General features: G+C 42.3%; 11 protein-coding genes, 3 long non-coding RNA genes and 1 pseudogene across 28 annotated transcripts; 5 read left to right on the top strand and 10 right to left on the bottom strand.

Annotated features, from left to right (window-relative positions):
- Nucleotides 1-484: 484 nt before the first annotated feature.
- On the top strand, nucleotides 485-52714 carry PLEKHH1 (pleckstrin homology, MyTH4 and FERM domain containing H1). 4 transcript variants are annotated; one of them, XM_030319377.1, is made up of 30 exons: nucleotides 567-621; nucleotides 8496-8654; nucleotides 23319-23381; nucleotides 24262-24411; nucleotides 27619-27702; nucleotides 29735-29816; nucleotides 29937-30281; nucleotides 30498-30697; nucleotides 33967-34045; nucleotides 34698-34789; nucleotides 36649-36799; nucleotides 37014-37159; nucleotides 38120-38230; nucleotides 39162-39248; nucleotides 39584-39745; nucleotides 40698-40778; nucleotides 41116-41298; nucleotides 41698-41806; nucleotides 42588-42700; nucleotides 43341-43517; nucleotides 43884-43981; nucleotides 44472-44649; nucleotides 45195-45350; nucleotides 46448-46548; nucleotides 47335-47476; nucleotides 48619-48761; nucleotides 48892-49021; nucleotides 50933-51019; nucleotides 51309-51455; nucleotides 52402-52714. In XM_030319377.1, exons 2-30 carry the CDS (start codon nucleotides 8529-8531, stop codon nucleotides 52561-52563), a joined length of 3885 nt encoding a protein of 1294 aa, XP_030175237.1. In that variant the 5' UTR covers nucleotides 567-621; nucleotides 8496-8528; the 3' UTR covers nucleotides 52564-52714. The 4 variants fall into 4 exon arrangements, with proteins under 4 accessions (XP_030175235.1, XP_030175237.1, XP_030175234.1 ...); XM_030319375.1 differs by lacking the exon at nucleotides 567-621 and adding an exon at nucleotides 485-534 and having other exon boundaries at nucleotides 29937-30697; XM_030319374.1 differs by having other exon boundaries at nucleotides 29937-30697.
- A 1863-nt stretch (nucleotides 52715-54577) lies between these two features.
- On the bottom strand, nucleotides 54578-62643 carry PIGH (phosphatidylinositol glycan anchor biosynthesis class H). 2 transcript variants are annotated; one of them, XM_030319390.1, is made up of 4 exons: nucleotides 62395-62643; nucleotides 57386-57595; nucleotides 56585-56665; nucleotides 54578-55238 (listed from the first exon to the last, which is right to left on the bottom strand). In XM_030319390.1, the coding sequence occupies exons 1-4, from the start codon at nucleotides 62572-62574 to the stop codon at nucleotides 55146-55148; spliced, it is 564 nt and encodes a 187-aa protein (XP_030175250.1). In that variant the 5' UTR covers nucleotides 62575-62643; the 3' UTR covers nucleotides 54578-55145. The 2 variants fall into 2 exon arrangements, with proteins under 2 accessions (XP_030175250.1, XP_030175249.1); XM_030319389.1 differs by having other exon boundaries at nucleotides 56585-56668.
- Nucleotides 62644-75518: 12875 nt separating this feature from the next.
- ARG2 (arginase 2) lies at nucleotides 75519-108007 on the top strand. Of its 2 annotated transcripts, XM_030319381.1 has the most exons (8): nucleotides 75523-75713; nucleotides 76604-76676; nucleotides 100251-100428; nucleotides 102825-102984; nucleotides 103880-103974; nucleotides 104164-104268; nucleotides 105247-105383; nucleotides 107525-108007. In XM_030319381.1, the coding sequence occupies exons 1-8, from the start codon at nucleotides 75603-75605 to the stop codon at nucleotides 107728-107730; spliced, it is 1065 nt and encodes a 354-aa protein (XP_030175241.1). In that variant the 5' UTR covers nucleotides 75523-75602; the 3' UTR covers nucleotides 107731-108007. The 2 variants fall into 2 exon arrangements, with proteins under 2 accessions (XP_030175243.1, XP_030175241.1); XM_030319383.1 differs by lacking the exon at nucleotides 104164-104268 and having other exon boundaries at nucleotides 75519-75713.
- Nucleotides 78069-79448, bottom strand: LOC115516591 (peroxisomal membrane protein PMP34-like). The gene is given in 2 exon segments (XM_032593389.1): nucleotides 78069-79054; nucleotides 79057-79448. Coding segments are annotated over 2 exon segments (1008 nt in total). The 5' UTR covers nucleotides 79352-79448; the 3' UTR covers nucleotides 78069-78341.
- Nucleotides 91763-98797, bottom strand: LOC115516598. Its single transcript, XR_003969596.1, has 2 exons — nucleotides 98629-98797; nucleotides 91763-92434 (listed from the first exon to the last, which is right to left on the bottom strand). It is a non-coding gene; the product is annotated as an uncharacterized LOC115516598 (long non-coding RNA).
- VTI1B (vesicle transport through interaction with t-SNAREs 1B) lies at nucleotides 107922-139617 on the bottom strand. Of its 2 annotated transcripts, XM_030319387.2 has the most exons (6): nucleotides 139375-139617; nucleotides 116958-117016; nucleotides 114362-114553; nucleotides 111164-111337; nucleotides 109555-109616; nucleotides 107922-108295 (listed from the first exon to the last, which is right to left on the bottom strand). In XM_030319387.2, the coding sequence occupies exons 1-6, from the start codon at nucleotides 139487-139489 to the stop codon at nucleotides 108199-108201; spliced, it is 699 nt and encodes a 232-aa protein (XP_030175247.1). In that variant the 5' UTR covers nucleotides 139490-139617; the 3' UTR covers nucleotides 107922-108198. The 2 variants fall into 2 exon arrangements, with proteins under 2 accessions (XP_030175247.1, XP_030175248.1); XM_030319388.2 differs by lacking the exons at nucleotides 107922-108295; nucleotides 109555-109616 and adding an exon at nucleotides 109645-110248 and having other exon boundaries at nucleotides 139375-139609.
- A 2341-nt stretch (nucleotides 139618-141958) lies between these two features.
- RDH11 (retinol dehydrogenase 11) lies at nucleotides 141959-170285 on the bottom strand. Of its 3 annotated transcripts, none has more exons than XM_030319385.1 (7): nucleotides 170225-170285; nucleotides 156899-157017; nucleotides 156395-156550; nucleotides 154957-155061; nucleotides 154190-154399; nucleotides 150722-150911; nucleotides 141959-143211 (listed from the first exon to the last, which is right to left on the bottom strand). In XM_030319385.1, exons 2-7 carry the CDS (start codon nucleotides 157011-157013, stop codon nucleotides 143109-143111), a joined length of 879 nt encoding a protein of 292 aa, XP_030175245.1. In that variant the 5' UTR covers nucleotides 157014-157017; nucleotides 170225-170285; the 3' UTR covers nucleotides 141959-143108. The 3 variants fall into 3 exon arrangements, with proteins under 3 accessions (XP_030175245.1, XP_030175244.1, XP_030175246.1); XM_030319384.2 differs by lacking the exon at nucleotides 170225-170285 and adding an exon at nucleotides 159516-159647; XM_030319386.2 differs by lacking the exons at nucleotides 154957-155061; nucleotides 170225-170285 and adding an exon at nucleotides 159516-159647.
- Nucleotides 170286-171075: 790 nt separating this feature from the next.
- RDH12 (retinol dehydrogenase 12) lies at nucleotides 171076-180449 on the top strand. Its single transcript, XM_030319391.2, has 7 exons — nucleotides 171076-171300; nucleotides 172984-173102; nucleotides 173591-173746; nucleotides 174404-174508; nucleotides 175318-175527; nucleotides 177278-177467; nucleotides 179605-180449. The coding sequence occupies exons 1-7, from the start codon at nucleotides 171233-171235 to the stop codon at nucleotides 179705-179707; spliced, it is 951 nt and encodes a 316-aa protein (XP_030175251.1). The 5' UTR covers nucleotides 171076-171232; the 3' UTR covers nucleotides 179708-180449.
- On the bottom strand, nucleotides 179502-264183 carry ZFYVE26 (zinc finger FYVE-type containing 26). 2 transcript variants are annotated; one of them, XR_003969592.1, is made up of 43 exons: nucleotides 264120-264183; nucleotides 263346-263622; nucleotides 261639-261717; nucleotides 256474-256563; nucleotides 253864-254386; nucleotides 253362-253492; nucleotides 252612-252776; nucleotides 252376-252464; nucleotides 251256-251419; nucleotides 246553-246756; nucleotides 244701-245312; nucleotides 244375-244461; nucleotides 241824-241892; nucleotides 240957-241108; nucleotides 238634-238835; nucleotides 237174-237437; nucleotides 235016-235135; nucleotides 234745-234909; nucleotides 233967-234185; nucleotides 233221-233323; nucleotides 231616-232361; nucleotides 230126-230322; nucleotides 228992-229096; nucleotides 225003-225125; nucleotides 224427-224603; nucleotides 222726-222972; nucleotides 221859-221954; nucleotides 219518-219681; nucleotides 218091-218227; nucleotides 216252-216283; nucleotides 215435-215571; nucleotides 214308-214528; nucleotides 210226-210373; nucleotides 209759-209968; nucleotides 209061-209279; nucleotides 204946-205143; nucleotides 204053-204252; nucleotides 203073-203214; nucleotides 202721-202780; nucleotides 201092-201274; nucleotides 200266-200310; nucleotides 197169-197612; nucleotides 179502-181391 (listed from the first exon to the last, which is right to left on the bottom strand). XR_003969592.1 is itself a non-coding variant. In XM_030319372.2 (42 exons), exons 2-42 carry the CDS (start codon nucleotides 263537-263539, stop codon nucleotides 197409-197411), a joined length of 7623 nt encoding a protein of 2540 aa, XP_030175232.1. In that variant the 5' UTR covers nucleotides 263540-263622; nucleotides 264120-264183; the 3' UTR covers nucleotides 195266-197408. The 2 variants fall into 2 exon arrangements, 1 of the variants encoding a protein (XP_030175232.1); XM_030319372.2 differs by lacking the exon at nucleotides 179502-181391 and having other exon boundaries at nucleotides 195266-197612.
- LOC115516597 lies at nucleotides 217871-225692 on the top strand. Of its 3 annotated transcripts, none has more exons than XR_003969593.1 (4): nucleotides 217871-217999; nucleotides 218103-218285; nucleotides 218681-218760; nucleotides 224743-225692. It is a non-coding gene; the product is annotated as an uncharacterized LOC115516597 (long non-coding RNA). The 3 variants fall into 3 exon arrangements; XR_003969595.1 differs by having other exon boundaries at nucleotides 218170-218285; XR_003969594.1 differs by lacking the exon at nucleotides 217871-217999 and having other exon boundaries at nucleotides 218184-218268.
- A 309-nt stretch (nucleotides 264184-264492) lies between the features above and the next one.
- Nucleotides 264493-840449, top strand: RAD51B (RAD51 paralog B). 2 transcript variants are annotated; one of them, XM_030319379.1, is made up of 11 exons: nucleotides 264493-264762; nucleotides 268723-268833; nucleotides 271211-271324; nucleotides 275863-275979; nucleotides 294074-294210; nucleotides 304054-304173; nucleotides 305462-305645; nucleotides 678457-678553; nucleotides 786572-786675; nucleotides 830154-830232; nucleotides 839996-840449. In XM_030319379.1, exons 2-11 carry the CDS (start codon nucleotides 268750-268752, stop codon nucleotides 840010-840012), a joined length of 1053 nt encoding a protein of 350 aa, XP_030175239.1. In that variant the 5' UTR covers nucleotides 264493-264762; nucleotides 268723-268749; the 3' UTR covers nucleotides 840013-840449. The 2 variants fall into 2 exon arrangements, with proteins under 2 accessions (XP_030175239.1, XP_030175238.1); XM_030319378.1 differs by lacking the exon at nucleotides 264493-264762 and adding an exon at nucleotides 265431-265493.
- LOC115516074 lies at nucleotides 309978-311812 on the bottom strand (annotated as a pseudogene).
- Nucleotides 840450-856117: 15668 nt separating the features above from the next.
- LOC115517086 lies at nucleotides 856118-871578 on the bottom strand. The gene is made up of 4 exons (XM_030320231.1): nucleotides 871552-871578; nucleotides 871127-871421; nucleotides 868304-868420; nucleotides 856118-856428 (listed from the first exon to the last, which is right to left on the bottom strand). Exons 1-4 carry the CDS (start codon nucleotides 871576-871578, stop codon nucleotides 856118-856120), a joined length of 750 nt encoding a protein of 249 aa, XP_030176091.1.
- A 151497-nt stretch (nucleotides 871579-1023075) lies between these two features.
- LOC115516600 lies at nucleotides 1023076-1058014 on the bottom strand. Of its 3 annotated transcripts, XR_003969600.1 has the most exons (4): nucleotides 1057844-1058014; nucleotides 1046552-1047096; nucleotides 1025054-1025265; nucleotides 1023076-1024293 (listed from the first exon to the last, which is right to left on the bottom strand). It is a non-coding gene; the product is annotated as an uncharacterized LOC115516600 (long non-coding RNA). The 3 variants fall into 3 exon arrangements; XR_003969599.1 differs by lacking the exon at nucleotides 1057844-1058014 and having other exon boundaries at nucleotides 1046552-1048998; XR_003969601.1 differs by lacking the exons at nucleotides 1046552-1047096; nucleotides 1057844-1058014 and adding an exon at nucleotides 1037650-1038203.
- Nucleotides 1058015-1134065: 76051 nt separating this feature from the next.
- Nucleotides 1134066-1139420, bottom strand: ZFP36L1 (ZFP36 ring finger protein like 1). Its single transcript, XM_030319393.2, has 2 exons — nucleotides 1139198-1139420; nucleotides 1134066-1136797 (listed from the first exon to the last, which is right to left on the bottom strand). The coding sequence occupies exons 1-2, from the start codon at nucleotides 1139252-1139254 to the stop codon at nucleotides 1135838-1135840; spliced, it is 1017 nt and encodes a 338-aa protein (XP_030175253.1). The 5' UTR covers nucleotides 1139255-1139420; the 3' UTR covers nucleotides 1134066-1135837.
- Between the last annotated feature and the right edge of the window lie 14013 nt (nucleotides 1139421-1153433).

Below are 1153433 nucleotides of genomic sequence, written 5' to 3' on the forward strand. Positions count from 1 at the left end.
CAGTGGGACAGCCTGTTGGAAATAAGGACTTCTGCTCTAAATATCCGGGCGTTACAGTTCTCACAGATTGCCAGCAAATGCTGGAACCTCCTTTGGGGGGGTGAGGTCTGGTCTTGCGCCCCATCCTGCGAAGGTCCCAAGCTGGCCGGGCGCTGAGCAGCTCCCGGGGCTCCCGGCCGCCCTCCGCGGCTGGTGCGGTCCCCGCGGAGAGCTCGGAGCGGGGGCCGGGAGACCCCGCCGCCCCAGGGACGAGCCGGGCGGCGCGGAGAGGTGGGAGGCTGGAGCCTGCTGAGGTCATTTCCTGTGCCTCTCCGCGAGCCGCCCGAGGAGCCGCGCCGGCGCTCGGCCTTTAAGGAGCGGCCCGGGAGGAGGGGGCGCGGCGCGGCTCTGAATGGGGCGCCGCGAGGCCGGGCTTGGCTTTGTGCGGCCAGCCCGCGGGCACCCCGCCCGGCCCCCGCCCCGCCCACCGCGACCCCTGCTGCCGCGGAGCGGAGACCCGGCGGTCGCCGCGGACTCGGGCTAGAAGGACGCAAGGTCAGCGGCGGACGGTCAGCGGCGGACGCGCGCGGAGGGCGCCCGTGTGCCGGGTGGGCGGCGGGAGCGTCCGCGAGCTGGCGGGAGGTGAGCGGCCGCGCGCGCCTCGCAGGCAGGGACGGGCTTGGCGGTGTGCGCTGGCGGGGAGGTGTTTGGCGGAGCGGAGAGGAAGGGCTCCCTCCTGCCGGAGGGCGATTCCAGAGCAGGTGCCTCCCCGCCTGGCGCTGAGGGCGCTGGCAGCCGTGGTCGGACTCGGGGGACTCGCACCAAGCGGCGAGGAGTCGCCTTTCCCGGGAGGAGCGGGAGTTTGGGACCGGCTCGAGCCGGTTGCCCCCGGGAAGGGCCCTCGGGCGTACTTGCAGGCGTCCCACTGCGTTGCCGAGCGCTCTCTTGCCCTCTCGCTTTCCGCCTCCCTCCCTCCTCCCCGCCTCGTCTCAGGTAATCTCTGTGGTTTCTCGGTAGTTCTCTTAGGGATTCTGTTGGTCCGGCTAGACTCCTAGAGGCAGGTCAGCCAAGCAGAAGAGAAAACAAGTTGGGCACCGAGTGACAGCAGTAGCTTTGTGTCCTAGGAGCCGTAGTGACTTTATCACCAGGGACCAGGAAGCCTTAATGGGGGTAGCAGAGGCAGTGAAGACCCTCACCTGGAAGTAGAATCCGCCCCGTGTGGGTTTCCTCCCTGCCAGGACATCTCCGTAAGCTTTTACTGTGAGTCCATCTCATAAACTCTTTTGGACAGAACCTTAGTTCCTGGTACAGTTTCCACTTGAAAGATCATTTTAATAACAATTTCAATGGAAAAGTCGTGGATTCTTTCCTCAGGCTTTTTGGACTGTCTTCTGTGTTCCAGACTCTACATGTGGTAACGTCACTTAACTAACATCAGTTACCTAGTGTTTCTGCATACTGTTATCCCCATTTTATAAAGAAGGAAACAGTCTCAGAAAAATTGTGATCTGCCCAAGGTTATATAGCTAAAAAGTGGAAAAGGCAAAACTCAAACCCAAGCCTCCTAAATTCCTAAGGTGGGGTGTAGTCCATTATCAGCTACCTTCCCTCTCATAGACTGCTTTGGAGGCCTGCTCAGAGCTGGGTTATGACAGGGTACCTACCCCCTGTGGTCTCAGACTCATTGAGACTAACAACTGAGTTGAGAAAATCTGGGGCCCCTTCTGCCCTCCTCAGAAGTCACCAGCTCCCCGGAAGAAACATGTACCTCCTACTCTGCTCCCCCGTTGTGCACTCCTCTTTACTATTCCCTTCTCTCTGTGAGGCTGTGTTTCCATGTGGGAACTCTGTGCCCCTTTTGGTTTGAAGAGTGTTGTATAGATGCTGTACATGCTGAGGTTAAGGTGCGAGGAGTTTCTCAGTCCTGATCTGGGTGAGTTCACAGCAGGCTGGCTGCTGAGCCACCATCCGGCATTCTCTGGATAGCCCAGCTGAGTCTTCTCTGGATAGCCCAGTTGAGCCGTCTCTCCCTTCTGTCAAAAATGAATTCGAAACTGACCTCCTCCATGGGAAAACAGGCACTTATTGCTGGCTGGAGTATGAATTAGAATAGTCTCGGAAAAGGCAATCTGGACAATTTGGCCATTTAAAAACGTGTTCTCACTTAACGCTACAATTCCATTTCTGGGATTTTATCCTTCAGATATACTCTTATGTATATGAAATGACATATATTTGTTGCAGCATTGTTTATTTTAGCAAAAGTTTTCAAACAACCCAAATGTGTGTTAGTAAGGGACTCTTGGGGCACCTGGGTGGCTCAGTCAGTTAAGCGTCTAACTCTTGATTTCGACTCAGGTTATGATCTCACAGTTCATGCGATCGAACCCCACACTCATGGTGTGGAGCCTGTTGGGATTCTCTCTCTCCCTCTCTCTCTCTCTGCTCTTCCCCTGCTCTCGTGCATGTTCTCTCTCTTTCTCTCAAAATAAGTAAATAATTTTTTAAAGTTATAAAAAGCTTTATAAAAAAAATAAGGGACTCTTAAGTCATGTAATAGCTACACAGTAGAAAACAATAAAGCTGTTAAAGAGAATGGAGGGAAGACGGAGCGGGTATGTATGTTGATACAGGAAGATCTCTAAGTTATAGGTTAAGGACAGCGTGTAGAGTGTGCTACCATTTGTGTTTGTGTATGTGTATGCAACATGTATAAGAATGCTTGTGTCTACACTGGATATTTCTGGAAGACACAAAACCCCATAACACTGTGGCTGAGGGACAAGGTGGGAAGAAGCCTTACTTTGTACCGTATACACTTTTGTTCAGTACTCAAAAATAAAGAGATAAAGGGGCACCTGGGTGGCTTAGTCAGTAAAGCACCCAACTCTTGATTTCGGCTCAAGTCGTGATCTCATGGTCATGGGATTGAGCCCTGACTCAGGCTCCGTGCTGAGTGTGGAGCCTGTTTGAGATTCATTCTCTCTCTCTCTCTCTCTCTCTCTCTCTCTCTCTCTCTTTGTCTCACTCTCACTGTTCCTCCCTCACCCCCACTCATGCTCTCTCTCTCAAGATAAATACATAAACTTAAAAAAAAAAGTGGTAAAATAATCTTTAAAAATCCCCTCACCTCTCTGAGGTAGATCTGGTAGTGAGCACATGTATGAGCCACATCTCCTAGTACGCCGAGGCACTGTTGGTTTGCCTTTTCTTTGTTGATAGTAGCTATCAATATGGAGTGCTGTGTGCTAGGCTTTTGTGATATCTCCTTTAATTCTCAAAAAAATATGACCTAGTGTGCCTATGAAATTGCCATTTTTTGAAGGTCAAAAAATGGTTAAATGTTGATAATTCCATGATTCAACCTAATATTATTGCCCTCCTTTTCAAATATTACTGCTCTCAATTTCAAAATGGAGCTGAGGCTCAGAGAGTTAGGCAAATGGTTTAAGGTCACATGATTAATTAGTGCCTGAGCCAGTACTCAAACCCAGGCTTGTTTGGCACCAGGAGAGGGGATCGGAAGTACTACACTCTGCTGTTTCCCTTTACTGGTTTTGTTCTCAAAGGATGCTATTCGTGATTGTCCTAGTCCTTTCTGGTATTTAGATCCCCGAAGGCTGGAACATGCTCACCTTTTCCTGTCTCTTCCAACATTGTGAAATGTGCTGCCTCAGCACCCAAGAGTAAAACACAAATTGTTGGCTTGATCAGATGACATGGTGCGGTCAGAGGGAGCTATGCCCCTGTATGCACTCACCCTCCCCCAGCTCCGTCCCCAGAAAAGGGGCACAAAGCTCTTCCTTTCCCATAGTTGGGCAGGTAGTCAGTCTAGTCTAGCACTTGTAGAAGATGATGGTAGCCTACCACTAGCAAGTGGAAATCACAAAAGGTGCTCACATTCAGAGTGAACCATAGTGAGGTGACACAGGAGAGCCCAGTGGAAATTGTACCCAGAACAGAGTTCCTGTTACCTTCTGAAGCCTCCTGCAGTGGCCTCTGCCCTCTTTCCTTTAGGTTCTTGTATTGACTGGTCCTCTTTGTAGGGAAGTTCCAGGATATTCAGACTGTAGACCTGAGCCCTACAAGCCATGGGATCTTTAATTCATCTTTATGTCCCCAACCTTGCACGTAGAAATCACTTCACAAAAGTTGGTTGAATTAAATTTAATCTCAGCATTTTGTCAATTTCTGGTCAAATCCCTAAACCTTCCAGAGCCATCCCAGGTCAAGTCTGTGTTTTCTCTGATACAGGCTCAAAGTCTGAGGTCACCTAAGGACTCCCTGTGCCCCCTTTTCATCACCCATCCTGCATGCAGCCCCTGCCTCTGAGGCATGCTGCTCCAGCCTTGTGGCTGTGTCAGCCCAGGATGCTGGAGGACTTAGGGAGTTCCAAAGCAGGAGTCAAGGCTGTGTGGTCACTTGCTGGGCAGTGTAGCCTGCTGGACACTAATAGGAATCAAGAGAAGTGGATTTCACAAGAGTGGCCATGAGTCAACCATTGTAGCTCGGGGGAGGGTGCATGGGGATTTATTGTACTGTTCTCCCTACTTCTTGTGTACATTTGAAGCTTTCCAGACTAAAAAACAAAGAGAACAGTTGAGCTGGGTTTTGTCCCTTCTCTCATTTCCCCACCTATTTTGCCATTAATGTTCTATCTGTGTTAGGCTATCCGGGTAGCATGAGACTCCACCACCACTACTGAAGCATCTTCACGGAAAGAGGATGTTCTGTATGCTGGGAGATCATTCTTGGCCCAGCTTTGACACTGCTTAGCTCTATGTCTCAAGGCATGGATGCACTGGGTTTTCTCATCTATCTGTTCATTGTGAATAGTATCACTTGTCCTACATCTCAGGGATATTGAGAGGATAAGGAGAGAAATAACTCCTATACAGTGCTTTGGAAAGTTAAAAACTGTTCTTTAAGTTAATTTCTGCTCATCTTTGCAAGTCTTTATGGGAGGTACAAGTACAAGGTGACCAAGCAGGTGAAGTTCACTGTACTGGTATTTTGCTTTTATGTTTTGCCTCATGTTTTCTAGCTGCCGCGGCAACCACCTGCTTCTGTCGGAAGAGCCTCTGGGCCACGCGCTTGGCAGCAGGCACCTTGCTCCAGTTCCCTTTCGAAACCCCGTAGCTCTCCTCACATGCTAAGACAAGCCCAGCGCAACTCTTTCCGCGCCACCCCCACCCCCACCCCGCCCCTGACATTAGCGTGCCCAGGGCAGGGAGAGGTTTAAGCAGAGCACTTGATCTATTCGAAAGTGTGATGTCATAAGATGCTTGATTGGGAAAGCACTCCCTGCAGTCTAGAGATAATTTCAGATATCAGGACCAGGCAGAGGCCAATGATATGTTTTATTTCCAAGCTCCTGGAGATTTTGATGATTGGTTTTCCACTGTCCTCTTGGAATCTGAGCTGTAGTTTGACAGTCAATAAGAGGGTGCCACAAAAGAATTAAGTTTCTCCTCTCCCTAGGTTTTACTTGTGTGTTTTTACTGCTAATGCTTAGCCCCAAGCTAGGTTGCAAGACACTCAGGTCCTATGTTCAGATCTACCACTTTTTTTATTTATACGAGGAAAAGCAACCCCCCCCCCCCTTAAAGGACAAAGCAAATCAAACATGAAGCCTCTGGCCTTCTCTGGAGGCCCCACAAGGTTGTTTTGTCTTTTCAGCTGTGATCTTAGCTCAGAGAAGGTCATGTTTTGTTTTTGCCTTTTGTCTTCCTCCCCGTTCCAGTCGGTCCCAGTCTTTTGAGGTGGGGATTGCTGGGAGGTCACAATGTTGGGATTGTTTGGGATGACAGTTCCGGGAGAGCAGGGCTGAGGTCATGCGTTCAGTGTTCTGAGCAGCCCAGAACCGAAAGATGCAGACACTAGACTCATCAGTGTTTAATTGTTGGGCCTTTCTCTGCAGGTCTACTGACGCTGTTTTTTAAAATTTTTTTTTTTCAACGTTTATTTATTTTTGGGACAGAGAGAGACAGAGCATGAACGGGGGAGGGGCAGAGAGAGAGGGAGACACAGAATGGGAAACAGGCTCCAGGCTCTGAGCCATCAGCCCAGAGCCCGACGCGGGGCTCGAACTCACGGACCGCGAGATCGTGACCTGGCTGAAGTCGGACGCTTAACCGACTGCGCCACCCAGGCGCCCCTGACGCTGTTTTTTAAATGAAAAGTCTGGCTATAGGATAAATGTCTGTGCTTATGAAGGTTATGGTGTCAGGTTATGGTTTGAGACCAGGATGCCCTGGAAACTCTTGAATACAGGTTCACCCTAATATCCTACCAAGGATCCTGCCAAGGATCCTAAAAGGTCCTGTAAAATATTTCTCTCATTCTTAACAATCCAGCTCACTCTTTGTGAGATCAGAATTCTTTTAAGTTTCTGGATGTGTAAACAGCAGAGTTGCTAAGAGCAGGAACTTTGGGACGAGAACTCCAGCCCCACTACTTACTAGCTCTAGAACTCTTTGTATAAGTTATTTAGCCTCTCAGTTCCTCAGTGTCCTCATGTGAGAGTGTAGACAGTAGTGCCCACACCTTGTCTTATGTGTTGTCATGAGGATTAAAGAGGCCACACTTGCCTGGCATACACTGAGAACCCAGTAAATGATAGCTATTTGTGGTATGAGAGAAAGATCCATGTAAAAGTCAAATGTGAGGTGGGAAGCAGTATTGGTGGTTAACACATTAAAGACAGACTCACTGGTCACCAAGACGGTATTTGGCAACAGGGCAGGAGGTGACTGGGTTTTCTGAGGCATGTGGCTCCTAAAGAAAGGAAAAGGGGGGCGCCTGGGTGGCTTGGTCGGTTGAGCGTCCGACTTCGGCTCAGGTCATGATCTCACGGTCCGTGGGTTCGAGCCCCGCGTCAGGCTCTGTGCTGACAGCTCAGAGCCTGGAGCCTGTTTCCGATTCTGTGTCTCCCTCTCTCTCTGCCCCTCCCCTGTTCATGCTCTGTCTCTCTCTGTCTCAAAAATAAATAAACGTTAAAAAAAAATTTTTTTAAAAAGAAAGGAAAAGGGATTTAAAAAAATAAAGTTTTGTTACAGAAAATTCTAGGCATATATTCAAGTAAAAAGGCCAGTATAAAGAACTCCCATGTACCTATTACCCAGCTTCAAAACTTGGAAATATTTTGATAAATCTGATTTCATGTATTTCCTTCCTAGACCACTGCTAACGCCCAGACATTATATCATTTCACCTGTAAGTCTTATGTATCTCTGACAGATCACATTTTAAAAATATTATCAACCTAAAAAAATAAGTCATTCCTTAAAAATCATCTAATACTAGAGTAATCATTTTATCAATTTATGCTGGTGGCCAAGTGTAATTATTAGTAGCAGGGAGGATTTTAAAAGTTCTGATGGCAGGTATGTTTTCCAGCCCATCTCTCCCCTGTGTTCACTCTGCTTGTGTCCTCTCTCGTGCATACTCATACATGCTGCTTCATTTTCTCATCCCCAACCAGTTGTCTTCTCTAAAATTTATCCAAGAGACATCTGGATAAATTCCCCTGACTGGCGATATTATAGGTGTCTGAATTTGTATCATTGTTTCCCAAGGACTTGTGGCATTCTCCAGAGGTTACAGCAAAATGTCTACCAATTTTTTTTTTGTTTATATTTTAGAACTTAGAGTGAGAATCTGTTTCAGAGGAGGATGATTCAATGACAACTCACAGAATCCCAACTAAATAGGAAATTGTCAAGGACATGCAAAGCTTTGGATTTTCATTCCATTTTTTCTCATCAAAAATCTCTGAGTGGGGGTGCCTGGCTGGTTCAGTCGGTGAAGCATGCAACTCTTGATCTATGGGTCGTGAGTTCAAGCCCCACACTGGGTGTGGAACCTACTTGAAAGAAAGAATGAATAGATGGATTCAAGGAAGGAAGGAATGCAGAATTACGATTTGTTAAAAGTAAATAAATACATAAATAAATAACATTATATAGATGTAGTAGAATCAGTAATAAACTGGAAATCAGGGTTCTGCCTCCAGTTAGCTATATGATCTCAAATGAATGTCACTCACTTTAAGCCTTCCCTAAACATCGTCGCTCTTTATCCCTCTCCCATAGTCTACCCCATTTCCCTGTTCCCATTTATCTGCATATTGATTAGCAATTGTGACTACATTCTCTCTTAGATTTTCCTGAGTTCCCTGGAAAACTCAAAGATAAGGGGGCCTCTTTTATTTACCTTTGCATCTCCAGTGCCTACAAGGGTGTCTGGCGTATAAATGTCTATTGAATGGATACATATTTGTTAAATGGATAATTGAATGAAACACAGATGAGGCCCAATTCTCCTTACAGTTTCTCACATTTCGTGATTTCCTGAGTTTGCCCAGCTAACTTACGTTGGAACAGGACACATTGAGCTAAGAAAGGTGACAATGGGACACAGGGAGAGCAATGACTAACAGCCCGTAGCCCTGTATTCTCTACCCTCCTCCTCACACACTTCTTGATCTTCTCCTCTTGCTGTGTGCTGGTTCTCAGGGCTCCCTGGAGTAGCCAGAAGTGGATTCCATCATGGCAGAACTCAAGGTGGAGACCCGAGCCAGCGTAGACTGGCAGAAGCGCTGCCTGGCCTTGGAAACCCAGCTCTTCCGGTTCCGCCTGCAGGCCAGCAAGATCAGGGAGCTGCTGGCTGACAAGGTGAGTCCTGGAGACCTAACCTCATCTCAGAGGTCTGTGTCCGCTAGGGCAGGAGTTAGAGAGGGAGAGTTAGAGAAGGTAATCTTTGTTTTTTCTAGGTATTAATTAATTTTGTTTTAATTTTTAAAAATATTTTTATTTATTTTTGAGAGAGAGAGAGAGAGCACAAACAGGAGAGGGGCAGAGAGACACGGAGACACAGGATCCAAAGCAGGCTCCAGGCTCTGAGCTGTCAGCACAGAGCCTGACACCGGGCTCGAACTCATGAACTGTGAGATCATGACCTGAGCCGAAGTCAGATGCTTAACCTACTGAGCCACCCAGGTGCCCCTTAATTAATTAATTTTTAATTGAAGTATATTTGACATATAACATTATATAATTTAAGGTACACCACATGTTAATCTGATACATTTATATTTTGCAATGTGGCTGTCTTTGTAGTGGTAATTAGCACTTTTATCACATTATGTAATTGCCATTTCTTTTTAGGGGTTGGAATAATGAAGTTCCAGTTTCCTAGCAAGTTTGATGATTATAATACAGTACTCTTGTCTGTATTCACTATACTGTGCATTAGATCCCTAGGGCCTATTTACTACTCATTGCAAGAAGGTGAACTTTTAATAAGATGCCCTCCACACATGCAGAATGAAATCTAAGATAGTTATTTCTTTTTTAAGCCCAAATCAAAGTAATTTACTAAGCTATCATCATGCATTCTCTCCTGCTCCAGAGAAATGATAGACATCTTGGTCCTCCATTACCTCTTGAGTCAACTGGCTATAGTGGAAGTTCTGTTATTCCCTTAATATTTCTTTTTCAGTGTGGGGAAGAAGGGACGATGTTTTACTGTTCACCCTGTATTAAGCAGACGAGCTATGAAAGGCAGCCTGATTTTCTAGTGACAAGGACACAGATTTTGGAGCCAGACCCACCTGGCTCTGCCACTTACTAGCTATGCTGTGTGACCCTGAGCAAGTCCCTTCACCTCTAAGGCAGGGACACAAATGTCTGCCTTTCACAGTTACTTTGAGAATTGTATCAGGTCACACATATAAAGGTTCTGGCATGGAATAGGTCTTAAATGGGAACGATTATTATCTTTACAGGTGTGGATGGGCTAGTCTGGGAAACTGACCACCATTTGTAATGTTTCTGTGGGAAGAGACAGTCTAAACACCTGACTTTCAGAGGCATTTTGGAGCATAACCTGTCTGGAGAGTAGAGTCCTGTACTAAAAAAAAAAATATCTATCTATCTATCTATCTATCTATCTATCTATCTCTATGTCTGTCTATCTATCTATCTATCTATCTTAGTTGAATCAACTCTTTTCTTTCTAGTTTTGCTTACATTATCCATCTCCTGAGCCAACCCTTCCTTCATAGTACAAAAGTAAAAATCAGTCCACCTCTTTCCAAGTAATGTCGAGGTCTTTATTAGTAAAGCCTGGGTAAAAGGCCTGTTTTATGATAGCCCCACAACCTGGAGTCCAGGAAGACAAGTTATTGGCATTTCCCCTGCATTTCCACTGCTGAGGGTAATGGCCCTTGACTAGCCTGGACTAGAACTTGTGAACTTTGGGTCTGTTGGCATTGCTGTCTACTAGTTCAGGCTTTGCGAAACAGAGACCAGCAGGGTTCCTATGGATATGGTTCAGATACTGCTAAGAGAAAGGGTAGAATTCAGCCATCTCAGGTAAAGGGAAATGGGCTTTAGATAGTAGTTCTCAAAGGGTGGTCGTGGGACTATCCAGGCCAGAAATCTGGAGCACTTACTAAGCATGTGCATTCCTGGGCCCCACCCCAGTCCTCCTGATCCAGGTATCCTGGGGATGCTGCTCATAATCTGCATGTTTTTTTTAAATTTTTTTTTCAACGTTTTTATTTATTTTTGGGACAGAGAGAGACAGAGCATGGACGGGGTAGGGGCAGAGAGAGAGGGAGACACAGAATCGGAAACAGGCTCCAGGCTCTGAGCCATCAGCCCAGAGCCCGACGCGGGGCTCGAACTCCCGGACCGCGAGATCGTGACCTGGCTGAAGTCGGACGCTTAACCGACTGCGCCACCCAGGCGCCCCATAATCTGCATGTTTAACAAGCTCCCAGAAATTAGTTTTGTACACTGTACAGTCTGAGAACATTGCCGTAGGATATGTGACTGGGGAGGGGTAGGAGGGAAGGAAAAGATAAGTAAGGATCCTCCAGCTGGTCTAAAACACATCTCAGAGGGAAGAGACTTCTGTTTCTAGTGATAGGGACCACAAAATAACCTTTAAGAAAGACTGATATGAAACACCTAGAAATACTGGATTAAATATTTAAAATATTTTTCTCAGTGCAGAGCCATGCACTGAGAAGAGTAGGAGGAATCCTCAGTCGGCGAAATGAAGAAGTAGAACCCAAGTGGTATTCAACTCTGACAGCTGAGTGGGACGGGCTGTGTGGCCGGCCTCCTTGTAGTAATGAAAGGTTTGAGGTTTGAGTTTTAGCATCTGTGGAGACAGAGATGAGGTCTGGTCAGTTGGAAGCTGGAGCTGAAACTGAAACTTTCATGTGAAGTCAGTACTGTCGGGGCACCTGGGTGGCTCAGTTGGTTAAGCATCTGACTCTTGACTTCAGCTTAGTCATGATCTCATGGTTCGTGGGATCAGCTGTGAGTCAGGCTCTGTGCTGATAGCACGGAGCCTGCTTGGGATTCTCTCTCTCTCTCTCTCTCTCTCTCTCTCTCTCTCTCTCTCAGCCCCTCCCAAGCTGACATTCTCTCTCTGTCTCTCTCTCCCAAAATAAATAAGTAAACTTAAAAAAAAAATAAAATCAGGACTGTCAAAGTAATATAAGAAGATAAGGAAAAGAAAATCATCTACCAAGACAGGGAGATGACAGAACAGTTTCTCAGACTTAGCCAAGGCTCTGGGCACAAAAAACAAAAAGCAAAAGGAAAGTATGCCCTGAGAACCTGATGATGGTATTGGTTTAATATTAGAATTTATATTATTTGCGTGGATTAGGAACCTTAAGTTCTGGGCCAGTAATACCCCTAGGACCCTAGATACAGACACAGAACCTCTCTGGAGAAACAAAACCTCAACCCAGATTATACAGGATCCTCACAGGCAAAAAAGCCATGATAAAGATGAATATATGATCCAAAATGACTAAATACTTGAGAGAATAATTTTTACTGAGTTAGAGTCCCCATACACAACAAACAAGTAGACTAGGTCCCTCAAGAACTTCAAATAAGGAACTGTTGGCAAGTTCCTTCAATATTATTGAATATAATTGAATTCCTTCAAATTATTGAAGATGTAATGAAGTGATTGAACACACAAGGCAAGAATAAGACGCTATTCAAAAAGATTAGGTAGACTTGAAAAAGAACGAAAAAGAAGCAAAAAATGTTTTAATTGTATAACTAAATGTTCAATAGATAAATTAAATGTCAGATTAGGCACCATTGAGACAAGCTTAATAAATGGAAAGGTGGACCTGAGAAAGTCATCCAGAATGGAGCCCAGAGAGATAAAGGCACGGAGACTGAGACACGGATGCTAGAATGACAAGATCCTATAAAGTTCCAGAGGTGGAAAAGAGAATGAAGAAGAACATTACTCAAAGAGATAATGGTTTAAAAATTCCCAAACTTAAAAAAATATATATTTATTTTGAGAGAGAGAATGAATGTGTGCACAAGTGGGTTAGGGGCTGAGAGAGAGATGAAGAGTAAGAGAATCCCAAGCAGGCTCTGCACTGTCAGCATGGAACCCACTGTGGGGGCTTGATCCCTTGACTGTGAGATGAGGACCTGAGCTGAAATCAAGAGTTGGATGCTCAACCAACTGGGCCACCCAGGCGCCTCTAAAAACTCACAAACTTGTTGAAAGATGTGAAGCCTCAGATTTGGGAAGCAGAATGAGTCTAAGCAGTATAAATTTTTTAAAAAATCCGTGCTTACTGTATTAGCTAGATTATAATTCAGCTGCTGTAAGAAAGAACCCAAGGTCACAATGGCTTAAACCCGACAGATGTTTATTTCCCTCTCGTGTAACATTCCAGACATGAGCCGTATAATTCTAGGGTGACGTCTGCTGTAGGTTTGAAGAGGAGGGTTCACCATGATGTCCATATTCCAAACCCGTCCCTTTTAGTGGTGACCCGAAGGTTCCATTCATTGCTTCTCCTCATATCCCATTGATCAAAACTCATTCACATGGTTGTACCCAGCAGCAGGGAAGATTGGAAAGCGTAGTCTTTATTCTGGAGAACTATGTGCTCTGTTGAAAGTTGGAGGCTGTTATTTGTATGAGAGAGAGAGGAGAACAGGTACTGGGGAACATGTAGCAGTCTGTAAGTCTGAAATTTAAGTCTATAATAATGGTAATAAGTAGAAATAGAGTATATAACTTATCAGTAGAATAGGGAAATGTAATAAAGTCTATTAAATCCAGTCTGGGAAGAAAATGAAAAGAGTATTTAAAAAAAAAATGGAGTAAATAGCACAAAATGCAATGGTAGAAATAAATCCAAATGTATCAGTCATATGGAGACATATATAAGAAATCTTTTGGGGCACCTGGGTGGCTCAGTCGGTTGAGCGTCCGACTTCAGCTCAGGTCATGATCTCACGGTCTGTGAGTTCAAGCCCCGCATCGGGCTCTGTGCTGTCAGTTCATAGCCTGCAGCCTGCTCTCTCTGCCCCTCCCCTGCTCATGCTCTGTCTCTCTCTCTGTCAAAAATAAATAAACATTAAAAAAAATTTAAAAAAAAAGAAATCTTTTTATATACAAGAATTTAGCATTGCTATATGAAAAATTGGGAATATCCTAAATGTCTCTCAACAGGGAGGTGTTTAAGCATATTGAGTGTATTTGTACAATGGAATACGACATTGCCGTTAAAAATGAATCAAGTGAGGGACACCTGGGTGGCTCAGTCGGTTGAGCGTCTGACTCTTGATTTTAGTTTGGGTCATGATCCCAGGGTCTTGGGATCTTGGGATTGAGCCCTGCATCAGATTCCGTGCTGAGTGTGGAGCCTCCTTAAGATTCTCTCTCTCTTGGGGTGCCTGGGTGGCTCAGTTGGTTGAGTGGCCGACTTCGGCTCAGGTCATGATCTCACGGTTTGTGAGTTCAAGCCTCGTGTCAGACTCTGTGCTGACAGCTCAGAGCCTGATGTCTGCTTTGGATTCTGTCTCCCTCTCTCTCTGCCCCTCTCCTGCTCATGCTCTGTCTCTCTCTGTCTCTCAGGAATGAATAAATGTTAAAAAATTTTTGTTTTTAAGATTCTCCCTCTCTCTGTCTCTGTCTCTCAAAAAAAATTAAAATAATAAAAATGAATCAAGTGAGCTACATATGTAAGATTAACCAATCTCAAAAACCAACACTGAACAGAAAAGATCAGGAGAATGTATATAGAATAATATGGTTTATATAAAGTTTTAAAACCTAAAGCTTGTTGTTTAGGGGTATATCAAATGAGGTAAAATCTAAATACAACCAAGTGTGGGGTAGATGCTAGAAGGGGAGGAGTGAAATATGGGAAAAGCAGACGGGAGCTTTATGTACCACTCTGTAGGGGCCCGTTTCTTAAAGACATCAGAAGCATATATGACAGAAATTAAGATTTGATAAAGCTGAATGGTGGATACATATTTTAAAATGTTATTCTCTATGTGTTTCCTGAACTATTACATGATAAAAAATGTGTTAAAGTGCCTTCCTCCTCTATTCCCCAGGGTCCTTAAATATATCCAGATACACCTCTCTCCACAGCCCCTTGGGTCTGGGTAGGTTGAACTTTCATAAGATCATAAGATTGGCCCCATCTTCTCTTCCAGGCTGCCTTTGATTGTCATGCAGCCAGAATGCCCTCCCATAAAAGGTTGGGAGCTCAGAGTGTGACTTGGGTAAAGAAAGGGGAAGCATGCAGACACAGGGCAGAAGAGACTGAGGTGTGGGGGGAAGAGAGAGAAAGAAATCTTGACTAGGGATCACAGGCTGGAAGAATTAAGTACAGAAGAGTACTGAGACATCAGCCTGACACCAGACCTTTTGGCAGGAAACCTTAAAGCCATAAACACCGTGTTGCTCAATGCTGGGGCTGTGCCTGTCACCTACATTCATCTCCAAACCAACAGGACAGGTTCAACAGTTCACTTAGAGATTTTCCCCAGTACGTCAAGGTAAGTTTCAGATCAGGAAGAGATGACTCAGGCTTCTCAGGAGAGCTGGTGCTGGGGCCAAGCCCTGATCTCGGTCCTATCTCTGTCACTGCTCTTAGAGCTTACTAGTTAATCATCACCAGTACCCACCTACACAGGGTGAGCCAGGTCAGCTGGGTCCCTCTGACCAGCCCTTTCACTCACCCGCCCCCTCCACCTCTGTGCGCAACTCACCCGCCCATGGGGCTTGCCCTGCCTGGATGACCACTGGCTGTGCAATTGCTCACTGCTGGTCGTGCAGGGCAAGCCAAACCTGGGTGCTTCCCAGGGGTCCAGCCCTTCCTGGGATCAGATACTGCCCACTGGCTGCTAAGGCTTGGAAACATGCCCTTCCTCTTTCCCCACCCCACAGCCTGCTCACACCTGCCTCCCTCTTGCAGAATTGCCATTCTGGACATGGAATGATCTGTGTTAAAAAGCAAAAAAAAATTTTAAAGAACAGATGTCAAGACTACCACATAATCCCTCACCTGAGGGTGAGAGAGGAAATGGAGGGTGGGAAGAAGAAACAGTATCAGACCTTATTTCTGCTATTAACGCTTCACCAGGTCTGGTTTGCCATTGCCATGGACACCCAGACTGCCAGGGCCAGGCATTCTGGAGCCAGGTGAATTGTGGGTTCATTTCCTGTCCAGTATAGGAGTTGAGGGAATGGCTGATGTCTTGGAGTTCACATCATGCTCTGTTCCCTGGGAGCCATTCCCCCCGCTGCCTTGCTCTCTTCCTTGGTATGTTGAAGAAGTCATAAAGGCTGTTCAGATCAATTTAAAACTTTTGATACTGTTCTAGGAGGCTTTATAGATGGATATGAAAGCCTCTTAAATTTTTTTTTCATCCTTGCTTAAACTTGTGCTTAAGTTATTCCATCACAAATGTGGGAATGTAATAACTGTCCTCAGACAAGCTATCCACAGTAGTAATTACTATGAAAAAACATGGCATCAGTATTAGAACTAACACAGGTTTTAAACTTTTAATTTACTCTGTCTGCTTCCAAAAGGGATTTCAGTGGATTTATTGAAAAGAAGTAGTGTAATGAAACATCTCTCATTTTTTAGCTTGAATATGTATTTTTTAAATATTTATTTATTTATTTATTTTGAGAGAGGGCAAGTGTGATGGGGGAGGGGCCGAGAGAGAACCCCAAGCAGGCTCCCATTGTCAGCACAGAGTCCATCCCCAGGCTTGATCCCACAGTGAGATCATGACCTGAGACAAAATGAAGAATCAGATGCTTAACAGACTGAGCCATGAGCCACTCTGGCGCCTCTTAGCTTGAATATTTTTAACTGAAGCAACTTTTCCCAAGACCCATTCCAGTGGGATCCTGTGCATTTCCTATTTTTTAGAATCCCCTACTACAACCAAGATTTTGAAATGCACTAACTGAGTTTTACATTTATATACCACAAATTTAGTTCAGGACTTTTTTTTGAACATACAAATGGTTCAGTTCAGTCCTCTGAAACAAAAGAACAATGACTGTTGCTCCTCCCCCCTCAGACCATGGATTATACAGAGGTGGCAATTCTGTGTAGGCATCAGCTTCCCAATGTATGGATAGAACACAGAGCCCAGAAAAACATAATCTTTAAATACCTCAGAATTTACAAAAAGCCCAGGTACTGTAAAAGGAGGGTACCTGTAGTGCTGTCAGGACTAGGTGGAAATTTGTTGAAGTCTGCATAAAGCCATCACAGCATTGGCCTTAGCTGACAGATCCAATTTGCTTTGGGAGCAGATACCTTCTAGAACTTTTATTCACTGTATACGAGCTCATATGCGTGTGTGTATCTGAGTAAAGAGAGAGAGAGGCTTTTTATTCTCCTAACCACCCATTTTTAATAGGGTCCACTGTAGTATTTTTTCTGGAGCCATATATTGATAGAGCTCTGTACTCCTCTGTAAAGCCATTTGAGAAGCCCTGTGCTGATGGGGACTTGGCCCCGGATGTATCCCTGAAGGATCAGCTTTGCTTTGCAGTCTGTGGCCAGTCTAGTGTTTTTTCAGAGTGTGGTCTGTACGCCACCTGCATGAGTATTAGCTGAGATTTCTGGGGCACGGACCCAGGAATGTGCTCAGAAAGAAAATCTCAGGCTACCCAACTAAAAACCTCTGTGGGCAAGGCCTAGGAATCTGCTTAGAGTAAGCTCCATGTGGGTCCTGACCTCCCTGAAAGTCTGAGATCTACAGCCATGAACTCTTGCCACAGCTTTGCCTCGACCTCATTCAGCTGTCCTTCTAGTGGACACCTTGAGCCCGATGTGCCCCAAAGGAGCAGTGGAACTGACAGAGAAGACTCATTGCCCTTTCTCTCTCTCTCTCTCTCTCTCTCTCTCTTTCTTTCTTTCTTTCTTTCTTTCCTTCCTTCCTTCCTTCCTTCCTTCCTTCCTTCCTTCCTTCCTTTCTTTTTTTAATGTTTATTTTTGAGAGAGAGGGACACACAGAGCTCAAGCAGGGGAGGGGCAGAGAAAGACGGAAACACAGAATTGGATGCAGGCTCCAGGCTCTGAGGTGTCAGCCCAGAGCCTGAGGCGGTGCTCGAACTCACAAACCCTGAGATCATGACCTGAGCTGAAATAAGACGCTTAACTGAGCCACCCAGGCGCCCCTCTCCTGCCTTTTCTATAGTCAGACACCAGGACAGCCCCATGGTCCTATATTTTATATTTTGGGGACTAAGCATATGATTTTCACTGAAGGAAAGATCTAATAAAAAAAGTACAGTTGAAAGCCATTGTGTTTGATTACAGATAACAATAGCTAAAACTGGGGGTTGCTACTCATGTGCTTGCAGGCAACTTATGTGAGCCAGATGGGTTCTAGGGAGAATTCAAGGGAACATGCTAGAGCTGGAGGAAGAAGCCACTTATTGCTGTAAGAAAATGTAACCCTAGCATGTCAGAGCTGAGTTTTCAAGGGAAGCTGGAAGCCAGGGATTGTATTGTAGAATCTCAGTTTTCACCTGACATATGAGATTTGTATGTGAGAGGTACAGTGGCCAACAGTACAACAGATTCTGGAGCCAACCCTCCTGAGTTTGAATCCTGGCTCTCCCTCTTAGCCATGGGACCTGTCAGCTGAGTTATCCAGCCCTTGTGCATCAGTTTCCTTATCTATACAACAGTGATAATAGTAGTGCCTGCTCCTGCCTATTGCGAAGAAGATTAAATGAGTTGATACATGTAAAGTGCTTAAACCAGTGCCAGACACACAGCAAGTGGCCTTGTTTAGTTATATCCATGTCAGCTAAATGCTCCTAACACTGTAGGCAAAACACCCTGTAGGCTAGTAGTTAGCAACCTCTGGTTTAAAGCCATTCTTGCTGTAGATGGATCATAAGTAGGAGAGCCATATAATTTATCATCTAACCCAAGACGCTTTGGAGACAGAAAAGAAGGCTCTGCTACTAATTATTCTGGGACAACAGGTGAACACCACACTGTCCCAGGCAAACTGGTCTCCCTGATTCTAAGTGTCTTCTCTGTGTACAAAAAACCAACAAATAGCTAACTATAAACTGCTCAGTAAGTGCCAAGTTGTGCACGTGAGCTTTAAATGAGGCATCTTGTGTAATATTCCCAACAACCCTAGGAGGTGGAGAGTCATTACTCTTTTTTTTTTCTGGTGAGGAAACTGAGGCACAGAGCTGTTAAGGAACTTACCTAAAGGCACACCATGGCAGAGCCAGTCAGGTTCAAGCCTTTGTGCTAGCCCCGTCCAAATCTCTCCAGTGGGTGCAAAGCAGTGGTAAGAAGGTTGACCCCCTTTTCAAAGGGATAGCTGAGCACCAGCATGGCCCAGCTCTTGGCTCAGGCCACAGCTCAGGATTGTGTTGGGAGCTCATGCGAGTGCCTACTGGTCTCACTGCCATGGGGCTGCCATTTCACAGCACCATGAGTATAACAAGGAGCTGTGGACACGGGGATTAAGTACCAGGTTGCTGCCAAGTGCATTTCATCGGGTTGCTGCAGCCAGTATCAGAGCAGCTTATTTATGAGTCTCATGTGCCAGTCACAGCTGGTGAAAGTGGATCCGCCTAAAAAGCACTAAAAGTCAGCCGCCCAAACCTGACACCTACTTGGCTGGTGGATCACCCCAGGCCCACAGACTAAAAGGACAGCTGAGGACACCGTCCTGGGGAACCCTCTGATAGGAGAAATAGAACCTAAATAAGTGGTGGCCCCATATGGAAGCTTAAAGAACAGTCTGCCATTGTGAAAAGTATTGATGCTGGCATTAAATGAAGTTTGAATACTCTAAGAATGACGTTCCAGCATAGACACACCTGGAGTATTCCTGTGGCAGTAGAGAGAATATGCTTTCATAAAAACAGGGAAACATAATGTTAAAAATATTCTTTTTGGGATGCCTGGGTGGCTCAGTTGGTTAAATGGCCAACTCTTGATTTCGGCTCAGGTCATGATCTCATGGGTTCATGAGTTCAAGCCCCACATCAGGCTCTGCACTGATAACACAGAACTTGCTTCAGATCCTCTGTCTCCCTCTTTCTATGCCCTTCTCCCATTTGCACACATGCTCGCGCGCTCTCTCTCTCTCTCTCTCTCTCTCTCTCTCTGTCTCTCTCAAAAATAAACAAATGTTAAAAATTTTAAAAAACATTCTTTTCAAACAAGGATGGCAGGTTGTTGGTAATTGTTGGAGCATAGTGATAGATACATGGATCGTTATACTCTACTCTTTAAAGAGTTCCAGATGTTCAAAATGTTTTCAATGTTCAAACATTAGTTTTAGAAGAAAAAAAAATGCTCCAGCATAAAGATGTATACCAAATGCTTTGAGTTTTGAGTGTCCCAGCCAGGAAGGTAAGAACAGCTGAGAGTCTGTAGCAATATGGGGACCCTGTGGCAGCCACCCCGAGAATGGGAGGAGACCCCAGGCTCTGCAAGGTGCCTTCCTTTACATTTGCTTCAGTGATAGCATACTTTAAGGGGATGTCTAGTAGTAAAATCTCAAGGGGAAAAATGCTCACCTTGTTGTCAATAACAGAGTGATTTCTGGCTCTGACCAGTGTCATTGACCACTCTTGACCCAAATGGAAATGCCCAGCTGGGAGGTAGGACTCCAGTACAGTTCTGTTCTTCACTCTACCTTGGTTTCTCCATCTATAAAATAGGAAGACAGGTTTTTCTCTTGAATGAAATTTGAAAATATCAGACAGTTGTTAGAGAAGGTTATGGATATGAGAGATCATTTCCTATGGAAATCCTATGTGTTCTGAGCTACAAAGCAGATGTTAGATCAGAATGGTCCAGCTGAAGATTAATCTAGGAAACTTGTCAAGAATCCAAAGCCTTCCCATTCAATAATTCATTGTATTTTTATTTTATTTTATTTTATTATATATTTTTTTTCAGTTTGTTTATTTTGAGAGAGAGAGGGAGGGAGGGAGGGAGAAAGGGACAGAGAATGAGAATCCCTAGCAGGCTTTGCACTATCAGTGCAGAGCCTGATGCAGGACTCGAACTCACAAACCATGAAATCATGACCTGAGCCCAAACCAAGAGTCGGACACTTAACCAGCTGAGCCACCCAGGTGCCCCGTTTTTTATTTTATTTTATTAAGTAATCTGTATATCCAATGTGGACTCGAACTCACGACCCCAAGATCAAGAGTCCCATGCTCTACTTACTGAGCTAGTCAGTCAGGTGCCCTTCATTATATTCTTTAAAAAATGCTCCCAGCAGCTATATTAGAGTTGCTTCTAAGGTGGGCCAAAACTTCAACTCTGGCTAGCTTCAGCAAATGGAATTTATTTGGGGGATCCTGGGACAGCTCACAGAACTAAAAGAATTACCTAACAATCATGACTTAATGAAGTTTGTGCACAATCTCTTGTGCAGCCCCTGCCTCTTTTCTCTGGTTCCTCAATCCCAGATGTCAGATTCCTAGGGACAGAGAATCTGGCCTAGTCAGGTCTGGTGCCAAAGAGGGATGGGATATATAGTACTAACCTGGTCACTCGGGGCCACTGCTGTGTGTCATTGTACACTTCCCTGACCAAATAGAATTCTTGTTGCTCTGGGGGCAACCACCCCTATAACCATAATATCAGTTTATGCTATGCTGTTATCTTCTCTGTAATTGCAAAGAAACGTTTGAAGGTCAAGGGATTCTTGTAACACAGGCTCTAGGGACTATTTGATTTTGAATGTTTGTTTATTTATTTAGAGAGTGTGAGCAGGGGAAGGGCAGAGAGAGACAGAGATAGGATCCAAAGTGGGCTCTGCACTGATATCAGCAAGCCTGATGTGGGGTTCACACTCATGAACTGTGAGATCATGACCTGAGCCAAAGTTGGGCACTCAACCGACTGAGCCACCCAGGTGCCCCTGTTTGATTTTGCAAAGGCCACCTGACTCTGACTGATGCCTGCATCTGGCAAGAACCAGTCCACTCTTCCAGGCTTGAGTCAAGAGGCTTGATCTTTTTTTTTAATTTTTTTAACGTTTATTTATTTTTGAGACAGAGAGAGACAGAGCATGAACGGGGGAGGGTCAGAGAGAGAGGGAGACACAGAATCGGAAGCAGACTCCAGGCTCTGGGCCATCATCAGCCCAGAGCCCGACGCGGGGCTCAAACTCACAGACCGTGAGATCGTGACCTGAGCTGAAGTCGGACGCTTAACTGACTGAGCCACCCAGGCGCCCCTTTTCTTTTTTTTTTAAGAGAGAGAGAGTGCAAGTAGGGGAGAGGGGAAGAGGGAGAGGAAGAATCTTAAGCAGTCTCCATGCTCAGCATGGGTCCCAACACAGGGCTCGATCCTGTGACCCTGGGATTATGACCTGAGCCAAAATCAAGAGTTAGACACTCAACTAACTGAGTCACCCAGGCACCCCTTGTTCATGATTATTAAGCCCAGGAGAGGAAGGAAAGAAGAGAGGTAGGCATCCTTGGCCTGAGCACATGAATGCCTATCAGAGGTGGTCCTGTCCATTGGAAGTCCAAGGGGCATTTTTGTCCCATGGGTTGTAAATCTTGAGTTGTACTTGGGATACTCAGATCCTTTCTGAAAGCATCTCTATCACCCCAATCTCAAGAAAAAGGAAAAAATGGGTGAGGAAAGGCTGCCCTGTGAAAAGAGGTGCCCCAGGTTCTCAAACATGAACCACTGCCAGGGAACTTTCCTTTCACTGCCCAGCACCAACCGGGGGGGCTCCTTCTCTTCCATCCTTTAATCAAGAATGGAAGGCAGAATTTCTCTTGAGCAGACAAGAGATTGGGAAAGAGAGAAGGGATTAATTGCTCAGTTTGCTGGTAAATATCAAGCCATGGTCAAGGCCAAAGAGAGAAGGTTGAGTAGCTGGAGAAAAGGCTAGATCTGCAGAGATGAGGTGGGCAAGGGCTGGCCTGGAGCTTGGAAGATGAGGTCTGTACAGCCTCCCGGAGGACAGGGCTGGTCTGTTAAGTCTCTAGTGTATGTTTAATGCATACATGTTGCCTGGGGGCAAGGCAGGGTGGAGAAGGAAGCAGGTGACTTTACTGGGCCACAGCACATGGCAGCAGGTGGCTCCTGATAGGGTGAGTCAGATGTGTGACGTTTCTGCAGAGCCTTTGTGTGATGGTGTACATGGTCCAGTGCACAGCGGAGCCCTGACCAGGGAAGGATGGGAGCTGAATTCCAGCCCATGCTCCACTTACCATGAGCTTGTGAAGCTGCAGAGATGATGTGGGCTTGTTAGCATCTCCTTAGCCTTCAGCTTACAGCTGGTCCCTAATGAGCCTACATACAGAGGTCCCTTTGCTTGGGCCAGTTGGCATAAGATTCCAGAACTGCTGAGGTCCTCGGACCTGAATGGCATGCCTCTCCTGGTAGTAAGGTGGAATTTTTAAAAATGTGTCTTGAGTTTCTCTGTTTAAGATTAAAGAAGTCAAATAAGGTGATACCTATAAATGCCATTTATAGTCCAAGGTGTCCTTGATAAGGGATAAATATTTTTCCCCAGCCAGTGAGCTATCCTTGGCTGGAAAGGAACATTCTCTTACTGCTGACATGGTGGGGTCTCACGTGGGAGCACGTTCCATGCCAGGCATGTGGCGAGCCGGTACTGCCTGGGACCTGGCGCTGAGGAGACTGAGGGCTGAGGGCAGCACTGCTTCCTGAAGCACGATGGTGGGACACGGCTGCCCCATGTAGGTACCCCACACACAGGAGAAAGAACTAGACTTTTACTCGTTCGGCAGAGAGGACAGCAGCTCTAAGCTCTTTACCTGCTTCATAAATTCAGGATAAGGGAGCAGAGGGTTGCCATGAAAATCTTTCTCTTGATACCCTTGAGCCACTTAAATTGAAATGAGCAATTTAAGCTCAATTTAAGCCTGTGTGGAGTGTCCACACAATTTACTCACGTTGCCCTGATGCCATGGTTGGAGTAGAGACACCCACCTACATTAGTCCTTCCTCTCTGGTTGAGCAGATGCAGGAGCTGGAGCAGAGGCTGCTGGAGGCAGAGCAGAGAGCAGAGAATGCGGAGACCCAGGTAACCGGGGCAGGGGATTGGTGGGACTGTGCAGCAGAAATGGCCGTTGGCCTTTCCTGATCCTTTTCATGGACACACACAGACATACTCATCACCCTGACAAACTCCTTATGGGGACAAGGAAAACCAGCAGTCATGTGATAGTTCTCCTGAACAAATTAAGGTTCATGGAGCTCTCTTTGGGCATGAAGGAGTCTTTGGGTAAGGGTTAGTGCATGAGTGGGTGGCTGGATTAGTCCACACAGGCCACGTTATGCTGAGGTAACAGGTCTGACGTCTTAGCAGCTTCTCACATTTATTTCTTAGTCATGGTATCTCTCCATTGTGGGTTAGCTGGGGATTCTGCCTCCCATAGGGACTTGGGGGTTGAGGCTGCTGGAGCTCTCTCCAGCTTCCACCTGGACCCTCTGAAACATGCAGCGTCCTTGGTTACCATGGCAGGAAGAGAGCTCTTAAATACTTCAGCCTAAAAATGCTGAGTCACTCCATTCAGACCCACTGGCGGGAGTGAATTCCATGGCCATCTGACTATAAGAGGGCTGGGAAATATTGAAAGCACAGGGCCATTCAGTGAACAGCAAATATCTCTGCCACAGTGAGATTTAAGCAGTTTCCCTCTGGGCTGTTTGTCCTGCCCAGCTTGTCCCTGTTGGGGTCCCCAGAGTTAGATGGCCTGATACACAGCCATTTCTTTTTTGTCAATTCCTTAGTTTGCCCAGATGAGGCTTAATAAATGGTTATTGACTTAATTGGCCCCAACTGCTCTGGGTGAGGGCTCTGCCTGTGAATCATGGGCTGGGGTGTCAGGAAGTATCCCAGGGCATGTAAGCAGCTATTTCACACACACATCCCAACCCTGTGTGATGATGGTACTTTTAAGGTGGGTGTGATGGAGGAGAAGGTGAAACTGTCCAATCTGAAGAACGTGGACTCAGCCGGCAGCCTGCACCGGAAGTACCAGGAATTGCTGAAAGCCATGCAGAGCAAAGATGAGCTTATCAGCCAGCTGGAGGCACAGCTGGAGAAACAGGTAAGCGCTGACTGCAGAGTGGCACCAATGCCCTCTGCAGCATCCATTGCCATTGGCCACACCTTCATGAACAGACCCCCTCTGCTTGAGCCCTCCGTTGGTGGGGAGCTCACTCCCTCCTGAGACTGTTCTTTTGCATGGAGATTTAACTATTAGAAGGTACATTGGGAGCCAGGCAGGGGATGGATATAGTGGGGAAAGAACGTTGGAGGCAAATTGATCTGGGTTTGGATCCCCTCGCTAGCACCTGCTGCTCTCTGTGGGCAAATAAGTCATTGATTCACATTTTACACATCTGTAAGGTGGGGGTTATAATACGCCATAGGGCTGTCCAGAGAGTGAACTCAGGTATCAGACATGAAGTTGGTGTTTGGTAAGGAGAGCCTGTCTTTCTCCACCCTGGCCTTGACATGACACCTGTGGTTATCAGAGCAGCTCACAGCTGGGCAGTCAGCATTGGTCACCTGGTTGGCCAAAGTTTCTCACTGAACTTGAGCAGGCAGAGGCCAAAGTTGCTGCCTCCTCTGAGGCAGGCAAGGCCTCTTGTCCTGAGCACATGGGTGCCCAGGAGAGGCCACTGCCCAGCATTCCAGCTACAGCTAGCCCCTTTGCTCCAGAAAGGGTATCTGAGAAACATCAGTCCGCCAATTCCCTGTATCTAGCCTCCTCCCCTTTACAGTTCAGTTAACTTCATCCGATGCTGTGCCTTCCTTCTGTCCTTGGCCTTACCTACTGGTTATCCCCTGGTGCCAGAGTGCCATTATTTCCAACAAACACCCTTACAGTGTGACCAGATGACTTTTAATTTTCCACATGAGTATTCTTCCATGAAGGTCCCAGCTAGTCCCAGAAGTATTTTCCCACCATCACAGGCAAATTTGTAATCGTTCATCGGCATTCACTGAACATACCCATTGTGCGATGTGCCTTTGTATGTTCTGGGGCACCCCAGCATGTGTTCCTGAAAAATCATGGAAAAATAGAATGTGGACACATGCAATCTTTAGCCAGTCATTCATTGACTTTAACGATACCTTACCTCCTTTTTTTTTTTTTTTTTCAACTTTTATTTATTTTTGGTACAGAGAGAGACAGAGCATGAACGGGGGAGGGGCAGAGAGAGAGGGAGACACAGAATCGGAAACAGGCTCCAGGCTCTGGGCCATCAGCCCAGAGCCTGACGCGGGGCTCGAACTCACGGATCGCGAGATCGTGACCTGGCTGAAGTCGGACGCTTAACCGACTGCGCCACCCAGGCGCCCCCTTTACCTCCTTTTTTGAGTGGTTCACAGAAGTGGCAGCATCTGGGGATCAGTGGGCAAAATGATTCCTGCTGAAGCTTAGATCAGAAAAAAATCATTTTACAATAATAAAAGGTCAGAATAGAAAGAATGCTGTTCTACAAGTCCGTAGACCTGGGTTTAGTTCTGGCTGTGCTGCCCAAACTGACAGAGGCAAGTCACTTCACCCTCTGGGCCTCAGTTGCTGCAGCCCTATAAAGAGGGTATCAAACTAGGTCAGGGGTTGGCAGACTAGTCCTTTAAAGGGCCAGATAGTAAGTACTCTCTGGTCTCTGTTGCAGCTCTTCAGCTCTACTGTTGTATCACGAAAGTAGACAATTCGTAAGTGAATAGGCACAGCTGTGTTCCAGTACAGTATTTATAAAAATAGGCAGGGCAGGGGGAGTGGACCAGGTGGAGGCCTGGACTGTGGCCAGTTTGCAAACCTCTTAAACTGGATAACCTTAAGGTCCTTCCAATGTTCATTGTGAATGTTTCTTGTGTATCAAAGGACAGCATTCCATTTTCATTTTGATTTTTTATGCAAGCCCTAACACTTAGGTTATTAACCAGTTTAGAGTTTTTTTGTTTTTGTTACTTAAATAATATTGCAACTAATGATTCCTAAGCTGTGGGTTTGTTAAGTCAGCAGTGTATACATTTAAAACTTAACAGGGGCGCCTGGGTGGTTCAGTCAGGTTTTTAAACATCTGATTTCAGCTTAGGTCATGATGTCGTAGTTCGTGAGTTCAAGCCCTCCATCGAGCTCTGTGCTGACAGCTTGGAGCCTGGAGCCTGCTTTGGATTCTGTGTCTCCCTTTCTCTCTGCTCCTCCTCTACTCATGCTCTGTCTCTCTCTCTCTCAAAAATAAATAAACATTAAAAAAAATTTTAACTTGACAGATACTATCAAATTGCTGCCCCAGAAGACCTTGCCAATTTGTATAAGAGGGATTGTTTTCCAACATCCTTGACAATATAGGATATATCAGACTTTTAAATTGTGTTAGTCTGATAGAGGAAAATGTCTTTTATGTGCATTTTTAAAATTATGATTGAAGTTGAACAGCCTTTCATGGTTTTCTTTCCCTTTATTTCTCTTTCTGTTGACTTCCTGTTAATATTCTTTTTGTGTGTATTTATTTGTTTGTTCAAGTTAGCCCTCTGTATGTAAGTCATTTGTGTTGTAAATCATCCCTCAATTGGTCTTTTGATTTTGTTTAAGGAAACTTTTTTTTTGTCATGTAGTAATTTACAGTGATAGTATAGACTTTATTAGTCTTTTTCTTCATGTTTTTTGGGGTATGTATCATGCCTAGGAAGCCTTTTCACACTTTAAGAATATTTTTAGGGGCGCCTGGGTGGCTCAGTCAGTTAAGCATCCAACTTTGGCTCAGGTCATGATCTCGCAGTTCGTGAGTTCGAGCCCTGCATCGGGCTCCGCGCTGACAGTGCGGAGCCTGCTTGGGATTCTCTCTCTCCCTCTCTCTCTGCCCCTTATCCACTTGCACTCTCGCCCTCTCTCTTTCTCTCTCAAAATGAATAAACTTTAAAAAAAAAAAAAAGAGGGGCGCCTGGGTGTGAAGTCGGTTGAGCATCCGACTTCAGCCCGGGTCACGATCTCACGGTCTGTGAGTTCGAGCCCCGCGTCAGGCTCTGGGCTGATGGCTCAGAGCCTGGAGCCTGCTTCAGATTCTGTGTCTCCCTCTCTCTCTGCCCCTCCCCCGTTCATGCTCTGTCTCTCTCTGTCTCAAAAATAAATGTTAAAAAAAAAGAGTATTTTTAAAATTCATAAATGAATTTATTGTTTTTCCATCAGATCACCCCCCTCTAATTGCTTGATATTCCTTCTTGGGGCTTCCCACCTCCAGTTGTTCACTAAACCGGTGGCTGCTATGACTAATGAAAGGCCCTCTGTTTCTTGCAGAAGCAAATGAGAGCTGAAGAAGCAAAAGTTGTCCAAGAAAAAGCTGCAAAGATCAAAGAATGGGTGACCCTGAAGTTAGCAGAGGTTAGTTGAAAACTCATCTCGGGAAGCCTGGAATGCACATGCAATGCTAGTGGGGTCCCTCCATCCCAGCATTTTTCTGCCTCCTGTTTGTGGGGCCTTGACTAACCTCCGTTGTGTTAACCATGTGTCTTCCATTTAGCTTAAACCCTGAGACTTGGCATTTTCATCTTTCCCTTCCTCCTGTGGTGCTTGGGCTTCCCTAGAGCTCGTGATTAGCTTTGTGTTTGGGGAGGAGTGAGTCTCACTTCTGAGGTGTCATGCCATTTTCTTCCTGAAAGCACACACACCCTTACGTCTACCCTCCCCACTTCCTCCTCTGTCCTTTCCATTCTTTTCAAGTGTTTTTTGTGGTGGTGGTAAAATATACATAAAATTTACCATTTTCACCATTTTTAGTGTACAATTTAGTGGCATTAAGTACATTCACAATGCTGTGCAACCATTACCACTGTCTATTTCCAAAACTCTCATTACCCCTAAATAGCACCTGTGTATCCATTAGACCCTAGGTCCTCTATTCTCTCATCCCCCAGTCCCTGACCACCCCAGTGCCTTTTTTTTTTTAATTTTTTTTAATGTTTGTTTATTTTTGAGAGAGAGAGAGATAGAGCATGAGCAGGGGAAGGGCAGAGAGAGAGAGAGAGAGAGAGAGAGAGAGAGAGAATCTGAAGCAGGGTCCAGGCTCTGAGCTGTCAGCACAGAACCCGACACAGGGCTCAAACTCATGAACTGTGAGATCATGACCTGAGCTGAAGTCAGATGCCCAACCAACTGAACCATCCAGGTGCCCCCTGATAGTCCCAGTCCTGCTTTTTCCACCTCTAGCCGTTCATTTCTGTAGTTCATCACTTGCTGCAGCTTAATTTAGGAAAACTTGGGGCTGGAAGCTACAGTGATACTCGCAACAGAAAACAAAAAGCAAAACAAAAGGGAAGGGATTTGAAGTTTGGAATAGAACAAACATCAACTTTTCTTCCTCTGTCCTGACACAAGTGATTCATACGTGCAGGAGGTTTTGGCTCTTTTTGCCTCCCGTGTCCTGCTGTGGATGCACATCTCAGGTCACCTGCTAGACGACAAGTGCTTGGGAACAGAACTGATACCTGGTTTGCCTCCATATTTGCTAAAAGGTGCTCCAAAAAGTGGGTTGGGTTTTATTCAGAAGAACATGTAGCAGCCATGAGATGGGTCTCATAGATAATAAGTTTAGTAAAAGAAGCCAGACCCAGGGGTGCCGAGTGGCTCAGTCGGTTAAGTGTCCAACTTTGGCTCAGGTCATTATCTCACGGTTTGTGAATTCGAGCCCCGCATTGGGCTCCGTGCTGACTGCTCAGAGCCTGGAGCCTGTTTCAAATTCTGTGTCTCCCTCTCTCTCTGGCCCTCCCCGCTCACACTCTGTCTGTCTCTCTCTCTTTCAAAAATAAAATAAATATTAAAAAAAAATAAAAAATAAAAAAAAGCCAGACCCAGAAGCACATACTGTGTAATTCCATTTAGACAAAAGTGGGCACCACTAAGCCAATGTGTGGAGGGTGCATACTTCGATGATGAAACCCGGAAAGCAAGGAAGTGAGTCTCATATACCTAGAAGAGCGGTTGCCTTTGTAGGAAGGGAGAAACACATGGCCAGGAAGGGGCAATTTGTTGTTGACAGTGCTGGCAGATTCCTGTTTCTTGACCTGTGTGGTGATCACATGAGTAGTCACTTCACAGTCATTTGTTAAGCTGTTCATTGATGTGATATGTAGTTTTCTGTGTATTACATTTCACATTTTTTTTTTTTAAAGAGGTTAAAATATCTAGAAAAGGTGCAGGGGCTGCCAAATAGACTTCTGTCTCAACCCAAACTGGTTAGCCCAGAGGAAGGGGGTAGGTCAGGGCTCCCTGGGAGGGTCAGCCCTGGATTACTGGGGCACCAAGTGTTCTTTTTTCAAAGATTTGATCTAAAAAAAGGATTTTTAATCTTATTTTGAATTCTATGCCTGAACCTGTAGGTTGAGTATTCTAAATCTTTATTTTTCTTTTTGGGCAGCTTGAGATGGAGAATCAGCACCTGAGGAGCAGTAATCAGCAGTTGGTAGAGCAGGTGGGAGCCCTTCAAGATGCTCTAGAAGGTCAGTAGGCCGGGCTTTGTGTGTGTATGTGCGTGCGTGCATGTGCGCACGTGTGTGTGTTAGGGCGTGGGCCGAACCCAAGGGAGCTCTCAATATGCCTGTTTTTCACCCCAACCACAGCTCTTCAGATGGCACCTTCGGGAAAGCTGTTGGTGGCCCCCCAGGAAACCCCAGAGCAGGATTCTGGCTCTTCGGGGCCAGGGACCCAGCCAACAGGGCAGGACCGTGGTCCTCAGGCCCAGGGTGCCCTGAAGGCAGCTATGCCTGCACCTTCTACAGGTGCTCTGCAGAGCAAGGACTGTGTTCCTAAAGCAGGAATTTCCTTGGAGGATTCGAGTTCCATCATGGTCCATCCTGGAGAAATATCAGAGGCCAAGACCTTTCCACCTCGTCTGGGAAGAGAGGGTTCTCCCCGCCGGCTGTGTGTGAAGTCTCGCACCCACAGACATGGTTCAGCTTCCTGGGGTGAGGGCCTGGTCATTGCTCAGGGTGGGACACTCCCTGGGACAAAGAACTCTGCCAGGGAAGGTGGTCCAGGCTGCAGCCTGACTCTCCCGAAGGTGCGGGCCCCCAGCAACCCCCGGGACAGCATCCAGCTGGCCAAGCGGCACCACAGCCAGCCCCAGGTGGGCCCTGGGCCCTTCAACCACGTGGTGAGCATTGAGGTTGGGACCCTCTCAGCCCTCCACCCCTCCAGCCTTCCTGAGGTGGAGGCCCGAGCTGAGCTCCGGGAGGAACCAGAAAACATGGAGATGGAGGAGCAACCCCCAGCCGGGAAGAAGGAGGAAAGAAAGAGCCCGAAGGCCCCCAGAGCTAAGCCGGAGGAAGTGGATTTGGGCAACAAACCTCCCACACCCCCTCTGCACCGGTTTCCATCCTGGGTAAGAGACACAACCTGGGAGCTGGGCAGAGCGGCAGAGCTGCTCATGAAGCACAGCCTCATGCCTTCACGCCAAGTGTGAGATGAGGCTCTCATCCTCACGGCCAACCGGCAGGGGGTGGGGCCAGGAGTGACTGGAATGTGGCTGGCTGTCATTTAGGAGCCTGTGCCACGCACCAAACCGGGCTCTTTGTGCACATTTTCTCATTTAATCTCCGAGACGCTTTGAGGTGGTGCAGTGCCGTGGTGAAGAGCACAGGTGCCAGAATCAAACCAGTAGAGTGGAAGTGCTAACCGCATCACCTGAGCTAGTTACTAAACCTGTGCGCCTCGGTTTCCCTATCTGTAACGGGGGGATAATAGTACTTCCCTTACCAGGCTGTGGTGAGGGTTGAATGTGCTAGCAGGTGCCTGCGGTGGTGGTTCACAGTAAGTGTTGGCCGTGATTGTTATTTCCGAGCCTTAGCTTCCTTACTTGTAACACTGGATAAGAGAAGGTGATGTCTGGGGGCATTGCCTCAGAATCGATCATCTGGCATGGGGAACACCGAGGAGACAAGACCAGCCGTGCATTAATCTTTACAGAGCTGGGTGATGGCTACATGAGGTCATTCTTTATTCTCTTCATTCCACTTTTGTGTCTGGCATTTTCCACGATAAACAGTTAAAATAAAAATGGGGGGCAGTGGGTGGACATGAATGAGGTTGTATAGGGAGTGTGGAGGATGAGATGAGATACTGGGTGTCGAGTGTGTAGTTCAGGGCCCAGCACGTGTGCAGGACCCTGTGTGAGGAGTCAGGTGCTGTTCCTCTTACAGATGGGAAACTGCTGTCCCCACAGACTTAGTTACTTGCCCAAGGTCATGTAGCAGTCAGTGAGGAGCCAGGCTTTAAATGTGGGCCCTGCTGCCTCCAGAGCCCAGCTCTCACCTTCCAGCTGTACTGCCTCTTAGGGGACATCACAGTGCAGATGTCAGCTTCTTACTCATGCTTGGACCCCTGGATGCGTGTGAGGCAGGTGGTAGGAGACGTCTGAGTGTCAGGCTCCTGGCAGCACAGGGAGCAGGGTACAGGGGTGGCGGTTGGGTACTTCAGGGCGATACCACCTTACACCACTGCTCGGAGAACCGCCTTTTCAGCAGCATCTTCCGGGGTCTCCTTTTGAAATGCTGGTGGTCCGGGGGAGCCTCAGCACCCCAGGCATATGGGTCACATCCTTAGCAGTGCTTGCTGGCCAGCACTGATCACTGCAAGGGGGCCTGATAGCTGCAGACACAGCCATGCCTGGGAGTGGGGCCTCTGGGGAGGGCTAGGACAGTCTTCAGGCCATATGCTGCTGACCTGTCCCTGAAGCTCCAGGATCATGGGAACATCACACAAGGCACCTCCCCAAGAGGAAGGGTGAGGTAGAGGGGAGAAGAAGGAGTGGGCAGAGAAGGAGCAAAGGGGTGGGCAGGGTAACAGTGGAGAGGATGTTGGAAAGGAGGGCAGGGCCAGGCCAGGCTGGACCACCGCAGACTGTCCCTCCTCTTTTTCATTACTGTCTGGTAACTACAAATGCGCAAGAATCCAAAAGCAGAGGCAGGTGGTGAGGGAGCATTCGGGCAAGGGATGTGACAAGAGGGCTTAGCAGGTGTTACCAGAAAAACATGCTGGTCACTTTTGCCATTTTTGCCAAAATATAGCCGTCCACGGTGATGGCTCAGAGCAGTTCTTGTGTTCTGCCTGTACAGGTTAAGAGGGTGTTGGGGGGAGGAGGAGAGTGACACAAGAGGAAAAGGGAGTGAATATAAGATGCTCTGGACAACATTTTCCCCATGTGAAAATCAGGGAAGCTCTGGGGATGAAGGTTTGAAGGGGTATCAGGTGTTCCCACAGGCCCTCCCTACTCTCAGCTGGGTCCTGGGGACCCAGCAGTCGGCCATACCAGCCTACAGAGGAGCTGTCTCCTGTTCACAGCCCTCATTGTAACTTGCTCCCAAGAAACACAAGATAGGTGCCTACCCTCTCTTCTCAGGTGGGACCACCTGGGCAGTGACCATCTGAGAGGAAATCAAGACTAGAAATTGGAAATTGAGAGGGCATTTCTCAGGGGAAGGAGGCAAATATACTGATTCACCAATTCAAGCATGCAGAGCCATTTTTCTGTTGATTCTCAAAACAACCTTGTGAGTTAGGCAGTCAGTTGATAACTTTTGTGAAACACTCCCAAGTCTGTTTTACCCAAATCCCTCAAGCTTTGCTTACATTCTGTCTGTGAAGTTAAAGGAATTCCGTGACCAGGACTGGCAGGACCAGTCTCTTCCTGGGATCCCCTTTCTCACCACCCTGTCTCTTACCTTCCCATCCCTCTGCTCAGCTCAGGGGAGGTCCCACCCAGCCCTCTCTCCCCCACGTGCCCCAGAGCTGCTGCTCCTCTCTGGGGGACATCGCACTAGCACCTCATGACCCTTCCAGCCCCAGTCCCGCTGCCTCCCTGAGCCAGCCAGGCCCACCTTCCCTAGTCCTTGTGACTTTCCTGTCACCTGAGAAGGTCTTTGTTTCTCTTTGCCTTGAGTGGAGAAAAGAGATCTGGAAAAGCACAGGCAGAGCCTCTGGGTTGTTTGATCAAAACCGTTAGGAGAGCTCCCTAGGCCTGTGGGCCTCTTTCAGACCCAGGAACGCCAAGGGGTAAAGGAGAACTTGAGGGTGAGGGTTCTCATTGATGTGTCTTCTACAGCGGGATTCAGGGTCCAGGTGAGCTTAGACAAGCTTTGCAGGTTGGGCCTAACCATGAACGTAACGTTGTTAGTGTTGGAAAAAATTGTGTCCTAGCTTCCAAACAACTGGCTTACAAAAGGGCATGCCTTTGCCCTGGGGCTCTGACTTCCTCATTATCAACACTCCAGCTTCCAGGGGTGAGAGCCAGAGACCCAAGACCTCTAAAATGGGTAAGATGCAGAGAAACAGGTCACTGACCCTCTCCTCTTGAACTTCTTGTGTGGAGACAAGAACTGAGTATCTGTTGGATGCTGATTATATTCCAGGTGTTAGATGTTTCCATTAATGATTTTATTTGATTTTTGTAACAGCCTGACAGGTGAGTATTATCTCCACTTCAGAGCTGAGGAAAAGGAAGCTCAAATATAACTTGCCTAGGATTACCCCAGCTGTAATTGGCCAAACGTGGATGTGGACCTAGGTCCACAGCCATCCTTTTACCTCCACACCCAGGAGGTGCTGGGCTGGGCACAGAGCTGGACTCTGACCCTCTGGGGTCTTCCATTCCAGGAGAGCCGGATCTACGCGGTGGCTATGGCTGGCATGCGGCTCTCAGACGCATCTCCCAGAACTATTGCCACCTGTTGCGGTGAGTCCCAAGTGAGCCCCAAATGGTAGACAGGGTGGGCATGCAGGGAGAAGACTCTGAGTAACACTCTGAGGGCCACCTGGTGCTCCATCCAGGCACCCTGTTCCCTCCCCCAACAGGTGAGGTTCAGTGAAATCACAGCCAGGGCTAAGGGAAAAGGAAGCTGTGCAGACAGGAGTTGCTCATTACATGCCGAGTGGGCGTGGCCTTGAACACCAATTACAGAGCTGGAGGAGTCGTTAGAGGCGGGGTCCTCCAGCCCAGCCTCCCACCTGCACTGGCTTCCCCTCTGTAGCACCCAGGACTGGGAGGGGGCGGGACATCTCCCCCGTGCCTTGATTTAGATGAGCCCCCTGAAGGAACCACATCCCCGCCCTCTGGCTCCTGAGTCACTAGCCAGCCACTGAATCCCCACAGTGATGTGAGGGCTCCGTAGTCTCATGGTTGGTAACTCACCTTCACACGAGTGGGACTGAAGAAATTCTCAGCCCCCATGCTGAGGATTGCCACCCTACCTGTCGCCTGGAGTGCTCTTTCAAAGAACTCTCTCCATGGATCTCCTCCTCAGTCTGCCCAGGTCTCTGCTACCGCAGGCTCCTGAGTGAGTTATGGCATCTGAGTTAAACTCATCCTTCTTTTCCACCCCCTCCAGCTTCAAGCCCTCCTGCCCTTGCGTCCCCTGGGCCTTTCTCTGGCCTTGTCTACAAGAATGTCACCGTGCCTGTCTACACAGCCCTGAAGGGGGTAAGAAGCTGCTATCCAAGGAGGGGGTGTGCCATCCGGGAGGCCCCATTCATTCAGTGGGGCTCTAGGGTCAGGCTTCTGCACACACATGACTCTGGGCAGGGAGCTCAGCACCCATATATATGTAATTTTATTATTTATTAGATCTTAATTATAAAACTTGTATGTTTACAAAAACTTGAATCCATATGATCATGGGCAAAGTGGAAGGTTAAAGTGAGGCCTATGCCTGCTCCACCTCTCCTACCCATCTTTTCACATGTCTGTCCCGGGAGGACTTCTTCTAGAACTTCTCGTATGTGTTCAAATATATATTCCTATGTGTACACTCATAACATCTCTATATATTTTTCTTTGAGTATAGTTGGCACGCAATATTACATTAATTTCATATCTATGTATTTTTTAAAAATTTTTTTTAGCGTTTATTTATTTTTGAGACAGAGAGAGACAGAGCATGAACGGGGCAGGGGCAGAGAGAGAGGGAGACACAGAATCGGAAGCAAGCTCCAGGCTCCGAGCCATCAGCCCAGAGCCCGACGCGGGGCTCGAACTCACGGACCGCGAGATCGTGACCTGAGCTGAAGTCGGACGCTTAACTGACTGAGCCACCCAGGCACCCCTCTATGTATTTTTTTTAACAAAAATCAGGTTTAACTGCAACATAATGTTTTCATACACATTTTTGTCTCCTTTTGTTATTGGTTTTTGAGATCAAGATAGTAATACTTTGTAAAACTTTTTATAGAAGAATCAGAAAGCTGAGGCACCTGGGTGGCTCAGTTGGTTAAGCTTTCCACTTTGGCTCAGGTCATGATCTCATGGTTTGTGGGTTCAAGCCCCACATCGGGCTCTGTGCTGATAGACTGGAGTCTGCTTCAGATTCTGTGTCTCCCTCTCTTTCTTCCCTCCCCCACTTGTGCTCTGTCTCTCTCAAAAATGAACATTAAAAAAAAGAGAGAGAGAGAAAGCCAAAAGTGAAATCTTCTTTCACATTGCTTTTCCCTAATTCTTCACTCCAGAGGCAGCTATCATTAATGTTCTGTGAGGCCTTCTGATACATCTGCAAATATCTTCTGTGTCTGTGTCTCTGTCACACGCATGCTTGCGCGCAGTGGGGATCATATTACACACGTCCTACCCTTTGCTTGTTCACACTCCCATCTTCCTGCTATACCTCCATGCACAGCTCTGCTTCCTCTTTTAGGGCTATCTGGTACCCCTTGGTATAGATGCCCCATAGCCACCTTAACCTGTCCTCCACTGATTGACAGTTTAGGTCTTCTGTTTTTCTCTAAAATCAGTGTTGCAATGAACATCAATGTGCAGATATATCTCCGTGCACTTACATATAATGTATACGTACTTCCATAGGACAGAATTTTAGAGGTGAAATTTATGGGCGAATGATATGCATATTTTAAATTTTGGCAGGTTGTACCAAATTACCTTCTGAGAGGTTCTGTCACACTACGGAATATCTTTTCCCCCACACTTTCACCAACATTGAAATGGTCTTTTTAAATGTTTGCCCACTGAGATGGCCTCTTGTTTCCTTATCCCCACACGTTTTTAAAGCTCCTGTCTCACACTTGGCCCATGGAGTGGCATTCTGGACCCCTAGTGGTGGGAGCAAGGGTCACACTGCCAGGTGTTCAGCCTAGATGGGGCAGCTCCTTTGGGGACCACAGAGGCTGGTGTAGGGGGGCCGAAGGCCCAGGGGAAGCATGGAGGTGAGGAGAGTAAGGTCGGAGCTGTGCTGGCCACACCCTGGGCACATGGAGCCGGAGCACAAGTGCCCATGGGAAGGGGCTTGTTTTGCAAGGGGAGCTGCAGTGGGGGAGGGGCCTGTCTTGCAGAGAGCCACGCAGATCAGCACTGTACCCTTTGTGGACGAGTCCTCTGGGTCTGACGATGACTGTAGCTCTCAGGCGAGTTTCCGAACTTCGGTCCCCTGCTCTGAGTCCAGGAAGACCAGTGGACTGGGCAGCCCTCGGGCCATCAAGAGAGGTACAGAGGGGGGAGCAGGAAGGTGCGGGGTATAGCAAGCAGACCCTGACCTCCTCCCCTGGGTGGGTGTATCCGGGAGTCCCTGCTTGATCTCTGCCCATGACCCTGAACTCCAGACTCAAAGGTCCTGGGTCGGTGAGGAAGGCTCTGCAGCTCCCGGACTGTGGAAGCTGGGAGAGGTTTGGGATCCAGGCCTTGACGACTTCTTCTTCAGCAGGCGTCTCCATGTCCTCGCTGAGCTCCGAGGGAGACTACGCCATCCCCCCAGATGCCTGCTCGCTGGACAGTGACTACTCAGAGCCTGAGCACAAACTACAGCGCACCTCGTCCTACTCCACCGAGGGGCTGGGCCTGGGCGGGGTAAGCTGGGAGTGTGGCTGAGTCCGGGCAGGGTGGGAGCAGATCCCTGTGAGATGAGGGGAATGGTGAGGGCTGGGGCAGAGGGCTGCAACAGATGTGAGGCCCCGAGGAGTGGGCCGGGCGGGGCGGGGGGGGGGTGTGCAGCTATGAAATCAAGTACACACAGACCCTGTGAGGAAGGAGAAGGAGCCTGGTGAGCTCCTTAGCAAACCAGGGCTGGCCAGTGGGAAAGCACACTGTGGCTCACTGAGTTACTTCGTTTTAACCCCATGCTGGCCCTGGAATGCTGAGAGCTGACATTTACTGAGTTCTTCCAGTGTGCCAGGCACCATGCTCAGTGCTCTTTGTGCCCGGTCTCGTGTGTCCTCACCATCCTCTCAGAGCTGTTAACCCCATTTTACAGATAAGAAGACTGAGGCTCAGAGCCGTGCCACAGACCCACATCACTCACTCCCCAGCGCTTGTCCCACACCACTGTGCCACTGTGTCTTCATCTCCCCTCTGCCCCAGCCTGGCTGATGTGCCCCTTGTTCCCCAAACCTCGCTCTCCCTTCCTGCTGCCTGCAATAGCCTTTTCCTCCTCTTGGCTTGTCTTTGAAGGAAAGCTGACTTTTCCTTCCGGGGCCGGTCCAGATTTGGCTCTTCCCAAAGCCCTTCCTGGCCATTCTCTCCCTCATGCAGCCCCTGGTCTGCCACCTTCTCACAGTCAGGTGTTGTCTTCCCCAGCCAGCAGGACCCTTCCACAGCGGGACCACCTTTGCTTTAGGCTAGTTCTGTTTGAACCCTTAGCAGGGCATGGTACCCTGAAAATATATATAGTAGGTACTCAAGAATTGGTTTTTAATTGATGACAAAGCAGTAACTCAACTGGGCCATTTTGTCCTGTATGACATCTACAAACCCAAGTGATTCCCTTTTTCTGTCTCCCCCTCTTCCCCCTATACCCTCCCACCCCCATAGGAGTCCCTGGAGAAGTCGGGCTACCTGCTAAAAATGGGGAGTCGGGTGAAGACGTGGAAGAGGCGCTGGTTTGTCCTGAGACAGGGACAGATTATGTACTACAAGTCCCCGGTGAGACCCTCCTTCCCCAGAACGGTAGTCAAAAGGACCCCACCCCAAACTCAGAACTGTGATGGGCTGGAAGAGGGGTGGTATGGCCCACGGCCAGAGGGCTAGGTCTGGCAGGTGGGGAGAGGCGACCTGGCTGGGCACCCAAGGCTTTGAGCCTTACGTGGGGCCATGAGGCTGGTTACTGGTTCTTGGAGTCAAATCAGGCACGGAACAAAGGCAGTTCTAGATGAGTTGGCTGGGTGATTCCTTCTTACTTCAGAAACTGATTTCTCCTAATGCCTGGTCCTGTAAAAGAAACTGTTCGCAGGCTGCCCTCACATCATCTGGGTTGTCCTAACAGAATGCATTACCTCTTCCACCTCCTTCCTGTACAGTTTGGAATTAGGAAGCCTTGGATGTTGGGCTCCAGTTTGACAAGACATCCCTGGGGAACCAACAGTAATGTTTTCAGGAAGGCAGAAGGACAGTGTCTCTTGTGCAACTCCAGCTGATTGTCCGTGGCTGTCTGAACACCATGTTGAGGATACTGGGCCTGTATCACTCAATGAGTAGTTATGCTGTGACTGATTAGTAAGGTGTGCAGGCACACTGGGAAGGGTAATGGGGATATATTTGCCACTTATTTCCACACTTGGTTTAAAGGCTGTGATAGAATTTAAAGATTCTATAGCTCTGTAATAACCTGGTGGCTTCTGACCCAGTTTTAAAGGCTCAATCTATGCTTTTTGAGGCCTGGGTTAGGATCCATGTCTCTAATCATTGCTCCATTGAGCTAGAACTGGGATCCAGAACAAGTTACCCATCATACCACAGCCCAGGAAAGCTTAGGAATCACTTTCCCCTCTGCCTGTGGCCTGGAGTAAGATCTGAAAGGAGAATGATGTGCTCTGAGAAGACTCATACCATTTTCCTCCCCATTCCTGTCTTACAGAGTGATGTCATCCGGAAACCTCAAGGTCAAGTGGAACTGAATTCCCGTTGCCAAATTGTTCGAGGGGAGGGTGCACAGACATTCCAGGTGGGCGTTGCTAGCAGCTAGGATTTTAGACACAAGAGGTGCTAAGTTTGGCTATGACTATGATAGAGACAAAGATGAGGCAAAATGAGCATGTGTGAAAGACATCACATCCACATTTGGATGTGATCCTAATTTGTGAGTACTGGGAAGGAAGAAGAGACAGAGTGAAGGTAAGAGAGACCGGGAGAAAACAATAAGGAAAAGAAGGGAGGGAGTCCCAAGGTAGGAAGAAGGAAGGCCCAGTGGTTTCAGGGATTTGTGCCACCTCAGAGCCAGGTCCCTGGCATTCCATCCTCCTGTCTCCCTGCCGCTGGCCCCCACTCTGCCCTCCACAGCTTATCTCTGAGAAGAAAACCTATTACCTGACGGCTGACTCACCCAGCCTGCTGGAGGAGTGGATCCGAGTACTGCAGAGCCTGCTGAAGGTCCAGGCCATTGGGCCTCTGGCCCTGCCGCAGGGTGGCATCAAGCCCACCGTGAAGGGCTGGCTGACTAAGGTATGGGAGGAGCTGGTGGGGTGGAACGTGGGCCCCGAGAGCCAGGGGGCCAGGAACCTGGGTCTTGCCCTCCTTACAGCTCCTGTCTGCAGGAGTTTGCTCACAGGGATCAGCTGGTTGGCGTCACAAAGTGTCGGTGAATGAAAACAGAGACCAGAGTTGTTAGCACAACAGTTATCATCAAGACAGGAGGGAAAGGAATGCCTTGTACCTATTTCAAGGTTATTAGGAGTTGCTGCCCACCCCTGCCTGCATCTACCGTGCCTCAGTATGAATAGTGGGAGGGTGTGATGTAGGCGAGGTAGGTGTGGCCCTTCAAAGACAGAACATCCCAGACCTGCCCTAAAGGTGTTTGAGGTAGGGCTTTTCTGGCTATGAGAAGCAGAGTTCCTGTTAACCCCAAGAAAATGGAAGTTAACAAGGAAGCACATTAACTAGATGAGAACGCCATCAGGAAGCAAAGCCCCTCGTATGAGCAAGCTCAGCAGTCTTGGCTCTGTCTCTGCGTCTGCTTCCCCTTTCATTCTGTGCTCCTGTCACTCTCCTCTGTCTGTTGTGCACTTGCTGTTCCCTAGTGATTTATGTTTTTCCAGGGGTGTTAGCATCCCATGCCTGCCCCGGGTGGCCTTGCCCTCCTTCTCAACATCCATAGAGCTGACTAGCAAGTTCTTCCTGTGTCCATATGCTTGGAACAGGACATCTGATTGGCCTGGTTAATCTTTTAACGGCATGTAGTGCAAGGGTGAGTGGGGTGTTACAGGGTACCCGCCACGGACCTGTGCTGTGAAAGGGCTGGTTCTGTTAGTAGGGCATCTGGGTGGCATCTCCACTAAGGACCTGAGTTGACCAGGGGTTTTGAGATCTGCCTCCCTGTGGCTTCTCTTTGCCAGTCCTGGATTTACTTCTGGGATTACCTGGTTCTCACAATGCTGTCTTAATTTCTGTCTTCTAGGTAAAACATGGCCACTCCAAGCTGGTCTGGTGTGCTCTTGTTGGGAGAACCTTCTACTACTATCGGAGCCATGAGGACAAGGTACTCCCTGGCTTCCTGATAGCACCCACTCTCTGCTTTCTCCAGACCACATTCCTAATGCAAGGCCCCAGTTTTTCCCTCTATCCCATCTAATTCCACCACAAGCACGAAGCCAGCTGGTTGGATCCCTCTAGACTGAATGGCCCACAAATTCCACCTGTGGGGTCTATCTGTGCTTCACCAGTCAAGCCTCAGCCAGGGAGCTGTAGTTAACTCCCTCATCCCATGACCAGGCCACATCTATGATGCCCAGCCCAGCAGGGACTGAGGGTTCAGAAAGAAGACACTCCCCCATTCCCTGCTGGCTCTCCCATTCATGGAAGGCTCATGTTCGCAGCGACCCCTGGGCCATCTGCCTGTGCGGGATGCACGCATAGAGGAAGTAGATCGATCCTGTGACTCAGACGAAGACTATGAGGCTGGCGGAACCAGGCAGTTGCTTTCCTCCCACTGCACCCTGGTGATTCACCCCCGAGAGCACAGCCCTACCTACCTCCTCATTGGCACCAAGCATGAAAAGGTAAGGAAGGGGGCTGGGCCTCCATGGCCAAGCTTGGTCCTGTGATTCTTGTCTTCCCCTTTTCCTTTCTCAACCTCCCCAAATTCAAGTTTCTTTCCTTCTGGACATTTTGGCAACTAGTATTCATTCCCTGGTTGAACTATTCCTTATACTGAATTCACTCTCAGTGACCAGCATCTCTCCACGGGGGCCATGAGATAGCACCTCAGGCGTAGAAACTTGGGTTCATGTTCACCTGATCCCAGGTCTTCCCTCTTAGAGACTGTTGGCCTTGACTTGTGTCAGCCAAACTAGCCTAACTTTACCCTGAGCTTGACCCTTTCAAGGAAGCTTCTCTGGAGCTCTTGCCTCCATTCTTCCCACTCCAGTCTCATCAGATGGCTTTCCATCCCCTTCCAGGACACGTGGCTTTACCACCTCACGGTGGCTGCAGGTGGCAGCAGTGCCCGGGTTGGCACTGCCTATGAGCAGCTCATTGGGAAACTGATGGATGGGGAGGGAGACCCAGGTAAGGCAACGGTGGCCGTCACTGCTTGGGTTGGAGGGTGGCGGCTGGGTAACGGTTGGTCAGAAACCCAAAGAAAGCATTTCTGTTAGCATTTATAGCAGCATTTCTGAAGCTGTTGTAAAACCATCTAAGCCACAAAAGGGCATTCCCATCCACGCTCCAGAGCCCCTGTTTCTGGTGAGATTCTGAGGTGACCACTCTGTATCTGGGGGAGTTTATGTGGGAAGCAGACTTTCCAGTGGGTCAGTGTTTTACATTGTTCACTGCAGCTTTGCTGGCCGGGCAGAGAGTTGAGGAAGGAAGGAAGCTGGTTAAAAGTTTGTTAGTCAATGAATGAAGCCCAAACTGGGATTAGACTAACTTAAGCCTGGGGTATCACAGGGTCTTTATTTTGCTACTGATTCTCAGGACCCTGAGGAACTAATGGCACACGCCGCACACCCCTTCACTGCTCCTTGTGTGTTCCCCGCTGACAGGCACTGTCCATCCATACCTGACACTGCAGGGCGGGGCCTCTCCCGCACACACATGCTTGCACGCAGGTACCTACGGCCCCACACACTCACCCCCACTGCAGCCCCACGAAGAAGGCAGTAGCCACCTTCCTGTAAGCCGTGCTTGTGAGCGTGCTAGATGCAGTGTACGACTGCATACCCCCCACTCTGCGGATAAATCCGGTGCAGTCCGTGTGTTCCAGTTAACCCTTGTTTTCTTCACAAATCAGAGTGGGAGTGGAGGTGGGAGGCAAGTTCCCTCACCCCTGGTGCTGTGCTTTGGGCAGATTCCCCTCTCTGGAGGCACCCCATGCTGTGTTACAGCAAAGACGGGCTATACACCTCCCTCACCACCCTGCCCTCCGAGGCCCTGCAGACCGAGGCTCTCAAGCTCTTCAAGGTAAAGCGGGAATGGAACCCAGGTGCACCAACAGGTGGCGCCCTCGCCACGTACCCAGACTCTCCCAGAGCAGTTTGCCCACCTTGGTGGTGCTCAGGTAGAAGAGACCCATGTGGTTAGGGAGAGCTCACAGAAAGATCTGAATGGAAGGGAAAGAGTCCCACAGCTCCCCCCCCCCCACCGCCCGCCCCGCTGCCCCCCGCACAGTCAGTTATGGTGGGGAGGCATTCCCGGCTTCCTTGGGAAGTGCCAGTGAAACTCCCCCTGGAGGAACTCCCTTTCTCTTATAGTGAACAGCAGGAAAGGCCAGGTTTATGTTGCTTCTGGACCTCAGAGATTCTGACCTATTTTACAGTGTTCTTTGTGTCCATCTGAATGTTCTCTTTAAAAAAAAAAAAGAATGTCTTGCTTATGTAACGGGCACATTTGAAGAAGGATAGATTCTATCCCAGAGTAGCCTTCTCAGCAGGCAGACATGCTCTCAAGCGGTGACAGTGCTCCCTCTTAGAAAGGGCTTCCTACAGTGAACTGGAGCCTGCCTGGAGCCCTTGGGGGGGACGGCCCAATCTGCCCACTGTCACCGCGGATGCTAGTCAAGGGGCTGTTGGTCTGCCCGGGCCCACCACCATTTTCGTGCCAGTCCTGCCAGCTTTTCATCAACGTGCCTGTGGAAGCAGCCTCCGTAGACTATCACGTGTCCCTGGCCCAGACGGCACTACAGGTCTGCCTGGTTCACCCCGAGCTGCAGAGCGAGATCTACTGCCAACTGATGAAGCAGACCAGCTGCCGCCCACCTCAGAAGTACTCCCTCATGCAGGTGGGCATCCTGGGGCAAAACAGCTGACGGGGCCATTGGCAGGGACTGCCCAGGAGCCGGGAAGGGGGAAGGAGGAAGGAGGGAATGGAGCAGGTGCCCTCTAGGCCTGGTGGCCAACGGGCAGCCTCAGTGCTCAAAGCTGCCTCAGTACACCTGCCTTCTCTGTGCCCCTTCTGGATGTCTGTGCATAGTCAGATTGGGTGACTGCCGTTCTGGACAAAGCCTGACCAGGATGGGCCATCCTGCCGTCCACAGAAGGTGGGGGGTCCTGGTTTGGAGAGCACTGAAGCCTTGGTAGCCCAGGACTGTGAGGGCGGGCATTGCCGCAGACCCAGCACTCACCCCATGCTGCTTGTTCCCTGGCAGTGCTGGCAGCTCCTGGCTCTGTGTGCCCCACTTTTCCTGCCTCAGCACCACTTCCTCTGGTACATCAAACAGCAGCTCCAGCGCCATGCAGATCCCACGTGAGTGAGGGTCCTTTCCTATGCCACTCTAGCACTGCTGACGGTGGCATGGCGAAGAGGGACGGGGGGACCAAGATGGGTCAAATCACCCTGCCCCTGTGGTTTGCACAGGGGTCATGGAGACACGGAGACCTCAGTGCTGTGTGCACAGATGGGCATGTGGAGGCCTGGGCTGCTCTGCACACCAGTCTGTGTATATGTGTTTTGTGGATGTGCTCACGTGAAGCTCCGGTGTCCCCAAGTCATCCCCACATTTTCGTGGTCTGTTGCCATGTTTTTCTGGCTTCCAGAGGAAATATCTCTGCCAGCAATTTGCAGCATATAGGCCCTGAATGACAAATTAACACCCCAGACCAGAGCGTCACGTTTTTCACAGCCTGCCCAGCTGCGGATTCGGTCTTGGCTAGGTCAGGGTAGGCAGCCAAGGTGTCAAGATGGCAGGGGTGAATGAATTCCCTGGGATTCTCTTCTTTCTTCCCTGTCTTTTTAGAAATGAAACTGGCCAGTATGCCACCTACTGCCAGCGGGCAGTGGAGCGGACTCTACAGGTGGGGGAGCGGGAGGCCAGGCCGTCACGCATGGAAGTGGTGTCCATCCTGCTGCGCAACCCCTTCCACCACTCCTTGCCCTTCAGCATCCCCGTGCACTTCGCCAATGGGACTTACCAGGTGAGGAGGCCGCGCGGGATCCCTCTCCTGAGTCTTCTCATATCACTGGCCCAGAGACCATCTTTGGGCCAGGTGGGTGTTAAACCTCCTTAGGCTTGGCAGACTCTTAATAATAGGCAAACCAGCAGGATGGGCCTGGGGTGTGGAGGTGGGGGTGGGACCGTTACTGCCTGTGTGGAGGGGGAAAGGAGCTTGAACTCCAAAAGTGCTCTGCTGTTTGGCACCTGGGAAGTAGATCTTTAGAAACCACTGCACGAACGGGGAAGCCGAGACATTGACCAAGAAAGGGGCAGGACAAAAGACCTCCAAAAGAGCAGCAGTCAAGGAGCAGCAGAGCTTCTGTCTGCCTCCAGCTTATAGCGGGCCGCTTGTCTCTGAAGCACTCACCCTCTGTGTGTGACTATGGAAACCAGCTTCCTTTAGCTTTTGCATTTGCCCCTGCTCCTCTCAGCCAAGCCTTTCCACCTCCCAGGTACACGCGTCCACTAGCCGGAATGAGTTCCTCTCAGGAAATTTCCTCTGGGACTAACACCTCTCTCGTGCAGGTGGTTGGTTTTGACGGCTCCTCCACAGTTGATGAGTTCCTCCAGCGTCTGAACCAAGAGACGGGCATGAGGAAGTCATCCCACTCTGGCTTTGCCCTCTTCACAGATGACCCTTCTGGCAGGGACCTGGAACACTGCCTGCAGGGGAGCATCAAGGTGATGATGGTCTCCCCGTAAGCCAAATGAGCCCCTCCTGGGACACCTCCAGGCTTCCGGGTTTTGGTGATGGGGAGAGAACCCCCTGGCTGGTGCCTTACTGTCCCCCAGCCTGTTGGGTTTGGAGTCCAAGGTGCTCCCCCAAGCCAGCATTTTTGTGGCATCCTAAAACATACCCGTACAGGCAGAGAGAAGTTGTTTGTGCCCTTGTCTCCACACTGCTCCCGCCCTTGAAGGGCTGTGCAGTGTCCAGGGGAAAAGCTGCTTCTCAGCGTGGTGTAGGAAGGATAGGGAGGCACTTGTCAGCAGCAGCTCCAACCGGGGCTGCTGCCAGTCACACAATCCACACACGGAGGTGGGTAGCTGTACACCTAGGTCCACTGGATGTGGTGCTGTTCCCTGGCCCCTCAATCTTTCCATCTGCCAGGGCCTGCACTTACTGGTTCAAGCAAATTGTAAGCAGGTAGATCTATATGGTACCTCTACAAGTAAAGGACCCTTGAATGGGATTTCAGACCTATCTTGTCTGGGATTAGCAGACAAGATGTGAAGTGTTTGTGGGAACGTATTGTAGCATTGATGAGTAGGAGTGTTTTGGTTCTGTGTCTGCTCTTTTTATGGCAATAGGACAAAGGCTTCTATAGTCTTTTCTTTACCATTGCCTGGAAAAACTATGCCACATATCTTGTTTACAAATGTCAGGGGGTCTGTTTGGCTTTGTTACACGGTAGGCCTCTGGGTATACTTCAAGAGAATAGCAGTCGGTGGAATGGAAACAGAGCTGGTAATATGAGGCCATGGTTTTTGACTGACGCCTGCCTGGCCTCTGGGAAAGCCCCCTCAGGTGTTAAGGCCAGTGGGGGCAGCCTTCCATGCTTTGCTGCTCACGCCACGCCCAGGGCCCTACCTCTGTCTGTGAGGTTGTTATAGACCCCTCTGGTCTCAGGCACGTGAGGCCTGCAAGTCAGCCTCCTAATGGAGGACAGTCACTCGATGCTGCCCTGCTGCCCTGCCGCCCTGCCTGGGTCCTGCCCCAGATTGGTCCTTGTTCTCTTCATCAGGGGCTTTTCTGACTTTCCTCTCTTGCCTCTTTTAAGATCTGTGATGCCATCTCCAAGTGGGAACAGGCCCTGAAGGAGCTGCACTCTGGAAAGGCTGAGGGTGGCACACGTGTGGTGAAGCTGATGTACAAAAACAGGTCCTGAACACCGCCTGAGGGTGGGGCCGAGACTGAGGGCTGCCACTGGGGCGCCACTTGCCACTCCCCCAGCTGGATGGCCTGTGCCGGACAGGCAGTGGATCCACAGATAGAACACTGTGTAGTGGTCATTAGTTGGGGCCCCAACTAATGAGGCCAACTAATGAGGCTCTGCTGATCCTCTTGGAGAACTGGACAGCTCAGGCTCTCAGTCCCTGTACCGCATGTATGTACACACACGTGCGCACGCGCGCATACTCCTGCCAAGGAAACAGACCAACCTTGTGGGATGGCTGCATGTGTTACATTAGGAGAGTGAAACTTTGTATGAGCACTATTTAAGGCTAAAGGATAAATAGCTCCTATAACAATTCCAGGAAATACAGAAGTAGATACCAGGATTTTTTTTTTTTTTTATCCATCTGAATAAGAAAATCCCATCCCAGGTATGTCTCTAGGCAAATAATTTCCATTAGTCTCTTGGAATCTTTAACTCATCCAGTTCCCTAATAGGCTCTGGTTCCAGGGAGCAGATCCCCTCCCCTGATCCAGTAGTGTGGTGGTGTATTCAGGTGTAACATGTGCCACTGTTGCTGAGATCTAATGGCCCTGTATCTGCCCTGTGTCATGTTTAGTTAAGTTTTTCTGGAGGCAATAGAAAATAGGCTCACAGATGGTATAAAGAGAGTAGTTTCTTTCTTTGGAAATCAAGATAAACAGAGGCCAAGACAACCTCATCCATTCAGGATCCCAACTGAGTCTTGGCTTCTTCTGTCTTCCCTGTAGGCTGTACTTTCGGAGTCAAGTCAAAGGGGAGACGGAGCGGGAGCGGCTGCTGCTTGCCTCCCAGACTAGCGGGGAGATAGTGGCAGGGAGGTTTCCTGTCAACAAGGAGCTGGCTCTCGAGATGGCTGCCCTGATGGCCCAGGTAAGGCAGTTCAGGAATTGGCAGGATCAGGGCACCGTGTCTGAACTCACACGTGGAACGTACCACACAGCCTAAAACAGGAGACTGCAGACCCTGTGGTGCCTGAGGGGAGGGTGGCCTCGCTGTCCCTGGCTGTGGAGGGAAGCTGACTCCTTACCCAGTAGAGCCCTTCACTGCAGATACAGGTTACGGACAGAACTCTGGACGTGGAATCCGAAGATTTGCCTTTGAGTGCTACCCGCCTTCCCACTGTGAGATTTTGGCCAGGTCACTGCAGTGGTCTGTGCTTTAGTTTCCTTGCCTGTGTACAGTAAACAAAAATGCGTCCTTGCATTTCCTTCAGTATGCTACTGAAATGACGTATATCACATAATGGATGTGGCAAAATTTGTACTTACAACTGTAAAGCATTGTAAGTAGAATTAGGAAGGGGAACACGCATTCAGACTTCGACCCGTCTCCTTATTACCTTGAGGAGGCTGTCTGGCCAAAGGTATCTGGGATGCCCTCCTGGTTCCCATGAGAAAGGGTCTGAATCTACATGGTGGAGAGGAAGGAGCAATAATAACAGTTGATCTTTATAATAATAAGCATTTACCCAATACTCTATAGAGGGTCCTCTGCTGAACAGTTTATATGTATTATCCCTGTTAGTTCTTAATTCCACTTAATAGATGAAGAAATTGAAGCCCAGAGAGTTTAAGCAGCTTGCTCAAAGTTACAAAGCTGGCAGATGGCAGAGCTGGGATTTGAGTGAGGTGTCTGATTCAAAGGCTTGGAACACTGCAATATTCTAGGAGCTATAGCATCTTCAGTTCTGGATCTCATATTTTTGGATTAGAAGCCAGAATATCCATAGTTTTCCTTTGCCACTAATTGTGTCTTTGGATAAGGCACTTAACCTCAGCTGCCAAAGGCAAGTGGAGGTAAATAATCATCTAGGACCATAAGGTGGTTTCTCTAGTGTGTGTGAAACTTGAGACACAGGGTCTGTTCACAAGAAGTGTTTTCGCATCCATTCACACCCCACCAATAAAGTAATGAAGTAATGGTTTATTTCACCTCTCCAGCAGCCCCAGCCCCACCCCCACCCCATCCACCTCTGGATTCTTGACTGCTCACTCCATGTGCTTCCAACACAGGTAGAATATGGAGACTTAGAGAGGCCCACCCCACCAGGCCCTGGGAGCACACCCCCTGCCAAGCTTCAGCATCACCTCCAACAAGTCCTAGACAGGTTCTACCCAAGGCGCTACAGACACGGGGCACCCCCTGAACAGCTGAGGTAGGCTGCAAGGTCTTGGAGGGGGTTGCTGTGGGGAGGCATGGACTGTGGAGCCGGGTTAGACCTCCAGTTGCAATGAAAACATGTTGGCACTTCACGGCCACCATCTCTTTCCATCCATCCAAACCAGGCACCTGGCAGATCTGCTGACCACAAAGTGGACCGCACTGCAAGGCTGCTCCCCTCCTGAGTGCATCCGCATCTACCTGACAGTGGCCCGGAAATGGCCTTTCTTTGGTGCTAAGCTTTTTGCTGCTCAGGTAAGTGTGGGTGGTGTCCAGGGGAAGGAGTGATTACCACACCCTCAGGAACATGCCCTGAATTTCTCAAGCTACTGCCCACATCTGGTCATGTTTGAGTCAGTCCAGGCTCCAGGGCCCACCTGCACACTAGCAACCACCAGAGGTCGCTGTTTCTCCACCCATTTCTGGCTTTCTCTCAGATTTCCAGGGTCCAGAGCAGAGTTGTGATCACTGCTTTTGGGCCAGGATTATTTCTGGGTGATGTTCATCTTTCCTTTTTTGACTGCTTTTTTTTTTTTTTTTTTTTGAGAATAAGAGCAGGGGAGGAACATAGAGAGACAGAGAGAGAGAGAGAAGATCACAAGCAGGCTCCATGCCCAACTCAGAGCCCAACACAGGGTTCAATTCCAGGACCATTAGATCATGACCTGAGCCGAAATCAAGAGTTGGATGCTCAACCAACCGAGCCACCCAAGTGCCTTTTTTTTTTTTTTTTTAATTTCTTTTACAATGCTACCCCTGGGCGGGGTGGGGGAAGGACTAATTCACACATAAGGATTCAAACTTGACATAACACCCTCAAGAATGCTTTCATTTTTTAAAAAGTGTAAAAGAGGGCGCCTGGGTGGCTCAGTCGGTTAAGCATCCAATTTCGGCTCTGGTCATGATCTCATGGTTCAGGAGTTCAAACCCTGCATCGGGCTGTCTGGTATCAGTGCAGAGCCTGCTTCAGATCCAGTCTTCCTCTCTCTCTGCCCCTCCCCTGCTCACACTATCTCTCCCTCTCTCAAAAATAAACATTTTTAAAAGTGCAAAAGATAGAACAATATATAACCTAAATGAATACATCTCTACTGACTTAGCATGGCCAAAGGAGACTCTTAAATTACTCAGGCAGCAGTTAATTTCACTGCATGAAAGGCCAGGTGACCCATATTAATTTCAACTGGAACTTTTCTTCTCCAGGTGTCTGGTGTGCATAAAATTTATTCATACTCAGAGGATCCTCAAAGCTGGATCATGATCCTGTTCACTAACAGTACAGATTAGACAGTGGACATTCACTCATTTATTCAATAAAGAATTGTTAAGCTCCTGCTAGGTCTCAGACACTGCCTAAGATTACAAGAGATGAGCGAATCAGACACAGTCCTGGCCTTTGTGGGGCTTCCCATCTAGTAAGGAGGTACACATTAATCAGATAATCATATATATTCTCTCTAAATACATACATTATTTTGTAAGCTGTAACAAGTGTTCTGAAGGCGTATAGGGGTGTTATAAAGGCATATAATGGGGGACCCTGGGACCCTCTGTCTGGGGGGTTGGGAAAAGCTTCTGTAAAGGAGGACATGTCCTTCCCTTTCCCCAGCCTTTTGGGTAGGAGAGATAGGAAATCCAGATTGCTCTACTGCAGTCCTGGCAGTGAAAGTTAGTCATTTTAAGAATTGTCCAACAGAGAGTTACTTTTCTCACTGGTAGTGCCTAAAGCCCCTCAGATTGCTTGCTTTCCTGTTTCATTTGCAGCCCCTAGGAAATTGGCTGAAGCAAGATGCACTTCAGCTGGGAGAGACTGGGTAGAATGCTGTCAGTTTGTGTGAACTAGAAAACAGCCCAGTCCCCATGCTCATGAGAGCGGCCAGGGCTGGCCTTTATTGTGCAGCACAGAGCCTCCCAACGAGTGTACTATGGCAGGATGGGCTATAGGTACCCCTCTCCTCTTGGGACGGTAATTAGATAGCTAGAGCCCCAAGGCTATTTACTTTGGCAGGCTGTGCAAGTACCATCTTTCATGTTTTCCAAGATGTGAAAAAGGTTGGAAATCACTGCCTAGCAGATCCCTGGATGTGCCTTCTTCCTCAGAAAGCTCTTGTCAGTTCAGCTTCCCTAGCTGTGGACATGTGTGATGAGATTTTCCTGTTTCCCCAGCCTGCACAGCTGTCTTCCAAGGAGAATGCTCTGGTGTGGATTGCTGTGAATGAGGATGGGGTCAGCATCCTGGACCACAGCACTATGGTATGGAAAGATGAGGGCTGGCCTTCTGATCCCTCCTTCTCCTGAACAGCATCTTTTCTTCTCTCTGCACTCAAAGGCCTGAGCTAAGTGAGGCCTCGCCCCAGCCTTGCTGTCCTCTAGTCTAGATACAGCTTATTGACATTCAAGACATGAATCTCCAAATTATGACCACTTCAGAGTTCTCCTTTTCTGGTTAAGGCTACCAGTGCCCACAATAGACAGGGGATGCTGGTTTAGCTCAGGAGGCAGGTGGAAAATTTCCCTAGAACTAACGGGCTTCTTCTCACAGCATGTGCACGTCACTTACCCCTACTCTTCAGTAATGACCTTCGGTGGCTGCCGGGATGACTTCATGCTTGTGATCAGATCCATTCTGGACCAGAGCTCTGGAAAAGGCCACACTGAGAAGTTGCTCTTCCGGATGGCTGCTCCCAAGGTGGGTCTGACAGCTGCTAAAACATGTTACTCAGATCTACCTAGTATGATGAGGTGGGCTTGCAGTTAGGAAAGGATGCTGGGGTTATTATGACCATACTCTAGAAGGGTCCTGTCCCAGGTACAACTTTTGGCCTTGTCTGTAGTCAGTCCTCCAAGGGTTCAGGTAGCGTGGCATCTCAATAGTCACCGGTGAGCTGATCAGTGAGGGGTTGGCCGGGAGGGCACGCACTCTGGTCCGGCTACGTCCATGCTCTTCACATGGGCCTCTCAGCCCTAGCAGCCCAGCACCACGCAGGCTTGAGGCGGGGCCCACTTGGTCTTCATGCAGCTGATCCAGGGGCCAGGGCAGCGTCCTCCTCAGTGTGCTGTCACCTTCCCCTGGGCTCTGCCAACACTAGTCACAAAGTGGGACAGTCTGTACACGCGCCGCCCCCCTCCTTTGTGGTCTTTAAGACAGTCCCAAAGACCTCTACTGCTTTAAGAGCTTTGTTCCTACTCAGTACAGGAAATACTGACTAGCAAAAATAACAATTATAAAGGCTCCAAAACCTAAGTTCTGATTAATAGTTCCTGATTCCATTCTGAAAGTCACTGGAGACCCTGTTGTTTTAATCGTAAAACTGGAGTATCCCAAACCTCCTCCTCTCTTTAATACCACCCCTGCCATAGGAGAGGCTATACAGACACCTTCCTCCAGGAAGGACCACTTCCCCACTCGCAGGTAAGCAGAGAATATTGCTCCTCCTGTTCTCAGGAGGGTACTGTGCGCCAGTGGCCCTTCAGACTAACAGGTACTGTGTCACTGAGCCTCTGAGCCTCCCAGATATTTTAAGAGGTAAGAAACTGAAGCCCAGGAAGGTTATACACCTAGTATAACAGCTAGGGAGAAAGCCAGGATTCAGGCCAAGGCTAGTTCAATTCCTTTGTTTCTGCTGTCTCCTTAGATTGCAGAGGCTACCTTCATCATGGCCAGCTACATGAACCATTGCTCTCCAACTGTGAACCCACCTACGAACCCACCTGCTGCCCGCCAGCTACGGGAACTGGACAGACAGCAGCTTTTTGCTTCTGTTCCATGTGCTGCCAGAGGGCCAACGCTGCTGTGAATATTTGTCCTACCCCTCTCCCCCTCCAACCACCTGGTGCCTCTGTGATCAGAGATTGGTGTCCTGGGGTGTGATACTACTGTGATGGGGTGTAACAGCCCTCCCCCAGCCTGTTCTGTGAAATGTGTTCTTTCACTTTCCATGAAGCCTTCATTCTCTAGGTGCCTTATCATGTTTCAGGGCCCAACTTTTAAAAATCCAGACCCAGTATAAAAACCACTTTTTTCCCCACAAGAATACTGAGCTCTGGATGCTGCCCGATTCTAGATACAAGACTGGGATGGTCCATGTTACTAGTTACTGAGGGCGTCAGTGCCATAAGTCAGAGCTTTCTGCACTGATACTCTTAGGAAGGATGGTATCTTTTATATTGTATATGGTCCTTATGTGGGGATTTATACTTGAAGTTTTCCCAACATCCCTGAACAAGACAGGACTAAAATTTCCAATTCACCTGAACTGTGACAAAAGCCTAGAACTCACTAAAACTGGACTTCCCTTTCCATATGGGAAAGGTATTGGCAGGGCTAGAGGAAAAGGAATAGACTCACCTTTCCCCTTCCCCACTGCAAATGAGTAGGCATTTGCAGTGCCCCTCTGGGGCAAGAGTTCCTATCTTGGAAAAGGCACTATCCCTGCTGAGATTCAAGCTGTTCTCCCTCACACTGGACTGTGAGCCCAACTGGGTGCAAGCAAGGTCAGGGAGTTAAGTCCAATCTGACCTCTCCCTGTCTCATTTTAATGACTGGCCAGGGCTCAGCAAAGGCTATGCTTCCTGCTGTAGGATGGGGTGGTCACCAGTGGTTTCCTTGCTCTTTGAAAAACCCAAGCAAATGCACTCTGTTTTTTGCTGTTTTGTGAGGCCATCATAGATGAGTCAGAAACAGAATCCAGGCTCATGGGCCTGAAATTGCTCCTCAGGACTCAATGGCAAACTTCTGCTGGGAATTAGTCCAAGGGCAGAAGGTACACAGGTGATACCTGCCCTAGCCTGAGAGCACCCTGGTGATATAAATATCTCCCCATCTGCAACTGAGGCCTTCTGTTGAGTGCAGAGGAGATGATCTTTGCCTCCACCCTCCCCTAACAGAAAACAGAAAGACGAAAGAGTTCATTTATACTCTGATTCTCTGCCATTGGAGAAGCTGAGCTTTATTTCATAGCTCTAAGGCAGTCTCACCATTTATCAATCAAGGGCTGAAAACTGTGTGGCTTGAGCATCCAGGAACCAAGCCTTTGACTTCCACAAAGTGTGTGTGTGTTGCACACTGCAAAACCTTCAAGGTTGGAACTAGTTCATCTGAACACCTCAGCTGCTATAAGCTTCCCCCCTCTCACCCTTTAAACTGACAAACATTAAAAAAAAAAAAAAAAAAAGCACATTAGAGCATCTGTCTTTTAAACTTGACTTTGCAAGGCTGGCAATTTACAGCCGTCTCCCGTTTCTGTTGCTGCCTTTCCCCCAGGATGAGATCTAGCTGAGACATTTCTACCTCGAACAACTCAAACATCACATGTACCACAGTCTCCTGAATAACCCCTCCTGAGCTGATTGAAAAGGAATTACAGCTCTAGTTTTATAATATCCTGAGTATCTCTAACGCCCATGAGGATAATATTATCTACCTGGGAATTAAAAAAAAAAAAGGATCCTAAGGAAAAAGCAAAAATGGAGCTGCGTTCACACTGAACTTGGGGGTCAAGCTGTTTCCCCCACCCTAGCTCCTTCCCAGCCTTTCAGGAATCCTCCCATAGTGTATTAAGTACAGAAGATACTGCCTTATAATCAAAAGCTTCTGCAGTTTGTGTGTTTATCCTTCTTTAACCTGTCTGGAAACCAAAGTCGAATTTCTGTCTGGTCTTTTGTCCCATCCCTCTTGGCAGAAGAAGTGTTTGAAACCATAGACAATGCTGAGTAACAAGAGTATTAATGTGCTTGACATCCAAGACTGAAATGCCGTGTTCAATGTCAATAAAAAGCAACTGTCTGTGAACCAGGCAATTATTGTGTATGTTTTGGAAGGAGATAGGTTTATTAAGAGAGTCATCATAAATTAACCCTGTACAGAACAAAGGAGCTAGGTGAACAGAGACTAGTCTTTTGTAGGACATTTCTTCCTACTCACCAGTACCTGAACAGCTTGACTTTTTTTTTTCTTAACTTTTATATAGGGGTACTATGTAGTTGGAAATTATGTTTCTTAAGATAGCTGATGTCAGTTTCCCATGGTCTTGCTCCAGAAATTCTACAAAAAGTAAACCTGAATGTGTTTAGGAATTTCACAAAGTGCTCTTTGTTAACATTACTTTTGACATGTCTTTTCTTAAGGTCTCCCCCTAGTTGGTAAAGTAGGCAAAACCTTACAAGCGGATCACTACAATACACAGAAGGACTTTGCTCAACATCACACAATGAGTTAGGTTTCCAGTCACCTGCTCTATGGCTCTGAGATCCACTGCGTCCATACTGGTTCCTAGGACTGTGTCCACCCGATGGTTTAGAATACAGAAAATAAACCAGCCACTATGGCTTAGGAGTCATCTCCCATGGAAGACAATACTGGCCTTCTGAATGCTGGGACTCATGGACTTGCTGATGTGGCTTTCTGGTGCGCCAGGACCTCCTGGCAGCTCCTGTACACTTCAATCAAGCAGTCCAGGCGGGGCTTGGCACTCTGAATTCCAAAGGGGAGAAATGCAGAGTCAAGATGAACGTAAGAGAGCGCGTACTGGTGCTGCATCCATGTGCAACCTCAATCTCTCAGCACATCAGGGGTCTAAAGGGCTCAGGTGTGAGCCCAGAGAAGCAGAAGCTCAGGCCAGATGGCACCCTACTGGCTAAGAAAGCAAAAGGAATAACAAGGACAGACCCTCTTGGGAAATTCACAGCTGTGAAACAGTCCTCAAGGGCAAGAAAGGCAATATAATATGTAAATATTAAAATATTTTGTACAGTGAAATGCAATACAACCAAAATTAACAGAAAAGTCACAGAATGGGAAAAATATATGTGGAAGGCGTATTTAATGAAAATTTGTTACCCAAAATATATAAATTGTTACAAATGCATAATCAATATCTAGATTCTACTTGATTAATAGAGGAAATGGATAGTTTTAAATAAGAGGAAATACTGATAGGTAATACAAGGAAATATGAAAAGTATCTTTGTCATTTAAAGAGCAATTTAGTAACTTTAAATTCCTTTACCTACATACTAAAGTACACAAGTAACTAACTCCACTGTTAGCCAAGACATGAAAAACAAGTACAAATTCTCAAAGTATGGTAAAGTTGTCCAATCTCTGGAGCCAAATCTCAAACTGTAAAAATCTATGATACTGTTCATAAGCTTTAACAAGATAATTCTGAACTGTAACGCAAAAGAATTTTCACTTAGCAGCCTTAAATTTTTTGTGAAAAAGGGCAGTAAGAGTTAACTATATACATAAATATTTTATATACTTACAAAGTAATTTACTATAATCATGTTTGTATGAGAAAATTTTGTAAGAGCAAGACAAAAAATAACCTGGAGATGATTTCAAAGCCTTGCAGTAGGGTGGCTAAATAAACTTAGTCAACATGATAATATAACCATTTAAAATAATAAGTATAATGGCCTCTGTAGATGCATGAAATTATGTATATTAGATTTAAAAAGCAAGACACAAAAAGTATACAGCAGTATGTGTAGATCAATGACATCTATGTAAAAGCATATATTGGCAGCCTAACAGAGTAGATGAATGGTGATTTGTGGGCAGAAATTGCTATATATTTTTACTCTAAAATTTGTATAAATTCATAGTATTTCTGAAAGCCTATATCTGCTTCAGAAAGAAACTTTTGAAATAACTAAAATCCTAACTCTCACTAAAAGTAGCTGTCAAGTGTCCTCAAACGTTCTTGACAACAAAAGTTGACATTCCTACCGAATATAAGTAGCAATGGATATGCAGAGAGCAGGGAAAGGTAACGGATTTTTTGAAGAAACTTTACACAAGTGTTCTGTGCTCACCTGGAAGACAGGTACTACTTGGGATATCCCATGTGGTTCCACCGGATCCTTCAATAAAATGCAGAGGTAGTAAATCACCTTCTGCTGCAAGAAAATAAACCAAATAGCAGAAATCTAAGTGAAACTCATTTTGTTTTCTTTTTCTTCAAGGGAAGGCTAAAAACTTTTTTATAAATGGGTATCTCTACGTAGTAGAACACTTGATCACTTTTGAAGTGAGGGAGTAAATTCTCATTCTTTAGATGAAAATGACAAAACAGCAGCAGCAACAACAACCAGAGATGATTTTGAAATCAGGCTAAAAAATAAACTTGAAATGCTGACTCCCTATCTATGAAAACTTATTATATCTCTCAAAATAAAGGAATGTACCTTTTCAGTATAAATTTCACTTTCAAGGTTTATAGACATGCTAGCCATAAAGGAAACACTACAATACTGGAACAGAGTCTTCAAGTTTAATTCTGTGACATCAAACACTTTAGGTATTAAGACTCATTTAGAGGGGCGCCTGGGTGGCGCAGTCGGTTAAGCGTCCGACTTCAGCCAGGTCACGATCTCGCGGTCCGGGAGTTCGAGCCCCGCGTCAGGCTCTGGGCTCATGGCTCAGAGCCTGGAGCCTGTTTCCGATTCTGTGTCTCCCTCTCTCTCTGCCCCTCCCCCGTTCATGCTCTGTCTCTCTCTGTCCCAAAAATAAATAAACGTTGAAAAAAAAAAATTAAAAAAAAAAAAAAAAAAAAAACTCATTTAGATCCAGGCAAAGGCCATGGGAGAAACCTGTAATACTACTCAACTACTTACCATGTAAATACCTTCATTGATGATAACATCCTTCACCTTGCCCATCTCAATGAAGGTAGTGCTTTCTTTGCCTGAAGCATAAGATGAGGTCATCTGGATACCAAGGGAATCTATGATTAACAGGGTCTCCTGATCAATCTTGACAAAATGCAGGTAACCAAGCAGGCCTAAGAGGGTGATGAAGATGGCAGCAGAGAGGATTATGCTGTTCTGAAGAGAGAGCCAGACACAGGCGATAAGATTACCAAGTGATCCTCCCGCACAGATCTCTGCTGTTTAACAGGTCCCCTCTAGGCAATGCCAAAAAAAGTCTGTATTCTGCTGTGAGTTGAACAGATGAGAAGAACATGCATGGAGGAAGAGGAAATCACTTTTATTTCAGCTCTGTAGTGCTGTGTGCTGGGAAAGCAGATGATGAAATATATCCAGGCAGTAAATGGATAGGTCTTGGAGGAGAATCTCCATCAAAACAGTATCTACCATCGCACCACTCTCAGAGATTTTTCTTCCAAAACTGAAACTTAAGGATTTACACCATTGTCTCTCATGTTCCATCAGCAGAATATACAGTGCAAAACCAGACAGTTCATAGTAAGATGCTTAGCACAGGGTAGCAGATAGTACTCAACAGCCCCCCTCCTCCTTCCTAATAGAACTTGGGGGTGAATCATGATTGGTTCCTATTTGTTCTGCCAATGACTACGTTAGAAATGAGCACATGACACAACTCTGGCTAGTCTGCTGGAGAGGCTTCTGGAAAATGAAGTCCGTCTTAAAAAGAGACCTAAGGAAGAGAGGGTCCCTTCCTCTTAAAAGTTTTGATGCCTGGAACTACTATGGGGCTACTACTACTCTGCCAGACTGTAGACAAATGTAGAAAGCCAGGCTGAGGACAAGTAGAGTGGACTAAGGGTGGAAGAGCAGGAATATGAAAAGAATCAAAATCAACTAAGCCTCTTATGCCTTCTAGAGCCCTCCTACCTCCTGACTTCTTGTTTTGTTAAATAATAAAGATTGTATCATTTAGGACTCTTTTAGTTCTTTTGGGTTGTGACTGAGTAGCTGAAATGACTACCTTATGTGTTACGGGCTCAAAAATGGTATTTATTCCTTTGATTCTAAAACACATTTACAGGGGCGCCTGGGTGGCTCAGTCGGTTAAGCGTCCGACTTCGGCTCAGGTCATGATCTCGTGGTCCGTGAGTCCAAGCCCCGCGTCGGGCTCTGTGCTGACAGCTCAGAGCCTGGAGCCTGTTTCAGATTCTGTGTCTCCCTCTCTCTCTGATCCTCCCCCATTCATGCTCTGTCTCTCTCTGTCTCAAAAATAAACGTTAAAAAAAAAAATTAAAAAAAAACCCACATTTACAGCCTTTTGAAGTTGAATGTGTTTTTCAATTGATGTATGGTTTTTCATGTGCCATTATTTTTTTCCCCAAAAAAGCTATTATTTAGGAGGATGGCACAGAGAAAAAAAATCACTGATCTCTCAAAAGAGATTCAGTAATTTACTGTCATTCCTTGAAGGCAAGAAGTATCTTATCCTTTTTTTTTTTTTTTTTAAGTTTATTTTGAGAGAGAAAGAAAGCATGAGCACGGGAGGAGCAGAGAAAGAGAAGAGAGCAAGAATTCCAAGCAGGCTCCCTGTTGTCAGCACAGTGCCCAATGTGGAGCTTGAACTCACAAACCAGGAGATCATGACCTGAACCAAAGTCAAACACTTAACCGACAGAAGGCGAAGTATCTCATTCTTTATGACTGACATGATGCCTTCTTTGACCTAACTCTAGTCAAGCTCTTCTAAACCCTCAACCTCGGTGTCCATCCTTATTGGGCCTGCACTACCCAACAGGCTGTACCAAGAATCTGATGACCCTCACCTGCCTTTAGCAAGAATCATGTCAATTTAGCCAGAATCTCCCTTCACCTTTGATGTTTCTTTTTAGCCATTTTCCATCCATTGACCCCCACTGTGCTCCTTGGCTATAAATTCCCACTTGTCCTTGCTGTATTCAGAACTGAGCCCAATTCTACACTGAGATCTCTTTTCTCCTACTGCAATAGTGAATAAAATATGTTTTTATTGCTTTAACTACTGGCTGCCTTTGGTTTTCTCTGAAAATACTTTTCTACTTCGTTCTACCTAACACATAGTTAAGTGTTGGATCAAGAGTCTGTTTGGGCCCGTGATCTATTTTTGTTTGGTCCACCCTGAGCTAAGCATGATTTTTACACTTTTAAAAGAACTGTTAAAGAAACAGATGACTATGAGACAGAGACCTGTAAAGGCTAAAATATTTTCTATTTGGCCTTTTTTTTTTTTAATATTTATTTATTATCTTGAGAGAGAGAGTGTGAGCAGGGGAGCGGCAGAGAGAGAGGGAGACACAGAATCTGAAGCAGGCTCCAGGCTCCGAGCCATGAGCGTAGAGCCTGATGCAGGGCTTGAACCCATGGACAGTGGACCGCGAGATCATGACCTGAGCTGAAGTTGGACACTTAACTGACTGACCCACCCAGGAGCCCCTCTATTTGGCCTTTTAAAGATAAAGTTTGCTGACCTCTGTACTGATAATTACTTGTTGACTAATGAATGGAGGGTAGAAAACTCTATGTGCAGGGTCTCTGGTGATCCAGAAATATCTATTTTGAGTTAATTAAATGTCTAGTATCTAGTACAATGTCTGGTTCACAGTCTTAACTGAATAAGCATTATGGATGAGTACAGAGAAATAAAATTCAGTCCTGGCCCTTACAGATGTATTAGAGGCAAAATTAATACATATAAAATATTTTTGGAGAATACTATGAAAACTGTGCCTAAGAAAGGATTAAAAGAGAGTGAGAGAGAGACATCAAAGCACACAAAGATATCCCATGAAGATCTCCAAGGAAGGATTTCATTGGTGCAGAGAGGTGATGGTTACAGACAGATATATTTGGTTGAGGAAAGGAAGGGGGAAAAGCATTCCCGGTTGGAATAAGGTAATAACCTACAATTTTAATAGAATTGTGAATTCAAAAACAAGAAGGAAAGAAGGGATGAAGAACAATAAATGTTAGAGGATTTAATCCGTATCAGTTTTTTAATAAGGTAATCCCTGCTCAAAACTTCATTACTGCCTGCATTCTTTATACTTCATTTTTCTGTCTGAAATTCTAACAATTCAATATTTATTTGGGCTGAAATTAAGTCTCATGTTTTTGTAAATTCTTTCATCAGACTTCTTCTCACCCCTGAGATTCATTACTCTGACAGTTTTTTTTTTTTTTATTTTTTATTTTTTTTCAACGTTTATTTATTTTTGGGACAGAGAGAGACAGAGCATGAACGGGGGAGGGGCAGAGAGAGAGGGAGACACAGAATCGGAAACAGGCTCCAGGCTCTGAGCCATCAGCCCAGAGCCCGACGCGGGGCTCGAACTCACGGACTGCGAGATCGTGACCTGGCTGAAGTCGGACGCTTAACCGACTGCGCCACCCAGGCGCCCCTGACAAACAGTTTTGAACACAAGGAAAGGTAAGAAACTTTGGTACACAGAGCCCTTAAGAAGTGTTGCAGTAGAGTTTAAAGGAAGGTAAGGTTACTGAGCCCCGGGCACGTGATGGAGGTAAGTCGGACACACCAGGATGAGAGTACAAAAAGGAGTTGGCATAAAAAAGACTTCTATTTAAAAATTTTGGTTAAGCAAGCCCTCTCCACGGAGGAGACAGTATAGTGAAAAAGAAACGGTTTCAGAGTCAGCCCTGGGTTTGAACCCCAGGTATGCTGTTTGCTAGCTCTGTGACTTTGGGTAAGTTATTATTCTTTCTGAGCCTTGGTTTTCTTCTAAGGTTAAAACTAGGCATTCAGGAAAGCAGCTGGCAATCAGTGGGCATTTAATAAATATCTGTTCCCTTCACCTCACATGGGCACATGGCCAGAATTCAGGTTAGTATTAAAATTCAACTACATTATAAATTAAATCTTTTTAGGGGGAGGGAGGACTGTCCTCACAACTTAACCAATTCAACTGACTTAAGAACCAACTTTTAGATACAGTTTGGTACAAATTACAGCAAACTTAATTTTGCATATACCTGTGCCAAATTACCACACTCTGGTGGCAAAAAAGCCAATGAATGCAGTAATGAAAATATCCAAATTACAGAAATAAATAGTCCTAGCTCTGGTCAATCACTCCTAGAATAAAATATTCAATTCAGGGCACTACATATGAAATTAAAACTAAACTCATCCTGAAAAGGGCAATTAAGGTGACTCCTTTTATTTGAGGGCTGTCACAAAGCTACTGCATGTGACCCTCACAATACGGTGAAGCTAGAATGGCAGACAGCAATTCCATGTTAGACATGTGAAAACTGAGGCTCAGAAAGTAGGAATGAGTCTGGAAAGTGAGCACAGAAACAACTCCTCTCTGAAACTTCGTAATTCTTTAGAAAATACTCGAAGTTGGGGGAAGGGACTGGGGGGGAGGTGTTAGATTGCCTTAAAAAACAGAAATTAGGAAGAATTATCAAGCTCTCAACGTGTGTGTGTGTGTGTGTGTGTGTGTGTGTGTGTGTGTTCACACATACATATTGTGGAGGCAAAGACAAGTTTCCCTAAGACCTAAGGTATTATTAACAGTGATTCCTCTAGGAGTGGAAATGATGGATGAGGACGATCCACTTAATAGTTCTCTCAACTCTTGGAACTGAATTACTGCGAGCATGTACTACGTACAGCACATGAAAGTTAAACTTTTAGACTGTCGTGCAAGGACTACTTGTATGCTAGGTGGAACCGCGGAGCGGAGCACGACCCGTGAGAGGGATAAAGTACAGGAGTACAAACCACTAAACGTAAAGAAAATAGCTGTGCAGCAGCGGAACCAGTGAGTTCCCGCCCTCCGACCCTACAACAGCAGGAGGGTCTGGCGGGAGGGCCAGGCTCGACCCTAAGACCCCAAAGACCCTTCCAAACCCGAGCCCCCGACTCCGACCTCGGGAAGGGGCCGACAGGCCATTACCTCGCAGAGGGTGAAGAGTCCGTAGGCCGCTAGCCACACCGTGCAGGTGACAGCGGTGAGCGAGCGCAACGAGAGCCGAGGGCAGCTGATGCAGAACTCTCGGCAGGACGGGGAGTAGTAGCGGCGCTGCAGGGCCAGGCGGCCGCCACAGATATCCGAGAAGCTCTGCTCATCTTCCATGTCTCGCTCGCTCCCTCCCGGCCGGGACGCGCCGCTCTAGACCGCCCGCCAGCGTAACTCTCGCCGGCTCTGGACCCACTTCCGGAGAGCGGCTTTCGGCCCCGCCCCGTTCGGCCCCATCTCACGCTCGGCGCAGCCGCGGTTCTTGGACGAGCGGTGTGGCGCAGATCCAGAGCTTGTAATTCGCCTGTAGGTTGGGCCGGGGTTTTGTGATTGTCTACTGCAGAGACTGCATTGGGCCAACTCAGCCTGCCGATTAAAGCCGCTGTTAATGCGCTTTCTCTCGGCAAACTGATTTCTATTTCTAAGCCAGAGTACGCTCTAAGGAATCGATCCACAGGTATACGTTCATTCATTCATTCCTGAGCCAGGTAGTTTTAGGCGCCAAGGGTACAGCGGTGAATATTGAAGGTCTCTGCCTTCAAGTACCTTCCTTCCTAGTAGGAGAAACAATACGTAAATAATTTCAAAGAGTGCTGCTGAAAGTAATATGACCGGCAGAGGTGGCTTGGGAACGTGCAATAGGACAGTCAGGAAAATCTCTCTGAGGAAAGACCCTGGAGCTGCCAAGATGAGGATCCGGACTGGTCTGGGAGAACTCTGGAGGAGGAATTTGCCAGGTTGGAGGACCAGGAAAGGCAAAATCCCTGAGGCTGGAACAAGGTTGACTTATTGGAAGAATCAAGAGGCTGCCACATGGAGAATGCATTTGGAAGTTGGGGAGGTAGAGGCAGGGCTCAGGTCCAAGAGGGTCTTGTACGACCTGGGAGTTTCTCTCTTCCGAACCACTGAGTGGAGCATTGAGTAGACAAATGAGGCTTGGCTGGGACTCCGTAGCAAGAAAGAAAGATGTAGAAGGTATGGATAATAAAATTACTAAACTCATGAGTAACAGCGGCCTGTGGGTTCTTTCTTTTCCTTCTTCTTCTTCTTCTTCTTCTTCTTCTTCTTCTTCTTCTTCTTCTTCTTCTTCTTTTTTTTTAACTTCGGATGTGGCTCAAGAGTGGCTTGTGGCCTGTTAAAACAATTGTGGTGCTTCAGCCCTGAGGCAGCATCATGTATTAAAGAATTGATGATCCCGCCCTGAGGCAGCATCATGTATTAAAGAATTGATGATCCCTTTGTCTGTAAAGATAAATGGCATAACAGTCTCACCAGGTTTAAGTCTCTCTTATGAAAGTCAGGTTCCGTTTTTCTGTCTTCATCCAGGATTTTGTTTATATTTTTTCCTCTAAAGGATATTCTTCAAGTATTGCTTTGTTTTTCCAATTTTATGTCTATACTCTAAATCTTACCAAGCAATACACCCATTTTTGTAAATAACACATGCATGTCTTTTATAATTATAAAAGTGAACTTTACGTATTGTGGAAATTTAGAAAAATACAGAAAAGAAGAAAAACTTAAGCCACCCATTATTTACACCACTGAGGGAAACACTGTCGATATTTTGGGGAAACCTTCAGTCCTAGAGTTCTTAACCTGAACTCCATGGATACAATCAGAGGTTTATCGTTGGTTTCATTAACTTCTGATTGAAATTTAACTTTTTTTTCTTTTGGTTATGAATGCAATTAGTATTAACAATACTTGTGATTTTTGTCACCCTCATAGAAACCACAAATACTTTCATTTCACAATAATTATCTCAAAATGTCATTTCCACTCCTCATTACTTCAAAATTGCAGTAATTATGGGATCCACTTCTAGATCTTATTATTTGATCTGCCAGTAGAGACACATACAACTATTTACACATTTTAAAAATATTTTGAGGTGGCTGGGCGGCTCAGTGGGTTAAGCGTACAACTCTTGATTTCGGCTCAGGTCATGATCTCGCACTCATAGTGCAGAGCCTCCTTGCGATTCTCTCTTTCCCTCTCTGCCCCTCCCCCGCTTGTTCTCTCTCTCTCTCTCAAAATAAATAAAATTTTTGACGACTGTATTTTAATTCAAGTTTGTTTAATTGTTTTTTTAAAAAAATCCTATATATTGTATTCATTTTAAAACGTGATGTGGCACAAAAAAGGTTAAAAGAACCTTTGTGGGTTCAGGGGCGCCTGGGTGGCTCAGTCGGTTAAGCGGCTGACTTCAGCTCAGGTCATGATCTCAAGGCTCCTGAATTTGAGCCCTGCGTGGGGCTCTGTACTGACAGCTCAGAGCCTGGAGCCTGCTTTGGATTCTGTGTCTCCCTCTCTCTCTGCCCCTGCCCCACTCACACTCTGTCTCTCTCCCTCAAGAATAAATAAACATTAAAAACTAATAATAATAATTTTAAAAAAAGAATAAACATTAAAAAAAAACATTTAAAAAGAACCTGTGCAGGTTCAGAATGTTCACAACTGTAGAGTCATAGAAAAAAAGGTACCTAGTGTACTTTTTTGAATATTAAATTAATTAGGGATAAATATTGTGATAATATAATTCCAAAATCTTAAAAAAATTTTTTTTAACATTTTAAATTTATTTTTGAGAGGCAGAGACAGAGCGTGAGTGGGGGAGGGGCAGAGAGCAAGGGAGACACAGAATCCCAAGCAGGCTCCAGGCTCTGAGCTGTCACCACGGAGCCGGACGCGGGGCAGCCCAAACTCACAAACCATGAGATCATAACCTGAGCTGAAGTTGGACAGTTAACCAACTGAGCCACCTAGGTGCCCCCCAAAATCTTTATAACTCCTTGCTCTGTCAGATCAGTGTCATCTTAACTGTTACGCAATTTGACACCTCAGTAGAAATTGAAACCTCTGTATAGTATTTGCCATTTGGTTAGATGCCACCTGGGACATAGAAAGAAAGAAAGAAAAGAAAGAAAGAGAGAGAGAGAGAAAGAAAGAAAGAGAAGGAAGGAAGGAAGGAAGGAAAGAAAAGCTTTAAAAAGAAAAACAGCAAGGAGTGATTGTTTTAGCTCTAAATGTTGGACTTCACAATATTCATTAACCTCATCAGCAAGGAAGGGCAGCTGACAAAAAGAACTTCGACTTAGCAATTGGCAAGTTCCTCTGAGAAAGTTTAACATCTTTTTGCAGGACCACAACTAATACCCTAATGAATTGCGAAAGCAGAGAAAGGAAGCTTGAGAAATCTGGACTCTGTATTTGTCAAGATAGGCTGCTCTTTTTTTTTTTTTAATTTTTTAATGTTTTATTTATTTTTGAGAGAGAGAGAGAGAGAGAGAGAGAGAGAACACAAGCGGAGGAGGGGCAGCCCCATGCAGGGCTCAAACCCACCAACCGCGACCTGAGCCGCAATCAAGAGTCAGCCTCAGACACTTAACTGACTGAGCCACCCAGACGCCCCCAACCTGTCCATTTTTAATAAGATATGTTTATTATTTTCCCAACATCAAATTAAAATTATATAAAAGAAAATACATCCATAATCCTGCCACCTTAACAAGTAAATCTTCATTTTCCCAACCATTTAGATCCTCTTGTTTTAATGTTTATATTGTTGAAAAGATGATATAATACAAAACGTTTTTGAATGAAATAAAAATATTACACACAATCCTGATAGCCTTTCAGTGTTACATGTTGCTCTCTCATTCCATCTCTTAGTTATTACACTTTTAAAAATTATTGTAGTCCTAGTGTGAACATAAGTGTGTACTGATAAAATATAAACCGGCATATTTAAGATTTTAAGTTTGAGCAAAAATCTACTTGAATAAGGCAATGTCAAAAGGGAAGTAGTTAGGAGCTCTCCACTTGGTGGGAGGTAGGGGCAAGACTTATAGAGAAGAGGTGGAAGGAAAGCAGGGAATTATGTGATTGGCTATAGCTTAAGGTGGCCTTGTTGTCTGTGATTAGTTGTGCCTAGGTTTGGATTTCTTAACCTTGAGGCATTGACAGGTTTAGGCTTTGGTTTGCTTCGGGAGGCAGCTAACCTATTAGAAACACCCTGATGGCTCCTTTGTTTAATTAATTTAACAGTAATTAAAAATTAATGTTTGACAAACATTTTCCATATTTCTACAGATTTTGAAGTTTTTTAAATTTATTTTTGAGAGAAAGAGAGAGGGGGGAGGGGCTGAGAGAGAGAGGGACAGAGGATCCAAAGTGGGCTCTGTGCTGACAGCAGAGCCCAATGTGGGGCCGGAACTCAACAAACCACGAGATCATGACCTGAGTCAAAGCCACACAAAGTGCCCCTTTCTACAGATTTTTTTTTAATAAATACCATTTAAAATAGTTACATAGCATTCCATCATGTTATTCTACTATAATTTATTATCACACTGTTGTTTTCCTATCCGCTGAAAATGGCGAGTAATTATTTCAAGTAAGGCAGAACAATAGTAGAAAAAATAGGCATATAAAAAGAAGCCTATTGAAACAGATAAAGCAGAAAGAATTTGTTTTGTTTTGCTTTTCATAGAGTCATATCCCCATCTTGTGGCATTCTAAGATAGTAGCGCTTAATATTTTCAAGTCGAGGAACACCTGGCTTTTATGTGGAAGGTTTCTCTCCCCTTTTAACATCAAGACACCTTGTGTTGTTGTACACTAAAGGTTTTTTTAAGTGGAATAAAACAAACTTGTGGGAAAGCTTAGTTAAAACAGTGATCTAGTGGGGCGCCTGGGTGGCTCAGTCGGTTAAGCATCCGACTTCGGCTCAGGTCATGATCTCACGGTTCGTGGGTTCGAGCTTCATGTCGGGCTCTGTGCTGACAGCTTGGAGCCTGGAGCCTGCTTCGGATTCTGTGTCTCCCTCTCTCTCTGCTCCTCCCCCACTCACGCTCTGTGTCTCTCTCTCAAGAATAAATAAACACTAAAAAAAATAAAAATAAAATAAAACAGTGATCTAGTTTGATGGGTGTAGGTTTGACAAACAGGTTTGATCAGACCACTACAGTCTCAGCTCAATTTCATGTGGTCAATAGCAACAACTTCTTTAAGTGGTTTCGATCAAGCCACAACTGTGTAGCCTAGGTAATAAGTTACCCTCAGGGGAAATGTTTCTGAAGATTGAAAAGGAAAGGTGAATAGACCTTGGGTGAAGAAAGCCTTGCTATTCAAAGTGTAGTAAGTAGACCAGCAGCATTGGCATCACCTAGGAGCTCATTTGAAATGCAGCTTCTTGGTTCTCACCCCAGACTTATAGAGACAGAATCTGAGTTTTAACAAGATCCTCAGGTGATTTGCTTGCACATTAAAAGTTGAGAAGCACTGGGGCGCCTGCGTGGCTCAGTCGGTTAAGCATCCAACTTCAGCTCAGGTCATGATCTCGCGGTTTGTCGGTTTGAGCCCCACATTGAATCGGGCTCTGTGCCTGCTTTGGATTCTGTGTCTCTGTCTCTCTCGGCCCCTTCCCTGCTTGTGCTCTGTCTCTCTCTCAAAAATAAATAAACATTAAAAGAAAAGTTGAGAAGCACTGAAAGATATAACACTTAATACTGGATTCTCTAACCTGTGTATTAGAAGCTCCTGAAGAGTTTTTAAAAACTCTGCTACTTGGGTCCATCCCAGATAATTGAATAAAAATGGGTGGGGGGCCAGGAGGGTATGGGCATGAGCATTTTTTGGAAGCTGCCTAGTTTATTTTTAACGGCTGCCAGGGTTGAGTAGTGTTGGGAGGAAATCTTTTCCTCTACCATCTCAGATTCATGTAGTTGAATGTGAGTTACCTGCAAATTATCTGAACAATAGATGTATTACCCAGAGAAAGGAGAATTGTTCAGTAATGGGTAACTAGATAGCCAGAGATAAAGTTATAACTAACACCTAAAAAAGGGGGATTAGGGCTTCATACTTAAAATTGTGGAAAGTTCTGTTGGGCTTTTTGAAGCTAATGAGCAGCTGAATTCACACTTTTTATGATGGTCAGTCTTTTCCAATCAGGAGACTCCCTCATTGGGGTAAGATATAGGGAAACATGGCAGCTGTATTTGGGAGGCTCTGCTTACATTTCTTGCTTTATTATTTATTTCTTTAGCTGCTGATCAGATATTTTCTGTTTCAAGTAATTTTCATACTACTTTGGTAGACTATTAACCCCTTCAGAACTATTACTCCAATTCCATAATGTTCTTCCTCATCCAGGTTTAACACCTCTCCCTTTTCTGGTTCCATCCCTAATTTGTAGCTAAGTGCGATTTACTGTACCAGCAGAGTACTTTTTTTTTTTAATGTTTATTTATTTTTGACAGAGAGAGACAGAGCATGAGCGGAGGAGGGGCAGAGAGAGGGAAACACAGAATCTGAAGCAGGCTCAGGCTCTGAGCTGTCAGCACACAACCCGACGTGGGGCTCGAACTCACAGACTGTAAGATCATGACCTGAGCCGAAGTCAGACGCTCAACCGACTGAGCCACCCAGGTGCCCCACCAGCAGAGTACTTTTAACATCTATTCCTTATCCCCCTGACTGTACTAATTAACCCAGTTCTCATACATACCCTCAACCACATCATCTTATTTGATTTTTTTCACACGCATTAGTGCCTATAATTCTCTCTCTCCAGGAGAAGTTGGACTCTTTATCACTGTATCCCTAGCTCTTAGAATATTGCTTGACAAGTGGGCTCTCAAATATTTATTGGTTCTCTCCTACTTTCATCACTCAAGTTCATGCCTCTTAGCTGATATCAGTATTCTCACGATTCCCCACACACCCACCAGATTCTTTCTGGAAAATCCTTAAGGCTCAGCTTGAATGCTAATTCCATGAAATCTTCTGTTCCCATATAAGAATGGGAATTACATCCTTGGAATTTTCCTAGCATAAAGAGATAGGACTTCTTTGAAAAGACACTTTCACGTGCCATTTAATATCCAGGCATTCAATAAAAAATTATTGAACACCTCTTGTGTCAGGAACTGTGTTAAATGACAGTGAGTAAGACACCATTCCTGCTCTCACAGGAGCTGCTTCCAAGGAGAAAGAGTCCTTTATTTATTTTTAAATGTTTATTTATTTCGGGGGTGCCTGGGTGGCTCAGTCAGTTGAAAGTCTGACTTCGGCTCAGGTCACGATCTCGCAGTCTGTGGGTTTGAGCCCCACGTTGGGTTCTGTGCTAACAGCTTGGAGCTTGGAGCCTGCTTCAGATTCTGTGTCTCCCTCTCTCTCTGCTCCTCCCCTGCTCACACTCTGTCTCTCTCTCTTTCTCAAAAATAAAAAAAACAAACATTAAGAAAATATATATATTTAAAAAATAAATGTTTATTTTTGAGAGAAACAGAGCGAGCAGGGGAGGGGCACAGAGAGAGGGGGACAGAGGATCTGAAGTGGGATCTGCACTGACAGCAGTGATCCCGATGTGGGGCTCCATCCCATGAACCATGAGATCATGACCTGAGCCATGCATGCACCACCTCGGTTACCGTATCTTAAATGGAGATAATAGTGTCTATGTCATTGCCTTGTGAGGAGAATTAAATAATACTTGTAAAGCATATAATAACACATATAAAACATATAATAATCATTCAGCAGACTCAGCAAATACTGTTATTATGTCTAATTCAACTTAAGAGGTCTGGAAAGGCTTCTTCAAAGAAGGGACTTTGACACCGAAACCTTAAGGATGACAAGAAATTAAGTGAAGGAAAGGAGGAAGGGAGAGGGGAGAAAGGGAAACTGTGCCTCATAGGGTTAATGAGTTAAAATTGTCGCTGGGAAGACAACCCCCTCCCCCTTCTTCACAGGAATGTTAACCTTATCTTTTAGAGGCAAACAATAGCAAGAGCTTGCTAGCCTAGACCAGTTTGAGATTGGCCACTGACTCACACCACAGTAGATGGACCACAGAGTACCTGACAGTTTCCTCTACTTCATTATACTGTTAACATCTCAGCCCAAGGAGGAGCACAAGCTTCATTAACATGGGATACAAGTATAGGCGTGACTTCTAAATATGCTGTGCAGCCTTATGCCCACCTTAACACGCGATGACAAAACTCCCCTTTCCGAATATGCATCCTAACCCTAAATAAAAGAAACCGGTTCACCTCCACTCAGGGGTCCTGGCCTTGAAAGTTATTCCCCAGGATCTCATTTGCCACAAATAAAGTTTCCTCCACCTCCTGCAGTCTCTGTAACTCACCAAGGAGAGAACTCAGGGTAGTTTGGTTACAAAATGTCCCAAACAGAAGAATAGTCGGGTAGAGGCTTAAGAATGGAACCTGAAGAAAGAACAAAGTGTTCAGGTGTCCTTTGTAGCCTTGGCCTTCCACTGGTGCCAAGACAGATTTCACACTAAGTTTCATTTATACCTTGATGGTGGCCATATGGCTGCTTTTGTGTCCCTGTCACTGATCAAGGCTCATACTGAAAACCCCTCTGTCTTGTGGCGGTGATGGGGGTGTGCGAGGAGTATGTAGGGGCTCGGGTGGCTGCCTCCACACCGGGCTGTGGGGTGTGCAGGCAATTAAACCAGGCACTTACAGTTACATCCCTTTCTTTATTCCTCTCTATTCAGCCTTTCTATGAACCTGGGAGTCCCCACTGGGTGGTAGACAGACTCTATATTTTACCCCTATAGAATGTAGCCTCTGCTTTGTTGCCTTAACTGTATCTTAGGGTTATTATGTTAATTCTCCCAGCCCCCAGATAGAAGAGCAAAGCAAGAAAGAAGGAACCACATTTTCCCAACTCCCTAACGCAGATTCAGAACATTTAACCCTCTGCTTTTGTGTAAAAAATTCTTCCTCTGAAGTTCATGCTCTTCATGGCTGCCTCTGAGATCTGTTCTCTGCCTGTCATTCTGACTCAACACCTACACCCCCCTTTGCTCTGTACATTTGGGCTACACAGGCATTCTTGCTCTTCTTCTGACCCACAAGCATGTTTCAACTTTATGGCTTTGGATCTTTCTGTTCCTGTAAGCCTAGAAGGCTCTACTCCCTTGAGAGTAGTTGTTATGACCAGAGAGAACTTGTTATGACCAGCTCCTTCTCATCATTTAGGTGTCTGGCTGAAATGTCAGTTTGGAGAGGCCTTCCCTGATACCCCTTGCTACAACATGACCTCCTGACCCATTACCTTGTTTTATTTTCTCCATAGCATTTACTAGTATGTGAGATTATTTAACTGCTTGACTGGTTTCCCCACTAGAATGTAAGCACTGGGAGTCATGAGCTATTATCTGTCTTCATCTCTATGCACAGTACATAGAACAATACTTTGCACACACTAAGTGCTCAGTAAAGTGTTCAATAAATGAGTGAATGAATGAATGAATGAATAAATTTTTTAAATGAAAGAGAGCCTCTAAATTTTAGAGTCTAAAGGTGTGGTTGGAAACTTAACAGAAACCCATAGGGGAGGGGAAGGAAAAAAAAAAAAAGAGGTTAGAGGGGGAGAGAGCCAAAGCATAAGACACTCTTAAAAACTGAGAACAAACTGAGGGTTGATGGGGGGTGGGAGGAAGGGGAGGGTGGGTGAGGGGTATTGAGGAGGGCACCTTTTGGGATGAGCACTGGGTGTTGTATGGAAACCAATTTGACAATAAATTTCATATATTGAAAAAAAAAAGTAGCCAATAAAGATCAGGATGCCTCTATTAAAAAAATAAAAAATAAAAAAAATAAAGGTGTGGTTGGTGAGCTCAACTCAGCTCTTTAGCATGTAAAAGTAGAAGTCTGGAACGAAATCTTCGGGGACTTCCACTCCATTTTTTTAAAGCTTATTTTTATTTATTTTGAGAGAGATAGAGAACAAGTGGGGCAGGGGCAGAGAGAGAGAGAGGGAGAGAGAGAATCCCAAGCAGGCTCTATGCTGTCAGCGCGGAACCCTGCATCAAACTCAAACTCATGGACTGTGAGATCATAACCTGAGCCCAAGTCAAGAGTCAGACGCTGAGCCACCCAGGCACCCCTAATTTTTTTTTTTTTAGAGAGAGAGAGCGTGCAAGTGAGTGAGGGGCAGAGAGAGAGAAAGAGAGAATCCCACAAGGGAGAAGAGAGAGAGAGAGAGAAGCAGGGCTCACCTGAGGCTCATATTTTACCAGAAGCGGGGCTCAAGTTCACTGACATGGGACTCAAACTCATGAACTGTGAGATCATGACCTGAGCCAAAGTCAGATACTTAAGGACTGAGCTACCCAGATGCCCCTGGGGACTTCCATTCCATTCCATATCAGAGCCATAGACCAAGGTTCATGAGTAAGGATTTCGTAAGAATCTGGAAGGTTTATTATTTGCCAAACTCCTGCTATGTGCCAAGCACTGTATTCAGGAAGGGATGAAGTGATGAGCAGAGAGGGTTATGGTCCCTGCCTTTGAGAATTTTGTTTAGACTTTTCTGAGTTTCCTTGGATTTTCAGTAAACAATGGTATGCTGGAGACTGCTTTTAGCCACCTGCAAGACCCTATCGCTAAATTTTCAAGAATGTCTGAGCAAGTTGTTAAATGCTATTATTAAAAAATCAAATTATATAAACTTACAAGTAAATTATATTAGGAACAAAGATAACATACATTCAAAACTTGTCATTGCCTAATTATTTTACTATATCTTGCCATTATTTATGCTCTTGACGTTATTTATGTTGATATTTGTATGGTGGAAATACTGTATGATGAGCACCTTTTCCCAACTCCATCATCAGTGACATCACAATGGTAGCTTGGGAGTATACACACCATGGAAATCAGCAAACACCATAATCAGGTCTTCCCTACTCACTACCCTGTCCCCTACCCCACTCCCCCCACACGCTCTGCTAGCAGCCTATTAAGGATAGAGTGTGTGTTGGCAGGCGCTGAAATAAAGAGGCAGAGTATCTATGTTCTCCAATAAAGGAAGGAGAAAGGCAGCACAACTTGTTTTGGGTCTCAGGAAGAAGGGTCCTAGACCTATGGTATAACAGTACAAGTTTTAAAGTAAATTTCTAGGGGTGCCTGGGTGGTTAAGTGTCAGCGCAGGTCATGATCTTGCGGGCTGTGAGTATGAGCCCCACGACGGGCTCTGTGCTGACAGTTCAGAGCGTGGAGCCTGCTTTGAATTCTGTGTTTCCCTCTCTGCCCCTTCCCCACTCATGCTCTGCCTCTCTCTCTCTCTCTCTCTCAAAAATAAACATTAAAAAATATAAAGTAAATTTCTAAAACTTAGCTCATTCTTCTATGACTTTTATAACTTTAGGATATTACCTTTAATAACTTATTTTGAAAATAAATGCATGTTTTAAAAATAAAAGCAGACCAGTTATTTTTCAGGGTTTTAAAAATGAGTCATAAAATATTTCAGATATATAGAAGTAATAATCATTAGAATTTTAAAGGGTAATAGTAATATGACAATCTACTGTTCACTCTCCTGGAGCATAATAATGTGGAACTGGTAATTCACCTCTGACTAAACTGTAGGTAATGGAAAACCAGTGAGAAAACATGCAGGATTAATGTAGTACTTTAGAAAGGTCAATCTGGTGACCCACAGTAAGTATTTAAGAAATAGCCTTCACAGGAGTCCAGGAGAGCCTGAAGTGAACTGTGCCAGTATTAATTTCAGAAAACATAGTCAAGGAGAAGAAACTGGATGTGGTGAAGGGCAAGAAGAAGGTACCAAGATAATTCCAAGGATCTGAACAAGTGTGACAGTATCAGTGACTGTGAATCCCTGACTACACCCCTACTGCTCCCTACAGCCCCTGACCCTGGAGAGACTGAAAATTTAGGTTGCTGGTGCTCCACCCCCAGAGTTACTGAGTTAGTAAATTTAGGGGTAGAACCTAATGATTTCCACTTGACACGTATGCGAAGGTTGATGCTGCCAGCCCAGCGACCACACTTTCAGAACTATTACCTTACGGTTATATCCTGCTTATTTTCCTAAGCTTCAGACATGTCTTTGTTAAACCAGCAGGGGGAGACAGGTATAAAATGTATCTTCTAAAAATAAACTGCCTTATAACACTAAAGCTCCTTGGAGTTATGATGTTGCCATGGAGACTTCTTAAATATTTTGGAAAGCAGCATGTAAGTTGATACCAGGTGAGATAATTTTGTTGTTTGTGTAAAAATGTATTTTGGTGGGACTAACGTGCAAATTTTGGCAAGCCCTAATGCCACGGTTAAGAACTTAGAATCTGGAGTCACACAGCTCTGGCACTTAACTAGCTATGTGACTTTGGGAAAGTGATCTGATGTTGTATTCTCGTCTTTAAAATAGTCCCTTATTTATGGAACTGTTAGTAGGCCAAATGTTCTTGGAACTTTAGTTGGTTATTATTAAAATATTATTAAAACTCTGAGTAGTTACTTTCAGCTCTTTAACCTCCCCCAAATTTAGAAATAATCTAGATATATTGTTTGGTGTTTAATAACCAGTGCTCCCGTTATTCAGGTAAAGAATTGAAAACACCTGGAACGTAATTATTTTGTATAATCCTAACCTCCCCATCCAAAATACCTAGGAGAGTGAATTTTTATTAACATGCCTGACCCAGAGAGCTCTAGTCTATATTTGATTTCCTAACCTTCAACGCCCAAAGATGGGTAAGTTTGTTTTTTGGACCCAGAGTTGAGATGGAACAGAGGAGATGGATGGTAGCTTCGTTTTGGCAGAGCACTCAAGTGGGGTCAGACCAGCCCAGCCAGACCCAGACCAGGCAGCCCTTCCCTAGAGTTGGCATCTGCGCGGCACGCATTTGTGTGAAGAGAGTCCCGATCTGCGAGCTTTCGAATTGGTTCCTGTGTTTAGCAAGTTCGCTAACTTCGAGGGTGCTGGCCGCTTCCCGCCAAGGAACACACCTGCCCGTGACCGCGCTCTTATTGGCCAGACACCGACACAAGCCTCATGGCGTCAGCTGTAGGGGCTCGTCCCTGGAGGGAGAGTCCCAGCCAGGGCTGGATGACGTCATCAAAGGCGTGTCTAGGCCCTGAGGAACAGTGGGCGGGGTCTGTGGGAAGGTGTGAGGGGGGCTGGTAGGGGACGTGGGGGCGTGGCCGGGCGGTGGTAACGTCACGGGGCGGGGCGGTGCAACTGGCGCCCGGGTAGGTAAGCCCGGCGCCTGGCGGCTGCGCTCACTTAAGACGGCTAGCCGCACGAAGTAGCTTCTAGGTCATCTGTGTCCCGCGCTGCCGGTCATGTCCCTGAGAAGCAGCCTCTCGCGTCTCCTCCGGACGCGAGTGCATTCCGTCCTGAAGAAGTCGGTTCACTCGGTGGCTGTGATCGGAGCCCCGTTCTCACAGGGACAGGTGAGAACCGGGACCTGGCACCGTGGGGCAGAACCTGGAGAAAGCGGGGGTGGGGTGAGGGACGGGGAGGCGAGGAGAAGATGGGGAGAGACGGAGGGGCACGAGGTGGTGGGTTCCCGCTATTGGGCACCGGGAGAGCACGTGGGGTTTTCCCTGGTAGAAGATGGGGAGGGAGGAAGGAGATGGAGGGCATCCTGTTTGCGCTGCGGGCGGGGGCCGCGGGCTGGCGGGTTTCTGCGGCCTCCCCTGGAGGAGCGAGAAAGTGGTGGGACCCGCTTGGGGTGTTGGAGGGGAGGGGAGGAGGGACAGGATTTCATGGAGGGGCTGGAGGGGGAGAAACCGGCCAGAATACCCGGTGGAAAATCGAGGGAGAAGAGGTTGAAGAGAGCGACCGAGGATTTAAGGCTTCAGGGTCTATTCTCAGAAAGCGTTCACTGGCGGGGAAATTGGCGCTGCCGGCTCTAGCGGCGGGAGGCCGGGAGGGGCTGTTTTGATCAATGAAGGAAACCTGCGGTCGTGGAGAGCTCACCGCTGTAGAAGTCCGGGCTCAGGCCTTTGCCAGCCACACTCACACACCCCCCCGGCCGCCGGATCCTGACCTGGCTCAGCCCCTTCCCCTGTCTTGGCCTCTGCTTGTTCTTCCCACAGCCTGGGGCTTGGAAGGTTGATGGGATTCCAGTAATCGTTGTTTTCCCCTCTTTCCCTGCAAGTGTTTGAAATGAGCAGTCCTCAGGTGAAAATAAAATGAAGGGCTAATGCTGTCACAGGTTTTCAGAGGGATCTGTTGGGAACTAAGTATAGAATTAGCAAATTTCTGTATTTTTGTGAAATAAAGTGGTATTATTTCCAATCCTCTGACCTCAGATCTAAATGTGCAATTTGTGTGACAGAAAAGAAAAGGAGTGGAACGTGGTCCTGCTGCCATCCGAGAAGCTGGCTTGATGAAAAGACTCTCCAGTTTAGGTAAGTAGCTGGATTTGAGATGTCTGTGATGGCCGGTAACGGACCAGTTCAGTCTCCTCTTCTATCCAGGGACTGCCGAGTATCCGCTGTGTACTGGGGAAGCATCTCTCATCCTCCCTTGGATTCCATCTGCAGTTCAAGATCTATCCGGGAGTCTTCAGGCAGTCTTGTTGCAATAAAGAGAGTAACTGTGTGTGGAAAGCAAGGAGGTGGAGTGACGCAGGACCTGGAGCAAGCTTAGTGGCTACCAAGCAGTGCTAAGAATGCTCGCTCCAGCTTTAACCGCTCAGCTTTCCCCCCTCAAATTCTAGTTCTCTTAACTCTGTCATGAGGCGCTTCTGATTCATCAGTCTAGCCAGTTTCCTCTCTCCATGTCATTTGTTTCCTCCCCAGGATGAATAGCCCTATATTACTGTAAGCAGAGCCTTAGATCAGTATTTCTCAAACTTCTCCCTGATTATGAAAATCACTTGGGTTACTTGTTTTCTTTGTTTGTTTGTTTTTATTTTTGAGCGAGAGAGAAACAGAGATTGGGTTACTTGTTAAAAATACAGGGTCCTAGGCTCCTCCATGGAATAGTCTGGTTTATTGGCTCTGTGGTGGGACCCAGACATGTGCATTTTCACAAGTGCCCAGGTAATCCGCAGTACAGTTGCGTGATTAGGATAGTACTCTAAACTTATTGAAGCTGACCCACAGATAAATGCTATTTATATAGTAATAGAGAACACTTCTTTTGGTAAGAAGGCACCAAATTCCAACTTGAATGGGAGGAACGTTCTTCCTTTTATTTTACCTGAACGTTTCTAGCTGCTTTTTAAGGTCATTTCCTCCATTCACATTAGGACCATTCACAGATCTTTTCTGAAGCTGTAAATGCAAAATGCATGGCAACAGGGAGCTGTAGGTCCTGAAGATAATCATGTGGAATCTAAGTGAACTACAACTCCTTTCCCTACTCTTGCTTTGAAATCTCCTCTGCTGATCATTGAGTTCATTAGGGTGGATCATCTCCTAAAACAGAGGAATAATGAAGTCACCAAAATCACCTTGAGTTGAGGTGTACTTCATATACCTCTGGCTACGTCTAGATATGGTGTCTTTGGTTGAATACTCAAAACTCTCCTCTGTTAAATAATTAAAGTTTCTTCTTCAATAGGGTCTCTTTCTTTTTTTTTTTTTTTTGGCACAATCATAGTATGTTTAGTGAGGAAAATACCAAGATTAAGACATACAAAAGCCTAAGAGGAGAATTACATGGTATTAAATACATTCCTAGAACCTGGGGGTTCAGGGAAAAAGAACAGCTGGTAAATTTAAGAAAGATTTTAACTGGAAAAGATAACACACGAGAGCAACAGTCCATTCCCCTTAAGAAAAACAACAAACACCCACAATCTTTCATTTTTACGTTTTCAATAATGTTTTCTTTTCATATGACCATCAGACCAACCTCCCCAACAAAATTCAGCCAACCATCATAAAAATGAAGTGGTCGACAGGTCCAGCTGGCTCTATTCCATGTTTACCCTTAGATGCTTTTCCAGCCTATGAGAGTAAAGTTCATGGAGCAGGCAGCCAAGAGTAAAAAGAGAATCACTTCCCTTCGCACGGAGGGAAGCCCGCATCTTGAGTAGCCTTCTGCACTCTGCGGGGCGAGGTGTCTCAGCGCTTGCGTACGTTCTTCAGCCCCATAACTGTGAAGGTAGCGGCCGTCAGTTTCTCATAAACAAGGAACATGAGAGCAGCGGTGAGGACTGTCTGCAGCAGTTTGGCTTCAAGGCCTTTGTAGAGTCCCATTATTCCAAACCGCTTTACTCGTTGGTGAAGAAGATAGAGAACATTCCGAAGACTTCCCAATGTTCTGTTTTCTGGGTTTAGTCTGTGGCGTCCAAACCTCAGAATTGACTGTACTGTCTGCATGGGATAAGTGACTGTGGTAGCAATCGCTTTGGATATTGCACCAATGATGAACACATCCAAAGAAGAAAGCTTCATTCGTTTCTTTAGAAGTTGCCGTTTTAAACCTTCATAGAACATGAACTGGATGGCAGGATTGAAGACCAACAGCAAGGAAGGAAATGTGCCATTCCATAAAGCCAAGATTCCTTCGTCTCGAATGATCTGGTGAAAAGCGTCAATAATACCTTTGTAGTTGGTTGGTACAATGTCTTCATTCCTAAATTTTGCCCCTTGCAGCTTCAGTCTGGTGTTTACCACCCAGAGTGGAGTTGTTAGCAACACATTCACCACACCTGCAACAAATCCAACTACTAAATCTTTTCCAGTAGTAGAACGTTGACCTTTGACCCAGACTGCTTTGAGACTATTAAAAGTGTAGAAATAGACAAAATTGGAGCAGCACAGACTGGAGATAACCACCCTCGATATGGTGCCAGGAGGCCTTCTTCCTTAATGATCTCCAGGAGCACCATGTGTGTAGTTTTGGACTTTCTTTTCTCATCAACTTGAAGTCGAAGTCGAGCTGTATCCAAGGGAAAGAATACTGTCATTGCTGTCACACTTCCCACGGCTCCGGCCACAGCGTGGACAAGGCTTTCGTAGGACAGCACTGAGGCCATTGCTGCGGCTCCCCGCACACCTAGCAACACTTCTCCCTCAGGCGCCGCAGCTAGCCGAGAGAGGAAAGCCAATAGGGTCTCTTTCTTAATCATTTTTTAAAAAAGTTTATTTTGAGAGAATGAGAGCGCTAGTGAGCATATATGCGTGCCCTCCAGGAAGGGGCAGAGAGAGAGAGAGAGAGAGGGAGGGAGGGAGGGAGAATCCCAAGCAGACTCCATTCTGTCAGCACAGACCTGACATGGGGCTTGAACTCATGACCTGAGATCGTGAGATCGTGACCTGAGCTGAAACCAAGAGTCAGATGCTCAACCAACTGAGCCACTCAGGTGCCCCTCTTTCTTGATCATTTTAATAACTCTCCAGGTTCATCACTGAAGATTAAAGATAAATTGAGATTTAGTTTTAATGTCATAAAGGGAAGAAGTTTCTATTCCTGTTTATAAATGAGGATACTGTCCCTTTAAATCCCTTTTTAAGTTTATTTATTTTGAGAGAGAGAGAGTGAGTGGGAGAGGGACAGAGAGAGGGAGAGTGAGAGAATGCCAAGCAGGCTCCACGCTGTTAGCACAGAGCCTGATGTGTTTGTGGCTCTATCCCAGGACCCTGGGATTGTGACCTGAGCCGAAATCAAGAGTCAGACGCTCAAATGACTGAGCTACCCAGGTGCCCCAAAACCCTTTTTAAAGGCATCGTTTTACACTGAAGACAACAATTTCTGGTGATCGCTCGTTTTTAATACTGGATAAACCTCTGCAGCCCATCTGATGAACTGGGCCTGGCCTTGCTCGAATTGCCTGCTCAGTGCTCATTTCTACCTTAAGAGACTGATGAATCCATTTCAGCCTCTGACACGGGACACATTTATAATATTCAGCTGAGGCTGCTGATTGAAGGGGGAAGGGCACATTTATAGCAACTTCCCTTACTCATGCTTTGTAGACCTTTCCTGTCCTAGCTCATGGAATTTTCCCACTCCAACCTGGGAAAGGCCATTCTCCCTCAAATACTACTCCCTCAAATAACTCCTCTGTAAACGCTCAACCTACAGTGATGGTGAAGCTTCGGTTTATTTGGTCTTCCCTTTAATTTTTTCAGATATTTTCAGTTTTACAATTTATATCCTTACCCTGTAGCAGACTGGAAGGCCAGTATCAACAACAGCCCAAAATAGACTCTCATTGCATATTAATATGATTGTGGCACTCAGCAGATTTCCAGCATGTGGTTTTGGCTAATCTCCAAAAATATGTTGGAGAAGGGTACCATGAGAAGTTTCCAGCTATATTGTGAAACAATACTAAAGTAGTACTTTCTTTTTTTTTTTTATTTTATTTTTTTAAATTTTTTTTTCAACGTTTATTTATTTTTCGGACAGAGAGAGACAGAGCATGAACGGGGGAGGGGCAGAGAGAGAGGGAGACACAGAATCGGAAACAGGCTCCAGGCTCTGAGCCATGAGCCCAGAGCCTGACGCGGGGCTCGAACTCCCGGACCGCGAGATCGTGACCTGGCTGAAGTCGGACGCTTAACCGACTGCGCCACCCAGGCGCCCCTAAAGTAGTACTTTCGAAGAAGCAGCATGGGTCAAATTTGAGGGGACAGAAGACTCATGGAAAGCTAACGTTCACAAATCCCTTTGTTCCTTGCTTTCAAGTCTGCTGTCACAGGCTGCTGGTGTTGTCATAGCATTGGTCAAACTTCCTGTTTTCTTAAATGAATGTATATGACTTAGTGTCTGCTTTTGGTTTTCCCTTTTCCTGGATTTGGTAAGGACACCAATAATGGTTCCTCTGTCAGGTAACCACTTATTTTAGTATATAAGGAGAGAGATGAAGAGGCAATTGCTCTGGCAAGGCTCAGATGCGGTACCTCTGCTCCTGATTCTGGTTAGCTCTGACAGCCATGGTAATTTGCCCCTTCTTTCTTCAGAGGTTAAAGGAGTGTTCTGTGGGGGGGAAGATAGCTGTAAACTGAGATGAACAGTTTTCGGCCTTTATCATTGTAATTAGGTAATTTGACTCAGCTGTGGTACTGAAAGGAGGTTCCAGCCACTGAAACAACCATCTAAATTAACTGCCACTGTGACCAAGCCAAGAGTCCCGGAGTTTATTCAGGAAGCCATGTGGGAGCTACTCTGATTACCCTCAACTAGGCTAGAGACCTTTGTTCTTCCTGTTCCATTTGGTGCTCTATCAGATAGAACAGAAATCTCTTTGGTTGAGACCCAAGAATCTGGTCTGCTTCAGGAAGAACGAGAGAGGGCCTGAGGTAGCTGCTTCACGTGAAGATCTGAAGTATGAGAGCTGTTCATTTGGTACAGATTGGTGTGTGAGTTCAGGGGTGTGTATTTGCTTTCAGTGGTTGGTAGAGAAAATCAGCATTCATGGGTCTAGTTGTATAATACTGCTACTTGAGCCTGGCTTCCACCCTGCTGTTCCACTGAAACTACCTTGAGCAAGCCCACGGATTTGTCAGCCTTTATTTTGCTGGACCTCTCTATTGTACAACTGACCACTGTATTCTGGAAATACTCTGTTAGCAGACACTATTCCCTTTTGAGTCTCTTCTCTCCATTGACTCCTGGACTCCTCTGTGGGATCCTCCCCTCCTTCCCAACCCTCAAATATTGACTCCAGTGTTCCTCCAATTTTGTTCTAAGCCTCCCCTGCCCTCTCACAGGTGTCTCAAACTCAACTTGTTTAAAACAAAATTCATTACCTTCTCCCTCAAATCCACTTCTCCTGCTGTCTTTCCACTGTCTGTTTCACGCTATCACTCGTTATCCAGTTTACTCAAGTCCAACTCTAAGACCATCACAATCTTTTGCTTCTTCCGTTTTGTACCTTACATGTTGATCACAAAGTCTTGTTTGGTTTTTTTTCCTCCTAAATGATTAAAGTCCTTCAGCATAATGGTACTGCTGTACTTGTGTCCTCCTGACACCTGACTATAACTTTCCAATGATATCTTTTGTCCCATTCTTGCCTTCCTTGGTTCACATTCTTTGCTGCCACCAGAGTGAGCTAAGACTGTTTCTCCTTGGCTTAGTTTTACATGCATCCATGCTTCTCAGTCTTGTCATTCATATACTATCTTTGCTAATTTGCCATATTTTTCATTTTGGTGTTTTTCTTTAAATTGGACTTAAATCCTCATATGTTTAAAATGTAGCCTGGCCCTATAATAAACGGTGAAATCTCAGGCTTGTACTAGATACAGTTTTCTAATACACTCTCATTTAATAGTTTTACATTTTGGTATCTGTGCTTCAGCCCCTAGTGCTATGTGTTCCACGTGTCAACCAAAAGGACAGCTTCTGCATAATTTGACCCTGATCTACCTCAGCCTTCTCTCCACCCACATTCTGCCTTATTTTCATTGTAGCTAGAGTTGTGGGCACTTGACCTAGGCTCCACCAACAGAAGCACCCATCTTAAACTTTGACTTGAGATTCAAGAAGAAAGGGCAGCAAAGAGTTAATTTTGTGATGGGCAGGGGTGGTAGCAATGCTAGCAGTGGCTTCTGTCCAGTCTTGGTGGGGTCAGCCATGCCAGCTGCATGCGGTTCGTCTTCCCAGTAGTGGAGGTGACTGTAGCAATAGGCTCTTTCCTGGACCATCCAGCAGTATGACTTTTGGAGGCTTTATTCCTGGTAATATGGCCTTTAAAGCAGATATTGGCCCTCTTAAAGACTCTGGGAGTTGCCCAAATTGAATAAATTGCTTTTCTGCTGTAATTAGCCAGAATAGGTTTCTGTTGCTTGCAGCTTAGAGATCCTGATTGATACCTAGTTTACATATTCCAGTGAGGAAAAAATTGCCACGTGGACTGCAATATTCAAAATCCTCCCTCTTTCTAGGCCCTTGATGATAAATTCTTGTTCTTTTGGTTGCTTTTCCCCTAGTACTTGACACAGTCTTCTTGTAAGTTAATATAACTCATTAGGTTACAGTTTCTTTGGCCGTAAGTTAATTTAGGGCTGTATCTTCATCTTTTTGGATTTTAGCAACTCCCTGTTCTCTTGGTGCTTTGATTTCTGAACCATCATGTTCCTTAATGTGACTTGGGAAAAGAGCCTCAAGTTTTAAAGATATTTTCAAGTTCCAGGCATGCCTGACTGTAGTAATGTGTTACTGTGACTTAAAAATTATTTTTAAACAATTTATTTTTTACATTTTATTTATTTTTTTTTGAGAGAGAGAGAGAGCACAAGTAGGGGGTGGGAGGGATGAGGCGAGGGAGAGGGAGACACAGAATCCGAAGCAGGCTCCAGGCTCTGAGCTGTCAACACAGAGCCCAACGCAGGACTTGAACTCACAAACCGTGAGATCATGACCTGAGCTGAAGTCGGACGCTTAACCGACTGAGCCACCCAGGCACCCCTAAAAATCATTTTTAATATTCTAGATCTTAAGTATATATCTAAAGAGGGTTACAAGATTGTACACATTTGCTAAAACTCGAACTTAAAATGTGAGTAATATAGAGTATGCATCAAAGCTTTTCAAACATCACTTTCAGGTTTCTTTAAAAAAAAATTTTTTTAGGGGCTCCTGGGTGGCTCAGTTGGTTAAGCGTCCGACTTCAGCCTGGGTCACAATCTCGCGGTCCGTGAGTTCGAGCCCCGCGTCTGGCTCTGGGCTGATGGCTCAGAGCCTGGAGCCTGCTTCCGATTCTGTCTCCCTCTCTCTCTGCCCCTCCCCCGTTCATGCTCTGTCTCTCTCTGTCTCAAAAATAAATAAACGTTAAAAAAAATTTTTTTTTTTTAATTTTTTAAATGTTTATTTTTGAGAGAGAGCACGTTTGAGTGGGGGAGGGGCAGAGAGTGAGGGAGACAGATGATCTGAAGCAGGCTTCTGCTGACAGTGGAAAGCCTGATGCAGCTCTGTGGGGCTCAAACCCACAAACTGTGAGATCATGACCTGAGCCAAAGTTGGATGCTTAGCTGAATGAGCCAGCCAGGCACCTCTCAGGTTTATTTCTCAAGAACAGCTTTTAGGGGCGCCTGGGTGGCTTAGTCGGTTAAGTGTCCGACTTCGGCTCAGGTCATGATCTCAAGGTTCATGGGTTCGAGGCCTGCATTGGGCTCTGTGCTGACAGCTCAGAGCCTGCAGCGGGTTTCAGATTCTGTGTCTCCCTCTCTCTCTGCCCCTCCCCCCACTCGTGCTACGTTGCCCTCTGTCTCAAAAATAAGTAAACATTAAAAAAAAAAAAAAAAAAAACAGCTTTTAGTCCCTACAAACTAACAAGTTCATTCACTAACTTTTGTATTCAAAAAATTTGAGTACTGCTAAGGCTTAGATACTGGGAATATAATAGTGAACAGAACAAATCCTTGTTATCTTAGAGCTCATTCTAATGAAGAGTGGTTGGAAACAGACATAAGTAAAATCTACAGTATGTCAGATGGTAATGGGTACTGTGGAATAAATGAAGCAAGGAGTGGGGAATACTAAGTAAACATTGCATATGTAGATGGAGAGGCCTCACTCAGAGGGAGTCATGTGAGCAGACCTTTGGCAGGTGAAGAAAGGAACGAGGTGCATATCTGGAAGCATTTTAGGCAGATGAAACAGTAAGACTCAGAGACAGAAAGGTGTCTGGAATGTTCAGGGAACAAAAGCCACTACGGAGCTCTAGCCAGTGATTGCTGCATGGGAAGGGGGGGAGGGCTTTCTATGCTTCTCTCCAATTTTTCAAGAAAAGCCAGAAATATGGATTTTTATGGTAGATCTGCATTGTTTTTTATTTTATTTTATTTTTTAACGTTTATTTATTTTTGAGACAGAGAGAGACAGAGCATGAATGGGGGAGGGTCAGAGAAAGAGGGAGACACAGAATCTGAAACAGGCTCCAGGCTCCGAGCTGTCAGCACAGAGCCTGACGTGGGGCTCGAACTCACGAACCGTGAGATCATTACCTGAGCCGAAGTCGGACGCTCAACGGACTGAGCCATCCAGGCGCCCCTGATCTGCATTGTTTTAAGAAATCTATATCCATACAATGGAGTATTATTGAACCATAAAAACGAATGAATTGCTAATTCATGCTACAGTATGGGTAAATGTTGAAAGCATTATACTAAGTAAAAGAAAGCAGGCACAAAGGCCACATTGCATGATTCCATTTATATGAATTGTCCAGAATAGGCAAATCCATAGAGACAGAAAGTAGACTAGTTCAGGGACTAGTGGGGAGAAGGCAATGGGGAGTGGCTGGCAGTGGGCACTGGTTTCTTTCTGGAGGGTGATGAAGCTGTTCTGTAATTAGTAGTTTGCTTAGCAATATGCTGTGGCAAGAGCATATATCACTGGTGTACATGAATAAAGGCAAATCTCTTAAAGACATTGGGATTTGGCAAATATCCGTATAACCAGTCTTATAAAGGCAGCAAAGAATTTAACTTACACGTTTTATTTCAAAGTTGTTTGATCCATTTGTCATGTTCTAGACATTGTGCTACGCTCTTGCTATAGTGTCATTCTTAATTTGTTAAGAACAAATGATACCTGTTAGAATGGCCAGCATCAAAAAACCCAGAAACTAACAAGCATTGGTGAGAATGTGGAGATATTAGAAACCCTTGTGCACTGTTGGTGGGAATGTAAAATAACTTAGCTGCTGTCAAATACAATATAGTGGTTCCTTGGAAAATTAAAAATAAAGTTAACATGTGACCCAGCAATTTCACTTCAGGCATATACCCCAAAGAATTGAAAGCAAGGTCTTTAAGAGCTATTTATAGACCCATGTTCATAGCATTATACACAATAACAAAAAGGTATTCATACAATGGAATATTAGCCTTAAAAAAGGAAGGAAATTCTGACATATGTTGTAACATGGGTGAAACTTGAGAACATTATGCTAAGTGAAAGAAGTCACAAAAAGACAAATGGTGTATGATTCCACTTATGAGGTACCTAGAGAAATCAAATTCATAGAGACAGAAAACAGAATGGTGGTTGCCAGCGACTGGGGGAAGGGAGAATGAAGAAATATTGTTTAATGGGTACAGAATTTCAGTTTTGCAAAATGAAAAGAATCCTAGAGGTGGATGGTAGTTAAAACGGTTATATAAAAATATGAATGTACTTAATACCACTTAAAAATGGTTTTTAGGGGCGCCTGCGTGGCTTAGTTGGTTAAGTGTCTGACTTCAGGTCATGATCTCATGGTTTGTGAGTTTGAGCCCTGTGTCAGGCTCTGTGCTGACAGCTCAGAGCCTGGAGCCTGTTTCATATTCTGTGTCTCCTCTTTCTGCCCCTCCCCTGCTTGAGTTCTGTCTGTCTCTCTCAAAAATAAGTGAGCATTAAAAAAAAATTTTTTTAATGGTTATTTTTAGGGGCACCTGGGTGGCTCAGTCAGTTAAGCGTCTGACTTTGGCTCAGGTCAGATCTCGTGGTTTGGGGGTTTGAGTCCCGCATCGGGCTCTGTGCTGACAGCTCGGAGCCTGGAGCCTGCTTCAGATTCTGTGTCTCCCTCTCTGCCCCTACCTGGCTTGCACTCTGTCTCTGTCTCTCTCTCAAAAATAAATAAAACATTAAAAAAAAAATTTATGGTTATTTTTTAAATAGATTTTTAAAGTTTTTATTTATTTTGAGAGAGAGAGACAGAGAGAGTGGGGGGGGGGCAAAGAGAGAGGGAGAGAGAGAATTCCAAGCAAGCTCCACATTGTCAGCACAAAGCCTGATGCAGCTCAAACCCACGAACTGTGAGATGATGACCTGAGCCAAAACCAAGAGTCAGACGCCTAACCTGATGGAGCCACCCCCCAAAATGGATATTTTTATGTGTATTTTACCACAATTTAAAGGAAACCTTAATTCATATTCTATTCTAACTTATTTTTTAAGAACAAGGTTGTAGCTTCTCTTAAGACATAAAAATGCCACGTGCTTGAGTTTTTTTGGCTTCTTAGCACACTGTTTTGCTCTATAAATAAAAGCTGAGAATGAACAAACAAAAAAAGTAAAGTATGTCCTGAAGACTTCGAGAAACTTTCCCAAGGCCCTACAGTCAGCAGAAGTAGTTGAGAATCTCATTTCTTGCTGTATATGACCTGATGGCTGGATTGGTGCAGTCAGCTGCCTTCTCAGCTCTTGCGGCAGCCAAAGAAACTCCATGGCACCATCATAAGTGGGTGGTCTCCTATTTCTTAAAGTCCTGTGTGTTCCTAGTGTATTCCCTTTCTCATTTCCCATGACAGATACTTCAAGTCTTTACCCATAATCCTCATGGCTCTGTCTTTCCAACTAAGGCATGGACTCCTTTACAGTTCTTCTCCCTGTCATCCCCCAATTAGTTGTATCGACCCACTCTCAGAGGATGAGGGATCCAGTCCTAACAGTATTAGGGAGAAGCGTGTGAAAAGAGCACAAAATAACAATGGCTTAAGAAAAATAGTTTCACTCTCCAGTAAACAGAATCTGGAGAGAAGTCCAGAGCTGGTTTGGCCGCTCTGTAAGTTCAGACCTAGATTCTTACCTTGCTGTGTTACCAGCAAGGCCTCTGTCTAGTGGTCCCAGATGGTGTGGCCTCGTTTCTGGCAGCAGGGCGCAAGAATGGACAGAAGTGGGCAAAGGGAGAACTCTGTGCTTTCCCTTAAGGGAAGTTCCCAAGAAGTTGCAGGATGTTTCTGCTTATCGTTTTGGACCCAAAGGGCCACATGGCCACACCAAGGAACAAGGGAAGATGTCGAGTTTAGTCTCCATTCTAAGAGGTCACGCTCCCAACTGAAGTTCTGTCTCTGCAGAAGAAGTGAAGGACAGATCTTGGACAAGTTAACAGTCATACCACTTCCCTAGGTTCTAGATCCCATCTCTCCTGACCTTTGAGTGTTCTTGTTCTAACAATTATCCCTTCCCTCCCTTTGTTCTGCAAATCTTACCGTCCTGCCATCCTCCTTGGTCTTTATGTAGCCTTCCAGCTGTTGTCCAGTTGTTTCTCTTCTGAGCCACCATCCTGGCTTCTCTGCTGCCCTTTCACACTGCAATTTGCTATAATCTGACGTCTTGAGCCATCATTGCAAAGAAACTGGTTTTGCCGAGGTCTCAGACCTCCTGCTTCCTAACACAGTAGACACTGCAACATTCACCTTATTCGACACTGTCTGCCACACCTTTATTGAAACAGACACCATTCTCTTCTGGTTTTAGCTCTCTGGTTGCTTTGCTAGATCTTCTGCTACCCACCCTTTACATGCTGGTGTTCCTCATGGGTTCTCTGCCCTTGATCCTCTTGGTTTAATGTTGTCTCAATTGGCAGTTTGTCCATTCCCATGGCTTTTCTGTCACCTGTATGCTGATGCCTCCAAAGCTTTATTTCCAACACTTGTTTCTGTTCTCAGCTCCAAACCTGTATCCCAGCTGGCTTCCATGTGTATATTCTTTTTAACTTTCTTATTATGGAAGTGTACAAACATAACAAAAGTAGATACAGTGACATAGTGCATTTGTCGTGTCTGTTGCCCAAGCATCAATCATCAATACATGGCAATAACCCTACTCCATGCCTTTCACAGCAAATCACAGACACCCTGTTGTTTTATCTGCAAATATCTTCAAAATATAAGAATTCTTTAAAATTTAACCATAATACTATTATCATACCTAAAAGAATATCAAATGCCCAGTGTTGGATAAATATAATAATGATAATAATAATAATAATAATAATAATAATAATAAAAAATCTCCTCCCAACCAAGAGAACCTTTCCATAAAGGTAGTAGAGAAAGCAGTTATTGAATAAGCATTCAATCAGGAAATCTGCTAAGAGATTGCAAAGATAAAGAAATCTCCCGGGTGCAGCCCATTACATGTTTTCAAGATAAATAATAACTAGTCCTCTGGTTAGAGGATTTGACAGTAACATTTGTCAGAGCTCATCCTAACTTTATCATAGAAATTTGAACAACCACCAGAGGAAAACAAACTTCTCATATCCTAAGGCAGGAGGTATTTTAGCAAATTGGGGCAGGCTGCCCACCCCCTATGCCCACAGAAGTGAGCCTCTGAATTTCCAGTCGTTGAGGGAAACATTCCTGGGGTAGGAGACTGACAAGAGGCTTATTTAATGTTATAAACATTTACATGCATTTGAAAAGGACAGAGAAGGAAATTCTGAAACAAAAGGGAGCCAGGAGTCTTCCCCTTATAAACAGGGAAAATTAAGTCTATTTTTCCTTTGTCTCTGCCCTTAAACCAGTTAATGTCAACATTGTTTGACAGACTTAAGTTTTTTGCGATGTTTATTTACAGTTTGTTTGACTTGGGATCTTTTTTTTTTTTTCTTCTTCTTCCTTGTGGTGTATTTGTGGAGGAAACTAGGTCATTTGTCTGTGTAATAATCTCTGTTTGAATTTTGCAGATTACATCCCTGTGGTGTCCTGTGATGTGTTCTTTTGTGTTTCCTGTAAACTGATAATTGGATCTAGATCCTTGGTCAGATTCAGGCTTTTTTTTTTCCCCCTGGCAGTTCTGCAAAGTTGGTGGCAGTATATATACTTCCATCAGAAGTGATGTTATTCATCATTGAACATTGTGTAGAACTGATCCTTGTACTTGTTTCCGTGTGTTTTCAACAGGATAGTCTCTAACATCTCAAGGCCATCTATCCAGAACTGACCTCATCATCTCCACTCCCTTCCCCTGTGTCTTCCTCATCTTTAGAAGTAGAGCCAGAAAGCTGCAGGGCAGGCCCTTTATTTCCACACCCCCTCTAAGTATTGCTGGAATCTACTGCTTTATCTTTACAGTCCCCTTGTGGAGCTGCTCTTCTCCAGGCCAGTCCATTTCCCTCAGGCCCTCAGTACACTGGATCTGCAGTGTAGATTTTGATTTCTCACTTCCTGACCCTACTGCTTGGGTTCTGGGCCCTGCCCCCTCTTCTGCCTCCTCCTGCCTTTTCCTTCCACAATCCTCCCAGGAACCCTGGGCTCAGGGGAATTGTGAATTGTTCTCTAGGGCTGAAGGTATTATATGACTCTTCTGCTTGGTAAGCCTTTTCCCCTTCCCCTTTTATTCCTGGCTAATACCTTCAAGATTCAGCTATTGCCCCTGATAAGTCCTTCTGGCTCTGCCTGGGTCTGAGTCGGCACTTTCCTCTGTTCCCTTCACACACTGTGCCCGGCTGCCTCATAGCAGTAAGCACTGGACTGTCCTCTCACCAGGCTGGGAGCTCGTTGAAATCTGTGGCCATACCTCATCTCCACATCCCCAGGACTTACTAGAGAGCCTGGCACACAGGAAGCACATAGTCCGCCTGTGCTGAAGGAAGACGGGACAAGCATCCTGGCCTTCTCCTGTAACTTCATTCAAATCATGCCCCATGGGATTTTCCCAGATCACTGTTTCCTTTCTCTCAAAATGATTGGCTCCTAAAAAAAAAAAAAAAAATGATTGGCTCCTCAGAAGCCAGCTGATCTCCTGATTTTTGAGAATGTATGACTCAGAGTAACTGGCATATATCAAATTGTTTAACTCTTACAAGGTATTAGGCTACTAGTTGATGAATTTATTTAAGATAAATGTAAAAGTAGGTGATAACAGCCAGTTGTTGTCCCCTCTTCGAAACCTATGTTTCTTCATCAGGACCTGAGTCGCTGATGGTGACTGCTTCTTCAAGTCAGGCTGGCCTCTAGTTACTTTAGAGAGCTGTTGCATTATTTATTTCAACATCCAACATAGCACAGTTCAGAGTCCTGGAACCTAAGGGATTACTGTGGTTGGTTTAAATAATTTAGTCTTTGAATTAATTTTTTTTTGTTAAAAAAAATTTTTTTAATGATTATTTTTGAGAGTGAGAGTGTGTTCAAGCGTGAGTGGGGGAGGGGCAGAGAGAGGGAAACGGATTCCAAAGCAGGCTCCAAGCTGTTAGCACAGAGCCTGACATGGTATTTGAACCCACCAACCACTAGATACTGACCTGAGCCAAAGTCAGATGCTCAACTGACTGAGACACCCAGGCGTGCCCCTCCCTCTCTCTTAATGACCAGACTCTCTTGGTAGTGAGGGTGTATTAATATAATAGATGTGAGTAATGCTGAGATTGGGAGAAGACAGACCAGATCTTCCTGGCTCCCTACCCCCTGCCAAGAGACCAGAATTACTGAATAGAAATAGAAGTAGAAAACTACTTCCTGTGTGACCCAAGAATTGAGTCACAGCAGGGTGTGTGGCATTGTGGTTAGGGCTTCAGAGAATTGGTGTTCCAAGATTAACTGGCTTTGCCTTTATATTCTTTTATAGGAGATGTGGACGATTCAAGCTGTGAGTGAGAACCGGACTCTATAGGAGCCATTTCAATGAGAAATCAGTGTACCTATGTGTGTTTGCTACTTCTCACCAGAAACTGATTTTATCAAAATGACATAGTCCTATTACAAACAGGTTTTGGGAAGTCTTAGGTTACACCATCAGTTTCAAGGAAAAGGGTAGGGTGGGGAGACAAACCACAAAGGTGCTTCACCCAACTGAACTAATACGTAATCCTTAGCATGTGTAGGCTTTTCCTTGTTATCTCATTTAATACTCCTGGAAAGCACGTGAGATAGGACAAGCTCAGGAAATGAACTTGGTTGCAGATCTTGACTCTTAGGAAGTTAGGGGCTGGAGGGCAAGGATTCTTCCTTTTGCATCTACTGTGGCACTTGACTTCCTGTGGCCATCTTGTGTGCGCTATGCTTTCAGCCCAGAGTGGTCTGGAATGCAGTCTGTCTGGTTTGAGGTTCCCTGGGAACACTCACCAGGAAACCAGCCCAGGGTCTGGGGCAGGGAGCTGGACATCAGAACCGTTGTTAACTGGCAATGCTGTAGTCACTAGCCTGATGTGTTGCCCTTTAAATCCTTTCTGGAACAAGGTAGAATATCAAGAACCTAAAAAAGATCACATATTCTGAAGAGCAGTATTTTATCCCCAGGGATTGTCACTGTCTCTTCCTGAGGTTATACAGTGGAGCAGGCTGAATTTGTTAGCATGTTGACAATGGCAGATCTCTTTTCCAGATCAGCTCAACAGTCTTGTTCTGAATGAGGGAAAATGGTTATACTGCTGTGTCTTGTGAAGCCGGAGGAACCCTCCTCTTCCCTCGATCCTGCCTGTGCTGGAACTGGGCTGTTAGGGTGCCGTCAGCCAGCGGTCCATCTGAGAAGGCCTGAGCTGGTTCACCGTGATCTAGAGGCATGTAGAGGGCTGATGTGAGCTTGGTTCAGAGGGCATACATTACTAAGCTTATCTTCAGACAGTGATAGTCTGTTTTCCTTAGGAGAGGACAGACATAGCTAGAACATCAACTAGCAAGGAAGTTACACTGGTGCTGCAAGTCATCTTGGTTACATGTCTCGAACTAAATTTTAACATTTTTTCCCCTCCCTTCCCCTCTCAAATTTTTTTTTAATGTTTATTTTTGAGAGAGAGAGAGAGAGAGCGAGCATGAGCAGGGGAGGGGCAGAAAGAGAGGGAGACACAGCAGACCGAAGCAGGCTCCAGCCTCTGAGCTGTCAACACAGAGCCCGACGTGGGGCTGGCACTCATGAATGGTGAGATCATGACCTGAGCTGAAGTCGGACCTTTAACCAACTGAGCCACCCAGGTGCCCCTAAAGTTTTGAGTTCTGTATTTAGATTTTTTTACTCAAGAATCACATTCATGCAAAGGCATCTATTGACACCATGTTTGTATCTTTTGATCTTGAGGTTAACTCTGGTACATGTCAGATGGACATGTCTGAAATGACTGGCCTGGCTGGCTCACCTTCTGTCCTCAAGCCAATGCCACTTTCCCTGCCCTGGTCTTGGTCAGCTGTGCTCCTCACTGCCTCAGAGAACTGGGTGGGGAGGAAGGAGGTGTTGGGAGCCCTGACTGAAGCAGCCTCCTCAGACTCAGAAGATGTGAACTACAACAAATACGTGTTCTCTGCGTGGTAGGATTTCTTGCCCTAATGCACTCAACTTGATACTGAGTCTAAGAAGAGCAGATTTTTACAGGCCTCCAGGACACATGATTCTGGAGGTTGTATAACCTCTGGCAGTTAAATGGCACTAAATAAAAAATGAGTTTACCTTAAATAAGTCTCTTCGAAGGTTATTACCCAAATCACATTTTAGAGGTAACAGAAATTCTTACGTCAAGTGGCCTGAAGTAACTGGCCTTCTTTTCCTAATGTAGACTTCAGGCAACACTGCAACTGTTTTCAATAAGCTGGTTCTCTAGTACCCTTTTAAGGTTCTAAGGATCAGCAGTTACATCCCTTCATAATGCCAGGACTTCCCTTTGTGTGGGGCTATATCTGTCACGTATGATATTTAAGTCTATAGCTTTAAAGCCACCAGTACTGGTATCCTCCCAGCATTAAATGAGATCTCTGAGTCGTTGTATTTCTCCACATTTCACTGACTTGTTATTCTTGACAAGTCATAATAAACATGCCATCCTATTCAGGGACAGTTTGAAAAACGGCACAGTAATAGGTCCTTAGCTTTTCTCAAACTCTGTTGTTCTGCCAGTGGGCTACCTGTGGTGCAGTAGACTCTCCCGGGTGTTAGCCCCCTTTTGAACCCATTTCTCTTGACTTGCTGGGAGCTTGGAAGGTCAGAGCTCCTTGTGAGTAGAAGTCAGCAGTGGCAGGGGGCGCCTGGGTGGCTCGGTCAGTTGAGCATCCGACTCCAGCTCATGTCATGATCTTGCAGCTCGTGAGTTCAAGCCCTGCGTCGGGCTCTGTGCTGACAGCTCAGAGCCTGGAGCCTGCTTCGGATTCTGTGTCTCTCTCTCCCTCTGCCCCAACCCACTCACATTCCGTCTCTGTCTCTCTCAAAAATAAACAAACAAAAAAAAAAAAGTCAGCAGTGGCAGAATGGGGAACCTTCATGCTGTTGAAATGTTACCTTCGTGCTAACGTTGTCTTCTGTGAACCTCTGAGCAAAGGGTAATTCAGGCTTGTCCTACACAGAACTATTAATTTTGCTGGATTTCTTCCTCTGAAGTGTGTGGATGACAGTAACAGGAGGACGTGAGGATTAGCAGCTATCTGTAGTGCATCTAGCATGGTGTGGTGTATGGAGACAATTTTGTTCCTTTCCTCCTTTCCTGTCACTGGCTTCCTTCAGGGATTCCTTAGTGACCAGGGCTCTGAGACAGAAGTGCTGTCCACAGACACTGCTAAGGGCTGTTTTGATTTCTTCCCCACCAGTTGGTTACATCATTCTGTTGATGCACTTGTGTTCTCGTTCCACTCTGATGGAGCCTAGAGAGGTTTATCAAGGCCAAAGGTAACATTTGGGCTTAAAAGATCAGAGTAGTATTCGGTGTATTTTTATTATCAGCACTGGAGAAGTAGTGAGCCTGTGCCAGTATCTACAGAGGTTTGCTTCCCCACTGCAAGTGAAAAATGAGAGCCCTTTCAAGTTGGTTCTAAATCTGTTTATCACGAGAGCTTTTTTGAAGTCTTAGGTTTATTCTGTCCTACAATGCCTTCTTAGAAGAAAGTGTAGCAATGAAACCTGATGTCTCATCTGATGAAGACTTGCAGATGAGTTGACCTGAAGCACAAACAGTCCGACAAAGGGACAGCTGCCTCAAGCATGACAGGCAGATGCTCTTTCCATATTCTATTTGCTCTTCACTAGGACTCTAAAGTTCTCTAAAATTTAGTGAGACCACTCTTTTGTGCCTTTTGAACAGGGAGAATTTGCCATAGCACTCAGATAAAGTAATAGCTTCATCTGTCCATCCTGTTCTTATAAAAAATTAACCTCCCTTCAGCCTCCCCACTCCTCAAAAATGCTGGCCCTTGGGTTACAATTCATGTTCTCTTCAGCCTCCTTTGCATTACTGCTCCAATATGCGAACTTCTCATTTCTGTTAAATTGCTCTACTGTTTTCAAACCTGGCTTGTGCATTTCTTCTTTCAGAATCTTGTTCACTGTTTAGAAACCAATCCTGGATTCTTCTCCACTAGTCCTTTGCTCCAATGCTATCAGTATAGCAGGCATTAGAGGAGAAAGGCCCCGAGAGACTATATCAGGATGGCATAGTACATTTGCTGATTCGGCTCTATAATGAAATAGGATAGTTAGGATTGCCAATTGTAAGGATCACATAAGCTTTAGCATTTTGAGTTCTTTTTTTTTTTTTAAGTTTATTTATTTTTGAGAGAGCAAGAGCACGAGCCAGGAAGGGGCAGAGTGAGAGGGAGACACAGAATCCAAAGCAGGCTCCCAGCTCCACACGGTCAGCATAGAGCCTGATGTGGGGCTTGAACTCACAAACTGTGAGATCCTGACCTGAGCCAAAGTTGGATGCTCAACCGACAGCCACTGAGGCTCCCCAAGAATCTTGAATTCTTAATCACTTAAAAGTTATGGCAGCAGAATTTAAAGGTACTACTTGCAACAGAGATTGCTAGCTGTCCACCAAAATCCTTTCTCCTCTTCTGGACAGAAGTTAGATCTGATTTGCTGACCAGTACCATGTGAGCAGGTATGATGTACCACTTGTGGGCCAAGGCCTTTAAAAGTAGACGTTTGCCTTCTCAGGGCATTCTTCCTCTCTTGCTGCCTTGATCCTGGGGAGACCCAACCTCAGCCACACAAATGGCAAAGCCCTAATTATGGCAGAGCCACAAGCCAGGAGCTTGGTCTCTGAATCGCTGCACGAAGGAAAGCCTCCTGCTGACCTACAATATCCACCCTGGATGTTAAAGGAACAAGAAACCAATTTACTGTGTTTGAGCCATTGTTTGGGGGAAGGTTAGTTACAGCAGTTAAGCCTACTCCAACAACCTTATTTAAAAGAATAGTATGGGGGTGCATTGGTGGCTTAGTTGAGCGTCTGACTCCGTCTCAGCTCAGGTCTTGATCTCAGGGTCGTGAGTTCAAGCCCCACATTGGGCTCCACACTGGGCAGAAGCCTACTTAAAAACAAAAAGTATGAATTATGCTTATGCACAAAGGTCAAGCAAAGATGGAGTAGTCAAGCCTGGGAAGTGGGGTAGGGACTTTCACCATTAGACACTTCCCTTATAAATTCTGTAAAAATTTTCTATTACCAGTAAGGAAAGAAAACCATGAAAACAGCAACACAGTGCTGGTACAAATTTTACTTGATGTGGGAATAGTTCCTTGACCCCTGTCCCCCCCAGTCCCTGCTGAATTTCCTTTCATTCCCTGAACAGTCCTTGCCTGGCACTTTTGGAACACAAAGAGCAGAAATGGGAGTACTATAGGGTAGGCAACTCAGGCAGGGCCTTTCAGGATATTAATCCCTTCAGGGGGTCTGGTCCTCAGCTTTGTGGACCCAGGAATAGGAGAGTTCATTTTGCTTAAATTTTATTATTGAAGTATAGTGACACACAATATTAATTTCAGGTACACAACATAGTGATTTGACAATTCTGTACATCCACTGTACATCCGTGATAAGCATAGTTCCCACTGGGCAGCAAACATTATTGTATTATTGACTGTTTTCCCTATGCTGTACTTTTAATCTCTATGGCTTATTTTATAACGAAGTTTGTACCCCTTATTTCCCTTCACCTACTTTGTTCATCCCTCCACCCCCTCCCTCTGGCAACTATCAGTTTGTTCTCTATTTGAGTCTGCTTCTGTGTTTTAGATTTCATATACAAGTGAAGTCATATGGTATGATCTTTCTGACATTTAGCATAATGCTCATTAAGTCTGTCCATGTTGTTGCAAAGGGCAAGGTTTCATTTTTTATGGCTAGCATGTCATTGTATGTGTATATATATGCACCTCATCTTTCCCATTCATCTGTGAATGGACACTTAGGTTGTCTTGGCTATTGTAAAAATGCTGTGGTGAACATAGGAGTGCATGTATCTTTTCAAATTGGTTAGGAACAGAAATCTAGATATGTGTGTTTATCAGGCTTTCCAACCCAGAGACTCCTGTTAACCATGATGTATAAACCAAAATGCCCAATCAAAATTATGATGAGCAACAGTCCCTCCAATATCCACTGTTAGGAGGCCCTCTTGCTGGTATGGGGGCAACAGGGAAACTAAGTGAATAACCATAGCAGGCTGTTTGGTGAGTAAGGAAGGAGAGCAAATGGGAGTTGGATAGTCTTAGAAGAACCCACTCTCTGGGCTGTGAATTAATCTGGTGATCCGCATCATGGAGTTGCATACTTAATAAGCAAAATTCTTTTATGAAATTAAGTCTGTCTTCCTTGGAGAGTATTCTTTAAGACTGCCAAATTCTCTTAAGGTTCCTCTATAGGCTTTCTGCAGCTTTTTTCTGCTAAGTCAGTAACAATGAGCTGAGTTCTGTATTGTCATACTTATGAGTCTACAAGTTCCATGACTGGACTTGTATGTTCCCCAAGTTGTCACTTATCCACTGGGTTGATTCCTATGTATTTATTTGTCCTGTGAATAGTGAGTTAAAGTAGTCTTCAAAAGTTGGTTAATATTAATATTATTTAATTAGACAGTAAACCTTTTCTAATTGTATACCTAATATTATAAAACACCAGACATGCCCTGATGTCTTATACCTATTAAGAACTTAAATCCTAGAAGTGGCAGAGGGGGTGCAGATATAAACACGGATATAGCAAGTATAGGCACGGACATTCAAAATCTGTCCAGCCCAAGACTGTTGCCAATAGCAAGACTTGATACTGACTTAAAAGTTAGTCAAAGCTTCTATTAAATCTAAACTGTGCTCCTATACTGAGATCTTATAAAGTGCTTATCCCTTACGGCTTTTTCTTTTTAAAAGATTTTTATAGATGTTTTATACGGTCATATTTTTTATCTTGTATCCCAATGGCTTTGGCTTATCATATTCTTCTGCCTTTAGTATTTTCTCTTTAAGTTTTCCAGATCTTCTCTGGGTGTTTTTATAGGATTAAAGAGCAATGAACAAAAGATACATACAGAATTCTGCAGCTGTAGGTGTATCATAATTTTGGAAATAGGATAAAGTTTTCTATTTTGCTTCCAATATCCCTTTTAGTAGTGATCCTCTGGTTGGCCTTATGTTACAGGCTGTTGGTTCTCAAATTTTTACATTTTCTCAGTTGTTTGCTTTGAATAGAGAATGGGCTCAAAAAGTAAAGCTCAAAACTGTACAGTTTAAATTCAAGATGGGTCCGCGCTGGTGTAATCCAAATCTTAAACACAAATCTCTTCCAGAATTACTATCCTGTGACCATTTCCCCTTCACCGCCCTTCCCTAGTCTCCAGTTTGAGAAGCAGGGCCTTAAGAATACAATCTATGGTAACATTATGTTCTCTGATAGTTCAGATCTGTTCATGATAGAGTTGGATTACTTAGTCCTAAGCCTTTATGGCATCCAACCAGTTTATTAAGTGGTTACATGGCAAGACTGGTACTTACCATAAGGTAAAAATTAACATATAATGACTGGTGTCATAATTCTTTGGAAAATGTGGAATCTAAGAGCAAAAACATTATAGTATATTGTCAGAATATATCACTATTTCAAAATGAAAAAAAAATTTTTTTAAGGATTTTATTTTTAATCTCTGCACCCAACGTGGGGCTCAAACCCACAACTCCGAGATCAAGATTGGCATGCCCCTCTGACTGAGCCAGCCAGGTGCTCTCCCCCCCAAAACATTTTTAAGATAAGTCTGTGCTTTTATTGGTCAAAGAGGCTACTTGAGGGGGATTAAGCCAGAGGAGTGGGTGGCCCTGATGCTGCAGCCCCACGTTCATGCGCTTGTAGGTAGGGGAGAACTCCCACAGATGGTGGCTGATCGTCTTGGGCTTGATATCCACCTGGGGGAAGGCCTTGCTGTTGTAGATGCCCACCATCTTGCGTGGGACGTTGCTATCCAGCAGGTGTGTGTATTCACCATCTCTGGCTTGTCTGTGGGCGGTGCCTCCTGGTTGTCTCTGCAGGCACACTGGGAGCAAATGCTGCTTCCACTGCTGTCACTGAGTCAGCTGCTTGGAGGATGTGTCCAGCAGCTGGTCTAGGTGTATGCTGTAGTAGGTAAACCTGGGAGAGGTTTGCTGCTCCTCCATTTCCACCAACCTGTATTTTTTACAAAAGGTCTCACTAGTGTTTTTAACGTTTGTTTTTTGAGAGTGTGCAAGCAGGGGAGGGACAGAGAGAGGTGAGCAGAGGATCTGAAGCAGGGCCCCCACTGACAGGCTGACAGCAGCGAGCTCGATGTGGGGCTTGACCTCATGAACTGTGAGATCATGACCTGAGTCAAAGTCGGACACTCAACCGACTGAGCCACCCAGGTGCTCAGTTCTTAAAGAGAAGGGATCAAAAGGGATTCTTTGGGAAACCGTGTAGTCAAGAATATATGTTTTAGGGGTAGGTGGCCTGAATTTGGGTCCTGCTTCTGCCACTTAGCAGCTCTGTGATTTTGGGACCTTCCATTTTTTCATCTGTAGAACAGCATGATTTTAGTGGTCTAATAGGATAGTTGTGAGTTTAAGAATTTTTGTCAAGCAATTAAAACGTTGCCTAGGATCTTGGTAACAAAGACCTTTCTCTTACTTTTAGGATGCTTTAGGTCCTCAGATTGGCCTTTTATTAAAAAAAAAAAAAACATTTATAATATGAAAATTACTATGTATGTATTTTTGCTCTAAATTAATAGTACTTAATTTTCTTTAAATTCTATTGGTTCATATTGGTATTTTACTTTCACTTTATAACTCTGGGATATGAGGTTTAATTGCTACTAATTTTGTGATTGTTAGGTTAAGTCAGTGAACATTTCTGGGCTTCATTTTCCATAACCCAGCTTTTTTTGTCTGCAAAATGGTGTTCCTAATAGGATCTACCCCACAGGATTGCTGGGAGGACTGAGATAATCATGTGACAGTCCTGCCACAGTCATGTGACATTTTGAGTTTTACTGTGGCAAAATGAGTGTGATGTGTGCACTTTGTCACAAGTTCTTATTTGTGGCCCAGGCCAGTAAAAGTTGGAATAATGTATACAATTAATCTTGTCATCCCCAATTTGTTCCCAGGCTGCCGCCTGAAAGATTTTGGAGATTTGAGTTTTACTCCAGTCCCTAAAGATGATCTCTACAACAACCTGATTGTGAATCCTCGCTCAGTGGGCCTTGCCAACCAGGAATTGGCTGAGGTGGTTAGTAGAGCTGTGTCAGGTGGCTACAGCTGTGTCACAGTGGGAGGAGACCACAGGTAAGCTGGGATCCAGGGGTGGTGGAGGAGCTGGATAGTATGGTGTTTGTGGTCTAATGAGTTAGCTTGTCTACTTCCTCACTTAAAAGTAAAATACCCTTCAGAATTTTGAAGGTATGACGTGCATAATAGTGTCTTAAGATCTACGATCCTGAGTTGCTGGAGGCACCTATGGCTTTCATTGTAGGACACATTGTGTAGTATGAGGACAAGTTCAGAGATAGACAATCAAAGTTTTTAGAAACATGCTTCTCTCTTGAACTGTCTTATGACTTTCATTTGGCTATTCGAGAGAATTGGAAGGATACATTAGTAGGCTCAATTGTTTTAAGCAGTTTTGCAAATATGTTCAGGTTCTCCACTTGTCATGTGAGTATGTTCTCTACCTTCAGAGTATGGACTCTAGGATCCTTCTCTTAGTGAATCAGCATGTACTTTATTGAGCACTGCTTGATGTCTTCTCAAGTAGTGCTAGGGACTGTGGGAATTGTGATTTATTAAGACTAGATGAAATAAAATAAACATGGGATTAAAAAAAATATTGAATTATACAGAATTTGAGAGAAAGAAGAGATCCTTCTGGGCCAGAGCAGTCCTATTTAAGCTAAGTAATGAAGGTTTTTGGCAGAAAGAAAAAAGGCATTAAAGTACTATGAGTACTGAGCACTTCATATAGATCTCATGATTAATCTTCATGATAACGCCATGAAGCAGATACAGTTTTACCTAATCTGTTAGGAACACTGAGGGACAGAGGTCAGATAATTTATCCAACTTCTAGAGCCAGGAAGTAGCAGAGGTGAGATTCAAATTCAGAGGGCAAATTCTGAAGGCAATTAGCTTTTCTTTTGAGAGTCAATCTAGCAACATCCCCTGAGGTGCACACAGAGCTTTTCAGATCTCTTAACAGAAGTTGAATCTTTGTTACAACTGGAAATGCAGGTAGATCTCATTAGGAATAAAATCTCAGGTAGAATAAGACAGTAGCTAGGTTTTCTACAGTGATCCAGTTAAATCAACCAGAGGGTGGGCCTTCTTCCTTTTAGCTCAGTGTTATCTCTTGAAGTTCATTTATATTGACTTTCTTTTGGTTGTCTATTTGGGAACTGCTTATCAAGGTGATCATCATAATGTTTGGCTTTTCTTTTTTCTGTAGTTATCTACATTGCAGCCCTTTTCACTGTTCCTGATTTTTCTGTTCAGTGCTAAAACTAAGGCTATCTGGAAGATTCTAGAAAGGAAGGGAGGAGTGTACATATTGAACAGCTACTGAACATTTTAAAGGAAGGAGGCATCTTTAGGTCACCCTGTTCCATTTACACAATATGATATAAACTATGGTCTTAGACATCAAACTATCTCTGACTTAAGCCAAGATTATTATCCCTTTCAGAAAAGGAAACTGTCTAGAAAAACTAGATAACCTGTGCTAGATCACAGCTTTCTGGAAAACAAACAAAGAAACAGTAAAGTCCACCACTTTTCACACTAGACCATGCTATCCCGCAGAAAGTCCCTTTGTGGGGCATGGAGCTTAAAATGTTGTCTCATGCTATACTGACCAAGAAGGATAGCTGTACTTAGTTCCTAAAATGCATAAGCTGCACTTCCCATCTATGTCAAATTCTTTGGTTACTGGGAAGCTGGGCAGCTTTCCAACCACGATTTCATCAGCTGTATTCCTACAATGGAGACAGGACAGTTAGCCCATGTACACAGAGTCCCAGGACAAGGAAAGGCAAAAAATACTGATACTTGAATGTCATGCTAATAGATAGAAGATAACATGCAAATAAATGTTTAGTGATCTGATAAATGAGATCTTTAATTGGGTTCCCCTGTTACTTTAATGTCTTTAGCAATTTTGACTTTTCCTTTGAGGAAGTAGCACATAATCTTTCTACAAAGCTATAATGCTAATTTTTATCCTTAAAAAGTTAATAGAACTATTCTTTTTTTTTTCTTTAAATAACTGATTCTTTGAAAGTAATAATTAGATCTCCCTGGTCTTCCTTAAGTATTAAGAAATATTTGTGAGTTGTAACATATAGAACATACCACTTAACTGGATTTCATTCATTGAACAATTATGTAAGGTCCTTTTCTGGGCCAGGACTAATATCAAATTTTAGGGAGAGCAATGACCTCTGTCAAACTAGAATGATAAGCAGTCAACAAATTTTGAATCTTTGGAACCTTCCACTTCTCCTTAACTCACTCAAGGTTAATCTTTGGGAACTACAGGCTGAGGACTGTTGGTCATCCAAATCCAGCCGCAGTCTGGGGCCCTGACTTTGCCCTGAGGACAAAGTGTGAACTGCACTGACATGAGGATATTTGTTACTGGTGATGTTTGCCAAGCAGAGGGCCTCGATTATCATGTTTGTTTCTTGTAGCCTGGCAATTGGTACCATTAGTGGCCACGCCCGACATTGCCCAGACCTTTGTGTGATCTGGGTTGATGCCCATGCTGACATCAATACACCCCTCACCACTTCATCTGGAAATCTCCATGGACAGCCAGTTTCATTTCTCCTCAGAGAACTACAGGACAAGGTCAGTGGGCTGAAATGAAAAGAAAATTGAATTGCTTGCATGGATTATGCTGGGGCTTTGAGGAACTAGTTCAATACGATTTCTGTGAAGGATGGGCTGATGGTGGTGGTAGAAATGTTTAGTATTCCTTCATTTGTTCATCAAAATTATTACGGGCTAGGCAGTCTACTAGATGCTAGGGATATAAAGAGGACCAGGATATGGTCCCTGCTCTGAGGGAGGGTGTGTGTGTGTCATAATCTTGCAAGAAAGGAAAGTGGCATAACTCTAGTGATTGATATACCTATAGCATGAGGACTTCTTGGTTAGAGGTCCCCAGTCCTGCTTCACTCTCAGATCCACTGGTCCAGAGGAAAGTAAAATTATGATTACCTCTAGGTAATATTTTCCTAGGTGGTTTAGAAAACATGGGAGTCCATATTAGGTATAGACTAGAATCTGTATATCCTTCCCCTCAGTGAGGGACCAAGTTAAAGCAGGATAGTACAAAAGTTATTCATTAGGCAGAATTCCTGTTTTGGCTGTAGGCAACATAAGATGGCAACTGGGTTTTGTTTCAAGAACCATTCTGTAAACAATTCAGTAATGTACAAAGGGGTGAAAAAGGGCTAATCAGCAGTGTTCCTGTTATTTAGGTAAGTTAATGAGAAACCGTGGCTACCTTAGGAGAATTTTTTTTTTTTTATTCCAGGAAATTTGTGTTCTTCAGCTGCCTGCCTTCTGAATCATTTCTACTTCTATCAGTTCTTTCCCAGTGCATGTGTGTCTTGTGCTGCTTTAAGCATATCTTGTAGGTAGGAGGAGAAAGCAGCCTGCATACATTGAGAAGCACACAGTAATTATCTTGGTCAGACCAAGAATCCTTGATGAGTCTTGTCCATTCCTCTTTTGACAGGTACCACAACTCCCAGGATTTTCTTGGATCAAACCTTGTATCTCTTCCCCAAGTATCGTGTATATTGGTCTGAGAGATGTGGACCCTCCTGAACAGTAAGTTGATACATTGGGGTTAAGCTTTGGGCCTGTCTCGGATATTTATGTTCCTTTTGATAGGTTGTTCCTTGCCTTAACCTGTTGTAGGTCACTATAGAGACAGACTCACCCCCAATCCCACCCCAACAAGGATTTGATTAAAAATGCTCTTTAAACTAAGGACTCCTTCCTTTATATCTCATCCAGTTTTATTTTAAAGAATTATGATATCCAGTATTTTTCCATGAGAGACATAGATCGACTTGGTATCCAGAAGGTTATGGAACAGACATTTGATCTGCTAATTGGCAAGTAAGTAACTACAGTGGATGTCTACTTCCAAAGGGAAAAGTCCCAAAGGGAATAGGGCAGACTCCCAATGAACAACACACTTTAGCCCATGTCTTGAGGATAGCAGCTATTTTTAAAATAAAAGCAAAATATGTACACATACAAAAAAATTCAAATAATTTGGAAAGGCAGAATATGAAACATAGGTCATATTCTTCCTCTGGGATTGGGAGGGGGTTTCCTTGAAGTCATTGCCCAGCTCCTCTGTCTCTCATGAAGTTTTTTTTAAGTCCATTTTTAAGTCTTATCTTTTGAGATGAGAAGTGTTTGTTCAACTGTTCCATTCTTTCCTAAGCTCACAATTGCTTCATCTGAAAGTTTTATATTGAGCAAATCTTGACAGTATAGCTAGAAAGATGGCAGATGAATGCCAATAGATGCTAATTATAAGGGCATTTGCTCAGTGTGGAGTCTTTATTTCCAGGTGATTAATGGCATACTACCAGGTAGCAATTACATTTCTTAAGCTGTTAAGAAATTTAGTTATCTAGCATATATGTGTTGTATGCTAGTTTCTACTCTTGGAAACCAGGGCGAAACTGAAATTAGAATTGGGAGATAAGATTATAGACCTCAAATCAATTAAGTTCAGCTGCTATTATATGGAGAGACTGAGCAACTGTAACCTAGATCAATCTAGGAAAAGTGAAGAATTCCCTCTATTGACAGTTGTTAATGTGAATGGCTCTAATGCCTAGGTTAAGTCATAAGTATAAAAACTGCAGTTAATCTGAGGCACACAAATGGCAAAATTATGACGTGGCGTGTAGAAAGCTAATATGGTAATACACAGTAACATCCAGAATAGGAAACCTGGAAATCTGCTGTATTAGCAAAGTACCAGGACTAACAGCAACAAAATCAAGGAACTAAGACTGTAGGAAGGATCAATGTCCAAGTACACCCAAATGACTATTCTCTTATCCTCTTCCTCTCAAGAAGACAAAGGCCAATCCATCTGAGTTTTGATATTGATGCATTTGACCCTACACTGGCTCCAGCCACAGGAACCCCTGTTGTAGGAGGACTGACCTATCGAGAAGGCATGTATATTACTGAAGAAATACACAATACAGGTAAGAAGTGATCATCCTGTTAACTATGGAAATATGCTGACCTCTAACATGCCAAAAGATTTTCTTCTATTCCATGCCATTACAGATACGATATTTCTTAAACTTTTATAACTGAAAGTCATTTGGTCAGACTAATAAGGGATAGTCATTTATAGGCATATTTTGACTTGGATCATAGCAAAATATGAGAAGGTAATACTGAATAACCTGCCAAACTGATATAGTCCTTTGCATCTGAATTGTCTAAAGGCTAAGATTAAAAAGCAAGGCCAAGTACCTATAATTTTTACCCTGACATTAAAAGTTAGTTCACTTGGAATTAAGAAGGTAGAGTTAAACCTTCTGGAAGATAGTTTAAAGATGGACAATATCTTGGGTCCTTTCATATAGGATAAGCCTTATACTAGAGCTTGATAGTTTATTTTTTAAACTTTAAAAAAAAATTTTTTTTTCTTTTTAACATTTATTGATTTTTGAGACAGAGACAGAGCATGAACGGGGGAGGGTCAGAGAGAGGGAGACACAGAATCTGAAACAGGCTCTAGGCTCTGAGCTGTCAGCACAGGGCCCGACGCGGAGCTCGAACTCATGGACCGCGAGATCATGACCTGAGCCGAAGTCGGACGCTTAACCGACTGAGCCACCCAGGCGCCCCTTTTAAACTTTTTTTTAAAGCTTATTTATTTTGAGATCGATCAAGACAGCTCAAGTGAGGGATGGACAGAGAGAGGAGAGAGAATCCCAAGCAGGCTCTGCACTGCCAGTACAGAGCCAACGCAGGGCTCATGACCTGAGCAGAAACCAAGAGTCAGACGCTTAACCTACTAAGCCACCCAGGTGCCCCTATTTATGTTTTAAAGTTTAATTATTTGAGAGAGGGAGGGAGGGAGGCGTGGAGAGAGAGAATACCAAGCAGGCTCCACACTGTCAGTGCAGAACCTGATGTGGGGCTCAATTTCACAAAGTGTGAGATCACAGCCTGAGCCAAAATCAAGACTTGGAGGCTCAACTGAGCCACCCAGATCCCCCTATTTCTAATCGCTCAAACCCTCTGGATTACTTTCTGGGCTACAAAGTTTCCGGTTTAGTCAGTGGAAATGAGACACACAAATCATCAGAGACCCAGATGCTTGCACAGGAACTGGTGGAAATGCTGCAGTAACATGCCTGCTCATTTCAGTTTTGCATTGAACTACACATTGCTCATAATGGATTGTACACTGAATAAATGTAATGGCACCGAGCAGGTCATGTACTATACTACAGTATCAATAAATCAGTAGGTATATACACCCATGTTTCCAGGCTTCATGGCCACCCTAAGTGGTCTAAGTATACTGATACTTGTATTCTCCAATACTAGTCTGTTCAAATGACTTGAAGAGGTAGATTAACTTCACCCAGAATAACAACAAAAAAGTTTACCTTAAAGAAGTGGGGCCTGTGTGTTGGGGATGGGGAGTAGAAGGCATGTCTGGGTAGGTTCTTCGGGTTTACTCTTCCCTTCTCAAACCCTTTAGTACAAGTTCTTCAGCCCTCACAGAAGGTAACAAGTCCAGATTAAAGTATGGCCAAGTCTTCCCTTGACTAAGCGCAAGATACTGGGTCAGTACGATGGGAGACCTAAACATCTTGTCAGACATGATACCTGCCCTTGACCTGCAGGGGTGAGACTAAGATCTGCCCTAATAACTATACTTCAGGGCATGCAGTGCCTTAAGAGAGAAAACGTCAGAGTTCAAAAGTGGGGAACAGCTCAAAAGATCTCTTCATACAACTACATACAGACATCTGGAAGGTTCCTAGTAATACTGGACATGGCACATATTTTCCCAACAAGTAGGCTGAAAAATCCTACCTCCTCCCCACAGGCTCTTTCCTCATCTCATACAGAAAACCTGACAGCTATGCCTATTCTGTTAGTTGAAGAGGGATGATTGATTTTAATCTTACTCTAGTATACAGTGTTTGAACTTCATGCCCAAGAAGATGAGGTAGGTATAAGGGGTTCCTTGACCGTAGGTAATTTTAATAGTAGAAAATTACTTTTTACCTTGGCCTGTTCTATCTAGTAGGACGACCCTCACTGAAAAGAGCAGCTAGGGAATCTTCTAAGGTTTTGTCATGCTTTGTTCTTTCAGGATTGCTGTCAGCACTGGATCTTGTTGAAGTCAATCCTCAGCTGGCTGCTTCAGAGGACGAGGCCAAGGCTACTGCAGGCCTGGCAGTGGATGTGATTGCTTCCAGTTTTGGTCAGACAAGGGAGGGAGGGCACATTGTCTATGACCAACTTCCTACTCCCAGTTCACCAGATGAATCAGAAAGTGAAGAACGTGTGAGAATTTAGGAACTTTGTGTGCTGACACGTTTGTCATGATGGGCATTCCAGAATTATGAGGCATTTGAGGGCACATACACTAAATGGTTGTCTGGGTCAATATTGCCTTAATGAGAACATTTGCGCATTCTCACAATTGTAAAGTTTCCTTTCCCTCTCCATTTTGGTGACCAATACTACTGTAAATTTGTGGGGGTTTTTTTGTTTTTGCAGTTCACAGGCTATTAATACGTTGGAGTACTATGTAAATTTAAAGGAGTCATAAACAGCATTTATTACCTTGGTATATCATACTGGTCTTGTTGCTGTTCCTTCACAGTAAAGTGGTTTTCCGTCTTCCCTCCCTTCTCCCAGTCTAGCTACACAGTGCATCCTTGAACCATTACCTTACAGCAGCACTCCGCTTATTCCCCATCCCTAACACCATTCATTCACAGGGTCAAAGTTCTGGTCCGCAAACCCTTCCCTCTAGGAAGTTCAATGCTTGTGAAAGAATTTGTAATAAACCAGACCCCCTAGGATGGCCAGCTCCAGTAAGATGACGATGGAAAGTAGCAGCTTGTTGGTTGTCACTCTACAAAGAGAAGCAAAGCAGGGAACAGTCAGAAGCCTGGATGTCCTTATTTCTGTCCATTTGTAATACTGAGGAGTTTGACCCTCAGGCTGAGGCTAGATACTGTGAGACAGATTGAAAATCTGTTTGATCACATAGCCACTGAAGTTAGTGTATATATAAGGTTCTTTCAAGTGACATCTTGAAAGCTTTTTTCAACTGTAATTTAGGGATAACACTACCTCACGGAAATGTTGAAAATTGTGACAACAGATACCAAAGCATAAAAATGGTTTCTTGATTCTAAAATGTTTTCAAATAGTAGTTACTTTCTCACTTTAAGAATAGCTTTCCTAGAGGCATCTGGCTGGCTCAGTAGGAAAAAGATGTGACTCTTGATCTTGGGGTTTTGAGTTCAAGCCCCATGTTGGGTATAGAGACTACTTAAATAAAACTTTAAAGGCTTTTCTAGGAGAGCTAGTGTTTATTAAATATGAAAGATGTCTTTTTTTTTTTTTTGAGTAGGCTCAATGTCCAATATGGGGCTTGAACTCATGACCCTGAGATCAAGCGTCAGATGCTCTACCAACTGAGCCAGCCAGGCACCCTGAAAAATTATTTCTGAAATCAGGTTGAATATTTCAAAATAGCAGAAATATAGTACCACTATCTAACTACTCTCTTCCTCCATCAACCCAAAAGGATACCTTTATAAAAGCAGTAAACTTTTTGAAGCCGTTATATTATCTTTTGTTAACACAAAGAATTCAATCTCTGGTTCTTCAAGGCAACTCTAACTGAAGCTTTCCTCTGGTTTGACAAGACATTTACCACTGTTTAGGAAAATCTCACTCTACTAGTTCCCTGGCTAGGTTGTAGTTTTGTTTAGTGCACTAGGGTTGTTTTTTTTTAAAGTCAACTTCTTGCTAACAGGACAGAACTCCCTGATAAGGGGCTTACTTCCATGAAGGACAAGCAGAGCCAAAAGCAACTACTAAGCAGTAGCTGTAAAAAGTTTTCTCACCAAGTTTATACAACTATATTTCAAGGAACATGAAGCTCTATTACTCCCATGTGCTCTGAAGAATGTAAACTGGGATTAAAAGTGGACAAATTTTTGACTGCTCCAAGTCAGAGCAGCATATAATTTTAACAAAGAATTTTGTCCTGGGATATTTATGCAAGATAATACTTTATTCTTTCTGCTTTATCAGGACCTTTGCAAGTCACTGTTTAATGTCTTAGAGGTAGGAGAAATTTTGTGACTTTTTAAAACTTACTTTCTGGACATTGAACGGAGAATCTTTCGACTTTTGCTCAAGTTTTCACTTGTGTTTACCAGCTGAGAAGAAAAAATAGCAATTATTTCCCCCTTTTAAAAGTAGATACCGTAGAACCTGAACATTCCTAAACTGACAGTGGGCATTAAAGGGTGTGTGCTGAAAAACCCCATCAAACCAATCTGAATGATGGCCTCTGAGTACAAGTAGAAGAAACTGGCAAGGATAAGATACCTTAGTACTCAACAAGCAGGCTTAGGAATTATTATGTCCCAAGGTTACTGTGGGGGACTCCTGGGGCCAAGCTAATCCTTCACCTTGGCTACTCAAGACAGAAAAAAGCTTCAAGTGTGCCTCACCAGTAACTGTGAAGCAACTTAAGATTTGAATTTCATCAACCAAACTCCAGGAGGGCCTCTTGAGTTAGTATTTGTTTTTGTAGGCTGGTCAATTACCACTTTTGGGATCTGATTCATTTTTTCTTCACCACTTTTACAGATGCACTGAATTGTGAAAGGAATTAATCTTTTAAAAGCCTTTAAAAAAATCATTTCCCTTTGGTTGCCTGTTGATAATCAAGATAGCTGGGGGATATTTTAACAGATGCCACCTACCATCTGTTCCCATTCCCCAGTGGCCATGGTAAGTTGATCTCAGCTCATTCCACAGCTTTTAAATTCAACCAATCCACCTGCTTTTTTCAAAAGTCAAAAACCATACAATATGTAAGCAAGTTGTCTTCTCCACAGTTTACCTTGAAATCAGTAGTTGTGAATTTTCACTGAGGATGGAAAGGCATTATTCTGATTTACTTTAAAAATGGGGATAATTGCAGCTATTAGGATATGAGAAAATCCTCTCCAATCCCCACACTGAGCTAATACTTTCCATCCAAGCCTTGCCCACAGTATCTATTCTTCAATTTGGATGTGCCTTTTAACGTTAAGGATATAACATTCTACTGGCAAGCTGCACTATTTTTTAAATTTCTGTGCAGGTATATGGAAAGGGAGAAATGAGTTTTTCAGAACCTCTTAAGAGTGATAGAGACTCCATTGATATAGGCATTTGGCCTAAGTTGTTTCTGTTTTCTTCCCACAATGATCCAGCTTACCTTGGGTAACAGGAAAGAGTCATAGTCTAGGACTGACCCCCTCTATAAATTGTTAGTGGTACTATTTTATGACATGTGGAAAACAGCCTTGGCTCTAAATGAGAAAAAAACCCCAAAACCCTAGGATCTTTTAAGTAGACACTTTCATAAGAACGGGATAATATCCTACTAGATGTATGAGAAAAATCTCAGGTTGGTAATACAGGAATTAATAAAAGGATGGAGTGGCTACAGTCATAGATTTAGTTGACAATCTTCCATAAATACAGAAATTGTGTTTCTTCTGTCTCCGCCCTGGCCCCTCCAATGACCTCTACATCTGAGGGGTAAAAAACTTTCAAGAGAACGCTCTCAACCAAGAAAATTAAAAACTGAGAAAAGCTGAAGTGCTTAAAAGGTCCTGACCCTGGATTCAGAACTGCTGTAACTTCCAGCAGTGGTAAGGCATCAGGATATAAAGGGCCCACCTACTTTGCCCCATCCACTCAGACTTACCCTATTCTTAGTACGCTCCAATTGATCACGTTGCTCACCCAGCTCTTCTATGATTTCTGAGCCAATCTGGTCAGTCTCTGTGGCAATCCGATGAGAACGCTCAATACTCTGGGTGGCCCGGTTCAGGCTGTCAGTGCCTTGCAGAAGCAATGCCCTTTGAGACTGTAGCCGATTCTGACCAGAAAATGGAACGGAAATATTAAACATCTCCCATCATAAATTCATTGCCAGCACATTCCTTATGACCCTTCTGATGTAAGAAGGGATATAGTGTGTGCAATGTTTACTTATTTTGAGAGACAGTGTGTGGGGGAGGGGCGGAGAGAGAGTTGGGGAATCTCAAGCAAACTCCATGCTGTCACTGCAGAGCCCAAAGTGGGGCTGGCTTGATCCCAGGAATGATGAGATCATGACTTGAGCTGAAATCAAGAGTTGGACACTAGGGGTGCCTGGGTGGCTCAGTCAGTTAAGTGTCCAACTTCGGCTCAGGTCCTGATCTCACGGTTCGTGGGTTCAAGCCCCGTGTGAAGCTCTGTGCTGACAGCTCAAAGCTTGGAGCCTGCTTCCGATTCTGTCTCTCCCTCTCTCTCTGCCCTTCCCCGCCTGCAGTCTGCCTCTCTCTCAAAAAATAAACATTAAAAAATATCTTTTTAAATAAAGTCACTCAACTGACTTGAGCGACCCGGGTGCCCCTCATTACTTTTAAGACAAACAAAGATGCTAATCAACTATAAGATTATATTCAAGGTCAGATGAAAGCACCTGGAATCCAATATAAGATGACATACCTTTCACTCCACTGGTTTTATACTTGTGATGCAAGAAAAGGAGGTTAAAAACAGAGCATTTTCCCTGTGTTTGTGATGAGGTTGCAATGATTTTATGTACTTTCTGGACTAACAATTTATGAGAGGCAGTGGCCCAGATGTGGGGTGCAGGAGCTATCTGAATATGCGTATAGACTGTAACTTTTTTTTTTTAATTTTTTTTTTTTTCAACGTTTATTTATTTTTGGGACAGAGAGAGACAGAGCATGAACGGGGAAGGGGCAGAGAGAGAGGGAGACACAGAATCGGAAACAGGCTCCAGGCTCCGAGCCATCAGCCCAGACAGAGCCTGATGCGGGGCTCGAACTCACGGACCGCGAGATCGTGACCTGGCTGAAGTCGGACGCTTAACCGACTGCGCCACCCAGGCGCCCCCTAGACTGTAACTTTTGACAGGACAACAAACCAACTAAATTCCATAGCCTTAGAAATAGATTAATTCACTGAAGATTCCCACCTGACTGGTACTGAGGACTGATGCACCATGAATAAGCTATTCATTTTTAGTACATTCAGACTTCAAAATGATTTGTGACACTACTACATTTTGGAAAACATTTAACTGGTTACAATCCTGGTAAGCCCCAAAAGAATTTCACCTCAGCCATACAAAACATAAACTCTTAAGTTGCCACACTGGTGACTACTCTCAGAGAAGGAGGTATCTGGGGCCAAGTAAGCTGCCCTAATTTCCCTAGTGCCCTAATTTCCTAAATCTCTGCCAAAGTTTTACTCCACCTATAATCCCAAGCACCAAAGGCATGACGACAGAAGTAGCCATTGTCAGCCAGAATTAACCACCGACAAATAGGAACAGTTAAGTTCTTAGCTATTAAAGCACTTATACATGCACCACTCAGAAAGGGGCTGGTTCACAGGGCCTATTACTGATGCCACCATCAGGCAGCCAAAATATTGGGTTTCTAGATGAGAAGTTTTCATATGTGGCATACAGGCCAGTGGATGATGGAACCACTGAATGTCACTGAAATAAATCCCAGTTAATTCAGCTCAAAAGAAGTAGGAATAAGGAATAAGGCTTTTTTTTTTTTTAATGAAAGATGGATATTTTTAACATTAGATTGAAGAGAAGGAAAAGACAGTAAGATCACATAAATCAACTCGAGGTCTGGGACAGTAATTCCAATGAAGGTGGTATGTATATTTAAATTGTTTTTATGACTCTGAAACTAGTAATTTTAAAGCAAATTATTGTTTGGCTTTATCTCCTCCCCCCCTTTTTTTTGTTGGTTTATTTTTGGTAACAAATGACCAAAGTCACTTTATACCTCTCATTTCACTTTAACAAGCTTCACCTATCTGCCTTTTCCCAGTCTCCCTTTACAAGTGAATTTTGAAATGTTTATATCATTTTCAAATACTCCAGTTTGACACCAGTAAATGTCAGGCCAGTATCGTCTGAACTCTTCAACTATAGTCAGGACGCATCATCAAACAGGATTCTTTCTACACACATGTAGTCTGCACTTACAGGCCCCGCCATTTCTTTCCCATGCTCCTTGCCAGGCCACCTGCCAGGCCATTTCTACTTTGCACAGTGGAATATAATTCCAAATGCAACACATTACATTTAGTCTTTGTAAACTTTTACTCCTTTAACTTCTCTAGATAGTTTCAGAATATAGATTTTCAACTCTGTCAGTCTAATTTGATAAATCAGAATACTGGGGTCTAGAGAGGCAGTCTGGCTTACTTTCTATTACAACTGAGTAAGCTGTGAGCCCCTTCCTGAAAGCGTGGGCTATCCTGATAAAAACCTAACTGAATTTTTTGACCATATCTGAAAAAACTGGATTTATGGGTCAGAATACAAAGTCCAGATACAATAAGAAAAGGGAACTCTTGTATTCCTCCACTATATATCAAGCACTGTTTTATTAAAGATACAAAGAAATCTAAGCATGGTTGGGAAAGATCTGCATTAAATAACAGGACAGGTGAGGGGCGCCTGGGTGGCTCAGTTGGTTAAGCATCCGACTTCAGCTCAGGTCATGATCTCACAGTCTGTGAGTTCAAGCCCTGCGTCGGGCCCTGTGCTGACAGCTCAGAGCCTGGAGCCTGCTTCGAATTCTGTGTCCCTCTCTCTCTGCCCCTCCCTGCTCATGCTCTGTCTCTCTCACTATCAAAAATGAATAAATGTTAAAAAAAAAAATTTAACAACAACAAAAAAATACAGGAGAGGTGGTTACCCCAAGGCGGGAGGGGAACTGGATGCAGGAAAGAGGATAAGGTGGGAAGAATAAGAGTTCAATAAACACTGATAACATAAACTACTCTACGACATGGTTAATTTTTGTGCCACAGGCCCTTGAGATAAAAAAAAAAAAAAAAAAAAACAGCTAAGGCTTACCATATGCTCATTCTCTACAGTGTATGTGCCATATTTCATGTCTCCTCGGCCCCCAGGTGTGGCTGTCAAAGGTGTGCTTCTCACTTCCCGATGGAGTTTAGCAAGGTCCTTCCGGTAGGTTCGAAGCTTAGACATCATAGGGTTACGGAAAGACAGAGGTGCATAACGTAGTTCCTCTTCCATCTCTGCCAGCTAGGAAGGCAGAAAGTGAGTAGATAGCCTGGTTCTTTTCTCTCTCATCTGGGCACATGCCTAGTATGGACTAATCAAACCACAGACAACTGCAAATAAGTATTCAACCGTATGTTCCATGAGGGCAGGGACCACATGTGATCTGTTCACCTCATTATTCTGAGTGCCTGGCACAGTGCCTAGCATGCATAGAACAGGCATTCAAGAAATATGTGATGAATGAGTGAAAAAAACTAACAAGCACCTTATATCTGACTAAACATTTTTATATGTATTATCTCATTTAATCTTCCCTGTCCTCAATAAGGTAGTAAATACTACTTCTATTTCATATGTAAGAATTGAAGAAATGTACTCAAGATAACACAATAAGGGAAGTCAGGATTCAAAATCTTCAAATTGCCTTTCCAGTATACCAAATTCTTAAGCTGTTATAGTTCAAGTACTCTCATGAAACACTTTGAAGTCTACTGTACTAAAAATGATAGGGGTCTGGCATGAGGTTTCTTCCTTCCTCTTCTTTTGGAAAATCAACTGTTTGTCTCCATGTCCTATATAACCAGGGGTCCACATGAGATCTCCATTTTATTGGGTAAGTAAAATATAACACTCAGACATGTTCACAAGAGCCATAAATTATTTTCATCTGCCTGGGATGGCCAAAGTTGGATTGGTTAATTTTGCTAAGTTTCTAAGCACCAAACAAATAAATTGGTATTAGCTGAAAGATGTTTAACATTCTACAAAGATATTAACCAAAAAAAGAAGACTGATTCTATAACTGGTATCCTGCAGATGCCAAGATTTACACAGGTATTAAGAAGAGTTTCTAGTATGTCCATTGTGAAGGAGATAGTTTCCACAGTTTCCACAATCTGGTGGCCTGACTTTATCCATTCATCCATCGGTGGACATTTGGGATCTTTCCATACTTTGGCTATTGGAACCTGGATTTTAACCCCAAATTCCTGAAAGGGTTTGATGAAGCTAGAGGATAAGGATATGGAGAGAGAGGGACACTACTTCTAAAAAATAAGGTTTTGGGGCGCCTGGGTGGTGCAGTCGGTTAAGCGTCCGACTTCAGCCAGGTCACGATCTCGCGGTCCGTGAGTTCGAGCCCCGTGTCGGGCTCTGGGCTGATGGCTCAGAGCCTGGAGCTTGTTTCCGACTCTGTGTCTCCCTCTCTCTGCCCCTCCCCCGTTCATGCTCTGTCTCTCTCTGTCCCAAAAATAAATAAAAAATGTTGAAAAAAAAATTAAAAAAATAAAAATAAAAATAAAAAAAATAAAAAATAAAAAATAAGGTTTTGTTTTGTTTTTAAAGAAAAGCTATAGATTAAGAGAGAAGCAGTTGTTAAATTGCTCGGCAGCCTGGACCAACATTTGACCAGCCCACTTTAGGTCCTGACTGGAAACCTGTCCAGTCCATGCATGCCCTGCCCAAGGAACCAAATCCAGCCACTATGCTTGTTTGTTTGCTTTCTCTTTCTCTCATTTAATTAATTTATTTTTATTATTTCAGCTTTTATTAATAAAACTAAACTCAAGGCAACTGCTTGGTTCTTGCATTTGATCTGACCATATACCAGACAAGTGGTTCTTTATGAGGACTTAGGGGAGAAATGTCAATATACAGACAGGTTCCATCAAAACTGGGATGTTGCAATATCTAATAAAGTTAGGTAAATGAAATTAAAGAGAACATATTATATATTAAAAACCAGAAATCTCCCCCTCTAATATCAGGGGATTCCTTTAACAGTCTTCAATGTGTTTGTCAAGATCAATCATATTCACTATGTTGTCTTTTAAAACAGCAGAAGGGAAGTACAACCACTTCTGAGGTACATTTTTTGTGATAATAATTTTAACAAAGAAGAATAACTCATCTTAATGGCCAGCTTTTAAAATTTCATTTTAAAAGACCACCCAGGTAGGGGCAACCAGGTGGCTCAGTAGGTTAAGAACCCGACTTCAGCTCAGGTAATGATCTTGCGGTTCATGAGTTTGAGCCCCGCATTGGTCTCTGTGCTGACAGTTCAGAGCCTGGAGCCTGTTTTGGATCTGTGTCTCCCTCTCTGCTCCTCCCCAACTCGTGCTCTGTCTGTCTGTCTCTCTCTCAAAAATAAACAAACATTAAAAGACCACCCAGGTAAAGGTTTGAGAATGCCCTTACTACTCACATCAGGAATGTATTATATCAAATACTAATTTTAAGAGAGTAAGCTTTACCCATTTGTGTTTGTCAAATCCTCTCATCACTCACCCCATCAACTGGCCTCACTTAGTAAGAAATAATCCAAATAAAGATCAATACACAGGAACATTTAATCTGTGGTCGGGTAATAATTCTGGAAAAGACTAACTCCAGGTAGAAGAAATAAGGACTTGCTCCCTGTTCTTACCGTTTCATTTGCTTCCTGTTGCTTTTCATCAAAATCTCTGATCAGTTTTTTCTTCTCTTCTGGAAAAGGTAAACAAGTTTCAAGAGTTCAGTCCTGCCTTCCATGTATTTGTAGAGGTCATTCTCTCCGCTTACAATAAACTCCCCAACCCTCTCTCCTGATGGGGTAACAGTACTTAATCACCTCTAAAAAGCATTTAGACATGTACAGGAACTTGTTATCACAACGATGGGGGAGTGAAGGAAGTGGGTATTACGAATGGCATTTAAGGTCCAGGGAACAAAAATATCCATGCTTGGGACACTCCTGAATTATCTGGCCCCAAAGGTCAAGATTATTCTACTATGAAACACTATAGGTCTAAGTTAATTACTGTCAATCTATTTTTCCCAAGAGGGATCAGGCACACCATCAACAAGAATGTTTAACAATACTGATGTTCTAAATTCTTGTTCCCACGTTCACCTCTACTGTGAAACATTTCTCTGTATTAACCCTCATCCACTGCTTTTCTGCAAAACAAATTCAAGACTCACTTATTCTGCTTGCTGGGGAGACTGCATGGTATGGTACATATTTCTCAGCCGTATCCATTGGCGGTGATATGTAAAATGATGCAAATACCACGGACTCACACAGTGAGAAAATCATTCCCTTTGCAATTCTCTTTCAATCCTTTGCATTATGTCATTTCAGTGTTAGTATGTCTTTAATACCTAAAAATTACTAATCTCTTTTAACAAAAATAGAATAGGCTTCAGCTTCCAACCAGTAACCTTTAACTAAAACAGCACTGTTTTGCCTGGACTGTATTTTTCAGATCATTTAGATAGGTCTCCAAGAGTTTCCACTTAACAGATCTATCATTCCATCACAAAACAGTGCAATATAAGGGCACCTGGGTGGCTCACTCAGTTAAGCATCTGACTTCAGCTCAGGTCATGATCTCACAGTTTGAACCCTGCATTGGGTGAACTTGAGCCCCACTTCGGGTGAGCCCTGCTTCTCTCTCTCTCCCTCTCTCTCTGCCCTTCACTCATTTGCACCCCCTCTCAAAAAAACAAAACAAAACCAGTGCACTACACAATCTTTTCAGGTGTACATGGAATATTTTCCAGGATGTTATTATTCGGCCACAAAATAAGTCTCAATAAATTTTTAAAAAAGACCAAAATTATATCATGCATCTTTTCCATCCACAATGGTACAAAACCAGAAATCAACCACAGAATAAATTTGGAAAGAACATAAATATATAGAGAGGGTAAATAACATGCTACTGAACAATGAATGGGTCAACCAAGAAATCAAAGAGGGTATCAAAAAATACTTGGAGACACCACTAGTGTTGGCAAGGATGTAGAGAAAAAGGAACCCTCATGTACTGTTGGTGGGAATGCAAACTGGTGCAGCCACTGTAGAAAATCATACAGAGTTTCCTCAAAAAGATAAAAATAGAACTCCCGTACAATCCAGTAAATCCACTACTGGGTATTTGCCCAAAGAAAACAGAAGCACTAATTCAAACAGATCTATGCACCTGTATGTTTACTGTAGCATTATTTACACTACCCAAGAAACATGGAAGCAACCCAAGTGTCCACCCACAGATGAATGGATAAGATGATGTGACACACACACACACACACACACACACACACACACACACAAATGTTACTCAGCCACAAAAAAGAATGAGGGGCGCCTGGGTGGATCAGTTGGTTAAGCGTCCAACTTCAGCTCAGGTCATGATCTTGCGGTTTGTGGGTTCAAGCCCCACACTGGGCTATGTGCTGACAGCTCAGAGCCTGGAGCCTATTTCAGATTCTGTGTCTCCTTCTCTCTCTCTGCCCCTCCCCTTCTCCCGCTCACACGTGCGCTCTCTCTTTTCTCTCTAAAATAAACATTAAAAAAAAAAAAAACGAATGAACTCTTGCTTTTGCAATGACATAGATGGATCTAGATGGTATAATGCTAAGTGAAATAAGTCAGTTAGAGAAAGATAAATACCATATGATTTCACTCATATGTGGAATTTAAGAAACAAACAAAACAGAAAAAAAGAAACAAAAACAGATGCTAAATATAGAGAACAACCTGGTGATTTCCAGAGGGGAGGCAGGAGGGGGATTAGGTAAAATAGATGAAGGAGATTATAAGAGTACACATCATGATGAGCACTGAGTAATGTATACAATTACTGAATCAGTATACTGTGCACCTGAAACTAATATAACACTGTATGTTAATTACACTGGGATTAAAAAAAATACGTGGAAACAAAACTCAATAGTCTAAAACTGTTGGGATGCAGCAAAAGCTGTTCAAAGAGGGAAGTTTACAGCAATACAGACCTATCTCAACAAACAAGAAAATTCTCAAAGAAATAACCTAATATTACACCTAAAGGAGCCAGGAAAAGAACAAAGCCCAAAGCCAGTAGAAGAAAGGAAATAATAAAGATTAGCACAGAAATAAATTAAATACAGGCAAATAAAAGCAAAACCCCTAAAACAACAGAGTGCCTTACACCTAAAGGAGCTAGAAAAAGAACAAACAAAACTAAAGGAAATAATAAAGATTAGAGCAGAAATAAATGATAAAGAAACAAAAACCAAAAGAACTGATCAATGAAACTAGGAGCTCATTCTTTGAAAAAAAATCAATAAAACTGATAAACCTCTAGCCAGACTTATCAAGAGAAAAAAAGAGTACTCAAATAAATAAAATCACAAATGAGAGAGGAGATATAACAACACCACAGAAATACAATTATGAGAATATTATGAGAAACTACATGCTGGGGCACCTGGGTAGCTCAGTCGGTTGAGCATCTGACTCTTGATTTTGGCTCAGGTCATGATCACACAGTTGTGGGATCAAGCCCTGCATCAGGCTCACTTCTGAGGGTGGACCCTGCTTGGGATTCTCTCTTTTCCTCTCTCTCTGCCCCTCCCCTGCTCGTATGCACATGTGTGCATGCTCTCTCTCTTTCTCAAAAATAAAAAAAGGGGCGCCTGGGTGGCTCAGTCAGTTAAGCATCCAACTTTGGCTCAGGTCATGATCTCGTGGTTTGTGGGTTCGAGCCCTGCATCGGGCTCTGTGCTGACAGCTCAGAGCCCAGAGCCTGCTTCAGATTCTGTGTCTCCTCTCTCTGCCCCTCCCCACTGGTGCTCTGTCTCTATCAAAAATAAATAAACGTAAAAAAAAATTAAAAAAAAACTATATGCCAACAAACTGGAAAACCTAGAATAAGTGGGTAAAGTCTGAGAAACATAAATTACCAAAACTGAAACAGGAAGACACAGAAAATTTGAACAGACTGATTACCAGAAAAGAAACTGAATCTGTAATCAATAAACTCTCAACAAAGTCCAAGATCAGATAGCTTCCCAGGTGAATTCTACCTAACATTTAAAGAACAGTTAATACCTATTCTTCTCAAACTATTCAAAAAAATAGAAAAGGAAGGAAAGCTTCCAAAATCCATTCTATGAGGCCAGCATTAACCTGATATCAAAACCAGATAAAGACACGACAAAAAAAGAGAACTACAGGCCAGTATCTAGATATAACATAGATATTATGTTAACATATTTTAACATAGATATAAAAATACTCAACAAAATACTAGCAACCCAAATCCAACAATACATTAAAAAAGTCATTCACCACAATCAAGAGGGTTTATTCCAGGGATACACGGATGATTCAATATTTGGAAATGAATCGTGATACATCACATCAATAAGAGAAAGAATAAAAACCATATGATCAACTTGGTAGATGCAGAAAAAGCATTTGACTAAGTACAACATCCATTCATGATAAACACTTTCAACAAAGTAGGTTTAGAGAGAACATACCTCAACATAATAAGGGCCATATGTGAAAAACCCACAGCTAACATCATACTCAATGGTGAAAAATTGAGAGCTTTTCCTCTAAGACTGGGAACAAGACAAAGATGCCCACTCTCACAATTTCTTTTAATGTTTTATTTTTGAGAGTGAAAGAAAGAGCGTGCGTGCATGTGGGAGGGACGGAGAGAAAAAGGGAAAGAAAGAATCCCAAGCAGTCTCCGTGCTGTCAAGTGCAGAGCCCAAAGCAGGGCTTGTTCCCAAGAACTGTGAGATCATGAACTGAACCAAAAACAAGAGTAGGATGCTTAACCCACTGAGCCACCCAGGCACCCCTATTTTCTTTCTTCTTCTTTTAGAGAGACTGTGCACACGAGCAGAGGAGAGAGGCAGAGGAATAGAGAGAATCTTTTTTTTTTTTTAATGTTTTTATTTATTTTTGAGACACAGAGAGACAGAGCATGAACGGGGGAGGGGCAGAGAGAGAGGGAGACACAGAATCGGAAACAGGCTCCAGGCTCTGAGCCATCAGCCCAGAGCCCGACGCGGGGCTCGAACTCACGGACTGTGAGATCATGACCTGAGCTGAAGTCGGACGCCTAACCGACTGAGCCACCCAGGCGCCCGGAATAGAGAGAATCTTAAACAGGCTACACACTGAGCATGGAGCCTGACACGGGGCTTGGTCCCATAACCCTGGGATCATGACCAGAGCCAAAACCAAGAGTCGGATGCTCAACCAACTGAGCCACCCAGGTGCCCCTCAGATGACATGATTCTATATACAGAAAACCCTAAAGACTCCACCAAAAAACTATCAGAATAAGTGAATTCAGTAAAGTCATAACTTACAAAATTAATATACAGTGGGGCGCCTGGGTGGCTCAGCCAGTTAAGCGCCTGACTTCAGCTCAGGTCGTGATCTCGCAGTCCGTGGGTTCGAGCCCCGTTTTGGGCTCTGTGCTGACAGCTCGGAGCCTGGAGCCTGCTTTGGATTCTGTGTCTCCCTCTCTCTCTGCCCCTCCCCTGCTCATGCTCTGTCTCTGTCTCAAAAATAAATAAAAACATTTTTTAAAAATTTCAAAATTAATATACAGAAATCTGTTGCATTTCTATACACTAATGATGAAGTAGCAGAAAGAGAAATTAAGAAAACAATCCCATTCACAATCACACCAAAAATAACAAATCACGTAGGACTAAACTTAACCAATGAGATTAGGACCTGTATTCTGAAACTATAAAACACTAATAAAAACAAATTGAATATGATGCAAATAAATGAAAATATATTCAATGCAATTCCTATCAAAACACCAACAGCATTTATCATAGAACTTGAACAAATGATATTAAAATCTGTATGGAACCACTAAAGACCCTGAATAGCCAAAGCAATCTTGAAAAAGAACAAAGCTAGAGGTATCACAATTCCAGATTTCAAGACATACTACAAAGCTGTTGTAATCAAATAGTATGATACTGGCACAAAAACAGACACATAGATCAATGGAACAGAACAGAGAACACAGAAATAAACCCACACTTATCTGATCAATTCATCTAAGACAAAGGAGGCAAGAATAAATAATGGGAAAAAGTCTCTTCAACAAATGGTGCTGGACAAACTGGACAGCTATATGTAAAAGAATGACACTAACCATTTCCTTAAATAAATGGATTTAAAGACCTAAATGTGAAACTTGGAACTGTAAAACTCCTAGAAGAAAACATAAGCAGTAATTTCTTAACAAATAATGGATTAAAGACCTAAATGTGAAACTTGGAACTGTAAAACTCCTAGAAGAAAACATAAGCAGTAATTTCTTTTACATCAGCCACATAAATACTTTTCTAGATATGCTTCTTCAGGCAAGGGAAACAAAAACAAAATGAAATTACTGGGACTACACCAAAATAAAAAGCTTTGCACAGCGAAGTAAACCATCAACAAAACAAAAAGGCAACCTATTGAATGGGAAAAGATGTTTGGATATAGTATATCCAATAAGGGGATAATATCCAAACTAAACACAAGAAAACCCAAATAATCCAATTAAAAATGGGCAGAGGACCTGAACAATCATTTTTCCAAAGAAGACATACAAATGCCCAACAGACACATGAAAAGATTGTCAACATCACTGACCAGCAGGGAAATGCAAATCAAAACCACAATGAGAGATCACCTTACACTGTCAGAATGGCTAAAATAAAAAACACAAGAAATAACATGCGTTGGTGAGGATGTGGAGTAAAAAGAACACTCATGAACTGTTGTTGGGAATGTAAACTGGTGCAGCTACACCAAGGAAAACACTATGGAGGTTCCTCAAAAAATTAAAAATAGAATCACCATATGATATGATCCAGTAATATCCACTATGGGGTATTTACCCAAAGGAAACAAAAACACTAATTTGAAAAGATATATGCACCTCTATGTTTACTGCAGCATTATTTAAGAAAACTAAGATATGGAAGCAACCCAAGTGTCCATCCACAGATAAATGCATTAAGAAGATGTGGAAGGTGTGTGTGCGCGTGCGTGTGTGTGTGGTGTGTATAAAATGGAATATTATTGGGGCCCTGGGTGGCTCAGGCGATTGAGCGTCTGACTTGGGCTCAGGTCATGATCTCACGGCTCATGAGTTCGAGACCCATGTCAGGCTCTGTGCTGACCGCTCGGAGCCTGGAGCCTGCTTCAGATTCTGTGTCTCCCTCTCTCTCTGCCCCTCCCCTGCTCATGCTCTGTCCCTCTCTCTCTCTCTCAAAAATAAATATTCAAAAAAATTTTTTTAAATAAAAAAATAAAATGGAATATTATTATTCGTCCATAAAAAAAAATGAGATCTTACCATTTGCAACAAGATGGATAGATCTAGAGGGTATAATGCTAAGTGAAATAAGTCAGAAAACAAAAGACAAATACCACACAATTTCACTCATTTTTTGCAACTTAAGAAACAAAACAAATGAACAAAATTAAAAAGAAACAAAAAAAGATTCTTTTTTTCTAAACGTTTATTTAGTTTGGGAGAGAGTATGTATGCGTGCACACAAGGCAGAGAGGGCAGAGGGCTCTCTGCCTCTCTGTGCTGTAGTGCAGAGCCTGATGTGGGGCTTGATCCCACCAACTGTAAGTTCATGACCTGAGCTGAAATCAAGAGTCAGACACTTAACCAACTGAGCCAGTCAGGTGCCCTGAAAAAAAAACAGATTTTTTTTTTTTTTAACGTTTATTTATATTTGAGACAGAGAGAGACAGAGCATGAACGGGGGAGGGTCAGAGAGAGAGGGAGACACAGAATCTGAAACAGGCTCCAGGCTCTGAGTGGTTAGCACAGAGCCTGACGCGGGGCTCGAACTCACGGACCGCAAGATCATGACCTGAGCCGAAGTCGGACGCTCAACCGACTGAGCCACCCAGGCGCCCCAAAACAGATTCTTAAATACAGAGAACAAACTGATGGCTGCCAGAGGGGAAGTGGATGTGAGGATGGGTGAAATAGATAAAGGGGATTAAGAAGTACGCTTCTCTTGATGAGCACTAAATAATGTATTAAACTGTTGAATCGTTATATTGTACACTTGAAACTAACACTGTATAACACCGTATAACACCGTATGTTAATTAAGTCAATATAAAAATAAATTTAAAAAAATTAAGGTAAGTATTAATAGCTGGAGAATTGAAATTTACGTAAAATAAACAATCAAATACTTCAAACTAAAAAAAAAAGATTTTCGAGGCACCTGGGTGGCTCAGTCAATTTAGTATCCAACTTTGGCTCAGGTTGTGATCTCATGGCTCGTGAATTCAAGCCCCATGTTGGGCTCTATGCTGACAGCTCAGAGAGTGGAGCCTGGATTTTGTGTGTGTGTGTGTCTCTCTCTCTCTGTCCCTCCCCCATTCATGCTCTGTCTCTCTCTCTCAAAAACAAGTAAACATTTAATAAATAAATAAATAAATAAATAAATAAATAAATAAATAGATAGATTATTTAAATGGTAATATAAAATTTCCTTTTAAAATAACTTTATGTATTAAATGTATGTTATAAGAAATAAGTTGATATAAAAATGATTAAGTAACAGTAAAAATGGTACTTGGACCAGCATAATATCACCTGGTAAAAACATTTGTGAAAGAGGGAACCACTGGTAAGAAAAGGAGTTAGATTCTGGTCCTTTCCTTGGAGTTGACTCAACATCTAATATGGGTAATAATTCTTCATCTCTTTGGGACCAGACCTCCTTCCTTAGCTATAAAACAAGTAGGTAGCTTATCTCTTCATATGTAACAAGCAAAAATTATCCCTACTTATGAGCAGCTTGATTTCTGAAAATGTGTCCAAATGAATGTTCTCCCTGAAAATCTACACATAATCTACCTATTCCACAAAGTTACCACTGCTTACATTGTTTTTTTTGAGCTCATCTTTTGAAATTATCTTCACAATCTGGGGATACAGTCTTTTTTTTTTTCAATTTTGGTAAAATTTACATAAAAGTTATCATTTTGACCTTTTTAAAAAAATTTTTTTAGCTTAATATTTATTTATTTATTTATTTATTTATTTATTTATTTATTTTTTAAATTTTTTTTTCAACGTTTATTTATTTTTGGGACAGAGAGAGACAGAGCATGAACGGGGGAGGGGCAGAGAGAGAGGGAGACACAGAATCGGAAACAGGCTCCAGGCTCTGAGCCATCAGCCCAGAGCCCGACGCGGGGCTCGAACTCACGCACCGCGAGATCGTGACCTGGCTGAAGTCGGACGCTTAACCGACTGCGCCACCCAGGCGCCCCTAGCTTAATATTTATTTTGAGAGAGACAGCATGTGCACACGAGCCAGGGAGGGGCAGACAGACAGCAGGAGAGGGAGAATCCCAAGCAGGCTTTGCACTGTCAGCAAACTGTGAGATCATGACCTGAGCCAAAATCAAGAGTTGGACACTTAACCAACTGAACCACCCAGTCACCCCTTGACCTTTTATAAGTATACAGCTAAGGGGCAGTAAGTACATTCACATTGTTGTGCAATCATCACCACTACCCCATCTCCAGAACCTTTCCACTACCCCAAACTGAAACTCATACCCAATGAACACTAATTCTCCACCTCCTATCCCCCCAGACTCTGGTAGCCACCATTTTACTTCTGTATCTGTGAATTTGACTAGGCTAGGTATCTCCTACAAAAGGAATCATAAAATATTTGTCCTTTTGTGCCCAGCTTATTTCACTTACCATAAGGTCCTCAAAGTTCATTCATGTTGCAGCATGTGTATGGGGACATGGTCTTTTAAAGTTATATTATTTTTCATTCACTGTGACTCCTAAATACAAGCCAGCACTTCATCGATTGAAGGAAGGACAATTTTTTCCAATGCCAAAGAAAACAGCTGAGTTGGGCTTATGGAGGGATGGCATGTGGGTATTCAATATGCTATCCTCAGATTTTCTGGCATAATTTTCTTTACTCTGGTTTTCATCCTAAGCCTTCACATTTGAACCCAATCCCATGTAAAATATAATGCCACAGTAATGCCTTATATGGATTTACATTTTGTTAATCACAATAGCATCTAGCATGTCAGTCGTCTGCTGCTTTTTAAGTGATCATAAACCATTCTGGATGTGTACATTCTATATTCTCAATTGGAAATCCAGTTCCTCCAGAACAGGGAAATTTACTTTTTCTTTTTAAGCCTCATAGCTTCTAGAACTGTAAACCTAGTAGTGTGCTCCTTAGATGTTACTACTACCTACAAGAGTAAATGACAATGCACCTTTTACTATGCCTCCTTTACGTTGACATTCCCTTAATATATACAAGATACTCCAGGTGAACCATTTCTGACTCTACACTGCTCACAAATGAGGCTTTGTTGCTGTTTTAAATAGTAAGAAGTTCAGCCATGGCAAATGGTCTGCACCTTGACCATCCATGATGTAACTGAAGTAAGCACAAAAGCAGCTGTCACTATCCCTGAATAGGCTATGTTTTCAGCCACCAGCAGTGAAATATTATCTGCAATCAAGAATGGCTACTTCCATGGAGAAATATCATATTACTTTGTAATAAGCTGTTGCTTAGTGTCACCACTCCTCTGAATAGGCACATCTCCAAACTTGAGCACACTCACTTCTGATCCAAGGCACACAGTATGAAGAAATATTCCACATATAAGTGCATTCCCCCTTCCTAGCTCTGATTTTTCTACAACTGTTAGTCATAAAGTTTCCTCCTTTATTAAAGATACGAAAATCTGCATCTTTAAAAAATTTAATGTTTATTTATTTTTGAGAGAGAGAGAGAGCGAGACAGAGCATGAGTGGGGGAAGGGCGGAGAGACAGAGACACTGAATCTGAAGCAGACCTCAGGCTCTGAGCTGAAGTCAGCACAGAGCCAGATGCAGGGCTTGAACCAGTGAACCATGAGATCATGACCTGAGCTGAAGTCAGACGCTTAACCAACTGAGCCACCCAGGCCCCCTGAAAATCTGCATTTTTAAGAGGCAAACTCTAGAATGATTCAAAGAAAGTGGTTACATAAATAAGAGTAGGAGGCAAAGAGGTAGCTCACAGAATACTGATCCTTTCACTAACTTCTTTCTCTTCATGATTCTGTTATGCTCAGTCTTTTTGGAATTGGGATACTCCCACTCTTTACCTAAAATCATGACATACTTTCTCCTAGGAGTTCTCTACAGCTTATATACTTTTAAAAGAAATACGCTCTTTTTGAAAACAATTTTAAGACTTTCACATTGTGAGATCCTTTATGGAATCCTAAGGTTAAAAAAAAAAAAAAGCCTTTGAAATTCTCCCTTCTGATGATGAAGCCAAGGAGGGAGATATTTAAAGGTTCAAAAGAGGCTGAACCCAACTGAGAGGTATCAGTAGGTGCTTCTGTATGCTTTAGTCTCAGAATTGTGAAACCAATGAATGTTAGAGTGTAAATGGACCTCAGAGATCATCTAGTCTAACCTTCTCATTTTACAGTTGAGGAAACTAGAGCCTGCAGAAACTGCCTTCCCCAAGGTCATAAGAGGAGCAAATGTGTGGCAACACTAGTTCTAGAATGCAAGTCTCCTGACTCCCTATCCAAGGCTTTTGTACATTATAGCACTGAGGGGCATTTTTATGCTCCCTGGGTATAGACTTCAGCAACAGGTAAAACTTGTTGAGACTTAATTTTTTAGGGAATTAGAGTTAACACTACAATTAACTACAAAATTGCAGGACTGCATACTAGGTAAAATGGGCACCAAAACCAAGAGTGAGCCATTCCAAACACTATCCCCCACCCCACATGCCTTCCCAAACCAGTCACATGTAAGTGACTGGTAAACTGGGTGGATGACACACCACAAAAGAGCCAGCTCTGAAAGACTAAAGAAAGTGTACCTCAATGTTCAACTAAGGCGACAGCCTGTCTTCCTTATAGGTGGTTTGATTTACCAACCCAAGAAAGACTACCTTGACCCAGTAAAGCTGTGGAAATAACTTGTTTCACCAGGATCAGGTGGCGAATTTGCTTTTGGTGCCCCACCGTGGCATGTCTAGGAACTACACCCTCTGTTTGTAGCCTATGATAGTTTATCTGATCTCACACCATATAGGAGGTAAAAGTACAGGCATGCCTTGGATATATTGCAGGTTTGGTTCCAGACCACCACAATGAAGAATGCAATAAAGCAAGTCAAATGAATTTTTGGTTTCTCTGTGCATACAAAAGTTATGCTCACATTATACTGTAGTCTATTAAAGTGTATGATAGCATTATGTCTAAAAAGTGTACACAATTTAAAAATACTTTACTGAAAGTAAATGTTTTACTGTGAAAAATGCTAACTATCATCTGAAGTTGAGTGAGTCATAATCTTTTTGCTGGTAGAGGGTCTCGTCTTGACGTTGATAGCTGCTGACTGATCAGGGTGGTGGTTGCTGAAGATTACGGTGGCTGTGGCAATTTCTTAACATAACACAACAATGAAGTTTGCTGCATTGATGGAATTTTCCTTTCATGAACAATTTCTCTGTAGCATGAAAACTGTTTGATAGCATTTTATTCAGAATTTATTTAAAAACTGAAGTCAATCCTCTCAAATCCTGAACTGCTTTATCAACTAAGTTTATGTAATATTCTAAATCCTTTGTTGTCATTTCAACAATCTTCACAGCATCCTCACCAGCAGTAGCTTCCATCTCAAGAAACCACTTTCTTTGTTCATCCATAAGAAGCAACTCCTCATCAGTTAAAGTTTTTATCCTGAGATTACAACAATTCAGTCACATCTTCAGGCTCCACTTTTAATTCTAGTTCTCTTGCTATTTCTACTACATCTGCAGTGATTTCCTCCACTGAAGTCTTGAAGCCCTCAAAGTCATCCATGAGGGCTGGAATCAATTTCTTCAAAACTCCCATGAAAGTCATTATTTTGACCTCTTCCTTGAATTATCCATGTTTTTAATGGCATCCAGAATGGTGAAACCTTTCCAGAAGGTTTTCAATTTACTATACCCAGAATTGTCAGAGGAATCATTACCTTTGGCAGCTAGAGCCTTATGGAATGTATTTCTTTTCTTTCTTTTTTTCTTTCTTTTTTTTTTTTGGAATGTATTTCTTAAATAATAAGACTTAAAAGTCAAAATTACTCCTTGATCCATGGACTGCAGAATAGATGTTGTGTTAGCAGGCATGAAACTTATTGTACATCTCCATGAGAGAGCACCTGGCTGACCACATACACCATCAATGAGCAGTAGTATTTTGAGAGGATTCCTTTTTTTGGAGCAGTAGGTCTCAACAGTGGGCTTAAAATATTCAATAAACCATGCTGTAAACAGATGTACTGTTACCTAGGCTTTGTTGGTCCATTTATAGAGCATAAGCAGAGTAGATTTAGCATAATTCTTAAGGGCCCCAGGATTATTGGAATGGTCTAGGAGCACTGGCTTCAACGCAAAGTCACAAGCTGCATTAGCTCCTAATAAGAGAGTCAGCCTGTGCTTTGAGGCTTTGAAGCCAGGCATTGACTTCTCTCTAGTTAAGAAAATCCTAGATGGCTGTTTCGTCTACATCAAAAATCTGTTGTTTAGTGCAGTCTCCTTCGTTACTTATCTTTGCTACATCTTCTGGATAACCTGCTGCAGCTTTTCCATCAGCACTTGGGGATTCCTTCACCTTGCACTTTTATGTTAGGGAGATGGCTTCTTTCCTTAAACCTCATGAACCAACCTCTGCTAGCTTCAAACTTTTCTTCTGAAGCAGCTTCCTCATCTCTCCCAGCTTTGAATTGAAGAGTTAGGGCCTTACTCTGGATTAGGCTTTGGCTTAAGATAACATTGTGGCTAGTTTATGGGGCGCCTGGGTGGCTCAGTCAGTTGAGCATCCAATTTCGGCTCAGGTCACGATCTCACGGCTTGTGGGTTCAAGCCCTGCATCGGGCTCTGTGCTGACAGCTCAGAGCCTGGATCCTGCTTTGGATTCTGTGTCTCCCTCTCTCTCTGCCCCTAACCCACTCGCATTCTGTCTCCGTGTCTCTCAAAAATAAATAAACATTAAAATAAACAAACAAACAAACAAACAAACAAACATACATTGTGGCTAGTTTAATCTTCTATCCAGGCCACTAAAACCTTCTCCGTATCAACAATAAGGCTGTTTTGCTTGTTTATCATTCTTATGTTCACTGGAACAGCACATTTAACTTCCTTCAAAACCTTTTCCATTACATTCACGATTTGGCTAACTCTTTGGTCAAGAGGCCTAGGTTTTGTCCTATCTCAGCTTTTGACATACCTTTCTCGCTAAGCTTAATCATTTGAAGCTTCTGATTTAAAGTGAGAGACATGCAACTCTTCCTTTCACTTGAACACTAAAAGGCGATTATAGGGTTATTAACTGGCCTAATTTCAGTCTGAAGTTTCATGAGAATGTGACAGACATTAAGTTGAGCAAATGTTGTTGGAAAATGGTGTTAATAAATTTGTTCAACACAAATTGTGGGATGCCACAAATCTTCAATTTGTAAAAAATGCGGTATTTGAAAAGCACAATAAAGTGAAGTGCAATAAAGCGCAATAAAACAAGATATGCCTGTGTTACATCCCTCTAAGCCTGTTTCCTTATCTGAAAATAAGAAATATAACAGTACCGGCCTCATAAGGTTGTCTGAAAGGGTTAAAAGAGATAATACACATAATAAGCACTTAGCAAATGCTCGGCATATTGAGAGTTTCATAAATAGCAACTACCATTTTTTGAAGTTTATTTTGAGAGAAAGAGCATGTGCATGTGCGCATGGGAAGGACAGAGAAAGAGGTAGGGAGAGGGAGAGGGAGAGGGAGAGGGAGAGGGAGAGGGAGAGGGAGAGGGAGAGAGGGAGGGAGAGAGAGACAATCCCAAGCAGGCTCTGCACTGTCAGCACAGAGCCCTATGTGGGGCTTGAACTCATGAACTATGAGATCATGACCCAAACCAAAATCAAGAGTCAGACAGATGCTTTATGGACTGAGTCACCCAGGTGCCCCACTACCATTGTTTTTAAAATTAAATCCTTAGGTAGAAAGAACTAAGAGTAAAAACAAAATTCACCAAAGAATATGAAGAGTGTTAGAAAAATTAAAATTCTGCAGTCAATAAGTTAATTGTTTACCAACCAGTTGCATATGATTCTATAGTCTCTTTATAGTGACTATTTTTGCTGGTTTCCAGAATAATGAGGTCTCAAAGACACACGCTGAAATTTGAGTGAGTTAAAATGGAAACTTTTCAATAATTCTATAACACTCATTAATACACTTGGAGCTGCCTTCAGGTCCTACAAAACCCAAACTAGAACATGACTACAGGCACAGTATTATCTAATAATAATTTACAGCATTCTGAGGTATTTGGAGAGACCTCTTCAGATGCTACAAACTAAGACTAGACATTATGGCATACTTAATATTATTAAGTAATTATATATTAAGTAATATGCATTAAAAATTATGTACATACTTAATATTATATAAAATCAATTAATAATTATCACATACGCTAACAGATTATCACTGCCATACAATCTTCCTAAAAAGGGACATATTTTGTCTGTTATCCCATCCTTTGTTTTAATAGGTATAGATATCCATTTTACAAATGATGAAAATGTGGAAAATGTGGTAGAATAAAAATAAAGTTACACCAGTTTTAATAGGCAACCATATATTATTTAAGTTTCTCCACAATTCACAGTACTTCTACAATCACTCAACAAATAGTTGTGGAGCACCTAGTATATACAAGGCACTGTTCTAGGTGCTTAGGATACATAATAAACAAAACAGACAAAATATAGAGCTTATAATAGAAGAAGGAACACCTCCAAACTTTTATGAGGCCAGCATTACAATGATACCAAAACCAGACAAAGGCACCACAAGAAAGAAAATTAAGAATATCTCTGGGTGCCTGGGTGGCTCAGTCGTTAAGCATCTGATTTTGACTCAGGTTATGAGTTCGAGTCCCACATCGGGTGAGCTTCAGCCCCACTTCAGGTGAGCTCGTGCCCCACTTTGGATGAGCACAAGCCCCACTTCAGGTAAGTCCTACTTCTCTCTCTCTTTCCTTCCCTCTCTCTCTCTCTCTCTGTCCCTCAAGGGATTCTCTCTCTCTCTCTGCCCCTCACTCACTTGTGCCCTCTCTCAAAACAAACAAAAAAACAGTATCCCTGATGAACCTAGATGCAAAAATCCTCAACAAAGTTATCAGCAAACTGAATTCAATGACACGTTAAAGGATCATACACCTTGATCAAGTGGGATTTACTCCAGGGATCCAAGAATGTATCTACAAATCAACATGATATACCACATTAACAAAATGAAGGGCAAAAATCATATGATCAGCTCAAGAGATGCAGAAAAAGTATCTGACAAAATTCAACATCCATTTATGACATAAAATCTCAACAAACTGGATATATCTAGAGAGAACATACTTCAACAAAGTAAAGGTCATATGTGACAAGCCCACAGCTAACATTATACTCACTGGTGGAAAGCTCAAATCTTTTCCTCTAAGATCACGAATAAGGATGCCTACTCTCACCATTTTTATACAACACAGTATTGGAAGCCAGAGCAATTAGGCATGAAAAAGAAATGAAAGGCATTCAAAATTGGAAAGGAAGAAGTAAATTCTGTCACTATTTGCAGATGGCATATTATACACAGAAAACCCTACAGACTCCACTGAAAAAACCGTTAGGTTTAATAAATAAATTCAGTAAGTTGCAGTATACAAAATCAATATACAAAAACTGACTGCATTTCTATATACTAACAATGAACTATCAGGAGAAATTAAGAAAGTAATGCCATTTACAATTGCAACAAAAAGAATAAAACACTAAGCCTAACCAAGGAGGTTAAAGATACGTACACTAAAAACACAAAACACTGATGAAAGAAACTGAAGACACAAATAAATGAAAAAATATTCCATGCACATGGATTAGAAAAATTAGTACTGTTAAAAGGTCCATAATACCCAAAACAATCTACAGACTCTGCAATCCTTATCAAAATTCCAATGGCAATTTTCACAGAAATAAAACAATCAATCCAAAAATTTGTATGGAACCAAAAAAGACCCCAATTAGAACAAAGTTGGAAGTATCATGCCTCCTGATATTACAAAGCTACAGTACTAGCATAAAAAAAAAAATGCAAAAATCAGTGGAACAGAATAGAGAGCCCAAAATAAATATACACATACATGATCAATTAACTTACAATAAGAGTCAAGAATATACAATGGGAACTACATTAGAAAACCAAGTCCTTCCCCCTCCTATGTCTTTCTCTCCTGTATAGAGAAAAACTCAGTCCCTCCTGTGTTTCTTGTGTATCTCCTTTACTACTCAGAACACTTCTGGTCAACCAAACGTGTGGAGGTTTTTCTCCACACCAAACATTTCTCTGCAATACCAGCTGGATGTTCACAGTTCAACTCAATTCTGACACTATCTACATGGAGACAGCATCAGATTCCACAGATTAAGAGCTCAGTCTCACAAGACCACCCCTCCCCCTTTAAAAGTCAATCACAAGTAATAGGTCCTCAGGTTAGCCACAACTTCTGTCCAATTTGGCTACAAATTGAAGGTTCTTATGACTCCCTCCTCAGGTTCAATTAACTTGTTAGAGTGGCTCACAGAATTCAGGGAAACGCTTACTTACATTTACCAATTTGTTAAGGATTATGATAAAGAATACAGGTGAAGAGCCAGATGAAGAGATACACAGGGTGAGGTCTGGGGGAGTCCTGAACACAGGAGCTTCTGTCCCTGTGGAGCTGGGGTGCATCACACTCCAGGCATGGATATTTTCACCCTCCTGGAAGCTCTCTAAACCCCATATACTATTGGGATTTTATGGAGGCTACTTCATACGGGCATGATCAATTATTAACTTCCATTTTCAGCTCTTCTTTCCTCTCTGGAGGACAAAAGATAGGGCTGAAAATCCAAGCTTCTAATCACAGGTTGGTCTTTCTGGTGACCAGTCCCCACCCAGGAGCCCACCCAGAGTCACCTCATTACAACAAAAGATGCTCCTAGTGTTCTTATCACTTAGGGAATTACAAGGATTTTGGGAGCTGTGTGTCAGGAACCAGGAGGAGATACACACACACACACACTCTTCCATTACCTCATAGGAAATGATGATCCCTTCAATAAATGGTTTTGGGAAAACTTGACAGAATAATGCAAGAGAATGGAAATTAACCAGTATCTTACACCATATACAAAAATTAACTCAAAATGGATCAAAGACTTGAATGTAAGACCTGAAACCATAAAACTCCTAGAAAAAAACACAGAGTTCCTTGACATCAGTATTGGTGATGAGTTTTTGGATTTGATACCAAAAGTAAAGGTAACAAAAGTAAAAATAAACAAATGGGACTACATCAAACTAAAAAGTTTTTGCACAGCAGAGAAAACCATCAACAAAATGAAAAGGCAATTTACCAAATGGGAGAAAATATTTGCAAATCATGTATCTGATAAGGGATTAATACCCAAAATAGATAAAGAACTCATACAACTCAGGAGCAAAAAAACGCAAACAATCTGATAAAAAAAAAATGGGCAAAAGATCTGGACAGGCATTTTTCCAAAGAAGACATACAGATGGCCAACAGGTATACGAAAAGGTACTCAACATCACTAATCAGGGAAATGCAAAGCAAATCACCATGAGATATTACCTCACACCTGTTGGAAAGGCTATAATCAAAAGACAAGAAATAACACCCACTGACAAAAATGTGGAGAAAATATAGAACTTATTTTTGGCTCAGGTGCTTTTAAACTTGACATGCATCAGAAATCCCCTGGATGGCTGTTAAAACAGGCTGTTAAGACAGTTAATAATTCCGTAAATCTTGGGTAGAGCCCAATAATTTGCATTTCTAATAAAGTCCCAGATGATGCTGACACTGGCAGTTCAGGGACCAAACTATGAAAACCACTGTTCTAGTGAAAGGAAGACAAATACTATACTATAAACATCAGAAATACATAAAGTGTCTAGTACATTTAGAAGATAAATGCTGGAGGGGCGCCTGGGTGGCTCAGTCGGTTAAGCGTCCGACTTCAGCTCAGGTCACTATCTTGCGGTCCATGAGTTCGAGCCCCGTGTCGGGCTCTGGGCTGATGGCTCAGAGCCTGGAGCCTGCTTCCGATTCTGTGTCTCCCTCTCTCTCTGCCCCTCCCCCATTCATGCTCTGTCTCTCTCTGTCTCAAAAATAAATAAAAACATTAAAAAAAAAAAAAAGAAGATAAGTGCTGGAGCACCTGGGTGGCTCAGTCGGTTGAGCATTCGACCTCAGCTCGAGTCATCATCTCATAGTTCGTAAGTTTGAGCCCTGTGTCGGGCTCTGTGCTGACAGCTCAGAACCTGGAGCCTGATTTGGATTCTTTGTCTCCCTTTCTCTCTGCCCCTCCCCCACTCCCTCCCTCCCTCCCTCCCTCTCTCTCTCTAAAATAAATAAACATTAAAAAAAATTTAAAAAAAAGATGATAAGTGCTCTGGGAAAAAAGAGAAACTAGGGCAAGACAACAGCTGCATACAGAGCTGGTATTCTTATGTTTTATTTAAATAAAACTCCCATTTCCTATATAATAGTAACAATGGTGAATGGCTCATGCCAGGCAATATTCATTCTATGGGCTTTACATATATTAACTAATTTAATCCAACAAGAACCCTATGAAGTAAATACGACGATTTACCCCATTTTGCAGGGAGAAACTAGTTAGGTTGAAGTAAGTTGTCCAAGGTCACACAGCTACTAAGAGATGGATCCTGGATGTGAGCCCAGGCAGTCTGGCTCTAGAATCATTGCTGTTAAATATTATAGTATACTGCTTCCCAATTCACAGATCTTCTTCATTAATGTTATTTCTTTTTCTTTCATGTTTATTTTTATTTGAGAGAGAGAGAGAAAGAAAGAGAGAGAGAGAATGCGCGCATGGGAGCGAGCAGGGGAGGAGCCGAAGTAGGCTCCAGGCTCCAAGCTCTCAGCACAGTACTATGCTCAAACCCATGAACTGTGAGATCATGACCTGAGCTTAACCAACTGAGCCACCCAGGCACCCCACTAATGTTATTTTTAGTGGCAGGAGAAGAAATATCTTGTCAGGCTAGACTGGACATACATTATCATCTCTATTCTATAAGCACAGTTGATGCTTTCTTTCATCTACAACCTACTTTTATATTTCTTATTTAAGTTCATCATTCACCCAAATAACCAAGTGAGAAAATGCAGACACCCTTGAATCTGTCTCTCACTCCCCATGTCCGATCTTAATTTCTGCCTCAGAAATTGGATTTAGGACTCTCTAGATTCCCATGTTACCCAGATAATTGCCACAAAGGCTCCTAGTATGGTCCCCTATATCCAGATTCTTGTTTCTCTTTCATCCTCCACTCAGCCACCAGCATTTTCCTTCTAAAGTAAAATCTGACCATATTAGTCAGCTGCTTAAAATCCTTCACCGATTCTTCGTATCAAGCCCAAATGCCTTAATGTGATATAAAGTCCCTTCACAATCTGGCTGTGTCTCACTTTCCTGATCTACTATTAATCTCCCACACATACCCTAAGCTCCATTCATGGTTCTAAGTATTTGATTTTCTGTTCTGTTATTGCCTCTTCCCATCTCCCTCTGGCAAACTCCCACTCAACCCCTTAATACTTAGTTCTCCTTTCTGCTTCCCTCCCCTAACACACAAGTCAACCTTTTCTTTATGGTCTCAAAACTGTCTTAGGACCAATCACACACTTTGTTGTAAATTTAGTCCCATTAAGGCAAGAGCTCTTGAAACTCCTAGGGTCCAAGACAGTGACTGATACACAGTAATTCTGAAAGAGTTATTAAAAACTGATTTAAGTTCAATTACAGAGCATAAGCTAAATTCAAGAGCTGTTATGTACATTATTCAGAACCTAATAATTTATGATGGAAATTAAAGCTCTGGAAAGCTCATGAAGTAATCTCAGAACTAGGAAAAAAGGATTCAGAGATAAGACACAGTGTGTTTGCCCAACTAAATTCTATTTATTCAACAAATATTTATTGAGCAGTATGAGTAAAGTAGCGAACAGAGATGTAAAATTGTTAAAATTCGTATTATAACCTATAGATACGTGTACACTGTATTTACTTACCCATTAAACAACTAAGTCCGCTACCAGCAACTTGTATTAAAGAGTATTTTGTGGGGAGCCTGGGTGGCTCAGTCGGTTGACTGTCCGACTTCAGCTCAGGTCATGATCGCATGGTTCGTGAGTTCGAGCCCTGCATCGGGCTCTGTGCTGATGGCCTGGAGCCTGCTTCAGATTCTCTGGAGCCTGCTTCAGAGCCTGGAGCCTGCTTAGGATTCTGTGTCTCCCTCTCTCTCTGCCCCACCCCCACTCGTGCTCTCTGTCTCTGTCTCTCAAAAATAAATAAATATTAAAAAAAAAAGAGTATTTTGTGCTTGGTTAGGTATTCACACCTTTTTGATTATCTTCTTTGCAGCAATGAGAAAGTTAGGTAGATGATAAAGGAAAATAGAACTCAATTACCCTTCCAGAAACCACCACTGCAAAATTTAATTCAGCACTGGGCTGCAAAAAATGGTCTATTTTTCAACCATGTAAATCAGATCCCATCACTCTTTTGCTCAATACTCTGTAAGTGCATCCCATCAGATTTAGAAAAAGGTGCAAATCTTTCACTGTGCTCTACAAGGTCACACGTGACCTGGCCCTGCCTAACTCTTTTTACCCTCATCTGCTACCACTGTCTCCTTTGCTCATTTCACTGGCAAACGCTGGCCTTCTTGCTCTTCCTAGAAGAGCTCATTTCTGTTTAAGAACCTTTGCAACGCTTACCAAGCTCATTGTGCTTAAGGAAACTTTGGAATACTATTCTTTTCTCCTCACACTCACTTCTCCCAAATTTTCACATGCTGGACTCCCTTCATTCAAGTCTCTGCTCAAATGGCACCTTCTCAAAGAAGCCTTTCACAGCCACCCTGTTTACTATTAGAGTTCTCCATTCCTTTGCCCTGCATAACTCTTCTCTTAATATTCATATATTACCAGGGACCCACTAGAACAAAGATTTTAAGTCTCCTCACTGCAATAATCTGCAATTCTACCAGCATTTAGGGGAGTGCCTGGCACACAGCAGCCTCTCCCAATAAATATGTTTAACATTCTCTGGCATTCTGACCAGAGTTATTCAATTCATATGACCTCAGGAAACTCACAGAGCAAACACTCAAGCTCTGACCCTTAGTAAAAACTACAAAATAAAGTCTTATCAAGTCTTGCCATCAAGACGTATTTGTTCTGAGTGGCAAAGAGCTGTGACAGGTCTTCCTAGAGATTTTACTGGAAAACTAACTCCTCCAAACAAAGCTTGCAGCAACCTGAATTTTGAAGTCAAATGACAGAAAGTTCGGAAGGGGACCACACCTAAACCCACAATCCTGATTTTTAAAGACCACTTCCCCCACAAAATCTGATCATTTACCAACTCCAAAATTATGTTTCCTTTGGCTTCTTGGCCCTTTTGGTGCTACGGATCCTTTGTCAGTCTGGTGAAAACTATGGATTTCTCTTGAGAATAATGCTCTAAAATTCATAAAGCAAAATAGACAGCTACAAAAGAAACCAATTTTACTGAAATACATGGACACAGACTTAAGGTCTCCTATGATCTTCTTCCACGGTGAAAATGACACAAGAAAATTTTGACGGCTACAGTAGTAAGAGAATCCCAAAGAGACGACACTCCGAGGTCCAACCCTGAGCACCCTCAAGGAGCAGCAGGGAAATGGTGGGCGCCGAGACCCAGCCAACCCTAGGGGGCGTGTCTGAGGATGCGCAGCGGAGGGAAGAGGGACCCGATCTGAGAAGGGGGTAGGGAGCTCGTATTCCCAGAGCGCGCAAGGGGCCGAGTTCCCCACGGCGCGTCCCACCCTCGCCTCACCTGTCCCCGCTGTCCCCAGGAGCCGCTCCGGCACCCCTCGCAGGTCTTCATGGAGGCCGCGGAAGATCTCGTGAAGTTTCTCGAAATGCTCCGAAGAGGCAGCGGAGGTGGCCATGGCGCAGGCCGCGCTCGAGCAGCGGCCACCGAGATTTTGGGCACTGGCCCCGCTCCTATCCCGGCGGTCAGCCACCCAGTCCCGCAGGCATCACGGCGACCGCCGCCACCACCGCCGGGGACGAGGCGCTTCCGGGGCCGCGGCGGGGTCCTCCCGAGCCGGAACGCCCACCCCCTTCATACCGTCACTGAGGGAGCGGCGGGCGCGAAAGCCTGACGGGAAGTCTGGTGGGCTGCCCGCCTGGGCGATTCCCGGGAGGGTGGTGGTGCATCGTAGCGAGCGGAGTCCTGAAGCCCCGGAAATACCCAGTTCAGGGTTGGGGAGAGCGCCACAACGGAAGGGACTGTGGGGGACCCGCGGGACGGGCAGCGCGACCGCCTGTCTCCAGGGCCCCGCCTTCCGGTGAGGGGCGGTCGCTGCAGTGCATGCCGGGGGCTGTAGTTCGGCATGGAAGCCACTCGGACTCCGAAGTCACGCGCTGGCGGGGGCGGTGGTTCTGTCAACGCTACAGGCCCAGTGCGTGGTGCTGACAAGCAGTCGTTTTGGTATACGTAAGCGTTTGGAAATCATCTTCGCTATCATCGCCCCGTCTGGCGGCTCTCATTTCCTCAGTTCGCGTCCTGACTAAACATTAGCTTTCAGCCCTTGAGAGAGAGCTGGGGCAGGTTCCTTGCTTGCCCTGCAGCGGTAAAAAACAAAACAAAACAAAAAACCTTTTATTGGAGAGGTCAAACGCGCAGAGCCATATGCTTTCAGAAATAGTTCCTAGGCAGTGACTCCCAAATACGCTCGCAGCCTCTAGTCTCTGTGCTCGCCTGGTGCATTCATTCACTCAGCAGGTATTTTTTAATGTTTATTTTTAGAGACACAGAGCGTGAGTGGCGGAGGGCCAGAGAGAGACGCAGAAACCCAAGCAGACTCCAGGCTCCGAGCTGTGAGCACAGAGCCCAATGCGGGGCTGGAACTCACGGACGAGGAGATCACGACCTGAGTAAAAGTCAGAGGCTTAACTGACTGAGCCACCCAAGTGCCCCTCAGCAGGTATTTGTTAATGTTCAGCATGTCATTATGCCGTATCTGGGCATATGTTGGTGAATAAAAAATTCACTCTCTGTGCTTGGTTATTTCATAACGTGGTGAGCAAGGCGGCCTCTACTTCATCAGGTCTCTTTCCCACTACGTGTAATGTGTTAACAGTGACAAAGTCCTATTCTGCAACGTGGGTTTTCATGGTTCCATGGCAGGGAATTTCTGTTTTCAACTTATTTCATGATTTTCCTATCAAAGCCCTTTCTGAAATGTTTGCTTGGCAGCCCAATATATAAAACTTCCCAAACATATTAAACGATGTATGACTGTTCAGGGGGAAGTGATTTGATGATTCATATATCTCCTGGAACTTTATTTTTATCAGACTGATTAATGACCACTGATTCAACAAATGCATTGAGCTCTTAATGTTCATTGAATATAGAGATAGCAAAATCTGAGGTTGTTAGTGGAAGTGTAATGTGATTAAGTCCCACAACTCTGTTCTAGAAAGGACAGGTGCAAAAGGGGGACATAATAGCCTGAGATGGAAAAAAATGTTTGAAAAGCATCACAAAAGCAGAAAATGGGTGAATGAATAATCAAATTATCACACAACCAAAGTTAATGGCATTTCAATGGAGACTATACTGTGGTTAGACTCTGAGACAAATTATCCTTAAAAATGAGAAATGACTGTATAACCATAATAATGAAAAGCATTTTCTTCTTATAGCTAAACTTTCATTTAATTGTTTTCTTTCATTGACTCTAATTCTTACAGCTTTTATTTAGGTAAGTAAAAACATTACAAATAATAAAAATTTTTTATTTGTCATTGATAGTTCAACATAAATTAAGTAAAATATTAGTTATGCTACTTAACTATTAAAAATTTCCAATTTTTCCATAAAATGACCATTTTTAAATATATAGCTTGATGGTCAAAACACGTTCAACAAAAGAATATCCATTTACAAATATGAGAAGACTGTGGTCCCATAACTCTTTACCCCACCAAAGTGAATATGTAATTGTCAGTCCAAGAAAATCAAAGTCTATTAGAATAACATATTCTAAACAAGTGATAAGAACATTATTATTCCTCCAATTTCCTTTGGCAGCATTACTTTTGATAAAAGCTCTCCAAATTAAATGTCGATTTTTAGCAAATAGACATTTTAATCATGTTAAGATAATGTAAGGAAATGCCCTGAAAGATTACTATAGTGACTGTAAATTACCAATATCCATCCTTAAGATAATTTTGCTGAATAAAGAATTGGGGGGGCGTTATTTTGGGACTTTTTCTGCCACATTGGTTGATTGGTGCTTATGAAGACAGTACAGTGTCAGTCTTGCTCACTCAGGTGCTCGCCCTCAATTCTTCCAGTTACATATTACCATCTTTAGTTTAGTTTTTTTTTGTTTTTGTTTTTGTTTTTAAGTCCTTAACTAGTCCCTTTACTGCATGCATTATCTTCCAGGATTTTTCTGTTTTAGACTTCTTCCCTGCTACCCATGTGCTTCTGGGTAAGTAGTTAACCATATATACAGAGTTGACTTCCCTTTGCTGGTCTACTCATTTGTATCAAAGACTGGATGACACTGTTTGCTCCATCTTTGAACATTTGCCTCCACCAGGGTCCAGTTTAATACTCTTCCTTTGTAGTTATTTTGAATTCTGTGAAAATAAGCCCCACTGTGTGACTACAGAAGAACACAAAGATAAACTCAGTGACAATCACCAAATAGCCTTTTCCTTCTTCTGGTTTTCTAAGAGAAACTAAGACATAAAAAGGCCTCCATCGGTCTGGGGTCACTAACTAAAGTCAGGTAGATGGTCTATCTTCCCATACTGCCCCTTTCTTTACCCACTTGCTGGTCTGAGAAACAGTAAGAAAATGATAGTTTAAGCTTGATTTTTATTTCTGCCATCCTCCAAACCCCACAAACTTCTTAGAAAAGGAAGCTCTTCTCTGTGGTCTAGATGTTGGAAAGTGTTTTAATAGCAGTGGCTTTAGGTTGTCAAGAGATAAAGCCATGCCATAATCCAGATTCAGTTAAGAGTTTCCGGAAATAATTCAGATGTTAGCATATGATGGTTTTCTTAACAGTTGAGGGATGAGTCCTGCTCTTGAGTCTAGCCACTGTGACTCAGAGTTCGGCTGAGGCTGCAGTGTGGCCCTCTTGAAATGAAGGTTGGATGGTGGTTGGGAGGAACTATATTGTGAACAAAGAGGGTAGAAACTAATCCAAACTACCATAAATTGACCTTGCCATAGCTAAGATTCTCCTAGGTAGTAGGTTTCAGATGCAGATATCAGCTCGCAGGTCATCTGAGGATCTTATCGTCTGATATCTCTTGCAACTGACAGTAATAAGGGCAAACTAAATCTGGAGTAAATGCAAAGTGTTTTGATGAATCTGGCAATGTACACTGTGCTTTTGTCAGACATCAAGCAGGAAAGGCTGGAAGACTTGTTTTCTTTGTACTGACGATTTTGGTCACCATGAAGGAGAATCATTTTGACAGGGAGTACTGAGTAGTCTGCTATAGGTTTCTCTTGAGTCCAACTGCTACCACCTGTCAGTCCATGGGGATGCCCAGCAGGTCACAACTGACATCCCATAGCCGTCTTGCTATTGTCTCATTCCGAGCCTGGGCAGAGACCCATGCCACACTGCAGTCACTGGAAATGAAAGAGAGAGGCTTAAAACACAGAGTTTAAGAATGGAATCTGTTCTCTGCCTGGAACAAGGAATGTGACAGAAAAACAACCCAGGGATGACATGCCCTCTATACACTTCATAGGGCCAGTCTTTGTCTTACCTCTTCATTCTCCAATTCTTACCCCAGGAAAAATGTAATTACCATTTAGATCTCCTCACTAGACTACCTCTGATGAGAATGCTCTGTTTGATATGTAATGCATAGCAGTAAGTCTTTATATTCTGCTGTGTGTGTGTGTGTGTGTGTGTGTGTAAATGTTTATTTATTTTGAGAGAGAGAGAATCCCAATCAGACTCCACATCACCAGCACAGAGCCCAATGCAGGACTTGAACCCATGAACTATGAGATCATGACCTGAGCTGAAATCAAGAGCCAGATGTTCAACCAACTGAACCACCCAGGTGCCCCTATATGTATATATTTAACTATAATATCTGTGTCTGCCTGATACCTGTGTATGTCTAGCTTGTTCACACAGGACCTTGTATAGTGTCATGTTGCTGAGATTACATTGGTTACATACAGATGCTTGGAGTGGGGGAAAAAAACACCCCCAAAACTTATGATTTCTAGTCTACCAGCAATTATAACAGTTTTTATTTATTTTTTTATTTAAAAAAAAATTTTTTTTAACGTTTATTTATTTATTTTTTTTTTTAAATTTTTTTTTTTCAACGTTTATTTATTTTTGGGACAGAGAGAGACAGAGCATGAATGGGGGAGGGGCAGAGAGAGAAGGAGACACAGAATCGGAAACAGGCTCCAGGCTCTGAGCCATCAGCCCAGAGCCTGACGCGGGGCTCGAACTCACGGACCGCGAGATCGTGACCTGGCTGAAGTCGGACGCTTAACCGACTGCGCCACCCAGGCGCCCTAACGTTTATTTATTTTTGAGACAGAGACAGAGCATGAGCGGGGGAGGCGCAGAGAGAGAGGGAGACACAGAATCGGAAACAGGCTCCAGGCTCTGAGCCATCAGCCCAGAGCCTGACGCGGGGCTCGAACTCACGGACCGCGAGATCGTGACCTGAGCTGAAGTCGGACGCTTAACCGACTGCGCCACCCAGGCGCCCCAACAGTTTTTAAATAACAAGTCAAGCTGGCTTCATAAACAATGAAGACAGAAGATGATAGCATAAAAGAAATGTAACAATAAGGTAGTAAGTGTTTCATATACCTTCTCTTCATTGCTGTAATCCCAATTATTTTAAGTCCCCATTAAATACAGGAGAGAGACAGGGTGCCTGGGTGGCTCAGTGGGTTAAGCATCTGACTCTCGATATTGGCTCAGGTCATGATCTCACAGTTGTGGGATTGAGCCCCACATTGGGCTCCACACTCAGCATGGAACCTGCTTAAGATTCTCTCTCCCTCTCTCTGCCCCTCTCGCCCACTCGCACTCTCTCTCAAAATAAATAAACATCTAAAAAAACAAATGCAGGAGGGGTATTCAAACTCTGCACTTATCAGAAATTTTCTCAAAGACTTTTACTCATTTAAAAAAATTTTTTTTAATTTGTTAATGTTTATTTCTTTTTGACAGAGAGGCAGAGCATGAGTGGGGGAGGGGGAGACAGACACACACAGAATTCGAAGCAGGCTCCAGGCTCCGAGCTGTCAGCACAGAGCCTGACCCAGGGCTCGAACCTACGAGCCATGAGATCATGACCTGAGCCGAAGTCGGATGCTTAACCAACTGAGCCACCCATGTGCCCCTTAAAAAATTTTTTTTAACGTTTATTTATTTTTTGAGAGAGAGAGAGAGAGAGAGAGAGACAGAGACAGAGCACAAGTGGGGGGAGGGGCGGAGAGAGAGGGAGACACAGAATCTGAAGCAGGCTCCAGGCTCTGAGCTGTCGGCACAGAGTCTAATGCAGGGCTCAGACCCGCACCAGGACATCATGACCTCCGGTGAAGTTGGACGCTTAACCAGCTGAGCTATCCAGGTGCCCCCTTTTACTTATTTTTATATTTGCTGCATCTAGTACACAGCAGGCATTCAATAAAGTGATTGAGTAAATGAACTGCAATCTTTTAAGGTACATAAGAAGCAATTTTTAAAATACTATTTTAAGAAAACTGCTTCCAGGACATTCTAAGCAAATTCTGAAGATGAAAAGGAAACTTGGCAAGTCTGAAATAAGTACATGAAGCAAACTCCTAACACTACATCCATTAAGACACTGCTAATCAAAGAGTGGGTTATGGACTAGCAGGAGCCATCATCTGGAAGCTTGTGAGCAATGCCAATTGTCCGGCCCCATCCAAACCTGCTGAATCAGAACAGGGTTGAGGCCCAGTTATCTGTTTTCAGCCACTTCCTCCAAAACACATAGAATTTTGAGAAACACCACTTAAAGATATCTTCGAATTTACAAAACAAGGCTTCTTAGTACTTCTGTTTAAGGGAACTCACCAGCATGACCAGTACAACCTGTCACTGCTGAGTAAAAAGACCATCACCGAGAACCAAAAGGCTTTGTATGACTCTCTCAGTTGGCCTCTGTAAGCCTCTGTAGCCTCTATGTATACCTGATGTTCTCTGCAAGGTTACAATGAAGAGCAAATGACACATGCAATGGACACAATGGAAAGTGCTGTGTGTCATAAGCTATGACATGCTGTAAAATGTATTCAAATACCACAGTAAAAGCTACTTAAGTGTTGGGGCACCTGGGTGGCTTAGTCCGTTAAGCGTCTGACTTCAGCTCAGGTCATGATCTTATGGTTCGTGGGTTCAAGCCCCATGTGGGGCTCTTCCTGCCAGTGCAGAGCCTGGAGCCTGCTTTAGATTCTGTGTCTTCCCCTCTCTCTCTCTCTCTGCCTCTCCCCTGCTCACACTCTTTCTCTTTGTCTCTCAAGGGTGAATAAACATTTAAAAAATTAAAAAAAAAAAAAAGCTACTTAAGTGTGGTTATGCATCAGCATGGTCATGGTGCTGATATTTCCAGTAGGATTTTGGGTAGTATCAACCAGTATATGTAAAAAGACCTATATCAAAACTTAATACAAAGACTATTCTACTGGCATAAGGACAGACATAGAAATGAATAGAAAAGGGGCATGTGGGTGGCTCAGTCGGTTAAGCATCCTACTTCGGCTCAGGTCATGATCTCACAATTTATGAGTTCAGGCCCTGCATCGGGCTCTGTGCTGTCAGTTCAGAGACTGGAGCTTGCTTCAGATTCTGTGTCTCCCTCTCTCTCTGCTCCTCCCCCACTCATGCTGTCTCTGTCTCTCAAAAAATGAATAAACGTTAAAAAATTTTTTAAGAAATGAATAGAAAAAATAAAAAAGCATAGAAGTACTCTTACATTTATGGTCAACTGATTTTTGATAAATCTGTTACGGACTGAATTATGTCCCCCCAAATCCATGTTGAATCCCTAAATCCCCAAGGTGACTATATTTGGAGGAAGGGCTTTTAAGGAGATAATTAAGGTTAAATAGGGTCAAAAAGGTATGGCTCCAATTCAATAGGACTAGTGTCCTTATAAGAGGAGACACCAGGAATGTGCACACACAGAGTAAAAACCATCTGAGGACACATCAAGAAGGCAGCCCAGTGCAAGCCAGGAAGAAACCAGAAATCAATCTTGTTGGCACCTTGATCTTGAACTGTAAGAAAACTGTTTTCCTCCAGAACTGTAAGAAAATAAATTTCTGGTATTCTGCTATTGCAGCCCAAGGAATTTGAATATAGCTACCAAGAAAATTCAATGGGAAAAGAATAATCTTTTCAACAAACAGTTCTTGGAAAACCGGATATCCACATTCAAAATGAAACAGGACCCTACCCCCATGCCATATATAAAAATTAAATGAATCATAGACTGAAATGTAATGCTCAAATTATAAAACTGTTAGAAGAAAACATAGTAATAACTCTTTGTGCCCCTCAATTAGGCAATGGTTTCTTAGGACACCAAAAGCACAAGTGACAAAAGAAAAAAGTCAATAAATTAGACTTCCTCAAAAACTTCTCTGCTTCAAAAGACACCATAAAGAAAGTAAAAAGACAAACCAAAGAGTGGAAGAAAATATTGGTAAATCACACATCTGACAAGGGACTTGCATCCAGACTATATAAAGAATCATTACAATTAAACAATAAAAAGACAATAATCCATTTTGAAATTGGGCAAAGGATATGAATAGACATTTCTCCAACAAAGATAAACAAATATGAGCACATGAAAAGATGCTTAACATCACTAGCAAGAAAATGCAAATGAAAACCATAATGAGAAAAACTAGAAGAACATAAATAGAAAAATTACTTCATATTTATTATAATGGCTAAAACAAAGGACAGAGGGGCGCTTGGGTGGCTCAGTTGGTTAATTAAGTGTCTGACTTTGGCTCGGGTCATGATCTCAAGGTTCATGAGTTTGGGCCCTGCGTTGGGCTTTGTGCTGACAGTTAGCCTGGAGCCTTCTTCAGATTCTGTGTCTCCATCTCTCTCTGCCCTCCCCCACTCACACTCTGTCTCACTCTCTCACTGCAAGGGCAGTGTATGAGGGAGAAACTGGAACCCTCATACACTACTGATGGCAACACGAAATGCTGCAGCCACTTTGGAAAACACCCTGACAATTCCTCAACAGTTAAACATGGAGTTAACATGACCCATATTCCAGTGGGATTCCATTTCTAGGTATATAAACCAAGAAAAATGTCCATACAAAAATCTGGACATGAATATTCATAGCATCATTATTCAATTAAAAAAAGTGACAACCCAAATGCCCACCAACTAATGAAGGGATAAATAAATGTGGAACATCCACAAAATGAAATATTATTTGGCAATAAATAGGAATGATGTACTGATACATGCTTTGGCATGGATGACCTTGAACACATTTGGCAAAGTGAGAAAGAAGCCAGTCACAAAAGGCTACATATTATATGATTCTATTTATATGAAACATCCAGTACAGGCAAATCCATAGAGACAAAAGTAGGTTTGTGGTTTCAGTCAGGAAGAAAAACTAGTGCAAAGTTTCTAATGTTTCAGTCAAGACAGACTTAAGTTCATTTCTTGATAGTGGTCAACACAGCTGCTGTTGGATCTTCAAAATGCTTACAATTGAGAATCCTTGGCACTGGAAAGGCTCTTCAAAAGCCAGTTAAATATTTACTAAGTCATGAATTTGAGGTCGGCTTTCTTTAGATTACTCAGTCAAAACCTTAAAATTTCCAGGGAAGAATCCGGTCATTCATGGAAAATCATTCTAGTGTATAAAACCATATAAATTTATCTTCCTGACTTTCAGACCCACATTTCCAACTATCTGCTATACATTTCTACTCCATGACTTATGGATATACACTCAACATGTATAAGGCCAGGTGTATTATAGAGGGCAACTGATCCATTCCACATTCTTTTGGCAACAGCAATCTGATTCCTTTCTGTAAAATTACCTCTTTCCCACAGTTTGGAGAGCCCATTAATCAAGTGCTGGTCTTCTCCTAACCAAGGGAGTGAGGATGTGAGGATGGAAGACCTAGTGCTTCCTTGCTAGAGAGCGGATGGTGAGCAACAAAACAAAGACTAAAGATAGTTGGCATATACTCGTTCTAGCAACAGTGCCCTGGCCAGTTGACTGGCCACTGTGTGTGTTCTAAGCCTGGCTCTTCAGTCTGCTCTTTGGACCTAGGAGAACCCCCATATTCTAATAAATTCCCTTCTTGCTTAAGTTAGCTTGAGTCTGTTTCCACTGCTTTGCAATCAGAGAACCCTAAGCTATACACATTATATTTCCATTTCTGCTGTCTCAGTTAATGTCATCATCAACCTCATAGTAAGTCAGGCTTGATCCCCAGGTCACCAACTCCTCCCCGACCTCTCATTCAATTATTCATCAAGTGGTAAAGATTCTGCCTCTTCAGGGCCTCTCTCTCTTAATCATTCTTTGCATTCCAACTGTCATTACCCTAAATCAGGAACTCATTATCTCTCACTTGGATTATTTATCCATTCATTAAACAAAGTCAGCAGGGATGTTTCTCTGAAGCACAGAGCAGATTATTTCTCTTTCTACTGAAACAACTTCTGTGGCTCCTCTTCAGGTCTGGCATTATGGGCCTTTCATGATCTATCTACCTTTCTTTCCAATTTTAATTTATTTGCAGCCATTTCTCTAAAAGTGCAAGTTATTTCCACATAATCTTGAAGAGGAGGTAAAAACATGCTAAAATTTCAATCTTATGTGATGCCTGAGACAAGTTTCAAAATAACGTGAGAGGAGGGGTGCCTGGGTAGCTCATTCGGTTAAGTGTCCGACTTAAAGTCAGGTCACGGTCTCACGGTCTGTGGGTCTGAGCCCTGTGCCAGGCTCTGTGCCAACAGCTCAGAGCCTGGAGCCTGCTTCAGATTCTGTGTCTCCCTCTCTCTCTGACGCTCCCCTGCTTGTGCTCTGTCTCTCTCTCAAAAATAAATAAACATTAAAATAATAATAATAACATGAGAGGAAAAAAATATGTGAAGGGCTGGTGGATGGGATGGGAGAATACTAGCTATGGCTTAATGGTTGTTGAGGCTGTACTGTGGGATTCAACATGCTATTTTACCTACAACTCTGTATGTTCAAAACCCTCTACAATAAAAAGTTTTAAAAGTCTTCACTTATTCAAGAACAGAGTCCATTGATACTATTTTAGTCCTGAAGACAATAGAAAAATACAAATTCTTTTTAATGTAAACAAAACAAAACAAAACAAAACAAGGAGTCCAAAAAGGAACAAAGAAAATTGGATGGACATAAGAAAAAGTAGGAAGAAAAGAAACAACCATATTAATAAAAGATGGCATGGAGAAAATCAAACCTACAAGTACCACGAAAAATGTGAATGAGTCAGTCCCCCTCTTAAAGGTAACAACCCTAGTCAAAAGACAAGAGCTGGGGCACCTGGGTGGCTCAGTTAGTTAAGCGTCCGACTTTGGCTCAGGTCATGATCTCATGGTTCGTGAGTTCAAGCCCTGCATCAGGCTATTTGTTATCAGCACAGAGCCCACTTTGGATCCTCTGTCCCCCTCTCTCTCTGCACCTCCCCTGCTTGTGTACTCTTTCTCTCTCTCAAAAATAAACATTAAAAAAAAGAAGAGAGGGGTGCCTGGGTGGCTCAGTTGGTTAAGCATCTGACTCTTGGTTTTAGCTCAGGTCATGATCTCATGGTTTGTGAGTTTGAGCCCCACATTGGGCTCTGCGCTGACAGTATGGAGCCTGCTTGGGATTCTCTGCCTCCCCACCCCCCTGCCTCTCCTCCACTTGATCTCTATCTCTCTTTCTAGCTCTCTCAAAAAAATAAATAAATAAACTTTAAAAAAAATGCAAAAGATGTTGTTTAAAAAACAACAAAAAAAGCTATGTTGCACAATGTACTTTATAAGAAGAGTACAAATCCAAATTATTTCCTTTGAGCAATGAAACCCCGTCTTCAAAAACAGATATATTCATACCTGAAATGATGCCCATTTAGAATCTCAAGACCTTCCGTTATGGCACAGTACAGGCTGGTCTGGGCTCCCTGTTTAGGGGTCTTGATGAAGAAGGAGAAAAGCCACCACATCCACTTCATGAAAGGGGAGTGCCGAACCAATTCAGAGTTGACTGTGCCAGGGTGTACAGAATACGTCGTAACGCCAGAGCCTAATGGGGGGTGCCGTTTGGAGAGAGGAAGACAGGACTTGACATTGCCACATGGCCGAAGAGAGCGGAGGATACGAATAAACATTTGACCTCATGAAGACTCCCTTCCCCCAACAGCATTACAAGCATTCCTCACAGTAATTTATATCTCCCCATCTCACAGGTTAAGATTTAAGCTCAAAGAGGTTACTAACTGTTAGCAAACAGTAGAGCCAGGACTCAACCTATTAGTAGCACTTGACACTACTGACTACTTCTTTCTCAAAGCTGCCTTTTTATTGGCTTCCATGACCCCACACTCCTGATTTTCCTATCCTTTCTCGCTGCTTCCTCTTAGTTTCCTGGGCCAGTTCATCATCTTCTCCTCAAACTTCAAATGTTGGAGTTCTCATGGCTTGCTAAAATCCCTCTCTATAACTTTATGGTATGCACATTTTTGGTACATTATACTCCTTTGAACTCTTAACTGACTACGAGAGGCAGTGTAATGTAGTGGTTCAGGGCATGAACTTTGTGGGCAAACCGCCCAGTTTCAAATCCTAGCTTTACCACTCATTAGCTGTGTGACCTTGAGCAAGCGTCTGATGTTGTGACTCAGTTTCCTCTTAAAATGGGGATAATCCTAATACCTGCACCTCACAAGGTTGTTCTGAGGATTTTTTTTTTTAATATATGAAATTTATTGTCAAATTGGTTTCCATACAACACCCAGTGCTCATCCCAAAAGGTGCCTTCCTCAATACCCATCACCCACCCTCTCCTCCCTCCCACCCCCCATCAACCCTCAGTTGGTTGTTCTGAGGATTAAATGAGTTCATATGTACAAGAGGCTAGAACAGTATCTGGTGCATGGTAAGTGCTAAATGACACTTATGTATGGCTATGTCAAAGAGGTTTCCAAATTTTTATTGATTTTAGAAAGATAATATGAACACCTATACATATACTGCTTATTACCTAATCTCCCTGGTACACGTGAGATTTTGTTGCCAAATGAGCTTTGGTGTCAAGCTTCTGAAAAAATGGAATTTTCATGTCTTTGTGGATTTCATAATTGCAGACGAAGGACTGTGGATATATATTATTTCCAACTTGACATCTACTCTAGATGACCCATAGTAATGCAGACACATAGGTCCTCAATTAACTTCATACTTTTTAAGGCCAAACCTGGATCTCGCAGTGTTTCCTAACTCCCGACCAGGCAGGCCCACAGAGCAGCAGTTCTTGATGATTCCCCACGTTACCATGTTCAACAAGCTTTAGGGTTTTCCCATCCTAGATATCTCTTAGGAGTGTCCACTACCCTCCATCTCTACCACTGTAGTCCAAGCTACTGTCATCAATCACCTAGACTATAGAAATCACTTGCTGTACACAGCACTGCCCCCATTTTAAAGGGTTTCCACTGCTCTTACACCAAAATCTTTACCATAGCCTCTAAGGATTCTGCCCCTGTCGACCTCACCAGTCTCAGGTCAGATTTCTCTTCCTCTTGCTTTCTTCATTTTAACCACAGCAGCCTCTCAATTTCTCAAACTGAGCCAAGACTTTTGTGCATTCTCTTTCTTCTGCCTGGAATGTTCCTCAACCTCCTCAGATGCCTCATTCCACCTGCTCTGTAACCCATTTAATTTCTAATCATCTTATATAAAGGCTTAGCTTGCAACTCATTTCTTTAGAGAAATCCCTGATCCCTTAGACTGAATAAGCACCCACCCCAATCCATTATAGGTCCTTATACTTCCCCTTTCATAGTATTTACAATTATAATTAAACAACAAGAAAAAGGAAACATTCCAGATGTTGTTAAGGAAATTAATAAATAAACGGAGGCTCATCTATACGGTGAAATATAATGCAGCCCACAAAAGGAATGGGGTAAATCTGTATGTACAACACGGAAAGATCTCCAAAATATTGTGTTGGAATTTCAGTTCCTTATATATGATGTACACATATATAAATGTATAAAAAATGATTGACAGGTGCACATCAAGTTGTTGACAGTGGTTCCTTGAGGGGAGAAAGGAGAAGGGAGAAAGTGGGGATTAAGTAAAGGGTTTTTTTCACTTTTAGCTCTATATTATTGGAACTTATTACAAAGAGAATTATTCGTGTATTCCTAGACTGATTTTACATGTGATAATGTATAAATACTTGTTTATTATCTCCCTCCCCCAGTGGATCTAAACCAAATCAAAGAAGGGACTGTACGTGTATCAGGCACCACTCCATCTCCAAGCTCTGAATCAGTGCATAGAAGAGCATGGATACTGAATACTTGACTGCTGAATGGATGAATGAATGACTCCTCTGTTATGCCCAGGTTGCCTTCATTGCACCACAGCTGTCTCCCACCTAATCCTCACATCTCTCAGGCTTCCTCACTTGTGTATCCTCTGCTTTTATCGGATCCTCATGGCTGGGCCTATCTCTCCACCTCAAGGGCACCCTAGCTCCCCTACTAACCCTTTGGATAGTTTTCACCATCCAGTTACTCTGATCCATCCTGAGCTGATAAACAATGTCACGTCCTGGGCATAGACTGGGCATATGAAGTGAGCTGACCACAGCTTCCTTCCCCCACATTGCTGTCCACATAATTTGATGATCCTGTCCCAACAATGGGGCTTCTATGTCTGACTTCTCGAGCCGGAATTCTGCCTGCCTCAACTCCTAAGTAACTCCAGCTGTCCACCCTGGATTACCTTTCTTTTTCTTGAAAATTCAGAGTGGACAGTGCTAAGGACCTCTGTGTATTTGTGATTGGAGAATTCCCTCTTCAAGCATGCATTTCTCTTACTTAACCTTTTGCTGTTAGGGGGCAACATTCCCCCCCCCCCATTGTCCTAGCACCTGTTTTATCCTAATGGTTGTATCTAGTGCCAGTTCAGGTCCCTCCCTTCTATCTAGTCTCATTATGAGTAAAAAACCTTGCTTGCTCATGAGACCTGACTTAATAAGGACAATAACCTATAAAATAATCCCATTTTACTTATGAGGAAATAAGTCCTGAAAAGTTAAGTAGCTTGCTACAGGTCACACGGCTGATAAGTACTAAAGCTAAGCCTTATGACTCAAAGTCAGAATTTCCCCATCTCCTGCCAGCCACCTCCAATATTCAGTTTTGGGCTACTTACTAAAATAATACCCAGTTATAGTCATGAAAGCAGGTTTTATCCAGGGGATAGGCTCCCGAAAACAGAATGTATTCCTGTGGCTTTTTGCTACTTCCCATTGACTTATATCTCTATATTCATTTCTTCTAAGCCTACCTTTGAGCCTCCGGGCCAGTTCCTGGGTGAAGAGAATGTTGGCTAACTTGCTGTGACAGTAGGCCAGACCTGCATTATAGAATTTCTCACCCTGCAGGTTATGGAAGTGGATCCTCCCCAGGTGATGCGCTAGGGAAGACACATTCACTACCCTTGATGGGGCGGATTCCTTCAGCTTCTCTAGCAACAGATGGGTCAGGAGGAAGTGACCTACAAGAAAAACTAGAATTAATACAGTTCAAGGCCAATGTCAGGGTTAAGGGAGTTGTGGCGAGCTCTGCAGAGAATTCAGGAATAAGGCTTTTTGCCTCATTAATTCATTATCAACTACAGAACAAACTCAGTGAGGGTTTAGGAAAATAGGACAGCCATCCATCCATGAGGGGGATCTGGAACATGTGAATATGAAGTCCTGTCTTCTTCCAACTTTGATTAATATCACTCTTTAAGAGCAGGCAGCCTCTACCTAATGTTCGCCGTGAGGATCACTACAAAGAAAGCAACACAGTCCTCAGTCCAATTAGGCTGTTAAAAATGCCCCAAAGCAAATTGAATCCAAATCACAGATTAAAAAGTTGGTGTAGCCTCAAGTGGGCCTCAAGTTTATCCCTGGGCTTTCAGGCAGGACCATAATATTCGCTATTCACTTATGGTCTTTTAGGGCCCAGTGTCCAATTGCATCACAAGGACAGCTCAATCTGACCCCTAAGTTTGCCAAGGAGAACTTTAGGTTTCCTCCAGTTTTGTGATGAGGCCAGATTTCTTACCCAAGTGGTTGACTCCCATGTGCATCTCAAAGCCATCTGCTGTCTTAGAGTAGGGACACATCATCACTCCTGCATTGTTGATCAAAATGTGAAGATGCTTTTCCTCTGCAGGGAAGAGATGTAGTGTGGAAGCAGCCAGCCACAGCGGTGACACCTAAGAAGTCTGCCTTAGAAACGGGGACCCACGGCTTCAATCTTTCCTCCATTTCCCCTTCAGATGTATTTTGTATTGTTTTTCATTATTTAAGACTGTAGTTGAATCCTACATACTTTTAGCACAGAGCAAAATTCCATCTTATACAACCAAGTGGCCTTTACGATCTTTCCAATTAAGGAGCTACTTACTCATTGCTTTTGAAAAAGTGTTCTGCCCAGCTCTCCTAATAGAAAGACTTCCCGGGCTGAATGGGAAGAATCCAAGCAGGAGAAAAAAGGATGTTCTGTATGTACCCCTGATACTGGAGAACTCCAAAAGGCACCAAAAGAAATACTGGTTTCACCTCTTTGTTACATATGACAACTCTTTCTCCTGGTTTATTTTCTCACGTGGTTTTTAATTTCTAACTATAAGCTCATATCAGCAGAAGCTGTTTACTTAGGGAGGCCAAGATCCCTGTATTATGAGGGGATATGCCTACAGACTACTCTTGGATTTGATTAGCTCAAGATTCTTACATCATTTGGTGATGTAATAAATTCTCCCCCATAGATGATGCCAACTTGAGGTTCTAATATCTTACAGATGACTCTCTAACCATCTATGTCCTGAAGAGAAGATGAGGTTTTTTGTCATGCCTTAGAGCTGGTGGCGAGGTTTTTTTTTATGCCTCTTTATCATGGACAAGATGGCTTTTTGTGAGTCCCAACCTTATGTGAAGCCTGAGATACAGCTCCCCAGCTCTCAGGCCCTGAGGCCTTATCTTCTGTCCCTGTATGAGTGTTTAGACTCCAGACCCTAAAGCTCATATTGAGTTCAGATACTTCCATGAGATTTTTGGCTTTAGTTCTTATGCATTACTAGGACTTTTTTTTTTTTTTAATGTTTACCTATTTATTTTGAGAGAGACAAAGAGAGAATGGGAAGGAGCAGAGACAGAGAATCCCAAGCAGGCTCCATGCTGTCAGTGCAGAACCTAATGCGGGGCTCAATCCCATGAACTACAAGATCATGACCAGAGCTGAAATCCAGAGTCGGACGCTTAACTGACTGAGCCACCCAGGTGCCTTGCATGCTATGACTTTTTAAATTCATTTTTTTTAAATTTCTGCCTCTTGAGGATTCCCCTTTGTTACTAAGGAGTCAGCTATGAATGAAAGTTTGTGATTATAAACGATCTAGTATTTCTACGTATTAAAGAGGGAGAAGGACCTTTTCCTTTAGCTAAGTCTGCTATGTTGATTGCAAGACCAAAAACATAATCTCTGGTTCAACACTTACCTGCTAAGAAATCTTTAGCAAAGGCTCGAATAGATTTAATATCAGCCAAGTCCAATTCCCGCACCAACACCTGTTGGTTCCCTGTCATGGTCTGGATCTCTCTGGCCACCAATTCCCCCTTTTGGATATCCCGGCACGCTAAATACACGCGGGCTCCTGTCAATCAACATATAAAAGAGACAAACTGTCAGCTCTGCTTTGGAGTGGACATTACAGACCTATAGACTTATGAATGTAATTTTCTACTGTTTTTTTTTTTTTAATCGGAATTTTACCCCTACTTCACGACAGAGGTATCTGGTGAGCAAATCAAAAAGGAAAAATAAATAATATTCATTAAGTATCCATTATATGCAGAGCATTATACTAGGTTGAGACCAGTGAATCTGTGGGACACTTGGAAGGTTCTTGAATTCCAAGATTAGAAGGAAATAGTGAGCATGGTCATCCTTGTGAGGGATAAAATGGCAGTAGCAGGAGGGAATTAGAAGCAGATGATCTTGCCTCTTTGAGCCAGCTCTTTGGCTGTCTCCTTTCCGATGCCTGTGTTGGCTCCAGTGACCACAGCCACCTTCCCAGGAAGCTGGACAGTTGATGTACACACCCCACTAGACAGCATTTTCCTGTAGAGAGGGAGGGAGAGCTCATCAGTTCTTCATTCTCCTTGCCCTGGCCAGAGGTTCCTGCAACCCCCATGTCTTCTAATCCCAAGGCTAAGGTTTATTTTGGTTCTTTCTAGTACTGTCCCTTTACAGATTTAAGTAAGTTTGAAGAAAAATTTTCTGCTCTTGCTCAAGAACAAAACTGATTTTATTGTAATGGCAAACCTTAGAGCTGCCCCTTGCAGTATAACAACGAGATAAGTATTTGATTGTCCAGGCACCTGGCTTCAGTTTGAGCTCTTCGACAGGCTTGGGGAATCACAAGACTCAGCCTACAAGCAAGAACTGGTCCACTTAATGTCAATCTGCCCACAACTGGCACTTTATGGCCTAGAGATACATAATTCAACAAAAAAGTTAAAATTATGAAAGCTTGTCAACCTGGGGTGAAACACAGAAACAGAAACACGCATGCACACACACAATTAAAATTAAGACAAAGAAAAGACATAAATTAGGGGCGCCTGGGTGGCTCAGTCAGTTAAGCGTCTGACTTCTGCTCAGGTCATGATCTCACAGTTCGTGAGTTCCAGCCCCATGTCCGGCTCTGTGCTGACAGCTTGGAGCCTGGAGCCTGTTTCAAATTCTGTGTCTCCCTCTTTCTCTGCCCCTTCCCCACTCGCGCGCGCACTCTCTCTCTCTCTCTCTCTCTCTCTCTCTCAAAAATAAAAAATAAACATTAAAAAAATTTTTTTAATTATTCAAGAAAAGACGTAAATCAGTACAAAGTGGAGCTGGTTGAGTGTTCTTGTTCCTAAGCACTGTGCTATCCTTCTTTTCCAAAGAAATGAATGCACAAACAGGGATTAACAGGTCTCAAATTGTTCTTTTTCTTCTCTGCAAATCTCAAGACTCAAGTAAAAAGAATCTCTTGACCAGGAGATACAATTTTAAAGAGCATTTCAGTATTTTTCATTGGACTTGAGAACTGCAAAGCACACACTCCTAGCCACAAACGCTACCTGGTTAGTGGACACAGGCTGATAGGAAGCAAACTAACTCACCTAAGGCTATCTTCCTTCTCAGAGAAAAGCCTCCTTGCTCAGTTTCTCACATCCTTTCAGTTTTAGCTCCAGGAGCAACAACTATCAGGACCTCCACTGAACTCTTTCTTCTCCTTACCAATAGGAATGAAAGGGACAATCAACTATGAAAAGTCTAGCTCTGGGCTAGCTCCCATGACCTAGCCAGGCGTTTGCAGATATGACCCTTGCAGCATAATCTTCCCCAGAAATCTCTCACAGAGACGTGAGCAGTATTTTCAGTTCAGGTTCAACTTTTCATTGAGATTCTATTTGGGTAAGAGAATCTTGTGGTGTAAAATGATAAAAAGCGGGGCACCGGGCTGGCTCAGTTGGTTAAGCATCTGACTTGGGCTCAGGTCATGATCCCACGGTTGGTGAGTTTGAGCCCCACGTCGGGCTCTATGCTGACAGCGTTGAGCCTGGAGCCTGCTTCAGATTCTTTGTCTCCCTCTCTCTCTCTGCCCCTCCTCTGCTCATGCTCTCTTTCTCAAAAATAAATTAAACATTAAAAAAATTTTTTAAAAAGAGATAAAAAGCGTTTTCATCTGAGTGGGAGCACGAGGTGTTCAGAAGGGAGGAAGAACTAGAAGAGGAGCAAGACTGTGGGTGGTGACCACGCCCCTCCTCCCCCCTCCCCCACCCAGAAAGGGTTGTGTCTCATCAGTCACTGGTCCACCGTCACTACTGGTGATTTACTCAGAACTAATCAGCAGGCGCCTTTGTGCAACTCTGCCGATTTTCTGTGTCACTCAGCCAGCCATTGGCTACTGTGTCACCAGGTCCAGAAAGCATTACCCCTCAAGCTGTCTCACCCCCAAACCCCAGGTTATGAGTCGTGCTCTGAAGGCAGGATACTGCTCATGACGAAACCCTTTCATTTCTTTCCTTTACAAAAAAAGCGAATCTAACAGCAACAAGAGATCAAGCAATGGGTCTGCGGATACCACGATTCCCATCGAGGAACAGTTTCAGAAAGCAAAAAGTCGAATCGCTCCATTGTACTTCAAAGGCTGGAAGCAAGAAGCCAGATAGGACTAGTCCAAGGCGTGGGAGCTAAGGGGAAAACAGTGTTGAGGTCCTCACTCCATTTTAGATTCTAAAACCCCCCAATGCTGGAAACTTAAGTGTTGGAGGTAGCCTTGCACACGGGGTTCTCTGGAGCGGGAAGTAAAGGCTGCGGAGACGAAAAAAGGGATCGGAGAAACAAAGTGGGGTGCTGCGGCATGCAGCCCCCTCCCACCGCCCGAAGTCTCCTGTTCTCGTCCCCCGGCATCCAGGACAGCTGGACCTCCTCCGACCAACCGAACTCCGGGCCTCGACCTACTGGGGCCCCCCAGGGAGTTTTCCTTTTCCTTCTTTTGGAGAACAGAGCTTCGGTGAGGACTAACACCACCCTGAATTCTTCTCAAGAGAAGGCAATACATTTGCACAGACCTGATTTTGGGTGCAGCGATGTACAGGAAAAAGGGGAGAAGGAGGAGCAGGAGCAGGACCCAGACCATCTTGCGGGATGGCTGCTGCGGCTGCACAAGCGGAGAGAGATGCCCCAGCAAGCCTCGCCGGACTGTGGCTGCTCCTCCCAGACACGCCCTAGTCTCAGTACGACAGCCCAGGGAGCAAAGCCGTCTGGGAAATGTAGTCCACAGCTTGGTCCTAAGCTTAGTGCTTCCAGCTGCTCAGAGAAGCTGACCCTTGCTCTGACACGCAAAAAGTCCTCAATCATCTAGCCTCTAGGACCTCTAGGATCGTCCAGCTCTCCCACAGCCCTCTGGCCACCAGCGTTCTCGCGAAATCTCCCCGGTCCTCTATCTCCCGGTTCCCAAGTCCAGACCGTGGTTCAGTTTTCCCCATAGTGAGGCAGTTACCGCATTGTTTCTCCTGGAGATCAAAGACTGGCGTCTGGGGAGTGTTCTAAGGCCATTTAGACAGCGGAGGATCGGTTGAGGTCTGACAGTTGGTAGGGAAATGGAGAGGTAGGAATCCTTTCGCCTTAGGGATTCCTTCATCCAATGGAGTGTAAGCAACCCGTCCCTGAAGACATTCCCAAGAGAATCACTTTATTGTGTCTATTTTGAATTATAATGCTATCATCATTTTCCTCCTGTTTGACTGTGAATTGATAATAGAACATAGTTTTCCTGGTGACTTGGATTAGATATATTAACTCCCAGGGTAGCAATGAATTTCTCAGATTAGCACAGTTGGTTTTGCTTACTCGTGAAAATACATAATCCTATCTTGAATTAAGGCCATGAAAATTCTCTGAGAACAAACAGGTTCCCTGTTCAATTATTCCTTTCAGCTCTACCATCTGAGGCCTATATCTGGCTTCCAGGAGGTAGAGGCAGAGGATGTTTTGACAAGTCAATAATTGGGATAATTCATTTCCATTTGACTGAAAGACATGTTCCAAGATCAATTTTAATGAGTGTTTTATAGAACTTGAAGAGGAGGTTTCCTTCACACAATACAATTTTTTACTGACTTAACATTAGTTTATCTAATAATCATCAGATTTTGTCATATGCTCATAATTGTGATACCTAATATGTATACAGGTTTTTATACCTTTATTAAAAGACTTTCATGTATTTTGTTCCTTATTCATTCCATCCATTCATTTGATGAATGTTTATGGTATTCCTACAGTGTACTAGGCATTATGCTGAGGTACAGCAGGGAGCCAAGCAGAAATGACCTCTGCCCTCTCAGAGCTTATGGGCTATCAGGGAGGAACTTCTTGATTCAGGATCACCTTGAATAAATTATAATGAGGGTTATGAGGGAAAACAAGGAAAGCATAATAGCATGAAGGATCTCAACAAGGAAACAACATGAAGCAACATGAACTCATGGGAAACATGAACTCAAGCAAGGAAACAACATGATCTCATGAAGGAAACAACAAGGATCATAGCATGAAGCCTCTCCTAGTCTGGAGATCAGGAAAAGCTTCTTTGAGGAAATAACATTTGAGCTGAGGCCTGAGGGAAGGTCAGGAGCTAGTGGGCAAACAATATATAGGCAAGAGTGCTCTGGGCAGAGGGAAAAGCCCACTGGAGAGCTTAGAGTCTGAGAAGCAGGGGCACCAGAGCAATGGAAAGCATTGGTCTAGCTGGGGCACAGGGGCCAGAGGGAGTGCTAGAAATAGTAATAATAGCCAATGCTTCAATAGTAATTATTATGTGCCAGGCCCTATCCAAGTGCTTTCTATAAATTAATTACCTTAATTCCCACAATAACTCTATGAGGTAGGACTACATTTTTTTCTATTTTACAAACCAGGATATTGAGGCAATAGCAAGGTTAAATTATCCCAGGCCATAGTGACAGAACTGGGATTCAGACTTAAGAAAGGTGTATCCAGGGTCTGTGCCCTTAACTACTAAGCCATGTTGCCCAAAGATGAGGCTGGAGACCTCCTCCCCATATGTATGTGCATTTGCACATCCATACAAAATTTGCATGAAATTTCATTCACAGAACCCAGATTAAAAACCATTGGTTAAACCCAATAATGGAAGATGGGTAAGCAAATGAGTGGCTTAGAGAAGCGATGACAGAAAGTAGAGAGGAGGGTCTGGGGCAGCACTAACATTATGGAATAGGTAGAGGAAGATGAGCCTGAAAATGGATCGTGGAAAATGGACAGAGAGGTTGATAAGGTATTAGACTGGGTCCAATGAGATTAGAGAAACCACACAGTAATTTGAACAGGGAAAGTTTAATATAAAGAATTATGAACCATAACAGGAGATTGGAGTAATGAGGAACTGGCAAATATGGGGGTTATTAAACTTTTTCTGTAAAGAAAAATAAATATTTTAGGCTTTGGGAGCCTATGGTCTCTGTTGCAGCTACTCAGAGCTACGCTCTGTTGCAGCGTAAAAGCAGCCCTAAATGATATGTAAATGAGTGAGCATGTTCCAATAGAACTTATTTACAAAAACAAGCAGTGGGTTGTAGTGAGCATGTTCCAATAGAACTTATTTACAAAAACAAGCAGTGGGTTGTATTTAGCCCGTGGTTTGCCAACCTGTGGGTTAGGAAGAAGTAAAGAGAACTCTAAAGATTAGAAGAGCAACAAAAATACTGCTTTAGATTCTGTGTCTCCCTCTCTGCCCCTCCCCCACACATGCTCTGTCTCTCTCTGTCTCTCTCAAAAGTAAAAAAAAACATTTAAAAAAGAGCAATAATTTAAAATTTTAATAGCAGATGTAATAGAAATAATACAATATCTATAATTTAAAATTTTAATAGCAGATGTAATAGAAATAATACAATATCATATAAAATAGCCACCACTTGGGGCTGAAATAGCGCCCCCAAGGAAGAGACGCCTTCACTCCCAGACCTTGCTGGAGAAGGACAGGCACAGTGCACTGAATTCTGAATGCAAGAGAAGTTGCTGTGGTGCTACACCTGTGGAATTTGCTGGAAATTCACTGTGTACAGTGCCAGGGAAAGCTGTCTACAGGGAGGTGTCTCACTGAAGGAGCTCTGTTCCAAAACCCTGAAAAGGAAGCTGCTGGCCACTGAGTGCCGAGAGAGAAGGTGTGTGCACCGCAAGAGGCTCGTGTTGCAGGAGCCCAGCTTGCTGCAGAAGCCTGTGCAGCTAGCAGAAAGAAGAAGCAAACCCCTTTCCTCCTGCAATGTCTCACCAGTGCCATCTATTGACAAAGTTGAACATTATGCCAGATAGCAAAGAAAAACCTATTTCAAGTGTCCATTTCCACTTTCACAGAGCAGGCAATCAGGATGAATTGGAGCTTAGAGGCTATAAATTGGTAACTGGCACGGGAAGGAATCTGGGGAATGTGGTGTAATGGAATGCATTAAAACGTTATGTCAAGACATATCACTTAACAGCACCAAAAGCATGATCCAAAGAAGAACAAATTGATAAGTTAGACTTCATCAAAATTAAGAACTTCTGCTCTTTGGAAGATAATGAAAAGAAACCAAATATGGGGAGAAAATACTTGCAAATCACATATCTGATAAAGTATTTGTAGTCAGAATGTTTTTTTTTTAGTCTCCAAATTCAGGATTAAGAAAATAACTCAATCTTTAAAGTTGTCAAGTGATTTGAACAGATACATCACCAAAGAAGATATGCAGATGGCAAATGAGCACACCCCAAAATGCTCAATATCATTAGTCATTAGGGATAAGCAGATGAAAACCACACTAGAATACTACCATGCATCTACTATAGTGGCTAAAATAAAAAAGACTGACCAGACCAGGTATTGATGAGAATGTGGAACAAGTGGGATTCTCATACACTGCTTTTTTAAAAAAATTTTTTATGTTTATTTATTTTTGACAGAGAGACAGAGTATGAGCAGGGGAGGGGCAGAGAGAGAGGGGGACACAGAATCAAAGCAGGCTCCAGGCTCTGAGCTGTCAGCACAGAGCCCAACACGGGGCTTGAACCCACGAACTGTGAGACCATGACCTGAGCCAAAGTCGGACACTTAACCAACTGAGCCACCCAGGCACCCCTCATACACTGCTTTTGAGAATGTAAAACGGTACAACCATTTTGGAAAATAGTTTGTCAATTTTCTTTAAAGTTAAATATAATTTTTTAAAGTTTATTTATTTTGAGAGAGACAGAGAGAGTGCACGGGGAGGGGCAGAGAGAGAGAGAGAGAGAGAGAGAGAGAGAGAATCTCAAGCAGGCTTCACACTGCCAGCGCAGTACCTAACATGGGGCTCAAACTCATGAACCATGAGATCATGACCTGAATTGAAATCAAAAGTCGGATGATCAACCGACTGAGCCACCCAGGCATTCTCCAAAATTAAATACAATTTAAACATACACCTATCATAGGACTCCTCAGTAATTTCCCAAGAGAAATGAAAGTTTATTCATACAAAGACTTGTGTGTGAATGATCATAAAAGATTTATTTGCAATAACCAAAACCAAGAAACAGCCCAAATGTCCCATCAACAGGTTGAATGGATAAACAAATGATGCTATACCCACATAATGAAATAAGTATTACTCAGATATAAGAAGGAATAGCCTTCCAACACACACAACAGCCTGAATGAATCTCCAAATAATTATGTTGAATGAGAGAAGTCAGACAACAAAGAGTGAATATTGTATGATTCCATTTATATAAAATTCTATTAAGTGCAAAATATGGATCATAGATTGTGGTGATGGAAAACAGATCAGTGGCTTCCTGGGGATGGGGGAAGTGGAGAGGGATGGGAAGGTTATACCAAAGAAACTGAGGAAGCTTTTGGGGGTGATGGACAGATTCATCGTTTTGACTGTGGTGAGAGTTTCATGAGTGTACACAAATGTCAAAACTCATTGAAGTGTATAATTTAAACATGTGCAGATTATTGCACGTCAATTACACCTTAATAAAGCTGTTAAAAATAGAAAGTATTCAAATGTGCCATAGTACTGAAAAGTTAAGCAAGATAAGAGCTGAAATGTGTCCACTAGATGTAGCATCATAGTCATCATTGGTGACGTTGTGGAGTACAGTTTCAGAGAAGTGGTCGGTGGGACCCTGATTGGAATAGGTTGAGGGCTGAGTAGAAAGTAAGAAAGTATTGACAACTCTATCAAGCTGGGAAGGAGAGAAGAGGTTCCTATCAGAAGGGGGAGGTGGAAAGGAAGGACCATTTTTAAAGAGCACAGAGGAAAAAGTTGAATGGGGAGATAGAAGATAAGTGACAGAATGGGTCCCCAAGAAAGCAGAAGAGGATGAGATGGAGTGAAATTCATCTTAGGAGGAGAGAAAGATGTGATAAGCATGAATTCAAACAGATTTATGAGCTTGGTAGCAGAATATAAAAGAATTTTCTTTCTGATGGTCCTAATTGTGTATATGTGTATGTATGTATGTATATATGTATGTACGTATATGTGTATATGTGTGTGTAGAGGCCAGGACACATGCTGAAATTGAGGGGGGTAGGCAAGAAGTTTAAGAAGAGGAGTGCACATGTGAAATAATCACTGTGGAGATTAGGTTAGTGGGGTTTAGGGAAATAAAAAAAGGATTGACGGTTTAGTTGGAGGCCCTGGGCCGTGTTGGCGGCTATGTACTTATAATGGCACCAACATGGAAGGTGATGTGATTTTTTTCGAGCAGCTCTCATCAGCCAGCTGCACAAAGCAGACAGATGGATGGTTCATCCAGAATTGAGGTTTTATTAGGCTCTTGGGACAGAAAGACAAGAGGGCCAGGAGGCCAAGGATATTGGCAAGAGAATGACTGAAGTGAAGAGTGAAATCTCGATTGGAAAATTTAAGGAAGTGATGACAGGAGGGGCTATAGTGGTCTGGGGGTACTCCTGGTGCTAAAAAACCACAGTGTTGGGATTCATGCCACAAGAGAGCTAAGTGAGTAGGAGATGCTGTAGAATGGTGGGGGGTCTGAATGTAGTATGTTAGAGGTGGATGGTTCCTGGTGTGGACAGACTGAAGGTCTGGGATGAGGGAGGGGAGGAGGTTCTTGGAAATGAGGAGGTCAAGGGACCCAGGGTCCAGGAAGTTGCTGACTCATCTGACGATAATGAAGTCACTATAAACATTCGTGTTCAGGGATACCTAAGATGGCTCAGTCAGGTGAGCGTCCACCTCTTGGTTTTGGCTCAGGTCATGATCCCAGAGTGGTGAGATTGAGCTCCATGTTGGGCTCCGCACTGAGCATGTAGCCTTCCTGGGATTCTCTCTCCCTCTCTCTCTCTTTCTCTCTCTCCCTCTGCCCCTTTCCCCTGCGTGCACTCTCTCTCTCAAACAAAAATTAAAACAGAAAGGGGGGGGCGCTTGAGTGGCTCAGTTGGTTAAATGTCCAACTTCAGCTCAGGTCATGATCTCAGCGTCCGTGGGTACGGGCCCCACATAAGGCTCTGTGCTTACAGCTCAGAGCCTGAGACCTGTTTCAGATTCTGTGTCTCCCTCTGTCTCTGCCCCTCCCCTGCTCACGCTCTGTCTCTGAAAAATGAATAAACCTAAAAAAATAAATAACTTAAAAAAAAAAAAGAGGTAGACAGAACTAAGCTGGGAGAAGATGAAGTTTTGAAGGGCAAAAGAATTTGGAGATGGGCAGCGGCCCTAGGCCCTGAAGAGTTAACATACTGACTGCCCAGATTAGCAGGTTAGCTTGGTTAGATTCCAGCTGAGTCAAAGGCATTACTGTGCTCTAATCCAAGTTTTATCATACTGTTATAGTGAAGGCCCATCCTGGAAGGCAGTGGATTTTGTCCCCCAGGGGATAGTCGGCAATGTCTGGAGACATTTTAGTTCTCACATGGCAGTAGTAGTACTATTGGTATCTACTATTGAATGCCACAGATCCTCCAATATACAGGACAGCCTCATGAGAAAGAATTATCTGGTCTGGAATGTCAACACTGCCTGCTATAGGTAAGAATCACTGACCCATGGGGGGAAAATCAATAGAACTTACATATTAGCAGCAAACTTTTTTCCTTTCCTTTCCTTTCCTTTCCTTTCCTTTCCTTTCCTTTCCTTTCCTTTCCTTTCCTTTCCTTTCCGTCTTTCCTTTCCATCTTTCCTTTCTTTTTTGGAAAGATAGTGTGTTTATTTCACCTTTTAAAATCGAGAAAAAGGAACAATCATTATTATTGGATAAAACAAATACAAATATGTGCTTCCATTTTGGTGAAGTTTGGGGTAGGGACATGGGAGGAGGCAGCAAGCTCCTTATGACTGGAAATGGAAATATCTATGTGGCACTGCATGAGCCCTTTCAGGAAAGTGGGGGATGATTTGCAGTAGGAATGGATTTGTGACATTTTACTTGCCTACCTTCCAGAATCTGTGATTTTAAGACTAGTGGAGGGGAACGAGAGAAAGAGTTCTTTCTCCTGCTCTGATTATTTATTATTATTTTTTTTTTTTTGAGAGAGAGAGAGAGAGAGAGAGAGCGAGCAGGGGAGGGGCAGAGAGAGGGAGAATCCCAAGCAGGCTCTGAGCTGTCAGCACAGATTCCCACGTGGGGCTTAAACTCATGAACTCTGAGACTGTGACCTGAGCTAACGTCAAGAGTCAGAAGCTTAACCGACTGAGTCACCCAGCTGCCCCTCTCCCACTCTAATTCATAACAGGCTCCTTTCTAGAGTAATCAGCACAGGGATAACCAGGTAGCCAGTGCAGTGACTCCACTTAAATTCGGACCAAAGGTCAAATCATGGAGCAGCTTCCCAGCTTCATAGCATGCCATGGAAGATGGTGTTATCTTCTGACTTGTGATTTGCCAGGGGTAGGAAGAGGGCCCTTCTCAGTGGTGTTGCAACTGATGAGTGCTTTTTCATCCCTGAACTTCAGATCTGCTCTGTACTGGGTCTTCTGGTGTTTTCATCCTGTTTTCTCTCTCTGGTTTATATCTATGTCTGTTTCAGACTGAAAGTTCCTAAAAACCAGGTACTGCTCCATGGTCCTTTGGCGTTGATTACAATGATGAAGTAATCATTACAATGTCGATTACAGTGATGAAGGTCATAATAATGGCTTTGCTTATGTGGCAACACATGTTTAAGAATGTCTCCATGCTGGTTTGAGAAATAGCTTTGTTTTGTGGTATTGCAATGATTAATAAAATTAAACCAGTAAGGTGTTTCAAAGTGATCTGGATCTTTTTGCTCAAAAACTTAATTTAATTTTTAATAAGCCATAGGTTATAAGTTCACAAGGTACAAAAGGGTACATTTGGTGAAAAGCTTCTTCCTCCAGTCCCCCTGTCCTTTTAGAAGTGACTATCATTATCTATTATTTCTTGTTATCTTTTCTGAGATAGTCTATGCATATACAAACAAATATGCCCATATATTCCCTCCATTTTTTAAGCAAATGGTGGGATATTATAAACACGGTCGTCCTCCCTGATTGCTTACCTAACTTGTCTCAAAGATTGTTCCATTATCCATATGTTTAAAAAGTGTTTATTCTTTTCTTATAGCTATAAAAAGCCATTGTATGGCTGTACTCTGGTGGACAGTTAGGTTTCCCAGCTCTTGCTATATGTACGTATTGCTGCAATAACAGCCTTATAAATAAATGGATGTGAAATGTCCAGGTCAACAGGTGCATGCCTTCCTTTATTAGATGTTATCACACTTCTCTCTGGAGGCTGTAACAATCAACTCTCCCACTAGCAGTCCATCATTATTTTTTCATGCTGTCATCAATGGGCCATGTTATAATTTTTTTGGTCTTTGCCAATCTGTTAAGTGAGAAGTAGCTCCAGTGTAATTTTAATTTGCATCTCTCTTGTTCTGAGTGAGGTTGGACAGCCACTTGTATTTCCTTTTCTTCAAACTGTTATTTCAGTGGGGTTGTTTATTCTTTTTCTTAGTGATCTGTATGAGTTCTTTAAATACTAAATAAATTCAACTCTTGTCTGCATTATGTGTTGTGATATTCCACCCCCTCCACCAGTTTCTCTTTTGTCTCGCCTAATATATGGTAGTTTTTGTCATGAAGATTTTTTTTGTTTTCTTTTTTTAATATCTGGGTTTCCTATCCTATTAGAAGGGCCTTACAACTCTAAAATTATTTTAAAATTTGTCCAATGGTTCTTATTAATACATTAATGGTTCCATGTTTTGTAGTTTCATCTTTGGTCTATTTGAAATTTTGATGTAAAGAGTAAGGTAAGTATCAAGTTTACTTTTCCCCAGCTGGATACCTAGGTAGTGTAATACTTTATTACATAATCTATCTCGCTCCTGCCCCACACACTGATTTGAAATAGTGCTTTTATCATATCTAAATTTCCACATGTATTTCGATCTGTTTTTTGGCTTTCCATTTTGTTCCGTTGAGTTGTCTGACTATTCACCCACTTGTACCACACTATTTAAATTATTATTGCTTTGTAACACAGTTTAACATTTGGTGGGACTAATCAATCACTGAAAGGTGGTCTTAGGATTATAATATTTAATGTGTGTGTGTTTAGCAAACTGTGTATTTCCATAATTCTATATAAATTGAATATCACCTCCACAAATGCAGAAGATCTTGGGTTTGATTCAGTAGTACTGGGGAACCAGAAAACATTACTTCAAAGGTACCCAGATTTGAGATCATTAGATGTACTTTCCCTTGTGTAGTATGGCATTGGGTCTGTTTCTCTGGCTGATCCTGGCCCTGATTTCATAGGGAAGGAAGGACTGTAAGCATAAAACACCAACAGATCTTGTTTTCACATAAAATCTGTGAGGTGTTGCAGACCCAGTGTCCCTGGGTGTGTCAGAAAAAGACTGCCCAATCAGTTGGGCCTGCTGGCTCAGTGGGCATCAACTTCTATGAGAGGGGCCCTGGAGAGTGCCAGTGGGAAGATCTCCTCAGGGGCTTCTTGGACTTTGAGGGCTCTGCAGCTGACATGGATGCAGTGAACTGGAGCCAGAGCAGGAGAAGTGGAAGGAAAGGAGAGAGGCAACATGGGAGTCAAGAGAGATCCCTCCTTGGAATGATCTGTTCTGTTCATCAGGCCCATGAGATTCCCAAGGAGCAGGAACTGTGTCTTCAGGATACTGGGCACAATGCCTGACACCAAGAGGTGCTTAGTAAGTATATGTTAAATAAATGAATGAGGGAGTGAACACCTGCCTGCCACAGGATTCTTCTTCATCACGTGCATCCTCCTGGAGCCTCCTCTGGCTTCAAAGGAAGGAGCAGAACCAGAATATGACTGTTGGGTATCGTTCTGACTCCTTGCCTGTTGTACCATCCGGGAGAGGGATATTGAGTGAGCAAGGGCTGTGAACCCTCCTCCCACCCTCTCACACATTTCCAGAGAGCTCTGAGAATATCTGCTAGCTTTTTGTCTTGTGTTTTCCCTAATCTTTAATAGCATCCAACTGAAATGTTACTCCCATTCACAACCTCTCCCTTTTTGCCCTTCACCCCATGAGTAAAGCAAGTGGGATAGCAAAGGAGCCAGGAATCAATACAGTTAATCAAAACAGCCAACTCTTTTACAGTGTTTCCTATATGCAAGTTTCTGTCTCAAAATTTCTATCTCTTTAATTAATACTTAAAACAAGTAGGTATATCTTTTTTTTTTTTTTTTTTTTTTTTTTTTTTTTTTTTTTACCATGCCCATTGCACAGTGAGGAAACTGAATAACTTACCCAGGGCCATGGAGCTTGTAAGTAGATCAGCTGGGATCTGAACCAGGAAGTCCACTCTAGAGCCCATGTACTGAAACTCTTTCCTTGGCATGTACACGTATGTGTTAACTTTATTGATACATAACATAAAACACAGAAAAGTGCACAAATCAAGCATTTGACTCAATTAATTTTCACAAAATGAGCACACTTCTGTAACCAGTACCCACCTCAAAAAACAGAACACTTATCCCCACAGAGGTTCCCAACATGCCCCCTCCCAGTCTCTATCCCTTTCCCACCAAAGGAGACTACTCTCCTGACTTCTTTCACTATTCTTCTGGGGGGGTTCTACCTTCTCTTTCTATTTTTAAAAAATGTTTATTTATTTATTTTGAAAGAGAGAGAGTGAGTGGGGAAGGGGCAGAGAAGGGGAGAAAGAGAATCCTAAGCAGGCTCTGCACTGTCAGCTCAGAGCCCAATGTAGAGCATGACCCCATGACCCTGGGATCATGACCTGAGTTGAAATCAAGAGTTGGACACTCATCTGACTCAGTCACCCAGGCGCCCCCCTTCTTTTCTATTTTAATCACACTTGTATTCCAAGTGTCATGGGGTCTGTTGCTAAAGTTAAAAATATTCTGTCTTGCAGGAGTAGAGGTGGGCGTGGTTGGGAGAACACATTCCCTAAATAAGAGAAATAACCGAGGGTGGGGAGTTAGCCGGTAGTTGCTCTAGTTTTCCCCCATTCCCTTTGCCAGTAAGTTTGAAGTACTGCTCTTTCCTCCATCTTCTTCCCCGAGAACTACATCTCCCAGCAGGCTGTGCTCTGACAGCTCGGATTTAAATAGGATTCTGGGCTAAGCTCAGATAGAGCCTTGCTGCTGCTGAGTGCCCAGGAGTGAGAGGAACTAGAGGAGGAGAGGCAGCGTGAAGCAGACAGGAGTTGGAGTTAGACCAGGAGCTTGAGCCAGACCTGGAGTCTAAGGTGCTTTTGCTAAAGCGGCAGCAACTAAAGAAGTTGAAAAGATGCTGGTTGTCTTGGGACTGCTCACCTCCTTCCTTTCTTTCCTGTATGTGATAGCTCCATCCATCAGGTTTGTTTCAATTCAGTAACTCATGGAATATTTTGCAAAGTCCTGGATTGGGAGCCACAGAGCTTGTAAGTAGATGAGTTCTCAGCTGCTGAAAGAAGAGAAAGGGATGGAGGCTGAGGGAAAGAAAGTCAGGGCAGAGAAAGCAGGAAGGAGGTAGTTATGAAACTGAGAAGGAAGCACGTGGGGCTGGGAGAGAAGGGGCTGGTTTAAATTCTGATGCTAGTGGATAGCTGACTCTATGACAAACAATCAAGGTAGGAGTGCTTGCTCTATCACTTTATTCCCTTGGGTGTCTCTGAACGTCCCTATGTCCTTTCTTCACTGCTCCTACTCAAGGTTGCCCTGCTGGGTTACCATGGGAGGTCACTGCTGAAAGATTCATTGTTAAGTACCAGAAAATTTTCAAAGGAAACAAACTCTCTTACCTTTGAGACTACCCTCGACTAATGATTTGGGATGGCTTTTCTGCTGTGGGATTTCTGGAGGTGTCAAAGAAATGTGTGTTCTGAGTGAAAATTTTAAAAATTGCTGACAATAGGGGCACCTGGGTGGCTCAGCTGGTTAAACATCTGACTTCGGCTCAGCTCATGATCCATGGTTCAAGCCCCTTGTCGGGCTCTGTGTTGACAGCTCAGAGCCTGGAGCCTGCTTCAGATTCTGTGTCTCTCTCTCTCTCTCTCTCTCTCTCTCTCTCTCTCTCTCTCTCTCTCTCTTTGCCCCTCCCCCACTTGTGCTCTGTCTGTCTCTCTCTCAAAGATAAATAAACATTTAAAAAAATGCCGACAATAAAGAAGATAAATGAACACATCAGAAACAGATTGTTGCTCTAGGTCCTGGCATAGAAACCAGGTTTAAGTTCTAATTTTGCCACCATTAGCAAATGACTTGAACTTCTTTGACCCCCGTCTTCTCCTCTGTAAAAGGGGAATACTAACAGAATGAGAGGATTAAAATAAGTTCTCTATGGAAAGTGCCTAGCCTAGTGCCTAGTGCCAGTCAGATGATGCTTAGGAAATGTTAGTTCTCCCCTGTTCCCACCCTCTTTTTCAGAACTTGTCAAGTCAACTTTATGTGAAAGGATGCTCTCTGTACAGATGTCTGAACAAAAGAGGTTTCTGTCTGTGTGCTGATGGCTAGAATGGAATTTCTAGTAGGATGGCAGAAAGCCTCTGAAGATGTCAGCTCTCTAAAACTGGAAAGCAGCCCAAGAGCCATATATGTATATGGGAACTCTTGAAGTGCTGTTAATCAATTACTCACTGTTGATGCTTATTGAAGACCTAGGGCTCAGGACCATTGATTCTACTAATGCTCATCATGCATATGTTTTGAATGCAGGTTAGAGGAGGAAGCTGACCTCTGGGAACCTCTAGAGATAAAAGCTAGGTATCTGTGTTATCTAACAAGGAAGGTCTCCATTGGCCCTGGCTCAAGAGCACTTATTCACTTCGTCCAAATGATCATTTGTAGTTTCTGGGCACATGATCTTACAACCTGAGCCAATGAGCAGGATACCTAATGGGAAAAGAGTGTCCCCTGAAGATTCACTTTTTTGGGTCTCCTGACGACAACTTAAAGAAATTTCTCTTTGAGGATGGATAGATTTTATGTTGATCTCAGTCTGGAATTGGGAAGGATAATGCATGAATGCTTTTGGTTTCCTTTTGTTTCCCTTGCCTATAGGAAGTTCTTTGCTGGTGGGGTTTGTAGATCAAACGTGCAACTTCCTGGGAAGGTAGTGGTGATCACTGGCGCCAACACAGGCATTGGCAAGGAGACGGCCAGAGAACTCGCTCGCAGAGGCAAGTCCTTCCCCTTCTGTGTTCATAGGACAGTGCCTCCTGCCTTTATCACTGGGGATTCTGTCCACATTTCCTTGTCTTTCCTCCTGGGCTTGGAGGTTCTGGCCAGAAATTCAAGGAACCTGGGATTCAAGTCCAGCTCTGGCACCAACTTACTCTGTACCCTTAAACAAACCTTCTTCCCTTCTCCTTCCCTATTGTATAAGGGAAATAATGATGTCCATGTAAATATTGCTCAAATCAGCTATTCTAAAGGTAGATACCAAGCCACATTAAATACCAGAGTGTAAAAGCCAGGGTTCCCAGCCTAGGGTTAAGCTGACAGCAAAGGGTCTGAGTAGTTCACTTGTGAGAACCCTGAGATGGCAATATAGCCACTCACTGTTTAGGGATGGCTAGGAGAATGTTCTGTCCACCAGTCTCAAGCTCACGTCCTCTTTTTCAGCCTAGGGTTTGACCATGTTGCCCTGTCTTTGTTTTGGCCCCAGGAGCCAGAGTATATATTGCCTGCAGAGATGTACTGAAGGGAGAGTCTGCAGCCAGTGAAATCCGAGCTGATACAAAGAACTCCCAGGTGCTGGTGCGGAAACTGGACCTATCTGATACCAAATCCATCCGAGCCTTTGCTGAGGGCTTTCTAGCAGGTAAGGCCCCTGTGAGTAGACAGAAAAGCAGGAAACTGGGTGTGGGACTGATTGCTCCACCCTGTATCATCTGTGACCTTTACATCAGAACCACCATCGATCTCACTGGACAGGTTCTGCCACATGAACCAGCAGGGCAAGGAATTGGTGGTGGACAAGCTGGGCAGGATCCTTATCATCTTTTTCCTCAGCAATGGGGATGCTGGGCTCTCTGTCTGGGCTTGCACCTTGGCATCAAGGTGTGGCCCTGATGCCACTCTCTTTTCTCATCCTGAGAATCAACCTTCTGTGCCACAGGCACTAAATGAAGTTGTGCTGCTGCCAACATTTTTCTGTCTCTTGGAAAATGACTAGCTTTTACCAAGGACTATGAAATCCATGCAAGACAGGGACTATGTCTGTCTTGTTTTACGACTGGGTGTCCAGCGCATAGCTGAGTGAGCCTGGCCCAGCGTTAGTACTTAGTACACATTTGCTAAATGAATGAATGAATGAATGTCCAGGCAGATATCAATAACTAAATTTAGAAATCCAATGACCGTGGTTATTGAATATCACTGAGATAGGTTGAAGGGAAAGAAGCAAATACTCAGGATTACAACAGGCAGCTAGTGGGCTCCTTGCTAACTTCAGGGTCTCCTTGGTTATACTTTATAGAGGAAAAGCAGCTCCATATTCTGATCAACAATGCAGGGGTGATGATGTGTCCATATTCTAAGACAGCTGATGGCTTTGAAACCCACCTGGGAGTCAACCACCTAGGTAAGTATTTTTGAGTGACTGGAAAGCAAGAAAACCCCATCTTGTTTTCTGTAGGGAGATGACCCTATACCAGTACTGAGAATCTCTAGTGAGCTTCATAGAGTTGGGGGTTTTGTTTACTATCCTTCTTCTGACCAGTACAAAAAGTGAGATCCTCCTACTCATACCATTAAGAAGCCCCAAAACTTGGAGACACCAGGAAGAAGAATGTCATTCTTGGATGGGGCCGTGGTAGTGCAAGCCTTCCCATGCAGGACCAGGCATGCAGGGTGCAGGAATCTGTGTTTGGCTGGAGGGGGTCACATTTATAACTAAGGACCAAGCAAGTCAAGGGCTAGGCTACAGAGGAGACAGATCTTGAGGGTCTGAGGTATGAATAAGGCTGGGGTTCAGGGTTCATGGCTCTAGTGAGGAGTTCATGGAACATGTTCTCTGGTCCTAGGCAAACTACTTTAACCTTACTATTCCATCCTTCCTTCTGTACATAAATGTATTTGGGCCCTCAGTTGTGTGATCATGGCCAGAGGGTGGTTGGAAGCCATCAGGAGGCATTTCTCCTGACTGGGACAGGGCAGAGGGACAAATAAATACAGATCAAGTCTATATTGCCTTGCCTATAGTCTAGCTCTGGCCCTTGCCTTGAGGAATCCACTCACTCTGACTGATCCTTTGCACTGAGTTATCACAGCATATAATTTGTTCACGCCCAGAAGATAGGGAGTTAATGCTGAAGTCCTATCATCAGCTCCCACCCCTAAGCCTGAGCTGTCACCCCACTCTTCAATCTCCCCTGCTGGCTCTCCTCACAGGCCACTTTCTTCTTACCCACTTGCTCCTGGAGCGGCTGAAAGAGTCGGCTCCTTCACGGGTGGTGAACCTGTCATCGGTAGTCCACCATGCTGGCAAGATTCGCTTCCATGACCTCCAGGGTGAGAAGCGCTATAGCCGAGGTTTCGCTTATTGCCACAGCAAGCTGGCTAATGTGCTTTTTACTCGTGAGCTGGCCAGGAGGCTCCAAGGTAAGTCTGGAGAAAGGGCCAGGGTTAAGATAGCAAACGGTATTCCATTTAGATTAGAGGTTCTGTTTAGATTAGAGGTTCACAGAAACTTGTGAAGTCAAGATATCAAACATGCGCATTTCAATGATAGCTTTACACACTAAGGAGAACAAGGTCATAAACAGACTAAAAATAATTCTTGTTCCTGGGAAACTTAAAATTGAACAGGGGTTAGGAATCTATAAAGTTACCTTTTATTTATGTCACATCTTTTCTCCTATTTACAATCGTATTTGACTTTTCACAGCAACCTCTTGTAATAGGCAGGGCAGGTACTCTTATTACTATCTTATGGATCCAAGCTGAGGTTTCAAGAAGTGGCTAGCCCAAGGTTACATGGCAAGTGGAGGAGTCAGGACTGGAATATGGGTACTCTGCTTTAAATCCAGGGTGCTTCCTTCTGTGTGTGCTATTTGCCTTGAGGTTCACATGGTGAGCTAAGCTACAGGGCTGCCTCTACCTAGAGTCAGAGAGACCAAATTGGATTTTGGCCCCCTGGGTCTGAGCTCTTAGTGTACCACATATGATCCACCTGTGTATATGTGCATGTCCCTTTAATTTCCCCTGACTTCATTCCCTCAGCTGTAAAATGAGGCGAGGCTTCTCTTAATCCTATGATTCTGTGCTCCCCTGAAGTTTCTGCTGAGTTGCTGGCTTTGACATCTGCAAACCTGGGGGACCATTTGCCACAGGGAATAAGCCAGAGTTTGGGAACAATGGTATTTACTATCAGAATACAGAAGGTAGAAGAATAGGGTAATTATTAGAAGAAATAATAATAATAACAATAATAATTGAGAGTTTTGTGTGTGCCATATATTATACATGTCTAAACTCATTTAATACAACATACCTATGAAGTAGGTGCTATTATTTTCCCCCACTCCACAAATGAAGAGATAGATATATCTCACTACAGATATATTAAGAAACTTGACCAAGAAAGTTTCCTAGCTGAGCCAGGATTCAAATGCAGATAGTCTAGCTCTAGAGTCTATGCTCTTTATTCTTCCTCAGAGTTCAGACCTTGGCCCTGCAGCCTATTAGGTATGACCGTGGGCAATTTACTCAACTTCTTTGTGACAAGAGTTCAGTTATGTCAACTGTAAACGGGCACCTTACAAGACTCATGGAGAATTACATGAAATAATACATGTAAAGCAGGCAGCATAGCCTTTGTACATAATAAGTACTAAAGATAGTAGAGGTACCAGTGGTGTCTTGGGACCATGTTAACCTCCATTATCTCTATCAATACCTCTCAAAGTACCCCCTCCCATAAAATGTGCTTGCTCAACAATTACAGCTCAAAACAAGTTTCCAGCCTCATACCTCCCAACAAGTCACTTCCCCTAAGCTCCTTCTATAGAAATTTCAAAGATACTACTATCCATAATTGATACTACTACTCCTACTACTCTTCCTACTACTACATGTGGTTGTTTCTACTATTAATACTTAAGCCACAGAGTAAAAGTGGCATTCAAATGGAAGGATCTGCAATCAAGAACTCCTTGTGGAACATAGAAGGCTGAGAAGGTTATAGATGTTTCTGGAAGAGATAGATTCTACTTGGCTGGGAGAGGTACCTTCTGAACCCAGGGTTTTGTTCTCTGAGTCCCTTCTCATTTGTGCATTTTTTTCACAGGAGATGAGCTGTTTCTTTGGGCTCCGATGTGTCCCTGGGCTAACTGTGCTTTCTTTGCCCCAGGCACAGGGGTCACAACCTACGCTGTGCACCCAGGCGTGGTCAGCTCTGAGCTGATCCGGCACTCCTTTCTGCTGTGTCTGCTCTGGCGGATCTTCTCCCCCTTCGTCAAGTCGGCACGGGAGGGGGCACAGACCAGCCTGCACTGTGCCCTGGCTGAGGGCCTGGAGCCGTTGAGTGGCAAGTACTTCAGGTGTGTGGAGGCGGCATGGGTTTTCTCCACCAGTTTGTATGCGGTAAGGCACAGGGCTCCCTGGGCTCTGCACCCTGCCCTAGTGGCCAAGTTTGTGCGTGATAATGGAATCCAGGTTTAGGTTGGGCCTGCACACCAAATGCTGTTACTTTTCCAAGGGAGCTTACATTAGAAACTTGAAAAGAGCTGCTTTTATGGTTCTGTTTTATAACTGTGTGCCACATTTTCAGTAAGTTTTGTGGCTTTCTGAGGGCCGTCAGACTGTCCCTGTTGGTTATGCTTTGGAAAGAACATCCAGAGGGCTTCCTCTGGATCCTTTTTCTCCTCCTTGAAGCTTTTGGCTGACTTCTTTAATAAATTCTTTAATACAACTTAGCACAAAGCGCTGGGGCAAGGTCACCTCTCCCCATTGTCCCCCAATGCTGCCAAGAGTTGGTACTATCTGTTGGAATAACAGAAATAGACATTTCACTGTTGAGTCTTGCCACAAACTCAATGGGAATTCAGATGTTGGGAATAAAAGGAAGGGCAAGATTCAGTCTCCTTCCCATTCCATGGTTTGAACCATCCCAGTCTGCTATTCTTTCCTGTTTGCTGAAAGCTGCTGATTGGTATACCATTTATTAAATGAAGCATTGGCAATGACCTCAGTGCCCAACAGTAGAAGAATGGATTAATAATAGCTAATGTTGCTTAAGCTCTTGAAAGTGTTTGGTACTCTTTTTTTGGTTTGTTTGTTTGAGAGAGAGAGAGTGTGTGCACACGAGTGGGGGAGAGGGTCACAGGGAGAGAGAGAAAGAGAATCTTTTTTGTTTGTTTGTTTGTTTATTTATTTAGAGAGCATAAGCAGGGGAAGGGGTAGAGAAAGAGGGAGAGAGAGAATCCCAAGCAGGCTCTGCACTGTTAGTGCAGAGCCTGACACAGGGCTTGAACCCAAAGTCTTGGAACATAACCTGAGCCAAAATCAAGAGTTGAATGGTCAACTGTCTGAGCCACCCAGGCACCCCCAAAACAAAATACTATTTAAAGAAAAACACCATGAACACTGTGTTCTGCCCCCACCTCCCAATCTGTCTAGCTTCCAGTCCCCTGCTCCCTCCAAAAGAGAACAGGGTACTTAGTCTGGGGTTCATGGGGCACAAGTGGGTCCATGGATAGAATTCAAGGGGTCTGTGAACTTGGACAGGAAGGTAATTGCATCTTCATTTTCACTAATCCCCATCTGAAATTTGACATTTCACTTTGATAACCAATGTCGGCCATCACCTTCTAGAGTAGCAGGGATACCTATGACTTTGTCACCAATAAAACTAAGTATTTTCACATCCCCTGGCAGTTGTTGCAGGTGTCTCACGATGTCACTTCTGCTCACTGCCACTTTACAAGCAGGTGGCTGTTGGCCCCAGCACTAGCTCTTGTTACAGAGCACATTAACAAAGGAGCCTGTGGATCACTTTACCACGAAGCTGTTTTTAAAATATTTTATTTCATTTTATTTATTTTATTTTATTTATTTTTTAATTATTTTTAACATTTATTTATTTTCAAGAGACAGAGAGAGACAGAGTGTGAGCAGGGGAGGGGCAGAGAGAGAGGGAGACACAGAAACCAAAGCAGGCTCCAGGCTCTGAGCTGTCAGCACAGAGCCCGACGTGGGGCTTGAACCCACCAACCGTGAGATCATGACCTGAGCTGAAGTTGTACGCTTAACCGACTGAGCCACCCAGGCGCCCCTGTTTTTAAAATATTTCAAAACTGAATTTCAATACAATTAGTTCCTTTTCATCCAAATATTTTATACATTTAGAAATATATTCTGGGGGTGCCTGGGTGGCTCAGTCGGTTGAGCATCCAGCTCTTGATTTTGGATCAGGTCATAATCCCAGCGTCATGGGATCAAGCCCTACTCAGGCTCTGCACTCAGCATGGAATCTGCCTAGGATTCTCTCCCTCTCTCTCTCTCTCTCTCTTTCTCTGCCTCTCTACCCTGCTTGTTCTCTCTGTCCCTCTCTAAAATAAAATAAAAAAAAAACATTTTTAAAGCAAAAAAGAAATATATTCTGATAAAGAGGCCAAAAACTTTTCCAGACTGTCCATTTCCACTCCTGGACGTTCATGCTGTTTCTCTGCCCTCCAGTGACTGCAAGAGGACCTGGGTGTCTCCAAGGGCCCGAGATAACGAAACAGCTGAGCGCTTGTGGAATGTCAGCTGTGAGCTTCTAGGAATCCAGTGGGAGTAGTGCTGATGGAAGAGCCACAGCTTTATCAGGCCTAGTCCACATCATACTGAAACGGGACCAAGGAAAAGGCCAGTTCTGAAGGGTTGTCCTCCTGCTTGGCTGCTGTTGAGGATCCTGTCCTGCTCCGATTCTCCTGTCTCTTCTGGAAAACTTTGCACACCCAACTCTCTTGTGAGGCTGTTCCATGGCACAAGATGTTCACACCTATAGAGAATTCTTCTCCAAGGCTTGCAGAGTCAGCTGCCCTCTCCAGGCAGGAGGGCTGCACAGATGCCAGGCGGGGCACAAGGATGGCAGAAGAGCCTGGAAAATTAGGTCAGTTTCCTCACCAATACCAGAAATGCCAGCAAGCATGGTCAGCTGAGGTGACAGGAGCGTCAGCGTTATACACTGTATTTCCAGGGACTATAGACCCAAACTCCGGACTGATATCTCTTTGAGATACTAGTCACAACTCTGGAGTCTGGACCAACTCAGGAAAATCATGGCTAATCCTTGGCCAACTTTAGTTTCTTTCTCTGATCATGCTGGAGCCACTGCATGAAGCTGGACCCTCCCATTTTCTCTTTCTGGTTCTTTTTAAGAAGTTAAAAAAATTTTTTTTTTGCTAGCTTTATTAAGATATAATTAACATATAATACTGAGTAAGTTTGGGCTTTCTCATTTTTGAACATGTAGATAGTTTCCTTCTACAAAGTTGCCTTTACCTAAATTTGTAGAGAAAATAAAGTCTGTGCATTCATCTTATTGCCTTATTTATTTTGTCAGGGTAGCAAGGGAGAAATGCAACAAAGTGGGGAAGCCAGTCTTCTAGTTTAGTGAGTAGTATCTCACCCAACCAACCATAATCTTCTAATATCACATCTGAGTGCAAAATAAGATGGTTCAGTTGGGTATTTTCTCCAGTTTCTTCCAGCTCTCCGATTTTATCACAGAACATGTAACAGAAGGGATTTAAATCACACAGATGCTGATATCCCCTACAGATTAAGGTCAGAGGTAATATAGGATTTCTTTTAGTTTGATACATAGATTTAGAAAAACCAAGCCCTCATAAACCCTTGACCAAAAATCGCAGCTGATGTCTCTCCTGGCCTCCCTTGCTCTCTTATGCTGTGTTTCCGGGCCACCTGCTGCTTCTCTCAAGTGCTAAAGTTGAGAGAAGCAAGAAGAGGCAGGTGCAGATGTGCCCCATCTGTCAGCTAATTGACACAGGAAATCATGTTATTGGTTCTAGTTTTAAAGCATCCAAAGGGCCTCTGGATGACAAAAATACCCTTTCCTTCCATAGCAAGGAGACTTTTCAAAAAACCTTTTTATTCCTTAGATTTTCAAGTAGATAAAAATGTAACAAGTAGTATGAATCCCCATGTACCTACCCATCATCCAGCTTCAACAGTAACTTTTGCCAATCTTTTTTTGTCTATTTCCTTCATGACATTTTTTTCTGGAGGTGACATGGAATATTCTCAAGCACATTCCAGACATTGTACATTTGCCCATAAATAATGTGCATATCCAAATAAGAACCTTTGTTTTTTACAAAACCACAATGCCGTTTTCACTCCTGAGAACATTAATAATTTTTGAATATAAGTTAATTCTTGGGGTTCAAGTTTCCCTCGTTGTCTCACAAATGTCTTCTTACAGTTGGTTTGTGCAAATCAGGGAAAGAGAAACGGTCCTGAAAAAAAGAGGAAGCTTTTCTTTCCTGAAGCCCCAGCAAATCTCCTTGTGCCTCATTGGCCTGAATGGATACTACAGATGGGCTATGTTAATTGGCTTAAGTCAGTCATTATCCACACCTGAGCTGGGGGCCATCCCGCCATCCCCACCCAGTGGGGAAGAATAGTAGCTAACATACAGCACTTACATTAATTAGGATTAGCTGCCCTCACACGAACTCTCTATTTTTATCTCCATTTTACTGATGAAGCACAGAGAAGTTAAGTAGTTGGCCAAAGTTCATACAGCTGATAATTGGTGGAATGGACCCCCCCCATAGTCTGACTCCAGGATCTGCTCTCTTAATTGCTATGCTGTATTGCTTCCCACAGTGGGGGAAGCAAAAAATTCCAAGGAAAAATCTGGGAACATGAAGGGGCAAAGGGGTGGGTGGGGGGATAGTACTAGGGAAGCAACCAATATATGCTTGCTATTGGGACCTACAGTCTGTGCTCATAGGCTGTTGGGTCTAATGAAAAGCCTGGTGAAGACTGGAGGGGAAAAAAGAGAGGAAAAAAACAAAACAGCCAAATGTCACGCAAGGGTAGGAGGCAAGGCTGGTGAAGAGCATTGCAGGGCATGGATGATCCTGGATGTCTCTTCTGGGCTGCAGAAACAAGCATAAACCAAAAAGCAGGAGTGTGGGCTGTGGAAGGCAAGCGTGCAGAGCTGCTCTCTGCACAGTAAGGAGAACAAGCAGACAATGGGTATGAGAGCAAGGACTCCCACCTGTGTGCTAGTTTAAGCACTAATAAGCATTGGCACATTGAAGCAAGAGGGGTGGGCTTGGGGTGGGACACTTGTGCACTTCAGAGGGGGCTGGCTGTAGGTAGAAGAAACAAAACCAGGTATCAGCTACAAAGAGTTGGTTCCAATTACCACATCTAGGCAACACTGGTATTGGTGGTACATGGTTCGTGAGTAAACCCGCTCCCAAGGCTGGGTTCCTCCACTATCACTCATTCAAGTTTAGCCATTTTTATTAAATTGGAGTCTTCTATCTGTAGGACATCTTTTTCAGAGAGACAATGCTATCACATTCAAAAGATTGTTCCTAAAAATACACGGAATCTTTACATTATGTGTGTTTGGAATCCTTTGGGCTATTACATTTTATGAACTTTTCATGTTTGCCAGGTTACTTGCTAGTATGATTGGCCTGATGAAGGTTATACTACTCTTGATTTGTGTCAAATATCTGAAATCTGAAAAACCTCTCTGTACATTTTCTAAGATACTCAGAGATCATGGGGCCAATTGGGGGGGGGGGGCAAGGGGGCTTTTAGCCTCAATCTGGAGTACAGAGGTTGGGTATTGGTACTCTAACAGCAAGGGAGCAGAACCTAGAACTCAGGGCAAGACAGGCAGCTTGAATATAAGATCCTCAGGGTCTAATGCTAGGAGGAAACTGGGTGAGCTGGGGAGACAGATGAAAGCAATTTGCATGAGAATCTGGCACCCAAAAGGAAAGGACTTTGCTCCCCTCAAGCCTAATGGCCTTAGGAACTTTGGGGGCTGAGGGCTGACCTTAAGGTCATGGTGTCTGGTGGAGAAATTCTTCCTCTTAACTTTTGGACTTGGGGACAAGGGGGGGCATTCCCTGCATTGTTATCTAACCCTAGTCTCTGGAAAACATGGAAATTGCTCCAATGCAACTTCCCTAATTATAACCTCCATACTATCCCTTCCTTTCTGAAGAATGACTCTACTTGAAATGTGCATTATTTCCTGCCATCCTTGGCATGTGGCACAGCTCTCAGCCAGCTCAAAGTGGCAGAGGGCTCAGGGCAGTTGCTCCTAACCACAATACTACACTGCCTCTCACTTAAAGAAACCTGTGAAGTGTTATTTGGTCAGGGAAAATATTTTCAATCTGAAGTTTTCTATCCTATTTCAGATAGTTGGATGCATTTGTGCCTAACACCAAATATATGAGAACTGAACAGCAAAGAATGCTAAAAATGAGGGAAAAAATTAGGTGTGTATATTGATTTACATGTTGTTGGTATTTTCATAATATAAAACAATAGTTGTTCCCCTTGTTTGGATCCAGACTCAGCCATTTCTCGTGGCCTTCAGGTGCTCCTGTGAGACACAACCTCTCTCAGCCCTACTTCTCTGTAACTGCCATGTGCTCAGACTTCATCGTGCCTCCGTATAGGTTCCTGCTCAACACCAGAAGGTTTGTCTAGTCTGTTCAACCTGGACAAGGAACAAGTGCCAGCCCTGGCCTCCTGTCATCTTTTTAGAAAGACTTGTCCCAAGTTACCAACCAAGCAAGGGAAAGGCCCTGGCCCAGCACAAACAACACTGGGAGTGGATGGGTTATCATCATTCAACCTCCACTTCTCAGTTTCTCCCATGACCACAGAGGCCATTTTCCTTCCACTTTACTCATGCTATGGATATGCCTTCCTGCCTGGCAGAGTGCCTCTCAGGATACGGGAGACAAGATCCTGTGGAGGAGGACTCAGGGATTACAGTCATCCCGGACTTCTCTGCCCTGAGGTGCTTCTCTAGCTGCTCCAGGCCCACTGCCTTCATGATCCTGGCTTCTGTTATGCTTGGAAACCCTTACCTAGCCTAGCCCAGGTGTGGAAAATTTTTCCCTTTGACTCAACTGAGACTGGCCTAAATTTCGTAAAGACGAAACTTGTCTGGGAAACTAGAGGAAAAGGAAACCGAAGAAACATAAGAGTCAAGAAGCAAACAGTTCTAGGGCACAGATGACCTAAGTGATGACTAGCTGTCACAGATTTTGGCTGACACCTAGCCCTTGTCCAACTCAGCTCTGTACTCCGTGTTGCTATGCCTCTGAGCCTTGGCAGACACACCGTGTGTATTTGGCCTGTTTTGGTTACAAGCTAGACGTCCATTTTGAGCAAGCTTAAGCCAAAAAGCAGAATAGTTTGCTCATAAATTCAAGGAAGGGTTGGATATGAATAGTGGGAAAGGGCAGGGGTGAATCTCAGAAATAACCAGAACTCAAGCATCAAGCATCACCATGCCTCCTTCTCTACAATATTTGCTTTTCTTTGGATGTGGACTTCACTTCAGAGTTAAGTGGCAAGAAGCTTGACTGTTGAAAACTGTCAAGCCTCACACCTCGTGGAGTCCATCATTAAAGAGACACTGCAGCAATTTTCTATATTTCGTATTAAAAGAACCTCAGGTTTGGCAGGGGTCAGATGCTCACACATAGTATTTAGCTATGGTAAGGGGGAAGAGTCATGTAAGGATGTGACAAATGTAGAGGTGGCATTTCACACTAATGAGAAAAACATGGACTGTTCAATAATGTTAGACAAATAACTATCTAAATGAAAACATAAGGTTAGATTCTCTATTTCATGCCACTCAAAAAAAAAAAAAAGCAAAAATATTAGAAGAAAATGTAGGAGAATATCTTTAAGCCCTTAGAATAGGGAAGGCCTTTTTAAGACATGAAAAGCAAAATGCGTACGGGAAAGGAGGGATACATCTAAAACACACACCAGATGGGGTGCCTGGGTGGCTCAGTCTGTTAGGCATCGACTTCAGCTCAGGTCATGATCTCATGGTTTATGAGTTTGAGCCCCACATTGGGCTCTCTGCTGTCAGCACAGAGCGCCGCTTCCGATCCTCTGTGTCCCTCTCTCTCTGCCTCTCCCTGGCTTATGCTCTCTCTCTCTCTCTCTCTCAAAAATAAACATTTAAAATAAATAGATAATAAAAAAAAAACACACCAGAAATAACGTTAAAACTCAAGTGATATTGGTAAACATGTGTAATGCAGGCCAGGTATACTGGGAAATAGGCTTTGAGATGGACATTAGCACACAGGGAGCTTGCTGGGAGTATTCTTGGGAACAATAACCATGGGGTGTAATGGAAACAGGGTTGGGCAGAGGGTGGAGTGGAACAGTGGTGCAGTCACAACAAAGGCTTAGATGATCCTAAACCCACAGGGGGCTCTGGAACTGAGTTATCTTGGATTGAGGAAAGAAGGGTAGCCTTTAAAGACCCACACTGCCCAGTTACTGGATGTGGACAGCTTCCAGGAAGGGGACATAACCTGGGCAAGGTGGCTCTTTCTGATGAGGGTAAGTTCTAGAGAGAGAGAGACTCAGCTGAGAGCTGTTAGCTGCCAACACTCTCAGCATCTGGGGTATAGGTGTTTCATTTCTGAGGCGGGGAATCTGGTTGGCATGCCACGGCATCTGCTGCAGTGACAGATGTATATCAGATACAAAAGTGGTAGCCATATTATATAAAGAACTTTTACTTCTCAATAAGAACAAGATAGAATACCTGACAGAGTACTTTCAAAAGATATAAACAGGAGGGGGGCACCTGGCTGGTTCAGTCAGTAGAGCATAGGACTCTTGATGTTGACGTCATGAGTTCAAGCCCACATTTGGCATAGAGATTACTTAAAAAAAAAATAAAAGAAATGCATTTAAAAAAAGATATAAGCAAGGGGCACCCTGGGTGGCTCAATCGGTTAAGCGTCCAACTTTGGCTCAGGTCATGATCTCACAGTTTGTGAGTTCGAGCCCGGTGTCAGGCTCTATGCTGACAGTTCAGAGCCTGGAGCCTGCTTCGGATTCTGTGTCTCCTTCTCTCTCTGCCCCTCCCCCACTTGTGCTCTGTCTCTCTCTGTCTCTCAAAAATAAATAAATGTAAAAAAAAAATTAAAAAAAAAAGATAGAAGCAGGAAATTCACAGAAGAAATAAAAATGGCCAGAGGCGCTTGGGTGGCTCAGTTGGTTAAGCATCTGCCTTTGGCTCAGGTCATGATCTCACAGTTTGTGGGTTCTCAACAGTCTGTGAGATCTCATAGTCTGTGCTGACAGCTCAGAGCCTGGAGTCTGCTTCAGATTCTGTGTCTCATCTCTCTCTCTCTCTGCCCTGCCCTGCTCGTGCTCTGTCTGTCTCTGTCTCTCAAAAATGAATAAATGTTAAAAAAAAGACATTAAAAAAAAAAGAAATAAAAATGGCCAATGATCTTAGTAGTTATCAGGGAACTACAAATTAAAACAATAACAGTATCATTTTTCAATAGATTGTCAAAAAGGACAGAGCTTAGCAAATGTTGATAAAAGTCTAGGAAATAGGTATTTTTATATACTGCTGATATGAGTGGAAGAAATGGTGAAGCCACTTCTACTCAGAAAATTCTGCTTCTTAGTATCTATAGTAACATTAGTGTATATATGCAAAGAGGCATTTTTTTGTACTAGCAAAAAGTTGGAAACAATCGAAGTGTCCAATTGGGGAAAATTAATCTTTGATATAATCATACAATGGAGTATTAGTATACTTGCTTTTGGGATAACTACTCCAAAAATAATTATATTAAAAATTATACACACACATATATACGTACAGACATGAGTTATTGGCTACGTTGGTGAATAGGAGAATGATGAATGTGTGCAGGTGATAAGATTTATATTTAAAGATTACACACATATAACATGATACCATATATTTTCTGTGGGTGCATATGTAAGTTTGTAAAAGCACAGAAAAAGGTCTAAAATCATATCTAATGAATACAAAAGAGGTTGCCCCTGGGAAGGATTGATAGAACATACATTTCATTTAAAAAAAAAAAAACCCAGAATATTTTACTTGGAAATTAGAAATTAATGATTTCCTGCTGGTGGGAATGCAAATTAGTGCAGCAGAGTATGGAGTTCCTGAAAAACTTAAAAATAGAACTACCAAAAAACAAAACAAAACGAACTGCTATATAATCCAGCAATTCTACTTCTGAGTATTTATGTGAAAACAGAAACACTCATTCAAAATGGTATATGCACCCCTATGTTCACTGCAAGATTATTTACAATAGCCAAGACACGGAAGCAACCCAAGTGTCCACAGATAGATGAATGAATGAAGAGGTGGTGTATACATACATAGTGGACTATTACTCAGCTATAAAAAGAATGAAATGTTGCCATCTGTGACAACACTGACAGACCTGGAGGATATTATGCTAAGTAAAATAAGTCAGAGAAAGATAAATACTGTATGATTTTGCTTGTATGTGCAAACTAAAAAACAAAATAAATAAACTAACAAAACAGAAACAGACTCAGATGGGGCGCCTGGGTGGCTCAATCAGTTAAACGTCCAATTTCAGCTCAGGTCATGATCTCACAGTTTGTGGGTTCGAGCCCCGTGTCAGGCTCTGTGCTGACAGCTCAGAGCCTGGACCCTGCTTTGGATTCTGTCTCCCTCTCTTTCTGTCCCTCCCCCTCTCTCTGTCCCTCCCTTGCTTATGCTCTCTCTTTCTCTCTCAAAAATAGACATAAAAAAATTTAAAAAAAAAAGAAAAAAAAGAAACAGACTCAGGTACAGAGAACTATCTAGTGGTTACCAGAAGGAGGTGGGCAGGTGGGGGGGAAGATGAGTGAAATAGGTGAAAGAGATAAAAAGGCAAAAACTTCCAGTTATAAAACAAATAAACAATGAGGATTTAACGTACAGCATAGGGAATATAGTCAATAATATGTAACAACTTTGTATGGTGGCAGATGGTAGCTATCCTTATCACCGTGACCACTTCTTAATGTATATAAATGTTGAATCACTGTTGCACACTTGAAAATAATATTACACGTCAACTATACACTAATGAGTAAAAATTAATACTTTCAGTAGACACTGTGGGCTGCCACTGTGTCTGTGACTGGTGTTGACTGATTAACTCATTGTGGTGTTCTCAACCCTAGGTGTATTTAAATTTTTTTTTAAATTATTTTTTTAATGTTTATTTTTGAAAGACAGAGAGACAGAGAGACAGAGAGCAAGTGGGGGAGGGACAGAGAAAGAGGGAGACACAGAATCTGAAGCAGGCTCCAGGCTCTGAGCTGTCAGCACAGAGCCCGAGGCGGGGCTCGAACCCAAAGATGGTGAGATCATGACCTGAGCCAAAGTTGGACACTCAACCTACTGAGTCACCCAGGCTAGGTGCCCAACCCTAGGTGTATTTTAAAACATAAAATGCCAATGCCTAGGTCTTACCTCAGAGATTCATATTTAATTGTTGTATTCTTGGGCAAAGGTCCTTGGACTGCTGGTCCAAGGCAATCATGGTGATCACAATTCCTTTGGAAGTAATTAGTTATGGAAAAGGCATGTGACTCAATCATGGCCCATGGGATATGGAAGGATACTTATTGGTAACTTCTGGTAGAGGCTTCCACATTGACCAAAAAGTGAGACACAGGAAGAAATTTTTTGTCTTCTTCTATTGGATGTTGTCATGGCTGAATATGATATCTGAACCCACTGCAATTATCTTGAGTCACGAGTGGAACTGAGGTGGTCCAAAGACTAAGCTCACATGCTGAGAGTGGTAGAGGGAAAGGTGGAAAGGTCCTGGGGTGCTGATGATAAATTAGTGAGTCACGGAATTAACCAAGTCTGGAACTATCCTCCCTTGTGACTTATTGTCATAGGACACAACAAATGGTCTTTATTGTTGAAATCGATGTCCTGATACAACATAATTGTCTTGGGCCATATAAAAATGCTAATGTTCTGCCAGTTTTTCCTTTTTTTTTTTTTTTTAGAAGGCTTTGTGCCCAGTGTGGAGCCCAGTGTGGGGCTTGAGCTCACAACCCTGAGATCGAGACCTGAGCTGAGATCAAGGGTTGGATGCTTAAATGGTTGAGCTCATCAAGGTGCCCCAAATTCTGTCGTTTTTTACATATATTCCCCCCATCATTACTCCTGACCTAAGGCAGATGTCTTCCTGACCTACTTTCATCGCCTCCAATTTCCTTACCGGTAAAGTGACATTTTGACTCTGCTTTCAGTATATTTTTCTCCACTCCACAGATCTGTCATTTTTTCACTAACTTCAGTCTCAACAAGGTTAATTAATCTAACATCCTAGTACAGAGTCTCAGTAGTTGTGGCCATAATACTTTCACAGGTGTTTATCCAAGTTTTAGTTTGTGTATAATCTATTTTTTCTACATATGGATATATGATATCTCTTAACCAAAACAATCAGCTGAGAAGATCAAAGAACATGACGTACAACTTGTTCTGATAGGAGGAGTAGATTAACTGCTGTAACAAACAATGCTAATCTTTACTGGATTAATACAATAAAAACTTATTTCTTATTCATTTCACAGTCCAATGGGGTGAAAGTGAGGGGTGGCTCTGCTCCACGTGGCTTTCATCTCAATAAAATCACTGATTATGTTGTTGTAATCATCCAATATTTTATGTTCTAGTGGAAGTTATTATTAGTTACCTAAAGAATTTAAAAAATACAAAATGTAATTGTATTTAAAATCAATGCAATTTAAATATGCTTTCATAAAAATGTAAATTAAAGAAATGCAAAAATAAAAATTACTTTAAATGTCTTACGTTATTTTCTTCTAGAATATTTAAATTATATACCAAAATCAAAGGGCAAAATACAGTATAGCTATGAATATCAACATTTTAAATAAAGTTTATTTAAGTAAAGCTAAATCTTTAAGCTTTTGAAAATTTAATTCTATGCTTCGGATTCTTTGTCTCCCTCTCTGTCCCTTCCCCATTCTCACTCTGTCTCTTTCTCAAAAATAAATAAACGTTAAAAAAAAATTTTTTTTAAAGAAAATTTAATTCTATGAATTTTTATAAAAATAAGACTATTCAAGATTCTGGGGCACCTGGTTCAGTGGAGTAAGTGTCCAACTTTGGCTCAGATTATGATCTCACAATTCATAAGTTGGAGCCCTGCATTGGGCTCTCTGCTGTCAGCACAGGGCCCACTTTAGATCCTCTGTCCCACCTCACTCCACCTCTTTCCTGCTCATTCCCTCTCTCTCTCTCAAAACAAACTAAAACAAAAGAAAACAAAACACTATTCAATGTCCATTTTGTTGCCAGTGTAAACAATGGATATTATACTTCATTCTTGTTTCCTCTACACCCACACATCTATCAATTTAAAGGTAAAATGAATTGTTTATTATTTAGCTTCCAGATACAAGTGTTGCAAACATACACACACTGGAATATGAAGAGATAAGAAAAAATACACTCAGCACTACTGAAAATGATACCCATTTTTTAAATGTTTATTCATTTTGGAAAGAGAGACAGAGGAAGAGAGACAGAAAGATAGAGAGTGGGGGAGGGGCAGACAGAGATGGAGACACAGAGCTCAAAGCAAACTCCATGCTGTCAGCGCAGACCCAGACCCGGGCTTGAACTCACAAACTGTGAGATCATGACCTAAGCCAAAGCCGAAGTTGGATGCTTAACCAACTGAGCCACCCAGGTGCCCCAATACCCATTTTAATGCAAGCATCTCTAATACTCATGCTGAGAAACAATGTGCCCAATTGGCCTTTATTGTCCCCAGTTGCTTCCTCTGTTCAAATCCTTCCCGAACTCTGAAGCAGCCATGACTTGTTTCCCTGGGGGCTTTTATAGTGTTCAGCACGAGAGCTTATCTTGAGGGTGTCAAGTTGTGTTAAGTCTGAACTAAGCACCAGAGCCCAAGTAACAGAGATGTCCATACGTTCGGAAATAAATTTACTGCTTTTTAAAAATTTTATTATTATTTTTTTAATGTTTATTTATTTCTGAGAGACAGAGAGAGACAGAGCACAAGTGGGGAAGGAGCAGAGAGAGAGGGAGACACAGAATCCGAATCAGGTTCCAGGCTCTGAGCTGTCAGCACAGAGCCTGACGAGGGGCTTCAACTCATGAACCTCGAGATTAAGACCTGAGCCGAAGTTGGTGCTTACGCTTAACTGACTGAGCCACCCAGGCGCCCCATAAATTTACTGCTTTTATGTGCGTTTTTGTGAAATGTAGGGCTTTTAAAAGTGCGTGACTGAGAAGAAGTCCTTCTTGCCGGGGTCTAAGGGCACTACTGTTCACATAGCTCTGAGATGGGCACTGGCAGTCCAGCTCTGGGAATTCTCAAAAAAGAGGCCCCTTTCATATGCCAGGGCCCCTGTCTACCATAGAGGTTTAATTTCAATCTGGCATGAAAGAAAGATCGAGTGTTTACTGAACATATGAGACGTTTGCCTCATAAAGTGTTTGAGAGAGTGTGATCAGACAGGATGTAACTAACTCAGATAGCGTCATGATACTGTAGGAGGGTGATAATCGTGGGTGCCTATGGGTTGCCCAAAGCACCAGTGTTTCAAAGTGTGCTGTATGTCCACGCAGACTCAGTTTCTTGACTTCCTCAGCTCTGATCTTCTCCACTCCTCTTTAGTCTCCCTTTCCCATGACAAGGACCACACCTGGACACCTTGTCAACACATGAACTTGCCACTCCTCTGATAGGTTACCTTCCAACATCCCAACCACAACTTCCTTCTCCAGCTCCCCTTGCCAATTCCCCTGTCCCATTATCACACCGATCTGGCAAAAGCCAAGCCTGGAAGAATCCAACTCTCCAATTTCTATATGCTACTGGAGGACATCACTCAACCTGGCAGGACCACCAGATCATCAATTGCTGGTCATCAGTGCCAGCTGACTTCAGTGCTACCTGATCACTTGTTCCCCCACAGTAAAGGATGGATCCATGGACGCTTAGACAACTTGTGGGACCACCTTTAAGAAGAGAATACAAAATTACAGACACAAAATTTGGTACAAAAATGGATGTTGATTTAGAATGAGAAAAAAAGGGAAAAAACCCCCAACAAACCCAAACCATGAGCCATGGGAATTTAAGGTCCTCTGAGATCTCTTTAGGCAATTTACTAGCAATACTCGCATAAAAATGCTAACAGAAACCTGTCCCTCTACCCCCTAGCCCACAATGCAACTCTCCGTGACTCCTTTACTCACAGAGGCCCACATAAGCTTCAAAAACGTCACAGTATACTGCCTCTGAGCTCACAACACACACATAGTTCATGTCTTCTCTAACTTCTCAAGTTACTCAACCCACCAGCAAACCTGAGCTCTTAACAGGTGATTTTTCCTCTGACTTCATAGAGAACATGGAAGCCATTAGTCAGAAACTCCCTCCTTCTGCTACCAAACCAGCAAACTTATCTGTATCCCACTCATATTTTTTTCCTTTCCACCTTCTACAGCAGAAGAGGTGTCTCTCCATCCATTTAAAAATCTTCATATTGTGATTTTTAAAAAATTTTATTTGAGAGCAAAGAGCATTCGAGCAAGCAGAGGAGGAGCAGAGAGAGAGAGAGGGAGAGAGACAGACTCTTAAGCAGGCTCCACGCTCAGCATGGTGCCCGATGTGGGGTTTGATCTCATGACCCTGGGATCATGACCTGAGCTAAAATCAGACTCAGTCAACTGAGCCACCCAGGCGACCTGTGAATTTTTCTTAACAGTTGTCTCCTAGTTTATCAAAGATAGAGTTTCTGTTTGGAAGTATGTTTGTTTACAGTTTGTTTCTCCTTGGCTCTTTGGAGGTGGTTTTCAAGAGTAAAAAGAGCCATGTGGAAACTGGAAGTTCAACACTTACTTCCTTGACTTCTATAACCTCCATTCTCCTGGTTTTCCTCCTCCCTCTGGGATCTCTTGCCCAGTTGCTCCTCCTTTGTCTGCCTCTTAGATCATAGATTTCCTTAGGCCACTATCAGATCATTCATTTATTTATATATATTTTTAATGTTTATTTACTTGTTTTTGAGGTATTTGAGGTATTTATTTTTGAGGTAAGTATCTAAATGTTTGAATGAGGAGGGTGAATAGTCAATACAGAGAAACCCTGAGGTTGCTAACCCCGGCAGCATGCATAACGGTAATAACAGTAATACCAATATTCATCAAAGGAGGAAGATCAGGTTTGTAGGTGGAATAGAATGTGTTCCATTTTGGACTTGATATTTTTAGTTACAGGTTAGCCACGTGGGTGACTTCAAGAAGCAATCAAAAGGCAGGTGTGATGTGGAAAGGAGTTAAGAGGGACAAATTTGGTTTAGAACTCAGCCAACCAAGATGACTGCTGAAGTTATGGGATGGTATGGGAGAGTATTAAATGTCAAGAGAGAATGGATAGAACTTTGAAGAATTTTAGTCTTTGAGTGGCATGAAGAGGAAGTATAGCCCGAGAAGCAAGTAATTTGTAGAGGAAATGGCACTTAAAATGAGCCTGAAGAAAGGGTTTTGATAATGGCAGACCAGAGACTGGTAGGTGGTGAAAGAAATAACAACATGAAGAAATGGAACAGGAAAGGATTCCACCGGAGAAGCCTTTTGGTAATCACATGTGGAATGAATTTGTTGTAAAAGAACTGGAAGTTTTAATGGGTCAGTCAACATTATTACTGTAGAAGAGAGGATGATGACCAAGAAAAGGCCATAACCTTTGGGTTATGTGACTATTGATATTTGGTTGCTTGGGTATGAAGAGAGTCTAATAGCATTTGACCTGCTTTGTTTAAGCTCCAGCCAAAGATATCTGGTAACTCTGGAGTGTCTCAGGTTTCTAAACATAGTCTGTGGTCCCATATCCTAGATTTAGATTGGGTGTTCTAATTATCTGTGTTGTGACACATCTTTGTGCCATGTCCATAACAGATAGTTTTCAGGTCCACTTTCATCAGTTTTTATTTGTTGTGTTTGTTTCTGAAGTTGCTGTTGTTGTTTTTCTTTAAAGAGAAATTCGAGGAGATAAGTTTCTGGAGAAAGGAGATAACGGCAGCAACGTTAAAGTCCATGGCTCAAGCATTATACTGCAAACACATGCTCTAAGAGGATGGCAAGAAAACAAGCTAAATTTGAGTTCTACTTTCTGCAAAGACCCTATGCTTGGTTTTGAAGATTCATAATTTGGTTGACATTAAAAAGACACACACAATTTGAAAAATGACGAATAGCTTTAAAAAACTTTTCAGAGTACCAAATTTTTCATTTACCAGACTGGCAAAGAGCTACAAAGTTTGGGATCTACTGAGACAAGGGTGTGAGAAAGCAGGCTCTGTCCTATATACTGCTGGTGGGAGAGTTTAATTGGTATGATCTCTTTGGAAGACAGCCGGCAATATCTGCCAAATGCACATATCCTCTGACCTAGGCTATTCTTTTTCTTTTTTATATATTTTAAAATGTTTATTTATTTTTGAGAGAGAGAGAGAGAGAGAGAGAGAGAGAGAGAGAGAGAGACAGAGCATGAGTGGGAGAGGGGCAGAGAGACAAGGAGACACAGAATCAGAAACAGGCTCCAGGCTCTGAGTTGTCAGTACAGAGCCCAATGTGGGGCTCAAACTCAAAAGCCATGAGATCATGACCTAAGCTGAGGTCAGATGCTTAAGTGACTGAGCCACCCAGGCACCCCTGACCCAGGGTATTCTGGACGAGATAATTCACTGCAGCATAATTTGTGGTGGTGAAATATGGCAATGACCTAAAATACCCAACAGACAATGGTTAAATAATTATGGCATATCTTTATATGGCCATGGAATACTTTAGTCATTGCTGTTTGTTTATGCAATAAAATAGCTCTGGAACTATACGTTAGAAACTGGTAACAATGATGGCCTCTGGGAAGGCACTGGGCTGAGGGGCCAGGAATGGGAGGGACTTTTCACTTACCATTTACACCTGATGAATGTATAACCTATTTCTACCTACAAACCCAACTGAAGGAAAAAAGTTTTCTGGTGGTAGAGAGTACACTCACAGTTTTGAACACATTGGAAACTTGAGATAAATTCTAACCAAAGAGTCATTAGTTATGATGGGAATCATCTTGGGAAAGTTCAAGAATTGAAGGCCATCTGAGCTTCCCCACCCACGTTTTCTTTTCACACAGAACACAAAGCAAAAAGGAAGGGAAGGGTAAGAGCGAGACATCACAAAACAGTCATGAAGGCAAGAAACTGGTAGGACAGACACTTTATTGTGGCTTGCTTGTAGTAAAACATTCAACCCTTCAACATGTACTTTTTTTTCCCTGGAGACCACAGCGTGATGCTCAAAGGCCTTTAGCGTCATCTTATGTCAGTCTAGTCAATGGCTACCTGTTTTATAGTTCAACTAATTAGAGGAAAAAGTCAGAAAAATCTGGTTTTAACATCCCAAATTAAGGGCTGCAAGATTTGCAACCCATTCATATAAAGTGCTTATGTTCAGTGCAAAGAGGGCAGACTTAGAAGGACAAGCGGATGCCAGGGAATGATGTTTCCTGGAAGACAGATGCATTGTATGACTCGAAGAAGGAAAAGCCACTTGACTTGTTAAACCTCCCCCAAAAGAGATCTAATATTTTCTTTGAAGCTTCTCTTCTCTACAGGACCAAAACTTTGAATCTGACAGATGCCCATGATGGTTATTTTTTTACTACCAAAAAACCTGGTTCAGAAAGAAATCCACAGGGTCTAAGCACCAGAGATACTGACTTTGGCTTCCAGTTCCTGTTTGTTTCAGCAGCAGATGTGAGATCAACAGACTGAGCTCTGGCTGGTGGGAGGCTCAGAGCTGCAGCTTTTTCTTAGGGCCCTCACTTGCAAATCCAAGTCATTGAGTACAACAGACCCTTTTAAAATCATGTCTGGGGGTGCCTGGGTGGCTCAGTTGGTTGAGTGTCTGACTTCGGCTCAGGTTATGATCTCACGGTCTGAAAGCTCGAGCCCTGGGTTGGGCTCTGTGCTGACAGCTCAGAGCCTGGAGCCTGCTTTGGATTCTCTGTCTTCCTCTCTCTCTGCCCCTCCCCCACTCATGCGTGTGTGTGTGTGTGTGTGTGTGTGTGTGTGTGTGTGTGTGTTTGTGTGTGTGCGCGCGCGCGCTCTCTCTCTCTCTCTCTCTCCCTCTCTCTCTCTCAAAATAAAATAAAACATTAAAAAAAATCATATCTGGTGTGGGAACACAAGCCAGTGCATATTAAAGGAGTACTTCACCTGGTTTTCCATCAACTGGACAGGACCATTTCATTATCCCCTTGTTCTGACTCTTGTCTGCAGGCCCAAACCCTGATTCCCTCTGTGAAGACAGAGAAGTGTACTGCCTTCTCAATGACCCTAGGCCTCTGTGTATTCACCCTGTGGTCCTGATGAGACTGTAGAGAAGCAGGACAGAAGAGGAAGTGGATTCCTGACCATTTTAAGGAGCACAAACAGGCTGTTAACTCAAACAGGTAGTCTAGACATTTTAGGGCTAGGATCTTGGCTACCATTTCTCTTCCCAGACTCTCTAAGAGGGAGCCACATTCTCTCTTTCCTGCAGGGATTTTCACAAAAGCCAGCTCTGTGCTTGTAAGCAAGCCCCCTGCATTCTTTTTGGAGAGGTTCCCCTTTCTTTCCCCACAGCATGAATGCAATGGTGCCCCTCTGCTGGTGAGTGGGGCTCTGGCCCCCTCACTGTCTGCACCCACAGCTTTCAGACACCAGCACCTGAGGATGCTTCTGTTCAGACTACTTTCCAGAGACTCATGGTTACTCCTTGTGCTTGTGAGAGGGCACACTCGGAAGTTTTATTCCACAGGTAGCACTTGCCCCTCGCCATCTCTGAATTTTGGGGAGAGAAGGAAGAAAAGAGGCAATCCTTTTGGTGCTGCTCTATAATTCTCTGTAAAACCCTTCTAGTTCTGAGGAGCCATTGAGCATCTCCACACGGAGGGAACTGTGTACAAAGAGGATGACCCGGGTTAAGAACCAAAACGCAGGGAAGGTGTGCAGACTGGCAGAAGTCTAAAGTAAAGTGCCTCTTTTTGGTGGGGGAGAGTTTTGTTTGTTCAGAAATGCTTAGGCGTAAACATGAGTGCACAGAAGTGTGCACACACACTTACTCACGCTGAGGTAGAAAGAACTGGCCATCTCCGGACGACATGTAGATCCCACAGTTTGACAGAAACATGGCACTTGCGTGGCGTGAAAGGTCCTATCCTTGCCCAAGGTGGCAAGTAGGGTCCGATCCAGCTCTTTCCGACCTGGGGCAGAGCCGGGGAAGTCCCACTGCACAGGAGGGGAGAGGTAGAGATCATCTCCATCTCTCCTATTCTATAGTAGTCAGGCCTCGCTGCACACGGTCACTTTCTGGAGCCTGAGCTGTGGGTGCTCCGAGTGTGGCTCGTCAGAAGCCACTGGGTGCAGATGTCTTGCACTACTGCATCCCCACTGCTCCTGGCAGCCTGCTGCACCTGCTGGACAAGGGCTGCAGCCCGTGAGTGTTCTTGCTTCACGGCAACCAAGTAGGCAGAACGCAGTTTGCAACATGTCAGGTAGGCCTGAACCTGGCAATTGGGCATAAGAGACAGCCAAGAGGAAACCATCACCAATGCTGAAGCGACACACACAGAGCTGTGTCAGAGAGCTTGGCAGACGAGAGCACTTCTCACTTACCAAATTAAAGATTGGGTTCTTGTCTTTCATTACATCATAGCAACTCTTCAAATATTCCGGATGTTAACCTATTACACTGTTATTTTATAATTATTACAAGTAACCTAAAAATTTCAAAAAGAAGAAGAGCAGGCAGGCAGGCAGGCAGAATCTGGTCTCTGTCTCTTCCTTCTGAGGCCCTCCTCCTCACTATCCTGGGCTCTCCAGCTTCCTGCTAGCTTCAGGGTCAGCACTGGGTCAGCACTGTCATTGACAAGTTATGATTTGATAGTTGTTTGGGTGATTATCTGATGTCTGTTTCCTTGACTAGATTGTAAGCCCCATGAGGCCAGGAATAGTGTCTGCTTTTTCTACTTCTTGTACTCCTGGTGCCTAGCACATGGCCTGGCATTGGCAGGTGTTCAATAAACATGCATTAAGTGAATGATTGAATGAATGAATGAATGAGCCATCATATCTCTCCCTTACGATGGGCACAAAGATTCTTCCTTCACTATTTTTTTGGTTTCAACCTGCTGAATTTAAAATCTTGTAATAGGAAGTTCAGGGATGAACACGTACACACACACACACACACACACACACACACACACACACACACACAGTTAGAAAAGGGCTAACTAAGGGATAATCTCACACTGACTTGACTTTTGCTGTTTGGATCAGAAGCGTCTCAATTTCAGGTGTGAGGGGTGGTTTCTCCTGCACTCTGGAGACCTTCCATCTCACAAATCCCCAGCTTAATGGAGACTAGAGCCCACACCTTCCCGGGCCCCGAGCTCACCAGCACATCCCTGGTTTGCCAGTGTGCTACACCAGCCAATAGCAAGGCCCTAACGAGTTGCCTCAGCTTTTACTAACAGCTGACTTTTTGCTGTGACAGTCCCTCTTAGTGGTTGGAGGGGACTCTTCTCTCTTCATATTTCATCTTCCATCTTTTTTGTCTTGGTCACTGAAGTCTTTCTATCTTTCTATCTGAAGCTCAGCTACAGATAATTTGCTAAAGCTAGAAGATGTCCAATATTCTCTAGGCTCACAAGTGATCATGATCAAGTCCTGCTGTTTGGGTATCTACCTGCTACCCCATGATGTTCACTCTCACCCAGGCCTTTGGCTCTACTTAGCACCTATGTATGTTAAACACAGTATCATACGTTGTCAGGCAACATTCATACCTATAGGAAGAGGGCATTTTTGCCAGACAGTCTGGAATAGGAACTGAATAAGGCTGGTTTTTGGCAAGACCTTGGCCTAAGATCACTTAAGTGCATTAGAATAAGTGCTAAGAAAAAAAAAAACACCCTGAAAAAGAACAACTGCCTAGATTTTAATGCATGTCTTTCCCAGGGCAAAGCCTCTGTCCTGCTGAGGGGGAGGCTCACTGAAGGCTTGGAAAAGGTCTGCAGTCTGGGGATCAGGGAACTGGGGTATCTGGCCTGGCTGCTGGATTCTCATTATGATTCTGAAACAGTAATTCTCAGAATTCAGAATATCAGAATCCTATCCTATATGAGGTCATCTGGATGTTGCATGCATAAATGAAGAAATGCTAAGAACATAGTCTTCCTAATCCCTCAGCTGAAGAAGGCCTGGTAAATTCAGTACAGGGACTAGCAAAACTGCCATGGGAAGCAGTTCTGTGGTTGTATAAGAAGCCATGTGCCTGAGGGGTGCATGGGTGGCTCAGTCGGTTGGACATTCAGCTGAGGTCTCATGACTAGTGAGTTTGAGCCATGTGTTTTAGCCTGCTTAGGATTCTGTGTCTCTGTCTCTGCCCCTCCCCCACTCAAACTTTGTCTCTCTCTCTCTCTCTCTCAAAAATAAACATTTAAAAAAATTAAAGGAAAAAAAAAGCCATGTGCCTGACATTAGTTTTCTTCACAAGGGACTCAGCTGCCAGATTTTCCCACTGCTAGTGGCCAGGGCAGTCTGGCTTGGTTTTCCTAGGCCTCTCCTGGCCTGTGGGACTTCCTCTGGATGGCAGACAATTAGCCTGTAGTTAGGCACAAATAGGAGCAGTTGGGAACACTTCTATGCTGGTTGGCACTCCTTGCAAAAGCACTGATTTCCTACTCAACAGGGAAGAGATCACTGACCTCAGGGAAATGGCCTGTTCTGGAGAAGGAGACACTAATGGATATCTGTTGGTCAAGGGTTGGGTGGGGTGTCCTTCTTACTGTACAGGGTACCCTTTTCCCTCCAGGATAAATAAATGTCTGCCCACTTTGAGAACCTCATTCAGTCAACCTGAAGACTGATATGAAGGATTTCCTAGGACTCTCTCAGAAAAGCTCTGCATATAAAATGGAGATTCAACAGTAGCCTAGGACATGTTTGTCTTGGGGATAAAGAAATGGGAAGGAAAGGCTCACAGAGTCAATGTGCGTTCTCCCTCAGTTTTCTCCCTTCTGCACCTCCATCTGGGCCCCAGCTCCATCTCTGGATAACAAAGAAGCTGAGGTACAGGTTTTGTGGGGAGCAAGGGACAAAGGTGAAAAGGTGCTATTCAGGAGCAACACCAGGTTTGGAGAAAATTCTGCTCACCTTGTTGTCATCACTGTGTATTGCCTGGATCAGGACCTCCAGCTCCTGTGCAGAACAGAAATAGCAGTTGTGAGAGGAAGAAGAGTCCCTAGCATGGGAGCTGAGGCCCAATCCAGTCTTAGCCTGGTCATTCTGACTCTTGTTAAACTCTACTACTTGTTCTTCTTTTTTTTTTTTTTGAAGATTTCATTTTGTAAGTAATCTCTACACCCAATGTAAGGCTTGAACTTCTTACATCCTCAAGATCAAGAGTCGCGTGCTCCACTGGCTGAGGCAGCCAGGCATCCCTTAAACTCAACTTCTGCTATTAGGGCACCAAAAGAAAGCTAGGGATAACACTAAGCTGGGGAATTTGAGGAGAAAGAACAGCTCCCAAAAGGCCTGTTCTTGGCCTTCATGAATGGATGTGGCTTTGTTAACTCCACAAAGAAGCCAGAGGGGGGCAATTTCATAGGCAACATGCTTCAAAGGCCATCTACAGACTCACCCTGACCTCCTCTACAATCACAGGGAGAAGCTCAAATTGGTCGTCCACAGACATTTCCAGGTGTTGCAAATATTAGACAATAATAGATATTGAGGGACACCTTCCAGGTATAGAGATTATCAAAAATTTTCTTTTCAGGGAAAGGCTGATTAGGGTGAGGCCACTATTCCAGGGAAGGGCTGATTAGGGTGAGGTCATTACAGAGGAGTCAGAAACATGAAGGGATCTTACAGAGTTTCAGTACATTATGAGTACATTACGGGGAACAGAAAAATAAAGAAAGAGATATGAAGACACTGAAACAGATAGAGGGGCAAAGAGGTATAGAAGCGAGCGCACCTGGGGTGGAATTCTCTTGAATGCTTCCAAGCAGTTGAGGAGGATGGTGTCCCCATCACTTTTGGCCGCCATGCCTGACTCACTGACACACTTGAGCAGCTGTTGGATTTCACTGTATTTCTCCCTCTCCACCAGCTGCCGGGCAGCTCTGCAGTAGGTCGCTGCAGCATCCAGCTGGAAGTCCTAGAACAGAACACGGAATGATGGCCTTAGGGTAGCAGAGGACATCAGCAAGGGGAAGGAAGGCAATATTTAAAAAGCTCCCACTATGCTTGGTGTAGAAAGCCATACTGATCGTAGTCATGACAAAAAAAAAAAAAATCACGTAACAAACAAACAAACAAAAACAAGCAAAAAGTTCCTCTTTGAGGGGCGCCTGGGTGGCGCAGTCGGTTAAGCGTCCGACTTCAGCCAGGTCACGATCTCGCGGTCCGTGAGTTCGAGCCCCGCGTCAGGCTCTGGGCTGATGGCTCGGAGCCTGGAGCCTGTTTCCGATTCTGTGTCTCCCTCTCTCTCTGCCCCTCCCCCATTCATGCTCTGTCTCTCTCTGTCCCAAAAATAAATAAACGTTGAAAAAAAAAAAAATTAAAAAAAAAAAAAGTTCCTATTTGGAATCAGGCAGACATTTAGAAACAACTATAAAAATCATAACCTTGATATCTAAAATAGTATATTTAACTTGCTGCCTGCCACTTTCTGAAAACATTCTAATCCAATTTCCCAGTTCGTTCTTTCTCTAATGAGCCACCTTTCTCTTAGGAAAGGGATGTTGGGGGTTAGTATTTGCTGCCGTGGACACTTGGTGCTCTATCGAGAGATGCCTCAGTGTTTGGAAACAGACCAGTTCACCAAAGGACTAATTTGCTGGAAACTACCAGATAAACCCTTTAAGTCAGGTCGTGGTTTAGGACAATCCTCACCAGAGTCTGGGAGGAGCTGCAGCCCTGCCTGCCCGCCAGGGGTAGCTGCATGTGCAGAGACTTTTCCAACACTGAAATATGTGGAAAAGAAAGGAACCGGTCCGATCATTCACGAAGCCACTGATCCTTGAGACACACAGTGTGCTCCTCCCACCCCAGAGAGTGACGGTCCTTAGGGTGTCTGCATGGAACCGTGTGGCGGGGGTGGTCTGTAGAAACTCTGCCCCTGTGGTTTCAGTGCCTGCCCCAGACTCTCTCGAGCGCCGCAGCTGCACCTGTGTCTTCTTACCACAAACAACAGGAAAGGTACTCCTTGAGCCAGCACCTGGGCAGATGGGAGTGTGGAGGGGCAGTCCTTGCTGTCTGTGGCTCTTCCTGTTGCACAGGACCATCTCCCCCCACCTGCCACATCCTTCAGCCATGCTCCCTTCAGAGCACAAGCTGGGGCTGCGCAGGGGAACAGCTGTGAGGAGCTGTTCTAGACCTGATAGCTTTTGATGAATCTGTCCTTGGTTACTTGGCTTTTGGCAATGTGTCCTAGAATCTTGAATGTGACTCTGCTCTGTGGTAACCACCTCGACTACATTCATGATGTATATGTAAATCTGCTTTATCTTGGGATAAAAGTTTTCTGAAGAACAATCTCTCATGGAACTGTGGTCAGGTGCTGACTGCTCTCAGAATAAGTCTTGAGTGATTCAAGACATACCTGCAGAACACGGAATGCAATTCCAAAACCATCTTCCACATTCTTCCCTCCTAGCATGACCTGAAAAGGAGAGGGAAATGTGTATAAAGAAGCAATAATTACTGGAGTAGCCCCTCTATCAAGAATAAGGGGCCTCATTTATTCAACAAATATTTGTTGAGACTCTACCAAGCACCAGGCACTAGGGATACAAGAGTAATCAAAATGGATTTGATCTCCAGCCTTCTGTGGCTCATGTCTTAGTGGGAAGGCAGCCATCAAACAAACGACTGAAATACAACTAGATGATGACAATTGTGATAAGCTTCTGAAAGAGAATAGTCTGTGAGAGGTCTGAAACATTCGTAGGTACCTTGCAGGCAACATCCATTTTCATGTGGTTATTTCCAAAGAGGGTTGGCAGAGGCAAGGTGGTGATTTGAGAGGTCCCAGCACTTTCACACCGATGTAAGAACCTGGTCACTTCCATCTGCAGCTGAAGTGTGTTCATGTGCCTATGGTGACAGGAGACACATAGTATAGCCTCACGAGGGGCTTCAGGAGGGACTAGGGCCAGGTGACTGAGAAATCATGATAAGATGGCAATGGAAAAGGTGAAAGAAATGATATGGAGAGAGAAGAAATCCAAAATACCCCCTGATCAGTTACAACAAGACAAGATAGGGTGGTCTGGTGCCCTGTACAGACTAACTGCTGCTCCGTGGAACTGGACAAAGTCCAGTCCCTGCATCAGTAAGTATTTAGGAAGCACCATGTGCCACTGATAACAACAGAGCTCAAGAGAGACATGAACCCTGCCCTCACAGACTTCATAGGCGAGAGGAGAGATGCATAATGAAAAAACACACAAAGTATCTAGCGACTGGGCCTATGAAGGCAATGAAGGCAGGGTGCAGCATTTACTTTGGATGTTGTGTCGTAAGCAGAGGGAGTGTAATGGGTAAGCAAGTATAAAGACTGAGAGGAGGGAAGGGCTTGGTGTGCGAAGGAGCCCCCAGGAGGCCAGTGTGTCTGTCACTCAGCAAGGGAGAAGGGAGGAGTGTGCAAGGAAGATGGAGATGGGCCAGGCCAACACCTTGAGGACCTCTTCCGCCTGCCTACTGGAAGGCATTTGGCATGTAGTCTCATCCCAGTACTTCCCTCACTCTCTTCTATGAGCTCCTCTGTAGGCTTTGCGTGCTTGTACTGCACACTGTCACTCAGGAATGATCCCCTTTAGATGAGTGGTTCTCTTTCAAGGGTTTAGGAATGGACAAGAGCAGCTTCATTGCCAACAGACACTCCTTTCTAGCCGTTCTGCCCACCCTAATTGTTCCCTGAGCCCTGGTCTACCTGGACACATCAGCTGCAGTCATCTTCTTTTGGAAGAAGGTGGTTTTCTTCCTTCTGGTGCTGCGAGAGGTGTCTTGGAGGTAGATCTTCAGGTGGTCCTTGGCCTTAAGCAACCACGAGAGTTTCTCTCCCAGTTCTGTGTAAGTCTTTGCTTTGTGACTGAAGAACCGGATACAGGTCATGGCGGCCCGGACTTGGTCCTATAAGAGGGAAATGAATATTCAGATCAAGTGAGATCAGGGATATTGGAAGGTGGGGCTGTTAGGAAAATTCTGACTTGATTCCCATCCATAAAGCCTAGTCGCCAGCATGGGTTGAACAACTATTTTGTATCAGTTACTCCTAAGCCCAAGGGATTCTAAAGTGAACTGACTGGCTGGGCTCCTGGGAAGGATTTTATTCCACCACAGAAGAGATCTTCAAAAAGGATACTTTTGCTTTTCCATTCAGCTTGGCTTTGGTCTCACTTTGGCTTTGAATGGTTCAATTTCTCTGTGATTTAGTGTTTGCAACCCTGGGACAGATTGGGAGAACCTTGTTACCTCTACCTTCATGCACCTTCTCTAAAAACACTTATTTATTTATTATTCCTTATGAATTCTGCATTCATGCCTCATGCTTATTTCGAAATTGCCACAGACCTCTTTTTTAACCTTCACATTCCTTGAACTCTAAAGAATGCCATTACTGACAAGGTTACGATTTGTCTCTTTGGGATGAGAATGGAAATCCCAACATTATTCAACAATGCTAGAGAGCAACATGGATTTGCTCTAGGCTTGGTCAAATAGTGAAGTCAGGGACCAGATGACAGTCTTGTTCCCTCATCTTGCACAGTCTCTCCATTGGCAGGTTGTCATCAACAGATGTAGAGGGCAGGAAGGGGCTATTACCTTCATAAACTGCTGTAGCTCATATAGAATGTGGTAGTAGTTCTTCTTCTGTAAATGTTGGCAGGCAGCTATCAAGTACTTTCCCCAGCTCTCTAAGGTTGGATCAATGGATTCTAACAAGTTCTCCAAAGTGTGTAGCTTCCCACTTTTATAACTTGGCTGGAAAATGCCTTCTATGAAGACTTCTGGAGGACTCTCCTGCAGCAGGGCAAGGCAAAAAGTCAAGTATTGAGCCTGGTTCTGGCACTCTCTGGGATCCACTCTGGATTTCCTTCCACTCACACACCTTCAGCTTCCTTCTACAGTGGTGCTTCTTAACATTTTACGAGTCACAGATTCCTTTGAGAACCCCACTCTGATGACTGCTCCCCTTCTCTCCTTTCCTGAACAGAAAGCTCCCTGACAAAGTCATCTACACTCCCAGTCTCCAATTTCTCTCCTGTGATTGTCTCTTCAACCCATTCTTATCAAGCTTTTGCACCCATCACCTCACTAAAACTGCCCCCGAGGTCACCAATGGTCTCTAAATTGTTAAATCTAAAATTCTGTGCCCTTGTTTTCCACCTGATCTATCAGATGGATAGCTGACGGCTTTTGATATAGCTGATGGCTTCCTCCTCCTTTTCTTTTTTTGGCCAGATTTTCTTTATTTGGCTTCTAGGACATTACCCTCTCCAGGTTTTGTTTCTACTTCTCTGGCTACTTCTTCTCAATCTCCTTTGCTGATTCCTCTTAATTTCCTCAGGGCTTAGGAGGAAGCTATTCTCTTTTCTTTCTATACTCACTCTTTTGGTGATTTCATACAGTCTCATGGCTTTAAAACTATTTGGTGATTGTGCCTAGATCCCTATTTCCATCCTGTTCATTCCTCCTGAACTCCAGAAGTGTATGTCTAAAATATCCAATTGCCTACTCAAAATGTCTTCTCAGGTATCTAGTAGACTTAATACATCTAGAACTTCACTCCTGGTTGTTTCTTCCAAATCTCTTCTTTCTGTAGTTTTCCCTTTCTCCGATGGCAGTTTTATTCTTCTAGATGTTCAGATTAAAATTCAGTCAGATCTTCTCTCCCCTCCCCAGTATAAAATTCACTAGCAAATTCTATTGAATCTACCATCAAAATACATACAGAATCTGCCTCTATCTGACCACCCTGGCCAAGGCATCATTATCTCTTGCCTGGATTATTGAAATAGCTTCTTCCCTGGTCTATCACTTTCTGCTCCTGCCTCTTTTTTGTCTAATGCCAACCAATCAACCTGAATGGTTTTGTTAAAACATAAGTCACATCATGTTACTCCTCTGCTCAAAATCTTCCAGTGGTTTTCCTCACTCAGGACAAAGCCCAAACCCTCACAATGTCCACAAGGCCATATATGGTCCCTGTATGACTGGGCCCTTGTTGCCTTTCTGACCTTATCTGCTCCTATGCTTTCCCCAGCTCACTCTGCTCGAGCCACCCTGGCCCTCGCATTTGCTACTCACTCTGCCTAGACTACGCTTTCTCCATAATCTGCACGGCTCACTCCCCACCTCCTTCGGGCCTTTACTGAGTGTCACCCTCCCTGGGCATCCTTTCTAAAACTGCCCCACCCATCCCTGCCCCTGCCCTGCTTTATTTTTCTTTTTACTCATCACCTATACTACAGATTTTATTTACCTTGTTTATTGTCCGTCTCACTGCTATAATGTTAAGTTTTATGAGGGCAGATATTTTTGTCTGTCTTTTTCCCACAATGCCCAGAATAGTCCTTGGCTATTTAATAAATATTTCTTGGATGAAAGAATAAAAGATAAACATTATGGATCAACTCCTCAGGAAAGTGCACACATATACTAATCCCTTCCCTTCTGAAGCTCATCTGTGGTTCAGAGACCCTGTGTCATAAATCCGCATTCTATAGTCATAGAAAAAAAAATCATCTGGGCATTTAGACTTTAAACTGTGAATAACTAATGGAGAGTAAAGAATGGCTATAAACTCACAGTAGTATAACCATGTCGGCCTTGCAGCACTGGGTACAAGCTGTTTAGAACTGGAAGAGTTCTGAGCTTTGAGGACATCCACAGTGGGTGAGGACTTCTTTTCTGATTCTGGCTGTTCCTAACTGAGAAACCCAGACCTAATTTAAAAGTTTTAGGACGGACTTTAAAAAGCAGGGGGATCAGCTCCATAGGAATGGGAATTTCTCAGAAGAGCAATACCTTAAGAGCTTCTATTTAATCTATTCATCTACTCATTCATTCATAACTGGCACTAGGCCAGGCATCTGAAGACACAGAGAGGTAAAACCTAAGCTTCCATGATCCAGAAGGGATGACACAGTTGTAAAGCAGCAGCTGCAATGCGGTGGGATCAACACAGTAACAGAGCTGTACTCTAGATACAGTGGTGGTGTGTAGGAAGTGGGGACTGATGTTGCTTGTGTTCTATGGAGGCTCAACAGAGAGGGTCTGATAGGATAAACAGGAGTTTTCCAAGAAAACAAAGAGGCGCAGGGTATTCTATTCTAGGTAGGGGGTACAGCACATGCAGATTCACGGAGGTAAGAAAGTGTAAGGTAAATAATTTCATAAGCCTGGAATGTAGGGCATATCTAGAACTTGTGAAAACAAACTGGAGAAATCAGGGGGCCTGATCTGGGTGGGTCCTGTATGCATGCCAAGGAATTTGGACTTCATCTTATGGCCACAGGGATCTTCTGAGGGCCTTTCAGAGAGGCGAATAACATGAACTATGAATAACATAAATAGCATGTATCCCGATTTAGAAAGCTCACTCTTGGGCAGTGCGGCAGGTAAAGGGGTGAAAAGGGCAGGGAACGAGACCAGCAACAGAACACCTTCCAGCTCTAGCCAGTCAGCTGTAGTTTTCACAGTGTGTTTTTCTGTTGTTCCCTATCTGCTTGAGAATTAAGATATTTTGGTTCAAGGGTAAATATGATTATAGGAGATAAAAAGAAGGCTCTTTCCTAGCTCTGACAAATGTAAAGCAGGGTAATGCTGTTGTCAGCTTATACCAAGATAAGTAAGTAAGCAGATTAACTCTCTGAACTAGTCAACAGTTAGAAGAAACAGAACTGGTTGATTTCCACTCTCAATTTGTGTTTAGGAAAAGTAGCTTTATCTCAAAACTCATTTGGAAACTGAGGAAAAGGAAAAATTTAGCAATTAAGCCCTAAATAAAATAATTCTTACTTTATTCCTGAAACCTGGTTAGTAGCTAAGAAATAGTAGCTAAGGCAGTAGTGAAAACATTTCCCTTTCACTGTCCTGTAGGGGTATGGTCACCATGACTGTGAACAGTAGACTTCACCTGGAGCAACCCTAGAAGATGTGTCCATTTGTAAACTTTCTCTGGCTGCCATTTTGAATTAGGGTGGCAGATTGAAACTGAAGTATTGAACTCCTATATTTTCCTATGAAATTTGGTCCAAATCAGCCAACTCCTCCGAAAATATTCTTGGAACATTCTTGTAAAAAAGTGAATACCAAAGGGTCAGGGGAAACAGAGTTCTGACTTTGCTTAACAATGGCTCCAAAGAAATAATGCACTTCGGTGGTGCCCTCACCTCTTGTGGGAGGAGGACGGAGGATGTCAGAGGGAAAAAAGGAGAGCACACTCTCCTCCCATTAGATATTTGGGGCCCAAATATAGGATCATGGGTGTTTCCTGGCCCTTGTAACAACTCTGACTAGACCAGCAGCTGAGTTAGCAGTGGGACATAGTCCCACGGCAGGTGGGAGGTGTGTGGAAACAGAGAGGTAGACAAGTTTGCTCAAGGTCACACCACTTATACCAACTATCTCATTCTAGAGACCATGCTGTCAACTACTATTTGATTCTGCTGTATGTTTTGGGAGAAGGAACGAAATTTGTCATTGCCAATCACAGGGGTAATCCAGGATCCAGGTTAAGACTTGTTGCACGTGTATCAAATCATAATCTAAATGGATAGAACTTTCCATTTTTACCTGACTCTGCCAGAGATGATCTTATAGCTCAGCACTGGGTTAAGTTTCAGGTGGGTTATCACTCCCCTTAAAGCTGAGTGGGCCAACCCAGGTGGGCAGAGTGGGCACTGCTCTTTGAGAGCTGGGTTTGTGAGTCCCACCTTGTTGAGGAGGTGGAGTAACGCTTCCCGTAGGCAGCTGTGCCTCATGTAGAAGCTGATGATGGCCAGGTTGGTGCTATAGTTATGCAGGTAGAAGAGGCATTCTTGGTAGTAGGTGTTGTTCATGATTTTCCCTTCAGGAATCACCTCCAGAGAGAGGCTCTGGGTCCGAAGGGTAGTTTCCAGTTCTTTCAAGGTAGCAAAATAATCATCATCTTGCTGACAGGAAAGGAGAGTGCAAAAGAAAAATAAAACTCAGTAAATTCTCAGCAGCCTCTGAAAATATTGCTTTCAAAGAGTATTTAGTAATGTGGAAACAACCTTACAATACAGTTTTACAATTCTCCATCATACTATAACACTGTGTTTATAACACCAATTTCATTCAAAAACATAACACAGAAAATTCACCAAAATCTAGATATTACTTAAGTCTGGGTAGGGGATTATGTATAATTTTTATCATTTAAAAAATACTTTTCTGTAGTTTGCTTTTTTTTAAATGGACTTTGTATTACTTATCTAACCATATAGAGTTACTTACCTAATTATGTAAAATGGAAAGAATAAAATCTAAATCTGGCAGCTCTGAGCCAGGACTGCCACTACAAGCTGAGTGGACACTGATTCTTTCCCCAGGTCATTACTGCTCCTGAGCTTTCCTCCCTGAACCGACTCTCCATCTGCTGTCTTCTTACCAAGGACAGGAGTGGCCTCACTGTGGACTCCAGGTACTCAACCACATCTTGTACCAGTCTTGAGCCATGACTCAGCTGATTGAGGTCAAAAGGGGGCTTCAGACAGCGACTGAACTTCTCCCGTGCAGCAGTGAGGTTCCTTGCTTTGAGGCAGGCCATGCCCCAAGCATGCCACGCTCCAGTGGGATCAAGGCCAGTCTTTGTGGAGATCTGGAGGAAAAACTGCTCCTTTTAGTGAGAGGCACCTAAATCCAGTGAAAGTCCCAAAGACCAATTCTTTCCCATTGTTGCCAATCATCTTCCTTCCCCATCATCCCACCTGCCATTACTCCCAACTGGCAAACTTGTCATGCTCTAGATACTTCCCTACGGCCAAGGACAACTGAGAGATGACAATACCTGTTTGCAAGGCCAGGCAAAGGCAAGTCATTACAATTGGGTAGAGGTAAGTTTTGTCTTGGCCTCACCTCAACACCCAGTTGGTAGTACTCAGCTTCCAAAAGCTGGTTCCTTAGCCTGGTTACTGCAGCCGGCTGCAAGATCTGATCCAGAGATGGCACGTGGCGATATGAAGCAGCAACTAAGATATTCAGCACATCTACCTTGCTGATGTAGCTACAGGGAGGAAAGAGGCAAGGCAATGAGGCTCTACCGAGTCTTACTAAGAATAGTTGCTGCTTTAATGTTTTCTATTTCAATTCCAGTGCGAAATGTGGTAATGAGAATTGAGAGGTACACAGATACTATGAGAGAAGGCTCTGGAGTCAGACTCTCTGAATCTCAACTCTATCACTTAGCAGCTCTATGACCTTGGGCAAGTCAGTTAACTCTTCTCTACCTCAGTTTACTCATTTGTAAAATGGATATAAGATAATTTTAAGAATAGAATGAAATAGCCCAAGTAAAAGGGCTTAGCATTGAGTCTAGAATTTTGAAGGTAATCATTAAATACCAGATATTAATACTCAGAGTAGGGATGTTTACAACTAGGAGATTCATAAATTGCCCACTTGCTTTTTGGTTCTTTAGAACTGCGTGCTAGGGAGAAAGCACAGAGACTATCAATGGCCTGGCCTGTATTTCTGGCCAGTACAGAAGCCATGTCACTACTTTCCTTGGAGATGCTGCTGGGAAAGGGCAACCTGGTCCTTCATTTGGATTCTAATCTCTTGGACTTGACATCTTCTTCCCATGCTTAGGATGACCCCGTGCTACAGCCCATTAGCACTGCCATCTTTGATCTTACTCCTGATACCTGGTGATTGTAAAAACCTTATGGTGACAGAGAGCCCAGAGAACTGGGTCATTTTGTACAGTGCTCCTGAAACAGTCCTACACTCAAAGTTCTTGAATATAATTGTATATATTATGCAATATATATTACACTATATATATATGTATATATATATATATAATGTAACATATGTTATATACAATTATATGTAATTGTTTAGAAGTCTAGAAAAAAGTTCCATGGATCCTTACTTGTCCATCAATTTCCCTGGAAAGGGATTCAGGACATTATTCATTCTCAACTTAGTGGGATTGGGGTAAGGGAGAGTACATGGTGTAAAAACAAAATTGGTATCATAATGTATTGTACATTTGTCATAACAGGTAAGGGGCACCTGGATGGCTCAGTTGGTTAAGCCTCCGACTTCGGCTCAGGTCATAATCTTATAGTTCATGAGTTCGAGCCCCGTGTCGGACTCTGTGCTGACAGCGTGGATCCTACAGCCTGCTTCTGATTCTGTGTTTCCCTCTCTTTCTGCCCCTCCCCTCCTCATGCTCTGTCTCTATCTCTCAAAAATGAATAAACTTAAAAACAAAATTTAAAAAAAATGTGTAAAAAAAATTAAAAAAACAAACGTGTAGTAACAGGTAATGTGAGTTTTGTATTTAAACATTTATTTATTTATTTAAATGTCTCTCAGAAGGAGGTATGAGTTAAAAACAGTGGAAAAATACTGTGCAAACCAGGAGTTCTAAATACACATGAGAGATGAAAACTGCAGGAAGGAAGAAATCATCTAGAATGGGCATGTCTGAATCTATAAATTACAAACGTATAATGTAAAGCAATTGTTGTACATTGTAAAGAGAAGCGCACAGCATCTGGGGTTGAGAATCTTACTGAAGGAAACACTTCCTTTTTTAAATTTAATTTTTTTATTTTAGAGAGAGAAAGAGAGCGAGCGAGTGCTTGTGTGCATGCACTTCAGCAAGGGAGGGGCAGAGGAGGTGAGGGTGAGAGAGAGAGAGAGAGAGAGAGAGAGAGAGAATCTTAAGCAGGCTCCATGCTCAGTGTGACCCTGGGATCATGACCTAAGCTGAAATCAAGAGTTGGATGCTCACCTGACTGAGTCACCCAGGTGCCCTGCTTTTTTTTTTTTTTTTTTTTTGGTTTATGTATTTTTAAAGAGAGCGAGAGAAAGAAAGCACAAGGGGGGGAGGGGTACAGAGAGGGTGAGAGAGAGAATCCCAAGCAGGCTCTGAGCTGTCAGTGTAAAGCCTGACTCAAGGCTTGATCTCAGCTGGACATTTAACTGACTGAGCCACCCTGGCGCTCCTCCGAACGCCCCCCTCTTTTTTTTAGCACCTTCTTAATTTCTGCTGTCTATAGCCTAAAGTGAATATTTCCTCCACTTATATTAGATTTTGAAAGAAGTATAGGACTTGATGTTAAATTTGTTTTTTCCCCCCAATCTGAATACTTTTTTCTTTTAATAAGATTTTATTTCATTTCCATTACTGACATTTGACGTATATTTAGATATATTTTTATTTTTGCCTTAACTTCTACTTTCTGCTATATGGAGTGGTTTTTGTTCTTTTCACTTCTCTATTTCTGGTAAATGGGTAGATTTTTGGTTCTTTTCATGGTTATTTAAAAAACTTTACTTAACATATACTTATTTCTTCATTTATTAACTTGAAAAATGATATAGACTCTATTGTCTCTTAGTATGAAACAGTGAAATTAACTCCTTTATACTTCCTTTATACTTCCTTCCACTTTCTGTTACACCTCCTCCCGTCTTTCTCAATCTTCTGTTTGTTATTTGAAAAAAAATTTTTTTTAATGTTTTATTTACTCTTGAGAGACAGAGAGACAGAGTGTGAGTGAGAGAGAGACACACACACACACACACACACACACACACACACACACACAGAATCTGAAGCAGGATCTAGGCTCTGAGCTGTCAGCACAGAGCCCGTAGCAGGGCTTGAACTCACAAACTGTGATCATGACCTGAGCCGAAGTCAGATGCTTAACAAACTGAGCCACCCAGGCCCTCCTTGATAAATTTTTTTTTAAAGTTTCTTTATTGATTTTGAGAGAGAGAGCACACGACAATGTGTGCGTGCGCATGACTGCCTGTGCGGATGTACGTGATCAAGGGAGAGGCAGAGAGAGAGGGAGAGAGAGAATCCCACACAAGCTCTGTACTGTCAGCATAGAGTTCGACAGTGGGGCTTGAAGTCATGAACCGTGAAATCATGACCTGAGCCAAAATCAAGAGTTGGATGCTTAACCAACTGAGCCACCCACATGTCCCCTGGTTTTGTTAATGAAAATAATAAAATATGATAAATAAATAAAATATAATAATGAAAATAATAATAGCATTTTTGGAGTACAAAGGCTCTATTCTTAGCCCTTCACTCTCATTCTATCTTCATAACTGCCCTGTAAGTATTATTAACACCCCCCCATATTATAGAAGAGGAAACTGAGACTCAGAGCAGTTAACAGACTTCTCCAAGGTTACAGAGCTAGGAAGTAGTAGAGATGAGATTCACTGCACTGGCTCTCCATCTTGAGAATTTGCAGCTGAAAACTGAGTAAGGGCCTGAGGCACTTACACTTCAAAGAAAATTATGCTCTCTGCTCCCATATCTGGCTAGGACTGAGTGTTGGGAACACACAACATGAGTCACACATCTCAGATAAGCTGGGAACTGGGAGTTTTCACTGTCAAGTTAATGAATGGAGGCAGAGCAGGTTGTATGGGGATCTGGGGCCTAGTCTTACCTTTTCTATAGATATTTCTACTTTATGATGCAGATTCCTACCTGTAACACAGGGATAGACTAGCCCCCAGTGTGCTTTATAGATCTGTTACCTAGAACTTCTGAGGCAATAGTCTGGATTTGGTCAAGACTAGGGTAGAGTTCTGGCCAAGGCTAAGCATTGGACATTTAGGGAGGGCACATTTTCTTTTAAAGCCAGACAGTCCCACAGAAACTAAAGGTGCTTCCCCAAATTGATTTTAATTACAGATTACCAAAGCGTTTACTTTCTTTCTGATGGGGTAGTGCTACAGAACACTCTGCTTTGAGGATCCACCCAGGGAAAAAGAAGGGTAGGGAAGATCACTTGTGATCTGGTAGCAGCATTTCACCAATATCAAACTGAGAAGCAAAACATTTTAGTGGGTCTTACGAGAGAGGAAGGTGAGGTGAGAACTCAGAGTGGGGCCAGAAAAAGCCACCAGATAGAAATGATACCCACGTAAAAGAACAGAGACTCATTCCCATTTACCTGTCACAGAGAGCGAGGTCCTGGCTCCGGCCAGCCTTGACGAACATCATCTTGGCGCTGAAAAGAAGCTGCTTCATGATGTCTGTGAGTAGCCCTGCATCCACCTCTGGGTTGGTGAGGCCCTGGGACAGCTTGCAGCAGTGCTCAATTAGCTGGTGGCCACACGCGGTGCTGTCCCGGTGCAGATTCAAGATGGCAATGCACAAGGAGGCACTGGGGGACTGGCCAGGGTGGGAGAAGAGAGAAACACATAGTGAGCTTTGGGACCAAAGCATTCTTCAAAGGTAGCTGGATGGCAGGAATTATTCTTCCTATTTCGCCAGGCTTGAACTATACTGGAGGAAGGAGCCAACTTCCACAGCAAAGTAGGAATGAAACTCAACAAATTGCAGGTGTTCTAAGTGGCACTGCTAAAGCTCTGGCTGCTAGGTTTCGTTCCCATACCGGGAATACTGTGTTCATGTGTTACCTACTTCTTGGGGATGTCCACACATTCCCTCCGTTTTCTCACCAGTGCAGATCTTCCTTATTACTGGCAAGGACTATGGAAGTCGCCTTGCTGGAGAAGTCTCTGTTTCAAGCATAGACCCATTGTTGCTGAATTAATATTCCAAAAGCACACTCCAAAACCTTGCACGGTCCCTGGTGCCTACTAGGTACATATTCCCTACTGCAGAACTCAAGGCCTTATCCATAAATAGCTCTTTTCAATCCTGCCTTTTACTACCTCTCTATTACTGCCCTATGTTCTTTCCAATTAAACCATTTCCAGTCCCCTAACCATGCCCTGCAATTTTTGACACTGTGCCTTTGCTCAGATGTTCTAGTTTTGCACTCTTTGCCCTTCCCCTATCCTCACTCTCCTTAAAACGCCCAAATTTCTGCTCGTCACACTCCTACTACTCTTCTAAGGATCGTCTTAAATGCTACTTGTTCCATGAAGCCTTTACTGATCTCTCGTTTCCAAGATGCTCTCCATTTTCTGCCTCAGTTGGTTTACTTGTCTTAGCTCCCATATTATTATGCTGTAAGTGATGGCCAGGTCGTGTTCACCTATCTCTGGCATTTCTTGCCATAATTATATGTTAGAAAAAAACTCAAATGACCATCACATTTATTGCCATTACCTGCTCATAGTAGAATTCACTCCGCATCAGCTCATTTTCCTCCTCATTCAGATCCAAAATCCATTCCACCTCAGCTGCTTTGGGGACTCTCACCACAGCTGAGTATGGAGGGCTTTCACTCTTGGAGCTGGGTGGTGCTGAGAAGAGAAGTACCATCTGTGTGTCAGTAACTGACCAGCAGTGCAGGGCAGCCCCAGCCAGAAAACTGGCATGAGCTACATGCAGATCCCTGCCTATCTGAGGGTCTCTGTCTCTCCTTGGTCCCCTTTATCTTCTTTAGAAGATCTTACTAGGTATCTCAAACTTTCTTCCCCAGGGAAGATCCCGGATGAATGTTACAGTGTTTGTCATACAACCCATTGCTTCACACAAGAAACTCTGAAATGTGTATCCTTCTCAAATGGAGGGCTGAGTCATTGGCTACCCTAAAAACTAACTTCTGTGGAAGGATATAAACCAAACTATTAATAGTGATTGCGTTGGGGGAAGGAGGTAGCATTCAGAGGTAGGATGGTGGTGAAGGGGAAATCCAGAAGAAAAAAAAAGAAATAACCTATTCAAAGTTAGGGATCAAATTCTTTGGGTGCTGGCCTTCTGAGTGCTGGAAGCTAATGGCCAAATATGGTAGGTTTATATGATGGTAAATTTTAAGGGAAACAGCTTGATACAAATGCCAATAATTTTCTTTATTCCTTGGCCAACAAGTTGTATTGAGTTGCCATTAAAGGTATCAGTTGCAGTTGAAACACTGAAGAAAGAAGAAAGAGCCAACTTGAACATATAAACAAGGAGTCACAGGAATATGATTCAACCTTACCTTCTGGTTGTTCTGGATTCTCCTCTGGCACACTGGAAACAGAAAAATGAAATGCCTGAATTCCTTCTCCTCTTCGGTTTTGAACTTGGTATAGAGCATTGACATTTACACCATTATCCAAGTAAAATATATCAGGGAACCAACCAAACTCCTTTCTGTCCCTCACCTGTCACAGCCACTCACTCATCATTTTCTGTCCCTTCCATCTCTTAAATACCTCTTTAAATGTCTCCATCTCTCCCTCCATCCCTGCCTCAGAAAGGGCCCTCAGCATTTATTGCCAGAACCTTTCCAATGGCTTCCCAGTTGGTGTCCTTGACTCTGTCAACCTACTCTCTATTTTGCAGCTACAGCAAGCTTTCAAAAATGCAAATCTGGTCATGTTATGCTTGTGCTTAAAATTCTTCCATAGCTCTTCAGGGTGAAAGTATTCCACATTTGCAGTTTCAGTCCTTATGACCTAGCCTGGTTATCTCTTGAGACCAACTCCTGCCACCCACGACTTGTGCTCAACCCATAAAAGTCCTCTCCACTCTGCCACTGGCTCTGGTCAATTTCAGTTAGCATCACCAAGCACTAAGTCCTGATGCCACAAGTCAGAGGTCAAGTCTATCACCTGTACGAGGAGCCACTGCTCGAGCCTATTTATACTTCCTCAAACAATCCACATATTCTCCTGTTGCTACCTTTGCGGTTGTCACTCCCACTTCTGGGCATGCCATTTTGGCTTCTTTACCTACTAATTTCTCATACTCAGAGGCTCAGATCAGGTGCTATACCTTTAAGAAATCTTCTCACCATCAGGCTAAGCTGTGTGTCTCTACCACTACACTCATCCAATGACCTTGTGGTCTGTTTGTTAAGGTCTCCCCACTAACATGGGGCCTCCTTGAGGACACAGTGATTATTGCTGAGTAATTGTTGAGTGAGAGAATCCCCATCAATTTACTGCTCATTTCTAATCTCAGCAATATGGTATATGGATATTTGTCTTGTCCTCTACTCCGAGGGAGGCAAGTGGTATGTCAGGATCACAGAACTGGCAATATAAGCATGGTATGTCTTCCTTCCTAGGAGACCAGTAATCATCGTGGTAAATGATGACAAAAAGTGTTCATCTTAAACGCAATAATTCTGTTGAGCAGAATATAAAATCAATTTAAGTGCGTAAGCAAAACATGAGTAACTTGCTTTTGAGGAGTTTCTTTGGCTCATATTCCCAGATGGCCTAGGAGTCTTAGTTTCACCGTCCTTTGCTGCTAGAAGAAGTGAAAAAAACTGAGCAACAGTAAGCCAGCAAACAGTCTCAATCTGTCTTGTCAGAGGTATAAGCAGTTTCTGTCATTAGGTAAACTGTGTGTAGGGAGGTGTGGGGGCTGTCCTAGTTGTGGGTAACAAGCCAGGTTGACTAGCTGGATTAGAAATGATGGAAGTGATGCCCAAACATTCAACAGGTGTGAATATGTGCCTTTGAGTGCAGCTGAAACCAGCGGAAGCAAGAGTGGTTGAAAAATTGGTGAGGCTACTGGCCTCAGACAGGAACCATGTGTCCTGATATCAGGAAGAACATCATGTAAGAGTCTTGAGTTCTGCTTCCTCTCACCCCTACTTCCTCTCTTAGAAGTTTCTCTGACCAAAGTCAAACATTTCACTGTAGAGTTAATGACATTTCAGCATGAATGCTAAATTAAAACTTGCTGTAACTGTTCCAGATTTGAGATGCTCTCCACAATGAGACTTTAAGGAGTGTAAGGACGGGGGGGGGGGGGGGGGGGAGGGATGGGGGTGGGGGTGGTGCAGAGGTCAATGGATGTAACGGCCCCACTGCAGGACACTCACTCTTTGTTGTAGTAACTATAGCACTGGTCACACACGCGAGTAGGGCTCTCTCTGCAGCCTTCCACCTGCATTTTCTTAGTGGAGCAGGCACTGCACACTAGCCGGCCACAGCGGCGACAATGATGACGCCTGTTGAACTGAGGAGTGTCATTGGGAAGAGAAGAGGCAAGAGGAGAAGGTGAGATTGCAGATACGGTGAGTACATCTGTCAACCCATTTACTTTTGGTATTAGCCACCTGTGACACACCTAGAATACCAGGTGCTCAGGCTTCTACTGAGAAAGAACACTTAGTCCTTGCCTTTAAGAAGCTCACATTTAAACGTTATCTCTCAGATGGTGGGCAAAGGTGACCAAGTAATAGAGCAGTTAGTTTTGCAATAGTTCCTGACAAGTTCTGTCTGTGGAGGCAATGTGTGAAGACACAGCAAAACGCAGTGGGGAAGAAGGGACTTTCTCAGTCAACACATATCACATTTCTTCACGACACTGATGATGAGGAGAAAGTATCTTTCTTTTTTTTTTCAAAATGCTTTTACTAGTACTGTCTTATTCCACTGTAAGAGGCTGATAGATATACTTCTTTCACAGATGAGGGGAAAAGAGTCACAGAGAGATCACATTATCATCGTTCTCATCAGCCCTGAGCTAATAAGCCAGTCAGTACTGTGGTAAGTGTGGTACCATTTGTTATCATACCCAGTCCTTACAGTTCCATGGGCCAACAAATATATCATCCCTAGCTTACAAGTGAGCATCTGAGACTGAAAAAGTCACACTGCTAGTAAGAGGCAGAGCTGGGATTAGAACCTATGTCCTCTGTCTCCAGAGCTAGCACATAAAACCACTACTAGCCACCTGTCTTACTGTGAAAGGGGAGCTAGAAAGAAGATTGCTAGAAAGACTCCTCCTGCTATACCACTCTGCCTCTGTTTATTCTTTCATTAGAATGGAGAAAAAAAGATTTTAAAATTTAAGGCTCCTTGAAGGTGTCTACCACCTGTCTGAATATAGAAAATATTTCTGGTTGGGTCAAAGATAAACCCAAAGTCTTAGATTTGGTAGTTCTTCTAAAAATACCAATATCAAGGGGCACCTGGGTGGCTCAGTCAGTTACATGTCCGACTTTGGCTCAGGTCATAATCTCATCGATCAGGGGTTGGAGTCCTGGGTCGGGCTCTGTGCTGACAGCTTGAGCCTGGAGCCTGCTTCAGATTCTCTGTTTCCCTCTCTCTCTGCCCCTCCCCTGCTTGCACTCTGTCTCTCTCTCTTTCCCCCCCTCAAAAATTAAAATAATAAAAACATTAAAAAAATTAAAAATACCAATATCCTCTTAGGGACAGGAGGTGACTATAAACTCCAGGCTCACGAACTGGTGGTTTCCTTTCAGTTCCCCTGCTGGTAAAGCTGGAGACCAACGCTGCTTACCATGGTGAAGCGCTCCCTGCAGCAGACCATGCAGACGCTTGCACTCTCGTCGGGCACCCACTGATGCCTGCCAGGGGGTGTTGCTGGGGGGACAAACTCTGGGGGGGGCTGATTCTCTGGGAAGCTCCTCTCCCTTGGACTGGGGGAACGTACAGCGGAGACACCTGGGAGTCAGAACGAAAGTCAGAGTAAAAGGTGATCAATAGTCCAGCTAATAAAGGAAGGAAGAATTAGAAAATTATAATTTCTCCATGTTTCAAACCCCTACTGAAGTTATATATCCAGCCAATGGTCATCAGTGGCTGACTGTGTCATAGAGAGATACCAGGCATTGAGTGTCTCCTGATGGCAGGCATACAAATACCTATCAAATACACTTATCAGAAAATATTAAGCCTAAATGAAATCAAGCTTCTATATCTACCTACGAGTGTACTGGAAATACAGGGGACGGAGACCCAGACTGCAGGGTGGCAATCAGCAAAACCTAACATGTGAGAAGCTCTACAGGACAAATGACCTAGTTTCCTCCACAAATAAAAAAGAGGCAGGGAAACCAATTGACGAAAAGAGATTTAAGAGGTATTTTAGCTAAATACCATATATGGACATTATTTAGATCTTAATTCTAGGGAAATCAATTCTAAAAAAAACATTGAGACAACTGGGGAAATGATAATAACAAGAAATCATTAATTTGTTTTTAGGCATGATAATGATCTTATGGTTTTGCTTTATAAATATCCTTACCTTTTAGAGACATATACTGATATATTCATAAACATAATCATATGATATCTAGGATCTGCTTCAAAATAATCCAGTAGAGGGTCAAGGGTATAATGGAACAAGAGTGGCCATCATGAGATGATAATTATTGTAGTTGGGCCATAGGTATGTGAGACTTCATTACATTATTCTACTTTAGAGTTTTGGAAAATGTCCGCAATAAAAAACTAAAAAAAAAGGGTAAACCAAAGCTGCTCAGGCTGCCATACGCAGATGCATGAGGCTGTTCATAAAACTGTAAGTCTGCGCCTTTCCCTCAGGTCTGCTGGTTACTGTACAGCATGGCTAATTTTTAAAGTATGGCCATGAAATGCCACAGTCTTTGCTCTATGGTATTCAAGGAAACTTCTTGTCCCTAGCAGAGCAATGTTGGCAGGTCACGGAAAAAGAGAACTGAAAAATACAGTGACTCTCGGCAGTGCCCAAAAATCTCTCCCTGGAATCCCACTCCTTTAATCGTTGGCAAAACAAACACTTGCTGAACTTCTTCTGAGGAGGGCAGGCCATTGAGCAAGGGGCCAGAAACTGTGGGAAAGGAGGCATGGTGAAAAGGGGTCATCAGACATGGCTGAGGCCTTCAAGGAGACTGCATCCTGTGTAGGAGACATAAATGACAAACTGCAGCATAGGACTAAATACAGTCTATCATCCCCATTAGTGACGTCTGTATTTGTGCATTTTGCCAGTCACCAAAATTTATCTGTAACCTCAAAATCAGTATTTGCAGTGCCTTTGTAGACACGGGCAGAGTGGAGAATGATGTGAGTCACCTGACATGCCGGTTTCCATCTGAGGTTGAACAAGGTGACATTCTGCTTTCTTATTTCAGCTCTCATACAGAGGTGACCAGAGGACGGAGATGGTAGGGGACAGTGTGGTGTAGTGCCAGAATCTCTGGCTCTTGGGCTAGTGGGACAGGGTCTGAATCCCAAACACTCATTAGGCACTCATTAGTGGGCATGCCTCAGGTGAGTCACTCTAACACTTCTAGACCTCTTTTTCTCTTTGGTAAAACAAAGAAAATAAAATCTACTAGGATGAATGGTTTCCAATTTAAGATTATAATCTAAGTGACACACACACACATACATACACTTTCCCTAGGAGCAATGGTCTAGTATTTGCTAATTCAGGGTTTGCAGAGATCTTCTAGAAATACTACTGTAAGTAAAAAAAATCAACTGTTAAATTTTCTGGGATATAGCTGGAATGGACAAAGGAAAACAATGAATAAGAATGCTGTAACTGAAGGGGGCACCTGGGTGGCTCAGTTGGTTGAGCAACAGGCTCTTGATTTTGGCTCAGGTCATGATCCCGTGGTTTGTGAGATCGAGCCCCACATTGGGCTCTGTGCTCATAGTGTAGGGCCAGCTTGGGATTCTCTCTCTTCCTCTCTCTCTGCCTTTCCACACCCCCGCCCAATAAATAAATGAACTTAAAAAAAAAAAAAAAAAAAAGAATGTTGTAACTGGAAATGAAAAAAGAAGCAAAAGAATTGGAAATAAGGCAAGATTGAACTAACCAATGGGTAACCCTCAGAACCTGTTCTTACCAGGAGCAGCAGCAGAAGAGAACTCTGCTGATGGAGATCTAGACAGGGTCTCAAGGTCTGAAGCCTGCCCAACTTCCTGGAGATGAATCACAGAATCTGTAGAGAGGGAAAATGCTGACAAGATATATTCTACCATAAGCATCTTTCCTCACCATGCTAGGCATTTAATTTAAAGCCTTGCTGTTTGCTGAATGTTATCACATGATTCTACTAGGTATAAAAAGTATGCCAGAGGTACTTTCATGCTTCTTAAACTCCTCAAAAAGCAAAGGAGATAAGGAAGCAGCTGCTAGAATTTTATTTTATATATATATATATATATTTTTTAATATATATATAATACACATACATATGTATTATGTATACATATATATACATTTTTTTTTTACAAAAAAATGCCCAGAGGGAAATAGAAGACAATTAAATGATAGCCCTGGAGGGTAGTGAGTAAGAAAAAAAAAGCTGTCTGGGAACATCAGCTGACATTCCATTTTACTCATTCTAGAAGAGGCTCAGCTCGCATAGTAGTGGTATCTGAGGTGACCTTGGGAATAAAGCATACCATCAATACAGAATGATGGTACTTTAGAGTCCACTGCACTGAGGCCAGACAGAGACCACTCCCAGCATGTTTTGTTTCCCAAACCTTTATTGTCTGCACAGTTCTAATCTATCATCCCTTAATTTTGGTTAGCCTGCTACTTCCTCCAGGGCCAAGAGCTCTCCTATATAACAAAGAGCTCTCTCTCCTGACATGTATTCCTTTCACTCTTGATCAACTCAACAGAAGAAGAGAAATTAAAACTAAGGATGTAGTATGGTGTGTCTTCCTCCAGGTGGAGCCCCCATTAGTATGTTGGCAGTTACCTGATCGTTTCTCCCTCAGAGAGTACGGGAAATCCAAGGCTTTTCCTGCATATCTGGAAAGCAGTGAGTCAACCTCATCCATGGTAAAGCCAATCTCCTGCCCAGTTAGCAGCTGCTGCAGAGTCTGCACAGCCACAGTGGCCCAGTCCACTTTCATGTTCATGAGTAGCTGTTCCAGCATGAGGAGGGGGTTAGAAGACAAATGGGAGTAGTTGGCCCGGTGTGGCTCAGGTAAGGTCAGTAGAACCTGTTTGTAGGATAGATTCACACAATAAAGAAAACAGTACACTAGCATTTCAGAAGAAAGTCAAGGTTCTTATTTCGGGCAGGGGGTGGGGGGGCGGACAGGGGATCAGGGACCAAAGGCACATGGCCAACTATTAGAATTGGCTAGCAGTCTTTTAGGAAGCAAGGCTGAACTCCTCTATTTAAATCTTTCAGGTGGCAATCAAGAAGTACTTTAAGTACCTTTACCTAGATGAGGGGTTGGCTAACTTTCTCTGTAAGGGGTCAGATAGTATGTATTTTAGGCTTTATGGGTCATAAAGTCTCTGTGGCAACTACTCAACTCTGCCAATATAGTGTGACAACAGCCATAATCCATACATAAAGGAATGTATGGACTGTGTTCCATAAAAACCTGATTTACAAAAGCCAGCTGAGAACTGGATTTGGCCCACAGGTGGCACCTCTAGGCATAGTTGAGCTCTGCCTGATCCTTAAAGCCAACATTCTGTCTATTCGAGGCATTAGTAGAATGAGCAATATAATAGTAGAATGAGGCATTAGTAGAATGAGCAACAGGAGGCTAAGTTAAGCACTTCTAGGGTCCTATAGGTAAATTATGTCTCTAAACTCCTAGATGTTGTTATCACTAGATATGAAATATGTTCACTGGGTCTGCTCATTGCCAATTTTCAAGGATTCATTCACCCATTTAGGTACAGTGCATTAAAAAAAAAAAGAGTGCATTTTCCTTAGGAACATTTTATGTAGTTGAACTCTTAGCAAGTGAGCAGTGGTCATATTCACGGCACTTGTACTTGTGGGGTGAGGTCCATACTCACGGCATGGTAGATATGACTGCCAACTGGAATCATTAGAACAGTGTCAGATGGGTCCATTTCTCCCCAGACCCTCCTTCACTAGATTACTTTTTCTAGTTTATAATTTCTTCTGTTAGTGTCTCTAAGGTTACACATCAAACATAAAGGCCTCATTACCTAGACAGCTAACTCTTTTTTCTTTAGCCCAGACTAGGTTATCAAGCAGTGGTTTGAAATCCTCACATGAGAATCCCTTTGGAAGATAGCTAAGCCCTGTCCCAAGAGATTCAGTTTTAATTGATCTGGGGTAAAGGTCAATGATTGTTTTTTTTTTTTTTTTTTCTAAGTCCAAGTGATTCTACCATATAGTCAGCATTGGGAAGCACTGATACAGCAGACACCAGGGAAACCATGAAGAAAAGTCAGGAGGACCACCCAGAATTCACTTTGGAGGCAAGGCAAGATGAGAATGACTACTCCTAAGGGACTCAACTAGGATATGGTGTGCTGTTACAGTAAAGGTTTTATACAGCACAGACCAAGAATGGCAGGTGCCTGGGAGAAGAGACATTGAAAGCATAAGTTCTGAAGTGGGAACTAGGCCGGCAGTCTCTCCCCCAGGGATGGCTTCCCACCACCCCATTTTCTTCCTGACCTTGGATCCTATGTATAGCGCCTGGATTTCACGGTGTCGGACAGCAGACAGTTCTCCAAAGAAGTGGGTGGTGAGGTAGTTGGCCAGGAAGTGAGAAGCGGCTAAGCTAGGGTGCTGGTCAAGGGATTGCTCTGTGACCTCAAGGCACATGGTGGGGTCAGGAATTCTTCGTAGGAGCTGTTGTAGGAGAAGCGTAGAGGAGAAAGGTGAGGACCATAAAGAACTCAGTCCAGCCCTGTTTTGAGAATGAACATTTAGGTTTATTCATTTTGGATTAATCCCTTCTCTGTACTCTTTTTTTCTGCCATCTCTGTAGCTTCACAAATGATGGCTTTGACCAGAGTTTAGCAGAATCCTGGACTCAGCTGACCATTTGGTATAAAAGGCAAGGCTACGCACCTTCTGCTGAAGATGACTACAATCATCTTGAGGACACAAAGGACTCCTTAAGGACATGAAGGGGCAGAAATGAGACTGCAAATGCTTTGCATGGGATTCAGCATGAACAAAGTCATCTGAATTGACTAAACTTTTTGTATTATCCCAAAAGAAAAATGGCAAATGATGGAGGCTTACTTGCAGAGCCTTTTCATGATCTCCTTTTTCTAGAAGGTGGAGAAGATGCTTTTGATGTAGGCTGATTAAATGCTCTCTTGGAATGGGGTAGAGGCAGCCCCACTCTTCACACAGTCCATACTCCTGGAAGGAAACACACACGGCTTGAATCTCTTTAAATCACCGGCCTTGTCACACATCCAGCTTTTGCCAGATTTTTCTCAGCAGTCTTGAGTCTGCTGGAGTCCCCAGGAAAGTCTGGTAAGTGTTGATGGGAAGTTCATTATTGGATTAAAGTGGGTTCATAAACTCAAAGGACTACAGTGGCAAGGGAGTCATGAAAACGATCGAAGTAGGCTGATGATTAATATCACTTTCTTCTGTGATCTAGTATAAAAAAGAAAAAGAGGACATCTAGTGACTGACATTTGGTGTCAACCCTGGGGAGATAGTAAGGAAATGGGGAATACTGAGAAGACTGTCCAAAGGAGACAGTGCCGAGTAACGTATGGAATTGCTGAATTACTACATTGTATGCTGAAACTAATATAACACTATATATTAATTATATTTGAATTAAAATACATAAACAAAAGAACAAAACAAAACACAAAGGAGACAGTGTCTACTCAACTCTGACTGTTACCATATATGCAAGGCCCAGTGTTGCCAGACTTCAAAAATTAAAAAAAATTTTCTTCAATCAAAAAATTTCCATATTTCAAGGGGCGCCTGGGTGGCTCAGTTGAGCGTCTGACTTCGGCTCAGATTATGATCTTGCAGTTCATGGGTTCGAGCCCCATGTCGGGCTCTGTGCTGACAGCTCAGAGCTACAGCCTACTTCGGATTCTGTGTCTCCCTCTCTCTGCCCCTTCTCCACTTGCGCTCTGTCTCTGTCTCTCAAAAATAAATAAACATTAAAAAATTAAAAAAAATTTTTTCCATATTTCAAAATGTTGGGAAGAGATCACAGTATGAAAAATTAAAATTTGGCAGACCAATACTGCATAGGCCAAACAAACATGCTGGGCATTGGATTCCATCTGTGTCCCCATTTGCTAGCCCCCACTCCGAATTTGTGAACGTTGGATTAAAGTTTCAGAGAACGTCCAAGTATTTTAATGTGGTGCCATCTGGAACGTCCTCCCCACAACTCTGCCACCTCGTTTGGAGTGTTTCTTGGTTTCGCAGGCCCCATTAGGTGCCCTGCCTGTGCTCCCTCCACAATCTGTCACTTGATATATCGCAGTCATCTAGGGATGTGCCTCACATCACCACCCTTCCCCAAATGTGAGCTGCACAAGGTCAAGGGCTAAGCTGTCTTACAGATGAGCAATAAAAGTTTCCTCAATGAATGAATGAACATCTGAATGAGTACATTCACATTTTGAACTATGGTATATTTAGCTCCTTAAAAAATGAAATTCTAGGGGCGCCTGGGTGGCGCAGTCGGTTAAGCGTCCGACTTCAGCCAGGTCACGATCTCGCGGTCCGTGAGTTCGAGCCCCGCGTCGGGCTCTGGGCTGATGGCTCAGAGCCTGGAGCCTGTTTCCGATTCTGTGTCTCCCTCTCTCTCTGCCCCTCCCCCGTTCATGCTCTGTCTCTCTCTGTCCCAAAAATAAATAAACGTTGAAAAAAAAAATAAAAAAAAAAAAAAGAAATTCTATTTAGCACTCAAATGTTCAATAAACATTTGAAAAGATATTCAAGGTCATTAGTAACCATGGAAACGTAAATTCCAACAGTAGTGAGATCTCATCTTATAGGCACAAAGGGAAAAGCTGGACAATACTGAATGCTGTAAGAATGTGGAGCAATAGGAACTGCAAGTGGACAACTGGTCTGAAAAGCAATTTCTAACATCTCGGTAAAGGTGAGGATGCTCATGCCTGACGATTCAGCAATTTCACCACTAGCGCTACATTCTGTACTTAGGGTGTACAGTGTGGGGTGACAGTATAAAAGCATCAATTGTATTATTCTCTACACTTTTCTGTACGTTGGTAAATTTCACACACAAAAAGAGAAAAGAATGTGATGTAGTTACCAAGAAAATGTGGACATTGCAATCGCTATCCAAATAACACCAGGATTCTTCACAGAGCTAGAACAAACAATCTTAAAATTTGTATGGAACCAGAAAAAACCGCGAATAGCCAAAGCAATCTTGAAAAAGAAAACCAAAGCAGGAGGCATCACAATCCCGGACTTCAAGCTTATTAAAAAGCTGTAATCATCAAGACAGTATAGTACTGGCACAAAAACAGACACTCAGATCAATGGAATAGAGAACCCAGAAATGGACCCACAAACGTATGGCCAACTAATCTTTGACAAAGCAGGAAAGAATAACCAATGGAATAAAGACAGTCTCTTCAGCAAGTGGTGATGGGAAAACTGGACAGCAACATGCACAAAAATGAACCTGGACCACTTTCTTACACCATACAAAAAAATAAACTCAAAATGGATGAAAAGACCTAAATGTAAGACAGGAAGCCATCAAAATCCTCGAGGAGAAAGCAGGCAAAAACCTCTTTGATCTTGCCTGCAGCAACTTCTTACTCAACACGTCTCCAGAGGCAAGGGAAACAAAAACAAAAATACTACTGGGACCTTATCAAAATAAGAAGCTTCTGCACAGTGAAGGAAATAATCAGCAAAACTAAAAGGCAACCGATGGAATGGGAGAAGATATTTGCAAACGATATATCAGATAAAGGGTTAGTATCCAGAATCTATAAAGAACTTATCAAACTCGGGGCGCCTGGGTGGTGCAGTCGGTTAAGCGTCCGACTTTAGCCAGGTCACGATCTCGCGGTCCGGGAGTTCGAGCCCCGCGTCAGGCTCTGGGCTGATGGCTCAGAGCCTGGAGCCTGTTTCCGATTCTGTGTCTCCCTCTCTCTCTGCCCCTCCCTCGTTCATGCTCTGTCTTTCTCTGTCCCAAAAATAAACATAGAAAAAAAAAAATTAAAAAAAAAAAAAAGGACTTATCAAACTCGACACCCAAAAAACAAATAATCCAGTGAAGAAATGGGCAAAAGACATGAATAGACACTTCTCCAAAGAAGACATCCAGATAGCCAGCCAACACATGAAAAAATGCTCAACATCGCTCATCATCAGGGAAATACAAATCAAAACCACAATAAGATAACCACATCACACCTGTCAGAATGGCTAACATTAACAACTTAGGCAACAACAGATGTTGGGGAGGATGCAGAGAAAGAGGATCTCTTTTGCACTGCTGGTAGGATTGCAAATTGGTGCAGCCACTCTGGAAAACAGTATGAAGGTTCCTCAAAAAATTAAACATAGAACTACCCTACAACCCAGCAAGTGCACTACTAGGTATTTATCCAAGGGATACAGGTGTGCTGTTTTGAAGGGACACATGCACCCCCATGTTTATAGCAGCACTATCAACAATAGCCAAAGTATGGAAAGAGCCCAAATGTCCATCGATGGATGAATGGATAAAGAAGATGGGGTACAATGGAGTATTACTCGACAATCAAAAGAGAATGAAGTCTTGCCATTTGCGACTACATGGATGGAACTAGAGGGTTTTATGCTAAGCGAAATTAGTCAGTCAGAGAAAGACAAATAACATATGATTTCACTCATATGAGGACTTTAAGACAGGGAACAGATGAACACAAGGGAAAGGAAGCAAAAATAATATAAAAACAGGGAGGGGGATAAAACATAAGAGACTGTCAAGTATGGAGAACAGACAGAGGGCTACTGGAGGGGTTGTGGGAGGGGGATGGGCTAAATGGGTATATCATTATTGCATTATATGTTAACTAACTTGGATGTAGATTACCAATATAAAAAATAAAAAAATATATAATTACTTAATAAATCTAAAAAAAAAAAAAATGGGGAAAAAAAAAAAAAAGAAAATGTGGACATTGATACATGGAAAGGGGTCTACACAACCAGGTAAGGAGTTTCAACTGTGAGAAGAGGAGAAAGGGAACTACCACTCAGGAAAATAGTACCTTTGCTTCTAGAATCATGTTCATGACAGTTGATGGGTCCTCAAGGCAACAGTTCCTCAGGGTCTGCCAGTCACACCATACCACGGTAGCTTGCAAACCTAGAATCTAAGGGGAAATAGAAAGAACTCTCAAACCACACTGCAGCTTCCCCTTCCACAAACAAGTCACTGGAGTTTCCAGGGATGGGCCACCCCTAAGTTTGTGTCCCAAAGTCAGGCTGTCAAAACTTTCCAGGAGAGAGGAGAAATTAAAGCAAATGAGGCAAAGACTGTTTGGAAAAGTGAGTGAATGTATCTGAGAAGCATACTCAGGGAGCAAAGGCTGGGCAGGGAGGTCAGGATTGGAGCCTTTCACTTAACAGGGCAATCAGAGGCTTCTGTGTTTCACAACTTGTGCAGCCTTCTGGGGTCATTTGTCCCATGCTCCTCCATCTCAAAACTCTACCCAAGATATTCTCCCAGCTTGAATGTTCCGTGAGATCGTCTTTCATGCAGCATTTAAGCTCTGCATGAGAAGTGCTGAGGAAGAGTGGAAAGAAAATCTCTTTCACCTGCCATTTTCACTTTCTCTGATGGGGCTCTGGACTCTGGTTCCAAGTACACATGGAAAAATCAGCATAGATTTTATACTTGCTATGTAGCCATATCACCTAAATCTGTCTCCTTGGGCCTCTTGATCTTGAATATAACACTCATCTGCAAATAATCGTTCATTTGGAAACTGTCACTTTCATGCAGCCTTTCAAAATGGCTGTTGAAATTTAGCTGAAATTTAAAACAATCTTTAAAAAAGATATAATTGAGATTAAGCTCTATAAAAACGCTTGAACAACAACAAAGAAGACATAACAGACATAAAACATGCACAAAACTCAAATACACATGTGAAAGAGGCTTTGTGGACTGTTATTATTATCCTTGTTTGATGCATTCATATTTAAAATTATAAAAGGAAATAGATACACGGTCTCCTCATTGTTTATCTAAAAACAGAAGCCAGATCTAAAAACAGATACAGAACAAAAGCCAGGCCCAGATCGTCTGTTTCTTAAAATCCACCATCACATGAAAATAGGATGGAGCTGGTAATATAGTGGGAAGCCTATTTCTTTCCTCTTGATGCTGGGACCCATACCTTCTGATACACCCGCAGCTCTGCTAGCTTTCTCTGTAGCTCACACTTCAGTCCATCTTTGACAGTTGTGTCTGAGATGCAGTATGCCAGGATCTCCAGGCACCACTCCAGGGGCCACCTGTCCATAAACTGTAGGGTTAGCCGACTTCTCAGAGATGCGTCCTTCACAGGAAACAGGAACTGCCAACCGTCTTTGTCTATAGGATGAAAAGATACCCAAAGATAGTAAGTCTGGCACTGGAAGAGCTCAAGAATCCAGTTTACTTCTTAAGAAAAGGGCTTTGCTCAATTTCATAAAACAGGAGCTTGGAGGATCCTTAAGACCCATCTGACCTTAATTAATGTTTATACTTGGAACCATTATGTAACAAGCAGAAATGCCATATACCCTTGTTTCTCTTTATGCTAACTTAATCACAGTCATGAGATTTTCTGAACAGAGAGAGAGAGAAGGAGAAAGGAAGAAAAAGGAAGAGAGGAAGGAGGAAGGAATAAAAGATAGAAGAGCGGACGTATTTTGAAATACAGAGACATCTCCATATTTTGGCAGGCTGCACAGATAGCACCATTGCAGACTCGGCTTGTAGGTGGAACCTCTGGTTTTCCCTGCAATTTCCACTCTGTGAAATTCAAATATATAACTGCTTGAAAGTTATTTCAGGTAAACTAGTTTCACTCCCTCCATACCCTCTATCATTATTACTTAGTAGATCTTTCCCACACCCATTTCACAGATCTGAAAACAATTAATTTCTAAGCAATTAAGACTGCACAGCCCATCAGGGGATTTCTCCACCTTCTCTAGGAAGGATTTTCTCCTTTCTGCAGGGCAGTCAAGCCCTGGATTGAGAAGCCATTCCCTACAGCATGCCTAACCCTTGCTCCCCCAGTGGAGTGTTCTAGGTCATTGCTCTCAAAGCCCTTAAAAGTTCTTTGGGAGCTTTTATACATGTACCACTGACTAAGCCAACCAGGCGCCCCACATTCTGTTTTTATGAATAAAATTTTAGTAGAATGTACTTATGGTAATTTGTTTACGTATCACGTATGGCTGCTTTCATGCTATAATGGCAGAGTCCAGTCGCTGCAACCAAGACTGTATGGCCTACAAAGCCCTTTACAGAAAAAGTTTGCTGATCCCTGTTTTAAAGTAAACATTTGTTTGAATCCCATCCTGGGCTTCTGGGGGTTGTGCTCAGAAATATGTAATTTATAGAATTTTCCAGGGATTGTGATATGCAGTGTTGAGAAAGTTGGTTATGAGTGCCCATTCTAAAGGTAGATGGAAAGGTAGATGCCCATTCTAAAGGTAAGCTCTGCTCCTATCCTGGGCAAGTTTTCTACCTTCTGAGCCTCAGTCTCCTCTTGGTATCATGAGATACAGTGGCACCTTTCTTTAGAGTTACTATGAAGATCCAATGCAATGATACACTCACTGAATGCTCAATGTTATTACCACCAGGGAAGGGGAGGCATAGCTTTCTGCTCACCACATGCTGCGGCACAGCTCAGGACCGCATCCTTTATGTTGCTCAAGTCATCCACATCTCGCCCGTACACTTCTGTGAGCTGAAGGGCTTGGGGCCAATCTCTGGCCACCAGGGCTTCCTTGAAGGCCTCAGTAAGCACGTCTAGAGCACTGGGAGAGTGCAGGCCCAGGAGGACGGTAGACAGACTGGCCCGACCACAGAGACTCACTGCCAGGCTCTGCCCCTGCTCAGTGGACCGTCGTAGGGGCTCCCAGGCAGCCATGAGGGAGGCCTTAAGCATAGGGAACTGTTCCAGGAGGCGTTCACACTCCTGGGCTACCTGCTCTGCGCTCAGAGGCACTTCCCTGCGGCCACGAAGCTCCTTCCATGACAAGCTGGGCTTGGTGAGCTTTGACCCCTGGGAAGCTCCTAGACAGGCCACTGTGGCCAGCAGCTTTGAGCGGGACTTAAGGAAGGCCAAGGCAGAAGAGGTAAGGGCTGGGAGTGATGAATCCCTTGGGGAGGAGCGGGGCTTTCTCTCCAATGTGGGATTCCCAGTTGGCTTCGGGGAGCTCAGTGTAGAAAGTGGGAGGTCATCCAGGCAGTGGGAGGTGTGCAGCTGGACCATGACGCCCAGCTGGGTCACAAGGGATGATGTTTGCTGACTTTGCTGGGAAGAGCAAAGGGCAAGATGCTCACAGCAGCAGTTAACAATGACCTTCGGCACACTCAGGTTGAGCCCCTCTCGGGCCAGAAGGACTGCCAGCCTGGACGGAAAGAGGCAGAGGGCATGTAAGACCTGAGTGCACAGGTGTATCACCCAAGTTCAGAATTTTTTTATGCTTATACAATCTAATGTAAATGTAGGCTCTTTGTTATTCTTACTCTCTCCCTCTCCCCCCTGCCCCCCACCCCCCCCCCCCCCACCCCAGACCAAAGGTAGCCTATTAGAGCCACTGCTCTGCCCTTGCTTTTTCGTTTGATTACATATCTGGGAGAACTGTCCATATCCCCCTACAGAGAGACCACCTCATTCCTATTTACAGCTATACAATATTCCATTATAGGTGGAACCATAATTTAACCAGTCTTTTATTAGTGGACAGTGGATTTTTCTGATCTGTTGCTACTACATATAAGGCTGTAATAAAATGACTTTGGATAAACACCATTTTTCACATGTCAGTAAAGCCACAGGATAAATTCCCCAATGTGATTGCTAGATCAAAGGATATATAAATTTGTTTTTTGTAATAAATATAGACAAATGTCTTCCCACAGGGGCTGTACCAATTTATATCCCACCAGCAATCCATAAGAATGCTTGTTTTCCTATGGTGTAGTCAACTCATGAGCTATCAAATTTTTGGATTTTTGCCTATTCATGAATGAAGATTCACCCCTTAATTTTATGCTTGCAACATAAATGTTGCAAGAGGTGGTGAGAGAGAAACAACTGAAATTGAACTTTAATGTAGCTGTGTAAGAGTAAGTGCAAATTAAGAGAAAAATCTGGAAGAAATCCCTACTTTCTGTACTGAATTCAAGCACCACCCCACTGAGCACTCCTTAATGAAACCATTAGGAAGGCCCATCCATGCTTAACTCCCACAGAGTAGTTCCTACCTGTCTGGGGGAACTTGTCGCTCAAGCAGGAGGTGTGACACAAGTTGGGAAGAGCTCTGTTGCAGGAGAACAAATGGATTTCCTACCTTGACTTCCATGTGATCTGCAAAGAGAAACAAAGTGACCTTGGTTTTCACCAATGACTGCAATAGCTCAGAGCCCTGTTTCCCAGAATTAATAAAGAAGTGCAGTATCAAAATGAAGACTATACTGATATAGTCAGTAATACTTTCTGACTATAGTCAGAAAATACTTGATATTTTCTACCTAAAGGGTATTCTCAACATGACGCTGACCACAAGTTGACACCTTACCACTGCTCTAAAGACTTCCAACCACAGACAAACTTTAGTGGGTAGGTTTGGCCCCAAACAGCCCATCCTGCTCTCTTCAATAAGACTAAAGTGCACGCAGTACTCTCTCTGTGGACTCAAGCAAGAACCTGGCCCTCAGATCATAGACATGATTCGTCTCTGGGTCCTCAAATCCACAATGGTCTGAGAGAGGTGTTTTTGCCATTAATGCAGTCAAAATTTATTCGGTACTCCCATGTGCTGTACAGCTGTACCCAACAGTGAGCAAGCAGGGATGAATAAAACACAGTGATGAATAAGAGGGGACCCTATAAATCTAGCGTTCTTGGCTACTGCTGTACCCAGAACCTCTTAATTGAGCACCTTTCCTCTTCCCTACCTTAAACACTTGCAGGCCAGTCACAACTCCCTTTCCTCTTTCTTGCTACTTACCGGGCTCAGAACTCAAACTCCGAAGGAGAACCGCGGCCATGGTGCTGCAGTAACTGAAGAAGGTGCCTAGGTAGTCAGTCTGTCTGCTGCCTGCTGGGGTCTGTCTGCCCAAATTCTTCTGGAGGAGCTGAGTCTGGATGTGCACAGGGTGGGCCTCTGCCTCTGGAGCTTTCTGGGCCGCCTGCTCCACCAGTGAGGAGAGTGGAGTACTCCTGGGCTCTGGGAGGAGTTATGGCAAGAGAAGGGATGGAGGCCTTAGTCTCTGCTTCCAGCTCTGGGTCAATGGGGCATCCTATAGCTCGGGTGCTATGCTTACAAGGCAGCTATAAAGTCCTAAATTGGTTGTCCTTACGAGTGATTCTCAGCCAGTAAGAGCTTTGAGTTTGCAGAAATCAGGGTGGATAGTCCTGTTTTCACCCCAGTGTCTCTGGGGTGGAATGGCTTGATGAAGAGCACAGCAATCCTTTAGGGAAGGTTGATAAATATTTACTGAGTACCTTCTGGGTGTATTTCTCATTAAGAATGAGAAAAATGTTTAAGTCAAAAAAAAAAAAAAAAGAATGAGAAAAATGTATCAGCTAAGGGAGCATTAAGCATCCCTTCACTTGAGGGGCTGGGAAAACAGGTGGAATTAGCTGTGAGACATGCCCTGGCTAAGAAGGGGCTTCATGAGCCCAGTTCCAGAGTCCTAAGCCTCTGCCCCAAAGTGTTCCTTCACTCTTGGCTATCCCCTCTCCCCAGCTCAGCCCTCATCTGCTGCTGTGCAGTCGGGCCGTACCTGGCAGCTGTAGAGCCTCTCTCAGCGCCTGGAGGACTTGTTCCAGCTGCTGGGACAGGGTGGTGTGGCCGGCGACACAGTCCTCGGTTAGGCTGGGCCAACACATCTGAAGCAGCTCAGCTATGCTGCACCGCGGTGGGCCCCCTCCTTTTTCTTCTACACTCTCTGTGGAAAGCAAATGAGAAAAAGTGAATGCTGATGCTGACCTAATGCTCCAAGTTTAGGAGAAAACAAAACAAACAAACAAAAAAAAGGGAGAAAAGCAGCTCACCCGATTTAGTCTGTCCGGCTGATATAAGTGGATAATTGAGAATCTTACTGATTTGCTGAAGAACAACAGGAAAACCTCGAATGCCATCAGCATTGAGGAGTACCTGGTCTAGCCGCCGACCTGGAAATGGATTGAAGGAAGAGGGAATGCAGAAAAAATAAGGCACTTTCAGAGACTGATAACTCAGTCTTGTACTTACCTGTACAGTTTTGTCTTCCCCAACATTAAAGAGGAAATATATGCTGTGCCATTTTGGTGACAGCCAGCTTACCTGGTTTATTCAATGTCTGAGGTTCCAGGGCTACCTCCAGCCTGATGCCTCAGCTGCAAACAGCAGCGGGCACACGGTCTCTGGCACTCTATGAAACTGCTGTCCCAAGCCAAACACTTGTGTGGATTTGCCTTGGTACAGTCCTCAGCTGAGAACTTGAGCTGGGATCACACCTGTCTTCTCTCTTTGCCTAAAGGGGCATCTTGACACCCTGACTAGACTATAAACAACTTAATGGACAGAGATTATTCCTTGTATCTCTCGTACCCCCTACACTTTGGATAATCTGGAAATAAGACTAGATACTATTGGGGCGCCTGGGTGGCGCAGTCGGTTAAGCGTCCGACTTCAGCCAGGTCACGATCTCGCAGTCCGGGAGTTCAAGCCCCGCGTCAGGCTCTGGGCTGATGGCTCAGAGCCTGGAGCCTGTTTCCGATTCTGTGTCTCCCTCTCTCTCTGCCCCTCCCCCGTTCATGCTCTGTCTCTCTCTGTCCCAAAAATAAATAAACGTTGAAAAAAAAAAAAAAAAAAAAGACTAGATACTATTGATTGACATGAAACCATTTCAGCTGTTAACAGTTTGGATAATATCTCCTTTCATTTTTGAATGAGAACTAGAAAAAGGGGAGGGAAATTGTTCAATAAGAACAGCATTGCATATGCCACAGTTTACTTTCTTAGAAGGTCCATGTGAACATTAAAGGACATTTTAACAACAGCTCAGAAAGGATTTGTAGAGGCATGCAGAAAAGAGGTACCACAGCAGGCCTGGGGCTGCTATCCTTAGGAAGGCCTGCCTGCAAGGTTGCCACTGGCTGGCATCTACAAACTTGACTAAATAATGGTTTCTGACACTGATATAGAGCTTGCCCTAGATGATAAGAGTGGCCAGCTGTGCCTACACTGTTTGTACAATGTGTTTTATGCTGAACACCTGTTTCCTTTTGATAATCTAGAATTTTGGTACACGCGGGGCAGAGATGCGCGCCCCCCCCCCCCCCAAACAAAACAAAACACAATAAAACGTTGGGCATTGAGTCTCTGAGCTTCCTTGGATACACTTGTCACAGCTCATTGCTAGAGGAATTAAGCAGATCCTGTGTGAGTCCACAGGGAGAAGACTCCTGGAAGCTATGCCTGGCTTCCCCCGGACTTTATCCCATGAGTCTTTTCCCTTTGCTGATTTTGCTGCGTATCTTTTTGCTGCAATAAATCTTAGCCAAGAGTATGACTACATGCTGAGTTTTTTAACTTCTCCTAATGAATCACTGAACCTAGGAGTGGCTCTTATATCATGACCTATTCACCTTTCATCTCTCCTTACTACTGAGAGAGAGGTGCTTTGTCCAACGTTTGGTGTATCACGGATGGGTGGAGAGTGGAACTTTGCCTAATTCTTCACATCCCTCTACGTTCATATACCAAATTCCTCCAAGAATTCAATATACACGTTCTGGGACATTATTAACCCAAGGTACAATCCTCCCTCTAACTGTGATCCATGAAATATTCCCTTACACCTGGTTTACGAACTCAAGACTGTTCTAGGTTTTAGATTAAGTGGGGTTCATTCTTCAGGAGGCAAGCAGTCTGAAGGCACAAATTCCACTTACATCATTTTTGAATATATATTTCTTCCTTGAATTTATCTATAAACCAGAAAAGAATTTCCCTAAATTACTGCAGACTGCCAAGTCTATTAAGAAGACAAAACTCTCAGACTATATTTAAGCCACCAAATTGGACATGAGGAAATTAATTAATAATCCTTTTTCCCTATCTCTCCTACCCCAAAAAGCATTTTCTTCTAATCCAATTTATCAAGCATCTCAGAAACCCATCCCCCCATTTGAGAATTAAGGAATACAGCTAAAGAAGCACACTCACCCCGGCTCTCGAGGCTAATGTTTAGACGTCGTTCAGCTGTTTCTAAGAGCTGCTTGCAGGTTTTCCAGAGCTGGCACTGAGAGCAAGCTAGGTCAAATGCAGCCATGGCCGGGGGACTGAGGTCTTCCAGAACCTCTCTCAGGGGAGCAGTGGGCTCCACCAGGGTGTGGCTTATCCAAAAGTCCTCCTGGAGGGTGGGGATGGGTTCTCCAGTGGTGCTGAGTAGCTTGTCAGTCACATCAGAGATGGAGTAAAATACCATTCCTGGACACCCAGCAGTGGAGTAAAAAGCAAGAGGTTAAGATGATTCTTACTACCACTTGTATTTTGAAAAGTAGTTATTTAAAAAAAAATGTTTGAGGGGTGCATGGGTGGCTCAGTTGGTTAGGTGTCCAACTCTTGGTTTCAGTTCAGGTCATGATCTCACAGTTCGTGAGTTCGAGCCCTGCACACTGGGCTCCACACTGACAGCACGGAGCCTGCCTGGCATTCGCTCTCTCCCCCTCTCTCTCTGCCCCTCCTCTGCGCTCTCAAAATAAATAAACTTAAAATTAAAAAAAAAAAAATGTTTGAGATCCTTCTGCATGGCATTATCTTTTATGCATATTAGTACCATCATTACAGCCTGGTCTTATGGCATGAAAACAATGTTACATAAAGGAAGACCCAGAGAAACTCAAAATGGTAGAGATGATTGGGGGCTTTTCCCAATGGGAGCTAAAGAAGGGAGCTGAGAAGTAACGAGGTGACTCTGTGTGTGCTAATCAGAAAAGATCTCTAAAACGCATTGCTAAAAAAAAAAAAAAAAACCAAAAGGTAGAAAACAGTACTTAAAAGCCCATTTATATTAAAAACAAAAAGGATGTGCATACATTCTTTTGACTAGGTACAGAGAATTTCTGGGAGAATGTAGAGCAGCAATGTGTGCTGGTACTTGATATGTGGAACCTAGGTCAGGAAGAGGCATGGAAATGTGGGGCAGATTTCTGCCCTCAAGAAATATTGAAAGGATGAGCTTCTGCACTGCTGCCAATGCTGGGCACTGAGGCCTGTGAAGCCCAGGCCGTTGGCATGATACACGGCTTCTTCGCTTTATGGAAAAGTAAAGTAACACGCTTTCTCTCTGAATAACTAGATAGGAAGGAAACAAATTCCTAACCATTGCCCGGAGCCCAAGCTAGTGGCCATCAAAAACACATGGGGGAAATGGCGTTCACACTCTTCCATTTAAATCCCACAGGAAGAGCTTAACGGAGTAGCTGAAGGGGCAGGTATGTAACCACCCAGCTTAGGGAATTTGGGCACAGCTAGAGACCGACTCTGTGTGTGTCAGGACTGCTACGCTTCAAGGCAAGTGTCCTGCTCTGGATTTCTGCTCACCTTTATGAGGAGCCTGTGATTTGGTGGCTTTTCCCCTGGTACCCCCCCCTCCTCCAGCGCCCTCACCGCCCTTGTGGCACCTGCTGCTGCTGCGCTGCCGATGGCTTGTAGAGTCGAGCGGCCGCTGCCTGTTCTCCGAATGGTGCTGCTCCCGCCATCTGAGTTCTGGTTTTCAATCTTGTGCTCTACCCGGGCCAGTTCCTGAATCACCTCCTGGTAGCGCTCCACAAACATCAGTTCCCCTGAGCTGGGCGAGGACTTCAGGTTGAACATGAACACCACCTGCCACAGCACAGCAAGCATGGGTTGTGCTGGTGCCGCAGAGTTGGGGACTCTAGAAATATGAGATCTTGCCCAATATCAGACTATGGCCCCAAGACATCTGCTTTGTAGGCTTGTGAGAGAAGCGAATATTAGAAGATTGGATCAAATATAGAAATAACTCATAAATGTCAGCAAGAAAGCCACTAGAGCCCCAGTAGAAAATAGGCAAAAGATGTAGATAATTTCAAAGAAAAAATACATATGACTCCTATATAGATGAAAAATATTTTCCCTTACCAGTAATCCAGGGAATTTAAGAAACATTAATACCGTGTTGCTTCTATCACAATGACAAACTGTAAAAATAAACCCTCATGGAGTGGTGGTAGAATGAACTGTCACAATCTTTTTTGAAAAGCAATTTGACAATCTATAAAGTTTTAAAAATGTGCATAGTCTTTGACTTAGTAATTTTCATCAGAAACTCTTAAGGAAATAATTCCAAAGACTTAATGTCTAAAGGTGATAATCTTGTCACTATTTATTACAACTATTCCATGGTTGAAAAGAATCTAATGTTGAGTAACAGGAGAATGGTCAAATGCAGCTACTTGATCAGACTACTGTGAGGTCACTATAATCAGTTATAAGGCAAACATAAAAAAGGCTCTATGTAAAGTTTTAGATTCACAATAATCTTGGCTATAGAAAAGTCATGCATAACTTGGAAAAATACTGGCAAAAAATACACTTTACCTTTAAAATTGGTAATTCTGGACAACAGGGTTAATACCTATTAATATTTTTTGGTAGTTTCTTACAATATTCATGACTTACTCTGTAACCAGCTTAAAAAAATAGAAATTTTATTTAAAAAAAAAAAAAGAAAAGAAGGTCAAGGCCCCAGGAAAGGAAGAGGAGGTGAGAACATTTAGGAGTAAAGCCTCTTGGAGGTGGGAAGGTGGGGTGTCCTGGCTGATTTCCTCTCTGGATTTGGGTGTAAGAAAGGTTGGCAAGGGTCCTGTTCTCCCCCAGAGGGTCAGAATTATCACTATCATTCAAGTATGGGATCTAAAATGATCAGAGGACGTTAAACCAAGATTCTCCCACCACCTAGATTTCTCCTCAATTTATTCCTCAACAACTGAACTCATGTGAAAGAAGAATTCTGAACTATGTGTTAAGGGACCAGCCCAAGTGTGATAAATATACCAAGAGAGTTTTAAAAACCAGAATAGTAGATTGTTATGCTATTAAATTTAAGCAATTTTTTGTAGAGGATTCTTGCATTTCTCACAGCTTGTACATAATCCTCTTAACATTCCCATGAGGTAGGACAAGCAGGTAGTACATTTCACTCCAATTTTCCAATGAGGATATCAAATTTCAGACAGGGTAAGAGTCTTTCTGACCTCTACCTGTACTTTTCCCTATATAACATGAACATCCTAGTTTGGTACCCCCTCTACTTCTTGTATAGTGAATTGGCATTCTAGTTATTAAAAATTGTCTGTAGGGGCGACTGGGTGGCTCAGTCGGTTGAGCATCTGACTTCGGCTCAGGTCATGATCTTGCAGTCTGTGAGTTTGAGCCCTGCGTCAGGCTCTGTGCTGACAGCTTGGAGCCTGGAGCCTGGAGCCTGCTTCAAATTCTGTGTCTCCCTCTCTCTCTCTCCGCCCCTCCCCCACTCATGCTCTATCTCTCTCTCTCTCTGTGTCAAAAATAAATAAAAACATTAAAAAAATTAAAAAAAATTGTCTGTATTATGACTTTTCACTATATAAAAATACGTATGTGTTCACTGAAGGTGTTCAAGGAAAGAAACAAAAAAAATGTTTTGAAGTGATGGAATTGTGGCTAAATATTTTCTTTTATCTTATTAAAACACTGTTTAAGACAAAACCCCAATGATTCAAGAGCTTAAATCTCCAGGATGAATCTTGAAATCCACAATGGTGAGGACTGGGTCTTGATACATGGATACCCCTGCAGGTGCTCCCAGAGGCTCTGGTTGCACACACATCTAGCTTTACCTGAAGCCCCACGGGCCCCGGACAGCTACAGGCTGCCTTAGTATTCTTTACTAGGATGAGGTATAGCCTGGGCAGCTAATACCTGCCACACGTGTACTCCCCTTACCTGGTGGGCTTCTGCAAAGTTCCCCCGGAGGATGCAGGATGCCAGCAGTGACTCAGGTGGGGAGAACATCATGGGGATGACTGAACTTTGACACTGAGGCTGCAATCGGCCATCCAGCTTGTTCCTTCCAGACACAGTGTTCAGACTTCCTTCTGTTGGGACACAAGAATGTGGGTGCCAAGGAAGCACTAGAAATTGAGGGAAAACTATAGTGCCGACACTTCCCACCAGGCTCTTATATCTTCAAGGTCCTTCTCTAAAAGTTCTGTAAATGGGTCTTAGTTTTTCCACAATTGAAGGGCAAACCTATGCTATCATCTTTGAATATAAGACTTAAGGACCATTCTTGGGTTATTCACCTCTGTTTCTGCTGATGGGTGACTCAACTGATGGTAAAACAGTCTTTCCCCTCTTCCCCACTGAAATCTGTTTGGCCTTCTGCAGAACTAACTTTTTTCTTCTTCTTTTTTAAAATGAATTGAGATATAGTTGACAGATAACACTGTATTAGTTTTAGGTGTAAAACATAATGACTTTATATATGTATATATTGTGAAATGATCACCAAAATAAGTTAACATCCATCATTATACCTAGTTATAAGCTTTTTCCTTGTGATAAAATTTTTAACATGTACTCTTTTGGCCACTTCAAATATAGAATACGGTACTGGTAACTCTAATACCATGCAGTGTATTACATCCCCAGGACTTATTCATCTTGTAACTGGAAGCTTGCATCTCTTAGAACCAACCTTCTTGAACACAGGCATGAACTGTTCAGTGCAGGATTTTACACCATGGTGTAGGGCAACTCTGTATCAGGGCAAAGCCGCTTGAAGTTGGTAACTGCTTGGGACCCTCATACCTGAAGTACTTGTGCTCAGCTCACTACTTGTACTTTCCAGGGATGGATTGGAACCTTTGTCCCGGCCATCTAGAGGTATTAGGAAGAGAGAGAATCAACCATCAATTCCTTATAGTGTGGAAAGTGAGAGGTCAGCTTGAAGCCAAGGTCTGGGTAGTAAGAGTGAGAGGGTAATGGGTAACTATTACATCTGTGCTCTTTCTACAGCAAACACAAGTTTATACAGACCAAAGGTGAAGGGTGGGCTTAATATGGCCCTCGTGTTCATATGGGTTGTAGCTTATACCAGTGGCTTCCAACCTGTGGGTCTTAGAGCCACAAGTTACTTCTAGGGGCCAGCAACCCCAATCTGCTAGTAAGCACTGTCAATATTCTGAGAAAATAGAAGCACAACTATTAATACCAGGAAGTGGTAGGGTGCAAAGGAGGGCCACAAAATTTTCTGACATAGAAAAAGGTATCCTTGAAAAGGTAGATAACCAAGTATAAGACCCAGTCTGCCAAAGGCCATGATATTTAAAGCCCTGGAGGAAAGCTTCAACACCTGCTTTCCAAAGTGCTAGGGCTTGTGAATGGAGGCTTGCTATTGTTTAGTGTGGTCATGGGAGGGTGCTATCAGCACCATGCATAGGAGGCTCTTTGGTTCTGTGTTTGGAAAGGAACAGACAGTGGTAGGAAAAAGAAGATAAATTGTGCGTTCTTGAGCTGGATGCGTCAAGTGGATGCAAACTATTTTGACTCAAACCCATTAGTTGGGCAGCTTAAGGGTCTTAACAACTCAGTCTTGAAGTCTGAAGGTTTCTCATGTGGTATCCTCCACCCTACTTGGTATGTTCACTTTTTTCATTGCTGCTTAGCTAGAGCCTACTCATTCTTCTGAGCTCAGTGCAAGAGTCAACTCTTCTGAAACTTCTCTCTCTAACCCTTCCCTAAATTGTAGACTATGCTGATCTCTTCTAAGAGATTCCTTCTTCGGGCCATGCCTCAGTACAGTTTAAGTTTTTCATATATACTGTCAATACAGGTAATTTACAAATTCTTTGAAGGCAAAGTCCTGGTTCATGGCTCATTCACAACCCTCAAGCTACCTAGCATTGTTCAGCACATAGGAAGCTCTTATGAATTCTTTGTTGTTTATTTACTTATTTACTTACTTATTAACTTATTTATATTTAACTTAATTTTTAAAGCTTTTTAAGGTTTTTAGAGTTTGTTTGTTTGTTTGTTTATTTATTTATTTATTTATTTATTTTGAGAGAGAGCATGCACGGCATGTGCAGGGAGGGTCTGAGAGACAGGGGGAGAGCCCAAGCAGGCTCCACACTGTCAACACAGAACCTGACATGGGGCTTGATCTCACGAATTGTGAGATCACGACCTGAGCGGAGATCAAGAGTCGGATGCTTAGCTGACTGAGCCACCTAGGTGCCCCAAGACTTTTTCTTTTTAAGTAATCTCTACACCCAATTTGGGGCTTGAATTTACAACCCTGAGATCAAGAGTTGCATGTTCCATCACTGAACCAGCCAGGTTCTATCTAAAAATGTATCTAAAAATGTATCTAAAAATGTATACTAAAAATGTAATACTACTGAATAATGATCCTGTTTAAACTCCTTAAGAAAAACTCATAATCGAAGCCTAAAGACAAAATAGAGAAAAAACTGTAGCACATGACAGAATTTTTTCTTAACGTGTAAAAAGTTTCTTACAATTCAGTAAGAAAGCAAGCCAACCGAAAATATGGACCTTAGAGATGAACAGGCAGCCCCCAAAAAAATATAAATGGCCAATATATACATGAAAAAACATTCAATTTCAAGCTAAAAATTAATATTAAAATACTAAACATAAAACATAAAAACCATTATCATATTAATAATACTGGCAAAGATTTTTTTTCAAATTGATACTACTCATTTTGGATGAATGCATGTGCAAATAGGCACTCATGTATAGTTGGTGGGAATATAAATTGGTCCACCTTTTTTTAAGGCAATTTTTTAATATCCATATTTTATATCCATATATCTTTGACCTTGCTATTCTACTGCTAGGGACTTATCCTATAGATATAGTCACACAGACACGTATGTATGAACAGACACATATACAGGGTTATTTACTACAGCATTATTTTTAAGAGTAAAAAACAGGAAAAAATTTAAATGTCCACAAAGGGTATATATAACTATGGAATGCTAAGCAGTCTTTAAATTACAAGGGGAGAAAAGGTCTCAACACATAGTATGATACATCTGTGTATTTAAAAGCATATATGTGAAAAATACAATCAAGGCTTTCAGTATGTAACGGTAAATACAGTATGACGCATCTGTATATATAAAATGTGGGATATGCTTATATTGCATGGGAAATTTCTGGAAGGAAACTATTAGCAAGGTTACCTTGGGGGAGTGGGTCTAGGATAATCTTAGATCCCTTGTGTTTGTTTGGATCATGTGCTTTATTTTAAAGAATACTAGACAAGTGGAGCATCCCACTTGCCTGGTGCATCGGAATGAGGCGTGGGGAGAGCTCTTCAGATTACCTGGCCGGCTCCTTCTAGTCCGATGCCCCCGGCGGAGACTTGGGTGCCGTGTGGCAATGGGCCGGTATCTTCGGGAAGGTTGTTCCTCTGAAACGGCAAACAACAGGTCACAGGGAGAGTGTTCAATTTTGATTTGACCCATCTCCTGGGGTCACTGGTAGGAGAAGATCTGGACAGGCTCTGAGACAGGTTTCTAACACTGGTTGCTACGGTAATACGCCCTGAGTTAAGATGTGACTCCCACATACTCCTTGCTCTCTCCCACATTCCTGGGATATTTTTCCTTCCTCACTTTCAGGACCCACTGGCTCTCCATCTGCTCTCACCTGAGCCCTGGTTGCTTGATACCACCTTGTATCTCCACTGGGCCTCAGAAAGAACCTTGGAAAACCGGTGCAAGCGGCTCTGCAGTCCGTCTCTGCTTCCAGAGCAGTTCTGGCCTTCTGGCAGCTTTGGCTTCTCAGGGGGGTTGTGGCTACTGAGTTTATCCAGCTGCTCCTGGAGAAGCCTGAGGAAGGCCCCTATTGCAAATTCATCAGCCAGGAACCCACTGATACCACTAGTAAAGTGCTTTAGGTCCAAAAAGCTGTGCCCATGGGGCTCTGGGGAACTGTCTTTTGGCTCTGTCTTCAGACAGCTTGGGATTATAGAAGCAAGGCTCCTGGGGACTCCCTGGCCACCCCGTTCTGACTTCTTCTCAGGTTGTGCTATGTGCTGAGGGCTCTCTGATGGTGACCTCAAATCTATCAGGCCCTTCCTCCCAACGTCATCATCCTCAGCATAGTCCTCAGGCAGGTGAGGCTCTGGGTGAAGATCGGCAGAGGTGATGAGGAGCAATGAGAAGATGTTTTCTAGAAGTTCCAGGCACAAAGAGTCAGGAATACTGCACAGATACTGTTGACATCTGGCCAGGTATGCTGAGAAGAGATCTGAAGCACCTAAAGAAGCATGTGTGAGAGAAGAGGCCAGAGAAAGAGAGAAAATGCAAATATTAGAAACATTACTTGCCAGACTCAACCATTCTCACAACTTTAACTCTTTCATTTTTTGATGACTAAGGGAAGCAGTTATAGTCAGAAAAATATGAGGCTAGTCAGCCCTGTCTTTTCATGATTTGTGGAAAGATTTTGCTACCTTAATTAAAAGTACAGCTTACTGAACACTCATCATTTTGTTTCTGTTCTTTAAATATTATTCCTGGAGTGCCTGGGTGGCTCAGTTGGTTAAGCGTCAGACTCTTGATTTCGGAACAGGTCATCTCGGCTCAAGTCCTGATCTCAGAGTCGTGAGATCAAGCCCTGTGTCAAGCTCTGCTCTGGGCATGGAGCCTGCTTAAGATTCTCTTTGTCTCTCCCTCTGTCCCTCTCCCTCTCTCATGTGCCCTCTCTCTCTAAAATAAAAAAAATATATACATATTTTTTGTATATTTAAAAAATCTCTGACAAGCATCTCTGACAAGCACTTTGTATTTCAGTTCTCAGAATGAAGGTATCACGGAGACTCCTAATCCCTCAATTCTACTTGCATTCAGTCTTACACTAAAGGTGATCACGAGCTACCCAGATCTCTTAAGAAATACCATTCTCAGAAGTGCAAGTCTATTCCAAAGCTGCATGGAAGAGAAAACTGACCCCTAGTCACAGAGGGCAAGTTAAAGAATTATAAGTTATTAAGAAAAACGAAACAGGATAAAACGTGAGGTTCTGTCATAATGTAGGTTGTGACCCATGATATTGACTCAGAGAGCTACATTAAAAAAAAAAAAAGAACAGAAATATATCAAGACTGTGCTCCACTTGGAAGGGTATTATTTCCTAAAACTTAGCATATATATCTCATATATATATATATATATATATATACACACACATATACATCATGTAAATTATATACCTAAGTGCAAACAGGAATGTGATGTGAAACGCTATTTTCACTGTGGGTTGTAGTTAAAAAAAGATACATTCGGAAAATAATATACTATGTGAACAGACTCCGTTAGAACTTAGCAAATCACTTGTTTTCTCCATGTCCTTTTGATTCACTCAGGCTGATAAATGGATGAAATTATTCCTGGGCATAATAAAACCAAGGCCACCTCCCAATCCCACGAAGAACTCACTGGGACAGGCTGTTACCAGCTTATGTGAGTGATGGGGTTCGGGGGGAGAAGTGCTGTACCTGGGGAGGAGACAGAATCATTTGCTGGCTCTGCAGCCAAGGCCAGGTCCTCAGAAGGGCTCTCTCTGCATTTCTGGCACTGGGAGTGCTGGTGTGAGTTCACACAGAGGGCATAGATGGCATACTTCATGGCACAGAAGCTCTGGTACAGGGTCAGGTTCTGACACCGGCTCAGGTGCTCAGGGACTGGGGCATCGGCTGAATCTGAATTGTAGAGAAACAGGCAGAACATCACAGTAGGGTGTCTCAGGCAGGAGCTGCAAGTGTGGCTGAAGCAAAGACACACTGCATTTCAGGCTCAGTGTTCTCATCCTCTCTTCTTGCTGTCAGTTTGACTTGCGCCCTTTCTGGGCCCTTTCCTCCAATCAATATCAACGCGCAGTCCCTCTGTTTCCTTTTCCCAGCAGCTTCCCTTCTACATGGCTGTTCACTGTAGCCTTCATGGCCATTTAACAAGTCTTTCCCTTATATTTCTTAAGATACCTGTTTTCTTTTTTAAAAAAATTAAAATGTCAAATTAATATTTAGTCCACCTAGTGTCACATTATACAAGAGATAGGCTTAAAATGCATTTAGACTGAGTAATGAGAGTAAAGGCAACAAAAAATTAGAAACAAATATTTGACATTTTTAAGAAACTACTAAAGCAGAAATCAAGAAATCACAAACTGTTGAAATTCTTTGTACTCTAATTCTCTAATTTCTCCTTAAAAAAAATTTTTTTTAGGGGCGCAGTCAGTTAAGCGTCCAACTTCAACTCAGGTCACGATCTCATGTTTGTGAGGGCTCTGAGCTGACAGTGTGCGTTTCTGACATTTTAATCTGTCCCTAATTCTTTCCATAGCAAAAATACAACCTGCTCAAACCATCTATATGTTGCCTACAAGAGACTCACTTCAGACCTAAAGACACCTGCAGATTGAAAGTGAGGGGATGGTGGGGTGCCTGGGTGGCTCAGTTGGTTAAGCATCTGACTTCAGCTCAGGTCAAGATCTCACAGTCTGTGAGTTCGAGCCCCACATCAGGCTCTGTGCTGACAGCTCGGAGCCTGGAGCCTGCTTCATATTCTGTGTCTCCCTCTCTCTGTGTCCCTCCCCTGCTTATGCTCTGTCTCTCTCTGTCTCAGAAATAAATAAAAACATTAAAAAAAAAATTAAAAAAAAAAAGAAAGTGAGGGGATGGAAAACCATTTACCATGCAAACAGAAGTGAAAAGAAAGCTGGGGTAGCAATACTTATATTGGACAAAATAGACTTTAAAACAAAGACTGTAACCAGAGACAAAGAAGGGCATTACATAATGATACAGGGAACAATCCAACAAGAGAATACAATAATTGTAAATATTTATGCACCCAACACTGGAGCACCTAAAAACATAAAGCAACTATCAATAGACATAAAGGAAGAAACTGACAATGATACACTAACAGCAGGGGCCTTTACCACTTCGCTTACATCAATGGACAGATCACCAGACAGAAAATCAATAAGGAAACAGCGGCTCTGAATGACACATTGGACCACATGGATCTAACAGATACATTCAGAACATTCCATCCCCAAACAGCAGAATACACATTCTTTTCAAGTGTACATGGAAAACTCTCCAGAATAAATCACATGTTATGCCACAAAATAAGTCTCAGTAAAATCAAAAAACAATGAAATCATTTCCTGCATTTTTTCTGACCACAATGGTATGAAACTTGAAGTCAACCACAAGAAAAAATCTGGAAAGAACACAAATACATGGAGGCTAACGTGCTGCTAAACAATGAAAGAACCACCAAGAAATCAAAGAGGAAATAAAACATGGAGACAAATGAAAATGAAAACACAACGGTCCCAAATTGGATATAGAAAAACCTGTTTCAAGAGGGAAGATCATAGCAATACAGACCTAGTTCAAGAAATGAGAAAAATCTTAAATAAACAACCAACTTTACACTTACAGGGGCTAGAAAAAGAAGAACAAAGCCCAAAGTCAGTAGAAGTAAGGAAATAATAAAGATTAAAGAAGAAATAAATGAAATAGAGACTAAAGAAACAATGGAACAAATATGTCAATGAAACCAGGAGCTGGTTCTTCAAAAAAAATGAACAAAATTGATACACCTTTAGCCACATTCATCAAAAAAAAAAAAAAAAGGGAGAGAGAGAGAGAGAGCGAGCTAGACAGCATTCAAATAAATAAAATCAGAAACAAAGGAGAAGAAACAACTGATACCACAGTCGTTTATGTTTAATATGAGAGAATATTATGAAAAATTACATGCCCACAAATTGGCAAACCCTGAAGAAATCGATAAATTCCTACAAACATATAACCTTCCAAAACTAAATCAGGAAGAAACAAAAAAATTTGAACAGACTAGCAATAAAACTGCATTAGTAATTGTAAAACTCCCAGATCCTGGACCAGATGGCTTCACAGGTGAATTCCAGCAAACATTTAAAGAAGAGTTAATAATACCTATTCTTCTCAAACTATTACAAAAACCAGAAAAGGAAGGAAAGCTTCTAAATTCATTCTATAAGTCCAGAATTATCCTGATATCAAAACCAGATAAAGATATCCCAAGAAAAGAAAATTACAGGCCAGTATTTCTGATGAACATAGATGAAAAAATCCTCAACAAAATAGAAAATTGAACCCAATAATACATTAGAAAAAATGTATTCACTATGATCAAGAGGGATTTAACTCCAGCAGGGATATAAGCGTGATTCAATACTCACACATCGATCAACGTGATATATCACATTGACAAAAGAAAGAATAAAAACCATAGGATCATCTCAACAGATGTAGAAAAAGCATTTAAGAAAGCACAACATCCATTCATGATAAAAACTCTCTACAAAGTAGGTTTATAAAGAGCACACCTCAACATAATAATTAAGACTATATATGAAAAACCCACAACTAACATCATACTCAATGGTAAAAAACTGAAAGCTTTTCCTCTAAGATTAGGAACAAGACAAGGAGGTCCACTCTCACCACTTTCATTTAACATAGTACTGGAAGTCCTAGCCACAGCAATCACACAAGAAAAAAAAAAAAGTCATCCAAATTGGTAAGGAAAAAGTAAAATTTTCACTATTTGCAGATGACATGATAATACTATATATAAAAAAACCATAAGACTTCACCAAAAAGCTATTAGAACTGATAAGTTAATTCAATAAAGTTGCAGGATACAAAATTAATATATAGAAATCTGTTGCATTAAAAGAAAAACATACAACCTGCTCAAAAAAAGAAAAGCATTAAATGTAGTAAAGCAAAAAAGAAGAAAAGAAATATTACCCATGATCCTACCAGCTAAACATAACCATTGTTACGTTCTGGTGTAAGGCCTTTAACGGTTTTGCATACATATGTGGATATGTATTTAAATTGACTGTAATGATATTTTATGCACTATTTAATTTTCCTACTTCTTAAATATTATAGTACAAGCATTTGATTATATTTCTTCATGGACTAAATTTCTGATGGTTGCAGAGTTCCACTGAATGAATCCCTTCCCTAGGGATTCTTCTTGGGCAGGGCATGCAGTACTTAGGGATGCTTTGCTACTATGATGTTGCAACAAACCCGTTTATGTATATACTTCCTAGTGATTACTTCTTCCAGGAAGTAACCTCAGCTTCACCAAGATCAGGGTGATATGAAGAATAAGACCGATACTGTTCTATGCCCCTGGCCTCAATATGGCATTACTGATCAGGGCCAGGATTTGCAAGTACTTGCATGACCCTGAGAGTGAGTAACTCCTTATATTTTGTACCCCAGATGCCTCTCTTGCCTCAGCTTAATCCCAGTTCTATTAATGTCTTCTTTTGCCTTTTCCAAGTTCAAGTTCTACATGTGTCCTGGTGGGTCACCAGGAATCCGATTTAAAATACTTCTCTGGAAGCCTTTTGTACGTGTATGTCGAAAACAGTTCTAGTTCCTTTAGGAAATCTGGTAAACAAATTGCCTACTTTTCCAGAAAAAAATATAGAAGGTAGTAACACTGGTTTTCCAATCAGTGGCAGGTCCTTTTAAAAAGTAAATCAAAGCAACATATAGGTTGAGAAACATCTATTGACACATGAAAACATTAGTTTCTCTGAAAGCTAAGTGTCCCTAGCCTGTGTTCTATGTTATAAAGTGATTTTTGGAAGCAAAAAGAATTGAGTTTTAAGCAGAGATCCAAGGCTAAAACAAGGCTTTATTATTGCTTTAGGCAAGTCTTTCTTCTAAACTTCATGTGTTTAGTACATTATGAAGAAGAGACGAGAGGGAAAGGAAGCATAGAACCTGCTAGGATAAAGCTTATAAAGCACGGAAAGATTCACCAAGAACTTGCATAAATATTGTCAATGACAGTGTGAATGACAAACTCAGAGAGCAGATCCTAATTCCGCTTCACTAGGATGAAGGTATGTGAGTGGTTCCTGCGATGGTTCCACAAGTACAAAGGTTTCTGTGGGACTGTTCTCGTAGAATTCCCTATACCTCACTGAGAAAGGAGAGGTATGCACCCAACATCTCATAATCTGATTGGGGCAAATACAGATAATTTAGCAGGTGTGTGCTGGACCACCCACCTTGACAGATCACATCTAGATAAATCCTGTGTTAAAAGAAACTTGTGTAGGACTGTCCTAAGAGGGAAGCTTGACCAAGTCACTCCATCGCCAACTCACCATGCTCTTGCTGGGGGTCCTTGGCTGGCACCATCTGTAAGAGCTTGAGAACATCTTCCTCCCTGAGAGCTGGAAGGTTGGTAAGGTGATGGAGAGAGTACAGCACAGAGTGGCTGTCTCCACCATGTAAATGACATAAGAGATCTCTCTTTGGTATGGGGTTGCTGAAGGGCAAAATTGAGAGGATGGAAGAGAGTCAGTTTAAAGAATTGCTCTAAGAAAGACCATCTCTATTCCCTCTTGTTCTTTCTCTCTGGCCCAATACAGCATAGGTTCATTTCCCTTAACACTAAATTCTAGTTGGTCTGGGATACAGCAGAGCATTTATTTACTGTTAGGAAAGTACATCCACCGAGTCAGCTGTACTTATCCAGAAAGGACCCAGAAAGGGCCTTTTTAGTCAGTAGGATCTAGAAAGAGCCTATAGATTAGGCTTCCCAATTTCCATACTCTTTGTAGCTAAGAGCTGACCCAAGCTTCTCTGCTTTGCTTTGAGTAAGGCCACTTCCTCTCTGCCTACTCTACTTTAGGAAGTGCTGGTCATGTGTATGAAGAACAAAACATGAACCTGGATCATGGGAAGATCTAAGGCTAAGTTACCAGGGAAGCACAGCTTTGCACACAGTTCAATATGCAGCTGTTGAGAATAATAAACTTGTGATCCAGGATAACACATGCCTAAGAATGTGGACCACATTTACTAGCTGTGTCACTTTAGGCATGATATTCGACACCTCTAGGCTTAAGTTGTTCCATCTTTAAAAGGAGGGCAATATTGGCATCTGCCTCACAGAACTATTGTGAGGCTTCAGTGAAATCATCCACTGAAAAGGCTCAGAGCAATGTCTGGCATATAGTAAGCACTCAGGAAATGTGAGATTTGTTCCTTTTATCACTGTCATCCTCAAAGTTTCCTCTAGTTTTAGTCTCATCGCTATGGTAAAGATAATCATTACCTATGTTTCTTTCCTGGCTTAATAGCTGGAACGATTATTAGTTGCTGGTCAATGCTGTCAACTCAAACGTCAATGTGGAAGGTGGCTTGAAATGGCCACATGTGTGGAGCATGGGATCAAGTGTGCCCAATGGTGGGAAGGGGGCTGGCCGCACAGGACTGTACCTGCTCTGCTGTACACACCACTCCAGGACCTCTAGGTGAGCCCACAGCCCATCACAGGCATCCCTGAGGAGCTTGTCACAGCCCTGGTCCTGCATTGACATGGAGAAGGAAGAGATGCTGATTCAGGAACCTGGGGTCAGGGATTGTGACCGACCTCAGGCCCCTGCATTCTGCCTCACCTCAAAGCCTGGTATCACTCACTTCTGGAGTAGCTCACACTGCAGTGTGAGAGTTACCTGGGTCCTGTGGAGTGTCTGGAGCAGACTCTTGGCTGATGCTAGGCTCTGGCAGTGTGTCCAGCCCAGGAGCACGAGCAGTCGACTGAGAGGCCTGAATTCTCTGTCGAGTAGGCAGCCAAGACTTGGGAAGTCTTCCTCTTTCAGCAGCATGAGTGCCGTCACCTGTAAGCCGACGGGGGCTGCTGTAAGGAGTTTTGTGGACCTGCCACTCAGGGTAGAAAGCTTTAGTTGAGCAGGGAGATGCCGGACAATGAAAAAAGTGGCCAGTTGAAGACAAAATGTTCACACTGTAAGCTCTCAGAAGGCAGAGACTGACTTCTGTTGTAACGCCAGGTCCTAGCACAGTGCCTGGCACACAGGATGAGGTTAATAAATACCTGTTGAGTTCAACTAAAGCTTGGCTGTGGTCTGGAAGGAGAAGGTTAGATGGATTAAATTCCCGTCAGCTAGGCAACATATTGCTGCCACAGTCTTTTCTTCCTCACACCTTCCAGAAAGCTTATACATACCCAACATCTTAGTCCCCACCAAAGAGCGGATATAAAATGACTGCAGTTCTAATTAAGAATGATACTGGTTCTCAGAGCCTTCTTTCCCCTGGGACTGTGGGATGGACACACCCAATGACACATCACTAATTAGACTGCTTTGTGTTAGATAAATGAGTGGGAGAGAAAGGAGAAATGAAAAAGTCTATAGAGAATCCCTCGGTACTTCTGTGATGGAGAATGAATACGTTTGACTTACCAGGATCTGCTCGAGGAAGTGCTTGCTGTTGCTCAAGCAGTAGAAATAGGCTGATTTCCAAGCCTGGGCTGGGTCAGGATTGGAGAACAGGGCCAGCATTGCCTGCTCAGGATCTAGATGATCGGGGGAGACTAAAAATCAAACCAGACAGGGTTACCAGGGAACAGGAAGCTCTTCTTTCCTAAGCTAAAGCCCATTTGAAAAACCAACAGACGTGAGAATTCACGCTTTTAAAAACTTAAGCCAGGCTTTCTGTGCTTCTATCTTAAAGACTCTTTAACTTCTCTCAGTAGCTTCTGAAAAGCTCTTTCCTGCTATTGTTATTACTTGGTTATTTTTTTCCACCATTCCATCTTGGACTACAAAATCTGTACTTTTACAAAAGAACACCTTATCATTTTTCCTAGATTTCCTGAGCAACTTGGAAGGCACTAGCCTAGGGGAACTTCAGAGGTACAGCAGAATTACCAAGACACAAGGAGAAGCAGCAAAGGGAACACACCTTTTCCCGAGGGTATGGTCCTCGCTGGCTTTTCTGCGGCCTTCTCTGCATAAGTATGGCCATACAGGGATAGCAGGCTCCGTCCTGCCTTGTGGAGCAGGCAGCTGAGCACCCGCTCCTCCTGCAGGGGGTTCCCCTCAGCCCTGCAGGCCTCCAGTAGTTCCTCACAAAGGAGATGCAGCTCAACTTCGAGAGGCTCTGCAGGGCAATGCAGAGTCTGCAGGGCTCCATAGATAGCATCTACTTCACCAGGGGGCCCAGTGGCGGAGCCCTGCACACCCTGAAGCGCCCTTCGAATGAAGTCCACCAGTGCCTTCTGCAGGGGCCAGCCACAGAGGCCAGTGCCGTCATCTTCTCTAAGCAGGAGCTCCAGCAGGGCCTGTGCTGGCTGGGGAGACTGCCTCAGAAGATCCCAGAGCACAGAGATGGCTTCTGAGCTGAGCCGAGGGGTCCAGCTATCCCGCCTCTGATTTCCATCAAGCACAGGGCCTCCTGAATCTTGTGCTAGGGCCTCATATAGCTCCTAAATAGAGGATGAAGAGAGGGATCCATGAGAGGCATGTCTAGAATGTTACCATTTATAAGCCTTGAAGCTTTCCGTTTTTCGGTAGAAATATGCACGTGTATATAATAGTAGCAGTAGCAAACACTTCTGTAGTGGTTACTTCCTGCCAGGCCCTTTACATAGAAAAATCAAATTAACCCTTACAAGAGCAAGACACTGCTATTATCATCATTTTACAAATGAAGAGATTGAGGCAAAAAAGATTGAGGCAAAGAGATAACTCAATCTCCCAAGGCCTCCATTCTCAAGCTAGTCCCCCCTCACCACCTCCAAAATGTGCACTGTAGATCTAAATCAAGGGCTGCAAATTGATAGACCACGCTGGTAACAAATGGGCATGAGACATGATGCCCACTCTCATGGCATTTAAATTCAACTTTTAAAAGAACATTATATGCCAGTTTTTAACTTCTGCTCTAAATCCTAGCCATCCTTTGAGGTATACCCCATTCCTCATCCTTTAAAGTCTTCCCCAAGGGGTGCCTGGGTGGCTCAGTTGTTTGAGCATCCAATTTTGGCTCAGGTGATGATCTCACGATTCATGGGTTTGAGCCCCACATTGGGCTTTCTGCTGTTCAGTGTAGAGCACACTTCAGATCCTCTGTCCCCCTCTCTCTCTATCCCTCCCCTGCATATGCACATGTGTTCTGTCTCTTAAAAAAATAATAAATAAATAAACTTGAGACAAACAAACAAATCTTCCCCGTACCTCCAACTCACACAACTCTCCCTCTTTATTGGACTTTCAAAGTACTCAAAATTAGTGCCATCTGGTTTAGTCCACAATTGTGGCATGTGTGTATTAGTCTTTCTCCCTGACTAGATGGTAAGCCTTTAAAGGTAAGCACCTCTACGGGACGCCTGGGTGGCTCAGTTGGTTGAGCGTCTGACCTTGGCTCAGGTCATGATCTCACAGTTCATGAGTTTGAGCCCTGTGCCAGCTTTTGTGCTGACAGCGCAGAACCTGGAGCCCGCTTTGAGTTCTATGTCTTCCTCTCTCTCTCTGCCCCTTCCTTTCTCATGCTCTGTGTGTGTCTCTCTCTCCCTCTCAAAAACAAACATTAAAAAAATTTTTTCTTAAGGCAAGAACCTCTACAGTCTCTAATCTGTTTGCAGGGTTTAGGGTAGAGGCAGAAAAGAGGACGGAGCAGTAGGTGATTTCTCACGCGTTAGCACCATGCCTATGGACAGTACTGAGGGATGCTTCTTCATTAACTGCTTCCAAGATGGTCACAGGGTCATGGGTCTTTGACCTAATACAAGTGTAAGTCCCTACCTTAAATCCTACTGCTAATATGTATTTAATTAGCTGGTGGCCAGGTCATGAAGAAAATCAGTACTGAGCGTCAGAGCATACCTCAGGCACCTTAGATATAGTTAAGATTTAGTTTGATCTGCCCCCAGAAATTTGTTGTGAGGATTACCACATTCAATGCACCTGTTATAGAAGAGGTATTCAACAAACACTAATTCCTTCCTCCCTTTATATTCCCTATGATACACTGGTGAAAAATTTAAACATCCAGTTTAAATTTTTTTTTTTCAACGTTTATTTATTTTTGGGACAGAGAGAGACAGAGCATGAACGGGGGAGGGGCAGAGAGAGAGGGAGACACAGAATCGGAAACAGGCTCCAGGCTCCGAGCCATCAGCCCAGAGCCTGACGCGGGGCTCGAACTCACGGACCGCGAGATCGTGACCTGGCTGAAGTCGGACGCTTAACCGACTGCGCCACCCAGGCGCCCCCAAACATCCAGTTTAAATCCAAGTTACGTATTCCTTTCCCATGAAAAGAAAAAAAAAACCATCACCTTTAATCCCCAGTTATACTTAGTACTTCTGGACAATCCAGCTCTAAGAATTCTAAAATCAGGTAAGTTTATTCCAATTCTGAGCTCTCTTGAAAGGGACATCTACCTAGCTTGGTCTTGCCTGAGAACAGAGTATAGCCAACCTCCTTGGGACCTATCTCTGCTAGATCCTTGGGAGCTGAGCTTATCGAGTGATAGTAACCCTAGGCAGATAGTTCCCCAGCACTCTCTTACCTTGAGGATGTCCTCAGGAATGTCACTTTGGAGGTCTTCTGATAATAAAAGAAACTCAAGCTTTCTCCGGAAAACACTTGGGAGTAATTTCTAGAAGAATCATAAGAAGGACACATAGAGATTAGGCATATTCTTTGTTAACAAATAATATTTCTCTTCAGTTAGTCTTATTTCTGCTGCTTCTCTAAGATAAAGCACTTTTAACCACTAAATTCTTGGATATGTTTGAGATGCTTTTTTTTTTCTAAATAAAAACAGCTAAATTTGGATGCACATCCCTCTTAAATACTAACATTTAACTCCTACTCTGATTAGCCTCAAATTCCAAGCTTTGCTCATTTCATGTGACTTTTCTGTCATATGATGTCTTTTTCAAAGAAATGTCCTTGTGGTGTCCAAACACCCAGTCATGAGTAAGCTTGGGAAAGTATGGCCCACATGATCCTCTTTTGGTCCAAACCCATTTTTGATATTCATTATAAGGTGGAAAACAATAGGAAAGAGGAAGAGATCTAATGTTTATTAAACACTTATTATATGCCAGGTACTGTGTGTCATATATTTTTTTAATGTTTATTTATTTCTGAGACAGAGAGAGACAGAGGATGAGTGGGGGAGGGGCAGGGAGAGAGGGAGACACAGAATCTGAAACAGGCACCAGGCTCTGAGCTGTCAGTACAGAGCCCGACGCCAGGCTTGAACTCATACCCGTGAGATCATGACCTGAGCCGAAGTTGGATGCTCAACTGACTGAGCCACCCAGGCACCCCTGTCATATTTTTACAAATTAAAAAAAAAATTTAGTTAATCTCTAAATCAAACAAACCTATGGCTTAAATATATATATATTTTATTTTTTTTAAGTTTATTTATTTATTTTGAGAGAGAGAAATAGAGCGTGAGCAGGGGAGGAGCAGAGAGAGGGAGAGATGGGGGGGGAGAGAGAGAGAGAGAGAGAGAGAGAGAGACAGAGAGACAGAGAATCCCATGCAGGCTCTGTGCTGTCAGTGCAGAGTCCAATGTAGGGCTTGATCTCATGAACTGTGGGATCATGGCCTGAGCTGAAACTGAGTGTCAGCCATTTAACCTATTTAACCACTCAGGTGCCCCAAGTCTCTATTAAAGAAATTTTTTTTAATGTTTATTTATTTTTGAGAGACAGACACAGCATGAACGAGTAAGGGGCAGAGAGAGAGAAAAAGAGAGAGACAGACAGACAGACAGTATCTGAAGCAGGCAGGCTCCACGCTCCGAGCTGTCAGGACAGAGCCCGATGCAAGACTTGAACTCACAAACTGTGAGATCATGATCTGAGCCAAAGTTGTGTGCTTAACCGACTGAGCCACTCAGGTGCCCCTAAAAACAACCTTTACTAAAGATGAAATGGTTAGGAAGTATTTTCTAATTATTTCAAGTATGCAAAAGTGATCCCATCAAATATTTGTTAATGAGACATGCCACCAGAGAAGACTGATGTATGAAAGAAAGAGCCCCTGACTCTTCCTGGACCTGCTTGTTTCACAGTAACTTGCTTTACCTGGTTCATAAAACTAAAATTATAGTTTCCCTGTCTCTAGACACAAATACAAATAAGAGTAAAATCTAGGACTAATCCTGACAAACACTGCTTTAAAGACACCTATAAATCACATGGCTGATTAAAGGTTCCAGGAGTCATATTTTTTAAATTAATTTTTAAAAAATGTTTATTTAGTTTTGAGAGAGAGAGAGACAGAGCGTGAGCAGGGGAGAGGCAGAGAGAAAGGGAGACACAGAATCCAAAGCAGGCTCCAGACTCCGAGCTGTCAGCACAGAGCCCGATGTGGGGCTTGAACTCACAAACTGCAAGATCATGACCTGAGCCAAGGTTGGACACTTAACCAACTGAGCCACCCAGACACCCCTCCGGGAGTCATATTTTACTGTAAAGTCTCCTATCTCAAGCAAGAAGCACCTACAAGATCGTTTGTGTGTGGGGGGAGGGGGGTGTGGGGGGGTGGGTTTAGAACACAAGATCATACTCTACTCAAATGCCATTCATCATGTTACAGGCTAACATGATCTGGTGTGTTTGTGGTGTAAAATCCTATTTCTTCTTACCACATCCTTCTCTCATGCACCTATGCCATCTGAATGCTTATATAATGCTAGTGATTGAAGTTGGTGAAGAAAATTCATGCTGGAAAGCTAAAGGTTAAATTCTTCTATTGAGGACTAAAAGAAAGGAATAGATAAGATGTCCAGACAGCAGGCCTTTGAAAAAAAAAAAAAAACCTGGTTAAGATATTAGGACTTTAATCTAGAATCCTAAAGACTCATTAGTTTATAATTATTTTACTGGTGAAAATACTTTATGCACATACAGGGTCATAAATGACTAACATTTCTAAAACAGGGAAGAATTTGCTCCATGTTTCTAAGCATGGATCTTACTAGCAAAGCAAGGTGTGTTCAATGCAGAAAAATTAAAATATGGAAATAGGCAAGTGAAAACACACACATACATGCTCCAAATCTTCCCACTGAAAGAGAGCTTCTATTAATACTGTGGTCTAAGGGCATCCAGACCATTTCTATGCACACATCTCAAATGTATAGTTTTCTAAAAAATTTTTTTCACATAGTACAGTATGAACATCCTTCCATGTCACTGAAAGTTCATTTACCACATAATTTTAAATTTTTTTTTTTCAACGTTTATTTATTTTTTTTGGGGGACAGAGAGAGACAGAGCATGAACAGGGGAGGGGCAGAGAGAGAGGGAGACACAGAATCGGAAACAGGCTCCAGGCTCCGAGCCATCAGCCCAGAGCCTGACGCGGGGCTTGAACTCACGGACCGCGAGATCGTGACCTGGCTGAAGTCGGACGCTTAACCGACTGCGCCACCCAGGCGCCCTACCACATAATTTTAATAGTGGCATGATATTTTACAAACAGATTAACCAATCCTATACTGTGGACATCGGAGTTGTTTCCAGTTTTCCTCTATTAGAAGCAGCATACAGTGAACATCTCTGCAGTTAAATCTTTGCAAACATGCTTCCACATGTAGAGATAAATCACCACAAGATACAAAGGCAGAAGGCAAAGGTGGATGAAGAAAAGGGAAAATGGAACCACTGTTTCAAGTAATAATTAAAAAGGAAGCTTCGGACACCAGGGTGGCTTTGTCTGTTGAGTGTCCACTTCGGCTCAGGTCCCCATCTCCTGGTTTGTGAGTTTGAGCCCTGCATCGGGGCTTGCTGCTATCAGTGCAGCGTCCCCCTCTCTCTGTCCCTCCCCTGCTCGTGCTCTCTCAAAAATAAATAAACATTTAAAAAGGAAGCTTTTGACAGAAGGTGGGAGACTGGAAAAGGAGAGGCAGCCAGCAAGTCCCCTAAAAGATAAAGGCCACTCTGGGACAGCAACTGGTCTTGCGGAACTATTCTTAAGAGCCCATTTGCAATCTTAGTCCTTGTAAAAGAGGTAAGACTGAGGTCCTTGCTTAAAGTTTAAACCATTCTCACAACCGTTTAAATAACTGAGGCACTGAAGCTTTAAGACCAAATGATCTTGATGTTTGGAAAAACAAGAACTATTCTTAGTCTGTGCTAAGGAGCCATGGAAGTGAAATCAACCACCTGGTTGAGCAACTGTACAGAAAATAAGCAACAAAGTAGCCATAAAGTAGGTAAATGCCCTTCAGTGAGGGGAAAGTTCACTTGGTTTAACAAATTCCATACTTGGACTAGAAAGATCTTTAGTCAATAACAACAGACATTTTTTCTTTTTCTCTCTGAAGACACTGAATATTTTAACTCAAGTTTTCCCTTTTAGATCTGCAACGATAGCTAACTTAATCATTCTGGGCTTATTTTTTAATTTTGCTTCTCTTTTTTCTCTCTCCTGGCTAGTCTTTTTGTCATTTTTTTTTTCTTTTTTTAGGCTTGGAAAAGCCTGGACAAAAAATACATTTAGATTAGTAATTTCTTGTATTTTTTGATAGCAATGTGGAGAAAGAGAAGTGTTAGGCAAAACTGGAACTAAAAGCAAAATTAATTCTAATGATAGAGGGGAGTAAAGAAGAAAATTAGGCTGACTTACATTTACAAAACAGAATTTATGGTTTCTGGCTTTTAAGTCCATAAGGCTAAAAATAATGTTCAGCAGGAAAAACCAGTAGGCTGGGGATTCAAAGTCAGAAGATCTTGGTTCCAGCCTTAGTTTTGCCAACTAACTTTATGGTGTGACCCTGGGCCAGTCATTTCTTCATTTCTCTTCTGGGTCAGAAGTTCCTCACTTTAAAATCCTAAAGTCTACAGGCACCTGGGTGGCTCAGTTGATTAAGTGTCTGACTTCGGCTCAGGTTATGATCTCCTGGTTGGTGAGTTTAAACCCTGTACTAACAGTGCAGAGCCTGCTTGGGATTCTCCCTCTCCCTCTCCCTCTCTCTCCCTCCCTCTCTCTCTCTCTCTCTGTCTCTCTCCCACTCACTCTCTCTCTCGCTCCCTCAAAGTAATAATCTTAAAAAAATTAAAAAAATAAAAATCTTAAATTCTGGGGCTTAATACAAAATTGTCTCAGAGAAATTCCTCCAATGGATAGCAATTTCTGATAATTATCACATACTTCTAAAAAGGCTTTTAATGGCAATCTTTCTTTTTTTTTAAAAAAGCACTTCGTTATAAGGTTTCTTTCACTAAATCTGCACACTGTGTTTTTATATTTGGTAACTTTTAGTTTAATTCATGTGGATTATTAAATTATTAATTAATGAGGCTTAAATCTGTAAGCTTTCACTGCACCGGACTAGTTAAAATGAGCTTTTTGGAAGAACAACCAGGTTTCGGCTCAGCCCATTCTCTATTACTTGAGTATTATGAGGTTCATACTTTATTTGCTATGTTGTCACTTTCACTGAGGTTTGCAAAGTTCTGTTCAGGTACAAGACTCACAGTGGTATCTAACAAAATTATATCACCAATGTATGTTGGTGGATTAATGAATAAATTTAGGTAAGGAAACAGCAATAAAAACTCAAGCCATTCTCACTGTCAATACTGAGAGGGGAATTTGACAAGCCTCATAATAAAGGAAGTAACAGATAAAAAGGAAATCTTAAAGCTACTTCCAAGTTCTTCTCAGTGTTGGCCTCAGAAAAACTTTGAATATAAACCTGCTTACCTTTTCCTGGGAGAACCATTTTTCCAGTACAAGAAACCAGATCCAGGCTAATCTTTGAGGGTTGATGTCCTGTCCACATCTGAAAAATGTAAAAAGAAAGAATTTCTGAACAAAGACTTTCTACTGACCTTTTCTCTTTTGTGATCCAAGATTGGGATTTCACTGCTCAGTCTGTTTTAAACCTAAACAGGCATGACATTGTACTAATGAGAAATTTTCAAATGTATATGATAGATCAATAAAACTAGAACCAGAACAGCGCTAGATTTCATTAAAAAAAAAAAAAAAAAAAAAAGGAAAAAAGTCTCACCCCTGCCTCTACCTCCCTATCTAGTCTTATTATTATTATTTTAATTTTTTATTGTTTTTATTTATTTTTGAGAGACAGAGAGAGACACAGCGTGAGCAGGAGAGGGGCAGAGTGAGAGGGAAACACAGAATTTGAAGTAGGCTCCAGGCTCTGGGCTGTCAGCACAGAATCCGACGCAGGGCTCGAACTCACGGACCGGGAGATCATGACTTGAGCCGAAGTCGGATGCCCAACAGACTGAGCCACCCAGGCGCTTTTTATTTTTATTATTTTTAAACATTACATAGAAAACCATAAAAAGCAAAGCTCTCTAAAGTATATTGTTGAAAACAGAAACTGAGTCAAGTAATCTTAAAGAAAATAAGGAATTTCATAAAAATTTATTAACTCTAGGCTAGGTTACAGGAATTCATAAGGGTTTTTTCAAAGTTAGTAATTTAGATAGAACCTGGCTAGAACCCAAATTTAAGGGGAAAAAATCACCTAAGTTTCTACTCTCTACATACTAATACAATATAATATAGCTGCCAAAGTAAGGAAGAGTGAGGGAAAGACTAAATAGCACACTTAACTATTATACCACTAGCTGTTAATAGCACTGCCAGGAAGAGCTTCATTAAAAATTAAGATAGAGAACAGTGGTTGCCAGGGTAAAAGGAGGGTTCAAAATACAAAGAGGTATTCCCAGGAAGTACGGGAATTCTTTTGTGGTGATGCAAGAGTTCTGCAGCTTGATTTTTATTGGTATTACATGAGTCTGTACATGGTTAAATTGCACAGAACTACACACATAAAAACAAATGCACATTAAAAAAATGGTGAAAACTGAATAAGGTCTGTAATCTACTTAACAGTAATATACCAATGTCAATTTCCTGATTTTGACATTGTACAATAGGTATATGAGATATTGCAATTGGGGGAAGCTGGGGAAGGTTACTCTGTATTTTTTTGCACATTTTGTGAATGTAAACCTTATTTATATAATTTTTGATATTTATATAATTATTTCAAAAATAAAAACCTTAAGTAAATTAACTTCTAGTCTTTTGTTACAACTACAACATCATAAGCAAGAAAAGAGCAGCGTTTGCTTTTCTGGAGGCAAAGAAAATGCTTTTCAATTCAGTTCCACCATCTACTTTTATGATAATAATCAAGAAATGGTGGTTTCAGGCACACTTTGCTGTCCAGGATTAAATGCTGGTTCAGATGATAATTTAAAGCCAACACCGATTAATAAACATGTATCATACAGGTAAATTTTCAGAGCATGTGAAATACACTCTGCCTCTGCTAATTCTTCAGAGAGGAGGTGAGAGTAGGTGACCAGAGCCCAAATATTGACCTTGTGTCTCCCGCCCTGTAACTTCCTGGGAAGAAGAGACATCCCTTACCTCAGCTGATCTGGACACACCACGAGCGCCTGAAGTATATCTTCCACCTTCTTTGGGATATCCCCTTGTGCCTCGTGTAGCTGAGGTACACATGCCTGTGCCAGCTCCCATTCTCCTCTGCGAAGGCACTCACAGAAAAACCCAAAAAGCTGCTTCTGAGAAGCAATTTCCTCTTTTCCAAATGGATGATGCATTTTCCCAGCACAGAGTGCAGGGAGATAGAAAGAGATGAATTACGCAGAACACATTGTCAATTTTCTCATTCGTGGAGCGCCTCCTGGAAACAATACACACCACATTGAGGAGAAACGGAACGCACTATATTTAGACAAACTAGTAACTACTAGACTGGCTGGGAAAAGCGGGACTTACTTCCCTAATTATCGTTTTATGTTTGATTTGACGTGCTACTATCTTTTTTTGAGAAGTTCCACCTTTCCCCGAGGGGTGGATCCCATCTCTCTACACACATCCAATATTTAATTAAACTTAATAGTCGTATTAGCTCGGGGCGCAGACCCACAAATCTTCTTTCATATTCCCCACTTAACTTTAGACCCAGTCCGGCTCCAAATCCCCAGGTGGTCGCCTCCCTAAGTATGAGAAATGCAGCAGGAACCTCCCTAGTTTGAGCCCTCTCTTAAGGCGGAGGAGTGAAGATCATCAGATGAGTGTGTGTCAGAGCTGGAGGACGGTGGAGATTGGAGCGCAGGGACGCTCCCTACAGGGGTCGTGGTGAACGCCCCCACCTTCTCTGGGGCGCCTTACACTCACCTGCTCCTGGTACCCAAAGCAATAGAGCTTCCAGCGCAGCCATGTTTGAGCCGAGTCAGGTGATAGATCCCATTCGGGAGGTTGCCGGAGGGAGGGGTGGGGTGGGACGACTGACAGCGGCTACTCCTATTGGTGAATGGAGGGACGATACAAATAAGGCGCCATATTTGTTTGGGTCACGTGACGCCACCTCTTCGGACTGGAGAAAGCTAGGACATGCGGAGTCAACCAGCTACCTGGCTGAGGATCGTTCCTTTCAGTTTTGACCACTCCTCTGCTCGATACCTTCAGTTCTGCGTTCAGCGGGGCGGGTGGCAGAAATATCAGTGATTTTTTTCATGTCTCTTTTACTCCATAGCGTTTGAAGTCAGCTTTTACTAAGCGCCCGCCGGTGACAGTGTTTTGCCAGGCCTTCTTCCAGAGGAAGAAGACCTGGATATTCCTCCATTGCTATTTTATCCACTTGGGTTCTGTTATAATCGCAGAATCCTGCGTTCTGAATTCCCATTTTCTGCCTAACTCCATTGATTTATTTGCTCACTTACCCGACAATCGTGGATTGAACGGTGTCCTAGGCCCTACTTTTCAGGCTGAATAAGTTGCAGACCCTGTCCTCGAGTTCACAGTCTAATAACAAGTGCAGGTAAGTAATTAGAATACAGTAGGCTAAATTATAAGATGGAAGTATGCACTGAAGAGCCGAGAGCAAAGGACGAGCAAAAACTTTTTCACAAATACAGAACTGTAATCTGAAACCCAGTCTTAAAGTAACAGTTCCCTTTTACACCGAAACTTCGGTGGTTCCCCTCATGGTCTTAAACTACAGGCTCTTAACGTTTCCCCATGGTGTGTTTTCAGCTTGAGCAATTTCATTAAGTATTTCCAAACTATTTCACCTCCAAAGTGTGGTGAAAAAAGCAAACCCAAACCAATCCCAGCTCTCTTCCAAGTATTCTTCTCTCCCAGCTCTCTTCCAAGTATTCTTCTAAGAATACTATAGGTGAATTCTTAACTATTCTCTGAAAACTAACATGTCTTTCTGGTCCATTATGCATTTTTTAAATGTAGTGACAAAAAAAAATAAAAGAGACAATTCCAAGCAAGGTTTTTCCTGGCTTCATTTTCTCCTTGCAGATATTTCTTTACCTGATTTTGATAATCATTATATTGAGAAACTGGGATTCAGTGACGGATTCTGGTGTGAACTACAATTCCCAGCAAGCAGTGGAATCAACCTGGGACTCTTCCTACCTCTGATTGGATATTTCTTTCGAGTGACAGCCCAATCGGCATTTGGGTTGTTGCTTTGCGGCGCTTTCCGCGGGGAACTGTGAGGGGTGGGGGAAACTTTGAAAGTTGGATGCTACAGACCCGGTACTGCAAAGATTCGTGTGGGGGGACATTCGGGGGGGTAATGGGGTGCGCTCATTATTTCCTGCCCCCTCTCTGGGCCCCTTTCTGTGTTATTACTTTCGGGGTAGCGGAGAAAACCTCTTTGGTCCAGTACACTTCCCCCTTAGGCCTGAGGCATGATAACGGGAACTCCGCCGCAAATATGGGGGCTCTTGGCCTTCTTTTGTGGGGGATGCTGGAACTGTGCTCCTTGCTGGAAAAAAGTTCTTTTTAGGGGATTCTAGAGTGACGTTTTCGCCTCTTGATGCCCACCTCCGCCCTCCCATTTGCCGGCTGTTGGGGAGTCTCGGCGGGGGAACCGGTCCTTAAGGGAACATTGGGGTCCGCTCGCCTTCTGTGGTGTTGAAGAAGAGTAGTTAAAGCGTGGAATCTGGAGTTCTATGTCTAGATTCGAATGCGGACTCCACCATTTGCTAGCTGATAGACTTCACGCGTTTTTCAACTCAGTGCCTCAGTATTAGTCTGTAAAAGGGGTCAAACATCGGAAGCTCTTGGAACAGTACCTGGCACGTAATAAGGGTCCAATAAATATTAGCTATTATCGTTACTTACAAACAGTTTTCACTGAACATCTTTCATGAGGATTTTTACTTTGTTGAGGAGGAAAGGTTTCAGCCTTCAGGATGGAATATCTTCCCTCACCCCTGATTATATGTGTGCGCACACACACAGAGCAGGAATTTAACAGTCTCTGGTGGAAGAAACAAGCCGTAATAATACGTTAATAAGATTATGCAACAAATACGTATAAAGTATGATGAAAACACTGGGTTGGAAGAGATTGACTTGGGGACAAGGTTTGTGCAGGAAAGTCGGAGTCAGGATGGCGCTTGTGTAACCTACCAATATACAGTATGGTGGCTGGAGAGCGGATGAAGTGAGGCAACAAATGATGTTTTGCTGACAGAATTGATATGGTAATGGTTGTTAACCTTGAGCTCTGTGTGTGAGGCACCATCCAAATCTTCTAACCTTCACTACATTCCTTTGGGGTAGATATTTGAATGACCTTTGTTTTACAGATGAGGAATTGAAGACACCAGGAGGGGAAGTAGCTGCCAGGAAGGCAGGATCTGGGCCTTGCCATCAGATGTATGGATGAGAGGGAAATGAGAGACCAGTTTATGAAGGGTCTTTATGTGATCTTAAGAAGTGTGGAATTTATCCCATGCCCTAATGGTCCCATGGGTAGTTTTAAAGGATGAAAGTGACAGGATTGGAGCAAAGTTTTAGGTAGCTACCTCCGGCAGGATTGGAGCACTGACCTAACTTTCGCAGACCAGTTTGGTGCTTCTTCCTGGCACATTTAAATGCAAATGACGATACTTACCGTGTGACTGTGATGATTTGTGTATACATCTCTTTTCATCTTTTACTGTGAGTTCCCAAAGGGAAAGGAGTATGTTTAAATGATTCTTTACACCAGAGCCCAGCAGCTCAGCAGAGTGTGTGATAAAGAAGGGTCTCCTGAAGGAGCAAAAAAAAAAAATTTTTTTTTTGATGGTGCAGGGAATAACAAGAGGCAGCATGCAATAGTGCAGGCAAATGATGGGAGTGGCCCTAAGAAGGCTGAGATAGCAGAGTTGGTTATTGTTAAACAAGTCCGGGTAGTTTGGGTTCTTCTTTTTGATTGAATGTATCAGCCTATATGGTGTTATTGCTCAGAACTACCTGATCAATAAAGACACTAAGAAATGATACAGCAGATATCACTTGGTAAACTATTTAGGAAACGAATCGGTACAAATTCCCACTGAGAGAAATGAGAGGGATGTATTTTGTGCTTATGAGAAGTGTGTGTGTGTGTGTGTGTGTGTGTATGCGCATATGCATAGGCTCATGAATGGGAGAGAAAGTGGGAGAGAGGGAAGGAGAGAATTAATTTGATGCAGAGAATTTAGATTTTATGTAGAAATTTGGGCATAAATAGGTTATCTACATTTTCAGTACTATGTATTTTGTTCCAAAATGTTACTCCTTTTCTGTTAACAATATTGCTTTATCTCCTGGAACAATGGAGTTGCTGTTTCTATTCTATCCAGAGGGTATCTTGTCATCTCAGCGAGATGCACAGCCTCTTCTCTGCATGTGTTATGAAAGGAATCACCGTGATTGTGTTCTAGCTCACTGAAGGCAAATATTTCATGAGTCTCATTTAGTCTTAGTGAGGTTCAGCAGTAAGAGTGAAATTTCTTGCATGTGAGAATGTGAGCAGCTAATACAAAAAAAAAAAAAAACACCACATTTCAGTTTGTAATTAAGACCTGAAATAATAATATCTCGTTTGATTCGGAGATTTGTTCTGGCTCATAGAAAAAGGAGAGGGTAAATATGATTATGGACTTGTAGTAGGGGTATACTGGTTAAGAGGATAAACCTTAGAGTCACTTCCTGAGTTGAAATTCTGAATCCACCATTTACTTTTTCTGGTGACAATGGAATAGCTAACATCTAGAGTTTAGTGTTCTCATAGGTAAAAATTGGGTCAATAATCAACCTTCCTTATAGGGCTATTGAGAAGATTAAATGTTATAATTTATATAAAGCTTTGGAACAGTGCCTCCTGTACATAGTAGGTGCTCAGTAAATTTATTGTTACAGTGCAATGAAAGTAAAGACTTTTTTTTTTTTTTAAAGTTTATTTATTTTGAGAGAGAGCACATGAGCAGGGGAGGGGCCGGGAGAGAGAAAGAGAGAAAGAGAGAGAGAATCCTAAGCATACTCCATGTTGACAGTGCAGAGCCCAACGAGGCTCCATCTCCTGAATCGTGAGATCATGACCTGAGTCAAAATCAAGGGTCAGATGCTTAACTGACTGAGCCACCCAGGTGCCCTGACAGTAAAGACTTTCTAAGGAGTGCTGCTTGGAAATATTCCTTGAAAGTTAATTATACATCCAAATAAAATTTATAAATACATTGAAAATCTTAAGATGCTATGCAAATGTGAAGTGATATCTTTATATTCATGTAATAAATATAAAAGAATTGTGTGAAATGCACATTCTTATGTTGTCTTGTTTGCATGTTTGGCAGACATAGAAAGATTCTACAGCTTTTATTTTATCAGTAATATTTTAAATACTATACATTTCATTTCACACATGAAGAAGCTTGAAGAATATTTTATTTTGTAGTGTGTTTTGGTAGCCTGTCTACTATTGCTTATGGTATTTTCTAATGCTTTTCAGGGTTCTTTTTCTGCTGCATCTGAAAGCATGGGTAGCAAGAAGCTCAGAAGAGTGGGCTTATCACAAGAGCTGTGTGACCGTCTGAACAGACATCACATTGTTACCTGTCAGGTAAAATTTATTTACTTTCTCACTAAGAAATTTTGAGTGCAAAAATTTTTTTAAATTTTATTATTTATTTTTTAAAATTTGCATCCAAATTAGTTAGCATATAGTACAACAATAACTTCAGGAGTAGGTTCCTTAGTGCCCCTGACCCATTTAGCCCATTCCCCCCTCCATTAACCCTCAGTTTGTTCTCCATATTTATGAGTCTCTTCTGTTTTGTCCCCCTCCCTGTTTTTATATTATTTTTGTTTCCCTTCCCTTAGTTCATCTGGTCTCTTAAAGTCCTCATATGAGTGAAGCCATATGATTTTTGTCTTTCTCTGACTGACTAATTTCACTTAGCATTATACCCTCCAGTTCCATCCACGTAGTTGCAAATGGCAAGATTTCATTCTTTTTGATTGCTGAGTAATACTCCATTTTGTGTGTGTGTGTGTGTGTGTGTGTGTGTGTGTGTGTGTACGTGTGTGTGTACATACCACATCTTCTTTATCCATTCATCCATCGATGGACATTTGGGCTCTTTCCATACTTTGGCTATTGTTGATAGTGCTGCTATAAACATGGGGGTGCATGTGTCCCTTCGAAATAGCACACCTGTATCCCGTGGATAAATGCCTAGTAGTGCAATTGCTGGGTCGTAGGGTAGTTCTATTTTTAGTTTTTTGAGGAACTTCCATACTGTTTAACAGAGTGGCTGCACCAGCTTGCATTCCCAGAGTACAAATTAATATTAAATATACCTTAATAACTCTTAAACCTGAAATATGAAAATTTAACTTTCTAAAAAAAAATGAATGATGGTGCTTCTCCATAGGCTATTTTAAAATAACAGGCTACTTGGGGTGCCCGGGTGGCTCAGTCGGTTACAACTCTTGATTTTGGTTCAGATCATGATTTCAGAGTCTTAAGAATGAGCCCCTCATTAGGCTCCTGTGGGGCTTGGTGCTGGATGTGAAGCCTGGTTAAGATTCTCTCTCTCTTTCTCTCTCTGTGTCTCTCTGCCCTTCTGCCGCTTGTGCTCTCTCTCTCAAAAATAAAATAACAGGCCACTTAGGTTGTATTTCCAAATGTGATTTCATTTACCTAAATTCCTATACTTTTGCTTGGGTCAGGGGAGAATGCTTATGGCATAATGTGAAGTATACTTGTGCTATTTATTTGGGATTCTAGAGAAGTTTCGTCGAATTGAAAGAAATTTTGCAGTTATATGAGAAATAAGACTCAAATGAAGAGACAGTATTCAAAATGGGTAATGTCTCTTGCAAGCAAGAGAAATTAATAGAATCCTTATCAATGTAATGAGAGAAATGTATAAAGCAGATGTTGCATTTTAGGCACAGTAGTGAAGTAGCTCCCTCTTAGGAGGTTAAGTTTTAACATTTTTTGTTTGTTTGTTTGTTTTGTTTTTAATGTTTATTTATTTTTGAAAGAGAGAGAAGGGGGGAGGGGCAGAGAGAGAGGGGGACAGATGATCCGAAGTAGGTTCTGTGCTGACAGCAGAGATCCCGATGTGGGGCTTGAACTCACAAACCATGAGATCATGGGTCGAAGCCAGATGCTTAACTGACTGAGCCACCCAGGTGCCCCTAGACTTAATGTTTTATATTAGGATTTAATCCTTAATAAGACAGATTTTCAGAGCATACTACAATTTAAAAAAACTGCTTTGTGTATTAATGGTATTTTTGGTTCCTCTATTACACATTTAATAATCCTCAGGGTGCCTGGGTGGCTCAGTCGGTTGAGCGTCTGACTTCGGCTCAGGTCATGATCTCACGGTCTATGAGTTCCAGCCCCGCGTCGGGCTCTGTGCCGACAGCTCAGAGCCCGGAGCCTGTTTCAGATCCTGTGTCTCCCTCTCTTTCTGACCCTCCCCCGTTCATGCTCTGTCTCTCTCTGTCTCAAAAAAAGAAATAAAAATTAAAAAAAAAAAAATCCTCATGTTCGTACTTGGAAACACTCTTAAAAGTATGAGATTTAACATTTCATTCCATAGTCTGTTTTATTGTCTCTATTAAATACTTTTCCTGAATGCTGTCATAGCTCAGTAAGAAACTCATTTCAACCTGACACTTTCTGGGTACTTGTGCCTAAACTGCAGCACAGGGCGGTGTTTATATACACCTGGGTTGGAGGCTGCTGCTATGTGAAGTTACTTGGTGTGACCTCTGGTATATGCTAACTGAATTAGAGAATTAGAAGATAAGATTATATCATCATATCTTTTAGCTAAGTCATACATGGGGGAAATACTATAAGGAATATATAAATCTTCAATCTGCAGTAAATTATGGGCAGTGTCCATTGAAAGTTTCCTTTTAATTCCAGTATCTTTGTTGCACATATATTTTAAAATATTCTTTTTATGTCTCTCTAGGACTTTTTATGTCTTTCCCCACTGGAACTTATGAAGATGACTGGCCTTAGTTATCGAGGTGTCCATGAACTTCTGTGTATGGTCAGTAGAGCCTGTGCCCCACAGATGCAAACGGTACATATACATATATACATATATATTTATATATATTATGTTTTGATTATGACTTATTTTGAGATGATCCTTTATCTCATTTAAAATATTTTTTTGGAGATGAGGCAAAATTAAAAATAGATATGAACATCTCAAAAATATTGATTCTTGGGGCACATGGATGGCTCAGTTGGTTGAGTGTCCAACTTCAGCTCAGGTCATGATCTCACAGTTCATGGGTTTGAGCCCGGCAACGGGCTCTGTGCTGACAGCTCAGAGCCTGGAGCCTGCTTTGGATTCTGTGTCTCTCTTCTCTCTCTGTCCCTCCCCCACTCATGCTCTGTTTCTCTCTGTCTCAAAAATAAATAAATGTTAAAAAAAATTAAAAAACATATTGACTCTTGGGGTGCCTGGGTGGCTCAGTTGGTTAAATGTCCAACTTCTGATTTCGGCTCAGGTCATGATCTCACAGCTTGTGGGCACTGATACCAGGAAGCCTGGTTGGGATTCTGTGTCTCCTTCTGTCTCTGCCTCTCTCTCTCTCTCTCTCTCTCTCTCTCTCTCTCTCTCTCTTTCTCTCAAAAATGGATGAATAAACATTAAAAAAAAATATTGACTCTTACACCATAGGACTGGTCCTTTAATGAGAATATATGTGAAAAATTTATGTAGTTTGTAAGCTCATGGGAGACAGTTCCTAAAAATGGAATGAGGAAGCAACAGGAAGTTTTTTTTTTCTGTAGCTAATATTGATATTTCAAAAGGTCATTTTTGTCTTTTATTTGTTTGCATAGGATTTGTGGATTTCACGGTTAAATTATAATACACATAATTTTAGAATGCCCCTGTCTCTGTAATACCAACTTTTATTATCATCAGTCTACATTATAAAGCACACATAGTGGATTTACACTGCTCATTGATTGAATAAATAATACTTTAAAACTTTTCTCTCTCTTGAGAAAGTTAAAAGTCTTTTATAACAAATTCTCATCAAGTACTATTATTTCATACTTTCTGTGTCATAATGTTAGCTTTTCAAAATGTAGGTTTGGTGCGTGGTAGAAAAGATCTTGTTTTCCCAGAATAAGAGTGCCTAGAAGTCAGTGCACTTCAGTGCTTTGCAAATGTATTTATTTAGGTGGATTGTAGATTACTTACCTTACTATCTTATATCGAAATTTGGTAACCACTGAGCAATAAAGTGGAGTTCAATTCTGTGAAGTAGGAAGGAAGGGATGTTAGTGTCATTTGAAACTTCTGAAATTAATGAATAGATAAAAATATTTCCTTTTGTTCAGATTTAGCTTGTGATCTAAGAAAATACTTCAAAGCCAGAGTAGTCAGAAGGAGAATTCAAATCAGAGTTAGGAATTGGCACTGTCTTAGCTTTGTCATTGACCTTGGAGCTTTGAATAGCTCACTTTATTTTATGGGAGAAGTAAGAGAACTAAGATAGTGATGATTCTGTGATGAGGTTTAAATTAACTTGTTACTATTTTGAAGGTTGTAAAGCACCAACAAAGTGTTTTAATTTGAGGTATGTCATTCTATTTGTTTGGTCAATACCTACGTCATGTTTCTAGTTAGAGAATTGAATAAGAGAGCATGGGGAGGAAATTCACTTCTGGGCTCCACTTGCACCACCACTTCAGCTGCGGTATCAATACCACCAAAGCCACCAAAAAGATGCCTTCTTGAGCTCACATTTGGAATGCAGTATCAATACCATTCCAAATGTGAGCTCAAGAAGCCATCTTTTCCCTTTGTTGTGCATTCACTCTTGTAGGATTCTTTAGATTTGAGTCTTGTGTTAAACATTGGCTTAGCCTTAGTTCATTTTTCCAGGGAAGAGTTTTTGTTCAGTTATATATTACTTGAATTAGTATTTATTGAGTGCCAGTCATATGGCAGGTACTCTGTCAGGTCCTGGAGATATTAGAGTGAGCATGGTAATGTTCCTCATGCAGCTTACAGTCTAGTGGGAGAAGTCAGACATTAAACACATAATTACATAAATGATTAGTTGTAGTAATGATAAGTCCTATGAAGGAAATTATAAAAAGCTCTGAAACTTAATAACAGTGAACATTACTTAGTTTAGGGGTCAGGAAGGTCTCCTCCAAGGAAGCAACACTTCAGCTAAAACCTGAAGGATGGATAGGGGAGAATTAGGCCAAGTTGAGAAGGGATGTGAGCAGAGAGGAGTTTGCAGGCAGTGGAAGCAGGAAATGCAAAGGCCCTGTGAAGAGAAGGAGCATATGCTTTCATGGCAGTAAAATCAGGCTGGTGTGGATGGAACATAGCAATGAGGAACAGAGTGGCCTCAGAGGTGAAGTCAGAGAAGTGAGCAGGAGTCAGATCGTGGGGCCTGCAGACCATGTAAAGGATTTCAGACTTTATTCTGCGTGCAATGAGAAGTCATAAAAGGGTATAATCTAATATGTATATTTAAAAAGTCAGTCTTGAACGTAGACAAGTGATTGAAAAGGAGCAGGGAAATATTGATGAAGACCATCTAGGTATCTATTCCTGTATTCTAAACAGAAAGTGATCGTGACATGGATTGTTAGTATGGTGTTAACCCAGATGGCATAATGTCACTTATGATGAAAGATAATTTAGGAGGTACAGTGAAGAGGACTGGTGATTGTTTGGCTGTGGGTGGTGATGAGGTACAGGAAAGTGACAGAAGATTCCTTGATTTTTGCTTTAGGAAACTGGGTAGTACCACTTCCTGAGATAAGGAATGCTGTAAGAGTGTCAGGCTTGAGGGAGGCATAATTTACTACTTGTTGAATGTGAGGTGCTTGTGAAACATCAATTGGAGATGCAAACAGGCAGTTAAATATAGGGGCCTGGAGTGTGAAGGAGACGTCTGTAGTAAAAGTATGCATTTGGGAGTCATCAGTGTAAATATGGTAATGAGATAAGCATATCCAAGACCAAGTCCTGAGTGAAGTCTGCATTTTAAGATCAGATTTGATAATGATGAGTCTAAGAAGAAGCAGCCACCAAAGTAGAAGAAAAACTGGCGGAGTATCATAATAAGATACTCCTTTTTGTCTCATTTATGTACATACTATAATTTCTGAAGTCTTATTCTGTTCGTTCATTTTAGTCTTTGTGTCACTAAATCTATTGTGATTAGCGCATTTAACCGTTGCAAAGGAAATACTTTAATTTTGACAGATTGGGCTGCCTTTACATGTTTGATAAAGTGTCCCCAGGCCCACTGATGTTGCCTGATGATAGATTGTAGACAATATTGAGGCATTTCTAAATCAGATGCATACCACATGACTTTGTTCTGTAGCTTTTCTGTTTTTTTTTTTTTTTTTTTTTTTTTATGTAGCTGAATGTAGCCTTAGAAAAATGTGATAACCCATGGTTTAACTGATCTAAGAATTTAATGGGTGAGATTACACAGGAGTCATCACATTTATAACTCATAAATATTAATATATTTAATATGCTGGTCTTCATACCTCCTCACAGAAGCAGAAGAGCCTTGAATTTGATATGTAGATTTATTAAACTGTAAACTTTAAGTTGTTAGAAACTATCTGTTTGGTACTATTATATTTCCAGAGTTTATCATAGTATATGGCATACAGTAGGTACTCAGTATCTGTGGAATGAATGAATGAATGAATGGTTATAGTTCTATGGCTTGACCACAGTTTATTTGGGCAATTTAAGAAAATACTAGTAATTTTTAATGTTATAAATTGCTGAGGCAAACATTCTTAAACATTGCTGGGTATGAAGTCACATTAATCACATCTGTAAAGGCCCTTTTTCAAAATAAGGTAACATTCACAGTTTCCAGGGATTTGATGTGGATATCTTTTGGGGCACCACATCTCAGCCTACCATAGCTACCTTCAACTATTCTTCACAGACCAACCTTGGTTTGAAATGAAAACTTGAGCATGTCATTCCTTGTTGCTTTCAGTATAGACTCCAGACTTCAAAAAGGCTCTTTCATGATTTGTCTCTTGCTTATTTATCCAGCCTCATCACTTGCCCCACTGTGATCACACACCCATCTTTCAACCATTCTGAATGAACTCTTTATTTTTTGTGGTTTTTATTAGTTCCCATTTTTTCCCTTTCTTTGTATATTCTGTCTCTTTGGCAGGAACATGCACATTTCCTTTGCTTAACAGCTATTTCACATTTTAGCTCAGACATCTAGCTTTTGCATGAAGTCTTCCTAGATCACAAAATCTAGATCAGGTCTACTGTTCCTGTGTTTCCACTTTCTCTGTCACAATATCTCTAATAATTGTATGGTGACTGTCTGGTTTCCAGTCCTGGTTTCAATGGCTGGGTGACTATACATACTGTGAGGGCAGGGGTTCTGTCTATTCTATCATAGCCCCGTTGTCTAGCACTGTCTCTGGGCATGGATTGAATATTTGTTTAACAAATAAAAGTTTGAGGAAAAAAGAGATGGGTTTGGGTTCCAGCTGCTAGAAATTGAAGTTTGGATTTGGTTTCTGTTTTCGAATAAACAGGGATATTGAAAAGATCATTTTCTTTTTCTTGTGTAGGCTTATGGGTTAAAGATGCAAACATCTGCCTCTGTCTCACCAGTGTTCTTAGCTACAACTCTTTCTGCGTTGGATGAAGCCCTGCATGGTGGAGTGGCTTGTGGATCCCTCACAGAGGTAAAGGAGAAACTTTCCAAACCTCCCATAGACCTATAACCTTCAGAGCCAGGGGAAAAAGTTTAGTTGAAAAAACATAAATTATTTTGTACCTCAAGGGCATGGTTCTCCACTCAGTACCTAGTCCAGTTGCTTTGCAAAAATATAACGTTCGAAACATTCCTTGCTGACCACCTGAAGTCTCCTTAGGTTGCTGTTTCTTCAACTTAGAAAATGATGAATATTCAACTGAAGTGAGCTATTTTTAGTTTCCACCGTAGATACATTTTGGTTCTGTGATAGGTTGTTGTGTTAGTTATGTCTTGTTGCACAACAAATTACTTCAAAACTAAGTGGCAACAATAATTAACCTTTATTATTTCCGTTGATTTGGGAGTGGCTTAGCTCATAGATATCGGTGAGGGATGCGGTATGTTGAAGTCTTGGTGGGGCTGGAGAATATTTTCAAGGGAGCTCACTCATGTGACTGGGAAGTTGATGGTGGTTGTTGGCAGGTCACAGTTCCTCTACAAGTGGTGTCTCCACAGGCTGCTTGAGTTCCTCATTCCATGATGGCTGACTTCCCCTAGGGTGAGTAATCCAAAAGAAGGCAAGGTGGAAGTGGTCATGCTTTTGATGATTTAGCTGTGGCAGTTACACATCATAAACTTCTGCCACATTCTCTTCCTTAGAAGCAAATCATTAAATACAACTCATGTTCAAGGAAAGAGAAATTTGACTCTACCTTTTGAAAGAAGTGTCAAGAATTCGAGGACTTTTTTTTTAATTGAATAAGTGTGACATGTAACATTGTGTAAGTTTAAGGTTTTCATCGTATTACTTTAATACATTTATATATTATAATATGATTGCTGATACAGCAGTATTTACAACATTACATAATTATAGTACAATGTTATTGTCTATATTCGTTATACTGTGCATTAGATCTCTATGGGTTATTTACTACTCATTACAAGTTTGTGCCCTTAAACACCATCACTCTTATCTTCCCACTGCCTCCCCCTGTTAACCACCATTTTGCTCTGTTTTTTTTTTTTACAGGTTTAACTTTTTTAGATTCCACATGTAACTGATATATAGTATGTTTCTTTCTCTGACTTACCTCGCTTGGTATAATGTACTCAGTGTCCATCCATGTTGTTGCAAATGGGAGGATATCTTCCTTCCCTGTGGCTGAATAACATTCCATTGTGTATATATGCCGCACTTTTAAATCCATTCATCTGTTAATGGGCATTTAGATTGTTTCTGTATCTTGGCTATTGAGAATTCTGCTGTGATAAACATTGGAGTGCAGATATCTTGATGAAATACTGTTTTCATTTCTTTTGGGTATATATCCAGAAGTGGAATTGCTGAGTTGTATGCGGATCTAGTTTTAATTTTTTGAGGAACCTCTATATTTTCCATAGTGAGATTGGAGACTTTCCCAAACCACCACAGTTCTTTTACTTGCAAGCTGCATTGGTGTGGTGAGTTGATGGACTTACCAGGATGCTCTGGAGGAACTTCTTGCTTAAGAGTTCTAGGGGCACAGATACTTTACACAAACTTCTAAGCAAGAGCAGACTCTTAATATTCTGATAGTCATAAATTTAACTGTATATATATATATATTTGAAGATGGGGACTCTGTTTTAGGTACTATACCTTATTTTATGCCCTGTATTCTGAGAAAGATTTAAAAATGTGTGTGTGCTATACTTGGTAGGTGCCTATTAGATAACTGGTGAATGGACCCTCTTGCACTGTTGGTGGGAATGCAAACTGGTGCAGCCACTCTGGAAAACAGTGTGGAGTTTCTTCAAAAAATTAAAAATAGATCTACCCTATGACCCAGCAATAGCACTGCTAGGAATTTACCCAAGGGATACAGGAGTGCTGATGCATAGGGGCACTTGTATCCCAATGTTTATAGCAGCACTTTCAACAGTAGCCAAATTCTGGAAAGAGCCTAAATGTCCATCAACTGATGAATGGATAAAGAAATTGTGGTTTATAAACACAATGGAATACTACTTGGCAATGAGAAAGAATGAAATATGGCCTTTTGTAGCAATGTGGATGGAACTGGAGAATGTTATGCTAAGTAAAATAAGTCATACAGAGAAGGACAGATACCATATGTTTTCACTTTTATGTGGATCCTGAGAAACTTAAGACCATGGGGGAGGGGAAGGAAAAAAAAGAGGGAGGGAAGCAAACCATAAGAGACCCTTAAAAACTGAGAATAAACTGAGGGTTGATGGGGGGTGGAAGGGAGGGGAGGGGGGGTGATGGGCATTGAGGAGGGCACCTGTTGGTTTGAGCACTGGGTGTTGTATGGAAACCAATTTGACAATAAATTTCATATTAAAAAAAAAAAGAGAAAACACGAACCTCCTGTTGTAGGGTCCTGCCACCAGATGGTGCCATAATCCTACTATTGTACCTAATCTTTATGCACTCTAGCTGGACCTCTGCTCAAATGAGTTTATAACAACAGTATTCCACAGTTATAAACATACTAAATAGCAAAAACTGAGCTTAAGAAAGATTAACCCACAGATACTTTATCTTTTTTAAGTTTTAGAATAATTTTTAATGCATTTTCATTTGGCTTTTGTCAATTCTTTCTGAATCCAAGGGGTAGTTAAAAACCATTTTGTCATGATCTGCTTGGCTGACTTGGAGCATAAATACTCAGACTGCTTATTAGGGGCAAGTTCTATATTTTCTGTTTCAATTACAGGTAGCCTCTTCAGTTATTTTGGGATTTTTTTTTCACTGAGTACAGAGTATTTCTGTTTACCTTTTATTAACAAAATTTTAATGTGTATTTTATGTATATGGGAGGAAATATATCCTGCATGTGTAAGTTCTGAAGCCTTATGACCCTATGACTTAGTAAGAACCAGAACAATACTGACTCTATTGAAGCTAACTGTGGGCTTCTCCCTAATCCTATCTTTGGCCTTCTATTGACACGTAATCTTTATCTTGAGTTTTTACTATTCCTATAATTTTTTCCTTATAGTTTTCTTTTACTGGATGTGCACTTAAATACGAGATATAAAAACAGTTTATTTAGTTTTATTTTTGAGCTCTATTAAATCATATATCTGTGATTAAATCCTATCATATTCTATGAATTACTTTTTTCATTTAATGGTGTTTTCTAAGATTTATCCATGTTGTTTCAGGTAGCAAGAGTATAATTCATTTTCACTGCTGTGTTATATTCCATTTTGAAAATAGGCCCCAATGTATTTATCTTTTTTCCTGTTAGTGAACATTTGGGTTGTTTACAGTTTGGTGCTAATAGAAACAAGTCCTATGAAAATTGTTGTACATGTCTCCTGGATTGCATGTACAGGTATTTCTCTAGGGCAGGAAATGGTAAACTACTGCCCAGTGATCAAATCTAGCTTGATGTCTGTTTTTATAAATAAAGTTTTATTGTAATACAGCTATGCTCATTTGTTTATGTTTTGTCTGTGGCTGTTTGCTTGATAGAAAGCAGAGTTGCATTAGGTGTGGCAAAGGTCTGATGGTCTGCAAAGCCTAAAATTTTTAATATCAAGCCCCTGTAGGGTATCTATGTTGGAGTGATTTTCTGGTAATAGGGTATGTGCATAATGTAACTTCGCAGAATCAGGACAAATTGTTTTCCAGAGTGGTTGTACCTAAACAGGTATATTCCTACCAGTGATGTGTAGGAATTCTTCTTGCTCCATATCTTCTTGCCTTGGTATTATCAGACTTTAAAACTCATGCCCATCTTTGGCATCTGTGATCTTAGTTTTCATTTTCCTGATTACTAATGAGCTTGAATATCTTTTTTGTTTTAAGTTTGTTTATTTATTTTGAGAGAGACAGAGACAGCACTAGTGGGGGAGGGACAGAGAGAGGGAGAGAGAGGATCCCAAGCAGGCTCTGTGTTGCTAGCGTAGAGCCCAACGTGGGGCTCGAACTCATGAAACTGGGATCATGACCTGAGCTGAAACCAAGAGTTGGACGCTTCACTGACTGAGTCACCCAGGCGCCCTGAATATATTTTCATAAATCGTTTGGTTACAGTATTTTATTTTTTCAAGATTTTTAACAAGTAATCTCTATACCCAATGTGGGGCTTGAACTTACAACCCCAAGGTGAAGAATCTCATGCTCCACTGAAGGAGCCAGTCAGGCACCCCTCATTTGATTATTTTAAAGAACAATTTTATTAAGGCACAATTTAAATGCTATAAAAATTCAACCATTTTAAATTGTATAATTCAACTAATTTGCTAACTTCATAATAAATCATCACCACAATATCATTAGAACATTTCTGTCATTGTAAAAATTTCCCTCATGCATATGTATAGGTTAATTCCTGCTTCCATTCTCAGTCCTGGGCACCCACTGATCAATTTTCTATCTCTATATATTTGCCTTTTCTAAACATTTCATACAAGTGGAATCATATGTAGTCTTTTCTGTTTGGTTTCTTTCACATAGCATGATGTTTGTTTTTTTTTTTAAATTTTTTTCTTTAATTTTTTTTTAATGTTCATTTATTTTTGAAAGAGACAGAGACAGAGTGTGAGCAGGGGAGGGGCAGAGAGAGAGGGAGATACAGAATCCAAAGCAGGTTCCAGGCTCTGAGCTGTCAGCACAGAGCCTGACGCGGGGCTTGAACTCATGAACCACGAGATCATGACCTGAGCTGAAGTTGGATGCTCAACAGACTGAGCCACCCTGGCGCCCCCTTTTTTTAAATTTTTTAATTTTGAGAGAGAGAGAGAGAGAGAGAGAGAGAGAGAATGAGAAAGAGAAAGTACAAGCTGGGGAGGAGCAGAGAGAGGGAGACAGAGGATCCCAATCTGGATCTGCACTGACAGCCAAGAGCCCTGTGTGGGGCTCAACGAACCGTGAGATCATTACCTGAGCTGAAGTTGGATGCTTAACTGACTGAGTCACCCAGGCTCTGCTAGCATGATATTTTTGAGGTTCATCCACGTTATAGGATATATTAGTAGTTTGTTCCTTTAAATTGTTGAGTTGTATTCCATTGTATGGCTATAGCACATTTTGTTTATCCATTCATCAGTTGATGGACATTGGGATTGTTTCCATATTCATCTCTCAGGAATAATGCTGCTATGAATGTTCATGGATATGTCTTTGTGTGGACATAGGTTTTTGTTTCTTTTGGGTAGATTCCTAGAAGTGGAGTGGCTAGATCATATGAAAGGTGTATGTTTAACTTTTTAATGAAAACTGCCAGACTGCTTTCCAAAGTGGCTGTACCATGTCACATTCTCACTAGCAATGCATGATGGTTTGTTTCTCCACATCCTCACTAACACCTAGTATTGTTTATCTTCTTGATTATAGCTATTCTCGTGAGTGTGTAGTGGTATTTCATTGTAGTTATTTTTCTATCCACTTGGGGGCCACAGGGAGCCCTATCCCCACTGGAGCAGCCAGGCCTGCTTCAGAGTTGCCAATTTCATTGTAGTTTTTTTTTTTTTTTTTAAAGTTTATTTGTTTTTGAAGGAGAGAGAGACAGAGTGTGAGAGGGAGAGGAGCAGAGAGAGAGGGGGACACAGAATCCAAAGGAGGTTCCAGGCTCTGGGCTGTCAGCACAGAGCCCGATGCGGAGCTTGAACCCACAAGCTGTGAGATCATGACCTGAGCTGAAGTCGCATGCCCAACCTACTGAACCACCCAGGCGCCCCTCATTGTAGTTTTAATTGCATTTCCCTAATGACTAGTGATATTGAACACCTATTCATATGTTCATTTGTAAATTTCTTAAGTGAAATGTCTATTCACATCTTTTGCCTAGTTTTTAATTGGTTGGTTGTTTTCTTGTTATTGAGTTGTAAGCATTCATTATATATTCTGGATACAAGTCCTTTATCAGATGCATGATTTGCAGTTATTGTCTTCCAGTCTGTGGTTTCTCTGTTCATTGGTCTGTTCATGGTAGCTTTTGGAGGTTTTAGTTTTGCTGTAGTCCTGTTTCTCAATTTTTTTCTTTTATAGATTGTGGTTTTGATGTCATTTCTACAAATTCTTTGTCCAGCCAAGGACATAGAGATTTTTGCTGTGGTTTCTTCTAAAGTTTTGTAGTTTTAGGTTTTACATTTAGTTTATGATCTAGTTTGAGTTAATTTTTGTGTGATTTTGAGTTACTTGGTGGAATTAATTGTGTAATATTTCTTTTTAATATTTTGTAGTAGTTTGTATAAATTAGAATTTTTGTTTCTTGAAAATTTGATAAAACTTGCCTGAAAAATTGTCTGATCTTGGTATTTTCCTTGTGGGAAGATTTAAAAATGAAATAAATTCCTTTAATGATGTATAGGACTATTCTCCCTGAGTAGTTTTGGTGAATATTTTTAGGAATATGCCCATTTTCTTAAATTTTTTAAATTTATTGTTATAAAGTTAATCACTATATTCTCCCTGTCTTTTTTTTTTTAATTTTATTTTATTTTTTAAAAAATTTTTTTTTTTTTCAACGTTTATTTATTTTTGGGACAGAGAGAGACAGAGCATGAATGGGGGAGGGGCAGAGAGAGAGGGAGACACAGAATCGGAAACAGGCTCCAGGCTCTGAGCCATCAGCCCAGAGCCTGATGCGGGGCTCGAACTCACGCACCGCAAGATCGTGACCTGGCTGAAGTCGGACGCTTAACCGACTGCGCCACCCAGGCGCCCCTCTCCCTGTCTTTAAATCTGGTTTTATTTGTAATTTTATTCCCCTTTTCATTCCTAATATTACTTACTTTGTTTTCTTTCTCCCTTTCTTTTTGAAAAGTCTGGTCAAAGTTTTGAATATTTTTATAGTCTTTTCAAAGGACTGTGCTTTTTGTTCTTTGTTGGTCCTCTTGTCCTCTCTTTTTTTTTGTCTTCTACTTCAGTGATTTCTGTTATTTTATTATCTCTTTTCTAATTGCATTTTTTCTGGGATTATTTCAACCTCCCCAACTTCTTGCCCATTTAACCCATTAATTTTCAGTTTTTCTTTATTTCACTCTGAGCTTGTAGTCTATGAATATCCAGTGCTTCATTTTTTTAATATAAAGTATTTTCATTTTTATTTAGTTCTATTTATTTATTTATTTATTTATTTATTTATTTATTTATTTATTTTTGAGAGAGAGAGCAGCGGTGGGGGGCGGGGGGTGGTCAGAGAGAGAGGGAGACAGAATCCCAAGCAGGCTCCGCATTGTCAGCACAGAGCCTGATGCAAGGCTCAAAGTCAAGAACTATGAGATTGTGACCTGAGCCAAAATCAAGAGTCAGATGCTGAACCTACTGAACTACCTGGGTGTCCCTAGTTCTAATGGTTTTTTAAAATTTCCATTATGATTGCTTCTTTCATGAATTATTTGGAATTTTTAAATACCTAAATTAATAAAAAAATTATCTTTTAAAAAAATGTTTTTGTTTTTAAATGTTTATTTATTTTGAGAGAGAGAGAGGATCTGAAGCGGGCTCCAGGCTCTGAGCTGTCACACAGAGCCTGATGTGGGGCTTGAACCTACAAACTGTGAGATCATGACCTGAACAAAAGTCACATGCTTAACCAATTGAGCCACCCAGGTGCCCCTATTCTCTGAAGTTTTCTGAAACTTGCTTTAAGGTTTAATGTAGAATCAGTTTTTATATATGTTCTAGGTGTGATTGAGAAGAATTATTATTCTCTAAAATTCAATGCTCTGCATATGAGCATTAAATTAAGCTTGTTATTTGGGTTGTTCAAATCTTTATCTTTACTGATTTTTTTTTTCTCAGCCTGACCTAATAGTAATTTACAGAAGGTTGTTAAAATAGTCTATTATATTGTTGCATTGACAAATTTACCTGTAGTTCTATTTTTTTTTTACTTACTGTATTTTGAATCTATTTTATTATGTTTACCATAACACATTTAGAATTGTCATGTTTCTAGAGAACTGAGTCATGTACTATGGTTCTTCTATGTGGCACTTGTCACTGTTACAGTTGTAGTATGTGTATGATTAGTTAGTACATGTCTTCCTCATTGGAGAATACATTCCAAGTGGGCAGGGATTATGTCTTTTTATTTTTATTGTTACATTCACGATATTAGTATATGTAGAAGGTTCTTAATAAATATTAGTTGAGAGAATGAATTTATTTTCAGTTATTTATTTTTTAACTCTCATACAGTGCTTTTGTACTATAATGCTTTAGTTCCTGGTATCTCTGTCTTTTTTTTTTGACACCCTTTTTGTTTTTGTTTTTGTTTTTTTTTTGAGAGAGTGAGCGTGAGTGGGGGAGGCCAGAGGGAGAGAGAGAGAATCTCAAGCAAGCCCCGTGCTGCTTGATCTTATGACTGAGATCATGACCTGAGCCAAAATCAAGAGTCAGACACTTAATTGACTGAGCTGCCTAGGAACCCTTCCTATTTCTTTTATAGTCTCTCCTTGAATCTTGGAATAAGCCAAACTTTAGGAATTTTTAATGTTATTGCTATTCTAAGGTACAGTATTTATTTTCATTTGTATCCCATTAAAAAATTATCAAAATAGTAATTTAAAGAATATGATATTTCTACTTAATTGATCTTTTATTAATGAACATAAGTGATTCTTTCATTTTAGGAGTATTTTTTCTTCTGTATTTTTGAAGTTATATATCTCTAATATCTGTATATCTGTATTGTATACTCAAAAAATTGTTATATATCGCTGTTTAAGAAATCATTCCAAAGTATAGTGGCTAGAAACAACAGGAAATATTTATTATCTCTGTTTCTGTGAGTCAGGATTTCAGGAGCATATTAGCTAGTTTTCTGGTTATGGTCTCATGAGATTATGGTCAAGGTATTGACAAGGCTGCAGTCATCAGAAAACCTGACTGGAGTTGGAGGAGATGCTTCCAAGATGGCTCACTTGTGTGGCTAGTAAGTTGGTCCTGTCTGTTGGCAGGAAGGCTCAGTTACTGGCCACCTGGACCTCTCCACAGGACTGCTTGACTCTCTTCGTGACATGGCAGCTGACTTTCCCTAGAGTAAGTGATCTTAGAGAACAAAGTAGAAATGGCAATGTCTTTATGACCTAGCTTTGGAAGTTACATAGCATTACTTCTCCTGTATTCTCTTACACAGATATGCCTGTTGTAGTGTGGGAGGGGACTAGAAGGGCGTGAATACCAGAGTGAGATCTCTGAATCTTTCTTAGGGCCTGGCTATCACTATTTATGTGTGTTTATATATGTATGTATTTGTGTGTGTGTGTGTGTGTGTGTGTGTGTGTGTGTATGTGTAAGTTTTAAAAAACTTAAAATTATTACCACTCCGTTCTCATAGACTTTGTGATAGGCAGAATTTCTAAAATGGCCTTCCAAAGATGCTCTGTCATAATCCCTGGAACCTGTGAATATGATGAGCTATTATTCCCATTATTATGGTATGTTATATGACACAGTTGACTTTAAGAGAGGGAGATTATCATGATCTACTTCCATGGGCCCTTGAAAACTGAGCTTTCTCTGACTAAAGAAGAAGGAGAAACCAGAAATATTGAAAACATGAAAGTAGAAGGGGCCATGTGAGAAGGGATGTAGGTGGCCTCTAGAAGCGGTGAGTAGCCCTCAGATGACAGCCAGCAAGGAAGCAGGCTTCAGTGTAGTGGATTTCGCTCAGCTGACACCTTGATTTTGGCTCTGTGAGACTGAGCAGAGAGCCCAGTCAGGCCCGTCTGGACTGACTGCTAACCTACAGAAGTGTGAGATAAGAAACCACTGTTGTTTTTAGGCTGTGAAGTTTGTGGTAATTTGTTACATAGCAATAGAGCACTAATGTGGTATCTATGGAGGTGTCTAATTGCATTGCACAATCTTTGTTTTTGGTGAAAAGGTCAAACCTAGAGTTGTGGACATTAGGTAGAAGGTAGATCTGGTGGAGGTGAGACAGAGGTAAGGTAACTGGTAGAATAAACTTAGATGAGGCCTGGAGACGATTGAGAGAGTACGAGTAAGTCTGGAAACGTTCTGCTGGCATTTTTATAGCTGCTCTTTCCTGACTCTAACTTCAGAATTCCCTGATTTCTTTATCCCCAATTTTGATTTCTGTGAACTTCACTGAATCTGCATATATGCAGTTATAGCACCAAGATCAAAAGTGGTACTAGGGAAGCACTACTTATGCCAAAAGCAGAAGCCACAGAAGAGAAATCAAAGAGAAACCAACACTGCTGAATCATGGATGGAACTGAACTACAGGGCTTTGTCCCATTCCCTGAGAACATCAAACTCCTTACTTGTGGAGTTTATAAGCAGACAATTCTGCATCTGTTATTACTGACTGTTGGTAGTAAAGATATGTTTGAAATTTAAGATTAAAAGTTTACATTATGTGGAGGTCAAACCACATGGAGCTTTCTCATAGGGGATAATGTAGATTAAATCAGTGTTTCTCAATCTTGTTTTCATTTTCTCCCCTAAGGAGCTTTTTACACACTGCCTTTTTCTAATGAAGTCTTCCTTCCCCATGAGATTTTAATGCCACAGATATACTGTCTACCTGTTTATACATACTGTGTATGTCTGTGTTTTATACATTAAAAGCATAAAATCTCCCCCCTGTCCCATCAAAGCTAGGTTTCACCCTTGGGGTCAAGATGACCCCTGCTGAGAATGCATAATAAAGATGCTAATGTGATTCAGTAAAATTAAGGTTGTATTTAAAGGGATCACCAAAAAAAGTGTTTTCATATTGTAATCCTGAGAACTGGTCCAAACTCATGTCAACAAAAAGAGCTGTAACATCTGCGTGTCTTCGTTCAAGAGTACCCTTGGAAGAGTAAACCTGTGAAGCACTGCCAAATCTTTACAACATTTAAGAGGGATGATTATCCCCAGATCCTTGCTCTAAATACTAAGAAAGGATGTAACACATTTTTACATTATTGGTATTTCCTGACTCATTTCTATGCTTTGTTCATGATTTAAGGAGACCAAGTGTCCTCCTTGAGTGGGGCAGTTTTGTTTGAAAGTGACTATTCTACTATCCCAGAAAGGTAGGAGCAGGATGCCAGAGTCCTATTTTGACATCCCGAGTTTTCCTCAAAACAGTTAAATATACAATTCTTTTTCTTTCTTATTGGCAAGGTTAGCTGTGGCCTACAAGATCACAGGAGCTAATAAGGCAGGGTTGTAAACTTAAATGCCTACAAGGGCTGGGCATGTAATAGAGATGCATAAACAGTGAAGTACAAGACATAAATACTTGATTAGTCAATTTTGGCTGCTTACACTGCTTGCAACAGTAGCAGACATTTATTTTTCTTGCTCATGGGTCTGTAGGTTGGCCAACATGGGTCTCATCTCCTTCAAAATATTGTCAGGTTAACGTCTGCTCCATGTGTAACAACAGCAGCAGGATTACCAGGGAGAAATTTCTAATTGGTGTTCCTTGAATATAATCCACAGACATGATTTGTTTATCCTGCCCAGTGTTTTAAAAGGCAAGATAACCAGGCCCGTGTCCTAATACAGGAGTTTAGCAGATGTGGTTGATTGGATCATTGTTCCTAATTCTTTACTCATTTCCTGATTTAGAAATAAACTTTGGTCTCCATAAAGGTTTCATGGAGTCTTTTATATGGCACAGGTTATATGGCTGTTAAATGAACGATTATGTCCCTTGATACTATTTGATGTTTTTTTTTTAACTGTAAAACTTAGGGTGCTTGTCATTTTCATGTCCTCCTGTGTTTTTCTGCTCTGGCCCCCTCCTTTCTCTTTTTCCCTCCCTTCCCACGTACTTGAAAAACAGCAGTTGTTAATATAAAATAAGAGGGAGTGGTGGAGAGAATCCAAGGGATAAAATCTTCCATATGTTGATGTAAAGTAATTTAAGATCAAGTTTTTTTTCACAAGGTAAAGTGTTACCTGACCTTTCTGAGATTGTTTGCTTTTGTTTGTTTGTTTGTTTGTTTTAGGATTTGGAGAATTATTTATTTTTTTAAATGAATTCGGTAGGTCTGAAGACCTAATTATATTTCTACATAATTATAGAGCAAATGGAGACAAATGATGGGTGAAGGGTGTCATTAAAAAAAATGATATGAATTTTCCATAAGCTCTTTCTCAGATCAGAACCAGGCAGTCCTTAAATTTTCTCTAGTGAAGTATTGGCTTGGCAGATCCCCCATCCTGTTGCCCCCATCTTCAGTGTCAGGAGAGTTAACTTGGTTTTAGGTCCTAACAGGTCCAGGTTTCACATTCATCTCAACCGTTCAGTCTAACTTAAGAGTAAGATAAGTAGGCTTCATTTCTACTTTAGTACAATTAGACTTTCTTTTCTTGTGAATAATTCTCTTTCTCCTTTAAACTGATTATTAATATTTGCTTCCTTGTTCATATTTGGGTGATCTTTACCACTTCATCTTCTTCCAGTTCTTTTACATTTCTCAGGCAGAGTTGCAACTCAGACTTGATATGAAGCTGATTGTACTTTACTGGTGTCTTCTGTGTGTAAATGTGGTATTCACTTTGAGTTTCCAAGAAGCAAATAACTGAGACTATTCTGGTTTGGCATGTTCTCTCTTTCTAACCACCATTGGAGCTGAACCTGGGAACTGAATACAACTTGAAATTTTGTGGTTTGGCTGGTAGAATTCAGAACTAAACTATCTGAAGCTAAAAATTATTAATGTTGAAATGTTTTAACCCACTAAGTAAACCTGAAAAAATAATGAAATTTAACTCCAGTCAACCCATCAGAATTGCATACAACATAAATTTTTTTGAGTCTAGGAAGAGAATAAAAAATATATGAAGAGGATTTGAGATTGCTAAAGAATTAGAATATTCTATTGAAGTTATAGCTTAAAGTAAATGTAGTTATCCAACTTTGAATGCAAAGTAAAAACAAAACAAAACAAACCCAGAAATCTTATAATGTTATTCCCATAACATTTTACCTTTCCCAAGACTATACTGAATAGTACCTGAAAATAATGAAGTAGAAAAAATGCCAGTTATATTTGTTTAACTTCTCAGATTTTTTTACATGTTTTCTTTAAAAATGGAATAATAAGAGAATACCTTACATTTTTATGGGACTTGATATGTTAACTGAATGTTTTCATATATATCATTTTAATTTAAATGGTGACTTTTTTACCTTTCCACTAAAAATCACAAAGCATTTAATGGGTTTAAGCTCATTAAATCTTAGAACATAATCTAAAACCTGGCATGTAGATGTATGTGTAGAAAGGCAGTGCTGTATTCTTTCATTAGTTAGCACTCTGAAGAGTAACCATTTTTCATTGTCTAGATCCACATTCAACTTTTGCTGACAAGTTACCTTTCCTCTGTTATCTGACGATTAACTTGATCCATGCTGTCTTTGATAATGCTAAAAGGTCCATGAAGACTGTTTGGGGCTCTTTAAAACTAGCAGTTTCCAAAGCAGAATATGTAAGATGGTTCATTAGGTTGTGGGAAAAAACTTTTGACTTTTTATTGGGATTTCAGCCTAAAGAATGAAATAAACTTTCATTAGTATTTAATACATAGATTGATAGTGGCATCCTTACTTGGTCTGTCACACTGTCATGTGTCAGGTATAGTCCATGAGGAAATGATACAGAAGGTTGACAGGGGCACTTTGCTGTAGCTTTATTTTCAACATACTGGGATGAACTGTAGTTCTACATATACCTAGTTAGGTGGATTTTGCATTTAACTAAGCCAAATCTCACAAAACAGACAAATGACATAAAAAGAACCCTGCAAAGAAACTATAGATTGAAGACCATACTATAATGGGCTAAAAGTGAACCACATGCATAGACAAATCAGAGCTGATGATCATCCCATGACTGATAAAGTGAAAGTTAGTGACAATCTAATTCCATCTGAGAAGACATCCAAAAAAAAAATTGAAATTCTGAAGACAATTTGATATATGGAATTATATCCATTATCATTAATAATGAAACTTTCATTATTACAAAACTGTTATTTTGTCCCTTGAAATACTGAGTAATGATAGTAGGAAGGCATCATAATTAAGAAACACACAGGATAGGAAGACAAACTTCTGTAAGTTTTTCAGTGACATTTAAAGTCATGTGATACAGGGGCACCTGGGTGGCTCAGTTGGTTGAGTATCTGACTCTTGATTTTGGCTCAGGTCATGATTCCAGGGTCTTGGGATTGAGCCCTATGTGGGGCTCCACTCTTGAGTGTGGAGCCTGCTTAAGATTCTCTCTCTCTCTCCCTCTCTCCCTCTCTCTCTCTCTCTCTCTCTCTCTCTCTCTCTCTCTCTCCCTCTCCCCCAACCTCTCTCTCTCTCTAAAATTAAAAAAAAAAAGTCATATGATACTTAAGTCAATATCTAGAAAAACTTCACTAAAATTAATAATAGACATTTAAAAGCCTCTTGTGTTTTCTTAATAGTAAAAGACCAAATGTCATACGTTATTAATAACATTAGGAACACAGTGTCCTTCCTTATAGTAAAATGAATGAAATAAAACATAGGAAACAATATGGCAACAATTTAAATGGATCCTTTTGTGAACAAATACTGTCAGAAGTAATATAGAAATCATTAGAGATGGTTTGAAGCATTAAGGATTAAAACAGATTTTCCAATGTGGGAAGATGCTATGTAAGTACAGAGGTTTCTACCATGACCGAGATTATCATACTAGCTAGATTTTGTTTCAGTAATGAAATACAGGAAGAACTAAATTTTTTGTGTGTGCCATTAAACTAAAGATGGATCAGAGAAGATATATTCCCTCAAATAAACCTCCTGAACATACAATGTTTATATGACTTCTTGAATATAAATGATTTCTTAGAACATCAAACAGTGTTTATGGGAGAATTGCCTGGGGTAATGCTAATGTTCTGACTCAGGGGTTTAGATTACATATGTGTATACATTTGTTGGAACTCATCAAATGGTAAACTTAAGAGTATGCATTTTACTGTATGTAAAATTTACCTTACAAGAAAAAAAGAATCATACATATTAAACTCATGTTAATGATATATATGCTGAATTGTTAGGGGAAAGTATATTGGTGTCTCTGACTTGCTTTAAAATGCATGGAAAATACCTGCGATGGAGGGATGCCTGGCTGGCTCAGTTGGTGGAGCATGTGACTCTTGATCTTGGGACTGTAAATTTGAGCTCCATGTTGGGTGTAGAGATTACTTAAAATCTTAAAAGAAAATAATAAAAAAAAACCCAACAAAATGTGAGATGGATTCATGAGTGGATGGATGGAGGGATGGATTGATGGATAGATTAGTCTAGTCTAGTCATAGTAATAGTAAAAATGGTATCTAAGTAAGATTCTTTAAACTTTTCTGTTGCATCATCCTTAGGCAATCTGTAGCAACACAGAGGTTGATTCTTCAACTTCAACTTCAAGTTGATAACAATGATCAGTGTTGTTGATTTTTACAAAAACCTGACTGGTTAAGTGTGGAATCTCTATAGCACTCTGTAATGAGATGGGGACTGACCATGAAAATCATTTGAATCACAATGCCTTCTTTGGTGATCTCACAACAAGGAGTGTAAAAGAGTTGTTGAATTTAAGGATGGGTGAAGCATTTTTTAAAATAAAAAGACAAGATATGTCAAATTTTCTGACCTTTTTGAAATGACAGGTGGCTAGGCAATATGCTTCATAGCAGATTAAAAATCAACCAACCAACCAGTGGTACACTCTTAAAACATCCCTTCAAAGTAAAAGTAATGTTTTAACAATGAGTAAGAAAATACAAGGAAAACTTTGGTTTGCAAGCATAGTTTGTTCCGGGAACATGCTTTTAATCCAAAGCACCTGAATATCAAAGTGAATTTCAAGAACCACTGGCCCAGTTATGATCACGTGATGTTCGGCGTCATATACTACTCGTATTGCAAGACATTGCTCATTTATTAAGTTAAAGTTTATTAGAAATATTTGCTTGTCTTGCAGAATACTCGCAGAACAAATTACTCACAATCCAAGCTTTTACTGTAATTGCCTTTTTGAAGGCAGATTAAAATGCAGAGTGTTTTTAAAATCATTGCTTAGAAATATTTCTTTTATGATGTTATTTTTGTTGTCAAAGATATGTGTGTCTTATGAAAACTTTGTTATCTGCACACTTAAAAAATTGTAACAGTATTTTCTATACTGTTGAAAAATCTTCCAAATAAAGAGTTTTTATTTTTGAACCAATTGTTAAAAATCTGAAAATGTAGTATCTTTTGATTCTGTTGTAAGAACAATTGAATTGACATGAGGAAAGACGGAAATTTATTAGCCAAAGTTCTATAAAAATTTTTGCTATTTGGTGGAAGTTACTGGAAAATGAAAATAGCAAGTACAACAAGTAATGTATTTTAAAAATTTTAGCCCTTGCATGTTTGCAATTGTTCCTTTCTCAACTATACAGCCATGGCATTGAAGTACTGAAATGAGTGGAACTTAGGACTTGACATTTCAAGCACTGAATTACAAAATAATTAAAGAATAATATAATTCCATTTGTTATTTTCATTATTATAATTGCATCACTGAAAGTGTTAAGTTTTTATGAGAATGAAAAGATTTGTATAACTAAGAAATAAGATATGTAACTATTTTTATTTTTATTTTTTAAAAAATGTTTATTTTCTTCTTGAGAGAGACAGAGAACATGAGCAGGGGAGGGGCAGAGAGAGAGGGAGAGAGAATGCCAAGCAGGCTCCGCACAATCCACATGGAGCCTGATGCAGGGCTCCATCCCACGAACCACAAGATGATGACCTGAGTTGAAATCAAGAGTTGGACGCTCAACCAACTGGGCCACCCAGGATCCCCTAGTCTAAATTTTAAAACAGTAGTTCTCAAAAGTGTATAACAGCATACGCAACACTTGGGAATTTATTAGAAGTGTAAATTCCCAGGCCACATCTCAGACCTACTGAACCAGAGATTCCTGTTAATAAGCTTGGTAGGCGATTCCAATGCTCACTTAAATTTGAGAACCACTGGCACAAATGGTGTAGACTCATGGGTCATCCCTTCTTACTTCTTCCTACTTCATGATGTATCTGGGACAGTTTATTCATATTTGTAGTCTGTCTTAGTCTTAGCTTAGACTTTTTCCTGTCTCCCTGAGATTGTTTTCTCTCCTCCTCTCCTGTTCTTTTCCCTTCCTTTGTGAAAGATTGTGTTAAAAACAGTGTTATTTTCACAAAAGGGATAGTGTTTTGGTTCTTAAAGTTTGTATGCCATAGCCAATGTGACAAATAGTGTATGTTTAAAGGGGATATTTTTAACATTTTCAAATTAATTTTTGTTAACTACTTCTAGTTGACTTGAATATGCATGTATATGAATTTTCTCTTTTTTTTCCATCTCTATTCTCCTGATTTCACATTTTATAATTGCAGAAAACTTTCCACAAAGTAAAATTTCAAAACACACACTTCCAAGTATGAGTCACCTAGGTTCAACAATTGTTGAATTTTGTTACATTTGTTTTATCTCCCTTTGTACGCACATGCACACACACACACGTGTGTGCGTGCATGCCTTTTTTTTATGCTAAAGCATTTGAAAATAAATTGTATACATCAGCACTCTACTCCTAACTTCTTTACTCTGCAGAATAAAGATCAAAGTAGCTTTTTAGGGGACTAGTACAAAATTGTTCTAAAAGGCTAATTCATGAGGAATGCTAAACCAAATATTAAAGCCTCTTAAATATTTTCAATTTCCTTCCATAAATGTCTTAATGAGGAAAAGATACAGAACTCTTGGTTCTGAATGTATAAATGTACCCTCCAGCATCTCTCAACCAAAGTTTTTCATCTGAGTTACAGAACACAGAACATGATTTGAAGTGACTGTTTTCTCATTTTTCCCAAGGATAGTACATAACTAGTACCAATCCAGATACACAGGGGAGAAGTTAATTCCTTACATACAATAGATGTATTAAAATGTTCTTTATGAGAACCCAGGTTAGTGGGGCTGTGCATATGGCAAGTTCTTAAAAGAATTTTGCTTTGACTAGCTTGTGATGTTTATTCAAAGAACTTTTTTTTTTTTTTTTTTTTTTTTTTTTTTTTTAGATTACAGGCCCACCAGGTTGTGGAAAAACTCAGTTTTGTATGATGATGAGCATTTTGGCCACATTACCCACCAACATGGGAGGATTAGAAGGAGGTGTTGTATACATCGACACAGAGTCAGCATTTAGTGCTGAAAGGTGGGAGATTTTATTATTTTCCATTATAATGCTTAATTTTGTAATTTATTTATAGCACCTAACATTTTCAAACAGGTTAACATTTACCTTTTCTCTGTGAGAACTCAAAATGCTAGATACAGTCTTAAATGAATTTTCCTCTTAAAATTAACCCAGGAAGCAGTTTCTTTTTGTCTTTTCTATCCCTTTGTCATTGGTTTAAGTGGGGTTCCTGGATAAGCTGTGTTTTGCAGAAAGTCAGGAAAAAAGAAGTTTAAGAAACAGGGAGGGATGTAAGTAGAAATGGGGAAGAGGGAAAATTCATAAAAAAGACAAAAGGTAAGCTGCTTTGTTAGTAATTCTAGTTGGAAGTTAGTGAATGGAAAAGTTGGAAATTTCAAAAAAAATACATTTTATAATGTTTATTTATTTATTTTGAGAGAGAGAGAGAGAGCGAGCAGGGGAGGGGCAGAGAGAGAGGGAGACAAAATCCCAAGCAGGCTATTCCACCCTTGGCATGGAACCCGATGTGGGACTCAGACCCACGAACCGCAAGATCATGACCTGAGCTGAAATCGAGAGTCAGACACTTAACTGACTGAGCCACCCAGGCACCCCTGAAAATATTTTTTGATTGAGAAGTATTTCACTTTAATCTTTGTAATAGTATTGTATTAGATATAAAAAACACACTGATAGTGTATTTATGCTTGGAAAGAAAAGATTTCCTTACTTTGGCAAGGACCTTTAACATTCTATGAGAGCATTTGGTTATTTGTGTAATTCTGTACACTTGAAAATAAGTCTGGTCTCCCTCTGACCCTGCTCTGATTGACATTCATGAGCAGGAGTACTTATAGGTCTGGAGACTGATTCAGTTCTGTTCTTTTAGTCAAGGTATAGTTCTTTGAGTCTTTCTGTAACTGTGTCATTATGTGTAATTATGTCATTATGAATCACATCTCTCTCTTACTTCTAGGGATACTAGTTAGAGAGAAGTGTATTCCCTGGCCAGATAAGTTCTAAGTGGATTATTTTGCCTGGAGCTTATTTGCTGTCTTCTACATCTCTTGGTTATCTATTCGAAGTATATGCCACTCATTTGTCAGTTTTATGAGCTTGTGTTATATATTTGTATCTTCAAAGCCAAATCTAGTGACTGACACATATTAACTGCTCACAAAATGTTTGATATATGAATGAACTGACAGGTATTACTCTCATATTGTGGAATCCAGACACCGTTGCCTACTAAAAGGAATGAGGGTTCCTTGGGGGAAATGGCTGATACTAGCACTGGCTTAGGAAATTTTTTTTTTAACGTTTATTTATTTTTGAGACAGAGAGAGACAGAGCATGAACGGGGGAGGGTCAGAGAGAGGGTGACACAGAATCCGAAGCAGGCTCCAGGCTCTGAGCTGTCAGCACAGAGCCTGACGCGGGGCTCGAACTCACGGACCGTGAGATCATGACCTGAGCCGAAGTCGGCTGCCCAACCGACTGAGCCACCCAGGCGCCCCTGGCTTAGGAAATTTTTAAGTTGAGTCTGAAACCTCATATCAGGTAACAAGAGAGCCATCAAAGACTACTTAGGGGAGTGTCAGAAGGACTCAGGAATCAACCTGAAGAGGCTCCTGCTGGCTAAAGATGAGACAAATTGACCACCAATAAGAATAATGATGACAGATTAAAACCCATGAAATATGTTTAAATTCATGAGTTTATAATATTATGAAATGAAAAGCAACTAATAGATCAGTGTTGGAGAATTCTGGAGAAGCAAATCATTATTTTGAAATGAGTTTTAAAAAAGGAAATCAAACATCTGTTCTTTTTCTGATTTATGAACTGTATTGCTGAGTAGCAAATAGGTCTTTTTCAAAATGTATGTTTGTTTTTGAGAGAGAGAGCAAACGCATGTGCATGGGAGAGTGGCAGAGAGAGAGAGGGGGACGGAGGATCTGAAGAGGGCTCTGTGCTGACAGCAGAGACCCCAATGTGGGACTCAAACTCATGAACCATAGGATCATGACCTAAGCCCAAGTCAGATGCTCAACCAACTGAACCACCCAGGCACCCCCAAACAGGTCTTTTTATAGGAGTATTCCAGTAATAAATGAAGAAGGAATGATAGAATGTCACCAAATTACACACCCCAACAATTTTTTTTTTCAACGTTTTTTATTTATTTTTGGGACAGAGAGAGACAGAGCATGAACGGGGGAGGGGCAGAGAGAGAGGGAGACACAGAATCGGAAACAGGCTCCAGGCTCCCAGCCATCAGCCCAGAGCCTGACGCGGGGCTCGAACTCACGGACCGTGAGATCGTGACCTGGCTGAAGTCGGACGCTTAACCGACTGCGCCACCCAGGCGCCCCAACACACCCCAACAATTTAATGGTTCTAGGCATTGAATATTGTGGTATAATAAGAAATCCATATCTTTGTCCTGGTTCTTGGCCAAAGACCTTCTAAAACCTTTGGAAAACCTGAGTTTATGCTAATGAAGTGACTCTTGGTGGGCATCTGTATAGTTTCACATGGGAGCTGGTTGCCAATCATGTAATTATAGTGTTGGAGCTTTCAGCCCCACCCATCCCCCCAAACTCTGAGGAAGAGAAAGAGGCTGGTAACTGATTAATTGCCTATGGCCAATGCTTTAATCAACACTGCCTATGTAATGGGATCTCTACAAAAATCTCTAAATGGTAGAGTTTGGAGAGCTTCTGGGTTGGTGAACACATCAACGTGCTGGGAGGGTGGTGTGCCATGTGGTCCTCCCCAATCTTTTCATGAGTTGTGTCTTTCATTCTTTGTGGTAACTTGGTAATAGTAAGTAAAGTACCTTCTTGAATTCTGTGTGCCATTCTAGCAAATCATCGAAGTTGAGGAGGAGGGGTGTCAGAACTCCTGATTTGTAGTTGCTCAGTTGGTCAGAAGTACCAGAGGCCTGGGACTTGCGATTAGTCTCTCAAGTTGGGGGAGGGCAGTCTTGTGGGTCTGAGCCCTTAAACTGTGAGGTCTGAGCTAACTCCTGGTAGTTAAGTGTCAGACACCCACTTGGTGTCCATAGGGAATTGAAGAATTGTTTGGTGTGGAAAACCTAAACATTTGGTGTCAGAGGTGTTGTGAGTGAAAACAGTTCATAAACATAAAAGGCTACTAGCATCACAAAAGAAAACTAGTTATTCCTCCTGATGGAAGAATAGTCAAGCCTGAATGTGATCAAACTTTCAGATCCAGCTACCAGTTTGCAACATATACAGAGAAGAGAGGAACGTGTTAAATCAACACCAGAGGGATGTAGTCACCAAAATGCAAACTGTGGGAAATGATAGAACAAACAACCTTGTTTTTTAATTGTTAAGATTAAAAAAAAAAAGAGGAGCATTCTCTGGATTAAAAGAGATTTGCAAGATATATTGCTCTTGTCATATTGTACACCTTAAACTTACACAAACAATATTATATGCCAGTTATATCTCAATTAAGCTGAGGATAAAAGATGTATTGGTCAGTTGTAATGTGATGGAGTTATTTGAATCTTAACCAAATAATCGGTAAAAAAACAAAACAAAACAAAAAAAAACAGAAACATACACACATATGGGGCCACTGGAAATCTGAACACTGAAATGTATTTGATGCTAACATTGGTTAACTCAGGTTGTCCAAAGGAAAGGTATTTTTTAAAATGTCAGTGACTAACCTTCAACTAACAAGCTAAAGGCAAGCTGGCAATGAGGTAAAATTTTAGTCCCTTTATTGGACTTATGTTTTGTAATTGTAAAGGAGCCTTTATGAAGGTCATTTGAGGATAGGGGTTGAAATTTATGTTTTTTACTTTTCTAGTCTATTCTCCACAAGGCCTGAAGAGTGTGGTCACCTGGCCGCCACCTGGATTGCCTTCTGAGGTGTGGTGATAGGTTCAGGTGGAATCAAAAGTACCAGTCCTCTTTTAACAAACTGCCTTCTGGAGTTTGTCATGGCAGGTCAGAGGATGGAGCTGGCTCTGTACTGCCTGGTCACACTTCATTTGTGCTGTTATAGGACTGCTTGACCCCTCTTTGGATTTATTGGGGAGAGTTAGTTAATCAGTTAGGAAAGCTTTCTGCTGCAAGTAACCGAATACCCAGCCAACAGTGAGTAGATGGTTGCAGGCGCTGGTTCTGTCGCGCAGTGATGACAGAGAGACCTAGGGCTTCTATGTTTTTAGGCATCCCATACAGGCAGTGGGAAGGGAAAGGGCTAGCTATATGTTTTATCAGGAAAATTTGTTTTTTCCCAGAACAGCTGCCCCTTCCCCTCTGCTGATTTCCTTTTCATCCTCCAGACTCATCCTGCACATTTCGCACCGGGCCACCCCCATAGGCAAGGGAGGATGGGGAATGAGGGGAAAAAGATTGATATACATAATAAGCGTGTTGAGTTTCCCGGTCTGGTTAACATTGCTGCCTGAATAAAATTGGGTTCTCATAGCAAGGAAGAAGTGGAAATGGATATTGGTAGGTAATTAATAGTGTCTGCCATCATGGGATAGTTTCTGGACTTAGAGAAGAAGTAAAAGCGTGAAAATAAGAGACCCAAAAAGGAATATGTTTTAGCTTTCTATATGTCTCTGCATGTAGCAGTGTCTTCATTTTGTGCTTATAAGCAAGCTGTCTGGGGACACCTGGGTGGCCCAGTCAGTTAAGCTTCCGACTCTTGATTTAGGCTCAGGTCATATCTTATGGTTGTGGAAATTGAGCCCCGTGTTGGGCTCTGTGCTGAGTGTGCAGCCTGCTTAAGACTCTCTCCATCTACCCCCTCCCCTGCTCACACATACACTCTCTCTCTGTCTCTTTCAAAGAAAAAAAAAAAAGGGATTTACATACAGAAAATTTAGGATGAGTGATAAAAAGTGGAAAATAATTTTGGTTAATAAATTGCTAGATAGCCTTTTTACCGAGAAGGAGGGAGAAAACAGAGGGGTGAATAAAAATTACTTAAGTTTAAAATGCATTTAAAAACAAAAAGAGAAAACCTTGCAGGTAATGTACTTAAAAGCACTTTGGAAAGATTAGTTCTATTTTTTAAAGCAATACACTAGCTTATTTTTACATGTCTTTGAGAAGATAATCTAAAATAGTGTGTTAAGCATATTTGTTTGCCATAGACTGAAATTATATATCCAGACTGATTAATAATTATATAATAGTAGAGTCTGGTACTAAACCCTCAGGTATTTGGGGACTGCCTTGAGGGGAGGAGAATGTTAAGCAGGCAGAGTTCTGGGTCCCCCTTTCTGACTGATTCAGAAAAGTCTTTTTATTTGTTGGACTTATGCTTAAGATCTGATATAGTCTTAGACATGCTCTGCTTATATATACTTTGAGAATATAGATAAGTAGGTTAATCTAGTGAACTGTACAGAAATTTTGGCAACCATGAGAATTCTAGTATATGTGAATCGAGTGAATACTGTATTATCCCTATTGGAGATAATTAGGAAAAGATGAAACCAAAAGTTAAGAATAAAAACAGAGGGTGATATGGATGGTAAATAGTAATAGAGGTTTTCAAAATACAATTCTGGGAGAAATAAAATGGATAAAGGAAGATAAAACTGGGTCTTAGAAATACAAATGGATTTGTGTATCAGGAAAACTGAGGGATTGAAACAAGAGATGGGGCCCAGGACTCTGGAAGGTGTGGACCTGGGGAGGTGGAATACAGGATTGGAAATTTAGGAGGTAAAAGTGGGTAGTCCTGAGTTGTCATGAAATCAGAAAAGCTTTGAAAACTAGGAAGAAATATTTGGTTCAACAGGGGAGGAAGACATTAATCAAATAATCACAAACATGTGAAACTGTAACTATTAACACTAACTGTACAAAGGAGAGGTGTGTGCTGTATTGGTACTGTGTGGGAGCAGTGGCCAAGCTTAGACCTGAAGAGCTGCATGGCACCTCTCAAGGCGCCAAGCACCCCACAGACAATGCCCACCAATTCCTACTAGACTATTTAGAGTGTCACTCCTTCTGAATTTCAGTGTATCAGGAGGGAGGCATGTAGTGGTAGTGGCCAGCCATGACTTTAACTCAGTATGAAGGCAATTATCGGTGTGGTCTTAGGACCATTTTCTTTTGCTTGTTGGCATGAATCCAGGATCTTTGACCTAGGGGGCAAACAATAGGGGAGATCAGTTCCCTCTTCCCATTTTTTGAGATGATTTCATGAGACTGGGTAGGTTTTCCTTAGTCTAATTTCAGCTGCCTTATCATTTGTGAATCTAGGTGAATTAGTGAGGAGGGAGATCTTGAAGAGGCTCTATGTTAGAAAATGAAATTAGAAATAAGTACTTAGTACTAAAATAAAGCTTTGGAATTTTCTGGAATCTGTAAGGGACTAATAGATTCACATTCTTATATTTGTATCACAGTGCTGAACAAATACATACTGAATAAATGAACAGGAAAATATTACACATGTATGAGAAGCTTTGAGAAACCATAAACTTATATTTCAGCACATTTATAATGTTATATTTCAACTAGAACTTTGGAAAACTTTTTTTTTTTTACATTGAGCATGTGTTTTGTTTCAAGTTGGCATGTGGTCACTAATGTAAAGCTTTTAACTTTGCTTTTATACAAGAGCTGTGAAGTAACAGGGGGAACTAATAACAAAAACCTGGAACGAATCCAGTCTTCTCCACTTCAATGAATGGTAATTCCATTCCTCCAGATGCTCATCCAATTAGCCAAGAATTCCCTTCAGCTCCTATTTTTTTTTAATGTTTATTCATTTTTGAGAGACAGAGTGCAAGCAGGGGAGGGACGGAGAGAGAGGGAGATACAGAATTTGAAGCAGGCTCCAGGCTCTGAGCTGTCAGCACAGAGCTCGATGCCAGGCTCGAACCCACGAACTGTAAGATCATGACCTGAGCTGAAGTCAGACGCTCAACCAACTGAGCCACCCAGGTGTCCCCAGCTCCTTTTTTGAACTACACCTTGAGTTCACTTACTTCTAATTAGCTGAGCTATTATTCTCCAGGTCAAGTCACCATCATCTCTTATTTGGACTACAGTATTAGCTGGTCTTGCTCTCACTGTGTACAGCCTCTTTTCCATTTGGTAGAGTGACTCTTTAAAGCAAAAAGAAGTCAGATCATGTCAGTTCTACTTCTAGGTTTCCTATTTTACTAAATATCTAAACAAAATACCACAGACCTAAGGATCTTGTGTGATCTTGGCCCCTGTCTTATTTCCTCTGACCTTATTTCCTTTTATTCTCCCTCTTGTTTCCTGTGTTTCAACTACATTAGCCTCCTTGTTATTCCTCAGTAACCTTAGGCATCTACTTACATATGGGTTTTTGCACTTGTTATATATAATTCTCTTTTCCTATGCACTGCTTCACTGGATATCCAATGGTTCATTTCCCTTAAACCGTTGCTCAAATTCACCTTATTAAAGAGGCTTTCCCAGGCCACTTTACATAAAATAGCACTTGCTTCCATAGGTAACAATCTGTTTCCTCATCCTGGTTCATTTTGTTTAGAGCACTTATTACCTGATGTATAATATATATTTAATTTGTTTGTCTCTTTCATTGGACTGTAAGTTCCATGAGGGAAGTTGTGTTTTGTTTATTTGTTTTTTTGTTCACTGTCACATCCTTAGCATCTAGAATGGTGCCTGACATATAGTAGATGCTCAATAAATACGTGTCAAATGAATGAATCTTAAGTACATACTTGAAAGGAATACTTTCGGTAAAATAGAGGTCCACTAGATGGCATTAGTTTCAAACTTTATGTAATTAATGTCTGGGAGCAAAAGATAGGATCTTTTCTGTTACTCTAATCAGAAAAGATCTTTGTGATGAAGAGTGTCACAAGAGATCACTATGATTAGTGTGAGGCATATAGATACTACATTTGTATTTAGGTTTTGATTTATATATTTTTTAGAGAACTTTTCTAAAATTAAAAACACTTGGAGAAACTGATCGTAGAAAATTATAGCATATTGGTATGTGAATAACCATTTGGTACAGTTATTTAGCACGGTAACTGAGTAAAGTCAGTTTGTGTCCATACATTGACCATCTTCCTTCTGAGCGGCCTTAATGGAAGGAGAGAGCAGTAATGACTTCCAGAGCCTTTTAACACTCAAGCCGCCAGTTGAAATTCAGCCTAGGGTTGAAGCCAGAAAATTATTTGTCTGTCAGCTGTTCAGTTCTCTCATTGACTGAGAGAAGTACTCAGTACTTAATCCACTGGACATCCAGTTTTGGAAAACTTCTATGTTTCTGGCAGACGTTGCCATAGCTATCCTATTAAAAATCAGTGGCTTCCAAGTGTCAGAGCTTTTAGTTGACTTCTCTGACCAGCTCTGAATTCAGCAAATAGTTACCCTAATCAAGAAGTTTACACATTTTCCCCAAACCCTTAAAATTTTCCTGTCCTGCCTTTACCAGTGTCATCTCATTTCTTCTCGCTTTTGTTGCTTATCTTGTTTCCTCCTTTATTCCACCCCGCCTGTCTCTCTCTTGTGCACTTCTCCTGAGTGCTCATTTGATCCATTTGTTCTTGCCCTTCACACATCTATTGGTAAAGCAATTTTTCCTCTTCCTATTCAACCCAATGATGCTTTTCTTTTCAAATTGTTCAAAATGCACTTTTAAAAAATATTTTTGACCAGTTTTCTTTTATTTCTCTGTTTTAGATTTTTCTTTTTTCATTTCTGATTATAATATATGTGAGGAACTTATTTTGTTTCTCTCTTTAAAGTTCTCAGCCTCTTCTTGGGACTCATTAACTAGAAGTGAAAACACTTGTTCTTTGTACTTTTGTGTCTTTAAATGGAGCATAAAGTATAGAGTGATTTTTGTGTTTATAGTCCTTCCTTTCAGATATCCTTGGGTGGTTAAGTACCAGACTGATAAAGTATCATTTAAAATAGGAGACAGTACACTCAAAGATTTACACTTTTATTTTTATATTTTTAGCCAGAAACACTTGAAATTTCTAGTAATGAGCTCCACGTCTCACACTATTACTGATGATATTTACATCTGTTTTGCCTTGTCACTCTCCTGCACTTGGCCTACTTCATGCATCAGATCTAGCTTTGAGTTCAGAATTCAATAGGTAGAAAATCATGTTTTGTTTATTCAGGAAATATTGGACAACATCCATTTGTTTAGAAAATAATTTCCTGTTTACCAAGGAGCTATTGGATACGATTTATTTTGTATGTATTAAGTTTTAATTGAGAAAGTATATTTTTCTGTTCTGAGACATGGAGACTAACTGATAATTGATTGTTAGAATGATAATATTATATATTTGTTCAAGTATATTTCTTTTATTCATGATGATGAAATCATTTTTCTTATTTACTAAACATGTCTTATAGCTGTTAGTCAAGTGATCAATTATTAAAAAACAATGCTCTCACTGCTAACCTCTCTTAGGTGCTCATAAAGGATGGCTTACATTAAAAAAATTGTTAATGTTTATTTATTTTTGAGAGAGAGAGAGAGAGAGACAGAGTGTGAGCAGGGGAGGGGCAGAGAGAGAGGGATGCACAGAATCTGAAGCAGGCTCCTGACTTTGAGCTGCGGTCGAACCCACGGACCGTGAGATCATGACCTGAGCCAAAGCCGGATGTTTAACTGACTGAGCCACCCAGGCGCCCTGGGGATGGCTTACATTTTAAAATTCTATATTAAAGCATTTTGCTTATACCTGCTCTATTTTTGTTCTAGTGTTACTTGTGGCTTATGAATTTCCTAAGTAAAATTCATTAGATGTTCAGCACTGTGGCCTTGAATGTCATTAACTATTTTCACTTGCGCTATTTTTCCTCCCCACAGACTGGTTGAGATAGCAGAATCTCGTTTTCCCAGATATTTTAACACTGAAGAAAAATTACTTTTGACAAGCAGTAAGGTTCATCTTTATCGGGAACTCAGCTGCGATGAAGTTCTACAAAGGTTTGCTGCTTTAGATTTTGGTAGTTTAGTAATACTTTGAAGATATATTTCTTGTTTTTTATGCTTTCAGCTTCTGAGTGAAAAGTCTCTACATATGTATTAGGGTTATGGGAAATAAATTATTTCAGTGCTCTTTATTTGCTACAGCCTATTGGATGAAATGTTTCTTTAAAAAGAAAACATTAAATGAGTGAAATGTTTTAGATTTAGTTAATTAAGTAGTATATTGATTACTTGTGTTTCATTGAAAGGTTACCCCCAAATTCAGCAACTTAGAAGAGCAAACGTGTCTTGTCTCACCTAGTATCAGAGGGTTAGGTATCTGCGAGTGGCTTAGCTGAGCGTTTCTGGCTCAGGGTTGCACCAGAGGTTGTAGTCAAGCTGTTGGCCATCGCTATGGTTATCTCAGGGCTCAGTTGGAGCTGGAGAATCTTGGATAATTCCAAGGTTACTCATATAGTTTCTGGAAGGCCTCCCTTCCTTGCTGGCTGTTGGCCATAGACCTCTGTTCCTCACCAGGTGGGTCTCTCCATAGGACTGTTAACAACATGGCAACTTGCTTCCCCCAGAGAAAGTGATTTGAGAGAGTGGCAAGTGAAAGAGAGCCCAAAATGGCAGCTGTAGTCTTTTATAATCTACTCTCAGAAGTGACATGCCATCATTATGTCATATGCTATTGGTCTTACAGACCAATCCTGGTAAATATGGGAGGGGTCTGCACAAGGCTGTCATTACAAGGTGGGAATAAATGGGGGCCATTTTGGAGATTTGCTGTGACAAGCAGTTTTACCCTAAAATTAGCAGTATCATAGGAGAACCAGAGAATTAAACTAGATGAAAACATTTTGGTCCATTTTCTAAGCAATTTTTTTTTTTTCAACGTTTATTTATTTTTGGGACAGAGAGAGACAGAGCATGAATGGGGGAGGGGCAGAGAGAGGGAGACACAGAATCGGAAACAGGCTCCAGGCTCTGAGCCATCAGCCCAGAGCCTGACGCGGGGCTCGAACTCACGGACCGCGAGATCGTGACCTGGCTGAAGTCGGACGCTTAACCGACTGCGCCACCCAGGCGCCCCCATTTTGGTCCATTTTCGAAAGAGTGCAATATGTATAGAAGAGCTGGAAATAAGTTATGAAGTTATGATCATTGAATACTTGTAATCATTACTGTAAATGAGGGAGGAAAAATTTGTTGTCATTGTTTTTAAGTTGGTTAATCTTTGAAATACCCTATTTTATATTATATTTTAAATTTATCCACTGTTTTACAAATTCTACTTTTACAGAATTGAATCTTTGGAAGAAGAAATTATTTCAAAGAGAGTTAAACTTGTAATTATTGACTCTGTTGCTTCCGTGGTAAGAAAGGAGTTTGATGCACAACTTCAGGGCAACATGAGAGAAAGAAATAAGTTCTTGGCCAGAGAAGCTGCCACCTTGAAGTATTTGGCTGAGGAATTTTCAATCCCGGTAAGTTTTTTCTTTCTCTCTTTTTTTCTTTCCCTTTTTTTTCTTTTATGTTAAATTTGCTGACTTACAATATCAAGTAATATAATTAGAAGAAAATATAGAACAGATGACATGTTAATAGTACTAATTACTATAGTAAATACCAGCATCTTCTTAAATTTGTTCATCTGTTGAGATTACTTTATCTTTTTCACAGTTGGAGTCTGGGGCAGATTTGAATGTTGTTTGTAAAAGTTCCCAAGGTCAATCCTTTTCTTACACTTCATTGTTGACTCTCTGTATATGTTTTGTATTACTTTGTCACACTGAGGGAAATATTAACTATTAGAATTACATGGAATTGCCTATGTTTATTTCTATAGTTTCTTTTATGGCATATTTGTCAGCTTTAGAAATATTTTAGTTTGAGATATTATGTTATTGTGTTCAGTGCTGTCTTGTACACTGTAGGATTTGGTTGGTTCCAAATTACCAGAGGTTGACTATGACGTTTTGGAGTGTTGGGAGTGACAGTAATGAAAGTGTCAGTAAGGAAACCTTGAGAGATGGCTGTTGACACCACTTTCCACAGTGGGAATTGTGATGAGGAAATCTGAAGATGTGGGCATTTTGCAAGGGTTTGTGATTGGTAAGCCACCAGATGTAAGTGTGTACCGATGGCTTTCCCATTAGCAGCCCATGGGAGAGTTCTGCTTGTTCCGCCGCCCCACCAGCATTTAGTATTGTCAGGCTTTTCAGTTTTAGCCAGACATCATCTTGACAGAAAATAAGAAAATTCCTTAAACTGATGTAAAATTTGGTTATGATATTATAATTTTTAGATTTGTGTTTGGAAAATTAAAAGCTTGGATCTATCTTTGTAATATGTACTAAGACTGTAAACTACCACGCAGCCTTGGAGATTTATAAACCCAGGCAAGAAATCAAAGGAGAACATGTGGCATACAAAAAGGTCTACATTTCTTAACGGCTTTCTAATTCATATTTTGGATTATATGATGTAATTCCTGGTAAAGTCCAGAGCTGTAAAGTTTATCCTGGATGACGCTCATCTTTTAAATTTTATTGTAGTAGGTTAAAATGATAAATTCAAATCCATGTTTTCCCTGGCCAAGGGAATTTAAAAATATTTTGTAAAGTTACTTGATTGAATGGAAAAGTTAAGTATATGTACTTATTTTATTAATTCATGCTGGTTGCTTGACTTAATCTTATGTAAAATATGAAAATTTACTTTTTAAAAGTTGTATTTGTTTGCTTTTAAATAGTAATTGTAGGTTAATGTTTTTCAATTCTTTTCTGAGGAAATTTATTTTCCTGAGTGAGAAAAGGGCTCTACTTTTTTTTGTTTTTAATAGCACCCTCTGAAAGAATAAGTACTTATCATTCCCATGTCTCTCTGTCTTTGCCTTTGTTTTTCTCTATAGAGATAAATATATAAATAGGGTATGTACTTCTGTAAAACAGGATGGTATTGGTTTTTGTGATGAGTTAGTATTGGTTTTAGAAGGATTTTGAAAAATATTTCCTTTAGGAAGTGTCAGGATTTTCCTAGCCTTATTTCCTCATTTAAATGAAAAATCATGAACTTTTAAGTTTTTGTACTGTACTTTGAATAGGTGGCTCTACACAGAACTAACTAGCTTAAAACAATATGTTGCTAATTTATTATCCCTTTCAAAATTGCAGACGGTATGCCTCATTATAGTTCCTCAAACATTCCAGCAAACACTCCCTCCTCAAGAAGTGTTTGTTATTCCTCAGTCTGAAATATTTCTCCTCTAAATATCTGTATGATTTCTTCTGTCCTGTTATCTTATTAATGAGGACTTTCCTGACCATGTAAGTATTAACCACACTCCCTGCCTCCCCATTTCCTTTATTATGCTTTATGTTTCTTCATTATAATTTTCACCATCCAGGATGTTATGTATTTATGTTGACTGTGTGTGTCTCCTCCACCCCACAGAATGGTCCTAGGAACTGTCTACTTTGTTCAGTGCTTTATTCTTAGGAGCAGGAACAATGCCCAACACACAGTAGGCACTCAGTAAATATTTTTGAGTGTATGAATTGCAGATATTGCTTTTCTCTTTGGACTTGAATTTTATATATATTGGTACTCCACTTAAATTTTAATATTTGCTTTTAACCTTATTTGGATCCTATATTTAATATTGTTTGTTACTTCTAAGAGTCTTAAGATATAATATTAGCAGAATGTCTTATCAGATAGGAGCTATACTTAGTTATACTGGCATCTTACAGGAAGAAAAAGAATTCTTAAAATTCTTAATCTTGGAAGTAGAAAAGATTTTATTTCAGTTTAGTAGAACTATGAATGTCTAATGGCCTCCGAGGAGTGGGGGGGAAGCCAAGCATTCCAGCCTGCCCTCTGGCTGTGGGTCTGAGATGGTGAATAGAGCCAGGACCATGCCTGGTACTTTGACACTCTAGATATCATTTCATTTAAATAAGAGTAAAGAGTAAAACCAACCTGGGTGGTGGGATGAGTACTTTATTGAATTTTAAAATTTCTCTTTGGTGAGCATGCAGTACTTTTAATATGTGGAGAAAAGCTTAAAACTATAATCTGTATTTAATTTTGATTGTCACATTGTATATGTTTGTATATGTATGTATGTTTGTATGCCAGCATTCCTGTATGCATGAAGATTGCAATCTTCTCAGTAACTGATAGAATAGACAAAATATTAGCCAATTAAATCCAGGACAGAAGACCTGAATAACATAACCAACTTGATCTGATTGACATTTACAAAACATTCCGCTCACTGCCTGCAGAAAATGCATTTCTTTCAAGTTCACATGAGATATTCACCAAGATAAACTATATTCTGGGCCGTAAAATAAAACTCAACGATTTAAAAGACTGAAATGGTACGAGGTATGTTTTTGACCCACAAGAAGAATTAAATTAGAAATCGCTAATACAGGGATGCCTGGGTGGCTACATCAGTTGAATGTCCATCTCTTGGTTTCAACTCAGGTCATGATCTCACAGTTCATGAGATTGAGCACCAAGTTGGGCTTTGCACTGATAGTGCAGAGCCTGCTTGGGATTCTCTCTCCCTCTCTCTCCACACCTCCCCCAAATAAATAAATAAACATTAAAAAAAAAAAAAGAAAGAAATCGCTAATATAAACATATCTGGAAAGTCCCCAAATATTTGGTAATTAAGTAAAACACTTCTAAATAACCCATGTGTAAAGAGCAAATCATGAAAACTTAGAACATGTTTTGAAGTAAATCAAAAGGAAAATACAACATACCAAATTTGTGAAATACAGTTAAATCAGTACCTATAGGGAAATTTATCCTAGAAAGAAGATTACAAATCAATGATCTAAGCTTCTAAGAAATAGAAAAGGAACAAATTAAATTCAAAATTAGTAGTAGGAAGGAAATAATAAAGATAAGGGTAGAAATCAATGAAACTGAAAACAGAAAAAAATAGAGAAAAAAATCAATGAAATAGAAAGCTAGTACCTTGAAAAGATCAATAAAATTGATAAAGCTTTACTGAAACTAAAAGAGAAAGAAACAAATTAGTAGTATCAGGAATGAAAGAGGTAAATCATTATAGATCCTATAGGTATTAAATGATGAGAGAATGTTATGAGTAGCTTTATTCCACTAAGTTTGATAACTGAGATGAAATGGACAAATGCTTTGAAAGATGCAAACTATGAGGAAGAAATAATGAAAATAATCCTGTATCTGTTTAAAAAATTGAATTTGTAGTTAAATATCTCGCAGAGAAAAGTCTAGGTACAAATGGTGTTACTGGTAATATCTACCAAACATTTAAGGGAGAAATGTCAATTCTACAAATCTTCCAGAAAGTGTACAAGAAAACTATACACCAGTGTCCATTATAAACATAAACACACAAATCCTTAACAAAATATTAACAGATTAAATTCAGCAATAAATAAGAAGGGACCAAGTGGAGCTTATTTCAGTAATGCAAGGTAGATTTTAAATGCAACATTAAAATATAAAACTGATCACATCAATGTATTAAAAAAAGATCATCTCAGTAGATGCAGGAAAGAAAAACAGTCAACAAAACTCATCAGAACTACTCATGATGAAAATTCTCAGCAAAGCAGGAGTTGAAGGGAACTTTCCCAACTTGATAAAGGGTATCTACAAAAACCTTAAGCTAACATCATACTTAACTTACACTTAATGGTAAAGTACAATCTTCCTAAGACTGGGAGCAAGGATAAGAAAGCGCACTCTTTTTTTTAAATCCCAAATCTGTTGATTGGATTGTTTCCCACTCATGTTGGTTCAGGTTGCTTTTAGTGATGCTTCTGTCTGAAGGATCATCCTTCTGTTAAGTCTTGCTTTTCCTTCTGTTGGCTGGCATAGGACAGTGGAGCACCTCCCACACAAAACCACCCTTTGTGCATGGCTAAAGGCGGTGGTGATTTTGTAGTACCCTGGGCACTTCACACCCATGAGGTAGGAATTGGTGCTCTGCACCAGGTGTTTCTTCTTGTGCTTCCTCTTCTCTTCCAGGGATGGGTGCAGGAGGTCCTTTGCCAAGGGCCATGTTCTTGTGGGCAGGTCATCACGGTCAGAAAGGAAGATAGCCCACTCGTACCATTTCTGATCAGCAATGTACTGTAGATCCTAGCCACTATAATATGGCAAGAAAAAGAATTTAAGTGCATTCAGATTAGAAATGAAGAAATAAGACTGCCTTCATTCATAGATTTTGTGTGTGTGTGTGTGTGTGTGTGTGTGTGTGTGTGTGTGTATTTAATGTTTATTTAATTTTGAGAGAGAGAGACAGAGCAGGAATTGGGGAGGGGCAGAGAGAGAGAGGGAAACACAGAATCTGAAGGAGGCTTCAGGCTCCAAGCTCTCAGCACAGAGCTTGATGCGGGGCTCAAACCCATGAACTGCAAGATCATGACCTGAGCTGAAGTCGGACGCTTAACTGACTGAGCCACCCAGGTGCACCTTAGATGATATATTTTTAATAGAAAACCCAAAGATTTAACACAAAAACCAAAAGCTACTAGATATGAACAATTGGAAATTGAAATTGACTTTTATAAGAGCACCAAGAACATGAAATACTTAGTGGTAAATACAACAAAATATATGTAATATTTTTATGTTGAAAACTACAGAATATTGATGAGACAAATCAAAGAAGATCTGGATAAATGGAAACATATCATGCTTATGGACTGAAGACTCAATAGTGTCAAGATGTCATTTCATTTCAAATGGATCTATGTATTTAACACACAATCCTAATCAAAATCCTAGTAGGCTTTTTGGTAGAAATCAAGAAGGCGACTGTGAAATTTATGTGGAAAAGCAGAAGACTGAGAATAGGCAGTACAATTTATAAAAAAGAGAGTATAGAGGACTTCCACTCTCTGATTTCAAGACTTACTATAAAGCCACAGTAATTAAGACAGCATTGTATTGATGATAGGGTAGATTCCCGGATCAGTGGAACAGAATAGAGTCCAGAAAATAGATTGATGGTCAGTTAATTTTGAACAAAGAAGTTATGGTAATTCAATAGAAAAGGGGTAGTTTTTCAACAAATGGTGCTAGAACAATTGGATATCTGTAAAAAACAAGCAACCCTTGACCAATTCCTTGTACCATTACACAAACCTAATTCCAAATGGATCACCCACTGTAACATAAAATCTAAAACTATAAAACTTCTAGAAGAAAACACAGGAGAAAGTCTTTGTCATTTTGAACGAGGCAAAGATTTCTTAGATGATGCAAAAAACATGAGCCATAAAAAGCATTAATACTTCTACTCTTTGAAGACACTTTTAAGAAAATGAAGAGACAAGCCACAGTCTGGCAGATAATGAATGCTTATATGACTTACATGTTAAAGGACTGGTAACTAGAGATAGAAATATGAAAACTCACTGTCAGTGTAATTTTTTAAATGGGCAAAAGATGTGAATAAACACTTTATTGAAGATCTACAAATGGCAAATAAGCACATGAAAAGATGCTCAGTCATTAGGGAGATGTAAATTAAAATCACACTGAAGCTACACACCTATTAGAATGACTCAAAAACCAAAAACCAAAACCCTGACTATACCAAATACGGATCAAAGTGTGGAGCAGCTGGAACTCTCATCCATGCTGATGGAAATGCTAAATGGTGTAGCCACCCTGGAAAACACTTTTGGCAATTTTTTGTAAAGTTAAACATTTTAACTATGTGACTCAGCAACCTTTCTCCTAGGTATTTTTTTATATGCAAAGAAATTATATATATCCCTGCAAAAATCTGTATGAAAATATTTTTAGTAGTTTTATTCACAGTCACCAAACACCAGAAATGACATGAATGTGTATCAGCTGGTGAATGGATAAAGAAATTCATACTCAAATAATGGAACATTCATATAACAGAATACCACTCAACAATAAAAAGGAATGAACTACTGATATAAACAACATTGATGAGTCTCAAAAACACTGTGTTAAATGAAAGAAGCCAGACTCAAGTGGCTACATTTTATATGATTTGTTTTATGATATTCTGCCAAGGGCAGAACTATGAAAGTGAGAATCAGGTCAGTGGTTTCAGGGGCCCAGGGCGGGAAAGTGAGGAGATTGATTACAAATGGATATGAGGAGGGACGCCTGGGTGGCTCAGTCTGTTGAGCCTCTGACTTCAGCTCAGGTTGTAATCTTGTGGTTTGAGAGTTTGAGCCCTTCGTCAGGCTTTGTGCTGACAGTTTAGAGCCTGGACCCGGCTTCAGATTCTGTGTTCCCCTCTCTCTTTGCCCCTCCCAAACTTGTGCTTTGTCTCTCTGTCACTCAAAAAGTAAACATTAAAATAAAACAAACGGATGTGAGGAAATTTGTTGGCATGATGGGAATGGTCAATATCTTGATTGTAGTGTGGCTACATGAGTGTGTGAGTTTGTCAAAACTCAGAACTGTATACCCAAACAGAGTGTGTTTTTTTAATTATACATTAATTTTTCCTTAAGAAACAACAACAAAAAGCAAGTGAAACACTTATGCTAGAGGATCTTTTATGATTCTTTCTTTTCTGGTCTTAACTTTCTGTTACCTCAAGGAAAAGAGAATTACCAAGTATGTTTAATCAGTAAACTTTATTTTAGCAGTTCAAGCTTTGGCCTAACAGTCTTTTTTTAAAAAATTGCTATTGTCTTTAGAATTTGTCAATGTCAAATTCCTAAAGTTTTATTTCATGTTGCATTATAGTAGCCTCAAAATCAGTTTTGTAGTTTTTATCCAGTTGAGTTATAAAGGCAAGTTGCTTAAGACTTAAAGGTAAGAAACATAACCTAACTGATCCTTAGCCTCTTGCTAATTCCTCTTTCTGAAATGTGTTTCCTTTTTTATTTTCAACTAATTTTTTTTGTCTATAGAATTAATCTTATTTGGATAGTTTATGAACACTACCAGCATGTTAATGACCGCTGAAAATGTGAATGAACATAAATATTAATATAAATAATAATGAAAATGTGGAGGCAAATTTTTAAAAAGCTGAAATGTCTCAGTTTGGGTTCAGAAAGTTTTAACCTCAAAAGTTAATTCAGTAACTTGTATTTTAACATTTTTTAAAGGTTTATTTATTTATTAAAAAAATTTTTTTTAATGTTTATTTCTGACAGAGAGAGAGAGAGAGAGAGTGCAAGCATGAGTGGGGGAGGGGCAGAGAGAGAGAGGGAGACACAGAATCCGAAGCAGGCTCCAGGTTCTGAGCTGTCAGCATAGAGCCGGATGCAGGGCTTGAACCCATGAACTGCAAGATCATGACCTGAGCCGAAGTCGGATGCTTGACTGACTGAACTACCCAGGCACCCCAAAGTTTATTTATTTTTGAGAGAGAGACAGACAGACAGACAGACAGACAGACAGTGTGAGCAAGGGAGGGGCAGAGAGAGAGGGAGACACAGAATCTGAAGCAGGCTCCAGGCTCTGAGCTGTCAGCCCAGAGCCCAACGCAGGGCTTGAACTCAAGAACCTTGAGATCATGACCTGAGCTGAAGTTGGACACTTAACTGACTGAGCCACCCAGGCACCCCAGTAACTTGTATTTTAAATTCATGCCTTCTTTCTGGAGATAAGTTGTTTATTTAGAAGCATGTGAGAAGAAATATCCTCCCTCAAGTTTGAAGAAAAACTGATCTCTCAAGGCCTTATTTTGTTCTTTTTTTATTAGTGTTGTATAACAAGATGTTATGATCTCAGTCAAGATTTAGATCTAGGTATTTTATTTTATTAGTTTCGTGGAGAGTCACAAAAAGAAGCTCTTTGGAGTAGTTTATATAGGGAATACTCTTCACTAACTTTTTTTCATGGAGTGAAGAAGGAGTAGTATGTAGCACATAAAATTATACATTTTAGGGACTTTTAGGGCCCCCAAAGATGTTACAGTTCTGAGATTTGGTGGCCATGAGTGACTTGAATCCTCTTTCAAAGTTTTGAGATTTTCAGGTAGTAACTCAGGAGGAGAATATCCAGAGCATGTGTAAGCTGCAGGAGACAAAGGCAGGGCCATTTCTCCCTCTGACATTTTGTTATACTAACATCTTTTTTAAAGCTTTTGTGATTGATCACACTAGGGACTTCTATAGCTTTCTCTTTTATGACATTTGTGAAATATCTGATTGATTTTCACCATATTTGACACACATTATTTTTCACCATGATAAAGTATATCATTATATTTTAAGCTTTAGTTCATGTTCCTGTCTTAAAACAAAATGGTAGCAGATACAAGTTTTCAATTGACACATGGTCTATTTTTACTACTTAATTGAAATGTTTCCATAATTATTTAATTTCTTGGGACTTCATGGACATGATTCCTCTAAAAGTTTAGGTAAAAGGGATACAGGAGTACTGATGCATAGGGGTACTTGTACCCCAATGTTTACAGCAGCACTCTCAACAATAGCCAAATTATGGAAAGAGCCTAAATGTCCATCAACTGATGAATGGATAAAAAAATTGTGGTTTAAAAAAAAATTGTGGTTTATATACACAATGGAGTACTACGTGGCAATGAGAAAGAATGAAATATGGCCCTTTGTAGCAACATGGATGGAGCTGGAGAGTGTTATGCTAAGTGAAATAAGCCATACAGAGAAAGACAGATACCATATGGTTTCACTCTTATGTGGATCCTGAGAAACTTAACAGAAACCCATGGGGGAGAGAAGGAAAAAAAAAAAGGTTAGAGTGGAAGAGAGCCAAAGCATAAGAGACTGTTAAAAACTGAGAACAAACTGAGGGTTGATGGGGGGTGGGAGGGAAGGGAGGGTGGGTGATGGGTATTGAGGAGGGCACCTTTTGGGATGAGCACTGGGTGTTGTATGGAAACCAATTTGACAATAAACTTCATATATTGAAAAAAAAATAAAAGTTTAGGTAATAGAGAATAACATTTATGTTCATCCCTTTGATATTACTGGGATACCAAATCCCTACGTACATGTTAGATGTATTTGAATAGATCACTTATTTCATTGTCTACAGAAGACAGCTGTTTACTTCAATATGGGTAAAGTCTTACAGCCTTGTGAAGGGGGTAAACTTGTACTATGCTAAGTGTATTCAAGTTAAGAGGATTTATTTTATAGTATGGCAGCCTAGGAGGCTCAATATGAAAAAAAATACATACTGTCCATAAGCCTAGTGTACCTAATTCATTGATACTATTATGAGAGATATAAACAGTTGCTCAGAGAATATGCAGTAGAATAACCACTACACTGTGGTTCTAGCCCTTTTCCTCTAATAAGAAACAAATCATGTACACCATTTCACCAAATTTATTTTCATCAACATCTTAGGTCTCTGGTTCATTTGCATTTTAGATCTTATCCCTACTTGCTGAAGGTAAAGCATTGTCTTCTTCATCATTAATCTCCAAAGCAGACTGTTCATATGGTGGACGTAAGATGATACATTGAGGTGTTAGAATAAAACATTGGAAACATCCATATTTACTTTTTACCTTGTACTTCTAAAACCTCTATTTTATGTATGTTTTTAAATGCATATAAAGCATTAGAACAGTAGACTTGTGTGTACCTTAATAAAGACACATTAGGGGTAAATTTTGTTTCGATGTGTGATATCAATAGTGCTCTGGTTCACAGAATTTCAGGTAAGCAGTAGAGGATACACACACACACACACACACACACACACTCTCTTAGAGTTTTTATTGCCTTTTAAAAAATGTCTCTGGAGGCTTTCTGTCTCTGAAAAATCAAATTATGCCAAAACTTAACCTCAAGGAGTCTTTACTTGCTGGAGGGTTTCGGGTGAGAAGATTTTTTCTCCTCACAGACTTCCATAGTATTAGAAGAATTACAGTTTACACTAGTTTTTAGCATGGGCTCTGGAGTCAAATGGATCTGGGTTAGAATTCAGACTCCTCCATTTATTAACCGTATAACTGTAACTTAATAACTTTGCCATCTTTCAGTTTTCTAATATGTAAATATGGGACTTGCCCAACTTTAAAACAGTGGTATAGTGCTCAGTCTTCAATAGATCCTTAGAAAAGTTAGAGGAGGGTACTTAAAAGTATTCCTCTGATAGTAGAAACTAGTTGTTCTTTTGAATTAAATATACTTAGCACAGAGCCTCACATACAGCTTAACAAATGATTAGTTGAAGAAAGCTGTAAGTTTATAACTGATATTTAACACCTTCATTTTACCCATGAGAGAATCTTACTGTCTTATCTCTCTTCCAGAAATAGCTTGCTTGCTTGCTTCAGGACTTTCAAATGCTAGTGGTCTATTCTCATTTTGCCCTATTAGCTCATCTGGGCCATATGTCGGCATACTTTTTCTGTAAAGGGCCGGATAGTAATATTTTAGGCTTTGTGGGCTATGCTGTCTCTGTGGCAACTACTAAACTCTGCCATTATAGCTTGAAAATAACTGTAAACAATTTGCAAACAAATGGGTATAGTTGTGGTTCAATAAAACTTTGATTACAAAAACAGATGGAAGGCCAGATTTGATCCACGGGTCATAGTTTTCAGCCCCAATTCCGCACCCATCTCCCTTCTCCCTTCTCTCTAGGCTAAGCACCCAGGGCTAGTGCTACCACAAGTCCACAAGTTCATAGAATTAGGAGGAAGGGAATAGAGCAGTCTGCTCATAAAAGCAGTATTTCCTCCAACTAGTTTAAGGCATTGACCTAGTTTTATTTTATTTATTTAAAAAAATTTTTAATGTTTGTTTATTTTTGAGAGAGACAGAGACAGAGTGTGAGAATGGGGTGAGGCAGAGAGAGAGGGAGACACAGAATCCTGAAGAAGGCTCCAGGCTCTGAGCTGCCAGCACAGAGCCCGACTCGGGCTCGAACTCATGAACCGTGAGATCATGACCTGAGCCCAAGTTGGACGCTTAACTGACTGAGCCACCCAGGTAATGATCTAATTTTAAATGCAAGTAATATTTTCATGAACCCCCAGTGTTGACTTCAGTTTTATTTTAATATTACAGAAACATAAAGAATTAATGAAATAAGCTAATGACTTTTTGTATCAAATCACAGTATGAAACCATAAATGTGGGTTGCATTTACAAACAATACAGTACCATTCAAATTAATTACTGTGCTGTTAATGATGATTTGCTAAATCAAATTATTGCTTGCAACATAAATAAATTAATTTATGGCACAGGTTCTTTTGGATTATATATATATATGTATATAATACAGAGGGAGAGAGAATATGTATATGTATACATATATGTATGTGTATATACATATACATATTCTTCTGTTATGTATACATATACATATTCTCCTGTAGGTCATATGGTGACTCAACTTTCCCACCTCTTTTCTCTCTACAGAACCTTCTTCTGTTTGGGAAGGGTGACATCATTTGGCCGTCACCTGGGTGTGAATGCATATACATTTAAAGTCTGCCATTACTCTTTTCTCATTAGTCCCTGACAATTAGTGTGATATGACTTGGCATCACTTGATTGAAAACAGACACTGACATCATGTTGCAGTTTTCATTTATAAAGTGTCTATACTAATATTTTGAGGCCATCACTGAAACGACATAAAAGTTAAAAATTCTCAGAATTTACAGACCATTGAACATATTTACAGACTATGTTTTGAGAATGCAGTTCTATAAGTCTTGCAGAATCCTGTTTCCTGTAGTTTATGGGGCTGGGGTGTAAGGGACATTCTGCTATTGGGATGTATGATGCAGAATCTTTGTCTTTAAAAGTGTGTCCATCCTAGTATTGGAAAAAAACCAGAACACTCTAAAACTGTTTGTAGATACTGGTTGAAAATAACATAAGAGAAGAATTTAAATATTGCTCGCATAAAATAAATTGTGGTTATGGTTATTTATGTTGCCTTGTTATCACAGACTTCTAATTACCATACACAGAATAGTTATTACACATATTGTAAATTATGTATCAGATTAAAATAATAGGATTTTCTTGCCAAAAAGGGTCTTAAAGGTCACTTAGATTAACTCCTTCATTTTACAGATGACACAGGCTGAGCGTGACCTGACTTGTTCAAGGATACTTAGCATAGGAGAGGGCAATTAATGGGTAGAATGCAAGATCTTTTGGATGCCAGTTTTGGTACTTTTTTCTGTAGTGGGATTATCTTTTTCTCTGAGACTTACAGAATAATAATGAACATAAACTTCTTTTTTTTTTTTAACGTTTTTATTTATTTTTGAGAGAGAGTGCCAGTGGGGGAGGGGCAAAGGGAGAGGGAGACATAGAATCCAAAGCAGGCTCTAGGCTCCAGGCTCTGAGCTGACAGCACAGAGTCTCTGAGCTGACAGCACAGAGCCCGATGTGGGGCACGAACTCACCAACTGTGAGATCATGACTTGAGCTGAAGTTGGACGCCCAACTGACTGAGCCACTCAGGCGCCCCTGAACTGTTGACTTCTTAAAGACAGGATTATGTCTTCTATTTCTCTGATTTCCAGGGCCTCATACTATGGACAAGTAATATTTAGGAAATAACAGCTAATAAAATTACAATTATTGAATCATATTGTATACCTGATACTAATATAATGTGAGATGTCAGTTATATCTTAATTTTTAAAAGAGTATATATGGGACCCTGAAATAATATCACAGAGTTGTATACTAACTTCAACATCTGCAGAGAAGAACTGAAAGTAAAGTTTTATCTCTTGAGCTGAGTAAGGAAAGTAATTTATTAAATGATGATTAAGTTTTAGTATGGGTTACTGGTAATGCACCTATTGTTTACGGAGGAGGGAACTAATTTTAAGAGTTTTGTGAAGAGACCTGAAAAGTTTAAAAAAATTTATAATTAAGGCTTATAAAAATATATTTACCATATATATAATATTTACATCCATTTGAATATTTTTCTTTATTTTTTTGAACATAATTTGATTTTTTTATGCTTACTGCTGACATTCCCGCCTTGTTTTTTATACTAACCTTTATAATATGCCATGCTAGCCATGTTGTTAATTTGTCTTGTTTTCCATCTTAGAGTTTTATAAGCTATTTGAGTAAAGGGGAATAAAAATACATTGATAAAAGGAGTTTAACTTTTTAACTTTAAAGATGCTTCTTCAAAAATGCTTCAAATTGTATTTTGAACAAGCCAACCCAGATGCAAAAAATGCACAAAGTGCCAAGGTCTAAGTTTTTAGTGTTTCAGAAAATTCAACAAAGTTTTTTTTTTTTTTTAAATGTTTGTTTATTTTTGAGAGAGACAGAGCACGAGCGGGAGAGGGACATAGAGGGAGACACAGAATTCAAAGCAGGCTCCAGGCTCTGAGCTGTCAGCATAGAGCCTGATGCGGAGCCTGAACCTGCAAACTGTGAGATCATGACCTGAGCTGAAGTCAGCCACTTAATTGACTGAGCCACCCAGGTACTCTGAGAATTCAACAAAGTTAATTTCAATTGTTAGTATATGAATAGCATTGAAATTTCTTTTCTCTTTCCCTTCTATCTTGTTCTATCTTTATTTCTTGATATGGTATAAATATTTTCTAGTATATGGGAACTAGTGACATATATGTCTATGGGACTAGTATATGAGACCATATATATGGGACTAGTATATGGGAATAAGTGAACTTAGAAAAGTGGTATATCAAGAAAAATTTGGATATACTATTTAAACAATCTAAGAAGAAAATGTCTTATTTTCATTGAAAGTTGTTGTTAAAATACAAACTATTTTACTGAGATGTGATTATAAACAATTTTCATGTTGTTGTCATCTTGATTGTTGTTCTTGATTATGTGCCTTTTAAGAATATGCATTACTCTAATTTATTGTATAACAAAGTTTTTTTCAAAATATTAATGTTTTTTAAATGTTTAAAGCTGTTTGCAGAAAAATGAATTAAAATATGTGCATTTCTTATTTTAAAGACGTGTTTTAAATCATTAACTAGTGGAAATTATTTGTTTCTCTTTTTGTGAGGCACATATTGTAAGGTTAAGCATTTTGTTATTATTTGACAAAAGCATAAAAATACATTCTTTTTTTCTCAGTTTATTGGTAAACTTCACATGGGCCAGGACTTCATTCCTTCTTTTCTAGAGAGCATGAGCAAGGGAGGGGCAGAGAGAGAGGGAGAGAGAGAATCCCAAGCAGGCTCCACACTGTCAGCACAGAGCCTGACATAGGGCTCGATCTCACCAACTGTGAGATTGTGATCTGAGCCAAAATCAACAATCGGATGCTTAACCGACCAAGCCACCCAGGTGCCCAGGACTTCTTTTCTACCTTTAGCTGTCCCATCATGCAAAGTAAGTTTAATCTTGTAGGGTTATATCTTATCTTAGCTATTAATAAGCATTGAAAATGAAAAAAATATGTTGTATGGAAGTGTTGAATCATTAAATTGTACACCTGAAACGAATATTACATTGTAAGTTAACTAACTAGAATTTAAATACAGACTTAAAAAAATTAAAAAAAAAATAGGCATCTAGGCCCATACATTTAAAATAATTAAGGCTTTATTAGTTATAAAATTAGAATATTATGTTTATGACTTATAGGATAGGGGAGAGTGTATGTACCCCTAATTTTGACATTTATTTTTATTAACATAAAAACTCAGTACTTGGCATTTATTGTGAAAGCCTAATGAAGCATTCTGATTGTAAAATAAGAATCCTAGACTCTAGATATATATATATATATATATATATATAAAAGTTATCGAAACTCTAGAGCTATAGTTTGTTATTGTATAATGTTATTGTATGCTCATGTGATTTTTGGTTTACTTAAAAAATTTTTTTTAATGTTTATTTATTTTTGAGTGATACAGAGAGAGACAGAGTACTAGCAAAGATAGGGCAGAGAGGGAGACACAGAGTCCAAAGCAGGCTCCAGACTCTGAGCTGTCAGCCCAGAGCCTGATGCGGGGCTAAAACACATGAACTGAGGTCATGACCAGAGCTGAGGTCAGATGCTTAACCGACTGAGCCACCCAGGGTGCCCCTGATTTTTGGTTTACTTTGATTACTTCCTATTAACTACCGAAAGCAAACACTATAGGACTTCTATGCGATGAGAAATGTCCTTTACAACTTTTTTTGTTTTCCGTAAGTGCCTTCTGTTTGTTCATTCACAATTGAAATCAAGTTACTCTGAAAGCTACCCTTTTATTCATTCAAGTGACTAAAACTCATACTAGACTAAACTTTGTGTATCATTACTGACAATAATTCCAGAAAGTTGTATTTTCTTTTGTGTAGCTCTTTATAACTTCTAAAACTTTGTTTTTAGTGTTGAGAGAAGCCAAAAGCTAGAAACAGCTTAAAGTTTAATAAGTAGGCTAAATTAGTGGTGGTGCATCCAGAGAATACAATATCATGCCATTGTTAAAATGAATGAGATAGCTCAGAAATGCACTCATAGGTTGTGTAGGAAAGAATTACTGGTGTGAATTGCCCAAACCCAGCACATTCCTGAGAAAGGCGTATCTTAAAGATTGGCTCTTGTCTCTGAGACAAATTCGGTGCCCTTGGAATATTCTTTCTAGAAGAGTGTTTTCATATGCTGGAGGCCTTGGACCACACAGTACCAGTTGGATCAGATAGTTTATGCAAACAATTTGATTTATGGTGAACACCTATGGGGACTGGAATCTGAAAGCTGTGGTTAGTCATGCAGGTCCTAGATGCCTTGTGACTGACTCCCAGTAAAATCTCTGGATACCAGGGCTTGGGCATGCTTTTCTGGTTGATAACACTTCACACGTGTTGTCACACATCATCGCTGGGGAAATTAAGCATGTCCATGCAACTCCACTGTGGGATGACAGCTGGAAGCTTGTGCCTGGTTTCTACTGGACTTTGCTCATATTCCTTTTCTCTTTGCTTATTTCAGTCTGTATCCTTTTGCTCTAAAAAGCTATAACTGAAGGTAACAGCTTTTCTGAGACCTGTGAGTCCTTTCAGTGAATCATCTCCCAGAGCATGGTCCTGGGGACCCCTGAGACATAGGGCATCACTAGATATGTGCAAGAATATTTATGGAAACTTTATTTGCAATTACTCACAACTGGCAAAATTTAGTTACTAGTATTGCATCACTTGTAATTTATTGGTTTTGATAGTGTACTTGGTTACACAAGATGTTAACATTAGCTGAAGCTAGTTGAAGGGTATATAGGAACTCTACTCTTTTAGCAACTGTTTGGTGAGTCTAAGATTATTTCAAAATAGAAAGTTAAAAAGGAGAGTAGGTTGGGGTGCTTTTATATGCTTTATGAACTGGCTCTCACAGCTCATAAAGAAATGCCCATTGGTTGTATCTAGAGAAGGAAAGTAGGGGCCAGAAAGGGATTGTCTTTTGATAAGGCATTGCATCTCACTGATATAGTCATCTGGTTCTATAGATATTACCTAACACCTTTTCAATTATACCCTGCTCTTCATCTTTCAGCAAATCTAGCTAGCTACATTTCAAAATCTATTCAGTACCTGCTTACTTCCCATCACCTTCAGTATCATCAGCCTGGTTCCTGGTGGTTAAGAGTGGCTTTGGCCTTAGATGTTGGTTTGAATCATAGCCCCACTATTTGCTGATTTTATGACCCTGAGTAAGTTATTTATCCTAGCTCCAGGTCTTAGTTTCCCATATGAAAAGCAGGGATAATAATATCTGACTCATGGGGGTGTGAGGATTAAATGAGATAATGTCTGTAATGTTCTTTGCACCGTGTTTGACACATTCAGTAAAAGGTAGCCATTACTTATTAATTTGAGTATTACGTCATTCCAGATGCATGGTGTATATTATCTCTTTCCTCCAAATTTTCTTCTTCACGAAGCTGTAAGTTCCTCAGACAGAAAAATCATGTTTTACTGTTGTATCCTAGCTGTTTTGCCGATGGATGCTATTACTGCCTGCACCCTCTTAATGCCTGCTTAACTCACTTATTCTTTGTATCTCATACTGTCTTCTTTTTCTTTTTAATTCCATCTTCAGCAATTGTGAGCAAAACTATTTGCTAGGCACTGTACATTGTCCTTAAGCCTTCTATAAGTAACTGAAAGAAATCTGAAGAGGATGTTCACTTTTATGAAAAAAGATGAAAAGCAGAAATAGCATTCCACATTTGTTTTACAGCGAGCCCTTATAATAGAGGCAGCATGCACCTGACCAGGGAGAGTGGCGCTGCCCAACTCCTTCCCTGAGAACTACACTCAGCATCTCAGTATTAAGCTGCCAGAGATTTGAACTGTGTCTTTGAGCATCTGTGCTTTATCTCAATTTATTTTGTGCATCTGTTAGCAAGATGTGTCTGTCCTAAGGTATCAGAAAACCTAAGAGAGGTGTTTTTTTGGATCTGGGAATGCTCAAAACTTTTTCCATATACATTAATAGTAATTGCTTCTCCACTTTATGCCTTTTTGCATTATGAAGGGTTTCATAGGAATGCTTTTGGATAATGGGGGAGACCTGTATCTTGTCCACTGTTCTCTTTTTGTTTCTAACAGTTATGTAAGGAGCTTTGTACCCCTTCTCTGTCCTTTACTTGGGACTATAGATTACAAAGAGAGAAATAAAGGCAGGTAGTTAGACCTTCATAGGCTCTATTAAAACTCTGTCATGTCTCATCTTTTTTTTTTGTAAAGATTTTATTTTTAAGTAATCTCTATACCCAACATAGGGCTCAAACTCAAAACCCTGAGATCAAGAGTCATACACTCCACCAACTGAACCAACTAGGTGCCCCTATCGTGTCTAATCTTGACCCTTTCCCTTTCGGTACATTCTTATTCAGAAAGGGATTGCTTTTTTTTGGAGACAGATAGTGGTTAAACTGATGAGGCATAAGCATAATTCCAAAGTTATGTTGCTAAGAAAAAGCTAGAAATGAAAGCAAGTTGTAGGTCATAGTCTTTAGTGTTATTTTATATCTGTTAACACAGTGCCTTGATGTGTTTGTAGAATTTTCCCATTGAGAATCTTAAGGTTGTGGCTGAGTGGCAAACTTCAATTTTCAAGTGAGAGCAGGGATGCAGACACATGAGGTCATTTGTCTAAGACCCCTCAAGAAATCATTTGCGTGATTGAATAATATCACTTGCTACATCTTTCTCATATTATTACTTTTTTTTAAACAATTAAGGTCTTTTTTAAACAATTTTTATTTTATTTTTATTTGAGAGGGAAGGAGAGAGAGAGAGAGCAAGCGGGGAAGAGGAGCAGAGGGCGAGAGAGAGAGAGAGAGAGAGAGAGAGAGGGAGGGAGGGAGGGAGGGAGAGAGAATCTTAAGCAGGCTCCACACCCAGCACATAGCCCTATGTGGGGCTCAATCCCACAATCCTGGGTCATAATCTGAGCTGAAATGAAGAGTTAGATGCTCAACTGACTGAGCCACCTAGGTGGCCCTGCATTGGTCTGCTCATCTCTTTTCTGTATAGGTACATACCACTGCTATAAATTTTTCTCAAAGTATATCTTTGATCACATCCTGCTGTGTTCAGAAGCATTGGGGGTTGGAGTCAAAATGTGACTGACATCTGTAGACATTGGAGGATGGTCATGTAACTTCTTTATCTTTGGTCAGTTGATCTTTCAGTATAGGAATCTGGTCATGTGTTCCTGTAAATCTTAAGCATAGCATAGTCATTTCTGTACATACTTCCTTATCTCCTCAAGTGAGATAGGTTTTGGGTAAAAAAGCAGTTTTTGCCATAAGCAAAATTCCTTCAATGATTAACATACTTATGTACAGTGCTAATCAGAAGTTCCTAAGCTGTAGGTCACAGCAGCAAGGGAAATAGAAGCAATATGGAGTTAGATGTGCTAAGTTTCTTCCTGTTACAAGTTTATTAAGTTAGTAAATTTATTCCTCTGATAGTTCATAATTTTTAATAGAGTTTGACATCTTAGGCAAAGTTTTAGTTTTAAAACAGAAAACAACTTTACCCTAGTTAGAATGTTTTTCTTTATTGAGTGCAAAAATTTAAGTGGGCACTTAATTAACTTTGTAAGATTTAAAAACTTTTCCATGCATTGAAGAGTCTATGTAAATATGTAACATCTGTGGTTTAAAGGTTTTGTCTTCCAATACAAATAAGATAATTTAAAATAGAAGATATTAAAAGTTAGATATTTCTCATTTGAACAATTTGTTCCCTGCCCATTTTTTGCCTTTTGTTTATATCCTTGATATTGAAAAAGATATAACCTTATCAAATTCACATTCTTCTATTTGTTTTGATTCTCTTAATGTTGATTCAGTCTCTGCTGGGAAATGTTTTATTAAAAGAAAACATTTAAATCAAATGATTGCTCTTTAATCCTATTTTGATGGTCATAGGAGAGAAAAATGTTTAGGATTAAAAAGACAGCAGGGCCCTTGTTCTTACCATTAACAGTTTGAAAACCTAAGCTTCTTTTAAAATTAAATTAAAAAAAATTAAAGTATTTATTTATTTTTTTAGAGGGAGAGCAGGGGAGGGGTAGAGAGGGAGAGAGAGAGAATCCTAAGCAGGCTCTGTGCTGTCAGCACAGAGCCCAACTTTGGGCTCAATCTCATGAACCGAGAGATCATGACTTGAGCCAAAATCAAGAGTTGGGCACTGAGCCACCAAGGTGCCCCTAAAATTAAATTTTGATCCTAAATGTTTGGTTTTTGACATCCCTTTCAAGATCAGGGACCTTATTTAGTATCTCAGAGTTTGTGTTAATTGGTTTACTGGCAAAAGTAAGTAGTTGTTGAAATTGTTCTAGTCTTGAAAGACTGTTAATAATAAATAACTATACCTTATTGAATATTTACTTTTGTTTCAGGTGTTGTAGTGAGTGCATTTCAAACATTTTTGATTTAACATTTTAAGTAACTTTGTAAGGTAGTTTGTATTATTCCTGTTTTACAGTTTAAGGCTTATATAAGGATTAACTAACTTTCCCAGAATCACAAAGGCTAGTAAGTGGAAGGGGTAGGGTTTGAACTCAGATCTGTCTGATTCTAACATATGTGTTCTTATTCACAATGGAACACTACTTCTTAAAATGCAGTAGTGAAAACTATTCTGCTTCGTTGCTTTTTGTTATACTAAAAGCTGTTCAATACTCAGAATGATTTCTTCCAAGCCTTTTTCAATGGAAAGTCTCACACTTTGCTTTATGCTTTTTTGATTGCTGTGTGGAAGTGTAACTGTGGAGGTACGTCTATGTTAGTGGTATCAGTATCTCAAGTAAGAGAAATACTTGTAGATTTACAAGTATTTGATTGCTTTTTCAGCTTTGATTGCTTTTTTACCTACGTATAAATCATACGTGTATATTAAGAGTATCATTAATGCCTTTTATCTGCCAGTGAATATGCTAAAGACGTGTTGGGTTTCTGTATTCTCAAGCTGGAATTGGCAAACTTGTAACATTAGTCCTGGGATAAGTATGCTGTTTTAGGAAAATAATTCCTAAGTAATTGTATTTTGGACCTCTCTTGGGGAACATCTGAAGTTCAGACAACCTCCTAAGATTCTGCTTTGAGATATTTCATGAAAACTCAATGCGTGCTGTGACTAGACAGGAGACATTTTAGTTTCATGGCCAGATGTGTCCAGTAAAACTGGCTGTTCACGAGTTTAATTTAAAGTTCCTAGGAACTTACAACTTGAGGTAGTTTTTATAAGCATCATGACTCAAAGGACCTTTAGTGTATATGTTTAAGGGAGGAACAGCTCTGGCCTGAACTGGAATAAAGCAATGCTTGTAGTGATGAGGACCAAAGTGCAGTATTTTAAAGAAATGCTGAAAATGTTGTAATGTGAAAAGTTTTTAAATTTTTTTTATTAAAAATTTTTTTTAATTAAAATGCTTTTTTAATTAAAAATTTTTTTTCTAATCTTTATTAATTTTTGAGAGAGAGAGACAACGCGTGAACAGGGGAGGAGCAGAGAGAGAGGGAGACACAGAATCTGAAGCAGGCTCCAGGCTCTGAGCTGTCAGCACAGAGCCTGACACGGGGCTCGAACTCATGAACTGTGATATCATGACCTGAGCCGAAGTCAGACAGTCAATTGACTGAGCCACCCAGGCGCCCCTAAAAAAAATTTTTTTTTTAAATTTTGAGAGAGAGAGACAGAGTGCAAGTGGGGGAGGGGCAGAGAGAGAGGGAGACACAGAATCTGAAGCAGGCTCCAGGCTCTGAGCTGTCAGCACAGAGCCCGATGCAGACCTCGAACTCATGAACAATGAGATCATGACCTGACCTGAGCTGAAGTTGGCCGATTAACCGACTGAGCCACCCAGGTGTCCCTGAAAAGTTTTTTTAATGCTCTTATCTTAAATTTACTAAAATTGGTTTCATTCGTAGACTATTATTGAACGAACCTCTTTTTGTTTGTTTGTTTGTTTTTGTTTGGTTGCCCAGGAGCATGAGCTTGGCCTGCCCCACAGCTTTGGACATGACAGTTCTCTGTCCAACAATAGACCTCTCCTTTTACCTTTTTTTCCAGTCTCTGCAACCAAGCTTTGAAAAGTAAACATCTTGTAGAAACAGTGTGATGCAGTAGAAAGTACCTAGAACTTCAAGTCAGAAAATGTGATTTTAAGAACCAAATGCATTTCAACTAGCTTTGTGATTGTAGATCCGTCAATTTTCCTTTCTGAGCCTTAGTATCCTTATTTGTAGAAAGGGGATAAAAGCTCTTGCTTCATAAGGCTTAATATTATTATTACTAATAATGTTAGTAAATAAATAATAATAAATATATTTTGCTAGATTACTAACCTTTATAGAGGTTTTTACAGTTTACAAAGCACTTTTGTATGTAATAATTATATAGGACTATCTCTATATCTATATCTATATCTATGAAAGGACTTTGTAAATTCTGAAGTACTATGTGAATATTAGTTGATATTTTTATAACCACCTGAACATGAATTAGTGACTCTTACCAGCTTCAGTTTTTTGAATGATGAATCAGGGTTTTCAAAATTCAGATAATGCATTTAACTTCTGATAAGCTAAAATAGAAATTTTGGAATGTCTTCTGACTAATGTTAAGATTTATTTTATAATTGCAATAACGTCTGGTTTCTATATATTTATTCTTATTACTGAACGAAATAGAGGCAGTGACTCAGTAAAAATCATGAGTGATCTGGAGTACTTAGGAATTAGTACATTTTGGGATTTATAGTGAGGTTCCTGCTCTACTACGAGTAAGTTATCATTTAGTCTTAAATCGATGTGACTATTTAAAAATAAATATTTAACATTTTATGTTTACAAAGTACCCTGCAATTTTTTAAATTACATTTTTTTAACATTTATTTATTTTTGAGACCGAGAGAGCATGAGTGGGGAAGGGAGAGAAAGAGAGAGGGAGACACAGAATCTGAAGTAAGCTCCAGGCCACGAGCTGTCAGCACAGAGCCTGATGTGGAGCTTGAACCTACAAAAGTGAGATCATGACCTGAGCCAAAGTTGGACTCGCAACTGACTGAGCCACCCAGGAGCCCCACAAAGTACTCTGCAATTGTTAATTAGCCTGCGCCAATGTTTATCTCTACATAAAGGTTTGGGGCAGTGCCTATATTGGCCAGCTCTGGGCAGGATTTCCAGACACCATTGTACTGACTCATTCTAACTCTGGGGTCAGTTGGTATTTGTCTGTATACCAAAAGGGATCTTCAAAGCTTATTCATTTTTTCAGTTGCTCCAGCATTTTTCCAGAGAAATTATTCTGAAAACAAAACTATAGAAAAAAGTTATAAAACCTTTCCTGTGCATTTTGAAATAAATGCACAGAACCTCACAGTTTCTAGGATCTAGAATTCTTTCTATAGTGTAACCTAAATATTTCCCTTCAGAAGTTAAATAGCTAATATTTTTAGAGTAACCACCATTTAAAGGATTTTATAATGAAATAGTCTTTGCTATTATTGGTTATAAGACATATAGTTAAGGAAAGATCAACATGATATAAGGTAGGAGATAATAAATTTTAAGTGAGTGGTTGTGGTAGGTACTGTTAGTTGCCTACCCAATACTCATTTCTATCTTTCCCTTGTGAATAGAACCCTGGTTGTGTTTCACTGGCAGTGTGCCCAACTTAGCTAAAAGTTCATGGCAATCAGGTTCTCTGATTTCCTGGGTTCTTTGGCAGTAGAGGGTAGGCATGTGACCCAGTTCTGGTCAATGATATCTGTTTTAGTTCTTTATTGCTACTTAATAAATTATTCCAAAGTAGTGACTTAAAACAGTGATTATCATTTATTGTTTCTCATATGGGTTAGGAATTCAGATAAGGCTAATCGAAACAGCTTGTTTCTACTCCATGATGTCTGAGGCCTCAGTTAGAAGACTCAAAGACTAGGGGCTGGAATCCTTTGAAGTCTTGTTCATGCTGCTTGGCAGTTAATGCTTGTGTCTGCTAGGGGCCCAGCTGGAACAGTCATACGTGGTCTCAACATGTTCTCTGGGTTCTGAGAGCTTCTTGAGGGAGAGAGCCCCAGATGGAAGCTGCATTCTTTTTATGACCCTGCCTCAGAAGTCACATAGCATCACTTCTGCTGTACTCTGTTGGTTGACACTGTCACAAGTCCCCTCCCAGATTCAGAGGGAGAGGACATGACCTCTCACTTAGAGATGTCTGTCACACCATAAAAAGAACATGTGGGATGGGATATGTTGGCGTGGCCTCTTTGGAAAATACAGTTTGCCACAACATTTAAGGGAAGGCTTATTAGTGGGGAGAGGGAAGCTTCCAAGAAAGCTTTTACTTTCCAGATAAAAGGGAAATGATGTTCTGGCATGGTCCTTCATTGCTTATCCCTTTTTGCCTTGAAGGAGCAGCAACTAACTATCTTGTGCCCATGATGTAATAAACTAGTGTGCTAAGGATGTTGATATCACTGGATGTCAGCTCTGGACTCTGCTTCCAGATTTTTACTTCTGTGAGGCAAATAAATACCTATTAGGTTGAAGGAGAAGTAATAACCAGAATAAGCAGATTCCTGGAGGCCAGAGAGAGATTTCTTTTTCATTTTGTTGGAAGTTAAATCCCTAGAACTTATTCATCTTATAATTGAAGACTTGTGCTCTTGACCAACATTTCCCCATTTCCTCCACTCTGGCTTCTGCTAACCACCATTCTACTTTCAATTTTTATGAATCCAGCCTTTTTTTTTTTTTTTTTAAGATTCCGCATATAAGTGAGATCATATAGTATCTGTCTTTCTCTATTTCACTTATTTCACTTAACATAATGTCCTTTAGGCTCTTCCACATTGTCACAGATGACAGACTATTCTGGTATATGTGCGCATGCACACATCTTCTTTTATCCACATCTTCTTTATCCGTGCATCAGTTGACAGAGCCTTAGATTGTTTCTGTAGCTTGGCTATTTTGAGTAATAATACTGTTTAATTTGTTACATTTCACTAGATTTATGTAGTGCTAGGTTTATGCAGTGACTTGGATTAGGTACCAATTAGAATTCAAGTTGAAAAGCATAGACCTATATCTGAAGATGGTCTTGTATAATGATTTATATTCGGTATCGTAGATCTGATTTTGAAACAATAGTTCTTCCTTTGCAATGTTAGTGCTAAATGAAAGATGAGATCCCTATGAAACAGTGAGCCCAATCTGTAAAATGATCAAATTTCTCAAGTATTAATAGTTTTTAAAAATGTCTCATCTGTTAGTGAATTATGACTGAGATGTTTGCCAGGCGTTTCCTAGGAACAACTGTTGTGCAAGTTTTGAGCCCAGATAGTTGACTCCAGCTTTTACTTTCTGTTTACTAGCAAAGAGTACCTCTTACAGAGAACATTACATTTCCTGAGTCCAGGAGTTCTGTGACGTAGAGCAACATTAGATCAGAGCAGGCAGTCCACATTTTTGGTATTGCTTTTTATATTTATGTGACACTGATTTTTGTTTAAACTGAATAGTAGATGTTTGGCATTTGTGACATGTGGCTACATCTTTCATAGACATTTTTCTTCACAAGTTGTTGCTCTGTATTAGTAGAGGGAAGGTTTTTTTGTTTTTGTTTTTTAACAGTTTTGTTCAGGTATAATTTACGTACCATGAAATTGACCTGGGACAAGTTTTGCTTTCTTGGAAACATTGATAGATTCAAGACCAAAGGCCATATTTCTTTAACCGTTTATTTTTTCATTTGTATATCCCACAATATGAATTTGTTTCTTACTTTACTATTAGGTTACTACTATATATCCTGTTGCTATTCTTATTCTTATTATGCTATAATTTTATATATTCTGAAATAATAAACTTCTTTGTCATTTTATTTTGATAAAGTATTTTGAAATTACTTTTTATCGTTTTACTCTAGTATGAATTCTAGTAGATGGAGCTTAGAAAGCCATTTTACAGAATGCAGTCAAGATTTTAAAGGTGTGCCAATATAACAGGATTCCAAAAAGCAGGAAAAGTTGATGCAGTGGATTCAGAATCAAATGATAGCATTGGTGGAGTGAGGGAGGAAAATATTCAACCTTAGGATGAAGCTGACAATTTGGGTGATAGAGCAGAGAGATAGAAAAGCCTTGGGGCCCTGATAACATCTTTGAACAGTCTTACCCCTGGGTTTCCAGATATGTTAGTCGATGTATTTCCTTATGGTTTAAGTCCTTGGTAGTGAAGTTGTGGTCTATGGACTGGTAGCGTGAGCATCACCTGTGAGCTTCTTGGGAAGGAAGAATTTCAGTCCCTACTCTAGTACTACTGAAACGCAATCTCCATTTTAATAGGGTGTCTAGATGATTGATATGTGTACAGAAGCTGGAGAAGTGTTATTTTAAGCCACTTTGAATTGGATTTTTATTAACTTGTAACTGAAAGCATCCTGATAAGACACTCCAGATTTTTTTCTCTAGAGTTACAGCCTTCTTCATGCATGCCATATAGAAATAAGGGGGTAGGATGCACATCATTTCTGATTGTAATAGAAACATTTATTGGATCATGATAGAGTTTTAAAAATTCTCATCACACTTTGATATATTTTTGGAGAGTTTTTTATAGTTATTTTTAGTTGAAACCTAAAGCTATAGCCCTAACTGCTTGTGGTCAAAAAGACCCTAATGTTATTTTTGGCAAGTCAGGAGATGTAAGCTTAGCCAGGCTGGCTGAAAGCCAGCTGTGAGAGTTGCATTTTACCTCCCTTAGGATTACCCCTTCCCATTCTCTCCTCAGCTCTGTTTCTATTTCATCTAAATGGAGTTTTGTACTGACCTTCTATTCTGTTCTATGAAATGACTCTTGCAAACTGCTGTCTTTTAGACCAGATGTGTGTTTCAGTTACATAAATAGGGAAAAGAATTTCATTCCTCTGCCATAAATTATAAATTATCTGTATATATGAGGTTTAAGGATAGCAGGAGTAAGTTAAATCCACTAGCAATCTAGGAATTTTATTTTGAGATTTTTTTCTTCTACTTTTTATGCAGCATGAGATGTGGCATTCCAAAAAAACAAAACCTGTTATACACTTGTACTTCTTGTTGCCCATTTTTCTAAAGGATAAGTTGGATGATTCAGTTCACAAATTGTGGTATTGTTTCTATAATTAATTGTGAATGACCTGTTAATGTGTTTGCTTTACAGTGAGAATTACTGAAGGTCTGTATTCACTCAAAAAAGACTTAGCTGTAAAAGGAGTACTTTTAAGGGAAATGCAACTATGCTGATTGATTTTATTATTGTTACTTATGGAGTTTTACTATGTGCTAGGCATTATGCTAATTCCTATGAAAATTTATCTCTGATCCTTACAGTTACCCTAAAAAGTAGATCATTTATCCCTATTTTAGACATGATAAAACTGAGTCTAGAGAGATTAAGTAACACTTCCAAGATCATACTGTTTGAGCCCAGGACTGGCACTCCCAGGCACACTCAGGCACTCCGGGAGTTTAATTTCTACTGAGTGGGAGATTGACATATAAACAGCTCTCTGTAATATAATGCAGGATGAAGTAAAATTTTAAGTGAAGTAAGTTTAAAAATGGAGATAAAAACAACATTTAGTGAAAGCACAGAGTAAGAGGGGATTAATTCTGTTGAGGAAGATTTAGGAACAAATAATACATCTTCCTTCTTAGTTCCTTATAGTCTCCTCAGGACTTCTCTCATTCTCTTAATGGTATCGCCATTTTTTTCAGTAATCAAGACTCAAAGCTTTTGGTGTTTTAAATTTTCTTCATATTCTCACACTTCATTCATCTGTAAAGACTTTTAGTTTTTGCTAACTATCTCCTGCTGTTTATTCCCACTGCTATAAGCCTAGTTTTATCTATCATATACCATCTAGGTCAAGAGTTATCAACCTTTGGTGCACCTAAGATAACTGTAATGGTGCTTTGTCAACATATGAAGATATTTAATTCATTAGTTTGGGGTCATAGGTGATTCTGATGCACATCAAAGTTGAAGAACACTTATCTATGGCAGTTGTCCTCAAAATTTGATCTGGAGACTCCTGGGGAGGTAGTCTCTGGGGCTCTTCAGGAGTGTGCAAAGTCATTGTTTTCATATTTATACTAAATCGTTATTTGCCTTTTTCACTGTGTAGACATTTGCACTGATGGTGAAAAAACAGTGATGGGTACACTTGTAGTTGCCTTAGCACAAATTAAGGCCATGGTACAAACTGTATTAGGAATCCATGCATTCTTCACTGCCACATGCTTGTGAAAAAAAGTCTAGTTTTACTTAAGAATGAGTCTTAATTTCATTAGGTCTTGCCCCTTAAGTACATGTTTTATTATTACTCTTTTGACAATGTGGTAAATACTCATAAGGCACTCCTGCATTCTGAAGTTTTATGGTTGTCTCAATGAATAACACTTTTGCAGCTGTTTGAGTTGGGGGCTGAGCTAGCTGTTCCCCCTCCCCCTCATGGGACACCATTTTTACTAGGGAAAAAAAAAATGACTGGTAGACAAACTATGTAGTTGTTCAGAATTTGGTATTTGGTAGAAATTTTCCCCAAAATGAACAAACAGAATTTTGTCATTAGCAATGACAAAAATTTCAAGCAAAAACAAAAATGTGGAAAACCTCCCAATACTTAATGACTTTTCTGATGAGATTGATCGTATTTGAAATGTGTTAACATTAGGAAGATCTACAGAATGAACATATTTCACGTGACCAATGCATGGTATTATAGAATCATGCCTGGGTAAATATCCACTCAAAATGCAAAGTAAAGAAATGGATTTTAATGTAACAGCACAAAAAGATCATTGATACAGTTTCAGAGTTCATGTTGTAGGAGATCTTTAAAAAAATGACCACTTGTTGAGTATTGGTGTACTGTCAAGGAATAACGTCTATTGTTATCTGAAAAAGTCATTGAAACACTTCATTTTTTTTTAAACTACATATCTGTGTGAGGCCAGAGTATCTTCAGATACTTCAACCAAAACTCTACATTGCAATAGATTGTAGAAGTAGATATGAGAATCTAGCTGTCTTCTATTGTGATTTGCAAACACATAAAGCAGTGCCGCTCTTGGGGTGACTGGGTGGCTCAGTCAGATCAACATCTGACTCTTGATTTTGGCTCAGGTCATGATCTCATGGTTTGCGAGATCGAACTCTGCACTGGGCTCTGCACTGACAGCATGGATGGAGCCTGCTTGGGATTCTGTCTCCATCTCTCTCTGTCCCTCCTCTGCTTGTATGCTCATGTACCTCTCTCTCAAAATGAGTAAATAAACTTAAAAAAAAAAAAAAAAACATTGACACTCTTTTCATGAGGTTTTTTTTTTTTGGGGGGGGGAAATAGTTATTTTTCATAAAAGCATGTTGTTTAAGTCAACATGCAGTGAGTTTATTATTGTTATTTTGAAATAAATGAATAGATAAGTGCTTAAGTGCTTAGTTTTAATTTATAATATGGTAAATATGGATGAATGTCACCCACATTTAAGAAAGCTCTTTGGGGGGCGCCTGGGTGGCGCAGTCGGTTAAGCGTCCGACTTCAGCCAGGTCATGATCTCGCGGTCCGTGAGTTCGAGCCCTGCGTCAGGCTCTGGGCTGATGGCTCAGAGCCTGGAGCCTGTTTCCGATTCTGTGTCTCCCTCTCTCTCTGCCCCTCGCCCGTTCATGCTCTGTCTCTCTCTGTCCCAAAAATAAAATAAACGTTGAAAAAAAAAAAAAAAAGAAAGCTCTTTGGGAACCTCAGTACTTTTTTAAGACTGTGAAGAGGTCTGTAGTGGGTTGAGTGTTCCCCAAAAAGATATGTTCAAGTCCTAATCCCTGGTCTCTGGGCTTGTGCCCTTATTTGGAGATAGGGTCTTGGCTGATGTAGTCAAGTTTGAGAATCTCTAACCTAAGCAACTATAATTAGCTACCCATTTCTCTTTTTTTCCATACTTTGTCCTGTCAGTACCTGCTCACTGCTGCCAGATTATTTATCCTAAAACAATTATTATGCTTCTTTTATTAATAGAATGTCAGTGGTTCATGGGGCACCTGTGTGGCTCAGTCGGTTAAGTGTCCACTCTTGATTTCTGCTCAGGTCATAATCTCACTGTTCGTGGGTTTGAGCCTGGCGTCGGGCTCTGTGCTAACAGTGCAGACCCTGCTTGGGATTCTCTCTCTCTCCCTCTCTCTCTGTTCCTTCCCTGCTTATGCTCTCTCTCTCAAAGTAAATAAAATAGTAATAATAAAAAAGAAAATGTCAGTGGTTCTTTATTAGGTAGCAAAGTTTAAGCTGTTTGTATTCAAAGCCATATAAACTATCTCTAATATACTTTTCTAACCATGTGTTGTACATTTCTCTAAGATATACCTTTTGGATTATTTGAGTGTGCATTCGTTCATTTATTCATTCAACAGACAAAAATACCTGTCTTCACTGAGTTTTTATTCTAATACTGTGCTGTCTGATATGGTAGCCATTAGCCATAGGTAGCTATTCATTTTATTTATTTATTTATTTATTTATTTATTTATTTATTTATTTTAAAATATAATTTATTGTCAAATTGGTTTCCATACAACACCTAGTGCTCATCCCAACAAGTGCCGTCCTCAATGCCGATCTGTAGCTATTCACTTTAAATTAAATGAACTTTTTTTTTAGTGTCAATACAGTCAGATTCATTTTTATTTATTTATTTTTTCAGTATATGAAATTTATTGTCAAATTGGTTTCCATACAACACCCAGTGCTCATCCCAAAAGGTGCCCTCCTCAATACCCATCACCCACCCTCCCTTCCCTCCCACCCCCCATCAACCCTCAGTTTGTTCTCAGTTTTTAACAGTCTCTTATGCTTTGGCTCTCTTCCACTCTAACCTCTTTTTTTTTTTTTTCCTTCCCTCCCCCATGGGTTTCTGTTAAGTTTCTCAGGATCCACATAAGAGTGAAACCATATGGTATCTGTCTTTCTCTGTATGGCTTATTTCAGTTAGCATAACACTCTCCAGCTCCATCCACGTTGCTACAAAGGGCCATATTTCATTCTTTCTCATTGCCATGTAGTACTCCATTGTGTATATAAACCACAATTTCTTTATCCATTCATCAGTTGATGGACATTTAGGCTCTTTCCATAATTTGGCTATTGTTGAGAGTGCTGCTATGAACATTGGGGTACAAGTGCCCGTATGCATCAGTACTCCTGTATCCCTTGGGTAAATTCCTAGCAGTGCTATTGCTGGGTCGTAGGGTAGGTCTATTTTTAATTTTTTGAGGAACCTCCACACTGTTTTCTAGAGTGGCTGCACCAATTTGCGTTCCCACCAACAGTGCAAGAGGGTTCCCGTTTCTCCACATCCTCTCCAGCATCTCTAGTCTCCTGATTTGTTCATTTTGGCCACTCTGACTGGCATGAGGTGATATCTGAGTGTGGTTTTGATTTGTATTTCCCTGATGAGGAGCGACATTGAGCATCTTTTCACGTGCCTGTTGGCCATCCAGATGTCTTCTTTAGAGAAGTGTCTATTCATGTTTTCTGCCCATTTCTTCACTGGGTTATTTGTTTTTCGGGTGTGGAGTTTGGTGAGCTCTTTATAGATTTTAGATACTAGCCCTTTGTCTGATATGTCATATTTGCAAATATCTTTTCCCATTCCGTTGGTTGCCTTTTAGTTTTGTTGGTTGTTTCCTTTGCTGTGCAGAAGCTTTTTATCTTCATAAGGTCCCAGTAGTTGATTTTTGCTTTTAATTCCCTTGCCTTTGGGGATGTGTCCAGTAAGAAATTGCTATGGCTGAGGTCAGAGAGGTCTTTTCCTGCTTTCTCCTCTAGGGTTTTGATGGTTTCCTGTCTCACATTCAGGTCCTTTATCCATTTTGAGTTTATTTTTGTGAATGGTGTGAGAAAGTGGTCTAGTTTCAACCTTCTGCGTGTTGCTGTCCAGTTCTCCCAGCACCATTTGTTAAAGAGACTTTTTTCCATTGGATATTCTTTCCTGCTTTGTCAAAGATTAGTTGGCCATACGCTTGTGGGTCTAGTTCTGGGGTTTCTATTCTATTCCATTGGTCTATGTGTCTGTTTTTGTGCCAAAATTAAATGAACTTAAATAAAACTAAACATTAGGTTCTTTAGTCTCAGTGGCTATGTTTAAGTGTTTAATAGGCACATGTGAAAGTGGCTGCTGTATAGGATGGCACAGATACAGAAAATGTCCACATTGTAGAAAGTTCTTTTAGATCCCACTATTTTTTTTTTTTTTTTTTTTTATAAATAGTCCACTCTCTTCACCTTCTATCCAAATCATTTTGCATTTTCCTCCCTCTTCAGTACTCCTGAAGTGTCCCTCTCTGTACTGGGTCTCCTCACCATACTGCCCTTCTTTCCTTCATTTCCCTGGCTCGCTTTCCTTCTTATTATTTATGAAAATCAACCTTTGGTTGACTCAGATACTACTTCTGTTAGGATTACTTTAGATGGATATAATCCCTTATTTTGATTTTTTTAACACTGATTTTATTCTGTGATATGTTTGTCCTGACCTGTATTTGTCATGTGGCATGTAGAATGGACAGTTATGGTAATTATGGTATCTTTCCTGTTAAGCTCATTGAAGGTAGGATCTTTGTCTAATAATCTGGGACATAGTAACCATCATAATATAAATAGAAGGAAAGGAGAAAAAACCAAACAGGGACAGATGAAGCTAATGTTCATTGAATGTATTAATTTTAACATACATATTACAAAATCCTCCTGTGCACTTCTATATAGATTTTTTTTGCTCTCTTTTTTCAGAACCCTTTTATTTCTATTTTTAAAAAATATTTATTTATTTTGAGAAAGAGAGAGAGAGAGAGGGTGAGAAAGGCAGAGAGAGAGGGGCAGAGGGAGAGGGAGAGAGAGAATCCCAAGCAGGCTCCATGCTGTCAGTGCAGAGCCTAACACAGGGCTCAATTCCTTGAATAGTGAGATTGTGACTTGAGCCAAAAATGAGAGTCAGACACTTAACGGAGTGAGCCACCCAGGCGCCCCCAGAACCTTTTCAATTGTCTGTTTGGTCTATCTTCTTATATGTTCCATGGGCTCTTCAAATTCATTATGTCTGAAACTGAACTTCAAAGGGCCCCATTGGTCATAATGAGAAAATTTGGGCCTCAAAAACAAACAAAAAGCCAACAAACAAAAAACCAACCAAGCACACGGTTGAAACACATTTAATGTATACATATCATATATATCATTATAATAAAAAGAAAAATACCCAACATCTCACAGGAAACCGTTGAAGAACGTAGGGCACTAATTCCTTAGTGTGAAAATTGGCAATTTAAAGGGAAGAATTCAGCATTTACTCTATTTTCTGTATTAATTATACTTTTGGGAAATCAAAGAACCCTTTACAGAAGAATTCCAGCTACGAAATATGGAAGGAATGATAGAAATAGAAGATTATAATTTTGTAACCTTTATGAAAAATTACGAGTTAGGCAGTAATCATCAATGGATGAGTGTTAAATGGAAGGTTAAATGTGGTTATGGATGTTTTGTTCCTTTACCTAACTTTGCATGCCCCTTTATCTAAATATGCACCTAAATAGTAGAATGTCTTTTAATTTGAGTCTTCTTATGATTAGTTGTAGGATATGCTTTTTGTGGCAGGAATACCACAGAAGTGACTTGTGGCCTTTTCAGTGTATCATATCAGGAGACACATGATATTGATTTGTCCCATTACTGATGATATTAACTTTAATCACTTTGCTTAGGAAGTGTGTGTCAAGTTTTCCACTGTAAAATTTCTGTTTTCCCCTTTGGAATTAATAAGTATCTCGTGAAGAGGTAGTTGAGAGTCAGGAATTTCCTGTTAGTCTTCAAACTTTCACTGTATTTTTAGCATTTATTGATGCTTCTTTCATGAATCAGTTATTACTACGATGGTTATCAACTGGTGATTTTGTAATGTGCCCATTTTACCTGTATTTGTTAATTGGCTTTCTAGTATAAGTTTCCTTTTTCTCCATTTATTTATGTATTTATTTTTATAAGTATGGACTCATGATGGTTTTTTAAAAATTCAGTGGGCTGTAAATCATTACTATCCTTTATTTTGATGCTGAAATTATCCCAGATTAGGTCAGTGGGAATACCTTCAAGCTGGTTTCTATGTTCTTTTGACATATACTCATCATTCTTTAAACACTTTCTTACTTTCTAACATAAAACCATGTTTTATGCTCTTCTTGTGCTTTCCTAGCCCTACCTGTAGAAGTAGTCCTTATTGTTTTTAATGTAGTATTTAGAAACCAAAATCTGGGCATATGGTGTGCTCCCTGATTCTAGATCCTCATAGCAGACAGACCTAGGGGGAAAGCATGTGTGTGTGTGTGTGTATACATGCATATGTATCTCTTTCTACACTTATGTCTATATCTTTACCTGTTTCTGTCTATATAAAATTATGAATCCATTCTGGTACTTCTAATTCTAATCCACCATCACAGGATTCATTCTCTTCTTCCACTTTTCTACATTTGTAACTCCCTTCTCTGATGTTCATAGTTCATGTCTCATTGTTCAAAGTACAGTATATTTACTTGTTTACTCAAACATAGAATACACAGAAAGTAGTTTTACAAATGCTGACCTAAAGCTTTTGGGGGAAGCCTCCTACTATTTAGAATTTACAATTCATCTGAAGTTAAAAAAATCTTTAGTCTGAGGGAATATAATTCAAATGCTGTGTTTAAAAGTTACTTTGGTTTCTTCTCTACCCCTCCCATCCCAGTGTGACTGTGTTATACATTTGGAATATAGTTTTGTTAGTATATCATTTTAGAATTTTACTCACCCTGATTGATTTTATTTATGCATTTATATTTACCATAGTTCTAAAAGTTCGAAGTATACCAAAAGATACACTTAAAGAAAAGTCACTCCCATCCCCCATTCCTTCTCTCCTATTTCTAGCTGTTCATCATTCCATTGTGTCCTATCTCCAATAGATAACCAATCTCATATGTTTCTAGTGTTTCTTTTGGTACAAAAGCATATACATGCAGATGTTATTTCTTTATACACAAAGCAGCATGATATACTCTTTTTTCAAAAAGTTTTATTGAGATACGATTAACATGCAATAATAGTTATCCTTTTCAACCACCACCACTTCTTATTCTAGAACATTTTCATCACCCCAAAAAGAAACTCCATACCCATTAGCAGTCATTCTCTCCTCCCCTCTCTTCCTAGTCTCTGGTAATTTATTATCTGTCTATAACAAATTTGGGATCGGTCTCTATGAATTTGCCTATCTGGATATTTTGTATAAATGGAATCATGCAATCTAACCTGAAAATAATTCTGTCAGTCCATAGACATCTTTCTCATTCTTTTTTATAACTTTCTCTTGTGTGGATACGCTATAGTTTATTAGTTTATTCAACCACTTTCCTATATATGGACACTTAGGTTATTTTCTAGTATGTGGCAGAAATGCTGCAAACGAATGACCTTGTGCATATGCATGTCAGTATTGCTGCAAGTTTATCTTCATGGTAAATTTCTAGAAGTGGGATTGCTTAGTCAAAAGGTAAAGTCACATGTAGTTTGTTATTAATTGCCAAATTTTCCATAAGGGTTGTACTAATTTGCATTCCTACCAGCCATGCATAAGAGTGTCAAAATAGTGTGTTAATTAACAAGTATACTTGTTAATTTTGCCTAGCTGATGGCTAAGAAATGGTATCTGAGTTCATTTCTCTTATTATGAGTAAGATTGAACATCTCTTGTTATGTTTAAAGGCCATTTTTGTATCTTTTTGTGTAAGTTGTTAATTTTTTAGTACATTTTTCTTTTAGGTTTATGGTTTTCTTTCCCTTAATTTTTTATAAGTTTTTATTTAAATTCTAGTTAGTTAAGATATAGTGTAATGTTGGTTTTAGGAATAGAATTTAGTGATTCATCATACATATAATCCGTAGTGCTCATCACAACATGTGCCCTTCTTAATACCCATCACCCATTTAACCCATCTCCTGTCTTTCCCATAATTTTTAAGGATTTAAAAATTCATTAGTGATATTAGCCCTTTATGATGTATTTTATAAATATTTTCTCTGTTAGCTTTCTTTTGACCTTTGTACATTTTTTTTTGCCATACATATTTTTTTTTTTTTTAATTTTAGAGGGAGAGAGGATGCGAATCAGGGAGAGAGGCAGAGGGAGAGAATGAGAGAGAAAGGATCTCAGGCAGGCTCCATGATCAGTACGGAGCTTGATACGCGGCTCAATCCCATGATCTTGGGATCATGACCTGAGCTAAATCAAGAGTTGGACGCTCAACCAACTGAGCCACCCAGACGCCCCACCATACATAAATTTTTTAGTAGTCGAATGCATCCATATTTTCTTCTAAGTATATCTGGGTTTTGAGTCATAGAAAGCCTTTCCTAATACTGAAGTTAAAGGGGAAGCCACCCATGTTTTCTTCAAGTATGCGCATATAGTTCATCTTTATTGTTTGTAGATTCTGTATTTGTGAGTTTGCCACCTCACTAAAGTTTATTTGTAACTCCCAAATTAATACTCTTGGTGTTTTTGTAGTCAGGTGCAGATATATGCAGAGTGTAGAAAAATTTGAACCATCCATTGCCCACAGTTACACCTGAGGTTGAAAATGTGATGCTCAGCCTTCTCTCAGCTCTCATATTGTAAACAAGTGTTGTTTTCATATTTTTGTGCTTTTTGTTGGTGATTTTGCTGTTTAAAATGGCCCCTTTGCAGTGCTCTCCAGCGTTCCTAAGTACAAGCAGGTTGTTATGGGCCTCATCAAGTATTATAATAGATAAGCTTATTTTAGGCATGAGTTACATAGTTTTGCTGACAGTTCAGTGTTAATGAATCAACAGCATATATTAAATATGATGTCTTTAAACAGAAGCACACATAAAGCAAGGTATGTATTGGTTGGTTGATGAAAATATTATGACCAGAGGCTTGGGGAACCTAATTATGTATTTTCCCTAGGAAAAGGATTCAGTATTTGCTAATTCAGTGTTTGTGGAGACTTTGTAGAACATAACTGATGTGAATAATAAAATTGACTCTAGTTTTATATTTTACCTTTCAATCTCTGATCCTTTTGGGGTTTATTTGTGTGAATGATTTGATGTATGGATCTAGTTTTATGTTTTTCCAAATGACTAAACAGTTGTTCCATCACTGTTTATTTATTTATTTTAAAAATCCATCTTTGTTCCACTGAGATGCCACCAACTTGAGATTACTGAGTTTTATATGCATTTCGGTCTGGCTTTGGACTCTATTCTACTTCATGGTCTGTCTATTCATGTACTAATACTACATGTTTTAATTATAGAGGTTTTATATTATATTCTAATGTTTGGTAGGGTGGTTGCCTTTCATAGTTTTTCTCTTTCTGTGTTTTCCTGGCTATTTTTGCCTGTTTATTTTTCCATTTGAATTTTAGTCTCAGGTTGTCCAGCTCCCCTACAAAAGGTTATTGGTGTTTTTATTAGAATTGCGTTAAATTTATAAGGTAATTCAAGGTGAACTGATAATTTTATGATGTTGAATCATCCTAGCCAAGAATACCAGATATCTTTTTATCTGTTCACATCTACTTTTGTATCTTTCAAGAGTGTCTTAAAGTTTCTCTCATATAGGTTTCACACATTTCTTGTTAATTTATCCCTAAGAATACTTTCTTATTTGTTGTTGTATTTAGTAGAATTTGTTCTTCCACTTTATCCTTTAGCTGTTCAATATGCTTATTATACATGAAGGCTATTGTTGAATTCTTTTATTGTTTTCAGTTAGTTTATATTATTGATTCTCGAGGGTTTTCGATGTAACCCTATCACATTATCTGAAAATAAAGGTTATTTTACTTTTTTCCCCCCAATTTATAAGCCTCTTGCCTATTTCACTGGCTAATACTTTCAGTTCAGTGTTGAACAGTAGTGGAGATAGTGAGCATCCTTACCCTGCATCTGATTTTAGTGGATATGTCCTAGCATTTCATTGTTAAGTAAGATGTTGGCTTTAGGACTAAAGTATATATTATTTACATAAAATTAGTGGATGATGCTTTAATTTTAATATAGTAAGACTGTGAGAGTAATTTCTCATGGTGCTGGCAAGATCTTGGTGTCTGAATAGAGAAAGGAAATGAAGTTGAAAGGGACAGAGGTAGGAAGCAAGTAAGAAAGGAAAAGGCTTTAGAATAATCAGAAAAACTGCTCATTGGGGAAGAGGATGCAGTTTTTTTAAATGTTTATTTATTTATTTTGAGAGAGAGCCAGTGCATGGAAGCGAGCAGGGGAGGGGCAGAGAGAGGGAGAGAGAATCCCAAACAGGCTCCACACTGACAGCACAGAGCCCGATGCAGGGCTAGATCTCACAAGTTTTGAGATCATGATCTCAGCTGAAATCAAGAGTTGGACGCTTAACTGAGTCCCCCAGGCACCCCAAGAGGATGCTATTCTTAATGATACCATATTTCATTATTCATTTGGTTAGTCAAAGACTCAATATCTGTTTGCAGAATAAGCAGTAGAAATAATTCTAGAAATACTGTATCTACTCTGCCTCTACTATCTTTCTGGCTTTTGCTAGCAGCCTGAGTAAATAAAATAGTTACTTACATTATTCTAATAACCCTGAGAATTGATCTTTGTCTCATTTCTGCAATTCTAGTTTTTCCAGAAATCAAGTATGATTTTCAGTGCTTACTGCAGCAATAGTATATGTTTATCAAATGCCTCCTATTAGAATGCCTTCTATTAAAATATGTATATATGTACACACACACACACACACACACACACACACACACACACACACATTTTTCCCATTTCCTAGTCTGGGTGTAGTATAGTTTCAAGTGAAATTTAATCCAGAGAAATCAAATAATTTCATCAGGACTTAGTTTTCTTTCTCTTGATTTTTTGTTTCTACTTCCTTCAGTATTAACCTCATTCTTAGGGTCTGCTTATGGCAAAACAGCTTTAGACCTATGTTGTCTCCTCTTTGTAGCTCCTATACAAGTTCTTGGGGTTTGTTTTGATCAGACTAGATTGGTCATATGCCTGCTGTGGCTGGGAGGATCTGGTGCCCCTGCTGGACCTGGGTGGCACACTCCACCCCTACTCTTGGGGATATAGCCCCTCCCACAACACATGGTCTGAGAATCTGGGGTTTTCCAGAAGAAATAGGGTATATTTATTAGAAGTGGGGATCAGATGCTAGTCAAGCAAAAGCTGCAACTGTCTGTTGCAATACCTGAGTCAGGTTTACTGGATAGATTTGAGTTTAATAGTGAATGGAAAAATTGTGGTACTTTAGAGAAAGGAAAGGACCTGAATGAATTTTTTAGGAATAGACTCCTTACTACTTGCTGTCTCTCCTACTTTAGCAATAGCGTACTATTTTTTCCAGAACTGTTTCCTTTAGTTTTATTGGCTTCTATCATCCTTGCTGGAGGGAAATGACATCAGGCAAATAGTGTGAAGGAAAATAAGCATAAGGGTCTTATTTTCCTGCACTTTAGGTCCTGCCTACCAGACTACTGCCAAAGACACATAAAAGCCTTACCCCAACTTTCCTCTTGACTTTAGGGGGTGGAATGTGTCATTCTTACATAACACATAGAATATTTATCAAATTATATACTTCTACCACAGGAGTTTGATTCTCTTTGTTAGTATTGTCTAAAGTTACAACATGTGAATTCTCTATCCTTACTTTCTAAGCTTGCCAATGCAAAAAAAGTAATATTTCCTTTTGGAGCCTGAAGCTTTTTTCCTTCTTAGTTCTTACTTAAGGAGAATATGTAATTTAGAGATTTGAATAGGAATAGAGAAAGTAGCCAAAACCTTTTCAATAGTCCAGTTAAAATACATAATAGCATGTGTTTAAAGTAAATCTTTGGAAGAAAGATTGGAAAATCCTGGAGAAAGTAAATATACTGTGTACCTCAAAGGCATGCCTTGCTAAGTAGAAGTGGGAGGAAGCCGTACATATCCTACCAGGGGGTCAGAGATTCTTACTTAGAAGTTTCTCTGGCAACCTTGTTCCCATCTAGGTAGTTGAGGATCTCAAAGAAGTTTCCAGTCTTCCTTCATCTGCTGGCTTTTGTGTTGAGTTAAATGCCATCACATTCTACAGCCTGACACATTTGCATAAACATTTTCCCTCTCAATTTATACAAAGGAATGTATTTTTCCCTTTGTTAGAAATATAAGAAAAAACGCCTTCAGACTTGGAAGTCTATGGAGGATTTACCTCATTTTAATCACAGATATATCAAGGAACATTCTAAATTAAACATGTAGACTTTGGTAGCAGGCCAGCATGGGTTCTAACCAGGTTTTTCATGTTTTGGATGTGTCTCCTTGACAAGTTAATCTCTGTAGGCCTCACTACTCTCATATATATAAAAGTTATTCATTCAACAAATATTTATTATTAGTCATTCTTCAATGTGTTAGGGATACATCAGTGAACAAAACAATGAAGATCCCTTCTTTTGTGCAGCCTGCATTCTAGTGGGGGAAGAAGCAATAATCAGAAACTGTATGCTAAAGATACTAACTGCTGTAGGAAAAGAACAAGTAGAGCAGGGTCAGGGAGAAATGAATTAAGGAAGAGAGCAGGTGCAGAATTAGGGGTTGTTAGGGTTGGCATCATTGAGTAGGTGACATTTGAGCAAAGACTTGAATGAGGCTTGAAAAGGCTCCCTCTGGTTGCTGTCTTGAGAACAGACTGTAGGGGGCTAAGGATAAAGGCAGAGAAAATTGTTCCGAGGCTTTCATAGTAACCTAGGTGAGAGATGATGGTGACTTAATCAGTGGAGTAGCACTGAAGATGATGAGTGGTTGAATTCTGTATAGATTTTGGAGGTTCAGCAAACAAGATTTTCTGATGGGTTGGGATATGTTGTTTGAAACAAAGAGAGGAGCCTAGACTTTTGGTCTGAGGAACTGGATGTTTAGAATTGCTATCAACTGACAAGAGGAAGACGGGTAGAGCGTGTTTTAGGGGGAAGATCAGGAGTGCAGTCCTGTATAAATTGAATTTGAGATATTTAAATATGGTGAATAGAAACCATTTAGTATAGTACCTGACATAATTATCTCTGTGAGGTAGAGAATATATTCTTACATGAAACAAGAATAACAGGTTGCAAAAGGGATATTCAGAGAAAAGGAGCTCATAGAATATAACAGAAGAACTTAAAAAAATAATAAATCAGGAGATAGAGGAAATCTCCTAGAAAATAAAAGTCAAAGAGATGCACAAATATTAGACAAATGTTAAAAATACAGCAAATTCATGTAGGAGGTCTAACTTTTTTTAGTAGGACATTCAAAGAGAGAGGCCAAAGCAAATGGAAGGAAAGAAATTATCAGTGAAATGATAGAAGAAAATTTTCCAGAACTGAAGGTCATAAATTTGTGGATTGAAAGTGCTCAACACTATGAATGGGGAAAAAAAGATACTACCTGGACATTGCAGAGCACCAGAGAGTAAAAACAAGTCACAAAGAAAGGAACAGGGAGTCTTTTCAAAAGTAATACTGGAAGCTAATAAACACTGGAGTAGTGCCTTCAAAGTTCTGAGGGAAAATTATCACAAACATCTATTTCTTTATCTATACAGTTGGTTATGAGGATGGAAGGCAGCTACGCTCACCACTGTACCACTAACACACACTGATTACGAGGGTAGAATAAAGTTATCTTCCAACATGCAAGGTCTCAAAAAATGTATCTCCTATACATCCTTTCTCAGGAAGCAACTGAATGATCGACAAGAGAGGTAAGACTTGAAAGAGACATGAAAGAAAAAAGAAGACATGAAATCCAAGCAAAGCAGGGATATAGTATTGGAGAGAGATAAACGAAATCCTAGGATGATGGTAAAAGAATGTTCAGGATGTCAGCTGACAGTGGGTTTAGAGATGACCAGTACAGATTGGAGCAGGGGGAGATAAGATCCAGGGAAGAGGGCACTAAGAAACAAATTGAACTGATACATGACATGTTTGACCATTCGGAAAGAGTTTCATAGTTCTTTCAGAGATTTAGGGACTAAGACTCTTCTAAACTTAAAGGAACTGACACTGTAGTAAGGGGTACACACAAGTAAATAGGTTTGTAAAGTTTATTACTCTCTTCCTAGACCACTCATAGTTAGAATAGAGGCTTAGAAGTCTAATATTTAACTCCTTAAACATCTGTAATTGAACTGGCAAACCAACAGCTTGGTACTGACTTTTGGGTTGGCCTAAGAATAGTCCCTGCAACACTAGAAAAGAAAGCTTAATTTGTTTTATCTTTTTCTTTTTCAGAGGATGGACAGGGGAAAACCGTTGTTTATTTTTAGTTGAAAGAACTTAAAATTTATGTATACATTTATCAGCACTTAACTGTTTTTATTTTTTCTATGTATGGCACTATCATATTTATAAGAATATCTTGTTTTTAACATGGCTGTGTAGTAGTGTGAAGGAAAAAACTTTCAGTTGTTAATTTTAGGTATAAAAAGCAACCACAAAAAAAATTTTTTTTTTTTTTTTTTTTTTATTTATTTTTGGGACAGAGAGAGACAGAGCATGAACGGGGGAGGGGCAGAGAGAGAGGGAGACACAGAATCGGAAACAGGCTCCAGGCTCTGAGCCATCAGCCCAGAGCCCGACGCGGGGCTCGAACTCATGGACCGCGAGATCGTGACCTGGCTGAAGTCGGACGCCTAACCGACTGCGCCACCCAGGCGCCCCCCAAAAAATTTTTTTAATGTTTACTTATTTTTGAGAGAGAGAGAGAGAGAGAGGAAGAGAAAGAGAGAGCATGAGTGGGGGAGGGGCAGAGAGAGAGGGAGACACAGAATCCGAAGCAGGCTCCAGGCTCTAAACTGTCAGCACAGAGCCTGACATGGGGCTCGAACCCACGAATTGAGAGATCATGACCTGAGCTGAAGTTGGACGCTTAACTGACTGAGCCACCCAGAGGCCCTGGAACCAAATGTTTTATATAATCATTTCTTTTACATTTCTCAGATGACATATGTTCTCCCAATAATCTTTTCTTTTTCTTATGGAATTCTTTGCTATGAAGTTATTTTGCAGTTGGAGATTGATTAAAAGCAAATTCAAATTTTACTATTTGAAGAATGTGGCCTAATTAATTATAAACCTATTTGATATAAACTTTGCATTTTTTCATTTGTATACTTTGGCTGTAACATAAAATTTGGCAGTTTTGTGTCCGTTTGTATCTCTCTCATATAAATATGGAGCCATGTTTATATCTCATCTGCTTTCTCATTTGGTCTGTTAATAGATAAATAGAGTGGGTACATAAAGGAAAAACTGCAAGGAGAGAAAAAGATAATCTAAATGAGGATTATTACTTTGAAGTTTTACTATTGTGTAAGATTTTATGGTAGTTGAGTTCCTATAATATATGGTCATCTAGGGGTCTGGGCACATTAGTTAATCCACTCAACAAACATTGATAGGGCACCTGCCATATATTAGGCTCTGTGCTATGTCCTGGGAATACAGGACAAGTTAGGGTGTCACTCTTGCCCTCTAATAATTCTTAGTCTCAAAGAAAGAAGTTTGACATATAAACAAGTAAATGTGATAAAATAGAAGGTTAAAAGTGCTCTACATGATATTTAGCCACATGCATAAAGAGAAAAGGTCATCTTAAGAAAAGTAGGTATTAAGAGGAACAGAGGTGAAGATGTAATACTACTTGCGGAAATAGCAACATTTCTGTTTGTAGTGTAGAGTAAGATGAAAGACTGGGAAAGCATGAGAGCCCTTTCATAAAGCAGGTGTGCAATGCTCAGGAGTTTAATTGGTTCCTCCTAGAACAGTGTTTCTCAAATTTGTGTGATCATAAGTATCACACAAGGGTTAAGTATCAAACAAACAAAAAATAAATTCGTAAACTTCACCCCAGGCCTGGAAAATCTGAATCCTCAGAGGAGGGCTGGGAATCTGTGTTTTTAACAAGTGCTCTGGTAGTTCATTACGGTAACTGATTTATTGAGCACGTTCAATTTATTAGGATATAAGTATTGTTTTCCGAACTTTCTGTGTGAGACTTCAAGCAAGAACTTGAAGACTTCAAGCAAAAACTTTCATGTGTTTGTATATGTGTATTTGTATAGGAGTATGTATATAAATATATATATAAATATGCATGTTGTTATTAAAATAGTCTACACCAGCATAAAACTTTGGGAAGTATATCCTCCCAGTGCAGGCTAGAGCTGTGACTCAGGCTGCTTGTGGTCTAGCTCAGAGGTAGTGCGTTCATTCTCCTTTTCAAAATCCAGGCCTTCCATGTTGGCAAGAGAGTACGGGTATAGGGGAGAAGGGGTCTTCAGAGTGGTTAGTAGAGAGCAGTGTTCTAAATCTAGTTCTGCCAGATAGTGGTGGCCTCCACCAATGTGGTGATCTTAGCGTAGATGATTGTTTCTTTAAGTAGTGGCCAAGTTCATCTGGATCCCTTCTGTCAATGAGAAGTGTAATCATGGCTTCTCCCACTGGTCCCTGGTGGTGGTCCATTCTTCACAGGGTGGATGTACCCCCGGGCTCCTTCTTTCCCCATCTTTCTTTTACGTCATGCTTCTGCACTTGGGAACATTGGAACTGATAAAGCCCTCTTATGTGCCTGCTGAGGGCCCCAGTCCTTTTCTTAGAAGGTAAGCCAAATACTCTACCATTCTGTTTTGGGGTTTTGGCTTTGGGCATGGACTAATCTAGCTAGCCCTCTTGTTTCAGAAACTTCAGACGGTTAACTACATGTATCTCTATGTGTAGGTGCATATAGGTCCCGCAGCTCAGAAGCAGCCAACCTGGGACCATGCTGACAGTTTCTCCTTCTTGCAGACATCTTCATCTCCCAACCTCTATCACCATTCTCTCGAAGTACCCACTTTTTAGTGATACCCCTATGAGGTCAAACTGCCAGGCTCTCCTTTGCTTTGCCTTAGTTCTGCCCTGGGAAGGTTGATTGGATGCACCAGCCAGTTTTGTTACTTCTTAGCAAACCCCAGGGGGAGCTAAATGGACATAATTTTTAGTGCTTTCCCTCAGATTGGGCATTTACTGCCTCTGGCTCTCACCTGTGGGCCTTTGTCACTGATTCTGGGACACTAGGACAATGTCACTTAATATCTTGTAAATTATGATCAGGTAAGTTTAGGAAACATTATCACAAGTAGAGGAAAATATCAGATTTGTATTTTATAGTTTTTAAAGTATAATTTAAATAAAATATCTCAATAGATTGTATCTTTGCTAATTCTTCCAGAATTAAAGTAACATAATTTGTTTGCTTTAGGGAAGGAAAAAAAGTAAATATATGTATGACTATGAATCTTTGTAGAGTATCAACATCGGTAGTTCCTGACAACTTGGTTGTAGTATGAAAAGACAATTCAGTGTATCTGATAACTGCCAGAAGACTAACAGAAGAACTGGAATTCACTGATGTTTCTTGGTTAACTTCAGGTTTTCCAGTTTTATTATCTGATACCTTCTAGATAAAAGGAGCTTAATTGAAGAGGGCATCTTTTGGGATGAGCACTGGGTGTTGTATGGAAACTAATTTGACAATAAATTTCATATAATAAAAAAACAAATAATGATCATAAATAAATAAATAAATAAATAAATAAATAAATAAATAAATAAATAAATAAATAAAAGGAGCCTAGACCACTAGGTGGAGCTTTATAATTAGAAAATGCAAATGCTCTATTGCTAACACCGGGCTCAATCTAGCAAAACAATGGCCATTCAGAGCAGCTGGTGGCCTTCTGAAGACATAGGTTTAAAGTAAAAGAGGAAAGAAGGACAGATGAAGATAAAAGAGAAAAGAAGTAGAAGGGCAAGAAAAGGGAAAAGAAGAAAGGAAACAGGCATATTGTTAAGGAATAAGTAAAATGGCATTTGTTGCTGATTTCTTTTTTTGATTATTCATTTATTTGACATGTATTTAATGAGAGTCAAAGAATCTGGCTTAGGATACCATGGTTAAGAAGATGTTTTTCCTACTTTCTGAGAGTTATAGGTAAAGGGAGCTTAGCCTTTTTTTTTTTTTTTTAATGTAAGCTCTAAACCCAGTATGGGGCTTGAACTCCCAATACTGAAATCAAGAGTTGCATGCTGTACTGACTGAACCAGTCAGGTGCCCCTATAGGTAAAGGGAGCTTAAAATATCTGAATTTAAAATCTTGACCCCTTCTTTGTAGAGTATATGTTAAATAACATGGAAATGAATATTTTTTAATTTTAGTTTTGTTTCTTTCATATCCTCAATGTCATTCTCCTATCAGAGTGAACCTTTCCTGGAAATAAAAAAAAAAAAAAGCTACCCTTCACGATGTATTTGAAAATTAGCTACTTAGGGGCTAGTAATTCAGGCATCTAGAGCATGCAGTTCATTACTCGTCTCTTATTAATGGGATGGGGGTCCTTAAATGTGTTGAATGAATAGTAGGATCAGATGGGGACCTCAGTAATCTGTCTCCTGATTAGAGTTTACAAACTTCCTTGCCCTTTGTAGAATTCACGTTTCTGAGTTTGAACACTTTCCTGACAGCACCATACACACTCCTCCCCTGGAGCACACCATTGTCATTGCCTGTTTATAGGGCATTCTGTGTTTTTCCATAATGGTGAATTGTTTTATGGTAGAGTCTGTGTCTAATTTAATTCATTTATGTAATCCCAGCATTTGGCAGGTGTGAGTGCTCAAAAATTTTCGGTTGAAAAAATGAAGAAATCTTAGTTGTAGTGCACTTGGTGTAAGATAGGTTTATACTGGAATCCTTTCTGAGAGAGTTAATTTTTGGATATACCAGAAAGACTTTCCCTTAATGCTTTTCACACATAAAAGAGTGTGTGGACAATTACTTTGAAGTTTAAGATATAGTGCACTTTCAAAGATAACCAGAAGATATACCAGTCATAAGATAGGGATGTATGTAATACCAATTCTGTAAATACAACTCTTAAATTTTAATGTGAATTCTTTTGCTTTGCCTGGATAAATAGCCCAATTTTAGTTCTCTATTTCTTTTTTTTTTTTTTTTTTTAAATTTTTTTTTTTTTCAACGTTTATTTATTTTTGGGACAGAGAGACACAGGGCACGAACGGGGGAGGGGCAGAGAGAGAGGGAGACACAGAATCGGAAACAGGCTCCAGGCTCTGAGCCATCAGCCCAGAGCCTGACGCGGGGCTCGAACTCCCGGACCGCGAGATCGTGACCTGGCTGAAGTCGGACGCTTAACCGACTGCGCCACCCAGGTGCCCCTTAGTTCTCTATTTCAAAAATGATAGGGACTGATGACATCTATTATTTACTACTTCAGGCTCTAGGGCTTGCTGAGCACTTTATGTTATAATGAGTGTAGGAACTAAGTCAAGGTTGAGTAAAGGAATAAAAGATAGGAAGAGAGGGGAATTTCACTGCAGGTGAATTCTACATCAGAGGTTAGTGTCAGTAGATCATCTATTTGTTGAATGCCAGAGCTTTCATATTCAAGAATATGTATTAGAAAATAGATATACCATTATAGACCTCATAACGCTTGCTATGTTAAAAAGAACAAAAAGCCGGGGCGCCTGGGTGGCTGAGTAGGTTGGGTGACCGACTTTGGCTCAGGTCATGATCTCACAGTTTGCAAGTTCAAGCCCCGCATTGGGCTCTGTGCTGACAGCTCAGAGTCTGGAGCCTGCTTCGGATTCTACCTCTCTCTACCCCTCCCCTTCTCACTCTCTGTGTCTTTCTGTCTCTCAATAAACATTAAAAAAATTTTTTTTAAAAGAACAAAAAGCCTTCAAATAACAGAAATGTTTTTTTAAATACCTTTTTTGAGGTATAATTCACATACCATACAATTCATCCTTTTAAGGTATGTAATTTAGTGTTTTTTTTAAAGCATATTCACAGATTTGTGCAACTCTACCACACCTTTTCATCACCCCAAAAAGAAACTTCATACCTAATCAGTCACTCTCCATTTCCACATCCTCCCAGTTCCTGGCAACTACTATTTTTTTCTTTTTTGTCTTTATGGATTTGCCTAGGCTGGAAATTTTGTTAAAATGCAGTCACACAATATGTGGCATTGATGACTGGCTTCTTTTCACTTGGCATAATGTTTTCAAAGTTTATTCATATTGTAGTATGTTATCAATACTTATCAGTACTTCATTCCTTTTCATTGCCAAGTAATCTGCCGTTGTATGGATATGCCTCATTGATCAGTTGATGGATATTTGGTTTGTTTATACTTTTTGGCTATTATGAATAGTGCAGTTATGACCATGCATGTTCAAGTTTTTGTACGTACAGATGTTTTCATTTCTTTTGATTATATACCTAGGAGTAGAATTGCTGAGTCATATAGTAGCTTGGTGTTTAACATTTTGAGGAGCTGCCAAGCTGTTTTCCAAAGTGGGCTTACCATTTTCCAATCTCATTAGCAATGATTGAGAGTTCTAATTTTTCCATACCCTCGCCAACACTTGTCTTTTTAAAATTTTATTTTAATTATGACCATCATAGTAATAGGTATGAAGTGGTATCTCCTTGTGTTTTTTAAAAATGTTTATTTATTTATTTTGAGAGAGAGCCTGTGCATATGCACTTGCGCAGGAGTGGGGTAGGGGCAGAGGGAGAGAGAGGGAGAGCGAGATTCCCAAACAGGCTCGATGCTCAGTGCAGAGCCCAAAGTGCGGCTCAATCCTATGACTATGAGGCCATGACTGAGTCTAAATCAAGAGACAGACACTTAACCAACGGAGCCACCCAGGCGCCCCCTTTGTGGTTTTGACTTGTATTTCCCTAATGACTAAAGATGTTGACAGTCTTTTCATGTGCCCATTAACCTTCGTATGTCTTCTTTGGAGAAATGTCTATTGAAATCCTTTGCACATTTTATTTATTTATTTTTTATTTTTTTTAATGTTCTTTTATTTTTGAGACAGAGAGAGACAGAGCACAAGCGGGAAGGGGCAGAGAGAGAGGGAGACACAGAATCCGAAGCAGGCTCCAAGCTCTTGAGGTATCAGCACAGAGCCTGAAGTGGGGGGGCTCAAACCTATGAACCATGAGATTATGACCTGAGCCAAAATTCAACGCTTAACTGACCGAGCCTCCCAGGCACCCCATTTTTTTCCTTTGCATATTTTAATGTTTTTATTTCTTATTTTTGATGGAGAGAGAGAGACAGAGTATGAGTAGGGGAGGGGCAGAGAGAGAGGGAGACACAGAATCTGAAGCAGGCTCCAGGCTCTGAGCAGTCAGCACAGAGCCCAACGCAGGGCTTGAACTCATGAACCATGAGATTATGACCTGAGCCAAAGTCGGACACTCAACCAACTGAGCCACCCCGGCGCCCCTCCTTTGCACATTTTAAATTGGATGGTTTGTCTTTTTATTATTGAATAGTTAAGGCTCATTCTATATTCTGACTGTAAGTCCCTTATCAGATATTTGATTTTCAAGTATTTTCTCTCATTCTGTCTTTTCATTTCTTGCTTCTTTGAAGCACAGATATATTTATATACATATAAATGCAGTATTTATAATATGATGAAATAAGGTGGTTTGGATTTATTGCATTGTGTGTGTTTGGTTATATTAGGTAGCTTGTCATTAGGGGATGAACAAGGATTCCAGCAGTTGTCTTTACTAATATTCAAAGCTGTTCCATCAATCAGTATGGAATACAATTATAGGAAGCCAAAAAAGAACAAGCTACTAAGAGCAAAATATAATGTCCTCTAGCATATATCACACCTGTTTCCTACTGTCTTTTTTTTTTTAACGTTTAATGTTTATTTTTGAGAGAGAGAGAGAGAGAAACCGTGCAAGCAGGGGAGGGCAGAGAGAGAGTAAGACACAGAATCTGAAGCAGGCTCTAGGCTCTGAGCTGTCAGCACAGAGCCCAACATGGGGCTTGATCTCATGACCCGTGAGATAATGACCTGAGCTGAAGTCGGATGCTTAACTAACTGAGCCATTCAGGTGCCCCCTTCTTACTGTCTTTATGTTATCCTAGTTACAAACCAGTATAGAAATGCTAGGGGTTGAGGGGCACCTGGGTGGCTCAGTGGGTTGAGTGTCTGACTTCGGCTCAGGTCATGATCTCACTGTTTGTGGGTTCGAGCCCCGCCTTGGGCTCTATGCTGACAGCTCAGAGCCTGGAGCTTGCTTTGGATTCTGTGTCTCCTTCTCTCTCTGCCCCTCCCCCACTTGCACTCTGTGTCTCTCTCTCTCAAAAATAAATAAATATCAAAAAAAAAAATGCTAGGGGTTGAGATGGTGAGAACAGAATAGTTGTTTCCTTCTTTTGTGACTCAGGCAAGATATACTCTCAGAAATATAACCAAAAAAAAAAAGGGCCAACTGGTTCCAGCGGGAATGATAGTAGTTCTACTTTTGTAGAAAGTCACCATCAAATAAATGCCCTCACAATTGATTGACATCATAGTGTTACAAGCTGTTGTTTTTCTTTGACTTGTATAGTGAGAGTAACCCTTTGGTTATAAAACTCACATTTAGATGGAGGCTGGCAGATAGGTGGAGAAAATGGAGTGTGTCTTTGTCTCAGTCTAAGTGGAGATGTTTCACCATTAGTAATTGAGCAGGTGAACTGCTTTGTTGAACGTGGAGTGGCACACTGAGATGATTTTTGCAGTCATTTGCCCATCTTTTTGACCAGTCTCTCCCAGTAGTCCATTTGAAAGTATTCTTAGTTCTCTTATCACATCTTTATCTTGATACCAAAATGCAGTGGTAATAGTGAAGACATCTTAAAGTTGGCTGAGATAAATTAGGAAATGGTCATATCTGGTAAATGATAGGCACAGATGAGTGATTTTTTTTTTCTTTTTTCCTTTTTCTTTTTTTTGCAACAAGTGTTTGAAATAGAGCACTAAAAGCCTTGTGAGAAAGATGTTCATCTCCTCAAGGTTTTTCCCTGGAATGCTATCAAGATCAATACAGATTCCTGACTAAAATTTCTCAGCTGTATTTGTGAAAAGCTGTGGGTTTTGTAGACTGGCCTGTGCTGTAGTGTTTTAACATTTTTTTTAATTTTCCTTTTTTACAATATAAGAACTAATTCTGGACTACAGATAGCTATGTGACAGTTCCCTAAACTTTGCTTCCTAAAGTATAACCGTTAAGCCTTTTGTGGTAACATTGCAGTTGTCTCTTAAGAAAGATCTTTTAGATTGAGGTCTTATGACTGCTTAAGTTCTTCAGGAATATCTCTCCTGACTCCTCTCCACACCCAGAAAGATATTTTGGATAATCTTAATCTTAATCTTGTGCTTTGATCAGAATGAAGAGATGAGTCAGAGAAATTTTCGAATACTAATACTTTTGGGGGAGGTCTCACAACATAATCTTGTATCTGAAGCCACATTGACTGTTGGTTTTGCTCTTCCAGGCTGAAGGACAAATTTGTGATCATGAGTATATTGCATAATGGTGACATAATTGAGGGTGTAGGCTTATCCTTTAGAACACAGCCCCTGAGAGACTTGTGTTCAGTACATAATGTAAAGATATTTAAAGGTAGTTATGAAACTCTTTGCTGTCAAATAGCAGGGACATCTCTCTCATTTTGTATATAGTTTGCTATGTAGGTGATGCTGTCCTTAAGTAGAAAACAATTGACGCCTCCATGTCTCATTGATATCTGTGGTTAAGCTCAAATACTACTAAGTTCAACTTTCATGTGGTAATGTTTTCTACCAGACTAAGAAGCGAGCACTCTATGACCCTTGAGGAAAACAGTCTCATTTGACAGTTTCAGTGCCATCTAAGATTTTATCTAGTGTGTGATGAGGTATGACTGTTATGTTGATTTGCAGTCTAGGGAGATAAACTTGGGCCCTGGGGCCCGGGGATAGGAGATCTATCATAGAAGAAAGGTAATGTTCAAAAGAGCAATATTTGATGTTGTTGGCCAGCTCTGATTGTGAAACATTTAAGACATTTGGGCTCTAATTTGAAAGATTAGTTGAAAAATAATTATTTGACATATTCTGTGCCTATTACTCTGCTAGGTACTGGGAAGTTAGAGCAAATAAGACATAATTCCTGATCTTAAGGTACTTACATGTAGGGGAAGATAGACATACAGGCAGATACTTTTTTCCATACATTGAGGTATTTACTTTTTTATCTCCCCATTATGGAAGCATGCACAAAGGGGGATTACCAAATACATTTGAATATGCCATCAGCTGCAGTAAAAACTATTTTTTAAAACTCGAGAATAAAATAAATGCACAATTCAGAATAGTGATGACCATTGGGAGAGAAGCCGGAAGATAGGATTCAGGAAGGGCCATGTGTAGCTTGATTGGGACTGGGAATATTCTAATTCATAAATTGGATGATGGGTTTATAGGTATATATTTTTATCATTATGCATCATAACCTACATAAGTATACATATTCTTTTGTATCTATCATTATTACCTAATTTTTAGAAAACAAGATATTTCAGTAAACATTTCCAAATCTTAATTTATTATAAGCTTTTACTTAGGATAAGTTGAGGGAGAAAAATTAAACTCACTTAGTTAGCCAAACTCCTCCTCTGTCTGCCTATTCATCCATCCATCCATTTTATACTTTAATTTTTGAAACACAATAAAAATAATGTGGAAGTCTTTTCACATGACCTGAATGTCCTGTTACCCTGCCACCTAAAGTTCCATGTGCTCTGTTCAGAACCCAGTTTATAGGTCAAAAGCATTCTGTCTGGGCTGGCTAGCCAGACATTTAAGTATTCATTACGTGTGTGTGTGTGTGTGTGTGTGTGTGTGTGTGTGTGTATTTAATGATGTTTGTGCATGGCTTAGCTAGGGAATTTGAAATCTTTGTAGGGTTTTCTATTTGCTAGGTGGTTTTTGAATTGAGGGTCATCAGTAGAAAAAAAAAACAAAGAAAAATACGATTTCATCTTTCATCTATGTCCCGTATTATACAAGTGTTCTCTGAAAATAGCACCAATTTTCTGGGAAAGGTCATGACTAAGACTTTTCTCACCCTTTACCCCTACTCTCCAATTCATGTTTCCTTCTTATAACATGGTCATGTGCTCACCCAAGTCTGGCTTATGAACCGTGTAGAGTATTTGTGCAGTTTTGTTTTTTAAGTCCTACACTGTGCACATGATGCAGTATTTAATTTGGAATGAGCTCTGAGTTTAGTCACACGTGCTTCTTGTGGTGTTTATCTTGGAATCCACAAGTAGGAGGGAAGTATTTTTGCTTTTTATACATCTGGACATTGTTCGTGGTCCCCCTGTAACTTGGGAATTCTGTGTGAGGCAAAATCCAAAGAACAGTATTAAAAATAACATAGAGTTATAATGACATCTGAGTAAAAACCCTTGAGAATACTCTTCTCATCCCAGCAGAGTTTGATTTTGATGGTGAACTTTCTCAATTGTGTAGTTCACTGTTTGGCCCGAGTAGATCACTGGGATTATAAGGTTACCTAACACTCTCGCATGTAGGCTAATGGGCTGCCAGACTTTCTGAAAGTCTACAGCAGATTTGGCTTTTTGGGAGTAAGATTTTGCCTTGATTTTGCACGGGGTAAGATAAGTAAAATAAATTCTGCTTATTGCTGCTCTGCCTCGGCCAGTCTCCTGCTTCACAAGCAGCTTAAAAGAGATCTGTGAGGGTCTTTCCATCAGTCTCTGACTCTGCCTCATTCCATCTAACTTAGAGCTAAAAAGTTGGTCCTGAGAACACCTCAGGCACTGTGTCAGGACTGGGGCAAGGGTGGTGGAGGGTGTCTAGTAACCTTATCTTTCCCCTAATTACATGGGAGAAGTTGTTATTTAGACAAGATTGGACATGGGCTAGCACAGCACCCTCTCCTTTTGGCTGGGGGTCTGCTAGGTTGGCAAATGGGGGAAGGGACCTACAGAAGCCTTGCTGCTCTTTGAGCCAGTTTGCATATGGACAGTACTGCTTTTTGGCCCCAATCTAGTTTTCTTTCATTCCCACGTCTCATCTTTTATGCAGCTGCAGAGAGCAGGCTGGGAAAGCAGAATGAAAGCTTCAAACAGATTTGCACTTGAATAAAAGAAAGAGTGATTTCTCTTGTTCAGAGTACAGACCAGTTTGAGGAGAAAGCTATTTGCTTTTTCACTTTCTCCGTAAGGACTGTTTGCTTTTTTCCCTTCAAATGTAATGAAGAGGGGAAAAAGCTAATAAAGTGGTTGGAACCTGCTGGTTATAATTCATATAGAATTTTCAAATGTGCCTAATAAGGTTTCTCATACAATTATAAAAGAAGTAAATAATTGGAGGGCAAAGGTCAAAATTCTGTGGAGGTTTTAGAATCAGTTGAATATGAGGTGGTTTGAGTACTGGGATAAGGCAACTCAAGTAGGAGCTGTTTCTCTTTGCTGGTTTATTTGGCCTTTCCTTTGGGAATTTTTTTTCTCTTTACTTTCGTAATGCATTTTGCAACTTTCGGTTAAAAAAATATCCATCAAAGTTTAAACTTTTAGCAAATAAACACATCCTGATTTTATGATGGGAATCACAACATAGCAGAGAATGGCTTGACTTCAGCTGGAGAGAGGTTAATAGTAGGAACTCCAAGGGTTGATACCAAGATCATGCTTGTTTAATGTTTTAATGACTCCAAAAGGAAATGGTGAAATCTGCTGATGACACCAAATTGCTTTTGCTGATCCAAACAGGGATTTCTGGGAAGCTTCTTCAGAGTATTTGGAATAGTGGAAGAATTGGGCAATGTGGTGTCAGACACACCAAACTTGAAGTGAAGGTTTACATAAAGTAGCAGGAATAACATCAATATATTGAAGTTACAAGCCTGCCAAGTCTTCCAAGAGGAAGACTGTGAAATCCCAGTAATGGACTTGGCTTTGATTCCTCCCATGAAAGGAAGACTTAGGGCAAAGGATATATATATATACACACACACACACACACACATATATATATATATATATATATATATATATATGTATATGTATATATGTATATATGTATATGTATACACACACACACATACACACACACCTCTGTAGCAATAGTTGTAATTATAAAGTATAGTGATTTAAAAATATGGTGTTTGAGTTTTTCTTTTTTTTAATGCCAGCAGTAGTGCATCCAAATAAATGCTATTTCCCTTAAAATGGTCATGTAAGATTATATACTCATTTTATTCATGCTTCTTCTTCTTTTTTTGGGGGGGGGATAGCTCCTAGAACATTCTTTTGACTATTTTCTATGGTAGCAGGTCTTCATTTTGTGGGTTATTTTTGATTTTTGATATAACTAACTGCCATTTAGAATCAAGCATGATGAATAAGGTGAATGAGCAAACTAAGTACATTTTAAATGTAAATTAAATATAAAGTACTAGAACTAGTTTTCTTTTATTGCTTCTATGATTTCTGAATTAATGAAAAATTGCAAAAATATTTGTGTAATAGTAGTATTAGAATAAACTTTTTTTAAAATTTTTTTTTTCAACGTTTATTTATTTTTGGGACAGAGAGAGACAGAGCATGAACGGAGGAGGGGCAGAGAGAGAGGGAGACACAGAATCAGAAACAGGCTCCAGGCTCTGAGCCATCAGCCCAGAGCCTGACGCGGGGCTCGAACTCACGGACCGTGAGATCGTGACCTGGCTGAAGTCGGACGCTTAACCGACTGCGCCACCCAGGCGCCCCGTAGAATAAGCTTTTTTTAAAAAAAAATCTTTAGGTGAACTGCTTTGCTTTCCCTCCCAGGTTTATTGAGGTATAGTTGATGAAATTGCATATATTTAAGATGTGGAATGTGATGATTTGGTATAGGTACACATTGTGAAATGATTACCACAGCCAAGTTAAGTAACACACACATCATGTCACATGGTTACTACTTTTGTGTGTGTCTTGAGAACATTCTAAATTTACTTTCAGTAAATTTCAAATATACAGTACAGTATTATTAGATATAGTTATCATGCTATACATTAGATCCTTAGAACTTATTCATCTTATAACCAAAGGCTTATACCTTTGACCAGCATTTCTCCATTTTTTCCACCCCAGCCCCTGCTAATTGCATTCTACTTTCTGTTTCTATGAGTTTGACTTTTTTAGATTCCACATATAAGTGAGATCATACAGTATTTGTATTTCTCTGTCTGGCTCATTTCACTTAATATAAAGTCCCCCAGGTTCATCCATGTTGTTGCAAATGGCAGGATTTCCTTTAGAATAAATTTGGTTGATTTATTTCACAAACATCATTTCACTTACTATATCACTTATATATAGCTTACATTTCATGTGTGTATCATCTATGTATAACTTGCATGTCATTTAGATATGTAAGTTATAGATACTTGTGAAAATACCCATTTCATTACATTATAGATACACCATGTTTATAAGTGACCTGAGATTTTTTTAATGCATTGATATTTTCTCAGTAAAGCCTACATCTACGTAATGAAAAAGACCCTATGGGTTAATAAAGAAGATAGCCACTGTCACAAGCTGCGGGCTGACCACCTAGTATATCTATATCCATCCATTCATCCATCCTTCAAAAAAGCCATGAGTGACAGTCCCTTACCTTGAGATGCTTGGTTTTATTTGCTTGGTGATGTATACATGTGAAACAAACAGCAGTTAATTCCATCAGTGTTAGTGGAGTAAGTCAATGATTTCAAACATTATCCGTGGAAATTTTATTTTGATTCAGTGAGGGTGGGATAGGGATGCTGCTGAATCCTTGCCTTCTCTTCTCCTTCTCCACAAGAATCCCTGGTGTAACTTTTGAAAACCACTGGTACAGAGAATATGTTTTCTGGAGAGTCAGAAAAGATTTGGCATATGGAGTAGCTAGGGAGGCTAACTTCATTTCTTCTTTATTCTTCTGCAGTTATTAAAACAGAATTTAAAATTTCTGGTTACCAATCCTTTGCTTCCCTATTTTAAAAGTCAGTATAGACACAAATCCCCCACATATTTAAATTTATGACAGTTTGCCTTCATAGTTCTCTGTGTTTAAACTCTTAAAGTAAGAGAAAAGTCAGTAGAACTATAATTTAAGAGCAGATGGATAGCCCAAAAATAAAATATGTCTTAAAGCTCAATAGTTCTAACTGCAGGGCTCCAGTGTGGCCTGTCAGAGTCACTGGGGGGAACTTGTTAAAAACAGCGCTTTCAAATTGTAGCTCAGACATATCAAATCAGAATCTCCATAGTAGGGCCCAGGTATTTTAACAAGTTCTCTACATAAAATAGTATCTCCTAAAAATAGATATATATGCAAAAAGCCTAAAGATAGAATAATGTTAGAATGTATTGAAGTAAAGCATGACGTAGTGTTTGTCCTATGTGGTTCTTCTCCTTTTTTTTTTTTTTTAAAGATTTTATTTTTATGTAATCTCTATACGCACCGTAGGGCTTGAACTCACAACCCTGAGATCAAGAGTTGCATGCTCTATCAACTGAGTCAGCCATGTGTCCCTATCCTATGCAGTTCCGATGACAGAGTATCGTTGATAATTATTTGAACCCATTAATAGTAATAGAAAGCTTGGTATCATGGTTAAGAGATGGGTTCTGGAGCCAGAATGTCTAGATTCAAATCATACTTTGGTCGCTTACTAGCCATGTTACCTTGGGTAAAATGTTTAATAATTTCTCTGTGCTTCAATTTCCTTACCTGTAAAATGGAGATAATACTAATGACATTCATCTCAATGGATTTTTGTGAGGATTGCATGAGATATTGAGTAAAAACCACTTAAAACACTATTTGGCACGCAGTAAGAGCTCAAAACTTTGCTATTATTAGTATTTGTTTGTCTACTGTATAGACGTATTTTACTCCGTATTGTGATGTTTTTCTTATCAAAAGCAAAGGAAGGAAGAAGGAAGTGAAGTATCTAAGAAGGAAGTAAAAAGAAAGCAAGGAAAATGATTGCTGAGGCACTATAATGTATGTGTCTTAAGTACTTACATTTAAGTATATTGTATAAAAATATGTAACGGGAAAAAATTACACGCTCTTTTATTTCCTTGGAATAGGACTTTAAGGTAATAGGTTCTAAATTTGCTTCATTTTGTTTCTTCAGTACTCTGTTAAACCAACAAAGGTGATGTGATCCTAACAGACACAGTAGATGGCGCTTTAGACTTAATTTTTAAAGAAACAAGTACTAGAAAGAAAAAGAAAATATAAAGCACATTTTAATGGGCTTTTTTCCCCTTCACTACCAAGACAATTTCATCTTAGAGTACGTGCCTCTAAGAAGTAAAGATTTTTTTTTTTTGGACAGAGTTGGATGATAATTTTAGCAAAAATAAATCTCCCAGTTGCTATTTTGTGCCAGGTTTGTCACTTGGAAAGTATTAGTTTTGTTTTAAGCCACATATATATAAGGAAGTTATTTTCTTTCAAAACATTGCCTTATTTATGAGGATTTTTTCCTTCTTTGTCTCTGTATTTAATATTTCTGCTCCTCATTGTATTTTTGGCCCTTTATTATTATTATTATTATTATTATTATTATTATTTTATAAAAATGTAGTTGTAAAATTAATTTGAATCACACCAATTTATAATGTAGTCATGTTAAAAAAATCAGCTATATTTATTCTGGTATGCCTTAAAATATAGTTTTACATTAAAAGATAATTATAGTACTGTACTTTGTTACTACTAAACTGTGTATTTAATAATTAAAAATTATTTAATCATAGGAATAACTCTATGAGGATTCTTCTTCTTCTTTTTTTTAATAAATAAACTATCTCAGAGATGTTTAGTAACATCCTTAGTGGGTGAACTAGTAACTGGTTCAAGAATTTCATCAGTGCAATAAAGTTGTATTTGTGAACACCTACTATGTGCCAGTCAGGCTAAGCACTAGGCATGGTATAGTGGCCAAAACCGAACAGACACAGCTCTTACGAACCTTACAGATTATAAGATACTTGATAGAGTCCCTTTGAAATCTAAAGGACTGGGAGTAGATCATGAAGATACAAAGATGTATTTCAGAGTCATTGTGATTGTTGGATAGACCAGATAGCTTTTCACCAAAGAGAAAGATAGAATCATACCTCGCTTGAATGTATTACTATATTAAAATATTTATTTAGGTGTTCTCATAGTAGTCAGGGGTAAAGCAAGACTTCCCTTGTGTAACCCTTAACAGTTAAATCATAAAATCAACAATAAAAAACAACACAAGCTAAACTGTCTTCCAGAAAAGAATCAGGAAGAGTAAGGAAAATATGAGTATATGAATGTCAAAATTTTCCATTGATTAAATGGTATTAAAATGTCTAAAGCAAGAAAGAAAGTGTCATTCAGTAATGGGAGTCTGATAAAATAATGTGGTTTGTGCACAGTAAGACCATGATAACTTCTAGATGGCTTCAGTTGTACCATTTTGGTGAAATCTTTTGGTATATAACCAGGCCAGTGATACCTTAAATGGCCAAGTACCCCTTTCTTCTTGGGACATTTAACATTTTTCTGTTAGTTGATTTTCTTCAAAATGTTTCACTCTGTTATTTTCCCAAATATGATCCCAAGCCCCTGTTGTTTTCCCAAATAATCCAAGCCCCTGTGATATAGGAAGATAATGTAATTGATAAGGCAATAAAGACCAAGAGTTTTTATTTGGGAGATTACTTGGGAGATAAGACTCAATTCAACTTAAGAACATTCAGGTTTAAGATGTTTTTTGTAGAAAGGCAAATATTTGGTCTTAAAACAAAAAACTTTATCTTAATTTGTATAATATATCAGGCAGTCACTAACATGTAACACTTAAATTACCTTGTGTATTAAGGTATTTATGATAATGGAAAAATCTGCCTAAAAAACAATGTCTTCAGTAAGATATTTTTTAAAAAACACTCTTAACTCTCTTATTTTCGAGAACTTGACATACTCCAGCAAAACATTTACAACTATAGGAAACATGAAATTTTTCAGAAATGAATACTGATCATAAATAAATATGGCCACTGTGACAAAATTAAGTAAATAGCTGTCCTATCTGTTAAGGAAAAGCTCTCTGACTTTTGGAGTTATATCTAGAATAAGTAGTTAATTGGACATTTGGTTACTATTCCTATTGCATACCAGAGTCCAGATATACATAATAATTTATTATAATCTACAGGAACTTAGCAGATAGGACCCTTTTTGAAAAATGGAGTCTCATGAAGCGTGGTTAGTTCTAGAATCATCCTAGGTTGAGTTTAGATTAGGGGACATTTTGAACTTCTTTGTTCATAGAAATGTTATCTCCTTATTTCTTACAAGACACAGTGAACTCTGGACATCTTCTGGAACAGAGTAGATGTAGTATAGATCTCTTGCAGTAGGAATTGGGGTCTGGAGATAGATGCTGCTCAACATGCAGTGGTACAGTATGTTTGCTTTTATGGCAAATTTGCTAACAGAATATGCAGTTGGTAGCCTGTGGTTTGTCCATTGAAATATAGTATCACTCATTTGGTCTAGAGCTGGATGAGGTTTGTAATAACAGTATCATCCGGATGTCAAAGGGCTTTTGGTCTTTTTCTTCTCTGGTAGTGTGCTATTATCAAGTGAAATTGTTATGAACATTTTCAGAAGAATAGAAATGTAAATTAAATTATTTGTTAGCTAAAATGAGGCAACTACCTTTAGCATTTAAGGGAGAATCCATTTTTTTTTCCAAGGCTTATTGTCCTCTTGGTTTAAAAGGCTTGGGCAGAGTGGAGTAAGAATGGTTAAAGTTGAAATTGGGAAGTTGAAACCTGTCTCCTCTTGATCATATGATCACAAGTGTCACAAAAGAATGGGTCTCTTTATCAAGGCAAATTTAGATATTAAATTATATTTCAACCATAGTAGCATTTTTTAACTTACGTAAACCATAATTGACTTTATACTTTTCTATTCTTTTGTGAGGTGATCTCTTGTGGCTGCAAAGTTGTTTATGGTTAGACCTGAAGATAACTTATTCTCATAAGGACACCTTCTATAGCTTAGTGTTTATTTGCAAAATAAACCACATTTCCCCCCATCCTATTAAAATGATGAAACCATTTTCTAGCATATGGAAACATTTCTGCCCCTCATGTTCTTTTGAGCAAATAACCCCATGTGATTTACAAATGTTGGTAAAAGCAGTAGATGTTTCCAAAGGCTATTAGAATGGTCAAACTAGTATACAGGTATTTAAAATAAGTTCTTCATCAGATAAATCAGATAAATAAATCTTCATCAGGATAAATGATGACCAGAATGAATAAAGTATTAGTCACTCTTTCCAGTGTTTTAATTCCAGAATTCCTTTAATTTTTGTTGCTACTGTAAGTTTTGTTGATCCTAAAATAACGGTATCATTACAAAAGATCATCTCCTCAGATAATCAAATGCTGCCCAAACCAAAGGTAGAAAATTCTCCCTGGCTTCATTCATAAAGAAAATGATAACTGGAATTTTAAAAATGTTCAAACTTTGTAAGTTTTCAGCAACACTGCATGCAATGAGATTTTGGGGAAAATGCAACTTCAGAGCTCTCTGAGGATTCTAAAAGCAAAAATTTTTGTTGTTGTTGTTTTGTTTTGTTTTGTTTTTTAGCATGGAACTATTTTTGAATGAGATGTTTTTGGGCATTTTCAACTGAGTGTCCATAATTACACCAACTATTTTGTGAGACTTCATTAATTCAGCACATATTCTAGTCCTATCTACTGTAGGACACCACGCTAAGCATTGCAGAAGGAGAAAAATGATTAAGATTTTGTTTCTGTCCTCAGAGAACTTATTATTTAGTGAGGGAGAGAGCATAAATATACAAACATCTACAGAACAAAGCAGGAAGAACCATCTGAAAGGACTCTGTGGACAAGCCAGATCTCATCCTCTTATTAAGATGAATGCTTCGTGAAAGAGGGCTTATGAACTGGACGTTGTAGTACATGTAGGATTTGGACAGATTAAGATGGGGTTGGGGTAAGAGTTAGGCTTTTGGCAAAGATAAAAATGTGAGCAAAGATGGAGCAGAGGTGGAGATGTGGAGTTATTTAGGAACAGGGAGTAGCTGAGGTAGGATGAAGTATAGATTTTATGGAAAAGAGTGGTGGGAGATAAAATGGGAAGTGAAGCCTGGAGCCAGGTCATGGAAGGTTTTAAAAGTTAACTGAAGAGGGGCACCTGGGTGGCTCGGTTGGTTAAGTGTCCAACTCTTGATTTCTGCTCAGGTCTTGATCTCACGGTTTATGAGTTCAAGCCTCACGTTGGGCTCTGCACTGATGGCATGGAGCCTGCTTGGGATACTGTCTCCCTCTTTCTGTCCCTCCCCTGCTTGCTCTCTGTCTCTCTCAAAATAAATAAAAATAAACTTAAAAAAATTAACTGGAGATTTTGAACTTTATTTTCTAGGCAGTGGAGACTCCATGAGGCTTTTAAGCAGCAACAGGATAGGAGCCAATAGCTGTGCTTTAACTTGATTAACTGGAAGAATACAACAGAGTAGGGAGAAACTAGAACTAAGAAGTGAAATTAAGAGGCCATTGCAGAGACCCAGATTACATATAACAAGGGCCTGACGTAAGTAAGGTATGGGAGTGGAAATGGAAGAGAAAGGAGAAACAATTGGTAGGCAGAATCAGCAGAACTGAGCAATGATTGGATGTGAGCAAAAAAGGAAAAGAGAATTTGAGGGAAGATTTTCATCTGGGTAACTAGGGCAGTGGTGATACCATTAACAAAAACAGGAATATGAGGAGGAGGAGCTGACTTGGGGAATTAACAAAGATTAATAAGTGCTTGAGATGAATGTATATGGGGCATTTTGTTTTCTTTTACAAAAATGGTAAAGGAGGAGAAAGAAACAGGAAGAGAAGATTAAAGAGGAAACCTTAAGGAATACATACCTTTTGAGGTTTGAATAGAAGAAAAGAAGTTAGCAAGAGTGGTCAAAAAGGAAAGAGGTCTATCAAGAGGTCTCTCTTATGCTGTGTCATCCTGTGTTACTGAGGCTGCAGTAACTGTCCTTGCAGTCTCTACTGTCCTCCCCCAAAGCCTTTCCACTTATAGTGAATGGCCTTTTTGCCAAAGAACTGTGCCGTCACCCAACCCCAACCCCGAATTTTTGGGAAATCAGTTACAATAGCTCTCTAACTTGAGTTAACTCCATTGTTCTATTTAAACATCACAGAAGCCGTTATGACTGATAATCAACAGAATGGTATGAGGAATCAGAGGCTTGCAGTCTTAGTGCCAAGGTTATAGTGTCATTCCTGAGCTCATCGAATAGGTGAGATTCTTTGGGCTAATTTTCCCACTTGGGATGGACCCAGTGAGTCTGTTGCTTCTTTTCCTGTGTCTCATGAGTGAGGGAAATGATCATTGGCATTTTGTTGGTGTAGGTGCAGGCTGTCATGTTTGCTCTCTGTACCAGCATGTTATTTGGAAACAAGAGGTGAAAAAATTTTAGTGAAAGTTTAGTCTGAAGTGTCGTACACTCCACAGAGGAGGAAATGAATGAGGATTAAAAAAGACCCCTGGGTTTGGTGGTTTTGAGATTACAGATGGCCTTTGAGAAGATAGTACAGTGATATGGGTGGAAAAATCCAGGAAGTTAAAGACCTTATAAAAATGAATTTAACTATTGTAAACTACTCTTTCAAGGTTTAGGAGATGTATGGGAGTAGAGAAATGAAATGTTAGTCATAGAAGGACTAAGGTGAAAGGAAGGCTTGTTTCCTTCTTCATCTTTTTTTGTTTTTGTTTTTGTTTTAATGGGAAAATAACCATCTTTGTAGGCAGAGGTAAAGGAGAGGAGCCTTTAGAGAAGGAGAGAGAAGGTACTGGGGATAGAGAGTCGATCACTGAGTGACAGATCCTGGAGTCTGGAAGCAAGGAGATCAAGTATATAGGTTGAGGTATTGACGTTGGGAGGGAATATTTAGAGATCAGAGGTAAAGGAGGACAAAAGATGGGTAAAGGTACAGGGGAGCTTCCTGCTAGAGAGGACAGATGCTGAGAGAGGATATTCCACATGACCTCAGACATCTCATTAAGAAAAGTAAGGCCATTTGCTAGGACTGAGGAGAAAGAGGGAGGAGAAAAGATGGGGGGGGGGTAGTTGTAGTGAGAAGTAGTTAAAAGGAGATGAGTTACAGTGAAGACACAATTGAGGATAATTTTATTTTTGCCTTTCTCTAGTAAAATAATAATTCTTCCCCTCCTCGTCCTCCTCGTCCTCCTCGTCCTCCTCGTCCTCCTCGTCGTCCTCCTCCTCCTTTTGCTTAAAAGGACAGAAGAAAATTCCATGAAAGTCTGTACTCAGAAATGTGAAGAATTTTGTTGTCAACTAGTTAATACTGATGCACATATCTTGGATCTAGAAATATAAATGATGATGGTACTGTTATTGCTTATGCCTGGATCACAAAAAAAACAATATACACTTAGGACTTGAAGAAGGTACTTTCAAATAGTATAAGAAAACAGAATCTCTTTGGGGACTAAAAGTTTGTTCTAGGAATGTAGCTTGGAATTTTGCCACACATATCTTTTCTGTCACTCAGTGGCTGGTTTTGCATGACACAGTGTCTGCCTCCTCTTGTTTCTGATTTCTTCTGTTTCATAGGAAAGATATTTTTCTAGGTTTGGAAATACACCAAATCAAGAAACAGGCTAATATGTAAAAGATGTTTGACTCAATCCAAGAAGATTTTTAATTTTCAGAATTTGTTATTATAAAAGTAAAACATTATATATAGATATTGCTGATAGTTAAGAAAAGTGAGGCATTAAATTCTATGTGGCTAACACTAATTGTATTTAATGAACTTGACAAACATCTATAGAACAAAGCAGACTTGAATCATCTGAGAGGACTGTGTAGATAAGAGAGATCCCATTCTTTTTTGTAAAGGTGAATGCTTCATGAAGGAGGGGCATGTGAGCTAGACATTGTAGTACATGTAGATTTTGGACAGATTATGATGGCATTGGGGTAAGAGTTAGGCTTTTGGCAAAGAAAATAGCATGAGCAAAGTTGGAGCAGAGGTGAAGATGTGGAGATGTGGTACATATTTAGGAAGCGACTTTCCTTAATTCCTTTTCTGAAAGTAAAGACTTCAGGTAGCTGCTTGATACTAGAGAGGACAATCAGTTCAGATAACACACATAACTTCTTTTTTTGTTCTGTTTTCTTTAATGGTAGTTGTCTGTTTTTTAGTTTTACCTGCTATTTTTAAACTGGAAAGAAGAAAAAGAGACACCAACGTCTTTAAATTTGACCAACTGGTATCATCATTCAGTTAAACTGAACATTGTTTTTAAAATACCTACTGTATATAAGAAGATGATGAACAAGATAAAATTCCTAACCTCAAAAAGTACATACTCTGTTAAGAGAAATTTCACTTTGGAAATTTTAATCGTTTGAGCAGAATAATTTTAACTGAAAGTTCAATGTGTTAAATGGTATAAGCAAATCAAATCATGCATAATAGTTTATATTCTCATTGAGATTCCAGAGCTGTAATATGTTAGTGATAGCCACATGTGGCTTTAAAAATGAATGAAAATTAAATACAATTAAAAATTTAGTTACACTGTTTACATTTCAAGCACTCAATAGCCACACCAATGGCTATCGTATTGAACAACACAGATATTTGAATATTTTCATTATTGCAGAAAACTCTGTTGGGTGATGCTGCTCTGGAGGTATAGAACATATTTTAATTGTTTTTGGTCAGGTTATTGCCTTGGTCATTTCATTTCTTCAACAAAACTTTATTAAGTGTCTACCATGTTCCAGGTGTTGTGCTAATTCCAGGTGATAATGAGAAGTCCTAGTTCCTGCCTACGTGGCTCTCTCAGTCTTGTGGAGGTAGATATAAGTTAATTGGTGAATAAAATAGGATGTTGAAAGTGCCACTCTAGGAGGAGAAATCCAGGAGGCTGTGAACATATATAAAGTACAGAAGCAAAACTGAAGGTTTATTTTTAGGAAAAGGTGAGTAGGTGTTGGTTAAAGTTGGAGAGAGTGCGTGAAAGGATGATCCAAGCACTGGAAAGCACTTTGGTATAAAAAAACATGACACACACATTTGAGGTACTGAAAGATGTTCCCTGTGACTAGAGCCCAGATAGTCTGTAAGGTCTTTTAATTTGGAGTGTTTTAATGATGTAGTTAAAATATTTAAAGAACAGTCTCCCTTCTATTTTGAATCTGAAGGGAAAAGGTTTCCTGGTCCTTCTCACTATTTAGGGAGCTTGTATTTGTAGATCCCACAGTTAGAGGAGGACAAGAAAAGGTGAAAAGAAGGGAAATTGGAGAAAAGGAAAAAGGAAATGAGAATGGTTAGAGGAAATTTCAGAGAAATAAAACAGGTGACATTTGCTGGGGAATAACAATACCATTTGTGTAACACATTCCCTATCTCTAGTCAAAATTTCAGATCAGCTGTTTCAAAAGTTCATGTTCCAAATGGTTACGTTGGTATCATCAAGTATATTATGCAAGGATATTTTTTATAAGGGATTTAAAAATTGAATTTCTATCCTGATTCAATTCATTAGAAATTATCATCTAATTTTCTGTGCTATATTTTCATGAGCCTCTGCACTTACAGCGAATGCAACCTGGAGGATTTCATTGTTCCATTTTTATAGGGCAACAGCAGATAGTCACTGTAGCTTAAAACCTAAGGTTACACAAGCAGTCAGAGAGAGAGTAGGATCAGGACACAAAAGAAACGTATCTTTACTCAGCGCTCACTAATTCCAGAGATTATTCTGTGTATTGTACAGAGTACATTACACATAATAAATCTCTCACATTTTGTAAATATTTAGCTGTTGTTGATTTATTTCTGCTCTACTGGCAGTCGTCAAGTCTCTGTTCTACATTGTGAAAGTCTGTTTACATCTCGGTGTCGCCATCATCTGCTCTAGCATGGAGGCTTCTGGAAGGCAGGGATCATATCTGTTTATTTAGCATAATGCTTAGCAAAGAGCTCTGTACATTAAGCTTTATTTTTATTTGATGATGATGATTTTCTTTATGCATTTCTTCCCTTCCCTTTCTTTAGATTGGCCAAACCTTCTGATAACTATTCATGCAGTAGAACACAAGAGAGGTGAAATTAACTGAATGCCTAGTCATTCTGGGCAGCAGAATGTCTCACACAACTATATGAGGTCTTATGCCACCACAAAGAGGTACCCTCTTGTAAAAAGATGAAAAATACAGAGAAGCCACCCACGTTGGTTTTCATGAAGGAAAAATTTGGTGTCTAGTTTTACCACCAAGTGCTTGTCAAATAAACTTCATGTGAAATCAAGACTGAATACAGTAAACAGGAAATTTGGATAAAAGCTATAGTGAAAAAGTATTCCTTTTTATTTTTATCCCTATTCTTACTTGGGACAGGCTTCTGGAATAGTGTTGGAGGACTGAATGCAAATTTGATGAAATAGAGCTGGAGCAAAGTGAATAAGGTCTCAATACTTTTTGAAGATGCTCCAGCTCTTATTTTAGTAAAAACAAGTTTTACTAATGTATCCTCTTTCAAAATGTTCATCTATTTTCACTTGCATTGCTAAATTGTAAAATTTTTAAATGCAATTTGTAAATTGTAAAATGACTTTGGGCATCCAAAGTTATTATGTGAACACAGTTATGACGTCTAGTTTTCTTTGTTAGAATTTTCCAGACACTAAAAAGAAATTTCCCAGACTGATAAGGGGGGTTTTTAATATTTTCTTGAAAACCTATCTTTTGCCCCTTACCTTGCCTTTTCTGGTCTTTCTTTAAATTTATCATGACTTTTTCTGTTATATTTCAAGGAAGCTTCAGAGGTTACTTGCTACGTCTTGTATTGTAGTCCGTTTTCAAGTCACTTTAAAAAAATTTTTTTAAATGTTTATTTATTTTTGAAAGAGACAGAGAGAGAGTGTGAGCTGGGGAGGGGCAGAGAGAGAGGGAGACACAGAATTTGAAGCAGGCTCTAGGCTCTAGGCTCTGAGCTGTCAGCACTGAGCCTGACTTGGGATTCGCAATCAGGAGCTCTGAGATCATGACCTGAGCTGAAGTCAGCTGCTTAACCGACAGAGTCACCCAGGCACCCCTCAAGTCACTTTTTTTAAATTGACCTATTATAAATGACATTTCTTGTATACTTGATTTCTAGATTCTTCATTTTTATGCTTTATTCTATAACCTATTAAGGTTTACATGTGTAAAATAGCAATCAGTTGCCAATGTTACCAATTCTGAAATTTAGATTATGAGTTTTCAACTTCCATGATGTTCCTGTTTTATTCTCCTGGGTTTCTTTGGTCAGTACTTTATTTATTTATTTTTTTAAATTTGGCTTTGAAAAATAAAGATAGCCCAGGGATAAATATATCTCTAAGTGTTATTAGATAGTTAATGATTAGTTTATAAAGCAGTAAAGAATTATCATGCTGTATCTTCTTTCTAGTATGTATGTGTGTATATATATATTTTTTGACAGCTAACATTTTTTACCAATTATGTATTTGTCCATTCCTACCGAGAATGAGACCATCTTTGTAAAGTTACTTTATAAATTTTATATAAAAGTGCAAATATGAAGTTAATACTTTTTAATAAGCATATAAGTATATTACTTGACAAATAAATACTGTTCATCCATTGAGTAGATGAATATGAAGAATCAAGTTCAGAGAAGTTAAATGATTGGTAGGAGCTGAGACTCAAATTCGGGAATAGCTTGATTCCATTTCACTAGGCCTTTTTATGATATCATTTTATTTCTTCCTAAAAAATTCAGATCTTTTGTGATTCTTTTTTATAAATTACATTTTTTTAACTATCAATGAAGGTTCTTATTTTTTCAGCTCAATGTTTCAGAAGATTCTATAATTTTTATCTTTTGTTTAAAAAAATTGCTTTTGTTCCAGGACCCTGTCCCAAAATTTTAGGAATTTGATGGTATCAGAGTTAACGTAAGTATAGCAATATACCCACGATATAGCAAAGAAGAAATAAATTTAAGAGAAATATATTTTCAAAAACAGTGGATAGAGCCTAGACATATTAATCAATAGCTTTCCAGACTCTGAGAGGAATTTCTTTTCTAGATAGAGTTTTGATGGAAAAGTCATCTGAGGTCTATACTTGCTTAACCTCTGAAACAGAACAAAATCAGTCAGAAAGAAAGTAGGAGTGGTTTTTACTCATATCCACTGTGCATCTCTGTCTACGATATAGATTATATGCTGGTCATCTGATAGCTCACACAGTTTACTTTCCTATCTTTCAAACACTACAACTACACATTAACTTGAGGAAGAATGTTATTCTTGGAAAGTTATACATTTTGGATCATTGAGATAAAGATGGTTAAGCTGTGGCTGGATATTTCAGTTCTACAGCTATCTTGTCAGAAGCAAACATCTTGGAAAGAGCACAGCAGAATTAAAGGATACAATCCTACCAATAACTTGCTTAGACAAATTATTTCACCTATTATTTTCCAGTATCTTTTTCTAGAAATACAGTTTTTTCCTAAAAATACATATATGATATTTACATATATGTGTATGTGTCTATCAATATCAGTGTACAAGTAATAGATATGTTCACTGTGGAAAAAATTTAGGAAATCTAGATAGGGGAAAAGTTAAAAAAAATCACTACTACAGAGAGCTATTAAAATTTTGGTGTACCGCCTTTTGGGCTTTTATAGTACATGTATATTATACACACACAAATAAAATCACACACAATATACAGATAGAAATAAATTTTTAAAAGTTCATATTGATAAAAAAATGAGATTATAGAGCTAAGGAAACAAATTAAGGACTAGAACAGCACTGTTGAAGAACTAATAAGTGATACAGAACCAGTAGGGAATAGAAGAGAGGTGGCTGAAAATTTAATGGCTTGGAGCAAAAGCTGGAAATACTCACCATAAACACAGAGGGGTAAAAGAAAGGTTAAAGCAAATTGGTTAACAATGATAGATGAGATACAAAGAAGAGTCAAGAAAAAGATTACTGGTGTCTGTCCTACAAATGGGACTAAAAAAGTATTTAGAAAATTGATAGAGTGAAACTTCACTGAAGTGAAAAACTGAATTTGCAGATCAAAAAGTTACTTTGAATACTGACATTAGTAAAAAAAAGAATCAGTATCAACTTATATTCTGATTGTTACTGAAGAAAGACTCCTTCAGTCATTCATGCAAAAGCAAAAGTCATCTCCAAAGGAGAAAACTAGACTGTTCTTAGATTTCTCCACAACAAAGTGCAACACTGGAAGAACAGTATCAACAAAGTGTTTTCTCTTTCTTTCTTTTTTCTTTTCTTCTTTTTTTATTTCTTGAGAGAGAGCATGCAGGAGCAGGGGAGGGACAGAGGGAGAGGGAGGGGGAGAGAATCTTAAGCAGGCTCCATGGTCAATGCCAGCACAGAGCCCAGTGTGGGGCTAGATCTCACAACTGTGAGATCAAGAACTGAGCTGAAATCAAGAGTTGGATGCTCAACTGACTGAGCCATCCAGATGCCCCAACAAAGTCCTGATAAAAGAAGGTATGACTCAAAGTATGACCCAAGAGCATTGTATCTAGTTAGCCATGTTGTTTCTGAGGAATAAAGGCAATAGGCATATAAATCCTCAAATATGAAAGAATCTAGAGAATATAGCATCTGTGAGATCTTTCTGAAAAATGTACTTGTTAAAATGGAGTCAACCAAGATATGGCTCAAAATAAAAACTGGTTGTGATTATTAAATACATTTAGATATAAATGTAAGATTTAGCAACAATGGAAACTGGTAAGAGAACAGAATGTAAACGTTATACAACATGGCGAAGTAAAGCAAAGGTTGGGAGGTAGGTGGGAGGGAATTGGTAATTGTTAATCTCTTTATCTTTCATAGCAACAAATCCGTCAATACAATCTAAAAGTTAAAAGAGTAATATTAATCTACTGTTTAATAATATTGATCTACTGTTTAAGGTTTTTTTAAATCATTTTTCTTAACTTTGAGGGATTTTTATTTTTCTCAGTTACTGCTTTCTGAGTGAAGAAGCATTTATCTAAGGTTTAAAATTCTTCAGTTTTAGTTTCTATTAAGTTCAAGTAAAATTAAATTAATATATTTATTTTTAAAGTTAGTGTATTCTCATCCCAGAAATGATAAATTTATTCCTGTTCATCCATCATCTGTCCCTGTGACTACCTGTGTTGGGTGAAATTCACTAATTGTTAATCCTGAATGTTTCTTGATGTTGAGGTTTTGGATCATTTGTTGCAGTTTTCACTGTATATTTTGTGTTATTTGAACATTGTGTTATGATATGCATTTTGATGAAAGTGATATAATGAATATATTACCCTGAACAATAGATTTATACTTATACACAGTTTTTTTAAATACACAGTTTAATATCCTCACTTCTTTTTACATTTATCATGACCTTTCTTTTCTCTTGCCATCATGTTTAATAGCTGCATGGTATTTTATGGCTTTGATATATTTCTTCCTCTGATCCTGATCTTTGTTTTTTTCATCTGTAATGACAGAGTTGGATTAGATTAGTAGTTTGCAATCTTTTTCTTTAAACTGTAGAATCTTTCCAATAAACAAAACAGTATATAACTCTTAGAATATAGTTTCAAAGCTCCATGGATTAGGTAATTTCTGAGATTATTCCATTTACCACAAAAACTAGTTTTTTTCTTAGGAGTATTTTCTTGAGTGACTGCTTTCCATGTGTTAAAAAAAAAAAAGAAATCAGGTTAATAGCTATGATCTTTAAAAATCAGTATTTTAAAGTACAAGGGAAGGGCCTTTAAAAACCATCCAGCCTATTTCCCTAACTTTTTCATATAAGGAAACCAAGTTTAAGTTGCTCGACTAACATTGCCCAGCCAACTAAAATGAATGAGGCTTGAGCCCTGATCCTGACTTCCAATCTGTTCCTTCTCCCACAGTACATGTGAATATATATTTTTAAAAATGATGGGCAGGAAAGATAACAACTTTATCTTAACCTATTTCACATGTAGACTAACTTGTAAATATCAGGAAATATAATTTATAGTGTATTTATTTTCTTCCTTATAAAAAGAGATCAGCAGTGCAGGCATTATTGAACTCTTAAGTTCTAAGAGTTAGAAAGGAAAGTGAGTGGGATTCTGGCAAGGAAGAAAGCATTTACTTGTCAAAGATTTGGAATTTACTGTGGTTTCTGAGATTAAAATAAGACTAAAACTTGACTTGGCAGAGGATTAAAAACAAAGCAGCTCCAAAGTGTGTGCACATCATGGAGAAGATGCCATTTTTCCTTCAGGCGTCCAAGGGGGAGGGGAACATTGTTTCTTTGTGTTGCCGGAGCTGATTTATTCAGTTATGATTTCAACATGTCTACAAGGCAAACCCCAGAAAACATTGCACAACAACATCAACCAGAACAAATGGTGCCCTTTTTTTTTTTCTATATCCCCCCTCTTAAGAGTTTTCAAATAAAACACAGCAGTGTTTTTTGTTATTTTGTTTTCAGATTGTTTAAATGGCTCTGATTATGTTTGACTATTAGGAGTGGCAGGTTTTAGAATCTTAAGTGGTAGTACAGGTTCCTGAACAAGAAAGAGAATTAAAGGTGATGTGACTTGATTACTGGAATGTGTAGAATGCAGACTTGTGAGAGGTATTATGGTCTGCCGCAGGCTGCTCTTGGTAATAGACCTTCTTGTTAAAAGCCCTATTATTATTGGAAATTTATTTTGGAAACTACTAAAAAAGAAATTTGACAGAAAAGTAAAACAAACCTCCTTGTCTCATATTTCCTTTCCACGTAGGGACTTTGAAGAGGTACCTTAAATATTGTCAAGTCTCAATTATCCTGGAATGGGTTAGCATTATTAGCATCCTCACAAACTTGACTTAAATGCACATGGCTTTACACTAGGTGCAGCACAGAGAAAATTAGCAAACAAGATCATTATCCTTTTGGAGCTTACTAAGAGTTGATATGCCAGCATGTAGCTCAACAATTTCCAAACTCAGTTTTCCACACACTCTCTAAACAAACCCCCCTTCCCCTATTCTCTCTCTTCTTTAATGGCCTCCCCATCCTCTCAGCTGGAAACCTCACATCTTGAGTCCTTATGTTTTCTTAGTCTCCACAACCAATCTGTCAACAAGTCCTATCTCTTCTGTCTCCAAAATTGCTTTTGAATATGTTTGTTTCCTTTTCTCCCTTCTCATAGCCATTGCCCTGAACAGGCCCTTTTCACCTTTCATTTCAGTTCTTAGGAGAGCTGCTTATCTATTTCAGGCTTTCCTTTTCCAAACCATCCTCCATAATGCTGTCAAATTTCTTTAAAGACAGATCTAATCATATCTTTCTCTGGCTTAAAAACCCATGATGGGTCCCTATTGCATTGAAGGGATAAAGTCTACCTCCTTAGGTTGTCATGCAAGTGTTTCATAATGTGGCCCCCAGTCTGTTTATTCTCACTTTATTTTCTGCCCCAATCCCTGCCCCTACTCCCCATCCTGACTCTCTGCTGCCAAGCACACATGTACATTCACTCTGTCCTACCTGTTTCCTTGTAGTTCCCTGAGCTTGCTCTCTTCTGTGCTTTTGATCATACCGTTTCTTGCTCCATACACACAGAATACTCTTCTTTGATAAACTGCTTGTATGGAACAACTGAGGAAACCAAGACTTTACAAAGAATACTCTTGACAAAATAGGACAAAAGAAACAAGTCATGTGTACAGAACCAAGCATTAGGGACAACCATTAGAGCAGAGGTCAGATTAAGAGCTGTATACTACTTCTACCTGAGGCCAGCCAGGAGAAAGGACTTAATTCCAGAAGGTACTGGAGCCAGAGCAGTGATGAGCTAGTTTGTAACAGTATTAGAGGAGTGCCTCCTTCTGATTACTATAGATAGCCAAGAGCCAGCTCCTATTTTTATAGGTCGAGGATAGGAGAAAAAAGCCATAGTAGATTCCTGGTATAGTTCACGAATTAAGAATTACCCCCATCTACCTACTACTCCTGACTTATTTCACTTAACAAGGGAGTAAAGAATAGGTAAGAACTCACTAAGAGCCTTCACACTGATGCATTGTTAAGAGTCAACAGGACAGAGCCAGAGATGGCACGTTTAAGGAGTAAACTGAATGAAGGAAAATAGTGGCTCTTGACCTTGAGTTCATAAGGAAGCAGAGGCTTTCTCATGCTTGTGTGCCTAGGCCTGCTTCTGCCTGACCTTTGCATATTCCTGATTAACTTTTGTCCTTTTGTACTTGTCTGATTCTTTTTTACAAGTTCTTTTTTATTATGTAAGTAATATATTCACATCTTCAGAGCATTGAGATTGTGGAGGCTACTTTGACATTCCTATCCCAATCCCATCATCCCAATCCTAATCATCTCCCCACAGACATCAGAAAATGACTATTTTCAGTCTGGAGTCTCTCCTTCAGACCTTTTTCTATGCACTGACTTAGAGGTAGACATGCAGGTAGGTAGATAGGTTATGAAAAACATATAGTATTGCTCTGGATGTGTGTTTGGGTGTCTTTTCGCCCCACAGAAGTGGTATCATATACTGCCTCTAATTCGGTATACTTCCTTTTTAGAATCTATAATATATCTTGGAGATCTTTTCATATTAGTACATACAGATGATTTATCACATTTTTTCACCTTCTACCACATAGTGTCATCTCTGGGCTAGCTTGTCCTTTTCCTCTTCTCATGATAATCTCATATGGATGATTAGTAGGTAATAGAGAAAAAAATTACAACAAGCAACTATTGATCCTGCTGCCAATTAAATAAGGAAGGAGCTTGCAGTTGCTGGCTGGGGGAAGAATGTTTTCCTTAAAAATTAGACTGTCTTAGAAACATTGTTGGACCCAGTTCAAAGGACATCACTGACGTTAACACTTTACCCCCTCCCTTTTTCCTCTCCTACCCCCCAATTACTGGCATTGCTGGAAATTAAATATAACCAGGGCTGTTTGTGGTATGTATACATCTGATTTTCCCTTTTCTATATGCCTAAGTCCTCTCTCCTCAATTGCTTCTGTTTAGCACTTAATTTAAATTCCTAAATTAATTCAGGGAGCAAATTTGGAATCTGTAAAATGAAGGTGTTAGGTGATCTTTTAGGGATTTTTTAAAGTTTTAGACAATTTTAGAGAATACATTCTGATAAACTGAAACTTTTCTGTGCTTGATGTAGATTGTGGTTCATTATGAGTATAGATAATTTAATAACATTGAAATAGATGAAACTTGTGCTACTTATTTGTCACTCTTCCCTTGAATGTTTCCTTTAATGTTCAAAGTAAGCCATTCAAAGGACTTCATAACTGTCAAGTATTAATGTTACCACCAAAAATGTAGGACTGAGTCAAAGTGAAGGGGAAGTTCTGAGAAAGTACTTGTGAGATGTTTGCACTTATTATACATTTTTGAGCGTTTAAATATTTAAGACGTACCATCATCTACCAGGAGCAACGGGTTAGGAGTCAGGAATTGGGGAATCAGTCCCAGCCCATCACTGACTCACTTTGTGATGGCAGGTCACTCCTTGCTCTTAAATTTCCCCATCTGTAACATGTAATAGATTATTTCTGAGTCTTAACTTACCCAGGGATGTTTTCTGAAATAATAAAGATAACCACTGCCAGTTATTTTGTGCTGCTTGGTAAAAGATTCTATATAAATTAATAGCAGTAGGGTGGTGTTTGCATTATTTAAGAAAGTTCTTGAAAGTGAGAAAAGTACTTTTCTTTAGTACTTTAGTACTAAAGTACTTTTCTTTAGTACTTTAGTAAAAGTTAGTACTTTTACTAACATAAAAGTAAAAGTGTATAACATTGTAGGAGTAAATCCAAGATGTTTTTACATACATAGCTCTTTCCAACTCTAGTATTCTGAGTTATTTGCTGTGTTTTACAAAGTTAGTAACCCATATTTGTTTGTTTTTTTGTGGGGGGGGCAGGGGTATATTTGTATTTTTATGTTGTTCAAATATACTCCATGAGTTCTGTCACTTAGACAATCTTGGAATAGAAAATCATATGTAAAATTTGCCACTTTATTTGAATTCTAACCCTTTCTGTGGAGTTACTGTGTCAGGTTCTCTTTCTGAATTCTACTTTTCACCTTGTGATTGATTGCTTCTTGTTACAAAAACATGAAGGGACTCAACCTCCTTGCAAAAGACCTGTTGTTCTTTTGGTTGATGCAAAACACCAGTAAACTCTCTTAAGGAAAAAACAATTGTAGATGAAAGGAGATATTTATTTGAGGAAGAGTTTAAAGAAATACATTCTTTCTCATTGTACTTCTTTCCAAATTGATGTCACCCCGAGGGGATGTGAGAATTTTTTCAAAGTTTAATGTCCAACTGGTGAACAAAACTGACCCTTGATCGCATAAAGCCCAGCAGTGTTTGCTGTGTGTTTTCTGCATCTGGAGACTATTCTGTTATGATTTGAAAAATTAAGATTACAATTTTTAAAGTATATATTTCACAATCAAAGTATTTATAAACACATATGAATCTTGTATAACCTATGCTGAAACAGAATGGTTATGTTTATATCTCAGTAGGTAAACTACTCTGGAATGCTTCAAACCAGTCTCAGCTGAAACAAGACATTTTGAACTATGTTGTAAAGATGGATCTGTTTTCTTATTCAGCAGTTTCATATGAATTTTGAAAGATGGCTGGTGTTGAGTTAGTCCCACATTTAAGTTTGTTTACTTCTTATGCGAGTAGAACATGTTTTCTTTCTATCTGTAGACTTAGTAGTTGGTCTTGGAGTATAGCTTTGCAGGTAAAACAAGGCTGCTTTTTGATTCCTCTTGAAGTTTAGAATTCAAATCAGTCAAGTGACCAAGCAGGGCAATTGGAGAGGATACCACTGACATACTTTAATCTGTTGTTTTTCCTCTCTTTGCTTGCAAACTTCAACTGAATTGCAGCTTTGTATTCTAAAAAATTGTTATTAAAATGAAGGCAGTTTGATAGTGTTATAGAAAATTTGGAAAATGGAGAGAGGGGAATGAACTGTAATATATAGGATTTGAACTGGGTCTTGAAGAATACATGGTTCTTAATATATTCCAGACCACCTCTTGGGCATATTTTTGTTCTGTGTGACTAGTATGTTATACGTGCATATGGCTAGATAATTTGAGATTTATTTAATTCAGTGGAGGCAGACATTTTAAAGTTGTAGAGATGACTTTCACTGTGAATGAATTTAAGATAGAAGATAGCATTGCAACATTAGTGCATTCTTCTGCCTTTAAGAATGGAACCACATTTTTTTTTTTTTTTTGCATAAAAATAATGATTGGGCTCCCAAGATAGTTTGAGTGCCTTATGCATGTTTTAGCTGGCAATAATCTTAGCCATCTTGTATTCAGCATCTGGTTTATACATGAGACCCCTATAATTAGCTAGTAGTACTTCTCGGCCTTGTCTTTCACAAAGATTTATAGTATACTTCAGGTGGTGTCAGACAGCAGGCAGAATACTGAATAGCTAACTCTCGTAATTAAAAAAAAATTGCCTCCCTGATACCAGTATTATTAAAATATGATTTAAAAAATCATCTTCTCTCATCATTTGACATGATTAATAACCTTACTTTCTGAAAAACCTAAGAAGTTTAAGCTTCTTGTATGTGATTTTGGAGCCTTAGGAAAGCTGGAAGAACCTGGGCTTTAGAGAGGATAGGCTCGTGATGTGTTCTAGAGTGTTATGCAAGGAGGAATTATTAGGCCAGGTGCCTTTCACGTCTGTTGTATTTGCCAGAGCCAAAAATCAAAGGAACAAGAGTGTCTCAGGAAAAATATATTTTCTTCCCAGAGCAAGATGACTTTTTAATACCTGTAAGAGTCCAGATTATATGTAATCAATATAAAAAAAAAAAGGCAGGTTTGTTTTCTGAGTGGTTATCAAGTTGATACACACTCCTGTTGCTGTGTTCTGCTTAAACTTTAATTATCAGAGAAATCTTGTTAAGGAGAATTTTCTGAAGTGAAGCCGGCTAATTACATCAGACCCTTTGGCTTTATGTAGTTATTAGCATGGCATGAACTGAGAGCTGATTGTGTAACCTATTCATTTGGAAAAATCCTTCACCTCAAACTTTGTTTCAAATCCATGACTTCTAATGGAAAAGGCACGGTGAGAGGCAACACTAGATTTCTAAACCCGCTTTCCTTAAAAATCTCTGACCAAATTGCCCTGTATGAATAGATCCCAACAAGGGTTTGAGATTGGTTAGTTTCAGGACATCTTATTTAAACCGTCTTCTAGGGAAAGGTCTATACTGGCTAGTCCTATAAATATCAAAATTATCAACATGGTGATGACAATGTAATTAGCCACATCTATCAGCAGTGTATAATCAACCATATCTAAGGCTGCTGAAAGGTCCACTGTGGTAAAAATTCTGGCTCTACTTTTGACTCTCATTAATGACCCTAAGGATTTTGGAGTGAACTCCATAAGTGGCCTTGAATCTAACCTGGAAACTATTGTGTACTTCTAGGTTGGAAAGCTACATCAAAACTCACTTTATAGGTAGGCTATTACAATAGAGTGAGAAATTGGCAGTAAGAAATTTTAGTGAATAGGACCCTCAAAGAAAGCTTAAATAAGTGATTGTTGCACTCAGACCTTAAAAACGATTGTTTAAACTGTTAAAGTAAATTTTATGTAAATTGTTCATGCTAAATATTTTCATTATATATTCCTATTCCTTTGTACTTCTCATTTGATGAAGTTTTCAAACTGTGGTTTGCTGGAGGGGGAAAAAAAAAACAAAACCCAAACCACATAGGACAAATTGAATTACAAACCTGGTGTGGTCTTTTAACTCAATTACATCTAATTTGTGTTATTTTAGTCATCCTGGGTGGCAGCTGTTCTGTGTGAATGCCCATAAACATTTTCAGTCTAAGATTTGTCCAGATTATAACTTCTTAAGATTGATAGTAGCCTATTTCTATTTTAAGGAACAAAGTTAATCTATTAATTGGGTGTATCAGGACCACTTTAAAAGTTAAAAATTTAATTGGTTTATTTTTTACATAGACCTTTGAACATCTAATGTTTTTTAAATGTTAATTTTTATATAAATTTACCCCGTTTTCTTATTTCTTAAGTTTCTACTTAAATTTCTCCTAAAAAATAGCATCTTAATTACTTCATTACTTAAGTCATTCAGACAGTTATCAATTTGAAGGGAAGGGCATACAGAATTTTAGATTCTGATATACCCAAATAAATATTTTGTCATTCTAAGGCAACATTTGGAATGATCTGGAAAGAAAGACACAAGAGAATATGGATTCAGGGTTGATTGGTTCAGTATAATTGAGATGGAACTTTTAGTTAGAAATGAGTTAAGACTGAGTCTCAAATGCAGTTGCATTTACAGAAATGAAGACATTGAAACTCAAGAGACTCGTGCAAAATTTGACACAGGAATCACTTAAATGGATGGTGTCTAACAATTGATGCTAACTTGCCCACTTTTATTGTCTGGGGATTTATCTTTTGAGCAACATACTCAGTTTAATTCACTGAGTATCACTAAGTTGGATAGGAAAAGGACACTCAAATGTCTTTTTAATATCAGAGGTAAAATCTGTACAATCAGTAGAAAAATGCAGAAGCAGGGCGACTGGTGGCTCAGTGGGTTGAGCATCCAACTTTGGCTCAGGTCATGATCTCATGGTTTGTGAGTTCAAGCCCCACATCAGGCTCGCTGCTGTCAGCACAGAGCACGCTTCAGATCCTCTGTAAGGAGGATCTTTGTCTCTCCCCTGCTGTGTTCTCTCTCTCTCTCTCTCAAAAATAAATAAACATTAAAAAAGAAAAAGAAAAATACAGAAGCGAACATACATGATAGAAGAGCCTCAGCTAGTTTTCTAAGGTGGGCAAGTGGGACAATACTAAGTAGGCAATTACAGTGAAGAGATACTATCCAACAGAGACAGAAATGGAAGAAAAATCTTAACTCCTCAAAAATGATCTGTGATCTATGAATATGTTTGGAAAGATATTTCTTAAACTATATTCAGTAATTTTCTTTCTTTTTTTAAAAAATCAGATCATGTTTTATTAAAATTTTTGAAAAGTCTTTACATTTAAGTAATTTGGAGATGGCAAACTATTAATATACTCTTTTCAAACTTCTCACTTATGACTATGAGGCATCATGATGAGCATCATACTGTTTTCACAGGGCCTATACTGAGCCTCATGTTTCTTCCCCAGGACTTAAGACATCATTACCAATCAATTGGATTTGGTACTTGAGATGAAACTTCTTTGCCATCTTGAGATAGGCAGTCTTTTTTGGTAAAGGAAATTGAAGATGAGTTGGAGTAATTTTCAATTGGCCACTGAAAACCTGCAGTGGATTAGGTATTGTTCTAGGTACTGACACTTCAAAGATGAATAAGCTATAGGTTCCTGCTTTGGAGGAACTTATGTGTAGTAGGGATGGCAAACATGTAACTAATTTATAGCATGGTGTGGTAGGTGATGAGACAGAGGTTTGAATAAATTAAAAGCTTATTTTGTTATGGGGAGAGTACAGGACTTAAGTTAGGACATTAGATCAAAGCAAGTGTTTTTTTTACAAAATACTACTATACATGAGACTTACAGCCAATTAATCATATATTACATATGATTACATATACTACATAATTACAGCCAATTAATCTATATAGGTTGACCTATATAGACTTAGGAATATAAATTGATTAAATTTATAGTGTCTATCAGTTGCCTATACTACTTCCCTACCATTCTATTCTTAAAGAAGAAGGTAACAATTTGATCACCATTTATTCTAAGCACTTGCTTGTATATTATCTCATTTTAATTAGTTGTGAACTACACCAAATTCAATAACTTTTTTTAAAGCTATATTCCTCTTTTATGTCTGACCCTATCTACTTATCTTCTACTTGAAACATTCCTCCCCCGCCCTTCCCCACTCTCCCCCACCCTGGTCTTTTAGTGGCAGTATATTTTCTGGTTCCCCTCCTGCCTTTCTAACCTTACTTGGTGTCATCTTTGCTGGCTTCACTTCTGCATTAGTTATCTATTGCTATAACAAATTATCCTGGGGAGCCTGGCTGGCTCAGCAGGTGGAACATGTGACTCATGATCTTGAGGTTGTGAGTTTGAGCCCCACATTGGGTGTGGAGATTACTTAAAAAAATCACTCTAAAATTTAACAGCTTAAAACAATGAACATTTATCATCTCACAGTTTCTGTGGGCTAGTAATACCACATGCACATGATAAACATCCAGGCATTCAATAAATATTGTTGAATCTTCACAAATGGATGCTATTATGCTAGTTGAGGTTCTCATCACTTCACACCTAAATGACTCCACCAACTTCTGTTCTGGCTTCCAGTCTTTACCTTCATGCTGCTGTTAAACCAGCCTTTCTAAAGAAATTCATGCTTCTGCTTCTCTGATTAATAATCACTTCTGATCTTTAAGATCTTTAAAGCCTAATCTTTAAGTGTATATTAGTCTTTTTGGCATGCAAAAAGTTCCCTGAACCAGCCTCATCCTATTTATTCAACCATGTTTCTTAACAAATACCTACTTTACTTAACTGCTTATTTATACCTCATACCAGGCACCACCCTCATTCCTTATACTATGTTCAGTTTTACTTTTTGTTTTTGGTCTTCATCATTGATTGTATATATATTAATATATATATATATATTAAATTTTTTAATGTTTATTATTGACAGGGGGAGAGAGAGACAGAGACAGAGCATGAGTGGGGAAGGGGCAGAGAGAGAGGGAGACACAGAATCTGAAACAGCCTCCAGGCTCTGAGCTGTCAGCACAGAGCCCGACGCGGGGCTCGAACTCACGGACCAGGAGATCATGACCTGAGCCGAAGTCGGATGCTCAACCGACTGAGCCACCCAGGCGCCCCATTTTTATATTTTACTGATTCTTTCTTTTTTCTTTAGGTTTGTTTGTTTATTTATTTATTTATTTGCCCCCTTACTGATTATTTCTTAGCTCAGAACTCATTATGTCCCTTCTACCTTTTTCATGAAGCCACTTTAGACTTCTCTGGTACACTGTAGGTTTTAATCTTTGAATTCCTGTTATATTAGTGCCAATATGAAACAGTGTATTTATTTATCTTTAGTTTATTCAGTTAACTTCCCTGCCCGCCTAGATTTCCAGTTCTGTAAAAGCCAAATCCTTTTACTTCTTGCATCTCTGTTGCACTGTGCTCTCTAATACACGTTGGTTGATTGACTAAAAACTAGAAAACTTGACTTAGTTGTAAAAAAAACCTCTGTGAGGGTTGTCCAGGTAGATCAGTCAGTTCACCATCTGACTCTTGGTTTTGGCTCAGGTGATGATCTCACGGTTCATGCATTTGACCCCTGCATTGGGCTCCATGCTCATGGTATGGAATTGGAATTCTCTCTCTCCCTCTCTCTCTGCACCTTCCCTGCTCGTGCTTTCTTTGTCTCTCTTAAAATAAATAAACTTAAAAAAAAATAAACTTCTTTGTGGTGCTGCTGAATGATTTGAACTCCCAGAGCCAGAAATGAGGATGAGCTGGGACTTCAGGACAGTTTGGAACTATTTCATCATTTTCCTGAAGAAGTATTGCTGTATGAAGTGATTAATTTAAAAAAATGTTCCCTGAGGCCAACTCTCGAAACTGGTGGTTAGCCTTGCACTATCAAAGCAAACACTTCAGAGTCCCCTGGAGCAGAACAGGTATTAAGTAGCAAGCAATTCAAGGTCTCTGATCCCTGGCCTGCTTCATCTATGGGCCTGGCCAAGCCCTTTGGCATAGATAAGTAGAACAAGAATTTACTTTTATCCTTTCTCTCTCTCCCCTCTCTGTCTCTCTCTCTCTCCCTCCCTCCCTTCCTCCCCCCTACTCCCAGGTTTCTTGGGTTTGATTCACAAAGAAAGGGCAATCATTGAAACTTTCTGTCAGCATCTTTTCATTCACCTAGAAAAGTTAAAGTCAGGTAATAATGTTAATCAAAATATAAGTACACATACAGGATAAAAATAATGTTGGTGCTAATTGTATTCCATAATATTCTTTGTATAATTTTGTATCAGCCTTGGAGAATGAGGTCTGAGAGTCAGCCTCAGTTCTTTTGGTAACTTTAAGTTTACTTCTGGGCTTTTGCTAAGATAGAAATCCATTCACATTTTTCATTTCTACCACTATTCCTTTGTATCCTGTTATTATTATTATTATTTTTTTGTTCTCCCTCTTTCTCTACCTTTCTGTTCCTCTTCGTTATTTTCCCTCTAAAGCTATAAGTAGGGTTTGGTGATGGTGAGAAAAGAAGAGGAGCAAATTTTTGTTACAGCTGGCTCAAATTCTTTCTAGGTTTGTATTTCAGGATTATTTATAATGTCAAGTCTGTGATTTAGGTTATTATTTGCACATTTTAGGTTTCCCTGTAGCTAAATTACTGGTATTTATACAAAAAAGTTTTTTTTTTCCTTTGTTATTTGTTCATGTAGGTGTTTCAGCCAAGATTCCTCTCTTTAGCACTGGAATATTTGAATTAGAGAAATTAAGGAAGTTGAAAAGGTTAAAGCTCTTGATTCTTGCCTTTTATCCTCATAGCTAATGACTTTTGGATATGTTTCCTGGAGAAGATAAAGGATACCTCAGTTCATACATCCTGCCTCTGCATTCCTTCCTCCAGACCTCCTGCACTCATCAGGGCCTTCTCATGAAAGCCAGTCCATTGATATTAGCTCTATCATATCTTTTAGTTTTCTTCTTTACGCATCCCATACGTCTCCACATTTACTCCACTTCCTTTTCCAGGGGGAAACCTCAGCTGTGTTTAAAGGCAAACGAGGCAGAGAATTAGGAGGGGAGAGAGAGTGAGGATGGGGCAGAGGTAGGCATGAAACCAGATCAGAAGAGTTTGAGCATGGTCCTCAAAGGATGCGACTGCCTTTTCTAACCAACTGCTACCCTATTCTGCCGTATTCCTGCTGCCACCACTTCTATATTTCTAAAGAAGTTGAAAATAAGAATTAAACAAATTCATTTGAATTTCAGTCCTCAGTACTCAAATAAAAGTGCTTTTCTGAATATCTCCGAAGATGTTCTGAAGACCAAATGTCATAGTTTTTGCTTAGTTTCCATCTTTTTTGGTCACCACTGCATTTTATACAAAATTGAACATTCTCTTCCTGGAGAAAGAAAAGACTTATTGGATACAACTTTTGCCACATGAAACCTTGTCTAATCAGCCTCATTTGAAAGTGCACATTTCACTTGATGGCATTTGCAAATTCTCCTCCTCCCCCTCCCACCAGAACTTGCAATATGAAAGTGCTTCCATATGCTAAAAGCTAGTGTACTCATTTTGCTGGAGAAAAAAAGAAGAATGTACTCTATTGACTTGCTGTCATATAAACATGAAGCTACAATGTGGGCAGGCTTGGCAATGGCAACCTCTCAGAATTCACTGTAAACAGCTCTGTAGGCCTGAGCCTCACTACTCTTCAAGACAAGAGTGGAGAGATGTTTTTTTTTCCCTACAAAAAAATAGTTAAAAATGCAATTGTGAGTTTTGTATGGTTCCAAATATTTAAATGCAGTTAAAATATACTATTAAACTCTGATATCTAACAGATTTGAACATTTTAAATAGCTAAATACTTTTGGGGCGCCTGGGTGGCTCAGTCGGTTAGGTGTCCGACTTCGGCTCAGGTCATGATCTCATGGTCCGTGGGTTCGAGCCCCGCGTCGGGCTCTGTGCTGACAGCTCAGAGCCTGGAGCCTGTTTCGGATTCTGTGTCTCCCTCTCTCTGACCCTCCCCTGTTCATGCTCTGTCTCTCCCTGTCTCAAAAATAAATAAAAAACGTTAAAAAATAAAAAAAAAAACCCCAAAACTAAATACTTTTGCTTTCAGATTGTTTATGTATCGCAAGGCATTTATTCCAATAGCCACTGTCTGGTCTGGGCCCCCAATACTTATGCCTGGATTATAGCAAGTCTTCTGCTTGATCTCCCTAGCATTAGTCATTTTCCTTTTTAACCTGTCCTACCTGGTGCCGTGGGATAATCTTTCTTAAATAACATTATGCCCTTTCCTATCAATTGATCTCATTTATCCTAATCTCACCAATATTTCTCTCAAAACCTGATATATAATTTTCTTGAAGGAATCTTCATGATAATCCCATCTGGCCCTGTTTTTACTTTTCAACCAAGCTTCTACTATATTATATTTATGCTGACTTATTGAAGACTTTTTTTATTGCTGAATAATTCCTTTCCAAGTGGATATCAGTGTGATAGAAATACTATCTCTATTTCTTTTGATTGGAGTCTTATCACTTCTGAGCAAATAATGGACATTAAATATGTTCTGTATTGCAGGTTATTAAATTAAAAATGGGTATTTGTTAAATGAGAGAAAGGAGGAAATGAAAGAACGGAGTGAGGGGGGGCACGGCTAGATGACGAGAGACGAGAAAAGAAAGCCGACGGAAGCTAGACGGGTCGGCGGGAAGGAGATAGTAGAGCTGGAGAGAGAGAGAGAGCGGGAAAGATAGACAGAAGAGGAGGAGAGGAGAGAGAGAGAGAAAGAGAGAGAGAAAGACAGAGCGGGAGAGAGGAAGAGAGAAGAGGAGAAGAGAAGAGGAGAGAGAGAGAGCGGGATAGGAGAGAATATATATAATATAATATATAAATAATATATTAAAGATATATATATATAAAGACATATATAAAATATATATATAGATATATATATATATTGCTTGGCTTTTAGAATTGATGGTTTTATCTTTAAAAAATTTTTTTTTTAAATGTTTATCTTTGAGATGCACTCACACACACACACACACACACACACACACACGAGTGTGAGCAGGAGGGGTGCAGAGAGAGAGGGGGAGACACAGAATCTGAAGCAGGCTCCAGGCTCTGAGCTGTTGGCACAGAGCCTGACGCAGGGCTCAAACTCATGAGCTGTGACACCATGACCTGAGCCGAAGTCAGTCGCTTCACTGACTGAGCCACAGGGGCACCTGGGTGGCTCAGTTGGTTAAGCATCTGACTCTTGATCTTGGCTCAGGTCTGATCTCAAAGTTCATGAGATCGAACCCTGCATCAGGCTCTGCGCTGTCAGTGCAGAGCCAGCTTGGGATTCTCTCTCTCCCTCCCTCTCTCTCTGCCTGTCCCCTGTGTGCACTCTTTTCTCTCTCAAAAATGAATAAACTTCTAAAGGAAAGCTTAAAGAGAAAAATATTTGTTCCCTTGGGTTAGATGGATATTTCTTGTCTATAACTCCAAAAGCATGATTTGTAAAAGAACAAATTGATAAATTGAACTTCTTCAAAGTTAGAGATTTCTACTTTTTAAAAGGTAATAAAAAGACAAGCCACAGAGTATGAGTTAATATTTACAAGACCTACATATGATAAAGGACTTATACTCAGAATATATAAAGAACTCTGAAAACTAAATAATAAGAAACTAGACAACCCAACAAAAGATAGACAGAGAAAGGATTTGAACAGCTCTTTTACCAAAGAAGATATATGGATGACAAATGAGCACATGAAAAGAAGCTCAACATCATTAATTAGGGAAATGCAAATTAAAATGAGTGCAAACTAAAATGAGATACCACACTTATTGGTATGACTATAGTTAAAAAGACTGACTATATAGGGGTTCCTGGCTGGTGCAGTTGGTTGGGCATCTGACTCTCGATTTTGGCTCAGGTTATGATTTCACAGTTCATGAGTTCGAGCCCTGCATTGGGTTCTGCACTGATGGTGTGGACCTGCTTGGGCTTCTGTCTCTCCTTCTCTCTGCCCCTCCCCTGCTTGTGGTCTCTCTTTCTCTCTAAATAAACTTAAAAAAAAAAAAAAGATTGACTGTACCAAGCGTTGGCAAGGATGTGGAGGATCTAGAACTCTCATGCCCGGGTGGTGGGAACATAAAATAGTACAACCACTTTCAAAAGCAGTTTTGCAGTTGTTTTTCTTTTTTCCAAATTCATTGAGATATAATTGACATATAACATGTGAAAGCAAGGCATACAAAGTATTGAGTTGATACTTTTATATATTGCAAAAGGATTGCCACCATAGCATTAACTAATGTACATCACATTGCATAATTAGCATTTCTTTTTTGTAGTGAGAACATTAAGATCTACTCTCTTAGCAAGTGTTAAGTATATAATACAGTATTATTAGCTGTTATCATTGTGGTGTGTATTAAATCCCCAGAACTTGCTAACCTTTTAAGCAGAAGTTTGAACCTTTTGACTAATATCTCCCCATTTCCCCTACCCTCTGTTCCTGATAACTACCACTCTACTCTCTGGCATTTTCTTAAATGTTAAAAATATACCTACCATATGGTCCAGCCATTCTACTTAGCTTTTTACCCAAGAGAATTAAAAGCATATTTTCATATAAGACTTACACATGAATATAATAGCAGTCTTATTTTGTAATAGTTTCAAACTGGAAATCATCCAAGTGCCCATCAACAAGTGAATGGATAAACAAACTGTAGTGTATCAATACAAGGGAATACTACTTGACAATGAAAAAATACTAAGTATTGGCACATGCAACAACATGGACAGCTTTTAAAATAATTAGGCTGAATGAAAGAAGACAGACAAAAAACAAGAGTACATACTGTATAATTTCATTTGTTTAAAATTCTAGAAACTGAAAACTACCGTATAGTGATAGCAGATCACTGGTGTCTAGGGATGAGAGTAGGGGAAGAGGAAGGGATTAAACAGAGACAGAAAGAGGGGCGCCTGGGTGGCTCAGTTCGTTGGGCGTCCAACTTCGGCTCAGGTCACGGTCTTGTGGTTTGTGAGTTCGAGCCCCGTGTCAGGCTCTGTGCTGACAGCTCAGAGCCTGGAGCCTGCTTCAGATTCTGTGTCTCCACCTCTCTCTGCCCATCCCATACTCATGCTCTGTCTCTCTCTGTCTCTCAATAATAGATAAACGTTAAAAAAAAATTTTTTTTAAACAGAGACAGAAAGAAACCATTGGGGGTAATTGATATTTTCATTATCTTAATTGTGGTGATCATTTTGCAGGTGTATGTATAATTCAAAGGTAATCAAATTATACTTTAAAAATACTTGCAGTTTTTCATAGCTCAATAAAATTGTATCTCAACTAAAAAAGGAAACAAATATTGTAAAGAGGTGTTAGGGGTACAGTTCAGCACCAAAAGCAGTATCATTTAATATATATACATTGCTATAGTATAAATATAAACATAAATATAACAACATATATTATTGAAGAGACCGACATGTCACCTGTTATCTTTGGTTTTATAGAGTTGCTGGAATGGTATCAAAGGAGATCATTTTATAAAGGAAATTATTACACCCTGAGCATCTAGCAGCCATCTTTCACTCTGCATAGAGGATCTATACAGCTACAATGATAACGATAAAAAAAGGAACAGCAAGTTCTAGTAGACCATCTCAATCTTTATCTATTGTTTTCCTTTTTTTCACTTCCTTGATAAAGCCTCTATATTGTTGATTCTTCTCAGTGTGTTCTCTTAAACCAAATTATTACTAAAATACGAATGAATCCATTGAAACTATGTATTACTATTACATGGTATTGGTTAAGCAACTAATTTCCAAAATAACTTGGGGAAGTTAAATATTGTGTTTTATTATCAGTGAGGAACGAGAACCAAGCAATATAGTGGTTAAAGTAAGAATCTAAGCCAAGTAGAATGATAGGATTATCTTTGTAGTTCATATATTGTACTTAATTTATCCATTATGAAAATAGGTTCAGATCTCACTGGTCTGTTTATTAAAAAAAAAAAAAAGAATTCTGCATAGGCCACCTTATGTTGACATCATTGTGAATAAAACAAAATAATGAGTTTATACTGAGGTTCAATGACACCACTTGGACAGCTCTGCACTAACATGTATCAATGCACAAAATAAATACAAATTTGTCAGTATTTTCCTACTGCAAACTACCACCTAAATTATGAGGTAGCTGACAATAGGGATGAATTTTACTTTCTATATATAATGATGTTTAAGAGATACTTAAACTTGATTTTAAGGCTCTGCAATGATTTAAGATGAGCCCACAGAGCTATAGTCCTTAGTTTTTTAAAATGTTCTCAATTATAGAGGACCTGGGTGGCTCAGTTGGTTGAGTGTCCAACTTCAGCTCAGGTCATGATCTCGCGGTTCATGAGTTTGAGCCCCACAGAGCTCTGGCTGCTGTCAGTGCAAAGCCCACTTCAGATCCTTTATCCCCAATTTCTTTGCCTCTCCCCCACTTGCCCTCTCTCAAAAATAAATAAATACTTTACAAAAGTTCTCAATTATAGTAATAAGCATATCATATCAGCTATTTGGTTTTTTTTTATATTTTGGAGGAAAAAGTGTGACCAGCTGGCAGTTTGGATTAGAAATAGCAATGACAAAACAAGTGGTCTGTGCTGAAAATCGTTAGGTATTATCTCTTGATGGAAAATCACCTTGGTGGAATGAAAACAACCTAGGTCTATAGTGATACACAGTTGACCCTTGAACAATGTGGAGTTTAGGGGTACTGACCCCTGCACAATCAAAATTCTGCACGTAACCTTTGACTTCTCCAAAACTTAACTACTGATAGCTTACTGTTGACCAGAAGCCTTACAGATAACATAAACAGTCAATTAACATATATTTTATATATTATATGTATTACATACTGTATTCTTACTATAAAGTAAGCTAGAGTAAAGAAACTGTTATTAAGAACATCATAAGGAAGAGAAAATACATTTATAGTACTGTCTTGTATTTATTGAAAAAAGTCTACATGTAGGGGGACCCACGAATTTCAAACCCTTATTATTTAAGAGTTAGCTGTAATTTAGGCAACTAAAAAATTAGGCAGAATGAAGTTTTCATTTAAGATTTACTTTGATTCTTAGAAGTTCTGGCAATTCCTGATGAATAATCTAGTAATAATTTATGTATCTTTCTGAACTAATTTTGCAAGACACTGCCAAGTATTAATTGTAAACATTGGTGATTTCAAGACATCTCTTAGTCTAAACTTATAAGTTTCTCATTACCTATGTATGTCCTTTCTCCTTTCACAGTCTATCATCAATCTGACCATTAACATTTGTGTCACTGCTCTTCTGTATGAATTGCCCAAAACTGCTGTATTTTTTTTTTTTTTTTACACTTCTTCGCCTTTTGTGTGTCTTTATTCATTTTGGCCCCTCTGCCTTTCTCTCCTCTCTATTTACCCATCTAAGCCCTACAATACTTCAGATGCCACATTAGTCAGACCTTTTGTGGCATTCTATCTATACATATTATATATGCCACTTTTGTGATTAGAGTTGTCTATGCCTGTGGTCTCCAAGGTAGGGGTAGGGATAGAGGATGCAAGGATGCTCTACTGTGGTGCACAAAGAAAATATTAGAACTTTACACATAAAAAAATAAAAATTAACTAGGATGAGAAGAAAATATGTGCCAAGTTGTATAATGTACAAAACCAATTAATCCCCAAATTGAAGTAATAAGATAATTAAAATACATATATTGACGGGGTGCCTGCCCAAATGCTTTCCTAATGAGGCACACACTAAAAAGTTGGGAGACTACTGATCTGTGCTATTAATCATATATCCCAAATTGTCAGGTCTTTTTTCTTCTTTGTAAAGTTAGATTTAAGATTGAATTAGATAATTTCTGAGGTCTTTTTTAGCTTAAATGTCATTGAATTAAAAAATTTATTAAAAAAAATTTCAAGCACACAGAAAAGTTACAAGTGTGGTGTAATTAACTCCCATATGCCATTCACTTAGTTTTACCCACTGTGCCACATTTCCTTTCTCTCTTAAATATACATATACATACATATTATTATGCTTTTGTTCAGAATCATTTGCTAGTAAATTGCAAAGGTTGTGACCATTCACCCTAAATACTTCAGCCTGTTTTTTTCTTTATTTAAATGTTTTAAACGTTTATTTATTTTTGAGAGAGAGAGATAGTGAATGAGTGGGGGGGGTGCAGAGTGAGAGGCAGACAGAGGATCCCAAGCATGCTCTGTGCTGACAGCAGTGAGCCTGATGCGGGGCTTGAACTCATAAACCGTGAGATCTTGACCAAAGTTCGACACCTAACTGACTAGGCCACCCAGGTGCCCGTAGCATGTTTCTTTTAAGAACAAAGATACTCTTTTACATGACTACAGTATATTCATCAACTCAGTGCTATATTATTATTTACTTTATGGTCCATATTCAGATTTTTCCTATTTTCCAGTACGAATTTTATAACTACTTTCCCCCCAATCCTAGGATTAGGTGCTAGGAAATTTTTTGGCATGTATCTTTAGTTTTCTTTACTAGAGCAGTTTTTAGGTTTTGTCTTTCATAGCATTCACACTTAAAGAGTATAGGTTTTTTCTACTTTTGTAGAAAGTCTCATTTGGGTTTGCATAACTGTTTCCACTGTACCTTGATGTTTTTCCTTTGTTGTAGTTTAATTCTTTCTGTGTGGGCACACATGTGCTGTGTGCTTATATGTGAGTCCTTTTTCCCAAACTACATTGTAAGTTTCTTGGAGACAGAGATGATTCATCCTCTTAATTTTTGTTCTTCACACTTCTAAGCACTTATAATAATAGTTGGCCTATAATAAAAATTAAATATATTCATAAGTCAAAAGTTCTTGCATATTCTATAGATTAAAAGGATGCTTTAAAACATACAGAGAAGGATATATCAGATTAATTAACTCTTAGTAATTATTAGGAGGTCAAAGAATACCATGGTAACAATGGAAGTATTGTTTTATTTTATTGAATCTTGAAGGAAATTGGCTACTATAGAGTGTAATATAATATGGGGCATGCACAGAACACTGTGAATCCTGTACTAATTGACATGTGTTATTTCTTTTCATTGTTCCTCTGAGGAAGCCCTTTATAATAATGTTTGACCTCTTTTCCATATACAGTGTTCCAAAATATCATTTGCATCTGACCTGGTATTTCAGTGGGCAGTGAAATTGCCATGAAAGATCTTGGACTTTTAAAAATATGTTTCACAAGACTAGAAATGTTTAAGGTTGTCAGGAAAAAAGATCTTTTATTATCCTTAATTATCCTTCTATATCAACTAAGCAAAGTTTTAAGAAAGTGGCTCACCCTAAGTTTTAAGAGCAGGCACAAGTTGTAAGTTTTCCATTTTGAAGCCAGCATCTGAAAGATGTATTACAGCCTTTTAGAGGTTCTGATTTCCCCGAAGCCCTTTACTTATTTGTAAAGGTTCATAGTAAGCTTGAATTTGTTATCTAGGATTATTTAGGATTTTTAAATCAGTAGGCTTTATGGAACTCCCAGAACATTGTTTTCTCTAGTTTGATGAAGAACATGTAATATACTTAGTATTGACTTTCTTAACTCTTGTCTGGGTCAATTATTATATCAGTTGATTCTTTATCTCTGAAGGCCCATTCTAACTGTACATGTATCTGAACTAACTGAATAACTCCTCATTACTCAGCACATACTTTAGTGAAGATATTCTTAGGAGTAACGGCTGACATTCTCCATATTGTGGTTGTCTGTGTGTATGTGCCTGTGGATAACTTGGCAGTTGCTTCCTCGGCAAAATAACAGTCAGTGTGGTTCAGCCAAAGTTTAGAGGAATGAAATAGCTGAAATGAGAGTTTTTTTGTATAATGCTGAGAGATACTCATCCTCAGTCCTTTCTTACTGAATTGCTCAGGTAGTAGCTAGTGTTCCATTGCCTTGGAAAACATTGAAAACAATAATACAAAGCAAACAAACAAAATCCAACAACCAACCAGCAAACAGGAAATATCAGGTAGTTCAGATGATCTGCTTCTTGCCACAGTATGAAGCCAAGAACTTTTCCTTGTAATTCAAAAATGTATGCTTCATCAGAATCTGATTTAGAAAATGAAAAACACCATCAGATATATTTTTTCCAGGATCAGGCTTAATAGAAAACTGATGATGCACTAATCTTTTCCCAGACATGACTTGGGAATATTTCATGTTTGCCAATCTTTTTAAAAATAGTTTTTTTGAGGCATATTTCTATTACAGCAGGAAGAAGCACTATGATTCATTGAACTGTGTAAATTAAAGGCAAGGTCAAGGAACCAGCCATTGAAAGTGATGGCCCCTAAAAATTTAAAGAAGAAAGAAAGAAAGAAAGAAAGAAAAGAAAAGATAAGAAAGCAATAGAAAGAAAGGAAAGAAAGATGGCCCCTATTATTCAAAGTACTTTAATCTTCTATTTTGACACGTTGAAATTTTAATATATGTGATGCTATTTGTTATTATACACTTAGACTATTATAATGTGGTTGGTAAAATGTAGTTTATACTATACAATATCTTTATCCATTTTTCTTTAGTTATGAATTTGCTGAGAGATGTTTTAGTTTATTTAAATGAAAACTTAGATTTCTGAATCAGCAGATGCTTAAAAGTAATATTTGTCAGGCAAAGTATGATTCCTATAAAATAAGGATTATCAGTGGGCTCTGTTGGACACAGTGTCCAACAGTGTCCAGGTAACAAAAATTATGTATGATTATTATTTTTTTTTTTCTTTCCACGTTTTTTATTTATTTTTGGGACAGAGAGAGACAGAGCATGAACGGGAGAGGGTCAGAGAGAGAGGGAGACACAGAATCGGAAACAGGCTCCTGGCTCTGAGCCATCAGCCCAGAGCCTGACGCGGGGCTCGAACTCACGGACCGCGAGATCGTGACCTGGCTGAAGTCGGACGCTTAACCGACTGCGCCACCCAGGCGCCCCATGATTATTATTTTTGATGTATCCACTAACTGGCTGCTTGACTTCAGGCAAATCATTTAAGTTCTCCAGACCTTTGAAAAATGAAACCTGTAGACTAGATGATATCCAGGTTTCAACTCTGAAATTCTGTGATTCTACTCTTTTATGATGTCTATGATAGATGTAATGCAGAATACATTAGAAATTCCTGACACATTTTCTAAAAGAAAGATATTTTTAAAATATTGCGTGAGTTAATGGTTTTTGGTCTTGCATTTTGATATGGAAATGAGATAATTAAAATAACAACCACAACCACAGCTACATGACTTTTAATTTTTGCTAGGGTAGAGGGTGGCAGGTTGATGGGCAACCCCACTATAAGGCCACAATGTAGAGAGAACTTGCATTTGGAATTTCCTGTGTTATGCCATTACCTTAGCTGGAGGATATAATTTCTTTCTTTGAAATTGCCTGCTTTGCTTGCATTTACATGCCTACCCCTGAATTTTTCCCAGTGTAGGCTGTATATGCCTCACCTATGAAACATCCTTAAGTTTGAACCTGATTCTAATTTTCCAGAGGAAATTACAAAATGATTCTTTTTTTTCAAATGGTAGCCAGGTATAGTGATTTGACTTTTAACACCATTTAATTAATTTTGTCAGTGTTCCTAATAGGACAATCAAGGAAAAAGCAAAAGCAAAAATGGATAAACAAAATCTTTCAAGTCCAGTGGCTATTTAGAGAATCTCAGTAGGGAGTGTAGTATTCATGTGTTTTTATTCTGAATTGGCTTCTCTTTTTCATATGATCAGTTCTTACTTGCTAAGATGTCTTCTGTCCCTAACTGTCCCTAACTACAGCCAGGACCCCCTAGAAACATACATTAGTAATAGGTCTATAGTAGAAACTCAATAAATATTTAAGTGAATTGCAATTTCAGAAACATTTCATTAAACTTAAAGATTTAAAAGATTAATGAATGCCCGAAGTTATGAATTTTTTTAACAAATGTTAGAATTATCTTTGTAGTATATTTTTCTTCATTTTTAACTGACTGTAAAATTCATTACTTTAAATTCTGATCTGTCATGAACAATTACTGGGTATGATTACTGCCTAAGAACCAAAGCATTGATACTTTGAGTTTTGAACTGAAGAATCATAGTAGCTTTTACCTATTAGTCCTTTGGTATATTTTAAAGCTAAAAACCTATAAATGTGTATAATTTGTGGTAAGTAGGTGATAGAGTGAAAGCAAACCCAAAAAGGAATGGCTATACAGCTCCATCTGAAGCTGTTCTCTTCTTTGCTCACAGACTATAGCTGTGTTAACATTTTAGCATTGTTTCTTTTCAGAGAGGGTGAAAAGTGAAACCTTAATATGAACCATTTCAAGGTAGTTAACTCCATAGCATATATAATGGAGAAGAAGAGTAGTGCAGACAAGTCAAAAATAGTAGATAATGACTGCTCCTCTTTATTAGTATAAAGAACATGGATGGGAAGGGCAGTTGGGAACAGGAGCTGGGTGGGCATTTTAAATTTGGAAAACTCATTGTTGCTATTTTTTTCCCCTGTGCTTCTGTCTGCAGCTTGGTCAGGATCCCTTGGGATGGAGCTTTAGCAGGGGGGAAAGAGAGGGAACAAATCACTGAGCCTAAGGCATCTGTATGTTGTCTCTCTTTCTGTTCCCTACATTTGGTAAATCTGAAGGGAGTCCTCAGTAGGATTCCAGGTTAGATGATTTAGCAGGTGGTTGTTTAGTACTCAAAGGGAAAAATGTTGGTCTCTAGGAGCCAGCCTGAGTTTCTGAAAAAATGTTATGGTAGGTTAACCTAACTTTATTCTTCTTTGGAAGGGTTCTTAGACCACTAATCACAAGATACAAGTGTCTGAATTTCATGCACCTTTTTAACATGGCCCATCTTGAATCATTGTGGATGAGAGTGATATGATAACACAGTCATGTTGATAGGCAACTGATTGAACAACCATCTGAGAGAATGTTATTTAATGGAAAGAGTGTTAACTTAGAATGAAGACTCTGGGATACTATAGGATTCTGTCACCAGCTTCATGTTATATTATATATAAACAAAGAATTAAAGGAAAATATAGTTGGCACACTGATCAGATTTGCAGGTAATACCAGCGGCGGAAGGGGGGCTAAAATTATTAGGCGATAGAGACAGAAGTCAAAAAGGTCCAAGCATAGTGGGATGATGGGCTTGGTTATGAAGATAAAATTTACTGAGAAAAAGTTTCTAATGTAATATACAATACTGTGTATTACAGAATGGGGGAGAAGTGACTTAGATGTAGGGGTAGAAAAAAAAGACTTAACATCTTTAAGTTAAAACTCAGTATGAACAACTGTATGTTCCTTTTGAAAAAACACAGTATGATCTTAGGCTATGCTAATAGAATGTCTGGAGTAGGGTTAGTGATAGTCCTGCTTTATTCTATGTGCATCAGACTATTCCTTACTAGATTATTATACTTTAAGAGTGACAAGCTTCAGGTGCCTGGGTGGCTCAGTCAATAGGTATCTGACTTTGATTTCAGGTCAGGTCATGATCTCTCGGTTTGTGAGATTGGACCCCGCATGAGGCTCTGCACTGACAGCACGGAACCTGCTTGGGATTCTCTCTCCCTCTCTCTGCCCCTCCCCCGCTTGTACCCCTGCCCAAATTAATAAATAAACTTAAAAATAAAAAGAGTGACAAGCTTCAAGCACATCCAGAAGATAATGGCTTAAAATGATAAGAGGATTTCTCATGCAAGCAACCTAAAGAAAGAAGGGTCATAATAGCTATCTCCTAATATTTGGTGGGCAATCCTATATAAGAGTGGTTTAGAATGAGACTGGGAGGGTCCAGAATATAGCTGTTTTATGGAGATAGATTTTGGCTCCATATAAAGAAGAGTTCTCTGGTCCTTAGAGATGTCCATAAAGTGGAATGGACTGAATTAGGAATTAAATAGTGAATTTTCCAGGGTGCTCCCAAATTAGCTTCTGGGCCTGTGGCAATAGAAGAAATGTATTCATCAGACAGGGACTAAAACTAGTTGATTTCTAAGATGCAAGTCTGACTTTTTTTGGTAGTGTACTCCCTGTTTGTTTACAACCAACCTTACTCTTTGTCATTTGGCAAAGAAGCAGAGAGTGTCTTTGACCATAAATTGAGAAGCAGGAATCATCTATTTATGTCAGTATCAAAACATGCCTGTTGCTTCTGCAAGGAGCTTTATTCTTTTCTACTCATTCCTAAAATATCTTCCTGAAATTAAAAGGACTTAACATAGGAGGTTAGAAGGGGAAATATATTCTTTCCAGGAAACATTGTTTATGATTTGATTCATTTTGATTAGCACCAAAACCAAGATGATGACATGGCAGCTCTTAGTTAGAGAGGGAGAGAGCCAAACCATAAGAGACTCTTGAAAACTGAGAGTAAACTGAGGGTTGATGGGAAGTGGGAGGGAGGGGAGGATGGGTGATGGGCACTGAAGAGGGCACCTGTTGGGAGGAGCACTGGGTGTTGTATGGAAACCAATTTGATAATACATTTCATATTAAAAAAAAAAAAGATAGTGCTATGAAACCAATAAACACGTAGCCACATCAGAATAACCAGTTCATTGGGTTTGTTCACTCATTTGTTCTTTTTACTCATTTCATTTATAAATATTTTTGACTACTTGGTAAGAGCTGGGCACTGTTAGGTGTTAGGAAGTTTGTATATAGTATAAATTCTCTCATGAAAAGTCTGTTATAGACTCTGTGTCTTATAAATTGCTAAGAAACACATTTACTAAATAATAAACAAGTATCACTCCTTATTTTTTATTTTTTTATGAGGTCAACTAAAAAGTATAAAGAAATGCTGAAAAATCCTGTGTTTAACTGTATGTTAACTATTATGTGTATTCATAGGAAGTCACATATTTATATACATCATCAGTATTAACATTGCTTTGAAACTGAATTCTGAGGTAGAACTTGGTTTTTCAGAGTTTTATAGTGTCAGAGTTATGTGTATTTTTTTCTTTCTTTTTCTTTCTTTCTTTCTTTCCTTTTGGATTGTTAATTTCCATGTTGTTCTTTGAAAGGAAAATAAATATTGTATAAGGGTTTTAAAAATACATACTAACCACTCTTTTTTGAGGAGGGGAAAATGCCTTCCTTGCTCTCTTGGCTAAATGTTTTTAGCCAGTTTTAATTTCAATGTGTATTATTGCTAAGTAGACAAGAATGATCTTGAAAAAGAAAGCTTTTGATATATTAAGCCAACAAAGGCATTGCCTGAAGGATAAGTTAATAGTTGAATACATTCGCTGACTGTGCTGCCAAGTTTTATCTTTAATTTATTTTAATATAGGAAGGTTACTCTCTGTCTTTCATCTTAAAAATATACCTATTAACTTTAACTTATAAATTATTATCACACCCAGGTAGGGTTAGAGTAGTAGTGTCTAGTTTTGCAGTTAGAAATGTAAAATGAGAAGCTGGTGCTCTCTGTGTAACTATAGCTAAGCAAGATTCGAGGCAGGGAGGGGTCCCCTCTGGTTGATTTTTAAGTCATCTATACATGTCTAAGACTGTTGCTTCTGCCAGATTGTCTTTGAAGTTCCGGATTCTTTGGCAAAATATTAGTTCTTGCCCATCAGTCTTTCCATCCCCAGGTTATGATCTTCTCTGACATTTCCCGTAATCATCTCAACATTGTAGAGAATGGAAGAGTATTTGTATGCTCATGTTTATAGCAGCATTATTCACAATAGTCAAAAAGTGAATCAACTCAAATGTCCATCAGTGGATGAATGGATAAACAAAGATGGTATACACATACAGTGGAATATTAGTCAGTCTTGGAAGGAATTCTGATCTATGCTACAACATGTGTGAACCTTCAGGACATTATGATGAGTGAAATAAGCAAGTCAAATAGTCCAAAAAGACAAATAGTATATGATTCCACTTATATGAAGGATCTAGAGTGGTCAAATTCATAGAGGACAGAAAGTAGAATGATGGTGGTAGGGAAGGGAGAAGGGGCAAATGAGATGTTGTTTAATGGGTGTAGTGTTTTAGTTTTGCAAGATGAAAAAGTTCTGGAGATTGGTTGCACAACAATGTGACTATACCTAACACTATTGAACTATGTACTTACAAATGATGATGGTAAAAAATTTAATATGTATTTTACCACCATTTAAAAAAAGAACTTTCAAAAATATTTCAAAAGGTTAGCTAAACAAAAACATCCCCTTTACATTAAAAATATTTAAAACATTTCAGAGAAATGAAAAATAACAAAATAAAAACTAAAAAAATAGCCTCTATCAAAATGACTGGTTACCAGATTAAAGTGTTTGGCTTTTACAGAGAAAGACAGATACCATATGGTTTCACTCTTATGTGGATCCTGAGAAACTTAACAGGAACCATGGGGGAGGGGAAGGAAAAAAAAAAAAAAGAGGTTAGAGTGGGAGAGAGCCAAAGCATAAGAGACTGTTAAAAACTGAGAACAAACTGAGGGTTGATGGGGGGTGGGAGGGAGGGAGGGTGGGTGATGGGTATTGAGGAGGGCACCTTTTTGGGATGAGCACTGGGTGTTGTATGGAAACCAATTTGTCAATAAATTTCATAAAAAAATAAATAAATAAATAAAGTTGTTTGGCTTTGACCTTCAGGATTTGAGCTGTAAGACAAACTCACAAAGGATGTAACTCAGTCATTTACTCCACATGCCCAAAACTGAACTTGGGATTTTTTCCCCCACAAATTTTTTCTTGCTCCCTCTGTCCCAAGTTAGACATATGTGTGTCAACCCACACTTCTTTTTTTCCTTTATGCTCCAAATACTATTGATGGCCAAGTTCTACTAATAATATATTCTTCACCTTTCTCATATCTGCCTTCTCTGCATCAGTGGTACAATTTATTCATTCAAGGAATACTTTGTTATCAGCTACAAGGTGCCAGGCTTGGTTTTGGTTGATTGGGCTGTAGCAGTGAACAAAAATAGGTCCTCACTCCCATGAAACATGCAGGGAAGACAGATAATAAAGAATATATCTAAGTGTCAAGTAAATTGTATAATATTTTAGAAGGTGTTAATGCCATGAAAAGAGAAAAGTAGGATAGGAAAGGGGGTTTGGATGTGCGTATGGTGGGAGAGAGTTGCAATTAAAAATATAGTGGTCTGTATAGACCTCACTGAGAAGATGAAATTTCAGCAAAAATCTGAAAGAGGTTAGGGAATGAGCCATGAGAATATCTGGGGAAAAGCTTTCCAGACAGAGGGAATAGCCAGCACAAAGGCTGTAAGATGAGAGCATTTCTGGTGAGTTCATGGAACACCAAGGAAGCCAGTACATCTGGAGTAGAGAGAGCAAAGGGAAGAGTCATGGGAAATGAGGTCATAGAGGTAACAGTGGTCAGCTCATGTAGGGCCTTGTGGGGCATTTGGATGAAGGAAGTGTTGAGCAGAGGAGAAATACCTGATTTGTATTTTAAATGAGTCACTTTGGCTGCTGGGTTGAGAATAGGTTGTATGGGCAAGGGCTGAAACAGAGACCAGATAGAAGTTTGTTGGAATGTTTAAATCAAGAAATGAAGATGGGTTGGATGGAGTGGTTGATGGTAGTACAGGTGGTGAAATGAGGTTGGATTCAATATATTTTGAAGAGAGAACTGATGGGAGTTTCTAATAGATTAGACATCAGCATAAGAGAGTCAAGATAAATCTAAGTCTTTTTGTCCCAAGTAGTAGGATTTCCCATCAATTGAGATGGGAAGGCTGATGGTAGAACAAGTTTAGAGGGGAGGTGTTGAATTATTGGACTTGTTAACTTTGAGGTGCTTATTTCATATCCAAGTGGATGTATGGAATAGACAGATATGTGAGTTTAGAATTCCAGTGGAAATAAATTTGGGAGTCATATGCAAATATATGGTATTTCGTTTTTCTTTTTCTTTTTCCTTCAAGTTGTTATTTAAATTAGTTAGTTAACATACAGTGTAACAGTTTCATCTATAGAATCTAGTGATTCATCACTTACATACAATACCCATCACAATAAGTGCATTCCTAAATATCCATCACCCATTTAAACACCCTTCCCCCCCCACCTCCCTCCAAGAGCAACCCTCAGTTTGTTCTCTGTAGTTGAGAGTCGGTTTTCTGGTTTGCCTCTCTTTTCCCCTCTATGTTCATTTGTTGTTTCTTAAATTCCACATATGAGTGAAATCCTATGGTATTTGTCTTTCTCTAACTGACTTATTTTGCTTAGCATAAGCAAATATATGGTATTTAAAACAAGAGACTAGAATAAGTAGGTAGAGAAAAGGGACAAGAACTGAGCACAAGGCACTTCAACACTAATATAGCTACACTGGAGCAGGGTGGAGGAGGAAAAAAAGAAATTGACTAAGGACCTAAGAAGAAGCAACCAGTGAGATAAGGAAGAAATCAGGTGCGGTGCCCTAGAAGGCAAGTGAAGGAAGTGTATCAAGGAGAGAGTGATTCATCATTGCCTTAGTTTAGATCTTCATAGTTATTTCTTAAGTTATATAGTTACTCTATCTCTTATTCCCTCTCCAAACCCATCCATATACCCCATCCTTTTCTGTTCTTTTATCAAATATTCTTTAAAACAAACAAACCCACAAAGACACAAAAAACACAAAAGAAAATGTTATTCTATAATTAAAATGTTATCAGGTACTCCCAGTTGTCTATGGAATCTATGCTCCTTTTCAAGATACAGATTTTTATGATCTACCATCTCTATTTCTCTAGTCTCATCTCATCCCTTTCTGACTCTCATACTATCTCATGACTTCTTTCTGGAATACATTGTGTTTTCCTATACTCCTCCATCTCCAAATTCACTTATCAAAAACCTGTGTATCTTTCAAATCTTAACTCAGGCATTGCATTTGGGTAAAGGGTTTTCTTAGCACTCACCTCTAAGCAGAATTGACTGCTTCCTTCCTTGCCCCATTTTAGCCAGTAACATGCTCTTCTTAAAACCCTCAATAACATATTATTGTATTACTTATTTTCTGTCTCCCTCATAAACTTCATGAGGGCAAATATTATTCCTAATTTATCTCTCTATCCCCAGACTTTGGCATAATGTGTGACACCTGGTAGTACTGAACAAAGACTAGTTAAAAGGGGATTTTTTTTTTCTTTAAAACAGTCAATTATGTTTGAAGGAATTAAGTAAATGAGGAGGGAAGTCTTTTATATACTTATTTTAATATTAAATGTTAAAAATAAATTTATTTAATACATTTATTGACTTAAATTAAAAGTTTATAAATAATTATATAAACAGTATTAAATTTAAATGCAAACAATTTATAAATATATATTTAATATTTATTAACAATATTAAGTATTAAAACCAAATATTAATATTAAATAGCCACATATTTATTATTTCTGGTATTCTTCATTACTTTGCATAGATCCAAGTTTTCATCTGGCAGTGTTTAGCATCATCCTGAAGAATGTTCTTTAACATTTCTTTTTTATTTTTGTTTTATTTTATTCTAGCGTTTATTCCTTTTTGAGACACAGAAAGAGGACAGAGCACAAGCAAGGGTGGGGCAGAGAGAGAGACACACACACAGAATCTGAAGCAGGCTCCAGGCTCTAAGCTGTCAGCACAGAGCCCAATGTGGGGCTTGAACTCATGAACCGTAAGATCATGACCTGAGCCAAGTTGGATACTTAACCAACTCGGCCACCCAGGTGCCCTTCTTTAACATTTCTTATAGTGCAGACATGCATGCAATAAATTCTGAGTCTTTGTTTTCCTGAAAAAATATCAAAAATTTTTGAAGGATATTTTTGCTAGATATAGAATTCTAGGTTGACAATGTTTTGTGTTTTTTTCCTTTTAACACGTTAAACTCAACTGATACTGTTCCACAGATGGTGAGCCTGTTTTGTCTTTCCTGTCTGGCCTCAGTTTGGATAATTTCTATGTTGTGCTTCAAGTTCAGTGATCTTTTCTTGTGTCTAATCTGGGATGAAGTACATGAATGAATTTTTCACTTCATATATTGTGTTTTTCATTCTAGAAGCTCTGGGTTTTTTGTTTTGTTGTTTGTTTCAGTCTTTGTATATCTCCTACTTATTTTCATGTTTTCCTTTACATCTATGAGCATAAATGTAGTTCTTTTATAGTCTTTATTTGCTATTTATTTTTGTTATTTACATGTCTGTTTTATTTTCTAATGTTTTTCTATATGGGTCTCATTTTTCTTGATTCTTTGCATGTCTGATAATTTTGGATTAGATGATGGATATTGTGAATGTTCTGTTGAGTGCAGAATTTACTATCTTTCTGTTAAGACTGTTAGGCTTAGTTATAACAAGTAGTAAGTTAATTGGTGGATCGGTTCAATTCTTTGAAGTGTTTTTTAGTGTGTCTAGAGTTGTCTTTACTTTAGGGGTAGTGGTCCTCAAAGTGTGGAACCTGGACCAACAGCATAATTATTACCTGGGAACTTGTTACAAATGTAAATTCTAGAACTTTGTGCCATAATAACTGAATAAAAACTGGGGGTGGGTGATGCTTAACAATCTGTGTTTTAACAAACCTTCCAGGTTATTCTGATGCACTCTAACTTTTAAGAATCAGTACTGTAGAGCTAGTTTTAGCTTTGCTACTAGTGTGTGGACCTTCTGGAGTTTCTATGCTCTAGATATTTATCCAGGTCTCTACTTTAGCTGGTGAAAATGTCATACAGCATTGTATGAGTTCTAGATATATTCAGATTACCACTTATGATACTTTAATTGGCTTTGTGACATTTATTCTGTACTTGCACAGGTTAATTTTTACCCATAGTCTCAAGAAGACCCCTGTGCAGACTTCTTGAGCTCTTCTCTGCATAGCTCCCTTCTTTTGAGTTCTCTGTTCTACAGATTCCATCCTTTTCCTCCTCTTTAAATCTCTGAACTCAGTCCACCCCAATTCAACAAGGTATTTATACTCTGCTTAGGTTAGCACTCCCTATGTTGCATTCCAGAAAGTGCTTCCCGACAGACATTTTGGGGATATTTTAGTGACTTATCTTGTTCATTTCCCTGCACTTAGGGATCACAGTCCTCCACTGACTTTTGTCCAATGTGTGACAGTAGTTCCTTTATATATTTTGTTTAGTTTTCTCACTGTTTATAGCAGGAGGACAGCTCTGGTCCCAATTGTTCTGTTATGGCTTCAGGTACTTATTTTTTTATGGTCAGGAGATCACATGAGAGCTACTTCTCTCTCTCTCTCTCTCTCTCTCTCTCTCTCTCTGTCTCTGTCTCTTTAAAGTATATTTATTTATTTTGAGAGAGACAAAGAGAGCACAAGCAGGGAAGGGGCAGAATGAGGGGAGAATCCCAGCAGGCTCCACACCACCAGTGAAGGACCCTGATGCAGGGCTTGAACCCATGGAACTGTGAGATCATGACCCGAGCTGAAACCAGGAGTTGGACTGTCAACCAACTGAGCCATCAGGTGCCCCTCTATGAGAGCTAATTCTGTGAGGAAAATGAACAGCGTATTAGTTTCTTCACATTAACTTTCTGGGCACTACTAGAGTGTTATATGTTCTGCATATTAGACACTATGCTAGGACAGGAGGCTTTCAACTAACTATGATAGGGTTTTGACTTCAAAGATCTGATAACCTATGATGAGAAGACTGACATAAACAACTCATTATGGCAGCCTATGATAAAGGCTATAATAGAGCAACCTGAAATATATGAAGCTCCTGGACTTTGAAATCAATGGGCTTCATTTGAATCTCAACTCCATGACTTATTATTGTGTTGTTGTGTAACCTCTCATCACCTTGATTTCTTATTCTGCAAAATGGAGAAGAAAGAAATACTTGTAGGACTGTGAGAAGATTGAAATAAATTCTTTTATAGAATACTGGCATGTAGTAGAGGCTCATTGTCAGCTCCTTTCCCCTTAGACTTAACATAGGAGAGAGAAGCAGTTAATTATTACTGTTTAAATCGTCAGGGAGGAAATGACATTTTAAATTGTGCCTTGAATGCAGAGTAGGATTTTGATATATGATGGGTTCCAAGGACATTCTACTTTAAGGAACTGAATGAGCAAGGGCTCAAGGTGTAAAAGGTAGGGAAGTCTGTAAATATTCTATGAAGTTAGCATAGTCCAGAGCCTTAAGAAAGCAGTATGGATCTTAAAAAAAAAATCCTAGTAGTAGGAAAGTAAAAATAAAGAAAAAAAAGAACAAACAGAAAATCTAACCCATAGTAAAAGTATACTTCCTTAGGCCATTCCTATTTACTGCCATGACTAATAAATCTGGGAAGGCCTGTGGAAAATTCCTGTGGGCTGATATTTTCCTAACCACTATTCAAAACTACTTTAAGTTGATATTCTAAGCTGATCATTTCATTAATATTAAACTCTAGAGCATGTTCCCAAGTTTCTAAGAGTGCTGAATTGTTTTTCTGCTATCTGTTTCCTTGGGTTACTTCCATTTTTATCTTTCTTGTCCTATAAAAATTAATTCCCCAGGTTTTCTAAGTGATTGAGAATGTGAAAGTACTGAAAAGACATTTCTTAGACTCTTCTATGTCTTTCTATATTCACATTTAGTAGGATTGCTGTCAAGATTTAGTAAAATATATAAATCATGTATTCTCCCTTTCTTTTGGTATGAGAATTCTAAACTTAAGTGTTTATTTCTTTGAGGTTAAGATTGGTTGTAATGAGATTTTGTTTGTGTTTTTGTTTTAAATTACTATTTTGTATACTGTTTAGTAAGAATCAGATGGCTTCCTGGATTGAGTTTGCTTCCTTTCTCCAGTGGGTAACTTTTATCTGACCTTAAGGTATTTATTTCGATATGTTTTCTTTGTGATTTGTGAAGCTCTGGAATATTTTAGAAAAAATGAGGTCATGGAGAGAGCTGTTACCCCTGAAATGATAAGACCAGAAATGGACAAAAACAAAACTCAGACATCACCCTTGAAATCCGGATTTTAAGGTTTTTAAAAAGTCCTTCGCCTTTCTCTCTGATACCAATCACTGATAAGTCTGTCCCTTCTCTGTGATATGTTCTCACACAAAAAAATCCTCTTGTGTTTGTGTGAGAATTACATTGGTTCATAAATTAAATTGAGGAGAATTTACATATTTACAATATTGAATTTTGTCGTTCATGAATATGGTTTATTTATTTAGGCCTTCTTTAATAATTATAGGAGTTTTATCTTTAAAGATCTTGTACACTATGTATTAGATCTATTGATTTGAAAAAAATTTTAATGTTTATTTATTTTTGGGAGAGAGAGAGAGAGAGATAGAGTGTGAAACAAGGGGGGGGCAGAGAGAGGGAGAAACTTTTCCTTAAAAATTTTTTTTTAAATGTTTATTCATTTTTTTTTTTTTTTTTGATGAGAGAGACAGAGTACAAGCAGGGGAGGGGCAGATAGACACAGATTGAAGCACACCCTATTAGATTATTAATGAGCTTTTAATAGTTTTTAAAAATGGGAGTTATTTTTTGTTAAACAAATTGGTTGTTGCCTCAGAAAATTGATTTTTATATATAGATTTTAAGGCCAGCAAATTTGCTTTATATGTTTATTAAAATGGTTTGTACATTTTCTTAGATTTTCCAGGGAAAGAATCAGATTATATGCAGTGGCAGTGTTTCTTTTCCTTTCCAAATCTTACACTACTCAATTCTTGAATCGAAGTGGTGATAGTGGGACCTTGGTTTGTTCCTGACTTAAAGAGACTCTTCTAACATATCATTTTTATGTTAGAAATTTTCTTTGTTGCTGGATTGGTGGGCATTTTTTAAAGTAGTGGATCAAGGGGTTCCTGGGTGGCTCTGTTGGTTGAGCATGAGACTTCGACTCAGGTCATGATCTCATGGTTTGTGAGTTTGAGCCCCATGTCGGACTCTGTGCTGACAACTCAGAGCCTGGAGCCTGCTTCAGATTCTGGGTCTCCCTCTCTTCTGCTCCTCACTTGCTCATGCCTCTGTCTCTGTCTCTCTCTCTGTCTCTCTCTCTCTCTCTCTCAAAACAAATAAAAACATTTTAAACAAATTTAATAAAGTAGTGAATTTTAAATGGTTTTTTGTGTACCTACTGAGATAAATCATACGAATTTTCTTTCTTCTGTTAATGTAATAAAATTTGTTAATGGATTTTCCAGTGTTAAAACAGTTCTTGTATTCCCAAACTCTATTTAGTTACTTGAAATAATACATTGCTAGATTTCTTTTGTTAATATTTTGTTTAGGAATGCCCTGTGACTTTTCTTTCTAGTATTATACCTTTTTGATCATAGAATAAGCTTGGTAGCTTTTCCTAATTTTCTAATATCTGGAAAATTTGTCTAATATAGGATATATTCCCTAAGGATATGGTAACACTTATTTATACCCTGTGTACCTAGTGAAGTTTTAGGTTAGGATGTTGTTTTTGCTTGTTTTTGTAGATTAAAATAAAGTATCACATACGTTATGGAAAAGTGCATAAATCATAAATGTATAGTTCAATGAATTTTCACAAAACTGAACAAATCCATGTAACCATAATCCAGATCAAGAAAACTAAACATTACTGGGGCACCTAGTTGGCTCACTGGGTTGAGCGACCAACTTCGGCTCAGGTCATGATCTCATGGTTCTTGAATTCGAGCCCGCATCGGGGGTCTGTGCTGACAGCTCAGAGCTGGAGCCTGCTTCAGGTTCTGTGTCTCCCTCCTCTGCCCCTCCCCTGCTCATGCTCTTTCTCTCTCTCTCAAAAATAAATAAACATTAAAAAAAAAAGAAAACTAAACATTACTAACACCCCAGAAGTCTTCATTGTGTGCCCTTTCAGCCACTGCTGCTCTCCAGTTGTGACCACTACTCCAATTTTCTAAACCATAGATTGGGTGTGTTTGGTTGGTTGGTTGGTTTTGAATTATATATAAGTGCAGTCATATGGAATGAATTCTGTTGCGTATGACTCCTTTCACTCAACAATATATTTGTGAGATTCATCATGTTTTGTGTAATTGGAGTTTATTGATTTTATTTGCCATGTAGTATTCCATTACTAGAATAATCATGCAATAGAATATACTACATTTATTTACCCGTTATCCTATTAATGCATGTTGGGGTACCTTTTCCATGTCTGGCTAATGTGAATAGGGCTGTTACGAACATTTTTCTGTATGCTTTTTGGTGGAACATATTTACATGCCCCTTTAACCTAGGAGTTGAATTACTGGGTCATTGCTTTTGCCTGTGTTCAGCTTTAGAGGTTTAGTGGTTGCAATTAAGTTGTTTAACTAATTTTCATTTTTACCAGCAGTGTTTGAATTCTGATTGTTCCACTTTGTTTTTTTAATTTTTTTAATGTTTATTTATTTTTGACAAAGAGAGAGACAGAGCATGAGCGGGGGAGGGTCAGAGAGAGAGGGAGACACAGAATCCGAAGCAGGCTCCAGACTCTGAGCTGTCGGCACAGATCCCAACACGGGCTCAAATTCACAGACCACGAGATCATGACCCTGACCCAAAGTCGGTACGCTCAACCAACTGAGCCACCCAGGTGCCCCCTTTTAAAATATTTTTTAATGTTCATTTATGTTTGAGAGAGAGAGGAGAACGGGAGAGAGGGAGGGAGGAAGGAGGGACAGGGAGAGAGAGAGAGAGAGACGAGGAGAGAGAGAGAGGAGAGAGAGAGAGAGAGAGAGAACACAAGGGGGGGAGGGGGCAGAGAGAGAAGGAGACATAGAATCCAAAGTGGGCTCTAGGCTCTGAGCTGTCAGCACAGAGCCCAGCCTGACACAGGGCTAGAACTCGTGAACTGTGAGATCATGACCTGAGCCAAAGTGGATGCTTAACCAACTGAGCCACCCAGGCGCCCTTGTTCCACATTCTTATTGGGACTTGGTATTATTTATTTTAGCCATTCTAGTGATGTTGACTATCTCGTATGCTGTTAATTTGCCTTTTCTTATGGTTAAATACATTATCACCTTTTTCATATACTTATTGGCCCATTTGGATAGTCTTTTTGGTAAAGTACCTATTCGAGTTTTTGCCCATTTGGATTGTCTCCTTTTTTCTTATTGACATATAGAAGTTATTTATACATTACAGATACCAATCTTTTGTTGGATATATGTACTGCAAACAGTTTCTTTTATGGGTAGATTTTATATTAGCTTTTAAATTTTCTAATAGTTATTCAAGTTTTCTGTTTCTTTTTGAGACCATTTTAATTTTTATGGCAGGTTGATTTATCTGTTTTTAAATCTGTTGATATAAAGTGGTTTCAATTATTCTAGAAATTATTAGTCACTTATCTCTTAAATATTGCATAGGGTGCCTGGGTGGCTTAGTCAGTTGGGCATCGTACTTCAGCTCAGGTACATGATCTCATGGTTCATGAGTTTGAGTCCCACATCAGGCTCTGTGCGACAGCTCAGAGTCTGGAGCCTGCTTCGGATTCTGTGTCTCCTCTCTCTCTGACCCTCCCCTGCTCATGCTCTCTCTCTTTGTCAAAATAAATAAACATTAAAATAAATAGAAATAAATATAGCATATACAACCATAGATGAGTATGTGTGTGTATTTTTAACATAACTGGTAGCATGCTTTATATACTGTTTTATACTTTGTTTTCTTAACAATATTTCTTGGAAGTTTTTGCTTTTCAATATATACAGAGCTTCTAATTTTTAAAAATAGCTTCAGAGTATCTAATAATGTTATGTGGTAAGTTATTACCCAGTCCCATATTAATGGGCATTTAAATCATTTTCAGTCTTTGCTATAACAAACCCTAGCTACAATGATAATAAATTTATAAAGTGGAATTTCTGGTCTCATAAATACCTGGGCTGGTACAATATTAACTTTTATGTTTATTGTTCTGCTTTAATTTTTAAAATCTTTAAAATATTGAGATACAATTTATATACAATAAATTCACCATTATTAGGGGTTCAATTCAGTGGTTTTTTTTTTTTTTTTTTTTTTAGCATATTCAGAGTTGTGCAACCATTACCACTATCTAATTCCAGAACATTTTCATCATCCCAAATGAAACACTGTACCTATTAGCAGTCTCTGCCTTCACTGGCCCCTGGCAACCACAAATCTACTTTCTGTCTATATTTGCCCACTGTGGACATTTTATATAAATGAAATCACACAAATGTGGTCTTTGTGTCTGGCTTCTTTCCTTAGTATAATGTTTTATTAAAATTTCATCCATATTGTAGCATGTGTTAGTGCTTAATTCCTTTTATGGCTAAATAATATTCCATTGTATGGGTATACCATATTTTAGTTGATGGACATTTGGCTTGTTCCTACTTTTTGGCTATTATGAATAATCCTCCTATGAATGTTTGTGTGCAGATTTTTGTGTGGACATATGGTTTCAGTTTTCTTCAGTCTATACCCAGGAGTGGAATTTCTGGGTTATACAGTAATTCCATGTTTAACTATTTGAGGAACTATCAAACTGTTATCAGCTGCACCATTTTACATTCCCACCAGCAATATGTAAGGGTTCCAATTTCTCCATATCTTTGTTAACACTTACTCTTTTATTTTTTTTTTTTTAAATTTATGGCTGCTGTCCGAAATGATTATGAAGATGTATCTCATAGTTTTGAATTGCATTTTCCTAATGACTAATAATATTGAACATCTTTTCATGTGCTTATTGGCTATTTATATGTCTTCTTTAGTGAAAGGTCTATTCAGATTTTTGCTTCCTTATTTTAATAGGTAATTATCTTTATATTATTGAGTTGTATGAGGTCTTTATATAGTCTGGATATTAGACCCCTATCAGGTACATGATTTGATTATTTTCTTTCATTCTGTGTGTTGTCTTTTCACTTTCTTGATAGGGTCTTTTGAAGCAAAATTTAAAACATTTTAATGAATTCCAGTTTATTTGTGTTTTCTTTTGTTGCTTGTGCTTCTGGTATCATATTTAAGAGTTTATTTCCAAATGTACCTGAAGTCACAAAGATACCACTCTATGTTTATGGTTTGTAGCTTTTACATGTAGGTCTTATTCCCTTTTGAGATAATTTTTGCATTATAGTATCAGGTAAGGGTGCAACTTCATTCTTTTGCATGTGAATATCCACTTGTCTCAGAATTTTTTTGAAAAGACTATTTTTTCCTCATTGAATGATCTTAGCATGCTTGTTGAAAATCAGCTGGTTGTAGATGTATGTATGGGTTTATTTCTGAACTCATAAATCTATTCCATTGATCTACCTGTCCTTATGTCACTACTACACTGTCTTGATAATTGTAACTTTTTAGTAACTTTTGAAATTGGGAAGCGAGTCCTCCACTTTTGTTCTTTTCCAAGATTGTTGGCTATTCTGACTCCTTTGCATTTTCATGTGGTTTTTAGAATTAGTTTGTCCATTTCTATAAAAAAAAAAAAAAAAGGCAACTGGAATTCTGATAAGAATTTGTGTTAATCTTAGACCAAATGAGGAGTATTGCCATCTTAACCATATTAAGCATTCAAATCCATGAAACATGGAATGTCTTTCCTTTTTTTTTTTTTTTAAGGTCTTTTAAAAATTGTTTTAATAATGGCTTTTGTCACTTTTATTAAACATTGTGCAGAGGTTCTAGCCAGGGCACTTAGGTAAGAAAAAGAAATAAAAGGCAATAGTTTGGAAAGGAAAGGTAAATTGTCTTTGTTTGCAGATTACCTGATCTTTTATATATGGAAACCCCAACAGAATTCCCAAAAAGAAAAAAAATAATTAGAGAAAATAAATGAGTTCTGCAAGTTTGCAAGATTCAAGATCAATAAACCAAATGACTTGTATTTCTATATGCCATCAATGAAAATGTGAAAATGAAATTAAGAAAATAATTCCATTTACAATAGAAAAAAAACAATAAAATAGGAATAAATTTGAACAAAGAAGTGTGATACTGTTCTCTTCTGATTTCTATTTTTCACCCCTGGTATTTGGGGATTTTTAAAATTAATTTGAAGCTCATCTATGTTTACAAAATAAAAATCTATGTATATCTTATCTAATATTTCTATATGTTTAGAAAGAAGTGACTGTATATGTGTATGGTTAGAGAGATCTAGGTTAGATCATTTCTCCAAATTACTGGAAATTCACCAGTAGTTTTTCTAACTATAAATAGTTTTTGGTAGCTTCAACCCAATTATAGGAGAAAGGTATTAAGCAAAGGTATAAATGCAATGGAGCAAATTAATAACAAAGTGCTGATAAATATGACTAAATGAAAATTTTAAATGTCTTTACATTAGAAGAACTTTAAAAGCCAACAATAAAGAGGTAGAAATACTCCTAAATATATGTTGGTAAAGTGCAAATATCTTTTTTTTTTTTTTGAAGGGCAAATATCTTTCTATGTGAAGTATTCTTTTAAATCAATGAGAAGGGGAAAATGGTAACCTATAATAGAAAAATGGCCAAATAATATATTAAAATAAGAATTCACAGAAGAGGGGCACCTGAGTGGCTCAGTGAGTTAAGTGTCCAACTCTTGATCTTGACTCAGGGCATGATATTGGCTCTAGTCATGGTCTCATGGTTCATGGGATCAAGCCCTGTGTTGGGCTTTGCCCTGATAGCACAGAGCCTGCTTGGGATTCACTTGCTCCCTCTCTCTTTGCCCCTTCCCTGCTTGCATGCATGCTTGCGCACACTCTCCCTCTCTCTAAATAAAATAAACTTAAAAAAATTCACAGAAGTACAAGTGGCTAATAGAGAAAAGAAAAATATTTACCTTCATTAATGAAATAAATGCAAATTAAAATAGAGTCATGTTATTTTTTTGCCTTGCATACTTTAGAAAAATATGATGCCTTTTGTGGGTGAGTATGGAGTGAAACTCCTAAGATAACTCAATAGGGGAAATGTAAACTGGCATTACATTTGACAGCACTTATAAAATTATATTTATGTAATTTAAACCAGTAGTTTTACTTTTTGGAATTTATTCTGAGAAGATCATTGTTTTTAATATGGATTAAGTACAATATGTTCATTTCAGCATTTTTAATGGCATAAATTTGGAATCAACAATACAGAGATGGTTAGTTGCATACAGTAGAATATTTTACCATTATTAAAATTCATATTTTAAAATATGGAAAAGTTTCTCTTCATATAGTGTTAATGTTAATTAATGTTAATGAAAAATTACAAGATACAAAGCTATGTAAAAAGTTGATAATGGTTCTATAAAAAACAACGATCATTCACACAACAACCAACAAACACAACAAACATGCACAAACATACATATAGAAAAAGAAATACATCGTCATACTGACAGTGTTTGTCCTTAGGTGATTGAATTAAAGTTTATATTTTCTCCTTTGTATAGTTCTGAATTTTCCAGATTTTCACAAATAAATGTGTTGCCTTTTAATTAGGAAAAAAAGTACAATATTTATGAGTAAGATGTTTTCACACAGATTAAAGAGATTATTATGGCATGGTGAGAATTTTTTCCATATGGCCTTGGGTTTTCTTCCTTTGGTTATGAGTGCTGACAGTTGTAAACTAGTTTGCTAAGTGATAGGAAGCAGCTTTGAAACTTGAAGTATTTAAATCTTAAGGATTTACAATGAAGAAAATACTTGGGCAAACAGTGTCAATAAGTCCTGATATGTACTGCTGACTTGTCACCAGTTGGGTTAACATTTGTGTAATGATAACTTTGTTATTCCTCCCCCATTTGTTAGTCTCCCATGCCGCCCTTCACCAAGCTCATGTAATTAGTTCAGTGTTACAGTAATGTAATATGCACTAGGGCCATTTGAGTAGCTCACTCTCACTCTGACCCCCTTCCAAAACCTATCACTTTTTCCTTTAAGTGTTATATTTTATTTCTTGTTGTAAGTTTTTAAATAGGATTTCCTTAATAAGCAGAGCCATCTTCCTAGTCTTAGGTTCATGGTCTCTTTAATTATAGTGGAGTTTTCATGTTATGTCTAGAGTGGAAATCTGAGGTAATTCGACCTCATTTTGCATCTCCTGTGTGCCATTGCACTGATAGTAGGGGTGTAGTAACAAAGAATAGACTATGATCCTTGCCTTTCTCTGATTCCCAGTGGAGATTTTATAGTGTGGGTGAGGGGTAGGGTGGCGGTAGTAGTAGTGGTGATGGAGACAATGGCATAGTAATTAAAAGAATGAGCTATTCTACAACTTACTTGTTTTTTAACCTCAGTATAACCACAGTATTCTCATCTGTGAGTAGAAATAATAGTGCTTTCTTCCATCACTCTCTATTTCCTTATATTTTTCCCTTTTCTTCATTGAACTTTTTGCTTCTGAGACTAAATGGTTTTATTCATTTATTCACAATAATATAAAATCCTAGAAGACAATCACTCTGTCTGGCTTACTCATATATTTCTAGAATGTAGAATAGGGTCTGCTACATAATAGTTCCCAATGTGTTTCTTCTGGAGCATTCTTCCTATGTATTTGTACAGAACTCATCCTCCAACTTTATTTAGTTCACTTCTCAATTATCATCTCAATAGAGAGGCCTTGCTAGGCAACCTCTTCTATTAAATAGCATCCTTCATTTTTCTCTATTTTATCCTGCTTTATTTTTCTCCATAACACTTAACAGTACTGATATTATATTATGTATCTATCTGTTTTCTTGCTTACTCCTGTCTTTTTCACTAGAGTCTAAGATCTATCAGTGCCAGGACTTTGTTTGTTCACTCTCTTTTTTTTTTTTTTAATTTTTTTTGTTTGTTCACTCTCTTATCCTCAGTTTCTCATGAGGCACATTAGGCTGTCAAATGTTTGTTGAATGAATAAATGAATAAAACTGTTGAATATATGGATAAATAGGTAAAGGAATATTACTTTTGAGGTTGCTGTGAAAATGAAATGAACAAATTCATGTGTTTTACTTCCACAATGACTGATACAAGTAGATGCCTAATAAATGTTAGCCATATACTATGATATGGCTCAGAATTTTTAATCTTACAACAAATTTGCAAAATTGGTATCTTTTAATATATTTTACAAGTGAGAAAATTGAGGCTCAAGATCTGTTCAAGATTTAGTAAATTCTGGCTAGTAGGGACCATTTCCAGGATTTAAACTTTAATCTGCCTTATTCTTAAATACAGCTCTTTTCACTCTACTGTGCTGCTTTAAAAAATCTCAAAGGAGGATCATAGGTAGGGGTAAAGTGACATTTGAATTGACCTTGAAAGATGAATAGGAGTTTTCTTGACACACAATAGGGGGAAGGGCACACAGAGCATAGGGAACACTATGAAGAATGACATGAGTCATGGTTGTGCCGGTGCACTTGTGGGAGCTAGCTCCCGACTCTGAAGAGCTTCAGTGGAATTTTTACTTTTTAATTTACATCCAAGTTAGTTAGCATATACTGCAATAATGATTTCAGTAGTAGAATCCAGTGATTCATCCCCTACATGTAACACCCAGTGCTCATCCCAACAAGTGTCCTCCTTAATGCCCCTTGCTCATTTAGGCCACCCCCCACCCACAAACCTTCCAGCAACCCTCAGCTTGTTCTCTATATTTAAGTCTTTCATGTTTTGTCCCCCTCCCTGTTTTTATATTATTTTCGCTTCCCTTTCCTTATGTTCATCTGTTTTGTATCTTAAATTCCTCATATGAGTGAAGTTATATGGTATTTGTCTTTCTATGACTAATTTCACTTAGCATAATACACTCTAGTTCCATCCACATTGTTGCAAATGGCACGATTTCATTCTTTTTGATCACCGAGTAATACTCCACTGTCTGTGTTTGTGTATGTATATATATTCATTTATAATGTATATTATTCATTCGTCTGTTGGTGGATATTTGGGCTCTTTCCATACTTTGGCTACTGTCAGTAGTGCCGCTATAAACATTGGGGTGAATGTGCCCCTTTGAAACAGCCCACCTGTATCCTTTGGATAAATACTTAGTAGTGCAATTTCTGGGTCGTAAGGTAGTTCTATTTTTAATTTTCTGAGGAACCCCCATACTTTTTTCCAGAATGGCTGCACCAGTTTGCATTTCTGAAGTGCAAACAGCTTCCTCTTTCTCCGCATCCGCACCAACATCTGTTGTTGTCTGAGTTGTTAATTTTAGCCATTCTGACTGGTGTGAGGTGGTATCTCATTGTGATTTTGATTTGTATTTCTCTGATGATGAGTGATGTTGAACAGTTTTTGTGTCCGTTAGCCATCTGGATGTCTTCTTTGGAAAAGTGTCTGTTCATGTCTTTTGTCCGTTTCTTCACTGGATTATTTATTCTTTGGGTGTTGAGTTTTATAACTTCTTTATAGATTTTGGATGCTGACCCTTTGCCTGATATGTCATTTGCAAATATCTTCTCCTATTCTGTCGGTTACCTAGCAGAATTTTTATAACTAGGATGGTATGGACATTCTGGCTGCCAACCTTGTCAGTAGATTTTATATTTTAGTGGGTATGTCTTTGGCACACATGGAATAGACCTGAGCTGTCCAAAATGGTAGCCAATAGAGACCTGTGACCATTTAAATTTAATTAAGATTAAAGTAAAAAATTATTTCTTTAGATGCACTAGCTGCATTATTAGATGCTCAATCGCTAGAAGCAGCCAGTGATATGGAACATAACCATCATTTCAGAAAGTTCTGTTGGACAGCATTTATTGCAGAATGTTAACACGTGACTAGATAGAGGATTCTAGCAAAACATTTTCATAGAGGAGGAGAATAGTGAATTAAAAAGAGTTTTAAGTTTCCCAAACTACAAATGCTTTAAAAAACAGACTGGGAGCAGTTATTGGAAATTCTAATCTAATTAAGCTTTTCAAAAAGGCCAGTTAGGGTTTTGTTTTTCTTTATAGATGAAAACTTCAGTTTATTTGTCTTGGATAGGGATACAAAGCCAAAAGCTTCTGGGGTCTTGGGAAATCACTCCAATGATATAGATTAAAAACCACCCCCATTAGCCTGGCATGCCAAAACAAATGGACTAAGAAACTTGGGATGGCCAGTCCTTGATCTAGGCCCTGAACTATGTAGACTGATCACTCATTAGGTAAAGAATTGATTTTAGCTGATATGGATCTCTAATCATCTTCATATTTACAGAAGTTTATATCCTGACTCTTCCTACTTTATAAAAATTTCACACAAACCCTCAAAATATCTCCACAGGTTGACTTTATTTCCTCAGATACAGAAGTAAGAGCGCAGACCAACTTGCTCAATATCACATAACCAGGAGGTGGCAGAGCCACTGTGCAGTCTCAGATTTCTGACTCATGAGTCAAGTGCTCCTTAAATCACCTTTACAGAAAGGATATATTTCTTTCACCAGGATAAAAAGGAACGTAAAAGTCTTCTGACTAAAATAAGAACTCAGATGGAAGGTAGGATGAAAGGCGTGAGAGAAGTGACCTTTTTGAAAACAACAGGTTGGTCCTCAAACTCACTGGAAGTCACCAAAGTCCTCTCCTGCCCCTCAGAATAGTAAGAGAGTAGTAGCATGATGAAAGCAGTTGACTAGCGCTTTGTTAATTAACTTGATTTGCTCTACTTAGGACCTGTGCTTGGACTTTGTAGAAAGAGATTTAAGGGAGATGGATTAAGATACATTTTGAAGAAAGAACGCACATTATTTGGCAAGAGTACCATTATTCCAACAGTCGCTCAGGCTTAAAACGTTAGTCTTCCCAGTTCTACTCAGGATTGATTGTGTCATCCTCTGGACTACAGTAACATGTTGTTTTCAACTATATTATTATATGCATTAAGGTCAAACTTTATCATTTTTGAAGATATTGTCTGCCTTGTTTTTGAGCACCTTGAGAGATGATCTATTTTTGTATTTTTGAGTGCCTTACACAAAGTAGAGTTTTCATAAATGTTTGCTGAACTGAAATTAATCATCTTTGATCATTCTCTTATTCTCATACTTAATAAATTACCACTTTCTCCCTATTGATTTTCGGCTCCCTCAATCTATTGATTTGCTTTAATGCCCATTTCTCCTTCCCCTCCTACCACTCTAGTTCAGGCACTGGCCACCTATTTGTGGACAATTGAATAGTTTCTTAAGTTTGTTTTGTTTTCCCTCCAGTCTCCTAATCCAACCTGCGTAAGATGTCTAGAATACTCTCTTCAAATATTCCTATTACCATTTCACTCCTTTTCAGTGGCTTGCCATGACCCACTAAATTAAGTGCAAATCCTTAAGTGATATTCAAAGCTTTTTATATGTAAACCGGAACCTATCTTTCCACAGCACTAAGGAGAGTTTTAAAGAAGTGAGTAGTTCATAAGAATTGCTTATTGATGTGTTTAGATGACTATGAGAGTCAAAAGATTTTAAAGACGTAAAGTAACATAAGAAATCACTTGAAAACAATACAGATATATAATCAACTGCTTGACCATGTGATTAGTCCACAGATGCTACATAAGTTGAGAGAAAAAAAATCATTTAAATCTTGGGTAATCAGATGTATAGCTTCATTGGAGAAGCTGATAGTTGTTTGGTGTCCTATATGATTTATTCATTTTTATTTTTTCAGCCCAAATCTTCCTCTGTCTTTCTACTACAAATATATAAGGTTTTAGAGTAGTGGGCTCTGTTTTGCCAATATAAAAATATTTCCTGTGTCAGAAAAATTCAGATGCTTATAAATAGATACTTTTGCTTAAATGTCATTATTTTAAATGTTATTGGATCCCTTCCCAGTACTTAGAAAATTTATATACCTGAGCTATTTCTTCTGAACAGCTTTTACTGTGGACACTTAGTTTGAAGTCATGCTGGAGTAATTTGAGGAAAGGAGAATTTGGCAGATATTATGTCATTTGAGTATCATAAAGGTTTAGGTTTCATACAGGGTATGGCATTGTTTAAGCTCAACTTGTAATAAATAGAGTTTGTCAAATATGTAGTAATATAGGTCCAAAATTGCTATTTTTACAGTGTTAGATTTTTCTGTATTGTTAGCTGCTCTATTTTGTACCGATCACAAATACATTTTTATTTCTTTGTCTTTTGGATGATTTTTTGGATGAAAGAAATGTAGCGAATCATACATAATAGTAAAAATATCAGATGTCTTGAAATAATACTTCAAATTTTCCAGGGGTTTTTAAAAATGGAGGATGTAAATTGGCTAGCTGTGTCTTTTTAGTGATTGGATTGGTTATTTTTCGCCATGACTATTTTAACTAATTCAGCAAGGCAAATCATTTCTATGAACATGACATGGCCAACACCTTAGCTACTAGTAATCAACTCCTATCTATTCTTAGTCTGTAAAGAGAGCTGTCTATAAACATACTTATTATTTTTTACTTAAACTTTATTTACTTTTGCATTTCTAAGCAAAATGAAAAACATTTTTAATACCTATGACTTCATTTCCTCACTTTAGTACTCCAGTTTCCAAATTCCAATTTCTAAGGGCCTTCTGATTTACAGGCTCTCAAAAATCTTTCCTCCTCCAACTGAATTTAAGTAATTAGCTTCTTCCTAATTTGGATCTTCAATTTGAAAACTTGTGTGTTTGATTTGGCATTAGATTGGGCATTGTGTTTTATTTTTTTTTATTTTTTTATTTTTTTTTAAAAATTTTTTTTTTTCAACGTTTATTTATTTTTGGGACAGAGAGAGACAGAGCATGAACGGGGGAGGGGCAGAGAGAGAGGGAGACACAGAATCGGAAACAGGCTCCAGGCTCTGAGCCATCAGCCCAGAGCCTGACGCGGGGCTCGAACTCCCGGACCGCGAGATCGTGACCTGGCTGAAGTCGGACGCTTAACCGATTGCGCCACCCAGGCGCCCCATGGGCATTGTGTTTTAAATGAGATTGTGTAATTGTGACTATAGATGATCACAGAAGTGTTTGCCGAGCAGCATATCCATAGCTTTGAGAAAACTGGAAAACAACTTTTCTACTAAGATTGTGATTCTCCTTGAGAGTCGCTTTAACTACAGTTAGGTACTGGCTGAACCAATTCCAGTTTAAACAACTGGACTCCAAACCCGTTTTCATTCTGATTAAGTATATTTATATATTCGGGAATACAGAGGCACAACCTGTTAACAGCTGTAAATTTGGTTGATTAAGCAGTATGTAGACAAATTTACTAGGGGGAACTGTTCCCTAAAAATTCCAGTTCACTTACATATGAAGGTAGTCTGGCTATTTCTTACCAGTTTCCATCATTCCCTGCCAAGAATAATAAACATTTTCTTTCAAAGGAGCAACACTAAAGGTTAGAAGTGTTTTATCAGTCACACTGGGCTGTCATGCATCTCAATAAACAAACATAGAGTTATCTATGTAGATGCCTAGAGAAGCTGTTGGACCCTAGAGAGATAATTTCTTTCAGACAGTCTTCTAGACCTTTTCAAAGTATGTAGATGTCAATTATGAATAGACGTTTATTGTAATAGAAAGTATGGATGTTTGGGTCTACATTTTCATTTATCAACAGTTCAGGGAAGCTTGTGGTTTTAGTGGGAATAATAGGCTGAAGCCAGAAATGATGCTTTCTTAATTTAGCATAACTGTAAAGGCTATTATAAGTATTATAATAAAAGTGGGTTTATTATTCTTGTAGTAAGCAGCATTTCCCTGTAGTAGTCTTTTGGGCAAACTATGACCCAGTGTCCAGCCCACAACACATTTTTGTAGTGCCCATAAGCTAAGAATGGTTTTACACTTTTAGAGGGTTGTAACAAACAAACAAACAAATTGATAACAAGGAAGAGTGTGCAACGACGACTGTATGTAACCTTCAAAGACTGAAGTTTTTGTTATCTGGCCCTTAAAGAAAATATTTGCCAACCTCTGGTCTATATTAGGAATAGTTACGATGATGATCCATTACAAGAATCCAAAACATGCCATCTGAATCAATAAAGCAAGATAAAAATATGTTTTTCATAGTTTTAGCCTTGAGGTATTTTATTTCTGATTTGTCTGTGATATATCAAATAGAGATAGCACCAGTATCCTTGTGGGGCTGTTAGGAGGGTTAAATCAATGCTCTTTGTAGTGCCTTATGCATGGAAGCATTAGCTATTAGCTGTTGTTATTGTTATAATAATATATTGTATGCATGACATTTGTTTCTACTTTGTTTTATGAGTTTCTACTTCTGTTTTATCTTTGCCCTATTTGCATTATATTTAATTTTGTAAGCCAGTTGAAAATCTTTTTGAATTTAGTTGAAATGCAGATCTTAAGTGTGGCAGTTGTATTGTTCCTGTTCCCAAGGTTGTGTAACAAATTACCCCAAATTTAGTGACGTAGAGCAATCAGTTATTATGCTCACAGATTCTGTGGATCAGGAGTCTGGACAGGGCACAGCAGGGATGACTTCTCTTTGTTCCACAAGGTCTGAAGCTGGAAAACTCAGACGCTGGGAACTGGAATCATCTGAAGGCTCATTCATTCATATGTCTGGCAGTGGTTGTTGGCTGTTGGCTGGGAAGGCTCCCGTTCCTTTCCACATGTATCTCTCCTTGTGATCTCTCCAAATGGATGAGTTTGGGTTTCCTTAAGTGGGCTGTCTGGGTTCCCCAGAGCATGCACTCCAAAAAGTGAGAGAGCCAGGCAGAAGCTGTATCCTCTCTATGAGACAGTCTTGGAAATCATAGAACATCATTTCTTTCCTGCTCTGTTGCTCAGAACAGTCACAAGTCCATCTAAGTTCAAGGGGAGAAAAATAGACTCCACTTTAAACTATATATATTTTTTATTTATATTATTTTTTTAAAGTAGGCTCCTCACTCAGTGCGGGGCTTGAACTCACAGCCCTGGATCAAGAGTCACATGCTCTACCGACTGAGCCAGCCAGGCACCCCTAGACTCCACTTTTTGATGGAGAGTGGCAAGGTCCTCATTCATGAAAGACACATTTATTGAACATCTGTTATGGTGGGGATATAAAGATAAAGCTTTGCTCTGGAAGGTATGAGTAGTGTGGTGGGGCAGAGGTATAAAGAGTAATAGTCATTGCAGCATAGGATGGGGGAGTGATAGGTTATAAAGCAGGTATGTAAAAGTGCTGTGAAAAGAAGCAGGTTTTGGTAGTCTTAAGCAACCATTTCACTTTTCTCTGACATTATTTATTCATCTAAAAATGCTGTATCTTCAGTGGACCTTTTAAAATTCTTCAGCAGGACATAATCTCTTTTTTTCTTGGCATTCCTGTATCATTTTATCTTATGGTATTTATCATTTTTTTTATCTTGTTAAATCATTATTTGTGCAGATCTTATCTTCCTTACTTGAAGACTTAAGCATTTCTGTATTACAGCCAGTCAACATAGTACTCTTCAGAAATACTTTCTAAACACTTACTGAATGACTCAAGTAGGAAAACTGATTAACGTACTTAGTTGTCAGTGTCTGCTCCCACCTTTTTGAGGGCTTTTTAAAGGCGCTGATAGGTAGAAAAATAGGCAGTTTCAGGATAAAACAAGATACATGGATAGCTCACCATTGAATAATCAGGTTAATTTTGTGGATTCTTTAGGGGAGTAAAAGCCCTAATTTGTAGCATTTTCCAATTTCCATGATATGAATGCTCCCACTATGGCCAAATTCATGCTACCAATATGACATCACTGAATGTGGCATTGGGAGAGATGCACAATAGATAGGATTATATAGTAGTATTCTCACCATATAGATACAGTAGATGTAAATAACTTCCAGCACAGATAATGGTAAACTGTAGCAACAGAATTAATAAATGGTGAGTTTAAGTGTCTACCATATTTGCTTTAATAAAATCTATTTAATTGTACATTTACAAAATTTAATTTATATTGCTATCTATATTTAACAACTGGTTTAGAAAATTTCTGAAAATCTAACAGTCAGCACTCATAAATCAGTACAAGTTGACTCTACCATGTCTCTTTACCCAGGTCTTGCCATTTAGTGATTCTATGACTCTGGCTAGTAATTTCACCGCTAGAATCTATGCTAAGGAAATTAATCTGTGAATTGGAAAAAGCAGAATACAGTTCAGCACATTATTAACATAACAAAAAGCAACCTAGTTGTTTAAAGTGAATTGTAGTTAAGTAAATTTCACTGGAATGTTTCCTGGAATTAAAAGTGACTTCTCTGAAGGTTTTATAACAACATGGGAAAAATACCATACATTTAAGTGAATCAAAAAAGCAAGAAAGCAGGAAAGAATGCTATTTAATTTATATAGAATGATCAAAATGTTTAACAAATATAAAAATATCCTAAGTAGAAGGAAATGTTAGTGTTTGGAGTTGGTAAGGACGTGGCTGTGTTCTTTTCTGTATCCTTTTCTTCATTTTCCAAGTTTCCAGTCAGGAGGAGATTTTATATTTATAATGAAAGTATAATATTTTGTCACAAAACCAGATTCTAATTAATAACTCTAATTTTTTGTTGAATTAAAAGGCATTATAAAAGTAGATCATTTTTGTGTTAGAAATGATTTTATTCCCACAACCAGTAGAACTTAGAAATTGAATTTGCTTCTTATAGATCAATACTGCATTTGTTTTTTCTCCTAGATTTTATGTGCAGATTATCATAGATTTCCATGGGAAATTTTAAATTTTTATAAAAGTATCCCACATTACAATTTTCTTTTAACTCCAGAATCTATCTATCTATCTATCTATCTATCTATCTATCTATCTATCTATGTATCTATCTATGAGAGAGAGAGAGTGAGCAGGGGAGAGGGGCAGGGGAAAGAATCTTAAGCAGCCTCTATGCTCACCATGGAGCCCAAAGTGGGACTCTATCCCGTGACCCTGAGATCATGACCTGAGCTGAAATTAGGAGTCAGACGCTTAACTGACTGAGCCACCCAAGTGCCCCCAGAATTATCTATTTAAAAACTGCTTGGTAGCTAATCAGCTACATAAAGAAAATTTAAGATATATTGTTCCAAAATTGAGGCGGGTCCTGTGTGTCCCACATTCCTGTCTAATCTATGACTTGTTAAAATTTTACTTGACCGTATATAGCACTTCTTACTTTAATAAAGGAATTTCTCAGATATTTTAAGATTACAGGTTTCCCCCACTATCCAAAAGTAGAGCATTCCTATGAAATCTTTTGTAGGCAGAGCTGGTATAAAGTGAAGAAGCAATTACCATTAATTTATATTGAAAAAATGTGAGGATGGGTATTGAGGAGGGCACCTTTTGGGATGAACACTGGGTGTTGTATGGAAACCAATTTGACAATAAATTTCATATATTGAAAAAAATAATAAATCTCTTAAGATCAGAAAAAAAAAAAAAGAAAAAAATGTGAGGATTCCTAGATTTCCAAATAAACCTCTTGTAGGCTTTTCTGATACCTTAGGACACATCTTGCTAACGGATACACAAAATAAATTGAGATAAAGCACAGATGTTCAACAGACAAAGTTCAAAGCTTTGGCGGCTTGATGCTGAGATGCTGCTGAGTGTGGTTCCCTCCCAAGGAGCTGGGCAGTGCCTCTCTCTGCTGGGGTGCTCCCTGCAAAACAAATGCTAAATGCTGGTTTTGCTTTTTGTCTTTTTGTAAAAGCAAAAATTCTCTTGAGCTTTGTTTGTTTGTTTGTTTGTTTGTTTTCCCCGGTGAGAGAGCACACGTACTAATGAAGGTCTTCTATAAAATTGAAGTGGGGGTAATAATGTAAACTTTTGAAAAGCAGGAGATACCTGTATCTTCAAAAACAAGCAGACAATATAATTTCACAACCTTTCAGAAAATAGTTTCAACTACTTTTCCTGTCCCTTTTTACTTAATAACTGGTTCATTTTAGTGGACAATTTAGAAAAGCCAAGTTTCTTTGTAATTTTTTTCTTATAAAGACTAAGATATAATGAAACAAATCACCTGTGGCATACCTTGTAGAAGCAAGTGACTTTTTGGTGACTTTTTAAAGGTACTAATTTAAATGTCAAAGCAAGTTCTACTAAGGTCTTACCTTTATTCCAAGGTTGAAATGTCTCATCACTTTATTTACTTGGTTTGGATGAGCTTTAACAAGGATTTGGTTTAAAAATAATTCTCTATATGGGGGAGAAATGGAAGCATTTCATGATCTCTTAAACTCAGTGATCTCTCCCTCTAGGAACTCCTAGTATTTCTTATTATTTTTTGTTTTTGACATGTACTGTTATTAACCTTTTGAATTATTCAGCTTTGTATTTCTCTGGATTGCCTCTCTAAAATACCGTAAACTCTTTGAGGCAGAAACTTGTGTTCTGTTCATTATACCCATGGGGTATAATGTTTAGTGAACTTTAGAGTAAGTAAGCCTGAACTCAAAGTCTGACTCTTCTACTTGCCAGCTACGGGAACTCGGGTAATTGTTCTTTGGGCCTCAGGCCTCTTATTTCTGAAATGAATATAATGACCTAGAGCTTTCAGGGTTACTGAGAGGGTTAGAGATAAAATATGTAATGTTCTTGGCATATAGTAAGCATTCAATAACTGATTAGTTATTAGGTATTCACTAATAATTGAATGAATGACTGTATATTAGTTTGCCTAGGCTGTTTTAATTAAATACTATAGACTGGGTACTTAAACAAGAGAAGTTTATTTTCTCACAGTTTTGGAGGCTTGGAAGTCCAAGATTAAATGCCAGTCAACTCGGTGACTTTTCCTGGCTTACCTTTTCACTGTGTCCTCAAATGGCTGGGGGGAGAGAAAGAAAAAGCAGCAAGTTCTTTGGTGTTTCTTCTCATATAAGCACTAATTTCATCCTGAGGGCCACACCCTCATGACTTCACTAAATCTGATTACCTCTCAAAGGCCCCATCTCCAAATACCATCTCACTGAGATTTAGGGCTTCAACATAGAAGTTTTGAAGGGACACGATGAAGTCCGTCCATAGCAGACTGCTTCAGGGACATTTTGATCACTGTAACAGCGATTAAACACATATGAAAAAATTAATCAGAGTCCAAACAGTTTAGAGAAATTGAGCCAGATTGTAAAGGAGCCCTGTAAGGGGACAGAAGAAGAATAAATTAAAGAGATGGAACCAAAATCTACAAAGTATTATTTCATTGAAGAAAAGTTTCAGAAAGTTGGCCTGGTTGACAGTGGTGGATTCTATATAGAATTCAAGTAGAAAGAAGGTTAAGAATTCGTCATCTTTATTATTTACCAGTATTCCTTTTATGATTATGGTTGACAAAGGTATAGGACTGAATATCAGATATGCTGGAAGGAAAACAATTTAGAAAGTAATTGTTTCAGGGTGCCTGGGTGGCTCAGTTGGTTAAGCGTCCGACTTCGGCTCAGGTCATGATCTCATGGTCTGTGAGTTCGAGCCCCGCGTCGGGCTCTGTGCTGACAGCTCAGAGTCTGGAGCCTGCTTCCGATTCTGGGTCTCCCTCTCTCTCTGACCCTCCCCCGTTCATGCTCTGTCTCTCTCTCTCTCAAAAATAAATAAACATTAAAAAAAATAAAAAAAAAAGAAAGTAATTGTTTCAGTTAAGATTAGGTTGACCACATATGACAAAAAGATGTCTTACTGCTTCCTTATCCCTAGCATTGCCTCGTGGCCCAAGATGGCTGCTAGAGCTTGAGCCATTACATCAGTGATACAGCTAGTGAGGAGAGAACAAGAGTGTGCTCCTTTCCTTTAAGGGCACTTTTGGGAAGTTGCACATAGCAGTTTCTCTTTGGCTAAAATTTAGTCATGTGGCCACAACTAACTATAAGAGGGAAAACTAGGAAATAATTGTCTTTTGGTTGGGCATCAGTGTACCCAGCCAAGAATTGGGGTTCTTATTACTAGGAAAAAGGGGAAAATGGGCAATGGGGGACAATTAGTTATCTATGCTATAGTAATCATTTTTATTTTCAAGCATTACAGTGTTTATTAGACAATTGATAATTAATTGTCTTTTATATATACTCTAAAAAATACATAGAAAATTTGAGTTGGTTTAGATCATTTATGGAATATATTTTATTTTATTTATCTTTTTAAATATATTTTAGTAACTAGTCCATATTTAAAGAAAGTGATGAACATGGCCCCTAATCTTGTTTTTCTTTTCTTTTGAACTTTTCTTTTGTCAATGTCGTTTTAAAAAATTACTTAAATTTACTTTAAAAAATTATACTAGAAATGCAGTTCTTTTAGAAAAAAATCAGAAAATATTGAGGACTAAAAGATAGAAAAGAAAAACCACTTATCATTGCATTATCTGCCATTAACATTTTGGTATATATTTGTTTAGACTTTTTCTATGCTCCTATGTAAACATTCATTTTTGTGTGTGTGTAATGGGTACAAAGTTTAAGTTTGAGAAGATTAAAAATTTCTGAAGAGGGATGGTGGTGATAGTTGCATAACAGTGTGAATACATTTAATGTCACTGACCTGTATACTTGAAAATAGTCAAAATGGTAAGCTTTATGTATACTTTATCACAATAAAAAACATTATTTGCAAAAATGAGATCATATTCAACATCTTAATTTATAACTTGCTATTAATTCTTAACAATAAAAAGGGAACACCTTCCCACATAAATAAATATATTTTTGCAATGTGATTTTTGTGGCTGAATATTTATCCTTTGGATGTACCACTTTTTATTGAGGGCAGTGTTAAAGCAAATAAAGAGGAATGTTAGCTCTTTCCTTTTTAAGTGGATTCACAGAGAGCTTTGTGATGCATGGCAGAAGACTTGGGGAAATAACCAGATGGTGGAAACTGAAAACCCCCCCTGGGTCCTTAAACTGTGTCTGCCTTGTTCAAATGACTCTCTAAATAAACTGCTTTACTGTTCTGATGTCAACATGGCAGCTCTGGGTTTTTCTTTATTTTCCAAAGCATATTTTTTTTTTTATTTGTCTAAAAGGATGTTTATTCCAGACTCGTGGTTCTCTTGGATTTCTTCCTTACTATGTTAATGTCATATTAGAGGAATCAGGGCAAAAGAGAATTGTAGATGGAGAACATCACACCCTGAGAAATGGTTCCTTCACACAAGGATCGGATGCCAATGATGACAGGCATGTCTGAAATTTCAGCATTGGTAAGCCACTCTTAGGTAGGTCTCCTTACTTGAGGTCTGGCTCTCCCCTGAGGTACTATTTCCCCTCCAGCCCTTCTGAGAGGATGCTTACATTTTCCCACACCTCCACTGTTGTATGCCCAGCCACTGTCCTTTAAAGTCCCCCCTACTACTTGTAGGCCACCATTCTTCACCTGCTATAAAATACTCTGCTTCACTGAGGATGCCTTTGCTACTTAACACAGAAAAGAAATAGTTGGTTTAGCTGTCATTGTCCCCCCTCCCCTCCACTTCACCTGTCGTCTTGTAAGTCTTGTATGTGTACCTCCATTTTGGCTGTTATTCTTCTTCCAATGCTCTTTTCTCCCCATTTCTTTTAAAAAATGCATCTTTGATACCCTTTTCTTCCATGCCACTTTTCTACCCACCTTTAACCTCTTTTATAAAATTCAAGTGTTTTCCCCTCTGGCCATAATTTCTTTATCTTTCCAGCTTATCACCAAATCTTCAGCCTTGTGGGGACTTGCGCTTACATTGGACAAGTTCCTCACCATCCTTTCTCTTCACTTCAGGTTCCGTGGACCTTAAATCTAACTTGTCTCTTGTCAACTTACTAAACTCCTATGCCCCATTATCAGTCAGATCTGCCTGGTAAATTCCCAAATGTGGGTGACTCTGGAGCTTTTTCTACACTTTCTCCTGAGTTGCTGAGTTTATTTGGAGAAGAATATAGAGTGAGGCAGCTTCATGTAACTATAAACACATGGGCATACACCTCATTTGTCCTTTCAGCATTACCCAGAGATCTTGTTTTATTTCCTAAAGAACTCTTTCCTTCATTTGCCAGGACAATATGCTTCAGCTGGGGCTTCTCCTTCCAGTCTCATCTCCTGTCCACTGCCTCACAGACCTTCCCCTGAGCATCTCATGTAAACAGCTCTGCCTAAACACTCTCAGTCCCATTACCTGGCTTAATTTCCTTCATTATCATATCACAGTGTGAAATTACCATATTTATTTACTTGTTTATTTGATGTGTTCCCTACAAGAATGTAAAGATCATGTGCACAGGGAACATTATCCTTTTTTTTTTTTTTTCACTACTGTAACCCCAGGGCCTACGATAGTACCCAATACAGAGTAGGCACTCAAAAAACTTTGTTCTGTGAATGAACGACAATTTTAGTCATTTTCTACTCTTCTCAAACATCTTACTCATTAATTCTGTCTTGGTACACAGCAAATGACTACTTCCAAGTCAGTAGGAAAGATAGAACCTTCAAATGGAAAACTCCTTCCTCAACTGCTGTCTAATGTATAAACCTTCTCATGTGGTTATTTTCCTCTGTCCCTTCCATTAGGAAAAAAAGTTTTCCTTTATTTCCTAAAGTCTGGATTCCATTCTTTTCCCCCTTAGAGGGATCTTGATTTTTCTCAAATCCCATCTCCCAAATTCTGTTTGTAGCCTAGTGGTTATGAGCATGGGCCTTGTAATCAGACATACGTGGACTCCAATTTGGGGTCTACTGTTATGAAATTTTAGGCAAATTATATAATATCTCTCAGCCTTGGTTTCCTCATGTGTTAGTTGGGAATAATAATACCTATGTCTTAGGGTGGTTGTGAAGATTAAAAGAGAGAATATCCTTAAAATGCTAAGCTCTGTGGCTGGTACAAAGTAAGCACTCAGAAGAAAGGTCTTTGTATTATTATGACCTCCCTTTCTACTGGCTCCTAAGTTTATTAAATTTATCTTTAAAAATTGTTCTACTTCAACTACACATTTAGCACTGTATCTGTCCCTTCCCTATCATATTCTCAACTTTTTACCTTCTACTCATTTTGCAACTTAATTTAGTTTCTGGCTTCCCAAGCATTTTACGTTTTATTTCCAATCCTAATCTCATTCCTTTCCCATCTGATCTACTTTCAGTGACTTCATCTTCCAGTGGTTCAAGTCAGAGACATGGAAAATACCCTTGTTTCTTTGTTCTTTTCTCTCTACATTCCATCACCAAGTAGAATTCTGATAATACTATCTCCTAATTATTTCCTGAAGTTTTCCACATCTCTCTCTCTCCCTTTTTTTTTAATCCACATCTCCCTCTTTTTCTTTCTCTCTCTCTCTCTCTCTCTCTCTCTCTCTTTTGGATGTCACCATTCCAGTCCAGGGAACTATCATCTCTCACAGAATTGTGCCAGTAGCCTTGTACCATTCACCCCTCACCACACTATTCCATATCCACACTGTAAATGGAATGATCTTTCTTAAAAATTATTTTTTAGGGAGGGAGAAAGAGGGTGCACACACGAACAGGGGAGAGGAGCAGAGGGAGAGAGAGAGAATCTTAAGCAGACTCCATGCTCAGTGCAGAGCCCAACATTGGACTCAATCCCATGACCCTAGGATCATGACCTGAGCTGAAATCAAGAGTTGGATGCTCAACTGACTAAGCCACCCAGGCGCCTCTAGAATGATCTTCTAAAAAATGCAAACCTGGTAATGTTATTCCCTTTTCTAAACATTCCGGTGACTTCTTATTGCCCTTAGGAGCCTTCTTCAACAAGGACCTACTTGTTTCTCTTCAGCATTATCTTGCAGCATTGTTCTCCTTATCTAAGTCCCTCTCCCTATTGAATTTAATTTCTTTCCATTTTGTTTTTCTCCCTCTTGCCTCTGGGCTATTTCACATTCTGTTTCTCTCCCTCTTTCATCATCCCTCCTTGTCTAATTCTTGCTTAGTCTTTGATCTCAACCAAAACTTTACTTCCTCAAATGGGCCTTCCTGTAGGGTTGGTGTCCTCTGTTCTGTCCCATATTACTCTATCAACGCAGTGTTCCTTGTCTCTTCTCAAGATCCCTGAAGGCAGGAGCCATGTTCTTTTTGTTCATCAATGTATTCCCTAGTGTAGTGCCTGGTCTATAGTAGACACTCAGTAACATTTTGTGAAATGTTGTTGTTAATTAACAACAGGAGGAGAAAAACCATCCTTTACCAGAACATTTGTGAGGGTTTAGAGCTACATATGGTATTCCTGTATTTAGCTTTGAATATTTCTTTAAACATAAGTAAATGTAGAAAGAGTAAGACTGCTTTTCAACACATGCTCTTATTTTTCTCTCCTCACACATTTCCTTGTTTTAAAATCTCTTAATGTTTGTTTTCATTCTGTACTACAAACACCACATTTTCCCCCCCATTTGGATGCTTTTGAGTGTAAAATGCCACTTAACATCAGCACTTCTGCCAACTTTCATTCAGTCTTCCAGCTTTATTTGGATGACATTTCCACGGATAATTTTGTGAAGTTTTTCAAGTAGAAGTTGTATTTAAATCATGCAGTCTTCAATTTGGTGTATCCTAAAAGATAACAAAGCCCATTGAATTGTCTTGTTCTTCAGGCTAAATAGAAAGCACCAGGAGGGCAGAAGGCTATGGTTTAGACTTTTTTGGTCCCTTCATAGCCCTCCCCACAGGCAACTGCACACAGGAAGACTGCTTCAGGGAGCCTGTTGATGGATTAATGATCCTCTCCTTTTCAGTCTCTGCTAGGCTGAAGGAGGCAATGGAGCTGAATCATCCCTGACGGGGAAAAATGAATGCTCCGGAAAGCATTCATATTCTGGCTGAATGTAACCTGCTAGCTATGAAGCATTTTCATCAAGTTTATTTATGAAAGCTTCATTATGGAAAGTAGTTGATAAAGATTGTGTTTGATCCTGTTGTTCCTAAGAAAGACCCCTTTCTTTCTTTCTTTTTTTCTTTTTTCTTTCTTTCTTTCTTTCTTTCTTTCTTTCTTTCTTTCTTTCTTTCTTCTTTCTTTCTTTCTTTCTTTCTTTCTTTCTTTCTTTCTTTCTTTCTTTCTTTCTCTTCTTTCTTTCTTTCTTTCTTTCTTTCTAAATCTGAGATAAAATTGGATCGTATACATTAATTTTCCTTGACTTACCGATATGACCACTGTTTTGACTATTTGATAGTGTAGTTTGAGGGAGCTTTTGTTTATTTTTTTAGTGCATCTTGCTTGAGTCAAAAACATAATTAGAAAAATTTTACAGGGAACTATTCCTAATCTTGCAATTACTGACCCTTTTATATACCACTGGAAGATAGAATTTGTCAGAACTCTTTTTGACCCAGAACAGATTAGACTTTTGTTTTTATTTTTATTTTATTTAAAAAACGTTTATTTACTTTGAGAAAGAGAGAGTGAGCAAGGGAGGGGCAGAGAGTGAGGGAGAGGGAGAATCCCAAGCAGGCTCCACCCTGTCAGCACAGAGCCCTATGTGGGGCTTAATCTCATGAACTGTGAAATCATGAACTGAACTGAAATCAAGAGCCAGACGCTTCGTCTGCTGAACCACCCAGGTTAAAGGTTATTTGCCTCCTCAGGTCTATAACAAGAAGTCAGGAAGATAATTATTTATATAATTCCATGTGATGCAAAATTATCATCATCTAGAGTTAGTTAAATAATGGATGTCCCTTGTGCACATATGCAGGCAGACCCACATACCACTTGCAGCCAAAAAGGTAAATCTGTCATTTTAAAGTCCCCCAGAGTAAAGGCTATGCTAGACAGTTACAAAAAAGCCCTTTGGGGAACAAGAGTAGCCATATAATTTTTTTTCAAGTTTTTCTCTGGCAGTTTACCCAGAGAATTGGGGGGGGAGGGGGTGGCGGTGGTGGGGAGCTCATCTGAAGAGCCTGGTGTTACTAGTGTTGCAAATTAGGTAAATTTACCATCATGTACCTTGGATTTCAAGCAGAAGTAAGAATTTAGGCTTCCAAAGTTAAATACATCCTAAATCTGTGGTGGGGATAGGTTTGCTTCCCAGTTGCAATAAGATTTCTGATTCTTTTGGATTCTGATAATTTAATTTACCTATTTCCTCTCACATAAATAAAACTGCTTGGGAGTTTATATTCATGGATTTCATCCCTTTATCTTTTATTTCCAGGGTCTGACTTTTGTTTTCTTTTTTTTCCCTCTTATTTTTAAAGATAAAAACTTAAGGTATTTGTTTATTAGGAAGGTTGGCAGGATGTCAGTTTTAAAGTATTCAGAATGAGCTGTTTTTGCTTTATACACATGCTCAGATACTCTGTAAAAACATGAACTAATACAAGGAAAACATCTCTAAAAAGTGAAGACTTACTTTCTCACCAACTTACAGATTCTGAGTTATATTCTTGGGTGGGATATGTAAGGAAGAAAATATAACATTAACCTCCCCTTGTTGAGTACTAATATACAAGGAAATCTTACCTTGTTACTATTTTACAACTCCCAACACCTCAGAAGGTGGATTCCAGTTGCCATTTAAAAAATTAACTCTATTTCTAAAGGAAAAAGTACTTCTAGAATTGGATAGGAAAGAACAATCAGAGCGGCTTCCTTATCTCCCCACTTCCTTTTGCTTGACTGTATTAGGAATGGTTGGGGCAGCAAGAGCTGCCACTGATATTGTGGACACTGAAAGGGCCATGTCTTCCTCTGGGAGAATGGAAAATACTATACCCTGATGAGAGGCCCCAGGGTATAATGGATATGCTCAGAGAGATTAAATGAATTTGAAAGTGAGAGTTAGAAAAAATGTGGTATTTTATGTTCATGATCTCATCCCTCTGGGAGAGCTGTGCCTCCTTATTTTGGAGTATAAAAAGGTGGGCACAGTCGTCAGAGGTCTATTATTATTATTACCTTCTTGTTATTGACCTTGATACCAACTTATTAATGATATAGACTAAGATTTATAACAATACCACATTCAGGTATCTTTGCAAAACAAAAAAAAATATCAGGATTAGTTAAAGCTGGAAATTACAAGTGACATAGGATTCTTTCCTAGAAGATGGTAATGATTAAAGACTGGTTATATGGTAGATTTCAAACCCTAAGGATTAAGATTGTGGTCAATGGAACAAACACAGATTATGTCAAGATGTAGAAATTTTGCGAAGATTGTTTATATACTCTGTTATTTTCTCCTTTTTTTGCTCTGTGTGATTTCATGTCACATTTTAAATCTCTAAATGATGCTCTGCTGTCATATAGTATGTTAGTAAGTATATGGTATTTGAAATGTGTGGCTATTGTAAATCAAACTTCTAGAGAAAAAAAAGTAAACTGTTGCCGTCATTATATACACAATAGTTGAAAATATATAAATTATGTGGATTACAGACATGAGAGCCTTTAGAGAGAAGATTCAATTGAAATCATTGTACCCCAGTCCTTAATAACTTAAATGCAAATTCTGGCACATATCCAGAAACTAAGGTTCAATTAAGTGCAATTGTTTCATCTTACAAAATAATTTTCCCACCAAGAAATCTTGGCAGCCATATCGATGACTTCTCATGAGAGAGGCAGATGGGACTATAAAGGATCCTGAGATCTATTTTTTAAAAATACTTTCTAATTCCTCATTTTTTTTTCATGTCGGGAGAAACCAGGCCTAGAAACCAAGCACCCTAAATTTTCCTCTGGTTTTCCAATCGTGAGTCTACTTACTCTAGTTGTCTCTTACCTGCTCTGATGTTATAATTTGTAGTGATGGCATAAGTGGATACAATAGAAGTAGAAATTGGATATGATCTAGATGACAGTTTATGGACTTAGTTTCAAAGACCATTTTTACCTGGAAAATAAATAAGAAAGGTTAACAGACATTTTCCAACGATCGGTGGTTTATCTGTTCCTTGTGTTCCACCTTGACCTAGCATTAGTCTCTCAGGAACCTCTAAAACCTTTCTTGCCTCTGTCAGAATTCATTTTTTCCCCCTGAAGAGATCAAAGCTTTTATGGGCATTATTTATTGTAGCCCCACAATATTCTAGGAAGCGAAGCAGAGGTTACGTGGCTCAATCTTTATTTTTAAAGCCAAGTGAGGAACAGATAAATCTTTTCAGTAACCTTACAAAATCAGGCCCTGGTAGAGGCAGAAATAGTCTCGTTAGTCAGAAACATCTAATTCTGGCCCTCTGACTAAGATACCATAGATTGTTTGGCCTTTCTCTAAACAGGCCTGTGACACTTAGAGTGTGTGGAAAGTATGTGCTTCCGTCAAAGAGTTTTGCTGTGTAGTTATTCTTTGCCTGTTAAAGTAATAACTTGAGAACTGAAGAAAATAGAAAGAACAACCAAGCCTTATTCCAGCCTGTGCACTTAGTAAATGGGCGCTTCAGACAGAGAATACTTTTATTTCCTTGGGAGTACTTCTCTGTTGTTATACTCCACTTAGGAAGAGTTTTTCTTCAGGGCATGGCTGATTTTGAGAAATTTGGGGGGAGGGTTTGTTTGTTTTTTTCATTAAAGCTTTATATGTGAAAATTAGACTTATGAGATAATGTATATTACAATATTAGACCACACTGAAATAACTAGGGAGAGACTGAAAAATTCTACATTTTAAAATGTAGATTTGGTGCCTTTTTTTCCTTTTTTCTTTTTTACCTGAAAGTCATGGCAAAAATGACTTATATTTTAAAATTGCCTGATTCAGCAGTACATATTGCTATTCATTAAAGTTCTTAAGAAAACTAAATTGTTTGCTTTATAACAAATATTCTGTTAAAATAATTTTTCAAGTCTATTTTCTTTAGAATATTTATCACTCAGTGGTTTTCAGTTTATGATTTTAATTGTTTTACTCCTGTTTTAGTTTTGTTTTTTTGTTTTTTTTTGTTTTGTTTTTTGAGTATCCATAATGTTGTTTTGGAATTTTTAACACAAGACAGGAGTTGTTTTTCTTCTTTCCTTTTCTGTAAGGGCTGCTTCTCAAATTAACCTGCATGCCCAAACCTGTGTTATAATTCAGAAGGAGCAGTGGAATCTATTGCATATGATCTTTTGTAAAGCCAGGCCAGCACCACTGTCCTCCTGATCTCTTAAACATTGCAATTTTTGTAAACTTTTCCATGTGCTTCCAGCATCTCCAATTTGTGAACGAATCTCACTATATTTATCCCTGTTGTATACGTCCACATGTTTGTTTTGCAGCATAATAAGACTTGACAGTTATAAATTTTTCCATATGCTCCATCTTGTAGAGATAAACAATGTGTGTGCTGTACATTTCCCTCAGCTTTGAAGGCTTACTTTTGAAAGAAACAATTCCATAGGATATTATAGTCGGTTTTGGAAAGTCATTCACACAAGCATGTCCTCCATGAAAGGGAAGGTAGCTGAATTTTCACCCTTTTAATATTAGCTGGTTAATTGAACTTTTTTCTAAGGGACTGAGAGCAACTTAACTGCTTTTAGTTTTTCAAAGATTTACCAAAACAATGCAGACCTGTTTTTGAAAGTCTTTAAAAGTACTAGTTAACATCATAAATGACCATTTTGTGGAGTAAGTTCTCTCATTCCCTGAGCAGTTTATTTTGGCTAGAGGGATTAATGAAATAGCTTTGGATTTCCTAATAATTTCCTCTTTTATTATTTACAAATTAAAAAGTTGACATTATCATGTAATGATATGTAAAGTATTCATATTTGGTGGTTGTCTATAGAAAGAATATTTATGATTCATTCATAAGCAGTTATTTATTTTATTTTTGGTTCGCCTAGGAAATCAAGTCTTTCTGACCAGTTTTATTTGCGAAAGTTGATGCAAATATCTTTATTCTTAGCTTGATGTCCTTTTTTACCCAAATAAATATCTGTTGCCTCCATTTCTTTCCCCCAAGAGGCAAAGGTGCTTTTATCAGTTGCTTTTCTAAACGCTTTGGGGCCTAACTATTTCATAAGTTTTCTTTATTCTTTTCCTTTTTAAGTTTATTCTGAGAGAGAGAGAGAGAAAGAGAGAGAGAGAGAGAGAGAGAGAGAGAGAGAGCATGAGCAGAGGAGGGTCAGAGAGAGAGAATTCCAGGTAGTCTCTGCACTATCATGCGGGGCTTGAAATTATGAACCATGAGATCATGACCTAAGCCAAAATCAAGAGTCGAATGCTTAACCAATGGAGCCATCTAGGCGGCCCTCTTTTTTTTTTTTTTAATGTTGTGTTTATTTTTGAGAGAGAGAGAAATAGAGACAGAGTGTGAGTCAGGAAGGGGCAGAGACAGGTAGACACAGAACCCAAAGCAGGCTCCAGGCTCTGAGATGTCAGACAGCCCGATGTGGGGCTTGAACTCACGAACCATGAGATCCAGACCTGAGCCGAACTCAGACGCTTAACCGACTGAGCCATCCAGGCGCCCTGCCCCCCCCCCCCATTAGTTTTCTATTGTTAACTGCAAACTTGGTTACATAAAAAATTCTGACTGTAATATTTGTAGGTTTATTTTTATTGTTGTTGTCTCTAATACACAAGGTTTACCATATTTTCTAAGAGGTTTTTAACTTAGAAAACTCAAAATTTGTAGTAAATCTGGTGGTATTAGCAACAATGTGTAGGACGAGGTTCTTAGTGAGTGATGTGCTAGATCCAGCCCCTGCAAACTCCCAAGAGCCAATTATTACATTTTCAGAAATTTTGTCAGTTGGTTATCATTACAAATTAAATGATATAAACATATAATTAAATAAATGATATTGAAAAAAAATGCCCCCAAAAGAAATAAAAAATGCTCAAAACTTATTACCTCATAATTCTTTTTACTACATTTTACTATTATTTATGTTCTTGAAATTATTTGTGTCTCTTGCATCTGTATTGAAAATACTATGTAGTGGTGTGATATTACCGCACATCTCTTCCAACTCCATGTTTACTGAGGTCCTATGGGCAACTTGAAATCAGCCACAGTAGACTGTGGAAATCGGCAAACCCAAATCAGGACTTGATTTGTTGTTTTGTTAATTGTCTAGACTTAAGAAAGTGATGGAGAAAATTTTAGTAATCCAGATTAAACTTGAAGTGTGTCAACTCGACCGCCATTATATTATGCATGGCATAGAAAACTTGAGAAAATACTCTTCCAATATTTGAAACTCTTATCCAGTTCAGCAAAGAAGTGGTTTGCATCATGGACAAATGAATGAGTGAAGTTCTGACATGTCTGTGTTCACTTTCTTTTTACTCATTAACTTGAATAGAACCACCAACTAGCTACAGCACAATTGTAAGAATGATAAATTACTCTGAGTATACCAGACATCAGATGCGAAATACATCAGTAATCCTTTTATAGTTCTCTTTTGAAAACCACGCTACTCGCAAACACGCTGCCTCTTTTCCAACTCATATATGACTTCAGACTTCCTGTCTTAGCTCTAAAGGTTGTTGTTAAAGGGTATGACAAATTCGTTTGCAAAGTGTTCAGTCATCCACATCCATCTCTTTGACCACAAATTACCTTAGGATGGTGTTACAAAATGTTTGTGGGAAAAGAGGAAACATCATAATACTGGATTTATGAAATCATAGCTTTCCTTCCTTGGAGGCATAATTCTATTATTTAGCCCACTTTTGGGGGGTAATTTAGATTGGTTAATTTACATATCTAAGGGGAAAATGGCTTTATTCCATGGAATTGTTTTCCCTAGCCTTTAGGATAGCATAGGTATACAATATACACAAGTAAGTGTGGGTGAGGCTCTCATTTGGTTAAAGTGTGGTTTCTAAGCCCTGAGTGACCAGAAGGTTTTGAAATACATTCGGGATTCTGTCACACACATGCTCCTTATAATGGGATAATCGGGTCAAGCCCCTACCTTCAGAAACTTTGTAACTGTGTTCATTGATGTTTCCCAAACTTCAGTCAGTTGAGTATCACCCTCATCATTTTTGTCATATCCATGTACCTCTTGTACCTTAATTTACTTAGTAATTTTTTTTTTTTTAATTTTTTTTTCAACATTTTTTATTTATTTTTGGGACAGAGAGAGACAGAGCATGAACGGGGGAGGGGCAGAGAGAGAGGGAGACACAGAATCGGAAACAGGCTCCAGGCTCCCAGCCATCAGCCCAGAGCCTGACGCGGGGCTCGAACTCACGGACCGCGAGATCGTGACCTGGCTGAAGTCGGACGCTTAACCGACTGCACCACCCAGGCGCCCCAACTTAGTAATTTTTTAGAGTGACTTTTTCTTTTAAACTTAGCTTTATCTTAAGTGATAATACCCATGAAGTCTTGAGTTTAAGGTAACAGTAATTTTTTTTCTTTGATGCTTATGAAAATATTGCCTACAAATTACAACTTTTAAAATTTTGCCCTTGTAGGGGCGCCTGGGTGGCGCAGTCGGTTAAGCGTCCGACTTCAGCCGGGTCACGATCTCGCGGTCCGGGAGTTCGAGCCCCGCGTCAGGCTCTGGGCTGATGGCTCAGAGCCTGGAGCCTGTTTCAGATTCTGTGTCTCCCTCTCTCTCTGCTCCTCCCCCGTTCATGCTCTGTCTCTCTCTGTCCCAAAAATAAATAAACGTTGAAAAAAAAAAAATTAAAAAAAAAAATAAATAAATAAAATTTTGCCCTTGTAATACCAATGGTATGTGTACACTTTGGGAAATATGTTAGTAGTGGTAATAGGTAGGCATTAGGCTAAATAGTTTTATTTATTTCTCATGTCAGTTTTATGAAGTAGGCATTGCTATCTTCGTTTAATAAATGAGGAAACTGAGAAATTAGAGAAGTAACTTGCCCAGGGTCATGGGCAAGCCAGAATTTACCTGACCAAGATCCATACTAACCTTTGCTACTCACAGCGTGGTTTGTGGACCAGCAGTATTAGCATCACCTGGGAGCTTGTTGGAACTGCAAAAGCTCTGGCCCTACTTTAGACCTAAGTAATCAAACTCTGCATTTTAACAAGTTCCAGGTGATTCTCATGCACCTTAAGGTTTGAGAAGTCTTGACCTAGACTCCAGAGCATTCTGCCTCTCAGAGCTGGATGACTCAGTCATTGATTTGGCTGGTCTCCTTTTCTCTCTGCAGCGTTATTTTCTTCATGTCCTCCTGCTGCTTTTTTTTTTTTAATTTTTTTTTAACGTTATTCATTTTTTTTTTTTTTTTGAGAGACAGAGCACGAGTGGGGGAGGGGCACAGAGAGAAAGGGAGACACAGAATCCAAAGCAGGCTCCAGGCTCCCAGCTGTCAGCACAGAACCTGATGTGGGGATCGAACTCACAGACCGTGAGATCATGACCTGAGCCGAAGTCAGATGCTTAACTGACTGAGCCACCCAGGTGCCTGGGTACCATGTCCTGCTACTTTGAGGTACAGCTATTTTTAAGAAACATGGTATTGATGGGAAGGCAGGAGATAATATTCTCCATCATTTTGATTATTTTCTCTCCTAAAGCCAGCTTTTGTCCGCTTTCCTTCTTTCTTTAATTGGGGTAATAAGACTTGGCTGAAATACCAACATTTTCACTCTTGTTTCCTTCCCTGGCCAAGTTCTTGCCCTTTGGAATGATCTGGTGGCCTGTTTGCCACCTACCATAAACCTACGTAGGCCCTCAGAACTGTCTGCAGAGCTACAACTAATTTTCAATCATTTTTGAATGGTTTTAATAGTATGTATACCATCCTGACTCTTGGCTTCTTTCCTTCTCCCTCTGGCTCTCTGCTACTCAGCTCTTTATTGCTTCCTTTTCTCTGCACTACCGTGTGCCTACCCCCGCATCGGTGAGGCCTGTTTCCATTCTGCCATGTGTCTTCCTCTCACAGTTCTAAGTTTGACACAAGCAACAGCTCAGGAGACATCATAAAGACAATCTTCTGGAAATGGTCAAAGTGTTGGGAATTTGTTGGTTAAATCTGGGAGTATCAGGAATTGCTGTGACTGGTCAGTATGGCTGGCTATAAATTCTGAAGTATTCCAATGCATCATGAGCATTTCTTCAGCATATTGTTTTTGTGGTTTCTTCATAGAATTTCTCTGTGAATACTATGCCTGGAGGAGTCTGCAGGATTTCTAGACACCACACCCAGGTTGTATAGTCACAGGCCCTCTTTCTGGTATTTATGTAGTTGTTTATTCGATCTCCAAGATGACTAGTTATTTGAGATGAGTAGAAGTTGGGTCTACTTATAACAATAGAGCTTGCCTTCTTGGTCACTGATGGCCAGATACACAGGCCATAATAGTATTTCATTTTCTTGACTTTGAATAGTGCTAAAGGGGAGTTGACTCATTAGAATTACAAAAGGTCCTGGAAGAAAACGATATTATTCATTACATTTTGTAAAGTGAAAAACAAAGAGGAATAGTTGTTTCTTACCATAGTAATTTCAGACTCTGAAAGATTTGTTTAGAGTCTTTCAGCCAACTGTAGACACACCTGTCCCAACCCAGATTTTTTTAATGGTCTCCAGCTTTCAAATAATTTAGAATTGAGGTCCTCCCTCCCCCGCTCCTTTCTGCCACATTTTTTTGTACACACCCTTCTTCCCTCCCCTTTGCCATACTTTTGTTTCCTTGAGAAAAGGAGAGTCCCTCTTAGAGTATAGAATAAACATTTCTTTGTGATGTGTGACTTATTTATGCTTTAGGGGTTGTCAGTGTATACACAACAGAGAAGGTGATGGGAGCCCCTGGGCATGCCAAGTCAGCATTTTGTGCATGTTAAGGCCAAAGAGCACGTTAAGCAGGCTGAAAAAATTTTAACAAGTCAGAACATTTTACAATTTCCATATTTATCAAACATGTCAGGGGATGGGATCACAAAGCCTTCCAGGGATTAACTGCCTCTAGGACTTCAACTGTTTTATTAAGATGGAGGAAGCCAAGTTCTCAACACCCCATGATTTGCTGTAATAACCACAAGAGTTAGAATGTAGGTGATCCTTGTTGAGTGAAAGGTAATCCCAAGGCTAAAATGCTCCTTGAATGAAAAAAAAAAAAAAATCAACAGATGAACTGTGTGAGAATTTACCTGCTAGAGCTTTGGAGTTTTAAGTTTATTTACCTAGAGCTTCAGTCTTATTAGTTCTTTGGTTGGTGGTTCTTGACCTTTGACACTTAAGAGCTTAGACTATGAAGTCTAAGTAGAGGATGTTCAGAAACATTCATTCTCAAAGAGTGGCAGCCATTGGCTTTTGGGGGCTTGGCAAAGCATCCTGGAGTTATTATTTGTTTTCAAATTTTTGGGGTTTGGCAGGTCTAAGATGCATTTTGCCAAGCACTTTCCTTTGAATTTTAGTACAGGAATATTTTGGGTGGAATTTAATTGTGTTATTGGTGATTCATTTGAATTATACCGATCAGAATGCTGTTTTGGAAAAGATATTTGATGACTGAGGAATATTAGGAACTTTACAAACAGTTTTCTGGTACCAGCTTTTTCTTAGATGGGGATAAAAATGGAATTCAAGCCCCAAATATTTTCAGTGAGATTTGGAACTTGGAATTTTTAAGTGGTAGTTTCCAATTCTGTCTGTATCACTTTTTCCACAAAAGCAAACCAGATCCTACTTCTCTGGCTTGATATGCAAATCTTTAGAAAAGTTGCAGAGCTGATCTGCAACCTTGGGCCAACAGTTAATTTGAAAATTAATGTTAGAAAAAAGGTTTTCAACAAGTAAGTAGAACAACCCTCTTCTGGAGAAATAAGTTGGAATTAAAAAAAAAAAAATACAAAAAACAGCCCAAGGAGGCATAGGGCAGATTTTTGGTTCCAAAGACAAATTACCAGCCATGGCAAAACCCCAGAGACGACTTATGTTATATAAGGTGCCATGAGGTAGCTTTTCCATTACAGTCTGTAGAAAAGGTTGTAAAAGAAGGAAGCATGCTGAGACTTTACAAATGAGGACTAAGCTATAATTTTTTTACAGAACAGGGAAAGGATATGGCTAAATATTGCCCTGAACTTCTTATTGCTCATCGGGTTGCAACAAAGCATGAAGATAAAAGCAGGTTTCTTCTTGTCTACTGTCAGCTTCTTATCTTTTGTAATTGGCCTGGAGAAAGCAGTGAATGAGCACTTGAATGACTTCTCACTGTCTCCTTGAGAAAACAACAGTGAAATAAGCATTCAGCAGAAGGAAAACACATTTTAAACAAACTGACATGGATGTCTTCATGTTCAAATTATTTTGAAACCAACTGGTAGGAACTGCTGGGAAATTCTAATCCTGAATTCTGCAAACCAGTGTGAAGACAGAGTAATGTAGTAGACTCTTCTTCACTTCAAATGGTGGGCCCAGGAGGTTATAAGCATATCACTGGGCTAGTGTTGGTGGTTTTCTTTATTCCCTTAATCCTCATGTTATTTAAACCGTTTAAAATGCTAAAGAAGCATGAAGAGCTGTTCTGAGTCCTGGCACTGGTTAAGCTGGTGAGAGTATTAGGTGACCTATAGAGATCCACACTAGTGTAGGTCTAAAGTGTTTTATTTAGGCCAATTTCCATGTATTTCTTAAAGTAATTCTAAGTGTTTCTTTCAGAGTAAGAAAAAAAGTCATGTTTATCTTCTTAAACCTTGGTCCTGGTTATCTTAAAACAGACAACTTCGTTAGCATAACCTTTTTTTTTCCTTTTCTGTTTCTCTGCCCTTCTTCTTTGCTTTGTCCCTCCCTCCTTCCCTTTCTTACTGGTAATAAACTAATTAGTGAGTGCTTATCAATGACCACTAGGAACATTGTGACATTTTACTTTTTGCCACTGTAGTCTGTTCCAGCAGGCATGATTTGTGTGAAGTTAATAGGAAAGGATGGATCTCATGAATCTGATAGTATTACTTTTAAGAAAATTGAAGTGATTTATTGGATTGTTGAGGGTATACCTTAGGTTTGGATAATAGCAAATATAGGTAAACATTTTGAGGGAAGCTCTTGTTTCATACTTTTTATCTCCCGTAGTGCTTTTACACAGTAGAGGCTGAGTGAAAAATTGTCACTGATTCTAATTCAGCTAATTTTTGTATATGAGGGACGATATTTAATTCTGTACTTTAATATGTAATCCAGGAATGGTGAACAACATTTTGTGCCCAAAATCCATTTGTCTTACAGTAAACAAAAACCAATGAGGATAGTTTAGTTTAGTTTTTATTAAGTTTTGTTTTTTTTTTTTTGAGAAGCATAAAATGTTCAGCATTTGAAATTAACATCAAGGAGCAAAGTATTTTCATGAGTACGTTTGTGAAACAATTGTAAAAAACAATTAGATCTTTGTTTATTACTGTCCTCTAGTAGCTATTAGTGACAGGGGACAAGCCAGGGTGTAATATGGGATAGGAGAAAAGAGAGGGTCTTAGCTCAGTGTGCCATAATAAAATACTGTAGACTGGCTGGATCAAACAGCAGATATTTATTTCTCATGTTTCTGGAGGCTGGGACATCTAAGACCAAGGTACCTGCAGATTCAGTTTTTGGTGAGGGCTCTTTTCCTGTCTTATAGATACGCTGTTCATGGTCTGTATTCACATTGCATGGAGAAAGCAAGATCTCTGTGTTCCTCTTGTTATAAGGGCACTAATCCCATCATGAGGATCCCACCTTTGTGACCTAATCCATGAATAATTACCTCCCAAAGGTCCCACTTCCCTATACAATCACATTGGGCGTTAGGGCTATATGACTTTTCGGGGGGGTACATTCAGCCCATAATAGCAAGATAGGCAAGCCCTCATGGATGAGGGTTAAACTGCTTTAAAAGAAAAGTCTAATAGATTTAAGGGCTTGGAATTATTAGTGTTTAGAAGTATAAATATTTTAATTCTTTCTTCGATTCTGGACACAGAGGCTTTCCTCAACACTTCTCAGTTTCCACCACCACCCCTTTCCCCCTTAGATTTAACAGCAGCATCACCAGAAACCCTGGCTTTCTCCTATGGAAATAGTAGAACATGGTATCTCATTGTAGAGAAAAAGCCTCTGTGGAATAGCTTGCTGATCTTGTAGCCTTTGGAAACATTGCTTCTAAAAAACTTTAGAGCCATCTACAAACTTTGTGCTTTTCAGTTATTAATAATTGATATTTCTCTACAAATCAGATAGAATTATGTTATGGTCCAGTTTAAGCTCATTGGATGAAAGATCTTCCATTCTAGTATAGTGTTTATAATCTGTTGTTTTTATTTGTTTTTATTTTTTTAATGTGTATTTTTATTTTTGAGAGAGTGCAGGCGGGGCGAGGGGCAGAGAGAAGGGGACAGAGGATCTGAAGCGGGCTTTGCACTGACAGCAGAGAGCCTGGTATGGGGCTTGAACTCACCACTGCGAGATCATGACCTGAGCTGAAGTTGGATGCTCAACTGACTGAGCCACCCCTGGTGCCCCAGTATGTGTCGTTTTTAAAAAGTTAAAATAGGATAAGGGAATTCCTCAGGATTTAAAAAATTGTAACATTTCCAATGTTTCTACCATATTAAAAAGTCACATCACATCATATGCTCACATGTTTATTATAACCTTATTATTATAAGTTATTATATAATATATATAATAAGTATATAACATTTATTATATATTATATTTAACAATATATAATATATAATATTATTATAAGTGTTTTGTGTGTATGTGTGTGTGTATGTGTGGTGAGAACTTATAAGATCTATTCTCTTAGCAGCTTTCAAATATATAATACAGTATAACCTATAGTTACCATGCTGTACATTAGATCCCCAGAACTTATTCATCTTAAAACTACAAGCTGGTACCTTTAACTATGTTTACTTCCTCACTCCCTAAGCCCTTGGCAGCCACCAGCCAGCTCTCTATTTCTATGAGTTCAGCTTTTTATAGATTCCACATATAAGTAAGCTCACATAATATTTGTTTTTATTTCACTTAGCATAAGTGGATGGACCTCAGGGTCCATCTGTGCTGTAGCAAATGTCAGGATTTCCTTCTTTTTTTTATAGCTGAGTAATATTCATATAGATGGATGCATGGATGGATGGATTTCCTTCTTTTTTTATAGCTGAGTAATATTCCTATGGATGGATGCATGGATAGATAGACAGACAGACAGATATCACATTCATCCATCCATTGACGGATGCTTAGGTCTTAGCTCTTGTGAATAATGCTGCACTGAAAATGGGAGTGCAGCTATCTGTTTGAGATAGTGATTTTATGTCCCTCAGATATATACCCAGAGGTGGAATTGCTGGATTATATGATAGTTCTATTTTGATGTTCTGTTTTTAAGGAAACTCCATACTGTTTTCCATAGTAGCTGTATCAATTTACAATCCCTCCCATAGTGCACACGGGTTCCCTTTTTCCCACATCCTCGCTAGCACTTGTTATCTCTTGTCTTTTTGAGGATATCCATTGTAATAGGTGTAAGGTAATATTTCATTGTTGTTTTAATTTGCACTTCCCTGATGGTCAGTGATGTTGAGCACCTTTTCATGTACCTGTTGGCATTTGAATATCTTCTTTGGAAAAATGTCTGTGCAGGTCTTTTGCCCATTTTTAATTGGATTATTTGGGGTTTTTTGCTATTGAGTGTATGAGTTCTTTATATATTTTGGATATTAACCCCTTATCAACTATGTGGTTTGCAAATATTTTCTTCCATTTGGTAGATACCTTTGCATTTTGTTCATCATTTGTTTTGCTGAGAACTCTTAACTTTTTAAGGTATTTCTGATGTTTTTCCATGTAATTTCATGTAATTAAAATCATGCTGTATAAAACAGTGTCTTGACTTGCTATTGTTTTTGTTGATCATGATTTTGTGTTCTCATTCTGAGTAATTAGTGTGCCAGGCACTATGTTAAGCATTTTACAAATATTATCTCTTCTTATTGATACCATGAGGGTAGATATTATTGTCCCTTGAGCTTATGATTCAGGGAATGTATATAAATGAGTCTGTTTCTTTAAGTGGGCTCCACTGTGTAGAGGAAATGCATACGACAGGAAGGAAAGCTAGACATTTTTCACACTGCTTTTCTTTTGTTCCTTGTATCTCCCTTTCTCTTTCAATTTTTCTCATTCTCTTTCTTTTTCAATCTTTCTCATTCTCTTTTCTCTCTCTTCTTTCTTTTTCTTTTGTTTTCTCTTTTGCTTTCTCTTTCTCTTGCTCTTTCTCTCATTCACTCTTTCTCTTGCTTGCTCACTCACTCACTCACTCACTCACCCTGAGGTTTTATTTGAGAGGGAAGGAAAAAGAACCTGTCCTCTTTAAAGAATGAAATATTTTTAACCGAAACCCTATCTGTGGTATTTAGTATGTCAACAAGTTCTAAACTGTGAAGAAGTCTTATCAGAAGAAAGACTTCTTTGAAAATGATATGGACATATTTGTTGGGTGTTCACTCTTCTAATACCCAGATAAAATGTACAAGGGAGTAACTGAATTTTACAGTATTTAGATAACTACATAGTAATCAAAACATTCTTTATGCATTTAATAGGAGAATAGGATCTGCCCAGGTAGAGCTTATATGATAGAACTGAATCAAGGAATCAGTAATCTGGACTTTTTGTTAGCTGTTAGAGATGCTACTTGCAGCGTAAGGCAAGCCAGCACTTCCTGTAAGGTGCCAGGACACCTCAGAGGACACAGATGGCACTCATGCTTGTCCCAGAAAACCTATCCAACTCAGTGCCCTTGCTCCTCTGCTAACAAGGCTTCTTCATTTTCCCTTCTTAGAGTCATTCCTTGACCTTTCCTTTACCTTCTAGATTATAAACAACTCCAGATTTCCCAGGTGCTGATGATCTGTGTCTCACAGAGCTCGAGGTCTCCTTGGAATTATTCTTAAGACTTTGAGTTTTTATAGCAGAAATTTCTAAATAGACTTTCAGAGTATCTCTTGGGTTTGCCCTGTGTATCTATCACCATAGTCAAGATAGGAATTCAGGTCTTCATTACTCCCAACAGCCTCCTACCTTGATTCTTCCCTGACGGCTCACCCTCTTACATACCATCTCTGGATTTATCTTTCTAAAACATTCCTCTCCTGTCATTCCTCTGCTCAAGAATGCCTTGAGCATCAACCCTAAATTTCTCAGTTTATCCTTTGAGGCTTTCTCTCATCAGGCCATCCCCACCTGATACTTTTATTTCCTATTCCCAGATGAAGCTTCCTTTGCAGTCCACTGGTGTGCATTTCAACCTGTATACCATTGATCATATTTTTTCACAGGCCTAGAAAATCCTTTCTTCTATTTTTAATGTATTCATATCCTCAAGTTCTATTTCTTCTATTATGTGTTTCCTAATTGAGTTCTCTAGGGCTTTCCTTTCTCTCTACTTCTCTTATACACCATATCATGTAGATGGAATTAATGTCATTATAGAAATTATATTATTATAAGAATAACTTATTCATCAATGAAACCATGATGAAGATTGAGTGAATTTTGTCTTCTTCCTTTTTCTTCATTATCATCATATAGCAGGTACCCTTCAAAAACTTAATATTCTTTTTTCCCTTCTCCAGCTTTGTCCCCATTTCCTGTCCTTGATAGTTTCCTGTCCAAAAGCACTGGACCTTATGAATGATCTTCACTCTCTTGCATCAAATTCCTCTTCTTTTCCTTTTGAAAGCTTTATCCATGTATCAGCATGCTCAAGTATGTACCATATTTTGGTATACATATTGAAAAAAACTTATTTTTTTCTTATATAATATCGTATAGTATATTTTCATGTAAAGCATTTGTGAACCCTACATAAAAAATAAAGAAATAAAAAGTACTTGAAATTTTGTCCCCATATGAAGTGAACATTTTGGTTTACTGTCTTGTTAGGCATCTCTATTCGTACACACATGGACACAAGTGTCATGCTGCTTTTCATGAATATCTTTTTAAAAATGAGTGATTTTTTTGTAGAAGAAAGTTTATCTTCTACAAAAGAGAAGGAAGGTTCATTTAATAATATGCAAATACATCATATATAATGACATTTGTATGTGTTGCCAAAAAGGGATCATATTACATACAGTTATTTCAATCTTTTTCTCTTTACTAAAGATTAACTAAATACTTCCATGAGAATTAGTTGCTTTACATTCAAGTCGAGAAGAAATATTAACAAGTGATTTAAATTAATTGCTTTACATTAATTGCTTTACATTTAAGTTGAGAAGAAAAATTAACAAGTGATTTAAATTAATAAGGGAACAAAATCTGATCAGATACTATATATATATTTATTTCAATCGCTTTTCTCTGTACTGTTAAATAACTAGCTTAAAAAAAAGAATAATTGTTCCATTTACAGCAGCGTTAACAGTCTTTAAAATCCTTAAGGATAAATTAAAAGCAAAAGTTACCAGATTTCTAGAATCCTGATTTTCTTTTTTTTTTTTTTTTTTTAACGTTTATTTATTTTTGAGACAGAGAGAGACAGAGCATGAACAGGGGAGGGTCACAGAGAGAGGGAGACACAGAATCTGAAACAGGCTCCAGACTCTGAGCAGTCAGCACAGAGCCCGACGCGGGGCTTGAACTCACGGACCGAGAGATCGTGACCTGAGCCGAAGTCGGCCGCTTAACCGACTGAGCCACCCAGGCGCCCCTAGAATCCTGATTTTCTTAAAAAATGGATAAAATAATGTTCAAGTTTATATATAAAAAACTAGTGTTTGGGACGCCTGGATGACTCAGTCGGTTAAGCCTCCAACTTCAGCTCAGGTCATGATCTCACAATTCATGGGTTGCGCCCCATATCAGGCTCTGTGCTGACAGCTCAGAGCCTGGAGCCTGCTTCACATTCTGTGTCTCCCTCTCTCTCTGCCCCTGCTCTCTCTTTTTCTCTCTCCCTTTCAAAAATACATAAACATTAAAAAAAAAAAGAGAGAAAAACTAGTGTTTGGAAATAACCAATAAGTTTATTAAAAATATGAGCTACTTTTTAAATTTTAAATTAAAAAAATGTTGAATGTGTTTTCTCTGCTGTTCTAGAACATGATTTTAATAGCTATATTGTCTTAACTAGCCTATTTTTTGAAATGTAACGTTGTTCCTTGTTTCCAATATTTTTTTGCTATTGTAAATATGCCATAGGAAACATCCTTATGGGTAAATTCTTCTGTACAACCTTGGCTATTTCTATAAAATAAAACCTAGCAGTGAAATCACTAGGTGAATTTTCACATTTTTAAGGCCTTTGTCACAAGAATGTACATGATTGTGCTCTTAACAATAGACTTTGCTAATCTCATTCCCAGGGGAATCTTTGTTTACTAAAAAGACTGAACATTTTTTTCACATTTATTCAACATTTCTATTTGGCACATATATTTTTGTTTCGATGACTCAGTTTTTAGGAGAAGCATGACAGGGTCAACTCACTAGCTTTTGAAAGTAATAAGAAAACTCTCTTGAGGTTTAAGGCATTTTGAATTGTAAATTGTAAATGGTGCACAAACAGGTAGGCAAATTACAGTGAACAAACTACTTTGTTGAACACGACAGAAAGATCTGGTTTCTCTGCATTTCAGTCGGCTTCAGCCCCTAGGGCAACTAGGACATTGACTGCTGTGTTGGAGAAATAATTTCAAAGCAGCACTGTGAAATCTAGAGAATTCTATACCAGAAATCACTTAATTTTCTTCTTAAGTCCAGCTTGGGTAACATCATCAAGGCCTACTTCTTCAGCTGCTGTGACTAATTAATTAGCAATAACAGTGATAATTGACACTTAATCTATCCAAAATATACTATGTGCCAAACACTGTGCAGTGTATCTGAGGTGGAATTTAAATAGGTTTTTTTTTTTTTTTTACCAATATAAAAAGTTTTTTTTTTTTTTTTTTTTTTTACCCTTAGGTGCAGTGAACTAACTTGCCATTGAGTAAGAGGACAGACCCCTGCAGTTGGCCTTATTGCCACTAACTATAAACACTCCTTCCATTCAGCCTTTTCTTTCCTTACTCCTAACTCCTGCTTCATCATCTATAGTCATTTCTAGATCCCTTTTCTCCTTATCATTTTGGTGTCTTCCTTTCATTGTCTTCCATGTGTCCCTGTCATATGGACACCAAACTGTGCTTTTTTCTGCCCTTTCCATTCTGTCTTATCACTCATTAGTTTTACAGGTAGCCATATTTATATTTAACCTACCTAGGATTGATCTTCATCCATAGAAAAAGGGAGTAGATCTATTGCCCTTTCAGTTGGAAAGAATGTTTATTTATTTTGATGTTTAAGCTGTGCGCTCTGCCATTTAAATATTGATTCATTCTCCATTAGAACAGTCCTTTCAGAACTGGGAAGCTGGAGGACTGCTTTTACTTTCATAGTATAGTTTTTTTGGGAAAAAAAGTCTGTTTCCCCCTGCACGGTTCTGAAAGATTGTGTTGGACTCTTGAAATTTATTTTGGAAACTTAGAAGTATGGAACAATTTATTAGGAATGCCCAGGCCAGTCTTCGATTTGAATAAGCTATCCACCTGCCCTAGCTTTATTCTTTGGGACAAAAGAATGTATGAATCAAGCAGAACCTGTCTTTTTGAGGTATCTCTTTTTTTTTTTTTTTAACTTTTTTTTAACTTTTTTTTTTTTTTTATTTATTTTTGAGACAGAGAGAGACAAAGCATGAACGGGGGAGGGTCAGAGAGAGAGAGGGAGACACAGAATCGGAAGCAGGCTCCAGGCTCTGAGCCATCAGCCCAGAGCCCGACGCGGGGCTCGAACTCACGGACCGTGAGATCGTGACCTGAGCCGAAGTCGGATGCTTAACCGACTGAGCCACCCAGGCGCCCCTTGAGGTATCTCTTATACGTATCGCTAACTTCTATGTTTTTGGGTCACCAGGACCTAGCATATGGTAAGTGCTCAATAAATATAAATTGCCTAGGTAAATAATTGAATGGATGAATGAATGAATGAATGAATTATTAATTATAGAGAATGAGAAGATAAAATGGTTTTTCTAGAAGTGATTGCTCCCCTCCAGCTAAGGATTATTTAATCTGCAGCTGTTCCATCAGTAGTCCTTGTATGTTGAAGTCATATGCTTCTGGTCAAGAAGAAGGAACCTTGTGGATTCTTGATAAAGCACTTTTATTCCTAATTTTCCTAAGAATACCTGAATGTATTATCTTGAATAACTGAAATTAGGGTCCTTGGATCTCTCAGATTATTTTAAATGCTTAGTCTCCTTCAAGAGTTAACTGTATCTGACAAATACCCTAATATAATTCTCTTGGTAATGCCCATTAACTGATGAATGGATTAAGAAGATGTGGTGTATATATATACAGTGGAATACTACTTGGTGATGAAAACGAATGAAATTTTGCCATTCATAACAACATGAATGGAACTGGAGGGTATTATTCTAAGCAAAATAAGTCAGAGAAAGACAGATACCACATGATTTCACTCATATATGGAATTTGAGAAACTTAACAGATGATCATAGGGGAAGGGAAGGAAAAATAAGATAAAAACAGAGGGAGGGGCAAACCACAAGAGACTCAAATACAGAGAACAAACTGAGGACTCATGGGAATAGGGAAAATGGGTGATGGGCATTAAGGAGAGCACTTGCTGGGTTGAGCACTGGATGTTATATCACTGGATTCTACTCCTGAAGTCAAGACTACACTGTATGTTAACTAACTTGAGAATAAATTAAAAAAAAAATTCTCTTGTTAAGTGTTGATCTCACTTTACTCTGCGATCAGGCTGATGTATATGTGCAGTGGGTAATATCAGCATTTAGGCTGATAGACTGTTCACAAATACACATACCAAAGGGGAGAAAAGTGGTTTTTGTAGAGTGGAAACTATATTTCTCCTTCTTAGTGGTCCACTCTTTTGGCTATCTGATGTATCTGCAATCATGGGGAAAGGAGGTGGAAATTTGATTCCTAATGAGGTTCCAAGCTCTGTTCCTTCTTTCTAACTTGAATTGAGTTTTATAACTTAATAGTGAGGTTTTATCTGTTGAGTAAATATTAATTGATTGCCAGCACTCTGCCAGGGTCTAGGCATTGAGGATGTGGCAGTGAGCAGGACCAGCTTTTAAACCTTTTATTTTGACATACTACAGTAAAGTTGGAAAAATAGTACAAAGAATTCTAGTATAATATCCTTCACTTAAATTCTCCAGATGTTAGTTTTCACCACAGTTGGTTTACACACACGTGTACACAGATGCACACACTTTTTTCCTGAACCATTTTGGAACTGAAGACATGATGTCCTTTTACCCTTACATGCTTCCATGTATGTTTCCTAAAAACAAGGACAATCTCTTATTACCCATGATGCAATTATTAAAATCAAGGAGTTAACATTGATGATTCTTCCAGTTGTTTCAATAATAGGCATTATAGCAAATTTAAATCCCTGATTATATGTTGCGTTCAGTTGCCATGCCTCTCAATCTCCTTTACTCTGGAACAGTTGATTAGTCATTCTTTGTCTTTTACAGCATTGATCCATTTGATGAGTATGGGCATGTTTTATAAAAAGAGGTACATTTTGGGTTGTCTAATGATTCCTTATGATTAGATTCAAGTTGTGCATTTTGAGCAGTAATTCCACAGAAGTGATATTTTGTCTTTATCTATTCCTGTGAGAAACTATGAGTTCATACCGATAACTCCAATCCCAGTTCAGCACATAGGGTTCATTCTGTTTTGCTTCCTTCCCATATTTTTAGCTCCCGTCTTTGACAGTGAGAAACCAGCTCCAATATACTTACTTATTTACTTAATTCTAGGATGCAAAGAAAGTAGTTTGAGAATTGCTAGCCCATTCATCTGTAAAAAGAAACCCTACTAGCTAGTATTCAATATTTGTTTAGAGTGTTGTTTTGTTTTTAGCCTAATAAATATGGTTGCACTTACGATACTGCAAATACTATGTTTGTAAGTTACTTGGGTTAGTTTCCATTCTTCATCCCCTTGCACCCCTCCATCCAGCGTGGTTGTGTTACACATTTGAAATATGAGTCCAGTTCATTTGTTTCTGTTTATATTTCACTTTAGAGTTTTCTCTCATTCTTACTGAGAGAGAGAGAGACAGAGAGTGTGTGTGTGTGTGTGTGGGTGGGTGTGTGTGTGTGTAAAACATGCAGTGTTTCCAAAAGTCAGTGCTGTACCAAAAAATATGCTCAGAACAGAATCACCTCCTATTCCTTCTATGTCATACCCATCTCCCTTTTTCACCCACTTCCTATAACCATCTAATAATCTTTCTCATTTCCTATTCATTCTTGCTGTTTTTCTTTTTGCAGATATATATATTTCTTATTTGAACAGATACACATATTTTAAAATTTTTTCCTCTTTCTTACACAAATGTAGCATACTATAGATACTCTTCTGTATTTTTTTTTCTTAATACTATATTCCTAAACCATTCTGTATAAGTTCATAAGATTTTCTTCATTCTTTTTTCAACTGCAGGATACTCAATTAATTATGTATGTCAGTATATCATAAGATGACATTTTGAACCAATGTTTAATTGTACTGAGTAAACTTTTTTCTCTTTCAGTTATAATTAGTTTGGAGAGCCAGTTGGGTCTTGGTGGCAATCGTATATTGTAATCATCTCCCCAAACTCCATAGTTTGGTAATAAATAAACATTTTTAACAAGTGAGAAATGCTTATGTAGGTATGTAATGATTTGAGGTCTTAGTTTCCTTCTCTATAAAAATGAAAGCATTAGTCTAGGTGATGTCTAACGTCCTTTACATCTTGAATATTAAAAACAAAAAGAAAAACCCAATACAGCTAATTCAGTTTTTCAGTACTGAGTATGCTATTAGCTGTGGACTTGTCTTATATGGCCTTTATTATGTAGAGGTACATTCCCTCTATATCTACTTTGTTGAGAGTTTTTATCATGAATGGATGTTGAATTTTGTCAAATGCTTTTTCTGCATCATAGGAATGAGATGGGATCATATGATTTTTATGCTTCATTTTGTTAATGTGGTTTATCACATTGATGGATACACAGATGTTGAATCATCCTGGCATTCCTAGAGTAAATCTCACTTGATCATGGGATATGATCCTTTTAATGTATTGCTTAATTTGGTTTGCTAGTATTTCGTTGAGGATTTTTACATCTAGTTCATTAAGGATGTTGTCCTGCAATGTTACTCTTGTAGTGTCCTTCTCTTATTTTGGTAACAAGGTAAAGCTAGTCTCATAAGATGATTTTGGAAGTGATCTCCCCACCCCCTTAATAAGTTCCTTGGGGGATGAATGGTTACAATTTACTAATGTAGTTATATATAATATGAGTATCCAAGAACTCTGATGATCTGCAGATAAGAAATATTAGTTTATATTTTTTTACTATGTATATTAAGAGAAATTCTATGTCATCAGAGGCAAAAATTACCCCCAATAGTTGTTCTGAAAAAAGATTAAAACATCAATATATTGGAAACTAGAAGAAATGGATTAATTCCTAGAAACATACAACCTACCAAGATTGAATCATGAGAAAATAGAAAATCTGAACATACTGATTCCTAGTAAGGAGGTTGATTCTGTAACCAAAAATCTCCCAACAAAAATGAGTCCAAGACTAGATGACTTCATGGTAAATCCTACCATGTGAGATGGAGACCAATCATGTGGTAATGGTAGCAAAGGATCAATAAGCAATGCTAGATGTAGAAATCATACTGAATATTTACAAATAGAAGATCTTTATCTTACATTGTTATAAAAGAATAAGGTAAAATATCACACAGATACTTTCTGGATATTTTTAATGTCTACTTGAATTGGGTTACTGTATTATCCTTTGCCAGTAGATAACACTATCTGTTATGATATCCTCTCAACAACCAGGATATTATATTCCTTACATTCTAGACCTCAAATACTTTTTAAAAATTAGTTTCCTTTATTGTCTGTTTTATAAAATTGAAAGTCTGTGTTTCAAGTTTCTTGAAAATGAAGGTCATTTTAATTATCTTAAACATTTTAACATTATAAAAGCTTTTCCTTTATTCCTCTTTCTTTTCTCCTTTCCTTTCTCCATTTAATCTTCAGAGTTTGCATTTTCCCTCTTCAATGAAATTTCTCTTTGTCTATAGTATTGCAAGGAAAGTGACACTTGATTTTGCTTTAGTTTGATATGGCAGCAGCAGAAGCATATGAAATTTCTTCAAATTTCTTTCCAACTTTGGCTCTAATTTTGTTATTTCTGAGCACATACATTTTTTGAAATAGACATTGTATTTTTTCCTTATAAAACTCAACACCCAGGAAATGAATAGTCCAATTAAAAATGGGCAGATGATATGAACATTTTTCCAAAGAGAATATACCGATGTCCAATAGACACGTGAAAACAGGCTCAACATCACTGATTATCAGGGAAATACAAATCAAAACCACAATGAGGTATCACCTCACACCTGTTAGAATGGCTAAAATCAACAACACAAGAAACAAGTGTTGGTGAGGATGTGGAGAAAGGGGAACCCTTTTGCACTGTTGGTGGGAATGCAAACTGGTGCAGCTACTCTGGAAAACAGTGTGGAGGTTTCTCAGAAAGTTAAAAATGGAATCACCTCTGATCCAGCAATTGCACTAACTAGGTATGTATTTACCCAAAGAATACAAAAATACTAATTCAAAGGGATACATGCGCCCTGATATTTATAGCAACATTATCTACAATAGCCAAATTATGGAAACAGCCTAAGTGTGCATCATCTGATGAATGGATAAAGAAGTTGTGGTGTGTGTACACACACACACACACACACACACACACATAATGAAATATTACTCAGCCATCAAAAAGAAGGAGATCTTGCCATTTGCAATGTGGATGGAGCTAGAGAGTATTATGCTAAGTGAAATAAGTCAGTCAGAGAAAGACAAATACCATATTATTTCACTTATATGTGGAATTTAAGAAACAAAACAAACAAGCAAAGGGAAAAATAGGATCAAACCAAGAAACAGACTCTTAAGTATAGAGAATAGACTGATGGTTACCAGAAGGGAGGTGGGTGGGGGGGATGTGTTAAACAGGTGATGGTGATTATGCAAGGCACTTGTGATGAGCACTGGGTGTCATATGGAAGTGTTGAATCACTGAATTGTACACCTGAAACTAATATTACACTATATGTTAACTAATTGGAATTTAAATAAAAACTTAAAAAGAAATAGATACTATATTTCAATTGGGTATTTCCCAAGTAACACAGTGCTTAAAAAAGTCTAGGAGAAAATACCAGTAAGTATTGATGTGATCCTCAATAGAGAAGAACTTCCTAAGCCTAAGGACAATGGAAAAAATAAAAGATTAATAGATTTATGTGTTAATAAGTTAATATACACAATATATTTAAATACAAAAATAATAAAATCATAGATTTAAATGGCACACTAAAAATTTTTAGTTCTTTAGTTTTGTTTAAAGATAATGCCTCATGCTGTGTATGATATGATCATGTTCATAAATCTCTGGGAGTATAAATGTTACAACTTTCCTGGAATGTAACTTGGTATCATAATATCAGGAATATTGAAATTACCCACAGCATTTTTTTGGACCTCAGGATTCTGTTATAAGAAAATCTATTTTAGGGGTGCTTGGGTGGCTCAGTCGGTTGATCTTGGAGTCAGCCCTCAGATTCTCTCTCTCCCTCTCTCTGCAGCTTCCCCACTTGTGCTTGCTCTTGCATGCACGCTCTCTCTCTAAATAAACATTTTTTAAAGAAACAAAACAGGGGTGCCTGGGTGGCTCAGTTGGTTAAGTGTCAGACTCTTGATTTCAGCTCAGGTCATGATCTCACAGTTGGTGACTTGAAGCCCTGTGTTGGGCTTTGCACTGACAGTGAGGACCTTGCTTGGGATTCTCTCTCTCCCTCTCCCTCTGCCCCTCTCCTGCTTGCATTCACTTTCTGTCAAAATAAATTTTAAAAAATCTATCTTAAATAATTGTACATGTATATAAACATTTATATGTAAAGATACTTCCTGCAGTATTATTCAAAATCAATAAAAATAAAAATAAAATAAAAAATAGAAAACAATCCAAATATTCCTCGGTGATTAAATATAGAATTGTGTACTTATACAGTATAGTATTATGAAGTCATTAAAATGTTTGCAAAAATTTTAATAAAGTTTTAAAATGCTTATGTTATAATGGTAATTAAGACAGGAAGATAACCTGCATAAAACATGACTTCATGTATTTGGGAGAAAAGAGAAGATTCAAAAGACATATACAAATTGTGAGTGATTTTTCTTTTTAAGAAAGAAATTGTGAGTGATTTTTTTTAAGTTTATTTTCAGAAAGAGAGAGAGAGCGAGGAAGGAGAGCATAAGAGCATGAGTGGGAGAGAGAGAATCCCAAGTAGGCTCCGCACTGTCAGTGCAGAGCTTAACATGGGCTCAAACTCACAAACAGTGAGATCATGACCTGAACTGAAACCAAGATTTGGACACTTAACCAACTGAGCCACCCAGGCGCCCCTATATCGTATTTTAATGAAGGGAAAAACATTGAAAAACAAACATAGTAGAGATCACATTTGCTGTGAAACATGACAGTAGAATTTTTGGATGATTAATTCTTCAAGCAGTGTATTGCATATTCCTAAAAAGAAATAAGACAGGAAAAAATGGAAAAAGTATTTTTTGTGTAAAGGTATATTTTGTTTACTCATGTGGCAAAGCATACTCATTCACCGGACATTGTGAGAATACCTTGTAGGTTAGGAGCAAACTACTACACACTCACGTTATATCTGCACAAAGAAGGCATGGTCCTTGACACCAGGGATCTTCGTATTTAGTAGGGAAGATAAAAGATGTTCATAAAGAATTGTTAAGTTAATGCATTTAAGATGATGTAAAGCATAATAAAGTATTCTGGAAGTCTGGAGGTAAAAAGTCACTCTGGGAGGATGAGAAAAGATTGTGGAAAGGGTGACATTCAGATGGGCTCTGAGAGTGAGTCTGATTTCAGTCTTTAGAAGTACAAGGGAATGCATTCCAGGCAGAGGAAAGACATAGTCAAACAAACATGGGATGAGAAAATATGGGAGCAGCTTCTAGATCAATGAAAACTTTTTAAAATAACAACTTTTTATAACACTTTATAGTCTAGTGGTTTTAATATATTTACAGAGTTGTATAACTGCCACCAATAATCTAATTTTGGAACATTTTAGAACATTTTCATCACCCCCAAAAGAAACCCTGTTACCTATTAGTAGTCAGTCCCCATTTTTCTTCCTCTCCAGATTCTGGCAACCATGAATCTATTTTCTGTCTGTATGGATTTGCTTATTCTGGACGTTTCATATAAATGGAATCCTATAACATGTGACCTTTTCTGAGTAGCCTCTTTCACTTAGCATGATGTTCATCCACGTTTTAGTATTCATCAGTACTTTATTTCTTTTCATTGCCAAACATTATCCTGTATGGATATACCACATTTTACTTATTCATTCATCAGCTGATAGGCATTTGAGTTGTTTCCACCATTTAGCTGTTGTGAATAATGGTGCTATGAATATGTGTGCAAGTTTTTATATAGGCATGTTTTCAGTTCTCTCGGGTTTAACCTAGGTGTGGAAGAGCTGGATCATATAGTAAGTTCTCAATTGTTGCAAGCCTTTGGTTAATTTCCAAAGTTCTGGAAGACTTGATTCTTCACATTTGCCAGTATTCTTGTTGCTTTTATGAATGAGCAACAAGATTTTTTTCTAAGATCTTTTTAAAGATCCTTGCACTGACATTCTGGAATTGCTTCTCCTGAATACTGTTTGTTTGTGTGCCGTGAGGTGGGTTGGTGCCAGATGCTGGTGTGCCTTTTTAAGACCATTTTTTTAAATGCTTCTGAGCAGGAGTGCAACCTGTTATTCCTTGGTCATAGAGCTGTCTATGCCTTAGAAACTGGAACAGAACATATAAATGCCTCAGTGCATTTAGGGGCACTTTCCACAGGCTAATAAAAATAACTCTGTGGAGAGCCAAAGCATAAGAGACTCTTAAAAACTGAGAACAAACTGAGGGTTGATGGGGGGTGGGAGGGAGGGGAGGGTGGGTGATGGGTATTGAGGAGGGCACCTTTTGGGATGAGCACTGGGTGTTGTATGGAAACCAATTTGGCAATAAACTTCATATATTGAAAAAAAAATGGAATAAAAAATAAATTAAAAAAAAAATAACTCTGTGGGGAAAGCATGACAGCATGCATGACACACTGGGTAGACCTGGGGATGTGGAAGGGAATGTTGAAGAGAATATCAAACTTTGCTACTGCCTGTTTGAGATTGGGCTGCTGTGTATCATTTTCTTGTTTTTAGCTGGGGTAATATTACTTCTCCATACAAGATATTCTCTGGGCGTAGAGGCACTTTCCCCATGCCTTTTCTTTACAGGTGGGGGAGTTGAATGCACAGTTCCTTTACTAGTCACATCTCAGTAGCCAGGGACAGAAATCAAGTATCTTATCTTGATAAGTATGTTATCAGGTGTCTTATCAAGTACAGGTAAGAATTGAAAGACCTGGGGAAGTTTAACCTGGAGGAGAGTGAATATAAGGGGTTAATAGGGCATCTCTCTTCAAAAAGGTGAAAGGCACGTGGAAAGCAGAATAAACTTATGTCAATTTCTGTAGAAGACAGTACTAGGACCAATGGATCAAAGTTGTAGAAAGGTGGATTTTTAGGTCTTCTAAAAAGAGACCTGGCAATAAGAGCTGGTTTCTTCTGTTCAAAAGTAGTTAGCACCAGCTACTTCTTAGGGATTGTCAAAGGAATTCCTGATTGAGAGCAAGTCTGAACTAAGGGGGCCTTGCTTATTTGAAGACTACATCTAATATTTTTCATGTGTCATAATGCCTATGAAGAGAAGTGGCTTGCCTCAGACTCTTGCTTAAACAAACCTTAGTTCATTTCTATTAGTTCCTACCCAAAAGTGAAATTTTCCTTTAAGAATATAAGGGACCTCTCAGAATTCAAGGCATAGTTGTACAGCTAGGCTCAGGAAAAAGAACTAAGATAGCTGTGAGGAACTCAACTGCACCTTTGTTTTAATACTCTGCCTCACTGACATGGTTAGTTTCCAAATACCAGCTTATGTGCCTTTAATTTGAAATTTTCATATGAGATGCTCTGATTGCCTTGTTTTGAGTCATGAGTCTACCCTTGATCCAATCAGCTATAGACAAGAAGAAAGGGTCATATAATAGAAGTAAGATTAAAATGGTGGCAGGCCTAGGCTTTCTCCTCTGGATAGTGGTCAATAGCTCTAAGAGGGGAGATAGAGTAAGTCACAGACTAGCTAGACACCCCCCAAAATATTTATTACATTTTCAAAAATGTCAGCCAGGATTTCGGCTGTTTGAGTCTGTTTTGGACAACTGATATTTATTATGTAACTATTATATGCAAGGTGCCATGATAGATGATAGGCAGAATGTAAAATATAATATATGGTCCCTGACCTCTGGGTACTTACAATCACTTTGTCCATTAGACTGTTCATTGTTTAGTTGGTTATCTTGTGTGAATTTCACTTTGGGAGGACTAACCTACTAATTATGTAGAGGCTCCATATAAACTTGAGAACATTTCTCAGTTGTATATTAAAGACATTTGCTTTTTCTAAATGTCCACACATGTAATATTTGTATAGGTCAATGCTAAAAGACTGTCATAAGCTCAAGTTCCCCAAACAAGCAAAATGCCCAATCCTTCCTCCCCAAACAAAGATAATGAGTTGTATGTCTTACATTGCTGGGAATATATCACATTAAAATGTGTGCTTATTTTTATATGTACATAAGGTGGAATATAACATTAAATTTTTTTTAATGTTTATTTTTGAGAGAGAGAGAGAGAGACAGAGCTCGAGCAGGGAAGGGGCAGAGAGAGAGAGGGAGACACAGAATCTGAAGCAGTCTCCAGGCTCTGAGCTGTCAGCGCAGACCCCGATGTGGGGCTCAAACCCACAAACTGTGAGATTATAACCTAAGCTGAAGTCAGACGCTAAACCGACTCAGCCACCCAGGATCCCTGAAGATAACAAATGTTTTAAGTGTCTGTGAGCTACCCAGTATGCTAGGTATGTCACATGTATAACATACACATGATGTGCAGATCTTATATTAAGTATTATGTATATTCTAATCTTTCATTATTCGAAATATATATATATATGTACACACAAACACACATATATATATATACACACACACACATTAACTGAATAGCTAAGAATATTTTATTATTTTCTGTCTGTGTTTGTCTAAGTGGAATGTCATATTAAAACCTTATAAAGATAATTAGTAGCTGACTTAGCATATTGTTTGGATGTTTTCTAAGAGACCAACTTTAGCTATGATACAGAGATACTTGATTTCCATTTGAATCGGTCATTGGTATATTTAACTATAACTTGGTCTGTTGAAAATCCTGAATTTTTAAAGCTTATTTATTTTTTTGAGAGAGAGAGAGAGAAAGAGAGAGAGAGAGAGAACACACGAGGGAGGGGTAGAGAGTGAGGGAGAGAGAGAATCCCAAACAGGCTCTGTGCTGTCAGCGTAGAGTGTGACATGAGGCTCAGTCTCACAAACTGTGAGATCATGACCTGAGCCAAAATCAAGAGTGTGCCACTTAACTGATTGAGCCACCCAGGTGCCCCCTGGGTTTGTTTTAAATAGCTATCTAAGTTTTAATGCTAGAAAGGAGTTAACATGCTACATACCTTCTTGTTTTTGGCGTCTCTATGGTCTTAGAACCTAACTGACTTTGCTATGGATATTTCTCAGAGCTTATTTTTTCCAAAATAAAATTTTCTTTTTTAGAGTCTAGTGTTCAGTTATTTTCCATTGTTCACATATTAACTTTCCACTTTGCCAGTATGATTTCAGTATTTAAGGTGTATGTTCAATCAAAACTTCTGCAGGCAAATTATTACTCACCCAACTTTTGAAGTTTCAAGTTGTCTTCACAAATTATGCTTAAATTGTAGTCACAGTCTGCTTAGAAACTTATGGTTCCATTGATTTTTCATAATATTTATGGCCTTTAAAAAATGTACATCAATCCCACAGAGATCTTAAGCTCTACTTAAGAGCAATATTCTTCTGCCTAAGAGCATTTTCTTCTGCCTAAACTGGTATGTTTGAGCAAGCAGAGGATATCATACTATTAGTTTCTCTACATTGTTAGTTATAGCATATGATATTACTAGCAGTGGAAGCTAATATTTTAGAATTGGAATGAACCTGCCTATCTCAAAGAAATCTAAATATTTTAGTTGATTTTTATTTCATTGCTGCTGCGCCCCGTGTCATGTGAATATTAGTCAAAGTGCATTAAGAAACATAAAAGGCAAAAGACAAACATTTTTAAAAGTGTGTATTGAATTTTTTTCCTCACTCTATAAGACATTGGCTGCCTCTATGCCAACTGTTTTAAAACAAATTTTATCCATTCCTATCTGTTTCCAAAAAGATTTCTAGTATGTTCCCTCCCTCATACCCTCTCCTCTCTCTCTCTCTCTCTCTCTCTCTCTCTCTCTCTCTCTCTCTCTCTCACACACACACACACACACACACACACACACACACACACATCTCTTACAAATCAAAGACCATGTCTTTTTCCCTTTTCGCCCCCTTCCTTCACACCTGTCTAAAATTATATTCTGTATGCGTGAAAATGATAATTATATATTATGGTGGTTATTAGGTAGTTCACAAATTTCCTGAAGAACAGGTAGGAAGAACAAATGAGGTCCTTCTGTGATAAGAAAAGATTAGAACATTTGACTCTGACATCAGGAGATTAGCCTTAGTGTTCTTAATCATACTTTTGTAAACCTGTAATCTTCCCCACCCCCCACTGTTATTTTCCTGCTTCATGCCTTGATTTTCCTATTTGCAAAATGAGAATAGAAATTGTTGCTTCCCATATACTTCATAGAGAATTTATGAGTAGGTTAGTGTTTCCTTCCCCAGATGTATTAACTCAATCTTATTTGTATATTTTCTTTCCATAGTTCTGATTCCATAATGTCCAATTTTGTGTGTGTGTGTGTGTGTGTGTGTGTGTGTGTGTGTGTATTCCATTCTTTTATTTACATTCTTTTTTTTTTAATTCTTTTTTTAATGTTTATTTTTGCAAGAGAGAGACAGAGCATGAACAGGGGAGGGGCAGAGAGAGAGGGAGACACAGAATCTGAAGCAGGCTCCAGGCTCTGAGTTGTCAGCACAGAGCCAGATGCAGGGTTTGAACTCACGAACCTTGAGATCATGACCTGAGCTCAAGTTGGCCACTTAACCCACTGAGCGACCCAGGTGCCCCTCTTTTATTTACATTCTTTTCCTTTCCTGGGATTTTTCAAAATCAAAGCATGTTAATCACATTCCATAATGCACTTGAGTACTCAAGATACTTATCAGATATGGACAAATGTTTGAATAGCTGCATTTGTTTTTGAGCGTCTATCAAAACCTAGGCCCCAGACCATTGAAGGGTATACCAAGAGGGGTGTCCCCAATCTGAAGTGCAGGTAGTTTCAAGGTGAGTGTTCTAGCCTTTTTTTTTTTTTAATTTTTTTTTTCAATGTTTATTTATTTTTGGGACAGAGAGAGACAGAGCATGAACGGGGGAGGAGCAGAGAGAGAGGGAGACACAGAATCGGAAACAGGCTCCAGGCTCTGAGCCATCAGCCCAGAGCCTGATGCGGGGCTCGAACTCACGGACCGTGAGATCGTGACCTGGCTGAAGTCGGACGCTTAACCGACTGTGCCACCCAGGCGCCCCCCCCCCTTTTTTTTTTTTAAATGCTGTCTCTGGTCTGCTCAGATACCTTCTTTTCTTTTAATCTAAATGATCATTTGTGAAATAATGCCATCACTAAATGTTGAATTTGGTGGTCTCTTTAAGTGCATTAACTGAAAAGTCTAATTTCTCAGCGGAAGATTAGATGTTTTGCCCTAATACCTGACATATATCTGCCTCGTCTGTCTGATACTGATTGAGAAAAGAAATATAGTTCAGTAGTCAATATCTGGTGTCATCATTAATTACAGATAAGCTATTAATATTTAAATGTCAACTTAAGAAAAAAAGACATTGAAACTTAGACACAAACTATTCATTGATAGAATTTTGCTGAAGGTCAGAGCCATAGTAATGCTTAACCACTTTTAAGGCTGTGCAAAAAACCTGGACCTGATCTGCTTTATGAACTTCAGTGAGAATAAATACTTAGTGGAAGCCCAAAGGTCTTTAGTATTAATATGACCTTAAAAATTTACCTTGTCCTGGTAGCTTTTCAAGTCAGGAATTAACAGTTGAAGTCTCTGTTACTTTAACATGGCTCTTGGAGAACTTAGAAATTTTTGTCCTATAATGAGATGTTAAAGGATGTCATTGTTTAGTACTGTTTGAGTTCTAAAGAGGGTGTTCCAGAGATCATAGGTTTGAGTTGGCATAACTGGTTTTGAGGCTTTTTATTTTATTTTTTCTGTTCCGTCAGAAGGTGGCCAAAGATTCAAATGCGTCTTGAGCCTGCTCCTAGAATGTGTGGGCAGAGCTGTGGTCCTAGCTTGGAAGAGCATCCTTAAGTTTCTTTTTAGCTGTGGCCTCAGGACGTGTGTTCAGGTCACACAGCCACATCATTAAATGATACAGGTGTTATTTAGAAAAAGAGAGGAGCTAGGGCAGAATCTTATTTTCTGGCATTTAAAGTTGGAGCCACCTGTCTCAAAACTTAGTTCTGTATTTATATGTATTTCCTCATGGTAGACAAATAAATTAGACACAGCACCTAATTTTCCCCCTTAATTCAGAATTAAGGAAAATACGTCTTAGCAAGAATCATTCGTTAAACGTTAATGCTGCCTCTTTTTTATTGCAAGTACCATACTAATTTGAAGAGAAAGTTAATGAGGAGAAATTTGCCTTTATGGCAAAACACTATGATTTTTTTGTTTTGTTTTGTTTTTTAAATTAATTACTGTTTGTTAGGAGCTCTTACCAGGGCCATGCTAATGGGACATTGAGGCACACACAGCTTGACCTACACATTAACAGAAGTTACTGATTTAGAGTGATAAGTAATTTTTCCCCCTAAAGAACCATTATGGAATATTTTGACAAATGAGAATATTTTTTTTATTTTCAATTTCATTTATTTTTCAAGAGGAAATACATTCACCTGGTTCAAAATTCCAGAGGCACAGAGCAGTATGTAGAAAGAAGTCTTTCCCTCACTCTTTTCCCCAAACCACCACATTAGCCTCCTTGAAACCCAGTTCCTGCTACTAGCTTCTTTTGTTTCTTTCCATCAACATATTATGCATATAGATGATATATGCACATGTATGTGTGTATATATAATATAAACATATATAAACAATAATTTTCCTTTTCACACAAATGCTAAGTTACTACCACTTAATTAGTATTGTATATCTTATTTTCATTTAACAATGTAACTTGAAAATCATGCTATGTTGGTACATAAAAAACTTCCTTGTTATTGTGGTCTTATGGTGTATATTGTCTGGGTCATATGGTGGATCACCATTTTTTTTTTTTTTTTAACTAGATCCTTACTAATGAACATTTAGGTTGTTGCCAATCTTTTATTTTCATTAATGATGATTAATGTTGCTTACTGCTTATTTTTCATTTTCAAATTCATTTCCTGCTTTTGTCAGGGCCTGGATATTGGTACTATGAATGGAGAGCTATATATTCTGACACATCTGAGGTGTATGTATATAGACATCATGTACCCACTGCTAACCTAATTCTAGTCTCTTTCCTCAGGATACTCAGCTAAAGTAAAATTTATTTGTTGGGATCCTTATGTTGTACAAGTGCTGGGTCATAGCTCCTATTGGCAAACTAAAGAGTTACAATTGCTACCCTGTGACTTTGATTACTATGATATATACTATGTTTCAGTTAGAAGAGATAGTCATAGTTGGTTATGGTTAATGAGAACCGCATCATTGTTAAAGTAGGGTTAAGAAAATCTAAGCTCTTAGGGTAAGATGAGTATAGATAATCAAACCAAATTTACTCTTTGCTTTCAAGGTCTCCGTATATAATTTCAGCCTACGTCATATAACTCTCTTCAGGTCATAGCTGTACATTTGATGATCAAAAACTTTTAAGATAGTAATCAGATATAGTTATCATAAAACAAAATTATTGAGCATGTTTGTTGACCTGTGGTAGGTTATGCTAGATCTTTATTGAGTCGTATGAAGCACACAAAAAAGAATATTGTCATAGCAAACAATGGCGAAGTTTTCATATTCAATCACTGGAGTATTCATTTCCCCTAAAGTTTTCACTCAATGAATTATAACTCCTGGTCTCTTAGCTTACTCTGATTTTGTGTAGAAAACACCATTACTTAGATGTGTAGTATATAAGGGGTGCCTGGGTGGCTCAGTTGGTTAAGTGTCTGACTTCGGCTCAGGTCATGATCTCATCATCAGTGAGTTTGAGCCCTGCATCGAGCTCTGTGCTAACAGCTCGGAGCCTTGAACCTGCTTCAGATTCTGCGTCTCCCTCTCTCTCTGCCCCTCCCCCACTCGCTCTCTGTCTCTCAAAAATGAATAAACGTTAAAAAAAATTTAAAGAAAAGTGTCGTATCTATGAAAGACAGTTAATAGGGAAAAAAAGCCATTAGAATTGTTTTATATTGACATTGGTTCGATGGCTATTTGATTAAGATAGAAATGGAGAATATTTCTTATTTCTGGATTGTTAAAAAATATGTTTCCATTCATGTAAATAAAGCATCCTGATTTAGATTTTTGTTGTTGTCTTTGTTCTCTGAGAGAAATCTAAAGAATTCTACTTATTTATTTTTTATCTTAGGAATAGGAAGCATATCAACTGGTACAACAGATGGTTACATAGAGTGGAGTAGACAGAGGTGAGAATGAGAGAGAAATAATCTTTTTGTTTCTCAAAGCCATGAGCAGGAATAATAAAATATTGTATGCATATGGGGGTGTTTTGTTATTGTGTTCATTTTTATTCTGAGTAGAGAAAGGACTCTTCATAAAGAAATGAATAAATCTTTTTTTAAGTTTTTATTTAAATTCCAGTTAGTCAACATACCGTGTAACATTAGTAGTACTAACTACAGTATAATGTTAGTAATTCAACACTTACATACAACACCAGTGCTCATGATAACAAGTTCCCTCCTTAATCCCCATCACCTGTTTAACCCATTCCCCTACCCACCTCCCCTCTGGTAGTCATCAGTTTGTTCTCTATAGTTAAGGGTCTGTTTCTTGGTTTTCCTCTCTTTTTACCCCCCACCGCCACTCCAAGTTTGTTTTGTTTCTTAAATTCCACATATGAGTGAAATCCTGTGGTGTTTATCTTAGCATAATACTCTCTAGCTCCATCCATGTCATTGCAAATGGCAAGATTTCATTCCTTTTATGGCTGAGTAATATTCCTTTATATATATACACTACATCTTCTTTATCCATTCATCAACAGATGGACATTTGGCTGCTTCCATAATTTGGCTATTGTTGCTAATGCTGCTATAAACATCAGGGTGCACGTATCCGTTTGGATTTGTACTTTTGTATTCTTTGAGTAAATACCTAGTAGTGCAAGGTATCATTGGATCATAGGGTAGGTCTATTTTTAGCTTTTTGAGGAATCTCCATACTGTTAAGAAATGAATAAATCTTATTAGAACTTGTTTCAAATATATATATTTTTATTCTCAGAGCGGGAATGCTAAATCATTATTTAATTTTTTTTTCATTATTTAAATTTTGTCTCCATTTATTTTTTATTTAAAAAAAAATTTTTTTTTAGTGTTTTTATTTTTGAAGGAGAGAGAGAGACAGAACATGAGCGGGGGAGGAGCAAAGAGAGAGGGAGACACAGAATTCGAAGCAGGCTCCAGGTTCTGAGCTGTCAGCACAGAGCCCGATGCGGGGCTTGAATTCACAAACCGTGAGATCATGACCTGAGCCGAAGCCGGACGCTCAACCGACCGAGCCACCCAGGCACCCCTGTCTCCATTTTTTAAAATGTTTATTTATTTTGAGGGAAAGAGAGACAGAGCATGAGTGGGGGAGGGGCACAGAGAGCAAGGGAGACACAGAATCCAAAGCAGGCTCCAGGCTCTGAGCTGTCAGCACAGAGCCTGACGCTGGCTCGAACTCACAACTGCAGGATCATGACCTGAACCGAAGTCAGACGCTGAACCGACTGAGCCACCCAGGCGCCCCCCTCCTTTTTTAAAAAATTGGACAAACCCGTTAACTTTTACTCTAGAATGTGTCATATCTCATTTTATAGAGGAAATACTCAGGTTTATCATCTTGTGACTTCCTGATCTTGTGGCATTTGGAAATAGTGTTAATGTTACTGTGGTAGTACTTTGATTTTGTAACCGTAGACCTACGCACTATTAACATTTTCGACTGGATAATTCCTGGTTGTGAGGGGCTATTCTGCCATTCTAGTGTATTTAACAGCATCCCTGGCTTCTACCCCCTTAGATGCCAGTAGCAATACCTTCAGAGGCACAAAAATGCTCTCAACTGAGAATCACTACTATAGACATAGGCGGTGATTCCCCACAGCAGGTTTCAGTGTGGATCTCACACAGTATTCAACAGTCTGATGCACTCCACCAGTATTTGTGATCTGGAACAGCAGAGCAACACAAAGGTACAAATTTGGGGGCAATTTTTTTTCTTTATTTTTGAGGGGGCAGTATTTTTTTAAAAGGCCACCACTCAATTTGGGGAAGATTCTTGAAGAATCATTGAACTCTTAATTGGTTGGTTGATTAATCAATTGATGGATTCATTCATTTAATAAAAATATATTGAGCTCTTGCTATAGGCCAGTCTCAGTGTTGGGACACGTGTGTTGCTGTGTGGTTCATGTGGCTGTATGTAGTGGGTTGGCGGGAAGTAAGCCCGTAGGTAGACCTGTGAAGAAGCTGTTGGGTGTAATATAGGTGAAAAATGATGGTTGCCTGGATTTAGGTAGTGACAGTGGCATGATGAGAAGAGATTTCCTTGATATTTAGGAGCTAAAAACATTAGGATTTGGTAACTGATTGGAGCAAGAGAGAAGTCAAGACTAATTCCCAAGTTTCTGGCTTAGTTAAAAGAGTGAAGAGTGGTAGCATTCATGAAGACGAGCAGAGTGGGAAGAACAGGATTCTTTTTGAAGGGGGAGCAGATACTGATTTCCGTTTTTAACACTTTTCTTTGGAGGTAGCCTTTGAGATATCCAAGAGGATGAGCTAGACAATGAACTTGGGAATTGCAAAGATCCTATCTGTTTTGTTCCTTGTTGTATCCTATTCTTCAGATGGTGTCTACCTTTCTAGGGATGGAAACAGGTTTAGGCTGGATGTATAGATTTGGTATTTTTCAGGGAATAGTTGGTTTGATTGAAACGAAGGAAGCACATCAAAGTGTCTAGGGAGAGTTCCTATAGAAAGAAGAAGACCTAGCATTGCAACATTTTGGGAGGTATATTCAAGGAATTGAAGAGGAGGGGCTGCAGAAGTCTGAGGAAAATCAGGAGTGTCTGAAGACAAGGGAAGAGAGAATTTTAAAAAGAAGGGAGTGTTTACTGGTTTTGAATTCAATTAAAAAGTCAAGTAAGATGAAGACTGATAAAATGACATTGGATTTTGCAACTAAAACGTGTTCATGACTTTTTGAGAACCTTTTTCAGTAGACTGATGATTGAAAGAGTTCAGTAAATTTGGTTAAATACTAAGTGGGAGTTGAGTGGATGGAATGACAGGTGCAGGTCATGCTTTGATGTATTTTGGCTATAAAGAAGAAAAGAGACTGAAAATAGTATATGACGGAGGTATGGGCTGCGGGAGGGCACGAGGGTTTGAACATGTTTAAATGCTGATAGGAAGGAGACAATGGAGACAGAGAGGTTGGTATAGGAGAGGAGAACATGTAGATGGGAGCAACTTGAGATGGGATGAGTCCAGAACACAGGGAGAAGGACTGCTCTTAGATAGGGGTAGGGTACCCTTCAAACTGGAGGGATATTGTTAGTGATAGAGAAGGTCCATATTCTACTGGGATTAGCTTCCAGTCTTGGGAGTCTTTCAGGAATTATACTTCTGGGGCTTCCTAATGGTTCAGAGTGACAGAAACATTAAGAGACCTCTGGCAAAATCCATACCGTTTCTGAATTCCCTGGGGTCCATTGATCCCCAGAGGTTGGATCCATTTGATTATTTGTCTTTATTTTCAGTAGCAGGCATATACTAGAATTGGATTCTGAACCTATGGATTAGGTTAGGATTTGGGGTCCAATTCTTGTCTAAATAATCAGAGCAGCAGGGTATTTTGAGACCCTCAGGAAACTTAGCCAGGTGTTGAAGTACAACCTGGAGATCACCTAGATCCCATATTTTAATGAGCAAATATGCCATTCTCATTATGACTCTTCATTATTACTAATCTATATGATGGATTGTTGATTGTAGAAAACTCTGTGTTATCATACTGTTAAGCTTAAATTTTACCGTTCAAATGTTAAAAGGTTGATTATAGTTCAAGTTCTTCTGTGGCTTGATAGAGGATAGTCTTTGGAGCCAGAAAAAAACTAGATTCAAATCCTGATTCCATCACTCCATTACAGACTGAGCCTCTGTGGCCTTGAGCATGTCATTTATTCTTTAATATCGTCATGGGAATACCTGGTAATGTCTAATTTGCATCACAGTCACAAAGATTAGAGGTCTTGCATATATGCCAGCACATTGTTGATACTAATAAATAGGAGCTGATATTATTTTTAATTATATAAAAATAATTTATTATTTACTATTAGAAGACCCTTAGTGAGCATACTCTGAATTAATTGTTAGAGTACCAAATCAAGGGGCACCTGGGTGGCTCAGTTGGTTGAGCATCTGACCTTTGACTTCGGCTCAGGTCATAATCTTATGGCTCATGGGCTCAAGCCCCGTGTCAGGCTCTGCACTCCCAGCATGGAGCCTGCTTGGGATTCTCTTTCTCCCTCTCTCTGTGCCCTTCCCCTGCGTGTGCAAACACATTCTCTCTCTCTCTCTCTCTCTCTCTCTCTCTCTCTCTCTCTGTCTCTCAAAATGAATAAGTAAACTTTTTTTTTTTAAGCATACCAAATCAAAATTGAGGATTTTCTTTTTTATCATGGGTCTAAGAGAGATTAATGGTGATGTCCTTGGTATAAATTTTGGTAGTCTCGGAAATTTTGCAATAATCCTGGGCCAACTAAAAACAACTTTTATTGGCCTACATATCATTATAGTAAATAAAGAGAAAAGAGGTAAAATTCTCGATTTTTAAAGTATATGGAAACAAATTTTATTGGATCCCTGTTATTTTCCATTAGTGTATCTTAGCTAGAACATGTTATGGTTTTACAGAGTTAGCCTCTTCAATCCTTTTTTTCTTCTGTTTAATAACTTCTTTTCCCCCTTCTTCCTTTGCTTCAGATTATTGGAAACTTTCTCATTGTTGCAGCATTTGGTGCTGTCAGTCACGCCAGGAAAGCTTCTTACACACCAGAAATGCTGTGGGATGTGTGTGTGAGAGAGAGAGAAAGAGAGGGGAAGAGCTGGGGAAAGAGTGGGGGCAGAAGAGAAAGGATGGTGTCTAGGATAATTGTGCTGGTGTTTTTCCAAGTATCTTCAGAGACATGTTTGTCTCTGGTTTAGGTACTCTATGGGCCTAACTATTCAAAATAACAACTCAGAAGAAAAAAAAGGTTTTATGAACTTTTCAGGTTAAGTCATCTTTATTTTATTCCCTGGGCCCCTTTACCTATATCCTCCTCCCCACCTGTACTATCATTTCAACACTGAAGCACCCGATTCCCTGGAGTACTAATGGAGACAGTTCAAGTATCTGCTCCATTTCCTTTGTTCTAGTTGCTTTTGGTCTTTGCTGGGAAATGCTCTGAAGACTGAACCAGCTTCTGAACACAAAGGCTGGCGGTGTTGTCCCTCCTGGTAACGCACCGTGGGATTTGTTCCCACTGCCTGTTCATGACTCATTAGTCCCTAAGTGCAGAAAAGGTTGCTTCTGGAATAAAAAGAATGGACCCATCTCAGCGTCCTTTTTCACTTTTTCCTGTGTTTTATTTGGGTGCACTCACAGCCCTTCACCTTCATTAGTGAGCTGACAGGGGGCTGGCACAGTGCGAGAGTAGCTTTTGCTGGTTCCCTGAGGTATATCAGAGATCTCAGAACTCAATACCTTACCATAAAAATACTGTGCTTCAAACAACCTCTGGATGGAACAAAGCCATACATTCCAATCTGCTTGAGCCTCTCAAGTTGCCATCCTTGCCAAGAACCAGCTTTTTTCCCTTCTCTGAATGTAGTTCTTTTGGTATCCTTTGTATCAGGTAAATGTTTCTGTGTGTGTGAAAAAGCAAGCTTTGGGCAAGGGCCATTATATTTATTTATTTATTTATTTATTTATTTATTTATTTATTTTTCAGTTTTTATTTGTTTATTTTGAGAGAGAGTATGTGGGAAAGGTAGAGAGAGAGGGAGAGAGAAAGAATCCCAGGCAGGCTCTGCACTGTTGGACGGAGCCTGATACGGGCATCAAACTCACCCAAAGTGGGGCTTGAACTCACAAACCTCCAGATAAGACCCAAGGTGAAGTCAGATGCTTAATTGACTGAACCACCCAGACATCCCAGAACCAATGTATTTAAAGCACACTTCAGGATAGTAGTTTCTTATGAGAGATGTAGGCAGCAGATATTTGTGGGCTTTTATGCCCCAAGTGGTATCATTTCAGATTTATATCTAATATTTGGGAAAGTCCATGAAAAGTAGAGATGCTATAAAAAAAACAACTGAGTTGCATATTTATAATTCAAGTTGTTTTTCCTAATTTTCCCAAGTGATCAAATTATTTTCATATTTAAAGCCCAGACATCTGGAGAACTGTCTCTGACTCCGGATCCACATGTGTGTATGAATTCAGGAATTGAGTGTGACACTAACATAAACAATGTCTATCAAACCTTCCTTTAAAGCATTTGGAGTGCCTGGGTGGCTCAGTTGGTTGAGTGACCGACTCCTGATTTCAGCTCAGGTCATGCCAGGAGAAGGGCCTTCCACAGACTGATAGTAATAGTATACTCTGGGCTGGGAAGTGTGTTTAACCCAGTAGTCTGGACATGAGGTGCATATAATTTGGGAGAGGTGACCGGAAAATAGGTTCGGCGACAGCCAAAAAAATGGTCAAATGAAGGAAAACAGAAATAAAATATTTTAAGTGTTACGATTCATAAGCAAGAGGCCTGTAAGGAAGAAAAATGCCCCTAAATACTACATCTGGTTGTGCCCTTTTGGTTTTTGAAGCTTTTGTGGGAGAAATAGTAATTTCTCTTTTTTTCCCTTAGGTGAAGATGTCTAAATAAGGAAAGCAGATGTTTCTTTTCAAGTGCATGTGTACACCTGCCATAAGACAAAATGAGTAGCCACTACTGAGAACAGGCTCTGGTTATCTTTTATGTTGCTTGTTAAATTAAAATTCTCTTCCTGGCAAGTATAGGTTTGTAATTAAGTCATTTATCATATGTTCTTTAGGCTACATCTTAAACTTGATGATAAACAAAAGTGATATGTGGGTGGTTACTTAGAAATTAGATGGATGAGTTATTTTACTGGCCTCTGTCATTTGATGGTAGGTTCTTCCTGTTTATAACAGACATTGAACATTGACTCATTATATGCAACTGAAGGGAGCAAAAAAGATCTTGGTCTGGAACTGTGTTCTCAACTTACTGTCAACCTACCAACACTCTTGAGGAGATGATACACTCCCATTAGTAGAAGTGGCACTCTCTGGGCTCCAAACTCAATTACTTACAGGGTAAAGGAGTCTTCCTGTGCCAGATACAGATTTCCTTCCCCTCACTTTCATGTACACTGTTTTTTGCTATATTAGTTCTGTTGGTATTCTGCCTCACGCCCGTTCACTTATCTTATGTCCACATACTCAACACTTTATAATTTCATTCATTCCTTATTAGAACCTGTATATTATACATTTTTTTAATGTCTATTCATTTTTGAGAGTGAGAGAGAGTGTGCGCACATACACGAATGAGTGGGGGAGGGGCAGAGAGAGAGGGAGACACAGAGTCCGAAGCAGGCTCTGAAACTGACATGGGGCTTGAACTCTCGAACCACGAGATCATGACTTGAGCCGAAGTCGGCACTTAACCAATTGAGCCACCTCGGTGCCCCTACAACCTGCACATTATAGATAAAGGAAACAGACTCCAAAAGGTTAAGTGATTTTTCTATGGTCATACAGCTATAGGTAACAGAACCAGGATTAGAAGCCAAACCTAACTCCAAAGCTCATCTTTTTCCCTTCCTGACTACACTGTGTTTTTCACGGGCTACATTCTACAAAAGCCATATTTGTGTAGAGTGTGATGTCTTCATTAGACTCCTTAATTTTTTAAGGGGACTTTATTCCTACCCTCTGCTCCAGCTATTGCTTAAAGGATGTGGTGCTTTTAAGCACACAAAATATCCGTGTTCAGGTTCCTTTTCGAGATGAGATTTTTGAACTCTGTGTTGTCCAGTTGCTTAAAAGCCTACTTCTGAGAAATGTTATTTATAGAATAGTGGTGTTAAATCACTGGCTTCAATGATGGATGTTATAGCAAATAGCTGGATGAAATTCACTATTCTGTCTGTGAGTTTTTAATGAGAAGGCCACTTACTGTACTATACCACATCATCTTTGGGAGGACCTGGAATGGCATTCTTTTCAGATCTCAGGATTTGGAAACCCTGACTCATTTTCTAAAAAATCTCGTGGCTATTATGAATCTTATACTTGATTGTACTTTCTTCTTTATTTTGGTTACTAGGAAGGTTAGAGCCAAATTTGCAGACCATCTCTAATACCCGTGGAGGAATAAGCAATATATATTTGTGTGCTGATCTTAATCCTAGCATTATTTTCCTGTCTGTGTTCCTCTTTGATCTCATGTTTGTTAATTAAAATTTTTTTTGCATTGAATGCATTTTCATAAACTGTGACATATCCCTTCACTGGTGATGAATATAAATGTACAAATAACATGTGTAAGGTCAACTGAAGCTTTCGTGACTTGATGGTTAATTCACCTTCCTGCTAGGAGTTCCTTGTACACACATCCATCTTCTTCATTTGCTTTGCTCCTTTCTTTCATCTTCTCCTAATTTTCTGTTGTTTATTATGGATTTCTCTCTCAAAGAACAGATTAGTAGAATTTCAGTGGTCCTTTTTATTGTTGAGTATGAACATAAAGAGTTATTTTTCTGAAAAATTAGTCTTTTCATGTATATTTCTCCAGGTTCAATTTTTAGTAAAGGTGTAAATTTAATTTTTATAAAAACATTGAATTTTCACTAACTTGATTGCTTTCATGAGGATAAGAGTAGGGAAATTTGTAGTCTTAGAAGGGTGCCATTATAGAAGTTTTTGAGTATTTATATAGAATAGAATGATATTTTCAGCTTGTTCTCATAAAATTAATGAATTCTCTATCTGTTGCCTCATGGCCATCTCTAATTGGATGTTCAAATGGTACTTTGGATGGCACTTCAAATTGTCTGAAACTTCACATATAATCGCCCCCCCCCCCCCCAATAAAGTTATCTCTACCCTTTCCTTACCCCGTTTCTCACTCCATTTCTTATTTTGATGAATGGTACTGCTCTGCACCTACTCACCTGAACCACATACATGGCCATCATATTAGATGCCTCTAATATGTCACACAGTTCTTTATGTTTTACCTACTTCACAGCTTTTTAAAAAGTATTTAAAATTTTTTTAATTTTATTTTATTAAAAATTTTTAAAAAATGTTTATTTTTTGGAGAGAGAGCAAAAACAGGACGAGAGGGGGTGTGTGCAGAGAGAGAGAGGGAGACACAGAATCTGAAGCAGGCTCCAGGCTCTGAGCTTTAGCACATAGCCTGACACAGGGCTTGAACTCATGAGCTGTGAGATCATGACCTGAGCTGAAGTCAGATGCTTAACCGACTGATCCACCCAGGCGCCCCCCCCCCCAATTTTTATTTGAGAGAGAGAGAGAGAGAGAGCACTCGCATGAGCAGAGGAGAAGGGCAGAGAGAGAGAGAGAGAGAGAGAGAGAGAATCCCAAGCAAGCCCTACACTCAGCATGGAGCCTGACACAGGGCTCCCTGGGATCATGACTTCAGCCAAAATCAAGAGTTGGTCACTCAGCTGACAGAGCCACCCAGGCACCCCCCTACTTCACTGCTTTAAAGCTGGGTGTTTTCCATTCCCATTGTTATTTCCTTTTCTGAGAGCCTTGCACATAGCCTTGCCTAAGCAGATACTCAAATTCTTGAAGAACTAAATGATGAATGTAGGGGTGGATATTCTTAGTTTCATTACTTCTGTCTGGACTTCCTGCCTCTCTTCTGGCTCCTTCTAATGTTGTCAGAATGATATTCCTAAAATGCAAGTTAGATCCTGTCACTCCTCTGCTTAAAACCTTCGATGTCTCCTTCTAGCTTTCAGGATTAAGTTTAGTTTAGGCACTTCATACTAAGTCCCCTGCATCTTACTGGTTTCCCTACTGCTGTTTCTCTCTACTGACCATGTAGTTTCATCTTGTGGCTGCATACTCCATTTCCTCCCACATGGTATTCATTTTGCAGATCCTAACTGAAGCGCCACTGCGAGAACTTGATTGACTCTGCCAGTCTGAGTTAGATGCATTTTTTCCTTGCTCTCATGTCCCTTTATGCACAGTGTCATGACATGTCCCCTATTAAACTGTTATCATGACTTCCTTATATAGGGAGCCTTCTCTTAATACTGGTTCTCCTAGATAGTGTCCAATATTTAGTGAATAGCCAATAATTATTTATTGGCTGGCTCACTGAATATGGAATGGAATAAGTCTATAGGTTGTATTCCAGTCTGATCATTTATTCATTCAATAACTATTTTTTGAGTACTTACTATATGCCAGATACTGTTTAGAAGGCTAGGGATACTGCAGTGAACAAGAGCAGTACCTACCAGACAATTAAAAAGCAAGCACATAGATATTCAGTGTTGTGTAATAAGGAAAATGGACAAGGATAAGGAGATCCTAGAGTATATGGTCAAGCTAGGTGTGTCTAAAGAGGGAAATTTTGAGCAGAGACCTGAATGATGTGATGTGACCATGGTGGTGGTGTCGGGGGCTCAGGTGGTTCTGGGCAGAGAGAATAACATTCCTGAACACCTGTTATGTACCAGGCCCTGTTTAGAAGCCAGCAATGAACAAGACTGTTAAACATTAGCATTGTTTATTAACTGTGAAGTCTGTTCTGTTTCAATATTTTATATCATACCTTTCTTTAATTGTTTGATTTTCTGAAATTGAAACATCCCAACATGGGAGAGTCCCTTTGTTCTCCCTAACTTCCTACTCTTTTCTCTGAGACAAGAACCCATAGATTTTTATTGTTTAGAGGCTCCGAACACAGTAGGATACTGATTTAGGGGACAAATCTCCATCCTCTCCATATTTAGTCATGGTCGTCAGGGATGTATGAAAGTGCCTTAGGTTTTCATGTCTTTGAGTTGACCCAAGTTGTGGATGTATATAAAAGTCCCTTACAGTAACTGGATATAGATACTACTGTTTTCTTTTTCCAGACCCCTAATCCAGCCTGCAACCCTGGATAAACCTTCTTAGACCCTTTTGCCTCAGTACAATGAGAAATCATAACTTTGGCTGCTGTTTCTTGCTCTGTCACCTGCTTACTGCATAAATTGAGTATGCTCTGCGGCAGTTTCCCATTTGTAAGCAGGGCACCCTTCCAGTTAAGTTGTAAAAATCTATGTTTAAAAAAGTCCCATGCCCTTGAAGAATAGGAGCTACAGAAATGTGGGGTCCAACGAGAAAAAAAGAGAAAGAACTTTCCTAAGAAAACTGTGTCAGTTTGCAAATTTGTTGTCCTCTGGGTGGCAGCTGACAAGTGGAGTGACAACCCAACCAAATAACACTAGGACCATTGTGATAGGAGGGAACTTAATATTGTTATTGTTCCGCTTAGATGAAATTTGTGTGAGGCTATGCCAGCTCTTGTATTGAGAAAACCCGATCAGGCGGAAGAGTTTTTGGTTTCTGCCTTTAGAGCCGCCCAACAACTCAGGGAAACCGATTAAATCTGGAAGGTGGCAGTTCACTCTACAGGCTTCTCTAGGCACCTTTGAGGAGAATCAAAGATAAATAAATACCATGTTTTATGAGAGGAGTATGGGGTGAAAGGGAGTGCCTGGACAGGAGTTAAAATTTCAAATGGCGGGGGAAGTTCTCTCCGACTTTCTTCCTGATCAGACTCTTGTCTCATGACCTCGTTCATGCTTGGATTAGAGCCGGCCCTTGTAAACGTGTGAGTTTGATAGGAAAGGAAGGAGATAGAAGTGTTTTCCAACGATCTCAACTGCAGAGGGAAAATTATCAAATTCAGGGTTTCTTATTAGAAAAAAATGGCTTTAAAAACTATCTTACAAATCGTATTGGGTGCTTATTTGCCTCCGGGACATGTGAAAACTCTGGCTTGTTATACAAAAGGTTTACAGTTGGAAGTCTATAGTTTCTTCATGACAAATTTATGGCCCCTGTTCCAAGATTGGTAAACTACTGTGGTACTTAGCTCTTCTATTTACTGAGTGTAGACCCTGGCCTCTCACCCCTCCAGTGTGCCTTACTTAGTAATAATTTTAATGTGAGCATGACCTACCTCAAAGGGACTATGGATATTTATTAGCCAAAAATAATTTATTATTTTTTATAAACTTTTACAGAGCTTTAGAGATCATTTGGCCCACCCCTGCCACTTTGCAAGGAGTGGCAGAAATGATCAGTGGCTTGCTTAGGGGCATTCATCTAGTAAATAGATGCACAGGGACTCCACCCAAATCCTGATGGTCAGCATTCTTTCTTCCTATATTAATGCATGTTTTTTGAGCTGCTTAGGGTTCAGTATTAATATGCAATGGAGAGAACTACAACATCTTATTTTATTGACTTATGAAGAATAATTAGTAAAGTAATTAAATGAATTCCTGTATAATTCAGAACCTCATATGAGCCCCCATGATAGTTTCAATCTCTTTTTCCCATCAAACTTTTTATGAAAGCAACTAGGAAGTAAACTACCACATTGGGTTTCAATTTGTAGTGTTTTTCTTCCTGCTGTGGAGAAGATGGTATTAAAAAAATAAAATGAAGTAGCCCCAAGTTTGGCAGTAGGAGGTGAAAAACAAAAGCAAAGGTATTTGGTTATCAGATGCCAATCGCTGATTCTAAATTATTCCTCTTATGAATATAGTGTGGTTTCTGTGACTACTATTACAATGTTTTATGTCTGCATCCCCAACCTGTAGTAATTCTACTTTCCTCCGTGTGCAAAGTTAATTTAAAATATTACTACCAATGCTCTGGTTTCTCTTCAGATCGCATAAATCTTTCGCCTTTTAAAATATTACTACCAGTTGAGGAAGGGAAGCTTTTCTAGGTGTCCTTAGAGGTTACACTGAATAAGGAAGTGTTCTTGCCCCAACTAGGATAAAGGAGAGGAAAATATGTTATTGACTTCTTCTGACAAACCACTTCAGACAGGGAGCAAACACATCTTTTTTTTTTTAAATCAATTAAATAAAGGCATTAGTATCAAATAACTCCTCAAAAGAAAGGTGCTTTGTGGTTGAAAAATGGAGTGAATTACTCCTGTAAAAATATAGGGAATTTCACAGGTTCAGTACATTTTGTACCCTATTAGAAGTGATAGTTGGCATTTGTTGGTATTTGTTGTCAGTACTAGGTGGCAGTGCTAGTTGTGGGTACTCGTTGTGGCTTGTCTGGCCCATCCTCCTTTTGTCTTTGTTTTGGGGAATAGAACTCATCCAGTCACAGTTTTCAGAAGGGCTGAGGTAACCTCCTTCAGTATGACAATAGGACTGTTTATGTTGGAGACAAATCCCAGAAACTCAAGGTAACAACGTACACAGAATGAGAGAGTATATCCGGGAGCTTTTTCTTTGGCAGTTTTACTGCTAACAAGATACAGAAGTTTTAGTATTTAGTGCCAGGTCAGGCTTAAGAGGCAGTTTCTATTTTGGTGTGATTCTGAAGGGTTTAAAAAGTCAGCAAGAACATTATATAATAGAGGACGGAGATCTGTCTTCTGTAGAAACTTGCAAAGACGTGAGGGAGGGCAACATCCGCTTCTAGACTTTTTGGGTGTTGTTTTTTCATTAAAAGAAGTCAAAAAGCACAGTAAGTTCTATGGTTCATTGAGCAAGACCTTTGTTTGCCTAAAGTCTCTGAAACCCACCCATCTCCCCAAACCTGTACTAAATACTTTTGTGACCAATGAAAAAAGCAGATAAACTGAGAAACAAAGCACTTTGAAGATAGGCCTGTGGTCACATAGTGTGACCAAAACACAATTATCTAATCTATCCACTTCATTGCTATTCAGCTTGCAGTCATTCGGTTAAAGTACTTTTCATCACTCACTGCAGAGTCTTTTGCTATAAACACAGTGGCTTTGGAACAAGGTAATCTGTATACTCTGTTGATGATGAGGGAGCATAAGGCAAGCTGAAGGCAAAGTACAAGCTAGTACCCCTCCTTCCCCCTCCTTGCCCTCCACTCCATCCCCCTTACCCCCTAACTCCCCTCCCAGGTGGGATATATGTGATATTCCTCAGGCACCCCTAGCTGCCCAAGAATAAAGGGAAGGAAAGAAAACAAATGGTTAACTGATAGAGATCACAGTCATGTAGGACATGAGTCTCCATCAGTTTACAAATATCTGTGTAAATTATAAGAAAAAGGTAATCTTATCTAATCTCCAGAAACCTATAGATTCAGTTTCCTAGGGCCCCAACATCACCCTCCCCTTCATAGTGATGTGGGGAACAAAGGCAAGAAGGAAATGGCAGGTAAAATGAAATTTCTTTATTACCTGCAGTCCATTGACAAATACTTGAGGCTGGCAGAATAAAATGTTTCTCCAGGAACTCCCTACTGTCTTCATGCTTTGCTAGAGGGAAAACAACCTTAGCTTGACGATAGCATAGGCCTCCAGTATCCTGGGAGTCTGCTTTAGCATGTGAAAATCCCTTTGGAAACTTCCCCTTGACTTTTCTCCCCCAACTCCAAGTATATAATCAATTTCTCCTCATGATGCTAGGACAGCTCTTTCTTCCACGGGTCCTGTCCCTGTGCTTTAATAAAATCACCTTTTTGCACCAAAGACATCGTCAAGAATTGTTTCTTGGCCATCAGCTCTGAACCTCCCCCTGCGCCACTCCAAAACCTCATCATTGACATTTTGTCTCTGCTCGTATGCCAATTGGGTGAATATGGGCCCACAAGCTTTTTTCTAAGTGGGTTACAAGGAATCCATCATATATCTGATTCACTTCTGATGCAACCCAGAACTTTCCCTCTTGAGCTTTTTTAATGAGATAGCTTTGTTTTTTTTTTTTTTTTTATATGGGATGCAGGTTAGGGACTGTTAGTTCTCTGAATACTTCAGCATTCACCCGAGAACACAAAATCCATCATTTTACTTCGCTTGCACAGGAGTTAGCTAAATTCATAAGGTTTACCCTTAATTTTTACTTGTTTACTTAAGGCTACAGATGTGAATAGGGCTGTTGAGTCTGTCCAGGAGGCAGAACTGTTGTTTTGGATGAAACTAAGTGAAATCCCCCCTGGCGGCAGAGTGAGAGATTCAAACTGTGGGAGAGACTAAGTTTGTACCTTCTTCACTTTAAACTAAACTTCAGGACTTTTTTTTTTTTTCCATTCAAGAAGGATGTTCTAAGGTCTATTAGGGGATAGTAGTATCTTTAAAATCATGCAGTGAACAAAATACCAGAACTTCTGAGTGGTCAGTTAGGAATAGCTCTGGTAGTAACTAACTCTGGACAAGTTACTTAATTAACGGAGTTTCAATTTCCTGAACTATAAAACAGGGAGATTGGTGAATGCTCACCAAAGTTGGTTCAAGCACTTAAGTTCTCTAATTACTGTATTATAGTCATACACTGATAATAAAATATTTAGATATGTGCATGATTTTATTTTGTATTAAAGGAGGTCTATGGTCATCGATAATAGAAATGAAATTTCTTTCTTGTATGTATGATTGGTTTTATTTGCCTATGCATGGAAAATGTCAGGTTGTTAATAAGAAACAGTTAACAGTGGTTTCTTTGGGGGAGTAGAACTATGGGTCTATGGAGAGGGAGAATTTTACATCCATCTTATACTTTTATTTGCTAATTTTTTTTTTACTAAGTCCATGCATTATTTAAAAATTAAAAAAAAATTGAGGTACCTCTTTAGCTCAGTCGGTTGAACGGCCAACCTTGGCTTGGGTCATGATGTCACGGTCTGGGAGTTTGAGCCCCACATCGGGCTCTGTGCTGACAGCTCAGAGAGCCTGGAGCCTGTTTCAGATTCCGTGTCTCCCTCTCTCTCTGACCCTCCCCTGTTCATGCTCTGTCTCGCTCTGTCTCGCTCTGTCTCTCTCTGTCTCAAAAATAAATAAACGTTAAAAAAATTTAAAAAAATAAATCGGCTTTATTGTTTTTTTTTTAAAGGGCAAAAGGAAGACTTTGAAATTATTATAGAATGTGTACCAGGATAACAATATTTGGAATTTAATTTCAGTTTCCAAATATTTTGTGTAGCCTTAACATATTGTTTGAAATTATAAGTAGGTTTTTGCTCTTATTATAGTAAGCAAGGTCTTTTAAATCCTGTCAATCAGTGAATGCAGCTACTTTTGTTTGATGAAACAAGCAGCCTTTAAAAGCGTAGAAGCTGGGCTTCTATGGGTGGCTCAATTGGTTGGGTGTACGACTGTGGCTCAGGTCATGAGCTCGTGGTTCATTGGTTGGAGCCCTGAGTTGGGCTGGGCTCTGTGCTGACAGCTCAGAGCCTGAAGCCTGCTTCAGATTCCGTATCTCCCTCTCTCTCTGCCCCTCCCCTGCTCGCTTTCTATCTCTCAAAAATAAATAAATGTTAAAAAAAAAAAAATAAAAGCACAGAAGCAAGGTTTAGCAATGCTAATGACAAGATTATATAGTTTTTATGTATTTGACACTGTAAAAGATCTTATTTCTTTAACCTATCTGTGTGATTGTTTGTAGAATCATCTTCCTTCGATTTGCGGCTATGGGAATGAAACAGAAGTGGAAAAAATTGGTTTCAAACCAACTAGTGCCAAGGTTAGAGTGTAGAGTCTTAAGGCCATGTCTTAAATACAGAACAATAGTTCTCTCTTCTTAGAAGATAGAACTACAAGAATGAAAAAGCAGTCTGTTGAAACATCAGAAGGCTTATTTATTTATTTATTTTCATTATTTTTTAAATTTTATTTTTTTGAATTTACATCCAAATTAGTTAGCTTCCTTCAGTAAACCTCTGTTTGTTCTCTGTATTTATGAGTCTCTTCTGTTTTGTCCCCCCTCCCTGTTTTTATATTATTTTTATTTCCCTTCCCTTATGTTCATCTGTTTTGTCTCTTAAAGTCCTCATATGAGTGAAGTCATATGATATTTGTCTTTCTCTGACTAATTTTGCTTAGCATGATACCCTCCAGTTCCATCCACGTAGTTGCAAATGGCAAGATTTCATTCTTTTTGATTGCCGAGTAATACCCCCATTATATATATATACCACATCTTCTTTATCCATTCATCCATCAATGGACATTTGGACTCTTTCCGTACTTTGGTTATTGTTGATAGTGCTGCTATAAACATTGGGGTGCATGTGTCCCTTTGAAACAGCACACCTGTATCCCTTGGATAAATACCTAGTAGTACAATTGCTGGGTCATAGGGTAGTTCTATTTTTAGTTTTTTGAGGAAGCTCTATACTGTTTTCCAGAGTGGCTACACCAGCTTGCATTCCCACCAACAATGCAAAAGAGATCCTCTTTCAGAAGGCATTTTTTAAAGGCTGCATATAGCACCTGGACTTGAATTTTGGTTTAAGCGTTCATTAATTTTTGTTCTTTGTCCTATTTTTACAGATGTTTTTATGAAGTTTTGAGAAACTGTAAGAACCCCCAAACTAGAGTTTTCTAGTTTGCATATTTGTAGGCTTCTTCATCTTTTTAACTTTTCTACTTTTCCTTCTTTCTTTTTGAAACAACGAACTTTACAGAATAACAGAGTATCTTAACAGAAAAATCAGTATCTTCATAGCACTGCTAGTGTATTTTTATTATTATAATCAGTGTAATATAGACATGGTATGTATTTTTATTTTCAGTTACTCTGACATATTTTTCCCCTAACTGGCACAGTGCTTTCTAGCCTTTCCCATATTCAAGAATAGGAAGTAAGCAAAAAGTTAATTTAAAGATGATCTGCCACTTTGGCATTGTTAAAGTTTCCTTTGTTATTATCAGATTTGCATTACCTCTGGCTAAATTTATTTGTCCTTCCACTTTATTCAGGTTATGGTACTGGTATAATTTGGTTTACTTATTTCATTGGAGTGTTAGGTTATTTATGCTAATGTTGATATCAGTGATTATAATAGTTATTGCTGTCATTTATTAAGTGATGATAATAGTTATTGCTGTCATTTATTAAGTTCTTATTTTTGCTAGATGCTACGTCAGGTCAGACATTTTGTTAATTAATTTAGCAAATATTTGAGTACTTTCTATACCCCAGGCATTGATCTAGGGTCTAAAGATATAATGGTGAGTGAATAAGACAAAGCCCTTAAGATGTTTGATATATTGTTTCTAATCTACATAAAATTATACAAGGTAGATATTGTCTTAATTTTATAAATGAGTCAGCTGAGGCTAGAGAAGGAAAACAAATTTTCCAGTATTCTATCACCTGTAAGTGACCCAAGTTTTAGTTTTAACCTATCTTAACTTGATTCCAGTCTGTATTCTGCTCCATTCTACTGCCTCAGGATAGATCAATACTATTTCCTTCTTCATTAAAGATGTTTATAAACATCCAGGATTGGTCTGAACATGCTTGACTACAGATAGAATTATTTTTTACCTTGATGCTTCAAGAAAGCTAGAAGTGACACTAAAACCTAATACTTTGAGCATCAAAAAGAATATAATATTTAGGAATAGTTTAACCAAATTAAAAAAAAAAACAACCAGGTAGGATTTGAAAACTACAAAGCGTTGTTGAAATTAAAGAAGACTGAATAAATGGAAAGATATCTCATGTTCATGGATCAGAAGACTCAATATTGTTAAGATGGAAATACTCCACAAATTGATGCACAGTTTCAGCACAATCCCTATCAAAATCCCAGCTGACCCTAAAGTTCACTGGAACCCAAAACAGCCAAAACAATCTTAAAAAGAACAACAAAATTGGAGGACTCAGACTTTCCAATTTCAAAATTTACGACAAAGCTACAGTAATCCAGATAGTGTGGTGCTGTTGTAGGCTAGAAATACACATCACTGGATTAGAATTGAGAGTATAAGAATAAACTCTTCACCTATGGTCAATTGAATTTAGATAAGGATTCTAAGATAATTCAACGGAGGAAAGAATAATCTCTTCGATAAATGGCTCTGGCAACTGGACAGCCACATGCAAAAGAATAAAATTGAACCCCTATTTCATATCATGTATCAAATGGATCAGACACCTAAATTAAGCTGTAAAGCTGTACAACTTGGATTAGGCACTGGTTTCTTAGGTAGGACACCAAGAGGACAAAAAGCCAAAGTAAAAATAAATTGGACTTTGTCAAAATTAAAAACTTTTGTGCTTCAAAGTATATCGAGAAAGTAAAATGACATCCTGAAGAATGGAAGAATGTAATTGCAAATCTTGTATCTGATAAAGGTCTAGTTTCCAGAAAATACAAAAAACCCTTGAAACACAACAATAAAAAGATAAACAGCCCAATTAAAAACAGATGAAAGATTTGAATAGACATTTTTCCAAGGAGGTATACTGATGAACAGTAAGCACGTGAAAAGATGCTCGACAGTCATTTGTGAAATACACATCCAGACAAGGATGAGGTACCACGTCACACCACTAGGATGGCTATAACAAAAAAAGACAGACAATAGCAAGTGCTGGTTAGGTGTGGGGACATCAGACACTTCACACATTGCTAGCAGGAATGTAAAATGTAACTACTTTGGAAAACAGTTTGGCATTCCTCAAAAAGTTAAATGTAGAGTTACTATATGACCCAGCAATTCTGCACCTAGGTATATGCCCAAGTAATTGGAAACCTGTTCATACAAAAACTTGCACATGAATAGTCATAGCAGCCTTATTCATGATAACCAAAAAATGGAAACAGCACAAATGTCTTATCAACTAATGTTATCTATCAACTGATGAATACATAAATAAATGAGGTATATTAATACAACAGAATAGTTGTATTAAGAACGTTGAAAAAGGGACGCCTGGGTGGCTTGGTCGGTTAAGCATCCATCTTCGGCTCAGGTCATGATCTCGCAGTCCGTGAGTTCGAGCCCCGCGTCGGGCTCTGTGCTGACAGCTCAGAGCCTGGAGCCTGTTTCAGATTCTGTGTCTCCCTCTCTCTGTGACCCTCCCCCGTTCATGCTCTGTCTCTCTCTGTCTCAAAAATAAATAAACGTTTAAAAAAAATTTTTTTAAAAAGAACGTTGAAAAAGAATAAGGTAGTGATACATGTGGTAACATAGACGAACATTATGTTAAGTGAAAGAGGCACAGATAGCTGCATATTGTATTATTCCACTTGTATGAAATGTGCAGAATAGGAAACTCTATGGAGACACAAAATAGATTAGTGTTGTCCGGGTCTGGAGAGAAAGAATGGGGAGTGACTTCTAATGAGTACACAGTTTCTTTCTGGGGTAATAAAAATCTTCTGGACTTAGGTACTGATAATGGTTTATATAACTCTATGAGTGTACTAGAAAATACTGAATTTTTTACTTTAACAGGGCAAATTTTATGGTATGTGAGTTATATCTCAAACTGTTACATCTATTTAAAAATCTATTACTTTGGCTTTGGAGGGTGTAGATTCAACTTGGTTTATCTGTTTGTGTTCGAGTTATTTCAATATGAGTACAATGTCATGTAGCCTTTTATTACCCATGAGGACCTTTAATCTTTATTTTTATATATCTCTCTATTGCGTTACTTTCCACCAGCTAGTCTTATTACATACATACAGGCAAAAATTGATAGAGAACAATATGATGTCATTTTTGTTTACACGTCTTTCTTGGGTCTTTAAAAAAAAAACCTTAATGTTATATTAATTTTCAAACCAAAAGTGGCATATTGTTGCAATTACATCATTTGGAAATGTGTTTATTTTCAAGAGTACGGATTTGATTTAGAAACTGCTTTTCCTGCATTCTTTGTTATTCATGGCACTTGATGGCCACACACTTGAAATGCTCCCTGGCCAGAGCATAAGAATCTTGGTGGGGGGGGCAGTGTAGAAATGATTCATGGTTTGATAAAATGCAGGCAGGTTGAATATGATTTTTAAAATGTGGTTGTGAGCCCAGCTTATGGTATGAATTCATACATATCCTCTTTTTTGTAAACATGGAATTGAAGTAGGTTTTATTTCTTGAATGTTCTGGCACGGTGCTAGAGAGAAGTTGACTGTCCTACCCACAGCATTATATAAGAGGGAGCAAAGTTTCCTGAGAGAAATAATGAGCTTGGGAGAATGAGTAGATAGTCTTTGCTGGGGGACAGTTCTTTTCCACTGATAGTCCCACTGCATTTCCCCAGGGAGTGCCTGGGGATCCTCTGCTGTAGTTGCTAGACAATATTCCCTCTTATTCAGGGTGATTGGATAAAGAAACCAGTTATTTGGGGCCTGGAGTGTAGACAGCAAGGAGCCATGGTTCTGAGTGTGGTGTCTGGCCCAGGCGTACTTGCTAGTGATGGTACTCTGGGCTGGACAGAAAAGAGTGGGTGGCGGTGCTCAATAACACAAGACATTGGCGTCCCCAATTTCATTGCTGGTCTTCCCTTTTAAAATCGGTTATGTTTTAGCCTCTTGTCAAATTGAATGTTAAGTCTCCCTGTAGCCATTGCCTGCCACGTATTGGCATACATGGAGAGAATTCTGTAACATGGCTTCAGTTCTAGCCACATTTGAATTGTTCATTTTAATCACCTCTTTTATGCATTGGTCCTACTCACTGGCAACCTTCCTTCTTTGCCTCTTAGTCTTTCTGCCCAATTCAAGTGATAGAAGCTCTAAAATTAGCTCCTTTTAATCCCTGCCTAACCTTACAGTTGTTGCTTTCAGCATCTCCCTGGGGAGATGGCATATCTATATCTATATCTATATCTATATCTATATCTATCTATATATTTTACTTAGAATGGATTATTCAGCTTTTAAAGGTAGCAGGAGTGGGTACATTAAATAATACCCATTTGTTCACTTGAATTTCTAAAAAAAAATAGTTTTATGCTAGAAAAACATTTGAATTATCACAGCATCTTGAAATTAAATGGAATCTTGAGATATCATCCACCTTCTTCCTCTAACATAATACTTTAGCTAAAAACATCCTAAGAAAATAACAATCTTAAGTAATTTTAAAAACTTCTTAGTTCACACCAAAGTTTACCAGTTTTCACTGTCATTGAAATTATGCTTTACATTTTAATTTTTTTAATGTGTATTTATTTTTGAGAGAGAGAGAGAAAGAGAGACAGAGCATGAGCAGAGGAGGGGCAGAGAGAGAGGGAGACCCAGAATCGGAAGCAGGCTCCAGCTTCCTCCAGCTGTCAGCACAGAGCCCGACGTGGAGCTCGAACTCACAGACCGTGAGATCATGACCTGAGCTGAAGTCGGGCGCTCAATTCACTGAGCCACCCAGGCGCCCCAATTATGCTTTACATTTTAAAAAATTATTTCCTTAAGCACGGTTAATTCAGTTTTCCCATTTATTTCTCCCTTTTCTTTAGGTAGATGTTATATATATTCATTCTCAATCAGAGGCAAGTCATTCTTCTCTCCACTAAATATTTCTCTCTCAAATACAGAAAAGTCTCTTGGACAAGTGACTTCATAGTCACCCTTGAATTGTATCTCCCTTGAATTCAGGTTGTGCTTAAACTGAACAGAGGAGTCTGGTTTTATTACCTGGAGAGATGCTGAGATTGAGGTACTATTAATAGATTACCAAATTCTGTCGAAGTCCATAACTACATGTCTGCCATTTCCAAGGGCCATTACATTCAGGAACTACTGAGAAACTGGAAAAGTTAAGCTTAGCATGTCTTCTGTGAAAGGTACTTTGGAGTACCCTGTGGCATTAAAGATCCTGGTGGGTTAGGAACTCAAGAATGTTACAAGGAGCATGCATGAATGGGGTGAAAAGTGGAGGATGAGGAGATTCTTTTTTTTTTTTAATTTTTAAAAATGTTTGTTTATTTATTTATTTATTTATTTACTTATTTATTTATTTTGAGAGAGAGAGAGAAAGAGAGAGAGCGAGTGAGCAGGGGAGGGGCAGAGAGAGAGGGAGAGAGAATCCCAAGCAGGCTCCATGCTGTCAGCACAGAGCCCGATGCAGGGCTTGAACTCACAAACCATGAGATCATGACCTAAACTGAAATCAAGAGTCAGATGCTTAACCGACTGAGTCACCCAGGTGCACCAAGGCTGAGGAGATTTTTAACTGGGTGGGAAGAAATTGGAAGGTTTCCACAATCACTTCTTCTTACCATAATTACTTAGGTAAAAGGACAAAACTGAATTTCCTTCCTTTTCTCACACCTATCTCAAATCGTTCCTACACTGGCTAGAAGGGAAGTAAGGAGGGAATAATGATTGTTCCCATTTATTGAACACAAGAATTGTACTAAGTAAGCACTTTATGTTGTTTTATTTAATCTATACAATACTGTAATAGCATTTCTTTGTAAATAATACACATAAAACTTAGAATACTGCCCAGAAGGTAGTAGGAGCTCAATAAATGTTGTGGTTAACCCCATTTTGGAGACAAGAGAACTGGGTCTTACAGTAGCATTTGTAGAATTTGAATCTGTGGGCATGAAACTGAAGTCTGTGCTCTAACCTATTGTGCGCTATTGCATTTCTCTCCTTCAGGAACTTGGCTTTTTAAACAAAAATCCTCCCTGATATTTTCCTGTAAACGTATTCTAGGATCATACTTGTTTTTGTTTAATTCTATGTTTTGACTTATTCTAGTTTGTGAATCGTATATCCCTTTTCCCCTCCTGCACTTATCCCTGGGGAAGTTCATTCTTCAAATTATCAAGGTCTGGACCAAATTTATTTAGTGAGAATGTAGAATTTTTCTTACAAGATTTTAAAAGGACAAGTAAGATAATTACATGAAAGGATCTGTTTAGGCTCTTTTGCATGGTAGGGGGTAGACCAAATAACCTTTGGATCACTTCCACTTGTATAATTCACCATTTCGGCAGGACAGCAACATTTCAGGCCAAAGTTCAACTTTTTTTTTTATTATTAAATTCTTTTATCGTCGCCAGGAAACTAGAGAAAATGAATTCTTCACAGTGTGCTTGTGCGTGCAACTTGAAACGGTTTGCACACTAAATGAAATTAAATGAAAGACAGCTGTTTGGGAAAGAGCTGTCAGAAACTGATTGGGTTCTATTAGAGGAGAATAGGGGCTAGGAATAAGTTTTCAGAAACAGGATATCAGTGGTTTAAAAAGCAAGCAAATTTACATACACAAAGGCTCTCATGTGGTTGTGCTGTTGCATGTCTTTTTAGTTCATCCATCTTAAATTGTTATTTGCTCTCGGTGTGTAGGTGTCTGCTTTCAGGGCTTCTTTTCCCATATCAAATGTACGGCAGTTCATTCTTTTCTGAGAAATAAATACAGCACAATCCCACTACAATGCCATTCTAAGTACTTTGGTTTTGGTTAAACTGCAAATCCAGTCATGTTCACCAAACCACTTCATTTGCCCCACTATCTCCCTGTTCCTGCCAGAATGCGAAAGAGGAAGGACCACCTTGGGCAGGTTCCCAGAGGTGCCACTGGGGTCTTCTGAAATGGCTGCTAGCAAGAAGGGAGCAATTACATCCCACAACAGACTGCAGGCAGATGGTCACCTGTGGTGATCGGTATCACGACGTTATTAAGTCTTGGATTTGTGACTGTATTTGTGACTCTGCCTTCCAGGCACTCAAGTTATGTTACCTGTGTGATCCTCTTCCTTGCTCCCAAGACCCCATTGCTCATTGTTTGGGCATGTGTTTTTGTATGTTACCCCCAAGCCCTGCTACTGCTGAACTGCTAGCTTCACTGTTATCTTCAACCTTTCTGCCAGCACATAGTAGGATCTCTGTTGGTCTCCAGTGGCAGATACAGTATTGCATGTGGAATTGCCTTTCAAGGAATTTTTTTTCTAAGCCTTTTGGGGTTTTACTCTGGAAGTGTAACCTATCCACAGCATAACCTCATACAGGAAATTCAGTTAGCATTCGAAGTTAGGAATCCTAGTATAATGTTGTACTCATAAAGTCTTAGTCTCTGGAGCCTCCCCTTCCATTGAATTTTTACATTTTCAGCCCCACTTACTAGTGGTCTTCCATAACTCACTGAGGCCCAATCTCAACTGCTTTCCTTTGAGATCTCACTTGCTATCTTCTCAGTACCTTCTTTCTTTTTCTCTAATGCAGAATATAGATCCACATCCTCTCCTTTGGCTAAGATTAAGGAATCACATGATTCATAGTGTGCTCATCTGTAGCCCACCCTCCTTGTCTACCTACCTTGTCGCAGGGTAGATCCTATCAGTATTCCTGAGTTCTGTACCCAACTCTCCAAGAGACTAGTATATGGCATCATCTCCAGTGTCTCCAGCCAAGCACATGGACATATTTTCAAACTGAATCACAGGAACGTCCTAGGGATCCTATAGTTCCCCATCTATAAAATCACGTTTGGGAATAATAATAAAAGGTTAAAGTGCCAATCCTCCCTAATTTAGACCCAGCATTTTCTCTGATCAGGAAAAAAGTGCTGGCAAAGTAAGTGTGTCTTGATTATTTTCCCTACTTCTCTGATATAATTTATATATAATCTATATAAATGAGTTTCTGGCCTTCCAGTAATCATGTTACAATTCCTACACTCAGTACAACTTCAACAAAGTAAGTGGGGCATGCCCCAGGTCAGAGGCACCCAGCAAGTTTCCCCTCTTTCGAAAGACATTTACTGAAGCACATGTCATTGTTAAAAGTAGGCCTGAACTTACCAGGGATTTTTGTTGGTGAGAATATTTGCTTCCAAGTCCTAGAAGTACTTCTGGTTAACTCGGAATGTTTCCTTCCTTTTCCTCCTGGTTATGCTCCAGGGTAGATACCAACAGTATTCCTCTTTATAATCAGGAAGTTGTGCACTCATTCTGTGAGAGTCATGGCCAGAAGGGACAGAGTCTATGGAAATCAGGAATATTCTACCTCTTATTTTCTCTGCATCACATAAAGAATTAAATTGTCAGACTTGTTGAATTGTCACCTAGTTAGAGGAAATTTAACTATTGTATAACTTACCTTACATATTCTGCCCCAGCTTCCTTTCTCATTCGTTCAGAACACATTTATTGAGTACCTGTTGCGTGTTAGGCACTGTGCTAGGGCTGATGTTAGAAAAATTGGTCGTCTCTACTCTCTGCTCTTGAGAACTTATGGTCCGGTGAGCTGTGCTGAAGAAGTGTTTTTCTGAGTGTTGATATGATTACTCACTGTTAATGTCATTTATGTCAATAATGGCCTTAATAATCTATTTCTCTCCTTCTTCATTTGGCCAAATAAAACGTAATATTTATCTCCTGCACAAACTATGATCAGCTCTTTTGTCCACCTGATCCCAGATGAGATAATGAAATGTACATAGCGGTACATGATGGACAGCCACAAATAAAATTCTCTCTTTAGATAGTCTTTCTGAATTGCTGGCAAATTTTAATTTTTAACATTGTGAATCTTAGCTATAGTAATTCAGATCTAATTTTCAGGTGGTCAAGCTGGGGTGATTGTTTTTAGTGTAGCCACAGGAAATCAAAGCTGACAGCTGGGCTGCAGCTGTGTCCCGGCTGGGTCTGTTGAGCTGTGTGCAGAGGGAAAAGTGGTGGCAGCTCCCTGGGCTTCCCCGCTCCAGGAGATGGTCTTCTTTGGTCGTCCACAGCAATACCTGCCAGATGCTTTTGAAGCCAGTTCAATTAACACTCAGGAAGTGAGACTTCAGTAGGAAGGTATTAAGAATATAGTTCATGTTTAGTGGGTATGTCATCACCGCTTTCCCTTTACAAATTCAGTAAGCCCACTGCACAGAAAGCATATTTACCTTATATAATTAGGCAGTATTTTACCTAAATTACAAAGACATGCTTTTAAATTTGGTTGTTTTAAAGTTCTCTAAATTCTCATAAGATTTTTGATCTATGATATCTAAGTTCTGCTTGAAAATATTTTATAGATTCTATTGGGTAGAATAGCATACTTATGTTTAACATATAGTCAGCTGGTTTAATTTCACTAGAATTTGCATTAGCTACTTTTAATGTTGTTGGAGGAAATCTATTATTTGTAAGTTAAATTAATCAACATTGTCCCTATTGTAAATGATACCATAATGAAAGCTGGAATCAAATGTATGCAGTGCATAACAATGGGTGAGTACTATCCATTACATGTTAGGAACTGTACAAATCATTAAGAAACATTTAAGAATTGTACAAATCAATTAAAACCCATAAGAAAAATAGGTGTGTGTTTTTGAACAAGTAGTTCATAGATGAAGAACTACAGTTTGCCAGTGATAACCTTGATACTACTTAAAGAAATGCAAATTTTAGTACATTCTACAGGAAGGCTCTTCCTAATGCATTAAGCTGTTAATAGAAAGGTGTGATTGATACTGAGACTAGTATAAATAAGAAAAGGTTCCTTCAGCTGGGTATTGTTGGGGTTTCTCTTGGAAGTGAGTGCACACTCGTACATATGAACAACTGCTTGCATCTAACACATTCATGTGGATCTCTGCAGCATGGATTTTAAAATTAGATCTGGTTCCTGTGAGAAAGCTTTATCACTTTCAAAAAGCAAATGGTTTTCTCTCATTGATTACACTAGGACTGATATCTGGCTGTCGATGTGACTGGATGGAGCCCTTAGCACAGTCACTACATTGATAGACTTCTAAATATGAGTATTCAGAGGTTTTTTCATATTTGACCTGTTAGTGAAGACCTCCCGATAATTAGTTCGTATAGAGGTTTTTCTGCTGCATAAATTAACTGATGCACTTGAAGATGTGATTCCATAGCAAAGGATTTCCCAAGGATACTATTTCTGTGAGGTTTCTCTGCAATATTAATTCTTCTGATGAGTGATCAACTCTGACTTCTGAAGGCCTGCCAACATTGAGTACAGACATAATTTCTCTCCAGTATGAATTTTCTGATATGAAAGGAGTCTTAAACTTTCCGTGAGTTTTTCCACATTCAGCACATGTACAGTTTTTATTTTGTGTGAACTCACTGATGCCCTAGGAGTTGTAGCACTTATGGTTGTTTCCTATTTTATCATACATACTTGTGATCATTATTAGTGACAGCTGTCCAATCTCAAGTCCTAGTAAACCCTTTAGCCTCACTGAACAACATGCGTTGCACTAAATCATATATATATATATATTCAGATAGAAGACAAAATAATTTTGTCTTCTATCTGAATCTGTTAAGGTGGAATTGAACTATTTTCTGTTAATAATAGGAATTGTTCCAAGTTACAATATTAGAAAACCATTTGTTTCACATTGACCCACGTATACAGATTGCATACTGACTTACTATAATATTCATCCTTCATTTATGCAATCTGAGTGTAATTACAATCACAAAACAGTTACTTTTCTTATTTTCCATCTTAGTGTGAGAGTCACTCTTTCAATTGAAGCTTTTGTGGGCTATACACAGCATTTTGCCATTAAATTTATGTAGTAATATATGATGGTTTCTGTCTTATAGTTTATAATGTATCAACATATAAAAATTATTACATCAAAGGTATTTGTTTTCTTAATCTTGTTACTCTCAATGTGATGAGGTTTTTAAACAAATCTTTTTTGGAGCATAGTTGACACACAGCATCAGGTATACAACATAGGGATTCACCACAACTATAGCTACCATCTTTCATTTTGTGATGAGTTTTTTATTATCAAAATATAGGCTATGTATTTATCAAACTGTGTTTCTTTGTCATGGATTTAAAGTACAAGTAAAAATATTGGTGTTCCTTGAAGTCTTCCATAATTCTTATTTTCATTGGACATCAACTGATTTGTCAGAGTTAATTATTATTTACATGTAATTTTTTTATAAATACTATGTATTGAGTGCTTACTGTATATAACATACCGGGCAGGATATTTCATGTACTGTCTCTTAGTAATTTTAGTATGACACTGTGTTTTCAAGTTGATGATAGTATCAGATGGGTTAAGACAGAGCATGAGTAGCAGTAAAGTGATTCATTGAGGAAATGTGTAAAACTAGAGCAACAGGCTAAATTACTCAAATCTTGTTCAGATGTAAAATTTTCTTTTAGCCTTCATAGGATTCTGCCCTTTGAATAGTGAGAAAATATGGTCTTCTGTTTAAGCAGAGAATTTGAGATTCATTAGATTATGTTGTGAACTTTTAATTTTTACTATCTAACTCTGTAAGTCATTACATTTCTGTTACAATCCCCAACTGGAAATGTTGAATGAATGTGCTTAACTATTACTAAGGTGCATTTTGTACATTCACAGGCTGAGAGCATCTGTGAATACTGCTTGGTTTTCGGTTAGTAGTGTTTGTTCATGGTTCTGCGTCCTATTGAATTGGGACTTTGCTTATATAAAGAAATGTCTATAAAGCCACAGGCAAGTAAAGTTGGAATTTCTTCCTTGGGGAAATCTGAAGTGTAGAGTTATAAGCAAATATTAAGGTTCAAAGTGGGCAATATAATGAGCACAGTCAAGGAATTAGTAAGTACATAGCACTTCATGTTTGCAAAATGTTTTATAGCCATATTCATTGATTTACATAAGTCCCCTGGAAGGTAACAATGTTATTACATCTGTTTTATAAGCAAGACGGGCAAAATGTAGGCAAATTAAGTGGCAAAAGAAGAGTGACAAAAATTAAGACGTTGATTCTAAGGTGAGGGCCTATAGCCTCTACCACATTGGTTCATCAGGGAAATAAATAAAATGCTTCTGTTTTGTTATAGACTTGATATAGTGCCTGTTTGCATAATTGTTTATGTAATTTTATATATGATTTTCTTTTATTTTTTGGTTATGTGGCTTAAAGACCTTCCAACACAAATTCTAATGAATGAATATCCGAGCTTATTAACGCATGGATAGGTCCGGAGTTTTAAATTCTTCATAAAATACTGCATAAGTCACGACCAACAGATTGGTGAATATTTCCAGTGGATGCTCAGCATTGATGGAGAGAGAATACACAATGAGACCAATAGAGGTGTGACTGGGAGAGCTGACCTTGTTGGCTACACACTGCCTGTTGGCTGCTCTCTCTGTCACTCTGTTTCTCTTTGTACTTTCCTCACCGCCCCCCCCCCAGCAAAGAATAGCAAATTTCTGCTAAAGAGTAATAAATTTGCTCACAACCTCAAAAAGGTAAAACAAGATCTTCCATAACAGAAGAGGTTTAAAAAATGATGTGGCTACTACATTAGAAAGCAGAAGGAGACATGATAAATTATTGCATTCAATTAACTTTTACTTACTGAGTGCACAGAAACTGCTAAAATACCCTGAGGTGTGACCAGAAGGTAATGAAGAGTGATTTTTTGAAAATAAATATACCAAACTGCTGTTCTTCAATGTAGCCATTCTTTATACTAATCCAACAATGCTGTCATTGCAAAAAATATTTTTAGGATTTGTCCTTTTGAATTGCCTTTAGAGGCCATTTATGAACTGTAAGGGAAAACAGTCTCATATTTACTTAAAGTCATACCATGTTTTTTTAATCAGCTCCTCCTCTTGCAAAGAAACTTATTACCCAGAAAGATTACTGACCTTTTCACCAGCCTTTGTTCTGCACTAAATTTTTCTTTTGTTGTCAATCCGTTCTATACTTTAAAAAAAAAAAAAGAAAAGAAAGATTTGCCATCAACAAAGGTATTTATTTTTTAACTTCTTATTTTGAAATAATTTACACTTAAAAAAAGAGTGGTAAGAATAGTACAGAGAGTTACTGTATATCCTTCACCCAGCTTCTCTTAATGCAAACATCTAACTTAAGTTAGTACAGTTAGATACACAGTACAGTTATCAAGATCAATATCAACATCAATATTTGTTAATCTACGGACATTATTTAAATTTTTCTAGTTTTCCCTACTAATATTTTTTGTGCTTTAGGATGCAATCCAAGATCCCACACTACTTCATTTTGTTGTCGTGTGTCCTTGGTCTCTCCCAATTTGTGACAGTTCCCAATGAGGACATTTAAAAAAAAGGACCACATCCCACCTCCCTCCCCACCCTTGCAAAAAAAAAAAAAAAAAAAAAAAAGGAAAGAGCTATAGACTCTGAATGTGATTCCCAAAGTATCCATGTTGTCATTGTCTTGCCCATTCTTTTTTTTCCCCCTAGCTTTATTTTATAGTCTATAATACAGTGGGAGAGTTGACGGAACACCACTTTGTTCAAATTACTTGTCTATGTATTTGGGGTTTGTTTTTTTTTCCTGTATTTGAGGGTTTTTTTTAATTGGAGTATAATTAACATACAGCTTTATATTAGTTTCAGGTATACAACATATTGATGCAACAAGTCTATACACTACTCAGTTCTCACTGAGCTGTGTAGTCACCACCTTTCCCCATACAACATTATTAAAATATTGTTGTCCCTATGCTGTACTTCTTATCTCCATGACTTTATTTGAATACTGGACATTTGTACCCCTTAATTTCCTTTATCTATTTTTCCCATCCTCCCCCCCCTTCCCCTCTGACATCCACCAGTTCTCTGTATTTATGAGTCTGTTTGTTTTGTTTCTTTGTTCATTTCCTTTGTTTTCGTTTGGTTTTTAAAAGGTTCCACATATAAGTGAAATCATAAGGTATTTGTCTGACTTATTTCCCTTAGCATTTTACCCTTTAAATTCATCCATGTTGTTGCAAATGGCAAGATCCCACTCCTTTTATGGCTGAGTAATATTCCATTGTGTGTGTGTGTGTGTGTGTGTGTGTGTGTGTGCGCGCACGCGCACACACACACACATACATACCACATCTTTTTTATCCATTCATTTGTGGATGGACACTGGGTTGCTTCCACTGGGTTGGCTATTGTAAATAATGCTGCAGTAAACATAGGGATGCATATATCTTTTAGAATTAGTGCTTTTGTATTATTTAGGTAAATACCCAGTAGTGGAATTACTGGATCATATAGTATTTCTATTTTTAATTTTTTGAGGAACTTCCTCCCTGTTTTCCACAGTGCATGCACCAATTTACATTCCCACCAGTAGTGCAAGAGAGCACTTCTTTTCTCTGTGTCCTCACCAACACTTGTTATTTCTTATCTTTTTTATTCTGTCTTGTTTATTCTTTCATTTATTTGACTTGTTGTGACCCTACCATGTGCCTAATTTGTGCTGATTGCTGCAATAAAAAGAAGAGTAAGATATGCTTAGGCACAAAGGAGCTCAAAGTGCATGAAAGCAACAAAACTATCCATAAGCATGGTGCAGGTGTATATGGAGCTCAGGGAGTTTTTTCCCCGGTGCTGACAGTCTCTTGTATCTCTATCTACCTTCCATTTGTTCTGCCATCAGCTTAGTTCAGAGTCTCATTACCCAGAATGACTGCCTTATCTACATTGCAGTCATTTCCTAACTGTTCTCACTACTTCTCTCTTCCCCCTTCCAACTCACCTAAATTACGTCTGTACATGTATTATCTCACTGTTCAATAATTCTTAGTAGCTCTCCCCAGTTAAATTTTTAATAATTTCCCAGGTTTTTAACTTGGCAGGTCCAATGTTTCTGTTAATCAGTAGGACTACTCTAATAGCTTTCTACTTGGTTGCTGCATATCTGCTCTTGTACTCTCTATTGTAGGTAGTGTGATCTTTTGTAAAATGCAAATCTGATTACATCCTTTTTCTGGGTTCACCCTTTCAGTGGCTTCCCATTGTCCTTATGAAACCATCCAAAATCTTCAGCAAGGCCTCTGAGGCCTTGTATGATTTGGCCATAATATTGCCTGTAGGGTTTTTGGAAGTATTAGATGAGTTAAAACTCATTAAAGTGCTTAGAAAACTGCCTGGAATGTAGTAAGCAGTTAATAAAAATACATACTCTTATTGAATTAAGAATTTTAGTCAAGAATTTGGTGAATTTTATAAAATGCCTTCTATCATGTCTATTATACGTGATATATGTAATATAGATTACCTCTTTTATATATATATATATATAATTTGCCTCTTTTGATGTTCTAATATGATTTCTTAATATTGAATTATCAGATTTCTTAATATTGAATTATCAGATTTCTTAATATTGAATTATCCTTATATTCCTATATGAACCCCATTTGGTCATGGTGATTATTCTTTCAAGGTGCTACAAGGTGGATTCTTTTTCCTAATTTTATTAAAAATTTAAAAAAAAATTTTTTTTAACGTTTATTTATTTTTGAGACAGAGACAGAGCATGAACGGGGGAGGGGCAGAGAGAGAGGGAGACACAGAATCAGAAGCAGGCTCCAGGCTCTGAGCCATCAGCCCAGAGCCCGACGCGGGGCTCCAACTCACGGACCGCGAGATCGTGACCTGAGCTGAAGTCAGACGTTTAACCGACTGAGCCACCCAGGCACCCCTAAAATTTTGTATCTATAATGAGTGAGATATATCTGTAATATTCATATTTTTGTGCTAGTTCTTCATTATCTAGTCCTTCTATTAGATATCTTATTTCCCTTTTTTAGCACTATTTGCTACTGTAATTATTTGTGCAATTTGTTTGATGTCTTTTCCCTGTTAGAACATAAATACTATGAAGGCAAGAACCAAGTCTGCTTTGTTCACCATTGTATTTCCTAGCTCCCAGCACAATTCTAAGAGCACAGTAGGTGCTCACCAAATGTATATAAGTGGATGGATTAGTATTATTAAAGGCAATGAACACATTTTTTTCAGTGCTACAATTGACTTGAGCTCCTTCTAGTACAATAAGGGACTGTGTCAAAACTATAAGTGGTTTAAAGTTAACCAATTCCAAACAGGGAAATTTTTAAAAATTGTGCCTCTTTTTTCCCCTTTCCATATAAATACTTGAGATTTAAGAAAGAAGTGGAATAATTTTATAATAGAAGTTATTGTATTGTTCCTTAAGCACTTCCAATTAGGTTATTTTTCTTATTAAAAATTTTTTTAATGTTTATTTATTTTTGAGGGAGAGAGGCAGATCACGAGCAGGGGAGGAACACACAGAGAGAGGGAGACACAGAATCCAAAGCAGGCTCCAGGCTCTGAGCTGTCAGCACAGAGCCCTATGTGGGGCTCGAACCCACGAACCAACGAGATCATGACCTGAGCCGAAGTCGGACGCCCAACTGACTGAGCCACCCAGGTGCCCCTCTTATTAAAAATTTTTTTTTTTTAGGGGCGCCTGGGTGGCGCAGTTGGTTAAGCGTCCGACTTCAGCCAGGTCATGATCTCGCAGTCCGTGAGTTCGAGCCCCGCGTCAGGCTCTGGGCTGATGGCTCAGAGCCTGGAGCCTATTTCCGGTTCTGTGTCTCCCTCTCTCTCTGCCCCTCCCCCGTTCATGCTCTGTCTCTCTCTGTCCCAAAAATAAATAAACGTTGGAAAAAAAAAAAAAGCTATTAAAAATTTTTTTTTAATGTTTATTCATTTTGAGAGAGAGACAGAGAGACAGAGAGAGTGAGTGAGTGGGAAAGGGGTAGAGAGAGAGAGAGGGAGACACAGAATCTGAAGCAGATTCCAGGCTCTGAACTATCACCACAGAGCCTGAAGCAGGGCTTGAACCCACAGACCGCAAGATCATGACCTGAGCTGAAGTCCTGTGCTTAACTGACTGAGACACCCAGGTGCCCCATTTTTCTTATTTAAATAGGAAACACTGAATTTACAAAGATAAATGTGTCAGAAGGCTGAAAAATAAAGCCCTTTGTCACTTGTTCTCAAGACTCTGACCATTTAGAACTTCGTAACTTTTTGTTTTTCCTAACACTTAACTTTTTATTTTTTTTATTTTTTTTATTTTTTTTTTTCAACGTTTATTTATTTTTGGGACAGAGAGAGACAGAGCATGAACGGGGGAGGGGCAGAGAGAGAGGGAGACACAGAATCGGAAACAGGCTCCAGGCTCTGAGCCATCAGCCCAGAGCCCGACGCGGGGCTCGAACTCACGGACCGCGAGATCGTGACCTAGCTGAAGTCGGACGCTTAACCGACTGCGCCACCCAGGCGCCCCAACACTTAACTTTTTAAAGGAAATTTTGACTGAGATAATCCACCACTAGCAAAGTTCTTATGAAAAAGGGGGATTGGCCCAGATCAATGTTGAGTTTTGTCGGAGGGCACTAACTAACCTATAAATTGTGTATTCTTAGGTCAATTCAGTACCTTTCATCCAGGTGACAGGGACATGGTGGTAGGATCATATGATATAAACCATGGCTGCTACCCCTTAACAGGGTAAAATAACATCTCTTAGAGGACTATGGGTAGGCATGTGCCATAATACTTGTCTGCTACAACTTCTTACTACTTTGAATTATTAGAAAAGTTTCATAAATGCTCTGGCTTTCAGTTTCTTCACTTTTAAAATAAAGCTAATAAAGAATACTTGCAAAGTTATGGTAATGACTAGAGATAATATATGTGTAATGCCTGGTGCACAGGAGTACTCAATAAGTTATAGCTAGTGTTGTTAATCTATGAGATAATGTGTTCTAATCTGGAACACAAAAGAAAAAACTCTCTAACTTCCAAGGGTTAAAGACATAATGACAAAACTCAGAGGCCTTAACTTTCTTATAACCTATTCTTTCCATTTTAAAGAAATGATTATAGAGAATTCTACTTCTAGCAATCTGATAGAAGATGAGTACATTATACCTAAAAATTCTGGTTAAAATGTAAAATCTGTCTTTTTGAAGCATGGTTCATCTGGAGATAAAGTAAGAAAAGTAAGTGTTGGCCAGAAATCACTGAAAAAACAACATTTCTCAGAAGAAAAATATTTGGAAGGATTTTCCCCTGAGAGCAGCTGCCGGTCCTTGGCGAACTGGAGTCAGGGTTCTCATGGGCCCATGGCACACTCCGAGTTAAGGGGATAGAAGATAAAGCTGGAGTGTGAGCAGGATAAAAGAGTAAATGGGAACCTCCTGCTTATAGCTGAGACTCCAAAGGGTGATGACCAAAATGGGCAAACTAGGGAAAAGTGCCCCTGAAGTAGGAGACCTGCTCTTCTCAGCTATGGCTCTGGATGGATTGGGGGAAGAGGTGTGTGTGTGTGGGTGTGGGTGTGGGTGTGGAGGGGGGTCTCCCATTCATACATTCATTCAACAAATATTTATCGAGTGCCTATTCTTTACTAGGCACCATTCTAGACACTGGGGAACAAAAATCTCTGCCCTCGTGAGAATTTCTACACAAAACTTGCCCAATGTGGGTTTAGGGCTAGACATTTAAACCATTTATATGGCCTAAAAACCTGCCAATTAAAAATTGATGTGAACAAGTACTGGTTTGGTGAGGTCCCTGGACTGGCAGTATTCACAAGCACCTGTACTGTGAATGCTAACTACATTCTAGGCACTGTTCTAAGCACTTTGTGAGTTCTCTGGGTGTAATTCTTCCCAAAGCCTTATGAGGCAATAACATTGTCTTCCAAAACAAGGAGGTTAAGTAATTTATTTAATCAAGACAACACAGTTTGTCTGTAGAAGAATTTCATTCCAGCCTGTGCTTTTACCTACTACACTGTATTGTTTTTCATGTAAGGATACTTCCCCCCCCCACACACACACACATGTATATATATAAGACCAATGTCTTGCTTAATAGGGAACACCAAATGCATTGCCATAAGGTCATTAAGACAACTAGCAGAGAACTCAGAGGTCACACAACTGTGACATTTCTGTTCTTTGAGGCCTTATAAGAGTGTTTCCTAAGGTAAAACAGTGGACTAGCTCCTTGATGTCCATTAGTTTGCAAATAGTTTTTGTTCATCTTAAATAATCAATAGCCCTTGCAGTTAATAATAATAAAAAAGAAGACAGGTTTTCTTGCTCTCATTCTAATGCTGAGATAAAGGTACAATTGAAAGAGATTATGTAACTTTCTCAAGTTCTCATGACAAACAGGCGACAAAGCAAAATTTTCCCACAGAATGTCATTATGGATGAGAATTATATCCTTATTTAAAATATTATGTCAGTGAGCTGTCAGCTTTATGGAGCCTTCATGCCAGCAGTAACATTACTGAGCCCTATTCTAGGCATACAGCAAAGAGGTCTGAAAACTGGATAGGGCTCCAACATTAATTTATATAGCATTCAAAACAAAATTAATGTCGAGTCAGGCAAGTGGAACTGCAGAATTTAAGAAGGGGAGAAATGAACTGTCTGTGTTCACTTCTTTTTTTTATCCTCTCGTTTTCTTTCGTTGATGTTCTTCTCAGATGCCAGAGACCAGTCATGGTTGCCAGATGACTGGGCTCTGCTGGCTCATCCAGAGGCTGTGGCAATGCTTGTTTCCATGAGAGCTGGAAGAAAAGATGCAATGGAAAAAGCACATGCAGTCGTTGGTCGGTAGCTGACTGTGTGATTCTCAGTGCCCTCTGTTCCGCTAAATGTGGACTGAGTCTGATAACTCTTAGAACTGGGGCTTGATGAATACAAGTCACAGGGCATGCAGGCTGAGCGAAAATGTGAGCAGTGGCGGTGCACTTTGGTTAAAGGGCACACACCCAGGTCTGTAGGGATAATCTGTACAGTTTGGATTTAGTCAACTTGATTACTAAGAGGATCGGATATGCCTGGGGAAAGTCAAAAATGCCTCACTTCTGGAGAGATTGGAACCATTTAGATATTTGAGGGATTTACTTTTAAAGGTTAACCTCTTTTTGGATGATGAGACAGTCGATCTTAAATATCACATAATCTGCCATGAAATTTGATGGTAGTCTCTGTTCTTAGAACTGTGGTTCCATCAAAGCCCATTCTTTGGTGTCATTTACAAGTGTAATAAATAGAATAAGGCACTATGATACTCTAGGATCATATGTAAAGAGTCTATAAAAGTTACTGAAATAATACCTGTGAAGTCAAAGCAAGACACACCCATATCTGATCTTCATAATGACTATCAGTATTTATGTTGACGCACACTCTATCTCATTCAACGTGGTGTTCCCCCGTGGCTTCTCAGGTGCTAGATCTGATGTGAATAACTTGGCTGCATAACTGTAATGGAGATTGAATTCATACATCTATGTTTTTGAGTGATGCAGTTTCTTTGGGCTGATGATAATACTGTTATTTTCCTGTAGTAGCCCCCAGATCATCATTCTTTCTATCAGCTTTTAAATATTCATACTTAGCTTTTAGTTAGCATGGCCTAATTTCTGGACCACTTTCACTACTTTGGTTCTATTGTTGTGCATATGATTTTTCTGGGGCAGCCATTTAACTCTTATGTGTGCCAGAAAGCAGCTCACACTCAGCAGTTGCAAAATTCCTTTCCCTCTTTATGGATTATTCTGTATTCAAGTCTTCCAGTCCCAAATCACTGTCAGCAAAGATTAGAAGCAGCAGTCAGGAGTGTTCCACTCCTTTGAACAACTGTATCAAACTCGACCTACCTCTCCACCCCACAAATGGGTTTTACATGTGCCACTCTGGTCAGTATGAGATTGCTGCTGGTCTGAACAAGAGGCTGCACAAGGCCTTTCCTGACAGCAGAGGTGCCTTTTACTTCCCTTGTGCCTCTGCTGCAGCAGCTGCTCCATACCCAGAAGTGAACAGCTTGTTTTCCAATCAAAATGGATTCTTTTGCAACTCGACCTTTTTTGGAAATTAGGTACACTTTCCAACGTATATGTTTTGAGGCCCTGGGGTATTTGAACCATTTCCTAGTCTACTTTCCCAGACATAAAAGATACCATGTGTGAAATGTGTGGAATGAGAATGTCAAGGTGTTTGGGTGGATTCAAATATATTTGCTTATTGCAGTTTCTCTATCAAGGCTTTAAAGGAAGAGAAAGTCTAAAAGCACCTCTTCAGAACTGAAATCATTTATGTCTGCTGGTATAAATAGAACCTTCCAGAGTATAAGCCAATGAGCCACCTCAAATACCACCTTCTTTGTGAAGCCTTCTTCAATGCCTTGTGCAAAGAAAAGTCTTCCCTGCTCTGCTCTTTCAAAGCACTTTCCACTTCCATAAAAGCACTTATCATAAATCTCAATCTGCCTCTGAAATATTTGTTCACTTCTCTCCACATCTACCTCTGAAGTTAAGGTAGAGATTTTGTCTTATTCCTTTTTGCACCCTCTCCCTTGAATGTAGCCATAGATCAAGCACATACCTCAGTCCACCTACTTTCTTCCAATAAGAAGGTCTTTTCACTTCCTCATCTCTGCTAGGATTATTTACACATTATTCCAATGACTTGTTGTTATAGTTGTTTCTACTATTAGATGCAGATTTCTCCATGCAGATTCGATGGAGACATGACTTGCCCTCCATCTGTATTTCCTCAGGGCCTACCATAATTCTGGGACACACAGAGTATTCATTACATTTCTACTGAATGAATATTGAACTTATACAGGGAACGGTGGCCTTGAGTTGTATGAACAGGAGAAAAAAAGGGGGCCCGTTTTCTAAGGTTAGTTGCGCTGCATAATAATAGGAGGCATAAATGACAATTGCACATTACAACACATGTACATGCCTTAGTGCTTTTCATCCTTGGAGAACCATAAGTACCAAAGAAGTATTCTGCTTACGTTCATATCATCATGACAGGAAGAATATGTTGCTTTCAACTATTACTTTAACACCTAGAGATGGTGATTTATCATCTGTTACAAGGTTAAATAGAACTGATTGTTGTCTTTTCCTTTGATCTATAATCAGATTTAGATTTGAATTTTCGAGCTTTCATTGTATCTATTGATAGAATTGCCTATTAATTAGTCTGGCTATCCCAGGCATATAAGCTCCTTGAGTGTAGGTACGAGGCTGCTTATTCCCAGGTTGCTAGCAGAAAGCTTGGAGAGTATGGTAGATGATCAACGAGTATCTATTGAACTGAATGTAAAAATGAATGTATGACTCAATTAAAAAAACCTAAACAAATTCTTTATCTTAACTTTAAAGTGAAAATTCTTTTTACTGCTGGTAAATCACTTGGTAGAATCACTGGGACCAAAGACTATTAAGAGAAATGTTGAAACCTTGCAAAAATGGTTTTATTTGCAAGTTAGAATATGGGCCTGGTATTGGTTGTTCCCAGATTCTTCCTTTAGAAGATTAAACATAATTCCATTAAAAGTTTAATCCTATTTGTTTCCCTCTCTCTGTTTTAGATTCTTAGAGAAATAAACTTTTAGAAAAGGTAATCTGAGGAAATATAATTAGATCACAAGAGTCAAGTTTTTCAGCAATCAAATTTTCTGTAATTTCCAGATTGAATATGGCAGACGTACAGGTTTCATTAATAAAGGGCTTATAGGGGCGCCTGGGTGGCGCAGTCGGTTAAGCGTCCGACTTCAGCCAGGTCACGATCTCGCGTCCGTGAGTTCGAGCCCCGCGTCAGGCTCTGGGCTGATGGCTCAGAGCCTGGAGCCTGTTTCCGATTCTGTGTCTCCCTCTCTCTCTGCCCCTCCCCCGTTCATGCTCTGTCTCTCTCTGTCCCAAAAATAAATAAACGTTGAAAAAAAAATTAAAAAAAATAAATAAATAAAAAAAAAAGGGCTTATAGATACTGCTCTATATCTCTATTCTCACATGAAATGAACCTGATATTAAATACACAGCTCTTAGTAAGTTATTCCCTTACTCTTTAAAAGAATTTTTTTGATCTAAAAATGTTTATTTATTTTGAGAGAGAAAGAGAGAGTGTGAGCAGGGGAGGGGCAGAGAGAGAATCCCAAGCAGGCTCTACTCTGTCTGCACAGAGCCTGACATGGGGCCCGATCTCATGAACGATGAGATCATGACCTGAGCCGAAATCAAGAGCTGGATGCTTAACCAGCTGAGCCACCCAGGCACCCCTGTTCCCTTACTCATAAAGTGGCATTGAGTAATTTTAATTTAAACCTTCAACTTAGTTTTGGTTACCCTCTAATTTTGAAAATTAATATGTCATTGAAATTAATTTTTCTTTAATCCCAAAGATAACTTCCTAGAGATGGAAAGGTATCTAATCTTTTCTACTTCTTCTAAGATACTCTATAAACCAGGCCACTTGCAACGTCATTTGTTACTTTATATCTTTTCTTTTATCATCCAGGGTATTAGTCTTGAATCTAGAAGGAGCGCACTATGAATGAGACAGCCACACAATGATTTAGCTGCTGGAGACGTTACAGATCATTCATTTTAAGTTCTTCATTTTACAGATGAGGAAAGAGGCTTTGAGATTTTAGCTGACTTGCTTAAGATTATACAGCTGCTCCATGGTAGAGCCTAAACTGGAATCTCAGTCTTTTGACAGCTTGCCCAAGATTCTTTCTACTATGCCTTGTGCATTTTCTTTATCCAGTGAGCCAAGATGCTTACTTCTAGTCTGAAAATGACTATCAGACTTGTATGAATTGAGCGTTTTGGGTAGCAACACACAGGCAACATTAAAGGCTTAAGTACATTACATTATTCTTTACTAGAGAGTTAGACATTAGGTACAGTGTAGACACCATAGGGGAACAACAATGAGATGGCTTATTTAGTGAGGGAAGTAAAGCTTTTCCTTAGAGTGTTAAACTCGGAATCAAGTACTGGATCACTGTGGGTATTTACACAATTGTCTTAGAGTATAATGCCAAAGCAAAAAAGATGACTGGAGAACTAGACAGCATGAATTCCATCCCGAAGAAAGAGTATATCAGTTAGAAAATATGCTGGTAAGCTAATGAAGCATAGACAAGGTCAAATCACAAGGTGAAAGTTGCCTGTGCCTACTTAAGCATCCTGTACTTCAGTAATTCTCAAATTTTAGTGTGCTTCCACTGGAAGGCTTGTTAAAATACAGATTGGTAGGCTCTACCCCTCCAAAGTCTTGTGGCCCAAGAAATTACATTTCTAACAAGTTTTTGGATAATACTGATGCTGGTTGGGGAACTACATTTTGAGAATCACTGGTCTATCGGTATATTTGTTTTCTATTGCTGTATAACAAATTAATGAACTGTTAACAAATTTGGCAGCCTGAAATAACATGTCTATTAGCTCACAGTTCTGTAGGCCAGAAATCCACGACAGCCTGGCTGAGTTCTCTGTTTAAACTGAAATGAAGGTGTTGGCTGGCAAAATTCTCATCTGGAGCTCAGGGTCTTTTTTCATTCCTGTTATTGGCAGAATTCATTCCCTTGCAGCTATAGGACTGAAATCCTGTTCTCTTGCTATTAATGCTAGCAAGAGTTGGGGACTGCTCTTAGCTCCTGGAGGTCACCCTCAGGTCCATAGTGACTGCCTTGAAGGGAGAAAACATGGTAGTCTGGCTGACCCAAGTGTTCCTGGTCTATGTGGTAATTGAATTTCTCTTGGAAGATTAGTAGATCAGTATTTTGATTATATACCTCAGCTCCTGTGACCTTGGTTAATGTGGATCTCCTTTTAGTATATGGTCCCAGTCTTGCTGACTTTAATAGATCCAGTTTTGAGATTGATTTGCTGTGATTCAGATTATGGGTGAAGAAAAACTCACCAAAATGAAAACCACTGTTGGGGACAGACTGGCAGCCAGCCTGCCCTCCTAGGCATCATCCCCTCTATTACTTTACAGCAGTACTTGTTCCTCAAACTTCTCCTTATGAGCATATCCCAGATTAACAACCACAATTAGAATTAAAATAGAAAAGTTCCCAGAAATTCAAACAAAATGTCCAATGATTTTTTCTTAGCCAGTATCTCCCCAAACTCTCTTTGTGTGGGAATTGATTCTCTTACTAAAGCCTTGAGATGAGTTTCTGACCTGAAGTGGATAGAAAGGGTGACACAGTGGCAGCTTCACTTCTCTTCCTAAAGGAATTCCTGTGGTCATCAAGGAGGAGTGCATTGCAGTTACAAATGATTAAGGGTTAACAAATAAGGCTTTGTGATCTACTGGTCTTCAATAACTGGTCTGTATGCCTGATTGTATATGTGTGTGTTTTACTTCTATTTACCTAATTTTGTTTCTTCATCCCCTAAGAAAGGTCTGGCTTTATTTGTTTGAGTATCAATGGCCTGGAGGTCCTTTTATACAAATTTAATTAGATGATTTTTTTTTTATATAACCCAAATATCCAAATATAGAATTCTTAAATTCCTTTAATAAAGATTGGTAATCAGGATTATTCTTAGTTCATTCCTTTGTCAGATCAGGATAGTCTCACATCGTCAGAGAATAAAACTCAGTCTCTATTTCAGTTCATTCCTAAAGTCAGTGACAGCCATAATCAGAACACTAGTTATTTTATAGTAAATCTTTGTAGACTAAACTGAAATGAACAACATAAATCCAACACACTGAAATGTTATGTAGATTTTGAAAAGTCAACTATATATTGTAGGGCAGGAAATATTTAATTTTATAGAAGTTAACATGAAGAAGACTTCGAATTGTAGTTGCCTACAAACTCAAAATTGGCCCTCATTTTCATACACTGTGATATGGGCTTTGTAGCTGTGTTAACGTAAGCACATGCCCATATTATTTTTATCTCTGTTCTGCTCAGACCACCTTTTGTTTGACTATTCAGAAAGATTTTGATAAATGAAATTACTTAGGAGGGATCAATCAGATTAGAGACTGCAAGTCAAGTCACATGAATTAGTACAGTTCAACAAACTGGAATTACTTAGTCTGAAAAAGAACTTATGGGGTATGTTTAATTTAGGACCCTCTGCATAAACTAGTGCAACAAATAACATATCTGATTAGAAGAGTATCAAAGCAGCTTAAAGAGTCATCAAGAGAAGGTTGAAGAATCAAGCTTAGGAAGGATAGGGGCTAGAGCAGCTCAAGAGGTTTCAGTAACCCTGGTGGTCATATTCTTCATGGCTTCACTGCCAGAGTGATCATGCTTCAGCAACTTCCAGCATTTTTGTCAAGATTCAAGACTAGGGAGTCTGACTTGGACCATATGCTCACTCTTTGGTTAGTGGAAGGTAAGACACCTTGCCTCACAGTCCTGCCAGGCTATGTTCAATAGGGTAAAGGTGATTTTCCCCACAGAATTGGGGTGGTGGTTTTAAAATAGTAGGGGAATGCATGTTGTACAGCCAAAAAGTAGTGGATGTTTACAACAGGTTATGTGATCACGATCTTTTCATCTTTGGAAAAGAGGTGAGACTTGATATGGATGTATGGCAGTGGGTAGAATGCGAAGGGGAGCTTACTGTCTTTCAACTTGCGGAAGAACATTGTAAACAATTAGAGCTGTGAACCAGCTTCATTGTGAGGTTATGGACCTCCCATTTTTATGAGAATTCTTTTGGTTGCATGTGGCAGAAATTTGACTTGCACTAGCTTGGTAAAAAGAGAAAATGATTAGAAAAATACTAGGAGTATTTCATGTGAACAAAGAAAGGATTGACCAGCTAAACTGTGGGAAGGGCAGACATCCCACCAGGCCCCAGAAACAATTAGAACCAGAGACCTAAACGCAGCTGGCCCTATTTCTCTTTCTCTCAACTCCTCTTCTGTATATTGGCTTTATTTTCTCTCTCTGTAGATTCTTTGTCATGTACATGACATGAAACATGTTTGCTAAGAGTGCCTGCTTTTCTTATCTCACAACACTGCAGAGAAACTCTCTTTATCACATTTAGTGAGAAAAATCTTGGGAAAGGCTCTGGTCCAGTTTGGATCAGGTGTCCAACTCTGGACAAATCAACCAAGGCTATGGGTCAGGACACTGTTTGACTCAGGTGCCTTCTCTGAACTAAACTAGGGTATGGGGAAAAGTTGGCTCTTGGTAGAACCACAGTTGAGAAAAGCAGTTCACAGAAAAAGAGGGATGTGTTTGTCAGAGGGGAATGTGGTGGATGGGCAAAACAATTAATGTCCATTACTTTGTCACTATATGTGTTCAAAGGTTAGATTAGTCAGAGATATTACAGAAAGGATTTTCATGTTGGTGGGAATTTCAACTGGAAGACCCCTAAGTTCTTCCCAACTTGGAGATGCAAAGATTCTACCTGCTTTCTAGGTAAGGCAGTCACATACTGGTTTTCAGTTATATTTGACATTTTCTTTTTTCTGTGTATTTCAACTCACGGATTACTCCAGTTGGAAACCAGGGGATATTTACACACATATATTTTTGAGTTTGAGAAAGGAAGAAAATATTTTTTTATTTAAAAGTCAATGTCCAGGGGCATCTGGTTGGCTTGGTGGGTTAAGCGTCCAACTCTTGATATCAGCTCAGGTCATGATCTGCATTGACGGCATGGAGCCTGCTTGGGATTTTCTCTCTCCCTCTCTCTCTGCCCCTCCCCTGCTCATGCTCCTTCTCCACTCCCCTCTCAAAAAATAAATAAAGTTAAAAAAAAATGTCCACTGTGGGAGAGGTCATACATACTTTAAAAAAAAAAAAAAGGAACTAAGGACTTAAAATCACATAGATTACCTTCAAAAGGATAGAACACTCAAATCTGAATGATTTGTTTTAAGAGGATTAAAAAAACCTTTTAGTTTGAAATAATTATAGATTCACAGGAAGGTACAAAGAAATGTCTAGGGAGTATTATTCAAATTATTCAGCATAATTTCCTTAAGGTTCATCCAAGTTGTTGTGTGGATATATAATTCATTCCTTTTTAATGCTGAGTATTATTCTGTGGTGTGGATGTACCTACCATACCCTTTTAAGGATATTTGGTGGTTTCCAGTTTGGGGCTATTATGAAAAAGCTGCTGTGACATTCCTGTACAAGTTTCTAAATGAAAATAAGTTTTCATTTCTCTCGTATATGTGCCTAAGAGTGCAATTCTGGCTTGTGTGATGGATTTTTTTTGGTTTTAAAAGGTACTGTCAAACTGTTTTCAGAGTGGCTATTCCATTGTACATTTCCACCAGTAGTGTATGAGTGATCTGATTTTTGCATTCTCTAGTATTTGGTGTTACACTAATTTTCATTTTAGCCTTTTTGATAGCTGTGTAGTGATATTTCATTTTTATTTTAATTTACATTCTCTAATGGCTAATGATATCGAACATCTTTTGATGTGCTTGCTTGCTGTCTGTGTGTCTCCTTTGGTGAAGTGTCCATGCATATCTTTGTGTTCATTTTCTAATTGGATTTTTCATTTTTTTAATGTTGAGTTTTGAGAGTTCTCTTCATAGCCTAGATATGAATCCATTGTTGGGTATGTGGTTTACAAATATTTTCTCCCAGATTGTCAATTGGTTTTTTAAATCTGCAAAAAACAAACAAACAAAAAACCATGTTTTTTTGCAGAGCACAAGTTTGAAATTGTGATGAAGATGATTCTCTTTTTATATATTTATGATTGATCTAAAGAATTTTAAATTGCCAAATTACCTCTTCCTCCTCAGCTCAGACTTGGTTACATTTAAGATGAATAAAATCATGCAGTATGCAGTGTTCAAGAATAGTGGAATGCCTGTGTGTTTGGCTCTATTCTAGTACCAATTCTCCTCTTCAGCAGTGCTTTAATTAATGAAGAAAAATTCAGCTCTTTTAAGGAGGTAGCTTCATTCTGAGATTCAGCAAGATTTCATTACAGGTTCTACTTGTACCATGGACTCTTGCAAATAAAGATACCTTACAACACTAATATTACTAACATTTTCCTCTCTGCACAATCCTGCACATCCCAGAAAGTGCAGGAACATTCCATGTTGCTTTGTTTATACACATTTAGCCTTTTGCTTCTCCTTTGGCAGTCCATTTGTTCGTTGCACAAATACTGCACACCTACCAGTGTAACAGGATTGTGCTAATAAGTTCAGGGTTATAATGGGGACAGGATAGGCATAGGTGCTGGCTTCATGGAGTTTACATTTTCATTCTTGTCTTATCATTATAGACTTATGCTGCCTGTGAATATTTCACTGATTCAATTAAATATCCTCATTTCCTATCTCCTGTTAAAGAATCTTTCTCATTCGTCCAAAATGCAGCGTGTCCAAATCTCAGTGAATGGTTTTACTGCTTTGGGAGTGGCTGCATTCCATTAAAATGAAAACCAAGCCAAACAAGTAATACTTACAAGCATGCACATGAGAATATGTTATGAGGAGGAAAATCCTCATATTTAGCTACTTTCTTGCCAACTGGGGAAATTTTTGGCAGAGCCGTAAGTTACCTTAAGAGTGATTGAGTCTTCTAAATATGAGATCTCAAAGGCTTCCATTCACCTTATTCTATAGAATGAAGCCCAGCCATTTGAATTAACTAGTTAATCAAACACCATATGCATAGTCCATGTTTTTCAAAATATTGGTCTTATATTATTTATAAAAACTGATTCCATGTTGGTTTTATGGTATAAATTAGGCACTTTCCCTATCTGTAAATTGGCTGAACTATTTGTAGTCTGGCTGAAATGTAACTTGCCCAAACATACGGAAAATTCTAAAATACAATCTAAACTATGTTAGTTAGAAATCAAAGTTAGTTAAGAAACATCCTGAGGTGATAATAGCCTTTACATTTTTGTTGTTGTGAATAGGTTTGCGTGTGATAGTTTGCAGACAGGTCAGCCAGATTTCTAAAAGTTTATAATGTAACAAACACATACTATTTTCTCTGTACTGGGCATGTCTTATGTTCTTCACAAATATTAACTAACTTATCATAATAAACCTAAAAAATAGATAATATTATTAGCCTCATTGTATATAGATGGTAGAACTGAGGCACAGAATGGCTATTATACCCCAAAGCCCCAAAGTTAGTTGATAAGTAGCAGAGCCAGGCAGGATTCAAAAATCAGTCTATCTGGCTCTTTGAGGCTGTGCTCTTAACCACTACACAATGGTCCCATATTGTGGTTAATCAAGTGCTTTTCCACAAAACACTACAAAGGCATTGAACTGAGATCTTCCCATAATTGAGAAAGCAGCATGGAAAAGGAAATAATATATGGAAGTTTTTGGTAGGAGGAAAATTGGACCTTGAGTCAGAAGATTTGAGTTCTGGCATTGCCAGTATAAGCTTGGTAACTTTGGGGAGGTAACTATATTTCCTATTGCTACTATCAGAAATTACCACAAATTTAGTGACAAAAAACACCAATTTATTCTCTTACATTTTTGGAGGTGAGAAGTTTAAAGTCTAGGTGTTGGCAGGGCTGCCTTCTGGAAGCTTCAGGGGAGAATCCGTTTCTTTGCCTTTTCCACCTTCTGGAGGTCTCCTGCATTCATTGGCTCATTGTCCCTTCTAGCACCTTCAAAGTACATCACTCTAATCACTGGTTCCTTTGTTACATCTTCTTTTCCTTTCTTTTATCCTTGGTGCTCTTTTATAAGGTCCTTGTAACTACAGTGGGCTCACCAGATAATTCAAGATAGTTTCCCCATCTCAAAATCCTTAATTTAAACACATGCAAAATCCCTTTTGCCATGTAAGATAACATATGCATAGGTCCTAAGGATTAGGACATGGGCATCTCTGGAGGGCCACCGTTCTGTCTACCACAGTTACTTTATTTCTGTGGACCTCAGTTTCTTCAGTTTTAAATGAAAGAGCTGAACTAAGCAATCTTTGAGGATCCTTCCAATTCTGAGAACTCTGAATTTTCTAATCCTACCCTAAAATTCTTAGTGCTATCTATCAGAAATAGAGGTTTCACTGTTGAAATTTTTTTTGCAAATGTAAAATATTTTTCATATTGCATTTTAAACTAAGAGTTTTCAGTTGAAAAAGTGATATGGTAAAAAGTTTCTTTCTCCCTTTGTTATTTGTAAGATGTTCAGATCTATGAGAGGCTACATTGTTGTAGCCAAATTTGAGACCTACAGCCCTTGCAGATTTTTAGCAATACATTGAATGACTAGAACCTTTTTATTGAAGAGCAATACTAAAATATAAATAAAGCTCTGGATGTAAGTTAGGTTGCATCTGGATGTAAGTTACAAAAACTTCAAGAACTTCAAATGACTTAAACAGTAAGGACATTTGTTATCTGGTTATTTCACATAATGAGGATACTAAGTCGCTAACAGTTTAATACTAGCTTAGTGATTTCATTAAGAACTCATATTCCTTTCATTGCTCTCCTGTGCCATCTTTGCTCTTAGACTGGCTCCCTCAGGTTCACAAGAGGGCTGCAGTATTTCCATCACATTCTAAACCAATATTATGGAAAGACAGAAGAAAGACCATCTCTTGTGAGGCTTTGTTTTTTAGGAATAAGGAAGCCTTTCCCAAAAGCCATTTGACAGACTTCCTGGTTTTATTGACAGAATTCTGTTACATGCCCATTTAAAAATCAGTTGAAGGTTGGGGCGCCTGGGTGGCGCAGTCGGTTAAGCGTCCGACTTCAGCCAGGTCACGATCTCGCGGTCCGTGAGTTCGAGCCCCGCGTCGGGCTCTGGGCTGATGGCTCAGAGCCTGGAGCCTGCTTCCGATTCTGTGTCTCCCTCTCTCTCTGCCCCTCCCCCGTTCATGCTCTGTCTCTCTCTGTCCCAAAAATAAATAAACGTTGAAAAAAAAAATTTAAAAAAAAAAAAAAAAAAAAATCAGTTGAAGGCAAAGTGAGTCGGATAACCTACCATGTTTAACTAGATCCCATAGTGTCCAATAGGACTTTCTTTAGTGATGGAAAAGTTCTGTATCTGTGCTTCCAATACAGTAGCTGTTAGCCACATGTGGCAATTCTTGAGCACTTGAAATGTGCCTAGTGCAATTACAGAGCTGAGTTTTTGGAATTAATTTAAATTTAAATGATCATATATGGCCAGTGGATACCACATTTGGCCACATACAACCAGATCAGTCATTTGAGCACAATGGATGCTAGGTAGTTGACTAACTACCGTGTTCATTACATCTTTAATAAAATATCTTTTATAAAACAGTGAACAGGTGATGTATTTGTCTTTGGAACCTCAATTCAATTACTGACCCACTTGGGAGGTTCTTTTGGAGTCCAACAAACCAAATACATAAAACCAGTACACATGCTTACAAGGGCTAATGGTGGCAGAATATTCTAGTTGAAGGGGTAAGGTGGGAAATCATGATATGCTATCATGTGCCAGCATATGCTATGGTTCAACTTATAATGGAGGTTTGGGCTAGGAACTCTAATGGAGAGAAACAGTCTGCTCTTCTCCATTAGGAAGCTGGTGTGTTATGCAATGTTGTAAATAGGGAATGGCAACCCTTATTAATAGAAAATGCCTGCCAAAAACTGCCTGTCTTGGAGATTGTACAGCTAGGGAAATACATAGATGGTATCTGGGAGGATCCATCCATTTAATAAATATTTATAAACCACATGCTCTGTGCCAGGTACTGTTCTAGGTACTGAAAAGATAGTAAAAAAGACTAAGCCCCTGTCCTCATAGAACTTTGTTGTTACAAAGAAATAAGTAATATATTTCAAATTGTGATAAACCTTGAGAAGAAAATAGGGCAAGAGAACAGGATAGAGTGAATGAAGTAAATTTTAACAAATGCCTACATCTGTGACTTTCTTGTCAAAAGCTCAGGGTTTTGAGTTTTTTCTGCTGGGAGAGGACATTTGGTTTATAGGCTTACTTAGTTCACAGAAAAAAAAAAAAAAGGACTGTGTTTGGATTAGCTAATTGCCAAAAGAAAGAAAATTTAAACCAGTTCCTGAGAAGTTAGTATATTTCTCTGCTGTTTTAAAATTAAATTATGGTGAACCTTGCATGGCCCAATATTAGTATGAAATTTATTTCTAGCTTGATTCATGTTCCTCTGTATTCGTTGCCTTATCTGAAGAACTTTGGCTATCTTAAGTAAACTTCTGGGCTCCAGTTTTCTTAATCATCCAATGGAATTATTAATAATAATTGCCAATCATGGGTTCTGGAAAGATTGGTGTTATCAAAATAATTATAAAATGTTTTATATAAATTTGTAGGCCAAAGGAGAGAGGAAGCATTTCTTATTAAAATTGAGCAGGTGATTTAGCCTCTCAGGGTCTTAGTTTTTCCAATGCTAAAACAAAGTATTTGCAGTATTGCCAGGAATGTTAGAAAACAGATCTTCTCAGTGCTGGTTCAAATAGAAACTGGTACAACCTTTCTGGTGAGCCAATTGGCAGAATAGTTACAGGTTCTTTAAAATGTGCATACCCTTTTGCCCCAAGGAACAAAATTGAATAGGTGTTCAAGTGTGTATGTTTAAGGATATTTATCATACTATTGTTTATAATGTCTAGAGATAGTAAACAAATGTTGAACGCTAGGAATTTTGGTGCATTCCATGTGGAATTCTATGCAGCTACTAAAGATGATGATAGTATCAATAGATATTAATAGAATTGGAAAGAAAGTCACAGTGTCCTACATTTGTGGTCATCTGTGATTTTGTGGTCATCTGTGATGTGTGGTCATCTGAGTAGATTTTGAATCTACTCAGTAATTACTGAGTACTACACATTATACTAATAGGCTTTGTTCAGATATTATCTCCCTGAAGTTTCATATGAACCCGAGTAAGAATAATCTGGGACCTCCTTTTGCAGATGAAGGAACCAAGGATCAGAAGACTAAAGTAACTTGTCCAAATCCTTCAATTCAGAGGCGGCAGAGTCAGAATTTATACCTAGCCAATTGACTTCAGCTACCACAGTCTGAAACCATGGGTTAGACTGCCTCTGTGAACTCTCTACATGGGCTAACCATCACAGGTATAGCGTGAAAACTTCTTCACATCCTTTCCTGTCACTGCACTCCTACTTGAGAGTCCTTTGGCCTGGGTATGTGGCAGAGGAAGGGGTGACTCACCTTTTAATACAGAAGTCAGCAGACTCCAGCCCATGGGCCAAAGCTGGCCTGCTGCCTATTTTTGTCAGTCAAGTGTTACTGTAACGCAGCCATCCTTACTCATTTAGGTCTTGCCTATTGCTGCTTTTACACAGCAAGGCAGAAATGAATAGTTTTAATAGAGACCATATGGCTCACAAAGCCTAAAATTTGTGTTATCTTGTCCTTTACAGAAAAAGTTTGCTAACCCCTGCCTTAATATATTAGAAATCTGGAAGGATGTGTGCCTTATTACAGTGACCACTTTTCTTTCCTTAAAGAGGCGAATTTTTAAAACAAACCAGTGTTAGGGTTATTGTCCTCCAGCAGTACAGGCCACAGGCATACAGGCAGTTGCTGAAGGGTTTTCTGAGGAGGTGAACAAGAGCAGTCTATTTCAGGACTACTGAAGGCCCTCTGTGCTTGGCTGACTGGCAGTCTCTGGGCCTTCCTTGCCTTGAAACTCTGCCTATTGCTGCTCCTCGGAGATGGAATGTGTATTCACAAATGAGGCACTCCATTAGTCATGGTGCATTTCCTGGGCCCTGGAGACATGGGCATGACATCACCAATGGCCAATGAGAAAGGATCCTGTGTAGCGGGAGCCCTGAAACCTCTTTGGAGGACTATAGGCTGTGTGTTCTCTTCCTAGCCCTCAGGGTACGATTTGAGACTGCCTTCCTCATCCAGCCATATTCTGGGCACAAAAGTCTAGCTTCCAGACCCAAGAGGCCAGGATAAGCTTGAAAATCTGCAGAGCTGGAGGCAGATTCCCATTTAGTATTTTTTTCCAGGGCTCAGGTTTTTATTCCCACAGAGTTTTCCACTCCTAATGACGTTGTTACTTTATGTGGTGAAGGGTGGGTGGTGAAAGATGAAGTCTGCATTAGATAAAAGACACTTGGCAGTTAAAATTTCTGGATAAGTATAGGTTGGTAGCATAACAAAATCAGAAGCATATTTTGCTGTTTTGTTACATTGCTTTTGTGTGTAGTTTAACATAATAAAACAACATCTTTTAACAGCAAAAGCTCCTAGCAAAATTAGTGTGGCTTAGAATAGGGGCAATTACCAAAGGAACTTTACTGAGGGGATTAGTAACTCATTAAATCTTTTATCTTCAAGAAGAAAAGAATTTTTTTTTCCAATTCTTTTTTCTTAGGATTGAAGCACTTTGGATAAACCACTCCCCCCTCCCCTGCTTCTTAATTTATATATTTATTTATTTATGAAAATGATTTGTGAAGTTAGTCTCAGATAACTTTGTTAATTCCGTGTACCAGAAATTTTATTGAGATCTTGTTTTATAATTGGTAGTAACTGCTCAGTTTTTTGCTATCAACCCATAATTGTAAAACTCCCCCTTTAAAAATTATTCAGGGAAACGGAGGCTCAGGATTTAATGTGAGATTATACTGGACAGGCTTTTGTAGTTTAATTCAGGAATTGAACTCAAGAGCTGTGTTTTCCAGTCTTCATAGGCAATCTGTGGTTGAATGTGAACGATTCCTTTCGTACTTTTTCATGTTTGAATCTTTTTTGATGAAGTCTAAGAGAAATTGGGAAACAGAGCCATTTTTGTTAGTATATTATCCGTGGCTATCATAAACTGCAGATGATACCACTCCTATGGTTTTTTAAAAAGATTCCTTGTAATTTCTTCAAGATGAAGATGATTATTTTTTTATCATTATAGAGGCTTTTTTTATTTTAAAAATCACTGGAAAGCACATGAATTTATTCCTGTTTCCAAAGAACAAATATATCAGTAATTACAAGAATTTCCTCTAGAACTGTGTAATCTACTGTAAAAAAGGATACTTTTTAGCACTTCCAAGATCCTCACTCAAAGTTATCTATGCAGTTCAAAAAATTAAAATTTCAAAACATCTTGGAGATATTAACATTTTTTTAGCTTTAATAGATGAGGAAACTAAGATACAGAAAGATGACATCTCCAGCCTTATGTTGTGCATAGAACCAGATATTGGAAGCATAAATCATTCTTGTCAAAATCTTTAAGAGGACATTTCTCTGCACCTTTACGTAAAGTTGTTCTTGTTTTCCTTTGATAGCTTCGTACTTTGCCTCATTAACAACAGTGCTTGTTTTTTACAATCATTTGATTGGGACAGGAGAGCAGGTTAGTCTAGCCTAGGCAGAACTGGACAGGGGTCAGTTATCTAACAGGTGAAGGTGTGGGGTTGGGGCTCCATGTGCTCTCCTGCCTCACTCCTGCAAAAGGACTTCATTCTCCTTCATGTCATCTCCCAGTTTCTACCACTTGAACTAATATTTGCCACCTCCCAGAGGATTATCATGAATACTCATGAGTTTAATGTTGATAAAGTGCTTGTAGCCTTTTGGAAGCGAGGTCTTAAAAAATAAAAGAAAAGGGGCGCCTGGGTGGCTCAGTTGGTTAGGCGTCCGACTTCAGCCCAGGTCATGATCTCACAGTTCCTGAGTTCAAGCCCTGCGTCAGGCTCTGTGCTGACAGCTCAGAGCCTGGAGCCTGCTTTGGATTCTGTGTCTCCCTCTCTCTCTGCCCCTGCCTAGCTCATGCTTGCTCTCTCTCTGTGTCAAAAATAAATAAACTTAAAAAAATTTTTTTTAAATAAAAAAATAAAATAAATTTTAAAAAATTTTAAAAAAAAGGTCTTTTGTAAGCACGTGGTTAGTATTGGTCCCACTACCAGTGACAGATTTCTTGACTGGTCAGTAGGCACTCTTGCATGAGATGAACCATATCTCTATTGTGGTGAGGACAGATTCTGGAGTGAGTCCACTGCTGCCTCGAAAGTATATGTCTGGTTTGAAATGTTGAAGGCCAGGTGATCCTTACAGCAGCTACACAGGAACATCTCCTCATTGCTGCTGTTTCCTGCTAATTGGGTGTGGGGGGGGCACAGCAGATGCCTCCCTCAAAACCCTCTCCCAGTGTTTGGCATGCCATGCTGATCATCTTGGTAAACCCAGAAGAAAACTCCCGAAAGGCTAGTCCAGAATGTGACAGCTGGAGGTCATGACAGATAATCAGATTGGTTTATGAAATGTTAAGGATGAGTCATGTCACTCCTAAACAGATCGGCATCAATTTATTACACAAAACCAAACACTGAAGGAAGAAAAGCCTTTAGTCTCATTAAGGAACCCAGACAAAAATCCCACTTAATCCATCGTGCTTTTCCTTTTCCTCCAACTCAGCTGGTGTGCAGGTGTAGGGCAGCTTGGCAGAAGCTGTGAACATTTGAAAAAAGGAGTCATTACTGAAAGTCACTGACACACACTTCCCTTGGAATGCTGCTGATGTCATGGAAAACAGGGACCTTAGCAATAACCCCTAACAACCAGAGCTACAGTAAATAGTAAATGTTACCTCCACCAAGGCATTGGTTTTTAAAGAGTTTTAACAGGCCAGGGCTTGCCAGCCACAACTCATAAAAATGTTCTTATAATTTTACCCTACTCTCTAAAAGCACTGGATAACTGCTGAAGTTTCTCTGCCACTTGAGGACGCAAAGCCAAATTTGTGTCAGTTTCAAGGTTCACTAATCAAAATTTACAGCACTTCTTTTCCAGTCCTCTTCATCCCCCCTGCCATGCTCATGGAGTTTGGCCTGGTAAATTTAATACTTTTTCAAAGAGGTCTCTTGTCTTACTGAGTTGCCTGAATTTCTGGTTATGGGGTGAATCTATGTGCTAGGTTTTGCCCAGTGTTTTATTAGCCTAGTGGTTAACCTAGTCTGGTTAATTTGTAGCCCTTAATCTATAGGTTATATTCCAACCAATTTGAAGCAGTTGGGCAAGAGTGACATCCTATAGTTCAAACTCTGAACGAGGTGCATGGCAAAAGAACAAACGGCACATGCTGTCATACAGAACTTTCCAGAATGGTTACTGTCAACAGTGTAAGAAAGCAAAAGAAGACACAGAACCAAGAGATCATAAGGAATTTTCTCCCTCAATTGGCTGTCTTTTAGGAGAAGAGGCTGGTGGGATATTACCATGTAACAAACGCAGCATGGCTTCTTTTAGACCTGTCCACACAGTGGGAAGAAGCAGAATGCTTGTATTCCTTTTGCGAGGCATTGTCAGGGTGACTATATAATTATCATCCAAACTAGAATACTTTTGAGAGTGAAGGATTGTACTAATGATTACTCCGGAGCAATAGAACTAGACTGGGACTGCCTCAGGCAAAGGGGGCACATGGTCCCCTCATCATTGTGCCAATGCACACGCAGCCCAAGCCTTTTGAGGAGGCAATCTTGACAATGCCAGAGAAAGAAGACTCGTCATGCAGTGTGGACTGTCTCACAAGAAAACAAGTCTAGTCTTAGAATTAGTAGGCTAAGTAATGAACTCTGTTACTGTAAGATGTCCCTAAGTTGAAACCTCAAGTAAAGTAAGCTTGAATTCACTCTTAATTTACCCAGTTTTGAACAGTTTTGAACATACTTTTTATTACTATTGACTAGTGGCTCTTAGAATGAAGTCTGAGATCCCAGGAGATCTTTCAAGGAATCTGTGGGGTCAACTGTTTTCATCATAATATTAACACATTATATTTACCTTTTTCATTCTCATTTTCTCACAAGCATACAGTGGAGTTGTCTAGAGGGCCTCTAAAGTATGATATTATAACAACTTGAATGAAGAACCAGATATCAGACTCCAGCTGTCATCTACGAAGCCAGACATTAAAGGGATTTGTAAGAATGTACAATGCCATTCTTCTCACCAAATTATATTGTTTTAGAAAATAGTTATTCTTCATTAAATCATTATTTATGCTAAGATGTCATGGGTTTATTAGTGTTATTTTTAAACGAATTAACAAACAAATGCTTTAAAAATTCATCAGTTTTCATTTCTAAGATGGTAAACATATCCCCTATAAATAAAAACTGTGAATCTTTAATGGTATTTAAGAGTGTGAATGGGTCCCAAGAGCAAAAAGGTTTTAGAAATGCTGCCTTAGACCTTTCTCATTCCCTGGAAGGAACATGCAGATACAGTGAGATGATAAATTTCCTGATGAGAGAGACCAGTTTATTCATTGTTGCATCTACTACAACACCTAGCAAGATGCCTTGCATGTTGTTAGTGCTCTGTGTAAACATGAAGACAAAGCTCCCAGAACTCTGAAATTTACCAGATTCTCTTATATCTGGGTGTTACATTAACATTATTGTTTGGTTTGTTTTAAGTCTTTGTCTTTTGCTATGTAATGTGTTCTAGTACTCTTTATTAAATAATCTTATTTTGACACAATTATGATGCCATTTTTCATTACCCAGCATCTTGTTTCTGTAGCGTACAACTTTTAGATCTTATTCATCAGCCTGTTGATGCTATTTCTTTTTCAAAGACATAGTTAGCATCCCCCAATTTTTTGATACTCTTTTTTAACTGTCATGGCTTGCTGTATCAAAGCAGCTGACTGTTGTTTCCTTCAAGAATTAACTCATCTTTCTGGATTTAAGATACCCTGCAGGTGTTTCTTCTTTCCAAGGAGAATGAGTTCTATATTGATGTGACTGCAGGTCCCCTATAGGGTTCCCCTGGGGCCCTTCACAATAACTGTGTGTCTCTTCAGAGTGATGTTGCCATTTTCTGGAATATGTCGACAGTCTGATTGTTGAGAATAGTGTCCATTCTCGCAGCAGATGCAGCAAAGAGAGGTGAAGCTTTTTAAAAAACGTCATAGACCATGGTTTCCGTAGTACTGAAAAACACTTTTAGTAGAAGCCATAATTTGATACAAGATCGAATCCTTACTTATGACCTTACATGTAAACCAATATATATCCACCTGCCTCTCCACACTTACAAACTTCTTTGTAGAGTCCAAATCTTTTAAGTCTTTAAAGGTCACCTATTTCTTGAACAGGATTAAGAGTACACTTACCAAGATGAGGTCTGAGCAATGGAGAGAATTGTTGAATTACTATATTATACACCTAAAACTAATGTAATACTGTCAACTATACTGGAATTTAAAATTTTCACCCATTTCTGAGAATGTGATTTTTCTCAATATTAGAAATTAGTTCCATTAGCAAAAAGGGAAAAATTATGAAATAATTTTTGTATATAGATTCAACTGTGTCATAAAAAAACATTGCATGGGGCGCCTAGGTGGCTCAGTCTGTTAAGTGTCCGACTTCGGCTCAGGTCATGACCTCACGGTCCGTGAGTTCGAGCCCTGCGTCGGGCTCTGTGCTGACAGCTCGGAGCCTGGAGCCTGCTTCAGATTCTGTGTCTCCCTCTCTCTCTGACCCTCCCCTGTTCATGCTTTGTCTCTCTCTGTCTCAAAAATAAATAAATATTAAAAAAAAATTTTAAAAAAATTTCATGATTTTTTTTATAGTTTTTTCTTTCAAGTGAAAATATTATCTTCTGATTTTAAGATTTTTTTCTTGAGCTAGAAATACTGCTTTTTAAAATATCTGCTTAATTTGCTTCATCTCCAAGACCTGAAATTAATCTGCTACTTTGTAATGAACATAGCAGGATATACTGAGGCCACAGTTTATTTGGGTAGCAGCATTATTTTTATGATTTAATAATAACGGCCATTATATAGGACATGTGAAAGTTAAGATCTAAGTTTATGAAGCTAGTTTTTAATGACCTGCATTCTGCTTGGTTTTAGGTAGCATCTTCTCAGAGTACTATTAGTTATATAAATCTAGAAGTTTCTTTTTCTTGAGACCTAACATCTTGGATAATGACTTACCAAACCTATGTTCGAATTTTTGATCAGAAAACAGAGGGGGCAAGGGAGAGAGAGGGAGGGGAAAAAGCATCACAATTCTTATTAAGTCTCCATTAAAAAAGGGATTGGCAAGGGGAGATTAGCATGTTGTGTGAGATGGAATCCTAAAGGAATACTGCTTTTTGTGAACAAGGCACTGGCAGGATGGGAATGGGAGAGCTGGATGTTTCTTTTGACTTCACTACTCTAAATATCAGTGTGATTTCAGCAGATCACCTTACTTCTCTTAGCTGCTATTAGTTTCCTAGCTGTAAAATGAGGCTGGATTAGATGGCCTCTAAGGTCCCTTTCAGATCATCTAATTCTACGATTTGTTTTGTACTCTGTCAGAATTTCATGTTCTTGAAGTCCCTAGTTGACAAATACGGTGTGGGAGGAAATGACACAGTTTTGAATAACCAAAATGGATTTTGTCTGCACTTATGTGCTAATCCCCAAAGAAGAAGAAAATACAAACGAGCCAGGGGCCAAACATGAAAATGGTGACAGTGAGGAAAACATTGAAGCAGACAGCTGAAAGCTTCATATCCTGGCCCGCCTGCCATGAGAAAGGCTGAGCCTGCCAAATCCTTCAGGCAATCAAGGCCAGAACTTTGGCTAGCTCTTATTTTGAGCGCCACCCCCCCCCCCCCACCATACCACATACACAAACCACACGGGAAAATTGTCTCTCTTTCTCTCTTCATATTTGTGCCTTTTGGCTATACTTCAATGTATGCCAAGTTCTTGCCTAATCCCCTTCCTTCCAGCTGTCACCATATTCAGCCTGTTGCTCTCCGGGGCTTGAGAAGCAGCTGCAGTCTTCAGTGGGGGCACAGGGGTGGTGGCCTTGGTGGTGGGGTGTCGTTAGGGTGTGTAGTCAGTCAGAACTAAGTCACTTTTACCTGGTTATGGACATTTCCAACAGTGTTCTCACTCTCCTTCCTTGGCAAATGTCAGAACTGATGGCTTTAATTTTTTTCCCCTTCCCTTGCTCTTTGGGGAGGTTTATCCCCCTTCCACATTCCTCAGCCTTTTTGTCTGCGAACATCCTGTGGAAGATTTGGTTTGTCTTAGGTTCTTTTGCCAGACTGCTCATCGTCTTTTATTTATTTTTTTTCTTTTTTCCACATAAAACATATTTATCTATTGAGAGAGCTAAAGATGGATAACCAGAGCCTCTGTACTCTCTCACAAGACTAGAAGTTGGATCCCTTCTCGTCTCTGACAGTGTATCCCAAACCATTAGGTCTTCCAAGGCCCAGAGAGCTCTTGGCCATTCGCTGCCTGTCAGGCTGCAGCTGGTGGAGAGCTGGCTCTAGAACCCTTTCACCTCTGGCCTGTGCCACGTTCCCACGGAGATTTCTTGCATACACCTCCTGTTGGCTCTCTGTGATGGCAGCTGAGCAAAGAGGCCCTTGGTTCTCATCCTTTTAGAAAACCAAAAAAGAATCAGTGAATCTTATTGAAGAATCTTGTCTGAATATAAGGAGAAGCCATGTATTAGGAAGGTTTTAAATTGTCACACTGTGCACAGACTGACTTTGCTGGCCTGAATGTTAGAAGGAAAACAAAACAAAAATCCTACACAGTCATTATCTTTTGAGCATTTCCCTTTTGTTCATGAATAGAGCTCTTTTAGACACAATGGGTTGTTCTTCTCTGCCACTCTTTCTAGAAACTCCATCAACTCTCTTGCCCTATGCCTGGTTGTGCCAGTTCATACTTCTTTTTTTTTTTTTAATGCTTATTTTTGAGAGAGACAGAGACAGAATGCAAGTGGGTTAGGGGCAGAGAGAGAGGTAGACACAGAATCCGAAGCAGGCTCCCTATCAGCTGTGCTGACAGCTCAGAGCCTGAATCGGGCCTCGAGCTTATGAGCTGTGAGATCATGACCTAAGCCAAAGACGGATGCTCAACCGACTGAGCCACCCAGGCGCCCCCATACCTCTTTTTATGTAAGAGGAACCCCACATAGTCTTCAGAGCCTTGTGAAAAAAACAAAACTCAAAGCGTGCCCTGTATGTGGGTTTGTCTGATGGTTTCTCATGTCTGTGTGTATTTTATTTCGTATAATTTACATGTTAATTGGTATTAAATTCAAACAGGTGAGTCTTGTCAAAATTTTTGGTGATAGGATCTTGTTTAACTTTGTACATACCATATAAAGTCTGTTTATTTATATTGGGGATACGATACTACTACATTTATCTTTCATTTCTGCCTATTTTCCTCAGTCCTGGACTTGTTTGCCTGTGTTGTTCCTAATACCCAAGTGATCCTCTGTCACTCATCCTTTCCCCCCAGTCCATGTATTTTTGCATTGTGACTGGAAGGGCCCTCAGATTTTGACCATCCAAGCTCTTCATTTTATAGATGACAAAAAGTAAGCCTGCAAAAGGGACATTTTTAGGCCAAGGTCATATACCTGCTAGAGCCTAGGCTCACAAGTGTTTTTTTACTATACTACCCCAGGCTCCACATGTCAGGAATTTTCCAAAGCACTAGACTAGTAATAACTACTTCAACAGCTAGTGAGTGCATGCTACTGGAAAGGGCACAGGTTTTGGAGCCACATTTGGGTTTGGATATCTTGCGCTACCCTCTACTGGCAGGGTAAATTGGGCAAGTAACTAAAACTTGTGGGGATTCTTTCATCCTTCTTAATATGGGAATAATAACAATAATACATTCAGGTTATTGTAAGTATTGGATTGTATAACCTGTATAAAGTACCGATCATACATATGTTTAATAAATTAGTTACAAAAAGCTGATCATAGGGAAATGTTATATGCAGAAATAATTTAAAATAGGTATTTTATAACTGGCTACTCTGACCCTCTCTTATTCAATAGTATTCCCCTAAACTCAGCATTGAAGTATGAATGAAATGAGTTGTCTGGAAATGAATTCCTGCAAGTTATTTATACCATGACTGTGATTCATGCATTTCCCTTTTTCTCTATGGCTTTCATCTGTACTTGGCTGCAGTGTATCTTGTCCAAAAATTTTTGTACAAGTTTGAACTCACCCAAAGAAGACATCTGGAGTGTACTTGGGTTTATCCCCTGCTTTTTTTTTTTTTTTAGCTAAACACTAGGATATAAATCTAAAATATAATTTATATAGAAGGTTATATTCATATTTTTGAGAAGTTTGAGGTCTTTAGTGTTATTCTGAAACTCATTGAATTATGTAATGAATGGCTTCAATATAAAATTATATGTACCTGTTTGGAGTATAGGTAGAAGTTATCACGCTCAACACAAAGGGGCCCAAGATTGCTTTGTTAGAAGGAAGCAGAACTACGCTGTCCGAACCCAGTAGTATGGAGACAAGGAGCGAGTTAGAAAACAAAAGCTAAGATTGAATTAGCAAAGGCCAGAAGCAGCAAAAGAATGTTTGGAAGCTTCAGAATTAGTGATTCAGGAGAATTTCAGTTGAGGGCTTCTCAGATTGCATAAATGTCGTTGGCTGACTGGAATTCACTTAAGACTGAAGTGTATGGAAGGATTTTAAGAAACTAGATAGAATGAATTTTACCTCCCTAATAAAGAGAGGGCTCCGGAGAAGGAGTTTTGGCTTCAATTTTAGACAGATATTAAGTGCAACTAGAAAGAAACACTATGTGCTTTGCACATGGTGGGGTCCTCCTTCTGGAACCCTTGATTGCCAAGGGACTTTCAAGCTCATATAATTTGGTCCATAACTATGATTAGACATGCAAAAGGTGTACACACTCTTAGAGTTTCCTTGATTACTTTTTCAGTAAGATGAAAGTGAAAGAGAATGTAGCAGTGGTTAAGGATCAAACGTTTGTTCCTTGTGCCTGTTCGTACCTAATGTCCTGCATTAGATTAAGAGCCTTGGTCCAGTAGTTTCTTACAGATAAAAAGTATGCATGATTTTGAAAGGATATTGGACAATCAAGTATGGCCAGGAAGTAGAAGGTGCTATTTTGCTATATTATGGGTTCATCCAGATGGGATCAAACCAGAGGAATTTGGCAAGCATTGGGACTCACCACTTAGAACCACACTGGAATAGTTGTGGTAGCAAAAGAATTTCTCCAGGAGTCTTATTCCACTTGAGGCATAACAGCCAAAGATTCCTGGCTCTTGAGGGGAGAGTGCCAAAGTTGATAAATTTTAGAACGATCAACTGAAGTCTATAAATTCAGGAGAAATAGTTCAATTAGATGACACCGGGGCTATGTATTCCCATAGTTTTCAGACAGAAGAAATACTGTGAGTAAATGTGTCTTCATAATTTGCTTTTCCCTAATCTCATGTCCACCCATCGAGATTTAACATACTACAGTTTAAGAAATAAGAAGATTGTAAAAGAATATTACACTAATAGCTTGTGTTTGGCATCTTCTCTGTTCTTCTTGATATTCTGACATATTATGTATGCCATTTTTATAGGAAATTCTGACATATTATATATGCCATTTTATAGGAATAACTTGTTTTTTTTTTAATTTTGTTTTTTTTTTTCCCGACGTTTATTTATTTTTTTGGGACACAGAGAGACAGAGCATGAACGGGGGAGGGGCAGAGAGAGAGGGAGACACAGAATTGGAAACAGGCTCCAGGCTCTGAGCCATCAGCCCAGAGCCCGACGCGGGGCTCGAACTCACGGACCGCGAGATCGTGACCTGGCTGAAGTCGGACGCCCAACCGACTGCGCCACCCAGGCGCCCCAGGAATAACTTGTTTTATTGTGCTTTGCAGATACTACATTTTTTACAAATTGGAAGGTTTGTAACAACCCCACGTCAAGCAAGTCTATTGGCACCATTTTCCCAGCAGCATTTTCTCACATTGTGACTCTCATATTTTGGTAATTCTCACAATATTTTAAACTTTCTCATTATTATCTTTGTTACAGTGATCTGTGATCAATGATCTTTGATACTACTATTAGAATTGTTTTGGGGTGCTTTGAACCTCATTCAACCTTGCCGTTTTTTTTTTTTCAACGTTTATTTTTTATTTTTGGGACAGAGAGAGACAGAGCATGAACGGGGGAGGGGCAGAGAGAGAGGGAGACACAGAATTGGAAACAGGCTCCAGGCTCCGAGCCATCAGCCCAGAGCCTGATGCGGGGCTTGAACTCACGGACCGCGAGATCGTGACCTGGTTGAAGTCGGACGCTTAACCGACTGCGCCACCCAGGCGCCCCAACCTTGCCGTTTTTTAAAGCTTTCTGGCAAGGCTTCTCCATGGCCTGACATTTGCCTTCCTGTTTAATCATTCTCTGAGCCTTTTTATACTCTAGTAAAGTGAATTACACCTGCCAGTACACCTTATCATCCTCAGTCTTTCTTATTCCTTGTAATCTGATGTCTATCCCTGTATCATCCAGTCGTATCCCCTTCAAGTGCTTGCCCAATCCACTGACTTACACACATTAGGTTTTCATTAAGTATTTTGTACTTAATGAGAATGAAAAAGTGTTCTTTATATTTTTTTAAATGTTTATTTTTATTATTTATTCTGAGAGAGAGAGAGAGACAGAGAGAGACAGAGACAGAGAGAGAGAATGCACACGAGTGGGGAAGGGGCAGAGAGAGAGGGAGAGGGAGAGAATCCCAAGCAGGCTCCATGCTCTCACCAGAGCTCAGCGCAGGGCTCAATTTCATAAACCATGAGACATTACCTGAGCCAAAATCAAGAGTCAGATGCCCAACTGACTGAGCCACCCAGGCACCCCAGTTCTTTATATTTTAAATATTATGGAGAGAGACTTACAACACAGCAGGAAGGAACTGTGACTGAAGAGTCAAACATGAGACCAAAATTGGGAGCTTTAAAAATATTTTTAATAGCTTTGTTGAGTCATAATTGACATCCAATAAACAGCACATATTTAGCACAATTTGATAAGTTTTAATATATGTATACACACAGGAAATCATCAACACAATCAAGATAATGAACATATCCATTATCCCCAAAAGTTGCCACATGGCTATTGTAATCCATTTCTCCCAGCCCTCTCCACCTTTATCTCCTCTTGCACTGATCTGTTTTGTCAATCAAGATTTGTTTGCATTTTCTAGAGTCATACACAAATGAAATCATATGGAATAAACTCTTTTGGATCTGGCTTTTTCACTCAGTGTAATTATTTTGAGATTCATCCATGGTGTTACATGTATCAATACTTCATTCCTTTTTATTGTTAAATGTATTCCACTGTATGCATATACCACAATTTGCTTATCTGCTCACCTATTGATGGACATTTTGGGATCTTTCCAGTTTATGGCAATTACAAATAAAGTCACTATGAACATTTGACTACAAATAGTTGAATGTAGGTATGCTTTCTTTTCTTATGAGTAAATAACCGGGAGTAGAATGGCTAGATCATAGGATAGTGTGTGTTTAGCTTTGTAAGAAACTGCCAAACTGTCTTCCAAAGTGACCGTATCATTTTGCATTCCCACCAGCAATGAACTAGAGTTCCTGTTTTGTCACCAGTATTTGATGATTTCAGTGCTTTGAATTTCAGCCATAGGTGTATAGTGGTATCTCATTGTTTAATTTGCAGTTCCCTAATGACATGAAGTTAAACATCTTTTCATATATTTATCTGTCCTCTGTATATCTGCTTTTGTGAGGTGTCTATTCAGATCTTTTACCTATTTTTAAATCAGATTGTTTTCATACTGTTGAGTTTTAAGAGTCCCTTGACTATTTTAGATACAAGTCCTTTATCCAATATGTGTTTCACAGATACACAATCTTTCCCAGATTGTGGTGTGTCTTTTCTTTCTTTTAATAAGTGTCTTTTGCAGAGAAGTTTTTAACTATAATGAAGTCCAAGTTAACAATTTTTTCTTTCATGGATAGTGCTTTTGGTGTTATATCAAAAAACTCATTGCCAAGCCCAAAGTCACCTAGATCTTCTCCTATGTTATATTTTAGAAGTTTTATAGTTTTGTGTTTTATATTTAGTCTATCATTCATCTTGAGTTAATATTGTGAAGGGTGTAAAGTCTGTGTCTAGATTCATTTTTTTTTTCATGTGAATGTCTAGTTTGTTCCAGTACCATTTGTTGAAAAGTCTATCCTACATGAAATTGCCTGTGCTCTTTTGTCAAAATCCAGTTAACTATATTTATGTGAGTCTATTTCTGGGCTCTCTATTCTGTTTCACTGGTGAAATTATCTATTCTGTCACTGATACCACACTGTCATATTACTGTAGCTTTATATTGTCTTGAAGCCTGATAGTTTCAGTCCTCCAACTTTGTTTTTCTTATTCAATATTATGTTGGCATTATGGGTCTTTCTGCCTTTCCATATAAACTTTAGAATCGATTTGTGTATATTCATAAAGTAACTTGCTGGGAATTTGATTGGATCTAGATCAAATTGTGAAGAATCAACATCTTGACAATAGTGAGTCTTCCTATCTGTTACCATGGAATATCTCTCCATTTATTTAGATCTCCTTTGAATTTTTTCATCAGAGTTTCCTCATATAGATCTTGTATACACTCTGTACAATGATCTTGTTCATTACCTAAGTGTTTCTCTCTCTCTCTTTTATAAGCTTATTTATTTATTTTGAGAGAGAGAGGGAGAGAGTGAGAGAGAGAGAGAGAGAGAGAGAGAGAGAGAGAAAATCCCAAGCAGCGATTTCACCAACAGTGAGATCATGACCTGAGCCAAAATCAAAAGCTGGATACTTAACTGACTGAGCCACCCAGGTGCTCCCACCCCCCTCACTTCTTTTGATGCCAGTGTAAAATGTTGCATTTTATTAAAAAAAAATTTTTAGTGTTGTATTTATTTTTGAGAGTGAGAGACATGGCACAAGCAGGGGAGGGGCAGAGAGAGTGGGAGACACAGAATCCAAAGCAAGCTCCAGGCTCTGAGCTGTCAGCACAGAGCCCAAGGTGGGGTTTGAACCCATGGACCATGAGGTCATGACCTGAGCTGAAGTCGGATGCTTAACTGACTGAGCCACCCAAGCACCCTAAAATGTTGCATTTTAAATTTCAGATTCCAGTTGTTCATCACTGGTATGTAAGGAAACAATGGACTTTTGTACATTAACTTTATAGCCTGTCTTCTTTTGGATTGACTATTTTTTTATAATTTCATTTTACCTCCTTTGTTGCCTCATTAGCTATAATTCTTTGTTTAGTTACTTTTCTGATTTCTTTAGGACTTATCTTTAACTTACCACAGTCTGTGTGAAACTTAGAGTGGCCTTACTGTAGTTGTCATACATTTTACTTACATATAAGTTACACATTAATTATAAATCCTACAATATAGTTTTGTTTAATCAATTATCTTACAATATATTTAAATAATAAGAAAGATATCATGTATATATTTACCAGTAACTACCATTTCCAATGTTCTTTATTCCTTTGTGTAGATGCCATCTACAATTTCCATCTGGTGTTATTTAACTTTTGCCTGAAAGACTTATTTTATCTTTTATTGTGTGTTAGGTCAGCTTTGAGTGTCTGAAGAGGTTTTTATTTTACTTTTGTTTTTGAAAGATAGTTTTTCTGAGAATGATTTCTGGTGATAAGTTATTTCAGCTTTGAGTGTCTGAAGAGGTTTTTATTTTACTTCTGTTTTTGGAAGATAGTTTTTCTGAGAATAGAATTCTGGGTTGACAGTTATCTTTTTCAGTTTTTTAAAGTTGTTGCTCCACTAAATTTTACTTTTGTTGTTTCCAACTAGAAACTGCACTCATCTTTATTTGTGTTTCTCTGTACATAACATGTTTTCCTTTCTCATGTTCCTTTCAATTTTTTCTCTTTTCATTGGTTTTGAGCAACTTAATTATCATGTACCTTCATGTGATTTTTTTCATGTTTTTTATGCTTGGGGTTTGTTGAGCTTTTTTGGTAGGTGGATTTATAGTTTTCATCAAATTTGTAAAAATCCTGGCTGTTATTTTTTCAAATATTTTTTTCTTCTCTCTTTACCTCCTCTTCCTTGGGGACTCCTGTTATATATATATATTAAGTCACTTGAAGTTGTCCTATAGCTCACTGATGCTCTTTTCGTTTTTGTTAAATTTTTTTTCTGTGTTTCATTTTGGATATTCTCTATTGTTATTCCTTCAAATTCACTAATAGTTATTATGTATATCTGTTGCTCCTAGTTCCTATTGTGTTTTCTCGTTCTTCATTGTATAATCAAATTCCATCCAGTGTATTTGTTATTTCATACATTGTATTTTTTTATCTCTAGAAGTTTGATTTTGTTTTGTTTTGTTTTAGTATCTGTACTTAACTTTTAAAACACATGGCGTATAGTTATAATAATTATTTTAATGTCCCTGTCTGCCCATTCTAGCATCTTTGTCAGTTCTGAGTCCATTTCTATGGACTTTTCTCCTCATTATGGTCTTACTTTCCTGCTTCTTTGCATGCCCGGTTATCTGATTGGATACCAAACATTGTGAATTTTACCTTCTTGGGTGCTATATATTTTTGTCTTCCTATGAATCTTGAGCTTTGTTTTGAGATGCAGTTAAATCAGTTGGAAACAGTTTGATCCTTTTGAATCTTGCTTTTAAGAACTGTTTTGGTAACACCAGAACCATTTAGTTTGAAACTAATTATTCTCCACTGTTAAGGCAAGACCCTTGTGGGTACTGTTCCCAGTGCTTCCTGAATTATGAAGTTTTCTCAGCTGGTTCATGGGAATAGCCCTGTGTGAATGCCAGATACTCTTCTCTATACTCCTTTGAGATCATTCTCTCCCTTGCCTCAAGTGGTTTCCTCACATGTCTGCACTACTCAGCACTCTGCTGAATATTTGAGGGAGACTCTCCACAATCTCTCTTGTGAACTCTGGTGCCTTGTTTTTTCCAGATCCTCAGCTTCATCTCCTTACTTCAGGGAGTCTGGACTTTACTTGGGTTCCCTCTCCCTGCACCATGCCCTGGAAATTCTTTCAAGGCAGCAAACTGGGGCAGTCGGTGGAGAGCTCTCCTTGTTTGTTTTCCATCTCTCGGAGATCACTGTCCTTTAGTGCTTGATGTTCAGTGTTTTTAAAAAAAAGTTTGTCTCATATGTTTTGTCTTTTAAAAAGCTTTTTGGTTGTTTTAGGTGATAGGGTAAATTTGGTCTCTTTTACTCCATCTTGGTCAGAAACAAAAGGGCTTCTTTTAAGTTTTCAAAGGTGGTTTTAGCAATGACCGATAGCAAAACAGGGAGTCTCTAAGTGAAATATCCATGATGTTTCATCATAAATTGGAAGTTTGGAAGGAGAATTAATCTCAGAATTACCCTTTATCTATTCTTCCTTCTACTCAGATCCTTCACAAATATCTCCCTAATGAAATTCCTTTCATACATTATTGACCACATTGATGGGTAGATTATTGAATCTGGAAGGAAAAGATGTACAAAAGTCACTAGAGTTGTAAGTTTCATAGAATCTATTATGTAAAAAGGAAATGGTGCAAAGGGAACCAAGTTGGTATCATTGTACAGTATTTTAATTTCTTTTTAAACATTTTTAAAAATATTTATTCATTTTTGAGGAGAGAGAGAGGGGGAAGCCAGGAAGGGCAGAGAGGGAGACAGAGAATCCAAAGCAGCCTCTGAGCTGTCAGCACAAAGCCTGACATGGAGCTCAAACCCACAAACCGTGAGATCATGACCTGAGCTGAAGTTGGCCACCCAACTGACTGAGCCACCCGGGGACCCCAGTTTCTTGATACCAGTAAATAGTTGTAATATTTTTGTTTTTGCTTGTTTTGCTTTTTTTTTTCTTTTTTCTTTTTTTGTGCTTCACTGGGAAGCCCAAGTGATCTTTGGCAAGAAAAGAAGCAGGGAAAAAATATCAGAAAGTTAAAGAAATGTGATTATCTCCTTCCTGTTCTTACAGCCCCTATAATGTCAGCCAAGTCAATAAATGCTTGCAAAAATCCAGCTGGAATGTGATAAGGTAGTTGTTGCAACTGCTTTCTCCTTTTATAGATAGTTTAAAAAGTAGAAAAGTTCAGTGAAAAACAGCAGTTAGTAGAATGCAACTGTGAATCTAGTAGAAGTGTGAGTTTCAAATTGACTAAGTCCTCAGAGTAGATAGAGGCCCTTCTAAGTTTGACTAGCAACACACAAAGACCTGGAGTTCATCTGCCCAGTTTATGTGGTTAATTAGCACTTAGAGTTTCCTCAATAGGAGCGAGTGAAGTAAAAGCTAGATAATATCTTATAAGATCTTTTTTTTTCCTGTCTTGTACTTCTTGGAAGAGGGGCTTGGACTATTGAATTGGAAGGGAACAATTAAAACAGACTTTAAAATGAAGCCCTGACATGCTGGCTGCTTGCCTGCTCTGTCGGGGCAGCTCTGGTTCCAGGGAGACAGAATGCCTTTTTGTTTGTTTGTTTGTTTCCAGACAATTTCCTGCGTCATCACATTTTTTTTTGAGCCAAGTGTTTGAGGTTGGTGATGTTGACAGAGCCCTGGAGAATGGAAGGAGTTCATCTCCACAGACAAAAGCTTTGTATTTCAAGTTTAAAAATTCCAGAATATTTTTCTATTATATTGCTATTCTTAGTTTTTTTATGCCCCTTTGTGGGGGAAGACTGGTCTCCCCTGTATCTAATTTTCAGCCTTTAGGTGGGTCCCTCTTGTAAGTCAAGAAAGCATGTTAGAAAAACCATTCCTCTTGGCATTTATGAAACTTGCAATAGCATATCTTGCTCTGCTAAATAGTACATGCAGTATGCCCAGAAGGCTTAGGGTTATTATTAGTAGTAGTAGTGGTATATGTTCTATATTTATTCATATTTAATTTCACTATAATAGGGTCATTGCATACCAGGTGACATTTATTCAGGAAGTATTGGGGAAAATATAAAATATAGTTGAGCTATAATGAATTATGATGATTTACATTTATTAACAAATTTCCTTTTATTCGTAAGTCACCCAAGGCTGCTTTTGACAGTTTGAAAACAGAAATGTTGATACTTTTTTTTTTCCTGGTAAGATTTTGAACTCTTTTACGTCAAGTATAAACTCTTGTTCAGAATTAAGTCCTTAACCTGTCTCCATAGCACCTCTGATTGAAAGAAGTTGTTGCAGTTTATAAAGGACTTATTTGTGGTAGGTGGAGGTGGTGGTGTTGGGGAGGTGGGAATTGGGGGAGGAGGGAGTATGAAGTACCCAAATATTTATCTAGCTTCTATTATGTGCCAGGGGCTAGGCTAGACATCTGTATGTTATCCTTTTATAAACTGCCATTTCTGAATCTATGAAAATGGCCCTCATGATTAGGTGGGATTTAGAGAAGAACTAGAAAATATTATTTTTTTAACCTATACTTATAAAAGAGTGCTATTAAAAGCTCATTTAACATGAGTGCTTCTTTTTCTTCCTCTGCTTTAGATTTAAACTCTTTTTCTATAAGCTAATCAATACACAACATTCTTAAGCATGTTATATGAAAGGAGTGGCATTATGAAACGTGGGGACATTACATAGCGTAATACAATAAAAGGTAAAGGATTAAGTAGTCTAAGAATTTTAGAACTAAAAATAATTTTCAAAACCACTTGGACCATTAATTTCATCTGGCAGTCGAAAAAACTGTTGCCCTGAAGCATATCAGCCTTGCCCAAGAGAGCCCATTAATGCAGACAGAAGAGAACCTAGGTTGTTTAACTGCCAGTTTACTCTTCTTTCTACTGTATCCTAATTCTGTTTCCTGCCTTACTTTAGAAGCAGCAATCCACACGAGCTTTACATCCTGAATACGAACAATAATACTAGCAATAACAAACTATTATGTTTAAAAATATAGTTTACACCTCTTGGTTGATTGTTGGTTGGTTTCTGTTTGGTTTGTCAAAGGGCCTTAGGGAGCCAGGTATTAGATAGGTCATGGCCTCACCTATTATTTTCAAAATTGGAGAAAAGTAATTCTAGAAGAATCCCCTTAGATAAGCTTTTAAACTATGCATTTAAATGTGTAGGTAGTTGTACTCTCTGCTATGATGGTCCTAGAAGACATTGCTCAGGCCACAGCTTATTATTTTTGAGGCCATAGAAAGGGAAAGAGGCTTTGCCCTGATGTATCCCATGAAATGAATAACAGGCAACATTTAGGGAAACCTAGTTGATGGAGACTATTCTCACCACACTCTTTCCATGGCCCTTTTTCTCCTTCCCCCACACCATTTAAACTCTCCTTGACTAAATGCAATGAACAGGAACCATTGTATGAATCGGAAGGAAAGTGTCTTAAATATATGAAGTTATAATGACTTGGTAAGTGCTATAAAAATATTCTGCAACTGAGTTAGAAATTGCATCATCCATGCCTGTGGCACTATGGACTGGGCCCAAACGGTGTAATTCTCCAGTGTAATACTGAAGTAATTTTTGCATCTGCCAAGTAAATAGTTTAAATTTCAAACCTGTGAAATGGCAAGCTATAATTGTTCAATTCCAGTGAACCACAGGTGTATTTAATTTCCTTCCTTTACTTCTCGCTGTCTTTTTTAGGTAGGCCGAACCAACTAAATAAAGATTGTACTCTTGTATGAATCTACAAGGTGAGCTTTAAAGTCCGTCAATATATTTGAATGCCTACATATTATAGAGCACTTTTAAAAGTACAAACTCCTTAATAGAGTGAAAGTCCATTTTATTTAGAGAAAATCATTTTCACTCACATATGTTATAATAATGATAGAAGTGGCATATGGTAATGACAGAGCATGGGGAGTCAGAAAATATGGATTTTTGCCCTATTAATTTTTCATTTGATCTGGCTTGAATCATTTCCTTTTTCTCTAATTTTTGTATCTGCTAAAGGTGAATAATAATACTTCCATTCACCACATAGAGGTGCTGGGAGAATGAAAGATAAATTCTCCAAAGCACTTTGAACTGCTTAAAAGAAAAACTTTTAAAAATAAAAGTTTCTTTTGCTATCTTGTTATTTCTTATGTTCAGATACCACAGTAAGTGTTAGAAGAGGCTTGAAAGGTTTGGCTATTTTTCATAACCCTTTTTTTAAAATTTTTATTAAAAAAATTTTTTTTAGCGTTTATTTATTATTGAGAGACACAGAGCGTGAGCAGGGGAGGGGTAGAGAGAGGGGGAGACATAGAATCTGAAGTAGGCTCCAGGCTCTGAGCAGTCCGCACAGAGCCTGATGCGGGGCTCGAACTCACAAACTGCGAGATCATGACCTAAGCCAAAGTCGGTCGCTCAACCAACTGAGTCACCCAGGCGCCCCTCATAACTCTTATTTGTAGGTAAGGAGATTTGTTATAATTCCCTGTATTTTACAAACAAGGAAATTAAAGTCCCGAAAGATTTGTTTACTTTTGGGCCTAAAGTGAAAACCCTTTATGAGAATTGGGGGAAATTAGTGGGATTATAGATGTAGTAACATTGGCCATGAGTTGATAATTATTGAAGCAGTTAATGAGTATATGGGGGATCAGTATACTATCTTGTATACCTTGTATATGTTTCAAATCTTACATAATAAAAAGTTTAAAAAAGATAATAGTACCTGTTTTTATTTACAAAGGCCTTTTAAAAAGCTACTGAGCCCCTCTGTCTCTGAGGCATGGAGAATTCTTTATTTCTTAGGTTCAGCAAAAAGGAAAAAAAATTGAAAAAAATCTTATATGTATGAACCTGTGAGCATTGACATTTTAGTTTTTCATATTCAATTTTTACATTCTATTTACAGTGCTTTCTAAACCACTCGCTGCTTTTGGAACTTTTAACTTAATATGCTATTTTAAAAGAATTAATAGATTTTTTTTTTCTTATGCCTGTTCTAAACACTTGTCACCTCTTTGTCATCATCGATTTTAGATTTTCATTTTCCTATTTCTGGAAATTGTTGGGAATTATAAGCAGTCACTTATTAACTCGATTATTTTATGCTTCAGTGGACTTGTCAGTGGGTGGCCTGTGAATTATGTCAACTTTTAGAGACACAGATCAACCATGCTACCCTATACTCATGACAGAAAGCTGCTGACCCCCCCATTGCAGGATCTTATAGTCGAATAGCATTTGAAATATGTGAAAGCACTCATATTGAGCAAACAAAATCACCCTCAACCTGGGTTACTTTCACTGGTAGACTTGAATGGTTAACGCTTGTCATTTCATAAGCTCCTAGATAACACAAATGCTGAATTCAAAATACAACATATTTGGTATCATTTGTTTTTAGGCATCCAAGGAAATCAAATTTAGAATGTAATCATAGAACTTTAGAGTTAAGAAAGATCTTAATGATCATCTGGTATAGCCCTTTCAGTTTATGTTTGAAAGAACTAAAGATTTGAAAAGGCCAGATAACTTGCTCAGTTACATACCTTAGTATTGGCAGAACTAGAACTTGAACTTGAGTCTCTTAGCTTTCAATTCAGAGTTCTCAGCTGGGTTGCCTCTCAAATGTGTTTAGATCCTTAATGTTATTTGTGAACACCAGAAATGTCTCTGCTTCTTACAGTTTAGAAATTTTACTCTACTTGGCAACACCATGCTGAACCATATTGAAGCTTAAGGCAAGATGAAAATTCAGTGATACTGATCCTGTCTAAAATTCTGGTATTTTCTGCATTATGGGTTTTTGGCATTAATTTTGATTTCTAAAAAATTGCATTAAAATACTATTTTATCTTGATTACTGGGTTTTACCAACCTCTAAAATTTTGCAGCTGAGGTTGGTGCCTCACTTGATTCACCCTAGCCCCAGCCCTGCTATTTTTATTTAACCCCTTAACTCTATAAATGCCTTCTTTCAGCCTTCTGGCAATAAAAAAAGAAAAAAAAATCAAGCTATGGAACATTTATACTCAAAGCAAGCCCTTTCTGTTAGCCACCTAAAAATGATGGTAACAAAGAAGACAAACCAGAATTTGCATGTGCTATTCATTGACTTGATTGAAGGTAACTTAAAACATAGTAATTTTTGGCTCTATGAGTTTAAGCTGTCTTAGAATGTCTCCTAGGTTATTGAAAAGAGCTCAAAACCAAGTCATGGGTTCAATTTTCTGATCCTTCTCTGTATTGTGTTTTGAGCCCTTATGTAATTATGTTTGTTTTGATTTCTACAAATTAAGAATCAGGGAAGGAAGCTCTTTATAGGCCTATTGTGTTCATTATTTTACTTGGTCTTCTCAACAGCTGTTTAAGATAGGTAACTTATTGGATAGGACTATTTTGGTTCCAGATGATAAAACAGAACTCATATTGACTTAAGTTAAAATAAAAGGGAATTTGCAGCCAACAAATGAAAATCTAATGGGTAGATCTGACTTCACATATTAACACATTTCATAAGGGTTTGGTCTCTACATCTTTCCAATCTTTTCTCTGAAGAGTTGGCTTTTCCACACACAGAAGCCTCAGGCTTACTCTCTACGAGTTTAGTAACTTCAGAAAGGGAATAAATTTTTCCTCATTGCTCCAGCAAAAGCCTCAGAATTGGTTATAATTGGCCCAGCATGGATCACATGCCTATCCCTGAACCACTAATTAAAGCTCGGGGGATGCAGGTATTTCATTGGCTAAGTCTGGTTCAATGCTCAATCTCAGAGTAGTGGTTTGAGAGCAGGAAAGCCCTTTCCCTTACAGGAAGAGGGAACTTCTTTACGGCTTACCCCCAAAAGGGATGCTGGATGGCAAAGACAAATGTCTATTAGGATCTTATTCGCATTTCACTAATGAGGAAGTTGAGGCTTGAGATGCCTGGGTGGCTTAGTCGGTTGAGTGTCTGACTTCGGCTCAGGGCATGATCCCACCATCTGTGGGTTTGAACCCCACATTGGGCTCTGTGCTGACAGCTTGGAGCCCGCTTTGGATTCTGTGTCTCCCTCTTTCTCTGCCCCTCCATTGCTTGTGCTCATTTGTTCTCTCTCTCTCAAAAATAAATAAACATTTAAAAAATATTTTTGTAAATGAGGAAGTTGAGGCTTAATTAACTAAATTTCCACAAGGCTACACAGCTGAGTGATTAAGTCCTGATTTTGACCCAAATCTGCCTAACTCTAATTTCTATCCTCTTTTCCCCACACCTTGTTGTCTCCCTGGAATACCACACTCCTTCTCCTTACGTTTCTCCAGGAAACTGTGATGGTTGCCATCTTTCTATAGCACTTTTCCATCAGGGTGTGATTTTGCTGCCGCCAGAGGAAATTTGACAAAGTCTGGAGACATTTTTGGTTGTCAGAACAGTGCAGGGTGGTTTGAGGGGTGTTGTGAGTAGAGACCATCCTGCAGTCACAAGCCAACCCCCACAACAGAGTTACCCAGTCTAGAATGTCAACAGAGCTGAAATTTGAACCTGCTTTACAGTTTTCATTTCTAGGCTATTACTATTAACATAACTTTTGAAAGAAAGATGTAATGAAGAGCAAGACTGAAATAATTCAAATATCTAGGTACAATTAAGTAACTTCTCAATTAAGGGAAACTGCTTTATTTTCATAGCAGCCAATTTTAGAATACTGCATTCTCTTACTTAATGGGTAAATTGAAATAGCACATATGTGCCTTTAAAAAAACTGTTTTATGCAGGCTTTAGCTAACTTTACAGGCATAATTTTTTTCATTCCAAAGCCATATAAATTTTCCTCAAAATGTAGATCTAGGGATATTTTAAATCAAATACTGAATACTTGTAAAACAAATATATAAGTTTGTCTTGGAAGCCTTTTAAAGATTTCAAATAGAAGATTCTATACCAGGGGACATATTTTTAGAACTTTCAGGCAAAGCATTTTTTAAATTGCTGATGATAATAAGAAATTTAATGATTAAATAAGAGGTTTAATTTAATAAGAGATTTAATTTCTTTCTATGAGCAAGTGCTTTGTAAAAGAATAACGAAGGCAGAAGAGTGCATTTAATGTGTTATAGCTGCTAGTTTGGGGGTTTGACACTTCAGAGAAATCAACCTTCATGTTTAATGATATTAAAATGGATTGAACTGTCCACTTCCTTGAGACTACAAGGGAGTTCTGAATGGTGCAAATCTGAATTATCCTAGGAAAGTTATGTTTCTATAGTTCACCACAGACAGTGTTCCAGTAGAATAACCCAATGTTTAGGGGGATCCTACACATTGCATTCACATAAGAAATCTTCCGCAGTTCATCAAAATCAAATTTATTATTGGAGTTGGAAGATTGGGGGTTTAGCATTTTCCGATTTTGCCAGTTTTCCACAAATAGTTTTTCAGTGTTATGTTCCAAAAACCTCATGACTACATCCATGGAATCCATTCCTCTCTCAGGTTCTTTTCAACCTAATCAGACCCAACCCAGATCAACAACATTTTCTCTGATTTCAACCAGATAATTCCTATTTGCTTTGATATCTCACATGGAAAACCCTCCTCCCATCATCTCTCTTAATCACTTGAGGTTCCTTCAGCTCACGCCCGTCCCCACTGGCTTGGCTTCACTCCCTCACCTGACCGAGCTGCCTAATCCAGGAAATACGCACTGGTTTTCTATTTCTTCTGTTCTTCTGCCCTCTCTTGGGGCCTCTCTTCCCTCCCCTGTATTATCTTTTTTCCCTCATGTGTTACTCCTACTTCCTTCTGTTTCCCAAATTTTATTTACTGGCTCCCTGTCCTGAGACTTAGCCATTTCTTAGTTCATGACCTCATCTCCTAAGGTGTCTGTTGTCTACCCACTACACATATTCTAGTAAGGTATGTGTGTACTTGGAGGCCATCTATTCGTTGTTAATAAACTAGTTTGTAGTTTCCTTGGAAATAAGGCAGGCAGCTTCTGATCTTCAAACCACCCAAGGTCTTAACCACTAAAATGCAAAGTCTTTTGTCACATTAAGATAGGCAATAATATTTGTCTGCAAAAAAATGTCAGAAAAATACTTTGATAAATGGTGCTGGGTAAAATGTTATAATTTATTATTATGCAGGCCTACTATTTTTCTTGAGAAGAAATGTTCTTAGAGATTTGGAATTTCTTTTCTATTTATGAGCATTTTCCTGGTGCTGTCTGAAGTTTACTCCTCCCCATAGCTTTGTTATGTAAGTTGGTATTCCCTGTTTTATAGAGCAGAGAGATGAGAAGTCACTTGACTAAACAAGTCATTTGACCTGTTTAGAATTTCACAGCAAGCTAATTGCAGAGCCCTTGAGTTTCCTGTGTCTTAGCTCCCGTGACATAAATATAAAATGATTTATTTTGCATTGCTTATTGATATGAATGCCTTGGAGCATTTCCTTTCCTTTAATAAAATCATGAAAATTATTACCTAGTAAAGAAATTGTTAGAATAGAAAATAAATGAACTAGGCACAATGTACCTGCATTCGATTACTGCCTTTTCAACTGACTGGTAATGGGGGATGTTGTTTCCTAGGCTCTCCTTTTGAATTGTGAAAACTGTACTCATTTTATTCTGTCTTGGTGATGTTCCTTGAAGCTCTTTGAGGGGGGAAAAAAAAAAACTTGAAGTGCAAACTGTTATTATTGATTAACTTAAATGACCCTTGTTTGTTTGCAAAGCTCCCAGTGCTTTCTGGGACAGGTGCTCCCATTGGGGAGCGTTGTGGAGTGTGGTGGGAACGAGCCGTGTCACAGTAATTTCTTTTGGATTTCTAGAACTGTTTTTCTGTTGGGTTGAAATGGAGAAACAGCTTGTGGAACTGCTTTTGGTGCTGCCATGAGTGTGTTTGGGAAGAAAGAGTGCATTCCGATGGAATGTTAGGGGGATGTTAGCTGTTCAGGAAAAATAACCCTTACCAAAGTTAATGGCTCCCACTAGCATTTTCAGTAACATGTACCAGATGTGAGTAGTTAATTATTCTCAGATCTGATAAGTACCTGCCAGCCAAGGCTAATTTTATTTTCAGTAAACAGTGGCCAAAGGTCCTAGCTGTTCATTTGATAGGATAGGGCCTGTTTGCACTTATCTATTAATAAAAGCACAACACTCCTTCAGTTTTCCTTTCCCAGGGCCAGATAAAACATTTCAGACACTCAACGTATTTGTCTTCGTAAATCAGACAAAGTAAACAAATCTGGTAGATTAACTTGGTAAACAGAGTGGTTAAGTGTTACCTTTCGAGTTTAGCTCAACGCCATATAAATAGCATTAATCGCATGGTATTTTCAATAACCTTTATGGAGCAAGACAGAGGGGTTTTTTTCCTCCCTCTCAACCACTAGGAATACAGTGTGTTTCTTAAGTACTTTCAGATGTCCTTCTGTAGGGAGATTTGAAAATCACTCTAAAATGAAATTTCTTTTGTCCCATTAATAACACATTGGGAACTTTGCACCAGTTAACATTGTATATAAACCTGGAAACCTCTGTGATTCATCTCAGAAGGAAAGTAAGACTGCACAGTGGCGTGCAAGCCTTGCCAGACAGAGATAACAGCCATTCAGAGGTTATTGATTTGGATGGAGCAGTGAGAAAAGGGTCAGCTTTTACAGTGGAGAGAGGAGTAGTTAGGTGGAAATTCAGACTTTATTCATCCAGATTTTTTCCCTTGGGCAGAGAGTCCTATTAAGGTCACAAGTACTATTTATTTTGTGATGTAGATTCTTGACTTGTGAGAAGTGGCATGAAACGGATCAGTTATTTTACACTAGCCAGAAAGACACTATTATCTCAAAGTAACTTCCAGTTATACCAGGGCTCAACTAGATGTGCACGATGACCAGGTGGTATGATGTAGGGCTCCAAGTCTCATGCCAGCTCTCAGTATCATCTTGTCCACCTCATTAAACTTTCTTTTTTTAGTAATGATCAAAACAACTCTCTTTACCAAGATAGAGTATCTTTTGCATTGGCATTATACTTGAAGTTGCAAGTACTTTATAAAATTTTTTAGTTTTGCATAATATGTAGTAATCCACTTAATTTGGTAAAGATGGTACATAAAAGAAATAGCTGAAAGGCCTTAGAGAAAATTCCCACCCTGCACCTCCAGCCCTGCCCCTCCAATGATCTTTGCATTAATATCTTATTCTATGAGAATGGCTGGCATGGTGCCATGAATATAGTGCCAGGTTCCTGGCAGTACCATCCTAAAGGTGACTGATGATGGTGACAGTGTTGAGTGAAAACCAAGAGTCTGGATATCTGTATTCAGTTTCCAGCTTCACTTTAATGACCTGCTGGGAGAGCACAGGCACATTACTTCTACTCTTTTGGTTTTAGTTTCTCCAGCCATGCCATGAAGATACAAGTCTTTGTCCATTTCCCTACCTGACAGGCAAGTTGTTAAAACTGAGGAGAGAAAGTATAAAGTTCTTATAGCCTAAATGGATAAAAAGTGCTATAACCAAGGGGTAGAAAATATTTATCCAGTTCAGAAGAGTAAGCCTTTGGAGTAAAATTTTTCTGTGTTAATATTTACTAGTCTTGCATATAACAATCATTTGCCATATTTAATTTTTTTTCTCTTTTAATTAGACCCTGAGTATAGTAAAATCCATGGCATGACTTTTAGAAATTGTTTTGTTATCTGTACCAACACTTCAATTAAATATTATATTTTTAGCTATAAACTAAGTCACGTCTTCAACGTGTCCTTGGTTTTAAATGATCTGGGAATACTTATCTGGTGGCACAGGCTAAGTAAAGTAGCAGCAAAGAAAGTGTTTGGAAAGTGTTGCCGAATTCGTAATTCCAGTTAGCCCCAATCTGTTAATGATTCTCAAATCTGTATTTCTTCCATAGATCTTTTTCCTGAATAAGAAAACGTTCTAGACCCATAAATTTCAAGTAAGTATACAACCTCTCTATCTGGATGGCCTATGATAATTTCTAGCTCAATACATACAAAACTTAAGTTAATATAATGTTTCTGAATTTCCTCACGCTGTGAATGGAAGCACCCTTCTCTCAAGCCACAAAACTCTCATCCCTTCCCCTCAGAGTCTATGGATTTGGCTCTCAGTATTTTATGCCCCTTCTCTCCATCGCCCTGTTACTACCTTAATTGAACTCTTGCTGTCTGTCACTGGTTGGCTGCAATTGTCTTCCTGCAACTAGATTTATCCGATTGCTGTCTATTCTCATACCATTTCCAGATTAACCTTCCCCAAATGCAAATCATAAAGTGTTACTTTGTCACTTAAAAAAGGTTAGTGGTTTCTTGTGTCCTACAGGACAAGATCTAAACTTATATTGATTATTGAGGTCTTAGTGATCTTTGCCTTGTTTCTGGCTTCGAATCCTCTTGTAACCTATGCCCCAGCCACATTGACAGTTTATGGGTTCCTAAACATCCACATTGTTGAACACTCTACACTCTTCCCATCCACTTCTTTGACTGGCAAATACCTATTTATTTTTAAATCCCGATTCAAGCATGATAGCTCTTGTGACTCCAATGGAATTGGTTACTCCTTCCTAGTATCCCATTATATCCTGAGCATATTACTTACATGGCTCCTGTGAAACCTATGGCACTTATTTTGTTCTCCTCTGCCTACTTGACTACTTGAAGGACTGTATCTTGTTCATCTTTGTATTTCCATGTTTAGTTCAGTAGTTGGCACAGAGGTAGGACTCAGTTGATAGATTGAATGGATGGATGAAGTAAACCTTATGACCATATCTACCTGTTCAAATCCCACTCCCTTTTCAGTATTGAATGGAAATGACCTTAAAAAGTACCCAGATTAAGGGGGCACCAGGCTGGCTTAGTTGTTTAAGCATCCGACTTTGGCTCAGGTCATGAGCTCACTGTTTGTGGGTTCGAGTCCTGTGTCGGGCTCTGTGCTGACAGCTCGGAGCCTGGAGCCTGCTTCGGATTCTGTGTCTCCCTCTCTCTATATCCCTCTCCTGCTCACACTCTGTCTCTCTCTCAAAAATAAACATTAAAAAAATTTTTTTTTGAAGTACCCAGATTAAGATTTGATAGGAGTACTAGGTTTTTATTAACTATTCATATGATTGAGGGGGCAACAAGAATGTCCTTGTAGCCCCTCCACCTACCCAAAGATTTTATGGATAGTCTGAAATTTCACCATGAAGACTCATTTGTTAAGGTTCTGATATTCCATTTATATTTCTTGCCCTCTTATAACTTTATAGTTACAAAGTACTTCCATGAACAAATGTTATCTTATTTAATTTTGAAAACAACCTTATGAAGATTTTTATCATATATGCTTTAGAGATAAAGAAATACAACTTCAAGGCAATTCACCAATCTAAGGTCATTCCATTGACATGGTGGAGCTAGGGCTTGAGCCTAGGTTCATTGATTCCAGCATCCTCTTTTCCTCAGGCTCTTACCTTAGAAGGAGACACAAATGTATTAACAGTTAAATACCTTAGTGTATATTAGTCACACAGATCACTTGCTCCATGCCACTCACCAAGAGGAGAATTCTGAGGTAATGAGAGTTGTAAATTCTATATTGGAAAAGAGAAACCGATTACAGAGAGAAGATGGAGCATAGTTTTGGAGGCTGGGGCAAGCCTAGGAAGTTAGACTTTGGTGAGATGTGACAATGGGCCTAGGATGGACACTATCTTAATATAAATGTACAAAATTCATATTTCTTCATTCACCACTTCTTCGTGAAAACTACATTTTGTTCTTCAAATTTTTATTTGAATTCTAGTTGGTTAACATGTAGTGTAATATTGGTTTCAGGATAGAATTTAGTGATTTGTCACATATAAAACCTTGTGCTCAACACAAGTGCCTTCCTTAATTCCCATCACCCATTTAGCCCACCTCCCTCCATTAACCCTCAGTTTGTTCTCTATGGTTAAGAGTCTCTTATGTTTTGCTTCCCTCTCTTTTTTTCCCCCTTCCCCTGTATTCATCTGGCAAAAACTACATTTTAACTTAACCTTAATAAAAGGTGTGTAGAAAGTTTCTATCATCATTATATTGATAATCATCTAGATCTTATCAAAGTACAAGATGCTGAATATTAGAATCATATACTTGATATCCCCATAAGAGTTCTTTAAAAATCTTTAATATAATTGTTTCATTGGGAAACACAAGCTATTTTTATGACACAGGTAACACTGGTGGGGTTAAGATCTGTTCTTTGTCTTTCATGTGGGAGGCTTTCTTTAAAAGTCTGCTGATCTTTGGCAATCCATTCATATTGAAGAACAAGAGGTGCAAGCACATGCAGACACACACACACACACACACACACACACACACAAACAAACACACTGGTAATTCTAGGTATATGGGCAGTTACGTTGATTGGTGTCTTCATTAGAGGGTTGTGGGCACGGATCCCAGTATTTTGTAGGTGGAGCTCCACATACCCTCATCTGTATGTCTTTTCTTTATAGCTCATCTCTATGTGTAGAGAGGAACCTTCCAATTTTCTTTTTGGGGGTGAAGCAGATGGTCATGTGAGTTTAGGGGGCTGAGGGAAGGAAAGAGGCTATAGATGGGGATCTTGTTCTCCCCATACATAGACTTTTATTAACCTCCCAGTTTGGTTCAGTTTGGTTCAGTACATTCCCAGCTCCGCTTTTTTTCTTTGAGTCCAGAATCTGTTTAGGTACACTTTTCCAGAGAATAAACCCTCTGAAACATGTGCAGGACACACAACCAAACTAAGAGTGTGGGTAAGATTCGAACACTGGGGAGGGTGAGGAAACCTTTCTGTGCAAGAATAATACAACCAAAGACATGAAGTTGGAGGCAAACCAGAGTGAATGGGAAATAACCATTCACCTTACCTAGAGTGAAGCACACATGAAGAACTGAGTTAGGAGCAAAATAAAGGTGGTAACAGAGACTGCAGCTTCAAAGAGAAGACTAAGAAGCCTGGACTTTCTTCTGGAGGTGCCAAGGAGCCAGCTTCCTCATACTAGTTCATTAAATTATGAAGACAGCTTCTGAGTGCATGGTAGATTACTAGCAGGGGGTCATGCATGAATTGAGTTGGGATGCTTCTCTGTGACTTTGACACAATTGACTGTGTTTCTGTTGGGGTCTCCACACCCAAAGTATTTCATATGCATAATGCTGGAGCTTACAGATCCTCAGAGGGTTATCATGCTTGGGAGGCTTGATATTCTTTTTTGTGATCTGCACCTCTCTGATAGTGAAACCATCTTGTTCTAATGTGAGAGCTCACAGACGTCTCCCGTCTTCTAGATGTTATCAGTTACAGCACTCCTGCAGGTGGGCCGCATGGCCATGGAGCCAGAGACCCTCAGATGAGAAGAGGCTTGAAAGGACCTTAAAACTTTGTAAATGCAGTTTTACTAAATGTCATAGAAATGGACTCCTAGGATTTTTATGCCATTTAATCGGGAGCAAAACGAGAGACGAAATGTTTGTTGCCTAGTACCTTGCTCCGTTCTGCAAAGGCCTTTTATGCTTTTGATGATGATGGTAGTGATAATTTAGAAACATGTTTTGCCCACGTATGTGTACTATAATAAGACGGTTTTCTTTCTGAGCAGCCTAGGAAGAACGTTCTTTTTTATAGGCCTCAGATACAAGTTCTCTCCCTCAGACTGTTTGCCCAAGCCTTAAAAATACAGCATGATTACACAAGCACTCTGGAATTTAGATTAAGCAGCATTCAATTCGAAAATCTAATCACATCATCTAAATATCATTAAGTTCTAATAGGCTGATTGATAGGGACCAAAGCTGTTTTTGCCTGGTGCTGCATGCCTTTCCCTCAGCCAGCCTTTTCAAACTAAGATGTTGATAAAGGCATCTATAAATCTTAATAGTTGGAGACAGTTTAAAAGCATAGTTCACTGGGTAAGGTCACACCCACTTAAGTGACCTATTTTGTATACTTTTCAAAAATAGGTTAATTAACTTAATAGAAATAATAGGACTCTCGTATTGATGTGCAATTACTACTAAAACAAGTTTTTTTTTTTTCTTTCCAAGTGAACACGATGTTCATGAAATTGAGGGCATAATAGCCATGACAAGAACCAGGCTTAGCAAGGCAGGTCATGTGCAGTGAGTACATTTCAGACTTGCCCTTTAAAACCTGCTTTTATTCCAGTGCTGGGATGTGGGCATACCTCCACTAAAGCTTTCACTCCCAGCACTCTCCTATTTCAGTTTGCAGTGCGTGGGGGTGGTTTATTCTAGCTGTTGTTGTTTTCCCAATCACTAAAACAGCAGTTTATGTAGGCCCTTGTTCCCTAAAGACTTCAGCATGCATAGGAACCTCAATGAATCTCAGTCTCTCTTCTTTTTAAACTGAGGCTGTTTTCTCCATTTTTCTAACAAATGATTCATCTGGTATCCCGGGAGAAGCATGATTTCAAAGGAGACTGCAGTGTAGGAGGGCAAGGGAGTGCCCAGGCAAGAGTCCTATTTGGGACAAGTTACATTATCCTAAAGCAGCCTGGTTTTATTTATTTTTTGTTGTTGTGTAGTGCCTGATTCAAATTTTCTGCTCCCAAAGCATTTTATCCTAGTCTTAGACCTCTTGCTGATGGTTATAACCTTTTAATTCTATTATTGATCACTAACTTTGCATAATTTGATTTTTCCATTCATCTGTTCCTTACAATATACCTCACTGATGTTTTATATCATAAGTTGAGCATGTGAGTATTACATTATTCTTCAGAACTTTTATTTTTTTATTTAAAAAAAATTTTTTTTAACATTTATTTATTTTTGAGACAGAGAGAGACAGAGCATGAACGGGGGAGGGGCAGAGAGAGAGGGAGACACAGAATCGGAAGCAGGCTCCAGGCTCTGAGCCATCAGCCCAGAACCCGACGCGGGGCTCGAACTCACAGACCGCGAGATCGTGACCTGAGCTGAAGTCAGACGCTTAACCGACTGAGCCAACCAGGCGCCCCTCTTCAGAACTTTTAAATATAGCTTAAATAGTAAGTTACATTTTAAAAAGTTAATTCCCCTCCTCCATGCGATTTCTTGTACCACAAACAACTGTGTCTGTGGACATCGCTGAATCCCTCATGGCTTGAATTGTCCTTGGCCCAGGTGGTCTGAGAGGCAGTTAGCAGTACACATTCATAGGAAGGCGGGTTGTTCTTGCAAGTTAGTCATGATGTATGCATTGACCTGAAAGGTTCATTTTGAACCAGAGGTCCTCAATGGACTCCTCACTCACCTTCCAGAAATGTCACCATTTTCCCACTTGCTTATACTGCCCTGACAACACAGCCTTAAATGGAAACAAGTTTTGTTTGCATGTATGTGTGCATGCACAAAGAAAATAACAGATCAAACTAGTCTATGGGCCTGTCGCTATGTTAGAAAGAACCTTATGACCATCCCCCAGCAATGGGATCTTCATTAGGAACATGACTTTCTTACAGAAGGTTATAATGCTTATGAAGTTCAGTTTTCTGACTTCTTGTGAGAGCATAGGCATATGAGAGAACTCTTTGGTTTTATGTTGAGTAACGGAATGGTTCACTCTCCAGTGCATGGAACCCACCCCACTTGAATATGCTAGTTTCCTCCTAATGGCTAGGTTAATGTTGGTGGTTTTCCCTCCCAAGCATTTTCTCTAGAGTTAAGCAGCATCTCTTTCTTGAAAGCAAAACCCTCATTTCCTATTTCATATCCTCTAATTTGCCTAGTATAAGGTCCAATTCAGAGCAAGTATTCATTAAAAACATTTTCGTTAATTAACTACAAAACGTCTGGCTTTGGTTTAGGAGAGAATAAGAGATTGGGCAGGGAAAGCACTGGCACACAAGAGAATTAAAATCAAAAGGATATCTTTTTATGTTACTTTTTTTCTTAAATAATAAAAGTATTATATATGGCTTGTGGAAAATTTGGGAGCCCAGCAATGTTTTAAAAATCATCCAGCTGCTCCTGGCTATATGCTTAAGATAACTGAAAATAGGTTGTTACACGAATGTTCATAGCATTATTCATAATATCTAAAAGTAGAAACAAATATTCATCAATGAATGAATGAATAAATAAAACGTGGCATGTCCATACAATGGAATATTATTCGACAATAAAAAGAAATGAAGTACTGACACATATTACAATGTCGATGAATCTTGAAAACATTGTGCTAAGTGAAAGAAGCCATTCACAAAAGACCACACATTATATGATTCATTCATATAAAATGTCCAGAGCAGGGAAATCTATAGAGACAGAAATTATATTAGTGTTTGCTTAGGGGTGGGGATGGGGGACTTGTGGGTAGTAGCTAAAGGGTACAGGATTTTTTTTGGAAGTGATAAAAATGTTCTAAAATTGACTGTGGTGTAATGGTCATACAACTCAGCGGATAGATTAAGAACCACTGAAATTTTTTTAATGGGTGAATTTGGATGGTATGTGAACTATATCTCAAGAAAGCTGTTATACAAAAAGTTAATCATCTAAAACTCAATCCTGAAATGTCTACTAATTAATGGCATTTTGTTATATTTCCTGTATTTCCTTCTAGTCTCACTTTACATAAATCTAAAATGTTTCATAGTTTGGCTCATACTTTGTGTACACTTTCTATATAGTGTTTTTCATTTACCTTTTTATCATGAACATTTTCTCATCCCATTAAGAACATTTTTGTAAACACAGTTCTAATGGCAGCATAATAACTTACCTCATGATTATAACATAATTTCCATAGCCATTCTTCTAGTGTTGGACATTTTAGCTTATGTCTATTTTTCACAATTGTGAATAGCAAGTTGCATTTTAGAAAGGCTGTGAGACCTTTTATTGTCATTTCTGAGCATAAAAGATTTATGTTAAGGGAAAGAAACATGCAGAGAGTAATGCCTTCATTGAGTTTTAGACCAAAGTTTCCGAAAATAAAAGCTTTGTGTCTTGGTTTTATTTAGCCTTTGGGTGGAGCAAAGTAAATTTTCATCAGGAGTCACTAAAAGGGCAAGACCCACCTTCTCAGGGAGAATTTTGAGGTCAAAATGCAGATTAGCCCCACCTCAGCAGCCCAGCAAGTGGAGCAGTCTCCCACTCTTCTGTGTGAACACGTGGACAGGGTCTCAGCCTGACTGAGTTCGTGCATTTATTATATAAGAAGTTCTCTTTTTCTTGAAGCATCTTCTCTGGAGAAAAGGATTAAAGGCTGCAGTCTTTTCACTAGAAATATTTATTAATATTATTTTTAAATGTTTATTTATTTATTTTGAGGGGTGGGGGAGGGAGGGAATATGAGAATTCCAAGCAGGCTCCATGCTGTCGGTGCAGAGCCCAGTGTGGGGCTCAATACCACAAACTGTAACATCATGACCTGAGCTGAACTCAAGAGTCAGAGGCTTGGCCAACTGAGCCACCCAGGCACCCCTTTATTTTTTTTGAGAGAAAAAAATTAAATGTAGTTTTAGACAGTGATTACCTTTCATCTGGTTCATCATATTTTATATTCTTATTTGAGGCTAATGAAAATATTTAGAACTTTAACACCTCTGTATCCTAGCCCCAATTTTAATGTACTTCTTAATGTTGTATTCTGTTTGGTCTTCGGTTGAACAGTATCTCCCCCAATTTCACTTTATACCTTCCCTTCTCCTTAATACTGTCCAGTTCTCATTTGGAAGGTGTAAGGAAGTGCTTCATCTGTTGTAGAGAAGAGGATGTGGATCCTGTATATTTTCCAATCATTGCATTCTTAACCTATTACATGTACATTTGTGTGGTCCTTACTGACTTGACCTGATCATATTGCAAAGTACAAACATACTACTTAAGGAAAGGAGAGCCAGGCACTAATGGTCTTTTTTCATTAGCCAAAGCCCAGTTCATAATTTCTGTTTTCTAACTTGGAGAAAAAGAAGTTTAGCTAGATTTAGAGACTTTTCTAAGTCACATAGCAAGAAGCTAAGAACAAGAGTAAGAACCCCTGCCAAACTATTCCACAAGAATTCATAAGCTTCCAGGCTCAGTTTTACAGTATATAAGTGGTTGCATAGGTTAAGAAAAATAATTTAATCTCCATGTATCCAAGTTGCACTGGTATCTTCCAAATTTCAAGCGAAGAAAGACCCTTAGAGGAAGAACTTAACAGAATTAAAATTATGTGACCTGAACCATGGTTCCTTTCCCATTCAATTATTTCCTTTTAACCACTGATGGCTTTTTGTGCTTGGCTGGGTATGCTAGTCAAGCCTATGTTATGAAAGAGAAATAAGACACTTAATCCTGTGAATCATTAACCTGCATTGGCCTCCTTTCCCAGTAGCTTGCCCTTCCTGTATGTAGTCTGTTTACTCACTTCTGAGCCAAGTCTCCAAGGTCTCTTATTATTGAGTGTAGGGACACCTGGATCACAGGGAGTTGGGCCTTTGTTTTATTCTGACGATGACGTGACTGATTATACAGCTCCAGGCATTTGCATGTTTCAAAGGCATTTTTAAAGTTTATTGCTTGTGAAAACCTAGTTAGTAAAATATCATTAATTTTTTTTTTCTTTCTTTCTTTTTTTTTTTTTTTTTTTTACCAAATGAGGCTGTTGAACTTAGGGAAGTTTTGACTTGCCAAAAGCTCCACAACAAGTCAGTGGCAGAATTCAAATGGGTGTACACTCTTATATACTTAGTTCGGTGTCTAACTCATTGAGGCATATTTTTGTTTTTTACTTATAAATCCAGGTAGGACTGACTTGAGTCATTTGTAGTTAATAAATTTTTGTGTTTGATCTGTTGCCACTGAAGCCTAGCTCAGACTTTTCAGTATTATATTCTCTGGAAAGAGCTGGAGAAACCTAACCTCAGAAACACAGCAGTCAGTAGGTTCAGTGAGACCTAACCAGGAGATCACCTTTGGGCTACAGATTTTTCTTCTGTGAACAGGAAGTCCTCATCAGGATCTTAGAGGTGACAGGAATAGAGTGATTACTCATTGATTTAGATTCCAGGGTCTGGGCACCTTCTGTGAAATATGAATCCCATGGAATATGCGTGATTTTGTATAAAGGTCTCTAGGACTTGGTGCTGGGGCATCGACTGTCTCAGTTTCTCAGTAGTGGGAACTTAGAAAAGAAATGACTTTTGCATGGTCATATTGAAGAGCAGAGGCAGAGTATGGGGTAACATCCATGTTTCTTGGCTTCTTTCCTTGGGCTGTAACCACTAGACTTCATAGATAAATATTTACTCAAGGAAGAATGCTTAGCATTGAAAGAGTGAAGTCTTAAGATGGGTAAGATACACAAAATACTCCTACATAAGTCATTATATTGACATCTGTGGCCACATATTGGTCCATGAAGGGAAAAGTTCTAGCCACTGAAACCTCAGCCACTAGCAACTTACTCTTTAGGCCATCTTTGTAATTATGGCACTGACTAGCCCAAGTCTTAGGTTATTTCATCATGATATTTTCAGTATAGCATTGACTATATCAGTGATTAGCAGCTTCCTATTAATTCATACTCCCTTCCCCTTATCATTCTTTTTTTGATGTTTATTTACTTTTGAGAGAGAGAGAGTGAGGGACAGAGAAAGAGGGAGACACAGAACTTGAAGTAGGCTGCAGGCTCTTAGCTGTCAGCAGAGAGCCTGATGCAGGGCTTGAACTCACAAACTGTGAGATCATGACCTGAGCTGAAGTTGGGTGCTTAACCTACTCAGCCACCCAGGTGCCTCTCCCCCTTATCATTCTGATGACCCTAGCATATGTTGCTGTATGTTCTTACTCTCTGCACATAACACTAGTTTTTACTTTGCGTGTTTAGACACTGATGGAGGCACTAGTAAGTTCTGCGTGTAGATTTTAGAGTCCAGGGTAGTCAAGGAATAAAGAACAGAGAAAGAGAACATCAGTTTGACTAAGACGAGGATATAATCTTGATGGGCCTCAGTGACCCCAGGCTAAGACAAGAGCAGCTTAGACTTAGTGTTTTGAACCCTTTAATGAAAGCTGTTTTAAAATAAAGCATATGGACATAGGGCAGGATACACTGAGAATACAGAACAATGCTGGAGTAAAGCCAAGAGCATGTGGCGAGACTATCCAGGGGGCCAAGACCAGGGGCATTGGGTGGACTAAAATGCTCCTCTCCCTGATATACACATAACTAACTTCCTCACTCCCTTCAAGTCTTCGCTTAAATGTCATCTTCTCAATGAGACCTACAAATCTATGCTGACCCACCTATTTAAACTTGCAATGATTTGAATGAGTTAATTGAAACCTCATGTTGATTATTCCTGCATAACACAAGAAAATGTAATGCAATAGATGGTGAGCTCAGTGGTGTTCCACATCTTGGTTTTTATTTTAATGCTCCTTGCAAATAATGGTATTCGGTTAGTGTAAATATTAATAATATTTACTCACGAAAAAGGAACAGAATGTTCTCCTTTTTCTAGCTATACTCTGAATTCTTGTATTCAGGATTTCCCTGAAAGATTAAAAGTTAAATAGAGTGATATTGATAGAGTTGGCATACATGATCTTTGTTTATACTGATATAGCACATTTTGTCATTCCATTTGTTTCTTCCCCATGGTTACTTTTTTTTTCTCAATGGAAATTTGCAACTTCAGATCGCTTTTTCCATCTTTTTGATGTCAGTGAGGAAGGAAAGAAGCAGGGTACATTTGCTGAACTTAAAGATACTTGGTGTGTTTAAATAGAAATAAAGCATACCAGAGAGGCACAGTAGTTGAGTTTCATCAGTAATGCAGGGTAATTTAAGTATTAAATGCGTCAGGCTGATTATTTCCACTTTATTCATTGTAGGCATGGCTTATAAAGACTTGGTAGGTGTACTTGCCTATGGCCCTCCCACCTGTGTTTGGGGTGAGCTCATCATACTTCACAAACATAGCTCACAGGAGATGGTCTCTATGTCGACTAAGAAACACCTATTTGGGGTTGTATAAGGTGAACTACTACTGACTCAGTCTGTGATTCTTTTCTGTCTAAATCAGTGCTGGGATGTGATTAACTGTGCAGTGCCTCACCAGAAAGACCAGGGTTTTTCTATGGTTCTCAAACCAAATTCAAGTTTTGGAATTATGGTGTCTGTTTAAATTCCAAGTGGCTGAGATAAAGTCTCAGTTAACATTTACACATTGGATTATCATCTCCTAGTAAATTCAGAGTATTGGTAGAAAATGTATGGGTCAGTCTGATCTGGATTCGAATCTTTCTACTACCTTATTGTGTGAATTCTGTTGAATGAAACTCTCTGGACCTCCACTTCTTTGTAAAATTGGATAGTTTCAAGACAATGGCTTCACATTTCTTAATTACATGTTCATTTTTTAGAATAGTTGCAAAGAATTTGCAATATCTGTCATCCAAGTATTTCCTGTCCCCCTACCCCCTTCCTCCTTGCTCTTGTATCATGGTAACTGATACAGCAGCCTACCTACGGCAAGCATTACAAAATCTCCAGGTGTGTGTTCTGATAGGCTGGGTCCTCTCACTGAGCCCAGACTCAGTTTGGGTACTGTGTTCTATTAGCTGGGATCTCAGAGTATGGGATGATTTGCCAATTATCTAATCCTTAAAACATCTTTAGGAGTTGAGGAGGAGGCAGATTTTCTCCCTTAGGTATACATCTTGGGAAACATACCACCTCACACCTATCTACTTTTCTGAGGCTTTGCATGGCTGAGTAGAAAGTGAAGCACAAGAGGTTAAGTCACTTATTCAGGATCCACTACAGTAAATAGTGAAACTAGTATTCAAAGCAAGGTCCACGTAATTCCAAAGCCTGGATTCTTAATTGATAGGCTGATCTCAAAGAGTTAGCTCTCAAATCCTTCATCATATCTAAAAATAAGATAATAAAATCTAGTGCTACAATGTTGAATCAGGAAATTCAGATTTCACTTTTGAGCTTCGCTACTGACTTCACCTCAGGCAACTCAATCATCCTTGGATGATTTCTCCATGAAGAAAATGAGGATCATGATGTCTGTCGCTCAGGGGTAGAATAAGCATTAAAAAATAAAACATAATAGCATCAGTAAAGCCCTTTGGTCTCCAGAGAGGATGAGCATTGCATGAATTTCTAGTGTTAATATTTCATGTTGAAGACTTCTGAACACATTCATTTTAAATGCAAAAAAAGGTAAACTTTGGACCATGAATATCCTGATTCTGGGAATTAAATGGTAACCGATCTTGAAATAGTTATAGCAGTGCCAAAAGAGGGTAGAGTAATGGAACAATATCACCTAGCTAACTCCCAGAGAAGGCTTCTGGATTGTTTCAGTTAGCAGCAAGAGTATGTATTTTGTGGGCCCAGAGCATATTAATCAACTGCACTATGCCAAGATTGAGTTCTGTTTTTTACTAGAGATCTGTTCTAAATCACTTTGTTCATAATATTGTCATCAAGTGTGCCATCCGCAAACGGGACACATACAAAAGGAGCAAAGAAGCTTTTGTCCCAGAGTATAACTCCCAGAATAAGCCAAGAAAGATAACATTAAGGATTAAGACATGTTTCTGGGAAAGGTTTTCCTTCCAGACTCCAGAATACTACTGAGTGTACATTGCCACACCTACTCCCCAAGGCAAACAGCATGCAATTCTGTATACAAATATACTTAGTGATGTCTCTCCTGGGAACTTTTAGAAGTACTGCCTTTTCCTGGGTGCCAGAAACACAATCAGCCTACCAGGAGGTGCCTCTGCAAGTGTGTGTTTGTGTGTGTGTGTGTGTGTGTGTGTACACACATGCACATAAAAGCACCAAGGTGTTTTGTTGTAGTTGTTTTTTTGTTTGTTTGTTTGTTTTGTTTTGTTTTGTTTTAGAATGATCCTTTTGCTGGCCAGTACCAGAATGATCTAATTATGTGTGCTTTACTGATTCTCATGTACCAAAATCCATTTTCAAGTTTAACTAGGTTTTCTCAATGGACTTTTCCTTAAAAACACACACTCAATCACCTATGGTTATCTTTCCTCTCACTAGGATAGAACTCAATTCCATTCATAAGGAGAAAATATATAAAAATGTTTCCATTTTGGAAACATTATCCATTATCGCTAAAACTTCTCCAAAAACTTCTAGATTGATGTGAGAGAGAGAGAGAGAAAGAGAATAAAGGAGGAGGAGGAAGAAGTGGGAAGGGGAGAAAGGGGAGGAAGAGGAGAGAAAGGAATGAAGAAATGGAAATAAAAAGCAATTAAGCTTAAAAAACAAGCCAGATGAAGCTCTGGCAACATATATAAATGAATTTACTTTAAGAAAGTCTTTCAGGGGCGCCTGGGTGGCGCAGTCGGTTAAGCGTCCGACTTCAGCCAGGTCACGATCTCGCGGTCCGTGAGTTCGAGCCCCGCGTCAGGCTCTGGGCTGATGGCTCAGAGCCTGGAGCCTGTTTCCGATTCTGTGTCTCCCTCTCTCTCTGCCCCTCCCCCGTTCATGCTCTGTCTCTCTCTGTCCCAAAAAAAAAAAATAAACGTTGAAAAAAAAAAAATTTAAAAAAAGAAAGTCTTTCAAGGGTTAAAAGAATTTTTTTCTCCAGCTAAGAGGTTCAAACCTTCTGACCTTTTACCCTGTCTTGTCTATTGATCATTGAGCACTCTGAGATGAACAGATGACCAGGTGCTGAGCACACTTTAAAGAAAGTTACTTTGCTGGAAAATATTTCCCTACTCAGGTATCTTTAATAGCTCAGTACGTGACCTTGGCATGACCCAAAAGGAGGCAGCTCGTTCAAGCAGGTAGAATACCAGGTCATCTCAGCACTGCCCTCATTCATAATGTTCTTTTTCTAACACCGAGCCAAGCCTGTGACCATGCTGCCTTCTTTATTTTGTAATAATCAGGGTCTTCTTCCTTTCTCACCCTTGTTTCCTGCCCTGAGGCTCTTTTGACAATAGTAAGTATAAATTGAAACCTGTATTTCTTTGCAGAACAAAGACTGGAATGAATTCATTGATAAGTAGCTTTTTAAACCTTTGGACCCATTTATCAAAATTCTATATGAGTGTGTTTCCTGGTGACCCAATTAATTGAAATATTTTTTTTTCTGAAGCCAAAAGAGAAAGGCTGGTATTGTTTTATATGCTTTCTCATTTTAGTTGTATATCACTTTCCATTTTGCAGTGTGCTGAGCTTAGCATATTTTCTTTTTTCTTTTTTGTCACTGTCCCCTCTGCCTCTACTTTCTAGTCTTATGAAGAAATGGGGTTAGCTACTTGACCGTAACCACATGAGGAGTTGGCAGTGGAGAGTGGATTAAGATTTCCATCATCCAAGTAATTGGGCCTGTTTAATCCCAATCCTGCACAAATCCTTCTTGTTAAAAGTTTGAAGTTTTAATTTTATCTTCTTCAAGTCAACAAAGGAGTTTTCAGGCTGCATCTGGAGAGTTGTGACTTCTTCCTAGTTCTGGCCCATAGCCGGCATATTGGAAATTGGCAGAATGTACGGTCAGGAGAGGAGGGAGATCTCAGTAAAGCACCACAAAAATTCCACTCCCCCCTCCCCAGCATACCCATTTCATTGCCCCAATTTTGTATGGCTGGCAACTGATGATGTTTGGGTTGTAAAAAAAAATCATTTTGCCCCACTTTTTTAGGCAGACTGAAGACAGGATTGAGGTCAGAACTAGAGCAAAGTATTTGGTTTTGTTGAAGAAGCTGAAATAAGAACCACTTTGGAGGAGATGTGTAGATAAAAGTGTTGCTGTGGTCTTAATCACCAGATGCTTGCTTGTAGAAGTTGGAGTGTGGGAGTGTGTTTCTCTATTGGCATTTTGACACAGAGGCAGGTGAGATCAATGCCACTTTTCTGCAAAGTACTCTAAAACCCCTTCTTCCTTCATTAATATTTTTCCTTTGAAGATAAAGGAGCTGCCTTTAGTATGTGTTAGCATTCCTTTCACAGTTAAATTACTGTTTAGTGGTATGTGATTTCTTTGTTACACTAGAATGTGGTAGATACTCTTCATATATAAGCCCTGGATTTCAGGCTTTGTTTTTAGGATGAAGCTCTATTATCTTTTCTTTTTTCTTTTTTGGCAAGAACCTGTTAGGGGATAAGACACATTTCATGAGGCAAATTAAAATAAATATTTAAATTCATTTTTTTCCCTTTATCTAAAAAGTTCAAAGCACTTATGGCCATTATTGCTCTCAGGTCAATCCTCTGAGACAAATTTATTTATTTTTGACCTACAGATAAGAAATCAAAGTACAGATTATTAAAGGCATAGTATCACATGATTTATACTTATTAGGTTCTCAGCAAAGGTTTGGAATGTATTGAACAGTAAGTTTCTTTCTGATAGTAGTCTAGAGCAATGCTTTACAATTTTTCTTATGTTATAGGACGCTAGAAATTGATACTACTTATATGGCACATGGAATAGGTCTTTTCAAGGAACATCTCTAGTAATAACATAATGTAGAAAGTTGTAAATCTTGAAAAATGTTATGCTACAATGTATCTGTTGAGAGTAATGCTGCCACAGAGCTCATGGGTTCAACTGCTAGTCTGTGCTAGTAAACAGACAGTGTAGGAGTATCGTGCCTACTATGATGCTGGAGATTCGAATGGCTTAGAAGGAGACACAAACACTAGGATTCCAGCCAGTTCACATCTTAAAGTATTTCAAGTCAATTGGTTCTTGTACAAATGGTACAAGGTACATGTATGCATATGCTGAGGGTGGGGTGTGCTTTATACTCCACCCTTATTCCTACCTGGTACTCCGTGACTAGAGTTGGTCTGTGGCAACAACAGCTTCTCAGTTCTGAAGAACGTCTGTGGGCCAGAGCATTGCCTAACTCAAGTACTCATCCCAACAGTCAAGGAGAGAAGTTTTATCACTTGCCACCTTGAGATACCCCAACTTTGGGTGGATTCAGGAGCGTAGCCTACAGTTTTAGAACATTTAGTTTGATGGAGTACTGAATGTTTGAGAGCTCCATCTTCTTCATCTTTCTTTTGGCCTTGTGTGGTATTTTGCCCAGACTTGTTTATCCTGCAGCAGGAGAGAGTTGTACTGTGAGTAAGGGCCAGCTGGAGGAGTATTCTTTGTAAAGAAAGTACTTGACCTTGATATGGAAGATATCAGCATGATGATGATTATGCTTTCCAACATTTCAGGCACTATTCCAAGATCATATAGTGAATCCTTACAACATTTCTATGTATGAGGTAACTACTATCATTATCCCCATTTTATGAATAAGGAAACTGAGGCAAAGAGGCTCAGTAACTTTTCCAAGGTGATATGAGTAATACATTGCAGAGCCAGAATGCAAAGCTAGAATGTCTGGCTCCAGAGCCTGTGGCCTTGCTTTACTTCTCCTATAAGTAGGGATGGGGAAAAGCACCTTAGGGAGCAGATTCATGGAATACAGTGGTCCTAGTGGCTGGGTGAGCCCTATTCTGAATTATACTTGAAGAGGTACAGAAAAGAGATGGGGGAACGTGTGAAAACAGTTTCTGTGGGTGGAAGCAGCCATACTGGCTGCCATGGCAAGCCATGTTGGAGCCTGCCTGGTGACTGCAGCAAGACTTCCTTCTTTACAGGTTGGGGGCACTAAAACGGGGAACTGGAAAGACAGGCTGGCATCACCTACTTGAGGCAGGTGAAGAAAGGGAAACATACAGTAGAGGCATTGGTATTTTGCGGTTAGATGAGGACATGGCCTAATGCGAAAAGTCACTCATTAGTTACATCAACGTTTGGATGCTCTTTGACAGAGCTATAGGAGTGATTTGAGGGTGGGTTTTGGTCTTGACCCTATGCCACAGTAAACAAAATGAAACTCTCCTTGAGCTAAAGGTAATGGAGATGAAAGTGTGTTTACATAGATGAGCAGTGGGATTTATCCAGTGACTCTGGAAGGTAATCCCAGGGTTCAGTGCTCCATGAATACCATGCCGTGTTCTTAAGCTGGTAAATTACTGTGAGCTTTTATGAGAATGGATTGTGGGAAGCATCTAGATGAAATTCAGCCTGTTTCACCTTGAGTCCAGGGCCCACTAATGCACTCCAGGTGTGCAGGCTGCCCAGGCTTTCTGCCTTGGAAGCCTCAAAAAACAACTTTCATCCCAAAAGGGAAGCTTTGAAGAATACCAAGGATCTTTCTATCTTTTCTTGTTTTTTGTATTCTTTCTGCCCACATTTGGTAATTGGAGATATTTGTGGTGTTAAAGCCAGACTTGTTCCTTCTCAGCCTGCCCCTCCAACAGTGAAATTTTAAGCCTGTGGCTTCAATTGTGCACAGCAGTGATTTCTCTGCAGTGTCCCTCAGATGTAAAAGGAGAATGGCTGAAATACTAGAAAGGGGGATGTAGGAAATCACCAAACGACAATTTTCCACGTCTATAGATCCTTTCATCTGAGGGCAAAAGAAGCTAGAGAGGGTGCCCTCCAAAAAGATTGAGGGGGGTGCACAATTTAAAACTCTCTGGTTATGGGCTAAGGAACTAAAGATCAAAGCACTGTGTCCTCAGAATTACACAGTGAGTCACTGGAAAAACTCTGAGTAAAAGTCAGGCATCCTGTTCTCCAATCTTACATGGCTAATAAGTACAATTGGCTTTAAATAGTGCATTTATTTTTTTTTTATTTAGATCCAATACTATCTTAAAGAATATAATTATGTGCGCATTATAGATTAAGATTTTCAAGCCCTAGAGCATTATGAGCTATTTTGCCATGATGATAAAGTGGGTGAGGTGAAAAGGTGCCTGAGAAGCCCTCATGTCTGTTGTGTGGTCCCTATGCTTCCAAGGCATATCGGCCTCCCTTAAAAAACCACTGCCATTATTCAGGCCGTCTTGTGGCTTCCATTTAAAAGTTCTCCTTTAAGAGAGATTTTTCCAAAGCTAAATTAACAGCTATGAGGTGCACTGGGTAAGTCTGTGATTTACTTTTTTCCAATTTTGACTGCTGTAAGCATTTCAGTCTGTTGCCCACTAGTTCAGATCAACATACCGGTTTTAACTTTATCTCCAATGTAATGATTTAACATAATATAGACTAATGTGTTTGCAGGGTTGAGGGCAGTAGAATTTGCTTGAACAGGAAATATGTAAGTTCTGTAAATGTTTTAATGTTCCCTTCAATTTGGGCTCTTTTTCTTTTCTTCTTATTTTTTAATGTTTATTTCTGAGAGAGAGAGAGAGAGAGAGAATGCACAAGTGGGGGAGTAGAGAGCGAGGGAGACATACACTCTAAAGCAGTCTCCAGGCTCTGAGATGTCAGCACAGAGCTCGATGTGGAGCTTGAATCCATGAATGGTGGGATCATGACCTGAGCCTAAGTTGGTCGCTTAACCAGCTGAGACACCCGGGCATCCCTAGATTCCTTTTCATATGTCCTCTTGATATATGCCAGTTTCTGATCATGGGTGACCTGACTTGAAGGTCAGATGACTTGAAATTCAGATGGTTAAATTGTGTGTGTGTGTGCACATGTGCACATGCACATGGTGTTCATATAGTAAAGGAGAGTCAGAGTTGTCAGTCTTCTCACCACCTGCCAGAAGCTGGAACAAACATCCACTGCAGAGAGGAGTTCTAAGGCACCTTCCCTAAGCATGTTCTAAGAAGTCACCTCCCAGGGAAAAATTTGAGGCATCTGTCTCTTCACTTCTTAGAAAATTAAGGGGCATTGACTCTCTGGGACTGTTACCTAGAGAGGTGAGACACAGGACAGTCACCTTTGGGGCCATCCAATAAGTATATTAGGGTCAAGGAAGCTTTTGCAAATCTTTTGAAATGTGTGTAAACATCAATAACAAGGCTGTAGTGAAATGAACATGAGCTTTGCAGTAAGACAAACTAGGGCTTAATGTTGGCCCCACCACTTTCTAGATGTGTAAGCTTAGATTGATGACTTAATTGGCATGACCCTCAGTTTTCTCCTTTGAAAAAATGAGGATTGGGGTGCCTGGGTGGCTCAGTTGGTTGAGCATCTGACTTCGGCTCAGGCTATGATCTTACAGCTCGTGAGTTCGAGCCCCGTGTCAGGCTCTGTGCTGACACCTTGGAGCCTGGAGCCTGCTTCAGATTCTGTGCCTCCCTCTCTCTGCCCCAACCCACTCGCATTCTGTCTCTGTCTCTCTCAAAAATAAACAAACATTAAAAAAAGAAAAAGTGAGGATAGTAATAACTATCACATGGATTTGTCATGAGGACTAACTAAGAATATATATATGAAGTTTCTAGGATATAGACTTTGAATAAATGTTAGTTTTACTTTCCCTCTGTCTTAACCACCTGATTGGGTTTTTTTTATATTAAGCATAATTTATTGTCAAATTGATTTGCATACATTACCCAGTGCTCATCCCATCAGGTGCTCTCCTCAATGCCTGTCACCCACTTTTCCCTCTCCCCCACCCCCCATCAACTCTGTTTGTTCTCAGTATTTAAGAGTCTCTTATGGTTTGCCTCCCTCCCTCTCTGTAACTTCCCCTCCCCCTTTCCTTCCCCCATGGTCTTCTGTTAAGTTTCTCAGGATCCACATATGAGTGAAAACATATGGTATCTTTTTTTCTCTGCCTGACTTATTTCACTTAGCATAATACCCTCCAGTTCCATCCACATTGCTACAAATGGCCAGATTTCATTCTTTCTCATTGCCAAGTAGTATCCCATTGTATATATAAACCACATCTTCTTTATCCATTCGTCAGTTGATGGACATTTAGGCTCTTTCCATAATTTGGCTATTGTTGAAAGTGCTGCTATAAACATTGGGGTACAAGTGCCCCTATGCATCAGCACTCCTGTATCCCTTTGGTAAATTCCTAGCAGTGCTATTCCTGGGTCATAGGGGAGATCTATTTTTTTTAATTTATTTTTTTTAACATTTATTTGTTATTGAGAGACAGAGCACAATCATGGGAGGGGCAGAGAGAGGAGGAGACACAGAATCTGAAGCAGGCTCCAGGCTCTGAGCTGTCAGCACAGAGCCCGACGGGGGCTTGAACTCACAAATCGTGAGATCATGACCTGAGCTGAAGTTGGACGCCCAACTGACTGAGCCACCCAGGCACCCCAGGGTAGATCTATTTTTAATTTTTTGAGGAATCTCCACACTGTTTCCCAAGGCGGCTGTACCAGTTTGCATTCCCACCAACAGTGCAAGAGGGTTCCCGTTTATCCATATCCTCTTCAGCATCTAGAGTCACCTGATTGTATCCTCACTTGGCTAAGAGTAGGGAAAGAAGAAAGCTCTTTTGTGTCTCTCCCTATAAGGTACTAATCAAATCACGAACGCTCTACCCTCATGACTTAATTACCTTGCAAAGGCCCCATCTTTGAATACCATTATATTGGGGATTAGGGCTTCAAATTGTGAATTTGGGGGATAACACATTTAATTCATAACATGCCTCTCCCTTTTGCATATCTGATTTGGAAAATCTATATGCTCTAATTTGTGTTTTTTTCTCTATAAAACATTATCAAAGTCTTTTCAAAACTTGAATGGACGTTTGGATTTTGTTGAATCTTTTCATGATTTGCCTTTAACACATGTATGATTCCATCTGTCATTTGATTTTCTTAGCCTATGTGAAATTCAGAATAAGAGTTCACTGACAGAAAGTAATTCAGCATGCTGAATTTGCATATCAAAGCCTGGTCAGCAGGTATGGCCCTAGACTGAGGAAGATAGGCAATCCATGACTATGTTGGAGTCTGGCCTTGCCCACATGGCCTGGTTGATTCATCACCTGTCAGGGAGACTGTAACAATAATTACTGTAATACATAAACCCCCAAATTTCAATGATGTAATAAGTACAAATTTATTTTTTCCTTACATCAAGTTTAATCAGATGTTCTTGATTGATCAGAAGCTCTTCTGCAAGCAGAATTGTTTTCTATCTTGTGGCTTTACCATTTTCAACAGATTCATGACTTCCAGAGTCACTCTGTAAGAAGAAAGCGTGAGGGATTATGAATCGGGAGGTTTTTAGGGGCCAAGTCTGAAAGTGTCTCAGATCATTCTCATTGATATTCCATTGACTAGGACTTACATGGCCATACTGAACTGCAGGGATAGCTAGAAAATGTGATATAGCTGTGTGTCCAAGAAGAAGAGGAAATAGGTTTAGTGATCAGCCAGCAATCTCTGACAAATGTCATCCTTCCAGACTTACATTTCTTTTCTTTCTTTGACTGACCCTTGTTCCAATGTATGACATATTGATTTGTGATTTTAATTCTAGTTTGGCTAACTCCTTTTTTATGAGATTTTGATTTACTTAACTTGCCCTCATCTGATAGCCTTTTGACTCAGATTCTTGACCCTGTCTTCTGGCCATTTTTCATTCAGAGAAGATTAGAGTTAGAACATTTTAGAGATCACTGAGTTTGACAGTGGTTTTTATACTAGAGATACTAATTTCCAAAGACCATTGGTAAGCTCACTTAGTACATCTAAACAAAACATGAATATATCAAAATCTGTGTTTCTAAGGCTTTCTTTTTTATAATGCTTGGACATTTTGAAAGAGGAAGAGGTTAGTAAGAAGGAAGGTATGATGAAAAGTGTTCATGGATGTTAGCCCTTGCTTTGACTCTCATTAGCCATGTGAAAATTTTCTTTTTTTTTATTTTTTCTTTTTTATTTTTTTAATGTTTATTTATTTGTGAGAAACAGAATGTGAGTGGGGGAGATGCAGAGAGAGAGTGAGGCAAAGAATCCGAAGCAGGCTCCAGGCTCTGAGCTGTCAGTACAGAGCCTGACATGGGGCTCAAACTCACAAACGGTGAGATCCTGAGCTGAAGTTGGAGACTCAACCGACTGAGCCACACAGCCACCCTGAAAATTTTCTCATCTTCTAATGGGCTTAATGGAATACAGAGAAGAAATATTGGAAACTTAAACAACCAAAGAGCAATGTTATCTCTGGTGGTGAGATTATGAATAATTTTTGGCTTGGTTTGGTTTTCTATTTTTTCTGTTTTTTATTTTCCTCCAAATTTTATGCAGTGGCAATGTGTTCATTTTGTATTTACTTCCCCTCCCAAGCCCAGTATCTCTTAAGAGGTAAAACTCATGGGGCGCCTGGGTGGCGCAGTCGGTTAAGCGTCCGACTTCAGCCAGGTCACGATCTCGCGGTCCGTGAGTTCGAGCCCCGCGTCAGGCTCTGGGCTGATGGCTCAGAGCCTGGAGCCTGTTTCCGATTCTGTGTCTCCCTCTCTCTCTGCCCCTCCCCCGTTCATGCTCTGTCTCTCTCTGTCCCAAAAAAAATAAATAAACGTTGAAAAAAAAATTTTAAAAAGATGTAAAACTCATGAAGAGCAAAAAGGATGGAGATTGTTACCAGCCCCAACTACCTCACAAAGTTATTATGAGAATCACATGAAACAATGTAGAAGAGTGTACTTTGAAAAGTGAATAATAACTAATAAGGTAATGCTGGCAGGTTATTGCCAGCAGGGTAGATTTAGCCTTAAAAAATTTAGAGTTTCTGTGTAGGAGCAGAAGGAATGCACGCAGAAATCCTGAATCTCTTGCATTCACCATTTGGGTTTGCTGCTCCTCCAAGAGGAGGAAATTCCACAGGCCCAAAATGTATATTTGTTCTCACAAAGACAAAAATGGAAGATTATTTGTGGCTGGTATAGACTGACCATAAATTAATCAGCCTTCAGATCCTCATTTAATTAAAAAAAGTTTTTTAAGTGTTTGTTTATTTTTGAGAGAGAGAGAGAGACACAGACAGAGCACGAGTGGGGGAGGGACAGAGAGAGAAGGAGACACAGAATCCCAAGCAGGCTCCAGGCTCTGAGCTATCAGCACAGAGCCTGATGTGGAGCTCACACCCATGAACCATGAGATCATGACCTGAGCTAAAGTCAGACACTTAACTGACTAAGCCACCCAGGCGCCCCTCAGATCATCATTTTAAAGTCCACAGAGAAAAAATTATGTTAGCAAGGAATTACACCATGTTCTTGAATAACCTGAGGAGACAGAGTAGAAGAAGGCAGATAGATGACAATTGCCTGCCCGCTAATCTGAAGACTCTCCTATTGGTATGTCATGCTGACCACATAGAAATGTGATGAACCTGCTTGTTGGTGGTGAATCTCACATGGAAACTCTTAGTTCACTTATCAGGCTTCCCTCAACTTTTGTGATTATAGGCCACCACCAAAAGGTTTTATTTAAATTAAATTGATCTTTCATGCATTTTTCTGTCCGTAAAAGTAATACATACTTATAAAATTTAGACCTTTAAGAGATATATTATGGAGAAAAAGAAAAAGCCTCCCATAATCTTAGACATAACTACTGATAGCATGGTTCCTTTTTTATATTTCTTCAAAATTTTTCCATGCATATATGAACATGTTTACTATTCATTGTCCTAACAAAAATGTGTTTCTATGCCGTATACAGTTTCGCACAATTTTCTCATATTACATCTTGGACATATTTTACAGGAGGATTTTGATACCAGTTTTCTTTTCTTATATTCCTTCAGAACCCCTTAGACCCTGATTTGGATGGTAAATACCTTACAAAGTTAATAAAGAAGGGAGCTGGAGGGCGACTTTTGTTGTTGTTTTCCTTTAAGCAAGAGATTTTTAGGTTTGGCCATATTGGCCAGTTTGAATCCTGAAGTAATGATTTCAGGAAAGCATTTTTTTTTTCCACCCTGTCATTCTTTCCAGCAATGAGCTTGTGAAAACTAACTGAATTTAGAGGTGATGTTGCTTTGCTCTGGAAAGAAGGAATGAGTGAGTTATTTACCTAGAAACAAACCTAATCTAGTCACTAGAGAGAGAATTTAAATTCATTATCTTGGTATGTGGGATTTTCTTGGTCCATCTCTCTAGCCTCAACTCCCAGCACCCCATCCCATGTACATGTGCTTCAGACACGTTGTATTTCTTGCTGTTCCTCACCTTTGTGTTTTTGCATTGATTTACCCTCTACTGGGTTACTGTTTGCTAGCCTCTTTGCTAGGTGAGGCTTTCATGTTCATTAGCTCTTTGGTCCGGTTTTGCTAGACTCCCTAGACAAAGAAAGGAACCGCCTTTTCCTCTTCTCTGCTTCTCTATTATGAAGGTTCAGATGCTATAGTATAATTTGCCTTATGTGTCTTCACCCTTTTAATTTTTTTTTATCGTGGCATAATTTATACACAATAAAGTGCACAAATCTTTTTTTTTTTTTTTTTTAATTTTTTTTTTCAACGTTTATTTTTCTTTTTGGGACAGAGAGAGACAGAGCATGAACGGGGGAGGGGCAGAGAGAGAGGGAGACACAGAATCGGAAACAGGCTCCAGGCTCTGAGCCATCAGCCCAGAGCCTGACGCGGGGCTCGAACTCACGGACCGCGAGATCGTGACCTGGCTGAAGTCGGACGCTTAACCGACTGCGCCACCCAGGCGCCCCTAAAGTGCACAAATCTTAAGTATACAGTTGATGAATTTGCCATGTCTGAATTTGTACCTGGACTGTGAGCTTTCAGAGTTTTGGAACCATATTTTATTCATTCTTACGGCTTCAGAGATACTTAGTAGTGCCTGAATGAATGAGCGACCACAATAATTTCCTCAGTCTGTCTAGTGTCGATTCCTTTATGGGAAAGGGGCATTAAAGTTTGTTTCTTGTAGGAGTGTGGAACCAGTTGTATTTGTTCACCTCCTTGCTATTAACCCTAAAAGAGATACAGCCTGAATTATTATTGATTTCCTCAGGGGCGATTATGGATCTATGAATAAAAACAAGTTTCATCCATTTTTCTACCCATTTGATAAAGTTATATGAGAAACTATAAATCTTAAAAAAAAGAAACTATAAATCTTAAGACTTGAAGTAGACAGAAAAGAGATGTAGTTAAGATCAAACTGCCTTTTTCTTACAATTTGTTCCTAATAGAAAAAAAAGCAACAAATCCCTCCCTTAAATTCCTAAATCTAGGTTTAAGTTGCTTAAGAACTGGAATGACATTTAATTTCAAAATTACTTCTCCCATTAAGAGTTGCTGACATACTAAAGGCAATGGTATTTATGCATTTTTTAAAGCTAGATATCAGAAAACTTAGAGTAATTTGATTTAACAAAAGGGTTTAGTAGTCTTCCTTGAAAGATGATCCTGAAATCAATCCCTTTAATTTACATTAGGCTCTCCAAGGAAATAAACAAACTTCCCTATTTAAAATGAGGCTGGTCTAGTTACCTTCTCTGTGCTAGAAAATCCAGGCTGAAATATCAGTACCTTGGTCTAATTCAGATTTTAAACTTTTTTTTTGTAAATTTATATAACAGTTTATTTTATACTTTTATTTACATTTTTACCTAAGCTCATTCAGATTTCATAATTTTTCTATGAGGAAAACATTAACTCTGTTGCAGGTGGGAAAACAGATTAACTCTTTTTTTGAAAGGTATATATAGAAATAGGCAATATATAGCACCAAATGGACCTGCTTTTTTCACTATCCTTAGTGACCTAGATGGCCTTATCCTTTCTCTGCCTGTCTTAGTATTCTTATACTACTGCCCTTATTCTATTAATTAATTAATCAGCTCATTCATTCACATAATCAGTCATTTTTGATGCCAATTATGTACAAGGCACTCCATACTCTGGGGATACAAAGATGACAAGTTCAGATTAAAATTTTATCTCTGCTCTCTGTTCTTTTTATTCTCTGTGGTTCATTGGCTCAAGTTAATGAGTACCCATTTAGGATTTATTCTGTGCTCAGTACTGTTCAAGATCGTAATCAAAATCTCTCTAGAAGCTAGCAATTCATCCCATTGATTTAAATAGTGACTAATGAATTTTCAGTTCTTTGTGTGGTTAATGTTATACGTTTCATTAGTAATAATGAAATGGAAGATCTAAGCAAACTCCTTTTTCCTGGGAAACATGTATCTTCCTAGTTCCCAATATTAATTGTCTAAATACTTATAGTTAATGCTGTATCACTGCAGGGCTTTTAAAGAAACAAGATCCTTTTTCAAATTGTTATTGTAAATTCACAAAGAATGTATTTATGTTAAATGTTATTGTTCATTTTTGGAGGAATTGAGTGGTTTGTTGGCAGAGTTGGGACTAGAAATGTGATTGCTTACATCTTACATTGTGTTAAGATATGGACTAGCGACAAACAGACAAAAATTAATCATATGTGCTTTGGTCATGGATCTGCTTTATGGAAACTTGAGTTTTTGTGTAACAGCTTGAAACCATTACCTGATCAGGCCAGTTACTAGGACAACCCAATAAAAGGTATGGGAGGTTCTATCGTAAGAAACTAGGTATTAAGTGATATGATTACTTACCAATTGAAGTGAGAAAAGTCAGGCTCTTCCTTTAGTTTTCATCTATTATGGTCATGGGGAAAGTAGTTTTTAGAAGTAGGTCCTGAACCCATCTAATTAACTAAGACTGGAGGGACACTGGCAGCTTCTCAGAGGATAGTTAACGGAGCAAAGGGATAATGGAAGATCCTTTCTTCCTTGTCTTCAGTGGTCTCTCTTTTGAGAGCCCATATCTTCCTCAGGAACAGCTTCCCATACTCAGAGAAAACTCAGATTGCTTTGGTCTGAGCCTATAAATCAAGAGGTAAAGCCTTTTCCTGCTCTCCTTAAGAGAGTTCTGCCCTCAGTAGAGGGCAGAGAAATAGTGTATGTCATTAATCACTCGAGAATTGTTTACCATGTTAATCTAAAGGGCACTTGCCCATGGCAGGCAGTTAACTTACCTTAGTTGTTTAAGAATAACCTGAGTGGTTTACTCAGAGGGTTTGCAAATGTTTGGACATTATTCAAGAGCTGCCCTAGACTGACCAATTAGCTTTATTTTTCACTGCTCTTCTCAGATTTATCTTTATACCATCCAATTGCATTGAGAGGAGCAAGGGTTCCCAAAACTGCAACATTACTGACTTTCCAGCCATGTGACATAGCTTTTCAGACACCGAGTTAAATTTCAACCCAGACATCTCTCTTCAATTCAGGTCACCTACAGGCCAGACAAAACCAAGGTCATGTGTTGAACCAATGTAAGGAGTTTTGTTAGTTGCAATAACTATAATGTTATTCACTATTTGAAATACTATACCATGGTTAATCATAAGTTGCAGCTGTTGTGTCCTTTTATTTATGAGCCCTTAATCAAGAGGACACAGCAAGGGCCACTGTTTGAAAGGAGCCTTTCATGAGGTCTTCCTTTTGGATGCTCTCCCCCTTTCATTGTGAAAAGAAGAGGACTTCATGTTGACTTGCAAAAGTTATTGAATATTATATATTGACCTCTCTGAAAACAGATATTTCTATTCCAAATTGAAATGATCAAATTGTAATCTTTATGTTTCAGCTAATGACAACAGAAACAGTAGGCCAGTGCTCTCCAGACAATTTCTTTCAGTTGGCCCCAAACATGATTAGTTCTTAAATGTCAGCCACCAAATGTTATATATTGTCTCTCTGAAAACAGATTTTGCTATCCAGAATTCAGAGTGTCTGTTTTTAACCATATGTTTCCACTATTGGTAATGTAAACAGCCTAGATGTCACCAGAGAGCTCTTTTTCCTGCCCTCCACCAACCTGACGGATGCGACTTTAAACGTCAGTCTCTCTCTTTCTCTCTTTTTGTTTGCTTTTATTTATATCCTTACCTTATTTTGTGAGAATACATCTTGTGATTTACCCTTGTTGGAAGGGGGAGTCAGATCCAGGAATTTGGATAGAATCATTTTATGAACTAATTTTGGAATAGATTGCTTATACAAATGGATTTTTTAAACCTAAGAATATAGTAATAAGTTATGTGTTCAGATTTGTTGATTTGTCAGTTTCATCCTGCCCTGGGTTTGTAACACTAAAACTGGGACAGCTGCTTTTCTTTGAGGCACTCAAAAATGTTTCCAGACTTTCAAATTGCATTTCCTTTTTACTGATAGCTTTTTTGTGGATTTCACTCAGGTGAACTTTTACTCTTCATTTGATGATCTCTTGGCGAGTCTTTTGCTCCAACCATTTAGATTTCATGTGGCTCCCTGAATACAGCATGCTTTTACACATCTGTGTGGCTTGAACTATGCTCTTACCTCAGCTTGGTGTTCTTCTCTCATTTCCTGCAACACTTGGCATCTCTCAAGGCAAGGCTCAGACGCTTCTGCCATCATTGAATTTTGCCCCTGCTTTCCAGTTGGACTTGAAGGCTGCTCCCTTGTACTGCTCTCTTTGACCTATAATTGGAGCACTTAGTTCACTCTACCTTATGTTTTAATTGATTTTGGTACATTTCCCTCCTTTATGAGAGACAAACTTTGAGAACTAGGAGCATATCTGTAAGCATCCAGATGATTGGCCGGTGCAAAGTTGCATGCATTTGCTGTTTTCTCAGCAATATCTGGAAACGGGGCTATTTAGAGTTCTCAGAACTGCTGCGAGACAACAGCTAAGAGACTGATAGCAAAACACTTGGTAAAACTCAAAATGTGCTCTTTAAAATAGTCAATACTGTCTGCCAAATGAATACCTCAAGTTTTCAGTGACACATGGGTGATGTAACCCATCATTTGCATTTTTCTGATACCCAGAACTCAGGAGAGATAGTTGGACAGAATAAAAGGTGATCTCTGCCTCTAGTCTGTTTTGACCAAGTGCATTTCTGACTGAATGTGTTTGTTCAGGCCTCCTTCAAAGTTCTTAACCCTGGGCCTCCTCTCTGCTTACACCTACCCTTTCAGTGTTCTTTTTGTGTGGGATGGCGTGTTGGCTGTAAGAGATGGTAGAGATCATACGCATCACACCAGTGATAGTCTGTCTTAGTGTGATCACACGCAGTGAATAATTTATTACCAGGAACCTCGGGTGGGGCGGGGGGGGTGCGGTGAACAGCACGGGACATGAAAACAAACAAACAAGCTAAGAGGCCTGTCTGGGACCAAAGGAACAGAGTTACTGGATTTGTTTAAAGAATTAAGCTTATGAGCTACACTTTCCCCTTTGCAGCACAGATAAAAATCTTTGCTTGAGGAACATTTCAACATCACAGCTGCAAGTATAATTTACAATGGAAAATGTTTTTCATTTTGGAAAGAGGCAATTGCTATTTTGTAATGGAAGATGGAGACGGCTGGAGATAAAACTTGCATGCAAGACCAACACAGCTTGACGAAGGGAGCAGAGTCTAGTTCAACAGCCTCTAAATCAGCAAATCTCCATGTTATTCTTACTGGCAGTCCAGTCAAGAAATATTAAGGTCTAGTGTGCTCAGGACTGCTAAGCATCATGGACAGTACAGTAAAAGTAGAAGACACAGTGTCTGCCCCTGAGGGAGTGGAAGTTTAATAGAAGAAGGCTCATATATACCAGGATCAACAAAGAATGATGTTAGGGAGAGTGTCACCAAAGTGCCACAGGGCTGCCAACAAACTGGAAGGCCAGGAACTATTATTTTGAGAGAGAGAGAGAGAGAGAGAGCGAGCATGTACACGTGGGGGAGGGGCAGAGAGAAGAAGCAGGTAGAAAGAGAATCGCAAGCAGGCTCCATGCTGTCAGCGCAGAGCCCCACACCGAGCTCCATCTCACAAACCGCGAGATCATGACCTGAGCCGAAATCAAGAGTCAGTCACTTAACTAGCTGAGACTTTTAATTAATAAGTGGAGCTTTATAATGCAAATCTATCCCAAGTTGATTTGCTCTTCCTTGACTGTAAGAAATCTAGGACATGTCATGTTCTTGTTAAGACTAACTACTTTTTCACTTTTATTTTACTCCACTCATTAACCCATTGAACACGTAATTCCTGAGCACGTACTACATGGCAGTTGCTGTGACTGTGCCTGGGACTCTCTGGTTGAAGAAGATATGGACCGTATCTAAAAAGCTCTTGTGAGCACTGAAGAAACCAAGGAGGGAGAAGCAGTTTTTACTGTTTTAAATAAGCTAGATTATGTTTTATAGTTAAATATGAAGAAAATTACAATTTTAGCTAGATTTACTGTGCCATCATCATTTTCTCATTTGTTCATGCATCCATTCATTTTTCTAGTAAAGGTGCCAGAAACCTCAAAATGCAAACATTCATCAGGTCCTTTCAAATGTCCGTCTCCAGGTTATGTGTTGGATCCATCCACTTCTCAACACATTTATCATCCTGATTATTCCATTCACCTCTTAACCGGTCTCCCAGTTTTCACTCCTGATTCCCTCTAATTAGTGGCTTTCAAACTTTTTTCACTGTGACTCACAATAAAAATACATTCATGATACCCCCAGTATACATACATACATGTATCTCTAAGTAAATCTGAAACAAAAGGTTCATGAAGTAATACCTACCTTTACTCTGTAGGATGCAGTTTGGTATTTTTAAAAACTCTAATTTTTTCATCCTCGGCATGATCAACTAAATTTATTTTGTGACACACTACTGCACTGAAATACACTGTTCCAATCCTTTCCTTCCTTTCCTTTCCTTTCCTTTCCTTTTCTTTCTTTCTTTCTTTCTTTCTTTCTTTCTTTCTTTCTTTCTTTCTTTCCTTCCTTCCTTCCTTCCTTCCTTCCTTCCTTCCTTCCTTCCCTCCCTCCCTCCCTCCTTCCATTCATTCCAATATAATTAGCATACTGTATTATATTAGTTTTAGGTGTACAATGTAGCGATTCAACAATACTATACCTTACTCAGTGCTCATGATTAGTGTACTCTTAATCCCCTTCACCTATTTCCTCCATTCTCCCCTCCCCCCAGCCTCCCCTCTGGCAACCGCCAGTTTATTCTCTACAGCTGAGAGTTTGTTTTTTTGTCTCTCTGTTTTCTTTGTTTGTTTTGTTTCTTAAATTCCACATATGAGTGAGATCATATGGTATTTGTCTTTCTTGCACTGAGTTGTTTAACTTAGCATTATACCCTCTGGATGTACCCATGTTGTTGCAAAAGGCAAGGTGTCATTCTTTTTTTTTTTATGAGTAATATTCCACTGAGTGTGTATGTATGTGTGTATGTGTGTGTGTGGGTGTGTTTGTGTATATATATATATATATATATATATATATATATATATATATATATATATATATATATATATATTATTATAAATAATGCTGCAATAAACATAGGGTGTATATATCTTTGCAAATTAGTGTTTTTATATTCTTTGGGTAAATATCCATTAGTGGAATTACTGGATTTGTATGTGGTAGTTCTATTTTTAATTTTTAAGGTACTTCCATACTGTTTTCCACAGGGGCTGCACCGGTTTGCATTCCCATTGACAGTGCATGAGAGTTCCTTTTTCTCCACGTCCCTGCCAGCACTTGTTGTTTGTTCCAGTCTTTTTCAGTGCAGCTGTCAGAGGGATGGTTTCTATCATTTCCCTGCTTAAAATCTTTCTTTGGCTTCCAGTTGCATTTAGGATTAAATCTGGGAATGATAGCTTGGCCTGCGAGGTCCTGCGTGGTCCTACCTCTGTTTCCACTTCACTTTATTCCACCTCTCAACACCTTTAGACAGATTCTTTCTTCTCCATGGACTAGTCTTCCTTTCTCCAGCTTTCACCTGGCCAACTCCCATTTTCCTTCTTGACTCTGTAAAGATTACTCCCTTAACAAAGTTAGATTTCCCTTAGAACCCCTCATTCTTCTCTTTACTTTTATTCTTTGTACTTATTATAATTTTATATTTATGTGTTTCTTTTTATGACTTTTTGTTGAAGACTGATGGCTCCCACTAGATTGTAAGTTCCAAGATAGGTAAGACCAGGTCTGTTTTGTTTTTGCTGTATTCACAGCATCTAGCACAATCCTAGCACAGTTAGCAAATCTCTTTGAGCACCTACTTTGTGTCAAGCTCTGTGCTTGAAAAACAAGTTCAACTTTTTTGGCATGTAGTGTTTCTGAAGATCTGATGTCTAGGGGCGCTTGGGTGGCTCTGTCTGTTAAGCATCCAACTCTTGATTTTGGTTGAGGTCATGATCTCACAGTACATGAGATTGAGCCACACCTTGGGGTCCCTGCAGATAGCACGGAGTCTGCTTAGGACTCTCTCTCTCCCTCTCTCTCTCTGACCCTCTCCCACTTGTGCTGTCTCTCTCTCTCTCTCTCTCTCTCTCTCTCTCCCCCTCTCCCTCTCTCAAAATAAATAAATAAGCTTAAAAAAAGATATCTAAAAAGTATAACAGGTTAATAAATATAGTAGAAAGGGTGTTAGAATGCTGGATTTCCTACAAACAATGCTTCCTTTGTTTTGGAAGGAAGGAAGACTTTCCTTGTTTACTCTTAATACAAACTGAAAGAACATAGTGGTATTGTTGAATGATTGAGTATATTTCCCACTTACATATAGAGAAGGAGGTAAGCAAATGCTAGGTAGGTGCCTTTTATTTTTAATGTTATTGCTGTTTCATTGTGTAGTTCTCAGGTTCAGAATCTAAGGAGCCATTGAGCCCAGCCTCCCGCTTAATGCTGGAATACTCATAACATCCCTGGCAGGTTTAGACTTTGAACTCTTCCAATGCTGGAAAAGGAACTATTACACAGAACAGCCGATTCCATTTTGGAGCAATTTGAATTGTTAGAAAATTTTTTTTTAATTTGGGTTATTTTTCTGCCCATTTGTCTGCACTTTGGAGATACAGAGAGAAGTTTGCTCTGTCTCCCACAGAATGACTCCCCAGCTATTTGCAGATAGTTAACCCACCCAAGAAGTTCTTTTTTCCCAGTTGAAGCAATCCTAGTTTCTCCAGTTATTCCTCATGTGACATGCTTTCCACCTCCTTTTTCTTCCCGTGACACTCTTGACATGCTCCAGTTTTTCTGTGTATTCTTTAAAACTTGGCACCAAGAATGGAGGCAGGACTCCAACTGTGTCTGGACCATTGTGGAGCATAGGGGGCTATTTTCCCCCCTTATTCTGAGCACCATACTTCTGCTAATCTGGCCTTAAATTAATTGCATTGGATTTTTCAGCAGCCAAGTCTCACTGTTGGGCTCATATCCTGTTCAGAGTCAACTAAAACCCCTAGATCTTTTTCACATGAACTCTTGTTCAGCCTGGTCACTCTCCCATCCCGAACTTTCTTATATCCATGTAATAGGTTTTTACATTTATTCCCATTCAGTCTCCTCTTGTTAACTTCAGACCGATGTTTTGTGGAGTCTACAGGCTTGGCAAAAGAAAAAAAACTCAAACTCCAGTGAATACCACAAACAGTTATTTGCTTTAAGTTCAGGAAATGAAAAGTTATGCTGGTTTTAAATTTCTCAAGTTGCCTCCTGGCTCCCTCCTCCACTTCGTCCCCCAGCTCCCTTCAGTGTTTTGGTCTGAGGCCCCGTGGAGGGTGTCTGCAGCTAGACTGTCTGGAGGGAGGGCCCAGCTCTCATCCTCCACATGCCGCCATTCAGTAATAGCTGGGGGCTCTCTGGCTAAGCCAAGGGAACATCTAGCTCCACTGAGAAAACCCTTGCTGCCTAGTGATACGAAACATGCCACCTACTTGCACTGTAGCCTTGTGGGGCAGATTTTCCCAATGTCTCCCAGAGGAAACAGAAATCAAGCCTCTCCCTCCCCCCACCCCCTCCCCAATCTCTTTTGTCCCCACAATCCAGCTCTGGAAAATATCTGAAGGCCACAGAAGTGGGAGTACCCTTTGATGTTTATATTGGCTGGCTCCTTTTCCTTTTTACTTCTTTTTTTAATAATCAGAGTAGTAGAAAATGTGGAGAATTAACCGCATGACAGCAGCAGAGGAATTCATTAGAGAAACTGAGATGAATTCTGCTCAGATTTCAGGCTCTCAAGCAGGAGTCACAAAGGAGTAATCGTCCTCTAGTTGTTTTTAATCATTTCTTTTGTGGCACCTTCCTTGTCCCTGAAACCAATCTCAGTGTCCGGCATGAGGGAGCCTGAGAACATAGGCCATCCTCAAGGAGGCTTTGATTTGGGGATTACTACAGCGATATTAGCTGCCCCCTTCGAAATGCCCTTTGACAAGATGGAACTTGTTCATCTTGGAGAGGGCAGTGCACAGTGCCGTGTCATTGCTTTTATCTAAAGTGCTTCTCATTAAAATTTTGCATTAAAATTGTAAAAAATGGGCAGAAAACTCTACTACAGAAAATTCCCAAATAGAGCAAAAATTGCTGAGGAATGAACTTCTGCAAATGTGTTTTCTAACTTAATCCTCAGAGACCCTTCCTTTCATGAACCTCAGAGGTAGCTTCAGTGATGGCTTTGCCCATGACTTAGTTAATTCATGCTTAAAATTTGACTTAGAGGAACTCGGTAAAATAAAATAGTGCTTTTTCTCCATAAATGTATTGAGGCAGCAGCTGGATCCCCCAGAGGCTGTGGTAGTAAGATTTCTCTCCCAGAGTCCAAAGTAGTCCTGACTGCTTTGCTGAAATACTGGAGCTCCATTGCAATTCTGATTCCTCAGTGCAAGCATATTAGGAAGTCTCATATTGAAAAATCTTCTCAAGCACTTTCATATATTACTTATTGAGCTTATAAATATAAATTATTTGCATCTATTTATTAAAGCAGCTCTGTAAATCCCCTTCTAAGTTAGATGTTTTAGCATTGCTCTTGATAAACATATCTACCTAAAAATAATGAAAAGAACACTTCTTGAATCTTACTGATATTTTTGGAAAGAGAATTCATTAACCTGAAGTACTTAGGCATGTAATTAATTTTAAAACCATCTGGTTTTAGCGTTAAGCTAACCTGGTCAAATGCGCTTACATCAGACATAGAGGGCCTAACAGAGACAAGTCGAGTATCACAAAAAATTTCCCAGGGAACACACTTCTTGTGGCTTCTCTTTGGGCACAGGCTCTAACACCTACTCAGAGACTCAGAACCAGAACATCAGCAAGTAAGTCACCTTTCCATGTCACGTTTCTCCCGCCTGCCAAGTGGAGGACACATAGGTACTTTTCACCTCCTTGTCAATGAGAGAAAATATTTCAGTCTCTTATGTCAGTGGTAAGCAGAAAGGAGGGGTAACTGTGGCCTGTAGAGGTTTATAGGGAAGTCTATATGAAAGGAGGGAGACTTGGGTGAGGCCTGGAAGAACGCAGAAGATGCTAATCACTCAAAGACCATTTTTTGAGGACTTGTGATACAAAGACATTTAAGATATGTTGCCTGCTTCTGGTTTGGATTGACATAGAGGAGGCATGAAGGCAACATGAGAAAGGCAATAAAAGCACAGGAGTGAAAAAGTCATGGTGTGTTTTGTATACATTAAATAGTAGAAGATTGATTTGTAGAAGATGGGATTCAGTTTAAGATTTTTAAAAACTGCCATTTATTCTTTTTTTTTTCAATATATGAAATTTATTGTCAAATTGGTTTCCATACAACACCCAGTGCTCATCCCAAAAGGTGCCCTCCTCAATACCCATCACCCACCCTCCCCTCCCTCCCACCCCCATCAACCCTCAGTTTGTTCTCAGTTTTTAACAGTCTCTTATGCTTTGGCTCTCTCCCACTCTAACCTCTTTTTTTTTTTTTCCTTCCCCTCCCCCATGGGTTTCTGTTAAGTTTCTCAGGATCCACATAAGAGTGAAAACATATGGTATCTGTCTTTCTCTGTATGGCTTATTTCACTTAGCATCACACTCTCCAGTTCCATCCACGTTGCTACAAAGGGCCATATTATTTCATTCTTTTTCATTGCCACGTAGTACTCCATTGTGTATAGAAACCACAATTTCTTTATCCATTCATCAGTTGATGGACATTTAGGCTCTTTCCATAATTTGGCTATTGTTGAGAGTGCTGCTATAAACATTGGGGTACAAGTGCCCCTATGCATCAGTACTCCTGTATCCCTTGGGTAAATTCCTAGCAGTGCTATTGCTGGGTCATAGGGTGGGTCTATTTTTAATTTTCTGAGGAACCTCCACACTGTTTTCCAGAGTGGCTGCACCAATTTGCATTCCCATCAACAGTGCAAGAGGGTTCCCGTTTCTCCACATCCTCTCCAGCATCTCTAGTCTCCTGATTTGTTCATTTTGGCCACTCTGACTGGTGTGAGGTGATATCTGAGTGTGGTTTTGATTTGTATTTCCCTGATGAGGAGCAACGTTGAGCATCTTTTCATGTGCCTGTTGGCCATCCGGGTGCCTTCTTTAGAGAAGTGTCTATTCATGAAAAACTGCCATTTATTCTAAGGAAATCATTAAGAGATGAGTAAAACTATGTATGTACAAATATTTTTGAATGAAAAATTGACAGAAAAGACCCTCAAACTCTGTGAACTGATTAAGTTAGATTACATGTATACAGTGGAATGCTTTCTAGCTATTAAAAATCGTGTTGTATAAAAATCTTTATTCAAGCGGGGAAATACTCATGGTATGGGGAGGAGTGAAAAATATAGGTTATAAAATAGAATGTACAGTATAATACCAATTTAGTAAAATATATTTATTATGAGAAAAAAAATCAGGGAGGACAAAGGACAAGCTGTTAGCAGTGGTTATATATAGTTTTTGAGAGCATGAGTTATATCGATTTTCTTCTTTAAGCGCTGATATTTTCAACTTTCTTCTGTCATGAGAATGCACTATTTTGCAATTAAATTTTTTTTTTTACATGAGGGTAAGAAGTTAGGCACTTATTTGTTGATTGACTTATTCATTTATTTTAGGCAATGCAGAGTCCAATGTGAAAATCAGAGAAGAAAAGTGACAGGATGAAAATAATACTGTTGCAAGACAAATGTGTAAATAAATGTAAGATGTTTTAGGGCAGAGAGAGCCTCATATTGGAGAGATGAATCTACAGGTCATAGCAATAGTTTATTGTAAAACGATAGACATTTGAAATAGTGTGGTGTTTGTAGGCATTCAAAAGAAAGGCAAGGTATGAAACATTATGAAGGGTGAATAGACAATATATTGTGGAATGACTCTGAAAAGTGAGAGAGGGGAGAGTCCTGGGGACAAGTGTAATATTTCTCGCTTGCCTGGAAGAATAAAATCAATAGGAGGTAGAGACAGCTTGCTTGGAAGCTGGGATAAATTGCTTCAATCCAGGTTTAGTTTTTGTTTGCTGTTTTTTGTTTTCTGGGTTTTTTTTTTTATTTGGAAGTATAGAAAAGTTACAAGAATAAAAGTAGCACATTCAAAGGGCGCCCGGGTGGCTCAGTCAGTTAAGCAGCTGACTTTGGCTCAGGTTATGATCTCGAGTTTGAGCCCTGCGTCGGGCCCTGTTCCCCTCCCCTGCTAATGCTCTGTCTCTCTAGCTCTCAAAAATAAATAAACATAAAAAAAAATTTTTTTTTAAATAACACACTCAAAAGACATAGCCTAAAGAATACGGTCAATGATACTGTCATAGTGATGTCACAGGACAGATGGTAGCTACCCTTGGCGGTGAATTTACTAAAATCATCTGTTGCTAATATTTTACATTTGCTTCATAATTTATTCTGTCTACCTACCTACCTACCCACTAAATAACTACATATGCATATACATATACATAACAGTTTTCTGATTTTTTTGAGGGTAAATTACATTCATCTTAATCCTTTTCCTCCTGAATACTTCATTTTTTTATTTCCAAGAAACAGGATATTCTCTTATAACCTTTAGAGAGTTATCCCCTTCAGTAAATTTGATTAAATACTTCCATCTAATCTATCATTCATATTCCAGTTTTGTCAATTGACCTGGTGATGCAATGGTGTCCTTGATGACATTTTTTCCTCCTCTAGCGTAGGAACCTGTCTAGATTAGGTATTGCAATTAGTTGTCATGTCTCTTTAGTCTCCTTTATTTTTATTTTTTTTATTTTTTAACATTTTAATTTATTTTTGAGAGACAGAGAGACAGAGCATGAGTTGGGGAAAAGCAGAGAGCGAGCGAGACACAGAATCCGAAGCAGACTCCAGGCTCTGAGCTGTCAGCACAGAACCCTATGCGGGGCTCGAAACCACCAACTGTGAGATCATGACCGGAGCCGAAGTCAGAGGCTTAACTGACTGAGCCACCCAGGCACCCCTCTTTAGTCTCCTTTAATCTGGAACGTATTCACAGCCTTTATTTTTTATGACTGACATTATTGAAGATCACAGTTTCCTCTATTACATGCTTTTTTTGAATTTGTCTGATGTTTCCTTATAATTAGATTCACCTTGTCAGCTAGGTGATGTTTTCCCCTTCTCAGGTTACCTGGAAATATAATGTAATATCCATCTGCCCTTCATTGGTGATGTAAATTTTGATCACTAGGTCAGGATATAATCTAATTTTTCCTCTATATAGGAAAAATATATATTATTTACTCTCTATATGTTATCTACTTTTTTTCCCTTGTAAGCACTAAGCATTCACTGAGAAGTAAATCTCTTGATTTTCATCATCCACTCAGATTTAGTATTCCTTGGTAGTTCTTGTATAATCCAAGCTGCAGAAGATAGCTGCAAAAGTTTCCAACTCTAACATTCCTTCTGCATTTACCGGTTATCACCAAACATTTTCCTATAAGCAAGAGAGCTCTCTTTTTTCCTCATCCATCCATCCATCCATCCATCCATCCCTTACCAGTTTTGAACTTCTGAATTCCTATTCTTTTTAGTGGTTAATATTGTACTGAATTATTTTGATGCTCAAATTGTCCCAGATTTAGTCAATGTGTTCTTGTGTCATATCCACCCCCCCATTATTTTTCTCTTTTCTAAAACATTTTTTTTAATGTTTATTTTATTTTTAAGAGAGAGAAAGAGAGAGACAGATCACGAATGGGGAAGGAGTGGGGGTGGGGGGTGGTGGTGGCACAGACTGAAATGGGCTCCAGCCTCTAAACTGTCAGCACAGAGCCTGATGCAGGGCTTGAACTCATGAACCGGGAGATCATGTCGTGAGCTGAAGTCAGTGCTTAACCAACTGAGCCACCCAGGTGACCCTATTTTTTTCTTTTCTTTTCCTTTCTTTTCTTTTCTTTTCTCTTCTTTTCTTTTCTTCTCTTCTCTTCTCTTCTCTTTTCTTCTTTTTTCTTGCCTTGCTTTTTTTTCCTTTTCTTTTTTTCTTTACTCTCTTTTCTTGCCTTCTCTTCTCTTTCTTTTCTTTTTTCTTTTCTTCAGCACTTCCCAGGTTCATCTTGTACCTATCCTTCCCCAGTCCTTAAATCACCCATTTCTCCAAGAATCCCCACTTCTTTCTTAGCAGAAATGGTAGCAGGGACCAAGTTCTGGGAGGAGGTGTGCTCTGTGCTTCTTGGCCTTTTCAACTGACAGAGCTGGGAAACAAATAAACAAAGAAACAAACAAATGTTTATGTGTACATATGTATACACATACGCACATACATATTTTAGAAATTGTGAAATCACTCTGATAATCTCCAGTTTCAGTCCATTCCCACAGGGTTCTTTCTTGCTCAACCCAGTTTTATATAGCTTCCACATTTGGAATAATGATAAGCAAAATAGTAAAAGATGTAGCATGCAGTAGGGGAGATAGAAAATTGAAACTCACAAAGATGGTCAAATTTAATGATTCAGGTTAGGGTGTTATTCACACAGAGTTAGAGGTGAACACAACTAGAGTTTCCAAATCCAAAGACAAGACTATAAGAGCAACAAGCTAACAGAGAAAGGAGATAGGATGGCCACTGAATTTTGAGATCCATGAAGAAGTTATCGTAGGACACAGAGGAGACAAATAAGAATAGCTCAGGAAGGAGATGTAGAGAATGAAATCAAAAAAGTAGGAGGAGAGCCAGTACTATGTAGAGTCATGAAGGTCAAGACTAGAAAGGTTTTTAGCAAATACTGCAGGTAGTCAGAGAAAACTGTAGACCCAGAGTAGGCCTTTGGATTTGACATTTGGTTACCAGATATTTTAAAAACTGGATGTAGGGGCTCACTTGTGAGTTTTGGAGAGTACAACTTTGAAGTAGCAATGCAGCGCCCGTTAATTAATATTTGACACTTATATTTAGGTGTTTTTTTTTAAAACTTTTTAGATATGTTCACCAAATATTATTTTGTTTCTCATTACATGCTAAGCCAAGTTGTGCTTTGTGTATAAAGTGCCCAAATCTAAGAGGCATTGTAGACAGGCTATTTTTAGGGAACTCATGTTTTTCTTTAAAAGCTCGGTTAGCATTTGGAATCGATATACAGTATAATATTTAAAAGAAAAACAACATATTTCCTCATCCCCCAAGAGATTTCTTAAAATAGCATGTAATCTTACCTACAGTGGGAAAAGTTTCAAATTTTATAAATTGAGTTGAATCTAACTCAGATTACCTGACCAGGAGAGCCCCCAAGAAAAACAAGGTGTGGTAAAGGTTATAGTAATGGTTATTAAGGAATTTGTGTTGTGTATGCTGGGCCTCCCTCACTTAAAGCAGTGACCCAGCCTGTGGCTACTGGCATCATTTGTAAGTGCTGAGACATGCTGTCTTTTTAGAGAGAAGTCCAAACCAAATCTTTGCCCACTCCAAAAGCCAAAATATTCTTCTCATTCCTTGCAGCCACAGAACAGGCCGAGCTTTTGCTAATAGGATCCATGTCTCTGTGACCTGTGGATGCATCAACCTGTTTTCTGTGCAGCATGTAAGCAACAAAGGGTTTAACTTTAGTTGCTTTTCTTCCCAGGGTCATGGGGTGTTAGAAGTGCTAGAAGCTAGAAAGGATCTTCAAAGTGAACCACTTTAAGCCTCTCACATTCCAGATGAAAATACCAAGGCTCAGACAGGTGAAATAATGTGTCCATCTTCCCACAGCTAGAAAATACTAGAGCTTGAACTCAGGCCAACTGAACCTCCACCCCGGTCTGCAGCTGGGTATCATACATTATAGCATCTCTTCTCAAGAGCAAAACCTCTTTGGGGCGATACGTTACACTCTAGACTGTGTGTGCCAAATCTGTGTGATGACAGGCAGTGCCATCAGAGAGCTGTACCATGTTAAGCGGCAGTTGGGTAACCAGCAGCCACAAGCAAATCCCGTGGGTGACCTGAAAGTAAAGTCTTTTCTGAGCTGAATGGGATCTGTGGAGATCTGGGAGAGGCTCGTCCTGAGAGGACGTTTTGTTGAGTGGTTGAACATATGCTGCAGGCTGTAGCACATTATGGAAGCCCTTTCCTTTGTCATGATAGGTGATCCAGTTTGGAGACTCTGATGCATCAGGATTTTTCTCATCCTTCACATGGCAAGACTTAAAGACATTAGATTCAAAATCGTATTTCTTTCTCCTTTCTGCCAGTAATGAATAATTCTACTCTAGTATGCTAGTGTCTAACGCATACTTAGGGACGTTTGGGAGGCTGTTTCCATTTCATCTCATTTCAGTCAGCAAATATTTACAGAACTCTGTGTGAGACAGATGCCATGCTAGGAATAGCAAGAGCATTGAGGACCACTGCCCTCCCTCCTAGGTTCAGGGCAGTGACAGTGTGCATAGCCACCATTGCTGACCATCCCTGCTGTGGCCTTTGCTGGGTGATCTCTCTGGCTCCCAGGGCCTTGTGATTCTTCCTTAGAACAAGTTGTCCCTCCTACTAATATTCCCTTCAAAAAGATGAGGTTTTTCCAAGAGAATTTTAAGATTTTCTTTGTCGTCTTATTTACTTCGGTTTTCGGCAACATTTGAAAGAGCTGAAGCGAGGACAAGGAAGAAGAATATTTAGGCCTGGAAAATGTAAAAAAAAGTCCCCTTTACATCTACTTTTGAGAAGATGATTTTAAAATATTCTGTACTCTCAGGGATCCACTGCCCCTTCGATTCGCATACCTTGGCTACCGTCACGTGAGAAGACACTGTGTTTAGGCTTCAAAGAAAGGAATTATACTGAGAACTTTTAGTGATAATTCTTTGATTGTAACCTTGGTTTTCTTCCTCCTGCTAATCTTTTAAAATGGGTATTGCAGGAAGCTGCTTGCCAGGCTGTAATAGACCTCCAGGGAACGTAGCACATGATCTTTTCCCTTATTTGGCACTGAAATTTCACCAGGCTGTGTTAATCTGAGTGAAACACACTCTAGGAATATCTTTAGAATAGTTCTGTAGTTGGAAAAATTGAGACCAGGTAACGATGGAACCAGGTTTTACATGCCATGCGGGAAGCCCATTAAGGCAGTCAGTATTTCCGTGGCACTATTCAAATATAGCAGGGCCAGATATGTAGGCCCACCTTGAAAACATTCTTGTGCATGTGTGTTTTATTCTCAAGATGTTAGAGCTGATAAAGCGGCGTGGTGTGGTGTAAGTGTGCACAAATCGAAGCTGGGCTTGTCTGGATGACTAGGCTCCAGGCTAATTAAGGGTGGGAGAGGGATCATTGTGTGTGTTTTGGTTGCCTTCAGGGAAGGAGTTGCAGACCCCACTGCTGTGGTATCATGGAAAAAGAAAAACTCCTTGAACTTAAAGCAGTTGCCTTACCTGTAACGGACAGACAGCAGTCTCAGCCTCACGGACTTTGTGTGAGGGTCAAATGAGAAAATACTTGGAAAAGTGCTTCATAATCTCTGTAGCACCCAGCAAGAGCAGGGAAATGTGCTTGTGATCATTATCACAATGACGCGGAGTGAGTTATTCCCCAGATAGTCATGATAAGGTTGTCAGAAAAGAGTCGAGAGGTCACTTTACCAAGCAGAATTTTGTATGTGTTGCAGAAACTCCCAGTCTGAGTCACTGAGCAAAGTGAGGGGTCATGAGAAGTGTGCTCCATTTAAGATGTTTGGTTCTCTTTCACATTCCGTCCTTGACCAGCAAAACCGTTTCACTTCATTTCCAGTCACTTTCACTTTCTCAAGCTTTGGTTCAGTGTCCATGACATTCCCACACTTAAACATTTGCATTGTCTTCCTTGATTTTTTCTCTCAGAAGTCTGTTTATCTGACTAATGCACTGTGGTCAGAATAAGAGCATTGCTCATGGTGCATTTCCTAGGTAGGAATGTCTAAAATCAACAAGTGGCCCAGCCCAGAACATTCTCTAGGACCTGTGCCCCTGCCCTCCCCGCCCATTGCCTAGTGGCTCTGATTTGTTTGTGTATAGGGCTACTTCCACTTCTAGATCAAGAGCCTGACTCCCCATGCCCAGAGCCCCACTTTCCATGTACTGTAGTTTGGCGCCCTTATTAGTGTCTGGCTACCTGCTTCCTTCTATAAGTGAGAGTTGTAACAAAGTGGTGAGCCCTTCCAAAGCAGACTCATAAGGAGCCAAGGTGTTCTAGCTCAGTCTCAGGAATCATAATCTTGAAAAGATGCATAGCATATATTTCTGTCATCTTTCAGCATCCTTCTCAAAAACCCTAGAAAATATTTAGCCTAGAAGAAAAGCCAAGTAGTAGGTTTATGCTGCATTTACTCTCCAAATGTCTGAGGGGGGAGTTCCAAGGGGTAGAATTAAGGCCATGGGTAGGAGGTACACAGAAACAAACTTTGACTTAATAATACGAAGATTATTCTAAAAGAGTTGTTAAGAAATGTAATGAACTGCCTCCAGAGCCCGAGTTTCCATTTCTAGAGGTGTTTAAGAGTAAACGGGACAACCAGTGAAGGTATACTGTAGAGAGGATTTATATTACTGGACTAGGTAACTTTTATTTTTTTTCAACTTTATTAGAATTTTCAGCCATAAAAGTGACACACGTATTTTATCATAAAATAATGCAGAACTATATGAAGAATAAGTTAATCCTTTGTCTTTTTCATCTCTCTGACCACATTACCCACCCTCTACCCCCTTTCCCCATTGAAACCAGTGTTTGGTGAAGATAAAAAATGTTAACAGAAATGTATCTAATCCTATTTTTGTACTATGTTCACCGAACTGAATATGGTAGATATATTTTTAAGAGGTTTAAAAGAAAAATAGAAAAGATAGTAGGAGAGCTCCTAGCTGTCTTAAGTGAGTCAAAGGCCTTAGGGAAGAGCTAAGTATAATATAGAGGATAGACTAAGATATGGGGTTATTCTAGAACTTGGTTGGGAAGTAAATTAATATATATATAGCCATCAGAGAATGGATCAGAGCAGAGTTGTGGACAGTCACCTAAAGACAGTGATTATCTCTAAGCCAAAGACTGGCGTAAACATAAGTGAAGCACAAATGTGTCTGAATGGGAACACCTAAAAGTGAACACTGTGTCCCAGGCTCCCGGTAACTATCCTCAGGAATGGGATTGTTAGCAACCTTCAAAGTTTCAGTTCAACTTATAAGTCCTCCTTTGCAAGAGATTCAATTTTTACATTTCAGTCCTACAGAAACTTCTCCTTCTGACACCTTGTGACTACAATTTGCCTCTGTAAATAGAACTGTCTGAAGAGGGAAATGCTGTGGTCAGACAATGACCGTTAGGGTCTGTGTGAGAGATACATTACTGTTGTCAATCAATAAATTGACATTCTGGTTTGCCGCACCAGATCATTGTGAGTTTTGTCAGGGTAGGGCAACATGACTATGTCTAGTCAACTCTGGGATACTGACAGTGTCAAGGTTTGGGGTCTTCAAGGCTGGAACTGTAACCTAGCTGTATAGTTCATATAGCCATTAGGTGGCATTTGTACAAAAGGGAAGTAATATAACACTTGGATAGAAGTTTGGGCTCCAGAAATTAATCGATGTGGGTTTGAATGCTAGGTCTGCCCTTTTCAAACTGTATGACCTAAGCCTGTTTCCTTCTTTGTAAAAAGGAGAGGGATGATCACAACACCAATCTTAAAGGGTTGTTTTAAGGATTAAATTAGATAATCCATGTAAAGTGCTTGACTCAGTGCCTTACACATAGCTGCTACCATCATCACCACCATCACCAAGGCAAATGACACCTTGTGATCATTACTGAGAGCCAATATGAGCTAAAAAAAGAAAAAGAAAAAGTAAAACATTCCTGTTTCTAAATCCTTTTATCCTTCCACAGTTCATCTGATTGGTTATAGAGTGTCATAGAGTAGATTTTTATTTCTGGGAGGAATCTGGCAGTGATTTTTATTCTTGTTGTCTAGTTGTGATTAATTAAGTAGATTCATACTTAATTTCATACTGGTTTAACAAATGTAACCAAATGGTTTTGAGCTGATTGATGGATTGATGTCCATCTGGACAGACTCAGGAGTCCGTTTGCTGATGCTGTTCTGTCCAGTCCAGTTTACTCAAAAATTTTGATGAAAGCACTGAAGATATGACTGTGTTACATATAGGTCACTCAAAGTTGGAAGAGATAGCTAACACATCTAATAAGAGACACAAGATTTAAAAAAGATATGTGTAGTTTGATGGGATGGGTTTGCTAATAACAACCACAGATAACACTTACTGAAGGCTTACTGTGTTCGGGTAGAATGCCAAATGTATTGTGTAGATTCCCTTGTTGAATCCTCCTATGACCCTCTGAGGTCTATACTATTAATATTCTATTTGATAGGTAGATATATGGAGGCACAGAGATATTAAGTTACTTGCTCAAGTCCTACAGTCAATAAGAGGCATAGCTGGGACAGAAACCAGTTGTTTAACACTGGAGCCCATGTTCTTTTTTTTTTTTTTTTAATTTTTTTAATGTTTATTTATTTTTGACACAGAGAGAGACAGAGCATGAGTGGGGGAGGGGCAGAGAGAGAGGGAGACACAGAATCCGAAGCAGGCTCCAGGCTCTGAGCTGTCAGCACAGACCCTGACTCGGGGCTCGAACTCACAGACTGCAAGATCATGACCTGAGCCGAAGTCAGGCACTCAACCGACTGAGCCACCCAGGCGCCCCTGGAGCCCATGTTCTTAACCACTATACTATGCTACCAGAGCCAGTGAGTCAGAATTTTACAGAGGTCAATGTAAAGTCCTACACTTAGGCTAAGAAAATACTACATTAAGTCCAAAAAAGGCAGGTGGGAGTTCGGTTTGATATCAAGTAATGGGGGAAAGTTTTAGGGATGTTTGTTGATGGGAAATACAACATGAGCCAATATTGTCATGTACTTGCTTCAAGAAAACAGCAATGAGTTCTGTACTCTGAGAGAGAATGGAGCCTAATTCATGTCTGCACAGAAGTTCTTCTTGGAATTCTTGGTGAGGACTGCAAAAAGGGCCAGAATGCTCTCCTCCTCCTCCTCCTCCTCCTCCTCCTCCTCCTCCTCCTTCACATTTATTTATTTTTGAGAGACAGAGAGAGACAGAATGTGAGCAGGGGAGGGGGAGGGACAGAGAGAATCCCAAACAGGCTCCAGGCTCTGAGCTGTCAGCACAGAGCCTGACATGGGGTTTGAACTCATGAACTGTGAGATCATGGCCTGAGCTGAAGTTGGACACTTAATTGACTGAGCCACCCAGGCGCCCCATGACCAGAATGTTCTGTAGCAGGAGGCCCCTCATGGAAGCCTTAGGGCAGGGGAATTGTGTTAGCCCTGGTACTTGTCAACTGTAACTCCAGTGGGGGCAACCAAGCCAGTGGGGCACTCTTGTCTCTGAAATGCCCTGCCTCTGTAGGGAATTGTGTGAAAAAGACTCTTCTAGCATTGAGGGCTCTGGGGAGTCCAGATGACTTACAAAGTCCCCCTCCCTAAGATTCTCTGAGATCAGTGAAGACTTGCATTGATGAGCAACAACTCTGAGTTAAGCAAGTCAATGATTTAAGGCCTGAGTTTGAGCAACGAGAGATGGTCAGTGTTCTGAGAATTATGGCTGGTCATATTCTGGAGGTGGCTTTGCTCCAGCTGTTTGTTCACCAGTGTTTTGAGTTAAAGGGAATGACAGTCTACAAATTTATGCACAAGGCACTTCACAGAATAGAAGAAGCCAACTTCTGGCCTCTGATATCCACATGCAACAAATATAGCTTGTGTTCTTCCCCCAGGACTCAATTTGTAAGCCTCTTTATTGCATTGTGCTGTAGTAAACAATTTCCCAGTTTTGTGGGCAATCTGTGAAACCATCTTTCCCTTTATTTCAACTTTGTTGTTGTTGTTGTTTTACGTTTATACTGTGAATTAAATGGACCCTTAGGGGTTCCAATTATGTTATGGAAAAAAAGAACTTGGGAGTTCTGAGAACCTGAAGGACATTTTGTTTTCCTCAGCTAGATATTTAGGACCTTTAGGACTGGGTTATCATTTTCCCCAAATTTCAAGATTAATCATTCCTGTCACCTCAAATGGCAGCGATAGTGCATTCAACTCTTTTCTGAGTTATTCTCATAATAACTCTTTATTCTTCTGTGGTGTTTTAAATTTTACAAAATGCTATTTTACACACAATAATCATCTCAAGTAATCCTGTTTGGAAGATAGAACAGAGTAGACAGGTAATATTGTGAGAAACCAAGAACACGAAACTCAGAGAGTGGTGGTGGTAACAATTATAACAGATGGTTTTTGAACACCAACTCTGTGCCAACTATCTACAATAGTTTATTTAATCCTTGTAATAATAGTTCTGGAGTTAGGTGTTAATGTCTTCATTTGGGGATGGGGAAGCTGTGGCTCAAGAGCATAACTTGACCAAGGTCACACAGTAGTGTAGAAGTAGAAGTAGAAGAACCAGAATCAAAGCCAGAACTTTTTGATTTTGAAATCCATGTTCTCCATCAATACATTATTACTACCAGCAAGGTTATGAACCTGCCAGGGCCATCTGGCTGCCCAGTGGCCTAGGCAGGGTCAGAATCTGTGTCTTTAGACTGTTTAGCACATTTTCTACTGTACACTGCAGCTGTTTCGCTGGTTTTCATTAACAATTGGTTCTTTTCAATACATAAAGAGGAAACAAATGAAAACGGAGCCAAACCATCCCCTTATAACCCAGAGGAACTCACTCAGAACCTTAAAGAATCCTAGGCGATTGTGAGATTTTTAAGTGCCTAATGTTCTCTTCATATTCTGTTTATTCTTCACCACCACTGCTATTAGTTAATGCAGGTGGTTCTTGGCTGATAGTGATTCACATGCGAGCCTGTGCCAGGTACACCTATTTTACTGTGCTTGGAATTTATAGAGGCAGTATGTTTCTTAGTCAGTTTTTGGGAAGTAAGTTCCGGTATTAACTGTAGCAGAAAAACAAACAGGAGAGGCAATGAGGTTCAGCAGAAAGAGCTCAGACCAACCTTTGGCATCAGTCCAAGCAGAGTTAAAAATTCCAGCTCAGCCTCTTCCTAAAGGAGGTAGCTTAAATAAGTTACTGAATCTCACTAAAAATCTGTGTCTGCATTTTAAAATGGAAATAACATTTGACTCATGGGTTTGTTATAAAGAACAAATGGAAAGGGTAATTTAATGTTGATTGGGTTTTTTAGCCATTCTAACAGGTGTAAAGTGAAATTTCATTGTGGTTTTGATTACATTTCCCTGACATTTAGTGATGTTGAACATCTTTTCATATGTCTGTTGGCCATTTGTATATCTTCTTTGCAAAAATGTCTATTCAGGTCCTCTGCCTATTTTTTAATCAGATTGTTTTTTGGTATTGGGTTATATACGTTCTTTATGTATTTTGGATATTAACCCCTTATTGGATTTATCATTTGCAAATATCTTCTCCCATTCAGTAGGTTGTCTTTTTATTTTGTTGTTGGTTTCCGTTGCTGTGCAAAAGCGTTTATTTTGATATAATCCAGTAGTTTATTTTTGCTTTTGTTTCCCTTACGTTAGGAGACATATCTAGAAAAATGTTGCTATGGCTGATGTCAGAGCAATTACTGCCTTTGCTCTCTTCTAAGGACTTCTGTGGTTTCAGGTCTCACATTTAGGTCTTTAATTCATTTTGAGTTTATTTTTGTGTATGGTGTTTAAAGGTAGTCTGGCTTCATTCTTTTACATATAGCTGTTCAGTTTTCCCAGCACCATTTATTGAAATGATTGTTTTCCCCATTGTATAATCTTGCTTCCTTTGCAATAGATTAATTGACCATATAATTGTGGATTTGTTTCTGGGCTCTCTATCCTGTTCTGTTGATCTCTGTGTCTATTTTTGTGCCAGTGCCATACTGTTTTGATGACTATGGCTTTGTAGTATATCTTGAAATCTGGAATTGTGATACTTCCAGCTTTGTTCTTCTTTCTCAAGATTGCTTTGGCTATTCAGTATCTTTTGTGGTGCCATACAAATTTTAGTGTTATTTTTTCTAGTTTTTATGAAAAATGCTGTTAGTATTTTGTTAGGGATTGCATTGAATCTGTTGATTGCTTTGGGTACACCTGAAACCAATGTAACATTATGTGTCAACTATACTCCAATTAAAAAAAAATATGTTTACTGGGCCTGTAGTATATAGTAGGTGGTGTGTATGCATTTACATCATTAATTACAGCATTAATCTTCATGAAAGCCTTAGGAGGTAGGTATTATTAGGTATTATCCCACTTTGAACCACTTGACAGATAAGGAAACTGAATCTCAAGATTTTATAACTTTCCCAATGTAAACTCCACTTTAGTGCCTTGTAAATGTTTAAGAGGGCATCAAGTCAAACATACCTATTTCAGTTTCCCAGAATCCATGAAATATCCCTAACTTTCCCTAAAAGTTTTCCCAGATAAAGCTGTCGAAGCGTAAAGAATCCCATCTAAGTTCCATTATTCTGGCTGTTCCTTCACCTTTTTATTTGTTGTTATAAAATTAAATCTAGAATTTCATAGAAATTTAAGTATGATATTCCTCTGTTGTTTGGATTACCTCCTCCATCATCAGGGATTAAGAGAGGGATAAGATCCCATTTCCCTGGCCTTCCTCTCCTCCACCAACAGGGTCAAAAGGGGGCCAGACAGTCATCCCTCTCTGACCCCACTCTCAGCCTCATCCCCAATATCTGCCTCCAATAATGCAGCTCTGATCTCCATATTCTTGACCACTATTTAGATGTCACCACAAGAAACCCAGCTCATAGGAAACCCTTTATCTCCCAAACTCTGATTTTTCTCTTCTACCTCTTTGCCACTCCTTCCCAAGTCCCGTGTCCCCTAGAATTCAGAATGCAGCATCAGCAGAATCTTCTATATTCCCAACCTCTTCTTGGAACATTCCTTTCATGTTCTAACTCCAACAGAAATATGTCTCTCTCCTGAGCATATTGTCCCCATGGTGGTGGCAGTTTTGTTTTCTACCATCTCCTGCCACTAGGCTGGGATGCTGGGTGGGTGTCATCCTTTTCCTAGTTGCTGCTTTCAGATCGTTCTTCATCCCTCATTCCTAGCTTTGAATCTCATGCTGTCAGTAATATGGAGATATCAGAGAGCTTAATCCTGCACAATATAAAGATGTGTCATTGGTGGTTGATTAAGATCCTTTGTAAAGGTCCCTTGATCAAGAACATAACTGCTTTCTCAGTCAGTCAGTGTTCTATGACGAGGGTGTGTAGGACAGGGGAAGTAGGTTCTTCCATTGGGCTGACTGGCAGTTGGAACCTTAGTCCACTCAGAGTACAAGGACTGCTGTGTTAGTAGATGGACACCTCGTCTGAAGCGTGCTACTAAGATCTGCTCCAAACATTGAACATATACAATCCTTGCCCTACCCTGATAGTGACAAGATTTTTTACTTGGTGGGACTATGCAGTATGGGCCAAGCCAAATACATCAACCTCATTTTCATAGTCTTTGGGGAGGAGTGGGACCTGAACAATGTGGTGCAGAGAGTGGGACACTCATGTAGAAGAATATTTTTCTAAAACTGTGGAAGTCATGGAAGACTCAGGGTCTGGAATATGAAGTGTTTGTCTACCTAATTTTGAAAGGACAACTTTGTATAAATTAGCAGGGCCCTCTTGTTTAAGGTTAGTCTCAAGCAAGTAAGAGGGCCTTGTTGGATTTCTCCATAATTCTCAGTAGTTCCCAGAGGTCAGAACTGTTCCTTATCTAGAAGTAGCAGGTCTTTAGATTATAGACCTAATGGGGATATAACTTTAATGTTGTATAGTTAAACCAACTTCACACTATTTACAAGACATGTCATACAACACCAAAAACAAGAAATTAGAGTATGTGGAAACTATGCTACTAAAATTAAGCAGCATAAGGAAAATTAATATAAGCCTATAAGTCACAGCTTGACTTCTGTTTCAGGAGCTGACCCAGGGGCAGTGGAGCCAAAAACAATTTTAAGACCTGTTCTGTTCTGACTTGTAAAGGATATTTGATGTTGTTCCTCCACCACCGTCTCGCTTCCAAATTAGTACGAGGGGTTAGGAAAAAGATTGTAATTTTGCCTGATTCATTTCTACTCTTTGATTCTGGCTTCGGTAAGGTAAGATGTCTATTTTTTGTTAAGTATTCTTGGCAGTTGGCAGTGCATTTCATAGCAGTTTATGTGGCTGCCGATAATATTTGTGACACTCTGAGGATGGGCACCCGACAAATATGTGCTCGTTAGAAAGCATGCCAGTTTGTAAGTGATGACTTAATTTTTTTATGGACAAGAGTGCTGGTGGTATGGCATTGACATTGACTTATGTCTATTTAATTAAGAGGCAGAAATTTCAAATGTATAATTGTGACATCAGTATACTGGTCTTTGTTTAGAGAGGACAAACACATCAGAACTGTGAAAAATGTCCCTATTTAAATCAGAAAATTCATATTTCTGTATTGAAAAAATAGGCATAGCTAAAAGCTTGGATTTGTAGAATTTTCAGCGTAAAGATACAATGTGTTAGACAGTAGGGTGTATGGATAGTATCAAGGTATGGTATTCCCACTTGGCACTGCTAGACACGGGGGGATTATGCAGTCGAATGTAGATGTTGTTGTGGCCAGTGGCAGGGGAGCACTCGTGGTTCAATTAAGCGCAAAGTCTGGTGACAGGGCGGTGGGAAAATCCCTACGTTCTGACAGACTAGGTAGGTGGATGCGAGGCCGACAGCAGAGATACTTTCAGAATTAGAGAAAAACTACAAAATTCTAAAAAGATTAGTAAGGAGAAAAGGAACTTCTGAGTAGCTAAAGCACCTAGCATGGGAGTGTTGTTTTGACAGAGCCCCCGAATCTTCTGTATCAAATCTTCTAAGTTCATTTGGGAGCAGGAGAATTTGTTTTTTTGTTTTTGTTTTTGTTTTTTTTACCCATGAGAATGCTTTATGAAGGAGAATTGTAGGAAACTGGAATTATTCTAAAGAAATTTGCTCTAACCTAAACCCGATTAGACTTCATCTGGTCCACAGGATGTCTTTCCCTTTATCCCACTCAGTTACCTTATGATAGAAAGGGTGTCCTCTAGAGGAGCATGGTGACACATTCACAAATGGGGCTTTGAAAACATTCTCAAAAGTCCCAAAGCCTCTGCCCTTTTTTTGTAGATCTTCAGAGGTGGTGGAGAGCCCACGGCCTCCTTTAGTAACCTTGCCCTTAGTTAAACTCTGTCTGACTGTAAAGATATACTTTTTTTGTGTCTGTCCTAAATCCTTTGTATTATCTTTTGGGCCCTCTTCTTTCTGCTCTATCTTCACAAGGGATGGAAAGCAGCTGGTTGCTATTCTTTGCTTAAGAATCCTTGTATACTTGAAGAAACTGATTAAATCACCCCCTCTGACTTTGGGTTTTTAGATAGAATCATTCCTATCTCTTTAGTATTCTATATGTCTTATTTTCCAAGTCTAATCAGCTTTGCGCCTCTCCTAGAAGCCATCTGTATCCCAGAGCTTGATGCTGTCGTCCGTAGGGTCTGACTAATTCTTTAATAAAAAGAAGATTGTTTTGTGATTCCTAAGTACTTTCTCTTATGAATCTAATTGTCTTGCTTGATTTTTTTAACTTGTAATTTTTAATTGAGCTGTGATTCATAAACCCATTTAAAGTGCACAATTTGGTGGGTTTTTTTTTTAGTATATTCACTAGGTGTATAACCATTGCTATGATCCAATTTTAGAATATTTTCATTGCCCCAGAAAGGAAACTTGGTGCCTGTTAACAATCACTCTCCCCTCCCAATTTCTGGCAACCACTGATCTATTTCCTGTGTCTATTGATTTGCAAATTCTGGACACTTCATGTAAATGGAATCAGGCAGTACGTGTTTCTTTTGAGTCTGGCTTTTTTCCTTTTAATGTTTTCAAGATTCATTCATGTTGTAGCATAAGTCGGGACTTCATTCCTTTTTTATGGCTGAATAATATTCCATTGTATGGACGACCATAGTTTGTTTATTCTTGCTTGCTTGTTAAACTTAGTACATTAGGGCCAAATAATCCATTCTGTTCCTCCTTCAGGGACATTCTGTCAAATTTGAGTTTTTGAACATCATTTAACTTTTTAATTTTTGATTTTTTAGTTTATTAAGATCCTGTTGAGTCCCCATTTGTACTGCCTAATGCAGTATTAGTTATACACAGAAGAAAAGATCCAAAGCCAGCTTGCAAATCTGCCTAGAACATGACTTGTTCCATTTTTTTGAATAGATATGTTTCATTATGTAATGAATATGCAACCCCCTTTCATTCATCAGGGTTTCATTCCTCCCAAGTTTGGACATTCACTAATAGTCTTAGAGAACAATACTTGTCAAAGCATGCTAGCTGGCTTCCTACAGTGGTCCCGGGTGGGGATGGGCAAGGGTGTTTGATGGCAGATCCTCAGTTATTACAAAACCTCCTTCCTGTCACTGATGGTGATCATTTGTTCTGTCTTCATGAGGAGGAGACACACAGAATCATTTAAAAGAGCTTGATTTACCCCTATGATCACAAGACAAATTTGAGTCTGTGGCTTGGCTGTGCCATCTGCCAGCAGTTGTACCCTGATTGTTGCATCTGTGAAATGGAGGAGTAATACCAACCTTGTAGGGTTTTCATGGTATTTAAATGGAATAACTTTTGTAAAGCACTTACAAAGAATGCCTGGCATATGTTATGTGCTCAGTAAGTGATAGGTATTATTCTCATGTAGAGTCTTGAGAAACAAATGTTATAGTGGCCCTTGACCTCAAGGAGCTTAGTATTCTAATGGCAGAGACAAAAATGAAAATCAATAATCCTAAATTTTAAGAACAAAATCAAAAACTTAGGAAAACGTACTGAGAAGGCATAGAAAATATAAAACAATATTTTCTATGTCATTTTAGTAAATTTGGGGGCTAAGTTTAGAGAAAGTACCACTGATATCAAGAAAGAAATGTTTGTCTTTCTCAAATACCCATATGAGTTGTCATTTCTGTGAAGGCTAGAACTCCATTCTTTGCACCTCACTATGCCTGGAACTACCTCATAAAATGACTCCACAGAGTGGCTATCCAAGAGGTGTTTGCTGAATTGCTGTCTATCACAGCATTCTAGAACCATCCTCGATTCTTTTCTCACTGTCCATTCTCCCTGGGTGATCTCCTATTTATGTCTGTGGAATCCAGTCTTACCCTGACCAGTCTCACATCTCTGCCACCGGCCCAGACTTCTCTCTGAAGCTCCAGGCCCATGTGTCCAAGTGTTTGCTGCAGATGTCCTACTCACTACATGTTGTGTTGCTGACAGCAGCTCCAATGCCCAAATCTGAACTGTTAGCCTTTCTTTCCAAAATTACCATCACTCGCATTTTTCCTCTCTTGGTCAGTGGGAAAAATTATCTATGTAGTTGCCTACATCACAATTTGGGACCTTCCCACTCACATCCAACCAAGGATGTTTACATTCCTTTTTTTCCTTCTGGTTCAGGATCCCCTCCAAGATGGAGTTCCTTTCTCATTGCTAATTATCCTTGCCCAGCCCAAGGCCTGATCCAAGATACCCATGTTTTATGTTTTTGTTTTTGTTTTAATGTTTTTAAAGTTTATTTATTTATTTTGAGAGAGAGAGTGCGCATGTGAGCCGGGGAGGAGCAGAGAAAGAGGGAGAGGGAGAGAATCCCAAGCAGGCTCCATGCTGTCAGTGCAGAGCCTGATGTAGGCCTCAATCTCACAAGCCATGAGATCATGACCTGAGTCAGATGCTTAACTGACTGAGCCACCCAGGTACTCCAAGATACCCATGTTTTCAATGAATGTCTAATGAATAGGCGTTTTTTTCTATAGCTTTTCATTTTTTATTGAAAGGACACACACTCACAAATGTGTATGTGTGTGAGTACATACGTGTAGTGTTCACACTAATCCTTCAAGTTCACCACCTCCTGTCCAGTTCCCCAGCTCCCTCATTTGATGGGTGAGAGTCTTAGGTTATGCAGGCCTGCAGGCATATGTCATTGTTCTGGGCATGTGGATTGAGAATTCTGCCATGATAACTCAAAATTCCTTCTGGCCAGTTAAGCCACATACTCCATGCTGCCAAACCATTCGCAGACATTGCTCAACCATTTTCCTTCTCCTTTGTTAACAAATTTTCAAAAACTAAAAATAATAATAATGATAATTAATAATAATAATAAAGGAAAAAGAGAAAAAAACTCTACCCTAAGAAATTATTCTGGCCTTGATGAGAATATAGTTTGGACTCCCAGTTGACCATTTTCCATTCTGTCACTAGGATGTATTTGGAGAACAATAATAAATAACCCCCAAGTCCTGCCATTGTTTCTTTATGGTTTATGTTTCATGCTCTGCTGCTTGGCTGGCAGGGAAGGAGGCTTAGCTGACAAACCCAATTTCTGTAGCTGTGTTGATACCATACGTGATTCAAAGCCACAGTGAAAAATTACTAATCAGCCTTGGACACATTTTTTGTTGTTGTTGTTCTTCTTGCTGAGAAACACACATGCACAGGCAAAGAAGTCCCATGTTTGCCAAGTGGGACCAAACTGTCCTTGTGTGGAATGAAGAAAACTTGTGGAACTGTAGTGGGTGAAATGATTTAAACCATAAAAAGCAAATGACTCTGTTTCCCTGGATTGCTTGGCCTTTTAAGTGCCTCCTTTGATGCAGTCTCCATCCTGCACGAAGCCTGTTGTGTTAATTAGTTATTTTCTTATCCTGAGATTGTACTGAAATGGCGTGACTCTGTTAACAGTACTTAGATGACTTCTCAAGGACAGCTTTTAGTTGGAAAAACTATTGCAAAAATAGCATCTCTCCAGAATCCAGTTTTGTTCTTTCCCAATCACTTTCTAGGCCAATGTCTCATTAGCTGTGTAATTGATGCTGTTCTGCCTTTCTTGGCTCAACACTGCTTCTGCCTGGTATATGTTCCTTCAGCTTGAGTGTCTGCCAAAATCCTACTCCTTCTTCAATGTCCAACTTAAATGTCACCTACTCTGAAAAGTCTTTCAGGTTCATACTATGCTTTTTTCATATTCTGTCCTGTCCTCTGGGTACGTAGTGTATGCATAGAAGGTGTCTGATAAATATTCATTAAGTTGATGTTAATATATGGCTCAGGAGATTGCTAATTTTATACTACCACAATCTTGGTTTTTTATGTAAACAATAAAAACGTCTTAAAAAGCTATAGTTTTAAAAGCCTTAATAGCATATGCAGAAAACACAGGAGAAAGGTACATTTGTTAAAGAAAAAAAAATTTAGACACACTGTTGTGCAATTTAGAAAAAAAATTTTTTTCCTAAAATATTGTACATTTAGAAGGACTGTACAAAGAAATAGAAAACAATATAGTGATGATACACGGTAACTAAATTGTGCTTTGGCAATTCATTGCTTCTAGATACCACTGACTTACCTATACAAATGCAGGAACAAGGATGCACAAAACCTAACCTTACCTGTGTTCATATTTAATACACATTTTAGGATTCCTTTTCAGCTAATTTACTTCTCTTACGTTTTACCTGGGTTCTTATTAAAGTTCGTTCTCCCTTATTAATAACTCCTCATTAAAGTTAGTAGTTAGAAATATGCCAGGAGGTAGGAGATAGCCAGTTCACATTTAAGTTTGCTGCAGAAAAGCTGCAAAACATCTACTTCCAGCCTAAATTGGGTGGCCTATAGTTTTACAAACCAAAGCATGGTCATGGAATGCTAACTGAGGTAACCATCCCATAGGAACCGTGACACAATTCGTTCACTGGTCAACATTCAGGACCGTAGTTGGAAATCATGCTTGGTTCTGTGACTTGTAATCAACAGGGAGGGGTTGAGTTGAGAGGTGGCTGAGAGTTTAGCCACAAAGGTGATTAAAGCATTGGGAATGAAGAACTAGGAGGGAATTTAGAGAAAGTGGGATTAGTCAGCTTGGGAGGAAGGGAGGATAAAAGACAATTTAATAGCAATCTTTGCATACGTAAAGATCCTTAGCAGAACATAGTGTTTTCCATCTCACCTGAGGACAACGCAAGAGGCTTAAACTATAGCTTGAAGGATTTGGGACATAAGGAAGTATCTAGTAGCAAGCAAAACTGGAGTAGACTACTGAGCAATATAGAATTTCCATCTCTGAGGATTAAAAACTATATACTCTATTCTCTGTGGGTGTTTGCTCGATGACAATGGCATTGATTTGATGGCTTCCCAGAATCCCATCAGTCATGTGGTGTTTTTATTTTTAAAAGCTCCTTATGGGCCGCAGGAGAGAAGCAAGTAGACCAGTCAAGTCAGGAAGTGATAGAAGAAAGGGCACCAGGCTGAGAATTCAGGGAGCTTGATTGTTGTCTTAGGTGTGTGGTAATTAATTGGGTGATTTTGTGTTTATCACTTAACTCCTCTGTGCTTGAGTTTTCTCATCTGTAAAATGAGGGAACCCAGCTAAATGACTTAGAATGGAGTTTAAAAGATGGGAAACATCACATTTAGTAAACATAGGTTAAGAGCCTTCTCTGGGCCAGCCATTGAGCAAAACCCCTTTACAAATTATCTCATTTCTAGATCATCCTATCCAACCCATTTTACAGACGATCGCACTGAAGGCCAGAGAAACTAAGTGACTTACCAGTTTATACAGCTGCTCTCAGAGCTGGGTAGACCCTAAATCTTTTGACTGCCAAGTCAGTACTCTTTCACTGAGCTGGGCCTTGATAATCATGCTCTGATATAGTATTTGAGATTCTTTACTACTTTTTTTTTAACCTTCACTTCCCTTTTCTTCTTTGCAGAAATGTTTATTGTGCCCTATTAATATGGCACTGTGCTGGGTGCTTGTCAAAAAAGTGGAACTTTGGGAGTGCCTGGGTGGCTCAGTTGGTTAAATGTCCAACTCTTGATTTTGGCTCAGGTCATGATCTCACGTGAGATGGAGCCCCACATCAGGCTCTGCACTGACAGCATGGAGCCTGCTTGGGATTCTTCCTCTCCTTCTCTCCTTGCCCCTCTTCTACTTGTGCGCACCTTTCTCTCTCTCTCAAAACAAATAAATAAACTTTTAAAAAAGGAACTTTGTTGGAGTCTTCAAGGATTTTTAATTCAAAGAAAAAGTGTTTCAGATAGTGAAAGAGCCTTTTGGATTTTTCCAGGCATGTAGATACCTTTAATGGTGTAATAATGCCTCTCTCGTCCCAAGTCTGTGGTCAGAGGCAGAGTAACAAGAGGAAAGGGTGTATGTCCTCCAAGCCTTCATAAATTTTTCCTTCCTTTCTCCAGACAGCCCCTTCTCCTTTTTCTCTCTCCTCCCAGACCTCTGATATGGACCCCAATGTGACTGAGACATAAGTGGAACTTTCCCAACTCCTAAGACCAGATTCTGGAGCCCCAGGACTGTACCCCCTCCCTGCCCTGGGGCCCAAGTCTGTAGACAATCTTTCAGTATCCATGGATTTTAATCCCTGCTCTGCCAATCACCAACTGTTGACCTCAGTTAAGTTATTTAAAACTTCTGTGAAATGGAGATAACAATACCGATATCTACCTCAGAAGGTGTTGTAAGGATTAAGTGAAACAATACCAGTGAGACTATGATTATTACTAAGAAAGCAGTAAGTGTTACCACTCAATTAGTTTTAGCACTTTTCATTTCCCAGACAGCAACACTACTCTCATCTCCTTAGCAATGGTCTCTTCAACCTAGTTCTGAGGAGACCGGACACCTCGTAGGTCCTGTCATTTAACCTGTTCTTTTCTTCCTGAAGGTTAGTCTACTAGGGTGTATTTGTTTGGGGATGGTAAGCAGATTGCTTATGTGTTCGGATTCTATAGTCTGACCAACCTAAGTTCAAATCTCTAATGTTTAATTGGAAAAACTTTCTTTTAAGTATGGTAGACACCTTTAGGTAAAGGCTTTGTAACATGTCTGCTGGGAATTATGTATTGAGTTCTGTTCCCATAGAATTGTTCAGGTTGTATGATTATGCCATTAATTATTATTGGTGACAGTAATGGTAGATATGTATTAGGAGCCTCCTCTGTGTCAGCTGAGCTAAATGATTTGCATGTATTATATCTAATTTTTATAATAACCATGTAAAGGAAATGGTCTCATCCCATTTTAGAGATGCAAAAAGTGGAGACCAAGGGAGGGAAAGTAACTTGTCCAAGGTCGTGAGCTAGGAAATGGCAGAATCAAAATTTAAATCCAGGTCTCTCTAGTTCGAAAGTCCAATGCCTGTGATTTTTTTTTTTTTTTTTTTTTTTTTTTTTTTACCTTAGCTCCCTTTTTACCATCTGTGGTAAGACTAGAGGTCTTACCTCTGGGTTAGGAATAGGTTAGGTCGTAATGGCTTCTTGACTTTACTGGGAATGGTTTCTAGGCCTTATCTAGAAATGTTCCTTATTGCTGGCAAAACAATTCACATACTGCTTAAATTATATTGAACCATTTTTCTTACTAGGAATGTACAACTTTACTTCCTGTTTTGTCTCAATTCTCTTGCCTTTACCACAGTGTGAAAATGCATTAAAACACTGAGAGGTGTTATTTTTAGAAACCAACTCTCTTTGATTTTTTTTTAAAGGAAATTATTTCTGTTTATCATTTTGTGTCTCCCTGTAAGCAGCTCCTAGCATATCAGACATGTTTCATAAATTTGTGTGCAATGGAATGAATCAATGAGATTTTGGTAGCTTTCTTTCAAAGCACTTGATATAATAAAATAAGGTCTGGAGATGAGTCAGATAATCTGTGCTCTAGATTTAGTCTGGCTGCTGTGTGACTTATATCAAGTAACTATTTCTTGATTGGCCCTCACATGCAGTTTGACCTTTGCAAGATGATGGAATTTAATCTAAGTGATTGTTAAGTTCCCTTCCAGGTGTCAACTTTTGTAGCTTTCTATAGACTATGAATGTGGGCATAAAGTATGATTAGCTCAGTGACTTACCCGAACCCTAGAAACTTACAAATTTGGGAAGCCTTAATGTATTCTAAAAATACTACAGAAATTCTAAACTTACAGATAGGTTCCAAAAGACTGCTTGCTTCTAAGCCCAAAAGGGTACTATCCCTGCCACAGCTAATATCGTCTTTTGCTGATGGGCTAAGTTGATGGAGACATAGCTTTATATTTTTGAAAATTTATAAATCGAAAGTGTACACAAACATCTATGGACAGCTGAGAAGTAATTATTCTTTCTTACATTGAGTTGTTATATTTAAATCTTTTATATTGACTTATGGTTATCATGCTGGCCAAGCTAACATGTTTAAATGGCCAGGAGCTGGAGAAGCTAGTCACTATTGGCCTAATTGTTGTATTCTTGGCTTACCTATGGGATTCTTGGCCATTAGGCGTTCTTCTAAAACTTTCTGGGAGGGGCTTTATGGATAAGATGTGCAATACATTGCACTTTAGAATGGTATATGATAAGAACCAAGGTGATGAAATAATATTTGAGACTTCTGGATATTTCTCAGTGTAGGTAAGAAGTAGCATTGTATAAGATGCCTCTGGCTTACTCATCTCCACAGTGACAGGAATTGTCATTTTCAAGGTCTCCCTATGCTATGGGATGAGAAAGAAGTGACCCCATGGAGTAGGTATCTACAATAAAATCTGGGTTAATCTGCTCACAGCTCATTTCAGAGTAGAGCCCTCTCCGGATTGTTGGGAGTAACTAGGCCCCAGTCTCTAGTCCTAGGCTCAGCTATATTCCGGCAAGGCCATTGGCATATGCTGAACAGTGTTTCCTGTGTAGTTGGTCAGTCACCCTGTCTCCAGACAGAGAGACTGACCCTGAAAACTGTAACCAATAGGGCAAGTATCCCAGTTCCAGTACAGGGCTTGCCATATGCCTTTTTGGTTAGACAAGCCTTTAATTCAGGGCCAGGATCAGATCTGTGTTGTAGATCAGTTGTATCTGTGTGTCCCAACCAGCTCTTTAGATTGCCTCACCGATAGATTAATGGCTTAGGATTTGATAGAATGGTTGTGACCGCTTTCTGGTGCCATCACAGGCCAGACCACATCCTCATCTTGCACTAAAATTTCAACTTTGACTAAGTTGAAACAACACATATCATTTCTAGCACAGCACTGCATTCTACCCCTGCTCTTCAGAATAGGTTAAACTTTTTCAACTGGATATCCAGGGCTAAGAAGGCATAAAGAATGGGCCTGTATCCGGTTGAGAGGTTTTTACAAAAGGCATTGAATTGTGGGACAGTCTTACACAGGTCCCTTGCTGACTTTTTGATTCAGCATAATGTGGATTGTATTTACTGAGACTTTTTGATTACAAGCAACAGAAACTAACTCTGGCTAACTTAAAGGAAAAAAAAACAGCAATGTTTGAGTAGATATGGAGTAGGTCATAGAATTGAAGGAAACGTAAAGCAAACAAATTTCAACTAGGACAGCTCTAGAAATACAAGAAACAGAAACTAATAGACAGTCACATCATAGTACCACTTCTGGGATGAATCCACTCCAGACATTTTCTGATCTTTATTGTTTAGCTAATTATTCAGATCCCCAGGAGAGTGTCTGATTGGCTGGCTTGGGTTATAAGCCTACCCCTTGGCTTTGATGAGAGTGACTGACTTCAAACAAATCAGCAAGACAGATATTTCTGCTTCTATAGGCCAAGGGATTTATAACAAGAAGCCATATTGTGGGTAGTAGATTATAATAACAAAGGGGATTTTAAAATAAGGATGACACATTGAGTTGGAATGTTTTCTCATCTGTATTTACTTATTCCTAAATATATTCCTTCATGCTTTCTTTCTCAAGTGGACGACCAGCTGCCGCCACCTTTTTCTTGTCTCTTTGCTTCTGTTCCTGATTTCTTTCTTTTCCTGAACCGCTCTACTCTACTCTAATCTTGTGTTTTCTCTCTAAATCTTCTTGCCTCTAACCCTATTTCATCTCTCCCTTTCTTTTCCTTATTTGGTCTTGTAGTCCATAACTTCTGTTCCTTTTCCTGAAATTCCTTTTTTTTCTCCTCATCCAAATCAACATCCTAGTGCCCTACTCCCAAGTTTTTATCTCTTCACTGTTAATCTCCAAGGTGTTTTTATTGACCTGTGGCCCAAAAGGCACAATCCCCAAGGGTCTTGTCTCCAGGCCAGTGCTGTGCAAACCAGCAGCTCTCATTGCTCAACAAGTGCCCTGTGATCCATGAATCAATGGGTAAGAATCCTGCTGGTGAAAGTTTACATAGATATGTTTTGTATGTATATATGAGATGTGCGACAGCATTCGAGCAACCAGTTTGCTCAATGGAGAGATACTTGGATTTTTTTTCTGGCAAGGAAGAGAGTTAAGCAGAAAACCTTTCCCTGAATTTATTTCTGTACTAAGTTAATGGACAAGATCCTAAGAAGCTGCATAAGGAAAATAGATTATATTAAAGAGAGAAACTAGGACTGGAGACCAGTAAACAATTAGGCATTAGTATTTCCTGCTGACACATTATTGACAGCAGACACAAAGAATATATTATGGATGCAGTGATATAACAGAAAGCAGAACCAGGAAAGAGATGGCAATAAATGGTAATAAAATCCAAGTGATTCATATGTTTAAGTGAAAGAAAGGAGAAAGAGTGCTGTGTACATATGTGAAAGAGCAAGAAGATGGAAATGGAGATATGCTGGTGGAAACAAATCAATCAGAAATTTCAGAAGCTGTCCTTGCATTAATACAACATTACATGTTAAACATGAAACAGGGAATATGCGATTATACTCCTCAGATGCAGTGTCTATAATACTTTGGAAAAGTAAAAGCCAGACAATATTAGAGTAGTATTTTTAAAAAAACTAATTTCAAAGATCAAGTCATTGATAAAAGGAAATGGAAGAATTCTAATAGATGAAATGAAGAACAGTGGTAAGTGGTACAAATCTTGAGCAGATTTTAAATGGTACTACCAGTTTAACAATCGTCAAAAAAGGAAAGCAAGATGGTACTATATACTTTGAGTGTTGGCGGATCAACCTGGCCTAAAAAAGAGCAGACCTACCTGCTGTTTGCCAAGAACTGTGCTAGGTGCTTTATATGCACTTCTAATTTAAGCCTCACTATACATAAAAGTGAAGCCAAAGACGGAGAATGATATCCATTGGGAGGAAAAAAGCAGAGGGAATTTTCTGAGCCAGTTCCAAAGTCATAACACCGAGGGGGAATAACTTGGTTTTGTCAAGTCAGAGTGAAAAGCCAAAGGCAGCAGACATAGGATATTGTCAGAGGTAAATCACCCAGCCCAGATTGTTTTGTCTTTATTGCAAGGTCAGAGGACTGCAGCACGCTGGCCACATGTTTTCAACCATGGAAATCCCCTAACTTTCCAATGGCTGTGATCCCATAGTTCTGAAGTTTTACTCACAGGATGGCTCTCTTCCAGCTTTCAAATCTCTCCAAGTTGATTAATCATTTTTTTCTTCTGACTCATTCAGGCCTCTAGAACATAGCTGTAGGTACTGGATGGGCTGTGTAGATCAAGGAGGTCAGATAAATTGGCTTGTTAGTCTATAGAAAAGCCTAGAAGATATTGCCAGAACATTTAAGCAAAACATTTAACTGTCCTCAGATGCTAGTATGTGGGCTAAGGCCGAAGGCCATTGGCTTAATCATATGTTTGAAGCAGGATGGTTTCATGTACGCTGGTAAACCTGGGTATGTGTGGGTATTGTAGTTCTTAATGTAAGGTTAAGTATCGTGGGCCACTCAGCCAGGAAAATTCCATTATGGCAGCTTATTTTTATATTTACTTAGATGGACTATGGGTCAGATCAGAACCCCCTAATATTAATAACAGCAAACATATAGTGCTTATTATTTGTCAGGTACTTTACTAATTGTTTTCCTTAAGAGACTATAGTCACAGGACTGAAAGGTCAGTTCTTGTTGTCTAAGCCAAGACCATATATATTGATTACATTATTTCACCTGGCTAATATTCCTCATCATGAAATTTATTTTAGAAGAAATGTTTATTTCATTTATTTTTATTAAAAAATTTTTAATGTTTGCTTATTTTAGAGAGAGAGACACACACACAGAGTGTGAGCAGGAGAGGGGCAGAGAGAGAAGGAGATGGAATCTGAAGTGGGCTCCAGGCTCTGAGTTGTCAGCACAGAGCCTGACACTGGGCTCCAATTCACCAATGGTGAGACTGTGACCTGAGCCGAAGTCAGATGCGTAACCAACTGAGCCACCCATTCACCCTGAAATGTTTATTTTTAAATTCACGATTATATTTTTAAATTATATTGGAAAGTCCACTTCTCTTGCTTTTGTAGTGTTTTAATTTCCTGGTTTATTTGTTCAATTCACAGACATGTATTAAGTACCCAAGTGTTCTGGTCACTGAGACATCACCCTGACGTGAAGTTATACATTGTGTTAGTGCTTTGTGATTGGTATGAGCAAAATACTTGGGAAAGCACAGAGGAAGCAACAAATATTTATACAAAGGAAACACTTGAGAACTTCAAGAATATATAGAAATTGTCCAGATGGACAAAGGGGAGAGGAATATCCTCGACTGAGGGAACAGCGTGTGTAAATGCAAAGAGCTATGAAGAGCATAGCATGTTTAGGATAGAATAAGGCATTTTTTAAAGATGGGGCTGTGGCCAAAAAAAAAAAAAAAAAAAAGGTGAAACAGGGCAAGTTAGGGTATGCTTGTGATGCACCTTGTATAGCATACCAAGGCGTATCGTATAAGCCCTGGAGGGGCTAGTGGAGGCTTTAAAGAAAGAGTCACTTGATTTGATTATGTTTTCAGGAAGGAAATTCTGATAGCAGTGTGGAGTGGGAGAAGAGGGTAAGCAAGGGACTGGCTAGAAAGCTGTTGCATAGTCTAGAAGGGGCAGTGGGGGTTGGAGGAGCAAAAGTAAGGGGATGGAATTGAGATGCATCTCAAAAGTCAAAAGGGCAGACTGTAATGAATGACTGGTTAGATACAGTTCTTGAGGTTTAGATGATGACCCAAGCAAGGGATTTGAGGTCTCTGGATGGATCATGTCACTTTCATTGAGAAATTCGGAGGTAAAGCAGCCTTGGGGAGTGATGAGGTCACTTTGTGACATGTAGAGTTGAAATTCAGGTGCTAATGAGATGAGACCTTGACATAGAGAGGTCCATTGGGCTATCATAGCATGGGTCAAGAAAGAGAACAGCTGAAAGGCACCTGAAGTGTGGAAAGCTGATTAGATCAATGAAGCAGAAGAGAAAGGGGGCCAGTAGAGAGTATATTCTGTTCAGATTGTGGGTCAGGAACCTATTCATGCTGTGTACAGAGTTTTAGGAATCACTAATTGGGTGTTTCACAACCAGGTTTGTTGTTCCTATTGCAAGACACACTTTGGTTTCTGTTATTTTTTACACATGACTAATAACTTTTTTAATGAGGTTGGCAGACTCAGTCAAAGGCTAGCAGGACACCGACCCCCTGTAGGCTGTTCTCTGTATGTGCTGTTTTGGGGAGGGGTTGGAGAATTGTTCTTAGGGACCCAGAAACACATGTTCCCACTCCGCTTTCCCTGGCTGACCTGGATTCCAAACAACTGCGGGCCCTCTGGAGATTTGCAGGCGTCTACACAAAAGGAGTGTCATTTGTATGCAGCCCCTTAACTAATTGTAACAGTCTGTTCCTGAAGTCTCTGAGAAAGCACACAAATTGGTTCTCCAGTACTTGTTCTTTTTCAAGGACACCTGTATGACCCTTCGTCAAATCAGCTGTCCCCTCCCCACTTTATTCACCTGCTATTTCAATTATGTGAGCAGTGATGTATCTGCTGCAAAAACTCCCTGTTCTGGGTAATTTCTTCAGAAGAGAATTATTGAAAAAAGTATTTCTGTTTTTGAGCCAACTCAGGGATTTAAATCTCTTCCAGCCTGCAGAGCACCTGGAGTCAAGTGTCTGTTCCCTCTTGACTCGGGAAGAATGAGTTGCATCTTGAACTGAAGCTCATAAGCACATTTAGGAACTATGGGCCTATTTCCTCCTGCTGTTCACTGCAGCAATGCAAAATAAGTGAATTCAGATAGTCCACAGCCCGTCTTAAGTATCATAAGAGGGGGCCCAGCAGTGTGCTGGAACTTAGGAGCCCGGTTGTGATGCCATATGTATCACTGTCTTAATGCAGGCTGCTGGATCCACCTCCCTCCCAAGTGCCATACTTCCCATTTGCAATGATAATTGACTTACCATGACTTTTTCTCTTGTTTCGCATTGCCCCTAACTTCTAGTGCCTTACACATAAGAGGCCGATGATAAATATTTGTCAACTGGTTAGATTTTCCAAGTTGTTAGAATATGAAGGCCTCTGAGCTCCTTGAATGTGATCAACTTTACTAACGGCAAAGAAAAGGTGCATGTATTGATTCAAGGTCACAAGCTGGCAATCATGGCATCCACTGGCCCACAGACATATTTTACTTTGATGTCTCGATGATGTCTTTAACAAAATATGAATTCAGGGGCACACGGGTGGCTCAGTTGGTTAAGCGTCCAACTTCGGCTCAGGACATGATCTCACGGTTCATGGATTCAGGCCCTGTGTCAGGCTCTGTGCTGACAGCTCAGAGCCTCGAGCCTGCTTCGGATTCTGTGTCTTCCTCTCTATCTCCCCCCACTTGCACTCTGTCTCTATCAAAAATTAATAGATGTTAGAAAAAAATAATATATGAATTCAGTGTCAGTATTAAAAAATGGAGACTTATATAAAAATCCAGGTTTTTGATTTCTGAAAATTGGAAGACCTACAACATTGGGCTATGTTGCCCTTTAGAGTGGGCATGCCTCCCCATTTGCCAAAGCCCTCACCACTCCCTACTTTTCTTACACTTGACCCACCTCGCTTATGTTTCATGTCTTGCCTCTGTAGACTTTTCTTTTTTTTTTTTTTTTTTTTTTTAATTTTTTTTTTTCAACGTTTATTCATTTTTGGGACAGAGAGAGACAGAGCATGAACGGGGGAGGGGCAGAGAGAGAGGGACACAGAATCGGAAACAGGCTCCAGGCTCTGAGCCATCAGCCCAGAGCCTGACGCGGGGCTCGAACTCCCGGACCGCGAGATCGTGACCTGGCTGAAGTCGGACGCTTAACCGACTGCGCCACCCAGGCGCCCCTGTAGACTTTTCTTTGTAGGCTCTACTAGCAAAATTATTTAGAACTCTTAAAAATTACGATGGTGTTTTTAAAATTTACTGTCTTCATTGAGATATAATTGAGATAATAATTTGTATACCGTAAAAGTCACCCAGGTTAAGTATAAAATTCATTATTTTTTTATTTATTCAGAGTTGTGAAACTATTGCCACTATTGCGTTTTTAAAATTTTTCACCCCAAAAAGAAATCCAGTACCCATTAGCAGTTATTTTCTTTTCCCCCACCCCCACCCCCACCCTCTACCCTACCCCTAGGCAACCACTGATATAGTTTCTGTATCGATGGAGTTGGGTTGCTTCTACTTTTTATTTATTATAAATATGCTGCTATCAACATTTGTATTCAAGTTTTTGCAAAGACATATGTTTTCATTTCCCTTGGGAAAAGTGGCAATGTTGGGTCTTATGTTAACTCTATCTTTTAGCATTTTGAGGAACGGCCAAATTGCTTTCCAAAGTGGCTGCACCATTTTAACATTTCCATCATCAATGTATGACGGTTCCAGTTTTTCCACATCCTCACCAGCACTTTTTATTGTCAGTGTTGTAGCTGTGATAGTTGTTGTGAATTACATTTCATTGTGGATTTGATTTAAGTGTGTGTGTGTGTGTGTGTGTGTGTGTGTGTTTAATAAAATAAAATTCTTTACTTTTTAGAAGGAAATGTTGCTGATAGATGCTAACCTTATTTATCACTGGAACTTTCAGCTTGGTTTCAACTCTTTTTAAGTCTATTTATTTATTTTGAGAGAGACAGAGACAGCCTGAGTAGGGGAGGGGCAGAGAGAAAGGGAGAGAGAGAGAATCCCAAACAGGCTCTGTGCTGCCAGCACAGAGCCCGATGTGGGTCTTGAACTCACGAAATCATGAGATCATGACCTGAGCCGAAACCAATAGTCGGATGCTTAACCGATTGAGCCACCCAGGCGCCCCTGGTCTCAACTCTTATAGTCAGACCACATCAAGTGATGCAGTATACCCTGGGCTGTGGTATGGAGCCCTCATGAATGGGATTAGTGCCCTTATAAAGGAGCCCCCAGGGAGCTCTGTGGCTCTCTCTGCCATGTGAGGTTACAATGAGAAGAAGGCAGTCTGAAGCCTGGAAAAGAATCAGAACTCACCCATGCTAGAACCCTGATCTTGGACTTCCCAGCATCCAGAACTGTGAGAAATACATTTCTATTGTTCATAAGCTACCCAGTTAACTGTACTTTGTGACAGCAGTCCGGGCAGACCAAGACACTGACCTCCAAGGAACGAGGCAGTTGTCCTGCTCCAGACTTAGGTTCTACTTCTGCCCAAAAAACCATAATTCTCCATAGTCCTTTTTTTCCTTTTCTTTCACTGAGCTCCAGGACCCCACTCTCATATCCAGTGTTGATATATTTTCTTCATCTTACTACTCTCTTCTTTTGTCCACTGCTCTCTCTCTTCTTCCACTCTTTCTCATTTCTACCTACCTATCCCGGCAGCCCCACCCAGGAGAACTGATTCAGGTCTGAGACTCTGGAGATCTCTTTTCTTTTTGTAATGTTTATTTTTATTTTTTAGAGAGAGACAGACAGACAGACAGACAGAGAGACAGAGCATGAGCGAGGGAGGGGAGAGAGAGAGGAAGACACAGAATCTGAAGTAGGCTCCAGGCTCTGAGCTGTCAGCACAGAGACCGATGTAGGACTCGAACTCACGAACTGCGAGATCATGACCTGAGCCAAAGTCGGATGCTTAACTGACTGAGCCACCCAGGTGCCCTTCTGGAGATTTCTTTGATATCATCACCAGACAGAAGAATCCCCTGTGGCCCCTTTGTTCAGCAGAATCTGATACAATCCTCAGATATTTCAACGATCTCATTTCAAATGTTCAGTTCCATTTTCCCCTTAAATATACTTTACTGACAAGGTTTGTAGTTGAGAAAATTTGGCCTCCCCAAGTATAATTCAATATCTGAATAAAAAAACAGAAGGTCTCAGGTTGCATGTGCAAAAGCTACTTTCGCCACATTGTTCTGGCCCACTATATTTCTTATTTTTACGCAGTCTGCCAGGCCACAGTCTGACCATGAGAGCATCCATGGAGGCATCTGGAGCAGAAAGACCTTTTGGCTAAGTGTGACACTGAAATTGTGCAGGAACCCCCAGCCCCTCTTTATCAGCAGCAGTGGTTTTTATAGGGCACCCTTCATACCCTGGGTGTTATATCTGCGATAATAAAGACTGCCTCGGATCTTTAGTTTCCTTCATCTCAGAACAGGCCTTGTTGTATATATTTAGAGCCACAGCCCATGCCTATTCTGTCTGTAATGAGTGGGATGACTTAAAACAGCACCTTTCACCCCAGGATCTGGAAACCTTTAACAGCTTCAACTCCACACTTCTTACACAACCACTTAAGGATGGACAGACAATAAACAGGACCTTCTGGTGACTGGCTGCTCAGGGAGAATGGAGAGAAAAAGAAGATGGTGTGCACTAGCAGCATAAGCCTTTTTCTCTCAGGCCACTATGACTTCAAACTCATGTGAGGGTCTAGTGTCCTTTTTCTACAACATACGTATAATCAATACATATGTATGATCAATACATATGCTTACCTAATACCTCATTGCAAGTGCTTTACTCATCAACTGCTAGAAGGTAAAAATGGTCATAAAGGATGATTATTTCTCTAAATACAGAAGAAGTTAGAGGTTTCAACTGGCACAGAAACTTGCTCTTTATGGTGAGTCACTAATAGAATAAAGACAAAGTGTCCAGAGTACAAAAGGCCTCTTGTTTTCATGTGGGCTAATATTTTCTCACATCCCTGTGTTCATTTACTTCTCAAGGAAACAGACTGTATTCTCATAGTTATCCCAACTCACTCATAGGTAAGGCCAGAACTCAAGGACTTTACCCCATGAACACTTGCCTTGATGTTTTTCTTTCTGTAGATTCCTAGAACTGTTTTATGTTTTTCTAACTGAAGCTATCAGAGAAAGCTTATTGATCTTACCTTTGTGTTGGATAGGATGGTAAGAAGCTGAGAAGGAAAAGCAAAGGAACTAGCATTTGCTTTGTCTCAGGCACTGTGTTGGTCACTTTACATGTTAAACTAAAATGAAACCTAATTCCTAGGTACCATGTCTGCTAAGAAAAGCGATTCCAGTGAGCTTGCCGTCTTTGCACGTTTATCATGTGTTCTGTTAACCCGTAGCTGTTCACATGGGATCATGGTTTTAACCTCAGAGATCCACCAGGGCCCTTTCTATGACATCTTTGTGTCTTTCCCTTTAAATGGGGCTCAGGTAAAGCATAAGAGACTCTTAAAAACTGAGAACAAACTGAGGGTTGATGGGGGGTGGGAGGGAGGGAAGGGTGGGTGATGGGTATTGAGGAGGGCACCTTTTGGGATGAGCACTGGGTGTTGTATGGAAACCAATTTGACAATAAATTACATATATTGAAAAAAAATAAATAAATAAACTTGGGGGGAAAATAAATAAATAAATGGGGCTCAAGTACATTGACAAACCCAAATGGCATGTTCTTGCCTCTTGTAAGCTGCTATTTGGTGTTGGGACCCAGCATGGACTTTCTTTTCCTCTCTTCGTTTCTTTCTCTCTCTTTTTGTTCTTCCTTTGTTATGACAAAAACATATTTTTGCTCTTTTAAAATTGTCAATCATAATGTCATAAAGAAAATATTCAGTTTCATCATTTTGACTAAGTCTAATAAATATAGGTTCTATGTAAATTTAAATTCTTTTGAGTCTTATATTTTATTTTTTAAAAATTTGTTTCTGCCCACCTCCTTCCCACCCGACCCGAGGCAGCCCAGCCCATGTGTATTTCCCCACCGGTCAAAGACTGTCACATGGTTCCCCTACCCCATCTTGTCTCTCTCTTCATGAATTCTGGGTTCAGAATTCATATTCCACCCCCATCACTTCTGCACTGTGTGAGTCTTGGGCACACACTGCCTCAGTTTCCCTACTGAAGAACGCTCGTTGGGCTATTATCAGGATTAAATGACCTGATAATGTCAGTCCCATCTCCCGATTCCCCCTGCTTGGGTCTACCCTGCATAGCTAACAGATCAGTTTGTCTCAGCCTGGCCGTGCCTTGCCTCTGAAGCTCCTCTGGGTCCTACCTCCTGTGCCTTGGCTCTGAGGTCCTTACAGGCCAGTCTGCCATACTCTTCCAAACCTGCCTCTCACTACTCCCCAGCATAAACTCCCATCCTCCAGCTGGCCTGGCTAGTCATCATTCCCTAAAGATGAATTTGCCTTCTACACATTACACTTGGCTTAGTCCATCCCGTTTGCCCCGGGTGACTTTCTTTTCTCATATTTGCTCATCAAAAATCGCATCGCCCATCACTAGCTTAGAGAACAGAAGTGACCTCCAGTCTCTGAACTCCTGGATAGTGTGCTAGATGGTACTTGTCTCTTGGAAAATGAAGATAATAACACACCTCATTTCCCCTTCTAGACTGTAAGCCCCATGAAAACAGGAAATCTACTTTTTCTTACATGTCAGTGTTTAATGAATATTGAACAGATAAATAATAAAGCTCTCTTTGTCACCATTTTGTCTTCTCAGTTTGAATTGGATTGCTTCCTCTAATATCCAAACAGAGGAAGATAGAGTGTGTGTGCAATCGGGATTCTGCTGTACTTCATCAACACACACTTTTTGAGTACCTCCTAAATGTTAGAAACGGTGCTAATTGCTGGCATTAAAAATAAGAATTATAGCTACTATTTACTGAGGGCTTTCTAGGTGCTAGACACCATGCTAAGTAAGTAATTTTCACAATTTCCTACTGAATACTCACGACAACCTTATGAGGAAGATATTGTCAGTGTATTGTCATGTAAGCAATAGGTCAGAGAAGTCAGTAACTTGTTCACGTTCGCCCAGCTCTAGTCAGTGGGAGAGCCAGGATTTGAGCCCAGGTTGTCTGCCCCACAAATTTGTGCTCTTAACCAGATAAATAAGATATAGTTCTGGCTTTTTAGTTATGGGGTGTCCAGTAGTGAAGATATGCGAGCTGGTCTACATCTTCTCTGACTTCATCTTGGAACACCGTACTTCAGTCACCTGGCCTTCCCACTGTCCCTTCAGCATGCCAGACTCATTCCTGCCTCAGGACCCTGGCATTGCAGTAGTCCATTCTTACCTGGAATGTTCTCAACCCTGATCTTCACAGCTGGCATGTCTCGTCACCTTGACTAGAAAGTCATCTTCTAGAGATTTCCCTGAACTTCCCAGCTAAAGTAGCACTCTTCTTTCCCACCTCTCCCATACACTCTCTACCCTGATTGCCCTGTTTTATTTTTTTCTGGCGATTTATCACTGTGTGAATTGAGCACATATACTTGCTTGTACATTTACTGTCTGTTTTCCCTGCTGGAATTGAAGCCCAGCGGTGGCAGGGATTTACTCAGCACTGAATTCCCAGTATGGAGAACAGGGCCTGGCACATAATAGGTGTTTAATAAATATTAGTTATATGTTGAGTGAATGAATGAAGTTTAGAGCAGATAACTGTTTCAGGTTGCGTTCTGCAAAAAGAGGATATGGGGTAGACTTTGGGTGCAAGATGTTGCAGGGATCAACACTTGTGAAAGGAAGGGAAAGGAGCAGGATTGAGCCAGAAGGAGGAACTAAGCTGTGATACAGATCCAACAGAGTTTCAGCCAATCCTGTGGCAAGTTCTATAGTGCCTAAAAATAAAGTACTCCCCCCCACCCACTAGACTAATAAAAAACTAGCATTATAATTTAAAATCAGGTTTACTCTAGAACTTGCTGTGGCCTTTATACCCACGCCCTCCCCCACTGTGCCTCTTAGTTAAAGGATGTGATCTACTCCTACAAGGGTATGACCTTGGGCAAGGAGGTCCTCTAAAACTGAGGCTGGCAGTAAAGGAGCTTATATTGAGGCTGTCTGCTGACATTGGCCCCATGGCTATATGGCAAGTCTTTCCTTGAAGGGGCCTTTGGGCAGTGCACTTTAATTTCTGCCAGTTAATGATACCATAAGTTGTATGTACCTTAAGCATCATTATCACTGTTTTTAAGATGTGGTCTTCAGAATTAATTTATATCTAAAATCTGGGACTATATACCAGAAATTTTAAAGCAAATTTGTTACCTTTAACAATCATTGTTTTGATTCACATATGATAATCAATGACATTTCTTTCAGCTTTTTTTTTTTTGTAGCCATAATAGCTGGTATTATAATTTTTGGAAATGCACCAAAAACTTACCTAGAATTATCATGCCTAGTGACATATCTTCAAGGTGATTGCATTTAAGAAAAAATGTTGGTTTATTTATTTATTTTGCGAGAGAGAGAGAGAGAGAGAGAGAGAGAGCAAGAGAAAGAGAGCAAGAACAGGGAGGGGCATAGAGAAAGGGAGAGAGAGAATCCCAAGCAGGCTCTGTGTTGTCAGTCTGGACCCCAGCACAGGACTCGATCTCACGAACCATGAGATCATGACCTGAGCCGAGATCAAGAATTGGACACTTAACTGACTGAGCCACCCAGGTGCCTCAAGATGATTACTTGTTTTTAGCCTTTACAAGTTCCAGTAAATAGAAGTTTCTTTTTTTTCTTGTATAAAGTATTGTTCAATTTTTTTCTGTTGTAAATTTACTTATACAATTTTTTTAGTCTGAAAGCAACTTTCTGCATATGATTTCATATTTTTAATAGTTTATCTTTTTGGTTAGGTCATTGGCATGTAAAAATTAATGAGTAACATAACTATAAGTTATCATAGTTGGTGTTATTTGTATTTTCTGAGGTCTAGAGCTTGCTGATTTTTTTTGGATCCAGGCTTTTCCTTCCTTGGGGAATTCAGTTTCCCTTTGTTCACTTATTTATAGTTTTACTGTGGGCATGGTTTGGAGACTTGGTTTTTATTGCTTCAATTGCTCTATAGTAATTGACATACTATACGCATTCCAGGTCCCATGTTCCATTTACATGTGGACATACACCACTTGATGACTCACATAGACTATAATGAATCCCCTTTCTTCTGGGATATCTTTGAGATTCTGGCTCATTGTGTTGGTCTGTTCTCCTTAAACATGGGACTGACAGCATAGACTATTGGAAACAACTGACCTTTTATTTCTACTGGCATTTCATCACCATGGGTGCATCACAATCTAATTATGTGTTAATTTGTAATCAACAGAAGCTTCCTCTCATTTAATTTTCTGCTGACTTAATTTTCTCCCTGTTTGGAAATCTCCAGAATTATTATATCAATTTCAATTTCTTAAACAGGTTTCCTTTCACATTGGCCTACTTCCAGTCCATTATTTATGTATTCATCTACTCTGTCCACCCATATTATTTGTTTCAAAAAGCAAAAAAACAAGACAAAAATGCTGATATGTTGGTGGGCTCTGTGCTGCCATCTGAAATGTTATGGAACGAACTATTTATGTTGTTACTGCTCACTATGAATTATCTCAATGGCCCATAAATCTCTGCTATATAAGATGGACTTGACCTGAAGGGGAAAAAAAAATCTTAACCAGAATCCTCACTGAAGTCTGATTTGGCTATAATAAGAATTCATCAAAAACATAGAAGCTGCATTTCCTAGGAAATTGAGGGTTTTTCCTGTATTTGGGAGTGGTAAAGGATACGCCCAAGAACTTGGAACAGATACGGTATTGGCAGACAAACAAAAGATCTGTAGGGTAGGACTTCCTTTTTATTCCCTGAGCTCTCTCTCCCATTGTCTCAGGGAAGATGGGGCAAATACCCAGACAGAAGCTGCTTCAGTATTGTCTTTTATTGATAGGCTGCTTGTGTTCAGTGATTCCTCTGGCCCATAGTGTTGGCTGGACAGTTGGAGGCTTTTTGAAGCCATTGTATTGTTGGAGAATAATTAGGGTGAATGAAGCAGGGGGTAGGGGTTAACAACAATTCTTTGTTGCAAGCAATTGCTAGTCTTGGCATCAGTATTGGTAACAAGGCCAATCTACTGGAAGGAATCGAAACAAAAGATGGAGAGGTTGCGGTTGGTTTGTCTAATCCATCCAGCAAATCCACCCATGCATGGCCATTGTGCCCTGTGAGCTCTCTGGAAATGCCTTTGGTCACACTGCATTCCAAGCCAATGGGTGGGTGATCTCTGGACAGTCTTGTACATGAATTTCCTAGAATGCTTCCCATAGCAAAAAAAAAAGGGGGGGGGGGAGCGGGATGCACAGGTGTTGCCTTGGCAATTAATCAGCATACTTCATAAAGAAAATAATCTCCTAACATTTGGGTAGTTGAATGAGGGTGGTATGAAAGGCTTATGATCTTTCCCTTCGAAGGAGGTGTCAGAGAATATCCTGACACAAAAGAGTTGAGATGTGTTGACTGATACCAAGGTGAAAACACCTAGACAAAACTATGTCTTGCATCTTCACTGTCTCCTCCAGCCTCTCTAGGCCAGTCAGGCCTTGTCCTGATCCTAGGGGTCTTAATTCCACTTAAATTGTGATTTAGAGGACCCCCAGTCAGGCTGAGGTCCAGCAAACTGGGGTGGCTATGAATTTAATACTTCTAAGAGAGTGGTTCTTTCTGGAAGGCTTTACAAACTGGATGCCTGTCTCCCTCCTCTGATTTGGGGAACTAGCCCTGCTGCTAAGTTTGAGTCAAGTAGACTTCCAGCTACGGTTGATCAGATTCATAATGTGTCACTAGTACGTGGCTGTTGCCTCCTTGGAGCCCATCATTCAGATTGTATAGCATTGGTGGGATTTGCTAGTGTGTGATGAGGCTTACGTCCTTCCCCCAAATCAGCTTTCCAGCAGGGGTTCCCAAGCATGGGGTGGCCTCCCTCAAATATTTGTTTCAAATTGCACAACAAAAGTTATCCTGTATATCTTTTCCTGTTGCTTTATCAAAAAGGACAGAAACACAGAGGCATTTGGGAGGTAGGCCTGTCTCCAAGAAGGTTTTTTGACCTCAGGCACCTATCCCCAAAAGGTGAATTCCTGCTCTCACATACTGAGCAGGATATTAATCCCACAGTCTGATTTAAACCAATGATGGCTTACATTTGTGATCTCAAACCAGGGACGTTCAAGATCACTATTAAACTCTAAGCAGTGAGGCAGAGGTGGTGTTCACCTACACGTTATTTTGAGAGTGCACCTGACTTGTTGGGTGCATGTGTGCAAGAGAGGAGTGTGGGTTTTCAGGGAACGGGGGAAGGTGGTATGGATAGTAGAGGAGGGGAGTGCAGCGTGCTTACTTTAGTTTGTCAGCTGTCCTGGAAAACTGCCAAAATGGATGAGCTACAACAAGCCTTCAGGGTTTTTGTAAGCCAAGGAGAGGCAAGGCCCCTCCTTTTAAAAGGCTGTATGGAATTTAGACTTAAAGTTTCATGTGTATTTGGTTTGGGGCAAATGTGAAATCCCAGAACTTTCCTCAGAAAAGTGTTAGCTCCCAGGAACCCACAGTGGGCCTAACTCCACGGACGGAAGTGTGTCCTGAGGGAGAAGAAAGAATCCGGCCCCACCTTTCCATTTAGCCTGCTGGCTCTGTTTGGCCAGCAGAGAAAGATTGATGAGAACCCTGATTAAGTTTGTTTCCATGGCCTCCAGCAGATTATTGGCAAGGCCTGAAAAAATCCTTTTGATATGGGTGGGGGGAGTTCCAGTAGATGGGGGGAAGGGAAGGGACTAAATCTTCCTGGCCCAAATGTGCCATGATGTATACAAACATAGCAGCCGGGTGAATGAGCTGAGCATTTTTTACAAGGCTAGGCACCGCCATCACCCTAAGGGAGAGCGAATCTGGGACATTTAAAATAAGGCGGCTTCCATATGGCAAGAAGAGCTTGTAAACCCAGTGTGGTTGTGATTTCTGAAAGAGAACTCAATGGCTGGCTTTTTCTAGGCCTGAGTGGTATCTTTTATTGGCAATCATGTTCCAAGTTTGATCCCTCTGCAGTGTGACTTTGGTCTGACGTTCACATCATGAAAACTCCAGACTATTTGTGCTGTACTCCCAAGTAATGTTGACATTTGTGGGGAGGGAGTAAATCTGGATAAATACAACTCTTTTCTTGGCATTGTTAGAAATATTACTAAAAAGAGCAAAAAGTGTTTTCAGGGCTAAATGGAAGCAAAATCTTTCTTTGGAATTTTGAAAGCCTAGGTAGGTGGCTGGGTAAGCACTTTCCTGCAGCCTGTTTGTTTTAGCCCACGGTGGTTTCTGAGGAGTTTTAAGAGATTCTCTGATAGAGGACACAAAAACACCGCTACTGCGACGGCCATCTCTCTTGAGGCTGTCCTTTCCTCCTGTGACTGGAAATTTATATAAACTTTTAGGACTTTTCTGAAGAATTATGGTATAGCTAGTCTACCTCGAGCTTTGAATTTTCTTTGAATTTCACTATCAAAAGTGGAAGAACAACTTTTCAATATAGAACTGGAAGGAGAGGTTAGTTTACCCCTTACTTTTTGCACATTTGGAAACTGAAATTGAGAGCAGTTAAGTGACTTGCCTGCAGTTACCCGACTTGGTTCATATGGGAACAGAAACAAAAAACTCCAGTTTCCTGATGCCTGGTTTATCATCACCCTGTGGGCTATGCCCATGAGAAGGAAAGTTCAGTTCAGGTTCTCTGTAACTTTAAGAACTTGGAGGAATATATCAACCTTAGTAGAAACAGCTAATCAAGATAACCTTATCATTCTCAAGGGAACACAATTTTAAGGAGAAACACTTGGAGTAACCTGATTTTAGACTGCAATGCTAATCTTCACTAGTCTAGCAGGGGGATCTTTTCATGTTGTTGCATGAATATTTGAACATTTTCTTTTAACCATAAAAGCACTTTATTTGAGAATGAACACTAGCACTCTAAGACAAGCTGGTTGCACAAGCCCTTTACACAGGGGGCCACATACACATCAGTGAGAGCCATAAACCAGAGAAGGGAATAATAGTGTGAGGAGATGGTCCTCATGGTACTTTATAGTTGGCAGAATGCCTTCACACACATTATCTAAGCGACCCTCTAGGACAGTTTTGTGAAAGTTGGAAGAACAGACCTAGGTGCTGTTTTCTAGTAAACCAGATCACAGCTCAGAGACACTGAGCCACGTACGCAGCCTAGCTGGGAAGCTACTGACTGGGGACTCAAACCCAGGCTTTCTCTCCAGGCTACAACTCATTTCATTACCTCCTTAGACCTTTGCTATAGAAGGGATAACAACCTTATATAGAAATCCTTGTTTTCTCTTTTTTTTCCTCTCTTCTTCAGGGCAGAAAGTGTAAGTGGCTACACTGTCCACGCCCAGTCCTAGGTGATTTCACTTCCTGGTTTGTATTATTGTACCCATGGTATTTACCTTCATGGAAGTATTTGCCTTACCTTATATTCCTCCTTGCACGGAGGAGTAGGTCTTTTAAAAATCCTTAAAATGGGTTTTTGAGGTTCTACCCCTTTCTCCCTCACATCCTAACTGCAGACCTAATGCTTTCTGGCTTTCCATTCAAACGAGAAAAGGACTATTGTAATTGTTGGTGATGCCTCCTCAGGGTGCCAGCATAAATGAAGGAGGTTCTTTTTTAGAAAGGAAAAAAAATGCAATTAGCAATGTTCTTGATCCCACCCCCCCACCGCCACTTTTTTTTTTTTTTAATTTTTTTTTCAACGTTTATTTATTTTGGGGACAGAGAGAGACAGAGCATGAACGGGGGAGGGGCAGAGAGAGAGGGAGACACAGAATCGGAAACAGGCTCCAGGCTCTGAGCCATCAGCCCAGAGCCTGATGCGGGGCTCGAACTCCCGGACCGCGAGATCGTGACCTGGCTGAAGTCGGACGCTTAACCGACTGCGCCACCCAGGCGCCCCCCCCCCCCCCCCCCCCTTTTAACACAAGCGGTCATTTGCTTGTTTCGCGTACAACACTAGGTGGCAGAATGACTACACCAGAAAGTAGGGTATCCTTTGTTTCTTGCTACTCTAGGTGCTTGGGACCTGAATAGTGAGGCATAAACCATCTGTGGCCGCATGAGATCTGACCAGACAACCTGGCCAATATTTTCTTGACAGGGAACTGGCTGCAGTGATTCTAAAACATATGCTTCCAAGATACTGCCTTTAAGGTTTCCCTCTTTCTTTCTTTTTTCCCCCAGCTCCCCAGCATTTTAAATTTTTCTGCCCCACTGCATTCATGTAGCAGAGGGCAGACAGGGCCTGCAGGCAGCTGCTTTGAAATGGCAGATTGGGGTGGATGCACCCAGTGGCGCTGGCACTCCAGCCCTGTGTGCCAGTGGCTCATCGAGGGTCTGGGGGAGAGGCGCCTGAGCCCTTGCCCTGAGTGGTGTCCGTCGCTCTGGCTGAGGGGCAGCAGTGGCCCGGCTGGGTCAGCTTGAAGATGCTGCCTTCACCAACTCAGGTGTACAAAGCAGGTTTTTGTTTTTAGAGAACAGCCTGATGGTGGTTCGGCTCTTTTCTCCTGTAGAAATAGGGCTGCATGGTCTGGGGAACATTGCCCCCAGTTTTTGTTTTCTAACCATGCGCTGGTGTCTCAGCACACTCCGAGGGTCTGTTACCCTGGGCACTTCACATGCCACAGGGAGCACAAGGCTACATCAAGCTGAGGCACCAGTTTTGTCCTGCCGTGTTGGGAAGCACAGGAACTTGGGGCACAGAAATACTTCCTTGAGTTTTTGCTGAAAAAGAAAAGAGTAGCTTTAAAACAAAACTACATACGTACAACTCATGATAACACCAAGTAGACACTACATAAAGGAACTCCAGTGAAATCAAGTCTGAATGTATAAAATTGATCATAAGGATTTTATTTTAATTATGGAAGCATTCTGTACTTTACAACTGGAACCACAATTGGATTTCATTAAATAGCAAGTTCCTGATGTGAATTGTAAATGGTTCCATTTACAAACATGAAAAAAATAAGTATTTAAACCTTGACTTTTCAGGACCCGCTTGTCGCATAAAACAAAGACTAACTGGACTGTAGTTTTACAGACGTACTCATCCCACACTCTCTGCTACTTTCCAACTGGGAATCTCAGGGTAGCTTTAGTTTGTAGTTGGGGGTGCTGGGATTACCCTACTTTTGCAGAGAAGGCACTGGTGACTTGAAGGGCTTGCTGAGGTGACGCAGGTGAGTGGCCGGGGATCAGGATTAGCCTGTTGATTGGGGGAGGGGGGGCTTTGTTTATTAGTTTGCCTGCCAAGGCTGCTACTCTTTCATAAAGAATAAACTGTATGACTCTTGAGAATACCTGAAAAAACACCTATAAATCAGACCAAGCATATCAATCACAGGCCACCACCATAGTGATGCTTTGAAGCTAGAAGATTGTGAGACTTTCTTGTTTGTTAAGAATGAAATGTCATAAAAATTCCAGAGCAGGGTTCAAATTTCCAGGGGGAGGGGACCTCTTTATTGTTTCCTCTAATAGCTGCTTTGGTGCTTTAGTGAATCAATGTGTTGCACAAAATAACCCTAGATGCAGTCTCTGAACTATAGCCTGGCTTTGCTCCCACTTTTGTGTTTAGCATCCATTCTGAATTACTTATGATATTTTTGCTGTTGTTTGTCACTCCTTCCTCCTCACTGCCACACCCCCCCCCCCCACCATTTGTTCTGTCTTTATTTTCACACCCTCCAATTAATTGGTATCTTCTGCTCTTAGGACTATAGCAAATGTGTCTGTGCATTTTTATGTGGATCTTCACTATGCAGGCCATGCTTTTAAGTTTCTGGAATAGAACAATGGCAAAAATGAGTCACGGCTTGCTTCTATATTTGTTTCTGAGTCAAGAAGCTTAATTTTCTCATTATAATTTTCAAGGTATAGAGCTGTGTAGTTTACTTTTAAGGGAACTCAAATTTAAACAACTTCTTTAAATAGATACTTTTCATATATTGCAGCATTCTCTGGGTTTGTATTTCTAAAATGAACAACACGGTGGTAGTGGTTTTATTATTTTTATCTGTAGGGGGAAAAAAACATCCAAAATGGGCAACATTCTCTGGGACTAGGCTTTTTAGGTGTTACCCAGACCTGCACATAACCTTAGGATAATCAGCATTAATTCACTGAGGGCCTTATACTTACATCTAAATGACATCTCAAAACCAGAGACCTGAGGGGCTGGGGTCTAACTCTAAGAAAATAGGAGAGTAGAGGTGAGGGATAGTGGGCATCCCTAGGAGAGGAGAGAATGTTGGCAAAACAGGATGACAGAGGTAAACTGGATGCTCAGCCGCAGTGCAGTGGCAGAGTTGTGAGCAAAGTGTGACCAAAAGTTCTGGTCCCTGCACCCTCATGGACACAAGCTATAGACACCCGTTTACTATGGTTTTCAGCGTTAAAGAGCCAACTAGTGTTCCCGAGTCGCAGTTTATTGAGCTCTCCAGTGCAGCCTCATAACTTACATTAATTGGGAGGAAAATGCTTCCAGAGAAAAGAGATGCTGGACAAAACAACTTCGTCTTTGACCAGTTGTCAAGGTCCTGCTGTTTGGAGTCACTGACAAGTCCTTGGCTCTTGTATGACAGACCCAAAGAAAAAGAAGTGATTCATCTTCTTCTCTTGCACCTTTCAAGGAGGAATTTTTTTTTTAAGACAGATTTTGTTTATGGACTTAACGTCACTGGCCGTGGCCAGTGGGTTCAGACTCTCTATAATTTACTATTGTGCTCCTCCCCCACTAAGTGTGTGCACCTCGAGGAGCGCCATCCCATTAAAATTCCTTCTTAAAAGCATAAGGTGAAAGAGCCAGGCATGTGTTGTTTTTTTAGAGGGGAGTGTAGCCACAGAAGGGAAGAGGTCCCAATCCTTTTCTCTTTTAAATGCCGGTAAATAGCTTGAAGCCTGTGGAAACTTTTTGAAGGAATGTGGAGGAGTTGTCACTTGACTCTCATGTTTAGGAGAACAGAATAAAGGAAATAATTTTAAGAAAAGAGACTTTCCCATGATGGGCTTCTCTTCTCTGAAGTGTTCTGCAAACATCCCATCTATTCCTCTGTGTGCACAAGCCACCTGAAGTGGCCTCGGTGTCTGCTGGGCCCAGCATCTTTGCTCATTGCCGTCATGATTGTTTTCAGACTTTAGTGCTGTCCTTTCCAGCTCAATCCTTATGAAAATGTGAAATGCTGTTGTGGTTTTCTTTTTTTTTTTTTCTTTTTAAAGATTTGAGGATCACTTTTTTAAAATTATTTTTTAGAGGGAGAGTGTGTGTGAGCAGGGGAGAGGGGCAGAGGAAGAGAGAGAGAGAAGAGGGAGAGAGAGAGAGAGAGAGAGAGAGAATCTCAAGCAGTCTCCACGCTCAGCACAGAGCCCGATGGGAGGCTCGATCCCACAGCCCTGGTTCAGTCATAACAGACACTGGTGTGTTTCCCATAACATCTGAAAGAATTTTTACATAAATGTGTTAGCATAACATCTTTAAATAACACTGTTCTTTCTCACTATTGAAAACACCAGTGTCTGTTATGCCTGAACACAGTTCTCACTCAGCCATGCACATAAAGATTGACCTGTCTGCCATTTGGGGAAGGCTTTGTAACCTGTGAGGCACAGGAAGGAACTGATTTTTATTGAGAATTTAAAAGGAGTGTCTTTCACAGCCAATAGCCTTTCATTTTTGAGTCCCTTAATTCTAAAGGGTCTTTTGCAGCTTCTACAAAAGAGAAAGAGCTCAAATTCCTCTTTTAATCCTACAGCCTGAAGGAATTGAGTATACCTATAGCCAGGCAGCTAAAACTTAAAAATAGCAAAACAATTTAAACACACACACACACACACACACACACACACACACACACACACACACTTAATTGTATTTCAGCTGTGGACATTTTGAGCTTAGAGCATGATTAGGTTCTGGTTTTCCTGGAAATCGTCTTTGTAGGAAATACAGGTCTCAAATGTAGGTCTTGAGAAATTCAATGCAGGGATGGAGAAATAGGAGCCATCTAAAAATAATGTAAATCTACCTTGGAATGTATTTTTGAATTTACATGTGAATATGGTCCTGTCTTAGATTCTGGAAATTCAATACACTCCCCCAGGCCCTAATCTATTTTCCTACTTCTCCTTCACTACCCATTCTTCCCTGCGTGCATGCATGTGCGTGTGTTGCACACACACATATTTTTGCTGAATAATGGACAAATAGACACAGTATTGTTAATTGGGTCATGCTTAAATAAACTGTTTTGCAAGTTGTTTCTTTTTATGTAAAAACATTGCAGAAAGAAATATACTGTATTCTTTTTTAACAGCTTCCTATGAAGTCATATTGAATACATACATACATATCATGTGTATTTTTAACCCATTTGTTATTGATGGGCAGTGAGATGATGCCTAATCTTTCACTATTTCAAGCAGTACTGCGTGTTATGTTCTTTTTTTTTTTTTAATTGAAAAGGAACATTCCTCATTGTAAATTTGGTCAAATTCTCCATTCACAAAGGTAGAAAAATATGATGAAGAAAATAAAAATCACTTACTCATAATTCTGTAACTAGAGATATCTTTAACATTCTCATGAGTTTCCTTCCATGCTTTTTTCAACGTATTTGTGCAAGTATTTACAAAACTAATACACTGTATTTAGTTTTGGTCCTATATTTTTCTATTTAACATTTTACTTTAGGTATTTTCTCACATCCTTAAATCTTTTTTTGAACAACTTGTCTACATGTTATGTTTTATCTGCTGTGAGTTGTCTGTTTATGTCCTTTGTTCATTTTCCTACTGGAATGTTAATGTGTGTTTTATATTGATTTATAAGAACTCTTCATATAGTGAGACTATTAACCTTTTGTCTCTCTTATTTGTTTCAATTATTTTCCTTAGTTTTCCTTTGTCTTTTAATTTTGTTTATGGAAACAGTGATATATACAAATCTTAAATTTTTATGTAATCAAATATGTTAGTATTTTCCTTTATAGTTTCTTTTGTTTAGGCTTAAAAGGATTTTAAAAGAGGTAGTAGTAGTAATAATAATAATAATAATAGACACATTTTTGGGAACTTAGCTACCATGTCAACTCTTATAGATGTAAATTTATATATATTTACAGTTTATAACGTATCTGTGAGGTAGGTAATGTTATCTCTGTTTCACTGATAAGGAAATTAAGGCAGAGAGAGTCATATAAATAGAAGTGGCATAAACCCAAGCAGTCTGGTTGGTGAACCCACACTCTTCCTCACTTCTTTTATTGCCCTATGTTTTACTGGTACATTTGTTAAGCCTCAATACTGTACTAAATCCTACTCTGTCTCAACAATCACTAAAAACAAAGAAGAAGTAAAATACCCAGATCTCCTCCTAGTGTTTTAAGTAGTTTTAATTATACTTCATCCTAATTTGTCTGGCTCTCACCTTGATGTGTGGTATGAGGTGGGGCTCAGATTAAATTTTTTCAGTTAGTCAGTGTCACCAATATGTTAGCACCTCTTTAGGAATTTGGAAAGGACTCACCTTTTCCAAGAAGTCTTTATAATTAGTGCCACTTCATCTCAGTTGTTTCTTCAGTTACATTTCTTCAGAGCTCTGGGTTTCTCCAGCAACTTTGGTCTGCATAATTTTGTGGAATCTCATGTTGCCTGAGATTAAAAGGTTCACAAAACAAGAAAGATTAACTCTTCATGTTGTTTTTATTCACTGTATAAGAATAGGATAAGCGACTCTTATCCTAGGCTCAATGAATTTGCTCTTCCCACTTCTGAATTCAGGATATCCATGAACTTAGATAAGAAAACAATTACATCTCCATTTTCACTAACCTTTGTAACTGAAATTGACCATTTCCTTGGGTTTTAAATGTAGACAACAAACTATGGTAGTATTAGCAGTACCCATGATTTTAAACTACAGATATTTAATATTACATTTTAGTTGTTTGAGATATTTTGAAATATTTTTATGCTTATCACTACTTTGACATTATAGTATTCGTATTAGACCCACTATTGGATTTTGCTGTGTAATGGATTAAGAAGTGTATTTACTAACATTTTACATATTCAAAAATTATTTTCAAAACTGGGTTTCTATAAAACTGATTTTCTTTGTAGTCCTATGTATTTTATGCACTTAGAAACACACTTTTTGAGAAGAGGTCCACAGGCTTCATCAGACCACCAAAGGGATTCATGGCATAAACAGTATGAAGAGCCTTTCTCTATTTGAATGCAAGGTATCCCATTGGGCTTTATAAATACTCATTAGGTACTGAGTGATCAAGAGGTGATTTGGGAAGGGCTGAAAACAGTCCAGCATATCCCTCTCTCTTGCCTTGATCCTTTCATGTCTGGAAGAGTTCTCTTTATCATCCTAAATAGAACTGCTTATTCTCTTCTTTCTCCTTCCCCTTTCCTACTCCCCCCCCCCCCCTTTTCACTTAGTACCTCTCTTTCTTCCTACTGTCTTGTTCGTTTCTCTCTCATCCTCTTCCTCCTTCACTTTGCTTTTTCTCCTTTTCTTTTTTTTTAACGTTTATTTATTATTTAAAAAAATTTTTTTAACGTTTATTTATTTTTGAGACAGAGAGAGACAGAGCATGAACGGGGGAGGGATAGAGAGAGTGAGACACAGAATCTGAAACAGGCTCCAGGCTCTGAGCTGTCAGCACAGAGCCCGACATGGGGCTTGAACTCACGGACCGCGAGATCATGACCTGAGCCGAAGTCAGCCGCTTAACCAACTGAGCCACCCAGGCACCCCTAATGTTTATTTATTTTTGAGAAAGAGAGCGAGAGAGCATGAACAGGAGAGGGGCAGAGAGAGAGGGAGACACAGAACCTGAAACATGCTGAGCTTACAGCTCAGAGCCCTTTGCGGGGCTCAAACCCACCAACTGTGAGATCATGACCTGAGCCAAGGTCGGACACTTAACCCAGTGAGCCACCCAGGGACCCCTCTCCTTTTCTTGCTGTACACTCTCTGAAAACATTAATATATCAAGGAGTTTGTGTTTCAGCTATTTTCAAACAATGTTTCCTCTTTGGGGTCTAAGAATGAATTTAGGACCAGGGGTAAACAAAAGTATTGATAAAAAGGGTTAATAATATCAACCAAAAGTTGAAAGCAAGATCTGTCAAAGATAAATGTAAGGTAATTACCTGGAGATAATTAAGAATTGACCTTAGAGGGCACCTACCTTGTTACTTGTCTGGCCCCAGGAAAGAGCATGTGTACCTCGGCCTGGCCCCATTGTTTCAAGGCCTGCTTCCATATCTGACTTACCCATCTCCTTTTATAAACTGCTTGCCTCATAAGACAACCATTCACTCTTAATTTTCACAGTACCCACATGGAAGGACCTGTTTTAAAAGAATTAGACAATTAGACTGTCTTATTGAGTTGCAGTCATTTCTTTGGAATTGGTTCCAAAGTATACATATTTGTGGGCAAAAGTTATCACAGGTTTTTTTCACCGAAAGTGGAACTTCCGATGCCTGAATAAGTTAGGGTTTAGTTTCTGAAATGCTCATGCTGTGGTTTCACCTATCTGCTGAAATGTAATAGCAGTTCATCTTAGTCATTGGTCATGGATACCTACTGATACAATCTGTATAGAATCTGCTATAGAATCTGTCTTCTTTTTCTTAAAGTAAGTTCTAGGTCTGGGATAATGCCATTTTTTCTACACTAAAAACATTAGCTCGTCTTACAGCTAACATAAGCTGAAAATTAGAGGTGCCTGGGGGAGGGAAATGAGGCAGGTGGATTGTTTACATGAGTGCTATAGTTTCACTTTTTATGCACCAGTCACCTTGGAAGAATTAATGCCTGTAAGTTTGCCAATCAGATTGCTCCAGTCATCTCTAAACATTCCATTTGGTTTATTAGAATAATAAATACTGTGCAAAGAAAGTTCATCTGGATCCAGGGCATTATACTGTGGTCAACCAAAAAAATATGTGCTGCACCCTATCTCTGACTAGATTTGGTCATGTGATACACTGAATTTGACAAATGGCTACAGATTTACCCTATTTGGGCATTGAATTTGTGGGCTGGTACGTGGAATTGTAGCCCTTATAACTGAAGTCACACCATCTTTGTAACCTGTCCTGGCCAATGTTGGTGGCCATTTCCCTGGCCATTTCTGTCATGCCCTTCAACATCTGATGTCTGCTAAGTGTTCTCTGTGGGGAGGAGTAAGGGGTCTCTCTGCATTCTGCCAGATAGATTTGGGTATCTGAAGTCACATTTTCGAACGGTCCATGAAATGTTTCATCTGATTTGATGACTGTGACTCTGGATTTACTTCACTTGAAGACATCTCAGTTTTTTACGTCTGCCTTTCAGGTCCTCGCATGATCTGTTTCTTCTCCTCTGAGTCAGGCTTGTTGTAGCTGTTCCCCAGATACCTCTACCGCTTCCAGGCAAATAGCCCTGTGAAGCACACTGCTCAGTCATTATACATTGATATTTCTCCCAAGCTCTTTTCCTTATCTGTAGTGTCCCTTTTCTCTGTGGTCAGTTCATCACCCTACTGTATTTCCAAGGCATGGGTTAAATCCCACCTCCTTCATGAGCCTTTCCTATTGTCTTAATCTTTCACCAATCCCTCTTGCCACTACACTTCCACAGATCTAACAGTTGGTACAGAAAGATAAACTTTAGCGTGGGAAGCAATCTAATAGATTACAATAAATACTAAAGTTATCAATGTAAATTCTGGTTTTCCTCATGTAAGCTACATATTAAAGAGATTGTAAGTAATTGATATTTCTCAGGACAAAGTTTATACATAACATTTCATTGCTTGGGATATAGGATTCAGGGGAAAGTAAAATCTGAAAGAAATTATAAAATGATCAATGCACTAATCAAATTAATTGTAGTGTTAATTACAAAGGGAAAAATGCCTTCAGTGTCTAACAATGGCAAAGTGACTAGGTTTGACTATAATATACACACTGAATACACTATGCATTTATTGATAACAATTTAAAATTAAGTGATGGGGGCGCCTGGGTGGCTCAGTCAGTTGAGTTCTGACTTCGGCTCAGGTCATGATCTCACGGTTCATGGGTTTGAGCCCCACATCGGGCTCTGTGCTGAGAGCATAGAGCCTGGAGGTGCTTCGAATTCTGTGTCTCCCTCTCTCTCTGTTCCTCCCCTACTCATGCTCTGTCTCTCTCTCTCCTTCAAAAAATAAATTTAAAAAACATTAAAAAAATAAAATAAATTAAGTGGTAACTTTTGAAGACTATGCATTGGTAAGAATTTTTGTAGAGTAGTAAGCTATAAAAGCAGAATACAAAATCATAAAAATGTGTATATTTGAATCAAGATGAGAAGGGAATATGGATAAATGTTAACAGTTGATTGTTAAGGTTATTGGATTGGTAAATTTTTTGAAATATTTCTGTTATAGATATTATAAACCCTAAATTATATATATATATATATATATATATATATATATATATATAAAGAGCTTAATATGTTTTCTGTAATGATTTTTGGTCTCCTAACTTAATCGTCAAGCACTGTGAAAATAGTCTGTGTTTTTTATTTCTTCCATACGCCATGTTTTTAAGAGAGTAAATTGCTGCAGCCACTATAGAAAACAGTTTGGAGGCTCCTCAAAAAATTAAAAATAGAACCATCACATGATCCAGCAATTCTACTTTTGGACATTTGTCCAAAGAAATGAAATCGTGATTTTGAAGAGACACCTGTAACACCATGTTCACTGCAGCATTATTTACAATAGCTAAGACATGGAAATAACCCAAGTGTCCATCGATGGATAAATAAAGATGAGGTGTGTTATATTATATATATATATAGTATATATATTATATGTATATATGTATATTATATATATGTATATACAATATATACTGTAATATATAATGTATATATATTACATTATGTGTAACTATAATGTATATATAATATTACATTATACTGTATTATATGCATAATAAATATATATCAGTAATATTCCATTATATGTATATATGTATACATAAAAACACATGAAATCTTGCTAATTACAACAACATGAATGGACCTTGAGGGCATTATGCTAAGTTAAATAAGCCAGACAGAGACAGACAAATACCATATGATCTCTCTTATATATGGAATTAAACAACAACAGCAGTAACACATCAACAAACTCGTAGATCCAGAGAACAACAGTTTGGTGGTTGCCAGAGGTGGGTGGGGTAATGGGATCAAAAAGTGAAGAAGAAAAAAGAAAAAAAACCTCCTTTAAAAAAGTAATAAATAATGGGGTGCCTGGGTTGCTCAGTCGGTTAAGCATTTGACTTCAGCTCAGGTCATGATCTTATAGTTCCTGAGTTAGAGCCCTGGTCGGGCTCTGTGCTGACAGCTCAGAGATGGGAGCCTGCTTTAGATCCTGTGTCTCCTTCTCTCTCTGTGCTCCTCCCCTTCTCATGCTCTGTCTCTCAAAAATGAATAAAGGTTTAAAAAAAAGGTAATCAATAGTAAAAAAAGAACAGATATTATCTCTCCAAAGAAATATTTAGTAATCAAGAATTACCAACAAATGTAATGCAGTTTAACTTTGGGAGAAAGAAAGATTTGTTCTTCTCTAAGAATATATGCATTATTTGGGGGGTACATATGTTTTTAAAAAGTCATGTCTTCTCTGTCACCTGGAAAAGCAGAATATCAAAGAGCAATTAAATAATCTCTTGATTTATAAGGTGAACACTTAATATGCATCAAGAGTCCTCACTGGGAGTCTGGAGGTTTATAATCAATCTGTAAAAAAATACAAACACAAAATGGTGGACAATTGCACAGTAGATAGTTAATGCTTTTGATTAATGGATAGATGTATTAATTATAAGGAAAGTAAAGACATTCAAACTAAAGGATGCATTTTGAATACTTACCATGTGTAAGACATGATGCTAAATATTTAGTAGTTTGTTTCATATAAATATTTGTAAAACCCAAAAAGTTATTACTACCTACGTTTTAACGATGAGGTGTCTGAGATTCAGAAATAGGAGTTGTGGGATAACACATGGTTAGTAAGATTTGAAACCAGTTGTTGGTTTGGTTCTTTGTTTTTTTCTTACTCCAGAAGCATATTTCTTTAGTCAGTAATAAAATTACTGTGACCCTGGAAAGTTTCCATGGACTTTACATCTTAATAAAATTTAGTCTTTTGGTTCACTGACTAATAAAATAATGTGTGGGTATATGTGTGTTTATTACCAATGATGATTTCTATAGTCCCTTCAAAATATAATTTATTTTATAAAACTAAGTCATCTCAAGGACAGCATCCACAATGTAGACCATCCTGTTAGATTGTGTATGTGTGTGTGTTTGTGTGATGTCAAACAGTGAATGTACCTTTCCCACCGTATTCCAACTCAAGGCTTTCCCACAGGTTGCCTGTTTGAGGGCAGTTCATGACCATCCCCACGAGACAGTTTACTTACTGGAGAGTATTGTTTTGTCTTTCACACACAGATACTGTTTGAATTAGACTTTTGTGGTTGTGAGGAATAAAGACCCACTGAAACTAGCTCAAATGAAAAGAAGGTTTACTGACTGCAAAGGAGGAAGAGTCTCCTGGAAAGTCAAGAACAGAAGCCATGATAGGTGGAGCATCAGGGAGGTTCATACCGGAATGTTGACTTTAGCAGCAGGAACAGGGGAGCCTCATTCACTGACATGTCTCCATTAGAGTCTGAGCAGTTTCTCTTGGACCCCACCCACTGTCAAATTTTCCCCTCACTTCTTGCCCTTGACTCGGTTGCTTAACACTGGTCTAGTCAACTTTGACTAGGAATGGGTAACCATGGTCTGAAAAAAGACTACCCAAAGCCACTGACAATAGACGCTCTAGAATTTTCCATATTGGGGCATGGAAGCAGCAACAGCAATGGTGGGAGGGAAGAAGGATGCCTCTTGATGCTGTATTTTCAGAAACATTTACAGAAAATTTTATTTGTCTATATCAAAGAATGTGAGAGAGAGGGAAGTTGGGCCTTGAACCAACACTGGTAGAAGGGACTATAGATAAGTGGTCTCCCTAAGGAGACATGCTTGTGGCAGGCCAAGATCAAAGTGTCTAGTATAGAAACATGAAACATTATTGTTACTTACTCAGGCATTTTAGATTTGTTTTTAATAAAGTACTGATACTTAGACCCATGTTTAGACTCTGAGTCACTCAGAGGTAAGAGGTTCCCATTAGAGGTAGAAAAAAATATAAAACCTAAACTAGAGGAAATCAGACCAATGAAATGGCAATTTCTTTATTAAAAAAATTTTTTATTATTATTTTTAATCTAAATTCAAGTTAGTTAACAGATAGTGTAGTATTGGTTTCAGGAGTAGAATTTAGTGATTTCATCACTTAATATAACAAGTGCCCTCCTTAATGCCCATCACCCATTTAGTCCATCCCCCCACCCACCTCCCCTCTGGCAACCTTCAGTTTGTTGTCTGTATTTAGGAGTCTCTTATGGTTCACCTCCCTCTCTGTTTTTCTTAATTTATTTTTCCTTCTCTTCCCCTCCATTCATTTTATTTCTTAAATTCCACATATGAGTGAAATTGTATATTTTTCTCTAACTTATTTCACTTAGCATAATACACTTTAGTTCCAACCATGTTGTTGCAAATGGCAAGATTTCATATTATATATATAATATTATCTTTTCATCAGTCGATGTACATTTGGGCTCTTTCCATAATTTGGCTCTTGTTGATAGTGCTGCTATAAACATTCGAATCACCATTTTTGTATCCATTGGATTGAAATGTCAATTTCTAAACTATAGCCTCACCCCCTCCACCACCCTAACCCAAGTCACCATCATTTGTGATTGAAACAATTATAATAGCTTGGCTTTCCTGTTTCTACTTTTGTCCTCTTAAATCTATTCCTTGTCGGGGCGCCTGGGTGGCGCAGTCGGTTAAGCGTCCGACTTCAGCCAGGTCACGATCTCACGGTCCGTGAGTTCGAGCCCCGCGTCGGGCTCTGGGCTGATGGCTCAGAGCCTGGAGCCTGTTTCCGATTCTGTGTCTCCCTCTCTCTGCCCCTCCCCTGTTCATGCTCTGTCTCTCTCTGTCCCAAAAATAAATAAACGTTGAAAAAAAAAATTAAAAAAAAAAATCTATTCCTTGTATAGCAGCAAGTGTGGTCTTTCTAAAATATTAATCATGTCCTATCACTCCTCTGCTGAAAGCCCTCTAGTGGCTTCTCATCTTTCTCAGAATATAATCCAAAATCCTCACCATGGCCTCCAGGATTTTACGTGATCTCCCATCTTTCTCGTAGGATTTCTCTCTTGATTATAGCTGTACTTGACTACTTGTCATTCCTCCAGCCAACACATCAACACAGTGTGCCCTGCTATGATAGAAGCTCCACGAGGGCAGGGACTGTGTTTTGACTGCTATAATCTCAACCCATAAAACAGAGCCTGTCACATAGAAGGTGCATTATAAATATTGGTTGAATGACATGAATTGAATCTTTTCAAAGAAAGGGGAGGGAGTGCTAAACAGGCATCCTCTTGAGCTGTAATCAATGAAGACAAGTCATTCTTTCAAAGTTTGGGATTTTTCCTTCTCTTTTATATCTGCCACTCCTAGAAATTGTATGATTATGATGACCTCCCAAAATTCTTGATTTTCTTAAGGAAATCTAAATGTTAACTTTTAGACGCATATGAATGAATTTTTAAATGTTGGAAAACACAGTTAGTGGAAGCGTGGGGATTTCAGGAAGTTGTGGAAATACAGTGCCTTCAGCATGTTGGTCTTTCCCCACTCAACCTTTATTCCATGAGGCCTATCTGCTCTTTTTCTCATTTGAAAAAAAAAAAAAAAAAAAAAAAAAACTAAACAAAATGCAAAGAAAAGGAGGATGATGTAAAAACTCAGAGCACAAATAGAATGCTTAAAAGGCCTTTGCTAGGCTCAGCACATGTGATTTAGCAAGAAGGCACTTGCCTTATTTTAGGGACTGAAGAATCAAAGTTAAGAATGCAACTCCAGTTGTAATCTGACAATATGGTTATAAATGGCCATATTTTCGTATGATTCCAAGTACGATGGACAGCAGACCCAGGGATTAGCACAGGTCTGTGGTGGATACACGCACAGGGCACCAATGTATTTGTTTTTTACATTAGCTCTCAGGTCAATTCAAAGAAGAAGCTGGCAACACATTTTATAAAATAAATTCTCTTAGTCATCCTAGAAAATTTTGGTAAGCGGCCAGTGATTACATTTATTTTAGTCTTTTTTTGTTTCCAATTAGATATTTTCCAGTGGATATTTGTACCAAAAATTTTTCTGAAAAAACAAATGATATAGCTCAAAATTAGTATCATTATTTCTATGCTGTCTGGAGTAGAAATTGCCTTCTTTTTTGTTGTTGTTGTTTGTTTCTAATTTGGAAGTTTATGTAGTTATCAGCAAAAAAGCTGGATTTGGAAAATTCATTTGATGTGTGGTTTTCTGTCTCACACAGATGGGTTATGTGATATCTTGATCAAGGAAATGGTTGTAGGGAAATGAAAAGGGGACTGGATACTGAGTGTCAAGGTTGGGTCTGATCCTGATATGTCCCCTTCATGTCCTTTATCACAGCTTTCTGAGCTCTGCGTTTCTTATGTGTAAACACAAGGACAAAAATAGAATTTCTACCTTACATGGTTATTATAAAAATTAAATAATCCTTGTGGAGGTAACAAGGATGATACCTGACACATTGGAAGGTACTTGGGGAAATATTTGTTTGTTCCCCTGTTCCTCATGGCATGTTACTATCATGCTACTGTAGCCTTGATTCTCTGGCTGTTCCAGTGTCTTTCATAGCTCAGATTATAGGGACACATAAATTTATTATTGCATCTATCAGCCTTCTGTATATTAGGTTCTGAGTAGATTATTCATTATAGTCATAAGTGATTCCTGAAGTGAGCACCCTCTGGGCCTCTTCTGGTACTTCTGTTAGCCTTGTGTATTTATATGTTTTGTGTTATGCCTCCCCCAGTTAAGTCGTTGGTGCTGAGCCCGCTGATTCTTCCTCATCTCAGTGTCCTCTGTAGCACTTTGTGTAGTGTCTGATCTACGATACACTTAGTAAAGTTCTGTTGAATTGAATTTCAATAGGTACCCGAAAAGAAGGAGGGTGTATTTTTTTAGCGAAGTAAGAAAGCACCGTGGGTCTAATGGTTATGCCATAACCATGCTTGCTTCCCCCCCATAATACCCAAGATTAGAACCCTGTGTTCTTACTGAGTCTGGCTGGGGCAGATAGAAGGAGCTTAGGTTTTCATTAATGGCATGGGGAGCTGGTTCTGTTGGAGATCTTAGATGGTGATGTACCTGTTATTCCTGATGGCTGATATAGTTCTGCGTCTCTGACATCTGTCTCCTCTTTTCAGTAGTCAGAAAGGGAAAATGGTATATTTAGAAACGTCAAACCAATCAATTCTGTGATAATTCTTGGCTCTCTATAACTTGAGGCTTGCAAGTTGTCTTAAAGCTTCATTTTCCTTCCTGACCTCTACCTAGTGCTTAAGGTAGCAGGCACCAGTTAGGCGTGGTGCCTTGGTCGTGATGCTGTGATTCAAGCAGGAGGGCTAAGGCTATATGGCCCACAGCTTTATGACTATTTAGCCTATTATTTAGTCTCTTATCAGATATTTATTGGGCACCTACCTCTGAGCCAGTTGCATACTAGACATTGAGGAGAGAGTGGTGAACAAAACAGAGGTCCTGTCTTCAAGGAGCTCACATTCTAGTGGAGGGAATCAGACCAGAAGCAAAAAAACAAACATTTGTGGTATTTTTAGATGGTGATAAATGTGACAAGGGAATTAAAACCAAGGCAGGTGATAACAGGGAGATGGATGGGTAATGGTGGAGAGACTAGGAAATGGTTGGTTAGAGAAGGCCTCCCTGAGGAGATGGTTTGAGCTAAGACTTAAAGAATGAGAAGGATCCAGTCAGGGGGAGAAGCAAGGAGAACATTCGAGATAGATGGAAATAGGTGGTGCTGAGGACCTGGGATAGGAAGCCACCTTGGAGAATTCTCCAACTGAAAGGTGGCCAGCATGACTGAAATTGTGTGTGTGTGTGTGTGTGTGTGTGTGTGTGTGTGTGTGTAGTGGGGAGGTGGTGAAGCTGGGAGGAGGGAAGGATAGTGGGGTAGTGACAGTGACAGAAACTTTTTTCCTTACATTCACAAGAACATTCAACTGCTAACATAAACAATCCCTGATATTGTATTTGAAGACATACTTGGGGGCACCTGGGCTCAGTCAGTTAAACAGCCAACTCTTGGTTTCAGCTCGGGTCACTATCTCAGGTTCATGGGTTCGAGTCCTGCATGGGGCTCTGCACTGACAGCAGGGAGCCTGCTTGGGATTCTCTCTCTTTCCTCTCTCTCTCTCTCTCTCTCTGTCCCTCCCCCATTCTTTCTCTCTCAAAATAAATAAATAAACTTAAAAAAAAAAAAGATATACTTGGAGAACGCGTTCTTAAAAAACAGCAAGCACTTTTGCAAAAATTATTAATCTTCCATTAATCCTTAAGTGCCTAACGAAACTTTTGTTTTACCCCAGACTTTAGCCAGGGATATTTTCTCTCTCTCTCTCTCTCTCTCTCTCTCTCTCTCTCTCTCTCCCTTCTTCCCTCCTTCCCCAGTCTCTCTCTCTCAAAATAAATAAATAAACTTAAAAAAAAGATATACTTGGAGAATGAGTTCTTAAAAAATGGCAAGCACATTTGCAAAAATTATTAATCTTCCATTAAGCCTAATGAAATCTTCATTTTACCCCAGACTTCGGCCAGGATGCGCCTTTCTAATTCAGTTCTGCATGGTTCCTTAGCACTGATTTCCTCATCCTTCAGAGGCCTTAAGTCAATCCATGGGGCAGACTTGCATCTCAGGGCTGTTGCAGCTCAAGGAAGCCTGAACCTGGGCATCTTTCACAGCATAGTGTAGAAGTGATTGCCTGCAGTTCTTATGGGCTTTCTCTTTCAGAAATCTTTTGTTCCCACCACAAGGCAAAAACAGGAAAAGAGATCTGTGTGAAAGAATGCTCTCCCTTTTCCTTTTGTGGTGATTGTGTATCTTAAGAGAAGGCCTCAGAGGTTCTCGGAGCTGTCTGTCTTTTCATGTAAATAGAGCCCTTAAGCCTATTTAGATGTGTGCGAGAGCCCGTGGGGGTTGGGGAAAAGACACCGAGGAGTAGCATCCGCGCCCCATTTAATTTTTTCGAGTTCAGCTACGCGTGCTCTTTCTTGTTTATAACTAAAGATACTGCAGAATTGCCTCTTGCGCTTCTAATTTTAATTATATGCTATGCATATTACCGTATACACATATTACTGTGCAGTGTTGTAACTACAAAACCATACATTTTTTACTGGGAGGCTTAAGGGATTTTCCAGGGTGATTTTGACTATGTAAATTTTGCCTAACAGGCCAGCTTTAGAATGCAATCCTGATGTAAAATGTGACCCTCTGTGTTAAATATTTTTAAATCGCTGGTTATACCAGAGCATAGGAGTGGGCATCCCTGGGAGTCATACCTTCAACACCAGAAACAGGTATAGGGTTGGTAATGGGCTTTACGTGTGGGAAAGGGATGAAGCCGAAGAAACTTGTGATATTCCACAGAAAAGAGAGAGGAATGAGGCAATCTGAGGCTGGGGATTCCCAGACCAGGCAGGGAAGGGGGCTGATGGATAGTTCTGCCCATGAGAAGTTTTCCTCCAGTGAGTGCAGGGCTCCAGCCATCCTGGCCAAGGGGAGTAACCCCTGCTGGGTGGATAGTACCTCTTTTCCCTAGAATCCCTTCACCTTGTGATAATGCTTACTTGTGCATTGTTCCGTGTGAATGCTTCTGCGTGTGTGTGTGTGTGTGTGTGTGTGTGTGTGTGTGTTTGTGACGGTGTAGACTGAGTAGGAGGGAGAAGCAATGGTGCAGGAAAGAAGAGCCAGGGAGGCATGAGGATCTAGGGTCTGCAATTTTAGGAGCAAATTCTGCCTTTTATTCTGTGGCTGTGGTATTAGATGGGGCGGCGTGGGGGGGGAACCTGAGACACTGGGGGTGGAGCAGAGTAAAGGTCAAACTCGTGTGCACCTGGCAGCCCCCTCTCTGGCTGCCCTCCCTGCCCCTTTTCCCACCCCAGCCCCACTCCCAAGACAGAATCTGTTTAATCAAATGCAGAAAACTTTTAGATCTCATAAGGAAGAAATGTGAACAACCTATCTGCGCACACCAGTTAGGCTTTTTACTAAGTGCAGTTGAATTTGTATTCACAGACTGCTGCTGTGTGAGTTTTACCTGCTCCCTCACCGAGCTCCTTGAGAAGGCTGATGGAATTTGGAGTGTCCTCCGCCTCGCCTCGGTGCTGTCCTAGCCATTCGTTTTTAAGCTAGTCTCTGAACCTTGATTTTCTCATCTGCATCGAGGAGGTGGTACCTACCTCGTTGGTGTGTTGGGAGGGTTGAAGGTAACAGGATATCTTCAAGCACTCTCCCCAATGTTTGCAGATTGCTTATCAAACAAACTGCCCTACCAAGAGTTTGAACACAAAACATTCTAATGCATAAATACGACATTTAAGTCAAGATTCCTTGTTGCAAGTGATAAAAACCCAAATCTAACCAGCTTACACACAAAGCAGAATTTCAGGTTTCACAGAAGCCAGGAAATAAAGGAAGCTAAGATGCAAATAGCCATGTAGAAGGGTTGGGGCAGAATGGGGACTCACAGGGCAGACAGTCCAGTTATGTTAATGACATATTTCCAGCCAAAATTTAAGTAAGGTGTTTGAACTTAAATCTTATTTTATAATAACATTCATTATGAATACTTAATCTAATTTTACTTTGTAGATTTATTTAATATTGGTTACGTATACAGTAAAGATTAATGTATTTCACAGTGCTTTTTTTTTTCTTTTGACACTAGTTCTTATTTGAACACACGAAACTACATTTTACTGTAAGCAAAACAGTATGTCAGGCTTTCAATTCGGAAACCTGAGTCAAATCTGCAAAGTCTTCTGGAGGAGGAAAGTTGTAAGACCTACGTTCTTTCATAACAGGCCTAGCGCTTTCCCTCATCTGACATTTTCTTGTGGAAAACATCTGGTTTAAATGAGCATTAATGGCAGCCTTGATCATCAGAAACCAGAACACAAAAATCATAAACAACATATATAGTAGGTAAAAGGGTTACCAAAAAGCAATGTGCAAAGAGAAGTCAGCAGCAAATTTATTTCACACGTAAATTTCACCTTTTGGGTGCTTGTCTTCTAATTGACCTACACTTCTCTTCTGGGAACAGCCAAGTCCTCCAAAACACAGGGGTAGGCACTTGTCCCATTTTGTCAAGCCTTTGAGATGATGGCTCAGCAAACATACCCTCCAGTTCATGACCTTTCTTGCCACTGCATCAGAATTCACTGAAAACAACAGGTAGAGCTTAGGGTATGTTGCTTAGAGTTGGGGTGAGGATTGTGTCCATCTAAGATATGGCTCTTAAATTAGTAGGACAATTTAGACTAGCTGTCTTCTGGTAATCAGAGGTGGGGTTGCCATATTGGTCAACATGCAGAGTCCATTTGGGAATATCTTAAGGGAAATCTGAATGCCTTAAAAGCTCTTAGTTTTCTAGGAATTCTGTGACTGAGGATGATTTCCAGGCAAGGATGGAACCAGACTTCTGCCATATTATCCGGGGTTTATAAGCTTAGTGGTGGAATTTACCAGAGTGGAAAAGAAGAGAAAGTTTTCTGAGTAGATAGTATTTTGGATGGCCAGGGATTTGTGAGAAGATTTTAGATGAATCAGTAAGAGATAGTGTGGAGTATCAGAGAACTTAACCATAGAGGTGCAGGAGGCATCTTACAGGGTATTTACCTTTTAAGAGGCTAAGAAAGAGAAGAAAGGGAAAACTATACAAGTTAGTTTTTGGAACTTTTACAGAGTCCTGACATAGTTACAACACAAGAGGTTGAGGCTGGGAATTAGTTCAATCAGAAAAGAGGTTAGACTAGTTTAGGGGGATTGAAGAGTACTGAATAGGATGTCAGAAGCTTCCGGGATCCAAGGAACATGGATGGCAGGAAGTGAGAGAGAGAGAGGGATTTGCATTGTTTTAACCTCCTTCAACCTTTAACCTTCTCATCTGTCTTGTCTGGATATTACTAAACTCAAGTTGAAGGTATATGTATAGAAGCTGCACAGTAGTAGGAATAACATGGGATATAGTGTCTGAAGAACTTTATCTCTCTGAACTGTACTTCTGCAATGGCATATAATGCTTACCACAAGGTTTGGTGTGAAATAAATGGGATAATCTAGGCCCAGTGGATTTGGAATACTGGCCAAATGAGTGGGATAGTCTTGGATTTCAGCATCCTATCCTGTATCCAGTTCACTTAACTGATAGGACCTATTACCCTGATATCTGGAGTGCATGGACGCTTAATGAACTAGAGATCTGTAATAATTTTCATCAGTGGTTAAAACACAATTCTTTTTTTTTTTAATTAAAAAAATTTTAATGTTTACTTATTTTTGAGAGAGAGAGAGAGACAGAGTGTGAGTAGGGGAGGGGCAAAGAGAAGAGAGGGAGACACAGAATCCAAATTAGGCTCCAGGATTTGAGCTGTCAGCACAGAGCCTGACGCAGGGTTTGAACTCATGAACCGTGAGTTCATGACCTGAGATGAAGTAGGACATTTAACCAACTGAGCCACCCAGGCACCCCTTTAAAAACTTTTTTTTAATGTTTATTTATTTTTGAGAGACAGAGAGAGACAGAATCAGGTGGGAGAGGGACAGAGAGAGAAGGGAGGGAGACACAGAATCTAAAGCAGGCTCCAAGCTCTGAGCTGTCAGCACAAAGCCTGATGTGAGGCTCTAACTCACCAATTGTGATATCATAACCTGAGCCGAAGTCAGATGCTTAACCAACTGAGCCACCTAGGCATCCCAAAATACAATTCTTAAACTAGATTTGGAGGTAGGATTTTAATAGCAGAATTACTATGTCTTTGGGACAGTGATTAGACCATAGTAAAGTTTGGTCTCTTAAGATTTATCACTTATTTATGGCTAAGAATGTCACACATACTTCTCAGGTTCCATAGTGAGTTTTTAGCAATAATTTCCTTGGGATCTGCTGTGTATCAGGTGCTGTGCCAATGGCACAAAGGTGAATGACACATGGACCTTGTTTTTTGTTTAGTTCTTAAAGAAACATTGTATTTATTTTTTAAAGTAAGCTCTACACCCAACATGAGGCTTGAACTCACAACCCCAAGATCAAGAGTCATAGGTTCCACCGACCAAGCCAGTCACTGCCCCACATGGGCCTTGTTTATAAGGTGCTCCCAGATCAGTGGGACATACTGGTATGAAAATAATTCGCTTTGCTGTATAAGATAGCAAGTGCTATTGTATTGGTATGAATCAAGTAGCACAGAGGAAGAAAACAGTTTGCTCTGAAAGATCTCATAGATGAGGGAGTAGATGGCTAGTGTTTTGAGGGATGAATATTATCAACAAAATATGAATTTTAAATATAGTTGGAAATGTAGTTAGTAAGATGTAGGGCCACCAAATTGGATAAAGTATGTGTATTGGGCTTATAGGTGGTAGATGGATGATCTCAACATGTTTGTTCTTTCTTTCCCTACTTGTAAGGAAGTCCTTGTCTAGCAATAGTGTTTGCACTATTGGAAATAGGCTTTAGATACATCCATCTCTGGAAGGAGGATGGCATTTTGATCTACATGGAGTTGTTAGAGGCAGTGTGGTATGAATGAGGAAAGGATAGGGTATGAGACAAGGTTCTTATTTCTGCCACCTAAAAGGCGAGTGTCTTTTGACAAGTTGCATATATTCATGGTGATTTTGATACATCTATGAAATAGAATTAACAGTGCCAACCTCACAAGATTGTTGCGTCAAGGGCACTAATGAATGTGAAGGCACTGTGTCAAGTGCTGTGAAAATATGTAAATGTTATTATTTTATCAAAAACTTCAGCAAACCATTTATTTATATAGTTCTATGTAATATGTAGAGTCATAGAGAGAGAGGACCCATCTTCTAGGAAAACAGAATCTGGATTCTGTATCAGCTCCAAAGTAGGAGAATGAAGCCTTAAGTTCTCACCAGGTGCTCTTAACCTGAAAAGTAGACTTGTGGGTCTACTCCATTGCCTCCATGGACCTGGTATACTCTTCTGCTAGGTAAGAGGACATTTGAAAAAGGGGTGGAATACTGGGCTTTCAGGAAGGACATTACTCTTTTTTCCTCTTTGGAAATATTTGCTCTTTTGGTTTTGAGCTATGAATGTGAAGGATCCAGCTGATTCTGATCCCCAGAATAACCCTAATAATAGAAACACTGTGACAAGCACAAATATTAAAAACATACCTCAATTTAGGCAACCAAGGTAAGGTAAATACGTATGGTATCATAAGAAAAAAATTCCCTTATGCAACCCTGGAAACATAATTTAAGGTCATTGCATTTAACATCAAAGAGATGACGACAAAGAGGACGTGTTTGCCACTAAAAGATTTCAATGAAATGATAAGTCTTCTGTACAAAGGCAGTAGAAGGAGAGTCATGAAAATCAATAATTTCTCTTATGTAAAGCAAAATTGGGAGGTTCCATTAACATCAAAATTACAATTTTTAAATTTACATAAAGTATATAGTTTGAGGAGTTTTGGCAAATGTGTGTACTAATAACCCTATTTTCATCACCCCAAAAAGTTCCTGAATGTTCCCTTGCAGTCAATCCCTCCCCTCCCCTAGCTCCAGGAAAACACTGATTTGCTTTCTGATTTGCTGTAGTTTTGCTAAAGTGTAATTTTAATTTACTTATTAACAGAAATAATGATAGTTGGACATCATCAAAATTTAGGATTAGAAACCTTATACCTTTAGAAAGTGCAATTTTATTTTTTTAATTTTTGAAAAATTTATTTTTGAGAGAGAGACAGTGCAAGTGGGGAAGGGGCAGAGAAAGAGGGAGACAGAGAATCTGAAGCAGGCTCCACACTGTCAGCACAGAGCCTGAGGCGGGGCTCGATCCCACTAACGATGAGATCATGATCTGAGAAGAAGTTGGACGCTTAACTGACCTAGCCAGACAGGTGCCCGTAGAAAGTGCAGTTTTAGCAATTTCTCTGGGCTTTGGTTTTATAATATTAATGAGGATGATAACAACTTTTCTATACACCTCAGAAGGTTCCTATAAAAATCCAAAGAGATAATAGATGAACATTAGGTGTTTAGAATTTGATGGATTGTTTGGCAAATATTAATGTTAATCAAAAGGAAGGCACACCAAGATAGGAGCCATTTCACAGAGCAGTTTCATGCCAGCACTTCCTTGGTGCCCTCGACAGACCTTGAAGGAGAGTCCCCCCATGGTTATAAAGGAAGTTATCTTTGAAATAGTTGACGTATGGACCCAAAAGTCAGACTCCTGTCTCTCCAGCTGATATATCTGAGTTAACATCAGATTAATCATATATATCACTTTGGGTATGAATATAATATAATAAAAGTGTTCACAGTGGCTGCAGCTTACACAGTGCTTTATCATAACAAATCAAACAATTTATTCCACGCTCAAGCTCCTACCGCCTTGACTCTGAGCTACGTCAGCTTTATGGTTCCCATTTTACACAGATAAAAACAAACTTTTCAGATGTCACGTAATATGCCAGAGGCTTCCATGTGGTCTATCAGCTACTGTTATAAGTCACTGTTGCTTTAAACCAGTGAACTAAATGCCATGTTTATTGAAAATTGTTTTGAGTGGACAGCAGAGACTAATGTATAAAACAAGTCCTCTGATCAAGCTAACATTTTTCTCTGGGCAGCAAGAAGAGAATTGCATTCCCTGCTAGTCAGAAAAACCAGGCCAATTTTATCTTCCCTCTCTGGGAGATACCACTTTAGATACTCTATAGACATGCCTGACACATTCAGGTTGTGTGTATTTTTCTTAGATGAACTGTTAGAGTTCATATATATATATGCCAATGTGCGCATGCACATACACACATCCCAAGCTGCCATTTGTCTCTGTGTATGCATACATGTCATGTGTAAATTGCACATTTTCAAAAAACACAAATGATCACCAGCTGGTCACTCTCACTTCCTCCCATGTACATTTTGGAGCTTCCCCATAGGGAAGCGAAACTGATGGTGGGTTGGAAGAGATTGAATTTGCTGAAGTGGATTCAGCCAAGTGGCTGTTTACGGATGACCTTTGTCTTCTTGGGGGTAATAGCAGGCGGAATGTCTGATCCCATCCCATTACAATTAGAATCATAAACTGTTGGCTTTGTGAGTTCGTTCGCCTAAGACGGTGATGAATGAGGAATCCAAAGACCTGGGTTTGAGCTCTACCTCTAAATATCTACATATGTGTAAAGACAGCTCTGTCTACCACTACAGAGAATTTTCCTCTTCTCTCCTAGCTTCCCTATGAGACTCTCAAATCCTCAAAGACACACTGCATCTGTAATTTACACAGTATTCACTTTATCCTCTTTTCTGTTCCTACTCTGCATTCAGTAGAGATGTAATAAGTACTTGCTGATGGATGCAGTGGGACCACATCCTGCTTTGGATGAACTGGAATTCTATTTCAGAGTATTTCCACTCAGAAATACTCTTCTTCAGTACTGTCACTACTGTTAAGATTCACCTGGAGCAGTGTCATCAGATACCTTCTTCCCTTGGGTCTCACCCTCTGGTCCCCTAGAAAATGGGGCTGTGAGCACACTCCCTGGCTCCAGTCTAGACCTTTCATGGGTAGCCTTCTACTGAGCAGTGTTTCTGGGGCCTTGTGTTTTAGTGTCTACATTGCTTCCAACTCTTAGCAGTCTGGTGAGGTAGAGCCTTAGTAGATATTCCCTCCCTTTCTTCCTCTCTTTCTTTTTCTCTCCCTTCCTTCCTTCCTGTTTCTCTCTCTGCCCCTTTCTCTCTGTCTGACCTTCCCCCTCTCCCTCCCTCTGTTTTCTCTACCCTTCTTTTGCCAAGACAGACTGAACTCTCATGAATGTTTTAAAAAATTTTTTTAAATGTTTATTTATATGAGAGAGAGAGTCTGCTAGCAGGGGAGGGGCAGAGAGAGAGAGAGATGGAGACAGAATCTGGAGTAGGCTCTAGATTCTGAGCTGCCAATACAGAGCCCGATGTGGGGCTTGAACCTACGAGCCATGGGATCATGACCTGAGCCGAAGTCACATGCTCAACTGCTCAACCCACTGAGCCACCCGAGTGCCCCTAACTCTCATGAATATTTTAAGTGTTTCACAGAACACAAAATCTTTACCTTCACAAGGGGGACTAAATGTTGGAGTTTTAATTCCTCAGAATAAGCAGATTTTAAAACAAACCAGACCACGTCAGTCTCCTACTTGAGGATCACCAGGGGTCTCCCACCATGCTTAGAACCAAACCCAAAGCCTTTGTGCTGGGCCTCCAAGATGCTGCCTGACTCAGCCTGGCCCACCTCTCTGACCCCTCTCCTCACTCACTAACCTCCAGCCAGCCTGGTCTTCTTTGGGTTCTTAAAGCTTGTTTCTCCCTCAGACCTTAAAACTAGACTCTTCTGCCTCAGTGTGTGCCCTGAACTCTGTGTTACCCTAGAGTTGTTGCTCAGATCTCAGCCCAGATGTCCTCTCTCAGACAAGACTTCCCTGACCATCCTATCAGTAACCCCACACACAATATTTTATTTCCTCATGTTACTCATCATAATCTGAAATTGGCTGGCTCATCTCCTGGTTTCCTTGTATAGCATTGGACTCTGAGTAGCGTGTACACTCCACAGTGCACACACAGGCTTTATTTGTCCTGTTCTTTGTTATTCCGGAACTTAGAGCAGTGCCTGTCACCCAGTGGCTGCTCAATAAACATAACATGTGGACTCGGTGAGGGATGGAATCTGACATTATTTACCTCTCTCAGCTTTTCCTTCTCTCTGTCTCTGTTTCTCTCTCATTTATTTTGCAGAACCTGCATCATGAAAAGCAGGGTGACCTAATGCTGGACCACAGGCCTTGGGTCAGAGCCCTGTCTTTACCTGTTCACTTGATCCAGAGCTGAGGGAGGGGCCAAGATGGCAGAACAGCATGGAAGGGTTTTTTTTTGCGTCAGTTGATCCAAAGCTTCTAGTCTCGCATAACTGCCAATTTGAAACAGCTGTTATAGAACCACTCTCTCTTCCTGTTGGTCAATAAGCAAATCAGAGAAATTTCAAATAATCTGTAATACTTTTCTAACATTCACTCTGCTAATACCTTTCAACCCTTTCAGCCTTCCATTACTGAATGGCTTCCTCAGTTCCTTTACCCTGTGAGGCACCCTGCAATCTAGCCCAATATGAGAGAAGCCGTGTAAGCTCTATATATTGCTGAGCCTTCAGATATGGCCAGAGAAATGTGCTTGTGAAGAGAAAGAGGAAGATGGTTCACCCAGGGACCATTTATGGAGGAGGCCGAGTACCAAAATCAAGTGCGTAGCTTTAGCCATTTCTTATCAGAAAGTCTGGACTAGAAAGATGAGTTCTCAGGATTTTCCTGAGAAAGGAATTCTATTTTTATTTGGATTTTGAGAGATTATCTCTGTAACTTCCCACAGTCAGAGGCTGAACTCCTGGATGACCCTCGCAGTATAATGAGCAGGATGGCCTAGGCCTTGTGTACTCATGGAAAGTGCAACATAGCTTGCCTTGTTGGTTTTTCTGGAGATATCACATTGGGGTTACAGGGGTTCAGCCAGTCTTTGGTTGTCACGCAGAGCAGTTTTATGGGAATAGTTGTATAATGCTAACATCTGTAGACTGAGAGCTTGACTGCTGGGAAAGACCATGTATCTTGGGAGCTAATTCTTGGTAAATAAAATATTCAGCACTTCCCCCACCCTTGCCTGGGCACAGGCACCCTTCCATCTACCATTTCCATCTGTATTGGTGGATGAGCTATGTGCATATTTTCTTATCACCTTGCAGTATACATTTTTGGCAAATTAAAGAGCAAAGCAAAGGCCCTTGGCTTTTTAACTTTTCTGCTTTCTTGGTATTTCCACATGAGATAGAATATTAAAAGGTTAGAGGATTTCTCTTTCAAGATTTCTGGTGAGGAGATACAGACTGACTGATAGCCACATGCCTGCTGTCCTCAGTTTCAAGTCTATATTCCTATTTCTCCTTTTCCATGACGCCTCTCTTGCCCACTCTGTTAAAATGGCAACCTGTTCCCACACATTATACCAAATCCCTTTACTCTAATTTGTTTCCTGTAGAAATGATCACTTTTGACATACCATGTAACTTACCACGTTTTGTATTCATTGTCTGTCTTCCCCTGGTAGAATACAGACTCCACAGGGCGAGGATTTCTTGCTCTTTTATTTGCATTGTATGCCTAAGTGCCTAGAACAGTGCCTGGTGCATAATTAAACCTTTGGTAAATATTCCTTGAATAAATGAGCCAACATCCCAGTGACAGGAGAACTAATATAGTGTGGTGATAAAAAACTTGGGCTTTGGAGTCAAATGATCCTGGATTTAAATCTCAGCTTTGCCACTTAGCAGCTGTATGTCTTTAGAAAGTGAATTAACCTCAGGGCACCTGGATGGCTCAGTCAGTTGAGGGTCGGACTTCGGCTCAGGTCATGATCTCATGGTTTGTGAGTTGAAGCCCCGTGTCAGGCTCTGTGCTGACAGCTCAGAGCCTGGAGCCTACTTCAGATTCTGTTTCCCTCTTTCTCTACCCCTCCCCCACTTACACTCTGTCTCTCTCTCTCTCTCAAAAATAAACATTAAAAATTTTTTAAGAAAGTGAATTAACCTCTCTGAGCCTCAGTTTTCTCATCTGTAAAATAGGGATTATAGCACTGATCTTGCTGGTGTGTTGTATGCTATCAAAAGAGATAGCATAGCATGGTGACCAAGAGGCAAGACTTTGCATTCCAGTAAATCTGGGGTCTGGGCTTTAGCTTCAAGTTCTGGTTCTTCCATGACCCTTTGCTGTATTTGTGAACTCTGTAAACTCACTTTCTTTGCCTGCAAAATGGATATAATACTATGCCCTGAAAAATAGGACAGTGGTCAGAATTAAAGAGAGGTAATCCATGAGTAGGGCTTAGCAGACTAACCAGCTCATAGTAAGGGATCAATTAATTTGGACTCTTCTGGGAACAGTGATGATAATTTTGAAGTTAGGCTCATTGCTCATACAGAGTAACTGCTTAATAAATGGTATGTTTGATATTAGGACTTTGGGAACCTCCTAAATTAATGTCACCGTTTTTCTTGAATTCTCTCTTCTCCAGGGGAGGTAAAGCAAATACCTGTTATCTCTGTGAGATATTTGTTTCACCTTGAAAATGGAGGGATGAACAATTTTTATGTGCCATACTCCTTCCTTTGTTCCAAAATAAGACAGTTCTGTTATGATTTCAGGGGTTATTTTTGAATTTTGGAGGACTGAGTTGCCACAGGGGCTCTGCCCCACCAGGTCATCATTAGGAGGACTTTATGTAACTTGGGTGTTTAGTCAGCTTGTTCAGAACTAATGAAGTTGGCTCTAGAAGCTGTGGTTTGGGGAGATTGTGATATCTCAGGGTTTCCATTGGCTTCCACTTCCTTCTGTGAGAGATGCTTCTTCCCCCTTCTGCTCATTTGCTGTGTGAGTCTCAGCAAGACATTTCACCTCAATCAGACCTTCTAACTGTATGGCCCAGGTATGAATCCATGCTCTGTCTTGTGGTGCCCTGGCCAAGTTACTCAACTTCACTGTACCTTATTCTCCACCTTTGTAAATAGGTAGGTAGGTAGGTAGATAGACAGATAGACAGACAAATAAAAAAAGGAATGGTCCTACACTACAGGGTTTTGTGAGGATTGAATGAGCTATTACATGTAAAGAGTACTTTAAAAGTACTCAATGATGTTTATTATTATGTCATTTACTAAAAAAATAATCCGGTACTGTAATATTTTAAGTTTATGAACACTTTCTATATTTTGCCAACGTTTATTTATTTTTGGGACAGAGAGAGACAGAGCATGAACGGGGGAGGGGCAGAGAGAGAGGGAGACACAGAATCGGAAACAGGCTCCAGGCTCTGAGCCATCAGCCCAGAGCCTGACACGGGGCTCGAACTCACGGACCGCGAGATCGTGACCTGGCTGAAGTCGGACGCTTAACCGACTGCGCCACCCAGGCGCCCCATCACTTTCTATATTTTGAAAGCTCAGGAACTTCAGCTTCTGTTGGGGTCTCGAAAGCACGTGGTGAAGAATATCTTTGCTTGAAAAGAGCCACCAGGTGTCCACTGTGTCTTAAAGAGGTGATCAAATGCAGTGCCTCTCAGTTCGTGCAAGGAGGGAGATGATAGGGATCAACAGGGTTGTTGTGAGGATGCTCAGAGCAGCATGGGGAAGACCCCGAGGTCAGGGCAGCCCCTTGGGAGGAAGCTGCCACCCCAGTCAGGAAGGTCTCACAAGGTGGATTTTAACTGGTGATCTGGCCTGAGCCAAATTTCAGCCCAGAGCTTATCACATTCAGGTGGACCTGCCCCTGTTCATGGTCCCAAAGCTCCCAGACCAGACTGAGCTATAAATTGTTAATTTAACAATGAGAAAGCTGTTCTGTGCACTGGGTAGGCACGCTGGTCTAACTAGCACATTTCCCTTTCAAAGCAAGTTACATGTGGAAGCAAATTATCGGAAGGTTACTTGGGTAAGTATGGAGTCAATAATATGGGAGCTACGTGATTTGGATGTTGACGGTGGGTGTCCGTTAGCCTGCTGCCTCTATCTCCGCGGCCCAGATCTACCTGCCAGGTGGTTCATGTGCTCACCTGAGTCACACAGGGCCCCCTGACAGACCTAGTCAGGTTTTGAATCCACACAGCCATCATTTGCCTCTCTGGGTATCCTTTATAAATATTAGTTTTTTGGCTAACTTCCTCCTCACATGTTTCTGGTGCGTTTTCTTAATGTAAATTTTATTTTTCATCAAAGTAAGGCATGTATATTGTTATATAAATCTAATAATACTTAAACCAAAAAACAACATTTCCCTGCCCCAAATCTGCTTCTCGAACCCTTTGATTCCTACTCTCTGGGAGCAGCCATTTTCAAATTGCTGAGTTGTTGATTCTGCTAGTTACCTCCCCATTTCTTTCTTTTTTTTTTTTTAATGTTTTATTTTACTTTTGAGAGAGAAAGAGACAGCGTGTGAGCGGGGAAGGGGCAGAGAGAAAGGGAGACGCAGAATCTGAAGCAGGCTCCAAGCTGTCAGCACAGAGTCTGACGCAGGGCTCGAACCCATGAGCTGGGAGATCATGACCTGAGCCAAAGTCAGGTGCTTAACTGACTGAGCCACCCAGGCACCCCTACCTCCCTATTTCTAAATGATATGCTTGAATTGCTATTTCTTGATGTTTTTATTGAAGATGATTCTATGAAAGATGACCATTGAATCCCCATCCTCCCTTTCAGTTTCACTTTTCGCTTCTTTCCAGTGTGGTCTTATCTTAATATTTAGTTAAAACCATATTTAACGTTTATGTTGTGCCAATGTAAGTATTCATGGAGAGCTACAAAATGTACCATGATTATGTTACCTCCTTTCTTTCTCCTTCCTTCATCCCTCCCCCCCCTCTCTCTCCCTCCTTTCCTTTCTTCCTTCCTTCTATTTTTTAATTTCCCTTTGGGACATACTTCTCCGCCTATTCTCCATCTTTAAATTAATAAGGGCATTTGAAACCTTAACTGCCGTACCTTCACCACACCTAACAAAATTAACAAGTCATTAATATCATCCAATACCTAGCCTCTATTCAAATTTCCCTGATTGTCTCAAAGATGTCCTTTTACAGTTGGTTAATTTGAATAAGGACCTAAATAAAGCTCACAAATTATACTTGGTTGTTATATTCCCTAATATTCTTTTGTTCTATAATAGCACCCCCTCTACCCCTCTTTTGTTTGTGACATTGATTTGTTGGAGAAATTGGATGTAGAGTGCTACACATTCTAGATTTGGTAGATGGTTTCCTCATAGTGTTGTTTAAATTGTTCTTCTGTATCCTATAAATGAGTGGTTATTGGATTAGGACTTAGATTTTTTAAGTAAAAATATTCTATAGGTGGTGCTGTTTACTTCCTATTTTATCATGTCACAAGACAATGTCTGTTGTACCACCTTTAATGGTGATTAAATTGATTAGTAGGTTCAGATGATGGCATCTGATCATTCTGTTGCCAAGTTCTTTGTCAACTTTTCACCTAATCCATTGATGCTCATTACCCAGATCCATCATTTTATGGGGTACATATTCTGTCCTTTCATTGTGCAATTCAGTTCTGAGCCAGTAAGTGCTGATTACCTAGTTTGACTCCAGTTTAACTCTAAGTACTACCAAATAGCTGACTGAATTTACATGAAAGTAATATGCTAGTGTGTTATATTGATTAATGTTTTTATGTGAACCTCTAGTTGAGCTTTGCTTTTGGCTTAGAAAACAGAAACAGAAAAGTGGAAAGCTTTCTTGTCAGTCATGTTGAAAAGTAACTGGCAGAGAAAAAAATTTTTTTAAGAAGTGGAACAAATTAGAAAACTCTGCTTTAGTTTCTAATGCCTCCTTTCTCCAAGGTGGGAAAACTCTGCAGTCTAAAAGGGTCTTCTTTGCCTGTGAAAGAATTGGAGGGAAGCTACCAGAATGGACATAGAACACACAGTCATTTGAGGACTTTTTGGTTGCTGTTGTGTTTTAGTTTTCACTCCCCTAATTGCTAAGAAGTCTTTCATAAAGATTTTCCCTAAACCCTGCTGCATATGAATTAGGGCTTTTCCTTTCCTCTGTATCGGGACTGGTGCCCTTTGATGCATTTTAGCAGAATTTAGCTTCTAAATACAATTTAAAACATACATATGTGCATGCACACACTCACGATTCTCTCAATTGACATTATTATTATTATTATTATTATTATTATTATTATTATTATTCCTGCAAGGACCTGCCCTGTAGGAGCCAAATTCAGTGGCAGGATGGAACTATGGAGGCACCTTCCATCTCCTTCTTGCAAGGCCCTAGTGTCTCTTGGCTGGGGAGCATTTTTCCATGCTTTTTAAAGACCTGTTTGGATTAAAATGAATTCCTGGTGTAAATGCCTGGTCTGTTATTGATACAGGTTGGTTACCTTTGTAGTGCCTTCCAGTATTCCAGAATTTAAGTCCTCCTCTAAAATACTCTGTAGTTCAAATTCTCATAATATCGGGGCCTCTTCTGCCATTTATAAAAACCTTCCACATAACTTTCAATGACTAAATTGCACCCTTCTTTCAACGCCCAGATCAAATGACACTTTCCCTGGGTCCCCCAGTGAGAAGCCATCTCTTCCCATCTTCTAGACTCCAGTGGCTCCCTCTTTTCATCTTCCTATGACAAGGATTGTTTGCTCCCTTTCATTATAGTTTGTTTCCATACTCATGTTGCTTCTCCCTTTTAACAGAAAAATATCAGTCTTGTCTTTGTTTTGTTTTGACCATGACTAGTATGTAATAAATATTTTATCAGCATTTTAAATTGTAAAAATTGAATAAAATGACTTGAGTAATTTTATTTTGTCAGATATCCAGCTTCTATTTCAGTTATGCTTCAAATATCTACAGGGGACTCTGTCAGTCAGATGTAGGGCCAGATATTCTATTTCAGAAGAGGGAGGAAAAAAATGCATAGAGGAATTAACCTGGAATTTGGAGTCAGAAGACTAGATTCAACACCCATCTCAATCACTCCAGAGTCACTGCTTTAGAGTAGTTGCTGTTACTGGGTGCCCTCCCTGGTAGTCTGAAGATCTGTAGCAAAAGTCAGGTAAGACAATTTAAGATCTAGCTCATTAGAAAGAAGGAAGGGGAGAAAAGACTGTGTGGATTTATGAGTAGCAGTGGATGGTACAGGGATGGAGTCTTGGGCTCTCACAGCCCTTCATCATGGTGCTGGCTGGGGAAAAGAGGTCCAGGAGGGATTCCACTCTATAGCTGTGTTGGGAAGGATGAGTGTACAAAACTCATGGGGGTGCTCATTAGAAAGAAGATGGTGAGGGTTGGGGAGGGAAGCCATAAATATACACTTTACTCTTTAATCCCTTGCAGTCTTGCCCAAACCTACCAGTCCCAGATATAGCTTTTTCTCACTTCTTGCTTCCACTGTCCTCTCTTAGGAACTACTTGGCTGAAATAATAAATGGGGACTTCTACTTAACTTCTAATAAACACAACCAGCACTTGAATAGCTTCACATTAGTAACAGAGGACCACCTTCAGGGAGAGCATAGAGATTCTAACACTACTGATAGTTACCTCTGTAGAGAGAGGAAATAAAACCAAGATCCCACTGTTTTGGGCATCACAGCTTCGCAAGTGTCTTCTCCTTGATTCAGAAAGACATTGAGACCCAGCTTTCTCATGGAAGTTATTCCTTTACCATCAGTCTGCCTCCCTGTGGGAGGTGCACTCTCCTTCAGGATCTAAGAGTATAAAGAGCATGGGATCTGGAGTCAGTAGACCTGAGTTTGGGTCCATTTATGTGCCATAGTAAACTTTAGGCTACTCACTTTTCCTCTCTGATGTGGAAAGAGGTGTAATACCTACCTTTCCACTAGATGATAAGGAGGTTCAGATGAGATTTTGTATTTGTATATGTGTGTGTATATAGCCCCTTCATTTTTCTGAAGCAACATAGGGAATGCTTCCCTATTACCAAGTTATTTCAAAAGCTACATCTTGCTATGGGTGAGAATCGGAGCCATGTTGTGGTCTAATGGCTCTTCTGCTTACTAGTGTGAGCAGTTCCCTCCACCTCTTGGCACCTTGCTTTTGTCTCTTGTGAAATGGTCAAGAATATCAGATGTCCAGAGAAGGAAGTTATTTGAGGTAGACAATGTGCAAGGCAGACTCTATAGGACTGGTAAGTTACCATGACGCTGTCTCCACTACTTCCAGCAGCATTTAGAATACCACAGTAGTTTTCCAGATGCTGTGCTTGAACATGGTGTGTCTGGTTGAAAGAAGTGATTTTGGAATCACATAGATGTGGCTGCTAGCTGCAAGCTATGCAAGTTACAGAATAACTTTATCCCGAAAGTGGAAGAATAATGTCACCTACTGCCTAAGGTTGCAACAAGGATGAAAGGAGGCTATGTAAATAAGGCATTGGGCATACTGTTTGGCACCCGCTGGGTACTCAGTAAGTATTAGTTTTCTTCCCTTGGGCTACATTTGGCTCTACAGATTTTAACTTGATCAAATCACATTTATTAAAAGTTCCAAATGAGGCATGGTACTACATAGGTACTTTAATCTTAGGGTGCTAAGGGACCGTCAGGTTGGGATGAAGGGCAGAGGGAGACAGTTATGTTTGTTTCTTAACTAACAATAGTGGTATCTCACCTCCTTGCCCTGGTTCTGAGCCCGCTGAGTCACTGTTGCAGCCCCTTAGCCCCATGATCTCTGGCTGTGCCATGGAATACAGCAAAGCCCACAAGAAACCAGCACTAATAAATGGCAGATCATTTTGAGGGATTTTTGTTTGCGTTCCTATGCTTGGTCCCCTGGTGAGATAGGAAACCTTTAATAAGACTTTTCCTAAATGATGCTGCATGTGAAATGTGGATTTTTTTTTCCCTCTCTGTTCTCCTAACAAATGACCATTTCATGAGGTTTCCTTTCATTTTTTTTTTCTTCTTCTTTCCTGCTTCTCAGTACATTCCACAAAGAGCTTATTCCTCTGCTGGTTACTGATTGATGGTTCTACTCTGTGTGCCCTTTAATTTTGCAATAAACCAACAAGGAGTTGAGACCACAAACTTAAAGAGAATTGACTTATTTATTTGACTGGATTCACTGGAGTAACAGGCAGATTTAGTCATTTCAGTGTGGTCCTGGGGAGGGCAGGAGGAGTCCGTGAGCAGGAAGGCTGTGCTGTAAATAACCAGACAGAGAAGAGCTTCCTTGTTCTCCTGTTCCAAAGCAGCTGGGCATTCGTTTTGCAGTGGCTATCCCTTTCCAGGCCTGGATGGGATCAAGAAGTCTTCCACAAGACTTGTCCACAGCTCCAGGATTCTGAATTCAGTGGGACTTCAGATATGCAGAAATGGAAAGCCACCACCCACAGGTCCCACGTTCCTTTTTTTCAAAGGGGATCATGGTGATGCCCCTTAAATGACTGCAGTCATGGCTGCAAACCTACCCGGGTCACCAGTCCTTCCAGGCCTGGCCTCTTGGCTGGATGATGTCAAGAACCAAGAATAAACCTCTGCCCCAACTACCTCCATCCCTGCTGGGTCTTCACCGTAAGACCAGGGCCTCCACCACAGTGCACCAGCACTAATACCTTTTGTGAATCAATTACCAACCATGTGAAGAAGCAATTGATTCACCATCGTGTGGTGTAGCCAGTCTGCAAAGAAATGCAAACACTGCAAGTTGGAAAGCAAGAACACATTTTTTGAGTGGTCGCATGGATCCTAAGTAAACTAAAGATAGCCCTTTTAGGGTATTTAAAAACACAGATACCATTATCATTAATATTTAAGGATTGCAGCATACCCAGTGCTGTTCTCTGTGAGTTGAAGCGGAGCTGGAAAGATAACTGCCCGAATGGAATTTGTCCCAGCTGTGAGCTCCTTGCCCAGATCCCAGTGTTGTTTGTGGCTCTACCTCATTTAACCAGCTAGCTGCCTGTTCTCGTTCTGCTCTCATGTGGCAACCTTTCTTCTGAAACTCTTGTCATCACATTTTAGCAGAAGTGAAAATATTAGCAGAAGGTTCATGGCCAAGACAGAAATAGAATCCAGGAGCCTGTGTCTTTTCTTTTGCCATACCTGCTGGAGCATGGTTCCTCCCTGGACTGAAGACTCAGTGTTTCCAACTCTACCAAACGGCATTCTAACAGCCGGCTGCTGAAAGTTTGTCTTACTCTTAAACATTTGGTACAGTTTTCCTTTAATGTGATTTTGCATTAAATAACATGGCACTTGGTCAGTCTGATACCAGCAAATGCCATGCACTGAAGAAATGGATCAACAAATGTCCATGAGGCTGGGAATTTTCCTGTCAAGAACATTTTGTGTGGAAGAACCAGCATGCACTAGAGGTCCAGACAGACCTAGTGTGAATCTGGCTCTTCTGTGTGCTAGCTACGTAGTCTCAGAAAATTGCTCAATGTCTCTGAACCTCAGTTTCCTCGTCTTCAAAATTATGATAATAATGTTTGCCTCATTGAGGTGTGAGGATGAAATGAGCTAATGTATGTAAAGCACTTGGTACAGGGTTGTATCCACAGGAAGTAGACATTAGTTTCCTCCCTTCTCCCTTCCCGCTTTTAGAATGGGGACAGGAAGGCAAAAACACGTGAAATCTCAGAACATTTACACTGTAGGTAGAGAGGTAAGAATAATATGTGACATAGAGAAAAAAATCCTTGTACCGAATTACTTGGTACCGATTCTAAAATGGGAGCATTAGGAACTGAGAGATCAGTTAGTTGCAGAGAGCATGGTTGGGAAAGACTTCACGGAAGAGGTGGGATTTGAACTGGCTCTGCAAAGATGGAAGCGTGAAGAAGAGTGAAGAAGGACATTTCAGCCTGGGGCACTTGGCATGGGGATGAGAGCTGGAGTGAGTGAACCACGAGAAACCGAGAGATAGAGTGAGGATGTCATAAACCTCAGTGTTCCCACTGGAAAAACTGGCATGGGTAGATATAATAAGTAAAAAGCTAATAGTTGTTAGGCACCTGCTAGGTATTAGGCACTGTCTTAAGTGCTTTCTGTGCTAACTCATTTATTCTCACAACAGGTACAATTGTCCTCTCATTACACCGTTGAAGAAAGTGAGGCACAGAGAGATTAAGTTATCTACCTGAAATGATACAGCTGGGTGGTGGTGGAGTTGAGACAGAGGCCCCGGGAGGTCTGGTTCAAGAGCCCACCTTCCTAACATACAACAGCAGCTTCAGTTACTGCCCAGCTTCCCTCATGAGGTAGTGAGGATCAACTGAGACCATTCTGTGAACATCCTCTGAAAAATATAAAGCATCAGGGGTGCCAGCGTGGCTCAGTAGGTTAAGTGTCACACTCTTGATTTCAGCTCAGGTCATGATCTTGCGGTTCCTGAGTTCAAACCCCACATTGGGCTGTTCACTGGCAGTGTGGAGCCTGCTTGAGATTCTCTCTCTCTCTCTCTCTCTCTCTCTCTCTCTGTGCCCCTCCTCTGCTCTCTCTCTCTCTCTCTAAACAATTTTTTAAAAATCTAAGAGAAATAAAGCATCACACACACATGAAATGCTGTCATTATTCTTGTTAATGACATTAGATGAGAAGTGAACATCAAGATAGGCAATGCAAAATGAGGAAGGAAAAAATTATAGGATAGCACTTCTCTGCAGTTATATTTAGCAGCTCATGTCCCTCACCATCCCCTCTAGCAACTCAGAGGCCTGACAAAACCTCACACTTCCTCTTAGGACAGCACTCTGGGGGGCCATTCCGAAGCCACCAGGGTACACACTGGAGATTCTAAAAGGCTATTTGTCATCTGGCATTGGGGCTTGTGCCTTGAGTATGATTTGCCCTTGGCCAGGACATCATTTTATGGGCCTGTAGCACATGATTGGGAGCTGGCTTGTTAGTGACTGTGATCAAAGATCTCCACTCCAAGGGCATTGCCATGGAGGGAGGCCCGTCCTCACTCATTATGTAAATATTTAGCCATTTTAATGTATTTGTTCTGGCCATTCTTCTTCTGTCTCTCTTATGTTGACTCTGTTTAATTGTAGGTTATTATTGTTTGTGTATGTTGATGTCATTTATTTAAGTATGGACACAAACGGATAGCTTCAGCTCCCAACTCCCTGCCCCCCTTATAAAAAACACGCCTTACACAATATCCCTTCTATGAGGATATCAAATAGTTTTTGTTCAAAGGCGTATCTGATGAGGCTGCTATCTTGGATATTTGTTCCTAGGCAGATGTTTTGACCTCCTTTTGAACAGGTTGTGAATGACCTTTGCTCTCATTTTATGCTACAGATTCACTTTGGAGATAGAATACATCTCCAATACCTGAATGTAATGCACCCAGTTACTGAGTTTGGAGAGCTCTTGGAATGCCATTTGCCTTAGTGGCCTAGAAATACAGAAGTCAGATTAGTGTTGGCTCATCCTCCTTTGGAGGCTTCTCAGAGGTGGGATAGAAGTCAGTGGCCCCTCTGGGCTTCAGCTCCTCCCTACTTAAGCCACTATAAGAATGGCTGGGGCTGGAGTATAGCAGAGTTGGTGTTTATCAGACTGGACTCCCCCAAGAGCTGTATTTTCAGACCCCTGGGAGCAAGTGACTCAACACAACTATTTTCTTGATCTCAAATGAGTCTCAGGAGGGGAAATCAGTCGATAGCAGCCGCCTGTGATGGACTGATCATGAAGCTGTGTCTTTCTAACCCTCCTTGCAAATAAAAAGAGGGGAATCCCCAGAGCCCAGGCGTACACGTGAATAGAAAGCACCATCAAGTAACAAAAACACCTAAAAAGGTCAGCAGAAACTCAGGGGGCTGTTGGAAATTCACCTCCCCTGCCTTTCTGTGGTGCTCAGTGGGCAGTAATGGAGTGGGTGAGGACAACCAAACAAACCACGCAAAAGCGACTTGGCCACAAGAAATACATGGTGCAGTGAAGGCTGGTAGGAAGGTTTCTTCCACATCTATGAACCTCAGAGTCATCCAGCAATTGGCCTTGTCCATTTCCAAGCCCCAGCTGGCCAGAGGCCTATTTGGTCCCATGCTAATGGCAAAATTGCATACAGTTGGCGAGTGCACCTTTAGAACTGCCACACACTGTTGCAGTTCACCAATGGTGCATGTTATTTCCTGCAACAACCCTGAGGTCACTGACAGGATGTCGCCAAGGTTGGGCTGCAGGTGGAAACAGTACACCAGGCTGCTGTTTGTGGCCTCATTACAACTGTCACCCCATTTGAGACCCGGAACCAGCATGTGTTAACCTCAGCCCCATCAGAGCCAGTGGAACAGCATGTTGACAGTGGAACCATAGCTTTTCACGCCTACACAGTAGCCACCAGCCCAATTTCCACTGCATCCCCTCACATGTGTACCCCTGGAGAAGTAGGCCAAAGAGAAAGCCACCCTACAGTGCTACAGTTTTCTTGGATGTTTATTTTGACCAAATGGCAGGCACAGTTTTACTTCAATGCATTTCCTCTGAACTCAGTGGTCTAAACGATGGCTAACATGAGACAGAAACAGTATTATTATCAATCTCTGTATGATTGAGTGTGTGTTTGTGCAAAGCTGTGGAGATTCATTTCTCTTCATCTATGTGGCCTCATACTGAGCCAATATCTTCATCAGGGACTCTCCTACCTGAGGGACTCTCCTACTAAACAGTGTTTCTTGAGCATCGCCTGTGAATTCCACAGTGAAACCTACAACAGATTTTCCTCCAGGGCCATAGTAAGAGGTTTGAATTTTTATCGAGATTTGAAAGTATTCTCACCGTAAATGCAAAATTATTTGAAGTTGTGTCCCTCATTTTTTTTTCCTCCTCTCTTCCTCAGCCACTGCCAATTGGTTCTGTGTAAAACAGATTTCTTAAGGGTAGATGATGAGAAACAATGATTAGGTGGAATTTTAAGTATAACACTCATCCTAACGCAAATTGAAATGTATAACATTTTGGGGGCACCGGATGGCTCAGTTGGTTAAGCGTCTGACTCTGGATTTCGGTTCAGGTCACGATCTTGCGGTTCATGAATTTGAGCTTGTAGGTCTCTGTGCTGATGGCACAGAGCCTACCTGGGATTCTCTTTCTCTCCCTCTCTCTCTGCTCCTCCCCTACTCATGCATGTTCTCTCTCTCTCTCCCCCCCCAAAATAAATAAATAAATGAAACTTAAAAAAATAAATTTAAGAAATGTATGACATTTTTCATAGCAGCCTGCTACATTTAAAGCCATTCATTATACATTTTTTTCTTGACATCTATTATGGACCCAACACTTTTTAGGTATAGAGAGGTTAGGAGCATTTTCCAGAATTGCACAGCAGACTAGCAACACAGCCAGAAATAAAAGGCAGGCTGCCTGACTCCCACAACAGTGTTATCTTCAAGTCAAATTGAAGTTTGGTCCTTTTGCCACAAATATTTTGAAAGGAAAATCCCCCACAGCCTTTCAGATTTTCCCACAAAACAGTTGTCATGCAGACCTTCAAGCAGGCTGGAATACTAAAACCTTATCAGTTCTTTATTCTAGAACTGACAGTTGATATTTATTTTCTGGGCTGAAGCTAAAGAAAAAAATGATTATTTTTTCATAGTGGAATGATTGCTAATTTCCCAGAGCTTGGCAAAATTAAGCCAGGGAATAGTAAAACCAGATCTGTGATGCTCAAACTCCAACGGTATTTGGTCTGACTTTTCCTCACAACAAATACGGGGTATCTCTTTTCAATGCTGGAAGCGACAGGAAGGAGTTGGGATGGGGAGCTGTCAGTGAAGAAGCATGAGTCTGTGAGTGTGGGCCTCTAGGTGTGCCCTTGTGGGCGCTTACCCTGTCCCTGCACTGCACCCAGAGCTCCCCACCACCCCTCCTGTCCTCCCCCACTTTCCTACCCCCACCCCATTTCCCTCTCACTCCCTGCTTCTAGGCAGCAGATGGGTTGGGGCAGACACTGTCATGGTTGGGAAGCAAGAGGAGAGTTTGGTGAAAACCACTCCAGGGCCTTTCTGTCAAGCCTTGGTGATGAAAGGACTCAATGAACCTTAACAATTTCTCACAGGAAAATTCCGGCCTCTGTCTTCTTAAAAGCAGGACATTCAGCGGCCCTTAAACAGAGCCAGGATTAAAACCCAGAATTTTTCTGACTTATCCAAGACCTATAGTTTAGGTAGAAAGGCTCAAGCACTGTCCTATCTGGCAATTAGGATCATTTTAGATACCAAAAATAACAGTTTAAGAAAGTGTACCTTGGGCAGATAGACCATTTTCAATGCAAACAGAAGAAAAACTTAAACCATGCCTTCAGAACCTCTGAAAAGCAGAGCTCTGTCATTTTGAGAGTGCTAGGTTTGGCGACAGGTAGGCAGTTTGTGAGCACAGCCAGCCCACGGCCTCTGTCTCTGTTGCTTGGATGATGCCCTTTCTCTGGCTGGCCAGGGTATCTGGTGCACTGCCTATTTGCCTAGACAAACAGGAATAACAGGACAATCACTGCACCTAGCCCCACAGGCCCAATTAAAGTGATTTTGAAACTTGTCTGAATCTCTGTGTTAGATTGTAGCAGGTTTCTGCCAGAGAGTGGGTGGGAGGAAGAAGTGGGTGTTTTTATGGGCATAGAAATGCCCCAGAGGTGCCTCATGATTCCTCCAGACCAGCCTCCCCCTTAAACTCCTGCACACAGACCTGGGTTTCATGAAGAGCTTTAGATTCCAGGCCTTCTGTGGGCCTCGGAAATGACAGCCACATGCATCTGGGGCCACTGAAAATCATGAAGAAGAGAGGCAGAATTCCGCTCAGATCACCTCAAATGCTTGACACTTTGGTAGAAGCTGAAGTTATTTACCTACTTCACTTAGGGTTATTTCATAGCATTCGAATCCAGAAGGACTCTTGTCACAAGATTGGGCTTGTTACAGTGTAGGACTGATAATCTTGTAATTTCTGGACACTAAAAATAATGAACAAAGGAACCTAAGGTCTGGAGAAGTCACCTGTCCTCGGGTCTGAGCTGAGAGTTCTCTCTCCTCTCCTCTGCATGCTGCTGCCTTAGGAGGGAGAGTGGCAGGAGGCCTGCACACCCCTCTTATCTATGCTATTGATCTCAGGCAGGTGACTCTAGTTCACCTTGTAGAAAGTAGGGATTACAAATTTTGCCTCTCACCTGCCCCCACAGAAAGTTGAATGAGGGCATGTGCCATATACTTAGCTCTTTAAAAAAATCTGACTTGTAAATACTGAGTTATTGTTTTGTTGAAAATGAGCCTTTCTTCTGCTATTCTATCCCCAACTGACCATAAATCCATTTTTCGTCACCTTCCAAGAGTCAAATAAAAGGAGCTTCTTTTGGCCTTTGGATCTGACAGTTCTTCACCCTGATTTTTCCAGGGCTGTCTTATTTTCTCTTCTGTCCCCCATTTTCCAGTACTCACCATGGGCTAGAATATACTAAATGGCTACTCCTGGAGTCCCCAGCAGAAATACTTCTAATAGTTCACTGTCAGGTGGATCAGACTAGACACACAGTGGCCCCTAAGGTAGAATGTATTCTGGACCAGGAGCAGGGGGTGTGAGGAGGGTGTAAGGATGAAATAAAACATTAAAAATATAAATAAAAAGGAAGGTACCAGTTATTAAAAGATAACTAAAGACAATCATGAGGACTAACGTTTAACCATTTACCTTTGGTCAGGCACTAATGCTGGGGACCTTATATGCATTATCCAGTGTAATGAAACCCTGTGAGTTCAGAATTATCATACCAGAGAGGTTATGAGACTTGTCCAATGTCATACGGCTAGTAAGTGGTAGAACCCAGGGTCTGAACTCCGGTCTGACTCTCAAGTGCTAACCCTACTACTGTGCAAACTGCAGCCACACAAATATAGTACCAAGCATCAGAAGCCCCAAGCTTTCCAATGGAGCAAAGCAGCAGGAAAGCCCTTCTGAAGTGTCAGAACAAATTTTCAGAAACCAGATAGTGTTAAGACTCTGTTTATAAACTGTAGTAGTATTTTATAAGTTATTTTAAGAGTGTAGTTTTCAAGTCTCCAGATTGCCTCAGAGGACAACATGTCTATAGGCTTCTGCCCAAGTCGTGATTACTTGTAATTGATGCTATTTGAAAATGTTTCCATTCTATCATTTTACTGAACACGGGTTTAGAAAACCACAACAATTTAGTAAGATGGTGTGATTAGCAAACCCCTGAGTTTGGTTGCTATGTATCCTTTCAGTGATTTCGCTTTCTGATGCACAATTTAAAAAAAAAAAAAAAAAAAAAAAAAAAAAAGAGGATTATTAGCAAAATCCCCTAGGAGCTGATTCTCTTGCCATTGGAGAGTGAAATGTTTTCTCTTCCATCTAGTCTTCCATTGGGAGTGTAAATTGGAGTGAGTGCCTTCTGAGGGACGTCTGCAGTTTGGTTGTTGGTTCCGCAGAATAGAACTTAATAGTTGGGTATAACAAAACCATCATCTCAGGACAAGTTTCCATTATAGTGGAATGGTAATGAAATTGAGGGGAAAAATGAACTGAATATTTTGGTAAATGGCTTGTCTTTTAACTTACAAGTTTCTAGAGAAGACATATGGTGCCTTTACCTCTTTATTTTCTCCTGTGTATATGGTAACCTGCCTTGGAAGGTAAGTATTCAATATATATATTTTTTCATATTACTATTGCCATATCATTAGAGTTATTTCATTTTCACCAAGCCATCTTATAGAAGAATCCTCTAAAAAAGTAGAGCTTACCTATTTTGATCTCTCAGAAGCTTCACATTTTAAAAAACTAGGGCAGACAGATAACAGTGTTTTGCTTATTGGTAAATAAAACACATGGTATTTTCAGTATCTTATTGACCTGCCTTTAAATAACTGTTATTTTTCTTACTGGTATTTTAACATAAATTCTTAGCAGTTGAATAAAACTTAAGAAGGACTAAGGATTGGTAGAAATGATCAAGTACTGAAGTATATCCTAATGTAGAAAAATTGTAATTCAGTGTTCTCACATTAGATCCAGTCGTCTGAAGCACGTGGCATTTACTAACTTATTAACCTATATATGGTAACAATATATGGCTTCCATTTATTGAATATTTACTATGTGCCGGACATTATGTTAGGTACCTCACATTGATTATCTCACTTAATTCTGGTAAAAATTCTATAAGATAGGTGTGGTTTTTACCTATGAATAAATGAAGCTCAAAAGTTTAAGTAACTTTCCCAAGGTGCACAGTGTCAGAGTCAGAATTTGAACCCAGTTTTATTAAACTCCAGAGCATATGCCTTATATTATAAAGAGAGAAATGGACTTCATTTTTATTCATACTCCTAAAAATGAACATTTGTTCTTGAAAGAGCAGGCTGTGATTTGACTGTATAAAGCCATTGTAATTGAAGGCATATAGTATGTGATTCTCACCAGTCCAGATGAAAAGAGGCAATACAGAAGAATATGAAGGCAAGGTTAGCAAATACTCAGCAGAAGGCTGCACTGTCTGATCATCGCTACAGCACAGCTAGAGACCCACAAGCCTAGCTGACACAACAAAGACCTTGGAAATGTCGTCTTTGCTAATAGAGTACTTCGTTTCTTTGCCTGACCTTGCCATCATGCTCCACCTCTCAGCCCTCAATTAAACTGCCATTGGTATAGGATTTATAATGTGGCCCTGGTTCGTCCAAGAGACAGTGACAGAGGTGTGGCTGAGAAGCTGGACAATAAAGAATAGAGACAGTTTCCATTTCTGTTCAAATTAGGATGGCAGCAAAATCATAGCTGACCCTCGGGACAGACCAAGACAGTCCAACGAGATGCTTATTCCAGATACTAAATGCCTAGTACCCTTTTCAGAAGGGAGGTTTCCTCTGAGTGACCAAGATGCTCACAGTGTTTACGCATCATGGGAACAAAACCTTGAGAAATGATTGTGGCGTGAGTCATGTTGTAATGTTCCAGGAGAGAATCTGTAGTGTATTCTTCCTTCAGGGTTCTAAACAATATAGTAAACTTTATGAGTGAAGATTTTTCAGGAAAAGAATGGTTTCTTGGCTGAATCAAGTGCCACTGTGTGGCAGTGGATCATATGGATTTGAAATGTCATGAGCTTTATTTTGCATAGGTAGGATTATATTAATTTGTGTTTTAAATACATAGCGAGATTGGAAGTTTTTTGTTGGCGTTCAACGAATTTAAAAGAACAGTGTTGTTCCTTTACAGATGAATCTTATTACAGTTTCACAAATATGGAACTAAAACTCTGACCTTGAGTTAATAAGGAAGACGCTGTAGGCATTCAAATTTTAAATTACCGCTTTTATTTAGCACTAGCAATGTCTTGGGTTGTGGATATAATCCTAAAAATTGAAGTTTGACAAAATGTGTTCCTATGCATCTTAATTCTCTCTGGGTAGACTTCTGTTACTTAGCTAATATGACAGCACCTCTCAGTCCCAATTTACTCAGCATTGAGAAAGAATTGATTGGTGGTTTAAGCTCTAAAAGAAGCGTGTTTCCCGTTTTCTGTGTTTTCAGTGACCTATAGGTTTTGCTAGATATTCTGGCCTAAAGATAAAACTGATGAAAGTCGGAGCTGGGGTTTTCCTACCTGTGTGCTTATCAGTCCTCCCCTGAACCACAGTCTGTCTTTTGAGAGCTCTAATAATTAATTTGCTCTCTTTCTTCTCTCTTCCCCCACCTTCTCCCTGTCTGTTCACAGGTTATCTTGACGAATCAAATTACAACGCATCTAAGTGGAGCCCTAGCTTCCCAGGCAGACCTGGTGTCTCCAGCTGATGATTTGTCCCTGTCTGAAGGTAAGGGATCTGTCCTAGAGGGGCTGAAATCTGACACTGACGTACAGTCCCACGGCCTCTCCTCTCTGCCCCATGTTGCGCGGGGAGATTGGGCTAACAGGCCCTGACCAGTGAACCCAGCCAGAGCCTGGAGGTTTAGCTTAGCCAACTTTCCTGGCATCCAGTCCCTTCTATTTGGAGAGTCTCTTGCCCTGTCTCCAGAGGCGAGCTCCCCTTTTCATCTGAGTGAAGCACCCTCATAGACATCCATCACCTCTACCTTGACCCTTGTCACAGCTCCGTAGGTTGCTTTGGGTCCTTAGTACGAGGGCTGGCAAACTGCTGAGTGGCTTGGTTCTTGAGATTGATGCTCACAGGTTGGCTTTCCTGGTGGTCCCATGGCAATGTAGCCTTTTGCTGGTGCTGGGTGCTTTGGGACTGGCTGAAAGTGTATACCGGCATCATGTGCTGGAGATGGGGCATTCCCAACCAGCTTTACAGAAAGATTAAGAAAAACTCTCCACGTCGGTAAATCTGCAAACTTTTCTCCACCCTCCCATGCTAGCAAAGGTCAGGCTGGCTATGGTTTACGTAGCAAGGGGAATTACACCACTGAGCCAGTGGGTGGTTTCTAGTTTTATTGAAAGTTCTTATGTGACATTTCGGAGCTCTGCTGGTTGTGGGCTGGATAAATGTGCATTAGCTGTGACAGATCCCTCTGTGCTTCCATTTTCTGCGAAGTCTTCATGAGGGAGCAGATGGGACTTGCAGGCCTGGTGAGGCTCCTGACTGCCAGGTGGTCTTGCATGGATTGGCCGCAGTTTGCCATCTCGAGAATTGGAAGGACCACAGCCCTTGCTTCTCGGTGTTTTTCAGAGTGAAAACTAATTACTTGGGGGCAGCTGGGTGGCTCAGTCAGTTAAGCGTCTGACTCTTGATCTCGGCTCAGGTCATGATATCATGGTTCATGAGATCAAGCTCCGAGTGGGGCTCGTCTGTGAGGAGCCTGCTTGGGATTCTCTGTCTTACTCTCTCTCTCTCCCTCCCTCCACTCACACACACTCTCTCTCTCTCTCTCAAAATAAATAAATAAACATTTAAAAAAAAACCCTGATTACCTATTTTTTAAAGTTGTAAAATGCCCTGCATCCCCTATTTCCACATTCAGTGATGTTTCATCTCTCCCCCGTCACCTGGACCGAAAACCCGAATCGTTTACTCTTCTTCCCTCCCTGCATTCCTGTCATCCAGTCTTCTTGGCTCTTCTTTCCAGATAATATTTTTTCCTCTGTCCCCTGTTCTTTGTAAATTTTTAAAAAAATGTTTATGGATAGTATACATTTTTTTTAAGTAGGCTCCATGCCCAGTGTGGGGCTTGAACTCATGACCCTGAGATCAAGAGTTGCATGCTCTACTGACTGAGCCAGCCAGGCACCTCTTCTTTGTAATTTGTATTGTGATCAGCTGACTTATTAAACTCACAGTTGGATTATTTTTATAGATCCCAAAACGGCCTCCCAACTCTAGCCTCGCTGCCATTTCCATTCTGCCACCACCAAATTAAACTCTCCGAATCTGGCTTCCTTTTACTGTGTCACTTTCCTACTCAGAAATCTTGGAGTTGTTTTAGCTCATTTCCTGAGAATGGGCTTAAATCAAGAAGTCACTTTTAAAATATTCAGGAATTTGTGGTTTGTTAGCTTGAAATCAGCCAGGGTGGAAGGATTTACACCATGGGAATCAGCACATGCTAAAAATCAGGATTTTTTTTGCTTTTCTTCTCTTTTGTGTGGATCAGTTTCCAAAATACCACTAGAGACAGTTAATGCTTCCTTACCCCTCACAGTCTGCCCTTTTCTTCCTGTTCCCCTTGGTTCTTGCCAGTGTCCTGGGTGAACTCCTATGCCAACCATGTTGACTTTCTGCCCACCACTCCCCACTCCTGTCTCCATGCCACTGCAGAGACAGCATGTTCCATCTAGAATAGCATTTCCCTTTTTCACTTCTACTGCTTCCTTTCTTCCCAAATTCCCTGACCCCTTCAAGATTTATTTAAAGGCCACCACTTTCACAAAATCCCCTTGTTTGTTCCAGTCTGCACTGGTCTCACTCCTTCTTCCTCCTCTGTGACCCTTCTACCTGTTCTGCTTTCTAAAGAAAAGGTCTAGGAAAACTAATATAACTTCTCATGTTTTCCTGACTAGATTGGAAGATTAAAAAAAAATACTTTTTTTTAATGTTTAGTTTTGAGAGAGAGAGAGAGAGAGAGAGAGAGAGAGAGACACCCAGCACAGAGCAGGGGAGGGGCAGAGAGAGAAGGAGATAGAGAATCCGAAGCAGGTTCCAGGCTCCGAGCAGTCAGCACAGAGCCCGACACGGGGCTCAAACCCACTAACTGTGATCTCATGACCTGAGCTGAAGTCTGATGCTCAACTGATTGAACCACCCAGGTGCCCCTAGATTGGAAGATTTTTTTAAGGGCACCGGCTGTCTTGTATTCTTTTTGCATCTATGGTTGTGCCTAAGTGACTAGAAAAGTTCTAGGCTTATAGTAGGCAGTAAATAAATGCTGAATGGCTACCAAAGTAAATACTTTGTAAACAGTAACCATGAGACTCACACAAAGCACCTGATTAAAAATTGTGATTTATTTCACACACACACACACACACACACACACACACACACACACACTCATTTAGTCAGCCTTGAGGAGAAAAAAAATTTTTGTTTCCTTATTTAAAAACCAGCAGTGGGGGTGTGGCGGGTGTAGGTGGCTGTCAGTTAAGTGTTGGACTCTTGATTTTGGCTCAGGTTGTGATCTCACAGTTCATGAGTTTGAGCCCCATTTCAGGCTCCATACTGATGGTGCAGAATAGGCTTGGGATTCTCTCTCTCTCTCTTTCTCTCTCTCAAAAGAAATAAACTTAAAAAAAACAATAAGTAATAGTACTTGGCTTTGTCTTGGCTTTCTTATCTTAAGCAAAGAAGAGGAACAAAACAGATACAAAGGAAATTGTTTTGGGGCTCTGGTGTAACTGCTTCCAGAAAATGGTAAAGGTGTGTTCAGGGCAAGGGGAGACTTACCCGCTCATCCTTTGACAACTTTTTAAAATTATGAAATCCTAGGGGCAATGGAAATAATTGATTTTTCTAGAGCTTTCCTTTGTATAGCTGAGCAGGTAAAGAGGCTATGGAAATATTTTTTCCTGAAGTCTATAATGAAGTTCCTTACCAGTAAACTAAAATGGACAATTTTCCTAGAACATTTTCCTAGAACATTTATACCTACCTATTCAAATACATTGCAATGGTTGTTAATGCCACTATGATTAATAGGTATAAATTATTTTGTTGTCTCCAGCATCCTGTGTATCAGCTTTGACATTGTGTTATTAGCTCTGTGATCTTGGGCAGGTCTTTTGATAACTTGGGTTTTTTTCTATTAAAGGACAGGCTGGATAAATACAACATTGCTGAAGTCTTTTCTAGCTCTACCATTGTGAGATCATGATGTGGGTCTGAAGATCAGGAGTATTCACTTGTTGATGGGGTTTTAAAATTCTGATTTATGGTGTGGGAAGAATGGCCTTGTATTTTCCTAGATTAAGCATAATAGGATCTTCAGGAATCTTAGCATTGATACTTTGGCATACTTGTAAGAGCCTCCTCTCCCCACATTGCTCTCTCCTGACTCTAAACAATTCCTGTCTTGTCTGTCTCTTGCCCTCTCTGCCTCTCCCCCACACAGACCTATACACAAGAAGATGTGTGTGCAAACTTGTGAGAGCGAGAAACACACCGATGGGGTGAGCTCAGGGTCCACCCTGCCCTGTAATAGATTTCAGCTGCAGAGCAGAGGGCACGGCTTAAACAGTGCTCCCTTGAAAACGGTTGTAGGGTGAGAACAAGCGGCCAAGAGCAGCCAGCGATAAAATGATCTGAGTTGACCTAAGGGAAATACCCAGCAGGGGCCAATTCAGGGAAATGAAGTCCCTTCTGCTCTGATGCAGAGCAGGGAATGAATATAAGTGACCTGGCCCAACTGAGAGATCTCTTCCACCCCAGCGGATCCTGTACTATTAATATCTGCCAGCTGCAGGCCCAGAGCATCCCCCTGCTGAGATCAAAAGAGCCCCTATCTTAGCTGGAACAAGGTCATCTTCACAGAGCTGTAAAAGCAAGCCCTGACTGGCTGCAAGGACCTCTATGGGGGAGGAGAAGTCAGGAGATGGGGAGGTGCTCTCTCACGCTCCTTTAATCTCAGCTGACCAGCTGTTGCCCTCCCAGTGTTTGTAACGTTGAGAGTTCTTTGTTTTTGTGTTGCTAGTTTTTTCCTCCCCCTTACTAAGTTTGTGGCTGGCTTGTTGCTTGGATCATGTTGATGGAACCATGTTCACTGCTTGGGTCCATGGTATGATTCCCTTCATTGGGGTTTCTTCCACTCTTGAATTATCCAGTTCCCAGGTGGGAGAGCCCAAGAAGAGAGAAGCGGACCCCAGAGGTCAAGGACTTTCTCTGCATTGCTCCTGCCCCATAGCATTGTGCCTGGAGAAGGAAAGAGAGGACAAATTGAATTTTCCCTATTTTTTTAGAATAACTTCTCATAGGTACAGTGTGCTTGTCAATTTTCAGCCTGCCTTTCACAAGCATTATTTCATTCTGTGGGGAGAATGGAACCTTCAAGACTTATGCAAATTGACCAAAAATCACCGCCCTATGAACCTAAGGGTGGAAATCCAGATTTCTGGTTTTATAATCTACATTGTTCTCAACCAGGCTCTGTGAATCAAAGTATTTTCCGTTTTAGTTTTTTGTTTTGTTGACAGAAACTCAGGCAACTAGATTATTACGAAGTCGAGTGACTGGTTATTGACTAGGTTATTGTGACTGTTCTGTGGCCAAGGACATGTTTCTTAGATGCCCTTGCCAATTCTTCCTGGTGGTCATCGAAAATACTAAGAGTGACTGGATCTCAGTCATAGGGAATATCCCTTTTCCCCATACTGATCAGCAGAGAAAGGATCTAACCGTCCAGCTGGCCCAAGACTCCATGCGCTATTCTAAAGTCATCTGGGATTTGGGCAGAAGGACTGGGCTCCTGTCCACACAAGCACAGTTGGTAGGTGAGGTTGACGTATGGTGACAGTGGCTCCTGTGCAAGATTGAAGCTCTGCTCAACCTGCACCATTGGCTTTCTCTCCTCTGAGGACTTAATGGGATAGCAGTAACTTCAGTGTGGTGACACAGCCCATTTCAGGAGTCCCAGACAGCTTCATGGAAAGGAAGACATGATTAGGCTGCCATCCTGGCATTTCTAGCGTCTGGCATGTTAGTATCCTCTTATCTGCATTAATAGTTTTTGACAGATAATAGCACTCGAAAACTAAAAATTAAAAGTGCATGGATGGGTAAAGGAAAGAACTTAAGAGAAAAAGTGGTACTTACTAGAACCAAGAGTGGTTTCTAGTTTTAGTATTGGAAGCCTTTCTATTCCAGTTGAATTGATGGCTGATTTCATGTGCAAGAGAAAGTATTTTGGGATTCATACTCCTCAAGCAACCATCCCTGCAAAAAGCTGGAGTCCCTTTGAAAGATTATATGCAAGTGCATGGCTTGTGTCTCTTTTAAAATAAATTCAACAAGCAAGAGCAGCTCAGAATGGTTGGGGCGAATCAGGGACTTATGGTTGTGAAAGAAGCAAACTTCAAAGCATGGTATGAATTTTCAAGTTTTATTTCCACTCTTGCTTTCCAGCTGGATCTGCTCTGGATTTACTGCAGGATGTTTGAAAATGTGGCTCCCTGCTAATCTCAGACAGTTGCTATGATCAATGGTTTCTTTCATTTCCGATAAAAAACACTGGTGTTTCTGCTTAAATTGTGTGTACTTTCAGCTTTATTATTATAGTTGTAATTTATTGTCCAGCATTACCCAAATTTGTAATCCATTAACCACAGACTTTGGGGTTGGTTGGTCAAGTTAGCAGAACTCTCTCCATACTTTAGCTCCAAGGCCCTCCACAGCCCAATCCCAGACTAAGAATGTGCACTGGTTGGGGTAGGACCATGTACAAATGAGTCTGAGTGGAGCAGCCTTAAAAATCCACTTCTCAGGGGTATGGTGCAGGTTGGCTGTAATTATTGCTTTGAAAACATAAAGTGTCACCGTGTGCCTATGAGGTTAACATTAACAACTGTGATCAGCATTGTTAACATTAACACATCTATATAGCATTTTAAAATGTCCTAAAATGATGAATCACTTAAACCACCTCAAGCAACTGAAGCATGAGGGAGAGAAGGGAATTACTCAAAGGCCACACAATAAGCAAGTGGTGGTGGTGCTGGTGCCAGGAACAGAAGTTAGAGCCCCTCCCATGAAAGCCTGGATTTGGATACTGTTGCCTCTTAGGAGTGCGTTTTGGATAAAAATGGTTAAGGGTCCTAGTGACCTTTTGACCTTTTATCCCCAAGCCACAGGACATATATCAACACACACAACCTCACATGCTTCCATTCACAAGGGACACACCACACCTACCCATGTCCCATCCTCCCTGGTATCCATGGCACTTAGCTGAATGTATATTACTTCCAACAGCTGTTCAGATGCCACGAAAGGCCTAATTTATAGAAAAAGATTAAAAGCACTAAAACCCTGTGGTGTTTAGCTAAAGAAAGCCTACTTATTATTATGTGAGGTAGGGGCAGCTAGAGTTGAGAGAGGATGGACACAGCATGCAAAGGTCTGACAAGCTGTAAATCTCAAAAGGGACAGGAGCTTGTTAAAGATGTGCAGCAGGGAGACCAGGGAGTGACAGGACCAAGGAAGAGGGATCAATAGGAGGAAGGGAACACTGAAGTGAGTCACCAGGAAGTGCTTCTTGGTCAGGAGCTCTGTTTTGCTAGCAATAGTTTGCCAAAGAGAGACACATTGGAAGCATGAGGTACGTTACGATCAAATTAGATGAACGTCAGAGAGCTTTCTTGGGGGACAGTCTTTGAGGTGGTTCATGGGAAGGCTGGGCTAGATACTTTGAAAATATTTTACTCTTATCTACAGACTTCTTCACTACTTAGGATTTACTGGCTAACTTCCCAGATCTGCACATGTTCCTGTGACCATCTCAGTGTCATGAAGGCAGAAGGGACAAGAACACCAAAGCCAGTCTTGTCAATTGCTTCAACTACAGAGATGATGGGGCCAAAAGCCCAAGAATGAGATGCTGGGGAGTTGGGGGGTGTGATCCCAGAGGGGTTCAAATTGGAAGGATTTTCTGAGGTCAGATTTGTGTTTACCATCATCAAAGAGAATTCTATACCAAATATGAGAAGCCTCTAGGTCAGAGATCATAAAGAAGGGAAGAATGGCTGGTTTCTAGGAGTGGTGCCCAGAGGATAACTTAGTTTGCATCGTAATGTGGCATGAAAAACCCAGAATGCATTTGTGATCTTTGCTAGGATGTGGGGAGGATTATAACAGGGTCTGGCAAGGTGGTCTAGCCCAAGGATGGTCCAGCTGATCTCTGACCTAGGTTCAGTTCTCTCTGAGGGCTTTGCTTTTCTCCATTTTTCAGATAAGCCACTCAATAAATACTGGTTGGATTAAGCTGCATTTCATTTGGTCATACTGACATTTCCTATGCAATAGCTGAATTCCTGCATATATTAGCATAGTTTTAGAGCTATGGCCCCTCCAAAAACAACTTTTTTGGCTCAATGAAGAGACTTTCAAGTGCCTTCCAACCTGATGATTTTGTGAGTTGTAGAGCCCCTGCTATATGCACTATGTTAATGTTATAGGAAATTCAGAAATGAGCAAGATATGGTCCTTGCCCACAAGATATTTACAGTGTAGTTTGAGAATAGTTCTAAAGGAGAACATTATTAGGTAGAATGTGTGTGGTGCTTTCAGACAAGACTGTGTGCACCAAAGCTTCCAGGATTTAGGAAGAAGAACACATCTCTTTCAGCAGAGGGGAATCTGAAGGGTCCAGGGAGGAAAATATAGGAGATAGTACTTGAGGGATAGAAAGGATTTCAATAGGCAAAGACGAGTAAAGATCAGGAAATGCTATGAACTAAGGCATTAAGTTCAAAATGGGCCATGTCCTGCCCATATCTCCTGTTACTCTCCCCCCTATCTATTCTAGCCTCATAGCCCACACTCTTGTTTCTCACATTCACCAAAGTGTTTCTGCCTCTGCGCTTTTGCATTTGCTATTCCCACTGACTGGAGCACTTGTCCATATCCCCTCCTTGGCCTCCTTTTTCACTACATTCAGTGTTGCTCAAGGGTCCTCTTCTCAGAGAAGTGTTTCTTCACCTCTCTATCTAAGATGGAGCCCCTAGCCCCATCCCATCCTCTTCTTTCTTCCAAGCCTGCTTTAATTTTCTTCATTGTCCTTATCACTACCTGACCTCATATTATAAATTAACCTATGGGTTTACTGCCTGCCTCCTTTGCTTTCATATAATCGCCTCAAGGGCAGGACTTTGTCTTGATCACTCCTGTATTCTATAGTTCCTGGAGAGTACTCAGTAAATCTGGGATCTGTGTTGTAAGAAAATGCAGGATATGCTGGGAAGAGGGCAAAGGAGCCTCATTTGCCTGTGGTGGTCATTTGTAATAAATCTAGAAATGGGTTGGGGCCAGACTTTGAATGCCAGACTGAATTTAGATTTTATGCTAAAATGATCATAACTATGCACTCTCAAGGTTATCTGGATGAGATGTGTAGGAAGGTTAGGGATAGGGAGATTGGAAGTAGGGAGACAATGAACTCATTGAATATCTAGGGAAGTGGAGCATCCATTGTGTACCAGCAACTATACTTAGTGCTGAGAATACAGAGATGGAAAAATGACATTCTAGATAGAGGGCATATCATTACCAAAGATATGATGGGAAGAGCATGGTCTTGTGAAGAGGTGAAATAATTCCTTATGACTGGGAGTATGGGGGAGAGGGGTGGATGTAGGAGAAATGCAAGGGATGAGACTTGAGAAGTAGGCAGTGTGGATTGTGGACATCTGGCATGCCACATTAGGGAGTTTATGACTTTTCCCAAAGCCCCTGTGAGAAGAATGTGAAGATAATCCATTGGCAACACGTCATTTCCTTGATCAACATGGTTGATGAGGCTTATTTGAGTGGCTGAGAATGTTTCTCTTTCCTCCCTTACAGTTCCATGTGCATCCCTTCCAAAGCCACATGCTCAATCAAAGAAGATGGACGATCTTTCCAGATAGAGTAGTGCTGTTCTTTAGTCAAGGATATAGAGTGGTTGTGTTTCCATACCAGAACCTCTATTCCAGTGGTTCTCAAACTTCAGCATGCATTAGAATCACCAGGGGTGAGGGTGGGGTGGGTATTAATGTATACATGGCTGGGCCCCCACTCCCAGGGCTTCATTCAGTCAGGAGAGGGGCCAGATAATTTGCATTTCTAACAGATTCTCAGGCGTTGTTGATACTGCTGGTCTAGGGACCATACTTTGAGAACAATTCTTTATTCAGTGGGTTTCTTATCTGTGTTAGGCACCAAGAATACCAAGATGAATGTGTCTCCATCTGAGCTCCCAAGGAGACTAGTTAAAGAACTTTGTCCGACTGAGCAGATATCATTATAAGTTTGCTTCTAAAAACAGGTGTGTGTACCTCTGTCAATCCCATCAGTCACATCCATTCTCAGAATCTTCTCCTTCTTCTTTATCAACTCATTGCTATTACTTACCTATTGCTAGTCTGTGCTTTTGAGCCAATACATTGTCTAAAAAAAAACAACAACAACATTTAAAAACATTTTTTTCCAGTCTCAAATAACCATCTGATTCCTCTTAAATTTTTTTTATATCTACAGTCAACCCTAGAGTTTCTCTTCAGGGATGCGATAGATCTCTTCTATTTATCTGGAATCTACTACCTATTCTAAATAATTATAATCCAATGAGACGTGAGGCCTAAGCTTACTTATATTTAAGTCACCTCCTATTCAGGGACATGTGACCAGCACTTAGCACAAGCTATATCCCATGGTCAGCCATCATTTACCACTGCTTAAGACAAGATAAACCAGAGAAGCCAAGATGGCAGCTGGATAACTGAAATATGTGTACTGGAGAATTCTATAAGTTCAGTCCTTTCCACAATTTATGATATGCTGGAACAAAATTACTCCCTACCTTCAGGAGACGGTCTGAGTTTGATGGGTTAAATGCAGATGTGTGCGTGTGTGTATGTGTGCATGTGCTAGGGAGGGGATTCTGTGTTTCAATGGAAGACAGTGAGGTCTTTCTAGATTGTGATGTTGATTTTCTTAACCATGTTTCTAAACTAATAGACCCACACAAACATCTAAGAGAATCTAAGTTTTTTTTGGAAGTATTACTTTCAGCCATAGAGGATGGATGATAGCCCAGCGGGCTAGGGATTAAGGGGACAAATTTTGTTTTGTTTTTAAATACAATATATAGATGAATGAGGCTAGAAGCAAAATAACTTAAGTGCTTCTAAGTGACAAAAGAACATGCCCCCCCGAGATAGAATAAATAATTGAAATATTTAAAAGTAGAGCCCAGGAAACAAACCTCAGTGAATAAGTGGTTGATGGAGCTTAAGGGGTAGATCCAAGGCCCAACCAGAAAGACCCACCTTGACCTTTCAGGGATCAAACTGCAACCAAGGAAAATAGCTTGTACTTTCACAAGATGATACAAAACTCAGGTAATCAGAAAAAAGAAAAAGAAAAAAATCTTGTCTTGTGGTCATTAGAAGGTAAACTCTTTGGGGCCCTTGGGTGGCTCAGTCAGTTAAGCATTGGACTTTGGCTCAAGTCATGATCTCGCAGTTTGTGAGTTTGAGCCCCGCATCAAGCTCTGTGCTGACAGCTCAGAGCCTGGAGCCTGCTTCAGATTCTGTGTCTCCTCCTCTCTCTGCCCCTCCCATGCTCATGCTCTGTCTCTCTCTGTCTCTCAATAATAAATGTTAAAAAATCTTTTTTAGAAGGTAAACTCCTTGAAGGTGGGAATCTTTGTCTCTTTTGTTCGCTACTGGATCATCACAGCCTATGATAGTGCCTGGTAATAGTAGTTCCTCAATAAATATTTGATGAATCAATGAGGCACCTATGGCTGCAAAGTAGGGGCAATCAAAGAATTAGTTGAAGCTTTAGATGTGTACTTACCTTAAAGAAGCATGAAACTGCTATTGTGATTTTTCTCACTGGACATAACATATATGCTTTAAAATTCCTCTAAAGTGTGTTCAACTTTATGTACCTGCACTGAATATGTGTGATAAATAACATTAGGCAATGCAGGGAAAGTGTCAGAAGGGAAAGAACGGGAGCTTAATAACTCTGTTTTTGAAGGGGAAATCTCCCACATTGACATCAGAGTGGTGACTGAAGTAGTTTAGTCTGATATACAAAAAGGATGTTTATTAGGGACCTACTATCTACTAGGTCCTGTGCTAGGCAGATGCTAAGGGCTAAAAAGCTCTTTACAGAGACAAAAGCTCTTTACAAAGCTCATAGTCAGGAGGGGGAAAGTGTGATGGATGAGTAAGTGAAGTGTGCTGTGATGGCTGTAGGTGTAGGATATCACTGTGGAAAGCATGCATGAGTCCTGGTTTGGGGATGGAAGCTCTCTAGGAGAGCTTTCCAGTGAGGAGACACTTGAGCTGGATCTTGAAGGATCAGTAGCAGTTCCCAAGAGGAGAAAGAGGTTGGGAAGGGGGCTCCTGGCCTAGAGAAAAGCCCATGTAATGGACTAGAGGCAGGTGCCATAGGGGACCTATGGGAGGGGTGCTGTGGCTGGCACAGAAGAGAGTGGCATGAGGTCTGTCTGTCGAGATTGGCAGTGGCCAGGTTGTGAAAAGTGTTACCCATCACACTAGTCACTTTGCATTCTTTCCTGAGGGTGATGGGGAGCCATTGAAACAAGGAAGAGGCAGGATTATTTTGTGGTTCAAAGAGATTTCTCAGGGAGCAATGTACAGGTTACAGGGAATGGGGATGAAACTAGAGAGCTTGGATTTTGATCTCTTTGAGGGGAATCACTTTTGGGTGGGAATGGAAACTTTGCAATAAGCTTTAACCATTCTGAAGTCTGGGTGGCCAGATCTGGTTTTGATTTCTCACCTCATCAACCTGGGAGAGATTTCTTTGGTGCATCAGGCTTCTGAGTAGCATCAGGTGAGTCTTCCATTTATCAAGGCATTTTATAATTAGAAATGGCTTATCTGTAATTCTTTGTTAGGTGGTGAGAGAAAATAGTAAATTATTTAAATGGCACTGTGGGAATTAATCAATGTTTTGTGCTCTTTTTGCTAGTGATAATAATATTGAGTGTTTAATATGTACCAAACTAAGCATGAAAAATCTCAGCCGATTTGTGGGGTTCCATTATTGCCTCCATTTTAGCAACAAAGACACTGAAGCTTGGAGCATTTACATAAGCTGCTGATGGTTAGCTAACTAGTGATTAGCGCGGATTCAAACCTGAGAGTCTGGCTCCAGAGTCTGTTCTCTTGACCAGTATATTATACTCAGTTCTACAAGATGCTAATACAACTACCCTGCTGAGTGTATGATCATGTATTTCTGCCTGTCATTGCCAGAGTTGAGTGTCCCATGCTAAGTGATATGATAATTGTGGCCACTTCTTTGTAGGCACCCTGAAATCTGTTTACAGACAGACCTTAGAGCAGAGGTGTTTTTAACAGTAGATAAGGCACTGCATTTAAAATTAGGAGACCTGTGTTCAGCAACCAGCTCTGCCACAAACCACCTGTGTTATTTTGAGCAAGTCACTTAACTTCTCTGGGCCTCTGTTCCCTCGGCCACATATTGCATTAGGTGATGCCTTTGTGAAGTTTCCTTCTTTGAGGGGCAAATTGATACTTCTTTTTCAAGTTTCAGACAAACTTCTCTGTTTCTCCTTTAAAGATGAACAAAGCAGAATGGACTGAGGGTTGATGGGGGCTGGGGGAGAGGGGAAAGTGGGTGATGGGCATTGAGGAGGGCATTTGTTGGGATGAGCACTGGGTGTAGTATGGAAACCAATTTGACAATAAATTATATTAAAAAAAAAACAAAAAAAAATTAAAAAAAAAAATAAAGATGAACAAAGCAAACCCCAGGCTGGACCAAACCCTCTATGAGCATTTTAGCACATCTCTTTGTCACTATCACTATTATATTGGTTATGTAGAACAGCAATCTTCACGTTTTTTTTTGAATCCACAACTCATGGTTTTTAGGCACACGACCCCAAAATATGTAAAACTGCTATCTCTAAAATGTAGAACTACTATACTATTATATAAAACACACCAGAAATAGAGGTTTTAAAAAATGAAATAGATTCAAACATTTTCTTCCCACATCGCAATGAGTCATCATCTATATGCCTGCCACTGATGTCATGGGGACAGTTCAAATGTATCCCCTCCTTTTCATTGCAAAGCTCCTTACTGTCCCAAAAAGAATGAGAATCAACCTAAAACTTGAGCATTGGCTCCATTCTTTCAGTTGTTCATTCATTCACATATGAAGCATCTGTAATATAAAAACTTGCTAGGTGTTCAGGGGATAACAAGAATAAGATCAGGGTTGGCCTCTACCCTCTAGAACATAAAGGTTAATTCTAATTTTTGTCAACCTTATCTTGGAATCCTAGAATTCCTGCATACAGTAATGGAGCCAAACCTTACATCTAAACAGGTTGTATGTATTGTGCTACAATGGCTAGGACAGGAAAAGATAGGAAAGCCCAGAAAAGAGGTCCACACACAGTGAAAATCACACTGAGCATAGCACTTGGTGAGGTACCAGGATGTGAGAGGCAGATTGTAGATGTGTGGGGCACTCATGGAGAGGAGAGACCATCAGGACCTTTGGGTGTCTTGGGCCACCATCTTAGGGTATTGGGACACCATGAAGATGGACTCCCTGACCATTCTGTCCTGAGTCACAAGGTATGCAGGGCCCTATATCAGCCAACAGACAGCCTCCATCACTCATAAAACTACAGGCTGTAAATCAGCCCCATGTTTCACTGAGAACTGGCCCGGATGGCCAAGGTAGCTCTGTGCAGCTTAGCACCTGTGGTGGGTGACTGTTTTTTTTGGCCAGCTGTTTCATGAGCACCACATCAGATAAACTGCACTTGGTTCCTATGCTCACTCCAGACACAAACAATTAAGCACATCCTGCTGGAATAGTCATGTTAGGGAACCTGGCTTTCCTGTGCTGATCATCTGGTTTTCCTGTCCCTCAGGGTCAGAGTTTGGAGATGCTGTTGAGGCAACCTTGAGAAAGCTGTTAACCCTTAAAGGGGGTTTAGCTGTTCATCAGCAAATATATTCAAAAACGGTTTGCAGCCAAAGCCTTACCATGTATGGCAGTTTTCAATAATTATCAAAATCATGATTTCATTAATTTTGTCCTCTATTCAGGGCTGGCTTAGAGAAGTAGGAGATTGCAATTAATGGATCCTTTTCTGGTTTTGTAACCAAGTTGCATTCTCAAGTTGAGGGAACCACCTTGCACTTCTTAGTTAGTTTATTCATCTGTGTATGGGGGTAAAGTTACCCATGCCGCCAGTGAAATTTCACAAATGAAACCTCATGTAGTTGGGTTCCCAAGTTCATGAGAAATCCCTTTTCTTCACGAGAATGCACAGATCAGCCGAGACTAGCATGACTAATTCTAGAGCGAGTCCAAGCCTAACAGCTCTCTGGAGGAGTCCTCTGCAATTAGTATGCATGACCCACTAAGGCCTTTGCCCAACTAGCATTGGGAACCACGATGGGCATGGCACAGTGTCATCTTGATATTCTGCCCTACTGATAAACATTCCTGCAGTTCTAAGTGTATATGCAATTGGTGATGAGCAGGTGTTTGGGAAATCTTTGAAAACATGTAAGTTAGTAACGCTATCTCTTTGGAAAGACATACATCCTTAGAGGTGAAGTTCCAGGGGAAGGGCCTGGTGGAGAAAGAGTGGGAGTATATGTTGATCACTGGAGGACAGCTTACAGTATGCCAGGCAATGGATTGCGCCATCAGGAAAGGAATCTAGAAAGGTGAGGAGACTCGTGAGAAAGAAAGTGACTTCTGCTGACAGATCACTGTTGTTCAGACTCCATGAGGATGAGAAAGAAAAGCCAGAAACCTACATGACAACTTCTTTGGGGTTGGAAAAAAATATTGATTTTTTTTTTCTAGCTGGAATTTGACAGGGTCAGTTCACGTCTGGGTTTTCAGCACTTAATACAGGGCCCTTTTGTCTTGGGAGGCGGCTGGACTGGTTTTTCCTCCAGGCAGGTGCACAGAGGGCGTTTATTGTAGCCTGAAACACAAACACCAAGCCCCTAGGCCCTGATCCACACACTCTCCAGTGTGGCTCAAGGAAATAAAGTGAACAATGTCTCTTGCAACAGGCTAGCACTGTAAATACCACTCCTGAATGAAATATTTCTTAAAACTTTGTATCCGTAACTCGATCATCTCTTAAAACTTAATTATATGTCGGGGAAAAGGAAGCTATTGGCTCCTCCAGCTGTCCAGGTTGAACAAGAGCGCACAATGGAGCATATCCGATTCGCGGCCTTGCTTAGGTAATCAGATTAATATCTCCTGAATTGAATTTACCCTTTTGATATGGAGTCTTTCAGCTGCCTTGTTTCACATCTCAAATTCTGACAAAGCTGTGCGGCCTTTGAGTAATTTCCCTGAAATCTATATGCGGGAAGCCTGTTCTCTTTCGAGCACTTTTTGGGACTTGTACCAATTAAATCTGTTTCTGGCACACTTTTAATGGCATACTTTCCCCTGAGTCAACAACTGCTCCAAAATCTGAGGTCATTTGTTTAATTTAAAAGCAAAGGTTATGAAACAACCATTTCAGGCTTCACCAGCCAAGCCCCTGTGGCTTTGAAAGGGGTGATGAGACAGGGGAAAGGCTAATAAACTGGATTTCTTACACACAAAATAAATTAATTACCGTGTTTCTGTTAAATCAGTATCAAACCAGGTTTGTCCACACCCTCTCTGCCAACCTGGCTGTCCCTTTCTCTTCAAACACACCCCCTTCTTCTGGGACTTTCATCCTCACGATTGAAGTTCACCCTCTTGCTGTTGTTCTTGCAAAACAAACATCTGGAGTGGATTTTTGTCAGCTGGAGTTGAGAGAGAACTGTAAATGATGCGGTGATTTTTTTTTCATCCTTATTAAATTTATTTATAGCCAGTCTGAGGCCAGGAAACATGTTTTTAAATGGCTAGAGCCCTTGATTGGAAGTTCTCAAGGAACACACAGTGGATGGCATTTTCCCCCTTGCCATTTTCTGAATAATACAGGATAAAATTACATAATTCCCCATTTGGGTGGTTGGTTTTTTGGGGTTTTTTTGTTTTTGTTTTTGTTTTTCCTGAAGAACCCTTCATTAGGACATTTTTTACGTCAGAATTCTTCCATTGTATTAGCTTATCCAGTATGCCTTTCTTTCCATCGGTGAGAGAAAAGGGAATGTAACTTGCGGGATATTTTTGAATAATTACAGTGATAGAGAGTGAGTTGCTGGTCATGTGAGACATGAACCAATGGCGTGGGTCTTTTCTTTTGCCAAAAGAATACAACTTGGATCCAATTCCCACCTTTTCCACTTCACAACCTCTAAAATCTTAAAGCTGCAAATCTTAAAGAATCCCATTCATTTTCTCGTTATTTAAGATAATAAAAGTTTCCACAAGGGGCTTAGGAAAATAATTTATAAAATACTTTGCTAGACCCTTAGACCTTATTAAATCACAATGCCTTGGGGTTTATATAATTATTTAAGAAACAAAAACATTCTAGAGGAGGCTGAGTCCTCCTCTAGATGATGATTTTTTTTTTTTTTGAGATCCCTTCCACTTCTATGATTTGAGATGATTCTTTGATTTTCTTTCACTGTCATTAAAGAAGAAGAAGAAGACTGTTTGGGAATGAGGTTTGTTACCCACAGGCATTTTCTTGTCCAGAGAAGAGGCTGTTCTGCTTCCTGCCACCCAAGCCAGTCATTCCTCAGCCTGAACAATAGGGTTTAATGTTCTCCATCTTGCTAAGCATTAGTCTCTGTTGTTATGAAAGTGAATTGAAACCAAATGCACTTTCTATTGGAAAAGCTGCTATTGATCTCAGCTCATAGACAATCCTGAGAGGGTGCTTATAAAACAGAGGGAAAAATCCTTGCTGTTGTATCATAACCCCAGTTATCTCCCTCCCAGGCCTCTGAACATATCTCTGATGCTGCATCGTTCGATTTTATTTCATTCCTGCCACTTGAAGATTGGTGTTCCATATTTAGTTCTTGGAAGTGTTCACAGATTCTTTAGAGAATTATCTTGCTAATGGACTGGGAAAGCTATTCTTACAGCAAGACCCTTCATTAACTAAGAGGACATAAAAGATAGCTCGTGTTCTCCACCAAGAAAGACAGCTCTGTTTCATCTGTCTGATGGGGAGTGTTGGAGACAGAGCAGCCTCATCACATGTGGGTTTCTGCTGCCCACTTTCCAGCTATTAAAGTAGAAGCCGACTCAGTGGCACTGGCCTGGCAGAGAAATGAGCACAGTGAGGTCATCACTCATCACCGGCTTCATGATGCAGAGGGCCATGCATTAGAAAATAGCAGGCCCAAGGGGAAAGAGCCATTGTTTTTTAGTCAGGAGAAAGGAGAATCACAGAGAGGTAGAAAGAGGTAAAAGGCAAAGACCAAGCAAGCCAGACACTAAACAACACTGCATCTTCCAGGAGCCAAATAGTGCCTGCTAGATTTAGCTTTCATTGTATTTGGAGATGAAAATCAGAGGGTAGAGGAAGGTACCTGGAGAATAGCACTGCAGGGCACTCCATGCTACGGGCGTGGATTTCTATGTCTGCACTTAGAATCTTCCACAGTATTTTCCTAACAATAATAATAATAAAGATTGTAATGACTTTTATTAAATCTCCCTAAAGAATGCAATGTAAAATGTTGCAACTTGTGGTAGAGTCAGGATCCCTGCCCAAGTTTTTGTGAGGGAACTGACACAGAGCCTCTGGTGTTGGGCACTAAACAGTTGCTCTAACCAAAGAAAGGAATAATCATGGGACATGGTTATTCTAGATGTGATGCTCAGGGAAATTGAATAGAATGTGATGACATTATATAAGGAATATTCTTAGACATGCCAGGATATTGTATGAAATCAACTGGACTGGCTATCATGGGAAACATAATTGGATTAATATGATTTTTTTTGTAAAGTGTTATTTTATTTCTTTTATTTATTTGTTTGTTTGTTTTGAGAGAGAGAGAAAGAGCACGAGCCAGAGAGGGGCAGAGAGAGAGAGAGAGAGAGAGAGAGAGAGAGAGAGAGAGAGAAAATCCCAAGCAGGCTCTGTGCTGTCAATGCAGAGGCTGACACGGGGCTCGATCCCATGAACCATGACCCGAAACCAAGAGTCAGACACTCAGCCGACTGAGCCACCCAGGTGCTCCTGTCAGGTGTTATTTTATTCTGCTATATTTTGTGTTAGTTTGACACCATTGTCAGGCATGGACATCTTTCATTTATATTCCTGTTTTCTAGAATTCAAGGCTTTAAAACTTAATTAGTTTTGAATCAGCTGGTTGCCTCACAGAGGCGCTGGGGAGATTTGTGAACCTCATGAGGTTGCCCACATCTGTCCTGTGTAAATGTCTTCTCCCTCTGGCATCTTCAGTTGGGCACAAGGAAGATCAGACATCCTGATCACTCTAGGATGGAAAGGATTACATCATAACATTGTGGGCTGTTTTCCCCTCAGGCATCCAAAAATGATTTCCTCTTATCACCTGATGAATTTTTACATGTTTTACATTTTCATCCTCTGTGCTTGTGCTTTTTATGAAGTCACAAAGCCTGTAAATTACATAAAACATCAGAACACAACATATTGGACAACTCCACGCTATTGTCAGAACTATTACAGGTCTGAGTGCTTGAGGTAAGCCCAGTCGGGCTGAATGTGAGGGGGAAGAGGGCAGTCTTTTAAATGAGCAAGTAGATGATGGCTTTCTTCTCTAAGGAAAGCTACTTTGGCTAGAACAAAAGAAACTGTAAAGTGGTAAGCAGCCTTGCTTCTGTGAACCAGGTTCAGCCTTTTCTTTTGCTTTTTCCCATCTGACACCTTTGTGAGCCATTTCACTTTCCTCTCACAGACTTTTCCAAGACATTGCAGTCATGGTGCAGCCTCTTCTGTGGAGAAAGTTTGGGCCATGTTGTTCCCCCGGCTGGGAGCTCCTGTCTATCATCACTGTATTGGAGATGTACCCCACTAGTGGTACATTTCTTCCAGTCCCTTGTGCCTCCTCATCTCCCATTTGTCCAGCCCTGTACACCTCATCTTGGTATACATGACACTCATTCCCTCCAGAAGGTTTCTGTGTGTGGAGGAACGCAGCGGGGAGTGTGGTGACATGTCCACTTTGTTAACTGCAGCCCAAGACATAATCTAGTAGAAAAGGAAAGACATGACAAGGTCAACAAAACCAATTTTAACAGACTACCCCTAGGCAGCTTTGTCTGAAGAGGAAATAATTACCAAAAAAATGAGACTTAAGTAGGACATTTGGGAAGCAGACAATGACTGTTTAATTAATTTTTTTTTTCATTTTTAAAATGTTTGTTTATTTTTGACAGAGAGAGAGAGAGAGAGAGAGAATGAGCAGGGGAGGGGCAGAGAGAGAGAGAGAGGGAGACACAGAATCTGAAGCAGACTCCAGGCTTCGAGCTGTCAGCACAGAGCCCAATGCGGGGCTCGAACTCATGGACCACGAGATCATGACCTGAGTTGAAGTTGGATGCCCAACTGACTGAGCCACCCAGGTGCCCCTATTTATTTGTTTGTTTGTTTGTTTATTTATAAAGTTTATTTATTTTGAGAGAGAAAGAGCAAGAGAGCATGAGTGAGGGAGGGGCAGAAAGAGAGGGAAAGAGAGAATCCCAAGCAAGCTCTGTGCTATCAGTGCGGAAGCCCTACAAGAGGCTCAGTCTCATGAACTGTGAGATCGTGACCTGAGCCGAAATCAGGAGTCAGATGCTCAACCGACTGAGCCACCCAGGCACCCCAATGACTGTTTTTAAAGGCTCAAAGTTCTGATACATGTGTATGCCTTTTCCCCCTCATCTCTTGCAAATAGATAATTGTTTACGTCCAGAGAAAATTCAGGAAAAAAAGCCTTTTTTATTTCCAGGAAATCTGGCCACTGTGTTCTGTAGCCAGTAATAAATGACAATGCCACCAACAGTGACCTAGGACATCCTGAATTCTTGCTCTGATGAAGAGCTTGCATTCTCTTTTCAAAGGGTATCCTGTTCCTATTGCAATCCTCATGCTATCTCAGAGCTCAAGATCATCTTACCCCCCTCTGTAACCATACTTAAAATAGCACCAGGGCTGTTTAGAAGACTCTACACATAGTCGTTGATGTCATGGGGACAGGGGTGCAAGGGTAGGATGAAAAAAAAAGGAAATAGATATTGGCCCCAAACATATCAGAATTCAGCAAAGCAACCCATTGAAACTCAGCTGTTATTTTAACTTGTGTTGTGTCAATCAAATATTATTTTGTCCATTTGTGGGGTTAACTGAGTGCTGTTCATCCACAAAAGCCCCACTCCATATAGACAGTAGCCCCGTAGAGGAGAAATGTGTTTAAAAAAACACAAGCACTGGTGAACGGTGTTGTACCCAAGGGTAAGGTATACACAGAGCAGCTCCTTCTGATCAGGAAGACTGAGTCACTTAGTCGGTACTGGCACTACCGAAATGAGTGGGAAGAGCAGAATGCAGTTCCCTGGAGCTTCTAAGTTGCTTGGTAGCCCCGCAAGTTTAAAGCAGAATGTAGAACCAATCCATCATTCTGCTTTTCTACTGTCTTCCAGTTTAAAACACATTGCAAACTAAAGTCTAATGAAGACTCTTGCTTTACCTTTGTCCCATCCAGCCATCAAGGCAAAGTTGATGGGAAAGTTAAGTTTTCAGAGACGATGCAGACCCTTCAGTCTTAAACCTGTTGTCATCTGACAGTGGCTGGGTTAACAGGTACACCTCTTTTTCTCCTGAACTAAGGCAGTTGGACTTTCAGGAAAAAAAAAAAAAAAAACAGGAAGAAACAGCTCAACCCTAGAAACCACTTCAATAGTTCTCAAAGCCCAATAGCTCTCTCAGTGGACTAAAAATCATTGAGTCAGATACTTACAGTGAGTGAATTTATATTATGTAAGTTATACCCCAGTACGTCTATAAAAAAAAATTAACGTCGATGACTCAACAACAGGGAAAACATCTTATCTTTTTCATTTTGCCCTCCTGGGTCTACCCTACTAACAGCGTGGCTATCCATTCCTTCCAGTTCTTTCCATGATGTAAAGATTTTGCCAGCAGAATCCTCAAGCTTTTACGGTTTCTCTCTTTCACTGTCTTACTCTGTTTGATTCACTTGGCAATGTCAGAGCTTTTCTATCTGAAGAATCAGTGGAAGATAAAATATTGCTAAGAAGAATTTGGATAGTAGTGAAAATATTAGGAAAGAAATGGAGGGAGGGGCCATTATTAACAAATCAGCCTAGTTATAAATATTAAGCTTGGAAGAGAAGGATTAAGCCATTTGGGTTATCTATGCAAAATACCTTTGTTTTGCTAACCACAGAAAAAAGTCCTTGCTTGGGGTGTCTTGAGGAGTCAGAACCTGGGGTGGTTCCAACTCAGTGATGCTGATTTCCGGTGGTGTGCATCAGTCGCCAAACGGCTCTAACTGTTTCAAAGTTTAGAGGGAAAGGGAATGATAGAAGTTTTGAGGTCTTTGCTGGTTTCTTATTCAAAACATGACTTCAGTTCTAAGCAGCCTATTACAATTGTGATTGCTTATACCTGGTGAATTCTAATCTTCTGTATGGGAACCACACTGCATGTGTATGGGGCTTTCCCATCTGCCTCCTTTGTGAATCTCTTCTTCTTTCAGTGCCTCCAAACTTGGGCCCCAAAGAGGGGTACAGCAGCTGAATGTCATGCTCTTGGGCCTTGGTCCAGACATGCATCTTTCTGGAAGGATGACTGAATCCCATTCTTAAGTCTGAAGTTCCTCTTGATTAGCGGCTCCTTTTGTTTGTTGTTTTTAACGGCATCTCTGTCTTTCGTGGGTAGCTTACAGGGATGTGTTTGAGAGCTCCTTCCAGCTGGGAAGTTGCCCAACTCCCACCAGCTGAGTTGGGGGATTGCTTCCCTTTAGTTCCGCTGCTGCCTGTGGACGACAAGCACTGTGCTTCCAGCCCTGGCCACAGTGGCCCTTGTCTGCTGTGCAAACTTGGCTCTGTTCTCCGGGTTTTTATTCTCCAGCCATCTGGGCATTTTGAGCACCCCTCTTATCTTAGTACCTTGGCACTCAGGACCACATGTCGTCCTATCATAGAGATGGGAACAAAGGAATCCTTCACTTTTGGCCTACAATTCCCCTAGAACCATCATAGGTTGAGTGACAGTCAAGGAGATTGTCAGGTGGGGATAGGTCTGGAGTGATGTAAATGGTTTTGCTGATAGAAGGCATACATGTGACAATAGCTAGGACTGTTCAGGACCAGGATTCATAGCTACTGGCTTCCTCCTTTTTCTGTTGGCTATTTTGAAGTCAGGGAGCAAGAAGCATAAAGACCCTTGTGGTCTCTGATTACTGTAGCCTCTCCATGCCAGGCAGCTTAAGCTTAGGGGCTAACAAGTGTTGTGTGCCAGAGGAGTGAATCACAAGCTTCTAAAATTCCTCCTCCACATCCTCAACTGCTGATTTGGGGAGGGTTTGATCGGAGTCATTCACTCTTCAGAGAAGTGTCTGGAAAGATTAGTCCAAGAGTGCTGACAGCAAGTTCCCTGTAATCATTCTGCCTAGAAAAAAAGAAGCATTTGCTCAAAGGACATTTCACTGCCCCGTTTACTGCTACTCCACTATGTCCTCTCTTATCACCACCCCAGCCCTCTGACCCCTGTGTACTCCTTCAGACCCCTCGCCCTGTTCAGACCTCTCTCGGAGGTGGTCATAGAGGCACTGGCCAGCCAAAGAAAATGCGGCCAAATGGTGTTAAGTCACTTCCGTTTAGACCTTAGTAGTTGGGTGTGGCTGCAGCTTCTTGAAAGGCAGACCTAAAATGCTTGCCTCTTTTCAGAGAATCTGATTTCACATTTGGCTGCTGACCACATGGTTACTGGCATTCATTCATATATTGGAAGCCCAAAGCTTCCACATGCTTGATTCTACAGAGCAGTGTAATATTAACAAGACATGTCTTGATTATGAAGCCAAAAAGGTGATGCAACCTCACTTCACACCAAAGTGGGTGGGTATATTTATTTATGTTTTAATGGTTGAGGCAGCAGAGACACAGGAAGGGTTGAAAATTCATTCAGGATCAGCCAGTGTGTCCCAGTTTTGATCTTTTGGTCTCTATGACAGGCGATGGTGATCACTTTCCTGTAGAGCACACAACCATTGTAACTGGAACCATAGGTTCTAAATATGGCTCCCTTTCCCCACCTATTAGCACCACCATCCAGCTGCCAGAACCCACTTGGTTTTCTGTAGAACACCAGCTAAAGACACTTTGTGTTGCCCCAGAAGGCCTTTTAATCTTTGTCTCATTTTAGGTGTGCATCTCAACCAAGAAGATAACTCTTGATATGCAAAATTAACTCTCTCTGGTTTTCACACTTTCTTCTCATGAATTGTCCTCTGTCTGGCAAAACTCAGAAGAGACAACGGAGTATAGACCGATCATTGCTCTCAATGCACATGAATGATGCGCTGACCTTTTATGTCTTGGTAAATGAGTGCAGAAGGAATGCATATTCTATGGCGCAAGCTGGCTCTACCACGTGGTGTAAAGTACATGGCCATTTTATTTCACATTAGGAAGAGAAACTTGGAGCAGCTTGGCAGCAGATCTGTGGTCAGGTAATTAATCTAAAAACTATAGCTATCTTCCACATAGGAGATTAAATACCCATCTTTGGTCAGATCAAAGCGAGCCTCTTAGACTATCTGATCTTTGCAAAAGGCCCCAAGTTGGGCCAGCACCACAGTCTCTACAAGCATTGCTCCCTGTGTGTGTGTGTGTGTGTGTGTGTGTGTGTGTGTGTTTTAATGTTTATTTTTGAAGGAGAGAGAGAGACAGAGTGTGTGTGTGTGGTGGGGGGGGGGGTTCAGAGACAGAGGGAGACACAGAATCTGAAGCAAGCTCCAGGCTCTGAGCTGTCAGCACAGAGCCCGATGCCGGGCTCGAACCCACAAACCACAAGATCATGACCTGAGCCGAAGTCAGACGCGCAACCGACTGAGCTACCCAGGCACCCCGTGTGTGTGTGTGTGTGTGTGTGTGTGTGTGTTTTAAAGACCATTTTAGTGTGTTTAAATAATTTGGTCTGTCTGCTTTTGTAGCTCTTTAGACCCAAAGTAAAACTTTGGTTTTATTTATACAGACTTTATATCAATTTTCTCCTACTAAAACAAGTCACTGTCTCCTGGAGTTTGAAGAAAAGTGAATATTTACTGGGACTTTTCTGAATGAGAACAGCAGCATTGCTCTTTGGAGAGCACTACAATAAATAACATCTTCAACTAATAGGACATTTTCTTTAGGGCATTAATGAATAGAGTTTATATAATTTCTCATTCACTTTCTTTCTATCTCGCTGAGACAGCTTAGATACTGGTGCAATTGTAAAATGAAAAGAACCAAAATATAAATGCCTTACAAGAAAGAATGCAGACATTTGTTTGATCTTTATTGGCAAGGTGCTGCCTAGAGCTTGTGTGTTTTGTGAGTTCTGCATTTCACCTACCCATGGGGGTCTGAGCAGTGTATGATTCGGGCCAGGATGCAACAAGCCCATGGTCAGGTTGGACTGGACAAATTACCATATGTCATATGTACCAACCTGGCACTAATTATGTGCTGGTCAAGGAAGTGTTTTTCAGATCATGGGGAGCCACTAGTGAAAATCCATTGGTGCTTTGATGGTGGCCTTTGTAGACACGTCTATAATTTGAAACCATTCCTATGGCAGGCCCTTGGAGAGGTCTGACTTCAGCCAACATGCAACATTAGGCAGAAGAAAAGGAGGCCTTTCTAGCTGATTTGACCTGTGGGTGGGCCCTCTTCCACATGTTTCTAATTAGGGATGCAAGAGAGAGTAGATATTCCATGGCGACTCTCCTTTCCTTCTCGGCTATGAGATAGAACAACAGCGCCTTTGTGGTGACCTCTGCAGAGCTGTTTACATTTGGTGACCTGACTGGCCACTTCGGCCAGCGTGGATGCACCTCCTGGCTAACAAGGAACAGCCACGCTGTTAGTAGGGTAGACCCTGGAGGGCAAAATGAAAAATAAGATGTTTTCCCTGTTGTTGAGTCATTGAAGTTAATTTTTTTACAGATGTGTTGGGGTGTGATTTACATAATATATATCCACTTACTGTGAATTCAGTTGATGATTTTTAGTCAATTTAGAGAGCTAGATCACCATCACCATATTCCAGTTTTTACAACTTTAGCTGGACTTAGTTTGAAGATACAAAATAATCATAATTGGAATGCAGGTCATGCTCAAGTGCAAAATAAATTTTTGAGGCTCTCTTTGGCTAGGGAAGAGGGCCACCCAACAAGTCCTTTGAAACAACGAAGTCTTGAGTTTCTCAAAGTACATGAAGACTTGAGAATAGCATTTGTATTTAGGAAGATTTTCCATATTTTTGCTCATCGAATAGTATGACTTATTTGAATGAACAGAGAAACTGCTCTAGAACCTACCTTATATCAACATCAATGAGTCCTTCTTGATTATAAAGAGAAGGTGCAGAAGATGGGAATGTGTGGATCCTTCCCTCAAAGAGCTTATAGCCCGCTTTGAACATCTCATCAAAGATTTATTTACATGGCCTCTCATTTTCAGGTATTATATTAGGCACTGCAGACACACAGATGAGTGAAACAAGGGCCCTGCCTTGAGAGTTTAGAGTCCAGTGGCTTCCAGGTAATATGATAGTTTCAATATGATGTCATAAGTTCTGTGATAGAAGTACTGTGTAGTATAAGAAAGGTCATCAAAGCAAAGATTTCCTGTCTCTAGATGTTACTAAGAAATCAAAGACATGGTTAATAATTGCGTCAATCCTGCTGACACAGATTGAGTACCTGTCCTTTGCTCCATTTGAACGAGATTCTATGAGATCTGGTCCCTGCCTGCAACAGGCTTTTGAAATTGGTGGGGGTATCTAGTCTTCGTTACTTCCAATTATATGTAGTAACTGCATACAAGAAGAAAAAGCAAAATACACCAGGACTTTGCAGGCAAAAGAGAGACCCATTTCAAGGAGTCTTTTTAGAAGAAGTAGCCCCCAGTCTACTTCCAAAGCTCAAAAAGCTCAAAAGCTGAACTTTGACAAATAGGCAGGATTTCAGCAGTCAAGGCCAACCTTTGGGAAGTGGTTCAGAAGAAAGATGTGAGCAAAGAAAGGCTCAGGGACGGGAAAGCTTAGGATGTGTTCTGAGAACAGTGAGTAATCCAAGATGGATTGATACACATGTCACATGGTATAAACTATTTCTGTGTATCTATGTCAAAACCGGGAGATCAAGTGAATCACAAACTCTGACTTCCCTTGACGGTATCAAGGAAGGCTTCCCAGAGAAGCAGTTCATTTCACTCTGTCCCTTATGTGCACGTTATGCCAAGATGATAGGATTAGTTTCCTTCTTCAGTTTCTTCTTTTATGATTCACCATGAAGCCACCACCCACTGGGCCGCCATCAAAGCACCAATGGATTTTCACTACTGGTTCCCTATGACTTAAAAAGTACTTCCTTGACCAGCACATTTTTTGTGCCAGGTTGTTGAGCTGGAAACAGTTTCATTTATTTGACCAGGTCAACCTGGCCAAAGGCCTGTTGTACCCTGGCTCAGAAGTTTAATATAATACTTTCAAGATGATTAAAAAAACAACTCCTTGAAACATTGGCTGCTAACCTTTGAAAGGGTAATTGCTGTACCTGAGTAGACTCAGGAAGTGGATTGGAGGTTTGAGAAGAAAAAGAGTGGTACCATTTGCTTAAAATTCCCAGGACTCCACAGGGTAAACCTATCTCTAAATTTAGGTTGCTAAGGACCTTGAACCTGGGGTTGTTTGGGGATATTTTGGAAAGTAAGGAATATTGTTGGCGTTCAATCAGGAAGGAAAGAACTCACTTGGTTTCGATATAACCAAGGAAGAGGGAGTTTTGCATTTGTTTGTTTGCATGGGCGGTCCACCTACTGTGTGGCCTTGTTCACAACATGGCCAACCTCTCTCTCTCTGAGGTCACTGTGAATAGCCAGTCTGCAGCTGTGGCTAGAGACAATGGCCAGCACTGCTGGGCTTTGCCCTTTAGGCCCCAAAGGTTAATTTCATAGTAGTTTGTGGCATTGAACCTGCCACAAAAGCTGCTTCATTTGGGGAAATATAATTTCTGTACATGTATTTTTTTTTTCATAAAGAATAAAGAGGAGAGATTTTTGGAAGGACATCATGTAATCTTATTGGCCTTGCTAGACAAGCTTAAAAAGCAAGAGGTCAGTGCTCTTACAAGCGTCATGTCTCAAACGTCTGTCTACCAACAATTGCTTACATGCCATCAGAGGGGAAGTCCCTTCCCATTGTTATTTTTTTGCTCTAGACTGAGATATTTAAAAAAAAAATCCCTGAGTGGGGAAATGATATTATATATATATATATATATATATATATATATATATATATACTGTATTATATATTATACATATATATACTATAAATTTAATACTGTATTTGCTGAGAAGTAAAAAGCCCTATAAACTGTGGGACTTTTTTTTCTTTTCTGGTATTTTCCAGTGCAGTACTAATTACGAATGGGAGATGACTTTGCTTTGCTACTCTGCAGGTTAGAAAGGGTAGCTTCTTGGCCGCTGATGAAGGTTGCCAGATAAAATGTAGGATGGTCAGTTAAATTTGCATTTTGAATAAACAACAAATAATTTTTTAGTATAAGTATATTGTGCGTATTGTACTGGGACCAATTTACACTAAAAAAAGATTCATTATTTATCAGAAATTTAAATTTAACTGGGCATCCTGTAGTTTTAGTTACCAAATCTGGGGACCCTAACTTACTTCTAAATAAAAAAGGCTGCCCGACGACTCTAACTTACTTCTATAATAAAAAAGACTAACCAAGAAGCCTGGGAGTTTTTAGGATGACTGAAGGTCACTATCAGTTTTGAACCCAAACAGAACAATCTATGAGATAAAACTGAAAATAGAATCAGATCAGTCAGACAAAGGTGAAGGGGGTCTTTTCCCATTTCTTTGTCTATGTGTGGCTAGCCCTAAGGATCCCTTTCTGTTGGGAGTGACCCTCCTAGCTCTACTGTAGTTCAAAGGCATACTTTGTAAACCACCTGGATGACTTCTTTGTTCTGGCTCTAATTCAGATGATTAGGTCAGAACTGGGGCTCCCTTTTAAATGTGAAATACTTGACCTCCTCAGGGTAGCTTTGGACCCTCTTGAATTCTTGCTTCTCTAAAATTCCTATCTGGCCTAGTGAAGTGGGCTCTGACTTGGCATGTGTCCGAGAATAAGAATAGCCATCATTTACTGAGTGCCTAATACATACACTGCTTTGCCTTCATTACCTATAGGAGTTCATGTTGCCTAACAACCCTATGAGACAGGTACTGTTACAAATGAAGAAATGAAGGCCCAAAGAGATTAGGTAACATGCTACAGTTCACAGAGCCATGGAAAGGGCTTGGGGTTGGCATTCAATTCTCTCTGACTCCTTTGCTACATCTCTGTGCTACCACATGTGATACCCTTCGATCCCCACTCTTCCACTGCCTCCCAACCCCCCAGTTTGACTTGGTTTTGGTCATCCCTTTCTCTGCTTATTCCTTATGAGCTGGAACTGATAGAGAACTTTCCATCTGAAATTGGCCCTAAGTAATCTTTGTTCATGTGTGTCATGCAGCATTGCAATAGACAACAGAAATTTGGGCACAGGGAGATGTTAACTCTGGATGTTTCCTATTTTATATGAAAATGATTAAACCAATGGGGGGAAAAAGCCCATGAACTTTATTACAACATTTAAAAATGTGTCATCATTTAAATATCTTTAAAGAGCCTGAAGAGACTTTCAAGCGTTAGACTGGAAATAGCTAACAGCTCCAAGATGAGCTTACATAGGAATCACATGATTGCTCCAAAATGGTCATCTGTCTAAATTCTGCAGTGCTGCTGTAGCACCCAGCCAACTGTTGTGACAAAGGCAGAGACCCTTTTTCCCCACCAGATCCACCCCTCCTGAGTTTCCTCTTGGTAAAGTAGTAGCAAAAATATACTACCCATCACCATTTTCCTTTTGAACCAACACTTGCTCCTGCTGGTCCACTCCTTATACAAAATGATTTGTCAGTGTTTTGTGCTCATCAAGTAAAAAGTTTTACTTGTTCCAGCTGTGAAAGTTCATGAAGTTAGCCATTCCCTTCCCATCATCTGCTGTGGCCACAGTTGTTCAGTGTAAAATATCTCCATGGGTGTGGTCTACCAAACATCCCAATGGCATTTCTCAAATTGTGTGTGTTGGACCCAAGGGTCTGGAAGAATTTCTTTCATAGGGTCACACCAGAACACTGCCTCTGGTGAAATGTTATCCCACCCTCTCTCTTCTGACTTCCAACACGCCTCTTCTCTTCCTTCCCCCTGTCATTGTATAATAGGTCTTCTCCTTTCTTGTCCTCTGCTCTCTCTTCATCTGGCTCCACATCCCCATCATGCTATGTTTCTCCTAATTCTTGTTTCCTTTCACCACCCACTCCTCAAAGTTTTGAAAATCAAGTCATTCTAGTTCTAAAAGGAAATTTAAAATTAAAAAATGGTAAACTAGGAAAACGGTAGAGGTGGGGGCATAATGTTAGAATCTTCCTCAGCCCTACACGTCAAGAAAAATAATCTTGTTTTCTTCTCCGAGAGGATGATAGCCCCAGCCACAACCCCCTCGTCACATTCCTCTGCCCTTTTGGAATCCCTCTCCCCACTTCTTGTCTAACTTAGTCAATACATATACTTGGTAAACTTGTAAATTTTTTATCTCCCTCCTTTTGGGTGATATAAATGCTGGTGCCAACAGGACTTTCAGGAACGATTCAGTAAGTGATAGTCTTAGAAGATCTCAGAAGAGACCCTGGGAAGACATTATTGATTAGTCTCTGCCCTTGGTATTTCATTGCCTCTGAGAACCTCAGCAAACAGAAGCATTTGGTCCATAATCTGTTCTTTCTTGGGAGCAAGAGAGGCAGCACAGGTGTAGACCTTGAACACATCACTTAAACTCTGTATTTGTGTTTCTCCATCTGTGAAAAGGGCAGAATGATCATTCTGACTTCATAGCATTGCTTTGAGGATTCAATGAGTTAAAATTTATAAATCACTTAGAATAGTCCTTAGCATATAGTAAACATTATATTAAATACGTAAATATAATGAAGCAAAAAAAATCATAATGTCCTTCTTTTAATCCATGCTTAAATAACTATATTCAACTTCTGTATGACACCTTAAAGTTCCAGAATAAATCCAAGTGGCAGTTTACAAGGACTGCATGATAGCACATTCCATAGTTTCACTCAAGGACTTTGACAGTCTGGTCTTAGTACACTTCTTCTCACCGGTGTTTTGGCCAGACTGTTTATTTCCCATTCCAACTCATTCAGATTTCCTTTCCCTCTCCTCCCCTCCCCTGCATACACTTGCCCTTGCTACCTTCACCTCACCTTGCTACCTTCACCTCATATTGGCTGTCAGTGTGTATGGCGCAAGTGTTACTGGGTATCCACTTAGGTGCAAAGCCTTTTTTCTCTCCTCAGTCATAAGCTTCTTTTGGAGGATGAGGGGCACATTTATGACAGTTGTGTATTATTCTTCATGTCTTATGCATAACTGAAACTCTATCAATGTGTTTTGATTGGGTCACTTGAGCTTTTGCAAACTGGGAAATTGTTGGCCTAGAGCAAAGCGGACCCTAGTAGAATCTTGTCTCTAGGCCTCGTGTATGTGTTCTTTTGAAAGCTCAATGTCTCTCTGCTTTGTGTTAGGTTGATGGCAACCGCTAGTACAGGCCTGGGCAGACAAAGCCACTGTGAAATTTAGGGTGTGTGTGGGTTGGGGGGGTTAGTCCTGTGTTGGGATTCCAATGTGGGCTGAAAGGAGGCAGAAGGCTGCAGGCAGAAGGCTGAAGCCATCAGCTTTGCACAATTACCAGGAACACTTTTATTAAATTTTTATTTTTTTTAATGTTTATTTTTTATTTATTTTGAAAGAGAGAGGGAGAGCATGAGCAGGGGAGGGGCAGAGAGAGCGGGAGAGAGAGAATCCCAAGCAGGCTCCATGCTGTCAGTACATAGCCTGACACAGGGCTCAAACCCACGAACAGTGAGATCGTGACCTGAGCCAAAATCAAGAGCTGGACGCTTAACTGACTTAGCCACCCAGGCGTCCCCAAGAACTCTTTTAACTAGCACCTTGAGGAAGGGTTAAAAAGGGACAGTTAAAATATACTTTTTATTATACAAAGGGCTGCCCCTGAAAATGTTCCAACTTTGCAGGCCTGGTGAGTAAAAGACTAAACACAGAGTCGGAAAAAGCAGAGGAGCACCACAGAAAGGGGCACAGGGTGAAGCAAGACAGAGCAACTGGCATATCCATTAGTGGCACTCTTTAAAATGAGGCAGGGGTGTGCTGTTATTCATATCCTAGGCAATTTTTGATGGGTGGATAAATAAAATTACGTGGGAAAAACTGTTTTGTAAAACTAAATTCTGCCCCTCCAGCACAGTGGTATGTATGTGCACACATAACTTTTATTAATCTATTTACACAAACCCACGTGCCCATGTCACTCACTCTCACATGTTAGAGATACAATTGGCAAAGACAGTGAAAGACTACAAAAATACTAAGTGTTTTTTTCCCCTGCTCATGGGTAGTGTTTGATGTTTGGAGATACATGGTTTTAATAACCTTGACCAGTAACCTTGACTGTGTGGATTTCAGAAGGGGAAGTAAGAATACAGAGAGGAAGACCATCTCTTGTGTCTCAGGGTTAGTGTTCCTAGCATTGCTCTGCCCAGAAGCTGTTCTTCCTCCAAGGAGAGCCCAGGGACAAGATGAGTCAGCCTTCCTGACCCAAAGACTGGAATACCCAGGGATACCATAGGATCTGGGAGTGGGAGCAGACGGAGGGTGAAATGTTCAGTGAGACTGGCACTTGCTGAGGGGTTGGCCAGTCAGTCAGTCAGTCAGTCTGTGGTGGCTGAGCGTTACTGCCTGTGCAGCCAAGGACAGGGTCCCCTAGAGGCCCGAAGAGGTGGACACTCATTCATTTGTGTCTTCATTCTGCAGCAACCCTTTACTGAGTGTTATTATGTGCCAGATACTGGGCTAAGCCCCGACTTGTGACCTCACTGGGCCTGGAGTCTGAGGCCTTGGCAGCCAAGGGTGGCGTTCCTTAGAGTACTGGGAGGCCTGCGAGAGAGGAGGCACAGTAAAAGCAAAAAAGCCCTGGAGAAAGCCCTGCATCAGAGGAAGTGATGCACAAATGCCATGCACTCAGAGAGAGGAAGCAGGAGAAGAGACGTTTTTCTAAGAGTCCGAGCTTGACCTCTTCAACCATGACATTCAGATACTGGGAGAACATGCAGGAGTTTAGACTGTGCTGACTGGGACTTGCCATAGCGAGGCCTCAGAACCTGCAGAGACAGTCAGGAGCGGCAGGAAAAGAAGCTGAGAGAAGGAGCTAGCACAGGCACCTGCAATCACCAGTGGCCAGAAGAGTTTACCAACCTCCTAGAGGATCATAAATAAAACCACACCCACTATTGTGCATAGGAGAACTCATTTTATAAGTGCCCAACATATCAGCAAATTGTATGTAGTTTACTTACAGTGCCATTTTGGTGGGTCTCAAATCTCGTTTTATGTTCTAAAGTCTACTCAGAGAGTGGTAGAATGGACCCTCTGAACCCAGGTAGATGGAATAAACTATCTGCTCCCAATCTACATATCTGGGCAGGGAATACTCTTGATGAAATTTTCAGGCCTCATCTTCCAGACTCTCTGTTCATCCCCTGTTATCAGGGGCATCACAGAGTTTTTGTAGTAAATTGCAAAGCAGTTTGTCTTTCCCAATATATTATGTGCTTCTTCAGGGTAGGTATCCTACTCTGTTCATCTCTAGTGCTTGGCACAGAGCCTAGCACACAGCAAGCCCCAGAACCAGGACTGTCTGTTTTGGAGGTGCTGGTCTCCCACATTCCCAAGCTGACCCTGGGCTCACTTTGCACACGCTCCCTTCTGCACTTTCCTGCTTTGAAGTGGTATCTCCTAATGATGTAAAAGACTCTTTAAACTTTTTTCCTTGTGTATCGTGTAAATAATATATTTAAGATACAGACTTCTGTGTTTCATGCTATAGATATTTTGAGAGAGAGAGAGAGGGTGCAAGTGAGCAAGGGGCAGAGAGAAAGAGGGAGAATCCCATGAGGGGCAGAGAGAGAGAAAGAGAGGGAGAGAGAGTGAGAAGCAGGGCTCACTGGGGACTCACGTTTTACCCAAAGCAGGGCATGAGCTCACCCAATGTGGGACTTGAACTCACAAACTGTGAGATCATGACCTGAGCTGAAGTCAGATAGTTAAGGACTGAACCACCCAGATGCCCTCATGTTATAGATTAATGTTGGACATACTCTCTCCTTCTAGGGTGTGACTCTTTTTTTACCAGTTTCACATTTTCATTCCTACCAATAATTTTTTCAAATTGTCCAAGTTTCCTTTTCCCTTAAAGTTTATATCACCTTTTATGCTGCTTTCGACCCGTCTACTCGGTGCTTCACCTCACTTGTGCTTATGCCCTGTCCCAGTTAGCCCCTGTGCCATACCGCATTATTAATGCAAAGGGGATGTTAAACCTGCCCCCTTGCCTAGCATTTCCGCCTTCTCCAGGTGAAACTGTTACACACATCACTCCTCCCCCACAGCAACTGGCGCAGTAAGTTACCCTTCAGTAGATGCTCAACAAACATGTACCAATAACGTCCCATTAGTTGCTGTTAGTTAGGAGGTGACGTAGTTGGGAGCAGGTATCAGCTCATTAGGGAGCAATAGCAGACATGAGCAAATGTTCAAGCATTTGGTGGGACTACCTGGGTTCTAATCCTGGCGTCCTCACTAACCACTTTTATGGCTTTGATCTGCCTAAACCTCCCTGTGTCTCAACTTCTTCATCTTTAAGATGAGGATAATAGTAGCAACCACATAATAAACGTGCTGTGAGGCCCAATGAGTTAAGATGTGTGCAACACTTTGCACAGCACCGGGGCCCATAGGGACAGCTGTCGTCACCACCAATTATACATATGCATTATCAGAAGTTGGAGTTTGGGTAAAGAAAGTTGCTCTGGGTTACAGTCTTGTCAAGTCTTGTGAAAAATGTATCTCGGATTCCTCATGGAGTACCTTGTGTCTTGCCCTTTTCCTACAAAAGGAATATATCTGCTTCAGGACTATGTAGAGCATCTTTACTAAGAGTATTTTGTATTTATGTATTTTTATCTTATTTATTTATTCATTTTACTTTTTGTCTTTGACCTATGTCTGTTGGGTGTGTCAGATTCTCAAAGGGGGACATTCATTTCCCACAATAGGTTAAGCACCACTGAGGGAGCCATTGATGATATTATGTTAGGGTGGCTGAGAGGAGCTGTGTGCGTGGTAGAAATGTACACCCCGGATACACAAGTGTGACCACCCACACCACTTCCCATCCCACTGCCCCTCAGAATTCAACACTCTGTCTCATCCCTTGTTTTCATGGGCCCCTACATGTGCCAGGTGCTGTGTTAGCTCTGCGACCAGAAACATGACTAAGACACGGCTCCTGCTGTTGAGGTGCTCAGGGTTAAAGCAATTTCTTGTCATCTTTTATTAATCACTAATTGAGTAATTTTATTACTCATTAATAAGTAAGGTTTAGCTCCCCAATTATACTTACTGTGTATTAGTCCTGTCCTGGACACTATCACCACAGTGCTTTTTGCCTGACCACTACCCAAGAGAAAGAAAGGGTGCCAGGTTATCAGAATGAGATCAGGATTTTTGAGGACAGTGGGGAGGAAGCAGCAGGTTTGTGTCAATGTGATGAAAGCCAAGCAACCCTCGTTCCAGTCCGTTCTGTATCTATGTCTAGATCATGAGTACAGGACGGAAGGCTTTTCTGGTCATAAACCTCCTTATGCCTAGGCTTGGCCTGTATTCAACTCTAATAAAAATAATAGTAAATATTAGGACTAGAAATAAAAGGAGATACAGGTTACTCATTAGAACTTTTTCTACAACTTTTTCTTCAACTGAGTACATTACATATTGTATCAGCCAGGATTCCATCAGGAAAGAGATGGCACTTTAATTAGCATCATTCAGAAGACCTGAATAATAAAGGGAGTACTTGTAGTGGAGTGGATGGGAGTGCGGGGGACCACAGGGACTTGTGCAGTATTCTGGGGCTAATAATCATTGGCTCCATTAGTACCCCAAAACTGAAAGGGCATGAGGATGGGCTGGGCTCTGAAAACAGGGAGGATTGATAGACAGAATCTGAGACCTTCCACCAAGAGGCACAGGGCACCCACAGCCCAAGGCCACTGTACCCCCTCCAGCCCCCCGCTGGCACTCCCCAGTGGCCAAACCCAGGAAACCCTGTTGATGTGGTCCATGCAGGTCAGGTTCCAAAGCAGACAGCAGGGTGGAGAAGGATGGAGAGTAAATCTGGAGTGACCCGCATTTACCCAACAAACATGGTTTCGTGTTTGATGGTAGAGGTGAGGGTGTGTATTTCAATTTTATCTGTTTTGGCAAGCTAAGTTTTTAATAGGTTATGATATATTTCTGCTGTAGTTACTACACCATCAATTTGATGATCTCAGTTATTTTTCTTGGTGTCTTATTAGTTTAGCCCATGGGGGATGGGGGTTGTGGGAGGAGAGTTGTGTATAAATTAGCCTGTTTTCTTCCAGAGTGCACAGAGAATAAAAATGCTATTCTTCAGAGAGTCTTCTTTTTACAAAGAGAGTTGTTTCACTTCCCTTCCTCTTTTCCTCTTCACTGCTTTCTCCTTCTGTGCTTAGGCCAAGAGTGTATTACATTTGGAGACTTCTAGCATGGTGCTTCCCAGACTGTTCTTAGCCAAAGACTCCTTTGGGAACCCAGTGAAACTTCCTGGTTCCCTTTAGCTTTTTCTACCAAGGCCCATATTACCCAACAAGGCTATTTTTATTACTTACAAATATTTTTATAATTAACTTAAGACTCAACAAGGAGCCAAAGGTAAACAGGTTCTAATTCTTTCAAGTTCTAACCACTATGAGTGGATATTAATCTTTGAGGAGGTATGATTAAAACACAGAACAAAATAGTCATAAATTAAATATCGAGTCATAATTGCGAAGGAAGATCGGTGACTACAGAAAGGCCAAATAAACTGGAATTGAAAAGTTAATCACCGCGCCATAGGAAACACGATTATGGCCTCTTTCATCACAGTGTCTGGAAGTCACACTGCAGGCTCTTCTTTATTCAAAGTGTGCATTCATCTTACTGTGATATTCAGCACAAAACGCCTTAAATCATTTTCAAAAGGTAGGTAATTCCCTAGAATAGCTATCCTACCTCTGCCCAGTGCCCCAGAGAAGTGTCCCACTTCTCTATGGAGCCCTTTGTCCCCTCCTCTCTTCCATACACCTCATATATCTTTTTTTTTTAAAAGAGAGGTAAACCAGGAAACAGACTCCTTTTTTCTTCTTCTTTTTTTTTTTTTTAAATTTTTTTTTTTTTAACGTTTATTTATTTTTGAGACAGAGAGAGACAGAGCATGAACGGGGAGAGGGGCAGAGAGAGAGGGAGACACAGAATCAGAAACAGGCTCCAGGCTCTGAGCCATCAGCCCAGAGCCTGACGCGGGGCTCGAACTCACGGACCGCGAGATCGTGACCTGGCTGAAGTCGGACGCTTAACCAACTGCGCCACCCAGGCGCCCCCCCCCCCTTTTTTCTTCTTTTAAGTTTGTTTGTTTGTTTGTTTGTTTTAATGGTCAAAAGGACAATTTCACCCTAAGTGCCTCCATCCCCCCCCTTTTTTTTATTCTCAAGTTAGCTAACATACAGTGCATGGACTTTTTTTTTAATGTTTATTTTTTTATTTTGAGAGAGAGAGAGAGAGAGAGCAGGGGAGAGGCAGAAGGAGGGGGAGACAGATAATCCCAAACAAGCTCCACACTGTCAATGCAGAGCCTGACATGGGGCTCAAACTTACGAACCGTAAGATCATGACCTGAATAGAAACCAAGTCAGTCACATAACCGACTGAGCCACCCAGGTGCCCCCCACCTCATATATCTTAATCAAGCCTTATATCTGTGGTCATCCTAGTTTACTGAGCTGCCCTAATGTCGCTGCAAAATGTTGATCAGAACTTCACTGAATTGGGGATCTAGGAAATATGAAGGGAATTCTCATTATAGGCTTTAAGTATATGCTGCTTCTTAGATCCATGGGAGAGATTTCTCTAATTCTTGGGTTGTCCTTTCTGAAATTATACAGAAAGGACTGTATCTTCTCAGACCATTTCCCTTTACTCCCCACCCCCATCCCAACCCAGCAAGCTTTTTCTTTTGTACATTGCTAGGCAATGCTTCTGTTGTCCTTAAGTGTTTGAGGTCTTGTGCTGATGATGGGTTGGGCTGCTAGCGAGTGGATTCATTCGTTAAGCCTTTACTGATCCCATACTGTGTGTATAGACCATGCCATTTGTGGACTCCCTGAAAGCTGTGAGGAGACACTGAGGGCCTAGGAGTAGAGGACTGCTATGTTTCCCCCTGTCTAGCTCTAGAGGTTGGCTCTGAACCTGAATCAGACCAAGCAGAGTTTCAGTGATTGGTGTAGGAATAAATATATGAACCAAGCTAAGGACGTGAGAATCCACCTCAAGAGTTTGGCTGGAACTACCAGGAAAGAGGAGCCCCCTCTGTTTGCTAGGGTCACTAAACTGGTAGAATGTAAGCCTGTTGTCACTACTTGGGGGGAGCCTGCCTAAGATTGCCAACACACTGAAAGTAGAGCTGAACTGTGATGTGATAGATACCATCATCATTTGAACACTTGGGTCCAGCCACCTTGGTAATGTGCCCTCTTAATAGGTCCTACTTTTGTTTCACCAACTTGAGCTGGCACTCTGTCACTTATAACCTGGACTCTTGAGTAAAGTATCTACACATCTGAGAATCCAACCCTCTCTGGAACCTGCAGCCCCATAGAGGCCACAAACTACTGCAAAGATACTATGGTCAGCTTGAGCCACAAATCATAGAGAACTACAGAGTATTTTTCCTTGTCTTTGGTTCTAGAAAGCATGCTGACATACCACACATACGGAATTTGGGAATTCCAGGAGGAGACTTGGGACTGGTAACAAGGTGTATTACCAGCTATGTGTGACATCTGTGATTAAATATGTTAAAATCCTGTGACGTCTGGGTTTTACCTTTGCGGGGGAAAACATTCTAAATGATTTGAGGATTTTTCAATTTTAGACAAATTAATGTTAAAAATATTTTTTGATAACATAAAGAGGTCAAAGAAGTGTGTGTGTGTGTGTGTGTGTGTGTGTGTGTGTTTCAAGCACACTTTAAAATCTAACATGGGCTATGTTAACAGGAGCCTGGCATGAAAAACTGAATCATCATATTTAGCATTATTGAGACATTAGTAGCAAAGCTCTCATTCAGCCATTATGCCCAGCTTGGGCTTCTGTTCTTGGAGAGGATGTGGAAAGCAATTCAAATGATTAAAAGCAAGGAAAATCAGATCTCTGAAGAACGATGTAAGTGGGCTATTTAACCTAAAGAAAAGCAGATTGAAGGGAGAAAATAAATGGTATTTAAGTAGAGGAAGAGTTCTTATAAAGAAAAAGGTGGCAGATGTTTTCCTCCTCCACTGAGTATATTGAGAAAAAATTGCCCTAGACATTTCATTTGAGCAAAAGAAGGATTTTCTTTTCTTTCTTTCTTCTTTTTTTTTTTTTCAAACACACAGGATTCTTGTACTAGGTGAGGGTTGGGCTAGGTGACCTTTAAGATTCCTCTTCACTAAGATTCTGTTTATTAGACTGTGGATTTGCTTATCAAAAGAATTTTGAAACCACCTGCTACATATTTTAAGCTGTAAGATGAACAAACACTAACTGGTTTGGTTTAGGTATGGTTCTGCCCAGAAGTTACTTCCAACACTCATAATGTGCCTGTGAAGAAGCAAATATTGTGTACGGACCTCAGCATCAGAGAAACAAAAAATGTATTAGTAAAGTAATGATAAAACCTAGGACTTCTATTTTCTGTTCCTTCGTTTGCTACTGTTAGGCAGAAAATCATAGTTTCTGCATTAACTATATAAATGAAACAAATAATGTGATAGTTAATAAACTGCACGAATACTGGCATTCGTGTCAGTATTTTTGGAGAGGTAGAATTAAGTTTATGGGTTCCATTGAGTCAAGAGCATTTAATGTTGACTCTGGTAAGTATCTGGCTTATTGCCTACTCTAATTTGACCAGACTAATTTGGGATCCAGAGACTTCAAACCAAGACTCAGGAAAATGGATTTTACTTAGGGAAACAATTCTAGTTTTATACATGGAAAAGCTATTCTAAAGAACAATAGTTTTGGCATTATTACTGCTTTGATGGATCCAGACTGGTTTAAAAGTTAAGGTTTTAAAAAAAATTAAAGGCCACATGTTGCTCTACTTTCTTCTATATTACTTGGGCCATTATATCAAGTTCTACTATGTGGCGACACAGGCTGCTTTGTACAAGCATGAGCTCCTCTGGCTGTAGTTTTCATGCATCCCCACATCTACTAATTAGCTCCACAATTGGGTTCTGCAATTTCCTTGGCCACATTGCTTAGATGCTGCAGTTTCCATACATTACACGCCAGCAGTTGTTTCCCCTTCATGGAGCCCACATGGTCACTTACAGGTAATTTACCCAGGAGGCTTTCCGACCTTTAAGTGAATCTGCTAATAAGCTGAGGTTGGCTGACTTCTCGATCAGTTATCCTAAATAAATTCAAAGGATAATTTCTAGAGCTGTACTTTTCAAGATACAGGGAGTGACTGGGAAAAGGGAAGAATAGCAGGTCTGCAAACCAGTTGTTGAAAGTATTAGGAGAAGAGTTTGCTGAAGATCGTGATTTTGATACAAAGGGACCTTGGCAATACCCCACTGAAACTCCTGTCCCAATTGAATTGTGCAAGAAAAATCAACTGAGAAACAATACCAAATAAGCAAACAAAGCAAACCTCTAAACAACAAGAATCTAGCCTCCAAAAAGAGTGCACGTTATATGTTTACTTTGTAAAAACTGATTTAGACACAAGAAGCTAGTTTCTAAGTTTATTTCCACACTTGCCCTCCGACCTCTGTCTCGTTGAAAGTTTCAGGGTATCAGATTCTCTCCCATAATTTCCTTTCAACAGAACTTACTGTATTACCCACCCATCCCCCAAACATAAATGGCTAGAACAGCTGGCTGTTTCACTCCTGGTATACACACACAGACACAAAGGAGATACACACACACACACACATATGTATAATATACATCTCTGCATATATAAACACACACTTTGGTCATTTATTATTTTAACAGAATAAAGGTCATTAATCAAAATATAATTCATTTTAACGGTCAGGGCTTGACACGAGATCATTATTTCATGAAAACCTAAAGAGACTAAGCTTCCTTTCATAGTATTGTTTTCTTTCTAAACCTCCGTAGGGTGCATGGCTCTTCTCCACTGAGAAAGTTAGGGACAGTGCCATGGAGCAGCCTCGTGGCCTCCAAGTTAAAAGACCCAAGTTCTCTTGGGGAAAAAGCTCATGCCACATATTCTCTCACCTCACAGAAAGAGAAGATTTTACGTCTGTTGTATTCCGAACAACTGTTGAATACAGCAGATGTGAAAAGACTGTCTGTAGTTAGCCCCAGGGCAAAGAAAACAATTATTTCCCCCCATTTCTTGGAAGAAAAAACTCAGGTGCAGAGAAATGCAGCTAAATACCTTTTTCCTATTCCACCACAGTTAGTTTCATCTGCTCTTTTCTTAAATGCTTTGTAAGCTGAGAAGAAACATTTTCAATTCATCTTATCTATGTGAAAACTTTCTTTAGAAAGCTCAAGAGAGCTTCATCCCATGAGAGATAATGGAAAGACTGGGGTGCATGCCTCCTTCCAAATGACTAGGTCATAGACATATAGGGTAGCAGAGTGGCGAGGACAAAGTGGCTGGGCAAATGAAAAAGAACTCAAGAGCCCTGTCCACAACCTGCCCACCCAGTGAGTGAGTAAGAATGGCCTTACTCTTTCTACTGTTGAATATAGGCTTTGTTACAAGCCTGCCAGCCAATTAGGTAGCCCCTTGACCCAATCAGGGCCAACCAGGGTCTCCCAAACTAGTCTGTAACCTCTGACCCTCCAGTCTCAAGAAGTTAGGCATATTCATATTTTATGAATAAATAAGAAAATGACAACCCAATAGAAAATTGGGCAAAGGCTATGAACTGTTAGTTTTTAGAAGAAACTTGAGTCTTCAACTTTACAAGTCATTAAGGAAATATTAATACAAAATGAGATACCTCTCTTACCCATCAATTTGACCAAGATGAACAAATACGTACCAAAACCGAAACCAAAACCAAAACCAAATTAAAAACTCCTAAATGTCAGTAAACATGTGAGGAAACAAGAACTCATATCGCTAATGAAAGAGTACATTGGTATAGTCACTTTGAAAAGTAATCTGGTAGCATCTAGTTAGACATAAAAATACACAAACATTGCAATCCAGTAAACACAGTTCTAGCTGCGTGCCTTAGAGGTACTCTATGCTTCAAAGATAAGATTATGTACAAAAAAAATCTCATATTTAAATTTATTAAAAAAGACTTAGAAGGATGAATACCAGATTCTTGGATATATTTTTTAACGTACAAGACAAAAGGTAAACAAAACTGAAGAAAATGTAGAAATAGGGTTTGATATAGTTTTCTCTGTATTTAACATTTTTTCATAAGTTAAAAAAGAAGATGGTCATCCATGCCTCTGACTGGTACAGTCGGCATACTTTAGTCCTGCGGTCACTTTCTGATTTGCATCTTTCCAGTCCCGAAGCACATGGGCTTTCCTTTATGATACCAGCAGGTTTCACTACCACTCGTTTACCTGCCTGGAGCTGGTTACAAGCTCAGGGAAGGTGGTGTCGATAAGACCCAACAATGCAGGGAATTATAGAAGAGGCCTGGAATCCTTCCCTTTTTTCCCTAGCGTTTCAGAGAGCTGGAAAATTGCCTCAGGGATCATCTAATAGAATTATTCTATTTAAATGAGGAAACCGTGGCCTTGAGAGGCTTGCTTAAATTCACCTGCTAACTAGAGTAGGGACCAGAATGTGTGACTGCTGATTTTCCAGTAACAAAAGCATTGACTTACGGGAATTAATGAAAATTCTACAGAGCCTTCACTGTGGACAACCAGGCACTGACCACAGGCTTGTATTATGGAAATGGCCATGAGGACCTGTAATACTTTGAGACAGTAGGAGGGAAGTGAGAAGTCTGTGTGGTCACTGCATTCTGTGAAGCAGTATGACATTGAGGTTAAGCGGTTTATCAGAAGTCACACTTTCCTGGTGTGTATCCTGGCTCTTCCACTTCCAGCTATTTTACCTTGGCTGATATTAACCTCTCTGTGCCACTCTAAATGTGAGAATAATAATATAATCTATTTGGGGCACCTGGGTGGCTCAGTTGGTTAAGCGTCCGACTGTGGCTCAGGTCATGATCTCCTGGTTTGTGAGTTTGTGAGCTGTGCTGACAGCTCAGAGCCTGGAGCCTGCTTCTGTGTCTCCCTCTCTCTCTGCCCCTCCCCTGCTCACGTGCTGTGTGTCTCTCTCTCAAAAAATGAATAGACATTAAAAAAATTAAAAAACAAAATAAGATAACCTATTTCAGGGGCCATAATGAGAGTTAAAAGAGTTAATAACGTACTATGCTTACATAGTGCTTATGGAGTCTGGTATATGTGTTCAACAAATGTTAGCTATTATTATTACATGGTTTGTAGAACAGACTATTGAGGAAACTGAATAGTTAATTATGGTTCTGCCATCTTTTGCTGTAAACCACATACCTATCTCTCAAAGCTGTCATTAGTATCTTCCTTTGTATTTGACTTGAATAAGTCTCAATTTTGCAGTTAAGAAAGCAGAATTTTAAAAAGTAAGATTATTTATTTGTCCAGAATGATGCTGTAAATGTATGATGGTGGTTATAGTTTCCTTTCATTATATTTCATCCAACATTTATTTTTCCCTTTTGGGACACATGGGGCTACACTTAGGGCACTAAGCAATGAAGTTGACCATAGTAGGCAACTCTTCCAGTCAGGGGTCTTACTGTCCAATACCCAGATTGTTACCATGATGTCAATGGATATCATGATATCAATCAACTTCTAGCAAGTTCTTTAAGTTTTTCAGGTAGGAAATACCCCTGAACTCCTGTAGTCATTCTGATAGAAGTGCCCTGAAAGATGATGACAAAGTTCTACTTGATGCCAAATTTATATCTATTATATGGAGGAGGTTTCTAACTCATAAATTAGATTCTCTTTCCCTGTATCAATTTATTAAAATTTCTGCTGCTGTATATTAATCCTGATGTGACTTTCAGACATCAACCCACCCACTGGTAGAGAATTCATTCCCAGGGTTTGCAAGAGAGGTAACCATATCTTTATTTGTTCCCAGTACCTTCTACCCAAATAAGGTAGTTCTAAAAGATGGATTTCTATACAGTAGAATATTACAAATTTCCTTTTCATGGTTGTTGAAAAACATTTTTTTATAAATAGTACATTAAACTTTTTCATCTACCCTAGAAAAGATCTACTGTCTAAACCTGAGATAAATGCCTTTGTCAAAGTAATAAGAGGGTGATTTCACTTGCAGTTTTACTTACTAATTTATTCCATAATTTGGGTGTTAATCTTGCTTTCAGATGAATACAATCAACTTTTGGACTCAATTTCTTCCTGTTCAGGAAAGAATTTCTATACCAAATTCCCACTTAATTGCCTCTCTTGTACACACCCACATCTTATTTTCATTTGTGCCTAGCCTAGCCCATTGCAAACCTATAATTGTACAGCTAAAGGGTGTTTGTTTTTTGTTTTTTTTTTGTTTTTGTTTTTAAGATTTGTTGCTTTCAGGTACCGAAATGATTTAGATTTAAAGTTGCAGTGGATAGTTTATTGATACGTAAATCAAACCTGAAATACTTTGAACCCTTGGAAATTTAAGGCTTTTTCATGACAGATTACTGAAATTGACCACAGTTTGTTCAGTGTGGTAGCAAATGCTAAGATTAGTGATTTACGGTATTCAGCTTTGTGGAAGTGGTATGTACTCTTACATCCTATGGTTATTTCTTCCCTTTATGCCATTGTTATCTTGGCTCATCATGTCCTTTTTCTTTTGATGCTTAGCTTTCTGCAGTTATTCCATAGTTGTCATTCCATGAGCCATAGATCTCAGGTTGAGTTTTTAAAAATTTAACCTGCCTAGGTTCTGTCCCAATCCTGCTGAGTCAGAATCCCCCAAGGCAGGACAGGGGTTTGTGCTTTTGAAAACCTCAGGAGGCATTCTGCTGCTCACCCACAATTGAGAAGCACTGTTTTATTACCTAAGTTGGAAATCTTTTGTTTGTGAATGATTGAAACCCACTCAAATTGTCATAACAAAAGAGAGAAATTTACCATAAAGAAGCAAGAGAATCTTGCAAAACCAAAGGGCATGAAATCCATCTGGACTTCATAAGAGACCCAAGCTTGGAAATGGAGCACTGACCAGGACTCAGGCAGCCAGTCCCCATTCTCCACATATATATCCCTCTGTCTGCCTATCTCCTTTCAGAACCTTGTGGACTCAGACTTCTGCCTCTCTCCATATATCTACTTTCTCTACTGATCATTTTTACTGCTTAGTGAGCACTTGGCCAAACATGGTACCTTCTCAGTACCCAAGTTTATGGACCCTCAGTTCAGTTGGCCAGTCCAGGCTGCCTGGCATCTCTCAATCTTCTTCTTCTGCAAGAAAATCTGGTTGGCTTAGCATAGGTGATGCGTCTGTCTGCCCTTACGCCAATCAGATAGCATTGTTCAAACATGGCTGCCAAGGGCCCACCCATGTGTGAGTGAGTTCAGATTGGAGGATGTTCAAATGTCTCAAAGTATTTCTCTATACTTGCTATAGTCTCATTCTCCATCCTACCCTGACGTCTATACCAGATAACTTTATTTCTGATTTTAGCCTCATTCCCCAAATTTTCACATTTAAGGAAAGCAAGAAGCAACAATTTACATATATTAGGATGATTTAACCTTGCCACTAAGCCAAACACCAAATATACTGTACTCTGTGTCTAGTTCTCCCTCTTATAAATATACATAAGTTTAAATGTTGAGAAAATTAGAGCCTTGGCAAATCTGCTTCTCCCAAGTAGTAAAACTTGAAAAGTGGTAGAGTAAGATAGCAGCTGAATTATACATAATCTAAGATGCATGTAATTTTAATTGTCAATATAAAGAATGTTTAAAGGAATTGAGGTGGTTTATCACAGACAATGCTGAGACGTGACTTTATAATGGTTTTTACAAACAAGTCTTCTGCTTTATCTTTGTCTATATAAGGGTTAAAAAAAGAGGAAATGCTTTAGGAGAAATATAACAGTGGCTGGCACAAGGTTAGCATTTAATAGTATTTTCCCAATAGTGTTTACGTAGAAGTATTTATTAGAAATAACTTTCAGGTGGTTTGAAACATTAGAATGAGTTACCAAGGAAAGTAGATAAGCTTTTATTCTTTGTTCTCTATATCACCTTGCCACCATCTTGCATATCTGGCCTAGCCAAAGACATCCATGATACTTGACTCTCTAAGAGATCAGAATTTGGTAGGGGAAGTAAAATACAAAAGCAGTGGGTAACACTGCCACTTTTAGTGTTCAGAGATCTCTACGTGTTCTAACTTGTCCCATTTCATTTTTATAGGGTAAGAAAAGGAAAATAGGGTTCGCTGTCTTTATTTTACCACTTCGTAAACAGTTAGAGGGTCAGTCATTCCTGCAATTTAAAATTCTAAATTTGCTGGTATTTTCACCATCAGGGAAGGTGGAAAAACAACAATTTCCACTTATGGGTGGTGTCTTAATCTTGCAGATGCTAGTAAGATGAACTGGGCAGAGAGAATGTTAATATAAAGCACACTGTTAATGACTAAAGTAGAATTGAAAATGAATTTTGTCTCTTTAAAGGGCAACAAGAACCACGGTGACTATATTTCGGTAAGCTGTAATGCAAAACAACAACAACAACAACAAAAAACAAAACCTCAGCATGATGGATTAAAATTAATCATAGAAACATGTATTAGTGAAGGTTGAGCTATGATATCATTGGAAAAGTAAAGACTAGAAGTGTTATTTGATAAATGATACTGTATCAGGGTAGCTTCATTAAATGACACTATCATTTATAGACTAATTTGTCAATTCCTAGGACATATCTTAGAGCATTAAAGCAGGAAATGTCTTCATAGTTTTATGGAAGTCTCAAATTGAATGTTTTAGGTCAAAGGTACAATATAAGCAATCTAAAAGTAATGTTTTCAAGTAGTTTGTAAGCTCGTGATAAATATTATATTATCTGGGGTCTTCAGTGCAGGTAACAGATCCAGGGGAATTTACTGACTAAGGTAATTGAGAAGTCTAAGGGGTGGCTGTAACTGGGCTTCCAACAATGTATCATTGTTTCTAGTGCTATTTCCATGTCTCTGCTCTGCTTTCCTCCTGTTGATTTTAATCTCAGCAGGTTTTGTCACATGGTGACAAAGGGGCTTCCCTGGCCCTCATCACTTAGGGTCTCAAAAGACATGGGGTCCTTTCCAACTGACCCACTGGATTACTTGCCTACCCCTGTGGCAGAAAGACAAGAGTGCCAAAGATGGGGCTGGGGCATTTCTCCAAAGGAAGGGAAGGCTTTCGTTACCAGAAAAGAGGGATGGGGTGTTGTGTTGGTAGAAAGAACAGCTGTCCACCCATACATTACACAAGTGCATGCCAGGTACTTTCACATCCTTGGCAAAAACAAACAAACAAACAAACAACCCCAAACCTTCACTAATGGAAAAGAAATGACAGCTTCAAATAGTGTAAGAAAAAAAAATTCAAAGTGTTTTTAAATATTCTCTCTAGTCCCCAGAAATACAACTAATTGTTACTTCCTCTTTGCTTTCAAATATTTTGCTTACCTCTCTGCTCTGTCACTTGGTTATCCTCCTTCTACAGATCTAGCTTCCTGAAATAGGGTGTGAGCATTTGAAGGCAGAACTTTGTCTTTTATCTCTATCTCCAGTGCCTAGTCTGCTGCCTGGGACACAGAAGCCAGTTGATGCTTATTGAATGGAATTGGATTCTATCATATGCACTGCTTACAGTAGGAAAAGAATAATTTGTAAAAGTTCACTAGACAAGAACATTAGAGGGAAAGTCCTTATTCTCCATGAGGAAGGGTTTTCCCTGAGCAACTCTTGGCTTTTCTGCCTCCTCCTCATTCCTTCTCAGGGAATGTGGAATGGTGCATCTGACTGGTAAGTCTGGGGTAAGGAAAGAACTTTTCACATTCAGGTATGGTGTTCTACCAGCCACAGAGGGCCTAGATTGGACCATTGTCCAATGTAGTTTGGGGGAAGCCTACTGTTGCTATGCCCCCAAGCCACATCCTCTACTTCCTCTATTTCTTTCGATGGGTTCAGAATTCAGGTGGGAAAGGTATAGAATTTAATGTTCCCCTCAATCTTCATAAAAATGTTTAGAAAGATCCTATTGTTTGTCTTTGAATATGTGCAGAGAATGGATATAAAAACTAAATCTCTTGGGATTTTATATATTATTTATTTATATTCCATCTTTTTCCAAAAGAGATTTAAGATGGCTTCTTGTTCAACATGGTAATCTAATCCATGACATTCAAAAGCCACAAAGACAGAAAAAGAATTTTTCAAGACACCCTGAAGCACAACTTCATTTGATATGGTTTCCTAGCCTAGATTATAATCAGGAAGTAACTGATTCCTTTTATTGTTGTTTTTAAGCAAAAAAAATATCTGATTCTTCATCCCCTATCCCTTCTTATGGTAAACAGCTTCATTGGTTACCCCATTACCAAACCCCAATCCTAGGAATCAACGTAGATTTCCTTTCCTCTCTGCTGCCTCTTCTGCCCCAACATCTATTCCATGATCAAGATTTCCCTCCTCAGTACCTCTCATATCCCGCCATACATCCAGTGTCTAAGTTCACGCCTTGAAGTTGCTCTTGCCTGGACCAATCCAGCCCCCCAGCTTTGTAGTTTTCATTCCCTATTCTGTACTGTGGCCAAAGTGTTCTTTCCAGTGCAACAGCATGATTGTGTTACTGTTGTGTTTGAAATCCCTCTGTGTCTTTTTACTGCCTCTAGGAGTTAGTCCAAACTCCTTAGCATACATACAGGGACCTCAAGGGTCTGGCAGCTGCCGAGTTCTCCAGGCATCTCTCTGAATGGTTTTTCTCTTGGCCTCATTTCTCTACCACCACCCCCTCCCCCACAAAACACATACACTGGAGCTATTGTGAAGTACTCAGAGTACCTCTTAGGGGCCAGGCTACTTCGCATTTTTGGGTTCCATTGCTGCTCTTCTGCCTATAATTTGCCTGTTCCAGCCTCCCCTTGCCCCCAAAACTGACTCAGCTTTCAAGACTCAACCAAAGTGCATCTCCTCTCTGAAGCCTTTTTGACAGCTCGCCCTTAGGAAGAATCAAGCTGTCTCTTCTTTGTGTCTACTTCTGTGCCTTGTTGTCCTGAACACATTTCCTTTTTTCCATGAATTGTTGATGACACTATTCTTGCCTCCAGTAGACCGAAAGGTCCCGGGCACTAAGTCCAAATCATGCCTCTTCGGTTGTCTCTGACACATAACATTTTGCCTGACCCTTGAGCAACATCCCATAGATGTTTCTTGACTAAATGCATGTTTACATGTGTGAGCAAATAGCAGTGTGGGAATTTTTGTTAGCAGTATTGCCTTGTTTCCTACAACTTTGAGGATACAAAATTAGCTACTCCCATACAATGGTTAGGGAGCCTTGCATTGCAAAGATGCAGCTTTAAGACACAGACTTGTGAACAGGAGCAGGCTCTGCTTTATAGTAATTTTAGCTGCTGATGTTAGCAGCCTCTGTTCCTTGTAGAGTTGAGAGGGCTGTTGGTCACTATTGGTCTTTATCTTATAAACACCCACACAGAAGGATTGCATGGGAGCCCAAGCAGAGGATATCTGTGTGTATTGAGAGAGGATTTTAAAGCTTTAGAGAGCCTCATCTTTCTGGAGTAGTTTAACTATTCATCTTCCCGGGGAAGAGACAAAATCACTGAATTATCTCAATATTCCATCCAGGCTTTGAAAACCAACAGGGCAAGAGAGACGTTAAAAAGCAAAAATTGTTGACAGAGTCAGCAAGTATTTACTAAGTGACTATTGCATGGCCTATGCTGCAGAAGAGCAGGGAAAAGGACATTCCTTGGAGAGTTTACAGTCCATAGTTATTAATGTCACTGGAACAAATATGCCTTAGATGATAGGTTCTCATGACAAATGTAGACTACCTTTATTTTTTTAATTACATAAAAAATATGAAATAGTCTGCAAAGCACCATTTTCTTACAGTTTATAATGGCTGAAAAATGAAGAGTCCAAGGTATGCTCATGGTCTAAATCCGGGATTGCAGCTCAGTGCCCACTGGATCACAGTCATACAACATTTTCGAATTCAGGAAATTTTTAATAAGAATTAAGATTTCTTACTTGTGGTTTCTGCCTGGCTCTTAAATCCATTTGACTTTGTGATCTCAGGTCTAAATGATTCACACATGACTTAGTGGTTTGGGGAAAACTGTACAAAGGCTTTCAACTTTGGATAAGTGGATTCTCATATAAACACAAAGAATATTTAACTAATTTGTGAGTTCCTAGGCATAAAGCAGAGGTTTTTTTAAAAACAGACCAAGAAAAATGAAGATTAATCTTGCCTTTGTTTCATGGATTAGATCTGGGATCGACAAACCTTTCTGTAAAGGGCCAGATAATAAATATTTTAGGTTTCACATTGCAGGTCATGTGGTATTGGCTGCAGCTCATCTGCCATTGTAGTGTGAAAGCAGCCATAGACAACAGAAGAACAAATAAGCATGGCTGTGTCCAATAAAACTTTATGAACATGAAAGTTGAATTTCATATAATTTTCATGTCACAATTTTTTTTGGTCTCTTTTTCCCCCCAACTATTATTTAAAACTGTGAAAACTTCTTAGTTCGTGGGCCATTTCAAAAACAGGAGACAGGCTTCATTTGGTCCACAGGCAGGACATTGGATGATTGTCACTACAAAATCTTGGTCTTGGGCTTTTTAGACCTGACTAGCCTGAAGGGAACAAGCTAGGGTGTTCTGCCCTCTGTAGAGTGCAAGGGAATTCTCCTTTCCTCACTTTTTCATATTCAGAGGGGCTGGGTGGATGTCTTGCTTGAACATGCAAGTAGTGCCCAGTTGCTCACCTTGCATTTCCCAAAGCCTCAGAGGCCAGTCTACATTTCAGACAGCCCAGGTGATGAGTGAGCCTTGTGTTTTCCATGAGGAACTCTATACCTAAGCATCTGTATCCCAGCTATACTTATGCATGGAAAAGGCTAAAATCTATTAATATCCTAGCTAGAAAGAAAACTATAAAATTACACATATATGCAAGCTTGTGTGTATTCTGCAGTTCAAAGTGTAGTCAGCAAAAAAAAAAAAAAAAAAAAAAAAAAAAACATGCATGCTATTGCACTGGGAGGAAATCGGTGTCTTTGAAATCAAATACCCTCCCATTGGCATATCCAGGCTTGAAACCCTGCTGCAGCTTTTAGCTTCCACCACATGTTTACATTGGAAATCTCTCTGTGCGCATATAGAGTTTGTTCTCTTATGAAATCATGTCTCTAGGGAAGGATAATTTAAAGCCATTTCCGTTTGTTATGTCTGAGCTGAACTAGACTATTAGGGCTTGTTAACGCTGGATAAACTTGAGCCCTATAACTGCCTTCATCTGCAGATTATAGAATCTGTCCAACAAATTGCATTCTGATGTTTTCAGATGAAGGCTGAGCAAGCAAGGGCCTTTTAATTTATTTTCTATCACCATGGTTGTCTTAGGAATCACAGATTTGACTCTCATGCCTACTTGGGACAGCGTAGATGATATAACTCTTGGATGGGCCAAATCCAGAAGTAACTGAGACACTAAACGACATCTGCATGCTGCTATAGCGGAGCAAGCAACGGCTGGCAGTCAGAACTGCTGGCGAAGCATCTTTCTTCAGAGTGTCTCCCTTCCCCCAGTCTTAGCATAAATCAGGGTTAGGTCCACTGAAATAGCGTGTGTGGTCTGCATTTAGAAATTTCATTTGAAAATTATATTGTGGCAACCATGAGACAGATGGGTAGAGTAAAACAAGTTTTCTTTAGGCTCATGTTAAGTAAATAGAATTAAGTGAAGATAGACAGTTTCCCTGATGGAGTGAAGGGGAGGTGATGGTTGCCCCAGGGTATCTAACTCCCTCTGCCTCCATTCATCAAACCTGCTAAACACACTTACTCTACTGCTGACATTTAAGAATTTGGCTTATTATGATCCTCCATTTTAGAGAGTGGGATACTAGAAGATTGAAATTGCACCCATTCGACTTATTTAAAAAAAAATCTAGTAGAACTGCCCGCATAATTTCAAGAAAGTCTTAAGTAGGATGGCACTGGGCAGTGGTGTGCCTGTACACTGTGGCACCTCCCAGTTTTAGAAAAGAAATCTTCCCTCCATGGCTCCAAACTTATTAACAGCCTTATTCAGCCTTAGCTGAATTCAGTTCTTTCCAGTAAACCTGTGGAAGGAAGGCACTGTCTTAAGCCCAGAAGTTGGTGGTGGTGGTAGGAGAGAGTGGAGGTGGGATTGTCTAACCCTGATTTAGACAAAGAAAACATGGACCATCTCAAAAGGTGACTGTGTATATAAATCACCCTAATCAAGTCCAGACTCAAAGAATGCCAGAAATGAAGGGAAGGAACTGAACAGTGACATTTAAACTAGGCTTTGAGTGAGAATTAGGGATTTGACCAACAGGAGGAAGAAGAATCTGCTAGACTGTGATAATAGCATAAATGAAATTCCCAAAGTAGAAAAGTTCAGAATTGTGTTCAAGGAGCATTGAAATCCGCCCTCCCCCTGCTTGCTTCCTTCCCTCTTTTCTTTATTCAATAATTATTTAATGATCGCCTGTGGTAAACCAAATAGACACGGCCACTGCCCATACGAAGCTGACAGTCTAAAGGAGGAGACAGCCCAATGTACATGACAGGTGACAGTTGTGATCCTTACCTCAAACGACAGTGTGCATTGGCTAAGAGAGAACATTACAGGAGAATTCTACATAGTTTTCAGGGAGATATCCTGCAGCGAGAAGGGCGAGTAGGCATTGGTTACAGAGCATTGCGTGAAAACAGGTCAGAGTGCACACCACCTGTCTAAGACACCGTGAGGGTGAGGCTATGTGCTGTCTTAGGTGAGGCTGCCTGGAGAGTCAGGGAGCACACCAGGGTGGGGAATTTGTCCTTTTTCTAGGAGCAAAGGGAAGCCATTGACTTGTTTCAAGCAAGGAGTGGGTTGAAGTGATAAGATTTGCTTTTTGGAAAGGTCACTCTGCAATGTAAAGAATTAGAGGCATAGAGAGAGGGGCAGGAAGTCCCACTGGGAGGCAGATGAGATCTTCCAGGTGGCATATATTCTGGTTGTATGCACTGGGGTAATGGTGGTGGGGATGAAGTGAAGGGAATGAATTTGAGGGCTGATTATGAGCATGGCATTGGACACAGTGATTTTGACACTAAAAAGATATACCAGGAAGATATAGGGGTTGGGTGGAGATACACATTTGAGAGTTATCTCCCTGTAGATGGTAATCCAACCATGAGTGTGGACGAATAAATGTCAGGTGAACGAATGAGTGATAGAATAAGCCAGTGGATGAGACTGGGTGAGGAAAGAACATAGAATAAGAAGAGAGCAGTATGATGCTGTATTTCTGTAACTATTCATTATTGTGAGGACGCCAACGCAAATTATTTGTCCCATAGCTATTTCTCATGCCTCATATGGACATATTTTGAAAGCTAACAAATACTTGGGAAGTGATCAGATCATTCCCTTGTCCACATGGAAACACCTCTCCTAAAACCTTATAACTTACAGGTGGGTGGGCTCTAAGAGTTCACACTGAAGATGGTCATTTGGATTATAAAACACTGTTCCCCAAAGAAGCACGTAGGTTCCTAGGCTGATGCCACCAGAGTCCCTGATTGACCCCAACTGACCAGGGCCCTTTCTAAGAGACATTATGTTCAATAATACATTGGGTTACCAGCACAGCTTCCCCTCACTGCTGCCTTGGGCGTGGGCCTGGGAACCCTTCTCCATTCTCCGCCCATCCCCCTCACCAGACATGAGAGACAGGATTGCCTACCTTGTTGTCATTGGGAGGGGCCTGTTGGCTTTAGAGGGGGAGTTCCAGGGGTTTCTGGGAACCCCTACCAGTGCAAGCTCTCGAAGACTCTTCTAGGTTCTAGATCTGCATTTGAACCCATTCACCCCTTTGTATCCTTTCTGAGGACTCCAAGAATTGTCCTGCTTCTGTGTGCCTTGCTTGTACTGTCAGCAGGTAGGAATCTGATGGGGTCAGGAGGAGAGATATAAAGGGGAGGGTGGAGATGGCGCTGTCTTTCCCCATGCTTAGCCTACAAATTATTGTCATAAAACTTTTCTCATCTTTCTAGTTCCTAAAGCAAGCACACACAACTCTTTGGAAGTTTCTAAGGTTTTTTATTACTAGCAATATCAGAAAGCAGGTGGAGAGCAGAACTCCCTCTGGCCTCTTCCCTAGCCTCTCCTTATTTTGAATTATTTTCTTGAGGCCTAGGATGAACACATATCCCAATTTCTGAGGCCTGCCCTGGTTTATGGCTAGTGTCTTGGCATAATTGCCAGGAGCACCTCCTTTCTTTACAAATATAGGAGATCAATTATGGTCTCCCTTACCAGGGAGAAAGATAAAGTGACACATTGATGGTAGTGGTGGAGTCACAAAAGATTGGAAGCATCCCATTCTAGTGCAATCACGTGAACCTCAGGGGCTTCCTTGGCACTTGGGCAAGATGAGATCAAAGAGCAGGGAAGAGAAGGGTGGGTTTCCAGGCAGCCATAGGGCCAACAGCAGAGGATAAAAATTTGGAAGCAGAGGTGGAGCCAGGTTATAACAGAACAAAGAATGGTGTGTTGAAGGCCATGGTCCTGGGCCACTGTTGTCTGGTTGTGGCAGCAAGGGGAGCAGAGCGCAGAACTGTCAACATTTCACTGAAAATTTGTGTGAGAAGTTGCCACTTTGGGAGAATGGTTCAGGAAGACTTTCCCTGTGTCCACATAACTGTGTTTCTAATAATAGGTTTCTGGGAACCTCGGGCCACCCCACTGGCATAACCATGTGGGGTAACCCAAGCCCACAGGTCTCTAAGGGATGTACTCAAATCATGTGTACACAGTATGAGAACCACCTGTGATGTTAAACAAACTAACAAATATATGACCCTTTCTCATCACCACTTCCATGAAACAAAAAAACTACTTAGAAGCGTTGACTATAATGGTAATGTTTTCTTAACAAAGAGATTACTTGTAGTGAAGAACTTAGAAAAAGGAGCCATAGTCATTACTATTTTGGTACCATGTGGGTAGTGTGCCTATTATTAGGTCTTTTGCATATTCTAATAATGGTTTAAACTAGAAAAATGAAGTTGTTGCCCCTGGGTACTCAGAAGCTTAACAGCCCCCAGACCTTATGCTGTCTGGTGGGGAATGTATGTATCAATCCTTGGGAAGCTGCAGGCTAACCTCACTCGGTAGTGAACTCAGGACTGAATTTTGAATTCAGAGCCCCATTTCAGGCTCTGAGGTCTGAAATGCCTTTGCGTAAGCCTCTTGGTCTCAGAGTGACCCAGTTTCCTTTTCTGTATAAGGAGAACGTGATCCCAGTATGAGAGTAGTAGCTGAATAGCTTTCAGCATTTGGGAAAAATTCCGGTGAAGGGTGTGAGCTCTCCATCTGTTGCGGGGGGGTCTGTGATGCACGGCGAAGAGGACTCTCTCATCACTGGAAGGGTGCAGGCAGCCACTGAATGGACCCTGCTTGGGAAAAGCGGAGACGCACTCCTGTTTTGGTGATACCAGTGCAAATATGTTTTTACATCCCACTTCTTATTTTGCCTGTTTTTTGGAAACACAGCTTTTTTTGTTTGCCTGACTCTTTGTACTACATAAAGAAAATGTTAGAACAATTCTTACTCATCTCCAAAGTCAGCTGAGTGTTCATATAAAGAATACCCTTATCAATTAGAGTGGCCACCTATGATTTTCCATTAAACAGCTGTGTATTTCCCAATTGTTGGTTATTTGGGGTTTTTTCTGTCTTTACCATCATAAAAAAACATTGTAATGAGTATCTTTTTACATGCAGATTTCCAAACATGTCTGTCTCCTTAGGATACATTCCTGAGGTGATATTGATGGGTCATATGCATGTTTCTGTTTCTATATGTATTGCCAAACTACCTGTCAAGAAGGTATCAATTTGCATGCCTACCCTGGGGGTTACATGTGTTTTCAATCTTTGTGAACCTCTTATATGAAAATGATATCTTATAGTTGATTGCATTTGTTTTCCTTTGATTGCTAGAGAGATTGAGCATCTTTTGTATGTATATTGCCTGTTTGTATTTTGCCTATTGTGACTTACTTGTTTAGTGCAGTTTGAAAGCTCGGGGAGTGTCATGGTCTGGTTGGTCCGTGGAATGCAGGATCTGGACCATAAATTATTCTTCGGTTAGATTGCATGATATGAAAGCCTATAGTAAAGAAATTTTGTAAAGCCATTAGAAAGCTATTTTAAGAATATTCTATGATTTACTATACCATGACATTTGAGAATCCTTCACAAAAGAGGGATAGACACCAATTCTGGAGAAGGTGTCCCTGGGCTGTGCCCCTCTGCTGCGGCCCTAGCATTCTTGGAAAGCTCTCGGTAGAGGAACCGCTGCAGCAGCCAAGAGTACCCCACCTGCCTGAAGCTGCATAGGCCAGCCTCTCTTGAGTTTTATGATGCATCTGAAATGAAGTTTTACTGCATCCTCTCTCCAACCCACGAAAGACCATAGGGGTAGAAAAGAAAAACAGAACCCACCAACAGGAACAAGCAGATCTGTCCGAGAGTGGGGAACCGGTTACCCCGTGGGGCAGTGGGAGAGTAAACTAGAAAAGACATAAAGCACACCTCGCTTTAATCCCTTCCATCCGCCCAGAGTCCCCAGAAAGCTCATAAAGTCTCCCTTTCTGGGTGATTGGATTCCTTTAGCTCATGGGAAGGCAGCATGTTTTGTTGTTTTGGGAAAGGGCTCCGAGGGAGCTGGGGGTGGGGTGGGGGAGGAGAATGGCAATCACTGGGGGTGAATGAAAACGAAGCCCCCTCTCTCCTGGCTTCAAGGTGGTGAGTGGTAAACACAACAGCTGCTGCCTGAAAACACATGGGGGCTGGGGCAGCGGGCGGGCAGCCGCCTTTCAGCAGGGCCCAGCAATTACCTCCCTCGGAAGCCATGCATATCTGTGCGTTTTTTCACCTTTTGAGGGCTCCTCTTGGCTAACTCAAAGGAATCATTTTGAATGCTGCTGGCAAAAATGTTGCTGAAAGTTGTGGGTGGTGGGTGGTGTGTTTTTTATTTCTCTAAAAAGAGTGGTTGTTCATCTCTGCCAGTATTTAGAAGCTGGAACTGTCTGTTCTTTTTGTTTGAAATAGACTTGAGAGACCAGTCCTTTCAGAGACTGGGAGAAGGAAAAAGGAGGGAAAAAAACACAACTCTCTGGATACTTTTTACTTGTTTACTTTTGACCTTTCTCTGTGTTTGCAGGCTGTAGGAGAACCCTGGTCAGCCTGGCCTGGACTCCTCTGTCTCGAACAACAAACACTCAAACAATCCCCTCTCCCCAAATTCTCTGGCAGTTAAAAGAAGAACCTCCTAAAACTTGTCTAGCCTATGTGTTCTTGAACTCTTGATGAAGGTGGAGGAGAAAATGCTTTTCCTCCTTCTCCTCCATTCAGTGGCCCAGCCACCCTTCCAGGCCTTGTCTTACTGTTCTTCACTCCTCCCCCCAAACCCACTCCTCAACTCTGCTGCTTCCCAGCTCGCAGGGCCGCAGGGCAGCAGAGCCGCAGGGCGGCCTTTTGGGCTTCTCTACTTTGCAGGTGCCACTGCCTTTCCTGGAATGCTTCCTCTCCACCCTTGGCTAGGGGTGGGGTGGCCGGAGGGAGTCCTCTGTCGTATAAGGCTGCCCTAAATGCACTGAGCCTTCTTTCCATGGCTGACGTCCTTGAAAGCAGGGAGCAACCTGGAATGTCTAACACAAAGCCTGTGTCACTGGTGGCAGTAGTGGTATTGGTATTAGCAGCAGCAGTAGTGATGGGAATAATAGTGATACGTTTTGGGCATGCGCCACGTGCTAGACACTGTCCCATGTGTTTCTCACATGTATCATCCCTAATCCTCCCAATTACCCTACATCATAGATGGTATCATCTCCAGTTTATAGATGAGGAAATTGAGGCTTAGGAGTTAAGAAACTCTGCCAAGATCATGATCTAGCTGACAAATGACTGGACCAAAGTTGGAATCCAGATCTTACTCATTTCCACTCTATCTCATGGCCTCTTATTAGATGCTCAGTAAATATCTGTTGATGAATGAAAGGTCCGGAGATTGTTTTCTGAGCCTGGGGAAATCTTTCTGGGAATGTCAAGGCCATGGCTTTTACACCTGGTCCTTTAACTGGGTTCCCTAGGCCCTTAGTTTTTCTTCTTCTATTCCTGATATCATCCTGTCTCCTGTTTTCTGTCTAAGAATCATACCCTCTCATCATGTTTTAGCTCTAGGGCTGGGGATGGAACAAAGTATAGCCTCCTTGTCTCACATACCTACTTTTCCTTGAACTAGCCCTTATTTCCCTGATCTCATTTTAGTCACCCCAAAGATAATTAGGCTAAATTAAATGAAGTCACTGTTTTTATAGATCCAGAACAGTTGAAGATCAGTCCTATCATATGGGTCAAGCTAATAGAGCACCTCTGTCAGAGGCCTGAAGGAGAAGCCTGCAAACTTCCCTCATGGAATTGTTGTAAGAATTAAATACGTGTAATACATAAAAATGACCACTAGCGCCTGGTATGTAGTAAATTCCCAAAAAGGTAAATATTAGCTCTTATCATTATTTTTATTAATCCTTGAATGGGATACTAAAATTCCTAAAAGAGGGTGAGACTAGGGGAAATACATTCATTAATATTAAAATTAGTACAGCTAATATTTAATTACTATATGGCAAGCACTGTGATAAGGATTGTTCATGTATTGACTCATATTCTCATAACATAATTATAGCTCTCACAACAATCTGATGATGTGGGTACCACCCCAGCCTCGTCTCACAGGTAGGGAGGTGGAGACAACAGGGAGGTTAATTTGGGGAGCTTGGGGTCCAGTTTCTGGTCCTGGGCTGTACTCTTTCATAAATCATCCCCACACTGAAACATAGTAAGCCCAAGGCCTACTGGAAGCCTAATAGTAAAGGAATACACCAAATCCTTCTCATTCTTATCTCTAATTTTTATTTTCCTGGGACTCGAGTGTGTCTGTGAAAGGCCCTGTTGCTGTGTCCTTGTACAGTCCCAGACACCACCGAGAGGAGGGAGGGCAACCCAGGGAAGCCAGCATTCCTGGGAAGCAGCTCAACATGGGCAGGACCTCTGTGCACCAAACCCAGTTCTTCCAAACCAGTATTTCCCAGTTGCCAGCCTGCTGCAACAACCCATATTACCACAGCTGAGGCTGTTTGGTAAGGAAAGGTTTTCGGCACAAAATTGTTTCTCGTATTCAGCTAACTTACCACTCTTGTTCCCCTTGAGACTGCAAAACACCATGCATGCCTCCCTCTTTATAAAGGCCAAAACAAATCCTAGAGATGAACACAATATTTGCAGTTCTTTTTCAAAAATGGGTACTGTGGGGTTGCCTGGCTGGCTCAGTTGGTTAAGCATACGACTCTTGGTTTCCACTCATGGAAACTGTGATCTCATGGTTTCATGAGTTCAAGCCCCATGTCGGGCTCTGAGCTGGCAGTATGGTGCCTGCTTAGAATTCTCTCTCTGCCTCTACCTCTCCCCAACTCGCGCTGTCTCTGTCTCTCTCAAAATAGATAAATAAACTTTAAAAAAAAATGGTACTGTGCACCAAGTAAATATTTGGTGAATGAACATAGGTGATTAAATAGTCAGTAAAAAGAAATGTATACAGCCATACTCTACATATTTGCATAGGAAGTGCATGTACATATACAAGAAATTTCGTATGTAAACTTCATGGTACAGTTATATGTGTATATGTGTTAATATACAATTTTTATTTTATTTTATTTATTTTTTTAATGTTTATTTTTTGAGAGAGAGACACACACAGAGTGTGAGCAGGGGAGGGGCAGAGAGAGAGGGAGATACAGAACCCGAAGCAGGTTCCAGGCTTTGAGCTGTCAGTGAAGAGCCCAACACGGGGCTCAAACCCACAAACCGTGAGATCATGACCTGAGCTGAAGTCGGATGCTTAACCAACTGAGCCTCCCAGGCACCTCAGTATATAATATTTTAATTCTTTCTGCGTATCTGCGTTTTCTACATCTCTACGTGAAGATGGAGCACCTTCAGGTGTGCAGGCTCTGAATCGGGCCCGCCTCCCCACTCCAGCATGCTGTGCTCTGCTCACCTGCACCCACTCTCGGCCCGTCACCTTGTGGTTAACATGGCCCTGTGGTTCAAGTGGGAGGGTTAGGAGCAGAGGGCCAGAGCTGGTGTCCTCCCTGAATGTCAAATGTGATGCTCTACCTCAATGTTTCGAGTATCCTTGTAACCTACCAGGGAGCACTGGAAAGGGAGACGGGTGGTGGTGGTGGTGGGTGTTGTCTCTGTGCACATCTCTGTGGATGTAGAAGGTAGAGGTGCTACCTGAGGAAGACTCAGTGCGTACTCTTCACTGTCATGCTTCTGCATGCCCATAAGATGGAAATCACATCCACTGACAGAGATCCTCGAAGAAGAGGTAAAATCGATGATGTGTTAGGGTGAGATCTGCTGTGGAAAGGCCCACTGTGCCAGGGCTGCCTGCTTTTTTTATGCACGTGCCCTGAGTGAGAGCAAGGATACAGTGGGCTTCCTTCCCCAGAGCCGGCACAGTAAACGTGCCGAGTAAATGGCAGAGTAAATGTCCGCTGGGTGTTTGTTCCAGCTCTGCGTCACCATCCCGTGCTCCCGGCTCTTTCTCCTCCCATCTGCCCTCTGTCTGGACTGCTCCCGTTTGTTTGTCCCTTGCCCCCTCCCCAGCTAGCCCACTCCCCCGCATTGCTCCCTCCTCTCCCCTCCCTCTGCCACCACTCACTCCACACGGGCCTCCAAAGAGTCCTGTCTTGACTCAAGACACCCATTAAACAAAGTGAGACACTAGCAGTCATCGGGCACTTTGTGAGGGAGGCCAATTAGAGGCCAGATTGATCAGGACGAGCAGCAGGACATCCCGAAAGACGCTTTGCTTCTGGGGAATGGGAGCTTAATCCCGTCACTGGCTGGATGGAGACTCCTGGGGCCTGCAAGCCTCATTCCTGCTGTGCCTGGAGGGAGACCATTGGAGGACAGCCGCGCCATGGAGGGCTCCGCTCACCAGCGGCCCCCCTCCCTCCCCCGGCCCCCTCGCTTCTCTTTTCTTCTGCAGTGACACACACTGCAGTGCCTCTGAGGTCATTTGTTTCCCACAGCCTCACAGGGCGCTGTGGCAACAAGGGGGACAATGATCTCTCCCAGGAATGATGGGAGGCCTTGTTTTGCCTTAAATAAGCCCCTTCAAGGGAGCAGTAAGGTCTGTTGTGTGTGTGGTTTGTTTTTGCAGAAAATCCTTTTGCGCGTAGTTCCAGTGTGAAGTGCTCAGGCAACTTCAGTTGAAGACATAAAGAATCTTATGTGTGTGGGGGAGGGTTTAATTTTATTTTTATTGCTGTTTTGAGACCAGGATCATGTTTTCCCTTCTGCCAGTTACCCTTTTCCCACTCACGCTCCCTAGACCCCAGCGTTCTTTGGATAGTTTTAGGCAGGAATTGGCAGGTGTTGGGGCAGAGAGATGCCTGTGTCTCCATGCTGGCATCTGACTTCCCTCAGCTGTGGCGTGAGCGCTCCAGGGATTTAGAAGTCCGGCACATTTCTCATCTGATCCTAGGCCCAAAGAACGTGCTTGAGACTGGATATCCAGGGCTGAAATTCACAGCCAAGTGAAAGTGAGGTGGGAGGAAAGAGTACATTGTGGGTTGCCTCAGAACAGACCACAGGCTTTAATGCCAGAGCTTCAGAGGACTATGAGGAAAGGAGAAGGCCTGTGTACGAAATATGGAATAAAGAGAGTCAGGTTCTCTGCCCAATTTCGCTGTTTGATGAGGAGGGATGTGAGAGTATGTCTACGTACACCCTGACGGCACTGCTGGAAAGCACAGAACTGGCCCATTTGTCTTAGGCTGTCCAGGATTTTAGGTCTTCAGGCTGCTGAAGGGAGGGTGACCTCAGTGCTTGTATGGGCAGGCATTATTCTTTACAAAGGCTTTCTATTTGGTGAATCACGCTGTATCATACAATGTAGATATTTCATCTGGAGAAACTGAGGTTAGGTGACAGAGCGATAAGCCTTTCCCAAACCACGTAATGCATTTCAAGGCTTGAGATTAAAACCCAGGGCCTTTCATCCACCAGATCATTAGCTTATAAGTGTGATGTATGAATTCTTTCCCCTTGTTCCAAAAACAAAAACAAAAACAAGATATTCTCTTATCTGAGCAGTATGTATCAGAAACTGTATGGCTGTCTAAATTCTGTTTGTAAGCCATCTTTTCTTCCCTTGCTTTTTATAAGTCATATCCAACTGTTTATGAAATTTTGCACCTCTTTGACATATCAGATGCAAAAACCATTGGCTTTATGATTGGATCACTGGGAAGAAGATAATATTTTTTCCCTTCCCTTTTTCATTTCCTGACTTTTTTCCAGTGATAATTTTAATACATTTGTGAAATATTCAGGCAGGAAGGAGAGTTTTCCAGATGTTTCTGTTGATTGCTCTATTGCAAACACAGAACAGTTCAAAGACTGGTATCACTGTTTGGTAAATTGAAGAAACATATTGTTTTGATAACTAGTTATCCTTGAATTGAATAAACAGGATTCCTAAGATTAACTTTTCTCCTAACAACCTTAGTGTCATTTTAATTGTTCACAAATTCTAAGGTGGGAGTCCTGGAAGTTTTGGTAATGGATTGACATATTGTCTTTTTTCTCTGGACCATCTCTTAAATGCTTATTCTCAACTGTTCATTAGCTTCCAATAACAATCACAGCACAGCCAATTCCAACAGATAGCCTGTGTCTCTGACAGTGATAGGACATTGGCCAGACCATCTTCTCTGTGGCCATGATGGAAGTGTTCCAATCTTAGCTAAAGTCGACTGACCCATGTTTTAATATTTAGTGTAAAGAAAACAACAACAATAAACAAATAAAAATCATTAATATAGGTCTGTGACAGGTGACAATGGCAAAAGAAAACTGCTGATCTATAGTAATGGACGGGCCATCTTTGGGAATGTTCTACTCTAAGGAAATGCAGATTGAGCCTGGTTAAGCAGCCTTCCCTCAGGGCTCATCTGAAGGTCTCCCTAAGGGTTCCCTGCCTACTGGCAAATTCCACTGCATCTTGCAGAGGCATGGAAGATGAGCTTGATTAAGTCCAAAATGGTAACCAAAAATGTTGAATAGCAAGAAACTGCCTGTGGTAGCCTTGGGAGCTAGTGAGTAAATAACAGGCTGTTGTCCCACACCCTAGTTGAATGTTCTCAAGAGGTTCTTATGTTGCTCGCATTAGTGGGCATGTAAATGAAACCCCTGTTGGCCTTGGCAGATATTGGCCTCTTCTGTGACCTTGTTTGACTGAAACAAAAAGTCATTGGTGGAACAAAATTTCAGGGCTCTGAACTTGGTTGAAAGAAAAGGGCAATTCTCTGAATTGGGTAATTGGATCACTCAAGTGCCCTAGGGCTTATATCAAACATATAAGAAGGGGATTAATAACTTCAGTGTATAAATGAGCTTCAGGCAGCTTCCAACTGTAACATTTCACTCTCAGGAGCTTGCGGACATAAAAACTGATTTTTTTCCAGAGCGTTTTGAAGGGCTTTTCATAAAATGCAGGAATGGACTGTAGACTGCTATGGAATCCTTGTAATTGTGTATGGTCCGGTGTGATGAGCAACCTAGAAGCCTTTACAAAATGTCCACTTAAGAAAACCATTCGTGAGATGTATTGTTGGAACCAAACGATGATGCCAATAATATTTTTCAAATCACTTGATATTCATTTCCTTAGTCATGATTTTATTATCTAGACTAGATTAGATGTATCTACAAACTGGGAAGCTCACCACCTTCCTATTCCCTACAGTTGTTGGGGAGGACCCCAAGACTCACCACAGATGTATATGCATGTTACTCAGTTGTAAGGGGCCAGATGAAAAGCTGGGAAATTTTACGAATTAGTTTATTCATTAATTTGCTTACTCAATATTTATTTAATACCTATTATAATACCGGACTTGAGAATAAAGAAAAGCATAGAGTAAGACCCATGAACAGGTATTTGAAATACAGGCTCATAAGGATTGAAGGAATGCATGAGAAAGGAGCCATCAGTTCTTAGGAACATGGAGGTAGAAAGGAGGCTAATGGAGGTGACAAGAGGTGAATCTACAAGGCAGAAAAACAGAGAAGAGTATTCCAGGCAGAGGATTCAGGATTGAAAAAGGTTATTCACAAAGACTAAGTTTGTGATCAGTCTGGCCCAGGTAAAAAGATGCAGGCTAAAACTGTCATCTTCTCTTGGAGGAGAGGGATCAACAGGTGTTTCTGTTGGGTCCTGAGGAAGTGGGATTTTTCGTGGTGGAGGCAACTTGGGCTCACAACGTGAGTAGAAAAGGGGAAACAAAGGAAAATTTCTGAAAAATACATTGTTTTGAAATGTATCTTTAAGGGTATGAACATTCCAAGACCTCTGGCAACCACGTAGAAAAGAGCTCATAGGGGAACATTCTAGAATTGATTCCTATCTTAATGGTTGTAGATCTATCTTGATACCAAAAAGAGTTTGTAAGATTTTGCTATTTATTAATTGCCAAATCAATATAAAGGTGCTATTTTTTGACTAAGGAAACATTACTAAAGCTGGGTAGAGTTGCTTCTAAGAACTAGACCACCAGAAAGCTATATCAGAAAAGGAGCTAACTTTCGTGACCCAAGTATTTATTTTCATTTTTTTTCTTACAATGTTTATAGAAACCTTCAAGGCCGCTGTTTTACCTGCATAGTCACAAGTGAGTAAACAGCCTCAGAGAAGTTAAATCAATTCCTCAGAATTCTAGTGCAGCCAGCACAAGGCAAAGCCCATGTCCTCCCTGTCATGCAAACCCTTGCCCATCATAGCTAAGTCTTCAGGCTTATGTCCACCTACAAGAGAAAAGACAGACATTTGAGTTCTCTCGTATTTGTTTTGGTTTTGTCACTGATCATGTTTTCTCCCTATAAAGAAGATATGTTTCATTCTCCTCCTTCTCCTCCTCTGCCTTCTTCCTGCAATACCTGGGTGCCTCTCGCCAGAAGTGGCAAATACGTTCCACCTTCTATTCAACTCCAAGTGATCTGTAGTGGCCCCTGGGCCTGCTGTATTGTAACTGCCTGGCAGCAGCTCCCCTGGACTCTGTGGTGAGGGGGTGGTGGTACGTGTGTTGCGTATCTGTCATCAAGACTGCTACCTTGCTTCACCCCCAAAGTTGTGAGTGAGATAAATCATTTGAAGTCCTAAGACAAGAGAGCCATGCCTCTTTCCCAAAGTAGGGAACATTCTGCCGCTAAGTAAAGAAAGAAAAAAGAGCAGTGAATTTACAAGAGAGATTTGCAGTTTACGAATTAGAAGGGAAAACCTTAAGGAGGAGGCTAAATGAAATAGATTACAAACATCTGAAGTGGGACTGCAGAATCACGTTGTGATTTTGTGGCTCATTTTCAGGGTGGCTGCTGGAATCTGTTCTTTTCTTTTTTTAGTTTTATTGTATTTTTTTCCTCTCTATGTGCAAGGAGATGTTAACCACAAAAAGCAACAGCCTCCTGCATCCCTTGGCTGTACAGTTTAGCCAGTACCCAGCTCTCCTCCCTGCAGTCGGCCCTGGCTTGTCCTGAGGAGGCCGGTGATTCATCCCTCTTGGGACCTGAGACATGGCTCCATATTGATATCACCCATTGGGCTCATTGCTTGAATCCCCAGATTGTTGGTGTGTTTGTTGACTTTTCGTCTAAAAATAAAAGTCACTTAAGGCAAATAGCGTAGTGCCAATGGTTTTGGCTATTTGTGAAATTTAGAAACTCATTTAGAAAACCACCATCAGGATTTTCTTGGCATTGTATCAGATTCAGCATGTTACGCTTCAGCACACGAGCTCTTGCACAGATTGAGGCCCCTGAGTTGAATTATGGAAAACCTCCCCAAGAAAGTTAGAACTCAGGAAGTAGTATTGGTGATCCACAAAGTACTACTATATTTTCTAAGGGTCTCTTCTGGTCATACCGCTGTTCCTTCTTGGGTAAGATGTGAAACTGGCATGCTACCCTTTTCAAGGAAAAAGTGTTAGCTGCTTGGCTTTGGAGCTTTGGGGAACTCAGGCAATGACTTTACCCTTTAAACTCCTGTTCTTTCTTTCTTTTTTAAAAAAATTTTAATGTTTATTTTGGGGGGGGGAACATGAGCAGGGGGAGGAGCAGAGAGAGAGGGAGACAGAGAATCCAAAGCAGGCTCAAGGCTCTGAGCTGTCAGCACAGAGCCCAATGTGGGGCTCGAACCCATGATCCATGAGACCATGACCTGAGTTGAAGTTGGAGGCTTAACCAACTGAGCCACCCAGGAACCTCAGAACTCCTGTTCTTTAAAATGGGTGGCACATCCTTCATTTTCCCTCCCAAGTCATTATACATTATTCCTGACTGCGAGAGTCCATTCCAGAGCCTATTTTATCCAGGTAATGGATGGAATAATTATAATTGTAATGACTAGCTCGGTACAAGTTGCAAAATTGGAGACCTAGTCATCTCTCTGGGTCATACAGAAGTCACTTCTGGACAAAAACTGCTGTATACAATGTATATTTTTAAAAATGATCTTTCTTCTACTTTGTGCTGCAAAAACAAACTTTGAGGGGATGCTTCTCCCACAGGATATGGAAATGGCCTTGGACCATATCCAGGGTTAATGACACAGCTGCTGTTTCCTGCAAGGGACATCCCACATCCAGAAGGGGAAAAAGACAAAGTTAAATATATAGCAAGAGGGTAATGTCTGAACTTATTAATGAGGAAGAAAGGATTTGCCTGTTACACAACCCACTTGTAATAATATACAGCTATTGGCAGGAATTAGAGTTTATGTTTAGAAGACATATTTAAGCTCTTTACCACAGGGCAACCAATCCAATAATAACCATGGCAACATCATTTGCTTATGGCACCTAATAATTTTTAAGTTCCTTTTTATATCTAGTTTTATACTCAGAACAACCTGAGGAAGTTGGTGAGTTGGATGGAGCTAGGTGGTAAGCATGGGCTACGGAATGTGAAGCAAAGGAAGGAGTTTAGACTTTATTCTAAGCTTGATGTAAAGTTTTAAGCTGCTTCAAAGTTTTAAAGGATGGACATGACATGATATACATTTTAGAAAGATCATTCATCTTGCTGTATGGGAATATAGACTATACAGGGACCAGAGTGGAAGCAGGGGACCAGTCAGGAAACACAACACCAATCCAGTTGAGAGATGATGGTGGCTTAGACTGTGGTGGCAGGGGTGAGAAGTGCTTTAGATTCATGATCAATTTTGAAGAAACTGCTTAGAAGACCTACATATAGATTGAATATAAGGTGTAAATATTTTTTAAAAATCAAGAATTGTCTCTAGATTTCAGAACCTAGATGACTCTGGGAATAGTTGTATTTTTTTTTTCTATGAAGTTCCATGGAGCTATTTAGGAAAAAACAAAAAACAAACAAACAAAAAACCCAAAAACCTAGCCACATTGAGAAGAGCAGAATGGATGGAAGAGAGTGGAGAGAGATTTCTATCTTAGAAAAACTGAATTTGAAATGTCTGTTAAACATGCAAGTAGAGATGTAGGCAGACTATATGAGTCTGGAGCCCAGGGGAGTGGACTGAACTGAAGCTGGGGAAAGGGCTAGGGACAGTTCTTGAGGGTACAGCAACACTTAGAAGCAGAAAAGAGGGGAAATCTTTAAGGAGACTGGGAAGGAAGAGATGGTGAAGTGGGAGGAAATCATGAGCCTATGATTTTTCTGGAAGCCAAATGAAGCAAGTCTTTCAAAAAGAAAGGAGCCAGGGGCGCCTGGGTAGTTCAGTCGGTTAAGTGTCTGACTTCGGCTCAGGTCATGATCTCACAGTTCGTGGGTTTGAGCCCCGCGTTGGGCTCTGTGCTGACAGCTCAGAGCCTGGAACCTGTTTCAGATTCTGTGTTTCCCTCTCTCTCTGCCCCTCCCCTTTTCACGCTCGTCTCTGTCTCTGTTTCAAGAATAAATAAACATTAAAAAAAAAAAAGAAAGAAAGAAAGAAAAGAAAGGAGCCAGACCTAATGCTACTGAGAGGTCAAATAAGGTGAGGACTGAGAGTTGAGCCTTGGATCTGGCAGGATATAGTCAATGGTGACCTTGAAAGAGTGGTGCTAGTGAAGTGTTGGGGATATGAGCATGACTGGAGTAGGCTGAAGAAAGAATCAGAGGTGAGGAAGTGAAAACAGAGGGCATGGACATCTTTTTAAAGGTGTTTTACTATGAATAGAAACAGGGAAATGGAGAGGTAGCTGGAGAAGTCAAAGGTGTTTTTATTTTGTATTTTTGTAGTGATGAACATAATTAGTAGAAGGGGAAAATGTGATAATGCTGGAGAGAAAAAAGGATACCACTACTACAAAGACCTGAAGGATGTAGGAAGGGATGGGTTCCAAGTCCAAGTGGATGGACTGGCTTTAGGTTGAAGCATGACTGCTTATCCATTGAAGCAGAAAAGAAGGAAGACTACATGAGTATAAATGCAAGCAGGTTAATAGACTTGGTGATGTGAGGTTGAGATCGTTTTCTTCTGATGGTCTCACTTTTCTCAGTGAAATAAGACATGAGATGGTCAGTGGAAAGTGAAGAAAGGAAAAGGAAATGTTGGAAACTGGAGAATATTTGATGGAATAGTCAGACAATCTTTTTACTTTGCCACCATTGCCTTTGATTCCTTTGTGATTTCATGAGAAAATAGATCCCAAATCTAGACTTGGTAATTTATTCAACAGAGAGAGAGTTCAGAAGAAATAGGACCCCTAGGTGGCTGCCAACTCTGTGAGCTAGGGGAAGTGGGCTATATAAAAAGGGATAAAATATTGGTGGCTATGTCAAATGAACCTCCTCTGAGGACTCTCAGTGGAGGGGGAGGCTATCATCAGAGCCCTTGCCTCCATCCAAGATGCCCCATTTGGCTAAAGTCATGAGGCTTGAGGCATATTCTCCAGCTGTCCAGGGCTGACCCAACTCATTCTGTCCCTCACTAAGTTGCTTAGAGATGTTTACCTAACAAACTAAGTAAATCCTCACTCTACATTGATGTTATACCTCTTTCGTATTTGCGAAAGAACTCTTGAGTCTCATATCTGCATGTACTACAGACCCAACAGTAGGTGCTTAGGGAAGGAGTATATTGACTAGAGGACTTCCCAGATGGTATTTATCTATTATGCTCCCTGGAAGATATTTGAATTCTGTTTAAATGCTATCTGTACACAGGGGTTAATTAGAATCCTAATATTCAAAGATCCTTGCTTGGTGTTCTGATAACTAGAAAGTAAAAAAGCTGGGCTTGTGGATGATTAAGAAGAAATAGTGAAATTAAAGGAGATATCTCTTTTACTTCTGTAGCCCTGAAAGAATGACAACATGAGAACCAAACAGACCTTTCTTCCCTCCTTAAGGTGGTGACATTACATTTTCATGGTCCTTTTCACTCTTTCTCCCCAGAGATGCTGCTGTGATGTACACCATTCTTAGGGCAATGATACTTTCTTTTGATATGTATTTTTATGTCTCTTAATAAATAAAGTAAATGAAAAAAAAAGTTTGTACAAAAAGAACTATTTAGTACTATTATTTAATAGTAATTAAATCAAACCAGTTTCTTTGGGATGAGTTCTGTGTATATGTTTCCTCCTTACTGACAAATCACCTAGTTACTTGCCACTACTTATTGATTACCCTAGGTACGTTGTATTTATCATCTTATTCAATCCTCAGAACTGCTTTCTCATTGCCGTTTCACAGATGAGGATAGAGGCCCAGAAAGGTTTAAATAGCCTATTCAAAGCCACATACCCAGTGAGTGGGAGAGTGAAGAATTTAACTCTGGTCTCTCTGTTTCCAAACCCAGAGAGCTTTCCACTACACCACATTGCCCATCATATAGTCAGTGATAATAATGGCTTGGTTATTTGTATTTGCAAAACATCATTTATTGAACCTATAAATATTACTATCTTCTTTGTGTTTTGGAGAAAGGAAGGAAAGAACCAACATTTAATGGACACCTTATATATGTCAGATATAATCTTAGTCACACTCACATACCAGACATGTTATGTTGTCCTCATTTTACACGTGAGAAAATGAAACTTAACAGAGAAATTGAGTTGCCCAGTGTCACAGCTTGCAAAGGAGTTAAGAGTCAATCCCAGTGCTTCCCTTAGCAAATCTAAGCTCTATTGGAGCAGGGAGAGAGTCTGTTTTTAATCACTATTATCCCTAATGTCTGGTAGAACATCTGACTGTGGCACATAGTAGGTGCCCAAGAAAAATTTAATGCATGGATAAGGATTGAACATGCTGTAAGCTGCAATTAAAATGTACCGAGCCTTGTGCTGTGCTTCCTAGAGTATTCTAATGGCTGTTGGCATGATGCAGTGAGAAGGTTCTGGAAATGAATCGGTGAAAGCATGTATGTTTCTGATTGCAGAACCCCTGCTCTTCTCACAGCTGTACAATCTCAACGATGGAATTGCTTTTATATTTTTGGGAAAACCGAGGCACAAAAGTTACTTTGGCAAAGACTTTTGCAAGTCAGTGGACAATTTGTGACACAACTGAAGTCTTGAGATTCTCACCTTTATTGCCCTAACTACTTAACAACCCTGCAGTCCCGGTGGGGTTATAGCTTTCTATAAATCTGGTACTTAATCATTTAAAGGGATGGCAATTTATCTTAAATACGCACCTTATTATGGATGTGACACACTTAACACAGATGGTCTCAGAAGTTTTTCCTGGCTTCCCCTACCCTAACAGTATCTAGTATGTTAATGTCAATATTAGCTTTACTGTTTTAGGTAACTTTGGTATGCTTCTCATTAGCTGGAACCGTAAAGAGCTCAGTTTTACCTGCGCTGAGGGATCGCTAAATTCCTATTGGCATCTGAGTGCACAGTCCCATGTCGAAAGTGAGGTCATGTTTCTCCTGGATTGTGCCTGTATCTGATGAGCCTGGGCTGGCGTGAATCCGAGACAATGAAATAATCACAGCCATTAGCTCACCCGGGCCCTATTAAGATGCGGCCTGGCTTTCCACCCATTTCTCCTGCCTGGAAAAACTGACACAGTCATGGTTTGTAAAGGTTAGTGGAGAAGGAACTGCTTCCACGACCGAAACAGCACCACCCTACTTAGACCTGGGACCACTCTGCTGCTTGATCTCAGGAAACGGCACTTCAGGAGCCGTGATGAGAAGGGTTTTCTTTAATCTTCTTGTATGTGGTGGTAAAGTTGAATTTTCCTAACACGCTCTTTCTCCCATCCCACTTCTGTGGCTAGTGGGTCACTCTGGAGCAGTGGCTTCCAAACCCTTCACTGTTTACTGTATTTCTCTTTACGGGCCCACATTTTGAAGGTTTGGGCCTAGTAAACACACTGTAATGGTTCAGTAAGTATTCAGTGTTCTTGTTGACACCTGGTGTCACTATTGCTGGATCTTCTGCCTCTGATCTCCACCTATGGTGCTCTCTCAGGGACGCCTTCCCCTACCTGGTGACCACTCCAGATATACCTCACAGAGTACCCTTGAGCTTACCCACAGAGCTCTTTGCACAATTACAACTAATGATTTGTGTAACTGTTCGCTTGTCTGGGCTGTGAACTCTGTGAGGACAGGGACCACACCCATCTTGTTCAGAGCATGCCTTCTACACGACTATCTCCCCAGTGACTAAGTCTTTGCTTGACACACGGTGGGTACTCGAGAAACATTTGCTGAATGAATTATTGAATCAGTTGATTTAATTCCAGTGAAAAAATGTTTTAAAAAATATCCCTTGTATTAGCTTGGAAAGCCCTATCCTGTGTAAATTTGATGTGATTTTTGAACTGTTGACAATAGCTTGAATGAAAATCACCAAGTTTAGAACGAAGGTTAACGCTTGTTGGGAGAAAAGATAATGCCAGCGGGGAGGGATTATACAAGGGGCTTTCAGAATATTGACAATATTCTTTTTCTTAAGCTAGAGGATTCCTAGAGATCCAGGGGCCCCAAACCTACTCATGAACTAGAGGGACGTGCCAAATAAGTCACCTGCTATTTTTTCCATCCATACCCAAGGCAAAGGCCAAAGGGCCATGTAAGGATTTTATAAAAAGTGATGGTGTTTTTGAGGTGGCCTTATGATGATATAGTTCTATAGCTGTTTGCCTGCCTTGAAAAATACCTATTTTTTCCTGTTTACCTCTTTGAAGACATGCAGAGCCACTGAAAACAAGCTATCTTGTCCCTCCTTTTGTATCTACTATTTCTTGAACCCATTTCACTTTTCTAAACCACCTGTTGAAACTAACTCAAATTAAAAACAAATAAACAAAAACAGCCAATCACTCAGCAATGGTTACTTGAATACCCACCCACTGTGTGCTTTGTGTTATAAGCTGTAATTAGAAGGTCTTGAGTCTGGTCCTGAGCTCCCTGGGGACTTCTAGTGGCTATGGTCACATAGGGATGAGAAATTGATCAGAGAATGATCTGATGTCAGGGAAAATTTTTATTCTCTCCTAATGATCTGATACCCTCCTGTGTGGCTCACAATCTTTGGAAGTATCAGAGATACCTTGGAAAAGTCACAGCACTTGCCAACACAGTTGGGCAGGGACCCAACTGGGGTGACTTGTGCCGTATCGCTACTTGGTGTTCAGAGACCACCTGATACCGGAAGCTTGCTAGGCCCAACTCCAGAGGAATGTCAAGGGAGCAGGCCCAGTCAGCCCTCTCATCAGATTGTAATCAAGAGTTGCTTGATAAATCAGTAAAGCTGAAGATATTCTTGGCAGTTTAAATAGGCAGAGGTAAGAACATGCCTTCTGTAGTTTCAATGAGTTCATTATCCAAAGGCCAGAAGTGACCAAAATCATTGATTGGCTGATTAGACATAACCCAAGGGCCATAACGCTTCATAAGAGTCATTATGTGGCAGCTCCAATTAGGAGAGAGAAGGCATCCAGGGAAATTGCAGGGTAAAGTCTGAGAAGGTAGATAGTATAGATATTACTGGTCCAAAATGGGAGGGTTTAATATATTATCGAGTTCTAAAAACAGATTCCTGGAAAACAGATTCCCCAAGTCTTTCCCAGCTTTCAGATAGGATGTAAAACTAGAGGCTGTAACCTTTACTTGTGGTTGTCTAAAAATCTACCCTATTTTTCTTAGGAAGGGAAGCAGTTGCCTTAACACCTTGGCCAGATTCCCAACATGTACAGGGTGGCCCATTTAAAACAGGCCTGTGGATGCTTCAGAGTGAGGAAAGGGGTTTGTTGTAAAGCATCATGTGTATGTGGGTGTTTAATGAATATGAGCTGATTAAATTGGCCACCCTGAATTATAACCTCATACCTTCTGCAGTTCCTCTCCGGTTTTTAGCTTGAGACGATATTCTTCCTATTTTTTTGCCCGAACTTGTTAGGCAGAAATTCTACCACTATTAAAACTGCTTGTGTTTTCCACCCAGAGTTTCTTTGTTTTAATGGTGAGCAAAAGAATCCAGCCGTGGAAATACCTCTCTTACAAACTGTCTCACCCAGCTGCAGTGATGTCCTACATTGGCCACACCCACATCACCTCCCCTTCAAACCTTCACCTCCATCTGCTTCCCTGTCTCCGGGCTAACACAATACCAGTATCTGTCTGGAGCAGATAGCGTGAGCTCTGCCACAAACAGAGGAGGCCTTGTCTAAAGATGGAAAGAGCTCTGCTGTAGAAATCAGGCGACCTGGGCTTATAGCTCGCTTTTGCTAATAGCCGTGCAAGTGGCTTAGGAGAGTCACTTTGTCTTCAGAGGCCCTGAGTTCCTTCATCCATAAAAAGAGAGGGTGAGACAAAAGTCAATATTTCTCAAAGTAGGGGCTGTGGGTATTTGGGGTCTGCATATTCTATGGGATTTTACATTCTTTATGTTTTTACTTGAAAGATACCATAAAGACAGTACTTACCAATTAAAGGACATTTTCAAAAAGTGAATCTTAAGTTTCTTAAGTTGATTCTGAAACCTGGTCTAAGGTTGCCTAGGTGCTAAGTTCTCCTGGAGGTTTTTAAATGTGTTTTGGATGTCTCAAATAATTTTTCTCCTTCCAGAGGAGTCCATATATCATTCTAGTTTGAGAAACACTGGACTGTTGCCATATGCTCATAAACTGGATATAAAGGTGGGACAAAATATTCACGTTAACTTTCTTATCCTCATCCTGCTTGACCCTAATTGGTTTGGGACCACCCCAATATGTTGACGTCTGTTAGCGTATGGGCTTCTTTTGTTTCCATAATGGAAATATTCCCTGTTTTCAATCACTATGTATGAATTTATACAGAGCACATTTCTGCCAATAGCTACTTATCTTCTGCTTTAAGACCAGGATGGTTTAATTTACTGGTGACTGATCTCATTGAACCCACCTTCCTCTACAAAGGCTTCTTCTGTGTTGGTTGAAATTAAGGGCTGAGCTACTCTTGTCAGTAACCTCAAGACTGAGGAGTCACCACAGTAGTGTATGTCTGCATTCCACTTTCATATCCATTACCTCTTGTGATTCTCACTGTGGTCTTGTGGGATCAGTGAAGCAGGTAGCTTGATGCCCATTTCATAGATGAGGACACTCAGACTCAGAGGGGTGCCTTGTGTCTCTCCTGACCGGTTTATGTGTTCTTTCCAACAATGTGTCTTCATCCAATAACAGCAACAAATATATATTGGATAGCTACTTGCCATCTTGTGTTGTTCCACTGTAATTTGTTCTAGGAAATCATAAGTGGAGCTTCTCACTCAAGGACAGACTGACATTGCCAGGCTTGCTCAGCCTGACAGCAGTCACATGCCATTGTTTACCAAAAGACCTAAAGCCAGTCTCACCCAGCTCAGTTCCTGGTACACAGAAGTTACTCAATAAATATTTATTGGATGAGAGTGACTGAGTGAATAAATCTAAAAAAAAATTTTTCTTCTGATAAAAATTTATACATCAGAGATAGTTTTTGCTGCACACATTTTTGCCAACATTTTTTCAAGCTTGAAGTCAACAGGATTTGCTCCAAACTTGCTAAGTACTTTAAGGGAGAACAGGGAGGCCAGCAGAGAAAATCCCCTTTCTGGCTTTATTTACCATCCTGTCTCTGATCCATTTCCTAGGCCTCAGAAATGGGAGATGGTGTCACTTGGTCTGCCCGGAGGTAACTGAAATACTCACCATCACCATAGGGAGAGGAGAGAAATGCGGGAGGTGTGTGAAACATAAGTGGAAAGGCAGATAAATGTAACCAAGCCGGAAGGTTAGAATGGAGGGCAGAAGAGCTGATGGGAGGACCGTTTCTGTGGTGAGGATATGTCTAAATGGGAAGGGAAGAGATGTTTTGCCTGCTTCTCCCATAGTGTGGTTTGGCTACTTTTCCTTTATGTCCCAGGAGAACTATTAGTGACCAGGGACATCACATTTTTAATCAAGACCACTCTTGCTGGGCTGGTGAGCTGGGCTCCCACGGGTGTGGTGAAGTTATACCAGTGAGGAGAGAGGCTGCTGGTCACAAAGGGATCCACTCACCCCTTTCCGCTCTTGGTCACTGCTGTGGTATCTATAAACATATAGTGTGTACTCACATACTCATAAATGCTAGTTATTGTTGTATGATTGCATTGTCTACGAAAGTGGATTGCCTGGAAAAAGTGATTCCACTTCATTTTTATACACTCGTTGTCCCTGGAACCACTTCCTGAAATTCCAGGCTTTTATTTTGCTGTCATTCTCTTAAATTGCCTCTTTTCTCAAAGCCCCAGGGTTCTGGAGACATTCTTTGCTTAAAGTGGGCTTCTAAGCAGCCTCTGGAAACCATGGAGCATTGTCTGGCTCCATTTGGCCAACGAGGAAGCTACCTTCCCTCTCAATTATTCCTCTCTGACAGGGGTTTTCAGTCATCTCGAAAAGCTGAGAATGTGAGGGGACCAAAGTGAAATTGCAGCGCACATTCACTCAGCCAAACTGAAACACACATGATTAACTGACCACACACATGGTCTCAGAATGACATCTCACTTGGGGAGCAAAAGCCAGGGATTGTGGTTAGTGCCCCGCAGAACCCAGATGGTTGGAGTTAACATACACCTATGCTTTCTGCCAGGTAGTTTTCATCAGTTTCCTCAGGATGTCAGTGTGTGTGTATAATTAAGAGTATTTAATCATATTATAATTCCCCATGGAGAGATGGGGTGGGGGATGGAGCAGGGATCATTGGCTTTTACAGTCTCAGTGAGAGTCAGCCGTTGAAAAACCAACAGAGAAAAGCCATGTCTCTGGGCTGTGTCTGTGCCATAACTCAGTCAAGAGTCAGGCTGGCACCCCCTCCCACTCCAGGGTCACTTCAGTGAAAATGTTATCCCAGATCTTTTGTTGCCATCTGAGGCTTCTCAGCTCTGGGTTAGAATACTTAAATTGCAGGAAGAAAACTGTTCTAATTCTCCCTCCATCAAGGCCGTGCTTTGTGTAAACCCACGTAAGGCAACCTTCAGGTTGAAAGAGTAGTGGCTTCAGTCTTGTCAAATAAATGAGCTGAGCATTTCCATCACTTTAAGTTAGAGCTGATCACTAGGGGGAGTTTAATTGGCACTTATTGATAGGCTTCTAAACTAAAGGAGCAGAATCTAAACGATGAAATCATTGTTTTGTTTATTCTGAAATCCTCACTTTTCCCAATTTCCCTATATATTCTCTTTTCTTCATCCCATCAGTTGCCAGATTTAGCTGCTAGAATCGATCTCTTACTTTAGATGAAGAAACCAAGTGGCACTGACAGCAAGTGACTTTTCAGAATTGCACAGCTAGTTAGCTAGTTGGAATCAGGATCACCAGAATTCCAGTCCTTCCACTTTACCAGGTAGTCATCTTTGGGAAATAGATTTTTACCCTTTTCTTAGAAGAATTTTACTAATGTGAGCCTCACTCGAAAGCAAGACTGATTTCTTTCCTAATTCCCCTACATTGATCTGATAAATTTCTGTTTAAGAGCCATATAGTAGAATTTCCCTCTAATTAGGTTCTAAAACCATTCTTCATCCATTCACTGAAAGAATAGCTATTGCAGAGGACACTACGTCAGGCACCTGCTAATTCTGGATGAAAGCACAGAACCTTCCCACAGAGAATACTTAAAGAGTATTAAGTTCTACTCAGTATAATTGACTTGCTCACCAAATGCTAGTGAAATTAAGATTTTGAGGTTATATTCCGTTATCTGACTTTAACTTGGACCAGCCGTCTCACTGATTGGACCCGTACAAAAATATCCTGGTTACTCTAAAAACCACTAGAGTTCCTCAAAAAATTAAAAATATAAATACCATACAATCCATTAATTCCATTTCTGGGCATTTATCCAAAGAAAATGAAAACACTAATTCAAGACGATGCATGCACCCCTATGTTTATTGCAGCATTATTTACAATAGCCGAGATATGGAAGCAACCTAACTATCCATTAATAGATGAAGGGATAAAGAGGATGCAGTATATGTTTACAATGGAATATTATTTGGCCATAAAAAAGAACGAGATCTGGGGCACCTGGGTGGCTCAGTCAGTTGAGCGCCTGACTTCGGCTCAGGTCATGATCTCGCAGTCTGTGAGTTCAAGCCCCACGTTGGGCTCTGTGCTGACAGCTCAGAGCCTGGAGCCTCCTTCAGATTCTGTGTCTCCTTCTCTCTCTGCCCCCACCCTTCCTCTTCTCTCTCTCTCTCTCTCTCTCTCTCAAAAATAAATAAACATTAAAAAAAAAAAAAGAATAAGGTCTTGTCATGTGTGACATCATGGATGGACCTAAAGGGTGTTATGCTAAGTGAAATAAGTCAGACAGAGAAAGAGAATTATCATATGATTTCACTTATATGTGAAATCTAAACCACAAAACCAAACAAATGAACAAAAAAAGCAGAAACACACCTATAAGTACAGAGAACAAACTGAGAGTTACCAGAGGGGAGAGGTTGGCAGATGGGCAAAATGGGTGAAGGGGATTGGGAGTATGAGCTTCCAGTCATGGACTGAATAGGTCAGAGAGATGAAAGGTACAGCATAGGGAACATGGTATTATCAATGGTATTGTAGTAGTATTTCATGGTGACAGATGGTAGTCACACTTGTGAGCAGACCGTAATGTGTAGAGTTGGTGTAGAGGAGTTGAATCACCATGCTGTACACCTGAAACTACTGTAGTGTCGTACGTCAACCATACTTTAATTAAAACATGCATAGGGGCGCCTGGGTGGCTCAGTCGGTGAAGCGTCCGACTTCAGCTCAGGTCATGATCTCACAGTTCGTGAGTTCGAGTCCTGTGTCGGGCTCTATGCTGACAGCTTGGAGACTATTTCGGATTCTGTGTCTCCCTCTCTCTCTGCCCCTCCCCTGTTCATGCTCTGTCTCTCTCTGTCTCAAAAATAAATAAACGTTAAAAAAAAAACACGCACACACACACACTTCAACGACATATTCTACTGACGGTATGCTGATAGCTTCCTGGGATATGAAGGTAGCATGTTAAAAGCTGAAAGGACTCCTGGAGACAAGTGAAAAAAACAACCCTCTTGTTAAATCATTAGCACAGTGTCACATGGCTTCTTTTTTTGGCCCAACTGGGCCCAGCTCTGTTGGTCTCTAGACTCACACCACTGTATTTTCTGATACCAGATGGCCTTCTTTATATTTATTTATTCTTTTAGTTTTCTCTGATTCCTCTTTTTAGATAAGAAACCACAACTGGAAAAAAAACCAATTGATTTTTAATTTGCTCTTAAATTTCCCGTCACTGGAGGCAACCAATGCCTCTTGTCATTTGGTAGTAATTCACCTTCAGCATTTTAATCTCTCTGGATACTTGTGAGTTGGAGTCTTATTAAACAAGATAAAAATACATTTTCTGAGCTAATTATTTAACTTTTCAAAGTATCAACCATAAGACTATAACATTCTCATTCATGCTTTTTCAGAATTTTTAGTCTAACCATGTGGACTAGTATACCAGTTGTTCTCAACCCAGGATGATATTGCCCCCCAGGGGACATCTGGCAACTTCTGAAGTCATTTTGGCTGTCACAACTGGAAGGGAATCCTAAGGGGTCCACCCAGGGATACTGCTAAACATCCTATGATGCACAAGACAATTCCCACAATCGAGACTTATCCAACCCAAAATGTCAACAGTGCCTAGGCCGAAAAAACCCTGTGGTGTATAATACAGATATACACGGAGTAAATGTAACTGAACTAGATGCTGATCATTTATCAGTTTCACTTCTTCAGGATATTCTCCTCTTTTAACAAGGAGGTTGTGCCTCGTTACTTCCCATGGAAGACAGCTGACCCTTAGGTTTGGAAATTGTGTTCCACAGTGAAATGCTACTTCCAAGAAGGTCATAGTTTCCTCAGAATGTTACTCTCTGCACCCACTGTTTAAGGTCTCCACCAGTATATTTTGCTGCCCTTATTATCAGGCATATGATTGGGGATAGAATATCAGTATTTCCCCAGACATCGTTTCATCTAAAGTTGACCCTACCAGCTGGTAAGCTGCAGATTCTTACAAATGATCACTTGTACTCTCTGTTAAGTCCTAAGGTCCGTTCTAAGATGGCAGAGGTGGGGAGGTAGCCCCTGAGAGGGTCACTGGGTGGGAAGTTTGGGATTGTGGGTAGGAGTACTTTCTGCTCACAAGCTTCTTTTGCAATATCCCTATTTAGGTATATAGTCTATTCATTGACCACTTAAATTTCTTCTCATGAGTTAGCTTTTCATTTTGCAAAAGTAAAACTCATTTCTGTCAATGAAATTTAGCTTTTTTTTTTTAAGTGTCTTATTACCTTATTGAATGAAGTAACTAAGAATAGGGAAGAAAAAAATTTACCAAAATGCATAAATCAAGGATTTTTTTAAATTTGTTATATTTTATATTTGCAAGAGAGAGAGAGAGAGAGCAGGGAAGGGGCAGAGAGACAGAGACAGACTCTGAGGCAGGCTCCAGACTCCATGCTGTCAACACAGAGCCCAATGCGGGGCTCGAACCCACGGGAAGTTGAGATCATGACCTGAGCTGAAGTCGCACACTTAACTGACTGCCACCCAGGCACCCCAAGGATTTTTTTAAATGTTTATTTATTTTTGAGAGAGAGAGAGAGAAACAGAGTGTGAATGGGGATGGGGCAGAGACGGAGACACAGAATCTGAAGCAGGCTCCAGGCTCTGAGCTGTCAGCACAGAGCCTGATGCAGGACTCGAACCCACAAGCTGTGAAATCATGACCTGAGCCAAAGTTGAATGCTTAACCAACTGAGCCACCCAGGTACCCCTATAAAATCAAGGATTTTTTAAACTTATTTTTCTTCCTGAAATTCTTCTGTTTTTTACATGGTGGAATTTTATTATTAAAGATGTTAGTATAAAAAATGAACCAATTCTCAAAGTTAGGAGGCAGGATTGTCCAGTATGTTATTTATTATTTTTGAGAGAGAGACAGAGTGCGAGCAGGGGAGGAACAGAGAGAGAGGGAGACACAGAATCTAAGGCAGGCTCCAGTCTCTGAGCTGTCCGCACAAAGCCCTATGCGGGGCTCAAACTCACGAACTGTGAGGTCATGACCTGAGCTGCAGTTGGACTCTTAACCAACTGAGCCACCCAGGTGCCCCTCAGGTAGTCTTCATACCAAGGGAGTCTCCAAGCCACTGGCACCCTAATGACACCTGCAAACAATAACCACTTTGAAAGAAGTGGAGGGACCTTAAAAGAGGAACAGGTTGCTATATAACATGTAAAGCAGTTGTTTGTCTCCCAACATGGCAAGGTGGGCATGTCTGGTCTAAGTGTGCATTAACATCACTTATCACATGCTGTAAACACCTATGAAGGAAACTGTTCCCCAATCTATTGATCTGACTAAAGGAAACTTGTTTTGGGGTCAGAATAAAAGTTCTCTCCTTATTTTCGTCCTCAGGTTGCAAGTCATACCCCTTTTTAGCATTCTTATATGCAACTGTTTACCTTTTAAGCAATTGTTCTGAAGAATTATATCATAAGCATAAAATAACGAGAACTCAATAAAAGTAACTTTGCATTTCCTTTGGAACCAGGGGTCGGTATCTCTCCAAAGCTGTCTGAAAGATCTCATCACTACTACACCCCGATTGTGAGTGTCAGTTGTGTCTAGAAAGTAGCATACAGCCCCTTTTCATGTGGGATGATTTCCCTGTTACCTTGGCCTTCTGGGATGGATGGAGAGGACTGGGCAGGGTTAGACAGCATGAAGACAGAGGAGAAGCTTGTGGGAGTGCACTGCAAACAGAGACGGGCGAGTTAAGTTACTACAATTGCCATCTGTCTCTGTTTTGCTAACTCATTAGCTCGGACGCCACATTGTGTTAATCCCCACTTCCCCTGGCTATGGGCTTGATCCAGATCTCAAGGGAACAGTGGGACGGCTCAGCCTGACTCTCCTGTCAGCTGGGCCACGGCCACTCTGCATCAGGCAGCGTGCCAGGTCTGCCACCCTTCCCGGTTACATCACACGGAGCTGAGGCTTCCCAGCCCCCACAACAGAAATGTAAGCCTCCAGACTTAGCTCACTCTTCCAAAGACTCTTCTAGTCAATGCGATAGGTTTTGGCCTTTCGTCCCTAGCACCCCCTCCCCTCCTACCACCCCCTCCAGGCAATAGGCAGTTTCACAGACTGACTATCTTGGAAGTTGGAGGTCACTGTACAACCAACCAAACGCTCCTCTGTGCTTTCTGTGTCTCTCAGAAGAACCCATTGGGCAGTTAAGAAAACAAGGCCTAATTTGTCCCCCAGGACTGTCTCCCCTAGGAGGACATGTCTTACTACTGGTCCTAGTGTAGCATTAAGAGTATCCAACAATGACACTTACGGTATTTTCTGGGAGTACTTGTTCAGGAATGTCACTGTCTCTGCTGACGAGCTGGCTAAAATATGGAAATCATTTTTGTGGACTTATTTTGACCTCTCTGGCCCTTGATTTTCTCACCTGTGAAAGGGTGTTTTCTGAGAAGGACTAGATGTTTTGTGAAATCTTTTCCAGCTATAAAAGGAAATTATGCTGCACTTATTAATAGCAAAATTTGCTTATATGTATGTACATATATGCCAGCCACCACTCTAAGCAGTTAACGTGTTTGAGCTCACTTGAGTTCATATGATGTAGGTAGTATTACTAGCCCTGATTTATAGATGAGGAAACTGAGGCACTGAGAGGTTAAGCAGTGTATTCAAAGGCAAACAGCCAGTAAGTTACAAAGCCAGAATTGAAACCCAGAGCTTGGCTCCAGAGTCTGCTTTTAGCCACTTACTGTGGTCACTTAAGGTGGTCCCTTAATCGCTCCATCTGCTCTATTTCCTCAGCACTATTTCCAAAGTTTTCAGGTTCTTTAGATGTGATCTCATCAACATTTAGGCCAACTTCTCCTTTGGAAGTTATCGTTGCCCCCTTTGTACAAATAGAAATTTTGAGATAAAAGCAGGGACTTACATAAGGCCACACACAAGCTAGTGGCAGAACCCAGGAATCCTGCTTTCCTGCTGGGGGTCCATCTGTTAAGCGTCTCTCCCACTCATAATTATGATGAGCAGAAAATTCAAATATTAGAGGTTAAGTATTCTGTGACCTGCTTAACCCTTGCAACCAGAGCAAATCAAGAACAGCTCCATAGACAATTGGGTTAAGTTCCCAACTTAAACGTTGAATAATCTATGCAGGATATAAAGCATTTACAAGCCTGTGACTCATACAGATGTAGCAATAACATACCACTTCCCATTCCTCTCCTTGCTGTAAGGCACCCACTAAATATCTTACCTTTCTGGATGGCAGGAGTCACAGCTAATTCTGCAAATTTCCTCCCACAATCAATTCATGTGGAATTTGTCCAGGGATTTTATCAGCAGGAGATGACGGAGAGCTTGCTCTTTTTGGTCCTTTCTGACTATCTCTGCCTCGATACTGCCCAGGACCCACTGACCCTTCCCAACTCCTCCAGTCTCCCTGGATGGCATGTGTCTTTACCATTGTGGTTTTGAAAGCTGATCCAGAACTCCTCTTTACAGAATTCTCTCTCTTGCCTGTCTCAAGAGGGGTTTTTCATGGAGCAGTGACAAGGCGATTGTTTCTGCCTCTCATTTAGTCTTGCCTTTCTATCTTACTGGCACTAAGTTGCCTGCATTGATATTCTAGGAACGGGGAAAGCATATACAACTTAGGATGCCCAAAGACTGGTTTGTGACGTGGGAAAATCAGAATCGAGATGAAACTTGTATGTTCATTCACCTCTATCATGCAGGTCTGGACCTAACAGAGCAGAATGAAAAGCAATACTGAAATACCAAACTTACTTATGGCATTTCAGTGATAAAACCATTTGGGCCACAGTATCAGGGAGGGTTGCTTGTCGCTTTTTTCTGAGCAAAGTTAAACCACTGACCCATTCCCTTCAAACTCCAGTTCCTTGTTTAACTGAAGACACACGGAAATGTGTTGTCAGGAAGACAAACCCTGAGATGAAGCAGGATGTATGTTGGCTGATAGAAAGGCTGTTATTTTCATTTCTTTTACATTGCAGAAGTCTTGGATGGATAGTATCCAGGTAACTTGTAGCGCCTGCACCTTATTAAACTCCTGTTTGATTCAGAATTTACTGCCAAAATGCACCTGGAATATTTCAAGTTGGAACTAGACTTTGGTTCATTTGTTCTGAAAAGTGATGTACAAATTTATTGTGCAGCCTCTAGCCAGTGACAGAAAAACCTTCAGAATAGAATTTCTGTTAATAACTTTATTTCTTGATTTATAAATTCAGTAATGCTGATTTAGTGTCAACTATTTAACAGGCATTGTGCCCCTAAAGCAGGATGTACCTACAGGACATGTTTTCTCTATATTTATCTCTGTTAGTTAGGACTCTTTTTCTTGCAGGTGACAGAAACCGTACTCAAAGTAGTGTCAGCAAAAGTGGAAATTATCATAAGGATACTGGTGTATCTATAGGAACTAAGGAGTGGGATGAAGCTGACTTCAGGGATAGATGAGACTAGTATTAAATACATCAAGTTAGTCTCTTTGTTCCCCCCCTCCCCGCCAAGCTTTCTTACACACACACACACACACACACACACACACACACACACACCCTGTTCATCTTTTCTGAAAGAATTTCCGCCAAATGGATGTCCTAGATCTGCACTGTTGATACAGTAGCCACTAGATACATGTGGCTGTTAAACACTTGAAATGTGCTGTAGGTGTAAAACACACAGGGGATATAAAGACAGTATCAGTAAAAATAATGTGAAGCATCCTAATTTTCATATTGATTACATGTTGAGTGATAATGTGTCGGATATGTTGTGATAAATGCAATATATAATTAATATTTATTTCACCTTTTTAATTTTTTTTCATATGGCTACTAAAAAATTTTAAATTGCATTTGTGGGCTGTATTATATTTCTATTGGACAGTGCTGTTCTGAATGGTTTTACCAAATATCTAGAGCAACACAAACCTCTCCGTGCCTTAGTTAGCCTGACGTTGCTTGCTTGAGGATTACTGAAAGGGCGATCAGAGATCTATGGGTATCCCCCACTTTCCCAAAGTTTGTTTTATGCCACCTTGCTTTTGTGAAAGACCTACCTACATCAATACCTGTTCTCACTACCCGAGAGAAATCCAAAGGATTTTCGTTTTTATGAAAAAAGGCAAAAAGTGAAAATAAGGTTGATTCAGTGTTGGTTCTGCAGCGAGCCCTCAGAGGCAGCACACCCCAAGCAGTGAGCGTGGCGCCCCCCAGCTCCTTCCCCGGGAACTGCACGCAGCATCTCAGCATCAAGTCACCAGAGCTTTGAACTGTGTCTGTGAGCATCTGTGCCTTATCGTGATTTCTTTTTGGTATCCATTAGCAAGATGTGTCCTCGGGAATCAGAAAAGCCCAAGAGAGGTTATTCTGGAGGGTCTGGGAATGCTCAGAACTCTTTCCACTTAAATTAATGGTATTTGCTTCTTCACTTCAGGTCATTTCAGTTTATAAACCATTTCATAGGAACAGTCTACTTTCAGATGGCAGGAGAAATCTGTACCACCAATCAAGTATGTGTCATCTTACTCTGTCCTTTTTCCTTCCCTTTACCATTCATGGTGACTCCCGCTTAAGCTGTAACAGCATCTTCTGTTTGAAAATGGTTTTATATACTATTCTATGCCAGAGTAGTTAGTTATTTTGCGAGAGAGAGAGAGAGAGAGAAAAAGAGAGAGAGAGAGACTGTGTGTGTGTGTGTGTGTGTGTGTGTGTGTGTGTGTGCGCGCGCGCGCGCGCGCATGCACAAGCAGGGGAGGAGCAGAGAAAGAGACAGTCCCAAGCAGACTCCATAGTGTCAGCACAGAGCCCGATGCAGGTCTCAAACTCAGGAACTGCGAGAGATAGTGACCTGAGCCGAAATCAAGAGTCTGATGCTTAGCTGACTGAGCCATCCAGGCACCCTATGCCAGGTCTTGATTAGGCACCAGAGATAAACATTCTCAGCCTTCCCAGAGCATTTCTTCTAGAGGACTGAGCCATTTTTAGTTTTTTTTAGTGAATGTAAGCTCAGTTCAGGAAGTGCACCACCCAGTGTGTCTGCATCTGATCCCGGCTGATCAACCCTCAGAGTGAAAGCCTAAGCAAGATGGGAACGTGGATTTTCAGAGTCCCCATTAATTCAGTGTTGTCAAGGGAACGGTGAAGGGTGCTGACCGTAATGAGTCAGAACCTTTCAATGACGTAAATTTGTGTTTCTTGTCCTGCTTTTGTGGAGCCAGGTTCCAGAACCCCTTTCTCAGGGATGGAGCTATGGAGATCTTGTCGTTTCCTCCTTGTGATCACCACCACACAAAAGGGGAAACAATTGTACAAATGAAAAGTACAATTTGAGATATTTCTCCCCCCCCAAAAAATAGTTGTTTCTTTCGACTTCCTGACAATATGTGTAAGGAAGCCTCTGGCAAAAACATATACCTGAAGATAACTTAAAAAGTAGAAACTTGGAGCACCTGGCTGGTTCAGTTGGTGGAGTGTGTGACTCTTGATCTCAGTGTTGTAAGTTCGAGTCCCATGTTGAGTGTGCAGATTACTTACAAATAAAATCTTTAAAAAATAAAATAAAACAGAGGCACCTGGCTGGCTCAGTCAGTAGAGTATGCGACTCTTGATCTCGGGGTTGTAAGTTTGAGCCCCACATTGGGTGTGCAAATTTCTTAAGAATAAAATCTTTAAAAAATAATAAATTTTTTTTAAAGTGGAAATTTATTTAAAAAAAAAACAGGGGGCACCTGGGTGGCTCAGTGGGTTAAGCGTCCGACTTCAGCTCAGGTCACGATCTCACGGTCCGTGAGTTCGAGCCCCACATCGGGCTCTGGGCTGATGGCTCAGAACCTGGAGCCTGCTTTCGATTCTGTCTCCCTCTCTCTCTGACCCTCCCCCATTCATGCTCTGTCTCTCTCTGTCTCAAAAATAAACGTTAAAAAAAAAAAAAAACAGGAACATACATTAGCATCTACATTAGTCATTTGATATCTCTAGATTTGGTCCATCCTGAGTGGGTTTCCAGGAGACTTCTGAATAAAGGTAATAAGCAAGTGGACCACCAAGTTGCCAGGTTGACCACTGAGATACTCAAGATAGAGTTGGGCTTCTCGGGTTTTTTTTATGTTTATTTATTTATTTTTTTAACATTTATTTATTATTGAGAGATAGAGACAGAGCGTGAGCAGGGAAGGGGCAGAGAGAGAGGAAGATGCAGAATCCGAAGCAGGCAGAGTTCAAACTCATGAACTGTGAGATCATGACCTGAGCTGAAGTTGGATCCTCAACCGACTGAGCCACCCAGGGGCCCCATTGTTTATTTATCTTTGAGTAATGAACAGAGACAGAGTGTGAGCAGGAAAGGGGCAGAGAGAGAGGGAGACACAGAACCCGAAGCAGGCTCTAGGCTCGGAGCTGTCAGCACAGAGCCCAATGTGGGGCTTGAACCCATGAACCATGAGATCATGACCTGAGCCCAAGTTGGACACTTAACTGACTGAGCCACCCTGGCGCCCCTGGGCTTCTGGTTTCTTAATGAATCTTTTGAATTTCTCTCTACTGTTTTAAACCCAGGTATTCCGATAATATGTAACACATTAGGAACATGGATAATTTTCTGAATGCCTTGTTGGAGTCTCTGTTCAAGTCCTAGCTTATTCTTTAACTTGAGATAAGTTTGTAATATGTTCCTTATTTCTCAAATGGAGAGTCTCATCACCACATCTGTTTGAGATCATAAGAAATAATACTTATATAACATTTTGGAGTCCTTAAATGAAAAGTTCCTTTGAGTTGCTGACTGTTCGTAAAATTTCCTCAACTGACATTGTGGAAATCCATTGTCATGGATATAGTTGTTGAACGGGGTCACAACTAGACTGCAAAGCTTGAGTAGTGGAAACATCGATGCCTTGAGGTTCCAGTCATTTATTTTAAAAGCTACCCATTTATTTCCTAGATGTTAACACTAAGAGCTTAGCCTGTTGTAGTTTTGGTTTCCACACTAAATCTTCCCACTTGGGTTTTATCCTTCTTATTTTGGATTGTATCTATTGGCATATGCCAGTGGGTTTTCCTGAGTGAGGTCTGCTGGAACACTAGTATTCTGACATTAACTTTCCCCTGCAGGAGTGAAGACAAATAAATATCCCTGTTGGCCAGTAAAAAATTCTTGACCTGACACTCTTCAGACATTGTCAGGGACCCCCTGGGACCACCACTGGGTGAAGCTTAAAAGAGAAAATGTACTATGGCTGTACTAGTACATACATTGGCTGTACATACATTGGCTGGAGCCAATGTATGCAGAGATACAATAGCAGTAGGGTGTCTTGGAGATGGGAGAGGCATTAGAGACCTCTGCTCCTACTCGCTAATTTTTCAGATGGGGAAACTGAGGCTTAAGGAGGTCACAGAATGGAGTCGGAAGCTTACTTTGATATTCCATCACATAGTCAGATGTCTGTACTTACTCTTTATGATGTATAAGGAAAACAGTGTCTAAGGAGCATTAGGGAGATCTAGATTCCATTAAACTAGTGCAATCTCTGGTAACATGTAAAGCCTTACTCTTCTCTGGGTCACCCCACAGAAGACTATTGATTCATCTTTCCTCTCTCCTCATCTTGAGATTGTGAGAGAAATTTGGCATTTTACCTGATTGGCATTAGAAACCTCTTTCCTTCCTTCCTTCTTCCCTTCCCTTCCTTTCCTTCCCTCTTTCCTTCCTTTCTTCTTCCTTTCCCACTTCCTTCCCTTTCTATGGTATTCTTTTTAAAACTTGTTTCTGACAACCTCTTAATCTTCACTTTTCAAGTTCAATTACATTTCTGTGGTCATAGGTATATCAGTTGCTGAGTCTTCAGTATGCGCAAATGCAGAGCTTGCCCTTCTGAAATTCTTCCGAGGTCAACTCCCCTTATAATCTGAGTCCAGGCAATGAGAATATTTCCAACTCTTTGGGGACTATCTTGGCCTTGAGCAGAAGTGGGGTCTGAATCATTACCTAAGAGAGCTTTGTAGATTGTCACAGTTGGCAGCCTCAGGACTTGAGCTAATCCTGGAAATTCCTTAACTTCCCAGAAAGAAGGTTCCACAAGGTCAAGCTGAGGTCCTCAGAGACAGCAGATGGAATAGAGCTTGCAGCTAGTCACTTCTACAGCAGGACATGGGGATCAATAGAACTATACCCATTTTGGGGAATCATCAAGCTTTTGCTTCTCAGGAGATACCTGTTCCTTACTTCTTTTTCCCTGTATATGGGGGGAGGGTGGGGCGGGGAGAACACATTGCAATCACTGAAAAAAAAGCAAGAAAATGTGTTGACTCAGTTCCCATGGTGAATGCAAGGGAGGCCCGGCCAATAGAAACAACTGAGATATTACAAAAATGTGTTTCTTTCTGGCGGCGGCTCAGTCAGTCCTTTCTACCCAGTCACTATAATCGGCTCGTCACCCAAACTCTTTCCAGGGTCATTATTCTGGTCGCGGGGGCTGCTTCTCCTGCAAACAAATGTTGGTTTTACTAAATGTCATCTCTGTCCAACTTTCTTTGGGGCAAATGAAGAGTATCAAAGCATCACTTAGGAAAAAAAGTATAAAAGATCAGAGAGATAAAATACTGCAGGTCTTCTAAAGGCTCAGGCATATCTGCCTCAAACAACACAGATTATAAACCATGAAGCCACCTGTGAAATCCAGTTTTAATTAACTTGAAGGCACATTGGTGTTTTTCATTAAAATGAAATTGTGTTTAAATGGAAAACTACCAAGACGGTACACTGGGGCATTGTTCACATGGGTTTGGGGGTTGTCAAGTAAATCTTGTATTTAGAAAAAGCAAAGCAAACCTCCCTCATTTTGGGGCCTTCTTAGCTTTGGAGGACTTGTCATAGGTCCCCTGGAATGTAGGGAGTGCCCCTAGGTAGGACCCAGGCACAGTTCAAAATGTATGGGATTCTTTTTACACCCCTTCCAGTCTTGGTACTGTACCCTGCCTGTCTCCATCTCTCTTTAGCCCTTGGCCTTGATACCCCAGGACTACCTTTTCCATTTCCCACCTTGCACCAACTGATTCGATCCCCACTCTCATTTGTGTGAACAATGGACTACGGAGAGCACTATGTGAAGAGACAAGGACCCTATTTCAGGCTTACAAGACGAATGAAGCCCTGACGTCACAAGGGGCTGGTGAAAACTAGAACCCCTCTTTTGAAACCCTCACTTTACTAGTTATCTAAGAACTGAAAAAGACCTTCAAGTTCCTCTAATCAAAACCCCTCATTCTCCTAAGGAGGACATTGAGATCAGAGGTGAAGTGACTTGCCCAAACTAGTTAAGACTGTTCAAGAGGGGCTTCTCCATCTCAACTTCTGCCCTTTCTCCTCCAGCCAGTGCCCCAGTTCTGCAAACCTGTTGATTCCAACACAGCCCACAGCTAGAAAGTCTTGCCCTGTCAGCAGAATATCTTTACCAGCTGACATAGGACATGTGCACATTCGGAGTCAGGAGGACGGCTTGAGTTTTCGTTCCAGTTCTGCCTCTGCTTTGTTGGCTTAAACGAGTCACTTCTTCCTTTGTCTATTTCCCCTATTGGTAAAGAGAAGATAATGAACCTTTCCACCTATCAGGCTCACTTGAGTGTTATAAAGAATAATGAGGTGATATTTGTAAAGTGCTTTGAGCCTCTGGGAAAGAGGAGGGGTGAGTTCAGTAGAAAGCATTATTAGCTGCAAGCACTTATCAATTGAGCTGTTTAACAATAGTGGAGAGTAAGAATACTCAGAAATGAATTCCAGGGACTAGCCTTGCTTTGAATTTAGGAGGAGGATTAGTGGGGACCTAATAGGTATTCCACTTCTCCAATTTCTTTAGCGTACCGTCAGACTAGGAAAGGTAATTACATTCTTCTATGTCGGATTCAGCCTGGAGTTTCAATTGGGATGTCAAAGTGTACTTGTCTTCTATTCTCATACTGAGGCTGTGTTATGTTGTGATTGTTAAAGCCCTGGGCATCTTCTATCCCCCGGGGTAATTTCATTTAGAAGCTATACAAAGTAATTTCTATGCAGTGGCTGGACTGCTGTTTATAAGGTTGATTAGTGGAGCTTCTAAATCTAAAAGTGCCTGGGGAGCAATTTGGATGAAGCAGAGAAATAAAAGGCAAGGTCTTCATCATGGGGTTGATCTTTTTTTTACTACTCTGCTCCGTGGGAATTTTCTCAGGAACTCAGTTGAACGTACAGTGCAAAACGCAGGGCTTGATGGCCATTGTGGCGTCCTCTTGCTCGTGAAAATAGAGATCTAGCCCAAGTAAAAGTGAACTGGGCAGGTCACTGTATCTAATTAGAGCCACCTTTTAATTTCCCCTCCGCCACCAAAGGTTTGATGAAAGATGTTTATGGGGACCTGAGACATGTTGGGAAAATTTCCAAATGATCATTCTGATGAAGGATCTGTTTCTCCACACTCATACTTCACTGTTTGAAGACCCTCAGCCCCGAGTTCAGGTCTCTTTCATTTTCAGGGTCGGGGAAACAGATAGAAGAAAATCAAAACCAGAGAAGCGTTTTGAGGTCGGGCAGCTCTCTGTGGGCCGACTGGACAATGGGCCAGGATGAATGTGTCTCCCTCCTTAGTGGGCAGGAGCAGGGGCTAAATTTTATCATCATATTCTGGAGGGTGTAGGGAGAGGTCAAGAGGTCGTTTGGAACAATAATTTTCCTGATCAAAGTTATATTAAGGAACTTAGAACTTACACCAATTGCATCTTTGTGCCCTGAAGTTTATGTGAAGTTTGTGATGCTTGCTTCGCAAACCCTTCTCCCTCCCCCGCCGCCACGCTTCACCCATTCTCCAGGCCTCCGTCTGCAGGGGCTGCCTGTCAGGCTTTCCCTTCCCAGGAGGCTAGAAGTGCCTGCACTAGTGTCACTCTGCGGTGACTTGTGAGTTTCCAGTGATATCCTCCAGTGATGCAACTACAAGCGACGGGTACATAAGCAGTCCCTCCAGATGCCGGTCCCACACACACACACGTGTATACACGTGAGCACACCCTGGACACTGGAGCCCCCTCTGCCCCTCCTGTCATCCTGCTGTGTCCTGCACAGCCCCACTGTGAACCCTGTACCTCTTTGGGGGCTGACTCAGACCTCTAAACCAACTCCTGGATTCCTTCCTTCCCGGGTCAGCCACCGACTCACTTTTGTGTTTCCTCTCCAAATCCCTTCTCTGCCCTGAGACTCCATGAAATAATACGGGATTTACTTGGCAGGATTCTCTGACCTCCTTCAAAGACCCAAGTTTCTTGTTTATTGTAGTTTGAATGTCTCAATCCTCCAAAAGCATTTGGAATATTTTCTTCATTTCCCTCTCTCAAGGTATCTATTTTGTCCCAGACATGCCTCCCCCAGTGTGTTTTTGGGGAAGGACGCCGAGTCTTTGGGCCCCAGCTGCTGCCCTTTCCTTCACCTCTGCCAGGGCACAGACCGGCGCTGGGCTGACCTTCCCGGGCAGGCCAGAAGAGAAGGCTGTGGAAGCCCGCACGCCCCCCACTGTCCCTCCCTCTGTGGCCACAGCTGCTTGCCCTCCCCACTCCCCTCCCCTGCTCTTTTTCTCAGTGAGCCTCAGCGCCAGTGCCCCAGTGAGCCGCTGGGAACAGAGGTCTGTCCCCTGCACTGGCCTCGGCTCCCCACACTAGAACATTCAGGCGTCAATGGGAAACAGCAAGATCTGTCAGCATCGCCCCTTTCTTCTGGGCTTTGAGGGCCACATTCTCCACGGCCATCTGTTCCCTTTCACCTCTCTGGACAATGTTGCTTTTTAAAGCCAGCGATTCTTCCTCCTTTATCCCCTCCTCTCCCGCCTCCTCTTCTTCTGTGCTCCCTCCCTTTCCCCCTCATCTCTCTCTTTCCCAACCCTATGAAATTAGCCTCTCTTAAGAGAAAACTTGCCCTTCTTCCACACAAAGCTGTTTTGCAACCACTGTGGGGTTTTTGAGTTTTTATTTTTAAATTTTTCTGAAGGGAGGGTTTGCTACTTTTAAAGTTTGTGATTGTCTTGGGGGTATTCTTTTGGTAAGGATGGGAGGGGACGGATAGAAAAACTTTTCAGTCGTGCAAAAAGAAAATGCAGAATAATAATGCATTTTAGGTTCCTGCTGGCCAGCACTTGCGTCTTAAAAGAAGGAACCCTCCCTTTCCTTCCCTAGATGATCGGTTTAAGGAAATTGTTGCACCCGAAAGGTCTTTCTGCCATGCAGTTTATTATTATTTTGCTGTTGCTACTATACTGTTGCTGTTGTGCTGTTTTTCATTTAAAGCTGGGGCTGCTAGAAAGTGGGTACGTGATCCCCTTGGTCTTGCACTGAGCTGTATGAGGTTGGAGAAGAGTGATCAGGCGGGGAGGCCATGGTGTCCTCTAAGTGAAGCAATAGATCCTGTGGTTCAAGGAGTGTCCGAGGAGGGGCGTTTGTACCAGTACTGACCCGTGACTAAGTATGTGACCTTAGGCATGTCACCTTCCCGAAGAACAAGGATGATAAAATCTCCTACTAAAAAAATGCTTACTGTGTGACTTTTCTGTGTGTACTCTCACTCTGTTTCATAAACACAATGAGTCTATGGTAATGTCATGGAAACATTATGGGCCATCCTTGGCTAAGGATGCCATAATAATCCACCACTGGGGTCATACTCAGCTGCTGGTGTGAGAAGTCAGGGAGAGCAAGGACTCCCAGCCCTAGCTACTCGTCAGAGTCGTGGGCAAGCCTGGAACACAGGCTCAAGAGCCTGACTATCAGTGTTTGAATCCTCTGCCCACCACTTACTAGCTACACAAATGTGGGTAAATTTTTGTCATCTGTAAAATAAGGGCAATAATAGGATCCAGCTTATGTTATTGCGATGACTCAAAGATTTTATCATGTAAAGCACTGGAAACTGTTTCTGAAAATGTTAACTGTGATTATTGACCCCTTTCCATCCCACAACCATATTACAGATGAGAAAATGGGCTAATTGGCTTCCTGTGGGGCTTTTCTGATTCTATCACATTTACCTTCTGCTTTATTTTTCATTGCAGAGTTAACATTGATAAAAGACATAATGTAATTATCAATGGGATTGCAATGATGATTAACACAGCAGTTCTACTTAGAAATGTCATAAAATACAGAAACATCCTAAGATATAAAAAAGATGTATAATCATGTCCTTCTGGCAAAGAAGGTGAACCAGATGTGGAGATTATAGTCATGGAAGGAAAGCCAATCATGATTTTGGCAACTAAAGTTATTTTACATATTTTCAGTTGGAAATCTACAGAACCTGGAGATTTGTTTTTCTTTGGTATCAATTTCTAGAAACCTATCATATGACAAAGTTTCCCAACAATAGGGAGAGAACATTATTAAATTATGCTTTTCTAGACAGGCACAGATGACTCTGGATAAGAAATTGAATATTACAACTTAATGAGGAAAGGAAAATGAGTGGGATATCTGGAAAATGGGGTGAGTTTTCTCCTCCAGAGAGGGAGGTGAATGGTCATTCTTTAAATACTTTCTAAATGGCCGAAAGAAACACTGAAACAAGTGACTGGTCAAGCTGCTGGGTTCAAATCCTTGCTCTGCCACTTGCAGGGTGACCTTGGGTACTTACTCTCTCTGTAGCTCAGCTTCCTTCCTTAGAAAATTGGGATGGTAATGGCATCTCCCTCATAGAGATAATGTGTGTATGGTAATTGAGCCTCATGTCTGGAACATACTAATTATTCCAAAATGTTACCTTATAATTCTTTACTGTGACGTCTCATAACAAGCGATGTCTGAGATATGGGACACGTTATACCAAGTTGGTGGTCTTGATCACCTTGTTGAATCTGGTCATTTTCAGCAAACCCATAGTTCTGTCCACTTTCTAGATAAACAGTGGCCTTCAAGGGAAAAGGAAATTGCTTTGCTTAAGAACTCAGATTTCACAGATGTGTGCTGACCGCCTGCTGCCACCAAAACCAGTTCCCCCCAATTAAAATAGCATCAGCACATTTTGTTCATCAGTTCCCTCTCCTGCTATGAGGCTCCTGCCTAAAAATACTTGACTGGACTGCCAGGGATTGGGGCAGTCTTGTGAGGGAATACTTGAGGCAGTTAAAGCAATGTCGTCTCCATTGCCTAAAATTCCCCCACACCTAGGCCGTCCACACATGGTGGGGACCTTGCAGCTTGTGATCCAGAGGCCACTGTGGATTCCAGTCAAAAACGGAATTTTCCCCCTCTTCATGGCCCCAATTTGTTGTGAGCCTTATGTTTGGCATGACTGGCATGGAGGAGGGCGTGTGTCTGTGTGCACACCCCAGAAAGGGAGAAGTGCAGCAGTTTCTCCTAGCCTTGACACAGGAAGCCCAACTCCAGATGTCAAGGAAACACGAGCTGAACTAAAGGAACCTGACAGCCCAGCTGAATTTACCATTGTGGGAAAAGACACCGAAAGTCCCTTTAGGTTCTTGTCTAAAACTCAGGGTGCTGAAGACCCAGGGATTGCCTCATCAAACTACTCACCATTCTGTTTCTTACCTCCCACCCCCTTCTCACAGCCTTCAGGGGCAACAAACATGTGTGACGCCATTCCATTCCCTCCCATGCATGAAAATATCCTGATTCCTATCATGATCATGCTACTTCCCAAAGGGGTGCTTGAGATGGGGCGGGAAGAAAGCATAACAATAAATCTTCGCACTCCAGGCAAGGTGATAATTAAAAGCATTCTCCACAGCAATGTGCTCTCTCTAATGCCGAAAGGGAGGCAGCTGGTCAGCAGAAAGTCCTGGCATGCCTGGGCTCGGGCTCCAGCTCTGCCTCAGACTAGGTGGGTTTCAGTAAAATCACTTCTTAGTCTATGAAAGGAGAATGGTGATTCTACTGAAGTTGTGGGATCGAGGGAAGCAGCATATTAATGTACCTGAAGTTGAATTTGTCAGATGCATTAATGTACTCTGGAGTTTTCAGAGCACCTCAGGGCTCCTAGCTCCTGTCCCATTTGGTTCTCTCACTCCCTCACTTGCTTGCACTCTGCTCCTGTTCTCACTGAAGAAACAAAGGGAAGCTCAAACTCTGAAAGCTGAGCTGTGTTTGGTGTCTGGAAGAAATGCAGGTCAAGGAGCCTGACAGGGGACTTTAAGGAGGGGCCCTGCCTGAGTGGGGACCTGGGCCCCATCACTAGCCCCGTCCTGTTTCATGCCACGGGCCTGTCAGCTGCCCCTCCTCCACTTTCTGAGTTAGGGTTTTGGGTTGCTCCCCTGACAACAACTCCAACCAGATGAGTTATGGCATTTCTAAACAGTTTACATCTCTTCTCCATTCCCCCTTGGGAAGTAGGGTGGGGAATAAAGTCAGCAGATAGGAGTCTTAAAAACTGGGCCAAAGGGCATTCACCAGACCGGTGTCTTCCGTTGATGAAAAGGATGTAGGGCTACATGACAAGATATGAAGTGGGGATTTTTTTTTAATGCAAATGCATCTGTAACAGTACATGGAATGTCTGTGGGGTCTGAGAAGCCTATATCATTGCAAGCAAAATAGCAAATGCCTGATACGTGATTTTTTCAAACTTTAACATAAATAAGATCATCTGGGAGAGACTTTTGAAAATGCAGACTCTTGGGAATCACCACCCAGAGATTCTGTTTCCTTAGGTTTGGGATGGGGACAGGGCTTCTACATTTTAAAAAGTGGTTTACCTGGTTTAGGTTATTCTGATGTATAAACGTGCATATGGAACAATGCCCTAAAATTTCTCCAGAGATCCAGTCCTATGTCCTGATTTTATATCAGTGACCCAAGTCAACTCTTAGGGTAGGCCAACCTACATTTTCACAGTTGTATTTTATTTATTTATTTATTTATTTATTTATTTATTTATTTATTTTAAAAAATTAATGTTTATTTATTTTTGAGAGAGAGAGAGAGAGAGAGAGAAATAGAGTGTAAGCAGGGGAGGGGCAGAAAGAGAAGGAGACTCCAAAGCAGGCTCCAGGCTCTGAGCTGTCAGCATAGAGCCTGACAGGGGGCTCGAACCCACAGACCGCAAGATCATGACCTGAGCTGAAGTTGGATGCTTAACCGACTAAGCCACCCAGATGCCCCAAACAGTTGTATTTTTTTTAAGTTTTTAATGTTTTATTTATTTTTGAGAGAGAGAAACCAAATATGAGTTGGTGGGGGGGTAGAAAGAGAGAGGGAGACACAGAATCCCAAGCAGGTCCCACACTCTGAGCCACCAGCACAGAGCCCGACGTGTGGCTTGAACTCGTGAACTGCAATCACTTCTCAGCCTTTTGGCTAAGATCAAGTGTGAACTTGTGAACCGCAAGATCATAACCTGAGCCGAAGTCAGACTCTTAACTGACTGAACCACCCAGGCGCCCAGTTGTATTTTTTTTTTAAGTGTAAGAGTTCAAACCTACAGAAAAGTTCCAAGGAAAGTACAATAAACTCCCATAGATGCTTCACCTAGACTTCTAACATTTTGCCTGGTTTTTTAAATCTTTCTCATATTATTATTAGCAATTTATTTTTTATGATATGAATTTATTGTTGTTAGCTTTGCAAAACCCTTTGAGAATAATTGTAGATATCATGACCCTTCATCTCCAAATACTACAGCATTTATCTCGGAAGAAGAAGAGCTTCTCTTACATAACCACACTACAATGATCTCACCCAGGAAATTAGCACTAATATAATACTATTATCTAATATACCAGTCATAGTCAAACTTTGTCAGGTGTCCCAATTATGGCCTTTATGGCATTTTTTTTTTCTGATCCAAGATCCAGTCCAGGATTAGACGTTAAGTTGAAATGTCTTTTTGTGTTAATGATTTTTTAAGCCACTGATGTTTTCACAGAAATATTTTTCTTCAAGAACCTATTTTCTGATAAACAACAGCATTTCTTTTTCCCTTTGTCCTTATTAATTGCAAAAAGCCAGTGATAGAGTGCCAGCCTGAGCAACAGCAGACTTACCTGGGCCCAATTCTGTATCAGTTAAGGCCTTGGGAAAGGACCCTATCTCCTGGTCCTGGGTTTGCCTTGTGAGCTGATTTCCCAAAGGCAAACCCCATGACTATTAGTGTGTCCCCTTCGCTCTTCAGTCAGGTACGTTGTCACCTGGCTTACTCATAGTCCAGACTAGTTCCCTGGATTTGTAAAGTGACCATATATTACTTCACCATAGTTTAATCTCCCCAGGAAGAGTGACTGATAAAGGATATGACACTTTTTGCCCTTCCTAGATTTCTCCAAAGGCAGTTGGCTGAATGCATACCTCTGAGGGTAATTCCCTACCCCCTCCCAGCAGCCAGTACTATAAATAATTTGAAATCAGAATAAGTGACTATAGTTCTGTTGCAGCCAGAAAAAAAAGTGACCTGAAAAAAATATCAAACAGTGAAAAAATGAATGACCATGCATGATACCAAGACTTACAGATTCTATGATGAGTAGAAAAGCAAAGGTCCTACTAAGATGGCTGATTCACATGATTTGAAGAATTCTCTTATCTACAGTAAGCATCTAGAGAACATTGCTATGGAAGAAAACCCATTTCACCTAAGCATCTTCCTGGTGGATGTTCAGTTAAGCCTAAATTCAGAAAGAAAATGCCTCGGATTTTCATGTATGGCTGGGTTTTTGCTTTCTTTGTTTTATTTGCTAGTATTCACTTAAGAATAGTATGAATTTTTCTTTAGTGAATGAGTTTATTTTTAATTAAAGAGTTCTTTTCGGGGGTGCCTGCATGGCTCAGTTGGTTAAGCATCCGACTTCAGCTCAGGTTATGATCTCATGGTTCGTGGGTTCAAGCCCCACGTTGGGCTCTGTGCTGACAGCTCGGAGCCTGGAGCTTGCTTCAGATTCTGTGTCTTTCTCTGTCCCTCCCCTGCTCATGCTCTGTCATTCTCTCTGTCTGTCTCTCAAAAAAGAAATAAATATTTTTTAAAAAATTAATAAAAAAAAATAAAGAGTTCTTTTCAAAGGGTCAGGAGACCTAGCTACAGGTCCCCATTCAGGATTCCCCCCGCCCCCAACACATACACTTAAATAGGAGGTAGCAGGAAGAAAGCTATATTGGAGAAAGGGTTCAGGGACATGGCCTCCTGGGGTATGTTGGAACCTGAGCTGGGTCAGAGGAGATTAATTCTTTCTATGCAGACACCCTCGTTCTGTTCTTCTCGTGCCTGTTATTGTTGTCATAGCTGTCTTTGAGGACTTTCATGATTGCCACCGCAAACATAGCAGAAAAATCCTGTGCAATATCCCTATAGAACTTTTGGTTGGTAAATTAGATGAGTTCTAGACTGACCATTTTCTTGAAGGGTGAGTACCCTCAGCCTGTTCTAGAGATTTCCTACACGCATCCTGGTTTGCCCAGAACAGTCCTGACTTTGTTATCCCCATATAGTTATTAAAATGTCCCCATTTCATTTTCAGAAGTGTCCTGTTTGGATGATAACTTACATAACCATACTAAGACTCTGGGAAACTCCAAGTTTGTTCTCCCCACACAAAGCCAATGGAGTTGTTTGAGTGGTTTGTGCTAGTGCATACCAGTCTTTATCCTGGTGATTAGCTAACTCTGTTTCTTCCTTCTGCAATGGAGGATTAACCCATCCCTAACCCTTGCATTCCAAAGGTTCTGATTGCCCCACCTTTTCTGGTCTTCTTCACATTTCTAACCTTCCTTACTAACGAGTTTTATCAGAAAGTGGATCCTAAGTGTATTGTGCAAGTAAAGACTCTGGACTGCATTCACATCTAGCCAAGAGACATCGGAGATGACATTTTCTGCTTTACTGAAGTGAAGCAGCCTTATTCTATACCATGCCAAATGCCTTCCTCAGTGCACAGATGATATTGAGGCAGTTATTGTGTGGTTTTATGCCTCAGATCCTTTATTTGTAAATCTGAAAGAAGACTAATAGCTTTAAAGTATTTTGAGAATCTCAAAGCTCAGAAGATTATAAATAACAAAAGATATTTTTTTCTCATCTAAAATGGCAGCACAGATACTGCGGTTACTTACTTAATAGATAGCGTGTGTTCCCTGGGCCATTTGCAGCTGATGGGTTTTTTCCAGTGCTCTATTTATAGAGTTAGGTCAGAAATATCACTTCCGTTGGAACTTGACCTACAGACCATTGTCAATTTTAAAGACCTGAGGAAGTAGAGTGCACACTAAATACAGCTGGTTCACAGGTTCAGTTAATGAACCACAAACCCCCAAGGAAATTAATTTTGCTGGAGGATAGATGTCTGAGCCTGTCCCAATCTCTTTTATATGATACCTTTGCACTGTGGCCTCCTGGAGCTCGTAGGTCATCTTGAATCCTTATTTCAGAAATAGCCTATCCTAGGCAGTCTTCTTCCCTTTTATACCCCATTCATCCTCTTCAACATTGCTTGCTGAAATTATGGCTTTCTGCATCAAATAAAACAGGAGCTGATGATCCACTAACAGAGGTAACTTAGGCTACTCTGAGAAATTTAGGAAAAAGCAGATCTAAATATTTCCCTACTTCATCTTTCTATTGGGGCTAACCAAGATTCTCAGTCACTTCCCCAGTTCAAATGAATGACCCAACAGAAAAATATATGCTGTAGTTCAGCAACTTCCATGGGCTTGGTTTTAAACAGGAGAAACTGAATTTAATGGATGATAATCCCCTTTTAATCCCTACTCTCTCACTCAGACTCCCATCTTTAAGCTTTGTTATTATAAAGTCGTGTTTGCTGGGACTTGGCCACTGGCCATCACATGTTTACTCATCATAAGGTTTTAGAAGGTAAGATAGACTAAGAAAACCCCTAGTCTGGAGGGAAATCTACTCTTAGAAAAAGGACCACATGTCTGTAAAACTCTCTTCAGGCTTAAATAGGTACTAGGTAGGGTACAGCCATTCAAAGATAGCCCATGGAGTAGAACATTTTCAAACTTTCTGGAAAAAGTGAAGTCCAGAATGAGGAACTAATTTCTTGTCATCAAAATGCCATAGATTCAAAGTTCTTAGTATAGGCAGGAACTTTTGAGATAATTTCCAACAACCCCTTGTTATGGGTGAGAAAACTGAGGCTCAGAGAGTTGAAGTGACTGCTCATTACCAAGGTCTACCCTGATGTTCTTTGTTACATCACTCTCCTGCTCCCACCTGGTCTCATTAAAAGCCCACAGCTAATTCAGAAATAGAACTCCAGGGTCCTGCCTTGTAGCCAGCAGCTGACCATATGTTGTCATGCATTATACAGAACATGCTTTAGGATGTGAGGACAAAGATAAGAAAGAGACTTAATTCCGATGCTAACATGCCATCTCTTTCCTGAACTTATTTCAGTTCTGAAAAGATTTATAAGTTTCTTTCTTTCTTTCTTTCTTTCTTTCTTTCTTTCTTTCTTTCTTCCTTCCTTCCTTCCTTCCTTCCTTCCTTCCTTCCTTCCTTCTTTCTTCCTTTTTCTTTCTTTTTTTCTTTCTTTCTTTCTTTCTTTCTTTCTTTCTTTCTTTCTTTCTTTCCTCCTCTTTCTAGTCTCAATAAGTTGCCTTTTATCTAAAGGGACAGGAGGGACCAATGTTCAGAATATCCAGCCCTCTTACGCCCTGAATTTTTCCTTCCCCCTGTTCTGGAATCAGTGCTTTGTTTATACTTGTAATATTTTTAACATGGAAAAGTCTATTCTTTTAAAGTTGATCCTTTTGCTACAGGACAGACACTTTTATGATATGTACTGGAGATTCAGTTGACCTCCCAGAAATGCTTAGCACAGGAGTCATAAATTGAAATGTTTTCAGAGAAAGAGCTTCCTCATTGAAGGCCCCCAACAGGCCTCTTCTACATACTGACACCGGTTGGTACCAGAGGCCCATTACCTTTTTGGAAATCAAGGCTACATAGCAACCTGATTATCCTCCTCCAGGCTGATTGCACAAGGACTATGCCCTGTGTGCAGAACAGAGACAGCCCCTGGCCTTGTGAGAAATGTATCTTCATAACCAACTCCCCCTCCAAAGGAGTGGGGAACTGGATCCAAAAGATAGTGTTCATGAAGGATATTCCAGAATCCAAGTCCTGCCGTTTTAACCATTTCATTCCTGAGCTTTCCTAGCTTGCCTCATTATTAGAAAAATTAAAAAATGTATAAGATGATAATTAAGCTTTCTTTCTCCCTAGAATTTCATCATCAGGGTTTGATCATCATTGTTCCTGTCATTTATACATATCAAATATCTTCATCTAAGAGTCACCAAGAACCTTTGGTTGCCTGGAGGCAGGAATTATTATTCACATTTTGCAGATGGGTAGGCAGTCACAGAGAAAGAAAACATGCTTTGACTTACCTAAAAGAGTCTCAGAGAGTGGATAACAAATGTTCCCACAGTCTGTTTTAGAGAGACCTGACTTCACTGTAAACAGATTTTCTCCATGTAGCTTACTCGAATACTTCTACAAGCTCAATCCTGTGATGCTGAAAAAATCCCCAATAATGAAAATATTTTCAAAACCTAGTTCACTTATTTGAGTTTTCTATTTGTATTGAAACCAACCAAATTCCAGTACAATGAAATCATACTGCCTTGGCAGGTCTAAATGTCAGAGTCATCAAAAAGGAGAGAGGGAAAGAGCGCCCTAATTTTTAGAACTTCCGCTTAAAGTGAACATAGAAAAGATTCACTTATCTATTTCCTGACCAATTAGGTCATTGGGCAGGAAATCACCTCTTTTGAAAGGCCAGTAAGCAGATGCCTTCTACCTTTAATTTCCCATAAACAGCATTAATGATTATTTATGCCAGCCCTCTCATAGAAATGTTTGAAAGTCCAAAGACATGAGGCCACTGAATTTTCTAGATGAAAATAAAGTTACAAATTTATAGTAACTGACAGTGTCCCACCTCCCTTTCTCCCACTTCTGTCTCAAGTAATCCTAGCACCTGTAACCACCCTTCAGTCATTTTCCCATATTTGAGGTCCTATTAAGTGAAATAACTTTACAACGCCGACCAGATTTTTAAGCCTCCAACCAGAAAGGGTCAGTTTCAAACTACCTGATTTACATGAATCAGGTGCTGGGCCAGTTATTGGAGGTCAAATAACTTGCCAAGCCAGGGCATGCATGATCTTTCTGGAAACCCCTTGCCCTGGGTTACCACTGAACATCAGAACAGAGGAAGCTGATTGTGGAGTCTGAGTGACACACAGATTCAGATGAGTGATGGAATGCTCACACTATGCCTCCATCAGTGTCTTCCTAGAGATGGGCCTTCAGGCTCTCCAAGCCCTTCCCAAGGCCCACCGGGCTGGCAGAGTTGCAGGCTAATTGACATAATGCCTGGAGAAGGCCGATTAGGGTAGCGGTGAAGATAGTCTGCCTGGTTTGTGCCCCAGCTCTGTCATTAACCAACCACGTGACCTTGGGAGCATTACTTAATCTCTCACAGCCTTAGTTGGTCAATAGGAGTGATGATATTACCTACCTCATAGGTGGTTGTGGGATCAAGAGAGATGTAACTAAGATATGAAGCTCAAACAAGATGTAAGCTCTCCTCACATATAGGGCTCACCTAGTGCTCCCTTACAGTACTTTAAAAATATTGTCTTTTCTTATTATTAACTTTCAAGGCCTTCTGTGATTGCTCTTGTGGTGGCGTAATGTTTGTAAGCACTCCTGAATCTTTTAGATCTTTTCAAGCCACTCAGTCAGGGTTTCCATTAGGAACTTTTCCGTGGTCATTTGCACTTGTTGCCTTTAGTTGGGACTTGAGCTTACCTGTCCAGAAAGCAGCCAGTGTATGGAAAGTATATCGATACTTTCTTATACTGTTTTCATTAGCTTAGGGGCATGGCATTCTTTATTTTATTTTTTTAACATTTATTTATTTTTGAGAGACAGATAGAGACAGAGCATGAGCAGGGGAGGAATGGAGAGAGAGAGGGAGGCACAGAATCCAAAGCAGCCTCCAGGCTTGAGCTGTCAGCACAGAGCCCAAACTCACGGACCGCCAGATCATGACCTGAGCTGAAGTCGGATGCTTAACTGAGCCACCCAGGCGCCCCCATGGCATTCTTTAAATAGTCACCACTGGCCAAATGTGGCTTTGACCCCTGAAAACATCTTCCAGAACCTGGGAAGTGCCGATCATTTTATTACTGAAAAAAAAATTTTTTTGAGTGCTTAACTAATTAACAACTCCTAATTTTTCACATGTAGCTTTCTCGTGGCAAACTTGGAAGTTCAGCCTTACTTCATCCTATCACTTAGCAGGCACGTACGCAACAAGCTTCTACAGTTTGCTTGAAAAATGCAAAAATGCCATTAAGTTTAGCTTAAGCAAGATAAAATTAAGAATGTAAATCTGCTGCTAAACTGAATATATAGTAACATGGTTCCAAGTTTAGTAGGAATAACTTATTGACTATTGAATCAGTATTTATTATCTTCCATGTGTCAGTGACACAGAATGAGGCATAAGTTAAGTGATTCAGGCATGCTAGCATGAATCAGACATGGATTTGGGCCTCTTAAAGTATGTATTAGGAGTGATAAGAGAAGCACACCACAAGTAATATACCACAGGATAGAAAGAGATGGCATAGCGTGAGAGAGTGAAATAAAGTATTACAGGAGTTTAGAGGAGGAAGACGTTACGTCTGTGATGACCAAGGAAGTGGCACGCAGGAAGTAGTATCAAAGACAACATGTGGACTCAGAGGCATTTCAGGTGTGGAGGGGACATGGGGAAGAAGTGATTGAATTGGAACAAAGTCTCTTTGAAGTGGAATGGAGGGAAGTGGTGTGGAAAGACAGATCAGGCACAGGCTGGAAGAGCTTTGAATGCCAATCTGGGGAATGTAGAACTCTTTGGAGGCACTTGGGAGCCATTGAAAGTTTTTGAGCATGCTGAGAAGCAGCAGGGAAGTGTGCTTAGATGTGACTTGGGGAGGTTAATCAGGCAGAAGAGAGGATGGGCTTTGAGGAACTGACAGCAGTATGGACATCAGTTAGAAAGCTCTAGGAGCCACCCTCAGGTGAGAGCTAATGTGGACCTGATCTAAGGTTGGAGTAGGAGGAATGGAGGATAGGGAATGGATATAGGTGAGATTTTACAGCTAAATCAATAGGACATCACAATTTATTGGAACTGAGAAGCATGGGAGAAGGAGAAATTTAAAAATGGAACTGAGGTTCTGAACCGGATTAACTAGAAGGCCAAAGAAAGAGGGAAGAATAAGTTATAATGGAAAAAGTGAGCTTGATTTGAAGATGCTGAATTAATAGTGCTGCTATTCATTATGTCAGGCTTGTAGTTCTTGTTAAAAATGGAGGACAGGTGCTGAAGCCAGTCACAGATTGAGACAAAGGCTACAAAATCATCCACATTGGGGTCACACACATCCTTGTCAACAGTGAGGACATCCATATGGAGCAGACGTTGCAAGCTTGGTGGGAATGAGTCCTATATGGCTCATAATTATGTTCATTTGTATGTTTAAAAATTTTTTTAATTAAACTAACATTTTAAAATCTGTAGATTATACTTAAAACATGGACTTCTGGCTTCTCTTTTAAAAGTCAAAAGATGTGGCTGACTATGAACTCATATTGTCACATGATAATAATAGCTAGAGCGAGACAGGGTCTGCAGCCTTGAGGTCATGGATGGATTGTCTCATTCACCACAGTCTCCTCTACTCCCCGTCATCTCCTGATACTTAATATTAAGCACAAAGCAGAGTAATGGTCACCTAGGGCTGAGGGACAGGAAAGAGGGGCTTGAGGCTTATATAGCTAAGGGGTATGGGGTTTCTTTTTGAGGCAATGAAGTGTTCTAAAGTGGGTTGTAGTGATGCTTGAACAACTGCGAATATAGTAAAAACCATTGAACTGTACACTTTGGGTGGATTGCATGATGTGTGAATTATCTCAAAAAAGCTGTTTTACAAAAATGCAAAAAAGAAAAGAACAATCAGTTGCTATTGCCTTTGCAGGGTTGGTTTTCTTATAAGAGAAAGTATTTCTCTGTTAATACGTCTCGTCAAACTGGGGAAAATGAAAGACGAGAGGATTGTGTATTTCAAGAAGAATGGAAGAGAGAGTGTATCACTTTGTGGTAGTAAAGAATTCCTGTATTTTAAGATGCAAACACCTGGCCTCTTTATTAATGGACATTACCTTTCTAGCCACTGAAGGCACTTAGGTGGTAGGAGAAAAATTTGTCATGGCCCATCCCCTGAGGTCCACCCACAACTAGGAAGAGAGAGAGAAGAGTAGCAGAGAAGGAAAAGAATACTCCACTTGGTCCAGTAGAAGCAGTATGCCAAAGGAGGGGGAAGCTTTATCAACTGCTGACAAGAGGTCAAGGATAATGGGGACAGAGAAGTCAGGAGGTTACGGGAGACCACCCAGTGAGAATGCTTAGAGAAATGGGGCCAGAGAGAGACACAGACGCAGATGACAAAGTGCCCTGGATGCATTGTTCAGGAGTTAGTATTTCTCCTCAGTACAGCGGGCTGCTGCTGGAGTTTAGGTAAGGGAGTGATGTGATCACATGAGCACAGTCTAGATCGTGTGTTTTCCAAATAAATTTGTATATGTTTTAAATTATGTGCATAATGAAGCAAGGTCACCCTAAACTTTGTTCTTTCCTATGCTAAATTCTTCATTCTGAAACTCCCAGGCTTGTTGAGGTCCCAGTCGTTGATTTCTATCTAATTCACTCCTGTGCCTGCTTGAACCAGAGAAAATGTATGGTTGGTGTTATCTAACCCAGGGGCTTTCAATCTCAGCACTATTATGTTTGGGGATGGATAACTCTCTGTTATGGGGGCCTGTCCTCTGTCTTACAGGGTGTTTGGCAACATCGCCAGCCTCTGCCCTCTAGATGCCAGTAGCTCTTCCACTTAGATATTGCCAACAAAATCACCTCCAGCCTAGAACCACAGACCCACCTTCATCTGCCATAATATTTGGGCTCAGGAGTGTTAGGCCATGCAAAGTTGATGAAACCACCCTGAAAGATGACTGGTCCAGAAAAGAAGACCAATTCCTACTCCAGACTGAGAGGTGAAAATCAAATGATACAGTAAGCAGGCAATGAATGAGAAGGTCAAGACTTCATGTGGATTTAGCTAATTCAGTGGACTTCAGCCTCTTTGTTCTTAGTCTCCTCATTTAAAAGATATGGCATCTTGTGGATATAAGGCAAACTGAATGTCTCACTCTGCCCCCCTAGGGCTAAGATTCCTCCCATGGCCCAGGGCCAAAGTGGGCACAGGAATTCAGAGGAGACCTCAAGATGTGCCAGATATGATGGGGGCCTGGCTTCTAAGTGGTGGGACTCATGAGCCTGCCTCTAAGGAGGAACAAGAGGAGGAGAGCAGGAATAGTTTCTGGTGACATCAAGAGAGATCTGCAAAGCTCTGGAGATGTAAGGTAGCTGAAGCTCAACCTGGAGTAGACTAGAAACTCAGATGAATACTTCAGCTCCTCTCCTTTATAGGAAAGTCTTAGAAGGTGAAAAAATGTTTCTCTGGGGATAAGGATGTCTAAAACAGATGAGACATGAAATGGTTAGATCTTCCAGAGTTCTCTTCTGGATGTGTGTGTGCAGGGGTTGGAAGGGCAAAGGAATTTTATATATATATTCCACCATTTCTACATTGATTAGGAAAATTGAGTTAAGACTCTTGTCAAGCTAAAGAAGTCTTACAACTCTGTTAAACTAAGACTGTTTCATAACTTGCTCTTATTCTATGTAGTAGCATTATGCCTTTTTACTGTGGATGTTGAGTGGCTCGATTTATTACTAGCAATGGCTCCAAGCTGCCTTGCATTCAATCTCTTACTGATATATAACTCTGTTATCTTTTAGCCCAGTGGTGGTCGCTTTCTCTGAGGCTGAAGGAAATTCATGCTGGTTTTTATTTTTAGTCTCATGTCCCTTAACCCCTCTCCTTCTTCTCTAATTTATCAACTTTTGTGGTAATGAACTGAGCCCCCCAGTCGTCTCTAAGCAATGAGCAATGACTGGACTTTTGTTTATGTGAAACACCATTACAAGAAAGGGCATTCATAGTCATGGCTTTGCCCTGTTTCATTTCAGGCCCTTCTGGATCCAGCTGTGTGACGGCTGCCCTAGGAAACACCTGGAGTCACAGTGTGAACACCCGGCTGATTTTCCAGTACCTTGGTTCAGAGAGAAGACAGGTGAGTGCTTTGGCAATGTATTCTGACTGTCAAGGTCAGACAACAAGATGTACTTAGCAATATGAGTGTTCATCTTCTGAAAGCACTGGCCACGTTGTCTGTCCTGGGCCAACACTGTCAGGGGTGGGTAAAGATAGCAGTTACAATGAAGTGGGAAAGAAGCCACTCACAGGAAACCATGTCTAAAAACAGAGCCCATTGAGTTAACATGCCTCCTGATATTTGCCAGTGGCTTGTAAGTGACCAAGGTCCACCCCTCTAGGGGTCTCAAACTCTCCATCTCTAAAAGGTGAATGATCATTTTACTTAGCTGGTGTTTGTTGAAGACTAGATAATTTGTGTACAAATTAAATAGTGATGGTGCTTTTTCTTGAGGTTAGTATGTTTGAAAACTGTAAGCTGGACAGATTCTGCCACATGATTAAACCACTCCCCAGACCCTGGTTGTTTGTGCATTAACTCCTAAACCAGTAGGTTCCAGTACTGAAGGATGCTAGAGAGACCCCCAAAAGGATGATAGCTCTCTCAGAGCTCCCTATGTAGGGTTTCTATCCTGGCCTCAAGTAAGATTTCCCCACCTTCCATCCAGAAAGGTTACTTTCTACCCTGTTCTTAATCTTCTCTTCTCTCTGTCCCAAAAATAAATAAACGTTGAAAAAAAAAATTTAATCTTCTCTTTTACTCTGAAGGAAGCGACACCACAGTCTGACCACTTTGCTCAAATATTTCATAATTAGGGAACTTATTTTTCCCAGTGTCTAACAGCAGCTTTACTCTATTGTGTAGACCAGGTTCTAGCATGACCTCTCCCACAAGCAGGAGGAGGAAGAAGACAGGGTGATTGTTATGATTTGCTGGATGGGGCAAAATTCAGAACCTAGATTTGCCCATCTTGCTGATTATATTACACCCAAGTTATTAACTAAAGAGGCATGAAATATCACGCTGGTGGTCCTTTCTTGGGGAGGTGGCAGGGAGTTGTTGCCCTTTACCTGCATTAGGTAAATTGGCTCTCTTTCAAGGAGTCAGGAATCGTCAGAAACAGACCTGAGCCTTTGCCTGTTCCAGACCTAACTTTCCAAGTGCCCTCGGTTACAGACCAGAGGATTCTTCTTGGTTTGCTTGGGACTGTGTAAATAACATTCCAGCTTGATGATTGAGTCAGCCATGTTCTGAGAAGATGGAGCTGCTTGTTTTCATTTAGGGAAACATTCTTAAGTTTTCAGGCCCTGGTGTGCTCATTACCTCAGTGATACCTTTTCCCCGATGATTCAAGTATCCTGGGTTCTGAATCCATTACTTCTCTTTTCAGTGGAACATATCCAAGGATGTTCCTGTGGAACCTAATGACCTTTGGTTTGTACCCTATGTTATAAATTATGTTAAATAGACCCCGTTTGCAGCTATCAGGGATATCATTAAGGATTGTCAAGCACTACTACCTGCATTCTTATTTAAGGAAGCAAAAGTCCTTGTGAATCAGTGTTAAATCCATTCATTTTCATGGATCTTTAACTCCTCTCCTTGACAATGTGTAGTTTATCTCTCTTTTAGGTTTTAGATGGCATACATTGATTTTGTGATGTAGTCTATTGTATGTGGAATCATGGATTCCAGGCTCCCAGATCCTGTTTTTACCAATTCTAGCTAGCATTTATTAGTAAATAAAGAAGCTAGATCCATATTTTTCTTTTCCTTTTGTTTTAATAAATTAACCAGTCATTTCCATGTTTTTAATGTCAACAGGAAGTGGCTGGTAGGACAAATGCTATTATTTTATGTCTCTTTAGTAACTGCAGGGTTTTGGTGGCCCTCGGTTCTTGGCTCGTGAGGTCAAATACAAGCTACTAGTCACAAGAACGAGGAGCACAGCATGGATGGATCAGTGACGGTCTATCAACTCATATCCTATCAAATGAGTCAGTGGTGTTATCTTAACCTACAAAGAACAACATGTTACTTTCATTGCTAATCAATCAAGAGCAGAGTTAAATGCTTTTGAATGATGTTTTCACACACAAATTAGTAAAATATGTACATAAAACAGTAAAATATAATAAAATGCTGTAGCAAAGTAAAATATGACCAGCATTAAAATGGCCAACCCAGGCAAGAGAACTTATACTTAATCAATCTCTAGAAATGTGCATGCCTTTGGGGACCAGTCCTTCAATTTGTGGCCTAATAACTAGGATAAAATTTGATAGAGAAAACATCTCTCTCTCTGATGAACTTATATTGCATTAGTAGAAGGTGTGCATTATGAGACACTGAGCCTTTCCTGTAGTCTTACTTCATGACAAAGTAGAGAAGCCATATGAAGGTAAACCTTTTCTGGGATCTGTGCACAAAACAGTGGCTTAAACTAGTCTTTAAGGCAGTTGTTCCAAATAGTACTTCCTTAAAACACTACTTAGTAGGGGAACATGCTTAGATCATTCTAGCGTTGGCAGATCTATGGAACACCAATCACTAGGAGAAGATACCAGGCATAGCTCTCCCAACCTCCACCAATGCACAGAGGCCACTACACCAAGGGATCAAGGACACGGAATGAGGATTATGTTTTATCCTGTTTCTATGACATTGAGCTCTACACCAGGGCTCTTGAATGTGAGGCTTAGTCTGAGATCACAGGGCTGGAAGGAGGTCAGGTCAAACTGAGCAGCTCTTCGAGCCGATTAAACCAAGAGCTGAATTGTAAAGTCCAAGGGAAGGAGTCCTCCCTGGCTGATTATTTTCTTTACACCCTGGAAACTTTGTAAAATTATATAACCAAAAAAGAAATCTCCTTATCAGGGCACAAGCCGAGTTAATTCTCTTGTTTATTCTGCTTCAGTGTTTGCAAAAACCCTCTTAAGAAACTGGGAAACATTTTCTTTTGGACTAATTTAGTTTTTTTTCCATTTGACTTTTATTTACTGTTTTTCGAGTCTGCTTCAATCCTGCCCCACCCTTTTTGCAACATTTTTATTCTTTCCAAAGACATATCTTTAAAGTAGAATTAAAGTGGCTTCTATTAGGTTTTTTTTCTCTTTTAGTATTTTGAGTTGTTTTTTTTTTTAATAATCAAAAATATGTTTCTGGTCCACCATGTACATGGCATGGGGATGCAAAGAAGGAGAAGACACAGTTCCTGCCTTCAAGGTCCTTCTGGTCTCGTATGAGAGCTGATACATGTGTGCACACTCATAAACAATCAAAACGAAGTGCAGGAGTTCAAGAACAAACTAATATCGAAGTACTGTCACAAGGCAGTGTTTGTTACCTAATAAGTGGTGAAAATGACACCTGCTTTGAATCCAGAGCAAGGTAAACTCATCAGAGGCACATTAGTCTTTTTAGAAGGTGATGGGGCTTGAGTATCACTTTAAATCAGTATTTCTCAAGCCTGGCTGCACTTTAGACTCATCACGGGAGCATTTACAAAATACCAACACCAGAACCCCACCCTGACCAATTAAATCAAAATCTGTGCCGATGGGGCTGGGCACAACTATTTATTTGTAAAGCTCTCTCAAGTGGATTCTACTGTGCAGCCAAGGCTGAAAACCGGCGCCTTAAATAGATAAATGTCTGTTACAGAGAAAAGAAAGGGAAGATTTGGGGTAAAGAGGAACAGCAAAAGAAGGCAAATCACACATTCAGAAGGCACAGGTTGGGTTTGGCCCTGTCACAAGAGTAGAGGGTCTGTGCCCTCATTCACTTGACACCTCATTCACTAGTCACCATGTAAGATGCCAGAGATTCAAAATAGAAGTTGATGCCCTGAAGTTGTTCACAGTCTACTGGGGAAAGAGGTGAACGTGTGAATGGTACATGCCACAGGGCATGATGAGTTCGGTGAGCTTGGAGGAGAGGGCGGGCCCCACTGCAGAGAAGGTTCTGTGGGGGTTGTAGAGGCCACAGCATGCACAACGGATGGGCTGAGACCTTCCTTCAGGAGGCGCTTGCAGTGACCACACGGGCTGCCATGAGGGGCTGGAAAAGCTGAAGTAAGGGTGCTAATACTTGAAAAGAAGATGAAAAACTTGATGAAATATTCATACTATTTCTCATCAAATCATCATGAAGTCCATTCCTACAAACCACATATGGGGATTATACAAATTTTTCAGTGCCCTGGAAGAAGTAATGAAGTAAATTAATCCCAACTAAAGCTTCACACCCTCTTGATGAAATATTATGACTCTCATTTCAACGAACGGGGAAGAGGTGACTTACTCATATAGGAGGCTTATTTAAAAGGATTTTACAATAATATTTTCATCCTTTATTTAGCAGTCACCTGGAAGTTAAAGAACACTTGAGGAAGGGGCACCTGGGTGGCTCAGTCAGTTAAGTGTCCGACTCTCAGTTTCCCCTCAGGTCATGATCTCATGGTTTCATGAGTTGGAGCCCTCTACACTGACAGTGTGGAGCCTGCTTGGGATTTTCTCTCTCTCTCTCTCTCTCTCTCTCTCTCTCTCTCTCTCTCTCTCTGTCTCTGCCCTTCCTCTGCTCATGCTGTCTCTCTCTCAAAATAAGTAAACTTAAAAAAACATAAAGAAAAACACCTGGGGGAACAGCCTAAAGTACCCAGTAAATTGTTGACAAGACCAATAATACTACTCAGGCTCCTGATCCCTACTGGAATCCTTAGGTTTTCCTCAAGGTCCCAGGTTGTTTTGCATTTTGGAAGTATTTAGTGTCCCCTTCCTAGTGATATAATTCTTCTCTCAGTATCCATTTTGTGTTTTAAAAGACTCAAACACCATCACTGTGAAGACTTCCTGACACCCAGCCTTAATCAGCCCCCTTTCCCTCAGTTATGCCCACAGATGCACTTAGTATTTGTCTCTGTTCTTGCGTGAGTGAAACCCAGATTGCCAACCCCTTGAGCGCTGTGACTGAATCTTATTTGTGTACCCTCAGAGGCAGAATAATGCTTGACACTTATACATTCAATACATTTTTTTTTGAAAATCAGAGAGAGAGAGAGAGAGAGAGAGAGAGAGAGAAACTCCTATCTATGCATGAACCCGGTCTTAAGGAAGAAAGCCATATAGCTTATTTGGAATCACTCTTCCCCATAAGAATTGAGTTACGCAGCTTAATAGTTCCCTTAAAGTGCCAGTGATTGTCAGTTAAAAAGGTTGGCATCAGACCTTGACGATTATAGCAGATACTTATAAAGAAGAGCTGTACAAAGACTGAATATAGGAATATCTTTTTGTGGAACCAGCCTGCTGGGGGCTCTGGGAGAGTGGTAGCCAGGCTTCCTTTGAAATCCTAGTTGGAATATTCCACTGTGTAAGCAAACCAGAGCCCTAAACATGGACCCAGACTGAGTGAGGGAGAGGGGCTCCACAGCTGCTTTAAGGGAACAGGCAGCATGGGGTCTTTGGCTGAGGGAAAGGATAAGAAATCTTTGTTGCCATCTTCCACAAGTCATGAGTTCTGCTATCTGTGCTTGGATAGGCTTATTGGAGGGCTGACTAACTAAAGAGATGAGAAATCTTTTCTCCCAGATAAGCTGAAGTGTAGGTTTGGGGCAAGAATGTCATGCATACAATCATATTCACCCAAAGAAAGACATTGAAGAGGATGTTTTACCTCATGGAATCAGTTTTATGTCTCACTACTTGCAGATTCCTCCAGAGGAACTCAGGCTTAGTTGTCCTCACTCAAAAATGAGTGAAATGGTTATTCATTTCTCTTTGTAAAATGGTTCCAGGTCATTGTGTTTGTTCTATTTCTATCTCAGCCTGTCTGCTGTTTTTAGGCAAGGAGGACATGGAGGGCAGGAGACGTGTGTGTGTGTGTGTGTGTGTGTGTGTGTGTGTGTATCCAACCAGAGGAGAGGTTTGGCTGCAGGGGTGGGAGAAATTTCTTTTTAAGCGTAAATGTCTGCAGAAATAGCAAAAGGAACATAGAATCCCAGCCAGGTACGTTGCCTTGGGTATAAATGTTACATCCCTTTTCAGAGCTGCTCAAGTGTGAAATCTAACCCCTGCCCACACTCTTCCATCAGAAGTGCTCTAACAGGTATTGAACAGATTGGGAAAATATACAAAAGCAGAACCCAGAATGGTGACTTTTAAAAGGACTCTTTTTTTTCAGGTCACCGGGCAAATATATTAAAATCTGAGGAAATCCTACCTGAAATTATGCAGTAACAGCAAATGAATGCAGTGAGCTAAGACTCAGAGCATAAAGACAAGCTCCATCTGAGAAAGGACAACATAGACACCCAAGGGGACACTTCCTGGTTCTGTCTCCACATTTAAGATAGGAATAGCAATGCCTCTCCCACCACCTACAAAAAAAAACCAAACTTCATTGGACTCCCTCTGGAAAAACACAACGTACTCAAAAATATCACTACCTCTGAATGGGCTCAAGTAGATAAAACTTTCCCTTGAAGGGGTTCCATTGGAAATTGACAGTTAAAAATTCATTAATACAGTTGCTGCCATGTTTCTGATGGGGGTTTCCCTTGGCCATGATAGACAATGTACCTTTGCTGAGGGGCAAAGTCAGTTTTTCCTAGGAGATTTTGAGCCACATGGAGTCAAGAAAAATTAAAATCAAAATCAAAACAAAACAAGGCGGGAGACCATCATGGGGTTTTTAATGTCATTTTTTAGCAAGTGGAGTTACAAAATTAAGTGTTATCATCATTTCAAAAAGGAAAAGCTACTTGCACACCAAAAAAATAGAAAAGACATTATCTATGAATAAAGAATACTACTGTAAATCAAATATATTTGCTTTCATGGAGGAATTACCACATGTCCTTCTCTCTTTGAGGATCACCATCTCTGACTATCAAGGGCTGAGTGACTGATCCACTCGCAGAGTGTTTAGGCGTCTTTCCCTTTACTGAGCCACTCATCTTACCAGTATTTTATCACCTCTGTCATTCTCCTCTAGCTCTGACTAGTTTTATTTTTACACACTGTCTGGTACCAAATCCCCTTATGCAGTGACCCTTCCAGCTCTAACTCCCTAAGTAAGTAAACCAGGGCAAATATGTGAATGAGAGATTTCCAGAGAAATCTCAGCTGTTGCAGGAAGTGAAAGAGACACAGGGCTTTGGAACCAAACTGAAGACCTTGTTGTCAGCTAGGGAAGAGAAGTGTTTTCAGTTGGGAAACAACATAGGAAATAGCTATGAGATCTCTTGGACAAGGCAGTGACCTGGGAGTCAAGGACACTGAAATGCATTTGGCTCATTTGAGAATGAAGGTTGGACAGGATGTTGTATTTTGGCTTTGGTTAGCTATGACTGAGAAGAAAATGGGGCAACATCTTTGGTTAGGAAAAGCAAAGGGGAGAGAAGAATTTAAGAGCTACATAAACTATGAACTGATTTACAAATGCACCAGTGCTTTCACTTAGAACAAAGGCATTTAGGATACAACAATGTTCCATCTGAGATTGCCTCCTAGAGATGATCTTATCCAGTGATGTTCAACTACAGCAAGCTTAAGAATCACAGGTGTTTGTTAATGATGCTTCCTAGGCCCTGCCCCAGTGACCCTTCAGCAAGAGCAAGCACTTCCGGTGATTCTCACAAGGGTGGTCCTCAGAACCACACTGTATTCTGGCCATTTCATTTTACAGATGGGGGTAAGCAGTTTGAGGTTAAGTGATTTATTCAGGGTTACACAAGTAATAAGTGGCAGAAATGGAACTGGAATTAAATTCTCCCAATTCCTAATCTGTTGCTATTTTCACTTTACTGTGCTGACTTTTAATAGGAAAACTTTGGGCAAAAATGTCCCCTAGCCAATCAAATTACTGGGTTTGCAGGCAAAGTGGTATTTATATCCTCTAAAACTTTCAGTGGCTTATAAAGAGGTTCTACAGAATTCTGCAAAAAAAAAAAATTATATATATATATATATATATATATATATATATATATATATATATATATATAAAGGCATCATCCCACCCCACATTGCGATGAATTACCAGATGAAAGTCAGCATTTTAAGCTCTTTGGTCCAGACATGTGAATACTTGACTTTTTCTGAGTTGGACTTCACAGTGAGTGTGGACTTCCCAGCTGAATGACTCTTTATAGACAACATCCTGCAAACAAGGCTGTCTTCTCTGCCCCTCTCCCACAAATGGTCACTTGTGCTCATGGAGGGTCACCCTTAGTCTTGAGCTTCATGTTGCCTATCTCATAGGCTAAAGGCATATGATGGCTTGGGAAGCTTGGAGTTTTCTGGTCTTTTGTTTGCCTGGTCTTCTTGGCATGAGAGAAGCTTTGTGATTATCATATTTTTTAACTTTTCATCTTTATTTTACAAAAGTCCAAGTGGAACAGAGGGAAGGAGGCAGCCATGTGGAGACCTGTTTCCTGCCATCTCAGGGTCCCGCAGTTTGGTAGTGAAGAGCATCCTTGCTCAGACCCAGTGCTCCAGGCAACACTAATGTAAAGCCCTTTTCATTGTCTCAGAAGGGAAGGGGGTTAGTCTTTATTGCTTACTGATGGTTGCAGGCATCATGTTTGATCTTTTTACATGCATTATTTGCGCTGACCCAACAAGCCTTTAACATAGATGGTATAGTCTCCTTTTTACAAATAGAGAAACTGAGCAAAGAGGATAAATAACTTGTATTCAGTGGTAGTATCAAGATTTGAAACCAAGTCTGTTTAACTTCCAGGCCTAAGTCTTTTTGCTATACCATGTCCTCTGAGATGTAGGCACTTTTTCTTTTTTTAAATTTAGGAATCAAATGAAGTGCTGGAAAATGAGGCCTTGCCTTAGTGATGATTCTTCTGGCTTGCAATGAATGGTCCTTATTATCTTCCTCGCCAATTTTTCCCCAAGGATGACTGGATCTAGAATGTCATTTAGCTTACCTCCAAAGCTTACTGAATTACATATTAGAACAGCACCTCCCACCCTGGGGCCAGGGACATTAGGAAGGCGATGATGAGCTGCTTCTTGCTTTCTTTCCTCTTGCTCTTGCCATTATTTGGCTGAGAAATCCTCCTGGCATGTGACTGTGATTCAGAACTGCTCCTTGCCCTGTCTGTGTGTGTGATTTGAATAGCACAGCTTGTCACACATGTGGCTGAAGCAGATCCAGCTTGGAGAATTCGTCATGTGGTTGCTGTTGCCAGGGGAGTATGCTCGCTCAAGCGGTGCACTGCCCGGGCCTGTGGTCTCTGCTTCTCCCCAGGGTCCGCTGTGGCTAAGAGGGTCATAACATGGTACAATGCTGGTTTGTGTTTCAACCTGATTGGGGCAGTAGGTGCGGTGGGGCTTCAGACCCTTCCAAAATTGTAATGGCTTACAAAATTAGGTGTAGGGGGTTGGGAAGCAGACAAAGGATTTACACGATGGAGGTGTGAGGAAAAACAAATCAAATATACCTCTAGAATTGTTTGAATTTTGGTAAGTCTGATTATGTTATCATAACATTTTATGATATGTTAAACATTATCTAATGCATGATTGGTTGTCAACTGCCATATAAATGATTGAGCTTTCCTAATTTCTGCTGCTGTAAATAATTTGGAATTTTCAGTTACCATAGAATTGACTGACGTATTCAGTCTTTCCTTCCCTCAACCTTCCTCTTGCCCTGTTGCTCTTCCCTCCACACTTTCTCCCTGCCTCCCACCCCATAACCTTCCATGGATTTTTAAATCAATGGCCCCTGGCAACTGCCTTTGAGTTCAAATGTTTGAAGCAGACATTTTCCACAGAGGGTATCTTTCTGAAAGTTTCCCTTCTTGACTTGGCAGAGCTTAAGAATTCTGGCATTTAGGACAAAGAGCATGTGTGCTTGAGTCTTGGACCCTTGTTTTATTGTTACCAAAGGGACTATGATTTTGAGAACACCTTTAGAGAGCCAAGCTACAGTGGCTGTACCCCACCGCCTACTTGCTGAATCCTTAACTCAGAATTGGCAAGGAGAGATCGAGCTGGGATTATGATCCGTGACTCTAAGTAACAGAATTCTCTGAATGTCAAACCTCTAGAACGAGGTTCATTGTTATCAACCTTAAAAAGTTAGAACAGAGGCACCTGGTATATCTGGGAAGGATTAAGAACATATCACCCAAAGCCCCTATAGCCCTGGATTTCTCATTTCTCTGCTCTGTCTACCTAACCATTTACTGAGAGTTTCCTTTGTGCCGACTACTCTGCTAAGTGCATTCTGGGCATTTTCTAGTTCAAGCCTCACAACTACCCTATGAGCCATATATTTCTAGGCATCCTTCATAGATGAGTACATTGAAGTTTATAAACTTCAAAAAAATTGCTCTGAATCACATGACTTCTAAGGATCCCCTATCCCCTATGAACATACATACACTCCCTCCCCTGCATTCCTGGGTTCTTAACTCTTATCATATACTGAGTCCCACGTTAAAGTAAGGTTATTAATGCCTGCTGCTTGGAATTACTTGCAGAAATTTTCTCCATTTAACCACTGTGGTGTGGCCACCTTCAGTGGTTGCACTAGGTGGAATGCTTCTCTCAAAGAGTGCAATGAGTCATTGCCTTGAGAGAGCTTTTTCTATCTCTGTTAAGTAATCGTCAGTTATTTCCTGTAACAACGTTGTTCTGTGTGACAACAGAACACCCCTGAGGAAGAATGAGCTACATGGGACATGGTCCTCTGAATCTTCCCATTTAGTCAGGGGAAATATTGGTCCTTCCTCTCTCAAGTTCCAAGTTCTGGCCTTTCCAGCCAGCATCTTTTCCATGTTCTGGGTTTGGCTTCAATGTCTGATATTTATTATCAAAGCAGAAAGAAAAGGTCTCTGTGGAGTCTTGCCCACAGTGGGGACAGACCTGTGCCTACCCATTCCTGGTCTCCTCAAGTGAGAACCTGCAGGGCCCTGGAGGTACCATGGTGCACCCTATAGAGATATCTCTTCCTCATGGATGATGCAGAATGACATATAAATGATATTTATACCTTTATTCTCTCCTTGCAAAGTCCCTTTCCCCATGTAGTAATCAATTTCATGGTTTACCTTTAAATTTTTTTCAAAGTTGTGTGTTCTTCTTTGAGAGTATCATCCCAGCACCCTAATGAAGATTCAGTCAGTGTCCCTTGGAATGGGAAACTCTGGCAGTTCTATGTTCTCTAACAGGGTTGTAAGCATCTAACCTTTCAATAGCCTCCGTATACCAAGCTGCTCTTTGTAGCTATTTATAGAGTATTCTCTCCAGACATACTCTGCTATACTGACCATGCACTGGAGTATTAGGCTCTTCTTTGTGACTGATGAAGTCACATTTCCTACTTATGACCCCATCCTGGCACTAGCCTTACCTTTTTATACCTCCCTCTTCCCTTTTCTCATTTAGACTTTGCTCCAAGATCCCTGTGATTGGCTTTGCTCAGAATCTATTAGCATTTGATCCTGTTGGCTTGAGAAGGCCAGTCTGGCTCAGGAACCACCACTAATCTCAGTTTAAATTAAACAGCAGGCATTTCTACCAAAATCTTTTGTTGTCTCTGGGACCCCCGTGCATAGGGGGTCTCATTACATGTTGTGTAATTTTGTCCAAAGGCCAAGTATTTTCAAAGAAAACCCACTGAAATAAGTTGGCTAAGTGACTGCTACAGCATCTGTGAAGTCTTGGTCACTTTTTTCATCTTCAAAAAATCTAATATTTTTCCTCAATTAAGTTACAGCTTAAAATCTTTAGCAATAAATCTTCTAAGAACTGTAATTATAGTAATAGTCCTTTGTGTATGCTCTAACCATAGACATAGATCCTCTTTTAACTCTTGTATTTTCATCTAGACTAGACCATTAAGTTTTCTTTGTATTGGCCACTCCCTTTTCCTTCCATCCTTCCCTCCTCTTTTCCTACCTTCAAATCTTTTCTGGGTAGATAGGTGTGCCAAATTCTGGGAATATGAGGTCAAAGCCCAGTTTCCTGCTTTGAAGAACCATAGCAGAAGGAGAATACATATTTGAGAGAGAAAGACATATAAATACATACAGGAAGGTTTTGAGGGAATTGTGACAGAGTATAGTGTGAGCATCACTATTAGTTAGGATGGTCAGCATTCTTAGCAGGGAAAGCCTGATCAGGGAAGGATTCAGAGGAGATTATAATGTTTGAAGTAACACTTGGACGGTGTATCAGGATTTACCAGAAGATGGATAAGGAGGCTGATAAAACAATATGAACAAAGGCTTTGGGGTGGGAACTGTAAATGGTCCTTCTTTAGTGCTACTGAGGAGGGTTATGAGTGTCTGTACAATGGGTAGGTGTGGAGAAATGGAGTCTGTATATAAAGGCAAAGCAAAGAAAGGTAGGAGAAATCAGACTTGACCCTGAAGGCTCTCAGAAGTCCCATTGAGAGACTCTCAGCCGAGCTATGACATCAGGTCTGTATGTTACAATGCTCTCTCAGGCAGAAGTTTACCATATGGGTTTGAAATAGGATGCAAGGAAATGAGGACCTGAACCAAAGCAGTGGCCACTGAGATGGAGAAGAAGGAAGAGATATGAGATGGTCAGGAGACAGGGTCAGTAGCACTTAAGCACAGAGAGAGAGGATCTGGAAGGTGGGGTTGTTTCTGATGTGAGTAGATGAGGTTATCACCCACTGAATGGGCTAGTGCAGGAGAATGAGCAGGCCTGGGAGGGAGAGAAGAGCTGGCCTTGCTTTATGTGATAGTGTGGCTGCTTCCACTCTTCCTCCTAGACCTCAATGAGTGCTATCAGCGATTAGCTTGGAGATCAGAAGAGATTTCTTATAATTGTGCAGAATCTTGAGTCAAAATTTTCTCCTTCCCTATACACGCGCCCCACCATTGCTTCCAGCCCATCATTCTCTTCTCCACCCTCAGCACTATTTCCTTCTTTTAGAACCTGACTTCTACAAAAAGACAATGGTCATCAGAATGTGTGAAAAATGAAGTTTGGAAACACCTGCAGGGGAAAGAGAAAGGTATAAACTATTTGCATGAAGCCCCTGAGCTCAGAGAGGAGAAGGCCCTATGGATAACTGTGTCTTCGTCTCCAGTGAATTCTGGAAAATTTAAAGTCCAAGCATGTGGAACCACTAACTAATTTGGAGGACCACCAGTTTACGCTTCAAGGTTTTCTAAAAAATCCCCATTTACAAATTGGGAATCAGGAATCTATTCCTTAGTGGGCCATGCCAGTCAATTGCTTCTTTGCTCAGATCCCCTCCCTGCCTTTCCCCTGCTCTGCTTGGTACCACAGGGAACTGATCCTGCAATCTGTATTTCCCAGGCTCCCTTTCTATTGATTTTGCTTAGTTTGGGGCCCTGGAGAGAGGGTAGAGGGCAGAAGTATGGGAGAAGCCATGTATTTCTGCCTCCCTCTCTTTGCTTCCAGTGGTGTCTCAGGCAGTAACACTAGTTATCTTTGTGTGGTTCCAGCTCCACAAAGAGCTGGAGTTGGGCAGCTTCATTCTCTGAGCTCTAGTAACAGCACCTCTTCCCTTGCTCCTCCAGCTCTAAAGATGGCGGTGGCTTCCTACTGCTGCTAGTGTCTGGGTTGCCTCACTGCCCCTGTTTTCCTTTCGGCTCTTCCAACACATTTGTAACTAGTTTCCAACATTAAATTCTCTCTCTTAAACTACATGGGATGAGTCCTGTTTGTCTGATGGACTTTGGTACACTCTATGTAAGCTCTGTGGTTGGCACATGGTTAATATAAGAACCCAAATACTTTCTATTGCTCCTTTTCCCCAAAGAGCTCTTCTGCCTACCATGATTCTCCAGCCCCGAGAGTCGGGTTCCTGGGCCGAGTTGTCTTGGAGGGCAAACATTTTGTTCAGTGCTTCCTGAATGGCATGAGAAAAGGAGCTCTCTTGGCCCAGTCTCCTTCCTGTGGGATTTTCCAAAACTTTCCACTTGTATCTAAGCTCAGGAAACATTTTAATGGCTGGAAATATGCTTGGAAGGGGGGGGGGGTTGAAATCAACAGAATCTCCTCTATAAGAGGTGTGTTGAAATGTTCCGGGGTCTGTACATACACATCAAGACCCTGGGCCTCCCTTGTTGAAAGTATGGCAGACTCCCGTCCTTTAATGAGTTCACATGGTGGCAGAGAATTTGGCAACTTCTGAATGCAATGATGACATGGAGCAGAGGAGTAGCTCCAAAGGCCAGAATTCTCTCCAGGAGGGCAAGGATGCTCAATGGTTAGCTGTGTATTTGGATTCTAATTCCAATTCACCTCAGATTCTATGAGGAGAATTCTTTGGCCAACAATAGTTGTAAGATTGGTCTAAATTATAATAAATCTTTTCTAAGGCCACTATTACCAATTAAGTAATGTTCCAGTTTGAGCATTCTGAGATTCTGAGACAATAGGCATTATCCAACTGTAGAGTACATTACTGATTTTCTTCAAACAGGCCGTGGCTTCACTTTGCTATATTGACCGCATTTCATAACAACTTTCAGAAGGGTCTCTTGAGAAATGAAGATAATTGTTGTCTTAAAGCATTCATCAGAGAAAAGTAGAAGTGAAGGGGCTGTACTTGTGTACCTTGTCAGATCCTTCAGTATTGAACCAAGAAGTAAAAAAAGTAACCATCATTTCTAGTCTTTGGGGGCAAAACCCCAGAAATTGCTAAGAGACTCTTACATGCTCCATCACTCCAGGGAACAACAGAAACTCCATCCTTTGGAGAATGACTCCGAATCTAATCACATATTGATTTATTTGGGCTGTGTCTAGGAAGTCACCCCAATTTTTTTTAGCACAGGAACCAGTAACAAGGACACTTATGTGGTTATCTGATGATGCACAAAACTTCATATACCTTGGGGTCAGATACATGTTTTATATAGAAGAGTAGGAATGTAATGAAAAGGGAACAGGTGGTGTGCACCAGTGTGAATAGTTTCTGGTGTTTCTGAAATGTCCAGCATTGTATGGCATTGTTACTCTTCCTCCTAACTAAGTTTCTTCCATTAGCCTGTAAGGGAGCCGATGGAATAAATTATAGCCCCAGAAATAATATGAGAGGACTTGTTCATCTGAACACCTCAAAAAGCTAAGATGATTTTTTTTATCATGTCAGAGATTAAAATTAACTCATGGATTCTGGCATATAACATACATATCATACATACATAAGCCTACAGTATTCACCTCCAAGTAGCTAGAAAGAAGAGATTCTCCACTGTGAAAAAAGATAATGATATTTTAGAATTAAGTTCTAACTTTGTCTCTAATTAGGTATGTGATCTTAGGCAAACAACTATGAGTTGTAGGTGTCTCTTCTACAAAATAGTTAATGATCCAGAAGAAGAAACAACGTCATGTTATACTTCATTTACTATTTTGTACAATGAAAATATTCTTCACTGTTTATGGTAGGGCTTGCCACATCATTTGTTTGTGCTAACTATAGGATGCAACCCTAGCACTTGGCTCAGGTATTTATTTGGCCAATGACTTCCTCCTGTAATGCTTTCTGACCAGAGGACAGAGGAATACCTCTTGGAATTCTCCTGCAGACCTTGTTAAAAACTCAGATTCCTTGGCCTTCCCAGACTAAATCAGTAGTGCCAGGGGTAGACCTAGGAATCTGCATCTTTACACATTTTCCAGGTGATTCTTGGGCAACACTAGAGTCTGAGATCCACTGCCAACCAACAACATATGTGTACTCTGTGATGTGGGTTGCCTTAACTCTGCTTGCCGTCTGCATTTAGTTTGCAGTCTGGGTCTTAGCTCTGGGCCTACTACTGGCTAATTTGGTTACACCTTTTCATCTCTCTAGGACTGTTTCCTTATTTATAAAATGTGGGAGCTAGAATTCTTGAGTTCTAACAATCCATGAAAATAGTTTGAGGGTACCTGGGTGGCTCAGTCAGTTGAGTCTCCAGCTCTTGATTTCAGCTCGGGTCATGATCTCACAGTTTTGTGAGTTTGAGCCCTGAGTCGGGTTCTGTGCTGATGGCTCAGAACCTGCTTGGGATTCTCTGTCTCCGTTTCTCTCTGCCCCTCCCCCACTTTCACTCCATCTCTCTCTCTCTCTCTCAAAATAAATAAACAGTGACCTGTAAGAGTTACTGAACCTACCTTACCAAATACTATTCCTTTTTTTAAAAAAAAAAAAGTTTTTAATATTTATTTATTTTGAGAGAAAGAGAGCAAGTGAGCATGCTTGAGGGAGGGGCAGAGAGAGAGGGAGATGCAGAATCTGAAGCAGGCTCCAGGGTCTGAGCTAATAGCTCGAGCTGTGAGATCATGACCTGAGCCAAAGTCAGAGAGAGACTTAACCGACTGAGCCACCTAGGTGCCCCACCAAATCCTATCTCTTGAAAGCCTACTATGTGCTGGGCATTGTTTAACTTCTACATGTGTTTCATTTATTCTGTAACCTATGATATCCATACTATCATTCATACTTGACACTTAAGGAACTGAGGCTTGGAAAAGTGAAGTAACTTGTCCAAGACTATTTAGTTAATAAGTGGAGCTGTAGTGGAGTGGGATTAAACTGAGGTCATAAACATGTGAAGAATCGCCTGGGTTCCTTTGCCCCACAGCTTCTAAAGGCCCAGGGCTTGTCCGGCATGCCGCTCATTCACCCTACGTTCCACTCTCCCAGCAGAGGAGGCTGCTTTTGGTTTCCTTAGATGTTTACTTGGCCTCTTGCTTAAGCATTTGCTTTTCCTATTCAATAACAGTGAAAGGACCAAAAAAAAAGAAAAAAACTCCTAGGGCTGGAAACATTTTGTTTCCTACAAAAAGAATATTTTGCAGCCAGCTCTGCGGTTGAAAGTATTTTTCCTGTGGTCTGGGGATGGGTTGGATCCCATCTCTTCTTGGCCAGTGTCTGAGAACTCAGCCTGTGGCTTCCCATCAAGTCGGTGCACAGTATGCTGCATTTTTTAAAGGAGTGTCTAGTGATGTTGAGTGGAGCACAAGTGGACCGAGAGTCTGTTTGGGCGTATAAGAATGTGTACATGTACCTCTGGCATTCTCAGGGCAGAGAGAACCTGGGAGTGGTTGTCCACATGCTGTACATATCAACATAGCTTTTACGTTTTCATCACTCACGCGACAACCAAACAAATTCAGATGCTGACCAAATGAGAGGAGAGTGATATGTGAGCCTTGTGTAGATTTTGCAAGGAATGAGAAAGCCAAGGAATCTGAGATTTTGCTCTGTCACGTTTCTTTCCATCTTCAAATGTTCAAAACTAAGACATGGGGCTAGTTTGATTAGATGATGGGGTGGTCTGATGGTAATTCAGAAAATGGGAATTCTGAAGTCTGCCTCCATCCTGGCCACTGCAGAATTTAAGACACTGACCTTTGCCCGCCTTACATAAGTCTTTTCTCAAGGACCACATTTTCCAAAAACGCAAAGTTGTTTAAAAAAAAAAAGCTGTGTCCTTCAAATAATAAAAGCTCTTCTAGTAAAAGATGAATTTTGAACATTCAAATAGAATGCACAGATAAGTATTCCTAGTGCTAAGTACCTTTTCTTTACTCATAATTTAGTATTTACTTATCATTGAGATGTTTCCAGTAAGATTTTGTACTGTGTGGTAATGCCTAGAACCTTCCAGCCTGACTTCCTTTGTTCATGCTATACCTGCCTGGAATGTCCTTCACTTGAAGAAACCCTACTTTTTCTGCATGGCCTGGCCTTGATGATATCATTTTTTTTTTTTTTTTTACATTCTTCTCAACCACCATGAAAAAGTGGCTCTCTGGGTTTCCTTTGTACAGGGTTGTAAGTGCAATTACCTGCTGCCATTTCCCTCTATGTTAGGTGTTCAGCTGAATTAGAAGGCAGGGCTGACTCACTCCTAAAAATCCCAGCAGAGAGCAGATGCCCAACATGTATTTGTCAACCTAAAGGAAAGAAACGTCTCCAAAGACAAGCTACTGTTTGTGACTTCAGAATTCTCCTGTATAAGTCCTCTATGTAGCTTTCCATCTGGAGACATGTTTTGGAAGTCAAAGCATCATAGCAGCCAAGGAGAAAAGTTATAGTCACTGCATTTTGGGGCATTGTTTGAAGAAACAAGCAAATTCCAGGCGTGGAAGGAGTTATGAATCTTTTTGTTTGTACATTTTAGTGGAGGGAAATGTTAGGGAAGATTTGAAAAGCTATTGGAATAGAAATTAAACTATGAAGAGTGTTTCATTTTAGAGAGGCAGGGATTGAGATGGATAGACCCCATGCCCATATTGAGCATTGGTGGCATTGGCTACAGGGTTGCACCTACCCTAAGATCAGAAACTGGCCCATCCAAGTCAGCCCGTGGGAAAGAATCACCACAGGGAGATCAGGGTTCACCAGTGGGGAAAAGCTGGCATTTGCTCCATTTCGTCACATAAGGCAGTGGAACTATTCTCACGGTAGGGTTTGGGGTGGGGTTGGGGTAGTGGTGGTGAATTTAGTAAACCAGTTTTCCGATGACGGGGATGTTTCTGTTTTTACCCCTTAACAATGAGACAACAACCCAAATAACAGATCCCTCAGTACGTTGAAATGCCAAGGCTAAATGAACTGGTGGAACTTTGTGGCTTTGGCTCTTGGCTTACAGGCGTATCCATGCATTGGGGCCATGGCTTGGCAGTAGACAAAGCGGCTGTGTGGGTCCTCAGGGAGCTCTCTCTGGCTCTGTGGTTTTCTTTGATATGCAATTGAACTTTGGCAAATTTTTCCTCTCAAGTCTGTGTTTATGAGGTCCAGAGGTAGGCAGAGACCCTCATTATGGAGCCTAAAGCCAACAGCAAACTAGAACTACAGGATGTCCTCCCACATTCACACTCTGCTTGTAGGCTACAGAGCTGGCCCACAGGCTTACAACAAAGGGACAAGTCAGGGAAAGAGACTGCTGACTTGTCTTCCCAGCTTCACAAGGTTCTGAGCTTCACATGGCTCTAAGCACATCTATCAAGTGCTTAAACATTTACCATTATATATGCAATTATCCATTTAATTATCACACTTCTGTAAGGCAGCTACTATTATTTCCATTTTACAGGTGAGGGAACTAAGGCACAAAGAGGTTAAGTAATTGTTAGTTGTTGTTGTTCCTAATTATTATTCACAAGGTTAAGGTATACCTCTGCAGATATATCTTAAAATCAACTGGCTTTCCTGAATCCCTACTTCCTCCGTCTGTATCACTGGGCCACAGATCATAAAATTACTGGCTTTAGTATACTTAGCATTCTTAATTGTGGACTCACCTTAAATTGTAACTAGGTTTTGGCCATTTTCAAGTCATATTATTCTTATATTGGAAAATCTATAATTAGGACTTTTCCAAAGTCATGAATAGGTATAAAGAAAGTGATAAATTTGGTTAACAAGTGGGATCACCCATCCTACTAAATTTGCACAGTAGAGAGAAAGCCATGTGGTATTGGGTTGAGAAGAATATAAGAAATTGGAGGCGGCGGGGCGGGGGGGGATCAAGCCATCAAGATCAAGCCAATGGACTCCAGAGAGCCTGAGACAAGACTCAGCACCATGGTTTGCATCTAGGCTATGGCTATGCACCTTCTTTTCTACCTATTTCTGTAGGAAAGAGCCTTTACTCTTTCTACAACTGCCCCAGGGAATGCTGGTAGTAACATTAACAGCTGCCATTTTTTGTGACCAGCACATGAAGAGAGCTACACAAAGATTTTCTTTACAATATACTTGGAGGTGGGTTTTTACAATAACACCATGAAGTGGGCATGATTACCCTGATTTTACAGATAGGAAAATAGGCTCAGAGAAGTTAAAAAATGTTCTGAAGCTTAAAACACTTAATAAATGATAGAAAAAGAAGTCAAACTCAGGTCTGTTCAACTCTAAAGTGACTTTTTTTTAAATTTTTTTTTTCAACGTTTATTTATTTTTGGGACAGAGAGAGACAGAGCATGAACGGGGGAGGGGCAGAGAGAGAGGGAGACACAGAATCGGAAACAGGCTCCAGGCTCTGAGCCATCAGCCCAGAGCCTGACGCGGGGCTCGAACTCACAGACCGCGAGATCGTGACCTGGCTGAAGTCGGACACTTAACCGACTGCGCCACCCAGGCGCCCCTCTAAAGTGACTTTTAACCGCTAGATTGTTTAGCTTCATAAAGGTCATGGTAGACATCTGGTATTTTTGTTTGCCCTTGATCTCTTACCCCTTCTTTTAATACCTGCACCCTGATTTTCTTATAAGAAAATGCACCTCTTCAATTTTAAGCCTGGATTATCTAGATAAGACTGATTGTACTCATTGTCTAGAGGTCTGACCAAAGGAAGAATCACATACCATTTCTATGGAGATTGGTTTGCAGTAATCAGTTAACTCAAGCTAAGTCGATTAGAGTAAACCCAGGACTTTGCTGGAACAGATGGAGTTGCTAAATTGGTAGAATATAAGCCTGGAGCTCCTGGTGGCCATTTTGGATACTGTACAAAGGGAACACACTTGAGAATGTCAGTGAAGTCAACCCAGAGGGAAACAAAACCAAGAGATTGAGAAAATGTTCCATGGCGAAGAAGGGTAAGTTCTGAAGTCATCATTTGAGGCCCTGGATCCAACTGTGCCTCAGGTCAATTACCCCTGAACATTCCAATTACGTAAGCCAGTAAGTTTCCTTTTTCATTTAGTCTCAGTTGCATTGCTGTGCCTTACAACAGAAAGAGCACCGAATAGCATACACATTGGATGCTCATAGTTATGTACAAATGTGAAGCCAGAAAATTTTAATGATGAGAAACTTTATTATTAAATTGGTGTTTATATCCTCCTATTAGGTAGAGACCAGTTATGATTAAGTTTTTTAATGTTTATTTATTTTGAGAGAGAGAGGGAAAACGCGTGCATATGAGCAGGGGAGGGGCAGAGAAAGAGGTAGGGAGAGAGAATCCCAAGCAGGCTCTGTGCTGTAAGTGAGGAGCCCAACACTGGGTTCGATATCATGAACCTCAAAATCATGACCTGAGCTGAAATCAAGAGTTGGATGCTCAAACGACTGAGCCACCCAGGTACCCCAAGACCAGTTATGATTATTCAGGTTCATCTTCCTCCTTTCTCGGTGATTCCATCCTTGGCTTTTTCTCTTCCTCCCTTTATGTTTGCTCTTTTCCTCCTTCATTTTCTTATGGCCTTTTCATTATTCACCTCCACTACTGTAGAGAGAAAGAAAGCATGAAACTTGTATTAAACAGCTTTACTGGTTTATAAGGCTTTTTGAAAAGTTTCAGATAAAAAGTGACTTAAAAGCAATTAAAAAAATCATTTTTGGGTTTTAGTTAGCTGTGTCTTATTTGCCACATATTAAGCTTTATGAAAGTCCTTGATGTCATTTCTTCCATGGCAAAAGTACAACCTTTTCTGGTTTAGTCTCACTTAATCATTAATGATGGGCTGTAAAATATTCTTTCCAGTTCAAAAGTGGCATCAAATAAGTAACTAAGATGACATTAGTAATAATTTTGGAAATGTGGTCATTTAGCAAGCTGGCATTTACTGAACATGTACCATGTACTGGACTAGGCTCTGGAAAAAGCAAAGGAGAATAAAACATAGTTTTCAAAATCTAGCTGGATCGGCAGGCCTAGGAACCACTGACCATAATGTAGTGTGATGGGCAGGAAGATAGTAAAAACATTTCACAACTAGTTCTACATAGGAAGGAACTAGGCAGAACAGATGCCAGGTTTGGGGGAAGTGGGTTCTGGAGCTACCCCCTCCCCCTGTGCCAAGCAGTTAATGCCTTAGTTTCTGGATGCTGTAGGAGGGTCCTACACTGGTGAAGCAAGGGGGCCCTTGGGGACCTTAGGAACAGCAGCTATTTGGCAAATGGTATGGCAGTATTTCAGTATTTTAACAACTGGAATGGGTTGAGTAAGCCTGGGAGTCATTTGATAATCAAGGCCTCATAATGGAGGCAAAGAGAGGGGTGACTTTACATAGAGGAGTTGACATTTGAGCTGGGCTTTAACAGAGTTCATTCAGGGAAGAGAGAACAGTCCCTAAAATGTTAAGGTGTGCCTGCCATGTTTTAATCAGCAGAATCAGGTTGAGTGATCAGGAGGGAGAGAGGAGAGGAGAGACTGGAGCATGAGTTGGCCCAGGTTGGGAAGGAGCCACGAAAGAGTTTGAAAAATAGACACTAGGGAGCTAAGCATGGATTTCAGGAGGTTATGAATGTGGTAGGACTTTTGGGTTATATACAGGAGTCTTGCTTGTCTGATGGAGAGAGAAAATTCAGTTTAAGATTATGGAGCTATATGAGCTATATACTCTACCAGGATACCACTGATCTGGGAAAGCTAGAAGCACAGGCATTTAAACCACAAAAGCCTTTGACCGTTGTTCACCCTAAAGCAAGGAGCTGGGAAGCAAGTATTTTTCAGCATATGTCCTCTTCTGGATTCCTGAGGCCTTCTGGGTTACTTCAAAGCTGTCCATTTAGTTTCTTAGGAGCAGGGCCCTCATCATATACATCTTTGTTTTCCCTACTGTCTAACTCAGTACCTGGGACATAGGAGGTTCTCAGTAAATATTTGTTGAATTAGTATAACATTAAATAATTCATTCAGCTCTAAGTAACCATTGCTTATACTTATTGTAAATACACTGGCTTTATGTAATTACACAGTGTGTCTGCCCTTTTTAGGTCCTGTATTTTCATTCTGGCATGATCTGCTCTCAGTGGCATTCAGCTAAAGTCTGTGCCTGCTCAACAGAAAGCTTTTGGCGACAGTGAATTGCATATCCTGGCTCGATTGCTCCTGAGTGTGACACAACATTCACCCTCTCTTTACCTTGACTGATCCTACCTGTATGTTTCCTACCTGTGTGTTGTTTATTTATTCTGAAACAGGAAACATACAAGTAATACATATTTGTGGAAAAATAACCAAGCAATATAGAGTAATACAGAGTAGGAGGGAAAATCTTCCAGAGGTGTATAATCTTCTAGACTGTCTCTATGCATATGAAAATATGTGTGTGCTCACAATACCTAATGTTCTCTAACCTGCTTTCTAAACCATCCTTACCTCATGGATAATCTTGCCATGTAAGTATAGTTACCGATCTTTTTTTTCCTAGCAGCATAGTATTCTATGGTGTGGACATAACAGAAATGCAGTCAAGAGGATGATGACACTAAAACGAATGAAATACTGTGTTTCTTAAACTCCAAATACTTTAGGTATTTTTGTTTTTAATTATTTAAAGAAACAAATAACTGATCCAAACTAAAAAAATAGCAATCTGCAGCTTCACTTCAGAAATAATTGATTTAAGTCCATTATTATTGTAGGCATGCTTTGCTTCATTGTTAACCTCGTCTAACCCCTTCTACCTGGGAATCCCAAAGAGCATAGTAAACATTGTACAAATACTCCATAAAAGTTGTTCTGTACTGGTCTGGACTTAATGGATCTTTAAATATATGTTGTTTTAAAATGTCTTTTATTAGGGCCCGCTTTAATTGGTCTTCTCTCTTGATCCTGATTTTAAAGGGGAAGATGGCCCAGAAAACCTCTCGGGTCTCACCAAATAATCTAAGCTCAGAACAGTGAGATTCCTTCAGGCCCATCCCCCAAGCCATCCCTGAGATCACACTCTCTCATCATGGGACTTCTGAGTCTGAGATTCTGTAGCTGTGCACCAGAGGACTGAGGTCTCCTGGCTCTTGTGTTGCTGAACCTGGCTTTTGTTTCCGTTTTTTTGCTTTCATTCTCTTTTGCCACCTTTCTTCCAGTTTTTGTAGAGTCTTGGCTGGCTTTCTCCTAAGGATGGATCTGCCTGCCAGTGTGTTCAGGAATCTGCAGTGTCATTAGAGTGGTTACCTCTAATTGGTTCTTCTTTGCTGTGTTAGAACTCTGCCCTGAGCGCTAAGAAAACTCTTCAGTGTGTGGGCTCTTGTCTCTGTGAAAAAAGCTTTTGTCCTGTAATCATTAGGCAGAGCTCTAGTTTACTTCTAAAACATGATTAAATCCTTGGGAAGGAGGGGGAAAAAATAGAGGGCTGTTATTTAAGATGGGTACCCTGAGGGAACAAAGGAGAGGCTTTTCACATTGTTGTGTCTCCTAATTGGGCCAAGCCAAGGTTGCTGTGTGTCATTCCAGAAAGCAGTTCCCTGCCTGGTGTGAGGACAGGAGCACAGGGGTGACAGATTGAAGCTAACGTTGGAAGGCATGGGACCAGAATTCAGGACTTTTTAAGGCCAGATCTTCTGAACTTGCCTCCTGTCCCACCTCTGAAGGGCTCTGGAGGAGAGAAGAGAGCTTAGACCCCCACACTCTGCTCTGTAGTTCCTGACATAAAGAGTTTCCCTCACCCAGAATTACTGGGAAGGGGCTGGTTTGCTTTATTCCACATAACTCTATATTGCTTGAATTATTTATAGGGAACATGTGTTATTTATATAATCGGAAAAAATAAAACTATATTCATAGTGTGGACAGGGGTAAAGAAAGAGAAAGTCAGTTGTTTAGTGGAACTGGCAAATGGTCCCATAGTGCAGTAAGGTCAACATTAAGAATAAAAAGCGCTGGGGCGCCTGGGTGGCGCAGTCGGTTAGGCGTCCGACTTCAGCCAGGTCACGATCTCGCGCTCTGTGAGTTCGAGCCCCGCGTCAGGCTCTGGGCTGATGGCTCGGAGCCTGGAGCTTGTTTCCGATTCTGTGTCTCCCTCTCTCTCTGCCCCTCCCCCGTTCATGCTCTGTCTCTCTCTGTCCCAAAAATAAATAAATGTTGAAAAAAAAAATTCTTTAAAAAAAAGAATAAAAAGTGCTAGTGGGATTATGATACTTTAAAATTCTGAGTAGGACTAATCCTTTGTATGGTGACAAAAAAAGGGAAGACTTTAACAAGCCCCTCCCACCTCCTTCCTTTGGGGGCTCAGTGTCAGACCATACTGGACCCTACAAAGGGCCTTGTCCAGACTTCCCACCCCAGTGAACATCTTATGTTGGACAGCTTTCTGACCTGTTTCATGGTAAATATTCTTCTGTATTCCCAGCTTCAAGGTCTGGCCTTTGAGGTAAGATTATCTTCTGACTCATTCTAGAGAATGTGGTCTGCATGATAGTGCATTCGTGCATTAACTGGGGAGGCTTTCTGGAGATACAATTTAGTCCAAGTATATGGTTCTATTAAGAATTTCAGACCTGAGGGGCACTTGGGTGGCTCAGTCAGTTAAGCGTCTAACTCTTGATTTTGGCTCAGGTCATGATCTCTCACTCTTCTGAGTTGGAGCCCCACATGGGCTCTGTGCTGACAGCGTGGAACCTGCTTGAGATTCTCCCTCTTTCTCTGTCCTTCCCCCACTTGCACTCTCTCTGGCTCTTTCAAAAGAAATAAAGGAACTTGGGGTGCCTGGGTGGCTCAGTTGATTAAGTGTCTGACTCTTGGTTTCTGCTCAGGTCATGATCTCATGGTTTGTGAGTTTGAGCTCTGCATTGGGATCTGTGCTGACAGCATGGAGCCTGCTTGACATTCTCTCTCTCTCTCTCTCTCTCTCTCTCTCTCTCTGCCCCTCCCCTGCTCACTTTCTCTGTCTCTCTCTCAAAAATAAATAAAGTTAAAAAAAAAACCTAAAAGAAAGAAAGAAAGAAAGAAAGAAAGAAAGAAAGAAAGAAAGAAACTAAGAAAAAAAAAAAAAAAGAATTTCAGATCCTAACAAGTCAATGAAGGGAGGAAGATTTTGACTAGGGACCTTCTGTCACCCTTTAATCAGGCCCCATATATGGCTGCCTGGTGGCTCCCTTGTTCTTGGGCTTCTATACATAAAAGTTCTAGATATGGGCAGCCAGACACTCCCCTATATTAATCAAATTAATGCTTGACCTATACCTCAGTTTTCTCATTGGTTAAATGGGCATAATAGTAGTATTTACCTCATAAGGTTGGTATGAGAATTGCATGTCTTACAACAGTGCCCAGCACATATCAAGAGCTTAATTAATAATTGTTAGCTCTTATCGCTGTTATAACTCCAAGCCCACCACGAGTTCTGATGTTTGAAGTAAGCTCCAAATGGAAACCTGGTGGGTTCCCAAAGAAATAGGGCAGTTTTTAAACTCTAACTTACAAACAATCTGGTTTCTATCAAGCCCTTCTTACCAAGCTCTTTCTCAAGTTCTTCTCCTGCAAATCCCTATTTTTTGAATTATTTCAGTCTATGAGCCTATTTCTGTGAGCTAAAGATACCTTAATTCTTCAACAATACTCAAAAACTGAGTCACTCTGTATTTATAGATAGTGTAAAATTTAGACACAGTCACAGTAAAAATAATGAAAATGCAAAGACTAAACTGAGTGGTCCCCAGTTATGCCCTGACAACACCAAAGAGAGTTAGTGAATAAAGTTCCAGCTCTCTTCCATCTTAATGAGCTCGTTGCAAGAACCAGTTCAAACTAGATTTAGTCGAAGCCCTAAAGGAAAGGATGGGAATGATATTCCACTGTCTCTCTGTTACACTCTTAAACTCATTGGCAATCCTGTCTCGTGTTTCCTCCTTGTCCTCTGCCCTTTTTTTCACTGGAGGAGGGCTTTAGGGAAATAGTAAGAATGCTGCAGTAACAGAGGGAATTAATTTGACCGTGCTCTGAAGAAAGAGTGTGTTGATTTCCCACTAGCAATAGTCTCTCCACCCATCAGAGCAGAGCCAGGGATGTGGTACATTACACAAACCAGTCCCACTTGACCAGCTGTTTTTGGATATGTCAAGCCCAGAGTTCGGCCTCTTTACATAGAAACATGTTGCCTTCCTCGAATCAATTCCTGTGAGACGAGAGAAAATCCCGTGTGGCCCAAGCATGATGTAACAGAGATGTGTGCTTCAGAATTCGACACACCCTCGCAGTTCCTGGCATCTTTTTACCATAATAATCACACAGCCACAGTCTTGCTTCTGTGACCTTTGCAGGCCAGAGCTGCCTTACCTTGGCTGTATTTCTGAGCGGGCCTGGACAGGAAGATCCAGCTCTGCTTCCTACGGTCCTGTGGACGGCGCTGGGAAGTCAGGCCTGCCTTGCTGCATGTTCAGAGAGCTTAGCATTTAGATCAGGGCAGACTTCTTGTGCATCCTTTTTTTTTTTCCTGGTCATTTTTATACTTCTGATTTAGTGTACAGAAAGGCAACAGGTCTTTGTCACTTGAAATTGCCTATAAGACTATTTGGTTGGGGGCACAGGGTGAGTGGCTCAGGCAGTTAAGTGTCCGACTTTGGCCTAGGTCATGATCTCACGGTTATGAGTTCAAGCTCTGCATCGGGCTCTGTGCTGACAGCTCAGAGCTTGGAGCCTGCTTCAGATTCTGTGTCTCCCTCTCTCTCACTGTCCTCCCCCACTTGCACTCTGTCTCTCTCTTTCTCAAAATTTAAACATTAAAAAAAAAAATTTTTTTTAAGAGTATTTAGTTGCTTCAGTAGGAGCTAGATTGAAACGTCCGAATCCAGATAACAATGAAACTCCACAGCTCATTGCTACCTAAGTATGAGTGACATGACGACACTTCCATTAACTTTTGATTTTTTTAAATGTTTATTTACTCTTGAGAGAGTGAGGCAGAGAGAGAGGGTGAGGCACAGAATCTGAAGCAGGCTCCAGGCTCTGTCTGAGCTGTCAGCCGGGACTCAGGAACTCACAAACTGGGATATCACGACCTGAGCCGAAGTCCAACGCTTAACTGACTGACCCACCCAGACTCCCCTAACTTTTCATTTTTTTTAAGTTAAAAATAAAGTTTAAATATGGTATTTGATGGCCGTGAACTTGCTAGTGATACAAACAGTTCTTACTTCTTCCTTTAGCAAAACCCAATGGTAATACTAATGGTAACATTAACAGTTTCAGTAATGGTAAGAAATCTCATTTGAAGCCTTAATGAGCAGGGCTACAGCCTGTATGTGAAATTTTACATTAGCCTTACACACAGAGACATTCTCACATGAGCGGCAAAGGCAAATAGATCACTGAACTGACTATCTATCGTTCAGAACAGGGGAAGTCACTGACTTTCTGCATATTTTTCACCCCCTCCTCCACCATAGTGGAAAAAAGCTAACATTTCTTAGGTACCTATGAAGTACCACATTTTTCATTAATTTCCTTCATCTCATTAATCTCTGCAATAAACCCATGAGGGTGGTATTATTGTGCTCCTTTAGAGATGCGGAAAGTGAGGCTTGGAGAAGTTGGGGTGCCCAAAATCATACAGCCACGATGTAAAGCCATGATTGACTAAATTGAAAGCATTTTACATTTTGCAATGATGATCATACTTGGCCATATTTTTTTAGCCCCCTAGAAGAATGATTTGAGGATAGTCACAAATTATATTGAGCACCCTTGAAAGGAGCTTTTTGGTTTATATAATACTTATGTGTATGGTGTGTGTGTGTGTGTGTGTGTGTGTGTGTGTGTGTGTGTGTGTATGTGTAGCTGACCCTCAAAGCTATTGTTATGATAATGACACCAAATCACTACCTGATTGGAGATAGAACTAAAGCTCGAAAAGATGCCTCCTCTTTAATGTGGAGGTTCAATCGCTTATGTTTATCTCCACTCTTTCTCATGACCCATCTGAAATGGTTTCAGTTTAATAATAATAATAAAATATTAATCCAAAAGGGCTAAGACATTGAGAATCACTTTGAGACATTGGCAGATTTCAACCAAGTATTAGAAGACAGGAAGTGATAGAAGATTGACAGGGCATGACAGAGGAAACTGCAAATCAAAGTGCCTTCAATGTAGTGTAACAGTAGAACACAGGTTTTCTCAGGACTCAGAAGCACCAGATATCACAGAAGGTAGAGGAGATGACAACAGATTTGTTGAAAATTGTATATGAAACATTTGGACCCCCTTTGTCACGCTGGACAGCCAGCTGATAAATCTACAGCCCAGACTGAAGGCAAAAATTAGCTTTGGAGGGGCACCTGGGTGGCTCAGTCCGTTAGGTGACTGACTTCAGCTCAGGTCATGGTCTCACGGTTTGTGAGTTCGAGCCCTGCGTTGGGCTCTGTGTTGACAGCTCAGAGCCTGGAGCCTGTTTCAGATTCTGTGTCTCCCTCTCTCTCTGCCCCTCCCCTGCTAGCTCTCTCTCTCTCTCTCTCTCTCTCTCTCTCTCAAAAATAAACATTAAAAAAATTTTTTTTTAATTAGCTTTGGAGAAAATGAATTAGAAAAATTTTAGGCTTAGGACTGCAAACAAAGCAGAAGATACGGGGAATCCTGTGGCTAAAACAAGGGATTACACCTGCCAAATGGTGATCTTTCTCTGCCCTGCTCTTAGAATGTGGAAACTAGACAAGAGATTGGAGAACTCATTTCTGTAAATACCAGTCCACCTCTAAGAAGTTATCTCTGTGTTTTGACATTGGTCACTTTCCAGTGAACCCCACCAGTTTACAAATATTGTCCATATACATAGTATTTCTAATTTTATTTTTAGAATAAAATATATTTTGTGTTATATAATTTAAATATGACTGAACAGACAAGGATCACCAGACTTTGGAAGATGCCTCCCACATCAAAGAGGAAATAAAACAAACAGAAAAAAAGAGCCATGAGGAGTTAGAGCTAATGCAAAATTTAGAAAAAAGAATACTCTCAGAGAATTAAAGATGATATAAGGACAAGAATAGGATGTGCTGAATTAGAAATAGAAGACAAGAAAGAGATCCTGGAAATTAAAAACTTTATGCTAGCCAACATACCTTCAGTTAAAAGGATGGGAGATAATACCAAGTGATATTATTTGCTATTTCAAATTATGTGTAAGCATTAAGTTCATTAAAAACAAAATAAAAACAATCATCTAAAACCACAAACAGATTTAAAACAGAAAAAGAAGGTGGCAGGGTTGAATGGGGGAGATAACAAAGATGTGTATTGAATCAGAATTTGGCTTGGGAGACTCGATGTAGAGAATGGTAGAGTATGGCCCTCAGAAAGTCAGTGCTTCCACAAAGCAAGAGGAACATTGACAAAAACTGCCAAAAATCAACCTTTCAGAACTCTGGAAATTAACGACAGGCTTGCAACAATTTGAAGAGTGTTTACTCAAGAAAAGCAGAAGAATCTTGGTAAGAACAGCAACATTTGTGGCATTTTAACTGTCCCTAATCCCATCCTCCTCCTCCCCAGCTCTGCAGTAATCTTGAAAGCCAACCATCTTTCAATTACAGTAACATTGTAAACCAGCAACCTAGCAGCCACTGGAGGAAGCAGAACAGGTTTCGAGCTCCCCAAAAGCCCGATCCAAGAGAATTGTCAACATGTGACCTGTTTGGCAGCTCACTGAAAACTCTATTCTCAGGGCTTGTCTCTTTTGCCCTGCCTCAGAGCTTGGTCTATGTGAACAGCCCTACTCAACAGGGAATTTGTTGAAAACAGTCAGTGGCAATTACTTACCATTATGACTGCCTAAGGCCCCATTACCAAGTAGGGATAACAAGAGGCTGACCCCCTACAAAAAAAAAAATTGTAAAGAAAATAACTGGGGAATGAGATGTCCTCAGGGACCTTTGTAAATGTCCCACATATACCAGGGAACCTAGAAGTCTATACACATGCACAGGGCTTTGCTCATGCCCAGGAAGGACCTAAGAAGACCCTAAGCTCTCACTTCTGGCTGACCTTAAGGCTCTGTGTAAGTAGGAAATAAAGGTTAAGACAGAGTTTTAAACTACTTGCTGGAGTGTTGAAGGCATGCCCCAACACACACAGAGACCCTTGGCAAAGGTAGGGAGACTTACTGGCTCAAGGCATTTAGGGAATATTTTCGATCATTAGCTATTTAGTTATTAGTCACTAGGTGATTTCATGTACAAAGGATCCTCAATAAAAATAGTTGGCTGACTTCTCATCAGAAACCATAGAGGCCAGAAGACAGTGGAATGACATATTCAAATTGCTGAAACAAAGACTGTCAACCAAGGATTGTATATATAGCAAAACTCTCTTTCAAGAATGAAGGATAAATTAAGACATTCTGAGAAATAGAAAATCTGAGAATTTGTCACTAATATACCTCACCTATAAGAAATACTAAAAGGAGTTCTTCAGGCTAAAGTGAAAAGACACTAGAGGGTAAGTCAAATCCACATGTGAAAACAAAGAGCATTGGTAAAGATAAATACATAGGTAAATACAAAAGACAGGATGAATATATTTTTTGATAATTTTTTTCTTCCCCTATCTGATTTAAAAAACAACTGCATAAAGCAATAAATATAAAACTGTTGATGGACCTGAAATGTATAAAGATATAATTTATATAACAGTAGTACAAAGGAAAATAGGATAATGGAGCCATATTGGAGCAAAATTTTTATAATTAATGGAAATTAAAGTGTTGATCTGAAATACTTTTTTTAAATTTAAAATTTTAATAACAATTCCCAGGGAAACCTATAAGAAAATAGCTCAAAAATATGTAGTAAAAGAAATAAGAGAATTAAAATGGTATTCTAGAAAAATATCTAACATAAAGAAGTCAGTAATGGAAAAATGTAGGAACAAAAAACTGTAAGATACACAGAGAAACAAATAGCAAAATGGCAGACATATCCTACCTAGTCAATAATTATATTAAAAGTAAATGAACTAAATACTCCAATCAAAAGCAGAGATTGGCAGAATAGGTAAAACAAACAAACAAACAAACAAAAACATAATATGATCCAACCAAATCCTGTCTACAAGAGATACACTTTAGAGTCAAAGACACAAATTGGTTGAAAGTAAAAGAATGGACAAATACATACCATGCAAATAGCAATATTGTGATTTAGATGGCCCAAACATATTTTCTACAGTTCCTAGCTCACAGATTCCAAAACTTTTAGATTTCGGAGCAATAAGAGCAACAGAGCATCTTTTGTTATAATATTTAGTCTTTTGTTTTCAGTTTCTGAAAATGCTTCAGATCATTGTGAAATGGTTGTTTTATTATTCATGACAAGCCCTTTCCACCACAAATGAATGGATTTATGGCAATGAAGGTGATTTTTGCAAAGCACCTAAGGATGTGATCTGGTTACCAGGAAAACCAACCATAAATAAGGGGGTTTGAACTTTTAATTTCACACCCTGATTTCCAGGGAAGGGAAAGGGACTAAAGTTTAAATGGATCATTAATGGGTAATGAGTTAATGAAGCCTCCACAAAATCCAAAAGGAGGCGGTTTGGATAGGCCCACGTTGGGGATCCTGAATGCTTCCACATGCCACCATCCTGAGCCCCAAGCTCCATAAGGACAGAAGCTCCATTGTTCAGGAACTTACCCTATACATCTCTTCATTTGGATATTGATTACTATTCTTTAATATACTTTGTAATCAGTAAGTGGGTTTTTCTGCGAGCCTTCCTAGCAAATTAATGGAACCCAAGGAGGGGGCATGGGAACCTCTGACTTATAGCCAGTCAGTCAGAAGTACAGGTAGCAACCTGGTCTTGTGATTGGCATCCTGAGGTGGAGGGGGCCATTGGAACCTCCAAAATGTGGCCAGTTTGTCAGAAGCACAGGTAACAACATGAGCTTGTGACTGGCATCTGAAGTGGAGGCAGTCTTGTGGGACTAAGCACTTTGCCTATAGAATCTGATTCTAGCTCCAAGTAGATAGTGTCAGAGTTAAGTTGAATTCTTGGATGCCCTGTTGGTATCCAAGAATAACGTCGTGGTGTGGGAAAGCCTCCACATACACACACACTACAGTTGGGTTCAGTAACCCCTTTACAGTGACCAAATGAGAGCTGGTTACTAATATCAGACAAAATAGACTTTAAGACAAAAATTATTACTAGAAACAAAAAAGATTAAAAGAATAAAAAGGTGAGTCCATCAGGAAGACATAAGAAGAATAAACTTATATGCACCCAACAAATGAACCCCAAAATACATGAAGCAAAAGCTGAAAATTGAAGGGGAGTAATAGACAAATCAATAATAATACTTGAAGATTTAATACCCACTTTCAATAATAGAACAACTAGGCAGAAGGTCAGCAAGGAAATAGAAGACCTGAGCAACACTATAAACCAATCTGATAAGCATTTGTAGCACATTCCACTTGACAATAGCAGATACACATTTTTCTCAAGTGTACATGGAACATTCTCCTGCACAGACCATATGTTAAACCACAAAAAAAATGAGTCTCAATAAATGAAGAAGGAAATCATGTAAACATCTCTAGTCACATAGAATAAAATTAGTAGTCAATAATAGATGAAAATTTGGGAAATTCTCAAATGTGTGCAAGTTGAACACACACTCACACACTCACTCCTAAATAAGCAATAAATCAAAGAAAAGATAACAAGGAAAATTAGAAAATACTTTGAGAAAGCAGAAACAAAACTACAACACACCAAAACTTATATAATGCAGCTAAATCAGTGCTTAAAGGGAAATTTATAGCTTAACTGCCTATATTAAAAAAGAATTTTATTGCATAGAAGTAATACTTCAGTAAAATTGACATTTAATATAGAAAGAATGACCCATATTCTTTGACTATATACATTTATATGTTATCTATATATGTGTAGTCACTAAATTCTCTCTGATGTTAGTATAATTTGGGGAAAATCACTAACCCTTTCAAACTTCATGTAAAATTCATTGAAAAAAAACCCGAACATGGTTTTAAAAATATATGAACAAATATTAAGCTTATAGATAACTATAAGCATGCTAAAGTATTTAGGGGAAAGTGCACTGATGTTTGCAATTGACTTTGAAATGCAGTGACAACAGAATATAACATGGGTTGATGGATGGGTAGATATGTGATAAAAACAAGTATAATAAAATGCTAAGGTATAATCTACTTGATAAGTTTATGGGTACCCACTAAAAAACTCTTTCAACTTTGCTGTATGTTTGAGAATTTTCATAATAAAATGTTGGGGAAAAAATAAACTCAAAATGCCACTCTGACCCTGAAGTATTACTATCATAATTTACTAAGTTAATATCTTATTGGTCTGAGGAACTTAACGTTTTCTTTAGGGAGCTAGCTCTTTTAGTTTATATGCTTTGGGAACCCGGTGTATTATAGATAAACATTTTTAAATAATCACCAGAGAGAGGTTATAAAAGAGTATAGTGATACTCTATGGGGGAATAAGGTCTTGTAACCTCAGGACCAAACTTTGTAGGAGAATCTTCTGAGTCTAGAATTATATTTCATTAGGAATTCAAATCAACTTAATTTCTGCCCCTAATTTCTGTAGGGAAAGTTGTGAAGTAGACCACATGTAGATAAATTAATAAGTTCATGCCTGCTCAAATATGGTTCATTTTTCCACCCTGTCATTTTCCAGTACTTTATGACTTCTGCAGATCTTACTCCCCTATTTGGAGAAGGCAGTTTAGATGCCATTAAATTCATTCTCCACTCTCCTCTCATAATCTTGCAAAGCTGTTGGTACTGACACTTCAGTGTTCCACAGAGAGTGATTTTCCAAGTGATGAAGCAGATTCCAATCAGTATACGATCCAGATAAGGACTGGGAGCTGGACCTCTGCCACCTTTCCCTCCAGCTCTCTTAACACAATGACTAGGGAATTCCTTTGAGGATCACTGGGTACACTTCAAGCCCCCCTGCCCGCCCCCCACCCCCCCAGGTCCTGTGGCCTCTTTCCAGCCACAGAGATCTTCCTGTCTGGAGCGTTTCCGGCTTTCTGTCCCTAGGCTTGGAGAATTCAGCTCAACCTGGGGAAGAGACAGAAGACTTGAGGTTATCAAAAGCCTGTTGAATTATCTGATGCAAGACTGACTGCCTTGTTTGCCTCCCTGGCTGTCTTCCTGGGCTTCAAAGCAGCTGAGAAAACAACCTTTTTCTAAGTCTTGGACAAGGAGGAAAATCCCTGGCATGAAGAATTTCTGTCACAGACACTTGGTACAGCTAGAGGAAAGGTTTGTTTAGCTTAGCAATGGGTTTTATTAGCCTAGACATCCAGTTGAAGTGAGAAAATAGGGTCCCTGTTGAAGGACATTTCAGAGTCAGTAGGTTTCCTCCCTTGCTTCTCAGAAGGACCTCTGCATGCAGATGAAAGTATTAGATGTATTCAACAAGGACATCACTGCCCAATTCATCAACCACCACATAATTTGCTGATCACAGAGGAGGCTGAAGCAGGGTTAATTAAATAATTGTGGATGGATATGAAGTCACATTTCTCAGCTGTCTCAATTGCTTCCCACCCCAATTTTCTTGGCTAAACATGTTACATTGTCTTTGGACTCTAAATTTTGTAGCAGAGAGCAGAGATAGAAAGAAAGCCAGGTTTACCACCTGCCCCTTACAGAAAGAAATTCTTCTGTTTATTCTTTTCCTCTGCCAGCTGGTTTTACTCTGCCTTTTGCCCCCAACCAATGTGAGATTTGGGGTAGTGGTTGCGAAGGAGAAGGAAATAAAAGAGAGGAAGGATTCATTAGCAGTGTTAAGGGAAGCCTTCCTGGCACAAGAATTAGAGAAGAGAAAGTGGAAGAATTGGTGCCAGATTACCCTCAGCACATGGCTGCTTATTCATGTCTCCTTTCCTGGGCCATAAAGGCAAAACTCACTTTTTCCTAAATTTAAGGCTGTATTGCAGAAACTCAGGTAAACTGCCAGGACCAGAACTCTATAAAAGCAGCCTCCAGGAAGGCCTGTACCCAAGGTTCCTGACATCTTTGTGTGTCTGCTCCACACTGGCTTTTCTGACCACCCATGGAGGAGAAGGCCTGGGCTGGGTTGCTCCAGATGAGGGTCACACCTACACTTTAGAATGACACAGGCACTATCCCTAGAAGGTGTCACCATACTGGAGAAGGCCTGAGGTTCCTATGGCCAGCACTTTCTGTTCTATGGCTCCTTTTCCACTTTCTGAGCCTCTTAGAAGTGGGATCAGGCCAGGAAAAACATGTGATGCTATAGCAAGCTGAAACCAAAGACTTGACTTTGGACCTGCCCAAGCTGAGAATCTTGGCAGTGGTTGACTGGGCAAGCTGCTCTTTTCTATGGCATCTTCTAAGTCTCCCAACTTTGGGGAGGGGTGCCAGCTAAGTCTTCAAAGTGGGTATGAGTCAGGGCTTCTGATGGTCAACAATTTGTGCATTTATTCACTGCTTCATTTTTTTGGTTTTATAATTCACCTTCTGTTATGTATTTGGCACCATACTGGAGGTTGGTGGGAGTAGGAGAAGCAGCAATGATGGTCTCTACCTTCAAATACGTGGTAGTAGGTCCAGGTAACATTCACTGTGAAACAGTGGAGAAAGCAGTAGGCACCATTAGAGAGGTATAGATGGAGTGTGAGGGGATTAGAGAAAGATTACCTCAGGCTGGAGCAATGGCATGGGCTTTCTGGGAGAGGTGGCAGTTGTATGGGATTCAAGGAGTAGGTAGGATTTGGACATTCAGAAATGAAGGGCAGAAAGAAGACTGCCAGTGTGGATGCTTGTGAACTTCCAACCTCCAAGGCAGCTTGCATGGATGTCTTATCCAACTCCCTTCTTTGTCTTGACTTGTGCAATATCCAGGCTGCAGAAAAAAAAAAAAAAAATGCCCTTATTGTCTGTTATACATCTTGCCTCATTTGATGTATTATCCCAGAAAAGACACATTGGGGGCTACCATCATGGTGGTTCAAAAACAGACTATACAACCATCTGTCTTGGGCTGGAATCCCGACTTCAGCACTTATAAGCCACCTACCTCAAAGTGTTGTTGTTTTCTCCTTCATCATTATTGTCATCACTGTGGGAACCCCGGAAGGCTCCCTCACCCATCCTGATCCTGTAGGACTTTCCACTATTTTAGATCCATTAATCTCCTTTGAGAGTCTTATATTTAAAATGCAAACACCAGAAAGGGTAACCCTAGAAGGTTTAAATCAGCTGCCACTTTAAAGCTAAAGAGAATCAGCTGACAATGTATTTGCTCAAAGCCAAATAGGCACCTGAGGGGGCACAAAAGAAGGAGAATAGGGTCTGTAAGGGGAGGCCAGTGAGCCCCAAAGGCTGACTTCTCTTTCCACGTTTTATTTAGAATACCTAGGCCTCTGTGTGTTCACTTGTAAAATGAGAGAAAACTTCACACATAAAGTGTGAAAAATAGGGATAAAGTGAAGAACAGTGAGGAAAATACTCACTGGTCATTTTCAGAGCCCACTTTGTGCAAAGCACTGGGTTGGGCCCTATAAAAGGGATGGATGTGGGATCAAAGAAAGTGCTCTGATCTTTGCAATCCCATCGAAAATTCAGAACAGGGGCGCCTGGGTGGCGCAGTCGGTTAAGCGTCCGACTTCAGCCAGGTCACGATCTCGCGGTCCGTGAGTTCGAGCCCCGCGTCAGGCTCTGGGCTGATGGCTCGGAGCCTGGAGCCTGTTTCCGATTCCGTGTCTCCCTCTCTCTCTGCCCCTCCCCCGTTCATGCTCTGTCTCTCTCTGTCCCAAAAATAAATAAAAAACGTTGAAAAAATTAAAAAAAAAAAAAAGAAAATTCAGAACATACACATAAGAAATAAATTGAGGTAGAAATAGATAGCAGTCCTTTAAAAAGTGCGAATTCACACAGTGCAGATTGAATCTGCCTGGTCCACAGTAGGTATTCAATAAATGTTTGTTGATGAATGGATTGAATGAATGAATGAGTGAGTGCCCAGGAAAAAGAAACTCATAGTAGAATGTCAATGGGAAAAAAACCCCAAAGGCCTAAAGACCTCCCTGTATTGTCTGTCTTCTGCCACCAGAATGTCAGCTCCATGAAAGCAAGGACCTTGTCTGTCTCATCCCCTGCTATCTCCCCTGCATCCAGAACAGTGCCTAGCACAAAGGAAAGTGCCCAGTAAATATTTGTGGATTGAATGAGTACATGGATAGTACTTGGATACTATTTGTAGTACTTGAATAAGTACTTGGATAGTATTTGTGGATTGAATAAGTATGTGGATAAGTACGTGGATAGTGGGTAGGGGGTACAAGTAATGGAAATTATGTCCAGATAGTAGTGGGATTTGGAACCCAACACATCTATACCTTAAATGTTCTTCGAAAGAATTTTAATATATTGATGATCACTTTCCTTGCAAGAATAGGTGAAGAGAGGAAAAAGTATATTCATTAGAGTATTAAGTCAAGCTAGTCTGATATAAAGGAAACATTAAAAACAACAACAACAACAACAACAACCTAGCTATTTGCAGGTGGGATAACAGCTCACAACACCACACACCTGCCCTGTGTGGCCTTAGGCTTTGGCCTAAGACACTTTGGCTTTCTGAGCCAAAGTGTCTGCACTCATTCTTGCCCACCTACATATCTGTGAACCCTCAGAGGATTCCAAAGCCAACCTCACACATTGCATGCAAGGTTAAGTATGATTTAAAAAAAATGTTCATCTAGCATCTTGGAATTTTATTAAGCAGCCAGGCCCTCCCTGCAGGTCATGATGTATTGCAGAAGGTAGAATGACATTTGACAACAGCACAAGTCAGACAACGATTAGAGCACACCAAATGTAGGAGATGACTGAACATCTGAAACAAAATAGCCCAAATCATCTACTAGGGAGGTTTGTTTGCATTAGAAAAGGATAATTTCTAGTTTGAAAGGTAGAAAGGCACAAGAGCGTGGGGTATTCACTCAAGTCTTAAAAAGGGAAGACTCTCTATGTATTCACAAAGATACATGGCAAGCATCACTTTTTTCCTGAAATCTGTTGGGCTAGAAAACGAATTTACTCTTCTCCTCTCTAATATGTAACACTAAAGAATCTTCAGATCAGAAAACTCATATTGAAAGAAAGAAAGAAAGAAAGAAAGAAAGAAAGAAAGAGAAAGAAAGAAAGAAAGAAAGGAGGGAAGAAGAGAGGGAGGGAAGAAGAGAGGGAGAGAAGTATGGAGGAAGGAAGGAAGAGAGAGGGAAAGAAAGAAAAGAAAAAAGGAAGAATGAAAGGAAGGAAAGGAAGAAAGAAAACTATTAAAAGCAAACACACCTTCACCCCACTTCACCCTTCACTTCCAGTTGTTCTTCTGTTTGTCAGTTTCTCTTTTGGAATTTAGGCTCCAATCCAAACACATCGCACCCAGTATGATTTGTTGAATGAGAAGAAGACCATCACTTCTCTTGTTCCAGATACTGTGTCTCCACTAATACAACCTGAGACCATGCTAGATTTTTGTGAACCACATTTCACAACCAACTTGTATTGAACTATAGTTAACTAACACTCCTAATCCATTTTCTGAATGCTATTCTGTAAGCCATTCTGTAACCAGTAGTTGGTCCGTTGTATTCAAGGACAGGGCCTTACATACATTTTAATAAAATTTCATTCTGAAAAATTTGTAGGATTTGTCCCAACCTTCTAGTCAAACTGAGATTTGTTTTGTTATTATGATTGTCTAATCCAATATAACGACTCTTTGCATTTTTTGTCTTCTGTTACCACATTCAGCATCCCATCAATAGGTTTAATTACATGATCCACAAGTCCAAATGTCACCTTTTTAGTAAGGTCTTCTTTTAATACTCTATTTAAAATTGACCCTCTCCTCAGTTCCAATACACTTCCTATACTCTTTCTCTGCCTTTTTTCCCTCCATTGCATGCATAATCATTTAATATACCATATATTCTACTCATTTTATTTATTATCTTTTTCGTCCTTTAGAATATAAACTCCATTAGGGTGGCAATTTGGGGCAGTTCTGTTCCATGGTGGATCCCATATTTGTTGTATGGATGGGGTTGAGGACATCAGTGTCCTTGTCCAGGTCAGTGAGAATGCTGAACATGGACAAGACCAAGGCTAGAATCCAATGCATTCTACTAGAGGTTGCTATTGATCTTCGTGTCACTTACAAACCCACTTAATGGTATTGGCATCCAGCCCAACTTGTCTTTATCCCAGAAGGATATTGAGAATTTGTTACATTTTTTTGCAGAAAATCAGGTATTTCATGTTGGTGGTAACCCTCAGATCTATCAATCTGGAAGTTCTTTCCGAAAAAAAGGAAGTGCGATTCATCTGACACAACTGATCGCTTCCTCTTTCTAACTGCATACAAATCATCCTTTTGATGACCGATTTTAAACCCTGCTCAGGAAGGACAGGGCATTTATCAATGACCTGTCCAAAGTCCATGATTCCCTGGAAGGGAGGTCTTTCCAGGTGTGAGGTCCCTCCAGGCGAATGTCTCTTGGCTTATTCACAGTGGGCATGTGCTCCCTAGGAGTGGAAGTGTTCAAATGATGGAGGTGACACCACTGACCCACTGACCCATAGCCTTAGATCCTGTTTGTTGTGCTGCATTGGAATATCTTATTTTTTTCCCTTAGTGTCAGATTTTTAGTCTATAAAGTAAAAATGGTTAATATGATTTTCAAAAATATAGTATGATACTTTATTGATTACTATTTATTTATACCCTTTTGGTTTCATGTGCAATTATGCAGACAAGAAAGATCTGAGGTTTGGGATATGTTTAATTTACTTCTATTGCTCTTTGATCTAAAGGATTTATATTTCTTGTCTCCATTTCCTTTTTTTCCCATTCTTTCTGATACAACTGTGGTTGAGGGCCTTGTCATCTCAGCCCTGAATTACCACAATAGCTTTCTAATTGGCTCCAGGACTCCTGTCTCTTGCTTCTTCATCTTAGATTCTTCAGTCGGGCTAATTTCCTGGAACCAGCTGTTCAAAATGCGGTCTATGGACCACAGCATCAGCATCTCCTAGGAGCTTGCTAGAAATGCAGATTATCAGGCCCTACTGAATGAGAAATTGCATGTCAACAAAACCTGTAGGTGACTCATACATACATTGAAGTTTGAGAAGTACTATCTTCTTTTCTGTCATGCCCTTCTCCTGCCATTGGGCATCCATAAACTTCACATTGAACCGTCCCTAAACTGACTCTGTCAGAAAGGTTCCACCTAATTTTCAGGTGAGGTGTGTTGACATGAAGATGCTAATGCCCACCTATACGATCTACTCATTGGGTCTAAGAATGATGAGCAAATTTATTTACATAACTCTAGAGCAGTAGTAAAGCAGTAGTAAATTACTGAGATTTAACTTGAGTTGAATTCTTCTGGTACAAGTAAAGTATTTTAGGAGCACCTGGGTGGCTCAGTCGGTTGAGCGTCCAACCTCGGCTCAGGTCATCATCTTGCAGTTCGTGAGTTTGAGCTCCGCATCGGGCTCTGTGCTGACAGCTCAGAGCCTAGAGCCTGCTTCAGATTCTGTGTCTCCCTCTCTCTCTGCCCCTTCCCTCTCATGCTCTGTCTCTCCTTGTCTCTCAAAAATGAATAAACATTTAAAAAAAAAGTAAAGTATTTTGATTTTTGATGAATGAAAAGTAAGGAGTACTTGGGAAGCATATGGGACGAGTTGATTGGAAATGTTTTTCTTAGTTTGGCTCAGTGACAGGAATTTTAATATACTTAATTTGATCTTCACAATAATCCCACTTAGGTGGGTGTTATTATCCCCATTTTACATGTGAGGAAACTGAGAATCAAAAAGGTTAGGTTGTGCAGAACCACGGTATTGGTTAGAATTCAGGCTACAAACACCATAGTAACAAAGACATTTGGAAACTCAGTGGTTCAGACAAGTGGCTCTGTCCTGAGATGGACAGGTGATCCCAGGTGGGAAGCACTGATGCTTTGTGAGGTCACTCAGCTTCCTGCTCCCAAGTTGCTTCATCATCTCCCAGGATGTCCACCTCCATGTAGTTGAAGCCAGTTCCTGCCCTTGGGAACAGGGAAAGGGAAAGTGGAGAGCACACAATGATTTAATGAAAACATTAGTTTTCAAAACATTGGAAGTGTTACCTGTCACTTGTACTCACAGACTGTTAGTCAAAGCTTGATCACATGGTCACCCCCCAGTTGCAAAAGTGGCAGAGAAGTGTTGAAACCTGGGGAGCTATTAACTAAACAGAAGAAGAGGGGGTGGCTATTAGGGGAAAATTGGAGGTCTTATAATAGGCACCATGCTGATTAGGGGAAGAGCCTAGATTCAAACTCTATGACTATAACCTATGATCTTTCCACCACATTATACCACCAGAGTTGACAATCAGTAAATGTTTGCTGTATTGAGATAAATTGAGATATTACATTTAAGCCTTTTGGTGATTTGAAATTACTTCTTCCTTCTCTCTTGCCTCCCTGATTACCTAAGTGGCTCTGTGTCACACTGTCCCTATCTTTGATGATGTTAATTTGTAAAGCAGGAAACTGGTCTTCATCTTCCTTCAAGAGAAATGTCATAGAGGTTCAGTGGAACCCTATGAAGTATGAGAATAGGTGTTAATGATAATACTTTTTTAATGACCAAATGACTATCCCTTTTATTTTTTATTATTTTTATTTTTCTTAACTTTATTTATTTATTTTGAGAGAGAAAGAGTGTGCAAGCAGGGGAGGGGGCCAAGAGAGAGGGAGACAGAATCCCAAGGAGGCTCTACATGTCAGCACAGGGCCTGACATAGAGCTCGATCCCACAAATGATGAGATCGTGACCTGAGCCGAGATCATGATCTGAGACACTTGACTCACTGAGCCACACAGGCACCCCATGACTATCCCTTTTAAAGTAGGTATTTTGTTAGGAGAAAGCCATTGCTCAAAATATTTGTTGATATTTTGTGTTGGCTGGTATATCATTCAACTCTTGCTGCAGTGATGCTTCATGACAACACCACCAAAATCTCAGAGGCATAGAGTAATAAGCACTTAACTAATGTGTATGTGGTTCTCTTGGGGGTCAGCAATGTGGACTGGGTGTGGCTGGCCAGCACTGCACCAGGTGTCTCTCAACCTCCTTCTGAGATAGCCGGTTAGCTTGGACATATTTTTCTCTCACAGTAGCAGAAGCATAAGAGAGCAAGGGGAGATATGTGAGGCTTCTCCAAGCCTAGGCAAAAAACTTATTAGCCAAAGCAAGTCATATGGGCAAATCCTCAGTCCAGGGAAATACCTACACCTTAAGCAAGAGGAAATGTAGTTACAGGGCAAATGGCATGAATACAGAATTGGTAAAGAGCTGGGGCCAATAAAGCAAATTATCATGGCTTTGCTTTTACCAAGTTATTGTGAATATTTATAATGATAGTAAATCTTTATCTTTTAAGGGTAGCTTTGAATTTCTTTTTAGAAAAATAGCTAAATTTATGAATAAGATTAGAGAATCAGTCTAGGTTTATCTTTGGGCAAAAAGGTAGCTGTTAAAGCATGAGGCATAAAATAAGGAAACATTTCTAAAGGAACTGGTCAAGAATATGGCATTCAGGGGCAGAATAGTTGGGATAAATGTACAGCCCTCCAAAGTGATCAGCTGATTGAAGGAATAACACTGGTTTGGTTCTAAAATAATTTTTTTAAATAAACTTTATGGCTTGTAGTCACATGTTACCGCTTTGTCTCAAAGTGGGAAGGGGAGTGAACAGAGGTTCATCTCTGATATGATACCCCTTTGACTAACTCTGGGAAAATATGCTTTATGTGCAGATTCTCATTGCCAAGTCCCCTCTGGCTCCCTTCACCTCATTTGCTTATACCATCCAGAAGGAAGGCCTGGTTCTTCAAGGTAAGATCCTTGATTAAGCCATTTCTTTAAGCTGATTATGCTCACTGCTGCCTACCACTGGTGATAATTACTGCCATGCTCCTGATAGAAGCTGCTTCAGGGCAGAATCAAAGGCCAAGATGAATTCACCAATGATATTTATCCTGATGAGATCAAAAGAGATTGATAATTGTGGCAAGAACGTAACAGAAGGTGGAGGTGAGGCTGAGGGAAAACTAGAGAATTTCCTAATAGAGTGAGGCAAAGAATGAGAGTTAAAGCACTAATCTAGGAACTGCCAACAGCTGGTGCTCTTTGCAGACCCTGTGGAGTGAGGAACCAGACAGTAAGCCTCTGATGAGAGTGTGGAGGACCCAGCATTGCCTCAGAGCCCTCTTGCTTACCAAACTGAAAAACCGTCTGGTCTGGCAGCCTGGGAGACACTTTGTCATGGCTCCTTGGCCACTACTTTCTCGGCTCCTTTCTGGTTACTCCATTTCTGTTCCCTTTACTCAAGTCCCGACTGGGGACCAGGCCTTGCTGACCTGTACCATGTGACACGGGCCTAGGACTTAGAAGGAGCTGAGTTCTGGCTCACAATAGAGCGCCCCAAGGCCACAGCCTGGAGCTCACTGATGTACAGTGGTGGTTCCCAGATGCTGGGTCTTCTGGTGATTGCAGGTCTGTCCAGAAAATAATGAACATGAGAGGCAAACTCAAACACTGTTGAACTTAGCCCACAGGGCCAGTTGTCCAAAGCTGCTTTGTAGATTGAGAACGGTCTCCACCGAAGACTGAGGACACACATCTGCCCCCCACTGCCAGGCAGGAGGCAGGTCCACAGAATGCATAGGTGAACATCTATGCCAAAGCCCAGTGGAACATACTGTCATTGCTGTCTGTAGGAGGAATATCCACCCTTTAGGATTTTGTAAGTCGAGTACTTTCCCCAGGTTGATGAAACAGGGTGAGTCCTTAGAATATTCCCATGGAGACACATTGCATAGCAAAGATCTAGCAGGAATTTTGTGGGGCGGGCTGGAGGGCTCATGCTTTTGGACCGAGGAGCAGGCTGCAGCCTCCCCTTTCCTTCCCCTTCTAAAACGTCCGCTTCTTAATGGACCCGGAAAGCAGCTTGTTTGTTTGGTGCAGCTGAGCTCCACAGCAGGGACTCGGGTCCAGGGAAATTTGGGGTAAGAACTATTGACCTTTGGCTCTTAGCCTTTGACTTATGGTATCCAAGTTCCTTGGTAAATATTTTTTTTACAATTGCAAATATTGTTTTCTGACAAAGAAGCAGAGATTTTAAGACCAGATTAAGCAAAGCAAACAGCAGGCCCCTTTGTTACGTACTCTCTAAGGGTGTATAACTAATAAGCAATCAGAAAGCTGAACTCTTATTTACCCAGTACACAGTGTGGCTTTTGGCTCTTCGTTTTTAGAGGCTTTCTTAAAAGATTAGAAATCAACTAAATAGCAAATTTAAATGAAGATTTTAAGAAGTTCTATGGAAGATTACAAGGCAATGTCAGGAGGAAAAGAGGCAGTTTTGCCCAGATGGCTTGTATTCAGAGCCTTGATATCGTGCCTATATCTTGATCACTGGGCAGTTTGGTAAACAGCATCTCTAAGCCTGACCTAATTTGGATAATTTTTAGGATAATATTTGTGAGAACAAGATTCACAGAGTTGCTTCTGAGCCTCATTGCTAAGATCATGATTTTGACAGGAAATAGAAAGTTGTTTAGAGAGAGGCTAGAAATGAATTGGTAGAGGTTGAAAATTGGCAAAGAAAGACTATTAGAAAAAGTTGGAAAACAAAGGAGAAAGGAGGCTGACCTATAGCTATGTGTCCCAGAGAGAGAAAAATTAAGGGAAGAGTACGATGATGTAGGAACCCCAACCAATAAATAAAAATGTCTGGGAGACTTCAGTGCCTCACCTGGTTGCTTTTAAAGATTTTTCTCCATCCCCTGCCCCAGCTATGTCTCCCTCTCTGAGCTTTTCTGAGGCAGCAGAACCCTTCTGCCCCTAGCAGTAATGCCACTGAATACAGACCTCTGGGGACTCCCTCCCCAATAGCTATGTGCTCCCAAGGCTTTGGGAACACAAGAAAGAGCTCTGGTCCTAAGAAAACAATGCAGATCCCTCCTCTAGTGGAGAGACCCCTTGGATTTCTGTTCTAGCTCTGGTGTAATCTTGAGAAAATCTCTGGCACCCCAGTTTTGTCCGCTTAAAAATGACAATGTTGACCTTGATTCAGCACTTTGCAAACTGTGTTGCAACCCATTGGTGGGTCGTGAAATGAAATTAATGAGTCACAACCAGAATTTTTAAAAATGAAATAGAGGAGAATTTTAAAAATCACAGATTATATCACACATATTGCATTGTTTCATGGCATATTTCTTGGGTGACTGTGTGTGTGCATAATGAGTTTGTGTATGGAGGTTGCAGTGCAAAATATTTTTCTTCCTTGGAGTGTAGTCATCGGCCTGGGTGATCTCCACAGGCCTTAACCCTTCAGCTTATCTGATTCTCCTCGGTGATGGTGTACTTATCATCCCTTAGCTCAGTAGAGTTGTACCTTGAGATCTCCATACACCAGAACATGAAAGCTTATTTTCCCCCCTACTCTTACCAGATGACTGAACTAAAAAAAAAAAAAAAAAAAAGGCACCTCCATAATTCCCCAGGTTTAAGGCAAAGCAACTTTTGATTCCTGGGTGGTAACCTTGGAAAGATACCTGCAGCCAAGGTCGAGAAGCTTTCCTCGTGTGAGAGGTTGCTCTGGCATGCTAGCCCCAGGTTGGCATGGAGGTTGGTTGGTACCTAGTGCAGGGGATTTGAGGGGCAATACAATCCATGTCTGAGAGACACAGAGACGGAGAGGGGGAAAGGCTGGAAGAGTGAGGGCAGCTCCTATGGTACCAACTAAAAAAGGCACTTGGGGCTGGACGTTCAGTATTTGTTATACAGAGGCAGCCTGGAGTGGTGGGAAGGAACAGTCCATACAGGCTGCCCTTTTTCAGGTGGCGGGGGCTGTCAGTGAATGTGGGAATGATCCCTCACTGCCTTTTATCCCGTTAGCAAGTCCAAGATTCCTACCAGCCTGCTAACCAGGAGGTTTTATAATACCTGGAGAGCTCCTGTGTGCATGAGCAGAGGGAGGGAATAAAAGGTGAGGCCAGAATTCGATTTACCGGCTCCACAGGCCATTCCCCTTACCAGTTCCCAAGGATTAGGATGCTAAGAACAGCCGGCAACTGGGGGCCTTATACCCTTCCTGCCTTTTTGTTCCCTGGGATGGGAGGAACAATAAATCGGCAGGCTGGAGAGACTGAGGGGCCTGGTTAGAGATTTCTCAGGCTGCTTTTTGAAATACTTGAAGGAGCCAGTATGTGCTATTGTTGTAGTAAAATAGAAAGCGGAACTATTCTCCTTTTGCAAAAAGAAAAAAAGAAAGAAAGAAAAGAAAAAGAAAAAAAAGAAAGAAAAGAAAAAGTGAAAGAAAACCCACCCTCCCAGCATCTTCAGGAGGCTGCCTGGCTCAGGCCATTACCATGGTAATACTGAGCTGTTTGCATCTTCTTTGTCTGTCCTGCACTTGTGGAGATCCTGGCCTCATGGTTGGGCTCAAGACCCTGAAAATAGTTGGCTTCAAAGGAGAGGGAGCTCGCAGCCACCAGCTTCCTGATGGTTCAGACTCTGAGAGGGGCAGGTCCCAGCAGAGGGAGTCAGCCCTTTTGTGCAACTTAAGTGGGAAAGGTGGAGGGCGTGGGGGTGACTCCCATTAATGCTTTTCTCCTCTTGCCCTGAGTTCAACATGAAATGCCCAGCACCCACTGGGGGGAAGAGCTTAGAGTTTTGGCTGGCTCAGAGTAAGGCTAAGGGTGCCAGGGCCTAATGGAGAAAGGAAAGCAGGAGCTAGCTTTGGGAATCAGCCTTAATGGAGTGGACCCACACAACCGCCTGGCTGCTGAAGGGAAAGGGGCATTTGCAGTGAACTCCAACCTGACCCATATTCTGCTCTGGTCATGTTCTTTGTTTCCCCAACAAGCCCCAAATGTTGTGCCCTGCAGATCACAGCTGGGACCCCTGGGCCTCTGTGTCAGGCCAGGACTAAAGATTAAGATCCTGTAATTGAAAACAGCCAGACTGTGTTGCTGATGCTGCGGGAGGCCTAGAAAAACCCAAGGCTGGTCTCTCCCAGAGCCGCCTTGGCCTTTGTGAGGCTCAGGGCAGTGGAGGCCTGCCGACTTAGTAAGGAAGCCGGGCTGGCCTGGGAGAATGAAGAGGGGCTCCTTATTCACTCTTCCTTTGCCCTACTCTCTCCATTTCCTCAGGGATCTAGCGAGCATTTGAAAATCAAGTGCCAAGTTGTTAGGGACAGAAAATAATGCCTTAGTTTCTCAGTAGGGCAGAATTGTGGTTTTTATGTTGTTTTTTAAAAAATTAAAATGAGGTATGACAGGTTGAATTTGGATTCTGGTGCTATCTTCTGCTAGTTTAGTTCTGAATGAGCAGCATAAACCTTGGGATGGGGCTAAGGAATCTTAGGGGAGCCCAGGGCACCCTGAGATGGGTCCAGAGACAATTCTGCAAATGAAGCTAGTTTCCTGTTTCTCCAACCACCTACTTAGGGACTCAGAAGAAATCAGAAAACAATGAAACAATGATTTTTCTTAAGGGCTGGATAGCTATGTACCTCATCTTTCTTGTAAAATCAAGGAATGTTTGTTTGATCGCCTTTTGAAGCTTATTGGGAGAGGCATTAATCTCCCCTATTTGTTCCCTTGTCACAAAATTGGGTTGGATTCTTCCACCCCATTTTCTTAGACCCTCAGCCAACTGGGTGATTTATTAAAAAATTCTTTTCCCCCAAATACCACCATCTACATTCATCAGATTTCAGTTTGAATTAGTAACACATCTAAATGTTTTCTGCCTAGTGGACTCAAAGTGACCCAGAAGATTCTCAATCTACTTCCACCCAGGTATGGAGGTGTCTGCTTGGTAAATAGAACCCACACACCTGGCACAGCCTGGCATTCTTGTGGGAGCCTGGGCAGAGAGCCCTGGGATTCAATGGAGCAGAGAGAGTGAACTTCTCTCTCAGAGGTCACAGAGAAGAGGGCAGAGCAGGTCTGTCACATTGTCCCTGGGCTGCCAGGTGCCACTGCAGCCTCAAAAAGCTTGTGCAGGCCAAGGCATTGTCCTTCATGACTCCCACTTGCCTCTCAGGGAGGAACGTCCCCGGGGAAAATGAGGAAGCATGACCCTCTGCCAGTTCTCTCCTCTTTTTCAACATTTACTTCACATTCCCTGCTTCCATGGCAACTTCTCCCACCAACCCTCTGCTTTGTTTACTTTTTTAACTCTGGCTATTAGCTTCAAAGAGAGATTTTATTTTCCAAAAAAATATTTTTTTGGAAAATATTTCCAAAATAAAATATTTTAAATATGGAACAGGACAGAAAATAATAAAACCCATGACTTTAACACCCAGACTTAGCAAATGTTAAAATTTTGTCATATTTGTTCCAGTTTTTTTTTTTTTAATTATAGGGATAAAACTTGACAAAATTAAAAACCCCTTGTACCTATCCCTCCCTCACACTCTTTCACAGAAGTAGAAACTCTCCAGGGTTTGATACATATCCTTTCCCTTGTTCTGAAGAACTTTTCTACATGTATGTGGATCCAAATATGATACGATGATTTGTCTTGAGTGCATTCCAAGTCTGCATAAATGGTTTACTGGACACATCATTCCACAATTTGCTTTTGTCACTTAATGTCTTGTTTTTACAATTTTTCCACATTGATACACATGGATCATGTTCTTTTCCTTTAATGAGGTATCCGTATTCATTGTCTGAATATGCCACATTATCCATTCCCCTATTGATGGAAATCTCAATTATTTGTTAACTAAGTGAATTCTGTTACATGTGCTTCTTTGTGTGCTGGTGTGAGGGTTTCTCTAGGTATACATAAAAAGTGAAATGACTGGTCAGAGGGTATGCACACTTTAATCTTTACTATATATTCCCAAGTTGCTTTCCAAGGACATTTACCAATTTAAACTTCCTCTGGAGGTAGCGAACCAATTGCTACACAGCTGTGTGTAATTATAAGTTGGTTGTCATGTTTGCATGGGCAGTCTTCTCATGTATTCTCTGTGGATACCTCTTTTATCTCTGCCATTGGGGTATTATCTTTCCATAGTCTCTAGAGGTATCTTCTGCACAACATATGTGCTTTATGCATATACTTAGATGATTAGTTGACAAAAATTACTTTAATTCCTCCCAAAGCTATAACTATATATACGCTTTCAAGAATGAGAGATTTTAGTCTCATCCACTGCCCTTATTTTCAGGACAGCAGACTGAGTTCCAGAAAGGCAAAGTAGGGTTCACTACCTCAGAATTGGGTTTGTAGCCCTTCACAAGTACTCAGGGCTCCTAAGATTTTATAAAATCAGAAATGGGGTGGAGCCTCTCATCTTCCATCATGGCAGCCCTTCTGGCAACTTATCTTTCAGGCTTCATGAGCCTCTGTTGGAATATTCCACTCCTGTCCTGAACCTTGAATCTTGAAATCCTAAGCTAAGATGGATCAGTCACTCTATTGTAAGCAATCCCTCAAGAAAGTTCCTGAGTTGGGTTATAAGTTTGGCTGGGTGGAATCATAATACAAATTAACAGTGTCCACTTAATATAAATCAAAAGTAGAGGTTTACTGCTTTCTCACATAGCATTGCAGAGGAAAACAGTCCAGAACTAGTATAGCAGCTCATTCCATGTATTTGTCCAGGGACCCAGGCTCTTAGCTTGTTGCCCCATCACACCTAGGATGTTGCCTTCATGGTTGTCATGGTCTACAATGGCTCAGCATCATTACCTCCAACCAGGTAGCAGAATTTGTATGAGGTAGAAAATGATGATGAAAGGAAAGGGTATCCTCCTTCTTTTAAGGATATTAACCAGAAGTTACACACATTATTCCTGCTTATATCATGTTGGCCAATCTGTAAATATATGAGAAGAAAGACTGGAAAATTATAGTTGTTTATCTGGGGACCATGTGCCTAGCTAAATTTTGGGAGTTCTTTTACCTTGAGAGAGAAGGGGAGATGAATATTCAGTGACACATCCTTTTCAGAGGAGCCCAGTTGCAGAGATTAGACCACAGGGTACAATAGTACAGACCCTAGGGCTGGGCTTGTAGCATAATGTTGAAATGCAGCATAAATATGGTATTGTAAATGTTATATATTAAAAATACTAATAGTACCCTCTTTGGTAGAGTCTAGAACAGAGAAGTAGGGTATCACAATTAGTAATGCCACCAAGGATCAGCACCAAAAATTTTGGTCCTCCACCCAAAACAAAATCTCTCTCAAGCAGAAACTTTAGTATGTGCTAGTATGCACTCTGCAAGAAAGATACTTGAACAAGAGCTACTTGTGCTTATAGCACAAAGCAGGGTATGAATTTGGGTCCAAAGTCATAGACTAAACACATTTTTTCCCCAAAAATGTTTTTTCCTGTCTCCACATTTTTTAAAACATGGAACAAAATGTCAGTTGGAATAAGATTATATTAAAAAACTTTATTTCAAGGCCTGGACTATAGTTAGCCTGGATCCACACTCCTCTCTTAGAACCTGGAAGCTATTTGGCTATCTTTGCATAGCTAACAATTTGCATTTGTGAAAATGCCCAGGTAATAATACCAAAAGATGTTAAATCAATTCAGGTTGTTGATTTTCTTTGAAAACTTCTTCCAAAAGGACTTGGTGTTCTTTCTGGAATATGACTTAAGCTCCATTTTAGTGAGTTCAGTTCAGCAGGTATTTGTTGAGGTATCTATTGTTTGTAAACCATGGTGCTCAGAGGATATAAGACTAGGGGGAAAATGCTCCCTCTCTTTTAGTAGCTCAAAATCTAGTTAGCTCAAAAACAAAGTAAGTTTAATCAAAGGCAAACTGTGGCACCTATTATCGAGGTTCTAACAATGTGATATGTTTAAAAGAAATAGAATTGGGGTGCCTGCTGCATGGCTCAGTCAGTTAAGCATCCAACTTGGGCTCAGGTCATAATCTCACGGTTTGTGAGTTCAAGCCCCACATAGGACTCTCTGATGTCAGCACAGAGCCTGCTTCAGATCCCCTGTCCTCCTCTCTCTCTGCCCTGCCCCTACTTGCACTATCTCTCTCTCAAAAAAAACATAGACATTAAAAAAAAAAAAAAAAGGAGATAGAATCATTTCAAATAGGATGACTGAGGAAGGTTCCTGAGGGTAGGAGAGTAGGGTTCCTGAGAGTTGAACTGGACATCGTCCTGTGAATACTGATGAAAATGGCTTTCCATTGTCTTTTAATAGAGGCCAGTTTCTTTTGCTGTTTGAGGATAGATCTGGGGACCCTGGGGAATGCTGATTAGTGCCATGTGACTAATGTTGAATCATGCTGACTAATGTGCTCTAAATGGATTGATTCAATAATAAAGGGAATGTTGAGAGTCAAGAGTTCAGATCCTGAATTTCACCATGTGATGAAATGTAAATCCCTTAGCTTCAGTACTTCATTTTTTGGTCAATTAAAATGTGCTCATGATGAGAATCTAACAAGTCACCTTGACTAGAAAGTACTTTACAAACCTCAAGGAGAACAGAAATGCTTAACAACAACTCCCAGGACAGGCTTGTGCAATCGTGGGTTATTCATCGCCCATACAGAATCGGAACATCCATCACATGCCGCTCCCCAGCCATGCGAAACTTCTACTTCCTCACACATGCCACAAGAACTGACAAACAGTACATTGCACTCACAAAAACTGACAAATAGAGGAGCTTTTGAAAAATCTTCCCATCTACCTACTGGGGCGGCTGTATTTTTCTACAACAAATGTCACCACAGAACTAAGAGCTTGCCTTGCACACACAGCTTTTTCTCTCTTTTGACATCTCCCCAGCTAGACTGCTTGAGAACGTGGCCTTCCGTGTCCAGATGTTTACTGAATTCTGAAGGCCCCCCAAAGGGCCCAAGTTCTTTTGTTGCCCTCCAAATCACTTCCCACAGAGACTGACCGATGTCCTGAAGGAGCCCTTCAATAGGGAGGATAAATGGAGGCAGATGAAGACATGACCCCCTGAGGCTCACCCACGTCCACGCTAACAAAGGGTCTGAGGCACAACCTTGTAAGGAGCATTTTGGTCAGCAGCGTCCCTTCGAGAGGCCACATCTCCCCCACAGGGCTGCTTTCAATGGCTACCATCACAGTGGAAGCACTGGGCATTTGTTAAGGGCTGAGGTTTGCTAGGTGCAGCACAAAACATCTAAATCATGGTCCCCTGTCTTTGTGAGGGCTTCCTGGCTACTGATGGCAACTGGCTTTCTCAGGGGAAACTTGAGAGTGAGTGGAAGAAGCTGAAGAGGGGCTCCCACTTCTCTGGATGACCTCTTCCCACCCAGCCCAGAGAGGGCTTTTGTCTGTAGCCATCAGCAGTCAAGCCAGGGCTGCGGGACCTTACCCCCCCCCCCCGATGCTGTGTTTCTGGGTATCCCTGGTTTGTGAGGCTGTTGGCTCCCTAGGTAATAGACAGGTATGTATGTAAGAGGAATACAGCTGGAAGGAAAGTTTTGTTTAGACTACTAGTGAGAAGTTCGTGCATTTCATGACAACACAGTTTTGTTTTGTTTTGTTTTGTTTTTTTCAAACTGACTTTCTCTCCCTTTCTCTTTTTTTTTTTTTTTTTTTTTTCTCCTTTAGGCCAACAGAGGCCATAAGGGACACTATGACCTTTGTCTAGAGCTGATGGGGGCACGATTTGTGAAATGAAACAGGATGGTGCTGCTTGGAAGAAGGACAGGAAGCCAGCATAATGGGGATTAATTAGTTGATTGATGTTGATGCGGTAACAGATTTGCCCCCATACCCTTGAGCCAGCCATCTCAGACCTAGCAGGGAAGGTGAGGATGAAGAAGCCTTTGTTCAGGTCTCTAGATGCATAGGGCTGAAGGCTTTGCGCCATGGGATGTCAACAGCCATAATAATAATAATTTGCACTTATATAGCACCTTTCAACCAGGCACCTCAAAGCGGTTTAGCCACGTTAATTAATTAAAGCCCACAATCCCCCTGGGGAGAGGAGGAGGATGACTAACAGGATTTGTAATTACAGGAGGGAACATTTCCGAATAAAGTATTGTCCACCATGTAAAAAGAGTGGGTGTAAAGGAATTGGGGTCTCCAAAGAGTAACTGATTCAGAAGTGAAATCATGGAAAGATGGGGAGGCTGGGGGCGGGCATGGGGGTGGGGGTCTGCTCTTGTGTCAGAGGGAGGTCAATGGGCTCAGAATTCACTGACAGGTTCGGATCCAACTGAGAAGCGGAACATGTATGGTATTAGTGGCATTTGGAAGGTCATTAGTGGCACAACCATTGTGGTGTAAATTCAAGTTTCACTAGTATATTGTGTATAGCCTTGCAGAACAAAGAGTGAGATTCATGCAGTATTTAATAAAGGATGAAATGAGTTCTTTGGATTTAAAGCCCAAAGCTGGGCCAGTCAATTAGCAAATAAACCAATTGGTGACCCATAGGATAATTTAGTTGTTTCCAGCAGAACACCCAGCCTAAGCCCTCCTACTGTCATGAAGTTTCCAACCAAAGCTTCAAGGCTAGGTTCAGTACAAGGCCTTGAGGCTACGACTCCTTCAAAGCCAGGCATCAAATCTTCCCGCCTTTGGCATGGGTACCTCTCTCTCTCTCTCTTTTTATTATTGTCTACTTATTTTTGAGAGAGAGAGAGAGAGAGAGAGAGAGAGAGAGAGAGAGACACAGCATGAGCCAGGGAGGGACAGAGAGAGAGGGAGACACAGAATCTGAAGCAGTCTCCAGGCTCTGAGCTGTCAGCACAGAGCCCAACACGGGGCTCGAACTCACGAACCGCTAACTCATGACCTCAGCCGAAGTCAGACACTTAACTGACTGAGCCACCCACGTGCCCCAGCATAGGGACCTCTCTTACCCAAGTTGTTAGTGACCCCCCAAGCTGTCCTCTATAGAATCATTTTGTACCTGCTCCCCCTCCAGAGGTTTTTAAATGCTTTGGAGTCTACAGTCAAGTCATCCTATCTCATGTTTCCTGTCAGTGCCCACCAGAATGCTGTGCACCAAGTAGGTACAGATCAGTGAAGAAGAACTGAATGACTGTCTTTGAACAACTTAGTATTTGTTGAGTACATACCAAGTGCTAGGGTGAAGCTCACAAGAGCAGGATATGTGTCTCGTCCTCGAGAACTATATTGTAAGGTATGGAAAAGACTCATATCCTACTAACTCATATACTATAAAACAGAATAAAATGAAATGACATGATAGATGTATATCCACGCCACATGCTACAAGGGCAAGAGTGGGAACGTTTGATCCAGCTGGAGTGAGTCAGGGAAGGTGTTCCTGGAGAGCAAACAATGTGCTGGGCATAGGAAGGCAATAAGGATTTGGGTAGACCTGGAAGAGGTCATGGAGGCAGATTTTCCAGACTGTGGTCATTTGTCTCCCTTTGAGTGAGATGCATTTTGAGAACTTGTGGTCTTCAATGGAACATTTGTGAAAAGCAAGCTGAGTTTTTGCAGCTGATTAAATGTACATTTCCTGTGAGTTCCTATTATGTGAATTGGCTAATTTCAAACATCAAAGGACTATTTGAGAAGTTGGGAAAGATATTTTATTCTCTGTAACTATTAATTTGGTTTCTTTGCACTTTTATTGCCCGCCAAGAAAGAAAAGCTGGATAGCTCACACATTAAAACAGGGCACTCAAAAGTGTCTGAGAAAGGTACAAGGCAGACACCTCCCAATTCCAAATGTCAAGGAATAAACGTCTTCCTCCTTGAGCCTATTTTTTCGACACCAGGAATCCCTAAGACAGGGCTCTACACCCAGTGACTGACAAATCAATCCCCACACTCTCCTGGTCCAAGTTCCAACAGAGCTTTTCACCGCAAACCACATTGCCAGGACAGACCTATGTGCCATTTTTGCATTGTGCCAGTATTTATTAAGTGTTGCTGCAGGTCTGACACACACTATACATGCAAAAGCTTACCTAATCCTAACAGTCTCACGAAGTAGGACTTTGCATCATTCCTCCTGTGCAGATGAGCAATGAGGCAAGAAAAGTTCAGTCTCTTGCTAAAAAGTGACGGAATGTGGATTTGAACCCACTTGGTCCTGCTTCTTCCTCTCTCACCCCTCACCTGTCTAGTATTTCTGTTCATGTGTGTTACGGCTTCTTCCAGTCATCCTCAATTCACTAAAATACTCAGCACAATACTATGCACATAGTAAGAACTCCATGAATATTTTCCAAATAAAAGAATCACCAGGAGCAATAATAGTGGTTTGATCTTCCACCAGGAGGAGTGACTGCAGAAAGCCTGGGCAGCGGTGCTGAGAGTTTAGTAGAGGCTCCATAGCTACCTCCTTTTCTTTCGACCATGATGAAAGATTAGGAGACAGGCTCAGGAAAGTTGCCCCAGGAAGTGTTTGCAAGAAAGAAGACACAGGTGGTATTCATGAGCTGAGAAGCTGCCAAACCTGGTACCTCCCATGAGATGCTAGTGAGGCAACTTGTATTGAACCTACTCACTGATTTCTTTTCTATGTGTGTGTGTACGTATGCATTTATATGTCAAAGGTCAACTTTGTTCCCATAATTGTGCTAGCCTCCTAGGTACTCTGTTAATGGGCAGCAGTCCCAGTGAAATGGTCCCTATCAGCCCACAGAGTGAACATTTCTGGATTAGCCCAGAAGTTCTGAACTCTACGCATAGGGCTTCTATGTTATATGTTGTGAGCAAAGTTGCCACTCAGGGATAGGATTTAAAAGATTATCTGGCAAAACCTGGATTGCCAAATGAGAATTCTGGAGATCGGGAATGAGGATTAGGTAATGGGTAAAAGGGGAATGAAGGCAAGAGGAAGTACAAAAGATCAGACTCAGACCTTAAAAGTGTGGTCTTAGAGCCACGTGAGAGTGTCATCTTTTTCTGAAATTTTTTCTGAAATTTTTCATTTTTCCTTTGGTTTCAATATTGTCGCCATCACTTTTGTCCTTTGGCTATGAAAAGACTTTCTTTGTTCTATTACAGAATTCAACAGAGGCCTCTTTGGCTCAAATGGAGGGAAGGATCCCATCATATTCCCCAAAAGAATATCCTAAGTGTGAGAGAAAGTACATTGCCTACCTCTCTGAATTTTGGTGAGGACAGTGTTCAGAAGGAGCACAGGTTCTCCAGAGCTCCAAACAGATCTGGGAAGGGAGTAGACCAGTAAATAGTGGGCATAAATCAGGACAGACTTGGTTTTGCTGCCTAAACAAACAACACCCCGAAATCTTAGTGACTTAAAGTCTGCATGTCTGAGAGACTCTCCCAGGACGCTGTCCTCCATGTGATGACTCAGTATCCCATCTCAGTGTCAACATGTACTTCCACAATTGCCACAGTAGGGGAAGAGAGAGAAGGGTTGTGCCCTAGCAATTAAGTGCTTCCCCCAAGAAATGGCACCCATCATTTCTGCTCTCATGGCCAAGCAGTCATGCATCCAAGCCCAGCTGCAAGAAGGTGGGAAGTACAGACCTCCTCTGTATTTGGAAGAGAAGGAGAACTAGATATTAGTGAACACTTATAATGCCTGCCACATAATGCTATAGCCAGTAAGCTGGCACATATCTCCTTCTTTCACACTCATGCCTTGTATATACCTTTCCTTTAGATCACCCAGCACATATTGAAGACTTATGGGTTAGTGTTGAGGAAAGAAAACCAAATAGTTTTCTAGTCTACAGGCATTTTTGTCTACAGGCAACCATTTTGAAAGAGGTGTAGCCACAGAAAACCAGTTAACTCTAGGTACTTTCCCCATGGAGCTATCAGACACTAATAACTCCAGGAAAGGCTAAGGGGTTAAAGAGAGTCATGGCCTGATTTCAGTAATACATCTAAGATGGAACAACTAATTTTGAGTTGCCCAGAACCATCATGCTTCATATGAAAGAACTTCTGGAAATGTGCCCTTTCTCTTCCATTCCTCCTCTTATTACCAGACATGATTCAAATTCCCTCTAAGCCCTGTGACTTTTCCAGAAAGCAGCTCTCCCAGCAGAGAGAGAGAGAGAGAGAGAGAGAGGAGAAGAAAAAAAAAACTTTCCCTTATTATTCTTCCAATAATGAATTCCTGCTCTGAGTGGGCTGTTTCCATGTGTTTTCAGTCAAGTGCTGATGGCAGCCTTGCCGGGGGACATTTCCAACAGGCTGTGGACATAATAGATGGGGTTTCATATTGACAAGGGCTGCTCTCAGCTTTCCTTCCAGTTTAGCCCTCCTAAGCCCTGAAATTGGAGATGAGAAATGATTCACGAGATCTCACTAGTGAACCAACATGGCTGGACACCTCTTTGCTCCTTTTAAGTAGGTAAAAAATCATGGTTTTAAAGCTTCCTTCTAAGAGATTTGTAGGCTTGTATCTTAGTAACTTCACAAGGACTTAACTTTCCCAGACAAGCCCACTTTTTGTAGATGGCAAGACCTCCTTTCTTCAGGATTCAAACATAGTCTTGGCCTACCCCGACATCATAAGAACAAAGGGAGAATTTAGGACATACTATTTCCTGCCTGCCTAAAACCTCATCTCAAGTACACAAGATGCTTCCAAATAAGGAATGGCAGTAGCCATGTTTGCTAAGGGAACCAGACTACTCATTCTCCCCAAAGCAAAAGTCTTCAGGTAATTCAGTTTCAGCTTACCTACATGGAACTCATACAAACTGTTATAGTTGGGCTCTCTTCATTGAGAAGAGTCTCAGTTACCTCAGTTAAAAAGGAAAAGGTATTTTTAAGGGTATAGATGGCCTGGGATTGGAAAGCCTTTAGGAGCAGAAGCAGCCCTGGGGACTTATTAGCTCAGAGTCTCTGCTTCCCTCTGTATTTCTGCCTGAGGTACCCTCTCCCAGCAGACATACTCTACAGACTGTAGTTCTGCTTAGGAAAGACTTCAACTTGCATGTGGCTCATCCTGGGCTCTTAAGCTCCCCCATATATACCTCAGCCTTTCAACTTCAGTTCCCATTGCCTTTTTTCCTTGGTATTCCTAGTTGAAATTCCTAAGAGACAATCTCATTGGCTCAGGCTTGCCTTACTGTTCTGTCCCAGATAACATCATTGGTCGTTAGCCAGCCAGTCAGCTGTGGGCTGAGGGAAGAGCTATAAATGTAGCTACCTAATAGCAGAAGGTGGGGGCATGGCAGCTTCCTTTAGAGGATCTGTGAGGGGGCGAGGACTGGATGGGCCCTAGTGTGCTCTTTGAACACTTAACAGGAGTGCTGCAAGGATACTCATTCTCTCTCACTTCTTCCTTCCCCCCGCCCTGCCCCCCAGTCCCTGGTTTCATCACTGTAGACCTAATCTCCAGTCACAGCCTAAGCCCCCATTACTTCTCATCCCCCAACACCTGATCCAGTATCCAGCTTCTCAGCCTGTTGAAGTGCCCAATCACAGAGGTGTAGGACTAGTGAGTGGGAAGAAAGATCTCTTAAAATGTATTTGAGAATATATGGAAGACTGTGGAAGGTGTGGAAGGAGGAATGAAAATAAAACCCTTTCTTACTTAGCTAAAGAAAAACCTGTTCCCATCGTGGAACCAAAGTACCTTTCTTCTTCTGATCTTTGGAACAATTTCCCTTTTCCCAAAATCAAACATCAGTAGAAACATGAGAAACTTCCATGGAGGGACCCCGATGGAGCAGAGCAGGAAGACAGTCTAGCTGTGCTAATCTTGAAGAGCTTTTTTCTGACCCCTGCAAGTATCCTTAGTTCCCATCCCAGATGCGTGCATTTCCCTAGGCCCCCGCCCTCAGGCTTCATGGAGCCCTGGTCCCAGATTCTTGAATCTCAAGTCCCAAGCAATTTACTTTCAAACTAAGTTTTAGAACACAAGGGGTGGAGTCTGTGTAGATAAGGTCTTTGCCGATTGTGTTCTCCCAAGATGTCCAAAGCTCTTCAGTGGTGGCATTTTTCACAAACCTACGTGATATTTTTGGAGGCTTGGTCTTGTGTGGTGTTGCCCTGGTTTAAGTGAGTCAGAGCAATTATGCTTTGTCTGAATTCACACATCAAGGAGAGGACTAGGAGGAAAATTGAATTATGCCTTTTATTCCTTAGAGACCATTGCCTTTATGCTTCATCAGAGGGTTAAAAGGCCAACCCCAAACATCTACATTCAAATTTCAGTATCTCTGTATTCTTTTCAGTGGAAGTGAGGCCAGAAGTGAATTAGAGGCAAGTCTAAACAACCCTGTATTTCCCTGCCCTTTACTGAGCTCTGGGTATGCCAGTTTGGATCAAATCATTCATCAGACCTCGTTCAAATTCTTATCTACTGACTAAAATTGCAGTGTTTCTAGGAGCCTATGCTGGTGAGGAAGGTAGTTCTGATGATGTTTCTAAACCTGCTGCTGTGGGATTCTAGAGCCAGTTCCTCTGGATTACTTCCAGATCTCTGTTCATTCCATTTAGAATCTGAGGTTGAAATCTATTGCCATTGTCTGTCCCCTGGGATCTGAAAACCCATCTGGGGTTTGTCCAGCCTCTCTCTCCAATACCACCGTCCAACTGCACAGTCATTACCAGTCCAACAGCTTGAAAGCTGATGCAGATGTGGAGCATAAGCCAGTTTGGCTTTCTCCCAGTCCTCTGGGCCCTTCTGGGGTTAATCAGCAACCACCTATCTCTGTGTTAATAACAGAAGTCTCTCTAACTAGAACACCTGGAGGAAACCCATAGGAAGGCTTAAGATGAAGCCAATTTTACAGTAATTGTTCTGACCATCGCTGTTTAAACTGGACTCAGACTGTCCAGAAAAAAACCCAACTTGCTAAAACCAGCCAACTAGCTCTCAATGTTCCTTAAGCCACTTTAGGTTTTACTAATACTTTCCATGTCTACATCACCGCTCCAGAGTCTCCTTATGCTTGCACTCAGGCAATATCTCCCTATTTCAGGTACATGAGATTTAGTGAAATGTCCTGACTGCATCTCACTGACAGAATTCTTTAGTGGCATCTTCCCAGCACTTTCCCCATGCTCCCAGCCCATTCTGATGGTTGTGTTTACACCAGTGGAGGAATAATAGACCTTCTTAACTGGGATTGCTGACAACTTCTCTTAGTAACTAACCCAAATGGCTTTGGGTGTCAGGTAATTATGTAGGGGGAAAAAAAGATGGGGGCTTGGTAGGTGGAAGGGTAAGGGGAGGACACGTGAAAAATAGTTTCCTGCTGTATTTGTCTCCTAAGGCTGCCATCACAGAATACCACAGAATAGTTTAAAGAACAGAAATGTATTTTCTCATAGTTCGGGAGACTGGAAGTCTAAGATCAAGGTGACAGTCAGTTTGGTTTCTCCTGAGACCTCTCTCTCTTGGATTTGCAGAGGCCCTTTCTCACTTTGTCTTCACGTGGTCCTTCATATGTGTGCACTCCTAGTGTCTCTTCCTCTTCTTATGACACCAGCTTTCTTGGATTAGGATTCTGTTCTTATGACCTCATTTAACCCTAATTACCTCCCTTTAAAGGCCCATCTCCAGGCACATTCATATTGTGAGTTAGGACTTGAACATACAAATTTGGTGGTATGGGGTGGGGGGTTGGACACAGTTCAGTCCATTACAGCCGCCATAACTTTTCCTCAGCAGATCATCTCCCATCCTCTGACGCTGCCCTTCTGAGTGGGAGAAGAGTAGATATTGACCAAGAAATGGCAGATGTGACTCTGTACAGTGAGTTTGAGAATGGCTAAGCTAGGTAGGGAGGGTGCCTAAGACAGGCAGAGCCAAAAGATGGACACTTGGAAACATTAAGAGATGGCTGGGTGGATAGACAGATGGGTGAATATATGACTTGGGTAGTATGTTGATGCCACCAGGGTGGACATTGCATTCTACTTCCTTGGGGTTGTAGATTTTTACAGCGCAGTGGTTACAAACTCAAATGCTCATGTTAGACGGGTAACAGACCTGCAAAAAGAGGCCAGGTGCAATAACAGGGAGTAGTGGGGAATGTGACAAACTGGAAAGAGTGTGCCCTACCTAGAGGGGCAGTATATACTCAGTTCCATCCAGCCAATTATTACCTCGTGGGATGCCAGCCTAAAGTTGCCAGCATGCCTGATTTTTCAAGGGAACAAGAAATCTGGATTTTCAGATGAAGTCTTTCTTTAAATAAATCTTTAAATTATGGCAATTAATTCAAAAATTGTAAAATGCTGTGTGGGCCAAATCAGCACATTTGCAGTCTGAGTGAACCCTGGAGGCTGCCAGATTTCCACTCTCGGACTACTGGAAAGACATCTGTAATGTCATCATATGAGGATGTAGGTATTTAAGAGCTCGGGCTCATGAGTACACTGCTTGGGTTCAAATTTCAGCCCACTTCTTACTAGCTTTACAATCTTGAGCAAGTTACACATGTAACTCCGAGTTGTCATAACAATAAAATTAGTTAATACATATAGGTGCCTAGAACAATTCCTGCTGCCTCGTAAGAAAACAGAAACTGAGCCAGCATTATTAGGTAGTGACACCAAACCTTTTGGTTTCCTCATTTGTAAAATGGGACAACCTATCCCCCAGGGGAAAAGAGAATATGTATGATGGGCTTACAAACGTGTGCACGTTGCTAAGAAATTCACCATGTACTTCTTTTGTAACTGTACCTATAAGTGAGGCTCAGTCTTGCTCAACGCCAGGCTGGGATCCCTATAAAGAAGAGGATAGCATTAACTAGAACCAGTCTTTTTTTTTTTTTTCTTCCAAGGATTATTTGGCTATTCTGCTATTCTTAGCATTTGGTGAGTTTTTCTTTTTTTTTTTTTTATTGTGAATTTTTAAACATTCATAAAAGCAGAGAAAATAGCATAATAAACACTCAAGTACCCTTATCTAGATTCAATCATTGTTAACATTTGCGGTGTTCGTTTCATCTTGGTGAGTGTTCCTTTCAGGGGTGGGATGTGGCAGTACCGAAAGGGAATGGAATGAGGCATAGTGGTACCAAATGGGAGAGCTCAGGGCTTTCCCCACCTCAGGGATGGATGCCATATTGTTGCAAGAAAGCAAGACCCAGTTAGATATAGATGGTTCCCTTTTGGATAGGACCCCTGAAAAGGGCTTTTTGTGCAGGATAATTTGTTATAGATCACACACTGTTACCGCCTTAAAGTGATGTAAACTGGGACACAAATCCTTTTATTATTTATAAGACTTTCATTTATTATTATTTCTAAGGTTTTATTTTTTTTGTAAACAAGAATGTGTTCATGTATTGCTCACGAAATTGAAAAGCAAAAAATTTTAGAGAGTTTCCATGTGGAAATGTCTCCTGTCATAAAGAATTCAGGAGTTGAAACTGGTAGATCGGTGAGAAACCCGGTAAAATCTCAGTGATAAAAATAAATGTTGGTCGCTAAAAATGAAAGGTTTTAGGAGCAAAAACACTCAGATACAAAGAAAGTATATGCCAATTATAGACGGCCCTTTCTGTTAAAGCATTTAAAAGAATCTAAGACATATTGCCCCATTTCTCAGCATTAGCTTTTACTGCATTTGAATGCACAGTCTTCTCCCTGGAAAGGATGTCTTACTATGTGAAAGCAACTAAACTTTGCTTTAAAATTCTATTATTCAGACCCTTCATTAATTTAAGCTGACATTCCTTCTCAATCGGGGCCAATCATCAAAGCTTTATTGTATTGAGAACCTTGAATTCAGCAACAAAGAGTGTGGGTTTGGAAGGACGCGCTAGGAGGGGGGAGGGCAGAGAGCTCCCAAGGCCCAAAGAAGGGAGGGGAGAGGAGGAAGACAGCGGGAGGGAGAGTGATAGGGAAAGACTGGAGTCCTGAGAAGCAAAGGGAGGGCAGAGGAGTTAGAAAAGCAGAGATACACTGGGGCAGGGGACGGGGGTGGGGGTGGGTGGGTGGTGGACTTGGGGGGTGGATAGTGGAGGGAAGGGGAGATGGGCTTGGAGGGTCTATGCTGCAAATCTGTCCCTTGAGCCTCTGCTCATCAACCTGCAACTTTGCCTTCACAAAGTTTTCTCCAGAGGAAAGGTAAAAAAGGAGACAGGGAACAGAAGAAGAGAAAGCATTTCCTTTTCTTCCTTCATCCAGGTGCCTCTTGAATCTTCTGCGCTAGTGTCCTGCCCAGCAACAGGGTGCCTGGCAGGAAGTCTGCCCCACCCTGCAGGCCTGGGGTCTAGTCATGTCTGGCCCAGTTCCTCCTGCACCCCAGCCCCCCAGCAGTGCTCTGTCTTCCTTTCTGGCATGATTTACTGTGGAATACATGATGTGGGATGTACCAAGTAGAATGTATTGGGTTCATTGTTAAGGCATAGGGCAAGGAAGGAGCTTTTGAAATGTGAGGACATTACAAGCTTTTCTTGAGAATCCGTGATTTATAAACAGAGTAGAATAAAACTTGTAAGGTGAACTTTAGAGCCTAAGGGACAACTGAGCTTTTTAAATGTGTAACTTTAATAAATAAAATACTAATTTTGAAAAACCAAATAAACCCAGGTGGTCTTTTGTCTGCACTAAAACAGTTCTCAAGGACACAAGGAACTCAGCTGGACACTGTGGAGTGGACAGCCAGCCCCTGATGTCCAGCAACCCATCAGAGACCAAGTCATGGGAGGCTGTAGGTCTTCATTCCCCAGCCCACCACATTCTAGTGTGTGCCCTCAAAGAACCCCAGTGACCTCCCTGAGTCATAATTTCCCAATGTGTAAAATGGGCATAGAAGTAATCTGCCCAGTTTTCACCCCAGGGGGCCATGGGGATGACCATGTGATGCATGTGGATGGTTTTCCAACCTTCACCAGGGGTCTGATCTTGGGTTAATGCAATGACCCATTCTCCAGTTATAAGACCTAAATTAGATCATGCTATTCCTCCATTCAAAACTCTGAAGTGACTCCCTTTTCACTCGGACTGAAAGCAAAGTCTATCCCCTGTCCCTTAGAGCTCAGTGTGCCCACCAGCACCTGCCATGTTATCTCTTGTTACTTCCCCTGCTCACCTGCTATGGCCACTCCATTCTCCATGTTATTCCTCCTGTCACCAAGCACTTTTCACCTCACTGACTTTGGACTTTGAACTCTTTGAGAGAATCATATTCCCCAGACAGTCCCATAGCTGATGTCCTCATCTCCTTTCCCGGATATTGGCATACCTCCCTTACCTCTAACTTTTTGCCAAAATGTCACCTGTCCATGAGACCTAATCTGTGTAAATTGCAGCCTACTCTCCTTACCCCCATCCTGTTCCACTTTTCCTTTCCCAAAGCACTCATCACCATGCAACATAATAAATAACTCATTTTTTTTTTTTTTTTACCATTCACGGTGTGTCTTCTCTGCTACAAGATGAGCTCTGGAGGCCAGGCATCTTTGATTTGTTCACCGAATGCCCCAGGCACCAGAGCAGTGTCAGGCACATTAAGGACACTCAATAAATAGGTTGGATCTTAGAGGTCCAGAATATAAAACCAACTAAAGAAGGACTACTCTAGTTGAAGAGAATATGAGCTCAAAATCTCTCCTCACATCCCTGCAGGCTCTCCATGGAATAGCTCTTGCTCCAATGAACAAATTTGAAAACTGCTGACATTTGTTCTAATACGTAGAGTCACTTTTGAAGCTAGAAAGTGCGGTGTAATGTCAGGCTCAAACTCTTTGTGCACAGCCGGTGCCCCATTGGTAGGGGGCAGGGTACAGACCCCAGGACTGGATCCTTGCTGTTATTCAGGTCTCAGCTGCACCATCACCACTCAGCAAAGCCTTGCCCATCTACCCTCTCTTCATTCTGCACAGCATGACTAGTAATTTTAGGCTGGAAAAAAAAATTTAATGTTTAGTTATTTATTTATTTTGAAAGGGGGTGGGGGGCAGAGAGAGGAGAGGGAAAATCCCAAGCAGGCTGTGCCCTGTCAGCACCGAGTCTGATGTGGGGCTCCATCCCACAAACCATGAGATCATGACCTGAGTCAAAATCAAGAATCGGACACTTAACTGACTGAGCCACCCAGGCACCCCTGGGCTGGAAATAATTTGTAAGGACTTTGTTGAGCAGCTACTATATGTTAGGCAGTGTCTGTACTCAGTTCACTCCATAAGCCATCTCCTGAAACTGTCTGCCCTTTCACCCTTGTCTCTCCAGCCTCTGATCCCAAGCCTGGCACAAATAAGGATGATCAATAAATGATCAGTTATTTCCTCAACAACCCTCTGAGGCAGGTACCATTAACACCATCTTATAAATGAGGGACCAAAGTTCAGGTTTAGCTAGCTTGTTTAATGTCATAAAACATTAGACATGTGCATTAGACTAGTGCATGTCAGAGCAAGGATTTCAGTTCTACTCAGACAAGCTCCAATCACTCTGGTTCTGAGAGGGAATTCGGGTTAGACCATCTGCTTCCCTCAAGCAGATCTGTCTCCTGGCCACACCAGAAAATGAGGGAAGGGGCATTTGTTTTCTTTGTGGCTTTCTCTCCTCCACCTGGGCACATCTCCTCCCTTCTTTCAGTTAGCTCACCTGGAGGGGTCTCCTGCCACCTTTTGATTAATGGGCCTGCCTTTCCCACCCTCCCTGGCTGGGTAACCTCAGAGTTAACAGTGGTTCATCTTGAATTACAAATGGAGTTCTGAAAGACATTGCAATTTTCTGCTTACGATCTCCCTAGAATTCAAATTCTTTGTGAAAGTCATTTGCTTAGGAGTAGAATGATGGATTCATCAACTCTCTCCCTTTAAGAGATATCTGGCTGGTGTCTTCTGGTGTCCCCCTGCCCCTTCCCAAACTGGCCCTAGTTAGTTCATTTAATGTAGCTAGAATTCCCCCCAAGGACCCCCACTCAGTTTCCACTCTGGTCACTTAACTAAGGAAAAGCTCTAATCATGTTGTGTCATTACATAAACAGAAATCATTTATAACCAGCATGTTCATTGAGCCTTCCACATATCCACTCTTAGCTGTGATTTTCTTTCTTTGCCATTCTTAGCATGCCAGCTACTTATACCATATAGGGGCAAAGCAACTTTGTATATCCCCAGAACTATTTTATCTGAGAAGCAGCCTCTGAGTCTCCAGCACCCAGAACTTTAGCCCCAGGAGAAAGCATCTCCATAAATCTGATGTTTAATGCCAGATTAAAATCTCTCTTGGAAGCTTTTGAGTTCGTTTCAGAGTTGCCTGTGGAGACAATGATTAACTGTAGATGTCATGCAGGTTTTCATTTTCCAGGTGCTTTTTATTTCATCTAGAACCATCAGTGTCCTTTAGAATCTGCTACTCCCTTTCAGATCCTCTTTCTGTAGGTTTTATGTTCAAAGACTCTGGGTCGGAGAAGCTCAAGGTTGAGTTGAATATCTGAAATGACCAATTCCACCAATGCTCTATTAGTAAAAGGCTGGCATCGTTCTCCAGTTGTGTGGGACTTCCCTGTGTACTGGAGGACATTTGTGCTTCCTGCCTCATTCACAGAATGTGAGGTGCCTGTAAGAACCAGAAGCACCTGTAGGCAATATTCCAAGTACCTCTAATTGGAAGCACCAGTGACAGTATCTCGGAAAGATGGTGAACTGGGAGCAGATACCATTAAGTTCTGCCACTGATGAGGGGGTGTGCCTATCCCCAGGGCTTCTCCGGTTCCAGTGCACATTGCTTCCTACTCTTGTTGCCTTCAATGACCTATGTTTGCTTTCAAATCTGGTCTTGCTAAATATTATTTTAATCTCTGATTTCTTCCATATAAAACTGGGCAGGAAGGAGAGGAGGAAATATCCTCGTAAGGAGGGTTCTGTTCTCTGGAATGACTTTGGACTCTTTTTCAAGTTAATGATTGAGAGAGTTTACTAGATGGAAGTTCCCAAGCCCAGCAATTAGAGCCTGGGATAAAAGAGATAGAAACAGGGACAGAAACAAATAGAATCACCAGGACCCAAACATTGGGCTGCAGCCAGGGTGTCTACTCTCAACTGCACCCCACATCAGTCCTGACTTGCTTGTAGATCCCCGAGTTCTACTTCTCTCCTGCCCCACAATTTCTAGAAAAACTGCAAGGTAAATGGCCAGAGTCAGGACCTTCTAGTAGAGTAGGGATTCTATAACTCTCCAGACCCCGCAAGAGTGTGACTATCTATAAGGAACCATCATCCAGAAAGGCAGTCAGATAGATGGCTGTGTCTGTTCTTTTCGTCCTGCTTCTTATTTCTCTTGGGCATGATTAACCACACATGCCAACGCCCCAGCTCACGGGCTGCCTGTTCCTACAGCCCGCCCGCCTGCCTGTCTTGCCGGGGCTGTGTCCATGCAGCTCTCAGCATATCCTGTTTGTTCAGTCCCCTTTGTCTCCCACTGGAGCAACAGGGAGAAAGGATTCCTCTGAGCCCCTTGGATTTGGGCTTTGAAATCAGATCCTGGCACACCTGATTACACTCAATAGCTGGAAATGGTAAGGATGTCCGATGGGCAGAGGGCTCTTGTTTTAAGCTCTGCACACCAGGAAGGCAGGGGCTGGGTCTCCTCGGGGCTGCACTGGAGGGGGCAGGATGCTCTGGCAGGAAAAGCAAACAGTGTAGCTGAAGGGAAATTCACTTGAAAAAGAACTTGGGGCAGTGTCCATCAGGGGGCATGTAAGCTGTCCCTGAGGACACAAAATGGGGCTTAGACTCATTCCTCTTTCCTCACACCTCCCTGGTTGGGAAGCATTCGGTTCCAGTAACCACACGCCCAAGGGCTGGGAGAGTCAAGCTCTCTGTCCTGCTTTTTCTGTAGAGGTGTTGCCTCTGAGACCTTGGCAAAGGGAATAAAAAAACAGCAACTTACAAGCCATGACACTGGGAAGGAAGCTAAGAAGCTCCTCAGCCTCCACGCACCATGAGCTTTCCCACAGAGATTGAAAAGTCATTAGGAAAATTCCACACATACAAAAGGCATAAAGAGCACCCTTGCACCAGCACCCAGCTTAAGAAATGAGATGTTACCAATGCAGAGGTGCCTGGGTGGCTCAGTTGGTTGAGCACATCTGACTCTTGATTTCAGCTCAGGTCATGATCCTAGCGTTGTAAGATCAAGACCCAATTTAGTCTCGGAGCTCAGCGTGGAGCCTACTTAAGATTCTCTCTCTCTCTCTCTCTCTCTCTCTCTCTCTCTCTCTCTCTCTCCCCTCTTCCTCTGCCCCTCTCTGCCCCCTCTCTAAAATTTAAAAAAAGATTAATTTGAGAGAGAGAGAGAGAAATGTTACCAATGAAGTTAAAGCCTCAGGGGTCCTCCCTGAACCCATCCTCTACCCCACCTCTCCAGCAACAACCTCTCAGTCACTCCAGGCCTTTCCTACATGTTCCAGGGGTGTGTGTGCAGCCCTCTTTGTGATAATCACGTGCCACATTCCCCAGATACACCACTCCTTTTTCATGCCTTTAGCCCAATGTGGCTGCTGTGCTTTACTGGCCTGCAATGCTAGTCCCCTGTCTCACTCTTCCTTCCACTCTGGGCTCAGATGTCACTAACCTGGGGGGGCTCTTCCTATCGCCTGAGGCACTGATTCCTGGAGCTCCACGGCCCTCAGCCCTCGTCTGAGCACTTGCACTATTGCCATGACGCCCACAGTGTGCCCACCCCACTTCCACACGGGGCTGCAGATGCTATAAGGACAAACACTGGTCCCCTGTGGCTCCTCCAGCCAGTGACCTGGCCCATTGCCTGCTGGCAATGGAGTTGCCAGTTGAGTGAGTGAATGAGTGGGTGCCCAAATGAATGACAACTCAGCTATCAGACTTCCAACTTTCTTTCCCAGTTAAATGGGGAAGTCCCCATGGCCCCAGTGCCTTTTATAGGGGCATTTTCCTCCTCTAAGCTCCAAATCTTCTCTCTTCTGGAAGCACAACACTGAAAGGTCTCTTCTTCACATTCCTCAAATGAAGTTGGAACAAATATAATGGGAGTGTAAACTTTATTCCCCATAACTTCAACAAACAATAGTTTCAAAAAGAACCCTGGGTGGGCCTCATGTAGGTCTTGAACATCTTTTTCTAGGTGTCTTGTCACTTGTGTTCTTTGTCTTCTTGCAGCCTGTAGAAATCCTTAAAGACAGGAAAATGTACAAACCTATTAATCTTGCTTAGAAAATCCACTTTACCGCCACAGAAACAAAATATTGGGAAACAACAGTCTGGCTATTAAGGTGTTCTCACCCACACCCATTGTTCTCTGCTAAAACATTTGGTTGTTGCTGTGTAGACTCAGCTTTAGTCATGGAATTTTAGAGGATGTGCCTCAGAAGTGGGATCAAGAGCAAGCTTGACAGTAATCTGCACCATAAGCCCATTTGGTGCCCTGGCACTGAGAATGGGCACCCAAGTCTGCCCAGGAAGGACATGAGAAGTGAGAGTGAGGCCAAGGGCTGGGCTGTGTGCATGCAGCACAAAGGTCAAATTTTCTTTTATGTTTGTTTGTTTGTTTGTTTTTACATGTGTAATTTTTATCAAGGTGAAATTCACATAACATAAAACATATTGAAGTAAACAATGCATGGGAGCCTGGGTAGCTCAGTCAGTTAAGCGTCTGACTCTTGGTTTCAACTCAGGTCATGATTTCACAGTTGGTGAGTTTGAGCCCCACTCTGGGCTCTGTGCTGACAACATAGAGCCTGCTTGGGATTCTCTCTCTGCCCCTCCCTGGCTTGCTCTCTCTCTCTCAAAAACTAAATAAACATAAAAAATTTTTTTAAATGTGATTAAAAAAAAAAGTAAATAATTCAGAGGCAATGAGTACATTCACGGTATTGTGCAACCACCACTGATATCTAACATTTTTACCACCCTTAAAGGAAACCCTATACCCATTAGTCAATACTCCCCAATCCCCCCTCCCCTCAGCTCCTAGAAACTACCAGTCTGTGCTCTGCCTCTATGGATTTACCTATTCTGGATATTTCACGTAAGTAAAATCATACAGTATGTGACCTTTTGAGTCTGGCTTCTTTCACTAGTGTATTTACGAGGTTCACCCATAGTGTAGCACAGTTCAGTACTTCACCCTTTCACTGGCTGAGTACTATTCTGTTGTACGAATATACTGCATTTTGCTTATCCATTCACCAACGGTGGCTATTTGGGCTGTTTGCACCTTTTGGCTACTGTGAATAGTGTTGCTATGAACTTGTGTGTACATGTGTTTATTTGAGTAACTGTTTTCTGTTCTTTCGGGTATATGCACAGGGGTAGAATTGCTGGATCATAGAGTAAATCTAGGTTTAACTCTTTAGGACTTACCCTACTGTTTTCCTCAGTAGCTAAATCATTTTACATTCCCACCAGCTATGTACAAGCACAGGTAAGAGTTTATCCTTATGGGAGTTACATTCTAAAGTAGCCTCAAGAGCTCAATGGCTGTGTTGTGTGCACACATACTCTATAAGTGGAGATAGAAATTTTGCACAGGGGTAAAGGAGAAGGTGGAGCCCTCAGTAGATAAGTTGAGGGATGTTGACAGGAACAGTGGACTTTACCTGTCTCCTTGCCATGCTATCCTTAGCTAAGCAAGGAACGGGCTATTTACTGTCTATCATCTCTTCACTTCTTTCCAGTTAGTTTTCACAACTACCCTGTTCTCAAGCCTTAGGGTCATACTGACTGTCCACCTTTAGCCAGATTTCAGTAACCATGTGGGATTCTCTTAGTATGTGATCCAGTGTTTAGAGCTCCCATTTTTGTGAAAGTTGAACTTGACACATGCCACCCATTACCATCTGGGAGCCAGAAATGGGAGGAACACCTTTAAAGAGAAAGCTACAAAAGCAAAGTTATTCATCGTAACTGTGCAGGAGAAAGACAAGATCATCAACAGAACCCCACTGAGTTAGGGCTTTCTTCCCTCACAGTCTGGTGGCTGAAAGCATCAGCAATTTGGAAGGAAGGCCTTCCCGAGAGAGAGGCCTACGAATCCCTAGGACAATGTCCTTTCTGTTAACCATGGATCTTTATGGCTGAACATGGGCTAAAAGAGGAAGTCGAGAAGGGGGGGCTCGGGGAGGGGGAGCATGGCCCTGAGAAGGGAGCACGACCAGAGAAGGCTTTTAAGAAAAGAGAGTAGGGTCTCCTGGTCATTTTCTGTGAATGTGCAGCTTTGGGAGGATAACAAGGAGAAGAGAAGGGGAAGGGCGTGAGCACTGGGAGAATTAATGCTTCCAGTGGGCTTGGCAGGAAGGAGGATCAACACACCATTTGGAAGTAGGTCTTTGCAGCTCACTCATAAGTCTTTGGGGGCACAAGGGGCTTTGAAATACCAATGTATCTGGCTGAGAATAGGAAGCCTTGAGATGTAATTCTGATTTGAGCCCTGCCATTGAACACAAGGACGTCTCAGTTTTTCACAGGGGAAGAGGAGGTTGTCTTCACATTCTTCCAATAAATAAGAGAATGAACAACCAGATTATCTCTTGAAAATGGACCATGCCCCTTTCTTGGGGACAAGTGGAGAACCAGTGATGTCAACATGGAAATGAGTGATTGTCCTCACCAGCCACAAGTGAGAGCTTTTGTCTTGACTTTTTAATCATAATCCAACAGGACATTTTGTAGGATAAATGGATGTAGTGGGCTAAATGGTGGCTCCCCAGAAGATATGTCCACATCCTAACCCCTGGAACCTGTGAATGCAACCTTCTTTGGAATAGGGTCTTTGCAGATGTAATTAAGTTAAGGATCTTGAGATAAGATCCTCTGGGTTACCCAGGTGGCCTCTAATCCAATGACAAGTATCCTTATAAGACACATGCAAAGGAGAGACACGTGAAAAAGAGGAGGCCATTTGAGCACAGAGGCAGAGTCTGGAGTTATGCAGCCCCAAGTCAAGGAATGCCTGGAGCCTCCAGAAGCTGGAAGAAGCAGAGACGTGTTCTTCTCAAAAGCCTTCGGGGGGATCATGGCCCTGCCGACATCTTGATTTTGGCTTCTGGCTTCCAGAACTGAGGTGGCATAAATTTCTGTTGTTTTAAGACACCACATTTGTGACAGTTTGTTGCAGCCACCTTAGGAAACTAATACAATGGGGTTGTATAGAAAGATGATATGACAAGGGAGAGAGAGAATCTAGAAAAACAAGTTCAGTGCCTGGATTTGCTGCTCATGTCCGAGGCAAATTTTGTCAACTTTGTGTTACAGGTAAGTTTCCTCCTGTGTTTCCTCCTGTGTTTGCTTTTCATGGCTGAGAGGAGGACCCATAACTTACTTGAGGGTGCTACTCAGGATTGGAGGAGGTTGGGTCAGACCCTCACACAAGTTCAAAATGGCAGTAATAGTAATGACCACATTCTATAGAACATTTAACACATGCTACGTAATTTACATACATTATCTCATTTGGTCCTCAGAACAATTCTACAAGGGTAGTATTCTCATCCCCATCTTACAGATGCATAAACCGAGGCTCTGAGAGGTGACATAGCCTGTTCAAGGCCATTCGGGGAATGATGGTGGCACCAGACCTGTGCTGAATCCATAGCATTACAGAAGATTCAAGCCTCACAAAGACAGTTGATGCAGCACCCCCACAGCATCCCACAGTGCCCTGCTGGCTGATGAGAAAGCTCTGTTTATTTTCTAAATATTAGCACCAATGACACTACAGTTTGGGCGAAGATCTGGTTAGACCCTGCCAACAGCAGCTGGATGGCAAAACATCCACAGTCCAGGAAAATCTAGACATAATTGATACTGATCAAGATCCTCTTGGCCCCACGGCTCTGAGCCTTCCAACCCCCTCAGCCATGCTGGGGGGGGGAAGGGGGAAGAGATGAAACCCCTAATCAAATGGTCTCTCCCATGTGAGAACCTGGACAGTCCACAAACAGAACCCATCAGGTATAACTCTCTTCCCCAGCTAGGAGAAGGGAGGAAGCTGGCTGGAGAGAAAGGTTCTGATAAAGCCCTGTCCTGGGCGGACTGACACTGGGGCCCTCTCTTCGTCAGGATGGTCTCAGGCAGGCCCTACACCTGGAGTCCCTGTGCCTTTCACAGAGTCACAGAGTTTGGGAGAGATCTGAATTGACCTCCTTCTTGCAGCCGCTTAGGCTGGGGTGTGGCTAATGGGGCAGCTTCCCTGTCCTTCCAGCATTCTGAGTCGGAGTGAGTGCAGGAGCAGGGAGGCGACCCGAGGGCCTGCCAGATTTCCTCCCACGCAGACCTCTGCGCAAGATAAAGTCAGGAGAGGCTGTGCCACAGGACAACAGCATAATAAATCCCCTCCGGCCTCCTCCGGGGCTCATTGTTCTATTGCAGCAGTTGTTTTGAGTATGATCAAAAGGAAGGAAGAGCACTGTGTTATCAGGCTGGGGAAGAAGGATGCTCTCCTGACCGCTCCTGTTGCCCTTGGCCACCCTCGTTTTAAATATGAGGAAACCGAAGGGCAAATTGCAGCCTAACCCCAGCCGCATATGAGGCTCAGCCAGCCACTCGGAGGCCCCCTGGACCTCTGGTGAGGCAGCAATCCTGTCCAGACTTGCTGACAGCCACCTGGGTTACCCTGGCCTTGTCCTTTCGCCCTGGGCAGGGGGCCGGGAGGCCCTGGCTCAGGGTCAGTGGCAGTGTGGGGAGGGCGCTGGAAGTGGGCCCTGGAGTGGCTGCTCAGCTGTTGTTTACCCCTTGGGCTGAGAACTGAGGCCATTAGGCCACAGCCATTGGAAATCACAGGCCAGAAAAGGAATTCCCGAATCTGGCTGGCCTGGTGCCTATGGCTCAAGACAGCGAATAGCTCAGGTTCTTGGGAAGGTGGTATCTTCAGGACTCACGGCCTTTCCTACACGGAGCCAAGTCCGGGCTTGGGCACAGGTGGTACGCACCTCAGCCCCCAAGGCTGGATTCCTGCAGGGAACTGGAGCAGAAAGCATCGGCTTCCTTGAGGCGGGAAGGGTGGAGCTGAGGGTTCCTCCTGAAGACTGCAGGCTCGGGGAGCCCTTTGCTTCTCCCCAATGTCTGCCCTGCCTGACGCCCAGAGTCTGATTCACCAGGTGCCCGGTCACCTTTGTCTGGGCTGGAGGCCACGTCTGAGCCATCAAAGGCACCTCAATGGGGGAGGATGTCAATGTGCTTCCTCAACCAGAAAGGTGGTTTGAGTTCGGCCGAAGCAGCCCAAGCAAACAAGCAGAAGCCTGTCAATTGAAAGATGGGGGCTGCTGGGAGATCACACGACAACAAAATGAGAACCATTATCAGTCTCGTCCCAGCCTGAAGGAGGGAGAGCCTTTGAAGCCACAGACAGGCTGAACAGAACTTTCCACCTGAGAGGCGCTGGAGGTGGGAGGTCAGGCTGCACCCAGCCCCCACAAAAACTGATCAAAGCCTGCTGCAGAGGGAGGGGCCCACAGCTGCAGCCCTGCTCCCCCCACGGGCCGCCCAAGGCTTTCTGAAGGCAACCGGGCGGCCCTTTCGGGGGGCCTGTGGGAAAACCCAGCACAGATGTACTGTAGCCAACCCCCCCCAGAGCTGCTGGGACAGGGGAAATAACCCCCTCAGTGGTCCTGAAAAGAAGAGGGAGGGAATCAAAGCACATGGAAAATGCTAAGACCACCCACCTGATGAGCGCCTACCTTTTGGGGAAACAATAACTCCTGGCTTCCCAGGCGCACTTCTGCAAGAACAAACAGACTGAACAGGCTGCCTCAAAGCTCCGTGCACAGAGGGATTTGTGGGACGCCCGGCCCCTCATAAGCATCGGAAGCTTAATTTGAAGTGTGTTGGCCTCTCGGTGCTATTCAGGGTCTCCTAACATCCACTCTCCTCCCTGGCAACCTGAGAAACAACAAGAAGCCTCATTCAGGGCACAACAGGGTCCTGTGGGGATGCCCTTAGTGCCCTTCTCTCAGACTGGACAGTGCTATCTGCCAGGGAACATTCTAGTGTCATCTTCCACGCTGGACCCGGGGCATGAGGGAATTGATGAAAAGGCTCTGCCTTGAATGCGGTGTTGGTCCTGCCTGGACTGGACAGCCTCAGCCCACCCTGCTGGCCTCGTGCCCCTTCCCTCCTGCCTGGAGCTTGCCTTCTGTGGACGGGCACTTCATGGAGCCCACGAAGAGGCTGCAACAAAGCAAAGCCATTTCCACTGTGCTCTCCTTCTCAAAAGGATGGGAAAGTTCTTTTCTTCTCCTTCCTGGGAAAGGATTTGAAGGGAGGGTGGAGGGGGATACTAATGTGGAGGCCTGAGAGGTATTTATGTAGAGAGGGAATGTATGGAGGAAATGGGTTGCCCAGGAGCACTGGGGGAAACCGAGATGAGAAAGTTCCAGAACTGCTGGTTTAACCAGCTGGCATTCTTTCCAAGATATGGGTGAGCAAGGACTAGACAGAGGGCCTCAGGGAGGAGAAAAACAGAAATGAGGGGAGAGGCATTTCCTCTCCCCCTCCTCCAGAGGCCAGATCCTAAAGAGGGGGGTGGGCAGCCAGGAATGGCTGACCGGCCACCCACTACTCACTGTGAGATTTATATCTTTGGATTACTTTGCCCCGAGCGATAGATGGGATCATCTCCATTTTACAGGTGACAAAACAGAGATTCGAAGAATTAACCAAGGCTTTCCGAAGGGCACATGGAACTGCCAGGCTGGAACTCAGTCCTCAGGTGGCCTGGCTCCAGAGTTCATAACCTTTCCCTGCTCTTCCCAGGCCTGCCCGGCCTCTCGGGGCCAGGCACGTGTTAGCAGAGGCTCAGGCAACTCTTCGTTAGGTTGAACGGAACTGAGCAGCCGAACACTCACTGGCCTCTTCCGACCTGACTGAGAGGAATCCTTTTGAGGGTCCGGGTTATGGAAAGAAATTCTCTGAGGCACCAAATAAAATCCTGCTCTGAGGTGCAAGGAGGTCTTTTTTGAAATTAATACCTAATAAAGTTTACACAGACCCCCAAAAGGAAAAACAGAAGGGAACTGGAACAATAAAAAAGCAGAGTAGGTAGATTATAAAACTTCAGAGTGTTGTCTTTCATCCAGGAAGCACAAAGCATTCACAGACTCTAATTACATCTTCGTCCCCATGGCCCTTTCTGAAGTTGGTAGGCACATGCATGTTAACAGTACCCCTCATTTTAGGCATGGATGGATTTGGGTACCAAAAGCTTTAGCACTTCTCCCCGAGGCAAACAGAACACGGTCGCATTCCCCAAACCTGTGCCGGATGCTACCTCCAGCTGTTTCCTGACTCAGCAAAGGTAGGGAGAGGTTTGAGTGGCTCAACGGTCTAGGAATAAGGGGGGCAGAGCTGAGGAATTAGACCTCACTTTGGCCTGCATACAGTATAGATTCCCCCTTTGTTCACCCACATGCTCATTCTTCAATTTAGGCACGTGTTCATTGTGTTCATCAATGGGTGCTAACAGTCACGGAGGCCTGGGCCGGGCCACTCACATTAGGTGGTGCCATGCTGGACAGTAAGCACTCCGATGATGGAGATGGGAAGACAGTGTCTGGGCTGACACCCACCTGTGGGAATTGGGGGGGAAATTGCTCCTGGTGGACACAGTGGATGTTGAGGTTCAGACAGCTAGGGATGCTAAAGAGAACTTAATTGCAAGGGAGTAATCTTTTTTGTTTGTTTGTTTGTTTGTTTTGTTTTTGTTTTTTGCTGGTTCACATCCAACCATCTCATTTCTTGGCTTTAATAATATAATAATAATAATCGCACATGGCTTTTTAATGGCTCACCACTGCTAAACAAATTTCTTCACTAGACCCTGAAGCCCTTTCATAGTATGACTCCATCTGGGACCCCAATCTTACTTCCTGTTCCTCTTCTAACCTCTGTGCAGTGATTCTCAATTTCTGGGCTGTAGACCTATGGGCAGGGGCATGGAGTTTCAGGAAGGTGTAACTCTGTGCACCATGCCAAATATGGGCTGCATCCCAAATCAATAGTATGCAAAAAGCTAATTTGAAAGAGTTGTCAATGTCTAGCAGCTCTTGGTCATTATGTGTGTTCTTGGGTACTAAAGTTCAACAATTATTATAAGAAAGGGCCTGCGTTATGGTAATGGTTTTCAAACTGGAGTCCAAGGATCCCCTCAGAGAGTCCCTGAAATAGAGCTGGGGGAAGGATCAGGATGGAGCCCGAGCAGATGGGACCACCCCCACCCCACCCTCCAACACACAACTAACTCATCCCCTCCCCTTGCAACCAGAGCATCTCTGCTTTTATAACTTTTGCACACTGGCCTTTCTGGTAAGATTTTATTTGAAAAAAGGACTCTGCTGGGGAATACAGTGGGGTGGAGTTTACAGGCAGTGGCTAAGGACAAAGTACATGTACCTCTAGCTTGCAACTTGCTAGTGTCCAGGGGAGCAGTGAGAACTCTGTCACAGCCCTGCATGGGCCTACCATGAGTAAATTGTGGTGTGGAAATGGTGCGAGGGAAGCCATTCCCTCTGTCCAGACCCACCGAGGAAGCGCCCCAGGTTAGTTAGTTTGTTAGATGCATTAAGTCCATCTGGCTCTTGGACATAAAAGATGAAGTTGCACTTAAGCCAGTCCTATTGTCAATGCAAAAAGTGTCCCTTTTCCTCATGTAATGCGCCATTTACCACTGTCCAGGGAGGGAAGGGAAACCCCCTACATACCAGCTCTTCTTGTGTGTCAAAGTTCCCAGTGGGGTAGTGGTCACTTGGGCCTATTTCCATCCCTGAATTTCTTGTTCATTGGGCTGGTGCCTCCCACCCAGGCCTTTGGACCACATGGCTTGCCCTCAGGTACCTTGGGCCAATAAGAGGTGGCAAAGCAGAACCCTGAGAGAGGACTTCTGGAAATTCTTCAACTGAGCCTCTATCTTCTTAGCCTGGTTTCAGAGCAAAAAATAAAGAAATGCCCCAAGCATTCTAGAACAGTGCTCATTAGCATGTGAGACTCAGGCAGGAGACTGGAAGGGATGCCTTTGTCCCTGCTTTTCACTCTGCTGTCCACACATACCTGTAAAAGCCGCCTTCCGAACACGCAGACTTGGGGTAAATGCTACAAAAGGGATGGCAGAACTCTCTTTTATGAACACCCCGTCAGAGACACAAGAGAAACAATGGCAAGCAGACCCAGGCCTGTCATGGCTATGACTGAGACAATTGGAATGTGTGTGTGTGTGTGTGTGTGTGTGTGTGCACATGCACATGTGCACATTTCAGACTATAAATATGGCTCTGAGTTCCTGTGTGCTGGGGGTAGGCTGAGGGGGCAAAAAGTTATGTGTGTGTCAGAGGGTTTCAGGGAGCACCCACACACCTAGATGCTCAAATTTATAGAGGGGGCTAGTGGGGAACTAAGGGAAAGTTTTCAGATTGGGAGAGTGTCTGTGTATGAGCACAGACCTCTGCTCATGTGCGTTGGGGGAAACAGGGGAAATTTCGTGTTTGGGTGTATACACATGCATGGCATGTGTGCATGCATTCAAGTGTGCAAAGGGGAAGCTGAAAGAAAGTTTCGAGAGTCTGTAAAAATTCTCAGTTAGAAGAATATCTGGCAACTCCCCATACCACAGGTTGGTACACATTCAGTGCTTGTGAAGTTCATTTCCTGTACTAGTTACCAGGCCTTGTTTATACAGTACACAAAATACGATTTAGAGCAAAAAACTCCAGGTATCAGAGGTGAATTGAGGGACAGTGTGTTTCAAGAGGGTGGGGAAGCAGAGTGGAAGGGGGGCGGTCACTGCCCTGTGTCTTTTGAAGGACCAATGAAACCAATTTTCAATATCAATCCATAATTCCCACCCTTATATGCTTTGGAGAGAGAGAGAAGGTAGAGATCTAATTTTAAAATTCTGTCCTTCATTGCTCTGAAGCCATTTTAGCGCCCAGTCTGCTCATCCAATAGCAGCTGGACATTCTTGTGTGTTTATGTGTTTTTAAACTTGTCTGGCTTGTTCCACTCTGAGCTTTAGTTTGTGAGCCTGGCCCCAGGAAGTGTTTATGAGTTTTTTCACTGTGCTTTCCTCTGACTTGCTTTGGTTTGATGGCACAGAAGGGTAAAGCTTGACTTAAGCACTCTGTTCTTTGTTTGAGGGCCCCAGATCATATGGGGTCCTCAGGCTGGCATCCACAGTGAAGTTGGACAGTTTGACCCAACACCACCATGGCAAGCATATGAGCAGACATTTCTGAACACCTCAATATGGGGAGAAACCGCACTCTACAAACAAACTCCTTGGCATGCGACCTCCTCAGAGTTATCTTGCCAGTATATTCATCCATGTGACACTCAGCTCATAATAAATGCTCAGGGTCTGCTAATTAACCATGGTGCATTCTATTCTAATCAAGGGCCATGAAGCCATTATCAGGGTCAACAGAGCCAACATTGCTATTCAGCACAGAGCAGGACTTTGTTGGATCAAGTGTCCTGAACACACGTGGGACTCTGATGCACCCGTGTGAGAGTCATGAGCCTCTCTCTGCTCTTGCTCCAGTCTAGACTCAAGGAAGGAGTGTTAAAATCTGGGTTTGGGGTTCTGTAAGGCAGAAAGCCCGATCCTATCAGGAAACCAAGTCTAGACAAAACAGAGCTTCGAAGATCACACCCACTCTTTGCTGGTGGAAGCAAAGAGTGCCAATCAGGGGTTATGTTAGGGAGCCTCATTGGGAGGCAGAAGCCAGAGGAGCCATACCTTGTCCTCTCTCAGGCCAAGGTCTAAGCCCTGCTTGAGGCTGTTTCTGAGCACAGAGCTCCTATGGTGGGGGGACCCAAAAATGCTAATGGGGTCATTTCCCAGGCTTTTCCCTGGTCCAATGCAGGACTTCAGTTGTTTATGGTGATAGAGTTTGCTTTTTACTCCATCCCTGCTCTGTTGGCATCCTTCATCACCTTCAGGCAATTCACAATATCTCATCACTAAGAAACCTCCGAACAATAGCAGGACTCTAGAGATTGGGACCCATGACTCCTCAGTGAGTTCTGAATCTCCTTTGAAGCCATGCCTAAAGTTCAGGGAGAAGCTTGCCAAGGAAAAAGGCCTTGAGACAGCAGTAGAGATGGAGACTGTAAGGTACAGAGCATTATCCTTTATAGGACCTCTCGGCTGGGGGACTTTACATAGAGTTAACACTCTATGCAAACTAGTGTAGCACTCTGTTGATCTGTGATTTCATTTAAGGCCCAACACAGCCCCCTTCCAGAGTGTTCCAGGCAACTGTGGTCGCAGCCTAGGAGATGTCCTTTCTTGGCTGGAAGTGCCTCCACCTGGAGCCGGGCCTGGCCCTGAAGGAAACAGGCTCCTGTGGGAAGAGATCTGCACTTGCCCCTCCTGCTCCAAGGCAGCAGCTTTCTGGGTGTCATCCGTTTGCCTGCCAAGACTAGTCCCTCGGGGGGATGCTGATTTTTCAGGTTTCCCTGCCTGTCCCCGCAATAACCCCAGCAATTACTTGCCCCCCTAACAGCCTTGGAAGGGGGCCTGATTGCATTTCCAGACAGCAGCATTTGCATCAGGAGCTCTTCACTCAGGTTTCCTTACAGAGGGGTTTGCTTTCAGGGAAGGGTGGGGTTCCTGTCCTCTGTCCTCCCCAGGAACCCCTCATACCCCTCCATCACTGTGCCTGTAATAGGATCATAATCCACCCCTTCCTCGTGTCTTCCCCTGCTAGCCTGGATGACCCTGAGGGCTGTCTTCTAGGCACACTGGTGAGTGGCGGGCAGCCGGGGTTCTTATTGAATGAGGGTCATCTAGGGCCCAGAAGGCCTGCACTGAGTACCCCAACACTCACTAGCCATTGGGCTTTAGATAAAGGTGCTTTTCAAGGGGTCTGGCCTGGGTCTCCTCCCCATCCACTGATACTCAATGCTACATTCCTTTAATCTAAAATATGAAATTGTAGTTCTCTGAGCCTCTCAATGGATCATTTGTAGAGCCATACATGAAAAAACTTTATAAAATGGCCAGTACAACATATATAAGGAGTGGAGTTATGTTAAAGCCCCCAACTCCCTTCATTACCATCATCCGATGAATGGAAGATCTTTCTGTGACTCGGAGGCCTGGTTCTTCCTATCTGTGCTGTTTCCCACGTGACCTTCAGTGAGTTGCTTTCTCTCAATGACTCTGTTTTTTCACCTGTGAAATGGAAGTACAGAATTGTCAGGACAAATACTTTGGACACTTAACTGAGTGGCATGATTGTTCGTATTGTTCTTCACGGCCATTGTTTAAATGACATAGAGCCACTTTCCTTAAGAGCTATGTTTAGAAGGAACTAGACCTCAGATGTGGGATGTGGGAACAGATCCTAAGTCTGTCCTTTGTTGTCATGAAAGTACACCTCCCAGTACTTCTCCAGCAGAGGGGTCAGCAAACCTTTGCAGCAAGGGACACAGAGTATATATTGTCAGCTTTGTGGGCCATAGGGTCTCTGTCACAACTACTAAAGCAGTCATAGACCATATATAAATGAATGGACATGACTGAGTTGCAATAAAACTTTTATTTACAAAATTTGGCCCATGGGCCATGGTTTGCCAACCCCTATTCTAGCTCGGGATAGGTGCTCAAGATAAACTTGGGAAATTGGTGTGTTGTCGATAGGTGAGTAGAGACCTCTGTGCTCATCCAGATCCTTGATTCTAATTCTGTTTACACAGGCCCAGGTTCTGTGTTCCCACCATGGGGTCACAGCCGCAAAGCCCTCACCTCTTACTTCACTCCCCTCCTTCAGCTCTGAGAGATCACAGGCTCATGCAAACCCACCCACTTAATGGAGAGCAGAGTTTTTGTGACTTCCAGGATCTGTCCCCTTCCCCCGCCCTCCCCAGGGCCTTTCCCCTCCATCCAGTTTGTGGGACACACAATTTGTAATCTCCTTAAAACCAAAGAAGCAAGGTCTCTGATTCATGTAGATTAAAATCAGCTGCAACCTATTAATGGCCCAGAGCCCAAGACAGATTTTAGGAAACAAAAACACTGGACCAAATTAGACTGAACTGGACTCTGTCTCCAGGGGAGGGAGGTGGGGTAGGAGGCTGGGGGTGAGGGGAGTGGCCATGTGGTTTTAATTAATTTGGATTCTCTTCCTGAAGCTAATTCACCCAATACAAAGCATGTGTAGCGTCATGGAAGCAGCCAGCCTTGGAGCTGGGCTCTCCCTGGTGAAAGCCCCAGGTCCTGTTGGGGGGCTGGGGCTGGTTGTGTGTCTGTAATTAACAGGTTTCAAAGTGGTTATTTTGGAAAAGAGAATTTCAGTGGCGCGTTAAAATCCTTTCATCAACCATCAGCCTGCGTCCCAAGGCCTTCAGCAAGGCCCTGGCCACTTACGGCTTCAGAGAGCTTTGAATTCCCAGGGTCTTGTTTGAGAATGTGGAGGCTTTTGCCATGGGTTTTATTAGGCTGATGGTTGCCATGATTTTCATTATGTTGTTTGGTTACTGGGATCATAAAAATGTTTCTCTCTTCCTAGAGTACCTAAAAACACTAAAAAGAAAAGAAAAAGAAGAGCCCCTGCCTTTATGGAAGTTACATAACATACAAGCTATGACTCCCTCATGGGAAGGGCCGGCTCTGCCTCTGGGCCTGGGGGAATTGGAGGTGGGGCATATCACAAGGCTGGAAGAGACCAGGCAACCAGCCAGCATCCAGTTCTGACCCCACATCTGAGGAAACTGAGGCTTGGGGAGATGCCCCAGCTGAAGCCAGTCAGGTCTCTTCTCTCAGACTCGATCGGGTGTTCCTTATCCTTCTGGTGCATCAAGGCAGTGAACAGAGTCAGAAAGCTAGTGAAGGAGTCTGAATTCCACCGGACTGGTGCTTTAGGACACTTCTAAGAGTAGAAGGAAATGGCAAACTTACATGTAGCTTGAAATCAAATGCTGCAGTGGACAGGGAAGCCACTTAAGCCAGTGCTGGAGGTCCTGATGGTGTCAATGGGGGGAGCTCTCCTCAGACTCTAGACTGAGGCCCTGAGGGGAGAAGAGTCGCTGGAGACTATCTTGGCACCCAGGGCCCTGAGCTGCAGAAAGGAGGGAAATAGGTACTAAATCCCGCAAGCCACAAAGATGATTTCTTACTGCTCTGAATAAAACTTCTGAAATCTGGTCAAGCTCCCAGAATCACCATATGGGGTGACAGGAACTTTGAGTCTGCGTTATCTGATCAATGGAACGCCAGCCTGGCTTTATTTCCTATTTTGATGATGGCTACCTTCCAGAACCTTCTTTCATGAAGGACATGAAAAATATTTTGGGAGAGTTGCTATTAAATAACCTCTGGTGCTTAAAAACAATGGATGGTCTCCAGAGCAGCAGGCCTTGCTCTCAGTAGGACACCAGTCAGATCTAATCCACAATAAAGCTGTAATGCAGTTTTTCAGAGGTTTAGAGAGTGTCAGAACTGGGAGGGCAATTCAAGTCAAGTTCCCCCAGGCCAGTGTTACAGACAGGGAAACAGAGGCCTTAGAGCTGGAGTACAGGGTCCAGCCTATGGTTTCCAGCAATCCGGGTTTGCTCAACTACACCACTCTTCACCAGGCTACATTCCACTTTGCCTTAACGTTTTCATTCACTCATTCAGTACTTACTGATTACCTCTTATGTGTCAGACACTTCCAGACACTGCTAATTTTGTTTCTTTGAAGTTTTTAGAGATGAAATGAAAGAGATACAATTCTGTGAAATACATTAAAGAAGGAAAGGAAATCGCGCCCCACCCCCCCACCCCAATCCAGGTTTTAGGAAAATGTTGAGCCTGGGCATACTAAAGAAACACCTGTTGTTCTGAGTATACCTTTCAGATGGCCAAATGATATCATTGTCACATAGAGATGGGACTTACCTAGGCTGCCTCTGCTTAAGATCGCCAGCTCACTCCCAACAGCCATCTGGGCAGCCTGTCCCGGAGGATTCTGGGACTGGAAAACATCAAGGGTTCTCTGGATCCAAGGTTGAGTGAGTGCTGGTGAGAACCCAGGCCTGTTGAAGGCATGCAGATGTACGGGTCCCTCAGTCTGTTTCCCATCATTCTCCTCCTCCAGTTCACTTGTCAGTCCTTTGCTCTTGTTTACCTCTGTGTGAATAATTCCTCGATTATAAATAGAGAACTTGGCACTGAGTTTTGGATTATCTGTGATCTTTAATTTTCCCAGGGCAAAAGAAATTAAACCAACAAATCTCTTTGTTTCTCATGGTTCAGTATCCAAGTCATGGAAGCACTGATCTGTGTAGAGTGAGCCAAGCCTGAGCCTCCCCACCCCTCCCCACCTCCTTGCACTCACAGTAAGAAGTCATGCATGCATTCATTCATTCAACAAATATTCAATAAGCACCTATGTGCCAGACTCTATTCTAGACACTGGAGATACAGAGTAAAAAAAGACAATGTCCCTCCTTACCCTGTTTACATCTTAGTGGGGGTGACAGACAATAAGCAGCAAACTAACCAACCACCAACAACAACAAATATATATATGCATATGTATACGTATATGTATACATCTACATATATCAACCGGTGATAAGAGCCTTGAAAAAAAGTAATGCAGGGTAGAGAGATAGGGGTGAGGGGTGCACTATTTTACACACAGTGGAGTCAGGAAGACTTTTCTGGAAAGGTGACATTAGGGAAGAGGTTGAATGAAGAAAGAGTAAGCCATATTTGATCCCAGCAAAGAGCATTTCAGGCAGAAGGAACCCTAAGTGCAAAGGCCTGGGACAGGGACAAGTTTGATGTGTTGGGGAACAGCTAGGAGATCAGGGACCAGAGCAGAGTGAATGATGGGGATGACATGGACTAGAAAGAGAAATTGGGCAGAGGGGGGCAGCTCAGGGAAGGAAGACTTTGGCTTTTGTTCCGAGCATCATGGGGTGTCTTTGGAGGCCTTGGGGCAGGGGAGTGATGTGGCAGAGATGCACACTGGAAGGCTGTCGAGAAGCTGAGGAAAGCATGATGGCCCAGCATGGGTTAAATGTTTACACTCAGACATGTGGCAGACGGTAGCTGTACCTCACGGGTAGTGCCTGAAGTGGAAACCTTTGAGGGCTACATGTTTCAACAGGGTGGGGCTGGGCCTGGGAGCTCACTACCTCTATACCAATTAGTCTTAAGCCCAAAAAAAGGAAATGCTGATGTTTAAATAGCAGGTTTGGGACCTGTGAGTCATAGAACCTTCAATCAACTGGGCCACTATTGGTAAGCTCTGGGAAGGTGCTGGTGCAGGGACTGAAGCTTCTGACTGGGGTATTTGGCCTCTTGTTGGGGCCTCTAGACATACTCAGAAAAATCAAACTCAAATACAGACCTGGCCTTTAGGTGGTCTGGATGTATTTTTGGCTGACTCTCTTGTCAGTTTCCTTCTCAGGGCCTTTCATTTTGCAAAATGCAGGCTACCTCACTGGAGAGCAGAGGGGAGAAGGGAAAGGCATAGGCTTTGGGTTCACTCAGCCTGGGATGTAACTCTTGCCTCACCACTTAACGAGTTTTCAAAAGCTTTTTGAAAAGCTACTGAACCTCCTAGAACTGCATTGTCCAATGCAGTAGCCACTAGCCATGTGTGGCTGTTTAAATTCTAAATCAACTAAAATAAAATAAAAAATTCAGTTCCTCAGTCCCACTTGGCACACTTCAAGTGCTCAATAGCCACATGGGGGCCAGTGACTATCATGGTACTGGAGAGTGCAAGTATAGAGCATTTCCAACATGACAGGAAGTGCTATTGGACAGTTTTACTCCTTTAAAAAGGAAGCAATCCATGAGAAATTAAAAAGTTAACATGCACAAAGCACAAGGTGCTTTGCCTGTCTCATGAAATGTGCTCAGAAAATGATAGCCATTATGATTTATCATATGAATCTCTGTCCTGGCTCTGCTGCTGCCTAGCTATGGGGCCAGGCACTCAACTTCTCCAAGCCTCCATTTTCTCGTCTGTAAAATGGGAATAATAAGTAATGCTGAGTGAATTCCTCAGAGCATAACTTGATTTTTCTCAGTTCTCCCTGGATCTATGAGAACCTCCTCACCAACCCTCAGAAGACTTATCTAGACCTGAGTTTGGGATTTCTAGTCCTGGCATACTTAGCAGGAGGCATGACTTACATCGTGGCTCAGTAATAGATTCTGGAGATTTTAGCCATCTTGAAGGGTTTGAATGTGGGTCGTGGTACAAAGTTCCAATGAAAACAAGTGGGCAAGTCTGATCAAGAAAAATAGTCATTTTAAATCAAGTCAGATATTTACCTAGCTTATGTCTTGGGTCCCCCTGCCCAGGCCTTGCTTCCTTGCCTAAATGTTTCTTCCTGGATGCAGCTCGCAGGGAAGGTTCTCAAACAGTCTTTCTGGTATCTTGGCTTCCAATCAGTCCTCCTTTTTCCACTTTGGGGTTTTGTTGTTGAACGTTTATTAACTGCAGGCATTTAGTGGGTGGAAGTTGGGATTTGCCTGGGGCTGGAAGGAAGTCATTTGCCAGGCCAGGATAAGGTGTGGTTTAAGAGTAGGAGCTGGAATCCCCTTCACCTGCTTAATTCATTTCAAGGGAGATTTGTTTTCAACTCCAAAATTACCTGCTAGGATTTCTCGACCTGAGATCCTATCTCCTCTGGCTGTTTTCTTTCATTTCCGATGATAAGAAAGGCTACGGGAAAAAAAGGACTGAGAAGCTCAAGAACATTCTTGCACTCTTTCAAATAAAATTGCACATAGTGAGTTATTTTCTTTACTGTCTTCTACAAAATAGCTAGTAGAAGGTCTGTACAAGCCATCAGAACCTCTGCTCCTAGGGAGGTGTGTCTGAGACCCGGGAGAGTAAATGCAACTGGGGTTTTATAGAAAACTCCGGAACAGTGAATGAGAGGGCAGGGGCTCTGGTCTGTTTAGCTCACAGCTCTCTCCACTGCCCTCTGGCCCTTGGCTCAGAGCTGCGTGTCTCTGCCCATAGTGACCCAGGTTTGCCTGCCGTTGACCCCCTCTTGGAGACAATGGCTGTTCAGGGAGCCTGATCTGAGAATGAATAGAGCTAAAGTGACCCCCCAAGCATTGCCAGGCAAAAGACCCAATAAGCCAGGGTTTAACAGGGAGTGTTAAACTCATAAGGGAGTCCTCAGTAAGTTGAAGTTCAGAAGACAGAGCTAGAAGGAACTATTCTGAAGCTTGTGGAGCAAGAAACTGCCTAAGTGATGGTTTAACTATAAGCCACAAGACCAAAAACAAATAAATAAATAAAAAGCAAGAAGAAAAAGACAAAGGAGGAGGAGAAGAGGTAAAGACCTTTTTAAGATGTAGATCAATTCCCTTAGGCTAGCAGCTCTCAAATGTTTTGGTCTTAAGGACTCCTTAATACTCTAAATCTGTTGAAGGCCCCCAAATGAGAGACCCAATGATCCTTATCTTCTAGCAATTATGCCACGTGTATTCTCCTCCATAGTGAATCAGGCTTGGGCTATGAGACCGATAGAAAATGGCAGAAGTGAGGGTGTATGACTTAAGAAGCTAGATCATAAGAGGGACTCCAGGTTTCTACCTGGTCTCTTCTGTTGTTTGCCCTGAAGAAAGCCAGTCGCCACGTTTTGAGTACCCTGGGAAAGACCTACATGAAAAGGAACTGAGGTTCCCTCTTAACAGTCAGTAACAACTGGCCAGGCTTGTGAGTGAGCCACTTTGAAAGCAGATCCTCCAGCCCCAGTCAAACTTTCAGATGACTATAATGTCATAAGAAACCTCTGAGCCAGAATTTCAGTCAAGGCACTTCTGATTCCTGATCCACAGCAACCATGAGGGCTAACAAATGATGATTGTTGTTTTAAGCCATTTGGTTCTGGAGTATCTTGCTGTGCAGTAACAGATAATTAAATCATCTACCATATTAAAAATTAAAACAGAAGACTATTTAATATTTATTTGTTAATCCATATAGTATTCATTTATGAATACTGTAGTCATATTTATTAAGTCATATTTATTACTTCATTAAAATTCATAAATTTTCTTATTTGTTAAAAAGTCAAAAATAACATAATGTTATTGTAAAAATAATTGTGTTTTCCAAAACAAAACAGAACAGTGAGAAGAGTGACAGTATTTTACATTTTTTGCAAATCTCTTTAATGTCTAGCTTAATGGAAGACAGCTGGATGCTCAGATCTACTTCTGCATTCAATCAGCTGTGATAATGTTGTTTTGATTGAAGTATATGAAGGAAACCCAGCCTCACACAGATATGTAGCTGGAAAAGGGACGACTATTTTAATAGCTTTTTTCAGATAATTGTGGTTACGGGTATCCATGCTTTTCAAAAGTCTGAGATACACCATTTTGCTTCTATGAAAGACCTACATTAGTGCCTGTTTTCATTAATCAAAAGAAATCCTAAGAGGATTTTCACTTTTTTGAGAAAAGGCAAAAAGTGAAAATACTGTTCACTCAACATTTGCTTTGCAGGGAGAACTTACCGAGGCAGCATGCACCCCAACCAATGAGAACGGCACCACTCTGGGAACTAGTTCCCTGGGAACTACTTAGCATCAAGCTGCCATAGCTTTGAACTGTGTCTCTGAGGTGCCTTCATTAGCAAGATGTGTCCTAAGGTATGAGAAAAGCCTAAGAGAAGGATTTTGGGGTCTGAGAACACTCGAAAATGTTTCCATGGACATTAAAGGTAATTGCCTCTTTACACCTTTTTAGCCTGCAAAAGATTTCATAGGAACACTCTACTTTTGGATAGTGGGGGTAGCCTGTATTCTTCTTTGACACTCTAACAAAACTCAACAAATGGTAGTTTTTGTTAGTTGCAGTATAGCATCAGAAATTATATCAATGGGGGCACCTGGGTCGCTCAGTTGGTTAAGCATCTGACTTTGGCTCAGGTCATGATCTCATGGTTTGTGAGTTCGAGCCCCTCGACGGGCTCTGTGCTGACAGGTTGGAGCCTAGAGCCTGCTTCGGATTCTGTGTCTCCCTCTCTCTCTGCCCTCCCACATTCGAACTCTGTCTTTCTCTCTCTCTCTCTCAAAAAATAAATAATAAACATTTTAAAACATTTTTAAAAAGAAACTATATCAATGAACTTTATGTGCTCAATTATATTAAAACCCATTTGGTCTGCCTTGCACTTTGCGTGGATCTTTTGCCCGTGCATGATTTTATAATCCTATGCATGCATTGGAAAATATTGCTTTACTAAGTTATGCAGATCTTCAGAATTGGATCTATTTCATGATGAAAACTAAAAATTCACATTTGCTAATAATAGCACTTTGTCTTAGCAGAAACTTCCTTAAGTATTGGGAAGGTGTTCAGCTCACTGGGGCAAATACAAGTTGTCAAAAATTCTGACTTTTGCTTGAAAGCTTTTCCTTTGGCCACAAATGCTGTCAATAATCTTTCTTGAAGTGACAAACTCTGTTCGTTTGGGAGAAAGTGTCCGTCCAAGAACCAAGTCTGAATAGCTATGGTTATTTGGTCCTTTTGAGCAAACACGGTGTTTTGTGGAAGGGCTAGTGCCAGTCCTCACTCCCTCCTCTCACACGTGCCTTTCCTCCAAACAAGCTCTGCGCTTCAGGACGCTTACCTTCCCGTTTGCCACACAGAATAGTAAAAAGATGTGCACTTTGGTCAAGAGTTCATAAAATTAATAATTTTTACTGCTTCATCTCAGACATCTTAAGTCAAAACTGGTTTCTTTCTCTCTTTTGTTTTCGTTTGTTTGCTCGTTTTGTCCTGTGACATTTGGGCAGTGAAGAGTATCACGACGGCCAGTACGGTGTCTGGTGCCAGCAATTTTACCCAGATGCCAACACAGTGAAGAAGGCAAATGACATCTTGGTATTAAAATAAAAATAATTTTGACCTTGCAGACACCCTCATAGGGTCTCAGGGTCTCAGGGACCACAGAGGTCCACAGATCTTACTCTGAGAACCATTTCTTTAGCGAAAAGTGTGCCTGCCATTCGATCACTTGCGGCATTTATAGGTGAATGAGCTACATGCTAAGACGTACATGCGCCAGGTCTTTGTGTCAAATTGTAATGGCCACCATCGTGTCATAAGCGAGAAAATATATCACTAGACATCAGCTTATTCTTGTGGATGGGCTTGATATGAGACTATTTGTTTATTTAAGGGAGGTTAGTGTGTTTTCATGCTTCTGTTTGCCCCACTTGTCAAAGGTGTATGGATGGCGGTAGGAAACTTGGCACTGAGAAATTTCACTGAGAAATTTCTCAGACTGTCGGCATTGAAAAATTAAGGTGCATTAGGAGGTTAACAGCTGCGCCCCTTCCTTTTCACCCGATAAGCAGTAAAAGCTCAGTAGACTGCAGAAGACATCCTTTTCGGGGGAACAGGGTCCTTCAAGCTTCAAGCTTAAAGTGGGCAGAGGTCTAACTCACATCCACGAGATAAGCAGCAGGCCCCAAAGGCAGCATATCTTCAAATGGTCGTGACATCCACAAGAATTTTACCGCTGTGGAAGGAGCTAAAGACAATGCCTCTCCTGGAGCCCTCAGCATCCCCACAAAGCACACTTAGAGAACACAGAAAAAGGAATGGTTATTTTTCACACTCATTCAGTTTTGCTTACACATTTCTTTTTTGCTGCAGAAAAATCTGAGTAGGTTTGAACCCCACACCTGACCAGGCTCAGCTCTTTGGTGAGTGATTGTATAGCTGTTCTGTCTGTGATCACAGACCCCGTCTGTAAGTGGGAAACAACAGGCAGTTGTGTCCGGAGCCCTGGGAACTGGAGACCTTTCCACATCTGTTGGCCTGGTCGGGGGCGGGAGGAAATCACCAAAACCTTCCAACATGGGGCCAGAGCAGGGAGACAAAGGGGAAGCCATAAGCCGCTGGGCGACCCCAGGTCATATGACCACCCCATGGTCCTCTCCCGTCCCCTTTCATCCCCTCAGGTCCCCAAGACTCAGCCTTTTCATCATTCTCCAAGTCAGCAGGATCAGGTTTATGTGAGTTGACCAGAAAGCTTATCAAATGAAGGCAGAAGCAGGTGTTTGCAAAGCTCCTCCCTGCTGAAAGCTGGGTCGAACAAGGTTGACAGTATGGCTGAGGCCAACATCCCACACTAATTGCATTTTCTTTCCTGGAACTCTTTCTCTCTTTCCTCTCTTTCTGGTTTGGAACCCCTAGAGGTCTCTGGGAACCAGTCACCAAAACAAACCATTCAAAGAGCTAAGGATTTAGGGGAAAAAAATACTCAGGGATGTGACATCATGGGCTGAACAGTGGCCCTTCTGTGCCAAAGCCCAGGAAATACCATTTGAAGGCATCCAGAGGCTTCTACCCAGTGGTGGGCCAGAGCCAGATCCTCTGAGCTTGTGAGGATTGATTGCATGTTCCTTTTCCCAACTCCGAAATCATGATGTCATGTTGGTAGCTTGAACTGACCATGGTGGGAATATTTATATCACAGAAATCAGCAAACTACAAACCAGGCTTTCTCCTCCCCAAAACTGGTTGTTAAGCTTTTACCAGCATGTCAGTGCCTCTACTATAGAGACTGTTGCTCAAAGTACGATTTTCAGATCAACTATATTGGAATTTCCTAGGGAAAAGAGAAGATGGGGGTGGAAGTGTTGTTGTTGAAGATGTAGATTTCTTGGCCAACCTGAACTAACTGGATCAGATTCTTTGGAGGGGGATCCTGAGGAAATGCATTTTTAGCAAGTTGTGAAGGTTATTAATAAATTCAGTAAAGTTTAAGACTTTAGGCGTAAGGAGTGGGAGGGAAAAGTGGGTGTACATCTGGCTCTTGGCATCTGGAAGCAACAGCTGGCTTCAGTCCCAGTTGGCCTGAGAATGGACAGCTGTTTTCCCTCGAGATATAAACTTCATGACAGGAAAAGGAGGTGGGAACTCTGGGGTTCTAGCCCCCACCCCCAATAGACAATTGGTTCTGCCTTGGATCTTAGGATATTTCTACTTTCAAACCCTGAGACTTGGACCCGAGATGACATGGGCAAAGACCCAGACATATGCACCGTCATTTGTATTGTTCATAGGGTTGGTGGAGCCTAGGGAGGACCCATGGTCAGTTTTTCATATTAGATTGCTCAAGACAGCATTTTTCTTTCAGATTTGTACAGGCATTAGCAGAAGCTTTCACAATCAAATGTGATTTGTAAAGCAAGGACCCTGTTTACTTTATCCTACTGAGCCTGGAAAAGAAAGTCCTTTAAGGCAGAAAGAAAAAACAGAAATCTTTCTTTCCTCAGCTGTGAAACAGAAAGTTTGTAGAAGGCCCAACCCTACTTTTGATTTGTTTTGCATTTACCTGAACAAGTGGTTCACATTAATTCTTCCTGAAAAATTTTATCATAGTCCTGGGAGGTAGGTATTGATGAGAAAACAAAGACCAGGCCAGGTAACATGAAAACAGAGCTGGTAAGTGGCAGAGCTGGAGTTTGGACCCCAATTCTTATGACAAAACAAACAAACAAATTAAACAAACAAACAAAAAACCCTAATGTGCTTTCCTCCCAAACACAATGCAGTATTTTTTCCACATGAGGTTGGAGCCAAGGAAGTCCTTAATAGGCAACTGGCGATAGTGACATTAGACACCTGAGCCCAAAATATTGTGAATTCCTAAACCATCAGATCTCCTTATATATTGATGCAAATTCACAAAAGCCACATGTAAAACTTTCAAAATTATAAGCTATTGAATTACAAACTATTAGATTATTGGCTATTAGATTATCCACTGGAATGGATAATTGAAAGCCGGCCATGTTTGTGAACATAATGTAGGTATTCCCCATATCAGACATTTAGGCTTGCAGCAGTTCATCAAGTTCATGATCCAGTCCTGTATGCTTGCTGTAACTATTCAGGGCTTTTATTAAACATAAGACTTTGTCACATGGGAGGGGGAAGCAGCAAAGTGGCCCACTCTGGGAAAACAAGATGTGATCTCAAGTATTTTTTGCCAGGTTTCATAGCCTTTTTTGTATCTAGAAACTCTCTTTCTTATCTGAGGACCCATGTCCGCTTTGAAATCATTCATTCATTCAGCAAATGTATAGTGGGGACTGACTCTGTGTCACACACTGGTCTAGGTGAAGAACAGGAGGCAGATAGACCTCATCTTGTCTTCATGAAGTTTATAGTCTACTGGGAGACAGATGTTATACAAATAATTATAAAAAATAAATATGTGATTGTACATTGTCTTAAGTGCTGAGAAAGGGAAGTACATGGTACAAAGAGGAAGGTCAACAGTGTTGAAAGATCATCTGCAATGAGAACATTTATATGGAGACCTTATTGATGGGGTTTTTTGTGTTTGTTTTTATCATTTTTGGTGGCATAGGATGGGGGTAAGGGGTTGTTGGGAGTTTGGGACACTTGAAAGGGAGATGTCGAGTAGGCAACTAAATATCCATATTAAGAGAGAAGTTGGTTTGGGAGTGAGCAACACAGAGGCAGACTCAAGCTCTTATGAGAGGGCCTGGATGAGATCATTTAGGGGTGATGAGTGAAAGGAGAACCAAGGTCTGAGCCCTGCACCCTGGGCTGCCATATGCGAGCTCTCTCTCTGGCAGAGGAGGAGGAGCTCCCAGAGAGGAGACAGTCCTGGAAGCCATTGGAAGAGTGTGTTTGGGGACTGTCCATATGCAAGTACAAAAACCAGAAAGGCAATTCAGGGCCCCCCACACACATCTGACCCCCACCTCCTCTTTTCCCATGTGCCAGGCAGGCTCTTTGTGGGCCAGTGAATGAAGTGAACTGGAGCTTTCAGGATTTGGATTGGTCTTGTCCCAGGCAGTGCCTCATGATGCTAAATTATTACTATTTCTTCCTTCCTTGGCCCCAACCTCCTTAACCCCCAAGCTGCTGAGTGTGTAGGTATTAGAAAGAAAGCAAATAAACCAGTTTACACTGATGTGTGAATGCTGTTTAACCAGCTATTTCTCACTGAGATATATTTTTGAAAAAAGGCAGAACTAAATCTCTAATCTGTGGAATTTCGGACTACCTAATATGCTTAAGGTGATGCCCTTGGGAGGGAAGACACTTTGAGGTAGGGACTGTCAGTCTGCTCCTCCTCCACCTTCCTTCTATAATCCCCAGCTTTTCTTCCTCTACTTCTGAGTCTCCAGAGTCTTGAAAACCTCCACCATTTTCAGAGTGGACCCTTGGCCCTCATGACCATGCTATTATTGGGCATTCACTATGTGCAGATGCAATACTAAGCATTCGACACAGGTTGACCTCATTTGGATGTCACAGCAACCCTATGAGTTGGACCAGTCACTATTCTCGTTCTGTAGGTGAGGCCATGGAGGATAGTAATGTGAATCAGCTGACTATGGATACACAGCTAGTAGGCTGAGATTTAAAAGAGCGTCTTGCTTCCCAGTCCACACTCAGGATGGTGGGGTGGGCTATAAACTGGAGACGGCCCATGTTTGTGTTTATTCTTCTCAGAATACGGAAGTAAATGCCTGATATGGTGCTCTGAGGTGACTCTTAACTATGCCTGACTCCGTTTGCCCTAGTCTGAGGTTGCCCAGGGCAAGCCCACAGTTGCTGATTACAAACAAGATGAGAGTTATGTGGGGTGTCAGCTTCTGTCTCTTGAAAGAGAGGACCAAAAAAATGCCTCCTTATCCTATAAAAGATGAGGTGGAAGACACAATCTTTTCAGGTCAAACCTCTTGGGCAGAGCTTAAAGTAATCACAGAAGAATATGGATGCCTCCCTCACCATTTCTGAGATGTCCGAGTTTTTCTTTCTTTGGAACAGAGCCTTTGGAAGGTTCCATAATCCTTCCTCTCCTGGCTCAGAGGCCCAGCTACACTTTATAAAACAACTCAGAGCCATCTGATTTGAAGCATGTACCGGCTCGTGTGTGCAAGACAGTAATTACCTCCAATTCCAGTTAGGAAAGCTGAAACCTGCCTTTTTCATGCCTCAAACAATTATGGAAACGCCTTTTGAAGCTCTGGATAGAATAGAAAAGCAAAACAAACCAGAGCCAATTAGAGCCTGGGATTTGAGCATGGCTTAGTTTTGTGCAGCAGGACTCAGGAGGAACTGTGGGAGAGGGTCAGGGGTCACTCCAAACCTCCAGCTGCCGACCAATTTTGCCTATGCCAAAAGAACCGTCATTTTGTACTTAAAATCAAGGCCTCTCTCCTGGCTCAGGAACAGCCTCTGCATCAGCTGTGAAGAAGACTCCCTGATTAGATAAGGCCTGGAATGCATTTGATGTTGAGCAAAACAGTTCTCTGACAGCTTTTCTTACATGCCATTAGAATGTTTTTCCCTCAGCTGAAACTTGGTGAGATAAACTGAATCCCCGGGGACCCTTGTTTTGGGGTGCATATTTGAGGAATTTATGTGGCCTGTGTGCCACTTGGAGTTAAGCTTCTCCAGCCCTGAAACTCTTCTGGGCTTAGTGGTGGCATCTGGCCATTTGGAGGCAGGCTGGTTAACCACTGCTGTGAGAGTGGAAAGCAGAATACCAAGCAAGAGGTCAGAGGTCAGCAAGCAGCCCCAGGGTGGGGTGGAAGCCTTAGGGCTCATGCTTCTTTACAGAACCCAAGGACGGTTTTGCGACATTCGGCATTGTGCCATAAAGTACAGGGATGGAAGTAGAGTTGTGGTATGGAGGTGTGACGCCATGGTAGAATTGTCTTGGCGGAGGCCCGTTCACGACAAGGATTGTTTATGTGGCCTTTTGAATTAATATGCCTGGGTTGACTATTAGGACAACATGACACGAACCTAGGAGCCTCCCTTTTGAGCTTAGATGAGAGTAAAATGTGGCACCAAAGAGCCCCAGGAGAATTCACTCTGCCAGATTCATGCCCTTCCCCCAAGCTGAGAAGAGGAGCATTTCTCTTGGCCATGGGATAAGTACTCTCAGCTCTGTCTGCCTGTCTCCACTGCCTTGATAGTGGGGCTTGATGTCTCCCCTTAACTATAAGCAACAGCCTTTATGGGAATATTATTCCTATAGAGCAAAGCAGAAGGACACTTTGCTTAGCAATGTGGCTGCTGCCCTCAAGATGGGGTGAATATCAATGTCTGGAGACAACAAAATGGCCAGTTCTGTGACTGTAAGAGAAAAGGTTCATGTGTTATTATCTTTTAATAATTATAAGACACAAATGTATCACAGCTTTACCAAGTACCATGCAATGCTCTAAAGGCTTTGCATGGTTCCCTCATTTACTCCTGACTCCAGCCCTTCAGGTTGCATATGAGGTAACTGGGATAAGGAGTGGCCACATAAGCTGCCCAAGAACACACACAGAATCAGCACTACTTATAACGGACCAACAGAGAAAGCCACTGTCATGATCCCAGAGTGGTTCAGAAGCACCGAAAAGTTTGAAATCTACATAACAAGATGCTTAAAATTTAAAAATCCAACCTTTTCAGGCTGGACAGACTAAAAGTGTATGGATACAGATAGTGTATAGATTCCCTCAGTGTGTGGCTCACTAGAGTGTTGGAATTACAGGCCTCACTCCTGAACTTTCCTGAAGGAGGTGTTTCAAGACCACGAAATATAAGTACATTACAAGTACTACACTTAACTTCCCTGGTAGATAGATAGGTTAAGTATGCCCACATGTCAGGCTGATTTTATATTAAGTGTGCCTAACAAATCTGGAACACATGACTTAAAAATATTCTGGATATAGGGGCATCTGGGTGGCTCAGTCAGCTGAGCGTCCGACTTCGGATCAGGTCATGATCTTGTGGTTCATGAGTTTGAGCCCCACATCAGGCTTGCTGCTGTCAGTGTGGAGCCAGTTCTGGATCCTCTGTCCCCCTCTTTCTCTGCTCCTCACCTGCTAATGCTCTCATAAATTTGTATTGCCTTAAGCCACTACATTGGTGGTAATTTGTTACAGCAGCAATAGAAAACTGATTCAGACCCTGGTAGATAGCTGCAATGCAAAAGATGACAACATCCCCAGGTCCCATGATCTGGGCATTGAAAATCACAATGGTCACCTCCACATTTTCCTGATGACCATCTGAAAACTCTCACCACTGTCCTGGCCAAGCACCATTGTTATTACTATGATTTGTATTTTTTATTATCTGAAATTTTACTTTTAAAAAGTCATCAATCTCAGTTTCCTGGCTCTAGTCAGATTTGCACTAAGCCATCCAAAGCCAGAGTTGTCCAATCTGTTGCTAAAGAGCTGGGGATAGACTCTACCATCCACTGTAAAGAATACCTTCTTCCACATTATGTGGCCCCAATGGAGTTTAACCACCAAATGGTTTCTACCCCACCATAGCCTTGCTAAACTACTTAAGAGAAAAACTTTAGCCATTGAGAATCATGTCACCCATCACATTTCCTCTTTCTTGCCTTTAGCTGCCAAGAAGCCTTGAACAAATTTAATGCTCAATTACAGTAATGGTTAGCTCAGGTTTTTGGCATAATTATTTTCTCTTCCTCATCCATGGTTTAAATTTCTCTTTCTCTTATTCATCCAACTTATTGTACACATGTCTTTTCTTGTAAACTATCTTAAGAATACTTTGAGAGTTGGATATAAATCATAAAGTACAAAAAACAAATGAAACTTTACCTATTCTCTTGTAAGAACCCATTATCAGTCTGTTAAAATTCATATTGCTAAACATCTTGACCAGTAAGTTCCAAGAAGGAGGGATGAAGAGCATGATGAGTCAAGGTCCCATATTTAATGAGAAAAAAAATTCTGACTGCAAATATGGATTTGGTTGAAACAAAATATTTACCTTTTAAAATGATTATTTAATAAGCATTCTAATATGTGCTGTGAGCAGCTACTGGGTGCCAGATGCTGTTTTAAACTTTATTCCATCAATCTTGTGACATAGATTGTATCATTTCTAATTGGCTAATGGGAAAACTGTGGCTCGAGAAAGTTAGATAAATTTCCCTCAACCTCCCAGCTAGTAAGTGATGAGCCTCTGGTTGACACTCTGGTCTGTCCAACTCTAAATAAGTCCCACCTCTATTGTGCTTCAGGAAATGCAGTTGATTTCCTTTTTCTAGGTGGATTAATGTTGAAACAGTGAACATGGCTCAAACTACAGTTATCTGAATTCCAAATCCAAAAGCTGGACAAGAGGGTCCCATGGAGTAACGGGGACTAAATTGCTCTAAGCATGGTAGCTGACTAGAGTGAGGCTCACTGCTGGAACTAAAACACTGAGATGGAACTTTCTTACTAGGGAAAGCATGTTGAAAAAAAAGACACTAATGACACTACATGGGACTGCTTCTATGAAACTATAGGCCTTTGGAGGCAGGAGGAAGTAGTCAGAGCCCAGCAACAGAAACCAGGATGTTTCAACTACTCGGGGAGATATCACTAATTCCATGGTTATGCATGATCGATAAGGAGAAAGAAAAGAAAAGAAAAGAAAAGAAAAGAAAAGAAAAGAAAAGAAAAGAAAAGAAAAGAAAAGAGAAAAGACAAGACACCCACACACATACACACTCCAATTAGCATCCAAACAAAGATAGCCAACACTAAGAAAAACAAAATTAACATTTGTTAGATGTTAGTTTGTACAAAAGAAATTAAAAGAACAATCTGGCAAAGACTCTAAGTGTATTTAAATAAAGAGGAATAACACCTATTTTTAAAAGGAAATTGTGAAATAAAGCAGGCATAAATGAAATAAGAATTGGTAAACATGAAAAAGAGCCAATTAGAAAGGTAAAATCTGTAGATAGGATAAACTCTAGATAAGACATAGTTGAAGAGGGATCAGTGAATGGGAAGGTAGTATGGAAGAAGTCACTCAAAATGCAGCCCAGAGTCAAAGTTAAGAGAGTGGAAGGCAGATCGAAAAGTTCCAATTTATGTCTATTAGGAGTTCTGCAAGAAAGCATTGAGGGAATAGTAAAGAATCCACAGTTGGAAAGATTTTAATTGAAAAAAGCACTTTGAATACTGAGTAGGATAAATAAAAGTAAATCCACATTTAAAACTTTATAGTGAAACTATAGAACTTCAAGGATAAAAAAAGACAATATTGGAAATTACCAGAAAGGAAAGAGAGGTTACTTATACAGAAATAACGTTTGCATTGATAATAGACATCTCAGTAGCAACAAGATATTTCAGAAGACAGTGGTGGGGTATCTTCAAAGATCTGAGGAGGAAAAAAAAGAACTGTTAATCTAAAGTTTTATATTTAGTTGAACTAGCCTTAAAAGAGTTACAAATAAAAGAATTTTTAGAAATAAAAAGGAATGAAGTTTGTCAGTCTTGGATCTTCACTAAAAGTACCATTAAAGGATGTATTATAACAGGGAAAAAAAAAAACTGAGTAAACTATCTGAATCATGAAACTATAGTGGGCATAGAAATAAATTGATTAAACTGCACTTCAACTGATTATAAAAATAACTAAATCTGGAGTTTAAAATAAAGTTTAAGTCAAAATATTGGGACAATCTGATGGGAGAGGGAGTGTTAATTAGATAGTTAAAATGTGCTAACACTCCTTCCTGGTCAAGAGGATAAGATATTAAAAATCTTTATTCCTTGAAATATTCACAATTAAATGTGTATGATAAAACTTTAGGGCGATCATGAGCTGAAAAGAACTTCAGTCTGTAGCTTCCAAATCAACAAAGAGAAAAATATAGAACATAGAACACCTTATCAATCTAATAGTAGGCAAGAAAAAATAAAGAAATGAAGAAGCAAAGAAGATAAATAGAAAAGCCTAAGTAAAATGGAAGAAGTAAGTAAAAAATAACAGTAACTACAATAAGTGGATTAAATGTACCTACTAAAAACCAGAGATTATCAGATTAGAATTTTTTAAAGTATCCTGCTTTGGCTATTTTCAAAGCACATACCTAGGCCAATCCACACAGAACTTTAGGAATAAAGAGATGGCAAAAGCAATACTAGGAAATACCCAAAGAAAGGTGGTGTCAGAGTATAAATAGCAGTCAAATAGAATTTAGAGCAATATATATTAATACGGATAAAGAGAAAAACATTATTATAAAGGAACCCTCCATCAAGAAGACATAACAATCATGAATCTGTATGCCTCTAAAAACACAATCTTGAAACCTTGAAATATATAAAAATAAAAACTGAGAGAAATACAGATGTACAATTATGGTAGCAGACTTAAACTCATTTTTACAAAGGCACTTATTAAGAACTTAAAAGATATAACCACAAACTATTATACACTTTACTCAAAATTCAACAATAAAGGACACATATTCTTTCCTAAGAACACATTGAACATTTACATAAATTGACATTACAGGCCACAAAAGGGGTCTCAATGAATTTTTAAGAATTGATACCATATAGACATATTCTCTGGCCACAGTGAAACTAAATAAGAAAAACTAATCTCATAAGTAATTTGTATTTAAAAAAGAAAAAAAAATGTAGCTATATATCAAAGCTTGAAGACATAGCCAAAGTACTTAAGAGAGAAACTCAGAATCTTAAAATTCATTAAGGAAAATTAGGTGGACACGCCTGGGTGGCTCAGTGGGTTGAGTGTCCCACTTCCACTCAGGTCTTGATCTCACAGTTGATGAGATCTGTGGGTTCTGTGCTGACAGCTCAGAGCCTGGAGCCTGCTTCAGATTCTGTGTGTCTCTCTCTCTGCCCCTCCCCTGCTTGGACTGTCTCTTGCTCGCTCGCTCACTCTCTCTCTCAAAAATAAGTAAACATTAAATAAATAAATAAATAGGTAAACATTAAGTAAATAAATAATTTTTTAATTAAAAAAATAAAATTAAGTGAATATGAGGAGTTACGTGTTTAAATCTACAACCAAGAAAAATAACAGATTAAGTCCAAAAAAAGCAGATAACAGAATAATAAAGATCAGAACTTCATGGACAACAAACAAAGAAACAACAATAACAAAACTTGGAATCAACAAATCCAGAAGTTATTATTGAACTGACTGGTAAAATACAAAAAATTCTTCAAGACTGCTCAAGAGGGGCACCTGGGTGGCTCAGTCAGTTGACCCTCTGACTTCAGCTCAGGTCATCTCATGGTTTGTGAGTTCAAGTCCCACGTGGGGCTGGCTGCTGTCAGGTTGTCAGTGCAAAGCCTGCTTCAGCCTCTGTCCACTCTGTCTGCCCCTCCCCCACTTGCACTCTCCCCAAAATAAATAAATGTTAAAAAAAAAAAGACTGCTCAAGAAACAAACAAAAAAAAAAAAAAACCAGTAAGTAGTAATATTAAGAAAAAAAAAGAGACAATGACTCATAACTACAGATAAAGTTGGGATGAAGAAAATCATAAACTAGGATGAACAACTTTATGAACAACTCTATGAATAACTTAATGTCAATGTATGAAATTGATAATTTTTCAAAATTGAATCAAGGATGATTAATCGGAAACTTTAAATCAACCAATAGCCCATGAAGGAACTGAATCACTATCCAAAATCTTCCATTCAAATGATGTTGGGCCTAGGTGATCTTACAGGAATGTTTTACCAACCCATCAAGGAACAGCTAACCTCTGTGTTATACAAACTGCTTTTGAGTGTAGAAAAAGAAGGAAAACTACTCAATTTATGAGGCTGGTATAAACTTGATATAAAACCCAAGACTATACAATGATAGACTAGTTGTTACAAACATAGATGAAAAATTCCTAAATAAAATATTACCAGAGATGATGATGGGTGTGTGCATGTATTTAAAAAAAAAAAAAAAAACCTTCTGGAGGAATTTATCTAAGAAATGCAAGGATGACCCAACATCAGATGATGCTAATATAATATACCACTTATAACAGATTAAAATAGTAAAGGTTTATGATTCTCTTATAGATGCAGAAAAGTCATTTGATAGAATCCAAAGTTCTTCATTATATAAACTCAGCAAACTAAGAATAGGAGTGAACTTCTTTCATTTCATAAGGAATGTATACAATAACAAATACCTTTGTAAACATTACACTCAAAGGTAAAATGTTAGCTGTATTCTTATTAAAATCAGGGGGGGGAAAGGATATGATAATACCTATTATCAGCCCATCAGTGCAATGAGGAAAGACAGTAAAATTAAAGAATTGGAAAGAGAAAAGACAAGCCATCTTCCTTTAAAGACAGTAAGATTGTTTAAAGAAAATCCATACTGTAGAAAAATGGTTAGAAATAAAAAGGGAGTTCAGAGAGTTTGCTGAATATAACATCAATATAGAAATTGCCAGAGGATGAGGGAAAAGAAAGATGAATAGGCAGAGCACAGGATTTTTAAAGCAGTGAAACTATTCTGTATGATACTATAATGATGCATATATATTGTTATACATTTGTCCAAACCCATAGAATGCACAACACCAAGAGCAAACTATGGACTTGGGTAATGGGTGGATGTGGGCTCCTAAGTTGTAACAATGAACAGCACGGGTGGGGGATGTTGATAATGGGAGAGGCTGTGCATGTGTGGAGGCGGGGGACTCTGTTTGCACCTTCGGATCAATTTTGCTGTGAACCTAAAACTGCTCTAAAAAACAGTCTATTTTTTAAAATGGTCAACAGCATTCCCTATATGCTACATAAAACCAATTCGAAGGGAGACAAAGAATAGGAAGGTAGCTGGAGGAGAATGTGGTATCAAGGGAGGATTTTTTTTAAGTTTATTTATTTTGAGAGAGAGAGAGAGAGAGCGCGAGCAGGGGAGGGACAGAGAGAGAGAGGGAGAGAGAGAATCCCAAGCACACTCCACTCTGTCAGGGCAGAGCCTGACATGGGGCTCAAACTCACAAACAATGAGATCATGACCTGAGCCGAAATCAAGAGTCAGACACATAGTCGGCTAAGTCACCCGGGCACCCCTCAAGAGAGGATTTTGAAAGATGAAAGCTAGCTGGGCATTTTGTTGCTGATGCTGATAGAGTGATTCAGTAGAGTAGAAGAAGCTGATTGTGCAGAAGAGGGATGGGGCTGACCTCAGAAACAAAGTCCTTGAGACATACAGAGAAGGTGGAATCCAAAACACAAGTAGAGGGGTTTGGCTTTAATAGGAAGAGGGACACTTCTGTTGTGATGGGAGTGAAAACAGATACTACACCAGTACTTTTGCAGCTGTTGTGATGGGGAAATGAGAGCGTTTCGGTCTGATTATTTCTGTTTCTCAATGAGATGTGATTTGATATCACCAGCTGAAAGGGGGTGATGGTTAGAGGTTTGAGGGGGAAAAGAGACACAAATAGTGATCTTGTGAAATGAACTTGCTAGGGAAATAATGCAGGACTTCTGGACAATATTGAGTACTCATTTGAGAACGGCAGTAGTCATGGATTTAAAATGTGATCATTCAACTCGAGGTGTTATTTTCTCCATTCATCTTCAATTGCCTCAGAGCTATTATGGCCTAAGCCAATAGGCTTGGGGTTGACCAAGCTTGGGGTTGGTTTGACCAGCTTGGGGTTGTACTAGGCAAGTTTGGCCTAGATAGAACAAAACAGAGCAAAACAAAACAAAAATAAACATGCAGGTGAGCTTACTTGATAGGAGGAGGCACACTACAGAAAGTTGGCTGGAAAGATAAAACTGGTGGTTGGATCATATGACAATTAAAATCTAGACTTGAAAGGGGTGATGACAAGGTCTAGGCTATGACCATGTAAAAGTATCTGAGGAAGGTGAAACAACAGATCATTGGAAGTGAGGAGGTCAAGGAACTCAGAAACCATGTTAAAGTCACCAAGGATGATGACAGAAACAGGGCTGAATGGGAGGAGGGTGAGCCAGGTTCTCCAGTGCTAAATAAATAAATGAGCAATGGAGAGGTTATTGATGACAGAAAAAAAAAATGGAGATAGGTTATATGGTCTGAAGAAATGAGTACCCCAAGACCTGTGGGTTTTATAGGATAATGAGGAGAAAAGGCATAGAAGTAGCAATGGGAAGCAAGGAAGCCAACTTCCCCGTTGTCAGCCTCTGGGATATGTGGACAATGAGAAAAAAAAGCAGACCCCACTTTTGAGTGCAATGGTGAAAATCACATATTAGGGCCAACCAGGTTTCAGAGGAGGCACCAAGATGAACAGAATGTTTAAAGAAGAGGATAAGGATTTAAAGGAGTTCCAGAAAGTTTGGGGGAGACGGTGGATATTGAGTCAGATAATAATAATTGGGTCAGATATTAATAACAGCACCGTCATTGTTTATTGTCTCTTCCCCACCTCCTCCCCCACTAGCATGTAAACTCCATGAGGGTAGGCATCTTTGTCTATTTTGTTCACAGATATATCTCAAGGACTAGAAAAGTGCCTGGAAATCCTAGATGCTCAGTAAATATATGTGGGTTTTTTTTTAAGTTTATTATTTATTTTTGAGAGAAAGAGAGAGTGAGCACAAGCAGGGGAGGGGCAGAGAGAGAGACAGAATCTGAAGCAGGCTCCTGACTTGGAGCTGTCAGCACAGAGATGTATGTGGGGCTGAAACGAAAGAAACTCGAGATCATGACCTGAGCTGAAGCTGGAGGCTTAACCGACTGAGCCACCCAGACGCCCCATTGTTGAATAAATAACAGTAGCTAATATTTACTGAACACTAATGTGCCAGGATGCTGCTAAGTGTTTTATATGTATTATTATTACCACCCCATTTTATAGATAGCAGCATTGAAGCACAGAGAAGCTAAATAATTCGCCTTAGGCCATGGAACTAGCAAGTGATAGACTTGAAGTTCAAACGCACTCGAGTTGTAGATTGGCTCTGGAGCCCCTATATGCTGAACCTCCAGATTACCCCATCTCCTTATGGTTGGTGAACACACAGAGCAATGTCAAGCTAAGAACCCAGGTGATGGTAAATGACCAAAGAGCAATGAGGTTAAATATTAAATGATAACTATTATTACTGATTTCAAAAGCTAGTCTCAAAACTAGTATAAGGCATTTGCTGCCCCTAATGTCACATACTCTTGGTCATCTGTCACTGTGAACCAGTCGCTTTCTGCTCTCAGTTTCCAGTTCTTTCCTCCATATCTTTACCCACTGTGTATCTCCCTTATTTGTTATTTTTAGTTTCCCCTGGCAAACCCTCAGCCTTTTCCACGAACTTTTTTCAAGGACAGTCAGGCACATTGGAACCTAATCTCTGAGCATGTGATATTGACACATCGATCTTACTGCAGGCCTGAGGATCACCAGGCTGACTCACTGTCATACTGATTCCAGCTACCTACTCATTCTGGAAGCACCCTTTGAAGTGCTGAGATTCTGCTGGCCATTTTATGAACAGCGCACACTATAAAGTAAAAAACGAAATGAACATTGCAACACTTTCAGGGAAACCAAGAAAGAAAATGAGTATGTGTAGCTGGGTAACTGGATAGAAGAAACTCGGGATAGTGCCACTGTTTCTGCATTAGGGCCCCTGCATCATATCCCACAGTGAGACATATGCTCCCTGGGGTCAGGGCACATGGAAGGTCTCCATAAGCACTTGGTAAATCAGACTGAAGGTTAGTACCCACAGTGCATTGGTGCTATTTTATCCATTAAAGTTCTTTAGCTGCATGAAACGGAAGCACCTCTGGCTTACATAAACAAAAGAGGGTTTAGAAGAAGGATATAGGGAGCCTATAGGATTCAGGACAGACTGGGGAACCAGTCTCAGAAATGGGCAAGAAGCAATCAAGCTCCAGAAGGTACGAAGTAAGAACCTCAGTAAGGGTTCCAAAAGTCTGGTCAAGATACTCAAGTTGGATGCGATGACTTTCCTAATGTTTCCGTTCTCTTTGTCCCTCTGCTCAAAACCCACATTCCATGGGGGAACATCTGATTGGCCTAACTTGGGTCACAAACCTCCTATCCAGCTCTGTCCACAGACCCGTCCTAAGGGGAAGAGATTATCTCCCAAAAGGAAAACAGGGTGGTGTTAATAAGAGGAAATGGGTGTGAGGCGTTCTAACACAACAAATGCTCACGATTCCTAGCTCTTCCATGGATGTTTAGGAAGACACATAACCTTAGCTACTCTCTGCTGTATTTTCAGAGTCCGTCTTGACTTGGTCTGAAGAGAAAGGTATCTTTTAAAACCAAACCAGGCATGCTTTAACATTATTATCAGTATCAAACAATATTTATTTGGAAGGAACTCTTTAATTTACTGTCACATGAATATTTCCTGGTATACCAAGTTGCCTTGTGTACAACTTGTCTCCTTCTGTGGTTTGAAGTTCTTTTTTCTTATCATTAAAAATAAAATTCTTGACTTCTTATTGATTTAAATTGTTATGGAAATTTTTAATATTTTCTTCCTTTTTTTATTTTGCCACTTTCCCCATTGGTTTTCTTTCATTAAAAACTGGGGCCCACGGGCACTTGGGTGGCTCAGTCATTTAGGTGTCCAACTTTGGCTCAGGTCACTGTCTCACGGTTTGCCAGTTTGAGCCCCGCATTGGGCTCTGTGCTGACAGCTCAGAGCCTGGAGCCTGCTTCAGATTCTGTGTCTCCCCCTCTCTCTGCCCCTATGATAATGGCTATCACAATAACAGCACATGTGTCCCTAAAGAGAGATCTTGCTCTAATATGGATTAAACGGGGTTGCTATGTTTTTGGAAAGGAGTCATAAATCACTGCAAATCTATTTTGTTTTTGTTTTGTTTATCTCTGCAATATCCTTTAAGATCAGCATGATGGGACACCCATCTTGAGGGATTGTTGGAAAAGAGAGAAGACTCTCAATGAAAAGTACTATCATTTCAGTTCTTCTAGACTTAGCCCACATCTTGGCATAAAATATGTTTTTAATGAGATCGTTTGAGTGAGACCTTTCAGATATGTTCTGTTTGATAAAATTTGTGTCTATTGCAGCTACTATTTTCTTAATCTGTAAAAAAAAATTCTATTTAATTATCACTTGTATTTTCACTGAATAATCTCATTTTATTTCCCAAGTGAGTTGGTTGCAAGAGTTATTTTGTCCCCATTTGATTCACGTAGAAACTGATTCATCAAAAGATTATGATCTACTCAAGGTCACATAGCTAGTTAATCATAAAATCAGGCCAAGAATCAGGATGTCTTCACTTCTGGACATATAATTATTTAAGTCAGGGATCTAGGATTGATGCCAGGGGTGCCTGGGTGGCTCAGTCAGTTAAACCTCCAACTCTTGATTTTAGGTCAGGTCATGATCTCACAGTTTCGTAAGTTCAAGCCCCACATTGGGTTCATCACTTATGGTGCGGAGCCTGCTTGGGATTCTCTCTCTCTTCTCCCTCTCTCTGCCTGCCCCCACCCCTTCACACACACACTCTCTCTCTCTCTCAAAATAAATAAATAAATGTTAAAAAAAATAAAGAAAGAAAATGGATGCCAGTACTTCACTTGGGGCCTCAGACCCCACTCTTTCAAGGGCCTTACTCTGGCCAGAGAGATGTGACCGCTCAGATGTCCTCCTCCTCCTAGACCACACCCTGAATCCCAGAACTCTGGAGTTCACTGTCACATCTCCCCAAGCTCATTTGGGTCTGCCATCCCAAGGGCAGACTATGCCTTTGATGGAGGCACCACTAAGCCAGAGTGGCAGCCAAGGGGCAGCCATTTGGGGTGTAAGGGGATAGCCAGAGCTTGGGCTTATGGGCTGGAGTGTCCACATGAGTGTCCAAGACCCTAGTAATGCAGGATGGAGATGGGGGTGGGAAAGAAGGACTGGGAGCCAAAAGCCAGCTCTCCCATGTTGCCCAATTTCTGTGAGGATATCCACAGGGTCCCAGAATTCTGAATTCACACCTGGCTACCAGGGCCTTAGGAAAGCATATTTTTTCTCTGTAGGCAGACAGAGCATATTTTGTTTCACAGTTAGTGAGCTTGATTTATACCTTTTCAATATTTAGACATCTGATACGTGGCCTCCATTTGTACCCTTGCCCCAGGCCCTGCAAATGTGAGTAGTGGGCTTATAGTATGCCAACATATTTTGTTTGGCTAGAAATGCTGTGTTTTGGGACTTTTTTTTTTTTTTTTTTTTTTACATCTTGCATTAGTTTCCAACATTAACATTTGGGAGATTTCATATAAGAATAGAGATTTAAGGTTTCTGTTTGAACAAACACAGAAAATCATGTCATTCCAGGCCCGCCCTACCTATATGGCAGAAAGGGGCCGGAGCCTGTGTAGCAACCTGCCTGCTCTAGATGGGGCAGAGCTCTTGGCATTTGCTACAGTTCCCCACCTACCTCCCTTCCATCAGCCTGGTGACCTCTCTGGCCCCTGGGGGCATTTGAGTTGTCACCTCTGATTTAAGTCCTTCATTAGATATGTCTTTTCTACGGAAAGCCACCATGCTGACACATTAATGCATTTTGGGCCTCTTCTCCCAACTTCCCTCAGAGAGAACGGTTTTACTTTTTCATGAGCTAAGTGTAATTCCCTAAGCTTCTGTATGGATAAATGCATATAATTTTGGCATCTTATTCCCTGACTTCTGAATCTTAGGGAATCGTTTAAAAACAACAGCTAGGAATGTTAAGAGAGCAATCTCTCGGCAGGGATCCCCCTTTCAGCAAGCCCTGCGAACTGGAAACAAACGGAATGGATTTTCTCACTTGGACCCTGGCGAGAGAGGGAGATTTCTGATAACTGACAAAGAGCTTTTGTTCAGGTTTGCGTTGGATAAATCAGCTGCCCCATTTCGTGGCCCCTTACTTTTTCCAGGTTCGTCTTCCCTTTCTGCCCCAGAAGGGCCCCTGCCCTTCCTGTCCGTGCACCAGGGCCACAGGCCCTGGGTGCCTTCGGGTCTCCAGCACGCTGCCTCTCCTCCCACCCCGCCTCTCAGTCTGGAAAACAGCTTTGCAAGTTAACCTCCAGGGGCATTCACTGGTTTTCCAGCGGGGTCCCCAGCCCCACAGGCTGCCAAAAATAGGCTCTTTACACTCCATAGATGGGAGAGAAAAATCTGCTTGTTCGGTTGCAACTGTCAAGCAAAGGACGTGCTGAGCTCAGATAGAAATAGCAGCAGGTCAGGGCAGGGCAAGGCCCCAGCATTTCATTAGCTCAGCCCGCTCAGGGTGAATTAAATGCACACAGTGGCCCATGAATGGGCCATGGAGGGCAGCCACACAGCGCAGCACAGAAAAATCATTCTTTGGCTGCTGTCAGCTGGCTGAATGGGACTAATTATTGGGATAATGAGAACTGATTTTCATTGTTTTAATTTGGGGAAGGTGTGAGAAAAGAAGGGACTTTTCCCTCATCTGGGTGAAAGGATGCTAACTATGGCCTCCACCAAGGCCCCCACATCCTCCAAGCTGCTGTTGCTAGCCTCCCGGGTTGCTGTTTTCTATGGATGCAGTAAGAAAGGGTGTTAGGCCTTGTGTTCTGTGTCCGTGTTTTCCTTTAGGCCCTGTAATCCTGGCAGGATGTGTCTTCCTAGGAGCATGTCTGTGCTGGCATCTGTCCCCAGCAGCTGTCTCAAACTAACAAGGACGGAGAGAATCCACCGGACAGATCTATCTGTTCCCAGCCCCTTCCAAGTGCTTCCAGGTCATGAGTGAATCCCATCTTGTTCCTTCTTTTGTTTTGTTTTAAATACAAGACCTAGTGAATTAAAACAATCTGCTCAGGTCAAACATAGACAAAGAATTCTGAGTTCCTAGCACTCATTTTGAAGCTCAAGATCTAGGTGCTGTGGAAATACATAAGGACACATCCCCCCTGCAAGAAAGTCAGCTGGGGAGACCCAGAACGATTAGAGAAATGCACAAGGGGGCCCTAACTGAAGGCAAAACTGGCTAACCAGAAGACGAAAGAGAGATTTGGAGTTTGCATTTTGGAGCGGTGAGGGAAGGTTGATGAAGCCAATGGAAGCTTGCAAGGGCTCCAAGTTGAACACATTTCAACCAGAGCAAAGAGTGGAACTGGACGGTGTTTGAGAGGAGGAAACAGACAGACGTTACTGGAATGAAGAATCCACGTGAGGAGTATGGCCAGATGGTGCAGAGCTGCGAAAGCCAGAGCGTGCGTTTTTTCTTCCTAAGTCCATCTTTGTCCATAAAAAGTGCTTGTTGTCACTTTCATTTTGTTTTTACTCTTATCCCTGCCCCCTGCTCCCTCCTGCCCAGCACTTTAAAGAGAAAAGACAGAAAGGCAGAGGGCCTGCCCTTCTTCTTGGAGCGCAGAGAAGGAAACTCCCTTTGGTTTTTTTTTTTTTCAGGGCTTTTAGGTTTAGGTTTAAGACCTTTGCCGGCTCCTTCTCAAGGACTGCCCAGGCCATCTCCTCCCACAGACCCTCACCCTTCCCAATTTAGTGTAGCCTCTTCTTTTCTTGCAGACTTTGAAAGGACCTGAGTTCAGTTCTTCAAATCTGGCAACTAGGTTCTTTGTACCAAGGAATAAATGGCTAAGGGGGACTGGCTGTGATAGGTTAATGGCCTACCTGGCCCCTCTCCCAGGAGAAATGCCATAGTCCTTCCCAGAAGCCACATCCTATATGCACAGCCTTGATAGAACATATCTTCCCGTCAGAATCAATTAATCATGCCTGTCAACACTGGGAATGGCCTCTCTGGCTGAAACAGTGGCTACGACCCTCATGCTTGAAGAATCCTTTGCCTTGGAAACCCATGTAGGTCAGAGGGGAAAGTGGAGTCCGGGTGGCATGCAGTGTTTGTAGGGTATGTTTTCGCATCTCTGGAACCTATTCTTGTGCTTTTATGTCATCCAACTAACTTTACTCATCACATAGCTATATTGTCAGCGCAAACCTTTGCGGCCTTGCTTGGACCTAACACCATTCATTTCAGAAAGAGAGAGCTGGAAGAGTGGAATTTGTAATAAAAGCTCTTAGTATTTATACATTTTGTCTGAGATCTTCAGGCACTTAAAAATGATTTGAAGTGGCCACTCTCCAACATGTCTTTTCTTTTCCAATCTGTTTTCCTCTTGGCAGCCTGTAGCATCTTTCTCAAAAACATACCAAATCCTGACTCTTCCTTTACTGAGACCTCCATTGGTTCTCTATTGTCTACAGAAATAGTCCCCACACTTTTTTGATTGAACCCTCTAAAATTAAATGAATCTTGAATATGTACACCCAATGTATATTTATTTTTACATTATACACATGTATTTCTTTACTAATACATCATGTATTATAAAACATGCACACAATTAAATTTTAGAAGGCTGAAATAAAGTTGAAATAAGCAATAGCCTAAAATATCTTGCTAATCATGATGGCTTCATTGTACTGTCATTAGCCAGTACCACAAAACGTGATCAATGTGTCAGGCAAAGTTTATCATAAGTGATAGAGGATGTAAATCCATATGTCTGATAGTTCTCTTGGAATTTTCTAATTGAGGTTGGCTCTCTTTCTTGTTGCATCTGAACATTTGGTCATTCTTTTCAGTTAGAATATGACTGAAGACAACTCGTTCGAAGGGAAGTATAAATGCTACTCTTATTATTTACCTATGCTTATACTACCTTTGATCTGTTGTTTCTTTGCAGGAATATTTTTAGTCCCCTTGTCCATTTTGTATATATTAGGATGAACTAGATAATATCCATAATTCATAACATATAAACTGTAGTGGCTTATATTTTGTTAAAAGCCTGGAGAAGAATGAGGACTGAGGACACCACTGTTGAGCTCTCTGTACTGTGCAATGCCTAATCTTACCATAGGATGCTTTATCTCATGAACCATCCGTGACCAGTAGCCATAGCCATGGATGGAATGTCAACATATATATTAAATGTTATAAAGCCGAATTTCTTATTTCTTAGATAAAAATAAAGTTAAAATTCTGATAATTTCTGCCTGAATCCTAATGGATTGTCTTGTGTAACTCTGGGGTGTGCATCCCATTTGGAAACCAAAAGTCTACAGGATTAATTTCAAACACAATAGCATTGATGGAAAGGGCCTTTCTCGGTCTAACCTCAGTCCATCTTCCCAGCCTCATCTCCCATTGTTCTCTGTCATGTACTATTGAGACTTTCCTTGCTTCTTAAACATGAAATATACTTTCATAACTCCATTCCTTTGTACTTACTTTTATAGCCAACCAAATGCCTTTCTCCTCTTCTCTGCTTGGCTAACTCCTCCTCAACTTTGAGGACCCAAGTTAAATCTTTAAAAGACCTGATACCCTTAGACCAGAGGTCAGCAAATTTTTTCTATAAAAGGCCAGATAGAAAATATTTTAAGTTTTGCAGGCCATACTGTTTCTGTCACAGCTACTCAATTTTGCTATTGTAGTACAAAAGTAGCCATAGACAATACATATGGAAACGAATGTGGCTGGGTTCCAACAAAACTGTCTTTATAAAAATAGGTGGTGGACTGCATTTGGCCCTAGAGCTGTAGTTTACCAACCCCTGCCCTTGTAGCTTTTTTCCCCATGATTGTCTGTTTTAAAAGCACATCTCCCTCAAAGGACTAAATCCCTTGCAAGTCAAAGACTTATTCCTATTCCCTAGAAGCTAGAAGTCTGAGACCTAGAAACCACCAGTAAAGGCATATTATTGATTATTAAGAATTATCATGATATTCTTGGTGGAAAAATGGAGAAAAATTCTTCCATTGGATACAAGATTGAATGGCTTACTTCTATGTCTTATCTTAAATAAAAGATTATATAAAAATCCTAATTAATGAGATTAAAGGATTTGGCTTGCATTAAAACTAGGCTTTCTATCAGGGCAATCAGTGTCCTGCTCACCTGACCACCCACGTTCATGTTCTTATCACATTGTTTTTGCCCACAGCTTCAATAGAATCTGGAGAATCACTATATTTTCAACCACACAGCCACTGGTAAGGCCAAAACCTCCGTGTATTTATATGTTGTTTTATGGTTTACAAAACAAGTGGCATAATTCCCATTTTGTAGATGAGGAAACTGGGGCATGTTAAATAACTTACCCAAAGAATGATATAGCTGGGACTTTGACCCTGGTGTTCTGATTCCAACCTAGACTCTTTCATTATACCAGGCAGCTCCTTAAGTAGTTACAACAAAATAGCACAGTGCAAAATTAATTCAAAGAAGAAACTGATCCCATCTGAAATCCCAAAGAGAACTTGGGACATTGTATGTGAGAATTTCAATGGTAGTTTGTAGAGTTGGCCCAATAGAAATATAGACGTCTTGCCAACTTTGCACAAGATACATAAATCTCACAATCAATTTAACTACCTTCATTTATCTTGGAAACACAAAAATTTAGACTATAATTTGGCTTGAATGAAGAGATTCACACCAAGCCTGCAATTCTGCTGCTCTTGTAAAGTGTTTCACGAACCCCAGTGTGAAGACCTTACTATTTTGTTTGACTGTGAAGGTAGTCTGTACATACTTGCCACTAGTGGAAGGTTAATACTGACTCAGAAGCAAGAGGACCACTGGCTGAATCACCACCACTTACTATAGTCCTCTGCTCTGTATTCCTTGGAAACTTCTTGCCTCAGTTTGGGCTTGACCCAACCCACTTAGAGGGAGAGAGAGCAATTTTACAGCCCTGCATGGAATGACTCCAAGCCAATCGTATCTATTTCCAAATGATCTGACGCAGCAAGTGGATCATATTTCCTTTGGAGGCTTGGCTGAGGACAGTTGGGTTGGTGACATTGAGCCAGAGTGAATAAAATAAGGCTGTGAAGAAAAATCTGAAATGGTCTCTAAGGAGATAGGACTAATGAAATGCTCAGGTCAGGACTGAGGTGCTTTCTGCAGAGATTGAAAAAAAAAAAAAAAAAGAAAGGAGGACAAGGTGACCATGTGTGAAATTCAAATGAATCAACGGTGATTTGAGAAAGCCAGGCAGATTGGCACATGCCCAGTACCTTTCTGAGAGCAGGCACTAAGCCTAAAATAATTCACAAAATCTACCTCTCATTTTTATTCTTACCTTTATTTAGATTTTTTTATTGAAAATTTTTATGGTTGGTTCCCTGTCCACTTTCTCCCTATCCTGCCAAATGTATTTGCCAAAGACCAACAGACCCCTATGTTCAATTATTCTGGCCTTAGGGAATAATGTTTAAGGAGTTCTAAGAACAGGATGTGGGAACAGCAGAGAAGTTAGGTTTCATTTAAGGTCCTTGGAAAGAAGCAAGTACCCTAGGTTGCTAAGATAGAAATGGAGCTAGTTCTTAACAGATCCTGTGAAAGGATAAGCTGAGCCCTAGAACCAACTCTCAATCAGGGGAGTTTCTGTTCTCATGGATACAGGCAGATCTTCTGAGTGCCATGGGCATGCATTTGCTTCATTGTTCCCTGCTTTGATTGTGCAAAAATATTTTCAAAGCAAAGGCATAGTGACAAAGTTGGGCTCTTTGAGGCTGTTCCTTGAGCAAGAGGAAGTGTGTACCTTTGGCTGTCCACTTGGCAATGATATCTTCATACTACTTCTTTCCACCCAACTATTTTGGCCACTGGAGTTATTTTAGCAGAAAACAGTCTAAGAAGGACACCAGTCACTTCCCTTTTCTTCATGTTCTTCATATCAACTCACCTGGCATGTTTCAGGCATCTGCTGTGTGCCAGGCCTTTTTTTCAGAATGGAACAAGATTGTCCTTGCCCTCTTGCCTTAACAGTCTACCCGGAGAGACCATCAAGTAGTCTAGGTACCTGGAGCAGAAATAGTCTGAGAAACACGATGGAGACTCAGGGGAAGGAGCCCTTGTAAAGCAGCTTCACCAAAGAGCGGACATGAGAAAGGGGAGAGGGCATGACTATAAAGGGAACTCTGTCCATCACTCATTCTTCCACACATTGATTCCCCATTTATTACCTGCTTATTATCTGCCAGGAACAAGGGGCTGGGAATTCAAAGATGAATAGGACACGAGGCATGGGTTAGAGGGGAGGGGGAATAAAAGTGGAGCTGAAAAACAGATTGGGCCAGATTGGCAAGGGCCTTGCGTGCCACGCTGAGTCTGAACCTTGTTCTGTACACAATGAGGAGCCTTTGAAGGTCTTTGTGTGGGTGGTGGCACAGATTTCCACCCCACCCCATTATTTCCAACCTCAGGCCCTGATTTGTTTGTCTCATAGCACTTACTACAATTTAGAAGTATTTTATTCACTTGTCTGGTTTCTGCTTGTTTCCTGTCTGGCTCCCCAACTGGGACATGTGTCCCATGAGGACAGAGATCCTACTGGTCATACTTACCGTTGTATGCCCGGTCCTGGGCACGATTTACCAAATATCAGAAATATTTACCAAATCAGATCTGTATTCAGAGGATTGTCTCCTATTTGTAGAGTGGAGGGCATCTGAGGCTGGGTGATCCTGTAAGGATTGTAGTGACAAAGAGATGCTGGGAACCTAATCTGGGGCACTGATAGCATAGATGGAAGGGGGAAAGATTTAAAGGACTCATCAGAGTTAACACTGACAGACCTGGATGAGGGAGAGGGAAGGGTCAGAGGGGCCTCTAAGGTTTCCATTGGGATGTCTGAGTGGCTGGTGATACCATTGAGAGAGAAAGGATAGGGGAGGAACCCGAGGAGGGGCTTGTCATGGGAAGCAGGAGGGCGTAGATAATGAGATCAGTTTTGGACATGTGCGATTTGAGACAACTGTAGAATGTCCAACTGGAGATGTTGCAGTCAGAAATATATGTGAGCAATTCAGGAGATGGCTGGGGCTGAGGTCACAGGTTTTTGGTAATAAATGAAGTCAGCAAAGAGTAAGGTCACTCAAGGAGAACAGCGTTCGAAGAGACAACAGAAGTCCAAACCTGGAGGAAACACAATTTAATGGGAGAATATGAAAAAGAAGCCATGGGAAAGACAGAAGGGGAGGTCCAAGAAGTAGGAGGAGAAGAGAGGGGGACTTCTGGCCACTGTTGAGAAAGACCAGCCCCATCTAGGTCAGAGCAATGAAAATGGGAGCTGCCATCCTGGGTGACTAATATTGCCCCTTCCTTACCATGTCAGTGGTAAAGGGAAGCTCTTAGAAATTCTGGGTCACTGAGAACAGAAACACATCTGTGCAGTTTACCAGGATTTTCACCATCTAAGAGACCCTGGGGGTGGGGCCAGATTTAGTCATGTGCTGAGTGGTGTGCCTATTTGAGAATGTTATCAGCTTGGAAACATTTTTTGAGTGGGCAGCCACAACTCAAACACTGGCAAACCCTTCCTCTTATCACCTCCTACCAAAAATGGCTCATAAGGACTAGGCAGTTGCTTAACAAATGGCCCCCACTGTGGGTCTGGGTTCAGGTTCCAGCAGGGTTATTGCAAATGGCAGCTGGTTCCAGATTTCTCAAGGAAGAGGCTTTCCTCTGGGAGCTGGTTCACATGTTAGTGCTGATCTTAACCTTCCCTCAATCCTAACCTCTTTTTCTTAGCATTCCCTGACACATCCAAAACTGTTTCTACAGACACCTCATTTTCCCTTCTTTCATGCCACCTATGTACTACTACCTTCTACTTCCTGCCCTCTAGCACAAACCAGTGATTTCCACACTTATTTTAGGCTCTGAAAATGTTGCAGAAATGAAATGAGAATGTAAAGAGAAGCCCAGGACACAAAACAGACCAAAGAGGATATGCTCTAGCTAAAGGGAAGAATGTAGGGGTCTAGCAATCCTGTCACTCAGAGTCCCAGCATTCCAGGGGATCTGCGGTGAGTCTCTGATGCAGGAGAATCCACACTGATCTGAAAGTCTTCCCAGGTCTCCGTTGTCTTCCCATGTCTTCCCAGGTCTCTGTTGTATTTGGGTCTGGAGAGAGCGTCTGCAGGTCATGAGTCACTCTCTTTTCCTGGGCATTTTCCCTTCCAGGGAAAGAACAGGCCAGGCTGGTGCAGAGTGTTGGAACACCACTACACAGAACATGTTCCCACCATTCCCACCTTGGTCTCTACCAGAGCTGCATGGCCCAGGTTCTTGGGCCTTCTCTATGAATGGAGTCATTTAATCTATGTGGGTTGACCACAGATTCCCTGGAAAAGGCTGCTTGGGAAGAGGACTCACAGACATGGCTGTCCCACTGTAAGCAAGACCCCAGCGATCCTGTCTTTGAGAGGCAGAAGGAGGAAAAGGAGATTTGTAAAGTCAGCATCATGTCCTCAAATTCTCTCTCTCTGTCTCTCTCTTTGTCAATTGCTCTATCTCCCACCTTCTTTTGGGTTTGGTGCTGGGTGAATCCTGTCAGTCCCCCAGCCAGGGACCGCCTGTTCTCCCCTCTGGGGCATGCACCCTGCTGCCCAACCCAGCCCGGCCCAGCCCTGCTGCATACTTCCACTCAGATCGTGCGTCACAGCTATTCATCTTGTTTAGTGCTCGGCTTGGCTGCAGATGCTGTAAATATGGTAATTTTAGACTCCCTGATTGGAAAGCGTTGTGGGTCAGGGAGGAGAGCAATTTGGTTTACTCTTGGAGAGCTGGTTCCAAGCTGGCTCTGCCACTCTCTGTGCACCCCTCTTCACCAAGCTGTGGCCCATCAGGGCCCCCCCACCTTTGTGTTCAGTCCCGATTTCTCTGAGCCTAGAGAGGAGTAGGATAGATCGGATGTATCTGGGCCCTTGGCCTGGAGAATTGCGGGTTAGCACTGAGAGCATGGAGGCTGAGGGGCCAGAGTGAGGCCAGTGACTCATGGGGTGGGGGTCCTGACCCTGGCAAGACAATGCCGAGGGCGGGCTGCCTGGAGATTAGACCCCCACCCAGGGCCGTGTGTTCGGGGGCACACTGAGGATGAAGTGGGGGCTGCCAGAGGCCCCTGACCCCTCCTGAGCTCTCTCCCTTTTCCGTTCTTTCCCTCCTGACCTCCCCCTGTGGGGGGCTGTCACTCCCAAGGGCCTTAGGCAGCAGCTCCCAGGGTTGTCAGCTAATCCCTCCTCCCATCCCTTCGGGGGCTTAAAGGCATAATTTGCATTTGATTACAGGACCCCTGAACTGGGTTGGAGATTCAAATCCCTAGGGCGAGACTTGAGGCTGACAATTTCCAGCACCACGAATCAGTGGGAGCTGAGAGTCTTGAGCCCAGGGCCATGTCAGGTTCTGCAAAAGCCACTAGATATGCTTCCAGCTGTCTGTTCGCCCTCCTCAGCAGGACAATCCTAATTCCAAGGCTCTGAGTTGGACTTGGAAAGGTCTTGGTTTTTGTGTCTCTGTCTATAAGTCATAGAATGTTTGAACCCAGGAGCCTGCTCAGATTTCTTTGAGTCTAACCTGATGAGAAGTGATTTGTGCCAAATCACAGGGCCAGGTAACCACAGGATTGTTAGCTCACATCTGGTGCTTAGGCCAGGCGCTGGATGTACTTGTATAGAAGGCTCTAGAAGAAAGAAAAAAAAGTCTGCTAGGTATTTCTTTTTTACTGATTCCTGGGGGGACACCATGGCACAATCCTTGTGCTATCGCATGATGTTTGGTCACCTCCAGCGACAGGAAACTTGCCTCTATAAGTCAGTCTATGAAAACACTGGTCCGCTCTGTTGTGTCATAGTTCTTTACTGCTGCAAGCTGTTTGTGCTAAAAATGCCTTGTAGCCAAACTGCACCGTTTTGGACTGATTTTGGTTATGGTTTAAAGAAGCTCAGGCATCAAGCATCCCCAACAAGATGATCTTACTGCTCTCCATCCTATAGAATAAATCAGAATCACAGCTAAAATAGTCTTCCCTAGAGAGGTATGGCTTGGTCTACTTTGAAAAAAAGATGGGCCTTGTGTTTAAACACCATTTTGCCTGTTGAAATGCAAATGGTTGGAGTACTTGGAAACCGTTTGTTTTTTAGTGGATTCACAATTCCCCCCTGAAAAAAAAAAGAAAAAAAAAAAAACAACTGTTCTACAGAATTTACTAAGCACACTCTTCCTTCACATGCAGCATGGGATTTTATATCAGCCATCCCTGGTGGGTCAGAAGTCTGAAAGCTTTGCTGTACCCAATCCATCAACCCCAGCAGTGATCTGTTTTCTAGAGACGCAAGGGTGGGAGGGTGGGGGTTTGTACAGGCTTTATGGGGAGATTGAAATAACAGCAGATTGGTGAGGGAAGGAGTTGCTTCCAAAATTTTCAAAAATAGTTAAGGAGGAAGTATTTATAACCATGAGGACTGGCCAGTAGAGAACACTGACAAGCTGGTGGAGGGTGAGGAAAGAGAGGCAGGAGAGCATGGAGGTGGCTCAAGACAGGAGTTTAAAATTGTCTTTATAAAATTCCCGTTATCTCCCAGGCAATCATTTTTGACAGCATCCCCCACCACCCACCAGACCTGGTAAAGAACCTTCACAGGGCTCCCACCATCCCCTGGGTTCAAATCACAGCTCTGTCATTCACTACATAGACGATGATTTCAGGCAAGTGAACATCCTCTGAACCTTACTGTCCTCCATGAAATGGAACTAATGGGAACACTCACTGGTTTGTTACGAAGATGAATCCAGGTGGGAGAAGTCCCCTACGTGTGGCCTCGGCACAAGTCTGCTATCTCCCCTCCACTTCCATGCCATCCTGTGCTCCACCCCAGATTACTGGTCCCAGATTACTGGTCCTGCCTGTCACTTCTCTGCTTCTGCTCCCCTGCCAACAAACTAAATACTCTGCCAGGCTCTGGCCTGGTAGTCAGCACCCCCATGCCCTGGCTCTGGGGGACCTTCCCAGGCACATGCCTTATCCCTCATACGTATGAGGCCAAAGGAGCACACTTACCACCTGGCAGAGTGCTTAGAGAGTACCTGGCATGTGGTAAGCACTCAGTTCTTACTAGAATTCTATAATCTGTCTTTTGCTTAGGCCACTTCTCCCCTCCCTCTCATTCTGGCTGGACTCCAACGCCCCCAGCCGCCACCACCTTCATAAGACGTACCTGCCTCTGGTCTCCTGTAACGGTCTGATGTGAGCCACATTCATATACCTGATGCGCTTAACAATATTTATGTCCCAGGTTTATCTCTTTTTCCAGAAGGAAAACACGTCCAGGTCAAGGGCTTTCTCTCACACTTATTTATAAGCCCTCAGCACCTAGCACAGTGTAGCGTACACAGTAAGTTCTTATACTAGACTGTGATGGCCTTAACAATGATAATGCTCTACTTATTAAGCGGAATGTGCAGGTTACTGGGAACTTCTCCCACCTGGATTCATCTTCGTAACAAACCAGTGAGTGTTTCCCATTAGTTCCATTCATGGAGGACAGTAAGGTTCAGAGGATGTTCACTTGCCTGAAATCATCGTCTATGTAGTGAATGACAGAGCTGTGATTTGAACCTAGGTTGGTCCATTCTAGAACTTGAACTTGATCTTCTACAGGCTCCCTTATACTCTCACGAAGACAGGGACTGTGTCTTTCCCCCTAAGACAAGGTGCAAATTGGCAACCAGAGGACCAAGTCTGGCCCACAGATGTGTTTTGTTTGGCCCATGCAGTGTTTTTTAAAAATCGGGAGATTTTACATCATCATCTACATTTCTGGCTCCACTGGAAAACCTGGGAGATCTGGTCACCCTGAATACTAGCATGACAAGGCTGAGAATCAGCCATGCCCTCCTTTCTCTCTGGCCCTTCCAGGCATTGCCTGCCTCAACTTTTCAGTTCAGTGTTTCTCCCCCAGGGTGGTGGCATGAGACGAAGGTCCATTCTTGGTTACGTACGACTGTCCCAGATAGTGTAGAATGTTTAGCAATCCTGGCCCTCACCCACTAAATCAGTAGCACTTTCCTCCAATCATCTGGATGATCCTAATCACCCCCAAATGTTTCCAAAGCCCCTGGTGTAAGGCACTTGCAGATCACCCCTTGTATCACCAGTGACGGCACACAGTAGGGCCTCAGGTAAATAGATTAAACAGACTTACAATGAAATATCCACACTGAATCCTTCCCCATATCAAAGGTTCCCATGACAACAGAGGCAGAAAAACGGAATAACCATAGCATTTAAAAAATAATTATCTGAAGATAATTTAACACATTCCTCTAAACACCTGTCCAACAATGGGGAAAAAAATTAGTAATAACACATTTCCATTGAGGCATTTCCATTCTGCATGCCTCAGCTCCCGCTGTAATGTTAATTGGTTATGGTTTTCTTCTAGGCCTTACATGTAACGAGAGTTACTATACAGCTGTCAACCAGACCCCACCAGGGAAAGTCTCCATTTAAAGGGAAAAGAACTGAATCACCCACAGCTTTTACAGAGGGTGTTAATTATTTTGCTTTCCGTTCTAATTATAAAAATACTGCGTGCTTCCACAACAGAAAGACAAATAAAGAAAATGATCCCATTCACAATTGCACCAAGAAGCATAAAATACTTAGGAATAAATCTAACCAAAGATGTAAAGGATCTGTATGCTGAAAACTATAGAAAGCTTATGAAGGTAATTGAAGAAGACTTAAAGAAATGGAAAGACATTCCCTGCTCATGGATTGGAAAAATAAATATTGTCAAAATGTCAATACTACCCAAAGCTATCTACACATTCAATGCAATCCCAATCAAAATTGCACCAGCATTCTTCTCGAAATTAGAACAAGCAATCCTAAAATTCATATGGAACCACAAAAGGCCCCGAATAGCCAAAGGAATTTTGAAGAAGAAGACCAAAGCAGGAGGCATCACAATCCCAGACTTTAGCCTCTACTACAAAGCTGTCATCATCAAGACAGCATGGTATTGGCACAAAAACAGACACACAGACCAATGGAATAGAATAGAAACCCCAGAACTAGACCCACAACGTATGGCCAACTCATCTTTGACAAAGCAGGAAAGAACATCCAATGGAAAAAAGACAGCCTCTTTAACAAATGGTGCTGGGAGAACTGGACAGCAACATGCAGAAGGTTGAAACTAGACCACTTTCTCACACCATTTACAAAAATAAACTCAAAATGGATAAAGGACCTAAATGTGAGACAGGAAACCATCAAAACCTTAGAGGAGAAAGCAGGAAAAGATCTCTCTGACCTCAGCCGTAGCAATCTCTTACACGACACATCCCCAAAGGCAAGGGAATTAAAAGCAAAAGTGAATTACTGGGACCTTATGAAGATAAAAAGCTTCTGCACAGCAAAGGAAACAACCAACAAAACTAAAAGGCAACCAACGGAATGGGAAAAGATATTTGCAAATGACATATCGGACAAAGGGCTAGTATCTAAAATCTATAAAGAGCTCACCAAACTCCACACCCGAAAAAAAATAACCCAGTGAAGAAATGGGCAGAAAACATGAATAGACACTTCTCTAAAGAAGACATCCAGATGGCCAACAGGCACATGAAAAGATGTTCAGCGTCGCTCCTTATCAGGGAAATACAAATCAAAACCACACTCAGGTATCACCTCACGCCAGTCAGAGTGGCCAAAATGAACAAATCAGGAGACTATAGATGCTGGAGAGGATGTGGAGAAATGGGAACCCTCTTGCACTGTTGGTGGGAATGCAAATTGGTGCAGCCGCTCTGGAAAGCAGTGTGGAGGTTCCTCAGAAAATTAAAAATAGACCTACCCTATGACCCAGCAATAGCACTGCTAGGAATTTATCCAAGGGATACAGGAGTACTGATGCATAGGGGCACTTGTACCCCAATGTTCATAGCAGCACTCTCAACAATAGCCAAATTATGGAAAGAGCCTAAATGTCCATCAACTGATGAATGGATAAAGAAATTGTGGTATATATACACAATGGAGTACTACGTGGCAATGAGAAAAAATGAAATATGGCCCTTTGTAGCAACGTGGATGGAACTGGAGAGTGTGATGCTAAGTGAAATAAGCCATACAGAGAAAGACAGATACCATATGGTTTCACTCTTATGTGGATCCTGAGAAACTTAACAGGAACCCATGGGGGAGGGGAAGGAAAAAAAAAAAAAAAAAAAGAGGTTAGAGTGGGAGAGAGCCAAAGCATAAGAGACTGTTAAAAACTGAGAACAAACTGAGGGGTGATGGGGGTGGGAGGGAGGGGAGGGGGGGTGATGGGTATTGAGGAGGGCACCTTTTGGGATGAGCACTGGGTGTTGTATGGAAACCAATTTGTCAATAAATTTCATAAAAAAAAAAAAAATACTGCGTGCTTCCAGTAGACATTTCAGAATATAGTAAAATACTAAAAGTAAAAATCACTCATAATTTCATTGCCTGAAGATAATCATTGTTTATATTTTTGTATATTTCCCTCCAGTCTTTTTTTTTCCATATGCACGTGTAATTTGTGTTTATTGTTGCCAGTTTTATTTGGCTTTTAGCAAAATTGAGACATACCGTTTACAGTTTTCCTTGCCATCTCATGGCTGTACCCATTATCAGTTTAATCAATCCCCATTTGTTGGACAAAGAGTTGCTTCTCAGTTTTTATAGTAAATAATATAGCAATCAGCTTCCTTGTTCCTAAGTTCTAATTATTTCTATAGAAACTGTGATAGAGCCATCAGCACAAGAAGAAATCATCCCCTCTACAGGAAGATGGTGTTGGCTCTGGATCTAGAGAAGATGGGTGGAGTAAAGGGGAGACTGAGGTCTGGTAAGGAATGCCCAGGCAGGGAGGAGCCCGTGTTATTGAACTTGAACCTCATCCTGCAGCTGCAGGCCGGCCATCTGCCCAGAGTGAGGGGAGGGGCCGTGGGGTTGGGGACTAGGATTCTAAGCTCTCACCGCAGGAAGCAAACAAGGGCTTAACCGAAGGATGAAAATGGTTTGGCAACACTGAGAGCCCAGTCGCGGTCACACCGTGGGATTTAGTGATAGAGACCATAGGCACAGGCACACAAGTCTCCACAAAGCTAGGAGACCGAAGCCAAAGTGGTGAGGGGGTAAGGGTGGGGATCGTAGGATTAACTCAGGTTTGGGAAATGGTCTAACAGATCCAGCCAAAGTTCAGAGGGGATGGTGAGAGCCTCAAGAAATCTTTTCCCACCCCCAAATGGAAAGATTAGTGTAATACCTAAGTAAAAATACTTTTGCAACCCAGGAAATAGGACTAAGAAGTTATCTTTGCCTATGAAAATGGCTTTACAGACCCAACCTCAGTTGGGCATAGACCCTGAGTTGCTGTTATGGTATAAAAATAACAACAACAAACAATTGCTACAGCACGTCACAGTTTACAAAATGCTTTATACAATATATTAACCCAATCTCTTGGAGTGGGTGTTATTAAATGTTATCCCCTATTTTGCAGAAATGAAAATTGAAACTCAAATAGTGTGATTTGTCTAAGTGCAAACAGCAGCGGTATTGGGCTCCAGATGAGGATGAAGGGCAGAGTTGTGATAATTAATATACTCTCTTGTGACCTACTCTTCTGTTTTTGCAAAATGACTTTTGTTAGGAAACAAATATATCCCGTGCCTGTGACCTTGACCTCCTCAGCAAGATGAATTAACCTTGTGAGCCACCAAGAAGAGCCAGTTCTCTCCATGTTTAGAGAGTGGGCTTAGTGTTTTACCTAGCAGACTGATCTTGCTGTGCCTGGAACAGACCATGCACATTCTTGCCGCAGGACCATTCCCTGTCAGGTGGTTCCTACACCTGGAATGTTCCCCTCCAGATGTGGACACGCTCTTTCCCTACCCCCTTCAAGTCTATGCTTAAATGTCACTTTCTCTGTGGTGCCTTCCCTGACCACCTTATTTTTAAATTGCAACCCTCCCACCACCCTACCCATCGCTGGCATTTCCTGTCCTTCCCTGCTTTATTTTTCCCCATAGCATCAATCACCTTCTAATATACTATGCATTCTTTTCATTTTCGCCTTTCTCTACTAGCATGTGTGATAAGGACAGGATTTTTGTCTGTTTCATTCCCTGCTTTTTCCCCATGCCTAGAACATGTCTGGAACATAGTAGGTGCTCAAGAAGCAATTGCTGAATGAATAGCAGTAGAGGTATTAGAACAAATTTTAAAAAATATTCGTTAAGGGGCGCCTGAGTGGCTCAGTCGGCTGAGCATCCGACTTCAGCTCCGGTCATGATCTTGCAGATGGCGAATTCGAGCCCCACGTGGGGCTCTGTGCCGACAGCTCAGAACCTTGAGCCTGCTTCAGATTCTGTGTCTCCTTCTCTCTCTGCTCCTTCCCTGCTCATGCTCTGTCTCTCTGTCTCAAAAATAAATTAAAAAAATTAAAAAAATTCTTAAGAACATTAGCACAGTGACTAGCTCACGACAGAGAATCAATGCATGTTGGTTCCCTTTCTCTCCTTCCCTTCTCCTGTGTTAAATGTTATCCACTCAGCACGGTCTTTTTTTACAATTAAAGTATTTCTGGAAGGATAACACATTAAGACTTGACATCTAGTCCACGAAGCGGATATTGCAGGGAAACCCCCCCCCCGACACTGGCCCTCTAGGGAAGTGGGTGAGTCACACCCTGAAGTAGCCAGGGTCTCCTGGTCCATCTAGTGGGAGGGGGACTCAAGGTCTCCCTGGGCATTTCCCACACTGTCTGTGATTCCACCCAAGTGTGAACCAGTGCAGGGCAGATGGGAGACAAGCATGGGGGACCGAGGTGGAGTGAGGCTCCCTCCTTTTCACCTGCTAGAATTGCCACCTTCACAGACAGCTGTGCAGGTGAATCCTGGCACATCTGTTCATTGACCCGTATATGGAAGGTGAAAGTTTTCCTCAACCCTCTTGGGGTCCCTGGCTAGGTCTGAAAATTAAACTGATAAAGACAGTTTAGTATGAGAAAAGCATACATATTTGTTTAAGGTAGGTTGTATGTGATGTGGGAACCTTCCCAAGGAAATGGAGGCCTGGAGAAACTGTCGGATCTGAGTATTTGTAGGCTCTGTTTGATCAGGAGTGGGCAGTCGTGGAGGAATGTGATAGCTTAAGGAATATGAGGCAAGTGTAGTAACCTGGGGGAGCTTAGCAAAGCCTCTTTATTAAGGTTCCTCTTGTCCCTTTGTCTTTGGAGATAAGATACCTCCAGGTATAGGAAGGGCACCCTTTAAATGAGGGTCTTATGACCATTTCATGGGAACAGTGTTGGTGAGGGGCAGGGTGAGGGGTAAGAGAACACGGTGATATTCCTGCTTCTGCCATTTTCTCAGTCTCCTTCAGCTTAAAGTATTCAATATGCCAAGGTGCCATATTTTGGGGTAGCATACTCTGAACCCCCTCACCTGCCGTGGTGTTGCAGAGGGTCCCGTGACTTTGGCTGGGGCATTGCTGGGTTCCTCACTCACACACTCATCCTTTCATGCTCACGTTCATTTATTCAGGAGGTGTATACGAGTATCAGCATGTGTTTAGTGCCATGCTGGGCCTAGGGGAGCTGTGTAAACAGAACAGGACTCAGGCTCATGGCTCCCAGTCTGTAAGGCGGACAGACCTCAAACTTGAAAGTCTTTCCAGACCCTGCGCCACCTTTTGGTTGACTTTCCTATCTTCCTTTGGAGTTTTTTCTTCCCAGAGCCTTGCTCAGGCTGCTCCAGGAACCAGTGGCCTCCTACCTCTGCACCCTCCCTCCTTGCAGAGCAGGCCCTCATTCCCCGTCCCCCACCCTGCCCCAGATTGTTCCAGAAGCAAGAGCCAGATGGAGGATTGTAGCCCCAAGCTAGCCAGCGGGCTAGTCAGGGGGAGAAAAGGGCCTCTAATTCCCTAAGGAGAGGCTCGCCTGTCCTGAATGGCAGGTGCCAGAGCTTTGGAGGAGCAGGGCAGGTCAGAAGAGGAGGAGCCCAGAGTAACAGGGGGACCCCCAGGGCAGAGGCGAGGCAGGCTAAGCAGGGGTGGCTAGAGAGAGAATGAGAGAAAAGGAGAGATCAAGGAGTAGTTTAGTGTGTGAAACAAGAGGGAACTGTCACAAGAGGTTTGGGGAAGCTTGCTGTGCAATACCCAGCAGGTACCCCCTGCAAGGCCTCTGGAGGAAAACCGGCTGTGGAGATCACATTAGTCCTGAAAGCTGTTAGGAGTAGCTGTGTTTCTCTGACGGTGAGTCCAAGGTGAGGCTGTGCTGCAGGACGGCCAGCCTGTTCCCTGACTGTTTTCCACACACTGTGGGTTTCCACTGTTCCCCAAGTAAGTCACACGATTTCCTGCCTCTCTCAGCCACCATTCAGGGCCATTCTCAGGAGTCCCCAGCATCTCCAGCAGTGCTACTTCTCCTTCCTACGATCCTTCCAAGAACTCTTAGCTGGCCACCAGGAAGCATTCTCTGTTCCTCCCCCCCCCCCCCCCCCACACCTTCAACCTCTCCTCGGACGTTCCCTTGTACTTGGTCATTATCTTCCTGAACATGACTTAGCTGTTGTACCACCTACATTGCACACTCCTTGAACCACCTTCCCAGAGCAAGTCCCAGAAAGGTTGCTCATGGAACGGGCTGGTAGCAAAGGCAATCGACATCCCAAATGTGCCTGCCCCCTTGGGTCTAGTCCCTGGAAACAACTCCAGTGGCCTTGAAGAATTAATATTCCTGTCAGAGCGGCTGCCCTTCTAAGGGTCCTGATAGCTCTTGTTATATGCAAAGTGGAAAAGGTAAGGGACTGTTCTCTGCATTTCCTGCCTTTCAATTGAGTGAGGACAGACAGATGATTTATTGGGCATTTCCTAGCCTCTCCTTCACCATAGGAAACCAGCCTGAAAAAAGGTGCAAATTTTAAAAAGATGTGTGGCTGTTTTGAGGGGGCGTGGGGAGAATTCCTGTGTACCATTAAAGTGAACAAAGAAAACCTCTCACAGCAGGAACTCTGGTCCAGAAGCAGACTACCCATAAATTCCCACCACCCTTTGAGGGCGCAAAGCCACGTGTGCTGGTGCTGGGAGACTAAGGCTTCGAAGTGTCCTCCTCTCTTGGCTCCCCATTTCCGGATGATCCCAGCCTGGGCTTAGGGTGGTAGAGGTGTGGCCTTAGCCATCAGCTTTCGCCACAGAGGAGCAAGGGGTCTGGGGGCCTTCCTACCCTTTCACGTGTTGGTTTCAGTTGGAAACAGTTAAGTAGCGGCACCCCACCCCTTCCCCATGAGAGAGAGAGAGCCAGGGAAAGCAGCCAAGAACTGGGGGCTCAGCAGATGCAAAAGCCTGACTGATGCTTCCCTACCACTCTGCAGTGGGAGTCGTGTTCGTTTCCTAGAGCTGCCCTGACAAAGTACCACACACTGGTGCTTAACTGGGTAGCTTAAAATGACAGCAGTGTATTCTTGCCCAGTCCTGGAGGCTAGAAGTTTAAATCAAGGTGTCAGCAGGGCCCTGCTACCAGAAGCCTCTAGGGGAGTGTCCCTCTTTGCGTCTTCCAGCTTCTGGGGGTTGCCGGCCATCCGTGTTGATACTTGGCTTATAGATGCGTCACACCAATCTCTGCCTCCATCCTGCTGGCTTTCCTGTGTGTCTGATGTGTATCTGAGTCTGTGTCTCTTCTCTTTTTATAAGACACCAGTCATACTGGAATAAGGGCCCACCATACTCTGGTATGGCCTCCTCATAACTTAATCTTAGTTACATCTGCAAAGACCCTATTTCCAAATGAGGTCATATTCACAGATAAGGACTTCAATGTATCTTCTTGGGATGCAGGTCAACCCACAATAGAATTCAAGTGGTTATTGTCCATGACCTCACTGGGAAGCCTTAGGTTACTCAACCAGTGACTATGTGTGCTTGTGCATGTATGTGTGTGTATCTGTGATTAGTATTTATACAGTGTCATATATACACACACACAAATATTTATATACACATATGCATGTGTGCACATGTATAAAAAATACCTATAATGTGTATTTACCTATATATACCTATAATATAATAAGTTATTTGTTATATATGATATCGTATATGTAATACTATGTAAATATATATGACACTGCATATATGACATTATATAAATACAAGTGGCAGGTACATATGATTTGTATATGTGATGTCTGACATAATATAAATATATATGGCACTAATAAATACATATATGACACTATATAAATACCAATCATAGGAGCAATTCTGAGTAATGCCCTGATTTTATTAATCTAAAGACCACAGAGCTGCTGTTAACCTATTTCCTGTGGTTTTCCCACTAAAGAAATGATGCGAAAGGTCTGTCTTTACCCAGGCTGAATTCTGACGAGGACATGAGCACTTAAGACAGACAGAGACGCTGTGTGTCTGCCCAAGTGTCCCAGTGCCACAAGCCAGTCAGTAGCTGTGTAGGCCGTGCGGCATTCTCCCTACCTTGTGTCGGAGAAGACCCAGCCCCAGAGATGCAATGTGGCTCGTCCAGGTCCATATGGGCGCAAACGATTCTACAAGTAGAAGTCATGACTGCACACACCCAAGGCTCCCAACTCACCCCACTTCCTTCTCTGGCTCCTCCGCACCCCCACTTCCCCGACTAAGATTTTTCACTTGACTTACTTCTACGGAGCATGCCCAGATGCTAAAGATGGTCACAAAAATAGCACGATTTTCCCTTCAAATGAGCTGGGAAATTATTTTCGTGGAGGTCTTACTACATGCCAAGTTTCAAGTCCTTTGTGTTCAGTTGTCCTGGGTTATGGCAAGATGGGGGGAAACCCCCTTCCTTTTTCAATTTTATTAAGGATTAGAAAAAAAGTTTTTCTCCAACTCCAAACTGACTGACTGAAAGCTTAATCTCATTTTCTGGACACAGTGGCCTGCCTGGGATGTCTTTAATGAGGTTGGGACTCAGGGTCTCTCAGGGGCTCCCTCTCTCCCAAGCTCTTTGAAAGTGACCCTCAGAAGTCTTGAAACGGCTCTCACCCTCACACACTCGTCCTCCCCAGGTAGCCTACCTGGGGCTCCCCCGCCCCCTGCATTCTCCACTTTGCAAGGTGGCCTGACTTCCCTTCTGAAAGCCCAAAGGCCCAATTCACTCTCTGTCCTGCTTGATGGGATCATCCCGCAGGAAATGGGCCAGATTCAGGAATGCCTTTTTAAATGGGGTTTTGGAGGCACTCTGCTTGGACTCTTTGCTGGAGACTTTTTGCCAGGGCCTTTGCCCATCTAGGATTTCCAAATGGACTGGCAGAGATAGCACACAGCCTCCTACACCTTTCTCTGCCACTCTCTACTTCCTTTCCGCCAGCCTCCCCATTTAAATCTGTACCCAAATAAATTCTGTACCCAAATAAATTCTGAGCTCTTTGCATGTGCCCACCCCGTAGCCTCTGAGGGACAGGAGGAAGAGTGCAGCGTGACTCTGCCAGGGTTCTATTTGGCCACATCTGGCTTGTACTCAACACATCCTAATTCAGAGAAAGCCTTACTATTATGGGCCTCGAACGTTAGGGAGCATTAGAATCCCTTGGGAAGCTTGTTAAGAATGCAGATTTCCAGTCCCAATGCTGAAAATCTTAATGAGGTCTCTGACAGAGACAGAGAATCTGCATTTTTGGAGCAGCTAGGAAGATTCTGGTGCTGGTAGCCTAGGGGACACCCTGGGAGAAATGTGGCTTAATTCTTGGTCAGGCATGCTCACCTGGGCCTCAACTCTGCCAAGCTTGCCCTGGGCACTTAGCGAAGGTGACTAGGAGGAAGTAAAGACAGAAGTGCAAGGGTACAGACTGAAGCACTGATGTAAACCAAGTAGGCGTAGGGTTGCGCCTGGGGAGTTGTCTAGTTCCACGTGCGATTGCTCAGGGACGTCACTGTGGGGTTCCACGTGGAAACACTGCTGGAACAGTGACTGGAGAGACACTGCAATCTTCTACCACCAATGTTGGTGCCTGTAGAGCCTTCTCCCTGATCTGGCCGTCAAGCCAGATGGAGGAGCTGCTCCTGAATGCCATAATCCCAAGGAGGGAGCTCCTTCAGCTTCTCCTCAGAGACAGCATAGCATGGTGAGTACAAATGGTGGCTTTGAAACCGCCCTGCCTCGGTGACTGTCACCTGCCTGACCTCTCAGGGTGAATTTGAACGCTTACGCTACTTACTCTCCCTGTGCCTCATTGGGAAGAGGAGGACAATAGTACCCACCTCAGGGGGGTCACTGGGGGACCAGATGAGGTAACACATGCAAAGTGCCCAGCAGTCCTGGGAGCAGCAAGGGCTCAGGGAATGTGAGCTGCCGTCTTTGTTCTCATAGCTGCTCCCTCCCATCTGCCTGGCAGCACATCTCTGAAGCTGCCTGGTGTAGAATTAGACCACATGAATACTTTGGATAACCCATGAGTGTCCTTGTCTCTCTGTTCCCAGAAAGCTCTGAGGTTTCCCTTTTTCTCCCTCTGAAAGCCCTCAACACCCTTCCAGTACCATTTTGGAAGAGGCAACAACAGCATCCCCCTTCCTCTCCAAGTGACCTCACCTTGCGGGACACTGTCAGCCCCTTCCAGTCATACTGAAGGAACCACTCGACAGATGGGGGCCAGACCTTTGCAACCAAAAACTCTGGTTTTGAATTCCAAACCTCTCCCTGATGAAGGCTGTGTGATCTACAAAGTGAGATAGGGAGTTCAAGGTTGGAATCAAAGGCTCCAGAGCAGATGGAGAAAGGAAACGCACATATGCCGAAGCCCAGACAGCACCCAGTTAATCCCCCGGTGCCTTTGCCAAGTTGGCTGTGGGGGCTTTTGTGCCTGTTTCAGCCTCTGAGCACTCTTTGCCTCAGTTTCCCCCTGCAGGTTGGAGCCAGCACCCACAGGTGTGTTGTGGCACATGGTAAACGAACTCCTTTTATGTGCCGTGCAATATTGGAAGCAATATTAGTATTGACTCTCTGTTCTCATGACTAGCTGTGAGGACCTACGTGAATAAGTGTTGCTATGGCTTCATGAAGAAAAGACCCTAATGTAGCAGAGTAACTCGCTGTTCTTCACAAACTAGTCATTCCCTGGTGCCTTCATCAACAGTGTGTATCCAAAAGTATCCTGCCGGTGAATCGGTGTGGTTTTGTGCTCATCCAATGTGTGGCACAGACACCCCAAGGTGAACATTCCTAGCCCAGAGAAGTGAGGAAGGACGGAGCAACATCTCTGTGAGACAGAGACGCAAAAACCTTCGGGCGTTTCCTGGATGGAGAATGTCGCCGACACACGCAAACACTGGCCATGTGTCCCCACAAAGCAACACCCTACTCGTATGTTCTACCGAAGGACCTGGGTCCTGCCAGGGTTCACAATGGGGCGCAGGGGGGCCAGCTTCCCTCACCCTGGAGGCTCCCTGGCCAGTGGGAAGGCAGAGGCTGGGAGCAGAGCCATAGTATGCCTTGTTGACTCTGTCGAGTTCAGAGAGGGCTTTCCATTTGACTTGGCGAAGGAGAAAAGTTCTTTATTTCCCCCAGCCATGGAGCCTGCCAGCTGCAAGGCTGAGGGAGCAGTTTACCCTTCCTTCTCTGACTCCCACATCATGACCTGCAGAGGTCAGTGAAAAGCCCCATCCAGGACGGGCCAGGCTGGGTTTGCAATGCACCCGTTTCGTGCCCAGAGCGTGCTCGTTCTTCCCTTCCAGCCCAGCCAGGCAAGCCTTCCCAGTGATATTCCCGAGCTGGCTTTTTTTTTTTTCCTTTCTTTTTTTCCCCTCAGTCCAGAGCCCAGTTATTTACCCAAAGAAAACAGGGAAGTGACAAGGTAACAGAGTACACATGTTGTGAAAATATGCAGGCTGAGGCTGAAGGAAAGAAAACATTCTTCCATAAGTAGCTGCCTTGTTAATTCATTTTCTTCTCCAGATTAGAACCAGCCATTTCTTGTGCTCCTGCAGGCACCTTCTGTGGTTTCCTGACAGCTGCCTGCAAAGGGGTGAGATTTGGCTTGAAAAATGGGCCATCGGTCATGCTTCAGGGGGAGGGCAGAAACCAAAATTCCCAGATTGCTCAAATTCACTGCTCCCTTTCTAGATGGGAGCGAAAGAGGGAGAGGTGGTGGGGAGAGGATTGTATAAACTCTGAGGCGTCACCTGATTTTCCATAAGAAATGACAGCTCGCTAATGAACAGTTCTTGGGACGTGCTTTCTTGCCTCCTCTGAAATTAGTTTCCGATCCCTGGCAAGGCTATGCGCTGTAGCCTTGAGCAACAGTCACAGGCCGATTCTCGGCACTTAAAAATATCATTGGCCTGATAGAGGAACTCTTGGGTACCCCCGCCCCCCACACCCACATACACACCCTTTTCATTATGTGCCAAAGATCACTTTCCCACACCTGTTCAGAACAGCTGCCTGTGATCGAGAAGCAGCTCCAGCCCGCATACCCTGAGTGGACTGGGGAGAACCGGGGTTATTAATAGCATTTTGCTCTGCCCGTGTTGGGGCAGAAAATGGGTGATCTACGTTCTTTTCAGGGGGGAATGGGGTCATAATCAGTCTGGGGCTCAGTTTTATTTACTGGGTTTTTGAAACCTCAGGGCCGGCAGAGGAAGGTGAAAAAAGCCTGCAGAGAGGCTTGCTGTGGCCAGTTATCCCTCTGGTACAAATCTTCATGCTTCTCATTTTTTTCCCTCCTTAATGTTCCCGGTCTCCTTTTCAGCCTGTGGGTGTTGGCCCATGGCTTGTCCAGGCTCCTTTCAGAAGAGTTCACACCACAGAGGCCTGCACAGCCCCTGTTAGCATGCTGTTGCACCTTCTGATACCAGGAGGCCTCTGGAGCTTGGCGGTCTTTCCCAGTGTAGGCCAGGCCTGTGAGAAAGAAGGGACGTGTCCTTCTGAGACAGGAGGCCTGTGCAGGCCTGAGCGGGGGAGCTCTGGTTGGAGGAGACTTCCACCCCTTACTGACCGCCGCAGGGTTCATCAGCTTCCCACCAACAGCACCCGGCAGCCTTAACCTCAGGATGGGTCGAAATCTACTGTCTCCCTGCTTGGCTTGCCACAACTGCATGGCAGCTTCCCAAGAGCCCAGGAGAGGCTGAACTTCAGGCTGGCATAGTCTTCACTATCAAATCAGTTGAAAGGGAAGTGGAAACTTTGAGATCGAGGTGGGTTTGTGGGTCTTAGGATAAGGTTGGCCTCCAGGTGGACGTGTCTGTTGAGAGAGCTGGTGAGCAGAAGGCACTTGCCCACAGCCTAGTTGGGAGGGACTCTCAGAGCACCAGTGTTCAGGGCAGGGGCTAGGAAAGCCCAGCCATGCCCCCTAGTGAGTGTCCTTAACATGGGCCACCAGGTTCCCACTGAGTGAACACAGCGTCTCCCCCACAATGGGCCAGGATCCAGCCTCGGCCGTAGGTGAAAGACCATTTCCGATGATTGTTTTCACATATTCTACATCCAGTGCATGAAAACACAATAGTGGCAGGAAAAATCCACTCCCCCTCTCAACACATGCAACACAAGGTGGTCCTATCCTTCACTATGGGAAGGTCAGAGGACCCTTTCCTCATTCCAGTCCTTGATGTGGGTCCAAGGGAAGCAGTGCCTTTGAACTCTGTGGCATCCACAGCAGGCCCAGCTGGGAAGGTGTGGATGGGGAGCCAGACAGGACATGCTGCCTTATCAGGGGCCAAACTCAGGCCCTCCTGTGAGAACCAGGCTTCCTCCAGCAAAAGGTGATTTAGAGCCGTTTGTTCAACCATTCTAAGAGGCTGAGGAGGGCCCGGGGTGGTTAAAATCAGACTCTGTCAGAGCCAGGTCTTTCTATTTAGAAGTTTCTGCACAACCCCTTGAGAGAAAACCTCACTGTGTCCTTGTCCCAAGCAAGTCTGCTTCTTGAACTAGGCACTTCACTTTCTCACTTTTCCATTTTGGCCATCTTTCAAATGCCTCTAAGCATCAAACAACGACACATAGGAATGACTGCCAAGCCCTTGGTGATGAAGAGCTGGCATGGAATGGATTCTGTTGCCATTCGTTTTAAGAACCAGCCTCTGGGCTCCTGTGATTGTTACTAGAAGGATTCTGGGTAAGACTAGTCCTCAGATTTCTCCTATTCTTCAGACCTCTACCTTCCATTACCAGAATCTGAGATTTGAGCATTAGGGGCCATGATTGGTCATCCCAATACAGGATGCTCTGAAGATGACCATCAGGGGTTTGAATTCTTCCAGGATGGGATACACACTACCTTGTGAAGATATCTGAGCCATTGTTGGAAAATGTTCATCCTCAGAAAGTTCTTTCTTATACTGAGATAGAATCTGGCACTCTGTGACTTTGATCCATTGACCCAGTTTTACAATATTCTCAAGGGCTGGGCAGCAATGTCCCCAGGTTCCAATATCCAGACACATAAAGAAAGCTGACCTCTTTGCCCCCTGCCCCCGCTTCCTCTCTACATCGCATGCCTGACCATTAATATTTTTTACTAGAAACTGGACAGACTGACTCTGCTTTCTCCCTAGTGTATCTTCATGATGGGCTTCAAGATATTGCTAAAAAGATGCTTTTTTTTTTTTTTTCAGGAGAATGTGCTTAGAGGAAGCAATGGCTCCCCTGTGTGTCTTTTTTTCATCAGGTTATCCCAATGCATCTGAGGAGTGTGACCCAGATCTCTTCTTTCTTGGGGTGTTTTGCTACTCCCATCCTCCCCTAGTATCACCGTGGCCACAAGCCACTCTTGCTGAGGGAGGTATATCTACTTTCATCCCGTGGATATGCTGGGTGGAAAATTGGGGGACTACTTTTCTAGAGCAAGGTAAGCTTGCTCCCTCTTCTTGGGGCCAACCCCCCACATTCCCTGGGTTTTTGTCACCCTTCTCTCCTGGCTTCTTCAGGCTGTAACCACCAGGACTCACCCTTCCATGCTACTGATGAGAAACTAATTTATGTGGCTTCTTACTAGAAAATACTAGCCCTGAAAAGGCAGGATTTGTTTCAAAGAGTTGATAACTTTTGTTGAATGACTGGTTCCCAAGACACAGAAAGCCCATTTTCATCTCTTATACTCTGTACTAAAAATCCAGAGAGTAAACAAGAAGGTGAACAATAAACAACAAGTCCCAATTGTCCACATTTATCATCCTTGTTAGATATGGAAAACAACACCAAGGCCAAATTTCAAAAGGCAGCAAAGTAAGTAAGCACAAAGCCAGGCCAGCCCTTAAGCTTGAACACTCCTTGCCTCACATGCCGTTATGTCTGCATCATACATCATGTGACCTTGACCCACTTGTAGAAAGCTCGTACTCATGGAGCACTGCAAGATCTTTCCCAATGCTGCCAGATCAACCACACTTTTCCATAGCTCTGTCCATAGACAGTCATGAGTTCATAGCATATACCTACTGAGCTTGTAGAAATCCCCAGTGCCTTGATGACTAGGAGAATGTTCTAGTCACTCTTCTCTCAAAATACCCATCAAACTCTGGCTTCTGCATCTACTGTTTTCTTGTATCACTTCTCAGCTCTACAACCTATAAAGCCCTCTTGTGTTCTGCAAAATCAAGTCCAAACTTCTCTGCTTGGCTTTCAAGATTCTTCATCATCTGTCCCACCTTGCTTCTCCAACCTAATTTTGCTTACTCTTCAATGTGTACTCCCTCCCACCATCTATGGTCAGGCCATGTTGTTTATTGTCTTCCTGTGTGCTTTGCTTGCTCCTTTGTCAATATACTTGTTCTTGTAATATCCTAAATAGACTCATATTTTCTTTTTTATTATTTAGTAGACTTCATTTTTTAGAAAAGTTTTTTGGTCACAGCAAAATTGACAGAAGTAAAGAGATTTCCTATACACCCCCCTGACCCCACATATGCACAATCTCCTCCACTGTCTATATCCCCTGCCACAGTGGTACATTTGTTACAATCAATGAACCAATATTGACACATCATTATTGACTGAAGTCCATAGTTTACATTAGGGTTCGCTTTTGGCGTTGTATGTTCTATGTTCTATGAGTTTGGGACGGATGTATAATGACATGTATCCACCATTATAATAATATTATACAGAATAGCTTTATTGCCCTAAAAATTATCTGTGGTCTGCATACTTTTCTTTTATTATTCTATTTTCTATCCCAGTTGTCATGGATAGTGCAATTCTTCACAAAGCCTTTCCCAATGAGTGTAATCCACACCAATCTCTTCTTTCCCAGGACTCCTGCTGCATCCACAGCAGGGCTACTTTGACTGTGTCTTTACTGCATCTTTCCATATTAGCTCTGTCTCTGTAACTGGAGTGTAAGTACCTGGTACTTAGATTCCCCCATTAGCCTGACCTATGACAGGAGTTCCATAAGCATGGCCATGACTTACGGGCCCCATTCACGTTATATTCCTGGAGTATGCAATGCCATCGCCCTGTTCACAAGTTCTTGGTGACTGAATAAACCCAATCTCGGACCTGAAAAAGAAACGATGATCCTATCATTATTTAGTTAAGTTTCTTTAGGTGATTATTGAGTATCTACTATTGCTAACCACCAATCCCCAAATGAAAAAAAGAAAAAACCGTAATCCTGCACTCAAAGGAATTATAGTCTAGTGACAGAAAAGTAAGTGGATCACCATAATACAATGTGAACACTGCTAAGATATGAATGTGTATAAAGAACATAGCTCTTGATATGTCTGAAGAATCAGCAGGAATTTGCCAGTAGGTGAGTGCCTGCAGGACACTCAGCATGAAGGGACAACAGTGGAAAAATGAAAGCACATGACATATTTAGTGACTTGAAAGTGGTACAGTTCATTTCTAGATGATAAACTCAGAAGTCCAGTGGTTAAGTGGCCGTGATCCCCAAGTAAACCTATAGAAATCACTGGCAAAACACAGCTGTGTCCTCACTCTCAGTTACTGCTTCTGGAATCAGGAATAAAGAACAAAGCCCTATCCTGCTTAGCCATCTCTTGCTCTTCTGAGGACTGGAAGGGATAAGCTCCAGAGCCCCAGTGTATTTTTTCATTTACACTACCTTGTGTTGCTTTGTGCACAATAGAGTTTACCATCCAGCAGTTGAGCTGGATCTCCAGAGCCCTCACTGGATGGCCTCAGGAATGGCAGTAGTTCTTCATAGGCCTTCTTTGAAAGCTTGCACCAATTAGACCTACCTCATAGATTACTTCTTTCTTCTTTCTCCTTCTCCACCTCCTCCTCCTCCTTCCTTCTTTTTCCTTCTCTGCCTCTTCTTCTTCCCCATCTCCTGATATTTTGCATATTGGAAGTCTGGTTAATCAGCTAAAAGCTAGTGTGGGCAAGAATAGAGCAGTTTCCACCCCATACCTGGCTTCTCTCCCCAACCCACTTACTACATGGTTGTCATTAGCTGCCATGTTGGAGCTTGGACGTGACTGGGCTTCCACAATGCATGGCCTAGTCCCAGACTGAGGAGAGGGTGTTGAGGTCTGGCTGGATGAAGCGCTGAGGCCCAGTGTTGTGATTCTGGGCACCTCTAATTTCCTCCCTTGCTCTGTTTCTGCTCTGCGTCATCAGCGGGAGTTTGTTTAGGCTTCTAGAGCTTGTCTTTGTTTCACCTGGGAAAGTCCCTGCAGGGAGAGCTAAGATCTCCCGAGGAATGGGCTGTAGCCCTGACCTCTGTCACCTGAATTGTTTGGACGAAGAACCCCCATAGGGGTTAGGAGGATGATCAATTGGCAACTTAAGGAGTAAAGACCTCTCTCTCCCTCTCCTCCCTCTGCTTATTGTGTTCGGAAGGGCAGTGGGGTCAGCGGCAGCAACTGAAGGGCCGACTAGCTGTGCCTTGAAAGGGGCTCGTTTTGTGTTTCAGTAATGAGCACTCTCTTTCTCCCCTTGGATGCACTCAGATTTCATGAGTTACAGGGAACCTGTCAACTGCTGTTTTCATTGTATGGGGTTCACAGGGAACTTGGGTATAGGGCAAGCTTGTTTCAAAGAAAGCAGGGAAAGAAAGTCCTGAATAGATGCAATGTGCTGTCATATGCAGATCACAGCTCCAGTTGCTAGGGGACACCCCTGCCCGCCCAGAGGGCAAGACGCTGAACGTCCTGTATTGACGTGGCTGCCTCCTTGGAGATGGAAATGCCACTATTGAAGGGCACAGCCAGCAGCCAACACTGCACTGCGACACTGCCATGGGCTCCCGGGTTTGCCACAGAGCCTAGCCTGACAGCGGCCTGAGTCCCAACAGCCTCTGCCCCCCACAGGCTGTTCAGTTGGGAACCCCTCACCCAGGAGCTGAGGCAACTGGCTAAGTAAGCCTGGAAGAGTAAAGAGAGGCAGGTAGACAGGGGTTCTCTTTAAGAGGCCCCCAGACCATCTGCTTACAGAAGGGCCCCCAGGGGCTATGGTCAGGAACTGGAGCCTGATGTTAAAGACAGGTTTTCACCTTCTTTGTTTGTCATGCCCTCTGAGAACACTTGGCAATAACATTCCTTTCCTGATGGGTTCATTTTGTAGCTGACGGACATTGTTTTGTTCCCGTTTACCTAAAGTGGCCCAGAGTAACAGGACAGGCTGTGCCAACGAGCAGGAAGAGCGAGCCTGCCCCTGGTGGCCCCTGGGTCCCCCTACCCAGGTCCCTCTGCCTTGTTGGTTCCTTGTTTTGCAATCCATTCCTCCAACCTGTGGAAACAGGGAGTAGCCAGAGGGCTGTCCGGCCTAGAGCAGAGCCCAGGGCAAGACCCATGGGGGAGTCTGAGATTAAGAGAGGGCCCAGAATCAAGATACTCTTCATGGAGCCCTTTGACTGTAGGAAAGAAAATCTGGGATCAGACAAAGGCCAGAGGCATCTGGAGGAATTCATGGTAGGACCCAAGAGAAACCAGGGCAGTATACTGGGAGAAATATGTTTCCAATGACTGTTTACCAAACACTCTACTCTAAAGGGGCAAAAGCCTGGCCCTGTCATCAGGGTGTCTGCATCTGGGTGCTGTGGCTAAGCAGAGAGGTGGGGCTCATGTCCCTTGGCAACCTGTTGTGATCTCTGGCTCTTTCTTTCACCCCCATGCCCCACTTGTGCCACAGCTAAGCTTCTCCCTATGAGGGTTGCCAAGAGCAATACATATGTCCAGAACCGTGCCCTCAAAGAGGCTTCCAATCTGGTGAGAGGGTAACTATTGTATATACAGGACTATCATTTCATTGGCACTGTGGCCAATGCCCTAAAGGGAGAAGCCCTGTGGGCATCCCGAGGCCTTGGGGTGGATGCCTAGAGAGTCACACACACACAATCTCTCACTACTTCATGTTTGTAACTTCATGTTAGCTTTCCAGTTTGCAAAGCACTCACATGGATGTCGTTTCTTCTCAACTTCACTCCAACCACTGAACGTGCTTTTTAAGCCTGAAAGCAGCTCCATGCAAATATAAGACATAAGGACCCTTTCAGGAGGAGTCTTAAACACTGGCAGAGGTGAGAGAGGCAGGGACAGTCAACGAATGGTAAGCACAAGACTGGCAACGTTGTGAATTAAGGCTAGGGAACCAGGCTGAACCCACACATGCTGCAGCACTGGGCTTGACTGAGTGGGATAGACAGTTCAGATGGTTACTGTGTTCTTTTTCTATGGCTGCTGGAGCACATTGCCACAAACTTATAAATTCATTATCTGACACTGATGGAGGTCAGAAGCCTGACATGGTATCACTGGGCTGAGATCCGGGGCATTGGCAGGGCAGCATTCCTCTCTGGAGGTTCTAGGGGAAAACCCACCTGCCTTGCCTTTTCCTGCTTCTGGGGGCCACCCACATTCCTTGGCTCATCCCTTCTTCCATCTGCAAAGCCAGCAGTGGTGGGTTGAGTCTTTCTCACATCTCATCACCCTGACCTCCTCTTCTGCCTCTCTCTATTTTTAAGGACCCCTGTGATTACACTGGGCCCTCACAGATAACCCGGGACAATAGGTCCATTTTAAAGCCAGCCAATCAGCAACCTAATTCTCTTTGCTTTATAAGGTAACATACTCCCAGGTTCCAGGAATAAGAAAGGACATCTTTAAGAGGTGATTGTTCTTGCCTACTGAATTTGGTGATTAGGTTCATTGTTGTTGGTCAGTTATTAATTGTTTTGTTGGGTGCTGTTGGTTTGCTGTTTTTGAGAGATGCCTCCCCAGCTCAGGTCTTCACTCAAGAGCCAGATAATCAAGACTGTTAGAAGAAGAGAAAATAAAAGTGAACAGTCTCTAAGGGGAAGAAGGGGCTGCTGGAGGTGGACACAGGAAGTGAACACTGATTTTCTCTCACTGCCTAGCAGAATAAACCTATCAAGCACAATCCCAAGAGCTAGTAAACTTGCTGTTCTGGGGTAGTTTGTTAGCCCACATACCCCCTCAGACCCTGGTTCACAGTTAGTTCATACTCTATATAGAAACTTGGCTTCAAGACCTTGGTTTTTGTCCCATGTCCTATGTCTAAGCCTCTGGCTTCAAAGCAGGAATGTTTGTAATCCATTTTGAAATGTCTGGTCAAACTTTTGAGATATTATTTCTAACTCAAATACTCCAGTGGGTTCTGCTAAGTGTCTAGTAGGCCCCTGGAGTCTCTCAACCCTGCAGTGGGTTTAAGTCTCTCTCCCACGCATCAGCCTTATCTCTGCCTTATGAATCCTACCCAACTACCTCCCAGATTTCATATCTTTGCAAGCTGGACTGTCAGCAGCTGCCTTGCTTTCTACCTTGTTGGGAGCTAATGCTTGCTCTTCAGGAATTCCGTCAAGACTTTCAAAATAAAACGTAGGCATTGGTCACTTGTTCTTGAGCTGTCCCTGCAACTGGGCAGTTCTTTGGTTGGATATCTTAGAGAGCCCCTTCTTTATGCCCTGCTGGGGACCTAGCTCCTATTTCCTGGTTTCTTTGCCTGATGCTCCTGATCCCAGTTAGTCACCCAGATAATTCCTGGGGTACCTACCTGCAGACTGTCACCTGGCCTCTGGAGCTGGACTGTCCAGTCATTCTTGACAGCTGCTTATCCTGACCTCCCAGTGAGTCCTGGCTTACATGACTGACCTTCATGTTGGTCTCTTTGATCTCAGTACCCCCTTGTTCCTGTAGAACTTGCCTTCTTAATGTCCAAGCTGCCTGTGTTCCACCAACAGCACCATCAGCAGCATAATAAAGCCTAATGTTTGAGCTCTTAACTGCACACCAGGCACTGTGCACATTACCTAATTTTACACTCTCAATGACCTTTGGAAGGACCCTGTGATGATGAGTACAAGTCCATTCTACAGGTGGAGACACAGAAGCACAGAGAGATTAAAAAGCTCACCCAAGATGCTATAGGTCATATGTGGAGTCAGGATTCAAACATAGGCCGTGCGGCACCAGCAGCCAGGGTGATCCGTGTATATCAGCCCATGACCCTCCTCTGCTCAGAGTCTTCCAGTGGCTCCCATCTTACCAGAGGCTTAGAGTGGCCTACCACCCCATGTGATCTAGACTTGCTCCTTCTCAGCCCTCACCTCCTGCTGTCCTCCTTCTCTCCTCCTCTCCAGCCATGCTGGACTCCTTGCTGTTCTTCAGGCAAGCCAGGCTCCTGTCTGCCTCAGTGTCTGTGTACTTGACAGTCCTCCTCCCTGATTGCCCTCCCCCAACCCTGTATCTTAGCTTATCCCTTTCTCAAGGAGGTCTTTTCTGACATTCTACATAAAGAAACAAAACACCCTACCTTTGCTGCCACCCCTACCCAAAGATTCCCTCTCCCCCTTACCTGGCTGATTTTTCTCCATAAAATTATCACCAAATAACACATGAGATAGATCCCTATTGTTTATTATCTGTCATTCTCACTGGGAACAAAGCTGTAGCATGTACCTGTTGAATGAATATATGAATCCCCCAAACTCCCCTCAGAAACCTGATGTTCTAAGGAGCCTCCACACACTGTCCAGTTCCCAGGTCCCAACCTTTGCCTGCTGCCAGGTCACCAGGTGGAAGACCTTCCATTCAACTCACAGATAAAGATTTAGCTTCACTCTGGTGCTTAGTTCCTTCCATGTAGTCTGGCAAACAAGATCATGGAGCACATATTTCTGGGCTACGGTCAATATTGCATTCTCATTGACTGCTCTACTATCTGTCTATCTGTCTATCTATCTATCTATCTATCTATCTATCTATCATCTGTTTATTTACTATGCTCACTCACCTGTTGAAGGGAATCCACAGCTTTTCCTCTACCCTCACCCTCTCTAGAAAGCCAGGGATGATAAGCAGCTACATCTTTACTAACAACATTACTGGCCACACAGGTCAAATGCTCAGCCCTCAAAACCATGTCCCACCCACTGGACATTTTTTAAAATAATAGAAGTGAGAAATCATTGTTAATTTCTCCCAAAAGAGAGCTCCTATCCTTCCATCCAGTACTTTAGCAGCCTGTGTGGGTAGCACCCAGAGGGCTGCTGGAGTGAGTACAGACCTCCATGTTGAGTACACCAGGCTGCCTAATGGTCAGTGGACCTTGGGCTAGTGAACAGGAGCGTGTTACTGAAACAGCCCTGTGGTTTGAGACCCCCACAGTATCAGGTTCTGGGCATGTTTCCCCTATCAATTTTTTTTTCATTGCTAATGGCAAAATAACACCTATCATGACCTCATTAGTCAATTCCAGAAGTCTTCGAAGAGTGGTGAAAGCCTGCCAGTTTAGTCAGGGATTTTTGTCTCAAGCTGCTGAATGTGGGGGGTCTGGGGAAACAGGCCAAGGGGTCAAAGGGGCAGGGGGGCAAGGGAAGTCTTTTCATCCAAACCCACTCTGAGGTTAGAGAAAAGGAAAATGTGTCTTTGACTGGTTTTCTAATTGCCTTAAAGTCTTGAACTAAAAAGACCTTAGCTTCCAAGAAGCTCCTCAAGAATGACTATTTCCTTAATGGGAAGTCATAGGACTGGGCTTAGATAACAAGTGATACCATTTATTGAGCATCTGCTTTGTGCCAGTCATGTGGCAAGGACTTTCGATGTGTTTCCTTAGTGAGAGCTTCTCAGCCAGGAGCATTTTGTCAAAATTACTGAATCAGGAACTCTGTGAGGATGTTTTTTTTTTATCTCTAGTTGGAAAATGAGGAATTGAGTCTCTGAGAAGTTTGATGACTTGCCCAAGTTCATGTAGCTTCTAAATAGTGTGGCCAGAATCTGAACTTGGGTCTATCTAACTCCAAAACTTATACAAGTCCCCTCTGATGTCTCTCTGGAGCTCCCTGGACTCCATTTTTTCCCCAGACTGAGAACCTGCAAAGGTTTGGGGTCTAGCTAATTTGGAGTGAAATAAGCTCAGTGGGTGCTTCTTTGGGTTTGGGACCCCACTTAGTAAGTTGAAATTGATTACCAAATCTCAAAACCCTGCCTGCTAAATTTCAGAACATGTTATGGCTCTTATCCTATTACTTTCCCCACCACATACACACCCTCTTGCTGAGCTGGGATTATCCCAAAGAGGATGGCTAGGCAACTGCCAAAGCCCTCTGCCCTGCTCATTCTAGAAACCAGCAGCTACCCCTGTAACCGGGTGGTTTGCCCACCAGGGAGCCAGTTTGATCCTCTGTGGATCTCCAGGCTTTGGGGAATGAGATATCAAGACCCTCACAGGAAGGTTGAGGATGCATGAAGCTTAAAACCCTTGTTCTAAAGCAAGTCTCTTGGCATCATTTCCATGGCAGCTAGTGATGAGGAACAAGTCTTACCGTTTAGAGACACTAAAGCAGTGGGCATCACTAGCCCTGAGAGATTCAGGAAGACATTCTTAGGGAAGCATCTGGGTATCAGTACTTTAGAGCTGCTGGGTAGGAGACATCCTTGCCACTTAACAATTAGATCAGTATTACTCCTCTGAACTCTATTGTTGGATTGCCTGTGTTGCAAGCAAGATCTGGTTTGGACCTTGATTTGGGGCAGGGGCAAAATGTAGGGCCAGCAAGGGGTCAGAGGTGGGCCTGGGCTGGGTGAGCTCTCTCTTGGCTCAGAATACATGCTTCTTTGCCAAGCTCACCACTGCCTTGGTACAACAGATCTCAGTGTGCGTATATTTCAAAAGCAAGAGAAAGCATTTAATTTTCTTTTATTTAGAAAAAAGTTCTGGATAAAGGAGGAATAAACAGGCCATTCTGTTTGTGGTTTGCTGAGATTCACTGAAAAGCAAGCTTGAGAGGCCAGCGCCTATGTCAAAACACAAGAGACCAATGCCCTCTCCAAGACTTGCATAAACAGAAAGAACTTAAAAGCTGACGGGGAGTTCTGGAGAGGGAAGTAGATTTTCCAGTTTGGCTCCCAAGTTTTTTCAGGCCTTGACCCTTACCCTAAAAGCCAGAGAACCAAACTCATCTCCATGATGACTGTAACTCAAGAAGAGACACCATGATACAAGGAGAGAAGGAAACAGATTTGCATGGTCCAGGCTTGTGGGAACAGAAGAAACTGGCTGTCCCTCCAAAGCTACTGGGACTTTCTTGTCCTGTGGCCCTGTCTATGATTTTAATCATTTCATTTATTTTTTTCTTTTTCAAGTTTTTATTTAAATTCCTGTTAGTTAACAGTTTCAGGTGAATTTAGTGATTCATCACTTACATACGACGCCCAGTGCGCATCACAAGTGCTGTCCTTAATCCCAATCACCCATGATTTTAATCATTTTAAAAGTGAAGACCCAGCATCAAAAAGGAATAACCAAAGACAAATCCTCACTCCTTTAGTCTAGAGGCTTCCACAGTGAAATGCAAAAGTGTTATTCTTGTGATTTTACTCATCGTTCCTCTGAATTTTAGAATAAAAAATAAAAATAATAAAAAATCAAATCCTTGGCTGGTCATTGCCATGGGGTTCTAAATCCCAGACCATAAGCCAGAGTTCCTACCTTCCACCCTTCACACCTTCCTCCCACCTCACCTGGATCCTACTCTGCAGCTTCTTGCCTTCCTCAACCTGGTCTTAGCCCTCTGCCCACCAACCATTAGACCTTTCCCTGCTCCAGGCATCTGTTTCCTCTCAAAATGAAAGGGTGAGGCTGGTCCCAGGATGCACTTCCAATCCTCCCTCTAAAAAGAATGTGTCGGACGGTACCTCCCTAGTGTCTTGCAGCTGAGGTCAGCCTCTTTGCTAATACAGTGACCAACTCAGTCCATCTGCCCACCTTTCCGGTTCTGTGCTTTGGAGTGTCTCGCTTTGCTTTTCTCCTTTTCTTGTCACACTTGGAGACAAAGAAAGTGTTCTTAATGACAGTCAAGTTCTTCCAAGACATGTTTCTCTCAGTAAGGAAGCTGCTCCTAGATTCATAAAAATAAATCTCCTTGCATGGAAGGTAAAACTTCAATATAACTCTTTCTAAAAACTGGACTCATGTCTTAGAGGGACGGTGTGTTGTCTTTGCTTTTTCTGAAATCTACCCTCCAATCTCTGTCTGAATAAGCCTGGACATAAACACAGTGTCCTAAAATCATGAGTGATCATGACAATACTGGCAGTTACCGTTTATGGGTCACTGGTCATTTGCAGGCATGATGCTAACTAAGCTCCTTATTGATTGCATGGCTTAGTAGCTTGCCCAAGCTGAGCCCACATCAGCCTGAGTGCAGAGTCCGCTCTCTGATGCACTGCCCTAGAAGGTTCCTCTCTGCGTTCTCCAATTTCATCTACCTAGACCCTTCCCTATAGCAACCAACTGTCCAAGCATAGCCAGCCTCTTGGGACACCCTTCATGAGACATTGTCTGGTCCTACCTCAGGTTCACAGAGCCTCAGAACACCACTGTCTCCACTCAAGATCTCCTACTTACATAGCCCAGCTTCCATGCCTTTGGAGGGACTCCCACTGTACACACCATAAGTCTCCTGGCCTGCTTCACTAGGTGGAAACTTGGTTGTAGAGACACTAAGCTCTGTCCATCAACCTGAATATCTCCTGCAGGTCCAATAGAACAGGTATGCAATCCACCTTACAGCCATCACTCTATTCTTGAGTTAGAAAACCTGCATCCAAAAGGAACCAGTCCTTGCTCTGAGTGACCTGATTGTTCACTGAACACTGAGCATAGTTCTTCAGTATTGTTGGTGAATGGCAGAGAAGGACCTCAGGGCTCCATCCTCAGACCTCCTCTCCTCTCTATCTTCATTCACTCTCCATGATTTCGTGCTGTTTCACAGCTTTCTATGACATCCATCTGCTAGCAGCTTCCAAATGGAATCTCTGGTCTGGACCTCTCCCCTAAATTCCAGAACTGCACAACTAAGCGCCCAATTGACACCTCCACTGGGCTATCTACTGGGCATGTGCAGATTAACATATCCAGATTCAAACCCTTGATTCTCCTCCCCCAACATGCATTTCTCTCCATCCCCCCCCCCCCCATATCTGGAAAGGGTAATTCCATCCTTCCAACTGCTCAGGTCAAAAGTCTTGAAGTCATCCTTGCCTCCTCTGGGGATTTCGCTCCCCACATCTATCCCATTAGCAAATCCTGTTGGCAATTTCTTCAGAGTAAATCCAGAATCCAACAACCTCTTACCACCTCTATTGCTGTTTCACTGGTCAAAGTTACCATTATCTCTTGCCTAGATTATTGCAACTCAGAGGGAATGTTTGGTGTGCCTGCTGCTTTGTAGGACTTCAAGCTGGCTCATTTCCATCAGGCAAACTCCTGAAAAACACACTGACCTTCCTGATTCTGTGATGTGTGTTTGGCATCAAACACGTTGCTCCCCACACAACATGATGTGGCTATCACTGTTAGAACTCACTGTTAATCACAGTGAAAGCAAAGAAAGCAAAAATGAATAATTTCTCTCCATGGATAGTGTGACATGGCAGCGTTCACAGAGATTTGCAGAATCTACAAGTTCAACCTCATGCACAACCTGCTACACAACTAGTTAAAAATAAACAAACAAAGCTTCATATCTGAGCCCCAGGTCCTGAATCTCTTTCCAAAAAAAAAAAAAAAAGAATATCAATTTCATAGGGAAAAAGCCTTGAAGTGACTCCTTCCAGGACTGAGTTGGAAGGTGTAGATCACAGGATCATGACGACCAAAATTCAGAAAGGAGTTTAGGAAAGGTGGTCTGGATTTACACATCGTGCCCCAAACCATGTGCCTTCCAACACATGGCAGATCCAGGGGAGATAAGAGAAAGGAGAGGCGAGTGCACTTGAGGGACATCTAATAGGTTTGTGTTCTGCCCTTCCTAGCTTTTGGAAGTAGTGAGGTATTCAGTGATCTGGGTTGTAAGGTTGCTTCCCTCCAGTGAGATCACCACCATTTCCCTTTGCACACATGGCCTTCCTCAACCTTGAAAGTTCAAGGGTCTGAAAACAAGTCACTTTGGAGCCTCTCATGTGAAGAACTAGCCCCTGTTCTTTGTCCAGCTACTTCCAAATCGCCAAGCTCCCTCATTGCCCCTTGCTGGTTACCACTCACAGAGATGTAGGCTCCCACCAGAAGAGGCTGGAGGAGGGACCTCTTAACTTGGCACTTGAGCTTCTCAGACAGTGAACCAAAGCAGCTCAGAGGTCTTTCATTCCTGGAGGACAAAGACTTAAGCAGGTCCACTAGATCAAAGGCATAGCACCATCCTGGCCTTCATTTTGATAGAGTTCTGGGAGATACAGTGCAGCTTTGTGTTTGGGAGTAGCATTGCCAGATTTTGCAAATAGAGAGCACAATTTATGTTTGAATTTCAGATAAACCATGAATTTTTTTTTAGTGTAAGTATGTTCCATAAAATATTTGGGACACACTTATGCTGAGAAATTATTCCTTGTTTGTCTGAAATCCCAGTTGCATTGGGTTTTATGTCTTTTATCCGGCAATGCTATTTGCATGATTTCTAAATACATCAGCAACTCCCAAATCACCCTAGATAGAACTGGGCTTGCTGTGTGGGGCACAAATTCCTGTTCCCCACAGATGTCCTTTCCATATGGGCTGGTCGAGCCCACTGCCAGAGCACCCCAGAAAAGAAAACTCAAGGGAGCAAATGCTCATGGCTGCTACAGGTGGCACATGCCTCCACAGTCAAGGGCACAGAGATCTGCAAAGAGCCTTTTCAAGACCATCTGCCCAGGAAGAGAGGGCAGAAGAGGTCTGGGAGTGGTAGCAACAGGGATTGGAGACTGGGGAGAAGGAAAGGGCCCAGCAGGGTAAGCATGGAGATTTTTTTTTTAATTAAAAAAAAATTATTTATTTTTGAGTGTGGGGGGGGGAGGGGCTAGGGGGAGACAGAGGATCCAAAGCGGGCTCTGCACTGACAGCAGAGAGCCTGATGCAGGGCTCAAACTCACGAACCGTGAGATCATGATCTGAGCCGAAGTCAGACACTTAACCAACTGAGCCACCCAGGTACCTCATAGCATGGAGCTTTAAAGGGGGCTTTTGATATGTACCATCCCAGGAGGCCCTGATTTCCTCCAGAGCAGCCACTTAAGCTACCCTTCTGAGGCCTCTGCTGGCTCCCACTGTCCCAAGACAAAACAGGGCCTGGTCTCCAGGATCCTCTCATTTCCCCTTTTGATATATCCCCTCTTCTTCCTCAGTTTCAGTCTTCTGGAAGACAGTGGACACGGACATCTTATGGGCAGCCCTGGACATGATGGAGGCCATGTCAGGGAGGCCTCACGACTTGGCACCATATCTTCACCTCCTACTCAAAGACCAGCTATGGTCTGGCTGGGGTGTAGTTATTAGCACATGTTAGTCTTATAGGATTCAAACCCCATCCCTGCCTTGTTTTAGCTGCGAGACTTTGGAATACTTAGCACTCTGCCCCACAGTTTCCTCATCGGCAAATGGAGACTCTTGTCAGGACAAAATGAGTTAATACATGGGAAGCACTTAAAACAGTGACCAGCATGGAGAAAACCCTGCTATATGTGTGGGTTGTTTCCTGCCCCTGCAGCTCCACTGGACAGCCCCCTCAGTCACCTCAGTGACTTAGTTCTCATCCTCTTGAGCCCTCTGCCATCCCAGACACATGCCTTCCACTGCCTTCCCTCACAGCATTCATGAGGCCATGCCTTCTCATGGTTTCCATGATGCTATGCTCTTCCACATTTCTTCTCCCCTCTTTGACATCGCTGCTTCCTTCTCACAATCATTCCGGTCTCTTGGTGCCTTCCAACTAGGCCCATTTCTTGAAGGTTCTTTCTAGGCATGGCTCTGTTCTCCACTCTGTATCCTTTTCCCTTGGAAATCTCAGGTAACAGACAGGAAGGCCATGAGGGTCTAGACTTGGATATACTCAGACTATGTCTATGAGGGACACAAGCGAGTGTATCTAAGTGGTCACCCCTGGAAAAGGGCAGCTGGGGCTCAGAAGCTTCTGCTTTTCATTTTCTACCCTTTTGTAGGGTATATGATCTTTCCCATGAGCATTAATTATTTCTATACTAGTAATTGCAATGACAATGTGGTTTTGAAGGAGAAGGTATGGGTCACTTCTCACCAGATCCTCAGGCCCTTCTTTGTCAAGCAGTCTAACTTTAAGATGGGGTGGGGAACATATTCTTAGTATTACCATCAGTCTGACAGAGACACGGAGTAGAGACCCGGAAGTGACTGGGAGGCTTTGGCACCTATAAAGAAATTTCAGGACTCACTGATGGTGGCAAAGGATGTAGGTGGGGAGCAGGCATTTTGGGTGGCCGAGGAGGTCTTGTGGGTTCCCTCAAAGTCACATGGGGGCCCACTCTGCTTTCCTGTGAGGCAGGCCCTGCCCACTCACACAGGATCCCTAGCCTCATGGATAAAGGCCAACAAAACACACTTGGGAGAGCGTAGGGCTCTCTGCAGGTCTAGACTCTGTGTCGCTGTGCTCCTGGAACTGGCTGCAGGGCAGGGGGGTGATTGCCAAGGTCTTGGGTCCATTGGGTTTTCCCATCAAGCTTGCTTAGGACACCTGTAGGCCTGCCAGGAGGGCATGAGCTCTTCAGGGACCAAGTGACTCTTAGTGTCATTTAAGTCAGAGGACAGGCTGTAAAACAGGTTAGGACATGTAGATACCCACCCCCCCTAGCATTTGAGGGTCCAGGTAAGAGTACAGTGGAGGCCAGCTTCTATATGTCTAAATATTTGAAAGTTGCAAATTAAGCTAACAAACTATTAAATATAATATGCTGCCATCTCTCAAGGTGATAAATACGCCTTCATGACATCCTGAAGGTGAAATTTGAATTTAGAATTGGTGGACTCCTTGGAGTTTCACACTAGAATGTGATGGCCTGTGGAGAGCCAGCTCTGGGCTGGCTTCATACCCCAGCTCCATCTGGCACTAGGAAGCACCTTGAGCACACCTGTGTGACCCCGAGCCCACATATCCAAGCTCCACATCTACATACCTCCCAAAAGCCACCCCTTGGTCACCCCATGAGGTCCACAAGTACGCACAGCAGTGGCACACTCCACCCTGGCTGGCAGGACAGACTTAGGTTCAAGCCCTGCACTGGCATTGAGGTAAAGCTCAGGGAACTGGGGAGGGGACTCCAGGAGCCCAGTGCCTAAAACAAGGTCCAGCAGCAGCGCATTGTGGCTCTTGGGGAATGGCCCTGTAACCTGTGAACACCTGGCCCATAGCTGTTGGGCCGTAGTTAGAGGAGAGCCAGAGCAGACACTTACTGTGTTAGCCACTCTTGTCACTGGGCTGAGGCAAGTGCCTAGTGGGAGTGAGGGAGGCCAGTGAAAACTAGAAGGAGGAGCACCAGAGGTTTCCTAGAAGAGCCCTCAGGATGCCCAGGTGCCTCCCTGTCCCCAGCTAGGCCTCTGCCCGACACCTCGTGCCTCGGCGTCATTCAGGTATCACTGTCTCACACTCCTGACAGTGGGAGCTTGTGTTCCTCCTCTCACACTCCCCGACTCTAATCCCTGCCAGCCTGTGCCACTTGGCTGGCTTCCTTGGCAGAAAGGTGACAAAAGGACTGTCTCTGGGGAGTCAGAGCCCTCAGCCAGACCTTGAAGCTTCCTTGAGGCCATAGGAGCTGGTGGCCTAGGGTTCTGACCTCCGGTTAACTGACCTGGTTTCCTCCCACCTCTCACTGCTGGGTGTTGATGGGAGTCACTCAAAGCAGGTCCACTGATCTCCAGAGAAGCAGGCGCCATCCCACTGCCTCCAGCAAGCCTCTGTCTCCCTCCACTCAGCTCCTCCTCCATGTTCTGGGCCCAGCCTTCTCTGCTGACCCTTACCTTCCCGTGTTTCCCGACACCTACCTTGACTCCAACCAGCTCACCTCCTCCCCTGGGCTCCTCCCCTGCTCCCAACATCTGCTCATCTACCACCGCCTCCCCTCCCATTCAACTCTCTGCTTATTTCTGTCCAAATCCTTTTCATCCTCAAAATATACTTGAGGCTCCACCCCCATGAAAGTTTCCCAATACCTTCTGTTCATCGTTCCCTTGCTTTCTTACTTGTATTAGTTATTACCTGGACCCCACGTTTGGTGAAATGAATTATATTCATGGTAGTACTTTATATCATATGACATTGTTATCCTTTCCTTGTTATATAAAGATCATAGGACTAGAAAATGTCTTAAAGACCACCTAGTCCAACCTTTGTTTTGTTTTGTTTTGTTTTGTTTTGTGTTTTGTGTTTTGTATTTTAAGTTAAAACCAAGGGAGAGAAAGGTTTTATAACATAGCCAGGCTGAATCTGCTGGAATTACACTCAACCCTCTCGAACCAATCTGGGACTTGCCCACAATTCCCTGCTGCCTCTCTACATGGAAGTCTGTGTCACCCGCAGGATGGGGCAGTCACGAAAGACAATCACAGGATATACTCATCTACTGACAAATGGTGCCTCCCTGTTGACTGGCAGGACAGAGTCCAGAGCTCCAGCCCACCTCTGTATACCTTATGTTTTTCAAGTTCTTTGCTATCCACTTTACTAACCACCTGGAAAGGAGTGATTGTCAGAAGTCACCCAGATTCTCTCAGGCCAGCCCCAATTCCCTGCTGTCTCCCCTTTTCTCCAGACAGAACCAGCCTAATTCCCGCTCCACCATGGCCGGGGCCAGCTCCTCCTGCTACCAATCCCCATAATCCCTTGCATTTTCATTTTTGGAAGCCCAGCTTCACATCTTCTGACTTTCCCAGGGGCTGAGTAAGCAGCCAGGCAGTAACTGAGTGGAGGGTCTAGGTTGGAGCCCCACTTTCACAGAGGGTGGGAGCAAGCAGAAAACAGATCGGGGACAGAAGAGAGCAGGGAGTGGCTAGGGACAGGGTGACCTGCCCAAAACAAGGCCGCTAAACTCCAAGTAAATTCCCCGAGTCAAAATCCGCCAGAATAGGGCAGAGTAAACATTTTTCTTTTCTCCCTCCCGCTCTGGTTGCCCTGCTCCCTGCAAGGAAGAAAACTAGAATAATGAGCCACGTTGGAGACTGTCACCCGAGCAGCTCCGGAAGGACGTGGGCAGACGCCTGGCTGGGCGGCTGACTTTCTCTGTTTCTGGTTGAGATTTTATAAATATTCTGGGAGTTTGATCTGAGGCTGGTGGTAGGGAGGCGAGGGGAGCAGCAGAGGGGGTAGATAACTCAACCCATGGGGGTTCTTGGACCTCTCCCAGGCCTGCTTTTCATTAGCGTTGCCAAGGCAACTGCTCGTCCGCTGCAGACCCCATCACGCCTTGCAAGGCATCCACAGCACATTAGGCGTTTCCTTTAATGGTGAATCTGCTGCAATCAGTCCTCCTCCCAACCCCCATCCCTCAGCCCCATCACCTCCTAGCCCGGGAAGAGAAGATAATTAAGAGGGAGAAAAGCTATGATCCCCACTCTCTAAGGCTGGTGTTGAGGGACAGAGCCATAGTTGTCCCATTCCAAGGGCTGCCATTTGCATAGACAGTTGGAGTTTGGGTGGTAACAAGCCCCTGGTAACCAGACCACTGCAGCAGCCACTTCCAGCCCCTCCTCTGCTTGCCCCGGCTGACCTGACCTTTCCCCTCCACACACACCTTTATTCTTGACCAACACAGACATTTGCAGAGTTCTCAAGGAACGACCTCACCAGTCATCATGCTGAAAAGTTCCAGATGCCCGCTGGTGCACAAGCCCATATGTGTCTTTGGTTTTCACCAAGGTGTCCAGTGGATTCTAAAAGGGTGGTGTCAGGGGAGGTGGAAGCTGGCCAGAGGAGACAAGAAGACCCATGTTTGCAAGGCTGTGAGAGTGGGCAAGTGGACCGGAAGAGGTGACAGTTTTCCCTTGGAGAAAGGAAAGCCAGGTTGCGTGCCTGGGCGACGAGGTAGAGAATATGCACCCAGAGCCTATAACCCCACTGCTGCAGACACACCTCTCCTCTTCACTGACTACATGGAACTCCAGTGATCTGTTTAAAAATCGGCTCCCTCTGGCTGTGAGCTCCATGGGGCCACAGCTAGGGAATCGGGGTCTCCGTTCCCTGTAGCGTCAGCTGGGCACCTGCCCTAGGAGGCCCTCAGTAATGTCTGTTGAAAGACCAGAAAGAAGGAGTGTTGTCGGGGCGGGGGGGGGGGGGGGCAAAGGGGCTGGGTTTCCTGGGTTATCTTTCGAGCCTGTCTTTGTGCTCTGGAGCAAACCTGAGCCAGAGCCTCTCCCAGCCCCTCCTTTCTGTGGAATGCAGGTCACCCCAGCCTTCCTGAAAGATCTGTACTCAGAACCCTTGAGCCAGCCCGGAGGTAGCTGCAACAAAAAAAGCCAGAGAAGACCCTCCCCCAACTACAAATGGAGCAGAACCAGGATCCCCAGTCATCTGGGCTCAGACAAAAACAGCTTCTGCCTTCTTGGTTTTTCTGCCTTTTCCCAACATGATTGGCCCTGGAGGAGCAAACCTGAGTTCCTCCACTGGTTTGAACAGGAAATTCCTGTCAGCTCGTGGGAGAGGCCAACCAAGGGGAGATTTCATCCCATAGATTCTCCCCTCCCCACCCCCACCCTGAGATACAGAATCGTATCAAAGTCTTATCCCAGCCCCCTCGGGAGCCCCGTCCCGACATCCGCTCCTGTGCCTCACTGAGGCAGTGCAGGCAGCCTTCCTTCCCCGCAGCTGGGGTGAGGTTCTTCTGCTCGGCCCGGTAATGGGGACGAGTGAAATGATTAACAGTAATTAGGTGCATAGCTTTAGCTGACTGGGTTGCATGGGTGGTTTTTCCATCTGCTCTAGTGGCGAAGCCCCATCGAGGCAGAGAAGTGGCCACCCCAATGGCATGGATAGCATGGGTTGAGAAAGGCCGCGGGGCATAGATCCTTGTTCCTCAAACGCGGTCCTGAGGCCTGCACATGGCCATCACCATGTGGACGCCGACCTCAGACCTCTTCTTTAGCAGGGAATACGTTTGAACAAGACAACCAGGTAACTGGAGGCACACAGGAGGGCGAGAGGCACACTGGAGGGAAGAATATCCCCGTGCTTGCGTCTCTGACCTCATGGATTTTAATTCCAGCTCTCACTCAGTAAGAGTGTGACGCTGGGCACACTGAGCACCCTCTCTGAGCTTTGGTTTCCTCACCTGTAAAGCAGAGGCACCAGTAGGCTCCGACCTAGGAAATGTTAGCACAGGGTTGATTGCTCAGGGGACATTAATATCATTTGCTTCCCCAAATCAGCTACCCCCAGAGATGAGGCTTCAGCCGGCCGTCTTGCTATTTCACTTATGTATCTTCCGGGAGGACTTATGGACCCCTGACTGTGAACCCCCAAACCAACAGCTGTAGCCTTTCATCTCCAGTTCCTCCCACTTCCCCCCCACCCCATGTGAAAGGAGGATGGTGAGCTGCCCTCCGCCTCGGGATGAGGTGGGTGAAGGAACTGAGCGAATGCAGACAGGCAGGGCCAGGTCGTCAGGAGGGACTTGGAGGCAGAGGAGACGCACACAGCATCTGACTTCGGGAATGGCGTCTTACACATGGCACTTTGACTGTTTCCCACAAGCAAGTAGAAGAGAGTCTGGATTTCATTTCTTTTACCATCTCTGCATTTCCTTGAGAGACGATGGGGCTCTGTCCTTGTGGGGGAGGAGCCCTGACTGACTTCCCTTTGTTCTGTGTTGATGTGTTCCCGGCCACAGCTCCCTCTGCTTCGCCGGGCTAAGGTGACAGAGCGCTGGGACGCACAAGCCACAGGGGCCTGTTGGGGCCGTGAGGTCTCCACCAAGCCTGGGCTCATTTTGCACAGCTCCTTTCCCAGCTGTACTTGGCCGATGCTACTTTTCAAATTCGTTTTGGTGGACCGTGAGAGGGTGTTCCTTGAAATGTGCTCACTGGTTACCTGGTCGGCTGGGCGACTCGTCTAACCTCGCTAAGCCTCAGTTTCCTCCTAGGATGGCAATTCTGAAGACACCATGCAAGTCTGTACCCATCCCAGGGACCCAGGGATGACGGGGTGGCTAGAGGATTAAGTGAGATGATGCTTATAGGGAACGTGGTACAGAGAGAGCTATATGGTCACTACATGTTAGCTGTCGTTCTTGTAGTTGTTGGAAGAGGTGAGACTTAGACAGCTGGCCTAGGCGGAAAATCACAAATAAGAAAGTGGCCTCCTCATTTGCAAACAGCAAGCACAGCCTCCCCGTTCCTGTGCAGGTCAGCAACTGCCCCTCTCCTCCCCCACCTTCATTTTTTCTTCTTTAGCTGTGGGAGTTGACACATGTAGCTCACTAGGCTACCCCAGTGAGTTTAAAGCTTTAAATAAATACATGCTCAAAACTGCTCCTGACCTGGGTATGCCTCTCTCTCCCCTCCCTCTTTCTTCCTCTCCTGGTGGAAGCCAGGCCCAGGCAGAGCCCTGGAGAAGGTATCTCCTCTGCGAGTATGCTGGTCCCAGGGGCCCAGCGTGGGGCGGACGAGGATCGTCCGGAGCCAGCACAGACTCTCCTCTTCCTGGGTTTGTTAGAAGCCTGACCAGGCCCGAGTCTTATGACTTCAACAGATGTTTCTGCTTAAGCAGCCCTGGCATCTTTATGGCCTGTTTTTTCCATTCTTGCTTCTCTTCCTCTGTCCCAGCAGCCCTGAACGCAATTTGGACTTCATTTTCTTTCTGATGGTTACAGGGATAGAAAGGACTTTTTTTCCCCCTTTTTCTTTAGCTCTTCAAATCACACACACACACACACACACACACACACACACACACTCACTCCAGATGCATTCAGATCTGTGCTCATGGTGTATATTTGTTAATGGCACTAACAGTTATTTCACTTCGTCCCATTTCAAAGCCTCCTTCCCTGCTTCCTCCCTCACCTCACGTTCATCCCCTGCTTGTCCCCACACAGGTCACCCCAGGACAACTGATTGGTGTGTCCTCCCAGATGCTGATTCTGAAAGCTCATGCCAGCCTCGTCTCGGGCCCATTCTCCAGTGGGCTTCGCTGTGTGTGTCAGGCTCTGTGGGCTGGGGAAGGTTTGGGCTAGGTGATAGAGTGAGAGTTAAGGCTCCCATGGCTATGTATCTCTTCAAACTCCCTTGGCCAGCCAGTCCATGAAGACCCAGGTGGGGCCAAGTTGACAGTTATTACGAAACGAAACCAGTCTTCCACGGGTAGGTCACAAGCTTGAAACCAGCCTGGCCACTCCTCACATCAAGACCTGTAATCCCACCCAGCTGGCCTGAATAGTGGGGTATTCACGTTCATCTGCCTTCAGGGTTTGGGATCACCTGTCTCAGAGTCTGGTTCCCACAGCAAAGAAAGCCCGGAGACCTCAGGTCCTCATTTCAGGACCTGTCAATGTCAAAGGCACCTGGGGTCCAGGTCCCCTTATTGCCTCCCAAGACTGAGAAATGGGCCTAGATTTCTCCTCTGTGGTCCCACTGGGTATATAGACAGACCCACCTGGAGTCCTCAATGTTAGCACCACCTGCTGCCTTACCTGACATCAGCCTTTGATGGGCCATCCAATCTTAATTTCTCCGTGTCTCTGCAACATTTCTACCTAAGAGGTTAGTGATACACTCATACACTCACCTCTCAGGGTATGGTCATAACTGAGCTAACCATCGACTACTACAGACTACTGTGAGCCATTCTGATACTGACCATGGGGGAAGGTGGAGGCTTCAGAATGTCCCACGTCCAACATTCTCAACACAGAGGGGCCTTTCCAGAGGAACAGTAGGAGGATGGCTGAGCTAAACCCCATCAAGTCCTTATTAGATGACTGCCCCCACCTGAGAAGGGCCGGGCAGCCACTGCCCCCACCTCTACCCATCATAGTAGTGTTGCCATATACATCTCATCTGTGACCCTTCTTCCTCTTTCCTATTAAGACAAGTTAAACTCTGGTTCTTGTTTGTGTTTAGAAGTTGAATCACAGCACTGTCCTTTCAGTGGGTTAGGGGAGGCTGCCTGGAGAGTCAACGATGGAATCAACTTAGGCTCCAATAGCAGGATGACACATGAGAGGGTGGTGGGGAATGGAGGTAAGAAGAAGACATGAAAGTAGGAGGGGGACAATGACAGTCCTGCACACCAAGGCCTGCTGGGGAAGCTGTGTGTGTACTGAACAGCGGCCACACTCCTCTAGCTGAGTCTCTCAACCCTGACCCTGGGGATGTGGAAGTAATTGGCCAGCCACTCAGATGCCCAACACAGTTCTCCTGTCACTAGTGGATCCCCCTGGAGAAATGGTGCCCTGGGAAACTGCCTGCGTCCCTAGGACTGACTATGTGGAGCTGGGCACAGACACAGGCAGCAAGTGACTTGCAGATGGTCCAAGAGAAGCTTACTCTCCCTGTCTTCCGAAGGTCTCATTTCCTGAGAGACCTGGCCAAGCCCTTCCTTCCAAATGGCTGGGATGTTGTGTCCCCTCAGTACCAGGAGTGAGGAAACAGATGCTTTCCAGGACTTCAAGAACCAACCAAAAACCAGTGAGATAAGATAGTTTTATTGTCCCAGTGCACACTTTTAAAAAGGAGTCATGACTTGCAGGGGTTTTTCAGCAGTTTTGATGATCTGTTTATAGTTTTTTGTGTTTGCTTAATTTATATTTAACATGAAGACTAAGTTTATGTGACTAAATATCCATCATGCAAGAACATTGAAATGCAATAAAGACGTAGCCCTGCTTTCCTGGGCTGACAGGGGAATGGCAAAATCCTAGAGGCCTTAATGGCACCGTAATTGCGAGGGCAAGGTGTAGTGGGGGGTGTGTCCATGCGTGCGCGCACGTGTGTGTGTGTGTGTGTGTGTGTGTGTGTGTGTGTGTGTGTGGTGTGTTCAAGGAAAGGGAGAGAGAAGTGAAGAGGTGTTTCTTGAATATCAAAGGGAGGAATCTATTTAACCAAGGAAGTAAAAGACTTATACTCTCAAAGCTATAAACCATTGATGAAAGAAATTGAAGACAACACAAAGAAAGATATTCTATGCTCATGGATCAGAAGAGCAAATATTGTTGAAGTGTCTATACTATCCTAAGCAATCCACAGATTTAATGCAATCCCCATCAAAATACCAACAGCATTTTTCACAGAACTAGAACGAACAATCCTAAAATGTGTATGAAACCACAAAAGACTCCAAGTAGCCAAAACAATCTTGAGAAAGAAGAACAAAACTGGAAGTATCACAATGCCCAAATTTTAGATATACTACATGCAAAGCTGTAGTAATTAAAACAGAATGGTACCAGCACAAAAACAGAATATAAACTAACAGAATAGAGGAGATAGCCCGGAAATAAACTCATGATTATATGGTCAATTAATCTTCCACAAAGGAGGCAAGAATATGCAATGGGGAAATGTCAGTCTCTTCAACAAATAGTGCTGGGAAAACTGGACAGCTACATGCAAAAGAATGAAAATAGACAACTTTCTTACACCATACACAAAAATATATTCAAAATGCATTGAAGACCTAAATGTGAGAACTGAAACCAACCAACCAAACAAACGAACAAACAAATCCTCCTAGAAGAGAGCACAAGCAGCAAAGTCTCTGACATTGGCTGTAGCAGCTTCTTTTTGGATATGTCTCCTGAGGCAAGGGGGGGGGAAAGCAAAAATAAACTTTTGGGACTACATCAAAATAAAAAGCTTCTACACAGCAAAAGAAATAATCAACAAAATTATATAGCAACCTAACAGAATGTGAAAAGATATTTGCAAGTGACATACCTGATAATGGGTTAGTATCCAAAATATATAAAGAACCTATACAACTCAACACCAAAAAACCCACAAATAATCCAATTAAAAATGGGCAGAAGATATGAATAGATATTTCTCCAAAGAAGACATACAGATGGTCAACAGACACATGAATAGATGCCCAACATTACTCATCATCACGGAAATGCAAATCAAAACTACAATCTGATATCACTTGTCAGAATGGCTAAAATCAAAAACACAAAAACAACAAGTATTGGCAAGTGGAACAATAGGAACCCTCATGCACTGTTGGTGGGAATGCAAACTGGTGCAGAGATTCTGGAAAACAGTATGGACTTTGCTCAAAAAATTAAAAATAGAATTATCCTGTATTCCACAGAATTATCCTGTAATTCCACTACTGGGTATTTATCCAAAGAATACAAAAACACTAATTTGAAAAGATAAATGCACTTCTATGTTTATTGCAGTATTATTTACAATTGTTAAATTGTGGAAACAGCCCACATGTCCATCAACAGATGAATGGATAAAAAAAGGTGTGGTATATACACACAATAGAACATTACTCAGCCACAAAAAAGAATGAAATCTTGCCATTTGTAGCAACATGGGTGGAGACAGAGGGTATAATGCTAAGTGAAATAGTCAAAGACAAATACCACATGATTTCAGTCATATGTGGAATTTAAGAAACAAAACAAATGAACAACGGGAAAAGAGACAAACCAAGAAACAGCCTTTTAACAAACTGGTGGTTACCAGAGGTGAGGAGAGAGGGGTATGAGTGAAACAAGTGAAGAGAATTAAGACTATATTTATCTTGATGAGCGCTGAGTGATGTATAGAATTATGGAATCATATTTTTTTTATAAAAAGAGAGGAATCTGTCATAAGAAGACTGAGTGACCCAAAATGCTTTAAACATATGCATCTGAGTTGTAAAATATCACAATAGTATAATTAATCATTTTTTGACTACCATTTAGTGATATCTTTTCTGTGCCAAGCACTTAGCGTATATTATCTCATTTAATTCTTAAAAAACCCCTGTAAGGTACAAGTATTGTCATGTAATTTTTAAGTGTGAACACAAGCATTGAAAAATTAGGTCAAATGCCAAAGATCATAGGTCTCATAAGTGGCAAATATAGGATTTGAATCCCAGCTTCTGACCCAGAGCCCAAAGTCTGCACCAGAATGGTCTCCACCTGCATATAGTAAGGACAGTAACGACTGCCCACACTTATAGTGCACTTGCCACATGCCAGACGTTGTTCTAAGTGCTTTACTTAGATTCACTGAATTCATTCTCACAAAACTCTATTTATGATGCTGTCATTGTATAGATGAGGAAACTGAGGCACAGAGCATTTGACATTGATTTCTCTTAGCAAATGTAAATGGAACACCTTTTGTGTGTTAGGCACTGTGCTAGGAGCTCTGTGTGGGACCCAGAGTTGAGAAAGACATCAATCTCATTGTCTGGCAATGACCATCAGTGTGGGCTTAGGGTGGGATTCCAGAACTTGACAATGAGGCATGGCAAGAATAGGGTATCTTAAGATATCTTAGAGAAATGAGCATACCAAGAAGCTTCTACATCAAGAGTACAAGCACAGGAGCAAGACAGAATCCTGTTGTCAGACTGAGGCCCACGGTCAGATCTAGGACAGCAGCAGGACAGATAGAAACAGAGCTATTTTATTTCCATCTGCAATGTGGCCTTAAGAGCAGAGCTCCAAAACCAAGCTGCCAGGTTCATATCCTCACTCTGCCACTCTCGATCTGTGTGACCTTGGGCAAGTTAATGAACTGTTCTGGGCTCAGTATCCCCATCTGGAAAATGGGGATAACAGTGCCCATCCCACAGAACTATTATGAGAACTCCTCATAACTACTGTTATGAATAACTATATGAGATGCCCTTAGAGCAGGGCCTCCCCATAGTCAGCTCTCTGGGTTGGCTCTCAAGCTCTCATCAGCTTAGGATCACATGGGGATCCTTGAAGCTGAGGTGGACAGAGGTTGCAGGTAGGACCAAGTTGTCCGATTGGTAGGGAGAAGAAAACTGTAGAAGGAACCAGTGAGGGGCCTGTCCCTGTATAGGCTTCTAGGAGAGGGAAAGATGAAATTTGGTGAGACAGAGAGAATTCGCATCCTTGGTATAAAAGTTTGGCATATGGTCATTGGGCTCTATCTCCTTAATTACCAAAGGCCAAGATGCAGGTGCCTGGTACCTCGGCTGGTTGGAGGTGGAGAATTCTCTGGGCTGGCATTTATATGGTGCCACGGTGTCCAATCATCAGCAGGAAGACGGGCTTCTGCTGCCTTTGCCTGGCCCCTCAATGACCCAGGCCAGGAATATTGGTCTATTCCCAGCATCCCCTCTATAAACTTCCCCCACATCAGTGTGCAGCCTAGAAGGAAGACCAGGGTGGCTGAGGGAGGTAGTGGAAGGCAACCATGTTCTGTTGCAAGAAATCTTTCCTAGAAGTTCATCCTGCTTTCCTAGAAGAGGAGATGGCTGAGCTCATCAGCCAGAGCTGGAGCAGCCCAGAAAGAATCCTTTCCAACCTCCAGAAGACCCCTCAGCTTGGGAAAGGGATGGCTTACTGGGGTGCTGTTTGTGGCCATGGGACTGTCAGACTGGGCAGGGGTGTCTGGTGATGTATTAGAGAAGCTGAGAAGGGAGGTAAGACAAACATGTTCGCCTGATGGGAATCTTGTGATCTCCCAGCTCCCCACCCCCACTGTCTTTTGAAAGCTCACTCCAAGACTTTTTGCAGACATTGAAGACCAGTTTCCTCTCCCAGAAACACCATTAAACTGAGTGAATGTGCGAGTGAGTGTGAGCACGTGTACTGCAATTTCGTCCCTACCGATTTTTAATTTCTCACACTTTGCACATTTCAGCCATCATGTGTGTTCCCGTGCCATTCCCCTTCAACTCCTTCTCTCCCTCTACCAGCCTCTTCTGGAAGCCTCAGGCCTCAGAGATGGCAAGAGGGTCTAGACTTTGCTTTAAAATGAGAAATAGTGATGGCATGGGAGGTGATTCTGCTGATCTGCCTCACCCAGACCAGTCTCCCAGACACGAAGCACCTGTCCTTTCCACCTTGCAGCCTATTTCCTCTGGGGCTTCCTGCAGGGCTGAAGTGCCAGTCATATGGAAACAGGAGGCATCTAAGGCACACACCCCAGGTGGCAGCTTGAGTTTCCTGAACTGAGAACCAGTGGCCTAGATTTTGCCCCAAATACTCAACTGGGAGTTTGCTTTAGTGGCCAAGTCTTTCCTCCTCTACCCAAGCCAACCACAGTGTTTCGGTTAACCCCTTGGCTTGCTGGGAGCCTTGTCTTGTGCCTTAATGCTATTCCCCTCACGACTACCTGCTTTAATGAAGCAGAACAGCGACACCGGAAATAACTAAACATGGAGTATGATTCAGAATGATGTGTGATTCACCCCAGAATGCATGCTCCCAGCTGCCTCTCCTGATTTACAAGCTTGCTCATTACAAGCTTCCTCTGCCATTACACGAAGCTTGTCTTCCTTGTCAAAAGATGACCAGAGTTAAAGGGGAGCCAAACAAGGGACCGTGTTTTGTCTGGAATAATGCACTTATGAATAAATGAGTTGAACACAACTGTCTTTTTACATTGGTGGGTGTTTCTGTGGAATTAAGAGAACTTCCAGGGCTTAATCTGTTTGAGTAAGTCAAGTTTGTCCATGTGTTCTGGGCAAGGGTCATGAAGTCAACTATGATATAGTTTCTTTGGCCCACAAAATGACCAATGGCTTTTGGGAAAGACTACGTGAGTTACGACCAGGACAGTGGAGCAGCCCGAGTTAGTGTCCCAGCATGTACATTAAATTACCTAAAACAGCAAAAAATAGACACAACCTAAATGTTCACCAGTAGCGTATTAGTTACACAAACATCTGTATAATGGAATAGTAGGCAGCCTTTAGAATTATGTCCTAGAAGAAAGCTTAATTTCATGGGAAAATATTCACAACATATCATTAAAGGGGAAAAAGCAAATTATAAAGCAGCATGGACAGAACATAGCAGTCTTGTAAGAAAAAAGTATTGGGTATATTTCTTAACTGGAAGAATATATATAAAAATGTTAACTGTGGGGCGCCTGGGTGGCTCAGTCAGTTAGACGTCGACTCCAGCTCAGGTCATGATCCCGAGGTTCGTGAATTCAAGCCCCTCAGAGCCCACTTCAGATCCTCTGACCCCTTTCACTCTCCCCCTTTCCTTTCCCTGCTTGCTCTCTTTCTGTGTCAAAAACAAACTTTTTTTTTTTTTTTTAATGTTAGCTGTGTTGTCTCTGGATAATAAGATTTGGCTTGACCTTTTTTTTTCTCTATTTTTTTCAAATTTTCTTCTATGAACAAATATTATTCCAAAATCTGGGGAAAAATATTTTAAAAAAAGATTATCCGAGAGGCCAGAAAATGAGTTTCCAGTTTCTTATCCCATGTCCGTTCTCCATTTTATTTTGGAGATTCAAATTTCTCAGCCCTTCCCACAACAGATACTTATGAAGCAAAACACACAGAGTAGCTGATGTCCTAAGCAACATCACCAAGGTGAATTACTCACTGACCATAACAGCTTTAGAAAGGCCTTGTTTCCACCAGACACTGGGAATTAATGGTACAAAAACCATTTTTTGTTTCTAATCAGGAACAAACGTCTCCAAGAGATCTGAAATAAGTGTATGGGGGCTCACAGAGGACGATTACAAACCTCAGCAGCTGCTCCGTGGATTTTCAAACATGAGGGTGATTCATCCCTTCTCCTGGGCCTTTTTACATTACCTTATCCCTTAGAATTTTGAAAATCTGCCACTGTGAGAAGGGGAGGCCCGGGGAGAACCGTGACCCTTGTCCCTATACGGAAGGACGGGGAAAGGAGTTGGAGAGAACAAAACTATGGGACTGACACAGCTGGGTGTTGTTTGCCTGGCTCACAGGACAGTGTCACGCATAGAGGGGTGACTGAGGTGGACAAAGGGAGCGATAACTGATGTCATGGAAAGAAACAGACCACTGTAAAATCTGCTGCCGAATAGAGACAGGCCTTGGTGCACATCATGTCTGCCACAGACTTTTAAAAACCTATGCAGTTTTAGCTGTGCCTTATCACTACCTCCTTTCCGAGCAAAATAGTCAAGATTGTCCCCTTCTCCTCACAGGACATGGCAGTACGAGTGTGCCAGCTGTCCCGAGGTCACCATTCCTGTCAGTGGCAGATCTTGGTAACACATCTAGAAGGTAGCAGGAAGCGCCACTGTGCTCCTGGTCCGCTGTTCCAGCTGGTCATCCCTGCCACTTCGGTGAGGGGGGAGCACGTTACCTAATTCCGGTGTATGGTCAGATGGCGGCTTTTCTCAGTCAGCCTGTCCTTGGAAAATTCATTCCTCTCTTGTATTGGAAAATTCCTCTTGTGCCTGTCATTGCACATATCAGAAGACCAAGGTTTCCATTTCTCAGAAGTAATTAACTAGCTACTGTCTGAGACCAAGCTTGTTCCTGGAATTTTTTTACTCATCCTTTTAATCCAGTCCCAGGAGAGAAGGTCTGAAGCAGGGCCCTGAGTTCTGAAGCAGGGCCCAAAGCAGAGAAACAAGCAGAGGCTGGGCTGGGCTGTGCACTGAGTGTAAGGTGCATATCCAGTACCTATGATCACCTCAGCCCCACCTTGATTTCATTTTGTGTCCTTTACTCTTGATTGCCTGGGGACATCTTAGGATGATAGAATAATGAAGAGCCAGCTGAGGAGCACTTACCCTGTGAAGTAAGGCTCCCACCACTCCAGCCCTTGCCAAGACTCTGAAGAAGAAAAAGAGGAGGAGGAAGAAGAAGAAGAAGAAGAAGAAGAAGAAGAAGAAGAAGCAGAAGCAGCAGCAGCAGCATGAGGAGGAGGAGAAGGAGAGAGAGAGGGACAGAAAGAAAAGAGGAGAGGAGAGGAGTAAAGGAGAGGAGAGGAGAGGAGAGGAGAGGAGAGGAGAGGAGAGGAGAGGAAAAGAAAAAGGAAAGAAAAGGAAAAGAAAGAAACAGAAAAGAAAAAGAGAGAAAGAAAAGAAAAGAAAGAAAAGAAAAAAAGAAAGAAAAGAAAAGAAAAGAAAAGAAAAGAAAAAAAAGAAAAGAAAAGAAAAGGAAAAGGAAAAGGGATAGCCTGACCCCCCTGGAAGGAAATCTATGCTACTCTATCCTTGCCAGATCACAAGATGGGGAGATGTTCGCTTTTCACATGACTGATGCAGAAATGTAAAGAATTCTATTTCAGGGGATGAAAACTCAACAGATTAAACTAAAGATCCTACTGTTTCAGTTCCCAGGGTTGACTAAAGCAGTAAAGCTTGAAAAAATAGACTAGGGTCCCCTTTGCCCTCAAACCCCATGGTGGGCTCCATCTGACTCTAAATCTAAGTTTTCAAGTGAAAGTAGCTGCAGGGATGAGAAATCTACTAATGCACAAAGTGATGCTTTCAGTAGGAAATCCTTGGGCCCTACCATGTTATTATCAAAAATGATGGGGTGCCCGGATGCCTGAGTCGGTTAAATGTCCGACTCTTTATCTCAGCTCAGTCTTGATTTCAGGGTCATGAGCTCAAGCCCCACATCAGGCTCTGTGAAAAAATGATGACGGTGAAGCTTTCTGTTGATACCATTGTCAGACTATGCAAAACACACCAACTCAAACTTCATTCATTCATTCATTCATTCACATGTCCATTTAACAAATATCTATTGAACACACCTTATATGTACATGAACCGAATACTATACATTATCTACCATCCCCTCCAGGAGTTCATAGCCCTAGATAAGGGCACTCAGGGAAACTGAGAAATTATAATAGTTTATAATTAAAGCCTAAAGCAAGGTAAGAAAAATGAACCATGGGTGCACAAAGAAAAGTGTTGTAAGTTCTACTCACAGCTTCTGGAAGCTCTTCACAGTATAGAAGAAATGTAAGTTGGGGGTTACCTGGGTGGCTCAGTCAGTTAAGCATCCAACTCTTGGTTTTGGCTCAGGTCATGATCTCACAATTCATGGGATCAAGCCCCATGTCAGTCTCTGCGCTGACAGAGTGGAGCCTGCTTGGGATTCTCTCTCTCCCTCCCTCCCTTTCTGCCCCACCTTCTCAAAATAAATAAATAAAAATTTAAAAAAAAAAGAAGAAAAAGATTTGTAAGTTGGGGTTAACAATGAGTAGGAGTTTTCCAGGAGATTAGACTGATGTTTTCATTGTGGACATGAGTGTACCTCACTATGCATCTGACCTCCAGAAAGTCAGGACACAGTGGGTGACAATCTTCTGTAGAACATGTGCCACATCACCCATCAGGAGCCATAGCTGTGCTTTCTTCAGCAATGAATCTGGGGACTAGTGGCCCAACATAGGCCTTAACATTTGATACAACCAGAAGACATCTCAGAACAGAGTCCTGAGCATGTTCATCCAGAGATGGCTCTTTATTAGGAAACTGAGTGTCCAGCTCTACTTAAGCCTGTATGCAAAAATGCCTGGACAAAGATTGGAGAGGGTTTGCACTTTGTGGGGTCAAACTTGTCATGGGTTTCAGTCCTTTGGTTATGCCCCTTGCTCCCTCTCCCTGCCATATGGGCCTCCCTCTTCCCAGAGTGTCTGATGATATCTACTCATGGTTTAAGACTCAGCTCAAATGCCATCTTCTTTAAGAAGACTTTCCCAAAATTTCTGGATTGAATGGCCATTGCCTTTCTTATCCCACCTTGGTACATGTTACATCTTACCTGTATCAAAAGTCACTGTATTCATTTATTTACATGTCTACTACCTGGGGGCAGGAGGTGAGTCTTTCTCATCTATGCAACCCCAGTCCCCAAGTGCCTGGTGAACTTTTATTGAACGGATACAGGCTGCACTTATATGCTTAGCATGACCTGGAGTCTTCTAACAGAGCAGGAGATATTCTATTGCAAAGTCCTTCTTGATAAAATCATAGTGTCTAATAACCCTGTTTCACATATAAAGAAACTAATGTGTAAAGGGAGGCAAGTCCAGAATGTACTTGAATCCAGGAGTGTAAATCCCAACCAAGACTGTCCTGAGACCAAAATTCCTCGGAGCCCCTGGGCCACCCCAAGTCGGATGCAATTCTAAACAAGCCAGAGCCTCACCGAACAGCTCCACAGTGCTGGGCTCCACTGTGTTCTGGAAGGTTCTTCTGAATTGTGCTTCCAGAAGGTCGGGACAGGGAGAAGCCGCAAAGGCCCGGCACAGTATCAGGTTCCCCCTTTTCTGTCAGCAGGCATGGAAGAGACTTTAAGAAAATGGAGTAGTATTATTTGTTTGTTTTTACAGTGACTCATCTGTCGTAACTGGGTTAAAGTCCACTTAAAGAAAAGGAGAACAAAAGACCTCCTGTTAGTGCTGGAAGTTTGCCTCTTGAGATATCACTGAGAGGAACTGGGAAGAAAAAAAAAAAAAACTCAGCAGGGCAGAGGAAGCTGCAGGCCTTCAGGAACACAGCGGCACTTTGGAAAGGCAAACACGGTGACTTTCATCTCCAGCGCCCTATCTGAGCTGGCCGCTCCCCTTGCTGTTGCTTTGTGACCCACTGCAGTGCTAGCCATCAGACACAGACCAGTGCCCTGTTCCCACACTCTTCGAACATGAGGAGGTTGTCAGGAGCTATGGCATTATGGGCAAATCTCCATATTCAACCAACTCGAGTCTGGGGAGGAGGAGGAGGATGGTGGTGTCAGTGGTGATATTAACGTAAAAAACCTACTAAGTGCCAGGCACCATCCTAACGTTATGTATCACAACGCACTTCAAAAACCCCCAGGAGGCTACCATGCTACCTCCCCAGCTGCCGCAGGAGATGCCAAAAGGCAGAAATCTGGTCGTGTACTCTTTGGGAAACCCATTGGCGTCAGTGCAGGTACAGGAACCACGGGGCTGGTGGGCTTCAGGTGGGGTGGGACCAGGTTTCCAAGTGGCATCTTCCAGAGTGCAAACTCAGACCATCCGAACCCAAGATGCAAGGACTTACACCTTTGCACTCTTCAAATTAAAACAACAACAACAACAACAAGAAGCTGGAGAAAGACAAGACTCTACAGTTCTCTGCCGTCCAATCAGCCGCACCTGTGGTACGCTTGCATCCGTGTCCTTTATCTGCTAGTTCTTTGAAAATATTATTCTCACCTCTGGCCACCCAGACATGAGGCAGGTCCGTACCATGACTGCCCATTCTAGTTTTGGTTCCTCCTCCCCTTAATTGTAAAAAGCTGGAATTTCTCAGCTCCAAGGCTGTGAAAGACAGATGGGGACATGAAGGAGAAGATAAAAATCCCCTGAAAGTTCCAGGTCCCTCCTCCATCATAAGTGTTTCATATCACTCTCTTTCTTCCCAGGGACCTTCCTGTCCCTCAGAGACTAGGGTCCCAGACCTCTGCCCTGCAGGATGATAAGACTTTCTGGGCCTTCCAATTCAAATAGTCAACCCTAATCATTCCATTTCCTGAACAAGACTTATTTTAGGTAATTTATGTTCAAACACCAAGAATTCCTCAACAGAAACCCCCGGATGAAAGTGTTATTGTGCTAATCTGTCCTCTCTTTGCTCATGGATAACCACATTCCACCAAATGCCGCAGACGGGTGTGGGAAGCCACTTACTTGCCGTGGTAGAGGTGCCATAATTAAGCTGCTCCGATGCAGGGTTGGTCCTCTGCTTTTCTGTACGCTGCTCTGTGACTTTGAGGGGATTATTTGCGCTAACAAGCAAGGCCTCCACAAACAATGGGTTGAGAGGACGACTCAAAAGAAGCCGACCCAGTGCTCTCTGGGATGCTTCTCCCTTTGACTGGCCTCACGAGGATCAGGCCCCTGATGGAATCACTGGAGATTTAGGGCTTGATTAAACCCTGGCTTTGGGCCAACATGCTGGTGGCCCCTTGATTTTCCCAGGTCCACCCAAGTGGCATAAACACCAGAGTAAGAATATGAACCGCTTAGCTGATCCCACAAGAGTCACTGCTCATTAGCTAGGAGTCTTAGTATCACCAGCTCACAGGGTTCAACAGGCATCAGCATGCCCGATCCTGGAAGGACAGCCTGACTTTAGGTTAATTGTCCCTACATCTGCACTCTCTGGAGCTACAGCTGGGGGGCTTTGTAGACCAACTTCACCATTGGGATCTTTGGGATTCCCATCCTTTCTTGGCCCAGTAAAGCCCAAGCTCTCCACCAGAGGCAACTAAATCATCTTAGTGTGCTGTCCCTGATTATTATTGGCATTTAGCGATCATTTTGCTTCTGAACAAATGGTCGGATCTTGCACAGCCCAAAGCATAAAGATTGGCCGTGTTCACCTACTGGAGGGCACTGGAGAATTTCTCATGTGAGGGTACCCATGAAACACAAACGGAGCAACTGCATCCTTTCTTGAGTTTGGCGATTTTGTTGTTGCTTCGACTCAGCATTTGCTTGTGACCCTTAAGGACTCAGAAGACAGAGTAAGCTGCTTAGGTCTCCATATGGCTCAGGACAGAGCAAACAATATTCATTCCCTGAGCCCCAAAGCTAGCAGTCTCAGGGATCCCCAGGATTATCCTGAGGCTACCCCCGAAAGCATGAACCCCATAGTTGGTCTGTCTCATAGCCAAGTCTCACCAGGAACCTGCATGTCCTGGCAAGATGTGGGTGACTTAGGAATGGCCTAACAACAGAAGGGGGAGAGCCAGGTATGACACATCCCACCCTGACCAGCTGTGTGATCTTGGTTCTCATCTCTGCCGTAGTATCCATGCCCATGAACATGATGATGATCCTGCCACCAACTTTTCCCCTGTAGGAGGCTGCAAGAGTGAATTCATTAATGTTTATTGAGCACCGGGATTTCTTTGGAGAGTGGCCTTTATAAATATAAGGCATGATTAAAGGATGTCAGTTTGCTAACTCTCAGAGGAAGTACTTAATGGGATCAGGGCTAAATATCTTGATGATTGAGTTTCATTCTTTATTCAAATATGCACAGGGCTCCCATCACTCAATTCTGCCGTCCACTCATGTTATTATCCTGTTTTATTTTCTCATTTCCATATATAATAGTACAACAGCTGTTCCCCTCATACCATGCTTACCCACTGCCTCCCTCCCTCACCCCAGCTTCTGACACCTCCCCTGAGGTTACCAAGACCACCTGATTGTCAAGCTCATTGGCTTTTTCTCATTTTTCATTCTCCTTGTCCTTTCTGAGCATGACACTGGTCACTACCTGCTCCTCACCCTCAAAAGTCTTATTCTGTGGTTTCCTCAACCCAGGCAGGTCCAAACTGATGTCACCATTGTCTTCAAATCAATTCCCTGCCCTGCCCTCCAAACCTCCCTCTCCACAGACAACCCCCCAGTGCAGGCCCTTACTGTCCTAGCCTGCCCGGTTCTTAAAAAAACCTATCCCTGCCCTCTACACTCGAGGCAGGCGTGACACATGTATGTCTGTGAACTGTTCCACAGGCCTCTCTGCACCACCTAGGCCTCTGGCTGTTCTTTTCCCAAGCCCACCTCAGTCTCCTGCTCCCTGCCGGTGGGTGAGCTGCTCCAGATCCAGACACCATAGGACCCGCTCTCCTGCTCGCCCACCTTCCTGCCTGCTTCCCAGACCAGCAGGCACTCTTGCTCCCAGCAGGCCATCTGAACTGACTGAAAATCTAGCAGCCCTTCTTCTAGGGGCACCATGACAGACTTGTCCCCTCCAACAGCCCCCGGTGGACCCAGCCAAATAGACACACATCAACACTTCCACAGACACACAAACGCTGATATACACAGATGTGCAAAGAGATGCAGGTACACACACAGGCACACCCAGACACACACACAGGCACACACACAAGCATACACAGACATAGAGGCTCATATATACAGATACATACATACTCATGTAGGCATACACAAATACTCAGATATAGACACACAAATACTCACATAGACATACAAACACATACTGACAGCCAGAAGCACCCACACAGATGTATACATAGACACACATACTCACATAGGCATGCACGTTAATACACAAAGTCACAAGCATACACACACAGAGACACACACATGGATTTTTGCTGCCCTCCCAGCATCCTGACAGGCTGAACTGATCTCCGTCACCCCTGCTGAGTAGCCAATTCTTACTCCTGCCCTTCTTCATTCTCATCTGTATTAGTCAGGGTTCTCCAGAGAAACAGAACCAATAGAATATATATATGTCTGTCTGTCTCTCTTTCTACACACACACACACACACACACACACAGAAATTTTAAGAAACTGGCTCATGCAATTGGCTGGTAAGTCTGCAATCTGCAGCTTGAGTCCGAAGGCAGTCTGGAGGCAGAATTCCCTTTGCCTCAGGGGACTCCAGTCTTTTCTCTCAGGGCCTCCAATGGATTGGATGAGGGCCATCACATTATGGAGGGTCATCTGCTCTACGCAAAGTGTACTGATTGCAATGTTAATCTTATCTAAAACAAAAAAATAAAGAAAACCTTCAGAGCAACACCTAGACTGATACTTCATCAAGTATCTGGTACCGTGGCCTAACCAAGTTGACACACAAAGTTAGCCACCACCTGGTGGCAAGCCAGTGCTCATGTAAGTCTCCCAAAACGTCACCCTTATCACAATGGCTCCCTGCTCTAAAACTTAAACATCTTCACTCCTGGATCAGAGTAGGCACGCGGTAAATATTTGTTCAGTAATTAAGTAACGAATAGCCTTTGTGACAGGCTCTACACACAGCTCAACACAGGAGACTGTTTTGAGGGCCCAACAGTGAGCTCTGCTAGGAGCTGAGGATGCAAATATCAAAAGCCACTCTACACATTCCTTGTCTTTTCTGTCTGCCTTCTTGAGGCCAGGAGCCGTGCTGCTGATGTCTCTAATCCTGTCACAGTGCGCAACGGAGTCCTTTATACAAAGCAGGCCCTCAGTTGTGGATAAATTAACTTGATTCTTTTTATTGATCCCTGTATCAAATTTACCTGAAATAGAATACATTGTAGAGCCCCATTTTTAAAAGTATGATTCATAGCGTCCAAGCCCATTTCTACCTTTATTTTTAAGATGCAGATGTGAAGAGGTATTTTCACACTCAGGAAGGATATATATACCACAGAACATTGACAGTGGTCTCTAGGGGTGGGCTTGTGGGTGGCTTCTATTTGATTTTTTATACTTTTCTGTGTCTTCCCCATTGTCCTCTGTGACCATGTGTTATTTTTATAACCATAAAAAAACTGCGTGTTTTTTTCTTTCATCTTTTCATTTATGAGTATGCAGAGATTCAGGGTCCCGCTCTGTGTGCTTTCTTGAGGCCCTTGGCATACCCCTTGGCTTTCCTTTGAAGAGAAGGCGTTCTGGGACACCCTTGTAAAAATCTGTGAGGTCATAAAGGTAAAGTTAACTGCAAACGGTTGTTCTGTTTTAATTATGTCCAAGTGTCGGGTAACATGGAACTTTCAAGGAAAGCGTTCAGGGAGTTAATGATTACGGCTGTTGTTAAACTGTTGTTAAGACGGAGAGCCGGTGCCGGGAAGCTGGGCACAGCGTCTTGCCTCCAGCCACTCCTCCAGCGCCCGGCCCTGCCACCGCTCCTGGGCCGCCTGTCGCCTGTCAGCCTGCTGTTAGGCTGCGTCCCAGCCAGTCGAACAACACCCAGCCATGATGGAAGCGACTGTTCCTTGAACTTTGCTTCAGTCCCGCCTGCCGGGGTCTCCGGAGGAAGTGTTCACCTCTAGCCCAAATGAAATGGAGCTTCAGAAAAGCCTCAACAGAGGCCCCGAGCTTTGTATTTCTCAGACTGCCAGAGCCACCAGCTGCTGAGTGCCACGGAACTCCCAAAACCATGAAGGGGAAACCAAAGAGCTGGAGGAACGCAGACATCGCGTGGCCCCGAGAGTCTGTCTCCAGGGTCACCCGGACATGCGGCAGGTGGGCCCGGGGAGTGACAGGGGCCGCTTGCAGGAAGGTGGGGCGAAGGAGAACAAGGAGGCCACGCCCACTCGGAGGCTGAAATTCCAAGAAACTCGCCCTGCGCAAGGCCAAATTTGTGAAATCCTCTCGTCCTGGAAAGGATCCCACACAAATTTCTGGGGTTTCCAGTGTGATATTTGATAAGTGCCAATGGGCTGAAAATATTCCCAAGATTTTTGGGCTTTGTACAGTTAGTGGTGGCTGCCGAAGGCCGTCTCACCGCCTGCAGTGTCCCGCCAGTGGCTGCGGTGGCCAGGCAAGGGCTGGCATTTGTGCCTGACCGCTTTGGCCCTCCCGTGGGGCGTGCCCTGCCATCTGGGCCTGCGGAGGAAAGCAGGGCTCCGGTTCCACGTCCTCACAGGCAGCATCCCCTGCAGGCAAGAGATAGCAGCAGCCCCCCCAAATGCCCTGGTGGCAGCACAGTGGGCCCCAGCCAGGCTGCCCTCCTTGCTCCCTTTCAGCCACCGAATGCCAGAGCTGGAGGAAATCTTTGTGCTCATCCACCCAACCTCCTCACTGACTAGCAGGTACCCCCTCAGACGCGAGCTCCCTGAGGGCAGAGCGGGGCTGGCTCTGGTCTTCGTACCTTTGTGTTCCCAGAGCCTGGCACTGAGTAGGGCTCCCCAAGTAGGAGGTGAATGAGTGGGCGAATGAACGAACCAACTCTTTTCTTGTTGTCTTACCTGCACAGAGTGACACTTTGGACAGGTCACATTTTCCTCTGTCCCCTCGGCTTTTTGGTAGAATGAGCCCACTGCTGTCGGTTCCCCTCCCAGCTCACAGAATCCCCAGAGCCAAGCCCGCCACGGCCTTCTGGTGAGTGTCTCAGGAGGAGCACCCACAGAAAGGAGGAGCACCCACAGAAAGGATTACCAACCTCACTCAGCCTTCGTATCTGTTTCCCAGGGCTGCTGTAACAGGACCACAAACTTGGTGAAGCTTGGCTTACAACAGGAGTGTATTCCCCCACAGTTCTGGAGGCTGGAAGTCTGAAATCAAGGCGTTGGCAAGGTTGTCTCTTGCTGAGGGCTCTGAGGGAGAATCTGTTCCAGGCCTCTCTCCAGCTTCTGGTGGTTGCCTGCTATCCTTAGCACTCCCTGACATCTGGCTGTGTGATCGCTCCGATCCCTGTCTCCCTCTTCATGCGCCACTCTCCCTGTGTCTCTCCTCTTCTTGTCAGGAACTGTATCTCAAGACTCAGCCTCTCCACTGCACTGGCCTGGGCCAACTGCCAATCTGCTGTGTCACCTTGGAGAGGTGTCTTTACTTCTCTGTGCAGTTTTCCTGCTTAAACTTTGGAAGGAATTAAGGGTTTACCCTACTCCAGTATGACCTCATCTTCACAGATTACATCTGCCACGACCCTACTTTAACAGGACACGTTCTGAGCTCCAGGAAGGACATGGATTTCAGGGGGCTACCATCCAACCCAGAACAGCCTTCCTGCTCCCACCCCAACAAAGTTCTATCTTATTCTCCACCTCCATCACTGCCCCTTCCTTTAGTTGGGGGTGTGGGCTTCGGGAATGTGGTTTCACCTGCTCACTAGTCTAAGCAGCAGTTGGGAGGCCAAGGGTAGGGAGCTGTCTGTCACTGTTTCCCTCCATGGACGTGGACATCCTGGGGTTCCCTGAACTGCTAAGTCTGAACTATAAGTCAGTATACCCAGTCCACGCCACATATTAGCGTCACCCGGGAAGCTCTTCACACACACGGAGCACTCCCAGATGCCAGTTCACTTGGTCAGAGTGGCACCTGACGTGCCTATTTTTTGAAAGCTCATCAGGTGACTCTAATGTGAAGCCCAGATAAGAACAACTGTGTCAGATGCTGTGGAAACAGCTCTCTCTTTAGGAGAGGGGATGCAGCCACACTCGCACACACACACACACACACACACACACACACACAGCAGGAATATGAGCTTCTGCAGTTCACTGCCTGCTGGACCCTGAATACCCATTAGAAAATTCCCCCACCTACATCACAGGCTGCACGAGAGAACAAACACATACTTGGAGGACCTGAAACAGACAGCAGCAAGCACAAAATGTCCTTACGTTTCCTGTTTTACTTCGAAAGTTGGAATTTTGCTTTCCCTTCTATAATATAGCCATCTTCTTTTACAATTAAAAAAAAAAAAAAGAGATTTTTTTTCTCCCAAAATATCCAAGTGTAGACATGAGGCTCCAGAAAGATGTGCCATGTTTAAGCTGTGGCTTTGTAGACTCTTCAACACCTTATTAGGTCCCCCTGAGGTTCCCGACTTTGATAAACCCAGACAGAGTGTGAGAGGGAGCAATCAAGCTGCTCAAACTTTGGAACAAATTGCATCTTACAGAGGGCAGCCTGTGCCCAGAGAGATTAGGTAACTCACCCAAGATCACACAGTTTGTCATCAGTGGGAACTGTATCTCAAGATCCAACTTTGCCGCTGCACCGACTTAGGTCAACTGCAGATTTGCTGTGTGACCTTGGATAGGGGTCTTTACCTCTCTGTGTCGGTTTTCCTGCCCATAAAATGCTGATGATATCTGTTCCAACTCAGAGGATGTGTGTGGAAGCACTTAAAAATTGTATGGAAAGGCAAGGCGCTGTAATCGTGGTGGTTACAGCCTAACACTTCTAGGGGAGGCACGGTGACGCCCCCAGGAGGGGCCGCTGCAGGGTCATGCTGACAGGCCACTGTCTGAGGGAAGAGCAGTGCGGTGCACTCTGCCCCTTTGAGCTGAGAGGTCCAGGTGAGCTCCCTAACGTTCCAGTCCAGGGAAGGCGGGGTCCTTGGGAGCTTATGCCCCTCACCTCAGTTTGCTCTCCCCTGCTCCAAGCTCTTATCTGCCCGGCCCCAGCCAGGGTAACAGGCCAAAGAAGGCATTTCCCCCCCAAAACAACCTTCTTGTCCCAATCCTGAGAATGTCATTTCAAAAGGGTAAGTCGTGGAAAACTAAGTGGCAAACAACAGCACTGCCAGCCTCTTCTTTCTCCTCTCACGAGGCTGCAGAGACCTTTCCCCACAACCTGTCTCCTCGGGAGGAAGTGGGCGGCCAGCCTGCTCCGGACCCCTCCCTGGCTGTCCCAGTCTGCTCGGCCCAAGCCTGCCCTTTTCTGTTTACACTGGGAGAGGAGCTTCTGCAGAGCTTAAGTGCAGTTCTGGCCCTTTTGTTTGTTTTCAAGTCAAGTTACAACTTTGCTCCTGGATTTTTTGCAAATTCCACGTATCTTCTTCTGTCCAGGGTCTCTGCACAAATCCTTGAGAGCTTCCCTCCTCCTCTGTGGACAAATAACCAGAGGCCCGGGGAAGGGGCAAGGAACACAGGGATGGGTGGGTAGAACGACAGACAGACGCAGAGGAGGCACACCAGGAAGGGCCAGAGGCTGAACCCCGGTGCCTCAGGGGGACAGAGTGCGTCTGGCAACGCAGAAGCAGCCATAGGTCACCCAGGGAGGACAGAGCCAAAGGAAGGCCAGCCACCCAACATCCTGCCCCCTTGCTGCAAAGACCTCCACAGGGAGGAAGAACCGGGCTGAAAGGCAAAGAAACCCCAGGCCTCAGCGGAGGGAATAAAGAAAGGAAGTTCTGATTTGGAGGGAAGGAGCCCACGTGGTTTCTGGCAGGCATTGGTCCGAGTCCCAAGGGGCCTAAAAAGGACACCACGAGGAGCTGTGTGACAAGGGCTGCGGGTCTGAGGGTTAGGCCCATCGAGGCCCACCCCAGGCATGGCGGGGCCGGCGGGGAAGGCCCAGGACATGGCTGGGCACCAGCACAGCATCTGAGAGTTCCCGTCCCTGCTCTTTCCTCCCCAAACACCATGGTCCCCATAAACCACTGATGAAGAGCAAACAACTACAAGCTGAAGCCCACCAGGGAGAGAAAGAGAATCAAACCGAGCCGAACAAACTGATAGCGGGGTGTCCAGCCATGCTGTTGGCTGGTCCTCCTTCCCAGCTGGAGCCCCCACCCCACCCCACTCCGGCTTGTGCCAGGAGCACTCACTGGCTTCAAGCCCTGTGTTGCAGTGTGGGAGAGGTGAGGGGTGGTCCCAGGGGCCGGCAAAGTGGGACTGCTGGAATCTCAGCTCCCAGTGACTTGACCCAGAGTTGGGTTTTAACCTCCCCTGACCTGGGGCAGCAGCGGCAGGTAGCTGGGATGACCACAGGGTGCCCTCAAGTCCTCACTGAAGGACTCACTTTTCCCATCACCCCTCCATGTCATGGTCCAAAGGCATGAGACTCAGCCCTCAGCAGTCTAGCCGGGAGCCGCATTCAAGGAGCCTCAGGAAGTGGGGGTTGAGTGAATGAGAACAGGCCAGGCCCCTTCTGCCTTGAGGAGCCGTTCTGGCTTCCTGAAACAGGTGCTGTTGCTAACCCATGGAACGAATGGAAGGACCTTCCACAGCCAGGCCTGGGTTCCACCCTCCTGGAGCTGTTGGGCCCTGGTGCTTCCTGTCACTCATCACTCTGCCACAAGACCAGCCTCCCTCTCCTCAGGCCTCTGCCCTTTGCATGCACGCCCTCATCTTTCCAGCCTCCAGCCTGTTCCATCTCAGTCTCTCATCTGCCTGGCCCCCTTAGCCACCTCCCACACTCACTTCCCAGACCTTGCCACCAGTGGCTCTGGAACATCAGCTTCTCCTCTCACCTCTTCCTTTCTGCCACTGTCCTCTCCTACCCTTTCTTGTGCCCACCCCCTGCCCATGTCCCTTTAAGAGCTTCCTTTTCCACCCAAGCTTTCATCTGCACCACTCTCCTCTCTGGCCAAGTCAGCCAAACCACTGTCCCTGAGGCCTTTCCCCCTCCTTGGACTCCCCAGACCCCACCTCCACCTGCCACCCACAGAGTCTCTCACTGCTCACCAGACCAAGAAGACCCAGGCATCTCTTCAGGGGCTTCCTTGCACCTCTTTCCCCCACCTCACGGTTCCTTCACATCACCCTCTCATCTTCCCTTCCCTCGGTCTGTGTGCAGCTGACACCCCATCTTTGTCTGCAGAACTAACTTACTTACCAGGCCCAAAGCAGCCTCATGGGCTCCTGTCTCTTCCATGCCATGCCATCCTCTGTCCTCGTTCCTGGATCAGAAGTTGCATTAATGGGATTCCCTGTGATGGGAATGCACATTCACATTTGAGAAGCATGGCACCAAAGCATGGCCACATCTTCCTTATCCTAAAATGGCTTCCCCTGGGCCCACTGTCTTTAAGTTCACTATCATTTTCTTTTGTTCCATGTATTACAAACTTCTTTATGGGGTCCCTGACACCTTCTGCTTCTATTTTCTCTCCTCGGGTTTTGGCAACTGGCCGCTGCTTGGGGCCATTTTCATAGGCCTTGCTCCCAACCATGGCCCCGGGAACCACCTCCATGACCCCCTCCTCACGTGGCTCAGCCCCCACTGACTACTCAGATTCTCTTCTTGGGCTCTCCTGACAACCTTCTTCCAGGTTTCCATTTCTCTTCCAGGTTTCCCTCTCTCTTCCTCAGTTTGCCCATCTCTGTTTATGAATCTCCACCCTCCCCATTGCCCAGGTTCAAAATCCTCAGAATTGTTTTCATCTCCCCTTCCTCTCTTTGCACATCTCATCAGCCTCCAGAAACCTGCAGAATCTTCTTTTGCACTGTTTTTTACATCCCTCCCCATCCCAATGTTGCTATCTAAATTCAAACCCTTGTCATCTCTCCCCCAGGACCTTTCTCCTCTGCCCTCGGGCCCCCTCTCTCGTGTCTACCTGCCAGTGGACACAGAGCCCATCAGAGTGGCCTGTCTCCCTCTCAAGAGCCCATGTGGACTTGGTGCTGCTCCTGGCCCTTCAGCCAGGGAGATGCCCTCCTGTTCTAGCCCGGTCCTTGTTACTGCCATCATCAGTCACAGATATCGACTGAGGACCTGCTGTGTCTGATGTGTTCCTGTGCCCGGATCGTAGTCCCTTATTTTCCACTCCCAAAACTTGCCACCTGCACTCACCCAGTTTTCCTCTTTTTGTTCACTTGCTTTATCTGCTCCCGTACCCACCTGTCAGCACCTCATCTAAACATACTCAAGGCCTAGTAACTCACTTCTCCAAGAAACTTGTAAGATTCCAAAGGTAGAATCGATTTCTGCCCTTCCCCATTCGCCCTTAGGATAGTGTTTGTTTCTTATTACAACTGCATCCCAGTGTGTGTGTGTTGGGGGGGTGCAGTCTCCCTGGTTGCGTGGTCCTGCAGGCCAAGAACAGCCCTTGCACAACTTGAAACTACACGTTTGGATTTCACAGAGGGTAAAACTGTGGCCAGAGTGGTCCTGGGTCTTTGATGCCGGTTGACGACAGCATCACATCCCAGCCCCGGCCTCCTGGTTCCTGGCGCAGTTCTAGGGAGATCCAGAAAGCCAGGCTCCGTCCGCCATCGTCTGACAGCACATGCCCTCCACGGATATACTCAACTATCCTCAACTCTTCTCTTCCTCCCAGACTGGCTGGAATAAAATCAGAACAGAGAGACCTTAGATGAGCAGCCAGGGGTCACACCCAGCCCATTTTCCCACCACCATCCCCAGGCCCTCACTGAATAGCCAGCAGTGAGTCCAGTCCTGTTTTCTGAACCTCCAGGGAAATTGCTTCCTCACCATTTTTAGCAGAGGACACCATCATTCCCAACGTCCCCAGTGAAAAATGTCTCTCTTTGCTCTTCTCTAAATGTTTCTCCCACCCCTCCAACTCTCAACGCCCATGATAAATCTCCTTTTTCTCGGCCGCGTCTTCTGTAGAGGTGGGAAAGGCTTCTCCCGCACTCCCTACAGCACTATTGTTAAAGCAGGAAGATTTCAGAAGTTTGCTAGGGCTTGTAACTCCTATAACGAAATGCACCACATACAAGTAAACAAATCGGTGTGTTCTGCAAAAGTCAAATAGGACACCACCCCTCTGTATGACTGTCCACGCTGGGTGGTCACATAGGTCATTCTGTGAGAATTTGGAGAAAGACAAGCTTTTTCACTTAGCAAAGGCTTACGTAGGTCTTTGTGCTTGGGCACCCACGGCACAGAATGCACTCAGCCTCTACCACCAGATTTGTCCTGGGACATCCCAGCGCCTATCGGATTCATTTTCAGCTCTCCTTGCTTCCAGTCTAGTTGTGGCCTTACCTGAAATCCAGTGAAGGATTCTCTTTTTCAGTTTCAGAAGGAATTGGTTCACTTACCTTCACAAAAGCCAGTGGAAGGATCATGCATGTGACTCAGATCCTTTTGGTAAATTTCAAAGAACTGGCTGAGCAAATACAATTGCCATGCCGACCCGGGATGGCATAGATTGTACTGTTGCTGCTGATAGCAGCAAGGGACATTTTGAAAGTCCTCTACCCCGCATTCTATACGACCTGGAGCAGAAAAATGGCCATTCCTTGGGAGGAGCTTATGTTCTCTTTCAAGGATAAGCTGAGCAAGCTGACCCAGGCAAGGGCTCTCACAGTTGAATGCTTTTGCTTGCGTGGGAAGTACAGCTGTCTCCTTGGGGCCCAGGAGACAGACTGACGAGGGGAGAATTCCTGTGTTTGGGACTGGGCTTGAAAAGTCTCCGGTTTGTAACACCCAGCTTGCAGGAGAGCAGAAAGAATTTCCAGCTGTCGTCGGGGTGAGAGCCCCCCTGATTCTGACCAGGGCTGTTTCTGGGCTCTGGACTCTCCTGTCACTCCTCCTGAGCTGGTCACCCCATCAACACCCAGTCCCGTGGGCCAGCTCTGGAATCAGATGACCTATTACCATCGAGAAAATGGCAAAAGGTCAAATATGGTATGATTCTGCTTATATGAAGAACCTAGTGTAATCAAATTCAAAGACCCAGAAAGTAGAGCCGTGGTTGACAGGGGCAGGGTGGGGAGCAACAGGGAGCTTGTGTTTAACGGACATGTTTCAGTTTGGAAAGATGAACAAGTTCTGGAGACAAATGGTGAACACTGTGAATGTATTTAATGTCACAGGACTGGACACTTAAAACTGGTTGAAATAATACATTTTTTTGTTATATATATTTTACCACAATTTAAAAAAGGGAAAAAAACACAAGTGGGGACTGAGCCCAGATCATAACACTGCTGGGAAAAGACAGCCAGGTGATTCAGTTCTCAGCCCTAAAGAGAAGGGTGTGTGTGTGTGTGTCTGTGTGTGTGTGTGTGCACACACATGTGCGTGCACACATGCTGTGGGTGTCTGTGACCCTACGGGAGTGAAAATGGATCCACAAATGGCATGGTGAGGGAGGTGAACATATTAGACCAAGCCATTTCATCTCTGGGTGCTCCTTGCAACTAATTTGGGGGTCGTTCTTCATAATGCAGACCAATCAAAGATTCTCAGTGGAAACTGTTGTTTAAATGCCAAAGGGCCTGTGTAATATCCTTGGAGGGCTGGATGGGAGGCCTTTTCTTCATGACTTGTTCAAAAACGCATCTGGCTTTTTCCAAGAAAGACTAGATTTTTTGGAGTCCGAGAAATTAGGGCTAGAGCTCAGGGCCTGCCACTGTGTGGTCAGTCATGATGCACGTTTAAATTTAAATGCCTAAGATCCAAAGAGCGGGGAAAGGGAAAATACTCTCTGTAAACTGTCAAGTACCTCACAGTCGTCTTTTATCCTTGCAGTTGAGCCTGGCTATGGAAACATAACATATCCAAGATAACAATGGATTTTTAAAGAATTCATGTGGCAGGAAAGTTAGCATAGATCCTAAAATAACAAATTCAACCCGCATGACCTGTTATAGGATTCTTCAGGCTTTGGAGGCAGCCCAGTAGCAATCACAGCTGTGAATAAAATCAAAAATCCTAGGGGCCAGACTTTCTGAGAAAATACATTCTGTAGCCTTTGGCAGAAGGGGCTGGCCCAAGTTAAACCAGATATTGCTGTGAAAATGGCGTATTAAGCCTTTATCAGTTACCAACACCAAGGCATAAAGCCATTTCCAGCAGATCCTTATTTTTTTAATTCGCGTACTATAAAATACACCATTTAAAGTGCCTAACTTGGGGCGCCTGGGTGGCTCCGTCGGTTACACGTCCGACTTCAGTCCAGGTCACGATCTCGCGGTCCGTGAGTTCGAGCCCCGCGTCGGGCTCTGGGCTGATGGCTCAGAGCCTGGAGCCTGCTTCTGATTCTGTGTCTCCCTCTCTCTCTGCCCCTCCCCCGTTCATGCTCTGTCTCTCTCTGTCTCAAAAATAAATAAACGTTAAAGATTTATTAAAAATAAATAAATAAAGTGCCTAACTCAGTGCGGGTTTTTTAGTGTGTTCACAAGGTCATGTAACCATCAATTACTATCTAATTCAGAATATTTTTTATCACCCCAGAAAGAAATGCCATGATCAGTCACTCCTTGTTTCTCCCTCCTCCCAGCCCCAAACAACCGCTAATCTACTGTCTGCCTGGACATTTCGTGTAACTGGAATGATGCAATATGTGACCTTTTGTGCCTGGCTTCTTTCACTTAGTATAATGTTTGCAGGGTTCATCTATGTTGTAGCATGTATCAGAATTTCCTTCCTTTTTATGACTGGATAATGTTCCATTGCACAGAGATACCACAGTTTGTTTATCCATTCATTGGTTGCACATTTTGATTATTTCCTCTTTTTGGCTAATACAAATAATGCTGATATAAACATTCATGTATGTGTAGTGAACATGTATTTTCAATTCTCTCGGGTCCTTATCTGAAAGTGGGATTGCTGGGTCACATGGTAACTCTATATTTAACTTTTTGAGGAATTGGCTAATTGTTTTCCAAAGCAGTTGTACCATTTTACCTTCCCACTGGTAATATGCAAGGGTTCCAATCTCTTCACGTTCTTGCAATACTTGTTATCGTCTGTCTTTTTTATTACAGCCATTCTAGTAGGTGTGGAGTGGTATCTCATTGTGATTTTGATTTGCATTTTCCTACTGACTAAAAATGTTGTGCATCTATTCATGTGCTTATTGGCTATTTGTATATCTTCTTTGATGATATGTCTATTCAAGTCCTTTGCCTATTTTTATTTTTTTATTATTTTTTTAAAGTTTGTTTGAGAGAGAGAGAGAGAGAGAGCGAGCATGTGCATGAGCTGGTGAGGGGCAAAAAGAAAGGGAGAGAGAATCTTAAGCAGGCTCTGCTGATCGCATGGCCCTGACTCAGGGCTCCAACCCACAAACAGTGAGATCATGACCTGAGCTGAAATCAAGAGTTGCACGGCTAACTGACTAAGCCACCCAGGTGCTCTATCCTTTCCTTACGTTCCAAATTTATAATGTTTGCCTTTTTTATTATTGCATTGTAAGAGTTCTTTATATATTCTGGGTATAAATCTCTTATCATATATGTGATTTATAAATATTTTTCCCATTCCATAGGATGTCTTTTCACTTTCTTGATAGCATCTTTTGGCACAAATGTGTTTAATTTTTATGAAATCCAATTTATTTTTAATTTTGTTGCTTGTGTTTTGGGTATCATATCCAAGAAACCATTACCTAGTCCAAGGTCATAAAGATTTATACCTGGATTTTCTTCTAAGAATTTTATATATTTAGCTCTTTGATCCATTTGGAGTTAATTTTTGTATATGGTGTGAGGTAGAGATCCAACTTTATTCTTTTGCATGCAAATATCCATTTGTCTCAGCACCATAAGTTGAAAAGACTATTCTATTCCTATTGAATTGTCTTGATAGCTATGTCAAAAACAGATCTTTCTTCTTTTCTAACATAAGCATTTAAAGCTTTAAAATTCCATCCAAAAGCTAAGTGAAAGGAACCAGACACAAAAGGCCACATGGTGTAAGATTACTCGTACAAAATGTCCGGAATAGGCAAACCCATAGAAACAGAATGTAGATTAATGATTTCCAGGGGATAGGGGGAGGAAGGGGTTAGGACTGACTGCTAATAGGTATGGGGCTTCTTTGGGGGGTGATAGTAATGTTCTGAAATTAGATAGGAGTGATTGTTATTGTATTACATAGTGAATATAGTATAAAACACTAAACTGCACACTTTAAAATGATGAATTATATGTTATCTGAATTATATTTCAATTTTTAAAGTGTTAAGCAGGCTGCATGGGTAAGAAGCAAAGTTAACAACTATTACTTTATTGCAATTGCAATTTAACAGTAGTTTCTGAGGGACCATAAGAAGATAATCCAAATTATGGTAATGGTTGCATGACCCTATAAATTCTCTTACAATCATTGAATTGTACACTTAAAATAGGTGAATTTTATAATATGGAATTTACACTTCAATAAATATGTTTTTAATAAAATCTTTAAAAACTTCATTCAAATTCTGCCTTAGCTAAATCCTATAAATTTTGATATATTATGCCTTCATTTTTATTCAATATAAAATCTTTTAAAATTATTTTTGCATTGTCTTCTTTGACCCACGGACTATTTGAAATGTGATATTAAACTTCTAAATATGTAGGCCTTTTCTAAACATCTTCCGATGGTTTTTATTCTAATTTATTTACTTTGTATTAAGTTTTATATTTTAAAAGTTAGTTTAGTCATTTGTGTGTGTGTGTGTGTGTGTGTGTGTGTGTGTGTGTGTGCATGTATGTATCCAAACTGTAGTCTGTTTTGATGAATATTCTGCGGGATTTGAAAAGAAATATGTATTCTGCTATTGTGGAGTGGAGTGTTCTAAAAATATCAGATCATGTTAGTGAATAGTAGTGTTCATGTCTTCTTTTCTTGCTTTTTTGCCTATTCCAGCAGTTCCTGAAAGAGGAGTGATGAAGTATCTAAGTGTAATTGTGGATTTGTCTATTTCTTCTGTCAATGTGGTCAGTTTTTGCTTCATATATTATGAAGCTTTGTGGATGAACACACATTTAGGATTGTTATATCTTCCTAAAAAAACTTTTTATCATTATGAAATTATCCCCCTTTATCTCTGATAGCATTCCTTGTCCTCAAGTCTTCTTTCTCTACTAGTATAGCCTAACTTTCTTATGTATTGCATGATATATCTTTTTTTCATTCTTTTTCTTTTAAACTATTTATGTTTTCACATTTAAAATAAGTTTCATTTAAAATGTTTTTTTATCCAGTTTCATGATCTCTGCCTTTTAATTTGGGGTATTTGGGCCATTTGCATTTAATGACAAGTACATGCAATGTACTTACAATATGTTTGGCTTAGGTATAGCATTTTAATATTTGTTTTCTATTTGTTCCATCTATTCTTTGTTCTCTTTCTTACCTTTCACTGCCTTCTTTTGGTTTAAGGGTTCTTATGATTTCATTTTTTCTACAATGACTTATTAGCTACAATCTCATGCCCTATGTGCTATTGTTGTTATACATTTTATTTCTACATATGGCAAATACTCCACAGTACTCTGTTATCATTTTTGCTCCAATATGTTAAAGAGATGCTTTTAATGGAAAATAAGTGTTTTATATTTACCCTCTTGTTTACCATCTCTAGCATTCTTCATTCTTTTATGTAGATCCAAGTTTTATTTTCCTCCTGCCCAAAGAACTTCCTTTAACATTTCTCTAAGGTGTTATGTGTCTCAAAAAGTATCTTGCCTTCATGTGTTTTTATTTTTTTAATGTTTTATTTTATTTTTGAGAGAGAGAGAGAGACAGAGAGAGACAGAGTGTAAGCTGGGGAAGGGGCAGAGAGAGGGAGACACAGAATCCAGAGCAGGCTCCAGGCTCTGAGCTGTCAGCACAGAGCCTGACATGGGGCTCAAACTCATGAGCTGTAAGATCATGACCTGAGCGAAGTTGGACGCTCAACCGACTGAGCCACCCAGGTGCCCCTTGCCTTCATTTTTAAAGGATATTTTCACTGGATACCGAATTCCAGATTGATTGGGTTTTTTTTTTAGCACATTAAAGATATCATGCCATTGTCTTCTGGCTTGCATAGTTTGGATCAGAAGTCTGCAGGCTTTTTTTTCATCTTTGTTCCTCCATAAAATATATCTATCTCAGCCTGCTTTTAAGATTTTCTCTTTATCAATAAGTTTTAGCAATTTGATTTTCTTTGTCATTATCCTTTGTTTATCCTGCTTGGGCTTATTGTGATTCTGGGGAATATAAGTGCTTATAATTTTTATCAAACTTGAAAAATTTTTGGCCATTGTTTTATCAAAAATGTGTTCTCTCCCTTTTCTCCCTTTGAATTACACATGTGTTAGACCACTTGATATTGCCCTACAGGTTACTGAGACTCTTGTCATTTTTCTGTTTTGTTTTGTCTTGTCTTTTTCCTCTCTGTGCTTCATTCTGGCTAGTTTCTATTGCTGTTTTCAATTGACTTATTTTTCGTCTGTAGTGTCCAGTTTGCTTTAAATTCCATCCACTGACTTTTCATTTCAGATATTATATTTTTTCATTGCTGGAAGTTCCATTTGATATACATATATATATCTTTCATTCTTTCCTCATTCCATTCATGATTTTCTTTAAATCCTTAAGCATATTTTATATATTTATAAGAGCTCTTTTAGTGTTACTGTCTGTTCAGTCTATCAATTCTGTCATTTTAAAGTCTGTTTCTATTGACTGATGTTTTTCTTAATTATGAGTCACATTTTCCTGCTACCTGGTGAGCCTAGTGATTTTTGATGGAATGTTGGATATTTTAAAAGTTACATTATTGATTGTCTTGTTTGTTATCATTCTGTAAAGAATGTTGGGCTTTAATCTGGAAGGCAGTTAGGTTGTTTATGGATAAGATCAATCCTTTAGAGACATATTTTAAATTTTTTAGGGTGGGTCCGAAGTTTCTTTTTCTCTAAGGACAGTTTAGACCTACCAGTTGTCATGACTCTTACAAGGTGTCTACTAAATGCCCTGACTGGTCAAACTGGTTGATATTTGAACATTTATTAGTCCCATGTGAACTCTGAATTATACAGCTGATATCTCCTGATCATTCTTTGCCCAATATTATGGAGCTTCACTCTGGGTGTACATCTTAGTATTAAGCAAATACTCAAGAGGACCCTTATGCAGATATCTGTTTTTTTTTTCCACATAGGCCCCCTTTTTTTAGAACTCTACCCCGCATCTTCCATCTTCCATCCAAAGTCTCACTGACCTTCAAGTTCTGTCTTTTAATGCAGCAAGACCACCATTCTCTGCTTGGAATTCCTTCTCCTGCTCTATAGTCCAGAATGTGTTTCCAATCAGAACCTAAGGTGATCACTGGGCTCATATCATTTATTTCCTTCATTTCAGGGATCACAGCCTTGGACTGCCTGTTGTACAGTATCTAAAGTCATCAATGTATCTACTTTGTTTACTTTACTAGTTGTTGATGGTGGGAAAGTAAATCTGGATCCTGTTGTGCTGTCATGGCCAAAAGCAGAAATCCTAAGAACTAATTTTGATAAAGAAATAGTGGTGAGAGAGGGCAGTCCCATCAGTTAGACACTGATGAATTGGCTGGGCATCCCAGGGAATGCAGGAAGACCCTAGCATCTACAAGGCATGCAGGAACAAGTATGACAATAAAGAAAGGGAAAAAATGTGGAGCCTTTAAAAAAAAATCTCATTTGTGTTCCCAGGTGGTTGGATAGCTTCCATTTGCTCCTCCAGATCTACTCACCACTGTTAACCCTGCCCTGTACCTTCGAGGATTAACCTGTCTATATTACATCAATAGGGCTCCTTTGATCTCTGGTTTCTAGTTGTGCTCAGGCAAAGAGAGTTACCAGCAGGAAACTGGAGGGCAGGAAGATTATTTATTCCCCTAATTCCTTCCCTGCCAAATCACTGTGGATTAGTTTTGTCATTCCACCAGAGATCATAGGTTCTGTCAGGCAGCCCTCTTATAGGTTCTAGTAGCTATCCATTTCTCTTGACTCTTCAGACTTAGAGATGATAATGCCTCCTCAATGTTATTAAACCTTGAGTCTCACAATATCTTTTTTAGTTCCCTTAAACCCTGACCAAACTTTGCTAAATAATCTTTTCATTAAATTCTTCTCTGTGTTTTTCCCACCAGGACCCTGATACTACAGAATTATTGACGCTGTCCCTAACTAAATAATGTACTGCCCACTAATTGTATGACCTTAGGCAGACCAGTTTCTGACTCTAACCTCAGTTTGTCCTTGGCCTACCCTTGACTATTTGGGGACTTAAAAATCAGAAATTCAAATTCAGCAGACTACCCCACAGCAGCAACCCTAGGGTAACTAGTGCCCCCTCCCCACACCTTACTTGTTGTTGTTGTTGTTGTTGTTGTTGTTGTTGTTATCTCCTACTCCCACACTGAATTCTTGGTTCAGCTGCTCAGCTTCATAGGGTAATCCAAGTCCGTCCCTCCAGATCTTAGCAACAGATACAACTTGCTGAGAACTAAGGAAGCAGTAGACCAAATGAAGACAACTTACAGGGGGACGACCATCATTTTGGGATCAAGACAAAGTTCATGCAAGCTATTCAGCATTTGGCCCTGGCCAGTAGGGCTCAAGACACAAGAAAAAAAAAATTTCCTCTCCTGATGTGTGCTCCCTGATGAAGTCATGTTTATTTATTAACTAGAAAGACAGACATATAGCACGAGTAAAGAAAAATGCCTTTTTTTAAATCAGGAATTAAAAGAATAAAGAGGGAAAAGTCATGAGTTTTAAAAAGTTAGTATTATATAAAGGTACCCCTCAGGTCAAGAAACCAAGTTAGATAGAGCTGGTCACTACAAATTCCCCCAGGCTGAAGAAGATTTAGAAATGGAAGCCAAAGAATGGTGGAAGGAACTCACAAGCAACAAGAACCAAAGAGTTGGTGGCTATCTATCCTGATGGACATCAGGCCATAGTGAAGACCATAAAAGTGAACATATAACCTTTGGGTCCAGCATCCCCATCTCCCTGTCCTGAGAGAGGGAAGATGAAATGGTCTTCCACCTCTCTGTGAAAACCCATTAAACCTACTTGCCTTCCTGGGGAGGTTATTTCTGCATAGTCCACCTTTTGTGTCTCCCCCTTGATCAAAGGAACACTTAAGGCCCCTTTGAGACTTCTAACATGACAAGCCTATTCACTCTCCACGGTTGATGCTTTTCCTAGAGTTTCACTTGACCCTTGCCCTAAATATAATGTACGTTTCCTCTGCCCACGTTGGAACTCAGTGCCAAAGCCTCTGAGGCCACTACTCCTGGGTCAGCTCCTCTCTTTCTCTCTCTCTCTAGGCCTCCTTCCAAGATTTCGAATAAGGTTTACACTTCTCTGGGAACCAGACCTCCTCACTCTTAAGCTCTTACAGAGGCTTGAACATAACACTGCATCTTCTTTAGAGAAAAGGCCAGTGTTTTCCTGTTATTTTGCTGACATTAAAGGCAACCCAGATTTACCTGAGAATGCACCCAGGCAGGTTGTTAGACTGGATCTACTCAGGAGTTCTGACATTCCCAAGTGAGTCAGCAGGTCCCTACAATAGCAGAACCCTAAGAATGGAACCCTTACCCTACAGCCTTTACTTGATGCCCTTCTGACCTGCCCCCACAACTGCTAGCTGTTATAACCTGACTCACAGTATCCCTTTGTGCAGCTCTGGTTTCTGATAAGGACCTTCCATGGAAAAAGCTTTGCTCACCTCTGTGCCAGCCACCCACACCATTGGTTCAAGGCTTGGAGGGTATAACCCTTTGACCCCTAACCCTTGACCCTGACTCTCATTCCCACTGGGCTTTCCCTGGGAGTAGGCCTATACTTAACACTTTTACTGAAGGGAAAGAAGAAGCAATCTACTCAATGATTTGCTATTGTTAGAGTAATTAATACTCCAAAGCCCTGGGTAGGAGTGACTGAAAACTTTGAGGCTCTTTAACTCTTCCTATTCTCAAATTAATCTGAAGTTTATATTCCCCACTTTTGGCCTCTGCCTGTCCATCCACAGCCAAATTCACTTGGTCTTAGAAGGGATTTAGCAAAAGTAGACATGATGCCTTGCCGTTGACCAGTGACAGCTCTGGAGTTTCCATAAAGTAGGACCCAGAGATGGAAAACCGGGTGATACAGAGACTATTTGCATAGTAAACACTATCTTTCTCTTAGGTCAATGTTGATTTAAGACAGAGATGGGGCAGAGAGAAGGCCCCTCTATGACCACTTGGCATCAATATCATACTTGAGGGTCCCTGTATAAAATGGTCCATCCCATCACTGGATTTTCTCACTTCGTTTTATTTCTTCCCTTTCACTCAATCCCTGACAAATCCTATCCCCCTGGTCTTTGCCCTTTTCATTCATTCCTCCATCTGTCCGTCTACCCATCCATGATGGAAGCTCCTTCCCAATGGGAAGCAAAAGCCCCTTCCAGAGAGAGGCCCTATTTTTTTTCATCAAGGCCTTTGGGCTCACCCCACTTTGGCTTCAAATCCCAAGTGATACCAGAGGCTGCCAATGGGGTCACTGCACTCACAGACACCTTTCTCCTCATTCCCTCCCTCTTAAATTCCTTTTATGTTTTCTCTCCTTCTTTCCTCTCCTTTTTTGTCCTCTACTCCCCATGCTTTAAGCCTACCCAATGCAGTCACCATGGATATTTTGTAGCCATGAAAACTAAAGAGGGGAAGCTGAGCCCAATTTTAGAAGCATTGGTAACTCCCTACTTACAGGTCCCACTTCACCCAGCTACTCCCAGTGTGCCTGGGCAGAGCTAAGCTGACCTTTGCCTCCCTAGCCACCAGGGTGAGGATTTTAAGGCCTTGGTGGGGAGCCCAGGGCACCCAGCCTTCATGCAAAGGGACCTGAGCTGATTATAGCCCATCCTAAGGGAGAAAAAATAACCTCCCAACATGGAAAAAACTGCCTTGCCTCCTGTTGCTATTGACTACAGAACAACAGCACCAGGATTTAATGGCCAGGCAAGACTAAAACAGTACTATCAGCAACCAGAGCCCAGCCAATCTCCTTCCAGCGCTGACCTTGGGTCTGTGCACAGTGACAATGAGTGTAACCAGACACAGAGCTCTCAGGTGTAGGGGGCAGGCCAACAGCCAGGGCACCACTCCCTTCTCCCCTGTTTCCTCTTGCCTCTGACAGACCCACTGGGGGATCAGTTTCCCCATCTGGAGTACCTGTGCTAGGAGTGGAGGGTGGTCAGTATCAGGCCCACAGGGGGCTCCTCTTCGGAGCTGCATTCTCAGCTCACATCAGTATTTCTTTCCTGAACAAGGATCAGGTCTGGAGCCTGGGCACCTGCAATATTTTCTGCAAGCATGCTTCTAACTTGGCCCACACCTCTGTGCTCTGGTGTACTGTCCAGGCCTCTAGAGCCCCATCTACCCTAGAACTGCTGGCTTGAAGCTAGAGGGACTTTGGTAATCATCTGGTCCTGACCCTCTCAGGAGCAGGGTAATTCCTGCTTGGGATTCAACCCTCCACAGGAGCTGGGTTTCCTAAACACAGGAGTATCACAGGAGAGGGAGACATTCTGATCTAGTACACACAAGGTGGGGAACAAATGGACTCAGTCAACCCATATTTTGGGGGGCCGCATTGCACCAGAATTCGGTACAGACGTGTTTTGATTAATGTAGATATGGTCCCTTTGCTCCTGAAGCTGTCTAGTGGTGAAAATAGAAATGGGTCAAGTAATTAAAGTACAATGCTCTTTACCAAAAAGGAATATACATAGGGGTCCCAAGCCTAGGGAGCGTGTAGTCGGGGAAGCCTTCCCAAGGAAATGGCATTTAAAGAGAAAGCAAGAGAGTATTTTTTCTCATTTGCCTCTTCACCCAGAGGTGCACAGAGCTGGCACTTGGTAGACATGCAATCAATGTTTGTTGGATAAATAAACTAGGAAAGGAACAAATCTCCACATTTCCTGAGAGCCCTTGATTACTAACAGGATTTGGCGCTGGGTCTATGAATGTATCCATTTACAAAAAATCGAACTAAAAGTCATGAGTCCTCGTGAGTCTATTCGTGTTATGGATGTGCTGCGTGCTCTTCATTCCATTTTAGAGGTGAGTTTGCTGGGTCACAACTAGGGAAGATGATACCCCTGAGAGCCCACAGGGAGTCTTCCGGACTTACCCCCTCCCCTGCAGATCACACCATGGAGAACTCCATAAATGGACTCATTAAAGCAGGGAAGGCCAGCCTCTTGACAGGTGATTGGATTTAGATATGAAAGCAGAGATGGGCTAACCTCCTGTGCCCAGATGTCCTAACCACAGACCAAAGCTCAAGAGAAGCAGGGGGAGACTGGAGCCATGACCCTATTCACTCTTTCTCAGAAGAGGGTAAAGCGTTCTTGGAAATTACCATAAAGCATCCAAATGAGCAAATCCAAGGCCTTTTGCTGTCGGGTTTCCCAGCAGGATTATGGGCAGACTGACCAGCTGTTCCATCCCCCAGAAGTGTCTTAACTTCAAAGACTGGGTTCTCTGTCCCTGGCAAAGTGCCCCTGCTACAAATGCCCTGAAAGTCTCCCAGACTTCAAAACATGCCCATGTTAAGGTGTCGCTCTTGGGCCTCCAGGAACCTGTCTCTAACATACAGCAATGAGCACCCCGTCCCGTCCCCCTCCAGCAAACACCTCTCTGTGAAGAGAAACTGGAGCTAGTAACCGTGCTCGTATGGGTGGAGGCAGGGCCACCATGTGCAGTCATGTAGGCTGTGCACTGCACAAGAGGGTGAGTGAGGGAGGGCTAAGATCCAGCCCTCACTCTTTTTTCCATGCTGTGCCCCCTGGCATGGCTGCATCCACACAGAGGAAGGGGTGCCTTTTTCTTATTTGCACATACATGCCATGTGAGCTAGCAGTGACCCTGGGTGGAGAGCCCAAAGAATTACATCTGAGAAAGAAAACAGTCTAGCCTTCCCTTGCCACCACCTAAATAGTCCAGCCAGGTGTTCCTCAAGTGATCAGATATGCTAATTGGACAGACTTCTTAGAAGGTAACGGAATATGATGGATAAACCAGTAGGCCCAGTAAGGCTTTATGTTTTATTTTTCTATGTCCTGAGTTCAGATGACACTGAAAATTGACCTATTGAGATGTACTAAGGAAGGATCAAATGACTTATTTCTGCTAAACTACTTTAAGGAGAATAAAGATTTACAGTAAGTATATCCCCTCTGTGTTGGAAATGCCAGGGGTTTTGGAATCTTTCCCAGACACTGGGCTCTAGCTTCACTTACTGTGAGCCTGTTGGTCAGGAAGCAGGCCCCGAAAGATGAGGTAAAGTGGGCATTTTTCAGAAAAACGACCCTCCCCCAGGAGGGCCTGGCTTCTTGTCAGAGAACATACTCCTTACTCAGAATGATTAGCTGACAGTGTCGTCTGAATGGTGGCATAACACGGGTGTGCTGCCTGGGAAAACAACTGGGGTTCAAGCAAATGCTTGGTGGGTGCAGAAGAACGGGCCATGGTCCCTCATGGATTTCTTTCCATTGCAGGAACATGTGGCAAAGGTACCTCATACCTGTGGGCAGGGACAGCTGCCCTGTCTCAGAAATGCTTTCGCAGCACGATACCCTGTGGTATCTGCCCATCTGGCCAGTCTTCCTGGAGGTCAGGAAACAAGCTGTGGGCATGGATCTAAGTGCTTGCCCTGCCAGCAGTATCTCACCAAATCCCCGTACAACCTTAAGATGAAGCACTGTTACTGTCCTTTTTATTTTTAAGCGTATTTATTTATTTTGAGAAAGAGCATGAGGAGGGAGGGGCAGAGAGAGAGAGGGAGAGAGAATCCCAAGCAGGCTCCATGTTGCCAGTGCAGAGCCCCATGTGGTGCTTGAACCCATGAAACCATAAGATCACGACTTGAGCTGAAACCAAGAGTACGGCACTTAACCAACCGAGCCACCCAGGCACCCCGTCACTGTTACGATTCTTATTTATACTGATGCTGAAGGGGTGCCAAGAGGTTAAGCAACTTGCCCAAGATCACACAAACAATAAATCCTGGTGAAGTCAGAACTTGAACCCAGATCATGTGCTTTTAGTGCCCACACCCACTACCACCTTGCAGCACAGAGATTTCCGGGTCTTCTTTTTTTTCCTTAATGTTTTTTTCTTATTTTGGGGAGACAGCGTGGGCACAAGTTGGGAAGGGACAGAGGATCCGAAGCGGGCTCTGCACTGACAGCAACAAGCCCGATGCGGAGCTCAAACTCACGAACCGTGAGATCATGACCCGAGCCGAAGTTGGACACTCAACTGACTGAGCCACCCACGTGCCCTGATTTCCAGGTCTTTAAATGAAGTCAGAAGGCTAAGCTAGCACGAGGAAGGAAGACCACAGCTGCCCTGATTCTCACTGCCAGCCAAGCTCTACCCACACAGGTGGCCTGTATCTGAGACACGCCTCCCCCAGAAGATGTTTTACCTGGAAGCAGGAACTGCCTCCTACCGCATGCCAGGTGCCTGGAACCAAGCTTGGCTCACAGGTGAATGTTTCTGGAAGGGATGAAGGAAACAGGCTCTGAGTGTGCTCTGGGTTTAGCAGGACCCCTGAGCAGATACCAGGTTCTACACGAGCCGAGCTGCAACTCCGCCACTGACCTCGGCGTGGCTTAAATACACGTGTCCAATGACAGACAGTTGGGAGAGGCCTTGAACATGTGGAAGCGTCCTCCATACGATGGACTCTCAGCTGTCCTGGGAGCTCGCACTCTGGGGGGGGGGGGTCTTCCCCCACCCACACCGTTACAAAACCCCTCTTGTTCCCAGAGCTGTCATGTGAGTCCTCTCCCTGATTCTAAAGTCTCCAGAGGCACAAATCCAATCAGGAGATTTGCAACGTCCCCCTTGGCCCTGATCTCCTTCCGTTGGGTGGTCACAGTATTGGTGGGGTTCAGACTCCCCCCACCCCAGCCTATGGCTGGCTCCTAGGTGGGCCCAGGCGGCAGGGGCAGAAGATGTCAGGTATTAAATGTCAAAGATCAGAAACCAGGCCACTTAAGCACCTTGAGATACTATTCCAGCAGTTATTGGCCACGTTTATCCACTAGAGCAGCTTGATGAATCTGTCAGTACCAGGGAGGGTAGGAATCAGATAAGGCAGGCCCTCCCCTCAGGGTGTCCACCATCACATGGAGGAGCTGAGTACCCAGATCACGTGACAATGAGCAGCAGCACGTGTTTTGTGTGCGGTGTGCCCGGCATGGCTCAGAAAGAGCAGGTGGTATTGGGGAGACCTGGGGAGACAGAAAGAGAAATAGAACCCTTCGAAGCGACTCCCCTATCAGGAGTTCCTCTCCACTCTTTTCACTCCCCACCCAGCATCTCATTCCTGTTCAACTACCTACTGCTACATAAGGGAACACCTTGAAACATAGTGCCTTTACTATGATCTCTTACACCTCCGCTGACTGGGCTCAGCTAGCTGGTTCTCACTCAGGATCTCTTGAAGTTCCAGTCAAATAGGTAGCTAGGGCTGGAGTCATCCCAAGGTTCTACTGAGCTGCACAGACAAGTGGATATCACTCATTCCTAAGGCCAGCAGTGATGTGAATCTTGGCAGAGAGCTCAGCCTGCATTAGGGATGAGAGCACCTATTGGTAGCTTCTTTGTGTGACTTAGACTTCTTACTGGATGGCGGCTGGTTTTTACAGCAAGTGTCCCAGGACTAATATCCCAGACAGATATCACAAAGCTTCTCATAACCAAGCCTTGGAAGTTCCAGAATGTCACGCACCCACCATGTTCTCTTGGTCAAGCCAAGTCACCGTGGCTATCCCAGATTCAAGAGGTGAGAAGCAGCACACAGATATCAGGAGGGAAAGACTGGGGACTACCGATTTGGAGACTGTCTACCACAACTTCCTTTATTCGAGCTTGGAGACGGAGAGGAAATGAGATATGGGCTGGGGAAGCCAAAAGGAAAGCTACTTTGTCCCTGTGTCTAGAAGAAGGGACTTCTTTCTCAAGTCCCCCTCACACTATTCTCTTTTTAATTTACATCCCAAGGTACATCCTTAGACTATGTCCTAGGCCCAGAATTCTGGGCCAGAATGTAGAAGAGAGTGGAAAAAACCCACATAAATCATTCTCATTTGAGAATGAGTTTGCTACATGACAGTCGCTGAAAAATTGCTTATCTGCCCTTGCTGCAGTAGGGACATTAAGGGATAGGCTCTGGTGCCTATGACACCCCAGCTGGGGTTGCCATGGAGACCTGGAAGTCAAGGATGGTAAGGGAACTGCTTGCCAAGATGACCTCTTTGCCAAGACAGAAATCTCTTTGCTGTCTTGTGACCACCTGGTAATGGTGCTATGGAGGAAAGAGAAAGAGCCATAAATTCCTCAGATGCAGGTACACAGGCAGAGCAGAGTAAGCTGATTCAGAGTCCTAGCACAAGTGATGAGATGTCCCTTTGATCCCGTCCACTCCCCCTAACTTGCTTTGTTAGGGCTATCCATCTAACCTTGCTGGACTTGAGCCCAGGAGCTTTGTTTGGAAGGCTGTAGAATCACCTGGTGGTTTGAGACTGCCCTTCCCATTCATCTGGATAATTCAAGCATAATAACTCACTTCTAAGTCTGCAGTTAACTTCCCCCAGCCTCTGCCTGTCACTCCTCATTACATACCAGGGGGAGGTGATCATTACTGGTATAAAGCAGGATGGAGTACTTTGCACATCCTATCCCCAAGTCACTCCCAGTCTACACTACTGGAGACACCTCTTCAATCTTCTCCCCCAACACAACAAAATGTGCTCAATAACTCCTTCCTTCCTCCCTTCCTTCCTCTCTTCCTTCCTTCCTCTCCCTCTTTGTATAAGAAACTCTAGTGCGTAGATTAGATTAATTATATTCTTCAGTTCATGACCCAGTCTCATCTTTGTACCATGCACACTCTAGCTCTATTTATTTTTAATAAATAAATAAACACCGTCCAGCCCACCACCCCAAACAAAAGTCAGAACCTTGACAATAACCAACGTTATCTTCCAAATCCCCAGTGACTGTAAACAGGAAAACGAAGCAGCCCGTCGCCCAGCATACACAAGACCAAAGACGCTAGTCCTTTAAAAAGCTTTCACTGGCGTCCAAAGAAGGCGTCTTTTGGAAATGCCTCGATTTTTACATGGCCCAAGTGTCCCATTCAATCCCGCTCATTTAAAATCTTTGTTCCCAATTGGTATATCATTTTATTTTAATGATCTGTGCTTCCTATAGAAACATGGAAAATGCCTATTTCTTTTTTCAATTAAACTTGTATAGGCCAGCAGATGAAAGACAGCGTCTCCGTCCCCTGCCCCGGGTAGCGGGCCGGCAAGGGATTAACGTAGGCCGGCGAACCGGGGTGGAAAACTCTCGGTAACCGGAGCGCTGCCGCTCCGCCGCGCGCATGCGCCGAGCAGCCCTAGCGCTGCAGCCGCCGGCTCCCTGCTCGAGGCCGCCTCGGTGCACAAAGGCCTGCTTTGTTCCCTCGGCTCTGTTTTAAATATCTGACGGCTGTTCTCCCCCCCACCCCGCCCCCCATTCCCTGCGCCAAATCCGTCGGCCTGGCTGCAGGAGCGGCACAAGGGCGCATTGTGGGGCCGAGCGAGGGGCGAAGGGGGCTGGGGGCGGCCGGCCCGTTGGGGACGCTCTTGTTTCGCCAAGTTGACTCAGCCATTCGGGTCACCGAGCTGGGTCTTGGGGGCGGGGGCGGAGGATGGGGCGGGGGGGTGGGGGGGAGCGGTCTCAGCAGTAAAAATCGGAAAATGGGGGCCCTGGGAGTGAACAGAGGCGTTTCCAAAGCTGAGGCTTCAGCGGAGCACCAGTCCCACTGGCCGCCAGCGGGGCTCGAACCTGTGAACTCAGAAGCTTGGTTTCAGTCTCGGTGCTTTCAGAAAGTGCCGGTCGCTCAGACACTTTGAAAAGGGTGGCATTCCAGCGCAAACCAACCCGAACAAGAGGGAGGAGAGAGGGGTGTGGAGTCCTTCCTTCCCACAAGTTTGTGGCCCCAAGGGGCGCTGCAGAAAGGACATCACCCCGGGGCCTTCTGCACCCACAGATTTCTGGGTGCCAGGTTTTAGGAACGGGCTCTCGGGGAAATCACACCTTCCCTGGTTTGGCCCCTCCCTCTCAAGGGTAGGTAGGTGAGGACTGGGATGAGGTTCAAACAAAAGTAGACTTTCAGCTCAGCTCGCCAGAGAGCTGGCCCTGCCCCCCCCCTCCTCCGCCACCCCCCCCCCCCCGTGCCCTCCCTCCCCTTGTCCTGCTGGCGTCCCCTGCAGACTACCAGGTAGTTTTCCTTCCCAGCTCAGGTGTTGTTTACCTGCACTGCAGAACAGGAGTTCCTGCACTGGGAAGGTTTGCAAAGTAAAAATCACAACACCCCACCCCCCCACCCCCTTTCCCATTTTCTTCTTTAAGGGTAAAGGGACACTGCCTTTCAGACGAGGGCTTGGAAACTTCAAGCAAAACACAGAACGTGGGCCTTAGCCACTCTGGAAAGTGTGCTTGGACTTCAGCTTAATCAAAAGGAGGTTTTCTTATTTGAACTTGTGACCAAAGCCCCCATCCCCCTCAGAATCTTGAAGGGAGGTGGTGAGCGACCCTTCCATCCAGGGCACTTGAAAGAGGAGGAAATGGCTTGGGAGGATTTGATTCAGAAGCAAAGGATTTTGCAGTCTTGTTGTGGTTGTTCTAGGCCTGACTGGGAGCCCCCAGATCTGACCTCATGGTTTGTTATAAATCTCAGGGTTGACTTACATTGCTTTGGTCACGTTTCTAGCTGTGAAGACCATAAATATTTCCTGAGGTGTATTTTTTTAACTCCTGCTTTGATTCACATTTCACGTGTCTCAATTCACCAATACTGTGAGTATTCCAGCTGAGAGCTCATATAGACCCCACCTTCTTGTTTTGCAGGTGAAGGAACCTGTCCAGAACCACTCAGGAAGGCAGGGCTGAGGTGGGCCTGGAGGCCAGGTCTCCTGTGCCCACGACTGGAGTCTTTCCCTTCTAACAGAGCTCGTTGGGCATGGAACAAAGACGAAGTTTTCACCTACCGCTTCCTCACAAATCCTTCCCACATAAAGGATTCTGATCCAAGAGCGAGAAACTTTGAGGAAAGGTTCTTGGTATTTCCACAGCTGAGGAGAGACGATGAATCTCTTCTCAGTATATCCCTCAGAACTGCTGAGTGTGCTGGGGCTACGCGAGCCGCAAGCTTAGAGACACGAGTCACGTCCGGCTGCCAGGGTTGCTAAGCGGCAGCGAAATCCTGGGTGTCTGTTTCCAGGCGCTCCTCTGTCTTCTTAGGAATGTCTTCAAGCAACACTAAGTGTCCTTTCATCACTCTGTCGGCCGGTAAGCCCCCTATCTCTGGAGATGATAACAGCCCCCAGGCCCCCTGCCTGCAGATCGGCCTGCAGCCGAGTTGTTTGGGAAAGTGTTACCCAGAATTGACTTCCCTCTGCGATGAGTGTGCAGATTAGGAAAACAGGATGGTGGTCCCTAAACCCCCTTCCCTTCACGCACACACCTGCAGACTCAGAGACGTTGGAAGGTGTACTGACGCAGGTCTGTGAGACAACACAACCCGCCTGGAGAAAAGCCGTCACGGACAGCCCCTTTGCATGGTAGCGCCTGGGCCTCTTGGCTGGAGGTGGCAGGATTTATACCCCGCTGAGCTTCAGAGGGGGACCTTCACCTTGTACCTTTCACTTTGGCGCACGCTTTTTTATACGCTCTACGTTGGTCTACGCCACCACCACCACCTCGACCCCTGGCTCCACCCGCGGGTTTTGAGCTCTCCCAGGTTGGCAGGTGAGCTGACATTTGAAGCCATCGCATGGAAATGCTGCCTGGTGGCCCAGAGTTTGGTCTCAGCAGCGTCCCCTTTTAGCTGTTCAGCAGTGTTTGCACAAGTATTTGAATATTGTATTGCATTTTGACCTTGTTATTTTATAAGAATGAGTGGAAAATGGAAAAATGAAGCGCCGATGCCGGCGATAAGGGCAGGTCTCGTAAACACAATTGAGACAAAGATGGAAATCATTAGGCGTGCCGAAAGTGGGGGAATATGTAGCCTCGATCAAACGCGCCCTGGATTCAAGCCAGTCGCCTGTGTGTTCAGTTGTGAAGGAAAAGAATAAATTAGGGAGCATATATGAAATTCTGGTCCTAATATGGTCAAAGACCGTATTTAAAGGTGAGGTGTGATTAGGGATTTGCCACGTTCCTCCCTTTCCAAAGCTGCATTGATTTCATGACGGTTTCTCAGAGCAAGGGTGAGGGTGATGCTGTGAGCCTAGAAATCAAGAAATCAAGAAAATAACAGTGATAATATTGTTCAGCCTCCTGGGAACAGAACACTCCCTTATAACTTTCAAGTCCGCTCTTTGCCTCTGGCGTGTCAGACCAGCGGATTTTCAGGAAAGCGTTAGGTAAGAAAGGAGAGGGTGTCCCATAGACGCATACCCATGGGGGGTCACCCCAGCACCAAAGCCAAGGACAAGGCCTTTAATCAAGGTGCCGAAAGGGACGGAACTTAACTTGACAAGGCCCTTGTGCCAGGAGGTTTTCACAGTCCACGTGTGCCCAGCTGACAGAAAACCATGAGCGTCAAAGCAAAGAATGTGGGGCCTTGTCTTCTTTGGGCACCAGCTCCCTTCATAGCCACTGTTCCAGCTGTCTCTGGGGGTGGGGAGAGGGCACGCTTTCCCTCTCGGCCTCTGCATAGTCTGTGCCCTCTGTCTGGATTAGCTGTCCTTCCTCTCAGACTGCCTGGCCAGCTTCTGGCTCGTTCTTGAAGACTCAGCTCCGGCTTCTGCGTCGCCAGGCTCACGCTTCCGTACCGCCACTGTGCATTCTCTGGCCACCCTCTAGCCTTGCTCTTTCCATATCATGGAACCACCACTGGCTTGCCTGCAAGACCTTTGAGGGCAAGGAGGTTTCTTGTGTGTCTTCACATCTTAGGCGTGCATGCTTGGCGGCCCTCAGTGACTGCTAAGTGACTAAGGGACGCAGGGAGTGGGAGATCCTCAGGAAGAACTCTGCAGCACAAGACTGTCTCTCAGAGCTTGCGGGCGTGACCTAGCATGGCCATTTTGAACTTCTTAGACACACAAAAAGACCTTTATTCTCCAGGAGCCAAGCATTTGTCTCTAGAATCTTCTTCGTCTGCTCCCAAGGTGCCCTCATCTGGAGGCCTGCTTGCCCACATTAGTGTCTTCTGTCCTCGGCCTGCAGCGCCACCCTGCTCACCCCCTGGACTGTTCTCTACAAATACTTTTGCTAAGTAAATCCACCGACTTTTCCTTCAACCATGGGATTCTTGTTGAATTCTTACCACTTTCCTCAGGCAAAAACAACCCAGAAGTGCTGTCTGATCCAAAGCATTTCCCAGGGAGGGCAGCCAAGTGAGTGCAAGAACCTCTCGGCCGTCTGGGACTGTGATGTGATGTCTGAACAGCCTCTGTAGAAACACTCCAGCCTTTTCCAGGGATGCCATCCAGGCGGGGGACACTCCACGTCAGCCCCTCTCGGTCGTCTGGGGGTCCTGGGGGTAGATGCGGGAGCAATCAGGGGACTTAGCCTGATGGGGCCTTGACTGTTATCCCTGGGTCGGCTGTGAACGAGAAGGGGGTCCGAGCTCCCGTTTGCACCCCTCCACCCGCCGACTTTTTCTCGGCCTAACACACCCTGCTGTGCTGCCCTTGGCTGTGACGATGCGAAGCCAGGATCTGAACAGCCTGAGGGGGTCCGGCTCAGAGAAGCCCACCACGGGCCCTCCTCCTACTCCCATCCAGCACGATGCCCCACAGGCCCCTTTCTGAGGGAGTCACCACCACCGCCGCCAAACAGCTCTCGGCACCAGCGAGCTCCACTTACTCTCCGGGTCCTTTGGAGCTGCAGCTCTCTGGGGCGATGCCCAGAGTCCACTTGATAGAAAGCTGATTCTTTTCCCGTGGGGCAGACAGCTCTGATCGGAACACGTCCGTCAAGGGGTGCCTTGGCAGAGCGACAATGCCAGGCTCGGATGCATCTTTGCTGTGTGACTTCCCAAAATTCAGGCAGCAAAACATGCCTTCCCCCTGCGCACCCGTCCACCCCACCAGCATTTGCATCCCCGACGATACATAAAAGGAGCCAGTAGCCGGCCCCCAAGGAGGACAAGGCTGTGATTCAAGGAGCCTCCAGTGACATCCCCACCGTGAGAGTGCAGCTGGGGCGGCTTATGAACAGTGCTGACTCCCAGGGGGAAGTGGGCCCATTCCTCTAACCCACAAGCGTCTATTGTTCGCTTTCTTGTTTTTCTCCAAATGTTTAGATGTGCTCAGAGCACAGAAAAGCCCAAAACCAGGCCATCGGCCAGGGCCAGCCTGAAGCAGGAAAGCCTATGCCTGGAACCCTGTGGGACCCCTGCTGCCCGTGCTGTTCCCACCTCTCCCTAAGATGTAGGGAGTAGGAGGTGACAGGGTGACCTTTTCCCGGCCAGCGCTATTTGGACAACAGTGGGCTTGGGTGGCACCCCCAAGCAAGGTGTGACAACCTGGGCTCACTTGGTGGCAGCCGGGCACTGCTGCCCAGGCTCATTGCGTTGGGGCTGTCCAAAATCTGGGCAGGAGGCTGTCCCCTGATGCTTGTCACTGACCAAGGCTGATGGGGTCTGATGGGAATAATCATGTACTGGGCCCCTGTCTGCCTCAAGAACTTGGGCCCTAAGGTTCAGCCTCTCTCATTTGACTCCTGGCTCCGGCTCTGAAGAGCCGTGCAACCTTGGGCAAGTGACTCAGCCTCTCTGAGCCAAGGTTTCCTTCTCAAAATGACACCTCCCTTGTAGAGCTGTTGTGAATTTCACAAGGTCATCAAGGGTAGGCACTGGCACAAAATGAGCCCTCAGTAAGTATTGGTTATTTTTTGTACTATTCTTATTCATCAGTGATCTCTATCACACCATTCTGAAGCCACCCTCTCTCCTTTGAGCACCCAGTCTGCACCTAAACCTTTGACAGTCTCCAGTTGTGGGTCTGAGAACAGCTGTGCAAGACAGGCAGTGCCAGAGGAATGAAGGATGAAGTGCCTTGTGACATAGGGGAGGAGAGAACGTGCTCAAAAGCCCGTAGCCTCCCCCTCCTCCTCCTCTAAGCCCCAGATCCCTTTCTCTAGGGCTCATATTACCTGCCCTCCCCCACAGCTGGCGATTCTCTGCCCCACCATGTGGCCCTGAGTCCCAGCACCCCCCAGCGCTGCCAGGAAAGCCCCTCTCCCCTGTGTACCCAACTCGGCTCCACCAATGGCCAGTGGGGGCGGCAGGAGGAACAGAGGTAGAACCTCTGGAAACTCTGTTAGACAAGGGGGTGAGGGATTCAGATCCCAAACACCAAGCTCGGCAGGCCTGAGTGCTAAGTGCACTTTAGAAAGGCTTTGTTGTGAAGGGGGTGGATGGAGCGTGGAGGGGCAGAGAAGCCAGGAAAGGCATAAGAGGGTCCTGAGTTCCAGTCCTCCTCCTCCAGACCATCCACATCCCTGTTTGGAGCTCTGGGACTTCTGCCCCCTCAAAAAACACCACCGAGATGACCCCCTCCCTACACACCACTTTTGGATTCATTAATCCTTTCAAGAATAAGGCCCTGGGAGCCTCCTGACAGAGCCATATGGTTTCCTTATCTTCCTAATCTCCCAGCACTCACCTTCCATTTGGAATGTTTATCCCAAGATAAGGATCAGATTCCACTTAGGGTGATTGAATGGGGGCCTCCTCCGGGTATTTTCCCCCACATTTTTAAATGAATGGATGACCCAATCCAATAATAAACGCTCCAGACCAGGTTCTGAGAATGGATGCAGCCCGTCCCACACTCTCAGCCCCGTCTGGGCAACCCCAACCTCCGCCTACAAACATCCCCCTCTTCCTCCTGAGCAGTTCCAGGTTACCTGCTCTAGGCAACGAGCTGTGTGTGTGATTCCCGTCGAAAAAGTGTTATTGCCATAAACGGTGTTCTAAAAAGCAGAGATCTGATACTAGACCAGCGCTTTTCAATACAAGGGTAATACAGGCCACAAAGGCGAGCCCATACGCAATTTTATATTTTGTCACAGCCACATTAAAAAGGTAAAAATGGGGGCGCCCGGCTGGCTCAGTCAGTGGAGCATGCGACTCTTGATCTCGGTTGTAAGTCTGAGCCCCACGGTGGGTGTAGAGATGACTTAACAATAAAATCCTTTAAAAAAAAAAAAAAAAAAGGTAAAAATAAACAGGTGAAATTAATTTTAAACATACATTTCATTTGTAAGTATTATTACTTATACAATATTTAGCTAGTATTATATAATGATACATTTTATTTGGCCCCAAAATATCTTTTCAACATGTAATCAATATAAAAATTATTTGTGGGGTGCTTGAGTGGCTCAGTCGGTTAAGCAGCCAACTTCATCTCAGGTCATGATCTCACAGTGTGTGAGTTTGAGCCCCGCGTCGGGCTCTGTGCTGGCAGCTCAGAGCCTGGAGCCTACTTCGGATTCTGTGTCTCCCTCTCTCTCTGCCCCTCCCCTGCTTGCTCTCTGTCTCTCTCTGTCTCTCAAAAATAATAAACATTAAAAAATTTTTTTAAATATATGTGTGTATATATATATATATATATATACACACACACACACACGTGTATATATATAAATTATTTGTGAAGTGGGCACCTGGGTTGCTCAGTCAGTTAAATGTCAGACTTCCGCTCAGGTCATGATCTCGTGGTTTGTGGGTTCAAGCCCCGCGTTGGGCTCTGTGCTGACAGCTCAGCGCCTGGAGCCTGCTTCAGATCTTGTGTCTCCCTCTCTCTCTGGCCCTCTCCCCCTCACACTCTGTCTCTCTGTCTCTCAAAAATAAAAGTAAACGTTAAAAATAAATGTAAAAAAACCTATTTGTGAGGTTTCTCATGATGGTTTTTTTTGTACTTAGTCTTTAAAATCTGGTGTGTGCCTTACACTTGCAGCGTGCATCAGTTCAGACCAGCCACATCCCAGTTGTGTGTAGGCTACTGAGGCTGCGGCTGACGTATTACATGGGGAGGCTCTAGCTAGACCATGCTAGGAAACCTGGGGCAAGGACAGTTGTTATGGGCAGCATGACTGTCACTAGTGAGCTGGCTGCCCAAAGAGCCTCTGTGAAAACATGAGCCATCCATAGCTTTGTTCCCGGTCTCAGTGGAGACCCAGACTTCATCTTCCTACCCCTCCCAGCCTTCCCCCTCCCAGGAAGGAAAACACACATATAGACGACAATTTTGCTAAAAACGTGATCGATGCTAATTGAACGTGAGTCATTTCACTTGTTAATAAAATCATTTATTGAAGCCTCCGTTACCGGGTGCTTTTCCTACAGGCTGTTTCAAAATGAAGATGGTGCTGATTGGCTCTGCCGCCCTTTGAAGTGGGGGAGGCCTGGCAGGAGTAGACAGAGCCAGATTTGGGTCACCGATGCCAGTGGATGCTCCCTGATTCCAGGAAAGGGGAGACACGATTCGGATGTGGGTGGGACGCTCACTCGGGCAGAGCTCCCACTTGTCATTCAGACACCGTATTCAGATGACCGCGTGTGTTCTGGACAGGGCAACGCAAGAGGACTGGGCCTGTGTCTAGTGATTGGTGTGTGTGTGCTTGGCTCCTACTGCCCACAGTGAGTCTTCAATGAGTCAATAATGCGGCAGGTCTCCTGCTGCAGCAGAGTTATGCCCAGTGCCTCCTCTGCGCTTACGATCAAGGTAAACATGATCCAAACAAAGAGAAGGATGGGAGGCGAGCCTCTGGCAAAGCAGAGGATGTTAGAGAGGCCAGCCCTGAGCCCCAAATGGAAGAAAGGTGGGGAGCAGGTCCCAGACCTCTTCGGGGAGACCCTTCCCAACCACCCTGTGTCAGATTTGCTCTCTGGCCCCCTCTCTGCTTTAGTTTTCTTCCCAGTACTTACAGTTCTTGACATGCTGCTCGATTTTTCTTTGCCGACTGCTGTCCTCAGTTTTGCTTCTTGCTTCACTCCAGTGCCTAGAAGAGTACCTGTCACTCTTAATGAACATTTGTTGACTGAATACACAGGACAAGGAGCTTGTGCCAGGAAAACTGGGCAGGCCCGAGAGAGCGGTGATCTCAGGAATAGCAAGAGGCTGGGAATGAGCCTGTAGGAAAGGCAGCGAGAGAAATGGGGGTGGGGGCCGAGGGGGAAACGAAGAAGTGGAGAGAGGTGGCGGTCTGTGTGTGCGATCCCCCCAGTAATGGGAGACAGGGAAAAATTTGGAAAAGTGGAGGAATGTGATTGCAGCACAAAGGCAGCAAGATTATTTTGTCAGCAACATTTGGATCCCATTGGTGATGAGAGACATGTGGGCCCGGCAAGGAGACAATTGTGGTAGTCAAGACAGGATGTGAATAAGACATAAAGAAGTGTTTCATCAGTGGGGATGGAAAAGAACCAGGGCTGCGGTAGCCAAGTCAAGGAGTGGGAAGGGTCGGCCCCAGTGTTCCCGTGTGCTGCCTCCCAGGCACCCTGAGCATGCTACACACGTGTGCTCACACGCGCCCAGGCTGCCCGCCAGGAGCATCCATTCGGAGGTCCCCCTCACACATTCTAGCTAACTGCAAACCCCACTTTCTGCTTCAGTCTCTGGTCTTTGTCTTCTGTTCGCTTCTTCCTATGGCCACAAAGGCAGCAGCCCTGTGGGCAAGGAGAAGGGCAGGGCCGTGAAACTCTGGAGGAGGCAGTATCTCCTCCATTAACAAGGTTTCCTTCTGGCTAATTTGGGAGGGAAGAGGGCTTGAAGAAGGTCAAAAGATCCCCAGGAGAGAAAGGAGAGAAAAGCTCCAGCAAAAGAAGGCCTGGAAGAGGAGAGAAATCCTCCTTTGAACATGGCCAGGGAGGGCAACTGTTCCCTGACATCTACCACACGTCCACACATGTGTGGGCCACATGAAGAGTCTGAATTTGAGACGGGGGCCCAGAGGAGGCGAACGGCTTCTCGTTAGGAGAGGGTAAGGACGTGCTTGGGGATCCAGCTGAAACAGGACTTTATTTTTAAAGAGCCTTAGATTGATGTCTCTGCTAGCCTAAATATAACTGAGCAGCCGACTTCTTCCTGGCCGGGCCAGGCCTCCGAGTGAGCTCCAAGACACTGTGTTTAAAAAGAAAAAAAGAGAGCGTGGGGGGAATCCACAGATGCCAAAGGTCACACAGCTAGTCTGTGAGCGTGTTGGGAAGAGGAAGATGGATGAGCTGGCTGTGTACACTCTGCTACCCCCGCCTCACCCCCAAAGAAGAAAGATGGAGGCTTCTTGGAGGAGGGGGAGGGGCTCTGACTGGCCAACCCGGCCTTGTGCTCAGGGAGCCCACAGTCCAGTGGGAGGGAGCACACAGGCCTGTAGAGCAGTGTAGCGACTGAGGGCCCCGGGTGACAAGCAGAGGGCAGTGGGCGTTCCTCATTCCATATGGCTGGACAACCCATCTTGGAGAAAGAAGAATTCTAAATGAGGGATTTTGACAAAGATGGAGAGAAAACATGAGAGTGGGCAGGATATATTTGGCAGCTCTGGGCATTCAGATTTCACAAGAATGTGAGAATGTGACAGGGAGCAAGTGGCCCGAGGTCTCTATGCCTCTTCTAGAAGTTCATTCTTGAGTCTGTAGATAAGGGGGAGCCATTGAAGAGTTGGGGGCAATGTGGGGGCACCTGGGTGGCTCAGTGGGGTAAATGCCCAGCTCTGCCTCAGGTCATGATCCCACAGTTCATGGGTTCGAGCCCCACATCAGGCTCTGTGCTCAGAGCCTGGAGCCTGCTTCAGATTCTGTATTTCTCTCTCTCTCCACCCCTCACCTGCTCAAACTCTGTCTCTGTCTCTCAAAATAAATAAATGTTTAAAACAAAAAAAAGTAGGCATGTTATCATGCCTACTGTGAGAAATAAGCCTACCGGCCCAATCAAAGGCGGGACTCAGAGACTCAGAGCACAGTGAAGCGAGGCTTTAATCAACGTTCTTACAAGAGCAGGTGTCTGACAGACAGGCAGACATCTGCTGTAATTGGGGCAGTTACAGCAGACAATTTATTTCCTAGCGTGCAAGTCCCTCCCCTGGTTCCTCATTGGCTGAGTACTACAGAGGTTACAGCCTTACCTGGAAGTTGCCTATGCCCATGTAAGGCCAAAAAGTAGTCTGATTGGAACAAATGTGCAATCCCTGAGGTGATGCAGAGACCTTCAGTGCCTCCTCCCTTTGTCCTTTGGCACATGCTCATTGCAAAGCCCACAAAAATAAGTGTGTGGAACAGAGAGGAGAAGAAGAACCAGGAAGTGAAGTGTCTAAGGATTTGGGACTCCACTGGGGTGGGGGTGGGGAATCATACATATTTCCAAGAGGTTGTAAACCTACTATTAACTGGATAGCACAAATATGGTATTTCTGAAAATGAATCATCTCCCTTACTTCTCACACCTACCACGTATTACGCGTGTGCTATGCGGCAGCCCTGGGCCAAAGGCTTTATGTGCACTGTCTTTATCGTTTATACCCATCTAATAAATGAGGGAATTGAAACTGAGTAATTGGCCAAAGGCCACACACCTAGCAAGGGGTAGAGCCAGGATTCTAACACTAAGCTAGAGGCCTTAACCATTTCACCAACTGAGAAATATCGAGGGGATGATTCCTGCCTCCCTCCCCTGGGATGGGCCACTGAGGCCAGAAGAGTGCATGTCTGGGTGGAAGACAAGGAGTTCAGTTTGGGAAATGGCGAGTCTGAGGCTCCTCAGAAGCCACCGGATGGAAGCATCCAGCAGAGGTCAGCTGGATGTCTATGGCCCCCATGGCCATGAAAGACAGCCACTTTCATTGTCAACTCTGCTTCGGGTGCTACAGAGAGAAGGGGAGTCCAAAGAAGGATCAGAGCAGCAAGAGAATAAAGAGTAAGCCAGATCCCTGTAAAATAAGTAAGTACTTTAGTCAAGCCAGTCTATTTTCTCATTCGAAGAGGGGGAAGAAAAGAAGTGGTCACAGATGGACAGTAGAATCATTCTCCTTCCCTGCCCTTCAGAGGCACACCTCAGAGACACTGCCAGTTCAGTTCCAGACCACTGCAATAAAGCAAATATCTCAATAACGCAAGTCAGTTTTTTTTTTGGCTTCCCAGTGCATATAAAACTTACGCTTATACTATACTGTAGCCTATTAGATGTGCAATAGAATTATGTCTTCAAAAAAGTATATACCTTAACTAAAAAATACTTAATTGCTGGGGTGCCTGGGTGGCTCAGTTGGTGAAGCGTCCAACTTCATCTCAGGTCATGATCTCATGGTTCTTGGGTTCGAGCCCCATGTCAGGCTCTGCACCGACAGTGCGGAGCCTGCTTGGGATTCTCTCTCTCTCTCTCTCTCTCTCTCTCTCTCTCTCTCTCTTTGCCTCTCCCCTGTTTGTGCTCTCTCTCTCTCTCTCAAAAATAAATAAATACACATTTAAAAAATACTTTATTGCTAAAAAATGCTAACCATCATCTGAGCTTCCAATGAGTCCTTGCTGGTGGAGGGTCTTGCCTCTATGCTGATGGCTGCTAACTGTTGGGGTGGCTGTGGCAGTTTCTTAAAATAAGACGGCAATGAGGTTTGCCACGTCAGTTGGCTCTTCCTCTCACGAATGATTTCTCTGTGGCATGCGATGCTGTCTGATGGCGTTTCACTCCTTCCAAAATTGGAGGCAATCTTCGCAAAATCTGCAACTGCCTTATCAACTAAATTTATGTCATATTCTAAATCCTCTGTGGTCAGCGCAACAAGCATCACGACATCTTCACCACTTTCTTTGCTCATCTGTTGGCAGCAACTCCCACCTGTACAAATTTTATCCTGAGATGGGCAACAATTCAGTCCCATCTTCAGGCTCTGCTTCTAACTCTCGCTCTCCTGCTATTTCCACCGCATCTGCGGTGACTTCCTCCACTGAAGTCTTGCAACTTCAGTTTGCAGAAAACGCAGTTTCTGCAAAGCCCAATAAAGTGAAGCGCAATAAAATGAGGTATGCCTGTGTCACTTCCTTTTATCCTACCCCTCTGAGGAATTGGGCAGACGTGCTCTGAACACATGACTCACGTAAAATACTATTAAGACCAAACACATGCCGGGAATGAAACTGGACCAGCCCTTGTGTCTTCCTCTTTTCTGGAAGGTCTGGGAGGGTCACCCGCCCCTCCTCAAAGGCCCTGCCTCAAACACACAGCCCCCAGCCCCACCCCCTGCAGAGACACAGTTCCCAGAGGAGAGGAACTTAGATGGAGGGTGGGCAGGGCCTCTCTGGATGAGAGAAGGTAGTGGAATCTGTAAGCCAGCGTCTCTCAGCTTCCATTTTGGACTTTGCCTCTCCCAGAGTTGGTCCCCAGCCTTTCCCCAGGGCTGCCTACTCTTTGTTATGGGGATGCTCTGCCACCTGTCTGCCTCCGGGTCCCACCATACTGCCCCTATCTGTTCCCTCCTCTGTCCCATGGTCCCCCTTCTCCCTTCCTTGTCCTCGGTCTTGCTGTGGGCTTGTCCTGGGTGCCATGGCATCCTGATTCATGCAGCAGCATTTACCTGTTCATGTAATTCATGCAATGAGCACCTATTGGATGCTCAGACATGAAGGTTGCCCCTAAGGTCTTTGGGACAGGAGAGGGCTTTGCAGGGTCATGTGTCTGCCCCTTCTGGTGCCAGGCCGTAGCCCAGGACCCTTGCTGTAGGGCACGTGGCTACAGGACCTGCCTCTTTTTGCCACTTCTCTGCCCCCTGAGGGACGTCTGGAATCCTTCTCTGTGAGACCGCCTAAGGGCCATCTACAGACCCCACTCCTGAGGGCCTGCCCTGGAAGCCCAGGTTTCCCCACGACCTTTTGAAGTCTACAGACCACTCGGAAAGTTGTCCTCCTTCCAGAATCACTGTCCGAAGAGGAGGGATAGGTTAGAAGTGTCACCTCCAGGACATTTTCCATCTCACCTCAGGGATCATTCCTTCAGACCCTCCTACGTGTGGCATTAAACATCAGTAGTGTAGGTTTTGATCAGACCCTGAGTTGTTTTTGTTTTGTTTTATTTTATTTTCTTAATGGAAGAAAAAAAAAGGGTTTATGTTCTCATGCTGGGAAGTTTAGGGAAAACAGAACTATACAGAGAAGAGAATAAAAATAACCCATAATGTCAGTGCTTAGGGAGAGCCACTGTTGACATTTTGCATTACTCTCCTGAACATATTGTTTTATGTACTTGAGATCATAGCTTTGGCCTCATGTTTTGTTGTTAATTTTTTTATTGTGGTAAAATATACTAAAATTTACCATTTAAACCATTTAAAAAATGTTTTAACGTTTATTTTTGAAAAAGAGAGAGAGGGAGAGAGAGAGAGAGCGTGCATGAGCAGGGGAGGGACAAAGAGAGGGGGAGACACAGAATCCAAAGCAAGCTCTAGGCTCTGAGCTGTCGGCACAGAGCCCGACGCGGGGCTCGAACTCACAGACTGCGAGATCATGACCTGAGTGGAAGTCTGACACTTAACCAACTGAGCCACCCAGAAGCCCCACCATCTAAACCATTTTTAAGTGTGCAGGTCAGTGACATTAAGCGCATTCTTACTGTTGTGCAGCCATCACCACTGTCCATCTCCCGAACTCTTGTCATCTGGCCAGACTGAAACTCTGTACCCTTTAAACACTAACTCCCCAGCCCCCAGCCCCCCACCAACCCCTGGCAGCCACCATTCCGCTTTCTGTCTCTATGACTTTATCTACTCTCAGTGTCTCATGTAAGTGGTCTCATATACTTGTATTTTTGTGACTGGCTTATTTCATAATGTTCTCACGGTTCTCATGTTGTAGCATCTGTCAGAACTTCCTTCCTGTTTAAGCCTGAATAATATTCCACTGTAGGTAGAGCCACATTTCGCTTATCTATTCATCCATCAGTAGTCACTTGAGTTGCTCTCATGTTTTAGCTATAATGAATAATGCTGCTGTAAACATGGGTGTACAAATAATCTCTCTGAGACCCTGCTTCAAATTCTGGGGTATATACCCAGAAGTAAAATGGCTGGATCACATGGTAATTCTATTTTTAATTTTTTGAGGAGCTGCTATACTGTTTCCTACGTTGGCTGTACTGATTCACGTTCCCTCCAACCATGCACAAGAGTTCAATTCCTTCTCCAGATCCTCCCCAACATTTGTTATTTTCTGGTTTTTTTTTTAAATAATATATTCTATAGTTTTTATTTATCACAAACAGATGGATATTTTATTTTAGACAGAGCGAGTGAGGGAGCAAGTGGGGGAGAGAGAGAAATAATCTAAGCAGGCTCTACACTTAGCACAGAGCCTGACATGGCCCTCAGTCGCATGACCCCTGAGATTATGACCTGACCAAAACCAAGAGTTGGACGCTCAACTGACTGAGCCATCCAGGTGCCCCTGGGCTTTTCTGAGAGTAGCATCCTAATGGGTGTGAGGCCCCTGCTTGTTTTTTAAGCTTACCTTCTGTTGTAAGTATTATCACTAAAAACTTCAGACACAGACCTCTCTCTCATTCTCTTACTATTAGAAATTTGGGATTTTTTTTCTTTCAGTATTTTTGCTGTTACAAATAAAATTGCAACAAAAGTTTGTGCATAAATTCTTGCTGCACTATATATTATTTCCATAAGCAAGGATTAACAGGTAAAGTACAGGATGCCCAGTGAAATCTGAATTTCAGATAAACAATGAATAATTTTACAGTACAAGTTGCCCAAAATATTGCTGGGAACAAACTTTCCTTAAAAAGTATTTGTTGTATGCCTGAAATTCACATTTAACTGGGTTTCTTATGTTTTTTTATTTGCTAAATCTAGCAACCTTACCATAGAAAGAATTCCCAGCAGTTGGATTAATAGAGCAAAGTTGATGAACATTTTCAAGATTCTGAATTCCTATGGTCAAAGGTCTTTTCAGAAAAACACTGCCAGTTTCCTCTCCCCCCAGAGTAAATGAAAATGCTGGTTTCCTTACAAAAGTGGCAGCTTTGAGCTCTTTCACTAAAAAATAAGCAATACTTCACTTCTTTGATAGGTAGAAAATAACCATTCCAAAAGTTTCGATTATCAATGAAACTGACCCTTCAGTGCCAAGGGCCGGTCTTTAACATTTCCCTTATGTTAACTATGTGCTCCTGACTTCGCTTATCTTTTTGTTTTTCTTGTCAAATTACATGAACTCTTCAAGGAAGATAACCTTCTGTGTTATTTTGCTGCAAATATTTCTCTTAGCTTGTTTGCCTTTTAGTTAAGTTTCTATTATTTTCCAAAATAAAAGCATGTAAACATTCTATATAGACAAATTTCTAGCTGCTTTCTTGCTCTCGGTCCACAGTCCCTCCTCATCTAGAGACTAGGTGTATCCAAGTATATTTCCTTCGAGAAATCTGTATGGGTTCTTTTTATTGGTTTTTACATTTAACTCTTTAAATCATCTGGAGCTTATTTGGAAACGATATGCACTGAGCTTCTAAATTAACTTTTCTCTCAAATCTTTGTTTCAGTTCTATTTGCTGAATAAAATCCTTCCCTTCCCAGTGATTTGTGGTGCCTCTTAGTTTCATACATAAAGCAAATTCCATTTTTCTTAAAAGTGACCTTATTTATGTCATTTAATCATTCACGCATCCAACAAATATTTAGTAAGCATCTTCTGTAGGTCAGATGTATTTTTAAGATTTCTTCTGACATTAAAATTCTAACTATAAAGGAAATTCTATCTATCCTCAGATCATTGGAGGATTATAAGTAAAGCAAGTTATTGACATATTATGACATAATGTTATATGTCATATATTATGTTATTACATTATATGTCAATTATAATATGTTATAATATGTCATAATATGTCAATAACTTGCTTTCCTTAATATGTCAATAACTTTATTTATAGGTATTTACTTATGTGTCTTACAGTCATCTATTTTACTGTAGCTTAATTTTATTCATCTCCCTTCTAAGACTTTTACCTCTTATTGCCATACCGTGTGTCACTGTATCAAAAGAAACTTCAAAATGTTTGTTATAGAATAAGACTATGTAGTAAAAGTTATAGCTGACATCCTTATTGTCTCTCTACATTTAATGAGAAAACATTTAATGTGCCATCAAGAATAACTTTGGCTTTTTGTTTGAGATAAAAAAGTATTTTCATGATAACAAAGGAATTGTCTCTTCTTATTTTTCTAAGACATTTTTTTAAAAAGGGAAAATCAGGAGTGATTAATTAATTTTATTAAATGTATTTTATAAGGGTACCTGGCTGGCCCAGTTGATAGAACGTATGACTCTTGATCTCAGGGTTGTAGGTTCGAGCCCCGTGCGGAGTGTAGAGATTACTTGAATGAATGAATGAATGAATGAACATATTTTGTAACACCAATAAGGTTTTTGTACCATTTTTTTCTTTATGAGTTTTCCATTTTGAAGTACAAGTATTCCTCATCCAGTGGGATTGCATGAAGCAGAATTAGAGTGAATTTACACAATCCCCATCACATTATATTATATAGTATTTTTGTGAACAGCAACTCTGAACTCGAACTGTATATTAACATCTGATTGCACATGCCTATTAACAAAAAAATTTGCAGACCCCTGAATATATGTGTGTTGTGTTTTACAATGTATGTATTATAGTAAAAAAAATTTTTTTAAACATTCTAATCTTTTTCATTTACCCTAATAAATCAGCTTGCACATACCCTACTCTGGAGACCAGTCATATAAAAGATGAGTATTAGCAAGATATTTGTGGGTTCATTCTAGCCTGGGCATATACAGAGTTCTGTGAAACATCTGCACATTCATTTCTATCAGTCACCAAGACTTACAAATAATGTATATCAATTAGAATATACACACTTCAAAAAGTCCTCTGAAGCTTAAAGAAGAATTTTTAAACTATTGGGATCAAGCTCAAAAATGGCAAAACCACACATGGATGAATACACACACACACACACACACACACACACACAATGAGGGAAAAGCAAGTTATTCAACTCTGTCTGACCTTGGGCAAATTGCATTGCCTCTTTGGGACTCAGTTTCCTCATTACTAAAATGACAGGGTTGGTCTAGATGACTGCCAAGTCCCTTCCTGCACTGACATTTTGTAATAGTGATGACCCTGGGGGAGTATTGGGTTAGGGAGAAGCAGATCTGTGTTTCAGCCAGCAGGACAGCTCTGTCATTAGGAAGTCGAGCAGAGTGAGTCCCAGGGCGGATGGCCAGGAGCACAGGGTACGCTAAAATCGATTCAGGCCATCCCCAGAACAACTGTGACACCAGTCAAAGCAGTGGAATATGAAAGACTTGGAAATCTTTAGGAGAGATGAGAGAAAGACAACATAAGGATTAAAGACTTGGAAAATGGGTCCTCTGGGGAAAAGTTATAGGTGGAATTCTGGTTTGAGAAGCACGTACATTAAGATGGGTCTAGCATCAAGCTCCTGGCATTCAAACAAGTATTTCAAGAGACTGCAAGAGTCTTAGACGAAGATCTTTTTGTTGCTGAGACCACCTCGAGCTAGATCCTAGAAATCCACAGCCGGAAACACAAGTGTAACCAGATTCATGGGAACACAGGCTGCGAGGAACTCACACCTCTCTCTTAGTGGCTTTGTGTTCTGTGTGTTCTCAGAAACTGTGCTTCCCATTCTTACACCCACTTTCTACCCCACCATAGTAAGGCCAGCTTCCAGATGAACATCATGGCCCCCACTCCACAGCTACGTTTTCAGCTCCAGTGTCCATTGCCCATTGGCCCAGTCTTTCCATTTTCAATCCGAGATGCTCCTGAAAGGACTTATTTATCCCAGCTCATCTTTTTGAGCCAGGCCACCCCAGTCATCAGTCATCATTAGTGAGTCACCAGTAAGTGGTCACCCCTGGGCCAGGTGCCCACCCCTGGTCCAATCACGCAGGAGGGGTGATGAGGCATGCGCTCCAGAACATGGCTGTTTACGGCAGATTTCCTCAGATCTGCATGTGGGAAGACTGGCCATGATGAACGTCTTCAGCAAAAAGACCAACTGTCTTTTAATCTGAATACTGATATAAGAGCAAAATAAGGCAGATCCTGATCTCCTATGCAAGAGTCAGCAATAGCACTTCTCAGGCCACTCACTGAAAGAACGTAAGACTCCCCCTCCTTGAAGCCTGCTGACAGTGCTGCCTGGAGGCGGTGGCCTGGCTGCAGCCTCTGAGAGTCACCTCTTGGCCTGTCGGCCTATGAGAATATAAAGCCACTTTCCCTGCCGGGGCCTAATGTCTCTCAAGAATGTCCCATCTTCGCTGATGAGAAGTCAGCTATTTGAGGACTTTACAAAGCACCAAATCTAATTAACCATAGAAAGAGTTCTACTGCTTAACCAGAAGATGCCAGAAACAGCCCAAGGATCTTTAGGCCCTCCCAGGCTGGCTTGGTCAGTTTTCATCCATTTTGAATATGCAGTTTCTTCTTGTTTCCCTGAACCAACACACAACCCAATACCTTTGAGTCATGATCCCATTCTTTAATGCTGTATGTGGCTTTTCCACTCAGCACCCTGCTCAGAAGTCCCCATCGTCTTCCAGGACATAGAAAATGAGACATTAATGAATAAGTGGCCAGGGTCATTGTTTAGAGTCTCTTTCTTGCACTGGATTTAATCACTCTACCAACCTCACTCTACCAACCTCAAATATAGGCAGGAAAAAACCCACTTACCTCAAACTCAAGGGCCTTGAGAACATAGACTGCAAATCAGAGTTAGACTTCATCTACCCACAATACAACTCCCCGAACACCTCACTGTCTAAAATCATCCCAGAACCTGGAGATAAGCCAAGTGACGTCTAAGCAGCCAAAATTATCTTCATAGCCTCATATTGGTTTATTTAAAGTAGCATATAATTCAAAGCAACTGTCCCCAGAGAGCTCGATGAACTATTAGCCCCTACAAGAGACTGGATGAATCCAACTGGAAGAGAAAAGGCTAGTTCCTCACTGATAATATATTTAATTTTTTCTTTACACAGAATTTTAATGAGTTTGCATTTCTGGTGTCTTAACCCAGAACAGACTAAAAGAAGTTGGGTCATGAGGTCACTAAAGCTAAAGTGGCATGCTCCCTGATAAAAAGGAGACCGAGGAACCCCAAAAGCCCAGCAATAGAAACCCACTTGGAATAGAAACAAATGACCACTGACCACACATATCTCAAAGGTTTGGGCACTACTGGAATAACAGCACAGTGACGAAAGCTTATAAAAATGACCCTAGGCAGAACAAAAATGTTAAATTCAAATCGGAATATTCTAGTTTAAAAACTGGGAAGTATGTAACTTGTTTTTCAAGAAAGATTTCCATCCAAAATGATGAATTTTTTGTGTGTGTTTATTTATTTTTATTATTTTTTTATAATGTTTTTATTTATTTTTGCGACAGAGAGAGACAGAGCATGAGCAGGGGAGGGGCAGACAGAGAGGGAGACACAGAATCGGAAGCAGGCTCCAGGCTCTGAGCTGTCAGCACAGAGCCCGATGTGGGGTTCGAACCCACAGACTGTGAGATCATGACCTGAGCCAAAGTCGGACGCTTAACCGACTGAGCCACCCAGGTGCCCCATGTGTGTGTTTATTTTTGAGCGCGAGAGACACAGAAAGTGAGCGGGGGAGGGGCAGAGAGAGAGGGAGACACAGAATCCAAAACAGGCTCCGGGCTCTGAGCTGTCAGCACAGAGCCCGACGCATGGTTTGAACCCACGGACCGTGGGATCATGACCTGAGCCGAAGTCCGATGCCTAACCGACTGAGCCACACAGGCACCCCAAAAAGGATTAAATTTTTAAATGTGATGTTTCAAAGGGCAAGCTGTTAGCTAGCTGGAAAGCTCCACTTCCCACAGTGACGATTTTCTTTTTGGTTAACTGACGTCTCACTATAGCTCCATTTGAACCTTCTAGACTTTTCCTTAAAGGACATTAGGGCACCTAGGCAGCCGGGGAAACACTGTTACTTTGACTTACATGCTATTTGGAATAAACCAATACGGGCTTAAGAAGGTTTTACTGTATTTGGTCTGCAGGCTTTGCTTGGTACCATCTCTTTAAAAGGCTGCCTGCCTTTGAACTAATCCTCTATTTATAATCCAGCTGGAGAAAGGGCTCAGCAGTATATACAAATTCCTAGGATTTACAGAGTGCTGCTCACGTATTCCCGAGCCCCCTTGCAGAGCCCCCGCCTCCGGCCTCGCTTCTCCAGAAAGCACCCTGCATCATCAAGGACACATCTTGGTGCCGTGGCAGACAGGCTGCCTGGCATGCCCAGGAATGCACCCAAGTTCCTGGTGGGGAGCACAGGGCCCGGCTGGGGACGGGGGCATGAGCCGGACGAGGCCCAGTAAACACCATCGCTCACTCTTGACGGCCTGCACTGTTCAGATGCCCTTTTCTAAGGGCCAAGGGCTGAGGCTCTCCTCTATCAAGCCGTTCTTTTCTTATAACTCATTCCCTCCCCCAAACGACGCCAACTTCACATTTTCCTTTTTTCCCCCTCACACAAATTATTGCAAGTCATGGCAGTCTAAATATAGCCCCCGGTCTGTTTTCCAGATGCGGAGGCCTCGACATTTTCCTGATGTCTCTCCAGCTGCCTCTTTGCTCTTGCTCTCCTTTTTCCTGCTTTCTCACCTATTTTTTCCCCCTCCCCGATGTTCCTCCCTCTGCCTCCCAGGCTCCTCTTGTCTTTCCCGCCTTCCCAGTTCAAAGGAAAATTCTAGAAGCAAGACCTGAAGCCTGGACAGCCCTGTCCCCAGCTCTCCATCAGTACTAGTGGTGGAATAGGGATATTATCTAAGGAAGAGGGTCCTCCAGGATTCTCAACAATGAGCTCCCATGAGTTCTTGTCACCCCTTCACGTACTTGCTTTGTCCAGAAGCCATTTAATCTCCATCCTATCTCCACCCACCTCGCATTGGCTTCTTCACCTTGTGCCCTGGGGTGCCGAAGAGTGGCTGGTCACTCTCTCCATTTAGCAACCTCCTGTGCTATTGGAAAATGCCCACTGGGACACACCTCAGCCGTCACTCCTTTGAGGTTAAATATCAATTCCTTCTGCCTTTCTTCATCAGGACTAAGTGCCCAGAGCTTTAATCATTTTCATGGATTACTTCTGTACTGTCTCCCAGTTGGCCATAACTCATGTAAGATGTGGAGCTGGGCCTTGAGTTCTCTGCCTTAATAAGGTTTGACTCTTGCTGCGTGAGTGTGCTGGAGGGATTCAGCTGACACTTCACAATCACAGGCCGCTGGCTAATGAAAAATGACATGCCACGGTGAAGATGTGTGTCCGTGCCTATCTGGAGGTCCACTCTGATGGTGGAATGCCAGTCCTTTTCTGCCCTGGAAGCAAATTTTGATTCAAGAACATATTTTATCCTGTCCTTTTCAATATGCTTGGTCACTATTCGTCAACTTTCTTAAGTTCTAAGTTAGTGGTTTCAAGGCGACCCACATGCCACAGATAGAGGGTATATGAAACAACTAGCCTATCTATTTACTTATCTATTCTCAAAACAGCCATTGGACACCTCTTTAGGCCAAGGCCTGGAGATAAAAAGATATAGATAAGAAGTCACCTCAAGCGATACACATTCTAGTGTGCAGTGTCTCAACCTGTTAACATTTGGGACAAGAAAGTCTTTGTTGGAGGTAGAATCACCCCAGGGTTGAGAACCACTGGTCTGATGGGTTGGACAAATATATAAATGATGGTTATAGTTCAAAGATGGTTATAGTTCAAGAAGGTGTGAATGCAGGGCTGTGCACAGAGTTAGAGGGCATTTGAGCTGTGTTCTGAAGGATGTACACAAATTTTCCAGGCAGAGACAATGTTAGAGAAAGAGTATTGTAGGCAGATGGAATAGTGTGTGCAAAGGCCCAGGGGTATCACTGAACAGTTAATGTACCTGGCGTGGCGGCTGCCTGGGGAGGAACAACAGGAGATGAGGACAAATTGGGGTTTGGTCCCAGTTTATAAAGGGCCTTGTGTGACTAAGATGCTTGCACTTGATCCCAAGGAAAAGGGGAAACAAGATTTTTAAGCTAGGGAGCATGACGAAGGCATGAGATGCATGATAGGGGAGAGATTATGACAGTTACTCAGGAGGAGGTGATGTGAGCTTGGGCTAAGGCAGTGGTGATTGGGAAGGGAAGGAAGAGCAGGATTTGAGAACTCATTCTGAGACAGAATAGGAAGGACTCAGAACGAGTAGACAAGGAACAAAGAGAGGGAATAAAGTTGGAGGTGACCCCAGTGCTTCAGAGTGGATGGGATCCTTAGCTATCAGTCTTGGAAGTGAGCCTTTTTCTGTCCTGGAAACACTCCCAAGTTTGCACTGTGCCCGCCTCTCATGGGAAGCTGGGGCTTTTGGGGGTACATTTACACTGGGGAGTGTTGACATTAATCCTTCTTCCTCACCTGCCTTTACACCAGGTTCATGGAGGCATCTAGTGGCAAGAACCCCACCATTGGGAATTGGGTCAAAGAACTGAGCATCTAGTTTGGTCACCACCAGGCCTGGCAGTGGCACCAGGCCTCCGGGCCTCATCTTGTCCATTTGCGATCAGAGGAGAACGCCCCTACCCCCCTCCCCGCCCCAGGATATGGTGAGTATGAATAGGGCGGTTTCTGTGGGTGGTTCAGACCCCCGTAGGTACTTGGCACTTAATGCCTGCAGTTGGCCCGGATCGTGAGTGGTTGTAATCAGGCCTGATGGAGGGGCCCCCCGACTCCACCGCGGCCTTGAGCAGCTGCCAACCCTGTGACCGGGTTTTGAGACTTGCCTGCAAATTCTTTTTTTTTCAGGGTGTCTGGTTCCTGCAAACAAGCCTCTCCAAACCTTCTCAGGCTCCAAGAAGCCCCTTCTATCCTTCATCCCACTCTCCTCCATGGTGCCCCAGCTCAGTGGGAGACCGTGAGACAATACTGCTCCATTTGGCTTCATGCAAACCCTCTCCTCCAGCTCCCCACTCAGCCTTCCCAATTCCGTAGGAGTGAAAGCAAAGAGCAGGAGGCTGAGTTAGAGGCAGCTTAGACAGAGGCTGGCCCAGCTTCCAGTCGTGATGGTCTTGGGCCTGCTATGGAACCCCTCTCCTCAGCGTTGCTCTGGGGGCCAGGGTGGGTGGATGGCGTCCGAAGGCAATGGTGGGTGTGAGTATGTGTGCATTTGAGTGTGTGTGTGTGTGTGTGTGTGTGAGCTCCCGGGAGCCCCAGCGCCGATGGTGATCTCTCCACGCGGGAACAAGGGACTGCATTGTTAGCCTGCCTATCTCTTGGTTTCTGATTCACCCCAGGCCACTGCAGCCTGAGCAGGTTTGCAGCTGCTCAGGGATATACTTTCCAGCACATTTAGGACTTGGAACCGCCCCAGGTTTCGGGAACACATGGTGGGGGTGGGGGGAGCGAGGGGGCTCAAATAGACTCAGAAAGGCGGGGAGCGAGCTACTTCTTTCTTTCTTCAAGACGAATCTCCATTTTCATCATCTGATAGCAGGAACAGCATCTGAGGACGGCGGATGAATTGCAAACCTGTGCAGGTCGGGGGAGAGGGCAGGAGAGTGGGGGGAGATGGGCAGATTTATTTCATCCTGGCTGAGGCCTTCTTGTGCAGCCCTGTCCCCTCTGACACGCAACTCCTGCTCGGTTACACGGTCTCCACCCAGCCCGGGGGCCTGCCGGGGAGCACACGGCTCTAGCACACGCTGGAAGCCAGCCCTGGGGGAGCCTTGGGCTTCCAACAGCCAGGGCCAAGCAGGAGAGGGGAGCCAGAGGCTGTCTCTAAGATCCGGGGGTCTGGGGGAGCACCGAGTGTTCCAGAAGGCCTGGCTTTACAAATTCCTGGCATCCCTTCTCTCTGTCCCGGTGCCTGGTTTAGGAGGTATAATAGAGGGTACTTTCCTGGGCTCTGGCTTCAGCTCTTTCTCCCAGACAGGTAACTGCCTCCCAGCAGACATGAGCCAGAGGACTCTGCTGTCCCAAGTATTCGACCCCAGCCACTTGTCTGTTCATCTGATGTCTGTTCAGGGCCTTCTGAGTGTCAGACTTGGTCCAGATGTTGGCTCTTAGCAAGGACCACAACAAGGTCCCTGCCTTCTGGGAGCTAATGGAGAAGCCAAACAAATTGAACCGCATTCATAGCACAGGTGAAAGGGGTGCAGGCAGGGCAAATCCAGATCTAAATACCACCCCCGCCCCGTTCCTCCAAGAGACCCGGTGACCAGCTGGACTGGCTTCAGGTAGCCTCCTCGCCTGCCACCATCTAGCTGGGTGACCTGGGCAAGTTTCTCTGTGTGCCTCAGTCATCTCCATCAGCCGAAGGGGAGGATGGTAGGAGGCTGGGGCCTTCAGGAAGACTGTGCACAAACCCTTCAGCAGGGTATAGAACCTTTGTCTCATTCTAACATTCTTCACCTGCCCCTTTTCCCCTTAGGGTAACTGAGGCTTTGGGTCCACAGGCAAACCAGTATGGGAACAGGCAGGCCCATGTGTGATGCTGGAACTGCCCCTCCCAGGCCCGACCTCTCTGGGTGGTGCTGCACAGGGCTGGCCTCTGTGCGGGGCTCAGAGCTGCTCCCAGACTCCCAAACAGAGCCCCTTTCTCCTGTGCTCGCACAAAGCTCGCTCACAGGGTCCCATTCAGAGGGCTGGGTGATTGAAAGGGTGACTGCAGGCCGGCAATGTGACCTTTGGGCTGCCTCAGTGGGTGAGGGAGTGAGGCCCCATGGCCCCCAGCCCTGAGAGGACCCACCAGGCCCTAGTTCTACACAGACACAGCAAGGAAGGTTCAGCATGGCAGAGAGGACAGGGCCGACTTCCTGGCCCTGGCCGTCGTGGAGCCCCTCTGCTCAGCAATGCTCCCATTCATCCCCAGAGGGGCTGAATAATTACCCTCTCCTTGGGAACAGACTGGATAGGGGAGGTGAGCATAGGTGTTAGAAGAGATGAATTTGTAACTGAATAAAATGGTTTAAACAGCCTGGCTTAAAAAGGATAGAAAGTCAGTTCAGCCTGGTCACCACACTGACAGAACGTTCTTCAAGATGGAAGTTTCCATATCGGCACTGTCCACACGACAGCCACTAGCCACGTGTGGCTATGAGCACTGAAATGTAGCTGGTGTGACTGAGAAACTGGACGTTTCTTAATTAAATTGCCTGTAGACGCTACCCGGGGCTATGACTGTTCCTACTGGACAGGAGAGGAGACACTGAGGCTTTGAAGCCACATAGACCCAAGTTCACATCCTGGCTATAACTTACACTTATCACGGTGTGACCAGCCTGTGTTGCTTGACTTCTCAGAACTCAGTTTCCCCATTTCGAAAGACATGGTTGAATAACACTGCTAAGTGAGCCTGCTGGGAGCCGGGCTTCTGTATACACTGGCACCAAGGGTCCAGCTTACAGGAGCAGAGATGCATCCTGGCCAAGGTGGCCAAGGTGAATCCCCTTCCCTTCCCCTAGCAGAGACCAATCTGGGGTACTTCATGCTTCCGACCAGCCTTTCCCTTCCTAGGAAAGTGCACTCCTCCCCCGAGGGAGGCCTGTGCACAGGAAAAGTTACCTCTCTATGGAGCTAAGAGACAGGGCAGGTCCAGGTCGCCAGGCTCGGGCCCGCCGCTCTGTGCCCACCGGCTTCATCATCCGTGAACAAATGTCCCCGGATTCCGTTGGGGAGCCTGGTAGACCCAGCCTGGACCATGCAGTGGCCAGGAGAAAGTTTCCCGCCCTTGTCCTCAAACACCAACTGCTTTCTTCCTAAGCCGTGCCCCTGTGCCAAATTTTCTTTCTCCTATACCTGAGGCCAAACTTAGCCCACATCCCATCCAGGGAAGAACCTGCTCGTGATTTTCCCAAATGACAACCGTCTTGCCATGCCGACGTCCTCCGAAGATCCGGCCCTGCCTTCCCAAGAAAGCCCATGGTCGTTGTAGGACTTGAAGAGGAGCAATGTAGGAAGGAAGGGAGGTCCAGGACCTTCGGCCCCAGCCAGGACTGACAGGTCTGTCTTCAGGTACATGCACCAGGGGTTCCTCTAAACAACAAAGGCCACTGGCCTCCTTCCTGTAGTGACAATGGCCAGGCAGGAGAGCTGATGGAGAAACTGAGGGTCAGAGAAGTTACTAACTTATCCAAAATCTCCTTTGGAATGAGAGAGAGGATGTGATGCCCCAGGCCGTCACTCCCCGTAAAACTGCACGAGCACTCAGGACAGAAGAGCAAGGGGGAGGAGAGCCGGTGGGCCGGTCTCTCCTCCATCACATGACAAGTCACCCAGAAAGAGGAGTCCGCTGCAGCCGGTGGTGGGTGGCCGCGCCGCCTGGAGTACGGGCAAAGAGCGGAGAGCCGGCGGGCAGACACTGTATCTTCTTTCCCTCTACCCTCCGTGTAGCCTTTTCCTCCGGGCCAGCCTGTTCCACTGGAAAAACAATCTCCCCTGCCTGGGGACTTGGGGCCGGCTGGGCCACCTTCTGGTCTGTCTTCGTTCAGATCCCATTTCTCTCTTCTCCGGGAGGTGGGGGAGGGAGAGCCGCTGGGGAAGGCGAGGGTGAGGCTGAAGTCTTCATCTGTCCCCTTTAAGCCAAGCAAAGAAAAATAGCCCTTTGCCAAGATCTTTCATCTCAGTCATTTACTCTCACAGATGTTTTCTGCAATATAAACAAGAAGCAAAGAATGTTGGGGAGGAGAAGAGGGTGGGAGGAGAAGGAAGAGTAAATGAACAGCTTTGAAATCCGGGCCTGCAGAGGGCAGGAAGCAGGACCTCAGCAGGGTCCCTCCTGCCCTGAGAGCGTGGGCAACCTCAGGTCACTGCACCAGGCCAGTCGGAGGGTCGCTTCCCGGGGTGTCTTTGAAAGGAAGTTCTAGAGAAGTGGCCCAACCTTTGAGTGGGTGGTCTCCCCAAACAGCCTTCCTCTGCCTGGGAACTGACACATAGAGAGCAGCTGCAGAGGCCCCCTGGGCTCAACCTGGAGCCGTGCCCTGGGTGCTGGGGCACACACCTGCCCACCTAGCGTTTCCCAAAAGCTGGGCGGGGTCCCAGGCCAGCAAGACCGAAGGGAGGTGCCCGCAACCACAGGGGGATTAGGATTCGGTTGCACCAAGGGGAGAAAGAATCTTGCCCTGGATTTGGTTGGAGGAACACATCCTCTGGTGGGTCAAGAAGCAAACCCGGGAAGTCAGATATCACTAAGCTCAAAATCTCATGGGATTCCTGTTGATGTCACTAGCTCTCAAACTAAAGTCAGATGCCCAAGGGGGCTGAAAGTACCCCAAAGGAGTGAAGCTGGGTGGCGACTGCCATGACCCAGAAAAGGCCTATCTAAGGGGCCCGGCCACAACTCAGTTTCAGCTGAATATTAGCCTAGAAACTCAGAGTTTTGTATAAAATCTCTAGGGTTGGGTTTTTTTTAAACTTTTGCAATAATTAAACACACACACACACAACCATGTCAGCCTCACGAGGCGTGCCTGTGGGCAGGTTTTAGTTCGCGAATCACGAGTTTGAGACACTTGTAAAATGTTGGCTGGATGAATGGATACTAACTTACCGTTTATGCCTCCTGTTCTCCACTTCACAAAGGGATTTGTGAAAGGAAGGCTGAGAAAGAATCAAACAGCAGTATTTATTAGGAGCCTACGGTATCTTCAAAACGGTGCTCAATGTTATTATGGGCTCAGAAAACCAGAACCCTTGGTCCCAACCCTGGAGGGTTACACTGTGGCTGGGGAGACAGAGTGATGATGCAGGAAAGGCGACCAGCCCCTGACAGTGCCTGGTTACGTGGCCTAGAACGTTCAAGGATGGGGAAAACCTGGACAATGCTTCCCGGAGGAGGCAGTGTTTGGGCTGAACCTTGAAAAATAGGTAGAATCCCCACTTGCTGAGCTGAGCGAGAATCCTGAAACTGGAAGGCCTCTCGCCCCACCCAGGACATTGTGGAACCCTACAGTTGGGACCCAGCACCACAGAAACAGGCCGCCCCCCCCCCCTGCTAAGGAAGGGGTGACCACTCTAAAAAGCCCCCAACCTCCCCACTCCACCTGTCCACCCCTACTACCACCAAACTGTGGGTAGGATCCCCAAGGACGAGTTGGAGGGTGGGGGAGCATGGACTGAGGGCAGGCTGTGGAGGAAGGGCCGCTGTGAAGGAGGGGGCCGTGGGCAGGCCTGACGCTCAGCAACCTTTGGAAGGAAAGAGGGAGACAGATTTCACACAAGTGCTCACGAGCATTTCCGGGCGCCCATGACTTCCTGCCGATGTTCACAGCTTTGAGCTACTTGCAGAGGAGAGAATGAAAAGTTGGTTGACCCCAGGCTCCTCACGTATTGGTCCCCAGTTCCTCACAATACACTGTAGAGCAGCAGTAATAACTTCCATTTTACAGAGGAGGCAACAGACACAGCACAGCAAGCTCCCCAGGACAGGAATGTCATCAGCTCCCTGCTCACCATGGAAGCCTTGCTCCCCCACAGGGCCTGCACCTTGGGGCTGAGTGAAGCCGCCTGCCAGGTGACTTGTCCGAGGTCTCATAGCCGGAAGTGGTCAAACCCAGGTCTGCCTGACACGAGAGCCCGGGTTTTTTTCCACTACGCTGGGGAAGCCTACATTCACGAATGTTCTCAAATAGTCACAGGGTGTGCTTATCATCAGTCACCACGGCTGATGGATTGTCAATGTGCAGGAAGTGCAGTGCAAACACTACTCATGTGGCTAGCTGGGCACTCAGATTCAACAGAGATCCTTTGAAACAATGCGACTGTCCTTTTTGTTCAATGCCTCTCCAACAGCCCTTGGCTGGAACACCTCTAGGGAGAGCAGACTCATTACCCTACATCCCATGGGACTGCCAGCAGCTGGAGCTTCCGTCTGCTTCTTTTAGCCTTCACCCACTGCTCATGGTGCTTGCTCTCTGCACGATACGGACACAGCTCTTCGGTACGACCACCTCGAAGACCGCTCTCTTGTTTGCCCTTTCTGTCATTTGTCTCCTCCACATGTTCCTCCTGTGACACTCTTTCAGGGCCCGTCCCTATGCCTCTCCCCAAATGCAGTACAGTTTCTTTGTGCTTCTCTTTTATTTTATTTTATTTTTTTAATTTTTTTTAACGTTTATTTATTTTTGAGACAGAATATGAATGGGGGAGGGACAGAGAGAGAGGGAGACACAGAATGGGAAGCAGGCTCCAGGCTCTGAGCCATCAGCCCAGAGCCCAACGCGGGGCTCAAACTCACGGACCGCGAGATCGTGACCCGAGCTGAAGTCGGACGCTTAACCGACTGAGCCACCCAGGCGCCCCTGTGCTTCTCTTTTAAAAGTGACACCTGCTGTGGCATCCCAGATGGGATGGATCAACAAAGAATCCAGCCAGAGAAATACCTCCCTAATCCTCAGCCCTCTTCTTCAGTTAACGTCACCTAAGATCACACCAATTTTCTTGGTAATCATGCATGTTGACTCATGTCAAGTTTACCATCAACACAAACCCCCAAGTTTTTCACATCTTCCCCCATCCTAGTCATGTATAGTTCCATTTGCTTTGCCCCCAAGGTTCCAGAGGTACATCTAACCCTATTGTATTTCATCTGTTGTATTTAGCCAGAATTAATCCAAACTGTTGTCGTCTTTGCGGAATCCAATTCTGTTGCCCAAGGTATGAACTACTCCCTCTAGCTGCAGGTAGAGAAGCTTGCCCTCTAAAAGTTCTTACCAGTCTCCAGTGGAACCACTGAAGTATAAGGAGACAGGAGTGCTCTGGGATGCAGGATGAGACTACCCATCCAGGCTGACATTCGTCTGCTTACCAGCACTGTCAGATCACTTAGCACATCCCCAGCCATTGCATTTCTGTGGTCTTCCAGCCCTCATTGTCCTCACGAGTGCCGTAAGATTCCTGCTCTGCTGGAATGCGATGCCACCAGCAAACTTAGGAATCCCACGCCCCCTACAAAAAAAACGTGCAACTGGTAGACCATCTCTTTTCTTGGTGAGCCCATGCTGATTCCTAATAGTCAGCATTTTCTTTCTTAAGTCTTCAGAAGCCATCCCTTTGCCTGTATGTAAAATAGAGATTATCCCTGAACCCCAAAGCAGAAGCTTCCCTCAGACACCTTGACTTGCTAACTCATTATGCTGCTCATGTCCATTTGCTCCTCCGGATCCCCTCTCCATCCTTCTCCCCCTGCTCTGTGCCCCAGGAGGCTGACCTTGAGGACTGCATCACTGGGGGCCCTGGCTCTCTGGCTTCCGTTGGATTCAGTCAATAGGATGCATCAAGAAGAGAGAGGTCAGTGGGGCAAAATCACCCTACTGGCCCCTGCTCCCCTGTGTCTCTCTGTCCCTCTGAGGCCATGGCTCCTGTGGGGTGTCTCTTTCCTGAGCACCTTCTCTCATGCCTCTCCCACTTTGTCCTTCAGGCCCCCACTGCTGCTGGCCCTGGAGGCTTTCACCATACCTTGTTAGTTTTCTTTAACCTTGCTCATTGATTTGTAAGTAGCCCCATGTCTAAGTCCTCCTCGATTACCCCATTGGAGCATGCCATCTTTCCCCTGCCAGTGCCGACCGATGCACTCCTATTTTGAATCGTGTTGCCAGAAGAGTTAGGATAACAGCGCTCAAGTGTGGGGGGCAGAGGGCCTAGGTGTTGATGACAACAGCATCAACATGGGTAAGTCACAGAACCTATGGTCTAACTGACCAAGATTGAATTACATCTGTATCATTTTCTAGTTTTATAGCTACTTAACTTCATTAGCTTCTGCTCTGTCTTCTGTAAAATGGGAGCAGTAATCCCTCCTAACAAATTCATTGCAAGGACTTGATGAGATTATGTTTGTAAAACACTAAGACAAATTGCAAGCACCTAATAAATGAGAATTATCACAGATTAGTATTAAGAGAAACTCTCACCTTTGAGTGTGTTGCTTTGGTGCCAGGATAAGCTGGCAATGTGCTGCAAGGTTTTATTCTTTATGGCTATCAGGGAATTTAGATGGCAGGTTATCTGCCCACACACTTATAAAAGAAAGAAAATACAAGTACTGTGGTTGTTGTTGTGTTAGTAGCTGGAGAATCTTTCAATTCTAGTACTTATTTTCTTTTTTTTAATGTTTATTTATTTTGAAAGAGAGAGAGTACCTGAGTCAGGGAGGGGCAGAGAGAGAATGAGAGAAAGGAAGAGAGAGTAAGAGAGAGAGAGAGAGAGAGAGAGAGAGAGAGAATCCTAAGCAGGCTCCAAGCTGTTAGTGCTTAGTGCAATGCGGGGCTCCAACTCACCAACCACGAGCTCATGACCTGAGCCGAAATCAAGAGACAGATGCTTAACCGACTGAGCCACCGATGTGTCCCCTCTATTACTGATGTTCAAGAGAAATTTTAAGCAAAAAATAATCCATAAGGCTATTTTTTACTTTCTAGCTGATAGCCCCTTCCTATCCCTTTTTGACATGATCTTAAAATTCCCCAACATAAAGTATGATCCCTACGTGTTTAAGCTGAAGAAACGTGGTGCCCTTCAGCCTGCCCTTACAGAGCTTCTTCCCACCCCATCCTTCCCCCAATGATGTTCTTACTAAAAATAAGGCTCAGAAGAGAGTCTCTTAACTCTGTCCAAAAGCTAAACCCAAAAGAGGTCAAAGGTTCTCTGGTCAGTCACATTTCACCCTACTATTTTTAGCTGGTGTAGGGCAAAACAAGGTTCCCCCCAGATCTGGGCTCTGTGAAAGTTGGAGATTGCACCAACATGGAGGAATACAGCTCTCCCCGTTAGAAGAGAGGCAACAATTCCCAAGCTATCTATTCATCGCCACTGAATCTTCCACCGACTCTATCTTCTTTGTACTTGATCACACTGAGTTGGTCTGCTTATTTGCCATTCCAATCCAATCTTTAGTTCTGAAACTTTCCTAGTGAGCTATCCACATGCCCACGCCTGTGGGCCATCTCGTGCCATGTTATCCTCTATCTCCTGCGTTAGAAGCTTCGAGGTTTTCTGGATGTCTATCCTAATGGAAATGCTCAACTAAGCGTCCTGGATTGTCAGCGTAGACATGCTTCTTTTCACTGCCAATGTCCCTCATTCCTGATTTCTCTCTCCTGAGAGCCCCAAGCCATGCTGTTCTGTGTTCTCAGTCCCTGTCTCCCCTTACTCACACAGATGCACCAAGGGCAAGCATCTTTCTGCCCAGAGATATCTGCCCTTCCACATACTCCCATATGACCTCCCACTCTCTGACCTTTGCTGCTGGAATCCCTTGAGTTAGAAAACCAGAGATGTTTCCATGACTTTTAAGGCTTGTATTGGCAAGGCAGCAGGAGAAGGGAGTGAGGGACCAAGCTCAGAATTTCTGCCTGACCCTAGATTGCTGCTGAGGGCAATGCCATGGGAAGGTGACCTCCCCACAGGCGTAGGGACTGTCCCAATGGGATGACACCATTAGATACTCAATCTCAGCTCTTCTGTTGCTCCATTCCTCAAGCAAGATCCTGGGCAGATGGAAACTGAGTTTTAAGTTAAGGGCTGTGGCTAAAGCTTCATTCAGTGATTTATGGTCTAGGCCAGGGTTTCCAAAACTGCAAAAGAGCTATTCCTGGCCAAGTTCCTTATTAGTCATATGTGTGAAATGGAAACATTGCTTTGTCAGAAATATAGTCCCCCCCCCCACTTCCTCCCCAACTGTGTCTATATCAGGTTCTGGAAATGGAGCTGGGTGTTGGGAAAGGGACTTAAGGGAAGAACACTTTACTGCTGGAACCTGTGACCTTGGCAGTCACAATGGTACCAAGCACATATGGGAAGGGATTCTAGGGCCGTCAAAAAAAAAGAAAAAAAAAAGAGTGAACCCACTTCACACTGACATTGCCCCCAGAGGTGCTTTTCTGTAAATAAATAGGTTATGCATATCTAAGCTTTCTCATTTGCTATTTTAGCTGTTGGGCATTCGTCCACTCTCTTCTGGTACCCGTGCTCCATTTTCTTCCTGGTGAATCCTACACTGTCTTCCGTCCTCCCTCCATGAGATTCTAGCACAGCCAATACCACCGCTAACTCAGGGTGAAGCACACAGCCCAGGTCTAAGCCAATCAGTGCAGCCCATCCTCCTGGGCACAGTGATTGGTGTATGAAGAGGCATCTGCTCAGTCAGAGCCAATGAAATACCTGGAGGTTTTCCCTAGAACTTTGGGGAAAAAGACTCTTTTCCCTTGAACCTCAAATTTGAGAGGGACAGGGCCTGGATCTGCTATTGTTCTCTGGTCACATGAAAGCTGAATCTTAAGCCAACATAGCAGACAGCCAAGCTTAGAGATTAAAAGTCACCAAGTCCTGATAACACACTATTTTAGCCCTGAATCCAGTTGTGTCTGATGCTGACCCTGATTCTGGATCTTGCAGTTACACGGAACATTAGATTTTTCTGTTGCCGAAGCACATTGAGACAGATTTCCTGTGTCTGGCAACCAAAGAGCCCTAGTTGACAGTTGCTGTTTCAAGGTACAAACATAATTGAAATGGAATGAAAAGAAAGCAGGCGGGGCCAGCCATAGGAGTGTAGTTTGCAAGCACAGGCTGTGGCTCAGGTGCACCGACAGAGGCTTTTCACACTCTAATGTGAGACAGCGGCATGAGGAGGTACCCAGACAGGAAGAGGAGACCCCCACACAGGAAGCTCCCCCAGCAAACACCACCTCTTTAGAATTGAAATTGCGTAATCAAACCATTTCCATCAAGTTTAGTCTTTGTTATGTTTAATGAAATAGTAAATATTACTGCTGTAGTGAAACCTCTTATTGAAATGACTTGTAATTTAACCTGCTTTCCCCATAGCTGTGCAGAGTTAGAGTTCTCCAGAAAAGCAGAATCAATAGGAGATATACATATATATAAATATATATATATATATATATATACACACACACACATATATCTGAGAGATTGAGAGAGAGTTAAAGGAATTGGCTCATGGGAGGCAAGGCAGCAGGCAGGCTGGATTTGGATCAGAGTTGACGTTTCCGTCTTGAGTCCAAAGACAGGAGGCTCAGGCAGATTGTCTATGCTGCAGTCTGGAGGCAGAATCCTCAGCCTTTGCTCTTAAGTCCTTCAACTGATTGAATGAGGCCCACCGACATTATGGAAGGTCATTTCCTTTACTTAAAATCAAGTAATCGTGACTACTAATCACATCTAAAAAATACCTTCAGAGGCGCCTGGGTGGCTCAGTCGGTTGAGCGTCCGACTTCGGCTCAGGTCATGATCTCACAGCTCGTGAGTTCGAGCCCCGCATCGGGCTCTGTGCTGCCAGCTCGGAGCCTGGAGCCTGCTTCAGATTCTGTGTCTCCCTCTCTCTCTGCCCCTAACCCACTCGCATTCTGTCTCTGTCTCTCTCAAAAATAAATAAACATGTAAAAAAATTTTTTAAAAAGTATTCTTTTAAAAAAAATAAAAATAAAAAAATTAAAAAAATTAAAAAATACCTTAACAGAAACTAGTGTTTGACCAGATAACCAGCACCATAGCCTAGCCAAGTTGACACATAAAATTAACGATTACACCCAGTTTGAACCAATATTCCCACCTGCTCATCCTCATATTAGTGAGGGTTCAGTTTTAGAATCTCAAGCCAATGAATGCCAAGATGGGCACTACAAAGGACATCCCCTTGACAAAACTCTATCAGTCCCCAGCGTAGAAGAAAATCCATGATAATCATTTAATTCAGTCTGGATGAAATGCTTTATTAATTTTGTTGATGTTAAAATATGTGAATCAACTCTTATTTATTAAATCTCCCTTTGCTGACTGTTCACTATTTGCAGAATTCCCCTCCCAGCACCATCCCAGAAAAAGCACTTGAGCCCTGTCCCATGGGCCCCCGGAGGCTGAGGACGTAGCCCCCGTGTCCTCGCTGAAGGCAGACTAGCCACGTGAGTCAGGCACCTGCAGCAGGAGGGAGCATTCACCCTGTGAGTGCTGCCTGTGGGAGGCCCTCGTCGTAAGCAAGCATGAAGGCCTCTCACCTGGTCCGTCTTCCAGTAAACCTGTGGCCCCAAGAAGGACAAGTTTTTACAAATCCCTATGCTGTCAACCAGCCTTCTGATGGTCTGGAAGACATCTACTTACACTAATAATGCAGATACTTAATTTTATTCACTCCAGTTACCTACTATAGGCTTCATCTCGGCATCCAGCCTGGGGCTGGGCTCCAGGATGCCTCCCCAAGGCAGCCACATTCCTGTGGGCATCTATGCCAAGAGGAAATGGATGGGCAGTCGGCAGGCCCTATCGGTCCACAGGACAGCTCTGCCGGCAGCCTCGTGAGAGGTTTCTCAGAGGGTGTTCGTTAGGCTTCCTTATGGCTGATGATGCTGGGTCAAAGCCTCTGATGACGCCTGCTCACCCCAAATCCTCCATTTCCCAGCCTCCCTTGCATGTGACGGGATTCTGGCCAAAGGGATGTAGACAAAAGCGATGTCAGGCATTTACAGGGCTGGACCTTACAAGTGTCTCAGGAACCATCCAGTCCTGTCTCCCCCGACTACAGCGATCTTGACGTCACAGTCTCAGATGGCATGACCACTGAGATGTGGGGTTCTGTGCCATGGCAGCTCAGCTTTTCCCTTCTGACACAGGTAGGGCACAAAAGGAAGCGTTCTTCTGACTCACGGCCCTCCTCAGCCCAAAGAGCCAGCTCCCAGAGCAGATCGGGGCTGCTCCTCCCCAGGCTTGCTGAGGATCAACGACACTCCCCACCTCCATGAAACAACCTGTTTGTTGTGCTGATGGTGACTGTCAGGAGCGGGATCCTCATACCTTAAGCTGCCCAGGATCCACTCTGTGCCCACATTCCCAAGGAAGGGCCAAAACTCGTTAAATAATTGAACCAAGGTGGGTTTTCCTGAAAAGGCGTCCGTAGCTTTGAGCTCGTTTAGAAGGCACGAGAGGATTTCAGGCCCTAAACAGTGTGGAATACCTTCCATTGTAGTTGAAAATATCCTTGCTGGGGTCCAAAAACAGAGTCTTATCTGTTGAGAATGCAAGCAACTTAAGGCTCCTTCATTACAGAAAGCCTACCAGGCCTTGCCACGCGGCGTGACCCATGAATGTGGGTGGGACCGTTTGGTATTTTCATGCTGTTGGAAACAGTGGCCTTGTTGATCTCAGAGAGTCCCAGATTAAGCTGATTTCGCTATTTTTAATCTCTCCGGAAATAAGCAAAGAAGAGAGGCCTAATTGCAAACAGACTGAACTTTACATAGGAAATATGTAGGTCCCCTGAGGCACCTAGAAAGTGTCTGAAACCCTAACAGCCTGCCCACCTCCCCCACCCCCCACTCCCCTCTCTAGAGCACGTAAGCCTGCACCCAGGGAGGCCTGGGGCGGAGGGAGGGATTGGAGTCAGGAGTTCAGCCTTGGCTTTGGACTGGCCAAACCAGCCCATCCAGCCCCTTGGGCCCAGCGGCAGGGGCTTTGCATGAGAAACAGGAAGACTATTTGTCCACAGCTTGAACCGGCTTTGGGAAGGTTCTTTGTTCTCTCACCCCACTATTTTGGGTTTTCTGGTCCTTCTCTATTCTATGCTTGGAATGGGGAAGGTTTCGAACACTACCATCAAGCCTGCAGGACACACACACACACACACAAACCACCCCCACTGCAATCCCATTTGACACTCAGCCCTGGGATTTGTACCAAGTGTGGCCCAGTAAGAGCTTTATAGCGGTTCACATAGCCCCCAGCCTTGCCTACAAGCTCCAGTGTTAAAGTCCCAGCCAGAACCCTGGGCCTTGCTGGCAGCTGCACCGCTGGGTCGCTGTGGGAGAGAAGACAAGGCCCTGTAGCCTGCTGTGCCTCAGTTTCCCTGCCTGTCAGTTTGGACAACCATGACCGCCGCTAATTCTGAATTGTCTGCCTGCTGGTGGGACCAGGCACTGGAGGGGGCTCAGATTTATGGCACGGAAGCCCCAGAATGAGTCAAAGAAGAGAAAGACCAAAATAGATCAGGAGCCACGGGCCCAGAAAGGCAGCCAGAGAAGATTAGACACGCTGCCTAGAGAACCAACCGATGACTTTATTGAGGGCTCTTGCTCATAAACAGCCAGTGTGTTATTTTAACTTCCACGGACCAGGCCGACCATTGCCTGTGATGGGAAGCTTGGGCTTGGAGCCGTCTGTGGGCCCTGCTGTTGCCGAGGCCGCTCCGGGAGCTGGGGCTCTTCCAAAGGAAATCAGCATGGGGCTCTGGGCCTTGGCGGAATGGATGGACAGATGGACAGTCTTTGAGTGAGAAAGTTGTGATTATGAGGCAGGGAGGAGTGGCAAGTGTCCCCCAGCCCCAGCTGCAGCTCTGCTGGTGGCAGAAAGTCTTTGTTTTGGGGGCATTTCTGCTGAGAAGCCCTTCTTCCTTCCTTTTGCTTCTTGGTCTCACGAATCCATATAGAAGGCAGTAGGCCAAGAGCACAGACATGGAAAGGGTCCAAGAACCGCTACCATAGCTCTCATCCTCGGGAGTGCCCCGTCCTCAGCAATCCCCATCAATGGCTTTCCCTCTCACATCCTGACCCCTCACATCTTCTGCCTCATTACATGGTCCACTTTGCCTTCCTGGCCATTTGCTCCTTTTAATCTTCCCTTTTACGTGCAGAGCAGCACTGGCAGGCCCATTCCACCGTCATCTCCCACTGGAATGCTTCAGGCAATGGTGACACTTGAGTCGTGTTCTCCAGCAATGTTGTTCACAAGGCCAGCATTTGTCTGTTTGTAGACAGGGGCTCACAAATATCTCATTCCAGCACCAAAGACCCTTTCCTCCCTCTATCAGCTCTCAACCACCGGTCCATTTCCCACTCTTCTCTGCCGGAAATGCACCCAGCCAAGGCGAGCCAAAGCAAGCAGGTGTCTGTGGGCTCACAGACCCTCCGAGGATGAGGGTCTTTTCGGTGGCTACCAGATTGTACCCTGATGCCGGCCAGCTCCTGGCGTCTGCCACCGGCCCTCCCAAGATGGTAGCCGGTGGACACACAGCCCAAACCCATGATCCAGGCTCTTCCCAGTCCAGCTCTGTTGGCAAAATGAAGCTCCCTGCTGAGGGAAAGCTGGCTGGACTGTCCATGAGGCACCCATGATAACTGGGCAAACCACCTGTCCTGGGTTGGTCAGTGCTTTGGGGGGCGTTACTAATGGGTCAGTATGAGGGACGAGGCAGGAGGAAGAGGTCTGGAGCAAATGTCAGATTTTGGGACAAGTCCTTGCTGGTAACATGTCTTTATCTGGAAAAGAGCACACGGGAACTTATAGTGAAAAGGAAGCTTTGAAAGCCTTCCGTGATGTGGCCCTACGCTACCGCTGTTCTAGTCTGCTCTGCCATGCCTTCCCCCATGAACTCCACCTTGGCCAAACCTACAAACTCGCCCTGTATCCTGCTCCATCTCTGCTCTTTGTCCTTGCTCCTTCCATTCCCTCTGCTTACAGTATCTATCTAGATGCTACCCATCGGCTGAGATCCAGCTCCAGTCCTACCCTCTCCCCTTCCCCCACTCTTTTTTTTTTTTTAAATTTTTTTTTTCAACATTTATTTATTTTTGGGACAGAGAGAGAGAGACAGAGCATGAACGGGGGAGGGGCAGAGAGAGGGAGACACAGAATCGGAAACAGGCTCCAGGCTCCGAGCCATCAGCCCAGAGCCTGACGCGGGGCTCGAACTCACGGACCGCGAGATCGTGACCTGGCTGAAGTCGGACGCTTAACCGACTGCGCCACCCAGGCGCCCCTTCCCCCACTCTTGACCAAACCTCTGGGAAACCTGGAGTCTCCATGCCCTCTCCTTCTCCACTCATGGCTCTTTTTGTCTACTCCACACACAAATAGAACTTACCTTCTTATTGAAAACTATCACACACGTTCTCTGTTTCAGATGTATTGGCCTTTGTCTCCCCAAGCCTGAGTGTCCCCCAACCTTATCTCAGAATGTGTGCTCCAAGGATGCCTCCCCAGCGCTCTGAACACTATAGACCCTAAGGCAATACTTACAGATTTGATTGGTTATCCGAAAAGATAGTTAAGTGATCACAAAAATGCATAACCCGGAAGAACTATAGGAATGTTCGGTGAGCAGTGACTGTGAGCCCAGGTGGTCCCTTCTTGGAGGCAGTGGCGGAACGAGTTTTCCTTCCCAGGCAGTCCCTGATAGTCCTAGAATCCCACAAAGGCCCATGGAAGGTGGCGGTTGGGTGAGCAGTGTCCTGCAATCGAACAAAACCATAAATGCAAAGCCAGAAAGCTAAACAATGTTAGCTTTACAACCCCAGGTGATGAGAATGGTATTTACAGACTCAGTGACATGTTAGAAGCAGTGAGTTTCAGAGGCTAATATTTTAAGCTGGACATCCTGAGACCGTGATGTTCTGTTTTTATTCTCCTCCCCATCCTTCCCTCCTGGAGCCCCTGGAACTTTCCATGCAATTTGGACAAGAGCATGAAACCTCTATTGTTTCTCAATCCTTATTAGTGCTAGGGAAGGATTTAAAAACTGCTTTGTGGAAGGTTGATTGGTGAAGAGTGGAAAACATTCTGAGGCCTCAAAAGTACATTTGCCATTACATCAAACTTCCATCGGAGAATTTCAAAATTCTAGGCAGAGAGGAAGTTCCCTCAGAGAATTCCAAGGGCAACGGGACTAGGAGGAGATACAGTAAGTCCTTGTTTGCGGATGGACCCATCTGGGCCCAGAGGTTCCAGACAGTCTAGATCTGCCTCTTTAAGACCTTTCTTTCTCTGGAGCCCATTTATATACTGAGTAAAAGTTCCTGGGGCACATCCATAAACAGAGGGTGGGAACCCGAAACTTTGCTATTTATACACTCCAGAATGCAACTGGAGAAATCAGTGTTTTCTCTCAGAACAATCTAGAAAGCAAAGGACAAATTGCAAACAGCGACGCAAGCATCAGGAAAGTCTGGGAGATCAGAAGAGATAGAAAACCACCAAGAGACCATCATGTTGATCTCCCCAGGGGCCTGGACAGTTGGGATGCAGCCTCAACAACCCCCTTCAGACCGTCTTTCACCTTTCTCTCGCTTTGGCCTATGAACAGTGTTTCTGATCAATCCTCTGTACATCCCCTCCAGACAGGCAACACGGACAAGACAGAGTTCCTCGTGCATGGAAACGAAGCCCAGAACGTGCTCTACCATGTGGGGTTTTTGCCGTTTGTAAACAAACCTAGATGCTAGTCTGCAGGCCACCAGACCATGCTGACCGGTTCTCTGAACAAGCCCGATCTGGCCAGACTGAAACATCAAATCCTGTAGTGACTTCAGGGTCTGAGCCCTTCTTATAGAAGCTGTTGAACAGGAAAGAAGTGGTGCTTGTTTTCATGCTAAGAAAAGCAGATAACCTTACCAGGAGAACAAGCATAAATGATGATCTGAAAATAGCTTGACAAGTTTTGTTTTCACCAAAGTGAACCGCCTACACACACAGCTTTTTTTTTTTCCTTCAAATTACAAAAGTAATAAATGCTCAGTGCAAAAAAAACGTGGGAAATACAGAAAAACACAACTGGGAAGCGGTTGATAGTTTTTGTTGTAATCCCTTCCAGTATTTCTCTATCAATAATCACCTATATACCAATGCATAGTATATATTATATTGTATATTATATGTATTATGTTATCTATTGTATAATATTTAATTATATAAATGAAGAGGCATATAGAATTTTTTACATATAAAATGTTCATTCACATATATTCCTACATATTTATTTATGAAATATACATTTATATGTTTCATATAAAATTTCACGTAAGGGGCGCCTGGGTGGCTCAGTCAGTTAAGTGTTCAACTTCAGCCTCAGGTAACGATCTCACAGTTTGTGAGTTCGAGCCCCACATCGGCCTCTGTGCTGACAGCTTGGAGCCTGGAGCCTGGAGCCTGCTTCTGATTCTGCGTCTCCCTCTCTCTCTGACCCTTCCCTGCTCGTGCACGTGCTCTCTCTCTCTCTCTCTCTCGGAAATAAACATTACTAAAAAAAAAATCTTAAAAAATATTTCACATAAAATGTCAGAAGTCATCCATTTTGTCCTTTTATTTTTACTTTAAGGTAACATATTAATTGTAGAAAATACGTTTGAGCCAAAAAACAGAGGTGAAAATCAGATCTATATCCACCATTCAGGAAAGATCACTTTCACTTAGTGTGTGCCCTTCCTATTTACTTTAAATACGTTTGCGTAAGTATCAAATGTGTCAAATTATACAGAAATAGCATCATGATACATGTTTCATTTCCTCAGTATGCGGGGATAAAACCAATGAACATCCTAAACCATTGTATTTTCCTTTCCTTTGTGAGTCATGTCTTGTTACTGCTTCCTCTTGCAGAGAGGACACCATCTGGGACGAGGGCCACTGCTCAGCCTGGAAGGTCCACACTGACTTTCATGAGCTGCTAGAGGCTTTGTGGAAAGAGGATTCCTAAATTTTAAAATCTGCCTTTTACATAACAAGAGCAAAGCCAGGAAACCTACTAACGGAACTTTACTGTAAGTCATAATGCCGAAAAGACAGCAGGTAGCCTGAGGAAGTTTCCTCCAGATAGGAAGGGACAGTAGAAAGCTCTTCCAGGCCAGGAGGACAAGCAGAGGGGAGAGAGAAGAGAGGCAGCAGGTAGACAAGGCAAGCCTTTCCTGCCCCCTTCCTTAAGACCGTATCTTCAGGATTGGGGTGTTATTAACATCTAGAGGGAGCTTGAGGGGGGTCTAAAAACACCTGGGGAGATATAGTTTGAGGAGATTTCAAGTCTTTGGGGTTTATCTGGTTCAGACCTAACACGGTGCCACGGGGTAGGTGAGAAATGACAGAGGGAAGTGGCCTAGAGTCTAGGCCGATGGGCATGAGACAGCACTCCTATTCTCTGAGCTTGCTTGGGTGTCTAGGGGATTCCTGATTCCCTCATGGGCCAGCTTGTGACAGAAGTACTCAGAAAAGGCCTCGGGTTGGGATGCACAGACCACAGTTGCTGGTTAGCACGCTAACTCTCACATGTGGTTCAATTGAAGAGTCATTTACTGATTTCCCACCCCGGGAGAGAAACACAAAGATAAGGCTTCACTCCCCTAAAACAGAGGTGCAGGTGGACCCCAGATATGAGAACAAGTCCACAGACAGTCTGCTACTGCATCGGGCTATCAGGCCCCCGGGAGGCCGGCCTAGGCATTGTTCCTCCTATCCCATTTTCTAGGCCATTCTCATCTCCCCGGCCCTCCCTGAGAGCAGCCACATTCTCTTCTCAACCCCCTATCCCATCCTACTTTATGCAACCTTCTTTCCACCCACTGCTTCCGTAGGTCTTGGGGTGTTCATGGTAGTAGCAAGCCTAGGGTAAACAGGGCCGGGCCCTAAGGCTATGGTGAGCAAGTCAGGGAAATGGGACCAGAGCAATAACTGGGGGTGGAAAATGGCTAATAGTAACTGTTATTATTATGTATCACTTATTTAGTCTTACTGTGTGCCAGGCACAGGTTTAAGCACTTTACACTCACGAATGAACTCACACATTTGTGTTAACTCGTAACTTAAGGGTATGAGCTCATGCTATGTATGTAACAACCTATGAGGTAAATGCTGCCACGATTCTTTCTTTTAGAGATGAGAAAACAGAGGCACCGAGAGGTTAAAGTGACTTGCCCAGCTCACACAGCTAGTAAGTAGAAGCTAGAACCCCATCTTGGCAGGCTGGCTCTAGACCCTCACAGTAGGTGACAGTTGGGGACCCCAAAGGCCCTGAACCAGAACTAGGTGCGGGAATTCAGGCTGGCCCATAGCGGTCCCAGAGCATCTACAACTTCCACAATAGCTTTTGGAAGATTTCCCAGTAGGCAGGAGGTTTAGAGTGTCAGTGGCTCCTACTCTGTAGCTCTGGAAACTAAGACCCGGGAGATTAAGGAAATGTGGCGTGTCCACAGTTGCAAAGGTAACTGCAGGAGAGTGGAATGTGCACCTGCGTTGCATACTGTCAGGGGAGAGCCAGCGTCCAGAAAAGTGTACGTGTCGACACCTGCACAGGCGCTTCCAGGGCGAGGCAGGCGTGGGGAGGTGGGGTGGCGGTGCTTGCTGAGGAATGCAGAGAGGGCAGGCATCCTTTGGCTCATTCGGATGGCTTTCAAGCAAAGAGTCCAGACTGCTTCGCAGGCGTCTGTTCACGCACCTAGTTCTGAGCTGCATCGACTGATCGATAAGCCTCAGCGCCCAGGATCCAGGGACTTTGTCTCCACTTGCAGGCAGGCCAGCGGGAGGTCAGAACCAACCAGGGCAGCTCCCCCTCTTCTCGTGGGGCCAAACTAGTCGGGTGGGCTTGCTGAAGTGAGTGGTCTGAGGAGCTGGAGTGGTCTGAGGAGCGCCCAGAATCAAAGGCCCCAGGGGTTAATAGGCCTGTGAGACTGACTACATACTTTCAGTGCTTATCATTCACCGTGACAGTGAGTACCAGGTGGGGGAGCCAGGCATGGTCCTCCAGGTGTCGCAGAAGATGAAGCTGAGGCACAAGGTCGAAGCTAGAAGATGACATTTCAGCAACCTCAAACTAAATCTCCTGGCCCCTATTCTAGTTCCACCTTCCCATATATCATACAGTCTTGAGCACCCACCGCATTTAAAACACCAAGCAGAAGAGGGACTCTTGGGCTAAAACGGGCTGGTCCCAGGGAACTCAGTCAGGGGCAGACTGTTCGCCTAGTGATTGGTGTATTAGGCCCTGCACAGGCTTGTAGCTTCCTTGTGCACTCCCCAATTGCCCTGTTCCCCCTGCCCAGTCCTCTTCACGTGGGCTTGACCTTTTCACACGTCACTGCCTGTCCTTGATGTCTCTTCTCCTGCCCTTTCACCACGCCCGCTGCCCTCAATGCCCCCTGAGTACCCACCCCTCAGAAGGAAACCGTGACTGTCTTGTGCAAGGAAAACGAGGCCTCCCCTCCCCACTTGCCCCATTTCTCCTCCCTTGTGCTCTTAACCCTGCTGTCTTCAACTCTGTGCATTGCATGAATCTCTGTGTCCTTTAACCATGGATATGGTTTCAGCCGTGATATCCTCCCGCATGCACGCGGATGCACGCATCCTCTCCTACGGGTTGAGGTGCCTTTGTGTTTCTTTTGCCCAAGGAGATCAATCTGTGTTAGCCACCATACATACGCAAAGTCACTGGAGTCATGCCAGCAGCCTCTGGGTCCGGCGAGGTTGTGATGGTGACAGCTCCATGTCTCAGCCAGATCCTCCTGGGCCAGTGTCATTGTTCCAAAGCCCCTTTGCAGTGCCCCATACCAGGCTGGTCAGGCTTTGGCTGTGTCTGCAGAAGCCGAGGCTGTGAGCGTGCTTGGCTTGTCCTAGCTCCCCGGGCCGTGCTCCTCTGCCCCGTCTTCCACCTCCTTTGTGAGGTGAGGGATACTGGCTCCCTTTCTCCATGCCTGGCTTTGGGCTAAGGGCACACCATGTTTTATCCCATTAATCCATGCCATAACCTCACGGATATTTTTATCCACATTCTACAGATAAGAAAAATGAGACTCAGAGAGGGAGAAGATAACTTGCTCAAGATTACATAGCTATAGTGGTAGGGGCCGGATTTTAACCCACACGTTCTTAACCACAGAGCTCTATTGCCTCGTTCAGTCCCTGTGGGTCAGTCAGCTGCCCGACCTCAGGGACCCCTGACTCTTCATGGAGTTCCCCTTAGATCTCTGAGAATACCGTCCACCACCACAGTTCATGCTTGTGAGGCCTGAGCCAAATCTGAGTCCACCGACCTCCATCAAAGAATGGACTATCATTTGAAACAGAGAAGTGAGGTGAGGCAGGCAGTGAGGTGATGACCCATTTTACTCTTTGAGTAACTACTTAAGTGAGAGCTTTCCACGTTCTCTGTCACTGTCCTAGGTCCCAAATGAAATCAACACAAAGCCTTGCCCTCGTGGAGCGTTCAGCTTTATAAATCACATAGCTTGACATAGACAGACAGGTGCTAAGAAGAAAAGTAAATCTGGGCAGAAGGAGCAGGTGTCCTTGGTGGGTGAGAAGGCTGCCTCTCTACTGGATGAGGAATGGCCTGAGGCCTGTGCTTCCTGTGGGGTCGGCCTTGTCCCAGGGCAAAGCATGGTGGTGAGGCTGTGAGTGTTTCAGGGGACAGAGGACTAAGAGGCCACACCTCCCCACTTCTGCCGGTGGTGATGTGGAAGCCTAGGTCAATAAAGGGGCAGGCCACCTGGAGCTCTAGGTCCTGGTGCACAGAGACGCCTTGCTGAACATGACAGCGTGTGTGGATTCTCTCCCATTACCAGTGAGTGAGGGAGCCTTTTACCAAATCTGAATCCTGGGCTAGCTCTCTTCAGGCCTACCCCCCCTCCTCCCTGCCCCTGCCCCTGCCCCTGCCCCTACCTCCTCTAATTTGTTTTGCCTAAAACTATGCAGAATAATTCCACTTAAACCTAAAAATTATAATTAGAAAGATACATTAGCCAAAAGAGTCATATACTTCATTTCAAAATCAAATATAAATAATTCTAAAACATTGTGGTAGGAGGGAGAAGGAAATGAACATTTATCAACGGTGTCCTAAGTACCAGTTCCCCATACCTATTATCTCATTTAAACCAACCCTCACTGCAAATTTGTGACCTAGACATTGTTGTCCCTATTTTGTAAGTTAAAAAAAAGAGATTTTAAAGGGCAAAGTAACTTTACCAAAGTTACATAAATAACAAGGTTGGATTTTTAACCCAGATGTGTCTGACCCCAAAGAACTATTCCTGTTTCTCCATCAAGCACCAGCTTAGCCCTGGATATGGAGAGAGTAACCTTGGGTGAACTACTTAGCCACCAATTGCCTCAGTTTCCCATCTGTAAAATGGGTATGATGCTGAGAGCTAATTTACCCATCGACCTCCTGGTTCTGTTCCAGTGGGCACATGAGCTCGTGGACAAACAAGGCGTTGAGAACTTTAAAGCGCTGTGAATATACAGTATCGATCCTCACCTTGAATGTAGAAGTCACGATGGCTTTTCTACTGTCTAACCTCGTTGGTGTCCAGTGGTATATTTCAACCCAGCCTATCTTACTATATTTTCCACACTCCTGCTCAGATGGGCTCATCTCGGACTGCTGGTTCTACACTGGATCATCTGTGTTGGTCCCTTCACAGCACTAAGTCCTTCCTCTTCCCCAGCTGCCCCTCAGACATGCTCCTTACTGCTGAGTTGCAGGTATTCTATGGTGGTCTTCCCTCCGGGACCCCCAAGAGAGCAGCCCATATACACTCCTTTCCAGGAGGCGATGGTAAGCGTGTAACAGCCAGCTTTCCAAGAGTAGAGCTGACATGAATGTTGGTTGGTCATCTCATTGACAATAATAAGTAAGACAACAGTAAAACAACAAAGACGTATTTCAGAACTTCACTCTTTGGTCAACAACGGAGCAACTGTTGAAGTGGATGGTTACTTTTGGATACTGGAAGAACATTACCTCAGTTCCTTGTGTGACTCACAACATCACTGCTACAGATATGACACGCTTCTATAGGTTACCTACCTTGTTAGTGTTTTCTGTATCACTTTCTTAAATCTAGACGATCAACGAAACCATAAAGCAAGCCCTGATTTGTAGAGTTTGCCAATTTCTGTGGCATAAATATTCTCACCGTGGCTGACTCCAAACGTCCCACTGTGAGGTGGCCGGACGTGGAGTTGGGGAGAGACGAATGGCGACATACCATTGTACGATATTCCCGCCGTATGGATGTAAGACACATGTAAATCAAAAGCACGGACAATAGTAAGTTGAAGCAAAAATAATTAGGATGTGATCTGTTTTTTAATATTTATTACTTTTGTTTTGAATACGATGTATTCGATTGTAAGTTTATATAATTTAATTTTCATAACGGCTGTGTTTAACAACCGGCCCACAAAATTCCTGAAAATTTAACAACCAGCCAATGCCAGCCAGCTCCTGCACACCTCTGCCTCTTCCCATTAGCCCCCATGGGCATCTGCCATCTGATGGCCACACCTGGGCGTTAAATAGCGCCCGGCTAGGTCCAGGTCCGCCTGAACCAAGAGAACATGATTCAACGTTCGGCTTATCCAAATAAGCAATGTCGACGGCTTCGGTCCAGTGGAGTGACTTAATGATCTGTTTCCTTCAATAAACTGTGATTTCTGAATTTAATTCAGATACCTGAGTGTCGTTGTAAGCTGAGAGTGAGGCCCAAAGGCATCCATGATGTAATATACTAGGTTTATACTTGGCAAGAAAATGACTTTGTGAGAAATGGATTTTCTTAGGCCGATTTTAGGAAGCTTGGGGTGTTTTTTTAAGAGCTAAGCCAAGACAAAAAATAACCCTTGCAACACATCACGGCACAGCTGGTCAGCCTGGGAGAAACTATTCTGGGATATCCAAGCTAAGGTGCCTCTTTAAGCTCCAGGCAAACTGGAATCAGGATGTGGGGTTTCTATTCCTGTCTGTGTCAAAGACTTAACAATGTTATCCCTGGCCAGTTGGCTCCCTGACTGGTGCCTCAGTTTACCCTGTGGGAAAATCAAGTCAACTGCCTTTGCCAAGGACATTAGACTTGAGCTATGGGGCGTAGAAAGATAGTTGCTGGGGTTTGCTGGAGGGTTTGGGGTGTCCACTTGAGGGGTCTTTAGTCAGTGTAGACTCTAAGAAAAGCTAAGTTTTCAGTGACCTTTTCTAGGAAATGACAAATGAGCAAGGTTGAACAGAGAGGAGCAGGAAGAGGATTGGAAGGAGGGTCAAGGAGGAGGGGGCCTCCAAGCAACGTCAGGGAAAATGTTGGGCCAAGGGCTAGAGTAAACCACATCCAGCGTTCACATCTCTGGGGCAGTGTGTGGGCAAAGGATGAGCTAGCTACAGAAGAAAAGGCAGGCGAGATGAGGTTAGTGGTGCCTTTGTCTGGTTTTGATGAGAGTTTCCTGATGAGGAAAGGCCTGTGATCAAAGTTAGGATCCTGAGACCCATGTGGAAGATGACTAGGGACTTGGCAAACTTGGAGGAGATACCGGCCTCAGAAACATCCCGGAAGACTGTGTCCTGGGCCGCTATATAAAAAAGCCTCTGTCCCCATGGTGGGCAGTTGTCATGGAACAAGCCTCTCTCCTCTGTTTAAAGCTTGCGTGGTGCTTTGGATGAAGAAGCGTCACTGTGCATACTTCTTCACACTTCCCTCCCGTGTCATGGACTTCTGTCATCTCACTTTTGTTGTCAGCCACCTATGGGGAGGGGACACTATCCCAATTTTCACATGAGAGCAACAGAGACCTACAGGTATTAAATGACTTATTCCAGATCCCAACTGAGCCTCAAACTCATCATTTGGCCACAAATCATACACCTCATCTACACCAATCTGTCTCCATCAAACCTGACTAGCTAGTTCGTTTTTCCCATCCACAGGCCTGACACTTTCTGAAATGAAAAGCTGTTTTGATCTCTGGAAAAACTAAAAAGTCAGTCCCAGTTGCCGAACACTAGAGGCTGAAGAGAGTCTCTTCCAAAAGTTCTATGGGAAGCCCAAGGATTCTCAATTCCAAAGCCAGCCAAAATTTGGATTTCCTCTATAAAGAGACAGTCCTTCCCTGTGTAGAACATACCCTTCCTCATTAGGCTAGTTCTATGTTTTGTAATAACTTTTGCTTACACCACAAAATTGTCATAGATTATGGAAACACACAGGCCTTGGAAAAAAAGATCCCGAGGCCCCTGGAAGTCATTATTCCTTCCTTTAGCAATTGCTGAGTTAAGCACCAAAAATATGGTTCCCATCTTGCTCTCCTCTCCAAACACACACACACACACACACACACACGATCTGCTGGACATATGTTCAGAAGAAAGCAGGGACGTGGGGGTGGGAGAAGAAGATTCACATGTTGTGAGTCAAGAGCTTAAGCATTTGAAAAGAAAAAGTGGGAGAGGGCGGGGAGTTTGCAGCCCTAGAAATGGAATATCCAAAGGATTTATTGCCTTTGAGTATCTCACAAGGCATTTTTTTATATAAAAATCTGTAGCTTATGGCTTTTTTTTTTTTTTTTTTTTTTTTTGGTATAGGGCAGTAAACAAGAGCTCTGAAAGGGGAAGGAAGCCAGGAGAAAGCCAGCTCCATTAGTCACGCAGCTGCATATCCTGTCACAAAGGACCCCAGTTGAGTAATCGCCCAAAATATGCCTGTTATTTTTTTCTGTCAGAAAAAAATGGGGCTTGCCAAAATGTACTGTAAAAAAAGAAAAAAAAAATCTGGTCTGTCAGCCCCAGAGGGGGAAAGGACAAGAAAGAAGAAACAGGCGTAACTTCTCAGCACTCTCTGACCGTCTCTCAACTTATCCCTAAAACGCCTTCACACTCCTCGCAGCCATGGAGCCTGGCTGGAGAAAAGCGAGCTCTGTGAGCTGTTCCAGGCCTCAGGGTCCTTGTCGTACATGGAGCGGAGAGCTGGAAAAGAGGAGGGGCAGTGGGAGAGGGTGGCAGGAGGACAGGGCAAATGAACAGAAAGGGGACCGGAATATTGAACAAGTCCTTTGATGGACTTTAAGTGGGTGAGCTAATTGTCCCATAGGGAACCTGGGGCAGCCACACCAGTGCAGTGAGGCGGCATGAGCCCAGCCAGCGGCCGATCACGCTTCGTAAGCTTTTCTGATGGCCTCAGCGAAACCACCCTTGTCCCAGGCCTCGGGCTGTTTGGGCCACAGATGGAACAACAAGAGTTTGTGTGGAAGGATGTCTGAGTCTGGGGAGGTCTGAAGAACCGGGGCTGGGGCAGGACCGGAGCTGCCTACAGTCTCCGGTGTTGTCCTAGATTAGCTTTCTAGAAGCAAGGCCCGGCAAACAAAGGTGTCCTAAAGCCCGGTTCGGTTCCCGCTTCAGTCCCATGATCTCAGGACCAGGACACAAAGGATGGTCAATCCAAGGTACAGAGCACTCTTGGAAAGACGATATCCCTCCTATTCAAGTTCTGATCCAGTCCATGGGGAAGGAGACTTTCCCGACCCAGTTGACAAACGCATAAGCAAGAAGCCTTCTCCTTGAGAAAGAGAACAGAGCCCCAAGGAACAAGGCAGATGCACTGTCCCTTTTGCTCTGGGCTCTCTGGAGCCTGTCCTAGAGGAGAGGGCCCAGCCCTGCCTCAGCTCCAAGGACCAGGCTGCAAGAAGACCCTTTCCAGGAGCACCTCTAGTAACCGGAGTCCCAATATTTGGCCGTTTGGCGGTTCTAGACCAAGGGAACCCCAGCCCCAAGGACCAAGTCGATCCCCCTGCCGATTGCTTCAGGAAGGGCCTTCCCGGCTCTTCAAGGCCTTTGAGCCCTGCCCATTCTGTCAGAGGCACAGTCTCAAAGCCAGTCCTGAGCTTCAAGCCTGTCCACTGCTTCCCCTCCGGGAGAGCTACTTGACACCCAAAGCCATCCACAGGATGCTTAAAAAGAAACAGGCATGACTTCCTGCAGAGAACTGGCCTGTGAGTTGGAAGGGGAAGTTCACCTCCCCGCCTCGTTGCCGATTTGCTGCGGAATATCAGGCAACTGGAAGGAACTCTCTGTGACTATTGTCCCCTCTCTGTAAGATGTATCAACTATGAATCGGAGCCTCTGTATGCCTGCAACGTGCAAGGTCCTGGGACTTCACAGGTGAATAACACAGATACTGTCCCTTTCTTCACACGAAACCTGGGCAACCGCTCCCATACCTTCTGCGGCACATGATTTGTGTTTCCTGAAGCCAGCTCCTCAGGCGGGTGAGTCTGGGGGTTGGAGGATGTGATAGGAGCAAATACGACAAGAAAACCCACACATGGTGATTTTTTAAAAGAAACAAAAACAACCAAATACTAATACTAGCATTCCCAAAATGATGGAGAACAGCCCCTCAGCCCCCTGAACATAATGAAAATTCTCCCAGGGCATCTGGGATTCACTCTGTTCCCAGTTCTCTGGGAAACACAAAGGACCAAGATCACCTTATGATGCACAAACTGCATTAATGTCAGTGTCCATCACCCAGCTCGTAGGAACCCCCAGTTACTGGATTGACCCGCAGGGACTCTCCTTCCTCATTTCCACTCTAGTTGCAGGACATATGAGGGCTGTTTCTTCCTCAGGGCTCAGCCTTTACTCAAGGCCAAGTCCTTCATATAAGCCATGAGTTGAAATGAAAAATGTCAACATCAACACAAGCCCATTGACAAATGTCCCGAGGCTGACAGGAGTGATGTTATTATCCCCTGAATCACAGGTGAGGGAGGTCTCTGGAGATGCCCACCCCCACACGGATTTCCCTTTGCGGTGGCAGTGACATCTGAGTCACTGAGCATGGGCCACCATTTAGCTTCGCCCCCTCCCCTTCCTGTGCCCCAGAGGGGGGTTGGGAGCAGGTCCTCACAACAGAGAAGGCTCCACTTCCTCCGAGTTCCTGACAACATTTCTCAGCTGTGTCAGTCTTGCAAGCCTGCGGTCAACAGGCGCCCAGGTGATGGTGTCTTTCTCAACCCCTGTTTTCCCTCATTAGCCCTTTGATGTTTCTAAGCTGACAAGGTCAGCATCTTCCAGGCCGTGGAGAACATACCTGCCAAGTATACCTTCCAAGCAGCTGATTAAGGTGCCATGCAGTCTGTGGTCAAAGGGGAGGCCAAGGGGCTTGCTGAAATGAGCCATCGGGTCTGCCCCTGTCCTTTGGGGACCTCCACCCTCTGGCAGCAAAAGGCCTTCGACACAAGGGTACAGAGGGGAGAAGCAAGAGAAAACTCTAGTACCCAACCAACTGCATCTCAAATGAGGTGAGAGGTGGCTGGGCTCCTTCCATCAGGCCAGGGAGACGCAAGCATGAGAGGAAGTCTCACGAGGCCCTCGAAGTCCACCCACGAGCCCGTTCTTGGTGCCCTCAGCTCGGACGCAGGGGGGTGATGTAACAAGAGCCTCTGAGTGTGTGAAGAGTCAGTGGGCTGACAAAGCACTTACTGACCAAGAAAAAATTAACTTCAGGTGCAGCAGGAAAGGTCTGGTACCAAGAATGTCTGGGGTTTTGAGACACTGGAAAAGATTGCCTAATAATGTAATGGGCTCCCTTCCCTGGAAATATCTGCAAATAGGATAAGTACTCTCCAGTCCTGGGTAGGTCAGCATTGCCCTGAAGTAAGGGGATGGTTACACCGACCCACGGAGAGAGCTTGCAGGGAACTGAGTCTATGAGACGGTACATTTCCACATGAAGAAAAAAATTGTTTATTGTGGTAAAATATGCATAACATTAAGTTTACTCATTTTAGCCACTTTTGAGTGTGCAATTCAGTGGCATCGGGCACATTTACGGTGTCGTGCAGCCATCACCGCTGTCCATCTGCAGAACTTTTCATCTTCTCAAACTGAAGCTCTGTGCTCATTAAACACTAAGTCCCCATTCCCTCTCCCCGGCCTCTGGCAGCCACATCCTACTTTGTGTCTCTATGAATTTGACTATGCTATGTACCTCCTACCAGCGGAATCACACAAAATTTCCCTTTTTTGTGTGACTGGCTTATTTCACTTAGCACAATATCTTCAAGGTTCATCCATGTGGTAGCATGTGTCACAATTCCTTTTTAAGGTTGAACCATATATGTATATATATATGCACACATACATGTATATATCTGCACACACACACACACACACACACACACATATATACACACACACACGAGTCCCCCCGCCTTATCCACAGAGATACATTCCAAGGCCCCCAGTGAATGCCTGAAACCATGGATAATATATGTATATGTATATGTATATGTATATATATATGTATATGTATGTATTACATTTTTCCCTAGGGGTGCCTGGGTGGCTCAGTCGGTTAAGCGTCCAACTCTTGATTTTGGCTCAGGTCATGATCTCCCAATGGGTGTGGAGCCTGCTTAAGATTCTCCCTCTCCCTCTCCTTCTGCCCTTCTCCCCCTCTCCCTCAAGAATAGATAGATAAGGTTTTTCTGACACATACATACCTACGATGAGGTTTAATTTGTAAATCAGAGATCGTAAAAGATTAGTAACAGCTAAAATTAAAATAGAACAATTGCAACAATAGACCGCAATAAAATTTATGTGGCTACAGTGACCCTCAAAAATCTCTTACTGCCCAGGACTCACCCTTCTCTTGTGATAATGTGAGATGATAAAAATGCCCCTGTAATGAGATGAAGTGAGGAGAATGACCTAGGCCTTGTGACGCAGTGTTAGGCTACTACCGACCCCCTGAAGATACATCAGGAGTATCATCTGTTTCTAGACAACTGGCCACAGACAACTGAAACCATGGAAAACAAAACAGCAGCTAAGGGAGACTACTGTACATTTCATCCCTTCACCTGTCAATGGGCACTTGGGTTGTTTCTACTTTTTGGCTATTGTGAATAGTGCTACTATGGACATGGGCGTACAAACATCTGTTCAAGTCCCTGCTTTCAGGTCTTTTGGGTATATACCCAAGAATGCAATCGCACAAAGAAAAAAATGTTTTAAATGTTCATTTACTTATTTTTCGAGAGAGAGAGTGAGCTTGTGAGCAGGGGAGGGGCAGAGAGAGAGGGAGACAGAATCCTAAGTAGGCTCTGTGCTGTGAGCACAGAGCCCGACAGGGGCTCGAACTGTTAGATCATGACCTGAGCCAAAATCAAGAGTCAGATGCCCAATCAACTGTGCCACCCAAGTGCCTCCAATTTTTTTTAATGTGTATTTATTTATTTTGAGAGAGAGAGAGAGAGAGAGATTCAGAGCATGATCAGGGGAGGTGCAGAGAGAGAGAGACACAGAGAGAGAGAGAGAATCCTAAGCAGGCTCTGCACTGTCAGGGCAGAGCCCAATGCGGGGCTCAAACTCACAAACTATGAGATCATGACCTGAACCAAAATCAAAAGTCATACACTTAACCAAATGAGCCACCCAGGTGCCCCCCCAAGAAAAATTTTCAAGAGACAAAAGCATTGTGCTCCAAGAGAAAAGATGTCAATGCGCTCATATTGCAATCCTGTGTGGAGAGCAAACACTTTAAAAAATTGAATTACAATAAGGCTTAGGTAAGGGAGTTAAGGAAGCGTGGAAGAGGATGCCAGCGGGCTCCCAGATCAATCAGGGAGGGCCTCACATGGGAGATGAAATTTGGGCCAGATTCTGAGGACCAGGAGTTTGCCTGACAGAAAGAAAAAAAAAATGGAGAAGGGCAGGGAAAAAAAAAAAACACCTCTTTTTAAAAAAGAGTAGACAAATGCTAAATAAACACATCCTTTGATTCAGCAACTGCCCTGGTAGGAATCTCCCTGCTTATATACTCATTCACGTATACCCAAGGCATGTGTCCAAAGATCCTCACTACAGCAATGTTTTTAAGTTTATAAACTGGAAGCAGCCTCCGAGCCCATTACTAGGAGACTGGTTAATAAGTTATGGTGCAGCCATACTACAAATTAACATGTAACCATTAAAAAGAACAAAGGGGTTCTCCATGTGCTGATATGGCAAGAATTCCAGACTTTTTTTTTAATTAAAAAAAAAAAAACCAAGATGTCAATATATACCCAAATTCTTTCCCTGGAAGGATCCACAAGAAACTGTTAATGATTATTACCTTTGGGAGGAACAACTGTGGTCTGAGGGAAGAAAAACTTAAGTTTCATGTTATACCTCGTAGCTTTTCTGTTTTAGCCACGTGTGTGCATTGCATTAAAAAAAAATGTTAACAGGACTCTCGGGGTGATAGGATTATGGGCCATTTTTATTCTTTATGCTTTCCTTATTTAAAATATTTTAAAGAGGAAAGCAGCTATTTTTCTGGAATGGTTTAGTCTCAATGGCTCCTCAAGAGGATGGAGTAGATACTTAAAGGGCCAGGCTTCTTAAGGAGTTTCTCTTAGAAGTTTGCCAGGATTCCTTCCAAGACAAAATGGTGTCCTCACATTCTGGAGAGAGAAACTGAGGAGCAGTGATAAGAGAAATAGATCAGAAGTTTAGGACAAGGAAAGCAGGGAGTCGGGGCGGTTCCTGAACGCATGCTAAGTCAGCTCAGGGACGTTGCAGGTCACCCCCTCTTCGCACAGTCTGCACCCCTCAGGGTACCCAGGGCTCCGGGACAGAGACCCAGCCACACAGGGTTAACGCTGGTGCTTTGCTTCACTGAGCGTGGTGGAGAAGGAGAGCAGGGGGTGAGAGCAGAGGGGCCCAGCCCTACCCGGCTCCAGGCAGCATTAATAAAATGCAGGTGTTTCTACAGTTGCATTACAGAGCAGGGAAGAGTCTCGAGTGCAGCAAGCACATAGAAATATAGAAACAAGAGCCGAGTGTGGTGGGGGGAAATGTGCCTGCAAATAATGAGAAAGCGTTTTGGAAAGAGGGCTGGCTTTGGGGTTAAGAGGAATGCAGCAGCTTCTGGCACAGACCTACCCAATAGCTGTGTGTGTGTGTGTGTGTGTGTGTGTGTATGTGTAGGTACACAGGCTCCTGTCTCATGCACACACAAAGGCAGGCACACACACACACACACACACACACACACACCCCACCATCACCACCACCGGCCTTTTTCCCAGCAACACCTCAGACAAAATGAATTTGGCCTTTGACCAGGGGTTGGCTCTGACATTCCCCCAGCCACTGTGGTCTGCCTTTTCTCTCCTGCCTTCCTTTTTTCTGGACCCACGTACCTCCTCTTTTTCCATCGTCTTTCCCTTTGTCTGTGGGGCCTTCAGTGGACTGTATCTCCAGTTGTCCTCCCCGAATTTTTTAACCCCCCTTGGCTCTGCTTCCAAGCAGGCATTCTGTGAGCGTGACTCCCCACCCCCCTTTCCCCAGCCCCTCCTTCCCTGCAGTTGAGGAGGAAGAGAGAACAAAATGGTGCCTCTCCCCTGGAGTTCTAGAAAGCCATGGAGCTGGCTTGTGTATTCCAGCTCCTGCTGCTGTAACCCTGGTGAAACGCTCCAGAGTTGCTTAATTTTATTTAATCTGGAGACTAAAGGTGATTAGTCCAGAGAGAGGCACGATAAAATGGCACCGGGAAGCCTCCCTCCTCTTGGCCACGCCAAGGGCAGGACAGGAACTTGGAGGTGGGCAGAAGCTCTATGAGAGCTGGGCCCGGTCCTTTGCCCCTTCTCCCTCATGTCCTTCAGCGGCGGGGAGTGGCAGACAGAAAAATCCCTGCTTTGCTCTTCCCTTCCAGGGGCTCTCAGCCTGCCCTGTTAAGAGTTTAAAGTGAGTCATTTCTGCGATGGATTTAGTCGACTCCTTGCCTGAGACCTGCGATAGGCCTACAATCGTAAGCATGTTGTTCAAACACAGGAAAAGGCTTTGGGAGATCCTAGCACACACACACACCCCACCTCCACCCCACCAGGCCCTGCTTGGCCCAAGGTGGGCTGGTATCTGAGTGGGAGGCGCACTTACGGGTGAAACTCCTCCAAATAGACATGGGTTCTGGATTCCTGCAATGAGGGAGGAATGGGGGAGATGTGTTGGGGGCTCAGAAAAGACCTCTGCCACTGGCCGAGCATCTCTGTATGCACACCCCGAGCCCACTGAGCCAGGACCTGTGTGGGGCAATGCTGGATGAGTGCATTCATTCCTCAGAACTCAGCACCCCAAGGTCAGAGGGCGAAAGCGTGTTAACAAAAGCCTATCAGCCGACGTCCACCCTGGCCTGTCTGAAATGGGAGGACCAAGCTCTGAAGGGTCAGGATTTTACTTTTTTGGTTCTCATCCTGCACCACCCACCTACCTCCCCCTTCAAAAACAACACACAACAAAAAATTACCAAGCAGAGCAGGGGTGAAAAGGCAACAACCAAATTGTCTCCCACTCTTCCCACCCACAGGCCACAGGCCACAGCAGTGGCCGCGGCCATTTGGAGGAGGCAGGACTGGCCACCAGCCATGGGCACTACATTTCAGAAGCCCTAGGGAATGCCCCTACGGAGTCACCAGACTGCTTTCCCCAGCCTCACATTGGAGTGTTCTGCCTGACACGAACAAGACATGGGCTCATCACTGGTGGGGACAGCAGTGGGAACCATCCTGAAAGCCAGGAGGCAGGGTCACCTCATTGGCACCGAGTGGTGTCAGGGCCTCTCGTGTCTCCTCACTCAGCCTCTCCCCACTCTGGAAGTGCCATGTGGATGTCGTGTGTCCCCACCGCCCCAGCCCTGCCTGAAAACTTCACGGAGCCCTCAGGCCGCCCTGGGATTGCCACCAGGAGCAGATGTTTCTAATGAAGGGCCCAGACCAGGGCCCCCAGAGGCAGCAGCAGGGAAGCCACCCGCCTGGCTCCTGTGGTGGGGCTGCAGCCCCCCGGCCTCTGAGAGCCCAGGGACTGAGACACAGACTCCCTCAAATTTTCAGCTTCTTTCAGGAAATTGCCAAGTTGGCCCTTGGCTTTCTCCTCTGTGGCGCCCCGGCTCGGTTTCCATAGCAACCGCCTCCCCATCCTCGGGAGCCTCTCTCGGCCTGCCTGCCCCTCCTCTCCACCGCTTCCCCCCACCCACCGCCCCCCGCGTCTCATCTGTCTGGGTGGGAACCGGGATTAGAGTTTGTCGCGGACAGAGATGCTTTTCCCAGGGCCGCTGCGCCTTCGTGATCTCTTTGCGGCCGCTCGGCCCCTGCCCCGGGCCTTTCAAGTGCCCCAGACTTAATGACTGGCCCTGGGTTTCCTCCTCTTCCCTTTCTCGGCCTCCAATAAAGCTGGAGAATTAACCCAGGTTTTAAGTGCCCCGTTTCCAAGCTGCATATCAAAGGGGGCTTCCCCAAGCTGCTTCTGCATTTCAAAGGGGCTGATTTATCGCTTTCACTTAAACCGGCACATTTTGGGGGAAGAGTTTTACCCAGAGGTCAAACTCTGGAAAAACAAATGGACCCCCGTTCGCCCCCTCCTGGGGTGCTGTGGGCTATTAGTATATAAACTGCTGAGGAGGGGGAGTGCGGGGGGGGGGGGGGGGGGGGTGAGGGGAGGGGGGCAGGTGAGGAAACAGGCCGCTGGCACTCCTCAGCAGTGTGGGGCGGCAATCCCTCAGGGGGCTAGACCCAAATCCCTCAGGTTCCCAGAAGGCCCTGTTGTGAGGAAAAGGGAGAATATCCAGAACCATTACTGGCCTGGCAGTGTCCTAAAGTCTATTTCCGGCTCCTCTGCCAATGGGCCCTGCAACCTCTCGGGCAGTTAGCACTTCCAAACTATGCTGCCCTCCACTAAGATCCCAGCCCCTGTGCTTCCCTGATTCATTTCCTCTTTCCAGCTCTCCCTCCGAATCTTTGCGGGCATTGAATATTCAGCTGCTGCAGAGCTGGGCCTCTGAGCCACCTGCATTCTGGTTCCCTTCTTCCCTCCCAGTGAAACCTCACCAACACCTTCCCTTCCCACTTCCAGCCCCACACATTCACTCCCTTCCTCCCCAGCCCTGCCACCACCCCCAAAGTCCCCTCCTGCCCAACCTCAGCTCAATCAATTGTCCTTAAGATTTCCCAATTTCCCCCCACCAACCCTCCCCCCCCCCCCCCCCCCCCCGCCGAACCTCCCCTTCCTGTCTGCTTGCTGCAACATCTGGGCATTCCTCTCCAGTCTCACTGCAGAGAGTAAGGTCCTTCCTCCGATCTAACCCACACCAGATTCCCAGGCTTTCTTGGGCAGTAAGTCCCCAACAAATGTACAAGTGCTGCCTTGGACTGACCAGCAGAGCCACCAGCAAGCAGCGAGGAAGAAGTCCCTGGAGGAGGTGGGGCAGGTGGCACAGCATCTTGAGAAACTTCTCTGCCCTGAGGGCAGGAGGAGGAGAAGCGGTGCCTGAAGCAGCCCACCGCTAGAGAGGACACCCCAAATAAGGTTCCCAGAAGCAGGTTTCCCCATGAAGGCGACATCTCTGTTTCCTTTTCTCAAGCTGCCGCTAGTTCGTTCATTCATTTATTCATTCATTCACAGGACCGTTTATTGAGGGCTTACTACTGCCAGATGCAGCAGGCGCTCCTGAGGGGAGAATGACTCTGATGGGGGCATCAGACTGTAGGGCCAACGATTAATTACAGTGCAGCAAGGTCAACCATCTCTCAGTGAGGCTGGCAACTCTCCCTGAGGCTGCCTAACCCTGTCTGTGGGGATCCAGGGAAGACTCCAGATAGGGAGATTTGATTTGGGTTTGAAAGACGAATGGCTTGTCAGAGAAACAAGTGTGTTTCAGGCTGAGGGAACAGCAGGTGCAAAGGCCTGGAGGCGCCCAAGCCCACCACTGGCGCCCAGATGAGGTGGATGGGGATGGCCAGCACATGAGAGTGTGGAGGGAGGCGTTGGGAGATCAGCCTGCGAGGGCAGGGGGCAAGGCTGTGGATACCACACCAAGGAACCTGGGAGTTGTGGCCAAGCTTCAGAGGATACAGCCAAGAGGGGCCAAGGAAGGTAGGGAACAATGTAGGGAAAGAGAGTAGAATGCTGTGTTCTAACCCACACCGTCCTGTTGACCCTCACCTCTGGCTTCTTTGTATGACGACCTGTGCTCAGACCCTTCTTTGTTTACCCCGCTCCACCAGGAAACACTGAGTCAGATGGGCTGTTCTCCCAGAGGCCTCTCTCAGAAAGTACTCCTCTCTCTCTCCAACCCCTTGGATTCGATCATCAGTACAACCCATGAATGGAACCGCCTCTCTCCCAGAAAAGAGGTGAGGGAGACAGGTAAACTACACAGGGCTTGGCAGTGTATATAGACAGGGGGTGGGAAGGAGCAGGAGCAGACCATGCTGCCCGAGGCCACACAGCCACAGAGCAGCCTTTACAATCTTACAGGAGGAGGAACTCTCCAGAAGGGGTGGCACAAGGCTCCCTAAGTCCCTTCCAGCCTGGGCTGGTGCCCCAAAGCAAGGAAGCCTACCTACCCTGTCAGCGTTTCAGCTTCCTGCTGCAGCGCGTATAGACCTCCCAGCCCAGGTCCAGCCTGTGGACCATATGCCCACAACCCCCATTTCTGCAGCCTGTGTCATCTAGAGGGGGTCCAGGCTCTCTGTGGAGCAAACTGTCCTGGGCGTGAGGCTTCTGAGGTCCCAGAATGAGATGGGTAGCGAAACAAAGACCCAGGAGTTAAATAACCTGTCATTCGTCCATTTTCTGTGACCACAACAGGCTTCATGCATTAGATATGTTCCCCCAAAGCTGTCTGGGTGCTAAAATGGCACAATTCAAGTAATAATTTTAGATGTCTCAGGAGGGGTCCATCTTTGTACAGTGTTTTTCATACAATCTAGATAATTTGGATAATTACCACACATCCCGAGTTTGCTTAAAGCCGGGAACCGTTCCTTTTTTTTTTTTTTTTTTTTTTTTCAGTTTGTTTGCTTGTTTGTTTATTGAGAGAGAGAGAGTGCACTCAAGCAGCGGAGGGGCAGAGGGAGAGAGGGAGAGAGAATCGCAAGCAGGCTCCATGATGTCAGCGCAGAGCCCAACGCTGGCCTCGATCCAACAAACTGAGAGATCCTGACCTGAAAGCCGGGCACCATTCCTGACCATAACGGGACACTGACTGTGTGTGGCCTGGCACCTTCCGCTTGGACTTGCACAGTTTGTCAACTGTCCCTCTTGGCCTCTGCACTTGGCTCCAAGGGCATCTTCAGCCTGGTGACTGCTGCAGAGTCACCCTTCCAGTATCTTCCTCCATTGCCCCCTTCTGGGCCTCTTCTTGATGAGCTTTTGCTTATTGGGTCCAAAGCTCGTGATGCACTGATGGTGTGCAGGGAGGGAGAGAGGGAGGGAGGGAGGAAGGCACTGAGAAGACAAGACTCCACCCTGCCCTCAGGGAGCTACCCCAGGACGAGGGTCACCCTGCTTTGCTCCTGTGGGAGCCCCTGCTTGCAGGTGGCCTGACGGCCCCACACAGGCATTCAGTTCACCAGCTCCGGGCTCCGCCTGCTCAGGTCTCACTCGGGGACATTTTCAAGACAGCTGCAATGCAGGCATGAAGCCCTGTCCTCTCCAAAGGCTGCCTTTATCCGGAGACTCTTCTTAGTTCTGCTTCCCCTCCCTCCGGCTCATGAGAGGAGGGTAGAGGAGGAGAGAAAAGAGAGTCTAATCTTTCTCAAGGATCACATTTTGTCTCTTTTCCCTCTGAGCTCTCTTGGCTCCAACCAAAACCCTGCACTCCCTTCTGCCCTGTGGGGTCTTAATATCTATACCCTCACCTGGATCAAGCCCCCTCTTCCTGGGTTGTCCCACCAGCCCCTCTGTGAAGCCTGTAACGTCACCTCCTAGAGAGCATCTTTCTCTAACTGGCCTTGGCCCGCATTAAGGCCACAGCTCTCCACAGCCTCCCAGAGCCCACATCTCTGATTCAGTGACTGAAGCAGGTAGGTGTTTAGGGGAGTCTGGGTTAGGTCCACTGGAAGCCAAAGGAAATAACAGTGGTCTGATTCAAGGCCTCCAGAAATGAGTCACCCCCCCCAGCCCATCAACCAGCCCTGTTACACAATGTCACGCCCACATTATTCATGAATGATCAGCTTTGGTTTCCTAGACAGCAGAGCCCAACCAGGACTTTGGGAGCCCAAGCATGACTTATCGGTCTGTTATGGGCTCAACATCAAGTATAAGCCTTCCCTCTGTCCAAACTATGCAATGCAAGAGCACCGAGTCAGGGAGGCTCATCCTCGGAATGCCTTCCCAAAGCCTCTGGTCCCCCTGAACAGGCAGTCCTGTATTTCACACCTTGGGAAAATGTCCCCTGTGAATACGCTGAGTGGGAAGGGTTCTGCAGGGCTGGCGGGGGCCGGCTGGCCAGGGTGTGCAGCATCCGTGCCCAGCCCCCCCTTTGCCCAGTCTTGGGCTGGCACCTCCAGCTACGGCCTGCACCCCATGGGATAGACCAGCATTCTCTTCGTTTTTCACTCCTTCCAATGCAGATCAACTTGAAGACCTGCCAGGGTGGAGTTGGACTTGAATGGTGACTTTTCACCACATGGCGCAGAGGGTGAGAAGCTGCTATGGTCAGAAACATGGCTTTGAAGAGCCAGAGGCCTGGCCCCGAGTCCCAACCCTGCCAAGTGCCAGCTCAACAAAGGACTTCACCTCTGTGAACTTCAGTGTCCTCAGAAAATGGGAATAACAGTAATGACAGGCGTTCAGGACTGTTGTAAGTTTTGAATGACACTGTATGTATAAATGCCTGACACAGGGTGACCCCCTCCTTCAGTGGTCCTGCCTTTCTTGTTGCCTCTGCCGTTGTTATTACCACCACCTCCAGAGGCCATAAAGTGGTCTTTTTTTTACCATAAAAAGACTAGTCTTATTTCTTTCTGCATTCTCCATACCATGCACACAGTAAGACATAGTAAATGGTGGTTAGGGGGAGTTAAACTTCAGAAAGTGCGAAGCCCTAGAGAGAGAGAACAGCGTGTGCAAAGGCCCTGTGGTGGGAAAGTCAATGGCACATTTGCAGAGAATGCTGTAGAAACAAATACAAGCCAAGCAGATGCCCCAACCAATCCTCCCACCCCATACTTTGCATCACAAGACCACTGAGGCCTGGGGCCCCGATGCCTGCTCAGACCTTCTGTTCCTCTCAGCAAGGAAATTTCCAACAAGACAGAAATGCCTAAGGTGAGCTGAACCCTGAAGGACCCAAAGGAGCGGAAATATGCGGGTGAGAGGATGCTGAGGTCTTTTGTGTTTGGATGCTATAAGGAAATCATCCCCCCAACCTGCCTGGGTAACCAGTACTTGGGATTGGATGGTTAGGAAGTGGAGGAAGAAGGTGCCGGGGAAGGAACCCCAGGCAGGGGCTGTGGTTGCCAGGTGGGGAAAGAGAATTTTGCATACTAAGCCAAAACAATGAGGGGGGGTCTACCCTCCATGTAGCTTCTAGTCCCTCCCCCCCCGCCATGCTCACAAAGCATGGGTACAGCCCAGTGCCACCAACCAAGCTGAACACTTAATTCCTACCCCTACCTCCACCCCCACCCTCACCCCCACCCTTCTCCAACCTCTTGGAAACTGTCTCCCTTTCCATCCTGCCATCCCCCTCTCTCATTCTGCCAGAGCCTCCCTCAACTTAAGCTATTCACCCTCCCCGGGGCATTTGCATTTAGTAAAAACAAGGACCACAACACTCCAGAGGAGGGGTTCATTAATGGTTCCCCTACCAGCCCTCTGAAATCACAAAGAGCAAGGCTTCTGCCAGAGCTTGCTGAGGCTCTCAGGGTCGGGGTGGGGTCTGAGGAGGCAGAATGGCCATCAGGAACTGGTCCTGAGGTAAGTCTCCCCAGCTCCCAGACCTAGAACTGAGTTATCAGATGAAGTTCTATAACCTAATGCACTGTGGTTTTTTTTAAGTCAGGTTTATTAAGATATAATTTACATATGGTAAAATCCATCTATTTTATTTTAAGTTTATTTATTTATTTTGAAAGAGAACAAGCAGAGGAGGGGGCAGAGAGAGAGAGAGAAACCCAAGCAGGCTCCACCCTGTCAGCACAGAGCCCGATGCGGGGCTCAAACTCATGAACCATGAGATCATGACCTGAGCCCAAACCAAGGGTCCCACACACCAAAATGAGCCACCCAGGCACCCCTAATCTTAGCCATTCTAAAAGGTATATAGTGGATTCTCATTATGATTTTAATTTAGCGATTAATGATGTTAAACATCTTTTCATGTGTTTATTTGCCATCCGTATTTTTTCTGTGGTGAAATTTGTGTCCAAATATTCTGCCCATTTCAAAAATCGAACTGTTTTCTTACTACTGAGTTTGGGGAATTTTTTTTGTATATACTAAATATAGGTCCTTTCTGTCAGATACAGATTTTGCAAACATTTTTTCCCAGTCTGTGGTTTGTCTTTTCATTTTCCTAACAGTGTCTTTCGAAAACCAAAAGTTTTTAATTTGGGTTAAGTCTAATTGGTCCACTTTTTCCTTCCTAGATTGTGCCTCTGGTGTCATAACCAAGAATCTTTATCTACCCCAAGTCACAGAGATTTTTCTCCTGTGTTTTCTTCTTTTGTACTTTTAGGCTGTTTCTTTCATACCTTCTATGTTTTTGTGTTTCATATTTTTTGAGTTATAAGCCAAGGCCTTTTTTTTCCCATTATGGATGTCCAAGTTTTCTAGCACCGTTTTTTTTTCAAAAGACTATCCTTTCCCCCATTGAATTCTCTTTGTTTGATTACTGTAGCTTCATAGTAACTCTTGAAACAGTGTGAGTCCTTTTCTTGCCACTATTTCCCCCCCAAGTCCCTTCTCTTTGCAGGGGTCTTCCAGGCCAGGAGGCAGAGGCTGACAAAGTTCCAGGGCCCTGATGTGGCCTCGCTGGCCCTGTGATACCAATGCCACTGACTCCTCTCCTGTCGCTCTGCCTCTAGCAGTGCTGAAGTGCTTCTGTGCTCTGCTTTCATCAGCATGTCAGGCCTCCACGCCTTTGCCTGCACTGTCACCTCTGCCTGGAGGGCCTCACCCCTGCCACCCACACCCACCCCTCTTCTTCCTCCAGGTTAACCTGGATCATCCTTCAAGGTTCAGCTAAGCCTGTTCACCTGCAGGACAACTTCTCTGACTTCCCAGGCTGGCCGAGTGCCAATTCTCTGCTTCCACGCTCCCCACCCGCACCCTTCCCTCTATCTGAGCATCTACCACATTCAATCAATAGACACACGAAATGAGTCTTCTGCTACCGCCAACACCCCAGGGCACACAGTGTGTCTACCTTAACTGGCTCCTCCCGGTGCCCAGCCCAGGGCCTGGCACAAAGTTGGTGCCAACACACGGCTCCTGAATGAACAGAATTGATGGCAGAATTTCCCCCGTGCCCCAAAACAGTGGCGGGTGGAAGATGCCATGCTCATGGCCCAGCCTGGAGAGGTGACGAGCTTTTCGGCTATTTTCTCCTTCTCTTTTCTTGTGTTCTTAATCAGAGACCTAGAGAGCCTCAGATATATTGAAGGATGTTCAGGAAATTCTGGCTCCTGAGAGACAAGGAATTTTTCCTAAAGAATAGCGATCTTGGGGCGCCTGGGTGGCTCAGTCGGTTAAGAGGCCGACTTTGGCTCAGGTCATGATCTCACGGTCCGTGAGTTCGAGCCCCGCGTCGGGCTCTGTGCTGACAGCTCAGAGCCTGGAGCCTGTTTCAGATTCTGTGTCTCCCTCTCTCTGACCCTCCCCTGTTCATGCTCTGTCTCTCCCTGTCTCAAAAATAAATAAAACATTAAAAAAAATGTTTTTTAAATAAAAAAAAAAGAATAGGGATCTTACGAGGGACATCGAGGAGAACAGACATGGCTTCCTCCAAAGGCTCCCACACAAGCAATACAGCATAGCGGCCAGAGTGTGGGCCAGACCCAGCTGCCCAGGTCTGAATTCAAAGTACCTGAGCCCACTGCTGCCCTACCACTAGGGCAGGCTACTTCCCTTCTCTATGCCTCAGTGTCCTCATCTGTAAAATGGGAATAACAAAGTGCCTCTTCTTTGGGTTGCTGTAGGCATTATATGAGTCAATCCATGTATCAATAAATACATGTACATGCTTAAATATATACTGGCTGTAAATAAATAGAACCTTGGGTCATTACCATTATTTGGGGATTGAGATACCCTTGACATCCACCACTGTCTGAAAAACAGCTCCCCCAACCCTCAGGCAGGAGCTAAGTCCTTCAACTCCCCATTGCAAGACTGCTGGACCCAGGAGCCATGTGGTGGGGAAAAGGAACAACCAGCACTGGGAACAGGCTACACCTGCCTCAGTGTCCCTGTGTACCCGTCAGGTACCCAGGGAATCCTTCCTGCTGAGGCCTGGGCTTGGCATTCATACCTGGATGCCCCGGAGTCCTCAGTGATGTGTCAGTGACACTTCAACACCAGAGCATTGGGACTATTTGCTGGGTGGAGAAGCCCACTTGCAAGAGGACCCTTGGGAAGCAGAGCCCTGTTTGCCCATGAGGGTAGGTCCCCCGAGAAAGGGGTCAAGAGAATACCCAGAGCACCACTGATTTTACTCCAGGGCAGAGAGAAGACAATTCTCTCGACAGGAGAGGCACCGAAGTGCAGAGGGGGGCAGGGGAAGGGCATGGAGGCAAAAGGGGGGTTCAGGCCCCAGCTCCCTTTCCCTGCGTGAGCCACTCAACTTCTTGACCCCAGGCTCCTCATCTCACCTTGGAGGAGAGCGTCACCCCTCTTCCGGGGCACCCACCGCTATAAGGAGCAAAGGGGAGAGCAGGAGAGCACCCTGGGGCGCCCAGCCTTTTCTGTCCAGATCCCAGGCCACTGTTGCTGTTCTGGTGCAGCCCAGGGTAGGAGCCCCAGTCAATACAAAGGGCCGCCTAGGGAACAAAGAACCAGGAGGAGGAAAACAACCTCTGGGGCCTGGAGAGCCTGCCCACCCCCAACCCCTCACACCCGGGTCCCTGGAGATGGGACCGGCTCACAACCCTGAAGGGAAGGAACCCCCTCCTTCTCGCCCTATCAGTCCCCGCTGGGCTTTCTGGTACCCTGGACCCTCTCCTCCCAGCACCTCCCAGCCCCAGCAGAACGGAGGAGGTCGGTGGGGGGTCAGGCGGCTGCTGGGCTACGCGCCTCTCAGTGCAGGGCAGGGAGGGGTGGGTGGACAGCCCTTGGCCAAAGCCTCAGGGAGGAGGGCAGAGCATTCTTTTGAGTCCATTCAGCCGCTTAGCTATTTCCTGCCCTGCTCCAGCACCCGGCATGTTCCACCTGCTCTTACTTAACCATTTCCTGTTTACCGCCTGCCTCCTGCAGCCTCCAAGCTCCAGCAGCAGTCAGCAGCCCAGCAAGAGCTCCCCGGATGATGCCTGGATAGACGAGGGCCAGACCACTGCTCTCTGGGAGGGGCATCTGGTCCTTCACCTGATCCACCCCAGGGCTAGAGAGCATAGGCCCCCCGAGAAGGAAGAGGACCCTTTCCAGGCCCAGGCTGACTCATGGCAGCATTAGTCACCCCTTCCGGGAATCGGTCGTGTCCTCTGGTAGCCTCCTCTTTCCTAGGGGCCCAAAGCCTCTCTCCTGGTCGCCCCTACCCATACCCATACAGTTCTGGCAGATACAAGAGGCCCTGTGGTCCTTTTCACACAGAAAGTTCCTCTATGATGCTGACTCCTGCAGGAGAAATCTTTGAGGGTGTCCCATTACCGATTTGGGGGCCAGAGACTTGGTCCCAATCTCAGCAGCACCCCTTCTACCTACATGACTGGGGCAAGTTACATAACCGGTCTGGACCTCAGCTAGGTTTTTTTTTCCAAGGAGTAATAGTGACCATTTCATAGCATTGTTGTGACAATGATATCATATCATGTGTGTGGAAGTTGCAGGTGCAAAATAAGCAATCGGTGTGTGGTGGTGAGTATAATTATCATACAGGCGATAAAAGAAAAAATGGCTCCTTTATGTCCAACATTTTTGGAAGAATGGGAAGAAAGTCCTTGCTTCCTTTCCGAGACTATGGGCTGATATGGAGCAAAATGAAGGAAGGTAAGAGTGTTTCTCAGCATATAATATCTGCTGGCTGTAGAAATTGTCCCCCGCCTGGACTGTGGAGGTCGGGATGGGAGCCAGTGGAGAGAGACAGGAGCTCCCCGTGAGGACCCAAAAGGGGCAGAGAAGGCTACCCGGGTGCCCTCAGAACAAGTCACCCCCCAAACGAACGAAAACCCACTCGAGCCCACCGTCCCAGCCAGCCTCAGCCTCTTTTCTCTAAAGTGGGGTCTTTCAACCTCGGCGCTGTTGACACTGTGGACCAAATAATCTTTTGTCGTGGAGGCTGTCCTGTGCCTTGCAGGATGTTTAGCAGCATCTGCAGCCTCCAAGCTCTGAGTGCCAGTAGCCTCTCCCCTCCGCTTGCCGGCTGTGACAACCAGAAATATCTCCAGACCTTGCCAGATGCCCCGGGCAGGTGAGGGTGGGGAGAGGGAATCACCCACCTCATCGAGAACCACAACTATAAAGAAAGGCCTATGAGAATAGAAGGGGAACCCTTGGTGTCCCCCAGGCCCTTCCCCTAGTCTCCTAGGCCTTTCTCCCCACCTCACCTTACCCCCAGGCCTGCCTGGGATGTCTCCCCAACCTTCCCTGGGGGAAGCAATGCCAATTCCCCCAGCATTGGGCCACCCAGAGTCAGCTTCCAAGTGCAGGCAGCCCGCTGCATCTCGGGAAGGCAGCCTGGCCAGCTGGTGGCAATTAGCGGAGGGCTGACTCAGCAAGAAAGGCCAGGGAGCGGTCAGTGGAGGAGTCTGGGGGATAAAGGAGGAAGCCGGTGCCTCAGAGATGAGCCAGAGAAGGCGGGTGTGAGGCTGAGACAAGCCACAGATGGTGTGCACCGGCACTGACCTGGGTACGTCCTGCTTGGTCAGCAGCCCACCTCTGGGGAGGCCACTGGAACTCGAGAGGGACCCGAAAGCCCCAGTTGCTAGACATCGTCTCCCGGAGACCCTAAAAGTCCAGTCAGGCTAGGCCCCACACATTCAGGGCACTCAGGCTGGATCAGGGAAGTGGCAGGGAGCAATGGTGGAGACTTGCATGGGGCTGGAAGCTGGGGGCTCAGAGCTTCCCAGACAACCGGCTTTGCACGTGCTCTCTCCCCAGAGGACAGAAGAGAGCCCTAAGAAGAAGGCGTCAAAGGAGGAAATTGGCAGGCTTCAGGGAAGAGATGACTTCGGGACAGGTGTTGTCCGCTAAGGAGTTCTCCAGGCAGAGAAGTCGATGGAGGAAGGGCATTCGGGGAAAGGGTACCTAGGCCAGGGCTGCCGAAAGAATAGGGAAAGGCTGCGGGGCTGTGGGGCTGGGATAGGACCCCTGACGGGCAGCACGGTTTAGCTCTTGGGCACTGGGGTGTGAGGGCAGGGTGAGCCCGTGAGTGTTTCCCGTGGGAAAGTGGCTGACACTGTGAGGATAAATGGGCAGTTTGCGCACTGCTTTCCCCCCTCCCATTCTCACCACTGAAGTTGAGGTCGCCTTGATGCCAAGGTCAAGCTGTCCTGGTGTGAACAAGCTAGCCGTTGTTCCCTCAAGACCACCTTGGCCTTGGTCAGTCCAGGGAACACACTGAGACACACGCACACCCATTCTGCCCAGTGGGAGAAAGAGATGACCATCACCTGGCCTAAGACCTGTAGGCAGGAGGCAGGAAATGGTGGGTTTGAGTTAGGGTTTCAACACCTGACTTTCACCGAGAACTGAAGACCTGCTGGGGGGGCGGGGGTGGGGGGTGGGGGTAATGTTCTCCCTCCTTCTTCACTGGGGCCACACCCTTCCTCCAGGCCTTTCTGGAAAGTCACCCTTGCTGTAAGCCCAGCCCTCAATTGCCCCAGGGTAGGGAGAAGATCAGATAGAGCCAGGGTACCCAGGGCCTGGCCCCTGCTGGAGGAGCCTCCTCCCTCCTGCCCTGCCCCTGTGGGTCTGTCCTGTCCCACCCAGTCCCAGGAAAGGGCTGGAACAGTTTCCATGTCCAACAAGTCTGGGCCTCTCCTTTCTTGCCCAGGTGGCTCTTCTGGGAAAACCTAGAACAGCTGAGTGGGCTTTTCAGGATTGGCTTGGTGCGAAGGCCAAAGCAAGGGATAAGCTGGCCATGTAGCAGTAATCTTACGTGCTGCCCCAGTACTTTTCTTTAGAGGATCTCAAAACCTTTTACAAGAAATAGTTGTATTAGCTGTGGGAGGACCCACAGAAGAAGGGTCATATGCCAAGCTGGTGACAGCTTTGGCAGTGGAATGAATCTTTAAAAGACTGGCTCCAAGGGAAGCAAAACAATAGATTGCAAGGCTGAAATTGTGTCCCTAGTAAATATTATCTGAGGTTAAAACAGGAGTTTGCTCTCTGTGGAAACCTATACAAGCTGAATATGCAACAGTGGTGTGTGTGTGTGTATGTGTGTGTGTGTGCATGTGCGTGTTGCAGAGATGAGGGTAGAATAGAACAAGTCTGTGGTGACAGATTTCTGTTGGAGGGTGCCTCCAACATGAAAATCTTCCCTCTGAGATCCTGCACCCATGGGTGTCTTCTCCTCTTCTGTACCCAGGAGGGCCCAGATCTCCCACTTGATAGGAGACAGCCACATCAGGCCACCTATCTTCATGATGGGCACCTGGATATTTTACCTGAAAGATGAGGCCATTGCTTTGGAATGTCCTTCTGGTCACCGTTTCCCACAGACCTTCACCACATCATGCTCAGCTACCATCCCATTCACCGTTCCCACCAATCTTAGGTGCCATCACCAGATTAACCTTCCTAAAATACTACTTCAGCTGGTCACCCATCCTTGTCCAAAAGACATTGTCCAAAATCCCCAGCAGGATACTCAGGACCCTCCACAGACCTATCTTTCACCTCTGGTCCTCCCCAACCTGAAGGTCCTCTAGACATCTCCTTGTTGGCTCGCTGTCCCCACATTGCCTTGAGCCTTCCCCTCTCTCTACCCTTCTGGATCCTTCCCTCCTATCATTAAGAACCAGCTGTGCCAGGAAGCCTTCCCATCACAAAGACTCTCCCGCTGGGATGAGTCGGTTGAGCATCTGACTTCGGCCCAGGTCATGATCTCACGGTTCGTGAGTTCGAGCCCTGCATTGGGCTCACTGCTGTCAGCACAGAGTCCACTTTGGATCCTCTGTCCCCCTCTCTCTGCTCCTCCCCGCTCATGTTCTCTATCTCTCTCTCTCAAAAATAATAAATAAACATTAAAAAGAAAAAAAGGACTCTTCCACTGAGTCTGTTACCCAGGAGATTGTGTTACCTTCTTGGATTTACATCCAGAACTCTCCCTTCTTCAAAGGCCCCACTATCTGTACTACCTAGCCTGTCTTTATTAACAGACTGCCTGGGTTGTGAGCTATCTCCCGAAAGAAACTTGGATGTCAGATTTAGCAAATAAAAATACAAGACTCCCAGTGCTATTTGAATTTTAAATTAACAACAAAATTCATCAGTATAAATATATCTGTATATCCCCTGTAATATTTGGAAATATACTAAATGCAAATATACAAAATACAAATATACTAAAAATTTATTTGTTGAATTTATCTAAAATTCTAATTTAGGGAGCCTGGGTGTCTCAGTCGGTTAAGCGTCCGACTTCGACTCAGGTCATGATCTTACGGTTTGTGAGTTCAAGCCCCACATCAGGCTCTGTGCTGACAGCTCAGAGCCTGGAGCCTGCTTCAGATTCTGTGTCTTCTCCTCTCTCTGCCCCTCCCATGCTCATGCTCTGTCTCTGTCTCTCAATAATAAATAAACATTAAGAAAAAATATTTTTTTAATAAATAAATAAATAAATAAATAAAATTCAAATTTCACTGGACAGCCTGTATTTTCTCGAGCAACTCAGAAGAGCAAGCATAAACCCTTGTCAGGTGCTTTGCATCTCCCTTGGGATATGACACTCAGGGGACTTCCTCAGAACCTGTATTGTTGATTGATTCCTTTTTCACCCAGTAGAGGATCACCAGCATTCATCTGTTGGTCCCAAGACCCAGAGTCCATTCGGTCCAGTCTGAAAATCTGTGACAAGCTCACGGCAGGCCACCTATGGGAACACCTCTTCCTTCACTTCCTCATTTTCTCTTTAAATATTTGTCCTCGTGACTGCACTGGCAACAGACAGGTTTCAGGTAATGAAACTGAGTGTTGCTCTCCAACCAAAGAAGACCAGAACATCTGAGGTGACCTACCTGGTGTCAAAGCTCAGGTCAAGCACACAGGGACTGTGAGGCCTCCAGCAACGAGTTGGCATCTGAAGGTCTCAATTTGCCCATCTGTAAATCAGGGATAATAATAATACCTACCTTATAGGGTTGTAGTAAGGATTAAATGAGGCCATGCATGGAAGCTGGCTAGTACCCTGACTCTTCTATGGAAAGCACTCCACAAATGTGAGCTGACATTGTCAGCGATTGTATAGAAGACTTGTCCGTGGCAGTTGGCATCAGCAGGCTCTCCTTTTGAGGACTGTTTCGATAGCTGCTGAGCTGTCAGGGTGAGGCCCAAAATGGTGGTCATGTGTGAATTTGCATAAGCAACAAAGCTATGGCAGAGTCACAGAGGACGGTCACCCAGGGGAGAAAGGAGGTTTCAGAGGGGAAGTCCCACTGTAGGTGAGGGGAATAAGATATACAGTGGCTCCCTCTAAGAGTGCAATCTGTCTCCACTTCTCTAATTCAGTTGCAAACCATTACCTTCCCATTTGAAACTCCATAGACTGGGTCTTACATCTCTAGAAGTGGTGAGGGTTGCTTTCTCCCTGTGATGAAAAGGCTGGCAGACTCCAGCACTCACTGGATGTGGAAAGAGGAAGGGCTACCAGTGGCCTCCTCAGGACTCTCGGGGTGAGTATCAGGACCTCTTAGGAGACACCTCCCACACCCAGATCCTCACTCAGCCTTCTGACCCAACCTCAGCCTCCTGGACCTCTATCTGCTCCTGAACCTCAACACAGCCAGAGTCCCTTGGGCTCTTTGAGAAGACTCTAGGTCAGTCCAACAAAAGCTGAGTCTCCCAAAGGATCAATTTGCTGAATGACAATTCTGAATCCACTAAATTCACTAATTTCACAACAACCACTTGAATCTCCTCAATGAATATGTTTTTCTTAACAGCAATTTAAGGAATAGTCAATTTGTCAAAAGTTCAGAGACCTAGGATGATTTAATTTTCATATAAATATATTCTTCTATGAATAGATTTTCTTTTATATGTTAATAATGAAAATATTTTCTTTTTCTTATAAAGATATATGCAAGAAAAGTATTCATGAAGAAAGTATTGAATTGAGTAGGAATATATTCTTTATGCGTATTTACTGACATAGGCAGAATGTAATCAGATGTTCTTGGAGAATACATTCATTGAATATGTTTCAGAAGATTACTGTTTGAAACGAGTTTAAGATAAGTTTGCTAAATTGACAAATTTGATAAATTCAAAGAATTGATGAACTGATTCCTGAGCACATTAGCTTCCAGAGAAAGCCTGCTTCTCAGGAGAGAAAATCAATTTCTCCCTCAGGGCCCAGCAATCAGTATGTTTAATATAAGGTCACTCAGATGTGAGTAAACCCCACACCTCACTTTCAGAATCAATTTCAGGGTCATAGGGAAAATGGCTAATCATTAAGGGTTACTGTCATATGTAAAGGTAGCAATTTTTTTCTTTTTTTAGAGTGCTTTTAGATTATATAACATTAACACTAATTTTATAAAATAATAAAGCCACCTGTATTCTGCCATTCTAACACAACTATCTTTTTTGCAAACAGCTTTAAAATATCAGTACATACCTTACAGATTGACAAAATGTACATACTTTTTTATATTCTACATTTTCCATTTACTACCACATAAGAAATATTTTCCACCATTCTGCAAAAGCATTATCATTACCATTTCTAATGGTTGTATAATGTACCGTGTACAGATTTGCTATAATCTATTCAACTAGTTTTCTAACATCTTCTATCTCCTAGGTACTAAGTTGTGGCCCATTTTTTAACAGCAGCAAGCGTCTTCAAACATGCAGTTTGTTTCTTCGAACAAGCAGCTTCCGTTGAATGATTTCCTTAGAATCCATTCCCAGGACTGGAATCCGTGGTGTGGTGGGAATCAACAATTTAGAACGGAGTACAAGATCCAAAGACCATTCCTGGGATGACATGAAACATGAATATTGTAACCCTCCATCAATTCATACTCTTGGAGCCCGAGGAATGAGACTCACATTTAGTTTTATGGATCAATTTAAGATTGGGTCATTGAAGAAGTTGGACAAGTAGGGATTCTGAGCTTCCTCCAGAATCATGATCTTTTGTATCGGGAAGGACACTGTAGGTACTTAATGTCTTCCACTTTTGATGCATAATAAAGATATAGCACTTAGCTCATTAACAGCCTGGCATAAGTGAATTGCATCATTAACACTCCTTGCCACATCACCCAACATGTCTAGGTAATATCCAGAGGCGTCCCACTGAGTCCCAAGACCTTGGGAAAGGTGGAGCCACCTCCCCCAGCTCCCATGCTACCCTCTCTCCAGCTGCTCTGCCAGTAGAAAATGGAAGGGGGATCTGGATGTAATGAAGACCATTAGCCAGTCTCACTTCCTATTTAAAGCTGATGTGGTGACAGTGTGCTGAGGAACCACGGAAAAGCAGGAGGAGAACTCTGGTTGCTCTCCAGATGTGCAACATAAGGAGGTCATTCTGATTTCACTTCCATGAAGACATGAGTTGCTCAACAAATAGTTGTTGATTGAGTAAATGAATTGACGGCTTTTGCCTAGCCTCATAAACCCTCAGGCTCCCTGCTCCCCCAGGCTGCCTCGATGTGTTCTGTAGGGGGCGCTCTCACTGCAGCCTTCACTGCAGCAAACACCTGGGAGGCAGGCAGCTGTGTCTTCCTCCCTGGCAGTGCTGACCTTGGCTTTATATATCTGCTGGATCTGACCTCTTGGAAGCTGTCGACAATGCTCACTCTCAGCAGGTTTTCTGAGCCTGACAAAAGGCAGACGGATGGGTGCATCAAAGCACAAACTGTGTGCGCTGTTTATTAGCTGGTTGACCACTCTAGCAGCTACGGAGTCCCCCTTTCGTGAGGCATCACGGGAGCATCCCTCTGCCTGGAACCTGGAGCCCTGGTTCTCCCTCCTCGGCTGTCTTCTCTGCCTCTCTCCGGCCTGCTGGAGTTTTCCTCCCTGGCCGCCCGAGCAGCATCTCTCTGCAGGTTTTCAACGTCTCTTCTGAGACCTAGCTACCCCAGCTGGGAAGGCAGCTTGTAAACTCAGAGCCAAGGTCATTCTTCCTTCCCTGGTTCTCTGCCTCCTCCCAGCCATAGGATTTCTTGGAGGCTCCCGTGGGACACCCCAAGCCCCCACTCTTGTTTCACCACAGTCAGGAATCAGGTAAAGGCGGAGCTTTGGTCCCACCAATTGCAACAGCGGGAGGACCGTGAGGAAGCCACCTGCGTTCCCCTTTCTGTTTCCCTCTGCGGGGCTTCTGAATCTGCGGTACACAGTGGAGAGGTGTGCTTCCTGTCCCAGCCCAGCTGTCATGAGATAGCTGGAGAGGGTGGCCTCCATCCAGTTGGCTGAGGTTGGGGCCCAGACAGACACCTCCTAGTTCCCACGCTCAGGCAGCAGGCCTCAAGCAGAACAGGTTTCATAATCTCACCTCTGCCAGTGCTTTTTGCATAATGATCTGCCATTTGGTTCCCACATCACAATCATAGTATTTATCTATGCAAAACAGCACCTCATTAAAAAAAAAGAAAGAAAGAAACACATCACCATTGGCCCAACCCCTCATTAGAGTATAATACACAGGCACTGGGCACACCCAGGGTGGAACCAGCACCAGACTAGTCGGGTTTGGGGCTTCTGGGCGTCCTTGGTGCTCCGCATACTGGCTCTGTCTCCACCCTCACCTCGTTCCCCGAGCAAGCTATGTTGCTCCCCAAATCTGTGCAGTGGGAGATGACAGAGAAACCCTGTGGGACGAAGAGATGGATCCCCTGGGGGCTCCTCTCCTCCAAGGGCCCTGCTCCCCTGCCATGTTAGCTCTACTTAAACCCCTTCCTTTTGGGGGCGCCTGGGTGGCGCAGTCGGTTAAGCGTCCGACTTCAGCCAGGTCACGATCTCGCGGTCCGTGAGTTCGAGCCCCGCGTCAGGCTCTGGGCTGATGGCTCAGAGCCTGGAGCCTGTTTCTGATTCTGTGTCTCCCTCTCTCTCTGCCCCTCCCCCGTTCATGCTCTGTCTCTCTCTGTCCCAAAAATAAATAAACGTTGAAAAAAAAAATTTAAAAATAAACCCCTTCCTTTTGTCTTCAGTCCAGTTTGTACAATGATTTTGCTGACTCCTGACCTATGTTTACCTTTGTTTCTCATCGGAATGAAAGCTCCAGGTGAATAGGAACGTGTTTATTTTTTAGAGCCTAGCCCAGTGTGGACACCTACAGACCCCTACTAACTATTTGTGGAATGCCCCGTGTAATTTTTGACTTCGTTATAATGAATTCCATGATTGTTTCTCTGCCAAACCACTTTTCCCATTCTCACTGGAGGTACACCCCCTTTCTGGTTCCTTAAACAATCTTTTCAATCCTTAATGCCCCAGGTCTTAGAAATAATAGTTTAAATTCCTTCATTTTCAACAATAATCTTGTGCCTTGGGGATTGGCTGAGTGATTTTAGTTTAGTGTGGAATATTCAAAATATACAAAAAGGAAATAAAGAAAAATATAACACCCATGTACTCAATACCACCACCAACACCAGCACCAACAAAAAACCCCAAACCAGAAAGCCTTACTTACAACCGAAGCCCCCAGACAATCCTGATGCCATTCACCCCCCCCTTCCTCCCCCCCTGAGGAAGCATCTATATCCCAAATTTGGTGACCATCAGAATTTTTCACAGTCAATATATATCACGTTTGCCATCAGATAAAAGATTGACACTATTTCTGGGGCTTCTGGGTGGCTCAGTCAGTTACGCATCTGACTCCTGATTTCAGCTCAGGTCATGATCTCGGGGTCCGTGAGATCAAGCCCCGTGCTTGGGATTCTGCCTCTCTCCTTCTCTCTGCCCTTCCTCACTTGTGCTCTCGTTCTGTCTCTCAAAATAAATGAATAGACTTTAAAAAGAAAAAGAGTGCACACTTATGTAAAAAAAAAAAAAATTAACACTATTTTCCTTCTGAAGCCATTTTCTCCTGCTACTTGGGTTCACGTGTGAATGTGGACAGGACAGGACACAGTATGTCCTGCAAGCCGGGGTCACACCTGTGTTCCCAGCCTCACTCCACTCGTGTGCCACACCTGCTCTGTGCCCCAATTTCCCTATCTGTCAGACGGCGGTAATAATACCTGTCTCTTCCCTACTTCTCGGAGTGTGCAGATAAAAACGATAGATGCAAAATGCTTGCAGCAAGGAAGAGAGGCACCAGATAACCCCAAGTGGGCAGGTAGGACACGCAGCCGGCATCCAGAGCAGACTGCTCACGATGGAGAAAGATGTGTTGAGTGCGCCCACTTTCTGATGGAAAAGCACCTCATTAAAAAATGAGGTCCTCCCGATGCCAGGACCTTCCCACCACCCTATCAGCTCTATGAAAGCTCCATGGAAAGGTCTCCCATCCGTGCTTGTAGGATCCTACAGTTGTGTCGCTTCGGGCCACGGGGGACTCAACACAGTCAGTGATTTCTCGCCCTCACTGTGCCTGGACCTTTCCTCTCTCCCTTCTTGCCTTTCTGTGGGCCAGGGCTGTGCGGCCTCCACAGCAAGCTCCTAAGGGATGGCGGGGACCAGGCCAGCCGTGCACTGGAAGAGACGGGGAGACAGGAAGGTCCATGGGCAGCAGTCCCCAGCAGCAATAGGGACTGTGAGGTCCATGTGAAGGTACCGAGTACATTGACCACAGAGATCTACAAAGTGTGAGGCCCCCAAGGACCTGAGAGAGAGAGAGAGAGAGAGAGAGATGATTGAAAAACACAAAAAAAAAACAAGTTGACATCAAAATACAAGCATAAAAATTAGATCCTTCCCATCTACAGCCATCTACCCACATTTGTGTCAGAAGGCTCCAAGCGTGGGGACCACATAGGGTGAAACAGAGCGCAGTTTGTCTGGCTGGTCCACGAGGCTCCAGAAGGCTGGTGATGGGAGAGACAGGACAGTCAGCAGACAGAGGCCAGAGACTGAAGTTTGCCCAAGATGCCGGCCCCTGACTGAAGCAGTGGAGGCCTCTGAGGTGTGTGGCCGTGTGGTGGAAGAAAACGGCAAGCTGGGTAGGTAAAAGAGTTTACTAACACAGATGTTATCTCTGGCGGAGAGGCAGTTACTGTCATCGGAAAATATTCCCACATGTGCTAAGCACATTCGGCACTCAAGCGGGAAAGGTGATTCAGAAGGCTGGTGCTGTGGACAAAATCAAGTATGAGAGCAGCTCGTGGGTCCCCTCCTTGACTCTCCAGGATTGGCTGTGGGTTCCAGGCGTCCATCCTGTGGCTGGTACCCAACTCAGCTCTCCAGGGAGACAGGGCTCCAAGAGAAATCCCAAAGAGGCGTGCTAGCTGCCGGGAGCACAGAGGTCTGGAACTCCAATGTGGGATGTCAGGAGTGGCGGGTGAGGATTGAGAGGGTTGGGATGTAAGGTAAGGCCACGGTTGGGAGCCTCTCCAGGGGAAACGAAAGATTCCTGGGCTGGCGGTGGCTGAGAGAGCTGACTTCTAGATCTAGCCCAGCCCAGCTGCTTCCCATCTGGGTGACTGTGGGCAAGTCATTTCATCTCTCTGTGCCTGTTTCCTCATATGGAACACAAGGGGATTGCACTGGATTGCCTCTAGGGTTCCCATTGCATTAACATCCTAAGGCCGGTATCATGGGACAAGGAAGAGACTGACACTGGAATATCTCTAAATGGAATGCTCAGGGCCACCTGAACAGAATACAGTGGAGAATTAGAACCTCTACTTGAGGACTCTGAGAACAAGCCGGAAAAGCCGTCCTACCACCGGCAAGCCCCGCCTCCCACAGCCACACAGCATCCTGACCTCATGGCCCTGATTGATGGTCAGAGTATGAGCCAATGGGCTCAAAGCTGAGCAACCCAATTCCGGATCAAGTGCTTCTGCCTGCTGTGTGACTTCAGGCAAGATAGTTCTCTTTTGGCCATGCCTGTTTCCTCATCTATAACAATCTCCGCCCTGCCACATGAGGAAGCTGTGAGAATTCACTGAGTAACGCCCTAAAGCACTTAGCTTGCGAGGGGGGGAAGAGTCCCACATAAATAGGAGATGACGATGATTGTTGTGACAGCTGCCGGGCTCCCTTACCTTGTCCCCAGCCCTTCATTTGCTGCTGATGGAAACTAACCTGTTGTGAGTCACCACTGTCTTGTTCTCAAGGTCGTTCACAGAATTTCCCCTGAGCATCATGTTCATGGCTAGCTCCATGGCCAAGGGACAAGACCTGGAAGAACAAGGCTGAGAAAACATGATGCCACAATTTCCCTGGCACCTGATTCCACTTTGCTATTTACCCACTAGACTCAACGTTTCATAAAGCGGGGACCTCTGGGCCACCATGTTGCCCTAGTACAGGGGGCACCATTTGCTAGTTTTTAGATGGCACTCAATAAACCTTGGTTCAACAAGTGAATGGCACAAACTACTCAGCTGATATTTGAGTGAAAGGAAGGAAATTAACATATTTTAACGTCCACCCTGTGCCAAGAACATTTTATATATATATATATATATATATACATTTATATATATATATATATATATATACATATATATATATATGTATATATATATATTTTTTTTTTCCACTTATTCCTCTCAGCAGCCATATGGAAACAAAATGATTCTCCCATTTTATGGTTGGGCTAACTGAGGCTCAAGCATTAAGTAGCTTGCCAAGGTCTCACATTACGGAAGGGATAGATGTAGAATTTGAAGCCCCAGGACTGTCTAGCTGGGTTCCAGTCACAGTGCCTTGAATATGGGTATGGGAGGTAGGCAACCTCTTTGAACCAAGATAAACTGAGACACCTTCTTCAACAGGTATTTCCACTGGACCAGCCAAGCAAACAAATACATTTGGCCCAGACAGGCTTGGGCTGCCCTCAATCCTATAGGACTTGACTTGGTCTGTCATGGACCAGTAGGGCAACAGCGTGGGAAAGGTGCTGCCTGTGAGCATTAACAAGGCTCCTGCCCCAAGGTTGCCTGCTGCTTGTTAAAAAAGAGCCCAAGTTTCAGGAGGTCTTCAACCATCTCAGGGGACCCAGTTGAACTTGAGCTGTCCCTCCTCCCTTTTTTCTCTGCCTATTTTTATTCCTACCTTCCCATCACATACATACACCCCAAATCTCTGCTACAAAGTATCCCCCCAAACACACAGATACACCATGTCTATTCTCCTTTCCCAGTAGAACTCCTTGGCTCCTGGAAGACCGGTGACCCTGACAAGCAAGGCTGTAGACACTATGAACTCCATCAAGAATACCCAGGAACACAGGGTGTTTCTTTGCCCCAACATCACTAAAACCCAAGAGGTGAGTTAGTAACCTTTATTTTCCACTCCCTGGGGGGACATTTTCCTAGGGTGTACCACACTGGCCTCCCTCCCCAGCCCAGTGGATTGACCCACATTCAGCCCCACCATTCCTAAGCTTTGTTGACCTTCGTTAGTCCTTTGATATAGGAACAATAATCTCTGGTCTGATATCACAAGGAACTTGGGCTTTTAAAAACCTACAATGGGCTGTTTGAGTGAGCAGCCTTTAAAAACAGCTCATGAGGAGAGGTACACATTTACTCAGGCCTGTGGCGCTTGTAAAGGGATTATTGGCAGTTGAGAGGCACTCCAGCTGAATGTCTCTCCCAAGGTCCGGTGACTCCCCCCTCACCTGGGGCCCCATAACTGCCAGGTGCCCTGTCAGTCGGCCAACTGCTCAAGGCTTCCCTGACTGTAGGGTGCTGAGACTGTGTGAGCTCATCGAATTCCTCTTGTTCTTTCCAGAGATCCACTTCAGGCAGCTCTTCCAACCCCCAAGAGATGGGGGTGTCTTTGTGAGAAAAATTTCTCTAGAGCTTTGCTCCCTCAGACGAGACATACAGAGCAACTTCACTACTCCGGGCACGGAGGACCCAGACTTGTTTTTACCCTTGTGAGGCTACATCTCAGCTCTGCCGATTCCCACTGTATTCATTTGCTAGGGCTGCCATAATAAAATCTCACAGAATTAAACATATTTACATACTTACTCTAGCCTGTGGCACTTGTAAAGAAATTATTGGCTGTTGACAATAATCTGAGTGGCATAAACAACAGAAATTCATTTTCTCACAGTTCTGAGGGCTAAAAGTCCAAGATGAAGGTACGAGTAGGTTTTGTCTCTGCTGAGCACTCTCTCCTTGGCTTGCAAATGGCCGTCTTTTCGCTGTGTCCTCACATGGCCTTTTCTCTGTGCATGTTCCTCACCCCCACCCCCTGGCTCTGTATGTCCAAATTTCCTTTTCCTATAAAGATACCAGTCAGATTGGATTAGGGCCCTCCTTAATGGCCTCATTTTAACTTAATTACCTCTTTAAAGGCCCTATCTCCAAATAGAGACACATTCCAATGAACGGAGAGATTAGGACTTCGACATACAAATTTTGGATATAATTCAGCCCTCAATATCTGCCTTAGCCAAATCATGTTCCCATTCTGTGTCTTCATTTTCCTCACCTTGAACCCATTTCCAGGCCAGCGGCCTTTCTGAGGAAGACAGATCTTCCTTCAGGAAGATGTGTATAATGAATGTCAAGAACAGAGTGTAAAGGAGTAAAAAACCCCTTGTGAGGTGTCCTTGAAAAGCCAGCAGCATCTGATGCCCAGCCAGGAACCATTCTCTCTTTGGAATGTCTCCTGACTTCCAAAGGTGTTGTTTATAGATTTTGATTCAGACACTTCCAGGTGAACTCAGCCGTCTGTCAGTTAAATAAAGGAGACACATTTCTGTCTCCGTAAAATATCTGATGCTGGCATTAAAAAAAAAAATTGTAATGTTTATTTATTCTTTGAGAAAGAGAGAGAGAGAGAGGGAGAGAGCAGGGCAGGGGCAGAGAGAAAGGGAAACACGGAATCCAAAGCAGGCTCCAGGCTCTGAGCTGTCAGCACAGAGCCCAACACAGGGCTTGACCTCACAAACCGCGAGATCATGACCTGAGCAGAAGTTGGACACTTAACTGACTGAGCCACCCAGATGCCCCTGATGCTGGTTTTTTGTTTGTTTTTTTAAATATTTTCTAGGCCTCACGGGTAAAGAATTGAGTTAATCGTGCTATTCTACTCAGGGCATCACCATGCCCACTGTGTTCCCCTCACCCCAAAGGTCACTACACTAATGTGTTTCTAGATGACCTTTGTTATATATATATATCTCCTTATAAAATATATGGTATTATTTTGTGGGCAGTTGTGTTTTTAATTTTTGAATGCTATGCTCTAAATAGCAATTGTTTGGGGCGCCTGTGTGGCTCAGTCGGTTAAGCGCCCGACTTCGGCCTAGGACATGATATCGCGATTCGTGAGTTCGAGCCCTGTGTCAGGCTCTGTGCTGACAGCTCAGAGCCTGGAACCTACCTCAGATTCTGTGTCTCCTCTCTCTCTGCCCCTCCCCTGCTCGTGCTCTCTCTCTGCCTCTCAAAAATAAATGAAAGTTAAAAAAAAATTAAATAGCAATTGGTTGCCTGCTTTTTTTTTTTCCAGCTATAATAAAATTGTCATATTATGGCCTGTGCCTGTAGTTCCCTCTTTCTAAGAGCTAGGAGTATTCCATCGTGTTTGCCCTCCACAGTTAACTTGCTCATTCCCTCGGTGATGGATCACTAACCTGCCACAAACAAGGCTGAGGCGAATACCCTGATGGCCTGTACTAGAAATGATGCAAGTGAGAATCCCAGGAGGGGGTTCTGGGTGCCAGGTAGACACAACTTCACTACACCGAGCCCTTCCAGATTGCCGTCTGAGATGACTGGACCAAACAGAGCTATTTAATTAGGGGCTTAGTATGGTGCCATTGCTAATTTCACCAGCTATTAGCAAAAGAATTCTACACTGGTACATCAGGGTTTAACCCAGCTCTGCCACAGGCTGGCCGTGGGATCTCATACAAGCCACATTGCGTGACTCAGTCTCAGGATCTTCTGCCAAACGAGTGTTCCGGACAAAGTCAGCTCCCAGGCCATTGCTAGCCCTTCAGGGAATGCACCTGAGGGGGGGGGGGGGGGGGAGGGCAGAGGCGGGGAGGAGAAACAGCTATGGACAACCCACCTCCTGGCCTTGGAAACCTTTGCAAGTAACTGAAGAAGACTGTTTTCCTCACCTTTCATTTGGAAATACATATGTAATAGGACTTCTTTGACAATTAAATAAAATGCTATAATACAGAAAGCACTTGGCACTGGGGAAGATGCTCAAGCCAATCAGTTCTCGTCGCTTTCCTTCACCCACATTTCTTTCCCTGTTGTTGTTTTCAGTTGAAGAATTCATCTTTACTGCTCTCTCTCTCTCTCTCTCTCTCTCTTTGAAAAAAAACTTTTTTAATGTTTATTTTTGAGAAAGAGAGAGACCGACAGAGCGAGCGCATGAGCAGGGGAAGGGCGGGGGGGGGGGGGGTTCGGACAGAGGATTCAAAGCAGGCTCTGTGCCGACAGCAGAGAGCCCGACTCGGGGCCGAACTCATGAACCGTGAGATCATGACCTGAGCTGCAGTTGGACGCTTCACCCACTGAGTCCCCCAGACCCCCTCTTAAGCTTTCTGTAAATGAAATCATGGCGTATATGCCCTTTGGGGTCTGGTTTCTTCATTCAAAAAACGTGGCCTCAGTTGTTTCTACGCTCGTTCTCTTTGATTTCCGTGTTGTATTCTGCCGCGTGGCTGCGCAGCGATCCATTTATTCATCCTCTTACCGCTGGACGCTCGGTTCCCATTTTGGGATATCAGGAATAGAAATGGAAAAACGACCTGGTATTTTTCTTTTGGAAGACATACGAACTCCTTTCTCTTGGGTATATACCTAGGAGTGGGATTGCTGGATCACAGGCATGCTTGCATTACTAGATGTTGCCCAGAAGGGTCCCAGACTGGTTGTGCCAATTTGCACCCCCACCAGCAGTGCATGAGAATTTCCGAGTTGTTCCCCAGCACTTGAATCTCTCTCTTTTTTTCTTTTTTTTTTTTAAGTTTTAGCCATTCTGATAGATGTGTGATGGTATCCCAGAGTCTCTTTCATTCATATTCCTCTGGTGACTATGTTGAACACCTTTGTTCATTGCCTTTAGTCTGAAATTTAGCTAAAGGTATCTAAGAGCTAATACTGCTCCTTGCTGACGGCCGGGAGAGCTGAGGATTGGGTCTCTCAGGGGGTTCCATCAAAGGTGAGGTCTTTAGATCTCAGATCCTTGACATGCCACTAATTGAAGTGAACACTGATATAAGATCAGTTAGTATGAGTTTATTTATTTTTTGAAGTATCAGAGTTTATGTCTAACCCCTAGAACTCTCCTTGCAACATATCCTTAACTCAAGAGCGAGAGAAAGGGTGTTCTTAAAGTAACTGTAAAAAGAAAAAAAAAGAATCAGCCAAACTTCAAGGCAAAGATTTAACTATGCTTGAACAGAGGAACATGCAACTTAAAATTAAAATCAGACAGTTATAATCTAGTATTTAATGGTTGTTTAGGCTAATGTTTCTCTTTGTGTTGTTGTTTTTAAATAAAGGTTTTTATTCTTTATGATAGCTCAAGGAAAGGAGCACTTGAAAGAGAGTCCGTTAGTTTTCAAGGAAAGTTCACTCTGTCCTCAAGTTACGTAAGAGTTTCTGAAGATTCCTGAAGATATCTGTATTATACAGAGTCCATGAGAAGGATATGGAATTGTGAGGGCTTGGGAGGGTGTTAGAGCAACCACCAAGGTCATAGGTCTAAGGAGCAATCAGGCTCCAGACCACTTCTGCTGCACCCACCATGTAACATTGGGTAAGATATCCTTTGGGTGGAAGTATTTCAGAGACTGGGTAGGAGAAAGATACGGAGTTTCCAACTTCTTCATGCTATAACCAGCTGTAACCAGCACCTTCCTACCCAGCAGTGAACTCCCATCTCCTCTGTCCAACAAATAGCACTGATGTGTTTATGTCTTATTAAGCCATGGGGCAAAGGAGTAAGCCCCATGTTAAAGTAAACAGAGCAAAAATCATCCTACAACCTTTATCAAATACTAAAACAATTTTGAATGTGGAAAATTTCTTCTTAATAGGGAAATGGAAAATTACAGATACAGAACCATATAATCTTAGAGCTGGAAGGAACGTCGGAGGTCATCGGCTGAACCTCACGTACTTCTGGAATTCACATTACAACACCCCTGCTGTCCTCTGCCTGCAGGGTCCTGAGACGGGGTCCTTTCTCTGCACCTTCAAGGAAGCTTTCCACTCATTGCTGCGTGATTGTTAGACAATTGTTCTTATATTGAACCAAAAATACTCCTTCCAGAAACTTCCACCCTTCAGTCAGAGTTTAAATAAGTCTATTTCCTCTTCTCTGTGGCAGCCTTTTGAGTATTTTAAAGCTATAAGCCTGATCCCTTTTGAGAGTTTTCCCCTCCGGGCCAAGCATCCTCAGTTTCTCCAAATGATGCATTCTAAAACGTAGCCATAGATAGGCATCAAATTCACTGGAGTGGGGGTCTCCCTAATGCTTCTTTCTCTCATCTTAAAAACCAGATCTATGTCAGTAGTTGGGGCAAGGAATCCATTCTCGGGTATTCACCCAAAGGTACAAGGAGCAAATCTGAGAGCTGTAAGGCACATGCTTTGGTAGGATTTCTTTCTTTCTTTTTTTTTTTTTTTTTAAGTTTTCAGCAAGTTGGGGTATTTTTAGGAAATAAGTGTGACCCTGCTGACCCCATTCTGGAACAAGCCCAAGCAGTTTTCCCGGGGGCGAGGCGGAGGGGTGGTGGTGGTGTTCGTGCTAGTTTAGTCTCAAGCTCACTATCCTCCAGACATCAATGAGGATACCAGAGTAGCTCTTTCAGGAAACTACTGGGGCTGGAATTTCCTTAGTCCTTTGTTTCCTCCACCTGAGCAAAGTGACCCAGAGCAGCGCAGGTGAAGAAGAGGATGTAGATACTTCGGAGCAAGAGTTGGACACAAAAACCCATGTTTGACTAGCTGCTTCACCGTCCCATCCCCCACAACCTGGGTCCCCATCGCTAGTATGTTTGTGAGCATGTGTACAAGTGTGTTAGAGACACATAATATATTCACAAGGGCACATACACATGTCCTTGAGGCCTTTCCTACCAGCACCCGCTTCCCTTGGATTCAACTATCCATCAGGGACAAGAAATACAAACCAAGTCTTTACAAGAAGAATCCTGGCCTCTCCTTGGAAGCTGAAGGATTTTATGGTACAGGCAATTTTGCCAGCCAGGAAAACAAGACAAAGGTCTTATTTGGTTTATCAAGCGCAGGTTACACCCATTGTTCAGTGGGCCAAGCAGCGTTAATCAGTACCCAGACCTTTGAATAGAATCTTTACCAAATAAATCTGTGTAGATATTCTTGCTACATAACGATAAAAGTGCTATTCACTAATATTTTAGGCAATAATCTTTCCTTGCCTATAAAATGGGAAGTAATGCCTGCCACGGAGATATAAAGGCAGGGAAATCCAAAACTTATGATAAAATCCAGTGCCAAAATAGTGCTAAATGGGGTTTTCTGGAAAGAAGGCATTGTGATTAAAAGTCCTAGGAGAACCCTCTCTCCCCAGTTGCTTTTTACATGCCCGTACAAAGACACAGGGGAAAACCGCATGGTTTGGAAAGCAAAGTACCCCATACAAAAACAATCGTATGTCAAAATTCAAGGATGCAAAAGAATTCGAATTACAACACCAAAAGGAATAGTTATGAAATACCAATGATGGTTGATAAATGCTCACCCTATTCACTGAAACACATAAACAAACCTTTGGCCAGAAGCATGGACGTTAACAGGTCACCATTAGGGTGACAAAGGTGCCGAACACATCTCTGACACAGGGGAAGGTAATTAGAGAACCGGGTGTCTCCCCTTTGATAAATGCTGCTCTCTGAGAAGCCTAGCTTGACAGGGAGCTGGAAATAATCAACCAGGGTTTTGGAAAGGGCTCTCCTGGATCCTCTTGGGTTCTTGTGCGGCCCATTCTACGGGCCTCCCATCTTCCCTCCTGGTTGTCAAAACAGGTCTGTGGGAGAGGCATTCTCAGGAATGTGTGATGCTTTGTTTAATATGGAAAATGATCCTCCTGAGGCCCGGGAAGAAACGAAGAGGCAGATTTCCTCTGCAACCTTCACAATACAAACTCCAAGGGAAGGGGGGCAGTTTAACTGGGTGCATAAGAAAGATGTCTGATTTGTGGCTCCTTCAGAAAGTGAGTGCCCCTGAGTTTAATTGTAGGCATCCAAAGGGTTAAGTCGACCTGGTGGACTGTGATTCCTGAGAGAGCTGTTCTCTCTCATTCTCTTCTTTTAAGGATATTAAGATGAGAACTGTTTACCCACAGCTTAGAGAAGGACGGTGGGAAGAAAGTACTCTGCTTTTCTGATGCATGGAGTTACTACCCTCGGTAGGGGTGACGGAATTTTTAAAGGATTAGGATACAATGAAACACATGGCACCTAACCAGGCTTTTCATTGTGAATCTCAGCCTCCAGACTGCTTGTTAAGACCTGAAGTTCTGAATCTCCATTTCCTCACCTGTAAAATGGGGCGAGAACTGACCTCGGAATTGTTGCAAGGATTAAATTAGTGAAATGGATTCAAATGTCATCTCAGCACCTGGTACATGGCCTCCAGGAAACAGTAGCTATTATTAGAATTGACTTTTCATTGCTGATTCATTCTTGAGCTCTATACATTTTGTGCAGAAGAATCATTAATGGAAATCAATAATTGTGTAGGTAGGCGATGACCTAAGATTCCAGAGTGCAGAGAAATCATTTAGTAACAAAGATCCAACTAGTACATTTCTGCTATGTACTCGTACAAGGGTCTGGGTTTTCAGCCAGGCAGACCTGAGCTCCCGTCCTAGCACCACAACCCTTTTGCTGGGTAACTATGGAAAATTACTCAGAAAATAATATGTAAAGTTTATAAAGCATTTACGTGTTTTGATAATTTTATAATGCCATGTTTTCTTTTTATAGTCAATGGCACTTTAATAGCAAGATCTTGCATTTTTAAAAAATGAAAAACTTAAGCACTCTTTCAAGTTTTTTCTCTTATTTTTAAATTAGGGAATTAGAGGGGCGCCTGGCTGGCTCTGTCGGTGGAGTGCGCGACTCTTGATCTCAGGGTTATGAGTTCAAGCCCCACAATGGGTGTAGAGATTGCTTAAAAATAAAATCCTTAAAAAAAATTAGAGAGCTATGTTGCACAGTTTGGAAAGCAGAAGAGAGAGAAGAATCATAATTTAACCTTCCTAACACAGTACCGTCTCCATTGTATTGTTATCAGGTTCACACACACACACACAATATACACACATATAACACACATAACACACACAGCAGAAAAAGGCAAAATATATAGACTTCAAGAATTCTATCAAATGGACCCAGGCTTCCTTAATGGCCCTTGTCAACCTTATATGTGCTCAAGAAACATTGGCTTTTGGCTAATGTGGGCATTATCAGGAAAGAAACTAGGAAACCGAGGAGACTTTTGAATCTTACCCTGCTGATATTTAATCCCCCTGGGTCTTCCCATCTGGATTCGTGGTGCTATTAAATGTTATCTATTCTGAAGTTCTACCAAAGACCTGAGGAAAGGTGATCCCCCCAAAATGGGAGGAATACATAAGCTGGCCGTGGAAAAACATCTGATGCGCCTAGCACTTCCCCGTTTGGAAAACCAAATGTGAACGTGGACCCCTATAGAATTAAAGAGAAAATAAACTCCACGGAAACACAGTATTTTCTGAAATATCTGGGAAGGGGACAGTCAGTGAAGAACGGCGAAGACAAGTCACAACGCTGCTTCGCACAGAAGATAACAAACCTGGAAACTCTGCCATGATACATGCTGCACACTGACAGGAAATAAAAATAAATCCCAAGAGGTTCAGGTGTGGAAGGCAGGAGGGTGGTGTCATCAGATAAAACGCAGGACACCTAGTTAAATTTTAATTTCAGAAAAACAACAAAGCATTCTTTAGTGTAAGTATATCCCATGCATTCTGTGGGACATACTTACACTAAAAACGTATTTGCTGTTTATCTGAAATTAGAAATTAACTGCGTGTCCTGTATTTCAATTTGCAAAATCCAGCACTCCTGCTGGAGAAGGGGAAGCTAGGCAGCAGGGGGAAAAGGCAGAGATTCCGAGCAATAAAATTAAGTAAAGTGATAGCAAAATGTGAAAGATTAAAAAAAAAAATTAAAAAGTTTGGGTCTCATTTATGAATGACAGAGTCATCAACGTTTATTAGAAAAAACCATGAAGGGTTTCCTAATTGAGCCTCCAAAATTTAGAATGTTTCCTGTCACAGAGGGCAACGGTGTCTCCCTATCAGGGTCTCCCCAGTGTCGCTCATGCAACAAAACCTGGGCCATGCAGATGGGGATTGAGGTCAGGATTAGAAGGCTGATATTTTTCATGTTCCTCCCGCCAGGCTCTGCCCTCTCAGAGGCACCCCATTTCTGAGACAGCCTGTGCAGCGCGGTCCCCACTCCTCCGCAGTTCACGAGATCCTACTAAGCATCGGGCACCAGGTAAACATGAGCACTACCAGGTCCCCAGGGAAAGCGCTGGAGCTATGTAGTTGTTGAATGAATACCTGAATCAACCCTTTCTCTTCAAAGACCTGCCCCCCCTTCCCCGCCCCATTCCTTCACCATCTCCATTTCCCTTGTAAAAACTCCTCAGCTTCCCTCCACTTTGTGCTCTAATAAATACCTGCACCTTGCCCCAGATGAATTGATAAATATCGGGCCACATGGACAGGATGAAATTTTGCTCAGGGGCCCTTCTGAACCTGCATGCTCTTCATAGGCAGCGGACACGTCACCACTTGTCTTTAAGTGCTTCTGATCTGCCTTTACTTCTGTCACTTGGGGAGCAAGGTTTCCCCCCTGGTAGTTGTGCATGAGAAACCCTCTTTAAAAAGTAATCCTGTACAGATGGGTGAGTAGGGAATATGACCAGCATACAGCCTGACTCGGGCAGATGTAAGTTTAGGCATCTGATAAGTATTTGGTTCTGTCCAGGAAGTAGCTGGCCCATGAAATCAGATATGGAGAGGAAGTTTGTCCCTGGGAGGGGCCCCTCACGACGGAGCCACGGACCAGGGGAGACCGGAATGCTCGCTAGGCTGGGGGGCTGTGTGAATGCACGTGGGCCCAGGGAGCCTCGGCCAGAATTCATTTCCCTCTACCTCCACTCGGGTGTCACTGTGAGTCCAGCCAAAGCTTGCTGAATTACTCTGTCCATTTTAAAGAGCGAGGTGTCCCGGGATTGTTCGTGACTCAGTGGTTCCTAATGTCTTCCTTCTCCCATTATAAACATATCAGCTTATTGAATGAGACACATCAGTTAGCACATTGATGTTGGAAGATTTCCACTGACAGCCACGACCACAGACACAGGACAGTAAGATTACAAAATCCTTTTACTCACAGGGACTTCAAAAATCTCATTCGTTTTCTGTTCCCCTTGATGCCTTGTTTGTGACAGGTACTTAGCAAATATTCGTTGAACAACTAAATGAAGAAGTGAATGAGTGAATGACGGACGTTAAAATCTTCCTAGATGCATGAAGATTGGAACTCGAGACCAGGCCTCATGCCACTGTGGGAAAAGCCCGAGAGCAGTCCTAGCTTTACCACATACTAGTCTTGTGATTAGGTCAAGTCACTTAAACTCCATGACCTTTAGCTTCTGAGGCTATAAACAGAAATAATCTGCTGCCTTAATGGGTGGTTTTGAAAATCAAGTGAGACTTCATATCTGAAAGTGGCTGTTAGATGGGTCTAAGATTATCAGATAGGATTCAAAACCAGGTTCTCTCTACCTTCAGCTATGGGATCTTGCTCAAGTTAATTAACCTACTCAGGCCTCAGTTTTCCCATCTACAAAATGGGAATCATAACCACACCGACTTCATTGAACTGTCACTACGCTTAAATGAGATTGTGTATACATGCATGATTACACATACATGGTAAGCTCACGCCAGCTTCTCTTCTTTGGGTTCCCATTCTCCGTGTATTTCTAAATGAGTTATTATTATGCATTGCCTAGACTTTCTCTCTGCCAATCCACCAGTTGGCAAGTAAATTAATTAGGTGATAAGCGATTCCTTTTATTATTATTATTATTATTATTCTGATGATGATGATTAAAGCAGGTGGCTGGTCTGACTGGCCACAGGTCATGCACACAAAGCAGCTGCAGTGGTATCCCAGGATTGTTTCCTTATCGAGGACCTGCCACCCAGGTGTTTCCTCATCTCAAGACCCACCCTCTAGGTTTCCTCAAATTGTGTCTTCCAGATGAGACCCACCCACCGGAGTTGAGTTTGGAGGGAACTGACCCTGGTGTGCGTGAGGAAGTACTTCACTGATCACGGCCCCGGCCACTCTTTCAGGAAAACTCGGTCACCTCGCCCCTGACTCTTCCTCCCGCCCAAATCCTCAGGCAAAAGCAGAGGAATGTAGCGAGCCTTCCACGAGAAACAGCCATTAACCTAGTTTTCAATGTCTCTAAGACCTGCCTGGCTACACCAGATAGGAGTCTGGGAGGGGGTTTTTTTGTTTTTCATTTAAAAAACAAAAATCATTTTGGGACTCCCGAACAGTGTGCTGATTTATACCATTTATCTCTCTTCTTAAGCCACCGTATCAACTTATTGACCCTGCTTGTTCTATCTGGTGGATACCACACTTGTAAAGGTATCATAAAAGGTGCTTTCTGTCAATGCCAGGTTTCAAGCCCTCTCAATCTAAAACCCCAGAGAACGTTACACCAAGAGTCCCACATACCTCTGTGCTAGTGACGACACCCTGGGACCTCTAATCCCAAAACCCTGGGTCAAGGTCTCCTGTCCCTTATCACTTGTTTTCACTGAGGCTAAACGCATCTGTTTGGTATGTGGACAGATTTTTTTAACTCCTTTCACAAAGTCTAGTGCTTGAGACAAAGTCAGCCCAGGTTCTGCCCTTTCTCATTATTTCAGCAACTCTCTTGCTTGATATTAAAAATAGCTTTGTCTACTCCATCGAGATCAGACTCAGGAGACAGGCGCCTGCTACTCTAATCTCAGCTTCACAAATAGCTCTCTATGGGCTCAAGCATCTATCAGCACTTCTAGGAGTCTCTGGTTATACAACAGGGCCAGGCCTTGGTACCTATAAAGGTAGGCTCTATTTGACTCTCCTGAGCCGTCCAGGAAGTCAACGTGAGGCCTACACAGCCTTGTTCCCACCATGGACCGCCAACTGTGGCTTGAAACTGGGAAGCAGTTAAGAGCATCCCCCACACTTAAGGTATCCTGCATTTCCCAGGCCAGAACCTACAAAAGCTTCCCTCAAACAACGCTGGTAAACAGACTGCCCATCCCCCCCCCTCACTTCCCCCATGCTGCCCCCCAACCCCCACCCCCAAGCCCATCTTGTACTCTGTGAAAGACCATAGACCCTGTGGTTGCCAAGGGAACCAAGCCTTTTATTCCATCCCAGTGACTGGCTGGTTGGGGCTGAGGAGTGGGGTAACAACTGGTGCCCAGGCCTTTGGAAGCCCCCCAACGGACCCCCCTTTTCTCAAAGGGGGAGTGGTGGGCTTCACCCCCAGTGCCTTTTCACCCAACCCCAGCTGGGTGGGACAGAGCCCTTGGGCTCTCAGGAGCTTCCTGGCTGCGAGCTCAGGGAGATCAGTGCTCCCCAGGCCCTCCTCTGGCCCTGGCCCTTTCCAGAGGACAATAGCCTCCATGCAAGGGAAAATTCCATCGCCCAGGGTTCAAGTCTCCAAGGAGTTGCTGGGGCCTCTGTTTAGCCTGGAGTGGGCTCTGAGGAGCCGATGCAGCTGCCTGGCTTGTTTTCCCCCTTGCTGTGTTTTATTTTTAACCCCTGAGCTGCCAAGGATTGTTTTTCCCCAGTCAGCGCCTGGGAACAGAGAGAGGAAAGAAATAAGGCTTTGTTCCCTTTGGGGAACTAATTGGGAGAGACAGGCGTTAGGGCCAGCTCAGCCCCATTAGGGTGTGAGGCTCCCACCCCTGCACACACATCATCCCCCGGCCCACACCCAGGAGGCTGGGAGAGGGGGTGCTGCAACCGAGGCCCAGGGGCTAGGGCAGAAGCAAGCACAACTTCAAGGCCATGAAAGCAGCCATGTTTTCAAACTCAGAAGACACGCAGGATAGAGGGATGTTGGGGACTGGAAATGTCTACTCTCTCCCAGTTCAAACCCCTAGACCAACCCTCACTTTTCCCCCCTGCTCTTTCCGTCCAGATATGCATACGGAACTCCCTAAGGAAGGAGAGGGACCTCAGATAAAGTGGGGGAAAAAAAGGGAAAACCAGGACATAATGCTTTTAAACACTAGGTTAATAAATGGGAACCACCTAGCAATCCCACTTTTAAGTTTATCGAAACTTCTTTTCACTCAGGAATTTAGTTTCATTGCAAATCAGCTCAAAATCAATAAAAAGTTAGCCTATCGTCATTTTGTTTTAAAATCGAATGGATCCCAAGGAGGGATCTGTAAAAGAATTTAAGGATTACTTTGATCCCATTTAGAAACAGCACATTTTTTTCTTTTTTTGGAGGGGGTGTCATAATTATCTTTTATTTGCTGAGTGCCAGCTTTGTGCCATGTGTGGGTTTTTTTTTTCTTCCAGTTGTCTCGAGGTATAATTGACATCAGAGCAAATTTCTAAGAAAGCATCAACCCCCCTCCACTTCCAGCAAGTGCATCCAGGTGCATTCAGGTAAGGACAGTTCATCTATCCCCCAAGAGTGGTTGAGAAAAGAGGAGGCCAGGCCTCAGTGCGGGCTAGACGCTGTGCACGGTCTGCAAAGAGTGTCTCTGTCCCAGGGCACACGGGCTCCACTCCCTGACACAGCGCCCCCGACCCCAGTGTGTCGGCAGTGGGGCAAGAGGACGATGTGGGCTGACAGAGCCGAAAGGTTCGTGCTGACGCTGGAAGAATGCCGATTGGGACCTAAGACACAGGCAATAGAAAAAACCATTTTCTTACAACGTCAGCCTTGTGAACTTCACACACGCAGCTGTGGTGCTGGCTCTCCCACCAGTGAATCTTGCTGACTCAGCGTCCCGCACTGCAGCCGACCAACCCTTCCTCTTGTGGAGCAAGACTACATTTTCAGGAAGCTGTTAGGCAGGATGAGGCAACTTACAGCGCAGGAAAAGAGTCTGGTGCCCTCACGGCGCTGGGGTTTGAACCATCCCGCGGGAATTTCCCAGCATACAGACAAAGGCCTTGGGAGTGAGCACAGAGATGGGAGGATGAGTCAAGCTGGGACTCTGCACCCGGAAGCCTGGCCGAGACTCCCCTCACATCATCCCACACTCCCTGTCTGCGTCTGGTCCCGGTACACGGAGCCCCAAGATCCTGTGCCTCGATCTGTATTCTCCGTAACACTATGGATGGCCAAACCAGGATCGCCCCAAGGCCCGCTACACCAGTCACTCAACGTCTTTGAGCAGTGGGCACTCCCGAACCAGGCCATCTCAGACCGGGGCTCCCCACCACACACCCTGTCTGGAGAGACCCTAGCCCCCATCAGTACCGACTATGCACTTGGACCATCTGTATTTTTGTTTTCAGCTTTTCTTGAGACAAACTATGGGCCATTGAGGGACTAGGCAGGGACGAGAGGGCACCTCGATGTGGCCATTTTCACAACAAAGCCTCCGGTTGGTGCCACATTCTTGAACTGAATAGAAAGGCAGAAAGCTAACCGACCCATCAGAATGATAATAACTAACGTTTACAGACTGGTCACACACCAAGAGTGTTCTGGAGGCTTTCTGTGTTTTAATTGATTTTCATCCCCTGATAACCCTTTAAGTGAAAGACTGTTGTTTTTCTATTGTGTGGATGAGGAAAGTGAAGCAAGGTGGCGAACCACATGGTCCCAAGTGTGGCAACTACTGTGTCCCCAAGGAAGCCCCATCAGGAAGCCTGCGCTGTTTGCCCAGAGTCTCTCCCGACAGCCCCGTGTCCTGGCTTCTGTACTACAGGAAGAAAGATGCAGGGGGCCCCTCCAGAAGCTTAAGGAGGTGGGAGTGTAAGTTTAACTGGGCAAATGCGGCTGGAGAGGCAGGAGACCCGGGTTCCCATCAGCCTTCATCCATGGTAAGTAACACTGCCAATTCTTCTGGTTCCTGTGCTGCCGCTCCTCCTGGGTCAGCCGCGAGGCCTCCCAGCGCCTCCCACCCCCCAGGTTCCCGCCCGGCCTCGGATTCTGTGAAGAACGGTGACAGGCAGCATGTGTTGATGCGAGGATGGCCCCAGACAGCACAAACCTGACAAATAACCACTCGCCCCACTCGTGAGCCTTATAGTGCACTTCTCAGTGTTTGGGGAACTATGTGTTCTTTTGAAATGTGTCTGTTTGGGTCATGAGTAAGTATTGAGGGAGAGGGGATGGGTGCCTTTTTCCAGTTAATGAAGAAGGTTTCATGGAAGAAGAAGATTTTCTTAGTCACATTTCCTGTTTCACAGTGACCTTTTGAAAGGAAACCCACAAATAAACCTGTGCCAAGGCCTGCTTACACGATCTACCCGCAGGTATAATAAAGACGATCTAAATAAAGACCACAGTGGGCCAAGCTTAACCTGAATCAATGGAAATAATAAGACACTGAGAAGGTCTGATGGACTGAGATAGAGAGATGTTGGTGTTCCGTAAACTGCAAAAAAAAAAAAACAACAAAAAAAAAACACAACAACATCTAAGAGACCTGTGTGATCATTCAACAGGGATCCAAGCAAGGAGGCGGAGGAACCACACAGTGATCGTTTCATTGGTCCCTATGTACTTAGGGCTTAGCCTCTTGTTATAAAACAGAGGCTCTAGAAATTGAGAGATGCTCAGAGGGATTTCAAAAGAGGCAGTGATGACTGGGTTGTAAAATTAGTTATGGGGATTGAGGTTATTTAGCCTGGCCAGGAAAGAACCTAGAGATAACTGAAGAAGTATAAAGTTGGCCAGCCCTGGTTGTCTGACAGACAACAGTAGGGGCACATTTCTATAGCTGCTGACCACAGGTGGACACGCCAGGATGGGAGCGTTGACATGGAACGTTCAAGAACATGCTGAAGATGACTGGAGTGTGGAGCAGGTTGTCAAGGCCGGGGCTGGCCTCACCTTCCCCAGGAGCGTTGGACGATCAGATTTCAGAGCCTGGGTCCTGACGGGATGAAGAGCACGAACCACTGTCAACGTTTACATCTAGTCAAGGACAATTCCACAGAGATTTGGGGCATGGAAAGCTTCATTTGTTCTGTTTTAAACAAAGAAGCCTGGAATTTGGCTCAGGTAAAAAAAAAAAAAAAAAATCAGGCAAAAGAAGCATTGAGAGCATTAGCAAAAATGGAGTGGAGAATAAGGGGAGGTGGGGCGGGGGGGGGGGGGGGTTGCCAGGCAATGACCCTAAGAGTTAGAGAGTTTATTTGGGTGTTGATATTTGGTTTTTGGTTGGTTGGGGGTTTTTTTGGTCAAAAGTGAAAGAGGACTTTTATTTTATTTTATTTTATTTTATTTTATTTTATTTTATGGATAGGTAATACACTCACATGGTCAAAAATAAAAACATAGAAGGTAATAGGTCATGTCTCACTCCCGCCTTTCCCCCCATCTGTCTAGTTCTGTACCCACATCCCTATCTTTATTCATTTCTTACATATTTTGCTTGTGTCGTTACAAGCAAATATGATTACAGATAATTGCTTTTTACATTCTTTTTTTGCTCTAAGGTAGCATAACACCACATATACATGGTATTGTGCCCCAGGCTTTTTCACCCAACAAAGTATTCCAGAATTCTTACCCTATCAGTAGGTAGAGAGTTTTCTGATGCCTTTCTGCACAGAGAGAGCGAGCCCTGAGGTGTTTCTGACTGGAATACCTCAGAGTTTCTTCCCAGTCAGCTTCCGTGTCTCTCTCCCATCCAACTCCATACCTAAAATTTTCACCCAAACCCAGAGCTATTTCAAATTCCCCACTCGCCTCAAGCCTTCTTAAACCCTTCTGTCCACCCCAGAGGATTTTGCACTCAGGCACCATATCCAGCAAGGTCCCTATAAAACGTAAAACAGTCTGTTTGACAGAGAAGAAAATGATGTTGCAAAGAGAGAACGGTCAAGCCTCTGTGTTTCAGAGAAAGAGACACCCCTTCATTCCCAGAAGGCACCTGGACCTTCGCCACCAGGATGGCGCCCTCAGCTTCAGGCAGCCCCTCACTGTGGGGTTCTGTGCAGCCAAAGCTGATGCCCAGAGCCATGTTCATTGTGAGGAAAATCCCCCGTGCTGCCCCTCCACCCTAGTGTTCCCTCAGTCACCCAGGCCTCAGTCCTGTCAGACCCGGCTGCCTTCTTCCCATGCCCACCTCCCTGAAGGAGAGCCTCAGTTTCTGCCCTCCTCCAGCCCTGGCCAGCCTGGAAGCTGAGCCCGGAGGATGTGGTCTTGGGGATGTGAAGGCACCTCTCTGCCCAGTCACATCAGGTGAGTGAGAGCTGGTCAGATGGTGTCCCCAGAGCCAGTGCTCCTCAGCAGGGCATGGGTCGGGGGGAGGGAAGGCAGGCTGGGCCGCCATGCCGCATCTATCATCTCCCATGTGGTTATTCCCGAACCCGAACTCTTCAGAACCACCCCTCAACTGCTTCCTATTCCCAGGGGGTCTCCACCAGCTGGTCTGTAACTCTCCTTGAAATAACATTTTGAAAGGCGGCCCGTGTGGTGGCTATGAGCACTGGGTTCAGGGTCAGGCGGAGGTGACTTTGTGTCTTGGCTCTGCCCCTAACAAGCTCCATGACCTGCCCGTTAGCCTTTTAGAGTTTTAGCTTCATTATCCACAAAACGGGAATAAAACCTGTGTCAAAGGATCACTCTGAGGATTAAGCTAAGGTGGTTCTCTGAAAGTCTCAGTCTGACATCATCTCCTGCTCAGAGAACGGCCACAGTCATCTCTCTTCTGCCTGCCCTGCTGAGCCCAGCATCTGAGCACTGGTGACAAGTGGACCCCTGGCCATGAGCACAGGCTGGCTTCAAAGAGTGTCACACAGGTAGTGTCTGCAGGTGAGGGAGAGCATCGGGTGGCCAGTTAGGTTAGCAGTCTCAGTATGGGCCCTTCTGCTCCTTTCTCGGCGTCTCCAAAGGGACAGAAAAGGCCCTTCTGCTCCTTTCTTGGCGTCTCCAAAAGCATCTTTACTGCTCAAACCCACGGGGCCCAGAAGGCAATTTAGTGACAGCCTCTCCTTCCATAAACAGCCACTGCCTGCTTAGCTGGCGAGTTTTTCCTTCAGCCCTGGCATGCAGGCCTGGAGGAGGATCGAGCCTGGCTGTGGCATGACCTCTTCATAAACTCAGGGAGGGAGCAAGAGGCCAGGCTGGGGCTGTGCCATGTTCCACGGGCACCATGATACCCCCCTCCGTTGAGCCACCCAGAGGTCATGTGCTGCTAGGGTCCTCACCCTTCCCAGGCCCTGCATAAGAAGAAGCGTCCATGGTGCACATATCCCACCACACTTAGACATGGTGGCCCCGGGAATTCATCCCCATCCAGGGCCCTCCGCACCCCAGCCTTTTCAGCAACTTCTTAAAGTGAGACGGGGACCCACAACAACACAATGCGTGAGCACTGCCCGGGTTTTCCAAGGGAAGGAGTCAGGAGGATCCCCCGGTCCAGCCGTCTCCCCGTGGGGTCACTCCAACACGCTGTGTGTCCAGTGCTGTACGTGGACCGGATGGTAGGGAGGCCCCAGCAGAATCTGAACAGAATAAATGCCTGTGAAACGCAGCCATTTTTTTTTGTCCTTGGGTCTCTGCATTTATATTTAGAAGTTAGCTCAACTAGGTCTGTACTATTTTAGGATCTGCAAGGAGCATTGGCAACCAAGATGCTAACTGGCCAGATTTGTTCGATTCCTGAGCGCCCAAGGGCCAAGATGCAGAGTAAAGCCACCCCAGGATCCAGCACCTTTTACAACTTTCCTACGATGGCCCTTGAGACCGTGTCTGACACGACCCTGCCCACTGAGCAGCTTCAACTTGAGTCACTACCCTCCTTTACTCCACCCCCAGGATCCTCCCTCAGTTACTCCCGGTGTTCCCACTTACCTAGGTAGCCAACCCTCCCTCCCCCTGGCTCACCCCTAATCCACCCTGTATGTCTCCGCTTGGATTTTAAAGTCTAAGTGCAGGGTTTATGTTCATTTTAGCCAGGCAAGATCTTTCAGGATGCTGGCCCCAGCCCCCGGTGTCCTGCCTATCTATCTCAGTGTGCGATACCCATAATTTTCAAGGGATCCTTCTTACCTTTTCTTGTTGTTTCTTGCTCTTGTGGCTCTCTGTAAGTCATCAATAAAGATGTTGGATAGGAATGGGGGCCTGCAGGCCACGGCTAGGACTGCCCTCCTAGAAGCTGACATTGATCCGCTCGTCTTCATGTAATGGCAGCGGTGGTTTTCCAGTTTGCTATGGAGCAAATCACCTCTAACTTGATGATATAAAATACCAACCATTTTATTATGCTCACAGATTCTGTAAGTCAGGAATTTGGACAGAACACACATAGCAGAGATGGCTTTTCTCTGCCCCGTGTCTAGGGTTCCAGCTGGGAAAAGTAGACCCCAGGGGGAGGGAGGGTGACCTGAACAGTTGGGGGCTGGAGTTATCCAAAGGCTTCTTTGGGAGGGCAGGGAGATAAGTGAAATAGGTGAAGGGGATTAAAAGTTGCAAACTCCCAGTTATCAAATAAGTAAGTCATGCAGAAGAAGATACAGCATAGAAAATAAGGTCAGTAATACTGTAATGACTTTGTGTGGTGACAGATGGTGACTACATTTATCACGGGCAGCATTTTGTAATGTATCCAATTGTCAAATCACTATGCCGTAAACCTGAAACTAATATCTAAGATGCCAACTATGTTTAAATCAAAATTTTTAATGTTTTTAAGAGATTAAAATAAACAAACTATCAATAAAAAATAAAAGGAAATTTGGGGCACCCGGGTGGCTCAGTTGGTTAAGTGTCTGACTGTGGCTTAGGTCATAATCTCATGGTTCATGAGCTCGAGCCCCACGTCGGGCTCTGCACTGACGGTGAGAAGGCTACCTGGGATTCTCTCTCTCTACCTCTCTCTCTCTCTGCCCCTCCCCTACTCTCTCTCTCTTAAAATAAATGAACAAACTTAAAAAAAAAAAAAAAGATTACAGGGGCGCCTGGGTGGCGCAGTCGGTTAAGCGTCCGACTTCAGCCAGGTCACGATCTCGCGGTCCGTGAGTTCGAGCCCCGCGTCGGGCTCTGGGCTGATGGCCCGGAGCCTGGAGCCTGTTTCCGATTCTGTGTCTCCCTCTCTCTCTGCCCCTCCCCCGTTCATGCTCTGTCTCTCTCTGTCCCAAAAATAAATAAAAACGTTGAAAAAAAAAAAATCACAATATGTTTTTTATAAATAAATAAATAAATAAATAAATAAAAGTGATTTATATACCAAGGAAGGAAGGAAGACAGGCAGGTTTCTTTGTTCACATGTTTTATATGGCATTGAGATGACCCAAAGTCTGGAACAAGTATTCTTTTTTTTTTTTTTTTTAATTTTTTTTTTTCAACGTTTATTTATTTTTGGGACAGAGAGAGACAGAGCATGAACGGGGGAGGGGCAGAGAGAGAGGGAGACACAGAATCGGAAACAGGCTCCAGGCTCTGAGCCATCAGCCCAGAGCCCGACGCGGGGCTCGAACTCACGGACCGCGAGATCGTGACCTGGCCGAAATCGGACGCTTAACCGACTGCGCCACCCAGGCGCCCCTGGAGCAAGTATTCTAAACTTTTTTAAATTATCTTTAGAGAGAGAGAGACTGCATGTGGGGGAGAGAAAGGGAGACAGAGAGAGAATCTTAAGCAGGCTCCGTGTTCAATGTGGAGCCCGATGCAAGGCTTGCTCCCACGACCCTGGGATCAAGACCTGAGCTGAAATCCAAAGTCGGACGCTCAACTGACTGAGCCACCCAGGCAGCCCTCTAAGAGCAAGTATTATAGGAGAAGCAGGCAGCAGCTGTGGGGCCTCTCATGAAGGAAGCCTTGGCAGTCACAGAGCACCTCTTCTTCCATACTCTACTGATCAAAGCAGTCATAAGACTATTGGCTCGGGGGGAGGAACACGGATCCCACGTCTGGAAGGAAGCAACGTCTAGGAATTTTACAGCAGCCCTGGAAGCCTACGTCCAGCTGCAGAAGTACTTAGAGTCAGTACTCTCTGACTAAGTCGGGGCATACGTTCTAGCCGGCAGGCTACTCAATGGTGATAAGTAATCGAGGAGAAGCAATATTCCAAAATGTCTGACATTCCTGCCGAGAGGAATATAGGCCAGGCTACCATGATAAGAACCCTCTATTAGAACAGAGATTCAAGGTGGATACTGAGTCTCCAGGAAAAGGCAGAATCCCAGTTATCACAACTGGGACGTGCCGAGTGTCAGAGCAGCGGCATGTGACATGATGCTATCACACGGGTTTAGCTGAGCATCTTCAGTCCCCCTCCTGAGAGGGCATGAGAGTCTATGAAATGCCTATGCGAATACATACAAATATATCTATGGCTTACTCCTGATCTGACAATTTGGACATTGTATCAAAAAAGGAAGGGGACCAAAGCTTGTTCCCGGTGAACCCATGCATGCTTCTAGTGATCACCATGCCTTTTAAAGATTTTATTTTGTAAGTAATCTCTACACCCAACGTGGGGCTCGAACTCACAACTCCAAAATAAAGAGCCGCATGCCCCACTAACGCTTGAGACGGCCGGGGACCCCTCACCGTGCCTTTTGAGTGCACATAGACCATCTTTAATCATCTCGGCTGGGAGCAGTGCAGATCCCACTAGACTGGGACAGGGAGTGGGAAGTACGCAGATCAAGAAGGGAATAGGAGAAAGCAAACAGAGGAGGTGTTTAAAATTATTCCCAAGTCCCTCGAGAGATGCTAGAGGGAAGGTGGGATGCCAGGGCCAGGGCTTCCAGGGGGTCCCAGCCTGCCAGCAGTGTAGCCGTCAGCTCTTCATCCATGTCCTGCTTCAAGGCAAAGCCCCATTTCTCTCAGAAAGCAGAACATGTACACTGATGTGGGGTCACTTGAAAGCCTTTTTACCCCAGAGGCGGGAGTATCGGGGACTTCATGGAGGAGCAGCAGAGGGGAAACGGCTCAGAGCTGGATCTGGGAGACAGTGAGGAAAGTGAAGTTGATTTTTTGGAGGGTGCTATACAATACAGTTCTTCTGTGGAAGCTTGTGTGCAGTGGCCCAGGGCAGGAACACCTGCCATAGGTCATCAGCTTCCGGGGTCTGGCTCACACAATCCCAGAAGGCCAGAGCGGGGTCGTGGCTGCTCTGAGGTCCTGTAGTCCAAACCTCCCACGTGAGAGATGAGGAAACCATGGCAGAGTCCATCTGGGTTCACTGAGTACCCATGTGCTCCCCTGCATTTCTCCCCGCTCCCCTCTCTAGAGAAATACTGGTTAGTATAGGTTTATTTCTTTCCATAGGCCTGTTTTTGCACTAAGTTTATTTTAATATTTAAATTTTGACTTAAGAAGGTCCTGGTAGCCCTGGAGATAACTGGAGGCACACCGAGGAGTCACGGAGTGAGGACTGGGAAAGTCCACTCTCATGGGTCCCTGGCTGAGAGAGTCCCCTTGGCCGGTCCCTGAGGAGACACAGATACCACGGCCCCTGTTAGGCCAGCAAATGAAGAAGTTGGATTGGACCACATTAAAGCAAGATTTCTTCAAAAAATCCAAATCGGATCCAGGTTCCTCTTCTTCACACCACAGAGAATGGGTAAAGGGGATCTTCTGGGGCTGCTTCCTCTTTCAACAGAAAGTGGAATGGCTACAAGCCTAAGGGTGGCCACTTGCGTCTGGGAGTAGGCGACACGTTAAAGGCCAAGGTTGGGGACTCAAGCTTTCTGGGGCCCTGTGCTCTCCAAACTCTATCCTCAGCCACAGGGAGCCCAGACTCCCCTGGAGGCCAAACCACTCTGTAGGCCCCAACCCTGTCTATCCACCTGGGCCTCCCTGATCTAGATGTCACTTTAGACCTTCACCTGCACTGTCCTCCTTATCAACACTCAGATGGATAACTCAGTTCTGGGGTCCCCTCTCCCCTCCAGTTTTTTCCTCCTTGGGCCTTCATAATCTGAGTTCCATCTTGATCTAGATCCTAAAACTGTTCCCACCAAGGCCATACCAAGATGCTAGTGGAAACTAAGAATCTTAGCTTCAAACCAGGCCCATCACTTACACGTTTGTGACCTTGAGCAAGCTATTTCTTTTCTCTGGTCAGTTTTCTCATCTGCAAAATGGGGATAATAATAGGACCTGTCTCACAGGGCTGCTGTGAAGATGAAGTGAGGTGATGTGAGTTAAGCACTTGGCAAAATGCCTGAGTCACATGGTCTATCATGTGATGAATATAGCAATCCTTCATCCAAACCCTTGGGTCCAAAGATCATTTTTCATTTTTTTTTTAACCGAGAAATAATTGACATATAACACTGTATTCATTTTAGGTGTATAATTTAATCCTTCGATATACGTATATATTGTGAAATGATTACTACAGCAAGTTCAGTTAACATCTGTCTCCATACATAGTTACAATTTTTTTTCTTTTGATGAGAGCTTTTAAGATCTTCTCTCTAAGCAACTTTCAAATATACAGTATAGTAATGCTAACTATGGTTACCATGCTGTACCTTACATCCCCAGGATTTATTTATCTTATACCTGGAAGTGTGTATCTTTTGACCACCTTCCCCCATTTTGCCTGTGCCTGAACCCCCACCTCTGGCAACCACAAATCTGTTCTCCGCATCTATGAGTTTGGTGTGTTTTTAGGTGTTTTGTTTTTTTAGATTTCACATGAAAGTAAGATCATACAGTATTTGACTTGTTTCATTTATTTTTTTCTTATTTTAGAAATAAAAGAAAGATACCTCCCTCAGTGGGCACTGGGGCCATGCCCCACAGTCAGACACACTCATGATTCTATAAGTAACCACATCAACATTCACTTGGAGGAGTTTAAGTAGAAATAATGAAGAGCCTCTCCAGTTCGGGTCAAGTTTTGCTGCCAGGTAAGATTCGGTCCAAAATAACAACAACAGGGGCCCCTGGGTGGCTCAGTTGGTTGGGCTTCTGACTCTTGACTTCGGCTCAGGTCATGATCTCACGGTTTATGAATTCGAGCTCCACGTCAGGTTCTGCCCTGGCAGTGTAGAGCCTGCTTGGGATATTCTCTCTCTGCCTCTCCCCAACTCGTGCTCACTCTCTCTCTCTCTCTCTCTCTCACAATAAATAAACTTAAAACAAATTTATTGAAAACCCCCAAAATAATAACAAAAAATACAAAATAAAACCTTCTTTTTTATGAGGTCTTTGGATTTTAGCTTTGTAGTTAAGGGATCGTGACTTTGTACTAATACTGTTTATAATTTACACGTTTGGGTTTTCTGTCATAATATGTGCTTGATGACTCTTGCCCAGGAAGCCCTGGCTCCAGAAGTCTTCCACTATCTCACCCTGACCCTGAGCTGCTCCTTCAGTATCTCATAGCCCAAGGGGTTGGTGTTGTAGAATCTGAGATCCTTTGAGATTGATATCTGCTGCATAGCCCCACATACCTAAGTCAACTCTTTGAGGGCAGGAACAGTGTTTTCTACTTATCTGATCTTCTTAATAATGAGTACAGAGTTGAGTATACAGCTGGTGCTTAACACATGTGCCCTGCATGAATTCAGCTGACCACTCTGATTCTCCTTCTAGTCTTGTCTTGCTTGGCACTAGAAGAGAGGACACGGTGTAAGGGAACCAAGATCCCTTCAAATCGCCACTTCAAATCTTTGGAGTAAATACCCAGGAGTGGAATGGTACTTTTATGTTAATTTTTTGAAGAACCACCACACTGTTTTCCATGGTGGCTTCAATCCATTTTGGTTATTATCTCTTCATCCATTCATTCACCAGACAAGTAGTGAATGAGTGGCGTCTAGGTGCAGGCACAATGCTAGGTTCTGGGGATACACAGGGAGGCCACAGACAGGCAGCACATAGTAGGCCTTTAGGTACTGGCAACATTTATAAATGCACATTTTGCCTCCAGTTTGCATCCCCCACTTAACTCCCCTCACCTGATAACTCCTCCTTGTCCCCTCTGCGGCTCTCCACCAATTGGATGATCCTTCCCCAGCATCAGTCCCTCTTTCCCATCATCTCTGCAACGGAAGGAACCTCCTTCTCAGATTCCCCTTTTTCAGGCCTCTCTACCTGCCGTAAGGCCTCTTTGAATCAAATCACTTTCCCTGAAGTTTGTGGGAACTCTTAGCTATTATTAAACTCTGACTTCCCAACTGTAGATTTCCAACCTCTCTTTACTCTCTGCCCCCTACACACTCCCCAAGCATCGTCACATACCCCTCACGGGCCCTCCATGCCTCCATCCTGGCATCTCCCCAGCTTATCCTGGAGTCCCTGTGGGGCCCAGCCTGCCTTCAAAGGATAGCAAGAGTTGGATTTTCCAACCAGAAATGAGAAACCCAAGTCGCCTTCTTCTGTGAAGTCTTTCCAGATGGATCCCACTAGGGATCTACAGAATCTTGCTAATTTTACCAAATCAATTTGGATTTAACAAATTTCTGTACGTGAACCCTCTCTCACCACCCATTTCCATTATAAACTGGAAGATTGACTTGAAAGAAAATGAGCTCATTAGCACAGCATCGTACACCTGGAACGAATAAAACACTGTATGTTAACTAACTGGAACTAAGATAAAAACTTAGGGGCACCCGGGTGGCTCAGTCGGTTGGGCTTCTGACTCTTGATTTCGGCTCAGGTCTTGATCTCAGTTCTTGAGCCCCACAAGTTCTACGCTGACAGCGTGGAACCTGCTTGGGATTCTCTCTCTCTCTCTCTCTCTCTCTCTCTCTGCCTCTCCCCTGCTCGCTCTTGCTCTCTCTCTCAAAATAAATAAATAAACTTAAAAAAAAAATAAAAACTTAGAAAAGCAAAACGAGAAGGCCTCCCAACATTCTGCTGGGGCAACTATAGGACCTTATCCCAGTGACCTGGAGGGTCCCAGAGGCGGAGAGCCAGCCCCAGCCTGGAAGTGAGGCCAAGCTTCCTCTTCTTCTCCTACTGTGCGGCTGGAGAGATTTTCTGAAGGGGCTGCTCACCGCTTTCAGCCCTTTGTAAGGCAACTTGCCTCTGGATGGTTAATGTATACATTCCCTTCTGATGTCCCCTGACGTCTCCAGCTCACATCAAATCACACGGTTTCCTAAATCCCGGTTTTCTCAAACTGAAACAAAGGGGAACTTCTGTTTTCCCTTCTTCTCTCCACCCCCCACTCGGTTCCCACAGCTTCCTGGTAGGCCCCTCGCCCCATAACTGGCTGGGAATTCAGGCTCAGCCAACCGGAAACATTAGCATACCTAAAACCCACATTTACATTTTATTACTTTGTAGGAAGACGATTTACAATACAACCTACAATAAATTGGGGAAAAGAGAAATTGACACAAGCTCTCCTGGGCGGAGGGTGGGGGATATCTACCTATGTATTATTCTTAAGACTCTTTTTTTTTTTTTTTTTTTCTAAATTAGAAAGTAGTTAATGAAGTAAGCAGGCCTGTGGCATACCGGGTGTCTTATAGCCCCATGTTTCTGCCTCATTTACCCAATTCTTTTTTTTTTTTTTTTTCTTTTTTAACCAGAGGAATTTTTCCCTAATGGGGAATCCCCTGATTTTGTATTCAAAGCTTTCCAAATGTGGTTCCTCCCCCTCTTTTTTGTCTCATGTATTTCTCCGTCAAGCACAGTCAGGCTGAGTGAGTACACTTTGGGGTGCTGGAATGAACAGGTAGTAGAAGGGTCAATCACCCCAGAGGACCAATTTTATGTATTGGAAACTCTACAGTAAGTTTACGTAAATGTGCTGGAATTGGGTTCATGGCTATCTGGTGTGTCCAATGACTGATGGTATGTGTCCCCCAAGTCTATTATGTGACAGCAGGGATCCCCGGGGCCCCTGAAAAACAAGGGCCACACAAGTCTTTGAGAAAACTCCCCTTAGTTGGTGCAGCTAACCCTCTCCTAGTCACTCAGCTCCCAGTTCTGCAAGGAACACAACCCAGGCTGACCCCCACCCCCACTGTCAGCTCCTCTCCCCTTGGCACCATCCACAGAAGCTGGGGGCACCCTGCGGACAGAACCCTGCTGCTCCAGATAGGAGGCTGGTCTGGGACCTGCTGTTGAAGACTCTCTGGAAGGCTGCACAGGGCAGGGGAGGTCAGCTTACCTGCAGCGGTCCCCGCAGAACAGCCGGGCAGAGGCCAGCCCTGCACTCCATCTGGACTCCAGCCCCTCACTTCGCCAGCGGCGTCACTCTGCCCTGGGGGTGCTATCCCTGCCCCTTGAGCACCCATATTTCACTACCTGCCATCTTACAAAAATAAAAACGATCCCTTGGGACCAGGTCACTCTTCAGGTACCACCCTATTTGTCTTCTCCCTTTTACAAGTAAAAGTCCTCAAAATAATTACTGATTGTCATGGTCACTTCCTCCTCTCCTCCCCTTTTTTCTTGAACCCTTTACCATTGGGTTTTGCTCCCACCATTCTCCTCTTGCCATGGGATACAACGCTAACTACCAGTTACTTCTCAGTTGTCATCCACCCCACCTGTCAACAGCATTTGGCCAGGTGACTGCTCCCTCCTTCTAGAAATATTTCCTTCCATCTCCCTTGCCCCCACCTTCCCCCCTCACCTGCCTGCCCCTGAGTCTACCTTCCTGACTACAGTTTTCGGTCCACTTGACCAAATCTTCCTTAACTCCAGGCTCCATCCTAAAGCTTCACTTTTTCTGGGGCTGTGCTCACTCCCAGGGAGATACCACCCCCCCCATCCCATCTCTGTTTTGAGAACCATCCATATGCTGATGAGTGTCCATCCTGGCTCTGACCTTTCCTAGCTGGGTGACCTCGGACAAGTCCTTTAACCTCTCTGTGCCTGAGGCTCTCCACCTGTAAAATGAGGACAATAACAGCACCCATTCACAGGGTTGTTACGAGGATTAAGTGAGTTAGTATTTGTAAAGCACTAAAACATGCCTGGTGGGTTTATGTAAATACTCTTTCCACCCCTTTGGCCTGGCCAAACTCCACTCACCGTTTGGGTCTTAGCGGAACTGTTACTTCCAGATTTCTGTGCACCTTCTTCTTCTTGTTACCCTTATAAAAGTGTGATCCACGCGTTTCCTCTGTGACTGTTGACTTTAGCTATCTCACTGCTGCCCGGTTAGCCTCTGGAGAGCAAGGACAGTGCCTTCCTTCAGCAGTGCTTTATCCCCAGCACCCAGAGTGATGGGGGGCGGCCGGGAGCTTCAGTGAAAGTCACTGGATGAATGAATGAATGAATGAATGACAGAACACATGAATGGATGGGTTCTAAGTGGCCACTCTGGCCCCTTGGGGCTTAATAAAGGGGTGGGCCTGTCCTAAGAAAGGGGCTGCGGAAAGGTCTTGATCAGCACACAGTGAAAGACCAGGGCCTTAGAGAAGGCTGCAGACTCAGCTCACTGTGACTGCTACGGAGCCCTCTTGGTCCCTCTGTACCTGGCTCTTGTGCCCTGGATGACACAGCTTTATCTCATAGCAGTGGTTGGTGCTTCCGAACCACCTGACATTCGAGCTAACCTGACAGGTGTGGGAGCTAGGGGTTCTCTTTATACTTGGACCTAAAACTCAATAATGGGCTGACATTCCTGAGAGGACTCACTCTGGCCAGTCTGACGCCATGGAAGTGGTGAGCGAAATGCGGTCAGGCGGACCTGCGGTTGAGTCCCGGCTCTGCCCCTGATCGCCTGTGTGACCCTGGGAGAAAATGCTTGGAACTCTGGCTCTTCAATTACAAAATAACAACATTCCCAGTGCCGTTGGGAAGGTAAAATGAGGCACTGTGCTTACTTAGCCCATTGTGGAAATGCACATTTTTACTTCCCTTCCTCTGGCATGGAATACAAGTTTTCCAAAGGTAATGAAAATTAAGCAGCTCTAGAAGCGATTACGAAAGCTAAGACGCTCTAGAGAGGAGGAAAGCTTCTGCTCCATGAATCACAGATATTGAACGTTCGGTAGAATGAAGACCGGCTTGATTCGATTCAGTTCAACTCAACTCAAAGAAAACCTGCTTACAAGGCCCCTACTATGTGCATGGATAAATGCTACACCCTAAAGGGAAGGTAGCAAAATTCCAATTTCATACCTCTCTCTTTTTGTTCTTTTAGAACTTTGTGTATAAAGCAATGATTTCTTAAATTCTTTAAAGTCTTGCCCTGTCAATCGCTTGATTCAGATGGAACAAGCTTCTAACGAGGGGAGGAAATTAATATTGCTTGAGTTCCAACACTGTCAGGTGCCTTCACATGCTTTTTAGTGAAATCGCAGCCACCACCCTGTGATGTCGTTTTTCTGAACACATCACTGAAACGAAGCCCCATCTCAAGAATCCCAGCAGGCAGGGCCTCCGTGAAAGACTGGAAAATCCCAGAGCCTCAGAGCACACTTAATCTGCCATGACTTGGGGGTGGGAGAAAATACCAGAGGAGCCGATTCAGACCGATTCCTAAGCCCTAAACATATGGCACCATCTGCGGTGTGATTCAAGATAAAAACACTATGAACTGACAAAATGAAAAACTTGCATGTATTCAGATGTCAAAATCATTTCTTTCTAGATGTTTCCAAACACAATATTCTGGATAACTTTATAGGAGCTGTTTTGGTTTTTTTTTTACCTCATTGCTTTGGGGCCCCTGACGTACTGGCATCCTAATGAGGCACTTGGTCTGCCTATTGGGTTGGGCAACCGCCAGCGTCTGCTGTGTCCTCACAAGATCAGGGGTGAATGAGCTTAGGAAGGCCAGCCTTCCCTGCTGATAAGGAGTTGATTGACTCTAAGCGTTTCATAGGGGCACCCCCTTATAAGCACTATTTACAGAAGCAGAAAAACCAATGAGGCCCACGAGATAACGAGATAGACAGATAACTTAGAGAACCGTTTCAAGGTCAGTGGGTTTGTTGGATGCTCAAAGTCGCCTTCATTTCTTTTTTCCTCTCTCACATGAAAAGAGAGACATGAGTTTCTCTGTGGTTCCGTGCAATATCTAGGTTCAGGTAGAAATCCCCGGTCCCCCTTGAAGAAGCTACCAGTGCTCAGAGAGCCATGCATCCTGCTGCTTCTCTCCAATAGGCTTTGTGACCATGGTTTTGAGAACCTCTAGGAAGATATTGAAAGAACACAGTCTCAAAAAAATATGCAGCCTCAAAAAAAAACAAACAAAAAAACAGCTTCGACATTGTAGAGAATGCATGGCAAAAAAAGCATACCGTCCATTGTTGGCAAGGACATGGGGACATACAAATTCTCATAAACTGTTGGAGAAAGTATAAGTTGATACAATCTTTTTTTTCTTTTTTGGAGAGCAATTTACAAAACCTATCGAAATGTTAAATGTGTAAATATCCCCTTCGACTCAGTTATTTCATGTCTAGAATTTTATCCTACAGAGATCCATTCACACAACTGCTCAAAGATATATGAGCAAAGACATTCACTGCAGTCATTTTTATCATGTTTTTTTAAAAACTGGAAATAAATGTCCATCAATGAAAGGAGTAGTTAAGTGACACATAGTATATCTGTTTTATGGCAGACTATGCAGCAGTTTAAAAAAATAAGGTTAAGATCCATCGACATGAAATGACACGGAAAGAAGGCCACAATCACTCATTAAGTTAGAAATACAAGTTTTCAAACAGTATGAACCAAACTATCATTTTTTAAAAGTTTATTTATTGGGGGGGGGGGGTGCACAGAGAGAGAGAGACAGAGAGACAGAGAATCCCAAGCAGGCTCCACACTGCCAGCTCAGAGCATGACACAAGCTCGACGCAAGGCTCGAACTCACGAACCGCAAGATCATGACGCGAGCCCAAACCAAGAGTGGGACACTCAACCGACTGAGCCACCCAGGGGCCCCCAAATGATCATTTTTTTTAAAAAAAGTATGCATATACATATTTGTATAAGCATAGGAAATACAAGAAGATATTAAGTCGTGGGGGTAGGGGCCAAAGGGTGTCTCCAGATGATAGAAGGGGGTAGAATGGTAGGGGAACGGGAAACTTTTATTCGTTGTTTTCTATGTCAAATGTATAAATTTTGATATAAGGAACATATGTGACTTTCATAATAATGTTTTATTTATTTATTTATTTATTTATTTATTTATTTTTTAACAATGTACAGAGGCCTTTGACAATGGGCCTTTTGATGGTGTTTTATCAACAAACATATGCCATGATCAGAGTCAAGGCCACCTTACCTTCTTGAGCGCTGTTTCTGAGCATGATTGAACCTGAAGCTTTCGGAAAGAGATTCATGTTCACCTGCTGCCAGGGAGAGAGGATGTTCACTGCTGTCTGCTTGGTGGGGACAGAAAGAGCTTTGCAGTTTACACAGTACCTTCACTACCTTATCTCGCAACAGCCTGTGAGAGAGACGGAACAGGAATTTTTATTTCCATTTCTACAGGGGAGGCTTGGCCAGGTTAGTGAACCAGCCCCTGGTCACAGGATTGGAACGTCCAACAACTGGCCTGGGTTAGAAGCAAGCAATCGCCTGGACCTTTGGCAAGCCCAGGCCAGGGCTGACTGTCTCCCACCGGGGCTCAGGAAAAACAGCCCACATTGCCTCTAATTTTTCATTGTCAAGCCATCTGACACATTCCAGCAGTTAAATCTGACGTGTCAGGGATCCATTTGGGTTCTCCACCATCTGCTGTTCAGAAATGCTTTTCTATGGGCAGAATTGTGTGTCTCCTCAGCCCTAAATGCATATATCGAAGCCTGCCCCAGCCCCCCACCTCAGAATGTGACCGTATTTAGAGACAGGGTCTTTAAAAAGGTACTTAAGTGAAAATTAGGTCATTAGGGTAGGTTCTAATCCAATATGATTGGTGTCCTTATAAGAAGAGGGAATTTGAACACAAACAGGTACAGAAAGAAGGTAATGTGGAGATGCAGGGAGAAGACAGGCGTCTGTAATGCCCAGGAGAAAGGCCCAGAACGGATCCTTCGCTCACGGCCCTCAGAAGGAAGCAATCCTGTCGACCCTTGATCTCAGATTTCTAACCCCCAGAATTGAGACAATAAATTTCTATTGTTTAAGCCACCTGGTCTGTGGTACTTTCCTACGGCAGTGCTAGCACACCGATGCATGCCTCTTTCAGAAAACAGCTGTTTTCCGGATCCCCAGCTCCCTGAGAGAGAACCTCACCATCCTGTACAAATCGTAATATCATCGAAAAACCTCTCAAGAGACCTGCGTCAAAATGGTCCAGCTCTGCAAAATAATCAGCTGTGTCATCCCATGTTAAGAATTCTTTAGGTGGAAACTCTTTCTTTTTTTTTTAAGTTTATGTATTTATTTTGAGAGAGAGAGCATGAGTGGGGGTGGGGGCAGAGAGAGGAGAGGAGAATCCTCTCTTTTGAGAGGAGAGAGAATCCCAAGCAGGGATGGTGGGGCTCGATCTCATGGACCGTGAGATCTTGACCTGAGCAAAATCAAGAGTCTGACCTTTAACTGACCAAGCCACCCAGGTGTCCCTAGGTGGACCCTCTTAATGATGACGGAGGGGGACAAATGTGTGCTGGATAACTCTAGAAGTTCATCAACTGCCTGTAGGTGAAGAGTGGTAGTAAGTGCTTTCAAGAAGGGTCTGGTCCCCTTGGAAGGTGAAGAACCCAGCATTGCTCTGCGTCAGGGTCCTTAGTCTGTTAACAGACAAAATGAAACCCTTCAGCATATGAATCTCCCCAAATGGGGAGCCCTTTAATTTGTTCCAAAAAAACCAGTGTTTCCATTTGAAAACTATGGGTCCATGGGGTTTATGATGAAAATAATACTCGGCTTTAGAAATTTTAGAAAATATAAAAAATGAAAAAAGAAGAAAATCACCATAACCCTGCCACTCTGAGACCGCCTCTGTTTACATTTCTATACAGTTTTGCTTTGTTTTACATAGTTTTATTTCATAATTGGATGCAGAGTTCTATATGCAATCTTGCATACTTTTTTATTTTAAAGCATTCCTCCGTGTTATTACAATCTGTCTATAAACATCATTTTAAAGGACTGCAAAATACCCCATTACGTTGATCGGCCTTCTCAGATGTGAACTGCAAAACATCTGCATTGGAATTATACAGGGCATGTTAAAAATGCAGATTTCTGGATCTTATCCCAGACGAATTAAATCCATCTCTGGGGGTGGAGGCTGGGAATCCTCATCCTAATAAGTTTCTCAAGCAATTCATAAAGCTACAAAAATTTGAAAACCAATGAATCTGTTGTAACCATAGTTTTATATCCCCTTACCCCAAATGCTGGACCTTTGGTTGTTTGCAATTTTTCCTTTTATAAATAACGATATGAAGAACATCTCTGTGCATGAAGCATTTTGTAAATCTCATTGCATTGCCTTAGGATAGTTTCCCAGCGGTGATCTTATTTTGAAAGATGGGAACATTTTAAAAGTTCTCAATAGACACACGACACACCTGTACACGCATTTATCCACACAGTCTGCTCAGGTCTCAGGGAGAAATAGTTGCCATATTTTTGGTTTATACTAACTTTTATTTTCCACCTTTTTCCCCGATAGTGTTCTATCTTTCTTTACTACAGAAAATATTGAGCTGGGTCACACCAAAGTAGGCAAAAACTGAGCACGTGGTTAATAAAATGTCCTTTATCGATGCATACAAGACTCTGGCCTAACCCCACGGCCATCCAGGGCAACAGATATCCACGGGCACTCTGAGGATTCCAGACACTAACCAGAACTCAAAACAGACACCGCAGCGCCCCAATGCACCCATGTCTCACATGCCACAAGAACAGAGCTCTCCTGGATTCAAGGTAATGACCAACACTGGAAGGAAAATGCACAGCGAGAGTGAGTATAGGTAGGGACCGGGTCACCCTCCCTGCTGAGGAGGAATCAGCACAGCAGCTGGCAAGGTTTAGGGATCCTGGTGAGGAAAATTGGCTCACAGGGCCATGGTGGGCTCAGAGTGAGGCAGCTTAAAAGCTGCCAAGGGGTCAGAAACAGCCACCCAATGGAATGTCAAAAGCATGGAAAACGTTCTGTTTTTAGACTACGTGTTGAAATGGCTGGGGGGAGAGGAAATAATATAAAGATATGGGCAACCTAAAGCAGCCCCCTCTGCCACCGGATCAGGGCAAGGAGAACTCATGCATTTGTTTAACTAGACTTTATACAGCATTTGCCATGTGCTAGGTAGGCATTGGTCTAAAAGTTTTATGAATGCCAACTTATTCAATCCCCACAAGCAAGTCTTTAAATATCATCACCCGCATTCTACACATGAGGAAACTGGGACACAGAGAGGTTAAGTAACTTGCCTAAAGTCACACAGCTAGTACGTAATGGAGCCAGTGTTTAATTCCAAGCGGTCTGGTTCTCAAGTCCATGCTTTGGGCCACTACTCTACACTGCCTTGGAAGAAAGGACTAAGATGATGGGGAACCCAGCATACGGAAAGAAAGAACAGTGAACGGAGCCCAAACCACAGTCAACTAAGTGGCATTCAGAACACAGATGCTGTCTGCTGACCCTCACATGCCAGCACGTTCTAGAAAACTCGGGTTGGTCATTACCAACGAGCCTATCACCAGTCTTCTCCTCCCCCACCAGCCCCACATCTTTGGTCACCCTGCCTGCTGACCTCAGACCGCGGTGCCCAGACTGGGGCGCCCTCTCCCTAGTACAAAACTTCTCCCCTTGGGGGCCGCCTTTGCATTTTATATGAAGGACTGCAAAATCCATCGTCAGAACCCCTCAGTCCTTGCCTCCAAGGCCTTCCACCACTGCAACTAATTATTTGTGCTGTAAACGCGCATGTGGAAACAATCCACAGGATTTCCCATCAAACCTGGCGGCTGGCAGCTCACAGGCCTGGGTAGAGCAAGCCTGCCTCCCCTTTTAAACAAACACATTAAGTTAATAACAACACAGACCACGTTTGACAGCCACATTTACTAGTTAATTCTCATTCGTTCCTTCTGGTAGGAAGGGGGGAGGACTTGCCCAATTTACAGCAGAACTGAAGCTCCAAACCCATTTCTCTTAAGGTGGCACCAAAAAGTTATTGGAAAGGTTAACTGAGAACCTTCCTCCCCGTTCAGCCTTGCCCTCTGAACCGGTGGCTTTGTGTACCTTTACCTTAAGCTCCCCAGAGGCCGTGTTTGAGATGGAGAAGATCCTAGACTCTCCTCCTGCTCACTCCAGGTGGTGGCCAGCCCTGCCCCTTGACATGAGTGTAGGCTGTGGCTCACAACCACTCCTCCCATTCACCAGGCAGCACCATGCACTAGGTGATCTCATTTCCATCCTCACAAACACTCCTAAGGAGGCTTGGTCACGATCCCCGTCACAGCTGAGCAACCCTGGCTGAGAGGTCAAATGACATGCTCAAGGTCACCCGGCTCAGAAGCAGCAAGACCTATTGTCTACAGCCTCTCCCTTTGCCCGGGGATGATTGGTTAAGAAATTTGTTCCAGCTGATGTAATAAGCAGCTTCCGGGAGAACAGAAGTCCCCGCTCCTGGCCTTGAGCTCTGACCACAGAACCCTCCCTCTCTCCCCATACTTGCCTCCAAAGGCCTATGGGTTCTGAGCATTTAAGTGATGAACTGTTTGCGGGCCCTGAAGGAAGGAAGGAGGATTACCCTGTAGGAACCTGCTCCTCCTCTACAACCTTTGTTCCCTTAATCCAAATAATATCCAGAGAATGCTGTTGCCTGGGCCAGAAACCCCCAGATGTCTACAACCACGTCTTTGGGTCTATATTTGACTTCTGCCCCAAGTTCACGGCACTGTGAGGTTAAGAAAGGGCAGCTGCCGGGGCGCCTGGGTGGCTCAGTTGGTTAAGCATCTGACTTCGGCTCAGGTCATGATCTCGCGGTCCACGAGTTCGAGCCCCGCGTCGGACTCTGTGCTGACAGCTCAGAGCCTGGAGCCTGTTTCAGATTCTGTCTCCCTCTCTCTCTGACCCTCCCCCATTCATGCTCTGTCTCTCTCTGTCTCAAAAATAAATAAACGTTAGAAAAAAAAAAAGAAAAAGAAAGGGCATCTGCCCACTCCTCTTGCCCTCAAGCTCTGTCTTCTCTCCCTTCTGTAGCAGTTACTGAGCATTTTCAATGTGCCAAATGTTCCACTAGGACCACTGACATTCTAGATCATGTTTAGTTCTTGCAACAATCTGACAAGGCATGTATCATTATTGTAGGACTGGTTTTATGGATGTGAAAACTGAGGCACAGAGCTTCTTTGCATGACAAAGGTCACATGGCTGGCATGTAGATCACAAGGATCTGCCTTCGGACTCTGGGTTTCAAGCAACTTGTCTCCGGATGATAGGCACCTTACACAAGCCCCCACCTCTTACCCTGTCATCACAGAGGGTGCTGACCTCTCAGGGCCAATGGTCCCACGGTCACATTTTTCAGCTGCTGACAGCCTCTGAGGCTGCTTATAGACATGTGTCATTTTCCAAAAAGACCCAGGGGCTCCTGTGCAGAAACCAACACCCTCACTCTCTCCTGGCTGCCAGGCAAGGGGAATCTGCTCACTCCAAGGGCTGAGAGCCCCAGGTTTCTGAGGTTATACTAAGAAAAAAAGGAAGTGCACTTGGCTTCCTGCTCAGTCTGAGCCTGGCTAACCGCGTCCCACCTGGGACCAGCATGGCGGCCAAGACCTAATGAGTAATCATACCATCGGGCTCTTCTTGAACCTCAAACCTCCATATTTTCCTCGGGCCTCATAAAGGACCACAACTCTCTGACAAATGGGACTTCCTGTATCCTCATGATACCCTCATGAGCCAGAGGGACAGGGGTGACCAAAGGGACCCTTCTTTTTAAAAGATGGAGACGCCGTGGGGCGCCTGGGTGGCTCAGTTAAGCGTCCGACTTCAGCTTGGGTCATGATCTCGCGGTGTGTGAGTTCGAGCCCCTCGTCGGGCTCTATGCTGACAGCTCAGAGCCTGGAGGCTGCTTCGGATTCTGTGTCTCGCTCTCTCTCTGCTCCTCCCCCACTTGTGCTCTGTCTCTGTCTACCAAAACTAAATAAATGTTAAAAAAAAAAAAAAAATTAAATAAAAAAGTGTTAAAAAAAGATGGAGACACCGAGTCCCAGAGGGGAGACTGAGCTTGCCAGCAGTGAGCCGCAAGAACTGAAACTCAGGTCCCGTTATCTGTGAAGAGGCCACAGGCACAAGACCCCTCCACTCTGCACCCCGGTCCGAGAAAAACTGAATGAGTTGCTAGGTGTCTCAAGGCAGCTGGACTAGAGGTGTGGCTCCAGGGCACTTGTTTAAAGAAAGGCAGTGGCCCTAATGGGAAACAGCCTAGACGACAGTCGGAGCGAAGTGAACAGTTCGGCCATTATCTGCAAGCTGGCCTGCCTCCCCCTCCCCCCCCCCCTTAACTGCCCTGCCCCGAGATAACAACAGTGGCCTCCTGTGGACTCCGCCTTTCCTCCCTGCTGGGATCCAAACACCAGATAGCAAAAATACTGTTTGCCTAGAGAGCTTAGTTTTAACCCCGTGCTAACCTGGCGGTGCTGGCAAACTCCAGCTGGGGGATTTCTCTCCTCCTCGCCTGCCTCAGACAGAGCCGCTCAGCAGAGAGCTGGTTGCCAGACAGGCCTGTGAAACAGAGAGGCCTGTGTCACTGAGTGGAGGTCACGTAGCTGGCTCCAGCCTCCTTAGAGGATCTCCCTAGGTTGTACCTGGGCCTTAGGATCTCCCTTGAGATACCCCACAGGACAAGCAAGGCCTGAGGGGGTACCTGGGGATTTGGATTCCCTCCTCACGGCCCCAGCTCCTAACTCTGCTCTTCCAGGCCCTCTCGCCCCACTCCTTTCCCTCAGCTGGCCTCTAATGACGCCACTGCCCACCCACTTGGTCCCCTCATTTGGACCCATTCAGGCAAGCCCTAGGCCCCCCTTTCCTACCAGGCTTTTAGGCCCACCGCTGGTAAATGGCTTCTGTAGCGAACACTGGAGCTATAAGGACCCCAAAGAGCCACCGTCAGCCTTTTCTATGTGAGGAAACTGTGACCAAGAGAGTCAAAGTGACAGGTCCAGGGCCATCTTTTGGTGATAACAGAGCCAGACTGTTTTCCAGAAGTTCAAGAAATGTGTGTTCCACCAACCTGCACACAGAAAATCAAATTAAAGTAATTGGGATGGCAGGTGGGGGTGAACGGAGAACAAGGTTTATCCATTTAGTGATGAGGAAACTGAGGCCCAGAGAGGAAAATGAGGCTTTCCGAGGCCCCGCGTTCACACTGTTTGTTAGTGTCATCTCTTAGATACAGACTAAATGGATAAGAGGCCCCTAATCCTACTGGTGACAGCTGATGTCCAGACAGCACGATTTTGTAACCTCAATTAGAGTCACCTATTAACAAGCAGCTCTGAAAATCCTTCTGCCTGGCTGCCACAAATCCCTCCCGCTATGCGGTACCCTCTGTCCCCAGAGAGCTGCTCACGTGGGGACTCAGCTCCCAAGTCAGAAAGGAAGCTGACGTTTCTGAGAAGGAATAGGGGCCAGACAGTACTTTCATCTTTTAAAAACTTCAGTGAAGAAAGTTCTTTTTTTTTTTAATTTTGTAATGTTTTTATTTATTTTTGAGAGAGAGAGAAAGAGTGTGAGCATAAGGGGGGAGGGGTGCAGAGAGAGAGGGAGACACAGAATCTGAAGCAGGCTTCAGGCTCTGAGCTGTCAGCAGGTCTCGAACTCATGAACTATTAGATCATGACCTGAGCCGAAGTCGGATGCTTAATCGACTGAGCCACCCAGGCGCCCCAAGAAAATTCTAAATTATTTAAATGGCCCAATCCCTAGTTGCCTGGAGAATTCTGCTCATTGTTCAGCGGTGGGTACCTTGGCACTGGTAAGCCTGGCTTTACATCCCAGCTCCATAAGTGTGTGAACCTGGTCAAGTTTCTTAGCCACTTTGAGCCTCCATTTTCTCATCTGTCAAATAGGAATATTATCCCCCTTCCTGCCTCTTTGAGAGATTGAAATTAGAAAATGGATATAAAAGAATGCTGTGATTTATAAAAGGTTCTACAAACAACAACAAAAATTATTCATTATTAACATAATATTCTCCTGGAGTCTGAGGAAGGCCCTTTGTGGGGACGTGGAGGGGGATTTAGGCAACTCAGCCGGGTTGCTCCCAGCAGCCTGATTTCATGAGCCCCAAACCCCCAGTCATCGAAGCTTCTCTCGTTGTGTCTGGCTCAGTCCATCACCTCTTTCTGAACACCTTGATCCCTGTCTCACCAGCACATGCCACAGTTCCCCTCCCCAACAACTGTCAGGCCACCCTGACTGCAGAGGACAGAGCCCCAAGGGCTCCCAAGGAGGAAACGCTTTCCTGGAGGAAAGTTTCCTGGAGGAAACACTTTCCAAGGAGGAAAGCAAGTGTTTCCTCCTTGCTTTTTCCCTCTCCCAGGTCCCCTCCACTGGGCGAACTGGGGAAGCTGGTGTGGTCTGGCCCTTCCCTGCGCTGGTGTCAGAGAGAGAACTAGAAGGTGGCTGATGCTCTCTAGTTCTTTAAGAGCAGAGTTTCCAAACCCCTCAGGTAGGTTGGGGGCTTCCTGTGGGAAGGCTAGAGGCGTGCTTGAGCCAGCCTGGGGGCAACAATCCCTCGGTACCTCCCATTTTCTGAACCCTACGCTAAACCAGAGGGAGGGGCAGGAACTAACATTTACTAATGCTCTGTTATGTGCCAGGCACTTTGCCCATGGCAGCACTACTTCCTATACCCCACAGAGGGTGTTATTATCTCCGTTTAACAGATGAGGAGAAACAGGTTCCAAGATGCTATCCATCACCACACAAAGTGGAAGGGATGGAACGGAATATAAATCCAGGGCTCTCACATCTCGGCGTGGATATGGGGGTGGATTGCAGACACCACGGTCACTTCCTGAGTCTATATATAGCGGGTTTACTGGAGTAGATGAAAAGAAGGAAAGCATAAAGTTCTACGGACTTCTGGATTTTTGTATTATGATCTCACGATGGATACTGGAAGTAAATGTAAAAATAGTTGCTGTTAGCATAGATATCTTTAATTTTGTTGTGTTACCATCTCAGTAAAAAACCACAAAAAGATTCCCTCCTAACAATTTCCTGTTCCCAAAGTAAGCAGCTGATGCATATAAACAGTAGCAACTAATATTCATCGACCCCTTACTGTGCACAAAGCCTTATACAGGAATCGCTCATCTAATCCGCCAACAGCCTATGCAAGAAGTACTCTTGTTACCTGTTCTACAGATGAGGACACTGAGGTGTAAAAGCAATTTCCTCCAGGTCGCTGAGGTGGTCAGAAAATCTAAAACCCCTGTGGTCTGATACTGGAACCTGTACCCTGACCCATTAAACTTAACGTTATCAGCTCTGAGACTTCTTGGACCAAGAAGGAAGCACGAGCCAATGAAGGTACCTAGTATGTGCTAGCACCAGAGTCTCAAGAAGCACTTAATAACCACTGAAGGGAAGGGAAAGAAGGAAGAGATGAATAAGGGGCAAATGGATGATTGTCTCATGGGTCTTGGGGGTAACGCACACATGGAAGAGTTGAGTTGGCCATTAGCAACTGGATCCTTCTAACTGCTGCCCTGTGAGGGCAAGATGGGGAAGGTGGGTGGGTGCAGACAGCTCCAAGGGAATTGGGCCCTACCTACGTGAGCTGTTTCCACGATGTTGACCGCTCAGGACAACATCACCAGTCTGGTATCATCTCAAACCACCCAGAGCTGGGTCAAGGGACCAGAAAGATACCTACCATAGATGAGGCTAAGGCCAAGAGGAACACCCACAGGAGGCTGCCCCAAACCCACAGTCATTTGGGGAGCATTGATGCTGGAAGGCAACCGGCTAAGGCTGGAGAGGACTCTGCCCCGGGAGTTAACATCTAAATGTATCTCAGAAATGCCCGCGGTTCTCATTTCTCTGTAGAGGAAAGACTCTGGGAGTTTCTTTTCTTCACTCCAGGTCCCCCTTCTTCCTTTTCTCTGCCCACCAAGACCCAGGCCTGACTACTCTGCAGCCCCATCTCTCGTTACTGCTTCCTTCCCCCTCTAGGCCTCAGGGAATACCACTACTTTCTTTTTCCCCTGAATCCCCTACTCTCTTTCTCTTCCTCAATGTTTCCATCTGCAGTGGTAGTCCCTCTGCCCGGGATGCTCCTTCTCTAGACCTCCCTCAGTTGTCTAGACAAGCCTGCTCACCCTTCAGAAAGTCTTTCCCAACCATCAGGAAGGTTAGGTGTTTGCTATGTGCTTCCATAGCACATCCTGCCTTGGCCCATGATTCATAGAATCACTTAACTGCTTTGAATCTCCATGAGGGCATGGACTGGGTCTACTTTATTCATTACTCTGTGCCTATTCCCCAGCACATAGCAACTGCTCTTCGATGGCTTTTAGCTCCATAATAGTACAGTTCAGACTCAATTTCTTTCAGGGAGGTTGAGGAATGCAGTGTAGAAAAAGCAAGGCAGGTAATTGGATTAGCTCAAGCACATTACTGTAAGGCTTGTTGGGGCTGGAGATCTTTTCCCAGGTCCCCAGAGACCCAGGAGGCCAGGTGAGATGTAGAGTCCCATGCCCACTGCTTTTTGGGTGAAAGGCCCCACTCCAAATGTAGAAAGCCTTGTATTTCAGCTGAAGCCAAGGTCTAGCTGGCTTCTTGCAGGAAGTCTGGACAGGCGGGGGGGGGGGGGGTGGAGGACGGGGGAGGGGGGAGAGAGGTAAGGGGGAGATCTGTAAGCCATCCGTCCTTGGCCAGCTGAAAGCAAGTCTCGGGCCAGGAACCCCACACTGCCACCTACCCACATAGCTCCTTCACCCCACCCCCAGGGACCAGCAAGAACTCAAGCTTAGGTAAACAAGGCCACAGGAAAGCAAGCATCCTTATCTGTTATCAGTTTTCTTTCTCCAGCTCAGCCCCTTGGCTGGAACAGCAGCCAGGAGGTGGGAGTTGGCCAGACTCCTCCCCTTCTCTTCCTTATCTTTTCTCCCTGGCTAGCTTCTCCTCCCCCAGGACTTGAGCTCCCTGGGGTCAGTGCTCCCACCAGCTGGAGAAGGGAGGCGGTCCTATCATAACAACCCAAGTCAAGGCCGAGTCTCTGATTGTCTGCACTGGGGAGGCTCCCTCCTCCCTCCTTCCTTCCCCCCAGGTCCCCTCAGGATGGGGTCACAGATGTGTTTATCTTGTTGGAGGAGACGGGAAGGGGTGGTGGGAAGCAGGCTGGAAGTTAGTTGAAGGATAGGATATGGAGGGCCCATGGTGCCCTGTCTTCGACACCTAGGACAAGAGGGTTGCATTTTGGTCCTCGTGATGTTCAAATAAAAATCCAGTTGGGACCAGATGGAGGAGAGATCATTAGATATAAGTTCTCTTTCTGCTCTAAAAGTCTGTGACAACCAGCTAGAAGCCTGCGGGGAAAGGTTGTTGGCTGGGGTGAGTCTGACTGTCTCCCTGTCTCGTCTTTGGACTTCTAATTACATAAGCCTGGTACTGACCCAGAAAGAAAGGGTGGCTGCTAATACTCTCTAGACTGTCACATTACACCAGAGGCATGCCAGCCTGAAAAAAATCTGTGAGTCTGAGGCATCAGGTTCCATGAAATGAAAATATCCGAGCCACATCTCTAAGAAAACAGATTTCTATACTCCTCAGACCAACTGAATGGTAAGGAGAGACGCAGGCCCCTCCTCCTCACCCAGCCACATGCCCTTCTTTCCCCCACTGGTAGCCAAGGGGTCCTTGGAGCAAGTCAAACAGGGAGACTGGACGCATGCCCCAAAAGCGAGACAGATGAGGATATGGTTGGAGTGGAGCACCTGGGATTTACAACAGCACAGTGAAAGCCAAAACCTGGCCAGATCAGGGTGTTTGGGGATGAACATGCTCCCTGGACAAAAATAACCAAAATCCTAAACACTCCAACCAGACATCAGGAGGTTTCAAAACTACAATATGGTGGCACGTCATTTTATGGAGAATGGAGTGATAAATCTACGACCCTAAAATAATCCTGAAAAACCCCGAGGAAAGCAAGAGTTTGAGAAGCCAGCTTTGTGGCTGGATTAGGGGTAGGCAAACTACCACCCACCAGCCGAGTCTGGTCCCCTGCCTGTCTTTGTAAATGAAGTTTTCTTGAAACACAGCCACACTCAACCATTTATATATAGTCTATGGCTGCTTTGCTCCACAACAGACTCAAATAGTTGTGACAGAGACCACATGATATGGTCTGTAAAGCCTAAAATATTTAATGTCTGCCCTTTACAGAAAAAGCTTGCTGACTCTGGGGCTAGAAACACAGCATCCCAAAGCAGAAGGTGAAGTCCCAGCTCATCTGGTTCCATCAGAGAGCCACAAGTTCTCTGAGTATGTCCATCTCCACACCCAAAGATATCAGAGCATGGGACACAGATCCTCCTTGGCTGAGGCAGGAAGGGTCATACTGCATCTCGAACCCATTTATAATTCAGTCGGCAATAAAGATATGTTGAGGGACCTGTTCTTAGCCTTTGGGATATACCAGTGAATGAAACAGGCTTGTGTCTCCCGGAGCCTATACTCCTGCTTCTAGCTTATAACTCCATCCTAAGGCAATTGTCCACAACCGGATTCTGAGGTCTCTACGACTCACAAGTATTAGTGAGGTTGGACCCTAATATGGCCTATAACAGAACTCTTTGGCCCTTTTTCTTGCGGTAAACTTGATTATTGGTCATTAGAGGACAATTATCCTTTGATCTCCCAGGGGAGTTTAGGCTTGGCCATATGACTTGCATCGGCCAATGAAATGTGAGCAGAAGTGACAGGTGTCACTTCCAGAAAGAAGTTTTAAGGATCTGTGAGTGATTCATCACATTAGTCTCTCTTCCCTCTGCTATGAAATGGTCAGAGTCCCAGATCAAAAAGTCCCAACGTCTGTCCATCAGCCCAGGAGTGAAAAACACTGAGCAGACCTACAGAAACACACCACAGACACGTGGTACAAATGAAAAATAACCTTTGTTATCGCAAGCCACCAAGATTTTGTGGTCATTACCACAGCATGACCGCTCAAACCCTGACTTCATTCTTGCACACTAGATGTGTCCCAGTAAAGTTGACTGCATGTTTTTCCTCTAGTTCTCCACTGACTCTCATTGGGGAAATGATCATCTGATTCCAGTGGATGACACTGAATGATGACATTACATTCTCTAGACTGCAGAGCCCTCCCCATAAGACTTTTCATTTTGCTTGATTTTTACACTAACAACATCCAATGCTTCTTTTTGTGACTTCTGGAGGACAATGTCTTGTGGATCTGGGTTGTACCATGACAGTTTTTTTAGTAGGTGGGGCCATCTAACTCACAGGTTTTTTTTTTTAATTTAATGTTTATTTATTTAAGAGAGAGAGAGACAGAGACAGAGACAGAGAGAGAGAGAGAGAGAGCATGCGTGGGGGAGGGGCAGTGAGAGAGGGAGACCTTACAGAATCTGAAGCAGGCTCCAGGCTCTGAGCTGTCAGCACAGAGCCCAATGCAGGGTTCGAACTCGTGAACAGCTAGATCATGACCTGAGCTGAAGTTGACTGCTTAACCAACTGAGCCACCCGGGTGCCCCTAACTCACACTTTTGCATCCTAGCCTGAAAATTCTAGGTGAGTCCACTGGATGTATAAAAAACACATTCATGTCTTGATCTGCCAGTCTTGTTGGTTCAGAATCATATACATCAGATTTGTTTGTGCCTCGGATCTACACACCTGTGCCCAGGCGACTTTCCTCTTCCACACCCTATACTCTAAAGTTCACAGTATTTCATGTTGGCCCCTTTGCCCCATTTCTGCATGAGAAGCAATTCTCCTCTGTGGCCAACCATTCTTGTTCTTTGAAACATGCTCCTGTTTTCTGGTCAGAAACATTTGTCTTCTGGGCTTCTGCATACCTTTCCTCTGACTCTGTCACTGCCCTGGCCAGCCCAGGACAGGCTGCAGGTGCCGGTTGCAGTTCCTGAAGCCAGAACCCCCAAGTTGGAAAAATTGGTGTGCTTGTGGGCAAATCTCAGAGTCTTTACCAAGGCCAGGATTGGGGCTGCCGCCTGTGCAGTTTGTCAGGAAGGAGCCTGAGACCTGAGTCGGTGTAGGAGACGGGTACTGACCTTTGGGGCTGGCAGACCCACAGAGCCCCTGGCAGAGCAAGGTGGAAAGCCATGGGTGTGCCTCGTAGGTAGGACAGATGAGGAAAGAAATAGATTATTGCGATGCCAGCAAAGTACCAGAAGATCTGGTCTCCTCCTAGCCCAGAGCTCCTCCCCTCAGGGAGACACAGAAAGAGGGGTCCCCCCCTTCCTTGCCTTCCTGGGAACCCAGGTAAGCCAGGTGTGAGGGCAGACGTCTGGGAAGGACAGGGGGCAGGACCAAGGGAGAGGAGGCAGGGCTGCTCAGAAGAACACCCCTCCAGATCCTTGCCCCTGTTCTCACCCTGCTCCAAATCCCAGTACAGGTGCTCAGTCCCAGAAACAGGAAGGAGAAATGGGAAGGTCAGGGTTAAGGCCCTCCTGGAAATATATGGGGTTGAGGCAGCTGAAACTCCTCCATTCTCCCCCTGTTCCTGACTAATAGATGCGAAAGCCCTTTCTAAACTGTGAAACGCCAAAGTGTGAAGCCCTGTGCGGCCATTATTTATTATTATTCTCTCTCCCTCGTACCCCAGGGGTCAGCCCATGTTCTGTCAGCCCCAGGGCTCAGCTTCTTCTTGAGGACACAGGGCTTGGCCACACCGCCAGGCTTGCAGGAAGCCCTGCAGTCCGTGGCATTCTGAGTTCTTGTCTCCCTGTACCCTCCTGGCCTGGAGGTTCATCCTTTGGTTCTGCTCACCCAAGTCCCCATCTCCTGAAGCCACATCTCATCCATGCTTCTCCCGTGCCCCGTCCCATCCAGCTGGAGGTCAGTGGAGGCCCACCAGGTCTGAACCCCACACGGACATAAAGAGAGGGGCCATGCGAGGGATCCCAGGGATGGTTCTCAACAAAGCTCTGGAGTCAGTCAACTGTCTTCCTTGTCCCAGCGTCCCTTCTTTAGGCCCCAGCCCTTTCTCTCCAGGCTACTATCTTCTCTGGCTGTCCCCAGCACTGAGCCCCGCTGCCCTCCCACACTGTAGAGCCCACTTTCCTCAGGCAGGACCCCAAACTCCAGCCCTTTATGGGATTCCTCAAAACCTGCCAGTCCTGGGGCGCCTGGGTGGCTCAGTTGGTTAAACGTCCGACTTTGGCTCAGGTCATGATCTCATGAGGTTCATGAGTTCGAGCCCCAAGTCAGGTTCTGCTCTGATAGTTCAGAGCCTGGAGCCTGCTTCGGATTCTGTGTCTCTGTCTCTCTCTGCCCCTCCCCCACTCGTGCTCTGTTTCTCTCTCTCTCTCTGTCTCTCTCTCTCCCTCAAAAATAAATAAACATTAAAACAAAACAAAAAATCACCTGCCAGTCCTGTGATCCATCCTCTCAAGCTCGGCTCCCCTGCTCGGGGCAGACACCTAACTACCACAGGGCCTCTGTAGATGCTTCATACGTATCCAGCATCATGCTAAGTTATGTGTGGCTCCCAAATGAAATGCAATTCTCACCTTCAAGGGAGTTCGAGAAATGAGCACCTACCTGGAGAAAGAGAGTCATTCAAGGCCTCTGAGGCCACGAGTGGAGCCCTATGTTCTATTCGTGAAGGTCTGTGCAGTTCTGTGGAGGTCAGACGTGGGGCCCAGTCCTTCATGGAAGGTGAATTTCATCTGGGCAGAGAGGACGGGTAGGCCTTGCTGCCCTAACACATTCCAGAGAGATGAAACTCTACTCTGTTTGGGAAAGACTTCCAGGGCTGAAGTTTTCATGGCAGCCCAACAACCAGATAGGGCTCTTTGGGCTCTACCAGATAGGGCTGCCTGCTGCCACCTAAGTTCGCTGCTCAGCTCCAGGAGATGGACAACAGCTGGTCACCAGCCTCAGGGCCATCACCCTTGGTGGACAAGAAGACAGGTGGTGGAGGAGTGTTGGCTGCTGAGCTGAGGAAACCAGCCCAGATGGGCCTTTCGGGAAAGGGCTGAGTGAATGGTCATCTGATATCTGCCTCTGGTTTCTGTGACTGACAGACAATTAACCACTGCACCAACAAGGGAGTGGGAGGTGTTTGGGGTTCTGCTGGAGACAAGAGAGTCCCAAGTGTTCTGGGTTAGTGAGGATGGTTAGGAATGAAAACATGGCCAAGTCATGGGAGGAGGTGGCCCCCACGGTCCCAGAACCATTGAGTTGAAGTTTCCAAACTGAGGAGGCTGCAAAATGAGTGTGGTTCTTTCGTGGCTGGCAGGCATGGGCCAACCCAGCATGACTGATGGCCAGGCTGATTTAAGAGGGAGGGTGGCCCTGGGAGGCTGGTTGCTCATCGCCCCAGGACCTGAGAGAAACACAGAAAGAGCCAAGCTCCTCGTCATGCAGAGACTTCACGCGACCATCCCCTAAGCCATGACAATTCTGTAAAATGGGTCAGACATGTAACCCTCACTACAGACGTGTGCAAACCTCAGGAGGCCCGTGATTTCCCTAGAGTCACACAGCAAGAAGTGGCCCAGAAGCCCCCACATGGATCTCCTCCTCCATCACTACCACACGACCTCCCCTAATCCACACAAGCTCTCCATGAGGACAGTCACTTTTATGATCTGCATTTCACACATGAGGACACTGAGGCTCAAAGAGGTCAAGGGCCTTCCCCCAGGTTATGCAAGGAGCAAGGGAGTAAGGTCAGGATTGAACCCCTGGCTTTCCAACTTCAGAAGAGCCCACACTTGTAATCACCAGTCCTTGCTGCCTCCCTTCCCATCTCCCACATAAGGAGCAGAGAAACGGCTTATTTTTTCCAAAAAGAGGCCCCTTCTCTGAGGGTATTGTGATCTGTAATATGAAAATGCACTTGGGGGAAAACACACCCCTGTATGAGCCATTAAACAATGCTCCTGCAGACCCAGAGACAGGATAGCACCTCACCCCACATGATTGACATTCCATCTGCTCCTTCTACACCAACAGAATATCCCTTTTTAATGTCATGTAGGCATGGAACATCGAGTGAGATATCACCACACTGTTTTTGTTTGTTTGTTTGTTTGTTTGTTTATTTTTGAGAAAGAGAGAGAGAATGTGAGCAGGTGAGGGGCAGAGAAAGAGGGGGACAGAGGATCCGAAGCAGGCTCTGTGCTGACAGCAGCATGCCCGACGAGGTGGGGGCTCGAACTCACGAACCGCAAGATCATGACCCGAGCTGAAGTCGGACATTTAACCAACTGAGCCACCAAGGCACCCCACCATACTTTTATTGCTTACTATGGGTTAATTGATACTGGGTTGGGAGAAAAGTAGCCTCTTGGTAAAGCATAAGGACACATGTACCAAGAGGCTGTGTCCCCAAACACCAACACACTGTCACAACAGACAATGTGCTCTAAGAGAAACTCACTGCACACAAAGGGAAGGCAGGGGAGCTTAAGGAACATACTCGGACCTCTGAGAAAACAAGGTGGCCACACCTCCTAGGGCCTTACAAGGGCCCAGCCTGGGGAATTTCTGGAGGGCCTCATTTTCTGATTTGCCACCCCCACGCTACCTCTATACCCTTCCTGAAATTGTTTCTTCAACCCAGGAAGGCCCACCTGCCTCAACTGAGACCGAGTCGTACAAGAGGAAGCCAAAGAGGGTGAAATAGATCCAGGACAAAGGGCCGGCTCGTATCCAAATCCCCCCAGCTCCCATTTAAGAACTGGCTTTGTTTGAGGCACCCGGGGTGGTTCAGTTGGTCGAGCGTCTTGATTTCTTGATTTCAACTCAGGTCACAAGTTGTGGGATCACTGTTTGTGGGATCGAGCCCCGCACTGGGCTGTGTGCTGACAGTGCAGAGCCTGCTTGGGATTCTCTCTCTCCCTCTCTCTCTCCGCCCCTCCCCTGCTCGCGCGTGCTCCCCCTCTCTCAAAATAAATAAATCAACGTTAAAAAAAAAAAGAACTGGCTTTGTTTCCTGAGTTTCTTCACTCCTCCTCCATGCACGTCCCTGGCACTCGTGGAGGATGTGAATGGAGACAGGCTACAAGTCAGGGTCCCAGGTTGGCTTCGAGCTCCTGTAGAGACAGGTCTTCAGCCCTGGGCCCAAGCAGCAGAGGCAGAGAGGGGGCACTGGGGGAAAAACTGCTGGGGCAGAAAAAAAGCAAACTCTGGCCAGGCCCATCCTCTGTCCTCCACCTTGCTAAGACAAGACGGAGAAGAACTCAGACCTTCCCAGAAGCTCCTCTCCTGCAAGTCTGAACAAGAGGCTTTCCTGCTGCCCGTCCCTCTCCAGCGGTCAAGTGCCACGTTTCTTGCTCTATGATTTCATGCACCTCGGTCTCTAAGGCTTCTATTGCTTGTACTGTCATGTCACTTCCTGTGCCTGTTAGTGTTGTGTTTGAGAAGGAAGGGCTGGATTGTACTCAGAGCTACATCCCAGGCACATAGCAAGTCTCAGTACTAACTCAGCGAGTACTTGTACAGGGCAAGTTAGGACCAGTCCCCTGTTCCCTGCTCTTTCCCTACGCCTCTACCATGGCACCACACCCACAGCGCCTTCTCTCTCGGTTTGTTTCTCTGCCCCTGCAGAGTCCCGGACTCTTGTCCACCCTTGCCCGGCACACACCTGCTATGAATATTCATTTGCTTAACATGTATTCCATTCCTTCCACCATTTATGTCTTACACACTTTGTGCACAATTCTTTGATTTTTTCAAAATGTTTATTTATTTATTTTTGAGAAAGAGAGAGAGCTCGAGCAGGAGGGGCAGAGAGACAGAGGGAGACAGAGAATCTGAAGTAGGCTCTGAGCAAACTGTCAGTGCGGAGCTCCATGTGGGGCTCAAACCCATGAACCATGAGATCATGACCTGAGCTGCAGTCGGATGCATAACCAACTGAACCACCCACATTTCTTTGATTTTTAAGCCACAACTCAGTAAGAGTCCAAAATTGGGTATTCTCCTATTTTACAGAGGGAAAAACTGAAGTTCAGAGAAGTTAACCGAGGACACCCAGCTGGTAAGAGGCAGAGGCAAAATTCGAACCCAGGCTTCTCTGGCACTCCAAGCCAAGCCCCTTCATTCAGGCCCACTGCCTCCTCAGTCTCAAGGCAATAACAGCCTTTTGTCATCAGACCCTTCCAGGCCTGTGGGCAACAGAGATACATCACCCCTGTGGGGAGCCTGTTTCTGCTGGCACCCAGGGAAGAGGTCTCGGGGAGCTCCAGCCTGGAGCTTTCCATCACCAGCGCTGGGAGCAGGGAAACGGGTGTTTTTCTTGCCTGCGGCCTGAAAGGCTGATTTCTACAATGTATCCGCCCTGGAGAATGACCGGAAGAAGTGGCATCCGGCTGGCTCAGGGAGGAGCTGACCTCTTCCCGCCCTACAAAGAAGGGATTTTCGCTCCAAACAGCAGCCACAGCTGCTCCTTGGTGCCCTCGGACAGGGAGTACAGGGTCTGGGTGCAGGGTCTGGATTCTGCCCCCTGCCTGTTCAGGGCCTGGCCAGCTTCGGGGCCCACCATCTGAAAAGTTGGAGGGACTTTATCCTTTCTGACACTTGACCTGGAAGGCTCTCAAGGAAAATGACACTGGGACCCAAGACATTTCCTAGACGGAGGGCTGTGGGAGCTGATCCATTAAACAGTAACTGAGCATCTCCTAGGTAGGAGACCAAGGCGGACCCCTGGCTTTGCCACATACTGGCTGTGTGACCTTGGGAAAGGTACTTCTTTGTGCTGAGGCTCTTTCCCCATCTGAAAGCGGGGGAAAAACAACCCTTATCTCAGTGAGTTGCTGGAACACCAGTAAGAAAATATAAGCAAGGGGCTTAGAACAATGCTTGGCACATAATGAGTGTTTTGCAAATGTTCAAAAGCTATGTGTTCAAAAGCATGTGACAGATACGGCAGACGCTGCCGCCAGGGTCAATTTGCTCATCTGTAAGTTGCTCCCAATTTGCAGATGAGAAACCTGACACGGAGCGCAGGAGTGAAGCCGGCACTTGAATCCGAGGGCCTGGTTCCAAGCATTTCCACTCTCCCAAGGGTTCCTCACTCCGTAGCTCTTCACAGAACAGTGAAGTCACACAGCTGCTAAGTGGCGGAGCCGGGACTCCCCTCTGCCCCCGCCCCCCACCCCCACCCCCACCCCCGGCCCTGGGGAATCAGAACTGGGAAGTGATGAGTTGGGGGTATTTGTTACATTTGCTTCTGATAGAATTTATTTAATTATTTATGCGTGTCTACTTTACTAGTTAATAATGGCTGTGTTTAACGGCTGACTCACAAAATTCCTGGAAATTTAGCAATCAGCCCTCCTGAACCAATACTATACATGGCCAATTATGTCTCAGGGCTGTTGTAAAAGGAAAGGAGGTAATGTCAGTATCAACCATCAGCCTGCTGGAACCAGCTGTGGGATCTCGGGCAAGTTTCTTAACCATCGCATGCTTCAGATTTTCCCCATCTGTAAAATGCTGTTGTGAGAAAATGTATTTAAAGAATCAGCCAGGGGTGTGCCTGGGTGGCTCAGCTGGTTAAACGTCCGACTTCAGCTCAGGTCATGATCTCACGGTTTGTGGGTTTGAGCCCCGAGTCAGGCTCTGAGCTGACAGCCTGGAGCCTGCTTTGGATTCTGTGTCTCCCTCTCTCTCTGCCCCCTCCTCCACTTGTACTCTCTCTCTCTCTCTCAAAAATAAATAAATGAACTTTAAAATAAATAAATGAATAAAAGGGAATCAGCCAGGGCGGGACCAAGCAAGGAGACAGTCGCACAAAATTCAATAAGGCACTCTCTCCGGGTCATGCTAGTGCGAGGCTGGCACTGTATGCTTGCTTAACATTTATATACTAGGTGCCTTACTCACCTCACCCTAGTCCCAGCCCCACTCCTGACTCATAGTAGGTACTTTAGTAGGTACTTGCTGCTCTGTTGCCACTGCAAAAGCTTCAGAGTGGGTGTAACCTAACAGGCTGGACTAGAAAAGTTATCTAACAACACATGAGAAACACAAGAGCTCAGTACATTGTCCCGGAGCATATGGTAGATACCCAACAAGGCTTTCAGATAATGAGGGTTATATTTCAGCAAATAACCCCCACGGCCTGCCGAGGAGCCTGGGCTGTCACTAGAAGATCCAGGGCTATCTCTGGAAACAGTTGCTGCAAGCAAGAATGTCTTTGCATTAATTTGAAAGATAAAAACCACTAGTCTTCAAAGTATATGTTCTCCCACATAGGTAGATATATATTGTAGTATTATCCTCCCCCAAAAATGTTTCCAGTAAAGTTGGCACCAGTAGAAGATGGGCCTGTGGACCTGTGGTTTCCCAAGCTCTTTGACACCCCCTTGTATACCACCTACCCAAAGGTGGTGGTTCGGGGCAGGGAAGGTGCTGAGACACCGGCCAGACCCATCCCAGTGTGGGCTGGAGGCAGTGAGAAGAGAGCATTTGCTAAGCATGGAGGGAAGGGGACCTGGGGTTTGCATTAGGGTCTCCAGAGAAACAGAATCAATAGGATACATGGAGATATATAGAAAGAGACTTATTATCAGGGATTGGCTCACAGGATTATGAAGGCTGAGAAGTCCTACCATCTGCCACCTACAAAGCATAAGGCCAGAAAAGCCAGTGCCATGGTTCTAGTCCAAATCCGAAGGCCTGAACCAGGGGAGCCGATGGGAGCCGATGGTGTGAGTCCCAGTCCTGGTCTGAGTCCAGAGGTCCCGAGAACGGGGAAGCCGAGGATATAAATCCCAGCCCTAGTCTGAAGGCCTGAGAGCAGAAGCACTAATGTCCAAGGGCCGGAGAAGATGGACATTCCAACTCAGACAAAGAGCAAATTATTCCCTCCGCCTTTTTGTTTTATTCAGGCCCTCTTCGCATACTATGATGTGCTGCTACCCTGGTGAGGGCACTCTTCTCTACCGGGGTCTACCAGTTCAAATGCCAATGTCTTCTAGAAAACACCTTCAGACACACTCAGAGATCATGTTTTACCAGCTATCTGGGTATCTCTTAGCTCAGTCAAGTTCACATATAAAATTAACCATCACAGGGGTGGTGCCATAAAAAAGGTGGCTGGAACATTCCTAAAGTGTATCACATTTTGAAGGAAGACCTGTGTCAAATCTCTACACTAAATCATTTGTCTTCAATGCAAATTCCAGATTAATACTGAAGTATTGTGATACAAGCATTGGATTTGGAATTAAACGGCTCAATTCCCACTCCTTACTACCTCCATAAACTTGGGCAAACCATTGGATCTCTAGAAGCCTCAGTTTCTGTAAAAAGTCCCCGTAAAACAGGGACTGAGGTGAAGAACAGAGGGAAGAGGGGCTCTTGAACGCAGAGAGTTTCTACACAAATGCTCACAAAGGCTATGGGTTGGTTGGCCATTGGAAGATCCCCAGCCAATGGCACCAAGAGCCAAGAAGAAGGTCCCTGTGGCTTCCGGAATGCACAGTGAGAACTGCCGGTGAGTGCCGCTCCCACAGATTCATCCTGACCCATGAATATTTGAACTGTGCATGCGCAGTTCACACCCAGCTGGTCTCAGGTGGAGATACTACGAGAACACTTCTGATTCCTGGGGTGGAAGGAGGGGCTCCACTCTAACCACTGCAGATTGATGTCTTAGTATCGAAGGTGTTCCTTCAGCAAACCCACATTGCCAGTGAACGGGGATGGGCCCGAGTCTCTCAGCCTTTCTTTACACAGAAGCCTAGCTCTCCAGGCTGGATTCTCCTCCTGCCGAAGGTGAGTTGGCCTGGGGTGTCTCTCCTCCATGCCCACTCCGGTTCTGTAGCCCCAGCCCTTGGGACAACACCTGAATTTGTTCTCTTCTGAGCCTGGGGGTGCCGAGGGAACACAGTGGGGTTCTACACAGCAGCTCAGGTAACAAAAAGAGCAGGGGGGTGAAGGAGAAACGGCCAGGGACCTGTGGGAGGCACCTTAATGTGAGCTGTGGGATGGCAAGGAGGTGTGTAACCCAAAGGTAGAGGTATGGCCCCAAGCAGCCCAGGAAACAGATTACTGCGAGGCTCCTGTCCTCCCCCACCCATGTCTTGACAAGAATTATCATTCCACTCAAGATAAACAGCAGGGCCATATCGTACACTGGATGCTCTTTGACTTGCCTTTTGTGAGTGCATTTCTTTTGCATTTTATGTAGGGAGGTGAATTTCTACCTCTTGGTGATCCTACCTACCTTTGAAGTACCTGCCAAATTTCCCTAAGCTCAAAAGGAAACTTTCTTTAAGGGCTGATAAACCAAGAGAAGCAGTAATATCCTGTGTGATCCACTCACCTATGTTTTTTCTATAAAAGTATCTTCTATTAAGGAAAGGCATCTTTTATTAAAGTTTCTATTAAGCTAATTTTGCTTATTAGCTAAGCGAGTACAGGGCCTTAAAAAAGTAAACCACTAAGTACCTATTCTTTACTCAACGTCACTGTTGGCAATGTGTCCCCATCCAACTCTGGATGCTCCTCAGAGAAAAATGAATGGATGTCATACTCGGTCCTTTTACTCTGGAATCCACGGCTGTGCTTCACGTTATCCCCTACAGCCACCTCTGCCCTTCCCCTGAGTCACAGACCTTCATGTCCGGTTCCAGGGCCCCAAACCGGAAGCACACAACATCCCTCTGTCTCCCATCTGCCCCTCTCCCTCAGAAGGCTATCCCTCAGTTTTTCAACTGGCTTCGTAAAGGGGCAAACCTTCTACCTTCTGAAATTCTTAAACAAACAAACAAACAGACAAACAAGCAACAAAAAAAAACTAATAAACTCACACATGCTTTCAAATTCCCAATTTGAATTTTCAATTCCCAGTGGGGCCACGTCAGGTAACACAGTGACATAGAATCAGTTTCTCCATTCCGTCTACCTCCTCCCTCCCTTTCTTTATTCCTCCCTCTCCACCCCCATGATACAAGTTAGAGCTTCTTGGCCGCAAGCAACAGAAATGTGATCTGGCTGACTGAAGCAAAATAGAAATTCACTGAAAGGGTAGTACATACCTCACATAATCTGTCTACATGTTGACTCTGTCTACAGGTTTGGGACTCTGCAGCTGGAGGAATTTCCTTAAAACACAGCCCAGGGCTTGCCTAGTTAGCACACCACCTGCCGGGGGTACTGGGCACGGTGGCTTGTGCCACTAGCACGCTATCCCTGGACCCTGCACCCAGCTCCTAGCCCCACAGCCACCACTGCCCCCAAACTCACACCACCTCCAGAGAGAGTTTACTGGTCTCCACTTCTTCGCATCATTAGCTCCTGTTCTGAGTACGAGGGCAGGAACGGCTGATTGCCAAAGCCCAGGTCATAGGTCCGTGCCCTGGCCTCAAAGGGAGGCCGGGAAAGGGAACACATGGCATTTTCATCATCTAAAGAGGCGGGCTCTCATGCCACCCATTAGGACTAGGAAGGCAGGAATCCCTAAACATGGGGAAAGGTTCAGGCACCAGCCGAAAGAAAAGCAACCATGGGTGACGTTCTCCAAGCCACTCGGCTCTCTGCTGCTTCCCCCCGCACCCAGATCCACTGCCCCAGTAATCAGTGGAGGAGAATATTATAGGACAGAGACGTTCCCACACTTGACCCAGACAGTCTCTGACTCCTACTATGTCTAAGAGTAGAACAAACACTGGTTTTGATTGTCCACCAGACCACAAGCTGCCTAAAGGCATGGAACATGTGATAGATCATTTGTAAAAATGGCTACAAACGTTCCCATCCTCTAGATGGGACTTTGCAGCTCCTCGCCCGAGGAGCAGAGTCTTCTTCCCATCTCAGTGCATCCCTGTCCAACTGCCAATTGTAGCACCTGTATCTCCGCCTGGGGCCTGTCTCTGGCCATCAGAGCCGCCCTGCCCATCCTCACAGCAGGGTAAGAAGGGCCAAGTGGCCCTCAACCCATGACTGAGGGACTGCCGTATGCATACCCCAGCTCCTGGCCCCTTGGGTGTGCTTCCCTGAGACACATGTCCTTTACGGTTCCTAGACCGTCCCACAAGATCAAGGTCCAGCCGCCCCCAGTGATACTAACTGGAAAACAAACCCCTTTATTGGCTGCCTTCCCTTCTCTGACTCACTCCCCCGCTCTCCTACTGGGGCTTGTTGGGGTCACCTCTCAAATTAACCACTGCACTCAAATCCTTATCTTGGGGTTTACTTCTAAGCAACTAAAGACCAGGGGGCACCGGGCTGGGGCTTCTACTCAGAACCACTGTTGCTGTCAGCATCTCACCTCTGTTTCCACTGCTTCCTCCACTCCAGTGAGGGAGCCACCTGCATAGACACTGCCCTCTAACCCACCCGCACTGCCTCTGTGCGCAAACACCCCAGGACAGCTCCTCACGGGGCTTCAGTGGCTTGAAGAACCATTTCCTCCACCATCTGGCTTTGTCATTCACTCTGCCATCCACCAACTGTGTCACCTCATGGTCTGGAGGGTGAAGGTGGGTGGAGGAGGAAAGACTGAGAAAAGAGGAAGAGCCAGACTTGGAACAGAAAGGTGTAGAGTAGGCGGGGCTACCCTGCCTGTCTCTCTTACCGGGCCCAGATCTGGCAGAAGGCCCAACCTGAGCCCCTGGCAGGATGTGGTACTCAGAGGAACAAGTTCCCCAGCCCCAGGGACACAGGAGCCATCTGCCCAGTGCATACATTCAAAGATATCTACTGAGAGCCTCTCAGCTGCCAAGACTGCTCTGGGTGCTGAGAAACAGTGCATGCACGCACATGTGCGCGCACGCACACGTGCGCGCACACACACACACACACACAACATATATCTCTCACCCCAGGCCAGGGGTTTCTGTCTTAGAGCCTCACGGCACAGAGGAAGCAGAAGTAGGAATTGGTTCTGGGGTCAGGTAGACCTGTATCTAAATCCTGTCTCCAGCCTCAAGTAGCTGTGTGACCTTGGGCATGTTGGTTAACCTCTCTGTGTGTTTCCCCACTCCGAGATAGGGATAGTAGCAGTACTTATCTCGCAGGGTTGTTGGGAAGGTTAAGTGAGAGAACCCCAGGGATGCCTGGGTGGCTCAGTCGGTTAAGTGTCCGACTTCGGCTCAGGTCGTGTGATTCTTGCGTTCGGGCCCCACGGTGGGGTTTGGTTCAGGTCTTACGTCGGGCTCTGTGCTGACAGCTCAGAGCCTGAGGCCTGCTGCGGATTCTGTGTCTCCCTCGCTCTTTGCCCCTCCCCCGCTCACACTCCGTGTCTCTCTCTCTCAAAAATAAATAAACATTAAAAAAAATTTGTTGTTAAGTGAGGGAACCTCTGACACCTATAAGCCCTTAATAAACCTCAGCTATTAGGATTCCCCTTAAGGCGGTACCTCTGTTGTATAATCCACCGTGTTGCCCACAAACTCCGCTGGCGCGGGGCCCGGCAGGAATGCATGTGAGTGTGGCTAGTGGGCTAAATTCCTTCAACATAACTGTCTTTTGTTTGCATTGTCTTCACTTCTCTGAAGAACTAGGCTTTTTCCTGTTGCCTTCCCCCCCCCCCCCCCCCCGCAAACCCTTAGTGCACTTGGGCTTTTATTTTCGTTACTCTTGATAGAGATAGGAGTACAGAGAAATACGTCTCTACCATTGGGGAAAAAGAAAAAAAAAAAAGGTGTAGGAGGGCCTGGGGACCTACAGGGAGTGGTGGGGACTGAGGCAGGCCAGAGAGCACAAGCCGGGTCTTAAAAGACACTCCTCAGATCCACATGACTGACACCTCGGTTGATGTCAAAGGGGAATATGAGTCTTCCGTGGCCAGGTACACCAATGGTTCAAGAGATGCCAGAAAACCAGATTACTATTTTCTAAATCTGCTGGTTTTTAAACGTTGGCTCAAAATATTTAGAAATATTGTGTAAGGCACAGTACATTTTAATGGGCCCAAGGGCTGGCTGATTCAAACGCATGGACAGTGACCTTGAGACCTCTCCATCCTTATCATCTCCAGGTCTCTGCGGTCTGAGCTCTTCGTGACGCAGGGGCACCACACGTCGCCGCTCCGGTGGATGCCATTCCCATTCAATTCCTTGAGACTGATGGCTTAGAGCTGTAGCGGGTCCGTCCCGTACCCCCCAGAGCCAGGCCAGTGGGCAACCACAAGCAAGCCTCTCTCCAGACAGACGCAGGCACTCTCTAGCCTCTCCCCCCTGTGACTTGTTGGCACTAAATGCACCACCCAATTTGCAGACTGTCACAAGCTGTACTATCCCCTAATTATCTCAAGCTAGTCTTTTATTGTATGTGTATAGAATGCCATCAAAGTCCAAAATCCAATCTCATTAATGGATGGCTTCATTAATTTATGCCTTACCTCCTCAGCCATAAAGCAAACTCTTTTATGAACAAGGATCACATTTTCCGTCTTTTTGAACCATATAGCACCTTTCATGTTGTACTAGTACCCAATACCTGTCTACATGTTGATGGATTCAGCACAGAGGGAATTCTGAATTTGTGATGGATGCCATTTGGGTTAACACATCAGGATACAGAAGAAATCTCTTCCAGGAACACAAAGAAAGAGGAGTATGTAGGGCCAGACCCAAATTTATCTAACAACAAAAAATTAGCCATCTCTATGCCCTGTGCATCAACACTTACCAGCAACCATAAATAGCTGCAGGGGCTGATTTCATGTTGTCATTAAGAGTAGCTTGTTTTGGGGACACCTGGGGGGCTCAGTTGGTTAAGTGTCCGACTTCGGCTCAGGTCATGATCTCTGATCTCACAGTTCGGGAGTTCGAGCCCCGCGTCGGGCTCTGTGCTGACAGCTCAGAGACTGGAACCTGCTTCGGATTCTGTGTCTCCCTCTCTCTCTGCCCCTCCCCCACTTGTGCTCTGTCAAAAATAAATACACATTAAAAATTTTAAAAAGAGTAGCTGATTTTTAATTTTTTCTCACCAGTGAAATGGACTCATCCAAGCTTACTAGGCATCTCCTAGCCAGGAAGGAAGAATGTATAAACCTGTTTGTAAAGTATATTTTAAAGCAGAGAGATAATTAGGTATGTTGCAGCCGAGTGCACTGTTAGATGGCTAAAATATATCAGTAAAAAACAATCCTCAGTTGTTAATTTGTGTCTGAGTTGAACTATCTATATTTAACCTGGTGATTACTTAATTAAATAGTTTCCTTGGTATCTACCTGCGGTTCTTGTAATTTGTTATGTGGAATAAAATAATCCATTTGCATTTGTATTTACTCTTCACTTCCCAAGGCTACTTAGTTGTGGGTTTTTTTCCTCTTTTAATAGCCCCAGAACCCCTAATAAAAGAGAGTTGAACAAACAGTTTGAGAACAGAGGAGTACAAAACACAGAGTACTTGAATCACAAGGTGGTCCAGCTGGAAAGAGCCTTGAGATAACCAAATCCAACCCTGTCCTCTTACATAGGAAGCAGCCAAGCCCCCAAAAAGGTTGGGTGACTCACCCACGGATACGGCCAGCAAGAGACACTCTGCCCACCTGACTCCCCAGGGCTCGCTCTGCTTTCCCTCAGTTCCTTCCAACGTCTGCAACCACTGAGGGGCCCAATCCCATGGGACGAGGGGCTCGTAGGATCGGAAGCTATAAAGCCTATTCCAATAGCAAAATTTTATCCATTCGGGATGTGCCGGGTGTCTGCTGAGTGCCAGGAGATGGAACACTGGAGACAGAACAGTGAATAAAGGCCCAGGTGTCTGCTTTGTCACCTTGACCTTCAAGTTTGGCACGATGATGACTGAGAATAAATAAATAAATCAATAAATATGACGCTTTCAGAGAGTGAGCCGTACTAAAATAGTATACCAGGATCGTATGACAGCTTAAGGAGGAGGGGGCTGCTTTGGATAAGTATGTCATGCAATCACTCTGTAGTCTCCCTGATGGGTGCCGGGGGGTGGGGTAGGGCTGGAGAGCATTGTGGGGGCCTGGGAGGGAGGTTGGTAAGCCCCCAGCTTTGGTTTGAATATCACCCATGACAGGAAATTCACTACCTCCAAAGGCCAACCCAGCTTGTTAAAAAGCTCTTTCCTGAACTCAGCTGAAATCTACCTCCCTGGGACTTCAAATTTCAATAACTCATTCTCCAAGTGTCACAGAAACCAGTCAGCTAGTGATGTTAACCAGCATGTGCAAGTGCAAAGCACCATCCTAAAATAAGACAGTTGTTTGAATGTTTTGATGTTAAATGGTGTGTTTGGCAAGTACAACATACCAGGGAGGTGACTTACAGGGTCTCATTCAACCTCCAGTTCGTAAACGTGTTTCAAACCACCACTTTAAAGGAGGTTCAGACAGTCAACTTCTAGAGTCCCGTCCGTGTGAGTCACCTGACGTCATTAACAGGACACCTCAACACCCTACTGTCCAGAACTCTAGGTGGGGCTTTGGAGCATCGACACTGCTGGCTCCATCGCCCCAGCAGTTGGCATGAAAGAGGAAGTTTGGCTCCATGCATTTTGCTTTCTAAGAGATTCATGGAATCCTAGAACCAAGAACGCATCTGGTCCAACCCCCCTATAGCGCAGATGAGGAAATGAAAGGCTAGAAATTAGAAGTGGCCACTCAGGTTCATCAGCAAGCTATGGCAAGGGTGGGACTTGTCCTCTCCAGCCCCCAAACCAGGCTGGGCACAGCTGGGCAGCTGTACTAATAATGTATAACTCCCGGGTTTACCTTCATGTTGGCATGAACTTGAAATCCTCCAGTGATTTTTAATGTACGTCTAAGACGAGAAAGCCCAGCTCCCGAACCCCCTTTGCATGTAGACCTGCAGCCCAGAAACCCTCCGGAACATCCGACTCTGCACGGAAGGGGCCGGGCCCCCTCTCTGGCATTGATGTGCTCTGTTTGCCTTGCAGGGTCATCCACTGTGCAGGAACACTCTGCTGTAGCTCCAAACCAAACCAGAAGCTGCAGGATGCAAGGAGAGAAGCAGAGGCAAGGACAACACAGAAACCAAAAATATTTTGGCTTTTACCTGAGTCCAAGAGTCTGACCGAACCCACCGCCTGGCTGCCCAGATTGCCTGAGGGCACTCGAGGCCGGGGCAGTCAAAGTGTCAGCAACAGGGGAAGAAAGAGACCTGGGGAAACAGGCCTTTTTGAGCCAATCACTGAGCCCTGCCCACCCTCCCCCAGCTTGAGGCAATTGGGGGAGGATTCAAGTGGGAGCTGTGGCTGATCGACAGTGCCTCCTTCCCCTGTCCTCACCGGGCACTGTCCTCATCGGGTACTGGCTGCAGCTTGAGAACCTATCATTTTTCTCCCCCTGACCCTGCACTCGCAGGAATAAGTGACTTTCTTGAGTGGAGGGGGAATGCTGGAATGCAGTCAGATAATTACAGGCAGCATCTCTCAGAAAAGGAAGCACCAGAAGAAGGAACAGCAACTCCAGCAACTGTCCAGGGCCTGCCAGAGAAGACCCCCAAGGTCCCAGGTTCCAGGTGGACAGGAAGGCTGGTTAGGGAGTAATCACCTTAGCCCTTAGGAGGCTCCTGAAGTATCCGGGGTCGCTCCGTCACTCATCAGGCAGGACGACACTAAAATATTATTCTCTCCACCACTAGTCATGCAGCAGCACACCTGAGACAGGGACTTGGTTTTCAATGCAGCTGCTGCAACTGAGGGTGATCCCGGTGCACTCGCCACTACCATATTGTACCTCAGTTTCTCCATTTGTAAAAGAGGCAGAAAATCAGCCTACCCTCTGCTCACCACCCCGACCCCCTGCGCTGTGGAGAGGGTAACCGGATGGGATGGCAACATCCCAAGGAAGGACAAGCTGAGGGGAGACATATTCTTCTCCATTCCTGTGGGTCCCCAGGGGAGAGTAAACCTCGGAACCCAAATCTGCTGGTGACCCCAGTGCATCTAACATCTGTCTCCCTCCCAGTTGGAGCGTGGGGACTTGAGAGCTTAGGTGGTGGGGTCAGACGGACCAGGGTTACAGCTCAGTCATGTACAACTGTGTGATTGGGAATACTGACCTCTTCCTGAGCCCGACTTTCCCCATCTGTAAAATGGGTCTAATAATAGTACTTACTATCAAATGAGAACATGTGATGGAAGACTGAAACCAGCACCTGGAACACCTGGTAGGTCTCCACAAACACTGAAGAGTGTCATTATTTTTATGATGCAAATTTTGAAGATTCACCTACAACGTACACACCACATGTGAATTCAAGGCAGGGAACCCAGAAGGTGGGCCACATCAACAAAGCGCTTCAAGTTATGACACTAAAACATCCCTGGGGAGGGGGCTCTGTCACCCTGGAGTGCAACAAGCTACTCCTACGCTCTCAATACCACCTTTGTCCAGGGTCTTTCATTTCCAAAACTCCTTCCTCTCCGTCTCCTCTGATCCTCACCACAGCAGGGTATGTTTCCTGTACCCATGCTTAGAGGAGGAAAACAAGTCTCAGAGAGGTTAAGTGACTTGCCCAAGGCCACACAGCTTGTAAGTGCCGGAGCAGGGTTATAAATCCAGGCGAGCATGGCAGGGCTAGAGTGAGAGGGAGGGAAGTGAGATGGCAGGAGTGCCAAATTTAGGGAGGCACTCATTTGTACAACACTGAGAGGGAACATCTTCAATTCCGCCATTCTGTCTGAGCCCAACTAAGCCTCAGGCCCTTCCCAGAGCACTGAGGCTACGGCCTCCACATACTGCCCTTGTGGACCAGCCCTGCAAGAGCCTGTCCCCAAGCCTGGGGGTGGACAGACCCATCAGCTGAGCTGGGTGTCTCCCTCAGGATCCAAGAAGTTTCCCAAAGCCTTAATACTGGAACCGTGTCCCAAAAGAGTGGAATGGAACAGGGGTCAGAAGTGGTGCCATGATGGCCACGTGAGGCTTCAATGCACCCTTAAGCCTGAGGGCGGGGGAAGACAGGCTGGGCCAGGCAGGCCCCTCAGAGGCCTCCCAGCCCCCATCAGCCTCAGGGGCAGATGGGCCTGGACAGGCAGGCCATGTGGAGGAATCCCAGGACGCTAATGCTGGCCTGCCCAGCCAAGCTCTCTTCTCTCCAGCCCCTCAGAGCTCAGAAAGGCTCTAACTTGGCTTCCCTCTACCTCACACAAAGTGTGGGAGGTACCAACTAGCCACAGGAGATTCATTTTGAATCTGCAGAGCAAAAAACTCTTTTCTAATGTGGAAGCTTCTATTTACTAATGAGATCTTTTGATTTACTAATTAGCTTGCTTGAGTCTGGATGGCTGTGCGTTGAGTTTTTCTAAGGAAACAACACCTGTGCATTGAGGGGCATATAGGGTAGTGGGCAGCTGTGTAGGCTTGAAACCGACGTGCTGGAATTCAAATCCCACTTCACGTACACAAGTCCCCCAGCTGCTCCGAACCCATTCTCTCCTTCTATAAAAAGGGAACAGGAGCGGTACTGATGTCCTCAGGTCGTGGCTATTACCAAAACCAGCCACAAGGTGCTGAGTGCCTATACTGGGCCGGGTACTCGTTTCGTTTTACTTTTTTCTTTTCTTTCTTTCTTTCTTTCTTTCTTTCTTTCTTTCTTTTGATGAATTTCATTTTTCCCTTATATGTAGGAACACTTACAATGCGATAGGTGTTTGTATTTACATGTAACTGACATACAGTAAAGTACTAGCATCTTCAGCCTGCAGCTCAATGAACTTTGGTGTGTATGTAGTCTGTCTTCTAATGGGATCTCTATCATCGTAGATCGTTTCGCCTGCTTATGAACTTCATATAAGTGGACTTACACACAATACACTCTTTTTGGCTGGCTTCTATCCCTTAACTTTACGTTTCTGTAATTCATCCATGTTGTTGTGTTTCCCCGCATTGGTTTTTTATACAGCCGTATAGTACTCCATTGTGTGCGCTGCGGTTTATCCATCAGACCGAGGTGTCGTTATCATCTTGTCGTCATCCCATCTCACGAATGGGGAAACTGGGGCTCTAAGCTGTTCGCTAAGTGTTCAGCCTGGGGTCACAACGGTGAGGTTGACACTGAGCAGGGATTTGAACCCAGCTGTGTCCGGCTCCAAATCCAGCCCCTCACCCTGGACAACAGAGGCTCCCATGCCCCTGGAGCACTGGGATGGGCAGAAATGAACTCTGTGCCTTGTGGTCATGACCTCCTTCTCCCTGAGGCACAGTGGGGAGTCAGGAGGCAGCTGCCTGACTAGCCCCGGGAGGTGAGAAAATTGCCTCAGGTTTGGCCATTGCCAATATTTATTTTCACTGTGTCCCAGGCTGATGGTGCAGGCACAGGTGTCACTCCCAGCTTTGTACCTTGAGACCTGGCCTTCGCCAACATGTTGAAATAACTGCAAACAGCCGAGACGTGGGGGAAGCATCCTCGTCCCTGAGCAGCAGCTGGCTCTCATGGGTAGGAGGAGGGAATCTGGCCTGGCTTGGGGACAGCACCTGCCCTGGCTCCTCAGAGATTAGTTCCCACAACAGTAGCTAAGATGTAACCCTCTGTGACTGAGGGTTCTGAGGCCGGGAGATCTTCTGCAATCCAAGCTTTGCCCACTAAGAAGAGGTGGGTCACCATGGGGACTCCTAGCACTGGCCTGATCTCAAGAAAATGCCAAGGTTTTGCACTGCTCCCCAACTCTCTGGGTCCTTGCTTGTGCCTAGCAGACCAGAAGCCGGTCAGAGAAGGGTCATCCGCAAGACAGCAGGAGGAGGTGAGAAGCCGGGGTAGTCTCCTGGGCCCCCTCCCCCCCTGAACCCAGGCACTGTTTCAGGCAGTCCAGCCAGACGTGATTAAATGGTTGGCTACGTGCAGGAGGGTAAGATCCCAGGGGAAGAAGGGCACAGGGCCAACACCCCAGGTGGCCCTGGGGCACCCTTTGCTCTGTCGATCATTAACAGAAGCCACCCCATGGCAGGCAGACAAGGGGAAAGTCCAAGGGGGAGGCCTACCCCCTCCTCCCAGGCACCGTCCTCCAAACATGCCAACCCAGGACCTCGTGGGACATGAGATCATGACACTGGAGGGGTGTGTGCAGAGTCATCTAATCCAACTGGCTGCTTCTTGTGTCCCTACAAAGTCTCCACAGGCCAAGGGAGTTAGGAACTAACACCGGTCGATTTGCAGTTACTATGTGCCAGGGACTGTGCCAGATGTAGTCAGTATGCCAGCCTGCAACATGGTGGCAAAATGCAATGAGGGAGCTGGCCCGCCTGGGTTCAAATCTCAACACTTCTAGCTTTGTGACCAATCAGTGAGCTTCTCTGTGCCCCAATTTCTCCATACATAAAATGAGGAGAGTATAGGAGTGCCTCCATGAGGTCACATGAGCATGTAATGAGTTGACACACACGAAGTTCTCAGACTACCTGCCACTCGTGAAGAGCTGTCTTTGCTAACTGTTCACTGGATCCTCAGCCACCTCTTGAGATACAGATGAAAACTCCAAGGTTGAGTCATCTGCCCAAGGCACAGCTGGCACAAAGAGAGCTGGGATCTGAACCCGGGTCAAAGGGTTCCATCGCCCTCTCCCTCCATGCCATGGAAGCTTCCTCCTGCCGTGACGCTGTCTGTTCCTTTGGTGACCAGTGTTTCATGATCCAATGGGCTATAAAACCTATCTCGTGTCTGCCTCCCTGTTCTCCCAAAGGCCCTCCTTTCACCAGAGTGTCAATGAGCTGCAGTAGGCCCCCAAACTTCCTCCTGAAAATGAAGCTTCCTGGCCCAGAGAGGTAAGTCCTTGCTCAGTGGCCAAAGTAACTCTTTTCTTTTTGCTGCTCCAAGAGAAGACCCGTAGCCAAGGGCCAGACCATGGGTTGCCAGACAAACAGCCATGGAGGCCCTGCCCTACCAGGGCAGACCTCATGCAGGCCCCCAAACCAGAGATGCCCCAAGGTCTGGGACCGGAGATAGGGAAGCAGTCCTTGCATCTAAGGAACTTGCTGACAAAGGCAGACCTGACCTTCTCTGCTCCACTTCCCTTGGTGTAGGCCTTACCTCCAGCTCTCTCTGCATGTCTCCCGTCTTCCCTGCTGCAGAGGAGCTTAGGGATGAAGGTCTCCTGCCAACTCTGGGCTCACACCTCCCTCACCTGCAGCTTAGAGCACAGGCCCATTGCTAAGGCCCCTCCATCTTCCAGGATTTGGGAAGAAAAGGCCCAAGTTTCTGCTAGTTCTTTTCCCATATAGCTTTGGACGGATCTCCTCTATCTTGAAGATGTAGATGGCAGAAAATCCAACTTTGTGGTGATAACCATGCAGGGCCTGAGTGGCCAAAATCCCAGCCTGTGTTTCCCATGGAGACTCTTAGGTGGGGAAAAGGGTCAAGGCTTAGGTACAGAGAGTTTCCCAAGGCCATAGTGAGTATCTCCTTGCCTGTGGCACCCCCCACCCTCAGGCAACCCCCACCCTCAAAGTCATCCTGGAGTCTATGTTTCTAATTTTGGTATCACTCAAGTGATGGATTCCAACTGAAGAAATTCTGAGCAGACCGATGGGTATGCTTAGCCTCTGAGAACCCAGCCAGTGTCACCATGAGCCAGAGAATTAGATGTCTACCATATGCTCACCTACGCCTGCAGGGAATGAGCTCAAGGTAAACAATTAAATGTCTTTTTGCCTTTAGTCAGCAAGGAAGATCACATGCCACCACCACCACCACCACCACGCGCGCGCACACACACACACACACACACACCCTCGTTCCCTCTGCACGCGCTGGCAGCCTGGGTTCACTCCAGTCCCAGGAAGGGCTGCTGTCCCCTCCCTCCACCAGCAGTCGCTGCCCTAGGAAAGGGCATCTGCCCCCCCACCCCCAGCAGGGAAGGAAGAGTTGACAGGGTGCATAAGGTAGGTCTTCCCAAGCCTCAAGGACAGCCCAGCCAATGTCTGCTGCAGACGTAACTTTGGGAGAGATCAAGTGAAGGTAGAAATTCAGCTCACCCCCCAAAACTTACTGAGTGCAAGGAACCAAAGGCAGCCTCAAATAGCAATATCCATCCCTGCCTCCCCGAAAAGAACGGCTCCCAAGAACCAAGAACCAGACTTAGGGTTTTCAGAAGGATCCAACCCCTCTGGCAAGCAAAATATCCCCTTCAAAGCGGTCATCTGGCCTTGGCTGCAGTGCTTCTAGCTAGGGGGACCTGACTCTTCCCAAGATGACAACCTACCTATCCTGCCTGGCATGTGTAACAAGACTTAAGGTGGTGGGAATTCCTAAGGACTTCCCATTAGGACTGGCCATCTTAATAGCCACTTCCCCCTAACAGCCCTCCAAATACAGAAGTGCAGGTCAGCTCCAGGTGGACCCACCCCCAACTCCAGTGCCCTTGTTTGGGCCCCTGACCATCTTAGATGCTCCTCTCCAAGCCTGCAATCCTTCATCCTGCCCACCCCAGACAGGTGTCGAGAGGCTATAGAGTTCCAGGTCAATTTCATGTGGGAAAAATGAGCCTGCAAACACTCCACAAAGAACTCACTCATACCCAGACTTGGTTGGAGTACCATGTGCCAGGTTCCCCCTCCACCATTTTGGCACTCCAATCACTACCCAAAGGAATGAAGACCGTAAAGTGGAGAAGACTGTGCTTCAGCTTTTGCTGAAGGCCTCCGAAGCTGCACAGGTGCCCAAGGCTGGTCCCTGGTCAATAACCAACACGCTGGGAAGATAATAGAGAAGTATGGGCTCCCTTTGCAATAAACTCCCATCCCATCCCCTCTAAGCTCAGAGACTTCCAGCATCAATGGAGGGAACTACAGCTGTAGGTTTAGCTGTTATGGCTGAGAAAAAAGCAACAAGCACTCCTCCTCTTCCCCAGCACCTGTATCCTATACAAAGGACAAACCTATAGGCAAAGGAAAACCACAAACCAAGTAAAACCAGCTTCACCATCCATGTTTCTTGAAAAAAACGGGGTTTATTGATTTTTAAACTGCAAATAGTCGTTACAAAAAGTTTTTTTTTCTTTTAAATAAATTCACACAAAGAAAGAGAAATAGAAAGCGACGGTAGTGACCAGCAAGAGGAATAATAATTACATTCATCTTAATGTGTGTGTGCCAGTTCTGTTTTCATTAACATTGGAAAACTCCAAACCTGGAATCCAGAACCTCAAATCTGCAATCGGAATGTCTTGAGATGGGCACGTGGAAGTCAAAGGGTTTCTTTTGTTTTTTTGTTTTTTCCCTTTTAGAAGCCATACATAAAAGTTGTTTTCCTTCTGTACTGTCACAGAACTTTTACATACATTCTCAGTCCTAGCTGAAAAGGCCTAAAGAAGAAGAAACTCAATTTGCAGTCCAACACAAAGGGGGGAAATTTCTAAAATAAATAATCCAACAGTTTTTTGCATTTTTTTAAATTAATTTTTCATTTTTTTAAAATAAAATAACCAAAAAAAGTGTAAAGTTACAAAAAATGTCGTTGAAGAATAATATATTAAAACTGTGGAAAAAAAAAGGAAAAAGACACGTCACAAAATTTTAAGATTAATATGAAGATCATAATTTAACATAAAAGAATATATTCTATGGATTTGTCATCCCGATAAATATGAACAAAATTAACAAAAAAAAAGCATAGTTTTGGCAATAAATACGTTTTGATAAGTTAAATAAGCTTTTTTATATTGATGTGCAGTGACAAGCAAAATTTTTGCTCTCCAATTTCTGAAAGTTATATGAAGTTTAAAACCCAGGGAAAAAAGCATGGCGTGAGTGCTCTAAGGATAGACCTACGGTATTCTAGAGCAAAAACCATTGAAGCTACTTCTACAGGAAATCGTTTTAACACAGCTATTGTATGTGGAATGAATACCATTAACTGCTCACCCCTTACATGTTTTTTTAGCTTTTCTCTCATTTTTTTGTTATTTTTTTTTTTAAAGATGTCACATATGAACTGGGGAACTTTAGCACCAAAATCAAGTCTCTCATAGTCCATCTAGCTTCCCCATCCTCCCCACTTAAAAAAAAAAAAGAAAGAAAAAATTAAATCACAAAGTCCCACTTATGTCGCGATCTTCATCCACTTTTTGTCTTCCTTCCTGTAGACCTACGCGAACCCAGGCAAGATTAGTCAACAGAGGTTCAGGTCGGGAAGAAAAAGGTTTTGAATGTCAAGATAGGTTTCCCCAAAAACCCAAGTCTGGCAACAACTCTCCCAAGAGGGGTGTGGGGGGGTCATGGGGAGAGGGGAGGGGGAGGGTGTGAGAGGCTGAAATAAGGGAAGGTGCAGTTGGGTCGCCAGCGGAGGGAGCTGCTGGTTCTGGGTCCCCTCCCCCTCCCCCATGGGCAGAGGCTCAGGGAGGCCCACGGGTGCCCTCTGGCGCTGAAGAGGTAATGTAGTCACAGTGACAAAGTTAGATTACAAGGCACTAAATTGCTTCTGTAAACTGTTACTGCTTTTTCTTTTGTGATTTGGCACTTAAGGCGTAAGCCGAGGGGAAAAAGGCATCTACTGACAAATATGGGACTTGTCTGTTATGCATGGTAAGTGGGCTATAAAATCGAGGAGAGGGGGTTTCAAGCCAGAGGAAGCTACTGACAAATTGACTTGTCCTTATGTTGGGGGGGGGGGGGTCAAGAGAGGGGAGAGGGAAGGGGCATTCCAAGGTTCTGGGGGAAAGGGGTTGAGCTTAACCTTGTTAATGTAGGGGTTGTCAGGAATCAGGGAGAGAGGGAGGGGAGGGTAAGGATGGGGGGTGGAGTAGGCAGGGGGTCCCTCCCTACCCGGGGTTTAGTCATCTGAGATGGAAAGTCTGCTGAAAATGGGCAGGCGTCTTGAGTTGTCCAAGGTGGGGGAATCTGAGCCACTGTGGCTGCTGCTGGAGCTGCTCAGATAGCCCTCCTGGTCCGAGAGAGAATCCTGAGGGCTGGGGGGAGAGTCAAACATGTGAGGGGACTCGGACATGGGCCGGAAGAGGAAGGTGGTCGGGGAGCCACCCCCGGGCAGCCCCATGCTAGGGGCAAAGAGGTTCGCCAGCTCCTGGCTGGAGAAGGCGAAGGGATTATTGGTGCCATCTGGCAGGGTGGGTGAGCCCAGGAGGTCATCGGCGCTCAGGATGGGGGGTGGGGTGATGGACGTGGGGCTGTCCAGCAGCCCTGTGGCAGCGGCGGTGGCAGCGGCACTGGGAAACCCAGCAAAGCTAAAGCTATGCTGGAGGCGGGGACGGTCAGCGGAGAGGTCCCGGGCCCCGGCCAGGGCGCGGCGCTCCTCAGCGTTGTGGATGAAGTGGCAGCGGGGCCCATACGGGCAAAAGCCGATGGTGTGGAAGGTGCGGCACAGCTCCGTCTTGTACTTGGGGTGACGGGTCAGGCTTCGGAGCTCGTGGATGCCATGCGCGAACTGGCACTTGTCCCCGTACTTACAGGCGCCGTTCTCCTCAAAGGGGCGGCACAGCTCCGTCTTGTAGCGGCTGGAGTTGACCTGGCCACTCCCTGGCTGCTTCTGGGTGGGCAGCAGCCGCTCGCCCCCTTCTGAGAAAGAGCGGTCTCGGAAGCGGCTGTCCCGAGAGCTCAGAGCTGGGGCCGGCTCGCCCTTGAGGCTGCTGAGGAGCTGGTTCTGGTGGAACTTGGAGCTGGGCAGGGTGACCGAGTGCCTCCGGGGGAAGCCCCCACCGGCAGGGGTGCCCACCGCCTTCCTGTCCAGCAGGCAGCCCCCTGCACTGGGAGTACTGTAGTTGAGCATCTTGTTACCCTGGAGGGAAGAGAGGGAAGAGAGAGGATGGTTGGTGACAAAGGCCATGTACCAGGGCCAAGAAAAGTACCCCTAAGTGCAGCCCCCTCCACAATCGGAAATGCCCCTTGTGTCTCTAAGGAACTACCTCTAACTCAGCCCTGGCAAGCCCCCTCCCACAAACCAGCCACCTAGCTTTACTTTGGCCTCATGCATAAGAAACTACAAAGTCCTAACCTATAAAAAATTGTTATACATGCACCCTACTCCATGCGGACCCCTGGAATGCACCCCCATATCCTGTCTCCAAAGCTACCACTTTTATCCATAAAATCTAACTTTTTTACCTCCCCAGTAGATTCCTCAGCTAAAAAGATCTCCCGTAACTCCGACTTCTCTAGATTCCCTTTCCCCCAAACAAGAACAGGTAAACCTCAGGAGACTCTGAGTACCCTCCTTTTAATCAGTCCCTCCTTGATTGACACTCCACACAAACAAACGCCTGGCTTCCCAAGACTCAACTTCCTCCTTCAGAAAGGTTCCCTTCCTTTGGCAACAGGTTTCCAGGCTGCCTTTGCTTTACTTGCTAAGAGGAGGGGAAGAGGAAGGGTCAGGAGAAATCCTCCATCTGGGGTGGGGGGTGGGGGGCAGGAGAAGGATGGGATTCTAAAATAAAGTTCATTGCCCCATGCCCTGGAAAGAGGTGCCTTCTACAATGATCTCCCCACCCCCTCCACTGGGAAGATGCCTTTGCAGTTAGTGTTCTGGCTGCAAGGGCAGGCTTGGATAAGAGCGCCAGTGTTTAATCTTTAACGCAAAGCTGCAGGTGGGAAGGAAAAGGAAAGCACCAAATCCCCCCACCCGCCTCCCAGTCAATAGTAGATTTGGGGGGAGGGAAGCAGAGCCACCACAGACAGGTTTCTGTTCCAGTGGTATACCCTGGTCACCTGCCCAATCTGTACCCAAGATTCGGAAAGGGCACAAGCTGGGGACCAGGGAGTTGGCTCCCAGCCCATGTGGGTGTCATTGTGCAAATTCTAAAGTTGGTCCCTTAGGATCAGCTGCAGGGGCTCGGGAATCTGTAACAGCAACCACCCCACAGAGCGGATTACAGGAACCAAGTTGAGAGCCCGGTTCCCAACAATAAGGTTCATTTAAAAAGTCCGGGGGGGGGGGGGGGGGGGGGTAGGGAGCGAGGGAAAGAGAAATAGATCAAAGAGTGAGAAAGCCGGGAAGAGAAGGAAAGAGTGCAACAGAGCTCAGGTTAGCTGCCAGGGCAACTGGAGTTTGGGAAAGCCCAGAGAGGGAAGGAAGCTGAAATTCAAACTTTTTTTGATGTTGTTCTTCAGCTCCTCGGAGTCCCTGCACCCCAACCCTGCAGCCCTGGGGCCCTGGCAGCTGGGCCGACTGGAGAAGCAAGCTGGGAAAAGAGAGCGACATGACCCAACGTGTTTAAAAGAAGGCAAAACACTTTAGCAATTAAAAGTAGCCTAGCAGCTCCCCGCTTTCAAAGTGGGGAGAGGGGATGAACATAATCTAACATCCAAAGGCTTTTGCTGTGTACACTTAAACCTCATTCATGGAAAATTGTGTTTAAAACCTGCTTTTTTCACACAGGCTGGCAAGCTACGCCACTTAAGGAGGCCCCATTAAATCCTTCCTCGCAGAGCCCCTTGAGCTCAGGCCGGCATTTTGTTCTCCAGGCCCCCCTCAACCCCCTCGGAAAACAGGTAAACGGGTCAAGCCTAGTACCATTATCACCCCAAAGTTTGCAGTACTGTAGGCGATCCCAGAAGGAAGCCTGGACGAGCTGGGGCGAACTGAAGTCCTACTGCAAACCCGTTCTGCAACATCCTTTTGAATCACAACTCTTGGCCTTTTTCTCGCAGGTTCCCAGCCCTTCCACATCAGACATCCCAGTAGAGATGTCGTCCGGAGACTCACTTCCCCAAGGGGAGCCCCTGCTGACCCCACTGGCTGGCGGTGTGGCTGGAGACTCGAACCCCTCCCGGCGACAGCGAGACCCAGAGCGCGCACAGGCAAACCGAGCAGACCAGCGAAACCGGGCTCAAGCAGCACATTACGGGCGACGGAATCACCAAAAAAAAAAAAAAAAAAAAAAAATGGTCCCAGCAAATGACCCGCATCCCTCGGGCGGCCTCGCCACGAAAACTTCGCCCCCCCAAAACTCTGATCTCCAAATTCCCATGCAGTAGCCGCTAGGACCTGTTGAAACTCAAAGGGTGGGAAGGAGAGAGCCAAATTCCTTTAAACTGGGGGGAAAGTAAGGCGGAAAAAAGAACCATCTTGCCTCTCTTCCTCTCCTTCCTACTTTCCAGGACCTGAACTTTTGAGGGTTCTTTCTTTAGGCAAAAGAGGAAAAAGAAAACTTTGAAAAGCGAACCCTCCGCCCCACTCTACCTTGCATAAAACTTCACTCAGGTCGAAGATGGTGGCAGACACGAGGGTGGTGGTCATCCTGGGCGCTCGCACGGGGCAGGGACGAGGATCTGGTGTGCCGCGAAGGTCCCGGTGCGGGGAAGGCGCAGCCTCCGGCTCTCCGGTCTGGAGTCCCACACGCCTGCTCCCGGCGCCCCTCGCCTTTCTGACTCTCCCCGACTGCGGCGCGCGAAGCCCAATTTATAAAGTTCAGATTTGGTGGACCGGGGGAGGAGGAGCTTTAAACTTATTTAAATGAGGAAGAGGAGGAAAAAAAAGGTGATTGACACTGAAGTTGAATCAGCCATGCGGTCAAACTCGGGAAGAAAAAAAAAAAAAAGAAACTTTCAAAAGGAAGAAGGGGGAGGGGAAACGAGGAAAGAAGGCTAAGAAAAAAAAAAAAAAACCAACTGCAAGCAGCGCACAACTTTTTTTTCTTAAAGAGGAAAAGTTTCGAGTCTCTCGCTTGGCTACCCGGCGCTTGGGGCGCCCCTCTGTGGGGCCGCGCGGCGCGAGGGGGAGGGGCGCCCCCCCCCTTTGTCAGCCTGAGAGCGCGGCTCTGTGACATCATTCATTCCACCCTCTTCGGGGTTCTTGTTGTTGTGTTGTTGTTTTTTTGTCGGGCAGGAAGGCGGGCTCGACTTTCTCTTTTTGCAGGCGGGAGCAGAACCCGTCCTTAGCGCCCGGGCTGCGGTTTCCATCTTGAGCAGATCTCCCCTGAAACTTCTCCAAGTGCCCCCCACAACTTAACTCTTTTCCCGAGTTTTCTTCCGCACTCGGCTGCCTTCCGCAAACCAGGCAGGACCAGAACATCGGGAATTTGGGACGCAGAAAGCATTCGGGTCTAAGGTTTTTAGTTTAGTTTAGTTTTTGGTTTGTTTTGTTTTTTTTTTTCAGCAGGTCGTGGGGGACGTAGAGTGGTGGGGGAAACTAGGGAGAGTTTTTCCCTGGGGGGGACCGGGCCCGGCCGGTAGAGCGCAGCACGGTTTCGCGCGCCGCACGCGTCTACACTCTCCTGTGCTTCGCAACCGAACGGCGGGAGGGGCAGTAGCGAAAAAGACCACCGCCCGGAAGGATTGCTTGCTTAACAGGCTTGAGAGTGGGATTTATTTCACGCATTCAACCCTTAAACTTTTTCAAAAAGAAAACATGAATCCTCATGAATGTCCTTTCCAATCCGCCCTCCTCGCCCCCCCCCCGAAACACCAATAACGCACAACTTTCCACGAGCGCTCTGAACTATGGGACACACGCACACACCCCTAGACGCTTGAACAATGAAAAAAGTTACTTTGGCAAGAATGAAGGTAAAGAAATGGGGGAGGCGACACTTTTAACTTCTTGTTGCTTCTCCCCCGCCCCCACGGGAACGGAACATATGGCTTGTCACGCTGCGCTGTTTGGGCGGGATGGGGGGAAGGGGGCATGGGATCTTCCAACCCCCCCCCCATAGATTATTACTCCTTTTAAGACTGTAATATATTTACTGTTAGCTTCAGAGGCCTCTCCTTCCACCCAAATAAAAAGTTGTTAACGTGTCGCCCACGGCCCCCGGGTGCTGGAGCGAAGACCCAGGCGGAAATCGCGGGGCTGTGTTTCTTTCCTATTTCCCCGCGTGCCCGGCCGCCTCCTCAGCCCTCGCACGTTTCTTCCCAGCACTCAAGGCGGCCGGGTCTGTTATGAAACCCCGTGCGCTGAGTGGCTAAGAGCGGGTTCCATTGCGATGTAATTAGGTCACCCCATTATGAGCACGTTTCTTTGGAAAGGACAGGGCGGGCGGAGCAGAGCGCTCGAGTCGCGCTCTCACCACCACCACCCACCCACACACACACACTCACGCATTTTTATTGCATTTCTGGTGTATTCGTCAACCTCCGAGCAGACCCAGGGAAACCTTCCAAATCACAACTGTTTTAGGAACCGGTTATTTTTCATCTTTGCGAAACAGAACTTTTGCTGCAACCACCAACCTACGTGATCCCAGCCGGGTCTGCTTTTATTTGGCCCCTCTGACTTAAATTGATGGCCCCCATTTTTAACCCGGCTGCTGCCCCTTGCCTTTCCTTCTGCTGCTGTCCAGCCGCCTGTTGCTTCCCTCCCCCTGCTTCCATATTTCAGCTTTTCTTGAAATCTGGCAAGCGCCAGAAAGGGAAATAACTTCCATCCACCTTAATTTAAATCACTCAAGTGTAGGTTTCTTTCTTAAAGGGGTGTTTGCTCGCTCCTTTACCCAGCTCCAAGAAAGGGAGGGGGTCGTGCAGTTTCTTGGTGATGAGGTAATGAGTTCCAGATTTCAGGACAGAGCAGGCTGCGCGTTAAAACCACAAGGTTAGTCTGCGTCCTGATGTGAAGCTATTTCGTCCTTTTATCTGCCTCCCCCCCACCCCAAAAGACCCATTGGTCTTTAATTCTGGACGGTTCGCGAAGCTCTGCTGGGGGGATGGAGGAGGGGTGGAAAAGCGAGGGAGAAGGGGGACCCGGAGCGGGTGGGGCCGCCTGCCCGGCCCCAGGCCTGGCCCGCTGTCCCCCCCGCCCGCGGCTGCAGGACTGGCTAGAAGCACCATCACGCGGCCCCGGAGCCGCAGGCTAGCTAAAAAGTCTTTTTTCCCAACCCCCCCCCCCCAAGAGAACTCCGATTCCTCGAATTTCCTCCGCTTTTCCAACTCCCGGCCGCCTCTCCCCTCCCCCGCTCCCGGGGCGCGGGCAACGCGGGGCGGCGGCCAGCCTGGCCCGCTCGCTCCGGAGTTGTTTACCGGCCCCGCCGACCCACCGAGTTTGTTCCAGCTCCCAGAGCCTGCCTCTATAATTAAACTCTTTTTTAATTGTTGGGTTGAAACGTCATTTCGGGGACTTTCCAAGGGTGAGGGAGCCGAGGGGAGGGAGCGAGCCTCCTTAACCCTTCGCTGACCCGGCGGGCCGCAGAGTGGCGTCCAGCAGGGCCGAGGAGGGCTGAGAGTCCAGGGGCCGGAGCCGGCCCGCCCCGACTGGACCGGCTCTGCAGGTGTCCGATGGCGGCGGGGACGGCGGAGAGCTCCGACCCGGACGGGAAGGCCGACGAAAGCCATCCGCCGAGCTCCCCGCCCCCTAAGCAATGCAGTCCGCGCTCCGGTTCCTTACCCGCGCGGGGCCGCGAGAGGCAGTCCCTCCACCTGCACTGCAGCTTCCGACCAGGAGGCGATCCGCCGGATCCTCCGTCCCAGGCCCGACTATCAGGGCCCTCCTGGCGCACTTGGAGCCGGTCCCCTCGCGAGGAGGGGCTGGGCAGGTATTTTTGGCTTGGGGTGTTAGGTTTTGTTCAAGGAGGAAGGTGAAAGTCCCTCGAAATTAGGGAACCGCGACGGATGTATTCATGGGTCATTCTGGACCGTGGGCGCACCTCGCGGCAGGTGAGCGTGTGGGGTGCCAGGCCCCTAGCGGGCTTGGCCACGTCAACAGCGACCTCCAAGGCACCCCTCCCCAGGATCCCATCCTGGCCCGGTTGCAGCACGCGATCTGCCATCGCAGAGTCCCACGGCTTCAGGTCGTTTGCACAAACCCCCAAATTCTTCGGATTGGGCCCCGCCCACCCAGGACCTCTGCCACCTGAGACCCTGGAACAGCTGTAAGGTCTCTGGATTAGAGAGAGGTGGAGGTATGGCCAAGTGCGGCCTGAGAGTTACGTGGTTTAGATTCACCTGTAGTGCTTGTGGAATGCAGATTCCTGAGCTTGGACCCAGGCCCAGTGAATCAGATGGTCTGGGTGGCGATTCAGATGCTCTGGGGTGGGGTCAGGAATCTGCATTTCTAGTAATTTCCTGCTAGTGACTCAGACATTGAGGTCTGGGAATCAGTGGTCCAAAACGTTGAAGTTGGGCCATTCTGGATCCAAATCTTGGCCCTGCCATTTTCTAGCCGTGTGACTTTTCAAGACAGTGACCAAAGCTTCTGTTTTCTCATCCCTAAAATATGGATGATAATACATTGGCCACTAAAGTGCTTAGTTTCAACCCTAGCAGAACCCTTTTATATGCCTAGCCATTGTATGTAAACGAAACCATTCTTGAGGCCTTATTACACCACAAAACACATTTTGGGGAGTATTCACTTTGCAAAAGGATGCTTCAGTATGAACATCCGTGAAATGGTCAGCTAACAACTTTGACCCCTTCTGCGCCTTCTCCTTCCTTGCCTGGGCCTGCCTAGAGACACAGGATAGCCCAGGAGTTTTGAGCCACCTAGACTTTGAGGGGAAGCCCAACTCTGCCAGCTGGTCACCAGTTGCACAACCTCAAGCAGGTCACTTATTCTCTGGGGTGGTCGGGAAGGTTAAACTCTTCCAGCCAGTGCTTAGCTCCAACAGCCACTTGCCCTCCAGTCACTCCAAACTAGCAGTTGCTGGTGGTTTGCTGCACAGCCCTCCCTGGGGCTTTGCTCAAGAGGTTCCTTCTGCTGGGGTTTCACGCAGCTCCCAGAGCAGGCAAAATACCTCTCTCGCAGCAGGCCCACTGCAGCCTGCGGCACTCCGGCATTCTACTGCATTTTATGGGAATTATCTGTTTACTCCCACTGGACCTGTCAACTCCTGGAGGGCAAGGGCAGCTCTATTACCTGGGTCTCAGGAGTAGGTCCTGAGTAGGTACGCAATTCATTTTTTTTCCCCAGCTTTCACAGCACCTGCTGTTGTAACCATTAGGATACTTTGGTCACCCTAAACCCGGCAGTGGGAATAGAAGAAGGATGGACGAGGCTCCAGGAGTGACAGGAAGGGGGGAGGCCTTGGGCTCTGCCATCAGGGGAGATGGCACCCTTACCAGGTTCAGAAGGCCAGAGCTGGTAATTCAGGAAGGCTGGGCTTCCACGGCTTGCCAAGGGCAAGTTCTGTTTAGCTGTTAAGAAGTGACATAGTCTAATGGAATGAGCACTGGTCGAGGAGTCAGGAATCTTGGATTCTAGAGCTACTCTGCCGCTAGTTTAGTAGGTCATTCTCTACTCCGGGCTTCCATATTCTGCTCTGTAGATGGAGAGCATTAGACTAGGCAGGTGGTACTCGAATACCACGCTGAGCAGAATTACCTGGGGAGCTTTTAAAGCTATACAGATGCCCTGTGCCACCCCATCCCAGTCCAGCCTCCTCCAAAGATTCCACTTCAGTTGGTCTGGTGTGAGGCCCAGCATTTGTATCTTCTAAGCTGTCCAGATAATTCTATTGTGAATCTATTATGAACCCAGAAGCACTGGATTTGATTATGTTAGATCAGTAGTTCTCAACCAGGGATGATTTTGCCCCCCACCCCCACCCCATGAACATTTGGCAATGTCTAGATACATTTTGGGTTGTCACTATGGGGAGGTGGGGAGGTCAGTGCTACTGGCATCTAGAAGATAGAGGCCTGATATGCTGCTAAACATCCACACAATAGCCCCCACAACAAAATTTATCTGACCCAAAATGTCAATGGTACCCAAACTGAAAAACCCAGTTTTAGAGGTTCTTTCCAACTCCCAAGATCCCTGCATACTTAGTTAGGCTCTATCCCCACTCCCCCTGAAACCCTTCTTAGGGCAGCCCAAGTGATCTTTTTCTTTTCTTGGTTTTTTTTTTTTTTTTCACATTTATTTATTTATTTTGAGAGACAGAGCTCTTCGCTGTCAATGCAGAGCCTGACGCAGGGCTCAATCCTCTGAACCATGAGATCACGACCTGAGCTGAAATCAAGAGTCAGACGCTTAACCTATTGAGCCACCCAGGTGCCCCTCCAAGTGATCTTTTCCAAAACCTAGATCTAGGGTGCCTGGCTGTCTTAGTCAGTGGAGCATACCGCTCTTGATCTCAGGGTTGTGAGTTCCAGCCCACATTGGGTGTAGAGATTACTTAAAAATAAAATCTTCAAACAACAACAACAACAACAACAACAACAACAAAACCCCCCAAACCTAGACCTGATCTTGTGTTACACTTGCCTAAAAACCTTGGCTACCCATCCTTCTTGGAATAAAAACCATACCCATAGTCCAGCATAGTCTGACTCTCTTACTGCTCCAGTCTGGACTTTCATACCCCTCCCTCCCACCACTTCTCCCACCCCCCAGGGCACCCCCCTTTGCTCTGGTCAGTTTCAGATGAAAATGAAGGATACTTCCTTCTGCCCTAGGGCCTTGACACTTGTTATTTCTCCTGTCTGAACTGACCTTCCTTTGGCCCAAATAAATTCTAAATCATCCTTTAGAATCCAGCTCAAGCATCACTCCCTCCAAGACAAGGTATCTCTCTCCTCTCTGAAGTCCTCATGGAATGTTCATTTCGTTCAGAGTAGTTATTTCCGTTTATAAGTATATGTTCATTCCTGTCACTTTTTTTTCTTTTTAATTTCACATGCAGAAAAATTGACCTATCTTTGGTGTACAGATTTTTTTTTTTTTTTTAATTTTGGAGATGGAGAGGGACAGCACAGGAGCCAGTGAGAGGAGCAGAGGGAGTGAGAGTGAATCCTAAGTAAGCTCCCGGCTCAGCGCAGAGCCTGATGCAGGGCTCCACCCAGGACCCTGGGATCGTGATCTGAGCCGAAATCAAGAGTCAGAGCCACCCAGGCGCCCTTAGCATGCAGACTTTTAATGTGAATAGATTAATCACCACCATGACCAGGAAACAGAACAGCTCCATCACTCCCAAAAACTTCCCTCATGCTACCCCCTTGTAGTCATGTGCTTCCCCTCCCTTCACTCTGCAACCAGCGATCTGGTCCCTATACTGTAATTTCATCTTTTCCAGAATGCCATATAAATAGAATCATATAGGATGTATGATTTCACACAACGTAATGCCTTTGAGATTTATCCATGTTGTTGCATGTATCGCTAGTTCATTCCTTTTTGTTGAAGAATACTATTTCACTGTATGGGTGCACCATTTTTTATTCACCTGTTGAAACACATTGGATTATTTCTAGTTGGGGGCCCTGATGAATAGAGCTGCAGTAGCATTTGTGTACGGATTTTTCTGTGAACACGGTGCCTATTTCTCTAGGGTAAATAAGTAGGAGTGGGATTGCGGGGTCAAATGGTAAGTGTATGTGGAAGTTTATGTTAAAAACTGCCAAACTGGGGCGCCTGGGTGGCTCAGTCGTTGAGCTTCCGACACTTGATTTCCACTCAGGTCATGATCTCACAGTGAGTTCAATCCTTGAGTCTGGCTCTGCACTGACAGCATGGAGCCTGCTTGGGATTCTCTCTCTCTCTCTCTCTCTCTCTCTCTTTTTCTCTTTTTCTCTCTCTGCCCCTCCCCTGCTCGCATGCTCTCTCTCAAAATAAATAAATAACATTTAAAAAGAAACCTGCCAAACTGTTTCCCAGAGTGGATATACCATTATGCATCTCCAACAACAATATGTAAATTACATGTAAGCAACAGTTGTTCCACACCCCGACACCAAGCCTTACAATTGTCCGTATTTTTTATTTTAGTCATTCCAATAGTGTGTGGTAGTATCTCATTATGGTTTTAATTTGCATTTCGTTCATGGCTAATGATGTTAAACATCTTTTCATGTACTTATTTGCTATATGTGTATGTCCTCTTTGGTGAAATATCTGTCCAGGTCTTGCCCATTTTTTAAACTGGGTTATTTAAGGGGCGCCTGGGTGGCGCAGTCGGTTAAGCGTCCGACTTCAGCCAGGTCACGATCTCGAGGTCCGTGAGTTCGAGCCCCGCGTCGGGCTCTGGGCTGATGGCCCAGAGCCTGGAGCCTGGTTCCGATTCTGTGTCTCCCTCTCTCTCTGCCCCTCCCCCGTTCATGCTCTGTCTCTCTCTGTCCCAAAAATAAATAAACGTTGAAAAAAAAAAAATTTAAACTGGGTTATTTGTTTTCCCACTCTTGAGTATTGAGAGTTCTTTTTTTTTTTTAATGTTTATTTATTTTTGAGAGAGAGTCAGAGCGCAAACGGGGGAGGGGCACATAAAGAAGGAGACACAGAATCTGAAGCAAAATCTGCACAGAGCCCGATGCAGGGCTCCACCTCACAAACTGCCAGATCATGACCTGAGCCGAAGTCAGACTCTTAACCGACTGAGCCACCCAGGTGCCCCTCTTTTTTTTTTTTAAGCTATTTTATTTATTTATTTTTAAAATGTTTGTTTGTTTGTTTGTTTGTTTATTGGGAGAGAGGGAGAGAGAGCAAGAATCCTAAGTAGGCTCCATGCTGTCATCACAGAGCAGGATGCCACCCAGGCACCCGGAGGGTTCTTTATATATTCTAGATACAGTTGCTTTGTTGGATATGTGATGTGCAAATATTGTCTTCAGTCTGCACCTTAGCTTTTCATTCTCTGAGCAAAATATTTTTCACAGAGCAGAAGGTTTCAGTTTTGATGACTTTTTTTCAGTTTTTCTTTTGTGGATCATGCTTTTAATGTTGCAACTCACACTCTTTACCTGACCCTGCATTAAGATTTTTTCTTTTAAAATTTAATAGTTTATGGGGCGCCTGGGTGGCGCAGTCGGTTAGGCGTCCGACTTCAGCCAGGTCACGATCTCGCGGTCCGGGAGTTCGAGCCCCGCGTCGGGCTCTGGGCTGATGGCTCGGAGCCTGGAGCCTGTTTCCGATTCTGTGTCTCCCTCTCTCTCTGCCCCTCCCCCGTTCATGCTCTGTCTCTCTCTGTCCCAAAAATAAATAAACGTTGAAAAAAAAAATTTTTTAAATTTAATAGTTTTATGCTTTACGCTTAGATCTGTGATCCATCTTGAGTTAGTTTTTATATATGATGGGAAATTTAGGTTGAGGTTTGTTTTTTTGCCTTTGGGTGTTCAATCCTAACACTGTTGTTGGGTTTTTTTTTAAGTTTATTTATTTGGAGAGAGAGAGAGAGGGGAGAGAGAGAGAGAGAGAGAGAGAAAGAGAGAGGGAGAACGAGATGGGGAGGAGCAGAGAAAGGGAGAGAGACAGAATCCCAAGCAGGCTCTGCACTGTTAGCGCAGAGCCCCATGCAGGGCTGGAACCCACGAACTGTGAGATCATGACCTGAGCCGAGATCATGACCTGAGCTGAGGTCAAGAGCCAGATGCTTACCAACTGAGCAACTCAGGCCACCCCCCCCCCAGCACTGTTTATTAAAGAGACTATCATTTGTCCATTGAATTGTTTGCGCCTATTCAAAAATCAGTTGGTCATAGTTGTATGGGTCTGTTTATTCTGTTCCACTGGTCTGTGTGTCCATTCTTTTGCCAGTGCTACACTTGTCTTGGTTATAGTGGCTTCATGGGAAGTCTTAAAATCAGGTGGTGTAATTCCTCCAACTTTATTCTTATTTTTCAAAAGTATTCTCATTAGTTTGCCTTTTCATATAAATTTCAGAATCATCTTGTCTGTATCTTCCAAAAAAATTGTACTGGGAATTTTATTAGAGTTGCATTAAACCTATAGATCAGTTCAAGAAGAAGTGACATCTTTACCATGTTGAGTCTTCTAATCCATGTACATGGTATGTCTATTTATGTAGGTTTTTGGTTTCTTGAATCAGTGTTTCATAGTTTTTATTTGTATGTATTTTTAAGTACGCTCCTTGCCCAGCGTGGAGCCCAAGACCCCGAGATCAAGACCTGAGCTGAGATCAAAAGTTGGATGCTTAACCAACCAAGCCACCCAGACACCCCTTTGTAGTGTTTAGCCTATAGATCCTACACATGTTTTGTTAGATTTATACCTAGTATTTCCCTCCTTTGGGGAACTATTATATTTTTTCTTAATTTCAGTTCCTAATTTTTCATGGCTAGTGTATAGAAATACAGTTTTTTGTGCATTGGCCTTGTATCCTGTGTTCTAAGTCACCTTAGTTGTAAGAAGGTTTTTTTGGTAGATTCCTTAAGTTTTGTTTTGTGTGTATGTGTTTCTAACATAGACAATTAACTGCAAAAAGGAACAGCTTAATTTCTTCCTTTCCAATCTCATGCCTTACATTTCTTTTTCCTGCCTTATTGCTCTGTCTAGGACTTCCAGTATGATACTGAATAGGCATTCATGAGTGGACACCCTCACCTGATCCCAATCTTAGGGGAAAGCATTCAGTCTTTGACTATTAAGTACAACATTGGTTTCAGGTTATTTTACAGTCGTTTAACTTTTTTGTTGTCGTTGTTTATTTATTTTTGACAGAGAGAGAGAGAGAGACAGAGCACGAGTGGGGGAGGGGCAGAGAGAGAGGGTGACACAGAATCCAAAGCAGGCTCCAAGCTCCAGGCTGTCAGCACAGAGCCCGACGCGGGGCTCAGACTCACAGACCGTGAGGTCATGACCTGAGCCAAAGTCAGACGCTCAACCGACTGAGCCACCCAGGTGCCCCTGGTCATTTAACTTTTTGACATCTCCCTTCCCACTAGGATGTATACTCCATGAGAGCAGTCTCTCTGCTCTCAACTCAACCTTCAGTGCCTGCAACGGTACCTAACACACAGTTAACAATTCTCTACTTTAGTAACTTATCCAGCCATAACCACTGCCCTTATGACAGACAGCAGAGGGACTTGGCTGAACATTCAGACATTGTGAAGAATAACTGGACGATAAATACCCCAGTGGATCCAACCAGGCATTAGCCCCATGGAGTTGGCCACTTGAAACTGCAGCTTTCTAGCAAGCCATTCTGTGTCGAAGCATTGATCTATCAGGAAAAGATGACCGCAATAAAATAATTATTTCAGACTGAGAGCATTCTATTCCCAAAGGGAATCTAAACAAAAAGCTCTTGGCTCTGAAAAACAGGGGCTTTCAGGGTAAGGAGTCACACTGCTCTGAAATCTTAGGCCCTCGGATGGGTGGGGTTGTTTCGCTAAATTTATTTCAGCCGCTTATAGAAACACAAGGGGGAAGAGGGGGGTGGCTGCTTGCACACCAGCCCTGGCTCTGGAGTATTAATATCTGCCGGGTCAGGCTTTTATTTGGGTTTTGTTTCACCTTTTGGGGGTGGGGAGGCAGGCAGGCAGCAGAAACATCTCACGGCTGCACGGCTTCTGAGCTGTGGTTTTCCACCTTTCTCCCTGTGCACTCCCAGCAGGCCCACCCAGCCTCCTCCCGCCTCACCTGAGGGTAGCTCTCTACCCACTGAATACCAAGCAGTCTCACCCACGTACCTTTCACATCTACTCTTCTCCCATTTCCAGAAGGGGTCTGAGCATTCCAAGAGAGTGGGAGTGAGAGATGGAACCTGCTTGCTTGCTTTCTGGCACAAGTGTGGGGCACCTTTGTCCCTGGCCCCATCAGAACCCCCTACCCAATCCCTTACCCCATCCTCTGTGGCTCTGCTATTTGCATTTGGGGTTGGGGGGGCGGTTCTTGTATACGAAATCCAGATCTTTTGAATCCTGTCTTCCTTCTCAGCCTCCCCCCAAGCACTGAACACACATTTTTCTCGGTGCCTGATACCTGTCACACGCTCACACCCATACGGAGAAAAAGGGGTTACATGAAACCATCATGTTGCTCTCTAAACACCTGTTCTCGTCTGAATTTGGAATGCTTTATGGAACACAGGTTAATCACCTCCCACGGATGTGGGAGAAACTGAGGCACAGGAAGCGGAGGTGAGATGTGTATCCGCCGGCTGGCTCTCAGAGGTACCCACTGAACCGAAAGGCCCAGAGAAACATAGGGCCCCGTGTCTGGGAACTTGCTGTTGTGCGGCCCGCTGTCTAAGGGCAGGAAGAGGAGACACACGAGCTGAACAAGCTGCTAGGCTTATGACTCAAATAATTACATGAGAATATGGGGAAGTACCTCACACAGTGCTCAGCCCATGGGAACCCAACAAATGCCAGCCTCGTTCTTTGGCAAACTCCTGCTTCCTGGCTCACCAGGGAAGATGGCAGACATATCCTCGTCCTCTCCGCTCCCCAGCCCCCAGTTCAAAAGACTGAACAGGCACTGATGGGAGGGGAAGGTGGCTGCTTCGGGGAGAATAAAGGTTATAGACACAAACTATAAAGTGCTCACGAGGAAACTTAAGTTTCTCTTTTGTCCCAGCACCAGCCAGTTGGCTTTGGAATTATCCCTCCAGCCCGGAGTGGGACCAACCCCGCCCTGGGGAGCTGTTCCTTTGAGAAGCAGGACTCACCTTCCCAGCCAGAACAGGGATCAGACAACTCTTGGAGGGTCGCCCATAGGCAGCGGGAGAGAGGATGGACCTTTGCCACAGCCCTGTGACTTCTCCCAAGATGAGTTTCTCCTGCCAAATGCACCCTCCACCCTGTGGGGACCAGGGGCCCCCAAACCAGGGCCTGCCCTTGTCCGACCAAAGGCAACCAGATCTGTTGCAGCTGTTCAGTGAGAGAAAGAGCTCTCCCAGAGACCAGGGAAGTGGCTAGAGAAAGATTCCTGCCAGCCTGGGGGTGTAAATATTTATACAACGTGCTATGTGGGCAGAGGGAGGTGGCAGGAACGAGGCGGCCCCGAGACCGCAGAGTGTAGGAGCCTACTCTTTGCGCTCAGGTGGGAAGGGCAAGAGGCTGCTAGGATCCTAATCCCCCCCTCAACACCCCAAACCCCTACATCAAAGAGGCTGGTCTTTGTCCCCAGCCCTCCTGCCAGAATTGAGAGGAGAACTTAAAAGAAAGTTCACCATCCTTCTCCTAAGTCTCCTAACCGTTCATTCCTCCTGGCTAGGATAGGCCTCTCTGCCAGGAAGGAGGTCCTGCCTTCAACCAGAGACAGAGCAGCTCCACAGGGCCCAGGCCTAAGGATTTGTGGGCCCCTGGGGCTCATGGTTCTAGAGTTTTTAAGGATGCTCGGCCCCAAGACTTGGACTCTAGGGCTGAAGGCTTAGAAAATACAAGCAAAATATAAAATAGGCAAAGATTTCTCTCAAGCTTCTATATAATCAACAATACCTTTCCAAAGTAGCAGTAACATGGTACACGGATGGTGATGAGGAATGGATGGGACTGGCAAGAGAGCAAGGCGTGGAGAAGGTGGGGGAGCCCTTGATGGCACTTCCAGAACAGCACGTGGCCACCATCACACGGGGCCTAGGAAAAGACAGTGCAGCCCCACGGACGTCCACCTGGTGCTCTTGGGCCCCGGTACCCCAGGACGCAGCTCAGCCCAGGTGTGCACTGACTTAGCTGCCCCTCATCTAGGCCGCTAAGGTCTCAGCCAGGACCCAATGGCATTGACGTCCCAGGGTGGGAGGCAAGCCTGGGTTGGGGGTGGGGGGTGTGGGGGACAGCCAGATGGACTCCAGTCGATCTGCCTCAGACAGCTGGGGAGCAGAGCCAGGATGCGCCTCTCCTCCCTCCCCCATCACTCCAGACAAGGAGGGGCGCGGCTGCAACTTCTTGGGTTTCTCTGCCACCGCGCCCGCGCCCATCGAGAAGCACCACCTGCTTCTATCAGTATGGGGCTGACCCTGAGGCCCCCCACAGGTGGGGTTTGTGTTGCTCCTCAGCGGCCAACAGCCTTTCAGACACCTGAAATGATCAGGCACCACTTGCATTCCCCATGCCACTTCAACAACGCGCACTGGCAGGAGTGGGGGTGTCGGGAAGGAAGGGCCTTCTACTGGAAAACCGCCTCGGTCTTCCGCCAGAGAGCGAACATCTAAAGACACCCGGCCTCCTCCAAGAGGCAGCCCCCTCTGCGGCAAGTCCCCCACCCACAGCACATCTCTTTGCGAGTAATACATTCCCAGTGCGCGCACCTCCCCTGAGCTCTGGCCTCTAGGGTGGAATCTGGTGAATGCCCCACCTGTCTGCTCAGAGAGGGACGGATTCCACTGCCTCCCTGAGCAGTGGGGCCCAGGCCCACACACACCGTGGAGGAAACACCATCTGCCCCAACCCTCAGCCCGGGGCCTGGCAGCCGATGTTAACCCTCACAGGGGGAGAGCAGCCCTGTCCCCAGCCCTCCCTCTCCAGAAGGGAGCTCCTCTTCCAGGGACACCAGGGCTGCGGTGAGAATCTTCAGATGCTCAGGTCCTCTTCTGCCGCCATGGCTCTGCCTGCCGGCTGTGGCCTCCTTCTTGCCAGCACTGCTTAAACAGATGAGCAAGAATAAAAGCCTGTGTGGCCCAAGGAAAGCTTTAGGGGAAAGAACTGACGCTGAAGGAAAAGGAGGGGAAGGACTCTTAAGAAACAGGAGAGGAGGGGAATTCAGGAAACAGACAAAATAAACCGTCCGAGAATCCAGATGTAAAACAAGGGAAGCCAAAAAAGAAAGAAAAATTATGCTAAGAAGGCAAAGTTGGGGTGTGGAAGGG

This window comes from Lynx canadensis, chromosome B3, assembly GCF_007474595.2.
Source record: "Lynx canadensis isolate LIC74 chromosome B3, mLynCan4.pri.v2, whole genome shotgun sequence".
Lineage (NCBI taxonomy): Eukaryota > Metazoa > Chordata > Mammalia > Carnivora > Felidae > Lynx > Lynx canadensis.

Excerpts from the sequence above, each read along its gene's own strand:
- RDH11 (XM_030319384.2), bottom strand. The coding sequence starts at position 159,583 with ATGGTCTGGGTCCTGCTCCTGCTCCTCCTTCTCCCCTTTTTCCTGTAC. Across the intron at positions 154,400-154,956 it reads CATGGGAGTCAACCACTTGG|GTCACTTCCTCCTGACCCAT; the intron begins GTAAGAAATCTG and ends TTTTTCTTGTAG. Across the intron at positions 143,212-150,721 it reads CTAAATGGGCATCATTTCAG|TGACTGCAGTGTGGCATGGG; the intron begins GTATGAATATAT and ends TTTCATTTCCAG.
- RAD51B (XM_030319379.1), top strand. The coding sequence starts at position 268,750 with ATGGGTAGCAAGAAGCTCAGAAGAGTGGGCTTATCACAAGAGCTGTGT. Across the intron at positions 268,834-271,210 it reads ATCACATTGTTACCTGTCAG|GACTTTTTATGTCTTTCCCC; the intron begins GTAAAATTTATT and ends ATGTCTCTCTAG. Across the intron at positions 678,554-786,571 it reads TGATTTGTCCCTGTCTGAAG|GCCCTTCTGGATCCAGCTGT; the intron begins GTAAGGGATCTG and ends GTTTCATTTCAG.
- RDH12 (XM_030319391.2), top strand. The coding sequence starts at position 171,233 with ATGCTGGTTGTCTTGGGACTGCTCACCTCCTTCCTTTCTTTCCTGTAT. Across the intron at positions 171,301-172,983 it reads GTGATAGCTCCATCCATCAG|GAAGTTCTTTGCTGGTGGGG; the intron begins GTTTGTTTCAAT and ends CCTTGCCTATAG. Across the intron at positions 174,509-175,317 it reads CCTGGGAGTCAACCACCTAG|GCCACTTTCTTCTTACCCAC; the intron begins GTAAGTATTTTT and ends CTCTCCTCACAG.
- PLEKHH1 (XM_030319375.1), top strand. The coding sequence starts at position 8,529 with ATGGCAGAACTCAAGGTGGAGACCCGAGCCAGCGTAGACTGGCAGAAG. Across the intron at positions 34,046-34,697 it reads AACTATTGCCACCTGTTGCG|CTTCAAGCCCTCCTGCCCTT; the intron begins GTGAGTCCCAAG and ends CACCCCCTCCAG. Across the intron at positions 46,549-47,334 it reads AAGCTGATGTACAAAAACAG|GCTGTACTTTCGGAGTCAAG; the intron begins GTCCTGAACACC and ends TCTTCCCTGTAG.
- ZFYVE26 (XM_030319372.2), bottom strand. The coding sequence starts at position 263,539 with ATGCATCATCCATTTGGAAAAGAGGAAATTGCTTCTCAGAAGCAGCTT. Across the intron at positions 245,313-246,552 it reads TGATTCTGTCTCCTCCCCAG|GTGCTTCAGATCTCTTCTCA; the intron begins GTACAGCACTTC and ends ATGCTTCTTTAG. Across the intron at positions 216,284-218,090 it reads TATAGTTACTACAACAAAGA|TGTGCCAGAGGAGAATCCAG; the intron begins GTGAGTGTCCTG and ends TTCTGTTTCCAG.
- ZFP36L1 (XM_030319393.2), bottom strand. The coding sequence starts at position 1,139,254 with ATGACCACCACCCTCGTGTCTGCCACCATCTTCGACCTGAGTGAAGTT. Across the intron at positions 1,136,798-1,139,197 it reads TGAGTGAAGTTTTATGCAAG|GGTAACAAGATGCTCAACTA; the intron begins GTAGAGTGGGGC and ends TCTTCCCTCCAG.
- ARG2 (XM_030319381.1), top strand. The coding sequence starts at position 75,603 with ATGTCCCTGAGAAGCAGCCTCTCGCGTCTCCTCCGGACGCGAGTGCAT. Across the intron at positions 75,714-76,603 it reads CCCCGTTCTCACAGGGACAG|AAAAGAAAAGGAGTGGAACG; the intron begins GTGAGAACCGGG and ends TTTGTGTGACAG. Across the intron at positions 102,985-103,879 it reads TCAGAGAACTACAGGACAAG|GTACCACAACTCCCAGGATT; the intron begins GTCAGTGGGCTG and ends CTCTTTTGACAG.
- LOC115517086 (XM_030320231.1), bottom strand. The coding sequence starts at position 871,578 with ATGACTTCTTACTGTGAGTGCAAGGAG. Across the intron at positions 868,421-871,126 it reads CTTAAGCAGAGGCAGCCTAG|GTGAAAAAACAGAGTCATTG; the intron begins GTAAGTCCCATC and ends TCCATTTCACAG. Across the intron at positions 856,429-868,303 it reads CTTCCATTCATCGGATGATG|GATTTCTACAGGCTGCAAGA; the intron begins GTAATGAAGGGA and ends CCTGTCTTTAAG.
- VTI1B (XM_030319387.2), bottom strand. The coding sequence starts at position 139,489 with ATGGCCACCTCCGCTGCCTCTTCGGAGCATTTCGAGAAACTTCACGAG. Across the intron at positions 111,338-114,361 it reads CTGTAGAGAATGAGCATATG|AATCGGCTACAGTCTCAAAG; the intron begins GTAAGCCTTAGC and ends TTTTCTGGTCAG. Across the intron at positions 108,296-109,554 it reads CTCCGTTCAATGTCCAGAAA|AGTGACAACCAACAAGCTGC; the intron begins GTAAGTTTTAAA and ends TTCTCTTTGTAG.
- PIGH (XM_030319389.1), bottom strand. The coding sequence starts at position 62,574 with ATGGAAGATGAGCAGAGCTTCTCGGATATCTGTGGCGGCCGCCTGGCC. Across the intron at positions 56,669-57,385 it reads TCAATGAAGGTATTTACATG|CAGAAGGTGATTTACTACCT; the intron begins GTAAGTAGTTGA and ends ATTTTCTTGCAG. Across the intron at positions 55,239-56,584 it reads AAGTAGTACCTGTCTTCCAG|AGTGCCAAGCCCCGCCTGGA; the intron begins GTGAGCACAGAA and ends TTTGGAATTCAG.